Raw genomic sequence first — 954,909 nt, forward strand, 5'->3', positions numbered from 1 at the left:
TCAATTTGAACAACTCTGTGAATGCTTTGAGCAATTGAACCAATTTCCTTGCAAGCCAAACGTGACAAACTGTACAAGCATCATAATCGTAAAAATAATTTAAAAGGGATGTTAGCACAACAAATACATGATACCAATAAGGACATGGTGAACAAAGAAGAACTTGATTCGTACGATAACTTGTGCATTCATTATCACTCAAGAGGATTTCTGGTGCGATGAAAGGACATATTTACAATAAAAAATTCACAAGAAGAAGTAGGAGTTAACTATTGAGTGATGAATTTGATAAGCATGATTCCTTCAGCCAAATATAGTCCTTGGAATGATCAACTTTGAAATTCCATGACTCTATGAGGGATACACATTCCAAACCCAAGTTTGATGCAAAAGATATTCATGAAGATGAATGAACTAAAATATATTCTTAAATTTGGTTAGAAGTAAAATATTGAAAATTTGAAAGATCATACTCAAAATACCAAACATTTTTCAAAATGAAATTTTAATTAACTGAAACCATGCAAAGATAAGGATTGTGTGGGAAAAACTAGATCTGACTTAGTTCGGGGGCTTACCAGAGTCGCAAGATCCTAACATAACCATCAACAGAGGTTGAAGTGCCTCGACTTCCTGGTAGGTCCCAAAACTTTCCATGATTGTAAAATCACATTTGAATATTGAACTAGATCATGCATGATTTGAGGATCATTGTTGCCACTATTTTAAATAAGACTACTTCTCATCAGATGACAACCATCTTTGTCACTAATTTTACCAAATTATTCAACTTCAAAAACCAAATTAGTGAAGTTGAAAGATTCTTTTGATCACCGATTCAAAGATGAATAAATAAGGGAAAATTCAAGAGCAAGATGATTTGAAGAGTTGTCTTCATGCAAGATAAGAGATGTTGAGGGTTGGGAAGAGTACTCAAAGATTTGATTGTTTTCATTTGCATCATGGATAATCTATCCAAATTGTGCCAATTTAGAGGTTAACTCATAGGATGATGTAATTGAAGAACACAGAGTATCTTCATCATAAGTATATGCATCACAGATGATAGAGCTCAAGGGATAATGAGATGAAGAGGAAGTTTTGATAAGCACATCTTCTTTGATCGAATCAGATTCGGGATCTAAAGTAAAATCTTCATGAGAAACCAAAAGATCAACTGATACAGTTGGGAATTATGATCGCATACATCAACAGAGTCATCATCATCAAAATGATTGTTGCCCAAGGCTACAGATTGATTGAAATAATTGATTACATTTGATTCACTACTTAGATTAGCAGATTGAAAATCATCCAAAAATGGAAGCACATCATCTTCACATGGAGGATTTTGGAAAATAGAATAAATATTGAAAGCATATTCTCCTTCCTACTCCCCTACCTGTGTAATGTGGCTGCCTTGTACTTGATCGTAATTTTAACCAACAACACGAAAATCAAGAAAGTGTGAAAAAATCGCTAGTGGAACAGATTGCTCAAGAGGATAATGGTATAAAGAGTAATGGCCTGTCGATAATAGGGGATAACAGAAATCGAAATCAAACTCAAGACTAAAATTATGAACAATAACATCATCTTGTGAAATGGAGGAGTTAGTCTTCATCATAGGATTCGTGAGCCATTGTGGAATTTCCTCCATTGAATCCGAATCGTGAAAAACTGTAGAAGAATGAGAAGATGGATTAGGAATTAGATTTGTAGATTTACCAACTTTACAATGACCACAAGGAGGCACCCACATTTGGACTAGAGAAGGAGGAGGACAAGGAACAAAAGGAATAATAGATTCCTCCTATGAAATTATAGGTGTCTCATGATTCAAAAGAGTTGGGGAAGTGAAAACATCAAGAGGTTTAGATTCAAATGAATTCGAAGAAATCCTAACCAAATGTTCAATCTATTGCTCATATAAATCTTGATCCATAACTTCTTTAGGTAAATGATAACATAAATGAATTAATATATTAGAAAAACCCTCAACTGGATCATCAAGATCCATTCTAAGTTTATTGATTCTTTTGTGAACATCTCGGTTATCATACCAATCGAAAGCTTGATGAAGCTCCTTAGTAAAATGATGAAGAGAATGAATAGAAGCATATGGTAAGGTATGAAACCAATGCTTGACATGACCTTCAAGAGTGAGGGTGAATAAAATACACATAACATCTTCATCATCGATTTGGAGAGTTTCACAAAACATAAGAAAATAGTTTATGTGTCTAGATAAAAATATAGCACCCTCACCATTAAACTTAAACTGAGAAAAGACATGAACAAGTTTTCCAAGAGTTAGGTTGGAAAAACACTATGGGATTATGATTTGGGAAAAATCCGTTTATGATAGGAGATTGAAAACATAATCGAGGCGCTCAACTTTTCATCTGGCCCTCCTTCTAGTGCCATTATTGATGGTGCTAGAAATCCATCAACCAAGGGTCTCCTCAATGTGAAGTCCCAATTATCCCTCACACCATTTGGAGTAGGAGCCCCATCCGGAATATCAACCTGGTTTCCAATTATCTTAAAGATATGCCTTGGCTCTAACTGTCATCAAGAGAGAAGAGTGAAAATGCACCTTAGAAAAGAAAGGGGGTGTGCCTGGTGAGTCTTTGATCATGTGTGTCAAATTTCTTTCAATGCGAAGGGGAGCAGAAGTGATCCTCTAAGAGAGAGGTAGTAGTACCACCCTAGTAGAGACACAAATGAACAAGAAGGGTCTGTGCAACATGAAGTGGAATAGTCCACGGAGATGTGATGGTCATTGAAACCAATATGACGAGGAATATTTTTCTAATATTCAGTGGAATAGTCCATGAGGATGCAACATCGATAATAGAAATTACAACACATTCTCAATATGATAAGTACCAAAATAACCGAAATAGTTCAACTAGTTTAGCACAGATGAAAGAAAACATGAATTATAAAAATTCACAGAATAGTCTTACAAATATCCATAATCCATGCATGAAGAACATGCTAGCCTTGAAGTCTTTTGTTATTAAGTAAAATTTCCAAGACACATGTATACAATGAACATCACTAGCTCCAATAGTGGAGCATTGGATCCACTCCTTGCTCCTCAAAAGAACGTATCTATCTCTCTAAAGCCTCGCGGGAGGAGTCAAGGTGAAAATTCCTTTGCTCATACATGACCAAGGGGTGATGATTCACCATCCTTGTGACTCTTTGATTATCCTCATGACTGTTTGACTTCCTATGAATTTTTAACTTACATGAATCTTCATATTCCATGTGTGTCCTTTAGACTTCCACTTTACAATACATTTCGAATAGGTAATTACATAATCCACAATGATGATGTGGCATATGATGACTTATGACAAGACATGACATGACACTAATGACATGGACTGCATGATAATGTGACAGTGCCAAGTTGTCCTTATTGATGCTTCTTTATTTGTGTCTCCTTGAATAGATAGTACATGTTCTTATTTCTTTCTCCTCCATATGACTTGAATCTAAGGAGTCTTCCATGTGATCTTGATCTTGATCTTCTGTTAGAGTTTGATGTTCCTTTGTCCTCTCGCTTGTTGATCATATTATTTCTTAAGCTCCACATGTGTCTTCTAGCATGTCCTACTTCTCCATCTATGTAGGTTTTAACCTTGTACATTAGTTACCTGCATACAAATTCTAAAATAAAAAAATAAACAATGGAGAGAGAATAAAACATAAAATAGATATACATAAATCTTTTTCCCTCAATCCCAAAACTAGGACTACCAGATTGATTTTTCATTATATTCCTTTCAATGTTACAATACATATATATACATGTTGAAGCATCCATAAACCCCAATCCATTAACCTTGGATTAGAACATAACTGTAGCTCCCTTGATCAAATCTACAAAATACCATGGGAAGAAAACCATCATGCCCAAAACCATGTGGCAAAACATGCACAAAACCATAGGTAGGTCCACCTACCTAATATAGGGTCTAAAAAAAAATTCCCCGGGGTGCTGCCCTGGATCCCCTATGACCCTGCGGTGTGTGGGGCTAGTCATGGAAAGAACATAACACACACCCATCATTCTCCCACTTGTTTTTTTATTTCCACAGGGGGTCACAGGAAAGCTTATTCATTGGTCCAACTCTGAAATGCCCATTGTTTCTCTACACGAAGAAAACTTCTCAGTTCTCACAAACTTCGTTAATGCATCTCCAAGATTCTTAAAAGTGTCCACCTTTACTAGCAACACCTTTTTTTCCTCAACCATACCCCTCAAAAAGTGATACTGGACATCAATTTGCTTCGTATTTGAATGATAAGAAGGTTTCTTTGCCAAAAAAATTGCACTTTAGCTATCACAATCTATCCTTATAGGTCATTGTACCAACCCCATACTTGAACACAATCTCTACAACCAAACTTCTTCCTTGCTTGCATCAGTGGTTACCATGTATTCTGCCTTTGTAGTTGAAAGTGCCACTACAGACTGTCTCTTTCTCATCCAACTGACTACACCTCCAAATAGGTTAAACACATACCCACTTGTAGATCTTCTTTGATCTAAATATACAACCCAATCTGCATCAGCAAATCCAGGAATGTCCAAAAATCTATCCAATCTCGGTCTTCCTTGGTAACACATACCATAATCACTAGTGCCACACAAATACCTGAAAATGCGCTTCACTGTTGTCTAATGCTCCTTCCCTAGTTTTGGCATAAACCTTCCCACTACTCCCACTACATGTGTAATTTCTGATCTAGTATAGACCATTGCATACATCAAGCTATCACCTACACTTGCGTATGGAACACATGACATGTCCTCTTCCTCTTCTTGTGTCTTGGTACACTGTTCAACAAATAACTTTACACCGACATGAATATGAACCTTCACCGGTTTACTATCCTACATATTAAACCTCTGCAATATTGTGTCGACATACTTCCTCTAGTTTAACCAAAGCTTCCTTTTTGCTAGATCTCATTTAATTACCATGCCCAAAATATACTTTGCAACAACAAGATCTTTCATGTTGAATTTGGAGGACAATTGGGTCTTCAATTCCTGGATAATTTCTTTATTATTTCCAATCAACAACATGGCATCCACATATAAGACCAAATAAATAACATGATCACTAATTAATTTAAAATACACACAGTGATCTTCTTTGCTTCTAGTGAAGACAAGTCACCGTATATATGTATCAAATTTCTGATACCACATCCTTGGTGGCTGTTTTAACCCATACAGAGAATTTTTTAACCTGCATACTAGTTCTTTCTTACCCTTCATCGCAAAGCCTTTAGGTTGCTTCATGTAGATATCTTCTTCTAGATCTCCATGAACAAATGTTGTCTTCACATCCATATATTCTACCTCAAAATCAAAAGTAGCAGCCACAGATAAAAGTAATCTAATAGAAGCTACCTTGGAAACAGGAGAAAAAATATCGCTAAAATCAATTCCTGGCACGTGGGAATAATCTTTTGCTACCAATTGAGCTTTGTATTTCTCCACCTTGTGTCATGCATTCATATTCTTCTTAAACACCCATTTTATGACAATGGGTTTCCTTCCAGACGACAACTCCACTAGATCCCAAGCCTCATTTTTGTGAAAATATGCCATTTCATCAACCATGGCCTCTTTCTAGAGTTTTCCATCCTATGAATCTACTGCTTCCCTGACAGTTATAGGATCATCATGAGTAATAGATAAAGAAAAAATTGAACATAAAGCAACTGGACTATACCTTTCCGGCTGCGTTCTTTCTCAAATTGATCTTCTCACAGCTGGAGTTTGTGTCTCTTCATCTTATGATTCCTCTTCTACTGTAGAGTCTGATTCCTCCTCCTCTACCTCAAACTCTATCTTCTCAGGTTCCTTTGGTAGGACTTCATGTTTAATAACATCTTTCAACTCTCTAAACACCACATCGTGGATGTACACAACCTTCCTTGTTTCTGGGTTCCAAAGCTTATAACCTTTTAAACCATCCTTATACCCAATAAAGATGCACCTTCGAGATTTACAATCCAATGGGTTCTTTTCTCCTTTGGAACATGCACACATGCATCACATCCAAATACCCTCAAATGTGAAATAGAGGGTTTCTTACCAGTCCATACCTCTTGTTAATTCTTATCCTCCAACATTGATGAAGGTGATATATTGAACAGGAAACATGGAGTCTCCACCGCCTCTACCCAGAATTCCTACCCTAACCTGGCACCACTGAGCATGCTTCTTGTCTTTTCTGTCAACATCCTGTTCATTCCTTCTACAACTCCATTTTGCTGAGGTGTGTATGGAGTATTCTTCTGTCATTCTATACCACGCTTCTTACAAAACTCTTCAAATTATTTCTTGCAAAACTCTCCACCATTATCTATCCTTAACACCTTTATCTTCTTCTCTATCTAGTTTTCTACCAAAGCCTTAAATTATTTAAACTTATCAAAGACTTCAGATTTCTTCTTGAGGAAATATATCCATGTATTCCTTGAGAATTAATATATAAATGATACATAGTACATAGACTTATCCAGTCATGGAACCAACACAGGTCCAAACACATCACTGTGCACAAGCTCTAATATCTGTTTCACCTTCTTAGCACCAGAGGGGAAACTCACCCGATTTTGCTTCCCATATACAAAATTTTCATAGAAATCAAAATCAAGAGAGAAATTAGATATACCTTCTACCATATAATTACCATGAAGTATTCGAAGGCCCTTCTCTCCAATATGTCCAAGCCTTTGATGCCATAGCATGGTCTTTTCTCCAGAGACGACTAGATGTTATGCTCCACTTTTAGGAACCACAAAATTGTTGCACCCATCAATAACAATGCTACTCTGAAGCTTATATAGAGTTCCAATCAGAACTCTCAGCATCAATACTAGTTCTCCCCGAACCATCTTGTAGGCATCTTTCTTGAACACTATTCTTACACCTGCATTATCCAACTTGCTTATAGAAATCAGATTTCTGACCAATGCAGGAATATGCAGAACACTCGGAAGTGTTCTAATCCTTCAACCTTGCAACTTCAACATGAATTTTTAACGACTGATAATTCTAGCCTTCCTATCATCCCCTAAGAATACATCGCCACAATCATATTTATCATACTTGCGAAACCACTCCATGTCGGGAGTCCAGTGAAAGGATGCACCTAAGTTAATCAACCATGCATCATGATCTACATGTGTACTTAAAGAAGAAGCCAAGTACACATCCCCACCTTCATCTGAGGTTGTTTTTGCCTCTGTAGAAGGAGCATCATCAGATCCCTTTCCTTTCTTAGGAGCTTTAGATCTACAATAATTTTTGAAGTTCCCTTCCTTTCCGAATTTCCAGCACACCTTTACAAGTTTTCATGGAGATTTATATCTCCACATAGATTTAAATCTCCCACTCAAGGATTTATTTGTGTTTCTGTTCTATGATCATACTCATACAAAAAAGGCATCACCATTCCGGCCCTCCATATTTTTTCGTCTCATCTCCTCCAATAGTAAGGATGAGACTATTCCTTCAAACTGCAAGGCAATCCCATTACTACTTATTGAAACAACCATACTATCCCACAAATTTGGTAGAGAACACAACAAACTAATGCACTTATCTTCATATGAAATTTTTATATCAACATGTAACAATTGACTTACCACAATATTAAAGGCATTCAGATGCTCTGTCACCAAGTCTCCATCCTTCATCCTCAAGTTATATAACTTTTCACATGGGAACATTTTATTCACTAGAGACTTAGATTGTTACAAAGTCCCTAACATGTCCCACAAAGACTTCACCAAAGCTTCCCTTAATACATTCAACAATATCGAATTTGAGATACACAACTGTATTATTCTCTTTGTCTTTCAATCCAACTTCGCCCAGCCTTCAGCTGACATTGCCATTGGTTTGGTACCCGAATCTAGCATGATCCACTGATATTTATCCACTAGCAGATCCTCCATCTTGAGTTTCCAAAAATCAAAACTCTGACCATTAAATTTCTCAATCTCTATCTTTGCTCTTCTTGCCATCTTCTTTCACCACAAGAATCGATCCCACAGATCTCCCATTGAACATGGTCTACCATAGGCCTGACCAAAAACCCATCAACAGCAAAGGTGTCCCCTTAAATCCAAACCAACTCTGATACCAAATGTAGGTTTTAACCCCGTAAAAGAATTACTTGCATAGGAATTCTAAAAATAGAAAATAAACAATGACGAGAGAATAAAACATAAAACAAATATACACATATATCTTTCCTTGGATCCAAAAACCAGGACTACTAGATTGATTTTTCATTATACCCCTTTCAATGTTACAATACATATATATACATGTTGAATAATTCATAAACCCCAATCCATTAACCCTGGATTAGAACATAATCATAGTTCCCTTGACCGGATCCACAAAATACCATGGGAAGAAAACCATCATGCCCAAAACCATGTGTGAAAAACATGAACAAAATCATAGGTAGGTCTGCTTACCTAATATAAGGTCGAAAAAAAAAATTCCCCAGGGTGCTACCCCCTATGACCCCCCTGTGCGTGGGGATAGTCGTGGAAATAATATAACACACACCCAACAATCTCCTTCTTCATCATCTTGCCATAACATGATAGAGTTACTGCATTTGCAATTCACTCATGACAAGATGCCATCAGTCTGATAAACCCCTAGTTTAAGATAGTGCACATTAATCCACTGACTAAGCCAGAACTGGATGATAGGATGGGAAAGAGGTTGTGTAACTATGCAATTTCACAACTTAGGCATTCAGGGGTGAAGCTTGAGCCTTGAGACAACACAATGTGCAATTTAGGCTGGGCTGAGGAAGAAAAATATGCAGTCTAGGAGATCTGGCTGAAACGCTGAGGGGACATGCACTGGATCAACCTATTTTCTGGAGGATAGTTGAGCCGAGGTTACTGCACAATTACATAGTTCAAGAACTCACGGCTAAGGCTTGAGCCTTGAGACTACGTAGTGTAAAGTTCAGGCTAGACTAGGGGAGAAAAATGTGCATTTCTAGGAGCGAGTGAGGCAGGTTGAGGGGATGGATACTGAGTGAAAAAACTAAGTAGTTCTGGGAGACAAGGGAGGTTGGGCTATTGCACAACTTCATAATTCATAATCTTAGGGAATGAGCTTTTGGATTGTGATTGTGTAGTGTGTAGTTAGGACTAGGCTTGGAGAAAGGATTGCACAATTCTGGATGTCAAGGCTAGAGCTTGAGCACAAAAAATGCATAGTGCAGTAGTCCTGGAAGGTAGGAAATGTGCATTACGCATTTCCAAGGGGGAAGGTCATAACTAGAGGACTAAAAATAAGCAGTACATATTTTAGGGAGGTTGGGTGAAGATAGGATGCTTGGTCGGGAAGACTTTTTAGAAATGGTTAAGTGTGGGATCAATGAGACTGATTTGAATAATGATATGATGTTGATGCGATCACATACTTAGAATACTTGATGAAACAATAAAGATATACCATGCATGATACATGAAGAATGCATTTCCCTCCGTGTGACAACTTTACAACAAGTTATGACAAGTGTGACACTTAAGCTACACTTTACAACGACTGTGGCGACACTTGTGTGACAATGCTGAAAGCTTTGGGATGAGTGTGATTGATGTTTACGTGGTTAGATCAACTCATTCACACAAATATAACCCCTTAAAAACACTAGAAAAGGAACCCATAGGTTATACGATAACTAACATGCGAAAAGGCAATAATTTCTAAAGTGAGAATGACTCTTGCGATATGCAAACAACAGTGAAAGTAACACGTCATAACAAATAAACATGAAAGAAACACTAGTTAGAGTGAAAGAATGTGAAAGTGATAGTCGAAAACATGAAAGTGACACTCACGAAAACAAAGGTGTGTGGGAGCGACATTTTGCAAATCTAACCGAAATAGAAGTACAAACATAGCTAAAATGTGAGAAATTGTGATATTCAGTGCACATTGACTGTCGACATGGATTGGACATCGTACATGCACAATATTGATGGAACGTGCTATGTGTATCCAAGCTTGCATAAAATAATGTGCTCATGAACTTCTTGTGGTCTGAGAAAGTGACTTCGACACTTTTGATCCAAGAAGGGAGCTTAAAAGCATCAGCTAACCAAGAAGTGACTATGAAACGACCAATCACAACATCCACAGTAGGATCCAAAATTTGAGTGTTTACAAAGTTTTGAAGGGTGTTTGTTGCAGTGACAACAAGGCTCTATTGTAACTTGGTGATATCCAAACTTCAAATCAATCTTGCTAAAGTACTTATCCCACTTGAGCTGGTTAAGAAGGTGTTGTGCTATTCAACAACCCCCCATTTGTTAATAGTAGTAGTCAATATTACATTCGTAAATGGGGACCCTTTAAAAAATCATTCCAAAAATAAATTAGGCATTTAGGCATTTCCCTTAATAATTTTTGGAATAAAAAAAGATATCGATCAAACACCTTTTCAAAAAATAGTAAATGTCTGCCTTTCCCGCATATCGCACGATCAAGCGTGATTGAAATCCTTGTTAATCCACCAAATCTAGAAAAAAGTGATCAGAAGAGGACTCCACGCTATAAAACTTGGAAACTAGTACGTTTATTATGTAAACTAAGTCCTAAGGCATTTGTTATTAAAAATAAGTCCCACATCGCATATCGCTATTTTTAGAAAGTGCACCTTAATAAGTTACCTTAAAATGTGTGAGATACGAAATTGCGATGACAACATTTCCCTTATCGCATCGCATTTCAGACATTTAAAAGAACACCGCAAAGTTACCATCCATCAGGATTGTGAAATGCGATTGAGACCCAGACCCATTCCCGAGATACACCACAAACAAGTATTTAGGTTCATTTCTTAATAAAAGGGGCTTTCAAAAAGAAAACCTAACAAATGAGCTATGTGTTGGAAACAATAGTAAGTGGCCCACATCTCGCATCTCACAGAAACGATAAGGAAAGCATAAAAACATAATGCGATAATGCGATCTGCGATATTGCTTTGCAAATCACAAAATCGACATTTTCGCAATTTAAAGGCTTGCCACCCTAGAAGCTTTCTTCCCGACTTACGATGCAGACATTAATGAGAATTAAAGCTAAGAGATAACGAACCATTAGTGGGAATTTAATAAAGGTTAATGGCATTTATGTGTGAAAAACCATTCAACATGATATGATATCTTCTCACTTGTGTTCAAATAAAACTCCTTTCTTATCACCTTTTCAAGCTATCTATATTATTCCATATTACGTTCATTCTTATCTCCATATATCCAATAGTTGTTGTTTTTCTCCATTTTTAGGAAAAATCCACAGAAGGAGTCTTTGGGAGCAATTGAAAAGAAGAGCAAGCTAGTTGCGTATGAGAAATTAGAAATGACTCCTTTATTCACAGATACTACATGCAGCAGAGAAGGAGGGACCACTACGTGGGAAACCATGTATGATTTATTAGAAGAAGAGGAGCCAAGACCTCTAGAAAGAAAGGTCACAACTGATGTCATGTTTCCTCAGATGCCTCCATTTTTGAGATGGCATGCTCATTTCTACATCGCATAGCCACGCGCCCAAAGATAATCACTTATTTCAGATATGGTCAAGTGGATTACTGATCACGTCAGCATCTCAGATAGAGAATTTAAGAATAGAAGCCAAGAGGTTATGGGATATTTTTCGCCAGACAACCTACAGCTTATGTACCACCTACCAGAGGCACAAGCCATCTACAACAAACAGTTCCTTGAAAATTTTGCCAAAGAGAACAAGGACCTCGCATAGGTCTCCCAGACCTGGTCAAATAATGAGGGCAAGATCAAAAAGGACAAAGCGGGTATGTACTCTACTGCATCTATTTGTCCTCAAGATGTTTGTCAAGCTTGATAGCACTAAATTTTCCCTAGAATGGATGCCATTAATAGATGCAGTGACAAACACAACCATAATGAATTGGGCCCAAATTTTATCTGATAATTTAGCAAAGGCGATAATCGATTATAGGAGGAAAAGGAGTATCTCTTCGAGGGTTTACCCTCCATTTTTTATGAGTGCCTATGTGATGGATGTAATCTATTTTGGCTCAAAATTTCCTATCATGGGATGGAAGTGGACTGTGAAGGATCCACTTCCCATTCATATATATCATAAGGACATGTGGGATTTTCAATTTCACCCGCATTTTTACAAATTTGTCCTAGAGTCATGTTGCCTATCCATAAACAGGTTTACAATTGAGTTGCCCCTAGGTCTTCTAAGGAAGCCAAGGTAGATATCCTCCCAATGTCCAGATGGTTTAGGGAGGAAATGTTCACATATATTAGAGTGTTTGAGAGAATTACCTCACCATATGTCCTCCCATACTATGTTCCAGACAAATTGATGGCTATAGAGATAGCCTACCAGATAGCAAGTGAGGGTAGGCTGAGCAAAGGATTGAAGGAAGAAAAGAATGGCCATTTGGCCTACATTTCCATTGTAGTGTGGAGCATTTTCACTGCACGATTTGGGGCATGCGTTCAAAGAAGAAGAGATCATGCAATCTCTAAAAATACCTAGATTCTGAGGAAGGCAATATGACCCAAATGACACTGCCAAAGACTTCACTACCATGGTGAAAGTGAAGGTATTTAGTCATGAGGAAGACGCATTTGATGACGTCTTCCTACAGAAAGAGACATTTACAGCGGTGAAGCACATGTCATCACTACTTTTTGACCTAGAAGAGCTTGAAGCCTTTCACGAATATAGAAAAAGGAGATTGTTAAAGGTCACATTGGACCAATTACTGATTGAACCAATAAGGGAGGAAATGCCTAGCATAAGCCTAGAAGGGAGCTCCAGAGAAAATTCTAAAGATGATTCCGAAGCAGAGTCCCAAGAGCAGTCTACCAGGGAGTTAGAGAAATCAGAGCAACAATCACATAATGGGGGAAGCAAAAGTAAGGAGTTAGCAAAAGGATACAGCTGAATCTACAGAAAAGACAGCTGGGCAAACCTCAGCTAAAAAATAGGTTGAAATTCACTCCACCTCCACACAGTCAACAAAACCCCCGGTGATTGATTTAGAGAAAGAATGGGAGAATTTTAATAAAAAGCTCCATACATAGGGACAAGCACCTCAGCCATAGACTCCACAACACAAAGTAACTCAACAAATTAGGGTAGAGGAAACTGTAAGTACTCAAGAGGTAGAGCACATTCCTGCCACTCCTACCTATGAAATTGTTTTGAGAATTGAGGAGATTCCTCTTTTAGATGTGTTATATAGCCCAACCGATAAAGTTGTCGTCAAAAGGTAGAGAAAGAAGAGGAAGTTGGATGCTACAGTTGCTACTACCCCTGATAATAAACCAATGCATGTTGTCTGGAAAGACTCACCCATCGACCCATCTGACAACCTTACTAGATTGTCTTAGTTTGCAGGAGCCTATGCTACAATGACTATTGATAAAGTAACAGAAGTAAAAATGTTGCTTAGAGAAAAGGAAAATAAAATTCTATTGTTAGAACAACAGTTAGAATAATAAAAATCTAACCAACAAGCAGAATTGCAAATAGCCAAGCTCCAGCCAGAATTCGAGCAGATGCAAATAAGACATCAAGCCAGTTTAGCAAAAAAGGAAGTGAAGATACAAGAAATAACATATAAGTATAAGGATAGTCCAAATATTCATCAGTTTATAATCGAAGTTCTCAATCTTAACTCTCAGCTAATGCAACAAAAGGAAATTATATGCCAGAAGTTCTCACAGTTGAGTCCTTATTGCGAGACTAGCGACAAGTTAATGAGTCAAGTCGTTGACATGAGACTTGAATATTATAAAGTCTTGAAAAGAGTTTCTGACTTCATCACCTGGTAGAATTCAGAGGATGGGAGGAAGGCTGATTTTCCTATATTGGAGGAGTCACATAAAGAAATTTTATTTACAGACTAGGATTCTTGGCTTAGACAAGAAGAAAAGGCAATAGCAGTAGTAGCAATAGCAACAAACATTGTTATTGAAAACATCAATGAAAATTTACATAGCGCAAAACTAGTGGTAGAATATGTACCAGGTTTTCTTTTGAATATCAAACAGCTCGAACAACAGTGGAGGCAAGCAACAAGTGAAAAAGAGGAAGCAAATAGGCAAATGACTAGGTTAAACTGGGAAGCATAGTGGCAATATTTAGTTAAACCTTACAGCGAATGGATGACCCTATGATGCCTAATCTATTCCACGCAGCAAATGGTGCCAGAACTGATTGATGTCGTGTTCACTGGGCATTTTAAATCTACAATCGACCGGTCGACACAGCTCAAACTAATGATGGACATTTGCGATATCAAAGATCAAACGCAAAGGAGTTAGTCACCATGTTCTATTTCTATTTTTGTTTTGTTTTGCATAATTTGAGGATGGCCATTTAAACCTCATCAACTATTTTTGTAATAATCTATTCTTAGGATTTATAGTTTAGTATTTAAACCCCTCCCATGCATTTAGACAGAGGTCTAGAAATTTTATCAAAAATAATCTTCAAAACATGCACTTCCGTCCCTTTGAAGAAGTTCTGGTGAAATGAATGGAACAGGATTTATTTTCATCTTATCTAACATATTCTACTGAAATTGCACTTTTTTACTCTTAGATGGTGTTGGATTGATTGGAAGTAGGTCGATATTGTTGAAACACATGAGCAGAACTTATTACAAATGGTACTTTTATCTTGTGATTTTGTTTTATTTATGTATTAAGCAATAATTTTTCTTCAAATTGTTTATGTATGAAAGTTTAAAGATTGGTTAGCATTATTTCACTTTTGTATGGTGATGGCCTAAATTTTATGCTGAATATATGAATAATTTCTTATGCGATATATCTTTCACAATCATTTTGGCTAACTATTTATCCGAAATGATTATTGTTAAAACAATTTCACTTCTTATTGCAGTTGAATGATCTTTATTACCAATTGCTTTAGGACATTATTGTAGAATTTTATTCCAGGTATATTCATAGATAGAGAGTGTTTAAATTAGGATATATGCATGCATTTATTAGTTTAAATTAGATTACTTTTAGCTTAAACATTCCTCCGAACTATCATATATCACCCCATCAACACTATCATAATTTATATTGGGAAACTGGTCCCATTACCCCTAGTCGGACCCACTACACCAAATAGAAAAGGAGTTGCCAAACAAGGTCCAGACCGGGTGGTTCTCCCCCAATGTTGTAAGCAATGATTTTCGAGGCTTCAATAGAAGGTCATCAATCTGTGGGATCGGGTACCTATTCCTAGTGATGATTTTATTCATTTCTTAATAATTAATGCAAAGTCTCTAGGTCCCATCCTTATTTTATACGAGTACAATTTGGCTCCCATAAGGTGAGGAGATTGATTGGATGTGCCATTTTTGTAGTATCTCCTCGATTTTTTGCTTGATTTACTCATTTTCCAAAATATAATGGTGGTATTTTGGCCTATTGGGTAGAGGAGCTCTGAGATTTAGATTGATCAAGTGCTTGACTTGATAGTGCAAGGTTAATCCTGTGGGTTAGGAGAAGATTTCTCTTTATTCTTCCACAACCTTATCAACTTGATTATGTTGAATGGAGGGACCCTTACTAGGGGCCATGGATGTGGCAACAATATTCCCCTTACATTGATAATGAATCAGAAAGAAAAAAAAATCCCAGTCTGTGAGATGATCTTACTACATTGCTTAGCAGAGATCAAAGAGATGGTGGTAGGCGGGGCTACCTCTGATATCTTGTATAAATTCCTACCCAAATTAATAATAACAGTGTGAGACTTGGACTCATACAACAAATGACACTTCCAAAAATATTTTTGACCCAACAAAACATCACAAAAATCAAGAGGATCAACATCACATAGTACCTTGTCCGTGAAGGGCTTGATGTTATAGGGAATGCGACAATGTTGGCTGACATGGAGATCTCGTATTTGGTGGATCCACCTAATGGTATATGGTTGTGGGTGTGGTGTGGTTGGTAGGCGTAGGTAATTAACAACCTCTACTTAGATGAGGTTATTTTGGCTCACACTGTCGATAATGAACTGCAACGGAGAACCCTTCATCTACATCTTTGAGTGGAAGAGACGCTCCCCCTCCTCTGGATCTTCGAGCTTAGTCTTCTAGATCTTGGTCCTAGAATTGGTGATACTAGGTTTTGTGTCAATAATATTCTTCCCCTTATTCCTCTCCATGTCTGGTTCTAGCTCAGAATCAAAACATGCATCAAAATGTTAAGCTTTTAGCTTAGCCACTAATGTACTCTTAGTGCGACACTTGTTTTTGTTGTGAGTGGGGCTCTTGTGGAACTCACACTACTTTCTTCTATCCTTCTTCCTCTTCGTCATTCCATTATTTGTTTGTGGATTTGATGGTTTGTCCTAGGTTGTTTCACTTTGGCTATGTCCTTTTTTCTACAATTTGGGGATGCTTTTGCTTTACTTCGGATTCGTAGATGCAAAGTATTGCTTCTTTGGTCTAAATTTTTGTTCAATATTGGTAGCATACCAATAGGCTGCACCAAGAGAGCATATTTCGAGGAATTCCATTTCTTCCTGAATGAATTTTTTGTAGAAATCCATGGTACTTGAGTGCCATAGGTCACTCAAAGTCTTTGATACCCAACTTTTTGCATAGATTATGAAAAATATTTTTGATCTCATGCACATGTTTATCCCTTTGTATGTGCTTGTCTTCATAGCTCCCAACAAGGTATTATTGTTCCTTGACATCATCTTAGAAAGAGTTCCAAGAGGGTGCGATTGTAAATAGAGTTGGTTCCTATGCCCTTTTCTCACAATACGTTTCTCACCAGCCTTGACATCGGGGGTGCCCTTAAGGAGTGCGGAAGTGATCTTTTCCCTCTCTGAGAAACTATGGGCTAAAAAATAACCTTCCTACAAACTTCATCATTTATCTACAACATCTACATCTATCTAACCTTCAAATATGGGGATATCAATGTTAACTTGTAACTTGAACGGGGCAGCACCTCTGAAGTGACTGTTGGATGAAGATGCGTTGCCTGTTGGCATTCGCCAATGGATATGGGAAAAGTTGTTCATCACCTTGTTCCTTTTCTGCTCAAGGGCTTCTTTGGGAAACAATTTGATAGGATCTTTTGATCCCTCATTTTTATTTTCTTCTACCATGATGGGTTGTCAGTGTCAGTAGGGACGATCTTGCAAGGGCTCAACCAGTTCAAGTCCCAACTCCTTATACCCCAAACTTGTTGGGGACATGCACATTAAAACAAAGAATGAGAAGACTGCTTTGATACCACTGATCTATATTTATGGAGGAAAAAAACGAAATACATATTTAAAGAAAACATAGAAATACAATGAAATAGTATAACTTCAATTAATTAATAACAAGTACTGAAATTGTTTACATGTAGAATGAAACAAACTAGCTCGAGCGATAGTAGCTTATCTCTAGGAAGAGATGTGACAAATATATGACTTTTGAACTATGTTACAATGAGGCTCAAAGGTATTTTTATCATAAAAAAGAATTTTGAAACCCTAACCCTAGGAGATGAAGTGCCACCAGTGTTGAACCCGTTTGGGGTAAGTTGGACCGCCAACTTCCCGGGGTCATAACTTTGGCATACGATCTATGTTTGGCTATCACAATGCCTAGTTTTGGAGATATCCATGAGGAGGTGAAAAAATAATATGTGAACTAATTTTGAGACTTTTTTGGTGTCTTTGTTTTCCCATAAAGCATTATTTAGGACCTCAAAATAGTTCCGGAAGTTTAGGACCCGAAAAACTTCCAAAAATAGAAATTTATGCTAGAGTAAAGGAAACCGAAAAGAAATAGTGTTGGGGTTCCAAGTGGAATTGGATGGTGGCCACTAATATCAACCTAGATCAACTTAATCATTCATGGCTTCTTCATTCAATTCTTCAACTTTGTTAGTCCCTGCCTTTCTAGGCACTATAACACTCACCTTGTGGTTAAAATCCCTTGACTGATTAGTTTTCTAAGTTTTTGTGTCCATTTAGTAACTTTAACCAAAGTTTTTAGAAAATGATAAATATTTGCATTTTTGTATAAATTCAAAAAGCTTTTCCTAATTTTTGAAAATCTTATTTCTAATTTTCGACTGGTTGAGCAAGCCTTGGTGTGGCAAAATTCCCCTAGTGGAGGACAATTTAATTTTGGTATTTTTCAGTGCCTATGAAATCATTTTAAATGAAAATTAAAGTAATTTTGTAAATGGCCATTCCATCGTTGAGTACTCTAACACTCACATTAGCATAGTACTTCGATCAAGTCCTTTACTTGAGTGGGGGGGGGTGTTCTGTCGGTGAGTGCTTTGGCACTGACATTGACATTGACACTAACTCAAGGACTCATAGTGTGCTTACTCTATTTATTTTTCATTTTTCATTTTTATAGATTTAGTTGTGTAGGATAATAGGTGTATGGAGCCATGAATGTGTGTTTTGAAGGATGTGCGAAATATGGGATATGTGCAAAATAAAGGCGGTGCAGAGGGAGCTTACTTCCACAAACATGAAATTATTTCAACCTTAAGCAAAAAATTAGTATCCAATATTAAATGAAGTGTTTTTTTAATTTGCAAGAGAAAGAAGTGTTGTGTGGGAGAATGGGTATGAAAAGAAAGGAACAAAAAATTTCATTCGTAATGCTTTGCATCTCCACACACATTTTCCCTTTGCACACTTCTTCCACAGACCTCTCAACGCTACAAATTAATAAATTAATTAGTGGTTTTGGCTTATTAAAGTCTCAGGCATGAAAAAATTGATTTACGGGCATATAAAGTGTGAAATAAGGGTGGGTGATTAACTCTCTCCGCTACTATTATTTGATATTGGGATGCAAAGGAGCTATGGAAAAAATTCTTTACCAATGATTCGATGTGCGGTTTTCACAACTATGTTTGATGACTTTGATTGTTTAAAAATTGTATCAAAGTAGAAAAAAATGATCTCACATTTGTAAATTAAATACTTTTTATCCAATATTAAGTTAAGTTTCTTTTTAATGCATGTGAGGAAGAAGTCTTGTGCAAGAGAACAGGTGTGCAGAGCAAGGAAAAAAAAAATATTCCGCAATGTTTCGCACCTCCACATACATTCTCGCACACCTAGCTCCTTCAAAACACTACATATTAATCAATTAATTAGTGTTTTTGTCTTATTAAAGTTTGGATCATAAAAATTTAGGGTTACATGTATATTGGGTGAAAAATAAGGGTGGTTGATTAATTCACCCCACTACTATGTTGACATGGACTCATTTTATTTCAGCTTCCTGAATACTAAGTGCATTTGTGATTTCAAATTTGTCAATTAAATAGTTATTATCCAACATTAAACAAAGGTTTTTTTTAACGTGTATGAGGAAGAAGTGTTGTGCAGGATAATGGGTGTCCAGAACAAGGAACACAAACTTTCATCCACAATGTTCATACTTTCACATACATTTCCCCTCTACACATTTCTTCCACACCTCCCTCTGACACAAAACTACCTACTAAATGTTTGGGGCATGAAAAGTTTAGTTTACATGTATATCAGGTGTGAAATAGGAGTGGGTGATTAACCATCCACACTACTATGTCAATGTTGGCTCATTTTATTTGGATATCTAATCATTCCACCATAACTAGTGGATGATTTTGAGTGTGGGGTCCCTCTTCTAACCTCAATCAACTTCCCATGCCATGGACTAGCGTATATTAATATGTAATTCTTTTCAACATTTATTAGGTGAATCAATGTGTAATCATGACATCGCTCGAGTGCTTAATAACATTTAATTTGATAGTTTGTTTTGTTACTAGTTAATGTTTTGCTTTGACTAGATTTGTGTTCAATATTTAGAAATTTGTTTTGATGTTTCTTTCACACCAATCCTCCTATTCATTTAAAAAATTTATCAAAGTATTTTTGATCTCACATTCATGAATTAAATACTTAATAACCAATATTAAATTAAGTTTACTTTTAGTGCATGTGAGGAATAAATGTTGTGTAGGAGAACATGTGTGTGGAGAAAGCAACATAAAATTTCTCCCGAAATGTTCCATACCTCTACATACTTTCCCCCTTTGCACACTTCTTTCGCACACCTGCCTCCCGCACGACACTACATATTAATCAATTAATTAGTACTTTTGGACTATTAATGTTCTTGGAATGAAAATTTTGGTTTATGTGTATATCATGTGTGAAATAAGGGTGGGAAATTAAATGTCCCCACAACTATGTCAACATGCGTTCATTTTATTTGACAATTAGAATCAATTAATCTTGGTATACATGCTTCTCGAATACTAAGTGCATTTTTTATTTCACATTTGTTAATCAAATACTTATTATCAAATATTAAATGAAGTTACTTTTTAATGTGTATGAGTAAGAGGTGTTGTGCAGGAGAATGTGTGTGTGGAGCAAGGAACATAAGTTTTCTTCCATAATGTTCCGCACCTTTGCATACATTCACCTTCTACACACTTATTCCACACACCTCCCTCCCACACAACAATACATATTAATTGATTAATTAATAGTTTTGGGCAAGAAAAGTTGGTTTGTATGTATGTCAGGCATGAAATAAGGGTGGGCGATTAATAGTGCTCACTACTATGTCGACGTGGGATCATTTTATTTGGTATCGGGATGAAATAGTGGTGTGGGCCAAACCATGTACATTTCAATCTTTGTTATTTAATTATAATTGTATCCTCATTTAATTATTTATGTCGATTTAAATATTTATGGTATTCTATTAGCTTATTTAGCTATAGAAATACAATACCAATTAATGTGATGTGTTGATTTACCGAATAAATGTTGAAAACACTTAGATTTATCATTAGAAATGCCAATTTTGATTGACTGGTAAGCTACTTGTCTGTATAAGGATATGAAGCAGAGGGGAATAAATGGGAGAATCCTTATTCACCCATTTCTTCACCGCCACACACATTTTTCCTCAACACACTTCTCCCATAGGCTTCCATCCCACAAAACACTTATAAATGTTAATTTTCACAATAATTTGCATTGATATTGTGATCATGGTAAATGAGTATAAGTTAGAATAACATATAGAGAATCTACCAAATTTTTAAAAAATAATGTGTTAGTAGTTTCATTGGCCAAGTGTTTATTATGCAATTTTTGACATGCACATTTCCAACACATATTCGATTAATTATCGAGGGGTCTTGCTACGAATGGTTTTCTCTAAAGTTGTTTTCTAAGCACTCTGCTAGGTTGTTGTTTTTCTAGTTATCAGAATGAGTAGTAAGAAATGGTATGTTAAGTGTTATGTGCTTTAGTTGTTAGCGTAAGGAATATGCAAAGAAGCCATCTTATAAGACAGGGGAAGATTTCACGACATATTTACCAAGTTCATTATCGTTCCTTTGTTTTGAATGTGAGTGTTTAAATCGTTTACACAATACACATAGCATTAAGCGAGGTTCATGAGATCCGAGACTTAATTTGTTACAATTAACTTCCAAATCTGGTTTTCAATTATGTAAAGACCAAAACAAAAATTATACATGTAAAAAATGGATGAAAATCCATTTTGAATGAATTGAAAAATTGTATTGAGTAATGTAGGTTTATAGGGAAGATGAGTAATTGTAGTAATTGTTAATTCATTTACCCTATGAGAAGATTGAGTCAAGTAACTTTAACTAATTTAGGACGAAATAACAAAAAAGTTTATCTGCTCTTTTCACCTAAAGTTACATCATTGATTTGGACATACACATATGCTATTAATGTATATATTCTTTTTCTTCTTATGGATTTATCATCTATAGCTATATCGTGTTGTTCATTTTCCTGATTGTTCTTTATTCCAAATTTGTTGTGCTGTAGATATTGGAGTTGCATAGATGATTAACTGGTGAATTAAGAAAGAATTAAATTCTTTGAGACTATGTACTAACTGAATAAAAAAGTAATAAATAGTCACATAAAAACAAATCTAGGATGTACATTGTATAAAGAGTACTTATGTTTTGCTTACTGTGATAGGTCATAGTGAATTTAGAATATCTTTGAAGCATGATTGCTAAGACATCAATGGAGAAGCATATGTTTTATATAAAAATGGAATGTACAGATGAAATTCTATCATAATCTATTTCTCTTAAACAATTTTTCATATTCTATAGGAGATTGTCTATTTCATGCTATGTGAATTCTATTGCATTTTAGATACACATCAATAGAATATAGGAAGGAATGATGGAACATTTCCAAAATTGTTTAGAGTGATGAAACGTTGAAGCAGTATTATCTTATCAACATGAGTTAAACATAGATGCATTGGTAGATATGCATGGTATAAATAGCCCAAATGATTATTTGGAAAGGATGACAAAATCAACTTCAACTTTTATAATTGCGGAAGAACAAGGACTATGGGGGGACATATTTTGTATACATTGGCTATCGAATTGGATAAAAATCTCAATAAGGATTTGGTCAAAGACAAGAATAAAAATTTATTTTCATTTTAATTCAAATTTATATGAATAAAGTTATGACATATTGTTCCATGAAGAAATTCCAACCGTTGGACATTTTTTGACACTTTTGTGCAAGAAAAGAAGTTTAATATTAATTGAACATGATCATATGGTGAATATAGAAAAATACAAAGAAACATAACATAAATGGATGAAAATATAGGAAATCATGAGGAGACATATGTTTGAGAGATTGTCTGAGTTCAAGTTTGTTTACGCTGAAATATGTTTTGAAACAATATGCCAATTGAAATAGAATGAAAATGACGTGCTCTATTTATGACATTTAATTTCATAGAACTTTTGATATGAAATTATGCATAGTGATTTTTTTACATAAAAGTGCATAGGAAAATACATAGAATGGAAACGATACATTATACAATTGGAAGTGCCATATGAAAAGGGGAATATAGATGGCGGCCTTTTTATTTATGATTGGATACTGTTGGAATTTCGACGCATGTGTTGTCGTTAATGTAAACTCTCTTGTAATAGAACAAGTATATGGTAACTAGATGAATCCATAGGTTGGTTTAGAGGTGACAGAGTGATGGAATAGAATAACATAATGATGAGACAAAGGTTTATATATCAGAATCAAAAGTTTGATAAAGCTGAATATTCCAAGATCTATATGTGGGTTCGTCAAGGCCTAGTCACGTATAAACGCTGGTACAAATAATCAAAGTCGCGTACATGCTGGTGCACTAATTTAAGAATACCAAGGATCCTTACCATGGTATTAGCCCACAATATTGAGCGCAGTAAGGGTTACTGGATCCCGTCCAAGATTACCATTGGCATTAGTGTAGTTTTGATTCATGGTATTGTCTAAGGCTCTAACTATAAGTAGGTGAATATCAAAGTGCTATGTGTTCATGTGACAGGGTTTTTGATGAATACTTAAATCTGAAGTATATTTGCATTGTAAGGGCCATAATTGACACATAGATCTGAAATAATTATGCACCGATGAATACAATGATGGATAATGATCATGAGAATTGAAATGACTTTCCATTGTATGATCTGCTCATGGATTGACTAGATGTAAGTATTGATGCATGTTTTTATCTCTGAATATTATGATATAGGTCTTTCTAAAGTTCTAAAGAGATGCGCAATTTTAGGTCAAAATTTGTAGATCTTTAAGTATGTTGGTCTCGGTTAAGTCACGTATACACACAGGTTTGTTTCTTAAATGTCACATACATAAAGGAAGGGTTTCTGTTCATAAATGACTGATCAACCTGATTAGTGTTGTTGTATCTTTGTTGTCTGTTAATGATGTCCTCATGTTGATATGGGTTGAGTGATAATGTATAAAGTAAAACTCATTGAATTATGAAGTTGAATTTGGTTACACATTGATTCGTTGAAAATATTATTGATGTTATTAACTGTATGAGGGTTCTGTAAGCTAATAGAATATTTTAGAATAACTCTGGTAAACTATGTGTCTAATTCAGAATTACAATTTTTTAGTAAATTGAGATCTGTACACAGGTTTCTCTACAGAAAATCATGTATACAAGTTGGTTTCCTTAAGTGAAGTAACATATACATTTTGGCATATGAATTATCATGGTTGCAGTTGATTATGTGTGTTGATGCAGTATTCTGAATTCAGTTCTGTGTTCTGGTTATACTGATCTCATTGTTCTGTTTGAATTAAGTTGGTGTTTGCTTTAGTTGATCTACAAGTTTTGATGTATTAAAGCAGGTGGATCCAGTGTGAAAATTTATGAAACGTGGAATCCAGTGAGGAAGCCGATGTATTAAAGTAGCTAGTAATAAAATCAGGGGGTTGGACCTCCCTTCCAATAGGAGCTGGAGAATTTGTGAAGGTTGTAACCTACAGCAAGTGGGTGCCTGCGTACTGGCATGAGTCTGCACCAGTACAAGAATGTAATAAGTTTTTGATATTAATAATTTTGAAGACTGAGATGACAACATCGGTGGTTTTCTCCCACATTGGGTTTCCACCTTAAATCCTAGTGTCCATGTGTGTTTCTTATGTCTGATACTTTATTCTATTCATACTACACCTGCTTACTGCTTATCAAATGCTTGATAAATCTCTTACATTCTAGTTTAAGTTTAACAGATAAAGAATTAGTTGTTTTACAATTTTACGAAGCATACGCTAGTTTCTTTTACAACAGTCACATACATACGCGAGTTGGGTTTAGTAAAGTCGCGTACATATTTCAGAAAAGAAAATTATTATTGTGAGTTTTTAAAATACTGATTCAGCCCCCCTCTCAGTATTTTTCCCAACAATTGGAATCATAGCAAGTCCTTCAAAAGAAGCTTAATCGCTTGAAGGAAGATCTCCCAAGATGAGAAATCAAGATGGAACGACATCTATCAGACCACCAATCTTCAACAAAAATAACTTAATATATTGGAATACAAGAACCGGATCCTATATTGAGTCCCTTGAAGCATATGTTTGGGTAATTGTGGAAGGAGGTTACCAATATCCATCTGTATTTCCAACAAATCCAACAGAAAAGAAGACGTATGAAACCAATGCCAAAGTTGTCAATGCATTATTGGGAAGTTTCACATAATCAGAATTTGTCAAAGTTATGCAGTTAAACACAACAAAAGAAATATGGGACAAAATAATTTAAAGCTATGAATGTGACACCAAGGTAAAAAGTGCTAAACTCCAAACTCTTAGAATTCAATATGAATTATGAAACTATTGCTAGTTTCTTTCTATGTATAGATGAGATTTTAATCACATGAAAAATATGGGTGAAGAAATAAAGGATACCACTTTAGTAGAGAAAATATTAAGATCTCTAACTCCTAAATTCGAGTCATATGTGTCTGTTATTAAAGAGAAGCAAGATCCACAGACTCTTACTATTGTTCAACTTTATGGGATCCTGACTTCTTTTCAAATGAGGAAAGGAGGTCCCTCAGAAGTTAGAGAAGCCGCATTTAAAGAATCCACAAAAGGAAAAGAAAAGGAAGAAAACAAGGAATCGGGATATATATCAAAAGAACATGAGGTGAACTTTGCAAAAAAACTTCAACTGTGCACTGGAAGGTTCAGAGGTAGGCTTCCCTTCAAATGTTTTGCTTGTGGTAGAGTTGGTCATTATGCTGATAAATGTCCTCATAAAGACAACCATGACAAAAGGAAAGATACTGCAAAAGGTAATAGGAGACATTTTGACAATAGAAGAAGTTATTATACCCATGAAGATAGTCATGGCTTTTCAAATAGTGAAGAAGGAGAATATGATCAAGATCTTAAATTACTCATGGCTTTTGAGAAAAATACTAATGAGTCTAATGATAAATTTGTGGATTGTTTAGAGGAAAAATATTTATTTGAAGAAATTACTCAACTCAAAATTTGCTTGCAAGAAAACAAAGTAGCCATGGATACATTGAAGCATCAACTCATAGAAAAGGAAAAATGTAATGAGAAGTTAGAATATGAAGTAGTAAGTCTAAGAAAGGAACTTGAGAAAATAAAAATTATGAATCTTAGATTTGCTAAAGGATTTCAAACCTTAGATGAAATTATCAAGGTACAACACTCTCCTCTTATGAAGATCGGTCTTGGATACACTGGAGAAACATCTTAAACAGAAAAGTCTTCATCCACCATAGGAAGTTATCTAAATGCAGAAAAAACTAGTTAGCAAAGCTTCAGTTCTCCACAAAAGAATAAAGGCATTCCACTGGTAAATCATGTTCACTCTAATCGAAGGAGTAACAACAACAAAGGTACCAGTCAAAAGGTAAACAACACTAGAAGATTCTATAATCACATAAACTTATTCTTTAACGGACAATGTTTCTCATGTCATATTTTTGGTCATAACGTTGCTCAATGTGTTGCATACAAAACCATCATGACTAGAGAAGCAAGAAAACAAAGGAATGAGATGGGAATCAAGAAGAACACTTATAATAAATTCTCACCTCTTAAAGATGAAATTGAATGCTCATTTTGAAATAACTTTGGACGTGAAGAATCTTAATGCAGGAGCAAATTACAGCTAACATCTCAAAAAGAGAAAATATCAACAAATTCTAAGGTATGAAAAAGGAAGGAGTTATAGTCTAAAATCTGTGGCATAGAATTGTTTGCAGAAGGAAAAGAAAATCAATGGCACATTGATATCGGATGCTCAAAACACATGACAGGTGATAAATATAAACTTATTTCATACAATGCTTTAGAGAAAGAAAAGAATGTCACTTCTGGAAATGACTCACCTGCTATCATTAAGGGTAAAGGTTCCATTTTTCTAAAAGAAAAGGTTAAAGCTGATAATGTTATGTATGTTGATGGATTAAAGAATAACTTGTTGAGTGTTAGCTAAATTTGTGCCAAGGAAATGAGGTGGTATTCCGATGAAAAGAATGTGTGGTCCGTGAACTTGACACAGGAAAGACCATAATAAAAGGAACAAGAACCCCGATCAATTTGTATACATTGAAAGGTGGCGAAGAAAAATGTTACCTAGGCAAGGAAGAGGAAAATTGGTTATGGCACAAAAGGTTGGGACATCTAAGCTTCTCCCAAATAAGTAAATCAAGCTGGCTCAAATCTGTTCATGATCTACCCAACATTGCACTACCAGAAAGTACCATATGTAAGTCATGTCAATTCGGTAAGAAATTCAGGGTTCAATTCAATGCCAAAGAAGGATTAGAAAGTAAGCCTCTTGAACTTATACATATTGATTTGTGTGGACCAGTAAGGAAAAAGTCACCTCACAGAGAAAAATACTATATCTTATTCATTGATGACTTTTCTAGAATGTTATGGATTGGCTTATTGAAACACAAATATGAAGCATTTGATAATTTTAAAATCTTCAAGACATTAGTTGAAAATGGATTAGATCTAAAAATCAAATGTCTAGGATCTGACCGAGGAGGAGAATACAAATCAGATGAATTCTTTGATTTCTATGAACAACATGGCATAAAAGGACAACTTTCTATAGCTAGAACTCCACAACAAAATGTTGTGCCAAAAAGAATGAATAGAACTGTTCAACAAATGGCTCATGCTATGCTTGATGAGTCAAGAACTCCTGACACCTTTTGGGGTGAATATGCACATACCGCAGTAAATATCCTCAACGAGGCTCATGTTCATGTGAATAGTGATAAAACTCTGTATGAACTTTGGTATGGTAAGCTTCCCACTGTAAAGCATTTTAGAGTTTTTGGAAGAAAATGCTTCATAAAAAATAATGATAAAAAACTTGGTAAGTTTGAAGCTAGAGTAGATGAAGGAATACTTCTTGGTTACTCATCTAGAAGCAAAGGATGCAAATGTTACAATATGAGACTTTGGAAAATTGTTGAATGCATTGAAGTTGTTATTGATTAAGCACGCACATATCCCAAAAAGGTAACATCAGCGAAAGAGGATGATGATGATGAATTATTTCACACATCAAATCTCAATGATATAGAAGAAGAAACTAATGAAGCAACAAAAGAAGAGGCATTAGATAAAGAAAAGGATCCATCTAGGTATGTTCAAAAGAATCATCTGGAAACTCAAATTCTAGGAGAAAATGAATCTAGGGTACAAACAATAAAAACCCTTGTATGATCTCCTAGTTATATAGCTTTATTATCCACCATTGAACCACAAAATGTGAATCAAGCTAGTAAAGGTTAATGTTGGGTTAAGGTCATGGATGAAGAAATTGATCAAATTGAAAAGGATGATACTTGGGAATTGGTTCCAAGGCCTCATGATAAAAATGTCATTGGGATAAAATGGATATTAAAAAATAAGTTGAATGAAAATGGAGAGGTCATTAGGAACAAAGCAAGATATTTGTAAAGGTTATGCTCAACAAGAAGGTATATACTTTGAAGAAACATTTGCACCAATAGCCAGAATTGAAGCCAAATAATGTTTCTTGCATTTTAAAGTTTTCAACGTTTCAAAGTTTATCAAATAGATGTAAAATCTTCCTTCATTAATGGAGATATAGAAGAAGTATATATTGAACAACCAGAAGGATTGATTTTGGGGAATGATGAAAACCTTGTATGCAAACTCAAAAAGGCTTTATATGGGCTAAAACAAGCTCCGCGGGCATGGTATTATTGTCTTGACAAATATATTCAACAACAAGGTTTCACAAAAGGATCCGTAGACAACAACTTGTACACAAAAATTGAGGAGGATAAACTACCAATTATTGTTGTTTATGTTGATGATATCATCTTTGGCAGTAATGAAGAATTTATGAGTCAAAACTTTTCTTCTGTTGTGCAGCAATAATTTGAAATGTATTTACTTGGGGAACTAGCCTATTTTATTGGCCTACAAGTGCAACAAGTAAAAGATTGCATCTTTCTCTCACAAACAAAATATCTCAAGCATATTCTAAAGAAGTATGGGATGGAATATTGCAAACCTGTATGTACTCCCATGATGACAATGTGTGGCCTCAGTTCTAATGATGATTCTCCCACAGTAAACCAACCAGAGTACAAGTCTATGATTGGAATTTTTCTTTATCTAATAGGTACTAGACCAGATATTATGTATGCAATTGGGTTTGTTGGACATTTCGAAGCCAATCCAAAGGAAGCACATCTTTAGGAAGTAAATAGAATATTCAAATATCTCCAAGGAACCCAAGACTTTGGTCTATGCTATCCTAAAGATGCAAATCTTATCCTTCATGCATACAGAGATGCAAATTGGGCTAGAAATGTTGATGACCAGAAAAGCACTAGTGGAGGTGCATTTTAAGTGGGGCCCCAATTGGTATCTTGGTTCATTAAGAAACAAAGTTCCATTGCCTTATCTACAACAGAAGCATAATATGTGGCTACCTCATCTTGTTGCACATAGTTTCTTTGGATGATGCAAACATTACAAGATATACAAATCAAATGTTCTCCAACCATCTCCATCCTATGTGATAATACAAGTGCTATTATATTTCGAAAAATCCTATTATGCACTCTAAGACCAAGCATATTCCAATTAAGTATCACTTCTTACGAGAAAAAGTGCTTGAGAAAAAGGTCAAATTGGAATATCTTCCCTCCAAATAACAAGTTGTTGATATATTTACTAAACCTCTTCCTAGAGAAGAATTTGAATATCTCAGAAAAAACTGGGAGTTGTCTCTGAATCATTTTGTTGTTAATCTAGTATGCTCAGTCTATAGGAGAAAATTCAGAAGGTTTCTTTCTGTACGTGGGTTTCATGAAGTATAGTTGCATATATATGAAAGTTTCTTTGCAGACAGTCGTGTATGTTTCTCTCTGATAGAAAAAAGTGGGACAAACTCAAGATCAACCTCTCACATGCTAATAACAAATATGATTTGATTTTTCTTGGTCTGGTGTTGATGGGTAAAGTCCCTTGATATGGTATTGAGTTATGTTTTTCTCATTTATATTTATGTGATTGATGAATATGATTTGATGAATGAGTTGTTTACAATGAATAGGTAACATAGGTTTAGAGGGAGCATTAGCCTTGCAAAATATAATGCATTGTTGGAATTATGGTTGCTGAATTATGCTACTATTAAGATCTTTTTCTCTCAGTTATTAATCTCATATATGCCATTTGATATAAAGGTCATGTGGAGACCTATTATGAAATAATTGTCATATTTATTCATGTATGGACTTTTGAGGCCATGTCAAATAGGTAATCACACTTGGTTGGGTGGTAGTGTCAAAAATGTAATCCCACTTGGTTGGGTGGTTGAGTCAAATATGTGTCCCCACTTGGTTGGGTTATTGATGTAAGTATGATTAGCCTTGCAAAATATAATGCATTGTTGGAATTATGGTTGCTGAATTATGCTACTATTAAGATCTTTTTCTCTCAGTTATTAATCTCATATATGCCATTTGATATAAAGGTCATGTGGAGACCTATTATGAAATAATTGTCATATTTATTCATGTATGGACTTTTGAGGCCATATCAAATAGGTAATCACACTTGGTTGGGTGGTAGTGTCAAAAATGTAATCCCACTTGGTTGGGTGGTTGAGTCAAATATGTGTCCCCACTTGGTTGGGTTATTGATGTAAGTATGATTCCTTGGTGATAGGAAGGTCATACTCAGTTGAGTTATAGAGTCATGTTCTTCATTTTAAAATCTTTTTGAAGATTCAACATGTGCTTAGGGGGAGCATGGACATTATAGTGCAAATTAGATCCAAAGGGGGAGATTTGGTCGACCGTTTTCCCTTGATGTCAAAGGGTGAGAGTATCTTAGTGTTTGAATAATAATTATTTGATGTATCTAATAGGTTTCTATAGGTTGGGGTGATCAACACCAACATGGTTGCCATCAAGTCCAAAGGGGGTGATTGTTGGCATTATGATGCATGTTTGTCCTCAATGGAAACTTACTTGTAACAGAACAAGTATATGTTAACCGGATGTATCCATGGGCCAGTTTAGAGGTGACAAAGTGATGGAAGATAATAACAGAATGATGGGTCAAAGGTTTACACACAAGAATAGGAAATTTGATAAAGGTGAATATTTGAAGATCTATACGCGGCTTTGTGAAGGCAAAGTCGTGTATACACACAGGTACAAAGAAGCAAAGTCACATACATGATGGCGTACTAATTTAAGAATACCAATGGTCCTTACCATAGTACTAGCCCACAATATTGAGCGCAGTAATGGTTACTTGATCCCATCCAAGATTACCACTAACACTAGTGTAGTTTTGACTCATGGTATTGGGTAAGGCTCTAACTATATAGGGAGGTGAAGATCAAAGTCATATGTATGCATGTGAAAGGGTTTTCGATGAATACTTCAATCTAAAGTATATTTGCATTCTAAGGGCCATAGTTGACACATAGATCTGAAATAATTATGCACTGATGAATACAATAATGGATCCAGATCATGAGACCTGAAATGACTTTCCATTGTATAATATGCTCATGGATTGACCAAATCTAAGTATTGGCACATGTTTTTATCTCTGAATATTATGATCTGGGTCTTTTTGAAGTTGTGAAGATCTATGCAATTTTAGGTCAAATTTTGTAGATTTGTACGCAGGTTGGTCTTGGTTAAGTCATGTATACACACAATTTGTTTCTTCAAAGTCACGTACATAAAGGAAGGGTTTATGTTCATAAATGAATGATCAACATGATCAGTGTGGTTGTATCTTTGTTGTCTGCCAATGATGTCCTCATGATGATCTAGGTTGAGTGATAATGTCTGAAGTAGAAATGATTTAATGATGAAGTTGAATTTGGTTACATTTTTATTGGTTGAAAAGATTATTGATGCTGCTAATTGTATGAGGGTTTTGTAAGCTAACATAATATTTCATAATAACTCTGGTCAACTCTGTGTTTGATTCAAAATTACAAGTTTTTAGTATATTTATATCTATATGTAGGTTTCTCTAGATAAAAGCCATATACACACTGGTTATCTTAAGTGAGGTAGCGCATACATGTTGGCATATGAATGATTAGGGTTGCAGTTGATTCTATGTGTTGATGCAGTATTATGAGTTCAGTTATGTGTTCTGGCTATAGTGATATAATTGTTATGTTTGAATTAAGTTGGTGTCTACTTCAGTTGATCTACAAGTTGTGATGTATTAAAACAGGTGGATCTAGTGTGAAAATTTATGAAATGTGGTCCATGGATGTTGCTGAGGGTTGGAGCCTTCAGTGAGGAAGTTGAAGCTCTTCTTGCCAGTAGTAGCTGGTAATCAGATCAGAGGGTTGGAGTGCCCTTCTAGTAGGAGCCTGTGAATGAGTGAGGTTGTATCCTTCAGCAGGTGGGTGCCTACGTACTGGCATGAGTCTGCACCAGTAAAAGGATGTAAGAATTTTTTTATATTGATAAGTTTGAAGACTGAGACGATGACAATGGTCATTTTCTCCCACATTGGGTTTCCACCTTAAATCCTGGTGTTCATGTGTGTTTCTTATGTGTGATACTTTATTCTGTTCTTACTGCACCTGCTTACTGCTTATCAAATGCCTGATAAATCTCTTACATTATGGTTTAAGTTTAACAGATAAATAATTAGTTGTTTTACAAGTTTACTAAGCATAAACTAGTTTCTTTTACAATAGTCGTGCACATACATGAGTTGGGTTCAGTAAAGTCGTGTACATATTTTAGAAAATAAAGTTATTATTGTTATTTTTTAAAATACTGATTCTCTTCCCCCCACCCCCCCCCCCCAGTATTTTTCCCAATAATTGGAATCAGAGCAGGTCCTTCGAAAGAAGCTTAATCACTTGGAGGAAGATCTCCAAAGCTGAGCAATCAAGACGGAACAACATCTATCAGACCACCACTCTTCAATGAAAATAATTTAATATGTTGGAATACAAGAACTAGATCTTATATTCAGTCCCTTGGAGCAGATGTTTGGGAAATTATGGAAGGACTTTACCAATATCCATTCACAATTCCCATAGATGTAATAGAAAAGAAGATGTATGAAACCAATGCCAAAGATGTCAATGCATTATTGAGAAGTCTAACAGAATCAGAATTTGTCAAAGTTATGCAGTTAAACACAACAAAATAAATTTGGGACAAAATCATTCAAATCTATGAAGGCGATACCAAGGTAAAAAGTGCTAAGCTCCAAACTCTCATAATTCAATATGAAACTCTTAAAATGCATAATGATGAAAGTATTGCTAGTTTCTTTCTGCATATAGATGAGATTGTAAATAACATGAAAAATATGGGTGAATAAATAAATGACACCACTTTAGTAGAGAAAATCTTAAGATCTCTAACTCCTAAATTCGAGTCAAAAGTGTCTGTTATTGAAGAGAAGCAAGATCTGTAGACTGCAAATGAGGATTATGATAAACTAAATCGTGGGTTGCTCATTTGTTGTGTGGAAATCAAAGATATAATCCCATCTAATTTGAAAATCATTAGAGGTAATCTGGTAACCAATGGAAAATTTAAAGAGGGGCCACATGGCTATATTAATGATGCCAACACCTCTGTTACTTCTCATCATTCTCACATTTATCATGCAACATAGTTCCCATCTAAAAGGCAACACAAAGGAATCAAGCCCCAATCGATGAGAATGCCAATATTCTGAATATGGAGGAAAGCATCAAGGGATCCCTTCATGACGCACTCTCTACGGATGCAAATGTTGCACAAAGGGAGTTATTGTATACTTACCAGAAGATATTCCAAGCCAATGCCCAAAAATTTGAGTTCTAGGAAGAGGTTTCAAGGCTCATGGACATCATGATCATCTCTCTTTACAACAACAAGGATATCTTCTTGCAAGAACTCATCTCCAATGTCTCAGATGCTTTGGATAAAATTTGATTTCTAACTCTCACGAACAAGAATGTGCTAGGAGAAAGAAATAACACCAGGCTCGACATCAAGATCAAATTGGATAAAGAAAAAAAATGATTCCAATCCAATATCATGGGATATAAATGACTAAGGAAGATCTCATAAAAAATCTTGGGATAATTGCCAAATCTAGAACTTCATATTTTCTAGAACAAATGCAAAAAGGTGGATGAGTCCAAAAAATTCTCCTCTAATGTTGTCATACATTGGTGACAATGTTTTTGGAAAGATAAATTTTGACATGATCAAGACACAATACCATGGGACCAAACAATGTTATTGATTTAAACCATGGGATCAAATCACTGTAAAGGTTGGATAGAAGAAAACAACAAAAAATTATAAATGCATGGTCAAACAAATTTACGAAGGAGATACTTAGTGTGAGTGCTAAAGGACAAACTGGACGAAGAATGTTGTTTAGAGAGAAGGATAGCAAAAAACTAAATATTTCTAAAAGACAGATGAGAAATAGATTCATTGAGATCAAATTGCAAAACAAAGAGTTGTATGTTGTTGAAACCATATAAGATTGAAGATCTAAAGAATAATGAAGATGATTGAAGAGGAATTGATTGCATAAGCAACAAATAAAATACAAATTAGATATTTGAAATGGGATTGGAGTCTCCTAAATGTGGGTTCTTGCAAAATTTTGAAAGGGGATTTGTGTCTCTACCATGTTTGTGCCTACAAATTTGAAAGGGGATTGGTATCTCCTGCAAGTTGATGCTTGCAACAATCATAACAATAGGTTTTTTCCTACATCCATTAATAAAGAAAAAAATATTTTGTGGTTTCTCCCGTATGGGTTTCTCATCAAACTTGTATTGTGTTCTATGTCCAAGCTTGATGGTATTTGAATGCTTAAGGTTGTTGATTAAAATTGTGTAATTGGATTCATAATCAATTCATTAAGAGTGAATGTGTTAAATAAGGAAAAAACTGAAGAATACTGATTCACCCCCCACCCTCTTAGTATTCAACAAACCATTCTCTTTCCATCATCAAAAACATTATTCGAGATTCTTAAACTTCTTAGAGGTGTTTCCATTTTAGGATAATTTATCCCTTTTACAAACATATGACCAAGACCATTTTTTTCCCATCATCAAAAAACATTATTTAAGACCATTAAAATTCTTAAGGATGTTTCCATGGATTCACTACATCTGCATCTCAATTTTGAGCCCATGGTACTTTATTCTTACCTTGTTTCGCTTTTTTCTTCTTAATTCCTACATGTTCACTATCTCTCTTTCTTATTTCACTTTTTCTTTGTGTCTTCATCATTTAATTTTCCAATGTCATTCTCTCCATTGCTACATCATTCTCTCTATCGTCATCTTCGTTCATCCTGGTTTGGTTATTTGATCTTATTGCTTCATCTTTCTTGCACTTTTCTCTATCATCTTTTTATGTCATGGAGTGCGCTTCTTTATCGATCTTCATTTGTCTACTAGTTCTCTTCTTCTTGGGTAATTTTTCGTCTAAATATTACTACATAAAATCATTTCTTGTAAGAGGAACATCTCCATCCTCTATCATAAAAATGGTTTATGATAAAATTCCTTTATCATGACAAATGGTTTACCACAAACCATTCAACATTCAATTATGGGGGTATACCCACGTCATCGGGCTTAAATCAACATTGACTCAGGTACATTCAATTTTCATTTTCATTTTAAGCTAATTTATCCCTTTTAGAAACATATGACCAATACCATTTTCTTTCCATCATCAACAACATTAATTAGGACCACAAAACTTCTTAGAAATATTTTCATGGATTCACTACATTTAAAACTCAATTTTGAGCACATGATACTTTATTCTTACCTTCCTCTGTTCATACTTGCATGTTCACCATATTTTCTTTCTTATTTCAGTTTTTCTTTGTGTCTTCATCATTCATTGCCCCATTGGATTCTCTTTGTTTTTGCATCATTCTGTTTGTCATCATCTTCTTTCATCCTTTTATGGTTGCATCATCTGAATCTTTCTTCATCTTGATTGAAAGTTTCTCTATGATGGAGTTTGTTTCTTCATTATTTTCATTTTTTTATTTCATTGATGGAATCTTCTTATTCTCCCTTCATGAGTCATCTTGAGTAATTTTTCATCTGAGTCTTCTTGCACAAAATTATTTCTTATAAGATGAACACCTCCATCCAAAAAGACACGTACAATCTTCATAATTCATCTACAATTACATCCTCACAAAATATGTATTCTTGTTGGATTGTACAATGTCTAACAAAGAAATCAATAACCTTGGTTTGAAAAACTAAATTGATATACTAATTCCATGATTTACACAACTTAAACTTAACTCACTTTTCTTTAAATTTAAACTTAGCAATATCAATACGTTAAATCCAGAATATCAAATATCACTAAAAATACACTCATCTTCATGACGTCTTCTTAACTTTAACTTTTCTCAAAACTTCATTATTTTTTACTTAAACTATAACATATATACTTATATACTCATTTATTTCTAAACTCATTTAAAAAAAAACCATTACATATATCTAACATTTACAATATTCCAATACTTTTCGACTTTTTAAAAATAACGTCCATCAGTTTAATAACCAAAATACCATTATTTAACACTATTTTCGTAACCATAAATTAAAAAGTGAATCTCAATATGCCAACAGCCGAGGACTTGTAGTCTGATCTGCACTAATTACTTCTAAGCTAATAGGAATTCCTCATTTCCACCTTTTTAATTTATAAAGAATCTAAATGTACCTTTATTGACTTTGGTGCACGGCTTCTCCTCTTACTGCAAGCATTTGATCCAACTCTTTGAGTTTCGAATGACGTCTCGAAAAATAAACCTCAAAATCAGCCTGGGCCTATTTTGCAAGCTCCCTTGTTGGAATCAACACCATAATATACTCCACAAATCCACCTTTCTCCAAAAATTGATTCCTTGATAAAACTATGGGCTTCATAGTCTTTTGACATTGCAAAATGCACTGAAAAGTATAAGTACCACAAATCCACCTTTCTCCAAAAATTGATTCCTTGATAAAACTATGGGCTTCATCAGTCTTTTGACATTGCAAAATGCACTGAAAAGTATAAGTACAATAATTGCAGTATTATTGATACTATAATTATTGTTATTATGTGTGAAGTTATAGTTTTATTAATGTATAAATAGTATATGTTAATAAATTTAGCCATAAATAACATATATTATTTCATGTATTAATAAAATCATAATTCCACAAATATTAATTGACATTCTTAAAATAACTAATTTTATTTATAACTCCACAAATAATAATTGTCATTTTTAAAATAACTAATTTTAGTTATAAATCCACAAATATCATCATTTTAAAATAACTAACTTTAATTTCCCCTTGAGGTAGAGGCTCGTTGTTGATGTGTGTTTTGCTCCACCAAACTATTAGTGCCTCATACATGAGTTCTCATTTTTACTTGTAGCGACTTTACTTTCAACAGCTTCATGAGTGGATACTCAGTAATTTCACTACCGATGACACGAGTTGCTATTACTGTGGGCGTTCTAATAACAGTGAATTATAGCTTCTCCATAGCAACAACTAACATAGCTCTTACTTAGTGGAGAACAACTTCTCCTTTCTTTATTTAGTGGATGTTTCCGTCACACAACGATTTCTCGTTTTAGACAAGGATTTCCTCTTTCACTTGGACAATAATTTGTACAATGCTTTTACCATGTATTGTTCCTTTCACTAGAATGAGTAATCTGAACAACAACTTTACATCCACAACAATAATCCTTCAATGATTCTTCACGCATCCATAGCTCCCGCATGTTGAATTTACACAACCAGAGAGATCATGCCCTCTCCTTCTTCCAATTGGATATCACCCAATTGGTCTTCTTGTTTGTGCCCTTTGCCTTCACAGTTTCTTCATCTAGTATTTCTTTCGTTGGAATGGAAAAGTCTCCCTGCCACCGTCAATTATAGTGTCAGAGGCCTTCACTTATGGGTACGTCTAGCTTTGGATCTCCTCATATGTCAATGCCTTCACACTTTCATCTTGAAGCTTGAAAGAACCCCACTCTCACTCTCTTTGAAGGTGTTCTGTTAGACTTATGTGCATTAAATATTTAATGGAATCATTTTGATTAGAAATTCGTTACAAACACAATAATTAAAAGATTTTACAACCACAACCATGTGTTTTGATACTAATGTTTGGCTTTAATCAATAGACACAATCATATATACCAAGAAAGATACACTAATTGTTAAAGTTTGTATTTATGGTACGTTTTCATAAATTATATTTTATCATTATGTTACATAATTAGTATTTGTCTAACATGTTCTTCATGCTCATATATTTTTGTCAAATGTAAAAGACATGATTCTTCACTACTTTATGAAGAGAAAAATAAAATCTATTGTGAAAGACTTATGGCTCCATTAAAGTGTCCTAGTCAGTCTTCATGTTGGTATGGCCAAGGAGACACCAATTCGATTACCAAGGAGACTATTTATTATAGATACTCATCCTCCATCAAGGTTGTTTGGATCACATTATAGAATGACATATCTCTGCCATAAAACAAGAAAGATAGAAGGCCGAAAAAATGAATAAAGATATCCTTCCACCCTCGCTCAAGATCAGATGTGAAGTGAATTCACATTCTCTGTGGCATCTCTTTCTGTATACAGGGTTGAGATTCTTGTGTGTCATCTTCGTGTATAGGGCCAAGATTTTTGAAGGTTAATTATGTGTTTAAGGGTCGGGTTCTTGTGCTACTTCTCTGTGAAAAAGGGGTAGATCATCAATGCTTTATCTCGGTGGTATTGGGCTACATTTTTGTCATTCATCTATGTGCAAAAATGAAGTTCAATCATTTGTGCTATCTCCATACTCTTGTGATTACAGTTAGATTGAAGAGGGTTGACTTGGACACTTGGTTGATGATTTAATTGGTCAATTTATCAATAGCTTTGACTTTGATTTCTCTTGTTGAAGATGATTCTATTAGGAAGGATTTGTTGGGTTTTCCCCTTGTGGGTTTTGCCCTGTATAATGGGCTAATTTTTGGTGTCTCTTGTTTCTTATGCACTATGATATTTATTTATTTATTTATTTTGATTTTTTTTATGTTTTCAAATGTGTAATTGCTTGATGACATAACTCGACAATGTAAATGCTAAAAGGAATATCTCTCTCTCTCTCTCTCTCTCTCTCTCTCTCTCTCTCTATATATATATATATATATATATATATATATATATATAGATATCAGTCACAAGTAATTATCATGATTAGAAATTCAATTTGCAATCGAATTTCAACACTAAGAGCATATAATCACATGCCCAAAGAAAAATTATATAATGAAATCATTCTTATGTGTAGTTATATTTTATAAATGGTATTTTTATATAATTATGGATGGCTATAACAACTATATCATAATTGGACATTTAGTTCAACCATCTCCATAAATATCTTCTTAAATATTTCCATGAATCTTTCAAACACTTTATCCCTAACATCTATAATTCTTAAGTAGACTTCTAGAACCGGTCTAGATCATTACAAATCCATCATATTAATTTATTAAACATCACGAGTAGGAGTTAATCCTTTAACCCTTACAAAGTGGAATCACCTTTACATGGTTCAAAACATAAGTGAGTGACTAGGGGTTCCTAAAAATCATATATTCTAATATATCCAGCTCAAGATGAATGAATACCTACTTAGGACATTAATTCCCAACTTTATGGGGATCATCACCATCATGGGATAACCAACTAGAGCAATAAAACCTAGCACTTTTTAATGGGGACTAAGTGGGTTGGTCATAGTCGACCACCAAAGGTGTTTGGGATACCAAGTAGGAAAACACTTTATATCAATCATCCCAACATGGCCGAAATACACTGCACAAATAAAATCATCATCACACCTTTGTCTCATCACATTGGTCACATTTGGTGAAAAAATAGGGTACATTGCAAATCTTTTTGGCTATTACAACTAGCTCCAACTTGGTGACATGTGCTCATCTTGAGTGCATGAAAACTCCAAAATCTCCAAAAACTTGTAAGCATAAACAATTCTTACTGAATAGATATTAAATGCCAAGGAGGGGTAAGAACATAAGTTCCTTATCCTTTCCTTGAGAGAGAGAAATAAATCCATATATAAATGAACTGGAATGGAACACATATCAATGATATCTATGTCTCAAAGATTTTCATACAATGTTGACATCATTTCATTTTATTCAAACAACTTAAAATATAGAAAGTAAATGAAACTCACAGTTAAATCTAATGTTCATGATAAATATCATATTCATCCTATCCTACTCTAACATAGAAAGCACAACATGCTAAACAAAATCATAAATCTAATGTAACTATTTGATGAGTTCATCTGTACCATAATGTTTACTTGTGTGCTTGGCCACAAACAAAAATAATGAAACATCAACCCTTAAGTAAACATATGCCATAATTTCCTTCACCATTTGGACAAACTTTAAGGTAGGATCATGATCACATGGGGAAAGAACAAAGGCATGCCCATGTCTAACTATATTGTTGTAATCTTCTTCAATCCAAAGGTGGATGTGTCAATGTAGTCATCTTTTTCAACATAAGCATAGGAAAACTCATCAATGTTACCAATTAAATCATCAAGCAAGAGGGGCTTTGAGGGAAACTCGAAAAGAAACCCATAAGAAGATTAATACCCCTCCTTGTTCTTGATGGCATGCGATAAATGATGAGCCAACCAATTAGATTTGAAAATTATGAAACTCCATGACTTATGGTTGGCTACCCTAGCAGGTGAGGCTAAAAATTCCTTAAATACACTTTATATTGAACATTTTTTTGCCTACAAAACATTGCAACCTTTAAAACATGATTACCAGATGGCTTTTTAAGCATAAGAGGTTCAAGAATTGAGGACATCCGATGCTAGAAAATGTATGGTGTCATTTGACTATGAGAACATCCTTTTTGCACTTGCAAATTGATCGCATTAATGAGTTAATATAGTTATTCCTACACCATGGAGTAGTTTTCACATTCTTTGATGATGTTTGGCTATTCAAATGGCCAAAACTTTGCAATATTACCTTTAGGACCATCATCATCATTTGGGTCATAAATGGGATCCCTATTAAAATAAAACAACTTATATCCCATTTATATTTTTCAATATGGAGAAGTGCATCAATATTTTCAATCTCTCTGTTGTCATGATCTTCTTCAAACAAGGATTTACTTCTTAGATTATCCACTTACAAATCACTAAAAGATATATCATGAAACTCAAATTCTTGGAAAGAAGTATAGTATATCAAGTCGTTCCTTTCATGCAGAGGAGAAAAGGTGAATACCCAGAAGGCCGGATAATTTTATTGTCAAGCTTCTCTTCATTTACTTGATGTCCAAATGTCCCTTCATGGGCCAATGGAAATACTAGAAGACTCCTCGTCAATTTTTTCTTCTTGAGATGATGCAACAAAATCCTCAAAGGCATCATCATTCTCAAGGTTAGAATGAAATGTTTCTTAAGGCCTTTATTCAAAAAAATCTTCTTTGTCACCTACATCATACATTTTCTTGAAATTTTCAATATGGAACATCCTTTACTCATCATTTTCTAAATTTGAAATACTATGCAATAAAAACCAAAGAGCTATTTGTATTCTTCATTCATTGGGATGGCTCTTACATAGTTTTCCTGTATATTCAGTTTTGTAATGTAGTTCTACAAAATACTGTTTTTTGTGCCAAAAAACATTGATTTCTTCTACACAACATTCTGCCCCTAATTCTTTCCTCAAATCTTTTGTTTTCCTTATGATTGTAGCTTGTCTCAAGCCTTCATCAATCTTAAGATGGGATTTCAGGTCTTTGGGCTCTTCTAGACGCTTTTCGGGCTAACCCAATTCTTGCATGGCCTGGACCATAGTTGAAATCCTTGGAGTTGAGACAAAAGGCAGTGTGATGGCCTATAAATACCCTTATTGATTTGGGACAAAGATGTAGTATCCAGATTGACCATCATCTGATAGTGCTACACCATTGGGTTCAACGACTGCTAAGAATGTCTTTCTCAAAATACAGTCTACTCGGATGATTCCTACTGCAAATTTAATATTTATGCAGTAATTTTCTAAACAAATGGCGGCTTTAGGAACTTCATACTGAAAGTTGTATTCTTATATTCCTAGCCCTAAGACTTCTCTTCTTGCCTTAGCCCAATATTTAGCAGGAATTGATTTTTTATTTAATACATTTATGTCTGCCCTATATCCAACAGAGTCTTTAGAGTAAAGACTTCACTTTGAATTTTAAATTTGAGCATAACATGATATTGTTGGTGTTGGACTGCCATAATTTTCATATTGTTTAGCCTTGAGAAGTCATCTGATTTAACCTCATAAATCTCTATATTTGAATTCTTTCTTAAAGAGGGGTTTTATTTTGATACCCAATGATGTTATGATATATCATGTTCCTTTTCTTTCTTCATTTTTCCCTTTTCTAATCTCGCAACTTGAGCTTTAATTTTTTTGATTTCATTTTTCATAATTTTTTATCTCTTGGCTAACTTCATTGAGTGTAAGAACTCTTTGTTTATCTTGTTGATGGTTTCTTTGAAATGACTTAGTATTCTTCTCATATGAAGCATCACAAAGAGGGCTCTTGAGGTAGTAACTTTGCTTGTAGGGGTTGACGTAGAACTTTGGTTCTTAAGGATGGTTTGCAGGAATGTTTCCATCAACTTTTATTTCATCTCTCCTTCAGGAAGCATTTTGATTCCTATTAAGGCCTTGGCTTCTTTGTCATCGGAAATATGAGCCATAAATATTTTTAATTTCTATTGTAATGCATGCTCTTCTTCAGAACTATATCTAGAATCTAGCACTAAGCTACTGCAATGACAATTTTCTGAATCTATGCATCTACAATAGTCAGCAATAAAAATTGCATCATGATCATCTGTGGATTCTGAATCAGAAATACTGAAACTGGAAGTTTTTGTCACAAAACATGTACTTCTTCTTTAATGTGAATATTAGGAAAATTTTTAGCTTTATGGAATTTAGAACCACATTTGTAACATTGAATTTGGACTAGTGTTTTCCTTTCTTCTCTTCTTTGTCTATCTCGTTGGTATTGCTTAGCGATTTCCTGTGATTTTTTCCCTTTGTGTAATTTTTATTCTTCTCCTCGTGGGAAATTATTTGAAGCATCCCCATTTTTTCCACATAACCAACATGTGAGTTTATTCCAAGCCTCTTTCTTATGTGTCCTAAGACGAATATCTTGAGAACCATAATAGTGGGTTCTGGGAATACTTTTGTAATATCCTTTTTCTTTTCTGGATCTCTTGGGCTTGGCATAATAGTTCATTTTTCTTTTTGAATTTTCTTTATGGCCTTTTTCATTATTTTCATGTGTACCACTTGATTAGATATTGATAGACCATATTTATTACAGATAGATTTGCTATCAAGCAACGAGGACAATTTTTGTATGGAATTGTTCAATTTCATGCTTGTACAGAGTCCTACCAAAGCTTTATTTATGAGGTGGTATATCTCTCCCCAAGTATAATATTCATAGAAATTTTGAAAGACTTCTTAAATATTCAAGTAATCTTTTGAGGTATGTTTATCATATTCCATCATTAGATTATTAATCCTTTACACTATCATTCTTTGCACATCAAGAAAGACAAGCATATTCAACTTCCTCATATTCATATATCCAATATGAAGGATGAACTCGAATTTCAAGATGATTAAGCCAAAATTCAAAGGCTAGGACAGTCCCTTGGAAGCCCAAATAAACCTTGGTGCTAGAGTTCCAATTCGTTGATATTCCATCACTTTGTATAAGTATTATTTATGGGTGCCACCTTCTACTAATTTTGATGAGTGGGATCCTTGAGGCATCATGAAGTCACAAGGATTAACATTTAAAAAATAAACTATTAATATTAGAAAGAATGATAGGTTGGGTATGACCTTATTATAAAATCTTGAGTTGAAGGTTTGAATGGTTTTTAATTTCAACCTCCCTTTTCATATGATTGATATGAAAAAATGGAAAATATAAAAAGAGCGGCTATAAGAAAAGATGAAGGAAGTAGACTGAGAAGAGCATTGTGTAATTCATCTATTATATATTAAACGAATTCTATCAATTTTTTACTATTCACCTTCTTCATCATTGAACATTGTCACTTTGTTATTATTCACCTTATTCCTCATGTAACTTTTGAAGTTACCTTTTTGGCAAAGCCCTCTAGATTATAGAAGATAATAAATCTCAAATGATCAAATATTTGTTTGAAACATATGCATAAAAATAACAATGATCAATTAAAATCTCAAAGTGTCTACCCACAACTAGATCTAGCCTAAATCTAATAACTTTGGATCTATCAAGTGTTAGAATGGATGCAATCTCAAAGTGCAAATCTTCCATAGGTTTGTATTTTTTTTTTAAATTGTCCCACAAAGGATTTTATACTTCTTGGCACTAGATAGATTTGGAATTAAATTTGATCTAGGTTAATGGAGAAATGCCCACATCAAGTCAATTTTCAAATTCTTTATGCTTTATGACATTAAATTAGAAGTAAAAAACCATAACGTGATGTAATTTTTCACATTCTAATTTTGAGGTACCTTATTTGTTTTGATTAAAAATATCTAAATATCATTTTTTATTTGTTTGGATAATATACATGAATTTCCCTCCTTCCAATGTCACTAAAAATAGTTATACGCTAAAGTGGTTTATATGTCTGCCAACATTCTTTATAGTGTGTTAAATTTTCATTTAACTTAGATATTTATAGGATTTTATCCCCGAAAATATGTGAAAGAGATCAAAGATATTATAGTGGTGATTTTGGACACTTGCTTATAATAATTACCACTAACAACTTCAATTGAAATTGTAGTTCCATTGTCATGGGGGGAAACACAATTGGTGATCAAATTAATGTGAGTCTGAGAAAACTGAGAGATCCAAGGTTCAAATTCCCCCGGTTGTGACCCAGGTTACGAAGAGGAGGATAGGTCATACACCTCTAGAGGTTTACTAGTAGCTATGTGTCAGATGGGTTGCTAGGTTCCTCTGAGATACAAAAAAAAGGAAATTCTAGTTACAATATAGTTTTTGACATTATTTATTCCCAAGAACATTAGAGAAACATATTTCAATGGTGTTGAAAATTGGCAGTTGAAGGAGAAATTCCCTCCTTGGAGAAGCCTAGAAAACCCTAAGGAGACTTTACTTTCCCTTGGAAGAATTAAATTTTCACATGGGAAAATATTATTTTTGTTGTTGGACCAAGAAAACACAAAAAAGTACAAGCCTACCCAAAGGGGAAATTCAACCTCCTCAACCACATATAAATACACCACGCTTGGCATCACTTGGATACATCACATCACACATCTTCTCTTCATTTGATTGGTTCATACACTTCTAAAATTGCAGGGTTGAGTTCACACATGCAAAGGAGAGAGAGGGTAATTATGTTGACAAACATTGACTTATGCTTTTAGGATTGTTTAACCAACGTTGACTTGGAGAGTTTTGACTTCATTTGAATGAGAATTTGACCAAATTTTTCTGGGCATGTTGACTACCTTTGAATGTAGACTTGAGCAAGGTTTGACTATAGGTCAAGTATTGACTTTGACCGAGTTGATGAAGGACCTTTTGTTTTATTTTGACTGATTTTGATTGAGGGAAGGAGGCCACATTATTCGACTGGTTGACCAAACTTTTTGGAGCCGATTTGACCATTGACCAAGGACTGGTTAGGGCTACATTGACTATTGTTTACTTTGACTAAAAAATTGTAGAATTGGTATTTGATCATATTTGACTTTTATGCTCGTATTGGATTGGATATTGATTGATTGACCTTGTTAGTCAGGGCTATGACCTATGATTAGTTGTTGACGGACTTGGACTATGTAACTCTTTGTTGAACATTTGATGAACATCTAATAGAAGAAGAATTTTGTTAGGTTTTCCCCCTTGTGGGGTTTTTCCTGGTCTTTGACCAAAAATCTTTGCGTCCTTATTGATCTTGGTTGTCTTCTATTGTGTATATTATTTACCGTTCTATCTACAATTTCTTATTGTTTTTGGTAATTGAAAAGAAAATGGAACAATTATTGTTATTGAAAGAAGAATTTGTTAAAGTGATTGTTACAACATAAAACATTGGAAAATTAACAAATGGTTACATATCATATTTACACCACAATAGTAAAGATCTTAGTTGAGTGCATCAATTAATTGTTTTCCTCTTTTATTGATTTCTTTAATATTCATGTTTTTTTAAACATCAACAACTTTTTTCTCATTGACTACCTCACTTCCATCTCTTATTGGGAAAATTGACCACCACTTGTTAGGAAAGGGAGTCACTCTTACAATGATATCGTCCAACTATGAATCACTCACCGTATAGAAACCCAACCAAATCACTCACTACATGAAAACCTAACCAGTAAGAATATCAATCATTCATATACTAGTGTCAGCATAAATACCTCCTAATGGGTGATATTATTGATGGGATTTGCATTTATATTGGTGTGATAAAATAGTGGTTCGAGGATGAGTGTTGGAAAAAGAAGTAATATTGTTAGTGTGATCTTTAACCAAATGTTGGTAATGAACATACATGTTATCAAAACAATGATGTTTGCATACCATTGTGGTGGAATAGTGAACTCTCATTTATGCACCAATGAAAACATTGATGTTAGCTTATCTTAGTGCATTAATATTGCATTTTAATGTATATTTGTTTTGGTACAAGTCCACCCATCTCCATTCACATTATAATGTTAATGAACATGGATTCTTCTACCTAACTAATAAGTCTTGTCCATGAATAACATGCCAAATTTCAATATGAGATATTTTGTTTTTGTTATTTCATAGTTCACATTGCATTGTTTGGTATTCTAATGTGTTAGGAATTAAAATATGTTATCATCCTTTATGTTGTACTATTCTTTTTCATAGTTTACATTGCATTTCTTGTTAATGTGTTCTACTTTACTAGACTTTACCAAATTTTATGTTGTAATACAATTCACATACAGACATGGACCCATAAATGGATATGTAATATGATGTGGCATCTTGAGATCAAGTTTCTTTTGAAAGTGGTGTGAAAAAAATATTAATTATTACTGCATGAATGTAAAGAATAAAGTTGGCCCCACACAATTTTTTTTTTATTTACCATTTTTGTTGTTCTCATTTTACATTTCATTATTCAACTCAAATTCTTTAACCTCCTTACATGGTGAACTTAATTATTGTTTAAGCATCATCTTTTTGTACCTCTTGTTTTATAAACATTCAAAATTCCCATTTGTTGTTGTTAGGCGGACATGGAATGTGAAGAGATATGAATGATAAAATAGTGAATTTCATTTTAATATTAACATAGATGTACATTTACAATACATTCTTGTGACTCTTGGATTCACCTTCCAACATCTCTTGGAATCCTTTGATTTTTTATCTTCGACACCATAACTCTTAGAGGATTAGGTTTCCAACATCTCCCCCCCTTAATCCGAAAGGGGTATGTATGAGTCCAAGAAGAGAGTTGTAATACAAAATGTGCAAAAATATGGATGACAACACTAGGTTGAATGTGCTCTTTGAAATGTTGGTATAAGGGGGTGGTTTAAGGATAAACTCCAACACTCGAATGCTTAGTGCAGTTCCCAGAACTCTTCCAAATATGGAAAGAAGTTGAAATCTTCTGATAGAGGAAGTGTCCCTAATGATTTGGAGAGGGATACCTTCAACCTATAAAATGGAGATCTACAACCTGCGGTGGTTTAAGGATGACCACCAACTCTGGAATTCTTAATGCAATTCCTGGAACTCTTCCAAAACTGACAAGAAGATGAAGTCTTCTGTTAGAGGAAGTGTCCCCGATTCTTTGAAGAGGGAGAAGCTCAACTTGAAAAGGGAGGTCTCAACCCTGCATAGATGGTTCAAGGTTGACCACTGACCGAATGCATTCTTAGGGGCATCTTTGTCTCTGGCTACAACTCTGAATCTGGTATGGTAGGTCGTGGCACAAGTTCGCTTGGTGAGGCTTTGAAACTTGTAGATGACTATCATTTCCCCCCCTACCTATCAGATACAAGGTGAGATGACAGAGAAAAATCAACTCCAAGACTTTTTAATAATCTAGAAGAAATTATGACATATGACTGAAATATCTTCTTATTTGTTGAAGCCCATTGCCAAGAAATGACTCATCCAAGGTGAATATTTTTTCTTGAAAGAGGCTTGTTTTTGAAGAATGAGTGGTTTTATGATAATGCTCACATGGATGAAGATCAAAACAGTGATATTTCATATGGCCAACTCGGTCACAACATTGGAATTTAACAATCTGTTGTGGCTGTTGTGGAAGAGGAGCAAGATCTGGAACAGCTGAAGGTAAACTGTCGTGAAGAAATCCAACACTCTGAAACTGGATGGGCTTTGAGTAATATGGAATATGAAAGGACACATCCTTGTCATATCTAATACAATTTTGTGCTTGTTATGGACAAGCTCTTCCCAAGGTCTGATGATGGTCTTGGGAATTGTATGTTGAATTTTTGCATCTGCATGCAACTCTACTCCTTCATTGGGCACTGAATTTGAATGAAATTCAACATTATTGACTTGTTGTTGATTGGATTTTGTCTCAATGTTCTGAACAAAAACAAGTTCAGAATGTTATCTTCTTTATAATTCATCTTGTTGTAGTTGTGATTCACGCTACAAAAAAATAATCTTATCTTGTGTACGTTGCAAGCAAGTTTGAATGTCAAAAAGAGTTTCCTTGTTGATGTTGATTGTGCTTTCAGTAGTTGACATAATTAGAGTTATTAATAACTCTAATAAATTTCCAATTTGAACCATTTTAAACTTCAAAATGTCAAATCAATTCATCAAAAATAATCCAAAATAAATAAAACTCTAATAAATTTCCAATTTGAATCATTTTTAAACTTCAAAATGTCAAATCAATTCATCAACAATAATCCAAAATAAATAAAACTTAGTTGGCAACCTATACAAATCAATATCTAGTGTTCTTAGATAACACACCACAGATTAAGTTGACCAAAAAATGTTGACGTATGGTCCTCAAGGATTAATGCACATAATTCACACCTTTAAAACATACTGCGACCTCTTACAACCAGTTTTCTAAATTAACCAATGGACTAACGTTCAAGTGAGGACTTTAATCGTTGTAGAGAATCATTCCAGCATTCAATAATACACACAAAGACTTTAATCCACGAAGAGGGACTGACCTTCAATGTTTCAAACCATATAACATACCAACATAAAGAGAAAACATCAACTATATGGAAACTCTCCAATGCACAAAACTATTATACCACACACCATTCCAACGGTATTCAAGGACTCAACTATTTGATCAGGGGGTTAAAAGTGATTCGATATTCAACCAAACTTCAAAGTTTGTAGCGCACATATAATCATATACGCAGAGGGAATAAACCAACGACTTATTCAAAAACTTACTGCTCACTTCATCGTACAAAGACTAAAACAACATATAGCCAAACTCACAAATCATTGCATATGATAGTGTGTGGCATGTTTGGGCCTAAAGCTTTAGAACTTGCACTTAAGGACTTGTACAACAGTGCACACCTCGAACCAAGAGTGAATTCAATCTGCACCTAGGTGATATCATGGAGATATTGGGATTTAAATGCTTTGTACGCCCTCGAGACACCAACAAAATATTCTATTGTGACTACTAAAAGATGTGAAAGTCATCTGCCATCCAGTAATAATTCAACCCAGTTTGCAATTGCTGCCCTTACCTTATCACGGAGCTCGTTTTTTTCTCTGGCCCAGTTGAGGTTGATCAATGACGCATCAAAGCCACATCTTTCCCCATAGTATGTAAATAAAATTGCATGTCAGACTGTATCCCCAGATTAATCACCTAATCCATGGTGAAAACCATCTATAACCAAGGTTTAGTGTTCTTAATTAAACTCTATGCAGAAACATTTAATTAACTATCCAAAGTCTTAATCTTTAATAGACCTCTGATTAATTCTTAATCCTTATAACTTAACCCTTCGGTAATCACCAGTGCATATTAACCATACCACAGTCTTTAGACTTTAGTTAAACTCAACTTAACCCATAATACATTATTCCACTCATTTCTATTATAACCCTCCTATAATAGAAATATTCCATAAACCAACTTAAACCTTACCTTTCCTCCATTCCACAGACCTTTGCACGTATACTAATGCTCCCTTTATCATGTTCAATCCACATTGTTGATCTGTCTCCTCGATCCGATGGTTATTGCATCGTCCGCTCACTTCTTCAGACTGACTCCTTAGTGCATTAAATCTCCATCGTTTATTCCTCCTACCTCAATCCAATGCTGATCGCGTAATCTCGCGCAGATTACATACATGATTGATATTAGACCGAGAGCATGCGAGAAAAGTGGTTTTATCTTTCCTCTGTGTGCTATGTGGCAACCCCTAAGGCTAATCACGTAGAATTTAGAAATACCGTTTATAGCCTTGAGCCCGGGCGAGAAACTACTTACCTCCTATGAAGACCGCGCCACTATTTAGCTAACACGTGGCTTAATCTGATCCCTTCACTTCTTCACTTTAATTTGTGTGATAAGATCTCTGCCTCTCACCTTCCATTCATTCTATCCGTTTATCTAATTGATCCAATGGTTCCTATGCACGGTCACTTCATTTCTTTGTGCCTTTCCTTTCCTTCATCTTTATGTGATTTCTCAGTGTTCTGGTCTATTCAACCGACTCGCCTATATTTTCCTTTGTGTGTTTATCCCTTCTGAACTTGCCCAATCACTTCTAATTGTTGTACTCCTCCTCTATGCATTGTCCTCTCTCTGTTCTTCTGTGTATTAGGTGTTCTCCAGGGTTTCTGGTCTTTGGTTGTTCTGCAACACAACTTCCCCCTGAACTTACTTTTGCGTACTCTTAAACACTATCACTCATGAGCTTCAACATTGATCCTTCAAACGGATTCAAACGATCAAATCACGATCCTTCATCCTCCACTTCTTCTCTGTGTTCTGCTTAATTCCACCTACATACATATACTATGCTGAATTATTCTAATTCACACACATTCTATAATTCCATCAATCAACACACATCACACACTCAGGAATCAAAGTCTCTGTGTATATATAAACAAATAATTACATAATGAGTCTCTCTCTCTCTCTCTGACCTGATTTTCTAATCACTGGCCTTTTCCCTTTCCTTCTCATAGGCTTACAATCAAACTCTCTAACTAACTAACTAGTAACTCTCTAACTAGCTAACTCGCTCTATGCCTTTTAGGCTTACATTTATATAAAAGGTTCTATAACCCATTTTGATTCAGATCCTTAATCTTTTGAACTAAATCTTGAATATCCTCTAAGTCCACTTTTGACTCAACTAACCCCTAAGGATCCTCTCTAGTTCCACAAATCATGAAACCAATTACTAATCTAAGATTTACAATTAAATTTCAAATCTCTCAATCCCTAAGGAATCTTAACTAGTCTAAATCTCTCATGTTCTCCAACATTCGAGAACATTTACAATATGCCTCTCAATACTTAATTAGATCCTACTCTCATAAAATCATTCAAAAACATTAGAATTAAATTAATTTGATGCATAGGAAACCAAATTCCTTGAAACACAAGACCCCCTATCAATACGAATGCTTGTGCATCAGACTCCCAAGGTTGAAAACATTCATGATCTCCTGATCATGTGTTCCCATATGTTGATAGAAAACCTCCAGGGTCCCAAACTTTAGTTTGTAGTTGTCTGTTTTCTCTGTTCATGTGTTGTTGCTATAGGTTTGTTGTATTCTGTTTCATCTTCCTCTCCTTGCCAATCAGTTTCAAAATCTGATTGATCACTCTTCCTGTTGCTTTCAATCTCCTCCATTTAGATTTCTTCGTCATTAACTGCCATAATTCTTCAATCTCTATCTCCAACACATCCTCGAGTTGGTACATACTTTTCCATTTGTTGTTGTACTCTATCCACCCATCTTCAATATATTGTTCATTATCTTCTCTCTGAAGTTGTTAGATTCTTACTACTGCCCTTTCATCCTTACCCTCTTTCATGATTATCTCTTTCTGCATCAAATCCTGATTCTCTAGCATTCTTTCCAACAACATAATATCTTTGTTCGATGGATTAAATACTTCCACATAATCTTCCTCTTCCATCTTTACTTGGCTGCTCATCTATGCCAAATTCCCTTCAGCATCTGCAACAAAACCTGCACTCACAAAAAAATTATTAAAAGTAAAAACATAAGGCCTCTATGCTTCTTCTTCCTTTGGCAACATCTTAGTATGTTGCTCTGATTTTCCCTTCTCTATCAGCACATCAGTATGTTGATTCAACCTCTCTAAAGAACTCTCCAAAGGACTCTCGAAACTGTCAGCAAGTCTCTCTTCCACACAATTTGCTTCAATGATGTCTTTCTGCTCTTGTCCAATGTAGTGAATTCCTTCTTCTACAATCACACTGTCATACTCTGAATTTTCCAGCAAATACTCTAGTAATTCAATTTCTCTATGACACTTCATCAGTACTTCATCATCACTTATAATTCCTACATTTATACACAACTTATCAGTTTGAAAATTACAAGGTTGAACAGTCTCAACGGTTGCTCCACATATCAGCTCTTCAGACTGATTCTCATCTCCTTCTTTCATAAGAAATTGTTCCTATGTTGTAATAGTTTCAAACATCAATGTATTACTAAATTCTTTCTATTGTAATAATTCACTTATTTTCTCATTCAAGAGACATTCTCCATCATTCTTTACTTCAGAGTATTTATCTTCTGAAAGATGCTCTTCCATTCTTTTGACAACTTCAAAATATTTCTCATCCTCTAAAAAACCTGTAATCACATCAAAATTATTAGATTAAAATATACAAGGTTTCATATCCTCCTACTGATCTGAATTTGTCCAATAGTTCATAAAATCATCAATAATTCCTTCCTCAACAAAATAAACTTCTTGCTGTCTTGAATTCTCAAGATCCTTCACAGATCTCTAGTCTTCATCTTCACCCATAACTTCACCCTATTCTAATTCACAAATGGAAACTTCCATTTTCAACTCAGCTTCTCTGAGTTCTTCAGATCTCAATTGAACACTCATTATCTGTTCAAGATTCTTCAGCTCTTCTGCTAACTGCATATTCACCTGTTGGTTTCTCTTCTCTTGTAGTCTCTGCCACTTTACTTTCTTCGTCATGACATAACCATGCTTCTGGTCATCCTTATTCATCTGCAACATCTCCATCAATAACTCAAGATGGACTGTAATCTTAGCCTTCTCCCTCTCATATTCTTCTTCACTTAATTGTCTCTGTATTCCATTTTCCTTGGCATCCTCTTTCTTCACCTTTCTTCTGTTGTGGTCTTCCTCAGAACCTTTACTATGACTATTAGTAGTCATTTTCTCCTCTATCTTCATGAGATCCTCACTCACTTACTATGAGCTGCACTAAAGCCTCTGCAACAACAAGTCCTCCCTGCTACCACCTACCTCACCAAGCTTTCCTCTGTACTTGGTATTTTGGTAAGCACTTGGTTCTCTATCTCTGGAACCTCTTTGAGAACTCCTCTCTTCTTCTTCTAGGCTTCAACTCATCTACACTTTTTAAGAACACAACTTTCCTCTTTATCCAACCTTTATTAGAATTCTTCAAGGTTCTGCCACATTCTGCTTTCATTCAGAAACTCTTACCAGCTTCCTTCATTTCTTAGCAATTCTACCCACATCCTTCGTGGAATTGCCTTTATGATCTTTCTGTGAGCTGCAACAATACCTCTGCAGTAACAAGTCCCTCCTGCTACATGATACCTCACTAAGCTTCTCTCCTCTGAGCCCAGTATTTTGGCATCTCTCTAGTTCTTTCCTTTGGAACCAATTGAGCACTCCTCGCTCTAGGTTGCTGCAATATTCTCACCTTCTTATGCCACTACGTTCAAGACCTCTGCATGATCTTGTTCTACCATTCACCTGCACTTCGAATGGATGGTTCTCTATTTCCTTTGCATCTGCAAATTATTCCAATATTCTGCTACACTTTATCTCTGTGTGTCTACTGTTTGTCAAATTTAAAATCTGATCTCCTCTTGCCTATATACATACATTCAAAACATAACTTTGTTCTAAGTTTCCTCAAAGAATTTTTACACATAGAATCTCCTTGTTCAGCTTTGATACCAAAAATGATGCAGCAAAGCCGCATCTTTCCCCACAGTATGCAAATAAAATTGCATGTCACACTGTGTCCCAAGATTAATCACCTGATCCATGGTGAAAACCCTCTATAACCAAGGTTTAATGTTCTTAATTAAACTCTATCTGGAAACGTTTAATTAACTATCCAAAGTCTTAAACTTTAATAGACCTCTGATTAATTCTTAATCCTTATAACTTAAACCTTCGGTAATCACCCATGCATATTAACCATACCACAGTCTTTAGACTTTGGTTAAACTCAACTTAACCCATAATACATTATTCCGCTCATTTCTATTATAACTCTCCTATAATAGAAATATTCCATAAACTAACTTAAACCTTACCTTTCCTCCATTCCACGAACCTTTGCACGTATACCGATGCTCCCTTTATCGTGCTCAATCCACACCGTTGATCTGTCTCCTCGATCCGATAGTTATCGCATCGTCTACTCACTTCTTCAGACTGACTCCTTAGTGCATTAAATCTCCATCATTTATTCCTCCTACCTCAATCCAACGGTGATCGTGTAATCTTGCGCAGATTACATGCACGATTGATATTAGACTGAGAGCACGTGAGAAAAGTGGTTTTCTCTTTCCTCTGTGTGTTATGTGTTAACCCCTAAGGCTAATTGCATAGAATTCAGAAATACCATTTACAGACTTGAGCCCGTGCAAAAACTACTTACCACCTATGAAGACCGCGCCACTCTTCAGCTAACACGTGGCTTAATTTGATCCCTTTTCTTCTTCATTTTAATTTGCACGATAAGATCTATGCCGCTCACCTTCTATTCATTTTGTATGTTGATTTGATTGATCTAATGGTTCCTATGCATGGTTACTTCATTTGTTCGTGCCTTTCCTTTCCTTTGTCTCTATGCAATTTCTCAGTGTTCTGGTCTATTCACCTAACTCGCCTATATCTTCCTTTGTGCATTTATCCCTTCTGAACTTGTCCAATCACTTCCGATTGTTGTACTCCTCCTCTGTGAACTGTCCTCTCTCTATTATTCTGTGTATTAGGTGTTCTCCAGGGTTTCTGGTCTTTGGTTGTTCTACAACGCAACTTCCTCTTGAACTTACTTCTGTGTACTCTTAAACACTGTCACTCCTAAGCTTCAACTTTGATCCTTCAAATGGATTCAAATGATCAGATCATGATCCTTCATCCTCCACTTCTTCTTTGCGTTCTGCTTAATTCCACCTGCATATATATACTATGCAAAATTACTCTAATTCACAGACAATCTATAATTCCATCAATCAACACACATCACGCACTAAGGAATCGAAGTCTCTGTGTATATATAAAAAAATAATTACATAATGAGTCTCTCTCTCTCTCTCTGGCCTGATTTTTTAATCAATGGCCTTTTCCCTTTCTTGCCCATAGGTTTACAGTCAAACTCTCTAACTAACTAACTAGTAACTCTATAACTAGCTAACTCTCTCTATGCCTTTTAGGCTTACATTTATACAAAAGGTTCTGTAACCCATTTCGGTTCAGATCCTTAATCTTTTGAACTAAATCCTAAATATCCTCTAAGTCCACTTTTGACACAACTAATCCATAAGGATCCTCTCTAGTTCCACAAATCATGAAACCAATTCCTAATCTAAGATTTATAATTGATTTTCAAATCTCCTAATCCCTATGGAATCTTAACTAGTCTAATCTCTCATGTTCTCCAACATTCGAGAACATTTACAATATGCCTCTTAATATTTAATTAGATCCTGCTCTCATAAAATCACTCAAAAACATTAGAATTACATTAATTTGATGCATAGGAAACCAACTTCCTTGAAACACAAGACCCCCTATGTCTACTAAAATACAATGATATTTCTGAGCTGAATGCTCCTTCATCAATCAAGAAGGGGCACGCTCATAGGAGAAATGAATGGTCACAGGTTCAAGTCTTCAAAGAGCAAGAGGCCTCTGTGAATTCGATCTTATGGGCACCCCATGAACTGGGACTCTATTTGGCCTGCGGTTCTTCTAACGACTCCATAATCATCTTTACATGCCACGAGGATGGATCCTGGGACAAAAAAAAGATAGATCAAGCTCACCAGGTGGGCATGACAGCGGTTTCATGGGCGCCCGCTACTGCTCCCGGTTCCCTTGTGTGTCAGCCATCAAATCCCGTTCAAAAGCTCGTGTCTAGTGGGTGTGATAACACAGCTAAGGGTGTGAGCTTGAGCCACCAAGAAATTGCGTAGGAAGGAGCTTAAACTTATAGATCAAGCTCGATTATTTTGAGGTGGTGTTATATATGGATGTGGGTGCGGGCCCCACGATGGAATATGTAACATTGTAATGGAGCGGAATATGTATTATGGAGTATATAACATATTGTAATAGCACCACAGTGGTACTGGAAACATGGAGTAAGCATTATATGCCAACATTCAATGGAGGTGAGGTGGAGGGTGGTATTGTAGGACTTCATGGTATGCAGTGGATTGGAGCGGATTGGGCAGTGTGGAGTATGGAGTATTGGTAGCGGCATGGAGTATGGGAGACACAAAAACGTATTTATTAAAAACCAGCACAAACAACATTTCTTATATTTTTACATGGACACGTGGGCTTGCACACAAGGAAAAACTGGACAGAAATGCAAGGCTACTTGAATTTGCAAAGAAGTTGGAAGTTGCTTGTGTAGAAACTGTTGAGGCCAGAAAAATGACAAAAATCTTAGTGCTAATTATTCATGGTTCCAACCTTTCCACATAGAACTACCTAAACACTGAAGAATTTATTGACGAAATTGCAGAGGATATGAAAATAAGACTTTTTATGAAACCAAAGAGTTCTTAAGGGATTGTAAAATTGTGGTGATTTTGATCCTGCAAGAGTTGTTCGAAGTCGTAGTTTAGTTAGAGACAACATTCAATGTAGGAGTGAAATCGTGAGTCCGACAACGTTCAACGTATACCATTCAAAGTAACTGGGCCACAAGGGAGGAGGCAGTAGGTATGCTCTAGTATACCATCCAATGTTCGTTCAATGTTCAACTGTGAAGCAGTATATGATATGTCGCAGAATAGAGTTGGGTGGGTGGTATGAGGAGGAGTTGATGGACAATAATCTGGTCTCCCCAGCTCTTCAGGACAAAGGACCAACAACAAAATTGAAGGACTGTATTTTTTTCACTTGCACAAGAACTATGTGTATTATGTGAGCAAAGACTTGGTGAAGGGAGGTACCAACATTTCCAGAGAATGCTTGGTAGTCTGAGCGCCAACCTTCGGGGTCGTAGGATTCACAATTAAACAGGTTGAGCATTAGGAGAGTGGGTAAAGGGCATTATTATGCACACGTGGGACAGATAGGAGACAGGTTTGAGCGAGATAGAAACTGTCTAAAGCAGGTTAGAAGCCTGATAGAGAATGGTAGAAATGGCCAGGTGGAGAATGGCACAGATAATGCTAAGGGAATTAGTGTAACTTGCGTCAGAGGCGCAACAATGAAATAGGAAAATGCAGAAGAACTAATAGGAAAATAAAGACCACAAAACCAGTGGCACAACAATGAAATAGGAAATAGGAAATAGGCAGAGGCAGTAGAACTAATAGGCAAAGAAAGGCCACAAAATCAGTGGCTCTAATACCATGTTAATACCATGTTAGATGCACATGGAATGTGAAGAGATATGAATGATAAAACAGTGAATTTCATTTTACTATTAACATAGATGTATATTTATAATATATTCTTGTGATTGTTGAATTCACTTTCCAACGTCTTTTGGACTTCTTTGATTGTTTATCTTCCACACCATAACCCTTAGAGGATTAGGTGTCCAACAATTGTATCATAATTTGGAATTTCCAATTGGAAGGTCAAGTTTTTCCAATCAAAATATAATTACAAATTAGAAAATATAAAAAAAGCATATCTAAGCATAGAAACTATGGATCCAAGAATGGTGAAGGGGATAGATTTGACCTTCATAAATCATTTATCACATGTAACATTGTTTTTGGTCTTATACATTAAAAGGAATGAGATAAAACATTATCTATTCCTTGAAAGTGACTTTGTTAACCATTTTTCTGTTCAACAAGACAAATTATCTATCAATTAAAGTAAATGGTATGTTCATGATTCAAATAACAATTTGTTGGTTCAAGAAATAGGAAGGAAAAAGTAGAATCAAGGAGGAAACAATTTGTTGGTTTTCTTTAATACGTTGTTAGCAATTCATTGGTTAAGAAAACGAGAACAGGCAGATTATCTATGTATTGAAGCGATTTTTCTATCAATGATTTTGTTAATATTTGGTTTAAGAATATGAAGTATATTATCTATTTATTAAAGTGGATTTTCTATCTGTTGAATGAAAGTTAAGGAACATATTAAAAGAGAATTGTTACACTTAGAAGTATGGTATGACAACAAAGTAGCCATATAGTTCATGATGAGTGAAAATAGCATGAAAAATAAATTCTAATAGATTGGTTTGTGTGGGGTTTAGTACCCTCATGTCACTAGTTCGAATCTCTTGCAGAGAGGTTGAGGATGGTAGCCATCCTAGGGGGATAAAAACTATCACATGTGACATCCAATTTTGAAGGAGCCTTGCACAATCTTCATGACAACATTAAGGCTAGCCCTAGCCTAGCTGGAGAAAGTTAATAAATAAATAAAGGAAAAGTTGTTTTTAGGTTGAATTATCCTCCTCTTGTCTATGATTCAAATAAAGCTAATGATCCTGCAAACATAGCTTCTTATAGCATAACATTAGGCATCATATCATCAAACTAGATTCCTAAGAGCCACATCTTCAAATTGGCATTCCTTAATATCAACAATAGCCACACAATCATTTGGGTGGACTATAGGGAGAAATTACTACAAAATATATCTAGCATTCTCAATCTCAAAAAGCATTGGACTTTCCTTCTACCTTATGGGGAATCCATCCTCTAGTCCTCCAAGAGATGGGAAAATCTTTTTGATAATGGACAATAATAACTCTAAATCCATTTGCTAGAGCTTCAACCAACTAGGATTCCTACACTATTGCCAAGAATAAATTTTGGTGTAAGTGTTAGTGTTAGTATTTTCATCCTACCATCAGTGATAAAAAAGCCTCTTTTCATTGCATATTAGGGTCTCATTTAGAAATTTTGTCATTCAACTAGGTTGCATTCCAAAATTCACTCACTAATGGTAGTCCTAAAATCAAAAAATCATCACTTTCCCTCGAGTTTGATTACTTATTGGCACACTTCCATATTTTTTGAGTATCCATTCTCCATAAAGTTAATGACTGTTATGAAACCAACTCAAGAAAAAGATAGAAAAGATAGATCAACGCCTTAGAATTCAGCCTCTTCGAGGGGGAAACCTCCTTTACATTACATAAATGAACAACTCTTGGATGATTCAAATGACAAAACCTCCTTTCTATATATAGGAGTATAAGGAGTCACAATATAACCCAGCCGACCTAATAGTAATAATATAAAGCCACAAAAATAATAATAGAGGGATTCTATGGGGCACAGTAATAACAATATGGGGACAATAAGGGCACAACAATATTAATAAGGGATACAACTACAATAGTAATGGGGTAATCACTAGTATTATAGGGACCCAACATGCCCCTCTCCTTCAAAAAAGTGTTGTGCTCAATGCTTGAGTAGTTCTGGATGCTTCTGTATAAAATTCTCATCCTCCCATGTGGAATCTTCAACGGATAAGTTCTTCCACTTGATAAGATACTCCGAAATTGATCGATTTCATAGCTGTCGAGTTCTTGTTTCTGTGACTGCTTCTGGTTCCAATATAATTTTTCCTTCCTCGTCAAGTTCTGGAAATATTGTTTGAACTGGGAGCTTGTCGCCTATAACCTTCTTTAAACATGAAACATGGAAAACTGGGTGCAATCGAGAAGTTGCAGGAAGCTCCAATTTGTATGCCATAGTACCAATCTTTTGCAACACCTTGTACGGACCATAATACTTTGGTGATAATTTATTATCCTTCTTAGCTTGCTTGAGGTACATTTGCTTATATGTTTGTAGCCATAGGAATACCAATCACCTACATCAAAACTTCTTTCACTGTGATGTTGATCTGCCTGTTGTTTCATTCTATTCTGTGCCAACACGAGGTTATCCTTTAAGAGTTGGAGGACTTGTTGTTGATGTTCAATGTGATGTTCCACTGCTTGAACCTTACAATTTTCTCTTAAATATGATGTGATGGATGGTGGCTGATATCCATAAAGTGCCATAAATGGGGTCATTTTTGTTGCTATATGGAAGGAGGTGTTATACCACCATTCAACCAAAGGCAACCATTTGACCCATTGTGTCTGTTTATCAGATACAAAGCAACGAAGATATCCTTCCAAACATTTGTTTACTATCTCAGTTTGCCCATCAGATTGAGGATGATAAGATGAGCTATGAGCTAACTGAGTACCAAGACAAGAAAATAATTTTGTCCAAAAATTTCCAGTGAAAATGGGATCTCTGTCACTTACAATAATCTTTGGGTTTCCATGTAGCTTTTGAATTGTTTCCATAAATGCAGTAGAAACTGTACTGGCTTTAAATGGATGTGATAATGCACAAAAGTGTGCATACTTGGTAAGTCTGTCAACTACCACCATGATGACACTCTTTCCCTCAGACTTGGGTAAACCTGTGATAAAATCCATTGAAACCTCCTCCCTACGTTGCTTGGAATGGATAAAGGTTGTAATAGACCCACTGTCTTAATTGTTTCAACTTTATTTTGTTGGCAAACCAAACATTCCGCCACAAAATTTTGAATATTTGAGTTAAGGCCATCCCAAAAAAATTCCTTCTTAACCCTGTGGTAAGTTTTTAAAAATCCTAAGTGCCCTCCCAAGGGAGAAGTGTGCAATTCCATAAGAATCTTTTGTTTTAGCTGGGAATTCTTACAGAGGTATAAGCGATCTTCGTACCATAACGAATCATTTTACCAGCGAAATGTATCAGACGTACTAGAATCTTGTTGTAACTTTCGAATAAGTGCCCACACTTCTTCGTCATTCTTCCATTCCTCCCTTGCTTCATTTATCCAATCTAGTTGGATAATAGAAATGGCGCACAACAATGCTTCCACATCCTCATCCTTTCTTGAGAGTGCATTTGCCACCACATTTTGCTTCCCTTTTTTGTAGATGATTTCAAAGTCATAACCCAACATCTTTGTGACCCACTTTTGTTGCTCTTCAGAGGATAATCTTTGTTCTAAAAAGTATTTAAGGCTATCATGATCCGTTTTTACCTTGAAGTGTCTTCCCATTAGGTAGGGTCGCCATTTCTTAAGTGCATGGAGTATTGCCAACATTTCCTTCTCATAAATAGCTTTGTGTAAAAACTTTCCCTTGATTGGATGAATTTCAAAAGCAATGGGTCTTTTATCTTGCATTAAAACAGCACCAATTCCATTTCCTGAAGCATCACATTCCACAATAAATGTTTTTGTGAAGTCCGGTGTAGCTAAGACCGGTGCTTGGCACATTGCCTCTTGTTAAGTTATGGTATGTTCTATGCTTATAACATTTTACTTCTTTTTCTTATTATATTCCACCGATTAGCAATCACATGTACATAAAGTAAAGTGCAGATAGAACATTAAACGATCGACAGAAACAAGCCAAGACAAGAGACACAAGATGTGGCGGCTAGCCAGGGACAAACCCCACAATGTGTGGGGAAACCCTTTGATCAAATCTTCTTTTATCTTCAATAATTCAGCAGAGAGAAATAGTACAATAAATCTGATTCATATCAGCAGTAGCAAACCCTAGATCAGTAGCATCAGAATTAGCGACTTCATTATCAAACTAGGGCAGACCATATCTCACAAACCGAGAGTCGGATTGACTTCATTCCACCACCAAAAGTTTCGGCTTCGAGAGGAGGTTCAAATGAACCTACAGTGCAGTTCAGATGAGGAGATCTTCTAGGCCACGCAAGTCAATCTTTACTTCTGTAGTTGCAGCTTCAGTTTTAGCAGTTTCCGGCTTCAAACTAGGGCAGTCGATATCTTGCAAACCGTTCGTCGGATTGACTTCATTCCACCACCAAAAGATGCAGCTTTCAAAGGAGGTTCAGATGAACCTACAACGCAGTTCCAAAGAGGAGATCTTCTAGGCCACGCAAGTCAATCTTTACTTCTGCAGTTGCAGCTTCAGTTTCAACAGCTTCCGGCTTCACATGTGTGAGAGAGAGAGACCCATTTCAGCGCAGTAGAGAAGAGACTCATATCTGCGCAGTAGAGAGAGAGAGATGTGATGAGATGAGTGAGTCCAAATTAGGAAAAGTCCTCTTATATTTATACACAACATTGGTGGGTGAATAGATGCGACTGTTGGGCTTCTGAGCCTACATGAGTTGTAGGTCAGCTTGATAATAATTCCATAATTAAAATAAATTCATATCTCCATGAATACTTATCGGAATTGGATGATCTTTATATCAATCCTACACCTCTCGATGAGAGGAATCTAATAAAAATATTATTAGCCATGAATAAGATGACCCACATGAAGTTTTGCCCTGGTTGCCAATTTTAACACTCCCTCTCAACCATGGAGAACTTCATCTGCAATCTGTCTATTGGTCGTTACTATTCATCCATCAAATGCACTGCCTTGTACAGCCTGACCCTTGCCCTGCTCTGCTCTATTTTTTCTGTTCTGCTTTGTCTTGTTCTGCCCTGCACTGATCTGTACTGTTTTGTTCTATTCTGCTCTGCTCTTGCATTGTTCTGTTCTACTCTGCTTTTGTCCAAATTATGAAGAAGAAGAAATGATCGAGGATGTATCATACTGACTCAAGGTCAGTCTCAGAGTATGTACCACTGGTCCCAGACCAGTCTCAACCAACCCAAAGTCAGTGTCATAGTGAGTACAACTCCAATGGTCCCAGACCAATATCATCCTCCACTGACTCAAAGTCAGTCTCAAAGTATGTACCACTGATCCCAGACCAGTCTCAACCGACCCGAAGTCAGTGTCATAGTATGGTACAACTCCTACCACTGGTCCCAGACCAGTATCATTGATCCCAGATCAATGGAGGTCATCCTAGCGTAGGGAGTACGGTAGTTACAACGATGCGTCCATCGGTACTACTATGGTCCCTAACTTCATTTCCCTGCTCATTGATCAGATGAGAGGTACTTCCCATGAGTCCCAGACTGCATGGGTAGGATGCCTCGACAGGAGAACTAATCAATCCTGTCCTCACAGGAGAACACATCAATCCTGCTACAATTGCCATGGAGAACACATCAATCCAGGCCTCACAGGAGAACACATCAATCCTGCTACAATTGCCATGGAGAACACATCAATCCAGGCCTCACAGGAGAACACATCAATCCTGCTACAATCGCCATGGAGAACACATCAATCCAGGGCTCACAAGAGAACACATCAATCCTACTACAATTGCCATTGAGAACACATCAATCCAGGCCTCACAGGAGAACACATCAATTCTGCTACAATCGCCATGGAGAACACATCAATCCAGGCCTCACAGGAGAACTAATCATCCTGCTACATAGGAGAGCGAATCATCCTGTTCCACAAGAGAGCGAATCATCTTGTCCCACAAGAGAGCGAATCATCTTGTTCCACAAGAGAGCGAATCATCTTGTTCTAGTGTGCACCACCAGGGGAGGGTGAGTCACCCTGTGGTCGTATGTTGCTCCAGTAATAACCGCAAGCCCTCAGAGCTCCCAGAGCTCAATGTATGCAACATGCAGGACCCTTGTACAAGGGTTTCTTACCGACTCCAAGTCGTTTGGGAAAATCACAGATTAGATCTTTCCTCGGGGCTTTGACAAGGTGTATCAACCTGTACATCATCTTAATGCGATGGAGCCTCCTTGCTCATCAACTTACCATATCCCAGATGATGTCTATCTGCAGGAGCAATCGACGAATACAGGATTCCTCAATAATCGAATCCCACCTCTGGTTGTCACAAAGAATCACAGTGGTATCCAATGTAAATCCAAACAGCTCACTGAAGAGCTTTCACAACCAGACTGCCTCACACGAGGTTATGCTAGCAACAATATATCCTGCTTCGGCGGTGCTCAAAGCCACCGACTTCTGCTTCCTGCTCATCCAGGATATCGAAGAAGATCCCAAGGTGAAACAGTACCCGGAAGTGCTCTTACGGTCCACCACACTGCCTGCCCAATCAACATCAGTATATCCAAGTAGTCTCACATCTCCGGCAGTGTATCTTAATCCATGAGAGATTGTGTCCTGAAGACATCTCAGAAGATTCTTGGCATCAATCCAGTGAGGCTCAACCAAATATGAGCTCACAATGCTAACTGCAAAACATATGTTCGGACAGAGGTTCACCAAGAACATCAATGCGAATGAGTTTTTGAAACTCAGAGGCATTTCCCAAGTCTGGTCCGACATCACTACCATACAACTTCTAAAAGTTAAGATCCTCGAGGTAGTCACAGGCTTGCAGTCCATCATACCGAATCTTTCCAATATATTTACCACATATTTTCCTTGAGATAGGAAAATTTCCCTTGGCTTCTGCCACACTTCAAGTCCTTGGTTCTTCATTTCAAATTCAAAAGCCATCTCCCTCTAACATTTGTGAATGAGAGGGTTTGCACCTATTAGAAATAGGTCATCCACATACAACACCAGTATGAGAGGCTTGTCATCTTCAACCTTAAAGTAAATGTTAGGATCAGCTTCACTCCTAGTGAATCGCAGCTTCATCAAGTAGCTATCGATCCTCTCATACCATGCTCGGGGTGCTTGCTTCAGCCCATAGAGAGCCTTCTTCAACCTGCATACATGAGATTTTCAATCATAAATCTCAAATCCTTCAGGTTGCTCCACATAGACCTCTTCTTTGATAGAACCATGCAAGAACTCAGTCTTAACATCCATCTGATGTAGGTTCCATCCTTGTGAAGCCACATGGGCTAAGATCAAGCGCATGGTCATATATCTGGCAACAGGTGCAAATATCTCATCATAGTCTATACCTTCCTTCCACGAGCAACAAAACGAGCCTTATACTTTTCCGTACTTCCATCTGCTGCATGCTTTATCTTGTAAAGCCATTTTGAAGTAACAATTGTCTTGTCCAGGGTCTGGGAACTACTTCCCAGACATCATTCTCCATAATAGACTCATATTCTTCGGTCATAGCATCCTTCCATACTTAATGCTTGATGACATCTGAGAATGATGAAGGCTTATCTTGTATGATTTTGCTCATGATGGTCAAGTATCCCTGATACCTGTTAAGTTTCTTACTTTGACAGAAGGTTCCTCAGGGTGCAGCATGTCCTTCAGCATCATCAAGTATCCCCCTAAGCCATGAAGGCCTCTTCTTAGAAGAGGAAGGCTCATGTGGATGAGAATCAATCAGATCCATGGGTTCTTCTACATCAGTCATTGATTCATCATCCTTTTCTTTCGGTTCCCTGGTGTCGGCTTCTTGAGAGCTCCTCAAAATCGGAAGATTGTTCACCTTGCGGTGAACTTTTCTTCAAGAGTCTTGGAACCCAATGCTTGATGAGGGCATCAATTTTGTACATATACGACAGTGATTGTAGTTTCAACCCATAGAAACTTCAGAAGTCTTTGATCATGGCCCGGACAGCTTCCATCATCGTGCGGTTCTTCCTTCCCACCACACCATTCTGCTCAGGAGTATGTGGTGTAGTAGTCTCCCTCTTAATTCCAACCTCAGGTATGCCTGAGTGAACCAATTGTAATATATCAAAGGTCTTGCTTTGGCTTGAGGGGAATGGTCCCCTTTTGAGCTTTCCTTCAGCACATCCTGGACATACACCTTCTTTCTCTACTTAGAATTTGGGCATCCCTGTCACCATTTGTCTTACACTGAGTATAACTTTATAATGAAGGGGAGGAAACCTCTAATGCCAAAGATCAGACTGAAGAGATGTGTCATATGACACCTAGCAGACTTCCATCGACCTGATATAATGAATCAACACTAAACCCAAGAGTAAAGGCATCTTTAACATTATTTTTCCATATACGTACCTTGCCATCATTAAAGGTTACCTTGTAGCCTTTGTCTTCCGTTGCCAAGATGGACACTAGGTTTTTTTTTTTGAAGTCAGGTACATATAATACATATTGTAAGTGAATCGTATTACCTTGATTCAGTTTAAGAGAAACATTGCCTACACATTTCACTGGGTATTTCATGTCATCTCCAAGGACAATTTCCAGGTTAGTTTCTTTCTCTACCAGATTATAGAGTACTTCTTTGTAACCAGTGAAGAGTCTTGAGGCACCACTATCAATGAGCCAAATTCCCATTGAGTCCGAAGGAGTGGAGGTAGATAGAGCAGCTGGTAGATAATATTTAGCCTGAAAAGTGTTAGATTCATACCTGGAATTTCTAGCCTTCTTGAATGGTTGCCCTCTTCCTTGATTTCCTGCACTCCTTTTTCCTTTGTTGTTGAATTTTCCATTGCTTCGATTACCATGAGAGGGATTTTGGTCATCATCACGGTGAGAGTCCTTTCTATCAGGGCATTCCCTTGCATAGTGACCTGCTTTATTGCAAATGAAACATCGTCCTTTTCTTCCACCCTTAAATCCAGCCTTCCTTTTCGATTTAGACCCAGAATTATTTCTTTTCTTAGCATGAGAAGAAAAAGCAGCAGGAGGACCTTTAGGCAAGGGCATTTCCTGCTCTTCTACCCTTGTTTGTTCTTGAATGCATCTAGCCATTAATTCTTCGAAACTAGGAATTACATTATTGTTCAGAAGAGTAGTCCTGAACACATACCATTCAGATGGTAATCCTCCGAGAGTTGTGAGTGCCATTTCTCTGTCAGTAATGGTTTCCCCAATAGATAGGAGATCGTTCTTGATCTCGGTGATTCTTAAGAAGTATGCTTGCATACTTTCATCTTTACCCTTCTTGATTTCTCTCAACTTATTTCTAAGAAACAAAACTTGATTTGCATCATTAACTTTAAATAAACTCACCAGTCTGTCGTAGATTTCCTTGGAGGTGTCTAGATCAGAGATGTAGGCCATCAAGCGCTTGTCGATAGAGTCCCGGATGATCTTCTTTGTTTTGACTTCTCCATTTTTCCATTTGTTCCAGGCAGCAGCAGATGCATTTGATGAAGGCTCAACAATATTACCTCTTACATGGTCCAGCACTCTTTGATCTTCAAGGGTTAGATCGATAGACATCTTCCATCCGTGATAGTCAGCTTTCTCACGGAGCTTGTCTTCGGCAAGAAAGAGTGTTGAGGACCCCGTAGTTCTTTTAGGATAGCCTTGCCAATCTTCTCTTCAATGATTGCTCTTGCTCTTGCTCGGCCTTTGTCTTCACCTCAGCTCTGATACCATGTTAAGTTATGGTATGTTTTATGCTTATAACAGTTTACTTATTTTTCTTATTATATTCCACCAATTAGCAATCACAAGTACATAAAGTAAAGTGCAGATAGAACATTAAACGATCGACAGAAAACAAGCCAAGACAAGAGACACAAGATGTGGCGGCTAGCTAGGGACAAACCCCACAATGTGTGGGGAAATCCTTTGATCAAATCTTCTTTTATCTTCAATAATTCAGCAGAGAGAAATAGTACAATAAATCTGATTCATATCAGCAGTAGCAAACCCTAGATCAGTAGCATCAGCATTAGCGGCTTCATTATCAAACTAGGGCAGACCATATCTCACAAACCGACAGTCGGATTGACTTCATTCCACCACCAAAAGTTTCGGCTTCTAGAGGAGGTTCAGATGAACCTACAGCGCAGTTCAGATGAGGAGATCTTCTAGGCCACGCAAGTCAATCTTTACTTCTGCAGTTGCAGCTTCAGTTTCAGCAGTTTCCAGCTTCAAACTAGGGCAGTCAATATCTTGCAAACCGTTCGTCGGATTGACTTCATTCCACCACCAAAAGATGCGGCTTTCAAAGGAGGTTCAGATGAACCTACAGCACAGTTCCAAAGAGGAGATCTTCTAGGCCACGCAAATCAATCTTTACTTCTGTAGTTGCAGCTTCAGTTTCAACAGCTTCCGGCTTCACATGTGTGAGAGAGAGAGACCCATTTCAGCGCAGTAGAGAAGAGACTCATATCTGTGCAGTAGAGAGAGAGAGATGTGATGAGATGAGTGAGTCCAAATGAGGAAAAATCCTCTTATATTTATACACAACGTTGGTGGGTGAATAGATGCGACTGTTGGGCTTCTGAGCCTACATGAGTTGTAGGTCGGCTTGATAATAATTCCATAATCAAAATAAATTCATATCTCCATGAATACTTATCGGAATTGGATGATCTTTATATCAATCCTACACCTCTCGATGAGAGGAATCTAATAAAAATATTATTAGCCATGAATAAGATGACCCACATGAAGTTTTGCCCTGGTTGCCAATTTTAACACCTCTTTAAGATGTTCAAATGCCTTTGTTTCTTCTAGAGTCCATGAAAATGCATCTTTCTTCAATAATGTTGTTAGAGGTGCTGCTATTCTCCCATAATTCTTAACAAACTTGTGATAATACCCTGTCAACCCAAGAAATCCTCGCAGATGCTTTATGGATGTGGGGATTTTCCATTCCTTAATGGCTTTAATTTTGCCAGGGTCTACCTTAACTCCTTCATGAGATACAATATGACCCAGATATTCCACCTCTTGTACTCCAAAGAAACATTTGGATCTTTTTGCATATAATTGTTTCTCCTCCAATAGTTGTAGCACCCTGTCAACATGTCCAACATGATCCTTCCAAGACTTGTTGTAGATTAGTATATCATCAAAAAATACTAACACAAATTTTCTAAGGAATGGTTTGAAAATGGAATTCATCAAACCTTGAAATGTTGAAGGTGCATTGGTAAGGCCAAAAGGCATGACCAAAAATTCATAATGCCCCTAATGAGTTCTAAATGTTGTTTTCGGAATGTCTTCAGTCTTCATTCTGATTTGATGATATCTTGAGCGAAGATACAACTTGGTGAAGTAAATTGATCCATGCAATTCATCCAGTAATTCATCAATGACAGCAATGGGAAACTTATCATTAATAGTGAGCTTGTTGAGCTCCATATAATCCAGACACATGCACCATGATCCATCCTTCTTGTGCACCAATAATACTGGAGCAGAGAAAGAACTTTGACTCGGTTGAATTATTACAGCCTCTAGCATTTCTGCAACCATACATTCAATTTCACTCTTTTGGGCATAGGGATATCTATATGGCCTGATGTTTGGAGGAACACTTCCTAGAATCAGATGAATAGCATGATCATGATCATGAATAGGTGGGAGACCTTTGGGAGTCTCAAATACCTTGGAATGATTGTCCAAGACTTTTTGGAGATCTGGAGAAATAGATGATTCCAATGTGGAAACATCTAGCGAACATAATTGTGCAATTACACCTCTTTGTTCCTTTTTTAGAAGCTTTTTCATACCGTTAGAGCTGATTATCTTTCCTAGTTTCCTTGCAATACCCCCTAATTCGACTTCCTTTCCTTCCACAAAAAATTTCATGAAAAGTTCCTGAAAATTAAAAGCTATTGTACCCAAGGATTGTAGCCATTGGACTCCTAGTACAACATCAACACCTCCAATTGGAATGGAAAGCATTGGGCTAGTCAATACATATTCTCCCATGGATAGCTTGATATTATGGCACTTTCCAGAGCAATTTATTGTTCCTCCATTTGCAACCATCACTTGACACTCTGGTGCTAGATATAAGAAGCAATTCAATTCCTTTGCTACCTTACAATGAATAAAATTGTGGGTACTTCCTGAATCAATCAACACTATTACCTTTTTCTTCTTGATTTTTCCTTCTATCTTGATGGTTTGAGGAGTGGTAATTCCTGCCAATGCATTACAAGATATGGTCGGATTAATTTCTTCTTTATCTAGGCTTTGTTCCTAGAGTATATCCTCTTATTTTGACCTTTCTTGTTCCTTTTCTTCTTCCTCTTCACAATCTATGTAGAATAATTTCTTCTCAGCACACTTATGACCTTTAGTGTATTTGCTATCACAATTGTAACAAAGCCCTTTTGCTCTTTTTTCTTCCAATTTTTGTGGTGTCAACCTTATAGGTTGTGGAAGACTAGGGGCAACAACACTTCCATCTTTATAGTTGTGAGTGGTATGCTTCCTAGTTGCCATAATTTTGCTTTCCATTTTTCTTGCTAACCTAAATGCCTTCTTTAATGAATCAGGTTCCCAAAGGCGAACATCATGTTGGATATTATCCTTTAAAATCCCTATGAACACATCAATCCTATGCTCCTCTGGAATATTTTTTACCCTTATGTTCAATTTTTGGAACTCCTCAATGTGCTCCATTATTGAACCATTTTGTTTGAGACTTATCAATTGGCTAAAAAAAGTGTTGCTTTTTGTATCCTCATAATGTGCTATCAATTCTTCAGTAAAAATTGCCCAAGTGATAATTTGTTTCGAGAGAAAAGCCATTGATACCATACAAACTAATTTGGTTCCAAATTTAAAGTTGCAATACGTACCTTTTGTGTGTTTTGCACATTATTGAGATCGAAAATTTGCTCCATCTGTAATATCCATGTTGCAGGATCCTTGCCATCAAACTTCCTCATATCGATTTTTGGAATATGGTGGGTCTTCGATCCCACATTAGAGTCTATGAAATCATGATTAACATTTCTTTTGTTCGCATCATGAGTTTCATTTACTACCTTTTCACCATTAGTAAGTATTTCTTGTAGAAAATTTGTCAAATCTGTCTTTAAATCTGCCTTTAAATCTGCCATGTCTCGCTTCAAATCTGTCTTCAAATCTATCTTCAAATCGTCCATCTTACCTTCCATGCCCTTTATCTTAGCTTCTATTAGCTTTTGTGAGAGTGACATTTGTTGCACTTGGTCTTGTAATTTTGATATATCATGTAGCATTTCTTCCTCTTCTTCATGAGTCATGCTAGAGATTTCAGGTTGCTTACTAGGTGTTTGCATTTTCTTTCCTTGGGGCATCAGTTACCGATAATAATGCTCTATTATGCCCTTTGAATTCCTTCAAATTAAATTTTCAAACCAAGGTTAAGCAAAAATTAAAAAAAATCTACACACCGTTTTTCACTTTGTAGGAGCTCGATATTGCCTCTGATGTATCTCTGTACTTTCAGATCGTCTAGTTCTGAAATTGCGACATGTAGTAGCCCTTTGTGTCCTCTTTCCAATGCCACCGGTGTGATCCAAATTGTATTATCCAAGGAAGAGTTATGCAAAATCTCCCACAGTGACCTGATTATAGACTAGTTCAGTAGAGTGAAATTGTACGATGTGCCACAAGTCACTGTTTTGACCTTTGGCTTTGAAAAATAAATACAAGAAACTACAGTGTGTCCTCTTTTTGTACCTTCTTACAAAATCTCAATCTGATGCTCAGGGAGAAAGCTATGACGATTTTCCCCAGGTCACCTGTTTGGAATTTAATTCAGGAGTCTTCACAAAGACCAACTTCCTCAGATCATATCTCCGCAAATATAGTGCGAAAAGCTCTGAAATTTGGATCCGAGATTCAACGCGATTTCTTCTCAAATGGGTTTTTTTTTTAGCTTTTGAAACGTCGCAAAACAAAATTTATAGCAAAAATGCCAGGATGACCTGTTTGGAGCAACGAAACCCTAGAATTCAAAGCTTTGATACCAAATGTGCTCAAGAAATAGATAGAAAAGATAGATCAACGCCTTAGAATTCAGCCTCTTTGAGGGGGCAACCTCCTTTAAATTACATAAATGAACAATTCTTGGATGATTCAAATGACAAAACCTCCTTTCTATATATAAGAATCTAAGGAGTCACAATATAACCCAGCTGACCTAATAGTAATAATATAAAGCCACAAAAATAACAATAGAGGGATTCTATGGGGCACAGTAATAACAATATGGGGACAATAGGGGCACAAAAATATTAATAAGGGATACAACTACAATAGTAATGGGGTAATCACTAGTATTATAGGGACCCAACAATGACATCATGCCATCACATCAGTCATGTCATCAAAGGTCAATCTAGACAAGGTTTTCATTAGGTCATTAGGGTTTTCATGGTTCAATAAAATTCCACTCCATTGAATAAAGCCAACAAGTGTCAAAATGATTAGTAACCTCTCTTCACCATGTGAAGATGATTTGTAAAGAGAAATGTTTATTTCATCATGTAATTTTGAGTTCAAATGTAATATTTTTAATTTTCATTTTGTAATTTTATGTCATTTAAATGCAATAAGTACAAGGTTCCCAAGTTGTTAACTCAGTGTTCCAAAGATGCCAGACCATCAAAATATTAATTTGTTAAAGGAAATATTCAAGAGAAAGGGTAAAGTTTCAAAAGGTTAAGTGAATGCCAAAGGGAGTTGTCTTTTCCCAAGGGTGCCTAAATCATCATTTTCCACAAGCACTAAACCCTAATTTCCTGTCCCACTGAGCTAAGGTTTGCTATGGAATCAAAGAAATATGAGTAGAGGAGGCATAAGGGAGGTCATATTAGAAAGTATGAGGCCACTCCAACTCATAAACATGATGTCTCCATTATTTCTCAAAAAATTCATTCCAAGAGACAAAATCATTTGCCACACATAAGGCTAGTTTTTCTTCAAATTATGTTTCCAACCAAAAAGAGATGAATTTTACAAAATTGAGAGAGGTTTTTGTCCATCATAGTCCAAGGAACACAAAAATCCTTCATTTTTTACACGTGTTATGGTTTTGGAGAAATGTAAAACATACAAGCGATATAAGAGGTTTTCTGCACATCTGTAGTGACCTTGGGAAAATCATTTTTTCTCCTAGCCGGAGTGTCCACATGACTTTCGTGATACATCAAATGATAACTAGACAAAGAGATATCTCAAATGAGCTATCATGAGCTCAATTTGGAGTTGAGGAAGACCTCCAAAAGTTTCTTGCAAGAACACACTTCATTTTTGCACCCTCATTCTACACATTTTGACCAATCTTGGGAGAATTGATTTTTTAGGGGCTATACTTGATCATTTTTAGTGCTTGATAGGTCCATTGTGTATCCAAGAGAAATATCTTTCCAACGAGATATCATGAGATCAATTTGGACTTCAGGAAGGCACTCAAAATTTGATTTGAAGTTGGAAATGTGCACCTGCATTTTGTGTTGCGCGACTGGCAAAAAGAGGGCACGCCTGTTCATTGCATTGTGCACTTGCCCGAATTTGCACAACAAATGTCAAAATGCCTCCAAACTCCATTTCATCACCTCCAACACTTCAACAATTTTTCTCCACGCCTCCAGCAAGCAAGTAAGCCACAATTGCATCATCCATTTTCTTCTTAAGTCAATTGTGTGGTGTTTTAAGTGTTATTACAAAATTTGGTGTCTTATTCAAGTTTGAAACCCTAATATCACAGTCAATTCCTAATTACAATTCCAATTTCACTCCCTAAGCACTTCTATTCCCTTCCCACATCACTATTAAAACCCTTTCCCAATCCCCATATCATATTACTTCTTCCCAAAACCTTTATTCTCTTAAAACCCTAAGACCTAGGTGTTTCATTTGCCTATGCTCCCAAAACCCCTAACCCGTAATTAAATTCCCTATCCCAAATCCCTCATCAGTTCTACTCCCTGTCACCTCCCTCAATTCAATAAAATCCCTTCCCCCATCTCCTTGAAATTTCCTCATACCATTCCCTACTCCTTATACCTACATTCCACTATTATTTCATCTCCCTAGGGTTTTTATCACCAAGGCACCATGGAGGAAGAAGAGAGGGAAGAGAGAAGGCCACATAAGGGAGGAAGGATTAACTAGCATTTGGAGAATCTCTTGGGCAATGCCAATAAAGACAATGACATTCAGAGAAAGATGGAAAAGCATTATGCCATGAGGAACAAGATTGCCAGGTCAAAGCTCAAAAGGGAAAATTCCAAAATTGAAACCCTAACCATGCAAAAAGAGAAAAGGAGGCTAGATATTCTTGTTGAGGCCTCACTCCATGCATAACCCTTACCATCAGTAATCATTCAACAAATTTTGACAAATTTTGGGCAAATTTTTGAAGTTTTGGAAATTTTGTGCATTTCTAGACAATTTTATGACAGTTGAAATGCTAGGGCGTTGTGCTTTTGTTTGAGGCACTTTTTGGCTAAAAGAATACCACCATAGGATTCAAAGCAGGGAATAGATGCAGGAAAACCACTTTTCTAGCCTTGTTTGGTTCAACTGGCAGGAGAAAAAGTGAAAAAACACCCAAAAAACCACAGTTCTGCCTTATTTTTCACCTTGGCGCTGCGACTGAGTAGTCTTGGGAGAAACACTTTTTTGAGGGGTCAAATCAAGTCCATTATGCATACTAAATAAATATCTAAAATTAGACGGGATAGGCTTTCCAACAAGCTATCCTGAGCCCAATTTGGACACTAGGAAGGCACTCAAAACTTGGCTGCAACAGAGATGGCGCACCTGGCACCAAAATGACGTGTTTGACAAATGTATGATATTTTTCAAATTTTCACTGCATTTTTTACTTTTATCTTGGGAAATGATGATTTCACTTATGTAATTGATGAAGTGAATGTAACTATCATGTTTTTACTATTACCTAGGGTAAATACATTAGGTAAATGAACTCAATGAGATGTAATGAATCAATTCACTTAAGTTAGGGATGAGTCACTTGAACCTACCTACACTCTAGGTATTAGTTCAGATTTTTGTGGATCTCTTCCTCAACTCGGGGATTCGACCCTTGAGGATGAGAGAAGGTTGTTTTTATATCTATATCATTCCCTTCTTCACTCTTGGAAGAGGTTGGACTTAGTTGGATGTTGTTTTATTAATCATAGACACTAGTGTAATCAGTATTTGGCATAAATTTAATGAATGAGTTGCAGCTATTTTGATGGAATACATGTGGTATGGCATTTTGACATAGTTTCTTCTTATGTTGCATATGTTTGAATTTTTTGTACTCTCATGTTTCATTTCACTTCTATGATATGTTGATTTTCAAGTTGATGAGCAGAATACATCTTACATGCTCTGTTTTGGGAAAATCTTCATAATTTGTCCATTTTCTTCAGTTTAGAAAGAATACATGCTTGTCTTTCTCTTTCTAGCACCTCACCAGTTTGATCCATCTCACTCAAGAACCTTAAAGTGTTTGAGTGTCTACCTACCTTGCTCCATCATATGTCTGCAATGATACCCTTATTGGCCCTGACCTAGTCTCTTTGACCTAATCCTCATCCAGAAACCCAATTTCAAACAATCAAACCCTTCTACACATCATAACTAGCCTAAAACCCTAATTAATCCAGCTCTCTTGGATGTGATTTTATGGAGAGAGCCCTCTCTAGCTTGGTAGGGCTAGATACCAAGTCAAAAGGTTGGTCTGTGGTTACCTCAGCTAGACTATTCCTTAGCCTTGGAGATCCGAAGGAGTGATAACAGTAAGTATAAAGGAACTCCTACAATCTAAGTCTAGGGCCCTTTCCATTTCATATGGATCCAAACAAGCCAACCAATTTGTGTTGTGGAAAATTCACACCACATATTGAACAACAAAATATTTAGCAACATTGTCGAGATTACACCAAACAACCGATATGATGTTAGTTCGTACATACAATGACAGTTCATACAAGTATGTACTTCTTCATGTTGTGTTGTTGTCATAATCCCTAGTTTCATTTGTAAATTTGTTCCTTTAGGCCACTTTTGTACTTCAATTAATGAGTTGTGTTGTGCTACTCATAAAGGGATGAATGAATAATGAATAAATTGAGGCTAAGTTCATTAAAACCTCCAATCTCAAACAAATCACTCTGCTACACCAACTCTAGGTGTGTATATCATTGTTTAATTAGTTTAATATACACATGCCTAACTAGTTATTGATATGTTATTTATTTGGTGAGACTGCTTAAGCCATCCATCCTTAAACAAATGTGGGTTCTAATTATGCACTTTTGATGTGGTGTTAAATATAGCATAAGTGGATCCCATATCTTCTGAAAATGGCTATTTTCTCTACATTTCACCTCATCATTGATGAGTGAAGCACCATTCGAACCCCATCTTTCTAAGCCTACCACTCTCGTTTTCTCCTTCCAAGACTCAACATTTGGATAATTCACTTCTTATACGTTTTTTTTCTCTACAATAACCTAAATCTCTCTCTATTTAGTGCACTTGGATCTACTAGCACCCTTCTAGATAGTTCTAACTCCTCTAACTACATTCAATTTTTTCTAGCACATGGTACCTAAAATGGTGCAAGACATATTACTTCCCAATGTAATCTATATTCCTTTGGCATACCCCATGGTTTGTCCAATTTATAATCTGAATCGAGGCAACCTGTCTTCTCACTTGACTCCTACCTACTCAACAAAATGATTATCACTATCTTAACCCGTCGAATGATTCAAACTTTGAGCCCTAAATTCTTCTACTGCCCTTTTATTGTCATCAAGAAATTGTTTCCATTTGTATCAATTTTATCCCTTTGTTCTCATCAACAATAACACCTAACACGACATTTGACTCTCACAAACAAATTTATCACATTTCCTATAGTGCAAATACGCCTTGATCTTCTTTGCCTATTTCCATAACTCATACAACATCCATCTCCGATGAACTCAATTCAAATATTGTTTATGTTCTTTTAGCATTTGATGCCCATTTCAGCCCTATATGTTCATCAATCTACTTGATAGGATGACCATTCTCCTCACACCAACATTCTCACAATGACATGAATACTGTTTGAAATAAGCACATGTAACCATAGTATTCAAAATCGACTGGTTCAAACCATAAACCGGTCAAACTAACCATTCAATAGGCCAAGCTATCCAACTGGTAAAAAAAATTGTTTCAATCCTTGCGGGCTAGGGTTTTTGGGTCCAACTGACCATTAACTTAATAATTTATGATGGAACCAACCAATTTTCCCATAAAGCGACAGGTTCCGTCATAAATCGGTCAGTTTATTGTCAGGCCAGCCACAAACCCACAAAATGTGGTTTTGTGAATTTTGAAGCAATTTTAAGGGAAACTTGGGGTTGTTTCCCTCCAAAAACAACCCCTCCAACAAAAGCATGTCACCCCTATCATTTGCCTCACACACCTCAACCCTAGGAACACTAGAAATCAATGGTAATGTTAAATTCTTAATGTAAAAGTGGCATTTCCTTTATCTTTCATTTTCATTATTTTACTTAAATTTTTAACATAACCATGAAATGACTTAGGATGTTTGAGAGTGGTTTCGACCTTGTTGGATTTCATATGGAGAAACCAGAATTTTGGATTTCACTTAAAATATAACAAAGTTAATGGTTTTCAAGATTTCTTGGTTTGGTGGTTTGCAATGTTTCCATTTGATTTTGTCATGCATGAGGGTATGAGATTGGCATTTGATCAAGACCATGAAGCCCTTTAAGTACCTTGATGTTGGTGGCATTGATTGCTAAACTTTGTTGATGTTAGTTGTATTGATTGTTGAACTCCTCTACCATGTCCTTAACAAAAATGTACCCTTCACTCAAAGGAAAATAATTGCTTAGGCATGCTAACCCTTTTCTACCACATTATAAGGTTGAGGATATGCACCCTTCACGCAAACCAAAATTATTTGTAATATTCCCAGTGGAAATTTACAATGATAAACAAAGAAAACATAACAAAAACACACACAAAAATTTACAACACATTAAACACCCAGAAATCTCCATAAACTGCGCTGAGTTGAGCCATTTTATTAATATAATTATTGGGTACAAAGGTAAGATCAGAAAACATGCACCTGGGCTTGGCCAAGGCAAGATAACAATGTATATGTGATGAATCAACTACTCTAACATGAAATATGGTTGTCTCAAATAGTCTCTGTGTTGTCCCAGTGAAAACTGTATTACTCGCTGCAAACAATGGATGCTAGGGCCTCCTCTGGTCTTACAAAAATTCTAGGAAATTAACCCCGAGCTCTCCACCAATAACCCACAAAAACCCATGAAGAAATTTGGCCAAATGTTGACCTTGGAATTTCGGCCCAATTTCCCCTAGCTCCTCCAACTACTGGGTATTTTGACCCTCCTGTAAATAAGGTTGCCAAATGCTCCCAAAATGGCTAAGAAACTCAACAAAACTCTCTTCCAGGCTGCTCCCACAATCTCAAACCCAAAATCATCCTCCAATAAGTGTCCCACGCATGGTAAGAAAAGGGAGTGCATGGGTCTATGTTGTCTCTACTAAAGCTTCTCCAAGAACAGGTTGAAATTCCCCTGGATCAATTTGGAACTGAATGTAATTCTCTCCTAGTGATGGCACTCGAAGTCTGCCGAAGCAAGGGGTGATATTATCGCCTGAAAAACTATTGTCCTCCACAACACATGCAGACTTGGCCTCCAACTCAAGCGTGCTAGTTAAGGTAAATGCTCAAATGAAAAAAATGCCAAAAAATGAGTACCTTCTCCTCTTTCGTCAATGTGCTTCCCAACTTCCCATGTGGGCCTAGCCATTCAAACTCCCCGTCAATTTCCCTCCAAGGAGTGTGTATTTCCTAGGGGGGCCTTATTTCTCCATGAGTGGTCCCCACCTTCCACTACCACTTCGATTTTCTTCCCTTTCTCTAATGTTTGGGCCTTTCCTTAGTTTCAAAATTAAAGTGGAGCTTCATAACCCAGTTTTCCTAAGTACAAATGAAAAATAAGACAAAATGGGCAAAAATGATATTTCCCCTTAGCAATATTGCTAAGTGGGAATATCATAGTCCTCCCCACCAAAATGTTGCTTTTCCTCAAGCAACTGCAATGAAGGACGTTGAAGTATTTTCTCTCCCTCCCAAGTGGCATCCTCATCAGGTAAATTCCTCCATCTGATCAAAATTTCTTTGATGACCAGGTTCTGCAAGTGTCTCTCACGGGTATCCAAAATAGCCTCAAGCTCCAGAACCAAATGCCCTCATCATCCATGGGTGGTATCTCTATAGTTTCTATCACTCGCTGATCAAGTGCCTTTTTCAGGCAAGACACATGGAAAATGTTACGAACTTGGCTCCCCAGGGGTAGCTCTAGCTCATATGCCACCTCCCCAACTCTCCTAGTGACCCTGTACCACCCATAAAAGCGAGGCTTGAGATTCTCGCCCCCCTTCTATTTGAGTGTTGACTTTCTGTATGACTGAAGTCTCAGGAAGACCAAATCCCCAACCTCAAACTACCTTTCTACTCGGCCCTTGTCTGCATAGGGTTTTTGTTGGTTCTGCGCAGTCTGTAGGTTATCTTTGAGAGCCCACAAGATATATTGGCTCTCCTGAATCCAATCCTTGGCCCTAGGGGCCTTGCTGTCTCCAAACATCAAATTAGCAAAAGATAATGCATCATAACTGTATAAAGATCTGAATGGGGACATACCTATGGACATGTGGTACGTTGTGTTGTAGCAGTACTCACACACATGCAACCACCATATATATGCACGCTAATGACCTGTCACATAGTTGTGTAGGTAGCCCTCTAGCCATTTGTTGACTATCTTCATCTTCCCATCAGTCTGGGGGTGGTAAATAGTACTCAGAGTGAGCTTTATGCCCACTAGTCAAAACAAATCCTGCCAGAATCCCCCCATGAACTTGCTGTCCCTATCACTGACAATGGTCTTTGGAAGACAATGAAGCCAAAATACGTCCCTGAAAAACAATTCAGCCACCTGTGAGGTCGAATATCGGGCTAAAATGGTGAAGAAGTGGGAAAAATTTGTCAATCTATCTACCACCACGTATATGCAGTCCTTGCCCTGAACTGTGGGCAACCTAGTAATAAAATTCATCGATATGCTCTCCCATTTCCCCTCAGGGATAGGAAGAAATCCAACAGGGTGTGTTTGTTCACCCTTGTTCCTTTGGCACATATCACACTCCCATACATGCCTCAGAACATCATCCTTAAGGCCCCTCCATGCAAAGCACTCCCTGATAGCTCTATAGGTCTTGGTAAACCCCTAATTCCCTGTTAATCGTGAGTGATGGGTAGCTTGCACGATCTTCTCCCTCAACTAGGAGTTGGGCACTAAATAAATCCAGTCCCAAAAGTAAATCACCTCATTCATCACCTTGTACCAGTCATCCGTCACTACACCATCAAGGACCTCATATGCAAAACGGTCCTTGGAATACTCCACTAGCAACTGCGCCCTCCAATATGGCACAATTCTCATCAATGAAATGGTGGCCGACCTCCTGGACAACACATCAGCTACCACGTTGTGTTTACCCTTGACATACTCAATGTCAAAGTCGTATTCCTGAAGCTTGTTCACCCACTTTTGTTGCCTCTCTTGTAGCTACTTCTACTCCAAGAAGAATATGAGTTTGTTGTGATATGTCTTCATCTGGAACCTGTTTCCCACCAAGTACTTCCTGAACTTGGCTAGCGCATGCATGATGACAAGCATCTCTTTATCGTAGATGGAGTAAAACCCCTCGTGGAGTAGTAGCTTCCAGCACTCAAAAGCTATCAGGTGTCCCACTTTGATCAAGACTACTTTCACGCCCTCTCTTGATGCATCACACTCGAGTACAAAGGGTTGTGTGAAATCTAGGAGTTGCAACACTAGGCAGCTACTCATAACTTGTTTGAGGTACTCAAAATCCTCCTGTGCCCCATGTGTCCACTCAAACACCCCCTTCTTCGTCAAATTGGTGAGGGAAGGTACTAATTGAGAGAATCCCTTCACGAACTTCTGGTGGTAGGTACAAATACCTACGAAACCCCTAAACTCTGTCACATTCTGGGGCACTAGCCAGTCCCGGATGGCCCTGATCTTTTCCTCATTTACTCTCACGCTATCCTTCCTAATAATATGCCCCAAATAGAGCATCTCTGTCAACCCGAACTCACACTTGGACAACTTGGCATAAAACTGTTGCGCCTCCAAAATATGCAACAATGTCTCCAAGTGCTGCAAGTGCTCCTCCCAGGTTCGGCTATAGATAAAAATATCATCAAAGAACACCAATACGAATTTCCACAACTTCCCACGAAATGTGTGGTTCATGCAGGACTAGAAAGTAGTTGGTGTGCTGGTTAGCCTGAAGGGCATGACTAAGAACTCGAAGTGCCCATAATGACACCTGAGGGTTCTCTTAGGGATGTCTTGATCCCTCACTTTGATTTGGTGGTACCTTGAATGTAAGTCGATCTTGGAGAAGAACTTAACCCTCTCAGCTCATCCATCATCTCATCTATGCATGGAATGGGGTAGCAGTTCTTCAAGGTCTTCTTGTTGAGGGCGCAGTGGTCTATGAACATGCGTAAGGTCCCATCCTTTTTCTTCACCAAGACAACTAATGAAGCAAAATGGCTGGAGCTAGGCCTAATATGCCTAAGTGCCAACAACTCATGAATGACCCTCTCAATCTCATCCCTGTAAGCATTGGGATGTATGTACTGGGTATCATAGCCTGTACCCATGTCTCTAACTCAATCGTGTGCTCAAACCCCTGATTAGGTGGTTGCTCTAGCGGTATGTCTCCAAACACCACTGGGTACCTGTCTAAGATGACTTGTAAATTAGGGTGTGGTGGCCTGGGATGACCCCCAGCCTCAGAAATCCTCAACTCCATTGCCCACTCAATGTCACCATGCCTCAGGTCATCCTCCATCCTGTGTGATGAAACAGTTTGTGGTGTGTAAGAGTGCATGCCCCTAAGTACCAACAAGTTTTCATCTAGCCCTATAAACTCCATCTCCAATTTCCTCCAATTAGTATTGACCCGACCAAGAGAATAGAGCCACTAGACACTCATCACCATATTGGTGTTTGATACATCCACCACAAAGAAATTATCAGTGACTGAATAGTTCCCCATAGTCACTGTTATAGCAGAAACATAACATGTACACTCCATGGTCATGTCCCCCGACACAAGGACTGAGAACCCCTCAAACTCCTCGGTCATGATCCCTCTCCTTTGCACCATCTGTGAATCAATGAAGTTGTGGCTGGCCTCACTGTCCACTAAAACTGGGACACATTACCCCTGTATTATGCCTTTGATCCTCATCGTCAAAAAATTTGGTACCCAAGGACCCCTCCTGCTGGTGCGAAAGGGGCTTCCCCTGGTGGTGGTGGTGGTCCCCTCTCCACATGTGCCACACTATCATCTCCACCTTCCCCCAACTCTACATTGTCCTCATGGTCACTGTCAGAGTAGACCTCAATGTAGTAAGCCTTTCCCATTGTGCATCTATGCCCTGGTGCCCATGGTTCCTAACAAGTGAAGCATAGCTTCCTCCTTCAGAGATCTCTCTCAATCTTCTCATCTAACTGTCCTCGCCCCTAGTTGGCTCTCGGTGGTGGAGCCCTAGTGTCTCTACCCCTCTGCTAGAATCCCTGTCTAGGTGGTATTGGCATTCTAGTCCTGGGTAGGGTATCCTGCAAGTCTTGCTCTCTCCCATCTACATTCTGCAAGGTGGTGGGCATATTGGACTTCACCAATCCCCTTAGTGGCTATGCTAGTCCCTCTACGAACATGAAAACTTTTCTGGTCTCTGATAGGTCATGCACCATCACTTACAACCTTAGAAACTCAAAGATGTAGGCCTCAACAATCCCTGTCTTCTTGAGCCTTGTCAACTCCCCAAAATGCTCCTTCGGGTCTCTCCTCTCAAATCGCTCCAACACGCTCCTCGTGAAATCCTCATAGGTTGTAACCCCTGCATTCCCCATCATGGTTAGCCCATGAGACCACCAGTCGTGGGCTTCTCCCACTAAATGCAACGTGGCAATATTAATTGCCTCCCCATTCGTCATCTGGTTGAGTTGGAAGTAAACATCTAACCTCTCAACCCATGCTTTTGTTGAGCTCTTAGATGAACCATCGAAAGTTGGATGGAACAATCTCCCCATGGTGCACTACAAATTGATACCATGCGTGAAGCTTCTTCTGCCTTTCCCTTTTCACCTGTTATTACCCTGACAAAAGTCCTTGAAGGTAATGGCCTCTCTAATGTCAGGCCCATAGGACTGATACTCAACAAAATAGTCCCCCATGGGCATCTCCTCTTGCCCTTGCGGCCCTCAGGCACTGGATGTTATAAATGTGGGAATAGTGGACCTGGGTGGTGTGTTGGAAATGAGCGGTGCATTGGGGCCATGACCCCATGATGATGCGAAGTATTGGAGCTCTACCCTCGTGATGATGCGAAGTACTGGAGCTCTCACCAATTTGGAATTCCCCTTAAATCCATTTTCCCCTGTTGTTATTGTGATTTGGCTACCTCATCTCCTCAATACCTTCAGACAAATCTTGAACGGGCTTGAGAGGATGTTGGGAAAAATCATCCTCTTTACTCCTTTGGTCTCCCTCATTATCTCCCTGTTTGGCCTTTCGACTTCTGGTTCAAATATCACTGGATCTGGGGTAATTTGTAGCTGCCTCTCTCTACTCATGTACCTATTCCTTTGGTAAGTCGCATTTTGTTGGTCTTCTGGTGTCATACTCTAATGTTGCTCCCATAGGTTAAGCCAATATTATGAGCTATAATACCACTGTAATATTGCTAGTGGAAATTTACAATGATAAACAAAGCAAACATAGAAAAAACACACAAAAATTTACAGGATATTAAACACCCATAAATCTCCAAAATTTGATTTGATCTAAGCCATTTTATTAAAATTTACAATGATAAACAAAGCAAACATAGAAAAAACACACAAAAATTTACAGCACATTAAACACCCATAAATCTCCAAAAGTTTCCCTAATCTAATCCATTTATTAATATAATTTCTAGGTACAAAGGTAAGATCATAAAGCATGCACATGGGCTTGCCCAAGGAAAGATAACAATGTCCAGGTGATGAAATCAACTGCTCTAACATGTAATATGCTTGTCCCAAGCAATCTCTGCGTTGTCCCAGTGAAAATTTCTCTATTGTCTGAAAACAATGGCTGTTAGGGCCTCCTTCAGTGCTTAGAAAATTCTAGGAAATTAACCTCGGGCTCTCCACCAACAGCCCACAAAAACTCACGAAGAAATTGGCCAAATGTTGACCTTGGAATTTCGACACAATTTCCCCTAACTCCTCCAACTTTTGGGTATTTTGACCCACCTATAAATAAGGCTACCAAATTCTCCCAAAATGGTTGAGAAACTCAAGAAAACTCTCTTCTACGTTGCTAAGTGTCCCACATGTGGCAAGGAAAGGGACTGCGCAAGCCTATGTTGTTTCTGTTGAAGTTGCTCCATGAACACATTGAAATGCCCCTGGATTGATTTGCAACTGAATGGAATTCCCTCCTAGAGTTGGCACTCAAAGTCCACCGAAGAAAGGGGTGAGATTCTCATTTTAAAATCCCTTGTGCTCAATAACACATGGTGACTTGGCTTCCAACTCAAGCGGCTAGTCAAAGTAAATGCTCAAATGATCAAGAATTCCAAAATGGAGTGCCTTCTCCTCTTTTGTCAATGTGTTTCCCAATTACCTATGTGGGCCTAGCCATACGAACTCCCCATCAATCTCCCTCCAAGGAGTGCGTATGTCTTGGGGGGCCATATTTCTCCATGAGTGGTCCCCACCTCCCACTAGCACTTCAATTTTCTTCCCTTTCTCTAATGTTTGGGCCTTTCCTTAGTTTCAAAATCAAAGTGGAGCTCCATAACCCACTTTTCCTAAGTACAAATGAAAAATAAGAAAAAATGGTAAAACATGACATTTCCCCTTAGCAATATTGCTAAGTGGGAATATCACATCATTGGTTATGAAGGTTAAAATTTTTCAAATTTTATAATATTATAAGGTTGAGAAATCCAAGTCTGAAGACTCTGAGCTAGATGATGTTTATGTATCTCTTGTTGATAATCCCATTTCTAGTAGCGCTGAATCAATGACGAGTTTCATGAGTGATCATGTTGATTAGTGATTTGTAGTTTTGATGTCTAGTTTCCCTGTTATTACTACCACTACTACTGAGGTTACAAAGGAGTCTTAGGAGTCCTCAGACTTTGAGCCAAATTCTTTATGTAGCTCATGTTGATAGATCCCATGTCTAGTAGTGATGATGATTTTGGTCATGATGAGGAGTGATCATGTTGATTATTGATATGTAGACTTGTAGCAGGCCGCTGATGCTCCACGATCAAAACCTAGCTCTGATACCACTGAAGCAACAAAACTTATAGCTTGTTGACTTAAAATGTTAAAATACACAGAAGGTATTTGTAATAATGTATTAATATATATAAAATGCACGAGTTCTTCATTTTTTGAATTGTTGACTTTATTCTAAGTAGCTTAATCATCTTTTAATCTTTTGATTTCTTCTAATAATGTCTGATTAAGACTCTTAAAAAGTAAATTTCCTTCTTCTTGTTCTAATAAAATTTTCTTGAGTTCCTCCTTTGTGGCTTTGGCTTTATTGACTTGTTCGAGTAGTTTTTCATTGTGATCTCTGAGGCGCGAAATTTCTTTGTCTTTACTGCAGATGGATTTTTCAAGCTCTTTTTGTTATCTTGAAACATCGAGTCTGAGACATCCTTGAAGTTTTGTACTAAAGATGTTATTGATTTTGATTTATTTGTTATGTTTCGAAATGTGATCATTTCCCCTTATAAGGAAATGTCAAAACTTGTTTCTTTATGTTTAACATAAATGTACCCAAATTCTTACACTAAGGTTGACCGAGTATGATGTCAATATCCATCTTTACAACATGAAATTGAGATATGTACTCAAACTGACCTATTGTCACTTGTAAATCACTAATGTTGTACTCTTTTTGGTCAAAAATATTTTTCCTTACACCAATGCTTGGCTCTAGAATTAATAGTTGATTTGCCAAGTTAGCGTTGATGAAATTTTTATTGTTGCTTGTGCTGATAGCGATTTTAATTTCTCTTCCTTGGATACTTCCTTTATTACTCTGTGATCCATAACTAAAAAGCCTTTATAGGAAAATCGTCCTTCATCTTTTTTGAATTAGGCTCCATTTTATTTATCGATAATTTTTGTCAGCGACATTGATATGTTCTTCAAAAATGGACTTCTCTTGTGTTGGTCGAAGAGCTTAGGGTTTAATGATAACCCTTTCCTAACTTCTTATAATAAATATTATGTTTTTTTAGTTAACCTTTCGAAACCTATTATTCCTTCGAAACCTTTTTCTTTTTAATTAACTTTAGTATTTTGTTAATTTTTATTTTTGAAAGTATTTGACTTAAAATCAAAACTTCCTTATAATAATCCCTTCTCTTTCATAAATTTTATAAAGTATTAACTTTTGAAAAGTTTAGCTTGCTTGAAAAATATATATATATATATATATATATATATATATATATATATATATAAAAGTCTCTTACATATATCAACCTTTTAATATTTATTTTTTAATACTTCAATTAAAATTTAACGCCTTTATACTTAAGAAAAGTAATTTTTTTTGTTTATTAAATATTTTACTTAATTGTAATCTATTTTAATAATGAAACAATATGATTGTAGGTAAGGAGTTTGACCAAATTTGTATAATGGTTTTGTACAGGAAGGATGAGGGTAGAAGAACTTAATGAATAGTGGTCAATGAGTGAAAACAAAAGTGTCAGCGATAGGGAGATGTGGCTGGCAGTGGAAGTCTTGGCGACAAGGGTCAGCGAAGAAAAAATGAAGTGTGATGGTGTTGCCGAACTAGGGATGTTGGGCGGAGCAGGGTAGAGGGGAGAGGGAACATAGAACAGTGGAGCAGGGCAATGGGGTGTCGTGGGTTGAGGCAGGTTTGGTGGTTGCGGCTGAATTGGAGACAACGGCTCTATAGGTAGAGGGTAGCGAGGGGTAACACAACGATGTAATACGTGCAAACTTGTGCATCGAACAATGTTGGATGGGTGATCGCGCGGCTCTGTGCAGTGCCTGGATGCCAATGGTAGGAGCAAACGTAATGATCAACAGTATGCTGATAGGTCTGTGAACTAAATGGGTGGATGCTGGAACCAGGTAGCTATAGCTAGCAGTATGTTGGTTGAGCAGTGGGCGGCCCAGTAGTCTGTGACTACAACTAGTCGTTTAACCTACCTTTCTATATATATATATATATATATATTATTTTTCTTTGAAATATATTTTTTTGTAGTACAATTTTTTTAATTCTATATATATATATATATTGAATTAAGGCTTTTTATTTGTTTTTTATTTTTTTTTCTTAATTTTTTTTAATAGCCGAAGGTGAAATGGAGAATCTCCCAGACTTGGTAGCGTAACGCTTCATTTTGACAACAACAATGTTCACAAAGGTTGACGGCAAAACGCTGGATCATGCGTAACTCTAATACTAATGGAATGACCAAAAGTCGTATACATAGCGGAAATATTAAAATACTTCGTAGACAAAGACATCCATTGTAGGATAGTAATTGTAAATTGTATATTGTATAAAAGAATCGATGAAGGATGATTATAAATGAAAATAAGAACCCGCTTATATACCCTATGCAAGTGTATTTTCACAAATGACCATGTCTCTAAGACATGCCTCTTCATTAATTAATTATCATTTATTATTATTATATTTATATTTAAATTTATTATGAATTATGAATTATATTCATAACAATGACCTCATAGCTTGTAGCATTGTTTCTGGACTTTAGAGGCCATTTAGAGCCTCATTAATTATGTAGTGTGTCGCTGAAATGTATTGCACTTTGTGTCATTTTGATATATTCACTTTATATGGTATGAAAATGAGCAATTTTTACATATTTTGTTTCTATTACTTTGGAATCATGGTTTTAAATTTAAAAAATAAAATTTTCATTAAAAATTAAGTATTTCATGTATTTTTTTACATACATGTGCATTGAGATCTTAGTGATAGATTGGCCCGGTCACTCGATTCAGTTTTGAACACAATGCCTATAATTAACATTATATAATCCAATGTGAATTATCATACCTCACTCTTATCCTTTTACAGTCCATGGATAAGCAAGCATGTTATGGTCAAAACTAAATTAAGACACAATATTTCTCTTACTCTAATATACGTTGGGCTGCTCTCATAAGCCCTAGTTTGTATTCATTGTCTTCTAAAAGACTGTCAATTTTATTCTTCAAATTGTGAAAAAACCCCAAATTGAGAATATGCTTATCGCATTATCTCATTGTCTATGATTTAGTTGAGAGGTTGCCCACGCCTTCAACAAATCGTTTCCATACACGACCTCCACGCTCAGATTGTACATTAGTTTAACCCCAACCCTAGTATGTTGTTTATTAAAAATATAATTTAATATTAGGTTTATGGTTGCCAATCACTATTTATTAAAAATGTGATTTAGGTTTGAGATGGATTTTTACCAACCAGCTTTCTCGTTTACTAGCCAGAGATGATAAACAAGAAATATATGCACTTAAGAAAAGTATCATCTGGTAATAGGAATGTAAATTGACTTTTTAATTTTTTCCTAAGATATACAAAGTATTTTTCCTTTACATAAACCATATACTGAATTTATAGGTAGAGATGATAAACAAGAAATATATGCACTTAAGAGAAGTATCAAGGAATGTAAATTGAATTTTTAATTTTTTCTTAAGATACACAAAGTATTTTTCCTTTACATAAACCATATATTGAATTTATTTTTCCTGAGAAGGTGACAATCTCAACCGCATCAACTTACAACAGTAGAGCTCACATAATAAACATCACAGCCTCTGGCCCACCACAAAAATCCTTACATCATATGACATACAATGATCTATGGCACTAGGATGCACTCCTGACTTCTCTGTATCTTGCAGGTAATGCCTTGTGTTGTTTTCATACTCTTGCTCATGCTCATAAAACAAGTCATTGTATATAGAAGAATTACAAAAATCAATTTTGACGTGTCAACCAGTTACTGTCTCAATAGTTTCCTTATTTCAGCTTTATAGGTTCATAGGTAATGATGTCCTCTCTACCAGATCTTCAGTTATCATCTAACTTTACCAACTTGTCTAAAAGTCATAATTGCTCCGATAGAAGTTAACAAGACAAAAACACAAGCTTTACTCAGATGATGACGATGTGACAATTTTGGAGGAGCAGGAGGTAATGGTTGTGGTTGAACTGGTGGTGGAGGCAAAATGGCGGGAGGAGTGTTGTACTGGGGCCTCCACCCCGATTGAGGTGCATTCCACTGAGGTTGTGGCTGGGCATGTGAGTGATACGAATGAGTAGTGGGTTGAGTATGGTACTGAGGTGGGTAAGACCATGGAGGAGGCATAGACTAGGAAGGATGAGCAGGGGGACCCCAGGAAGGCATAGGAGTAGATTGGTTGGGGCTGTAATAAGCTTGGGGTGTCCCTTGCATCCCCTGCTGGTAAGGTCTAGGTCCTTGTGGCCTCCTTTGGTTGAGGAAATAGAGAGGTTCGGTGGGGGCTTCTGTCCCTTGATACATGGCTTTAAGCCCAGGTAAGGTTGGACATTGGTTTGTGGGGTGGTCCTCCTCACAAACAAAACATACTTCAACCGAATGTAATGGGCATTCGTTCTTAGGGTGTTTCCTTGTACACCTAGGGCAGAAGATATCCAAGGCCCTCTCAGCTTCTTCTTTCTTCTGCTAGATCCTGAATGTATCAAGTTGCATGGCAATGGTCTATCTCACCTCACTCTTGAGATCCTCTAATTGATTTGCAAACTCATGTTTGGAGAAAGGAATACCAGTTGAGAGGAGGTTTCCTCTACCTCGTTTCCGGGCTGCCCTAGAGTGGTTTCTAAACACAGTCTTTATGTCCTCATAAGGTAGTTGGTAAATATCTCCTCCAGCTAACATGTGAAGGGTATCTAAGAGGTCTTCAGGGACTCCTCGGAGCAGAACCAACTTGAGGGATTCAGGGTCAAGTGTGCATCTGGCCCGTTTATAGCTAAGTTGGAACCTTTCCTCGTAATCTTCTAAGGACTCATCATTTCACATGGTCATCCGAAAGATTTCTCCCTTGGTTTCCTTGGACCTACAGTAGTCCCGGTATTTGGTATTGAAAGCTTGCTGCATCTGAGCCCAAGTGGTGATACTATTCCCAGGTAAGCCCATGAACCAGCGTAATGCTGCATCCTTAAGGGTTGAGGGGAAGAGTTTCAGCTTCTGCTCATCTTCAGTATAGTCATAGGTTCGACAAAGGACAGCAAACTCAAACAGGAAGGTATCAGGATCTTCAGTAGTCAGTCCATGGAAGTGAGGTAAAGCAGAAGGGCTTATGTTCTTCATTTTCATGTCTCCATTGGTCTCTCGAATGGGGAAGGCACCTTCTATTCTCTCATCTTCTCCCCTATTGTCAGCCATAGCTTCAGATCGAATGGTCTCTAACTCTTCTTCTGCTATAGGATCTTCGTATATCTCAGGAGGTTCACCTATAGGTTCTTCTGGATCACTGTCACCAAAGAAGAGAGAAGGGTGACTTAGTGATGTGGTGGGGGTGTTGGGTAAGAATTTGCCTGTTTTATCTCGATTCCTACGAGGCATGAAATGGAAAGACTTTTGATTTCTTTTGTTTTTTTTTTTTGGTACCTGCAAAAACTGAAACAGATTGATCTACAGCTAGCTATCTTGCTGAAATGAAAATGCAGAATTGAAATGAAAGCAGGAAAGAACTAATCTACTTTGCTCAAATGAAATTGCAGGAACGGAAATGCTAGTCTACGCTTGCAGAATTGAAATGTTAATCTACGCTTGCAAAAGTGAAATTGCGGAATTGAAATGTTAATCTATGAAAGCAGGAAATGTCTATGCTACTTTTGCAGAATGGAAATGAAATAAACTACTTAGTAGAAGGCGAGAGTAGGAAAATAGAAGAAAAGCAACAATTACTAATACTCTGACGCTTCCCCGGCAACGGCGCCAAAAAGATGGTGGGCTCCAGTATTGTAGCAATAATGCTACAACTCCTGGAGCTTCCTTCTCTAATTTTATCAACCCGGTAGTTCGTAACAAACTTGGAAGCGACGGTGCTGTATGCACAAGTACTAGCTCTTGTCGCAGCTGTCACTTGGTCAGCTGGCACAAGTCTGCTAGGGCTCAAGCCAACTTCTATGAGTTCTCAGAAGAAGCTTTTTAACCGATGAACGAAAGCTATCTCAAAGGAAATTAACCTACTGTAGGAAGGAACTGAAAGCCAACAAGAATCACAAACCCTAGCAAACCCTAATTCTACCAGCTAGTCCTACTGATGCAAAGGTGGGAATGCAAACTACTGAAAGAGATGCCATTACTTCTAGGAAGGTGAGATGCATGTGTCTAGACTACTTTGATCTAAAGAAAACATATTTTTGTATTTTTGCTCAAGTTGTTGGAATTATTATGCATGTGCTTCTAACTGGGTCTTGACTGTGCAGGGATAGATCAAGGAGGGAAATGCTTGGAAAAGGTCAGGAAGGCTCAGAGAGGGTCTAAGGAATCCCTAACATCCTTTCAGAGAAGTTCACAAAGTTTAGATGCCTAGCAACCGTGTTTACGAGCTTCTACAGGAAGTCTGCAGGGGTTCTACAGGATGTTCAGGATTTCTACAGGAAGTTCAGTAATTCCTACAGGATGTTCTGCAATCGGATTTTTGGGTGATGGATGAGTGGAAGAGGCTGTATGGATGGATAGGGAGGTAGGAGGGGAGCTTGTGATGGCTTATGGACAGAGAGATGAGATGAAGAGGGGGTGTGCAAAGCTGGTTGGTCTAGAGGAGGGTAGAGGGAATGGAAGGCCGAAAAGGTAGAATCACGTGGGTGATAGAAGAGTTAGGAGGCAAGTGGTCTAACTGGGAGATGAGTAGATGGCCTAGGCACGGCTTAGAAGGATAAGGGAGTGAGGGAGTAGTACTGCACAGTGTAAATGAAACAAATCATCCATGTTTTGCACATAACCGAAATTTCATCAACTTATTCTAACCGTTTTAATAAAGAACAACAACGTGATTTTTAAGGAAAATCATGCATGATGCTGAAGCAAAGACTCATTCCACAAGATCTAAACGCATGAACACTTCTACAAACGAAATCATTGCATCAAAGATTGCATGAACATGTAAAACAATGTTTTTGGTGGGTGGCACGGTCTGCAATTTCAGTCCCTAAACAGAGGTGAAAGTGAGTGCGCAGTCAACCCTTTTTGGAACTCTTATTAACTCTAATCTAAACTACTGAAGCAACTCTGTTCATAAAACTAACCTACTTAACCACATCAAGAAATTCAACTCAGCAAACTGCGTTTCCAAATGCATGTAAAGGAAAAGAAATACAATGCTGAAAGAAAGGTAACAATACAAAGGAAGGATGCCTTTTTCTCTCAGGTTGGGCCCAACCCCGAGAGCTATGGCTCCTTTAAGAACTCAGAACTGAACTCAAATCTGCCTGCTTTTCATTAAAAGATAATAGTCATAAGTCAAATAACATGCCAAAAATGGCTTACAAAAGCAAAACAGAGCTATCAGCTCGTAGTTCAGAATATGCAACAAGGTTTCAAAAGTCCCCTTCGAAGGCTACAGCCTCATCATTTATACATTACGAGAGCCAAGCTGGCCTCCTAAATTAGTGGGGTTTGGCTGACCAAACTAAGAGTAATCTGCTGTTTCCTCAAAATCCGTTTGGCTGCCTTCTAGCTCGGTGGTGGTGGCTGTTGGAGCTCGGAGTTGGGGGTGGAGATCACGAGGAAGGCCATTCAATGCTGTGGACAACCTTCCTACAAAATCTCAATCCCATCTTGGCTGTCTCCTAGCCCTCATCTGCGTGGTTTTGCTCCATTAAATGTCAAAAAACCTGAAATAAACATGTGTTAGCCACCTAGGAATAGTGACTGCCCTCATTCGTACAAATGACATAAATATACTAAAAAATGATGCATAAGTTATGAAAAATGAAGGGTTGAGCAAGGGTAGTTAGGCCAAATGAGCCCAAAATGTTACCAAATTTGGGGCTCATCACCTTCAACAAATCGTTTCCATACACGACCTCCACGCTCAGATTGTACATTAGTTTAACCCCAACCCTAGTATGTTGTTTATTAAAAATATAATTTAATATTAGGTTTATGGTTGCCGATCACTATTTATTAAAAATGTGATTTAGGTTTGAGATGGATTTTTACCAACCAGCTTTCTCGTTTACTAGCCAGAGATGATAAACAAGAAATATATGCACTTAAGAGAAGTATCATCTGGTAATAGGAATGTAAATTGACTTTTTAATTTTTTCCTAAGATATACAAAGTATTTTTCCTTTACATAAACCATATATTGAATTTATAGGTAGAGATGATAAACAAGAAATATATGCACTTAAGAGAAGTATCAAGGAATGTAAATTGACTTTTTAATTTTTTCTTAAGATACACAAAGTATTTTTCCTTTACATAAACCATATATTGAATTTATTTTTCCTGAGAAGGTGACAATCTCAACCACATCAACTTACAACAGTAGAGCTCACATAATAAACATCACAGCCTCTGGCCCACCACAAAAATCCTTACATCATATGACATACAATGATCTACGGCACTAGGATGCACTCTTGACTTCTCTGTATCTTGTAGGTAATGCCTTGTGTTGTTTTCATACTCTTGCTCATGCTCATAAAACAAGTCATTGTATATAGAAGAATTACAAAAATCAATTTTGACGTGTCAACGAGTGACTGTCTCAATAGTTTCCTTATTTCAGCTTTATAGGTTCACAGGTAATGATGTCCTCTCTACCAGATCTTCAGTTATCATCTAACTTTACCAACTTGTCTAAAAGTCATAATTGCTCCGATAGAAGTTAACAAGACAAAAACACAAGCTTTACTCAGATGATGACGATGTGACAATTTTGGCATCATTGTTCGCCTCAATTGTGCACACCTTTTATGGTTAAGATAAATCATAAGGGTTACTGTGAAGATAAATATTATTTAAGTACTATAAATTTTATGAAATAAAGTTATATTGTGACGTTGAAAATAATGTAATAATGACTTGTCACTTAAGTTAATAAAGTATATGATTAAGTGATAAGAGTTAGGACTTGGCGGTTAAATAATGTATCATGACATGCATCTCTCTCGTCATGATTGAGTTTATCTAATAAGATATCATAAATAACAACAATATGAATCAAGTATCTTTCCTTGCTATCTACATATAGTTTGTATGTGTGAGTCTAAAATGTTTTGGACAATCTTGAATCTTATTTCTAATAATGGTACATGTAGCTTTGGGTATCAGACTATATGGCATGTTTCTAGGAACTGGACTTTGTAATTGTTGATGTTTGTAGCTCAGATGGGTACTTCCGCACAAATTTAAGTGTCAAGATGTGTAGAAATCATCCAAACTTTTGACCTTAATAAATTCATTTTAATAAAAGGAATTATTAAAGTGACGTGTTTTTTTGATAAAAGTGAGTTTAATCTTACGAAATCTAAAGAATTTTTTTACATTAGTGAATTAGATGAATCTTGATTGTTCATTGAGACTTAATCTCAACCATCAATCTCATTGAGAGATTAGGGTTATGGAGACTTACTCATCAATAGTTAATTGATCTGGTCAATAACTCAAGATTATAAAAGGCAAGGCTAGATGAAAGAGAAAGGCACACAATAGACACATTGAGTGATTGAGACACAAAGGGCAGCGACTCAAGGAGAACTCAATAAGGGTGATAAAAGACCTTCATCCAGTAATCGATTGGAGGAAGACAACAAGTAGAAAATCACATAAGAGTGATCAACCCACACAACAGGTGTCATGACCCTTCCTAAATTAATTTGGAACAAGACTAATTATTGCATTTTGGGGCCAATTTTGGAGATAGTGGAGCCCATTCAATTTTTATTAAGAGATTAGACTTAGAAGAAGTTATTTTTTTGTGGTTAAATTACACATGGTGGCCACCGACACTAGGGAAATACACACTCCCTAGTTCGGTTTGCGTGAAGGTGGTTAAGTGAAGGCCCACGATGGAGGTAAAATTGGAGGGAAAAGTGCTCCATGAAATCTATATAAGGAAGGTAGCTCTCCTCATTTCATTTAGTTTTGGCATACCAAATTTCTCTTTGGTTGTTTGAGCTGCTTAGCTGAGTCACTTGTTGTTTAGCAAGAGTTCTTGAAGCGGAGAAGTCAACCACTTCTTCGGGGGACTTCGAGTACCACCTTAGAGAGGTTCATCTTCATTCTTTCGAAGGAGGTTTTCATTGTGATTTCCAGCATTCATATTCCAATGTCTTTAGGTGGTGCGTATTCCTAGAGGACGCTGTGAGGAGAGGCTGAATTGTGATTTTGGTATCTTTCAAAGGAGCTTTGGCCGGGAGAAATTCTAGAATTGAGGCTTGGGTGTCTATTGCCATTTGGGTGAGTTTTTGGAGCTAGGAGAGAGGGCTTCTATTCAATGGGGTTTTCGCACTTCTTAGGCAGCGAAGAGGAAGAATATTGTGCACACGTGAGAGGTGGAAGCTTAGCTATTGAGGTTGATCCTTGTCGGGAGAGGCAAGGGAAACACTAGTGGAGGTGATTGCTACTTTTCCAAAGAATTGGAGGAGGATTTCGTTGGTATACTTGCAAGTCGTGTGCTTCAGCAGTGTTGGAGGGCATAGGGCCTCTTGGGGGTCGACTTTGGAAGGTCAAAACCAGACCAAACCATTTGTGGGTTTTTCTGAGTTTTTGGCAAGGACCCTAGTTATAAATTTCTAGAACTTTATGAGCACCAAAGGTGGGGTTTTCAGACGTATCTTTGTAGTAGATAGCACATACTTGTTGTGGATTGCATAGTGCCTTTGGGGGTTGATTTCGAGAGGTTAGAATCAAGCTAAACCATTTCTGGGTTTTTGTGAGTTTTAGTCAAGAAGCTTGGGGCTGAATTTGTAGCATTTTCCACGTAGCGAAAGTAGATTTTCTTGCAGTTCCTTTCTAGCGAGCAATGTTGTTTTCTAGGCAGCGCAGAGCATTAGAGGAGCAGACATTTTCCAATACTTGACATCATTGTCTCATCACTTGGATTATGTCACGCTTTCCATTGAGGCAAGCCCAGGTGCATTCACCCATACTATTGTACTTTCTCCATTGATTAATAAAATGGCTTAGTTGGTTCTACTTCTGGAGTTTTTATGAGCATGTATTGTTTGTTAAAATTTTCTGTGTTGAGAATCACTTTTGTTTTAAATATCACTGTTTGTTTAAGTTAGGAACATTACAGTGGTATCATAGCATGATCTTGGCCCAACTATGGGTAACCAGTAAGATCATGGGAGATTTGGGCATGTATGCATAGTGATGGGTTAAACCATACACCACCCATGGCTCAAGGGAGTTCAGTATGCAGGAATTCTGGGGTAGAACCCACTAGAACGATGAGAAGTTGGCTCAATTGAGTAAGGTGTTAGACCAAAGCCATCATTTTCCTTACAACAGAGACACTAGAGGTGCACAAGCCATGAGAATACAACCATCTACATCATGTGGGGAAAGCCAACAGAATCTAGGAAATAGATCTCCTGAAAAGTAGCAGGCAGGACAAGGACAGTTAGAGGGTGAGACTAGGGGGTGCTTTTGCTAGTGGAGACCTAGATTTAGATATCAGGAGCCTGAGGAAGAGGTTGAGCATGATGCTGAGAGCCCACGGGATGGTGAGGATCGCATCAATATACTTGGTGTGGTGCAGGAATCACATTTATTAGAGACCTCTTTGATAGCCCCAGTTGACACCTTGGTAGAGAGGATAGAGCCTACACACATAGAGCCATCTATTGAGGAGGTGCCACCCATGGATGAGATGTCGATAGTTGCTGAGGTATCCAGAGTTATGACCAAGTCTGCAAGTGATAGATACCCATGAAAGTTTCATCAGTTCCAGGCTGACCTTCTAGCATTAAGAGAGGAGGCCACGACAGTACAAGAGGCTATTCTCCATCAAAACAAGGAGCTGGAGGGCATGAGAGTGGTTTGTCCCGAGTCAGTGGCCAAACTGACTCGTGTTGGGGAACGGTTGGATTCCCTAATGGTACAACTAGAGTGCACATTAGAGCATCAGAGTAGCCCTCTTCAGACATACATAGATGGGGCTTGTAGCATCAGTAGTTTACCTCTGCACCTTAGAGAGGGAGAGGCAGAGCCACCTCAACATATTTTATGTGTTGACCAGGCTAATGAGATGAGGCGACATGAGTGGCATAGGGTGCAACATTCGCAGGATGGAGGGCTTGTCCTATGTATGGGAGTTCGTACATTCAATCCCTCTCTTGGGGTTGGATGGCGAGAGATTCTAAGTTGGTACCCAGTGGAGTGGGCTATGGAGATGGTAGTGGACTAGCGTGAAGCTCAGCAGGAGCTTTCAAGCATTAGGGATACCATAAGCCCATACTGGAATTGGGATCTAGGTGGGACTATCTATCATTCACCGGATATGTCAGTTGACTATGATCGTGGTGGTGTAGTTGACCTAGCAGTTGAGCCCACACATTCGCTGGGGGAGTCTTAGTCAACACCAGTGGCTGACCAGTTTATGGGCAGACTCCCTAGGTTGTTTTGGTATGATGGTAATGTATGGGATCATAGGATGACCAACATGCTCTAGCAGGAGTTTGTCCGAGGAGGTGGCATTGGCAGGCCACTAGACAGTGCCTTGTATGGAGCTGGGGATTCTTCACATTTGTGTGGGAACAGAGGACATGGAGGGGCAGAGCAGTGGTGGCATCACTAATGGTACCTAGGGAGATTCACTTCTTGGGTCCCTCGAGGAGGATTTGGAGGGGGATCCCCTCATCGGAGAGCATGGTGATGCGACAATGTAGGTTATGATATAAGTTAGGTGTGGGCTGACGCATATGGACACAACTTTAGGCCATCACATCTAGGGATGGGTAGGAGCATCTGGTGCGGAGTAGTGGTCTGTGAATGGGCAAGGAGATGCATGGGGGTGTGTCGTAGTATGTTGGATTGTGTTGTGGAGTGGGAGTGCCTCATATCGCATTGATCACATGTGGGGAGTGATAGGTGCAGTGACATAGGTTGGACAAAAGATAATACAAGATGGTATAGAAGTAGCCAGGAGTATCCAGTGGTGTACCGGGACAGGTTGCAGCGTAGAGTGGCATGTCGAGGAGGGTGACAATACTGGGGCGTATGCAGTGGCAGATGATGCGGTGCAACAGGCGCTTGGAGCGTTGCCTCCCAAGAGACTTATAGACAAGGGCACTATGTGCACCATTGGATGCAACACACCTAGGATCAATGAGGACATTGTTGAGCATCTAGGGACACCATGTTTAGTGGAGACAGGGCTTCGAGGGGGTTATCAACAGATCTGACACAGGGAGGGGGTCGTTTGTAGGATTACTCTTGAGCATTCTGATGCATGCTTGATCATACCCATCATCCTTTGATGTTGTTTACAATTGCAGAGTGTTTGCTTATTGCCCCTTCACACTCTCCATTCAGGAAACAGGGCTTCGGAGGCTCCCCCTAAGCAATTGGATGAGACACCTCGTGTCATGAGTCGGGATGAGACTCTCCAGTTGAGGCACTTGGTAGGTGCACAAGTTGAGGAATACAAGCTTAGTGACGGTGTGGTTGATTGTCAAGGTAGCATATGTTCCATGCCTGGGCTCACACTTGGGGAGGCAATCGAGAGGGAGTTGCGTGTTGCTTTTTTAGCTATACATCTCGAGACGTTGGGGGAGCATGAGGTGCAGGGGATGGTAGTCCTTGTTAGCAGGATGATGCCGAGGCTTTTGGCAGTGCCCTAGCACATCATCAGGAGTTGGAATAAAAAATCTTGTTGTGTGATTTGGCAGGCATAGAGCAGTTGGTTATTTGTGACAGAGGTTCTTGATGCTCGATGTCTACCTATTGGATACCTATAGGAGACAAAGACAGGGAACATGGGGGTCCCAACAGCTAGCAACATAAAACAACAACAGACATAGAGGATTTGGGGTTGTGGATCTCCAATATGGTTATGGGATCCAGAGATCTAGTGGATTGGTACGATACTCCACTCCTCAATGAGCCTAGTCAGAATAACAAGAAATTTGATTCATTCAGAAGCAAACACGTGGGGAGTCACCAAAGGCCTCACCATAGGGTGAGGCAGATTATTGCTTAGGATTGGGGCTAGCCATGGGGGGATAGGCACTGACACTATTGAGGTGATTTGGTAGGTTGGGCCTAACCTCGATCGTCGCATTGATTATGGCCAAGAGTTATGCGATAGGAGGTTACGGTATGAGCATGCTCGATAATTAGTGATTACCTGGGTGTTACAGCATCAACAAGATAGTTTCTTGCTACGTTGGGCATGGGTACCTAACATCACAGGACTTAGCAATTCAACTACCCATAGGAGTGAGTTGGTCTCTATAAGAGAGGGTCATCCAAATTTTCCACCAAGTTTCCGTGATTCGTTGATGGTGTGGGAGACTTCATCAACATGGCAGGATGGCCAACAAGAGGATTTCAAGAAGATCTAATGAAAGAGAGGCTTCATTCGCATAGGGATTGAGTTGTATCTTTAGGGGCCCACAATCAAAGTGCATGGGGTGGACTATTTGGTTGGGCAACTTCATGAGGATTAGGATGGAGTTTTACATCATGAAGATGCTCAACTTATTGGCAGTAGATAGAGGGGTTCTAACACCCCTATTTGGCAGGATAGTGAGTAGAGAAAGGGGTGCTCCACGTGGATCAGGTTGGCTTGGGATCTTGGTATCGAGGGACTCCTTCACTATGAGATAGTAGAACGATCAGGGATGATCCAATGGCATATTTGGGACCCTGGTGAAGTTTGCAACGACAGTGGGGATCCACAGTCAGAGAGGGCGCTTGTTTAGGCATTGCTTGAGGACAAGTAATTTTTGGTGCATTAGAGGAGCTTATTAGATGAGGATGCTACTTGGGAGGGCAAGCACATACTTGAGCATCCAGCACTGAAATTGCTAGGGGACAAACAACATTTGGGAGGGGAGGATTGTCATGTCCCTTCCTAAATTAATTTGGAACAAGACTAATCATTGCATCTTGGGGCCAATTTTGGAGATAGTGGGGCCCATTCGATTTTTATTAGGAAATTAGACTTAGGAGAAATTATTTTGTTGTGGTTAAATTACACATGGGGGCCACCCCATGAGGGAAATACGCACTCTCTAGTCTGGTTTGCATGGAGGTGGTTAAGTGAGAGCCCACGATGGAGGTAAAATTAGAGGTGTTGATTTGGAGTAGCATCGGATGTGCTCTAGCCATGAAAATTGGTGGAGAGGCTAAAGCACATGAGATATCCAAGACCCAGAACGGTTTGGGCAGATTCTAACTGGTTTGGGAGATATTAAAATAACTAATGGAGTTCCTAAGACTAAACTTAGGAAAAATAAAATATTAATGGGTATTAATATAAAACTGGGTTAGAAGGTTCCAAAAGTCATGGATCAAGCCAAATCTAATCTTAGCCGTTGATTAGAGATTTAATCTCGGTCGTTGAAGGACCAATAGGAAAGGTATAAGAAGAGGCTAGTGTTTTAACAAAACGACCGGCTCGGAATCGACTCGGCCGAGTTGGTCCGAGCTAGGCCTCAAAAATTTGACTTGGCTAAGTATTCGGTTCAGTCAGCTTGGCTAAGTCTGTATTAACCTAGCCGGGTTACATACAGCAGCCTAGGCACATAAAAAAACAACGATTTTTAATTTGTTTATTAATTGTTTAGTGTGGGGGACTCCAAAGCACTTTAGTTTTTGTTTAGTTGGTCTTCGAGGTCCATTCCCCTCTCCCAAACCCTATTTAATCCACTCAACCCCTCCCATTCTCTCATAGCCATCTCATGCATTTGAGTTAGAATTTCAGTGAGAGTTTGTGACGAGTTGATGAGTTTCTTTTTGGAGCAGCAGTGAAGAGTCTTGGGCAAGCATTGTAGCTGGAGTGAGGAGCTTCTTGGGCAGCCATTTGGAGCAGAATTGAGGAGTTGGTTTCTTGGAGCAATCTTGAGGAGGCAGTTTGTGTCTGGAGGTATTTTCTTTCACTTGTACAAATATGTTTCTGCTTATTAAATTTTATGTGCAAACCTAGAAATCCTAAAGAGTGTTTTTTGTGAAAGAAATGAACATTGAATCAATGTTTTTTTTTTCATTTTCATATTGTTTGCTTACATTTCCAAGTCAAAAAATGCCACCTAGAGTGAAATATGTTGCTTGGGCATATGTTGAAATGGTTGAAAGTTAAATGCATTGCAAATTTTGGCATAGGAAAATTAATGAAGGTCATGGGGGCATTAATAGGCTGAAACAACACTTGGCGGGGATTAGAGGCCAAATTACTCCATGTACCTCACCAGAAATTAGGGAGATTAGGAAGGAATTGTTAGCCAGCTTTGAGAAGTTTAAAGAAGATAAGACTAGGCAAAAAGAGTTAGACGCTAAAATTGGGAGGAAGAGGAATATACAAAAAATGATGACTACCAACCCCCATTTTGATTTTGAGGGTTCTTCCTCTATCCCTTGTACTGATGCATCCAACCCCTTCCGATATGTTCATCCCTCTTTTGAGTCTATTCAAGAAAAGGGAAAGGGTATAATGAAAAAGGGTGATATGAATATTAAAAGTTATTTCACTCCCTCCTCTCCATCAGATGCACATGGTCCTCAAGCTAGTAGAAGTCAAATGCAGCCCACTTTAGATGACCATTGGAAGAAAGAATTGAGGGAGACTGCTTGTGATTACATAGCTAGATGGTGGTATGATGCTGATATCCCCTTCAAGGATTCCCGTTCACCATATTATGAGCCTATGTTTGATGCCATACATGCTGCTGGAAAAGGCTTCAAAGACCCTACTATGCATGAGCTAAGGGGGTATCGTTTGCAGAAATAAATTTTATCCATTAATGACTATTTGAAAGATTTCAAGGACTCATGGGCAAGAATAGGATGTACGATCATGTCAGATGGATGGACTGATCAAAGAAACCGTACCATCATAAACTTTCTTATCTTCTTCCCACGAGGAACCATGTTTTTAAAATCAGTTGATGCATCTGATAAGGTAAAAGATGGGCAATTGATGTTTCAGCTATTGGATGACGTTGTTGAGGAGGTGGAGGTGGCTAATGTTGTTCAAGTCATCACAGATAATGCCTCTAACTATGTTCTCGCTGGTAAACTGTTAAAGGAAAAACACAAGACCATCTTTTGGACCCCATGTGCTACACATTGCATAGACCTCATGCTTGAGGATATTGGAAAATTAGATTGGGTCAAAAACACTGTAGATCATGAAAAAAGCATAACAAAATTTATCTACAATCATTCATGGATTTTGAGCCTCATGAGGAAACACACTGGGGGCAAGGATATTATTAGGCCTGCCATACTAGTTTTGCTACTCATTTTTGGACATTGCAATCTATGCTTTCACAACATAGAAACTTGCCAAAGATGTTTTCTAGTGAAGAATGGAATCTAAGCCAGTGGTCTCACAAATTGGAAGGCAAAGAATTGAAAAAGAAAGTTAATAAATAAATATTTTGGAGAAAGGCAGCAGAGATTGTGAAGCTTGCTGAGCCACAGGTTAAGGTGTTCTGGTTGGTGGATGGGGAAAGATTGGCTATGAGTTTCATTTATGAGGCTATGGATCAAGCAAAGGAGCAAATAAAGAGGGCATACAAAGATAAAGTGGCTAAGTATGGACCCATTTTGGCAATCATTGATGAAAGATGGAACAATCAACTCCATCACCCTATACATGCAGCTGGGTATTTTTTGAACCCACGGTATCATTATAAAGCTAAGGAGACAGGAGCTTTGAGGGGGGAGGTTAGAGATGGACTGATTGACTGCATTGATCGCATGATCCCATTGGAGTGTGATCAGCTGGAGATACACCGACAGGTCACAACCTTCACCAATGCCTCGGGTACCTTTGGGAAGAACCTAGCAAAGATTGCAATAGAAGCAGATGAGCTAGGTAAACAAAAATTTCAATTTTCAAATTCTTAATAGTTTTTTTAAATTTTGTTAAATCGTTTATAATTTGAAAGTTGGATATAATTTGTAACTTTGTTGAGCTAACTCATTATACTCCTATGTTTTTTGTAGCACAATGGTGGGAGGATTTTGGTAGCCATTGTCTTGAATTGCAGAAGTTTGCAATTCATATTTTGAGTCAAACTTGCAGTGCTACTGGGTGTGAGCGCAATTGGTCCATCTTTGAGAGGATTCACACAAAGAATAGAAACCGTTTGGATCAAAAATAGTTAAATGATGTAGTCTATGTCCAATACAACCTCCAGCGCAGACGCAACCAATTGATGAACAAAAGACTTGATTCAGATCCCATTGTGTTGGAAAACATTGATCCAACATCAGATTGGGTAGTGGAGAGTCATTCAACAGAGTTTGCTTCTGATGAGTATATGGATTTTGAATTACATACGATAACATCGCTCGAACATAATGTTTAGTTAAATGCAGATCCTGATCCACTTGTACCAGCCTCAACCTCACAGCCAGCAAGTCCTCCAATTACAGGCGCTTCCTATGCTCAACCACGACAGAAGCGCAACCGCATATCTTGTCTATCTCAGCGCGCATCTGCTGCATAGCCTGCTAGTGCTATCACTTCTACAATTGCAGTTGGAGATGATGAGGAGGAGGAGCCATGGGGCCCCCTGTCTGACTCTGATGATGATCCAAAGATTGATCCACATGATATTGGCTCCTCCGGCAGTAGCTACTAGCTAGTACTACTGGTCAAAATTTACTTTTGTTGTAGAGGCCATTTCTAGCCTCCTTAGTTATGTGTTTTTGTTTTGATCATGTATGTATTGGACAGTGCACTAGGTGCCATTTTGATATAATGGATATATTCATGAGCCTACTTTGATCATATGTTGTCTTCCATCTATATTCTAATGCTGTGTGTTTGGAAACATAAATGAAAATCTTTAAAAATATGTTTTTTTATAAAAAAAAAAAAATTAATGTATTTTTTACAACGACCAAGTCATTGAAATCGCGCCGGTCGAATCGATATAGAGTCAAAGTCGCAGTCAGAGTCGACCCTCGACCGAGTTGGTGTCGGAGTTGGAGTTTTAAAACATTGGAAGAGGCTTGAGAGTCAATTGGAGAACACATTGAGGGAGACCAGTCAGTTCGATTTTTGGAGCGGGGTTAGCTGAGAAATTCAAACTAATGGTTTGGGGAGTAGCAAGAGGTAGCAGGTATGGAACAGAGAGTTAGGATCGGCACCAGAAGACCAGCGCAGAGGTTGGAGAGGCAGACGTAGAGCCTCTCAGGCAAATGCAGAGGCAACAAACTATGCAGTCAATGGAGGGCTTGCGTGGGTGACGCAGAGTGGCCCAGTGCTGACGCAGAGAGGCATGAGTTGGCGTAGTAGGTTTGGGAGCTGTGTAGAGGCCAGTAAGCCTGACGTGAGGTTGGGAGAAGTACTGGAGAATTTGTTCTCTGTTGGGTAAGCCAATTTGGCACCCAATTATACTGAAGAATTGTTGAATAATAAAGTCCTCTGCTGCACTGGTTTTCCTGCATTGGGTTTTTCCGAGGACATTTGTCCAAAATATCTGTGTTGATTCTTGTGCATGTGTTTGTTTCTGTATCATGGTGTGATATCTGCAGCAGAATTTATTTTAATGTTTACTGAAGGGTTTTCGTAAATAACTTATTGGCAAATAAGTAGGTAAAATAAATCAGTTGTTGCAGTGATATAATTTTCACATGGTATCAGAGGAAGTAATCAAAGACAGGAAGGGAAAATCAATTATGGGTCAAGACCATGATGCAAAGACATCTACGTCAGGATACTTGCACAGATTTTCATAAAATTGCACAAGAGATAGTAACTTCTGTTTCTCTATGTTGGCTTCCAAGCTGGAAGAAGAAGTGGCTTGTGTGACGAGCTCTGCATCATCAAAAGTATGGTATATAGACAGTGGAGCCTCTTGGCATATGACAGGAATTTAGGAATGTTTCTCAGATTATCAGGAGGAGAGGATGAACTTTCAGATCACCATGGGGAACAAGGCAAAGTGTACTCCAGTAGGGAGGGGTACCATAGTTTTTCAAATAGAAATGGGAGAGCAGTTTCGTGCTACCAATGGGATGAATTTACTTTCCATGTCGCAACTTCAAGGCAAAGGCTATGACGTTTTCTTCATCAAGGAGAAAGTATACGTCAAACACCCAAGCTGGAAAAAGAAAGTATAGATTATGATCAAAAGTAACAGGTTGTACAAATTACAACTAGAATCACCAATGGCACTAATAGGCAATCATGGAGAGAAGGATTTGAACGAACTATGGCACAGAAGAATGGGACATTCACACCATGGGGCTCTGAGAATTATTAGACACACTGTAACAGGAGTTCTGGATCTTAGTACGGAACATGATGATGTATGCAGAGGATGTGCTCTGGGAAAGTATGTTAAAGAAGCATTCCCTAGAAGTAAGAACAAGGCTAAGAGTGTACTAGGATTGATACACTCAAATATCTACGGACCCATGTCCACTAAATCTCTTAGTGGTGTTGAGTACTTCCTTACCTTCATTGATGACCACTCAAGGAAAACTTGGATTTATTTTCTGAAAACCAAGGACGAGGTTTTCTATTGATTCAAAGATTTCAAGGCTTTGGTGGAGAATCTGATTGGGAAGAAAATAAAAGTTTTGCGCTTAAATAATGGTGGAGAGTATGTCAATAAGGACTTCACTGATTTTTGCGCTAAGAAGGGCATCAGAAGAGAGTGGACAACTCCTTACAATCCAGAGCAAAATGGAGTAGTAGAAAGGAAGAACAAGACTATTGTAGAAGTAGCTAGGGCCATGATGTATTATCAAGATATGCCAAAATTACTATGGGTAAAAGCATGCAACACAACAGTCTATGTTCAAAACATAACACCTCATCGTGCATTGGGTAAGATTACTCCGGAGAAAGTCTTCATAGGGAAGATGCTTGAACTCAGTCATTTTAGGATATTTGGGAGCTTAGCATATTGTCGCGTACCAAAGGAAAAGAGGAAGAAGCTGGATCAAACTTCCAAGAAAGGATATCTAGTGGGATATAGCGAGAACGCTAAGGCATACAAAATCCATCTTCTAGGGAGCAGGAAGGTAGTAGTTCGATGAGATGTGAAGTTCATGGAGGACATGGCTTTTATAAAATCTCGAGAAATGCCTTTTGAGGAGCAGTCAAAAGAGGAGCCATTGGTTAAACCTCTTCAACCAACAGAAGTAAAGAATTCTTCCTTGGATCAGGGAGAATCACAGGATGAGGAGATAATTGAAGCACCTGCTGGAAGAGGAAGAACGAGCAGGGAACTTCATCAGATTCTGCAAGATGTAGAGGACTTCATCGGTGCGCCAAGGAACAATAAGAGGGAGCGAAAACAACGAGATAGATATCAGGAATTAGTAGCTCAAAATGGGGAGCTTGCCGGTTTTCAGGGGGCAACTCAACATTAGGTTTGGCTGGATGCGATGGTAGAGGAGTACAACTCCATAATGGTGAACGATGTTTGGGAGGTAGTGCCAAGGCCTCAAGACAGATCAATGGTAGGTTCGAGATGGATCTACAAGATTAAATACGCTATAGACAACAGTGTTGAGAAATACAAAGTTAGGTTTGTGGCTAAGGGGTATGCTCAGAAGGAAGGAATTGACTACGAAGAGTCCTTCGCCCCGATAGCCAGGTATACATCTATTAGAACTGTGATATCTCTTGCAACACAGATGGGGTGGGAGATTCATCAGATGGATGTCAAAATGACATTTTCTGAACAAGGTGATAGAAGAAGAGAGATACATTGAACAACCAGAGGGCTTTGGGACACACGAGAAGAAGTCTCATGTATGCAGATTGAAGAAAGCCTTGTATGGGCTGAAACAAGCACCTAGAGCATGGTATGGTCAAATCGATGGCTATTTGCAGAAGATGGGATTTTTTAAGAGTGACACGGATCCAAATCTCTACTATTTGGTTGTAGAGAATGAACCTCTAATCTTAGTATTGTATGTGGATGATCTCTTCCTGACAGGATCATCCAGGCTCATCAGGGATTGCAAGAAGAATCTAGCCACAGAATTTGATATGAAGGATTTGGGACGAATGCATTATTTTATGGGGTTGGAAGTTTGGCAGCAAAAGGGGGAGATCTTCCTTGGGAAAGCGAGATATGCTACAGAAATCCTGAAGAGATTCAGGATAGATAACTGCACACCCATGGCTACTCCAATGATCACCAACTTGAAGAAGATTGATGTATCAAAAGAAAAGGATGTTGATCCCACCTTATACAGACAGCTCATAGGGTTCCTGATGTATCTGGTCAATACCAGGCCTGGAATTTGTTACATTGTCAACACCCTTAGTCAGTTCACGGTGGAACCAAAGAGGGCACATTGGGTAGCAACCAAACATGTTCTCAGATTATGGACTCTTGTACACCAGGAGTAAGGATATCAGATTGAATGGATTTACTGATGTAGATTGGGCGAGAAGTTTAGTGGATCGAAAAAGTACCTCTAGGTATTGTTTCAACATTGGATCGAGACTGACCTCCTGGTGCAGTAGGAAACAGAAATATGTGGCTCTGAGCTCAGCAGAGGCAGAATATATGGCAGCAAGCACAACTTCGTTCTAGACCATATGGCTTAGAAAATTGCTTGTGAACCTATTTAGAAGAAAGATGGAGGCAACCAGGATCATGTGTGATAATCAAAGTTGCATCAAACTCTTTGAGAATCTAGTGTTTCACTTTGTCATGATAGTTGAGCAACATTCCTATACAGGTGGCAGACATCCTTACCAAGGCCCTTGGAAGAACCAAGTTTGATTATTTCAAGGAGAAGATGGGGATAATAAAGAATCCATTTCAGTAGTAGAAATGGGTATGATGTTGCAGTGCAGTAGCAGTCAGCAGTAGCATGATGCAACATGATGAGGAGTTTGCAGTGCAGATGTAGTATTGGAAAGAAGGACCAGCAACAACACGAATGCAGAGGGAGTTGCATTGCAAATGTGTTGGGAAGATGGACCAGCAGCAACACGGATGCAGAAGGCGCTGCAGTACAGATGTAGCAGTGGCGATAAAAGAGCCATGAGCAACAATACACCATGCAACAGTATAGAGGATGTTGGGTAGGGAGGCTTAGCATCAGCACAGGTATCGATGTCGTATGATCAGAGTAATGTTCAGTATGGAGTATTACTAGAGCACAGTCCTCGCTAAGAGGGAGTGTTGATTTGGGGTAGCATCGGATGTGCTCTAGCCATGAAAATTGGTGGAGAAGCTAAAGCACATGAGATCTCCAAGACCCATAAATGGTTTGGGCAGATTCTAAACCGTTTGAGAGATATTAAAATATTTAATGGAGTTCCTAAGTCTAAACTAAGGAAAAATAAAATATTAATGGGTATTAATATAAAACTAGATTAGAAGGTTCCAAACATGGATCAAGCCAAATTTAATCTTAGCCGTTGATTAGAAATTTAATCTCCGCAGTTGAAGGACCAACAGAAAAAGTATAAGAAGAGGCTTGAGGGTCAGTTGGAGAACACACTTAGGGAGACCAGTCAGTTCGATTTCTGAAGTGGGTTTAGCTGAGAAATTCGAACTAGTGGTTTGGGGAGCAGCAGGAGGCAGCGAGTACGGAACAGAGTCATGATCAACACCAGAAGACCAACGCAGAGGTTGGAGAGGCAGACGCAGAGCCTCTCAAGCAGATGTAGAGGCAGCAAACTGCACAGTCACTGGAGGGCCTGCATGGGTGATGTAGAGAGGCCCAGTGCTAACGCAGAGAGGCAGGAGTTGACGCAGTAGGTCTAAGAGCTGTGTAGAGGCCAGTAAGCCTGATGCTAAGGTTGGGAGAAGCGCTGGAGAATTTGTTCTCTGTTGCGTAAGCCAGTTTGGCACCCAATTGCACTGAAGAATTGCTGAATAATAAAATCCTCCTCTACTCCACCGGTTTTCCCGCATTGGGTTTTTCCGGGGACATTTGTCCAAAATACCCGTGTTGATTCTCGTGCATGTGTTTGTTTTTGTATTATGGTGTGATATCTACAACAAAATTTATTTTAATGTTTATTGAAGGGTTTTCGTAAATAACTTATTGGCAAATAAGTAAGTAAAATAAATCAGTTGTTGCAGTGATAGAATTTTCACAAGAGGAAAAAGTGCTCCAAGAAATCTATATAAGGAAGACAACTCTCTTCATTTCATTCATCTTTGGCATGTCAAATTTCTCTTTGGTTGCTCGAGTTGCTTAGTCGAGTCACTTGTTGTTTAGCAAGAGTTCTTCAAGTGGAGAACTCAACCGTTTCTCCGGGAGACTTCGAATGCCACCCTAGAGAGGTTCATGTTCAATCTTTCGGAGGAGGTTTTCATTATGATTTCCAACATTCGTATTCCAGTGTCTCCATGTGATGCGTATTCCTGGAGGACGCAGTGAGGAGAGGCCGAGTTGTGATTTTGGTATCTTTCGCAGGAGCTTTGGCCAGGGGAAATTCCAGAAAGGAGGCTTGGGTGTTTGTTGCCATTTGGGTGAGTTTTTGAATTTGGGAGAGAGGGCTTCTATTCAGTGGGGTTTTCACACTTCCTGGGCAGCGTAGAGGAAGAATATTGTGCACACGTGGGAGGTGGAAGATCATCTATTGAGGCTGATCCTTGTTGAGAGAGGCAAGGGAAACATTAGTGGAGGTGATTGTTTCTTTTCTAGAGTATTGGAGGAGGATTTTGTTGGCATACTTGCAGGCCGTGTGCTTCAACAGTCTTGGAGGTGTAGGGCCTCTTGGGGTTTGATTTTGAAAGGTCAAAACCAAGCCAAACTATTTCTGGGTTTTTGGCAAGGACCTTAGATATAAATATGCATAACTTTCTGAGCACCGGAGGTGGGGTTTTCAGTGATATCTTTGCAGAAGACAACACAAAATTGCTGCGGATTGCACAGTGCATTTGGGGGTCGATTTTGGGAGGTTAGAATCAAGCCAAACCATTTCTAGGTTTTTGTGGGTTTTGGTCATGGAGCTTGGGACTGAATTTGTAGCGTTTTCCGAGCAGCGGAAGTGGAGTTTCTTGCGGTTCCTTTCTAGCAAACAGTGCAGTTTTCTAGGCAGCGCAAAGCATTAGAGGAGCAAACATTTTCCAGTACTTGACATCATTGTCTCATCTCCTGGATTCTGTCATGCCTGCCATTGAGGCAAGCCCAGGTGCATTCATCCATATTAGTGTACTTGCTCCATTGATTAATAAAATGGCTCAATTGGTTTTACTTCTGGAGTTTTTATGAGCATGTACTGTTTGTTAAACTTTTGTGTGTTGAGATTCATTTTTGCTTTATATATCATTGTTTGTTTCAGTTAGGAACATTACAGCAGGTTATGCAGGGCAGCTGAGTTGCAGCCTATTGGCAACACACATTGGCCGACCAGCAGCCTCAGCAGTCCACTCATGCACAGGCCGTACAGTGGCCATATGCATGGGTCGTGCAGCAGGTACAGCAAGCCGCACAGGTTCATACAGCAGGCCAGCAGATCAGTAGTTTGTTCTGGAAATTCCAAAGGGTCATACAAACCATACAGGTGCCCAGTAAATTCTGAAATTTTTGCTGGACCTTGTATTTGTCTTCCATTTTCCCTTTTAAGGGGGCCCTTGTAAGCTTTGATATATTTTTAATGAGAAGCTGATCTGAAGGGCAGAAATATTTTGCTGTGTTGTGGAAATTGGATTCATTTGCTTCTGCTAATTTTTTATTTTGCCAGTTAAAATCCCTGTGTGCGCATTTTATTCTGTGAGCTGTATTGAATTTAGTTTCAGCAAGGAAATCAAAAGGAAATGATTTGTGAAGTTCTGGGGTTGGAAAAATTTAACAGCAATATCCACATTTTTAAATATCAGTTTCTTTCTAGCCAGGAAGAAAAGAAATTTGGTTTTATACAGTAGCAATAAGTCAAATAAGAATTGTGTTCTCAGCCTCATCTTCCAAACTTTTGTTAGTTATCTTAACTTTCTTGATCCTGGTTTGTAGTTATTATGATTCTGTGGTGATGCATTGAGGTTTATCTGTGTTTAAGTGAATATTATCCAAAACGTCACATTTATAGCATATCATTGTGAACCAAAAATTACGCTTTTCTGACATGGATCATTAAAACTGAAGCAGAATCACAAATGACTATTGCTGCATTTATTTATATTTAATTCAAATGAAACCCATTTAAATTTCTTTTGTATAATGAACATCGATATTTTGGTATATGAAAGGTACAAGGCTGGAACATTCAAAAGGAACCAGTTGAATCCAAATTTACTTAAAGAAAAAATATAGTGTTGAAACATCTAACAAAAGAATGATGTAAACACTGGTCATTTCAGATTGAATAACTACTTGTATACAAGCTGAAACAAACAAGATTTCAGCTTATAGCGCATGATGAGGTTTATCTGTGTTTAAGTGAATATTATCCAAAAGGTCACATTTATAGTGTATGATTGTGAACCAAAAATTACACTGTTCTAACATGGATCATTAAAACTGAAACAGAATTACAAATGACTATTGCTGCATTTATATTCAATTCAAATGAATTCAAGAAAAAGAAAAGTAAACGAGAACTACTTACAGTATTATGATGACAAAAAGATTATAGATCACAAACCCATTTAAATTGCTTTTGTATAATGAACATCAATATTTTGGTATATGAAAGGTACAAGGCTGGAACATTGAAAGGAACCAGTTGAATCCAAATTTACTTAAAGAAAAAATATAGTGTTGAAACATCAAACAAAAGAATGATGCAAACACTGGTCATTTCAGATTGAATAACAACTACTTGTATACAAGATGAAACAAACAAGATTTCCCATAGCGAAAGTCACTAAGACATTTCCAGAGAAACCTTCCTCTGATTACAACAAAGTCCCAGCAATAGATACAATTTGAATGTGGGAAATACCAATAGGAAATTCAGTTAACAAGGAACATCTATATACATATTTGCAGATATATTTCCATTTTCTGCTTTGATTTCTTATTTTCTTGTAGTTGATTCAGTCATACCAGGACATCAGCATCCAGCAATGGAGTTTGATGAGAGCCATGCAAACTCGTTTCTGTTTCTGTCTTATCATTCCCTGACTTGTCTACACTGTGAATAAATACTCCTAGCAAAACAAGGTACAGAGGTTATAATTCACTATCTGACTAAACAGCATCACAATTTGATTGGATGCCATCACAAAAATAATATTGGGAAACTATTCTAGCGAAATATTTTATTTCAGTTAAAGAGCTTGAATATTGAATACAAGAAATAGAAGGTCAATCCAAATTCACTGGTGCATGAGACAAAAAATAAGACAGTTTTGATACTTTCTCTGAAGTAATAAACCAATGATTAGATGCAGAAGCAAAATGGTGTACTCTAGTAAAGTTATTTACGTGGTAAGAGAGAAGCTTTGAGAACAGAATGGAAGAAAGGAAGGTAACCTCATTTACATGGATACTTCAAAGAATCACATGATAAAAGTTAAAACACACAACTCTTAAATGCTCACTAGATACTCTAAGTTTAACCACCACTCCTTAAAACCCAAACCTCATCGCTTTCTGAAAACATTTAGAGAATTTGATTGCCTTGCAAAGGAATATATATTCAGAGAAAATACACACAGAGGTGAGGTTTAACTCTTTATAAAGATTGTTGCAGGAAAATGGAAAAACAACCAAGGATATAAAATAATGAAAGTAAGTCCACATAGGTATCCACCAGAGCAAGACGAATATTTCTAGCCAAGGTAGAAATGTTCGAATAAATAGAAGTTTTACTAGAAATCTTATCACAAGTTTTGTGGGGCGAGGGGTAGGACAGCATCAGAAATTGTTTTGAAAACGATACGAATTCTACGTTCCTGTATATGAATTCAAATACCGAAATTATTTGTTACTGTTTCCTGCTGTGTTTTGTCAAGAGTGCACAAACTACCTTGAAATAGAAAAAGAAAAAAGCTAATTTCCTTCTAAGGATTCAGTGACCTTGTTATGATTATTTTAATTTTAAGGCTCAGAAAATAGTGTGAAATTTTCAATTCTATTGCAGCAATTAGAAATTATTTTTCCAACTGATTACTATTAAGTGCAGTTTAGGTGCTACGACAAACAACAAATAAAATCACAATTGTAATTTTCACCATAAAAACGCTACGGAAAATAAAATGTTGGAACTGAGAAAATAAAGCACACACACAATAAAAATGACACCATTATTTTTGGACAAATGTACTTGGAAAAACTCAATGTTGGAAAACTGGTTCAGATGAGGGTTTTATTATTATTATGTAGCAACAAAAATTCTAAGTACAAATCTGGATGCCAAACTGGCAATCCTCTACAAGATATACCACCAAAATTATTTGGAGGAAATTCCTCCCTTCTGCAACCAAACTCAGCCGCTTTGGCCCTGCTCGCACTTTCGACAACTCACACTAGCAAAAAATGCACACTGCTTGGCCCAGATAATTCACATTTCCTGCTAACAGGCTCTGGATGAGCCGTCTTGCCTCCCTCTAGCCCTGGAAGTGACTCGCTCTGCCTTCCAAGTGATCTCTCGGCCTCCTGCAACTGAAACGATCACTTTCCGACACTTCAAACTAGGGTTTCTGGCTACTCGTACTAGCTAGTAGGCCTATTTGCAATAATAATTCGGCCTCCCAACTACTGCTATTGAGAACCTCTGTTGGAAATGATTCTACTGCTCCCTCAATCTCACTCTTGCCTTCCTTCTGGCTCGAACTTCTCTCCCTTGCTCGATCTCTGCAATTGGGTAGCTCAATTTGCTAAGGAACTCACACTACTAGAGTGTCTGGTGTATCTTCTCCATCCCCATCGAGTTGCTCTTATAATGTCTCGTTGGTGAACCAAGGACCATGATTAGATCCCCATCAACAACTAAGATCATCTCCAACTCGATCCATGTGAGTTTCTAGAGAAATCTCACCTTTCTCAATTAATTGTTGTTAATTAATCACTTTTCCTAAGTTAGTCTTAGGAAATATTTTGATCAATGAACTTAATTGAGCCATCTCTAGGTGTTTTCTCTTGAAACTTTTTTTGGGTTCTCGAGATCTTGTGTTCCTTAGCCTTTCTAACCAATGTTGAGACTAGAACACCTGTTCGGTGCTACAAATACTAACAATCCCTCTTAGCGACGAAGGTGCTCTCTCACTTTGTCTCCATAACATCTTCCATACACACTGCCGATGTCTGACAACTATGACACTCTGCACTGTCCACCATGCCATTGCGCAACTCTGATTCATCTACTACTATGAGCTGAACCAATCCTGCATCTGCGCTATTGCTGACACTGCATTGTACCACCTGTACTGCTACCAACACTGCACTGCGCTGTAACTATCTCCTGAGTCTTTGACTACAACTAGCCTCTGCACTGTCTATTGAGTAACTATCTGTGCCTTGACTGGTTTTGCATCCCTCAACATCTGACTACAACTAGTTCTGCGACTGTCCCTGAAGATCTGACAGTGCCATGTTGACATCTTGATCCTCCTGCTACTAAACACTGGGGGCCCCCAGTAGCAAAGGGAAATGATCCGTGAGGAAACATCTTTCTGATGCTATCCTCCATGGATCCTGCCCAAATCTATGCAACTTTGAACTCTAATCTACTCATATTGTCACTGCTACTAGTCTGCTGCTATCTCTGCATTGCTGTTGCAGCTACTGCAATAACGAGTTTGATCTCCCTAGATCCTTAACCACTAACTTCCATAGGGTTTCTCCCTCTAAAGCTAGACTCCCTCTAAATCTCGATCTCCCTATGGGAAATCTCTCTGCTCCCTCCTGACAACTCGCATTGTCCTCCTGCACTAGAAACTGGATTGCATAGTTCTGCACTGGGAATCTTTTGGTTGGAACTGCACCTTCATCCCGCAATTGGGCAATTCACCCTACCCGTGTCACTACAACTAGCTCTACAACTGTATCTCGAGTACTAACTGAACTAGCTCTACAACTGTCTTCTGAATGATTGATTGCGCCTGCCAACACTAAACCTGCTACTATGATACTATGGGACTCCGTAGCAAAGGAGATCGTCATGTTGCGACAACTGAACCTACCCAACTTGACAAACTAAGGTATCAAGCTCCTCCTCCACCTGGATCTGGTGCCTCACTATCTCCTTTTGAGCTCGATTCTTATCTGGGATCTTTCTTCACTTTGCAACTCGCACTCGACAACTTGCACTTCCACCAACAACTGTCTCTGGGAACTGGAAGTTGATCTATTGCCCAAACCTGCGTTCTGGCTAACTTGCATGGATTACTCTAGCAATCTTGTATGACCATTTCTAGAAAGCTGCAAAATTTGTGAAACTCAGAAATTGGGAAATAAACAAGAATTTTCTCCCTTTCCTACTCAGCCTCTCTCTACTACTTGCACTCTCTCTGGAAATGCGCATATTTGCTACTGCTTGCCACCGGAAGTCCCTTCTCTAGTATTCACTTTGCCTGCTACCTCAATTGGGCAACTCATTCAACCTTCCAGAAGTCCTCTGAAATCTTGCACACGATTTGCTGCTCCTAAAGCTCACACTAGCCAACTGGAAAATTTGCTATGACCTTCTGCAACTAGAAGTCACAGATTTCCTCCTACCAGCTGGATCTGGAAACCCTCTGAGAAATTCATCTATGTGTGTTTTTCTCTTCCACCCAAAACTGATCTGCTAGTGTTGGTCTAGCTGCAAACCTACTATGCCCAAATCTGCTCAACGAACTCACTAATCTACTCACTGAAACTGGTTCTCAGCAATACCACAGCTTGTTGGAACTGATACTGGGTTGTTCGAACTTTTACTGCCACTTGCAACTGAAAATCAAACCCTCTGCCCAACAATTCGAACTACCTCACTGACCCTCAACATAAAACCATAAATTGTGCTACAGAACTCCCTCTGAACCTGCACAAATTTCCTCCTCACTTCTGAGCTACTAATCTGTCTTCAACACAACTCCGATACCATGTGAAATTTTCCATTCTATTGAAACAACTAGAAATTATTCTTCTAACTGATTAATATTAAGTGCAGTTTATTTGCTTCGACAAACAACAAACAAAATCACAACTACAATTTTCACCATTAAAATGATGCGAAAAATAAAATCTCGGTACTGAGAAAATAGAGCACACACACACAATAAAAATGACATCGTTATTTTTGGACAAATGTCCCCGGAAAAACCCACTATGGGAAAACTAGTGCAATAGATGAGGGTTTTATTATTATTATGCAGCAACAAAGATTATGAGTACAAATCTAGATGCCAAACTGACAATCCTTTGCAAGATATACTGCCAAAATTAATTGGAGAAAATTTCTCCCTTCTGCAACCAAACTCGGCCCCTCTGGCCTTGCTTGCACTTCCTCCCGACAACTCGCACTAGTCAGAAATGCACACTACTTGGCCCAGATAATTCATATTTCTTGTTAGTTGACTCTAGATGAGTTGTACTGCTTCCCTCTAGCCCTAGAAGTGACTGTTTTTGCCTTCTAGGTAATCTCCCATCTTCCTGCAACTGAAACAATCATTTTCCAGCACTTTGAACTGGGGTTTCTCGCTACTCGCATTGGCTGGTAGGCCTCTCTGTAGAAATAATTCGACCTCCTAGCTCCTGCTACTAAGAACCTCTGCTGGAAATGACTCTGCTGTTCCCTCAATCTCACCTTTGCCTTCCTTCTGGCTCAAACTTCTCTTCCTTGCTCGATCTCTACAACTGGGTAGCTCGATCTGCGAAGGAACTCAGACCTCTGGAGTGTCTGGTGTGTCTTCTCCATCCCCGTTGAGTTGCTCTTATAATTTTTCGCTGGTGAACTAACGACCATGATTAGATTCCCATCAACAACTAAGATCATCTCCAACTCAATCCATGTGAGTTTCTAGAGAAATCTCACCTTTCTTAATTAAATGTTGTTAATTAATCACTTTTCCTAAGCTAGACTTAGGAAATATATAATTATTGATCAATTAACTTAATTGACCCATCTCTAGGTGTTTTCTCCTAAAATGTTTTTGGGGTTCTGGAAATCTTGTGTTCCTTAGCTTCTCTAACCAAAGTCGAGACTAGAACACTTGTCTGATGCTACAAAAACTAATAAATAGTAATGTTTGTCTGACAAAAAAACATTTTATTCATAAAAAATTACCTCAGGCCACCATGATACAACTATTGTAGTTACATAAAACATGAAAAAGTTGTCAGCGGCGAAGGTAAATGGCAACCATGTTTCTTTGTTGTCTGTTTCCTGCTGTGTTTCATCTAGAGCACAAAGACTGCTCTGAAGTGGAAAGAGAAGCTACTTTTCATCTGAGGATTATATGATTTTATTATGGTATTTACAAGAAACCTTTCAAAAGCCATTTTGGTTCAAGCCACTAAATTTTTTAAAGAGACGTTCATTCAACTGAACATCTATTTGACTTTGCATAAATTTGATTCTATTGTGTAAATTACACAATTATAAAAATCAGTAACAGCATATTGCATGAACAGGGTTTCAAGTATGTATGTACAAAGCTACCCGTGTTGAACATTGATAACACAATACTGAAGCATCTACGCATTGGATTTTGATGAAACATAGAAGTTGCATCTTGCCAGTACAAGTACCATTACTGTATCTTTGAATGACGGTAAATTTTAATATAGAAATATGCCCTCTTGCGAAGCTTTGCATACTACCACATTTTCCACAATTTTGTTAAAGGAACCTTTTCCATAGGTTCAATAAGGAACAGGTACTGGGAAGAACACCCCAAAGAACATGTGCATAAATGAAAGATATCTTCAAAAGGAAACTGATCCGTTCAATAGAGAAATAATTAATAGGTGAAATTTGCATTTCAGACCGTTATGGGGGAACAGAACTCTGGTATTTTGCAAAACTTGACTGCTATTATATATTCGTTAAGGGGCAGAAAGGAAGATATTGCTAAGCAGAGACAGGTAAATAAAAATGCCGTAAAGGACTAACCCATACCTATAAGCCATATGGCCCCTGAAATAAATAGAATGGAAGTAAGTATAAGTACTGTCTCTCGCCAATTGTTAACATAATCCTGCACCCACATCATAGTTATCAAAGCCAAGATTTAAATATCCTATCAATTTAAATCCTGAAATTGAGCTACAAAAAAACCTATACGCAGCGAGTTTATTACTTTAAAGCAAACCAGAAAAGATCACGGTAAAAGGGAAATTCACGCTACGACAATTTACAATAGTTGAATACATTTTGAGAGATTATAAGCTGAAAATCGGCCAATTTATTCCTTTTTATTTAAGATTGAAGTGTAAAATTAGTTTTGTTCACAAATAGAAGCACATGAACGGCTAAATGCAACAAATGAAATAAACCTAGGGCATATTATGTATATAAATTATCGTGATGTATAATTAAAAATAATAAATAGGTTTTTTCGTGACCAACTCATCCGTCAATTTGCATTTATACAAAGACATTTACATTGTAAATCATCATATATTAGCAATTATCAATCATATATTACAATATATTTGTCTAGAGTCTCTTGTGAAATTATATTTCTTGCAGGTCCTTAACAATTTCTGTTAGAGCTTCACTCAGTTCCAAGAGTTTCTATTGTGAAAGAGGAAGTAAGCTGTCCTTCACTAATCCAAGGCACCAATTCATTGTACCAAAAGGTTCAAAGATTAGAAGAATAATTGTAGACGAATCTATGCGAATTCCATAGAAGTCGAGCCTCAGTCAACTGATTGTACATTGCACCAGCTTGGCTAGGTCAAAGTGGCTCTACAACTGGCCATAGTGTCTTCCACAAGGCGGGGATTCCAAATAAGCCCTCCACAAAAGCAAACTAAAAAGGAAAACCGTGACCTTTGTTGAAACATTAGGTTCACCACACATCTGGATATTTTGGAGACAATCCATTGGTAGTCAAAAACCAAATTGGGAGTTGACTAAAGTGGTTGTTGACTAGGTAGTAGACTAGTTGCTCAGATTGACGAAAGGTGGTCCTAACTTAGTGGATTGGTGCAGAGGTTGATGCTTTGAAAATTGAGAGTTCTTTAAGGAATCTAACAAGACTATCAATACTTTTAACCCTTGCAGTACATAAATTGAAGTCCTTTTGGAAGTCAGCAGGGACATAATGGATTCATGCAAATTGGATGATGTAATATGGAAGAAGTACACATCACTCCCAATTCTTCTAAGACTCCCGAGAAAAATTCTTACAAATAGTCATTGTTTGGATGAAGATTTTGTCTTTTTTGAAAACTGGAGCATAGGAGACTTCACAAACCCTGCAAACCCTTAGCATAAGGCCAAATGAGGGTTTGTAGGTTGGAAACTTGAGGGTATAAGATTTGGTGTAAGGGTTTCAAGATCAACCTTGGGTAAGGATCCAACTTGAAAGAAAAGGAAGAGTATGTGAGGTTTCAGGAGAGAAGATCAAATCTAGCTTTATGAGAACACTCTACTTGATTAAGTGATGGAGATGGAGAAAACTATTCTCACTGGGAAATTTCATGGCAGGAAATGCTTGGAAAAATAAGTGGGCTTGTATATCAAAAAGGGTTTGGGGCCAATCCTTGGCTATACCCCAAGGATTCTTTGGCTTGTTCGTGGATGGGTAGCTTTCTCCTTTAGATCAGAAGGAGATCATGAATTGATAGCTCAAAATTGATGGTACTAGGGATCGACGATTTTGACTATGAAGCATTGGTCATTGTGCTTCAATCCTTAGAGGGAATTGAGACAAAAGAAACCCATCGAGGTCAAATTTCCAAGTTTTCCATTAGTGTCATGATCCCCTATGATTTTGAATAAGATAGGGGACTATTTGAGGACATTCATCAACCGAGATGATAGCTTTACCAAAAACAAATACTAAAACTATGGAAAGAATCTTGGTTAACTTAGACTTGGGGGAAGGGATTTCAATATTTATTGAGTTGAAAATTAGTAAATATAAGTATTGCTAGTCTTTGGATTATATAAGGGTGCCCATTTTTGTTCTCATTGTCACTCCTACTCACTCCTACAGATATGTAGTGTAGGACTGTGTCCTAAAATTTTCTAAAGCCATATGGAGGAGTTAAACTCTCGAGCCAAACAAATAAAATGGAAATCATCACTTTGGTGTTCCAAGCTTGCAGTGGAAAAGATAACATTAAAAGTAGATGGTAGAATATTCTTGGTCATGTAGCAAAGGAGTAGATAAACATGCCCCCAAATGATGAGGAGATTCTAAAGTTCGATGTGGAAGAGGAGATGCACAAGGCATGCTTACCTAATTTTCATTTGGACACAAGGTGAATGGAAATGGAGTGTAAATTGGAAGTAATGATGGTAAATGTTGTCAAATCTCTCAAGTCTTATTAATGTGATGTTAGTTTTTGGTAGCATCGAACAATTGTTCTAGTCTCTATGATGTCTCGGAGGTTAAGGAATACGAGATCTCCAAAACCCAAAAAAGGTTTCGCAAGAGAAGACTTTGAGACACCTAAATTAAATTAATTAGTCAATAGTTAAATATTTCCTAACTTAGGAAAACTAGTTAATTAAAGTGAATTAATTGAGGAAGTTCGATTTTGCTCTAGAGACTTCCAGAAAAGCTAATTGACGGAGTCAAGATGATCTTAGCCATCGGTTGAGATGTGATTGTGGCTGTTGAGACTTCAATGAGAAATTATAAGCACAAGTCGAAGCGTTTGGAGAAGACATTACTTGTGAGCAAAGCAGTTCAACTTACCCAGTTGTAGTGTTTAGCAAGGGCACAGTTGAAGCTAGGGAAGCACCAGTAGTAGGGGCTCAACAAAGATTTGGGAGCAGGATTCTGGAGGAGATTTTCCTTAGCATTTTCCAGTGTTTGGGAGATAGGAAGAGGAGGTTGTATTCAGCTAATGCGAATTGCCAGTTGACAATGTGAGTGGCAGAGGAGCTTGTTTAGTGAGCTAGAGGTTGAATCTATCACCCGGAGGCAGAGAGAGTGGGCTTAGAGTAGTCTAGGAGGTAGGACGACTTGTGGGAGGAGGTTCCAGAGTCTGAATGAATTTTTGAAGGCAACAGTGTGCATTTCCAGCTAAACAGTGCGAATAGCTAGGAAGTGCGAGTTGCTGAGAGAGAGGCAGGATCCAGTTGTAGAGGGAGATAAATAGTCTCCAGTATATTTTTCCAGTAGAGATCAATATTTGTCAGAGGTTTGCCAATGAAAGGAAACTAGTTGTAATTTCTCTCAAATTGTTGAATAATAATATAAAACCCTCATCTGCTGCACTGGTTTTCCCTTCGGGGTTTTTTCAGGGACAATTGTCCAAAAATAACGATGTCAATTTTATTGTGTGTGAGAGAAAATTTTCTCAGTTTCGTATTTTATATTCCGCAGTGTTTTTATTAATGAAGATTGCAATAATGAATTTATCGTTATTTGCCGTAAAGTAATTAACAAAAGACAAAAAAGTTGCACACGTTAGGAGATAAATTTCTAGTTTATTGCAATCGTGGAAATTTCACATGGTATCAGAGCAAATATCGAATCAGAGAGGCTCTAGAGTGAAGGAAGCGAGGTTGTGTAGTTCAAAGGGAGATATGAAGCACAAAGAACAAGATCTATGTAGGCTTAAACAGGTAGTGTGAATTGTAGAGGCAGAAATTTGATTTCCAATCCAAGGAAGTGATCGGGAGGAAAAATCAATTTGCATCAATTGCAGCAATAGGCAATGAGGGTGTCGGAAAGGGTTTCTGGTGAGTAGATCAAGGATTCACAGAGCAAATCTAGCTCAGAGATTTGCAACATGATGGTTTTACAGTAGTAGATCAACATAGGGCAAGGAAAAGAAAGCACACGAAGATTCATACCCAAATAAATTCTCCAATGTATTTGAGTACTTAGATTATCCTAATATGGCCGAAGAAAGATTTACAGATCACAATGATATGGATTTCTCTTCCAAATTGGAAAATGACTTCGCTCAGATAGCTTGCCTCTCTAGCTCGACTTTGCATGGGTTTCCTGTTGATTTATGGTAGCATCGGATGTGCTCTAAGCCTCAAAATTTGCAGGGAGGCTAGGACACATGTACTTCAAAATACCCAGAAATCGTTTTGGAAATTCCACCCGAAGACAATTTTATTAAATAATTAATTATTTTTAATCAATGCCTAAGTCTAAACTTAGGAAATTAAAATAATTAAAGGGTATTAATTAAATTGGGGGTGAAATTTCTAGAAGAAGACAAGGATCAAGCCAAAATGATCTGAGCCATTGATTAGAATCTAATCTGGGCCATTGATTGATCAACAAGAGTATTATAAGAAGAGGCCTGATGGCCATTTGGAAAATACATCGGGTGAGAGATCAAAGATCAATTTTCTCAAGAGAGCAACACAACAGTTTCCAAAGAAGGTGATCGAGGAGATTTCCTACAGTGAGGGGTAGGAATAATTTTCCGAAGGAAGTTTTCCTGATTCAGAGAGTGCCAGGTAGAGAGGGCAGAGAGTAGTCTGGAGAGGCAGTGCTGGGCCATGCAGAGGCAGCGTAGAGCTACGCTGTGGTAACGCAGAGCTTCAGAGGGAGTTCGTATTTCTGCTAGGGAACAGTCGGGATCTAGTGCCGGAGTTGGGGTGTGAGGCCAGAGGGTTGAATTTTCTAGCGAACAGAGGATTGAGAGGAGGTGTAGCACAGTCTTAGCAGCAGTGATGCGATAATTGTGTGGGTGTGACGCAGTACTGCATAGAGACAATGCAAAGGTTCATCTCCAGCGCAGATCAATGTTGGATTTCCCAGTGACAGGGTGAGATTATCTCACTATCTTTTTGTCCAGTTAGATCTCTGTATAGGATTGCCAGTTTGGGCATCCAAAGAATTGTAATAAAAGATTACTACATAATAATTCAAACCCTCAACTGCTGCACAGGTTTTCCCACATTGGATTTTTTTGGGGACATATGTCCAAAAACAACGGTGTCACTTGTGTGTGCTATTTCTTTCTTGCTCAGTTCTTGTTTCTACATATTATTTAAGTTGTGAAGGCTATAGTTGTATTTATTTCGATGTTTACCGTATAATACTGTAAATAACTTGATTCAATAGGAGAAATATAATGAGTTGCTGCAATAGTGATTCGGGGATTCCGAATTTTCACATTTCCAAAAATATTTACAAATTGCATGGGTTTCCAAAAATCATTGTTAGTCATTGAGATGCCAACTTTAAGGGAACTTTTTGGATGGAGAACTTCAAGCAAATGGGACAACCCTTAACATGAGCTCAACATACCACCCCCAGACATATGGGCAAACAGAGATTGTTAATAAATGTTTGGAAGCATACCTTCGTTGTTTTGTAATAGAAAAGCAAAACAAATGATTTGATTGGTTATATTTGCAGAATGGCGGTACAATTCTACTTATCACATTTAAGCAAAAATGACACCATTTCAAGCTCTTTGTGGTTACGAGCCTCCAAAATTGAAGGAATTAGCAATAAATGATATTATAGTTCCAAAAGTAAAAGATCAACTAGAGGAGAACCAAAAAGTCTTTCAAAAACTAAAGGAGAATCTCAATATTGCAAGAAACCATATGAAACAAGTTTACCAACACGAATCAAAAAAGGAATTTAGCGAAGGAGATTGGGTATACGACAAACTCTAACCTTACAAACAACTATCATTAAAACAAGGAGGAAAAAACAAGCTAGCTCCTAAGTTCTATGACCATTTCAAATCGTCAAGAAAATTAGTCAATTCACATCCACAAAGTTTTCTGTGTTTCCTGTTTAAAAAAGATGTTGGGAAAACATCAAACATCACAAACAACACTTCCTACATTGAATAATGAAGGAGAAGTTGTAGTAGAACTGGAAGCTATAATTGGCACAAGAGAAAAGAAATTACATTCTCAAGTAATTATAAAATATCTCATCAAGTGGAAAAGCCTACTAAATGAAGATGCTTCTTGGGAAACAAAATATTTTCGTCAACAACATCCCTCATTACCTATGCTTTGAAGACAAAGCATTTCGTGAGAGGAAGGCAATGTTATGTATAATTATGCTATGCAAAACATGTTATGTGTAATTATGATTAATTTAAGAAGGGTCACGATTAAAATATCACGACCCATCAAGTAAAGGCACCAAGCTATATTTAAGTCGGGAGTTGTCAATTGTAAAGACATCATTCAATTTATCTAATAATATAATAAAAATATTTATTTTAGAGTTTCAAATTCTCTATAACATAGACAGTGGAGCATCAGCAAACATGACAGAAGTTAGAGTCTACTACTAACACTATAGGGAGGACGAGATGGATCTCCAGATTCAAATGGGAAACAAAACTAAATGTACTCCAGTTTGGAGAGGTACCATCGAGATTCAAGGAGTCAGGAGCAAGCACCAGTGTTACAAATGTGTTGCATGTGTTAGGCTTCGGTATGAACCTCTTTTCAGTTTCAAAACTACAAGGCAAGGGATATGATGTCCACTTTGTAGGGAAGAAGGTGTTCATCAAACACTAGAACTAGAAGAAGGTGAAGCAAATTGGGGTTCGAAGCAACAGGTTATATAAGTTGGAGCTTGATTCTCCAAAGACACTAGTCAACACCATTAGTAGCAGTGAGGGGGACTTGAATGAATTGTGGCATAAGAAAATGGGACATTTACACTATGGAGCACTAAGGATGCTCAAGGAGACAGTGAAGGGTGTTCCGGAATTGAGCACAGAACACAATGATGATTGCAGGGGGTGCATACTAGGGAAATATGCTAAGGAAACATTTCCAAGAAGTGACATCAGATCAGATGGTGTGTTACAACTTGTACACTTAGACATTTTCTGCCCAATGTCCACCAGAGCTCTCAAAGTGTACGAGTACCTTGTCACCTTCATCGATGACTACTCCAAGAAGACCTAGATCTACTTTTTGAAGACCAAGGATGAGGTCTTCAGTGGTTTCCAAGAGTTCAAGGCTCTAGCAAAAAACTTGACAGGGAAGAAGATCAAGGTGCTTCGTACAAATAAAGGAGGAGAGTACAAAGATAGGGACTTCACTAATTTTTGTGTGAAGGAGAGCATCAGGAGGGAGTAGACATCTCCATACAATCCACAACAGAATGGAGTAGCGGAGCAGAAAAAACATGAGTATTGTTGGGGCGGCAAAGGCTATGCTATATGATTAGGGCATGCCCAAGTTTTTTTGGGCAGAGACATGTATTACAACGGTGTACATGATGATTTTGGGGTAGCATCGAATGTGCTCTAGCCACGAAATTTGGTGGAGAGGATGGGGCACATGAGATCTCCAATATCTAGAAAGTGTTTGGGCAGATTCTAAACAGTTTGAGAAATATTAAAATAATTGATATTTTTAATGGAGTCCCGAAGTCTAAACTTAGGGAAATTAAAATATTAATGTGGATTAATATAAAACTCTGTTAGAATGGTCCAAAAGACATGGATCAAGCCAGATCTAATCTTAGCCGTTGATTAGGGAGTTAATCTTGGCCGTTGATATGTCAACGAGAAAAGTATAAGAGGAGACTTGAGGGTCACTTGAAGAGCACAACAGATGACAGTCATTCTATTCTCCAGAGTGGGGTTTGCTAAGAGAGATAGAATCATTGATCAGAGCTGCAGCTGAGGAGCAGTGAGTACAGAGAGATAGGGAGGCAGAGATAGTGCCGGGAGATTAGCGCATGAGCCAGAGAGTGACGCAGTAGCAGCTAGGGCTCACGCAAAGGCAGCGAATAGTTGTGCAATGCTTCAGAGAGGTCAACGTAGCTGACGCAAACGGCCAGAAGGCTGATGCTCGGCCTTCTGAGGCTGATGCAGGCCTATTCAGGGTGACGCAGGGCCAGCGCTGGGCAGAGAGAGGCTAATGCAGTCTAGAGAGGTTGACATTGGGTTTTCTGGGGTAGATTGGAGCTGAGGAGCTGCTGGAGCGTTTATCCGGGGTTTCAGCTGGGACATCTGTCTTAGACTGAGAGGTACTATTGCCAAGGGAATTCTCCATTGGGTAAGACGGATTTGGTACCCAGATTGTACTCTGAAATTTCTTAATAAGAAAACCCTCAGATAGCTGCGCCAATTTTCCCACATTGGGTTTTTCCGAGGACATTGGTCCAAAAATAACGGTGTCATTTTGTGTGCTTGTTTCTGTTTCCTTCAGTTGATGATCTGCAATATGTTGAGCATGCACTAGTGTTTATTTCCAATATTTACATTGTAAATAACTTGTTAAGTAACGAAACAAGTATGTAGGAATAAATCAGTAAAGTGCATGAAGGGTTTCTAACTGGTAGACTTAGAAACTTTAACATGGTATCAAAGCATGGTTGCAAATCACAGGAGAACTAAGGACACCAGTGGAGCGGAGCAATAGCAGCAAAAAAAAGTTGTCCCGAGTGAAAGAAGTTGTTCCTAGCAGAGAAGCAACAAGGGAAGGGTGACGTAGTGCTTGCATCATCAAGGGTGAGCCAGGAAGAGGTAGCGCAGAGGCCAAGGGAGGCAAAGGGAGGCTCACGCAGAGCCACACAGAGGGCCAAAGGGTTGTGATGCAATTGGCTGAGGAGGCCGAGTTGCTGGTGTTGGGATTGCGCAGACCCTAGGAGCTTTCACCTTCAGGTTGCTAGGGTTTAGGAGGCTGTGGGAAAGTTGAAGAGAAGAACTGGTGAGGTACTGTAGTCAGAACAGTACTTGAAAGGGCAAGGCCAAGGAGGAGGGAGTTACTACCGAGGGTTTCTAGCCGAGAAATCCGGATCAATGGTGCAGTTGCACAAACGATCAGAGTAGGGGGCATCTCGACATCGACAGAAGGATTTCCAGGAGGGAAATCGAGATTCAGAGGGAGTCACATCGAGAACTTCCAGGAGGGAAGTAGAAGAGCAGCATGGCACTACACGGAGTAAGAGACCAGGACAGACTAGACGAAGCCTCAAACTTCGCAGTCTGGAAGGCTAGAATCTTATTCGTACTTGACAGAAATCGTATGAAGCACTTCGCCTTGAGGACGATAACTATCCCAGTCGACCCAGCTGAGAATGACAGGTGCGAGGAGGTAATGGTGAGGGCCAAGAGCATCATCCTTGATGGGGTCAAGGACCATGTAGTACCACACATTGCCAAGAAGGAAACAACAAATGAGATGTGGGACGCCATAAAGAAATTGTACCAGCATATTTATGTGCAGAGAAGGATGTTACTAGAAAATTAGATGAGGTTATATCAGATGAAGAAGGGAGAACCAATTGACACCTTCCTCGGAGGATTGAATGAGATCCGAGATTAGTTGACTTCCATAAGAGCCATGCCGGATCAGGGATTGAACGTGAGGACAACCCTGAATGCAGTTTGAGAAGAATGGGAGGTATTTGTCCAGATTATACTAGGTAGAGGGACACTTCCACCTTGGGATGAGATGTGGGCAGCTCTTCGCCAGGAAGAGATTAGATGGCAGACAAAGGCGAGACGCAGCAGTAAGGGGATCAGAGTAAAAAAGGAGGAGGAAGATGTTGCCCTAGCATCTGAGCGAAAGCAAGAAAAGCGAAAGAAGGATCACTCCAAGATCAAGTGCTTCCAATGTAGAGAGTTGGGTCATTATGCGACCCAGTGTCCAAGGAAGAAAAGTAAGGGAGAGTCTTCCGAGACTAAGGCAGCATCAGCAAGGGTAGAGAAGGAAGGGGAGATAGACGATGATTGTGCCATGAATGCACATGCATCACTTGAGCGAAAGTGGGGAGACATCGAGCTATAGTCAGGCGGACTACAGGCGATGAGGGGCAAGATCCTCAAGGTACCCAGCCTCTTGGATTAGACCTTGCTACGGGAGCCCCAAAGAGGAGTAGCAGGACTGGCTGATGTGGGTAGAGATGGATGCGAATGGAGCAGCAGAGAGAGCTACAGTGCAGAAGTCCCGAGGCAGCGCGAGGCTAGCAGGCAGCAACAGTGCGAGAGGCATAGGAGTGTTGCACCAGTGCAGGATGGCACAGAGAGGAGTGCAATGGTGCGAGCTGCAGGGAGTTGTTGCAGCAGCACAGAGGTTAGAGAGGGAGCACTTGTCAGCGGTAGAGGGAGCTTCAGCATCAGCGGGTGTCTCTAGCCCAACAGAGAAGTCAGAGTTGGGAGATCAATTACTTACTTCTCAGTAACTGAGTTGCAGTGCAATAGTGGGCAGCACGATCCAGCGTGATGAGAGGAGTTGCAGCGCGAATGCAGTGTTGGGAGAAAGGACTAGCAACAACATGGATGCAGAGGGAGTTGCAGTACGGATGCAACAGTGGCAGTGGTAGGGCCATGGGCAGCAGTAAAGGATGCAACAGTGCAGAGGATGTTGGGCAGTAGGCCTAGCATCAACACAGGGACCGATGTCGGATGATCAAGGTGATACTCAGGGAGGAGTATTGCTAGAGCACAGTCCTCACTAAGAGGGAGTGTTGATTTGGGGTAGCATCGAATATGCTCTAGCCACGAAATTTGGTGGAGAGGTTGGGGCACATGAGATCTCCAATACCTAGAAAAGGTTTGGGCAGATTCTAAACAGTTTGAGAAATATTAAAATAATTAATATTTTTAATGGAGTCCCTAAGTCTAAACTTAGGGAAATTAAAATATTAATGTGGATTAATATAAAACTGTGTTAGAATGGTCCAAAAGACATGGATCAAGCCAGATCTAATCTTAGCCGTTGATTAGGCACTTAATCTTGGTCGTTGATATGTCAACTAGAAAAGTATAAGAGGAGGCTTGAGGGTCACTTCGAGAGCACACCAGATGATCAATCATTTTATTCTCTAGAGTGGGGTTTGCTAAGAGAGATAGAATCAGTGATCAGAGTTGCAACTGAGAGGTCAGTGAGTATAGAGAGACAGGGAGGTAGAGATAGTGTCGGGAGATTAGTGCAGGAGCCAGAGAGAGTGACACAGTAGCAGCTAGAGCTCTCGCAAGGCCACGCAGAGGCAGCCAGGAGCTGCGTAGTCCAGAGGCTGACGCAGGGCCAGCACTGGGCAGAGAGAGGCTGACGCAGTCCAAAGAGGTTGAAAGTGCGGTTACTGGGGCAGATTGGAGCTGCCAGAGGGCTTATTCGAGGTTTCAGTCGGGAGATCTGTCTCAGACTGAGAGGTACTACCGCCAAGGGAATTCTCTGTTGGGTAACAGGATTTAGCACCCAGATTGTACTTTAAAATTGCTTAACAAGAAGACCCTCAGATAGCTGCATCGGTTTTCCCACATTGGGTTTTTCCAAGGACATTGGTCCAAAAATAACGGTGTCATTTTGTGTGCATGTTTCTGTTTCCTTCTGTTGATGATATGTAATATGTTGAGCATGCACTAGTGTTTATTTCCAGTATTTACATTTTAAATAACTTGTTAAGTAACGGAAAAAGTAGGTAGGAATAAATCAGTAAAGTGCATGAAGGGTTTCTAATTGGTAGACTTAGAAACTTTAACATGGTATCAGAGTGTGGTTGCAGATCACAGGGAAACTTAGGACATCAGCCGAGTGGAGCAATAGCAACAGAAAACAATTGTTCCGAGTAACAGAAGTTGTTCCTAGCAGAGCAACAGCAAGGGAAGGGTGATGCAGTGCTTGTGTCATCAAGGGTAAGACAAGAAAAGGTAGCGCAGAGGCCAAGGGAGGCAAAGGGAGGCTCACGCAGAGCCACGCAGAGGGCCAAAGGGTTGTGACACAATTGGCTGAGGAGGCCGAGTGGTTGGTGCCGGGATTGCGCAAAGCCTAGAGCTTTCACCTTCAAGTTGTTGGGGTTTAGGAGGCTGTAGGAAAGTTGCAGAGTGGAGTTGGTGAGATATTGTAGTCAGAACAATACCTGACAGTGCAAGGCCAAGGAGGAGGGAGTTGTTATCGAGGGTTTCTAGCCAAGAAATCCGGATCAGTGGTGCGGTTGCACACATGATCAAAGTAGGGGGCATTTAGACATCGACAAAAAGATTTCTAGGAGGGAAATCGAGACTCAGAGGGAGTCACGTCGAGAACTTCCAGGAGGGAAGTAGAAGAGAAGCATGGCACTACACAGAGTACGAGACCAGGACAAACTCGAAGCCTCAAACTTCACAGTCTGGAAGGCCAGAATCTTATCCGTACTTGACAGAAATCATATGAAGCACTTCGCCTTGACGACGATAACTATCCCAATCGACCCAGCTGAGAACGACAAGTATGAGGAGGCGATTGCGAGGGCCAAGAGCATCATCCTTGACGGGGTCAAGGACCATGTAGTACCACACATTGCTAAGAAGGAAACGACAAATGAGATGTGGGAGGCCCTAAAGAAATTATACCAACATACTTTTGTGCAGAGAAGGATGTTACTAGAAAATTCGATGAGGTCATATCAGATGAAGAAGGGAGAACCGATTGACACCTTCCTCGGAGGATTGAATGAGATCCGAGATCAGTTGACTTCAATAGGAGCCATGCCAGATCATGAATTAATGGCGAGGACAACTCTGAATGCAGTCTCAGAAGACTGGGAGGTATTTGTCCACATTATATTGGGCAGAGGGACATTTCCACCTTGGGATGAGATGTGGGCGACTCCTCGCCAAGAAGAGATCAAACGACAAACAAAGGCGGGAAGTAGCAATAAGTGGATCAAAGTCAAAAAGCAGGAGGAGGAAGATGTTTCCCTAGCATATGAGGGAAAGCAAGAAAAGCGGAAGAAGAAGGATCTCTCCAAGATCAAGTGCTTCCATTGTAGGAATCTAGGTCATTATGTGACCCAGTGTCCAAGAAAGAAGAGTAAGGGACAGTCTTCTGAGACTAAGGCAGCGCCAACAAGGGTAGAGAAGGAAGTGGAGAGAGACGATGACTGTGCCATGAGTGCACACGCACCACTTGAGCGGAAGTGGGGAGACATCGAGCTATAGTCAGGTGGACTACAGGCGATGAGGGGCAGGATCCTCGAGGTACCCAGCCTCTTGGATTAGACCTTGCTATGGGAGCCCTGAAGAGGAGTAGCAAGACTGGCTGATGTGGGTAGAGATGGATGTGGATGGAGCAGCAGAGAGAGCTACAGTGCAAGAGTCCCGAGACAGCGTGAGGCTAGTAGGCTGTAGCAGTGCGAGAGGCACGGGAGTGTTGCACCAGTGCAGGATGGCACAGAGAGGGGTGCAACGGTGCGAGATGCAGGGATTTGTTGCAGCAACGCAGAGGTCAGAGAGGGAGCACTTGTCAGCGGTAGAGGGAGCTTCAGCATCAGCGGGTGTCTCTAGCCCAACAGAGAGGTTAGAGTTGGCATATCAGTTACTTCTCAGTAACTAAGTTGAAGTGCAACAGTGGGCAGCACGATGCAGCATGATGAGAGGAGTTGTAGTGCGGATGCAGTGTTGGGAGAAAGGACTAGCAACAACACAAATGCAGAGGGAGTTGCAGTACAGATCTAGCAGTGGCAGTGGCAGGGCCATGGGTAGCAGTACAGGATGCAACAATGCAGAGGATGTTGGGCAACAGGCTAGCATCAACACAGGGATCGATGCCAAATGATCAGGGTGATACTCAGTGAGGAGTATTGCTAGAGTACAGTCCTCGCTAAGAGGGAGTGTTGATTTGGGGTAGGATTGGATGTGCTCTAGCCACGAACTTTGGTGGAGACGTTGGGGCACATGAGATCTACAATACCTAAAAAGGGTTTGGGCAGATTTTAAACAGTTTGAGAAATATTAAAATAATTAATATTTTTAATGGAGTCCCTAAGTCTAAACTTAGGGAAATTAAAATATTAATGTGGATTAATATAAAACTGTATTAGAATGGTCCAAAAGACATGGATCAAACCAAATCTAATCTTAGCTATTGATTAGAGACTTAATCTTGGTCGTTGATATGTCAACGAGAAAAGTATAAGAGGAGGCTTGAGAGTCACTTGGAGAGCACACCAAATGATTAGTCATTCTATTCTCTAGAGCGGGGTTTGATAAGAGAGATAGAAACAATGATTGGAGTTGCAATTGAGGGGCAGTGAGTATAGAGAGGCAGAGATAGTGTCGAGAGATCAGCGCAGGAGCCAGAGTGAGTGACACAGTAGCACGCAGGGCTCACGCAGGGCCACGCAGAGGCAGCCAAGAGCTGCGCAGTGCTTCAGAGAGGTCAGCATAGCTGACACAGAGGGCTAGAAAGCTGAGGCTGGGCCTCCTGAGGCTGACGCAGGCCTATTCAGGGTGATGCAGGGCCAGTGTTGGGCAGAGAGAGGTTGACGCAGTCCAAAGAGGTTGACGCTGGGGTTTCTGGGGTAGATTGGAGTTGAGGAGCTGCCGGAGGGTTTATCCGAGGTTTCAGCAGGGACATCTGTCTCAGACTGAGAGGTACTGCTGCCAAGGGAATTCTCTATTGGGTAACCGGATTTGGCACCCAGATTGTACTCTAAAATTGCTTAATAAGAAAACCCTCAGATAGCTACACCGTCTTCCCACATTGGGTTTTTCCGAGGACATTGGTCCAAAAATAACGGTGTCATTTTGTGTGCTTGTTTCTGTTTCCTTCAGTTGATGATCTGTAATATGTTGAGCATGCACTAGTGTTTATTTCCAATATTTACATTGTAAATAACTTGTTAAGTAATGGAACAAGTAGGTAGGAATAAATCAGTAAAGTGCATGAAGGGTTTCTAACTGGCAGACTTAGAAACTTTAACATGGTATCAGAGCGTGGTTGCAGATCACAGGAGAACTGAGGACATCAACCGAGTGGAGCAATAGCAACAGAAAACAGTTGTCCCGAGTGACAGAAGTTGTTCCTATCAGAGCAACAAGAAGGGAAGGGTGACGCAGTGCTTGCGTCATCAAGGGTGAGCCAGGAAGAGGTAGCGTAGAGGCCAAGGGAGGCAAAGGGAGGCTCACGCAGAGCCACATTGAGGGCCAAAGGGCTGTGACACAATTGGTTGAGGAGGCCGAGTTGTTGGTGCCAGGATTGCGCAAACCCTAGGAGCTTTCACCTTCAGGTTGTTGGGGTTTAGGAGGCTGTGGGAAATTTGCAGAGTGGAGCTGGTGAGGTACTATAGTTAGAACAGTACCTGACAGGGCAAGGCCAAGGAGGAGGGAGTTGCTATCGAGGGTTTCTAACCGAGAAATCCAGATCAATGGTGCGGTTACACAGACGATCAGAGTAGGGGGAATCTAGACATCGGCAGAAGGATTTCTAGGAGGGAAATTGAGACTCAGAGGGAGTCACATCGAGAACTTCCAGGTGGGAAGTAGAAGAGCCGCATGGCACTACACGGAGTAAGAGACCAGCACAGACTGGACGAAGCCTCAAACTTCGCAGTCTGGAAGGCCTGAATCTTATCTGTACTTGACAAAAATCATATGAAGCACTTCGCCTTGAGGACGATAACTATCCCAGTTGACCCAACTGAGAACGACAAGTACATGGAGGCAATGGCAAGGGCCAATAGCATGATCCTTGACGGGGTCAAGGACCATGTAGTACCACACATTGCCGAGAAGGAAACGGCAAATGAGATGTGGGATGCCCTAAAGAAATTGCACCAGCATACTTCTGTGCAGAAAAGGATGTTACTAGAAAATCAGATGAGGTCATATCAGGTGAAGAAGGGAGAACTGATTGACACCTTCCTCGGAGGACTGAATGAGATCCGAGATCAGTTTACTTCCATAAGAGCCGCACCGGATCAGGAATTGATGGTGAGGACAGCCCTGAATGTAGTCTCAGAACATTGGGAGGTATTTGTCCAGATTATATTGGGCAGAGGAACACTTCCACCTTGGGATGAGATGTGGGCGGCTCTTCGCCAAGAAGAGATCAGACGACAGACAAAGGTGGGAAGCAGCAGTAAGGGGATCAGAGTCTAAAAGGAGGAGGAAGATGTTGCTGTAGCATCTGAGGGAAAGCAAGAAAAGCAGAAGAAGAAGGATCTCTCTAAGATCAAGTGCTTCCACTGCAGGGAGCTAGGACATTATGCGACCCAGTGTCCAAGGAAGAAGAGTAAGGGATAGTCTTCTGAGACTAAGGCATTGCCAGCAAGGGTAGAGAAGGAAGTAGAGACAGACGATGGCTGTGCCATGAGTGCACACGCATCACTTGGGTGGAAGTGGGGAGACATCGAGCTATGGTCAGGTGGACTACAGGCGATGAGGGGCAGGATTCTCGAGGTACCCAGCATCTTGGATTAGACCTTGCTACGAGAGCCCCAAAGAGGAGTAGCAGGACTGGCTGATGTGGGTAGAGATGGATGCGGATGGAGCAGCAGAGAGAGCTACAGTACAGGAGTCCCAAGACAGCGCGAGGCTAGGAGGCTGCAGCAGTGTGAAAGGCACGGGAGTGTTGCACTAGTGCAGGATGGCACAGAGAGGGGTGCAACGGTGCAAGATGCAGGGAGTTGTTGCAGCAACACAGAGGTCAGAGAGGGATCGCTTGTCAGCGGCAGAGGGAGCTTCAGCATTAGCGGGTGTCTCTAGCCCAACAGAGAGGTCATAGTTGGGAGATCAGTTACTTACTTCTCAGTAACTAAGTTGTAGTGCAACAGTGGGCAGCACGATGCAGCATGATGAGAGGAGTTGCAGTGCGGATGCAATGTTGGGAGAAAGGACCAGCAACAACACGGATGCAAGAGGAGTTGCAGTATGGATCCAGCAGTGGCAGGGCCATGGGTAGCAATACAGGATGCAGCAGTGCAGAGAATGTTGGGTAGCAGGCCTAGCATCAACAAAGGGTCCGATGTCAGATGATCAGGGTGATACTCAATGAGTATTGCTAGAGCACAATCCTCGCTAAGAGGGAGTGTTGATTTGGGGTAGCATCGAATGTGCTCTAGCCATGAAATTTGGTGGAGGTTGGGGCACATGAGATCTCTAATACCTAAAAAGGGTTTGGGCAAATTCTAAATAGTTTGAGAAATTTTATAATAATTAATATTTTTAATGGAGTCCTTAAGTCTAAACTTAGGGAAATTAATATATTAATGTGGATTAATATAAAACTGTGTTAGAATGGTCCAAAAGACATGGATCAAGCCAGATCTAATCTGAGTCATTGATTAGGGACTTAATCTCAGCCGTTGATATGTTAACAAGAAAAGTATAAGAGGAGGCTTGAGGGTCACTTGGAGAGCACACCAGATGATTAGTCATTCTATTCTCTAGAGCGGGGTTTGATAAGAGATATAGAAACAGTGATCAGAGTTGCAACTGAGGGGCAGTGAGTATAGAGAGGCAGAGATAGTGTCGGGAGATCAATGCAGGAGCCAGAGAGAGTGATGCAGTAGTAGCCAAGGCCACGTAGAGGCAGCCAGGTGTAATGACCGTCCTACGTTAAAGAAGTTAAAGAGTCCTTACCGAAACTGTAAAGATTACTGCAACTGTGAAGCTGTATTTAATTGACTTGATGGAGTACTTACCTGATCTGCTACGGCTGTTGCGATGAGGATGCTGCAGAACTTCTCTTCTCTCGTTACCGAATGACCAAACCACCCAGCCGAACCGAGTATACCTGGATACTCAATCCAGTATGCCTCTCATCCGAAGCATACCGTTCCCCCGTGCCCAGAGACTTCAAAACAAGTAAGGCTCAAAAGTTCCGAATTATAAGCAGTATGGATAAATCTCCTCTGTTTCTTCCTTCAACAACACTCTCCTTCTCCCTTCAAACAGCCCCCGGTTCAGTCTTTCCACTCACAGTGAATACCACCCTCTTTTCCCCCCTGAGACATAGAACACCCCCCCCCTTTATAGCAGGGGTTCCTCTCTCTCTACGCATCAGTTCACCGCCTTTATGGAAGGATAAGATTATGTAAGGCGGTGACCGCTTTGTCCAGATATTTGCCTTTAATAGAATCAGATCTTCATATATCGAATGGTGTCACAACACTTTAATTATGACAGATGGTACTTTAATTTAAATAACATAAAACCATGATGATTTTAAATATTACATATTACTTTATGTCTTATAAAATATCAAGTTTAATCATAAGGTTTATGGGTTTAGTTTTATTAGTACACAATTTGGGTTATATATGTAGACATATGAATAAACTCAACTATATTTCTTACTGAGTGTATATTTCTTCTTTTTACGAGAATTAGGTATTTAATTTACCCCTTGATAATTAATTCATTTATCTTATATTTAGACATTCTCCATGAATAGTCGATGTATATATATATATATATATACTTATACTAGTGCATTGTATATGATGCATGCATATGTAGCTATCATATGCATGCCTCACATGCATGCTAATATTGCTATGTGGTTCGGGATTTGAGATGGGTTGTTACATACACCCCTCCTTCAAAAGAACTTCGTCCCGAAGTTAAGGGTTTATAAAGTATATTGATAATTCCTTTAAGGTATGTAAGGATTGTATTATGTGATTGAATTTTCATTTATGATCGTGAGGACACTTTAAACTTTGTGATTTTGAACGATGATAGATTTCCAATTTTAATAGTCATGCCTTGCCCAAACCAGGTTCCCAAGTTATTCTAAAATCATCCTATCCTTCCTAATCTCTTCCGCTCCCATCCTATCCGTCCTCTACTGGAGTATGCCATGGCGTCAGTTATACTGACCTTACCATTCATAAACTCCAAGGGTGACAGCGTTGGCTATACCGACCTGATCCCTAGTAGGCATCTAGCAGTCATCATCACACGTCTAGGGGAGCGTGACTCGCACAGTCCTCCCATGACTCCAGGGTTCGGAGGATAAACGGTGGGCAACACCTCCACCCCTCCCAGTAGAATCAGGGTTAATACCCTATCATGGAATCTTTTGAGCCTTAATTGTTCTGAAGTTTCTGTCATCACGTGGTCATTGGTAACGGATTTTATCTGCAATCATAAACACTTGTCCATGCATTTATAACATGTGCATTAATATTTTCAAAAACACATAGCTTATCTATATTTCATACATGTCATCTAAAGTATAACATACCTTGCCATAATCTATTCATGTCATTAGCTTTTACAATATAATCATTCTTTTGTGTAGTGTTTGTGCATAAAACTTATGACTTTAGATTGCTAACTGACACTTGATATTTGATCTTACGAGCACATATCGTTATGTTTCAAACATTCATCGATCTGTATGTGTTTGCTCAGTAACAACTAACTGGGTTATTATCTTACTTGGTAACAAAATGCATCATATAGTCATTAGTAAAGACACACCTCAATTCCTTCTTTTTACAATAATGTTATTTGGTGTGCTCTTTTATATATAAACTGTTTGAAATACCTAGCTCAAAGTATGGTATGCAACACATTTTGGGAACATATTTTGTACTCAACATTTCCTTTAACAATAATACACCGAACACTGCTCTATGTTTAAATGGTAGTACTCTTTCAACACCTTGGCCCTATAGGTTGAATTTATGCTCATGGAACCTTTGCTCAGGTTGTATTCATCGCTTATCTTATTGCTAAATTAGGTCTGGATGTTGCGTAGTATCTGTTCCTATTGACTGTTTCACTACCAAGGAGTTGATATTCATGCCAAGTGAACTACTGTTTCCAGATCTTTTGCCAGCGCACATTCCAGGGTCCGAACTTAAGTTCTATGCATTATACCAGTTATTTATATGCCTCTATATGAATGAGTTAATGGCTGTTTGCAATTTTGAGTTAGTTCCTCATCACATGGCGTTTAATAGCAGTGTATTCCTTGTTGAATAATTGTGAATGGTATATATAACCGCTTGAGCTCAATTGTCTGGTTCTGTTATCATTTAACTGGAAGTATAGTGGAAAAATTGTTCATCAGAGTTCAATTGAAAGCTGAGACACGTCACTTTAGATTGTCTGAATGCAACAAATCAAAATGGAAATAAAACCTGTTTGCATCCTAATATTCCTGATATTAACCTTCTATTATATATCTGACCACTGTGTTGCAAAATATTAAAATGCAGAACAAAAGGACATGATATGGCTTTAACGTCCTTGAAAATATTTGAATATCGATAGATATAGATATGACATTCCTCGAACCCACACCTCTGTCAAAATCTGAACTTGATACAGAGGAAAAAGGGCTAACCAGTCCGGTGTAACAGAATAACCATCAAAATTTGCAGAACATGCGCTTCCATCAACATTCCAAAATATGGCAATCGTTGCAAACATGACCATTGGAAGGCCAAGAGGGTTAAATGACTGGCCTTTGAAATTGTTTAAGGACTCAAACAGTTTAAAACAAAATAGGAACCAATATGGTTTTGTAACAAAGATTATCTTTATCAGCCTTTGTTTCCATTTTCGTTTCAAGCAATGCCATGATACACAAACTACAGCTTACAGATAACAACCGATGTGCAAAAGGGGATCACTGTAACCTTCACACAAACTCAGAAATTTGTCAGAAATTAAGAGAATATACAGGAGGGAATCCTACATCTTTTACTGTGGTATTGTGATAATAATATGGCTAAATTATGTATAACAACTGGGATAATTTTGAGTAAGGAAGATATTATATGTGACTCTTTAGAGGCCTCATTGAATGTTATTTGTCCACAGTAAAGATATATTTTCTGAAGAAAACTATTAAGAAAACAACTACAGAAGTTTTCATACGAACTTGAAGAAAGGTCTCATAGAGGAACTTTATACAAACTCATTTATCAAGGAGGGATATCTACGAGGTTGTAGTAGAGTAGAATTATCATCACATCTCAGCAAAATATCTCAGAGATTGAAATGTCCCGAACGATAACTACAGGAGCCAATAACAAAAGACTGTATTAACTGTAATCAAATGCGCCAGCAGTAGAATGTGTGAGGTTTAAGGTTTATGCCATGGTTCTGTTCATGTGTGAGGTAGGCATGTAATAACAGAACTAGCCTTCAAACAATTGTTAAAGATGATCCTAAATTGCATCAATCCAACAGTGAAGAATATATCATTACAGAGCACCATTGTTTATAAAAGGCAAGAGCAGATTCTAACCATTCAACAACTTGCGGTTTCTATGCAAGATAGAAGAAGACAGTTTGAGGAGTGAGTCCCCTAGTAATTATAAAGGAGGATGACTAAACAAATGAATATCTAAAAGTTTGTAAGAATATAAACATCATTACCACTTGTGTGTTACTGGAACATAAATAATAATAAAACGAATTCATCCAAGCAAAATTTACAATTACAAGAGACTAATAATAATTAAAAGCATAATATCAAAATATTCAAGAAAGTACTTATCTCTAGAGAATACGTCAACTCCTTTTCGTTCAACTCTTCAAGGAGTTAATCTCGTCCATACTATCCTCATCAGGAAGTCCATATCATCATCGGCAGGAAAGGCCAGTTTGTATCATCAGGTGGAATATCCTTCAACCACTCTAGGTCAATGCTACCAATGTCTGTGTGAAGCATCTCAAGAAACCGTTTTATTCTCCCTGCAAGAACATTGTTCATCCCTCGGTCCTTAATGGCATCTGTAGTATCTTCAAGATCAGCATATCTGACTGCATCCCAATTCACAGCATCCTCGGTATTTGAGTCCCTTTCTCTTTTAATCTACAATCTTCTACATTTGTATTCTTCGTTATAGTTTCCCAATCAAATTTGTTCTTTCTACAGTTCCCGTCAATGTGATAATGGTTTATGTGATTGCTATTGCAAATGAAATGGAACTGTTAATTGGGATAATATGGAACATCGAAGTAATTGTCCTAACAAAGAACATAACTAAAATTAACAGAATGCCTATCATAGAGATATGTTATAACTTGGATCATCACTAATATAGTTGAAATTGAGGTATATAAGAAGGAAAGGTCGAACTCGTCATATAAACTTCAGAATGATAGAAGTTTCATGGTAGCATGATCTTGATTGCAAACCTACAGAGATGCCCTTGCCAACCAATAGATCTTTCCAGAAAAATGCCTCAGATTTAAAATGCCACAAAGATTATAACTTGGCTACAGAGGCAGATACGAGCTCATCAGAGAGACTTTGTTTATTGGATCCAAGGGACTTGATTTTGATTGCAGAGATTCAAGAGAACCAATACCACGACTTCTTGATATCGATTCTTCTTACTCATATATATTTGGACCATACCCTAGAGAGGTTAAATCACCGAAATAAAACCAATTCGGATTTCCATAAGATGCCAAGAAGTACAATAACAAGGATGATATATGATGTTAATACTTTGCTCAATTTGATCTCTGGCTTTTTAAGGGATCAATAATATCAGTACAAATTCGGGAGCCATAGATACATTACTTAGAGATCACTGAGTATAGAAAGGTTAGAATCAGATAGGTGATCATACCTTTAACCATTCTTTCACTGGTACCTTCCAAGATTGAACTTCTGAGAAATACCACTGATGATTCCGAGTGTAAGGATTGATACTCCAACTTCCACTTCAGGAACCAAGTAATCTTCGACTTTCTTCCTTAACCTAGCTCGGGTTCCTTGTTAGAAAACCAAGTATAGTGTAGTACAAGCGATATTTTCTGAACTTCAGATATTATTTGTGAGGTTAACAGTACTTTTTTTTTTTTTTAGATTTATTCTTCTATCAACAAATAATTATACCTCAGAAATTAACCACAGTAGTAAGGAGAAAGCAGAGATCACAATACACAATAAGAGATACCAGGAATTAGGTCCAAGACCAGGGCAAAACCCAACCAAATCCTTCTTAGAGAGATCCTTCAAAATACATAAAGACAAGGACTATACTGACCCAAGAAGACTTCCACAAGTGCAAGGTTTCCACAATTGAATGTCCTATAAAGAATCAAGATCACAAAAGAAAGGTTGATTCTCTCACAAGACTGGAATGTACCCTTACTATACAACATTAGATCCAGATCTTCAGGTTCTAAAGCTCGAAGAAACTGATGGAGTGTTGAATTCCCAAGCAAATTAGAAACCCCTGGGTAAAGCATTTAATTTGCTCTGCAACAGGTGTCACAAAATGACATTGAACCAGCAGTTTAATATATCGATGTCGATTCTTACTGTTTACAACCAAGTCCCTGCCCCCTGGACAAAGTTCCATGACTTATGAAGTCATTACAAAATGAGAATAGACTTTAGCTTTCTTTTTTTTTTTTTTTTTTTTTGGATATCAATTTAAGTAGAGAATCACTAATCTGTATCATATCGCATAAGAATTTTCCTCCAAATCTCATGGCTTCCCACTAGTGGTATATGCAGTTATATTTTATTGAATAAACTGTCATCAAGATTGAGAATTATTATGCAGTGATGTAGTTATATGTGTCATGCTGCTTTTCTTTTCTTTCGCCTACTGGGCTATCAGTTTTGTGTCTTTGAGAATATCCTATCTTAAAGATAGGAATTTGCATATGCTTGCCAGTTAAAGCTTGAAATCAATTGGACCAGTTCTAGTCGGATGCAACTTGTGTTTATTCAAATCTTTCATAAAAGAAAATAAGAAGGAAATAAACTTGATTGACATTTTCAAAATACCTAAATAGCAAAAGGTGGGTCTAAAAGATCAGTGATGTACATATTCTAGACATGAAGAATTAGGAATATGTAATGTACCTCTCATCTTATTTCTATCTGAATAAAATATATAAACCCCACAGAAACATATCATGGTGAGTGAAAGCGAGTACCATGCAAAAGAAATTGACGATTCATGGGATGCCACATGGAGTGATTTAGTTTAGTATCTACACTATTATAGAGCGCGGGTAAATCCGTTTATGCAACTATGCTGTAAGCAAACAGTAAGGGTTTACCTCAAGGCAAGCCTGTTTTACTTTCTTCTCTGCAAACTTCAACTGCTCTTCTGATAGAGTGATACCTGTATATTTGCATCCGGTTTTCTTGACAGCCTCTAGGGCTAAGCTTCCCCAGCCGCAACCAATTTCTAGCACCTCATGGCTAGTATCTATTTGAGCTTTGCCTATCAATAAGTGCAATTTTCTTAGCTGCGCATCCTTCAACGGTTCCTCTGGTCCCTTGAAGATTGCACAAGAATAAGTCATTGTCTCGTCAAGAAACAGAGAGAACAAATCATTGCTATGAAATTGATCTCTCGTATCAGTAAGACCATGAAAATATATCCGATAGAGAATGTCGAATGTAACATAAACTCGAGCATGGCCAATATGTAATGACTGTAATCATAAGCAGTAACTCTGCAAACGTACATGCTCACTTTTCCGGGCTCTCTGGGCTTAAATAACTCTTTCGTCTTACCCATAGTATTGAATATATACAAATCCGTTTCTGCGATTTTTTTTTTTTTTTTTTTTTTTTATTGTTTTCTCCAGAAACCCCACTGCCGGCGCTAGAAGACTCTAACCTCGAATCCACACAACAATTTTGCACCGTGCTGTATCTGGGACGACGACGTCCATAAAATGGGCTACAACATAGTCACTTTAAAACACTGTAATGCTTCTTGATACGTTCAATTCCCTCAAGCAAGACCGAGCGACACCAATTCCACTGACACCTGTCTCTTGATGGACGCTCCCACCGTCATACCGCATGTCCCTTTATCTTACGGTAGTGGCACACGTCAAAGATTCAAATCCTTTATTTCATCGTTTAACACTAATCGCCATCTAAGAATAAATTTCAACGCGTTAGGTGTTTTAAATCGATGAGTGAGCACCGAGTGTTTTATGCATGCAGGGTCGTTACAGGTGTTAGTGAATTTATAAGCGCATATCGTTAGTGAGGTATAGTTATATATTAATCATCCAATTCTTCCTGTTTGGTTTTAATTTCGGTGTCGAATTTCATAGTTTTCTGTGCTGATCGGATCTAAATGTGATTAATTAATTTTGTCGATTAACGTTTTTCGCATTTGATATCAGTTGTGGTATCGATTTTCATCAATTTCTGCGCTTCTTGGAGATAAATTTAGCGGACGAAGTGCCGCTTGATTGTTTGAAGCTGCAAAATGAGTCCCATATACGCGTATGGCGAACCCAGCCCACACGCCTATCCTCCATATTACTGGACTCCGCCAAATGTACCACATCCCCAGCCAGTTTCAGCGCCGTGGACAGAGCTTTATTATCGTTACAGAGAATCGCTGGGAAATTATTATGGTCATCCGCACGATTGTGGCTTTCAGATTTGGTGGCTGCTACCTCTGCATAAGCATTTTCTGTTGCTCTCCTACATATTCCTCTCTATTCATAAAACATCCTTTCTTATTTACCAGGGCATCCATTTCTTAATTGTAAACGGAACAAGCCCAGGTTCTCAATGGTTTGTCAATAATGTTAAATAAGGCTTAATTACAGTCTGATTGACCTGTTTTTTTTTTTTTTTACTGGACATTAATATTATTTATTTCTTTCTTGCTTTCTTTCTATAAGGCATCTATTCAATAGATGTGAAAATACTCGAAATTAACATGGTGTTTGCCGACTTTGTCCAATGCTAACAAAATTCTTAAAAGGAAAAGCCATTTCACAACATGGTCACTGTGATCATGAGGTAGCAATTTTTCACGAACACAACATATTATAGAAGGTTTCTACATTCCTTTGAAAAGTTGTGATCCTACTGTAACACCCACAAGTAACGGACAAGGATTTTAGTGTCTAGATTTAATTGCACAGGATGAAATGGTTATTATATTATTTTCGTTCACAAAACAAGAAATGTGTACGCGGCAGGATGATGTTGAAGAAAATGCAAATTTAGTAATATATTGTGTGTTTATTCTGTAAAGTTGAGCTATAATATTTCAGAGAAAGTTTTCCAATGTGCTGATTTAATAAGTAAGAAAAACTTCAAAGATTATTGTAGAATCTATGGTTTACCTATAGTTATGGTCTGAACTTGCAGAGACAGAATTTCACTGATGGAGTACTTCATATTGTTTGTAAGTTTCATCCCTGTGTGAACTTAATGTCTTCAACATTTCATGCCTTTAGTGCCTGCCATCAATTTATTCACCAAGACTGACAGGAGAAATTGAAACAACAAAAAAAACAGAGCGGGCATATACTGGGGATTCTAACAAGCATATGGTAACAAGACCAAAATCTGAAAACTACAGTGGACAGATTTAACAATGCTTGCATTCAAGATTCTACCACATTTCAATGAATGAACGGAATTATGATGAACACAGAAATACAGTATGTACACAGTAATACAAGAATTTATGTGGAGAAAAGCCTCATCGGGTATCAAACTTCACTGCCAAATAAAAACTCTGTATTACTAAAGAAAACTAGTTATTATGGCGCTCTCTGTCATAGATTCACAATGCATCTGGCTACTGTGAGTGTGTACAGATGTTATTGAGTCTCCCACAGTATTAAGCTAGACTGTGAACTCCCTCATGTTCTGTTCTTTAGTATGGTTTTTTTTTTTTGATATCCGATTTATATCTTATTGCAACTTAACAGGTCCGAAAGTTGAACCAGCTCAGATACCATATGTAATGACCGTCCTACGTTAAAGAAGTTAAAGAGTCCTTACCGAAACTGTAAAGATTACTGCAACTGTGAAGCTGTATTTAATTGACTTGATGGAGTACTTACCTGATCTGCTACGGCTGTTGCGATGAGGATGCTGCAGAACTTCTCTTCTCTCGTTACCGAATGACCAAACCACCCAGCCAAACCGAGTATACCTGGATACTCAATCCAGTATGCCTCTCATCCGAAGCATACCGTTCCCCCGTGCCCAAAGACTTCAAAACAAGTAAGGCTCAATAGTTCCGAATTATAAGCAGTATGGATAAATCTCCTCTGTTTCTTCCTTCAACAGCACTCTCCTTCTCCCTTCAAACAGCCCCCAGTTCAGTCTTTCCACTCACAGTGAATACCACCCTCTTTTCCCCCCTGAGACATAGAACACCCCCCCCCTTTATAGCAGGGGTTCCTCTCTCTCTACGCATCAGTTCACCGCATTTATGGAAGGATAAGATTATGTAAGGCGGTGACCGCTTTGTCCAGATATTTGCCTTTAATAGAATCAGATCTTCATATATCGAATGGTGTCACAACACTTTAATTATGACAGATGGTACTTTAATTTAAATAATATAAAACCATGATGATTTTAAATATTACATATTACTTTATGTCTTATAAAATATCAAGTTTAATCATAAGGTTTATGGGTTTAGTTTTATTAGTACACAATTTGGGTTATATATGTAGACATATGAATAAACTCAACTATATTTCTTACTGAGTGTATATTTCTTCTTTTTACGAGAATTAGGTATTTAATTTACCCCTTGATAATTAATTCATTTATCTTATATTTAGACATTCTCCATGAATAGTCGATATATAGTCGATGTATATATATATATATATATATATATATATATATATATATATATATAGATACTTATACTAGTGCATTGTATATGATGCATGCATATGTAGCTATCATATGCATGCCTCACATGCATGCTAATATTGCTATGTGGTTCGGGATTTGAGATGGGTTGTTACACCAGGAGCTGTGTAGTGCTTCAGAGAGGCCAGCGTAGCTGACGTAGAGGGCTAGAAGGCTGACGTTGGGCCTCTTGAGGCTGACGCAGGCCTATTCAGGGTGATGCAGGGTCAGCACTAGGCGCAGAGAGGCTGACGCAATCCAAAGATGCTGACACTGGGGTTTCTGGGGCAGATTGGAGTTGAGGAGCTGCCAGAGGGTTTATCCAGGGTTTCAGCCGGGACATTTCTCTCAGACTGAGAGGTACTACTACCAAGGGAATTCTCTGTTGGGTAACCTGATTTAGCACCCAAATTGTACTCTGAAATTGCTTAATAAGAAAACCCTCAGATCGCTGCACCGGTTTTCCCACATTGGGTTTTTCCGAGGACATTGGTCCAAAAATAACGGTGTCATTTTGTGTGCTTGTTTCTGTTTCCTTCAGTAGATGGTATGTAATATGTTGAGCATGCACTAGTGTTTATTTCCAATATTTACATTGTAAATAACTTGTTAAGTAACGGAACAAGTAGGTAGGAATAAATCAATAAAGTGCATGAAGGGTTTCTAATTGGTAGACTTAGAAACTTCAACAGTACATATAGAACATGGTTCCTGTTTAAATCCAGATTAGTGGTATTAGAGGGTTCTACTCTTTCTCTGTTTTTCTTTGCATGTTTCCAACGAGGTCGGGGATGTTATGAAACCAACTTAAGAAAAAGATAGAAAAGATAGATCAACGCCTTAGAATTCAGCCTCTTCAAGGGGGCAACCTCCTTTACATTACATAAATGAACAATTCTTGGATGATTCAAATGAAAAAACCTCCTTTCTATATATAGGAGTCTAAAGAGTCACAATATAACCCAGCTGACCTAACAATAATAATATAAAGCCACAAAAATAACAATAGAGGGATTCTATGGGGCACAGTAATAACAATATGGGGGCAACAGGGACACAACAATATTAATAAGGGATACAACTACAATAGTAATGGGTTAATCACTAGTATTATAGGGACCCAACATGCCCCTCCTTCAAAAAAGTGTTGTCCTCAATGCCTGAGTAGTTCTGGATACTTCTATATAAAATTCTCATCTTCCCATGTGGAATCTTCAGCGGATAAATTCTTCCACTTGATAAGATACTCCGAAATTGATCAATTTCGTAGCTGACGAGTTCTTGTTTCTGTGACTGCTTCTGGTTCCAATATAATTTTTCCTTCCTCATCACGTTCTGGCAATATTGTTTGAACTGGGAGCCTGTCGCCTATAACCTTCTTTAAACATGAAACATGGAAAACTGGGTGCAATCGAGAAGCTGCAGGAAGCTCCAATTTGTATGCCATAGTACCAATCTTTTGCAACACCTTGTACGGACCATAATACTTTGGTGATAATTTATTATCCTTCTTAGCTTGCTTGAGGGACATTTGCTTATATGGTTGTAGCCGTAGGAATACCCAATCACCAACATCAAAACTTCTTTCGCTGCGATGTTGATCTGCCTATTGTTTCATTCTATTCTGTGCCAACACGAGGTTATCCTTTAAGAGTTGGAGGACTTGTTGTTGATGTTTGATGTGATGTTCCACTTCTTGAACCTTAGAATTTTCTCTTAAATATGATGTGATGGATGGTGGCTGATATCCATAAAGTGCCATAAACGGGGTCATTTTTGTTGCTGTATGGAAGGAAGTGTTATACCACCATTCAGCCAGAGGCAACCATTTGACCCATTGTGTCTGTTTATCAGATACAAAGAAACGAAGATATCCTTCCAAACATTTGTTTACTATCTCAGTTTGCCCATCAGATTGAGGATGATAAGATGAGCTATGAGCTAACTGAGTACCAAGACAAGAAAATAATTCTGTCCAAAAATTTCCAGTGAAAATGGGATCTCTGTCACTTACAATAATCTTTGGGTTTCCATGTAGCTTTTGAATTGTTTCCATAAATGCAGAGGAAATTGTACTGGCTTTAAATGGATGTGATAATGCACAAAAGTGTGCATACTTGGTAAGTCTGTCAACTACCACCATGATGACACTCTTTCCCTCAGACTTGGGTAAACCTGTGATAAAATCCATTGAAACCTCCTCCCAACATTGGCTTGGAATGGATAAAGGTTGTAATAGACCCGGTGTCTTAATTGTTTCAACTTTATTTTGTTGGCAAACCAAACATTCCGCCACAAACTTTTGAATATCTGATCTAAGGCCATCCCAAAAAAATTCTAAGTGCCCTCCTAAGGGAGAGGTGTGCAATTCCATAAGAATCTTTTGTTTTAGCTGGGAATTTTTACAGAGGTATAAGCAATCTTTGTACCATAACGAATCATTTTGCCAGCTAAATGTATCAGACATACTGGAATCTTGTTGTAACTTTCGAATAAGTGCCCACACTTCTTCGTCATTCTTCCATTCCTCCCTTGCTTCGTTTATCCAATCTGGTTGGATAATAGAAATGGCGCACAACAATGCTTCCACATCCTCATCCTTTCTTGAGAGTGCATCTGCCACCACATTTTGCTTCCCTTTTTTGTAGATGATTTCAAAGTCATAACCCAACATCTTTGTGACCCACTTTTGTTGCTCTTCAGAGGATAATCTTTGTTTTAAAAAGTATTTAAGGCTATCATGATCCATTTTTACCTTGAAGTGTCTTCCCATTAGGTAGGGTCACCATTTCTTAAGTGCATGGAGTATTGCCAACATTTCCTTCTCATAAATAGCTTTGTGTAAAAACTTTCCCTTGATTGGACGACTTTCAAAAGCAATGGGTCTTTCATCTTGCATTAAAACAACACCAATTCCATTTCCTGAAGCATCACATTCCAAAATAAAGGTTTTTGTGAAGTCTGGTGTAGCTAAGACCGGTGCTTGGCACATTGCCTCTTTAAGATGTTCAAAGGCCTTTGTTGCTGCTGGAGTCCATGAAAATGCATCTTTCTTCAATAGTGTTGTTAGAGGTGCTGCTATTCTCCCATAATTCTTAACAAACTTGCGATAATACCCTGTCAACCCGAGAAATCCTCATAGATGCTTTATGGATGTGGGGATTTTCCATTCCTTAATGGCTTCAATTTTGCTAGGGTCTACCTTAACTCCTTCATGAGATACAATATGACCCAGATATTCCACCTCTTGTACTCCAAAGAAACATTTGGATCTTTTTGCATATAATTGTTTCTCCTCCAATAGTTGTAACACCCTGTCAACCTAAGTCACAGGACACGTCCTCCAGGGTCCCGTGTCCCGTATTTTACGTACTGGACACGAAAACGGCCCTAATACGTGTCGAATATGGTTTTTATCGTGTCCTATAAAATGGAATACGTATTTGCCGATTTTCGTCGTGTCCTGAATTTGGAAAACGCGTATTTCGTTGGTAGAAAACGTTGCCTGCATAAGCTGCAATTTTTTTTGAAAGAAACAAATAATTTTTGAATGGGGCAGCGTAATGATCAAGTCTAGGCCCTAGTATTGATATGCTATTCATGGTAATGTTAAATTCTTAAAGTAAAAGTGACATTCTCCTTAATCTTCATTTTCATCCTTTTACTTAAATTTTTAACATTACCATGAAATGACTCAGGATGTTTGAGAGTGGTCCCAACCTCATTGGATTTCTTATGGAGAAAGTAGAATTTTAGATTTCATTCAAAATGCAGCAGACTTATCAGTTTTTCAGGATTTCAGGATTGGGAGATTGTAATGTTTCCAGGTGACACCACCTGCCCGGGCTACCCTGCCACTAGTAGAGGACGTGGCCTACCTCCTATAGCTCCTACTTCTAGTTCTTCAGCTTCTAGAGCATAGCAAACTCCACTGCCAACTCCACCAGCACCAGCATCTACATCTAGAGGGAAAGGGAAAGCTGTGGCATTTTCTCGCAAGAGGGGCAGAGGAAATCAATAGGATTAGACTTTAGTTATTTTCTTATGTGCTTGTAAGTTGTACATGAACAATGAACATTGAATATTCAAGAATCAAGACCAAGCATATTACATTCTAATTTCTAAATAGTAAATTTTGATTCTATTTATTTTTTTAAAGTGAACTATGAACTTTGAGAAGTAATTATATTTTAATTTGATTAGATAAGCTGCAACCTGCAATTTAATATGGATAAAAAACTATATTTCGATATATATATATATATATATATATATATATAAAACGTGTCCCCCGTGTCCTGTTTCCAGGTCGCTGCGTTTCGTATTGAATACTCGTATTTACGTGTCCTCCGTGTCTCGTGTCCTCGTGTCATGTAACTTAGCTGTCAACATGTTCAACATGTTCAACATGTTCCTTCCAAGACTTGTTGTAGATTAGTATATCATCAAAAAATACTAACACAAATTTTCTAAGGAATGGTTTGAAAATGGAATTCATCAAACCTTGAAATATAGAAGGTGCATTGGTAAGGCCAAAAGGCATGACCAAAAATTCATAATGACCCTCATGAGTTCTAAATGCTATTTTCGGAATGTCTTCAGTCTTTATTATGATTTGATGATATCCTGAACGAAGATCCAACTTGGTGAAGTAAATTGATCCATGCAATTCATCCAGTAATTCATCAATGACAGGAATGGGAAACTTATCTTTAATAGTGAGCTTGTTGAGCTCCCTATAATCCGGACACATGCGCCATGATCCATCCTTCTTGTGCACCAATACTACTGGAACAGAGAAAGAACTTTGACTCGGTTGAATTATACCAGCCTCCAGCATTTCTGCAACCATACGTTCAATTTCACTCTTTTGGGCATGGGATATTTATACGGCCTGATGTTTGGAGGAACACTTCCTGGAATCAGATGAATAGCATGATCATGATCACGAATAGGTGGGAGACCTTTGGGAGTCTCAAATACCTTGGAATGATTGTCCGAGACTTTTTGGAGATCTGGAGAAATAGATGATTCCAATGTGGACACATCTAGCAAAGATAATTGTGTAATTGCACCTCTTTGTTCATTTTTTAGAAGCTTTGTCATACCGTTAGAGCTGATTATCTTTCCTGGTTTCCCTGCAATACCCCTTAATTCAACTTCCTTTCCTTCCACAGAAAATTTCATGAAAAGTTCTTGAAAATTAAAAGCTATTGTACCCAAAGATTGTAGCCATTGGACTCCTAGTACAACATCAACACCTCCCATTGGAATGGAAAGCATTGGGCTAGTCAATACATATTCTCCCATGGATAGCTTGATATTAGGGCACTTTCCCGAGCAATTTATTGCTCCTCCATTTGCAACCATCACTTGACACTCTGGTGCTGGATATAAGAAGCAATTCAATTCTTTTGCTACCTTAGAATGAATAAAATTGTGGGTACTTCCTGAATCAATCAACACTATTACCTTTTTCTTCTTGATTTGTCCTTCTATCTTGATGGTTTGAGGAGTGGTAATTCCCGCCAATGCATTACAAGATATGGTCGGATTCATTTCTTCTTTATTTAGGCTTTGTTCCTAAAGTATATCCTCTTCTTTTGACCTTTCTTGCTTCTTTTCTTCTTCCTCTTCACAATCTATGTAGAATAATTTCTTCTTAGCACACTTATGACCTTTAATGTATTTGCTATCACAACTGTAACAAAGCCCTTTTGCTCTTTTTTCTTCCAATTGTTGTGGTGTCAACCTTACAGGTTGTGAAAGACTAGGGGCAACAACACTTCCATCTTTATAGTTGTGAGTGGTATGCTTCCTGGTTGCCATAATTTTGCTTTCCCTTTTTCTTGCTAACCTGAATGCCTTCTCTAATGAATCAGGTTCCCAAGGGCGAACATCATGTTGGATATTATCCTTTAAAGTCCCTATGAACACATCAATCCTATGCTCCTCTGGAATATTTTTTACCCTTATGTTCAATTTTTGGAACTCCTCAATGTGCTCCATTATTGAACCCTTTTGTTTGAGACTTATCAATTGGCTAAAAAAAGTGTTGCTTTTTGTATTTTCATAATGTGTTGTTAATTCTTCCGTAAAAATTGCCCAAGTGATAATTTGTTTACGGAAGCAAAGCCATTGATACCATACAAACTGATTTGGTTCCAAATATAAAGTTGCAATACGTACCTTTTGTGTATTTTGCACATTATTGAGATCGAAAAATTGCTCCATCTGTAATATCCATGTTGCAGGATCCTTGCCATCAAACTTCCTCATATCGATTTTTGGAATATGGTGGGTCTTCGATCCCACATTAGAGTCTATGAAATCATGATTAACATTTATTTTGTTCGCATCATGAGTTTCCTCTACTACCTTTTCACCATTAGTAAGTATTTCTTGTATAAAATTTGTCATATATGTCTTCAAATCTACTATGTCTCTCTTCAAATCTATCTTCAAATCATCAATCTTAGCTTCGATGCCCTCTATCTTAGATTCCACACCATTTATCTTAGCTTCTGTTAGCTTTTGTGAGAGTGAAATTTGTTGCACTTGGTCTTGTAATTTTGATATATCATGTAGCATTTCTTCCTCTTCTTCCTGAGTCATGCTAGATCTTTCAGGTTGCTTACTAGGTGTTTGCATTTTCTTTCCTCGGGGCATCAGTTATTGATAACAATGCTCTACTATGCCCTTTGAATTCCTTCAAAATAATTTTTCAAACCAAGCTTAAGAAAAAATTTAAAAAAATCTACACACCTTTTTTCACTTTGTAGGAGCTCGATATTGCCTCTGATGTATCTCTGTAATTTTGGATCATCCAATTCTGAAATTGCGATCTGTAGTAGCTCTCTGTGTCCTCTTTCCAATGCCACCAGTCTAATCCCAATTGGATTCTCCAAGGAAGAGTTATGTCAAATCTCCCACAGTGACCTAATTATAGACTAGTTCAGTAGAGCGAACTTGTACGACGTGCCACATGTCCCTGTTTCAACCAATGTTCCACCAAGTCTCCGGGACGGGGAGACGCGGGTGCGGAGAGACGCATAAAGGGGATGTGTGGGAGTACCCTCAAATTTTAGGGAAATTTAGGGGATACGGGGGGACGTCGAGGTATATATAATATAATTTTTAATTATATATATTATATATATGTATATAATTTTGAAATTTTCATGGTCATATTCATTGTTCAATAATGAAAGCATATTAAATAGACTAATTAGTAATAGTAATACCAATACATTGAAATTTCAAATTTGATCCATGCATAAAATTTAAATTCATAATTGAATCAAATAATAACATATTGTAATTGAATCTTGGTCCGTACTCATCATTCATTTTGATACATACATAATTCATATGACATACTCGTGGGCGTAGTGGGAGTAGATTCACACTGAAGCGATGGAAGAAAAAAATGCACTCAGCTGTTTTAACAGAGGTAAGAGCATAATGAATGGCGGGAGAATGAAAAGTAGAGTTAAACCTAACTTTCCATGTAATTTTTTATTTGTAATTGTTAGTTTAGTTTATTTTTATTTTATTTTATTTTTTTAATAAATTAATTTTCATTTTTTTAAATTTTTTTTTTTTTTTTATATAAAGGGTAATTAGACAAAAATGAAGGGGGACGCCTAGAAGAACCCCATTTTCGGGGGGATGCCCAGAAGAACCCCATTTTTTTGGGGGGGGGGGCGTCTAGAAGTACCCCTTTCGGGGAGTCGAGTCTCCCACACTGGGGAAACGCACCCCCTTGCATCTCCCTGAGTCTCCCCAAAAGGGGGACGTGGGGAAACACACCCCCAAGAGTCTCCCCGTCCAGGTGCGTGGGGTGCGAGGGGTGCGCGCACCCCACCCTGGGGGACGCATCCCCGTGGAACAATGGTTTCAACCTTTGGCTTTGAAAAAGATATACAAGAAACTAGAGTCCGTCCTCTTTCTGTACCTTCTTACGAAATTTCAATCTGATGCTCAGAGAGGAAGTTATGACGATTTTCCCTAGGTCACCTATTTGGAATGTAATTCAGGAGTCTGCAAAAAGACCAACTTCCTCAGATCATATCTCCGCAAATATAGCGCGAAAAGATCTGAAATTCGGACCCGAGATTCAGCGCAATTTCTTCTCAAATGGGTTTTTTTAGCTTCTGAAACATCGCAGAAAAAAAGTTATAGCGAAAATGCCACGATGACCTATTCGGAGCAGCGAAACCCTAGAATCCAAAGCTCTGATACCAAATGTTATGAAACCAGCTCAAGAAAAAGATAGAAAAGATAGATCAATGCCTTAGAATTCAGCCTCTTCAAGGGGGCAACCTCCTTTACATTACATAAATGAACAATTCTTGGATGATTCAAATGACAAAACATCCTTTCTATATATAGGAGTCTAAAGAGTCACAATATAACCCAACTGACCTAACAATAATAATATAAAGCCACAAAAATAACAATAGAGGGATTCTATGGGGCACAGTAATAACAATATGGGGGCAACAGGGGCACAACAATATTAATAGGGGATACAACTACAATAGTAATGGGGTAATCACTAGTATTATAGGGACCCAACAGGGGATATAAGGAGTTAGGGCTTGAACTGGTCGAAACTTAACCAACAAATTACAGATATAACCATAAATACAAAGATGTAACAGAAATAATACTTCATTTCATTAATGTAAAATACTAAAATATGCTTACAAACAAAAATGGAAATAAACCAAATAGGGCGATGGTAGCTTATCTCTGAAAAGAAATGTGGCGGCTACATGCCTTTGAACTGTGTTACAATGAGGCTCGAAGGTCTAGTTATTGTTGAGCAACAATGGAAAACCCTAAACATCTAAAAACCTAATCCTAGGAGATGAAGCGCCAAACTATGGGCCCCATTTTGGGTAAAATGGTACATCAACTTCTCGAGGTCGTAACTTTGGCATACGATCTCCGTTTGACATGCACAATACCTCGTTAGAAAGATCTATCCAAGGACTACAACTTTTGGATGAACAACATTGGTCAATGCACCCATGTTCCTCCCAATTTTCCCAAAAAACGTCGTTTAGGGCCTCAAAACGGCTCCGGAAGTTCAGGACCCAAAAAACTGCTAAAATAGTAAATTGTGCTACAATCAAGGAAACTGAAAAAATGAAAGAGAGTTGTGGGGGTGATGTGGGTGAAGGGTTCGCCGCCGCAATTCATTGTCGAGAGTGGCAGCAAAACGAACATCATTTCAGCAGAGGTCATGAAGCAGCTGGGACTACCAACCATACCACACCCGCAACCGTACAACATCAAGTGGCTTCATCGAGGATGAGATCTCCGAGTCCGCCAACAGTGTCGCCTTCCCTACAACATCGAGCCCTTCACAGATGAGGTATTGTGTGATGTTGCACCGCTTGATGTTTGTGATGTATTATTAGACCAACCATACTTGCGGAAGCGACATGCTATGTATGAGTCAGGGCATCACGCTGTTATTATTTCTTTGTGTAATACATTATACAGGATACCGGAGGTAGCCCCACCTACCGCCACTTCTTTGATCTCTACTAAGAAAGGTAGTAAGATCATCTCCCAGATTAAGAAATTTAGTTTTTGTCTGGTTTGCCTCAAAGTAAGGGGAAGATTGTAGCCACATCGATGGCCCCCGAGAAGGGTTCCTCCACACAGCAGAAGCAGGTGGATATGGTCATGAAAGAAGACAGGGACATCTTCTCCTCACCCACAGGGGTACCATTGCACTGTGAGGTCAAGCATTCGTTCGATCTGACTTCTGGGGAACCTCTACCCAACGGGCCGATTTATTGACACTCCATTGTGGAAAATGCCAAGTACAGGCAACGACATGATCAACATCAGGTGCCACACAAGTTTCAAGTGGGCGACAAAGTTTGGTTGCATATGCAGAAAGAACGCCTTACAAGATCCCATTGGAAGCTCAAACCACTCCAATATGGTCCTTGCACCATTACTAAGGTTTTCGGAAACAATGCTTTGGAGCACAACATTCCCCCATTCCTTCTCTTGCACCGAGTGTTCAATGTGGACTGCCCTCGACCATGCTTCCCACCATTACTGGACACATCAGAGGTTGCAGAACAACTCACCAAGGACCAAGTTCAGCAGAAGTTTCCTCATCTCATGGAGAAACTCAACGCAATGGGGACCATTGCTTCCTAAGGGGGGAGGAATGATCCAGATGGATGTTGGTGGCCACCCACCTGTCCCACTTGGAACCCCACATCTGTCTCTTTCAGTTTTTTAGTTTCCTTAATTGTAGCACAATTTACTATTTTTAGCAGTTTTTCGAGTCCTGAACTTCCGAAGCCGTTTTGAGGCCCTAAATGACGTTTTTTGGGAAAATTGGGAGCAACATAGTTCCATGGACTGATGTTGCTCATCCCAAAGTTGTAGTCCTCAGATAGATCTTTCTAACGAGGTATTATGTGCGTCAAACGGAGATCGTATGCCAAAGTTACGACCCCACGAAGTTGATGTACCAATTTACCCAAAATGGGGCCCATAGTTTGGCACTGCATCTCCTAGGGTTAGGTTTTTGGATGTTTAGGGTTTTCCATTGTTTTTCAACAATAAATAGGCCTTCGAGCCTCATTGTAACACAGTTCAGAGGCATGTAGCTGCCTCATCTCTTCTCAGAGATAAGCTACCATCGCCCTAGCTGGTTTATTTCCATTTTTGTTTGTAAGCATATTTCAGTGTTTTACATTAATGAAATGAAGTATTATTTCTGTTGTATCTCTGTATTTATGGTTATATCTATAATTTGTTGCATTCCTGTTTAAATCTGGATCACTACCACCCTTAGTCTGCAGTTAGGAGACAACTTAAATGGAGAGGGAAGGGATCAGAGTGACAACCCCTACCTTGAGCGTTGTTGCAATCTGGTGTACAATTTGAGTGACCACCTAACAAAAACGATTAGTTAGGGCTTTTGTTCCTAGGGTTTTATAACTTAAACTTTTGCTAGGGTTTACAAACCCTAGATGCTTCAAGTTCCAAAGACCTACCATTCCTTTTAAAAGTTGCAATTTTCTACAAGTGCACAACTTTGTTAGTTGTAAACCCTAGAAATGTCATTGAAAAACCTTTAATGAGATGAAGTTATTTTTCATTCCTAGATCACAAAAACTTATTCCTCATATGCAATGAAATACTTTGAGTGCTAACATATCTAAGATTTTTGATATATCTATATAGATCCCTATAATAGAATTTTACTATTTCTTAAGATCGTTTATTCATGTTAGTTTCTATGACCTAGAGAGCTCATCATTGTAATTTATATAGGTCAAAGATTATACATACCTTTTTCAAACTTACCTTAACCATCTTTACAGAGATATTATCCCTTTTTCTTCGATTGGTGTACTTACTTCAATAGAGGTACCTTAGACCCTTAGTCATCGAACCACAAAAGTTTCATTGAGCTACTAGCATTGTCATTTGTCTTGGTTCACATAGTTTGCCCATACATAGTTTATAGAGAAGCTTTAGTCTTTCCTTATCAGGCTTCATTTTATCATATAGGTCGACTTTCATTGATGTGATTAGTCCTTCTATGTATAGGAAGGAAGTTATGGATGCTTCATAAACCTTCAGATATCTACTCATAGTTCTTCTCGTCTTGGCCTTCAAGAGGTCACAGGTCTGTCTTTAAATCAAAATGGGCATCAAGCCTTTGTACATTTCTTAAACTACTATCCTTTGCATATAAGCTATGTTCATCGATATGTCAAATGTTGCAACAACCCTCAAATCCTCTCGTATAACCACAAAACTATGCACCTCAAGACTTCGTATATAATTAGTGAAGACAGTGCCTTATATGATGTAACAAAATTCGCATTCTTCCATAGAGAAATAGCTTCAAATCTTGTTTTTGGACTTAATGGATTGTCAAGAAGTTCAGATGCTTATCTCTGATCTCTAAATTACAGTTCCTTAACTTGTATAGTCCTACAAATATTTAGATATTGGATATTGTGACATATATTGCCATAGATGATTCACATGAACCTTAGATATTTATAATAGAAATCAGATGCTACTCAGAAAATTCAGATCTTCGGAAGAATAATCCTTCACATGTCATAGAGAGAAGTTGTCACTAAAGTTTGTATGTCATAGAATTTGCATGTCACGTTCTTGGGCTATTTGTTCAGTCTTTTATGCCATAGAGAATGTTTCCAATGATGAATCGTATATCTCAGTAGTATGGTGTCATAGATGGCTAGGATAGAATGTGTAGATGCCTCCAAAGAAGGTTTGGATGCTAAGTTTAAGAGAGAACTCAGATTGCCTTTACAGCTTGTATCATAGAAAGATTATGAAAAAGTCTCTTTTCCAAGCCTTATTGAAATGATATTGTTCTATCACAAGGATTTACTATTTCATAGATTGATATCTTTCATGCTTGAACTGATTACAAATTCAGGTTTCACTTCGATATTACGTCACAAAGATGAGGCTTGATATGTTTCCACTGACTTTTGGACTTCTTCAAATCATAGTTCTTCTTTCAAGGAGAAATATCACAATACCTTAATTTGTTACCATATCTACTATGTCACAAAGATCAGCTACAAGGTCTTGGCCTTCTAATTTTGGTCCCATCCACAATATTTTGGTCCAGCAAAATGATCCAATAAAATCTCACAAGTCTGTCCTAGAGAACTCAGATTTCACGGAAAAGCATTATAGAGACTTGGACTGTTATTGAAGCTTCAACGAGAGATTACAGGAGTAAGTCGATGGAATGGAGAGAGACACAAAAGGGGAGTGATTTCCTTGGTAGATCGAGCTATACAATTGCAGAGATTCAACAAGGAAGTGAGTTCGAGCCAAAGAAGGAGAGCATCAATGATTGAGAGAAGAACAACAGAGAGTTTCGAAAGATTTTCCAGTGTCGAAGAGTCAACAGAAGGGAGGCTGAAATATTCCGCAAGGAGAGTTGTCTAGGTGGTGCAAGTTAGCGAGTCCAGTTGAGCGAATTGTTGAAAAGGGTTTGGATTAGTTGTCAGAGGCTGGAAAGACATTTCAGAAGGTAGAGCAAATTTTTCAAGTGGTAGGAGAAGGCTAGATGACCCAGTTTGGAGTAGTTCAAGAGGCCATACGAACTGTGTAGGCCAGTAGTGCGAGCAAGCCAGAGGGAGGCTAGGTTGTTTGTTAGAGGGAGAATTTTCTCCTAATTATTTTGGCGAGATTATTTGTTGGAGGATTGCCAGTTGGCATCTAGATATTGTACTTAAATTTTTACCACTGCATAATAATAAAATAAACCCTCATCTGTTGCACCAGTTTTCCCTTTGAGGCTTTTCAAGGGACTTGTTGACCACTACGTGTCAACTACCCATAGCAGTACCCCCCCCCCTTTTCTTCGCAAAAAGGGATAGCGCTTGATCGACATGTCCGTGCCATTCGACAGTCATCATCAACTTGATCATATTATGTTGTAAACCCAGTCTACATGTGTGAATTGTAAATAATCTTAGCAGATATGAGTCATGTATGTAAATTGCTTAGGTGCACCTAATTTTCTAGTGATAATCTACGTTCCGGAAGGTTTTTTATCTCACCGATCCATGATCGGCAGAGTTTTCCTTCAGCCTAACCCCAAAGCCGGAATGGATTTTGTCATTAGAATCTTAGGAGAATCCTAGTGTGTTAATCTGCTAGATTATAGTTGTGTCACAGAACTGAGTGGTTTATGAGGGTCTATGTCAAATGGGTTCTCCCCCTTGATATGCAAAGTTGTAAAAGTCATGATGTAAAGTGTCTTGAGGGTTAGAAATGTTTTAATCCCCTCATAAGTCCTAAGTCCTAGGTCCTAGGTGATTTTTCCAAAGGCTAAGTTTGAGGATCCATTTAAAAATAAATTTAGAAATTAAAAAAATAAAAAGTAAAATAATAAAATAAAATAAAAATTTAAAAAAAAATAAAAAATAATAAAATTTATAAAATAAATTAAAAAAAAAATAAAAATTTAAATAAAAATAATAAAATAATAAAATAAAGTAAAAACCTAAAAATAATAAAATAATAATATTTTTGAGTAAATAAATGCAGAATTTCAATTTTTAATGCATTAAAAAATACGACGGATGAGATTAAGAGATGTCTTGATCTTCATCGACGTTCGAGATCATTTTGACATGGATCACTCGAACTAGCTGTTGGGAATTTTTCCTTTAAATAGGGTGCTAAGGGTCATTTGAGAGGAGACTTGATCTGAGAGTCTGGTGCAAAAGAAAGCTCTCTTGTAGTCATTTTTTTGTGCAATAAAAGAAGACTTTGGGGTTAAAAATCTTCCTGGTGTTACTCTTCTGAAAACGCTGTAAGATTGTTCTATTTTTTCTGCATAATTTTATTTTCAGCCATTGATGATAGCTTAATGAAGATTGATCTAGGCACAGGTATCTTGTCTGATCTTTGGGGTTTGAATGATAGTTTAGATTCTGAAATATAGTGGTAGGTATTTCCATTTGATCGGGGTTTCACTATTGTTTTCTCCCTCTATGTTAGTGGTTGATTTTAAGCTGTGCAGGAAATCCTTTTTTCAGATTACCGGGCGTTAGGGGAAGTTCTCGGCTGAACCAGCCAACTCCCGGATTGTGTTTTCTGAAAGAGCCCAACCAGTTCTTGATCCCGGGCTTATCATTTGAAATTTTTTATGAATGCATGCAGGGTTTTCTGAAGTGTCTCACATTAAAATTAAATTCTGATAATACTACTGTGATTATTGACAAATCTGGCTACTAAAGAGCCTTAGATCTGTAAATACTGTAAATTGTTTAGTTGGTTTTAGGGTTTTCAGTTTATTTTTGGCACATTTTACTTCTGGGTTTTTTGCTTTTACAGGTTGCAGGTACAGATTTAAAAAAAATTTGTGGGGTTTTCACAATCTGAAGCAGCTGATTCAAAATTTTATTAAGATTCCTAGAAAATATTTAGAGGTTCTGGTGGAAGTTTTGCAGATTGACTGCCTGGTTTCTTCTGAGCAGAAAGATTTCGATTCTGTTTTCAAAATTTTCTTTTGTGATCTGGGTTCGAATTTTAAAATCTGGAAAATTTCTGGGTTACTTCCTACTGCTCCAAACCCCTTCCAAGCAGTTATTGAATCTCGCAGTCATTCTTCATGCCCTCCATTCTGCTGTCTGCAAATCCATATCCCTTACGCAGCCCATCCCACACTGCTGCCACAAATTTTGTCTGTCTCATTTCTTCATTGCTTTCAACCTGCACGGCAAGCAAAATAATAAAGACTCTATCATTAACGATTCCTTCACACACTGCCCTCAATCCACTGCTCTCAAATCTGCAAACAATACACATATCCCTCCGTCTGCCATCCTTCAGTTCTATCAACCTGCAACATATCCGCAACGCAGCCTCCAAGCTTCACATTGCCTCGCCAGCTCCAGCTCCCATGCAGTCATACTCCATCATTGAATTGCTGCAACTGCGTCCCTCAACGTCCCACGCAAACCTGCAATCAAAAAAAGAAAAAAAAAAACTCAGCCATCATTCCACGCGGCTATCACCAGCCGTGTATTCCCTCTCCACAGCCACATTTGCTCCAAGCCGTATCTTGCATCCTCCGTGGAGTTCACCTGCACACACAACGCACATTAAAACAAATAAAGGTTGTTCTTTTATGCATGGTAGGGTTTAGATTTAGTTCCTTTTTTATTTTTATTTTATACGTTTCATGTTTTATTAACATTACATTTATGATTCATTAGATTTAAATTTTCTTTCGTTTAGATTTCTAGATCGATTTTATTTCAAGTGTTAGTGCTTTATTTTGTTTTAGGCATAGTTAGTCTTAGAGTTGATATATTTAATCTTTACGTTAGGTTAGTGTAGCCTTAAGTTTTAAGTTTTTGTTTAGTCTTGGATTTTTTTTTATTTTTTATTTTTATAAATAGAATTAATTTTGTTTAAAAGATAGACTTTAATAAAAAATAATAAAAATTTGATTTTCCTTTTGTTCCGTTTTAAACTTCATTTAGAATTAGTTTTAGGTTTTGTCTTTGGTTTTTAGTTTAGTTTAATTTTGTTTTGAATTTAGTTAGTTTTGTTTAGAATTTAATTAAAAAAAAAAAAAAAAAAAAAAACTTTTTTTTTATTAGACTTTAGTTTAGATTTAGATTAGATTTTAATAATTTCAAGTTTTGTTTTAGTTTTAGTTTAGATTTTAATTTTAAGTTTTGTTTAAAAAATAAAAAATAAAAAATAAAAAAAAATAATTTCATAAAAATTATAAAACTTTAAAAAGCATAAAGAATTTCTTTTCTTATAGTTTAGATTTTGATAAAAGGTTTCTTTTTTTTAGATTTTAATATTTTTTATTTAAAGTTTTCATTTAGTTTTAAGTTTTGCTTTATCTGAAAAATATAAAAATATTTTGGGAAAATTTTTGCCAATTTCAGTCTTGGCTCGGGAATTTCTTAGGTTTCATCTTTTCTGCTGAAGCTAAAATTTTGATGTGGGAATCAATGTTTAAACATGCTTTAATGTTCATTTGAAGATTAACTACATAATGTGATCTCTGGTTAGCTTTTTACGTGGTTGAAGCACTTTATCTTTCGAAATTTTAATTGCTGGAGTATCATTAAGTTATTAAGCATTTATTGATTATCTCGCATGTGGTTAAAGTTGATCTCTGTTGTTTGATGGTAAAACGATTGTTAATGAGTTCATATCTCTGCAGCATTTGATAAATAATCGTTTAATCATTTATTTTATAGGGCACTAGTCTTTTAACTTAACAAAATCAATTTAGTGCTTGTTTCTTTGTGTCTCCCAACCCAACTGGTCCACAGTTGGTCTTCATCATCGCATAGGGTCTACCCCCCTTAGCCGCGGGAGACAGGCTTAAACGGAGAGATCGGGGATCAGGGTGACAACCCTCGGTCTGAGCGTTGTCGTGACAATCTGTGTGACAACATTTTTTGGCGCCGTTGCCGGGGATAGAGTTTTTTCTGTCCTTGGTTTATTCGACATTCATCATTATTTCTTCTTTCTTATTTTTCATTTGAGCTGGTAGAGTCAAAATTTTTTGGCATCGTCTCATCTTTTACGCCATTCATTAGCCTGTCAAACGGCCAACATTCTTTGGCGTCTTTTGGTCTTTTCATCACCTTATCTTTCGTCATATCAGCAACTTCTCTTCGGTTTGTTTCTTGTTTGGGTGGCGACTCCATTTTCTTATTTTTCCCAGACAAGAAGCCTTCCTCATATCTGCTTGTTTGTTGCTTTTTGGATCCTAGAATTAGATTCATTGTTCAAGTGGCGACTCCACTTCTTTCATCTATTGATTTTCTTGAGCAGAGATCTCGTTCTATCATCCATTTGATCCCTTATTATTCATCATGGATTATTCATTTAAACCATGTCATTTTACTGACCATCTCCATGATTTTCCGGAGGTGGCCATTTCTAAATTACCTGTGTTCTCAGGTGGTGATTCAGTCGCTGTTAAAAGGCATCTAGGCTTGTTTACTCGTATAATGATCATATATTGTAGACCCCCTCAGTTTAATCATGAAGATATCAAAATGCGTCTTTTTGTCTTTTCTTTAGAGGGTGATGCTTTGAATTGGTTTAATAATTATCCTGAAGATTCTTTCACTTCGTTACAAGACATTGTCAATGCTTTTAAAGATAGATATGGTAATCCAGACAGCTCGCCTTGTGCCCCTAAAATTGTGCAACAGAATAAAAGTAATCTGATAAAAGGTCCAGCTGTCGGTGAAAGATTCCAAGACAATTCTTCATATCAGAATGTGTCATCCACCTGTACTATTGCAGATCAAGTCCATGATAGTGGAAAAGCAGGGACAAATGACAACGAAAAGGAAGATCAAAAGCAAATTATACAAGAACTAATGTTGCTGGTAAAAAATATGGAGATTAATCAAACTAATTACGTCAATGATGTGAGAACTTTATGCACCCACCTGGAAAAACGTAATAGGGAGATGGAGATCAAGCAAAATCAGCATACTAAGGAAATTGAGGCCATGAAGATTAATCATGACACAAAAATTGTTTTATGCAAAGCAAGTTATCAGGGTTAGAGGAAAATATGGCGACCATGAAAGCTAATCATGATAGGGAAATTAATTCTATGCAAAACAAGTTATTAACTATGGATGGAGAAATGACTATCATGAAATTCGATCATAATAATTAGTTGGCTACCATACAAGCAAATCATAAGGAAGAGATAAACTCTATGCAGCATTGCTTGATGACCATAAAGGAAAAGGACAATAAAGTAATAAAAGATATGGAAGCTAATCAGATATGTCTTCAGAAAAGGTTATTGACCATGGAAGAAGATCATGCCCGGGAAATCAGTGCTATGAAAGTTGAACACTCTAGCCAGATAAATGCCATTACAATACAGGTACATAAATTTCAACAGTGGATTAAGGATGAAAGAAACCAGAAAACATCAATAGATCAGGAGCCTTCTCATTTGCTGCAACAAGCTCCATCTTATTGTGAGGAGGTCATTGGTTCAATTGAAAGGTGGTTAATTGAAGGTGATCCAGATAAAATTAAAAACGATAAAGATCAGATGCAAGATGAAGAAAGACATGTTACACATATCTTACATCATCTAAGAGCTTTGAAACAGAAAGTTCCACATCATCAGTAATATAGCCTGCCAGGAAGAAAAAACGCAGGAGAAAGAGAACGAGAAGAAGGTTTGATGCATCAGACGGCCGCGAGCAGCTTGATTTTCAGATAGGAAAAAATCCTACCATATGCAGAATTGGACATGGCACATCCGACAAGCAGCCGACAGATTTTCCTAAAAGCAGGCAAATGCTCAGTATACACTATATTGAAAACATATGATGCCATGGGGCATCCTTTGTATTGTATTTCTAACCCTACTCCTTGTTTTTCAGCATTTTCATTTCTGTTTTAGGAATAGATTTACTTTCCATGTTACTAGATAGTTAATAAATGAAGAGCCTATATCTTTCCTGTGCTTAAAATTATATGATGATTTTTAGATGGACGCTACTTATGTTTTATTGTGTATTGCGTGGATGCAGATTCTAGATTCTCACATTCCTGCAGTGCAGCAACGTGTCCCCAAGTGGAGCCAGATGTTGACCACTACGTGTCAACTACCCATAGCAGTACCCCCCCTTTTCTTCGCAAAAAGGGATAGCACTTGATCGACATGTCCGTGCCATTCAACAGTCATCATCGAGTTGATCATATTATGTTGTAAACCCAGTCTGCATGTGTGAATTGTAAATAATCTTAACAGATATGAGTCATGTATGTAAATTTCATAGGTGGACCTAATTTTCTAGTGATAATCTACGTTTCGGAAGGTTTTTTTGTCTCACCGATCCATGATCAGCAGAGTTTTCCTTCAGCCTAACACCAAAGTCGGAATGGATTTTTCATTAGAATCTTAGGAGAATCCTAGTGTGTTAATCTGCTAGATTATAGTTGTGTCGCAGAACTGGGTGGTTTATGAGGGTCTATGTCAAATGGGTTCTCCCCCTTAAGATGTAAAGTTGTAAAATTCATGATGTAAAGTGTCTTGAGGGTTAGAAAATGTTTTAATCCCCTCATAAGTCCTAAGTCCTAGGTCCTAGGTGATTTTTCCAAAGGCTAAGTTCGAGGATCCATTTAAAAATAAATTTAAAAATTAAAAAAATAATAAATAATAAAATAAATTATAAAATAAATAAAAAAAATAAATAAAAATAATAAAATAAAGTAAAAACCTAAAAATAATAAAATAATAATATTTTTGAGTAAATAAATGCAGAATTTCAATTTTTAATGCATTAAAAAATTCGACGGATGAGATTAAGAGATGTCTTGATCCTCATCGACGGTCGAGATCATTTTGACATGGATCACTCGAACTAGCTGTTGGGAATTTTTCCTTTAAATAGGGTGCTAGGGGTCATTTGAGAGGAGATTTGATCTGAGAGTCTGGTGCAAAAGAAAGCTCTCTTGTAGTCATTTTTTTGTGCAATAAAGAAGACTTTGGGGTTAAAAATCTTGCTGGTGTTACTCTTCTGAAAATGCTGTAAGATTGTTCTATTTTTTCTGCATAATTTTATTTTCAGCCATTGATGATAGCTTCATGAAGATTGATCTAGGCACAGGTATCTTGTCTGATCTTTGGGGTTTGAATGATAGTTTAGATTCTGAAATATAGTGGCAGGTATCTCCATTTGATCGGGGTTTCACTATTGTTTTCTCCCTCTATGTTAGTGGTTGATTTTAAGCTGTGCAGGAAATCCTTTTTTCAGATTACCGGGCGTTAGGGGAAGTTCTCGGCTGAACCAGCCAACTCTCGGATTGTGTTTTCTGAAAGAGCCCAGCCAGTTCTTGATCCTGGGCTTATCATTTGAAATTTTTTATGAATGCATGCAGGGTTTTCTGAAGTGTCTCACATTAAAATTAAATTCTGATAATACTACTGTGATTATTGACAAATCTGGCTACTAAAGAGCCTTAGATCTGTAAATACTGTAAATTGTTTAGCTGGTTTTAGGGTTTTCAGTTTATTTTTGGCACATTTTACTTCTGGGTTTTTTGTTTTTACAGGTTGCAAGTACAGATTTTAAAAATTTTTGTGGGGTTTTCACAATCTGAAGCAGCTGATTCAAAATTTTATTAAGATTCTTGGAAAATATTTAGAGGTTCTGGTGGAAATTTTGCAGATTGACTGCCTGGTTTCTTCTGAGCAGAAAGATTTCGATTCTGTTTTCAAAATTTTCTTTTGTGATTTGGGTTCGAATTTTAAAATCTGGAAAATTTCTAGGTTACTTCCTGCTGCTCCAAACCCCTTCCAAGCAGTTATCGAATCCCGCAGTCATTCTTCATGCCCTCCATTCTGCTGTCTGCAAATCTATATCCCTTACACAGCCCATCCCACGCTGTTGCCACAATTTTTTTCTGTCTCATTTCTTCATTGCTTTCAACCTGTACGGCAAGCAAAATAATAAAGACTCTATCATTAACGATTCCTTCACACGCTGCTCTCAAATCTGCAAACAATACACATATCCCTTCGTCTGCCATCCTTCAATTCTATCAACCTACAACATATCCGCAACGCAGCCTCCAAGCTTCACATTGCCTCGCCAGCTCCAGCTCCCACGCAGTCATACTCCATCATTGAACTGCTGCAACTGTGTCCCTCAACGTCCCACGCAAACCTGCAATCAAAAAAAGAAAAAAAAAAAAACTCAGCCATCGTTCCACGCAGCTATCACCAGCCGTGTATTCCCTCTCCGCAGCCACATTTGCTTCGAGCCGTATCTTGCATCCTCCGTGGAGTTCACCTGCACACACAACGCACATTAAAACAAATAAAGGTTGTTCTTTTATGCACGGTAGGGTTTAGATTTAGTTCCTTTTTTCTTTTTATTTTATACGTTTCATGTTTTATTAACATTACATTTATGATTCATTAGATTTAAATTTTCTTTCGTTTAGATTTTTAGATCGATTTCATTTCAAGTGTTAGTGCTTTATTTTGTTTTAGGCATAGTTAGTCTTAGAGTTGATACATTTAATCTTTACGTTAGGTTAGTGTAGCCTTAAGTTTTAAGTTTTTTTTTATCTTGGATTTTTTTTATTTTTTTTTAAATAGAATTAATTTTGTTTAAAAGATAGACTTTAATAAAAAATAAAATAATAAAAATTTGATTTTCCTTTTGTTCCGTTTTAAACTTCATTTAGAATTAGTTTTAGGTTTTGTCTTTGGTTTTTAGTTTAGTTTAATTTTGTTTTGAATTTAGTTAGTTTTGTTTAGAATTTCAAAAAAAAAAAAATCTTTTTATTTTTATTAGACTTTAGTTTAGATTTAGATTAGATTTTAATAATTTCAAGTTTTGTTTTAGTTTTAGTTTAGATTTTAATTTTAAGTTTTGTTTAAAAAAAAAAAAAAAAAAAAAAAAATTATAAAACTTTAAAAAGCATAAAGAATTTCTTTTCTTATAGTTTAGATTTTGATAAAAGGTTTCTTTTTTTTAGATTTTAATATTTTTGATTTAAAGGTTTCATTTAGTTTTAAGTTTTGCTTTATCTGAAAAATATAAAAATATTTTGGGAAAATTTTTGCCAATTTCAGTCTTGGCTCGGGAATTTCTTAGGTTTCATCTTTTCTGCTGAAGCTAAAATTTTGATGTGGGAATCAATGTTTAAACATGCTTTAATGTTCATTTGAAGATTAACTACATGAATGTGATTTCTAGTTAGCTTTTTACGTGGTTGAAGCACTTTATCTTTCGAAATTTTAATTGCTGGAGTATCATTAAGTCATGAAGCATTTATTGATTATCTCGCATGTGGTTAAAGTTGATCTCTGTTGTTTGATGGTAAAACGATTGTTAATGAGCTTATATCTCTGCAGCATTTGATAAATAATCGTTTAATCATTTATTTTATAAGGCACTGGTCTTTTAACTTAACAAAATCAATTTAGTGCTTGTTTCTTCGTGTCTCCCAACCCAACTGGTCCACAGTTGGTCTTCATCATCTCATAAGGTCTACCCCCCTTAGCCGCGGGAGATAAGCTTAAACGGAGAGATCGGGGATCAGGGTGATAGCCCTCGGTCTGAGCGTTGTCATGACAATCTATGCGACAACAGGACTATTAGTCCAAAAATATTGATGTCAATTTTTATCATGTGTGTTCATCTATTTCTCAATTCCAGTATTTTATTTTCCACAGTGTATTTTATTTTGGTGAATATTGCAATTGTGAGTTTATCGATATTTGCCACAATAACAAACAAACTACAGTTGCAATCAAGAATTTTCACATGGTGTCAGAGCATTGAAGATCATATCAGAGGCTCAGAAACAAGAGGAGGAAAATTGTGCAGCTTCAGAGGGAGATTTGGACACAATTTCCGTAGATTTGCGCAAGTCAACCAGAGGTGCAAATTGTAGAGGCAGTGGGGTTCAGTTTCTAGTTCCAAGTGGAGGAAAATTCAAATACCCTCAAAAGCATAATTTGTAGGTAGTGGATTTGTCAAATAGAGGGTTTTGGTGAGCAGATCAGTGAATTCATTGAGAAGATATCAATGCAATGATTTAGCAACAGTTTCAACTGCATATTTGTGCAGGGACAGGAAGAGAAAAAAGCACACTTTCTAGAATTTCTCAAGGAATTTCTAGATCCATATCTAGGAGGAAATCCAAAATTTCCAAAAACAGTAGGTCGTAGCAGTTTTGCTAGTCAGTGAGTACGAGCTTCAGGAGCAACACATCGTATACCAGATTTTGAGAAGGGCTTCCAAAAGGTTGAGCGAGTTTCCTAGTGGATGTGTAGCAGGCAGTTGAGAGTTGGAGAAGGATTTCTGGAGGCAAGCAATAGTAGATCTATGCATTCCTAAGGGAGTGAAAGTAGCATAAGAGAGCCCAAGCAGAGAAGAGATGGAGATTTTCAGTTTCAGTCTCCAATTATTTGAGTTTCGCAGATATGACCACAACAAGTCTCAAAGATCAGGATAGACTTGATGGAGCCTCAAACTTTGGTGTCTAGAAGGCTAGGATGCAATTGCTTTTGGATGAGCATGGGTTAAAGGAGTTCGTGACAACAGCCATATCTATACCAACGGACCCTATCCACTTTCACAAGTATAAGAAGGATATGGCTGAAGCAAAGAGGATGGTCCTAGACGGGTTTCAGGATCATATCCTCCCGCATATTGCAGATAAAAATACAATAAAGGAAACACGGGATGTCATTGTGAAGCTATACCAAGATCCATCAGAGAATCGTAAGATGATTCTCAACGAACAACTAAGGACCACAAAGATGCAGAAGAGTGAAGGCGTGACTCCCTACCTCACCAGAATTTAGAATGTCTGAGATGAGCTAGCAGTTGTAGGAGAGAAATCAAAGGATAGTGAACTTGTACGAATTGCTCTAAATAGGTTTACCGGAGAGTGGGCAATGTTTGTCTTGGGAATTACTAGACGAGACAAATTGCCAGATTGGGTATGTCTTTGTAGTGACTTCACACAAGAGGAGCTAAGGCTTAGTCTTGTCCAGGGCACTACCAACAGTAGTAGCAAAGGGTCGAAGGTTGAAGAGGAGGAGAATGTAGCCCCTGCCAATAAGAGAAAGGCAAAGAAGGGTCCAAGTCAGGGACAAAACTCAAACGGTGTGAAAAGAAGAAGAAGGATCTATCGAAGATCAAATGCTTCAAATGTGGTGACTTTGGTCACTACAACACCTAGTGTCCTAGGAAAAAGAAGGAGAAGAAAGGGGAGCAACAGACCGCAGCTTCGGTAGAGATAGACGAGTTAACCTCTAAGTTGGAGGAGTTTGCATTGATAGCGACTATGCCTCCAGAAGGAGGAGCATAGTACTTCAGAGTTGCAAGATGGGTAGGGTCCAAGGAGGCACAACATCAGACAGGTGTTTCCTCACAGATCATTACCTTTGCTACGGGGGCCCACAATACAGTAGTAGGAGGATCATATGTCAGCAAGTGCAGTTAGATCTTGAGAGACAGTGCAGAACTAGTTTCAGTCAGATACTGGAGGGGCGTAGTCAAATACTTAGTAGACAGAGAAGAACGAGTTGCAGTCAAACACTCAAGGGATAGTTGCAGAACACAATTGTAGGGATAGTAGATTAGCTCTTAGTTGCAATAGTTGCAGCAGCAGCAGTAACATGAGATTAGAAGCAGCACATGTAGTGTTGGTAGCAATGCAGAGAGGCACAATGCAGTGTCAACAACAACGAAAATGCAGTGGTTCAGCTATAGGGTTAGCAGATGAATCAGAGTATGCGCAGTAGCTTGGTGGATAGTGAGAGGTTGTTACAAATGTCAAACACCAGCAACGTGGTCTAGCTACAAAGGAGTAGAGATGTTGGGTGAAGAAAGAACACCTTTCTCGCTAATAGGGAGAGTTAGATTTTGTCGCATCAGATAGGTGTTCTAGTCTCAATTTGTGTCTAAGAGGCTACGGAACACAAGATCTCCAAATCCTAGAAAAGGTTTTGCAAGATAAGCTTGTGAAAAGCGTTAATTAAATTAATTAGCAATCATTTAATTTTTTCCCAAGTCTAACTTAGGAAGTTGGTTAATTAATGGGAATTAATTAAGGAAGATCGAGAATGCTTTAGAGACTCACGCGAATAAGTCTAAGATGATCTTAGCCATTGATGACGATTTAATTGTGGTCATTGAAGCTACAACAAGAGATTATAAGAGAAAGTCAATGGGTTGGAGAGGGACACAAGAGGGGAGCGAGTTCCTTGGCAGATTGAGCTATCCAGTGGCAGAGATTTAGCATGGAAGTGAGTTCGAGCCAAAGAAGGAGAGAATTAGTGATTGAGATAGAAACAATAGAGAGTTTTGAAGCCTTTTCCAATGCCAGAGAGTCCGCAGAAGGGAGGCTAAAATATTCTATATAGAGAGTCGTCTAGGAGGTGTAAGTTTGCCAGTCCAATCGAGCGAATTGCTAGGAAGGGTTTGGACAAGTTGTCGGAGGCTGGAAAGACATTCTGGAAGGTAGAGAGAATTTTTCCAGTGGCAAGAGAAGGTTAGGCGACCCAGTTTGGAGCAATTCCAGAGGTCGTATGAACTGCGTCGGCCAGCAGTGCGAGCATCTAGGAGGTAGTGCGAGCATGCCAGAGGGAGGCCGAGTTGTTTGTCAGAGGGAGAATTTTCTCATAATTATTTTGCGAGAATATTTGCTAGAGGATTGCCAGTTGGGCATGCAGATACTGTACTCAGATTTTTATTGTTGCATAATAATAAAATAAACCCTCATCTGTTGCAGTGATTTTCCCAAGGACTATTAGTCCAAAAATATAGGTGTCGATTTTTATTGTGTGTGTGCATCTATTTCTCAATTCCAATATTTTATCTTTTGCAACATATTTTATTTTGGTGAAGATTGCAATTGTGAGTTTATCGATATTTGCATAATAACAAATAAACTAAGAACAGTTAGGAGATAAATATCTAGTTAATTGCAATCAAGGAATTTTCATAGAAGTAAATCATAAGAATTCCTTTCTCCTCCTTATCTTGATCTTAGGAGTACCTTTGTCCACATTAATTCACAAAACCCTTGATCTTGCACAAGTCCTTTCTAGGTCTCTTAGAGGGAGCAAAGAACCTTTAGAAGTGTCATATTACCACATAAAGCTTCCCTTGAGAGGTCCTACCTCATCACCTAGCACCACAAACCCTTGAATATTTATCAGAGGTGATTATCCATCCTACCAAGACTCCTTCCATTGGTGAAAGTCCATAAAGAGAAAGCAACACTTTGTCTAGCTCATTGTCCTATAGGCTTTCCCTCCTTAGGGCTTGCTAGATTTTGTGGTAACAATATCAATCTAGTCTCTTTTTTAGTACATGAGGTCCATAATTCCTCAAAACTTGGAACTTCCTTTTTGCCACAATACTAGATGCAAACAAAACCCATGAGTAAGGAAATCCATTAATTGTTGTAGTCACAAGTTATGAATCAAGAATAACTTCATCAATAGCTTGGAGTTGATCTCAATTAGGAGTTCCTCATAATATATGAAGCCAATGTATCAGTCTTTGTCATTTTAACATCACGAAGTTCATTCTTCAAACTCATTTTCTGATCAATGTTATTTGAGGTGTACAATCCAATTAGGACATCATACATTTTCTTTGAAAAATCCAAACCTAAAACATATGGAATTAGATGATCTCTGATGGACTCTACAATAATTCTCATGACTATGATTTCATTCTTCTTGTATCTATTTTTCCCTTTATCATCTTGTGGTTCTTTGCCCCTTACACGATCCAAAAATCATTTTCTGCAAGAATAAGATCAATCGTTGTCTTCCATGCCCTGAAATTTCTAACACCCTCTGTCTTAGTATAGTAACCCATGGTCATAGATCTGGTCCAAACATTAAATTTGCAAAATTATGATTTCAAAAGCTTACCTTTACCAAAGCTCTGATACCATGTTGATTTTTCAAGTACAATAGATACAAACACTTATTTCTGAAACTGAAAACTACTTACAATGATATGGCGATTATCTTTAGCACTTCCAGCAAATCATTAAGCAATTATAGTTTAGAAATTCAACCATAAAAAGCAGTAGAACAATATAGATCACAATGAAACAATGGTGCACAAAAACAACACAAGAATTACCATGGGAAAACCCACTTGGGGGAAAAGCCCAACAACCTTTTCCTTAGAGAAATTATTCAATTCAGAGAGAGATATAGCTGATATTTTCCAGTCAAAATAAAGTCAAACAGGCCAGCAAGAGTACTCAGGTCAAACCTGGTCAAACTGTTTTCTTATCTGCCTAATAGACTCGGCCTGATCTACTCTACTAAGGCCAGATTTTTGCCTCATTCTGCACCCAGAAAAACTCAAACTTGTTGCTCAAATATGCCCCGAAACTATGCCACACATGAAAAGTCAACAAAGAGATAAAGTACACACGTGCGAGGTCAAATGGATAGAGAAGATGTTGGATTCATCTTTGTCCTTCTTGTCCTTTTCTCCTTCACTTACATCAGAAGATACTATGCCTTGTGTGTGAGATCGAATGGTGCCAAGAGGAGGAGGTCGAATGCCTTATATATAGATTCTGGGAGGCTGAATGGGTGTCACAACAAGCTAGGTCGACTTGACCTTTTTGGAGCAAAAAATTCAAATTGAAAAATTCAAAGTTATTCTTTTGAAAACGACATGAAGAACATGTCTTATATTTTATTATGTAGGTTTCCACATTCATAATTTTCTTGATGCGAGTTTGTTCTGGAATAATACTACACAGTATCATTGGAGTGCCCAATATTTCGGGTAAACACTTCACCCATTTAGGGATAGAAAGCTATATAATCGATACGAAGAGGCTAGATCACACGTAAATAGATAAAAGATCTGACCTTTAGGGGATTTTTGTGAACGTTATTGAGAATATAATTAGTCAAATAAGAATAAACGAATAAAAGGGTCAGTTGTAAGAATAAGAAATAAATTATTGGATTAGGATTAAATTAGAATTAAAATATTTGGTTAAATATTAAAATAATTAATTAGAAATTATTATTATTAATATTAGGAAGAGGTAGAGTTGGGAAAATTATTCAAAATTATATAAGGTTTAAATGAAATATCAGAGAAGGGAAGGGAAGTTTGTTGAACGTTATTTGAAAATTAAAATAAGAAGTCAAAAAGGTGTGAATAAGATTAGTTATAACAATAAAATATGAAGATCAACCATAACAACAAAAATCCAATGGATTTGCCTCTAGAAGCTTGTAGAAAGTTTCTAAGTTGATCTTGGCCATTAACATAGAGTGAGTTGAGTTAGGTGAGCTTTCAGTGAGACACCGAGAGGGTTTCGACAACAGTAATTGAGGAAACTTTTGCAGTGTTTATTCTTCATCCAAGAAAACTTCTAGCTTACGAGTTTTATAGGGAGTTTTGCTAGCCAATTTAATGTTTGTAGAGAAGGCCAAGTTATTTTCCAGAGGCAGTGCGAATGTGAATTGGTAGATCAGCCAGCGCGAGTTGTTGGAGGTAGTGCAAGTTCCCAGAATGAGTTTACAAAGGTTGTGCGAGTTTTCCAGAGTCAACGCCAGTTTTCCAGGAGGTTGTGCAAATTAGCCAGGAAGCAGTGTGAATTGTTGGCGAGGTGGTGCGAGTTGTCGAGAGGCAGTGTGATTTGTAGAAGGGAAGTCGTGGGGTTTTCCTAGTTTGATTTGATCAGCAGTGGGGAAGATAAATTTGTCGGAGTCTTGTTGTAACAGTTTATGTAATTTCCTAATAGCAGATCTGCTGAAGATAATAATAAAATGCTCCGACTGAAGAGTGGTTTTCCCCACATTGGGGTTTTTCCAAGGACATTTGTCCAAAAATATTTGTATCATTTGTGTGAATGGTTTCTCATGTATTCCACTGCAATTTTTTTTTGGTGAATTGTGCTATTTATGTTTTTATTCATTATTCCAGCTAAAGATTTAAATTTGCTGTGTATGAGTAATAGGAATAATAAACTGGGTTATTACGACCTTCTGGGTAGCAGAAATTTCACGCTTTGTATAAAATAATTGTTGAGGTATAAATAAATCGGATCTAGTATTAGAGATTTAACAATTATCACACTCATTTAAGTCTTTTCCAGTACTCTTATACAAAAACATGTGCATAACTCATAAATTATTTGGAACTTATGTCAATTTTAATTTTTAAGTGATCTAATAAGTAATTTGCACACTCAATTTTTATTTTATCTTTAAATGCAAATTTGTTATTGGTTTCTAGATTTCGTTGTCAATTCTAGCTATTGAACCCTCCCCATTCTACGTGATTTAGCTAGATAGATCTTAGGGACAACCCCCTACACTAGGATCCCTCAGTCTAAAGTGTGGGCCAAGGCCACCGAGACAATAGTGGATGGTTTGCCTTCTAGTTGCTTCTAGGTTCTCCTGTTGTGGTTAGGACTTTTAAATCTAAGCATGAGTACGAGTGGTAACAACAACTAATAGTACTTTATAGAAAGAAGTTGAACAAACAATCTTGTAATAAACAAACAAACAATTTTGTTTCAAAATGGGTCAAATATATTGATCTAGAAAAGTATGCATTGTGAAAACTACATTGTGGTTGATAGTAATCCACTGTATATTGCATAGAATAAGTCATTCCAAAGAAACTTGAATCTTTAGAGTTTTAATGAACACTAATCAAACGTTCTAAAGAGTTATACATATTTTGGAGGCCTAAAGAGTTATACATATTTTGGAGGTCAATCAGCATAATCTGATAAGAAGCAATATGTCCAAGTTAAACATAGTGTTGCGCAATAGTAAGAGGAACGAGAAACATTAAAAAAATGCCAATTCACAGTGAATCAAACAAACCTGGAGAATGCCCACAAGGGGAGATGATGGCACATCACCAAATATGTGTATGGACACAATACACATTGCCATTGCTAATGGTCTCAAACCTGGTTCTACACAGTGCAGAGTAACATAGTTGACTGGACCCTGAAAAATAATATAAACAAGTCACAAATGAACCAATATCAGCAAAATACATTATTTCACTCGCATAATAGTTCCAGCTTTTCAAATTGGTACAATTGCACGATTGCAATGTAATTTGCAAAAGTCATAATTAGATAGTATAAGGGGTGACGTTATGGCTTTTCAATCAATGTGCAAGGATGTTGATGGTTTGTATCTGCAATGAATATTGTTTCCAAGATGCTTATTACATCTAGAAATATACTATATACTTTAATTCAACACCTGACCTTTTCATGTTTATAAGCACTCTAGGTTGCACAATAACATCTTGACACTGACAATAAGAGTTCCTTGGAGAATAAGTTCATAAAATAAAGAAAGCAACAATGACTGGAGAAAAACAACGTTTCATCCAATGTTTAAATACTGTTTTTTCTCCATGGGATTAGAAATGAAATTCCCTTTCTTCTAGTGTAACAAAAGTCAACTGCTAAAATAATAAAACATAATACATGCTACTGATGAACATAATAGGCAATAATATAAATTATGTGATATAACTAAATATCATATTACGAAATAAGTGTAAAATGTAATAAGTCTCGCCCCCCAACACACACCCTTTCACGTGAGGCATAACTTATCACCCCTTCGTTAAATAGAAAAACAATGTCATTGTAATCCTTTGTGCATACATATATCTATATATATAGATATCAGTATGCACTTTGTATGGCATAGTGACAGTAACAGAATAGAAGAATAGTCACAGATATGATAAACTGCCACTTGCTTCCCACAAGGAGCATTGCGAACATCCCACAAAATATTCAGCTTCTCCTCTACATGCTTTGAGCCCATGTTGAAGTAATACCACCTGCTAGTTCATATATTCATACAAGAAATCAAAGAAGTATTTCTTGTTAGTTTTTGGCAGCAGCAGACTGGTGTTCTAGTCTCAATGGTGTCTAAGAGGCTAAGGAACACAAAATCTCCAAAACCTAGATTTAGGAGAAAAGCCTTAGAAACACCTCAATTAGATTAATTGACCAATTATTAAATATTTCCTAAGTCTCACTTAGGAAAATTGGTTAATTAAATCAGATTAATTAAGGGAAATTGATTTTTCCCTAGAGACTTCTGGAAAAGTCACTTGATGGAGTCAAGATGATCTTCGTCATTGATCGAGATGTGATCATGGTCGTTGGTTGCCCAACAGAAGATTATAAAAGAAAGTTGACGGAGTTTGGAGAAAACACACAGGACACTCTAGCAGTTCAACTTACCCAGTTGCAGTGATTCAACAAGGGCACAGTTGAAGTAGAGGGAGACACTGACAAAGGGGTTCCAAAAAAGATTTGGGAGTAGGATTCCGGAGAAGATTTCCTCATATTTTCCAATGTTCGAGTGACAGGAAGAGGAGGCTGAATTTATTTGCAGAGGAGACCAATTCAGCTAGTGCGACTAGCTAGTTAGCCAATGTGAGTTGCCCAGAGGAGCTCGTTTCAATTTGTCAATGTCGAATCTATGATTTGGAGAAAGAGCAAGTGAGTCAAAGGAGTTGTTGGAGGCAAAACGACTTGCAGGGAAGGCTTCCCAGAGGTTGTGCGAATTATCCCGAAGCTACAGTGTGCATTTTTGGTAGGATGCACAAGTGCTAGGGAGAAGAGCGAGTGGCTTGGGAGAGGGCAGTTCGATTTGCAGAGGAGACTCTGTATCTCCATATTATTTTTCCAATGGAGATTATTATTTATTGGAGCTTTGCCAGTATCATGCAATCAAATCATTGTACTCTCAAATTGTTGAAGATTAATAATAATAAAACCCTCATCTATTGCACTGGTTTTCCCTTCGAGGTTTTTCCAAGGGCGATTGTCCAAAAATGTTGGAGTCATCAATTGTGTGCGTGCATTATTTTCTTAGTTCCAACATTTTATTTTCAGCGACATTTTTTATTTTTGAAGTTCGCAGTAGTGGATTGTTCGTTATTTGTCGTAATAATTTTACAAAAGACAAATAAATTGCATAGGTTAGGAGAACAATAACTAGTAGCTACAATCGTCAAAATTTCACATGATATTAGAGCGAGGTTGGTGTAGATCAGAGAGACCAATGCACTAAAGTGCAAATTTAGCGCAATAGTTTGCCACAAAAGGGTTTTGTAGGAGTAGATCAACGCAGGGCTTGGAAGAGAAAACACGAGGGCTTCATAACCTAGTTTATTAATTCTTCCAACTGAATTGAGTTCGCAGATTTTCCAGAGATGGCCGCAACATGATTGAGAGAGATTAAGACATGATGGATGAAGCCTCCAACTTTGATATGTAGAAGGCTTGGATGCTCTTTCTATTAGATGAGCAATGTCTGAAGGAGTTCATTACAGTAGTTATTGTTGTGCCAAAAGATCCCATCCAGTTTCACGAGTATAGGAGGGATGACGCCCAAGCCAAGAGGATGATTTTTGATGGAGTCAGGGATCATCTCGTCCCACATATTGCAGAAAAGGGAATAACAAAGGAGATGTGGGATGCCATTGTCAAGTTGTACTAGGATTTGTCTAAGAGTAGAAAAATGATCCTCAAGAAAAGACTAAGGATCATCAAGATGAACAAGGGCGAAGATGTAACCACCTGTCTCACTAGGATTCAGTCTATCAGAGATGTACTCACTACAGTAGGAGAGAATCCAGCAAATGATGAGCTAGTGCATATAGCACTCAATGCATTTACCAAGGAATGGTGTGCATTTGCCTAGGTGGTCTCAGGGCGTGACAAGTGTTGATTTGGGGTAGCATTGGATGTGCTCTAGCCATGAAAATTGGTGGAGAGGCTAGAGCACATGAGAGATCTCCAAGACCCAGAAATGGTTTGGGCAAATTCTAACCGGTTTGGGAGATATTAAAATAATTAATATTTTTAATGGAGTTCCTAAGTCTAAACTTAGTAAAAATAAAATATTAGTAGGTATTAATAGGTATTAATATAAAACTGGGTTAGACATGGATCAAGCCAAATCTAATCTTAGTCGCTAATTAGAGATGTAATCTCGACCATTGAAGGACCAACAAGAAAAGTATAAGAGGAGGCTTGAGGGTCAGTTGGAGAACACACCAGAGTGATCAGTCATTCAATTTACTAGAGCAGGGTTGCTAAGTAAAATCAAATCAGTGATCAACAATGAAGGGCAGTGAGTACTAGAAAGAGAGGTAGAGATAGTGCTGCGAGACCAGCATAGAGGCAGAGAGGTAGACGCAGAAGCCAAAGCAAGCCACGCAGAACCCAACAGAGACAGCACAAAGGCCAGAGGGCCTGTGTCATCCACGCAGAGGGCAGTAGGAGTGACACAGACGGTCCCAGAGGCTGCGCAGTGCCTCAGAGGGTTGACGTAGAGGGTTTTGAGGCTGACGCAAAGGCCAGGAGGGCTGATGCAGTGCTTCAGTGTTGTTGGAGAGGGTTTCCTGGGGCAGGTTTTCTGAATACCTGCTTCCGAATAGAGAGGTATTACTGCCGATTATTTTTCTCTGTCGAGTGAGCCAGTTTGTCACCTAGTTGTACTCAACGATATATTGCATAATAATACAACCCTCAAAATTGTTGCATCGATTTTCCCGCATTAGGTTTTTCTGGGAACAAGTGTCCAAAAATAACGGTGTCACTTGTGTGTTTGCTATTTCTTTCAGTTGTTGATCTGTAGATGGTTGAGACTGTATATGTTTATTTGGATGTTTATATAGTTAAATAACTTGTTGGTAATTAACAAGTAGGAGAAATAAACCAGAAGAATACAGAGAAAATTTCTAACGGATAGACTTAGAAATTTCAACAACAAGCTTCCAAATTAGGATTGCCTATGGAGTGATTTCACTCAGGAGGAGCTAACAATCAACTTAGTCGAAGGGACTACCAGGGATTGTCGGAAATGCCCGGAACTGTCAGAACAGGCGAGAAAGCTGAGGCAAAGGGCAGAAGCCGGAATTTCCGAGAACTACCGGGAACCGCTGGAGTTGTCGGAATTGTCGGAACTGTCGGGAACAGTCGGAACTGCTGGAACTGTCGGAACAGCTAGAGCATCTGTCTCCAAAGGAGAGCAGCATGCAAGGGACAACTAACTAACATTGGGACAGTTGTATGGTACTTAGCAGCAAATACGCCAAGCATGCAATGTTACAGCGAGCATGTAAGGGACAGCTAGCATGCAACAGCAAGCATGCTAAGGACAACAAGCATGCTAGGGCCAACAAGCAAGCAAGGGACAACAAGCAAGCAAGGTGCAGCCATCACATAGGTTAGTATGGCAACATGGTGTAGCAATGGCACATAATGCAATACAGTGATGGGTACAATCATGACTAATGAAGCATGATGAGATGCAGCATAGTGATGATGGGTGCAACATGGTGCAGCACGGTGGGGTGCAGCAAGGTGCAGCATGATGACGAAATGCAGCACAACAATAGGTGAAGGAGTCACCTTGGAGAATCAGTTAAAGAAGCATGTCTTCAACTGATCTCATTGTTAAGATATGGTATGTTCTATGCTTATAACAATTTATTTCTTTTTCTTATTATATTCCACAGATTAGCAATCACATGTACATAAAGTAAAGTGTAGATAGAACATTAAACGATCGACAGAAAACAAGCCAAGACAAAAGACACAAGATCTGGCGGCTAGCCAGGGACAAACCCCACAATCTATGGGGAAACCCTTTGATCAAATCTTCTTTTATCTTCAATAATTCAGCAGAGAGAAATAGTATAATAAATCTGATTTATATCAGCAGTAGCAAACCTTAGATCAGTAGCATCAGCATGAGCAGCTTCATCATCAAACCAGGGCAGACGATATCTCACAAATCGACCATTGGATTGGCATGATTCCACTACCAGAAGTTGCACCTTCCAGAGGAGGTTCAGATGAACCTACAGTGCAGTTCAGATGAGGAGATCTTCTAGTCCATGCAGGTCAAACTTTACTTCTGCAGTTGCAGCGTCAGTTCCAGTAGCTTCCTACAAACTAGGGCAGTCGATATCTTGCAAACTGTCCGTCGGATTGAATTGATTCCACCACCAAAAGTTGCGGCTTTCAGAGGAGGTTCAGATGAACCTACAACGCAGTTCAGATGAGGAGATCTTCTAGTCCCCGCAGGTCAAACTTTACTTCTGCAGTTGCAGCTTTAGTTTCAGCAGCTTCCTTCAAACTAGGGCAGTCAATATCTTGCAAACTGTCTGTCGGATTGACTTGATTCCACCACCAAAAGTTGCGGCTTCCAGAGGAGATCCAGATGGACCTACAACGCAGTTCTAAGGAGGACATATGATGGTCAACGCTAGTCAAACTTTGGATCTGCAGTTGCAGCTTCAGGTTCAACAGCTTCCGGCTTCACATGTGTGAGAGAGAGACGCTTTTATGCACAAGTAGAGAAGAGACTCTTTTCTGCGCAATAGAGAGAGAGATGTGATGAGATAAGTGAGTCCAAATGAGGAAAAGTCCTCCTATATTTATACACAACGTTGGTGTTTGAATAAATGCGACTGTTGGGCTTCTGAGCCTACATGAGTTGTAGGTCGGCTTCCATAATCAAAATAAATTCATATCTCCATGAATACTTATCGGAATCGGATGATCATTATATCAATCCTACACCTCTCGATGAGAGGAATCTAATAAAAATATTATCAACTGTAATATCCCTAACCCAGAATATTCCTCAAACCCCAGCAAAAATCCCAACCAAATATGTGCAAATGATATAATAACCCAGAAGTGATAAAATAACAGTGGAACAGCATATAATAATGTAAACCGGAAATATAAGCAGATACACAAGAAATGCAGCGAGAAAAGCCTAAGCCATTTTATTATATTGAGCAATAAACTTAGTACAAGAGGTGAACAGACAGATGGCACCTCAACTTGCACAAGGCAAGTGAAGAAATACTCTTAGAATGACAAAAATGGCCTCTCTGCGTGGATGTTGCTGCTGTGTTGCTACTGCTGCTAGGAAACAAGTGATGATTTGGGGCTACTCCCCTCCTCGGAAGAAGCTGAAACTCTGGATTCGAGCTCTACTCAAGAAACCCAGAAAAACCCAGAAAGCTTTCCTGGAATGGCTGACCCCCGAAAAACACCCCCTTGGGGTTCTGCGCAGCTCCTTGATGCCCTGCGCTGCCACTGAAGAAAACCCCTCTAAACTCTGCCTGGAACACTGCCTGAAACCCTACTTGAAACCCTGCCAAAATCCTCCAATGAGACAAGTGCTGGACCCATACTCAATCTCCCAGTAAAAATCCACCTGCAAGACCCCAATCCAGCACAACAACCAAACAGAACTGCGTCCCTCTCCTAGTGCTGCGCAGTCCTCCAAAACACTGCTAAAACTGCTGCTGGAATGCTAATGAAACTACTGCTGAAACACCAAAGGAAATACCTTGCACGTGCAAGCACCCGAAGCCCCCCAGGGCTAAGGGTGAGATCTCCGAACGAAGACACTCAATGCACTAAATAGTGCTACACACTAGCTAAATATCCAACATGCTTAGAAGTCAAAACGACTAGCTCAAAATGCACATAACTGAATGATCGAAAATGAGGGGGATCCTATCTATTTTATAGCCTCTGCCTCTCACAATCCCTAGGTTCACCTCCTCCTGCGTGAGTCCCTTCTTGCCACGTGTTCTTTTCCTCCTGCGCAATTCCTCCATGTGTTTGCGTGGGCTCCATTTCTGCGTCCCCCTTTGGCTCCCTTGGCTCCCCTTTAAGTCACAACGTTGTGCTACCTAGGAAGTGACTTTTTATTCTAAAGTGAGTTATGTTCCCCCTTCCTCACTTTTTATTTACAAATAACTACAGAAGGAAAAAATTAAACAAAATCGAATATTCCAATTAGCCATAGCTAATTAGGAATATTACAGTCTCCCCAGGGAAAATGTTGCTTGTCCTCAAGCAACTGAATTGATGGATGATGTAAGATCTTCTCACTCTCCCAAGTGGCATCCTCATCCGGCAAATTCTTCCACCTCACCAAGAATTCCCTGACCATCCTGCTCTGCAGTTGCCTCTCCCTAGCGTCAATGATAGCCTCCGGCTGCAATACCAAATGCCCCTCATCATCCATGGGTGGTAGCTCATCTGTCACGGTCACCTGCTGCCCCAATGCCTTCTTCAGGCATGATACATGAAAAATGTTATGAATCTTGCTGCCTTGGGGCAGCTCCAACTCATATGCAACCTGTCCAATCCTGCGTATCACCCTGTATGGCCCATAAAAGCGGGGCTTGAGCTTCTTAGCCCCCTTCTGCTTCAGTGATGATTGTCGGTATGGCTGTAATCGTAGGTAGACCATGTCCCCTACCTCAAACTGCCTCTCCACCCGACCCCTGTCGGCATACAACTTCTGCTGGTTCTGCGTTGTAGCCATGTTATCCTTGAGAGCTCGGAGGATATCCTGACTCTCTTGGATCCAAATCTTGGCTCTAGGAGCCCTGCTATCACCAAACATCACGTCGACAAAAGATAAAGGATGATACCCATATAAGGCATAGAATGGTGACATACCAATGGACATGTGATGTGAAGTATTGTAGCAGTACTCCCCCAGATGCAGCCACTTCAGCCATGCTCGCTGCTGCCCACTGACATAGTTATGCAAGTAGCCCTCCAGCCACTTGTTAACTATCTTCGTCTGCCCATCCGTCTGTGGGTGATAGCTGGTACTCGGTGTCAACTCCGTCCCCACCAATCGGAAAAGCTCTTGCCAAAACCCGCCCATGAAACTGCTGTCCCTGTCACTGACGATGGTCTTAGGAAGACCATGTAGCCTGAAGATCTCCCTAAAGAACAGCTCGGCCACCTATGCTGCCGTATAGTGTGCGGATATGGCAAAGAAATGTGCGTACTTCGTCAGTCGATCAACGATGACAAAGATACAATCCTTGCCCTGTACCGTGGGCAACCCTGTGATGAAGTCCATCGAAATGCTCTCCCATTTCCCCTTCAGAATGGGAAGAGGCTGTAATAAACCCGCAGGATGGCTCATCTCTCCCTTGTTCCTCTGGCAAACATCGCACTCCCGGATGTGCTGGAGCATGTCCTCCTTGAGGCCCTTCCATGAGAACCTCTCTCTAATGGCCCTGTAGGTTTTGGTAAACTCCTGATGTCCTGCCAAAGGTGAATCGTGTAATGCCTGGAGTACCTTCTTCTTGAGCTGAGACCCCTCAGTCAAGAATATCCGGTCCCTGTAATCGATGATCTCATCGATCACCCTGTGTCTGTCATTTGCCACCTGCCCATCCATAACCTCACACGCAAACCTGTCCTTGGAGTACTCTACTAAGAGTCGAGCCCTCCAATCTATATCCAAGCTCATAAGAGACAACGTGGTTGGTCTACGTGAAAGGGCATCTGCTACCACGTTGTTCTTGCCCTTGACATACTCAATATCAAAGTCATATGCTTGGATCTTACTGATCCACTTCTAGTGCCTCTCCTGTAGCTGCTTCTGCTCCAAAAAAAACTTGAGGCTGTTGTGATCAATCCTCACCCTGAACCTGTTGCCTACCAAATAAAGCCCGTACTTAGCTAATGCATGCATGATGGCTAACATCTCCTTGTCGTATATGGAAACAACCTCTCGTGCGAAAGGAGCTTTCGATGCTCAAATGCTATAGGATGACCTCCTTGCATCAATACTGCGTCGATCCCCTCCCCCGACGCATCACACTCCAAGACAAATGACTGCGTAAAATCTGGCAACGCAAGCACTGGGCAGCCGCTCATAACCTCCTTGAGCCTGTCAAAGGCCCGCTGCGCTGTATCGGACCAACTAAATGCCCCCTTCTTCGTCAAATCTGTCAGGGGTGCAACAAGCGGTGAGAAACCTTTGACGAACTTTCGGTAGTAAGTGCAAATGCCAATGAATCCTCGAAGTTCTGTCACGTTTCTCGGCTCTGGCCATTCCCTAATGGCCCCGATCTTCTCCTCGTGGACCCTCACTCCGTCCACCCCTATGATGTGTCCCAGATACAACATCTCCGTCAACCAAAACTCACACTTGGAGAGTTTGGCATAGAACTATTGCTCCTGTAAGATACACAATACTGTCTCAATGTGCTGGAGATGCTCCTCCCAAGTCCTGCTATAAATGAGAATATCATCGAAGAATACCAACACAAACTTCCTCAAATGACTACGGAAGATGTGATTCATGCAGGACTGAAATGTAGCTGGGGCATTGGTTAGCCCAAAAGGCATCACCAAGAACTCAAAGTGCCCATAGTGACACCTGAAGGTGATCTTGGGAATATCCTGCTCCCTCACGCGAATCTGATGGTTCCCCGATCTCAAACCAATCTTTGAGAAGAATCATGCTCCCTTCAACTTGTCCATCAACTCATCGATCCTGGGTATGGGGTACCTGTTCTTCAGAGTCTTCTTGTTCAGGGCCCTATAGTCAATGCACATCCTCAATGTACCGTCCTTCTTCTTCACCAACACCACAGAAGAAGCAAAAGGACTCGTGCTCAGACGAATGTGCCCAAGTGCCAGCTACTCCTCGATAGCTCGCTCAATCTCGTCCCGATAGGCCTTGGGTTGCCTATAGGGGGTGGTGATCACTGCCTGGATGCCCTGCTCCAGCTCGATAATGTGCTCAAACCCCCGATCCGGTGGCTGTCCTAGTGGAATCTCTCCAAACACTATGGCATACCGATCAAGGATGGACTGGATCTCTAGATGTACCGTCTGCCCTGTAGGTCCTGCCTCTGATGCACGCAGCTCCACTGCCCACTCTATGTCTCCCTTCTAGAAGACTGCCTCCATTCGATGGGCCGACATAGTCTGAGGCGGATATCTGTGCTGTCCCTGTATCTTCTCATGCCTCCCTGTCTTCTCATCATCCCACTCCATCTCTAGGGTCTTCCAATCCGTCGTGACCTTCCCTAGAGTAATAAGCCACTGAACACCCAGTATCATGTTGGTGTCTGGAATATCCACCACGAAAAAGTGGTCAGTCAATGTGTAGGTACCCATCGTCACTGAAAGCTCTGGAACATAACGAGCACACATCATGGTCTGATCTCCTGGGACCAATAATGAAAACCCATCGAAACTCTCTGTCTGAATACCTCTCCGCTCAACCATCTGTGCATCGATGAAGTTGTGGGTTGCCCCACTGTTAACCAAAACTGATACGCGTTGGCCATGCACTGTCCCTCGTACGCACAACGTCAGATACTTGGGAACTCCCTGCAACGCTGCAAGGGCCCCTCCGGTGGGTGCAAAAGATTCACCGCCTGCTGTTGGTGGCATAGTTTTAAAACTCCGACTCCGACTCCAAAACAGTAATGACTCGGCCGGCTCGATTTCAATGACTCGGTCGTCGTAAAAAATACTTTAAATATTTTTTTTTTTTAATAAAAAAACATAATTTTAAAGATTTTCATTCATGTTTCCAAACACACAGCATTATAATATAGATGGAAGACAACATATGATCAAAGTAGGCTCATGAACCAATCCATTATATCAAAATGGTACCCAATGGCAAAACATAGTCAACTGTCATACATGATCAAAGACTCAAAACAAAAAACACATAACCAAGGAGGCTAGAAATGGCCTCTACAACAAAAGTAAATTGTGACCAGACTCCAGTTCTAGTACTACAGCTACTGGCTAGTAGCTACTGCCAGAGGAGCCAAGATCATGTCGATCAATCTCTGGATCATCATCAGAGTCAGACAGGGGGCCCCATGGCTCCTCATCATCATCATCATCTCCAACTGCAGCTGTAGAAGTGGTACCACTAGCAGGCTGTGCAACTGCAGCAGATGCAAGCTGAGATAGAGTAGATATGCGGCTGTGCCTCTGTCGTGGTTGAGCAGAGAAGCACCTACAACTGGAGTCCTTGCTGGCTGTGAGACTGAGGCTGGTGGATTGGGATCTGCATTCAACTGAACAGCATGTTCAAGTTCAACTGATGTCTCGATATCTAAATCTAAATCAAGATCCTCATCAGGATCAAACTCTGCTGGACGACTCTCCACTACCCAATCTGATGTTGGATCAATGTCTTCCAACACAATGGGATCTGAATCAGGTCTTTTGTTCAGCAAATGGTTTCATCTAAGCCGGAGGTTGTATTGGACATCAACTAGATCATTTAACCGTTTTTGATCCAAACGGTTTCTCTTCTTTGTGTTACTTGGGAGCAGGAGTGAAACGGGAGTGGGAGCGACATTTTTAGAAGCTCCTGGTTTGGGAGCGAATCGCAGAGGAGTTCGACAACCAATGTCACTAACATCAAGGTACATAGAGGGATTGGTGCTCTTGATTAAATACGAGTTCCATACCCTAATACATGACAAAATTCAATGGAAACATTGCAATCCTCCAATCTTGAAATCCTGAAAAACTGATAAGTCTGCTGGATTTTGAATGAAATCTAAAATTCTACTTTCTCCATATGAAATCAAATGAGGCCGAAACCACTCTCAAACATCCTGAGTCATTTCATGGTAATGTTAAAATTTTAAGTAAAAGGATGAAAATGAAGATTAAGGAGAATGTCACTTTTACTTTAAGAATTTAACATTACCATGAAATTTGAATAGCATATCAATAGTAGAGAGCATTTGAGTGTGTTAAATAGGGTTCGGGAGGGGGAAATGGACCCCAAATAACATTATCTAATTCATAAAACACCTTGAAGTCCAAACCAATCAGCAAACCCCTTAAAATTTCATTAAAATAATGTTAAATCGTTGCTTTAGTGGGTTACAGGCCGTTGTTTGTGACTTGGCCGAGTCAGTACAGGAAACAGCCGAGTTGGCCGAGTCAGCCATGACTCGGCCGAGTCATTCAATGACTCGGCCAACCAAACCATTTTTTGTATCGAGTCACTCCGAAGGGCAATGGAACGGACCAACTTGGCCGTTTCCGTTTTGAAACGGCCGTTTTTAAAAACTATGGTTGGTGGTGGAGGTGGCAAAGGTCCCTGTATGGCATGGCTATCTCCTGCCTCCACATCCTGCTCGTCATCCTCTTCTCCACTGCTCTCAGAGAAAACCTCAATAAAATGTGCTTTGCCAGCAGCACATCTATGTCCTGGTGCCCATGGCTCTTGACAAGTGAAGCACAACCGCTTCTTCTTCAGCTCCCTCCTGGCATCGTCGTCAAGCTGTACTCGTCTTGGATTCCCCTTTGGAGGAGGAATCCTCACATCCTTCCCCTTAGACTGAAAAGTCGGTCTCTGGGGGTAAGGTGTCTAGGTCCTGGGTAAGACATCCTATAAGTCCCGGGTCCTGCTGATAGCATCCTGGAGTATGGCTGGTTTAGTGGATCGGACTAAACGTCGAAGTGGCTCTGCTAACCCCTCAACATACATATAGATCCTCCATGTCGTGGACAGGTCTGGCACCATCATAGAGACCCTCAAGAAATCTACAATGTAGGTCTCTAGGCTCCCTGTCTGTTTGAGCCTCGTCAACTCAATGAAATGCTACTCTGGATCCCTCCAATCAAATCGCTCCATCAGTCGCCTAGTAAACTCGGCATATGTCGTCACTATGGAGTGCCCCAGTGTAACCATCCCATGAAACCACCAATCCTGGGCCTCGCCATCCAAATGCAATGTTGCCACCTTGATGGCCTCTGCCTCCGACATCTGGTTAAGCTGGAAATAAATGTCCAGCTTCTCCACCCAAGACTTTGCCGAACTATTTGATGAGCCATCAAACGTAGGCAAGTGGAACCTACTCGCTGCACGATGGGTATCGCCATCATGGTAATGCCGGTACCCTCTGTGATGGTCGCGGGGTCTGCTATCCCGCTAGAGCTGAACAAAATCTCTGAATGAGAGGGCTTCCCTGAACTCCTGCCCATAGGCCTGGTACTTACAAAATAATCACCCATATGTCCGAGTTCTACCTCTTGCTAGGCTACGACCCCCGTGTCTGCTCCTAAGAAAGTGGGCATCGTAAAGTGTGTAGGGGCATGTGAGGCCACTTGCTGCGCAGTATCACGCAGCTCTGGCAAGTGATGGGATGCACCTGATCCCTCACCAATCTGAAAATCTCGTGGGCTCTCTTGTTGTCTGGCCTCTATTGCCGTGAATCTCGGCCCCATCACCTCAATCTGCCTCGACAGATCCTGCATTAATTTGAGGAGCATATCTGCAAATCTCTTCCCGTCCTCGTCGGCCATCTATTCTGCGTCCACTACTGGCTCTCTTTATCTGCGTCTGCCACAGGCTCCTCCTGTTCAGTGTCCACTACAGGAACACAGTCTCCCTCCCCGTAGGTATTCTCCAACCTACGTCCAGTGTCTCTGTACCTCCTACCTCTGTAACAAATGTAGGGATTTTCCCCTGGTGTCATAGATTGTTAGCTCCACAGGCTGAGCCAGATCTATGCTCTGATACCACTATAGTATCCCTAACCTGGAATATTCCTCAAACCCCAGCAAAAATCCCAACCAAATATGTGCAAATGATATAATAACCCAGAAGTGATAAAATAACAGTGGAACAACATATAATAATGTAAACCCGAAATATAAGCAGATACACGAGAAATGCAGCGAGAAAATGCTAAGCCATTTTATTATACTGAGCAATAAACTTAGTACAAGAGGTGAACAGACAGATGGCACGTCGACTTGCACAAGGCAAGTGAAGAAATACTCTCAGAATGACAAAAATGGCCTCTCTGCGTGGCTACTGCTGCTACTAGGAAAAAAGTGATGATTTGGGGCTGCTCCTCTCCTCGGAAGAAGCTGAAGCTCTGGATTCGGGCTCTACTCAAGAAACCCAGAAAAACCCAAAAATCTTTCTTGGAATGGCCGACCCCCGAAAAACAACCCCTTAGGGTTCTGCGCAGCTCCTCGATGCCCTACGCTGCCACTAAAGAAAACCCCTCTAAACTCTACCTAGAACACTGCCTAAAACCCTGCCAAAATCCTCCAATGAGACAAGCGTTGGACCCCTACTCAATCTCCCAATAAAAATCCACCTGCAAGACCCCAATCCAGCACAACAACCAAACAGAACTACATCCCTCTCCTAGTGTTGCGTAGTCCTCCAAAACACTGCTAAAACTGCTGCTAGAATGTTGATGAAACTACTGCTGAAACACCAAAGGAAATACCTTGCCCGAGCAGGCACTCGAAGTCCCCCGGGGCTAAGGGTGAGATCTCCGAACGGAGACACTCAATGCACTAAACAGTGTTGCAGACTAGCTAAACAGCCAGCGTGCTCAGAAGTCAAAACGACTAGCTCAAAATGCACATAACTGAATGATCCAAAATGAGGGGGCTCCTATCTGTTTTATAGCCTCTGCCTCTCACAATCCCTAGGCTCACCTCCTGCTGTGTGAGTCCCTTCTTGCCACGTGTTCTTTTCCTCCTGTGCAGTTCCTCCATGTGTTTGCGTGGGCTCCATTTCTGCGTCCCCCTGTGGCCCCCTTGGCTCCCCTTTAAGTCACAACGTTGTGCTACCTAGGAAGTGACTTTTTATTCTAAAGTGAGTTATGTTCCCCCTTCCTCACTTTTTATTTACAAATAACTATAGAAGGCAAAAATTGAACAAAATCTAATATTCCAATTAGCCATAGCTAATTAGGAATATTACATCAACCATGAATAAGATGACCCACATGAAGTTTTGCCCTAATTGCCAATTTTAACACTCCCTCTCAACTAGGGAGAACTTCATCTACAATCTGTCTATCGGTCGTTATTATTCATCCATCAAATGCACTGCCCTGTATAACCTGACCCTTGCCCTGCTCTGCTCTATTCTGCCTGTTCTGCTTTGTCTTGTTCTGCCCTGTACTGATCTGTACTGTTCTGCTCTACTCTTGCATTGTTCTGTTCTGCTCTGCTTTTGTCCGAATTATGAAGAAGAAGAAATGATCGAGGATGTATCATACTGACTCAAAGTCAGTCTCAGAGTATGTACCACTGGTCGCAGACCAGTCTCAACCAACCTGAAGTCAGCGTCATAGTGAGTACAACTCCACTGGTCCCAGACCAGTATCATCCTCCACTAACTCAAAGTTAGTCTCAGAGTGCATACCACTGGTCCTAGACCAGTCTCAACCGACCTGAAGTCAGCTTCATAGTAAGTACCACTCCTACCACTGGTCCCAGACCAGTATTGCAGTCTCAGAGAGTGTACCACTGGTCCCAGACCAGTCTCAACCGACCCGAAGTCAGCGTCATAGTATGTACCACTCTCCCTGGTCCCAGACCAGTACTGCACTGACACGAATTCAGTCCCAGAGCATGTACCACTAGTCCCAGACCAGTCTCAACCGACCCAAAGTCAGTGTCATAGTATGGTACAACTCCTACCACTGGTCCCAGACTAGTATCACTGATCCCAAATCAATGGAGGTCATCTTAGCGTAGGGGGTACGGTAGATACAACGATGCGTCCATCGGTACTACTATGGTCCCTAACTTCATTTCCCTGCTCATTGATCAGATGAGAGGTACTTCCCACGAGTCCCAGACTACATGGGTAGGATGCCTCGACAGGAGAACTAATCAATCCTGTCCTCATAGGAAAACACATCAATCTTGCTACAATCGCCATGGAGAACACATCAATCTAGGTCGCCATGGAGAACACATCAATCCAGGCATCACAAGAGAACACATCAATCCTGCTACAGTTGCCATGGAGAACACATCAATCCAGGCCTCACAGGAGAACACATCAATCCTGCTACAGTCGCCATGGAGAACACATCCATCCAGGGCTCACAAGAGAACACATCAATCCTGCTACAGTCGCCATGGAGAACACATCAATCCAGGTCACACAAGAGAACACATCAACCTGCTACATAGGAGAGCAAATCATCCTGTTCCACAAGAGAGAAAATCATCTTGTCCCACAAGAGAGCGAATCATCTTGTTCCAGTGCACACCACCAGGGAGGGTGAGTCACCCTGTGGTCGTATGTTGCTCCAGTAAGAACCGCAAGTCCTCAGAGCTCCCAGAGCTCAATGTATGCAACATGCAGGACCCTTGTACAAGGGTTTCTTGATGACTCCAAGTCGTTTGGGAAAATCACGGATTAGATCTTTCCTCGGGGCTTTGACAAGGTGTATCGACCTGTACATCATCTTAATGTGATGGAGCCTCCTTGCTCATCGACTTACCATATCCCAAATGATGTCTATCCGTTGGAGCAATCGACGAATACAGGATTCCTCAGTAATCGAATCCCACCTCTGGTTGTTACAGAGAATCACAGTGGTATGTGTTCAAACAACTCATTTAAGAGCTTTCCCAATCAGGAAACTTCATACGAGATCATACTCGTAGATATGTATCTGGTCTCGGCGATGCCTATGGCAACCGACTTCTGCTTCTTGCTCATCCATTATATCAAAACAAAATCCAAAGAGAGACAGCACTAAAAGTGCTCCAGTGATCCTCCACACTACTTGCCTAATCAACATTCGAATAATCATGCAGTTTCATATTTCCGACAGTGTATCTCAATCCATGAGAGATTGTGTCCTAAAGACATCTCAGAAGATTCTTGGCACCAATCTAGTGAAGCTCAACCAATTATGAGCTCACAATGCTAATTGCAAAACATATGTTCGGATGGAGGTTCACCAAGAACATCAAGGGGAATGAGTTTTTTTGAAACTCAGAGGCATTCCCCAAACCTAGTCCGACATCACTACCATATAACCTCTGAAAGTTAAGATCCTCGAGGTAGTCACAAGCTTGCAGTCCATCATACCAAATCTTTTCAGAATCTTCACCACATATTTTACTTGAGATAGGAAAATTTCCCTTGGCTTCTGCCACACTTCAAGTCCTTGGTTCTTCCTTTCAAATTCAGAAGCCAACTCCCTCTTACATTTGTGAATGAGAGGGTATGCACCTGTTAGAAAGAGGTTATCCACGTACAGCACCAGGGTGAGAGGTTTGTCATCTTCAAACTTAAAGTAAAGGTTAGGATTGGCTTCACTCCTAGTGAATCCCAGCTTCATCAAGTAGCTATCGATCCTCTCATACCATGCTCGGGGCGCTTGCTTCAACCCATAGAGAGCCTTCTTTAACCTACATACATGAGATTTTCAATCATAAATCTCAAATCCTTCAGGTTGCTCCACATAGACCTCTTCTTTGATCGAACCGTGCAAAAATGCGGTCTATCCATCTGATGTAGGTTCCATCCTTGTGAAGCCACAAGGGCTATGATCAAGCGGATGGTCGTATATCTGGCAACAGGTGCAAATATCATAGTCTATACCTTCCTTCTAGGAGAAACCACGAGCAACAAAACGAGCCTTATACTTTTCCGTACTTCCATCTGCTGCATGCTTTATCTTGTAAAGCCATTTGGAAGTAACAACTGTCTTGTCCTGGGGTCTGGGAACTGCTTCCCAGACATCATTCTTCATAATAGACTCATATTCTTCGGTCATAGCATCCTTCCATACTTGATTTTTGATGGCATCTGAGAATGATGAAGGCTCATTTTCTATGATTGTGCTCATGATGGTCAGGTATCCCTGATACCTGTTAGGTTTCTTACTTTCACGAAAGGTTCCTTGGGGTGCAACATGCCCTTTAGCATCATCAAGTATCCCCCTAAGCCATGAAGACCTCTTCCTAGAAGAGGAAGGCTCATGTGGATGAGGATCAATCGGATCCATGGGTTCTTCTACATCAGGTATTGATTCATCATCCTTTTCTTTCGGTTCCTGGTGTCGACTTCTTGAGAGCTCCTCAAAGTCGAAACATTGTCCACCTTGCTGAGAGCCATATCTTCTTCAAAGGTGACATCATGACTAATCACGACCTCCCTTTGACCGGCGGTGAACATTTCTTCAGGAGTCTTGGAACCCAATGCTTGATGAGGGCATCGATTTTGTACATATATGGCGGTGTTTGTAGTTTCAGCCCATAGAAACTTTGGAAGTCTTTGATCATGTAGCATGGCCCAAACAGCTTCCACAATCGTACAGTTCTTCCTTCCTGCCACACCATTCTGCTCAGGAGTATGTGGTGTAGTAGTCTCCCTCTTAATGGCAGCCTCAAAAATGCCTGAGTTAACCAACTGTAATATATCGGAGGTCTTGCTTTGGCTTGAGGGGAATGGTCCCCTTTTGAGCTTTCCTTCGGCACATCCTGGACATACACCTTCTTTCTCTACTCGGAATTCAGGCATCCCTGTCACCATTTGTCTTACACCGAGTATAGCTTTATAATGAAGGGGGGCAAACCTCCGATGCCAAAGTTCGGACTGAAGAGATGTGTCATAAGACATGATACCTAGCGGACTTCCATCGACCTGATATAATGAATCAACACGAAACCCAAGAGTAAAGGCATCTTTAACATTATTTTTCGATACACGTACCTTGCCATTGCTGAAGGTTACCTTGTAGCCTTTGTCTTCCATTGCCGAGATGGACACTAGGTTCTTTTTGAGGTCAGGTGCATTTAATACATCTTGGAATTTCTAGCCTTCTTGAATGGTTGTCCTCTTCCTCGATTCCCAGCTCTCCTCTTACCTTTTCTATTGAATTTGTCATTCCTTTGATTGCCATCAGAGGGATTTTGATCATCGTCCCGGTGAGTCCTTTCTATCAGGGCACTCCCTTGCATAGTGACCTGCTTTATCGCAGATGTAACATCATCATTTTCTTCCACCCTTAGGTCCAGCCTTTCCTTTTGATTTAGTCCCGGAATTATTTCTTTTCTTAGCATGAGAAGAAAAGGCAGCAGGAGGACCTTTAGGCATGGGCATTTCTTGCTCTTCTTCCCTTGTTTCTTCTTGAATGCATCTAGCCATTAATTCCTCGAAACCAGGAATTACATTATTGTTCAGAAGAGTAGTCCTGAACACGTACCATTCAGATGGTAATCCTCCAAGAGTCGTGAGTGCCATTTCCCTGTCAGTAATAGCCTCCCCAATAGATAGGAGATCATTCTTGATCTCGGTTATTCTTAAGAAGTATGCTTGCATACTCTCATCTTTACCCTTCTTGATTTCCCTTAGCTTATTTCTAAGAAACAAAACTTGATTTGCATCATTAACTTTAAATAAACTCACCAGTCTATCGTAGATTTCCTTGGAGGTGTTCAGGTCAGAGATGTAGACCACCAAGTGCTTGTTGATAGAGTCCCGGATGATCTTCTGTTTTGACTTCTCCGTTTTTCCATTTGTTCCATGCAGTAGCAGATGCATTTGATGGAGGCTCAACAATATTGCCTTTTACATGGTCCAACACTCCTTGATCTTCTAGGGTTAGATCGATAGACATCTTCCATTCGTGATAGTCAGCTTTCTCACGAAGCTTGCCTTCGGTAGAGTGTTGAGGACCCCATAGTTCTTTTAGGATAGCCTCGCCAATCTTCTCTTCAGTGATTGCTCTTGCTCTTGCTCGGGCTTTGTCTTCATCTCAGCTCTGATACCATGCTAAGATATGGTATGTTCTATGCTTATAACAGTTTACTTCTTTTTCTTATTATATTCCACAAATTAGCAATCACATGTACATAAAGTAAAGTGCAAATAGAACATTAAACGATCAACAGAAAACAAACCAAGACAAGAGACACAAGATGTGGCGGCTAGCCAGGGACAAACCCCACAATGTGTGGGGAAACCCTTTGATCAAATCTTCTTTTATATTCAATAATTCAACAGAGAGAAATAGTACAATAAATCTGATTTATATCAGCAGTAACAAACCCTAGATCAGCAGCATCAGCATGAGTGGCTTCATCATCAAACTAGGGCAGATGATATCTCACAAACCGACCATCAGATCAACATGATTCCACCACTAGAAGTTGCAGCTTCCAGAGGAATTTCAGATGAACCTACAACGCAGTTCAGATGAGGAGATCTTCTAGTCCACGTAGGTCAAACTTTACTTCTGCAGTTGTAGCTTCAGTTTCAGCAGCTTCCTTCAAACTAGGGTAGTTGATATCTTGCAAACCGTCCGTCGGATTGACTTGATTCCACCACCAAAAGTTGTGGCTTTCAGAGGAGGTTCAGATGAACCTACAACGCAATTTAGATGAAGAGATCTTCTAGTCCACGCAAGTCAAACTTTACTTCTGCAGTTGCAACGTCAGTTTCAACAGCGTCCTTCAAACAAGGCCAATCGATATCTTGCAAACCGTCCGTCGGATTGACTTGATTCCACCACCAAAAGTTGCGACTTTCAGAGGAGATCCAGATGGACCTACAGCACAGTTCTAAGGAGGAGATCTAATGGTCAACGCTAGTCAAACTTTGGATCTACAGTTGCAGCTTCAGGTTCAACATCTTCCGGCTTCACATGTGTGAGAGAGAGACCCTTTTATGCGCAGTAGAGAAGAGACTCTTTTTTGTGTAGTAGAGAGAGAGATGTGATGAGATGAGTGAGTCCAAATGAGGAAAAGTCCTATATTTATACACAACGTTGGTGTTTGAATAGATGCGACTGTTGGGCTTTTGAGCCTACATGAGTTGTAGGTCAGCTTGATAATAATTCCATAATCAAAATAAATTCATATCTCCATGAATACTTATCGGAATCGGATGATCTTTATATCAATCCTACACCTCTCGACGAGAAGAATCTAATAAAAATATTATCAACCATGAATAAGATGACCCACATGAAGTTTTTCCCTAGTTGCCAATTTTAACACTCATGTATCATCTTCTTAGAGATGATCTATGCTCTTATCTAGTTAAGTCAAAGTGTTGACTTTTGTTGTATATGTACTATCTCTCTCTCTCTGTGCTGAACTACTGAAGAACATATAAGAAGAATTGATCAAGGGTTTCCCCACAATGGGATTTGTCCCTGGCTAGCGCCACATCTTGTGTCCTCTTGTCTTGGCTTGTCTTCTGCGATTTATGTTTATGTTCTCTCTACAATTTACTTTAATACTGATGTGATTGCTAATCTAGAAAAGATATTGAGCTAACTATGAAAATTGAAATTAATTGCTCTAAGCAAAAACATACCTAAAATTAACATGGTATCGAAGCTGAGGTGAAGACAATGCCCAAGCAAGAGTGAAAGAGCAATCATCGAAGACAGTTGGGAAAGGACAAAAGGATCAGTGGATTCCTCATCCCTCTTCAAATTCACCAAGGGTGAAGTCGAAGTAGAGAATATTATCAGAATGGCGTAGCGAAACTTTCTAATGGCCTACCTAAAGATCACTTCATTGGGAAGTCTGGATCTAACGGTGGAAGGAAAGGCAGATGCCTTGGTTGCAATAAGTTCGGCCATTATGCAAAGGAGTGTCCGAATGGTAGAGACACATCTCTTGATGAAGATGACAATCATTCCAGGGACATCTTCAATGATCAAAGGAATGACAGGTAATGCAGGTCATCGAGGAAATGGCCGATTCTTCAAAGAAAGCAAGGAACCCCAGGTATGAAGAATCAAATGTTGTTTTTGATAGGATAAAAAAGCATTATCTTGTATTGGCCCTCTCCTTCAGATTCTTTGGGAATCTGGCTTATTGATCGTAGTGCTTCAAGGCACCTCATCGGATAGAAGGGTGCTCTCTCGAATTTGGTAGAGACGGAAACAACCGTGGGATTATACTTGGAGTTGATGCCACCTATCCCGGAAAGGGTGTAGGGAATGTTACCCCTCAATTGAATGAGGGTAACTCTATTCATTTACAAGAATCTCTTTTATGTACCTAATCACAAGAAGAACCTGGTGTCCATCTCAGAAATGGAAGTCAAAGGTTTTAGGGTGGCATTCATCGATGGAAAGGTACGTGTTAAAAAATATAATTTTCAAAGATGCTTTTTCTCATGGGTTTAGGGTTGGAAATTTGTATCAAGTTGTAGGATAGTCCATTGGGGATCATGTCAATTGACATATCGCATCTATAACACCGGGGGTCTACCTTTGGGGCCCTATCCGATGTGAGTCAGATGGTGATAGGGATGCCTGAATTCAAGAAGAGCATGAAGGTACATGTCTGAGATGTACCGAAGGAAAATCTTATAAGGGGACCATTCCCCTCATGCAGCAGGTCCACAGGTTTGGAACAACCCGAGGAGTTTGAGATTCATGATCGGGAATCTCATGTATACAGGTGGAAGAAATCCCTCTATGGCTTGAAGCAAAACACCCCGGGCATAGTATGAGAGGATTGATAGCTGTCTGATGAAGCTGAGATTCACTAGGAGTGAAACCGATCCAAACCATTACCCGAAGGTTGTGGATGATAGACCTCTCATATCGACACCTTATGAGGACGACCTATTTCTGACAGGTGCAGACCCTCTCATTTGCAGAAGTAAGAGGGAGGTTGATTCCGAATGTGGAATGATAAACTGCAAGCCTGTGACTACCTCGAGGATCTTAACTTTCAGAAGTTATATGGTAGTGATGTCGGACCAGATTTAGGAAATGCCTTTGAGTTTCAAAAACTCATTCGCGTTGATGTTCTTGGTGAACTTCCGTCTAGACATATGTTTTGCAGTTAGCATGGCGAGTTCATATTTAGTTGAGCCTCACTGGATTGGTGCCAAGAATCTTCTGAGATATCTTCGGGGCACAATCTCTCATAGATTGAGATACACTACTGGAAAAATGAAACTGCATGATTATTCGAATGCTAACTGGGCAGGCAGTGTGGAGGATCACTAGAGCACTTCTCAGTGCTGGTTCTCTTTGGATTCTGCTTCGATATCATGGATGAGTAGGAAGCAGAAGTCGGTTGCTGTAAGCACCGCCGAGACCGAATACATAGCTATGAGTATGATCTCGTGTGAAGCTGCATGGTTGCAGAAGCGCTTAAGTGAGCTATTTATACACATGATGAATACCACTGTGATTCTCTGTGACAACCAAAGGGGGGATTCGATTATTGAGGAATCCTGTATTTGATGATTGCTCCAGCAGATAGACATCAGATACTGCCTTATCTGGGATATGGTAAGTCGATGAGCGAGGAGGCTCCATCACATTGAGACTGATGTACAGGTCGCAGACATTTTGTTAAAGCCCCAGGGAAAGGTCAAATCTGTGACTTTCCCGAACGACTTGGAGTCATTGAGAGACCTTCTTATAAGGGTCCTGCATGTTGCATGCATTAAGCTCTGGGAGCTCTGGGGGGCTTGGGGTACTTACTAGAGCAACATACGACCACAGGGCGACTCACCCTCCCGTGGTGGTGTGCTATGTACAAGATGACAGGTTCAACCTTCCCCTGTGATACCTTGTGGCGACTGTGGAACAGGATGATTAGTTCTCCCGTGGCAATTGTGGAACAGGATAATAAGTTCTCCTGTGGGTCGGGATGATTAGTTCTCCCGTGGCAACTGTGGAATAGGATGATTAGTTCTCTTGTGGGCCAGGATGATTAGTTCTCCCGTGGCAACTGTGGAACAGGATGATTAGTTCTCCTGTGGGCTGGGATGATTAGTTCTCCTGTGGTAACTGTGGAACAGGATGATTAGTTCTCCTATGGGCCGAGATGATTAGTTGTCACGTGGCAACTGTGAAATAGGTTGATTAGTTCTCTTGTGGGCTGGGATGATTAGTTCTCCCGTGGCAACTGTGGGGCAGGATGATTCGTTCTCCTGTGGACAGGATGATTAGTTCTCCTGTCGAGGCATCCTACCCATGCAGTCTGGGACTCATGGGAAGTACCTCTCATCTGATCAATGAGCAGGGAAATGGGGTTAGGGACCATAGTAGTACTATCGATGGACACATCGATGTATTTACCGTACTCCCTATGCTAGGATGACCTCCATTGATCTGGGATCAGTATGGGATCAATATGAGTGGTTTGAGACACTCTCTTGTGATATTGATCTGGGATCAATAAAACTGACCTCGGGCCAGTAAGAGTGATGTGACACACTCTCTTCAGATGAAACTAACTTCGGGTCAATAGAGAATGGTATGAGACATTTTCGATCAATTCTTATTCTTCATGGTTTAGCAGAGCAGAGCAAAGCAGAGCTCAACAGAGTAGAGCAGTGTAGGGCACTGATGGCAGAGATAGAACAGTCGGACATATGGATCAGCGGATAGAGTTTTCCCTAGTTGAGAGGGAGTGTTAAAATTGGAAACTAGGGCCAAATTCCATGTGGGTCATCTTATTAATGCAAGCCGATATTTTTCTTGGATCCCTCTCATCGAGAGATGTAGGATTGATCTAAAGATCATCCGATTCCGATAAGTATTCATGGAGATATGAATTTATTTGTGTTATGGGACAATTCGTCAATGTCGGCCAACAACCAAATAAACCCCACTTGTGCTTAACGTTTTAGTATAAATAGAGGTGGACTTCAAGTCATTTCAACACACTTGGGATCTCTTCCTCTCTACTTGTCTTTGGGTTTTAGTAGGAGGAGAGATCCCAAGGGATAACGCTGCCCTAATCTAGAGGGCAGAAGCCAGAACTGTCAAGAACTGCCGGGAATAGTCGAAATTGTCGGAATTGCTGGAACTGCTAGGAACTGCCAGAACTGTTGGGAAAAGACGGAATTGTCGGAACTGCCGGAACAAGTGGGAAAGATGACGCAGAGGGCAGAAGCCGGAATTGCCAAGAACAACCAGAATTGCCAAAACTGCCGGAATTGCCAGAACTGCCGGAACTGCAGGGAACAGTCGGAGCTGCTGGAACTACCGAAACAACCAAAGCATCTGTCTCCAAAGGAGAGCATCATGCAAGGGACAACTAACTAACACTAGGACAGTTGTATGGTACATAGCAGCAAATACACCAAGCATGCAATGTTACAGCTAGCATGCAAGGGAAAGCTAGCATGCAACAGCAAGCATGCTAAGGACAACAAGCATGCTAGGGACAACAAGCAAGCAAGGTGCAGCCAGCACATAGGTTAGTGTGGCAACATGGTGCAACAATGGCACATAATGCAGTACAGTGATGGGTACAATCATGATTAATGAAGCATGATGAGATGCAACATAGTGATGATCGGTGCAGCATGGTGTAACACGGTGAAGTGCAGCATGATGACGAAATGCAACACAACGATAGGTGAAGGAGTCACCTTGAAGAATCAGTTGAAGCAACATGTCTTCAACTGATCTCATGTATCATCTTCTTAGAGATGATCTATGCTCTTATCTAGATAAGTCAAAGTGTTGACTTTTGTCGTAAATGTACTATCTCTCTCTCTCTCTCTCTGTGCTGAACTATTGAAGAACATATAAGAAGAATTGATCAAGGGTTTCCCCACATTGGGGTTTGTCCCTGGCTAGTGCCACATCTTGTGTCCTCTTGTTTTGGCTTGTCTTTTGCGATTTATGTTTGTGTTCTATCTGTAGTTTACTTTAATACTGATGTGATTGCCAATCTAGAAAAGATATTGAGCTAACTATGAAAATTGAAATAAATTGCTCTAAGCATAGAACATACCTAAAATTAACATGGAAAGATGCTTGAGTCCAAATATAAGACCATATTTTGGACTCCATGTGCTGCACATTGCATAGACTTCATGCTTGAGGACATAGGCAAAGTGGAGTGGGTAAAAAACATTGTAGAGCATGCCAAGTGCATTACAAAATACGTTTACAACCACTCATGGGTATTGAGCCTAATGAGGAAAAACACTAGGTCAAAGAGCTTGTTAGGCCTGTAATTACGAGATTTGCAACTCACTTCCTCACGTTGCAATGTCTCAATGGTCAACATAAAAACTTGCAGAAAATGTTTTCTTTTGAAGAATGGTCTGAATCTCGGTGGGCTCGTAGACAAGATGGAAAAGACTATTAGAATAATGCTATTTTAAGTGTTTAATGCTCATCTATGATTGTAATTAGCAGTTTGTTGTTAGAAACTTGCTGTTTCTATATTCTTAGTAGAAACTTGTTGTTTCTACTTTCTTAGTAGAAACTTGGTGTTTCTGTAAATACAGTTGTATTATTTATTGAGCTTCATTGCTCATTGTAAATTCAATTCATTCATTGATTATGGTATCAAAGCTCGGGTATTTTTTTCGAAATAATTTTTTATTGTTTGAAAAATTTCGTGTTTCATTTCGAAATTGCTCTCTAGTCTGAATTTTTTTTTTTACAGGGTGCTTCGCAAGTAGAGAACTGTTTTGACGCAACTGAATTGCATGGACACATAGGGTTTCTTCGTCGAAAGAGGGGTTGTTGTTCGCAAGTGTTGAGAGCAGCCAAAAGAATGCCAATACGATTTTGTTCATTGACACAGAATCGTTCCAGCCAATAGCGGAACTTGGTCGTTTTGCTTTTTTGGGCGTACCGCTTTATCTTGTTTCACGTTTGGCGTGACGGCATCAGAAGTTCCCAACTTGGTTTCAGTCTCGGCAAGCTGGGCGTCTTGTCTGGCACGCTCAACATCGGTGGCTGCACGCTTGGCCTTGGCGTTGATACGCTTGGCCTCAACCTCAGCGTCTTGAGCTTGAGACTCGTCTTCGATGTGCTGGGCCTCAATCTCCATGCACTATGCATAGGCTTTCGCACGCATAGCTTAAAGATCTATGTGTTTGGCTTCAGCCTCAGCTGATTTGAATTCGACATTAGCATGCTTGAGCTCGGCCTCATCGTCCTTGGCAGCATCAGCGGTCACACAGTGGTCAGCCTCAGCACAATTGGCGGCGGCCTGAGTGACAGCGGCTTGGCTGAGGGGAGGGCGGTGAACCTTTTCCAAGGTTTGCAAATAGATTCCCGACGAATAGCAGGCGGCCCATCTTTCACTTCCCTATCACGAATAGCACAGGGGACGTCGTTGTTCGATCCATCGAACCCATAATCATTCAACGGTCACTAGGCCCCTTCCAGCATGATCATTCTGTTTGTGCCTGCACGCTTGAACCTCTGTTACAGTTGAAGTACAAAGACAGCAACCAGAGGTTTCACGCTCGATATTCTGTTCACGTATTGGTATTCCCGTGGCTTAACGACAGTTGGGGTTTCGTGAAAGAAAAGGTTTGGTCAAAAATTTTTTTATCTCCACCATTCTGCAGCATTTCAAAATTATATAAAGGATCCATAGTCCCTTGTTCCTTCTTCTTTGACCGAGTGGATTCCATTGAAGCTGCTGCAAAATCAGACGTCCGAGCTGCGATTTGATTGGAGAGTAATTCCATCCATGGATATAGAATTCTGTTGTTTCAAAATATAGAGTTCGTGAGAATTTTTTATCTCTGTCACAGACAAACAAAACCTATTTTCCAATGGATAGATACTACTGAAAGTCTATGGGGATTCTTGCTAGGATCAGCCGCATCTGCATTTGAATCCGTGCCAGACTCCTTTATTGTTTTTTGTGTCTTGGGAAACATGCAGATGGCCTCGCTAACCAATCTGATGTTAGAAGGCAGTCAGCGCTTTAATGGCACCAATTATAACATCTGGAAACAGAGAATGTTGACCAATTTTGAATATAGGCGTCTTGACCAGCACATTTTGGGCAAGGAACTCCGTCCTGGTATAGCTGGTGCCGATCAAGATAAATTTGATGATCGAAATTGAGAGGTTGTTATGCTTCTCAAACTCTTTGTGACTGATGATCAATTATCACAGATTCCTTCCGGCAAGATAGCTGCTGAAATCTGGCAACATTTGAAGGAACTACACGAGACATCCGACAAGAGCAGAGCTTTCTTTCTAAAGAATCAGTTGTTCTCCATCATGATGGATGAACATATGTCTTTATAGGAACATCTTAACAAGATTAAAGACATTCAAGATCAGCTCAAAGCCATTGGTCGGACCATGGAGGAAGAAGATATGGTAGTCATCACTCTGAAAAGTCTATCGAAACCTTATGAGCACTTCATAGAAACACTCAACATTACCTCCACTAATGTTGATCTGAAGTTTTCGGAGTTATGCACCAAACTCATGAAGCAGGATTGTTGGAAACAGCAGTTGGGTAGTTGTGCTTCATCAGCCTCCTCAGAAAATGATTTTGCTGCCAAATATCAGTCCTCCCCATTCTTTCAGCAGAAAGGCTCTTCTCAGCCTTCTGATCCTGCTAGGAAGAAAAATGTGCAGTGTAATTATTGTCACAAGTTCGGCCACATAAAGAAAGATTGCCGACAGAGGATTTCTTTTGAACAGAAGAAACAAGGAGGGTCTCATCAGATAGCAAATGTTGCAGAACATTCCGAGCAGACGAAATTTGTTTTTACGCCTTTATGGCTAAGAAGTCCTCAGATCATGTCCCGTCTTCTGCCTGGTACATTGACTCTGGTGCATCACGTCATTTCTCTCATAGGCATGACTGGTTTATTGACTTCTCATCTTTCAGTGATTCCGTGGTATTCGGTGGAGGTGAGGAGTACACAGTGGTTGGTAGAGGTACAGTTCAGATCCAGTCTGGTGGGCGCACACTCATCTTCCTAAATGTGTATTATGTTCCTGGTATGGAAATTAATTTGCTGTCTGTCAGCCAGAGTATGAGGAACTCTCCTCAGCTCGATGTAGTGTTCAGTGCACACAAATGCTTCATTATTGATAGGGAAACTCACCTTATGGTCGTTGTTGGCCTAGAAGACCATGGCCTATACGGGCTTCTTGACACTGGTGATTCTCCAGAAGTGGCTCTAGCAACCCGTGTTTCTCCCATCAGCACTCTGTGGCATCAGAGATATGGGCATCTAAACATTCAGTATCTCTCACAGCTATCTAGGGAGGGACTCGTGTAAGGGTTACCTGATATTCAGACTCAGCCATTGGGAGTGTGTGGCGCCTGTCAAGCTGGCAAGAAACATTGGTCTTCATTCAAGGATGGAGAATCTTGGCGCGCATCTAAGGTACTCCAATTAGTTCATGCTGATATTTGTGGTCCTATGAATACATCTTCTGTTACTGGTTGCAAATATTTTTTGCTTATTGTAGATGATTTCAGTAGAAAGATGTGGGTGTACTTTCTTAAAAATAAATCTGATGTATTTAGTATCTTTTAGAAGTTTAAGTCCTTAGTTGAAAAAGAGTCTAGCTATAATATCATAACTCTTAGGAGAGATAATGGGGGGGAATTTTGTTATTTTGCTTTCTCCAACTTCTGTGATACCCATGGCATCAAACACCAGTTAACTACACCCTACACTGCTCAGCAGAATAGTGTTGTCGAACGTCGCAACCGTACGGTTATTGAAATGGCTCGTTCCATGTTACAACACAAGAGTGTTTCGAACAAATTTTGGACTAAAGCAGTGTTTACTACTGTCTATCTTCTTAACCGATCACCTACTCAAGCTGTTAAGGGGAAGACTCCAGAAGAGGTTTGGTTTGGCCGTAAGCCTAAGATTAGTCATCTCAAAGTGTTTGGCTCAGTTGCATATGTTTGGATTCCAGCTGCTAAGCGCTCTAAGTTGGACTCCAAAAGCCAGAAACTCATGATGACAGGGTAGAGTGATCACCACAAGGCCTATAGGCTGATAGATATAGATACTGGTCGTCTTAGCTTCAGTCAGGACATAGCATTTGATGAAGACAGAGGGTTCTTTCAGTCTCCTTCTTCTGAGCAGTGTCCTGAGGATCCGCCTCACAGTGTTCTTCTTCTGTTAGGTCCAATTGATGGGAGGGATAATGCAGCATCAGTATTTGATGATACACTACTTGACCTTCATCCGGAAAATAATCCTCCTCTTGTTGTTCCTGTTTTTCCTGAGCCTCCTCCAGCTACCCCTGATATTGGTTCTTCTACTCTCCGGCCTAAATGGTGGGCTAAAACTATTGGTGATCTTAGGGATAATGAGCTCCTTGACGGTAGAACTTCCAAAAATAAGAGCAAACAACAGCCTACCGTAAATTTTGCTCTTATGGCTAACTTACATAGTGTTTATGAGCCTCAAACCTATTCAGAGGCTAAGGTTATACCTGAGTGGGAACAGGCTATGGAAGCTGAATTCCAGAGTCTTCAGAAGAATCACACTTGGACCCTTTTTGATCTTCCTACTGGGAAGAAGCCCATTAGCTGCAAATGGGTGTATCAAGTGAAATACAAAGCTAACAAAACCCTAGACAAGTATAAGGGTCGCCTTGTTGCTCGAGGGTTCTCACAGAATGAAGGCATAGACTATGACGAGACCTTTGCTGCTACAGCCAAGATGAGTACCATACAGCTTGTTCTTGCCTTAGCAGCTCAGTTCAATTGGAAAGTCCATCAGATGGATGTAAAGAGTGCTTTTTTGAATGGTGACTTACAGGAAGAAGTCTACATGACGCAGCCTCCAGGATTCAAGGTTGCCGGTCAAGAACAAAAAGTCTGTAGATTAGTCAAAGCACTCTATGGTCTGAAACAAGCTCCTTGGGCTTAGTACATGAAAATTGACAAGTACCTAACACATCATCGTTTTCAGCGGAGTCCATCTAATGAAAACCTGTATACCAAACATACTGGTGATGATATTCTGTTTGTGGTTGTCTATGTGGATGATCTTATCATTACTGGCAATTCAGCACATTTGATCCATGGGATCAAACAGGATTTGTGCAGCACTTTTGATATGACAGATTTGGGACTTCTTCATTACTGTTTGGGGGTTGAAGTCTGGCAAACTGAGAACAACATCTTTCTCTCTCAGTCCAAGTATGCCAGAAATCTTGTGGACAGGTTCAAAATGCAGGATTGCAAACCTGCCACGACCCCTATGGAACCAAGGCTCAAACTTTCAGCTCAGTCACCCTCACCACATGTGGATGAAACTTTATTCAGGCAATTAGTGGGCAGCCTCATCTACCTTACTGCCACTAGACCTGATATCACTTTTGCAGTGAGCTACATTTCCCGCTTCATGTCAGCTCCTAAGGCTGATCATTGGATAGCAGCAAAGTGTGTGCTGCATTATGTAAGAGGCACTCCTGATTATGGACTTCTGTACACTCGGAGTTCAGATCCTACACTCAATGGTTACACAGATTCAAACTGGGTTGGTTCGGTTGATGACCGTAAATCTACAGCTGGGTATGTGTTTAGTCTGGGATCTGGCGCTGTCACATGGACTAGTAAGAAGCAGTAGGTGGTAGCTCTCTCCTCGACAGAAGCAGAGTATCGGGGAGCAGTTAAGGCATCTTGTGAGGCAGTTTGGCTTCGACGCATGCTTGCGGATATGCATGTTTCCCAGGCTGGTCCTACTCCCTTGTTCTGTGATAATCAGGGAGTGCTCAAACTTGGCAAGAATCCAGTCTTCCATGAATGAACAAAGCATGTGGAAACCCATTGTCACTACATTCGACATCTTGTTGAAGACGGATCCATTCAGTTGTTGTATGTTCCTACAACGGAGCAGCCAACAGACATCTTCACCAAGCCTCTTGGTCCTGATAAGTTTGTAAAATTCAAAGGGTCTATAGGTGTTGTAAATAGATTGAGCATTAAGGGAGGGTATTAGAATAATGTTATTTTAAGTGTTTAATGCTCATCTATGATTGTAATTAGCAGTTTCTTGTTAGAAACTTGTTGTTTCTATATTCTTAGTAGAAACTTGCTGTTTCTACTTTCTTAGTAAAACTTGTTGTTTCTGTAAATATAGTTGTATTATTTATTGAGCTTCATTGCTCATTGTAAATTCAATTCATTCGTTGATTAAAGACACCAAAAAGAAAGTGTTAGACAATTATTTTTGGAAAAGGTCTATAGAGCTTGTAAAAATTATTGAGCCCCTTGTTAAGGTGCTAAGGATGGTGGATGGGGAAAAATTGGCCATGGGCTACATTTATGAGGCTATGGATTAGGCAAAGGAGCAGATACGGGCAGCGTACAAGGACAAGTTAGTTAAATATGGCCGTATATGGGAGATCATTGTAACAGATGGAACAATCAACTCCATCGTCCTATACATGCAGCTGGGTATTTTTTTAACTCAAAGTATCATTATAAAAATCGGCTAGGAGATCTGCATGATGGGGAGGTCAGAGCTGGATTGATTGATTGCTTGGAGCGCATCGTCCCTACCCATCCAAACTAGTTGGAAATACATAGACAACTTACTGTTTTCACTATGGCAGGTGGTACCTTTGGCAAAAACTTGGCAAAGATGGCAAGAGATGTGGATCAACCAAGTAAGCAATTCCAATTTCCAATTTGTTTTTCTTTTCAAGTTAAAATTTCTTACGTTCTTTACAATTCAAATTATAAACTAAGTTACTAGTTAATGTCTTTTTCTTTGCAGCACATTGGTGGGAGTCATTTGGGGACCAGTGTCCTCAATTGCAAAGGTTTGCAATTAGATTCCTCAGTCAAACTTGCAGCGCTTCAAGTTGTGAGCATAATTGGTCTATTTTTCAGCGCATACACATGAAGAAGAGAAACCGTTTGGAACAAAAACAGTTAAATGATCTTGTTTTCATGCAATACAACCTTCGACTGAGGAGGAACCAAATGATGAACAAAACACCTGATCTAGATCCCATTGTGTTGGACGATGTTGATCCAACATCAAAACGGGTGGAGACTGAAGATCTTGTGTTTGAGGTTGATTTTGATATCGACATGGCTTTAGCGGGGGATTAAGCAGATTATGTGGCGGCATCAAAATCAGGATCAGTAGTGGCATCAAGGAAAGGCAAAGAACCAACAGAAGGCACTAGTCGTGCAGGTCGACAAACTCGTGCTTCCAGTAGGTCCACTTCTATTGTTATTGGTGGCATTGCTACTGAGGTTGCAGATCAGGCTGAGGCATCCTCAGACTCTGAACCAGATGATGTCTTTGTAGCTCCTGATGATGATCCTGTGGCTAGTAGTGGTGATGAACTTGATGATTGATCATGTGTACACTGTAGACTTGTAGTAGGCCAATGGCCTCATAGCTTGCAGCATTGTTTTTGGACTTTATAGCCCATTTAGAGCCTCATTGCTTATGTATTTTGCTATTTTGTCGATGATATGTATTGCACTCAGTGCTATTTTGATATATTCACCTTTACATGGTATATAAATGAGCAAACTTTGCATATTTTGTTTCTATTGGCTTGAAATCAAGGTTTTAAATCTTAAAAATAGTTTTGTTCCATTAAAAGATAATTATTCAATGTATTTTTCTAAAACTGATTCGTTTAGACCAAACCAGTCTCGGTTAGAACGGTTCTAGTCAGTAAACCGGTTCATTAGGTGGACCGGTCTAGTCACCGGTTCCAATTTTAAAAACATTGTTGTGTCGCCAAATTATTTTGCAAATGAAGATTATTATTTGTCAAAGCTTTGCCAGTATCAAGCAAGCAAATAATTGTACTCTCAAATTGTTGAAGAATAATAATAATAAAACCCTCATCTGCTACATTAGTTTTCCTTACAAGGTTTTTCCAAGGACAATTGTCCAAAAAATTGTCATCTATTGTGTGTGTACATTATTTTCTCAGTTCCAACATTTTATTTTTCACATTTTTTATTTGCGAAGATTACAGTAGTGGATTGTTCATTATTTGTTGTAATAAATTTATAGAAGACAATAAACTGCATAAGTTAGGAGAATAATACCCAGTAGCTACAATCGTGGAAATTTCACATGGTATCAGAGCGAGGTTGGTGCAGATCAGAGAGATTAATGCACTGAAGAGTAGATTTAACACAATGATTTTCTGTAACAGGGTTTTGTAGGAGTAGATTAGCGCAGGGCCTAGAAGAGAAAGCACAAGGGTTTCATAACCTAGTTTATTAATTTCTCTAGTTTAATTGAGTTTGCAAATTTTCCAGACATAGCCGCAGCGGGATTGAGAAATTAGGACAGGTTGGATGGAGCCTCCAACTTTGGTATCTGGAAGCCCATGATGCTCTTTCTATTGGATGAGCATGGTCTGAAGGAGTTTGCTACAACAATTATTGTTGTGCCAACAGATCCGATCCAGTTTCATGAGTACAAGAGGGATAACGCCAAAGATAAGAGGATGATTCTTGACAGAGTCAGGGATCATATCATCCCACATATTGCTGAAAAGGGAACAACAAAGGAGATGTGGGATGCCATCGTCAAGCTGTACTGGGATCTATCTAAGAACAAAAAAATGATACTGAAGGAAAAGCTGAGGCCCATCAAGATAAACAAGGGTGATGATGTAACCACCTATCTCACCAAGATTCAGTCTGATGGAGATGAACATGCTGCAGTAGGATAGAAGTCAGCAGATGACGAGCTAGTGCATATAGCACTCAATGGGTTTACCAAGGAATGACGTATATTCACCCAAGTACCTCTAGGCGTGACAAGCTTCCAAATTAGGATTGCAAATGGAGTGATTTCACTCAAGATGAGTTGAGGCTCAGCTTAGTTGAAGGCATTATCAGCAGCAGTGGCAAGGCAACAAAGGTGAAGGAAGAACAAGAGAATGTCACTCTTGCACGTAAAGGGAAAGCAAAGAAACATCCAAGCAAGGGAAAAGACTCGACAGAAAAAAGGAAGAAGAAGGACCTGTCAAAGGTCAAGTATTTTGGCTGTGGTGAACTTGGTCACTATATCAGTTGATGTCCTAAGAGGAAGAAGGACAAGAAGGAGAAATAGACAACTGCTTCAGCAGAGATTGGCGATTTGACTTCTAAACTAGACGATGAAATTGCACTTATAATGATAGTATCCTCATGAGGAGGAGTATGACACTCTAGTATGCCAAATTGGGCAAGGTCCAAGGAAGGAGCAACAAGAAGATCTAGATCATAGCCAAGGAGGGCTTGATCAGTAGATAAAATTCTGTTGTTTTATATGGGATTCCTCGATTGGATCATTACCTTTTCTCTGGGAGCCCAAGTATCATAGTAGCAGTGAGATGTAGACTCACTATTACAATGATAACAACAACACAGAGGCAGCACAGGGGCATCAACAATGTGAGATCAAAGTAGCATAGATTGGTTCAGCTAAAGCATGTAGTAGTTGAATCAAAGTAGTGCAACAATAGCATGTTGGACAGTGATTGTCGGAGGATTTTCTTCACAAATATTTTTAGTTTCTCAGTGATAGAGGGAGATGCATTTGCAGAGGAAGGGTGCAATCTCTCTAGTAGTACAAGTTGACTGAGGCAGGTCGCAGGAGTCATCGAGGCAACAAGGAACTTTGCTGGTTAGATTGATTTGCAGAGGAGAAGCAATTTCGAGTTTGATGGTTCGATTTTCCAGTGGAGGTCGTGGCTATTTCTAGCAATGTGTGTTTGTCAGAGAGGACACAGTAAATTGTCAATACACAACTGCAGAGGTCGGTTCAGGGTCTTAAAGGGGGGCCGAATTGATTTGGAGGGGTCGAGTCACTACCAGGAGGTAAGATCATCTAGCAGAAGTGAAGAAATGAATTTAACAAAAGTTCGCTAATTTACGGCAAACAGTGGAACATTTTCTAATCACAAATGTTAGACACCAGCAAGCAGGGCAGTTCAACAACCAGCTACAACATGTTCCCAGAGATCAGTAGGTTGCAAATATACTCACAAAGGCCCTGGGTAAGGCAATTTCTTTTTAGGGACAAGATGGGAGTAGTGGAGAACACCTTCCATGTGAAAATTCCTCGATCTAACAATCTTAGGAATCCTACTGCAACCAGCTGAATCTACTTCACTTGGATCATAAATTACATTACAAACTTATTTCAGATTTCTTCTTCAAACATTGAAGTAAATTATTGAAGCAACCTACACCAAATTAAACATGATTCTGAAACATAGAAACTAAGAAAGAAAATACAAACACATAGGACATCATTATGTTTGGAAAAAAGTCCCTGAAAAAACCAATGTGGGAAAACTGGTGCAGTAGCTATGAGGGTTTTATTATTATGCAGGAGAAAATCTTAGTACAATTCTAGGATGCTCAACTAGCAATCTGATACAAAGAGAATACTAAACAAAAGATTGGGGAAATGATCTCACCCTGTAACTAGAAGAATCAGTGACTGATCCTGCTGAACTAGAGGCTCTGCGTCACCCTCTACGTGGCTTCTGCGTAGAACTACGTCTCTCCCGGAAGTTTCTGCATCACCCCTCCTGGGTATTGCGCTGCCCCTCTTCCGAATCCTCTATTGGTTGAGAAAATTGAACTTCTGCCTTCCGGACTCACACCCGGACTACCAACAACTAAAACTCGACTTCCCCTCAAGGACCGCACTGCCTCTACGTCAACACTGTGTGGGCTAGCATCAGCCTTCCTCTAGATGTCTTTCTGTTCTCCCTCTACCTCGTACTATCTGTAAATTCCTTCTCCCGGATTCTCACTCCCTCTTTGCTACAAGAAATCTCCTTAATACATTTTTTCTCCTAAGAACTTCTCACTTCAGAAAAATCGATTCTTTGATCTCTCTTGTGTGTCTTCCAAATGACCCTCAAGCCCCTTCTTATATCTTTCTATTGGACAACCAACGTCCTAGATTAAATCTTAATCAAAGGCTCAAATCGTTTTTGATTGATCTGTGTCTTTTTCTATAAGTTTCACCCATGATTAGATTAATACCCATTAATATTTTAATTTTCCTAAGTTCAGACTTAGGAACCCCATTAAAAATATTAATTATTTTAATAAAATCACTTATGGGTGGAATTTCCCGAAATGCTTTTTGGGGTTCTTTGGAATACATGTGCCCAATCCTCCCTGCAAAGTTTGAGGCTTGGAGCACATCCAATGCAACCCTAAATCAACACTCCCTCTTGGCGAGGAATGCGCTCTAGCAATACACTGTTACTGCATACTTCTTTGACTCTGAAGCATCGTCCTCTGCGCTGCTGATGTCTGACATGTTGTCCACCAACTACTGTGTTGCTGCTGCTACTGTACTATTGCCTTTGACACTATCACTGCCAACACTACATCTATACTACAACTCCCTCTCAAAATGTTGCATCTGCTATGCTGCTAGCATTGCCACTGCTAACACTGCATTCATACTGCAACTCAGTCGCTGAGAGAACCAACTGAAAACACCCAAAAATGGGCAAGTATCCATTGGACACACCTTGGTGTTGATGTCTCGACTATTGCTGCTAGTCCCACGTTGTCTTCTAAAGCCACTGCGCTGCTAAAGCTCTGCACTATGCCTCCACGCACTCCTGCCTCTCTGCTCTGCACTACTCACATTCTGGTGCTACTAACTACTGCATTTGTCGAATCATCAGCCCATGGCACCAACTAAAAACTCCTCCATCCCGCTACTACTGATCATGGCTTCCTGTAGCAAGGTGATGATCCAAGAGGTGCTGAAATTTCTAAGTCTAACATGTTAGAAATCCCTACTGCATTATCTGGTTTAATTTCTCCTACTTGTTCATTCCATTAACAAGTTATTTATAAATATAAATATTGAAATTTCAAAAAAAAATGCACCCTTAACTCATATAGATATCAACCACTGAAATACTCAGACAACCACACAAGGGACGTTGTTATTTTTGGACAATCATCCCCAGAAAAACCCAATGTGGGAAAACCAGTGCAATAGTTCTGAGGGTTTTATTATTATGCAGATTCTTGAGTACAACTAGGGTGCCAGAAATGGCTCACCCAACATAGATTGTTACATGGCAGTAATACCTCTTCTCGGAGACAGATATTCAACCTCTCAGCTCTAGTCTGCCCCAAGAAAATCCTTCCAGCACTTCCTCTTGGCCCTGCGTCAACCCTGCTAGCTTCAGCTCAGTTCTCTGGCCCTTTGCGTCACCCACGCAGGCCCCTCAGCCTCTGCGCAGTCCCCAACTACCTCTGTGGCAGCCTCTTCGGTCACTACGCTAACCCTCTAGCACTATCCCTACCTCTTTGCTATGTACTCATTGTCCCTCGCTGCAACAGATCACTTGTTCAAATTTTTTCAGCAAGCTCTGATCCAGAAAATCGAACTGACTGATCAACTTGGTGTGTCTCCAACTGACCCTCAAGCCTCCTATTATACTATTCCTGTTGAGTCTTCAACGATCGAGATTAAGTCTCTAATCAACGGCTAAGATTAGATTTGGCTTGATCCATCTCATTTAGAACATTATCACCCATATTTATATTAATACCCATTAATATTTTAATTTTCCTAAGTTTAAACTTAGTAACCTCATTAAAAATATTAATTATTTTAATATCTCTCCAACCAAGTGGAATTTCCCCAAACCATTTCTGGGTCTTGGAGACCTTGTGTGCCTTAGCCTCTCCACCAATTTTCATGGCTAGAGCACATCCGATGCTACCACAAATCAACACTCCCTCTTAGCGAGGAATGTGCTCTAGTAATGCTCCACTACTAAAACATCACATTGATCCTTCCACACCGGTACCTGTGCTAAACTTAGGAAAATTAAAATATTAATTGGTATTAATCTAATCAGGGTGAAACTTCTAGAAAAAGCCACGAATCAAGCCAAAACGATCTGAGCCTTTGATTAAGATGTAATCTAGGGTGTTGGTTGTCCAATAGGAAGATATAAGAAGGGGCTTGAGGGTCATTTGAAAAACACACAAAGAGAATGGGAAAATTGATTTTTTGAAGTGAGAAGTTCTTAGGAGGAAAATCGATTGAGGAGATCTTGCAGCAGAGGGGCAGCGAGAATCCGGGAGAAGGAATTTCCAGAGAGTACCAGGTAGAGGGAGAACAAAAAGATATCCAGAGGAAGGCTGAGGCTGGCCTATGCAGTGTTGACGCAAAGGCAGCAAAGGTCTTGAGTTGAAGTCAAGTTGTTGCTGAGGGAAGTCGAAGTTCAGCTGTCGGAAGCTAGCGTGTGAGTCTAGGAGGCAGAAAGTCGATTTCTCAGCCAGCAGAGGATCTAGAGGAGAGGCAGCGTAAAACCCAGGAGGGGTGACGTAGAAGCTGCCCAAGGTGACAAAGTTCTATGCAGAGCCTCCAGAGCAATAGGATCAGTCACTAATTCTCCAGTGACAAGGTGAGATCATTTCACCAGTCTTTTGTTCAATATTCTCTCTGTATCGAATTGCTAGTTGAGCATCCTAGAATTGTACTCAGAATTTTCTACTGCATAATAATAAACCGTCAGAGATGTTGCACTGGTTTTCCCGCATCAGGTTTTTCTGAGGACTATTTGTCCAAAAGTAGTTGTGTCCTATGTGTTGTATTTTTCTTTCTTGCTCAGTGTTTGTCTTTTCACATATGTAAATTAAGTGAAGGTTGCAGATGTATTTTGCTTCAAAATTTACTGTAGAATACAGTAAATAGCTTGCATAATTTAATCAAGTAGAAGTAACACCAATTTGTTGCAGCAGGGATTCCGCCTTAGGAATTTTCACAATCTAGAATCAGAGGATGCTCAAAGCAATAGATGAAGTTGGCCCAAAAAAGGAGCTTGCAATTACTGCTCTTCTAGGACTACCAAAATCTTGGAGTGCCTTTGCATCAGGTCTTAACAATTGAAAGGATACTCCAACATTGGAACAAATATGAAATGGATGCAGTCAAGAAGAAGCTCGAGTATCGTTAGTAAACAACGAGGATGAAGAAGAAAACATCTCTAATGCCTATTCTGCTCATCACAAGAAGGGAACTTTCAAGAAGTTCAAAGGACCAAAGAAGAAGGTTGACCTATCCAAGATCAAATGTTACAATTGTCACATGATGGGTCACTACAAAAATCAATGTCCGGAGAATCCAAGGAATAAGAAGAGAGATAGGGATCAAGCAAATGTTACCAATGAAGCTCCACCTAAGAAGAACAAGACTGAAGAACTAGAAATCAAGGACTTATACTGCTAAGTTCTCTCTCTCACATATCCCTCTTAGTCTTCTATTTTAAGTTTTCAATTGTTCTCCTTTGTGTTTTCTAAAGTTTGTAGGTCTAACATGTCTTGTTAGAACATTTTTTGAATTTTTGATAAGTTGTAAGTATCCATCAAAGAATGGATTAAGAGGGAGCATCCACCATTTTACCAAAAGATAAGTATCTTGTTCGTTGTTTCCTCTTTTATGTTTGGTTTCCCCCTCATATCAAGATTTGTTTGTATTATATGTGGTAATAACCACTTCTTTGTATTTTCCTTGCTAGGAAAAGATTGCAGAATACACAATGGTTATGGAGGAGACTTCAAAGGATAGACTTGAAGCATGGTAGAAGTTCCATTGCAAAGGAATCCCTTCAAGAATTGATGTCCTACAAGGTTTGTTAAGGAATAACTCAAAGTATTTTGTATCACAAAGATTCCTGTTAGGGTGATTAATCATTAGATTGAATCTACCTTCATGATATTATTTGATCATTCTTGTGTAACCCTAACCTTTAGGCTTCACTATAAAACCCTAGCCTCTCATTACTAATGGTATGCCAATATTGATTAGAAAACCCTAGTCTACTTAGGGTTATTGATAAAATCTAGAATTCCTATTTTTTTGAGGTTTAATTTTGGTATTGTTAGAAACTCAGGAAATAGTAGCTTGGCCCTCCAAATAGCTACACCTTCAATTCTGCAAATGGTCAAGGAAAACTTGCTCTTTCTGTGGAAAAATTCTTTGCAAAATCTCTGGCCAAGAAACTTCGTTTGTTGGCTCTATTCAACCTCAGCATATACCTTTTGTGCCCTGGGAGAATTACACCCCTGTTGGAGAATAGCCTACAAATTCAACTCCTTAAATGCTCGAAACAATTTCCCAATGGCTCTCTTAGGGTGACACTCAAAGTTCACCGAAGGTAGGGTTGGAATTTCCGCCTGGAAAATCCCTTGTGCTAAGCAGCTCAAGAGAAATAATGGTGAATTGTAAAATGACCAAAAGATACCATAGTAAGGCCCTCAAGCTCTATTTATAATTTGTTGGCCTCTTCTCTCTCTTGTGGCCCCACTCTCCCTAATTTGCACTTCCTTCTCTTTTCTCTCTCCTCCAAGAGTGCGAGTTCCCTCCTTGGTTGAATTTCTCTCTTGTGGCCCCCACATTCCAGTAGAGCTACAATTTTCCTTTTATCTCCTAAATCCCAATGCCGGAAATGTCTCTTTCCAAAATTTTCGCTAATGCGGAAAATCAAAATTGGGGACATGACACAAGATGGCTATATAGACAGGTTAATTCGCTCTCCATTGCATGCTATTGGAACATACATACGTTACTGATCTGCTCATTATACTTATGATCTGATGTCAGAGGTTTGAGTTCTGCTTATTATCATTGAGATCTGAAGTCTGGTATTTGAGATCTGCTTATTATCATTGAGATAAGAAGTATAGTATTCGAGATTTGTGTATTATCATTGAGATCCGAGATTTGTGTATTACCATTGAGATCTGAAATCTAGTATTCAAGATCTTCTTATTATCACAGAGATCTGAAGTCTGGTATTCAAAAGCTGCTTATTATCATTGAGATCTGAAGTCTGGTATTTGAGATATCCTTATTATCATCAAGATCTGAACTCCAGTATTCGAGATTTTTGCTTATTATCATCAAGATCTGAACTCTGGTATTCAAGATTTTCTTATTATCATCGAGATCTGAAGCATGGTAATCGAGATCTGCTTATTATCATTGTGATTTGAAGTCTGATGTCCAATATCTTCTTATTATTATAGTGATCTGAAGTCTGCGTCTGAGATCTGAGCCTAGATTTGAGTTCTAATCTGACTGTCTTCTGTACATGATGAGAGCATCAGCCTCTCCTTGGTGATCTTTGTTGGGCATTCAGTTGTGGAGACTTAGCACTTGTGGAAGCCTTCTTGGGTTAGTATAATCTTTGTCTTGATGTATTGTTGAAGGATCTCTCTAAGAAAGATTTGGTTGGGTTTCCCCTTGGGGGTTTTGCCCTAATCTTTGACCTAATTTTCGTGTCTCTTGTTATTGTGCATTGTGACTCTTCTTTCTCCTTACTGTTCAGTTAATATCTAAAGCGTAATTACTTGATGAAGTGAATTAAATTGCAAAGAAGACCTAATACATTCACAAGTAATTCCCAGTAGTTCAGAAATTCTTTTGTACTTGGTTGTAATATCCCTAACCCAGAATATTCCTCAAACCCCAGCAAAAATCCCAACCAAATATGTGCAAATGATATAATAACCCAGAAGTGATAAAATAACAGTGGAACAACATATAATAATGTAAACCGGAAATATAAGCAGATACACGAGAAATGCAGTGAGAAAATGCTAAGCCATTTTATTATACTGAGCAATAAACTGAGTACAAGAGGTGAACAGACAGATGGCACCTCGACTTGCACAAGGAAAGTGAAAAAATACTCTCAAAATGACAAAAATGGCCTCTCTGCGTGGATGCTACTGATGTGCTGCTTCTGCTGCTAGGAAACAAGTGATGATTTGGGGCTGCTCCCCTCCTCGGAAAAAGCTGAAACTCTGGATTCGGGCTCTACTCAAGAAACACAGGAAAACCCAGAAAGCTTTCCTGGAATGGCCGACCCTCAAAAAACACCCCCTTGGGGTTCTGCGCAACTCCTCGATGCCCTGCGCTGCCACAAAAGAAAACCCCTCTAAACTCTGCCTGGAACACTGCCTGAAACCATACCAAAATCCTCCAATGAGACAAGCGCTGGACCCCTACTCAATCTCCCAGTAAAAATCCACCTGCAAGACCCCAATCCAACACAACGACCAAACAGATCTGCGCCCCTCTCCCAGTGATGCGCAGTCCTCCAAAACACTACTAAAATTGCTGCTGGAATGTTGATGAAACCACTGCTGAAACACCAAAGGAAATACCTTGCCCGAGCAGGCACTCGAAGTCCCCCGGGGCTAAGGGTGAGATCTCCGAATGGAGACACTCAATGCACTAAACAGTGCTGCAGACTAGCTAAACAGCTAGTGTGCTTAGAAGTCGAAACGACTAGCTCAAAATGCACATAACTGAATGATCCAAAATGAGGGGGCTCCTATCTATTTTATAGCCTCTGCCTCTCACAATCCCTAGGCTCACCTCCTCCTGCGTGAGTCCCTTCTTGCCACATGTTCTTTTCCTCCTGCGCAGTTCCTCCATGTGTCTGCGTGGGCTCCATTTCTGCGTCCCCCTTTGGCCCCCTTGGCTCCCCTTTAAGTCATAACGTTGTGCTAGCTAGGAAGTGACTTTTTATTCTAAAGTGAGTTATGTTCCCCCTTCCTCACTTTTTATTTACAAATAACTATAGAAGGCAAAAATTGAACAAAATCGAATATTCCAACTCGTCCATCAACTCATCAATCCTGGGTATGGGGTACCTGTTCTTCAAGGTCTTCTTGTTCAGAGCCCTGTAGTCAATGCACATCCTCAATGTACCGTCCTTCTTCTTCACCAACACCACAGAAGAAGCAAAAGGACTCGTGCTCGGACGAATGTGCCCAAGTGCCAGCAACTCCTGGATAGCCCGCTCAATCTCGTCCCGATAGGCCTTGGGGTGCTTATAGGGGGTGGTGATCACTACCTGGATGCCCTGCTCCAGCTCGATAGTGTGCTCAAACCCCTGATCCAGTGGCTGTCCTGGTGGAATCTCTCCAAACACTATGGCATACCAATCAAGGATGGACTGGATCTCTGGATGTACCGTCTACCCTGTAGGTCCTGCCTCTGATGCATGCAACTCCATTGCCCACTCTATGTCTCCCTTCCGGAAGACTGCCTCCATCCGATGGGCCGACACAATCTGAGGCGGATATGTGTGTTGTCCCCGTATCTTCTCATGCCTCCCTATCTTCTCATCATCCCACTCCATCTCTAGGGTCTTCCAATCCGTCATGACCTTCCCTAGAGTAATAAGCCATTGAACACCCAGTATCATGTTGGTGTCCGGAATATCCACCACGAAAAAGTGGTCAGTCAATGTGTAGGTGCCCATCGTCGCTGAAAGCTCTGGAACATAACGAGCACATGTCATGGTCTGATCTCCTGGGACCAATACTGAAAACCCATTGAAACTCTCTGTCTGAATACCTCTCCGCTCAACCATCTGTGCATCGATGAAGTTGTGGATTGCCCCACTGTCAACCAAAACTGATACGCGCTGGCCACGTACTGTCCCTCGTACGCGCAGCGTCAGATGCTTGGGAACTCCCTGCAACGCTGCAAGGGCCCCTCCGGTGGGTGCAAAAGATGCACCGTCTGCTGCTGCTGGTGGAGGTGGCAAAGGTCCCTGTATGGCATGGTTATCTCCTGCCTCCACATCCTCCTCGTCATCCTCTTCTCCACTGCTCTCAAAAAAGACCTCAATAAAATGTGCTTTGCTAGCAGCACATCTATGTCCTGGTGCCCATGGCTCCTGACAGGTGAAGCACAACTGCTTCTTCTTCAGCTCCTTCCTGGCATCGTCATCAAGCTGTACTCGTTCTGAATTCCCCTTTGGAGGAGGAATCCTCACATCCTTCCCCTTAGACTGAAAAGTTCTCTAGGGGTAAGGTGTCCGGGTCCAGGGTAAGACATCCTGTAAGTCCCGGGTCCTGCTGATAGCGTCCTGGAGTGTGGCTAGTTTAGTGGATCAGACTAAAACCCGAAGTGGCTTTGCTAACCCCTCAACATACATATAGACCCTCCGTGCCGTGGACAAGTCTGGCACCATCATGGAGACCCTCAAGAAATCTGCAATGTAGGTCTCTGGGCTCCCTGTCTGTTTGAGCCTCGTCAGCGCAACAAAATGTTGCTCTGGATCCCTCTGATCAAATCGCTCCATCAGTCGCCTGGTAAACTCAGCATATGTCATCACCGTGGAGTGCCCTAGTGTAACCATCCCATGAAACCACCAATCTTAGGCCTCGCCATCCAAATGCAATGTTGCCACCTTGATGGCCTCTGCCTCCAACATTTGGTTAAGCTGGAAATAAATGTCCAGCTTCTCCACCCAAGACTTTGCCGAACTGTTTGATGAGCCATCAAATGTAGAAAAGTGGAACCTACTTGCTGCACGGTGGGTATCGCCATCATGGTAATGCCGGTACCCTCTGTGATGGTCGCGTGGCCTACTATCTCGCTCGAGCTAAACAAAATCTCTAAATGAGAGGGCTTCCCTGAACTCTTGCCCATAGGCCTAATACTCTGCAAAATAATCGCCCATATGTCCATGCTTTGCTTCCGGCTAGGCTACGGCCCCCGTGTCTGCTCCTAAGAAAGTGGGCGTGGCAAAGCATGTAGGGGCATGTGAGGCCACCTGCTGCGCAATATCATGCTGCTCTAGCAAGTGATGGGATGCACCTGATCCCTCACCAATCTGAAAAACTCGTGGGCTCTCTTGCTATTTGGCCTCTACTACAGTGAATCTCTACCCCATCACCTCAATCTGCCTTAACAGATCCTGCGCTGATTTGAGGAGCACATTCGCAAATCTCTTCCCGTCCTCGTCGGCCATCTGTTCTGCGTCCACTACTGGCTCTCTCTGTTCTGCGTCTGCCACAGGCTCGTCCTATTCAATGTCCACTACAGGAACACAGTCTCCCTCCCCGTAGGTATTCTCCAACCTACGTCTAGTGTCTCTGTACCTCCTACCTCTGTAACAAATGTAGGGTTTTTCCCTTGGTGTCATAGATTGCTAGCTCCACAGGCTGAGCCAGATCTATGCTTTGATACCACTGTAATATCCCTAACCCAGAATATTTCTCAAACCCCAGCAAAAATCCCAACCAAATATGTGCAAATGATATAATAACCCAGAAGTGATAAAATAAAAATGGAACAGCATATAATAATGTAAATCGGAAATATAAGCAGATACACGAGAAATGCAGCGAGAAAATGCTAAGCCATTTTATTATACTGAGCAATACACTGAGTACAAGAGGTGAATAGACAGATGGCACCTCGACTTGCACAAGGCAAGTGTAGAAACTCTCAGAATGACAAAATGGCCTCTCTGCGTGGGATGCTACTGCTGCTGCTAGGAAACAAGTGATGATTTGGGGCTGCTCCCCTCCTCGGAAAAAGCTGAAACTCTGGATTCGGGCTCTACTCAAGAAACACAGGAAAACCCAGAAAGCTTTCTTGGAATCACCGACCCCCGAAAAACACCCCCTTGGGGTTCTGCGCAGCTCGTCGATGCCCTGCGCTGCCACTGAAGAAAACCCCTCTAAACTCTGCCTGGAATACTGCTTGAAACCCTGCCAAAATCCTCCAATGAGACAAGCGCTGGACCCCTACTTAATCTCCCAGTAAAAATCCACCTGCAAGACCCCAATCCAGCACAACAACCAAACAAAACTGCGTCCCTCTCCCAGTGTTGCGCAGTCCTCCAAAATGTTGCTAAAACTGTTGTTGGAATGTTGATGAAACTATTGCTGAAACACCAAAGGAAATACCTTGCCCGAGCAGGCACTCAAAGTCCCCCGGGGCTAAGAGTGAGATCTCCGAACGGAGACACTCAATGCACTAAACAGTGCTGCAGACTAGCTAAACAGCTAGCGTGCTCAAAATTCGAAACGACTAGCTCAAAATGCACATAACTAAATGATCCAAAATGAGGGGGCTCCTATCTATTTTATAGCCTCTGCCTCTCACAATCCCTAGGCTCACCTCCTCCTGCGTGAGTCCCTTCTTGCCATGTGTTCTTTTCCTCCTGCGCAGTTCCTCCATGTGTCTGTGTGGGCTCCATTTCTGCGTTCCCCTTTGGCCCCCTTTAAGTCACAATGTTTTGCTACCTAGGAAGTGACTTTTTATTCTAAAGTGAGTTATGTTCCCCCTTCCTCACTTTTTATTTACAAATAACTATAGAAGGCAAAAATTGAACAAAATCGAATATTCCAATTAGCCATAGCTAATTAGGAATATTACATTGGTTCTTCAACACATAAACCATGACACTCAATCTTTTGTTAATTCTCTTTTCCAACTCCAACACTATAATTGCTCTCAAGAGTGGCTAATATTTGGGTGCCTCACATTTTTTTAGATGGAAACCACAGCTTATTTCTCATGTGAATGAGCTGGGTTGTTTCAACTAACACGAAACATTTGAAGTCCTAGATATTTTTAGTTTGATGTTTATGATCCTAAATTGATATATTGAATTTCAATCAACAGGAATATGTTCACTACCTATAAACTTTCAAGGTGTGAATTAGAGTTGTTCAATTCTTAGTACTAGTGTAGAAAGATCCATGTTTATTCACTTAAGCAAACTGGCAGCTTTGATTTTGAGTGTGAACATATCTAAATAGCAAAGAGGGATCATCCCCAATAGATTCAATTGATTTTTTAATTTTGGAACACTTTTGGAATGAGAATCAACAATCATCCAAATTAATTTTGGTTAGGATTTTGGGGTCCACATGGTTGGGAACTTGCAGAAGCTCCCTGCTTGTCAATGAGTTTCTAGAAGCTCCTAGACAAACAGGGAGCTTTTATAAGCTCTCGAGAAAATGGGAGCACCCATATCAAGCTCCCAAAAAGCTCCTGAAATGTTCCCAGACTCTTAAAGAAGCTCCCAACAAAAAAGGAGCATTTCTGACAAGCTCCCAAGCTTCCAAGAGCAGGAATATGACAGGTATGGGAAACCCAACTCCCAGGTACAGTATCCATGCTATTATGGGAAAACATAGCCACTATACATAAAAACAGATTCAATCATTAGAATGCAATCTCAATCGGGTTTACCTAATCACCCTACTCTTTTTCATGCAAAAGCTGGAGGAACCTTTTATATAAAGGATAAAAGCTATAATTGTTACATGTTCAAAAAAAAGAAATTGAGAAAAACATGAAGTATGTCACAGAACAGTGTGCAACCATCAACTACACATGAAACAACATATTTGATAACACATTTTACAGTCTAAGAAACCTTATAAAGTTTTAACACATTCTTACATATATTAGTCAATATACAAATAGAACACAAGTTGTGAATTTCACAAAAAAAATGAAATTGACTTTTGGAATTACACTTTTATGTATACTGGCATGGAAAAATACCTGAGCAGCAAATATTAATAGTTCTCCAACTGAAAAAAGTGGGATGAAGCCATATAGTTTCTTAGAAACAAAAGCACAGAAGCAAAATGCGCCTCCTATTAAAGTAGCCCCAGAAAGAAGCTGCAAAACATAGAGAAATTTATATACCTTATTTGTAATCATATCTAAAACATGTAACTACTAATTACCATATAGGAAAGAAATACTCGAACGACATTACAGTGATGTTTGGAAAATTCATCTAACTTCATACACATAATTTTGACAAAAACCTGAACGGAAGACTATGCTGTGGATGTTTGTAGTTCGGACATTTACTTCACAGGTCTCTGTCAAGACATATGAAGTCATCCAAATTCTTTACCTTCGTAATTTATTTTTAATTAAAAGAATTATTAAAGTGAAATGCTTTTTATTAAAAGTGAGTTTAATTTTTAATAAAATGTAAAGGTTTTTACATTAGTGAATTAGATTAATATAGACCATTGATCAGTACTTAATCTCAACCGTCAATCTCATTGACAGATTAGGGTTATGGAAACATTGTCATCAATGGTTAAATGATTTGGTCAGTAACTCAAAATTATAAAGGCAAGGCTAGGTGGAGGAGAAATACACACACAGAGTATTTGGACAAGAGAGTGATAAAGGATCTTGCTTTAGTCTTCAAGAGAGAGTGACAAAGAACTTTCACTCACAGGAATTTAGGCCAAAGGAGGAGAGTGCAAGTACGCAGTGTTACCCACCAAAATGGGTAACCCCATTGGAGAAAAAATTTCTCCTACATTTGACGTCAGCCAACTAGCAGCCACTAAAATTCATTTTTGATGATGATATGCTATATGCCTCCGCCATTTTCATTAGCCATGCACCTCTTGTTAGAAAATGTAACTAAGTTTAGTCTTCATAACTGTATTTGCACTTATATCAATGTAAATTTTATGAAAAAGAAAAGACTAGATAAGCATGTTCTTCATGCTTCTAGGGTTTCTTGAGTCGATGAGAAATTTTGTCATGAGTCAAAGTCGCTTTTGGGCAATTTGTAATCAAAAGAAAATATTACTTTCGAGTCTAGACAAGTCTATTTGACCCTATGACCAAGTCAACCCTACCAAAGAGAAGTCGGCATTAAAGGAGGCCTAATTCGACCACATGAAAGGCTATATAAGGAAGAGAGTTTGACCTCCTTTGGGCAGATTCACTCACAAGTTCGATCTCCAAGCAAGAGAAGCAAAATATGTTTATTTCTGTAGCATCGGATGTGCTCTTGCCTCGAGATTTTGTAGAGAGGCTACAACACATGCATTCTCCACTACCTACAAATCTTTTGGGAAAATTCCATCTAGAGATGATTTAATTAAAATAATTAACTTTTTAAAATGGTTCCCTAAGTCTAAACTTAGGAAATCTAGTTAATTAAATGGTATTAATTAAATCAAGTGTGAATCTCCTAGAAGAAGATGAGGATCAACTCCCAGTTAATCTTAGCCCTTGATTATGTTTTAATCTTGGCTATTGGTGCTCCAACAAGAGATTATAAGGAGTTCAATGGGCACTTGGAGAACACACTTGTGCAGTTCGATTTTGCTGGGAAGTCAATTTCCTGAGTAGTAGTTGTGAGTTGCAAGAAGTGACTTAGTAAAGTCAAAGCAATAAGAGAGGGGTAAGGATAGTAGAATAGAGGAGAGTTTTCTGGATCCGGCGAGTGCAAGGCAAAGAAGACAGAGAGAGGTTTAGAGAGGCAACGTAGAGCTTCAAAGGGAGTCTAAGATTTAGCTGGGAAAGTCGAATTCCAGAGCCAGAAGCCTAGGTGTGAGACCAAAGGGCTATAGGATCAAAGTTTTGGCCAATAGAAGATCAGAGGAGGAGGTGACACAGAGCCCATAGAATGTGATGCAGATCTACGTAGGTTGACACAGAGGCTATGCAGAGGCAGTGTGGGGCTAGCCATCCCAAGCCTGAATCAGATTTGGGCATCTAATGATTTGCACTTAGATTTCTATTGCACAATAAATAAAACCCTCAGTTGTTGCACCGTTTTCCCACAATGGTTTTTTATGGGGACACTGTCCAAAAACAACTGTGTAAATGTGTGTTTATTTCTCTCTAGTGCAGTGTTTAGTATTCGGAGTATTTTATTTTGTGTAGAAAACTACAAGTATTTGTTCAAGTAATTTAACAAATAGGACAAATATCATCAGTTTGCTGCAGTAGGAATCAGGTCACCAATTTTTCACATGGTATCAAAGCACAGATTGTAAGTAGAAGATCTCAGCGCAGAAGGAAGGAGGCAATTTGAATTTCTGCATAGGCAACAATTCGAACCCCTCAAGGGGCAGTGTATTTCCTTGGGCCAAGGAGGTCGAAGTTTTGAGGAAATATCGATTTCTCTAAGTGAGTTGACAGAGAAATTCGATTTCTAGATCAAAGCTTTCCAGAGACAGAAGGGACCACCATACTTTTTTGGAGAGCAAATCTTCTACCGGGACATAGTTATTTTGCAACAATTGTTGGAAAAATAACGTCCGAAGGAGAGAAGAGCACATATTGAGGGAATTCCTTCCTCAGAGGACTTCTAGGCAAGAAGTTCAAATTTTCTTAGTAGAGCAGCAATAGCTGTGTGCAGGATTTCTCACTCCAGAAGGGAGTGTGAATAGCTGGGCAGCAGCTGTGTAGAGGACAAGAGGAAGCAATTCAACATTTTCTTTCAGGACAGATGGCATTAGCTGGGTAGAGAGATCAAGATCGGTTGGACAGAGCCTCCAACTATGTGAACTAGAATGCTAGGATCTTCTGCCTTCTAGATGAGCATGATCTCAAAACTTATGTCAATAGTGTGGTAGTTGTACCCGTCGATGCAGATCTGCTTAAGAAGTACAAGGTTGAGATGATGAGAGTCAAGAGGATCATTCTCGACGGAGTTCGAGATCATGTGGTATCCCATATAGCTAGCAAGGATATTGCTCGACAGGTGTGGGAAGCATTAGCTACGTTGTACGAAGGATCTTCCGAGCAGCAGAAGATGTACTTAGAGGATAAGTTGAAATGCACGAGGATGCAGAAAGGGGAGCGCGAAGACCCCTTCCTTACGAGGCTTGAGGATGTTTGAGACTAGCTGGCTTCAATAGATTTAGCACCCTAGCGCTTAGAGTTTGTACGATTAGCGCTGAATAATGTTTCTGAAGATTGACAAGTTTTCGCCTAGGACATCCTAGGCAAACAAAAACTGTCAGATTGGGAACGTGTGTGGGCTGATCTACAGCAGGAGGAAATGAGGCGTGATCTGGTGAAGGCCACCATCAATGGCAACAGTAGCAGTGGATCGAAGCGAGTGGAGGAAGAGAAGGACATGGCCCTTGCATCAAAGGGGTAGCAGGAGCAACACAAAAGAAAGAAGCACATTTCGAAGATCAAGTGCTTCAGGTGTGGTGAGTTGGGCCACTAAAGTACTCAGTGTCCTCTTAAAAAGAAGGGTAAAGAGGAGAAGTAGGATCAACAAGCTGCATCTGCTGAGATCGACAAGTTGTCCTCCAGACTGGAGGAAGAGTTTTCCATGATCGTCGAGATGCCTCCAGGGGTGAGGTGGGGCGATCTGGAGTTGTAGTCCCTGAGAGCTACAGGATGGGTAAGATTCTTGAGGAGGTCCACCTCTTGGATCAAGACCTTGCTACAGGAGCCCATAGTCAGCAGTAGCAGGATGGACCAGTGGCAATTGGTGCAGTCAGGTGTGAGAATGACAGATGCAGTAGCTAGTAGTGGTCTGAGACTGAGCAGCGCAGAGCAGAGTCAGCAGCAATGCATAGGCTTTAGTGACAGCACAAAGGCTAGCAGCAGCCAGAACTAGGACGACAAATGCATCAAATTGACCACAGTTAGTTCAGTATTTTGGATACTTTTCCATTGCAGATGTTACAATTGCAACAACAGCAGATGAGATGGGTTGCAATGCAGATGCAGTGTTGGCAGCGATTCAGCAAGGCCGACAGTAGCAGAGATGCAACTCATATCAGAGTTGCACAGTAGTTGGTGGGCAGTAGAGCGAGACATCAATAGCACAATAGGAGATGGTGCAAAGAGAAAGTGATGCTTTAGTAGTTTGCAGCACTAGAGCACATTCCTCACTAAGAGGGAGTGTTGATTTCTATAGCATCAAATGTGCTCTTACCTCGAGATTTTGCAAAGAGGCTAAGACACATGCATTCTCCAATACCCATAAATCGTTTGGGAAAATTCCACCTAGAGATGATTTAATTAAAATAATTAACTTTTTTAAATGGTTCCCTAAGTCTAAACTTAGGAAATCTAGTTAATTAAAGGGTATTAATTAAATCAGGTGTGAATCTTTTAGAAGAAGACGAGGATCAATGCCTAGTTAATCTTAGCCCTTGATTATGTTTTAATCTTGGTCGTTGGTGATCCAACAAGAGATTATAAGGAGTTCGATGGGATCTTGGAGAACACACTTGTTCAGTTCGATTTTGCTGGGAAGTTGATTTCCTGAATAGCAGCTATGAGTTGTCGGAAGTGACTTACTAAAGTCGAAGCAGTGAGATAGGGGTAGGGATAGTAGACCGGAGGATATTTTTCCAGATCCGGGGAGTGCAAGGCAGAGAATACAGAGAGGGGTTCAGAGAGGCAGTGCAGAGCTTCAGAGGGAGTCCGAGATTCAACTGGAAAAATCGAATTCCAAAGCCAGAAGTCGGGGTGTGAGACCGAAGGGCCAAAGGATCGAAGTTCCAGCCAGCAAAAGATTAGAGGAGGAGGTAACGCAGATCTGCGTAGGTTGACGTAGAGGCTGCGTGGGGCCAACCATCCAGAGCCTGGATCAAATTCGGATTGTTAGTGACAGTGTGAGATTTTTCTCACTATCTCCTTGGCAGTATTTCTCTGTATCAAATAGCCAATTTGGGCATCTAACGATTTGTACTCAGATTACTACTGCATAATAAATAAAACCCTCAGCTGCTGCAATAGTTTTCCCACATTAGGTTTTTCCGGGGACATTGTCCAAAAACAACTATGTAAATGTGTGTGTTTATTTCTCTCCAATGCAGCATTTAGTTTCCGCAGTATTTTATTTTGTGTAGGCTGCAGTGTCCGACCAGGTCAAATCGGCAGAAAAACCCGATTTGACCCCTCCCTTCACCAAAAAATTAGAATAATCGGTCCTAACCAACCAGTTTATGGTCAAACCGACCGGTTCCATCATAAACCGACTGGTTGATTTCCAGGGCAGCTATCAACCCCACAGAATGCATTTTTGTGAGTTTTGAAGCTGTTTTGAAGAAAATTTGGGGTTGTTTTCCTCCAATAATAGACCCTCCAAAAAAAACATGCCTACCCTCTTATTTTCCTGACACATCTCAACCCTAGCAATGTTGGCAATTAATGGTAATGTTAAATTCTTAAAGTAAAAGGAGATGAAAATGAAAATTAAAGAAAATGTCAATTTTAATTAAATTTTTAACATTACCATGAAGTGACTTAGGATGTTTGATAGTGGTTTCGACCTCATTGGATTTTATATGGAGAAACTAGACTTTTAGATTTCACTCAAAATTCAACAGACTTAATGGTTTTTAGGATTTCATGGTTTGGGGGTTTGCAATATTTCCTTTTGATTCTATCATGCGTGACAGTATGAGATTGGCATTTGATCAAGAGCATGAAGCCCTTTAAGAACCTTGATGTTGGTGGTATTGATTGTTGAACTCCTCTACCATGGCCTTGACAAGAATGCACCCTTCACTCAAAGTAAAACAACTGGTTAGGCATGCTAATCTTTTTCTACCACATTATAAGGTTGAGGAGATGAACCCTTCACTCACCCCAAAATCATTGGTTAGGCATGTTAAACCTTTTCAAATTTTTATCATGTTATAAGGTTGAGCAATCCAAGTCTGAAGACTTTGAGCTAGATGATGTTTATGTATTTCTAGTAGCATTGAATCAATGATGAGTTTCACGAGTGACCATGTTGATCAGTGATTTGCAGTTTTGATGTCTATTTTTGCTACTACTACTAAAGTCGTAGAGGATTTTTAGGAGTCCTCAAACTTTGAGCCATATTATTTATGTAGCTCATGTTGATGAGCTCTTGTTTAGTAGTGGTGATGAGTTTGATCATGATGAGGAGTGATCATGTTGTTGATCACTGATATGTAGACTTGTAGTATGTCAGTGACCTCATAGCTTAGAGCATTGTTTTCAGACTCTAGAGGCCATTTAGAGCCTCATTGATTATGTATTTTGTTGTTGTTATGTATTGCACTCGATGCCATTTTGATATATTCACCTTTACATGGTATATAGATGAGCACACCTTGCACATTTTGTCTCTATTGATTTGGAATCATGGTTTTAAATCTTAAAAATAGCCTTTTTTATTAAAAACTAATTATTTCATGTATTTCTTTAAAGACCGGTTCATTCAAAACAGACCAATCCCGGTTTGAAACCCAGTTTATTAGGTGGATCGATTCAGTCACCAGTTCTGGTTTTTAAAACTATGATTTCAATATTTGTTGTAGAAAACTGCAAGTAATTTGTTCAAGTAATTTAACAAATAGGAGAAATATCCTCAGTTTGCTGCAGTAGGAATCGGGTCGCCGATTTTTCACAGAATCAAGTGCGAAGCTCAAGAAGAACTAGAGAAGGGAAAACAAGAAGGATTTCTGTTTTTGAAAACTTTAGCTCACATGTGCGAAGATTATGGGCCATCCATATGAATGGCAGGACCGAAATTTTGTGAAGTTGCAAGGCCGAAGTTGCAGTGAAGTTGGGCAAGTTTTTGAAGTTGTTGATCTTGTGAACTTGGACTTGTTTGAGGAAGGCTTCTGTGGAGGGTTGACTTGGTGCTTGAAGAAGTTTTGATCTTGGTCTTTGGGTCTTGAATGTCTCACTTTGAACTGATTCTATAAGAAGAGAAGAATTTTTCTAGGTTTTCCCCTTGGAGGGGTTTTTCCTTGGCTTGGAGCCTATATCTTGTGTTCCTTTTTGTTCTTGTGATCTTCATGTACTTTATGGTTTTGGTAATTTCTTGACGAAGAAGCTATAACAAAATAATTAATGCCAAAAAATCTTACAAGGTAATTATCAAGTAAGAGGAATCAAAACCTAATCTATAGTACCCTTGATTTCTCAACATGGTATCAGAGCTAAGGTGAAGGAAGGAAGGTTGAAGATCACATCGTTGTTGGTTATCTTGTTGGAAGACACTCTTGAAGCAATCATCTATTCTCTCTCTCCCTCTTCAATGGCAAGTTGTATGATGAAAGGTCTCAAGACTCTTAGGAGTCTCCTTATCTCCATCAAAAGTTGCATCATTGTTGATTTTTGAGTAGCTTGGGAGGTACTCCAAGCCCTAGGGTTCAAGATTTGGAGGACAAAGCGTCACAAGAGTCACTTGTGGGCTTGGAAACCAAGGTAGGGGGTTTGCACCCATCGGATTTGGGCCAAAACCATGAAGAATTTAAGCATGAGAAAATTTGAGGTGATAGAGCTTGGCGTGGCGATTCCAACGCTTTGAAGATCACCCAAATCGGAGCTCTAGAACTTGAGTTATGAATTTTTGAAGTTGTCACTAATGTTTGGACAGTCAAGTCATGTAGGCTTGAGAAGACTTCATTCAATAGACATGACCCTTCATTAATTCGTGGAGCCCTTCTATTTGTGTATAAATAGGAGGTGAGTGGAGGACATTTCCTCATCCATTTATGCAAGACAATACAAGAGAGAAGCTCGTAGAGGAGACGGAATACTTCTATTGAGGCCTTAGTAAGGAGGGCAGGCCAATGAGGGTTTGAAGGGATGTTTGAAGGCCAACTTCAGGTGACCAAGTGTTGGAAGGAAGATCGAGGTACCTTGCTGGAGAGACGCAATAATTGGGATTGTTCTGGGCTAGAAAACGCAGGGATATCCTCCTGAAGCAAGCTGTGTAAGGGACCTTTTTGTTGTGATTAGGCCGTAGGCCTGTAGGTACTATTTTGAGAATCAAACATCCCTATACAAGGAGTTGTAGGTGCCTCCTCAAACAGCGAGGTCACTTAACTTGGAGAGGAGAGGAGGCTGCATAATTTAAGGTGTGTTTTGGGCATGATTGTTGGGATGTTGTAGGTTATAGTGGGAGCCCTAACTAGTGACCAAAACACTGCCCACGAACAATAGTGCAGAAGTATGTATTCTTCTCCATTAGTGACTTGTGTTGGGTCATTGCTTTGACCAGTTTTGGATCAATTTGACTAGAAGCCTGTGGGAGCCAATTTGGAGGCTTCATTGGGTGATCGAGAGCCTTCATTGGAGCAGATCTTGCAGTGATTTGATTGGGTGCCATTACTCTGTTGGAGGGCAATGTGTTGCCTACCCAAACGAGCCCTAGAAAAACTATCTTGAAGGGACGAAGAAGAGCTAAAGATTGGTGTTGAAAGTGCAACACTTTGATGGACAAAAGTGACTGCTAGCCTGGCAGATTGGAGCTCGGGAATTGGCTAGCCTAGAGAAAAGATTGGATCAGCATGTGTACGTGCAACAGAAGTGACTTGCAGCAGTGTTAGGTGGAAGCCCTCCTGGAGTCTCGATGTATTGTCCTTTGAAGCACTAAGGAGCTACTAGTGAGTAGTACATAAGCGAAGGACTGGCAGGACAAGATACGACATAGAGTTTGAACATGTTTGTCATTGTATCTTGTATACAATATACTGTTGTATTATTCAGATTTGGTTTAATATAACGGATATTGGGTTGTACATTATTGTACAATATTTGCTAAAAATTGTGTATACTTGTGCATATGTGATTTACTGCTTTATATTTTCCGCTATGCAAAGTAGTTCTTGTTGAGATTCTTGGTTTGGTAGCGTCAGAGATTTTGAGATTCTAATCTAGACCAGGGATCGTGGAAATTCAACATGGAATCAGAGCATGTCTGAGCTACTTTGGAAGTCAGTGAATCAGAGTTGTGCACAATGAAGTATAGCTTAAGAGGGAGTTGGTCACATTGTAGGAGACAATGTCAATGTTGCAGGCTAGTATATCTACGAGCTCGTTGAAAAATGTTGATTTGGGATAGCATCGTATGTGCTCTAGCCATGAAAATTGGTGGAGAGGCTAAAGCACATGAGATCTCCAAGACCCAGAAATGGTTGGGACAGAATGTACCCGGTTTGGGAGATATTAAAATAATTAATATTTTTAATGGAGTTCCTAAGTCTAAACTTAGGAAAAATTAAATATTAATGGGTATTAATATAAAACTGAGTTAGAAGGTTCCAAAACTCATGGATCAAGACAAATCTAATCTTAGCCATTGATTCGAGATTTAATCTCGGTCGTTGATGGACCAAGGAGAAAAGTATAAGAAGAGGCTTGAGGGTCAGTTGGAAAACACACTAGAGTGATCAGTCATTCATTTTGCTAGAGCGAGGTTGCTAAGCAAAAGTGAATCAATGATCAGCAGCAAGGGGCAGTGAGTATTAGACAGAGAGGCAAAGACAGTAAAGAGAGACCAGTGCAGAAGCAAGGAGGGCGAGAGCAGAGGCCAGTTCAGGCCATGCAAAGCCCAACAGAGATAGCATAGAGGCCAGAGGCACTGCGTCATCCACACATACGCAGCTGGAGTGACGCAGAGGGTCCAAGAGGCTGCGCAATGCCTCAGAGGGTTGACGCAAAGGGTCCTGGTGCTGACGCAGGTCAGCAGGAGACTAACACAGAGGCCAAAAGGCCCAGTGCTAAGCTTTAGAGTCGTCGGAGAGGGTTTCGTAGGGCAAGTTTTTTGAATACCTATTTTTGAATATAGAGGTATTGTTGCAGTGTATTTTTCTCTATCAAGTGAGCCAGTTAGGCACCCAGTTGTACTCAAGGAAATACTGCATAATAATAAACCCTCTGAATAGCTGCACCAGTTTTCCCACATTCGGTTTTTCCGGGGACATTTGTCCAAAAATAACAGTGTCACTTGTGTGCTTGTTTTCTTTCAGTTGATGATCTGTAGATGTTGTGATCGTATTGTGTTTATTTCGGTATTTAAATGTTTTTAAAAAACTTTTTCAGAATTTACAAATAGAAAAAATAAACCAACAGAATACAGATTAATTTTCTAATGGATAGACTTAGAAAATTCAACATGGTATCAGAGCAAGGTTTCAAATCACAAGAGAGCTGAAGGTATCAACTAAGCAGAGCATTTGCAGCAGAATCAGTTGTCTTGAGTGACAATAACAGATCCTTGCAGAAGAAACAGAAGAAGGGTTTACGCAGAGGGAATGCATCATTAGTCCGGGCTAGAGAGAGGCCAGCGCAGAGGCTGAGGAGGGTAGAGAGAGGCTCACGTAGAACCACGCAGAGACCAGGAGAGTTGACGCAGTGGTTGAGGGAGCTATTTTTGTTATAGCGGGGATTACGCAGAGCCTAGAGGCTTAGTGCTTCAGTTGCTTGGGTGAAGGAAGTTGTGGGAAGTTTACAGGAGCGAAGCTGGTGGGGTACTGTGGTCAGAACAGTACCTAACAGGGCAAGACCAAGGTAGAGGAAGTTGTTGTTGACATGGATTTCTAGCCAAGGAATCCGGATCAGTGTTGCAGTTGCACAGATGATTGGACAAGGGAAACTAGACGGTTGGCAGAAGGATTTCCAGGAGGGAAATTAGGACTCAGAGGGAGTCTTGAAGAGAACTTCGAGACGGGAAGTAGAGAGACTCGGAGGAGTCAAATCGAGAACTTCTAGATGGGAAGTAGAGAGACTTAGCAAGAGTTGAATCGAGAACTTCCAGACGGGAAGTAGAGAGACTCAGCAGGAGTCAAACCGAAAACTTCCAAGCGGGAAGTAGAGAGACTCAACAGGAATCGAACCGAGAACTTCCAGGTGGGAAGTAGAGAGACTTGGAGGAGTCGACATAAAAGAGCAGAGAGATGGTCGTGAATGGGCTGAGAGATCAGGACAGGCTTGACGAAGCGTCCAACTTTGTGGTCTGGAAGACCAACATCTTGTCCATTCTAGACAGACATTGTATCAAGGGCTTCGCCTTGAGAAGAATGGCTATCCTAGTTGACCCGGTAGTTAATGAAAGGTACGAGGAGGCAATGGCTAAGGAAAAGTGCATCATCTTTGATGGGGTCAAGGATCATGTGGTCCAACATATTGCTGAGAAGGAAACAACAAAGGAGATGTGGGACACTTTGAAGACATTGTACCAACATACTTCCGTGCAAAGGAAGATGCTCTGGAGAATCAGCTAAGGTAATATTAGATGCAGAAGGGAGAGCAGATAGATCTCTTCCTCGGTCAGTTGAAGGAGATCTGTGACCAACTAACTTCCATAGGAGCCACGCTAGATCAGAAGTTGATGGTGAGGACCGCACTTAATGCAGTCTTTGAGGAGTGGGAGACATTTGTTCAGAGCATACTGGGCAGGGCGAGTCTTCCAGATTGGGAAGAACTGTGGGCGGGTCTTCGTCAAGAAGAGATCAAAGAGCTGACCAAGATAGGAAGTAGCAGCGAAGGGGTTAGGATCAAGAAGGTAGAGGAAGAGGATGCGGCTCTAGCATCTGTGGGAAAGCAAGAGAAGAGGAAGAGAAGGACCTCTCCAAGGTCAAGTTCTACCACTATGGGTAGATGGGTCACTATGCGAACCGATGTCCGAGGAAGAAGAACAAGGGAGAGGCTTATGAGTCCATGGCAGCGCCAGCAAAGGCAGAGAAAGAAGTCGAGGAGGATGACGATTGTGCCACGAGTGCTCATGTGCCACTTGAGAAGAAGTGGGGAGACATCGAAATGTAGTCAGGGGGACTACAGGCGATGAGGGACAAGATCCTTGAGGTACCCAACCTCTTGGATTATAACTTGCTACAGAAGCCTCGAAGAGAGAGTAGAAGGATTGGTGGATGTAGGTAGAGACAGATGTGGATGAAGCGACAGAGAGTGCTACAGTGCAGGAGTCCTAGGGCAGTGCGAGGCTGGCAGGCTGCAACAGTGCTAGAGGCACAGGAGTGTTGCAACGGTGCAGGATGGCACAGAGAGGGGTGCAATGCTGTGAGATGCAGGGAGTTGTTGTAGCAGCGTAGAGGCCAGTAAAGGGAGCACTTGTTAGTGGCAGAGAAAGTTTCAGCATCATGAGTGTTTCTAGCATGACAAGGATGTCAGATGTTGGGTGGATCAATTACTTACTTCTCAGTAACTGAGTTGCAGTGCCGTAGCAGTATGCAGTAGCACGATGCAGCATGATGAGAGGGGGTTGTAATGTAGATGCAGTGTTGGGAGAATGGACCGGCAACAGCATGGATGTAGAGGGAGTTGTCGTATGGATGCAGCGATGGCAATGGCTGGGCCATGGGCAGAGCAGTACAAGATGCAACATTGCAGAGGATGATAGGCAGGGAGGCCTAGCATCAGCACAGGTACCGGTGTCGGATGATCAGGTTAATGCTCAGTGAGGAGTATTACTAGAGCACAGTCCTCGCTAGGAGGGAATGTTGATTTGGGGTAGCATCTGATGTGCTCTAGCCATGTGTTGTCGCACAAAGTGTCTAGGCACTGCGAAAACGCTCAGAGTAAGGGCTGTAACTCTTGATCCTTACTCACTCCATTTAGACACTCTCCTAGGCAAATCAAGGGGGGTAGTCCCTAAGGTAAATGGACAAGAAAGCTTATGGAACACGAGCTCTAGGAGATTTTAATTCCTCGCTAGGAGGGAATGTTGATTTGGGGTAGCATCGGATGTGCTCTAGCCATGTGTTGTCGCACAAAGTGTCTAGGCACTGCGACAACACTCAGAGTAAGGGCTGTAACTCTTGATCCTTACTCACTTCATTTAGACACTCTCCTAGGCGAATCAAGGGGGGTAGTCCCTAAGGTAAATGGACGAGAAAGCCTATGGAACACGAGCTCTAGGAGATTTTAATGATAAACAACTTGATGAATTTAAATGAATCTCGATTAACTCAGATGAATAGATTGAATGCTAATGTGACCAAGACACGACCACCAACTAGAGATAATTATAAACTATTGCCTTTAATTTGAATTAACCATAGAGTAAGTAAGAAAACAAGTCATCCAGAAATTTTCCAATATGTGACGAACAGTGACAATCATGAATGATCAATATAAATGCCCGAAACTTTAACATGCAAGAAATTCCAGATTTAAAATAATTTTCACTGATGACCTAGATCTAGAATTAATTAACTTTCCCCAACAATCAATATGATTTAAAATGTTAGTCACACTTTGACCATAGAAAAATCATGAAAAAACATTTAATCACCAAATAACACGAAAGAACTTTAGATTAGTGTTTCAATTATTCCTTAGGCAAAAATAAAGAAGTAAACCAAATCGAGGGGTTAATAAATTGAATTTTTAGTGGGCCACAGGCCACATTAAAAGCTTTAATGTTCAAGCGCAAATCTCTTTATTTATTTTAACTCCTTAGTCAAATAATTTTAAAACCTTTTAGATTTTTTAGTTGTTTTGATTTTTTAAAGATTTTTTTTTTAGATTTTTAAAGATCTTTTTTTATTTTAGGATTTGAAGATTTTTTTTAATCTTTTTAGAATTTTTCAGTGTTTTATGATTTTTAATGAATTTTTTATGTCCCAAATCAAAAAGCAAATAAAAAATAAAAAAATAAAAGGGAAAATCAAAATCATAAAAATATAAACAATGTAATGGAATAAAATCCAAATTTAAAAAAAAAATAAAAAAATCTAACCTTTTGTTTTAGATTTTTTAAACCAAATCAAAATGAAATACAACACAACAAAAACCATAAACCTAAAAAAAATATTAAAGCTAACCCAACACCGAATATACAAAGTTAAACAAATAAAAAAATGAAATCGTGTTTTTCTTTGCAGGTGCAGGTCCGAAAGGTGGAAGGAGACATGAGGGTGGATCGGAGCAATAAGAGGAGGCCGAGGGAGAATACGCAGGTCAGCGAAGATAGAAGGATGGCAGCGTTTGAGCAACAAGTATATTGCAGGGAGAAAGGCTGGGAACACGCAGAGATATAGCTGCTTGGATAGAAGGGAGGTCGAGGGCTCGAGAAAAGACAGCAAGGAATGGTCAACAGGAGAAGAAATGAGCAGCGGAAAGGAGCAGAGATGGTGAGAGCATGTGGGAGAGAGTTGGAGTAGAAAGCGTGGAGGGCAGGCAGTGTGAGGCTGCGGGTTCTAAAGGTCGATAGACTTGGATATGTCGACTGCGAGGGTTCGATGGATGTAAGGAGAACAACAGATAGGGATAAACTGTAGAGATGATCGAGGGTTAGACGAGGGAGTTGCAATGACAACAGCGTGGCCCAAAAAAAGGATTGCGAGAAGAAAACGGGAACAATGAGTGAGGGAGAACATGGCTGGCAGAAAGGGAGCTATGAAGGGAACGAAAGGAAGCCTGTAGCTGTGGATTAAATGTGAAAGAGCAGAAACAACGTGTACGAGAATAGATGCAGGTTTGAGGAGATGTTGCGGATAGGAGAGGCAAGGCTGCTAGTGAGGGTTTGATTTTGCTTGCTGTAGGATGAAAAATCCAGCAGCAGAGAGGAGGATCTGAAATTTCCAGAAAACCCAGGATGCAGAGAACATGAACAAATCGAAATTTTCTGCTAGAAAAAACGACCTCATGCAGCAGAGAAGCTGAAAACCCAGGCAGCAAACAGGTGGCCCAGAAACCCCTTAAAAATTTTCTGAAAATTTTAATTAAAATGCCGAATCCAAATGTTCCAGATTTGATGCTGCAACCCTCACTAAATTTCTAGATCTAAATTATTTTTTGGAACCCTTATAAATTTTTCCAGATTAAAAAATAATATTAAACCCTTGGACTGTGAAAAATATTCCTACAAAATGATGCCGATGAACCCTAGAAATCCAGATCTTACCCTCCAGGGCCTACATCTGGACTACACAATTTTCTCCTTCAGATCTACAACTGCAAAACAACGATAAAACACCCAAACGATATATAGAAAACCCTAAAAAAACCCAAAGTCAGAAAACCAAAAATAATTACAGATCTATGTACATGAATGGAAGATCTATCAGATCTAGGGAGTGTGAGTCAAACTCCGCTCCCAGATCTGATAATCTGAGGCTCTCAACAGCCAGATCTACTGATTTAGCACAAAAAAAAAAAAAAAAAAAATGAATTTTAAACAAGGTATTGAGCTCAAAACCCTTCATGCATCACCCATAAAAAATATCTTATGATAAGCTTAGGATCAAATTAAGTTGGGCTGTTCAGAAAACATGGATCGGGAGTTGGCTAATTCAACCGAGAACTTCCCCGAACGCCTGATGATCTAATAATCAAGAATTTCCTGCAAAACTCAATTCAACCATTAACATAGAGCGAGAAAACTATAATAAAATTCCGATAAATTGATATACCTGCTATTATATTCAAAACTTAAATTATCATTCAAACCCCAGTGACTGAGCAAGATACATGTACTCAAATCACTCTTCAAAGCGCTATCATCAATGGCTAAAAAGAAATCTATGCATGAAAATAACACATTTTACAGTATTTCCACGAAGAGTAACACCAGCAGAAATTAACCCCAAAATCTTTCTTTATTGCTCATAAAAAAGATTACAGAAGAGCTTTTCGCTTGGTACACGATCCAAAAATCGGATGATCTGACTAACAAATGACCTCCTATTTAAAGATAAATCCTCCAACGGCTAGTCCGAATGATACTTGTCAAAGCAGTCTCGACTGTTGATGAGGATCAAAATTTCTTTTAATCTCATCTGTCGAAATTTTAAATTCTTGAGGAAATTCAAAATTTTCAATTAAATGCATTTTAATTAATTCAAAAATTAAATTTTTGAATTAATTTCCTCAAAATTTTGACTTTGACTTAACCCCAGGGACCAAAGGCCTAAAATTTAGCAAAATAATCAATTTACCTTAGTCCCAGGACCTCTTAAAATTTAATTTTCGAGGATTGACGAATTTTGCCTTCGGAGAATATAAATTTACCTAGGACCTAGAATTAATTAAATTTCTGGCTTAGGATTTTAATTAATTTTGGTCAAAAAATTTAATTAATTAACCTAGGAAGGGATAAATTATTTTTCCAACCCTCAAGACACTTTACATCATGATTTTTACATTTCTTACATCTCAAGGAGCGAAACCCTTTTACAAAAAACCCTCACAGGCTACCCAATTCTGCGACACAAATATAATCTAGCAGACTAAGTAATTTTTAAGAAAATAACCTAACCAAATAATTAGGATTATTCCCAAATTACTTTTACATAGACTCAATTTAGAACACTAGGACTCCCCTAGGATCCCAGTGACAAAATCCATTCTAGTTTTGGGGTAAGCCTGAAGGAAAACTCTGTCGACCATCCGAGAATGGATCAGTGAAACAAAAAACCTCCCGGAATATAGATCATCACCAGAAAAGTAGGTTTACCTAGGTAATTACATACATGACACAGATTTGCTGAGATTATTTACACTTTACACATGCAGAAAAAGTTTACAATATAACATGATGATCAAGTTGATGACGACAGTTGGATGCCACAAACACATCGATCAGGCGCTATCTCTTTTTCGAAAAAGGGGGTGTACTATTATGAGTCGTCGACACGTAGTGATCAACACCATGAAAATTGGTGGAGAGGCTAAAGCACATGATATCTCCAAGACCCAAAAATGGTTTAGACAGATTGTACCCGGTTTGGGATATATTAAAATAATTAATATTTTTAATGGAGTTCCTAAGTCTAAACTTTGGAAATATAAAATATTAATGGGTATTAATATAAAATTGGGTTAGAAGGTTCCGAAAAACATAGATCGATCCAAATCTAATCTTAGTCATTGATTAGAGATTTAATCTCGGTCGTTGATGGACCAACTAGAAAAGTATAAGAAGGGGCTTGCAGGTCAGTTGGAAAACACACCAAAGTGATCAGTCATTCATTTTGCTAGAGCAGGGTTGACAAGCAAAAGTGAATCAGTGATCAGCAGCGAGGGACAGTGAGCATTGGATAGAGAGGCAGAGACAGTACTGAGAGACCAATGCAGAAGCAGGGAGAGCGAGAGCAGCAACCAGTTCAGGCCACACAGGGCCCAGTAGAGATAGCGCAGAGGCCAGAGGGACTGCGTCATCCATGCAGAGGCTGCTGGAGTGACACATAGGGTCCAAGAGGCTACGCAGTGCCTCAGAGCGCTGACGCAGAGGGTCTTGGGGCTAACGCAGGTCAGCAAAAGGCCGATGCAGGTCAGCAGAAGGTTGACGCAAAGGCTAGCAGGGCCAGCACTAAGCTTCAGAGGCACCAGAGAGGGTTTCATAGGACAGGTTTTCTGAATACCTGTGTCCGAAGATAGAGGTAATGTTGTCATGTATTTTTCTCTATCAGGTGAGCTGGTTAGGCGCCCAGTTGTACTCAAGGAAATACTTCATAATAAACCCTCAAAATAACTGCACCAGTTTTCCTGCATTGGGTTTTTGCAAGGACATTTGTCCAAAAATAACGTTGTCACTTGTGTGCTTGTTTTCTTTCAGTTGATGATCTGTAGATGTTGTGACTATATTGTGTTTATTTCGGTATTTATATGTTTTTAAATAGCTTGTTCAAAATTTACAAGTAGAAGAAATAAACCAGCAAAATACAGACTAATTTTCTAACGGATAGACTTAGAAAATTCAACAAGAAATCCATCAAGAAGCCAACTGACCTAAATGAGCCGGAAGTGTACGAGGATTTAGATACGAGCGAGAATGATCATCCTTGATAGTCTAAAGGATTCCCTAATACCTCATTTGTCTAGGAAGAACATTGCACATGAGATGTGGATGGCTCTTCAAAATTTGTTCCAGAATAAGAACGAGAACCGAGTATTGGTATTGGAGGATAAGTTGAAGTCCACCAAGATGATACAAGGTGAAGGCGTGACTTCGTATCTAATGATATTGTCTCAGGTCAGAGATGAGCTTGCTATTGTCAATGTGACTATTTCAGATTTTGATATGGTGAGGATTTCTTTGAAAGGGTTCACTGAGGAATGGAAGCCCTTCATCAAAGGAATTATTGCTAGAGAGAAGTTGCTAGACTAGAATAGGTTTTGGGACGACTTCATTCAGGAAGAGTTGCGAGATGAGGATCTTCATCCGAAGAAGAGGGCTTCAGAGGATGACATGGCACTTGCAACACGAATGAAGGGTAAGCAAAAGAAGGACTTGAGTAAAGTCAAGTGTTTCAACTGTGGCGAGATGGGTCATTTTTCATCGAGATGTCTGATGAAGAAGAAGGGAGATGACAAGAAGAAGAAAGGAAAGCAAGTCGTCAATGTTACCACTTCTGCTGAGATAGATGCTCTCACCAGGAGGTTGGATGATCCGAACTTAAACAAGAATGCAACAAATTACAGATATAACCATAAATACAAATATACAGCAGAAATAACAATTCATTTCATTAATATCAAATATTGAAATATGCTTACAAACAGAATGGAAATAAGACTAGCTCGGGCGATGGCATGTTATCTCAGGGAAGAGATGTGGTGGCTACATGCCTCTGAACTATGTTACAATGAGGCTCAAGGGCCTATTTTTTATTGAACAAAATGGGAAAACCCTAAACAACCAAAACCCTAACCCCAGGAGATGGAACGCCAAGAGTTGTGGGCACCGTTGGGTTTAGTTGCGCAGCCAACTTCCCGGGGCCATAACTTGGTCATATTATCTCTGTTTGGTGCATATGATACCTTGTTGGAAAGATCTCTCCGAGTACTATAGGAGGTCCCCTTCTCTAGCGACCGCCAGGTGTTACTTTTATTTTCAGGCCTGGGGAGGGGGGTCACTTCGCTCTTGATCTGAAGGAGATCCAGCATTGAGAGAATTCTCGCTTTGAAGAAGGTAGGAGGCGCTTTGACAATCAGAGTGGTTAGAGAGGTCACTGTTTCCCAGAGCACACTTTTGATCTTCGAGATAATGATTTCCTCCTGGGTGGAGATGCCATGAAAGATTCTTGCGTTGCGCTCCTTCCACAGAGCCCAGTAGATCAGACCAGGAATTAAATTCCATGCACGGTTAACCAGAGGATGTGGGGAGATGTTAAGTTATGGTATGTTCTATGCTTATAACAGTTTACTTCTTTTTCTTATTATATTCCACCGATTAGCAATCACATGTACATAAAGTAAAGTGCAGATAGAACATTAAACGATCGACAGAAAACAGGCCAAGACAAGAGACACAAGATGTGGCGGCTAGCCAGGGACAAACCCCACAATGTGTGGGGAAACCCTTTGATCAAATCTTCTTTTATCTTCAATAATTCAGCAGAGAGAAATAGTACAATAAATCTGATTCATATCAGCAGTAGCAAACCCTAGATCAGTAGCATCAGCATTAGCGGCTTCATTATTAAACTAGGGCAGACCATATCTCACAAACCGACAGTTGGATTGACTTCATTCCACCACCAAAAGTTTTGGCTTCCAGAGGAGGTTCAGATGAACCTACAGCGCAGTTCAGATGAGGAGATCTTCAAGGCCACGCAAGTCAATCTTTACTTCTGCAGTTGCAGCTTCAGTTTCAGCAGTTTCCGGCTTCAAACTAGGGCAGCCGATATCTTGCAAACCGTTCTCGGATTGACTTCATTCCACCACCAAAAGTTGCGGCTTTCAAAGGAGGTTCAGATGAACGTACAGCGCAGTTCCAAAGAGGAGATCTTCTAGGCCACGCAAGTCAATCTTTACTTCTGCAGTTGCAGCTTCAAATTCAACAGCTTCCGGCTTCACATGTGTGAGAGAGAGAGACCCATTTCAGCGCAGTAGAGAAGAGACTCATCTCTGCGCAGTAGAGAGAGAGAGATGTGATGAGATGAGTGAGTCCAAATGAGGAAAAGTCCTCTTATATTTATACACAACGTTGGTGGGTGAATAGATGCAACTGTTGGGCTTCTGAGCCTACATGAGTTGTAGGTCGGCTTGATAATAATTCCATAATCAAAATAAATTCATATCTCCATGAATACTTATCGGAATTGGATGATCTTTATATCAATCCTACACCTCTCGACGAGAGGAATCTAATAAAAGTATTATTAGCCATGAATAAGATGACCCACATGAAGTTTTGCCCTGGTTGCCAATTTTAACACTCCCTCCCAACCATGGAGAACTTCATCTGCAATCTGTCTATCGGTCGTTACTATTCATCCATCAAATGCATTGCCTTGTACAGCCTGACCCTTGCCCTGCTCTGCTCTATTTTGCCTGTTCTGCTTTGTCTTGTTCTGCCCTGCACTGATTTGTATTGTTTTGTTCTGTTCTGCTCTGCTCTTGCATTGTTCTGTTCTACTCTGCTTTTGTCCGAATTATGAAGAAGAAGAAATGATCGAGGATGTATCATACTGACTCAAAGTCAGTCTCAGAGTATGTACCACTGGTCCCAGACCAGTCTCAACCAACCCAATGTCAGCGTCATAGTGAGTACAACTCCAATGGTCCCAGACCAATATCATCCTCCACTGACTCAAAGTTAGTCTCAGAGTATGTACCACTGATCCCAGACCAGTCTCAACCGACCCGAAGTCAGCGTCATAGTATGGTACAACTCCTACCACTGGTCCCAGACCAGTATCATTGATCCCAGATCAATGGAGGTCATCCTAGCGTAGGGAGTACGGTAGTTACAACGATGCGTCCATCGGTACTACTATGGTCCCTAACTTCATTTCCCTGCTCATTGATCAGATGAGAGGTACTTCCCATGAGTCCCAGACTGCATGGGTAGGATGCCTCGACAAGAGAACTAATCAATCCTGTCCTCACAGGAGAACACATCAATCCTGCTACAATTGCCATGGAGAACACATCAATCCAGGCCTCACAGGAGAACACATCAATCCTGCTACAATTGCCATGGAGAACACATCAATCCAAGCCTCACAGGAGAACACATCAATCCTGCTACAATTGCCATGGAGAACACATCAATCCAGGCTGCCATGGAGAACACATCAATCTAGGCCTCATAGGAGAACACATCAATCCTGCTACAATGTCGCCACGGGGTGTACATGTATACCACCAGGGGATAGTGAATAATCCTGTGGTCATATGCTGCTCCAAGAAGCACCCCGCACCCCCCTGGAGCTCTCAGAGCTCAATGCATCATACATGACCCTCATTGGAGGGTCTTTGAACAACTCCAAGTTGTTCACGGAAAGTCAGAAATTTTACTTTCCCAAGGGGTTTTGTCAGAATGTCGGCGACCTGTTCATCTGTACCGATATGATGGAGCCTTATAGCTCCCCGTTGCACCATATCTCGAATATAATGGTATCTGATATCAATATGCTTGGAGCGATCATGGAATACGGGATTCTCTGACAAACGAATCCCACTTTGGTTGTCACAAAGGATCACAGTGCTATCCAATGTGAATCCAAACAACTCACTGAAGAGCTTTCGCAACCAAACTACCTCACAAGAAGCCATGCTAGCAGCAATATACTCTGCTTCGGCGGTGCTCAAAGCCACCGACTTTTGTTTCCTGCTCATCCAGGATATCGAAGCAGATCCCAAGGAGAAACAACACCCGGAAGTGCTCTTACGGTCCTCCACATTGCCTGCCCAGTCAGCATCTGAGTATCCAAATAGTCTCACATCTCTGGCAATGTATCTTAACCCATAAGAGATAGTGCCACGAAGATATCTCAGCAGATTCTTGGCACCAATCCAGTGTATGTGGTGGGGTTCAACCATATGCTGGCTCAACGTGTTGACTGCAAAGCATATATTTGGACGGGAGTTCACTAAGAACATTAATGCTCCGACGAGTTGCCGATACTCGGTAGCATTTTGTAAAACAGGTCCAGCAACACTACCGCTTAACTTCTTGAAGTCAAGCTCCATCGGAGTAGTTACAGGCTTGCAGTCCACCATTCCGAATCTTTCCAATATCTTCACCACATATTTTCCTTGAGATAGGAAAATTTCTCCTGGCTTTTGCCACACTTCAAGTCCTAGGAAGTAGTGCATCAGTCCTAGGTCTTTCATTTCAAATTCAGAGGCCAGCTCCCTCTTACATTTGTGAATGAGAGGGTCTGCACCTGTTAGAAAGAGGTCATCCACATACAACACCAGTATGAGAGGCTTGTCATCTTCAACCTTAAAGTAAAGGTTAGGATCGGCTTCACTCCTAGTGAATCCCAGCTTCATCAAGTAGCTATCGATCCTCTCATACCATGCTCGGGGTGCTTGCTTCAGCCCATAGAGAGCTTTCTTCAACCTGCATACATGAGATTTTCGATCATAAATCTCAAATCCTTCGGGTTGCTCCACGTAGACCTCTTCTTTGATCGAGTCATGCAAGAACGCAGTCTTGACATCCATCTGATGTAGGTTCCATCCTTGTGAAGCGGCAAGGGCTATGATCGAGCGGATGGTCGTATATCTGGCAACAGGTGCAAATATCTCATCATAGTCTATACCTTCCTTTTGGGAGAAACCTCGAGCAACAAAACGAGCCTTATACTTTTCCGTGCTTCCATCTGCTGCATGCTTTATCTTGTAAAGCCATTTGGAAGTAACAACAGTCTTGTCCTAGGGTCTGGGAACTACTTCCGAAACATCATTCTTTATGATAGACTCATATTCTTCGGTCATAGCATCCTTCCATAGTTGATGCTTGACGGCATCTGAGAATGACGAAGGCTCATTTTGTATGATCGTGCTCATGATGGTCATGTATCCTTGATACCTATTAGGTTTCTTACTTTCACGAAAGGTTCCTCGGGGTGCGACATGTCCTTCAGCATCATCAAGTAACCCCTTAAGCCATGAAGGCCTCTTCCTAGAAGAGGAAAGCTCATATGGAGGAGGATCAATCGGATCCATGGGTTCTTCTACATCAGGCATTGATTCATCATCCTTTTCTTTCGGTTCCCTGGTGTCGGCTTCTTGAGAGCTCCTCAAAGTTGGAAGATTGATCACCTTGCTGAGAGCCATATCTTCGTCAAAGGTGACATCATGACTAATTATGACTTCCCTTTGACCGGCTACATAGATTTTATAGCCTTTAGTATTTTCACCATAGCCCATGAAAATTCCCTTCTTTCCAGATGCTCCCAATTTATTTCTTTTCTCTTTCGGCACATGAAAGTATACAGGGCTTCCAAAAATTTTAAAATGAGAAACATCAGGTTTCTTACCGGTGAATTTTTTTCAGGAGTCTTGGAACCCAATGCTTGATGAGGGCATCGATTTTGTACATATACGGCAGTGTTTGCAGCTTCAGCCCATAGAAACTTAGGAAGACTTTGATCATGTAGCATGGCCTGGACAACTTCCATAATTGTGCGGTTCTTCCTTTCTGCCACACCATTTTGTTCAGGAGTATATGGTGTAGTAGTCTCCCTCTTGATGCCAGCCTCTTTACAAAAATCATGGAACTCATTAGATTCATATTCAGTCCCATTGTCAGTTCTTAAGATCTTGATCTTCTTTTCGGTTTGATTCTCGATTAGGGCTTTGAAGTGTCGGAACCAAGGGAACACTTCATCCTTCTTTTTCAAGAAGTATATCCAGGTCTTTCGAGAATGGTCATCTGTAAAAGTGAGATAATATGAGTATCCTCCCAAGGAGTTCACAGGCATCATACCTGATATGTCTGAGTGAACTAGTTGTAATATATCAGAGGTCTTGCTTTGACTTGAAGGGAATGGTCCCCTTTTGAGCTTTCCTTCGGCACATCCCGGACATACACCTTCTTTCTCTACTTGGAATTCAGGCATCCCTGGTACCATCTGTCTTACATCGGGTAGAGCTTTGTAATGAAGGTGGGCAAACCTCCGATGCCAAAGTTCGGACTGAAACGTTGTGTCACAAGACATGACACCTAGCGGACTTCCACCGACTTGATATAAAGAATCAACTCGAAACCCAAGAGTGAAAGCATCTTTAACATTATTTTTCCATATGCGTACCTTACCATCGCTGAAGGTTACCTTATAGCCTTTGTCTTCCATTGCCGAGATGGATACCAGGTTCTTTTTGAGATCAGGTACATATAATACATCTTGTAAGTGAATCGTATTACCTTGATTCAGTTTAAGAGAAACATTGCCTACACCTTTCACTGGGTATTTCATGTCATCTCCAAGGACAATTTCCAGGTTAGTTTCTTTCTCTACCAGATTATAGAGTACTTCTTTGTAATCAGTGAAGTGTCTTGAGGCACCACTATCAATGAGCCAAATTCCCATTGAGTCCGAAGGAGCGGAGGTAGATAGAGCAGCTGGTAGATAATATTCAGCCTGCTTATCGTCAACAGTGTTAGATTCATACCTGGAATTTCTAGCCTTCTTGAATGGTTGCCCTCTTCCTTGATTTCCCGCATTCCTTTTTCCTTTGTTGTTGAATTTTCCATTCCTTCGATTACTATGAGAGGGATTTTGATCATCGTCACGGTGAGAGTCCTTTCTATCAGGGCATTCCCTTGCATAGTGACCTGCTTTATTGCAAATGAAACATCGTCCTTTTCTTCCACCCTTAAATCCAGCCTTTCTTTTCGATTTAGACCCAGAATTATTTCTTTTCTTAGCATGAGAAGAAAAAGCAACAGGAGGACCTTTAGGCAAGGGCATTTCCTGCTCTTCTACCCTTGTTTGTTCTTGAATGCATCTAGCCATTAATTCCTCGAAACTAGGAATTACATTAGTGTTCAGAAGAGTAGTCCTGAACACATACCATTCAGATGGTAATCCTCCGAGAGTTGTGAGTGCCATTTCTCTGTCAGTAATGGTTTCCCCAATAGATAGGAGATCGTTCTTGATCTCGGTGATTCTTAAGAAGTATGCTTGCATACTTTCATCTTTACCCTTCTTGATTTCCCTCAACTTATTTCTAAGAAACAAAACTTGATTTGCATCATTAACTTTAAATAAACTCACCAGTCTGTCGTAGATTTCCTTGGAGGTGTCTAGATCAGAGATGTAGGCCACCAAGCGCTTGTCGATAGAGTCCCGGATGATCTTCTTTGTTTTGACTTCTCCATTTTTCCATTTGTTCCAGGCAGCAGCAGATGCATTTGATGAAGGCTCAACAATATTGCCTCTTACATGGTCCAGCACTCCTTGATCTTCAAGGGTTAGATCGATAGACATCTTCCATCCGTGATAGTCAGCTTTCTCACGGAGCTTGTCTTCGGCAGGAAAGAGTGTTGAGGACCCCATAGTTCTTTTAGGATAGCCTTGCCAATCTTCTCTTCAATGATTGCTCTTGCTCTTGCTCGGGCTTTGTCTTCACCTCAGCTCTGATACCATGTTAAGTTATGGTATGTTCTATGCTTATAACAGTTTACTTCTTTTTCTTATTATATTCCACCGATTAGCAATCACATGTACATAAAGTAAAGTGTAGATAGAACATTAAACGATCAACAGAAAACAAGCCAAGACAAGAGACACAAGATGTGGCGGCTAGCCAGGGACAAACCCCACAATGTGTGGGGAAACCCTTTGATCAAATCTTCTTTTATCTTCAATAATTCAGCAGAGAGAAATAGTACAATAAATCTGATTCATATCAGCAGTAGCAAACCCTAGATCAGTAGCATCAGCATTAGCGGCTTCATTATTAAACTAGGGCAGACCATATCTCACAAACCGACAGTCGGATTGACTTCATTCCACCACCAAAAGTTTCGGCTTCCAGAGGAGGTTCAGATGAACCTACAGCGCAGTTCAGATGATGAGATCTTCTAGGCCACGCATGTCAATCTTTACTTCTGCAGTTGCAGCTTTAGTTTCAACAGTTTCCGGCTTCAAACTAGGGCAGTCGATATCTTGCAAACCGTTCGTCGGATTGACTTCATTCCACCACCAAAAGTTGCGGCTTTCAAAGGAGGTTCAGGTGAACCTACAACGCAGTTCCAAAGAGGAGATCTTCTAGGCCACGCAAGTCAATCTTTACTTCTGCAGTTGCAGCTTCAAATTCAACAGCTTCCGGCTTCACATGTGTGAGAGAGAGAGACCCATTTCAGCGCAGTAGAGAAGAGACTCATATCTGCGCAGTAGAGAAGAGACTCATATCTGCGCAGTAGAGAGAGAGAGATGTGATGAGATGAGTGAGTCCAAATGAGGAAAAGTCCTCTTATATTTATACACAACGTTGGTGGGTGAATAGATGCGACTGTTGGGCTTCTGAGCCTACATGAGTTGTAGGTCGGCTTGATAATAATTCCATAATCAAAATAAATTCATATCTCCATGAATACTTATCGGAATTGGATGATATTTATATCAATCCTACACCTCTCGACAAGAGGAATCTAATAAAAATATTATTAGCCATGAATAAGATGACCCACGTGAAGTTTTGCCCTGGTTTCCAATTTTAACAGGAGAAGACAGATCTCCAGTTCGCGATGATACTTTGAATAGAAGAGGGGTCCCGATCAAAGCAGTTAAAGACAAGAGAAATCCAATCCCACAAATTGGACGCAAAAGGGCAGACATTTAACAGATGATTGAGGGTTTCTTCTTCTTCATGGCAGAAGGGGCATCTCGATGGGCCAATAAAGCCTTTTCTTCTTAGATTGTCCCACGTTAAAACTTTTCTATGCATGACTAACTATAGAAAGATAGAAATTTTCGGCTAGTGCTTCCTGTCCCAGATTGTGTTCCACTTCGGTTCTGGTTGAAGTTGATCGTTCTTGCCTATCTATCTATAGGCTTCTCTTAATATGAAGTGTCTGTTGGAATTTCTAAGTCTAACTGTTATAAATCCTTCCTGTACTTTTTGATTTATTCCTTCCTACTTGCTTTGTTAATTAACAAGTTATTTACAATGTAAACACTGAAAATAAATACAAGTACAGTCTCAACACATACAGATCATCAACTGAAGGAAAATCAAGCACACAAGTGCCACCGTTATTTTTGGACTAATGTCCCTAGAAAAACCCAATGCAGGAAAATCGGTGCCGCTATTCGAGGCTTTTATTATTAAGAAGTTTCAGAATACAATCTGGGTGCCAGAAATGGCTCAACCAACAGAGAATGCCCTCGGCAGTACTACCTCTCAATTGAAGATAGATATCAGCCCCAATCTGCCCCACGAAATCTCCCAGGGTCAACCTCTAGGGTCTATGTCAGCCTCTCTGGCCCAACGTCAGTGTCTCTGGGCTTTGCGTCAGCCTCTGGAGCCTTTGCGTTTCACACGCTGGCCCTCCTTAGGTTCTGCGCAGCTCTTGGCTGCCTCTACATGGTCTCTGGCTGCGACTACGTGGCCTCTAGCTGGCTCTGCGTCAACCCTCTCCTGGCTTCTGCGTTGATGCTCCCGGTACTATCTTTGTCTCTCTACTACTGCATTCACTGGCCCTCAGCTGCAACTCTGATCACTCCTTCGATTTCCTCAGCAAGCCCTCCCCCAAAAAATCAAATTCTTGATCAACTTGGTGTGTTCTCCAAGTGACCCTCAAGCCTCCTCTTATACTTTTCTCATTGACAATTCAACGACCGAGATTAAGTCCCTAATCAACGGCTAAGATTAAATCTGGCTTGATCCATGACTTTTGGATCTTTCTAACTTAGTTTTATATTAATTCACATTAATATTTTATTTTCCCTAAGTTTAGACTTAGGGAATCCATTAAAAATATTAATTATTTTAATATCTCCCACACTGGTTAGATTCTGCCCAAACCATTTCTGGGTATTGGAGATCTCATGGCTTTAGCCTCTCCAACAATTTTCGTGGCTAGAGCACATCCAATGCTACCCCAAATCAACACTCCCTCTTAGCGAGGACTATGCTCTGGTAATACTCCTCACTGAGCATCATCCTGACCATCCGGCATCAGTCCTTGTGCTGATGCTAGGCCTGCTGCCCAACACCCTTTGTACTGTTGCATCATGTACTACTACCCATGGGCCTACCACTGCCATTGTTGCATCTATACAATAGCTCCCTCTGCATCTATGCTGCTGCCAATGGCCCTGCCACTGCCACTGTTGCATCTGCACTGCAATCCCTCTCATCATGCTGCATCGTGTTGCCCATAGCTGCCACTGCTAGCTGCTGCACTGCAACTCAGTTACTGAGAAGTAAGTAACTAATCTCCCAACTCTGACATCTCCGTCAGTTCTGCTACTCCTCTTCGTGGCTCCCGTAGCAAGGTATAATCCAAGAGGTTGGGTACCTCGAGGATCCTGCACCTCATCGCCTGTAGTCTATCTGACTACAGCTTGATGTCTCTCCAATTCCTCTCACGAGGTGCATGAGCACTCATGGCACAATCATCATCTGTCTCGACTTCTTTCTCCTCCCTCGCTGGCGCAGCCTTGGTCTCAAAAACCTTTCTCTTGCACTTCTTCCTCAGACACTGGCTCGCATAATGACCCAGTTCCCCACAGTGGAAGCATTCGACCTTGGAGAGGTCCTTCTTCTTTCGTTTCTCCTGCTTTCCCTCAAATGCTAGGGCAGCATCTTCCTCTTCCTCCTTCTTGATTCTGACCCCCTTTGTCGCTATTTCCTACCTTGGTTAGCCTTCTGATCTCTTCTTGACGAAGAGCCACCCATAGTTCCTCCCAATCTGGAAGGGTCAATTTGCCTAGTATGCTCTGGACAAATACCTCCCAGTCCTCTGAGACTGCATTTAATGCGGTCCTCACCATTAATTCTTGATCCGGCTTGGCCCTTACGGAAGTCCACTGATCCCAGATCTCCTTTAATCAACCAAGGAAGATGTCAATATGTTCTCCTTTCTGCATCTGATATGACCACAGTTGATTTTCTAGTAGCATCTTCCTCTGCACGGAAGTATGTTGATACAATTTCATCAGGGCCTCCCACATTGCATTTGTCGTGTTCCTTTTGGCAATATGTGGTACTACATGATCCTTAACCTCATCAAGGATGATGCTCTTGGCCCTCGCCATTGCCTCCTCGTACTTATCGTTCTCAGTTGGGTCAATTGGTATCGCTATCGTTTTCAAGACGAAGTCCTTGGGATGATTCCTGTCTAGAACAGACAAGATCCTGACCTTCCAAACTACGAAGTTTGAGGCTCTGTCCAGTCTATCCTAATCTATTACCCCGTTCACTACCATCTCACTGCTCCTCTTTCGACCCTTTCGAGTCTCTCTACTTCCCTCCTAGAAGTTCCCAGTGTGACTCCCTCTGAGCTTCGATTTCCCTCCTGGAAACCCCTCTGCCAATGTCGAGATGCCCCCACTCCGATCGTTAGTGCAGCTGCACCACTGATCTGGATTTCTTGGCTAGAAACCCTCGATAGAAACTCCCTCCTCTTTGGTCTTTCCCTGTTAGGCACGGTTCTAGCCACAATACCCCACCAGCTTCACTCTGCAACTTCTCCACAGCCTCCTATGCCCCAGCAACCTGAAGGTTAAAGCCTCTAGACTCTGCACAATCCCGGCACCAGCTAAATCCGCACCTCTTGGCCACGGGTGTTAATCCTTCCTGACTAAAAAAAGATGATCGGGCACTGCATAGGTCAGGTTTGCTCCTTTCTGCCACTGCGCTAATCCTTCTCCTGACTCAAACTTGATGACGCAGACACTGTGTCACCCCTTGCATGCTGCTTTTCCACTAGGAACAACTTTTGTCACTAGGGACAGTTGTTTCTGCTGCTGCTGCTCTGCTCAGCTGATGCCCTCAGTTCTCCTATGATCTGCAACCATGCTCTGATACCATGTTGGAATTTCTAAGTCTAACTGTTAGAAATCCTTCCTGTACTTTCTGATTTATTTCTTCCTACTTGTTCTATTAATTAACAAGTTATTTACCATGTAATTACTGAAAATAAATACAAGTACAGTGTCAACACATACAGATCATCAACTGAAGGGAAAACAAGCACACAAGTGACACCGTTATTTTTGGACTAATGTTCCCAGAAAAACCCAATGCGAGAAAACCAGTGTAGTTATCTGAGGGTTTTATTATTAAGAAGTTTCAGAATACAATCTGGGTGTCAAAAATGGTTCAACCAACAGAGAATGCCCTTGGCAATAGTACCTCTCAGTGGGAGACAGATATCAGCCCCAATCTGCCCCACGAAATCTCCCAGCGTCAACCTCTAGGGTCTGTGTCAGCTTCTCTGACCCAACGTCAGCCTCTCTGGGTTCTGCGTTAGCCTCTAGAGCCTCCACATTTCCCACACTGGCCCTCCTCAGGCTCTGCGTAGCTCTTCGCTACCTCTGCGTGGCCTCTGGATGCTTCTGCATGGCCTCTAGCTAGCTCTGCATCAACCCTCTCTCGGCTTCTGCGCTGATGCTCCCGATACTATCTCTGCCTCTCTACTACTGCATTTGTTGCCCCTCAGCTGCAACTCTGATCACTCCTTCGATTCCCTCAGCAAGCCCTACCCCAGAAAATCGAATTCTTGATCAACTTGTTGTGTTCTCCAAGTGACCCTCAAGCCTCCTCTTATACTTTTCTCGTTGACAATTCAATAGTGGAGATTAAGTCCCTAATCAACGGCTAAGATTAGATTTGGCTTGATCCATGACTTTTGGACCTTTTTAACTCAGTTTTATATTAATTCACATTAATATTTTATTTTCCCTAAGTTTAGACTTAGAGACTCCATTAAAAATATTAAGTATTTTAATATCTCCCACACTGGTTAGATTCTGCCCAACCCATTTCTAGGTATTGGAGATCTCACGTGCTTTAGCCTCTCCACCAGTTTTCGTGGCTAGAGCACATCTGATGCTACCCCAAATCAACACTCCCTCTTAGCGAGCATTGTGCTCTAGTAATACTCCTCACTGAGCATCACCCTGATCATCCGGCATCGGTCCTTGGTGCTGATGCTAGGCCTGCTACCCAACACCCTCTGTATTGCTGCATCATGTACTACTACCCATGGCCCTGCCACTGCCACTGCTACATCTATACAACAGCTTCCTCTGCATCCGTGTTGCTGTCCATGTCCCTGCCACTGCCACTACTGCATCTGCACTGCAATCCCTCTCATCATGCTCCATCGTGCTGCCCATAGCACTGCCACTGCTAACTGCTGCACTGCAACTCAGTAACTGATCTCCCGACTCTGACATCTCCGTCAATTATGCTACTCCTCTTCAGGTCTCCCGTACCAAGGTATAACCCAAAAGGTTGGGTACCTCCAGGATCCTGCCCCTCATCGCCTGTAGCCTGTCTGAGTACAACTTGATGTCTCCCCACTTCCTCTCACGAGGTGCATGAGCACTCATGGCACAGTCATCATCAGGCTCCACTTCTTTCTCCACCCTTGTTGGCGTAGCCTCGGTCTCAAAAGCCTCTCCCTTGTTCTTCTTCCTCGAACACTGGCTCACATAATGACACAGTTCTCCACAGCGGAAGCATTTGACCTTGGAGAGGTCCTTCTTTCATTTCTCCTGCTTTCCCTCAGATGCTAGGGCAGTGTCCTCCTCTTCCTCCTTCTTGATTCTAGCCCCCCTTGTCACTACTTCTTGCCTTGGTTAGCCTTCTGATGTCTTCCTGACGAAGAGTTGCCCACAGTTCCTCCCAATCTGGAAGGGTTGATCTGCCCAGTATGCTCTGGACAAATACCTCCCAGTCCTTTGAGACTGCGTTTAATGGAATCCTCACCATTAATTCTTGATCTGGCTTGGCCCCTATGGAAGTCATTTGATCTCGGATCTCCTTTAATTGAACGAGGAAGATGTCGATCTGTTCTCCTTTCTGCATCTAATATGACCGGAGCTGATTTTCTAGTAGCATCTTCCTCTGCACGGAAGTATGCTAATACAATTTTGTCAAGGCCTCCCACATTGCATTTGTCGTGTCATTTTCAGCAATATGTGTTACTACATGGTCCTTAACCCTGTCAAGGATGATGCTCTGGGCCCTCGCCATTGCCTCCTCATACTTATCGTTCTCAGCCGGGTCAACTGGGATCGCTATCGTTTTCAAGGCGAAGTCCTTGAGACGATTATTGTCTACAACGAACAAGATCATGGCCTTCCAGACTACGAAGTTTGAGGCTCTGTCCAGTCTGTCTTGATCTCTTGCCCCGTTCACTGCCATCTCACTGCTCCTCTTTCGACCCTTTCGAGTCTCCCTACTTCCCTCCTGGAAGTTCTTAGTGTGACTCCCTCTGAGCTTCGATTTCCCTCCTGGAAACCCCTTTTCCAATGTCGAGATGCCCCCACTTCAATCATTAGTGCAGCTGCAACACTGATTGGGATTTCTTGGCTAGAAACCCTTAGTAGCAACTCCCTCCTCCTTGGTTCTGCCCTGTTAGGCACAATTCTGACCACAATAACCCACCAACTTCACTCTGCAACTTCTCCATAGCCTCCTATGCCCCAGCAACCTGAAGGTTAGAGCCTCTAGACTCTGCACAATCCCAGCACCAACAAAATCTGCACCTCCTAGCCACGGGCGTCAATCCTTCCTAACTAAAAAAAGATGATCGAGCACTGCATAGGTCAAGTCTGCTCCTTTTGACCATTGCGCTGATCCTTCTCCCAGCTCAAACTTGATGATGCAGGCACTGCGTTACCCCTTGCTTATTGCTTTTCTACTAGGAACAACTTCTGTCATTCGGGACAGTTGTTTCTGTTGTTGCTGCTCTGCTCAGCTGATGCCCTCAGTTCCCCTGTGATCTACAACCACGCTCTGATACCATGTTGGAATTTCTAAGTCTAACTGTTAGAAATCCTTCCTGTACTTTCTGATTTATTTCTTCCTACTTGTTCTGTTAATTAACAAGTTATCTACCATGCAAATACTGAAAATAAATACAAGTACAGTCTCAACACATATAGATCATCAACTGAAGGAAAAACAAGCACACAAGTGACACCGTTATTTTTGGACTAATGCCCATGGAAAAACCCAATGCGAGAAAACCAGTGCAACTATCTGAGGGTTTTATTATTAAGAAGTTTCAAAATACAATCTGGGTACCAGAAATGGCTCACCCAATAGACAATGCCCTCAACAGTAGTACCTCTGAGTGGGAAACAGATATCAGCCCCAATCTGCCCCACGAAATCTCCCAGCGTCAACCTCTAAGGTCTACATCAGCCTCTCTGGCCTAGCGTCAACCTCTTTGGCCTAGCGTCAGCCTCTCTAGGCTTTGCGCCAGCCTCTGCAGCCTCCGCGTTTCCCACGTTGGCCCTCCTCAGCGTCTGCGCAACTCCTCGCTACCTCTGCGTGGCCTCTGGCTGCTTCTATGTGGCCTCTAGCTGGCTATGCGTCAACCCTCTCTCGACTTCTGCGCTAATGCTCCTGGTACTATCTTTGCCTCTCTGCTATTGCATTCACTGCCCCTCAACTGCAACTCTGGTCACTCCTTTTCCTCAGCAAGCCCTGCCCCAGAAAATCAAATTCTTGATCAACTCAGTGTGTTCTCCAAGTGACCTTCAAGCCTCCTCTTATACTTTTCTCGTTAATGATTCAACAGCCGAGATTAAGTCCCTAATCAACGGCTAAGATTAGATCTGGCTTGATCCATGACTTTTGGACCATTCTAACTCAGTTTTATATTAGTTCACATTAATATTTTATTTTCCCTATGTTTAGACTTAAGGACTCCATTAAAAATATTAATTATTTTAATATCTCCCACACTGGTTAGATTCTGCCCAAACCATTTCTGGGTATTAGAGATCTCATGTGCTTTAGCATCTCCACCAATTTTCGTGGCTAGAGCACATCCAATGCTACCCCAAATCAATAGTGTCCAGCTAATTTTTCCCCCATCTGAGTTTATCATCAGCAAAGTCAAGGAGGATTTGTCTTTTTTGTAACTCTGATAAGACGTCCGACCAGGCTTGGGGGTTCATATGGGAAGTCCATTCCTCTTGTTTCATCCAAATTTTCCATCTATTATTTTCTTCACTCTTTTTCCAGTACTGGCTGACTTTGATCTTCCCTCTATTTTGCATTTCAGCCCTGATTTGTTGATAATGATCTTAATCAGGTTCTGGCCTTTGTTTCGAGGCATCCTCCCAAAAAGAGCCTTGTTCCCGTTGCCTATTTCCCAGAAAGTATGAGTTTGAATGATGTCCCTATTCTTCCACGCTTGATTCCAAATGACTGAACCTTTGATATTTCAATTGAGCCTAATGATTTTCTCTTGCGTTAGAGAGGGGGTGTACTTTGCTTTCCATAGGATTTCCCAAGGGAAATTGGGGTTTGCAATCCATCTCCATAAATTTTTGGCTCACGGGGCCTTTCCCAAGATGTCTATGTCTCTAAGACCAAGGCCACCATCTTTTTTGGGCTTGCAAATTTTTTCCCATGCTACCAGAGCCCATTTTTGTTTGACCTCTGCACCTCTCCATAAGAAGTTCCTCTGAAGGTTTCTGATTTTGTTTGAAATCACTTTTGGGGCTACCAGAGCCGAGTACAAGTAAAGCGGGATGGCCTGTAAAACAAATTTAACCAGGATAAGATGACTTGCCAAATTAAGAGATCTGAAGGTTCAGTTGGCAATTCTTTTCTCCATCTTGTTAATCAGGTTCTCCCAAGTGGCCCGAGAGAGAGGCATGTCTGTAAGGGGAACACCAAGGTAAGTGGAGGGGAGGGTACTAATGGGAATGGCCAGGAGTCTAGCAATGTTCCTGCAAATGGGCAGCGGAGTGTTAAAGAAGAACAACTTGGATTTCAGGGGGTTGATGGAGGTATCAGAAGCAGCAGAGAAGTCCGACAAAATGGACATGAAAGAGGAGGCCTCTTTGACAGATGGGAGGCCCATGAGAAGGGTATCATCCACAAATTGTTGGTGCATTGAAGGGGGGACAAAGGCATGGGGATGGAGAATAGAGAGCTTATTTTCATGCAGGGCAGCAGAGATAGAGCGACTTAGCCCTTCCACCATTATAACAAAGAGGAAGGGAGAGATTGGATCCCCTTGCCTGATACCCCTGGAAGGATTAAAGGGTTGCGAAGGTGATCCATTCATGAGGATGGAGAAAAAAGCTCCCGACACCATAGCCATGATCCACTTGATGCTTTCTTTGTGGAACCCAAACGCATCTAGGACCTGTCTCATATAGTTCCAGCTAATTTTGTCAAAGGCTTTAGACATATCTAACTAAATCATCATACTAGGTTTTTTTTGGCATTTAAGAGAGTGGATAAGCTCATGAGAGAGGATGATACTATCCATGATTTTCCTTCCTTCCACATAGCTAGACTGTTGGTGGGGGATGAGGAGAGGGAGGATGACTTTAATTCGATTGGCGAGAACTTTGGAGATTATTTTGTATATGACATTGTAGAGGGCTATGGGCCTAAATTTGTTCGAGGAATCCATAGAGGTGCCCTTGGGAATCAGAGTTAGGAAAGTAGAGTTGAGAGCTTTGAGGACAAACTTTTGAATTCGAGATTCCTCCACCAGGGCATGTACTTCCAAATTTATGATAGGCCAGCAAGCTTTGTAGAAATCAATGGTGAAACCATCCAGACCTGAAGCTTTGCCATTGGGCATTCCCATGATCACATCTTCCACTTCCTGGAGGGAGACTTTCCTTAGGAGCATTTTGTTATGGTCCTCCGTGAGGATTTTGAGGATATTCTTGGTGATCTTTTTGATGTCTTGATCCTGGTCATTCCTTGGTTCTTTGAGAAGAGAGTTGAAATAGTGGTTGAGCTCTGTTTCCAACTCCTCTTGAGAGCGAATGAGATGACAATCTTGGTTCTTCAAAGCCAGAATTTTGTTGTTCCTCCTGTGTTGTATCATTGTTTTATGGAAAAAGGTCGTGCTCCTTTCCCCACATTTCAGCGAATTTATTCTAGATTTTGTTGCCACAACTTTTCTTCCTAAATGGCTCTTTCTTCCCAGCTTTGTTGTAGTCGTTGTTCCTCTTGCTTAATGTTCTCCGTTAGCCCTTCTTCAATTATGTTTTGTTGGAGAAGTTCCAATTGGTGTTCCAAGTCTTTTTTATCTGTGATGATGTTGCCAAATGTTTTTATGACAAACCATGATATTAACTATATCAAAATCAAAACATTAGATACCTAAACCTAGATAGGTTCATAATCAGCAAAGGTTACATCTTTTTATACTTTAACAACTGCTAGGGTTTTATCATAAACCCTAGACTTCTATTAAAAAGCCTCAGATAATATAATTTCAAGATAGACTTCACTAGGGATTTTGTTATAAACTCTAGATACATTGATAATCAAATTATCCTACTCAGTTGACCCCCTTTATCATTTCACATGATACTTTCTTACATTATGTCCTAAGACATTGAATTATTTAATGGTAACAGATCATAAATACAATGATATGTCCATAAACTACAATAATGCGGGAGAAACAAGGTAAGCAACAATAGGAAACAATAGAAAAAGGGGAAATGCCAGGGAACATCTAGATCCTTAAAAACTTGGAAAGTAATTTCCATCAAATATCCTCATTTATCACATGAAATGATGAGAAAAGGTAATGCTTCATTGAAGCATAAAGTAAGCTATAAACTATAGATTTTCGTTGCAACCATCATATCAAATTTTAAAGGTTACATCCAGACTCAAATTCTTATCACAGTAAAAATTAAAATCAAACAATAAAATTGGAGACTCATGAATGATATCACAAGGGTAGCAGAATGCCAAATAGCAAGATCATAAATGGAAAATTTTAATACTTCTCTCCAACCCTGATAAAAAAAAAATTACAAAAAAAGTAGGTTGTTTTCTTTCTAGAGGAAAAGGGATAAAAAGAGCTTCCCGATTGGAACTGCTAGAAACAGAAACCTAATGGGCCCTGTAGAAATATCTTGCTTGTCGTTTTGAGCATCCCAATTGATTTCCAGAATCAGAAACACTAGTCAGGCCATTTGGAAACAGTTTCAACTATTCATAATATCGCTGTTCATAATTATGCCTTATACAAACATAAACAGGCTATGATCAAGCCAATTGAGCAATGTTGACACTATAACACGCAAAATATTACCTATCTAATTAAAAGTGTGTGAACGCATTCAGCAGAGAAACAGCCCAGGGCAGAGTAGGGTCATGTTTGATTCCACATCAGCATCATATACCATACCTTAAACGCATTTGAGATGGTGGGACCAATATAATCAAGAAAAAGTCCTCCAGAAATGGTTCCAAAGATACCACAGATTATTGTAATCCCTCCAAAGACAAGATCTGCATCAGTCTGCAAAAAGTAAATGGCAACAAAGGAACATATATTCTTAATTCTAGAAAAATCACATTGAATTCAAAACAAATATCCAAAAGCATAATTAAATTAAATATTATAGAATGTGTCTTCAGAGCTGCTAAAAGTAAATGGCAACAAATTCACATTACATTCTTCATTCTATAAAAATCACATTGAATTCAAAACAATTATCCAGAAGCATAATTAAATAAAATGTAACAGAATGTTTCTTACAAAACTGCAATTATGAAATATGTCACGGAAATACCCAAGTCAAAATAGAACAGCTTCAATGGGACATGTGCTTTAAAGTCAAAAGAACAGCTCCCATATCTCAGGTACTCATATTCAAAAAGGTGGCTGAGCAAATGTGTCATACATACCATGTTATATATGTCATAGCCAGCCTTGGGACCCCAGTATGAATAAGCACCCATCACAAAAATATAGGCTATGTAACCTGATATAAGACATTAAGGGGGGAAATAATTAGTGAACTTGAAATGTTACTAATAATAATACTTGAATAAGGTTCAGTGTTTTGCACAGAAGGTATCTTAAAGATAGAGTTCCGTAGGTAATATATAAGTAAAAATCCTTGCTAGCATGTGCATAGATTATAACAAGCACAGTAGTTCAATGTAAATAGAGCCTGTGGGGAGTGAGAGATCACACAGTAACAAGGTTCAAAACCCAATAAATTATACAATCTATAACAGCACTATTTGCATCCCTATAAACATGATAAGGGTTTTCAATCATTAACCAACAGAAAAATCTAAACAGAAGGCCAATTTGAAAAAGTAAAAACATAACCTAAGGTTTCAGTTATTGATGATTGCAATGAAATGGAGGAAAAAGAATTATTGGTAAAAGAAAGTCTTTATCAGATGATCAATATTGGTAAAACTTTCTACCTTCCACCCTTGACCATGGTAAGTAGGAGTATGCCTAAAATGGATGAAGGTGCCAGCTTTCTGAAACATGATATTATTCATGATAACCCCTTCAAGGGTAACAGCTCCAAAGCCACCCAATCAACTAGTGTGGTGCATTCTAGCCCGCATGAGATCTCTTACTTGTACAATTCAGATGCCGACATTCTCCTTATTCTCCTTTAGTTACATGATAATTCCTCCTCACATCATTCTTAGCCACTCCAGCCATGGTATATCGACTCTATTCCACCTTACACCTTATCTGACATAAGCACTATGCTTTCATTATGCGTGTCATGTTCTCATGTATGGTTTTGATATTTAGACATGGTGTTAAAACTTTTAAACTAGTTGTGAACATGATAAATGCTAAAGTATGATCTAATAAACTTAATAACACTAACGATTTTATCTTTTTCCTCGTCATAGCATGGGGGACATAAATGTCCTTAAACAGTGTCATCAAGACTTGGGTTAAGTAACACTACTAGAGATCTAGTTGAGTTACTATACTTCATATCCTCACCAGATTTAACATTTTCAATTTTTTCGTTCACTTTCATCCCACTCATAAAAAGATATTTAGTGAACTATATAAATTAAATGGCAGATAGAGGGGAGTGATCAGGAGGTCTGTGATTTTAGGGTTTCTCTGCAAAAGTTTTTCCAATTTTGATCCTGATTCCTCAGGTTTTTAACTGCTCCAGTGACAAAATCCGAAATGCAGTCACTGCTTCACTCTGTGGCTTCCCTCCCCTTTCCACGCGAACAGTCTAAACCACATTTACTTTGGAGCAAAGACATTTTTGGTTTCCACAATGATAATCAGCAACATGGACTATGAACTAGAGAGTCTATATGTCGGTGGTATTTTTTACACAAGGGATGAGCCGATGACTTATTGCATGCTCGTCCTGAGCCATTCAATCTCCTGCAATCTGTTGCAATTTCATCTCCCGATGTTAGAGCAATTACTGACTCAGGCTTGGCAGAGGAGGGTAAGGTGACGAACCCTTTTAGAGATCTATTGCATGGTTAAAAGTGTGAAGCTCTGTGTATGTAACGTCCCTACCTAAATTAATTTGTCACAGGTTCATTTCCCACAATTTTGACATTTCTGGAGGCCATGGGACCAACAAAATTTGGGGAAAAGACTTAGGAAGAAAAAGGGGGCTGTAATGTTTTGTTGACGTAATATCCCCAATTTTGATTTTCATCATTAGAGATGAGTCTTGGGAGAGGATGCAATTCCGACATGGGGACTTAGGACAAAAAGGTAAAAATTGCAGCTCTACTGGAACATGGGGCCAATATGAAGTACACACTTGGGGAAGAAGGAATTCGAATTCCTTGAGGCAAATCGAATTGGTGGAGGGACCCACAAGGAATGCATGGCCAGCAATTATAAAAGAAAGGAATGAGGGAGAAATAGGGGTCTTTTGTCTATTTGAAAATCGAATTTGCCTTAGTTGTTCAGCTGAGCCATGTAAAAATTCCTAAACCGGAATCCCTACTGCAGCAACTGATGATATTTCTCCCACTTGTTAGATTTACATGAACAAGTTATTCGTAGTTTCCTACAGCAAATATTGAAATACATACACTGCAGCCTTCACTTAATTAATTTATATGCGGAAACAAGCTATTGAGCAAGAAAGAAAATACAACACAATATCAACGTTATTTTTGGACAAATGTCCCCGAAAAAACTCAATGCAGGAAAACCGGTGCAGTAGATCTGTGGGTTTTATTCTTATGCAGTAGTAAAATCTGAATACATCTCTGGAAGCCTTCCCGACATTCCAGTTATAGAGAATAAACTTGACAGAGAGATTTGTGAAATTACTTCACACTATTACTGGAAATCCTATCTGATCCAGCCCCAGAAAAATTGCCCCTGGCTTTTCTGGCTACCTCTGCACAGTGTCTACGTCAGCCCAGCGTCAAGCTCACTGGGGACAACATCAATCCTTTGGCCGATCAATTTGCTGCCTAGGTGATTCGATTTCTACCTCCCAGTCTCACACCCCAGCTCCCGCTTCTAAAACTTGAATTCCGTCTGCAAATTTTGAACTCCCTCTTGGTTTCTGCACTGGCTCTGCGTTAGCCTCTCTGGCTCAGCGCTGCCACTGTTGGATCTTCCTCTGCCTTCTTTGCTGAGTATTCTTCGACTGGGAAAGATTTCCCTTTGGATATTATCCCTATCGCTCACTACAAAAGCTCACTTCGAATCTCTCTCCGACAGCTGCTTTGCTTCAGAAATTTGATCTTTTGAACTCTCGCAGTGTGTTCTCCAAGTGCCCATCAAGCCTTCTCTTATAATCCTCTTGTTGATCAATCAACGACCCAGATTACATTCTAATCAATGTCTAGGATCATATTGACTTGATCTCCGCCTTCTTCTAGAAGTTTCATCCACTGTTTAGATTAGTACCCATTCATTATTTTAATTTCCTAAGTTGAGACTTAGGGTCCCATTAAAAATAATTAATTATTTTAATAAAACTGCCTCCGAGTGGAATTTCCCAAAACAATTTCTGGGTATTGGAGAATGCATGTGTCTAAGCCTTCCTACAAATTTTGAGACCTAGAGCACATTCGATGCTACCAGAAATAACACTCCCTCTTAGCAAGCAATGTGTTCTAGGCTCTAGCAATGCATCCTACTGAAACATCACTTTGACTTCATAACATCGTCCTTTGCATTGCTGATGTCTGACCTATTGTCCATCAACTACTGCACAAATGCTGCATTTGTACTACTGCTAACCCTGCCACTGTCAACATTGCATCCGTACTGCAACTCCCTCTGAATTTTTGCATCTGTATTGCTACTGGCACTACCACAACCAACTACCCCTGCACTGCAAAACTGTTGCTTCTACTCCATCAGCAACGGAAAAACAACCCAAATTATTGAACTAACTATGTTTAGTATGATACCACGTGAATGTTGAAGCCTAACCACTGCTAGTCTTTGCACTGACCCTTTGAATCTACTGCATTGTTGCTGACCTCTGCTCTGTTCCATCTACACTGCTGCCAACTCTGCTCTGCGTTGTTCAATCTCTGGCACTTCTAGCCTCTGGAACTGTCTCTCCAACACTCCTCAGCACCATCCAACACTAGTCCATCCTGCTACCACAAAACTGGGCTCCCATAGCAAGGTAATGATCCAAAAGGCGGGCTCCTCAAGGATCCTGCCCATTTGTAGCTCTTTCGAACTACAACTCCAAATCAGCCCACCTCCCCCCTGGAGGTATCTTGGTTGTAATGGCGAACTCCTCCTCCTTGATCTTCACGAGCGCAGCCTTCGGATCGTGCTTCTCATCCTTGTCCTTCTTCCTGAGAGGCATTGAGTAGTGTAGTGACCCATCTCACCACACCTGAAGCACTTTATCTTTGAGACATCCTTACGTCTTTGTTGCTCTTGCTGCCCCTTCGATGCGAGGGTTGCATGATCCTCCTCCTCCTTGGCCTTCGACCTAGTCTCTCTTCAGCTCCTCTTGTTTGAGAGTTGCCCATATCTCATCCCAATTCAGCAAAGCCGCCCTGCCCGGGATACTCTGGACAAAGACTTGCCACTCATATGAGACAAAATTGAGGGCCAGTCTAACCAACTTTGAGTCTTGAGGTGTAGACCCCATAGCAGATAACTCATCTCGAGTCTCCTGAAGCTTCGTGGGGAATGGATCCACACACTCTCCCTTCTGCATCTAAGCAAATCTCAGCATCTGCTCCAAGTACATCTTCCACTGCTCATAAGATCCCTGATACAACATAGACAATACGTCCCACATCTCCTTAGTAGTCCCTCTGCTAGCAATGTGACAGACCACATGATCCTTCGCTCCGTCGAGGATCATTATTTTCACATTCACCATCTCAGTTAGGTACTTCTTCAGCGGATCTAGATTTGCCGGTTCAGCCACCAGGATGTCGACTTATGCCTTGAGGGCATGCTCATCTAGAAGGAATGACATTCTAGCCTTCCAGATGACGTAGTTGGATGCTCTGTCCAACCCATCCTAATCCCTCAAGCCACTAGTTGCCATCTCTACTATTGAAATATGTGGAAAATCTCCTCTGGTTCTTACTATTATTGCTCAACCAATAAGAAAACGAACTTCATGGCGGGGAATCTTATTGAGGAAGAAATCCCCTCAATTGTGCTTCTCCTCTCTTCTGACGATTTTCTACCCAGCAAACTGCCTATAGAAAGATTTGCATCCCACCAACTTCTCATCGCGCTGAGGATTCAATGCTGCTCACTCTGCCCCGGCAAAATTTCGAACTGGGAGTCCTTCCTCTCTGTCGACATACTCAGAGAGAGACTGCCTCGAAAATCATCCCTCCGACTAGGATTGTGCAAACCCTCTGGGGTTTCGAATTGTTGTCTCTCGCAGCTTTTTCGATCTCCCTCTTCTCCTTGTTGAAGAATCTAGGGAAATTAGTATTAGTAGGATTCTTCTAGGCTTGATAACACACTCCATTCTAACTCCCTACCCGAATGCATCACACTCCACGGTGAAGGGTTGGGAGAAGTCTAGAAGTGCTAAAACTAGACAACTAATCATCACTACCTTGAGGTGGTAAAAAGTGTCTGTGCCCTATCTGTCCATGCGAAAGCCCCTTCTTGGGCAGATCTGTGAGGGGAGATGCCAACTGTGAAAATCCCTTGACGAACTTTCGGTAATAAGTGCAAATGCCCAAGAAGCCCCTCAACGCTGTCACATCTCTGGGTACTGGCCAATCACAAATAGCTCGTATCTTATCCTCATGGATATTCACCCCATCTGCACCAATGATATGCCCCAAGTAAAGCATCTCAGTTAGGCCAAACTCACACTTGGACAGCTTGGCATAGAACTATTGCTCCTCCAAAATATGTAGCACCTCCTCCAAGTGTTGGAGATGCTCCTCCCAAGTCCGGATGTAGATCAAAATGTCGACGAAGAAAACCAACACAAACCTCCTCAACTACCTCCAGAACACATGGTCCATACCTGACTAGAAAGTTGCCAGGAAGTTGGTCAACACAAATGGCATGACCAAGAACTCAAAGTGCCCATAATATCACTGAAAAGTTGTCTTGGGGATGTCCTAATCCCTCACCCTGATTTGGTGGTACCTCGAACGTAGATCTATCTTACAGAAGTACTTGGCTCCTCTAAGCTCATCCATCAACTCATCGATGCGTGGGATGGGGTACTGGTTCTTAAGTGTCTTCCCATTGAGGGCTCGGTAGTCAATGCACACGCGCAAGGTTCCATCCTTCTTTTTCACCAACACCACTGAAGAAGCAAAGGGGCTGGAACTATTGAATTTTCTAAGTTTATCCGTTAGAAAATTAATCTGTATTCTGCTGGTTTATTTTTTCTACTTGTTTAAATTCGAACAAGTTATTTAAAACATTTAAATATCGAAATAAACACAATACAGTCACAACATCTACAGATCATCAACTGAAAGAGAACAAGCACATAAGTGACATTGTTATTTTTGGACAAATGTCCCTAGAAAAACCCAATGCAGGAAAACCGATGCAACTATTTTGAGGGTTATATTATTATGCAATCTATCTGAGTACAGCAGGGTGCCTAATCCGGCTCACCCGATAGATAAATATACACGACAGCAATACCTCTATATCTAGAAACAGGTATTCAGAAAGCCTGTCCCATGAAACCCTCTTCCGCACAATTGAAGCTCAACGCTGGCCCTTCTGGCCTCTGCATCAACCTATCGCTGACCTGCATCAGCCCCAGAACCCTCTGCATCAGCCCTCTAAGGCAATGCGCAGCCTCTAGGACCATCTGCGTCACTCCATCTGCATGGATGATGCAGTCTCTCTGGGCTCTGTGCTGCCTCTGCTAGGCTCTACATAGCTTGGACTGACTGCTACTCTCACTTTCTCTGCTTTTGTGCTGGTCTTCTAGTATTGGCTCTGCCTCTCTGCGTTGTACTCACTGCCCCTCGCTACTGATCACTAATTCAACTTTTCTTAGCAACCTTGCTCTCGCAAAATGAATGAGTGATCACTCTAATGTGTTCTCCAACTAACCCTCAAGCCTTTTCTTATACTTTTCTCGTTGGTCCATCAATGTGATATTCCTAATTAGCTATGGCTAATTGGAATATTCGATTTTGTTCAATTTTTGCTTTCTATAGTTATTTGTAAATAAAAATTGAAGAAGGGGCAACATAACTCACTTTAGAATAAAAACTCACTTCTTAGGTAGCGCGATGTTGTGACTTAAAGGGGAGCCAAGGGGGCCAAAGCGGGACGCAGAAATGGAGCCCACGCAGACACATGGAGAGACTGCGCAGGAGGGAAGAACACGTGGCAAGAGGAAAAGCACGCAGGAGGAGGGGAGCCTAGAGATTGTGAGAGGCAGAGACGATAAAATAGAGAGGAGCCCCCTCATTTTGGATCATTCAGTTATGTACATTTTGAGCTAGTCGTTTCGATTTCTGAGCACGCTGGCTGTTTAGCTGGTCTGCAGCACTGTTTAGTGCATTGAGTGTCTCCGTTCGGAGATCTCACCCTTAGCCCCGGGGGACTTCGAGTGCCTGCTCGGGCAAGGTATTTCCATTGGTATTTCAGCAGTAGTTTTATAAACATTTCAGTAGCAGTTTCATCAGCATTTTGGAGGACTGTGCAGCACTTGGAGAGGGACGTAGTTCTTTTTGGTTGTAGTGCTGGATTGGGGTTTTGTAGGTGGAGTTATACTGGGAGATTGAGCAGGGGTCCAGCTCTTGTTTCATTGGATGATTTTTGGCAGGGTTTCAGGCAGTGTTTCAGGCAGAGTTTAGAGGGGTTTTCTTCAGTGGCAGCGCAGGGCATTGAGGAACTGCGCAGAACCCCAAGAGGGTGTTTTTCGGGGGTCAGCCATTCCAGGAAAGCTTTCTGGGTTTTTCTGGGTTTCTTGAGTAGAGCCTGAATCTAGAATTTCAACTTTTTCCGAGAAGGGGAGCAGCCCCAAATCATCATTGTTTTCTAGCAGCAGCATCCACGCAGAGAGGCCATTCTTGTCATTCTGAGAGTATTTCTTCACTTGCCTTGTGCAAGTCGAGGTGCCATCTGTCTAATCACCTCTTGTACTCATTTTATTGCTCAGTATAATAAAATGGCTTTGCATTTCTTGTGTATCTGCTTATATTTCCGTTTTACATTATTATATGTTGTTCCACTGTTACTTTATCACTTCTGGGTTATTATATCATTTGCACATATTTGTTTGGAGTTTTTGTTGGGGTTTGAGGAATGGAGCCCACGCAAACACATGGAGAGACTGCGCAGGAGGGAAGAACACGTGGCAAGAGGAAAAGCACGCAGGAGGAGGGGAGCCTAGGGATTATGGGAGGCAGAGGCTATAAAATAGAGAGGAGCCCCCTCATTTTGGATCATTCAGTTATCTGCATTTTGAGCTATTTGTTTCGACTGTTGAGCACGTTCACTGTTTAGCTAGTCTGTAGCACTGTTTGGTGCATTGAGTGTCTCCGTTCGGAGATCTCACCCTTAACCCCGAGGGACTTCAAGTGCTTGCTCGGGCAAGGTATTTCCATCGGTATTTCAGCAGTAGTTTTATCAGCGTTTCAATAGCAGTTTCATCAGCATTTTGGAGGATTGCGCAGCACTTGGAGAGGGACACAATTCTTTTTGGTTGTAGTGCTGGACTAGGGTTTTGCAGGTGGAGTTATACTGGGAGATTGAGTAGGGGTCCAGCTCTTGTCTCATTGGAGGATTTTTGGCAGGGTTTCAGGCAGTGTTTCAGGCAAAGTTTAGAGGGGTTTTCTTCAGTGGCAGCGCAGGGCATTGAGGAACTGCACAGAACCCCAAGAGGGTGTTTTTCGGGGGTCAGCCATTCCAGGAAAGCTTTTTGGGTTTTTTTGGGTTTCTTGAGTAGAGCCCGAATCCAGAGTTTCAACTTTTTCTGAGAAGGGGAGCAGCCCCAAATCATCATTGTTTTCTAGCAGCACCATCCACACAAAGAGGCCATTCTTGTCATTCTGAGAGTATTTCTTCACTTGCCTTGTGCAAGTCGAGGTGCCATCTGTCTAATCACCTCTTGTACTCATTTTATTGCTCAGTATAATAAAATGGCTTTGCATTTCTTGTGTATCTGCTTATATTTCTGTTTTACATTATTATATGTTGTTCCACTGTTATTTTATCACTTCTGGGTTATTATATCATTTGCACATATTTGTTTGGAGTTTTTGTTGGGGTTTGAGGAATATTCTAGGTTAGGAATATTACAGTTGTATCAGAGCATAGATCTAGCTCAGCCTGTGGAGCTAGCAATCTATGACACCAGGGGAAAAACCCTACATTTGTTACAGAGGTAGGAGGTACAGAGACACTGGACGTAGGTTGGAGAATACCTACGCGGAGGGAGACTGTGTTCTTGTGGTCGACGCAGAACAGGTGGAGCCTGTGGTGGATGCAGAACAGGTGGAGCCTGTGGTAGACGCAGAACAGAGAGAGCCAGTAGGGGACGCAAAACAGATGGCCGACGAGGACGGGAAGAGATTTGCGGATATGCTCCTTAAATCAGTGCAGGATCTGTCGAGGCAGATTGAGGTGATGGGGCAGAGATTCACGGCAGTTGAGGCCAGACAGCATGAGAGCCCACGAGTTTTTCAGATTGGTGAGGGATCAGGTGCATCCCATCACTTGCCAGAGCAGCGTGATACTGCGCAATAGGTGGCCTCACATGCCCCTACACGCTCTACCATGCCCACTTTCTTAGGAGCAAACACGAGGTCCGTAGCCCAGCAGGAGGCAGAGCCCGAACATATGGGTGATTATTTTGCAGAGTACCAGGCCTATGCGAGGGAGTTCAGGGAAGCCCTCTCATTTGAAGATTTTGTTCAGCTCTAGCGAGATAGTAAACCCCGCGACCATCACAGAGGGTGCTGGCATTACCATGATGGCGACACCCACCGTGCAACGAGTAGATTCCACTTGCCTACGTTTAATGGCTCATCAAACAGTTCGGCAAAGTCTTGGGTGGAGAAGCTGGACATTTATTTCCAGCTTAACCAAATGTCGGAGGCAGAGGCCATCAAGGTCGCAACATTGCATTTGGATGGTGAGGCCCAGGATTGGTGGTTTCATGGGATGGTTACACTGGGGCACTCCACAGTGACGACATATGCCGAGTTTACCAGGAGACCGATGGAGCGATTTGATCGGAGGGATCCAGAGCAGCATTTCGTTGAGCTGACAAGGCTCAAACAGACAGGGAGCCCAGAGACCTACATTGCAGATTTCTTAAGGGTCTTCGTGATGGTGCCAGACCTATCCACGGCATGGAGGGTCTATATGTATATTGAGGGGTTAGCAGAGCCACTTTGGGGTCTAGTCCGATCCACTAGACCAGCCACACTCTAGGACGCTATCAACAGGACCCGGGACTTACAGGATGTCTTACCCAGGACCTGGACACCTTACCCCCAGAGATAGACTTTTCAGTCTAAGGGGAAGGATGTAAGGATTCCACCTCCAAAGGGGAATCCAGGACGAGTACAGCTTGATGATGATGCCAAGAGGGAGCTGAAGAAGAAGCGGTTGTGCTTCACATGTCAGGAGCCGTGGGCACCGGGACATAGATGTGCTGCTGGTAAAGCACATTTTATTGAGGTCTTCTCCGAGAGCAGTGGAGAAGAGGATGACGAGGATGATGGGGAGGCAGGAGATAGCCATGCCATACAGGGACCTTTACCACCTCCACCACCACCAGCAGGAGGTGCATCATTTGCACCTACAAGAGGGGCCCTTGCAGCATTGCGAGGAGTAACCAAATATCTGACGCTACACGTACGAGGGACAGTACGTGGCCAACAAGTATCAGTTTTGGTGGACAATGGGGCAACCCACAATTTCATTGATGCCCAAATGGTTGAGCGGAGAGGTATATAGACAAAGAGCTTCGATGGGATTTCAGTCTTGGTCCCAGGAGATCAGACCATGACGTGTGCTCGATATGTTCCAGAGCTTTCAGTGACGATGGGCACCTACACGTTGACTGACCACTTTTTCGTGGTCAATATTCCAGACACCAACATGATACAAGGTTTTCAGTGGCTTATCACTCTAGGGAAGGTCACGACAAATTGGAAGACCCTAGAGATGGAGTGGGATGATGAGAAGACAGGGAGGCATGAGAAGATACGAGGACAACACACATATCTGCCTCAGACTGTTTCGGCTCATTGGATGGAGGCAGTCTTCCGAAAGGGGGACATAGAGTGGGCAGTGGAGTTGCGTGCATCAGAGGCAGGGACTTCAGGGCAGATGGTACATCCAGAGATACAGTCTATCCTTGATCGGTATGCCATAGTGTTTGGGGAGATTCCACCAAGACAGTCGCCGGATCGGGGGTTTGAGCACACCATCGAGCTTGAGCAGGGCATACAGGCCGTGATCACCACCCCCTATAGGCACCCCAAGGCCTATCGGGATGAGATTGAGTGGGCTATCCAGGAGTTGCTGGCTCTTGGGCATATCCGACCAAGCATGAGTCCTTTTGCTTCTTCTGTGGTGTTTGTGAAGAAGAAGGATGGTACATTGAGGATGTGCATTGACTACAGGGCCCTGAACAAGAAGACCTTGAAGAACAGGTACCCAATACCCAAGATCAATGAGTTGATGGACGAGTTGAGAGGGGCATGTTTCTTCTCAAAGATTGATTTGAGATCTGGGTATCATTAGATTTGCGTGAGGGAGCAGGACATTCCCAAGACTGCCTTCAGGTGTCACTATGGGCACTTTGAGTTCATGGTCATGCCTTTTGGGCTAACCAATGCCCCAGCTACATTTCAGTCCTGCATGAATCACATCTTCTGTAGTCACTTGAGGCAGTTTGTGTTGGTATTCTTCGATGACATTCTCATTTACAGCGGGACTTGGGGGGAGCATCTCCAGCATATTGAGACAGTATTGCATATCTTACAGGAGCAGCAATTCTATGCCAAAATTTCCAAGTGTGAGTTTGGGTTGACAGAGATTTTGTATCTGGGACACATCATAGGGGTGGACGGAGTGAGGGTCCACAAGGAGAAGATCAGGGCCATCAGAGAATGGCCGAAGCCGAGAAATGTGACGGAACTTCGAGGATTCATTTGCATTTGTACTTACTACCGGAAGTTCGTCAAAGGATTCTCGCAACTTGCTACACCCCTGACAGATTTGACGAGGAAGGGGGCATTCAATGGGTCAGATACAGCAAAGCGAGCCTTTGACAGGCTCAAGGAGGTTATGAGCAATTGCCCAGTGCTTGCGTTGCCAGATTTTACGCAGCCTTTTGTTTTGGAGTGTGATGTGTCAGGAGAGGGGATCGGCGCAGTATTGATGCAGGGAGGTCACCCTATAGCCTTCGAGAGCCGGAAACTCCTTCCGCACGAGAGGTTGTATTCTATATACGACAAGGAGATGCTGGCCATCATGCATGCATTGGCTAAGTACCGACAATATCTGGTGGGTAACAGGTTCAGGGTGAGGAATGATCACAACAACCTCAAGTTCTTTTTGGAGCAGAAGCAGCTACATGAGAGGCAGTAGAAGTGGATCAGCAAGATCCAAGCATCCGACTTTGACATTGAGTATATCAAGGGTAAGAACAATGTGGTAGCAGATGCCCTTTCACGTAGACCAGCTACGTTGCCTCTTATGAGCTTGGATACAGATTGGAGGGCTCGACTCTTAGTAGAGTACTCCAAGGACAGGTTTGCATGTGAGATTTTGGACGGATAGGTGGCAGATGACAAGTACAGGGTGATCGATGAGATCATCTATTACAAGGATCGGATCTTCTTGACTGAGGGGTCTCAGATCAAGAAGAAGATACTCCAGGGATCACATGACTCACCATTGGCAGGCCATCAGGAGTTTACCAAAACTTACAGGGCCATCAAAGAGAGGTTCTCATGGAAGGGCCTCAAGGAGGACGTACTCCAACATGTCAGGGAGTGCGATGTTTGCCAGAGGAACAAGGGGGAGATGAGCCATCCCGCGGGATTATTGCAGCCTCTTTGTCAACCTCTTACCAGGGTTGCCCATGGTATAGGGCAAGGATTGTATCTTTGTCGTCATTGATCGGCTGACGAAGTACGCACATTTCTTTGCCATATCCGCACATTATACAGCAGCACAGGTGGCCGAGCTGTTCTTCAGAGAGATCTTCAAGCTACATGGTCTTCCTAAGACCTCCGTCAGTGATAGGGACAGTTGTTTCATGAGCAGGTTTTGGCAGGAGCTTTTCCGGTTGGTGGGGACGGAGTTGACACCGAGTACCAGTTATCACCCACAGACGGATGGGCAGACAGAGATAGTTAACAAGTGGCTAGAGGGCTACTTGCGTAACTATGTCAGTGGGCAACAACGAGCATGGTTGAGGTGGCTACATCTAGGGGAGTACTGCTACAATACTTCACATCACATGTCCATTGGTATGTCACCATTCTATGCCTTATATGGGTATCATCCTTTATCTTTTGCTGACGTGATGTTTGGTGATAGCAAGGCTCCCAGAGCCAAGATTTGGATCCAAGAGAGTCAGGATATTCTCCGAGCTCTCAAGGATAACATGGCTACAGCACAGAATCAGCAAACGCTGTATGCCGACAAGGGTCGGGTGGAGAGATAGTTCGAGGTAGGGGACATGGTCTACCCACGATTACAGCCATGCCGACAGTCGTCACTAAAGCAGAAGGGGCCTAAGAAACTCAAGCCCCGCTTTTATGGGCCGTACAGGGTGATACGCAGGGTTGGACAGGTTGCATATGAGCTGGAGCTGCCCCAAGGCAACAAGATTCATAACTTTTTTCATGTATCATGCCTAAAAAAGGCATTGGGGCAGCAGGTGACAGTGACGGATGAGCTACCACCCATGGATGATGAGGGACATCTCGTATTGTAGCCGGAGGCTATCATTGATACCAGGGAGCGACAGCTGTGGAGCAGGACGGTCCAGGAATTCTTGGTGAGGTGGAAGAATTTTCCAGACGAGGATGCCACTTGGGAATGTGAGAGGATCTTGCAGCATCCATCACTTCAGTTGCTTGAGGAAAAGCAACATTTTGCCGAGGGAGACTGTGATATTCCTAATTAGCTATGGCTAATTGGAATATTCGATTTTGTTCAATTTTTGCCTTCTATAGTTATTTGTAAATAAAAAGTGAGGAAGGTGGAACATAACTCACTTTAGAATAAAAATTCACTTCCTAGGTAGCACAACGTTGTGACTTAAAGGGGAGCCAAGGGGGCCTAGAAATGGAGACCACGTAGACACATGGAGAGATTGTGCAGGACGGAAGAACACGTGGCAAGAGGAAAAGCACGCAAGAGGAGGGGAGCCTAGGGATTGTGACAGGCAGAGGCTATAAAATAGAGAGGAGCCCCCTCATTTTGGATCATTCAGTTATGTGCATTTTGAGCTATTCGTTTTGACTTCTGAGCACGTTGGCTATTTAGCTAGTCTGCAGCACTGTTTAGTGCATTGAGTGTCTCCGTTCTGAGATCTCACCCTTAGCCCCGAGGGACTTCAAATGCCTGCTCGGGCAAGGTATTTCCATCGGTATTTCAGCAGCAGTTTTATCAGCATTTCAGTAGCAGTTTCATCAGCATTTTGGAGGATTGCGCAGCACTTGGAGAGGGACACAGTTCTTTTTGGTTGTAGTGCTGGATTGGGGTTTTGCAAGTGGAGTTATACTGGGAGATTGAGTAGGGATCCAGCTCTTGTCTCATTGGAGGATTTTTGGCAGGGTTTCAGGCAGAGTTTAGAGGGGTTTTCTTCAATGGCAGTGCAATGCATTGAGGAACTGCGCAGAACCCCAAGAGGGTGTTTTTCGGGGGTCAGCCATTACAGGAAAGCTTTTTGGGTTTTTCTGGGTTTCTTGAGTAGAGCGCGAATCCAGAGTTTCAACTTTTTCCGAGAAGGGGAGCAGCCCCAAATCATCATTGTTTTCTAGCAGTAGCAGCAACATCCACGCAGAGAGACCATTCTTGTCATTCTGAGAGTATTTCTTCACTTGCCTTGTGCAAGTTGAGGTGCCATCTGTCTAATCACCTCTTGTACTCATTTTATTGCTCAGTATAATAAAATGGCTTAGCATTTCTCGTTGCATTTCTTGTGTATCTGCTTATATTTTCGGTTTACATTATTATATGCTGTTCCACTATTATTTTATAACTTCTAGGTTATTATATCATTTGCACATATTTGTTTAGAGTTTTTGCTGGGGTTTGAGGAATATTTTGGGTTAAGAATATTACAATCAATGGCTAAGATTAAATCTCTAATCAATGGCTAAGATTAGATTTGGCTTGATCAATGACTTTTGGAACTTTCTAACCCAGTTTTATATTAATACCCATCAATATTTTATTTTTCCTAAGTTTAGACTTAGGAACTCCATTAAAAATATTAATTATTTTAATATCTCCCAAACCAGTTAGAATCTGCCCAAACCATTTTTGGGTCTTGGAGATCTCGTGTGTTTTAGCCTCTCCACCAATTTTCATGGTTAGAGCACATTCGATGCTACCCCAAATCAACACTCCTTAGCGAGGATTGTGCTCTAGTAATACTCCACACTGAGCATCACCCTAATTATCCGGCATCGGTCCCTATGCTAATGCTAGGCCTCCCCGCCCAACATCCTCTGCACTGCTGCACCCTGTACTGCTACCCATGGCCTTGCCACTGCCACTGTTGCATCCGTACGACAGCTCCCTCTGCATCCATGTTGTTGTTGGTCCATCCTCCCAGCTCTACATCCCCTCTCATCATGTTGCATCGTGCTACTGCATATTGCTAGTACACTGCAACTCAGTTACTAAGAAGTAGTAACTGGCCCACCCAACTTTAGACATCCTTATCAAGCTACAAACACTCCCGATGCTGAAGCTCCCTCTGTCGCTAACAAGTGCTCCCTCTATGCTCCTGCAACAACTCCCTGCATCTCACGCAGTTGCACACCTCTATGTGCCATCCTGCGCTGATGCAACACTCCTATGCCTCTCGCACTGTTGCAGCCTACTAGCCTCGTGCTACCCGGGGACTCCTACACTGCAGCACTCTCTGCCGCTTCATCTGCATCCATCTCTACTGACATCCGCCAGTCTTGCTACTCCTCTTCAAGGCTCCCATAGCAAGGTATAATCTAAGAGGTTGGGTACCTCGAGGATCCTGCCCCTCATTGCATGTAAACCTCCTGACTATAGCTCGATGTCTCCCCACTTCTTCTCAAGTGGCACATCAACACTCATGGCACAATCGTCATCCTCCTCGACTTCTTTCTCCACCTTTCTTCCTCAGACACCGGTTCGCAAAATGACCCAGTTCCCCATAATGGAAGCACTTGACCTTGGAGAGGTCCTTCTTCTTCCTCTTCTCCTGCTTTCCCGTAGATGCTAGAGTTGCATCCTCTTCTTCCTCCTTCTTGATCCTAACCCCTTTGCCGCTACTCCCTGCCTTGGTCAGTCGTCTAATCTCTTCTTGACGAAGAGCCACCCACAGTTCTTCCCAATCCGAAAGACTCGTCCTGCGCAGTATGCTCTGGACAAATATCTCCCAATCCTTGGAAATTGCGTTAAGTGAAATCCTCACCATTAATTCCTCATCCGGCATGGACCCTATGGAAGTTAGCTGGTCACGGATCTCCTTCAACCGACTGAGGAAGACATCTATCTACTCTCCCTTCTGCATCTGGTATGCCCTTAGTATCTTCCTCTGCACGGAAGTACGTTGGTACAATACCTTCAAGGCGTCCCACATCTCCTTTGTCGTTTATTTCTCGGCAATATGTGGTACCACATGATCTTTGACCCCATCAAGGATGATGCACTTAGCCTTAGCCATTGCCTCCTCATACTTATCATTTGCTACCGGGTCAACTGGGATAGCCATAGTTCTCAAGGCAAAGCCCTTGATGCGATGCCTGTCTAGAATGGACAAGATCCTAGCCTTTCAGACCACAAAGTTGGACGCTTCGTCCAGCCTATCCTAATCTCTCAACCCATTCACGACCATCTCTCTTCTCTTCTCCGTCAACTCCTCCAAGTCTCTCTACTTCCCACCTAGAAGTTCTCGGTTTGACTCCTGCTGAGTCTCTCTACTTCCCATCTGGAAGTTCTCTTATAGACTCCCTCTGAGTCCCAATTTCCCTCTTGGAAATCCTTCTACCAACATCAAGTTGCCCCACTCTGATCGTCTGTGCAACTGCAACACTGATCCGGATTCCTTGGCTAGAAATCCGCCTCGGCAGCAACTCCCTCCACCTTGGTCTTTCCCTGTTACGTTTTGTTCTGACCACAGTACCCCACCAACTTCGCTCTCCAAACTAGCCACAGCATCCTATGCCCTAGCAACTCAAGGATTGAGCCTTTTGGCTCTGTGCAATCCCGGCACTGGTAAAACAACTCCCTCAGCCAACTACGTCAACCCTCTTGGCCTCTGCGTGAGCCTGTTTCTGCCCTCCTCAGCCTCTGCGCTTCCACTCTCTAGCCCAGACTCTCTGTGTCACTCCTTCCTCTGTCGCTCTCTGCAAGGATCAGCTCTGTCACTCGAGATAGCTGAATCTGCTGCAAATGCTCTGCTAAGCTGATCCCTTCAGTTTTCCTATGATCTGCAACCACAATCTGATACCATGTTGAATTTTCTAAGTCTATCTGTTACAAAATTAATCTGTATTCTGTTGGTTTATTTCTTCTACTTGTTTAAATTCAAACAAGTTATTTAATACATTTAAATACCAAAATAAACACAATAGAATCAAAACATCTACAGATCATCCACTAAAAGAAAATGAGCACACAAGTGTTGATTTGGGGTAGCATCGAATGTGCTCAAGCCACGAAATTTGGTGGAGAGGTTGGGGCACATGAGATCACCAATACCTAGAAAGGGTTTGGGTAGATTCTAAACAAATCAGGAGATATTAAAATAATTAATATTTTTAATGGAGTCCCTAAGTCTAAACTTAGGGAAAATAAAATATTAATGTGTATTAATATGAATCTGTGTTAGAATGGTCCAAAAGACATGGATCAAGCCAGATCTAATCTTAGCTGTTGATTAGAGACTTAATCTCGGTCGTTGAGATGTCAACAGGAAAAGTATAAGACGAAGCTTGAGGGTCACTTGGAGTACACACTAGAGTGACCAGTCATTCTATTCTCTAGAGCAGGGTTTGCTAAGAGAGATAGAATCAGTGATCGGCAGAGCAGCTGAGGGGCATTGAGTACACAGAAACAAAGAAGGCAGAGATTGTGCTAGGAGAGTAGTGCAACAACCAAAGAGAGTTATGCAGAGCCAGCAAGGGCTCACGTCGGGCCACGCAGAGGCAGCCAAGTGTTACACAGAGCACTAGAGAGGCCAGCGTGTTTGACGCAGAGGCCCAAAAAGTTGATGCAAGGCCTCCCAGGGCTGACGCAGGGCTAGTGTGAGACAAAGAGGGGCTGATGTAGGGCCAGTGTGAGATAGAGAGGGGCTAACATAGTCTAGATTAGGTAGACGTTAGGGATGCAGAGCAGTATTGTGCTGAGGAGCTACCGGAAGGATTTTCCGAGGTTTTAGCTAGGAGATTTCTCTCAAACTGTGAGGTATAACTGCTAAGGAAATTCTCTGTTGGGTAGGCCAATTTCGGCACCCAAATTGTACTTTGATATTGCTTAATAAGAAAACCCTCAGATAGTTGCACCGGTTTTCCCACATTGGGTTTTTCCGGGGACATTGGTCCAAAAATAATGGTGTCATGTGGTGTGTTTGTTCTTGTTTCTTTTAGTTGTTGATCTGTAATATGTTGAGCATGCACTGGTGTTTATTTTCAGTATTTACTTTGTAAATAACTTGTTAAAGAAAAATAACAAGTAGGTAGGGATAAATCATAAAAAGTGCATGAAGGGTTTCTAAACTAAGTAAACTTAGAAACTTCAACATGGTATCAGAGTGTGATTTCAGATCACAAGAGGACTAAAAGACATCAGCTGAGTAGAGCAATAGCAACAGAAAATAGTTGTCCCAAGGTGACAGAAGTTGTTTCTAGCAGCGCAGAAGCCAAGAAGTGTGACGCAGAGCCAGCCAGAGCCCCGCAGAAGAAGCCGAGAGATGCATAGAGCCTCAGAGAGGCCAATGTTGTTGACGTAGAGGGCCAAAGGGCTGACGGAGGGCATCCCAGGGCTGACGCAGAACCATCTGGGGGTGACGCAGAGCTAGCGTGAGGCAAAGAGGAGCTGACTTAGTTCACAGAGAGGCAGTTGCTGGAGTCTAGAAGGCTGCAAAAATATTGCAGAGTGGAGCTGGTGAGGTACTGTAGTCAGAACAGTACCTGACAGAGCAGGGCTAGAGGAGTTGTTACCGAGGGTTTGTAACCAAGGAACCTGGATCAGCAGTGCAACTGCACAAGACAATCAGAGTAGGGGGCATCTCGACAAACGGCAAGAGGATTTCCAGGAGGGAAATTAGGACTCAGAGTGAGTCCAGAAGAGAACTTCCAAATAGGAAGTAGAGACTCAGAGGAGTCGAACAGAGAACTTCCAGGAGGGAAGTAGAGGAGCGTCATGGCACTACACTGGGTAAGAGACTAGGATAGACTAGACAGAGCATCAAACTTCGCAGTCTGAAAGGCCATAATCTTATCAGTGCTTGACATGAATCGTGTCAAGAACTTTGCCTTGAAGACAATAGCTATCCCAGTCGACCCAAATGATAATGACAAGTACGAACAGGCGATGGTGCGGGCCAAGTGCATTATCCTTGACGGAGTCAAGGATCATGTGGTACCACATATAGCCGAGAAGAAAACGACAGTTGAGATGTGGGAGGATCACAAGAACCTGTGCCAGCATATACTTTTATGCAGAGAAGAATACTGCTCGAGAACCAGATGAGGTCGTATCAAATGAAGAAGGGTCAAACGATTGACTCCTTCCCCGAAGGACTGAATGAGATTCAAGATCAGTTGATTGCTATAGGAGCAACACCGGATCAGGAACTTATGGTGAGGACAGCCTTGAATGCTGTCTCAGAAGAGTGGGAAGTGCTTGTCCAAAGCATCCTGAGCAAAGGGACTCTCCTACCATGGGACGAGATGTGGGCAACTCTTCGCCAGAAAGAGATCAGACAGCAGTCAAAGACAGGTAGTAGCAGCAAAGGGATCAAGGTCAAGCAGGAGGAGGATGTGGCCCTAGCATTTGAGGGAAAGCAGGGGAAGCGAAAGAAGAAAAATCTCTCTAAGATCAAGTGCTTCCACTGTGGGGAGATGGGTCATTATGCAACCCAGTGCCCAAGGAAGAAGAGTAAGGTAGAGTCTTCCGAGACTAAGGCAGCGCCAGCACGGGCAGAGAAGGAAGTTATGACAGACGATGACTGTGCCATGAGTGCACACGCACCACTTGAGCGGAAGTGGGGAGACATCGAGCTGTAGTCAGGGGGACTATAAGCGATGAGGGGCAGGATCCTTGAGGTACCCAACCTCTTGGATTAGACCTTACTACGGGAGCCCCGCCAAGGAGTAGCAGGACTGGCTGAGTGGGTAGAGACGGATGTGGATGGAGCGGCAAAAAGAGCTACAATGCAAGAGTCTCGAGACAGTAGAGCTAGCAGGCTGCAGCACTGCAAAAGGCACAGGAGTGTTGCACCAGTGCAGGAAGGCACAGAGAGGTGTGCAATGGTGCGAGATGCAGGGAGTTGTTGCAGCAACGCAGAGGTCAAAGATAGGAAACACTTATCAACAGCAGAGGGAGCTTCAGCATCAGTGGGTGTTTCTAGCCCAATAGGGAGATCAGTTACTTACTTCTCAGTAACTAAGTTACAGTGCAACTATGGGCAGCGCGATGCAGCATGATGAGAGGAGGTGCAGTGCAGATGTAGTGTTGGGAGGAAGGACCAGCAGCAGCACGGATGTAGAGGGAGTTGTCGTACAGATGCAGTAGTGGCAGTGGCAGAACCATGGGTTGCAATATAGGAGGCAGCAGTGCAGAGGATGTTGGGCAGCAAGGCCTAGCATCAGCACAAGTACCGATGTCGAATGATCAGAGTAATAATCAATGAGGAGTATTGCTAGAGCACAGTCCTCGCTAAGATGGAGTGTTGATTTAGGGTAGCATCATCTGTGCTCTAGCCACGAAATTTGGTGGAAAGGTTGGGGCACATGAGATCTCCAATACCCAGAAAGGGTTTGGGGAGATTCTAAACAGATCTGGAGATATTAAAATAATTAATATTTTTAATGGAGTCCCTAAGTCTAAACTTAGAGAAAATAAAACATTAATGTGTGTTAATATGAATATGTGTTAGAATGGTCCAAAAGATATGGATCAAGCCAGATCTAATCTTAGTCGTTGATTAGGGACTTAATCTCGACCGTTGAGAGGTCAACAAGAAAAGTATAGGAGGAGTACACACCAGAGTGATCAGTCATTCTATTCTCTAAAGCGCGGTTTGCTAAGAGAGATAGAATCAGTGATTGGGAGAGCAGCTGAGGGGCATTGAGTACAGAGAAGGCAGAGACTTTGCTGGGAGAGCAGTGCAGCAACCAAGGAGACTGATGCAAAGTTAACAAGGGCTCACGCAAGGCCACGCAAAGGCAACCAAGTGCTGTGCAGAGCACCAGAGAGGCCAGCATGTTTGACGCAGGGCCTCCTGGGGCTAACACAGGCCAAGAAAGGCTGACGCAGGGCCAGCGTGAGACAGAAAGGGGCTGACGCATACCAGATTGGGCAGACACTGGGGTTGCAGAGTTGTTTTGTGCTGAGGAGCTGCCGAAAGGATTTTCCAGGGTTTCAACCAGGAGATTTCTCTCAAACTATGAGGTATAGATGCTAAGGAAATTCTATGTTGGGTAGGTCAGTTTCGGCACCCAAATTGTACTCTGATATTGCTTAATAAGACCCACATGAAGAGACTCATATCTGGGTCATCTTATTCATGGTTAATAATATTTTTATTAGATTCCTCTCGTCGAGAGGTGTAGGATTGATATAAAGATCATCCAATTCCGATAAGTATTCATGAAGATATGAATTTATTTTGATTATGGAATTATTATCAAGCCGACCTACAACTCATGTAGGCTCAGAAGCCCAACAGTCACATCTATTCACCCACCAACGTTGTGTATAAATATAAGAGGACTTTTCCTCATTTGGATTCACTCATCTCATCACATCTTTCTCTCTCTATTGCGCAGATATGAGTCTCTTCTCTACTGCGCTGAAATGGGTCTCTCTCTCTCACACATGTGAAGCCGGAAGCTGTTGAATTTGAAGCTGCAACTGCAGAAGTAAAGATTGACTTATGTGGCCTAGAATATCTCCTCTTTGGAACTGCGCTGTAGGTTCATCTGAACCTCCTTTGAAAGCCGCAACTTTTGGTGGTGGAATGAAGTCAATCCGACGAACGGTTTGCAAGATATCGACTGCCCTAGTTTGAAGCCGGAAACTGCTGAAACTGAAGCTGCAACTGCAGAAGTAAAGATTGACTTGCGAGGCCTAGAAGATCTCTTCTTTGGAACTACGTTGTAGGTTCATCTGAACCTCCTTTGAAAGCCGCAACTTTTGGTGGTGGAATGAAGTCAATCCGACGAACGGTTTGCAAGATATCGACTACCCTAGTTTGAAGCCGGAAACTGCTGAAACTGAAGCTGCAACTGCAGAAGTAAAGATTGACTTGCGTGGCCTAGAAGATCTCCTCATCTGAACTGCGCTATAGGTTCATCTGAACCTCCTCTGGAAGCCGAAAATTTTGGTGGTGGAATGAAGTCAATCCGACTGTCGGTTTGTGAAATATGGTCTGCCCTAGTTTGATAATGAATCCGCTAATGCTGATGCTACTGATCTAGGGTTTGCTACCGCTGATATGAATCAGATTTATTGTACTATTTCTCTCTGCTGAATTATTGAAGATAAAAGAAGATTTGATCAAAGGGTTTCCCCACACATTGTGGGGTTTGTCCCTGGCTAGCCGCCACATCTTGTGTCTCTTGTCTTGGCTTGTTTTCTGTCGATCGTTTAATGTTCTATCTACACTTTACTTTATGTACATGTGATTGCTAATCGGTGGAATATAATAAGAAAAAGAAGTAAACTGTTATAAGCATAGAACATACCATAACTTAACAGGTCTCCAGTCCCTGCTGGCTCAATCTGTGCCAAAGGCACGAAAGAAGGCATTGTGGCTTGAGTTGGCCCACTTGTTGATGGGGGTTGTGTTGCGGGTGAAGGGTGATCGAATTGCTGAGAGGCTCCATAAGTTTCCCCAAATAAGTATCCCCTTGGGGTGGTTCTCTCTCGATTCTGCATTTTAATCACCTCTAGCATCTCTTTCTGCACCTTTCCCAAATCATTCAAAGCCTTCAAGAGGCTGTCAAAAGCCATCTTCTCCCTACTCTTGAGCTCTACCATATCTTCCTTTGCTACTACTGCCTTCCCCCTATCCTCCGTGTCTGGAGTGATTTCCAGTTCTCTTTCTTTGCTCCGGTACCTCTGCCTCCTATATGTAATATTCCGCTGGTCCCCTTCTCTCCTAGGAGAACTCCCCACAGCTGAGCCAAGACCTAGGCTCTGATACCACTGTAATGTTCCTAAACAGGAAATTAAGTGATAAACAAAACAAGCAAACAATCCAGCAATCAAAAAAACGAAATACACATCAAGCACCCATGAAAACACTAGAAATAGAGAGTCGTTGGGCCATTTTATTAAATCTTCCAGGGCAAATACAATGATAAATAGAATGGTGCACCTGGGCTTGTCTCTAAGGACAAGTGTGACAAAACCCAGGTGAGCAAATGTTGATCTAAAGGTTGCCCAACTGCTGCACCAAAATTGATCTGCGTTGCCCAGAAACTGCGTTGTCTGCTAGAATCAAAGGGCTGGAATCACTGGTTCCTGTGCTCAAAAAATAATAAGATTTCAACTCTCGGATCCTTTGCCAAAACCCAAGAAGGGTTTTGCCTAGTTTAGACTTCTGAAATTCGACGCCCATGGAACCCAACCTCTGTTGCAACTGCAAAACTCGGCCTACCTGAGTGAAGCTGGGAAACCTCCCAAAAAGTATCCCAAATCACTGGGATGAGCCCTCCTATGAATCTCCTTGCTTCCCAATTGTGATTCCGGGCTGTGGCTCTTTCCCTCAAGTCCCATGTGTTGCCCAGACTAGCCCTTTGCGTTGTCCCCCATCACTGGTATTCGAACTGCATGTTTGTTGCACTCTCTTGCTCCAAAACTCCTCTTGAGTGTTGAACCAATGATGTTCTTTGAATCTCCTAGTTTCTTGGGCTAATAGCTGGCCCAATGAAGCTCTCCCCTCAACTGCGTGTTCTCTATCTATCGGCCCAGAAATACGCACTTCTGGATGATGGTTGAATGGGCTGGTTGTGAAGACCTCCTAGTGCTCCTCAAGATGCTATGAAACTACCTTCCTAGGGTGGCACTCGTAAGGTTGAATCTCCCGAAGGTAAGGTTAAATCTCTTGCTTGAGAGATTTGTGGTTGAACAGCCAGTTGACTCAGCTAACCAACTTGAGCAAATAGTCAAGTCGATTTCGATATGCAAGAGTGAATGAATGACCAAGTGAGGAGCTCTTCCTCCTGATGACTTCGTCGGCCTCCTTTTGCCTCATGTGGGCCCCTCCAACAGCTATATGAATTCCCTCCAAGGCAATTCGAATTGCCTAGTACACTTTCCCACGTGTGTGACCCCCACCTTCTGCTAGCAAAATAATTTGGTTGTGTTTCCCCTAAGACCCTCAGCCAAAACTGCGTAGGTCCTTTTCCTTTGCAAAATTATCTAGAGACAAAGCCTGTTACAAATTCTTTTGGGAAGGGACATGACAGTCGCACTAGGCCAGTTCTGCCAAACTCAAATCTCGAAAAATAAGGAAGGATCTCCTCCCTTTCCTTCTCAGATGCTTGATCTACGACTCTCACTCCCTCCTAGAACACGCAGATTTGCCTACTACTACCTACTGCTACTAGAAATCATGAATTTCCCTTACCAACTGGATCTGGAAACCCTCTAATAAATTCCTCCATGTTTTTTTTCTCTTCCTTGCCCAACGCTAATTATGCTACTGCAAAACTGTTGCAGAATCATTGTGCCTGTTGTGGCACAAAGTGTCTAGGTAGCACGACAACGCTCAAAGTAAGGGCTGTCACTCTTAGTCCTTACTCACTCTGTTTCGACACTCTCCTAGGCAAGTCAAGGGGGTTAGTCCCTAAGGTAAATGGATGAGAAAGCTTGTGCATCACGGGCTCTAGGAGATTTTAATGATGGACAACTTGATGAATCTAAACGATTAAATCAGATTGACAGATTAAACGCCAACATAAAACAAGACACAACCACAAGATAGAAACAATTATAGACCAATGCCTTCGATATTTGAATTAACCATCAATAAAACAAGCTATCCAGAATGATTTTCAATATGTGACGAAAAGTGACAATCATAAATAATCCACAAAAAAAATGCCCAACACTGTATCACACAAGATATTCCAGATTTAAGACGATTATCATTAATGACCAAGATCTAGATTCAATTAGTTTTCTCCAATAGTCAATATAACTTGAAACATTTATCGCACATTGACCATCATAAAAAATGCATTTTATGACCAAATGACACTAAGGAACTTTAGGTTAAAAAAAAATTAATTATTCCTTAGGCAATAATTTAATGTGAAAAATAAGGAGAACACATCAAAGGGTTAAAATATCGAAATTTTTAATGGGCCATGAGTGTTAAGTTATGGTATGTTCTATGCTTATAATAGTTTACTTCTTTTTCTTATTATATTCCATAGATTAGCAATCAAATGTACATAAAGTAAAGTGCATATAGAACATTAAACAATCAACAGAAAACAAGCCAAGACAAGAGACACGAGATGTGGCGGCTAGCCAGGGACAAACCCCACAATGTGTGGGGAAAACCTTTGATCAAATCTTCTTTCATCTTCAATAATTCAGCAGAGAGAAATAGTACAATAAATCTGATTTATATTAGCAGTATAAAACCCTAGATCAGCAGCATCAGCATAGCGGCTTCATCATCAAACTAGGGCAGACGATATCTCACAAACCGACAGTCGGATCAACTTGATTCCACCACCAAAAGTTATGGTTTCCAGAGGAGGTTCAGATGAAACTACAGCGCAGATCAGATGAGGAGATCTTCTGGTCCACACAAGTCAAACTTCACTTCTGCAGTTGCAGCTTCAGTTTCAGCAGCTTCCTTCAAACTAGGGCAGTCGATATCTTGCAAACCATCCGTCGGATTGACTTGATTCCACCACCAAAAGTTGCAGCTTTCAGAGGAGGTTCAGATGAACCTACAGCTCAGTTCAGATGAGGAGATCTTCTAGTCCATGCAAGTCAATCTTTACTTCTGCAGTTGCAGCTTCAGTTTCAACAACTTCCTTCAAACTAGGGCAGTCGATATCTTGCAAACCGTCCATCGGATTGACTTGATTCCACAACCAAAAGTTGCGGCTTTCAGAGGAGGTTCAAATGAACCTACAGCGCAGTTCAGATGAGGAGATATTCTAGTCCACCCAGGTCAATCCTTACTTCTGCAGTTGTAGCTTCAGTTTTAGCAGCTTCCTTCAAACTAGGGCAGTCAATATCTTGAAAACCGTCTGTCAAATTGACTTGATTCCACCACCAAAAATTGCGGCTTTCAGAGGAGGTTTAGATGAATCTACAGTGCAGTTCAGATGAGAAGATCGTCCACGTAGGTCAATCTTTACTTCTGCAGTTGCAGCGTCAGTTTCAACAACGTCCTTCAAACTAGGGCAGTTGATATCTTGCAAACCTTCCGTCGGATTAACTTGATTACACCACCAAAAGTTGCAGCTTTCAGAGGAGGTTCAGATGAACCTACAGCACAGTTCAGATGAGGAGATCTTCTAGTCCACACATGTCAATCTTTACTTCTGCAGTTGCATCTTCAGTTTCAGCAGCTTCTGGCTTCACATGTGTGAGGGAAAGACCCTTTTCTGCGCAGTAAAAAAAAGACTCCTTTCTGCGCAGTAGAGAAGAGACTCCTTTCTACGCAATAGAGAGAGAGAGATGTGATGAGTTGAGTGAGTCCAAATGAGGGAAAGTCCTCCTTTATTTACACACAACGTTGGTGTTTGAATAGATACGACTGTTGGGCTTCTGAGCCTACATGAGTTGTAGGTCGACTTGATAATAATTCCATAATCAAAATAAATTCATATCTCCATGAATACTTATCGGAATCGAATGATCTTTATATCAATCCTACATCTCTCAATGAGAGGAATCTAATAAAAATATTATCAGCCATCAATAAGATGACCCACATGAAGTTTTTCCCTAGCTGCCAATTTTAACACTCCCTCTCAACTAGGGAGAACTTCATCTGCAATTTGTCTATCAATCGTTACTATTCATTCATCAAATGCACTGCCCTGTACGGCTTGACCCTTGCCTTGATCTGCTCTATTCTGCCTGTTCTGCTTTGTCTTGTTCTGCCCTGTACTAATCTGTACGGCTTTGCTCTGTTATGCGCTACTCTGCTTTGTTCTGTTCTACTCTGCTTTTGTCCGAATTATGAAGAAGAATAAATGATTGAGGATGTATCATACTGACTCAAAGTCAGTCTCAGAGTATGTACCATTGGTCCCAGACCAGTCTCAACCAACCTGAAGTCAGCATCATGGTAAGTACAACTCCACTGGTCCCAGACCAGTATCATCCTCCACTGACTCAAAGTCAGTCTTAGAGTGCGTACCACTAGTCCCAGACCAGTCTCAACCGACCTGAAGTCAGCTTCATAGTAAGTACCACTCCTACCACTGGTCCCAAACCAGTATCGCAGTCTCAGAGAGTGTACCACTAGTCCCAGACTAGTCTCAACTGACCCGAAGTCAGCGTCATAGTATGTACCACTCTCAGTAGTCCAAGACCAATACTGCACTGACACAAAGTCAGTCTCAGATTATGTACCACTGGTCCCAGACCAGTCTCAACCAACCCGAAGTCAGCGTCATAGTATGGTACAACTCCTACCACTGGTCCCAAACCAGTATCATTGATCCCAGATCAATGGAGGTCATCCTAGCGTAGGGAGTACGATAGATACAGCGATGCATCCATCAGTACTACTATGGTCCCTAACTTCATTTCCCTGCTTATTGATCAGATGAGAGGTACTTCCCATGAGTCCCAAACTGCATGGGTAGGATGCCTCGACAGGAGAACTAATCAATCCTGTCCTCACAGGAGAACACATCAATCCTACTACAATCACCATGGAGAACACATCAATCCAGGCCTCACAGGAGAACACATCAATCTTGCTACAATCGCCATGGAGAACACATCAATCCAGGCCTCACAGGAGAACACATCAATCCAGCTACAATCGCCATGGAGAACACATCAATCCAGGCCTCACAGGAGAACACATCAATCCTGCTACAATTGCCATGGAGAACATATCAATCCTGCTACAATCGCCATGGAGAACATATCAATCCAGGCCTCACACGAGAACACATCAATCCTGCTACAATCACCATGGAGAACACATCAATCTAAGCCACACAGGAGAACACATCAGTCCTGCTACAATTGCCATGGAGAACACATCAATCCAGGCCTCATAGGAGAACTAATCATCCTGCTACATAGGAGAGCGAATCATCATGTTCCATAAGAGAGCGAATCATCTTGTCCCACAAGAGAGCGAATCATCTTATTCCAATTCGCACCACCAGGGGAGGGTGAGTCACCTTGTGGTCGTATGTTGCTCCAGTAAGAACCGCAGGCCCTCAGAGCTCCCAAAGCTCAATGCATGCAATATGCAGGACCCTTGTACAAGGGTTTTTTGACGACTCCAAGTCGTTTGGGAAAATCACAGATTAGATCTTTCCTCGAGGCTTTGACAAGGTGTATCGACCTATACATCATCTTAATGCGATGGAGCCTCCTTGCTCATCGACTTACCATATCCCAAATGATGTCTATTTGCTGGAGCAATTGACCCATATGGGATTCCTCAATAATTGAATCCCACCTCTGGTTGTTACAGAGAATCACAGTGGTATGTGTTCATATAGCTCACTGAAGAGCTTCCCCAACTAGGCAGCTTCAAACGAGATCATACTCGTAGATATGTATCCGGTCTTGGCGGTGCTTATGGTAACCAACTTCTGCTTCCTACTCATCCATTATATCGAAGCAGAATCCAAAGAGAAACAACACTAAATAGTGCTCCAATGATCCTCCACACTACCTGCCTAATCAGCATTCGTATAATCATGCAGTTTCATATTTCTGGCAGTTTATCTCAATCCATGAGAGATTGTGTTCTGAAGACATCTCAGAAGATTCTTGACACCAATCTAGTGAGGCTCAACCAAATATGAGCTCACAATGCTAACTGCAAAACATATGTTCGGACGGAGGTTCACCAAGAACATCAACGCGAATGAGTTTTTGAGACTCAAAAGCATTCCCCAAATTTGGTCCGACATCACTACCATATAACTTCTGAAAGTTAAGATCCTCGAGGTAGTCACAGGCTTGCAATCCACCATACCAAATCTTTTCAGAATCTTCACCACATATTTTCCTTGAGATAGGAAAATTTCCCTTGGCTTCTGCCACACTTCAAGTCCTTGGTTCTTCATTTCAAATTCAAAATCCAACTCCCTCTTACATTTGTGAATGATAGCGTCTGCACCTATTAGAAAGAGATCATCCACATACAGTACCAATATGAGAGGCTTGTCATCTTCAACCTTAAAGTAAAGGTTAGGATCGGCTTCACTCCTAGTGAATCCCAGCTTCATCAAGTAGCTATCAATCCTCTCATACCATGCTCGGGGTGCTTGCTTCAGCCCATAGAGAGCATTCTTCAATCTGCATACATGAGATTTGCGATCATAAATCTCAAATCATTCGAGTTGCTCCACGTAGACCTCTTCTTTGATCGAACCGTGCAAGAACGCGGTCTTGACATCCTGATGTAGGTTCCATCCTTGTGAAGCCGCAAGGGCTATGATCGAGCGGAGGGTGATATATCTGGCAACAAGTGCAAATATCACATCATAATCTATACCTTCCTTCTAGGAGAAACCACGAGCAACAAAACGAGCCTTATATTTTTCCGTACTTCCATCTGCTGCAGCATTATCTTGTAAAGCCATTTTGAAGTAACAATTTTATTGTCCTGGGGTCTGGTAACTACTTCCTAGACATCATTCTTCATAATAGAATCAAATTCTTCGGTCATAGCATCCTTCCATACTTGATGCTTGACGGCATCTGAGAATGATGAAGGTTCATTTTGTATGATTGTGCTCATACTAGTCAGGTATCCCTGATACCTATTAGGTTTCTTACTTTCACGGAAGGTTCCTCAAGGTGCAGCATGTCCTTCAGCATCATCAAGTATCCCCCTAAGCCATGAAGGCCTCTTCCTAGAAGAGGGAGGCTCAGGAGGATAAATAAGATCCATGGGTTCCTCCACATCAGGCATTGTTACATCATCTACCCATAGAGACAGCTTCCACAATCATACAGTTCTTCCTTTCCGCCACACCATTCTGCTCAGAAGTATGTGGTGTAGTAGTCTCCGTCTTAATGCCAACCTCAGGTATGCCTGAGTGAACCAACTGTAATATATCGGAGGTCTTGCTTTGGCTTGAGGGGAATGGTCCCCTTTTGAGCTTTCCTTCGGCACATCCTAGACATACACCTTCTTTCTCTACTCGGAATTTGCGCATCCCTGTCACCATTTGTCTTACACCGGGTAGAGCTTTATAATGAAGGTGACAAAACCTCCGATGCCAAAGTTCGGACTGAAGAGATGTGTCATAATATATGACACCTAGCGGACTTCCATCGACCTGATATAATGAATCAACATGAAACCCAAGAGTAAAGGCATCTTTAACATTATTTTTCCATATACGTACCTTCCCATCTCTGAAGGTTACCTTGTAGCCTTTGTCTTCCATTGCCGAGATGGACACCAGGTTCTTTCGGAGGTCAGGTGCATTTAATACATCCTGGAATTTGTAGCTTTCTTGAATGGTTTTCCTCTTCCTTGATTTCCTTGAGAGAAATAGTACAATAAATCTAATTTATATCAGCAATATAAAACCCTAGATCAGTAGCATCAGCATAGCGGCCTCATCATCAAACTAGGGCAGACGATATCTCACAAACCGACCCTCTGATTGGCTTGATTCCACCACCAAAAGTTGTGGTTTCTAGAGGAGGTTCAAATGAACCTACAGCGCAGTTCAGATGAGGAGATCTTCTGGTCCATGCAGGTCAAACTTCACTTCTGCAATTGTAGTTTCAGTTTCAGTTTCAGCAGCGTCTTTCAAACTAGGGCAGTCGATATCTTGCAAACCATCCGTCGGATTGACTTGATTCCACCACCAAAAGTTGTGGCTTTCAGAGGAGGTTCAGATGAACCTAGAGTGCAATTCAGATGAGGAGATCTTCTCCACACAGGTCAATCTTTACTTCTGCAGTTGCAGCTTCAGTTTCAGCAACTTCCTTCAAACTAGGGCAGTCGATATCTTGCAAACCGTCTGTCGGATTGACTTGATTCCACCACCAAAATTTGCGGCTTTCAGAGGAGGTTCAGATGAACCTATAGCGTAGTTCAGATGAGGAGATATTCTAGTCCACGCAGGTCAATCTTTACTTCTGTAGTTGTAGCTTCAGTTTTAGCAGCTTCCTTCAAACTAGGGCAGTCGATATCTTGCAAACCGTCTGTCGGATTGACTTGATTCCACCACCAAAAATTGCGGCTTTCAGAGGAGGTTCAGATGAACCTACAACATAGTTCAAATGAGGAGATTTTCTAGTCTACGCAAGTCAATCTTTACTTCAGCAGCTTCCTTCAAACTAGGGCAGTCGATATCTTGCAAACCGTCCGTCGAATTAACTTGATTCCACCACCAAAAGTTGCGGCTTTTAGAGGAGATTCAGATGAACCTACAACGCAGTTCAGATGAGGAGATCTTCTAGTCCACACAGGTCAATCTTTACTTCTGCAGTTACAGCTTCAGTTTCAGCAGCTTCTGGCTTCACATGTGTGAGGGAGAGACCCTTTTCTACGCAGTAGAGAAGAGACTCCTTTCTGCGCAGTAGAGAAGAGACTCCTCTCTGTGCAGTAGAGAGAGAGAGATGTGATGAGTTGAGTGAGTCCAAATGAGGAAAAGTCCTCCTTTATTTATACACAACGTTGGTGTTTGAATAAATGCGACTGTTGAGCTTCTGAGCCTACATGAGTTGTAGGTCGGCTTGATAATAATTCCATAAGCAAAATAAATTCATATCTCCATGAATACTTATCGGAATCGGATGATCTAGATATCAGTTCTACAACTCTTGATGAGAGGAATCTAATAAAAATATTATCAGCCATCAATAAGATGACCCACATGAAGTTTTTCCCTAGTTGCCAATTTTAACAAGGAGCCACATTAAAAATTTTGATGTCTAAGCGCAAATCCTTCAATTTATTTCGTTCTTAAATTCAACACCGACATTTTAAATTTTTTAGATTTTTATTTTTATTTTTAGGATTTTTAATGTTTTTAGGATTTTTTTTTTGGGGTTTTTAGAAAATAAAATAAAACAAAAAAATAACAAATATAAGAAAAAAATTAAAAATTAAATCAAGTCATAAAGAAAAAAAAAAAAAATTAATGTTTTTTAAATGTTTTAGATTTTTATAAGATTTTTATATTTTGTTAGGATTTTATATTTTTTTTAAATGTTTTTAGATTTTTAATATAAAATTAAAATCATAAATAAAATAAAAAATGGAACAAAAACTAAATCGAAATTTATTATTTTTACTTGTTAAAGTCTTAATGAAACCTAACCTAAGTCTTAGTTAAATGAAATAAAAAAAAAAAAAAGAATGAAGAAACCCTAAAGGAGACTAACATATATATCACAATGAAAAAAAAGTCGAATGTTTTGCATCGTTGACTGCAGGTTTGAAAGACGGCGGAAAGGAGCAGCGAGGAGAGGTTTGTTGGATGGAGGGAGATAGAGGAATAACGCAGGGGCAGGATGAGACTGCGTGGAGGACACAGAATGAGGGTTTGGCTAGTACGCAGGAAGGTATGCTGGCAGCGGAACAGAGATGGCAGAAGGGCGCTGCTACGATGGCTGCGGAGTCAAGAACAGGTCTACGAGAAGGGACGGATGTGGAGAGGAAGCTGCAGGCAGGATGGCAGTACGCAGGTAAAGGATGGGAGGAGGAGCTGAAGGTAGCCACATAGAAGTTGCAATGAGGGAAGGGAAGACAGATTTGTGGATCTGGGCAGGAGATCGAAGGAAGGGGCTCGATGGCAAGGAACGCTGCGAGGGTTTGGAAAGGGGAATACGCAACAAGGAGAAGAAAGTTGACAGGTTTGGAAGGACGCGAGTGCAGCGATCACAGACCAAGGATGGATGTCGCGTGAGGGTTTGAGGATGCGTAAAGGAGCGGTTGTTTGCAGGTTTGAGGCAGCACGATGCAAAAGCTGCAGAATGGAGAAGGCAAGCTTCTATGGCAGCGTATGGTGAGCTGCAGCAATGGGTGAGGATGAGAGATGCGTGAAGGTTAGGTAGCAGACAGAACTCAGGCAGAAACTCAGATTTCTCCAGATCTTTTAAAAAAAATTCAAAGCCCAAAAATAATTTCGAATTTTTCCAGGAAACAACAGAGAAAACAATTTCGAAATCTTGTTCTTAGGAAACCCCAGGCAGTAGAGAAACTGCAGCCCAAGAACCGAGGAGAAATTTCTGGACTAAGATCTTATACATTAGCTTAAAATTTATCCATGAAACTCTTATTGAAATGTTCCAGATTTAATTAAAATATTGAATCCACCTGCCTCAGATTTGACACTGAAACCCTCACGAAATTTCCAAATCTTAATTTAAATTTGAACCTTTGGACTGCAAAATCTGGACATGATCGCTGCCAAAATGATGTTGATGAAAACTAGAAATCCAGATCTTACCCTCCAGGGCCTAAATCTGGACTCTGCACAACTTTCCGTTTCATATTTGTAGCCGCAATACAACAAAAAACACCCAAACAATGTACACAATGACCCAAAAAACACTAAACCTTGAAAACCAAAATCAGAAAACTCAAATTAATTACAGATCTGTGTACATATATGGTAGATCTATGAGATCTAGGGAGTGTGAGTCTGACTCCGCTCCCAGTTCTGAAGATCTGAGGCTCTCAACAGCGAAATCTAACAATTTAGCACAAAAAAAAATTAAGTTTTTTGAATTTTTAAAGGAGGTACTAGGCTCAAAACCCTCATGCATCACCCATAAAAATATCTTATGATAAGCTCGGGATCAAATTCAGATTGGGCTCTTCAGAAAACACAGATCGGGAGTTGGTTGGTTTAGCAGAGAACTTCCCCGAACGCTCGATGATCTAATAATCAAAGATTTTTCTGCAAAACTCAATTCAGTCGTTAACATAGAGCGAGAAAACAATAATAAAATTCAAATCTAATAAAGATACCTGCTATTATATTCAAAATTTAAATTATCATTCAAACCACAGCGACTAAGAAAGATACCTATACTCAAATCGCTCTTCAGAAGCTATTATTAATGGTAAAAAAGAAATTACGCACAAAAATAATACATCTTACAGCATTTCCATGAAGAGTAACACCAGCAGAAATTAACCCCAAAGTCTTTATTTATTGCTCATAAAAAGATTACAAGAGAGCTTTTCGCTTAGTACACGATCAAAAGATCGGATCCTCTCAACTAACAAATGACCTCCTATTTAAAGATAAATCTTCCAACGGCTAGTTCGAGTGATCCTTGTCAAAGTGATCTCGACCGTTGATGAGGATCAAAATTTCTTTTAATATCATCCGTCGAAATTTTAAATATTAAGGAAATTTTGAATTTTTCAATTAAATGCATTTTAATAAATTCAAAAATTAAAATTTTGCATTAATTTCCTCAAAATTTTGACTTTGACTTAACCTTAGGGACCCAAGGCATAAAATTTAGCAAAATAATCAATTAACCTTAGTCTCTGGACGTCTTAAGATTTAATTTTTTAAAGGACCCACGGATTTTAACTCTGGAAAATTTAAATTTACCTAGGACCTAAGACCTATGAGGGGATAAATTATTTTTCTAACCCTCAAAACACTTTACATCATGATTTTTTACATTTTTTACATTTCAAGGGGAAAAACCCATTTGAAAAAGACCCTCACAGACTACCCATTTCTGCAACACAAATATAATCCAGCAGACTAAGCAACTTGTAATAAAATAACCTAACCAAATAGTTAGGATTATTCCCAAATTACTTTTACACAGACTCTATCTATAACACTAGGACTCGCCTAAGATCCTGGTGACAAAATTCATTCCGGCTTTGGGTTAAGTATGAAGGAAAACTCTACCGACCATACGAGAATGGTTCGGTGAGACAACAAACCTCCTGGAATGTAGATCGTTACCAGAAAAATAAGTTTACCTAGGCAATTACATACATGACACAGATCTGCTGAGATTATTTACATCACATATATGCAGAATGGGTTTTCATTATAACATGATAATCAGGCTGATCATGATAGTTGGACGACACGGACACATCGATCAGGCGATATCCCTTTTGCGAAAAAGGGGGTGTACTGTTATGGGTCGTTGACACATAGTGGTCAACTTCTGGCTCTACTTGGGGACACGTTGTTGCACTGGAGGAATGTGAAAATCCAGAATCTGCATCCACGCAACACACAACAAAACATAAATAGCGTCCATCCAAAAATCATCATATAACATTAAGCACAAGAAAGATATAAGCTCTTCATTTATTAACATGAAAAACACAAATCTAACTACAAAATGAAACACTGAAATAAAAGGGCATAAGGTTAGAAATACAATACAAAGATGCCCCATGGCATCAAATGTGTTCAATATAGTGAGCATTTGCTTGCTTTCAAGCAAATCGGTTGGCTGTTTCTCAGATATGCCATGTCCAATCCTGCATACGGTAGGACTTTTTCCTATCCGAAAATCAAGCTGCTCGCGGCCATCTGATGCATCAAATCGCTTTTTCATTCTCTTTCTCCTGTGCTTTTTCTTTGTGGTACACTATATCACTAACGATGTGGAAAATTCTGTTTCAAAACTCTCAAATGAAGTATGTAAGATATGCATAACATGTCTCTCTTCGTCCTGCATCTGTTCTGTCAAGAATGATGGATCAGTGTCACAGGTATCATGAGTTATAACTTGATCTTCTATGACTGTTGGATTAACCATGTGAGCATCAACTTGATTATTAATTTTCATTTTATCCAGGTCACCTTCAATTAGCCACTTTTCAATGGAACAAAGGACCTCATAATAAGATGGAAATGGTCATACGTTTGAATGACTTACTTAACGCAGTTTAATCCCAAAAATGATATCTAAGATGGAGCTTGCTGCAGCAGATAGTGAAGCTTATGATCTATTGACGTTTCCTTGTTTCTTTCATCCTCTGACTGATGTTTAAGTTTATGTACCTGTATTGTTATGGCATCCTTCTGGTTAGAGTGTTCAAGCTTCATAGCACTGACTTCCTTAGCATGGTTTTCCTCCATGGTTTTTCCTCCATGGTCAAGCTACCCTGCTTCGTTTACTAAAAGACCGAAATCACCAAGCCAAACTAAGCAGAACCTCTCTACTCAGTCCAGTAAGCTTCTTAGTTGAAGCAGATTGTTCCCCCGTGCCCAGAAACCTCAGAACAATCCGCGCTCCTCCTGTTGGTAACTCCAGTTTATGGATATCCTCCCTTCTTCAGTATCCCCTTCCTTCGTTCTTTTTTCTTCCTTCCCCAGATCCCCTTCCAAAATTCTTCTCTGTGGTTTATATCTTGTTTCTTGGCGGTGGCCGCCCTCCCACCAACAGCCCACCACTTTGCCTCCTCGTGACACCCTTCCATGTCACGTAATTAATATATTTTTTTTATGATTCAATAAAATAATTCTTGTTAATATAAAAATCCTACGGTTATACTAAGTACCCTTCCTTTAATTAATTTATTATATATATATATTTTTTAATCATTTTATTAATTTATTAATTATAATTTTATTAATAATCTAAAATATATAATTATATAGCCATCTTTTAGGATTTAGCTTAATTTTTAACATCTATCTTTTATAGTTATGTTTACATTATACATTTGAAATTTAGTATTTACCCATTTATCATGATACATTAAACAATATGGGTGTTGATGGGTGAGTAGAACTTCTATTCGAAGAAGTGTCATGATATTTAAAACTTATATTTAATTTAGTATATAAATACTAGTGCAGGGTATGCGACACATGCATATGTAGCTATCATATGCATGCATCGTATGCCTGCTATTATTTTTGTGTTCTCTATATTTATAGATAGGTCGTTACATACACTCCCCCTTCAGAAAACTTCGTCCCAAAGTTAGAGTTTTTATTTTATATGATTACTTATGATAGCAATTAGTACATTCTTCTTAGGATTGTGCATCGAGGTTAAATTATTATTTAATGTGAAGACACTATAAAATTGGTGTTTTGAATACTTCTAGGTTTACAACTTTAATGAACATGCCTTACTTCAATCAGGTCCCCAAGCTATTACAAAATCACCCTATCCTTCCTAATCTCTTCCGCCCCATCCTATCCGTCCTCCACTGGAGTATGCCATGGCATCAGTTATATTGACCTAACCATTCATAAACTCCAACGATGACAGCGTCGGCTATACTGACCTGATTCCTAGTAGGCATCCGGCAGTCATCATCACACGTCTAGGGGAGCGTGATCCACACAGTCCTCCCATTACTCCAAGGTTTGGAGGATAAATGGTGGGCAACACCTCCACCCCTCCCAGTAGAATTAGGGTTAATACCCTATCATGGAATCTCTTTGAGCATTAATTGTTCTAAGGTTTCTGTCATTACGTGGTCATTTTGGTAACGGATATTATCTGCAATCATAAACACTTGTCCATGCATTTATAAAATGTGCATTAACATATTCAAAATTTCACGTTTATCTATAATCATTCAAAATGTTTCCGAGTCTCTGATTGCAGTGAAGTAAATATATACTAAACATAGTTTAAAGTTCTTCAAAATTGACATAGATTAGGTATCTTTGACATATGTCCTCTGTATTTTTCCAAGTTGCTGATCCAAGACTATACTTGTCCCATTGGACCTTAACTTGGTCCACCAGGCGGTTCCTCAACTGTCGAACCCTACATTCTAGTATACATAAAGGTTCGACCGTTACGACTCCCTCGTCCGATACCTACTATTCCTTCCATTGAAGGTTATGAGATAGATCAGATATATAATGCCTTAATACAAAAACATGAAATACATTATGAATTCTATGCAGGTGAGGTGGTAGGGCGAGACGATAGGCAACAGGTCCAACTATTTCTACGACTTTAAACGGTTCAATAAATCGGAGTGACAACTTTGTCCCTTTTCCGAATCGAATAGTACTTTTATTTGGTTTGATGCGGATGAAGACCTGATCCCCTACTTCATACCTCCTATCAATTCGGTGAGCATCAGCATAACTCTTTTGTCTATCCTGTGCTTCCTTTAATCGTTGTCTAATTTGTCTTACCTGCGCTTCCATTTCATGGATTAATTCTGGTCCTATTATCACTCGATCTTCTAACCTGTCCCAACTTAACGGTGTTCTGCAAGGTCTGCCATATAAAGCTTCAAATGGAGGCATCCCAATCGAACTGTGGTAACTGTTGTTGTATGCGAATTCGACTAAGGGTAAATACTTTTCCCAGTGTGATTGCTGATCCATAACATACATTCACAACATGTCTTCAAGTACTTGATTTACTCTTTCAGTTTGCCCATCAGTCTCAGGATGGTAAGCAGTGCTTAAATTTAGTTGAGTACCTAAGGTTGTCTGCATGCAAGTCCAGAATCTGGAAGTGAATCACGAATCTCTATCGGATATAATCTTCTTAGGTACTCCATGAAATTTGATAACTTCATTTATGAATACTCGAGCTACATCAGCAACATCGTAAGTATCTCTTACGGGAATGAAATGGGCGCCTTTTGTTAATTTATCCACCACTACCAAAATGGCATTGTGTCTTTGAGAAGTAAGAGGTAGTCCAATGATAAAATCCATAGAAATGGTCTCTCATTTAGACATAGGAATGTCGTGGGGTTGTAAGAGGCTCGCTGGGTGACAATGATCTGCCTTTACTTGCTGACATTCCAAACATATTGCAACAAATTGAGTGATATCACGCTTCATGCCTCACCAAAAAAAGAGTTTCTTGGTATCTGCATACATTTTCCCTACTCCAGGATGAGCACAATATACTGCTCTGTGGGCTTCCCCAAGGATGGTATCTCGAGGATCTTTATCATCAGGAATATACATCCTTCCATGGAATCGTAAGATCCCATCGTTTTCTAATTCATATCCCTCAAATTTAGATTCTTTTGCCCTATTACCTTCAAGACTTGCTCTTACCTTTAAATACCAGTTGTCTTTTATAAGATGATCCAGTACTCGTTGTCTTAAGTCTACTTTAATGGGTATGAGAGAAAATATCCGAGGTCTTCTGCTTAAAGCATCTGCTACTACATTTTTTTTTCCCTTAATGTATGATATTTCGAAGTCATATTCACTTAGGAATTCACTCCATCGCCTTTGCCTGGCATTTAAGTCTCTTTGGGTGAACAAACATTGTAGACTTTGATGGTCGCTTTTAAGTGTAAAACTTCATCCCACTAGATAGTGTCTCCAAATCTTTAAAGCTAGCACTACAGTGGCTAATTCTAAATCGTGAGTAGTATAGAGTTCTTCATGAGGTTTTAACTTTCTGGAAGCATATGCTATCACTCCTCTATCCTGCATCAACATTGCACCCAGCCCTTGCTTGGATGCATCAATACATACGGTAAAATCTTTGTCCATATCAGGAACTCTTAGGATTGGTGCACTGGTGAGTAGTCTTTTGAGTTCAGAGAATGCTTTATTACATTCCTCGGTCCATTCATACTTAACACCTTTACGCTGAAGGGTTGTAATTGGCTTTGCGATTTTGGAGAATCCCTCCACAAATCTTCGGTAATAACCGGCTAAACCCATAAAGCTTCGTATCTCATGTGCATTTTTTCGGTATTGGCCAATCCATGATCACTTTTACCTTCTCAAGATCTACTAAAATCCCTTCACCTGATATGATGTGACCTAAATAATGAATCCTTTCCTGAAAGAATGAACACTTGGATAGTTTTCCATACAACTGACGTTCTCTAAGGCAAGACAATACTATCTGCAAATGATCTTCATGCTCTTTCTCATTCTTGGAATAGATGAGAATATCATCTAAAAAGACTTGCACAAATTGATCAAGATATTCATGGAAAACACTGTTCATAAGATTCATGAATACGGCTGGCGCATTTGTTAATCCAAATGGTACCATAGTAAATTCATGATGTCCAAAACGTGTCCGGAATGCAGTCTTAGAAATATCACTTTCAGAAATCCTTAGCTGATGATATCCTGATCGAAGATCAATTTTTGAAAAGACAACAGCTCCTTTCATTTGATCGAAAAGATCATCGATTCGAGGCATAGGGTATTGATTCTTTACTGTAGCTCGATTCAAGTCTCGATAATCTATGCATAATCTTAAAGATCCATCTTTCTTCTTCACAAAAATTACAGGAGCGCCCCAAGGTGATGTACTGGGCCGAATATGCCCTATATTCAGTAGTTCGTTTAATTGAATATGCAATTCCTAAAGTTCTGGAGCTATCATTCTATAAGGCGTTTTAGAGATTGGTTGGGTACCTGGTTTTAATTCAATAGTGAGATCCAGCTCTCTTACCGAGGGTAATCCAGGTAGTTCTTTTGGAAATACATCCGGGAATTCGGCTAACACCGGATATTGTCTTAAGGATGGTCCTTTTCCTTCGCTTACTTCTTGAATTACATAAGCCTGACAACCTTTCCTTAAACAACGCTTCATCTGCATCGCTGAAATGTAGCGTAAAGATACTTCCCTCCTGATTCCTTGAATTTGGATTACTTCTCCTTCATCATTCATGCCTAGAATTCTTTTCCCATAACAGTCTACCCAAGCTTGGTGAGCTTCCAGCCAATCCATACCTATGATAAAATCATACGTTCCTAAGGCTGTGACATAAACTTTCAGTTTAGTCATACAAACCCCTAGATCGATTTTACATTGATCCACACTCAAGCCCACGGTTTGGAGTTCTCCTGAGGCCATTTCCACTTGATGGAAATCATTTTGTCTACGAGCTGCCAACCCACATTTGTTTAATGCATATGACAAAATGAAACTATCTATGGCACCAGTATCAAATAAGATTTTGAGTTTTATACCATTGATAATACCTGAAGATTCCACTACAGTGGATTGATGTGCTGCTTGGTCGTTGCTGACTACTGCGTGAATTCTATGATTACCTCGATTGTTTGATATCGGTTCCTTTCTAGTCCTATGCAATATATTCGACGAAGCTTCTGGACAGTCACGTTGAAAATGCGGTCCCCCACATCCCCAACAATTAAGCTGCGTTGATCCTCTTGAATCAGGACATGAATTTCTAGAGAACAAGCTTCGTCCTCTCATGTTGATTCCTCTCAAATTTCTTCCTCTACTGGCAGTCCCTCAAGATGTCCATGGACTGGTGTTTGATGATTCCGCGGCTATAGTATTTACTGCCATGGGAGCTCTTGTCCCTACATTTCTTGGGGTAAACATGTTACCATAAGGTGGCCTCGAGCTACCTCCTCTGAAGAAGTTTCGGGGAGTCTTTCCTGGAAATCCTGATTGGAAAAGCCCTGCTAGCCCCATATCTTTTTTTATTCCAAGGTGCTCTTCTGCATAACGGCCACATTCGACTGCCTCGGCTACTGATGATGGTTTCCACATGCTCACCAAGGCTCTGATGCGAGGATTTAACCCAAATATGAAGCGTTCAGCTTGACGTTCGTCAAAATCTAAGTAGTGAATGTATTTTACAAGCTCCATAAACCTTATCTCGTATTCTTCCACCGTTTTATTTCCCTAAATTAATGTATGAAAGGCTCTAGCTTGCTGTTGTTGAAAGTATGGAGGTAAATACTTTGCGCGGAACCTTTCCTCAAATAGTTCCCAAGGGACATTATCCGATGTAAGGTGCAGCTGCTTCTCCAGATTTCCCCACCAAATCAAGGCACTTTCCTTTAACTGAAACACGGCAATTTTTGTTTTTGCCGAAGAAGAATATTCTCTTAGCCTAAAGCATCTGTTCGTTCCTTCTAACCATGCTTCAGCGCGTTCACCTGCTCGACCTCCTGAGAATTCTGGGAGTCTAATTTTCTGAAGCTCCCTAGAAATGTCTTCTTTCGATCTTTTGGGCTCAGAATTATTTGGTTCTGCTGAACTGGTGGCTACATGCTGAAATTCCTCTTTGGTTTTAGCCTTAGTTGATTCTTTTAATGTCTCCAATAAGGCTTCCAAAGAGTTCATTATCACAGTCAACTCTGGCGCTGGGGCGGTTGATGTTGATAATGGTCTTGGTGGTGACGATGGTGATGGGGATGATGATGGCGACGGTGGCGGCATTAATGGTGGTGATGCTGCCTGATCACGTCATCGTCGCTCATACGTCCTTACCATTGTAATGGTTCCTGAACACAATAAAATTCTATTAAAAAATTTGAGGTAGACAACCGAATTTAACACATAATTTTCTTTTGCAACTTCACATTCATAAATGGGTATAGTTTTGTTATTTTTATCCGCTAGGCGGATCTTACTGGTACCGATGTCAAGGAGGGTGGTCTCACGACCTCCTTGTCCTAATGTAGGGTATTCTATCCTAATATGAATAATGCAGAAGTGTATGGTTATTAGCTCCTAAGGTAAGACATCTAAAGTTTATTTACCAAATAACATCCATGATTGAAAAATGTTAAACATCTCGTTACAATGTACGTTGGTAACATACCCGCCATACCTCAATCTAGCTATTACATTTAAGGAAGGTCATACATATTTATATTCTGAATATATTACTTGGATATGGATTAAATCTATAAAAATGAAGGGTTGTTTTGGTTCCATATCAGTTTGACCTTTAGCCGAAAAATTTACCCTAGATATGTCATGATTAAAATCTAGAAGAGATATAGTTCAGCAGTATATCATAAAAAGAAGATTGGGTTTAAACGGAGGAAATAAATTAGGATAAAATGTGATTATGATTTTTAGAACCAGTTTTGTTTAAAAAGGACTCCGTCAAAGGATATAATTAGTACAATTTTGTTCTCTAAGGGATGCTTTGGAAAGTAGTTTTTATAAATTGCACATAACACTTTAATGGTTGATGCAAATGCAAATTAACTGCAATAGGATTCACAGAAAATTTTGTGCTATCATAAGTTCAGATTTCACAATATTTAGCAGAGAACTTGCATAGATATTATCTGAGAAATTTAGCTGTTCCTTTCAACTTGAAACTGGCAAATCTAGGAGGCTATGAATGATCAAACAACATAACAGGGAACCTATCAAGTTAGATTTGATCACTGTCAAGGAACATAAAAAGGAACCTGTTAGAAGGGTTCATAAAGGCTGCATGCTAGGGCCAATCAGCATGTGCATACCTAGAAAAATGCCAAAAGATAAAGTATCCTAGAAATTTGTCATCTTGAAAGTGTGTGCCATCGCCTATTGACTAGTGAATCCATTTGAACAAAGAGAAAAGATAATTTCCAAGCAACTGTAAATTGAGGCAAGGACCAGAACGAACTTTATAAGATCAGCCACAAAAGTTACTTCGTAGGTAGAGTTAACATACATGCATAACTTTGAAAAGGAATCACCTATAAAGGGTTGAAACAAAATCTTCATGTGATAAATGTGTCAGATACATGGTCAAATGAAGTTGAGGATTATCAAGATATGCTTTTGAAGTATGCAAGTTTATTTGGAAAGAGCATTCACTAGACCTATATCAGAAGGTTGCGCTACCATTGCGCCACGGATCCCTGCCTCTAAACAAAAATGACTTGATGATCAATTCTGCTCACTGTTCAGAAGAGAAGATCCTCTAAAAACACAATTTGAATGATGAACTTTTGAGATCTTTCAGCTGAATGAAATCAGTCAACTGGAGCCCTTATCAAAAGATGAAAAAGGCTAGAACGATGCTAAAATTCTGGTGAATTATATGTGATAAATTATTTATTTATTTTTTTTATTTTTTTTACATTACTTTATTATATTCTTTATTCCTCCATTATGCTCTTTATTATATATATATATATATATATATATATATATATATATATATATATATATATATATATATATATATATATATATATTTGCCTTTGGTTCACTCTTATTTTGTATCTTTTTCTTTCCTTCAATCTTATTATATTTCTTTCTGTTCACTTACCTTTATATATATATATATATTTTATGCGTTACTCATTTCTACTTTATTATATATAGATTTTATCTATTGCAATTTTAAGATAACACATTCAAGATCCAAGCGACGTAGAGACCCACAAGCGGAACTACAGGCACTATGCGTCAATTCGCAAGACAATTTTCCAGTAATTAATGTAAATATATAAGTAGAAATTTTAAAGGACATTTTTGTTTTCCACGTCTGCCAATGCCACCTGGGCATCCAGAACCAGAAAATTGAGTTCTTCCTTATGCCGTCATAGCATGATATAAAAGTGATTTTATTTCAATCATATATATATATATATATATATATATATATATATATTTGTATTTAACTCTTACGGTGTTATTTAAAGTGTCAACATAACAGATCCTGCTCATTACCAACGCAATGTGTTTACCATTAAACCACAAGAACGGGACTTAGCTTATTTGTGATCTCGTGGTTAATAATATTAATGTTGTGTTTGATGTCACGGGTTCGATTAACAGCACGGGGATATGACTAAAGAATTGAAAAGCGGTACTTTATAGTACCCACCCATTTATTTATTTATTTGTTTATTTTATGTTTATAAATCAAACAACCGTGAACCCTTTTTGTATACAACCCATGGCTTCTGAAACGCTGGACAAAGTATATTTTAAATGAATTTAAATATTTATGATTATGTTTTAAAGGCTCCAGTTCGAATATATAGTTTATAATATATATTAGCGATATAATTTATTGCCATTCGTCAACGGAGATTTATTCCATGGCCACGGGTTAGATAGAAAAGGGAGATCTACGTGCCTCCCGGCTTTCCTCCCACAGGTTGATACCGTCTGGCCCTTACGTGTCATCCAATCCGTGTGAATTTGATATATTTCTGAGATAGCTGCGATCCTGAAACCTATTTTGAACACAGGCTTGGAGAGTCAAATTTCTCGAAATTCATAGGAATATTTGGTGCATATACGTCATTCTTTCGCGGGCAGCATGTGCTTATGCTCTGTTGAAAAAAAATAATTTGTTGCAGTCAAGTTTTTCTGCAATTGTTTTAGATTATAAATTTTAACCTCACATATTTCTCATTGATAAAATTGTTATTTTGTTACTGTAAAGAAACTATTTTTATTCATATTTAAATAGATGTTAAAAAAGTTGCGTAGATTCGGATCAACATTTGTTGACGATACTCAAATTTGTCTCATTGAGGATGCAGAATGCGTTGATATATTATGTTTTCTAGGAACAGGGGTTGTTCCTAAGAAATGGATTCAAGTTCAAGCTCCATTCCACGATGCTATCAGCTACATGGTTCAAGAGGATATCGCTTCGCCCTGGACAGGATCATTCTTAACGGTGCAAAGAGTCATGATCGTGATGACCTCACAGCTAATACGATAATGATATGAATGGGTTCTCTCATCCAGCTAATTTACATTTAACATCTTTCCCTTTTATTTTATATAATACTAAAGCTTCCTTATTCTGATAATTGCATTCTAGACTGATGCCTACTCTACCAATCTATTCTACTGTCAGGCTGGTTTAAAGGTAACTGAGACAGAGCGCTCAAATTTCAATGACCATTTATAGATCATCTTCAGACAAGGAAAATGAGCAAATTTCCAATATGGAGCTAATCTAGCTGCAACGTAAATTTATTCGGTGGATGTTTATGCAAAGTTACAGCGTTAATTACTTCTAGGGCCTGTAAGGTCTCCAGGGTTCGAAACTGGGCTCTGATACCAAGTGTAAGGGCCGAGAACAGAAGTAAAGAAAGCAATAAGGAATTTATCACATGTAAAGACCAAAAACTGATAGACAGTAACAGTAAAGAAAATTAAAAGCAGGTACCTACCTGGACTGCTATCTGATCTGGTGTAGTTGATGATGCTGCCACTACTCTACTCCAATTATCGGGAGACCAATTCCACCCAGCCAAACTGAGCAGAGCCTGGTTGCTCAATCTAGTAAGCTTCTCATAGGAGCTCACTGTCCCCCGTGCCCAAAACCTCAGAATGCCTAAAGCTCTTCCAATGGTCAATTGTCTTCCTCTGGTTTGCCCTCCATTCTCTCTTGATTTTCTCCTCCTCCTTTTCCTGCATTCTCCCCCCCCCCCCCCGTGCCCGGCTCAGCTCTGTGGTTTTATAATTGTGGGCTTGGCGGTGGCCGCCCTCCCGCCTGCAGCCACCGCTCTTCCTCCTCCCGCCACGCCTTCACATGCATTTCAGACTCTCAGATATTTATCCATATGATCTATTTTGTTTATACATGTACTTTGTTTATATCACCAGGTTTGGTTTATGTGTCACCTTTTATATAAGGTTTTAAATTTTATTTTTATTATAAAGTTTAATTCATATTTATTTTAAAGTTTAACTCATATTTATTTTTAATATGAAGTTTATCATATCAGTTTTAATATAAAGTTTAGAACTTTATATTAGTTAATTAGTTTAGATGGGTCGTTACATACAACATGGCCCTAGCTGCTTCTACAATGGTCATGTTTTTCCTTTCTTCCACCCCATTCTACTCTGGATTGTAGGGAGTTGTCCACTCCCTTCCGATGCCCTCCTTAACGCAAAAATCAATGAAGTCCTTATCGACATATTCTCCACCATTATCTAAGCACAAGACTTTTATTTTCTTACCTGTCAGATGCTCCACTAGAGCCTTGAACTCTCTGAATCAACAGAAAACCTCATCCTCGGTTTTCAAAAAATAGATCCAAGTTTTCCTCGAGTGGTCATCAATGAAAGTAAGGAAATACTCAGCACCGCTAAGAGCTTTGATGGACATAGGTCTGCAGATATCCGAGTGTATGAATCCTAGTACACTCTTGGCCCTGTGGTTGCTCCTAGGAAATGTCGCCTTGGCATACTTTCCTAGAGTGCATCCCCTGCATACATCATCTCGTTCCGTACTCAAACCTGTAACTCCTGTTACAGTGCTCCTAAGAATTCTCAGAGCTCCATGGTGCAAGTGACCCATCCTTCTGTGCCATAGTTCGTTCAAGTCTTTGTCCCCATGACTGCCTATTAGTGCCATTGGAGATTCTAGTTGTAATTTGTACAACCGATTACCTTTGATCCCGATCTGCACTTTCTTTTTCCAGCTCGAGTGTTTGGCGTATACCTTTTCCTTGATGAAGTAGACGTCATAGCCCTTGCCATGTAGTTGTGACACGGAAAGTAAGTTCATCCCCAATCCTGGCACATGCAGGATGTTTGTGGCACAGAACCACTCTTTTGATTCTGTCTAAAAAACTATGGTACCCTTTCCTAATGGAGTACACTTTGCCTTGTTCCCCGTGGTGATCTGAAAGTTCATCTTCTCTTCTCAATATTCTGAGAAACACTCTGTGATTCCTGTCATATGCCATGAGGCTCCACTATCTATATCAATGTTGCACGAAGAGCCCCCCCCCCGGTTCCAAGCCCGGAAGCGCGTCCCATGTGGAAGCATCTAGGAAGCTTCAGCGGAAGCGCGCTTCCGCCTAATTTTGCCGCTTCCTGGAATTTTCCGAAGCGTGGCTCGAAAGCGCGCTTCCGAATCATCGAAGCGTGCTTCGTACGGCGCTTCGACAGTACGAAGTGTGGCGCTTTGGAGGGCGAAGCGTACGCTTCCATACAATTCCGGAAAAGCGTTTAGAAAATCGTTTTTTTTTTTCAATTTTTTTTTAATTTTAGGTGAGTTTGCTTGTTGGGTGTGGGTCCACCTTGGGTTAGGGTGAGGAATGAAGGCAAAAGAAATATAAAAAAATATCAATATAGCAGATGCTCCCTCATGGTAATGTTAAATTCTTAAAGTAAAAGTGACATTCTCCTTTATTTTTCATTTTCATCCTTTTACTTAAATTTTTAACATTACCATGAAATGACTCAGGATGTTTGAGAGAGGTTCCAGCCTCATTGGACTTCATATGGAAAAAATAGAATTTCATATCCTATTGAAAATTCAGCAGACTTAACAGTTTTCAAGAATTCAGGATCAATGGGATTGTGGCATTTCATTAGATTATATCAAGTATGAAGGTATGCAATTAGCATTTAATCAAGAGCACCAAGCCCTATATGTACCCTAGTGTTGGTGGTGTTAATTGTTGAACTCCTTTGTCACGAGGCACGCCCTTAGCAAAAAATTACCTTTCAATCAAGTCAAGATCATCGATCAAGCATGTTAAGCTTTTTCTACCATATTTTAAGTCTTGAATTAGGTAGTTTGATCAAAATTGGGCAATGTTGATTAATATCCCTAGACAATCGAGGTAGAGGCAAAGGCTGGACAAGAAGAGAAGAATCTAGATTCTAGATGGTTGATGCATCTAAACGGTTGATGCTCGAATAATTAATCATTAATGTACAATGGATGTTATATCTATCTTGATTTATGCAAAAATATGCAAGTTTTCATGTCTTCTACAACTAATTTGGTATTTGGGATGTTTGTTTTGAGTATAAATGCAAAAAAATATAAATATATATATATAGCAGACGCTTCGCTTCCTAGATTTTTGGAAAATGACGCTTCAGCGTCCCCGCTTCGTGCAACATTGGTCTATATACCATACTTCTGATGATGCAACACTAGTAATTCACGCCACTTCTTCTTCCAACCTAGAAGCCAACATAGAGAAATCAAAATCTCTCTCTCTTATGCAATCTTTTGAAAGTCTGCGTGACTCCCTTCAGGTGGATGCCTCTACATCGTGGTCTCAACCCATAACTAATTTTCCCTTTCTGTATCTGATTACTTTCTCTGATACCATGTGAACATTCTATCACTGTAGCAACTGATTTACTTTTCCTACTTATTTCATCATAAGTTATTCATGAAATTACTTCAACAAACATTAAAATAAATATTGTTGCAAATATCACATCGTAATACAAAAACAAAAATATGCACACATTGACACAGATATTTTGGACTAATGTCCCCGGAAAAACCCAATGTGGGAAAACCAGTGCAGCAAGGGAGGATTTTATTATTCAACAATTTTCTTGTAAAACTGGGTGCCAAACTGGCTTACCCACAATAGACAAACTTCCAACACTTTCCTAAACCCAGCGTAGGCCCTACTAACCTCTGCTACAGCCTGAAACCCTTTGTGTCAGCTTGAAACCCTTTGTGTCAGCCTACTGAGGCTCTGCACAGCCTCTCTGGGCTTCTATGTCACTCTTGCAGCCTCTGCGTGGATGACACAGGCCCTTCTGACTCTGCACAGTCTCTGTTGCCTCTACGTGGCTTCCTCTGGCTCTACATTTACCTCTTCTGCGCTGATCTCCCATCTCTCTGTCCGTACTTGCTGCCTCCTGACTACTCTCCAGACCATGATCTGAAAATGGGGCACTTAGGCTTCTTGTCTAACTTACAAGAACCTCTCCCACTTCCAAAGCTTTAAATATTACCAAGTCTTATTAATTAACCAATGTGGAATTAAATGTGTGCTTGACAATATAAGTGTATGCTTATGTTTGTTTTAAATTGTTCAGGTGTTGTAAATTAATTTGCTTAAACTGATATAAAGCAAATAGCAGCAATTAAAAACAGCAGATACAATGCAGCAATAAAACACACACAGAACAACAATATTAATTTGGAGTTCACCCAAAACCCTTGAGCTACATCTCCTTGAGCTCTAGTCAACTCGACTAAGCTCTCTAGGATTATGGCAAAGTCTTTTTTTTTTACAAGCTCATGGCTCAACTCCACTGTTTTACACAGAAACAATGGGTTTAGACCCCATTTTAGCCCCTGGCTCTAAAGCTCTCAGCTTTCTGTCTCTGGCTATCTTGAGCTCTCTCTCTCGGCCTTTGTGTGCCTCTATGATCCGCTTGACCTCCAAGCGATCCTCGACAACCTTCCAGCGACCTTTCTGCAGCTTTGCTGCCTATCAATCGCACTCTCAAGCTTTCTCGCCCCTTCAGCTCTCTGTGTTGCCTGCTTATGCCTCTCAATCATGCTCTCAGACTCAGCAACCCCTCTGTCTCTGTCATTGAACGGCTTTTAAGCCTATCAGCGCTTGTCTATTTGTTTCAACTCTCAGGCTCTCTGGATCCCGGTCGCTGTCCCTTCATCTTCCTTCTGGAGCGTTTAATGATCATTGCTAACGTCCCAAGGTATGGTGGCCACCTGTTTTGCAACGAAAAAGGCCACTGGTGCATTGAAATCCCAAAGATATCATTTCTCATACACTGAAAACGCTGAAAAATCTGCATAAACACCTTTTATCAGACTTGAAAATCCCTTAAATCCGCTTTATAACCATATCGGGTCCGCCTTTGGCTGCTGTCATGATCTCCACCGTCGATCTGGGTGTTCTCCGATACAACAGTCATCATGCAATTTCGGGCGGCTTAGGAGTACGGAGGTTACCTGCCCGAAAAGGCGGTTTTCCTCTCTCCTCCACTAGCCACGTGTCGACCAGTCTATGGGATCGGGCAGAGCAAGCCCAAAACCATTTACCGCTTGAGGCCCGCCTAAAATCCGCCTTTATGGAACTCAAAATCTATGCAATCGGGCTTAGAATTCCCCTTCAGGTCCGTAATATCGCTTCGAGCATCGTTCCTTTGTATTTCGGTTTTTACATTGAAAAACGTTAATACACAGAAAAATTCAAATTTCCGGATTTCAAAAATTATAGAATCCCGCCTTATATTCCATCAGGTCTACCTTTTAAATCGCTATCGCATGTCGCAAATGCCCGTTCCGTGGTTTTCCCTTTGTATTTGAAAAATACATTAAAACCTTTGAAAATCCAACGAAGGGCTTTATGGTGGACTTTAAATACCTATGCAGCGGAATCCATAACCCTTTCGGGTCCGGCCGCATTGCATCAGCGCATATATATGTGTGGCCCTGCTCTGTCGTATGACTCTGACGCAATATTGCGATGTGATTGATCGATATCGCGTATCGCATGGGCCCGGGGTCTTTCCATATGGCATCGCCGATTGCGCTTTGCCAATATCGGTGATCGCGATATTGCATCGGCCCGGTACTTTCCTTACGTTCCATGCCCTTGCCGATGCCGATCCATCGATTAGCGATCGCAGTGTCGCATCGGCCCAGGTCTTTTGCTCATATTATATGCCTATGCCCACCTCCGACCCGATATGTCGAGGGATCGACGATCAGGGGTGCTTCCCCTTTCCACTTAAGTCCGCCTTAGACCTCCTCCGATTCGATTTTCTTCATAAAGCCTTTTAGGCCATTTTTTTTGAAGATTTGCCTCTCTTTCCCAATAAGCAAGGGCATCCTCTTTCTGCCATAACTTTTGCATCCTAAGTCCATTTTTGCCCATTCAAGTTGTAGTAGATTCAGAATGAGACGATCTCTGCAATGGGGCTAATTCCAGGAATGTCCTTGGACTTTCATTTTTCCTCTGTGAGGAACACTTAGACTTAGGAGTCTATCCAAAATCCATTTTGGATCAGACCACTGGTTCAATTTCTCAGCAAACCCTACTCCAGAAATTGAACTGACTGGTCTCCCTCAGTGCCCCTCAAGCCTCCTCTTATACTTTTTATGTTGACATATCAACGGTCGAGATTAAATCCCTAATCAACAACTAAGATTAGATCTGGCTTGACCCATGTCTTTTGGACCATTCTAACACAAATTCATATTAATACACATTAATATTTTATTTTCCCTAAGTTTAGACTTAGGGACTCCATTCAAAATATTAATTATTTTAATATCTCCTGATCTGTTTAGAATCTGCCCAAACCCTTTCTGGGTATTGGAGATCTCATGTGCCCCAACCTTTCCACCAAATTTCGTGGCTAGAGCACATTTGATGCTACCCCAAATAAACATTGCTCGATCTCTGCAATTGGGTAGCTTGATCTACCAAGGAATTCGCTCTACTAGTGTGTGTATCTCCAACCCATCATCCTACTCTTATAATCTCTCGTTGGTGAACCTACGACCATGATTAGATCCCCATCAATGGCTAAGATCATCTCAAACTCAATCTATGTGAGTTTCTAGAGCATTCTCACTTTATTCAATTAATTCCCTTTAATTAATTAATTTCCTTATGTTAGACTTAGGCACTTTTTTAATTATTGATCAATTAATTTAATTGAGTTGTCTTTGGGTGTTTTCTCTCGAAACTTTTTCTGGGTTCCGGAGATCTTGTGTTTCTTAACCTCTCTGACCAAAGTCGGCACTAGAACACTTGTCCAATGCTACAAAATCTAACAACAAAAAGAGCGATGAAAAGAACAACAAGAATTAAAGGATAAAATCAATAAATTAATTAAAAATGATGAGAAAATTGGCAGGTTAATAGAGGAGTCTTCGAAACAATGGCAAACCCTATTAAAAATGAGAAATAATGACAAAGATGAAACATCAAGGATACTTAATGATCATGACAACAGAATTGACCAACTAATCAAAAGGGTAGATTCGTTACTTGCACAACTTTTAGCCCATCAAAGACCACCACCAAGTCCAAATTTGTTTAGCTCTGGTTACAAGAGATATCAAGATAACATGGATTTCTAGAAATAAAATCAAAATTGATATACCTAAATACAATGGACTAGACGAATAAACAGCAATCACGTGTGTTAATAAAATGGAAGGGATTTTCGCTATGAACCCACTTGCTAACAAACAACAAAAAATATCAATAGCTTCCCTATAATCAGAGGGTGATGCTTATGATTGATTCAGCTGGTGGTCAAAGAAAACAAGTGGTTTATCTATTACTTGGAAAATGTTCACAGAAGGTCTTCGAAACGATAGCAAACCCTATTAGAAATGAGAAATAATGACAGATGAAACATCAAGGATACTTAATGATCATGACAAAAGAATTGACCAACTAATCAAAAGGGTAGATTTGTTACTTGCACAACTTTTAGCCCATCAAAGACCACCACCAAGTCCAAATTTGTTTAGCTCTAGTTACCAGAGATATCAAGATAACATGGATTTGTAGAATATTGATATACCTAACTACAATGGACTAGACGAATAAACAGCGATCATGTGTGTTAATAAAATGGAAGAGATTTTCGCTATGAACCCACTTGCTATCAAACAAAAAAAATATCAATAGCTTCCCTATAATCAGAGGATGATGCCTATGATTGATTCAGCTGGTGGTCAAAGAAAACAAGTGGTTTATCTATTACTTGGCAAATGTTCACAGAAGATCTTCTAAAAATATTGCATCACAATAAAAATTTGACACCTTTACTAGGTTCACTCATTTACAGCAAACAGGAATAGTTAATGAATATACCCATGAATGGAAAGTCCTAGTTACAAAATTCCCAAACCTTACAAAAGATCGAATTCTAAAATTGTATATTTCAGGACTAAAACCCATTATTTGCAACAAGCTAAGACTATCAAGACCTAGAAATTGGCTAAAGCGAGAAGCACGGAAAAGATAATTGAAAGGAAATTCAATACTCAACATCAGGTAGCTTTGGGATTTTCAAAGAAGACAACCAATTACAGTGCAAGAGTGATTACAACACTACTAAAAATCACCACTCAGAGAAGGCAAAATGGAAGGAAAACAATTGCTAAGTGTGAAAAAAATTGGACCCCAGTGCATAGATCTGAAGAGATGTCATTATGTTGCAATAGAATAGCAGATATGAAGCAAATAGAAGTCCAAAAAACTAAGATAATGAAATCACCATACAATACAAATCAGAAACTGACTATAATGAAACATCACAAAAAGCGTCACTACCTTCAATCTCATGTGCCCAACAAAATAGAAATTAAGAAAATGAACTTCAAAGAGAAAATATTACTCCAAAAGACCAAATACAACAACCAACTGCAAAATACATTCCACTGCATCTGAGAAAGGATAAAATCCAATGTCCAAGAAAAGAAGAAAGCAAACCTACAGATCCATTGGCAACCATAATAGGGAAACTGCAAGCTAAGACCCTGAAGCTTAAGGGAGTCATAAAAGATAGGAATGTAACAAAACTCTTAGATCCTGGAAGTACTCATAATTGTATAGACAATGTTGTTGCTAAACAATTTAACGTGTTCGTATACCCCACTGAGGACCTCACCATTATGGTTACTAATGGACAAAAGGTCAAAGAAGTAGGAAGATGTCATAAAGTCTCCATTCAAATACAAGAACTGGAATTGCAAACAAGATTGTACACTCTACCACTCAAGGAGATGGACATGGTGTTAGGTACAAAATTTTTGATGCAGTGAGGAAATTATACCACCAACTTTGAAGAGCAACTTATAGAATTTAATTGAGAAGGTTGACACAACTTATATAGTGTTGAAAATTCCACTCTCAAAAAGAATCCATTACAATTAATGATAAAGGGGCAAGAAACACAATCAAACATACAACAACAAAATCAAGGAAAATATATCCCCATGAACCATAAATCTTTTATGTTAAACAATCAAGTCAAAAGACTTTAGACTATGACGCAAACAATACAGAGGAACCACACTCAAAGCAAGGACAAAGTCAAACCCCTAAAAACAAATAAACTTTATTCCACCACAAAAACGTACTCAACTAGAGAGATTCCTATTTACTATGCTTTGAGGATAGCATTATCCTTAAGAGGGTGGCAATGTTACAAACATAATAACAACATTATTAATTTTAAACAAAGATCAAAGTACCTTTTCACCCAGTGACCATTCAATGCTTATAAGTAGACCATCATGAGGCTTATTGTACCATCATCATTCTTACTCATTCTATCAATCAATATATTTTATTTCCAGAAATATCCTGTAATCTAGTAATAAACAGGAACTGTTCACTACCTCTGGTCATGAGGTGAAGAGGTAGATGCCCTTTGACATTTCAGTAAAATTAATTATATTATTATTAATTGTACTTTTATTATTACTATGTTTATAATATAATTAGAAGCAATATGCACAGTTGTTGTCCCCCACCTCATTGACATACTTTACATATCATTTTTAAGCTTCATTGAAACTACCATAGGAGAATAGTAATTAGTGCTCAGTGTTCACAGCTCCTTTTGGATGTTGAAATTGAAGACTATTTTAGTTTCCAAAAGCTATTTCATTAGTTTCATGCTGTCATTATTCTCCCAGCATGACTTTAAAATGTATCACTCCCACTATCCCCCCAGCATGACTTTGACATGTACCAAACCAAGAAGACTGGAAGCAACACAAGGAAAATGTGTTCCATGCAGTGACTGCAATTTCATGGATCTTATAGTAAAGATCAAAGCATTAATATGAAATTACCTAGAACATTGGTCAAATAGACTTTATCAAGCAACAGTATCTTCAAATCGTTCAGTAACACATTTAACTGTTCACGAACTGTCTCTAATCTTCCCCACCTGCACAATAATTTGGATTATAAAGATTAGTATTCAATGCGCAAAACCTGAATGATGAATCAGATGATCACTGACTTTAGATCAAGTTACAAGTATCAAAATCAAAATAAACGATAAAAGACAAAAGATATTTTTTTCCTCAAAATCTCATTCTGTCAAAGTATCAAAGTTAAAACAAAATTCAAAATGGCATGAATGATGATTTGTTCACCTGAATATTGGTTCTATTTCAGCTATTAGGAACTTATAATAATGAAGCAAAACAACAAAAATACGTAACCTGAAAATTGTCATAATTTTCAAACGAGTTAATATTGTTTTGTATCCAAGTTGTGCTGTTGACTAATGGCATGTAATGTGTAGGACTCCTCTAGAGGATTGGACATTATTACAATACTAGTTAACCTGTGTGCTTCAATATTTTTTGAATTCCCTAATTCGACTAAAATAGAATTAAAAACAAGGCAGGTGACTAAATTAAAAGCATGACAAATCCACCAGAATATAGTTTTTTCAGTAAATGGACCTTCATTAAAAGAGTGGGCTCCACTTTCACCCTAGATGTGACGTTCAAAGACTTGCACCTAGCCTCATTCACAAGATACATCTCACCCATGGACCATGAAGGCCATCAGCATTTCCACCTAGTCTCAGATGTGGTATGAATCTATGACTCATGTTGGCCACATCAGGGATTTGAACATACATCTCAGCTAAGTCCTGTTAGCACTCAAACTAGCAGGGGATCCCTGAAGGGCAAATGCTTGGCCAAGAGCAACAAATGGAGACTTATGTCATGTCCCCATTTTTGTTCTTCTTCATAGTATAGCCAGGGAGGATTTCCAGGGTAGGGGATGGTCAGCTTAGTGGAGCAAGTTTATGTCATCAAGGGTCCCGATGGAGTTTTGAGTTTTTATGGGGTTTCGTGACATTTGCTTGGCATATTCCATCATCAACACAGTTTGCCTTTTGTTCCGTTTCATTCCAACAACTTTCAAAAAACAGTGTTATTATTGGGCATAACTTAATTAATTATGCTCGAGGTGGCATTCCCGGGAGATTAATTGATGGAACACCTCGGTGTAATAGCTCGTTGGAACCAAAACGAGAAGAGTTACAGGATGGGATGTTGAGAAGAGACTTCCAGTGGCCGAAGAGAGTATGGTGGGCAATTTGCCATTTTCCATAGTTCAAAATGACTTTAATTAGTCATTTAATTAAGGAAAAATAATCAATTGGAGAAAAAGGGCCAAAAGTGACTTAAGTGAAATAAAATAAAATTAAAAGGTCACTAGATAAACTCAATGGAGGAGCTTCTAGAATAATAATAAAATAAGATGTTTCTAGAGGCTTGGAGATCTATCCATGAGATCTATAAAAGAGGAGGAGAAGGTCATTTGGAGACATCTTGGAGTTGAGTTTTCTTTCTTTTGGAGAGGTTTGAGAACGTGGTTCTCTAATTCAGCAGTAGCCCAAGGACGGAAACCCTCGACTGATTCAGTGAGAGTGGGCGAGCATCCATCTCTTCCCTTGGTGGATCCATTCAGAGTTCACAGGTTGCAGTTTATTGTCTTTCAGTTTGTTTTGGAGGCCGATTGTGGCAATATTGTAGATCTATTTGAGACCAGCTCTATCTCAACTATCTTAGCTATATGGGTTGTATCAGCATGTAAAACGCCAGCTTATCTAATATAATTAAATTGAGAATCTTCTTGTTCATTGTGTTATGGATTGCAGTGCTCTATTTGTTTAATTTTTACACGGGAATCTTCTGTTAAATGCATGATAGTTTTATGTTAAGTGTATGTTCCAAATTTTCTTCATTTGGGACATTACAGTGGTATCGGAGATTTGATTTTGGCTCAGTGGTGGGTTATCTTGGAAGGCCAAGTTTGAGGGTTTATTATTTTTACATGTGTTATTGAATCAACAAATGATTGCATGTCAGACAAAATGCTCGACAAATTGTTGTTCCATGAACAAATTGTATGATAATTATTGATTATTCGACAAATTTGAGAAGTCAAAAGGCAGAGAGAAAAATTAATTTTATTTTCCTGAAAGGGCCCAACGTTTAATGCTTCAAGTTGAATTTGGTGACCGCAGTCTACTAAGAGCCTAAATATTATAAAGTCTGTAAAAATCTTATTCAAAGTCGCCGGATATGATTTTTTATAAAACCTGACATATTATTATCTCAAAGTGGACCAAACGTTACATTTGGTGAAGCTAAATGTGTTGATGGGAAGCCTGTGAGATGCATGGCATTGAAGGCGATTTGTTTTGTTATAGGGGGGTCGTCAAGCAAATTGGAGGGAGTAGGCTTTAGAAAGTCATGGTGGTAGTCGAATTTGAAAATTGCAATTTCCCAAGAAGTGTAATGTGATTTATTTTTGTTGCAGGGGAGTCATCAAGCAAATTGGAGGGAGTAGGCTTCAGAAAGTCACGGTGTGTTGAAGTTTCTAAGTCTAACAGTTACAAACACTCCATGTACTTTCTGATTTATTCCTTCCTACTTGTTCTGATTAATTAACAAGTTATTTACCATGTAAATACTGAAAATAAACACAAGTACATGCTCAACACATCACAGATCATCAACTGAAGGAAACAAAAATAAGCACACAAATGACACTGTTATTTTTGGACTAATGTCCCCAGAAAAACCCAATGCGAGAAAATCGATGTAGCTATTTGAGGGTTTGATTTATTAAGCAATTTCAGAATACAATTTGGGTGCCAAATCAAGCTCACCCAACAGAGAAAAATCTTGGCAGTAGTACCTCTCCTTCGGAGACAGATGCTCCGGCTGAAACACCGGATAAACACTCCGGCAGCTCCTCACCTCCAATCTGCCCCACGAAAAACCCTAGCGTCAGCCTCTAAGGACTGTGTTAGCCTCTTCTGCCCTTTGCGTCAGCTTTCTCGGCAGTTCCGGACAGTTCCGGCTTCTGCCCTCTGCGTCAGCTTTCTCAACAGTTCCAGCTTCTGCCCTCTGCGTCAGCTTTCCCGGCAGTTCCGGCTATTCCAGGCAATTCTAGTTGTTCCCCGCAGTTCCGGCTTCTGCTCTCTACGTTAGCTTTCCCGGCAGTTCCAGCAGTTCCCGGCAGTTCCGGTTGTTCCCGACAGTTCTGGCTTCTGCCCTCTTTGTCAGCGTTCCCAACAGCTGTGTTGATCCTCCTGGCACTATCTTTGCCTCTCTACTTCTGTATCACTTCCCCTCAACTGCAACTCCAAATCAATCTCTCAACTTTCTCAACAAACCCAGCCCCAGAAAGTCGAAATCTTGATCTCTTGGTGTGTTCTCCAAGTGACCCTCAAGCTCCTCTTATACTTTTCTCGTTGACAAATCAACAGCCGAGATTAAGTTCCTAATCAACGACTAAGATTAGATTTGGCTTGATCCATGACTTTTGGACCATTCTAACACAGTTTTATATTAATTCACATTAAAATTTTATTTTCCCTAAGTTTAGACTTAGGGACTCCATTAAAAATATTAATTATTTTAATATCTCCCAAACTGCTTAGAATCTGCCCAAACCATTTTTGGGTATTGGAGATCTCATTTGCCTTAGCCTCTCCACCAATTTTCGTGGCTAGAGCACATCCGATGCTACCCCAAATCAACACTCCCTCTTAGCAAGTACTGTGCTCTAGCAATACTCCTCACTGAGTATCACCTTGATCATCCAGCATCGATCCCTGTGCTGATGCTAGGTCTGTTGCCCATCATCCTCTGCACTGCTGCATCCTGTACTACTACCCATGGCCCTGCCACTGCTGCATCTGCACTGCAACCCCTCTCATCATGCTGAATCGTGCTACCCATAGCACTACCACTGCTAACTGCTGCACTGCAACTCAGTTACTGAGAAGTAAGTAACTGATCTCCCAACTCTAACATCTCCGTCAGGCTAGAAACACTCCTGATGTTGAAGCTCCCTCTGTCGCTGCATCCGCATCCGTCTCTACTGACATCTTCCAGTACTACTACTCCTCTTCGGGACTCCCATAGCAAGATCTAATCCAAGAGGCTGGGTCCCTCGAGGATCCTGCCCTTCATCACTTCTAGTCTGTCTAACTACAACTCGATGTCTCCCTACTTTCACTCAAGTGGTGTGTGTGCACTTATGGCACAGTCATTATCTGTCTCCACTTCCTTCTCTACCCTTGGTGGCGCAGCCTTGGTCTCGGAGGCCTCTACCTTGCTCTTTCTCCTTGGACACTGGGTTGCATAATGACTCAGCTCCCCACAGTGGAAGCATTTGACCTTGGAGAGGTCCTTCTTCTTCTTTCGTTTCTCCTGCATTCCCTCATATGCTAGCGTAACATCCACCTCCTCCTCCTTGATTCGGATCCCCTTGCCGCTGCTTCCCGCCTTGCTTAGCCTTCTAATCTCTTCTTGGCAAAGGGCAACCCACATTTCCTCCCAATTTGGAAGGGTCGCCCTACCCAGTATGCTCTGGACAAACACCTCCCAGTGCTTTGAGACTGCGTTCAGGGTTGTTCTCACCATCAATTCTTGATCCAGCATGGCCCCTATGGAAGTCAATGGATCCAGGATCTCCTTCAATCGACCGAGGAAGGGGTCAATCTGTTCTCCCTTCTGCATCTGGTATGATCGCAGCTGGTTTTCTAGTAACATCCTTCTCTACACAGAAGTATGTTGGTACAATTTCTTTAGCACCTCCCACATCTCATTCACCGTTTCCTTTTCGGCAATATGTGGTATTACATGGTCCTTGACCTCGTCAAGAATGATGCTCTTGGCCCTCGCCATTGCCTCCTTGTACTTATCGTTATCAGCTGGGTCAACTAGGATAGCTATCATCCTCAAGGCAAAGTGCTTAACATGATTCCTGTCTAGAATGGATAGGAATCTGGCCTTCCAAAATACGAAGTTTGAGGCTCTGTCCAGTCTATCCTAGTTTCTTACCCTATTCACTGCAATCTCGCTGCTCCTCTACTTCCCCCCTAGAAGTTCTTGGTGTGACTCCCTCTGTTAAATTGGAAACTAGGGCCAAACTCCATGTGGGTCAGCTTATTGATGGCAGCTGATGTTTTTATTGGATCCCTTTAGTCGAGAGGAGCAGGATTGATCCAAAGATCATCCAATTGCGATAAGTATTTATGGAGATATGAATTTATTTTGATTATGGATTTATCATCTAGCCGAGCAGCAACTTGAGTAGGCTCAGAAGCCCAAAATACATGCCTATTCATCACCTACGTTTTAGTATAAATTGCAGAGGACTTGAGGTCATTTGGGCATACACATTCTTCATGTGTTCTCCTCTTCATGTCTCAGGTTTTTGGAGGAGAGACACTAATGAAGGATGCCCTAAGATGATGCCCTAATTTACACATTGGAAATGGAGACAATTAGCCACAGATCAAGGAAGACATTTACACAATGAGGATATACGCTGGTTAATACATCTAAACGCAATCTTGGAGACCTTATAATATATATGCTGCTCACAGTGAATGAGATACGCTATTCATAGTGGATACGCTGTGGATGTTATACACTGGTCATGAAGCTGTTCATGGTTATATATACGCTAGACATGAAGTTGTTCATGGTTATATATACGCTGGACATGAAGCTGTTCATGGTTATATATAGATACGTTGGTCAAGAAGACACGTACATAGTCAAGAGTGCCAGAGTCATCAAGCCGCAGTGATGAAGAGGTAAGTCGTTGTACATCGCAGCCATCGTAATACGCTGTTCATGGTTATACGCAGTCTAGGGTTACGCAGGGCATAAGATTAATACGTAGGTCATCTATCTAGCCACAGTAAGGGTAGGAACTTATATGCTATAATGGAGTACATATGCACAACACGAAGACAAGACAGTCAACGTGATGCCATCCAGAATCATTACACGTTGTTCATGAATAAAGACAGTCAACGTGATGACATCCAGATTCAACGCAGTCAATAAAGAGTTGTTCAAAGTAGGAATAGCTTCATATACTCAGGCAATATATATATAGATATATATATATATATACACACAATCACTTAGGCAATATATATATACACGCAGTCAATATATATACACGCACAGTTTTCACACTCAGGTATACACGCAGTCACTCAGGCAATTTATATATACACGCAGTCAATATATATACACGCACAATACGCAGATATTCGTGGGCAGTAGGGAACCAGAACCGCAGGCATGTTACCTTGATACTTTATTTACATAACTACAGTCAAGATTTGGTGAGAACAAATCCCGATGGATCTATAGATATCACTAGGTCACGATCTCTTATAAAGAAATGAAAACGGATTACTGTAGATAACCGCATGATTGTGTAGTTTGAGACTACATGGAGGATTTCAGAACTATAGCCTAGCTGCTTTGCTAGGCTGCAAGCCATAGCAAGCAGTTAAGACTGATGACAATGTTATAGTGTTGCAGCATGATGATGCACAGGGAACATGATGACGATAATGCACAGGCAGCATGATGACGATGATTCATACTAGCAGGGGCAGCATAATGAGGATGATGCATAGGCAGCATGATGACAATGATGCATGAACAGCATGATGTATGGAAAGCATATTATGATGCAGCATGATGGTGCTACACGGTAAGGTGCAGCAAATGGACAATGTGCAGCACTATGATAGGTGAAGAAGTCACCTTAGAGAATCAGTTGAAACAATATGTCTTCAACTGATCTCTGTAGATATCATAAGTCAAAGTATTGAATTCTATTGTAAATGTACTATCTCTCTCACTTTCTCTGATGAACTTTGAAGAACATAAAAGAAGAATTGATCAAGGGTTTCCCCACATTGTGGGGTTTGTCCCTGGCTTGCGCCACATCTTGTGTCCTCTTGTCTTGGCTTGTCTTCTGCGATTTATATTTATGTTCTATCTCTAGTTTACTTTATGTTGATGTGATTGCTCATATGGAAAAGAAATTAAATAAATTGCTCTAGCATAGAACATACCTAAAATTAACATGGTATCAGAGCTAAGGTGAAGACAATGCCCAAGCAAGAATGAAAGAGCAATCACCAAAGACAGTTGGGACAAGACAAAAGGATCAATGGGTTCTTCACAATTCACTTAGGGTGAAATCGAAGCAAAGCATATTATCAGAATGGCGCAGCAAAACCTTCTGATGGCCTACCTAAAGATCACTTCATTGGGAAGTTCGGATCTAAGGGTGGAAGGAAAGGTAGATGTCTTGGTTATGAGTTCGGCCCTTATGCAAAGGAGTGTCCAAATGACAGAGATACAAGTCATCAAAGACACAGCCGACTCTTCAAGGAAGCAAGGAACCCCAGGTAAGAAGAATCAAATATTGTTTTTGATAAGATAGAGAAGTGTTATCTTGTATTGGCCCTCTCCTTCAGATTCTTTGGGAATCTAGCATATTGATTGTAGTACTTCCGGGCACTTCATCGGATAGAAGGGTGCACTCTCTAATTTGGTAGAGATGGAAACAATCGTGGGATTACACTTGGAGCCGATGCCACCTATCCCGAAAAGGGAATGGAAGTCAAAGGTTTTATGGTGGCATTCGTCAATGGAAAGGTACATGTTTGAAAATTGAATTTTCGAAGATGTTTTTGAGTTCAGGGTTGTATCAAGTTGCAAGAAGTCCACTGGGGACCATGTCCATTGACATAGCACCGGAGGTTTGTGAGTCAGATGGTGACAGAGATGCCTGAATTCAAAAAGAGCATGAAGGTACATGTCTGAGATGTACCGAAGGAATATCTTACAAGGGGACCATTCCCCCTCATGTAGCATGTCCACAAGTTTGGAACAACCCCTGGAGTTTGAGATTCATGAACAGGAATCTCATGTATACATGTGGAAGAAAGCCCTCTATGGCTTGAAGCAAAACACCCTGGGCGCAGTATGAGATGATTGATAGCTGTATGATGAAGCTGAGATTCACTAGGAGTGAAACCGATCCAAACCATTACCCAAAGGTTGTGAATGATAGACCTCTCATACTGGCACCTCATAAGGATGACCTATTTCTTACAGGTGCAGGCCCTCTCATTTGCAGAAGTAAGAGGGAGTTGGATTCCGAATGTGGAATGATAAACTGCAAGCCTGTGACTACCTCAAGGATATTAACTTTCAGAAGCTATATGGTAGTGATGTCGAACCAGATTTGGGAAATGCCTCTGAGTTTCATAAGCTCAATCACGTTGATGTTCTTGGTGAACTTCCATCCGGACATATGTTTTGCAGTTAGCATGGTTAGCTCATATTTGGTTGAGCCTCACTGGATTGGTGCCAAGAATCCTCTGAGATATCTTCGGGGCACAATCTCTCATGGATTGAGATATACTACCGGAAATATGAAAACTGCATGATTATTCGAATGCTGACTTGGCAAGCATTATGGAGGATCACTAGAGCACTTCTCAGTGCTGGTTCTCTTTGGATTTTGCTTCGATATCATGGATGAGTAGGAAGCAGAAATCGGTTGTTATAAGTACCGTCGAGATCGGATACATAACCACGAGTATGACCTCGTATGAAGTTGCCTGGTTGTGGAAACTCTTCAGTGAGTACACATGATGAATACCACTGTGATTCTCTGTGACAACCAGAGGTGGGATTCGATTATTGAGAAATCCTGTATTCAATGATTGCTCCAGCAGATAGACATCAAATACTGCCTTATCTGGGATATGGTAAGTCGATGAGCAAGGAGGCTCCATCGCACTGAGATGATGTACAGGTCAGAGCCCCGGGGAAAAATCAAATTTGTGATTTTCCCGAACGACTTGGAGTTGTTGAGAGACCTTTATAAAAGGGTCCTGCATGTTGCATACATTGAACTCTAGGAGCTCTAGGCGGCTTGCGGTTCTTACTGGAGCAACATACGACCACAGGGTGACTCACCCTCCCCTGGTGGTGCGCACTGGAACACGATGTTTCGCTCTCTTGTGGGACAAGATGATTCGCTCTCTTGTGGAACAGGATGATTCGCTCTCCTGTGTAGCAAGATTGATGTGTTCTCCTGTGAGGCCTGGATTGATGTGTTCTCCATGGCGATTGTAGCAGGATTGATGTGTTCTCCTGTGAGGCTTGGATTGATGTGTTCTCCATGGCGATTGTAGCAGGATTGATGTGTTCTCCTGTGAGGCCTGGATTGATGTGTTCTCCATGGCAATTCTAGCAGGATTGATGTCTTCTCCTGTGAGGCCTGGATTGATGTGTTCTCCATAGCGATTGTAGCAGGATTGATGTGTTATCCTGTGAGGACGAGATTGATTAAGTTCCCCTGTCGAGACATCCTAGCCATGCAGTTTGGGACTCATGGGAAGTACCTCTCATCTGATCAATGAGCAGGGAAATGAAGTTAGGGACCATAGTAGTACCGATGGACGCATCGTTGTATCTACTGTACTCCCTACGCCAAGATGACCTCCATTGATCTGGGATCAATGATACTAGTCTGGGACCAGTGGTAGGAGTTGTATCATACTATGACGCTGACTTCGGGTCGGTTGAGACTAGTCTTTGACCAGTGGTACATACTCTGAGACTGACTTCGTGTCAGTGCAGTACTGGTCTGGGACCAGTGAGCGTGGTACATACTATGAAGCTGACTTCGGGTCAGTTGAGACTAGTCTGGGACTAGTGGTACACACTCTGAGACTAACTCCGGGTCAGTGGAGAATGGCATGAGACATTCTCGATCAATTCTTCTTCTTCATAGTTCAGCAGAGCTAGCAGCGCTGAGAAGAGCAAAGTAGAGCTAGCAAAGCCAACAGAGCTAGCAAAGTCAGCAGAGCTGAGCAGAGCTGGGCAGAGCAGTGCCGGGCACTGATGGTAGAGATAGTACAATCAGACTTATGGATCAGCCGATGGAGTTCTCCCTAGTTGAGAGGCAGTGTTAAACTGGCAACTAGGGCCAAACTCCATGTGGGTCAGCTTATTGATGGCAACTAATATTTTTATTAGATCCCTCTCGTTGAGAGGTGTAGGATTGATCTAAAGATCATCCGATTCCGATAAGTATTTATGGAGATATAAATTTATTTTGATTATGGATTTATCATCTAGCCGACCAGCAACTTGAATAGGCTCAGAAGTCCAAAAGACATGCATATTCATCACCTATATTTTAGTATAAATTGCAGAGGACTTGAGGTCATTTGGGCATACACATTCTTCATGTGTTCTCCTCTTCACGTCTTGGGTTTTTGGAGAAGGAGAGACATTAATGAAGGATGCCCTAATTTACAGGTTGGAAATGGAGACACTTAGCCACAAATCAAGGAAGACATTTACACAATGAGGATATACGTTGGTTAATACATCTAAACACAATCTTGGAGACCTTATAATATATACATTGCTCACAGTGAATGAGATACGCTGTTCATAGTGGATATGCTGTGGATGTTATACACTGGTCATGAAGTTGTTCATGGTTATATATATGCTGGACATGAAGCTGTTCATGGTTATATATAGATACGCTGGTCAAAAAAACACATACGCAGTCAAGAGTGCCAAACTCATCAAGCCAAAGTGATGAAGAGGTAAGCCGTTGTACATCGTAGCCATCGTAATACACTGTTCATGGTTATACGCAGTCTAGGGTTACGCAGGGCATAAGATTAATACGCAGGTCATCTATCTAGCCGCAGTAAGGGTAGGAACTTATATGCTGTAATGGAGTACATACGCACAGCATGAAGACAAGACAATCAACGTGATGCCATCCGGAATCATTACACATTGTTCATGAATAAAGACAGTGAACGTGATGACATCTGAATTCAACGCAGTCAATGAAGAGTTGTTCAACATAGCAATAGCTTCATATACTCAGGCAATATATATATACACACGCAGTCACTCAGGCAATATATATATACACGCAGTCAATATATATACACGCACAACTTTCACACTCAGGTATACACGCAGTCACTCAGGGAATTTATATATACACGCAGTCAATATATATACACGCACAATACGCAGATATTCATGGGCAGTAGGGAACCAGTACCGCAGGCATGTTACCTTGATACTCTGTTTACATAACTACAGTGAAGATCTGGTGAGAACAAATCCCGATGGATCTATAGATATCACTAAGTCACGATCTCTTATAAAGAAATGAAAACGGATTACTGTAGATGACAGCATGATTGTGTAGTTTGAGACTGCATGGAGGATTTCAGAACTATAGCCTAGCTACTTTGCTAGGCTGCAAGCCATAGCAAGCAGCTAACGCTGATGACAATGTTATAGTCTTGTAGCATGATAATGCACGGGCAACATGATGACGATAATGCACAGGCAGCATGATGACGATGATTCATACTAGCAGGGGCAGCATAATGACGATGATGCACAGGCAGCGTGATGACAATGATGCATGAACAACATGATGTATGGACAGCATAGTATGATGCAGCATGATGGTGCTACACGGTAAGGTGCAGCGAATGGACAATGTGCAGCACTATGATAGGTGAAGAAGTCACCTTAGAGAATCAGTTGAAGCAATATGTCTTCAATTGATCTCTGTAGATATCATAAGTTAAAGTATTGACTTCTATTGTAAATGTACTATCTCTCTCACTTTCTCTGCTGAACTTTGAAGAACATAAAAGAAGAATTGATCAAGGGTTTCCCCGCATTATGGGGTTTGTCCCTGGCTTGCGCCACATCTTGTGTCCTCTTGTCTTGGCTTGTCTTCTGCAATTTATATTTATGTTCTATCTGCAGTTTACTTTATGCTGATGTGATTGATCATATGGAAAAGAAATTAAATAAATTGCTCTAGCATAGAACATACCTAAAACTAACACCCTCTGAGCCTCGATTTCCCTCCTGGAAACCCTTCTGCCAATGTCGAGATGCCCCCTACTCTAATCGTTTGTGCAACCGCACCACTGATCCAATTTCTTGGCTAGAAACCCTCGGTAGCAACTCCCTCCTCCTTGGCCTTGCCTTGTTAGGTACTATTCTGACAACAATACCCCACCAGCTCCACTCTGCAACTTATCCACAGCCTCCTAAACCCTAGCAACCTTAAGGTGAGAGCTCCTAGGCTCTGCCCAGTCCCAACACTGACAAACTAGCTCCCTAAGACAACAACTTCAGCCCTCCTGGCCTATGTGTGGCTCCACTTGAACCTATCTTTGCCTCCCTCAGCCTTTGTGCAACCTTTCTTGGCCCGAACTTGATGACGCAGGCACTGCGTCACCCCTTGTTGTTTTGCTGCTAGGAACAACTTTTGTCACTCGGGACAACTATTTTCTACTGTTGTTGCTCTGCTCGGCTGATGTCCTCAGTTCTCCTATGATCTGCAACCACCCTTTGATACCATGTTGAAGTTTCTATGTCTAACAGTTAGAAACCTTCCATGTACTTTCTGATTTATTCCTTCCTACTTGTTCTGATTAATTAACAAGTTATTTACCATGTAAATACTAAAAATAAACACAAGTACATGCTCAACACATTACAGATCATCAACTGAAGTAAACAGAAACAAGCACACAAATGACACCGTTATTTTTGGACTAATGTCCCCGGAAAAACCCAATGTGGGAAAATCGGTGCAGCTATTTGAGGGTTTGATTTATTAAGCAGTTTCAAAATACAATCTGGGTGCTAAATCCAGCTCACCCAACAGAGAAAAATCTCGGCAGTAGTACCTCTCCTTCGAAGACAGATGCTTCGACTAAAACCCCGGATAAACACTTCGACAGCTCCTCACCTCCAATATGCCCCACGAAAAACCCCAGCGTCAGCCTCTAGGGATTGTGTCAGCCCCTTCTGCCCTTTGGGTCAGCTTTCCCGGCAGTTCCCGACAATTCTGGCTATTCTCGGCAGTTCCAACTTCTGCCCTCTGCATTAGCGTTCCCAGCAGTGCCGGCTTCTACCCTCTGCGCCATCTTTCCCGGCAATTCCCGATAGTTCCGACTATTCCCGGCAGTTCTGGCTTCTGCCCTCTGCGTTAGCTTTCCTGGCTGCTACGCTGATCCTCCGACACTATCTCTGCCTCTCTGCTTCTATATTCACTGCCCTTCAGCTGCAACTCCAGAACACTCTCTTAACTTTCTCAGCAAACCCAAATCCAAAAAGTCGAAATCTTGATCTCTTGGTGTGTTCTCTAAGTGACCCTCAAGCCTCCTCTTATACTTTTTTCGTTGACAAATCAATGGCTGAGATTAAGTCCCTAATCAACGGCTAAGATTAGATCTAGCTTGATCCATGACTTTTGGACTATTCTAACATAGTTTTATATTAATTCACATTAATATTTTATTTTCCCTAAGTTTAGACTTAGGGACTCCATTAAAAATATTAATTATTTTAATATCTCCCAAACTGTTTAGAATCTGCCCAAACCCTTTCTAGGTATTGGAGATCTCATGTGCCTTAGCCTCTCCACCAATTTTCGTGGCTAGAGCTCATCTGATGCTACCTTAAATCAACACGGTGCTAGTTGAATTAGAAAATCACAATTTCACAGGACGTGTAATGTGATCATCTCCAAGTGCGTGCTCATGGGTTTTCTTAGCGGCCGGTGATGCGTGCTTCGATTTTGATTTCTCTTGTGATAGTGTGCACCTTCATTGGACAATGCCAGATTTACTATACATGTTGCGAAGTCAAGCCTGGTCTAGTAAACTGTTCATTGTTCACTAGCATGTAATCTAAACTACCCAGAGCCGAATTTCATAAATTTTGATTGCCGTCCGAAAATTTGTTGAAAATAGCCGCCATCAAATTTGGGCGTCGCATTACGGAGTTGAGATCAAGAGGGGCCAACATTTCAAAGCTTCATTATTGGATAGACATTTCAAAGGGCTGATGCATCTTCGGAGGAGAGCAGATTTGCTGAGCAGCCGCCGAAATCTTTTCAGGCTGAAATACCAGTCAAATTTGCTAGTGCATGGATGGTAATTTTTAACGTGGAAGTGCAAATTCGGAAGCCATTTAGCAATTGTCAGCAAGCTTCGATCAACTTCGATTGGTTTAAAGAACTGAGCATTGACATCAGGGTCGAGAAAGTGGTCTATCATGCTCAACAAGTCGCATTACTGTTGACCAGCGCTGGGCACGCTGAAGAGTGGTCAACATGGTCAGCATTGGAGTCAGGCCACATTTTATATCGCCATTGATGTTGTGCAATTGAAGCATGGTGAACATCCTTGAAGCAGATCAGACATCGGCCAAGAATAGTTTTGATTGATTCCAACCGTCTGAGCTGAGAACGTGAACAATGACCCGTTCAACTAACCAAAGTCGAGGGATGGATCTGTTATCACAGCATGTGTGTCTGAGTGGACAAGTGGTCATTCGTATGGCAGTGTTTTCAAATGAAGCGGAGAAATAAGTGGTGAAATCAGTCAACGCAATCGGGCCGAAATTGTAGTCAAGACCCTGCCGCTAATTGGGAATTAGACAATCGATGTGAGTCACTAGTTTGTGGAGGAGAGGAGAACGCATGTTGATGGTTGTGTGATGCAAAATGCAGGGGCATAAATTGACCTGAAGCAAAGTTGAAATACAATTTTATTAGATATAGTATGATTTTGAGCTTGTGTTTGGGAGCACGTGTGAAGTGTGAGATTGTACCTATAGCCAAGCATCTCATACCTATAGTGGAGTGATCACTAGTTGCTGTACTGAAAAATCGGACAAGTATATTGGAACCGATAGAGCAATTTCCAAGGAAAAACAAGTATTGACCTAGTAACCTGTGTTGAGCTAATTCTGAAAAGGCGTGTTGGAGAAGATAGCTAATATGCACAAGTGTTTCGTGCACAAAAAAGCTTTGTTCTAAAATTCAAGTCAGACATTGACAAAATAATTTGAGAAGACATGATATCCTTGTTGGCTGAGGTTGATCCTGCTTGCTGATGTATTTGCTCACAATCTGGAGGCACGTTGGGTTGCTCAACGAAAATAGGTTCTTTGCTTACTTTGAATGACGTAATTTCCTCATTATGGGCTAATATTTATAGGTACTTTACTCAATAAATTAAGCAGTGATTTGTATGAGGTTTGGTTCCATTCCTTTATTACTATTTATCTCATTTTAAAGAGGAAAATGAACTTACATTTATAGCAGTTTGTTCTGAAACTGTTTATCAAAACACCTCACTGAGAAATACAGCAAACTCAGGAACCAGTAGCATCATTAACACAAATGTTTTGCCATCATTAAGCCAAAACATGGATCAAAACCTTATTAACTCTCTTAATAAACCAGCAGCAGCAAGCAGTAGACCCTTCTCCAAGGGGTCTATGCCATTCTTCAGAGAGAACAGCCAAAGAATGTGTAGAAGCGGTAGGAAATAGGACAAAAGATTTTTGCTCTTGGAACATATTTGAAGCAAATGAGGGTCACATGGAAAGTTCTCTTCAAACTTGACGAACTAGATGCCCACCTTTCCAAAGTGAGCCAGTTAGAAGGGAAGAAACTAATTTGGGCTCTAAGACCAGCTATGTTTGCTCTCATACAACTCCAAGTTCTTGGAGGAACCTTGTGAAAGGGTTAGACTTTCAGTTGCATCTTGTCTCAATAACATCAGGAGACTGGCCGCGCCTATAGCTCCTTACAATGATGATGTTATGAGGAGAGTTTTCAAACTGGTGATAGAAGCTTTCTGAGACTTGGACAATAGTGTAGGCTCTACCTTTGGGTAGAAGCTTGAAATTTTAGGAGTTATGGCCATGACTAGGACTTATGAAATCATGTTTGATCTTGAGTGCGATGGTTTGATCTTGCAGATGTTCCAATGCTTCTTCAACATTAGGAAACATCATTTTGACACAGTCATAGCGCACATGCAGTCCATCTTATCATCATGTATGAGAGGTTGTGATGCCATTTGTCGGGAGTTGCAGTCTCGATTGTTGTCTGTCTGGAGGAGAGAGCAGTTGGTCTCACCTGCTGCTTATGAGCTCGCTGAAAGGTCGGTTGAGCAGAACATCGGGTTGTTTAGGAGACAGTTGACTAGGGAAGAGCTACTCAGGTTTGGTGGATCATGCAGCAAGAATGAGCTGAAGAGGAAGCGACTTTGCTTCATTTGCAAAGGAACTTGGGGACTCGACCACTCATGCTTAAGTGACATTGAGGAGATGACAGCAGTAGAGCAAGGAGATATTCTTTATGTCTGTCAGGATGAGGATTCTTTGTTGGACGAGTCCATGGATTTGTACAATGATGCCTCTAAGGAGCACGAGCAGTCATGTGGAGATGATGGCAGTAGCCCAGATATGCATCCATGTGTGGTAGAGGAGTATGAGGAGAAGTCGATTGTTCCCATGAGGGAAGGAGATCAGGGAGCAGGTGAGCGACTGATGATTCAACATAGAGAGCACATAGAGGAGCCTAAGTTAGATGATACACACAATATGCAGGATGGGCCATTTTTGGAGAGTCAGCTAGTGGTTCATGTTGAGCCCATGATGGAGGACGAGCAAACACCATTGGGGCCAGCCATTGGAGTGGAGTAGATAGATGTGCAGGCAGCCTCCAGGGAGGCAGTATTTGCAGACACTTGTCCTCGAGAGATTTTGGAGATTGATAGGGTAGTCTTGCACGAGGCTAGTAGATGGCAAGAGCTGTTGGAGGTGGTCGTGCATCCATATTTGGGTCTACCCATTGATGAGGTGCAAACAGATGTTGTGGAAGCTAGCAAAGTTGCAACATATTCAGGCAACAACACTCTCTAGGAGTTCATAGACAGGGCTTGCATCACAGTTTGCCCACATTTTCCCATTAGAGGGAGAGAGGCATGATTTCTTAGACATGTTTTGATTATCTGGGTAGAGCATCAGGAGTTGAGCATGGACTAGTATCAACGGAGCAAATGTATTCCTTGCACAGGAATACATGTATTGGATTGGCGAGAGATCATGAGTTGGTACCCTACTGACGGAGTATCATTTTTAGTCAGAGGCATTGTATTGCAAGAGCCCTTAGAGGTGAGAGATATTACATGCTTTAGTTGGCAGCAGGATGCAGGCTGGCCACTCATCCGTATCTCAGCACAGCATCAGCATGATGAGATTGACCTTGCTTTATGCCAAGAGTTGGATTGTAGAGAGGTGATGAGTTGGTACGCGGTGGATGGAGCAACATTCTTGGGTGGAGTTATAGCAGAGCAAGAGCAATGGAACCTTGATATTTGTTCTTGGTGGCATTGGGTTCCAGGACAATTCGTTGATGACAGGTTCAGTTCGAGATTGGTCTAGAATCTGAGCATTGAGGAGTCTGTTCATGATGGCTTGACACAGGAGCAAAGCATCGCCCAGTGGTTCGTACGGGATCTAAGCATTGGTCTCTATTAGGTCGGGCCACCAAATTGGTCCATCGATTTGGATTGCTTGAGGGCAAGCAATCTTGGGGGTAGGAGGACTGTCATGTCCTCATTTTTGTTCTTCTTCATAGTATAGCCAAGGAGGATGTCCAAGGCAGGGGATGGCCAGGTCAGTGGAGCAGGTTTATGTTATCAAGGGTCTCGATGGAGTTTTGAGGAGTTTTTATGGGGTTTAATCGCATTCGCTTAACATACTCCTCATCAGCGCAGTTTGCCTTTTGTTTCGTCACATTCCGACAACTTTCAAAAATCAGCATTATTATTGGGCATAACTTAATTAATTATGCTCAAGGTGGCATTCTGAGGAGATTAAATGATGGAACACCTCAGTGTAATAGCTCGTTGGAACTGAAACGAGAAGATCTACAGGATGGGATGCTGAGAAGAGACTTCCAATGGCCAAAGAGAGTATGGTGGGCAATTTTCCATTTTCCTTAGTTAAAAATGACTTTAATTAGTCATTTAATTAAGGAAAAATAATTAATTGGAGAAAAAGGGCCAAAAGTGATTTAAGTGAAATAAAATAAAATCAAAAGGTCACTTGATAAAGTCAATGGAGGATCTTCTAGAATAATAATAAAATAATACAATAAGATACTTCTAGAAGTTGGGAGATCTATCCATGAGATTTATAAAAGAGGAGGAGAAGGTCATTTGGACACATCTTGGAGTTGAGTTTTCTTTCTTGTGGAGAGATTTGAGAACGTAGTTCTCTACTTTAGCAGTAGCCCTAGGACGGAGACCCTCGAGTGATTCAGAGAGAATGGGCGAGCACCCATCTCTTCCCTTGGTGGATCCATTCAGGGTTCACAGGTTGCAATTTATTGTCTTTCAATTTGTTTTGGAGGCCGATTGAGGCAGTATTGTAGATCTATTTGAGGCCAACTCTATCTTAGCTATCTCAGTGATATGGGTTGTATAAGCATGTAAAATCCCATTTTATCTAATATAATAACGCTGAGAATCTTCTTGTTCATTGTGTTATGGATTGCAATGTTGTGGAGTGACCCTAATAATCCCTTTCCTGGAAAAGTTAGAAAGATAAGGCATGCTCGCTTTCAAATCAAGGTACAATGTTTTCTAAAGAAAGGAAGGGAGGATTAAAGCATTAGGTTTATGGGATATGACTTTTGAAGGAACTTCCCAATCCCTAAAATCCTTATTGTGATTGATAACCTGGATGGTTCTTGAAGAAATTTCTTTTCAAAGGAGCGAGACCAAGTGGACCCGGTCTAGGATAGGAGGAATGAGTATGGCAACCAATGATGTTCTTACCCTAGACAAGGTGGGGAAACATCAAAGAAATAATTTTCACTTTAAGGCATTGATTTGATCCTATGAGGCACTAGCCTTGGGGATGCTAAGGCAAATTTTGTTACGGATCTAAGGATTGGCTTTTCTCAACTCCACTATCAAAATGGCTTCAAAATTGAAGGAGACCTTGAGGAATCACCAGCGCAGGAGACCCTAAGAGATCGAACTTTTTGGAGGGCTAGTTTGTCGAGAAATTGAATGCCCTAGGTACCCCAACTTTGTTAGACCTGAATGAAAGTGAAAAGATGTGATTTTTGGTGACCACCTCTTGGTAGATCAGTGCCTTAGTCTTGGGAGAATGGAGTCTACGATATATCAGTAGGATTTGTAATTCTTAGTCAAGGAGGCCTCAAAACCACTTCGCTAGCCTTCTAGGTCAAGGAGAAGCAATCTTGCGGCTTTTATACTTTGATGGACAAAGGAGATGGCTTATCAAGGTCAAATTCTTTGATAGAATTACCACTAGGGGATTTTTCTCACATTACATCGCCCATACATTGAGAGATGCTATAATAGAAACAAAATTCCACAATTTTAAGCAATAAATGCATGCAGCAATTAGCCTTAGAAATAGCAAAAATCCCAATCTAATGTGTATGACAAAGTAAAACAAGAATAACATTAAAAACACGTACTTACGTGTAATAGAGTATATCCAACCATCCACAATTGACAAAAGAGAAGCTCCAAGATAAGACAAACCAATATCCACACATCAAAATTCATCCATAAAGTTCCAATTCATCCTTTAGAAAAAGTGTGAAATTCTCAAGAGAGAGAACAAATCCAATCCAAAGTGATGATGAGAAAGTGAACTCATCTCACTTGTATTTATACACTAATTAGGAGTTCAAATTAGCCTACTTGGCCTACATGAGCCCCAAAAATAAGATAATGTTCTAATAATTCAACTTTTGTTGGCAAGCCCACCAAACTAGCTCATCAATGATAGAATAAGCCTCTCAAGAGGTCAAATAATAATTTATGCATGTCGTAGGGCCCTCTAAGAGGCCTAATGAGGTCCATGGATGCCATAATGAAGAGTAGGACCCTCAAAAGAAGTGGACAAGGGATTGGCCCCTTATAATAACCACTGGTGCTCCAAATGACATGTGGGGGCACATAAGTGTCCTCATGGGTCTCCAAACAAATCGAGGATACATGTAGATCACCTGCAAGGGCTAGGATGATGGTGCGGGTGATGCCACATCATTGTGCAAATCCTGGATCATCTGCCAAGTGTATGGTGCAAATCTGGGGCCAACTGGACATGATGGGTCAGGTGCATCTTCCAACTCCAATAAGGGAACCACGAGCAATCTCTGAATGGATGTGGGGATCCATGAAGTGTTGTTTGCTACTGTGGAGGCCCATGGCTCTCAACGCACACCTTACATGTGCCAATATATCTATGTGGAGGATTAAGATCCCATATAGGTAGACCAAACCTAGGCTAGAGACCATCTACCAATCTGCATAAGACCCAATGCGTCCCCTAGCCTTCCAATACAACAAGTCATTAGAGAAATTGAGTAAATAAGCTTACCAATCATGGACCACAAGTGGGGACTTCATAATGGTCTGCCCTTCCATAATGGGCTTTGGGATGTGCCAGTCTCCTAAACTCCAAATGGAGTTAACCAAGGATCCTATTAGGTGGTTTCTACTTCTAAAGGGGATAATATAGTCAAGGTATATTCCTCCAAAGGTGGTGGTGTGTGACAGATGGGTGAATGAAGTAGGGGATGAGAAGGGGCAGCCTTGGTTCACATGCTGGTGTACAAGGGTAGCTAATAAGAGGGAATCTCACACTTGGGTTTATGATGTATAGGAGGCGGCAATCATGGTACATGAGGTGCCCCGACCTTGATTTTTCCACTCTTATTTATATGTCTTTTGCCTTTTTATCATTTCCTTTGATTAACCGCTCAGAGCTCAAGGGATAAGAGAATGATGTATAAGATATAGTAGTGAATACCCCCTTTCAAGGTGGAGTGGTTCATTTCCCAGCAAGGGTTGGGACAATCATGGGTTCCTATATGATGAAGGAGGCTCATAGAACCTGTAGGAACCAAGGTGATAGCCATGACAATGGGGTAGAGCTCATGTATTGGCTTTTTCTCATGTGCTAAATGTGTTTGTCCTGGCCATCTTTTGCAATTTGTAGTACATTTTCCTGTTGAATGTGGCCATATAGCCTTTTACCTTTCTTTTTAGTTGTATCAACCTCGGGGCTTCATTTCAGGCCATGACCCAAGGTGTGGGCAAGGGGAAGGGGCATGCTAACCCTAAGTGGATCTAGTAGAGAAATGTGGACCCAGGTGGGAGAAATGATGAATGGGGTAGTAATGAATGGAAAGAGGGTAATATAAGCGGATAAGGGAGCAAGACCACGCAACCAAAATCGGGGTTTCCCATGAAATACCATCCCTAGAGCCAAATGGTCAGTAAAAGAGATCCCACGAGACTAGAATCCAAGGTTAATACCTAAAAGAGGCCTAGGGGACAAGAGCACATACCTAACCCATTCTTTCTGTCGAATCCCCCCATTAATCCATGCCCAAAATTGTCCATGAAGAGCAAACTACAATACTCAATTTCCAAATGACAAGACATACCTTTAGGTTCAGGAGGCCCACCTTCAAACATACGATCATGGCAGATGGGCGAGGGACCACATGGTTGGCTCAGGTGGCGGAGAAATGGCACAATGAGCTAGTTGGTGGTTGCAAGGGGCTGCTGGCTGCTGGCTGAGGCCAATATTGGAGAAAAAAAAAATCTCCTAGGGATATTACCCACAAAATGGTGGGTAACAAGTCCCTTGAAAAAATGACACAAGACACGGAGGATATCAAAATACATGTTGAATGCAAGACATGAAAACCCCAAAAACAGGACATAGAGGAATAGATATATATATATATATATATATATATTAGTTTCGACAGAATTACTAGGAATTTTTACGTGGCACAATTATTTTTCAAATTCCATCCAAAGCACCATACAAATATGCAAAAAATTTAACACAATAGATGTTGCCAACAAATAAATCGAATTTACAATAAAACCCAAGAAACAAATGGAAATGCTACAACAACAAACTCAGCTTTATTATATTAATATAAAATATGATAATGCAATAGTTGGAAATAGCTAAGATAATGATGGCCACCAAATAATTGTTGCATTAATGAACTTGTCCTCCAAAGTGGCAACTGAAAATGATTCCTAAATTGGAGATTTGAATTATCCTTGTTGTACCCAGTAAACTACACTATTGATAGTGTACAGGAAGCTGGTCATTATATTGAAGTTTAGTTCACTCTCTTGTATACCAAGTAAACTACACAACTGATATTGTACAAGGAGTTGGTCATTATATTGAAGTTTACTTCACTGTCTTGTATACCAAGTTCCATTGTTTCCTTACTGTTGTAGCCTCTGTCAATAAATATGAAATGATTGTGTAATTTCCATCATGATGTTGATGCAATATATTTCCATGCCCATGCCAATTTCTAAGCACAATATTATGTATAAATTGCTGGTTTGAGGTCTGGTTTACACTCTTAGCACTGTATGTGTACGGTTGAGTAAAAACATTACAATTTACAACAAGTTATACCTACAACCATGTACCATCAAACTAATTGACAAAACACATCAGTGACAAGCCCAACCATAACTCAGTAATCTATTGGGAAATCTAAGGTACCTCTAGGAGGAAACGTTACAATGATGTCAGGATAATGCCTCATCAGATTTCAAGTGTGGTGGATATATGTGTTATTGAGTTGTGTATTTCTGAGCTAAAGAATTACTCTCACTCTATTGATGTGAATTATTTTGGGCTTGTTGTCGCACAGAATGTCTAGGTAGCGCGACAACGCTCAGAGTAAGAGCTGACACTTTTAAATCCTTACTCACTCCATTTAGACTCTCTCCTAAATAAAGTCAAGGGGGGTAGTCCCTAGGTCAATAGATGAGAATAGCCTGTGAGAAATAGACTCTAAGAGATTTTAATGATGGATAACTTGATGAATTTAAACGATTAAATCAGATTGATAGATTAAATGCCAATGTAGACAAGACACGACCAGAAGACACAAACAATTATAGACCAATGCCTTCGATATTTGAATTAACCATCAATAAAACAAGCTATCTAGAATGATTTTCAATATGTGACAAAAAGTGACAATTATAAATAATCCATGAAAACACCCAACGCTGTCACATGCAAAAGATTCCAGATTTAAAACGATTATTGTTAAATGCTAAATCTTAAATTCTCATGATTCTTCTATAGTCTAGTGCGATAAATGTTAAGAGAAAATCAATTGAATCTAGATCCGACCACTACGTGTCAATGACCCATAGCAGTACACCCCCTTTCTTCGCAAAAGGGATAGCGCTTGGTCAGCGTGTCCGTGCTGTTCAACTTTCATCATTAGCCTGATCATGTTATACTGTAAACCCTTTTGGCATGTGTAAATTGTAAATAATCTCAGCAGATCTGTGTCGTGTATGTAATTGCCTAGGTAAACCTAATTTTTTGATGACGATCTACATTCCAAAACTTTTTTTGTCTCACTGATCCATAGTCGGCAGAGTTTTCCTTCAGCGTTACCCCAAAGCCAGAATGGATTTTGTCACCAGAATGTTAGGGGAGTCCTAGTGTGCTAGATTGAGTCTATGTAAAAGTGATTTGGGAATAATCCTAACTATTTGGTTAGGCTATTTTATTACAAATTGCTTGGTCTACTAGATTATATTTGTGTCGCAGAACTAGGTAGTTTGTGAGGGTCTTGTTCAAATGGGCTTTCCCCCTTGAGATGTAAAAATGTAAAAATCATGATGTAAAATGTCTTGAGGGTTAGAAAAATAATTTATCCCCTCATAGGTCCTAGGTCCTAGGTAAATTTAAATTTTCCAAAGGTAAAATTCATGGGTCCTTTAAAAAATTAAATCTTAATTGGTCCAAGGACTATGGTTAGTTGATTATTTTGCTAAATTTTATGTCTTAGGTCCCTGGGGTTAAGTCAAAGTCAAAGTTTTGAGGAAATAAATGCAAAATTTTAATTTTTGAATATATTAAAATGCATTTAATTGAAAAATTTGAAATTTCCTCGATATTTAAATTTCGATGGATGAGATTAAAAGAAATTTTGATCCTCATCAACGGTCGAGATCACTTTGACAAGGATCACTCGAACTAGTCGTTGGGAGATTTATCTTTAAATAAGAGGTCAGTTGTCAGTTGAGATGATCCGATCTTTTGATCTTGTACTAAGTGAAAAGCTCTCTCTTGTAATCTTTTTTATGAGCAATAAAGAAAGACTTTAGGGTTAATTTCTGCTGGTGTTACTCTTCGTGGAAATGTTGTAAGATGTGTTATTTTCATGCATAGATTTCCTTTTAGCCATTGATAATAGCTTTCTAAAGAGTGGTTTAAGCACAAATATCTTGCTTGATCATTGGGGTTTGAATGGTAATTTAAGTTTTGGATATAATGGTAGATATCTCTATTAGATCTAAAACTTATTATCGTTTTCTCACTCTACGTTAATGGTTGAATTGAGTTGTGCAGGGAATCCTTGATTTTGAGATCATCGAGCATTCGGGGAAGTTTTCAGTTGGACCAGCCAACTCCCAATTAGCATTTTCTGAAGAGCCTAGCTTAATTTAATCTCAGACTTATCATTAGAAATTTCATTGTTGATGCATCAGGGGTCTTTGGTGAAGCACCTCCCTTGGAATTTAAAATTTTAAAAAAATTTGTGCAAAATTGATAAATCTGGTTTTTAAGAGCCTCAGATTATCAGATCTAGGAGCGGAGTTGGACTCACTCTCGCCAGATCTGGTAGATCTGCCACTCCTGTGCATAGATCTGTAATTTATTTTTCTGACTTAGGGTTTCATTTTTTTGGTATATTGGGTGTTTGTTTTTAGAAACAGGTTGTAGATTTGAAGGTGAAGTTTTATTCTGAAATCAGATCCAGGCCCTGGAGGGTAAGATTTGGCCTCAAAATCAACTCTTGTAGGGGTATTTATCTATTTTCAGATTTGGAAAATTTTTGTGGGGTTTCATCAGGCAAATCTGAAGCAAAAGGATTTAAAATCTTAATTAAGATTTCCGGGGCAGATTTGTTTGGGTTCAGTGTTCAAATTTCGAATTTTTTTTAGGAACCCTCTCAGACTACCCTCTGTTAGATACGTTTTCCATCTGCACCTAAAACCCTCACGCAATTCTATTGCTACCCTATCCACAGTAAACCCTCGCTGCTATAACCCTGTCCCCCTCTCATCGATTTGCAACACTCAGCTAAAACCCTCACGCAGTCTCACCCTCATCCACTGCATTCCCTTCTCTATGTGATCTCCTTCGCTCCTGCAAACTTGTGTGCTGCCAGATCCAAGCTTCACACCCACACAGCTCTCTTTCCCTCTCCTTTATTGCGTTCTCCTTTCATCGGTACCAAATCCTTTGCTACAACCATCCACTCCTCACTCTCTGACCTGCGTTAAAGTCCTGATCCGCAACTCTATTCGTTGTTCGTTTCTAAAACTGCACCCTCATCCTGCTCATCGAAGATTTGAGCTGCTCACTATTCCTTCATTCCGCTGACCCCAAACTGCTATCCCTCCTACGTAGCAGGCTTCCCTACCTTTCGAAATCCTCCATACGCCTCCCCTCTCTGCGTATCGATTACTCGCTATTGCTCGCCTGCGTTTTCCTTCCTCTCCGTCCAGATCTGTAAATCCTCGAACGCTACCACTGCCCTCACTTCTGTCGCCTATCAAACCTGCGCAGCAAGCAAACATTCCTCTCGTCCAGATCTACACCCCTCCGCTCATAACCCTCGCTGCCATTGAGCTTCCTTCCATCGATTTTTCTTCAACCCGCAAACCTGCACACAACAGCAAACTCGTTTTGATTTTAGCTTATGGTGTTTGGTTTACGTTTAGTTCTCCCTTTTTTATTTATTTCCAATTTCATTTAGTTTAGGGTTTAGGTAGATTTCGATTTTTAGTTAGGTTTTATACATATTTTCTTTAATTTATGAATTTAGTTTTGTAAAGTAAATCATTTACAAACTATAAAAATATATATATATATATATATAAGTTTAAAAAATAATAATAAAAAAAAATTAAAAAAGGGTAAAGGGGACTTCACATTTTGTCAAAGTATTAAATCGAAATAAGTTTCATAATTAACGGTTTTAAATTTTTTATGTGGCCTCTGGCCCATTAAAAAAATTTAGAAAATTATTTTCGATTTATTTCGGTTACATTTAGTCTTGCTCATCGAGAAATTCACCTAAGGAATAATTAAGTTGTCAATCTAAAATTTCTTCTTGGTGTCTTTTGTGCTAAGGTAAATTTTTGTGGTATGTCATTTTTCTATAGTTAAATGTGCTTAAATTTTTTATAACTGAAGATTAACTATTTGAAAGTGGTGAATCATTTTTTGAAACTGGCTAGCTTTTAAATTTCGTGGTTGTTTAAAATATTTGGATCTCTTGGAATTTAATTGCTAGAGCATTGTGCATCTGTTGAATATCTTGCATCTATCTATTGTCATTGCTTGGAATATTTAATGCTCATTACATGTTAAACATTTTGCAAATATTTTCAAGCAATTTGTTCTATTGTGGAATCATTTACTTGGATCTTCGACTCCATAGGGCACTGGTATTAATCATTTAGAGTCTAACCAATCTTAAGTATTGCTAAGCCTTAATCAAGTATTTGATTGCCTCGTTGTGTCTCCCGAGCCAGTTGATTCCCAGTTGGTTCTCCTTCATCCCATTTCTCCATAGGGTCTACCCCCCTTAGCTTGACGTAGGGAGACAACTTAAACAGAGAGATCGGGGATCAAGGTGACAGCTCTCGATCTTAGCGTTGTCGTGGCTTTTAGACAATTTGTGCGACAACAGGGCTACTATAATCTGGTGTGTATGTTAATTTTGACTTAAATATACAAAAGATGCACCTATAGCGAATAACCTACAAACTGTTTGACAAAACAACACACTAACATTTATGGCAAACTCAACAATTTATGGAGCTTCTACGGTATTTCTAAAAGGGAACATTGCAATGGTATCTGTTACCGCTCAAACTAGCAAGGGACCTAAGGGGAATCCCTAAAGGGCAAATGTTAGGCCAAGGGCAACAAATGGAGTCTTAGCACACTGCCACCTCAACTAAGGCTCCCTTCTATTTACTGACTTTCACTGATGGGAGGAGACCGGATATGTATGGAGTCACTATTGAATGATAAGTCAATGGATATGAATGACCCAGATCCTTTTTGAGAAGGTTTTGAAAGGTGGAGCTTGCTTGCTTTCTAAGCAAGGTGCCATGTGCTTCTAGGGAAAGGAAGAGGATTTTGGGGTTTAGGTGTATGAGAATAGGCTTTGAAAGGAGTTCCCCACACCCTAAATCCTGGTTAAAGTTGGTGTCCAGGATGGTGCTTGAAGAATAGTCCTTTGAAAGAATGGGAACACATGGGGGCAAGTGGACCTGATCTGGGGTGTGAGGAAAGTATAAAATAATCAATGATTTTCTTACCCTAGAAAAGGCGGGAAAGATCAAAGAAAGTATTTGACTCAATGAAGCTGCTTGACCTTGGGCAGTGCTAGCCTTGGGGATGGAAGGGCAAGTTTTGGTCCCGGAGCTAGGGCTTGGCTTTTCTCCCAACTTCATCGTCAGAATGTCTTCAAATTTGGAGGAGGGCTAGAAGAGAGGCCAACACAAGAGACCCTAGGAGATCGAACTTTTTCAGTGGCTAACTTGCTAGTAAAATGATGCCCTAGGCACCCCAACGTGGCTAGACTTGGGAGAATGTGAAAGAATAGAAGTTTTGATGATCAACCTTGGTAGATCAGCGCCTTAATACTTGGGAGAATGGAGTATATGTTGATTATGTGTAAGATTTCTTGGTTTCCAGTCAAGGAGGCCTCAAAATTACTTCACAGACCCTTTAGGTCAAGTTAAAGCAATCTTGCAACTTTTATACTTCAAATGTACAAGAGGAATCGCTTGTCAAGGTCAAATTTTACCTCCAGGAGATTTCGCTCATACTACAAGGGCCAATGCATGGAGATAATGTTATGATAAAGACAATCCCACAACATTAAGCAACAATTTGCATGCAATGATTAGCCTTCAAACAACGAAAATCCCATCCAGCATATATGACAAAGTAGCAAGAATAGCATCAAAAATTTTGTACTTACAATGCACTAGAGTATATCCAACTATTCACAAATGACAATAATGAAGCTAATGGGCTTCGGGATGTGCCAATGTCTCCTAAACTCCCAATGGGGTTAACCAGGTACCCTATTAAGTGGTTTCTGCTTCTAAAGGGGATAATATAGTCAAGTTACATCCGTCAAAAGGTGGTGGCATGTGGCAGATAGGTGAATGAAATAGGGAATGAGAGGGGGTAGCCCTGGGTCACATGCTAGGGCACAAGGGTAGCTAATAAGAGGGAAGCCAAATGGTCAGTAAAAGAGTTCCCACGGGACTAGAATCCAAGGTTAATGCCTAAAAAGGGTCTAGGGGACAGAAGCTCAAACCTAGCCCATTCTTTCCACCGAATCCCCCCATTAATCCATACCTAAAACTGTCCATGATTAGCAAACATCAATACTCAATTTCAAAATGACAAGGCATACCTTTAGATTCGAGAGGCCCACCTTCAAACATACGATCATGGCAAATGGGCGAGGGACCACATGGTTGGCTCAGGTGGTGGAGAAATGGCACAATGAGCTAGCGGGTGGCTACTGGCTACCGGATGAGGACCATCTTGGAGAAAACAAATCTCTCCTAGGGATACTACCCACAAAATGGTGGGTAACAGCATCAAAACATGATCTTGGCCAATTGTGGGCCTTAAACCAAGTGATGACAAGAAGAAGACTTCCACGACCAGAATAAAAAGCTAAGAAATTATGGGATCCAAAGAAAGGTTAAAATCAAACAACATGGCGGTAACATGGAATTGGGTTATCAAGATGCAAAAAATGATAATTGATGTGGGAGAGCAGCTGCTTCATACTGTTGAAATTTCTAAGTCTAACCCATTAGAAATTCTTCCTACACTATCTGGTTTATTTCACCTACTTGTTTAATTTCTTAACAAGTTATTTAACCATATAAATACTGAAAATAAACACAAATGCAGTCTCAACCATCTACACATCATCAACTGAAAGAATAGACAAACACACAAGGGGCACCGTTAATTTTGGATAATCGTCCCCGGAAAAACCCAACTTGGGAAAACTGGTGCAACAGTTCTGAAGGTTTTATTATTAAGCAGCTTTCTTGAGTACAACTAGGTGCCAAACTAGCTCACCTAACAGAGATATCTATCTTGCAGTAATACCTCTCTTCGAAAGCAGATATTCACCAAGTCTGCTCCACGAAAATCTTTCCAACACCACTCTGAGGCTTTGCGTCGGCCCTCCTCGCCTCTGCGTCACCCTAGAACCCTCTGCGTCAACCTTCTGACACTCTGCGCTGGCTCTCTGGCCCTCTACGTCACTCACGCAAGCCCTGGTAGCCTCTTTGTAATCCCTCTGGCCCTCTGCGTGGCTCCTGCTGCCTCTACGTAGCCTCCTCTACCTCAGCGTTGATCCTTTGGCACTATCTCTGCCTCTTTGCTATGCACTCATTGCCCCTCACTGCAACTCAAATCACTTGTTCAATTTCTCTCAGAAAACCCCGCTCCAAAAAATAGAACTGACTGATCAATCTTGGTGTATCTCCAACTGACCCTCAAGCCTCCTCTTATACTTTTTTTGTTGAGTCTTCAACGGCCGAAATTAAATCTCTAATCAACAGCTAAGATTAGATTTGGCTTGATCCATGTCATTTAGAACCTTCTCACCCAACTTTATATTAATAACCATTAATATTTTTATTTCCTAAGTTTAGACTTAGGAACCCATTAAAAATATTAATTATTTTAATATCTCTTTAACCGGTGGAATTTCCCCAAACTATTTCTGGGTCTTGGAGATATCATGTGCTTTAGCCTCTACACCAATTTTCATGGCTAGAGCACATCCAATGCTACCCCAAATCAACACATACCACAATGGGGAATCAAGACCATTCTCAGTTATGCAACAAATCCACTATGCCCAAAATTATGGGTGATGGATCAAGATGGCAAGGCATGATTACAACTGATGTGGAGTTAGTGGCATCAAATTGGAAGGCATACCAATCATTGGGACATGACATTCATGTGTCCCTCTCCTTTGGGAATTTTGTCATCTAAGATACATGCACAAATCAGTGGGTATTCACTAGAATTATGCAGGGTTAATGAGGTGGATCAAGGCAAAAAATGAAAAGATAGTTGAAGGGGCCATGGCTGGCAAGGAGACATGTGAGCATACACTTGTTGATGAGGTGCCAGGAAATTAATCCACAGCTGATGAGGTGTCATTCGTTCTTGAGGTATCCATTAATGAGGCATCCAGGTCCATCACAGAGTCTTAGGGCAGCAGCCACCTACGGCTAACTAGTAAGAATGCCTTGGGTTGTCTATGGAGGAGCAGTTGGAGGCTTATGTTGAGCCCATGATGGAGGAGTATGCAACCATCCTTTGGGCTAGCCATTGATGAGGGGCAGCATAGAGAGCACACGTTGGGATTTCAACACAGTTTGCTTCAGAAGCACACTAACAAAGCCTACAGCATTATTAGCCCACTCCTACACATTGGATTGAGAGAGGCAGAGTTGTCTAGACAGACCATATGGGATGACCAGGTCAGCAGGACTAAGCAACATGAGCTGAGTATGACACCACATCAACCTGGAGGGCTTGTTCCTTCCATAGGAGATTGTACTTGTGATCCCTCTTTTGGGATAAGATGGCAAGAGGTAATGAGTTGGTACAAAGTGGAGCGGTTAGGGTATCTGGATCTATTCATGGCCACGGGCATCATGGCTAGGGGCATCATCTAGTGAGGGCCATTGGTTACTAGAGGAGACCAAGGGCCAGACTATTGTTGGGATCCAAGTGGGGTTCCCTACCACAGCATGCGTTTGGTTAGTGGTGGTATTAGCGGTGCAATAGATCCGGTCACTGAGCTCCCACACACTTTCAGATCTCCATCAACACTATTGACAGGATGGTTTGAAAAGGAAGCAGACAAATTTCATAAGTTCTCTTGGCATATTGATTGTGCATGGAGTCACAGGGTGATTAGCCTACTTTGGCAAGACTTTGTAGGAGGAACTGGCATCAGCAGGCCACCTGACAAGGCATCAAATGGAGACAGTGCACTCCCATTGACATATTGGGCACTGAAGCTACTGTGGTTCGACACGGTAGTGTTATTCTTGATTGCGTGTGAGGATTTGGGCCACTCAATTCTAGCTAGGCAAATAAGGAGGTGTAGATCACATCGTAGTGGGTGTACTAGCAGAGTGGTGGATGCATGGGCACATATGAGATGCCCTATGGTACATAGTGGCATGGCATTGAGAGTTGGTATCCACTGGTGAATGGAGTTGTGCCACCGAGTTCAGTGCTATGCAAAGGAGTGCAAGGGTACGTATTTGTGTGCAGCAAAGCAAGATGATGCACAATAAGTTGTTGGAGTGTTGCCACTACAAAGATCTCTTAACGAGGGCATCAGGCACAGCATTGGGTTTGGAACACCCAAATTTGGAGAGCGAGTTGATCATAGAGCCGACCGTGAGCTTCCATTTATCACTTTCCAACATTGCACACTGACACAGGGGGCTTGGATATCGTCTCTTGATGCTCTCACATGAGTAATAGGATTCAAGAAGTTCATCTAAGACAACTAGATGGGACACAGTGCATCGGGAGAGAAGCTTTCCAGCTGTGGCATATCGTCAAGGCGCGAATTGGCGGATGCAAGCTTGGGGGTAGTTTGATCTTCTGCATGTGAAAATTTGGAGACCCAAATTTCTACTGCAGCAATTGATTAAGTATCTTCTATTTGTTAAATTACTGAACAAATTATTTACTACATCCTACATCAAATATCAAAACTAATACACTACAACCTTCACCAATTAAATTAAATCCAGAAACAAGAAACTAAGCAAGAAAGAAATACACAACACACCCCATTATTTTTGGACAAATGTCCCCGTAAAAACCCAACGCAGGAAAACCGGCGAAGCAGCTGAGGGTTTGTATTATTAAGCAGTAGTTTTCTTAATACAATCTTTGGATGCCTTGCTGGCTGTCCAATACAGAGAATCTGACTGGCATAAGATTAGTGAGAAATACCTCACACTATCACTGGCGATCCAACTCTGATCCAGAACCTAGATGGCTGGCCCCACGCTAGCTCTACGCAACTACTGCGTCAGCCTACGCAGTTCTGTGTCAACTTCTTTGGGATATGCGTCACCTCTTCCTGGATCTCCCGCTATCTGGAGCTTCGTTCCTTTGGCTCTTCGGTCTCACACCCGGCTTTTGGCACTAGAACTCGACTTCCCATCTGAGTTTCGAACTCCCTCTAAAGCTCTGCGCTGCCTCTGCGTGAGCTTACTCTGCCAGTGTAGCCTCTGCGCAGCCTCTTCTGGATCTCTCTTTGCCTCATCTGCGATGTATTCCCAAATCAGGAAATCTCCCCCAAAACTATTTCTGCCCCACTGCAAGAAATCACTTCAATCTTCTCTCTAGCAACTGATGTGTTGCCCTCTCTGAGAAATTTGATCTCTTGATCTCTCTCCGATCTATTTTCCAAATGCCCATCAAAGTCCTTATAATCCTCCAGTTGAGTAATCAATGACCTAGATTAGATTCTAATCAATGGCTTAAATCATTTGAACTCGATCTTCGTCTTCTTCTAGAAGTTTCACCCTCACTTTAATTAATACCCTTTAATTATTTTAATTTCCTAAGTTTAGACTTAGGCACCCACTAAAAATAATTAATTATTTTAATAAAATTGTCTCAGTGTGGAATTTCCCAAAACGATTTCTGGGTATTGTGGAATACATGTGTCCTAGCCTCCTTGCAAATTTTGAGGTTAAGCACATTTGAAGCTACTAGAAATCAACACTCCCTCTTAGCGAGGAATGTGCTCTAGTCATGCAACCTACAGAAGCATTACCCAGACTCTATAACATCTCCCTCTGCGTTGTTGATGTCTGACATCACTACCCATCAACTACTGCGCAAATGTTGCATATGTACTGCTACTGACCCTGCCACTGCCAACAATGCATCTGTACTGCAACCCACATAAATTCTGCATCGTGCTGTTGTTAGCACTGCCACTGCCAACACTACATCTGCACTGCAACCTTCTCCAACTGTTGTTGCTACTGCATCAGCAATGGAAAAGCATCCAAAATTACTGAACGGGTGTTCAGCATGATGCATCTATTGTTGGAGTTCTGACTGTTGCTAGTCTTTATGCTGACCCTCTGAAGCCTCTGCATTGCTGCTGACTCTACATTGTGCCAACTGCACTACTGCCAATTCTGCTCTGCGCTGCTCAATCTCTAGCGCCCCTAGCCACTGCAACTGTCACTTCGACACTCCTCTACACCAACTGACACTAGTCCATCCTGTTACTTCTGATCTAGGCTCTCGTAGCAAGGTATTGATCTGAGAGGTGGACTCCTCAAGGATCCTGCCCGTGAGTAGTTCTTTCAAACTATAGTACTAGATCACCCCACCTCTCCCCTGGAGGTATCTGGGCAACCATGGCAAACTCCTCCTCCTCGATCTTTGCGGATGCAGCCTTCAGATCATGCTTCTCGTTTTTGTCCTTCTTCTTGAGAGGACACTATGTAGCATAGTGACCAAATTCACCACACCGGAAGCACTTGATCTTCAAAAATCTTTCTTCTTCCGCTACTTCTGTTGCCCCTTACATGCAAGAGTTGCATTCTCTTCCTCCTCCTTAGGCTTCGTCCCACTACTGTTGTTACTATCAAGTTTGCACTTGACTAAGTCTGTCCTCATCTCTTCCTACTGAAGAGCAGCCCACATCCCTTCCCAATCTGGCAATCTCTCTCTGCCCAGTGTGCTTTGGACAAATACTTGCCATTCTTCTGAAACAAAATTCAGAGCTAGCCTCTCCATCTCAATAGGCTGAGGTGTTGACCCCACAGTTGCCAAGGAGTCTTGGAATTCTTGAAGCTTTCTTAGGAACGGATCAATGTGTTCCCCCTTTTGCATCTTTGTGGATCTCATCTCTGCTCCAAATACATCTTCCATTGCTCGGAAGATCCTTCGTATAGCATAGCCAATGCTTCCCACATCTGTTGGGCAATATCCTTGCCAGCAATGTGAGACACTACGTGATCTCTCACTCCATCGAGGATCAATCGCTTGGCCTTTGCCATCTCACCCTTGTACTTCTTGAGCAGATCTGGACCTGTGGGTACAGCTACGGGCTACCACACTGCCGACATAAGTTTTGAGATCGTGCTCATCCAGAAGACATGAGATCCTTGCCTTCCAGATCACATAGTTGGATGCATCTTCCAACCAATCTTGATCTCGCAACCCACTCATTGCCATCTCTGCCAACAAAATGTTGAATTGCCTCTCCTCTGCGCAGCACTAGGCTAGCCGAAGCACTCCCTGTTGGAATTAGTAAATTTGTTGGCACTCAACAATAAAGAAATCGAATTCCCCAACTAAGAATTCTCTGAGGAAGAAATTCCCTCAACATTGTCTCCTTCCTTCTAATGCTTTTCTACCCTAGCAACTGTTGATTTTGGGTAGTATCGAATGTGCTCTAGCCATGAAAATTGGTGGAGAGACTAAAACACATGAGATCTTCAAGACCTAGAAATGGTTGGGTAAATTCTACCCGGTGAGGGAGATATTAAAATAATTAATATTTTTAATGGGTTCCTAAGTCTAAACTTAAGAAAATAAAAGTATTAATGGGTATTAATATAAAATTCGGTTAGAAGGTAATCTTATCCGTTCATTAGATATGTAATCTCGGTCATTGAAGACGCAACAGAAAAAAATATAAGAGGAGGCTTGAGGGTCAGTTGGAGACACACCAATGTAATCAGTCAGTTCGATTTTCTAGAGCGAGGTTTGCTAAGGGAAATCGAACCAGTGATCAAAGTTGCAGTGAGGGGCAATGAGTGCATAGCAGAGAGGAGGAGATAGTGTCGAAAGACAAGCGCAGAGGCAAAGAGGCAGATGCAGAGCCAGTAGGAGCCACGCAGAGGCCAGCAGTCACTGCGCAGAGGGCCAAAGGGCCTGCGTGAGTAACGCAGAGGCTGCAGAAGTGACGCAGAGGACCAGAGAGACTGCATAGAGCCTCAGAGAGCTGACGCAGAGGCCAGGAGGGCTAACGCAATGCCTCATTGGAGAGAGTTTCGTGGAGCAGACTTCAGAATATCGGCTTCCAAAGAGAGGTACTACTACCAGATAGAGATCTCTGTCAGGTGAGCCAATTTGGCACCCAATTGTACTCAAGAAAATCTGCTTAATAATAAAACCCTAGAGAACTGTTGCACCGGCTTTCCCAAGTTGGGTTTTTCTAGGGACGATTGTCCAAAAATAACGGTGTCCCTTCTGTGTTTGTCAACTTCTTTCAGTGGTTGATCTATAGATGGTTGAGACTGCATTGTGTTTATTTGAGTAGTTATATGGTTAAATAACTTGTTCAGTAATTAAACAAGAAGGAGAAATAAACCAGATAGTGCAGGAAAATTTCTAACAGGTTAGACTTAGAAATTTCAACATGGTATCAGAGCGTTACAGATCACAGGAGAGCTAAAGGCAACAGCTGAATCAGAGACTTGCAGCAAAAACAGTTGTCCCGAGAGACAGAAGTTGTTCCTAAGCAGAAAGTATTAAAGAAGGAGTGACGCAAAAGGGCCTGCATAATCATTTTGAGCCAGAGAAAGGCCAGCGCAGAGACAAAAGAAGGCAGAAGAGGCTCACGAGGAGCCACGTCATCCTACTCAGCCAGGTAGGAGTTACGCAGTTGGCCAAAAGAGTGATTCAGCCTTGTCGGGATTGCACAAAGCCAAGAGGCTCAGTGTCTTCTGTTGCTGGGGCATAGGAAGTTGTGGGCAGATTGTGCAGTGTGAAGTTGGTGGGGTGTTGTTGTTGTCAATGTTTTAAAACTTCGACTCCGACACCGACTTGGCCGAGGGTCGACTCCGACTCCAACTCCAACTCGGTATTGACTCAGCCGGCTCGATTTCAATAACTCAGTTGTTGTAAAAAATACATTAAATATTTATTTTTTTTATAAAAAAACATAATTTTAAAGATTTTCATTCATGTTTGCAAACACAATGCATTAGAATATAGATGGAAGACAACATATGATCAAAGTAGGCTCATGAATATATCCGTTATATCAAAATGGCACCCAGTGCACTGTCCAATACATACATGATCAAAACAAAAACACATAACCAAGGAGGCTAGAAATGGTCTCTATAACAAAAGTAAATTGTGACCAGTACTACTGGCTAGTAGCTACTGCCAAAGGAGCCAAGATCATTTGGATCAAGCTACTGCCAAAGGAGCCAAGATCATTTGGATCAATCTCTGGATCATCATCAGAGTCAAACAGGGGCCCCATGGCTCCTCCTCATCATTATCTCCAACTACAACTGTAGAAGTGGTAGCACTAGCAGGCTATGCAGCAGATGCAAGTTGAGATAGACAAGATATGCAGTTGTGCTTCTGTCGTGGCTGAGCAGAGGAAGCGCCTGCAAATGGAGGACTTGCTGGCTGCAAGGCTGAGGTTGGTACAAGTGGATCAGGATATGCATTCAACCGAACATTATGTTCTAGTGATGCTATCGTCTGTAATTCAAAATCCATATCCTCATTAGAAGCAAACTCTGTTGGATGACTCTCCACTACCCAATGATATTGGATCAATGTCTTCCAACACAATGGGATCTAAATCAGGTCTTTTGTTTAGCAATTGGTTGCATCTGAGCCGGAGGTTGTATTGGACATAGACTAGATCACTTAACCGTTTTTTATCCAAACGGTTTCTCTTCTTCGTGTGAATCCTCTCAAAGACGAACCAATTGCGCTCACACCCAGTAGCACTGCAAGTTTGACTCAAAATACGAATTGCAAACTTCTACAATTCAGGACAATGGCTACCAAAAGCCTCCCACCATTGTGCTGCAAAAAACATAGTAATGAGTTAGCTCAACAAAATTACAAATTATATCCAACTTTCAAATTATAAACGATTTAACAAAATTTAAAAAAACTATTAAGAATTGGAAAATTGAAATTTTTGTTTGCCTAGCTCATCTGCTTCTCTTGCAATCTTTGCTAGGTTCTACCCAAAGGTACCTGAGGCATTGGTGAAGGTCATGACCTGTTGGTGTATCTCCAGTTGATCACACTCCAATGGGATCATGCGATCAATGCAGTCAATCAGTCCATCTCTAACCTCCCCCCTCAAAGCTCTTGTCTCCTTAGCTTTATAATGATACTGTGGATTCAAAAAATACCCAGTTGCATGTATAGGGCGATGGAGTTGATTGTTCCATCTTTCATCAATGATTGCCCAAATGGGCCCGTACTTAGCCACTTTATCCTTGTATGCCCTCTTTATTTTCTCCTTTGCTTGATCCATAGCCTCATAAATGAAGCCCATAGCCAATATTTCCCCATCCACCAACCGCAACACCTTAACCAGTGGCTCAGCAAGCTTCACAATCTCTATTGTCTTTCTCCAAAATATTTCTTCATTAACTTTCTTTTTCAATTCTTTGCCTTCCAGTTTGTGAGACCATTGGCTTAGATTCCATTCTTCACTGGAAAACATCTTTTGCAAGTTTCTATGTTGTGAAAGCATAGATTGCGATGTCAAAAAATGAGTAGCAAATCTAGTGATGGCAAGCCCAATAATATCCCTGCCCCCAGTGTGTTTCCTTATGAGGCTCAAAATCCATGAATGATTATAGATAAATTCTGTTATGCTTTTGGCATGATCTACAGTGTTTTTGACCCAATCTAATTTTCCAATATCCTCAAGCATGAGGTCTATGCAATGGGGTCCAAAAGATGGTCTTGTGTTTTTCCTCTAACAATTTACCAGCAAGAACATAGTTAGAGGCATTATCTGTGATGACTTGGACAACATTAGCCACCCCACCTCCTCAACAACCTCATCCAATAGGTGAAACAACAATTGCCCATCTTTTACCTTATCAGATGCATCAACTGATTTTAAAAATATGGTTCCCCGTGGGCAAAAGATAAGAAAGTTTATGATGGTATGGTTTTTTTGACCAGTCCATCCATTTGACATGATGGTACATCTTCTTCTTGCCCATGAGTCCTTGAAATCTTTCAAATAGTCATTAATGGATAACATTTCTTTCTGCAAACGATACCCCCTTAGCTCATGCATAGTAGGGCCTTTGAAGCCTTTTCCGGCAACATGTATGGCATCAAACATAGGCTCATAATATGGTGAACGGGAAGCATTGAAGGGGATATCAGCATCATACCACCATCTATCTATGTAATCACAAGCAGTCTCCCTCAATTCTTTCTTCCAATGGTCATCTAAAGTGGGCTGCATTTGACTTCTACTAGCTTGAGGACCATGTGCATCTGATCGAGAAGAGGGAGTGAAATAACTTTTGATATTCATATCACCCTTTTTCATTCTACCCTTTCCCTTTTCTTGAATAGACTCAAAAGACGGAGGAACATATCGGAAGGGGTTGGATGCATCAATACAAGGGATAGAGGAAGAACCCTCAAAATCAAAATGGGAGTTGGTAGCCATCATTTTTTGTATATTCCTCTTCCTCCCAATTTCAGCCTCTAACTCTTTTTGCCTAGCCTTATCATCTTTAAACTTCTCAAACTTGGCTAATAATTCCTTCCTAATCTCCCCAATTTTTGGTGAGGTACATGGAGTAATTTGGCCTCTAATCCCGCCAAGTGTTGTTTCAGCCTATTAATGCCCCCAAGACCTTCCTTAATTTTTCCTATGGCAAAATTTGCAATGCATTTGACTTTCAACCATTTCAACATATGCCCAAGCAGCATCTTTCACTCTAGGTGCCATTTTTTGACTTGGAAATGAAAGCAAACAATCTGAAAATGAAAAAAAAAACATTGATTCAATGTTCATTTCTTTCACAAAAAACACTCTTTAGGATTTCTAGATTTGCACATAAAATTTAATAAGCAAAAACAAATTTGTACAAGTGAAAAAAAATACCTCCAGGCACAAACTGCCTCCTCAAGCTTGCTCCAAGAAACCAGCTCCTCAATGCTGCTCCAAATGGCTGCCCAAGAAGCTCCTCACTCCAGCTACAATGCTTGCCCAAGACTCCTCACTGCTGCTCCAAAACCAAACTCAACGACTCCTCACAAACTCTCACTAAAATGCATGAGATGACTGTGAGAGAATGACAGGGGTTGAGTGGGTTAAATAGTGTTTGGGAGAGGGGAATGGACCCCAAAGACCAATTAAACAAAAACTAAAGTGCTTTGGAGTCCTCCACACTAAACAATTAATTAAAAAAAAAAAAAAAAATCGTTGTTTTTTTATGTGCCTGGGCCGATGTACATAACCCGACTGGGTTAATATAAACTCGGCCGAGATGGTCGACTTGTTAGAGAACTCAGCTGGCTCGGTATTAACCCGGCCGGCCGAACCGAATACTTGGCCGAGTGAAGTTTTTGAGGCCTGGCTCGAACCAACTCAGTCGAGTCAGTTCCGAGCCAGCCGTTTTTTAAAACACTGGTTGTTGCCGAGGCAGAACACCACCTAACGGGACAGAACCAAGGTAGAAGGGAGTCACTACCTAGGCAGATTTCTAGCCAAGAAATCCAGATCAGTGTTGCAGGTGCAAAGGGGATCGGAGAGGTGCGATTTGACTATTGACAGAAGGATTTCTAGGAGGGAAATCGAGACTCAGATGAAGTCCAGGAGAGGATTTCCAGGAGGGAAGTCGAGACTCAAAAGGGAGTACAGAAGAGAACTTCCAGGAGGGAAGTAGAGACTCAGAGGGAGTCTAACAGAGGAGAGGAGATGGCCATTGATGACGATTGTGCCATAAGTGCTAATGTACCTCTAGAGAAGAGGTGGGGTGACATCGAGCTGTCGTCAAGAAGACTACAGGAGATGTGGGGCAGGATCCTTGAGGTACCTAAACTCTTGGATCATATCCGGCTACGGGAGCCCCAAAGTGACAGGAGCAGGACAGCGAATGTTGGTGGAAGCGATGCAAATGGAGCAACAGAGAGTGCTAGAGTGCAGTAGTCCCTGGTAACGTAGAGAGGGTTGCAGCAGTGCGAGAGGCACATAGGAGGTTGCAGCAGTGCAGGAAGGCAAAGATGTGTTTGCAGCAGTGCGAGAGGCACAGAGTTATTGCAGCAGCGCAGAGGCAGTAAAGGGAGCATAAGATAGCAGCAGAGAGGGCTTCAGCATCAGAAGTGTTTCTAGCCTGACAGTGATGTCAAAGTTGGGAGATCAATTACTTACTTCTCAGTAACTGGGTTGCAGTGCAGCAGTTAACAATGGTAGTGTTATGGGCAGCGCAATGCAACGTGATGAGAGGGGTGGCAGTGCAGATGCAGCCTTGGCAATGGCAAGGCCATGGGCAGCAGCACGGATGCAGAGGGAGTTACAGTACAGATGGAGCAGTGGCAGTGGCAGGACCATGGGTAGCAGTACAGGATGCAAGAGTGCAAAGGATGTTGGGCAGCAGGCCTAGCATTAGCACAAGGACTGATGCTGGATGATCAGAGTGATGCTCAAAGAGGAGTATTACTAGAGCACAGTCCTTACTAAGAAGGAGTGTTGATTTGGGGTAGCATCGGATGTGCTCTAGCCACGAAAATTGGTGGAGAGGCTAAGGCACATGAGGTCTCTAATACCCAGAAAGGGTTTGGGCAGATTCTAAACAGTTTGGGAGATATTAAAATAATTAATATTTTTAATGGAGTCCCCAAGTCTAAACATAGGGAAAATAAAATATTATTGTGAATTAATATAAAACTGTGTTAAAATGGTCCAAAAGTCATGGATCAAGCCAGATTTCATCTTAATTGTTGATTAGGGACTTAATCTCGGTCATTGAATTGTCAACAAGAAAAGTATAAGAGGAGGCTTGGGGGTCACTTGAAGAACACACCAAGAGATCAAGATTTCGACTTTCTGGGGCTGGGTTTGCTGAGAAAGTTGAGAGAGTTAGAGTTGCAACTGAGGGGTAGTGAATATAGAAGCAGAGAGGCAGAGATAGTGCCGATGTAATGATCCTAATTAGCTATGGCTAATTGGAATATTACATTTTGTTCAATTTTTGCCTTCTATAGTTATTTGTAAATAAAAAAGTGAGGAAGGGGGACATAACTCACTTTAGAATAAAAAGTCACTTCCTAGGTAGCACAACATTGTGACTTAAAGGGGAGCCAAGGGGGCCAAAGGGAGACGTAGAAATGGAGCCCACGTAGACACATGGAGTGACTGCGCAGGAGGGAAGAACACGTGGCAAGAGGAGAAGCAAGCAGGAAGAGGTGAGCCTAGGGATTGTGAGAGGCGGAGGCTATAAAATAAAGAGGAGCCCCCTCATTTTGGATCATCTGGTTATGTGCATTTTGAGCTAGTCGTTTCGACTTCTGAGCACGCTGGCTGTTTAGCTAGTTTGTAGCACTGTTTAGTGCATTGAGTGTCTCTGTTCAGAGATCTCACCCTTAGCCCCAGAGGACTTCAAGTGCCCACTCGGGCAAGGTATTTCCTTTGGCATTTCAGCAGTAGTTTTATCAGTATTCCAGCAGTAGTTTCAGCAGCGTTTTGGAGGCCTGCACAGCATTGGGAGAGGGATGCAATTCTTTCTGGAAGCAGTGTTGGATTGGGGTTTTTGCAGGAGGATTTATGCTGGGTGATTGAGCAGTGGATCAGCCCTTGCATCGGATTTTGACAAAGTTTTAGGCAGAGTTCTAGAGGGGTTTCTTCAGTGGCAGCGTAGAGCATTGCGGGACTGTGCAGATTCCCCAAGGGGTCGATTCTCGAGGGTCGGCTATTCCAGGAAAACTTTCTGGGTTTTTGGAGTAGAGCCCGATTCCAGAGTTTCAACATTTTCCGAGGGGGGGAGCAGCCCCAAATCATCATTTGTTTTCTAGCAGTAGCAGCAGCAACACAATGGTAGCATCCACACAGAGAGGCCATTCCTTGTTATTCTGAGAGCATTTCTTCACTTGCCTTGTGCAGGTCGAGGTGCCATCTGTCTGATCACCTCTTGTAATCATTTTATTGCTCAGTATAATAAAATGGCTTAGCATTTCTCGCTACATTTCTTGTGTATCTGCTTATATTTCCGGTTACATTATTATATGTTGTTCCACTGTTATTTTATCACTTCTGGGTTATTATATCATTTGCACATATTTGGTTGGAGTTTTTGCTAGGGTTTGAGGAATATTCTGGGTTAGGAATATTACAGTCGAGAGGATCAACGCAGTTGTCGGAGAGAGGGACGCAGAAGCAGCCAAGGGTTCACGCAGAGCCAGCCAGGGCTCACGCAGAGCCAGCCAAGAGCTGCACAGTGCCTCAGAGGGCCAACGTGGGTGACGGAGAGGGCCAAAGGGCTGACGTAGTGCCTCCAAACGCTGACGCAAGCCAAGCCAGAGTGACGTTGGGCCAACACTGGGCCAGAGAGACGTTGATGCAATCCCTAGAGGCTGACGCTGAGGTTTTGTGCGGCAGATTAGAGCTGTGAAGTTGTCGGAGTGTTTATCCGGGATTTCAGCCAGAATATCTGCTTCCGAGTAGAGAGGTACCACTGCCGATATTTTTTTCTGTTGGGTGAGCCGGATTTGGCACCCAGATTGTATTCTGAAACTGCCTAATAAATCAAACCCTCAGATAGTTGCATCGGTTTTCCCGCATTGGGTTTTTTCGAGGACATTAGTCCAAAAACAACGGTGTCACTTCTGTGCTTGTTTCTATTTCCTTCAGTTGATGATCCGTAATGTGTTGAGCATGTACTTGTATTTATTTCCAGTATTTACATGGAAAATAACTTGTTAATTAACAGAACAAGTAGGTAGGAATAAATCAGTAAAGTGCATGAAGGGTTTCTAATGTGTTAGACTTAGAAATTCCAACACTTACATGCAGTCCACGCTAAAGAAAAAGGGGGCCAAGAAGCTACAGCCACGCTTCTGTGGGCCCTACTGGGTGGTTAGATGAGTTGGGGAGGTGGCCTATGAGTTAGAGATGCCTTAGGGGAGCAGGATCCACAATTGTTTTCATGTCTTATGCCTTAAAAAGGTGTTGGGACAACAGGTGACAGCAGCAGTTGATCTACCACCACTGGATGATGAGGGCCACCTGGTTTTGGAATCTGAGGCCATTTTGGAGAGCAGGGAAAGAAAACTGAGGAGCAATACCATCAAGGAGTTCTTGATGCATTGGAGGAACTTGCCGGATGAGGATGCCACCTGGGAGGGTGAGCACATATTGGAGCACCCAGCTTTGAGGTTGCTTGGATTATCATGTCCCTTCTCAAACACATTTGTAACAGAGTGTTGCTACACAATTTTGCACATTTTTTGGCAAGGAAGAGGACACACCAATTTCGAATTAGGGACTTAGGAGGCAATTCGACTTAATTTGATTTCTAGTTGAATGTGGGGGCCACCCACATGGGAATTAGAATGGTCCTATTCGAATAGCTTGGAGGGAAAGTCGAATAGGGGGATGGAGGGGCCCACATGAGGCAAGAGAGGCCCGAGTTATAAGGAGGAAGCAACTCTCATTTTGGATTCATTCTTACATCTTGCAAACAAAATAACTTGACTGTTCACTCTGCTGTTTAGCTGAGTCAACCAGCTGTTTAGCCACGAATCTCTCAAGCGGGAGATTCAACCTCTATTTCGGGGGACCACTCGTGCCCGCCCTAGAGAGGCAGTTCCATAAGGATTTCAGAAATTTTAGGGCAATGAGATAGTATCACCATCCAACGTAGAGCATGGAGTGCATATTTCTGGGCAACCAGAGAATACGCAGAGGGAGGTAGAAGCCAATAGAGATCAGATGTTTGCCAAGAGAGTTAGAGAGTTGAGGAAGCAACAATAGGCCAATGTTCTTGTTGAGTTTTACAAACAACAGAGCCAGCATTCCAGCATTTCGATTCGCTGGGCTAGGGGATTGCGCAGAGGCCACTACGCAGTTTTTCGTGGAGCTTAGGAGCAGGTGTCTTAGGCCAAGAGCTCATCCGGGAAGTCAAGGATTTGATAGCAAGGGTCATCCCAGCACTTTGGGGGCATTTCCGGAAGGATTTATAGGCAGTTTTCAGCAGGCTGAGTTTTGCAGTTGCAACTGAAGTTGGGCTCCAAGGTGGTCGAATTTAAAAAGTCTAAACAAGCCAAAATCCTCTGTGGGGTTTTCTGGGTTTAGGCCAAGGAGTCCAGGGTTAAAAGCACATAATTTTTTGGAAAGTAAAAGTGCACCTTCCAGCGATTCGAACTTCAATAGAAAGCCAGTTTTTTGAGGCAGCGCAGTGCAGATTGGTGCAGAAGCTGGATAGCCTTCAGTTCAACCATTTTCTCAACTGGGTTTGGTCATGCTTGTCCATTGAGACGATCCCAGGTGCACTATCTTGTCATCCATTGTAATTAGCCTTCAGAAAATTAATAAAATAGCACAGTAGTTCCATATTTGCAGCTTTTCTGTGAATGTTTAATGAGTATTTTGTTTTTGTAAATTGTTGCACATATTTTTGCTTTATATCACTTGTATTTCCTATTTAGGATCATTACATATTCACTATATACTTTCTCAACAGATTAAGCAATAAGGATAAGGAAGAGAACACTTTCAAATTTAGAATAAATTTATTTTGATCATGCCAGCAGAAAAGGGAAAGATTAATATAAAGCTTTATGTAGACAAAAACAATTGATGGGGTGTCAAGCTACAAGGCACAGCTTGAGATGCAGAAAACCCAGATATCCAGTATTTGTAATATGTTATGTAACCTACATGTTCATCAAGCTAATTATGTCATGATATAGATAACCCTTTGTAATATTCCTAATTGGAATTTAACAGCTAATACCAATCAATGGATTAGGAACAATAAATAAACTGGAACTCATACACAATTAAAACACCAAAATGTCCAACAATACAATTTGAGCCATTTTATTAATTTTATGATAAAAGAGTACATAAAATGAGCTAAAATTTTGGAACCTGGGCTTGCTATCCAAACTGAGCAAAACCGGGAAAAATGGTGCGAACATAAGTGGTAGAAATGATCCCGGAGTGATCTGTGCACTATCCATAAATAATTTGCTACTATCTGTTGGCTGGAATGTTGATCTTAGGGCTGAATACTCCTCGGAATCCTCTGAAAATTTAGCTCTAAACTCCTCTCCCAAAAGCCAAAAACCCAAAAATGGTTTGGCCCAACTCCAAGCCAAAACTGAGCCCAACAACTCATGCAAATTCCTCAACTAACTAGCAATTCGCCCTGCTATAAGAATGTGGATTTCAGGCATGAATAATGCCAATAAAATTCTATAAAATAAACCCACAAAAACCCAGAAAGGGTTTGGGCTGAATCCACCAACCCCCAGTGACCCCCAACAAGTGTGAATTGCCCAATCTGGCCAGAAAAAGCCCCACAGTTTTGATACTACTAAATTATGCCAAAATCTACCACAGCAAATTTCTCTCAGCTCCGGCTAAATTCTCCACTGAGAAAAAACTTCTATCTTCAGCCCCCTTATCTCTCTCGGCTCCACTTCTTTAAATCCATGCGCAACACTTGATCAAATAGCTTCTCCGCCCCTACCAAAAGATAGAAAAATCAACCCAGGTAATAACATCCAATCCAGCCCCGTGAAGTGTTATCCAAACTTCAGTTTGACAATAAGAAAATTCCATGCAAAAGCCCGAAGCCTCTGTTGAAATTTCTAAGTATTACTCGCTAGAAATTTTATCTGTATTCTCTGGTTTATTTTGCCTACTTGTTTAATTACTAACAAGTTATTTAACCATATAAACACTAAAATAAACACAATACAGTCTCAGCGATCTACACATTAGCAACTGAAAGAAATGAACAAACACACAACGAACACCATTATTTTTGGACAATCATCCCCGAAAAAACCTAACTTGGGAAAACCGGTGTAGCAGTTCTGAGGGTTTTTTTTTATTAAGCAGCTTTTTTGAGTACACTGGGTGCCAAATTGGCTCACCCGACAGAGATACAAAATCTGGTAGTAATACCTCTCTTCGGAAGCAGATATTTTGAAAGTCTGCCCCACGAAACCCTCTCCAGCATAATCTGAAGCACTACGTCATCCCTCCTGGCCTCTATGTCAGCCTGAAACCCTCTACATCAGCCCTCTTAGGCTCTGCACATCCTCTCTGGCTCTCTGCGTCACTCCTGCAGCCTCTGCGTGGATGACGCAGGACTTTCTAGCCTCTGTGCAGTCACTGTTGGCCTCTGCGTAGCTCCCTCTAGCTCTGTGTCTGCCTCTCTACTTCTATGCTAGTCTTCCGGCACTATCTCTCCCTCTCTTCCTCGTACTCACTACCCCTTGCCAGAACTCTGATCACTGATTTGATTTCTCTTAGCAAACCCCACTCTAGAAAATCGAATTACTGATCACTTTGGTGTATCTCCAACTGACCCTCAAGCCTCCTCTTATACTTTTCCTGTTGAGTCTTCAAGAGTTGAGATTACATCTCTAATCAATAGCTAAGATTAGATTTGGCTTGATCCATGTCTTTTATAACCTTCTAACCCAGTTTTATATTAACACCCATTAATATTTTTATTTTCCTAAGTTCAGACTTAGGAACCCATTAAACATATTAATTATTTTGATATCTCCTTCACTGGGCAAAATTTCCCCAAACCATTTTTGGGTCTTGGAGGTCTCATGTGCTTTAGCCTCTCCACCAATTTTCATGGCTAGAGCACATCCGATGCTACCCAAAATCAACACTCTCTCTTAGCGAGGACTGTGCTCTTGTAATACTCCACCACTGAGCATCACCCCGATTATACGGCACTGGTACCTATGCTGATGCTAGGCCTCCCCACCCAACATCCTCTGCACTGCTGCATCCTCTACTACTGCCCATGGCTCTGCCACTGCCACTGCTACATCCATATGGCAACTCCCTCTGCATCCATGCTACTGCCGGTCCTTTTTCCCAACACTGCATGTGCACTCTAGTTCTCTCTCATCACGCTGCATCGTGCTACTGCTACTACTACTGCACTGTAACTCAGACACTGAGAAGTAAGTAACTGATCCACCCAACTACTGACATCCTTGTCAGGCTAGAAACCCTCCTGATGCTGAAGCTTTCTCTGTCGCTATACTGTGCTCCCTCTGCTGCCTCTGTGCTGTTGCAACACCTTTGTGCCTTTCACACTGCTGCAAACACCTCTCTGTGCCATCCTGCACTACTGCAACCTCCTCTGTGCCCTCTCGCACTGCTGCAACCCTCTCTGCGCTGCCAGCGACTACTACACTCTAGCACTTGCTATCGCTTTATCCACATCTGCTTCTACCGACATCCGCCATCCTATTACTATCACTTCGGGGCTCCTGTAGCCGGATCTGATCCAAAAGTTTGGGTACCTCAAGGATTCTGCCCTTCATCGCCTATAGTCCTCTTGACTATAGCTCGATATCTCCCCACCTCTTCTCTAGAAGTACATGAGCACTCATGGCACAATCGTCATCCTCCTCTACCTCCTTTTTCGCCTTTGCTGGTGCTGCCTTGGAGTCGACGACTCTCGCTTATTCTTCTTCCTCGGACAATGGTTCGCATAATGCCCTAGTTCCCCACAGTTGAAGCAGTATACCTTGGAGAGGTCCTTTTTCTTCCTCTTCTTCTGTTTCCTCGCAGATGCCAGAGCTACATCCTCTTCTTCCTCTTTCTTGACCCAGGCTCCTTTGCTGCTACTTCTCGTCTTGGTCAGTCATCTGATCTCTTCTTGGCGAAGAGCTGCCCACAATTGTTCCCAATCTAGAAGATTTTCTCTGCCTAGAATGTTATGGACGAATGTCTCCCACTTCTCGGAGACTGCGTTTAGAGCGGTCCTCACCATCAACTCTTGATCCAATGTGGCCCCTATGGAAGTCAGTTGCTCCCGGATTGTTCATTTGGGGTAGCATCGGATGTACTCTAGCCACGAAATTTGGTGGAGAGGTTGGGGCGCATGAAATCTCCAATACCCAGAAAGGGTTTAGGAAGATTCTAAACAGATCAGGAGATATTAAAATAATTAATATTTTTAATGGAGTCCATAAGTCTAAACTTAGGGAAAATAAAATATTAATGTGTATTAATATGAATCTGTGTTAGAGTTGTCCAAAAGACATGGATCAAGCCAAATCTAATCTTAGCCGTTGATTAGGGACTTAATCTCGGCAGTTGAAATGTCAACAGGAAAAGTATAAGAGGAGGCTTGAGGGTCACTTGGAGAAGACACCAGAGTGATCAGTCATTCTATTCTCTAGAGCAGGGTTTGCTAAGAGAGATAGAATCAGTGATCGGGAGAGCAGCTGAGGGACATTGAGTACAGAGAAACAGAGAAGGTAGACATTGTGCCGAGAGAGCAACGCAGCAGCCAAGGAGAGTGACGCAGAGCCAACAAGGGCTCATGCAAGGCCATGCAGAGCCATCAAGGGCTCACGCAGAAGCAACCAAGTGCTATGCAAAGCACCAGAGAAGCCAGCGTGTCTAACGCAAAGGCCCAGGAAGCTAACGCAGGGCTAGCGTGAGACAAAGAGGGGTTGATGCAGTCCAGATTGGGCAGACGTTGGGGTTGCACAGCAATTTTATGCTGAGCAGCTGCCGGAAGGATTTTCTAGGGTTTCAACCAGGAGATTTCTCTCAAACTGTAAGGTATAGCTGCTAAGGAAATTCTCTATTGGGTAGGCCATTTTCGGCACCCAAATTGTACTCTGATATTGCTTAATAAGAAACCCTCAGATAGTTGCACCGGTTTTCCCGCATTGGGTTTTTCCGGGGACATTGGTCCAAAAATAACGGTGTCATGTGGTGTGTTTGTTCTTGTTTCTTTTAGTTGTTGATCCGTAATATGTTGAGCATGCACTGGTGTTTATTTTCAGTATTTACTTTGTAAATAACTTGTTAAATAAGAATAACAAGTACGTAGGAATAAATCAGAAAAAGTGCATGAAGGGTTTCTAAACTAAATAAACTTAGAAACTTCAACATGGTATCGGAGCATGATTGCAGATCAGAGGAGGACTAAAAGACACCAGCCAAGCGAAGCAATAGTAGCAGAAAACAATTGTCCCAAGGTTACATAAGTTGTTTCTGGTAGCACAGAAGCCAAGAAGTGTGACGCGGAGCCAGCTAGAGCCACGCAGAAGAAGTTGGGAGCTGCGTAGAGCCTCAGAGAGGCCAACGTTGCTGACACAGAGAGCCAGAGGGTAGACACAGGGCATCCCAGGAATGACGCGGACCCATATGGGGTGACGCAGAGCCAGCATGAGGCAGAGAGGGGCCGACGCAGTTCATAGAGAGGTAGTTGCTGGAGTCTAAAAGGCTGCAGAAATATTGCAGAGTGGAGCTGGTGAGGTACTGTAGTCAGAACAGTACCTGACAAAGCAGGGCCAGAGGAGTTGTTACCAAGGCTTTCTAGCCGAGGAACCTGGATCAGCAGTGCAATTGCACAAGACAATCAGAGTTGGGGGCATCTCGACAAGCAGCAGAAGGATTTCCAAGAGGGAAATCAGGACTTAGAGGGAGTCCAAAAGAGAACTTCCAGACGAGAAGTAGAGACTGAAAGGAGTCGAACAGAGAACTTCCAGGAGGGAAGTAGAGGGGCGTCATGGCACTACACGGGGTAAGAGTCCAGGATAGACTAGACGGAGCATCGAAATTCGCAGTCTGAAAGGCTAGAACCTTATCAGTGCTTGGTAGGAATCGTGTCAAGAACTTCACCTTGAAGGTTATAGGCTATAGCTATCCCAATCGACCCCAATGACAACGACAAGTACGAAGAGGCGATGGCAAGGGCCAAGTGCATTATCCTTGACAGGGTCAAGGATCATGTGGTACCACATATAGCCAAGAAGGAAAAAGCAGTCGAGATGTGGGAGGCTCTCAAGAACTTGTAACAGCATACTTCTGTGCAGAGAAGAATGCTGCTCAAGAACTAGATGAAGTCGTATCAGATGAAGAAGGGTCAATCGATTGACACCTTCCTCAGAGGACTGAATGAGATTCGAGACCAGTTGACTTCTATAGGAGCGACACCGGATTAGGAACTTATGGTGAGGACAACCCTGAATGCTGTCTCAGGAGATTGGGAAGTGTTTGTCCAAAGTATCTTGGGCAAAGGGGCTCTCCCACCTTGGGACGAGATGTGGGCAGCTCTTCGCCAGGAAGAGATCAGACGGCAGTCGAAGACAGAAAGCAGCAACAAAGGGATCAAGGTCAAGCAGGAGGAGGAGGATGTGGCCCTATCATTTGAGGGAAAGTAGGAGAAGCGGAAGAAGAAAGATCTCTCCAAGGTCAAGTGCTTCCACTGTGTGGAGATGGGTCATTATGTGACCCAGTGCCCAAGGAAGAAGCGTAAGGGAGAGTCTTCCGAGACTAAGGCAATGCCAGCACAGGCAGAGAAGGAAGTTTTGACAAAAGATCACTGTGCCATGAGTGCACACATGCCACTTGAACGGAAGTGGGGAGACATCGAGCTATAGTCAGGTAGACTACAGGCAATGAGGGCTAGGATCCTCGAGACACCTAGCCTCTTGGATTAGACCTTGCTACAGGAAACCCGACGAGGAGTAGCAAGACTGGCTGAGTGGGCAGAGACGGATCCGGATGGAGCGCCAAAGAGAGCTACAATGCAGGAGTTCAGAGACAGTGTAGAGCTAGTAGGCTGCAGCAATGCGAGAGGCACAGGTGTGTTGCACCAGTGCAAGACGGCACAGAGAGGTGTGCAACAATGCGAGATGCAGGGATTTGTTGCAACAGCGTAGAGGGCAGAGACGGAGCACTTGTCAGCGGTAGAGGGAGCTTCAGCATCAGTGGGTGTCTCTAGCCCAACCAAAAGGTCAAATGGAAGATCAGTTACTTACTTCTCAGTAACTGAGTTGCAGTGCAGCAGTGGGCAGCACGATACAACATGATGAGAGGAGGTGCAGTGTGGATGCAGTGCTGGGAAAAAGGACCAGCAGCAACACAAATGCAGAGGGAGTTGTCGTACAGATGCAGCATTGGCAGTGGCAGAACCATGGGCAACAGTACAGGATACAGCAATGCAGAGAATGTTGGGCAGGAAGGCCTAGCATCAGCACAAGTACCGATGCCGGATGATCAGAATAATACTCAGTGAGGAGTATTGCTAGAGCACAGTCCTCGCTAAGAGGGAGTGTTGATTTGGGGTAGCATCGGATGTGCTCTAGCCACGAAATTTGGTGGAGAGGTTGGGGCACATGAGATCTCCAATACCCAGAAAGGGTTTGGGAAAATTCTAAACAGATCATGAGATATTAAAAAAACTAATATTTTAATGGAGTCCCTAAGTCTAAACATAGGGAAAATAAAATATTAATGTGTATTAATATGAATCTGTGTTAGAGTGGTCCAAAAGAAATGGATCAAGCCAGATCTAATCTTAACCATTGATTAGGGACTTATTCTCGGCCATTGAGATGTCAATAGAAAAAGTATAAGAGGAGGCTTGAGAGTTACTTGGAGAAGACACCAGAGTGATCATCCATTCTACTCTCTAGAGCGAGGTTTGCTAAGAGAGATAGAATCAGTGATTGGGAGAGCAGTTGAGGGGCATTGAGTACAGAGAAACAAAGAAGGCAGAGATTGTGTCGGGAGAGCAGCGCAGCAGCCAAGGAGAGTGATGCAGAGCCAGCAAGGGCTCACGCAGGACCACGCAAAGGCAACCAAGTGTTGCGCAGAGCACCAGAGAGGCCAACGTGTCTGACGCAAAGGCCTAGGAAGTTGATGCAGGGCCTCCTTGGGCTGATGCAAGGCTAGCGTGAAACAGAGGGGCTGACGCAGTCCAAATTGGGCAAACGCTGGGGTTGTAGAGCAGTTTTGTGCTGAGGAGCTACCGGAAGGATTTTCTAGGGTTTCAGCCAAGAGATTTCTCTCAAACTGTGAGGTATAGCTGCTAAGGAAATTCTTTGTTGGGTAGGCCAGTTTCGGCACCCAGATTGTACTCTGATTTTGCTTAATAAGAAAACCCTCAGACAGCTGCACCGATTTTCCCACATTGGGTTTTTTCGGGGACATTGGTCCAAAAATAATGGTGTCATGTGGTGTGTTTGTTCTTGTTTCTTTTAGTTGTTGATCTGCAATATGTTGAGCATGCACTGGTGTTTATTTTCAGTGTTTACTTTGTAAATAACTTGTTATAGAAATATAACAAGTAGGTAGGAATAAATCAGAAAAAGTGTATGAAGGATTTCTAAACTAAGTAAACTTAGAAACTTCAACATGGATCTCCTGCAACCTACCGAGGAAGTGATCTACCTTCGCCCCCTTCTGCTTCTAGTACGACTGCAGCTAATTCTCTAGTAGCATATTCCTCTGCACGGAAGTGCCATGATACAATATCTTCAAAGTATCCCACATTTCCTTTGCCATCTCCTTCTCAACCATATGTTAGACCACATGATCCTTGACTCCATCAAGGATTATGCATTTCACCTTGACCATCGCATCCTCATACCTTTCATTGTCAGTTGGGTCGACTGGGATAGCCACAGTTTTCAAGGCGAAGACCTTGATGCGATGTCTATCTAGAACGGACAGGATCCTTGCCTTCCAAATGACAAAGTTGGATGCCCCATCTAGGTACCCTGATCCCTCAGTCCATTCATGGCCATCTCTCTGCTCTTCTTTTCGACTCATCTGAGTCTCTACTTCCCTCCTGGAAGTTCTCTCTTTGACTCCTTCTGAGTCGCTACCTCCCTCTTGGAAGTTCTCTGCTAGACTACCTCTGAGTCTCAATTTCCCTCCAGGAAATCCGCCTGCCAACCGTCGATTCGCACCTCTCCGATCTCTTGTGCACCTGCAACACTGATCTGGATTTCTTGGCTAGAAATCCGCCTAGGTTGCGACTCCCTCTACCTTCGTTTGGCCCCGTTAGGTATTGTTCTGTCTCAGCAGCAATAGCACCCCACCAACTTCACTCCCCGCAATCTGCCACAACTTCCTATGCCCCGACAACTGAAGGACTGAGCCTCAAGGCTCTGTGCAATCTCAGCAGGGCTGATTTGATCCCTTGGCCAACTGTGTCAACCCTTCGAGTCTCTGCGTGGCTCTTTGTGAGCCTCTTCTGCCTTCTTCTTCCTTTGTGTTGGCCTCTCTCTGGCTCAAACTGATGACGCAGGGCCTCTGCGTCAACCCTTCTATGCTTCTTTCTGCCTAGGAACAACTTTTGTCACTCGGGACAGCTGTTTCTGTTGCAAATTCTCTGATTCAGTTGATGCCTTCAACTCTCCTGTGATCTGCAACCCTCTGATACCATGTTGAAATTTCTAAGTATTACCCGTTAGAAAGTTTATCTGTATTCTCTGGTTTCGCCTACTTGTTTAATTACTAACAAGTTATATAACCATATAAACACTTAAATAAACACAATACCGTCTCAACCATCTATAGATCAACCACTGAAAGAAATGAACAAACACACAAGGGACACTGTTATTTTTGGACAATCGTCCCCAGAAAAACCCAACTTGGAAAAACCGGTGCAACAATTCTAAGGGTTTTTATTATTAAGCAGCTTTTCTTGAGTACATTGGGTGCCAAACTGGCTCACCGGACAGAGATACAAAATCTGGCAGTAATACCTCTCTTCGGAAGCAGAAATTTTGAAAGTTTGCCCCACAAAACCCTCTCCAGCACAATCTGAAGCATTGCGTCAACCCTCCTGGCCTCTGCGTCAGCCCTCTAAGGCTCTGTGCAGCCTCTCTAGCTCTCTATTTCACTCTTGCAGCCTCTGCGTGGATGACGCAGGCTCTTCTGGCCTCTGCGCAGTCACTGCCAGTGTTGCACAAAGCGCCCCCCCCCCCCGGATCGAAGCTCCGAAGCGCGCCCCGTACGGAAGCGCCGTACGAAGCGCGCTTCGGAATTATGGAAGCGGCGCTTCGGCAATTTAAAACGCTTCCTGGAATTTCCGAAGCGCCGGCCGGAAGCGCCGCTTCCATGGCTCCGAAGCGCGCTTCGTACGGCGCTTCGGGCCGCCGAAGCGCGGCGATTCGGAGCAGGAAGCGTGCGCTTCACGCACGCTTCCGTACGCTTCGGCCAAAGGGGGCGCCGCAAGGGAAAAAAGACGCATTTTTTTTAATTTTTTTTTTAAGTTATGTTAACTCAACATTAAGGGGGTGGGTTAGGGTGAGGTTAGAGTGAGGTTAAGGTGAGGAATGAAAAGAATAAAGCCCCCATTCATTCCTCATTTTCTCACTTTGAGTTTATGAGAGTTGGAGAAGAGAAGAGAGGAGAGGAGAAGAGAAGAGAGGAAAGGAGAGGAGAAGAAAGGAGAGCTTGGAGGAGTGAAGAAGAAGGATCTAGGAGAAGGAGGAGGAGCTTGGAGCAAGAGCTTGGAGGACTTCATCTACAAGAGCTAAAGAGGTAAGTTCAAACCCCAAACTCCCTTGTTTTTTTGACAATTTTTTTGTATTTTTCTCCTCCCTCTCCTACTCTTTCCCATTGTTTCTACTTGCTCCTTTATTTACAAGTTGTCGTTGTCCACCACCTATATCCATATTCCAAGATGGTGTTCTTTTGGCTTCTATGTATCATTCCACTCTTGGTTTTAATGACGGCAAAGGTGAGGAATAGAAGGGAAGAAACAGAAGAGGACATTGGTGATGGTCCTGTTGTCGCGCAGATTGACACGACAACGCTCAGACCGGGGGCTGTCACTCTGATCCCCGATCCCTCGTTGTTGTGCAGGCATCCGACAGCAGTAAGAAACCACAGCTTTCTTCTTTCCAAGCCGACGCTTGATAAACGAAAACGCCTTCCTCAATACTCAGAATAATGACACGCAGATTTCCAGGAGTGATTTCCTAAGCCGATGGTGAACATAGCAAGCAAAAACGTTTTCTGAGCCTCCCACACAAGAAATCGTACGTTGATAACTCGCTGAATACTGTGGTGGATGGTACAGCTTAAATGAAGTGATGCCCAGCACATAAACTTCAGTTTCAGATCAGAATGCGTGAGACATACTGAAAAATCGATCGTTGTGCGGCCCTTCCACCAAAATTACACCATTTCTTTCAGAAACATCCTTCCTGCGCGTAAGCGGATACACGATGATGACACTTGATAAATCTGAGACTTAATTTTCAACTGGCCTGCAAGTGTTGGTGGGGGAAAAGTAAAGAAAGATGGCCACGATTTTAAGCAGAGGAATGCTATAATCCGGGCAGCCGCACACTCCTGAAAATCTGATCTTGATGAAAACCCTGCACACAAAAAAAAAACAAAACCATAATGAAAACTGTAAAAAAAAATTGAAACCCTAGATCCAAAAAATTTGAAACCCTAAGACAGCTGATAAATTTACAAATGTGGCCCCTTACAGCCAGATTCAGCAGTAGGCACAAAAATATTTTAGAGAAATAAAGATTTTCAGATTTTCACTGTGAAGAACTTCAGAAAATCTTTCATGCAAATTAAAAAAAATAAACCGAATGATAGACCCAGGATCAAATCCAACTGGGCTCAACAAAAAAAATGCTTGCGGGAGTTGGCTGGTTCAGCCGAGAACTTCCCCGAACGCCCACAAAATTTCCTTCAATGATGTTTTCTGCACAGCGCAAAACAACTGTCAACAAAGAGGGCAAAAATGCTGCTAGATCTCAGGAAGTAATGGAGATACCTGCCATTACTTCAGAGACCCTAACAACACCCAAACCCCAGCAAGTGAACAAGATACCTGTGCTCACAATACTCTACAAAAAGCTATTATTAACGACTGAAAGTAACATATGCAGAAAAATGAAACAATCTCACAGCATTTTAAGAGAGTAACACCAGCAAGATATGGACCCCAAAGTCTTCTTTTATTAACCAGAAACAGATTTACAAGAGAGCTTCTTCAGTATCTGACTCACAGATCCAATGATCTGAAATGACCACCTAAGACCCTATATAAAGGAAATGATCCCAACGGCTAGTTCGAATGATCCATGTAGAAATGATCTCGACCGTTGATGAGGATCAAGACATCTCTTGATCTCATCCGTCGATTTATTCACTTAAAATATTATTATTTTATTAGTTAGGGTTTTTGCTTTATTTTTTTTTTATTTTTTATTATTTATTATTTTATTTCATTTTTTAAATTTTTAAATTTCTTAATTTTTATTTATTTTATTATTTTATTTCATTTTTTTTAAATGGATCATCGAACTAAGCCTTCGGAAACATCACCTAGGACCTAGGACTTAGGACTCACGAGGGGATTTAAAACATTTTCAACCCTCAAGACACATTTCATGGTGACTTTTTACAATTTACATCTCAAGGGGACAAACCCACTTAATACAGACCCTCACAAATCACCCAGTTCTGCGACACAACTATAATCTAGCAGATCAACACACTAGGATTCTCCTAAAGTTCTAATGACAAAATCCATCCCGGCTTTGGGGTCAGGTTTGAAGGAAAACTCTGCCGATCCATGGATCGGTGAGACAAAAAACCTTCCGGGACGTAGATTACCACTAGAAAGTTAGGTCCACCTAGGCAATACACATATACGACTCATGTCTGCTAAGATTATTTACAATTCATACATGCAGACTGGGTTTACAATTAGATTGATCAAGCTGCTGATGACTGCTGGATGGCACGGACACGCTGATCAGGTGTTGCCCTTTTCTTGCAAAGAAAAAAGGGGGTGCACTGCATGGGTAGTTGACCGGTAGAGGTCAACAGGTCCTAATAGGAGTGACCCAATGTATGATGAGGAGGAAGGGTTTGAAGAGGAAGGGGATGAACTTGAAGGGGACACTGAAACACAAGATGGGAAAGCTACATCAACACCCTTGTGGAACTATGTGACCAAACTTGATGGGGGAAAGGGTGGTAGATCTTACAAATTTGTGTGCCCTCATGGTTGTCATGGAGGAAAACCATATTGTGGTTCATATACCCGTCTGAGGAGGCATCTTTGTGGGGTGCTGGACAGTGATGAAAAAAAGGGTTCTGTGGGGGTACAAATTTGCCCAAACATTTCAACTGAAGAAAGAAGAAAATACATCCAAATAGAGATGGCTGCACAACAAAAAAACAAGAAACAAAAAACTCATTCTGAATCAAGTGCAACCTCTAAATTTGGTAGTTGCTCATCTCCTCATGGTACTTCTGCAAGCTCTGGAGGTAGAAGAACAATAGGGGATTTCCTTAATGTTGCTGGGAGGGATGATGTGGATGGAAAGATAGTCCGTTTTCTTTGTGCTTGCAGTGTACCATTCAATGTGCTTCGCTCTCCCTATTGGCATGAAATGGTAAAGGCCATTAATGAAGCCCCAAAAGGATACAAGGCCCCCAACTATGAGAAAGCTAGAACAGTGTTATTAGAAAGAGAAAAAGCTAAGGTTCAAAGAGCTTTGACACGTTTTACAAATGAGTGGGTAGATTCTGGGGTATCCATTGTATCAGATGGGTGGACAAATATTAGAAACCAACATTTGATAAATGTTCTTGGTGTTTCTTCTAGTGGTGCAGTATTTATTGCATGTCATGACTCCTCCTCCATCACTGCATCTGCACAAAACATTGCAGATCTCCTATTGAAATCAATCAAAGATGTTGGTCCGAATAATGTCGTTCAAGTGATCACAGATAATGCAGCAAATTGTAAGGCAGCAGGAAAAATTATTGAGCGTACTCATCCACACATCTTTTGGTCTGGGTGCCTGGTTCACACATTGAACCTTTTGATGCATGATATTGTGAAACACAAAGAATGTGGGTGGATTGCTGAGATTTACAGGAGAGGGAAGCAACTCATTAAATTCATCACAGGGCATACAAGGGTAAACTACTTCTATGGCACTTACTCCAAGTTGCAATTGCTTAAAATTGCAAAGACAAGATTTGCTAGTTATTACCTCAAATTTAGGCGGCTAGTGAAGGTGAGACAAGCTTTAACTAATCTGGTGTGTGCTGAAACATGGGATGAAATTAACACTGACATAGATGGTGCTAATGCAGTCAAGGACACTGTTCTTGACAGTTACTTTTGGGGACAGGTTAAATATGTTTTGCAATTCACCAAACCAATTTATTACATGATCAAGTTTGCAGATTCAGATCGACCAGTAATTGGGGAGGTGTATGAGCGAATGGATAGCATGTTGGGGCAGATTAAAGACATTGTTGAGCCTAGAGATATCACCTTGTACAATTATATTCGTGTAGAGGTGGAAAACCGATGGGAAATGCTAAATGTTCCATTGCATGCATTAGCATATGTTTTGACACCTAAATACTATCATCCATCATGGCTTTCAACACCAGCACCTGGGGGGGGAAGTAGGAGAAAACCACACCAAGATCAAGAGGTTCACAAAAAATATATGGCTGCATTGAGTAAATTAATCCCTGATGAGGAGGAGGCTGCATTGGTACGGAGACAGGTGAGCAACTATATGCTCAACACTGGTCCATTTGGGAGCATGCATGCAATTAAAGATCGAGAGACTTTTTCTGCTCTTGAGTGGTGGAACATGCATGGAGGGGGTACTCCACTTCTACAGAGTTTGGCATTGCGGGTGCTATCACAGGTGGTAAACACTTCTTCTGCAGAGAGGTGTTGGAGCGCTTATTCTTTCATCCACAGTGTTAAAAGGAACAGGTTGAATTTAGACCGGGCAGAGAGCTTGGTTTATGTTCATTACAACTTGCGATTGTTGTCCCATTACTGTGAAGATGCAAAGTCTAATAAAGACTTGTTGATTTGGGACAAGAATCCAGAGGAGCCCAATTTGGAGGATGGAGTGTTGCGACTAGAGCAATTAGAGGATGCTCTTATCCAGGTATGTCCATTGTGGTATGAATTTTCCAATTTTCCCTTATAAAGCATTTCTCTAATTCATGTTTTTAATTTTTTTGTTAACTAGTGTTTTTTTTTTTTGCATGAATTTTTTGAGCGATTCTAGGATGATGATGACCGTGTTGATATGCCACCACCCCCACCCCCATCTGGTCCCTTGGTTCCTAGGTTCCATGGTTCAACACCAACAGCAGGGGGTTCTTCTTCATCAGTTTCAGTGCCACGACTTCCACAGGCACCATCTTCTTCATTGCCACCACGTGGAGGCCCGCCACCACGTTCTATTCGTGGTGGAAGGAGGAGAGATTAGTAGATATATTCACAATCTACTACTTTTTGTCATAGATTACTCATTAGACTTGTAGACTTGTGAATTTGAATTTTGAACCTTTTTGGCTTGGCGGTGACCAAGTGACATATTTTGTAAACATTATTATTTGAATTTTGGACATGACAAATGTTGACAGTTGCTCACTTGCTAGATAAATCATAATATGCTCTATGTTTTATGTTTTATAATATGCTTAAATGTTTTATGTTTTATAATATGCTTAAAAATTTGATGTATGTTTGTAATAGCTAGAATATAGATGATTGTTGTACATACTAGTAACTACAATGGAATCATGGATGCCATATCTATCTTGATTTATGCAAAAATATGCATGTTTTCATGTCTTCTACAATTAATTTGGTATTTGGGATGTTTGTTTTGAGTATAAATGCAAAAAAATATAAAAATATATATATATATAGCAGACGCTTCCACGGACGCTTCGCTTCCTAGATTTTTGGAAAATGACGCTTCGGCGTCCCCGCTTCCAAAAAACGCTTCTGCTTCGCTCCCGCTTCGTGCAACATTGGTCACTGCTATCCTCTGCATGGCTCCCTCTAGCTCTGTGTCTACCTCTCTGCATTTGCACTAGTCTTGCGGTACTATCTCTGCCTCTCTTCCTCGTACTCACTGCCCCTCACTGCAACTCTGATCACTAATTCGATTTCTCTTAGCAAACCCCGCTCTAGAAAATCGAATCACTAATCACTCTGGTGTATCTCCAACGGACCCTCAAGCCTCCTCTTATAAATTTCCTGTTGAGTCTTCAACGGCCGAGATTACATCTCTAATCAACGGCAAAAATTAAATTTGGTTTGATCCATGTCTTTTATGAACCCATTAAAAATATTAATTATTTTAATATCTCCTTCATCGGGCAGAATTTCCCCAAACCATATATGGGTCTTGGAGATCTCATGTGCTTTAGCCTTTCCACCAATTTTCATGGCTAGAGCACATCCGATGCTACTCCAAATCAGTAGCCTCTAACCCACACGTGCTGCCACAATTTGCTCCACAAAAATACTTCTGTGCTTAAATAATGCATTGCTGAGTAAACTCCTGCAATGATGTCGAATGGAAGCGACAAATTGAGCTCCCCAAATTATCTCACTAGGGAGACTCGAAGTTCTCCAAAATGAAGGTGGAATTGCCGCTCGGAAATTCCTTGTGCTGAACAGCACGGGTTTTCTTGGCTAAGTAGCTCAAGAGAACTAGTGTTAAATTGTCAAATAACCAAAAGATACCAAATGGAGGCCTCCAAGCTCTATTTATAATCGCTATCCCTCTCCCTTGGTGGTCCCCACCTTCCACTAATAAAATATTACTTTGCCACCATTCTTCATTAAAATAATAATTTCCACTTTTCTCCCACTAAATAGTATTTTCTCCGTTTTATTTAATATCACCAAAAATTGGCAAAACTCTCTAGTGAATTTTGCACTCACAAAAATTGGGAACATTACACCCTTTAAAAAAAACTACACTCATCTTTTAGTACAACAATAAATAACATGTATACGAAAAACAGAAAATAACAGCAGACCTCCTGAGCAGAGAATTTATCTGATTCTAGATAAGTAAAACACATTGAGAAATATTATCTCTACAAAATTGATTTAGTTCATAAACAGTCAGAAAACAATCAAATCGCAATATAGTCTTGCAAACTGCGTGTGCATGAAGATGTCAGCTCGGGCTCACGTACAAGATGTGCTTCTTTTTGGCATTCACTTCAGCAAGCCTTCCAATATCTTCCGATTCAGATTCATTAACATCATTCAGAAGTTCATCACTATCATCCAATAACTGAGTGTCTGAAACAAAAACAGATAAATAGTTCACTTAAAACTTCTCCCTAGGTTTAAAAAACATAATTTGAGAATGCTGCAAGATTTCCAGCACAAAATCAAGCAAATAACATCACTAATATAAGAAAATGACAAAACACACCTTCAGCATCTGTATTGTTGGTTTTTACTGCACCTGATGTTTTATCTAGGTTATTGAAAGACCCAAAACCTGCCAAAAAGACTAGGTTAATATTCTTGCCAAAAGCAGAGTACCTTGTTTTAACTTTCAAAGGCCCTATGGATCAATCAAAAATCACCCCTAGGAGTATAGTCACAAAGTGCAATAACAAAATATACATGGAACACAATATGACAAAATTATCCCATTCTAAAGAGGTATTGTAAGCACAGAAACGTATGACTGCATACACTACAGAAAAATGAAAAAGCCAAAATAATCTAGTAAAGAGATTTAAGGAAAGGAAAGTTTGGAATTTATCTATTGATATGATAATAGAGACCTTTAGAAAACAAAAAAATTAATGAATAAATTTTAGCTTTCAAGGGAGTACTAATGTATGGAGCCAAATAAAATAAAATAAAATAAATCTTTTATGAAATGCTAAAGGATGATTAGCCTAGTAAGTAAATTTATTAATGTCCAATTTATGACCACAAAAGTGGGTCAATGGAACTGAAGAACAGTACAACCAGTATGACTACAATGTGGGAGTGCAAGCGCATCTCCTAAAAAAATGCCAAAAATAACATATTGAGAGAAAGAAACCAGCAGTAGTGCTGCCGCAACAAGTATATAAGAGACCGTGGTATAAGATGAAATACTCAATAGTCTGCAGCTCGATACAAAATAATAATGGCCTACTAAAAAGGAATGAGTAAGTGAGATGGTAAGGTCCGGCAATAGAGCTAGATATGTCAACAATTCCTGAGTCTAACAATGGATGGTGAGGGAGGCGAATTGGGTACAAGTTCACTATTGATGTCCGCTAGGGCCAGCAGTGGATTTCACTGTATGATCCTAAGGGGGAGACGTATGAGCGAGGGACACTCCTAGCATTCAACATTGAAAACAAGAAACTCTGAATAAGTCTATGGTTGCTCTTATCAAACTAGGACATAGTTGGACGTGTCAGGGGTGCCTTGCTCTAAAGTTATCTGGAGTTCGGTCCTTTGGTGCTCTGAGAACCTGCGAATTGATGTATGGTTTGGCATCATCAAACTGGTCCCAATGGTATTTGTCAATCTTCCAAAGGGGGAGGTTGAGAAGGGACCCAAGATCTCACCCTTATATTGTTTGGAGCATTCTGAACCTCTGTTTGTCGCGTGTAGCCCTAGTCTGACAAACCCACATGAAAGTATGAGGTGATTGTCCCGGTCATCCAAGGGCAGGGCATGGTGTGTAGGTGCTGACATCAATAGCTAGAAGTTTCCTTGATGAACAGTGTTAAGCATCGGTAGTCCTAGTAACTAAAGAAGATAGAGAGGGAGTATCTTGAATCTCGATATAGATAGTTATAGCGTCCTCTAATCTCATAGTATAGGAGCACCTAAAAATGAGCTGCATCTCTATCTCTGGCTCTTGCACATGACACAATTGGCTAATCCTATGTTGACATGGTATATTGTGTGTTGGAAATAATACTGAGAGGGGGGGTGAATCAGTGTTATCAGATCAAATAAAACTTTTCAATCTCATACTCAGATTCATACACGCAGCTTCAGTTAAGGATATCAGCGTATATACGCGACTTCGTTAAGGGCAACTAGCGTATATGCAGTAATCTTATGATTCAGTTAGCTTATCTTCAGTAAATGCATCAGAACATTATTAACCATATTAACAGTAAACAGGTGCAGTATAACAGAACAGATCATCACACATAAGGCACACACATGAACACCACGATATAAGGTGGAAACACAATGTGGGTGAAAACCACCTGCTGCAAGTCGTCTCTATCTTTTCTTCAATAAGAAATTTCTTTTACAATGTGCTGGTGCAGTCCTTTACCAGCACGCAGGCTACAACCTGCAAAGGGCTACAACCCTCTTAGCTCTTGTACTAGCCGATCCATTTACTAGTACGTAGGTGCCTACCTACAGAATGCTCCAACCTTTACTTGTTTTCAACTGCCACTGAAGGGAGCTACAACCCCCTTTCTCTTGTACTGGCTGATATGTTTACCAGTACGTAGGTGCCGGCCTACGATCTACCCGGGACCACGTTTCATACATTTTCATACTGGATCCATAAGACAATCGTCATTGTAGTACAACCTGCATCATTGATCACTGAAACACTGAAACACTGTCAACAACACAGTCACCAGAACACAGAGCAGACACAGAACTCTGCAATAACCATCAGACCCATCTGCAACTTCAAATATCAAGCTTTACAATGTACACGCTACTTGGATGAACCCAACCTGCGTGTATACGCCCTTTTTCCAAGGTCAACCCACGTACAAATCTAAAAATATTTCCTTATAACTTTGCAGCTGTACCAGACATTAATCATACTATAACACTTATAGAACATTATTTGCGTCAGTATGCAGATCTAGAATAAGCATAATCAACCATATAAAGATAGTTCATTTCAAACCATTTGATCCCGATCTCTCCTTAGATCTTGTTCTCCATCAACCGGTGAGATCTCTCCTTAGCTCAGATCAAGCAATGCATCATCAACCCATAACCTGCATACTGGATCTAATACTTCATCAGATATTCAAGACATTTCAGATACCCTTGCCTAATGATTTCCTTCTCCTTATATAGCCTTAGGCCTTGTTCAATACCAAGGGCCAAAACCATAGAAATCCAATACCATCATCTTCAAAACTAGGGATCAACACGTCCGTCGAGACACCAAGGTCCAAAACCATAGGCACAACTTCCAAGGAATAACCGCCGTGGACCAAAGATAAGTTTTCCACATACACGCGCTTTTACTGAAGCCAACCAGCGTGTACACGCGACTTGGTATATAGCGAACCTGCGTATACGCGACTTGGTATATAGTGAACCTGCTTGTATACGCGACTTGGTATATAGTGAACCAGCGTGTATATATTTTTCTTCATACTTGTAGACTGATCATCAATTCCTTGCTGCTATCCTTCTGCACTATGATTTGTCATCAGTGTGATTTGCCATCAAGGACAACACTTGTCTCATAATGCCAACATTGTGGTCCCTCTCTATTTTGAAGTTTCTAAGTTTACTTAGTTTAGAAACCCGTCATGCATTTTTTTTTATTTATTCCTACCTACTTGTTATTTTTCTATAACAAGTTATTTACAAAGTAAATACTAAAAATAAACACCAGTGCATGCTCAACATATTACAGGTTAGCAACTAAAAGAAACAAGAACAAACACACCACATGGAACCATTATTTTTGGACCAATGTCCCCGGAAAAACCCAATGCAGGAAAACCGGTGTAGCTATCTGAGGGTTTTCTTATTAAGCAATATCATAGTACAATCTGGGTACCAAAACTGGCCTACCCAACAGAGAAATTCCTTAGCAGCTATACCTCACAGTTTGAGAGAAATCTCCTGGCTGAAACCCCAGAAAACCTTCCCAGCAGCTCCTTAGCACAAAACTGCTCCTGCAACCCCAGCGTCTGCCCAATCTGGACTGCTTCAGCCCCTCTCTGTCTCACGTTGGCCCTGCATCAGCCCCAGGAGACCCTGCGTCAGCCCCAGGAGGCCCTGCGTCAGCTCTGGGAGCCTCTGCGTCAGCTGCGCTGGCCCCTCTGGTGCTCTGCGCAGCACTTGGCTGCCTCTACGTGAGCCCTTGTTGGCTCTACGTCACCATCCTTGGTTGCTGCACTACTCTCCCAGCACAATCTCTGTCTTCTCTGTTTCTCTGTATTCAATGCCCCTCAGCTACTCTCTCGATCATTGGTTCTACCTCTCTTAGCAAACCCCGCTCTAGAGAATAGAATGACTGATCATCTGGTGTGATCTCCAAGTGACCCTCAAGCCTCCTCTTCTACTTTTCCTGTTGATGATTCAACGGTCGAGATTAAGTCCCTAATCAACGGCTAAGATTAGATCTGGCTTGATCCATGTCTTTTGGACCACTCTACCACAGATTCATATTAATACACATTAATATTTTATTTTCCGACTCCATTAAAAATATTAATTATTTTAATATCTCTTGATCTGTTTAAAATCTGCCCAAACCCTTTCTAGGTATTGGAGATCTCATGTGCCCCAACCTCTCCACCAAATTTCGTGGCTGCACATGCGATGCTACCCCAAATCAACACTCTATCTGAAGTCTATGAGAACCAACACAAAATTGTCCTAGCGGGATCCTAAACAAATGCATCCAAAGTAGGCATGTGTAAGACGGGCAGACTATGATGCCATTCTGCAGCTTCAAAAAGTGCTCTAGGTAGAAGGACATTTTTGAGCCCCATCTCATTGGAGGTGAGCTCCAAGTGACCTGATTATACAATCTGTAGATATCCTCTGTAATGGCCTAGTTCAATACCAGTCGAGTCGGCAAGAGATGGCTCAACGCATCAAGGGAGAAACTGAATGGGGGAAGGCTCTCTGGGGAGATAGTCAAGGACTAGAGAAGTCAAGAAGCCTCTAATAACATATCTCGACCTCGTCCTGCTGAGAGGGATTTGAGGCAAGAGCCTCCAATGAGCAAAGGGCAAGATAGGGATACCTCTCTCTCCCAGTGTCCGAGTCTCTAAAAGACTAAATTCTATGAAGGAAAGAAACCAAAAGGAAAACGATCATGAGGCAAAATGGGTGTACACCTAACCCTTCATGAATTATGGGCTATGGAACTAGCTGCTTACAATGGATGATGTGTCTCGAAAGCAAGGCATGGACTCTCTCCAAGCTAGCCCAAACGACTTGCAACAAGCATAGTCCCTAAATTCAAAGCCATAAAGAACTGTGGGTCTAATAAGTGCCAACATGAGGTGAAGTTACGACGAGATGTCCTAAAACAAACTTTGAAAACATTGTCTCTCAATGAGGGGTAAGGAACCATCTCCTTTACTGAGCCAAGATTGGAGTGTTCGTCGCACACCAAAACGAGGTTTTGTGAACTGAAACCCCAAGTAGGTGTAAGTGGTGGCGATCTCAATCTCAACACCCTGATAGTAGAAATGTAAGTCTGTAAGAGATTGTTGGAACACTGAGACGAGGATGAATCAGTATTTCTCATCAATTAGCAATTATTAAATTTTCAAAGCATTAACAATAAGCAGATAAGTAAAACATCAACACATCAAAGAACAGTGCACTAGATTTTTTTAGGTCAAAAGCCTTCAGGGAGAAAAACCATCGAACACTTCTCCAATAATTTATGAGTACAAAAATTATGCTTCAGATCCAACTGAAAATGGAAGCACCAACTCCTTAGTACTCTAGAAAAGCGTTCAATTTACCAGCGTCAACTGGAAGGACGCTCCAATGCCTTGGTTTTTTCAACTGCCACTGATAGGATGCTTCAACACCTTGCAAGCTCCAACTTGCCCTAGCACCACTTTCTCGACTTAAAGTGTTTTCATGCTACACCCTGAAGGTGACTTCAATCACCTGCCTTATAGCACCCAACCACCTTGAAAATGAAAATAGAATAAACAACCAATTGTGGGCTCCCGTACCAGCGATAATGACCCACTTACAAGGCTAAACAAAATCATGTTGATTTGGGGTAGCATCGGATGTGCTCTAGCTACGAAATTTGGTGGAGAGGTTGGGGCACATGAGATCTCGAATACCCAGAAAGGGTTTGGGCAAATTCTAAACAGATAAGGAGATATTAAAATAATTAATATTTTTAATGAAGATTCTAAACAGATTAGGAGATATTAAAATAATTAATATTTTTAATGAAGTCCCTAAGTCTAAACTTAGGGAAAATAAATATTAATGTGTATTAATATGAATTTGTGTTAGAATGGTCCAAAAAGACATGGATCAAGCCAGATCTAATCTTAGCCATTGATGAGGACTTAATATTAGTCGTTGAGATGTTAACAGAAAAAGTATAAGAGGAGGATTGAGGGACACTTGGAGAACACACAGAGGCATCCACCTTAAGGGACTCACGCAGATTTTCAGAAGATTGCATAAGAGAGAGATTTTGATTTCTCTATGTTGGCTTCCAGGATGGAAGAAGAAGTGGCGTGCATGACTAGTGCTGCATCATCAAAAGTATGGTATATAGACAGTGGAGCCTCGTGGCATATGACGAGAATCAGGGAGTGCTTCTCAGAATATCGAGAAGAGAAGATGAACTTGCAGATCACCATGGGGAACAAGGCAAAGTGTACTCCAGTAGGAAAGGGTACCATAGTTTCTCAGAGAGAATCGGGAGAGCAGTTCCGTGCCACAAATGTGCTACATGTGCCAGGATTGGGGATGAACTTACTTTCCATGTCACAACTACAAGGCAAGGGCTATGACATCTACTTCATCAAGGAAAAGGTATACGTCAAACACTCGAGCTGGAAAAAGAAAGTGCACATTGGGATCAAAAGTAATTGGTTGTACATATTACAACTAGAATCTCCAATGGCACTAATAGCCATAGGCAGTCATGGGGACAAAGACTTGAACAAACTATGGCACAGAAGGATGGGTCACTTGCACCATGGAGCTTTGAGAATTCTCAGGAGCACTGTAACAAGAGTTTTGGATCTGAGTACAAAACGAGATGATGTATGCAGGGGATGCACTCTAAGAAAGTATGCCAAGGCGGCATTTCCTAGAAGCAACCACAGGGCCAAGAGTGTACTAGGATTGATACACTCAGATATCTGCGGACCTATGTCCGTCAAAGCTCTCAGCGGTGTCGAGTATTTCCTTACTTTCATTGATGACCACTCGAGGAAAACTTGGATCTATTTTTTGAAAACCAAGGATGAGGTTTTCAGTCGATTCAAGGAGTTCAAGGCTCTAGTGGAGAATCTGACAGGTAAGAAAATAAAAGTCTTGCGCTCAGATAATGGTGGAGAATATGTTGATAAGGACTTCATTGATTTTTGCACTAAGGAGGGCATCAGAAGAGAGTGGACAGCTCCCTATAATCCGGAGCAAAATGGGGTGGCAGAAAGGAAAAACAGGACTATTGTAGAAGCAACTAAGGCCATGTTGTATGATCAGGATATGCCAAAATTCCTGTGGGCAGAAGCATGCAACACAGCTGTCTACGTTCAGAACAGGACTCCTCTTCGAGCATTGGGCAAGATTACTCCAGAAAAGGTCTTCACTGGGAAGACACCTGAAGTCAATCATTTCAGGATATTTGGGAGTTTGGCATATTGTCGCATACCCGAAGAAAAGAGGAAGAAGCTGGATCAGACTGCAGAAAATGGGTACCTGGCAGGATATAGCGAGAACGCTATGGCATACAGGATCTATCTTCTAGGGAGCAGGAAGGTAGTAGTACGACGAGATGTAAAGTTCATGGATGACAGAGCTTTCAAAAGATCTCGCGAAATGCCTTCCAAGGAGTAGTCGAAAGAGGATCCGTTGGTCATGCCTCTTCAACCAACGAAAGTGAAGAATCCTTCCTCAAATCAGGAAGATTCTTAGGATGAGGAAGGGAAGCAAACAAAAGCACGTATTGGTAGAGGAAGAACCAGCAGTGAAATTCGTCAGATTCTGCGTGATGCAGAGAATTTCATCAAAGAGCCAAGGAACAGTAAAAGGGAGCGAAACAGCCAGACAAGTATCAGGCATTAGTAGCTCAAGATGGAGAGCCTGCTAACTTCAAGGAGGCAGCTCAGCATCAGGTCTGGCTAGATGCGATTGTGGAGGAGTATAACTCCATAATGGTAAACAATGTCCGGGAGGTGGTGTCAAGGCCTCAAGACAGATCTGTGGTAATTTCAAGATGGATTTACAAGATCAAATATGTTGCGGATGACAGTATTGAAAAATACAAGGCTAGGTTTGTGGCTAAGGGGTATGCTCAAAAGGAAGGGATTGACTATGAGGAAACCTTCGCCTCGGTAGCCAGGTATACATCTATTAGGACCGTGATATCTCTTGCAGCCCAGATGGGATGGGAGATCTATCAGATGGATGTGAAGACGAATTTCTGAATGGGGTAATAGAAGAAGAAGTATACATTGAACAACCAAAGGCCTTTGAAACTCATGAGAAGAAGTCTTATGTATGTAGACTAAAGAAAGCCTTGTATGGGCTAAAGCAGGCACCAAAAGCATGGTATGGTCGAATAGATGGCTACTTGCAGAAGATGGGGTTTGTCAAGAGTGACGGGGTCCGAATCTCTACTATCTGGTCGTAGAGAGCGAGCCACTTATCTTAATATTATATGTGGATGATCTCTTCCTAACAGGGTCTTCCAAACTCATTGAAGACTGCAAGATGAATCTAGCCACAGAGTTCGATATGAAGGATCTGGGACGAATGCACTATTTTCTAGGGTTCGAAGTTTGGAAGCAGAAAGGAAAAATCTTCCTTGGGCAAGAAAGGTATGCTACAGAAATTCTGAAAAGGTTCGGGATGGGAGACTGTAGACCTATGGATAGGCCAATGATCACCAACTGGAAGAAGATTGATGCATCAGAAGGCAACGATGTCGATCCCACCCTATACCAACAACTCATAGGGTCACTGATGTATCTAGTCAATACCAGGCCAGATATTTGCTACGCTGTCAACACCCTTAGTCAGTTCATGGAGGAACCAAAGAGGGCTCACTGGGCAACACCAAGCATGTTCTCAAGTATTTACAGGGAACAGTTGATTATGGGCTCTTGTACAACAAGCGGAAGGATATCAAGTTGAGTGGATTTACTGATGCAGATTGGGCAGGAAGTTCAGTGGATCGGAAAAGTACCTCTGGGTATTATTTCAACATTGGATCAGGAATAACGTCCTGGTGCAGCAGGAAACAGAAGTCCGTGGCTCTGAGCTCGTCTGAGGCAGCAAGCACAGCTTCGTGTGAGGCCATATGGCTTAGACAACTGTTGGTAAATCTATTCAGAAGAAATATGGAGGCGACCACGATCATGTGTGATAATCAGAGTTGCATCAAACTCTCTAAGAATCCAGTATTTCATGATAGGTCAAAGCATATTGATATCCGGTGTCACTTTATCAGAGATTGTGTCCAGCGTGGGGCTGTACAGTTGACCTACACTCCTACAGGGGAACAAGTGGCAGATATCCTCACCAAGGCCCTTGGAAAGTCAAAATTTGACTACTTCAAGGAAAAGATGGGGATGGTAAAGAACCCCTTTCAGAAGTAGTGTGTTAGCAGCACGAATGAAGAGGGAGTTGTAGTGAAGATGCAGTGTTGGGAGAAAGGACCAACAACAGAACAAATACAGAGGGAGTTGCAGTGCAGATGCAGTGTTCGAAGAAATGACCAATAGCAGCACATATGCAGAGGAAGGCGCAATGCTGGGAGAAAGGACCAGCAGCAGCACGGATGCAGAGGGAGTTGTCGTACAGATGCAGTAGTGGCAATGGTAGAACCATGGGCAGCAGTACAGGATGCAACAGTGCAGAGAATGTTGGGTAGGGATACCTAGCATTAGCACAGGTACCAATGCTTAATGATCAGAGTAATACTCAGTGAGTAGTATTGCTAGAGCACAGTCCTCGCTAAGACAAAGTGTTGATTTGGGGTAGCATCAGATGTACTCTAGCCACAAAATTTGCTAGAGAGGTTAGGGCACATGAGATCTCCAATACCCAGAAAGGGTTTGGGCAGATTCTAAACAAATCAAGAGATATTAAGATAATTGGTATTTTTAATGAAGTCCCTATGTCTAAACTTAGGGAAAATAAAATATTAATATGTATTAATATGAATTTGTGTTAGAATGGTCCAAAAAGACATGGATCAAGCCAAATCTAATCTTAGCCATTGATTAGGAACTTAATCTCGGCAGTTGAGATGTCAACAGAAAAAGTATAAGAGGAAGCTTGAAGGGCACTTGGAGAACACACTAAGGGAGACCAGTCATCTCAATTTCTGGAGCGGGGTCTACTAAGAAATTGAACCAATGGTCGGAGAGCAGTCAGGAGGTAGCATGTACAAAACAGAGAGACGGGAGATCAGTGTAGAAGAGGCAGACGCAGAGCCAGAGGAAGGCACGCAGAGGCAGCAGAGACTACACAGAGCAAGAAGGGCCTACGTCATCGATGCAGATGCTGCAGGAGTGATGCAGAAGCCCAGAGAGGTTGCGCAAAGCCTCAGTAGTCTGACACAGAGGGTTTCATGTCGTAGCAAAGGTCAGTAAGGCCTACGTCGAGTTTAGGAAAGTGCTATAAGTTTTTCCATCTGTGGGTAAGCAAGTTTGGCACCCTGTTGTGCAAGAAAATTGCTTAATAATAAAATCCTCCCTTGTTGCACTGGTTTTCCCACATTGGGTTTTTCCGGGGACATTAGTACAAAATAATTGTGTCAATGTGTGCATATTTTTGGTTCTATATTACGATGTGATATCTGCAGCAGTGTTTATTTTAATGTTTGTTGAATTAATTTCATGAATAACTTATGATGAAATAAGTAAGAAAAGTAAATCAGTTGCTGCAGTGATAGAATTTTCACAAATCAAACTTTTGCAAAGTGATATAACAATAAAACCCAAACTTATAACTATGAAACCCTTACTGCTAAACAGAACCAGACTTCTTACTTACTAACCCAAACAAAATTCTTCAATTGCTGCAAAAGATGTACTAAGCATGAATCCCTATACCTTGGATGATGTCTTCAATCTTGCCTTCCTTCAGATGTCTATTGTTGATACCACTGTCCAAAATTTTACAGCTGCAAGCCTCTGGTCACTACCTTTCCTTCTAGTTAGAACTACTCTTTATACTGCCTTCAATGACAAACAATTTTTGAACAAACCATTAATCCTTGGAATCAATCAGAAAGTTTGTCAAGGTGCAAGACCCTTAGGACGTTGTTCAAGTCAAAATCCAAATGCTAAGTTGGACTTGTGTCAAATTATCACTACTACAACCTTTAAGCCTCAGGAATCTAGCAATCAAAGATCTTCAAATCTACATCCATATGTAACTTCATATGCACAAAAAACCTTCAACTGATGCCTGCAAAGGATTCTTAAAATTCGTTCCAGAATCTACCAACATTGAGGTAACCAAAAGTGAACACGTGCATTGGAACTTGGAACAAACCTCAATCTCTGTCAAGATGGAGACAACCCTGTATTGTTGTCGAACTTCAGATAGGTTGCTCCAACCAGCGTCACCATACCACAGAAATAAATATCGAGTGCAAGTAAAGAGGGCCAAATTTTCACCACAAGCTCACTGGCCAAATAGGAGATAAAACAAGGCAAGAACAAGGTCGAAAGTATTCCACAAAGATCTGAGGTAACTGTTGATTTGGGGTAGCATCGGATGTGCTCTAGCAATGAAAAATGGTGGAGAGGCTAAAGCACATGAGATCTCCAAAACCCATAAATGGTTTGCGTAAATTCCACCCAGTGAGAGAGATATTAAAATAATTATTATTTTTAATGGGTTCCTATGTCTAAACTTAGGAAAATAAAAATATTAATGGGTATTAATATAGAACTGGGTGAGAAGGTTCTAAATGGCATGGATCAAGCCAAATCTAATCTTAGTTGTTGATTAGAGATTTAATCTCGATCATTGAAGACTCAACAGAGAAAGTATAAGAGGAGGCTTGAGGGTCAGTTGGAGATACACCAAGATTGATCAGTCAGTTCGATTTTCTGGAACGGAGTTTGCTGAGAGAAATTGAACAAGTGATTTAAGTTGCAATGAGGGGCAGTGAGTGCATAGCAGAGAAGCAGAGATAGTGCCAAAGGATCAGCGCTGAGGCAGAGGAGGCTATGCAGACCCAGCAGGAGCCACGCAGAGAGCCAGAGGGATTGCACAGAGGCTACCAGGGTCTGCGTGAGTGACGCAGAGAGCCAGAGGGATTGCACAGAGGCTACCAGGGTCTGCGTGAGTGACGCAGAGGGCCAGAGAGCTTTCACAGAGCTTCAAAAGGTTGTCGCAGAGGGTTACAGGCTGACGCAGAGCCTCAGAGAGGCATTGGAGAGTTTTTTTGGAGCAGACTTGCCAAATATCTGCTTCTGAAGAGAGGTATTACTGCCAGATTGATTTCTCTATCGGGTGAGCCAATTTGGCACCCACTTGTACTCAAGAATGTTGCTTAATAATAAAACCCTCTGAACTTCTGCACCAATTTTCCCAAGTTGGGTTTTTCCGGGGACAATTTTCCAAAAATAACGATGTCCCTTGTGTGTTTGTCTATTCTTTCAGTTGATGATTTGCAGATGGTTGAGATTGTACTTGTGTTTACTTTACTATTTATATGGTTAAATAACTTGTTAAGTAATTAAACGAGTAGGTGAAATAAACCTGATAGTGCGAGAAGAATTTCTAATGGGTTAGACTTAGAAATTTCAACATGGTATCAGAGCATTGCAGATCAAAGGAGAATTGAAGGCACCATCTAAATCAGAAAATTTGCAGCAAAAATAGTTGTCCCGAGAGACAGAGTTGTTCCTAAGCAGAAGGCAGTAGAGAAGGAGTGACGCAGAGGGCCTGCATCATCATTTCGAGCTAGAGAGAGGCAAGAGAGGCTCACAAATAGCAACGTCATCCTACGCAGCCAGGGAGGCTTGACGCAGTTGGCCAAAGGAACGATTCAGCCTTGCCGGGATTGCGCAGAGCTAAGAGGCTCAGTTTCATCAGCCGCTGGGGCCTAGGGAGCTGTGGGCAGATTGTGGATTGGGAAATTGGTGGGGTGTTGTTGTTGTCGAAGCAAAACAGTACCTAACGGGACAGAACCAAGGTAGAGGGAGCCGCTGCCTTGAGGGATTTCCAGCCAAGAAATCCAGATCCGTGTTGCAGGTGCAAAGATGATCAGAGAGAAACGATTCGACAGTTGGCAGGAGGATTTCCAGAGGGAAATCGAGACTCAGAAGGAGTCTAGAAGAGAACTTCCAAGAGGGAAGTAGAGACTTAGAAGGATTCGAAGAGAAGAGCAGAGATGGCAATGAACGGACTGAGGGATCAGGAGAGGTTGGACGAGGCATCCAACTTTATCATCTGGAAGGCCAGGATCCTGTCTGTTCTGGATAGACATCGCATCAAGGCCTTCGCTTTGAGAACCATGGGTATCCCGATCGACCTAGCTGATAATGAAAGGTATGAGGATGCAATGGCGGCCAAGGCAAAGTGCATAATCCTTGATGGGGTCAAGGATCATGTAGTTCAGCATATTGCCAAGAAGAATACGGCAAAGGAGATGTGGGATACCTTAACGACATTGTATCAAGCCACTTCCGTGCAAAAGAGGGTGCTACTGGAGAATCAACTGCGGTCGTATCTGATGTAGAAGGGGGAGCAGATAGATCCATTCCTTAGTAGGCTGCAAGAGATTTGGGACCAACTTACTTCCATAGGGGCCACGCCAGATCAAGAGTTCATGGTGAGGATCGCCCTGAACACAGTCTCCGAGGAGTGGGAGACATTCGTCGAAAGTATTTTGGGCAGAGCGAACCTTTTAGGTTGTCAAGAGATGTGGGCAGCTCTTCACCAAGAAGAGATTAGACGGTTGACCAAGACAAGAAGTAGCAGCAAAGGAGGTCAAATCAAGGAAGAGAAGGAAGAGGATGCGGCTCTAACATCTGCGGGACAACAAGGGAAGAGGAAGAAGGACATCTCCAAGATAAAGTGCTTCCATTGTGGGGAGCTGGGTCATTATGCAATCCAGTGTCCCAAGAAGAAGAATAAGGAAGAAGCATCTGACTCCAAGGCAGCACCGGCTAAGGCGAAGAAGGAAGTAGAGATTGATGACGACTGTGCCATCAGTGCTCATGCACCTCTAGAGAAGAGGTGGGGAGACATCGAGTTGTAGTCAGTAGGACTACAGAAGATGAGGGGCAGGATCCTTGAGGTACCCAAACTCTTGGATCATATCTGGCTATAGGAGCCCTGAGTGACAGTAGCAGGATGACGAATGTCGGTAGAAGCAAGATGCAGATGGAGCGGCAAAACAGTGCTAGAGTGCAGGGATCTGTAGGAACACAGTGAGGGTTACAACAGTGCGAGAGGCACATAGGAGGTTGCAGCAGTGCAGAAAGTCACAGAGGTGTTTGCAGCAGTGCGAGAGGCACAGAGTTGTTGCAGCAGCGCAGAGGCAGTAGAGGGAGCTTCAGCATCAGGAGGGCTTCTAGCCTGACAAGGATGTCAGTAGTTGGGTAGATCGGTTACTTCTCAGTAACTAGGTTGCAGTGCAGCAGTAGCAGTGGTAGTGCTATGGACAGCACGACGCAGCATGATGAGAGAGAACTAAAGTGCAAATGCAGTGTCGGGAGGAAGGACCAGCAACAACACAGATGCAAAGGGAGCTCCAGTATAGATGTTGCAATGGTAGTGGAAGAGCCATGGGCAGTAATACAGGAGGTAGCAATGCAGAGGATGTTGGGCAGCACGCCAAGCATCAGCGCAGGTACCGGTGCCAGATGATCAGTGTGATGTTCAATGGAGGAGCATTACTAGAGCACATTCTTCGCTAAGAGGGACTATTGATTTGGGGTAGCATCAGATGTGCTCTAGCCATGAAAATCGTTGGAGAGGCTAAGGCACATGAAATTTCCAAGACCCAAAAATAGTTTGGAGAAATTCCACCGCATTAAAGAGATATTAAAATAATTGATATTTTTAATGGGTTCCTAAGTCTAAACTTAGGAAAATAAAAATATTAATATAGAACTGGGTGAGAAGGTTCTAAATGACATGGATCAAGCCAAATTTAATCTTAGTTGTTGATTACAAATTTAATCTCAGTCGTTGAAGACTCAACAGAAAAAGTATAAGACGAGGCTTGAGGGTCAGTTGTAGATACACCAAGATTGATCAGTCAGTTCGATTTTTTGGACCGGGGTTTCCTGAGAGAAATCGAACAAGTGATCTGAGTTGTAGCGAGAGGCAGTGATTTCATAGCAGAGAGGCAAAGATAGTGCGAAGGATCAACGCTAAGGAAGAGGAGGCTACGCAGAGCCAACAAGAGCCATGTAGAGGGCCAGAGGGATTGCGCAGAGGCTACCAAGGCCTGTGTGAGTGACACAGAAGGCCAGAAAGCCTGCGCAGAGCATCAGAAGGCTGACACAAAGGGTTCCACGCTGATGCAGAGGGTTCCATGTTGACGTAAAGGGTTCCAAGCTAATGCAGAGGCCAGGAGGGTTGATGCAGAGCCTCAGAGAGGCGTTGGAGAGTTTTTCGTGGAGCAGACTTGCCTAATATTTGCTTCATAAGAGAGGTTTTAATGCCAGATTGATTTCTCTGTCTGGTGAGCTAGTTTGGCACCCAGTTGTACACTCAAGAAAGCTACTTAATAATAAAACCCTCAGAACTGTTGCACTGGTTTTCCCAAGTTGGGTTTTTTCTGGGGACAATTGTCCAAAAATAACAGTGTCCCTTGTGTGTTTGTCTATTCTTTTAATTGATGATCTGTAGATGGTTGAGGTTGTACTTGTGTTTATTTTCAGTATTTATATGGTTAAATAACTTGTTAAGTAATTAAACAAGTAGGTGAAATAACCCTGATAGTGCAGGAAGAATTTCTAATGGGTTAGACTTAAAAAATTCAACATTAACGCTCTGAGTTTTTTTTCTCCAAAATACAGAAGTCTGCAGGCCTATGAACCATTGTCAGCAATTCTTAAGAATTAATTTTAAAGAAGTTGAATAGCTACTGAGATTCCTAGCGAATACCATTCAAAGGAGGCTAAAAATAGACAAAACCTTTCATTGGTGTAATCCCAGAAGACTACCCTAACAGAGGGTCGAGAGTTCTAGTATGTTGAATGTTGAGTTATAAGCACAGTGCACCAAACTTGAGGAACGAATATTAAAATGCAATTAGGGCTTGTGCCCTAGCCTAGATAAAAGGTAAAACAAAGCAGGAATAGGACTGAATTTAGCACAAAAGCTAAGGCTGAAAATTTTGCACAAGAATCTCTATATTTTACCCAAAAAACACTAGGTCATGGAGCTATGATCCATTGTCAAAACAACTTCAAAGAGACCGAAGATTATGCCCTCAGAACAGTGTGAATTACACCTACAACAGAGAAAGAACCCAACGTATACCCATGCCAAAAGAATAAACATTAATCCCAATCAATAATTCAGAAATTCAACCACTTCTTAAGATATGCTCGACTACTTCTGCCCACGGATAATTTCAGAACTTGCTTGCCATTGGGTCAGCGTTCATTTCTGGCTTTGATGAGGAAAATATGAGCCTTTATATAGTTTTTGACGAGATATCATTAAGGGAGCTGACTTGCATTTTAGGAGGAAAAATAAAATTAAATTCAAAATTAAATTTTCACTTGGAGCCAAAAATCAAATGAGGTTGAGTTTAGTGAGGGAGGAAAGATGGAATTCGAATTTCAAATTTCATAGATTGGAGACAACATTAATTTAATAATTATCCATCCATCCTGTTGTCGCACAGATTGTCATGACAACGCTCAGACCGGGGGCTGTCACCCTGATCCCCAATCTCTCCGTTTAAGCCGTCTCCCGCGGCTAAGGGGGGTAGACCCTATGGGATGAATGAAGACCAACTGTGGACCAGTTGGGTTGGGAAACAGAACAAGGCGATTTAGCACTTGATTGATTTTCAAAATTAATGTACCAGTGCCTTATGGAGTTAATGATTAAACGATTGTTTATCGAAAGTTGCAGAAATATGAACTTTATAATTCCATGATTAACAATCATTTATAAGCAAAATATAAGATATTCCACAAATGCACAACGCCTTAAACGATAATCTAACAATTAAATTTCTAAAGAATAAATGCTTTAAACAACCACGAAACTTAAATGCCGCCCAGATTTCAAATAGTCAATCTCCAGATATAAACATTTTAAGCACATTTAACTTCACCACAACAGAGAAGAGACTTTAGAAAAAGAATTTCCACGTTTTAATTAGCCTTTTTCAAAAATTTTGATTTTTCTTTTTATATTTTTTAATAAAATTTTAAATCTAAAAATTAAACAAAACTAAAATCCTAAATAAAATCGAATCTAAACTAAAGTCTAATCTAAAATCCAAAATTTAATTCTAAAACTAAGTAAAAGAAAACTAAAACCAAAACAAATTCTTTATGCCCTTTTTTATTTTTAAATGATTATTTAACCACACTAAATCTAAAAATCTAAAATAAAACTTAACTCTAATCTAACACCTAATCTACATACACAATATATAAAATCTAAAAAAACTTTAAATTTAAAACCTGCAAGCCAAAACCTTTTTTTTTATGATTTTATTATATATTTTTTTATTTTTGAGATTTTAAAATTCTAAATTTAAAACTAAACTAAAATCTAAATGAAAATTGAACCTAACAAATCCTAAATAAAATGTTAAACCAATTAAAAATTTAAAATACGTGAACTAAACTAAAGCCTAACAAAAATTTAAAAAAAAAGGAATTTTTTTACTTTTTTATTAATTAATTTATTCAAAATCTAAAAAATAAAACAAGGAAACTACGTTAAACAAAATCAAACCTACATAAATAAAAATCTAAAACAAAAGGCTAACGTAAAAAAGGAAAAGAAATTGGGTTTGCCCTTTTTTATGATTTTCTGAATATATTTTTAAAAATCTAACTTCAAACAAAGTTAAAATTAATTAAAAAAAAAAAAAATCTGAAGCTTAACTCTATCTTATAAGAACCCCTTTTTCTTTTATATTTTTTAATATATTTTCTGGCTGAAAATGAAACGAAACTAAAATTACATAAAACTAAACTACAACGTGACCTTTTTTTTTTAATTTCAAATAAAACAGCAAAACTAATATCTAACTCTATCAAAAATAAAAATCGATTTCCTTTTTTTTATATATTAAAAACACACTTTATAACAAATGATACGCTAAGGAGAAAAAAAATAATAAATAAATAAATAAATTCAAATGAAAACTAACTAAAATTTTATCCTAACTCAAAACAAACTAAATGAAAATTGCATACGCCTGAAAACCTAGCCGCATAGCATACAATAAAGAGAGAAAAAAATCGAATGATTTGTTTAATGTTTGTGCAGGTCGAACGGCGTGAGGAGGGCAGGCTACGGGAGAGAGCAAAAGATGGCTGCGCGGTTTATCAGAAATGGCTGCGGAGGATCGAAGTATGGACTGCTGCTGTCGTGTATGTGCAGGTTGGAGCGAAGATTGGCAACGATAGGGACTGCGCTTTGGGAAGAGCTGCATGATGGCACCAGAAGGAAGAAAAAAAAAACGTAGAGAGGAAGGGCAGAATGAAGGTTGCAGCTCTATGGATGAGGGCAGAAATTAAGCAGTGAATAAATGAGTAGTGTTGAGGGATATACGACTGTGCAATGAGGAATGGAGCAGATTGGAACGCTGGTTTTTTTTTTTGTTTGTTAAGAGTTTTAAATTTTTTGGATTTTAATTTAAAACCATAAAAGTAAAGAACATAAAAATGAATGCACACAAAAATAGACTTTATGACTTTTCTCTGCAAGCGGTCGCTTGGAGAATTTGCAGGCTTGGAAAGCAGAAAGCGCACTGCGGAGTTTTGCAGGACAAATAGCGAGGAGCTAGGGGAGAGAGGATGGCACTGCGTGAGAAGATTGAGATTGTGTGCAGTTGCGTGAATGAACACAACTTGTCCTTCTCAACCACTAAAATGAAAACCCAGGAACTCAGAAAATCCCACAAAAATTTCCGGATCTGAAGTTTGAAACCCTCGAACAGCAAAATGGTGACCCTGCAAATAACTAGTTTCAAAACCAGATCTTACCCTCCAGGGCCTAGATCTGGTTTCCCATAAAAATTTCTTCTCAGACCTGCAACCTACGATGGAAAAACAAACACCCAGAGAATATGTATGCAAAAACCCTACAAACCATCTACAATATTTACAGTTTCATAACTCTATAACAACCAGATTTATCAATAATCAACAGTAATATTTTTCAAAATTTCAGATTTACTATGAGATACTTTAGAAAAACTCTTATGCATTCATAAAACAAACTTAAATGATAAACCCAGGATCGAAATTGGCTAGGCTCTACAAAAAAATGCTTGGGGGAGTTGGCTGGTTCAGCCAAGAACTTCCCCAAACGCCCACTGATTTTCTCAATAAGGGTTTCCTGCACAACTCACTTCAACCATCAATAAAGAGAGAAAAAACAGTACTAGATTCCAGATGCAATGGAGATACCTGCCATTATTTCAGAAATTCTAATACCATTCAAACCCTAGTAAGTGAACAAGATACCTGTATTCAACAATACTCTACATCAAGCTATTACTAATGGCTGAAAATAAAAATATGCAGAAAATAAAACAGCTCACAGCACTTCAAGAGAGTAACACCAGCAAGATTTCAACTCCAAAGTCTTTCTTTATTTGCACCAGAAAAAGTTTACAAGAGAGCTTTCTTCAGCACAAGACTCATAGATCGAATCTGATCTCAAATGACCCCTAGCACCCTACTTAAAGGAAAAATTCCCAATGGCTAATTCGAGTGATCTATGTCAAAATGATCTCAACCGTCGATGAGGATCGAGATATCTTTTAATCTCATCCGTCGAATTTTTAAATGCATTTTAATATATTAAAAATTGAAATTCTGCATTTATTTACTCAAAGAATTTGATTTATTATTATTTTTTTATTTTTTTAAATTTTTATTTTATTTTATTTTATTTTATTTTATTTTTTAATTATTTTTAAATTTTTAAATTTTATTATTATTTTTATTTATTTATTTATTTTTATTTTTATATATTTTATATATATTTTTAATATTTTTAATTTTTTTTTATTATTATTTATATCTTTATATTTTTTTTATTGTTTTTTTTTTCAATTTTCAATTTTTATTTTTAAATGGATCCTCGAACGTAGCCTTTGGAAAAATCACCTAGGACCTAGGACTTAGGACTTATGAGGGGATTAAAACAATTTCTAACCCTCAAGACACTTTACATCATGAATTTTACAATTTTACATCTCAAGGGGGAAAACCCATTTGACATAGACCCTCATAGACCACCCAGTTCTGTGACACAACTATAATCTAGCAGATCAACGCACTAGGATTTCCCTAAGATTCTAATGACAAAATTCATTCTAGCTTTGGGGTTACGCTGAAGGAAAACTCTGCCGATCATGGATCGGTCAGACAAAAAACCTTCCGGAACGTAGATTATCACTAGAAAATTAGGTCCACCTAGGTAATTTACATACATGACTCAGCTCTGCTAAAATTATTTACAATTCACACATGCAGACTGGGTTTACAACATAATATGATCAAGTCGACGATGACCCTCGAATGGCACGGACACGTTACTCAAGCACTATCCCTTTTGCGAAGAAAAGGGGTGCACTGCTATGGGTAGTTGACACGTAGTGGTCAACACAACCACAATGAATTTCTTCTAAGCCCATGAACCAATAATAACCTGCCATGTCACCTTCTGTGGGGATTTTAACCTTGAAGATGGGGACTTCATCTTTGAACAAGCATATATTTTAAATCATGAGAGCACTCGTGACATGCCACATACTGTCGGAATCCAATAAAGGTGGTCTTCTCTCGAGAAACCATGATTTGCCATGTCATTTTGGTCAACAAAAGTGGGGCATCTTTTGGTGTTGGTTGAGTAACATCAATGATAACCATATTTCAACAGAGATTTCTTTGATGCATTAAAGACCAGAATCTTGGTTTTACGTAAGTTGACCATCAGCTGTCAATGTTCAAAAAAGCTAGCCAATGCATCAATCTGTCTATGTAATCGCTTAGGAGAAGAAGCCAACAAGACAGTCATCGACGAAAAGGAGGAGCGAAACCTGATGAAGTTTGTAGCTCAGGTAGGTACTTCTGCACAGGCCTTGTGTCTAAGCAAGCAAAAGTCAACCACATCACCTTAGAACACTTGGTCTAGGTTGAGCAAGTTGTTGATGTCACTTAGCCTAAGATTAACTTAGGAAAAGAACATATTAATATGTTGGCTTATTGAAATAAAATAAAAACTTAAGAAAAATAAATTAATTACTTTACAAGTTTTAATCTTACTCATTGATCACAAGTGAGGCGCATTAGTTTGTGTAGCTCGGACAAGTGTTCTAGTCTCAGATTGTGTCTATGAGGCTAGGGAACACATTTTATCCAATACCCAGAAAAGGTTTCATGAGAAAAGGCTTTGAATAGATTTAATTAAGCATTTAATTAATTTTCCTAAGTGTAACTTAGGGAAATAAGCTTAATTAATTAGTACTAATTGCGGTAAATCGATTTTCCTCTAGAGACCTCTGGAAAAATCACTTGATGGGTCAAGATGATCTTAGCGATCTATTGTGATTAGATCATGGTAGTTGATTTGTCAACGAGAGATTATAAGAGGAGATCGATGGGTCATTTGGAGAATAACATCGAGACACAGAGTTGCAGTAATAGCAAGAGTGTAGAGGTAGCACAGGGACATCAGCAGCAAGAGTTTCAGCAGAGATTACCAGAGAGATTCTTCACAGTGATTTCCAGGGAGAATTGGAGATTGATTTTTCTGCAGAGAGAGGCCGATTTTCTAGTGGTGTGAATTTCTCCAACAAGGGATGTGAATTACCCTAGCAAGCAATGCGAATTGCTTTGACAGGGAGAAATTATGGAGCAAGAAGAACTCGCAGGAGAGATCGATTTGCCCAAGAGGATCGATTTTCCAGTTGAAGTCAAGATTTTCCAGTGGAGGCGGAGTTAATTTTCCCAACTAGTGCAAGTTGCTAGGAGGGCTGAGCTTATCTACCAAGTTGCACATATGAGCTAGAGAAAGCTTCAGAGGGAGGCCAAATTTGTTCTGGTGGGTCGAATTGCTTCCAGGAGGTCAGGGAGACTTGCAAAAGTAATCATAATAATTTTCAAGAGGTTTGCCATTTTACGCCAACCAGTTGTAATATTTTTGTTGTAGAATTTAATAATTAAAACCCTCATCTACAAACTGGTTTTCCCTTTGGGGCTTTTCCAAGGACATTTGCCCGAAAATACTGGTGTTCATTATTTGTGTGTGCGCTTTACTTTCTCAATTCTTGTGGTCAATTTTTTAGTAAAGTTGCAACAGTGTTTTATTCAGTATTTGCCACAAGTTAATTGCAAAAAACAAATAATCTAAACAGAGAGGTGAATAAAAACCAGTTAACTGCAATAATCTTAAAATTTCATATGGTATCAGAGCAGAACTGGGGGTAGGAGGATCTACGATTTTGCGCAGAGCACATGGAGAGAAAGCTAAGGGTTTTAACCCAATTCAAATTCTTCAATTATTTCTCCAGTTTATTTGAGTTCGTTGAATTTCCAGAGATGGTCGCAAAAAGATTAAGAGATCAAGACAGGATGGATGGAGCCTCCAACTTTGGTGTTTGGAAGGCCAAGATATCGTTTTTATTGGATGAGTATGACCTGAAGTAGTTTGTGGAGAACATTGTTGTCGTACCAACAGATCCATAACAGCCAGCCACCTACAAGAAGGAGAATGCCAAAGCAAAGAGAATGATTGTTGATGGAGTCAAGGATCATATTGTTCCACATCACAGCAAAAGCGAAAATGAAGGAAATGTGGGATGCCATTATAAAACTATACCAAGATCCTACAGAAAATAGGATGTTGATTCTCAGAGAGAGGTTGAGGACCATCAAGCAAAGTAAGGGAGAAGACGTGACTTCCTACCTCACTAGAGTTCGACTTTCCATAAATGGGCTAACTGCAGTGGGTGATAAGCCCCACGATGAGGAGGTGGCATGAATAGCACTCAATGGATTTTGCAAGGAGTGGGGTGTTTTCGTCCAAGTGATCAATGGGTGAAAAACTTCCAGACTAGGAATTCCTTTGGAGCGACTTCACTCAAGAAGAGTTTAGGCTCAGCTCAGTTGTTGGAAGTCGCAGTGGCAAGACACCGAAGGTTGAGAGGGAGCACGAAAATGTTGCCCTAGAAGGAAAGGGGCAAGCAAAGAAGGGTTCCAATAAGGGACCAAACTCAAAAGGGATCAAGAAGGACCTATCAAAGTTCAAGTGTTATGGTTGTCACGAATTTGGCCAGGATGTCAGTGATTGCCCACAAAAGAAGGAGAAGGGCAAGAAGCAAGTTGTAGCTTCAGCAAATGCAGATGAGCTCACCAGCAAAATGGAGCAGAAGTTCGCATTGATAGCTTGCCTATCTAGCTTGACTTCACAAGGTGTCTGGTATATAGACAATGGAGTGGCATTTCATATGACAGAAGTTAGAGAGTATCTTTCCAGTTACAAGGAGGACATCAAGTTCCAGATTCAAATGGGGAAAAAGTCCATGTGCAACCCAGTTGCCAGAGGGACTATTCTATTTCAAAGGGAGAATGGCAAGCAAATACCTATCCATGACATGTTGCATGTGCCAGGCTTGGGGATGAACTTGATCTCTGTATCAGCCCTTCAGGACAAAGGTTATGATGCCATCTTTAGAGGGGTGAAGGTGTTGCTGATCACAAGGATTGGAGATCATCTATAGTAGTTGGGAAGAGAAGTGGCAGATTGTATCAACTACAGATGGACACTCTGAAGGCACTAGTTAGCAGCAGCGTTCCCCAAAGACCAGGGAGAGCTATGGCATAGGAGGATGGGCCATTTTCATCATGGAGCACCTTGATTTCTTCGTGAGACAGTGACATATGTTCCAAAGGTGGGCACAAAGCATGATGAGGTTTGTTGAGGATGTGTGTTGGGGAAGTTTACGAAAGCGGCTTTTCCAAGGAATGACAACAGATCGCAACGGATACTTGAACTTGTGCATTCAGATATATGTGGATCGATGTTGACAAATCTCTCAATGGGTATAAGGACTTTGTTACTTTTATTGACTATTTCTTTAGGAAAACCTAGATCTACTTCTTGAAGACAAATGATGAGATCTTCCGTCGCTTTCAAGAGTTTAAGGCTCTAGTGGAGAATACGACAAGTAGAAAGATCTGGACTCTTTGTTCAGACAATGGAGGTGAGTACACCAACAAGGAGTTGTAGGAGTTATGCACCATGGCAAGAATCAGGAAGAGTGAATAGTGCCCTACAACTTGCAACAGATGGGGTTGCTGAGAGGAAGAATAGGTCAATTTCAGAGGTAGCTAGAGAGATGTTGTATGACCAGGATCTCCCACGCTATCAATGGGCAGAAGCATGCAGTACAGTAATTTATATTCAGAAACGAATCCCACATAGAACACTTGGCAAGATGACACCCGAGGAGGCATTTACAGGGAAGAAGCTAGATGTCAGTCACTTAGGATATTTGGTTGTCTAGCGTACTGTCACATTCCAGGGGAGACGCGTTCAAAGCTAGATTAGACTGCAGAGCAAGGTTACTTCATTGGCTATAGTGAAACCTCGAAGGCATACAAGATCTTCATCCCAAAGGCCAACAGGATAATAGTCAGGCGAGATGTCAAGTTCATGGAAGACAAGGCATACAGAGGGTCTGGAGAGTTGCCAACCTCTGAAGATCAGAGTGAGCAGCTAGCAAAAGCTCCTAGATTAGAGCAGTAGAATCAAGGGCAGTAGCAGATGATAAGTACAATGACTAGTACAAGCATGAGTTCAGGTGTGAGGGCTCCTGAGACCTCTGAGATGCAACAGATCAGGGGGATGCATCAAGAAGACATGGAGGTGGATATTCTTAACTCCACTATTGGCAGGATGAACTGCAAGGTTTAGGCAACACTCAGAGATGCTCAATAGTTTGTGGGGATTCCTAGGACAAGTAGAAAATAGCGAAGACAACCATAGGGGTACACTGGCTACATGGCACTAGTCAGTAAGTTGGTAGATAGCGAGCCTTCCAGCTACCAGGAGGCTACACAGGAGCAGGTGTGGCAAGATGCAATGGTTGAGGAGCATTCTTCAATCATGCAGAACAATGTGTAGGGGGTTGTACTGAGACTGATAGATAGGGTAGTGGTTGGAACACGCTAGATCTATAAAATCAAGCACGATGCAGATGGCAACATTGGGAAATACAAAGCTAGGTTTGTCACCAAGGGTTTCTCTCAAAAGGAGGGAATAGATTACGAGGACACATTTGCTCTTGTGGCCAGGTACACTTCTATATGAATCGCAATCTCATTAGCAACGCAAATGGGATGGTAGATCCATTAATTGGATGTCAAGATGGTGTTCCTGAATGGTGAATTAAAGGTGGTGTACATTGAACAACCGAAGGGCTTTATGGCACACAGCAGAGAGACCCATGTGTGCAGGTTGAAGAGATCTTTGTACAAGCTCAAGCAGGCTCCCAAGGGCGTGGTATGAACAAATTGACAGATACTTGCAAGGTATGGGCTTTATGAAGAGTGCGGCATATTCAAACCTCTACTACTTGGTGGTTGGGGGAGATGTTCTCATTCTTGTCCTATATGTGGACGACTTCTTCTTGACAGGTTCACTGGGGCTCATCGAGGACTGCAAGAGGGAACGTGCAGTAGGGTTCGAGATGAAGGACTTGGGGCTCATGCACTATTTTCTGAGCATGGAGGTGTGGCAGACGGATGGCGAGATTTTCCTTAGTCAAGGGAAACACTCCATAGAGATCCTGAGGAGATTTGGGATGGAGGATTGTAGAGCCATGTCTACTGCCATGATCATGAATTGGAGGAAGATAGATGCATCCAAAGAGAAGGATGTGGACCCCACCTTGTGCAGGCAGTTGATAGGCTCTCTCATGTATCTAGTCAACACTAGGCTAGATGTATCCTATGCAGTGAACTCTCTCAGTCAGTTCATGGTGGGGCCAAGGAGAGTGCATTAGACAATGGAAAAACATGTGATGAGGTATTTGCATGGCACGGTCGAGTATGGGATCATGTTTGCTCGAGGTGATGGTGTTAGGTTAGTGGGATATACTGATGCAGACTAGGCAAGTAACAAAGTGGATCGGAAAAGCACTTCAGGGTGCTACTTCAGCATGGGATCAGGAGTTATTTCTTGGTATAGCAAGAAGCAGAAGTCCATGGCATTGAGTTCTACAGAGGCAAAGTACATACCAATGAGCATGGCTACGTTCGAGGCCATATGGCTTCGTAAGCTTCTAGTAGCCTTGTTTGGTCAGAGGATAGAGACAACGATGATACAGAGAATACCGGAGAGATACTTCACAGTGATTTCCAGGGATAATTGGAGATCGATTTTTCTACAGAGAGAGGTCAACTTTCTAGTGGTGTGAATTGCTCCAGCAGGGGGTGAGAATTACCCTAGCAGGCAATGTGAATTTCTTAGAGGGATAAATTCCAGAGCAAGGAGAATTTCCAAGACAGATCGATTTGCAAGTTGAAGTCAAGATTTTCCAGTGGAGGTCGAGTTAATTTTCCCAACCAATGCAAGTTGCCAAGAGGGTTAATTTTATCTATCAGGTTGCACATGTGAGCGAGAGCAAGCTTCAGAGGAAGGCCAAATTTGTTCTATTGGGTCGAATTGCTTCCAAGAAGTCAGGGAGACTTGCAGAAGTGATCATAATAACTTTCCAAAGGTTTGCCATTTTATGGCAACCAGTTGTAATATTTTTGCTTTAGAATTTAATAATTAAAACCCTCATCTGCAAATTGGTTTTCCCTTTTTCCAGGGACATTTGTCCGAAAATATTAGTGTTCATTATTTGTGTGTGTGCGCTTTACTTTCTCAATTCTTGTGGTTAATTTTTCAGTGAAGTTGCAGTCATCGTTTATTCAATATTTGCCACAAGATCATTGCAAAATACAAATAATCTAGACTGATAGGTGAATAAAAACCAATTAACTGCAACAGTCTTAAAATCTAACAAGGCGATATCTAATCTCGGCCATCAATCACTTTGAGATAAGGTTTAGGGTTAGGATTAGGGTTTTGACCCAATGTAAAGTTATAAAAGCAAGGCTAAGGTGAGGAAAGACACACAACAACAGCAAAAGTTTGAGCGCGACATCTAAGTGAGCGTGTGTTGGGTCTAAAAGAGTGCAAATGGGAAGGAGATATAGATCTACAAGAGAGAACAAATCTATTAGGTCAGATCCGACATATTGTAATCTGTAAATTCTCAGTTGGGAATTATCCCAAGAAGGTAGCCCAAGTAAGTTCTGAGTCTTTTATTAATGAATTGATTTGTTGGGTAGAAATTTGTTTGTGATTATGTGATTCAGATCATAATTTGCTTCCACTGTGTTGTCGCGCGGATTGACACAACAACGCTCGGATCGGGCGCTGTCACTCTGATCCCCGATCCCTCCGTTTAAGCCTGTCTCCCGCGGCTAAGGGGGGTAGACCCTGTGAGGTGATGGAGGCCAATTGCCAAACAGTTGGGCTGGGAGACGAGATGCACGATTGAGATAAGCACTAAAATGACTTGACGAATTGAGCAGACCAGTGCCTTAAAAGATCTAAATGATTACTAGCTAGATGATCGAAGAACATGAGCCACGGACAGCAATCATTTATTATCAGATGATCAGAACAATGCCTTAAATATCCAGTAAAAACCACAAAATTCCTCGAATAACAATATCCGGCAAACTAAGAGAAATAAATTGCTTTGAATAACAGAGAAACCAGATACTTATTTCGTATTCAGACCTCAGCACGAAAGATATATGATGATAAACAACTGAAGGCGGTAAGAGCAATTCTCCACAAAAGAAATTTTTAGGCCTTTTCAAATTTTTTTTTTTTTTTTTTTTTTTTAGGAAAACTTAAATAAAAATATAAAAGTCAAATCTAAAAAATTTTTAAAATCTCTAAAGCCTAATTCTAAAAAAAATTTAAAATCTAAATTTAAAAGCTAATCAAAATAAAAAAAAAAAAAAAATTTATATTTTTATTTTTTTATATTAAACAAAATAAATCTAAAACTAAACTATATAAAACTATGCCTAAAATAAAATGATTTTTTTTTTATTTTCTATAAAACTAAAATCTAACATCTAACTAATATCCTAAACATTAAAAAGAAACTAACACATAAAATAAAAGAACTAAACAAAAAACCAAAACAAACATTTAAATGAAATTCGAATTTCAAACTACGCTTAACCTATGACCCAACTAACCTAGACGTATATCAAAAAAAAAAAAACGCTGAAAGCACACAAAAACAAATCGACGCGGAGAACCTAAACCCTCGACCAGGAGAACTGACGGCGGCGGAAACACATAAACGACCCGGCTTCGAAGGTTAATCGTGATGCTGCGCAGGTGGAGGGTAGTCGATTTGCAGCCAATCTGAAGACGCAAATGATTATGACGCAAAAGTTTCAACAGCGTGGTCAGAAAAAACGATAGGAACGTGACCTTGATAACCAAAGGCGTAAACACAACTGATGCACAGACGGCGGCAGAGAAAACTGCAAGGGCTCGAAAGCACACACCAGGCAAAACGCAGTGATATTCAGGAACAATCCGAGAATGAAAAAACGACACTAAAAAACTGAAAATCGTATCCCTGCTTGGATGCAAAAGACTGACGCGTAAATGAAAAGATCAAGCAAAGGCTTTCGAATGAGAGATTTAGCCCTAGCTCTGAGAGGAGAAATCGATGCGTAAATGAGAGAAACCGACGGTTTTTTGGAACAAAATCGATTTAAGCTTGCCTGGTTTGATGAAATTACTCAATACGTTTCACCAGAAATCAAATCACAAAATACTCAAATCGAAAACCTAAGTTATGTATGCATTCACGCTTCCATTGTGTTTCAAAAATTTCTCTGTCGTTTTTTTTTTTTTTAGTGATGTGCTTGCAGGTTAATGAAGACAGCAGGGTTTTGGAAATACCTGGGATGATTTAGCCATAAAGAAAGCACCCTCATTCACGTTTACTTCTCACGTTGATGCAGCGGTGGATGTAAGCCAGTTCACCAATTTACAAATTTGTCGAATGCCAAAATTAGAAAAAGGTTGTAACCCTGATGACAGATATCCTGCAGAAAAAGAAATTTGGCAGATACACAGAATTTTTGCAATAAACCCTTTAAAATTTACCCAAAGTCACAAAAATTTATAGCTCTGGTACAGCTAGATTTGACAATAATTGCAGTAATACTTTTGAAATATCAGAAAATTTGAACTTTACTGTGAACAGAAAGAAAATTTCTTAATGTAAAACATGAAATAAGCTTTAACAGATTAACCCAGGGCACAATCAGCTGGGCTCTGCACAGAACAGCCTATGGGAGTCGGCTGGTTCAGCCCAGAACTTCCCCAAACGCCCACAAATACCCTTCACCTAAAGGTTTCCTGCACACCTCAAGCAAACATCAGCAAAGAGGGCAAGAAATGCTGCTAGTTTTCAAGAAATAATGGAGATACCTACCATTATTTCAGAAACGCTACAACATTCAAACCCTAGCACGTGAGCAAGATACCTGTACTCACAATGCTCTGAAAAACCAGCTATTTTAACTGCTAAAAACTGAAATATGCAGAAAAGCAAACATTTCACAGCGATTCCAGAGAGTAACACCAGCCAGTTTGAACCCCAAAGTCTTCTTTATTAATCAGAAATCAGATTACAAGAGAGCTTTCAGTACAGACTCACAGATCAGATAAACCTGAAATGACCCCCTAAGACCCTATATAAAGGAAATGACCCTAACGGCTAGTTCGAGTGATCCATGTAGAAATGATCTCGACCATTGATGAGGATCAAGACATCTCTTGATCTCATCCGTCGATTTATTAACTTAAAATATTATTATTTTATTAGTTAGGGTTTTTTGCTTCATTTTTTAATTTTTTATTATTTTTTATTATTTTATTATTTTTATTCATTTTTTTATTTTTTAATTCATTTTAAAATGGATCACTGAACTAAGCTTTCGGAAACATCACCTAGGACCTAGGACTTAGGACTCATGAGGGGATTTAAAACATTTCTCGACCCTCAGGACACATTACATCATGACTTTTACAAAATTACATCTTAAGGGACACACCCATTTAATACAGACCCTCACAAAACACCCAGTTCTGCGACACAACTATAATCTAGCAGATTAACTCACTAGGATTTTCCTAAAGTTCTAATGACAAAATCCATCCCGGCTTTGGGGTCAGGTTTGAAGGAAAACTCTGCCGATCCATGGATCGGTGAGACGAAAAACCTTCCGGGACATAGATTATCATAGAAAGTTAGGTCCACCTAGGCAATTTTACATACATGACTCTGATCTGCTTAGATTATCAAATCTATCGAGTGCTTTTCATATCGTGTCTCGTGTCTCCCAACCAACTGGTCAACAGTTGGTCTCATCATCTCACAGGGACTACCCCCCTTAGCCGCGGGAGACAGGCTTAAACGGAGAGACCGGGGATCAAAGTGACAGCCCCCGGTCTGAGCGTTGTCGTGTCAATCTGCGCGACAACACACTGAATATTATGTGTTAGGAACTAAGTTGTGCCTTTGTTCAGTAATTAATTGCTTGGAATTAAATACTGAGTGTTATGTTCGGGTAAATTCTAACATGGTATCAGAGCACCAACTCTAAATTGATCTCAGAATCACAAGTTTCGGGTTTGTACCAAATAGTCAGAGCCAGGTTTGGTTGGAATTATATGAATCAAAAAAAAAATTAAAAAGCGTCGAAAGTGTTTTTTTTAGTCCAAGCCAAATCTTTTTTTGTTGGATCAAAATTTTCTTTAAATAAAATATTAGGGTTGTGTTCATGGCTGACAAGCTTGATAGCCCACCAGCTAACCGGCAAACTGCACAACCGCCACAGAAATTCGAAGGTGCAGGGGTTGGCGTGGAGCTAGGGCACGGGAGCTCCAGGACAACGACTAAGGTCAGACCAATTGCAGAAGAAGCACAGAGCTAACACGTGAAGCAGGTGAGGGCTTGGGGCAGTGAAAGGCGGACTGGGGTGATGGCAGCATAAAGAAACCCATGCATGGGGATACAGGCTACAAAAGTTGCAAGACTTGCGAGCTGTCAACCAACAAGCAAGACATGCAGGGTGAAAATTAAAACAGTTTCGCACACAAGAAGTCGAGTGGTCACGTAGGAGGCTATAGGATTTGACTGGTAGGAGTGAACAATCGAGTGCGAGTGGACGTCGAGGTGGCGAGAGAAGCGAACAAGCAAGGATTTGACTATAGCAAACCAGATGAAGAACAAACTAACACGATGTCAAAGCTGCAAAACATACCACAAAGGATCGACAAACTAGGGTGTCCAAGTTTTAAAAAAAGAGATAAATAAATAAATAGTAGGGCAGTCGACTGTGGTGGTCGACAGGCCAATTGTCGACCAACTTGACTAGTCGCATAGATCCATAGCAGAAACGCCAAGGGCACACAGTCCATGAGTGGAGGTCATGGCAACAAGGTCTGCATGGGTCGCAAGGACAACAGAGACAGTCGATTAATAGAGCCGACTACTACCAGAGTGTTGATTTGGGGTAGCATAGGATGTGCTCTAGCCATGAAAATTGATGGAGAGGCTAAAGCACATGAGATCTCCAAGACCCAGAAATGGTTTGGGCATATTCTTCTCAGTTTAGGAGATATTAAAATAATTAATATTTTTAATGGAGTTCCTAAGTCTAAACTTAGGAAAAATAAAATATTACTGGGTATTAATATAAAATTGGGTTAGAAGGTTCCGAATGACATGGATCAAGCCAAATCTAATCTTAGCCGATGATTAGAGATGTAATCTCAGTGATTGAAGGACCAATAGGAAAAGTATAAGAGGAGGCTTGAGGGTCAGTTGGAGAACACACCACAGTGATTAGTCATTCGATTTTCTAGAGTGGGGTTTGCTAAGACAAATCGAATCAGTGATCAGTCATTCAATTTTCTAGAGTGGGGTTTACTAAGACAAATCGAATCAGTGATCAATTTGCACTGAGGGGTAGTGAGTACGAGACAGAGAGGCAGAGATAGTGTCGGAAAACCAGCGCAGAGGTAGAGAGGCAGACGCAAAAGCCAGAGGGAGCCACGCAGAGGCTAGCAGAGACAATGCAGACACCAAGAGGGCCTACGTCATCCACGCAGAGGCTATAGGAGTGATGGATGTTGGAATTCCTAAGTCTGCCACGTTAGAAACCCTTCATGCACTTTACTGATTTATTCCTACCTACTTGTTTTGTTAATTAACAAGTTATTTACCATGTAAATACTGGAAATAAATAAAAGTACATGCTCAACACACTACAGATCATCAACAAAAGGAAATAGAAACAAGCACACAAGTGACACCGTTGTTTTTGGACTAATGTCCTTGGAAAATCCAATGCAGGAAAGCTAGTGCAACTATTTGAGGGTTTGATTTATTAAGCAATTTCAGAATACAATTTGGGTGCCAAATCCGGCTCACCCAACAGAGAAAAATCTCAGCAGTAGTACCTCTCTACTCGGAATTAGATACTTCAGCTGAAACCTCGGATAAACACTCCGGCAGCTCTACAGCTCCAATCTGCCCCACGAAACCCTAGCATCAGCCTCTAGGGAATGCATCAGCCTCTCTCTGGCCCAATGTTAGCCCAAGGTCACTTTGGCTTGGCCTGTGTCAACCTCTGGAAGCACTACGTCAGCCCTTTGGCCCTCTGCGTCACCCACGATGGCCCTCTGAGGCACTACGCAGCTCCTAGTTGCCTCTGCGTGAGCCCTGGCTACTTCTTCGTGAGCCCTGGCTGGCTCTGCGCGAACCCTTGGCTACTTTTGCATCCCTCTCCGGCTACTGCGTGATCCTCCCGTGCTATCTCTGCCTCTCTGCTTCTGTATTCACTGCCCCTCAGCTACAACTCTGATCACTCTCTCAACTTTCTTAGCAAACCCAGCCCCAGAAGGTCGAAATCTTGACCTCTTGATGTGTTCTCCAAGTGACCCTCGAGCCTCCTCTTATACTTTTCTCGTTGACAAATCATTGGTCAAAATTAAGTCAATAATCAAAGGCTAAGATTAGATCTGGCTTGATCCATGACTTTTGGACCATTCTAACACAGTTTTATATTAATTCACATTAAAATTTTATTTTCCCTAAGTTCAGACTTCGGGACTCCATTAAAAATATTAATTATTTTAATATCTCCCAAACTGTTTAGAATCTACCCAAACCCTTTCTGGGTATTGGAGATCTCATGTGCGTTAGCCTCTTCACCAATTTTTGTGGCTAGAGCACATCCAATGCTACCCCAAATCAACAACGTAGAAAGCCAGAGAGGCTGCGCAGAGCCTCAAAGAGCTGACGCAAGGGGTTTTCAAGCTAAGGCAAGGGCCAAGACGGCTGACGCAGTACTTCAGTGGTGCTAGAGAGGGTTTCGTGGAGTAGATTTTCCGAATATCTGCTTCCGAACAGAGAGGTATTACTACCAGATTATTTTCTCTGTTGGGTGACCCAGTTTGGCACCCAGTTGTACTCAGAAAGACTGCATAATAAAATAACCCTCAGAATTACTGCACCGGTTTTCCCAAGTTGGGTTTTTCTAGGGAGGAGTTGTCCAAAAATAACGATGTCACTTGTGTGTTTGTTATTTCTTTCAACTGTTGATCTGTAGATGGTTGAGACTGTATTGTGTTTATTTCAATATTTGTATGGTTAAATAACTTGTTCGTAATTAACAAATAGGAGAAATAAACCAAAGAATACAAAAAAAAATTCTAACGGGTAATACATAGAAATTTCAACATGGTATCAGAGCATTGCCGATCACAAGAGAGTTGAAGGCACCATGTGAATCAGAGCATTTACAGCAAAAATAGTTGTCCCGAGTGACAGAAGTTGTTCCTAGCAAAATGTGGCAGAGAAGGGTTGAAGCAGAGGGACTGCATCATCAGTTCAAGCCAGAGGAAGGCCAGCGCAGAGGTTGAGGAGGGCAAAAAAGGCTCACGAAGAGCCACGTAGAGACCAGGAGGGTTGACGCATTTGGATAATGGAGCATTTCAACCAGTGTCGGGATTGCGCAAAGCCTAGAGGCACAATCCTTCGGTTGTTGGGGCTTAGGAAGCTATGGGCAGTTTGCGAGGAGTGAAGCTGGTGGGGTACTGTGGGCAGAACAGTACCTAACGGGGCAAAACCAAGGTGGAGGGAGTCGCTACCGAGGAGGCGGATTTCTAGCCAAGGAATCTGGATCATTGTTGCAGGTGCACAGAAGATTGGAGAGGTGCGACTTGACGATTAGCAGGGGGATTTCCAGAAGGGAAATCGAGACTCAGAGGGATTCTAGTAGAGAACTTCCAGGCGGGAAGTAGAGAGACTCAACAAGAGTCGAAGAGAGAAATTTTGGAGGGAAGTAGAGAGACTCGGAGGAGTCGACAAGAAGAGTAGAGAGATGGTCATGAATGGGTTGAGGGATAGGGGCAAGCTAGATAGGGCGTCCAACTTTGTGGTCTGAAAGGCCAAGATCCTATCCATTCTACATAGACATCGCATCAAGGCCTTTACCTTGAGAACAATCTCTATCCCAGTTGAACCAGCTAATAATGAGAAGTATGAGGAGGCAATGGCCAAGGCGAAATGTATATTCCTTGATGGGGTCAAGGATCATGTGATACAACATATTGCCGAGAATGAAACGGCAAAGGAAATGTGGGATGCCTTGAAGACGTTGTACCAGCATACTTACGTGCAGAGGAAGATGTTACTTGAGGATCAGTTGCGATCATACTAGATGCAGAAGGGGGAGCAGATAGATCACTTCCTCGAGAGATTGAAGGAAATCTGGGACCAACTAACTTCCATAGCGGCCAAGCCGGATCAAGAGTTGATGGTGAGGACCACTCTAAGCGCAGTCTCTGAGGATTGAGAGACATTCGTCTAGAGCATTCTGTGCAGGGTGAATCTTCTAGATTGGGAAGAATTGTGGGTGGCTCTTCGCCAAGAAGAGATCAGACGGCTCAGCAAGACAGGAAGTAGCAGCAAAGGAGTTTGGATCAAGAAGGAAGAGGAAGAGGATGCAGCTCTAGCATCTACGGGAAAACAGGAGAGGAAGAAAAAGGACCTCTCCAAGGTCAAGTGCTTCAACTCTAGGGAACTAGGTCATTCTGCAAACCAGTGTCCGAGGAAGAAGAACAAGGGGGAGGCGTCTGACTCTAAGGTAGTGCCAGCGAAGGCGGAAAAGGACGTAAAGGAGTATGATGATTGTGCCATGAGTGCTCATGTACCTCTAGAGAAGAGGTGGGGAGACATCGAGTTGTAGTCAGGAAGACTACAGGTGATGAGGGGCAAGATCCTTGAGGTACCCAAACTCTTGGATTATACCTTGCTATGGGAGCCCCGAAGAGAGAGTAGCAGGATTGGTGGATGTCGGCAGAAACAAATGCGGATGAAGCGACAGAGAGTGCTATAGTGCAGGAATCCCGGGCAATGCAAAGCTAGCAGACTGCAGCAGTGCGAGAGGCACAGAGGAGGTTGCAACAGTGCAGGATGGCATAGAGAGGTTTGCAATGGTGCAAGAGGCAGGGAGTTGTTGCAATAGTGCAGAGGCAGTAGAGGGAGCACTTGATAGTAGTAGAAAGAGCTTTAGCATCGGGAGCGTTTCTAGCCTAACAGGGATGTTAGTAGTTGGGTGGATCAATTACTTACTTCTTAGTAACTAAGTTGCAGTGCAGTAGCAGTTGGAAATAGCATGATGAGAGGGGGTTGCAGTGCAGATGCAGTGTTGGGAAAAAGGACCAGCAGCAACACAGATGCAGAGGGAGTTGCCGTACGGATGCAGCAGTGGCAGTGGCAAGGCCATGGGTAGTAGTACAGGATGCCACAGTGCGGAGGATGTTGGGCGCAGAGGCCTAGCATCAGCATAGGTACTGGTGCCGTATAATCAAAGTGATGCTCAGTGTGGAGTATTACTAGAGCACAGTCCTCGCTAAGAGGGAGTGTTGATTTGGGGTAGCATCGAATGTGCTCTAGACATGAAAATTGGTGGAGAGGCTAAAGCACATGAGATCTCCAAGACCCAGAAATGGTTTGGGCAAATTCTTCCCGGTTTAGGATATATTAAAATAATTAATATTTTTAATGGTGTTCCTAAGTCTAAACTTAGAAAAAATAAAATATTAATGGGTATTAATATAAAACTGGGTTAGAAGGTTCCAAATGACATGGATCAAGCCAAATCTAATCTTAGCCATTGATTAGAGATGTAATCTCGGTCGTTGAAGGACCAACAGGAAAAGTATAAGAGGAGGCTTGAGGGTCAGTTGGAGAACACACCAAAGTGATCAGTCATTCGATATTCTAGAGCGGGGTTTGCTAAGACAAATCGAATCAGTGATCAGTTTGTACCAAGGGGCAGTGAGTACGAGACGGAGAGGCAGAGATAGTGTCGAAAGACCAACGCAGAGGCAGAGATCCAAACGCAGAAGCCAGAGGGAGCCACGGAGAGGGTAGTAGAGACAGTGCAGAGGCCAGGAGGGCCTGCGTCATCCACGCAGAGGCTGCAGGAGTGACACGGAGAGCCAGAGAGGCTGCGCAGAGCCTCAGAGAGCTGACGCGGGGGATTTTTTAGGCTGAAGCAGAGGCCAGGAGGGTTAGCACAATGCTTTAGTTATGTTGGAGAGGGTTTCGTGGGGCAGATTTTCCGAATATCTGCTTCCAAATAGAGAGGTATTACTGTCAGATTATTTTCTTTGTTGGGTAAGCCAGTTTGGCACCCAGTTGTACTCAGAAAAATTGCATAATAAAATAACCCTTAGAATTGTTGCACCGGTTTTCCCAAGTTGGGTTTTTTGGGGGACGAGTTGTCCAAAAATAACGTTGTCACTTGTGTGTTTGCCATTTCTTTCAGTTGTTGATCTGTAGATGGTTGAAACTATATTGTGTTTATTTTGAAATTTATATGGTTAAATAACTTGTTCATAATTAACAAGTAGGAGAAATAAACCAGAGAATACAGATAAAATTTCTAACAACTAATACTTAGAAATTTCAACACAGAGGTCACACGTAGTGCACATCATTTGCACATGCAGTGCACATTGTTTGCAATGGAGCATGGGGTTGGCATAGATAGGAAAATATTCAATGTGTTCGAGCACAAGAGGACCATCAAGTTGGGAGATGCCGATAGCAAGGGGTCACAACAAGGAACCATAAGCAAGGTGGGGGAATTGCATGTCAAGGGGGGTGATCGAGCAATGTCCATCGGATGTCATGAAGAGGACTTGCACTAAGGAATGATCGCAGTCACGCATAGTAGTGTCAATGGATGTGGGCAGCAGAAATTAGCCGAGAGAGGTATGCACAAGAGGCCCCATGGGTGCGTCATGTGCACGACAGTTGGGCTATGGATGGGCCAACCACAAAGCGAGCGGCAGGGTCCAGTGCAAGTGGTGCCATAGAGAAATGGTGTAGAGGATTGTGCCATGGGCAGGGTACCACACTCGGCATGATCGAGTAACTGCGAAATGCAGTGTATAGCAAGGAGTTGTTGAGGAAGGGATTTGTTGCGACAATCTGTAAGTGTCGATATGGATCAACCGACATAGCATGGTACGAAGAACAGTACCAAGCTTGCCAACAAGATTGCCGAAGGTCAGCCCAAAGAGGGAGAGAGGGAAACCATACCAATTGGGGGATTAGCAACAGTGTTCATGAGTGTCTCAACGGATCGAGACAGACCCACAATGTTGCTAGGGCTTAGCACAGAATCAATGTTAGTGATAGAGATTTGAGCAGGATGATCTTAAGACAAGTTAATATGGGGGACTCAACATTCTAATCTTGTACATGGGCAGGAGGCCTCTTCCAGATCTATCAAAACCAGTTGGTATGAGCTAACATTCATGAATGCTCAGGAGTAGGACTCCCTAGAGCATGGCTAGTTGTGATAGGCTCTCAACACAGGATTTAAGGTCAGAGGGAGAAGCTACAAATATTGAGATGGGCTTAGAGACAATTCCAGCAGGAGGAGGTTCTTCTGAAAGTACCTATTACCCACCATTTTGTGGGTGATATCCTTAGGAGAAAAAAAAAATTCTCCAAGATGGTCCTTAGCCGGTAGCCAGCAACCACCAACTACCTCGTTGTGCCATCTCTCCACCACCTGAGCCAGCCATGTGATCCCTCACCCATCTGCCATGATCGTATGTTTGAAGGTGGGCATCTCGAACCTAAAGGTATGCCTTATCATTTGATAATTGAGTATTATAGTTTGTTTATCATGGACACTTATGGGAATGGATTAATGGGGCAATTCAGTGGAAAGAAGGGGCTAGCACTGTGCTCTTGTCCCCTAGACCCCTTTGGGATATTAACCTTGGATTCTAGTCCCGTGGGATCTCTTTTACTGACCATTTCGCTTTAGGGATGGTATTTCATGGGAAACCATGATTTTGGTTGCGTGGTCCCGCTCCCTTATCAGCATATATTACCCCCTTTCTACTCATTACTTCCCCATTCATCATTTCTCCCACCTAGGTCCACATTCCTCCATCGATTCCACATAGGGCTAGCTCTCCCCTTCCCCTTGCCCACCTTGGGCCAGGCCTAGAATGATGCCTCTGAGGTTGATGTAGCTATAAAGAAAAATAAAAGCATATTTGGCCACATTTAACAGGAAAATGTACCACAAAATTCAAAAGATGGTCGGGACAAACACATTTAGCACGTTGGCAAAAGCCAATACATGAGATCTACCCATCACCATGGCCATTACCCCGGTTCCTATAGGTTTTATGAGCCTCCTTCATCAAGTAGGAACCCATGATTGTCCAAACCCCTAGTGGGAAATGAACCGCCTTACCTTAAAAGTGGGGGTATCCACTGCTACATCTCATACATCATGCTCCTACCCCTTGAGCCCCGAGTAGTTAATCAAAGAGAAGTCATAAAAAGACAAAAGGCATATAAAGATGGGTGGAAAAGTCAAGGTTGGGGCACCTCATGTACCACAATTGCTCCCTCCTATACATTATAAACCCAAGTGTGGCCTTCCCTTTTATTAGCTACCCTTGCACCCCAGCATGTATTCCAGGGTTGCCCCTTCTCATCCCCTACGTCATTCACCTCTCTATTACATACCACCACCTTTTAAAGTATGTACCTTGAACATATTATCCCCTTTAGAAGTAGAAACCACCTAATAGGACACTTGGTTAACACCATTTGGAGATTGGGAGACATTGGCACATCCTGAAGCCCATTATGGAAGGGCATGCCATTATGAAGACCCCACCTGCGGTTCATGGTTGGTAAGCTCATTTACTTGATTTCTCTAATGACTTCTTGTACTGGAAGGCTAGGGGACACATTGGATCTTATGCAAGATTGCAAATGGTCTCCATCTTGGGTTACGTCCCCCTATACGGGGTCCTAACCCTCCAGAGGGCTACAATGGCACATGTAGGGTGTGTGTTGAGAGCCATAGGCCTCCACAGCAATAGACAACACTCCATGGATCCCCGAGGATGTTCAAAGATTGCTCGAGATTCACCTATTGGACAAGGAAGATGCACCTGGTTCACCTTTGCCCAGCCAACCCCACTTGATTTCTCTAATGACTTCTTGTACTGGAAGGCTAGGGGACACATTGGATCTTATGCAAGATTGCAAATGGTCTCCATCTTGGGTTACGCCCCCCTATACGGGGTCCTAACCCTCCAGAGGGCTACAATGGCACATGTAGGGTGTGTGTTGAGAGCCATGGGCCTCCACAGCAATAGACAACACTCCATGGATCCCCGAGGATGTTCAAAGATTGCTCGAGATTCACCTATTGGACAAGGAAGATGCACCTGGTTCACCTTTGCCCAGCCAACCCCACAGATGTACCATGCACTTGGCAGTTGATCCAAGACTTGTAGGATGATGTGGCATCACCTACACCATCATCAAAGCCCTTACAGATGATCTAAAGGCATCTTCGACTCATTTGGAGACCCATGAGGTTATTATTGTGCCCCCACACCCAATGGGAGCACCACAGGTTTATTGCTTGCAAAACAAGGGACCAACCCCTTGTCCATCACTTTTGAGGCTCCTATTTTTCATTATGGCACATATGGATCTCATCAGGCCTCTTGGAGGGCCCTACGACATATATAATTTATCATTGATTTCTTAAGAGGCTTATTATTTCATTTGTGAGCTAGTTTGGTGGGCTTGTCACCAAAAATTAGATTATTAGCACATTATTTTATTTTGGGGGCTTATGTAGGCCTAGGAGACTAATTCGAACTCCTCATTAGCATATAAATACAAGTGAGGTGAGTTCATTTGCTCATCATCACTTTGGATTGGATCTCTTTTCTCTCTTGAGAAATTCACACTTTTTCTTGGAGGATGAATTGGAGCCTTATGGATGAATTTTGATGTTTGAATTTGGTTTATCTTATCTTGGAGTTTCTTTATTGTCAAATTGTTGATGGTTGGATATGTTCTATTACATGTAAGTACACAATTTTAATGTTATTCTTATTTTACTTTTTCATATACATTGGATTGGGAATTTCGTTATTTTTTAGGGCTTATTGTTGCATGGATTTACTGCTTAATTATGGAATTTTGTCTCTATATAGCATCTCTCAATGCATGGGCCATGTAATTTTGAATGAAATTTCCTAGGGATAATTCTATCACCGAATTCATCATGATAAGCCATCACCTTTTGCAAGTCAAAGTATAAAGTTGTAAGGTTGCTTCCCTTTACCCTAGAAGATAAGTGAAGCAATCTTAAGGCCTCCTTGATCGAGAAACAAGGTCCTCATTCATATTTATCCTAGCCTCCATTCCCCCAAGACTAAGGCACTGATCTACCAAGAAGTGGTCACTCAAAAATCAACTATTTTTCACCTCCTTCTAGGTCTAGCCAAATTGGGTCACCTAGGGCATCACTTTCCCGACAAAGTAGCCCTCCAAAAAGTTCAATCTCCTAGCCTCTCCTGCATTGGTGTGTCCACAAGGCCTCCAATTTTGAAGCCATTTCGACAATGGAATTGTGAGATAACCCAAGCCCTAGCTCCGAGATCAAACTTTGCCCTGACATCCCAAAGGCTAGTGCCTCATAGGATCAATTTGACACCTTTAAGTGAAAATACTTGCTTTGATCCTTTTCCCCTCCTTGTCTGGGTTAAGAACATCATTGGTTGCTAAATTCTTTCCCCTTAACCTAGGCTGGGTCCACTTGGTCCTGTGTGGTCTCGTACCTCTGAAAAGTTAAATCTTCAAGAACCATTCGGGAAGCCAAGTTCAATAAGGCTTTTAGGGATTGGGAAACTCTTTCACAAGTTATAATCCCTAAACCTAACCCTCAAACCGGCACATCCTTCTCCTATAAGACATTGTACCTTGCTTAGAAAGCAAGCAAGCTCCATCCTTGACCCTCTTTTGGAAAGGGATTGTTTGGGTCACTTTATATGCATTTGTTAATTTATCCTTCATTTGTGACTCCATATATATCGGGTCTCCTCCCATCAGTGAAAGTCCGTAAATAGTAGGGAGCCTTAGCTGAGGTGACAGTGGGCTAAGTCTCCATTAGTTGCCCTTGGTCTAGCATTTGACCCTTTAGGAATCCCCTTTAAGTCTCCTACTAGTTTGAGTGGTAACAGTACCTCCCTCGCTAAGAGGGAGTGTTGAAGCTTGTAGCTCACGCAGGTACTTTTGCACATGCCTTGTGTCTAAGTAGAAGTTGCCCACATCACCTTCGAACGCTTGCTCTAGGTTGAGCAAGTTGCTGATAAAACATAGCTTAAGTTTAACTTAGGAAATGCACATATAAATATGTTAGCTTATTGGGCTAAAATAAAACTTGGGAAAAGTAAATTATTTCCTTCACTGAATAAGTTTTAACCTTAGTCGTCGATCTCAAGTGAGGTGATATCTAATCTTGGTCATCAATCACTTTGAGAGGGTTAGAGTTAGGATTAGGGTTTTAGCTCTATGTAAAGTTATAAAAACAAGGCTAAGGTGAGGATAAGACACAGAACAACAACACAAGTTTGAGAGCGGCATCTTAATGAGCATGTGCTGGGTCCGAGAGAGTGCAGAGGGGCTGGAAATCTCAATCTGCAAGAGAGCAGATTTGTTGGATCGGATCCGACATATTGTAATCTGTAATTTCTCAGTTGGGCCATTATCCCAAGGTAGGAGCCTAAGTAAGTTTCGAGTTCCGACTCTCGAAGGCTATGGGGTGCCCTCCCTGCATCAAAATCGTGCCTATACCCTCTCTGGATGCATCACACTCCAACACAAAGGGTTGGGTGAAATCTGGAAGTACCAATACAAGACAGCTGCTCATGACCTTTTTGAGGCGATCAAAAGCCTCCTACACTATATTTTTCCACTCAAAGGCCCCCTTCTTCGTCAGATCGGTGAGGGGAGTTGCCAACTAAGAGAATACCTTTACGAAAATCCTGTAGTAAGTGCAAATGCCTACAAATCCCCTCAACTTTGTCACGTTCTGGGGCTCTGGCCAATCCCGGATGGCCTTGATCTTCTCCTCATGGACCCTCACACCGTCCTTCCTAATGATGTGCCCTTGGTAGAGCATCTCTGTCAAGCCGAACTGGCACTTAGACAGTTTTGCATAGAATTGTTGCTCCTCCAAAATGCACAACATTGTCTCTAAGTGTTGCAAGTGCTACCCCCATGTCCGGTTGTAGATCGAGAATTCATCAAAGAACACCAACACAAACATTCGCAATTGTCCACAATACATGTGGTTCATGCAAGATTGGAAAGTGGCAAGTGTGTTGGTTAGACCAAAAGGCATAATCAGGAACTCAAAGTGCCCATAGTGGCACCTGAAAGCGGTCTTAGGGATATCTTGGTCCCTCATCTTGATCTGGTGGTACCCTGAGCGTAGATCAATCTTGGTGAAGAATTTCGCCCCCCTCAGCTTGTCCATCAACTCATCTATGCATGGGATAGGGTAGTGGTTCTTCATGGTCTTCTTGTCAAGGGCCATGTAGTCAATGCCAATCCCTGGGGACCTATCCTTCTTCTTCACCAAAACAACTAATGAAGCAAAAGGGTTGGAGCTAGGCCTGATGTGCCTTAGTGCCAACAACTCATGAATAGCCCTCTCTATCTCATCCCGGTATGCCTTGGGATGTCGGTAAGGGGTAGTAATCACGGCTTGTACCCTCACCAACACGCAATGGTATACTCAAACCCCTGGTCAGGTGGTTGACCCGACGATGTCTCCAAACATTATTGGGTACTTGTCCAAAATGGCTTGTATATCCAGGTGCGATGACTTGGGCTGACCCCAGCCTCTAAAATCCTCATCTCCACAGCCCACTCAATGTCCCCGCGTCTCAGATCTGTGTCCATCCTATGGCCCGAAATAGTCTGTGGATGGTAAGAGTGCATACCCCATAGAAAAACTGGTTTGCCATCTGGCCCTATGAACTCCGTCTCCAACTTCCTTCGATCAGTAGTGACTCTGCGAAGAGACAAGTGCCACGAGACACCCATCAACACATTGGTGTCCCACACATCCACCACGAAGAAGTGATATGTCACTAAGTAGTTCCCCATGGTCACTGTCAAACCTAGAACATAGTGTGTGCATTGCATGGTTTTGTCACTTGGCACCAGAATTGAAAAACCCTCAAACTCCTCAGTTGTGATACCCCTCCTCTAGACCATTTGTGCTTCAATGAAATTGTGGGTAGCCCCACTGTCTACTAAAACCTAGACACGTTGCCCCTAATCCTCATAGTCAAAAACTTGGGTACCCAACATAGAGATGTGAGGACCCCTCCTTATGGAGCGAAAGGAGCTCCCCCTGGTGGGTGTGTGGTGGTGTCCCCATCTCTGCCTGCCCTGCACTATCATCTCCACCCATCTGCAAATACACATCATCCTCCCCATCACTGTCAGAAAACACCTCAATGTATTGGGCCTTGCCCGCTGTACATCTATGGCCTGGAGCCCATGGTTCCTACAGGTAAAACACAACTTCCTCCTTCGTAGGTCTCTCCAGGTCTCCTCATCCAACAGTCCACATCCCTGGTTGGCTCTCGATGATGTAGCTCTAGTGTCTCTCCCCCTCTGCGAGAAGCCCTGTCTAGGTGGTAGTGGTGCTCTAGCTCTTGGTAGGGCATCCTGCAAATCTCTGGCCCTCCCCATTGCATCCTACAAGGTAATGGATCTATTGGATTGCACCAGTCCCTTCAGTGGCTCTGCTAGCCCCTCTACAAACATGAAGACCCTCCTGGACTCTGATAGATCCGGAGCCATCACTGACAGCCTCAGAAACTCCAAAATGTAAGCCTCGACGCTCTTGGTCTGCTTGAGCTTTGTCATCTCCCCAAAGTGCTCCTCTGGATCCTTCCTCTCAAAACGCTCTAACACTCCTAGTGAAATCCTCGTAGGCTCACCCTGGCATGTCCCATTGTGGTTAGCCAATCAAACCACCAATCATGGGCTTCTCCCTCTAAATGTAGCGTGGCAATTTTTATTGCCTCCCCCTATGTCATTTGGTTTAGCAGGAAGTCTACCCACACTCTAGCTGAGCTCATAGAAGAGCCATCAAAAGTTGGGAGAAACAATCTCCCCACATTGCGCTGCAAATCTGTTCCTTGCATGTAGTTTCCCCCACTATGTCCCTTGGGCCTATTATTTCCCTTCAGCGGGAAAAAATCCCTGAAAGTGATAGCTTCCCTGAACTTGGGTCCTTAGGACTAATACTCCAAGAAGCAGTCCCCCATAGGCAACTCTTCCTGCCCTTGCTGCCCACCAACTCCAGATGTCAAGAATGTTGGAATAGTGGATCTAGGTGGTGTGTTCGGAATAGGAGGCATGTTAGGGTTAAGGGATGTACGGTGTTGCGAAGTATCGGAGCCTTCACTCAGCTAGAATTCCCCTTGAATTCCCCTACCCTTGTCGCCACAATTTTGCTACCTTAGTTCTTCAATGCTCTTGTACATGTCTTGTACTACCTTCAGCAAATGATGAGCAAACTCCTCCCCCTTATCTCTTCTATCTCCCTCATTCTTTGCCATGTTTGTTTCCACAACCTCCAGTTCAGTTATCACAGGATCTCGAGTAATCTGCAACTGCCTTTCTCGACTCCTATACCTCTGTCTCCGGTAAGTCACGTTTTGCCTATCCACTGGTGTCATAGACTGCGCTTCTCCCACGGGATGAGCCAAGTCTATGAGCTCTGATACCACTGTAATATTCCTAGGGAATTTTTACAGTAAATAACAAAGCATACATATACATAAAAGCCACAAAAATTAAACACATGAATTTACACCAAAAACTGCACTGCTTAGCCATTTTATTAGAATATGAAGAAGGTACAATAAGGTGTTGGAAAGTGTGCACCTAGGCTTGCTCAAGGCAAGCTAGCTAAGCCCAATGAACAATAAGGTCCCTCTCAAGTGTGTTGCTGCTCTATCTCTTGGATCTGCGTTGAACTGCACATAAATACTCTATTGGGTGTGAATAATTGCTGTTATGGCCTCTTTCGGTGCTCAAAAAATTTTGGGAAATTAACCCCAGGCTCTCCACCAAATACCCAGAATATCCCACTAAGGAATTGGCCTATGGTTGACCTTGAAATTTCGACCCTCTTTTCCCTCCATGGCTTTGGGGGTGGGAAATTCGACCCACCTATCAATCCTGTTGCAAATAGTCCCAAAAATAGTTGCAATCTCTAAGCAAATACTCTCTCGGGCTCCTCCTCAAATCTCAAGCCCAAACTCCCTTCACTCCTTAACTCCCAAGTGTACCTCCTCCAAGCACTCTACAGCTACTAGTGAATCCTCCCCACAAACTCACACTCCCACTGTCAGAACAATCTGAAAAGGATGGAACTCCCTCCTTGGGCTGGCACTCAAAGTCCACCAAAGCAAGGGTTGAGATTTCCGCTTGGAAAGACTCGTGTGCTAAACAACACTTGCAAACTTCGCTTCAACTCAAGCATGCTATGTCAAAGACAAGTTTTCTAAAAGATGAATGAATAACCAAATGAGTGTCTTTCCTTCCTTTTTGTCAAAACGCCTCCAACGTGCTCATGTGGGCCCAGCTCGATTTCCTCCCACCGAATTTCCCTCCAAGGCATGTGTATTCGCCATGTGGGCCGCAATTCTCCATGGGTGGCCCTCACGCCCCACTAGTGGCTCGATATTCTCTTCCACGTCTAATGTTTGGTGCTTGCTTTTAATCAAAAATCAATGTGGGGCATCTAAACCCACATTTTGATCCAGGTGGATTTTGGTGGCCACCCACCTATTCCACTTGGACCCCCACCACTGTCTCTTTCAGTTTTTCAGTTCCCTTAATTTTGGCATTTTTTCGAGTCCTGAACTTCCGAAGCCGTTTTGAGGCCCTAAACGACATTTTTTGGGAAAATAGGGGCCAACGTGGGTGTTCAACTGATGTTGGTGACTCGGAAGTTGTAGTCCTTGGATAGATCTTTCTAGCAAGGTATTGTGCACGTCAAACAAAGATCGTATGCCAAAGTTACGACCCTGAGAAGTTGATGTACCAATGGGCCCATAATTTTGGCGCTTCATCTCCTAGGGTTAGGTTTTTGGATGTTTAGAGGATTCCATTGTTTCTCAATAATAAATAGGCCTCTGAGCCTCATTGTAACATAGTTCAGAGGCATGTATCCATCATATCTCTTCTCAGACACAAGCTACCATCTCCCGAGCTAGTCTTATTTCCATTCTGTTTGTAAGCATATTTCAGTATTTGATATTAATGAAATGAACTGTTATTTATGGTTATATCTGTAATCTATTGCGTTACTATTTAAGTTCGGATCAATGGTTTCAGAGCGGTCTACTATTTCTCGGTTTTTCTTTGCATGTCCCCAACGAGGCCAACGTATAAAGAGTTAGGGCTCGAACTGGTCGAACCTTTGCAAGATCAGCCTCGCAAATCCCGACGGCCTCCCATGGCGGAAGACAAGAAAGATGAGGGGGCAAGAGATCCTTTCAAAATCTTGCTCGAAGAAGCCCTCGAGCGACAGAGGAACACGATGATGGACAACTTTGCCTAGATCCTTCAGCGGCTACCCAAGGGCGACGCATCTCCTTCTAGCAACTACACTGGAATCGCCATACCCTTTAACGTACAAGTTAACTTTGACATCCCTGTATTTGAGGGTCAGATAGATGCGGATGTCGTAGATAAATGATTAAATTTGCTAGAACTGTTCATGATTTTTCGAGTCGGGAAAGGATTACTTTTTCACTTCCCAAAGCCGCCCCCCATGTCAAGGACTGGTGCGAAACCTACTGTGAGAAGGAGAAAGTACACCCTCACTATTTTCAACCGCACCCACTTGGAATTCATTACGAAACACCATCAAGGAGCAGTACTACCCTATCGGAGCTATGAGGATAAATACATAAAGTGGACCACGTTGCGGCAGGGAAGGGATCAAGATGTGCTAGAGTTTACCAATGTTTTTCATACCCTTCCCACGAATTTGGGTATCAAGGATTTTGATAAACATTTGGTATGCAAGTACCGCAACTACCTACATAGGTACATCTAGGATGAGATGGAATTCCTAGACATCTCCTCGCTTGGCACGACGTATCGATACATTGTCAAGATTAAGCAGAAGTTTAAATAGAAAAAGCGAGACTTTGGATCTGTGAATCCGAAGCAAGGGAAAGGCACCCCCAAACCACAGAGCAAAGGTCAAAGCCAAGGCGGGGCGATCTAGGATAACCCGCCGAAGCCGCAAGCAAAGAACAACACCATGAAGACAAAGATGTTGAAGTTTCTAAGTTTACTTAGTTAGAAACCCTCCATGCACTTTATCTAATTTATTCCTACCTACTTGTTATTTTCCTTAACAAGTTATTTACAATGTAAATACTGAATATAACCACTAGTGCATGCTCAATATATTACAGATCAGAAACTAAAAGTAACAAAAACAAACACACCATATGACACCATTATTTTTGGACTAATGTCCCTGGAAAAACCCAATGTGGGAAAACCAGTGCAGTTATCTAAAGGTTTTTTTATTAAGCAATATCAGAGTACAATCTAGGTGCCGAAACTAGCCTACCCAACAGAGGATTCCCTTGGCAGTAATACCTCTCAATTTCTAACAAATCTCTTGGCTAAAACCCAGGATAATCCTTCCAGCAACTATTCAGCACAAATCTGCCCCAGAAACCCCAGCGTCAGCCTCTCTCTGCACTGCGTCAGCCCCTCTTTGCCTCATGTTGGCTCTGCATCACCACGGATGGCTTTGCATCAACCCTGGGAAGCCCTGCGTCAGCAACACTGCCTCTCTGAGGCTCTGCGCAGCTTCCCGCTGCCTCAGCATGGCCCCACTGATCCCTGGCTGGATCTGCATCACTTTCCTTGGCTACTGCGCTGCACTCTCGGCACTATCTCTGCCTCTCTGTCTCTCTATACTCAAATGCCCCTTAGTTGCATCTCCCGATCACTAATTCTATCTCTCTTAGCAAACCCCACTCTAGAGAATAGAATCACTGATCACTCTGGCGTGTTATACTTTTCCTGTTGACATCTCAACGGCCGAGATTAAATCCCTAATCAATGGCTATGATTAGATCTGGCTTGATCCATGTCTTTTGGATCATTCTATCACAAATTCATATCAATACACATTAATATTTTATTTTCCCTAAGTTTAGACTTAGGGACTCCATTAAAAATATTAATTATTTTAATATCTCCTGATCTGTTTAGAAATTGCCCAAACCCTTTCTAAGTATTGGAGATTTCATGTGCCCCAACCTCTCCACCAAATTTTGTGGCTAGAGCACATCCGATGCTACCCCAAATCAACACTCCCTCTTAGCGAGGATTGTGCTCTAACAATACTCCTCACTGAGTATTACTTTGATCATCCAACATCAATACCTATGTTGATGCTAGGCCTTCCTGCCCAACATCCTCTGTACTGCTACATCCTGTACTGCTGCCCATGGTTCTGCCACTGCCACTACTGCATCTGTATGACAGCTCCCTCTGCATCCTTGTTGTTGTTGGTCCTTTCTCCCAACACTGCATCTGCACTGCACCTCCTCTCATCATGGTACATCGTGCTGTCCACTGCAACTCAGTTACTAAGAAGTAAGTAACTGATCTCCCAATCTGACTTCCCTGTTAGGCTAGAGATACCCACTAATGCTGAAGCTCCCTCTACGCTGCTACAACAACTCCCTGCATCTCGCATCGTTGCACACCTCTCTGTGCCATCCTGCACTAGTGCAACACTCCTGTGCCTCTCGCACTGTTGCAACCTGCTAGCCTCGCGCTGTCTCGGGACTCCTGCACTATAGCTCTCTATGTTGCTTCAACCGCATCCATCTCTACCCAACTCAACCGGTCTTGCTACTCCTCTTCGAGGCTCCCGTAGCAAGGTCTAATCCAAGAGGATGGGTACCTCGTGGATCCTGCCCCTCATCGCATGTAGTCCGCCTGACTATAGCTCGATGTCTCCCCACTTCTACTCAAGTGGTGCGTGTGCACTCATGGCACAATCATCGTCTGTCAAAATCTAGTAGGGCATTTTCTAGATAAGGAAATTTTTAGAACTGGTCAAAATGAGTGCAAACTCACATGTGGGAGTAAAAGAACGGTCAAACTAGTTGTTGGAGCCACCTAAGCTAGTTGTCAGGCTACTATTCCTCTCCTTTATCTCGGTCAAGGTCAAATCATGCTCACACATGGGAATCCAAGGCCCCAGCATTGCCTCTCCAAACCAAGTCGAGCCTCTTGTGAGTTGATTATTTTTTTAATACAGAAACTTACATTTATGAAATAACTTAGTCTCCAACATGTGGATGACAAGTCAAATATTATTATTTTGGGAGAGAATAAAACTAGTTGTTATCTAGCCATTACAAGAAAAATTATATAAGGTTGGATCCTCCTCCCCTTAGACGTTGTTGTTGAAATGTGAAATCGTTTATTCCATAATAAAACTTCTACTTTCCAAGTGCAAACCTTTGTGTGGATTGATTATTCTATGCTCTATCTTCTTAATTTTTTGTTGTAATAATGCTTCACAAAGTAGATACAGGTATTTTCCGGTTTACTGCAACATGACTACATTGATCCATTGAGGGACAGCGATCACGTGGAAGGGGAGATTAGGGCATTAGACCTCATCTTGCCCTTTGTTGGTATTGAGAGGTAATCAAATCCAAGTGTTGTACAAACCCTTATCAAGGGTTCCTTCAACAAGAGTGAGATCAAACTTGGTGCCATAGTTGACCTAGTGGTTGGAGACATCTCAAACGAGAAGGTCTTTCCTAGTGGGATTTCAATGTTTGTATGCTATTCTAGACTAGAATGGGTGCAATAGTTGCTAGACTCCAATCTCATTAGTCCAACATGCATCGCTGAGTAAAAAGAGAGTTGTGATCGCAATTTGGCATTTTGGCAGGTAATGTAAGGCCGAGGTAAGCCTCACTCTAGCAACCAATCTCAAAAAAAAATCATTCAAAAATTTCTTTTCCTTTTTCTGTTTTATAGAAAATAAAAATTACAAAGAGACAAAATAAAATAAATTCCTGACTTCTACTTTAAATTCTATCTTACTTGCTAGTAGATCTTCAGGGTTTTTTGGCATTAGATCTAATCTTATATCCCAAAATAGTTTACCCTCTGATTTTCTGCCTTATATTTTATATTTCACAAGGGCATTGTAAGAGATTTGCAAAACCTACAGTTTGCTACAGCCATCTTTACAATACATCTAGCAAAATCCTTGTGCAAACAATGCATTCAAGTAACTCTTTATCACTAAATAGTAAAAACCCTTGGTTTATTTCCAGATTTAATATCGTAGCATTATCTTTAATTTTCTAGGGTGGAAGCATACATTTTCCATCCATTGCAAGTCAAATTTAGTAGCTAAATTTTTTTTTGAGCTTTACCCCTGGATGAATTTGACCCTTACTTCTTGTACGCAGTTTCCAAATTGATGGATACACTAGTTTACTTACAGAAAGTGAAGTTTTGGGTTATATTATTTGTGATTAGCTTACTACCCAAAACTTACCATCTCTAGATCCATCTATATAGAGTGTTTTTACACTTGTGAGTGGCCCCAAGTGGGCATATTAGCTTCTTATTTTCTGTGTTATTAAACTATTTCTGTGGATCTGAAGGTATGGAGCAAAAAGACAACTATTTAATCACAGCCACCTATCCAAGGGCAAAACAAGAAAAGCATATCACACTTGGTAAGTGTATCAAGCACATGCTTTTGCTGATTTTAGAGGTAAATATTTTAAGTGATTTTGTTTACAGGTCTACAATATTTCTGTGTTTAATTTCATTTAAAGATAGTAAATTTACACAATTAACTCCTACCTTCACCTTAGATATCTGTAATAGGCACTAGTATACTCATCAGTGGTGGAGATATCTTGTAGGCATGCCTCCCATAGCCTTTTTGTAGGGGTTGGGCTTAAAGAGTGGAGACTTGTGCCAGAGTGACAATGGGCATTTTTCCTATTTGGTATCACCATAGCGCCTCATCAGGACTTTGACAAGACTACTAAACCGGTCAGTAACAGTTAGATTCACATATTAAAAGTAGATAAATGTTTAAAGTGCTAAAATAGCCCAAAGCTCTAAAAACCCCAAAACAACATAAATTTTAAACTTGAATAAGATTCTTTGTATCACATAAAATGAGATGCAAACCCAACAAAAAGCCCAAAAAAACAAAGGCATACCTTTCATCTTTATAGGTCGAGTAACAATTCCAAATACAGCAAATGGAAGCATCAGACATGCCTCCCCCCAAAATGCTACACGCCAACTCACATAGCTTCCCACCTATGAGATGAATATCAGACATGTAAAGTATCAAACATACCTTCAAAACTGTTAGCTAATATTCCAAAACTGTTTTACTCTTCCCTTTTCTTAAAAAATGCCAAAAGCTGATAACAGAAAGTTAATAATGTTCGAATTTTACTCAACAAACAAATTAAAGAATTGTGCTTGAATGCTTCATGAAAACCATGACATCACAAACCACAAACATAGCAGAAAACACATCTCAATCCAGAAGTTGGAATTAAAAGGCATTTATCCAAGTCTTTGTTCCTTCTTTTATATAGAAAGATTACAATTACTTGGATACACTTGCCTGTTTTGGTGTAATAGAATGATCTATCCATTAGAGCTAGCAGTTGTTAGAAATCTTCAAATAAGGATAGGATTAAAAAACAGAACAGGAAAGAAGGATTATTTTAGGCTTTAGCTGAAATTTGAATGTAATATCTATTTGGAAATCAAAATTTATTAGACTTAATTGCACTTCCAAAGCATCACACATAAGAAACCACCTTATTCATTAGCTCTGGTGTGTGAGCAAGAAATAATGCACCACATTAAAGCACATAACTTTCAGATCATCTCACCTTAGTCAAAACCAAATTTCCTGTCACACAATGCAAATGTAATCCTGTTTTAAGAAAAGGGATTATCTGCAGTACTAATGACTATAGCTTTGGGAAGTACAAAATTTTGACTTTTATTAATGATTATCCACATAGGATATGAATTTATTTCTTGAAATTTAAGTTGGATGCAGAAATTTCTTTTCAAAAATTTTAAGAAGATGAAATCCAAAATGAGAAAAGGCGTTCAGCTTAGATGCTGGTAGGTGTTACAAAATCGAAAAGGCAGAAAAGATTTTCTTTATCTTGATAGTTACTTGTGATATTTTAGTTAGATCTTCTTTAATTTCATTATGTCTTCTTATCATCAAGCAACTATCAAAACGAAACATGAAGATCAATGCAACAAGATGTAGGCTCTCAGCCAGGGAAAATCCCTCCTTGAGGGGAAAACCCAAAAATCTCCTCTTCTTCAAGAACCAAATCAAATGAGACAACCAAGACCCTTTGACCAAGACCAAGACTTCTCTTCATCCATCAAGTCAGCCTGCCGAGATAGATTAGTCAATTGCACCAAGATCAAAGTCAAAATCTTCACAAATGAGGTCTCGGCCCTTCCTTTCATCTCTGCAATTTCGGCCATTCCTACAACTTCGGCTCTTCAATTCGTACTGTATCTTTGGCCCTGTAGTTTTACTGTCCTATTGCAGACATCTTCACACGTGTGGCAGGATTTCAGTCTCTCTTCTTCTTTGTTTTGGTCTCCTTTATGTATGCAATGATCAGTCCCTTCTTCAAAGGTATTTTGCATTCTTTTCTTGGCTATCCAACTGCAGATCGAATCTTTCTTGCTCTTCTCCCAAACTGGATGGAATGCATGGGTATATATAATAGTTTGAGGCTCCTCTATAAGGCTGACATGAACAGTGGGCAGGCCAACTTGATGGAGGTGGAGAAGATGACCAAATTACATCAATATAATTCTATGTCTTTGATACAACAAGCCCAATAAGGGTCTAGACTTATGACTCAACCCTAGAGGCCTTCAATGGAGCCTTTAACCTAGAAATAAACTAATAGAGCATGAAACCCATGCCAAAAATAATTTTTCTTTTTACAAATAATTTTCTTTCCCTTTCTTTTTGACAAATACATTACATCATGACTCAAATACAACTATGAAGACCAATACTAGTTACATTTCTCAACACTCCCTCTTAACTAGGGAGTTATTCATAATTGTTCAACCGGTAGAAGGTCGACATCAATTTGAAATGTTCTTAAGAAGAGTAGAACAGCATACACAATGTTAGGAATACCTAACTGCCAAGGTATCCAACACATCAAAGATCCAAGTGACATGACACTATTGTCGTACACACATGCAAGGATCTAAGATACTGAAGTGACAAAACTTAGAGTTGTTTGTGCTTTAAATGTAAAATACAGAATGTATTGTAAGTAATATTTTTATTAATAAGATGAATGTACAAGTGTCAATTGAATGTTACAATGAGGGGCCTGCTTAAATACCTAGGCAGGTGTCCTTTCATGACTAGGCATATCTTTTAGACATGCCTTTCCATTTAACTAATGGCTATTTAAATAATCATTACTTTGATTATTTATTATTTATATTTATTTGTATTTGTATTTTATTTTATATAGATTATATTCATAACATTACCCCTTTCTTCAAAAAGCTTTGTCCTCAAAGCTTAGTCACTGAAAACTTCTTCATTTGCTCACCATCTTTTTCTTTTCTTGGTGGACTCATTTCTTTTAAAATTAATTATTATTATATATATAATGATTTAATTTAACTATATAAATATAATTAACTTCATAATTTATTTATTTATATAATTAATTAAATTAATATATATATGAGTGTAAGGTCACTAACAATTGTTTGACCAATAAAAAAAAATGTGAATGACCATTTGGAAGGGTGTGTTAGTTGAATGGGAACCAGCTAGCTCGATTTGTGATAGATGTGACGTTTGACTAGCCGGTAGAGCACGAACGAGTCTTGGCACAGAACGATGCGATAGTCGACGGTGTGACGACGTGAGATGGAAATTGCGAATGGCAGGAATTTCATGAGTGAAAAGGCAGCAAAGGGAGCACGGGAACAAGACGTCAAGGGTTTCAATGGACCGATGGGAAAATACAGAGAAGAGTCAGCGGTCGACGAAATAGAGTGACAGTGAGTGAAATTGAGTTGTTGCGATGGAACAGGATGAGACGCCAGGGAAGAACAACTCAAGAAAAATAAGATAAGAGACGACGGAGACCTATGCGAGATTTGTCTGGATAGTCAAAGTGGCTATGTTGGTAGCACCCAGCGCAAGTACTATTTAATTTTTTTTTGGACCAGAGACCCTTCCTGTAAAAGATCATTGCACCCCATGGACCACGCAATGACTTGTGTGTAGTTGTAGTTACTACATCTGCAAAAGGAGATGAAACAACTCCTACTACCAGTCTACTTATATGAGCCATATCCGCCAGCAGCACAGCGTTTTGCTTGTCACAAATCTTGTGCATCATAGAATAGTTGTAACGGCAACGTAAGCACTAGTGCCTACAATAATGAATTTGCGTCTAAAAAGGGTTGCGCTCCTCTCTAGTTGGTCATAGTCGACAATACTAGTTGATTCATTCAATTTATATGGAATTTTCTCAAAATATGTCGAGGCTACATAAATATTTTTGGTATCTATCTAGTAACCATGAGATAAATGACTACCATGTGGGAGATCAAGTGCCATGATTCGATCATGTGGCTTCAGCAATGTCGTATAGACATGAAAATTTGCAGGAAATCCCAATAAATGTTGTACATTAACTCCCCATTTCTTTGGATCGAGACAAAATGCTTCCAAAGCTCTTTTCTGACATAAGGACTCTGCCATATCAATAAACTCATTTCCTCCATAGTATCTTGCACTCGGATAGCCTTCACTGTACTTTTTGGTCATGACTGGCCCTAAAGCCTGCATAACTGATAATGAGGTGAAGTTTTCCAAAGGGATAAGTTCAAGTCCCTTCCATTGTAGCAACGTTGTTTTCTGCCCGTGAATGTAGCCTTAGGAAACATGATCCTCCCTTCCCAACTCTACACAGGGCTTCTTCTTACCACAACCATTTTTGGCACTCAAGAATGTTGGTTCTTCTTTTTCCAACATAATAGAAGTTTTCAGCTCATCAGGACCATTGTCATTCCCACCCAGAGAAACAACAAGAACTTTCATTGTTACATCATCATTGCAAGAGTCAATTTCTGAATTTCCTTTAAATGTTTCAAGGTCACCTTCATCTTTAATATCATCTTCATTCTCATCATAATCTGAAATTGACATGATCTCTCCCTAATCTTCTAGTGATTCTTCATGAATAATTTCCGTAGATTCATTTTTTTCCTCCCTACTTTCATCCATCATAATATTAGGAGCTTGACCTGATCATCATCTTCATCTTGGGGATCATGGTGTCTGATCCTTTGATTTAGCAATCAGTGTTTGTAGACATTTTTTCATCTTGACGAAGAACTTCTTCATCTTCAGTTGTCATATATCCACTTTGATTATCAAAGTTAGTTAAGTCACCCTGAGGAGATCCTACTTCAACACGTTCAATAGCAATTTCTTAGTTAGATCTTTAACGTTAGTTCATTTCATGTAAACGTCAACTCCCATTGTAGGTGTTTAATCTGATGTTTTGAAGGCCTTTAATGATTTTGCAATTATTTTTTTATTTGTTGTAATGTTTCTCCAATTTCATTTAAAGTTTAGATTTATGATATTCACTTAATTCCATGGTTTCAGAGCATAACCTTTAATGGCAGAATGTGCAGTGAATAACATCCAAGGGGTCGAATGGCTCTGATACCACTGAAGCGGCAAAACTTAAGAGTTGTGTATTGTAAGCAATATTTTTATTGATAAGATGAATGTACAAGTGTCAATTGAATGTTACAATGAGGGTCTGCTTATATACCTAGGCAGGTGTCCCTTCATGACTGGGCATGTCTTTTAGACATGCCTTTCCATTTAACTAATGGTTATTTAAATAATCATTACTTTGATTGTTTATTATTTATATTTATTTGTATTTTGTTTTATTTTATTTTATACGGATTATATTCATTATAGATACTAACAGGGAATAAGGTGTTATCCAAGCATTTTCCACTATAGTTACCATCAAGCTTCAACCCTAACACCAACCCTCAGGGATCTAGGTATCAACCCCAAGGTCGGAGCTCCACAAGACCAATGATACCCTCCCTAGTTGGGATCCAGACGTCATCAACGGTTGGCCAAGATGTCCTCCAAAATACCATCATACAGGAAGTTTTATGGTACTTCATCTCTCCCTCTCAATCCAAGCATGCTTGTCAAATATTCAAAACTTCTCAGGGAGAGATCCACACATTACCTACAAGTTCAACTATTACAACATCAAGTAGCTTCACAAGCCCAACCAATATCAAACTTTCAATATATATGTTCTTGTATGCTAGCACGAAATTTCGAGGTCTTCAACTATTTGGAAATGGTCATACGTGAATGATCTTACTTAACGCAGTTGAATCCCAAAATGATATCTAATATTTTGATGTTGCTTAATTTATCACATAATCCAAACACATCTCCACAGAAGCTTCCTTTAACTTCTCCAGCAGCACCCAACTCGGCCTCAGCGCTTTCCAACACATCCAAGCCTTGTTTACAACTTCATTAGTCATGAATAATCATTTGTAGTGCTTCAGCTATTCTCCAGTCTCAAACATCGTCATGGCCTTCACATTATGGAGGAGATTCACTTTTCTTCAACCAAGCTCCTTCTCAACTAAGGAGATATACTTTCCTTTAACCAAGCTTCTTCTTTACTAGGGGAAAAGTTCATCAACAATCTTATTCTTCCAGTCACACAAGCTTTTTCTTTTGCATTATTATTTCATCGGAGAATTTAGGAACATCGTTCTTTCTAACTTCACATGGCAACAAAGTCATCTATCAATTTTAAAGCCAACAAGATACCTACAACTCTCTCTTTCCATCATGCTCATCAAGTCATTATGAGGTAGGTAACCATCTTCAACATCTTGAAGACTATGTACCTGCAAATATTCAAGAAGTACAACCAAGCACAAACATATATGTACTGGACCATGAAATCAATTTTATCAATCACAATAGGGACATCTAAAAATCAAACTTTAGACATCCAAAACCTAAACAAGGGTTGCATCTTTCATACCCTAGACTTCTTACAACAACTTTGCTAGGGTTTTGTCACAAACCCTAGATTCCATCAAAACTAAACCTTAGATATCACCAACTAAATCAAGTTAGCATTCCAATCATAGCAAAAGCATTTTACATCTAGGGTTTCATTATCATACCTTAGAAACTTATAACATTCTCTACTAGGGCTTTATCGTAAACCCTAGATACAATCATAAAAACTTTAATGTTAGATAACATGTAGGTTTTCAATCAAACAAAGGCATATGCACCTTAGGGTTTCATTCCTAGGATCTTCCATCATTACAAGGGTTTTGTCATAAGCCCTAACTCATCAAACCATTTCAATCAAACAAAGGCATATGCACCTTAGGGTTTCATTCCTAGGATATTTCATTATTACAAAGGTTGTGTCATAAGCCCTAACTCATCAAACTATAAAAATCTAGGTTTTCATCAAATATCCTAGACATTAATAACAAACCCCAAAAGGCTAGGGTTTCATATCAACAAACCTTAAACATCAAGAGATTAGGATTTCATTATATGTTCTAGAATATATCAACAAACCCTAAGTACACTAGGGTTTCATCATTAACATCAAAATACCCTAAGCATCAAAAGGCTAGGGTTTTTACATTAAACCCTAAAGGTTAGGGTTTTACCAAAGTAAACAATAGCTAGTGAGACAAGGGTTGATCTAGAGATTGATCATCCCAACATTACGAGAATCTTTCAAGATTCTATAACAAAATACATGAGAGAGTTTTAAAGACAAAAATGATCATACCTTCTTATGAAGAAGACCTGCTACAAATCTTGTAATTACATACATACTTTGAGTTGCTTCTTTTACAAACCTTGTAGGTCTTTCTCTTGAAGGGCTTCCTTATCAACACAACTTTTTTTATGGTTCAAGTCTTCCTTTGGAGTCTCCCTCTAAATCTAGCCATAATCCTTATTCTTTAGAATATACCTACAAGCTTCTATTCAAAGGAAAATACAAGAGAAAGGATAATATTCAAGTAACAATACTAAAGAAATCAAAATAAAATACTTATCTTTTGTAGAGTCTCCCTCTCAATATTTTCAAGATCCATCATATTTTTTATGGTTCAAGTCTTCCTTTGGAGTCTCCCTCTAAATCTAGCCATAATCCTTATTCTTTAGAATATACCTACAAGCTTCTCTTCAAAGGAAAATACAAGAGAAAGGATAATATTCAAGTAACATTACTAAAGAAATCAAAATAAAATACTTATCTTTTGTAGAGTCTCCCTCTCAATATTTTCAAGATCCATCATAGTGTCTAGGGATCCAACTTGTTTATCATGCTCTTTATAAGACCGGAATATCTTTCTAAACTTTTGCTTTCTTCATTATGTACCTGCAACATTTGTTAACAAGTACTCCCAAGCAATATATACAAGTATATGGAATTTAGGGTGGGAGATTCTAGGGATTTCAGATCCAAGCCCTAAGATTCTTGATGTTACCATTTGAAATATCAACCCTAGGGGTTGAATCTCAAATATATTTCTACTTTCACTAGGGTTTTCCAATTCACCATAGATTATCTACAAACCCCAAATACCAAAACTAGGTTTTCTATAGGGGGATAGATTAGGGTTATGGTTTTCTTTAGGGTTTCCAAAACCAACAAGATTTCATAAAAGGTTAGATGCCAACAACTTTCAATATTATGAAGATTACAAGCACAAAAGAAATTCTTATTTAGGTTAGATCTTAATAAATGAAAACAATTATACGTACCTCAAGAGCTACTTACCTTGCTCTTTCAAGATCTGCCGCAAGAGTATCTTCAAGATGACATGATCTATCAATGCCAAAAATTCTTCCAATGAGGCTTCAATAAGCTTTCTAGAAGATGATACCATTGTTCATCTTAACTTTGTGTTTTTGGTTGTCTCTTATATTTTTTACAGTGCTCGACTTTTTCTACAAAAATGTACACCATCCGTGGTGGAAGTAGGTTGTTAAAGTCATTATCAAAGATCCATATGCCAAGGTCGACCTCTAAGATGTCAATATGTCTCTGTCTTCTTATATGTATGAGTACAGATCTTCTCGGTGGTTGTAACTTTATCATGGGTATATATATGTATATGCTTTAGTCCACAAAAAGAGATACAACAGACTTTGATTTAGTCACCCTCCAATCATGCACAAAATTCTGACTTCAGATTTCTGAGATAATATCATAATACAAGAATTCAAACCTCTGAGGTAATACCATAGTATTGAAATTTGATGCACAAGACTTCTCTCTTCAACATAAATTCGGTCTTGGTTCTTATATCAACAATATTCTTTTTTGTCCACAAGTTATACTTCAGAAATGAGATTCGGTCACATTACAAAACTTGAGGTAAATTCAGAGCTTTAATTTATACACAGATCCCTACTCTATCTTTTATAGAATTCGACCTTGATTAGGCTTGTGTTCTAACCTTTTGGATCCTTAATTAAATGCTTCCTAATTCTTTAAACTCCACTGCACTTCTAGCTCAGGCCTCTAGAATTACACCACAAATATGAATCATCTAGTCATAGATCTTCAAGGTACCTTTTCCTTCTTCACCATAGCTTTGAAACCATGTTAGAAAATCGAAAAGGCAGATAAGATTTTTTTTTCTTGATAATTACTTGTGATATTTTAGTTAGGTCTTCTTTAATTTCATTATGTCTTCTTATCATCAAGCAACTATCAAAATGAAACATGAAGATCAATGACACAAGATGTAGGCACTCAGCCAGGGGAAAACCCAAAACTCTCCTCTTCTTCAAGAAACAAATCAAATGAGACAATCAAGACCCCTTGACCAAGACCAAGACTTCTCCTCATCCATCAAGTTAGCCTGCCAAGATAGATTAGTCAACTGCACCAAGATCAAAATCAAAATATTCACAAATGAGGTCTCGACCCTTCCTTTCACCTGTGCAATTTTGGTCATTCCTGCAACTTCAGCTTTGCCATTTGTACTGTATTTTCAACCCTGTAGTTTCATTGTCCAATAGCAGACATCTTCACACGTGTGGCAGGATTTCGGTCTCTCTTCTTTGTTTTGGTCACCTTTATGTATGCAATGATCAGTCGCTTCTTCAACAAGTTTTTTGAATTCTTTTCTCATTTATCCAACTGTAGATTGAATCTTTCTTGCTCTTCTCCCAAACTGGGTCAAATGCATGGGTATAAATAGTAGTTTGAGGCTCCTCTATAAGGCTGACATGAATAGTGGGCAGGCTAACTTGATGGAGGTGGAGAAGATGACCAAATTACATCCATATAATTATATTTCTTTGATACAACATGCCCAATAAGGGTCTAGACTTATGACTCAACCCTAGAAGCCTTCAATGGAGACTTTAACCTAGAAATAAAATAATAGAGCATGAAATTTGTTGACCACACTTTGTCAACAATCCAACAAGCAGAGTACAAAGCACAAGACAATTTTTTTCAACAATCAATCATCATCATTCAGCATCCAGTTGTATCATTGTAAACCTAATTTCTGCAAAATTATCATAGAGGATGCTAGTATGACCATTAAGCAATGTAATAACACCTATGACACACTTTGGGGGTAAAAAATAAGTTCTAGACCCTTAAAACCCACTTTTCCTAAGTTTAGTGGGAAATTTGGCATAAATAAATTAAATAGAGAAAAATAAATAACTCCATGTGACAAAATGACATTGAAATGACTTGGAAATTATCTCAAGCCAAAGGAGTAAGTCAAAGGCCAAATGGATGATGATTTGGCGCCTTACATCATAAATACATGGCCCACATGAGGAAATCAAATTCTTAGCAATTAATGAAGGAGTTCCTGACTTGGAAAATCAAATTTTTGGGAGTAAATGCACAAGTGGGGATATCTCTTGGAATATTTGATTGAGATTTTTATGGAGACATGTCTCCACTCCAACATCCCTCATTGTATACACTTGGCACTCACACTCAAGAGGAGGATCAACACATTTCCCAAGGAGGCCCACGCAATTGCTAGAGGAGGGTTAACGAATGGCTTGAGGATGATGTGTCAACACTTGGTTTGGTGATGGAGAATGACAAGAGTTAACTCTTTGATTGGCTCACACTTAGCTTGGCTTGTCTCTACACTTGGATAATTCGATTTGCTTGAAGACTCACATGTGGCATCTCATCATTCCCAGTTGGAATATGATTTCCTTTCTTGGGATCTTCTCCATGTCCATTTTTCACTTGGTTGTTACATTGGGATTTGTTCCCATTTCTCTATATAATAGAGCCTTGAGCTCTCACTATGTATCATTGAAAACGAGTTATTGTGCTTGGGGAAGCTCTGCTCTTGTGTACACTTATATTCAATTGCAATAAAAGACTTTGGGATTCACTTATGAGGTGTTGTTCTTCTTGAGCATGGTAATATCTTGATTATTGTGCTTCATGTTTCTGCTTGTGTTATTATTTCCATGATTTCCATTATACTTTTAGAGATTTGTTAATGTATAGCTATCTTACATTGGCATTTGGTTTTGAAAATTTGCTCTAGATAGAGAAAGTTTTAGTTGATTTTCCAATAAATCTCTAAGCTTTCTTTATCACTTTATTTCTCTTAACCCATGTGGATCTAATGTGTATTTGAAGTTGTGTAGAAACATAACTTGGATCAAGCCTCAAGCGTGACGGGAAATTCTTGGAGGAATCATCCCACTCTTGAACAAGCTCATTGCAGAACCCGCATTTGTCATCTCCCAAGGCCTCATCTTATGATTTTGTGTTTGCATGGATCCTTGGCCTTAACTTGTATTTCAAAATCATATTTCACTTAAATCACTTTCTCATATTCTTGTGCTAATATTGATTTTGTTTTGCTACTGAAGAGCATCTTGAAGATTAGGCAAGGAAAGCAGTCTTGCTCCAATTCCTTGGTCTAACTTTGTAGAATATTTGTAGATATTATTTGCTAACATTTCTCTCTATTTGCCACAATTTTGAGGGTTGGATTGCAGAGAAAATTCATATTTATTGTGCTCACTCTTTATGTTGGAAGGATTGAAAGAGCGAAAGATTGAAAAATCTAACTATTTGTTATAGGACCTCAAGAGCACTTGAGCATCAACTTCAAGGAGGTCGTGAGCATATCTTGGACAACATCAAATCAACTTGCTTGTGGGCCTTTTGGTCCTTGTAATTTTCAGATTTCAAGAGTTGTTCATTATCCATTCTAATTGACACATCTGGCGGTCCTTTGCCTTACAATCTGCAACTCCACAATCTACCACTATCAATGAACACTGCTCCTTTAGGTCACTGAACTTTGGCCAAACTCAATTTGTCCTCTAGCTTCAATTTGGTCCATCAAAGAGTCCAACAGATGGGGGTATTCACACTGCTACCCACGTCTGCCCCTCTGCTGCTGTGCTAAAGAGTTGTTCATGGAGCGCACTACATCAGCAAGTAGGTCAATTGTACTTTGTTCAAGGTAGATTGGTCATCATAGTTGTTTTTTATACCAACCCCCTAGTTGTCTTGTATCAAGGTAGATTGTAAGGGCCATGATCCCTGGTACGAGAGCCCCAAGATTGTTGTAATCAAATTTGTAATATAACAAAGTTTGGGTTAAAAACTATTTTGTGTACTAATTGATTCACTATTGTGTTTATTCCATTGTACAAAGTAGAAGTGTTTGTTGATTTGGGGTAGCATCGGATGTGCTCTAGCCATGAAAATTTGTGGAGAGGCTAAAGCACATGAGATCTCCAAGACCCAGAAATCATTTTGGAAAATTCCATCCGGATGAGGAGTTATTAAAATAATTAATATTTTTAATGAGTTCCTAAGTCTCAACTTAGGAAAATAAAAATATTAATGGGTATTAATAAAGATAAGGATGAGAAGCTTCTAAGAGATAAGGATCAAGCCTATTTTAATCTTGGTCGTTGATTAGGGACTTAATCTCGGTCGTTGATTCATCAACAGGAAAAGTATAAGAGAAGACTTGAGGGCCAGTTGGAGATATACTGAGGGAGACTAGTCAATTCGATTTCTAGAGCGGGGCTTGCTGAGAAATTCGAGCTAGTGGTCTGGATTGCAGTGAGAGGCAGTGGGTACATAGCAGAGAGGCAGGGATAGTGCCTGAGAACTAGAGCAAAGATCAAAAAGGCAAACGCAAAGCTAATCAGAAAGACGTAGAGGCAGTTGGATTGTGTAAGGCCTGCGTGGGTGACGCAAAGAGGCCAAGAGCTGACGTAGTGAGGCAGTGAGGCAGAGTGATGACGCAGAGGGTTTGGGAGCTGCACAGAGACTAGTTGGATTGACGTTGAGCATAGGGGAAGTGTCGAAGGATTTTTTGTGGTGTTGTTGTCGTGTGGCTATCTCTGTTGGGTAAGCTAGTTGGCACCCTAGTTACACTCAAGAAAGCTAATTAATAAAACCCTCCTCTGTTGCACCGATTTTCCCGCATTGGGTTTTTCCGGGGACAATTGTCCAAAATAACTGTGTCGATGTGTTTGATTCTTCTGTATGTATTTGTTTCTGTATAATGGTGTGATATCTGCAATAGAGTTTATTTTAATATTCATTGAAGGGATATCGTAAATAACTTATTGGAAAATAAATAGGTAAAATAAATCAGTGGCTGTAGTAATAGAATTTCTGTTTAGAAATTTTCACATGGTATCAGAGCAAGGAATCAGAGACAGGAAGGGAAAATCAATTATGGGTCAAGATAGTGATGCAAAGTCATCCATGTCAGGAGACTCATGCAGATTTTCAGAAAATTGCACAAGAGATAGAAATTTGGATTTCTATATGCTAGCTTCCAGATTGGAAGAAGAAGTTGCTTACGTAGCAAGCTCTGCATCATCAAGGGTATGGTATATAGATAATGGAGCCTCCTGCCACATGACAGGAATCCAGGAATGTTTCTCAGATTATCAGGAGGAAAGAAAGAATTTTCAGATCACCATGGGGAATAAGCCAAAGTGTACTCCAATAGGGAGGGGTACCATAGTTTCTCAAACAGAAATAGGAGAGTAGTTCCAAGCTACCAATGTGTTGCATGTGCCATGACTGGGGATGAACTTACTTTCCGTATCACAACTTCAAAGCAAGGGCTATGACATCTCCTTCATTAAGGAGAAAGTATACGTCAAACACTTGATCTGGAAAATGAAAGTACAGATCGGAATCAGAAGTAACAGGTTGTACAAGCTGCAGCTAGAATCACCAATGGCACTGGCAGGTAGTAATGGACACAAGGATTTGAATGAACTATGGCACAGAAGGATGGGACATTTGCACCATGGGGCTCTAAGAATTCTCAGGTAAACTGTGGCAGGAGTTCCAGATCTTAATACAGAACGAGATGATGTATGCAGAGGATGTGCTCTAGGCAAGTATGCCAAAGCAGCGTTTCCTAGAAGTAAAAACAGGGCCAAGAGTGTACTAGGATTGATACACTTAGATGTTTGCAAACCGATGTCCACAAAAGCTCTTAGTGGTGCCAAATACTTCGTCACCTTCACGATGACCATTCCAGGAAAACTTGGATTTATTTTCTGAAAACCAAAGACGAGGTTTTCTGTCGATTCAAAGAGTTCAAGGCTCTAGTGGAGAATCTGACTAGAAAGAAAATAATGTTAATCTAGGTTGTCATTGATGTCAATATGGCAGTGTTTGTGATGGCAAATTCTTGTGACATGTGGTTGCCCATTGATGACCATTGATCATAATATTGCTCATGGAGGATCCCAAGGATTGAATACAGATATAATAGAAACAGTGGAACCGAGGAGGAAAGATATCAGATGCCATTAGAAGAGGAGAAGCCATGAAGCCAAAGAGTAAGAGGAAGAGTTCACCAAAAGTCATCAAGGAAGCAGGTTATCGCATATGCCCAAGGATAAGTGTCATCGACAAAACAAAGAGAAACAATGATATCTGTGCAGCAAAGAAGAAAACGTCAGAGGAGCAATATCGAAGGAAGTAATAAACCATGGGAACCCTTTCGACAATATATAATATCGGCAGAAATCTTATCAGCGGTTCTATTATATTAAGTTATGTAAACACTACTCAAACCCCCGATTGCGATATGAGTTACGGACCCAATGGTCCCATTACAACACGCCCTAAAGAATATCGCATCCGCATTGGAAGTTATGTATCACAAAGGAATGCCACTTAAATCCTCTGATTGCGATAATATTATGGACCTGCGGGACCATTACAATTCAACTTAATGAAATATCACATCATCAGTAATCGCAAGTTTCAAAGGGATGTCAAAACGTCGATTGCGATATAATACGCGGACCCGATAGCTCCATAGAATATACCTTTATGTAATATCGCGTCCAGGTATCGGGGAAGTTACGCAAATCATAAGGGTTGTCACTGTTGGACCGCCGATTGCGATAAGACTTGTGAACCCGACCGCCGATTGTGATAAGTCTTGTGAACTCGACCGTCAATTGCGATATTAGCTGTGGACCCGACAAATCTATAGACGAAGGTTTAATATTATATCGCGTCCATTTCATCGGCAGTATGAATATCTGCCATGTTACATCGGTGATGTTAAGAGTTGTGATTGTGGGATCTCTGAAAGTTGCAATTGCAATTGAGGTAGTGACGTGGCATGTGGGATCTCCATGTGGATATAGCCTCTCTTATATGGTTTCCATGAATAATCAAGTCTATGGATGAAAGACTCTTCAATATGTTTTAATATACAAGTCGGCCTCCTTCCAATAAACGTGTCTTTCCGGTCATTGGTGAAACCCATATAAATATAAGTTAAGACGTATCATTTCTATCCATCAATTGTGTGCATCGATCATAGAACAAAACAACAGTTCACAACTCGTGAAGATGAAGGAACAATAGAAATAAAGTTGGAGGTCGAGTGAGCACAGAGGAAGCCGAAGGTCTAGCGGAAGACGAAGGTAAAAACATTTTGTTGACTAGGTTAATCATTGAAAGTTCGGACTTATAATGAATCCGTAGAAGCGCAGCCCGCGATCTGTTAAAGAGATTGCATCAGACAGGGTTGTTTTATAATTGTGCGCACAACCTGAAGCTGCAATAGTCACTCTTCTTAAGCAATTACTCCTGAAGTAGTTATCGCGACTGTTAGAACAGAGGGTTGAAACAGAGAGTTGTGTGTGTGCAAGATCATTGAAGATACATTGACAATTGTGACCATTGTGTGTTAGTCATCATGATGTGACTTGGAGATTCTGTTTGAGCAATATGAAGAGTTGTGAAGACTCCTTCATATGAAGACAAATTGTCATTGATGTAGCAGTGAAGTTGTAGATTGACAGAATTCAGTGAAGAAGAAGTTGGGAGCAAAGAATTACTATCAAACATATCTTGACAAAATATAGCAGTGGGTTGGAGCCCAGAGGGTTGGTGACTTGAAGGTTGGAGCCTTGAACAAACAATGTTGGTGCCTTGATAAGATAGGGGCGAAGCCCTTGGGGTTGTTGCCTCAGAATTGGAAGGATTGGTGTCCTTGGAGTTGGTGCTCCTAAATCCAAGGTTGATGCCTTGACAAGACAGTGTTGGTGCCCTAGAGGTTGGAGCCTCACAAAAGACCAAGTTGGTGCTTGGCAACGAGTTGGAGCCCTATATATATATTGTACCTGATTTATTGCAAATATTATATTAATAAAAGTATTTATTCCTATTGTTCATTTTGTGTTGTAAATACAATTGATTTAACTAGTAAAAGTAACAATTGAAAGGAAATATTGATTCACCCCTCCACCAGTATTTCCAACAATTTGTATCAGAGCTAGTACCTTCACTCAAAGCCTAGTAGCTTGAAGGTTGATCATTAGAACACAAATGGCGAAGCCAAGGAAGAAAGTCTTCAATCCTCCTAAAGATGTGTCTCCCTCAACCATCGAAGTTGAAATCAATCAATTTGTAAAGGCTCCATGGTTCAATGGAAACTTTGATATATGGGAAGCAAGAATGAGAAATTTCTTAAAGACTCAAGACATTGAAATCTGCAAATCAGTGATTGTTGATAGCATGATGGATGGAGAACCCAAGGAGTACAATGCAAAAGCATTGAAGGCAATCTTGAATGGGCTACCAGATTCTACGAAGAACAATTTAGGAAAATGTTCATCAGCGAAGGGTATATGGGACAAACTTCATGACCTTCACTCAAAAAGAGCATTGACCATGACCACTAGTCAAGAAGATGATGGAAACCAAGAAGGAAATCCAGAACCCATTATAGAAGCTGAAAATGAGAATGATGACATCAAGGCTAAACAAGACCCAGAAGATGAAGAGAATGAAAAAGATTTTGAAGATCTCCTCACTAAACTTATGGCTGCCATGGAAGATATTATCAATTTGAAAAAGGACAACAAGGAACTTAATAAGAAAGCACTAGCTGGTGACCAAGACCAAACAAGGAAGAAAGTTGACCTTGTCAAGCTTCAAGTACAAGAAATGGATGAAGAGCTTGCCAAGCTTAAGAAAGAATTCCATCAAAGCAAAAGAAAGCATCATGAATAAGTCATATCCATGACAAATCAATTGGATAAAGCAAAGAAACGAGAAGATAACTTGTCAAGCCACCTTGAACAAAGGCACCAGAGCTTGAACAAACTTGAAGCGGAGATTGGTCAATACAAGGAAGAGGTCTCCTCCCTTAGATCACAACTAGAAGAAGCAAGGAAACAAGCACAAGGAACTAAGAAGACAATGGAAGAATTGGTAATCATAGAAGGACAGGTTGATGAAGCAGAAAATGAGAAAAACACCATGATATGCCAACTAAAAGCAAAGGATGAAGAAATATTCAAATTTCAAACTAAAATCCGACCTCAACCTTCTCAAGGCCGAAACATGTAAAGCTACAAGGATCATGGAAGAAATGGAGAGTAGTCTAGCTAAGGAAAATGAAGAAATCTTCAATATGAAATCAAAAATCATCTCCCTTAAAATAGAATCAAATGAAGCAATACGTATCAAGGAAGAGTTTGAGAAACAACTTGCTAAGAAGAATAATGATTGTAAAAGATTGGAAGAAGAGATTGTCTCCCTCAGAAAAAAGGTTGAAGGGATGGACAAATTCTTGAAAAGCTCTCAAGCCTTGGATGACATGCTCAACCATCAAAGATCCAAATTTAATAAATCAGGTCTTGGCTATGAAGGAGAATCCTCAAGCAAGAATGATAATGCTTCAAACAAAAAGGATGTGAGGAAGCCAGAAAGAAATGTTGATGCTCCCAGTTCCAGCAAAGGCAAGGATAAGAGTCAAGGCAACAATGAAGGAAATCCTATTCCAAGAAGAAATGCAGATGATGTCAAGGACGCAAGAAGCAATGGTTATAATCAAAGGATCTCAAGGCAGAAAGACTTTAGAAGTACATAAAGGAAACCTTCTTCTCCCAGGTACCAAAGTATATTTCTTGGTTATTGTTATTCTTGTACAAACTTTGGACACATGGCAAAAGATTATAGGGCATACCACAAAGATAGACACTATGGTCCCCGACAATCTCTCAGAAGCAATTCTGCAGGAAGAAATCATGCATTCTTATTCATGAACAACATAGAATGCTTCAAGTGTCATAACATTGGTCATATGGCACGTGATTGTAACTTAACTTGGGTCCTACACAAGCTAGAATCATGCCAGAAAAGAAAGTTACACAAGTATGGAGAAGAAAGCAAATACAATATGAAAATCTCCTGAACTCTCCAGCCAACAACACATGTTGTTGACTTGATGAAGATATTCTTGATATTTCGAGTGTTTGATGATGGGATTCTGCCAAAAAGAGACCATGCATACAGTTAGGGGGAGCTTGTGATTCTTGATCATTATTGCAGAAGCTATCCGTGAAAGGGTCCCTATGAAATCCTTAATGAGCTATATTAACAATCATTCTTTGATAGATCATTTCTCAGGAACACACCTTTGAAAGAACATGATCTCCTATCTATCCAATGGACTGTTGTTAAAAATATTTTCCACTTGGCCTCTAAACAGAAATTGGAGCAGCAGAGGGTCATCTAATGCTAATAAGCAAATAACTATGTTGTTGTTATTACAGAAGTTGAATATTTCAACTCAAGGATTTGATGTGAGAACAGGTAAATTATAGACACAAATAGAGGCAACCTTCAAACAAACAGATACATCTGGGAATGAAGCTTGAAGCAAGAGCAGTTGGCAACATCTAACATAATTGAAGCATTGCAAAAAGTTGTCAACCAGTAGAAAGAATTCAAAAAAAAAAACAGTCACTGATTGGATATCAAAAAAGAGGAGAATGTTGTGCTGTCGAATATAGCTCAACAACTTAAGGAGAAGCACAAAGATAAAAAGGAATCCTGGTTTGAAGAAAGATAGCGAGAATGACAATTTCAGTGGCATTTTCTCTTGATTCGGACTGTGAAGGCCTCTTAATTCTGACTATGGAGACAACAGAATACGGTGTAGAAGCATAAAAAAATTGGACCTGGACATTTAGTGTATGACTAGTTGGAGTCTATTTTGAAGCATTGAAGTGGAGCACCTTTAAGCACTGTTGAAGCCATGATGAAGAAGTTCTGAGACATGAAGAGGGGATAATGTGCTCGCTGATGATGAGGCAGCAATCCTTCTATCTTGAGTAAAAAGAAGAGCACCACGACAAGGGGAGTAACATACCCATCAAAATCTATTGTTCATAAAGAACAAAAGCAGTTGACAGGGGGGAGTCCTTGTGCACTCCTTTGCCATTGATGTCAAAGGGGGAGAGAAGAAGAATATTGCCATCAATGACAAAGGGGGAGATTGTTAATCTAGGTTGTCATTGATGTCAATATGGTAGTGTTTGTGATGGCAAATTCTTGTGACATGTGTGGTTTCCCATTGATGCCCATTGATCATAATACTGCTCATGGAGGATCCAAGGATTGAATACAAACATAATAGAAACAGTGGAACCGAGGAGGAAAGATATCGGATGCCATCAGAAGAGGAGAAAGAGTAAAGAGGAGAAGCCATGAAGCCAAAGAGTAAGAGGAAGAGTTCATCAGAAGCCATCAAGGAAGCAGGTTATCGCATATGCCCAAGGGTAAGTGTCATCGACAGAACAAAGAGAAACAATGATATCGGAGGAGCAAAGAAGAAAATGTCAGAGGAGCCATATCGGAGGAAGTAATAAACCATGGGAACCCTTTCGACAATATATAATATCGGTAGAAATCTTATCAGCGGTTCTATTATATTAAGTTATGTAAACACTACTCAAACCCCGATTGCGATATGAGTTACAGACCCAATGCACCCATTACAACACACCCTAAAGAATATCGCATCCGCATTGGAAGTTATGTATCACAAAGGAATGCCACTTAAATCCTCTGAGTGCAATAATATTACGGACCCACGGACCATTACAATTCAACTTAATGAAATATCACATCATCAGTAATCGCAAGTTTCAAAGGGATGTCAAAACGCCGATTGCGATATAATACACAAACCCGATAGCTCCATAGAATATACCTTTATGTAATATCGCATCCAGGTATCGAGGAAGTTACGCAAATCATAAGGGTTGTCACTACCGGACCGCCGATTGCGATAAGACTTGTGAACCCGACCGCCGATTGCAATAAGTCTTGTGAACCCGACCGTCAATTGCGATATTAGTTGTGGACCCGACAGATCTATTGACGATGGTTTAATATTATATCGCATCCATTTCATCAGCAGTATGAATATTGGCCATGTTACATCGGTGATGTTAAGAGTTGCGATTGCAGGACCTCTGAAAGTTGCAATTGCAATTGAGGTAGTGACGTGGCATGTGGGACCTCCATGTGGGTATAGCCTCTCTTATATGGTTTCCGTGAATAATCAAGTCTATGGATGAAAGACTCTTCAATATGTTTTAATATACAAGTCGGCCTCCTTCCAATAAACGTGTCTTTCCGGTCATTGGTGAAACCCATATAAATATAAGTTAAGACGTATCATTTCTATCCATCGATTGTGTGCATCGATCATAGAACAAAACGACAGTTCACAACTCGTGAACATGAAGGAACAGTAGAAAGAAAGCCGAAGGTCAAGTGAGCGTAGAGGAAGTCGAAGGTCCAGCGGAAGACGAAGGTAAAAACATTTTGTTGACTAGGTTAATCATTGAAAGTTCGGACTTATAATGAATCCGTAGAAGCACAACCTGCGATCTATTAAAGAGATTGCATAAGACAGGGTTGTTTTATAATTGTGCACACAACCTGAAGCCACGATAGTCACTCTTTTGAAGCAATTACTCCTTAAGCATACTCCTGAAGCAGTTATCGCGACTGTTAGAATAGAGGGTTGAAACAAAGAGTTGTGTGTGTGTGCAAGATCATTGAAGATACGTTGACAATTGTGTATAGACTATTGAAGACCATGGTGAGTTAGTCATCATGATGTGACTTGGAGATTCTGTTTGAGCAATATGAAGAGTTGTGAAGACTCCTTCATATGAAGACAGATTGTCATTGATGTAGCAGTGAAATTGTAGATTGACAGAATTCAGTGAAGAAGAAATTGGGAGCAGAGAATTACTATCAAACATATTTAGACAAAATATAGTAGTGGGTTGGAGCCCAGAGGTTTGGTGACTTTAAGGTTGGAGCCTTGAACAAACAAGGTTGGTGCCTTGATAAGATAGGGTCAAAGCCCTTGGGGTTGTTGCCTCAGAATTGGAAGGATTGGTGTCCTTGGAGTTGGTGCCCCTAAATCCAAGGTTGGTGCCTTGACAAGACAGGATTGGTGCTCTAGAGGTTGAAGCCTCACAAAAGACCAAGTTGGTGCTTGGCAACGGGTTGGAGCCCTATATATATATTGTACCTGATTTATTGTAAAGATTATATTAATAAAAGTATTTATTCCTATTGTTCATTTTGTGTTGTAAATATAATTGATTTAATTGGTAGAAGTAACAATTGAAAAGAAACACTGATTCACCCCCCCCCCTCCTTAGTATTTCCAACAAATAAAAGTATTGCGCTCAGACAATGGTGGATAATATGTCAACAAGGACTTCACCAATTTTTGCGCTAGGGAGGGCATTAGAAGAGAGTGGACAGCTCCTTACAATCCGGAGCAGAATGGAGTAGCAAAAAGGAAGAACAGGGCTATCGTGGAAGCAGCTAGGGCTATGATGTATGATCAGGATATGCCAAAATTCTTGTGGGCAAAAGCATGCAGCAGGACAGCTTATGTTTAGAATAGAACTCCTCATAGGGCATTGGGCAAGATTACTCCAGAGAAAGTCTTCACTGGGAAGACACCTGAAGTTAGTCATTTCAGGATATTTGGGAGTTTAGCATATTGTCGTATACCCGAGGAGAAGAGGAAGAAGTTAGATCAAACTGCAGAGAAAGTATATCTAGTGGGATATAACGAGAACACTAAGGCATATAGAATCTATCTTCTAGGGAGCAGGAAGGTAGTAATTTGATGAGATGTGAAGTTCATGGAAGATAGGGCCTTCAAAAAATCTCGAGAAATGCCTTCCGAGGAGCAGTCAAAAGATGAGCCATTGGTCAAACCACTTCAACCAGCGGAAGCCAGTACCAAGAATTCTCCTTCAAAACAGGAGGAATCACAGGAAGAGGAAGAGCTAACAAATGCACCTACTACCAGGGGAAGAACAAGTCGAGATCTCCGATAGATTCTGTGAGATGCAGAAGATTTAATTGATGCACCTAGGAATAATAAAAGGGAGCGAAGACAGCCGGATAGATATCGGGCATTAGTAGCTCAGGATGGGGCACCTTCCAGTTTTCAAGAGGTAGCTCAACATCAAGTTTGGATGGATGCGATGGTAGAGGAATACAGCGCTATAATGGTGAATGATGTTTGGGAAGTAGTGCCTAGGCCTCAAGATAGATCAATGGTAGGTTCGAGATGGATCTACAAGATCAAATATGTTGCAGAGGACAGTGTGGAAAAATACAAAGCCAGGTTTGTGGCTAAGGGATATGCTCAAAAGGAAGGAATAGAATATGAAGAGACCTTTGCCCCAGTAGCCAGGTATACATCTATTAGAATCGTGATATCTCTTGCAGCACAGATGGGGTGGGAAATTCATCAGATGGATGTCAAAATGGCATTCTTGAATGGAGTGATAGAAGAGGAAGTATACATTGAACATCCAAAAGGCTTTGAAACACATGAAAAGAAATTTCATGTATGCAGATTGAAGAAAGCCTTATATGGGCTCAAATAGGCACCTAAAGCATGATATGGTCGAATTGATGACTACTTGCAGAAGATGGTGTTCATCAAGAGTGACGCAGATCCAAATCTCTACTATCTGGTTGTAGAGAATGAGCCTCTAATCCTAGTATTATATGTAGATGATCTCTTCCTAACAGGATCATCCAGGCTCATCGAGGACTGCAAGAAGAATCTAGCCACAGAATTCAACATGAAGGATTTGGGACAGATGCATTGTTTTCTGGGGTTGGAAGTTTGGCAGTAGAAGGGGGTGATCTTCCTTGGACAAGGGAGATATGCTACATAAATTCTTAAGAGATTCAGGATGCAGGACTATAGGCCTATGAATACTCCAATGATCACCAACTGGAAGAAAATTGATGCATCAGAAGACAAGGATGTTGATCCCACCTTATACTGCAACTCATAGGGTCCCTGATGTATCTGGGAAATATAAGGCTAGACATTTGTTACGTTGTCAACACCCTCCGTCAGTTCATGGTGGAACAGAAGAGGGCACGCTGGGCAGCAGCCAAACATGTTCTCAAATATATACAGGGAACAATCGATTATGGACTCTTATACACCAGAAGCAATGATATCAGACTAAGTGGGTTTACTGATGCAGATTGGGCTGGAAGTTTAGTAGATTGGAAAAGTACCTCTAGGTACTATTTCAAAATTGGATTGGGGATGACCTCCTGGTGCAGTAGGAAACAGAAATCCGTAGCTCTAAGCTCAGCCAAAGCAGAATATATGGCCGCTAGCACAGCTTCGTGCAAAGCCATATGGCTTAGAAAATTGCTTGTAAACCTATTCAGAAGAAGGATGGAAGCGACCAGGATCATGTGTGATAATCAGAGTTGCATCAAGCTCTCTGAGAATCCAGTATTTCATGGTCGGTCAAAGTGCATTGATATTCGATGTCACTTTGTCAGAGAATATGTCCAACGAGGAGTTGTGCAGTTGAGTTACACTCCTCCAGGAGAACAGGTGGCGGACATCCTTACCAAGGCCTTGGAAGAACCAAGTTCGCTTGTTTCAGGGAGAAGATGGGGATGGTAAAGAATCCACTTCAGTAGAAGAAATGGATAAGTATCAAGTGTTGCAGTGCTATGAGCAGCATGATGCAGCATTTGAGAGGGAGTTGCAGTGCAAATGCAATGTTGGGAATAAGGACCAGCAGCACCACAAATGCAGAGGGAGCTGCAGTACAAATGTAGCAATGGCAGTGGTAGAGCCATGGGCAATAGTACAGGAGGCAGCAGTGCAGAGGATGTTGGGTAGCAGGCCAAGCATCAGCACAGGTACTGGTGCAGGATGATCAGGGTGATGTTCAGTGTTGGAGCATTACTAGAGCACATTCCTCGCTAAGAGGGAATGTTGATTTGGGGTAGCATCGCCATGAAAATTGGTGGAGAGGCTAAAGCACATGAGATCTCCAAGACCCAGAAATCGTTTTGGAAAATTCCATTCAGATAAAGAGTTATTAAAATAATTAATATTTTTAATGAGTTCCTAAGTCTCAACTTAGGAAAATAAAAATATTAATGGTTATTAATAAAGATAAGGATGAGAAGCTTCTAAGAGATAAGAATCAAGTCTATTTTAATTTAGTCGTTGATTAGGGACTTAATCTCGGTCGTTGATTCATCAACAGGAAAAGTATAAGAGAAGACTTGAGGGTCAGTTGGAGATATATTGAGGGAGACCAGTCAATTCGATTTCTGGAGCGGGGCTTGCTAAGAAATTCGAGCTAGTGGTCTGGATTGTAGTGAGAGGCAGTGGGTACAAAGCAAAGAGGCAGGGATAGTGCTTAAGGACCAGCGAAGAGATCAAAAAGGCAAACGCAAAGCCAATTAGAAGGACGCAGAGGCAACTGGATTGTGTAGGGCCTGCGTGGGTGACGCAGAGAGGCCAAGTGCTGACGCAATGAGGCAGAGTGCTAACGCAAAGGGTTTGGGAGCTGCGCAGAGACTAGCTGGGCTGATGCTAAGCCTAGGGGAAGCGCCGGAGGATTTTTTGTGGTGTTACTATCGTGTGGTTATCTCTGTTGGGTAAGCCAGTTGGCACCCTAGTTGTACTCAAGAACGCTGATTAATAAAACCCTCCTCTGCTACACCGCTTTTCCCGCATTGGGTTTTTCCGGGGACAATTGTCCAAAATAATTGTGTCGATGTGTTTGATTCTTGTGTATATATTTGTTTCTGTTAAATTTGGCAACTATGGCCAAACTCAATGTGGGTCATCTTATTAATGGCAGCGGATATTTTTCTTGGATCCCTCTCATCGAGAGGTGTAGGATTGATCTAAAAATCATACGATTCCGATAAGTATTCATGGAGATATGAATTTATTTGTGTTATGGGACAATTCGTCAAGGTTGGCTAGCAACCAAATAACCCCCACATGTGCTCAACATTTTAGTACAAATGGAGGTGACTTGATAGTCATTTGTACACACTTCACTCTTGATTTCTCTCCACTTGTTTTGGGTTTTAGTGGAAGAGAAGTCTAAGAGGAAGAAGCCCTAAACGCATGTCTAGAAGGAGACCCTATTCACTGTAAAATAAGGATGCCCTAGCCGCAGGTCTTGTGAAGGTTTGGTCGCAGTACAAAGGGAGATCTAACATAGTGAAGGAGGCATAACAGCTGACCCTAAACAGTCTTATCATACCCTAGATGCCCTAATCTATACGTTGTTTGAGACAGCCCTTAGACACTAGAAAAGAGGCAGTAAAGAGGCTCCCTAACTTGCTGCCTTAACCAGCAAAGAAGGTAGGGACAACGTGGGTGTTTTAGGGTTGTTAGAGCCTCTCGGTGACTACGTGGAGGGTTGTTCCATGCTACAAAGAGGCCGAGTTAGGTAAGGAGAATTGCGAACTGTTTGTGGGTAGCTTCAAGGTAAGGGTGACACTATTTTGGTTGGCTATAGGTGACAGCAATCCCTGTGGTAGGCCGCAGGCCTTGCCTATCTAAAATAGGGATAGCGTGGAGGCTTCTTGGGCTAAAAAGTGCCCAAAACAGCGACATGAATGGAGGAGACCCTTCCTTGATAAGGCCGCAGTCTTTGAGGGATGTTTTAGGTGACTATTTGAGGGTTGTTGTAGCACATGGGTGCCCTAACCAGTCACAGTAAGGAACAACAGCAAACACAGTCTTCTACACCTCCTATCTGTTGTAAGAAAGAGACATTGTTGTGTTTTAGGTGCACATCTTGTCCGCTGTCCTAAAGACCAGCCACGTTGAAGGGAGAGGTCTCTTCAAATGAGGAGATCCTATGTGCTGTCACAAAAGGTTCTTATCAGCAGTTTAGATAAAGGAACTGCTACCCATACCTTTGATGAGTAGAAGCTCCTATAACACACAGATCAGCAATGTACATATTGATGACAGAATTGTGTGTTTCCTAGGACTGTGGGATCATAATCTATCTAGTTGTTGGGCTAGGCTATAGACCACAGCCTGTGTGGCAGCATGACTAAAGTAGTGTGGCAGCATGACAGAGTTATGGAGCAGCATGGTGGTCAATGGTACATGTTGCAGCATTGGTACAGCAATGGGAGTTGCAAGTACAGTGCAGCATAGTGCAATGAAGAGCTCAGCAATACAGTGATGGGTACAGTCATGTTTAGTGAAGGATGATGAGATGCAACGTAGTGATGATGAGGTGCAACATGGTGCAGCACAGTGAGGTGCAGCATGATGATGAGGAGCAGCATAATGATAGGTGCAGCATGGTGATAGAGTCACCTTGGAGAATCAATTGAAGCAGCATGTCTTCAACTAAGTTCAACTACCTCATGTATCATTTTCTTAGAGATGATCTATGCTCTTATTTAGATAAGTCAAAGTGTTGAATTCTGTTGTAAATGTACTATCTCTCTCTCTCTCCCTCCGCTGAACTATTGAAGAACATATAAGAAGAATTGATCAAGGGTTTCCCCGCATTGGGATTTGTCCCTGGCTAGCACCACATCTTGTGTCCTCTTGTCTTGGCTTATTCAGATCGAGTTTTTGCTTCCTCTATATTTTTTGTGTTAGGAATTTGGTTGTGTATTTGTTTAGTTAATAGTTGTTGGGAACCAAATACTAGGTCAAGGCTTTGGAGAGGCCCCCCCCCCCAAATCCACTCCCAAAGCACGCTCTGCTCGGAAGCACTAAGGGAGCTATTCCAAGAGCACGCTCCCAATTCACTACCGTTTGGGAGTGAATTTCAGGAATGCAATCTCGGTAAAAAAAATTGCTCCCTAGAAACATAGGGAGTGATCGCTCCCCATCACTCCAAGAGCGAATTTTAACTGTGGGGAGTGATACAGGAGCCAACGCTCCCATGAAAAAAGCAGCTCCCGCCCTCCCAAAGTCCATGCACAACCAAGGCAAGAGGGGCGACTTTTTGGAGGGAAAAGGGAGGGGTAAAACAATAAAAAACCTCCTTCCCTCCCTCATTATCACCATTTCATTTGTGAGAAAGATAGATTGAGAGCATTTGAGAGGGTTTGAGATTGAGGAAGTTGTGGGAGATTGTTGGAGCTTGCAAGCTTGGGAGATTGAAGTGAGATTGTTGGAGAGCCAAAGGAGATTCTATAAGTCTTCCATTGATAGTGCCATTTTAGAATTTACACATGTGCTTTTGTTGGTACTGTCCCATAATCTGTCCCACTTTTTATCTAAGATTTCATGGAAAGAATACACATCCTAGCATATAGGAGGCTTTCTAGAATTATACAGCTCTTAAAACTATTAATATCATTTAGGATTTTGATCACCAATGTATTTATTTCCAAATAGTCTATACAACAAGGTGTTCAACCTACTGATCAATTGATATATTAAAGAAAAAGGACGACTCTGAGCATATGTTTTCGCAGAAAAAACTAGGCTAATATAGTTGGATACTTACCAAACCTCCATATACATAACCAATGGCGATTCCCGCGGGTATGCACATACAAAATACTGAAAGCCAAGCTGTCTTCTGAATCCATGAATAAGAGAAAACATTAGGAAGTATAAACGTACAATGAAATAGCCTAAATATAAAAACCAACTCAATGCAAACTGACAGGAGTCACCTCCCCATTCCTCCGAATAAGATAAAATAGAGATAAACATATTGACACCTTCATTAGACATACGGTTATTCTTACCTCTTCTGGATGGGACATAACCTCATAACCAAGAATCATGTTATTAACCAATCAAAGAATTTTAGCAATGAGTATAAAATCACTCATTAGAATGAATGGGCTAAACATTAAACCCCATACTAATAATCAGATGCTTAACTTTCCCCACAAGACTCAAACACAAGGTGATTGACAACAATGTGTATCAATTCCCATAAAGGTGATTGGCATGAAAAATACATGCCACACAACTTTTCTCCAAAGAAAGCAATGATGCCCTTGTTTCACACCATTGCTAAACAACATATGACAAAAGCATGAAATATGTAACAAACCTGATCAGGAGGCGCATTATCATCAATAAAGGGTGCTGCAAGGCTAATAAAAGATGCCTCTCCAACACCAACCAACCTATGCAAAGAAACAATTAGCTAACTGTACACCATTGTGGACTGTTACCAGGTATATCAAAAGAGTTTTGGATGGCACTTACATGCGGAAAAATAGTATAGACCAGAATCCAAATGAACACCCACAGCCAGCTGTGGCAAATGTCCATACAGATAAACCAACTCCAATTAGCCTGAATGGATTATGTCTGCCAACCAGTTTTCACAGTTGAACTCCATCATATTGATCTGTGTTCTTTCTAATTTCTAACAAAGAATAACAAACATGTCTTTTAATCATGAACCAATCAACTACATAAGTGAAAGCTCATTTGAGGTCAGAGAATTCCATAAAGATCAGATATGAAAAGAAGTTATTTTTTGAATTGTTACTTGCTTCAAGCATGTTTCCAAATTCAATTCTCTTAAATCATTCAAAATCAAGTAATTTAAAGCTTAAATCAAATTTACACTGCCCAAAGGTTCTCTTAAAAAATTATAGTGAGGGAAAGATAATTTTATTAATGTCGCCCGAATGACCATAAAAATAGGTAAATGGGACTGAAGAGTACAACCAGTATAAATGTAATGTGGGAGTGCAAGTGCAACTCTTTGGAAATGCTGAAAATAATAGAAACAAAGAAACCTATAATTATAACATCAGAACAAATGTACAATTATACAGAACACTGGATGAGTTTGTCCAAGATGGGAAAAATGGACAACTCAATTACCTGTAAAGAGAGAGAGATCGAACGATAAGGCTGATGATGTCAAGGTCTCTTCAGTTTGATGGCCAAGGACAAGGGGGACGAACTGGGAAATGGCTCGCTGCCAGTCTGTTGGAACTATCAGGGGGTCCAGCTATATGATCCTGGGGGGATGTATGAGTGAGGGATACTCCTGGCATCCAAGGTCGAAAGACAGAAACTTCAAATGGATCTCTACCTACTCCTCTGAAACTAGGATGTAGTCTGACAGGTGGGAGGTTCTCTACTCTGGATCTGTCTGGAGCTAATCTCTTTGAGGCTCTGAGAATGAGTGGTCTGATGTACGTTCTGGCACCTCCAAGCTAGCCTTGATATTATCAGTTTGTCTTCCAGAGGGGGAGGTTGAGGAGGAATTTGGGGTCTCACCATTCTGTTGTCTGGTGCACTCATCATCAGGGTGTCCAGAAGAGGATTGACTCGAAACACCCAATGGCAAGTGGGTTTTATAATACATCTTTCATCAAGTTACCATTCATTGGCATTTTATATTTAGAGCAGGTCATAGGTTTCTAAATATAATTTCTTATATGACTTGTGGTCACACCAAGTTAAGGCTTAAATATTTTTTATCTTAATTTTAACTTGGATCAAGAAGATTCAATCTAGGTCTTTAAATATCTAATTTCTGATCAATTTTAAAACTGAGTGCTCAAGGTTTAACTCAAGTTATTTGACTATATGCACCTATTTGCACTTGAATTTTGTATCCAACTCAACGACAATCCCAATTAAAGGTCTCAGATATCTGGTGCGAATTTAACAATTTTCTTTTTCCAAACTGCTCAATTCCATCTTCTTTTTGAAAACCTCTCTCATTGAAAGCATTTTTGTTTTATCTAGCTATGAGTGGAGTTAATCGGTATTTTAAAGTGGAGTGTAATTTCCGTGTTGACCAAGCATCATGCTTGTGTATCATAATTTATCTGACGCACTGGTGGCGATTCGGTTTGATTCTGCAGTATTCTGATTATTTTCCTGTGGGATAATGTTTAACTTATTGCATGCATTTCATTTCCTAAAGGCACACCCAGTGTGAATAATTTCTGCTTGGAGATATCCTAACACAATTGTAGTTTAGTTCTAAATATTCTTTGAAAATTTCGAATTTGTTGGAAATAACCTTGAATGGTGTTCATATGTTGCTTTAATGGTCTTTGAACGTTTGATTCTGGGATACAAAAGCATTGGATAGAATAATTACACGAGGATGCATAAACAACGGTTCACACATCAATCAAGTAGCAGCAAATTAATGTGATGTCAAACGAACGATCATAATTTTATTGTAAATTTCCCTTAGTCGCATGGGGATAATGCACATAGTGTATACATAAGTTACATTATGACTCGAATACATTACCGTGGGTGTTCTGAAAGCTATGGTATTTTAATTACTTACACAGGACTTTAATATTACTAATGTGGCACCATAGAACCAAACCCTTTGAGTTTACATACTGAAGAATAATTGATGTCCGGCCACTTATAGCAAGATTGTCCAAATCTGGATGTTCCTTGGGGTATTAGCACATGAATTGATTCAACTGAGGGAATATTTCCAGGCACAACATCTGGTGGCCATTCCACAACTTAAAAAAAAAAAGACAATTTATTTAGAAACTTATGAGCATTACATGGTTTGACTACTCTATTAATGGTATACAAGCTAACATTTGTTGAAGGATTTTCCTTGGATTTAAAGTAACTTGTTTTCACATGCTACCCAAAGCATAATTTTTACCTCACTATGGTTTTGACTCCAAGAGCATTACACATGAAATGGGTAAGGTTCACTAATTAGTTGATATATGAATGATCTGTAGTTCAAACATGTCTAAACATTGGCATCACATTTGAATTTAGGAGGAATAAATTTGTGGATATAAGCATCCTTCATTTTTGAGCTTCTATACAATGTTGTTCTATTCATGAATTATTAATATGTCCATGGATATATTTGTCACACTGCAAGTATCACAACAACACATCATAAGTTCATAACATACTCATGAAATTGCATAATTGACATATATTTGGTAATCCCTATCCGGCCTTATAAACATTCCGAAACACACTCTTGTACTGACTAATTGAAATGAAGCCACCTTTTCCTTGAAAAGGTCCATGTTACCCCTCCTTTTGCATGGGTACATATGTAACTTTTCATTTTTGGTAGCACCATCGTAAGCCCTATATGGAGGCCCTATGTTATGGTACCCTAGGTTATTATGGTCGTACATGGACAATCCCCTTGGGCTAAGCCCCTAGTCCTTTTGTCCTATACTGGATCGGGGGGCTTTGGATAGATCTCGTTGGGACTCATGGCTTAGAAGAACCATCAGTTTGTAGGGTGATAGGGACTAGTCCAACTCACATTTGTTGCACCTATGTCATTCCCACATAGTTGTGTCATTAAGTCTATATGCTGTATTTGGCCATGGTATATTCATCAGACAGTTCTGAACATGGTAATCTCATAGTTTTTCAACATGTTCATGCTACTTGAGGTAGTACACATTTCCCAATGCATGTTGTCTCAAAAGGAAAAAAGTCAACTTAGTCTCAAACCACTTAGCAAAAAATGTGGATGACATGCCACATTGAAATTTTTCCAAAATATGAAGGCATCATCAAGAAAATGGCAAACAAAGGTGGTCTAGCAATTTGTGGGGCTTCCAGGTAGCATAAAACAGTAGATTTCAATAGAATGAGGCATACAATATGTCAAAAGTGATCTACAGAATAAGCCAGACGAAACTCGAAGTGGCGGACTTTTTAGTTTCCCTAGGACACTATAGATCCTCATTTATTGCATGATGACATCCTCACTAGATGCCACATGGGATTACGAGACTTGGCATGAAGGGGCACACTTGACATCAAAAGTGAAGTAAAAGTTAGCCGGACAAAACCCATGTGGCAAAATCCTCAAATCCTCAAGGGCGTTGTGAACATCTAGCCAACTGGACCAAGTCGACCCTCTTACTAGTTGTTAAAGTCAACAAAGGAGGAAAATTGGGGGTGAAAACTAGCCATTTTAAAGTCAAGGTGGATGTTGCATCTCAAGTTAACAACAAATTAGTTTTTACAAAGTCAAATTCTCCTCCTAAGTACCAAATCGAACTACCAAGGACCAATTTGAGTTCTTCATGGGCCAAAGTCACTCCAAGCAAGCAAGTTGAGCAAAGCAAGCTAGTTGTTGGGTCATCCAAGTGGAATGTTGAGCATCTTTTGACCACTATTTTCTAATTTTTTTCCTTTCAAGGTCAATGCAAGTGGAACATTGGACTTCCATGTTAGAATTTATGCAAACCTAGGAACCGGCACTTAATTCCTAGTAGGAAACTAATTAAATGCAGAGTTAGGTTCCTAACACAAAAATCCAGCGAAAGTAAATTTACCAATATCAATCACAAAAATGACACAACAGATTCTGCCCAATTAGAGTTTTTCATTCAAAATTCTTCAAAAGATACTTGGGCTCCCTTCCTAGGAAAATGGACCAATTGAGGAAATACATACAACATTGGATCTGATCCAATTGATCAAGCCCTCCTTGTCTGATCTGGACTCCTTGCTATCCCTTCCTCAGACCTAGCACACTCACTCAGATCCCTCTCTCAATCCTATGTTGTTGTATGGTGTATTTTCTCCTTCTCCCTAGCCTTGATTTATAACTTTACATTGAGTTAAATCCCTAACCCTAATCTCCAAAGTAACTGACGACTCAAATCAAGTCAAGGGTTAAGATTAAAACATATTCACTAACTAATTCACTTTACTTTTCCTAAGTTTATTGTTGAAATTTCTAAGTCTAACTCGCAAGAAATTTTCCCTACACTATCTGGTTTATTTCACCTACTTGTTTAATTTCTTAACAAGTTATTTAACCATATAAACACTGAAAATAAACACAAATGCAATCTCAACCATCTACAGATCATCAACTAAAAGAATCGACAAACACACAAGGGACAGTTATTTTTGGACAATCATGCTCGGAAAAACCCAACTTGGGAAAACCGATTGCAGCAGTTCTGAGGGTTTTATTATTAAACAGCTTTCTTGAGTACAACTAGGTGCCAAACTGGCTCACCCTACAGAGATATCTATCTGGCAGTAATACCTCTCTTCAGAAGCAGATATTCGGCAAGTCTACTCCACGAAAAACTCTCCAACGCCTCTCTGAGGCTCTGCGTCAGCCTGGAACCCTCTGGGTCAGCGTTTTGATGCTCTGCGTTGGCTCTCTAGCCCTCTACGTAACTCATGCAGGCCCTGGTAGCCTCTTCGCAATCCCTCTGGCCCTCTGCGTGGCTCTTGTTGGCTCTGCGTAGCCTTCTCTGCCTCAGTGTTGATCCTTCGGCACTATATCTGCCTCTCTGCTATGCACTCACTGCCCCTCGCTGTAACTCTGATCACTTGTTCGATTTCTCTCAGCAAACCACACTCCAAAAAATCAAACTGACTGATCAATCTTGGTGTATCTCCAACTGACCCTCAAGCCTCCTCTTATACTTTTTCTATTGAGTCTTCAGCGGCCGAGATTAAATCTCTAATCAACGGCTAAGAATAGATTTGGCTTGATCCATGTCATTTAGAACCTTCTCACCCAGTTTTATATTAATACCCATTAATATTTTTATTTTCCTAAGTTTAGACTTAGAAACCCATTAAAAATATTAATTATTTTAATATCTCTCTAACCGGGTGGAATTTCTCCAAACCATTTCTGGGTCTTAGAGATCTCATGTGCTTTAGCCTCCATGCCAATTTTCATGGCTAGAGCACATCTGATACTACCCTAAATCAACACTCCCTCTTAGCGAGGAATGTGCTCTAGTAATGCTCCACCACTGAACATCACTTTGATCATCTAGCACTGGTACCTGTGCTGATGCTTGAACTGTTGCCCAACATCCTTTGCACTGTTGTCTCCTGTACTATTGCCTATGGCTCTGCGACTGCCACTATTACATCTATACTGCAGCTACCTCTGCATCCATGTTGCTGCTGGTCCTTCCTCCCAACACTGCAGCTCTCTCCCATCATGCTGCATCATGTTGCCCATAGCACTACCATTGCTAATCATTGCACTGCAACTCAGTTACTAAGAAGTAAGTAATTGATCTACCCAACTACTGACATCCTTGTCAAGCTAGAAGCCCTCCTGATGCTGAAGCTCCTTCTGTTACTATCCTATGCTCCCTTTGTTGCCTCTGCGCTACTGCAACAACTTTGTGCCTCTCGCACTGCTGCAAACACCTATGTGCCTTTCTGCACTACTGCAACCACCTTTGTGCATCTTGCACTACTGCAACCCTCACTGCGTTGCTACAGATCCCTGCAATCTAACACTGCTTTGCCGCTCCATCCGCATCTTGCTTCTACTGACATCCATCATCCTGCTACTGTCACTCAGGACTCCCGTCGCCAAATATGATCAGAGAGTTTGGGTACCTCAAGGATCCTACCCCACATCTCCTGTAGTCCTCCTGACTACAGCTTGATGTCACCCCACCTCTTCTCTAGAGGTGCATGAGCACTCATGGCACAATCATCGTCCATCTCGACTTCTTTCTCCACCTTTGTCGGAGCTACCTTGGAATCAGAACCCTCTCCCTTATTCTTCTTCTTGGAACACTGGGTTGAATAATGACCCAGCTCCCCACAATGGAAGCACTTTATCTTGGAGATGTCCTTCTTTCGCTTCCCCTGCTGTCTCGCAGATGCCAGAGCCGGATCATCTTCCTCCTCTTTCTTGATTCGACCTCCTTTGCTGCTACTTCCCACCTTAGTCAGTCGTGTGATCTCTTCCTAGCGAACAGTTGCCCACATCTCTTCCCATCCTGGAAGAGTCGCTCTGCCCAAAATGCTTTGGACGAATGTCTCCCAATCCTCAGAGACTGCATTCAAGGCAGTCCTCACCATGAACTCCTGATCTGACATGGCCCCTATGGAAGTATTTGGTCCCGAATCTCCTGCAACCTGCTGAGGTAGTGATCTATCTGCTCCTCCTTCTGCATCTTATACGACTGCAACTGATTCTCTGGTAGCATCTTCCTCTACATGGAAGTGCCCTGATACAATGTCATCAAACTGTCCCACATCTCCGTTGTCGTATTCTTCTTGTCAATATATTGAACCACATGATCCTTGACCCCATTAAGGATTATGCACTTTGTCTTCGCCATTGCATCCTCATACCTTTCATTATCAGTTGAGCCGACTAGGATAGCCATGGTTCTCAAGGCGAAGCCCTTGATGCGATGTCTATCTAGAACAGACAAGATCCTGGCCTTCCAAATAACAAAGTTGGAGGCCCCGTCCAACTTGTCCTAATCCCTTAGTCCGTTCATTTCCATCTCTGCTCTTCTCTTCAATTCCCTCTGAGTCTCTACTTCCCTCCTAGAAGTTCTCTTATAGACTCCCTTTGAGTGTCGATTTCCCTTCTAGAAATCCTCTCCTAGACTCGCTCTAAGCCTCGATTTCCCTCCTGGAAATCCTTCTACCAACTGTCGAACCGCTCCTCACCGATCCCCTTTTCTCCTGCAACACTGATCTGGACTTTTTGGCTAGAGATCTGCCTAGGTAGTGACTCCCTCTACCTTGGTTCTGTCCCGTTAGGTACTATTTTGCTTCGACAACAATAGCAACCCACCAACTTCACAATCCACAATCTGCCCATAGCTCCCTAGGCTCCAACAGCTAAAGAAACTGAGCCTCTTAGCTCTGCGCAATCCCGGCAAGGCTGAATCACTCCTCTAGCCAACTGCATCACTCCTACTTCACTGAGTAGGATGATGTGGCTCTTCATGAGCCTCTTATACCTCTCACTGCCTCTACGCTGGCCCTCTATCTGGCTCGAAATGATGACGCATGCCCTCTACGTCACTCCTCTGCTGCTTTCTGCTTAGGAACAACTTTTGTCTCTCGGGACAGTTGTTTCTACTACAAATTTTCTGATTAAGTTGGTGCCTTCAGCTCTCCTGTGATCTGCAACGCTCTGATACCATGTTGAAATTTCTAAGTCTAACCCGTTAGAAATTCTTCCTGCACTATCTGGTTTATTTCACCTACTTGTTTAATTTCTTAACAAGTTATTTAACCATATAAATACTGAAAATAAACACAAATGCAGTCTCAACCATCTACAGATCATCAACTAAAAGAATAGACAAACACACAAGGGACACCGTTATTTTAGACAATCGTCCCCAGAAAAACCCAACTTGGGAAAACCAGTGCAGCAATTCTAAGGGTTTTATTATTAAGCAGCTTTCTTGAGTACAATTGGGTGCCAAACTGGCTCACCCTACAAAGATATCTATCTGGCAGTAATGCCTCTCTTCAGAAGCAGGTATTCGGCAAGTCTGCTCCACGAAAAACTCTCCAATGCCTCTCCGAGGCTCTGCGTCAGCCCTCCTGGCCTCTGCGTCAGCCTGGAACCCTCTGCGTCAGCCTTGTGATGCTCTACGCTGGCTCTCTGGCCCTCTACGTCACTCACATAGGCCCTAGTAGCCTCTTCGCAATCCCTCTAGCCCTCTGCGTGGCTCCTGCTAGCTTTGCATAGCCTTCTCTGCCTCAATGCTGATCCTTCAGCACTATCTCTGCCTCTCTGTTATGCACTCACTTCCCCTCGTTGTAACTTTGATCACTTGTTCGATTTCTCTCAGCAAAACCCGCTCCAGAAAATTGAACTGGTTGATCAATCTTGGTGTATCTCCAACTGACCCTCAAGCCTCATCTTATACTTTTTATGTTGAGTCTTCAACGGCCGAGATTAAATCTCTAATCAACGGCTAAGATTAGATTTGGCTTGATCCATGTCATTTAGAACCTTCTCACCCAGTTTTATATTAATACCCATTAATATTTTTATTTTCCTAAGTTTAAACTTAGGAACCCATTAAAAATATTAATTATTTTAATATCTCTCTAACTGGGTGGAATTTCCCCAAACCATTTTTAAGTCTTGGAGATCTCATGTGCTTTAGCCTCTACACCAATTTTCATGGCTAGAGCACATCCGATGTTACCCTAAATCAACATTTACTTTAGCTCAATAAGCCAACAGAATAATTATGTGTTTTTTGTTGATATTTGAAGTAGCATCGAACAGGTGTTCTAATCTCTATCGTGTCAAAGAGGCTAAGGAATACAGGATCTCCAAAACCCAAAAAAGGTTTCGATAGAAAACACTAAGAAACCTCTCAATTAAATTAATTGATCAATAATTAAAAAGTTCCTAAGTCTAACTTAGGAAAATTGATTGATTAATTGGTATTAATTGAGAAAATCGATCTTGCTCTAAAGATTTCAGGAAAAGTGATTTGATGAAGTCTAAGATGATCCTAGTCATCAATCATGATTAGATCTTGGTCATCAATGCGCCAGCGAGAGATTATACGAGCAGGTCAAAGGAATTGGAGAAAACATGTTGCATTCACTTTGTCAAAGTTATGAGGACGCAGATGTACCATATTTTTCTTCAAAGGATAGAGATCATCAGCCATCAGCACTATGTTACTGTAAACCCATTCTGCATAATTTTAATGTAAATGATGCTAATAAGACCATGAATCTATGTAACAACCTAGGTAACCCTATTATTTTGGTGATAATTTCATCCTAGGAGGATTTTCATCTTATTGACTCATCTGTGTTTCTAAACACAAATGGTCGACCGAGTTTTTCCCTCCAACCTAACCCCAAAGCTAAGGTGGAATTTGTCATCAAAGTCTTAGGTGAGTCCTAGTGTTCTAGTCGATTATTATGTAAAAATGATTTGGGAATAATTTAAGCTAATTAGCTAAATTATTTTACTACAAATAACTTGGTCTACTAGATCATATTTTGTCGCAGAATTAGGTGTGTAATTTGAGGGTCTAAGCCAAACGTGTATTCCCGCTTTGAGGGTTGAATTGTAAAAATCTTATGTAGAAAATATTTTAATGCATAGTTCCTCATACTTAGACACCATGGCTAAAATATATTTGAGGGTAGAAAAATATTTTTCCCCCTCAAGTGTCAATTAATTAATTTTTTGGAAAAAATAAAATTAAATCCTAAGCCAGAAAATTAATTAATTAGAGTCAAATTAAAATGTCTTAGAGAAATTAAATTCTCCAAGTGCAAAAATTCATGGGTCTTGAAAGAATTAATTTTTGGAGACCCTCCACCAAGGGAATAAAAATTGGACCCTTGGACCTTGGTGGTTAAGTCAAACTCAGAGTTTTTAAGAAATTAGCTCAAAATAATTAATTTTGAGCTAATAAAATGGAATTAAATGAGAAATTCAAAAATTTCTCAAAAATAAAAATTCAACAGCTAAGATTATAAGACGATCAAGTATTTTTTACGGACAAGAATATTTTGACGAGGATCAAGCCAACTAACCGTATTTTTCCACTTGGAGGATTTATCTATATATAGAGAGTCATTTGTATGTAAAAGCCATCTGAGATCTGGCTAAGAAATTGTCGTTGAAGCAATGATATAACACGATTGTCTCGTTGGAAACATTTATTTGAATCATAATAAAGACTTTGGGGTGCAGTTCAAGGTGTTCAGTGTTCGTTGATATGTGGTATGTGTTGGATACGAGCTTTCCTATATTGTGTTGATTATTGCTAAAATTTGTTTTTTATTAGATGGGAATAAAGTCATTCTATTGATAAATTTTGGGTTTATCTTAGATGATTTGATTCGCCATATTGTCTAACAAATTTTCTTGAGAAATATATATAGTGTTTGCAAGTTCCCCAATCCTTGGTCTCCAAGTTCGCAAACTATGGGCACGAACCGACTTTCTTTGAATTCCAAATATTTGTGGTTGATTTAAATTTCTCTAAGGTCATAGTGTGCATTAATATTCTAAAGTGTTTTTAGCCATTTATCAAAGAAAAAGCTCCATAAAATTATTTTTTCAAAATTTATTTCAAAACCCTCATACATTTGTAATTTTTATAAATAGATTTGTAAAATAATTTTTAGAATTTTGTATATATTAGGGTTTTGGGCATTTGTAAATCTATTTGTGCATGTGAGATCTAGTGGAGAAAGTTGGAATAGAGCTAGATCTAGGCCCTTGAGGATAAGATCTAGACTCTAAAAATCTTTTCACGGCCATCCACTAAAGAAATTGAGCCAAATTGCAGATTTGAAGGAATTAAATTTTTCTAAAGTTGGAGTTTCAAGTTTTAGCCCTCCCAGGCTCAAATCTGGCCTCTCCAAGGCCAACGTCCTCCTCCTTATCCCATGTGTCATCTTTTTCTCCTCCTGCATCAGCGTTTTAGGCCCTTTTAGGGCAGGTCGTAAGCCATAGAGGCCTCGTCCTCCCCTCCTAGCCCCTGCGTTGAGGTTTTAAGGCCAAATTTGGCCTAGTCGTGGCCTTGGCCTCCCTCAAAGACCCTAGACAACTGCCCGTTGGGCAAGTTGTGGCCTCCTTTAAAGCCTCCTCCCTCCAATGTCAGGCTCTTTAGGGCTTATCCCTCATCCTCTTCCCTTCTCCTCCCCATCTGTTGACCTTTTCATCTTTTCTTTAACCTCTAGACCTCAATGCTAGCCTCATTGGGCCTACCGTTGGCCCTAGTTTGCCTCTTTTGTTTAACCTCTGCCCATTTTGGGACTAAATACTTGCTGGTTTTACAGAATTTTTGGCTCAAAAAGTTTGATTTGCAAGTGGCAACTTCATCACAAAATTTTGGAAAGTTTGGGCAAAGTGATCTTCAAGGATTTTAGCCTAGGGTTTGCTCTCTAAACACTAAATTTTTTCACTGTTTTGCTATTGCTGTAATTTTTACTTTATAACAGTGATATAAGTGCCCTAGAAATACATTAAGTTGGTCAAAATACTTCTAAATTGCAAAATTCAAATTTTCTAGAAATTTTGCCACTTGGTCACATTAAGGATCTAGCTTGGATCTAAATTTTGGCTCGCTGAAAATTTTCTGCATAAATGCTAGATCAGATCTGAATTTTTCTGAATATTGCATTTTAAAGTGGGCTAAACTCATTATTTTATTTTGGCAAGTTGTTGGGCATCTCAGTGATCATATCTAGTCACTATTGGTTTGTTATCTCTTGGATCTAAGGTGTTTTTCTTACTATTATCATAAGACTAATAAGTGTTGAGAACACTGAAGTAATATTGCTGATTTTTGTTATTGGAAATCTAACGTTTGTTTGTCCTATCTTAAGATGCAAAAATTTCCAATCTTTTGCACTTACATCACCAACACATAAGCTCTATCTTCTAATGTTGTGGTTATAAGCGTTGTTGAATCCAATTGAACACCTTTTGATAATTGGCGTTGAGTAATGAGATATTTGCTAATATTATTGTGGAATCATCGATGGAATTTATTTGGTTGAAATATCTTTGAAGACCTCTAATTGTTTCAATTGTGGCATTGTCTTTAACAATCTTGCAATTAATATCTTGACTAAGTCTGATTTAAGTTATTATGGGATTTGTGTACATCCCGTAGTCATTAAAACTTTGTGATTATCTTTGGTATCTACTTCACACTTAAGCATTTGGCACGTTCTTGTTTGGTTAAGATTGTCTTTTCATTTATCATTAAGTACTATTGTCATAAAGAATAATCATAACTTACGTTCTTAAACATTTAAAACAATCCTAAGCTAAGAACTTCACTAATCCATCTTGCATTTCATTCTAAGCATAGTTGCATTAACAATTTACCTCCAAGCATAAGCTTGGTTGATAGACTCCTAGGACAACCCTTTCTCATTCAGCTTGAGGGATTCAACTCTTCTTAGTGGTTAACACAGTGACCTTGCAGTCGTCAAAGCTACAGTCTCTGTAGCATTGTAGGCACTGGGTAGTTGGAACACATGGGGAGAGAACGTTAATTAGGCCATTGCCTGTTTCCTGTTGGCTTCCATCTCACAACCTACTTTGAAGACTGTTTCTCAAAACAGTTAAGGGAAAGGTTCCATCTAAATTAGGTATTTAATATAAAATTAACCAAGATCCTTGCATCACACTTAGATCATAGGAGTTGCATCTCATATAGGTTAGTTAATCATATAAGCAGTAGTTGTCCATCCAATTACTTGGTCATAATTTATAATAAGCAAGAACTTTTGACTCCATAAGACACTAGTCTCAACTCTAAATCTAATCAAATCCTTAATCTTGCAAAATTTTCACCAAGTAGCTAGGCCACTCAACTGTGTCTCCCAGGCATGTTGGTTCCCAACTTGTTTTTCATCACCTCATTTCCATAAGGACTACACCCCATAGCCTGTTGTTGGGGGACAGCTAGAACGAAGTGGGCAGGGATCATAGTGACAGCCTCCGCCCTGAATTGTTGTCGCGGTGCCTGTACAATCCAAGCGACAACAAGACACATCAAGTGAGCAATGCAGTTCGAATTACCTAGTTCGCAGTATTCAACAGGGAGTAGTTCAAGCTAGGGAAGAGGCAGTAGCAAGGGTTTGCAGCAGTGAGAATATTCAGAGAAATTCTCAGGAGGTTTTCCAGTGATCTAGTGTCAGGATAGGAGGTTGTATTTTGTAGTGCGAGTTGCCCAAATTGCCAGTGCAAGTTGTCGAAAAAAGCATTGTTTCAATTGCTAGTGCCCAAATCTATTCTCGGGAGGCAGAGGAAGGCAAGACGATCTGTCTGGAGGTGTTTACAGGGCAGAATGAAATTCCCAGAGGTTGTAAAGCGCATTTCTGGCCAGCGGTGCGAGTGCTAGGGAGAAGTGCGAGTGGCCAAGGAGAGGCGAGATCGATTTGCTAAGAGGGAAAAGAATTTTCCCAGTATATTTCCAGTTGAGATAAATTGTCGAAGCTAAGCCAGGAAGGCTAATTCTCCATTTTTGCCGCATAATATTAAAACCCTTATTTGTTGCACGGTTTTCCCTTTGGGGTTTTTCTATGGACAATTGTCCAAAAATAATGGTGTTATAATTTTGTGTCTGTGCATCCATTTCTTAGTTCCATATTTTATCTTCCGCAGTGTTTTTATTGTGAATGTTGATTTGTGGTAGCATTGGATGTGCTCTAGCCATGAAAATTGGTGGAGAGACTAAGGCACATAAGATCTCCAAGACCCAGAAATGGTTTGGGGAAATTCCACCTAGTTGGAGAGATATTAAGCTAATTAATATTTTTAATCGGGTTCGTAAGTCTAAACTTAGGAAAATTAAAATATTAATGGGTATTAATATAACACTGGGTGAGAATGTTCTAAATGACATGGATCAAGCCAAATCTAATCTTAGCCATTGATTAAGGAGTTAATCTTGGTCGTTAAAGACTCAACAGGAAAAGTATAAGAGGAGGCTTGAGGGTCAGTTGGAGATACACCAAATTGATTAGTCAGTTCGATTTTTTGGAGAGGGGTTTGCTGAGAGAATCGAACCAGTGATCTGTTGCAAGGAAAGGCAGTTCAGCACGAGGCCAATAATACATAGTAGAGAGGCAGAGATAGTGCTAGAGAGACAGCGCAGAGCCTGGAGATGTTGACCCAGAGGTAGCTGGGAGCTACACAGACGTTGAAGAGGCCAACGTGGGTGACGCAGAGGGTCTGAGGGCTGACGCAAAGGATCTGAGGGTTGACGCAGAGAGCCAAGGGGCTGATGCAGAGGCTTCAGTAGCTGTGCAGAGGCTAGCAGAGCTGACACAAGGCCAAGAGGCAGCGCCGGGAGAATTTTCGTGGGGCAGACTGAGTGTTGGTGAGCCTAGAAAGGGTGACGCAGTCCCTGCAGAGTGACACAGAATAAACAAGTAGGAGAAATTAAACCAAATAATGCAATAGGGATCTCTAAGTAGTCAGACTTAGAAATTTCTAAGGAGTCAAACTTAGAAATTTCAACAGTGAAGAACTGCAATGTGAATTATTTGTTATTTGTGGTTAATAGATTAACAGAAGACAAATAAATTGTATTCAGTTAGGAGAATAATTTCCATTTGTTGTAGTTAAGGAATTTTCACACTTTTCCTAAGTCTAAGTTACGATAAATTAGAAAACCAACTTGGTCACACTAGAGAAGGTGTCTAAGGAGATCTTGGCTGACTTTGCACACATAGACACTTAGGCCTGTGTGGAAGTACCTTTCCGAGCTACAAACATCAACACTTCCTCTTAGCAAGGAAGGTACTTCTGCCAACCAGAACTGACTTCAATCTTGGAACTGCATTCGTTTCCTTGGTTGCTCCCTCTGAACCGAAATCCTTCCCTGCCATCTGGCCTGAAAACATCCTCAAATACCTGTTGTCCTTGGCCTAGTTCATAGAAGCTTCCTAAACCTAAACATCCTATAAGGTCATCTCATACCAAGAGACCACCTTGACGGACTTGGGTTAATCTTTAAACTGCTCCTCCCCTCCTGAACCTAAAGGCTAACTCTAGCTGCACTGCTCAACCTTCAGAGCTAACTACTCCTTGTCCTCTATCACTGCTTCGCTTGTGGTCATTGTGCTAAGTCATTCGAGCACCCATAAGAACCTTACTAGTTTATATATCTACAAAGATACCTCCTCGTGGATATATCTCAGTCCTTTGAGACAACCACTAAAGCTACTACCATACCCTCAACTGGTATGGTCCCCTCACCCCTTCTGAGGGTTGACCTTTGTCAGTCCTGCTGGCAAAACCTACTAATATTGTCCTTCATACCATGCTTTGCAAACCACTAGCGACTTGTGCCTATCACGGAAAATTACCCTGCCCAGTGACTTCTGCTAGCCATTACATCTTGCAACTACTTGAACATGCCCAGCGCAGTGTTAATCAAGGTTGTCATTGATGTCAATATGGCATTGTTAGAGATGGCAAATGTCCTAACCTTTGTGATAGATGAATAACCCTTTTGTGATGTTGCCCTAACCTCATGCAAACTCTAGGAGAGAACCCTAAGCATGAAGATTGAAATATGATGGAAAATCCTAACAAGGAACCCTAGTTGTGTTGAAACAAACCCTAGGTGAAAACCCTAAGGTAAGAAACCCTAACATAAACCTAATCTAAAGATAAAAATCCTATTAATAGTCTTTGCCCTTATGAAACTCTTTTACTATTTATAGAAATCCTAAAATACTTAGATCCCAAATCCTACGTATCCCCCAATATCCTATTCATACCCTAAAAATTAACCATATCTTATATTCTAAATCAAACCCCTAATACTTCTATACTGCTAAATACTCTTGCTATAAAAAAAAAAGGAAAAAGGGAAAAAAATCTACCCATCATGTCCTACGCTAAATCCTTGATATGTATAACATTCATCACTAAAGTAAAATAAAAAAGGCAAAGGAAAATAACATTGGTTGGGTCAACCAACCTAGGTCGGGTCTCTTTAAATCATATTGATCCATATAAATATATGCCTCATAGATTCGTTTGAGAGATGATCATCGGAGAAGTAAAAAAAAAAGCAAGGATCACTTAACGAATATTTCACATCTCGTGAATTATTAAAAGACACGCAAATAAGCATTTGGAACCTATGTCATGAAGAAATTCATGAACAGCGCTTAAGGTAAATACAGTAATTGTAAATCACAGAAGGAAGAATGCTCGTGCAGGTATCAAAGGGCAGCAGCTGAGATAATCAAATCCACCACAATTACATATCTCAAACTCTGTGGCAGCATTCAGTAGAAATTTTGTAGCTTGGATAGTCCTCTGCAATTTCGTGCATCCTGTAACAACTATCCTCAACAACTCGGACCTGTCTCACTCTTGAAGGCTCGGTTGAAGAAGCAGTGAGCAGTCTCCTTGAAATTCGGATTTCACATCTCAACAAAGTCCTGTGGAGACTTCACTCACCACGGATTTGTGACAAGGTGTGGTAGACTACCTGTAAAACTCGGACCCCAATTTAAAGTCATATAAGAAGCTCAGTCATCATTGGAGAGGATTGTTATTGCAGCAGCTCGGACTAGTGGACAAACTTCCAACTTATTAATTACAGTCTCGAAATGAACTAAAGCTCAGACATCAACACACCTACAACAACTTGGATCTGTGTCATCACCCCTACATCAGTTAGATCTGTGTCATCTTGTGAAGCTCAGGCAATCTATAGCTCAGATCTATTGAACAATAAGCACTGTTAGCTCGGACAGTGGCTTGGACTTGCGTTTACATGCCTCAGACCTATAATCATCTGTGGAAGGCTATGAAGATATATCGTTGATACATCAGTGAAGTCCCAAAGGCTCAAGACTTCTTTAAGCCCAGACATGTGACCTTGAGGGACGCGAAATAGTGATCTCATAATTGTTTGCAGTCCTGTGATGAATGGTGAATGTTGATAAACAAGAACATCAAAGGTGCTTGGTGAAGAAGCAGTAAAGTTCTTGAACAGTAGTGTATTAGCAGCCTTGAAGCATTGTTGGAGCATAATAGGAGAACCCTTGTGTTAACTTGAAGAATAGTCCTTTGAAGACTATTTTAATGCAGCCATAGGAGCCTTGCTAAAGAAGACTTGAATTTTTTTGTAAAGACAGATTCAAGAAAATTTTGTAGACCTACATTGAAGACCATGATGTGTTGAAGTCATCATGAGGTGACTTGAAGAAATTGTTTGGGTACAATGAAGAGCAGTGGTGACACCTTCTAAAGAAAACAAGGTTGTCATTGATGATGTGACGTGGACGCTAAGTGAAGGCATAGATGAAGATTGACAGGGCTTGTTGAAGAAGACATTGGGAGTCATGAAGTATAACCAAACACATCTTGACAAAGTAAAGCTAAGGGTTGGAGCAGAAGAGGTTGGAGCCTCGAAAAGACAAGGTTGGTGCCTTGGAATATAGGGTTGGAGCCCTAGAGGATCGGAGTCCTCAAGAAACTAGGTCGGAGCCCTAGAGGATCGGAGTCCTCAAGAAACCAGGTCGGAGCCTAAACCAGATATAGGGTTGGAGCCCTTGAAGTTGGTGCCTCTAAATTGACAAGTTTGGAGCCTTGGAAGTCCAAGTTGATGCTTGGCAAAATACAAGTTGGAGCCTGGGAGATTGAAGATCAGTCTCTTCATCTAGGGTTGGAGCCCTACATATATTGTACTTGATTTATTGAAGAAATTAATAAAAGCATTTTATTCTTATTGTTCATTTTGTGTTCTAAATATAAGTGATCTAACTAGTAAAAATAAAAATTGAAAAGAAACACTGATTCCCCCCCCCCTCAGTATTTCCAACACGCAACACTCTACCTGTGGCACAATCCTCTACAGCGTGTCTCTATGGCACCACCTACATCGAACCTTGTCGCTCCCTCTATGACTGGCCCGTCCATAGCACCAATGCGCTTTACACTGTGCAACCTTTTCTTGATGGCTCCTCATGCATGACCCGGAAAACCCTTGTGCATACGTAGACGTGTCTTTTCTTGGACCCAATCCTCAACCCTGCGATTTCTACCACCTCTACGCTAGAGCCCTCATGCGACCACTACCACCCACGGACACTAATCTCAACCTCTCGACTTCTTGTGGCAACTCCACCTGCTCCCCCTAGTCATTCCTTCATCTAACAACCTGGTGCTCAACCCCTTCACATGCCAACTACACCTTTGATTGGCTCACATGGCCCCTAGCAGCTTTGCCCAGGTGTTTGGAAATTGACTACTCAACTAGCGACACTGTCAACCACTTCTTGTTGTCAACTCATGTCCAACCCATATGCCTTCCCTGTATTGTCAACCTGCAGTTTCAATAGTTGACCCTCGACAATCCTTGTCGACTGGTCCCATGGTTGCCTCCTCCATTGGCATGGTCGACCCTCAGTCTTTTTCTTTTTGCTGGGGGGCTACCGATTCTCCCATGATAGACTCAGACCTCTGGCACACCTCCCATGCCAACCTACCACAATTGCTCACTGCAACTTTGTTTACCTCAATTGTGTTATTGACCTGCATGGCTAATCCCTACCACTAGGTCGTCTGTCTAGCCTATCTCAATAGCTTCCCCCCCTAGCATCGTTCTTTTCCAACATAGGCCTACCTATCAACCTATTGACCCTAGTCCTAGGTCTAACAACCACAGGTTGTTGACCACTACAGCTGTCAGCTCAGTTGTCCAACCTCCTCCCTCTTCTTTTTTTTTAATTTCTTTAACTCGTCCTTAAAAAGAATTTCAGCCCTCTTAAAAAAAAAATTGCTTCAACGGTAGCTAGGCCATACAATCGATTTCTTTGGCATCCTTTATAAAAATTTCCACTTGTACTATTGCGGCCGAACATGGCCACGGTGATCTAGTACGAACATGGCACACATGATTCAAATATCTATACCTCAATGTTTATGCTCTAATAACATGTTCCTGCAAACCTAGCACTCGACACTTAATTCCTAGCAAAAAACTGATCTACTGATTAAATGCAAAACTAGGTTCCTAACACAAAAATTTCGCAAAAGCAAATTTACCAATCTCAATCACAAAAAATGACATAAGAGAGTTTGCCCAATCAGAGTTCATTAAATTTTCTTCAAAACTTACTTGGGTCGCCTTAATGGGAAAATGGCCCAATTGAAGAAATACATACAATACTAGATCTAATCCAGTTGATGAATCCCTCCATGGTTGGTTGTGTAATGTTCCAAATAGAAATTTACAATGATAACAAAGACATGCAATAATTTCAATACAGAAATTTACTCAGTAAACACACATGTAAATAGAAATTCTGCCCGAAACACCAAATTGGCCAATTTTTATTAATTATAATTACTGGAGTACAACAGAAGATGGAAGGAGTGCACTTGGGCTTGCACAAGGCAAGCTACAAGCCTCAGGTGATCAGTACAGAAGTGTCCAACTGCTGTAGATATGCTACTCTCCAGAAAATTGCGATGGCCCTATGTTTCTGCACTATTGGCTGACTTCAGACCCTGATTTGCGCCCTCAAAACTGCCCAGAAAATTATGTAAAATTAGGGGTAGATTCCTTTCCAAAAACCCAGAAAAACGTTTTGACCCTCCAAATTCGGCCTGCCACAGCTTGGACCTCCTCCAAAACTAGAAATCTACACCTGTAACTCATTTTGTCGTTTCCTACTCCCAAAATGCTAGAAATCATCTCCAAATAATCCCCCAACCAAAATCCCAGCAACCCAACTCCTCAATCCTTCGGCCAAGACTCTCCCCAGACAACCCACACCAATGATTGTGCAGTGTTGTAGGTGATGACACAGTCTTTGAGCACAGGAAATTCGTTTTGAATGTTATGCTCTCTCTCCTGCTGAAAATTCACTCCTCTTGGCCAGAAATCAGTGAAGGGGCACTCCGGCAACACTTCACACCCAATCCCCACCACCTCTGCTCCTCCAAGACAACGTGGTCTTCTCTACTGCGTCCCTGCTGAACCAGAACACCGTCATTTCCTGTAGGATATGTCTCCCTCAATCTCCAAATGAAAAGGAAAACCTTCCCAAAGTGGCACTCGAGTTGCACCGAAGAAAGGGTGAGCTTCACTCCTTAGGAAGCTCTTGTGCTAAGCAGCACGTTGTGGCTCAGCTGAACAACCAAAGCAACAATGAGTTTTCAAATTGTCAAAAGGCCCCAAATGATGCTTCTCTTCTCCTATTTATACTTGCTGGTCTTGAGTCTCATGTGGGTCCCATCTCTAATTTCAACCTCACTTGGGAAAATCGAATCGCTTACCATGGGGTGTGTATTATTTGGGCGTAAGTGGCCCCCACATTCCACTAAGATGCTCATCGACCCACTTTTATTAAGTTTTCTTCACCAAAAATTGCCTTAGACCAAAAATGACAAAATTGTTCCTCACCTTAGGAAAATAATTAGGAAGGGATATTACAGGTTGATTTGGATCTCCTTGCTGACCCTCCCTCAAACCCAGCACACTCACTGAGATGCCTCTCTCAATCTTATGTTGTTGTATGGTGTATCTTCTTCTTCTCCTTAGCCTTGCTTTTATAATTTTACAGTGGACTAAATCGCTAGCCCTAATCTCCAAAGTGATTGACAGCCGAAATTAGATCTCTCCTCAGTTGAGATAAAGGGCTGAGATTAAAACATATTCACTAAAGTAATTTACAACTTTATTTTTAAAGAGTTTACAATAATCCAACATAATAATTATGTGCTTTTCCTAAGTCTAACTTAGGATAGGTTACAAAAACTGTGAAAATTTCTAACACGAAATTCTATTGCAGTAACTGATTTATTTCTCCTACTTATTTTCCACAATAAGTTATTTACAAAACCCTTCAGTGAACATCAAAGTAAATTCTATTGCAGTTGTCACATAATAGCATAGAGAAAAGAACAATGAAATACAAGCACAAGAATCAATCACATCAACACAATTATTTTTGGACAATAGTCCCCAGAAAAACCCAATGCGGGAAAACTGGTACAGCAGATGAGGGTTTATATATTATTCTTCAACAACAATCTCTTTACAAGGAATGCTTTGCAGAACATAAAGAAACCTCTGAGAAAACACCTGAGATAATTTTCCTCCACCCTTTGGAGAAATTCTGACACCCAAGAGACCCTCAAGCCTCCACTGCGTAAACTTTTTGTCATCTCTGTGTGAGGACTGCGTCCCTAGCTGCGCTACCTCTCGGAGTTGTCCCTCTGCGTTGCCCCTCTGATGCAATACGTCCCCTCCTCCTCAGTCTCCTACTGACGCTGATACCATCCTCTTCCTTCGCCCTACAACTCTCCGTCTGAAATTGAACTCTTACTTCTTGAGAATCGATTTCCCTCGAGTTACTGAGTATTTGCCCACTGTGTCTCCAAATGACTCTCAAGTCTTCATTTATACTTTACCTGTTCAAATATCAACAGTTGTGATCTAATCTCTAATCAATGGCTAAGATTAAATTAGACTTGATCCTCGTCTCTTGGAAGCTTCTCACCCATATTTTCATTAAAACCCAATAATATTTTAATTTTCCTAAGTTTAGACTTAGGAACCCCATTAAAAATATTAATTATTTTAATAAAATACAATTCGGGTGGAATTTCACCAAATGATTCCTAGGTCTTGGAGATCTCATGTGTTCTAGCCCCTCCACAAAATTTCGGAGCTAGAGCACATCCAATGCTACCCAAAAATCAACACTCCCCCTTAGCGAGGAATGTGCTCTAAAAATACTTCTTAGCAGAAGTATCACACTGATCCACAGCATCGGTCCTCTGCGCTGTTGATGCTCGGCCTGCTGCCCCTCATCCCTTGTGTTGTTGCAATCTGTATTGTTGCCCATGACACTGCCACTGTCACTATTGCAGCTCCCTCTCAATATGTTGCATCATGCTACCCATAGCACTGCCAATGCTCACTGTTGCACTGCAACTCCCTCTTAAGAACTGCACTATCCATTTCTGCTATTGAAACGGATTCTCAATCATCCCCATCTTCTCCCTGAAATAAACAAACTTTGTTCTTCCTAGGGCCTTGGTGAGAATGTTTGCCACATGTTCTCCTGTCCTAGTGTACTATAATTGTATTGCACCTTGCTGGACACAATCCATGATAAAGTGACACCTGCTGTCAATGTGCTTCAACCGGTCATGAAAAACTAGATTCTCAGAGAGCTTGATCCAACTCTAATTATCACACAAAATGTTAGTCGCTTCCATCCTTCTCCTGAATAGATTCACAAGAAACTTCCTAAGCCATATGGCTTCACACAATGTTGTGCTAGTTGCCATATATTCAGCTTCAGCTGAGCTCACAGCTACGGACTTCTGTTTCCTACTACACCAAGAGGTCATTCCTGATCCAATGTTGAAACAGTACCCAATGGTACTTTTCCGATCTACTGAACTTCCAGCCCAATCTGCATCAGTGAACCCACTCAGTCTGATATCATTGACTCGAGTGTACATTAATCCATGCTCGACTGTTCCTTGTATATATTTGAGAACATGCTTGGCTGCTGCCCAGTGTGCCCTCTTCAGTTTCACCATGAACTGACTGAGGGTGTTGATAGCGTAACAAATGTGTGGCCTAGAATTGAACATATACATCAAGGACCCTATGAGATGCCTGTACAAGGTGGGATCTACTTCTTTATCTTCAGACGCATCAATCTTCTTCCAGTTGGTAATCATTGGAGTAGCCATGGGTCTACAGTCTTGCATTCTGAACCTTTTTAAAAAATTTGTAGCGTATCTCCCTTGTCCAAGGAAAATTCCACCCTTCTGCTGCCAAACTTCCAACCCCAGAAAATAATGCATCCGTCCCAAATCCTTCATGTCAAATTCTGTAGCTAGGTTTTCCTTCCAATATTTGATGAGCCTAGATGAACCTGTTAGAAAAAGGTCATCCAGATATAACACCAGAATTAGAGGCTCATTCTCTACGATCAGATAGTAGAGATTGGGATTTGCGTCACTCTTGATGAATCCCATCTTCTACAAGTAACCATCAATTCGATCGTATGCTCTAGGCGCTTATTTAAGCCCATACAAGGCTTTCTTCAACCTACATACATGAGTTTTCTTCTCATGTGTCTCAAAACCCTCTAGTTGTTCAATGTATACTTCTTCTATCACCCCGTTCAAGAATGCAGTCTTGACGTCCATCTGGTGAATCTCGCACCCCATCTGTGCTACAAGGGATATCACGGATCTAATAGATGTATACCTGGCTACTGGGGCGAAGGTTTCTTCATAGTTTATCCCTTCTTTGTGAGCATACCCCTTAGCCACGAACTTGGTTTGTATTTTTCCACACTGCCATCTACAGCATATTTGACCTTTTAGATCCATCTCGAACCTACAATTGATATGTCCTGAGGCCTAAGTACCACTTCCAAGACATCATTGATCATTATGGAACTGTATTCCTCCCATATATCATCTACCCATACTTGATGTTGAACGGCCTCCTAAAAACTAGAGAGTTCTCCAACCTGAGCCACCAAATCTTGGTATCTATCTGGTTGTTTATGCTCCCTTTTCTCGTTCCTAGGAGCTCCAATGAAATCCTCTGCATCCCATAGTATTTGTCAAAGTTCCCGGCTCGTTCTTCCATTGGTAGTGGGTAGATCTATTTTCTCCTCCTCCTGAGATTCCACTCGCTGTGATGCCTCTGGATTCTTGTCCTTTGGAGAAATACTGGTGCTAGTTTCTGTCGGTCGAAGTAGCTGGACCAATGGATCATCCTTTAACTACTCTTCAGAAAGCATTTCTCGGGATTTCCTAAAAGCTTTGTCCTCAGTTAGCTTTACATCCCATCGTACTACAATCTTTCTATTTCCCAGAAGGTAGATTCTATATGCCTTAGCATTCTCTCTATATCCCACAAGATATCCTTTTTTGTAGTTTGATCCAACTTCTTCCTCTTTTCTTCGGGTATATGGCAGTATGCCAAGCTCCAAAATATTCTGAAATGACTCACTTCAGGCTTCTTGCCGGTGAAGACACTCTCCGGAGTAATCTTACCTAATGCCCTGTGAGGAGTCATGTTTTGAACATATACTGTTGTGTTGCATGCTTTTGCCCATAGAAATTTGGGCATATCCTAATCATACAGCATTGCCCTCGTTGCTTCAACAATAGTTTTGTTCTTCCTCTTTGCTACCCCATTCTGCTCCAGATTATATGGAGCTTTCCATTCTCTTTTGATGCCTTCCCTTGCGCCGAAATTAGTGAAGTCCTTATCAATATATTCTCCACCATTGTCTGAGCACAACACTTTTATCCTCTTCCCTATCATATTCTCAACCAGAGCTTTGAACTCTTTGAATCGATCAAAAACCTCATCCTTGGTTTTTAGAAAGTAGATCCAAGTCTTCCTAGAATGGTCATCAATGAAGGTTACAAAGTATTCAGCACCACGAAGAGATTTTGTGGACATGGGTCTGCTGTATCAATCCCCGAACACTATTTGCCCTACTATTACTTCTGGAATAAGCCGCTTTGGCGTACTTGCCTAGTACGCAACCTCTGCATACATCATCTCGTTGGTACTTAATTTTGGAACTCCTGTGATGGTTCCTCTAAGAATTCTTAGAGCCCCATGGTGTAAGTGCCCCATCCTTCTATGCCATAGTGCATTCAAATATTTTTCACGATTGCTGCCTATCAGTGCCATTGGAGATTCTAGTTGTAACTTATACAGTCTGTTACTTTTGACTCCAATTTGGGCCTCTTTCTTCCAACTCGGATGTTTGACATATACTTTCTTCCCAATGAAGTAAACATTATAGCCCTTGTTCTGTAACTGGGATATAGAGAGTAAGTTCATTCCCAATCCAGGCACATGCAGCACATTGGTAGCTCGAAGCCGATCCCCTGCTTCTGTTTGAAGAACTACAATACATCTTCCTACGGGGGTACATTTTGACTTATTTCCCATGGCGACTTGGAAGTTCATTTGTTTTTCTTCATAGCTCAAAAAACATTCTCGTATTCCCGTCATGTGTGTAGAAGCCCCACTATCCGTGTACCAAACCTCAAAGGAAGCGAAACTTGCCAAGCAAGCGACTTCTTTGTCCAGTTTAGAAGCCAACACAAAACTGTCATGATCCATCATATTCTTCGTGCTTTCCTCTTTCTCGGGAGAACTGCATGGGTCCTCTTGAGTCGCTGCTCTAGCATCATGTTCACCACTCATTGCAAATTCTCTAATCCTGTTGCCCGATCTCAACGTCGATACCATGTGAAAATTTCCAACACAAAATTCTACTGCAGTAACTGATTTATTTCTCCTACTTATTTTCCAGAATAAGTAATTTACAAAACCCTTCAGTAAACATCAAAGTAAATTCTACTACAGTTGTCACATAATAGCATAGAGAAAAGAACAATGAAATACAAGCAAAAGAATCAATCACATCAACACAGTTATTTTTGGACAATAGTCCCCGAAAAATCCAATGCAGGAAAACCGGTGCAGCAAATGAGGGTTTATATATTATTCTTCAACAACAATCTCTTTACAAGGAATGATTTGCAGAACATAAAGAAACCTATGAGAAAACACCTGAGATAATTTTCCTCCAACCTTTGGAGAAATTCTGACACCCAAGAGACCCTTCAGCCTCCACTGCATCACCTTTGCATCATCTCTGCGTGAGGACTGCGTCCCTAGCTGTGCTGCCTCTCTAAGTTGTCCCTCTGCATTGTCCCTCTGATGCATTGCATCCCCTCCTCACTCTCTGATTGATGTTGATACCCTCCTCTTCCTTCACCCTGCAACTCTCCCTCTAAAATCGAACTCTTACTTCTTAAGAATCGATTTCCCTTGGGTTACTAAGTATTTGTCCGATGTGTCTCCAAAAGACTCTCAAGTCTTCATTTATACTTTCCTATTAAGATATCAACGGTCGTGATCTAATCTCTAATCAACGGCTAAGATTAAATTAGACTTGATCCTCGTCTCTTAGAAGCTTCTCACCCATATTTTCATTAATTCCCATTAATATTTTACTTTTCCTAAGTTTAGACTTAGGAACCCCATTAAAAATTTTAATTATTTTAATAAAATACAATCCAGGTGGAATTTCACCAAACGATTTCTAAGTCTTGGAGATCTCATGTGTTCTAGCGCCTCCACAAAATTTCGAAGCTAGAGCACATCCGATGCTACCCAAAAATCAACAAAAACAACTTGCTCAAAGTAGAGCAAGTGGAGATCTTGGGCAACTTTTGCACATCTAAACACTTAGGCCTATGCAGAAGCACCTTCCTGAGCTACAAACATCAACATTCCAAGGGCCATTTGAGCCAAGTCAAACTCCCTCAATATGAAAATCACTGAGCCTCTTTTGACTACTATTTTTTGTGACATGTGGATGACAAGTAAAATATTATTTTTGATAGAGATGTTGAACTGGCCATTATCTAGCCATTACAAAGTAAATGATAAAAAACTAGCATCTTCTCTCTTTCAAGTTGTCATTGAGCTATGAGATCACTTTGTGCCACAACAAAACTTTTTTGCAAACTCTTTTGTTTCAAAACTGTGGGTTAGTTTTTCTCTATTATATTTTTTCTTGATTAACGTCATAAAAGGATTAAACAAGATAATAACACAATTAGTAAGGATTACACAAAGGTTGGACAGATGATCCATTGAGGGCTACATAGCCACGTGGAGGGAGTAGACAAGGTGCTAGTCTTCTCTATTTCTTTTGTTGCAGGTTGGAGAGATTAGAATGAAAGGTTGGACAAACCCTCACCAGGGGTAGCTTCAAGTTTCGCTTGCCATATAGTCGTCCCGAATATTGGAGGTGTTTTGCTAGAGGCCGGTCCTAATTGGATATTGGATCTAGGAAGTTATGGAAGATCTTAGACATAGTGAGGGTGACATAGTCTTCTCGACTCCAAACTCACTTCACTGTTCCTGACTTAAGAGTGAATGTGATTCACAACCCAGCATCAAAAGATAGAATGGTGGCTAAGGCAATTATCTCTCAAGAACCATTCTTCTTATTTAAAAATACCAAAACTTTTACTTTATGTTTTAATTACATATTTACTGGCTTGCACTTTTCAGATTTATCTTAATTTAGCTAGTAACCCTTGGGGTTTTTATGCACAAAGTTAAATTTAGTTCAAGGGATATTTAAAATTTATACTCTCTTTTAAATCTTCCAAATACATATATTTCACAATATACTTAGTTGTTTTTGCAGATATGTGTTTCAACTTTCATTACAGCCACATACATTTCAGATTTTGCAGAAATGGAGGCACAAGGACACTGTAAAGTAAGTTTTCGTCTCATAAAACGTTGTAATAATTACCAGGATCCATTCTTTATTGTTATATCTTCAATTTGGTACTATCTTTAGCCAATTCCAGCAGTTAATAGTCTTTCTTATAGGTTGGAATATTTTTCTGGATTGTTACCCAGTGGGATTTGATCCCTAAACCTCGGCAACAAAGTTTTCATGTTGTTGGAAATTCCTTTTTTTGCAGATTGGAAGTTTTAGGAAGGGTCTAAAGTGACACATACTCGTTCTCCTAACTTCCCCATCCTTGGATAATCAATCTAAAGTGCTTAGGCACTATCGGATGGCCCTGAAAAGGGATTTTTGGGAACAACTTGACTTGTCCTATTATCTCACTTCATTTGAGGCTGGTTTTAGGGTTTCTTGTTATTAATCTACAGCTTGTGTCGTCTTCTCCACGTGAACACATACATGCCCTGTTTAATAAAATGTTGAGCCAAACATAACTGTTGCGTCTCTTAGATCTAATCAGGGTTTTCATTGTTTAAAGATTGATGGTATATGTGTTATAATATTGTAACATTCGAGCATCTACGTAATCTTAACTCTCTCCTGTAACAAACAGACGCAATATCTTGATTGAGTGACTTTGGTATTTGAGTACAATATTGATGTGTTTCAGCCTGTTTCCGTTAGCAGCATTGTCATTTTACACAGGAAGTTTCATTAATGTGATCAGAACCTTGAAAGGATGCCACTCTTGTGCACACAATAACTCCTGAAATACTGGGTTCTTAGTACATGTTTAATGATACACATTTAAGTTGTTCACTGCTGGTGCAAATTAATACAGTCTAACAATGCAAGCTCTTTTGATATTGCCACCAAACACTCGCATTCTTTTATTGTTCAGATGTTATTTTGTGGTGTTAATTTGGCAGCTCAAGGACAAATTCTCTCCTTTGGACAGTCTTCCTCATCAAGAAAGACCCCTCCTAGCCCTTGGAAGAATTTAATTTGGTTAAGGAAAAATATATTTTTAAGGTGAAAACCCACATGTGCACAAAAGTACAGGTCAGCTTTAAAGAGATATTGGGCACCCCTTGGAAGCATACAAGTAAAGTCAACCTCATTTGGACACACAACACACTTTAATTCTTCTTCTTCTTGGAGGTTTGATCTCTTTTTCTTCGAATAGGTTGTACAGGTCTGAAACTGCAAGGTCCGAGCTTGCACGTGCGAAAGAAGGAATTACGCTGGAGCCGCATGGCTGGGTCAAGGAAAAATTGGCTACAGCAGCTCGATTGATAGGTTACTCCCTGCAGCTATGACCTAAAATTCAATTGATCGTTGAGCGCATACTTTGGAGACTTTGACTTTGATCAGATTTGTCTATTGGGCTCATCTCTTGGATATTGTTTGGTTGGTTTTGTTGAATAGTCAAAGGATTGACCTTGACTCTTGATTAGCGAATTGGATCATTGCACTCTCTTTGCTGAACATTTTATGACAATCTAATAAGAAGAAGAATTTGAAAAGGTTTTCTTCATTGTGGGGTTTTTCCTTGGTCTTTGACCAATCCTGGTGTCTCTTGTTATTGCTCTTGATTGTCTTCTATTGTACATTGCATTTACTATTCTATCTAAAATTGCTGTGAGATGGATTTGATTGCTAATTGAAGTTAAAAATTGGGCTAAAGTAATTGTAACAGCATAGAACAGTGGAAAATTAACATGTATCAGAGATAAGGTGAAGATAAGCCCAAAGAGACAAGACAATCATTTTTGAAAGACGTTGAGGGAGTCTATTTGACTTGGACAAGATTTCTACCTCTTTCTTCAAGGATAATGAGAAGTTGGGTGACTCATCTAACTTTGTTGCTTCGAAGATCAGGTTGGAAGTTATACTGGATGACAACGATGTTTTGGTATATGTGCAAGGAAAGGTATCTGAGACTCTGACGAATGCTTTTGCTACTATCAAATCCAAGTACAAGAAAGGTCAACTCAAAGCCAAGAAAATTTTCATTGATGGTTTGCAAGATCATTTGCTTGTTTATGTTAGTAGCTTGAAGAAGTCTAAGTATATTTATGACAGCTTGGTCGGGATGTATGAGGTCAAAAACTTGAATCACGTCCTCTCTTTGAAAAATCAACTCAATGAAATGAAGATGAACAAGGGGGAATTTGTGCACTCCTATATCATGACAATATCCCGCCTAAGGGATCAACTGCAATCTGTTGGTGAACAAATATATGACAGGGAGCTGGTGGTGGTGACTCTTCAAGGTCTTCCTCCTGTTGTCGCACGCATTGTCACGACAACGCTCAGACCGGGCGCTGTCACCTTGATCCCCGATGTCTCCGTTTAAGCCTGTCTCCCGCAGCTAAGGGGGGTAGACCCTGTGGGAAAATGGATGACCAACTGTGAATCAGTTGGTTTGGGAGACACGAAAGGAAACCAGCACCAAAGAGATTTGTTAAATAAATAGACCAGTGCCTTATGAAGTTAATGTTTAAATGATTACTCACTAAATGTTGCAGAGATGTAAACCATGTAGAGCAATCATTTATCATCAAATAACTCGAACGATGCAAGATATCCAGTAAATTCACAATGCTTTAACGATGATCTAGCAATTTAAAACTTCGAAAGAGAAAGCTCGATACACAACCACGTAACTTTAAACGCTAACCAGATATTACATTCATGATCATTCAAGCATGCCAAATCACATAAAAGATGCTAAACATTAATCCCACATCAAAATTTTAGCCTCAGCAGGAAAAAATAAAACGTGATAAATCCCCAAGACTACATCTGGCAAAATATTTCCAAAATATATTTTATGTTTTTCAGATAAAGCAAAATTTTAAAACTAAATGAAACTTTAAAAAAAATCTAAATGGTATTAAATCAAAATCTAAACTATAAGAAAACAAATTCTTTATGATTTTTTGAAGTTTTATAACTTTTATAAATTTTAATTCTTAAACTCAAAATGAAACAAAGTTAAGATCTAATCTAATCTAAAAAAATCAAATCTAAATTAAAGTCTAAAGCTTTTAAATCTAAAAAAATAAACAAAATATAAAACCTAAACCCTAACTAAAATCTAAAAAGGGACCTTTTTTATGATTTTTTATTTTGCTATATTTTTAAAATAAAACTTAAAATTCAAACCTAAACTAAATACCACACTAACACCTGAAATGAAATTATATAAAATGTCAGTCCTAAATTGAATAAAGATCTAACATAAGAAAAATAAAATGAATCTCAAATATATCTAAACTAAACTAAAGTAAAGACACCTTTTTACGCTTTTTAGAATTTTAGAATTTTTATGATTTTTTTATTTATTATATTTAAAAAAAAAAAAATAACAAAAAAAATAACTTAAATCCTAAATCTAAAACTAAAGTAAAAATTTATGAAATCTAAAACTAGAAAATAATCAAAAATAAAATCTATTTAAAAAAAAGGATTCCTTTTAAACTTCTTCTTCTTCTTCTTCTTCTTTTTTTTTTTTAAATCCTACACTATAAAAAAATAAAAATCAAATCTAAATTAAAACCTAGAATTTAAACTAAACTAAACTAACATCTAATATATATGAAAACTAAATGGAACAAACAAAAAAGAGAAGTTCCAAAACTTTATATTTTTTATGATTTTTTATATTTTTATTATTAAAATCTAAATCTAAACAAAATTAAATAAATCTAGATTTAAAACTAAAATTAAACTAAGATTTAAAAGTCTAAACAAAAAAAAAGTGACATGTAATATATACAACATAATGAAAAATCGATTTTTTTTTTAAATTTGATTTTTATTTTCTGAAGTTTTAAATTTAAAATTTAAATAAACAAAATTAAAAGGAAATAAATCTAAAACTAAAACAGAAAATATAATTCTAACCAAACTAAACAAAAATACGTTACCCTAACTTATATACATAAACCATGAAATCAGAAACGCAGCATACCAAAAACAATTTCACAATCGAATTTTTCTTTTGTGTAGCTGGTGTGGGAGCAGGTTCTGACGGGAGCCAGCACGCAGGGAGCGAGACAGCAAAATTAGCTGCGCGTGGGAGGAAAGCTGCAGCCGGGTGGAAATGGATGCAGCGTTTCAAAGCATCAATGAATAGAGCAGAGAATGAAGACAACGATGGGAGAGAAATGAAAAGCTGCGTGGGGTTGGCCTGAAGATGCAGGTTGGAGCTGGATGAAGAATGGAGCTGAAGTGTATTGGAGCAGCAAGGCGACAACAACAAAAACTTCGAAAGTTTGCTGTACGTGCAAGTTTTGGAGTGATGGTGATAGCTGGAGCTGCGTGATCTGGAGAAGGATTTGCAGGCAGCAGAATGGAGGGCGTGAAGAGGACTGTAGGATTTGATAACTGCTTGGAAGGGGTTTGGAGCAACAGAAAGCAACCCAGAAATTTTCCAGATTTTAAAATTTGAACCCAGATCAAAAGAAAATTTCGAAAAACAAAATCGAAATCTTCCTGCTCAGAAGAAACCAGGCAATCAATCTGCAGAACTTCCACCAGAACCTCTAAATATTTTCCAGGGATCTTAATAAAATTTTGAATCAGCGGTTCAAGATTGCCTGAATGAAGCCCTGAAATATTTCTCAAACCCTATGCCTGCAACCTGCAAAAGAAAAGAAAACCCAAAAATAACATGCAAGGACTAAAAATAAAACCCTACAAACCAACTACAAATTTACAGTATTTACAGATTTAAGGCTCTTTAGCAGCCAGATTTGTCAATAATCACAGTAACATCATCAGAATTTAATTTTAATGTGAGATACTTCAGAAAACCCTGCATGCATTCATAAAAAATATTCAAATGATAAGCCCGAGATCAAGAACTGGCTGGGCTCTTTCAGAAAACACAACCCAGGAGTTGGTTGTTTCAGTCGAGAACTTCCCCTAACGCCCGGTAAACTCAAAACTAATATTTCTTGCACAGCTTACAATCAATCATTAACATAGAGGGAAAAAACGATAGTGAAATCCAGATCAAATGGAGATACCTGCCATTATATTTCAGAATCTAAACTATCATTCAAACCCTAGAGATCAGACAAGATACCTGTGCCTGAATCAATCTTCATCAAGCTAAAATCAATGACTGAAAATAAAACTATGCAGAAAAATAAAACAATCTTACAGCATTTCCAGAAGAGTAACACCAGCAAGATTTTTAACCCCAAAGTCTTTCTTTATTGCACAAAAAAAATGACTACAAGAGAGCTTTCTTTAGCACTAGACTCTCAGATCCAATCTGGTCTCAAATGACCCCTAGCACCCTATTTAAAGGAAAAATCCCCAACAGCTAGTTCGAGTGATCCATGTCAAACTTATCTCGACCGTCAATGAGGATCAAGATATCTCTTAATCTCATCCGTCGAATTTTTTAATGCATTAAAAAATTGAAATTCTGCATTTATTTACTCAAAATATTATTATTTTATCATTTTTAAGTTTTTATTTTTTTATTATTATATATTTTTTTATTTAAATTTTTATTTATTTTTTTAATTTATTTTATAAATTTTATTATTTTTTTAAATTTTTAATTTATTTTTAAATGGACCCTCGAACTTAGCCTTTGGAAAAATCACCTAGTACCTAGGACTTAGGACTTATGAGGGGATTAAAACATTTTCTAACCCTCAAGACACTTTACATCATGACTTTTACAACTTTACATCTCAAGGGGGAGAACCCATTTGACACAGACCCTCATAAACCACCCAGTTCTGCGACACAACTATAATCCAGCAGATTAACACACTAGGATTCTCCTAAGATTCTAATGACAAAATCCATTCTGGCTTTGGGGTTAGGCTGAAGGAAAACTCTGCCGATCATGGATCGGTCAGACGAAAAACCTTCCGGAACGTAGATTATCACTTAGAAAATTAGGTCCACCTAGGCAATTTACATACATGACTCATATCTGCTAAGATTATTTAAAATTTATACATGCAGACTGGGTTTACAACATAATATGATCAAGTCGATGATGACTGTCGAATGGCACGGACACGTCGATCAAGCGCTATCCCTTTTTGCGAAGAAAAGGGGGTGTACTGCTATGGGTAGTTGACACGTAGTGGTCAACATCTGGGTCTACTTGGGGACACGTTGCTGCACTATAGGAATGTGAGAATCCAGAATCTGCATACACGCAACACACAATAAAACATAAGTAGCGTCCATCCAAAAATCATCATATAACATTAAGCACATGAAAGACATAAGCTCTTCATTTATTAACTATCTGGAAAAGTAAATCTAATCCTAAAACAGAAATGAAATGCTGAAATGACAAGGAGTAGGGTTAGAAATGCAATACAAAGGATGCCCCATGGCATCAGATGTGTTCAATATAGTGTATACTGAGCATTTGCCTTCTTTCAGGCAAATCTGTCGGCTGCTTGTCGGATGTGCCATGTCCAATTTTGCATATGGTAGGACTTTTTCCTATCCGAAAATCAAGCCGCTCGCGGCCGTCTGATGCATCAAATCTTCTTCTCGTTCTCTTTCTTTGGTGTTTTTTCTTCCTGGCAAGTCGTATCACTGATGGCATAGAACTTTCTGCTTCAAAACTCTCAGATGAAGTATGCAAGATATGCGTGACATGTATTTCTTCATTCTGCATCTGCCCTGCCAAGGATGATGGACCAATCTCACAGATGCCATGAGTTATAACTTGATCTTCAATGACTGGTGGATTAATCGTGTGAGTATCAATCTGATTATTAATTTCCCTTTCATCCAGGCAATTTTCAATGGAACAAAGAACCTCATAACAAGATGGAGCTTGCTGTAACAGATAAGGAGGCTTCTGATCTATTGACACTCCTCGGTTTCTTTCATCTTCCAATTGCTGTTGAAATTTCTGAAACTGTATTTCAATGGCATCCCTCTGACTAAAGTGTTCAACCTTTATAGCACTAATTTCCCTGGCATGGTTTTCTTCCATATCTTTTATTACTTTATCGTTCTTTTCCTTTATGGTCATCAAGCAACACTGCATAGAGTTTATCTCTTCCTTATGATTTGCTTGCATGTTTGTCATATTTTCCTCTAAGCCTGATAACTTGCTTTGCATAAAACTAATTACTGTGTCATGATTAGTTTTCATGGCCTCAATTTCCTTAGCATGCTGATTTTGCATAATTTCCATCTCCTTATTACGTTTTTCTAGGTGGGTGCATAAAGTTCTCACATCATTAGCGTAATTAGTTTGATTGACCTCCATATTTTTTACCAGCCGCATTAGTTCTTGTATAATTTGCTTCTGATCTTCCTTTTCATTGTCAACACTATTTTTACAATTTGTCCCTGCTTTTCCACTATCATAGATTTGATCTGCAATGGTACAGGTGGATGGCACATTCTGATATGAAAAAATGTCTTGGAATCTTTCATCAACAGCTGGACCTTTTACAAGATTACTTTCATTCTGTTGCACAATTTTAGGGGCACAAGGTGATCTATATGGATCACCATATCTATCTTTAAAAGCATCGACAATGTCTTGTAAAGAAGTGAAAGAATCTTCAGGACAATTTTTAAACCAGTTCAATGGACAAATAGACGCATCTTGACATGTTCATGATTATATTGAGGAAGTCTACAATATATGATCATTACACAAGTAAACCTGTTTAAATGTTGTCTAACAGCGACTGAATCACCACCTAAGAACAAAAATAATTTAGAAATTGCCTCTTTCGGAAAATCATGGAGATTATCAGTAAAATGACATGGTTTAAATGAATAATCCATGATGAATAACTAGGGACCAAATGGATGATAGAACAAGATCTCTGCTCAAGAAAATCAATAGATGAAAGAAGTGGAGTCGCCACTTGAACAATGAATCTAATTCTAGGATCCAAAAATCAACCAACAGGCAGATATGAGAGAGCCTTCTTGTCTAGGAAATGAAAAGAAATGGAGTCGCCACCCAAACAAGAAACGAACTGAAGAGTAGTTGCTGATATGACAAAAGATAAGGTGATAAAAGATCCAAATGATAACCAAAAATGTTGAATCTGCCAGCTCAAATGAGAGATGAGAAAGATGAAAGAATGATGAAAAATGAGAAGATGAATGTCGTTGAAACGCTAGGAACAGAAAAACTCTGTCCGCGGCAACGGCGCCAAAAAATGTTGGCGTTGCCGGCTCAAACGAATAACAGAAAGATGAACGATGAATGATAAAAAGTCGTTGAAACACCGAGAATAAAGTATCCCCGGTTAAAAAATAACAAAAAAATAACTTAAATCCTAAATCTAAAACTAAAGTAAAAATTTATGAAATCTAAAACTAGAAAATAATCAAAAATAAAATCTATTTAAAAAAAAGGATTCCCTTTAAACTTCTTCTTCTTCTTCTTCTTCTTCTTCTTTTTAAATCCTAAACTATAAAAAAAAAAAAAAAAAAAAAATCAAATCTAAATTAAAACCTAGAATTTAAACTAAACTAAACTAACATCTAATATATATGAAAACTAAATGGAACAAACAAAAAAGAGAAGTTCCAAAACTTTATATTTTTTTATGATTTTTTATATTTTTTTATTTTATTTTTTTTATTCTTATTAAAATCTAAATCTAAACAAAATTAAATAAATCTAGATTTAAAACTAAAATTAAACTAAGATTTAAAAGTCTAAACAAAAAAAAGTGACATGTAATATATACAACATAATGAAAAATCGATTTTTTTTTTAAATTTGATTTTTATTTTCTGAAGTTTTAAATTTAAAATTTAAATAAACAAAATTAAAAGGAAATAAATCTAAAACTAAAACAGAAAATATAATTCTAACCAAACTAAACAAAAATATGTTACCCTAACTTATATACATAACCATGAAATCAGAAATGCAGCATACCAAAAACAATTTCACAATCGAATTTTTCTTTTGCGTAGCTGGTGTGAGAGTAGGTTCTGACGGGAGCCAGCACGCAGGAAGGGAGACAGCGAAATTAGCTGCACGTGGGAGGAAAGCTGCAGCCGGGTGGAAATGGATGCAGCGTTTCAGAGCATCAATGAATAGAGCAGAGAATGAAGACAGCGATGGGAGAGAAATGAAAAGCTGCGTGGGGTTGGCTTGAAGATGCAGGTTGGAGCTGGATGAAGAATGGAGCTGAAGTGTATTGGAGCAGCAAGGCGACAACAACAAAAACTTCGAAAGTTTGATGTACGTGCAAGTTTTGGAGTGATGGTGATAGCTGGAGCTGCGTGATCTGGAGAAGGATTTGCAGGCTGCAGAATGGAGGGCGTGAAGAGCACTGTAAGATTTAATAACTGCTTGGAAGGGGTTTGGACTCTGGAGCAACAGAAAGCAACCCAGAAATTTTCCAGATTTTAAAATTCGAACCCAGATCAAGAGAAAATTTTGAAAAACAAAATCGAAATATTCCTGCTCAGAAGAAACCAGGCAATCAATCTGCAGAACTTCCACCAGAACCTCTAAATATTTTCCAGGAATCTTAATAAAATTTTGAATCAGTTGTTCAAGATTGTCTGAATGAAGCCCTGAAATATTTCTCAAACCCTATGCCTACAACCTGCAAAAGAAAAGAAAACCCAAAAATAACATGCAAGGACTAAAAATAAAACCCTACAAACCAACTACAAATTTACAGTATTTACATATTTAAGGCTCTTTAGCAGCCAGATTTGTCAATAATCACAGTAACATCATCAGAATTTAATTTTAATGTGAGATACTTCAGAAAACCCTGCATGCATTCATAAAAAATATTCAAATGATAAGCCCGAGATCAAGAACTGGCTGGGCTCTTTCAGAAAACACAACCAGGGAGTTGGCTGGTTCAGCCGAGAACTTCCCCTAACGTCCGGTAAACTCAAAACTAAAATTTCCTGCACAGCTTACAATCAACCATCAACATAGAGGGAAAAAATGATAGTGAAATCCAGATCAAATGGAGATACCTGCCATTATATTTCAAAATCTAAACTATCATTCAAACCCTAGAGATCAGACAAGATACCAATGCCTGAATCAATCTTCATCAAGCTAAAATCAATGACTGAAAATAAAAATATGCAGAAAAATAAAACAATCTTACAGCATTTCCAGAAGAGTAACACCAACAAGATTTTTAACCCCAAAGTCTTTCTTTATTGCACAAAAAAATGACTACAAGAGAGCTTTCTTTAGCACTAGACTCTCAGATCCAATCTGATCTCAAATGACCCCTAGCACCCTATTTAAAGGAAAAATCCCCAACAGCTAGTTCGAGTGATCCATGTCAAACTTATCTCGACCGTCGATGAGGATCAAGATATCTCTTAATCTCATCCGTCGAATTTTTTAATGCATTAAAAAATTGAAATTCTGCATTTATTTACTCAAAATATTATTATTTTATCATTTTTAAGTTTTTTATTTTTTTATTATTATATTTTTTTATTTATTTTTTTAATTTATTTTATAAATTTTATTATTTTTTTAAATTTTTTAAATTTTTAAATTTTTAATTTATTTTTAAATGGACCCTCGAACTTAGCCTTTGGAAAAATCACCTAGGACCTAGGACTTAGAACTTATGAGGGGATTAAAACGTTTTCTAACCCTCAAGACACTTTACATCATGACTTTTACAACTTTACATCTCAAGGGGGAGAACCCATTTGACACAGACCCTCATAAACCACCCAGTTCTGCGACACAACTATAATCTAGCAGATTAACACACTAGGATTCTCCTAAGATTCTAATGACAAAATCCATTCCGGCTTTGGGGTTAGGCTGAAGGAAAACTCTGCCGATCATGGATCGGTGAGACGAAAAACTTTCCGAAACGTAGATTATCACTTAGAAAATTAGGTCCACCTAGGCAATTTACATACATGACTCATATCTGCTAAGATTATTTACAATTTATACATGCAGACTGGGTTTACAACATAATATGATCAAGTCGATGATGACTGTCGAATGGCACGGACACGTCGATCAAGCGCTATCCCTTTTTGCGAAGAAAAGGCGGGTGTACTGCTATGGGTAGTTGACACGTAGTGGTCAACACCTCCTATTTGGGAAACCTTTATTACTACTCTAAGCAACAATAATGTTCTTTCAACGTCTGATGAGCTCGTTGGTAAATGACACTCAAGAGGAAACCAGGATGACTGCCAGAGGAAGGATTCAAAAGCATGAAGAAGGAGAGCCCTTTGCATTTGTTGCTCACATAGTTTTACGAAACGGCCGAACCGAAACGGAAACGGCCGTTTCGTTCCGTTTCAAAAGCCTCCGCATTGACCCGGCCCTTGACCCGGCTCGGTTGACCGGGTCAGCTATGACTCGGCCGGGTCATCCAATGACCCGGCCGAGTCATAGCTGACCCGGTCAACCCGGCCGGGTCCCGTCATGACTCGGCCGTACCGATACAAACCGGCTGTGGCAGCGTATTAACCCAAAAAAAATGACTTTTTTGCTGTTTTTTAATAAAGTGCTGTAGGGTTTGTGGAGCTGAAAGGGTTATTGTGATTTGTTTAATGCTTTTGGGGTCCATTTCCCCTCCCAAACTCTATTTAAGACAGCCAAATGCTCTCATTTCACTCACAGCAGTCTTATGCATTTGAGTGAGAGTCTTCTTTGAGAGTTAGTGAGCAGTTCTTGAGCTTGTTTTGGAGCAGCAGTGAGGAGTCTTGGAGGAGCATTGTAGCTGGAGTGAGGAGCTTCTTGGGCAGCCATTTGGAGCAGCATTGAGGAGCTGATTTTTGGAGCAAGCTTGAGGAGGCAGTTTGTGCCTGGAGGTATTTTTTTCCACCTCTATAAATCTGTTTTTACTTAGTAAATTTTAGGTGCATATCAAGATAGCTTAGAGAGTGTTTTTAGTCAAATAAATGAACATTGAATCAATTTTTATTTTATTTTTCATTTTCAGATTGTTTTCCTAGTCAAAAAATGGCACCTAGAGCAAAAGATGCTGCTTGGGCATATGTTGAAATGGACGGTGATGAGATGTGTTGCAAGTTTTGCCATAGGAAAATTAAGTCAGGTCCTGGGGGGATTAATAGGCTGAAACAACACTTGGCAGGGATTAAAGGCAATATTACTGCATGTAAATCTGAGGAAATTGGGGAGATTAGAAAGAATTTGTTGGAAAGCTTTGAAAAATTTAATGCAGAAAAGACTAGGCAAAAAGAGATACAGGCTGAAATTGGGAGGAAGAGGGAGATACAAAGAATGATGGCTGCCAAGGCCAACCCCCACTATGAGTTTGAGGGTTCTTCCTCTATCCCTCAAACTGATGCATCAAACCCTTTCCGTTATGTTCCTCCCTCTTTTGCTTCTGTTCAAGATAAGGGAAAGGGTAGAATGGAGGGTGATGGGACTATCAAAAGTTTTTTCACTCACTCAGGCTCCTCTCCATCAGATGCACATGGTCCTGAAGTTAGTAAAGGTCTTGCTCAGCCCACTTTAGATGACCATTGGAAGAAAGAATTGAGGGAGACTGCTTGTGACTACATAGCTAGATGGTGGTATGATGCTGATATCCCCTTTAATGCTGCTCGTTCACCATATTATGAGCCTATGTTTGAGGCCATACATGCTGCTGGAAAAGGCTTCAAAGGCCCTACTATGCAAGAGCTAAGGGGGTTTCGTTTGCAGAAAGAAATTACATCAATTAATGAGTATTTGCAAGATTTCAAGGAATCATGGGCAAGAACAGGGTGTACCATCATGTCAGATGGATGGACTGATCAAAGAAACCGTACCATCATAAACTTTCTTGTCTTCTGCCCACAGGGAACCATGTTTTTAAAATCAGTTGATGCATCTGATAAGGTAAAAGATGGCCACTTGTTGTTTCAGCTATTGGATGAGGTTATTCAGGATGTGGGGGTGGCTAATGTTGTTCAAATCATCACAGACAATGCCTCTAACTATGTTCTTGCTGGTAGACTGTTAGAGGAAAAACACAAGACCATCTTTTGGACCCCATGCGCTGCACATTGCATAGACCTCATGCTTGAGGATATTGGAAAATTAGATTGGGTCAGAAACACTGTAGATAATGCCAAAAGCATAACAAAATTTATCTACAATCATACACTGGTTTTGAGTCTCATGAGGAAACACACTGGAGGCAAGGATATTATTAGGCCTGCCATCACTAGATTTGCTACACATTTTTTGACATTGCAATCTATGCTTTCCCAACATAGAAACTTGCAAAAGATGTTTTCCAGTGATGATTGGAATCAAAGCAGTTGGTCTAACAAACCAGAAGGCAGAGAATTGAAAAGGAAAGTCCATGATGAAACTTTTTGGAGAAAGGCAGCAGAGATTGTGAAGGTTGCTGAGCCACTAGTTAAGGTGTTGCGGTTGGTGGATGGGGAAAGGTTGGCTATGGGCTTCATTTATGAGGCTATGGATCAAGCAAAGGAGCAAATAAAGACAGCATACAAGGATAGAGTGGCAAAGTATGGGCCCATTTGGGCAATCATTGATGAAAGATGGAACAATCAACTCCATCGCCCTATACATGCAGCTGGGTATTTTTTGAACCCACGGTATCATTATAAAGCTAAGGAGTCAGGAGCTTTGAGGGGGGAGGTCAGAGATGGACTGGTTGATTGCATTGAACGCATGGTCCCATCGGAGTCTGATCAGCTGCTGATACATCAGCAGGTCACATCCTTCAGCAATGCAACAGGTACCTTTGGGAAGAACCTAGCAAAGATTGCAAGAGAAGCAGATGAGCCAGGTAAACAAAAATTTCAATTTTCAATTTCTTAATGGTTTTACTATTTTTATTAAAGTTTGTTAAATCATTTATAATTTGAAAGTTAGATATAATTTGTAATTTTGTTGAGCTTCAGCCTTCATCTAACTCATAATTCATTACACTCCTATGTTTTTTGCAGCACAATGGTGGGAGGCCTTTGGTGGCCAGTGCCCTGAATTGCAAAGGTTTGCAATTCGTATTTTGAGTCAAACTTGCAGTGAATCTGGGTGTGAGCGCAATTGGTCTGTCTTTGAGAGGATTCACACAAAGAAGAGAAACCGTTTGGAGCAAAAACGGTTGAATGATCTAGTTTTTGTCCAATACAACCTTCGGCTCAGACGGAACCAATTGCTGAACAAAAGACCTGATTCAGATCCCATTGTGTTGGAAGACATTGATCCAACATCAGATTGGGTAGTGGAGAGTCGTCTACCAGAGTTTGATCCTGATGAGGATCTTGATGAAATTGATGTTGGAGATCCACTGCAGCGTGTTCAGTTGAATGCAGATCCCAATCCACCAGCCTCAGTCTCACAGCCAGCTAGTAGGACTCCAGTTGTAGGTGCTTCGCCTTCCTCTGCTCAGCCACGACAGAAGCGCAGCCGCATTTGTACTCTATCTCAGCTTGCATCTGCTGCACAGCCTAGTGGTACTGGTACTGGCACCACTTCTACAGTTGCAGTTGGAGACGATGATGATGAGGAGGAGCCATGGGGCCCCTTGTCTGACTCTGATGATGATGATCCAGAGATTGGTCGAGATGATCTTGGCTCCTCTGGCAGTAGCCAGTAGCTACTAGCCTCCTTGGTTATTTGTATTTTGTTTTGACTCTTGAGTCTTTGATCATGTATGACAGACTACAGTTGACTATGTATTTACTATTGCCATTGGGTACACCGTACCATTTTGATATAATGGATTGGTTCATGAGCGTACTTTGATCATATGTTGTCTTCCATGTATATTATAATGTTGTGTGTTTGGAAACTTGAATGAAAATCTTTAAAATTATGTTTAAAATATTTAAAATTATGTTTTTTTATAAAAAAAATAAATATTTAATGTATTTTTTACAACGACCGAGTCATTGAAATCGAGCCGGCCGAGTCATTGCCGTTTCCGAATCCGAGTCCGAGTCGATCCTCGGCCGAGTCCGAATCCGAGTCCGTTTTGTAAAACACTGGTTGCTCAAGACAAGAAGAGAAAAGGAAGAGGAAAACCATCTGGTTCAAGAAGGCCTCCCCCCACAACCATGGTCACTATGCTCGAGACTGCCCGAAGAAGAGAGATGCTCCAAGGTCCAATTAGAACAACAATCATGGCTTCAACAACAACAGGTTCAACAATAGAAGAAGAGGTGATGATCGAAGAAGAAGGGATGATAGAAGAAGAAGAGATACTCTGGATGATCAAGAAGAAGGCCATCGTCCTCAAAAGAGGTCAAGGAACTCCAAGTATAAAAATAATGCAACTGCTAGTCAATCTGAATATATTCTTATTTCCGTTGTTTCGAGTTCATCTCCTTCGGATTCGTATGATGGTTGGTAGATAGTGGGGCTTCTGGACATTTCTCTGGGCACGAGGAAGTCCTCTCTAACCTGGTTGAGAGGGAGACAAATTTGAAAATCATCCTTGGAGATAACACTACACATCCTGTGAAGGGTTATGGTTCTATCAAATTTCATTTGGACTTTGGTGAATCCATTCTTCTTCATGATGTGATGTACGTTTTGGGATTAAAGAAGAACTTGGTATTTATTTCTGCCTTGGAAGACAAGGGTATGAGAGTAGCTTTCATAAGAGGAAAAGTCTACACCTAGCCTATATGGAATCTCACATGAGGGAAGCTTTTACATTGGGATATGGAGTTGAAAGACTCTATTGAGTCAATGGAAGACCTCTGCTAGAAATGGTCCACGACACCAATCATCAAAGTGAGTTATGGCACCTGTTACTGCTCAAACTAGCAAGGGTCCTAGGAGGTGATCCTACAGAGGAACTACTACGTTTTTTTTTGGGGGGGGGGAATGGAGTGATAACCTAATGTCACCTCAACTAAGTCTCCCTGCTCTTTACAAACTTTCACTTATGGGAGGAGGTCAAGTATAAGAGGAATCACAATGATGAATGGATCAATGATCAAATAAGGAGTGATTCCTAAAGCCTATTCACAAGAGAGACTCAATTAAATAGCTTACTTGTTTGAGAAGCAAGGTTATGGGCTCTCTAAGAAGGGCTATGAGGATACCTTGGCCTAGGGTTGGAGGATATGCCTTGACAAGGGGCTTCCTAGACTTAAGGATCCTTATGGAGAAATGGATCCTATGTAGTCCTTGTGGAATTTAAGTTATAAAGTTGCGGGACCATAGAGAACCCAGGCGGGCCCAAACTAGGTCAAGGGTATGGAGTTGATGGACCAAAGAGGGGCTTGACCTAATTAGGGAAAAGAATAGGATCAAAGAACTCATTTTCTTTTGAAATTTGAATGTAATGATCCATGTGAGGACACTAACCCAAAATAAGCCTAAGGAGAGAAATGATCCTCAACCTAGGGCTTGTGATATCATGGGGTTCCACATCTTGCGGTTCCACCATCAAATTGTGCTCAAATTTGGAGGACCCCTTGAGAAGACCCTAACGCAGTTGTGGACCAATTTCCAAGGTGTTTGCATGGCTACAAAAGATTTCATGTGATGCCCTAGGAGACCTTCTGCGGTTAGGCCTAGAATTGGGAAATATGAAGAAAAGAGAGGGAAGTTTGACCACCAAAGGGATACAAGGATCAGTACCTTATTGCTTGGGCTTAACAAAGTCAAGATACACAAATTGAGAATTTTTGTGTGCTAAGGAGCCCTAATCAATCTTTGCTAGCCTATCCAAGGGCAGCAACTAGGTCAATAGGGATTTATACTTCAAATTTGCCAAAGAGATGAAGTTTCGAGGTCTTTCAACCTAAGAAGTGCCTCTAGGAACATTCACCCACTTTCTTCAAGTGCAACGCGTGCATTAAATCACTAATTCAAGGTTCACATAAGAATTTTGCATTTACTTTAAATCATACAAGAATAATGATAATCATAACATGTAGTAAACCAGCAAAATAACAAGAATAGCATCAAAATTAGAAAGAAGCTCCAAAGAAAATAGCGAAAATCCAAACATCACAGTGCATCAAGAAAACTCCAAAAAGTTTACCTTGTAAAAAGTGCGAAAATATTATGAAAGCAGCGCACCAAAAGATAGAGAAGATAGATGAACACCTTACAAATCAACCTCTTCGAGGGGGCAACCTCCTTTACATTACACAAATGAACAATTCTTGGATAATACAAATGACATGACCTCCTTTCTATATATAAGAGTCTAAGGGGTCATAATATAATCAGAGCCGACAAAACAATAATAATGGAAGGGCACAATAATAACAATAGTGGGCTTCTATGGGGCACAATAATAACAATAAGGGGTTACACTAGTAGTATAGGGGCCTAACATGCCCCTCTCCTTCCAAAAGTGTTGTCCTCAACGTTTGAGTAGTTCTTGATGCTTCTGTACAAAATTCTTGTACTCCCATGCGGAATCTTCAGCGGGTAAGTTCTTCCACTTGATGAGATACTCTGAAATTGATTGATTTCATAGCTGTCAGGTTCTTGTTTCTGTGACTGCTCTAGGTTCCAATATGATTTTTCCTTCATCTTCAAGTTCTGGCAATATTGTTTGAATTGGGATCTTCTGCAACTTTTGAATGAGTGACCACACTTCTTCGTCCTACTTCCATTCATCCCTTGCTTCATTTATCCAATCTCGTTGGATAATAGAAATAGCACAAAACAATGCTTCCATATCGTCATCCTTTCTTGAGAGTGTATCTGCAACAAAATTTTGTTTCCCTTTTTTGTAGATGATATCAAAGTCATAACCCAACATATTTGTGACCCATTTTTTTTGTTCTTCTAAAGATAATATTTGTTCTAAAAGGTATTTAAGACTATCATGATCCATTTTTACCTTGAAGTGTCTTCCCATTCGGTAAGGTCACCATTTCTTAAGTGCATGTAGTATTGCCAACATTTCCTTCTCATAAATAAATTGCTTGAGACGTAGCCGTAAGAATACCCAATCACCTACATCAAAACTTTTTTCACTGCGATGTTGATCTACCTGTTGTTTCATTTTATTCTGCACCAAAGTGGCGTTATCCTTTAAAAGTTGGAGAACTTGTTGTTGATGCTTGATGTGATCTTTCACTACTTGAATATTTTTCTTCTTGATATGTCTTCTATCTTGAGAGTTTGAGGAGTGGTAATTTCTTCCAATGCATTACAAGATATGGTCGAATTCATTTCTTGATGTTCGATGTGATCTTTCACTTCTTGAACATTTTTCTTCTTGATATGTCCTTCTATCTTGATATTTTGAGGAGTGGTAATTCCGGTCAATGCATTACAACATATGGTCGGATTCATTTCTTCTTTCTCGATGTGATCTTTCACTTCTTGAACCTTTTTCTTCTTGATATGTCCTTCTATCTTGAGAGTTTGAGGAGTGGTAATTCTTGCCAATGCTTTACAGGATATGGTCGGATTCACTTATTCTTTCTCTAGGGTTGGTTCCTGGTGTATATCCTCTTCCTTTGATGTTTCTTGATCATTTTCTTCCTCCTCTTCACAATCAATGTAAAATAATTTCTTCTCAGCACACTTATGACCTTTAATGTATTTGTTATCACAATTCTAACAAAGTCCTTTTGCTCTTTTTCTTCCAATTGTTTTGGTGTCAACCTTGTAAGTTGTGGAAGGCTGGGAGAAACAACACTTTTATCTTTATAGTTGTGAGGGGTAGAATTCCTTGTTGCCATAATTTTTCTTTACACTTTTCTTGCCCACCTGAATGCCTTCTCCAATGAATCAGATTCCCAAAGACGAACCTCATGTTGAATGTTATCCTTCAAAGTCCCTATGGAGACATCAATCCTCTGCTTCTTTGCAATATCATTTTTCCTTATATTCAATTTTTGAAAGTCCTCAATGTGCTCTTCCATTGAACACTTTTGTTTGAGATTTATCAATTGGCTAAAGAAGATGTTTCTCTTTGTATCCTCATAATGTGTTATCATTTCCTCCATGAAAATTGACCACGTAACAAGTGGTTTACGAGAACAAAGCCCTTTATACCATAAAAAATGATCTGGTTCTAAATATGAAGATGCAATATGTACCTTTTGTAGTTGTTGCACCTCATGTAGATCAAAATATTGCTCCATCTGTAGTATCCAATTTACCGGATCCTTGCCATCAAACTTCCTCATATCGCCTTTTCTTGATTTTAGGAGCTCGACCTTGAAAGGACTGTAACTCTGTAATTTCGGATCTTCCAGTTCTGAAATCTTGACTTGTAGTAGCTCTCTGCGTCATCTTTCCAATGCCACCAATCTAATCGAAATTGGATTATCCAAAAAAGAGTTATGCACAATCTCCCAAGATGACTTGATTATATACCTTTTCAGAAGAGCAAACTTGTATGAAGTGCCACATGTCACTGTCTTGACCTATGAATCTGAAAAATATACACATAAAACTATATTCTATGACCTGTGCATAATAATAATACTTTTGGTGACAAGCCCGCCAAATAGCTCAATAACATAAAGATAAGCCTCTAAAGAGGGCAGGATGATCAACATAATGAGTCGTTGGGCTATTGAGAAGGCTAACTAAAGTCTAAGGTGTGTCATGATGAGAGAATGGACTCCAAACATAGTGGACAATGTTGATTTTTGTAGCATCGGATGTGCTCTTGCCTCGAGATTTTGCAGAGAGGATAAGACACATACATTCTCCAATACCGAGAAATCATTTGGGGAAATTCCACCTCGAGATGATTTAATTAAAATAATTAACTTTTTTTAATGGTTCCCTAAATCTAAACTTAGGAAATCTGGTTAATTAAAGGGTATTAATTAAATCAGAGGTGAATCTTCTAGAAGAAGACAAGGATCAACTCCTAGTTAATATTAGCCCTTGATTATGTTTTAATCTTGGTCGTTGGTGCTCCAACGAGAAATTATAAGGAGTTCGATGGGCACTTGGAGAACACACTTGTGCAGTTCGATTTTGCTGGGAAGTCGATTTCCTGAGTAGCAGCTATGAGTTGCCGGAAGTGAATTAGAAAAGTCGAAGCAGTGAGAGAAGGGCAGGGATAGTAGATTAGAGGACAGTTTTCCAAATCCGAGTGCAAGGCAGAGAAGACAAAGAGAGGTTCATAGAGGCAGTGTAGTGCCATGCAGACACAACGCAGAGCTTTAGAGGGAGTCTGAGATTCAGCTGGGAAAGTCGAATTCCAGAGCCAGAAGTCGGGGTGTGAGAGCGGAGGGCCAGAGGATCAAATTTCCAGCCAGCAGAAGATTAGAGGAGGTGACATAGAGCCCACAGACTGTGACGCGGATCTGCGTGAGCTAACGCAGAGGTTGCGCAAAGGTAGCGTGGGGCCAAACATCCAAAGCCTGGATTAGATTCGGATTGTTAGTGACAGTGTGAGATTTTTCTCACTATCTCCTCCTCAGTATTTCTTTGTATCAGATTGCCAATTTGGGCATCTAACGATTTGTACTCGGATTACTACGGCATAATAAAAAAAACTCTCTGTTGCTGTACCGGTTTTCCCACATTAGGGTTTTTTGGGGACATTGTCCAAAAACAACTATGTAAATAGGTGTGTTTATTTCTCTCCAGTGCAGTATTTAGTTTCAGCAGTATTTTATTTTGTGTAGGCTACAGTGTATGTATTTCAATATTTGTCATAGAAAATTGGAAGTAATTTGTTAGGAAACCAGCTCACAAAAACATAAAAAAGATAGATCAACGCCTTAGAATTCAACCTCTTCGAGAGGGCAACCTCCTTTACATTACACAAATGAACAATTCTTGGATGATACAAATGACAAAACCTCCTTTCTATATATAGGAGTCTAAGGGGTCACAATATAACCAAGCCGACCTAACAATAATAATATAAAGGCACAAAAATAACAATAGTGGGGTTCTATGGGGCACAATAATAACAATATGGGGACAATTGGGGCACAACAATAACAATAAGGGATACAATGACAATAGTAATGGGGGAATCACTAGTATTATAGGGACCTAACATGCCCCTCTCCTTTAAAAAGTGTTGTCCTCAATGCTTGAGTAGTTTTGGGTGCTTCTGTATAAAATTCTCATCCTCCCATGTGGAATCTTCGATGGGTAAGTTCTTCCACTTGATGAGATACTCTAAAATTGATCAATTTCATAGCTGTCGAGTTCTTGTTTCTTTGACTGCTTCAGGTTCCAATATGATTTTTCCTTCCTCATCAAATTCTGGCAATATTGTTTGAACTGGAATATTGTCACCTATAACCTTCTTTAAGCATGAAACATGGAAAAGTGGGTGCACTCGGGAAGTTGCAGGAAGTTCCAATTTGTATGCCATAGTACCTGTCTTTTGCAACACCTTGTACGGACCATAATACTTTGGTGATAATTTATTATCCTTCTTATCTTGCTTGAGGGACATTTGTTTATATGGTTGTAGCCGTAGGAATACCCAATCACTTACATCAAAACTTCTTTCGATGTGATGTTGATCTGCTTGCTGTTTCATTCTATTCTGTGCCAAGGTTAGGTTATCCTTTAAGAGTTGGAGAAATTTTTGTTGACGCTCGATGTGATCTTCCACTGCTTGAACCTTAGAATTTTCTCTTAAATATGATGTGATGGATGGTGGATGATATCCATAAAGTGCCATAAATGGAGTCATTTTTGTTGCAGTATGGAAGGAAGTGTTATACCACCATTCAGCCAGAGGCAACCATTTGACCCATTGTGTCTGTTTATTAGATACAAAACAACAAAGATATCCTTCCAAACATTTGTTTACTATCTCAGTTTTCCCATCAGATTGAGGATAATAAGATGAGCTATGAGCTAACTGAGTCCCAAGACAAGAAAATAATTTTTTCCAAAAGTTTCCAATGGAAATGGGATCTCTGTCACTTACAATAATCTTTGGGTTTCCATGTAGCTTTTGAATTGTTTCCATAAATGCAGTAGAAACTGTACTCACTTTAAATGGATGAGATAATGCACAAAAGTGTGCATATTTGGTAAGTCTGTCAACTACCACCATGATAACACTTTTTCCTTCGAACTTGGGTAAACCTATGATAAAATCCATTGAAACCTCTTCCCAACGTTGGCTTGGAATAGATAAGGGTTGTAATAGTCCTGAGGTCTTAATTGTTTCAACTTTATTTTGTTGGCAAACCAAACATTCCGCCACAAACTTTTGAATATCCGATTTAAGGCCATCCCAAAAAAAATACTTCTTAACTTTGTGGTAGGTTTTTAAAAATCCTGAGTGCCCTCCTAAGGGAGAGGTGTGCAATTCCCTAAGAATCTTTTGTTTGAGTTGGGAATTCTTACATAGGTATAACCGATCCTTGTACCATAACGAATCATTTTTCCAGCTAAATGTATTAGATGTACTGGGATCTTGTTGTATCTTTTGAATGAGTTCCCACACTTCCTCGTCATTCTTCCATTCATCCCTTGCTTCGTTTATCCAATCTGGTTGGATAATAGAAATGGTGCAAAGAAATGCTTCCACATCCTCATCTTTTCTTGAGAGTGCATCTGCCACAACATTTTGCTTCCCTTTTTTGTAGATGATATGAAAGTCATAGCCCAACATCTTTGTGACCCATTTTTGCTGCTCTTCTGAAGATAATCTTTGTTCCAAAAAGTATTTAAGACTATCATTATCTATTTTTATGTTCAAGTGTCTTCCCATTAGGTAGGGTTGTCATTTCTTAAGTGCATGTAGTATTGTCAACATTTCCTTCTCATAAATAGCTTTGTGTTAATACTTTCATTTGATTGGACAACTTTCAAAAGCAATGGGTCTTTGTTCTTAACTTAAAACAGCACCAATTCCATTTCCTGAGGCATCACATTCCACAATAAAGGTTTTTGTGAAGTCTGGTGTAGCTAAGACTAGTGCTTGGCACATTGCCTCTTTAAGATGTTCAAAGGCCTTCATTACTTCTGGAGTCCATGAGAATGCATCTTTCTTCAATAACGTTGTTAAAGGTGCTGCTATTCTCCCATAATTCTTAACAAACTTGCGATAATACCCTGTCAACCTGAGAAATCCTCGTAGACGCTTTATGTATGTGGGGATTTTCCATTCCTTAATGGTTTTAATTTTGCTAGGGTCTACCTTAACACCTTCATGAGATACAATATGACCCAGATATTCCACCTCTTGTACTCCAAAGAAACATTTGAACATTTTTGCATATAATTGTTTCTCCTCCAATAGTTTGAGCACCATGTCAACATGTTGGACATGATCCTTCCAAGACTTGCTGTAGATTAGTATATCATCAAAAAATACTAAAACAAATTTTCTAAAAAAGGGTTTGAAAATGGAATTCATCAAACCTTGAAATGTAGAAGGTGCATTAGTAAGGCCAAAAGGCATGACCAAAAATTCATAATGACCCTCATGAGTTCTAAATGTTGTTTTTGAAATGTCTTCAGTCTTCATTCTGATTTGATGATATCTTAAACGAAGATCCAACTTGGTGAAGTAAATTGATCCATGCAATTCATCCAATAATTCATCAATGACAGGAATGGGAAATTTATCTTTAATAGTGAGCTTGTTGAGCTCCCTATAATCTGGACACATGCGCCATGATCCATCCTTCTTGTGAACCAATACTATTGGAGCAGAGAAAGAACTTTAACTAGGTTGAATTATACCAGCCTCTAGCATTTCTTCAACCATACATTCAATTTCACTCTTTTGGACATAGGGATATCTGTAAGGCCTAACGTTTGGAGGAACACTTCCTGGAATCAAATTGATAGCATGATCATGATCACGAATAGGTGGGAGGCCTTTGGGAGTCTCAAATACCTTGGAATGATTGTCCAAGACTTTTTGAAGATCTAGAGAAATGGATGATTTCGATGTGGGAACCTCTAGTGAACACAATTGTACAATTATGCCTCGTTGTTCTTTAGAAGCTTTGTCATTCCATTAGAGCTGATTATCTTTCTCGCTTTCCCTGTGATACCCCTTAATTCAATTTCCTTTCCTTCTGAAGAGAATTTCATGAAAAGTTCTTGAAAATTAAGAGCTATTGTACCCAAGGATTGTAGCCATTGGACTTTTAGTACAACATCAGCACCACCCATTGGAATAGAAAGCATTGGGCTATTCAATACATATTCTCCTATGGATAGCTTGATATTATGGCACTTTCCTGAGCAATTTATGGTTCCTCCATTTGCAACCATCACATGACACTCTGGTGTTGGATATAGGAAGCAATTCAATTCTTTGGCTATCTTATAATGAATAAAATTATGGGTACTTTCCGAATCAATCAACACTATTACCTTTTTCTTCTTGATATGCCCTTCTATCTTGATAGTTTGAGGAGTGGTAATTCCAGCCAATGCATTACAAGATATGGTCGGATTCATTTCTTCTTTTTCTAGGGTTTTTTCCTGGTGTATATCCTCTTCTTTTGACGTTTCTTGTTCCTTTTCTTCCTCCTCTTCACAATCTATGTAAAATAATTTCTTCTCGACACACTTATGACTTTTAGTGTATTTGCTATCACAACTGTAACAAAGCCCTTTTGCTCTTTTTTCTTCCAATTGTTGTGGTGTCAACCTTGTAGGTTGTGGATGGCTAGGGGTAGCAACACTTCCATCTTTATGATTGTGAGTGGTAAGCTTCTTTGTTGCCATAATTTTGCTTTCCATTTTTCTTGCCAACCTGAATGCCTTCTCCAATGAATCTAGTTCCCAAAGGTGAACCTCATGTTGGATGTTATCTCTTAAAGTCCCTATGAACATATCAATCCCATGCTCCTCTGGAATATCTTTTATCCTTATATTCAATTTTTGGAAGTCCTCAATGTGCTCCATCATTGAACCCTTTTGTTTGAGATTCATCAATTGGCTAAAAAAAGTGTTGTTTTTTGTATCCTCATAATGTGCTATCATTTCATCCGTAAAAATGGCCCAAGTGACAATTTGTTTACGAGAGAAAAGCCATCGATACCATACAAACTAATTTGGTTCCAAATATAAAGTTGCAATGCGTACCTTTTGTGCGTTTTGCACATTATGGAGATCGAAAAATTGCTCCATCTGTAGTATCCATGTTCTGGGATCCTTGCCATCAAATTTTCTCATATCGATCTTTGGAACATGGTGGTTCTTCAATCCAACGTTAGAGTCTATGAAATCATGATTAACATTTATTTTGTTCTCATCATGAGTTTCCTTTACTATTTCGCCATTAGTAAGCATTTCTTGTAGAAATTTTGTCAAATCTGTCTTCAAATATTCCATGCCTGTCTTCAAATCTGTCTTCAAATCTTTCTTCAAATCATCCATCTTAGTTTCCACGGCATCCATCTTAGCTTCCACGCCATTCATCTTAGTTTCTACGCCTTTCTTTAAACCATCCATCTTAGCTTCTACGTCTTTCTTTAAACCATCCATCTTATTTTCTGTTACCTTTTGTGCGAGTGAAATTTGTTGCACTTGGTTCCGTAACATTGATATATGATGTTGCATTTCTTTCTCTTCTTCACGAGTCATGCTAGAGCTTTCAGGTTGCTTACTAAGTGTTTCCATTTTCTTTCTTTGGGGCATCAATTACTGATAGTAATGCTTCACTATCCCCTTTGAATTTCTTCAAACTACTTTCTCAAACCAAGCTTATGCAAAAATTTAAAAAAAATACAACCTGTTTGCACTTGTAGGAGCTCGATATTGAATCTGATGTACCTCTGTAATTTTGGATCTCCAAGTTCTGAAATCGTGACCTGCAGTAGCCCTCTGCGTCATCTTTCCAATGCCACCAATGTGATCCAAATTGGATTTTCCAAGGAAGAGTTATGCCAAATCTCCCACAGTGACCTGATTATAGACTAGTTCAGTAGAGCGAACTTGTACGACGTGCTACGTGTCACTATTTCGACCTTTGGATCTGAAAAATATATAAAAGAAACTACAGTCCTTCCTCTTTCTGCAACTTCTTACGAAATTTCAGTCTGATGCTCAGAGAGTCAGTTATGACGATTTTCCCATGGTGACCTGTTTGGAATGAAAAAACCCTAACTTCCTCAGACTATATCTCCGAAAATATAGCAAGACAGGATCTGAAATTCGGAGCCAAGGTTCAAACCGATTTCTTCTCAAATGGTTTTTGTTTTAGCTTCTAAAACTTCGTAGCGAAATAGTTATAGCGAAAATCCCAAGATGACCTGTTTTAGCTTAAATTTTGGAGCTTGCAAAAACCCTAACTTCCTCAGATCATATCTCCGACAATATAGCGAGACAAGCTCTGAAATTCGGACCCGAGATTCAAGATGATTTCATCTTAAATGGGTTTTTTCGCTTCTGAAACGTCGCAGAAAAAGAAGTTATAGCGAAAATGCCACGATGACCTATTTGAAGCAGCAAAACCCTAGAATCCAAAGTTCTAATACCAAATGTTAGGAAACCAGCTCACAAAAAGATAAAATGATAGATCAACGCCTTAGAATTCAACTTCTTCGAGAGGGCAACCTCCTTTACATTACACAAATGAACAATTCTTGGATGATACAAATGACAAAACCTCATTTCTATATATAAGAGTCTAAGGGGTCACAATATAACCAAGCCGACCTAATAATAATAATATAAAGGCACAAAAATAACAACAGTGGGGTTCTATGGGGCACACTAATAACAATATGGGGACAATAGGGGCACAACAATAACAATAAGGGATACAATGACAATAGTAATGGGGGGATCACTAGTATTATAGGGACCTAACATAATTTGTTCAAGTAATTTAACAAATAGAAGAAATATCATCAGTTTGTTGCAGTAGGAATTGGGTCACCAATTTTTCACATGGTATTAGAGCACAAATTGTAAGTACAAGAGCTTAACGCAGAAGGAAGGAGGCAGTTCGAATTTTTGTGTAGGCAGCAAATCAAAACCCTCAGGGGGCAACATATTTCCTTGGGCCAAGGAGGTCGAAGTTTTGTAGAAAGATCGATTTCTCTGAGTGAGTTGACAAAGAAATTCAATTTCTAGATCAAAGCTTTCCAGAGGTAGAAGGGAGCAACGTATTTTTCTTACAAAGCAGATCTTCTGCTGGGACACAGTTATTTTGCAATTGTTGCTTGCAGAATAGCGTCAGAAGGAGAGAAGAGCACATACTGAGGGAATTCCTTCCTCAGAGGACTTCTAGGCAAGAAGTTCGAATTTTCTTAGCAGAGCAGCAGTAGTTGTGTGTGGTATTTCTCACTCCAAAAAGGAGTGCGAATAGTTGGGCAGCAATTGTGTAGAGGACAAGAGGAAGCAGATCAACTTTTTTTTAAAGAGAGATGGCATCAGTTGGTTTGAGAGATCAAGATCAGTTGGACGGAGCCTCCAGCTATGTGATCTAGAAGGCTCAGATCTCCTGCCTTCTAGATAAGCATGATCTCAAAACTTATGTCAATAGTGTGATAGTTGTACCCATCGATGTAGAGCCACTTAAGAAGTACAAGGTTGGGATGGCAAGAGCTAAGAGGATCATTCTCGAGGGAGTTCGAGATCATGTGGTATCCCATATAGCTAGCAAGGATACTGCCTGACAGATGTGGGAAGCATTAGCTACATTGTACGAAGGATCTTCCCAGCAGCGGAAGATGTACTTAAATGATAAGTTGAGATGCACGAGGATGCAGAAAGGGGAGCATGTAGACCCCTTCCTTACGAGGCTTCAGGATGTCCCGGACCAACTGGCTTTAGAAGGTTTCGCACCACAACCCTCAAAGTTCATACGATTAGCGCTAAATAGTGTTTCTGAAGATTGGCAAGTTTTCGCCCAAGGCATCCTAGGCAAAGAAAAACTGTCAGATTGGGAACATGTGTGGATTGATCTGCAGCAGGAGGAAATGAAGCATGATTTGGTGAAGGCCACCATTAGAGGCAGTAGCAGCAGTGGATCGAAGCAAGTGAAGGAAAAAGAGGATGTGACCCTTGCATCAAACGAACAGCAGGAGCAACGCAGAAGAAATGACATTTCGAAGAACAAGTGCTTCAGGTGTGGTGAGTTGGGCCACTATAGTACTCAGTGTCCTCTCAGAAAGAAGGACAAAGAGGAGAAGCAGGATCAGCAAGTTGCAACCACTGAGATCGACAGGTTGTCCTCCAGACTGGAGGAAGAGTTTGCCATGATCGCCAAGATGCCTCCAAGGGTGAGGTGGGCTGATCTGGAGTTGTCGCCCCAGAGAGCTACAGGATGGGCAGGATTCTTGAGGAAGTCCACCTCTTGGATCAAGACCTTGATACGGGAGCCCATAGTCAACAGTAGCAAGATGAACCAGTGGCAGTTGGTGTAGTAAGGTGCCAGAGTGACAAATGCAGTAACTAGTAGCGGTCTGAGACTGAGCAACGCAGAGCAGAGTTGGCAACAATGCAGTTGGCACAGAGTAGAGTCAACAGCAGCATAGAGGCTTGAGTGACAACGCAGAGGCTAGCAACAGTTAGAACTCGGACGACGAATGCATCATAGTGACCACAGTTGGTTCAGTATTTTGGATACTTTTTCATTGCAGATGTTGCAGTTGCAGCAGCAGCAGATGGGATGGGTTGTAGTGTAGATGCAGTGTTGGCAGCAGTTTAGCAAGGCCGACAACAGCACAGATGCAGCTCATATCAGAGTTGCACAGCAGTTGGTGGGAAGTAGAGCTAGACATCAACAGCGCAGCAGGAGATGGTGCAAAGACAGAGTGATGCCTCAGCGGGTTGCAGCGTTAGAGCACATTCCTCGCTAAGAGGGAGTGTTGATTTCTATAGCATCGGATGTGCTCTTGCCTCAAGATTTTGCAGAGAAGCTAAGACACATGCATTCTCAAATACCCAGAAATCGTTTGGGAAAATTCCACCTAGAGATGATTTAATTAAAATAATTAACTTTTTTAAATGGTTCCCCAAGTCTAAACTTAGGAAATCTAGTTAATTAAAGGGTATTAATTAAATCAGGTATGAATCTTCTAGAAGAAGACGAGGATCAACTCCTAGTTAATCTTAACACTTGATTATGTTTTAATCTTGGCCGTTGGTGCTCCAACGAGAGATTAAAAGGAGTTTGATGGACACCTGGAGAACACACTTGTGCAATTCGATTTGCTGGGAAGTCGATTTCTTGAGTAGCAACTGTGAGTTGCCGAAAGTGACTTAGTAAAGTCGAAGCAGTGAGAGAGGGGCAAAGATAGTAGACCGGAGGAGAGTTTTCCAGATCCGGGGAGTGCAAGGCAGAGAAGACAGAGAGAGTTTCAGAGAGGCAGCGTAGTGCCATGCAGAGGCAGCGCAGAGCTTCAGAGGGAGTCTAAGATTTAGCTGGGAAAGTCGAATTCCAGAGCCAGAAGTCGGGGTGTGAGACCGAAGGGCTAGAGGAAAGAAGTTCCAGCCAACAAAAGATCAGAGGAGGAGGTGACATAGAGCCTAGAGACTATGACACAGATATACGTAGGCTGACGCAGAGGTTGTGCAAAGGCAGCGTGGGGCCAGCCATCCAGAGCCTGGATCAGATTCGGATCGTCAGTGACAATGTGAGATTTTTCTCACTATCTCCTTGTCAATGTTTCTCTATATCAGATCGCCAGTTTGGGCATCTAACAATTTGTACTTAGATTACTACTGCATAATAAATAAAACCCTCAGTTGTTGCATTGATTTTCCCACATTGGGTTTTTCTGAGGACATTGTCCAAAAACAACTGTGTAAATGTGTGTGTGTTTATTTCTCTCCAGTGCAGTATTTAGTTTCCGCAACATTTTATTTTGTGTAGACTGCGGTGTATGTATTTCAATATTTGTCGTAGAAAACTGCAAGTAATTTGTTCAAGTAATTTAACAAATAGGAGAAATATCATCAGTTTACTGCAGTAGGAATCGAGTCACTGATTTTTCACAGACAAGGGGTTTGCCCCTTGTTTTCCAAGCAAGAAACTGTGGTGCTCCCAAGTGGGTGTGCGGCACAAGGACATCCTCATGGAGAAGTTTTCCAAGCAAGAACCTCTGGTGCTCCCAAGTGGGTGTGCAGGCAGAAGGACATTCTCATGGATGTCCAAGTGGATCGAAAATGCATGTAGACCATCCGTAAGGGTTAAGATAACAACATAAGCCCACCCTCTGCAGCGGGAGACATCCTCTGGACCCTAGAACATCTGCTAAGTATATGGTGCAAATATGGATTCAGTTGGGTATAGTGAACCAAGTGCATCATCCTCATCCAAAAGGTGGAACACGAGCAATCAATGATCAGTGTTGGGGATCCATGAAGTAATCTCTACTATGGTGGAGGCCCATGGCTCTCAACGCTCACCCTACAAGTGTCCATGAGGGCCTCTTGGAGGGCTAGGACCCCATATAGGGAGACCAAGCACCAAATGAAAACCCACCTACAATTCAGCATAAGATCCAATGCATCCCCTTGCCATCCAATACAACAAATCATTAGAATAATCAAGTAAAAGAGTTTACAAATCATGAAATCAATGAGGCACTTCATGGTGGCATGCCCTTCCATTATGGGCTCTGGCATGTACAAGTGTCTCCAATCCCAATAAGGGGGTTAGCCAATGACCCTATTAGGTGGTTTCAATCTTTAAAGGGGTTGACATGTCCATGGTACATCCATCAAGTGGAAGGTGGCAAGTGACATAATAATGGAATGGAGTGGGGTTCAAGGGAATGATCCAGACCACAAGTGATGGGACAAAGGGTAGCTATAATGAGGGAAACCCACAGTTGGGTATATGAGTGTAGGAGGGAGCAATCATGGTACATAAGTTACCCCGGCCTTTGTTTTTCCACCCTTCTTCATATGCCTTTTGTCTTTTATTGATTTTTCTTCATAATTGCTTTGGGTTCCAAGGGATGAGAGCATGATGCATGTATATAGTAGTAGGTAACCCCATTTAAGGTGGGGCATTTCATTGCCCACTAGGGGTTGGGACAATCATGGGCTCCATTCCACCTGCAATTGAGCTCATTTTTTCCATTAACTCCTTCCCTCTGACCCGCAACCTCTTTTCCTTCATTTTTTCGAACCCTCGCTCCTGCAAATCGCTGCTCCTCACGCTACTTGTCCGTCCCTCCTCGCTCGATCTACACCCTCCATCCAACACTACAACTCCTCATTGACCTTTTCCCTAGCTGTCATTGTGAGCTCGCTCCCTCATCCACGGCTTCTCCCTATAATCCTCCCTTTTCCCCGCGATCTTCCCTCCGCTGCAACCCGTGGCCTTCTCCTGCTCCTCCCTCTCGATCCGCGGCTATCTCCACCACTGCCAACTCCCTTTCTCGCAGTTGTTTTCCCCAGCCCCATTGTCGAGCAAACCTGCATGCAAATTCTTCTCCTCCCTTCCGCCGTCGTCCAAACCTGCACACACAAACAACCTTTCGATTTTTTTTCTTTATGCGATTACATTAGGTTTCATTTTTTACTTATTTATTTTTATGTTAGGTTAGGTTTTTGACTTTTAGATTAAATCAATTTGTTTGTTTTAATTTCTTTCCTTTTGATTTCATTTTAATTTGATTCTTTTAATTCATTTTTAATTTGTATTATTTGCGTTAGTTAGATTTTATTTTATGACTATTTCGATTTTTTTTTTTTATGCCTTTGCGTTTTGACTTTTTGGATTTTTGATTTTTCATTATTTTGATTTCATAAAAAAGAAAAGCATAAAAAATTTAAAATTTTAAAAATTTTAAAATCTAAAAAATTTTAAATTTTGTTGACTTTGGAATTGAGAATGAAATAAGTTAAAGGAGGATTTGCGCTTTCACATTAAAAGTTTTAATGTGGCCTATGGCCCATTAAAATTTCAATTAACCCTTTGATTTGTTTTACTTTCGTCATATTAAAAATTTGATTTCCTCATTTACCGCATTAAAATAATTGCCTAAGGAATAATTAAAATTCTAATTTAAAGTTTCTTGGTGTCTTTGGTGTTAAGTGTAAAATTGGAATTTTTGTGATTTCTCTATTGTCAAGTGCGATTAACGTTTTAAACATCATATTGACTATAGGAGATAGATAAATTCTTCTAGATTTGGGATTTAATTGCTAGAAACTCTTGCATGATAAAGTTTTGGGCATTAACATTTAATTGTTCATGATCGTCATTTTGCCACATTTATAAATTGCTCTAGATAACTTATTTCTATTTAATCTATGGTTAATTCAATATAAAGGCACTAGTCTATAACCTTTTTTTTATCTTGTGGTTGTGTCTTATTTTAATGTCAATTGACCAAGACTTGTTCTAAATTCATCAAGTTGTTCATCCTTAAAATCTCCTAGAGTCTGTGTTCCACAGACTATCTTCATCCATTCACCTTAGGGACTACCCCCTTGACTTGTCTAGGAGAGTCTAAACAGAGTGAGTAAGGATTAGAGTGACAGCCCTTACTCTAAGCGTTGTCGCGGTGCTTAGACACTTTGTGCAACAACACTACCCAAAGGCACTTTGTATCCTTGAGAGTGGGTAGTGCATTTGTTGAAGTCTTAGTCATGCCAAGTCTTAGAACTCCCCCTTCATTATTCAACTATTTAAATTAGCTTGACCTTTAGGAACTCCCCCCTTGACTAGGATCATTTCCTTGTAGTCTAAATAGTGGGGCAAGGTCACCAAGGTGACAATGGGTGGCTTGCTTGAGAGTTGCCTCTAGGCTCTCCCATTGTGGTTAGGACTTTTCCCTCTAGGAGAATGTTTGAGCGTAATAGAGGACAATACTTATAATGCCTGCAAGCTAATAACTTTATCAATGAACAAATGAAACACTATAGTAAATAAAACAAAAGAGAGTTGGTTAATTTATACACAACTCAAGGGATAGTGCACTTTCCGCAAAAGTCATTATGAGTTTACATGTACAAGTTTGGCGTTAGCCATGATTACAAAAATAATAAAGAATATGGGTCAGTTGTGGCAAAAAGTGAAAATTACACCCTTACTTTCAACAGTGTAAACTGTTGTCATTGTTCTTCCTTTCTCTTACTATTTAGTCGATGTGCATACATATGATTTCTTGATTAATTGTTGTTGACACCTAATCCTCTGCGATTGGGTGAATTTGTGTAAATAGTTAAATTAGGAATGTGAACAGTCATCAGGAGATGAACTGAGCAGTCACATCCTTTGTATATAACAATAGCTACCTAATGAAATAAATCGAATCAGTTTTCTGCCAAACTGGAGTTACTCCTGGCCTGACATGGTATCAGAGCCAGCTCCTTGTTTTAGCTATTATGCTCCTGTAACTCCTCTGTCCTGGCCTCTGCCTCTGCCTTATTCCCCTCTGTCCTGAAATAACCTGCCTCTGCCAGTGCTGCACATCTGTCCATACTGTCCAGACAGAAGCGTTGTACGTTAAATTTTTTTATATAGCGTTGTCATTGCCTGTTTTAGCGCTAATGCCTGACATGGTATTCTGCGTTCAATGATCTCTGCATTACTTTGATTCCTTAGCAATCGATGAATGCTGAGTGGTGTATGTTGAATACGCTGGCCATTCCCTTCTGTAATTTCGTTCATTTCGTTCACATCCTCCAAGCTACGAAACAAGCATTTCATGCCAGGGTGCCACCATCGATGAAGCTTCTGCGTTTGTCAGCATAGACGTTTTTAAGGTTTGTTCACATAGTGCGAATACCTGTTCACGAATAACAAGAGCAGAGGGCGTTTGGCTTGGGGCATCATAAGCGGCCTGCAAACCCTTTCGGTTACAGACATGAATCGGCAGCACTGTGACCTCTCTGTGCGATGAACCTTCTCCTTCATCCAGTGCATTAATTCTTTGAAAAGTCGTTGTAGCAGTCTTATGTATGAAGTCCAGTGCATTAATTCTTTGAAAAGTCGTTGTAGCAGTCTTATGTATGAAGTCCAGTGCATTAATTCTTTGAAAAGTCGTTGTAGCAGTCTTATGTATGAAGTCGATTGTGTTGGAGCAATTCCTGCATATACGTCTCTTGGAACCTACAGTGCGTCAAACGTTGTGTTACTCCTGTGTGTTGAATTGAAAACCGTGTAATGGGCTGAAGAATTTTGTAGTGAAGACCGGAATGCTACATTTTAAGACTGATATGTGTTGATTGGTTTGTTGAATGCTGAAGGGTAACTGTCGGTCTCAGCGGTTTTATTTTTGTGAACGACTATGAACCGAGACCTCGTTCACAACAGCCGCATAGTCACAAGTTTTGTGGAGGTGAATAGTATCAATGCGCAGTTTTTTTAAAATCATTTAAATCATTTGAATGGTAATGTTACCCTGCTGCGTTGTAAAGTTAAAGCATTAAAGTGATACGTAATATATAAATATATTACATTTTAAAACATTGAAGTGATATGTACATAATATTTCAATGAAATGCCGATGCTTTTATCAAACATTGGAGGGATTTGAAGAAAATATAGTGCATAAAGTTGTAGCGTAAGGAAGACATTTGAAATCTTTTGAGAATGCCCTTTTGAGTACAATTTCACTATATATCAACAAAAGTATTTTTTTCTATCAGCAGAAGTATTTTTTTTTTACAGAATGCATTCAATCATATCTATGGTAGGAATAGTTCTCACTGGCAAGGAGAACTATCCTGAATGGTCCCGGATGATAAAACACACCCTCATCTTCAATGAGTTGTGGAAAGGAGTGTGTGTCGGAGAAGGAGACAAAGACCCAGTACAGCCTACCTCAGACAAAGAGCTCGTCATTTGGGAAAACAAGAACAGCAAAGCCTATGCATTAATCGCAGCATCTGTAAATGAAGAGGTGAGTCGCCATATTTCGTCATATTCAACTGCCTTTGAAGCCTTACAAAAGCTAAAAGAACTCTATGACTCACATTCTGCTATGACTCACATTCTGCACTTGAAGTTGTTCAACTCATGATTAAACTCTTCACTCTTGAACTGAAAAATAATGATCCTCTTGCTCTTGCATCTAAAGTAAAGTCTATAATGCATGATATCAATTCCACTAAGGTTGAGCTGGATATCCCTCTTATTGCTTTTCTCAAGGTACTCTATCCTACTTACTCCAATTATCTTGAGTCTTTGCAAGCAAATGGAAATCTCAAAGATATAACCTTTGACTCTCTTGTGAAAAAGTTTGCTGAAAGAGAGAAAGCTTTTGGAAAGAAGACAGCCCCTGAATCTTCTGAAGAGACTGTGTGCCTTGCTCATAAAGAAAAGCATCATGCTCAAGATTCTACAAGAGGAAGAGGTGGACGAAGAGGAAGAGGAAGATATTTCAGAGGCAGGGGGGGCAGACATTCTCAAGGAGAAAAGGCAAACTTACACTGCATTCACTACAAAAGAAATGGATCACATGATGCCTCTACATACAAGCTACCATGGGACAAAATTGAGCAGAAAAGAAACCAACAGAAAGGTAAAACTGATGATACAGACAAAGGTAAAGCACCTGAATCCGCTCACTATATTGAGGCACAATGTAACATTGGAGTAAATGAAGATTTGTTTAATGTTTCACTTGCTTCTTCGAAAACTGATTGGTTGCTTGATTCAGGAGCAACCTGTCACATGACTCATAGAAAAGATTTTTTTGAAGATTTCACTGACAATGTTGATGGAGCAGTATACTTTGCAGATCAGTCAAAAATCAAGCCATTAGGGCTTGGCACAATCAGGCTTAAACTGCCTGGTCTTCTAGACTTTCTTCTGGATCATGTTCTATATCTCCCACAGCTCAAAAGAAACTTGTTGTCCTTGGTCCACATCCGCCAGCAAGGTCACTCCATTCATATGTTTGATGGCAAGCTTGAGGTAAGAAAAGCATCTGACCACTCACTTGTCATGAGGGGAATAGAAGAAGAAAGGCTTCTCAAACTGCAAGGAACCTCTACTCATGCACAACATTTCTCATATATTTCTCATCATGAAGAAGGTACACTTCCATCAAGTTTATTATGGCATGCTAGATTTGGACATTTAAACTATGACAGTCTCCGCTTATTGAAGAAAAATGGTGTTGTTGGTTTGCCTACAATTCCTAGGAAACATAAGCAATGTGATGCTTGCATTCTAGGAAAGCATAGCAAACAGTCTTTTCATGATTCACATTCAAGAGCACATAGGAAGCTTGAACTCATTCATTCAGATTTATGTGGTCCAATGCCTATTCCTTCTGCAAATGGAAATAAATATATCATGACATTTATTGATGATTACACCAGAATGTGTTGGGTTTATTTATTGAAGAACAAATCTGATGCTTTTCAAACATTCAAGAATTTTCATAAATGGATTGAAAATGATGCACAATCTCATATTGGGTCTATTCGCACTGATAATGGAAAAGAATATACATCAAATGAATTTGAAAACTATCTTCGCCAACATGGGATCAAACATCAAACAACTGTGCCTTATAATCCCCAACAGAATGGTGTAGCTGAAAGAATGAATAGAACAATCTTGAATATGGTACGATCCATGCTTTTCTTCAAAAATGTAAAGATAATGTTTTGGGCTGATGCTGTTCTATGTGCTGCATATATAAAGAATAGATGTCCATCTAATGCTATAAGAAACAAGACTCCTTATGAATTGTGGTATGGACATGTTCCTTTGGTAAAACATCTCAGGGTCTTTGGTTCCACCTGTTATGCTTTGATACCAAAGGTACATAGAAACAAACTTGGTGCTAGAAGTCGTAAGTGTATCTTCCTGGGGTATTCAAACACCTCCAAAGCATACCGCCTCTATGATGAAGTAAATAAAAAGTTTGTTGTATCTAGAGATGTAATTTTTCTTGAATCATCCAAAACTGACAATGTTGTTGAGCGGCAACTTGATCGCTTGGATAGATTCGCTAAAACAAAATCATTTCAAGAATTTGATAATCAGATTCCACATCTTGAAGGGGGGATTCCTATTCTAGATCAACATGTGGAATCTTCTTCTGAAGAACACTCTCCCCCGAATGAAACTCCAATAACGGATGATGCTTTAAGTGATGTAATTGATAGAATTGGGAGACTCAATCTTGATTCAGTCCCAACTCCATCAACAGAACAGCCTGGACCATCTCAGAAAGGTCCCCCAAAGTGGCTAACAAAGACACTTGAAAGTGTTCATCCTGATGAAATTGGAAAAACAGGAACCAGAAATTCAAACCGGCAAAATGGAGGTGATTTAGATGACTCTAATTCACCTAGTGATATGGATGTTTCTTATGATTGTGAATTGAACTTGTCTACAGATTTTGAACCAACTTCCTTCAAAGAAGCTGCTTCTCATGATGAATGGAAAGAATCGATGCAAAAGGAGTATGATGCCCTCATAAATAACGGCACTTGGAAGCTGGTTGATCCTCCATTTGGAACCAAACCAATTGGCTGCAAGTGGGTCTACAAGAACAAGTACAAAGCTGATGGCTCACTTGACAAGCACAAAGCTAGGCTTGTGGCAAAAGGTTTTGCACAGAAGGAAGGGGTCGATTATGAGGAAACTTTTGCCCCCACAGCAAAATGGGCCACCATCCGGACACTCTTTGCACTAGCAGCTCAGAACGGTTGGAAAGTCCATCAAATGGATGTAAAAACTGCCTTCTTGAATGGAGATCTAAAAGAGAATGTTTTTATGTCCCAACCTGAAGGATTTGCTGTGAAAGGACATGAACATAAAATATGCAAACTTGTGAAATCCTTATATGGCCTCAAACAAGCACCGCGAGCCTGGTATGAAAAACTAACTGAGCATCTTCTAAAACTCAACTTCAATCATTTTGATCTTGATGATGCAACTTTATTTGTCAAGAAAGTTGGCAAAACAGTTGTATATCTTGTGGTATATGTAGATGATCTTTTAATGACAGGGAATAATGAAAGCTACATTGCATCCATAAAGAAGGAATTGGGGAAAAGTTTTGAAATGACTGATTTGGGCTATGTTCATTACTATCTTGGCATTGAAGTAACCCAATATTCAAAATCCATATTTCTTTCTCAAAAGAAATACATTGGAGATTTGTTAAACAGATTTGGCATGACAGAGTGCAATCCTCTTTCTACTCCAATGGAACAAAACTTAAAGCTCACATCTATTGAAGGAAAGGAATTTGAGGATGCAACAAAGTATAGACAGCTTGTAGGAAGTCTCATCTACCTCACTACTACCAGACCAGACATTTCATTTGCTGTTGGAATCCTCTCCAGGTTTATGCAAAAGCCTTGTGAGGGACATTGGTCTGCTGCAAAAAGGGTTCTAAGGTACTTGAAGGGAACTCAAGACCTTGGAATCAAGTATACACAGGTGGACGACTTCAGCTTGATTGGATACTCTGATTCAGACTTCGATGGAGACAAAGAAACTGGGGTATCTACTTCAGGATATGCTATGAGTCTTGGATCAGGAGCTGTCTCCAGGAGATCACGCAAACAATCAGTTCTAGCAGATTCCACAACAGAAGCAGAATACGTGGCAGCAGCTGAAGCAACAAAAGAAATTGTGTGGCTCGGGAAAATTCTTGAAGATTTGCAGGTAAAACAAGTACAATCAACTCCACTCATGATTGACAACACCTCTACAATAAAGTTGGCCAAGAACCCAAAGTTCCATGATCGTACAAAGCACATCAATACTAAATATCATCTGATCCGACATCATGTTGAGGCCAAAACAATCCATCTCTGTCATTGTTCCACAAATGAACAAATTGTAGACATCTTCACCAAAGCTCTTGGAAGAGAAAAGCTTGAAAGATTCAGAACGATGCTTGGACTCACCAACATCCCTTCAGATTAAGGGGGGGAATGTTGACACCTAATCCTCTGCAATTGGGTGAATTTGTGTAAATAGTTAAATTAGGAATGTGAACAGTCATCAGGAGATGAACTGAGCAGTCACATCCTTTGTATATAACAATAGCTACCTAATGAAATAAATCGAATCAGTTTTCAACCAAACTGGAGTTACTCCTGGCCTGACAATTGTATGTCATTGTCATTGTTATTTCCAAACTCTTAGCTTAAAGGGGATTCAATCTCAACACTCCTCTTATGATTCCAATCATTTTGTTGTTGCAAATTGTTATTCGACACTCATGAATCCTATTCCCTAACAAATCAAATGTTAAACTCTCAGTGATAATTGTAATTCAAGCCATTTGAGGCTACATGTCAAACACTGAGTTCGGCCAACTCATGCAGATGATGGTAATTCAATTTTTTCCACCTAAACTAAGGATGAGAGCTTTAACTTAAATGGCAGATGTTATACATCTTGATAATGCAATAGCAAATATAAATGTAATTGCAAGCTTTATTACTAGTTATACATTGACAATGAAGTAGCAAATGTAAATGCACTCCCTAGGTTTATCAGTAGTAGAAATAGCATAAAAGTGTGTTTTTTAACGTTCATTATGTGCTACCCATCCAAACACATGTTAAAGTTAAAATATGACTTACATAACTAGTATTTTACATATTTTAGAACAAATGTTTTTATTTGTTAAGAAAAGTAGTACCTGCCAACTGCTGTATTCAACTACTATATTGGTTTTTAGCAACCTCTTTGCATATGGGAGGGAACATTTTAAAAATAAAAAACATGTTAGAACAAAAGCTGATGTTTTCAATCGAAAGTTTGACAACTCATAACTAATCAATTCATAAATACATACAGACTAGCAATTTGAGATTCCAAAAAGAATTAAGCTTTCTAAAGTTACTTTCATCTAGCCAACACTCCAAATGTGTGTAGTCAGCATCGAAATATGAAATATATCTTGAGAATCATTTAGGATGGTCGGATCACTTACACCTTGGCTAAGGCAGCAAAAGCTGGTGATGCTATTAAAAGTCCAACCATAAAGGCAGAGGATAGAAGCCCATCCTGGAAGTAATTCAAATTAAAATCTCCCCTACATTCATACACAGAAATAGTGAGCATCAATAAAGAGAGAAAATTAAGAAATGATACAGAACCAAAAACTTGTGTGGGGAGACAAGCCGTTTTTGAACTTCTGATACATGACATTTTACAACATTTTTAAAAGAATACATGTTATTCAATAAAACTTTAAAAATCTAAGATTGAAATGCAAAGGCACAACAGACTGTAGGAATGCAACATACTGAGACCAATATCCTGAACAATGCAATGATCTCAACAAGGAGACATTAGGATGATGACAAAAGATTTACAGATAGATTATCAGGAGCTCAACATATTCGGTTGATACCTAGAGTAATAAAGTAGAGCAGTTGGTGTACTCTAAACTATTTATCCAGCAGACAAGCCAAGGAAAGCAAAACAATACCATAATTTGATCCTGGTCTTCTTCTTCTGATCATTGACCTCCCTTTTTGCATAGCTTTATTGGATAAGTAAACAGCAAGCTCCTATGTTAATGATCACATTAACACATTATGTATTCAAGTGACCATGTGCAATAACATGTTAGTAAAAATAGCATGATATTAAAGATAATTAATGCACAGGTCAGTTGGCTGGAGAGACCACCTCAACCATCTTAGGGTACTGTTAACCATCATATTGTCATGAATGGTAAAGTGTTGATATTTAGGGCAGCTAGAGGACTAATCTCCTTTCTCTAGCCCTCTTAGAAGGCAGACAACCCTTGGCAGTGTTGATTTCTGGTAGCATCGGGTGTGCTCTAAGTCTCAAATTTTGCAGGAAGGCTTAGACACATGTATTCCACAATACCCAAAAATTATTTTGAGAAATTCCACCCGGAGACAGTTTTATTAAAATAATTAATTATTTTTAATGAGTGCCTAAGTCTAAACTTAGGAAATTAAAATGATTAAGGGGTATTAATGTAACTGTGAGTGAAACTTCTAGAAGAAGACGAGGATCAAGTCAATATGATTTGAGCCATTGATTAGAATCTAATCTGGGCTGTTGAATACTCAACTGGAGGATTATAAGAAGGACTTCGATGGGCATTTGGAAAACACACCAGGCAGATACTCAGTGACCCAAGTAAAATCGATTTCCTAACTGGTCGAAGTTCGGCAAGAGAAAATCGATTTACGGGGAGAGTTGCAGGTGAGGAGGAGAGAGGGTATCAGCAGCAGTTGAGAGGCAAGAGTAGAAGAAGCAGAGCAGAGAAGAGACAGCGCAAAAGTTGTGATGTAGAGGGGTTGCGTAGTCCCTACGCAGAAGCTGACGCAGTGAGTGACAGAGGGGGTAGCAGGTCCTCTCCCAGATCAGAATCTCGCCAAGGAGTGTGAGAAAGTTGTCTGTAAAATTCTCACAGAGATATCTTTTCTATTTTGCTAGTTGCATCTTGTACATGAGATTTTTGTTGAAGATTAATAAAGAAACCCTCATCTGATGCACCGGTTTTCCCACACTGGGTTTTTCCGGGGACGATTTTCCAAAAATAACTGTCATTGTGTTTATCCTTGTGCTAGTACTTCTCTTTACATTTACTTTCCACGGGATTTTAATTGTGAAGGTTGTAGTAGAATTTATTTCAATATTTGTCGTAGAAACACTATGAACTAAAATAATAAGTAGAAGAAATAATATCAGTCACTGCAGTTGGATTTCTATTTGAAATTTTCACATGGTATCGAAGCTGAGATAAGTGCATACTGGAAGAGCCAAGTGTTGGAGGGAAGAAGGAAAATTGAAATCACTGCATACGCAGAAAATCGAAAACCCGGAGGAATTGCGCAAACCAATCCTGGAGGGGCAAATTTTTCATAAGAAAATCCTCTCTGAGTGACTCGACAGAGAGGATATTTCCAGGTTAAAATTGCGAATAACAAAGGGAGCAGCACAGAAGCTTCAACGCAGAGCAGTATTCAAGTAAGGACGTAGTCTTTTCTGCAGCAGTTGTTGGGGGCAGAAAAAGCGTCAGAGATTGATGGCACTAAGAAGGATGGAAAATCAAGATGTCTCCAGATTATCTTCTAGATTAGAAGAAGAATCCGCACGTCTGTCAAGTTCAGCATCGGCAGATGTTTGGTACATTGATAGCGGGGCTTCAACTCATATGACTGGAGTACGAGAACGTTTCTCGAGCTATCAAGAAGAACAAATGGACTTCTAGGTTACAATGGGAAATAGAACGAAGTGTACTCTAGTAGGGAGAGGCACCATAGCGTTTGAGACGGAAGCAAGAAACAGCATCTGAATCACTAATGCTCTGCATGTGCCCAGGTTAGGAATGAATCTGCTTCCATTGTCCCAGTTACAGGACAAGGGATACAATGTATACTTCATTGGAAGGAAAGTATATGTCAAACATCCAAGCTGGAAGAAGAAGAGACAAATTGGAGCTCGAAGCAACAGATTGTATAGATTGCAGCTTGAGTCTCCAATGGCACTGATAGGCAGCAATCTTAATGGTGAAAAGGAATTGAATGAGCTATGGCATAGGCGAATGGGACACTTACACCACGGAACACTGAGGATGCTCAAAGAGACTGTGACAGGAGTTCTAGTCCTTAGTACTAAGCATGATGATATATGCAGAGGATGCGTACTAGGGAAGTACGCTAAAGCAACTTTTCCAAGAGTAAAAACAGAGAGGAAGGCGTATTGGGATTGATACACTCAGATATCTGTGGTCCAATGTCCATAAGAGCTGTTAGTGGTGATGAATACCTCGTCACCTTTATTGACGATCACTCTAGAAAAACCTAGATCTATTTCTTAAAAACCAAGGATGAGGTCTTCGATTGGTTCAAAGAGTTTAAGGCTCTCGTTGAGAACATGACAAGGAAAAAGATAAAGGTATTACGTTCAGATAATGGTGGAAAATATATGGACAAAGACTTCACAGGTCTCTGCGCAAAGGAGGGCATCAAAAGAGAATGGACAGCTCCCTATAATCTAGAGCAGAATGGAGTTGCAGAGCGCAAGAATATAACTATTGTTGGAGCGGCAAAGGCTATGTTGTATGATCAAGATTTGCCTAAGTTCTTATGGGCGGAATCTTGCAACATGGCGGTGTATATCCAAAATAGAACTCCTCAGAGATCTTTGGGGAAGAAAACGCCCGAAGGAGTCTTCACAGGGAAAAAGTCAGAAGTTGGTCATCTCGAGATATTTGGAAGCGTGGCATATTGTCACATTCCAGACGAGAAGCGCAATAAACTGGACCAGACTGAGAAAAAGGGGTAACTCGTAGGATATAGCGAGACCTCAAAGGCATACAAAATCTACATTTCCAGCAGCAAGAAGATTGTAGTGAGATGGGATGCGAAGTTCATGGAGGATAGAGCTTTCAGGAAATCTTAAGAGATGCCAGCAGAAAGTCAGTTAGTAGATGTTCCATTAGTCTAGCAAGAGCAGGGGTATCAAGGAGGACAGGCAGAAGGACAGACACCTAGATCGAGTACAGTGACCTGTACCAGTATTTCCTCAAAGGAAGGAAATATAAATAGTTCTCAGCAGATGAAATGACATGATCAGGAGGAGGAATTGATTGAAGCTCCCACCACCAGTGGTAGAACCAGCAAAGAAGTACGGCAGACACTGAGGGACGCATAGGAGTTTGTTGGAGCTCCTAGAACCGAGAAGAGGCAGTGTAGACATCCTGAGTCCTGACAGGTACCAGGCCTTGGTAGCACAAGTTGAAGAACCCTCTAGCTTTCAAGAAGTCGTTCAACACCAACTTTGGATGGATGCCATGGTAGAAGAGTATAGTTCTATCATGACGAATGATGTCTGGGAAGTAGTACCTAGACTAGAGGATAGATCAGTTGTAGGATCAAGGTGGATCTACAAGATCAAGTATGCTGCAGATGGCAGTATAGAGAAGTACAAGGCTAGGTTCATGGCAAAGGGGTACGCACAGAAAGAAGGAATAGACTATGAAGAGACCTTCGCCCCAGTAGCCCGATATACCTCTATCAGATCTGTTATATCCCTAGCAGCTCAAATGGGATGGGAGATTCACTAGATGGATGTCAAGACAACATTCTTGAACGGGGTGATAGAAGAAGAGGTGTATATATAACAGCCCGAAGGCTTCGAAACTCATGAAAAAAGAACTCATGTATGCAAATTAAAGAAACCCCGATATGGGCTCAAGCATGCACCCAAAGCATGGTATGGTCAGATTGATAGTTACTTACAGCAGTTAGAATTCGCCAAGAGTGAGGTTGATCACAATCTCTATTATTTAATGGTAGAGAATGAACCACATATTCTAGTATTATATGTGGATGACTTGTTTCTAACAGGGTCATCTAGGCTCATACAGGACTGCAAGAAGAATCTCAAAGCAGAATTCGACATGAAGGATATGGGGTTGATGCATTATTTTCTAGGATTGGAAGTTTGGCAGAAGAAAGGGGAGATCTTCCTTGGGCAAGGAAGATATGCTATAGAGATTCTGAAGAGATTCAGAATGCAAGATTGTCGACCAATGGCTACACCCATGATCACCAACTGGAAGAAAATAGATGCATCAGAAGACAAGGAGGTGGACCCCACCTTGTACAAACAGCTAATTGTGTCGCTCATGTATCTGGTCAACACTAGGTCAGACATTTGCTTCACTGTCAATACCCTTAGTCAGTTCATGGTGGAACCTAAAAGGGTGCATTGGGCAGCAGCTAGGCACATTCTTATGTATGTGCGTGCAACAATCGGATATGGGTTGAAATACTGTCGAGGAGATGACGTCAAATTGGATGGATTCACAGATGCAGATTGGTCAGGTAGTTCAGTAGACCGGAAAAGTATCTTTGGGCACTGCTTTAGTGTTGGATCAGGAATGATCTCTTGGTGCAGCAGGTAATGGAAGTCGGTAGCTTTGAGCTCAGCAGATGTTGAATATATGGCAGCAAGCACAACTACGTGTGAAGCTATATGACTTAGAAATTGCTTGTGATTTTGTTCAGAAAAAGGATGGAAGCGACCAGGATTTACTGTGATAATCAAAATTGTATCAAACTCTTTGAGAATCCAGTGTTTCGTGATCCGAAATTGGATCCTTAAACTCTCTTAAAGCTACCCGAACTCTGTAAAAGCTCATACCGAAGTTTAAAGTCTTATGGATGTTGAAGCCTATCAGAAATAACCTCTGAACAACGACAATTTGCAGCCAGCACAGAGCAACGAGGACCTTCGGTCAAAGCGCATTGACCGGTGGCCCATGGGCACTGTGCATGGTGCAAAAATGGCGAATAGGAGGCTCAGACCAGAAAACAGAGGTTGTTTCGCGCTTTGCTGGGCAAAATCCCTCGAGAAGGAAAAGCCCTGAGCGCTCAGTCACAAGGGAAGCCAAGAAACCATGGGAAAAGCGCTAAAGCAACAGGCGGGTCCCGCGCTCCAAAACCAGTGGAATATCGAAAGCATTTTGGGCGGTAAGCGGAATTGTCAGAGGACCCAGCGATGCCATACAGTGATTGACGCGTGTTCGGCGAATGAGAGAGAAAACCACTCTCATCGCAGGCTAACATCCAAGCAAATCAACCGTGCAATAAGAGCGATAACCGTAGGATCTGGAGGCCCCAGATCTAACGGCAGAGATTGTGCCCGATGGGAAACCGGATTCGACGGAGAAAATAAGCTTCGGCACATAAAGTTTGAAGTCCGATTGGACCGTTGAGTTGGCGGATGAATCATTTCACAGAGTAACCAAAGTAACGAACCGTTTGAGGAAAATTTGGCTCAGCTCGTGAGGAGACAAGTGGCCACCTCTCTGTGAAGCGTTACAGTGATGATGACACAGAGCAGGGAATTCCAGCACAGAGGTAGGCGATCCGAAGAACTGAGAGAGGAAACGAACAATCGGGAAATGGAATGGTTCTAAGAGCCACGAACAGACAGAGAGTAAAAGAGGAAAAAAAAGAGCGTACAGCGAGAAAACGCGAAATGCGCAGAGAATCTGGGGAGTCACTCGGAGGTCGAGTGGAAAAGCCAGAGAGCTCAATTGACAGCAGCATATTGTTGTTGGAGTTGCTTGGAAGTCGAGCAACTCACAGAGGCATGTAAAAGGCCAGGAGAAAAGAGCTTAGAGAAGCTAGAGCCAAGAGCCAGAGCAAGCACCAGAAGCGAGAGCTGAGAGCCAGAACCAGAGCCAGAGCCAGAGCTAGAGTCAGAGCCACAGCCAAAGCAAGAGCCAAAGCCAGAGCCAAGAGCCAGAGCTAGAAAGCCGAAGAGCTCCAAGAGCCAAGGGATAAGATGGTGTTCTGAGCCCAATGTTCCTTTATAAAACATTGGAGTTAAGTGTAGGCACTTGTAAAAGAACTATTGCCATAATCCCAAAGAGCCTAATCGAGTTGATTAGAGCTCAAGGAGACGTAGCCCAAGATATCAGGTTGAACTCCATATTATATTGTTGCCTTACGTGTTTGTTTTTATTGTTGCTTTAACTACTGTTATGTGCATTTATATATCAGTTTAAGTACCTTCCCATTTAAAGTAAATAATCCGCTGAAAACAAATACAAGCATACACCCATATTTTCAAGCATTTCTTATTTCCGCATTGGTTAATCAAATAGACTTGGGAAAATTTAAAGCTTTGGAAGTGGGAGAGGCTCTTGTAAGTTAGACAAGAAGCCTAAGAGCCCCATTTTTAGATCAGCCCCAGTAGCCCAATATACCTCTATCAAATCTGTTTTATCCCTAGCAACTCAAATGGGATGGGAGATTCACCAGATGGATGTCAAGACAGCATTCTTGAACGGGGTGATAGAAGAAGAGGTGTATATAGAACAACCCGAAGGCTTCGAAACTCATGAAAAGAGAACTCATGTATGCAGATTAAAGAAAGCCCGGTATGGGCTCAAGCATGCACCCAAAGCATGGTATGGTCAGATTGATAGTTACTTACAGCAGTTAGAATTCGCCAAGAGTGGGGTTGACCCCGATCTCTATTATTTAATGGTAGAGAATGAGCCACTTATTCTAGTATTATATGTGGATGACTTGTTTCTAACAGGGTCATCTAGGCTCATACAAGACTGCAAGAAGAATCTCAAAGCAGAATTCGACATGAAGGATATGGGGTTGATGCATTATTTTCTAGGATTGGAAGTTTGGCAAAAGAAGGGGGAGATCTTCCTTGGGCAAGGAAGATATGCTACAGAGATTCTGAAGAGATTCAGAATGCAAGATTGTCGACCCATGGCTACACCGATGATCACCAACTGGAAGAAAATAGATGCATCAGAAGACAAGGAGGTGGACCCACCTTGTACAAACAGCGCATTGGGTCGCTCATGTATCTGGTCAACACTAGGTCAGACATTTGCTTCGCTGTCAACACCCTTAGTCGGTTCATGGTGGAACCGAAAAGGGTTCATTGGGCAGCAGCTAGGCACATTCTTAGGTATGTGCGTGCAACAATCAGATATGGGTTGAAATACTCTCAAGGAGATGACGTCAGATTGGATGGATTCACAGATGCAGATTGGTCAAGTAGTTCAGTAGACCGGAAAAGTATCTTTGGGCACTGCTTGAGTGTTGGATCAGGAATGATCTCTTGGTGCAGCAGGTAATAGAAGTCGGTAGCTTTGAGCTCAGCAGATGTTGAATATATGGCAGCAAGCACAACTACGTGTGAAGCTATATGGCTTCGAAAATTGCTTGTGATTTTGTTCAGAAAAAAGGATGGAAGTGACCAAGATTTACTGTGATAATCAGAATTGTATCAAACTCTTTGAGAATCCAGTATTTCATGATCGGTCGAAACATATTGATATCAAATATCACTTTATCAGAGACTGTGCTTAGCGTGGGGTAGTACAGCTGCAATATGTCCCCATAGGAGACCAGGTAGCAAACGTACTCACAAAAGCTTTAGGAAGAGCTAAGTTCATTTAGTTCAGAGAGTAGATGGGTATGGTAGAGAATCCGTTTCAGTAGCAGAAACAGGTGATTTCTCAGTTACAGTGACTGGAAATGAGAGGGAATTGTAGTACAGATGCAGTGTTGACAATGGCAGGGTCAGCAGTAGTACGGATGCAACATTTGCACAGTAGTTGATGGGCAGTGATGTCAAACATCAGCAGCGCAAAGAGGGATGTTACAAAACAGGGTGATGCTTCAGCAGGTTGCATAGCTAGAGCACATTCCTCGCTAAGAGGAGGTGTTGATTTTTGGTAGCATCGGATGTGCTCTAAGTCTCAAATTTTGCAGGGAGGCTTAGACATATGTATTCCACAATACCCAAAAATTGTTTTGGGAAATTCCACCCACAGACAGTTTTATTAAAATAATTAATTATTTTTAATGAGTGCCTAAGTCTAAACTTAGGAAATTAAAATAATTAAGGGGTATTATTCTAACTATGGGTGAAACTTCTAGAAGAAGACAAGGATCAAGTCAATATGATCTAAGCCATTGATTAGAATCTAATCTGGGTCGTTGGATACTCAACTAGAGGATTATAAGAAGGACTTCAATGGGCATTTGGAAAACACACCAAGAAGATACTCAGTTACCCAAGTAAAATCGATTTCCTCACTGGTCGAAGTTTGACAAGAGGAAATCGATTCAGAGGGAGAGTTGCAGGTGAGGAGGAGAGAGGGTATCAACAACAGTTGAGAGGCAGGAGCAGAAGAAGCAGAGCAGAGAAGAGACAACGCAAAAGCTATGACGTAGAGGGACAACACAGAAGCTGAGACGTTGGGACTGCATAGTCCCTACGCAGAAGCTAATGCAGTGAGTGATAGAGGGGCAGCAGGTCCTCTCCCAAATCAGAATCTCGCCAAGGAGTGTGAGAAAGTTGTCTGTAAAATTATCACAGAGATATATTTTCTATTCTGCTAGTTGCATCTTGTACATGAGATTTTTTGCTGAAGATTAATAAAGAACCCCTCATCTGCTGCACCGGTTTTCCCACACTGGGTTTTTCCGGGGACAATTGTCCAAAAATAACTGTCATTGTGTTTATCCTTGTTCTAGTATTTTTCTTTGCATTTATTTTCTACAATATTTTAATTGTGAAGGTTGGAGTAGAATTTATTTTGGCTTTTTCCATAGAAAAGCAGTGAATAACTTATTTCTGAAATAGTAAGTAGAAGAAATAATATCAGTCACTGCAATTGGATTTCTATTTTGAAATTTTCACAAGAAGCCCTAGCGAATGGAGCTTAAACCACACAAAATTTGATTTTTGGTCTACTAGCCTACATTTGGACAAGTCGGCCCCACATGAAGGAATTCGACCCCCTAAGATGAGTATAAATACAAGTCATGCTTCTTCATTTGTCACTCACTCATTCGATCATCCAATCATAAGAAGTCTTCACATGTGTAAGGAAAGGAGGAGGAATTTCGGGCCTGTTTTGGAGGATCTATTTTTCTATTTTGACCTAGTTTAACTTCTGAAGTTGACCGAACTATTGGAGGAGACTGAGACTCTGTTTGACTAGGATTTTGACTGCCTCTTGATACATTGACGAGCCCTACTATTGTGTTGACTTTGACCGAGTTATTCTAGGCTACTTTGCGACAGTTTGACCTAGATTTTGACCTGCATTGACTAGGTTGACTGAGATGTTGTAAAGCCGAATTGCAGACCTGAAGTAGAGGTCAAAAATTGCAGACTGAGGTTTGTCCAAAGTTGACTTTTTGGACAGATTTTATTGGGTTGACTATTGTTGACTTTGACAAGTCGAGATTTTGACTATTATACTTGTAAATTGTAAATTTTGTTGTTGAACATTATTTTGACAAGAAGAAGAAGAAGAATTTAAGGGTTTTGCCTTGGCATTGCCAAATGTGTGTCTCATTATCTTGTCTTTTCTTTTATTGTTCCCTGTTCTACTGTTTCTATTGCCATTAGAAAATTTAAATATACAATTGTTGCATAAGATACATGTTATATTAACATGGTATCAGAGCCGAGGTGAAGGAAAGTCTAAGAAGCACAGAGATCTTCTCTTTCTTTTGATTGGTGAACAAGTATCCAAGGCCAAGATGTCTTCTACATTCTTCAAAGTTGAGGACAAGTTGAATGATGCAACAAACTATGTTGCATGGAGAACCAGACTTGATGTGACTCTAGAAGAAAATGGTGTTAAAGAATATGTGACAGGAGGAGCAGCTGAACCACCTTCCAATGCAAACCCTAGTGTCAAGGCAAAGTACAAGAAGGGATAGATCAAAGCAAGAAAAATTATCATTGATTCCCTAAGGGATCAGATCATATCATTACCTATATATCCAAGGTGTAGAAACCCAAAGAGATGTATGACAAAATGGTTGGCATGTATGAGAAGAACTTGAGTCACATCATCTCCTTGAAAAACAAACTCATGGATATCAAGTTGCAGAAGTCCAAGAACATCACAACCTACTTCATAAGGATCTCTCAAATCAAGGACGAGCTTCTTTCTTTGGGAAAAGTGATTGATGATGAAGAGCTAGTACAAATAGCTCTTGGTGGTCTACCTCTATCTTGGGAATTGTTCATTCAAACCATCAACAATCAAAATACAATACCTGATTTCAGTGAGTTACTAGGCAGGTGCACTCAAGAAGAATCAATCGTGGCATTATCAAGCAAGATGAAGAAGATCAAACAACCTTCTCTGCCCATGCAAAGAAAGGAAAAGGGAAAGGGAAGCCTCCTCAATGGAAGTCAAGGAAGCCATCTTCAAATTCCAACAATAACAACAAGGATATGTCCAAGGTGTAGTGCTACAGGTGTGACAACTATGGTCACTATGCTAGAGATTGTCCAGAAAGAAGAAATGCTAGAAGGAACAATAATGACAACAACACTAGATTCAACAACAAAGGAAACTTCAACAATGGTCGTGGCAACAACTTCAACAACAACAAGAAGGGACAAAGGCCAACTGCAAATGCAAGCATGGAAGAAGAGCGGCCCCCTCCTAAGAAAACTAAAGGGTATGCAACCAATATTAATAATTCTCAAACTCAATGTTCTTATTGTTGTTATTGCAAATGCATCTCCAGAGGGAGCCACTAGTTGGCTGGTGGATAGTGGGGCATCTAGGCACTTTACTAGGTACCGAGAACTTCTCTCTAATTTGGTTGAAGAAGATATGAATATCAATATCATTCTTGGAGACAACTCCTCTCACCCTGTAAAGGGATATGGAAATATTGACTTTCATTTGAATTCTAGGGAATCCATTAGCCTTCATGATGTTCTATATGTTCTTGGTCTAAAGAAGAACTTGCTATCTATCTCTATTATGGAGGATAAGGGATTTAGGATTGCCTTCATTAATGGAAAGATTATTATATGTCCCAAGAACTCTTCTATGAAAAACGCCCTCACCATTGGAATTAGAGGTGATTTTCTTTACAAAGCTTGGGAAGAACCTCTTCAAGCTCTATCTCATAGTCATCAAAATCATTGTGAAATATGGCATCATAGACTTGCACATTTATATTATAGAGGGCTACCTATTTTGAGAAAAATGGTCACTGGGATGCCGGAAATTCATGTGGACCATGGAGTATGCCATGGATGTGCAATTGGGAAAAATGTTAAATCACCTTTCCCTCCAAGCAAGAATAGGTCAAAAGAAATTCTTCATCGTATTCATCATGATCTTTGTGGACCCATGCTAGTGACCTCAATGGGAGGATATTTGTATTATGTTATCTTCATTGATGATATCTCTCGTAAAACATGGATAAACTTTTTGAAGACCAAGGATCAAACATTCAATAAGTTCAAGGACTACAAGGCTCTCGTTGAAAATCAAACAGGAAAATCCAACAAGATACTAAGAACCAATAATCGGACAGAATATGAATCAAATGAGTTCAAGGAATTTTGCAAGGAAGCAGGCATAAAGAGGAAGATTGTCATACCATACAATCCTGAATAAAATGGTCTTGTTGAAAGGAAGAAAAGGACAATTATGGAAGCTACAAAAGCCATGATCCATGATCAAGATCTAACTTTCTTTCTATGAGGAGAAGCAGCCAATACAGCTATATATGTCCAAAACTGATGCCCAGACCATGTCTTAAATAATCTAACTCCAGAGGAAGTATTCACAAGTACGAAACCAGAGGTTGGTCGTTTTAGGATATTTGGAACACATGTATATTTCCATGTGCTAAAGGAGAAGAGAAATAAGCTTGAAGCTTCAGGTCAAAAAGGAACTTTTGTGGGCTATGGTGAAGATTCCAAATCATTCCACATATGTGTACCTGGTAAAAGAAAGATTGAGTTCAATCGTGATGTTATTTTTTATGAAGATGTTGCACTTGCAAAAGCTAGAGATCTACCTCTCCCTCCTATTGATGAAAAGAAGGATGATGAAATGAATCAAGATGATGAGGTTGTACCTGAACCTGATAATGAGCCTATGGAGCCCATGGACCCTCTAGATCATCCTCCAAATAATCCTCCTACTTTACAGGATGTTGAAAAGCATGCAGCCCCACGAGGCACTTTCAAAGAGAGCAAAGTACCGCGAAGGTACCAATCTTATGCAGCACTCATGAGCAGCCTTGTCGAATCTGAACCACGAAATTTTGAGGATGCAGTGAAACATCAAGTATGGAAAGATGCCATGACAGAAGAGTATCAATCAATCATCAAGAATGATGTTTGGTAAGTGGTCCCTAGACCCAAAGGAAAATCAGTTGTATCTTGGAAGTGGATCTACAAAATCAAACATGGAGCAAAAGGTAGCATTGAGAAATTCAAAGCCAGATTTGTAGCACGTGGATTCTCTCAAAATGAAGGAATTGATTATGATGAGATATTTTCTCTGGTTGCTTGATATACTACTATGAGATCTATCATTGCACTTGCTACCTATCAAGGGTGGACCTTACATCAGATGGACATGAAAACTGCCTTCTTGCATGGGATATAAAAGGAAGAAGTGTATATTGAACAACCATGGGGTTTTGAAACACATGATAGAAGAACACATGTATGCAGATTAAACAAAGCTCTTTATGGACTAAAACAAGCCCTTGGATACCTAAGGAAGCTAGGATTCAAGAAAAGAAAGGTTGATCCAAATCTATATTTCAAAATCAAAGAAGGTACACCTTTGATCTTGGTCCTTTATGTTGATGATTTATTTATGACTGGGGCCACTACATTGATTGATCAATGCAAGAGGGAGCTTGTTGCTGAATTTGAGATGAAGGACTTGGGTTTGATGCATTATTTCTTGGGATTGGAAGTATGGCAAAAGCCTGGCGAAATTTTCTTGGGTCAAGGCAAATATATTGTCAAAATCTTGGAAAGATTTGCAATGGTTGATTGCAAGTTTGTTGCAACACCTATGGAGGCCAATTTCAAGAAACTTTGTGGAGATGTTGTTGGTCCTATCTTGACAAATCCTTCTCGATATCGTCAACTGATTGGAGCCTTGATGTTTTTGGTCAACACTAGGCCCGATATATGTTTTGCAGTCAATACTTTGAGCCAATTCATGGTAGAGCCACATCATGTTCATTCGCTAGTAGTTAAACATGTATTGAGATACTTGCAGGGCACAATTAACTGTGGCTTGAGATATACTTCTGATCGGGATCCGAGACTTCATAGGTACATAGATGCTGACTGGTCCAGTAATGTGGTGAATAGAAAGAGCACCTCTGGATGTTGCTTCAGCTTGGGGTCGGTTATGGTTTCTTGGATGAGCAGGAAACAAACATCAGTGGCACTGAGTACAGTTGAAGCCGAATATGGTTGAGAAAACTATTTGGAGACTTCTTTGGGACCATGCCCGAGACCATTGTTATATATTGTGACAACCAAAGTGGGATTAAGCTTTCATAAAATCATGTATTTCATAATAGGTCAAAACATATTGATATCATATATCACTTCATTCGAGATATGGTGTAGCGTTGTGCAGTGAAACTTCAACATGTACCTAAACATGAGCAAATTGCAAATATACTTACCAAGCCATTGACAAAAATGAAGCTTCTTCTATTCAGAGAGCAGCTTGGTGTGCAGGGAAATGTGTCCCTCCATGAGAGGAACAACAACTGATCGAGAACACAGAGCATTCTCTCCCTCGTCCTGTGACACCATGGACTTGGTGGAGGGGGAGTAGCAATGAGGCTCCTAGGTGTGCTAGTACTCTGGAAGCCATGGACTTGGCTGAGTACACACCAAGCATGCATCCTACCTACAAGCCACCCTTGGAGAGGGGCCGTGGGACTTGGTTAATGCTTGTGAGTTTTACATCTGCGTGGCCAACAAGATGTTGTAGAGACTTAGGTTTGATCAACCTAAGTAGTTGGATGCAGGTGTTCTCCCACTTGATGGATGAGGATCATATGTGGGTGATGATCAGCTGCGACCTAGGATTCTTGATCTCTACCAAGGTCATTGAGGATTGTCATGGCCTTGGTTGTGGTAGATAGATCTTCCTAGTGTCTTGTGGATTACTCTTCTTCTTCTGCTTGGAACAAATGATGTGGATATTGGAGCATGCCTCTTTTTATCATCATGATGATCTTCTTCTAAGATTACTCCCTAGCTGAGAGGGAGTGATGATGTTTAGGGCAGCTAGAGGACTAATCTCCTCTCTCTAGCCCTCTTAGAAGGCAAGACAACCCTTGGCAGCCCTAGCAAATGGAGCTTAAACCACACAATTTTATTTTTGATTTACTAGCCTACATTTGGACAAGTCGGCCCCACATGAAGGAATTCGACCTCCTAAGATGAGTATAAATACAAGTCGTGCTTCTTCATTTGTCACTCACTCATTCGATCATCCAATCACAAGAAGTCTTGACACGTGCAACGAAAAGAGGAGGATTTTCGAGCCTCTTTTGGAGGATCCATTTTTCTGTTTTTACCTACTTTAACTTCTGAGGTTGACTGAACTATTGGAGGAGACCGAGACTCTGTTTGACCAGGATTTTGACTGCCTTTTGATGCATTGACCAACCCTACTGCTGCGCTGACTTTGACCGAGTTTTTCTGGGCTACTTTGGGACATTTTGACCAAGATTCTGACCTGCATTGACTCGGTTGACCGAGCTGTTGTTGGGCCAAATTGCAGGCCTGAAGTAGAGGCCAAAAATTGCAGACTGAGGTTTGTCCAAAGTTGACTTTTGGACAGATTTGATTGGGTTGACTATTGTTGACTTTGACAAGTCAAGGTTTTGACTATTGCATTTGTAAATTGTAAATTTTGCTGCTGAACATTATTTTGACAAGAAGAAGAAGAAGAAGAATTTTAAGGCTTTTCGAAAAGTGGGTTTCTCCCTGTCATTGCCGAATCTGTGTCTCATTGTCTTCTCTTTTTACCTATTGTTCACTGTTCTATTGTTTCTATTGTGATTAGAAAATTTAAATATACAATTTCTGCATAAGATACATGTTAAATTAACATAAAGACATATTTGCAGGGGTAAGTTGGTAACATGCAGGGATGCCTACAGATACACACTCTTATTTTTGCTTGAGGATGATACATTTTGGTGAAGTGTAATGATGGTTTTCTTACTTCACCATGATGATTGGATTGAGTGTCTTGGTTCATCTTGCTTTCTTCATGATCACATGTGCTGGATGATGATGAGCATAGTGATTCTCTTTGATGTTGATGTGGTTGATGTCTTTGATTAATGTTGCATTCTCCTTGAGGTTTAGATGATGATGACTCCCCTAGGTGCTATCTTATGATATTGGTTATCTTCTCGCCATTGGATCACCTTACTGTTGCAGCTAATTCCTTGCTTCATGGAATTTTACCTTGCATATTTGTATAGGAGCTTGGTCATGGAGTTGGGTTATGGCTCTTGTGCTAGAGCACTTTAGTCTTTTATGCATGATTATTAACAAGATAGAAATGCAATCTCACAGAGTGCTCACTACCTTAGTCAATTTTGGAGCACCCTTGGGGGATTGGTTATGGTTTGATAAAACAATGGTAAGATATGACCTTGTGCTGGAGCACCCAGCTTCTAAGATGTCTATTGCACTCCTATAATGATACTTGATGAAATAGACAACTCTTCTTCCAGAGTGGTCACCTCCTTAGCAAATTTCCAGCATCATAGGTTTAAGGGGGACATGGCTGATTAATCAGACAATTTTGATAGAGCACCCTAGGAATTTCTGTGTATATCATGATCCCATGTTCACAATTGATGGAATAGACACTGTAATATCCCTAACCCGGAATATGCCTCAAACCCCAGCAAAATCTCAACTAGAAAAACGTACAAGTGGTATAGTAGCCGAGAAAATCACAAAGATATAATAACAGTAGTGCAACAACAATAATGTATATATGAAATATAAACAGAGACTCAAGAAATGCAGCGAGAAATACTAAGCCATTTTATTATACTGAGTAAAAGAATGAGTACAGGAGGTGATCAAGAAGATGGCACCTCAACTTGCACTAGGCAAGTGAAGAAATACACTCAGAATAGCAAAAGAATAGCTTCTCTTGGAACTGCGTCCCAGCTGTTGGAAAACTGTCATGCTGTCGCTGCTGCTGAAAATCAAATGAAGGTTTTGGGCTATTCCCCTCCTCAGAAAAGGCTGAAACTCTGGAATCGGACTCTACTCAAGAAACCCAAAAAAACCCAGAAAGATTTTCTGAAATGGCCGACCTTCAAAAATCACCCCCTTGGGGATCTGCGCAGTTCCTCAATGCTCTGCGCTGCCTCTGAAGAAACCCCTCCAGAACTTTGCCTGAAACTCTGCAAAAAATCCTCCAATATGCATGAGCTGGTCCCCTGCTCAATCACCCAGCACAAATCCTCCTGCAAAACCCCAATCCAAAACTCCTACCAGAAAGAACTACGTCATCCCTCTCAGTGTTGCGCAGTGATCCAAGATGCTCAATCCTCCTGCCCAAAATGCTGCTGAAACTACTGCAAAAATACGGATGGAAATACCTTGCTCGAGCAGGCACTCGAAGTCCCCCGAGGCTAAGGGTGAGATCTCCGAACAGAGACACTCGATGCACTAAACAGTGCTGCAAACTAGCTAAACAGCTAGCATGCTCTAATTCGAAATGACTAGCTCAAATGCACATAATCGGATACCAAAATGAGGAAGCTCCTCTCTCCTTTATAGCCTTTGCCTCTCTCAATCCCAAGGCCCACCTTCTCCAACGTAATTCTTCTCATGCCACGTGTTTCTTCCCTTCTGCGCAGTCCCTCCAAGTGTCTGCGTGGGCTCCATCTTTGCGTCCCCCTTTGGCCCCCTTGGCTCCCCTTCAAGTCACAACGTTGTGCTACTAGGAAGTGATTTTTATTCTAAAAGTGAGTCATGTCCCATTTTTCCTCACTTTTTTTTATTCATAAATAACTATAGAAGGCAAAAATAAGCAAAATCGAATATTCCAATTAGCCATGGCTAATTAGGAATATTACAGACACTTCAATTGGTGAGCATTCCCCCTCTAAAATGGATTTCTGGCACTTGTCATAGTTTCTAGGTCATTCTTCAGCCCACTGGACAAAGAATGATGATGTGGCACCTTGACTGAAGGCATTCTGGGTTTCTCGAGCCTATTGAGGTCTGATGGAAGCATTCAGCAAGATAGACACTAAAATGAAGGGAGCACTCTACCTTTTCAGGATTTTCCAGCATCTTATGGTTTGATTTGAGGGGGCAGCCTATTAAATTTTCTTAACCCAGCAAAGAAGCAAATTATTTCCTATCAATTTCCTCGCTGTAAATTAATTAAATTGCAGCATACTGAATGAAATGCACTGATGGGAGTTTAACTGATAAATAAAATAAATTTCAGCAGAAGCAAAATAACCAATTTCAACACATGCACAGAAAATATTTATGCCCTTCAAATCTGATGTTCATTACATTAAATATCTCAGCATACAAGGGCTTCCTTGCTAAGAAAATGGCCCACTGGAAAAAATACAAGTTACAGCAAAAATTTCCTGAAATAGGCTGTGCACCTATACAGCCTGTACAGACCTCAGAAAATCTTTTGCACCACTCCCAAGACCTGCTGTCTGCTCAACCTGTGTGGCCTGTATGACCTGCCTGTCACACATATGAGCCTTGTACTCCCTCCCGTGGCACATGTGACTTTTCTGCACCCTTGTGAGGCATGTGCGGCACCTGCTGCACTCTTGCAACTGTTTTACTACCCTCATGCAGCATGTGTGGCCCTGCAAACCTGCATACAGCCCTCACTGTTGCAGCTGTCCTGCTATTGCTGCTGCAAATTTGCAGTACAGGCTCTGCTGGGAATGATTATTTGCTGCAGAATTCTCTTCCAGTCTTCCTCTGGAACTTGTACACTTGGATGAAAGTCCTTCACCCAATCACTGAGATCCTCACTATCTCACTTGTGTCTTGTGTTCATTGTGTATCGCACCCTGTGTCTTTTTCTTCCACTTTGTCTTTCTTTCATAACATTGAGTTGATGAACATGTCTCCATAACCCTAACCTCTCAATAAAATCAAAGTCTTTGGGGGCAAAGCTATGTGTGTATGTCTTCAGCCTGTCATGGTGGAACATATAAACTCAACTATTCAGCAAAAACATATTTTATTATTATTAAATAGATAGATGATGATACAATTTGTGGGAGGCCCCTGGCTTTATATTGCCTTGGGTGCCTCTTGGTGAATGGGCATGATCTTTGATCATGCCCTTTGCCTAATAAACTATTAATTACAATTAACTGATTTTTATATAACACTGTCTTCCTCCCAAAAACTGCTTTGTCCTCAAAGCATACGTAACAACGGATGTTGTTGACAAAATGCTTCAGTCTCCCAAGAAGCTTCTTCTTCTGGTAAGTCCTTCCACTTGATCAAGTATTCCTTGATTACACAAGATCGGAGCTTCTTTTCCCTGGTGGATATGATACCTTTTGGTTCTAAAATGACCCTTCCTTCATCATCTAAGGATGGAAGCATTGTTTGTGCTGATTGATGGTCGCCCAGTGCCCTTTTAAGGCAAGATACATGGAAGACATTGTGAACACGACTTTTATCCAGAAGGCTTAAGCTATATGCAACTTGGTTGATCTTTTTGTTGATCTGATATGGTCCATAGAACTTTGGTGCCAATTTATCTTTTTCTTTTAATTTCAAGGACAATTGTTTGTATGGATGGAGCTTGACAAATACCCATTCTCCAACTTCAAATTCTCTCTCGTTTCTGTTTCGGTCAACTTGTTGCTTCATATGGTTTCTTGCATTATTTAAATTTTCTTTTAGGGTTTGGACGATTTTTTGGGTTTCTTCTACTTGGTTTTCAACAGCTGGTAGATTTATCTGGACGGTAGCTAGATCCTTCCATTTCGAAGGTTCATAGCCATACAAAGCTTGGAATGGAATCATTTTTGCTAACGTATGGTAAGTAGAATTAGACCACCATTCAGCGAGATGCAACCACTGAACCCACTTATTTTGTTTTTCTGTAGCGTAACAGTGTAGGTAGGCTTCCAAACATTTATTGACAACCTCCATTTGTCCATCTGTTTGAGGGTGGTAAGCATAACTCATATTTAGGTAGGAGGGGGGTAAGTGGAACTCATATTTAGGTAGGTTCCTATATCATTGAACAATTCCTTCCAGAAATTGCCCTTAAATTTGGCATCTCTGTCACTCACAATGACTTTCGGAAAACCATGTAATTTATAAATATTTTTGCAAAATATCTCAACGATTTGTTTAGTCGAGTCTGATTTCTTCATTTGCAATAAAGTGAGCATATTGGGCGAATCTGTCGACTACTACGAAAATCTTATCCTTGCCATCAGATACAGGTAACCCTTCAATCAAGTCCATTGATATTTCTTCCCATTTCTGATTCGGAATGTTTAAGGGGTGAAGTAATCTAAGTGTCATAATATTTTCACTTTTATTTCTTTGAAATTTGTCACATTCTGCTACATATTTCTGAATTTTGCGACTCATCCCCTTCCAAAAGAATGATTGACGTGCATTGTAGTAAGTTTTAAAGAATTCTACATGTCCAGCTGACAGTGAATCATGTGACTCCTTGAGTATCTTGGATTTAAACTTGGAGTTTGAATTCAGATAGATTCTTCCTTTGTACCATAGAATATCGTTCTTCCATTCAAATTTTGAGTTGTCTAGAAGGTTATTGATTATCGTAGTTATTTCTGGATCCTTCGCATACTCACTTCGAATCTCATTAAGCCATTCAAGAACAACAACCGAAAGTGCAAGTAATGTTGGTTCTTCATCCTTCCTAGACAGGGCATTTGCTACTACATTGTCTTTTCCCTTTTTATGTAATATCTCCATGTCAAAGGCAACAATTTTTTCAATCCATTTTTGTTGTTCTTTGGAAAGTGTTTTTTGTTGGAGGAGGTGTTGGAGACTGTTATGGTATGTTCGAATGGAGAACTTACTTCCCAAAAGATATTGTCTCCACTTGGCCAGTGTGTGCATAATAGCGAGCATTTCCTTGTTGTATGTGGATTTAAGACGTTCTCGTTTATTCAGTTTCCTGCTTTCAAAAGCTATTGGATGCCCCTCTTGCAATAACACTGCACCTATACCGAACCCGGAAGTGTCATACTCAATGATAAATGGTTTAGAGAAATCTGGAGTTGCCAATACCGGGGCATTAGACATAACTTCCACCAATTCTTCAAAACACCTTCCTGCTTCCTCATTCCATTGAAATGAATTCTTCTTTAAAAGGTTTGTTAGAGGTGCAGTTATATGTGCATAGTTTTTAATAAATCTTCGGTAATACATATTCAATCCTAAGAACCCTCTTAGTTTGGATATATTAACTGGTTTGGTCCATTCCTTTATAGCCTTGATTTTATTAGGGTCCACTTTTACTCCTTCATGGGATATTATGTGTCCGAGATATTCTACTTCTTCCTTCCCAAAGGTGCATTTGGATTTCTTGGCGTAGAATTGATGTTCTTGCAGTAGTGTAAGAACTTTATCCAGATGTTGTAGGTGCTCCTTCCAACTTTTACTGTAAATTGAAATATCATCAAAGAATAATAATACAAACTTTCTAAGATATGGACGAAATAACTCGTTCATAGTGGCTTGGAATGTTGTTGGTGCATTGGTTAATCCAAAGGGCATTACTTTAAATTCATGTCAAAAACCAGCTAGGAAATCATACATGCAACCTGTTACTTGCAAGTATTCCTGATGAAGCCACTAGATCCAACTTTCCCTTGCTTGATCCTTGCTTTCTTTTGTTTTCTTGTCTTTCCTTTCTCCTCTTAGTGCTCTTTTCCTCTTTGAAACCCATTCCAAAACTCAACTAACAAAAGGCCCCAAACTGATGCTCTGATGCCTTTTTATTATTGTTGCTTCTAATTTCTTCATTTTCCTCTATTTTCCTTCAATTTCCTCCTCACATGCAACCCGTGACCTTTCACCTTCATTTTCTCATAATTTCCTTTATTTTTATAAATAAAATGCATATAATGTATTTTTGCCTTTTCAAAGCCTTTGACAATGTTTTTGCCAATTTCCCCTTAACCATAATAAACAACAAATGATGCCCACTAGGATACTTTGCCCAACATTCAGCTTGCAATACGTGTCCCATGACCTTGGTTTTATTTTGTCTTTCTTAACTTTATTACATGAACTTTTAACGCGGGGCTATTACAAAAGGGTTCCAGAAGGTCGGAGAGACAGTTTCTCAGCCAATGGCAGATAGAACAGATACAGGGGCAGCGTATTCAGGCAGAGCGTAGAAAGCACTGCACAAGGGTGACGCAGGACTGCACAGAGGCTATTTGGACGGCTCACTTGGAGTTGCAGTCAAAGCTCAGATTGCTAGTGCGGTTTACGAAAATTCCTCACAATATTTTTGCCAGTAATTTCTCTGCAAGATTGCCAGTTTTCGACATCCAAATTGTACTCATAATTTCTCACTACTGCATAATAATAAAAACCCTCAGTTGTTGCATTGGTTTTCACGCATTGAGTTTTTCTAGGGACATCTGTCAAAATAACTATGTTAATATTTATGTGTGTGTGCTAGTACATTTCTCAGTTTCCAATGCTATTTTCTTCTACATTTTATTTGTGAAGGTTGCAGTGTGAATTATTTGGTGTTTGTTGTAGCAAATAAATTGTTAAATTAAATTAACAATTAGAAAAATAATTTCAGATGCTGCAATAGAATTTCAGACTTGATTTTTTCACACGGTATCAGAGCGTGATTGATCAGTCGGGAGGCTCAGAAGCGGAAGAAGAAAATTTCGCCATTTAGAGAGAGCAGCAGGCCGAAATTTTATTGTGTTGTGTAGTACCTAGCCAGGCAGTTCGAATTGTTGGCCAAGGGTTCAATTTTCAGTTGCAGGGTGGCAGAAAATTCGATTTGCCCAGAATAGTGATTCCAATAGGTAGAGGGAGCAGCAGCAACTCAGATTTTTGCTGAGCATATTCCTTGGTGTGGGGAAACCAGTTCTACAAATGAGGGTTTTATTATTCTTCAGCAAAAATTGAGAATTACAATCTGCTTGCCTCTCACTGGCAAAGCTCCGACAAATATTTTTCTCTTCACAAAAACAATCTAGAAACCACAAAGTCTCTCTCTGTAGATGTATACAGCCTCGTTATGCAATTGGCACTTCTCCCTATAAACTTGCACTGGCTACTCCAGTAATTCGCATTAGCTCTAGGAAAATTATTATGCAAGCAAATCAACCTCCAACAACTCGTCTGACTAACTCGCACTACCTTCGAATGATAACTTCAGCAATTGGCAACTGAAATGAGCCTCCCTATCACTTGCACTAGCTCACTAGCTATTCGCACTGCTAAACTCGGCCTCTTCTTCTGTTGATGAAATCAACCTCCTTCCTTCCACTGGAAACTGGAAATTACTAAGAAAATTCCTCCACAAATTTTCTCCCCAATCTTCTCTGCTAAAACCCTTCTATCGGTGTCTCCCTCGCTTAAACTGCACCCTTGCTATCGCTACAAATGAGTGATTCGAACTCCTTTTGATGTCTCCAATTGACCCATCGATTTGCTCTTATAATCTCTCATTGAAGAATCAACAACCATGATCTAATCACAATCAATGGCTAAGATACTCTTGACCCCATCAAGTGACTTTTCCAGAAGTCCAGAGCAAAATTGATTTACCTCAATTGATTTGATTTAATTAACTAGTTTTCCTAAGTTAGACTTAGGAAAATATTTAATAATTGGCTAATTAATCTAATTAAGGGATTTTCCCTAAAAACATTTTTTGGGTCTTGGAGATAATTATCCTCTTGTATTCCTTACCCTCTTAGACACCAATAGAGACTAGAACACCAGTCTGAGCTGCTCAAAAATTAACTACCTCTTAGCGAGGAAGGTGTTCTCCACTAATCCCAACTTATCCCTTAAGTAGACAAATTTTGCCTTACCCAAGGCCTTCGTGAGAATATCTGCAACTTGTTGATCTGTGGGAATATAAGGTAGCCAAACTGATCCATGTTGTACACAAACTTTGATGAAGTGCTATATGATGTCGATATGCTTCAACCTATCATGGAAGACTAGATTCCCAGAGAGCCTGATGCAACTCTGATTATCACAATAGATACTAGTTGAATCCAAGTGTTGACCAAATAGTCCCACTAGTAGCTTCCAAAGCCAAATAGATTCACATATAGCCATGTTTGCTGCCATGTATTCTGCCTCTACAAAACTCAGTGCCATTGAATTTTGCTTCCTGTTGCACCAAGAGACAATCCCTAATCCAAAATTGAAGCAATACCCTGAGGTGCTTTTCCGATCCACTGAAATGCCTACCCAGTTTGCATCTATATATCCCATCAAACTGACACCACCACCTCAAGCATATCTCAATCCATACTCGATTGTACCTCGTAGATATCTCAATACATGTCTCGATGATGTCCAATGTACCCTCTTCGGCTCTACCATGAACTCAATGAGAGTGTTGACCACGAAACAAATGTCTGGCCTTTTGTTGACCATATACATAAGAGATCTGATGAGATGCTTATACAAGGTTGGATCCACTGCTCTGTCCTCTAAGGCATCTATCTTCCTCAAATTGGTAATCATAGGCATAGATATGGGTCTACACTGTACAGTCCTGCATCCTGAACCTCTTCAAGATCTCCATAGTATATCTCCCTTGCCCAAGGAAGATCTCCCTATTTGTCTACCATACCTCCAGTCCTAGGAAGTAATGCATCAGTCCCAAGTACTTCATCTCGAACTTTGTTTCCAAGTCCTTCTTGTAGTCCTCTATGAGCCCTAACGACCTTCTCAGGAATAGATCATCCATATATAATACGAGTATGACTAGCTCACCTCCTACCATCAGATAGTAGAGGTTAGAATTTGCCTCGCTCTTCACAAAGCCCATCTACTGCAAGTAGTTGTCAATTCGACCATACCATGCTCTGGGAGCTTGCTTGAGTTCGTATAGCACCCTGCAAACATGCGTATCTCTCTCATGCGTCTCAAATCCCTCTGGTTGTTCAATATACACCTCCTCTTCCATCACCCCGTTCAAGAAAGTTGTCTTGACATCAATCCGGTGAATATGCCATCCCATCTACGCTGCTAATGATATTATGACCCTGATAGAAGTGTATCTAGCCGCAACAGCAAAGGCCTCCTCATAGTATATGCCTTCCTTCTGCGCATAACCCTTGGCCATGAACCTATCCTTATATTTCTCCATGTTTCCATCTGCAACATACTTGATCTTGTAGATCCATCGAAAGCCAACTACTGACATGTTCACTGGTCTAGGAAAGACCTCACATACATCATTGGTCATGAATGAGTTGTATTCCTCCACCATTGCATCCTGCCACACCTAATGTTGTGCAACCTCCTGATAGTTGGAAGGCTCTCTATCAATGACCTCTATCACTAATCCCTTATATCTCTCTAGTTGTCTATGCTCTCTAGTGCTCGCCCTAGGAGCTCCCATGAACTGTTGCGCATCCTTCCATTTCTGAAGCACCTCCCCTAGTGGTGGGTGGAGCTTCAAGCTCCTCATCCTGCCCGTACTACTCCATCTGCTATGAACTCACTGGACCACCTGCACCAGAGCTAGTGCTCGTACTGGTAATAGTACTTGTGTTATGTTGTCCCTATGGTTGTTGCTCAACCCTTGGAGCTTTTGTTGGCCCACTCTGATCATCTGTTCGCAACATGCAATATCTACAGAAAGCTCTCCTCATGGAATTTAAGATCACATCTCACAATGATCCTCCTACTACCAAGAATATAGATCCTATACGCCTTGGATGTTTTGCTATATCCAACGAAATAGACCTTCTCTGTAGTCTAATCCAATTTGGTGCGTTTGTCATCTAACACATGTCAATAAGCTATACTGCCAAAGATTTTGAAGTGTCCAACCTCTGGATTCTTCCCTGTAAAGGCCTCTTCCGGTGTCATCTTCCCTAATGCTCTATGACAAACCTTGTTCTGAATGTACATTGTTCTGTTGCATGCCTGTAATGTCCCTTCCTAAATTATTTTGGAACAGAATTAATTCCCCAATTTTGAGAACAATTTTGGAGGCTATGGGACCCACTCATTTTTGGTAAAGGACTTAGGAGTTAAAAGGAAGTCATATTATTTTGATAGTGGAATGTGGGGGCCACCCACACAATGAAAAAACGCACTTCACTTAGCCCATGGTTCAAAATGCTTAGGAGGGAATTTGATTTGCTTGGCGAAGGGGCCCATATGGAAAGGAAGGCCCACAAAATTATAAAAGGAGGGAGCTCAACTTCATTTGCATCTTTTTGGCATATCAAACTTAACTCAGTTTCTCGAGTTGTTTAGTCAGGGTCACTTGTTGTTCAACATGAGTTTTCCAAGCGAAGAACTCACCCCTTCTTCAGGGGACTTCGAGTGTCACCCTAGAGAGATTCTTTCACACCTATCCGAAGGAGACTTAGAGTGAATTTTCTAGCATTTGCATTCAGATTTGCCAAGCAGTGTGTATTTCTGGAGAACACAGGAGAGGCTCTTGAGGGAGTCATTTCAGTATTCTTTCGGAGAGCAATTGCCAGAGGAAATTAGGAGAAGGGAGCTCAAGTATTTTGCAGGATTTATGGGGAGTTTGGGAGCTGGAGGAAACAGTTATTTTCTGAAGTGAGTTTGTTGCTCCTAGGCCTGCACAGAAGGGTGTCACTGGGCACACGTGGGAGTGAGGAGCTTACTCATTGAATCTAGAACTTCCTAGGAGAAATAAGGATAATCTTTGTGGAGTTGATTGCAGTGTTTTTTGAGTGTTTTTGGGGAGGTTTGTTGGTGCATTGACAGGCAACGTATTTCAGTAGCCAGTGGAGAGCATAGGGCCTTTGGGGGTTGATTTTCAGAGGTCGGGATTAGGCCAAACCCTTTCTGGGTTTTGGTGGGTTTTGCTTGAGGAGCTTGGAGGTAATTTTGCAAAATTTTCTGAGCACCAGAGGGCTTTCCAGCGATATCTTTGCAGCAGACAGTGCAGAATTATTGGGGCAGCACAAAGCAGTACTTGGGCAATTGATAGCAGCATTCGGGCCTCATATTTATTCACCTAGGCTTTGCTCTGCTTGCCTTTGAGGCAAGCCCAGGTGCATTCCTTCCATATATTTGTACTCTTGCTCCAATTTATAATAAAATGGCTCAGCTCCTTCTACATTTCTGGTTTTTCATGGGTGCACGCTAAAGTTGAAATTTTTTGTGGTGTAATTTTGTTGTTTTCTTTGCATATCATTATTTTTCCTAATTCGCAACATTACAATGGTATCGGAGCTCAGATCTTGGCTCAGTTGTGGGGGACTTTCCTATGACTGAGGAGGACAAACAACATATTACCTATAGGAGGCAAAGGCACCAGAGCAGGGAGAGGGAGCTAGAGATCACTCCAAACATTGAGGACCATGGGAAGGCAGTGATAGTAGAGCATATGGGGGAGCCCAAGAGCAAGGAGGAGTTGGCCTTTGACAGTCTCTTGAAGGCCTTGAATGATTTGGCAAAGGTGCAGAAGGAGATTTAGATGAGATCAAAATGCAAAACCGGGAATGAAACACTCACCGGGATTTTCTATTTGGAGAGACTTTTGGAACCTCTCAACAATTTGACCACCCTTCACCTACTGAGCAGCCACCATCCTCTTGTGGGCCAACTAGAACCATGCTACCTTCTTTCCTACCCTTGGCACCAGGTGAACAGGGAGGAGTTGATGATCAGATGCCTATGGGAGAGTATTTCAGGGAGTGGTCATCCATGGGAGAAGACTTCAATGCAGCACTATCTATCAGAGATTATTGCCAGCTTAAGCAGAATGAGAAGAGGAGCTATGGAGGCCAGGGCACACAAAGCTTTGAGTTGCAGCGCATCATTGGGAGAATGTACTTCCCCACATACGATGGCACTACCCAGTGCACAACTCGTGCTTAGGTGGAGAAGTTGGACCCCTATTTCCAGCTCAACAGGAAGACGAAGGTAGAGGCCATTAAAATGGCCACTTTGCAACTGGAGGGGGAGGCAAACGGCTGGTGGTTTCATGGCTTGTCCACTCTGGGGCATGTAAAGCGAACTCCTATGAGGATTTCATACGAAGAGTAGTGGAGCGTTTTGATCAAAGCGATTCGAAGGCTCACTTCAGCGAGTTGACCCAGCTCAGGCAAACAAGACATCCAAAGCACTATATTTTAGAGTTCGTGAGGGTCTCAGTCATGGCACCAGATTTTTTGGATGGTAGGCGAGTGTACACATTTGTAGAGGGGTTGATGCAGCCACTGCATGAACTGGTGAAGTCACACAGGCCCTCTACTCTACTGGAGGCCATGACTTGTACGAGAGACTTGCAGGGGGCCATCCCCAAGACCTGGGCACCTATTCCACTACGTACTCCCTACCTACAGAAAGGGAGTGACACTAGACCACCACCAGCACAGAGAGCAGCCCAAGGGCGTGGGCAGCTGGACGATGAGACTAGGAGAGACCTCAAGAAGAGGAAGTTGTGCTTTACATGTCGAGAGCCATGGGCACCGGCCATCGGTGCACAGCTATCAAGGCCCATTATATCAAGGTCTTCTCAGACAACAATCAAGAGGATGAGGTGTAGTTGGAATACGGTGGGGGAGACAGTGAGGGTTCGGCAGAGAGGGGACCAACACCACCACCCCCACATGGGGGAGCATCTTTAGCACCATTTGGGTGAGTGCTAGCCTCTTTGTGCGGGGTTCCCAAATTTCTAACCTTGAGGATCAGAGGCACAGTGCAAGGGCAGCATGACTCAGTCTTAGGAGCCAGTGGGGCCACCCATAATTTTATTGATGCTCAGATGGTCCAGAGGAGAGGCATCACCACTGCAGAGTTTGAGGGGTTTTCAATTCTGGTACCAGGGGACAAGACTATGCAGTGCACTCGATATGTCCCTGCTTTGACAGTGACCATGGGGAACTATTCGATGACAGACCATTTCTTCGTGGTAGATGTATCGGGCACCAATGTGGTGATGGATGTCGAATGGTTGTATTCCCTTGGCCGAGTTACCACGGATTGGAGGAAACTCGAGATGGAGTTTACTAGGCCGGATGGTATGCTAGTAGTTCTTCGGGGCATGCATTCATATCCTCCACAGACAGTCTCGGCCCACAGGATGGAGGTCGATTTGAGGCATGGGGACATAGCATGGGCAGTAGAGCTGAGGATTTCAGAGGTTGAGGGGCAAACCAAGCCGCCACATCCTGACATATAGGCTATACTGGACAAATATCTAGTAGTTTTTGGAGATATACTACCAGGGCGGCCCCCAGACAGGGGGTTTGAACTTTGAGCACACCATAGAGCTGGAGCCTAGTGTGCAGGCAGTCATCACCACACCCTATAGGCATCCCAAAGCCTATAAGGATGAGATTGAGTGAAGCATCAAGGATTTGTTGGCGTTGGGCCACATTAGGCCGAGTTCTAGTCCTTTGGCTTCTTCGATAGTGTTGGTGAAGAAGGAGGACAGAAGTTTGCACATGTGCTTTGATTATAGGGCGCTCAACAGGAAGACGTTGAAGAATCGGTATCCCATACCGCCTATTGATGAGCTATTGGAGAGCTTAGAGAAGCTAAGTTCTTCTCTAAGATAGATTTGCGGTCGGGGTATCATCAAATCCAGGTGAGGGATCAAGACATCCCGAAGATAGCCTTCAAGTGTCATTATGGGCATTTCGAGTTCTTGGTCATGCCTTGTGGGTTGACCAATGTCCCTGCCACTTTTCAATCATGCATGAACCATGTGTTCAGGGGGTAGTTGAGGAGATTTATGTTGGTTTTCTTCGATGACATCCTGATCTACAGCAGGACGTGGGAGGAGCATCTACAGCACCTAGAGACGGTGTTGCGCATTTTAGAGGAGCAACAATTCTACGCCAAGTTGTCCAAGCGTGAGTTTGGGCTGACAGAGATGCTTTACTTGGGACACAGCGCAGATGGGGTCAAGGTGCATGAGGAGAAGATCAGGGCCATTCAGGACTGGCCGGTATCTAAAGATGTGACAGCGCTAAGGGGGTTTTTGGGCATAAGTACTTATCACTAGAAGTTCGTCAAGGGCTTCTCACAGTTAGCGGCACCCCTCACAGATTTGACTAGAAAGAGGGCTTTTGCATGGACGGATGGAGCTCAAACAGCTTTCGATCACCTCAAGGAGGTGATGAGTAGTTGCCCAGTATTAGCACTCCTAGATTTCACACAGCCATACACATCAGAGTGCGACGCATCAAATGAGGGGATTGGGGCAGTTTTGTCCGAAGATGGGCACCCCATTGCTTTCGAGAGCCAGAAGCTACTACCACATGAGCGGTCGTATTCTATATACGACAAGGAGATGTTGGCCATCATGCATGCGTTGGCCAAGTTCCGGCAATACTTGGTGGGCAACCGGTTTTGGCTGAAGATAGATCACAACAATCTTCGCCACTTCATGGGGCAACAAGGCCTCAATGACAGGCAGCAGAGGTGGGTCAGCAAGGTGCAGGCCTATGATTTTGATATTGAGTATGTGCAGGGCAAACACAATGTGGTAGCTGATGCACTATCCAAGAGACCTGCGGAGCTTTCACTCATGAGCATTTGTTATGACTGGAAGGCACAGTTGTTGGTAGAGTACTCCAAGGATCGGCGGGCATGTGAGATTTTGGAAGGCATTTACACAAATGAGCGCTATCGAGTGATGACTTAGATTATCTACTACAAGGGGCACATATTCTTGGTTCCAGGCTCATTGTTGAGGGAGTGGATACTTCATGCAACCCATGATTCTCCATTGACAAGCCATCAAGGGTTCAGGAAGACGTACATGACAATGAGAGAGAGCTTCACATGGAAGGGCCTCAAGGGGGATGTTTTGCGGTATGTGCAGGAGTGTGAGGCCTGTCAGAGGAACAAGGGGGATTTGACTCATCCAGCCGAGTTGTCGCAGCCTCTCCCCATTCTTGAGGGGAAATGGGAGAGTCTCTCTATGGATTTCATCACAGGGCTTCCAGCAGTGCAGGGCAAGGATTGTATCTATGTGGTGGTCGACTAGTTGACCAAGTATGCCCATTTCTTTGCCAATCCGACATGATACTCAGCCTCTCAAGTGGTAGAGTTGTTCTTTAGGGAGGTCTTCTGCTTGCATGGACTCCCTAAGGCCATAGGCAGTGATAGGGACAGTCAATTTATGGGAGGATTCTGGCAGGAGCTCTTCAGGCTAGTGGGTACTGAGCTCACCCCGAGCACTAGTTACCACCCACTGACAGACAGCCAGGCGGAGAGGGTGAACAAGTGGATAGAGGGCTATCTCAGGAATTATGTGACCGGGCAGCAGAGGGCATGGATTCGATGGCTACACTTAGGAGAGTATTGCTACAACACCACCCGTCATATGTCCATCGGTATGTCACCTTTCCGTGGTTTATATAGTTATGATGCTTTGTCTTTTGTTGATATTGTTTTTGGAGATAGTCCGGCCCCAAAGGCCAAAGATTGGATCCTAGAGAACGAAGACATCCTCAAGGCTCTCAAGGATAATTTGCTGACAGTTCAGAATTAGCAAAAGATGTATGTTGATAGACATCAGGTTCAGAAGCACTTTGAGGAGGGGGCCTTGGTGTTCCTGCAATTGCAGCCATACAGGCAGTCGACATTGAAACAAAAGGGGGCCGAGAAGTTGCAACCACGTTTTTATGGGCCATACAGGGTAATCAGGAGAGTTGGAGAGGTAGGCCTTGGTGTTCCTGCGATTGCAGCCATACAGGCAATCAACATTGAAACAAAAGGGGGCCGAGAAGCTGCAACCATGTTTTTATGGGCCATACAGGGTGATCAGGAGAGTTGGAGAGGTAGCATACGAGTTGGAGCTACCACCAGGGAGCAAGATCCACAACATTTTCCATGTTTCATGCCTCAAGAGGGTGTTGGGGCAGCAAGTTACAGCAGTTGTGGAGTTGCCTCCGCTTGATGATGAGGGGCATCTGGTTTTGGAACCAAAAGCCATTCTGGAGACTAGGGAGAGGAAGTTAAGAAGAAGAACGATCAGGAAGTATTTGGTGCATTGGAAGAGTTTATCGGATGAGGATTCCACTTGGGAGGGTGAGCACATACTAGAGCATCCAATGCTGAAGTTGCTTGGGGACAATCAACATTTGGGAGGGGAGGACAGTAATGTCCCTTCCTAAATTATTTTGGAACAGAATTAATTCCCCAATTTTGGAGGCTATGGGACCCACTCATTTTTGTAAAGGACTTAGGAGTTAAAAGGAAGTCATATTATTTTGATAATGGAATGTGGGGGCCACCCACACAATGAAAAAAACGCACTTCACTTAGCCCATGGTTCGAAATGCTTAGGGGGGAATTCGATTTGCTTGGTGGAGGGGCCCACATGGGAAGGAAGGCCCACGAAATTATAAAAGGAGGTAGCTCAACTTCATTTGCATCTTTTTGGCATATCAAACTTAGCTCAGTTGCTCGAGCTGCTTAGCCAAGTCACTTGTTGTTCAACACGAGTTTTCCAAGCGGAGAGCTCACCCTTTCTTCGGGGGACTTCGAGTGCCACCCTAAAGAGGTTCTTTCACACCTATCCGGAGGAGACTTACAGTGAATTTTCCAGCATTTGCATTCAGATTTGCCAGGCAGTGCGTATTTTTGGAGGACACAAGGGAGACTCTTGAGGGAGTCATTTCAATGCTCTTTCGAGGAGCAATTGCCGAAGGAAAATAAGAGAAGGGAGCTCAAGTATTTTGCAAGGTTTTTTGGGAGTTTGGGCGCTGGAGGAGACAACTATTTTCTGGAGTGAGTTTGCTGCTCTTGGGCCTGCGCGGAAGGGTGTCATTGAGCAGACGTGGGAGTGAGGAATTTGCTCATTGAGGCTAGAACTTGCTGGGAGAAATAAGGATAATCTTTGTGGAGTTGATTGCAGCCTTTTTGGATTGTTTTTACGGAGGTTTGTTGGTGGATTGACAGGTAGCGTATTTCAGCAGCTAGTGGAGAGCGTAGGGCCTTTGGGGGTCGATTTTCGGAGGTCGGGATTAGGCCAAACCCTTTCTAGGTTTTGGTGGGTTTTGCTTGAGGAGCTTAGAGGTAATTTTGCATAATTTTCTAAGCACCGAAGGAGGGGTTTCCAGCTATATCTTTGCAGCAGACAGTGCAGAATTGTTGGGGCAGCGCAAAGCAGTACTTTGGTAGTTTATAGCAGCATCCGGGCTTCATATTTATTTAATTGGGCTTTGCTCCGCTTGCCTTTGAGGCAAGCCCAGGTGCATTCCTTCCATATATTTGTACTCTTGCTCCAGTTTATACTAAAATGGCTCAGTTGCTTCTACATTTCTGGTTTTTCATGGGTGCATGCTAAAGTTGAAATTTTCGGTGGTGTATTTTTGTTGTTTGCTTTGCATATCACTGTTTTTCCTAATTAGGAACATTACAATGCCTCTAACCATAGAAACTTGGGCATATCCTAGTCATATAACATCGCCCTTGTTGTGTTGATTTTCCATTGTTCTATGCTTAACACAATCACTTACAACAACTCTTCTTCAATTAGCAACCAATTTCCAATATGATTTCAATCTTCCAATATCAATAAGCAACTGTAGATAGACAAGTAAACCAAATGTGCAATAGAAGACGGCCAAGAACAATAGAGACACAACAATTTGGTCAAAGACTACGGAAAAACCTCACAAGGGGGAAAACCCTTTCCAAATTCTTTTTCTATTAGATCGTCATCAAATGTTTAGCAAAGAGATACAGTGTCCAAGTACATCATCAATGAGTCAAAGGTCAAAGCCTTGACTATCTAAACCAACCATCCAATATCCAATCAAAATGAGCCCAAAAGTCAAATCTGCAATTTTTGGTCAGAGTCAACAACAACCAATTATGCTCTAACTAGTGAATTCGGTCAAGGCAACAATCAACTCGGCCTCCTTAGCTTAGTCAAACTTTGGTCAAAACAATCAACAAACTCTACCCACAAATTGGTCAAAGTCAATTTTGACCTGTAAAAACCCTAGCACATAAATTTTGGTCAACTCTGGTCAAAATGCTCTTAAAAATCTTAGTCAACCTCCCAGTCAACTCAGCTTTTCAAACATATCCAAACATTAGTCAAACAAAGTCAAATCCTCCACAGTCAACCCTAGTCGAAACAATCCCAAACAGAAGTTAAACTCGGTCAACAAAAAAAGACTCTCGTTTTCACGTGTGAACTCAGCGCTACAATTTCAAACTTGTACAAACCAATGAGAAGAAAAAAAGATGTGATGTGAAGCCTCCAAATGATGCAAAGTGATGTCTATTTATATGAGGTTGAGGAGGTTGAGTTTCCTTGCCTAGGCCGACTTGAACTTTTGTGTAAATGTGGGTTTCACATTAAAAATAATATTTTCCCTTAAGCAAATTAAATTCTTCCAAGGGCTAGTATAGTATCTAAAGGATGAGGAGGGCTTCCCAAAGGAGGGAATTTCTCCCTGAGCTCGTTTTGTTCTTTCACTCTATGACCCCATTCTGATGTGGGTTGTATGGGGTTGTCCACTCCCTTCTGATGCCCTCCTTCGCATAGAACCCTGTGAAGGCTTTATTTGTATACTTGCCTCCATTGTTTGTTCGAAGCACCTTGATCTTTTTACCTATCATGTTCTTCACAAGCACCTTGAACTCTTGAAAGCTACTGAAGGCCTCATCCTTTGTCTTCAAGAAATAGATCCAGCTTTTGTTGTAGAAGTCATCGATAAAGGTCACAAAATACACATAACCCCCTAAGAGATCTAGTAGACAACGAGCCACATATATCTGAGTGTCTCAACTGAAGCACGCCACTGGCTCTACTATCACTCCATGGGAATGTTCCTTTAGCAAACTTCCCAAGCACGCACCCTCTGCACACACCATCATGTTCTGTGCTTAATTTTGGAACTCTTGTCACAGTCTCCCTAAGCAATCTAAGTGCTCCATGATGTAGGTGTCTCATCCTCCTATGTCATAACTCTCCCATGTCTCTTCTACTGCTACTGCTAATTAGTGCCTTTGGAGAATAGAATTGCAACTTGTACACCTTGTTGCTCCTTACTCCAATCCTTTTGACCTTCTTCCAACTATGGCATTTGATATAACACCTTTTGCCCCACAAAATAGACATCGTAACCCTTGTCTTGGAATGCAAAAACTGAAATCAGGTTTATGCCTATACCTGGCACATGCAGCACATCTGTAACAATGGTACTCTTGCCTGACTCCCTCTGAATGTTCATGGTCCCTCTCCCGAGTGGAGTATATTTAGTCTTGTTTCCCATCTGAATCTGGAAGTTGATCTCCTCTTCCTTATAACTAGAAAAATATTCTCTAATTCCTGTCTTATGTGTTGATGCTCCATTGTCAATATGCCATACATCTGTTCACGTAGAGCTAGAGAGGCAAGCTATGAGAGCAAATTCGTCCTCTAGTCTCGAAGACAAATCCTCAATGTCCACTGAAGTTGTTTTCCACTGCTTCCTCTTTTTCTCTCCCTTCTTTCGGTTAGGACATTCGCTGACATAGAATCTTAGTTGCCCGCAACCAAAACACTTGACCTTACTTAAGTCTTTCACATAATGAATAGACAACAGTTTTGTAACCCGGGGGAAATTTAGGCTTAATCTCTTTCTTTCAATTGTGTGATGGCAGTGTTGCATAATTGATAGGAGTTGTCTTTTAAAGCCTTGATTTCCTTTCATGCAAGACTGGTTTTGAACCACAGTGAGTTCTTGAGCTTCGCGACTGTCTGGACTCTGAAGACTTGAGGGAACATCTATGTCAATCAATCGAGGAGGGCCTAGTTGCAAGAACCCAATGGTCCCTTAGATAAGTTTATTGTTTGAGTTGCCACTAAATTTATTCTAATTACCTAAAGTCTCAGGAAAAAACTCTGAAATGGAAACCCAGGGCAATGATTTTCCTGTGTGAGACTTTCCTTAAGCAGTGAGTTAGGTCCCTAGTGTAGCAAATCACTTTTATCTCAATCTCCGCACAATTAATGTTAAGTAATTGTTTGTCAATTATACCACCCAATAGTTCTTGGCTTTCATTTCATCTCTCTGGTGCTCCTATGAATTCTCACTCTAAAGCACTTATGGATAAGCTCTAGTGTGCAATAGTTAGAACTTAGGGCTTTATGTTGTGCTACCCAAGTGTTGGTTTTGTCTTGTTTATTCCAAGAATTAGGCATTGAATGTCGGTTCCATTCAATCCCTTCACTCTGTGATCAATCTCAAGAGTCAAGAAACATCATCATGAGGAAGAGAAGCACACAAATGGTACATAAGAATTGTGGAAAACGTGGAACAAAACATCAGGGCAGAAAAGTTATTGCTACTAAGTTGTTTTTGTTGAGAAGATAGTGATGAAGTATGAGAAGAGGTAATTTTTAAAGTTTTTGAAGATGTGAATTTTGGAAAACTCTCATAACATGTTTGTTTTGGTCACAAGGGCAGTTCAATATCTATTACGGTACTGGGCCTGATGATGACTTGAGGTTTTTGGTCCTCATTCAGCACTAGCCAATTAATGTGTACCCTAAAAACTATGGTTGAGCATTTCAAAATTGGGAGTAGTTCAAGTCATATTGCACACTGTTGCAAAAATCTGCTACATGGTTTGGTGTAATCCAATTCAAAACCTGTCAATTGGTGATTTGGAGTAATCCAGTTCAAACCCATGGTAATCAGTTCTGTAATCCAATTCAAAACCCATTGCAACATATTCAAGGTGATCAACAGTTCAAGAGCTTTATTAGAGCTCCTGTTTTGAAGGAGAAAGTACTGGAGGAGCAAACATCAAGTTGAAATGTTAATGAGAATTTTTTGATTATGTATTAAAGGGAATATGTTTGTCCAGTGTTGGGGGAAGCGTGATTGTTGTTATATGGTTCAATCTATGTTTTTTTATGTTTTTTATATCTAATTCATTATTCTACATGTTTTTGTTGACATATATGTATCAAAATATATATATATATATATAGATATATTATATAAAAAACGCTCCGGGATTCGCTCCCGCTCCCCGCTTTCGCTCCCACTCCCAAGTAACAGTGTTTGTCATTTAATAACATTAATGATAATTAACTTAAGGTTAGTTAGGTCATTACATCACCTTAACCATCTTAGGGTACTATAAATGATGTAATGCATGATCAGATAGGTAAGTGTGGTACATGTATTTGGTGTACTTGGGTAGCTTACATCAAGATAAAGCTTCTGATGTACTAATGCAGCATCATTAATAATATCTGGCATTTAATGTTCTCCCAGCATATCATATTTTTATTTTCAAGTGCATATGAAATTATAAAATGTTATAGTTTTGTCACAAGTTTCTGTTAATCACCTGTCACGTTTATACAAAAATATTATTATTAAATCTTCAACTATCTTCCCAATATTATTAGTTGGAGTTGAACTCAGGTGAAGCCTTTTCCAATGTATATTTGTGCTTCACTTATCCCTTCTAACAACTGTGAAGCAGAGATCCAACATTTGATGCATAACTGATACTTGTGCATTGTCTCTCTTCTAACTAGGAGAAATTCCAGAGAAACAGAACTTCATTATCGTGTCCTTAGTATTCATGACTGTTAAATAAAATGAAGCTACACCAAATAATCACACATACCAATTTGTAGTTTATCATACTAAAAATTACGGATATGGGAGTGAACTAACAATTTACTTGACCAACAAAATTCAAAACCTTTCAAAGAGAGCTTACTGAATCCCACTGCCTCCAGAGCATGTATCACCGTCTGTGCAGCTTCCCAGACTTCCATTCACACCATTACTTGCTATGGCTCCTCGATCAATATAGCTAAGCATGTTAATTATACAAAATATGGCTAGCAGTCTGGAAACAGCACAAAACAAGCCATCATTAACACCACAATTCAAAGCAAACAATTCAATGATTTGTACAAATATGGCAGAATGATGACAGACATGAATCTGATAGCATTATAATTAATCATTGCCAAAATGCATACAAATGATAAGACAATGGAATAAACATATACCTGATTTTATGAAGAATTTTAGATGAAACATTTAACAAAATACCAAACATTGTCGAATGTGAAATGGCTTAGACATGATAATAGTATCTGTATCATGCCATCTAGTAACACAGTCCACAAAGTGAGGTCAAACAATAACTTGGAAGGGCTCATATTGTTAAAATAAGTAACAGCCATTTCCAATGGGTGCCCTAGTTTGCTAAAAATTGGCATAGCTTTTTAATTAGCCATTGCTCTTATGCCTGAAAAGATCAGCACAATTTTGAAAGAAAATTTAGCTATTTGGGCTTGATCTATTTTGAGTTGAAGATTATCCTTATCTGAAGCAGCCAAAATCCAAAACAAATCTATTATAAACTCATGTTAATGTGTAATACAAAATCGGTGAATTTTGTGAAAGTTGAATGAAGCACAGAAACTCAGCAATTAACAGCCATGATATAAATCTTATTAATAATTGAATAGATGATGTTACAATTTGTGGAAGGCCCCTGTCTTTATACTGCCTTGGGTGCCTCTTGGTGAATGGGCATGATCTGTGATCATGCCCTTTTGCCTATTTTAACTAATTGTTACAGATATTAATTAATTTACATAACATTGCCTTCCTCTCAAAAAGATGCTTTGTCCTCAAAGCATACGTAATGACAGATGTTGTTGACGAAATGCTTCAGTCTCCCAAGAAGCTTCTTCTTCTGGTAAGTCCTTCCACTTGATGAAGTATTCTTTGATTACTCGTGATTGCAGCTTACTTTCCCCGCTGGATATGATACCTTTTGGCTCTAGAATAACCCTTCCTTCGTCATCTAAGGTTGGAAGTGTTTTCTGTGCTGATTGATGTTCACCAAGTGCCTTTTTGAGGCAGGATACATGGAAAACGTTATGAACACGACTTTTATCAAGAAGGCTTAAATTGTATGCAACTTGGCTGATCTTTTTGTTGATCTGATATGGTCCATAAAACTTGGTGCCAATTTATTTTTTCCTTTTTGTTTTAAGGACAGCTGCTTGTATGGTTGAAGCTTGACAAATACCCAATCTCCAACTTCAAATTCTCTCTCAGTTCTATTTTGGTCAATGTGCTGCTTCATATGATTCCTTTCATTATTTAGATTTTCTTTTAGAGTTTGGACGACTTTTTGGGTTTCTTCTAACTGGTTTTTAACAGCTGGCAGCTTTGTCTCAATGATAGCAAATTCCTTCCATTTCGGCGGTTCGTAACCATATAGAGCTTGAAAACGAGTCATTTTCGCTAATGTGTGGTAAGTGGAATTGTACCACCATTCAGCGAGATGTAACCACTGAACCCACTTATTTTGCTTGTCTGTAGCATAACAACGTAGGTAAGCTTCCAAACATTTATTGACAACCTCTGTTTGGCCATCTGTTTGAGGATGGTAAGAAAAACTCATGTTGAGGTAGGTTCCTATATGATCGAAAAATTCCTTCCAAAAAATTACCCTTAAATTTGGCATCTCTATTGCTCACAATGACCTTTGAAATCCATGTAATTTGTAAATATTTTTGCAAAATATCTCAGCGATTTGTTTTGCTAAGTCTGATTTCTTCATTGCAATAAAATGAGCATACTTGGCGAGTTTGTCAACTACTACAAGAATCTTATCCTTACCATCAGATACAGGGAAGCCTTCACTAAAGTCCATTGATATTTCTTCCCACTTCTGATTTGGAATGTTTAAGGGATGAAGTAGTCCGGGTGTCATAATATTTTCACTTTTATTCCTTTGACATTTATTGCATTCTGCTACATATTTTTGAATATCATGACTCGTTCCCTTCCAAAAGAATGATTGACATGCATTATAGTAAGTTTTAAAGAATCCAACATGTCCGACTGACAATGAATGATGTGACTCTTTGAGAACCTTGGCTTTGAATTTGGAATCTGCATTCAGATAAATTCTTCCCTTGTACCATAGAATATCGTTCTTCCATTCAAATTTTGAATTCTGAGGAAGATTATTGATTATAGCACTTGTTTTTGGATCTTTTGCATATTCACTTTGAATCTCATTAAGACATTCGGGAACAACCACTGACACTGCAAGTAGTGATGGTTCTTCATCTTTCCTCGACAAGGCATCAGCTACTACATTATCTTTCCCTTTCTTGTGTAATATATCCATGTCAACGGTAGCGATCTTTTCTGTCCATTTTTGTTGTTTTGTAGATAGCGTTTTTTGTTGGAGGAGATACTGAAGACTATTATGATATGTTCGTATTAAGAACTTACTTCCCAAGAGATATTGTCTCCATTTGGCTAATGTGTGCATAATAACAAGCATTTCCTTGTTGTATGTAGACTTGAGACGTTCTTGCTTATTGAGCTTCCTGCTTTCAAACATGATTGGGTGACCATTCTCATTAGTACTGCTCCTATGCCAAAAAAACCCGAAGCTTCACATTCAATTACAAATGGTTTTGAGAAGTCTACAGTTGCCAATACAGGAGCATTAGACATAACTTCCTTCGAGTCTTCAAAACACTTTTCTGCTTTATCATTCCATTGAAATGAGTTCTTCTTTAGAAGGTTTGATAGGGGTGCAGTTATATGGGGCGTAGTTTTTGATAAATCTTCGATAATACCCGATCAACCCTAAGAATCCTCTTAGCTTGGAGATATTAACTGGTTTGGGCCATTCACTTATAGCCTTGATCTTGTTAGGATCCACTTCAACTCCTTCATGGGATGTTATGTGTCCGAGATATTCTACTTCTTCCTTCCCAATGCTGCATTTGGACTTCTTGGCATAGAATTAATGCTCTTCCAATAGTGCAAGAACTTTCTCCAAATGTTGTAGGTGCTCCTTCAAAGTTTTACTGTAAATTAACATGTGATCAAAGAACATTAACATGAACTTCCTTAGATATGGACGGAATAACTCATTCATAGTAGCTTGGAATGTTGTTGGTGCATTGGTTAACCCAAAAGGCATTACTTTAAATTCGTAGTGACCTTCATGTGTTCAGAACACAATTTTTGGTATGTCTTCCAAGTTCCAACCTTATTCTGATTTCATAATATCCTGACCTTAAGTCCAATTTTGAGAAATATTTAGCGCCATGTACTTCTTCTAGCATTTCATTGATGAAGGGAATTGGGAACTTGTTTTTAATTGTTATTTTATTTAGTCCTCAATAATCGATGCATAACCTGAACGATCAATCTTTTTTCCGCTTCAATACCACTGGAGCAGCATACGGACTTTTACTTTTTGAGATGATGCCACACTTTAAAAGATATTGGATTAATCTCTCAATTTATGTTTTTTGATGACAGGGTTTGATCCCACTTTGACTTCTAATGTATGCTCGATTTCTCTATTAGGAGGCATTTTCATGGGCAGGTCTTGGAATACTTTTTTGTGCTTCTGAATTAGCTCTTGTACTTCTGGTGCTTCTTCGCTGATCAATTTTGAAGTTAACATTTCTAATAGGTGACATTGTACTACATACGCTGGTGCTCCTTTTTGAATCATTTTCATTATTTGGGATGATGATACGATTTGATTCTCAGGTGTTTGGAACCCATATAATTTGTATTTCTGCCCTTCCCATTTAAATTTTATAAATTGCTTTTGATGGTTGGCAGAGTAAGTACCGAGGGTTTGTAACCATTGGATATCTAAGACCACATCCACTCCTCCTAATGCTACCGTGTAGAACGGAGATTCTAAATTAAAGTCTTGAATCTGCAATTTGACTTTATAGAATTTCCCTACTTTTTCAATGTTCTTACTGTCAGCTACCATAACCTTCATGTTGGGCATGGGAAAAGTGAAAATGTTGAGGCTCTTTTGCCATGGTTGAGTCCAAAAAATTGTGGGTGCTACTGGTATCGATGAGAACCATTACATTGTTCTTCTTGATATGTCCTTTTAATTTTAATGTTTGGGGTTGTGATATACCTGTCATAGCCAATAATGATACTTGTGGAATGCTCTCATCATCTAGTTCTGGAGAGGGTTCTGGGGTGTCTTCGATTTCTTCAGCGTCTGATTCATCACTGTCTGAATTCTTAATTGCTTCGCATTTATACAGGTTTTTGGTCTCTTTTCCTTTAGCACACCTCCGTTTAGGGTCCCATTTCTTGCCACAGCATTTGCATTTTCCCTCTTTCATCCTTTGCATTTCCACGTTAGTTTTTTCTCCTTCATGAAGATGTGGTTGAACATATTTTGTGTTATCTGTATTCACAGACTGGGGAAATCTTCGTCTCGTGTATACTCTTTCAGCCATTGACCACAACATCATGTCAAATTTCTTTTCAGCAGCTTTTGCTTTTTGTCTTGCTACTTCTATTGACGTAATTTCATGAAGCTCAAGTTCTGCTTGAAGATGGGGTTTAAGTCCCGAGGTGTACGATTGAATGAGACAAGTTTCTGATAGTCCAGGTACTCATGTTGCTAGAGTCTCCCTTTCTTGAGTGTATTGATCCACATCTCCTTTTTGTCGTAATCTGGTAAGTGTTGAGAAGAACTATTCTTCCTTGACACCCCGGAAATTTTTAAAGAACGAACCTTTAAATTTCCTCTAACTGATAGCAAGTGTCGTCTTCTTCCACCACATATACCAATTATATGCTTCGCCTTCCATTTTCATGGAAGCATGCCTTATCATTTTGTCATCATTGTCAATATCGTAAATATTGAAATATTCTTCTGCTTTGTTGAGCCAAGCAACTTTGCATTTTTCGTTACAGTCGAATTTGGGTAACTCGATTTTTGCTCTACGTTGATATGTCACTATTGACGGAGCGAAAAAGGGGTATTGATTTGAAAACAACATATTGGCGTAGGGATTCCAGAGCCGCCTATTTTCAAAATTTGTGTTACTATTTCCTTGATTAGGTGTGGAAGAAGCCTTTGGGGACTCGAGTTTCTCATGTGCATCTGATGCCTTTGACGAATCTGGAGAATTGAAATGTTGAGTAGCCTTATTATTCTAGAGCATTTGATCGGGTGTAATCTTCAGGTTGGTACAAATACAACCCAACATCACCATAGCTTGATCCACCTTAACTGAAAGGTCTGCCTGATCCTTTTTAAAGTCATTCTTGTTCTCCTCGAGTTGACTCTTTATTCCCTTTGTTATGTTCTAGAGCTCCTCGATTTTATCGCCTTGTCCGGTCACCTTAGTCTCAAGGTCTACTAGTCTCTTGATGAAATCGGCCATCGACATTGATGAAGGCATTGAGGGGGTTTGAGGTGGAGTATATCTATCTAGCTTAACTCTTTTTCATAACTTGATCCTAATTTTTTTATTTTTTAATAAAATTAAATTAATTAATTTAATTACATTAAAAAAAAATTAATACTATATAGCATTATTGACTGTATATTATATAATTATATAACCTTACGTTCCAACAGGTTCCAAATGGTGCCAACGTGTTGTGGAGTCGGTTGAACTGGTTGAACCGATTGACAAGGAGCTTGGAAAACGACGGCTCGAGTTGGATGCAGGTTGACGGGAATGAAGATGGGCCGAACGAGGAAAAGGGCGGCAAGAAGGTGATTGACCGGATGACGTCAATAGAAGAACGATGGTCAACATAAAAATCGTGGCAAAGGTATCACTTTTCAACAGAAAACGGCGGAGGGTATTGCACGGGGAGTGGTAGTGCTGCGGAGGGGATTGCGCGAGGAGTGGCAGTGTTGCGGAGGCGGGGGGGATAACACACCGCTGAGGGATAACGGCGGTGTGACAGGGATGGTAGGGTCGTCAACAAGAAGACAGCGTGAGGTTGCAGATGGTTGTGGCTGGGAGATCAAGTGGCGGAAGAGTGAATGGGCGTAGGGTGTGGAATGTCGGTAGCGAAGAGCGGTGGGAAAGGGGAACGTGAACAGCAGACGTGGTGAATAGATGGGCAAGAGGGACAGGGAAGCGGTCAGATGGATCGGACGGAATTGACAGAGGATGGGATGCGGCGGGATAGCGAAGTGGGTCGTGATTATATGCAGTGGGGTAAAAACGCTTCTGTGCAGCGCCTTGTCGGAGAACCGAACTTGGCTCCGATACTAAATGAAGCACATAAACTCAACAATTAACAGCCATGATATAAATCTTATTAATAATTGAATAGATGATGTTACAATTTGTGGGAGGCCCTGGCTTTATACTGCCTTGGGTGCCTCTTGGTGAATCTGTGATCATGCCCCTTTGCCTATTTTAACTAATTGTTACAGATATTAACTAATTTACATAACATTGAAACTTTCTCGTGTTGTCTCATACATGTGTACCTTGAAGAATTAGGAGGAAGAAGAGCCTAAGGAGAAAGTCACTGAAAGAATTTTATAACATAATTGTAGTATGGGAAGGCATGGAATAAAAAGTTTGTCAAATTTGATTTTAAGAAGGCCTATGAAGTCACGTGGTTGTTTATCGTGACCAAGTTGGAGGTTATTGATTGTGTTCCCTGCTTTTTAGTGATATGTTTTATTTATTCTAATGGTCATATTTATGATATTATTTATTGTATATATTCTAGTACTTATGAGTTAGAATTAAATAAAGTGATTTAGGAACTTAATAAAGTACTTGTAGCCACAAGGGTGTTTTAGTTATGTAATGTCAGTTCCCACCATAGTCCATCTTTTTCATGAGACTTATGACTTGTGTCACTTTTTCACATTTCAAACATACAATCAACTCTCTCTCTCTCACACACACACTTAGAACCTGAGAACTCATCCCCACACACTTATTTTCAAATTACTGGTTGTCTTACTTAAATGTACCTCCCTCATTTGTAGCTAGAAGATTTCTTTCAAAAGTTCAGCAGTATGATGTAATCTTCATCCCATAAACTGTTTGGTCTCATTACCTTGTGAAAATAAATGGTTCATTTCACATTTTCAGAGGTGACTTTTTCTCAGCATCACAGTGCAAGGTGTACCCTAGGAGTTTAATGGAAAATGTAGGTCTATATGACCAGCCCAAAGGAAAATATTTTCCTTGGTCAATCTGTCCTAGCATGTCCACTTTATTATTTGTGGTTAGACAGAGACCAACAAGGTGGAAAGCTAGAAATTGGTATGGTAGAGACCCATGTTATATGCATATCTCACCTTAGGGGTACCATTCCACATATTTGGAGGCAAGTTACTTATTTAGATGCATGTTTCTCAATTGAGGTTGTAATTTCACATTATCTATGGCACATTCTACATTTTTGGAGGCATAACTCACCATTATGGGAATACCGTTGATCTTTTTGCACTCTTACTCAAATCTCAAGTCAGAATGCACATTTATAGGAGAGGCACAAGAGGTTGACAAGTGGCATATATGCATGTTTCAATGAGGGGTTATGCCAGATTTGATGGTTGCAACTAACAAATCAGTACACATATGTGAGAAGCATCGCCACTTTCAAGGATGTGTAGGAGTATCTTATGGCAGATTTTGACAGAACACTTTACATATGGGGTTGATGCATGGCAGCAAGAAGGCATCTAACACTTTCCCCAAGTCTAAAGAAACCCCTAGAAGAAGGACATGCATCCTTGTGGACCGATTTCTGCGTCTCTTCAATGGAGCTCTTCACCCATAAGGAGCACCCTACTCCAAGGAGACTCCAAGACCTTTTTATGGTTTTTTTTATTATTTGATGGAGAAAAAGGTGCATCTAAGAAACTCTAAATATAGTTTATTGAGAAGTTAATTGGAGTTTTAAGGCTATAAAATGAAGAAAACAATCATTTGCAAAGGGGCGAAGTTAAAGTGAGGAAAGACCTCACTAGAGGGAGGAAAGACCTCACTAGAGGCCAAGTACATTGTTATTTTGCAGGTTAAAGGGAGGAAGGTGTTCAGATGAAATTAAGTTCCCATATCTTCTTATTTTTTGTAGATCATGTTGATGTTTAGGGCTCTATGCATCGGTGTGACTGATCTAATTGGTGTTGAAAATTGGCAGCTGAGGGAGCAATTCCCTCCATGGAGAAGCCTAGAAAAACCAAAGGAGACCCCACTTGTCCTTGAAAAAAATTAAATTTGCATTTGGACAAATATTATTTTTGTTGCTGGACCAAGTCAACTCAAAAAGTATTAGTCGGCCTAAAGGAGTAATCCGTCCACCCAAACCACATATAAATAGACCAAGCTTGACATCACTTGGAGGCATCAATGCACACATCAAATCAACTTCTATTTGTTCGATCTGATCTGAAATTGCAGGGTCCAAGTTCACAGGGAGAGAGAGGAAATTTCTGTTGACTGTGTTGACTTTCGGTTTTGGCATCTTTGACCATTGTTGACTTTGAAGAATTGTCTTGGTTTGACTTGATTTTTGGATCTGTTCAGGAAGGCTGAATTCAGGGAGAAGAAGACTGAATTTTTGTGGGCACCTTGACCAACTTTGACCACAGACCTGAGTCTAGGGTTGACTGCAGATCAACTGTTGACTTTGACCAAATTGTGGAAGGATATTTGGATCTGTTTTGACTGAGCAAAAGAGGCTGCATTTCTTTGACTAGTTGACCAAATTTTTTGGAGCTGTTTTGACCATTGACTTGGACTGGTAAGAGCACCGTTGACTGTTGTTGACGTTGACTTTGACGGCCAAAATTGCAGGACTGGTACTTTGACCAGACTTGACTTTTATGCTCATCTTTGATTGGACATTGGATTGTTGACTTGTATAGTCAAGGCTTTCACCTTTGACTAGTTGGATGTACTTGGACTATGTATCTCTACTAAACATTTGATGAACATCTAATAGAAGAAGAATCTAGCTGGGTTTTACATCTTGTGGGGTTTTTCCCTAGTCTTTGACCTAAATCTTTGTGTCTCATTTGATCTTGGTCTAAGTTACTAGGATTCGAATACGGATACGAATCCAGATCCGCTTGATTTTTGAAAATCTAGGATTTGGATATGGCAAGGAAACGACAAGTACAATTAATATAAATATATTTTTATAATAAAAATTTTTACTTTAATGTCCAAATTTGTTGTGATCGCTACCCATCAACAACAATAGAGTTTATATTATTATTATTATTATTAATATCCAATTTTAAAGTCACGACCAAGCCAAACACCAAATTGGTGTATGAGACCCCCTTGTTTGTGGGACAAGGGACCCACCTCCGTGTGGCGATTTCACTGCTAAGTCTACGAAGGCATACATACTCTACCCCCTCTAGTTTTGAACCTATAACCTCATAGGAGGAAACACATACTCTTATCCATCAGGCCCACATACGCTGAACTGTGTAAATAAATTTTATGAAAAAACATACAATACTTCATAATTAAAGTAGCATTAATTATTTTATAAAAATTAAATTATAAACTATAGTTGAATGATAAATAATAATAATTTACTACACATATTACTTTATATGAATTAAATAATAAGCTTATAATATATAAAAGTTTAATATAAATATAATCTACAAATTTAAAAACGTGTACATAACAAATTTGATATATTTTAAATAATTTTAATTTATAATATATATGTACAATAAAATAACAAATTTTTAATATTTTGAATAATTAATTTATAATATATATACACAAGAAAATTACTTTATAAAATTATAACATTTCTAAACTAATATAAATAAAGTATAACATATTTAAAAAGTTTTATTTAAATTAATGTGAATAAAATATAGCATATCTATAAAAGAATAATTAAATTAATATAAATAAAATATAGCATATTTATAATTAAATTATAATATTATAACATATTTAAAATATAAACACCATGTATATACATTTCTAAACTAATATAAATAAAGTATAACATATTTAAAAAGTTTTAATTAAATTAATGTGAATGAAATATAGATAGCTACAAAAGTATAATTAAATTAATATAAATAAAATATAACATATTTATAATTAAATTATAATATTATAACATATCTAAAATATAAACACCATGTACCTATACGTGTTCTTTTATAACATTTCTAAACTAATGTGAATTTATAATATTATAACATATCTAAAATATAAACACCATGTACCTATACGTGTTCTTTTATAACATTTCTAAACTAATGTGAATAACATATAACAGATTTATAACTACATGGGTTATTTTATAACATTTCTAAACTAATTTCAATAACATGTAACAGATTTATAAATTTATAATTAAATTAATATAAATAAAATATAACATATTTATAATTAAATTAATATTATAACATCCAAAATATAATATGAGTTCAAATGTGCCAAATTGCATATGCCCCGTTGATAAATAAAAAACCCAGTAGCTGCGTCATACTACCAAGTCCGTAGATACCAAAAACAATGATATTAATACCAATCGCATCATTCTGGCCGTCTTATTCGTTGCACGTGCACGTATTGTCTGAGCTTCCAGCGAGCAGCTATCGGGTTAGAGTGCAATGCATTACCAAGACATTTTACTCATTAAAAAACTGTTTTCTAGCGAATCCAAGTGAATCCGGATCCGAATCCGTTTCTGATCCCATTTCTGATCCGGGGAACCGCGAATCTATTTCTCAGGGTGGACGGATCCGGTAACATAGATCTTGGTTGTCTTCTATCGTGCATATTGTTTATTGTTCTATCTACAATTGCTTACTGTCATTGGGTGATTGAAATCTAATTGGAAAAGTGGTTGCTACTGACAAAAGAAATTGTTAAAATTGATTGTTACAACAAAGAACATTGAAAAATTAACATGGTATCAGAGTTGAGGTGAAGACAAGCCCAAGGAGATGAGCAATCACCCCTTTGAAGAGATCCTATTTGTTGTTGAAGTTCATTTGACTTGGCAAAGATGTCTACCTCATACTTCAAGATTGAGGAGAAGTTGAATGACTCATCAAACTTTGCTTCATGGAGCGCTAGGCTGGATATGACATTGGATGAAAATGATGTTATGGAATATGTTGAAGGCAAGGTACTTGAGCCTCTGGAAAGTGCTTCTACTGCTGTCAAGTTCAAGTACAAGAAAGTTGAGATGAAAGCTAAGAAAATTATCATTGATTCTTTAAGAGATCATTTGATTACTTATGCTTCAAAATTGAAGTCCAAGGAAATGTATGATAAGCTGATTGGGATGTATGAATTCAACAACTTGAACCAAATTCTTGCTTTGAAGAATCAACTCAAGGACATCAAGATGAACAAGGGTGAGACTATTCAAAAATACTTCATGAGGGTATCGCAACTCAAGGATCGACTTCTGCTTGACTGTTGGAGAGATTGTATCTGATAGAGAGTTGGTATTCATTGCCCTTGGAGGTTTTCCTATGATTTGGGATAAATTTATCACAACCATTAGCAACAATCACAGGTTTCCCACATTTGATGAGCTATTAGGCAAGTGCACTCAAGAGGAGACCAGAATGATCTCTAAAGGAAGAATTCAAAAGCATGAAGGAGAACCTATTGCATTCGTTGCTCATGCCAAAAAGAAGAAAGAGAAAGGAAGATCCTCAAATTGGAAGTCTAAGAAGCAAGGTCAAGGATCCAAGAACAACAATAGAGGATTCAAGGAGGACGTGTCCAACATCCAATGCTACAATTGTCACAAGCATGGTCACTATGCTCAAGGTTGTCCGGAAGAAATAAGTGCTCCCAGGAATGACTACAATCTAAGAAGGAAGAGAGGAGGACCCCCTGCCCAGAAGAGACTCGTCACCCTCCCAAGAGATCAAGGAATTCAAGGTATGACAATAATGCAGTTGCAACTCAATCTGAATATTTTCTTATTTATGCTCTTTCTAGTTCCTCTCCTCCAAATTCATTTGATAACTGGTTGTTAGATAGTGGGGCCTCTAGACACTTCACTAGATATAGTGAAGTCCTCTCAAACTTGGTTGAGAGGGAGTCCAATTTGGAGATCATTCGTGGAGATAATTCTACATATTTTGTAAAAGTGATTGGGTCCGTTTCGTTTCATCTGGATTATGGTCAAACTATACATCTACGAGATGTTTTGTATGTTCCTGGATTGAAAAAGAATCTTGTATCTATATCTACCTTGGAGGACAAAGGAATGAAAGTTGCTTTCATAGATGGAAAGGTTTGTGCCTAGCCATGAGGGTCTAGCTTGAGGGATGCCTTCACAATGGGATCAAGAATTGAAGGCCTTACCAAAGTTAATGGAAGACCAATCTGAACATTGGTTCATGATAGTAATCATCAATGTGAGTTGTGGCATCGAAGATTCGCCCACCTTCATTACAAAGTTTTGCCTCATGTGAGAGATGGTTTCTGGGATGCCTAAGATTCGTATAGATCATGATGGAGTTTGTCAAGGATGTGCCAGTGGAAAACATGTGAGGGGACAATTCCCTTCAAGTAGAATCAGGACCAATGGAATACTTCAACTTATACATTCTGATTTGTGTGGACCTATGCCAATGACTTCTCTTGGTGGCTACTTGTACTGTATAATCTTTGTGGATGCCTTCTCCCACAAGACTTGGATTTTCTTCTTGAAAAACAAGTACCAAGCATTTGACATGTTCAAGGACTTCAAGGCACTGGTGGAAAATCAAACAAGGAAGAAGATCAAAATCTTCAGGTCTGACAATGGAGGAGAACTTACTTCAAATGAATTCATTGACTTTTGCAAGAAATCTAGAATCACGAAGGAGACCATTGTACCTTATAACCCCGAGCAAAATGGTGTAGTTGAAAGGAAGAAGAAGACCATCATGTCAGCAACCTGAGCTATGTTGCATAATCAAAAATTGCCAAAAATTCTATGCGGAGAAGCTGCTAACATTGTTGTTTATGTTCAAAATAGAATTCTTAATCAAGCCTTAGGTGACAAGACTCCCGAAGAAGTTTTCACGGGTGTAAAGCCCGAGGTTGGACACTTGAGGATCTTTGGCTGCCCCATCTACTTTCATGTGTCGAAGGAGAAGAGGACCAAGCTGGAAGCTTCAAGAAAGAAAGGTACTTTTGTTGGTTATTGTGAAAATTCTAAAGCTTATAGAATATATGTACCTGGTCAAAGGAATATAAAGTTTAGCAGGGATGTGACATTTGATGAAGATGTTACTCTTAGGAAAGCAAGGGATACTCCTACCCCTGCCAATGTTGAAAGAAAAGATGATGCCATGGATGCACAAGAAGGCTCTCCTATGTCTGAGCCTAATCTTGTTGATGATCCTATGGAACCCATGCACCCCTTGGATCCCCCTCCAAGCGATCCTCTTGGTAGGAAGAGACCATAATGGCTTCGTGACACTTTACAGGATGTTGAGAGACATGTTGCTGCAAGAGAAACCTTCAGGGAAAGCAAGAAGCCATGTCGATATCAAGGATATGTCGTAGCTATGAGCAACATCGTACAGGATAAACCATACACTTTCGAGGAAGCAGTGAAAGAACAAGTATGGAAGGATGCAATGGTTGAAGAATATGAGTCCATCATGAAGAACGATGCATGGGAAGTGATTTCGACACTGGAAGGTAAATCTGTTGTGACTTCAAAGTGGATCTACAAAATCAAGCATGGTGTTGATGGAAGTGTTGAAAAGTACAAGGCAAGGTTTGTGGCTAGAGGATCCTCCCAGAAAGAGGGTGCAGCAGAAAATCCATGTCTTGTCCTACATGTTGGCTGATAGTGAATCATACAACTCTTTGAGAACCTTGACTTTAAATTTGGAATCTGCATTCAGATAAATTCTTCCCTTGTACCATAGAATATCGTTCTTCCATTCAAATTTTGAATTCTGAGGAAGATTATTGATTATAGCACTTGTTTCTGGATTTTTTGTGTATTCACTTCGAATCTCATTAAGCCATTCAGGAATAACCACTGACACTGCGAGTAATGATGGTTCTTCGTCTCTCCTCGACAAGGCATCAGCTACTACGTTATCTTTCCCTTTCTTGTGTAATATATCCATGTCAAAGGTAGCGATTTTTTCTATCCATTTTTGTTGTTCTGTAGATAGCGTTTTCTGCTGGAGAAGATGTTGAAGACTATTATGATCTGTTTGTATTAAGAACTTACTTCCCAAGAGATATTGTCTCCATTTGGCTAATGCGTGCATAATAGCAAGCATTTCCTTGCTGTATGTAGACTTGAGACATTCGTGCTTATTGAGCTTTCTGCTTTCGAACGTGATTGGATGACCATCTTGCATTAGTACTACGCATTTGCCAAAACCCAAAGCATCAAATTCAATTACAAAAGGTTTTGAGAATTCTGGAGTTGTTAACACAGGGGCATTAGACATAACTTCCTTCAAATCTTCAAAACAATTCCCTGCTTCATCATTCCATCAAAATGAATTCTTCTTTAGAAGGTTTAATAGGGGGTGCGGTTATATGGGCATAGTTTTTAATAAATCTTTGATAATATCCAGTCAATCCGAAGAATCCTCTTAGCTGGTTTGTGCCACTCCCTTATAGCCTTGATCTTGTTAGGATCTAATTTAACTCCCTATTTGGATATTATATGTCCGAGATATTCTACTTCTTCCTTCCCAAAGGTACATTTGGACTTCTTGACATAGAATTGATGCTCTTCCAATAGTGTAAGAACTTTCTCCAAATGTTGTAGGTGCTCCTTCTAAGTTTCACTGTAAATTAAAATGTCATCAAAAAACACTAACACAAACTTCCTTAGATATGGTCGGAATAACTCGTTCATAGTAGCTTGGAATGTTGTTGGTGCATTGGTTAACCCAAAAGGCATTACTTTAAATTCGTAGTGACCTTCATGTGTTAGAAACGTAGTTTTTGGTATGTCTTCCAACCTTATTCTAATTTCATAATATCCTAACCTTAAGTCCAATTTTGAGAAATATTTAGCACCATGTAGTTCATCCAGCATTTCATCAATGAAGGGAATTGGGAACTTGTTTTTTAATTTTTATTTTGTTTAGTCCTCGATAATCGATGCATAACCTGAACGATCCATCTTTCTTCCGCACCAATACAATTGGAGCAGCATACAGACTATTACTTTTTGAGATGATGCTATATTTTAAAAGATCTTGGATTAATCTCTCAATTTCTGTTTTTTAATGATGTGAATATCGATATGGTTTTGTTGACAAGGTTTGATCCTACTTTGACTTCTATTGTATGCTCGATTTCTCTATTAGGAGGCATTTTCATGGGCAAGTTTTGAAATACTTTTTCGTGCTTCTAAATTAGCTCTTGTACTTCTAGTGCTTCTTCGTTGATCAATTTTGAAGTTAACATTTCTAATTGGTGACATTGTACTACATAGGTTGGTGCTTCTCTTCGAAACATTTTCATCATTTGGGATGATGATACGATTTGATTCTCCAGTGCTTGGAATCCATATAACTTGTATTTTTTCCCTTCCCATTTAAATTTTATAAACTGCCTTTGATGGTTTGCAGAGTAAGTACCGAGGGTTTGTAACCATTGGATATCTAAGACCACATCTACTCCTCCTAATGGTATAGTGTAGAATGGAGACTCTAAATTAAAGTCTTAAATCTACAATTTGAATTTATGGCATTTCCCTACCTTTTCAATCTTCTTACCATCGGCTACCATCACCTTCATGTTGGGCACGGGAAATGTGAAAATGTTGAGTCTCTTCACCATGTTTGAGTCCAAAAAATTGTGGGTGCTACCAGTGTCGATGAGAACTATTACATTGTTCTTCTTCATATGTCCATTTAATTTTAATGTCTGAGATTGTGATATACTTGTTATAGCCGATAGTGACACTTGCGGAATGCTTTCGTCGTCTAGTTCTAGAGAGAATTCTAGGACATCTTCGATTTCTTCTACGTCTGAATCATCATTGCCTAGATCATTAGTTGCTTCACAGTTATACAGATTCTTGGTCTCTTTTCTTTTAGCACACCTATGTTTAGGGTCCCACTTTTCGCCACAGCGTTTGCACTTGCCCTCTTTCATCCTTTGCATTTCCACGTTAGATTTTTCTCCTTCACGAAGATGTGGTGGAACATATTTTGTGTTATCTGTATTCGCAGACTGGGGAAATCTTCGTCTCGAATATACTTTTTTAGCCTTTGACCACAGCATCTTTTCAAATTTCTTTTCAGCAGCTTTTGCTTTTTGTCTTGCTACTTCTATCGATGTAATGTCATGAAGCTCAAATTATGCTCGTAGATGGGTTTTAAGTCCAGAGGTGTACAATTGGATTAGACGAGTTTCTGATAATCTAGGTACTCGTGTTGCTAAAGTCTCCCATTCTCGAGTGTATTCATCCACATCTCCTTTTTGTCACAATCTGGTGATTGTTGAGAAGAACTCTTCTTCCTTGACACCTTGGAACCTTTTAAAGAATGCACCCTTAAATTTTCTCCAACTGATATCAAGTGTCGTCTTCTTTCACCACATATACCAATTATATGCTTCGTCTTCCATTTTCATAGAAGCATGTCTAATATTTTCGTCATCATTGTCAATGTCATAAATATCAAAATATTCTTATGCTTTATTGACCCAAACAACGTTGCATTTTTCGTTACCGTCGAATTTGGATAGCTCGATTTTTGCTCTTCGTTGATATGTCGCTAACGGTGGAGCGAAAAAAGGGTATTGATTTGAAATCAACATATTGGTGAATGGATTCTAGAGCTACTTATTTTGAAAGTTCGTGTTACTATTTTCTTGATTAAGCGTGGAAGATGTCTTCGGGGACTCGGGTTTCTCATGTGTGTCTAATTATTTTGAAGAATCTGGAGAATTGAGATGTTGAGTCGCTTCATTATTTTGGGGTATTTGATCGAGTGTAATCTTCAGGCTGGTATAAATACAACCCAACATCAGCGTAGCTTGATCCACTTTAACTGACAAGTCTGCTTCATCTTTTTTAAATTCATTCTTGTTGTCCTCGAGCTAACTCTTTATTCCATTTGTTGTAACCTATAGTGTCTCGATTTTGTGGCCATGTTCGGTCACCTTAGCCTCAAGTTCTACTAATTTTTTATTGAAATCAACCATCGACCATCAACATTGATGCAGCCATTAATATGGTATGCAACAAAGTATACTTATCCAACATTACTTTTCTTAAAAAAATTAATTAATTAATTAATCTTTTTTAAATTATTTAATTTTTTTATATAAATTAAATATTTTTTTTAAATGATTTTATTTAATAACTAATATTAATTAATATATATAGTTATATTAATTATTATACAATTATGAATTATATAACAACTAATAACAAACTATATAATAATTAATATATATCTAAAAATATTAAACTATGTGCAATGAATCGATAAAGAATAGGAGAAGATGGGTTTGACGGTGAGTCGGATGGAGCGGGGTGAAAGGTGTTGAGAGTGACCGCAGTGTCAGATGGAGCAACGGCATGGACACAGCAAGGCAGCAACGGTGTGTACACAGTCCAACAACGACGATGTTGACAGGACAAGGCGAAGAATGGAGCTGGTTATACGGCAGTGGGAATGAATGACAGGGGAATCTGAAGATGGCAGAGGACAAGGTATGGACGTGATTTCTTGCAGCAGATGATAGCCAAGGATCGACTGCTATGATACCACATGTAGCAGAAGAACTCAAAAAGTACAGCAATGATTAATTTATATATATATATATATATATATATATATATTATTAATGATTGAAAAAGATGATTTACAGAATGAGAGGCCCTGGCGTAAATACAACCTTGGTGCCACTTGGTGAATGGGTATAATCTTTGATCATGCCCTTTGCCTAATAAACTATTAATTGCAAATAAGTAAGTTTTTATACAGCAGAGGTAGAAGACTATAATGAGATTTTTGCACTGGTTGCCTGATATACTACAATCTGACCTATCATTGCTCTTTCTGCTAGCCAAGGATTGACACTTCACCAAATGTATGTAAAGGCAGCATTTCTACATGGCATTCTCAAGGAAGAGGTATACTTGGAGCAACCAAAGGGCTTTGAGGAGCATGATAAGAAGACTCGTGTGCAGGTTGAAGAAAGCGCTTTATGCATTGAAGCAAGCCCCAAGGGTTTGGTATGCCTGCATTTATAGTTATCTAATGAAGCTTGGATTTACAAGGAGAAATGCTAATCTGAATCTCTACTTCAAAGTCGTCCAAGGTATGCCCTTGATTTCCATATTAGATGTTGATTTATTCTTGACAGGTGGAGAACCTCTTATTCTCCAATGTAAGAGGGAGTTGGCCTCGAAGATTGAGATGAAAGACCTTAGTTTGATGCACTACTTCTTGGGCTTAGAAGTGTGGCAGAGACCTAGTGAGATTTTCCTTTCTCAAGGGAAATATGTTGTCAAGTTGTTGGAAAGATTTGGAATGCTGGAATGCAAGTCCATGGCCACACCGATGGAAATGAAGTTCAAAAAGTTATGTGGTGAAGCTGCAGGACCTAATTTGGCAAATCCTTTTGAGTACCATCAGCGAATTGGGGCATTGATGTTCTTAGTAAACACTAGACTAGACATATGTTTTGTTGTCAACACTTTAAGTCAATTAACGGTGGAGCCATTTCATGCACATTGGGTTGTTGCTAAGCATGTGTTGAGATACCTGCATGGGACTATTGATCATGGACTGAGACATATTGGCAAAGATGTGAGACTTCATGGATACAATAATGTTGATTGGGTTGAAATTGTCGATGACACGAAAAGCACATCAAGGTGTTGTTTTAGCTTGGGTTCTGCCATGATATCTTGGATGAGCAGTGTTGTCGCTCGGATTGTATAGGTACCATGACAACCACTCAGGGCGGGGGCTGTCACTCTGATCCCCGCCCACTTTGTTCTAATTGTCTCCCAACAGCAGGGTATGGGGGATAGTCCCTATGGAAATGAGGCAGAGGAAAACAAGCTGGGAACCAACTCGTTTGGGGGACATGATTGAGTGGCCTAGCTAATTGGTAGAATTTACCTAGCAACTTGGTAGAATTTAGCAAGATTAAGGATTTGATTAGATTTAATATTGAGACTTGTGTCTGATGGAGTCAAAACCTTGCTTATTTGAAATTATAGCCAAGTAACCGGATGTAAAATTGTCGCAAATATAATGAACTAACCTATATAAAGATGCATCTCTTAAGAACTAGGTGTGCTGCAAGGATCTTGGTTAATTGTAGATTAAATGCCTAATATAAGTTGAACCTTTCCCTTAATTGTTTTGAGAAATAGTTTTCAGAGTAGGTTGTTAGATGGAAGCCAACGGAAAGTAGGTAGTGGCCTGATTAACGATACCTCACCCTGTGTTCCAACCACCCAGTGCCTCTGACGCTGCAGAGACTGTGGCTCTGATGACTACAAGGTCACTATGTTAACCACTAAGAAGGGATGAATCCCTCAAACTAGATGAGAGAGGGTTGTCTTAGGAGTCTATCAACCAAGACTATGTTTGGATGTAAGTTATTAAGTGCAAAACTAATACTAGGTTGCTTATGCAATGATTACGAGTAAAGTCACTTGAGTTAAGATTGTTTAAGTGTTTAAGTACTTAAGTTATTATTACTCTTTATGACAATAGTACTTAACAACAATTAGAAGACAATCTTAAAACAAGACAAGTGCTTAAGGATACAAGTGCCAATGAATCAATCCACAAGATACTTAGAACAAATTATCCAATTGTCAATTAGCCAATGATTACATGATGCCAATAAAATTTATTCAATATGTTCTTATCACAATGCCAATTAGATTTCAAATGCCAAAGTAGTTTATATCATCAACAAGATCAGCAATTTAGAGCTTATGTGTATGAGTGCTTTAAGTGTAAAATTCAGAAATTCTTGTAACTTAAAACAAGACAAGCAAATGTTAGATCTCAAATATCCAAATCAGCAGTAACACTTCAGAAATTCCAGCACTTATTAGTCTTATGACAGCAGTAAGGAAATCACTTTAAACCCAAGAGATGACAAGCCTATAGCAACTTTATTCGATCACTAAAGTGCCCAATAACTTGCCAAAGTTAAACAATGAATTTTAACTTACTTGAAATGCAATTTTCAGAATTAGATCAGATCTGATATATTTTGTTACAACAGTAAATAAATCAGCAAATCAGAGTGTTAGTGATGCCACAACAAGTGTCAAATATGCCCAAAACAAGGAAAATTTTGCAAGAACTAAAAAATTTAGTTTTCGAGCCTTTTTAGGTGAATTATTCAGGAAATTTCAGATCTGATTCAGTGATTTACGCAGAAAATTTCAGCAAGCAAAATTTTAGATCTAAGCTAGATCCTTGATGCCCAAGTGGCCAAATTTAGAGAAAATTAAATTTTGAAATTTTTGAGTCATTTTGACCAACTTAGTATGTTCTTAGGGCACTTGTATCGCTGTTATAAAATTGAATTTACAGTAGTGGCAAAACAGTGAGAAAATGTAATGTCCCAAACGAAGGAAATTCGGAACAAACCCTTCAAATCAAATTATCTAGCACTTAACAAAAAATTGCAATGGAAACCCAAACACCAGAAATTTGACTGAAACGATAAACCCACAAATTGCATAAAATCTCATTAAAAATCACAACATGAGGAACAATGAGAAATGCAACAACCAAAATCCAGCTTTATTATATATAGATAAATGGCAATACAATAGTTGGGAATAACCCTCCAGTCTCTAAACTGAAATAGAAAAACAATCACTACACTTGTGGATTCTGAATGAATCCACCAAGGGGAGATGGGTGCTCGCCCAATCTCTCTAAATCACCTAAGGGTTTTCGTCCTGGGGCTACCAGTGGAGTAGAGAACCACGTTCTCAACCTCTCATACAAGAAACAATATCAACTCCAAGATGTCCCAAATGATCTTCTCCTCCACTTTATAGATCTGAATCCTTATGGATAGATCGTCAAGCCTCTAGAAGCATCTTATTTTATTATTTTATTATTATTCTAGAAACTCCTCCATTGACTTTATCTTAAGTGACCCCTTTTATTTTATTTTATTTTACTTCAGTCACTTTTGGCCCATTTCTTCTAATTAATTATTTTTCCTTAATTAAATGACTAATTAAAGTCATTTTTAACTAAGGAAAATGGTAAATCACCCACCATACTCTCTTTGGCCACTGGAAGGCACTTCTCAGCATCCCATCCTATAGATCTTCTTGTTCCAGTTCTAATGAGCTATTACACTGAGGTGTTCCATCCATTAATCTCCTCGGAATGCCACCTCGAACATAATTAATTACATTATGCCAATAATAACCTTGTTTTACGGGAATTATCAAAAAGTCGTGAAACCAAAAACAAGATGTGCAGAACTGCTCATGATGATGAATATGCCAAGTGAATGCCATCGAACCCCAGGAAAACTCCTCAAAACTCCATCAGAACCCCTGATGACATAAACCTACTCCACTGACCTGGCCATCCCCTGCCCTGGAAATCCACGCTAGCTATACTATGGAGAAAAATAAAAATGGGGACATTACAAAAAACTAGGGTTTAGAGAGCAAACCCTAGGCCCAAGACCTTAAAGATCCCTTGGTCCAATTTTGTTGAAACTTTAAGTGAGCTTGCCAACTGAAAATCAATTTTTTTGAGGCCAAAAACCTGCAAAACCACCAAGTATTCAGTCCAGAAAATTAAGAGATGGATTTAGGGCAAAAGAGGGTCAACGCTAAGCCCAATAGGGATAGCGTTGAGGGGAAAAGGGGCTAGGAGGCCAAAGGAAGGAAGAGGAGGCAGAGAAAGGCCAACACTGGAGAGAGAAAGCCCTAAAGGGTTGGATGGCTAGGGTTAGGAGCCTGAAAAGGCTGTCATGGCCCCACAAGAGCCATGGCCTAGGAAAGGAGGCCGAAAATGGAGGTCGAGGCCCAAAAGGGCTACTGCCAACCTCCAAAAGGCTGAAAAGGCTAAGTTGCACGAAACGGGGAAACGGAAACGAGTTTCCGAAACGGGAAGCGAAACGAAACGCGACCTCCCCAAATTTTGGAAACGGGGAAACGCGAATATATATAATAATATATATATATATATTAAAAATATTTAAAAATTATTATTATATATATGTGCAATCATAAAGCATGAATGATGTGATGAGAGAATGAGCCAAGCTGCTCTTTTATAACTTTAGAATAGGTTTCTAGAACTACCTGGAAACCCTAAAAAAAAAAAAAAAAAAAAAAAAAAAAAAGAAGTGTTTTTTTTTGGGGAAACGTGGCAAGTACGGCCTGGAAACGCGTTTCCGGCCGTACGACCACGTTTCCGTTTCGGGAAACGTGGCCGTACGGCCGGAAACGCGTTTCCAGGCCGTACGGTACGGGGAAACGAGTTTCGTTTCGTTTCCCCTGGGGAAACGGACCCCCTACCCACGTTTCCCGCAACTTAGTGAAAAGGGCTAACGCTGGCCCTTAGAGGCTCACACAGACCCTTAGAGGTTGATGCAGGCCTCAAGGAACCTCACCAAGATGACGCAAGGGGTCCTAGAGTTGACACAAGGGGGGTAAAGGAGGACACTAGCCTTGGAGAGGCCGGATCTGGGCCTAAGAGGCCTAAAACTCGAAACCCCAGCTTCTAAAAATTTTATTTGATTCAGATCTAAATTTTGCTGCAAATTTTCCAATGGTTGGCCCTATAAAAAATTCTAGAGACTAGATCTTACCCTCAAGGGCCTAGATCTAACTCTATTCTAGCTCCCCAATTAGCAAAAATAATTTACAAGATAATTTACAAAATTATTTTACAAATATACAAGGGTTTATAAATAAACTTTGAAAAAAAAATTATGGAGCTTTTTTCTTTGATAAATGGCTAAAAATACTTTAGAAACCCAATGCACACTATATCCTTGGTGAAGTTTAAATCAACCACATAAATATTTGGGACTCAAACAAAGTTGATTCATGCCCATAGTTTGTGAACTTGTGTACCTACAAACACTATGTGTTGATTTGGGGTAGCATCGGATGTGCTCTAGCCACAAAATTTGGTGGAGAGGTTGGCGCACATGAGATCTCCAATACCCAGAAAGGGTTTGGGCAAATTCTAAACAGATCATGAGATATTAAAATAATTAATATTTTTAATGAAGTCCCTAAGTCTAAACTTAGAGAAAATAAAATATTAATGTGTATTAATATGAATCTGTGTTAGAGTGGTCCAAAAGACATGGATCAAGCCAGATCTAATCTTAGCCATTGATTAGGGACTTAATCTCAGCTATTGAGATGTCAACAGGAAAAGTATAAGAGGAGGCTTGAGGGTCACTTGGAGAGGACACCAGAGTGATCAGTCATTCTATTCTCTAGAGCGGGGTTTGCTAACAGAGATAGAATCAGTGATCGGGAGAACAGCTGAGGGGCATTGAGTACAGAGAAACAGAGAAGGCAGAGATTGTGCCGGGAGAGCAGCACAGCAACCAAGGAGAGTGACGTAGAGCCAGTAAGGGCTCAAGCAGGGCCACGCAGACGCGGCCAAGTGCTGCGCAGAGCACCAGAGATGCTAGTGTGTCTGACGCAGGGCCTCCTGGGGCTGACGCAGGCCAAGAAAGGCTGACGCAATGCCAGCGTGAGACAAAGAGGAGCTGACACAATCCAGATTGGGCAGACTCTGGGGTTGTAGAGCAGTTTTGTGTTGAGGAGCTGCTGGAAGAATTTTCCGGGGTTTCATCCAAGAGATATCTCTCAAACTGTGAGGTATTGCTGCTAAGGAAATTCTCTGTTGGGTAGGCCAGTTTTGGCACCCAGATTGTACTATGATATTGCTTAAAAGAAAACCATCAGATAATTGCACAGCTTTTCCCGCATTGGGATTTTCCGGGGACATTGGTCCAAAAATAATGGTGTCATGTGGTGTCTTTGTTCTTGTTTCTTTTAGTTGTTGATATGTAATATGTTGAGCATGCACTAATGTTTATTTTCAGTATTTACTTTATGAATAACTTGTTAAAAAAATAACAAGTAGGTAGGAATAAATCAGAAAAAGTGCATGAAGGGTTTCTAAACTAAGTAAACTTAGAAACTTCAACATGCTATCAGAGTGTGATTGCAGATCACAGGAGGACTAAGAGACACAGTGGAGCAGAGCAATAGCAGCAGAAAACAGTTGTCCCGAGGTGACAAAAGTTGTTTCTAGCAGCACAGAGGCCAAGAAGTGTGACATAGAACCAGCGAGAGCCACGTAGAAGAAGTCGGGAGCTGCGAAGAGCCTCAAAGGGACCAGCATTCCTAACGCAGAGGGCCAGAGAGCTGACGCAGGGCATCCCAGGGCTAATGCAAACCCATCTGGGGTGACGCAGAGCTAGCGTTAGGCAGAGAGGGGTTGATGCAGTTCAGAGAGGCAGTTGTTGGAGTCTAGAAGGCTGCATAAATATTGCAGAGTGGAGTTGGTGAGGTACTATAGTCAAAACAGTACCTGACAGAGCAGGGCCAGAGGAGTTGTTACCGAGGGTTTCTAACCGAGGAACCTGGATCAGCAGTGCAGTTGCACAAGACGATCAAAGTAGGGGGCATCTCGACAAGCAGCAGAAGGATTTCCAGGAGGGAAATCAAGACTCAGAGGGAGTCCAGAAGAGAACTTCCAAACGGGAAGTAAAGACTCAGAGGAATCGAACAGAGAACTTCCACAAGGGAAGTAGAGGAGCGTCATGGCACTACATGGGATAAGAGCCCAGGATAGACTGGACAGAACATCGAACTTCGCAATCTGGAAGGCCAGAATCTTATCAGTGCTTGACAAGAATCGTGTCAAGAACTTCGCCTTGAAGGTTATAGCTATCCCAGTCGATCCCAATGATAATGACAAGTACAAAGAGGCAATGGCGAGGGCCAAGTGCATTATCCTTGATGGGGTCAAGGATCATGTGATACCACATATAGCCGAGAAGAAAATGGCAGTTGAGATGTGGGAGGCTCTCAAGAACCTGTACCAGCATACTTTTGTGCAGAGAAGAATGTTGCTCAAGAACCAGATGAGGTCGTATCAGATGAAGAAGAGTCAATCGATTGACACCTTCCTCGGAGGAATGAATGAGATCCGAGACCAGTTGACTGCTATAGGAGTGACACCGGATCAAGAACTTATGGTGAGGACAGCACTGAAGGTTGTCTCAGAAGATTGGGAAGTGTTTGTCTAGAGTATCCTAGGCAAAGGGACTCTCCCACCTTGGGACGAGATGTGGGCAGCTCTTCGCCAGGAAGAGATCAAACGACACTCGAAGACAGGTAGCAGCAGCAAAGGGATCAAGGTCAAGCAGGAGGAGGAGGATGTGTCCCTAGTATCTGAGGGAAATTAGGAGAAGCAGAAGAAGAAAGATCTCTCCAAGATCAAGTGCTTCCACTGTGGGGAGATGGGTCATTATGCGACCCAATGCCCAAGGAAGAAGAGTAAGGGAGAGTCTTCCAAGACTAAGGCAACGCCAGCACAGGCAGAGAAGGAAGTTTTGACAGGCGATGATTGTGCCATGAGTGCACACGCAGCACTTGAGCGGAAGTGGGGAGACATCGAACTGTAGTCAGGCAGACTACAAGCGATGAGGGGCAGGATCCTCGAAGTACCCAGCCTCTTGGATTAGAACTTGCTACGGAAGCCTCGACGAAGAGTTGCAGGACTGGCTGGGTGGGTAGAGATGGATGCAGCTGGGGCTGCAGAGAGAGCTATAGTGCAGGAGTTCCGAGACAGCGCAAAGCTAGCAGGCTGCAGCAGTGCAAGAGGCACAGGAGTGTTGCACCAATGCAGGAAGGCATAGCGAGGTGTGCAACGGTGCGAGATGCAAGGAGTTGTTGCAGCAGCGCAGAGGTCAGAGAGAGGGAGCTTTAGCATTAGTGGGTGTTTCTAGCCCAATAGGTAGGTCAATTGGGAGATCAGTTACTTACTTCTCAGTCACTGAGTTGCAGTGCAGCAGTGTGCAACACGATGCAACATGATGAGAGGAGGTGCAGTGCAGATACAGTGTTGGGAGGAAGGACCAGCAGCAGCACAAATGTAGAGGGAGTTGTCGTACAGATGCCGCAGTGGCAGTGGCAAAACCATGGGCAGTAGTACATGATGCAACAGTGCAGAGGATGTTGGGCAAGAAGGCCTAGCATCAGCACAGGTACCGATGCCAGATGATCAGAGTAATACTCAGTGAGGAGTATTGCTAGAGCACAGTCCTCACTAAAAGGGAGTGTTGATTTGGGGTAGCATCGGATGTGCTCTAGCCATGAAATTTGGTGGAGAGGTTGGGGCACATGAGATCTCCAATACCCAGAAAGGGTTTGGGCGGGTTCTAAACAGATCAGGAGATTTTAAAATAATTAATATTTTTAATGGAGTTCCTAAGTCTAAACTTAGGGAAAATAAAATATTAATGTGTATTAATATGAATCTGTGTTAGAGTGGTCCAAAAGACATGGATCAATCCAGATCTAATCTTAGCCGTTGATTAGGGACTTAATCTCGGCCATTGAGATGTCAACAGGAAAAGTATAAGAGGAGGCTTGAGGGTCACTTGGAGAGGACACCAGAGTGATCAATCATTCTATTCTTTAGAGCGGGGTTTGCTAAGAAAAATAGAATCAGTGATCAGGAGAGCAATTGAAGGGCATTGAGTACAGAGAAACAGAGAAGGCAGAGATTGTGCTGGGAGAGCAACACAACAACCAAGGAGAGTGATGCAAAGCCAGCAAGGGCTCACGCTGGGCCACACAGAGCCAGCCAAGTGCTGGGCAAAGCACCAGAGAGGTTAGCATGTCTGACGCAGAGGCCCAGGAAGCTAACATGGGGCCTCCTGGGGTTGACGCAGGGCCAGCGTGAGACAAAGAGGGCCTGACGCAGTCCAGATTGGGCAGATGCTGGGGTTGCAGAGCAATTTTGTGCTGAGGAGCTGCTGGAAGAATTTTCTGAGATTTCAGCCAGGAGATTTCTCTCAAACTGTGAGGTACAGCGACTAAGGAAATTCCCTGTTGGGTAGGCCAATTTCGGCACCCAGATTGTACTCTGATATTGCTTAATAAGAAAACCCTCAGATAGTTGCACCGGTTTTCCCGCATTGGGTTTTTCCGGGGACATTGGTCTAAAAATAATGGTGTCATGTGGTGTGTTTGTTCTTGTTTCTTTTAGTTGTTGATCTGTAGTATGTTGAGCATGCACTGGAGTTTATTTTCAGTATTTACTTTGTAAATAACTTGTTAAAGAAAAATAAAAAGTAGGTGGGAATAAATCAGAAAAAGTGCATGAAGAGTTTCTAAACTAAGTAAACTTAGAAACTTCAACACTATGTATATATCTCAAGAAAATATGTTAATCATATGGTGAATCAAATCATCTAAGATTAGCCCAAAACTACCAATAGATCGACTTTATTTCCATCTAATGAAAAACAAATTTTATCATTTACCATCACAACATAGGAAAGCTTGTAGCTAGCACATACCACAAATCAAGGAACACTGAACACCTTGAACTACACTCCAAAGTCTTTATTATGATAGAAATAAAAGTTTCCAAAGGGACAATAGTGTTACATTAATGCTTCAGCAGCAATTTCTTAGCCAGAAATCAAATGGCTAAAGACTCAAATGACACTCTAATTTATAGAATAATCTTCCAAGTGAAAAAATAATGGCTAGTTTACTTGATCCTTGTCAAAATAATCTCGACCATCGAAAAATAATTGATCATTTTTTAATCTTAGCCGTTGAATTTGTATTTTTGAGGAATTTTCGAATTTCTCATTTAATTCTGTTTTTACTAGCTCAAAATTAATTATTTTGAGCTAATTTCATCAAAAAATTGACTTTGACTTAACCACCAAAGTCCAAAGGTTCAATTTTTCTTGAAATAATCCAATATTCCCTTGGTGGAAGAATTCCAAAAATTAATTCTTTTAAGACCCACGAATTTTTTAACTAGAAGAAAATAGTTTTCTTAAGACATTTTAATTTGACCCTAATTAATTAATTTTTCACTAAGAATTTTAATTTATTTTTACCATAAAATTTAAATAATTGACACTTTAAGGGATTTAATGTTTTTTCCACCGTCTAATATTTTAGACATGGTGTCTAAGTATGAGGGACCATGCATTAAAATATCTTTTACATAAGATTTTTACAAATTCAACCCTCAAAGGGGGAATACTCATTCGACTTAGACCCTCAAATTACATACCCAATCCGCGACACAATAAGATCTAGTAAACCAAGTGATTTGTAATAAAATAATTTAGCCAATTAGCTTAAATCATTCCCAAATCACTTTTACATAAGACTCGACTAAAATGCTAGGAATCACCTAAGACTTTAACGAAGAATTTCACCCTAACTTTGGGGTGAGGTTGGAGGAAAAAACTTTGTCAACCATCCAATGGTTGGCCCTATGAAAAATTCTAGAGACTAGATCACCCTCAAGGGCCTAGATCTAACTCTATTCTAGCTTTCTTCAATAGATCTCACCTGCACAAATAGATTCACAAACACCCAAAACCCCAAATATATACAAAATCTCAAAGCCCCAATTAGCAAAAATAATTTACAAGATAATTTACAAAATTATTTTACAAATATACAAGGGTTTGTAAATAAATTTTGAAAAAAAAAATTATGGAGTTTTTTTCTTTGATAAATGGCTAAAGATACTTTAGAAACCCAATGCACACTATAGCCTTAGTGAAGTTTAAATCAACCACATAAATATTTGGGACCCAAACAAAGTCGGTTCATGCCCATAGTTTGTGAACTTGTGTACCTACAAACATTATGTATATATCTTAAGAAAATATGTTAATCATATGGCCAATCAAATTATCTAAGATTAGCCCAAAACTATCGATAGAATGACTTTATCTCCATCTAATGAAAAACAAATTTTATCATTTACCACATAGGAATGTTTAACCAGCGCATACCACAAATCAAGGAACACTGAACACCTTGAACTACACCCCAAAGTCTTTATTATGATAGAAATAAAAGTTCCCAAAGGGACAAGCATGGAGCTGATGGAGGTGTTGAAAAGTTCAAGGCTAGATTTGTTGCTCGATTTTTCTCTCAAAAAGGTGTAGAATACGATGAGATATTTGCACTTGTTGCCCGATATACCACCATCTATTCGATTATAGCCCTTACTGCCTCGCAAGGATGGAATCTACATCAGATGGATGTCAAGACCATCTTCTTACATGGTTCAATTAAGGAGGAATTCTATGTAGAACAACCTGAGGAGTTCGAAGTTCAAGATCGTCAGAGACATGTATGCAGGTTGAAGAAAGCCCTCTATGGGTTGAAGCAGGCTCCCCGAGCTTGGTATGAGAGGATCAACAGCTATCTAATGAAGCTGGGATTTACGAGAGTGAAGATGATCCGAACCTTTATTTTAAGGTTGAGAATGATAGACCTCTCATCTTGGTACTTTATGTGGACAATCTCTTTCTGACTGGTGCAGACCCTCTTATTCATTAATGTAAGAGGGAGTTGGCTTCCGAATTCGAGATGAAGGACCTAGGATTGATGCATTACTTCCTAGGGTTAGAGGTCTGGCAAAAGCCAAGTGAGATTTTCCTTTCTCAAGGAAAATACATCGTGAAGCTACTTGAAAGATTTGGGATGGTGGACTGCAAGTCCGTGACTACTCCAATGGAACTTAACTTCAAGAAGTTATGCGGAAGTGTTGTTGGGCCCGATTTGGGAAATCCCTCTGAGTATCGTCAACTCGTGGGGGCCCTAATGTTCTTGGTGAACTCCCATCCGAACATATGTTTTGCAGTGAATGCATTAAATCAGTTTATGGTCGAGCCTCATTCACATACACTAGATTGCCGCCAATAATCTCTTAAGATATCTCAGGGCACAATCACCTATGGACTGAGATACATTGTCGAGAATGTAAGGCTCCATGGTTATTATGATGTTGATTGGCCTGGCAGTGTGGTGGATCATAAAAGCACATCTAAATGTTGTTTCTCTCTAGGTTCTGCTTCGATATCCTGGATGAGCAGGAAGCAGAAGTCGGTTGCTTTGAGCACCGCTGAGGTTGAATACATTGCTGCTAGTATGGCCTCCTGTGAAGTTGTTTGGTTGAGGAAGCTCTTTAGTGAGCTGTTTGGAGTCTGGACATATGTTGGATACTACCGTGATCTATTGCAACAATCAAAGTGGGATTCGTCTTTCTGAGACTCCCGTGTTTCATGACCACTCCAAGCATATTGATATCAGGTACCACTTTATCCGAGATATGGTACAATGGGGAGCAATAAGGCTCTGTCATATTGGGACTGATGATTAGGTCACAGATATTCTTATGAAGCCCCTGGGGAAGGTCAAATTCTTAACCTTCCATCAACGACTTGGAGTCATGGAGAGACCCTCTTATGAGGGTCCCATATGAGATGGATGTTGAGCTCTGGGAGCTCCGGGGGACTTGGGGTACTTCTTGGAGCGATGAACGACCATAGGGTGAGTATTTCACCTTCCTCTAACAGTGTGTGATGTACAGAGTGAGTGGTTCACCTTCCCCTGTGATACCCCATGTTGAGATATGCATAGGATGAGTGGTTCACCTTCTCTTATGGCATATGAGCAGGATGAGTGGTTCACCTTCTCCTGTCGGTACATCCTACCCATTAAGTCTGGGACTCATGAGAAGTACCTCTCATCTGGCCAATGAGTAGGGAAATGAGGATAGGGACGATAGTACTAACAATGGACGCATCGTGTACTACCGTACTCCCTATGTTAGGATGTCTGATATTGATCTGGGATCAATGGAGACTGACTCCGAGTCAGTGGAGAGTAGTATGATACACTCTTGATTATTGGATACTGACTTTGGAGAATGGTATGACACATTCTTGATCACTTCTTCTTCATTATTTCTTCATGTTTCAGCAGAGCAGAGCAGGGATGGTACTGATTGTCAGGTAATTTGGTAGGTGGAGTTCTTCCTAGTTGAGAGGGAGTGTTAAATTTGGAAACTAGGGACCAAACTCCACCTTGGACAGCTCATATGATGCAGCTGATATTTTTATTGGATTCCTCTCTCCGAGAGGCGTAGGATTGATCTAAATATCATCCCATTCTGACATGTACAAATGGAATTATGAATTTATTTTGTTTCTGGACAAATGGTCAAGGTCATCCAGCAAACCAATGTAGGCTCAGAAGCCCAACAGTCGCGTCTATTCATCCTCAACGTTTGCATATAAATAGAAGGTGCCTTTGCCTCATTTGGACATTACTCAACTTCACACATCTATCTCTCCTCACATGATTGGGTACGGATTTCTCAGCAGCCTCTCCACACGTGCAAAGAAGATAGTCATTTCCTGTTTTGGGCGTTGACCAAATTTCAGGAAGGGTTTTGACCAGCGTTGACCTGTTTGACTGCATTTTTGTGAGGGAAATTTCTGTTTGGATAGGCTGCATTTTTGGGCACAAAAATCGAGGCATTCCGTACTATTTGACCAACATTGACTGCAGAGAATTGACCACATGTTTGACTTCTACGTTGACCAAGTTTGATTGTGATTTTTCAAGGTTGTTTTGGGTTGATTCAGAGAACTATTGGAGCCCGAGTTGACTAGGTTTGACTGAGTTGTTTTGGAGGTCATATTCTGCCCAGTTGACCAATGTTGACTTTCTGGTTAGGGCTTCCTATGGCTGTTGTTCAACTGGAGAGATTTCACTTTGATTGGGAAAGTGAATATTACATATTGTACTCTTTCTCTCTGCTGAACTTTTGAAGAATAATAAGAAGAATTGATCAAAGGGTTTCCCCACATTTGGGTTTGTCCCTAGCTGGCGCCATATCTTGTGTCCTCTTGTCTTGGCTTGTCTTCTATTGTTTTATTTATGTTATATATGTGTTTATTGTCATGTTAATGTGATTGCTAACCTAAAAATTGATGTTGGGCTAATAAGAAAATTGAAGTAAATTGCTCTCAAGCATAGAACTTACCATTGTTATCTAATATTTACAAATGGGCATTACTACCCTGTAGATCGTATACTCCTGCAACCTCCTATAAGCAAATCAAACAAGTGGGAGAATGTTGGATATGTGTTATATTCTTTGCACCACTAGCCCCACATATGATTTATTATGCCGAGTGTAGCAAGGGGGTCACTGAGGGGGTCATGTGGGGGCAGCAACCCCCCTTATGTGGGGGTTAGGAGGCATCGCTCCAAAAAAAATTGGATAGTTTTTTGCATCCTATTTTGACAATTTTCAACATGTGATTTTCTCTTTTAGTGATTTTGTGGCACGTGGTGATTTAGACAATGGTTTTGAAATTCTGTTTAAGGAACTAAAATTGTATTATAATCCAAGGGTAATGGATAGGGGATTTATGGATGCCACACGATATACATATTGGTATGTAAATGGTAAAGATATCACATACTAAGAATCATTTTGGTTTTCCTGGTTTTAAGTTTCCAAGGTAAAATCACTGTGTTAATATGAGTTTGTGCCATTGCATCTTTTCTAGTTTTATTAAGAATCTTTTGTAGCAATTGATTGTATAGAGTTAAAACCAACAACAAGTGCCCAATTCAAATTCTCTTAACTGAGGTGTAATAATCTATACCAATAGGTTTACTAGGGATACGATCCACAAATGTGGGGAAGTATCCCTTAGTTTTCCTTGTGAGGAAAGGTATTGCACCAAAAAGACTTCCTCCTTAAATCGCAAAATAAATTTACCCTATTCTTGTTCGATTGCCTTTAGATTGTAAGCAAGCATTCACATCCACTAGAAAAATATCCATAGCTAAAGAAACAACAAAATCATGCCTAAAAGTAAGGGCATCTTGTGGTTTAGCCAGCATTCAGATTACCCTTGTGTCATTACTTATCAAGACTTGATGGAGACCACAGCCTTTTACCTCATTCCTTATAGTTACACAATGAATCATTAATATGAGAATAACCATTGTCATCCATAACCTTATTTTCCTTAAAAGTGGCTAACAACAATAGTCCCCTCTATAAGATGCTCAAGTTCCAAGAGCCATATCTTCTAATATATGTCTTCTCTATAAGATGTTCAAATTCCAAGACCCACATCTTCTGATATACGTCTCCTCTATAAGATGTTCAAGTTCCAAGACCCACATCTTCTGATATACGTCTCCTCTATAAGATGTTCAAGTTCCAAGACCCACATCTTCTAATATACTTCATAGGGTTAAGCATATTCAAAAAAGGAGATATCCTTAGGAGCTCTCTTACCATAAGTTTCTTGTAATATCAAAGTCAATATTAGGATCAATTGGTCTAGACCAGTGCACAAAAAATTAGTAGAATTAACCCCCAAACCAAACATATGACCTAAATTAGTTTGACCCAAACCACCCACATTACTAGTGCTAAGGAGCCCAAAAAAGAAAAAAACAAGCCCCCCAAAACCTAATACAAGGTTATATAATGACCCCCACTCAATTGTCCTCACACTCTTCTCATTGATCATTTGTGAGTAGTTGGAGGTTGTGGAGCTACAATGAATAGAGTTTATTTAGAGCAAGCTTGGAGTGGATTCAACAGTGTTTGAGAGTTGCTTTCAATGAATTTGGCATCTACATAAGCAGTCTACATGTCATCAGTGAAAGAGAGGAAGTACCTAGATCCCCTAAGAGGAGAGCTCACCGACCCACAAATGTCACTATGAACCAATTCAGCCTAAGATGCTCACCTTGGTTAATACTTCGAAAAGGACTCTTGATGGTGTTCTCCTAGTATACACAATTCACAAACACAACCAGGTGGTTCGACCTATGGCAAATCATTAGCCATTTGGAGAGTCATATGTTGTAAATACCTAAACTTTCTATGTCCCAAATATTGATGCCATAACATGTTGGTGTTGTCAACTTGGCTATCATAGCAACAAATCCTTTTCATATAGAGGAAGAAGGAGGCTTCCCTAGCTTGTACATATGATAATATTCATCAAAAATGAAAAAGGGCAACCACTTTAAACCCATCATATATGTCCTTTATAACCCATCAATTTGGCCAAAATTCCAAATTCTTGTTGATGAGAGTGATGCAGTAAATAGAAAGAAGATTGGGACTAACTCCTAGAACTTGAAGGACTCCTTCAAACTTAATGGTGTCAATGATGACATCTCCACATCTTGAAAGTAGTAGCATTGAGTTATCACCAATGATTGCTTTCTCTCCACATTGTTGTTGTTGGTTTGTTGATGTAATCAGCAATCCAAACCTATGAAGTGGAGGACCAATTTGGAGAGTGCATGACCCAATGTGCACTATAATATGAATCAATTAGGTTCAACTTGCCTTTAAAGACCCATAAAAAAAGGTACCAGCTTTTTACAAAAAATTTACAATGCCGATGTGGAAGAGAATGTTGGCCTTGAAGGAGGGTCAAAACCCTATGAAACCCTAAAACGAGGCATTGGCCTTGAAAGACAAAACTTTAGTAGAAACCCTAGGAAAACCCTAAGAAGGAGGTGTTGGCCTTGAAGAAGTGTTTTAAACCATAAAAATATCCAAGAAACCCTAATTGTGCTGTCATAAATAAGCTTGAGCAATGCCCCTAGCCAAAAGGGTTTTTGGATCAGTTGCTCAATTGAGTGGGGGAGGTTCACACCCACTTTAATACAATGTAGAGATTCATAAGTATCAAACAGAACCAAAACCAAGTAACCAACCCAAATTCTACAGTGAAGAAAGAGATAAACCGTGCTAGAGCATCCAAGAGAAGCACAACCGTAGAGAAAAAACAAACCATGGCAGAAGTGCACTAGACAGAAAAATAACCCATGCACAAGATAGGTCAAAACCAAGAACAAGAAAGCACAATGCTTTATAGTGCCCTTCTGCTACATCACTTGTAAAATAATGAAATGAATGAATGATCATGATTCATAATGTATGAAGATATAAATAAGAGGTGTGTAAATATACACAACTAAAGAGGTAAGGCATTTTCCCCAAGGAGGGGTTATGAGTCTAAAATGTACACTGAGTTGACTAGGTCAGTATTAGCAAAATGTAGAAATATAATATAAAGAATACATCAGGGTTGGACGTGGCCAAATGTAAAGATTACACCCTTAATTTTAGCACCAACCCCCTGGGTTCATTTATTTCTTATGCTCTTGGTTAGTTACTTGGATTATGTGGCCAAACTGGCTGTAATTATGTATTTATGATTTCTATGTGAACTCCCACTCTCTGCAATAGAAACAAATAGAAATAAATATATTCAAGTGGCACATTTTGTTAGTAGTTATCCCAGATTATTTTCGACAATTATGACAACTGTTGGCCTACCTTTAACTGAAGAAAAGTGATGAGGGATGGAAACACCAGAACTATGGGGATATGAATGAACTAAGAGGAGTATGGAATAATAGAGGGCATTATTCTGGCAGGCCATTATTCCGAAGCCAGGCTCAACTAAATTAAAAAAAAGCCCAGTAATTGTCTCTATTATTGCAGTTAATAAAAGATATTTTTAATTACTAAAAATGTACAAGTGTAGCATTTCTACCTTAAACTTTTCAGAATAATTGCTTAAACTTCTTATTTTAAAATGGACAGGAGATAGCAAATAATGAATTCACTAAAGTGCAAAGTTTCATTCACAGACAGATATATGGTTCATTCATTCTCAATGACAAGTTTTTTGGTAGGAGGAGCTCCTCAATGAAACTTGCATCTGCTAGTCAAATTTTATCAGGAGTACTTAACATGTTTAAGGAAATGCAGAACTAGATATGACAACGAACTAACATACAGTTGAACCATGGAACCTTGTCCAGCAAAAGCTAGACAACATAATGCTGCTCATAAGACAACTTCATCCAAAGCACATTGAACGCGAGTTATTAGAATGTCGTATCAAGCAATATTTGGGTCATTGTTGCCTGAATGTTGCTAAATTGGGTCATTGGTTAGTAGACCAAAATTTCGCTAAAACTTATTTATCACTATTCGCAGCTGGTGGTAATTAACCAGATTTTACAGGCAGTTACTCCATTCGATCCATCTAAAATAAAATAATTGTCATTTATTTGAAACTCAAAAGTTCTCGCGAAGTGGCTCTAACTCAACCTACCAATAATGGGTCAGCCGTATCAGATTTTTCTTTTTCCATTTTTCAAATCAGCTGGGAACAAAATTATTTTTCTTTCTAGCCACTCAATTTTTCAAATCAGCTGTGAATAAAATTATATTTTTTTCTTTTTCTAGCCAAAGAACTAAATAGCTGCTGATCAGAAGCCATAGGCTGTGAGTCCTATGTTTCAATTTGGTTTTTTGTTTACGTTAACCTGCAGTTGATAATGGCGATTGCCAATAAGGGCTCATAGTTTCCAATCCCATGGGAGAGTGAACGCACGTGTGAGCCCAGGCTTTTCATGCACCCGTATAAACAATTTAAAGAAAAAAAAAATTATTAATAAAAACCGCCTCTGAATCTCAGACGGAATGCTAGATCTAAAGACCATAACTTGGACTTGCAAAGCATCCCGAGAACGCAAAATAAAGGCTTAAATGCCTTATTAGTGATCAAAATTCATTTATTCGATCTTTGACGACCATTAAAGAGCTGTTTAAATTGTCCGCTGCCCTGCAAAAATGATTACTAATTTAACATCAGGCAGCAGGAAAATGGGATGAACGAACCTTTTGGGGGTAAACCATGAAGGGTTTAGATCGTTTTCTTCAATTGCGTCAGACGCAACTATTGCCATCGCTGCCGGGCTGAGTGCAGAGACCAAATTATATCCGGATGGGACGTAAATGCATTCAATGAAACAATTGAAGGAGATGAGATGACGGCAAGAACTAACGGGCATATCATTGGGCTACCCCGATAACTGTTTAACACCCACTATCTCCCGATAGCTGTTTAACACACTATCACCACTATCAATCCCCGTATAGCTGTTTAACACACTATCACCATTATCACCGCGCGCGTGTTAAACCGCTATCGGGGCGCACGTAGCCGGGCATTTAATGCCCATTGGTATGCCTGTTAGCTCTTGCCTGAGATGACTGTCGCTACATAGCTTTACTCCATACGAATTGGTCTGAGGACGAGTACGAATTGGTCTGAGGACGAGTATGAATGGTGTTTGAATTAAACGTACGACATGGAGACCTTTGGAACAACTGAACCTGTGACATGAAAAACTCGACATTCCGTGGCTTTTACATCAATTTGACCTGTTTTAATATTTTAGCTTTTAATATTTTACTTGAAGATGTTTGATTCCTTGCTTATTACTTTTTATTAAAATAAAAAGGTAATTTTGTAGTAATGATTCACTCCAAAGGTGAGGTGGTAATTCAACATTTTAAATGAAAATTGTAATTTTGATTGCGTTTAGAGGCAAAGTGGGGTGGTAATTCAACATGTTAAAAAAAAATTGTATTTTTCACTGTTTAGAGGCAATTTATGGTAGTATGGGTTGATATTGTAGGTATTTTTGGATCTGTGATTCCTCACATATCATTAAAAATCATTATAGATATTTTAGTAAGTGATGGTGTACAATATCTAGTTTGCACATTTGGTGGGTAATTTCCATTTTTCACTGTTTAGAGGTAATTTATGGTAGTATGGGTTGATATTGTAGGTATTTTTGGATTTGTGATTCCTTACATTTTATTAAAATCATTATAGATATTTTAGTAAGTGGTGGTGTACAATATCTAGTTTGCACACTCAGTGGGTAATTTCCATATTTAATATGGTGTAGTGAAATTCTCCTGAGGTGGTTGGTATGATCTCTTTTGGGTAGGGTGGACAGGGGAGTAGGTGAATATTCCCTGACACTTTTCATTTAAGTTCAAATGATTATATCCTTTGGAGTGGCGTCTTTCCCAGGAAGGAGTGTTTATTTCCTTATCAAGTTGGTATAAAGTTGGTTTTGTCCATTTTACTTTGCTCGATGTCAGTCGGCACGTCTCTGCACGGGTTTTGACGTTGAACTAGTAGCCACAGTTTAGATGAGATGGCTCACATAGACAATCGTATTGACTCTTTAAATGTGGATATGTCCTCACATGGGGCCTTCATACATGCCACCTTGGAGGCTAAAAGGGAAATCCTAAATAATTGGAATATTGTAAATGAACCTAGCCCATCGAAACGCCCAACCTTTCCCCCCTCTTCAGTGCTTCCAATAATTGGCCTACATGCGGAGCTTCGGGAAATGAGTTATCCATCCTAGTACAAGGGGCTTCGAACAAGGAAGAAGGATCGTGGTAAATCTATCTTTCTGACCTCTGATACGAAACTCCTGAGCTTATATGATGTTCTATGGGATAGGGTAACCAGCTTGCAGAAGAGAGCTCTTGTCGGGTGCTAGGCATTTGTCGATCATCCTCAACAGAACATGCAGGATCGAGTGAGGTCACAGTGGCCTCCCATCTTAGGATATTCTCCTAAAGCGATACGACTCATGAACTCTTTGGTATAGCTTCCATTTTTTACATCAGGGTGACTTGGAGTGCATCATGAAAATTCCTTAGGTGCGAGGGAGAAGTTTCTTACAACTCCATAGATGGTATGTGGGCTTTAATCCACTTTGAGACACGTCAAAGAATAATATTGTTTGGGTAAAACTTATGGGATTACCATTGGAATTATGGGCTCGGTGAGTCCTGATGGAGATTGGGGACGCCATTGGTCGGTTTATATATATTGACTCAGGTTGTCTTGGTGAATGGGATAAGAGGGTGGCATGGAGTTTGGTGTAGCTCAATTTCTCTGGAGGGCTTCTGGAACATATCAATTTGGCCTAGGGGCAACTTCATCACAAACAACGTGTAGCCTACTGGGGCATTTCGTTCATATGCCTCTTATGCCATCACACAAGTCTTCTCATGGAGTGATGTCCTCGTAGACATATTCAAGGTGGTGTAGGTCGTCAACGTGGAGGCTGGAGATAAGGCCACACTACTGGGGAAAAAGTTGTTCAGAATCTGGCTTCAAGTACTGACTTTTCTACTGAAAAATCTCATATCAACAATGATTTTTCGACTCATTCACTTTCCACTCCTCCTCGCCTCTCCCCGGCCTTTGTGTCATCTCCTAGAGCGGGTAGGGGTAATAGAAATGTACATGAGGGTTCTCATATTCCCCATACTATGACCCCTCCCCCTCTGCGAGCATCACCTCTGCCCTCTAGGTCTCCTCTGATGCTACCTTCCACATATATCCCTGACAATCCTTCTATATCTGTGTGCCCCCTTCGACCTCAACATGAGATGACCCTCCTCCAATTGTTTCCTCTCTCTCACCGTATAATATTTCTCCCCCGCCGTCCTAGCCAACCCTTGTCATTCCCCTCACAATTCAGTCAGGAGTGACATTGATTTTATGATGGTTAAACTTGCCATGGATTTAGCAGCTCTTACCATTCACAAAGGTCCAGATCACACATCCCTTCTGGTTGTCAATCCCAACTCAGCCCGCAACATCATTGTTAAACGTCGAGGGGACAAGGGGTCCCGACACTGTATGTAACAGCCCTGGTGAAAATTCCATGTAATAAAAGTTAATAAAGGCAAAATAAGACCACGGATAAGGAACACGTATTCCAAGCTGAATGTTGGCAAAAGATATCCTAGTGGGCATCACTGGATGTGTTTATGGCTAAGGAAATTGGCAAAGGCTAAAGAAAAGGCATTTTTTGGCACATTTATTTATGAAAATAAAGGAAATTAGGAGAAAAGTAAGGTGAAAGGTCACAGGTTGCATGTGAGGAGGAAAATGAAGGAAAATAATGGAAAATGAAGAAAATAGAGGCCTCATCAATAAAAAGGCTTATGAGGATCAGATGGTAACCTTTAGTCAGTTCAAGTTTTGGAGCTCTCTCATTATTCTCTCTCTCTCACACTCTTGGTCACTCAGAGTTTTCTTTGAGCACTCTAGCTTTGGATCAAGGAAGGAAAAGCAAGCAAAAGGAAAGGAAGGGAAGGAAGAGCAAGACCAAGCAGCTTCAGTAGGAATACTTACAAGTAACACATTTCATGTGTGATTTCCTCACTAGTTTGACATGTATGGTTTTGCATGTTGGTGTATGGTTCTCTTGTTGTCGGTGGCATGGTTTTTTCGGGTTATGACAGTGGTTTTCAACCTAGCCTTGCCTTTTTCTGGATGCCATGGTATGTTGGGATGTTTATCTTGGTTTTGAGCTTTGGTTTGCTGGATGGATTTCGGAATTCAGGGCAGAGGAGGTCTTAAGGTTCGTTCCCAAAGGCCTAGGAATCCCTTGACCAATTTTGGCGGGATACACAGTAACGCTTAAGGGAGAAGTCTTGGTTTAGGGCCTAGTGATCCAGGTTTGGATTGCAGTAAATCCTGAGATTGGTCTTGATTTAGGGCCTAGTGATCCGAGATTGGATTGTGGTAAAGCCTGAGAGATAAGGAGATGGAAAATCCCTCGAGGATAGTGATGGATCTCGAATGGCATTCCAAGTTTGGTTCAGTTGTGATCGGAGTACCGGTTTTGGTGTGATCACGGTTTGGTGAGGGTGGAGGTGGTTTAACCTCTGGATTCCCTTGGTTGTTTTTGGATTGGTTTATCCATGAGATCCCACATTCATGCTTGGAATATGGCACGGGGGTGACTGGCTGAAAGAAATATTTGGTTCAGCCATGTCTACGGTCAGGTGGTACATGGAAGTCCCGAACCTGGTCGAATTTGCCTATGATTAATGAAAGCTAAGTTCTCTTGCTTTTTCACTTGTTTATATGTGGATTTAATGGTTGTTATATCTCTATTATTTACATGGTTTTATGTTGGTTATAAGCATGGTTAATTAACTAGTTCATGTCATGGTTATCTCATGTATTTACTTGTAATTGTTAAATTGATGGATGCAAGACCTAATTGATGTTATAACAGTTCAATGGAGAAGGTGGTGATCATTCTTGTCATGTTTCATAAGAGTTTTCAGGCATTCATGCTATGTCTTGTATCCTAGACCTGTAGGTTGCATTGATGCCAAGTGTTTGACAAAATGTCAGCCCCGGTTGGGGATGGTTAAGCCTAGTTCTGAGGATTATTTTTGGTTTAGTAGTCTTGTCATTGTGTCTTTGATGGATTTTGAAAGTTATAACAAGTTTTGGGCAATGACTATAATTCTAGGCTAGAAACGTGCCTTGAATTTCGCGGACACTGTCACAGGTTTGCTAGGAAAAGTCCCTGGATGTTGGCTTGCAGGCCTGTGAGATTGTCTAGAGGTCCCTAGATGCTAGCATGCTTATAGCATGAGAGTGTCAAGAGGTCTAAAAGATCAATGGGACCCAAGGACAAGATGTCTGAGTGGTTGAGATGTTTCCTAGGGGTGTTGTTGTTGATGTGGAAGGTATGGTTGATGTGTTACGTCGATTCCATTTCCTTAAGGTCACCAAGGAGGTTGAACCATATCATAGTGGCCTCTCTTGTCACATGTTTACCCTAGTTGGTTGGTTACTTGGGTAGATGTAGGAGGAGGGTGGTTACAGATTGGTATCAAAGCGTGGTTGCGCTCTCCTTGGGTGAATGTGTTTGTCATATATACATGTCTGTTGCATATGTGTTCTGTATGTTTGTGGATTATGTGCTTGTTGTGTATGCATGGTGGTGTTCATTGTGGAAATCGTGTTGCCATTTGGAAGTTGATGGTGTTGTTGTTGGATGTGATTGTCATGAGTGCATGTCGGTTGTGCATTTGTTTTGAATGTCGGTGTCTATTTGTGGATAGGCATGCATTTTCATGGTGAAGGTTGTCGTGCATGAGGTCATTGTATGCAATCAGGTCATCGCGATGCTACTGGTATGTTAGGATGCTAATGTGTTGGTTGAGATAGAGTATGAGAGGCAAATCATTAGAGTGAAGTTGCAACATTGGACCTCCAAGCAAGAGCATGTCATCGTATAGGTTTGTATGTTGGGAATACAGGTATGTAGGTTAAGGATTGTTATATGCATTATGGTTATGTGTATGCCTTTCATTCTATTGATGATTATGGTTACATACATGATAGATGTTAGTTCATTAGTGTAGTCATATGCACATGTGTCGGATAGTCATGAATGATAGTAACATGTGGTTGTATGCATTGCTATTTTTGTTTTATGTTAGATAACTTGATGATTATGTTATATGTTATTGATGAGTATGTTATAAGTTAACTTGTCGTTGTTATATGATAGTTAACTTAATGATTAGGTTATATGTTGTTGATGAACATGATATATAACTTGTTTTTGTTATATGATAGTTAGCTTGATGATTAGGTTATATGTTGTTGATGAGCATGATATATAACTTGTTGTTATATGCTAGAAACTTGATGATTATGGTTATTACATTAAGATATTGATGTTATATGTATCACACTAAGTTGGATTGGTCTACAAATGGTTAGGGTTATGACATTTAGGTATGAGTTAATATGTTGTTATGTTATGACATACTAATCTAGACTGACTATGCGGATGTGATTGCTATTCATAAATGACAAATGTTTATGAGTTTAGGATGTGAACATGTTAGCTATTGATTATGATAGATATCATGACCTTGTTTATGTTTGAGTTGATATGTCGTGGAGTTATATCATGCTAATCTAGATTAATTGTGCAAACAAGATAGCCTCCCCTAAGGTACATTAAGATATGAGCTTTCTTATGTCATCTATTTAGCATTTGAATGTTTGATTATGTAGTTTATTTGGTGTTTGAGTGTTTGGTGTATATTATGTCGTCTAGTTGATTTATTTAACATGGCATGTTTTCAAGTTGGTTGAATGTTTGATGAATTGCATCATATGAGTATGTGCTTATAATATTTCTTGTCTGAACGATCTTGTTTTAAGATGGTTGTACTAATACATACGTTTGATATGTGCTTGAGTGTAGTAGGTGACAGTTGTAGTATTATGTCTAATGACTGATGAATGTGAGTTGATTTTGAGTATGGCATGGTTGTTAGGCTTGGTAAAGGTTGATTACAAATTCATAGATATGTTTCCTTGATCTTTGGAACATGTGATCGACATGTGTGAATAGTGGCATGAAACATGCTTGATATTGTCATGACATGGTAACTATTGATGTGTTTATATAACTAACAGTTGGGGGATGTGATAGTACATAGTAAGCCTCGATTACAACAAGGTAAAAGAGAGGAATTGGGAAAGAATTCTTTTGGCTATGTTTGGAAACCCTAGTTACAAACGAATGAGTGCTTTGCATACATTAAGTCTTCTTAACCTTAATCTTGTGTGACGTTATGTGGATATGTCCTAGATTCATGAAATTGTATTTGACAGGTATATTAGCTAGTCTCTAGTTACAGGTGGATCTGTCAAGGGAATTGGAGTTCCTTGAGAGATGGTGTGGATGTGTTCGGTTGCAAGCAATGTGCTTAGCACAACAAGGTAAGGTAACTAGTGTATTGTTATGTTTATTTATGCACTGACAGTTATGTGTTGATGGCAGTATGATACAGGGAATTTCATGGCAAAGAGATTGCCATGAAATCTTGAAGAAGGTTCTGGTTGATCTTTCCCTTGGAAGCACCGGGAACCATGGGATTGAGTCATGGTGTTTGTTGCTAGTCTTGTGTGTTTGGTGTTTTTTGATTTTCTTACGCTTGATTGCAGTTTGGTTTGTGTCTTGTGCATGGTCGTGCCACTTTGATTGCGGTGTCATCTTGTTATTGCTTTTCATGGTTTTCTGCTTGTGTTTTTTTCTTGTCTTTCCTTTTATGTTTGGAGTTTTGGGAATTGGTTGGGAAGGAGGAAAGATAATGGAGCTCAGGGAGAGTTGTGTGGTACCCAACAGGTAATGTAAGACACGGATGAAGCCCAGCGCATGAGTAAGCGCAACAGAAGGTTAAGGCTATGATAGTTGGTTGGATTGGTTGGGTCCATTGTGGTAAACGAATGGTGGCAGTGCAGACATGAAATAACCAGAAAAGGTAAAGTAAATGGATCCGAGGAGTCAGATGCCTTAGCTAAGTTGGGAACTGTGGTTCTCAATGTTGTGCATGTTATGCACAAATAAGGAAGTTTTCATAACCTAGATCTTATGTTATTTGGTAATTATGTTGTGACCATGACTACGTCGATGTGTATATATGTATACATGTATGTATGTTGTTATCTGACAGGATGATGATCGTTTTATGCTAATAATTATATATGTATCTATCTATGTCACTGTCTGACAGGATTGTCAGGGATCATTCTTATGGAGGAATGTTTGCTTACGCAGGTGAATGACATGAAGAGATTCCTAGTTTATGAGGAATCAAGTGGGAGAGTAGTCCTGAAAAATCTACGAGGTCAGGATCATGTGGTTATGAGTTGATATTATGTGATTATATTATTTCTATCTTATGACATGTATTGTTGAAGGATACATCTGCGGAATGAAAACAATGTGTTATGCGACATGTTGGGACAAGCATGGGTAAGACATTGGAAGCAAAGTTGCTTGGTAGATATAGTGTGGTTTTGGATGTATGGTACTATTATTGTACATATGTTGTATATGTTGTACATGTTACATTTGTGATGTCGTGTGCATGTGGTGTTGTGTATATATAGTATGTGTGCATGTTGTTTATGCAATGATTATGTACAAGGTGGTACAAACAGTGTTGTGTGAATGTTGCATATGCAATGTTGGGTATAGATGGTGTTGTGTACATATTGTATTGTGTGCATGATGGATATCCGACGTTGTGTGCATATGGCACTATGTGTTGGAACTTCTAAGTCTGACACGTTAGAAACCCTTCATGCACTTTACTAATTTAATCCTACTTAATTGTTCTGTTAATTAACAGGTTATTTACCATGTAAATACCGGAAATAAATATAAGTACATGCTCAACACATTACAGATCATCAACTGAAGGAAATAGAAACAAGCACACAAGTGACACTGTTGTTTATGGACAAATGTCCCCGGAAAAATTCAATGCGGGAAAACTGGTGCAGCTATCTGAGGGTTTGATTTATTAAGCAGTTTCAGAATACAATTTGGGTGTCAAATCCAACTCAGCCAACAGAGAAAAATCTCGGCAGTAGCACCTCTCTACTCGGAAGCAGATATTCCGGCTGAAACCCCGAATAAACACTTCGACAACTCCATAACTCCAATCTGCCCCACGAAACCCTAGTGTCAGCCTCTAGGGACTGCGTCAGCTCTCCCGACAGTTCGATTGTTCCCGGTAGTTCCAGCTTTTGCCCTCTACGTCAGCTTTCCCGGCTGTTCCAGACAGTTCTGGTTGTTCCCGACAGTTTCGGCTTATGCCCTCTACGTCAGCTGTTGGGTCCCTATAATACTAGTGATTACCCCATTACTATTGTAGTTATACCCCTTATTTATATTGTTGTGCCCCCATTTCCCCCATATTGTTATTAATGTGCCCATAGAATCCCTCTATTGTTATTTTTGTGGCTTTATATTATTATTGTTAGGTCGGCTGGATTATATTGTGACTCCTTAGACTCCTATATATAGAAAGGAGGTTTTGTCATTTGAATCATCCAAGAATTGTTCATTTATGTAATGTAAAGGAGGTTGCCCCCTCGAAGAGGCTGAATTCTAAGGCGTTGATCTATCTTTTCTTGAGCTGGTTTCATAACATTTGGTATCAGAGCTTTGGATTCTAGGGTTTCGCTGCTCCAAACAGGTCATCGTGGAATTTTCGCTATAACTTTTTTTCTGTGACGTTTCAGAAGTCGCAAAAAAAAACCCATTTGAGAAGAAATCGTGTTGAACCTTGGGTCCAAATTTCAGAGCTTTTCGCGTGATATTTTCGGAGATATGATCTGAGGAAGTTGGTCTTTTTGCAGACTCCTGAATTACACTCAAAACAGGTGACCTGGGGAAAATCGTCATAACTTTCTTTCTGAGCATCGGATTGAAATTTCGTAAGAAGGTACAGAAAGAGGACGGACTGTAGTTTTCTTTTATATATTTTTCAGAGTCAAAGGTTGAAACAGTGACACGTGGCACTTCGTACAAGTTCGCTCTACTGAACTAGTCTATAATCAGGTCACTGCGGGAGATTGTGCATAACTCTTTCTTGGAGAATCCAATTTGGATCAGACTAGTGGCATTGGAAAGAGGACATAGAAGGCTACTACAGATCAAAATTTCAGAACTGGATGATTCGAAATTACAGAGATACATCAGATTCAATATCAGGCTTCTACAAAGAAAAAAAGGTGTGTAGTTTTTTTTTAAATTTTTGCATAAGCTTGGTTTGAAGGAATTCAAAGGGCATAGTAAAGCATTATTATCGGTAACTGATGCCCCGAGGAAAGAAAATGCAAACACCTAGTAAGGAACCTGAAAGCTCTAGCATGACTCATGAAGAAGAGGAAGAAATGCTACATGATATATCAAAATTACAAGAACAAGTGCAACAAATGTCACGCTCACAAAAGCTAACAGATGCTAAGATAAATGGCGTGGAATCTAAGATAAAGGGCATGGAAGCTAAGATGGATGGCATGGACGGTAAAATTGATGGCATGGATGATAAGATGGAAGAATTGAAGATAAATATGAATAAGTTGCTACAAGAAATGGTCACTAAGGGTGAAAGAGTACTAAAGGAAACTCATGATGAGAACAAAAGAAATGTTAATCATGATTCCATAGACTCTAATGTTGGATCGAAGACTCACCATGTTCCAAAAATCGATATGAGGAAGTTTGATGGCAAGGATCCCGCCACATGGATATTACAGATGGAGCAATTCTTCGATCTCAATAATGTGCAAAACACACAAAAGGTACGTATGGCAACTTTATATTTGGAACCAAATCAGTTTGTATGGTATCAATGGCTTTGTTCTCGTAAACAATTTATCACTTGGGCAATTTTTACGGAAGAATTGATAGCACATTATGAGGATACAAAAAGCAACACTTTTTTTAGCCAATTGATAAGTCTCAAACAAAAGGGTTCAATAATGGAGCACATTGAGGAGTTCCAAAAATTGAACATAAGGGTAAAAGATATTCCAGAGGAGCATAGGATTGATGTGTTCATAGGGTCTTTAAAGGATAATATCCAACATGATGTGCGCCTTTGGGAACCTGATTCATTAGAGAAGGCATTCAGGTTAGCAAGAAAAATGGAAAGCAAAATTATGGCAACTAGGAAGCATACCATTCACAACTATAAAGACGGAAGTGTTGTTGCCCATAGTCTTCCACAACCTACAAGGTTGACACCACAACAATTGGAAGAAAAAAGAGCAAAAGGGCTTTGTTACAATTGTGATAGCAAATACACAAAAGGTCATAAGTGTGCTGAGAAGAAATTATTCTACATAGATTGTGAAGAGGAAGAAGAAAAGGAGCAAGAAAGGTCAAAAGAAGAGGATATATTCCAGGAACAAAGCCTAGATGAAGAACAAATAAATCCGACCATATCTTGTAATGCATTGGCGGGAATTACCACTCCTCAAACCATCAAGATAGAAGGACAAATCAAGAAGAAAAAGGTAATAGTGTTGATTGATTCAGGAAGCACCCACAATTTTATTCATTGTAGGGTAGCAAAAGAATTGAATTGCTTCCTATATCCAGCACCAGAGTGTCAAGTGATGATTGCAAATGGAGGAACAATAAATTGTTCTGGAAAGTGCCATAATATCAAGCTATCCATGGGAGAATATGTATTGACTAGCCCAATGCTTTCCATTCCAATGGGAGGTGCTGATGTTGTACTAGGAGTCCAATGGCTACAATCCTTGGGTACAATAGCTTTTAATTTTCAAGAACTTTTCATGAAATTTTCTGTGGAAGGAAAGGAAGTTGAATTAAGGGGTATTGCAGGGAAACCAGGAAAGATAATCAGCTCTAATGGCATGACAAAGCTTCTAAAAAAGGAGCAAAGAGGTGTAATTGCACAATTATGTTCGCTAGATGTTTCCACATTGGAATCATCTATTTCTCCAGATCTCCAAAAAGTCCTGGACAATCATTCCAAGGTATTTGAGACTCCCAAAGGTCTCCCACCTATGCGTGATCATGATCATGCTATTCATCTGATTCCAGGAAGTGTTCCTCCAAACATCAGGCCGTACAGATATCCCTATGTCCAAAAAAGTGAAATTGAACGTATGGTTGCAGAAATGCTAGAGGCTGGTATAATTCAACCGAGTCAAAGTTCTTTCTCTGCTCCAGTAGTATTGGTGCACAAGAAGGATGGATCATGGCGCATGTGTCCGGATTATAGGGAGCTCAACAAGCTCACTATTAAAGATAAGTTCCCCATTCCTGTCATTGATGAATTACTGGATGAATTGCATGGATCAATTTACTTCACCAAGTTGGATCTTCGTTCAGGATATCATCAAATCAGAATGAAGATTGAAGACATTCCGAAAACGGCATTTAGAACTCATGAGGGTCATTATGAATTTTTGGTCATGCCTTTTGGCCTTACCAATGCACCTTCAACATTTCAAGGTTTGATGAATTCAATTTTCAAACCATTCCTTAGAAAATTTGTGTTAGTATTTTTTGATGATATACTAATCTACAACAAGTCTTGGAAGGATCATGTTGAACATGTTGACAGGGTGCTACAACTATTGGAGGAGAAACAATTATATGCAAAAAGATCCAAATGTTTCTTTGGAGTCCAGGAGGTGGAATATTTGGGTCATATTGTATCTCATGAAGGAGTTAAGGTAGACCCTAGCAAAATTAAAGCCATTAAGGAATGGAAAATCCCCACATCCATAAAGCATCTGCGAGGATTTCTTGGGTTGACAGGGTATTATCGCAAGTTTGTTAAGAATTATGGGAGAATAGCAGCACCTCTAACAACATTATTGAAGAAAGATGCATTTTCATGGACTCCGGAAGCAACAAAGGCCTTTGAACATCTTAAAGAGGCAATGTGCCAAGCACCGGTCTTAGCTACACCGGACTTCACAAAAACCTTTATTGTGGAATGTGATGCTTCAGGAAATGGAATTGGTGCTGTTCTAATGCAAGATGAAAGACCCATTGCTTTTGAAAGTCGTCCAATCAAGGGAAAGTTTTTAAGCAAAGCTATTTATGAGAAGGAAATGTTGGCAATACTCCATGCACTTAAGAAATGGCGACCCTACCTAATGGGAAGACACTTCAAGGTAAAAACGGATCATGATAGCCTTAAATACTTTTTAGAACAAAGATTATCCTCTGAAGAGCAACAAAAGTGGGTCACAAAGATGTTGGGTTATGACTTTGAAATCATCTACAAAAAAGGGAAGCAAAATGTGGTGGCAGATGCACTCTCAAGAAAGGATGAGGATGTGGAAGCATTGTTGTGCGCCATTTCTATTATCCAACCAGATTGGATAAACGAAGCAAGGGAGGAATGGAAGAATGACGAAGAAGTGTGGGCACTTATTCGAAAGCTACAACAAGATTCCAGTACGTCTGATACATTTAGCTGGAAAAATGATTCGTTATGGTACAAAGATCGCTTATACCTCTGTAAGAATTCCCAGCTAAAACAAAAGATTCTTATGGAATTGCACACTTCTCCCTTAGGAGGGCACTCAGGATTTTTAAAAACTTACCACAGGGTTAAGAAGGAATTTTTTTGGGATGGCCTTAAATCAGATATTCAAAAGTTTGTGGCGGAATGTTTGGTTTGCCAACAAAATAAAGTTGAAACAATTAAGACACCGGGTCTATTACAACCTTTATCCATTCCAAGCCAACGTTGGGAGGAGGTTTCAATGGATTTTATCACAGGTTTACCCAAGTCTGAGGGAAAGAGTGTCATCATGGTGGTAGTTGACAGACTTACCAAGTATGCACACTTTTGTGCATTATCACATCCATTTAAAGCCAGTACAGTTTCTACTGCATTTATGGAAACAATTCAAAAGCTACATGGAAACCCAAAGATTATTGTAAGTGACAGAGATCCCATTTTCACTGGAAATTTTTGGACAGAATTATTTTCTTGTCTTGGTACTCAGTTAGCTCATAGCTCATCTTATCATCCTCAATCTGATGGGCAAACTGAGATAGTAAACAAATGTTTGGAAGGATATCTTCGTTGCTTTGTATCTGATAAACAGACACAATGGGTCAAATGGTTGCCTCTGGCTGAATGGTGGTATAACACTTCCTTCCATACAGCAACAAAAATGACCCCATTTATGGCACTTTATGGGTATCAACCACCATCCATCACATCATATTTAAGAGAAAATTCTAAGGTTCAGGCAGTGGAACATCACATCGAACATCAACAACAAGTCCTCCAACTCTTAAAGGATAACCTCGTGTTGGCACAGAATAGAATGAAACAACAGGCAGATCAACATCGCAGTGAAAGAAGTTTTGATGTAGGTGATTGGGTATTCCTACGGCTACAACCATATAAGCAAATGTCCCTCAAGCAAGCTAAGAAGGATAATAAATTATCACCAAAGTATTATGGTCCGTACAAGGTGTTGCAAAAGATTGGTACTATGGCATACAAATTGGAGCTTCCTGCAGCTTCTCGATTGCACCCAGTTTTCCATGTTTCATGTTTAAAGAAGGTTATAGGCGACAAGCTCCCAGTTCAAACAATATTGCCAGAACTTGACGAGGAAGGAAAAATTATATTGGAACCGGAAGCAGTCATAGAAACAAGAACTCGACAGCTACGAAATCGATCAATTTCAGAGTATCTTATCAAGTGGAAGAACTTATCCGCTGAAGATTCCACATGGGAGGATGAGAATTTTATGCAGAAGTATCCAGAACTACTCAAGCGTTGAGGACAACACTTTTTTGAAGGAGAGGGGCATGTTGGGTCCCTATAATACTAGTGATTACCCCATTACTATTGTAGTTATACCCCTTATTTATATTGTTGTGCCCCTATTGCCCCCATATTGTTATTAATGTGCCCATAGAATCCCTCTATTGTTATTTTTGTGGCTTTATATTATTATTGTTAGGTCGGCTGGATTATATTGTGACTCCTTAGACTCCTATATATAGAAAGGAGGTTTTGTCATTTGAATCATCCAAGAATTGTTCATTTATGTAATGTAAAGGAGGTTGCCCCCTCAAAGAGGCTGAATTCTAAGGCGTTGATCTATCTTTTCTATCTTTTCTTGAGCTGGTTTCATAACATCAGCTTTCACGGTTGTTCTGGTAGTTTTGGCTGTTCCGGCACAAGACTGGCTAACCCCGCCTATTTCTGCGTCCCTCTCTTCGGCTACTGCATTGATCCTCCCAATGTTATCTATGCCTCTCTGCTTCTATATTCACTGCCCCTCAATTGCAACTCTGATCACTCTCTCAACTTTCTTAGCAAACCCAGCCCTGGAAAGTCGAAATCTTGATCTCCTGGTGTGTTCTCCAAGTGGCCCTCAAGCCTCCTCTTATACTTTTCTCGTTGACAATTCAATAACCAAGATTAAATCCCCAATCAACGGCTAAGATTAGATCTGGCTTGATCCATGACTTTTGGACCATTCTAACACAGTTTTATATTAATTCACATTAATATTTTATTTTCCCTAAGTTTAGACTTAGGGACTCCATTAAAAATATTAATTAATTTAATATCTCCCAAATTGTTTAGAATCTGCCCAAACCTTTTCTCAGTATTGGAGATCTTATGTGCCTTAGCCTCTCCACCAATTTTTGTGGCTAGAGCACATCCGATTCTACTCCAAATCAACACTATGCGTATGTTGGACATGTAGTGTTGTGTACATAGGGTGCTATGTACATGTTGTATATGCAGTGCTATGTACATATGGTGTTGTGTGCATGTCATACATATGGTGTTATGTACATATGGTGTTTTGTGCATGATTGTACAAGTGGTGTTGTGAGCATGTGGTGTCGTGTATATGTTGTACCACACATGTTGTACATGTGGTACTGTGTGCATGTGGTGTTGTGTACATGTCGTGCATGTGATGTTGTGTACATTCGTTGTCGTGTACATGTCATGCATGTGGTACTATATACATGTGGTATTGGATACACATTGTACAGGTGGTGCAATGTACATGTGGTGTTGTGTACATGTTGTGCAAGTGGTGTCGTATACATGTGATGTTCTGCAAACGTTGTGCAGGTGGTGCGGTGTACGGATGGTACTGTGTACATGTTGTACAAATGGTACTGGTGTACGTGTGGTAGTGTGTGCATGTCATACGTGATGTGTTGCGGGCATGCGGTACTATGTACGTGCATTGTGTAGTTGTGGTATCGTGACATGTGTATTCATTGTGTTGTACTCTGTTTAGTATACACCAGATGTAGGTACATGTCTTGCGTGGTGTTGTACATCGTGTATAGATGTACACTAGGTGTAGGTGTATGTGTGGTATGTCAGGTGTAAGTGCATGTATTGAATGGTGTTTTATGCCATGTGTGGTTGTATGCGTGTGATGCACACTATGTGTATGTGCACATGGTTGAGGAGAAATCACCGGGTGTTTGTCAGGTGTGGCAACTGATCTGGAGTGTGTACAGAATAAAGACAAAGGTAGAAGCTAAGGATTAACTAAAGGATAAGTATAAGTATTTTACTTCAGTTTTATTATGCATGTGAGTTATGATTCTGGTCCATGATGATTACATGTGATCTACGATTCTAGTTTATGATGGTTACATGTGATTTACGATTTTGATCTATGATAGTTGTGTTTTGAGCTAACCTGATGTGATATGTTTATACATGATGATTTGATCAAAGATGCTAGTTTGACTTGTTATGACACGAAGTAAACAAGATTGCAAGTGTACCTTATTGACAAACTACCAATGAGGTATGATTTGAAGTTATTTCAATTTATTTTAATCTAATGGAAATTATGTGCTTGGTACAGGAAGCATGGAAATGCCCGGTTGGGTGGTTGAAATCGACTGCAAGGATTGGCAGCAACGACAAAAGGAATTGGAACATGCAGCAGTATGTTGGTAAAGAACTTCAGGACTAGGGCCATTGGAAAATAAATTGGAACATGTAGCAGTATGTTGGTAAAGCACTTCAGGAGCAGGGCCATTGTGGGACATTGGTACCCAATAGTGTCCATTGATTTCCATGAGCATGTTATGACTGGTATGATGGTTCTGAGGCAAGTACATTCCTTGGTTGTTGACCTTTTGATGCGTGGAAGCCTTACGAAGGGATGGATCGCCTAGTAATGGCGATGCCAAGGAACTTGGAAGGTGAGTGACTACACGGAAGGGGGTGATCGGATTGCCCAAGGGACTGTGTAGTAGAGAAGGGAAGGTTGGGGATTTTTTTTTGTTCATTAGCATTGCAAGATGGAATAAAATGCACATTGGGAGTGCGCCTTGGAATAATGAGCTGGTAACTGTTTGTTGAGGGGACATGTAGCACAGGATTATAGCGCTGGACATTGGATGCAGTTTGACTGTGGTAGTGGATTCTGAACTTCCTGGGAAAAAAGTGAATCCTGGTATTACTTTGAGGGTGGAGGTGTGAGCCTTTGGATTCCCTTGTTGATTGATACAGGTATCATATCCTTTTATTTTCTAGTTTAGAAAAATGTGCATATGTGTATATGTGGTTATTGCAAATACCGTAATGAGCTATGTTATAAAGCTCCAGTAAGCGGTATGGTTGTTATCTGGTCATGTTGTCGTGATGTTTTGCTTTTGAGTAGGTATTTCATTGTAAATACTGCAACGAGCTAAGTTATAAATCTCCATGGGAAGTATGTTTTATTTTCAACGATTTTGCTGAGGTCTTGGTGTGGTTTAACACCGAGGATGATGTTCCCTAAGGGGGAGGGTTTTGTAACAACACTGATGAAAATTCCATGTAATAAAAATTAATAAAGGCAAAATAAGACCACGGGTAAGGGACATGTATTCCAAGCTGAATGTTGGGAAAATATATCCTAGTGGGCATAACTGGATGTGTTTATGGCTAAGGAAATTGGTAAAGGCTAAGGAAAAGGCATTTCTTGGCACATTTATTTATGAAAATAAAGGAAATTAGGAGAAAAGTAATGTGAAAGGTCACAGGTTGCATGTGAGGAGAAAAATGAAGGAAATTAATGGAAAATGAAGAAAATAGAGGCCTTATTAATAAAAAGGCTTCTGAGAATCAGTTGGTAACCTTTAGTCAATTCAAGTTTTGGATCTCTCTCATTATTCTCTCTCTCTCACTCTTAGTCACTTACAATTTTCCTGGAGCACTCTAGCTTTGGATCAAGGAAGGAAAAGAAGTAAAGGGAAAGGAAGGGAAGCAAGGATCAAGGAAGGAAGAGTTGGATCAGGCAACTTCAATAGGAATAATTGCAGATAACACATTTCATGTGTGATTTCCTCACTAGTTTTGACATGTGTGGCTTTGCATGTTGGTGTCTAGTTCTCTTGTTGTCGGTGGCATGGTTTTGTTGGGTTATGTCAGTAGTTTTCAGCCTAGCTTTGCCTTTTTCCAAATGCAATGGTATGTTGGGATGTTTAACTTAGTTTTGAGCTTTGGTTTGCCGAACAGATTTTAGAATCTGGGGCAGAGGAGGTTCAAGGTTCATTCCCAAAGGCCTGGGAATCCCTTGACCGGTTTTGACAAGATACATGGTAAAGCCTGAGAGTGAAGTCTCGGTTTAGGGCCTATTGATCTGGGATTGGATTGCGGTAAAGCTTGAGAGATAAGGAGATGGAAAATTCTTCAAGGATAATGATGGATTCTAGATGGCATTCCAGGTTCGGTTCGGTTGTGATCAGAGCACCGGTTTTGGTGTGATCACGGTTTGGTGAGGGTGGAGGTGGTTTAACCTTTGGATTCCCTTGGTTGTTTTTGGATTGGTTTATCCATGAGATCCCACATTCATGCTTAAAATATGCACGGGGGTGACTAGTTGAAAGAAAGATTTGATTCAACCATGTCTATAGTCGGGTGGTACATGGAAGTTCCAAACCTGGTCAGATTTGTCTATGATTAATGAAAGCTAAGTTCTCTTGTTTTTGCACTTGTTTATATGTGGATTTAAAGGTTGTTATATCTCTGTTATTTACATGGATTTATGTTGGTTATAAGCATGGTTAATTGACTAGTTCATGTCATGGTTATCTCATGTATTTACTTGTAATTGTTAAATTGATAGATGCAAGACCTAATTGATGTTATAACAATTCAATGGAGAAGGTGGTGATCCTTCTTGTCATGTTTCATAAGAGTTTTTAGTCATTCATGCTATGTCTTGTATCCTAGACCTGTAGGTTGCATTGATGCCAAGTGTTTGACAAAATGTCAGCCCCGGTTGGGGATGGTCAGGCCTAATCCTTAGGATGATTTTTGGTTTATTAGTTTTGTCATCACGTCTTTGATGGATTATGGAAGTTATAACAAGTTATGGGCAGTGTTTGGAATTTTGGGCTAGAAAAGTGCCTTGAATTCCACGGACGCTAGCACAGGTCTGCTGGGAAAAGTCCCAGGACGCTGGCTTGCATGCCTGTGAGAACATCCAAAGGTCCCTGGACACTAACATGCTTATAGCATGAGAGCGTCCAAAGGTATAAAAGGTGAGTGGCACCCAGGGGCAGGATGTCTGAGTGGCTGAGATGTCTCCTGGGGTGTTGTTGTTGATGTGGAAGGTATGGTTGATGTGTTTTGTCGATTCCATTTCCTTAAGGTCACCAAGGAGGTTGAATCATATCACAGTGGCCTCTCTCGTTGCATGTTTACCCCGGTTGGCTAGTTACTTGGGTGGATGTGGGAGGAGGGTGGTTACACTATAAACATAGTTTGTCGACAAGGTCTCTACACTTTGTGGACTCTTCTGATATGTAAGATATTCCCATTATCACTTCATATAACTCTCGAGCCCTTGGAGTTGATGCGCTTGTTTCTAGGACATTCAGATGAATTGTCTTTCTCTGAATATGCGGGGTTTGGGGGATTCGACAAAACTATTGTCCCTCAAACATCTATTTGGGTCAATTCGACCTTTCATATTTATGGTAAAAGAAACTATGGTTGTGTTTGAAAAAGTCATTTCATATTTATGTTCTATTTTTCCAGATTGGTATATGGTGGCTGTAGACTCATGTGGACAACTGAGGGGCATTGTCGTTCTCTAGGACCCCATATGGGCCTCATTGTGTGCATATAAAAATTTTGCTGGTATTTTGTTGGTAGGTCATATATGTGGAGTATTTGATAGAATACATTTCTAGACCTACATGAACCATATAAGGATACGGCTACATTTTGGGATCATATGGAGACCTGTGATATTCTTAAGATTAGATCCCTCATTATGGCGGGGGATTTCAATGCCACATTATCTAGGGAGGAATGTTGTTGGGAACGTTGCAGGAGGGATTCTATGGCTAACTGATTACATCTCCTCTTTGATTCAAATCCCCTAGTGGACAACCGGCATAACCCTCTCACACCTATGTGGCATAATGAAAGATTGAGGGAGGACCATATCGAGAAGAGATTGTAGTGATTCTTAGTTCAAAAGAACTTAATTGAAATATTGGGTAATTGGAGATCCTGGGTTGATAGGACTTTTATACCAAATCATCTTCCCATAGTTTTACAGTGACAGTTAGAGCATATTCAATTGGATATTCCATTCAAATTTAACAAAACCTGGTTGGAGGATGTGGAATTCAATGAACTGGTAAAAATTGCTTGGCTCTAAGTGACAAGGGAGATGAATATATATCTGATGGCATATGTCTCTGAGAAAATACAATATCTAAAGAGTCGTGTCAGAATTTGGGAAAGAAATAAGAAAAATTCACTTTCTCTGGTACTTAAGGATATTATAGAAGAGGTTTCCAGACTTAGCAGGTACATTAATTGGGGAGTTCCTACTACCTTCATGTGGGAGAGGCTGAAAGAATTGGAACACAAAAATAGGCACATTCTCCAAATACAAGAAACTACTTGGTGCCTGAAAAGCAGAGCTTTATGGCTCCATGAGGGGGATAGAAACACCCACTTCTTTCATAAATATGCTAATCGCAGAAAAATTGTTAATACTATATGGCATATATAGGGTAGGAATGGGGAGAAGGTATACTCTACTGAGGAGATACAAAATGAAGCAATACACTTTTTTGAGTCCTTCTACTATGATCGGTTGAGCGTTGATATTGAAGATCAAATTTGGGCTACGATGGACTACCCTCTCATGTTTAATGAGGAGAAAAACGAAGTATTGTATAGCCAATTACAATAGAATAAGTTCTTCGGGTGTTGAAATCCTTTTCTAAAGATAAATGTCTGGACCTAGATGGCTGGACAACGAATTTTTTCCTCCATTTATTTGATTTGATGGGAATGAATCTTATGAATATGTTCGAAGAATCAAGGATCTCTTGTATGGTATCTGGCTCCATAAATTCCACTTTTATTGCACTGATTCCAAAGGTTATTGTCACATATTCCTTCTCGGATTTCAAACCTATTTCACTTTGTAACATTTGTTATCAACTCATCTCTAAGATCATTGTTGGGCGCATGAATATTACTCTCTCTGCCCATATTTCTAAGGAAAATTTTGGCTTCCTGCATAACAGATTGATTCATGATGCAGTGGCCACTTTATAGGAAACTGTACATTCCATTCACACACAAAAATTGGAGGCTTTGGTCATGAAGGTGGACTTGAAGAAAGCATACAAATGTATAGACTAGTCGTTCTTACGCCTCATTGTGACGAAAATTGGTTTGGCAGTCCAAATTATAGAATGGATTATGGCTTGTGTCACATTTGTATAGTATGTTGTTCTCATAAATGGATATCCTTCTAAATTTTTCAAAGCAAAGAGAGGGTTGCGATAAGGATGTTCACTCTCTCCATTACTTTGTATTTTGGTTATGGATGGACTTAGTAAAAAAATTAATGTTTCTCGTACCTCGAGCCTCTTTTGTGGTATCCGTCTTGGAACCCATATTGATATAACCCATAGTTTCTTTGTGGATGACATATTTACCTTTGGGATTGTATCCAAACAACAATGGTTGATATTATACTATATTGTCAAGAGATTTGGCAAGGCATCGGGGATGATGGTTAGTGAAGACAAATATTTAATTGTGTACTCATATGGTGATCAAGAGGAGATAGATAGTATTGTAGATCTCTTTAATTTTTGCTCCCAACCCTTATGTGAAGGCTTACCTACCTTGTCTTTCGTCTCAAGCCAAATAATTATAGGCTTGCTGACTGGAAATGGATTCTGGACAAATTTCGCCATAAACTCTATTGTTGGTCCCATCGATGGATTTCTCTGGGTGGGAAATACATTCTGACACAAGCGGTACTCCAAAAAATCTCGATGTATTAGGCACATCTATATATTCTTCCCTTGACAATTATTTATAAGATTAAAAGCTTCATGGTACATTTCATATGGGTGGGTTCAGATATGAGAAATAAATACCACCTTATAAATGGGAGAAGATCATTGTTCCAAAAGAATTTGGTGGATGGGGAATGTTGGATATCAATATTTTTGGATGGGTACTCATTATCAAGTCGATATGGCGCGCACTATTCCGAGAGGGTATTTGGCAGGATATAATCTTGACCAAATATCTACAAAATAAGAAAGTTGATGGCTGGATTAGAGAAGGGAACATTGGGATAAAATATTGTTCTTATATATAGACTAACTTCAATAAGGTAAAAGATTGGTTTCTCAAACAAATTACATGGTCATTTGGCAAAGGAAACCACATCATTATTGGTATTGATAATATGCAGGGCGTTGATGGTGGCAACCCCCTCACATAGGACACCATGGTTAGATTAAAATCTATAGGTTACTTCTTCCTAGAACAGGTCATACTACGATGGAGAGGCAAGTTTCCTATTTGCATAAATGTTGAAGATATTGGTATGGTTGGTCATTGTGCATAAGAATGGAATAACTACATGTAGGTATGAAACAAGGTGGGCCTTTTTAAAACCGAGGAGGGAGACTACATCACATGGGAAGGGAAGTTACGGTGTAACTCAGTGGAGGTAGAAGACTCCTACAAGTACATTATGTGCACACTTTTCTCTTTTGTTCATTCTATTTGGTTCTGTAAGATTTGGAAACTGAATGTCCCAATTAAGATTATTCTTTACACTTGGTTAGTTTGGCACAACAAAACTCTGAATTGGGAAAATATCTGAAAGAGAGGTATACATGGGCCTGGTAGATGCCCGCTATGCAGGGACTCGATGGAGACAAATGTACATCTTTTCTTGGAGTGTCCCATGGCGTTACAAGTTTGGAGAAGCATACTACTTCAACTCAACATCCCTTTTAAAAGTTTCGAGTCCATAGAACAATGCCTAGTTTAGTGGATCGAGAATGGGGATAAATATTAGGCCACCCCACTATTCACTTTCTGGGAAATCTGGTGTGCCAGGAATGGTTATATAATTTAGGACTTCATGATTGATATTCAGAGAATCACTTTCAACGTCGGGAGTTGGATGGATACTTAGAGTGAAAACATACAGAGGGATAAGGATCTATCGATCCGACTCATCCCACCTAACATTCTTTACCCTGCAGGTTATTTCGATGGAGTGGCTCAGAGAGGTATATGCGGTTGTGGTGTATGACTCAGGATAGTTCACATGTCACAATATAAGATATCATGGAATGGAGGTTCAGGTACAAACATGCGGGAAAAGATACTGGTGCTTTGGGGACTTCTATGGTTCTCCAGAAGATTGCCTATAAATATTATTCATGTATATGGAGACTCCAAGTCCCTCATTGAAGGGGTTTTGACCAACACAAAATTTTCCCCTCCAAACCTTAGCAATTGGATATCCCACATCAATTTCCTCAAGCAATACTTTCATCATATTACTTTTCAACACATCTTCAGGGAGTCTAATTCTGTAGTTGATTCACTGTCTAAAAAGGGCCTTACAAATGATAATGGCTATATGCACTTCATATATCTAGAGGAAAACACAATTAGGGATGAAGGCTCAATGTTACACAAAAATATCGTCACCATGATTATTTGCAGTCAGTATGGGTCTATCATCACTTGTACTGACCTCCTAAGCAAGTCTCAGACCTCAGCTCTTCAAGTCAAGCTTTGAAAATGAGAGAAAGACATTGAAAATCAACAAAGCTCTGGTTCCGCACTTTCTCTCACTATTGCCCACGGTCCCGCACCTCCTGTTTACAAAAACTGCGGACCTGCTCGCTCTGTCCCTAAAGGTGTGGGTGCGGACCCCTGTGAAAGTCAAAAAGGTGCAAGTTTATTCTAAAAAACTCACTTTGGGTTAATTCTAGATGATTCTAGAAGGAATTTTGACGTGGATTGGCCGCTCTTAGGTGGTTCATGCATCCCAAAAGAGAAGGAGCTAAGCCCTTGATGAAAGGAGCTATCCCTTTGAAGGAGGGCTTTATCCCTTTGAAGGAGGACCTAGTAACTTCCCTCCATTGCAATATAAATTCAGGCGTTGGGCTGGTTGCTAGAGAGGTTAGAAGCTGAACATTTTTTAGGGTAAATGCTGGTGAAATTAAGACTTCCTAGTTGAGCTTAAGAGGAGAGATCACATACCTTTTTGGCTTCATTGGGAAGAGAGTGAAACTTGTCAAAGTAGAGGAGACTTCTTGCTGGACCCTGGGAGGAGCTTGTACAGTGTCAAGGCACAGGTTGTAAAGTTCTTCTTGATTTGAATTAATACAATTAGACTCATTTTTCTCAACAAATTGTCTCATGTCATTTGTTTCATGAATTCCTTGACTTTCATGTTAAATATGTTTTATGATATTGGCTTTTCAGGTGCTATTTAATTTGTTTGCTTGTTTGTGTTTGCAAATTCACGACAAGGGAGCTCATTTGGACCGAAGGAGCGAAGGCTTCCACAAACTTGCGTTGGACCTAAGGTAGGCCTAAAACACTTGTTTGCCTTTGTTTATAAAAGCATATTTAGAGAAAGATAGTGTATGATTGGTTTGCTTGTCATTAGGTCTTCTTTAGATTCTAGGAAGGTCTATCTTGTCCACAAGATCGACTCATTCCGTGTGACAAAATGGTGACGCCACTGGGGACTTGATTTTTTCCTTGTTTTTACTTTGACCTGAGAAACTGTGTTTTTGTTTCTGTTTTTGGCTTGTTGTGTGTGAAATTGGGTAGAGATTGTAGATCCAGGGTTATTTTTTGTTTTTCATAGCTTTGGGAGAGGACCGCACCCTAGCCTTTTGACACAGTGCGTACTTATCCGCACTTTTTCTTTTAGCACAGAGCGGTACCGCACCTGTGTTAATTGTGGGCCTGCGGACCCTGTCAAAATTTTGAAAAACCTAAGATTTCCTCTGTTAGTCAGCTTAGTTTTTGTTTAGAAGTTATTATCCACTGCCCAGACCTGCATATAACCTGTCAGAAGCTTTCCTTAGGTTGATTTCATTGGTGTTAGGGTTTTAGGTGAATTTCCTAGGAGTTTTGCTTGTTGGGTTTGTTTTTCGTTTTGGTCTTGTAGTAGCTCTGAGCTTAGAAGTTGTAGGGACCTCATATCACCTTGGTGTCTACCAGCCTTCTTATGAGTCTGACCATTTATGAAGTCTACCCTTGGTGAGGAATCCGCTTTGTGTTTTCTCTTTACAAAACTTCGAAGAGCTTGTGTTTAAAAGTTTGGATTTTCATTTTTAAAAAGAAAACAAAATTGGTTGTTTTTTACTGATTTGTGATTTTGCATAAATTGGTCCTTAGTTTACATCTAGCTAAGTAAAACATCCTTAAAAAGACATCTTGTAGGCTTTGACTTCAAATAGGTTTTTATAATTTATAGATCTCAAAGTTAGTCGTTTGCATAGTTTTGAGTGTTTTATAAAAAATAAAAAAAATCTCTTTTGAAAAAAGTTTGTTTTTGTAGTGGTTGAGTGCTTTGAAAAAGAAAAGAAAAGGGAAATTTTTGTGAAAATAACTAGTTGTCTCGTTTTGAGTGCATTGGAAAGGGCAAAAGCTCTTCTTTTAATTTGTTTGTTAAGAAAGATTTGTGTTTACAAAGTATTTGCATTCTCAAACTCTTTCTTAGCTAGAAGTTCATCGAAGGGAAAAGATTGTTTAAATCATCTTAAGTGCATTTTTAGTGATTTTGAGTCGAGTCTTCATACCACGAGTTTCATCTCCGCACCTTTTGACTTAAACAAAAACCAATAAAAATAACGCTTAAAGTAAAATTCATCTAGTAACATTTTATTTCTAGGGCTCTGATACACCAACATAGCTTAGGCTAGTGTCTTGGAGTAGGAGAGTAATTAACTCTCCAAGACAGTAAAAACAAATAAGTAGTTGTATCTTGTGGTAGGGAAGAAATCCAATTGTTGCATTTATGTTCTGGGAAAGCTCCTCTTAAAGGAGAAGCGCGAGATCGTGTCCGAACCAGTGTGGGAATCAATCCTTCCTCATTAGGAACGACGCCAGATATTCACGTATTAAAAACGGTAAACCTCAGATTAACCATTGTCGAGGAGCCTGGGGTCACTTGTTGGTAAACCTTGGATTATGTCAAGGAGCCTTCAAGGGGATTGAGCTTGATACTCTGCCCTTGCGTGCGTATCGGATCGTAGACTGTTCCCCCAGGTATATTTGTTTCAGTTGGTAACCTTAGTGGCCATATTCTTTAGGATTCTTCCTAAGGTGATAGTGGTGGGAAGATCCCACTGTACCTAGAGCAGACGTCGGCTAGACTCACTTGGATTTTCTGGGGGGTTCTCTTCACTCGAGATGGTTAAGTGGAGGAACTTGTGCCAGTCTATTCATTAAGCAGGTTGCCGGGGTAACTGTTCCAACCGCCATTTCTGTATTGAACTCTGCGACGTTGGATTTCATCACCAACTAGTGTTTTCAATACGGAAAGTTACTGTTTGTGTGTGTTTGATCTCCTAGATTCTTTAGGTGTGTGATTCAAATTTGTTTGGTTCTTTAGAGGCTTTAGGTGGTTTTCATTGAGATTTTACTTTGTTTGCGTGTGGAGTAGTTAAAAGTTTTTAACCGTGGCTGAATTACCGAGGAAGTCCCGTAGACTTCGGGGCCAACCTCCTGAGTTTTCACCGAGCCAGCCTGAAGGGTTGAAAGTCATCGTAACTTCTAGAGATAGTAGAGTTGGGTCACCTGAAGAAGGAGAGTCTTTTTTGGTGGTACATCCTAATTTTCAAGCTTTAGTAGCAAATTATAATCCACAATCAGTGTCTGTTTCCGAAGTTACTGGTAGCTTTTCGTCTACTAGTGATATAGGTGAGGAACCTGAAATATCCGAACCTGAAAGTGAATTTGCTGCTACTCCAACATCGGGGTCTGATTCTCCAGCTTCTAGTGGTCCTGGTTCACCTAGGGTAGAAAGAGTAATCACCCAAGATCTTCCTTCTGGACTTATAGCTATCGAAGAACTTGCTACTCCGAAAGGAGAAGTAGGCATCCCTATCCCTGAAAATCAACCTGTTATTGAGCTAAGGGAGCGTGAATCAATTTTTAACAGTCCACCTAGGAGCAGTGCTTGGTATCTTTCTTTGACTAATTTCTTAGAAAACCCAGGGTTAAGTTTTTCACCACCTCGTGTTCCTTATCACCCAACACCTAGAGGTTATTATCCTCCGTTAACTATGTCAAGACAGTCATCCATGTTTACTCAATCGCTCGAATCCTTTTTGTATGACGGTCCTTCTGTTCCCTCTGGGTATCAGTCACTTTCTGGTACTTTTTCGGGAGCATCTCCTCAACCCATTGAACAAGGGTTATTAACTGGAAGCAATGGTACTAAGCTGTTGAGCGTAGAAGATATTCTCATGATGTCAGGTTCTATTCCCAATCCTCAACCTCAAGGTGGCCAGTTACCGCCTGGGGGTAGCCTCAATTATCGCCTGGGGGGCAACCTCAAGGTACCCAATTTGCGCCTGGGGGGCAACCTCAAGGACAGTACATACCTACGGGACAGTACGTTCCTCAAGGTCAACCCCAGACTCAATATGTACCCCAAGGTCAACCCCAGTATCAATTTATACCTCAAGGTCAACCCCAATATCAGTACGTGCCTCAAGGGTATCAACCCCAAGGTCAGTACTCGAACCAAGGTTTCCAACCACCTTCCGGTCAATCATATGTTCAAGGAACAGGAAATGTACCTTTAAATTATCAATCCTACCCTCAACTCGGTTATGGTCCTCAATATTCTCAACCTGTTATGGGTCCGTACCTCGGAATGAATTTAGTGTGGGATCCATCACAAACTCAACAGGTGTTGCAGCCAAATGTATAGTTGTCATCTCAAATTGGACAACCCTTAGTTTCTAGTACACCCCAGCAACCTGTCCAGTCTAATATTCAAACTTCTGTACCTTCGGTAGTTTCTCAGCTTAGGCCTAGTACGCCTCGTACTCCGCCTCAAACGACTGCTGCAACTACCGCAACATCTGTTCAATCTACCCCACCTACTTCTGGAGTATCGACAGCTCCGGTTTCTACTGTTCCTGTATCTACTCCTCAGACATCTTTACCTCCGTCTGGATCCACGATTCAAACTTCAGTTCAGATGCCTGTAGGACAACCTGGTTCAAGTACGGTTGTCACAAGTCAACCACAATTTACTTATCAACCGTACCAGGGACAGTACCAATTCGGTCCTGCTGTGCAGTAGCCAGTCTATCAGTATCAACCGTACCCTGGGTACACATATCAACAACCTCAACAACCCCAGTACGGTCCGGTTAATCCTGGTTTTTCGGGAGGATACAATATCCCAAATGTAATTCCTATTCCTAGTTATCCTGGATATCCTCCTCCTGGGGCTGGTCTCATGACCCAGAGTTTTAGGGACCCTAATCGTCAGTTACCGTTTATCGCAACTTTGGACTTGCCTGACTTGTCGCGCCTAACGAACGATCCTATTAATTATCTTCCGTTTTGGCTGCCAATGCCGAATAAGTTGCCTAGTGATATTCCTAAGTTCGAAGGCAAATCAGGAGAGGACCCGTCGAACCATGTGATGACTTATCACCTCTGGTGTGCGTTTAACTCCATTTCAAATGATTCAATCCGTCTAAGACTTTTCCAGCGCACTCTAATTGGTCTTGCGGCCAAGTGGTACATTGAGTTACCACGAGGCACTTTTTATAATTTTAGTCAGTTAGCTACCTCGTTTTTAACTCATTTTCAGTTGCCAGTCTGATATGACAATGGCACGGAATTGTTAACTTCGTTAAAGCAATCGACGTCCACTTACATTTCAGATCATATTCATGAATGGAGACGTCGACGACGTTTAGTGAAGGTTTTTATTCCGGATCAGATCTTGGCTGAATGGTTTGTAAAATCTTTGTTGCCAAAGATCACTGAAGATGTAGCTAAAGCCAGAGTTGTTACTGAGGAGCAAGTAATTGCTCAAGCACAGTACCTTGACTTGGTCTATACTCAGTCAGGTACGTTACACGAGAAAATCCCCGATCTTCCCAAGCAAAATCAAATCGTTGCAGCTCCTTCAGGATCTCATGCCACCGATGGTATGATTGGTACGGTTAACACTAAGAGTAAGAAGAAGTCTTCCAAGAATTCTTCTCCTATCATAACCTTGCCCGATTCCCCGACAGGAGATTCTTCCGCGGAGATTTCCGTCGATATTCACGTTGTAGAGCCATTTACAGCCAAATCAAAATACGGTGGCAAGAAGAAAGGGAAGAAGAAGAATAAAACGGAAAAAAATTCAAAGGAGAAACCTGAAAAGTCGAAATCCAATGATGAAAAACGCAAACCTCGTTATCCTTGTCTCATTTGTGACGACAAACATTTTACAAGAGACTGCCCTCATCGTGCAGAGGTTGCAAAGATTGTCAAAGGTTCCCAAACGCCTGCTGTTTTGAAGGATCCTTTTCCAAGTCAAGACAGTAAGATGATAGGTTCTTCCTCGAGTGCCAATGAAGAACCCATACTGATGATGTCCCATGTTAGGATTGCGATTCGATCGCATGATTATGGTAGTAAAAGTCTTGTTGATGGTAAAGAAGCAGAATCTTCTCATTCTAACCCATCAACCTCAACTCCCGGTTCCGAACCACTATAGATCGAGAAACCTAATCTAGACTTGGTAATCAAACCTCCCGCCAAGGGTATACTTCGAAATTCAGCTTTCAATCCACATGCGAGAGCGGCTCAGAATTATAACATTGTTGAGGATTTAGCTGTTTCACCCTCAGCAATGTCGGCTTTAGAAGTGCTGCAATCATGTCCAACACAGCATAAATTACTTTTGTCGGCTATAGGAGCTGTTGACGTTCAGGACTCGAACCTAATAATTTTCGATCTAGAAAATAGTACACCGCGCTTACCTCATCAAATGGCTTTCCAGATTCCAGTGATAGTCGAAAACAGGCCTATTCATCGGACTGTGATTGATGAAGGAGCCTCAACATGTATTATATCGATACAGTGTTGGAGATCTCTTGGTTCTCCTTCACTAAATCAATCCCCGACGATTCTAAAGGCCTTTGATGGTCGTGGGTTTCATCCTTTTGGCATTCTACAGGATTTTCCTATAGGGGTTGAAGGAAAAACCGTTAATCTAGATGTGGAGGTGGTTGATGCCCCTCTAGATTACAACCTTCTCTTGGGTCGAAGTTGGTCTTACGCTATGACAACTGTCGTTTCATTGTTCTTTCGGGTTATAAAGTTTCCTCATAATGGAAAGATCGTAACAATAGACCAGCTGGCTTACTTTTCATCTGACCCAGCCTCTTCTGAAAGTATTCAGCATGTCGGTAAAATGACTATCCCGTATAAGGATGTTGGAGTAGGACTAGTTAAAGATGCCGGTTTACTGGGAACTTTTCCTTTTCCTTCGATCAACGCATCGTCTTCATTTGCAACCATTCATATGATTACGTCAGATACCATTGTTTATGATGATCCTTGGATCGTTCCTTCTGAATCTGAGATAGACTCATTTGGTGATGTCATGCCTTTGAGTCCATATGAAATTGCGTATGAGGCCGTGCAATCGTTTACCGACCCATCTTCAACCGAAATTGACTTAATGAATGTGGTCCGTGAAGAATCACTTTTCACATCAAGCTCGGATTTAATCACGTTTTCTGAACTTGTTCACTCTGATGAGCAAATTCGTGAAATCCTATGTGTAGATGATTTACCATGGGAAGATCTCCATCACAGATCTTCGTTTTTACCCGAGAATGATCGTTTTGAAAATGATTTTTCATCAATTTTTACGACTGAATATGTCAAGGAACCTCAAAATCCAATGAAACATCCTGATTCAGAGTTAAATTTGGGAAAAATCTCTTGAACTATTCCTATTGACTTTTCAGTTAAGCCTGGAATTGTTGAGAACATTCATATAGGTGCCTCGTGTACAGAAGAGGAAAATCAAATATATAAGGCCCTATTTCAAGAATTCCGCGACGTGTTTGCCTGGTCCTATGAGGAAATGCCAGGAATTGATCCCGCGATTGTTGTTCATGAAATAAAAACTTACCCGGACGCTAAACCCGTCCGGCAACGTTTGCGTCAGATTCACCCGAGAAAAGCTGCTGCAATTAAAGCAGAAGTTGAAAAATTACTCAAAGTAGGTTTCATTTATCCGATCTCGTTAACGGATTGGGTATCGAATATTGTTCCGGTTAACAAAAAGCAAGGGACAATAAGAATATGTATCGATTATAGGGACATTAATCGAGCCTGTCCAAAGGACAATTACCCAACTCCCTATATCGATCAAATCATTGATGATTATGCCGGCAGCGAAATATTCTCCTTCATGGATGGTTTTTCCGGATATAATCAAATCAATATTCTACCTGCCAATCAACCAAAAATGGCTTTCATTTGTCCATGGGGGACATTTTCTTATTGCAAATTACCTTTTGGGCTCAAGAATGCCGGAGCAACTTTTCAAAGGGCCATGTCTTATGCGTTTCATGACATCAAGCACATTGTGCAACCCTATCTCGATGATTTGCCTGCTCATTCATTACATCGAGCTGATCACCTCGTCCATTTACGAGCAATCTTTATGAGGTGTAGGCATTATCGGATTCGGTTGAATCCACACAAATGTGTTTTCTGTATAGAAACGGGTCGATTTCTGGGGTTTGTTGTTTCGAAAGCCGACATTCACGTCGATCCCTCGAAGGTCGAAGCTATTGTCAAATTGCCTCCTCCTTCGAGTCTTCGCCAACTCCAAAGTTTGCAAGGGAAAGCAAACTTTTTACGACGATTCATTCCTAACTACGCCGAGGTTACAAAAGGTTTTACCCGGTTGTTGAAACAGAATACTCCATTCTATTGGGATGAGATAGCTCAGAAATCTTTTGATGCACTAAAACACGCGTTGACCCATGCACCGTTATTGCATCCTCCCAACTACAACCAGGATTACTTCTTGTATCTCGCCACCTCTCATTCCACCATTGGGATGGTCTTAGTTCAGGAAGATGAATTCGGTACTGAACATGTGATATATTACCTTAGTCGCACTTTAAATCCAACTGAGCTAAAATACTCACATGTGGAGAAATTGGCATTGGCAGTTGTTCAAGCTGTCCAACGTTTTCGTCACTACATTTTACTACGTAAAACTACAGTAATTTCTGATTGCAACCCTATGATCTACATTTTGACCAAGCAATTGCTAGGGGGCAAGTACTCTAAATGGATCGTTATCCTGCAGGAGTTCGACTTGGAATTTGAAAAATCTAAGTCTAAGAAATCTTTAGTTTTTGCGGAGCTGATGTGTGACTTCCCGCGTGCTGACACGGAAACTGTGGCGGAGGAGCCCATTGCGGACAAATCCTTGTTTCTCATCAGCACTTTAGATCCGTGGTATGGGGATATCATCGTTTATCTCCAGACCCAATCCTTTCGGCCAGAAATTTCAAGGTCAGAACGTCGGAAAATACGATTCCAGTCCCAACAATTCAGGATTATTGGAGATACTCTTTATCGCCGTGGGGCGGACTCTGTTTTTCGACGTTGTTTAACTCACGAGGAAGCTGAAAGGGTTCTAAATGACTGTCACTCTGGAGCGTGTGGCGGTCATATGTCTGGGTATGCCACAGCCCAAAAGATATTGCGCGCTGGCTACTTCTGGCCGTCTTTGTTTAAAGATTGTATTACCGCGGTTCGAAAATGCCACAATTGCCAAATTTTTGATCGAAAGATGCGCGCTCCACCTGCTCCTCTCCACCCTATAATTGTCGTTGGTCCTTTTGCCAAATGGGGTATCGATTTTATTACATGTAACCCTCACTCGGCCGGGGGCATGCGTATATCATCCTTGCGGTAGATTATTTTACCAAGTGGGCCGAGGCGATGCCTACATTTGAGGCAGATGGCAAGACAGCTGCAATTTTCATGTTCAATCATATAATTGCTAGGTTTGGTGTCCCACAAGTGATTATCACTGATCATGGGTGTCATTTTCGAAACGTTATGATGACCGAACTTACAGGCCAGCTTGGGTTGCGTCACGATAGTTCAACTCCTTATTATCCACAAGCTAATGGTCTGGTTGAATCCATCAACAAAGTTTTAGTCATCATGATCCGACGAATCATTGGGATTCATCGGTCGAATTGGCATAACATGCTATTTTTAGCGCTTTGGGCGTATCGTACCTCAGTAAAAACATCAACAGGGTTCACTCCTTTCCAACTAGTTTATGGTCTGGAAGCTGTGTTACCCATTGAATGCGAAATCTCGTCATTGCAAATGGCCATCGAGTTACTTCCAACCACTTCCGAAGAGGAAAAGCGTTTGTTATACTTGGCTCAATTAGATGAGAATCGACGTGATGCTGCATTGGCGATCGAGACTCACGCAAAACGTATGAAAGCTCAGTATGATCGAAATGTGACCCCTCGAAATTTTTCGGAAGGAGATCTAGTCTTAGTTTACGATCAAGCTAATGATAAATTAGGCGCTGGAAAATTCGTTCCTATGTGGCATGGTCCCTATGTTGTCAAGCGAAAGCTAGCAAAAGGGGCCTATGAATTGGTAGACTTTGACGGGGACTCTTTAGGTAAACCCAGAAATGGTCTTTACCTGAAGAGGTATTATGCTTAAAAGAATGGGTATGGAGATTTTTAGTTAGGATAGTTTTTTCTTTTTAGCTGGTGTGTTTTAGTTTAAATAGTGTGCTTAGCTTAGAGAGTGTTTTTTCGTCATTATTCCTGCTTATCTTGATTTTACTCTTGATATTGCAGATGTCGATGCCTCTCCAAACATACATTGGTTTCGCTGATGGTGCTTGTCGTAATACACAGAATATTTCTTCCGCAGCTTGGGTTATCTATTCGCCCTCTGACGAGTTGGTATCTATGCATGGGGTAAGCCTCGGTCAAACAACGAACAACATTGCCGAATATAGTGCAGTGATTGAGTTATTATCTGAATCTATTTCATTTGGGATTCGGAGTTTGATAGTGAGGTTAGATTCTGAACTCGTTGTATTATAGTTTAATAGAGTGTATGCCATTAGAAATCCAGTGTTATTGAGATTATTTTTGAGAGTGCGTCTCTTGGAACGTGAATTTGATTATATTGAATATCAGCATATTCCAAGATCTTTAAATACATTAGCAGATGCAATTGCTTCTCGAATGTTAAGTAGACATTTGCAATAATCATACATGTAAATTTAAAACCATTCCATAACATGATTTACAAGATGAGCCGGTAATAGTGATATATATATATATATATATATATATATATATATATATATATATATATATATATAGGAGTGTGTCAAAAAATACATCGTCCTCGATCATAGGTTGAAAAACACCTTATGATCGGCAAAAATGATAAGTACAAAAAACAAAAATGTCATATGTGCCCACAATAGGCGATCATCCTATCACTGGTGATGATCTCAATAAGAAACCACTGCACGGGCCACCTTGCAAAGGAACCTCCTAAAAGGTCCTGGGACCCCAATCACATAGCGCTGAAGTCGACGAGGAATGTCATCTATAGTGGTCTCTGGAATATCTCCTGTCAAGCGCTCCAGATGACCCTCCAACTCGGCCAAAACCTCTGCTGATTCGTCCTGTGGGGCTGGTGCGGCTGCAACTGGTTGTTTCCTCTCGTAAGGCCGGAGAGCGGCTGGTCGCTGTGGACCCACATCTGCATTTGAAACTTTTACTATCAGTTTTGGGACGATAGAAAAAAAAAAAAAAAAAAAATTAAAATAGGAAAATTGTTGAAAATGATTTTACCTGAGTCATCCCATTGCTCTCCTGGTGGAAGAGCCATGTCTGGGTCACCACGAAAATCTACCCCAGCGTAAGGGAAGTCCTGAATATAAAAAACCTGGTTTTCCAACCATTGGAAATACTCAGGTTTGAATCGAACAACCTCTGTCCCCTTGTCCGGATGACGGGACATAACTGCGACCCATCGCATCAGTTTGGGCTCTCAAGGAAGCCCAGCTCAAACAGTAAGGTGATGTGGGATCAACATAAGAACCCTCTCCAGACCAAAGCTCACAACCAAAGCCCCATAACCAAAGGTCTTTAGTTGTCCGTTCTTGGCTCTGGTCAGTTGGCCTTTCACATTGGCCAACACAGCATCGCACCAGTTGAAGATGGTGCCTCGAAAGCAGTCAACTGCCATTTGCATCTGGGTTCCGGTGGCAATATGTAATGCAGCACTCCCGCAAAGTCTGGTGACAGTAAACGCGATCACCATGAGTTCAGGAAGGGATATGGTTTTTATGTCTATCCCTTTGTCTCTAGCCTGGCTGTTGCAGAACTCTAGCTGGAGGCTATCGACAGATTGGCCACCTGGCCTAGCCCCAAATAGAGTCAAGTCTTCACCTCTCTTAGGCAAACCGGTCAAGAAATATATGTCTGTTGGCTCGATTTCGAGCTGGTGGCCACCAATGAAGAAGCACTGGTCCTGTATGCTCCATCTGTCAACCAGCCACTGTAAGAAATCCACCTGGGCCCTCATGCCAGGTATGGCCCAGAATTTGTGCAAGCCGCAGGCCTTCAATGCATCGATCAAAGGTTGGTGATTCAACGCGGCTAGATCCACGTCCTCATGCTCTCGTTCACGCCAATCTAGCATGATGTACTCTATGCATCAAGTAAAAAGATAAATTAGAATGCTAGAAATTAATTTGTTTGGGTCAAATTTGAGAATTTTAGGGTTAAAAACCCTTGCGGCGGGGACCGCACCCTCTGAGTTAGACACAGTGCGTGGGTCCGCACCTTACCTACATAGAAGGTGCAGACCCCTGACTTTTTCCCCATTGAGAAAACGTCGGGGTCCGCGGGCTGGCAGTGTTACGCTTGCGGGCCCCCGCGCACGGGTTTTAAGCCTAAAAACCCTCCAAAAAATGAAATGAAAGCCTAAAACAAGAAATGAAATGGTTAAAAATGAAGAGTGGGACGATGTGGATTACCTGGAGAAGACGGCGTTCGATTTCGACGCTTGGATTTTCCGCAATCTTCACGGGAAGTTTTCTGAACAAAAGCACTATTTTCTCACCCAAAAATCAAACGGTAAAAATGAATTGACGAAAGCCCTTTTTATAAGTTTTTTGAGTAAATAAATTGCAAATTTGTTTATGTTTCACTTTGGAAAGGTATTTTTGCAACATTTTTATCCATTTCAAACAGGTATGAGTAATGTTTGCTTTTTGTTCAGGATAACGGATTATTCAGGCGAAATCTATCATTTTCAACGAAAAAACATTTAGAGTCACCTTTAAGCTCTTTTTTGACTCCTGAAACATGAAAAGATTGCCGAGTTTTTATTTTAAACTCGTTAAAACGGAACTAAAAGACGGTCCACTTACAGCTCTTTTCTGACTGTAAAAACATGAAAAGATTGCCGGATTTTTGTCGTCTCAAATTTGATATTGGTTATAAAAACGACGTGTCATTGATCGCTTTTTTACTTTTTCGGATCAAGGGCACTAATTACGAAAAGTACTCCTTGGTCGTAAAGATCAAGCGGTTCTCTCAAGTATTATTTTATACTTTTTCGGGCTTGGGAGACACAAATTTACGAAAAAGGTCAACCCTGGAGTCTTCTTAAGTTTTTTCAGACTCTCTAAAATTGAAACGCAGAGTTTCTCCTATACTGGACTCGTTAAAATTTCACAGTAAAGGACCTGTTCAATTACAAACAGGAACGAACCACTCCTTCTTAGGGTTCGAATTTAAACTAAGTTGGACTCATCCGAAGGATGAGCTTATAATCAAGCAAATGTTATCTTCCTCAAGCTTGTCAAAAATAAAGAGGTACTTGCCAGAAATGGTGGGGGAAAAGAGAGAAAAATGAGCCTGTTTGTCATACTTTGTAACCACTCTTGAACACGACACTTTTATTCACCTGGGTTGGGAAATCCTTTGCCTAACAGTTGATCAAACCACATTGAAAGTCTTCAGCTGGTTTCTGGGTATTAACTTTGGGTCAATTGTCACCAAGCCATCTGTCGTGTCGTTATGTGTTCAAGAGGTCACTGCCATAAGCCATTCATCTGCCAAATATTTGTCATCCATCTTGACCATCCCTGAGTCAGTCCTTGCAACTAAATTCCTTCAACTTGATCTATGATTTCGTGTTGTGGGCTTGCCTGCGACGGATCACTTTCTATCGACTTCAGCTCATTATCTAGAAAGATGATTTAGAAATCGTCAGTACCTTGGGATCTGCATGCCTCAATGGCAGGTTTCTCGCCTTTGACGACAGGTTGCATCATTGAACTTCGATCAAAGGATTCCGTGACATGTTCGACATCAACACATTTATTCACATCTCATGGATTGTACTGGGTACTTTGAGAGCCATTGACATCACTGGTGGTTTCTCTCACACTTGTTAACAATTTACATCATCGACTGGTAATCAAGTGGTTTCTACCATGTTCGACTTCAACACATTCATTCGCATGGATAGAATCGTACTATTTCGGGAAGTAGAAATGAAGACCCTGGATCTGGTTTCCACAATCCAGGCTGCGAGGAATTTTGTATTCATTATATAATGGAATATTCATAAACAGATGGCTGCGTCCATATTGTGTCCACATGAGTCTATACTTGTGATGTCTTACAAGATCATTCCTGTATCAGAGAAGTAGTTAGTTTTCTAAGTCAGTTTTGATTTGAGTATGGGAATGCCTACCTCAACGATGATATGATCTCATATATATATATCTTGCATTGAATGTTTTTACAGGTTCCAACCGGGCTCTCCACAAGATGATCCTCGAAATGATAAAGTACTTCACTCTTCCTAAATGATAAATGAAATCCCCATATACTACAGACTTCGCACTTTACGGGGGAATTTGTTACACAAAAATATCGTCACCATGATTATTTGCAGTCAGTATGGGTCTATCATCACTTGTACTGACCTCCTAAGCAAGTCTCAGACCTCAGCTCTTCAAGTCAAGCTTTGAAAATGAGAGAAAGACATTGAAAATCAACAAAGCTCTGGTTCCGCACTTTCTCTCACTATTGCCTGCGGTCTTGCACCTCCTGTTTACAAAAATTGCGGACCTGCCCACTCTGTCCCTAAAGGTGTGGGTGCGGACCCCTATGAAAGTAAAAAAGGCGCAAGTTTATTCTAAAAAACTCACTTTAGGTTAATTCTAGATGATTCTAGAAGGAATTTTGACGTGGATTGGCCGCTCTTAGGTGGTTCATGCATCCCAAAAGAGAAGGAGCTAATCCCTTGATGAAAGGAGCTATCCCTTTGAAGGAGGGCTTTATCCCTTTGAAGGAGGACCTAGTAACTTCCCTCCATTGCACTATAAATTCAGGCATTGGGCTAGTTGCTAGAGAGGTTAGAAGTTGAACATTTTTGAGGGTAAATGCTGGTGAAATTAAGACTTCCTAGTTGAGCTTAAGAGGAGAGATCACATACCTTTTTGGCTTCATTGGGAAGAGAGTGAAACTTGTCAAAGTAGAGGAGACTTCTTGCTGGACCCTGGGAGGAGCTTATACAGCGTCAAGGCACAGGTTGTAAAGTTCTTCTTGATTTGAATTAATACAATCAGACTCATTTTTCTCAACAAATTGTCTCATGTCATTTGTTTCATGAATTCCTTGACTTTCATGTTAAACATGTTTTATGATATTGGCTTTTCAGGTGCTATTTAATTTGTTTGCTTGTTTGTGTTTGCAGATTCGTGACAAGGGAGCTCATTTGGACCGAAGGAGCGAAGGCTTCCACAAACTTGCGTTGGACCTAAGGTAGGCCTAAAACACTTGTTTGCCTTTGTTTATAAAAGCATATTTAGAGAAAGATAGTGTGTGATTGGTTTGCTTGTCATTAGGTCTTCTTTAGATTCTAGGAAGGTCTATCTTGTCCGCAAGATCGACTCATTCCGTATGACACTCAACATTTCTTTCTTAGCATTATAATCTAAGTTTTTGTGTTTTGAGGTTTTTTCTTAACACAGTTGCTACTGTTTTATTGATAAGATATTTATAAATGGGCGACATATGTGAGCTTATCCTTGAATATTTTTACTTGAACATAAGTTTTATGTAGAAAGGCTTAGACTTACTCTATAGTTGGTATGGTGGATCTCAATTTGAAGCGATCACATATGTAAATTTAGCACGTTTCTCATGAAAATGTACTAGTACACTACATAAATTAGCGTTTTTTTCATCTAAAAAAAGATCCATCTTCAACACGAATTTAACATGAGTAGTGACAGATAAAATTTCTGTAGGTGTAAAAAAATTTTAGAGAGAAAAACACAATCCGTAATACTTAAAAAATGACCAAAAGTGTAAAATACTAAGACCATTGCATACATTTTAACCATAAAACTTATTTTTTCAATAGCTTTATATAATATATACATAATTTTTTAAAACAATATATAATATATACATATTTGACATTAAAATATTTTACATAACATAGATCTTGAAATAGTTTATTTAAATTTCGTGTTGAAATATTTTTGAAAAGTATTAAGTTTAAACATCTTACTCACACATTTTTTTTCTTCTAATTACTTTACATGAAATTATATTACGTGATATGGACAACTCAAGCATATTCATTTTTGTTTTTTATTATAACCGACATTTTTTTCTTCTTCTAGTTAGAGATATTTTATTTTTATTTTAAAAGGTACACATTGATGGGGATAAGTCAGGTTGCCCCGACTGTCTCCCATAACCTAGGATACTCCAACCCACAAACACAACTATGTTTTCCTAAATTATGGAAATTCAGAAATTTTATTTAAAATGTGCAATCAAAATCAGAATATGGAGATTTCCTTCACAAATTCCAAGAGAGGGCTTCCTCACACCTTCGAACCCTTTTTCGCACCTCAACTAACTCACATGGGATTCAACTTATCAATGGCATAACCAGTTGGCCAAAACATGCTTTCAAAATCTCACACGCAACCCTAAAACTCCTTGCTATAGGTGTTGGAAAATTATTTTCCAGCGCTCCCAGAATTATGTCTTTTCATATTCCAGTGAGCCGAAACGACTCAACATTGCTCTCAATCGACTCTACACAACCTTGAGTCGCTCCTTAACACTACACATGACCTCACACACCCTTCTTCATGGGGATTTATAATTCTAACTCACACTTACCAAATTTGCAGGGCCTTGGACAAAATACTAACAAACATGATACTTTGTCTTCTACTCACATGAAGACTCTTCACAATTTACATCAGGCATATTTAATCAATAATATGGCTAATACACAAAGGGGTATCGATCATCCTACATAAGCATACAACACAACCACTCATATACAACACAAACTAGCACGCTACACAAACTAGCACACACAACACAACATCACAGTCTTGACAGTCTTTAATGCATTTGACACATACATAACCAAGTAGAGCACAAGGACTAGCTCCAGACAAGCATACAACATCTCAGCATGCCCATAAGCTCTCATACGACAATACCATATACCAATAGTGGCTATACTCACCCATGGACTCACAATCACACATTCTAAATACTTCAACAACCATTATGACATCCATATGAAGCTACAACTTCATATGCACAAGTAAATACATATTCTACCCCAAAATACATTTAAACCAACACATATTGAAAGCATACAACCATGACATTTCTCAACACCTCCATACTCAACATTAAGCCATATAACCATGATACATTTTAACATATTTCGGATTTTGAACTAGCGCAGAAAAACAATCTCATTAATTTTTGTATTCAGGCTTCCGTGATCCATAATGAATTAAGCAAAATCTTTCGGTAGAAATCACATAAGAGAAATTTTTGACCGACGCGTTTCGAATCAACAAGTGTGGTTTATCATGAGGACCAAATGAAGAGACAGACCATGACAAAGGCTTAAATAGAGAGCAATGTACATAATTTCAAGTAGCGACTATATTTGAACAATAATATTTAAATTATGATATTAATGTATTAATATATTAAAAACAAATATTATTAAGTAACAACTATATTAAACGGCTCGTTTTTGAAAAATAATATTTAAATAATGATATTAGTTTATTAAAAAATATTAATAGGTAATGGCTATATTAAACGGCTAGTTTTTGAAAAATAATATTTAAATAATGATATTAGTTTATTAATTTATTAAAAAATATTAATAAGTAACGACTATATTAATAAAATCAAATATTACTAGTTTTTGAAAAATAATATTTAAATTAATTTAAAAAAAGAAAGATCAAAGTCAAACTCTAAACAAGGAGGGAAGTAAAAAATTATAAAAACGAGTCAAGACCCTAATTGAGACAAGATTATTTAATAAATAAAATAATTAATGGAAATAAAATAAACTAAATTAAAAATAATTAATGGAAAAATAAATAAAATAAAACAAAAATACACAAAAGTCGAAAGAAATATATAAATAAATAAATAAAGAGAAAAAAGAAGTATATATATATATATATATATTCAAAGAAAAATAATCAATAAATAAAATAGGGTCAACAATAAAATATGGGGTTGAGGCCCATTAAACAAATAACAAAAATACTAAAAGGAGTTAAGAACGAATAGGATGATAAAATACATAAAAAACATGAAGGATCAAGAAAATAAACTCTAATGAAGAATAAATCAACAACAAATACTATAAAAAGGATGTCAATACCTACATAGATAAACAAACAAACAAAATAAATCCCAAAAAGAAGCCTAAAAAACTAGGAGGACAGGACAAGGACCCAACTTCTACTAATATTCCAACCATCATCTCTATTCAAATTATTGGGTATTTTTTCAATTTCTAAGGCCTCCCTCAATTTACGATGATGGAAATGACTAACGCTAGCAACGACTTGGGCCTCCCAAATGCAGATGTGATGCTTAGATTTATCTGCATGCTCTGCCAAAGCATATGAGTAGGTCCTGCCATGATTGATGTCAGCGGCATGCTCGTGAATCCTTTGATTAATCGAGCGATCAATCTTACCAATGTAGGGAGTCCCACAAGAGCATGGGATAACATAAACACCCTTCATATTCTTGGGGTCCACTGGGCCTTTTACAGATCTAAGGGAGCTCCAGATGGTATTTAAAGGCCTAAAGGTTGAAGCCACCTTGTGCTTCCTTAGGATCCTCGCAATCTTGTCAGTGGTCCCTTGGATAAAAGGAAGATGAACATGAGAAAATCGATCCTTGCTATCTTTCTTAGCACTAGGACCTTTTTCAGCTTTGAGGAAAGCCTTACTACATTGGTGTTTACTATACCCATTATTAAAGAAAACACTTAGGAGATGTGCTTTCTCTTCATTGAGATGGTTGTCATTAGAAACTATTAAAGCTCTAGTCGCTAAGGTATTGAGAACACCAAGCTTTTGAGCTGGGAAATGATGAGAATTAGCATGAAGATATTGTTCCATATGAGTTTTCTTACAAAATACCTGATGAGAAAGAGCCATCATCATTCCTTGAGAGGAGGACGTCAAGGAAGGGCAGACTACCATTACATCAAAATTCCATGGTGAACTTTATGGAACTAGATTGATTGTTAAGATGGAGGAAAAATAGTTCCAAATCTTCTTTACCATGGGACTAGATGACACAAGTGTCATCCACAAACCTCTTCCACATCTTAGGCTGAAGACGAGAAGAAGCTAAGGCCTTTGATTCAAAATCCTCCATGAATAGATTAGCTACCACAGGGGAGAGGGGGAAACCCATGGCGACACCGCAAGTTTGCTCATAGAATTTCCCATCGAATGAAAAGAAAGTAGAAGTAAGACAAATCTCTGTTCTCCAATCTTGGGTTGACGATGTTTCCCACCCTTCCGCCATCGAGGGTGAAGATGGAATGGTCTCGTGTTTCGGCTATAATAAATCTACAAATTCACCGGGTTGGATTCCCTCAGGTTCGTTGTTTGTTAATTCTTCTTTGGTTTCTGTTGGTTTAAAAAATAGTGAAAGTGGTTCTATTAATAATAATATTCAATTGAATAATAATAATAATAATAATAGCTGTATTTTCACTTCAGATAGGAATAATAATATTAGGAATAACAATAATACTTTATGCTTGGATAATAATAATAATATCACTGGGCTTAATAATAATATTAATATTAATGAAGTTAGTGACTCTGTTTTCAATTATGATAATTGTAATAATAGTAGGATTGGTAATAAGACTCTAGGTTTTAAATAATATTGTTTGTTCTAATTTTCTTTCCTCTTCTGGTAATAGGGTTGTCATTCTCTCTAGCTTTTCTTTTGATCCCCCTGTCTTTAGTCTTTTGGAGAAAGGTTTAAATTTTGCTCTTGCTCCTAGAAATATCTTGGTCGACGATATCATCTGTGACATTGAATATGGTATTAGAGACTTACCGGATGTCACTAAAGATATCATTCGTCAAGACTGTGCGATTGTCCTTAGAAAGGCAAAGCCCCCCAAGAACAACATCAGCAAACCTGAGTTTGATGCTCTCAAATCATTAAACAATAATAAGAATATTGTTGTTCTCAAAGCCGACAAAGGTGGTGTTGTGGTTATTCTTGATAAATATGATTACCGTTGGAAAATGTTGGACCACCTCCATAATAGTGGGAACTATAGGAAACTCAACAAGGATTCCCTGAAGAAGATTTCCAAAAGTGTGGCTCTTACTATAAAGGATAGTAGCTCGGTCAGCTTGTTTAATCATAAGCTTATTGAAAGTTGCCCTCTTACCCCCAGAATCTATGGTTTGCCAAAGATTCATAAGGAAGGGGCTCCGCTGAGACCCATTGTCAACATGATAGGAGGGGCAACTTATTTTCTTGCTAAATATTTAGCCTAGGAGCTTTAGCCCCTTATTGGCCATACAAAATCCGTCGTCAAGGACTCTCCATCGTTTGTTGATGAGTTAAAGAGTTTCAAGCTTATCTAGATGACAAGCTTGTGAGCTTCGATGTGATCTCCCTTTACACTAATATCCCTATCAACGAGGTCATTGAAGTCATCAAGCACATCATAGATCCTGATACGACTTATTTAGTTGGTATTTGTCTTACTTCTACTTTCTTTTCATTTGATGGGGAATTCTATGAGCAAACTTGCGGTGTTGCCATGGGTTCTCCCCTGTCCCCTGTGGTAGCTAATATATTTATGGAGGATTTTGAATCAAAGGCCTTAGCTTCTTCTCGTCTTCAACCTAAGATGTGGAAGAGGTTTGTGGATGACACTTGTGTCATCTAGTCCCATGGTAAAGAAGAGTTGGAACTGTTTTTCCTCCATCTTAACAATCAATCTAGTTCGACAAAGTTCACCATGGAATTTGAATGTAATGGTAGTTTGCCCTTCCTTGACGTATTCCTCTCAAAGAATGATGATGGCTCTTTTTCTCATCAGGTATTTCGTAAGAAAACTCATATGGAACAATATCTTCATGTTAATGCTCTTTTCATTTCTCAGCTCAAAAGCTTGGTGTTCTCAATACCTTAGCAACTAGAGCTTTAAGAGTTTTTGATGAAAACCATCTCAATGAAGAGAAAGCACATCTCCTAAGTGTTTTCTTTAATAATGGGTATAATAGAAACCAAGGTAGTAAGGCTTTCCTCAAAGCTGAAAAAGGTCCTAGTGCTAAGAAAGATACCAAGGATTGATTTTCTCGTGTTCATCTTCCTTTTATCCAAGGGACCACTGACAAGATTACGAGGATCCTAAGGAAGCATAAGGTGGTTTCAACCTTTAGGCCTTTAAATACCTTCGCGAGCTCCCTTAGATCTATAAAAGACCCAGTGGACCCCAAAAATATGAAGGGTGTTTATGTTATACCATGCTCTTGTGGGACTCCCTACATTGGTGAGACTGTCACTCGATTAATCAAAGGATTCGTGAGCATGCCATTGACATCAAGCATGGCAGGACCTGCTCCTATGCTTTGGGAGAGCATGCAGATAAATCTAAGCATCACATCTGCATTGAGGAGGCCCAAGTCGTTGCCAGGGTTAGTCATTTCCATCATCGTAAATTGAGGGAGGCCCTAGAAATTGAAAAAAGACCCAATAATTTGAATAGAGATGATGTTTGGAATATTAGTAGAAGTTGAGTCCTTGTCGTGTCCTCCTAGTTTTTTAGGCTTCTTTTTGGGATTTATTTTGTTTATTTGTTTATCTATGTAGATTGACGTCCTTTTTATAGTATTTGTTGTTGATTTATTATTCATTAGAGTTTATTTTCTTGATCCTTCATATTTCTTTTTATGTATTTTATCATCTTATTCGTTCTTAACTCCTCTTAGTATTTTTGTTATTTGTTTGATGGCCCTCAGCCCCATATTTTATTGTTGACCCTATTTTATTTATTGATTACATTTCTTTGTATCTATATATATATATATATATCATTTATTTATTTATTTATTTTTATTTTATTTATCTATATATTTCTTTTGACTTGTGTATATTTTTGTTGTATTTTATTTATTTTTCCATTAATTGTTTTTAATTTAGTTTATTTTATTTCCATTAATTATTTTATTTATTAAATGATCTTGTCTGAATCAGGGTCTTGACTCGTTTTTATAATTTTTGACTTAGCTCATTGTTTAGTTTGACTTTGATCATTTTTTTAATAAATTAATTTAAATATTATTTTTCATTATATCAGATGGTATAACACATTTAATTTTGCTTTGACTTGCGTATTAGTTTGTGTTTGACCAAAAAATTATGCCACTTATCTATAGTTTAACATTAGGTGTTCAATTTTTGTTATTTTTTATTATTATTTAAATTTATTTATTTATAAAGTGATTGGTCGAGGTCTTATTATGGGTTCTTTAGTAACTTCCAATTCTCTTAGTTACCAATTTTTTGTTTTTAGATTTATTTCCTTTTTATTTAACTTTTTTATTTTGATTTTTTTTTTGATAACTTATTATTATTATTATTATTTTGTGCGTGGTTCATGGACACCTTCGGTCAACGGGTGGTGCTACGTCCACTAGAAAAATCTAGGCTTGACGCCCTACAGCCTACTGCAAGACCTGTGCCCAAGAGCTTTCGGGAATTGATCCTGTGACCTCCCATTTGGCGAGGCCCCATCTTGACCGATTGTGGTAACCCTTGGGGCTATTAAGATAACTTACTATTATATTAAAAACATATATATATATATATATATATAAAGTGTATAAGTGTATATATGTTAATATAAATAATATTAGTTAATCATATTTCTTAATTTTTGGTGATGTCATTTAAGAATATAACATTTTATTAGTGTTTTATTTTTGTGATGAATTTTTTTTTTTTTTTTTAAGCTATATTTAAGCTAAGCCACAAGTACTAGCTACTATGTAGCTCTTGTTAATATTTGTTTTTAATAAATTAATAAACTAATATTTTAATTTAAATATTATTTTTCAAAAACTAGTAATATTTGGTTTTATTAATATAGCCGTTACTTATTAATATCTTTTAATAAATTAATAAATTAATATCATTATTTAAATATTATTTTTCAAAAACTAGTCGTTACCTATTAATATTTTTTAATAAACTAATAAAATAATATAATTATTTAAATATTATTTTTCAAAAACTAGTCGTTATAAAAAACTAGTAATATTTGGTTTTATTAATATAGTCGTTACTTAATAATATTTGTTTTTAATATATTAATAAATTAATATCATAATTTAAATATTATTGTTCAAATATAGCTGTTACTTGAAATTATGTCTCTACATTACTCTCTATTTAAGCCTTTGCCATGGTTTGTCTCTTCATCTGGTCATGATGATGAACCACACTTGTTGATTCGAAATGCGTCGGCCAAAAATTTCTCTTATGTGATTTTTACCAAAAGAGTTTGCTTAACTTCATTAATAATAGACAGGCATAAGAAAATATAAACACATAGGCACATAAACACATTTGCTCATTAATCACATTCAACATACATTAAATTGGCCATGTCTACAATGTGGGCATGTGCAACTCAGGCCTCTCATCCTTTACCTCTCCTCCTAGCATTGAAGCTTCTCCTCTCTACCTTTGTTTCACTTTTGCCTCTGCTACACACACTTCTTCTCAAACACTCATTTCTTTGTAAAGAAAGCTAACATGGGTAACCAAGAGTCACAAATGATAATTTGTTTCCCCTTCTCACAAAATAAGGGAAATTAAAATTACATTTACATTAGGAAATATTTACTCCAACTTATTCTAAAAACAAACTCGGATCCTAATGAAAATATCTACAAAATATTTAAAATCTCTCCTAACATCATCATGTGAACATCCCATCACATTGGAAAGCATCGACCCAGTCTTCATCGAAATTTGTGCTCCATCTATGCACCTGCATTAGAATCCCAAGGTACAGAAATATATGACCTCTCGATCATAAGAATATGGTCTTATCGAACAACTTCAACTCGTGAGGTTCAACATGCCTTTGCAGTGAAAAGTCTCCACCTTGCTACACAATATCTCACCAAACTTTCTCCCAATTTTGGGCTTTTGGCATCTTCCTGGTTCTCTTCTTCGGAACCCTTTGAGCACTCCTTCCTCTAGGTTGTTTCAAATCTCCTCACCTTCCTTCACTGTCACCTGCACAGTGAAACAAATCTCTTACCAAATCCTTTACTCAACACTTACCTTCTTCTACTGCTTTTGCTGCGAGCTCTGATAATTACTTACGACCAAATTGTCCAAACTTGCTAATACATCATAGATATTCTCTTCATGCAACCAACTATAACTTCCTGATTTCTTTTTGTCAATTTCAACTTATAACTTAGTCCTTGGCTGAAATTTATTGTCTTCAGGCTGCTTATCAAATCTTCATCTGCTTCATCACTTGTGTTCATCACCCTTAGGTTATTCTTCCATCGTTATAACTCAACTCCTTTAAGCTTTTTCTTCATCTGACAATTTAATCTATGTTCAACTTCCATGGAACAAATTCCATTTCACTCTCTTCTCGGTAATTCATCTGTAATCTTGGTCTTCCTCCTCTTTCTATAGCAGTCCTCTCATAATCTCTAGTTGTAATTTCATTTCAACAACTTCTTTATCAAGTTTGTCCTGACTTGATATGCTATGGCTTCTCTTTGAACCTTTATTATGACTCTTAGTATTCATAAATTTCATTTTTCATGAGCTTCTTCGTGCTCACTACTCACTGCACACAAGCCACTACAACAAGCTGACTCTGTCAACCTATTTGTAAATACCATACTAAGCTCTTCCAAGCTTAGTCTTCTCATGGTATTTATGTTGACTCCTTCCTTTGGAATATTCATTTGAGCACTCTGTACTCTTCTGGCTTCTGCATGTAATTACTCACCTTATTCCTCTGAGAACTTTGTTTTTCTTCCTCACTTTATACCACAAAGTTTGCTGCCATCATCCTTAGCTACAACAATCATCACTGCCACTTGTAATCAACAATTAATCCACAATTAAATGAAAACAAAGACCATTACCTTCAGTTCAATCTTCACTTGAACACACAAATGTTGACACATAATTCTTCTTATTGTTGTCATCCCTTTGTTGTTGCAGACCTTCCTATTCAGCACCATTTTTCCTGCCCCTAAATTTGGTCATATTGACTTTCTTGTTCAATTGTTTCACATGATTGAGTTCTGCCCCAACTCAACCATATCCTTCTCAAATCCTTCAACACTCATTCCTTTGAATCCAACTACTTTGGCACTTTTCTTCTTTTGCTTGTGACTTTCCTATGAACCCCTACTAGGACTAATAACAATCATCTTCATCTCTTCCTCTTGTGAAATCTCCTCGTCTGCTAGTGAGCTGCAACAAGCCCTTATTTTCTCTGTAACAAGTCTACTACTTGTCACCAAGTCATCCTCCTAGTATCTTCTCTTCTCTAGGTTCTTTGTAGTAGAGCTACTTCTTGAGCACTCTTGCTCCTTTGCTTTCAAAGTTGTGAGCTACTACATCTTCAATCACTCACTCTCCCTAGTTTTATTGTAGGGGACTTCCATCATTTTTTTTTCATCTAAGAGACTTTCCTACTTCTTCTCCTTTGACATAGCTTATTTGCTATGGAAACTGCTACCAATTCATCCCTGCAAACACAATTCTTTTGATGACCCAAATTAGCATAAATATCACATTTAATGTTTATAAGGTCTATCACAAGATCTCATCTTCCACTACTTGCTGAACCAATTCCTATCCATCCAATGCACTTGTTCTTTCTCAAGAACATATCAACTCGTCACTCCCTTCAATCACCTCAATTACTACTGTAAGGTTCCTTTTATCTTCAACCTCTTTTCACTGTCAAGCTATCTTCAAACATGCAAGCGTCTCCACCATCACTTTGTTCCACTTCTAGCTGTACTAAAATCCTATCTCTGCTATTATGACTCAATCTGTTGTAAACTCTGCTTCTTCCAAGAGCTTCTTGTATCTTTCTCCAAGAGTTGTAAAGATGAAAGCTTTTCGTGGCTCTGACATTCTCCAAAAGCATAATTGAGCTTTGATACCACTTGATGGGGGCAGAGCGGGTTACCCTGACTGTCTCCCATAACCCAAGATACTCCAACCCACAAACACAACTTTGTTTTCCTTAATTCTAGAAATTCATAAATTTTATTTAAAATGCGCAGTCAAAATCAAAATATGGAGATTTCCTTCACAAATTTCAAGAGAGGGACTCACAACTTCTAACCCTTTTTCTCACCTCAACTAAATCACATGGGACTCAACTTATCAATGGCACAACTAGCTGGCCAAAAAAGGCTTTAAAAATCTCACACACATCCCTAAAACTTCTTGTTGTAGGTGTTGGAAAATAATTTCGCAATGTAGTCAAAATCCTGTAGGCACTGGAAAATAATTTTCCAATGCTCCCAGAATTCTATCTTTTCATATTCCAGGGATCCGAAATGACTCAGCCTTGCTCCCAATCAACTCTACATGAACTCGAGTCGCTCCTTAGCATTACACATGGCCTCATACATCCTTCTTCATGGGGATTTATAATTCTAACTCACACTTACCAAATCTGCAGGGCCTTGGACAAAATACTAATAAACATGGTACTATGTCTTCTATGCACATGAAGACTCTTCACAATTGACATTAGGAAGATTTAATCAATAAGATGGCTAACACACAAGGGGGTATTGACCATCATACATACGCACGCCACACAACCACTCGCACGCTGCACAAACTAGCACACACAACACAACTTCACAGTCTTGACAGTATTCAATGCATTTGACACATACATAACCAACAACGACAGAAGGACTAACTCCATACATACATACAACATCTCAACATGCTCACAAGATCTCATACGACACTACCATATACCAGTAGTGGCTATACTCATCCATAGACTCGCAATCACACATTCTAAGTACTTTAACAACCATTATGACAACCATATGAAGTTACAACTTCATCCGTACAAGTGAATACATATCCAGCCCCAAAATACATTTAGACCAACACATATCAAAAGCATGCAACTAGGAAATTTCTGATCCAAATCTTTTACTTCATTGATGCATACAAAATTGCATTTAAAAGGGTGTGTAACCATAAGATGCATACACACAAAAGAAGCGGAAATAAACAACAACCATGAGAAGCAAAGACACAAACAAGTTGATAACGAAGTTCACCTAGTGTGGGTTACGTTTCCGGCCCCTTCTCAGTGTGGGGAGTCCTCTTTCATTAATCCTCAACGAAATAAAATTACATGCATATACAAAAAGACACCTTATACCTCCACTTCTGGGGATGGTCTGAAAATGCACACCTCAGCCAAAGAAATGGACTGCACCGTTGAATTCGTGGTGAAAAATGACTGTAAACTTGACCCCTTTCTGCCTTAGTCAAAATCTGGACCCCAGGGAATCTCAAAGATTCTTTAAAGATTCATTCTCGTGGGTTGACTAAAATTCTACTACCCAGATGACAAATCTTGCCTCACCACTGTGCTCCTTGCAAAAAACTAATAAAAATGACTATAAAGTTGGTACCAATTCGCCTTTGTACAAAATCAGCCTATAAGGGAATCTAAATATTCCTTCAACATTATGCAAAAATAATATTCTATGGAATATTCTCTCAAAATATGTGCCCTCCTTGGGTTGAGTTCCACTATCCCCTACTCGTGGTTCCTTCTCTTTCTCTTTTGGTCGAATGGTAAACATGGGCGGATTTGCCAATGTTTGGCCTATGGGTCGTTTGTGGGGTGAACAAATTAGGTCGGTGGAGGTCACGTGGTCAAGCTTGCAGGCCTTCCCCATATAGCATTTTCGTTGGCATTTTGTGTATTAAAGCGAGGTTTTTATGGGTCCGCCACATTGGGCAGGTTAACCTATGCGGTCGGTGTGGGTTCAAATCTCGTCGGCTCCCCATCTTATACATGGTCGTTGGCCATTTTAAATATATGGCCACAGGGGTGGCGGGTCCATATTTTTTTTTTTAAACTAGTTTGTTAAAAAACCGTCAGAAAAATTTTTGGGTCACCAAAACAATTAAAGAGGCAACAATTTCACCCTTTCTAACCATCGGAAACCGTCACCATGAAGTGCCAAATCACCGTCTAGTTAGTGGCTGCCAAATTTAGAGGCTCTGCCAGATTTAGTTGCCTTCCAAATTTTGTTGGCGCTTTGCTAAATTTAGCGAGGGGCGTAGTTTGACCAAAATTTTGACTGGCCATAACCTTCACATATGATGTCGGATTGGGGTGTCATTTGCGTCGTTGGAAATCTTGTGACGATATCTTCGATATGACCCTAGTTTCATTTTAATTCAAGGACTTTGATTTTTGAGCTTTTCTAAAGCCACCTCTGATCTTTGGAGCCACCTGGATCAATCCTCCCCACTGAAGAGCTTTTGGTCCTCCAAAAGCATAAACACAATATGCAATCTGATGTACTCTCTTGTTTGCACAACAAGTGCCTTAATACGCCACACTTCCTTCTCCTTCACCTTTGTTCTTCAGAGCCATAAGTGATGAACTGACACCCATTTCCTCTGTAGTACATCTTTGCAAAATACATGTTCAATTACATGACCTATCATGACTCAAGAAAACCCTATACTTTCGAAGAGTTTTTAAAACACTGTTTGGTCAAGTTTACATGAGATCATAACAGAAATCAATACCCTAGCTTTCAACAAAAGGAGGCCATAAAACATCATCATGTTGCTTTCATAAGTGTTGGAAGAAACAACATCACCTTTACATTCTTTTTGTAACATATGATTTACAAAAATGCGGCCATATTCAACTACTTAAAAATGCTACCCATTGTTTACCCAACCAGATGAACGAGTTCTCTTCCTATATATGGCTTTCTTCATTGACTGGTCCATCCTCCTTCACAGGTTCCTTCTAGGCATGGAGTACTTGACATGTGGTCTTCTGATGTTTGTCCTTTTTGCAATGATTGTAATGATTCTTCCTCCTTTAAACTTTCTGGACCTTCTTTGAATGCTTGTTCTTGATGAGTCCTTGATGAGGAGAACTTCATGTGGAATTCTCACTGTGACTGGAATGTTGTGATGTGCTCCCATTATCCGTCATTGATTAGTCACTAGTTGTCTTGGAGCATTCTCCAACCTCCTTTCTGACATAACCAAGTCCGGTATAGTGAGATAATTCTTCCACTTTGATGGGATTCACAATGCCCTGGCCATAAATGCCGAGGCCCTTTCCTTTATACCCCATTTTCTTCAACAATTTGATCTAATGCCTGTAGTATGTTTCTCAAAATCAGCAAAATCATCATCATAACAAGAACATGAAATTTAAGAATCACTTTTTATCTTGGGCTTGTTATGCTGCAACTTTTCCAAGTACTCCTCCTTGGATTGTAATTGATGTCATAACATTTGTTTCTCCTCTTATGCTTCTTGTAGGAGTCTCTTTAGTTCAACATTCTTCGTTTGAATTCTTTGGTTGATCTCTTCAAGTTCTTGGAACCATGCAGTCTTTGGTGCCCTCCTCAAATTCAGCACAATGTTTGTTGAAATATTTGTCTCATCGCTTGAATCGAAACCCAAGTCAATAGGTCCATCTTTTGCAATCCCAAGGGTTGCGGTCTTCATCTCATCACCTGAGTCAGATCCAAGGTCAATTGGTCTGACACCTACAAATTTTGCAGTTGTGATCTTCTCCTTGTCATCTGATCCTGATTCTTGGTGTTGTTGCACGGTTGCAACCATATTCTTCTTCTCCTTCCTTCCATTCCTCATTGGCCTCAATTCTGGATGTGATTTCCAACAATGTTCCTCATCATGTCATTCTTTCTCACAATGAGTAGTAGAGGGCTTTGTTTCCTTTCTCTTAGATGTTGCTATCCTCTTTGGGTGGTCATCTTGCTCATGCTTCCCCCTACTTTCAAGATGTATAGCCTTCACACTAGCTTCATTAAGAGTTTTAGGTTCAAATAATAATAATGAATAACACAAATAACCATGCAATGAGCCAATGTATTTCATCAATGTTTCAAGAGAGACTAATGGAACATTCAATGCCAATGCTTGTTTCCTAAACTATTTTGTAAAATTTTGAACATTTTGACCTTTACTTTGTTTCAAATGTTACCATTCCATCATGGTCTTTTGCTTGTATCCTAGTAGGTAAAATTGTCCTCTTAAAGTAGAAAGAAACTCGGATCGGGATGAAAGAAGTTTACGATTACTCTTACCACATTTATGCAGTTTTCCTTCCCACCATATGAGAGTAGTGCCACTAAATTGAAGGGATGCTAACCGGATATTGGCCTCATCTTCTTTGATTTTTTTTTTCATCCAACTTGAAAAAAGTTGTTTTTTTTTAATGAGCTTTTCTACTTTTAGAATGATGAGAAGATGAGGGAGAAGTGGAGAGTTCACTAGCAGATGGAGATGGGGGTTCAGGAGGCTCTTCTCTTCATCCTTGATTTATTGAGGCATGATCATCTTGTTCTTTTTTCTTCCCCGGTTTCGCCATTGTTTTCTCATATTCTGCAAACAATTTGTCCACTTTTTCTACCATGGTGTATAATATCTTGCGATAATTTTTCTCTTCCTCCAACCAAGCATTCTCATTTGCCATTTACCTTCTTTGTGTGACACGCCCCGCTTCTGAATCAAAGGACTTATTTTTTCCTTCACCTCTTTGAAACTTTTCCCTGGTTATCATACACTTGCAAATCACGTCAACAGAAGACCCGCTCTTATAACAAACTTGATCCAAATCTTTTTACTTCATTGATGCATAAAAAAATGCATTTAAAAGGGTATGTAACCATAAGATGAATAAACACAAAAGAATCATAAATAAATGACAACCATGAGAAGTAAAGACACAAACAAGTTGATAACGGAGTTCACCTAGTGTGGATTACGGGCGCTACTAAGTGTGGAGATGCCTCTTTCATTAATCCTTAGTGAAATCAAATTACATGCATGCACAAAAAGACACCTTATACCTCCACTTTCAGGGATGGCCTAAAAATGCACACCTTAGCTGAAGAAATGGATTGCATCGTTGAATTCGTGGTGAAAAATCGTGAAAAATGACTATAAACTCGACCCCTTTATGCCTTGGTCAAAATCTAGACCCCGAGGAATCTCAAATATTCCCTAAAATTCCTTCCTGCGAGTTGACTGAAATTCCGCTGCCCAAATGAAAAATATGATCTCACCACTACGCTCCTTGCGAAAATATGAGAAAAATGAGTATAAAATTGGTATCAATCTGCCTCTATAAAAAATTAGCCTCCAAGGGAATCTAAAGATTCCATCAACATTCTGCATAAAAAATATTTTGTGGAATATTCTAGGGAATATTGTCCTAAAATATACTCTCGAAATGCGTACCTCACGTGGGCTGAGTTCCGATGTCCCTCTCTCATGGTTCCTTCTCCTGCTTTCCTTGTCGAATGGTAAACTTGGGCGTTTAGATATTTATGCATGGGCGGACTTACCAACATTTGGCCTGTGGGACATTGGTGGGCGCCCAAATTAGGTGGGCGGAGGCCCCGAGGTCAAGCCCGCGGGCCTCCCCCATATAAAATTTTCATTGGAATTTTGTGTATGATGGTGGGATTATTATGGGGTTGTCGCATTAGGCAGGCTAACCTACGAGGCTGACGTGTTGGCAAATGTAATTATGTTTGGTCTTCATTAATGTACTTGAGTCATCATGAAATGTGCTTGTAAAAAGAATAAAGAAAATAATAATTATTATTGTAACAATGACTTATTAAAGCATGGGTTTCATGCTTGTGTCATCATTATACTAGCCAAAGTCCCCATGTGGACTCCTAGGATTAATATTGAGCTTATAGAGTCATTGTACATTCAAAGAGATGCTTCTTGGGCTTTCGAATAATGTAAAAAGGTTTAGTATTGAGTCAAATATGATTTGTGTATCCTCCACACCAAGTCAGCCTAGAATTGATCAAGTCGGCCTAAGGACCCTAATTTTACCCACAAGAAGCCTATAAATACAAGCTAGTCGAAGTCATTTGGAGCATCACAACCCAAGCTAGTTAGATATCTCAAGAGTAGTTGGGGAAGTGCGAAGTGTGTTTCTGGGAAGCCAAAGGAAGTGTGAGTTTAGGGAAGTCTAAGGAGAAGAAGAAAATCAAACTTTTGGTGCGTCTCTCTCCCTGTTTCCTACCCTAGTTTGGGAGATCAAAGTCTTCCAAGTTTCATTGTTGCTGGAAGCTGCCTGTTGCGGGAAGCTGCTGCCTAGTCGAAGTTGTTGGAAGGGGTAGAAGATCTGGGAGGCTAACTTGGTCTAAAGGGAAGGTCTAGTCTTCATCTAGGGTGAAGAGTCTCAAAGAATACTACTGAAAGGAAGAATTATCTTGACTGGGTTTTCCCCTTGAGGGGGGTTTTCCCGGGCATAGTGCCTATATCTCGTGTCTCTTGTTTTGTGATCTTCATACACACATAACATGGTAATTGTTTGATGAAATATAAGATAATAAAGAAGTAAAAGAAGCCAACACATTCACAAGTAATTATCAAGAAAGGAGAATCAAACCCTAATATAACTACTTTGATTTTCCAACATGGTATCAGATCTAAGGTCAAGAAGAGTTGAAGATCACTTTGTTGGAATTGATTCTCCCTCTATGATGAACTACATAAGAATTGGTATCAACACCGCTGGAAGTTGGATCAAGAAGGTCATCTACTTCTTATTCAATAAGGTCAAAAGTTAAGGATTCTTGGCTGCTCTTACAGGTTTTCTTACTGATGACAATGCATGGATCATTGATAGTGGAGCATCGAGACACATGATAGGAGAAAGTAAAAAACTTCATACACTATCAAAGGAGCCATGTTCTCATGTAGTGGAATTGGGTAACAACAAAAGCTATGTTGGTAGAGGCCTGGGATCAACATCATTGGAGCTGGATAATGGATCGAAGTTGCATCTCAACAACATTCTATATGTTCTAGGTTTAAAAAAGAATTTGTTTTCTATTTCTTGTTTAGAAGATAAAGGAGAAAGAATTTCTTTTGTTGATGGAAAAGTATTAGTTTGGGGAAAATACTCTAGCATTGATAAAGCTAGGGTTATTAGAGTCCGAGAAGGAAGTCTTTATAGAGTCATTACGCCACCTCCTCATTCTCTGGTTCATATTGAAATAAGTCCCATTGAGCTATGGCATAGGAGGTATGGTCATCTACATTATAAGGTAATCCCTACTCTTAGTCAACTGGTTCATGGTATTCCTAATATGAATTTGGATCATGAAGGTGTGTGCAAGGGACGCTCTTTGGGAAAACATACAAGAAATCCATTTCACAATAGTAAAACTAGGTCTAAAGAGATATTAGACCTCATCCATTCCAATGTGTGTGGGCCCATGTATGACAAATCACTTAGAGGTCATCTCTACTATGTGACATTTATTGATGACCATTCTAGAAAGACATAGATTTAACTTCTCAAAATAAAAGATGAAGTATTTGATACGTTCAAGGAGTTTAGGGCTGAAGTGGAAACCGTAACTGAAAGAAAGATAAAAACTGCGAGGTCTGATATTGGTGGGGAATATACTTATAAGAAATTGATTGTATACTGTAAGGAAGTAAGTATTGAGAGGGAGCTCATTGTTCCCTATTATCCTAAACAAAATGGATTGGACAAAAGGAAGAATAGGTCAACTGAAGAAGGCATTCGAATTGCGCTCCTTGATCAAGATCTACCAAAGTTCTTATGGGGAGAAGCAACGATAACAACTACATACATTCAAAATTGAAGTCCTCATAAGAGTCTTGATAATACAATACCCGAAGAAGTATTCACAGGAGATCAAATGACTGTGGATCACCTTCGAATATTTGGAAGTCTAACATATGTCCATGTTCTGAAAGACAAGCTAAAGAAGTTGGACTCTACAAGTATCAAGGGAATATTCATTGGATATAGTCTCTCTTCAAAATCATATAGAATCTACATCAATGAAGGAAGATATATTGAAGTAAGAAAGGATGTAATATTCGATGAGAATCAAGCATACAAGAAATCAAAGGATATTCCTATTGATTTTGATGATGAGGAAGTTCCCATATTTGAAGAAGAAGAAGTTCATAATGAAAACTCTAGTACAAATCTCAAAGAAGAAGGACCAAGTGAGCTTATTCAATCAGTGGTCATCCCAACCACAAGGAAGAGGCCAAATTGGTTGAAAACTACATTGAAAGATGTTGAAGGACATGGAGTTGTGAAAGGAACCTTCAGGGAAAGAAAGAAACCGAAGATATATTCTAGTTATGCTACATATATGACAAAATTGGTTGAAGTCAAACCATCTACACTCAAGGAAGTTTCACATCAAGAGGTTTGGAAGAAAGAAATGCTTGAAGAATATCTATCCATCATGAAGAATGGGGTTTGTGAAATCATTCCTAGACCTAGTGACAAATCGGTTGTCACATCTAAATGGATCTATAAGATCAAACATGCAGTTGATGGAAGTATAGACAAGTATAAATCAAGATTTGTTGCAAGGGGTTTCTCTTAAAAGAAAGGCATTGATTATGAAGAAACCTTTGCACCTACAACAAGGTACACTACCATTAGATTGTTGGTTTCATTGGATGTTGTAATGGGGTGGAATATCCATCAAATGTATGTGAAGACCACATTTTTGAATGGGACCATAGATGAGGAAGTGCACATTGAATGACTCAAAGGCTTTGAAGTTAATAGCAGGGACCCTCATGTTTGCAGAATTAAGAAGGCCCTATATGGCTTGAAGCAAGCACCTAGGGCATGATATGAAAGGATGGATTCATATCTACTTAGAATTGGGTTCGTGAAGAGTTCTGCTAATTCGAATCTCTATATCAAGGTTGTGAATGATGAGCTCATCATTATTTTGATATATGTGGATGATCTATTCATCACAGGTGTGGAGTGAAGAATTCAAGAATGCAAGAAGATGTTGGTAGCTGAATTTGAAATGAAGGATCTAGGACTGATGCACTATTACCTAAGTCTAGAAGTATGGCAGATACCTGGGGAGATATATTTGGGGCAAGGAAAGTACATCATCAAGTTGTTGCAGAAATTTGGGATGATGGATTCCAATTCAATGACTACTCCTATGATCACAAATCTCAAGAAGTGGAGGGACTCTAACTCTATTCTCATGGATCCTACCTCGTATTGACAGTTGGTGGGTTCCTTAATGTATCTGGTAAATACTAGGCTAGATATATGTTTTGCAGTAAACATTCTTAGTCATATTTTTTGGAGCCCTGTCACGATCATTGGATAACTGCTAAACATATACTAAGGTATCTTTGTCGCACTATATATCACTACCTAAAGTATGATAGTAAGGAAGTCAATCTAATTGGATTCACTTACTCTGATTGGGGTGGCAGTGAGACCGATGGAAGGAGAACTACCCGAGGATGTTTTAGTCTGGGAGTTGCTATGATCTCATGGAAGAGTAGGAAGCAAGATATTGTTGCGTTGAGTAGTGCCGAGGAAGAATATGTGGCGGCATGTGAAGTAGGAAATGAGGTTGTTTGGTTAAGGAAGCTTTTGACATATTTTTTTGAGAAGTCTTTGGGTCCTACTGTGATTAATTGTGACAATCAAAGTTGTATCAAGATGTATGGAGATCTTGTGTTTTGTTCGAGGACGAAACATATAAGTTCCACTTTATTATGAACCTAGTGCCAGATGGGATCGTGAAGTTGGAATATGTCTCAACAGATGAACATGTAGCAGACATACTAATAAAGGCTCTTTCGAATAAGAAGTTTGAGTATCTGAGAAGCCTGCTGGGTTTGGTAGACATTGCTAATTGTATTGATGATAAGGAAATGGAAGAGATTTGTTGAGGCTTTGCGAGTGAAGCATTGCCTGGGAGGACATTTGGTCGACACTTTGTGTTGATGTCTAAGTCCCAAAGTAGGTAAGGGTGGTGTGGTTCATAGAGCTCTGACCATGGATACGCACCTGGGTCCCTGGGTTGGTGGTTAGAAAGTAAGCCTGATGGTACCTAGAGTGTTTGAAAGCTTGAATCCACCTTATTCCCACTTGGATATATTTCCCTGGTTAGGAAACTAGTCCATGGCATTGCAGTGCCTAAATTTTTGAGAGACCAATGGATAGATTGCCTTGGTCAGGAATCTAGTCCATGGCATTGCGGTCCCTAAAGTTCTTCATTATTTCATATAGTCTGAGATGTTCTATTGTATTTGTACATTATGAATACCTCTCTAGTTAAGAGGGAGTGTTGGAAAATGTCGCTATGTTCAATCGTCATTAATGTGCTTGAGTAATCATGAAATGTACTTGTTAAAATAATAAAGAAAATAATTTTTATTATTGTAAGAATGACTTATTGAAGCATGGGTTTCATGCTTGGGTCATAATTATATTAGTCAAAGTCCCCATAGTGGACTCCTAGGATTAATATTGAGTTTATAGAGTCATTTTACATTTAAAGAGACCCTTCTTGGGCTTTTAAAGCATGTAAAAAGGTTTAGTATTGAGTCAAATATGATCTATGTATCCTCCATACCAAGTCGGTCTATAAGAGATCAAGTTGATCTAAGGATCCTAATTCGACCCACAAGAAGCTTATAAATACAATCTAGTCGAATTAATTTGGAGCATCACAACTCAAGCTAGTTCGATATCTCAAGAGTAGTTGGGGAAGTGTGAAGTAGGTTGCCGGGAAGCCAAATGAAGTGCGAGTTTGGGGAAGTCTAAGGAGAAGAAGAAAATCAAACTTTTGGTTCCTCTCTCTCTATTTCGTGCCCTAATTTGGGGGATCAAAATCTTCCAAGTTTCGTTGTTGCCGGAAGTTGCTGCCTATTCGAAGTTGCTAGGAGGGGTCGAATATTTGGCAGGCTGACTTGGTGTAGAGGGAAGGTCTGGCCTTTGTCTAGGGTGAAGAGTCTCAAATAACACTATTGAAAGGAAGAATTATGTTGATTGGGATTTCCCCTCGAGGGGGATTTTTCCCTGGCATAGTGCCTATATCTTGTGTCTCTTGTTTTGTGATCTTCATACACACATAATATGGTAATAACTTGATGAAAGATAAGATAATAAAGAAGTAAAAGAAGCCAACAGATTCACAAGTAATTGTCAAGAAAGGAGAATCAAAACCTAATATAACTACTTTGATTTTCAAACACAGCACAACTTCACATCTCGTCGGCCCCCCAAACTTATATATGGTCATTAGCCATTTTACATATATGACCACAGGGATGGCGAGTTCGCCAGTCAGGTGGCTCGCCATCCAGTTTTTATTTTTTATTTTTTTAACCAATTTGTTCAAAAACTGTCGGTGGAATTTTTGGGGTCACTGAAAAAATTAAAGAAGCGACAATTTCGCCATTTCCGACTACCGAAAACCATCACTATGAAGTGTCAAACCGTCACCTATTTAGTGGCTGCCAAATTTAGTGGCTCTGCCAAATTTAGATGCCTTCCAAATTTAGTTGGCGCTTTGCTAAATTTAGCTAGGGGCCTAGTTTGACCAAAAATTTGATTGGCCATAAATTTCACATACAATGTTGGATTGAGGTGCCATTTGCACTGTTGGAAGGCTTGTGACGAGATCTTTGATTTGTCCCTAGTTTCATTGCAATTAGAGAAATTTTATTTTGAGCTTTTCCAAAGCCACTATTAATCTTTGGGGCCACTTGGATCAATTTCTCAACACATCCAAATTCAACATCAAGGCATACAACCATGATACATTTCATCACATTTCGGATTTTGAACTAGTGTAGGCAAACAACTTCATTAATAATATAAAAACAGAGGAAATATACACATAGAGGCACATAAACATTTCTGGTCATTAATCACATTCAACATACATTAAATTGGCCATGCATACAATGTGGGCATGTGCAGCCCAGGCCTCTCATCCTCTACCTCTCCTCTTAGCACTAGAACTTCTTCTCTCTACCTCTATTGCACTTCTGCCTATGCTACACACACTTCTTCTCAAACATTCATTTCTTTATAAAGAAGGCTAACATGGGTAACCAAGAGTCACAAGTGACGATTCGCTTCCCCTTCTCACAAAATAAGGGAAATTGAAATTACATTTACATTAGAAAAAACAAACTCACATCCGAATGCAAATATCTACAAGACATTTAAGATCCCTCCTAGCATCATCATGCGACCATCCCATCACATTGGTAAGCCTCGGTCCAGTATTCATCGAAATTTGTGCTCCATCTATGCCCCTGCATCACATGTGTAAACTCCATGTTGAGCACGAACATACTTACACATCGCCCTCATACTAGGTTATAGAATGAGCCTCTCGGCTCAACAAGAGCTACATGGTGGCGATGTCATTGCCCTTGTTTTCTTTTTTGTACAATGTTCTAATAAATACTACAATGCAATTAAATTCAAAGAATCAATGATAAGATGCAAGATTTAGAACATGAAAAACAATCAATGACAAAAAAAAATTGCACCTTGGGAGACGATATTAAAGCACTAAAAGAAAAACTAGATAATAACTCAGCCCTAAGTAGCACAATGAATCAACTCAATATCAAACCCATAAAACAAGAAATGAACAAATTAATTAGATAGAATCATGAATGACATAAAAGAACCCTAAACCTTATCATTGGTGGTATAAAATAGCAAGAAGACAAGGACACATTAGTAATAGTAAAAGAACAACTGAAAACTCACTCACAAATTCAAACAACTTATCTAACGGAAGCACAAAGGGTGGGCAAGATTATTGAGCATAAGCATCTACTAATCCGTGTAAGGCAAGTTGAAATGACCAAAAATTAGATATACTTAGTAAATCTCCTAGTATAAAGGGGTTAGGAATATTTATAAATGAGGATCTTATCCTAGAAGACCAAGCTAAACTAAGGAAATAGGTCTAACAGGTAAAGAAGGAAAGAAAGGAAGGCAAATGGGTAATCATTAGAAATAGAAAAGTTATTTTTAGAGATAGACCAAAATAATAGTGATAAATAAGAACTAAGAACACTCTGGATCCTCTTCTAGAATTGTCATGGTTTTCCATGGCGCAAAGGTCTGATGTTAAGTTGGATCCCGAGTGATACTTATATTGTTCTCTTAGTCGAAACATGGGAGCATGACGAATCTAGGATTCCCCACATTGATGGATTCATTATTTGATCTACCTTGAACAAGAGGTCCTCTCTCTGAGGGATTGGTGGTATAGCCTGTTATACCAACAATAACATTGCTTCCCACATTCAGATTCGTAAGATTAACCCCCTCAATAAGATTGTAACTTGTTACTTTTCTCCCATCAACTCTACTTCCTATAAGAAGAACAATCTAGATAAGAATTGTCTCTTCATTAACTTAGAATGTGATATCCACAACCTAAGGAATGAAGGAAACATCCACTTGCTTGGGGACTTCAATGATCAAAATGCCACTTACCAAGCCACTCTATTAAGTAATAACTTTAACCCTAACCCCTAATGGCTTGATGAGGATTATGTTCTAGCTAGTAAATTCTGAAGAAATTCTGAAGACACTACTGCGGACCTTTTTGACACGGAGCTAGTCAAGCTTTGCAGTTCCCAAGATTTGATTATTTTTAATGGGATCAATAAATGGTCTTCCTCTGGCTAGATGACTTGTATTCATAGGCACAACAACAACGTTTTGGATTATGCGATATCTGATACCTAGGTTCTCCACCATATTGTTAATTTTGACCTCTTAAAAGACCATGAGTCTGACTTTAACCATAAACATATCTCCTTAACCCTTAGTCTTGATATGTACACCAACCACATGCATAAGAATGGTGAGAGCCAAAGGCACTTGTGTTTTGAAAAAAGAAAAACAAATCTCCTCTTAAAAGTTTTAACAGGGAAATTAGGTTCCTTAACATATAATGACAACATTGATCACATCTACCACAATTTTATTATTATCCTCTCCACTACCATTAACAACTTCTCTACGGAGGTATTGTATAATAATAACATTAGGACTTTTAACCCATGGTATGACGACGATTGTAAATCTTCCAGGAAAGCAATTAGAGATGCTCCCAATGAATCTATTAAGGATGAAAATCAGGGTGTGCAAAGCTCTTATCAAAAGGAGAAAAAGAGACTAAATAAACAAGAGGCAAGATCATCTTCTTCAACTCTCTAAAGCTAATCCTAGAAAGTTTTGGAGGAGCATTCTTGTCCGTAAATCGAAATAAAATAACCAGATCCCCTTAAAGGAATGGGATGTCTATCTTAGGAACCTCTATGACTCCACGAACACCATGGGAAACATCAGAAATACTCCTGTAGAGGAAGATACCTTTTCTTTGGAAGACGTGGAGTCTAGGATTAAGAAGCTTGCTAATGGGAAAGCTAAGGATATTGTAGGACACCAAGTTGAAATTCTCAAAATAGGAAGGTCCCCCACACTTACACAATCTCCTCAACTTAGCAGTTAAACATGACTTCCCTAAGTTGTGGACACAAAGCCTTATTGTGCCTATATTTAAAAGTGGGGATAAAAATTCTCCCTTTAACTATAGGAATATCATGAATAGCCACATTTTAGCCAAATTGTATGGGATCATTTTGGAAAATAAGATTAGCACCTGGCTTGAAATCCATGGTAAAATATCCATAAGGAAAGTTGGTTTTAGAAGGCACCACTATATGATCGACCACCTTGTCACTCTTAGGACCATTGTCGAGGATTATCTTAACAGTAAGACTGATCTCTTTTGTTGTTTTGTTGACTTTAGAGAAGCTTTCGACATTATTCCTCGAGAGAATTTATGACAAAGGCTCGATGAGGTAATGGTTCCTCCCGATTTAAGGGTTGTTGTTATTAGATTATACGAGAATGTTATTTCCAAAATTAAGACCATCAAGGGTTGGTCTACTGAAATTAAATGCAACATTAGTGTTAAGCAAGGGTGTCCCCTATCACCTACCCTATTTGGAATTTACATTTACAAGCTTGGGGAGTGCTTAGAAGTTGTTGGTTGTGAAGGGCCCAAGGTTGTTGGTATAGTCATTATTCTTCTCCTTTATGTTGATGATATCATTCTTCTTGTGAGGGGTCCTGAAGATCTCGACAAGCAACTTAAAACCCTCCATGATTACTACTCCAAGATGGGTATCACTGTTAATACTGACAAGAATAAAGTCATGATTATTAAATCCAACACATATCATAATTTCATTTACGATAACAATTACTTAGAGAGTGTTTCTTCTTACAAATATTTAGGTATTGACGTTCACCATTAGCTCAACTGGAACTATAGCATTGAGAAAAGGATTATAGGAGGTGGAAATCTTACTATGAGCTTGAAAACAATTATAAGATGATTGATCTTTGGGTTTGGTGTAAAAAAAGGTTCCTCTTCAAGACTCTAGTCACCCTTGTTATTTTATATGGATGTGAGGTGTGGTGATACACTCTATCTAGAGATTCATGGAGAAAGATTGAAATGGTCCAAAAGAAATTCATAACCTACAACCTCAAGATTAAAGATAATACGCCCTTCCCCATTATCTTGATTGAAGTTAACCTTTCCCCCATTGAATGCATGACTATGTTTAGGTATCTAATGTATAAGAATAAGTTGTACAACATGGAAGCCAAGAGGCTCCCAAAAATTGCCTCTAATTATAGTCAAAACCACCTTCCACTCAAGTGAGGGTAGCATAAGGATGCCAAGTCCTGACTCGACCATTGGGAGATAAAGGAGGATATCATCTTGGGGAATAAGGATAATATTAAAAACATCATTACTTCCAATTTTAAGGATAAGTTGTGGAGTGATAAGGAGTTAGAGAGGAAAAGGAAGTTAAGATACTATAAGCAGGTAATCAACCCCACGCTAGCTAACCAAAATTACGTTACAGTCTTCACCAATTGTAAGAAGAGAATGAATATTACAAATGCTAGAACTATCTCTCATGAGCTCTGGAGTAAATTGAACGTTGGTCTATTCCCAAGAGACCTTGGGACAAAAGAATATGCCTCCTCTGTGATACTAAGAGAGCCGAAGTTGAAAAGAACTTTCTCTTGGATTGTCTAACCCCACCACCAACCTCCTTGACTTGTTCAGTCATCAAAACTACAGTGGCTTTAGAATGTTTCTTTCCCTCCTTTTTTATCACAAAAATAAAATTTTAAATAATCTCAATTAATCTCTTTTTTCTTAAGGTCTGGTAGACCATATTGGTCTTAGTGGATGTTAATCATCATCATCATCAATAAGTATATAAATTTAATATATATTATAGATTCACTTGAAGATCATTGCATTCTAAAATGATAATAACACTAATAAGCAAATAAATTTGACATATTGATTTATTAAAGCACTACAAATATGAAGCCAAGTTCAAGAAAAAAGTAAAGTTTTTGTAGAAGCCATAGAACAGATAGATTTTTTTTTTTGTTGGATGGTTTTTTAAGTTGAAGGAATTGCAAGAGTTCAAACTTCAGTTAAAATGACATTGCGATTAGCAAAAATATAAGTAAAGAAGTAGTCAAATTGTATGTGTTTTTCAACTTATACAAAAAACCAACAGCATTTTGGATTGTTTCATTTTTATTGCTGAAGTCTTTTTTCCGTAAATAGAAGCATATTTGCTGCAAGGTTTTGGAGAAAGAAAAATTGCATACTATTTATGCACAACATTGACAGTTGGACCAATAGACTTGCAACTGGAAAAATTTGCAACAGTGAGCAATAGAATAAATATTAGTGAAATAAAAGTAATGTTAGTGCAAGAATAACGTGTTTCAAATTGTTTTACAAGAAAATAAAATGTGCCATGAGACAAAGTGTTTTATCAAGACATATACATTGATAATAGAGGCATTGGAATAGTTGATAATGTTGCAATGGTTGTTTATAGTGGATTGATTTCAGTGATGATGTTATCAAGTGTCAAGGAGAAAACCCCTTGGACAAAAAGATTTTTGAGGGCAAAGACTATAAATGAAATGTTCTCGAGATATTGTTGAAAACTTGTTTCAACAATGGCTAGACAATATTATTGTACTTGTGGCATTTGCAGTATGCAATCTATTTTTCCATCATGTGTTTCCAATGTGTATTCCACATTGAGGCGTAAGCAAGATTTTGTATTTTCCTTATGAAATGTGCAAGTTGAGGAATCTGGAAGCATGGCATCAGCACATTTACTACATATTTGTTGATAGGGTGGAGTGAATACATTTGTTGCTCTAAGTATTCCTTGCACCAATTAAAGAAACTCTAATTATTGAGTACTATCATGGTATGGTGAGAAAAATAGCAGGGTTTTGAATAGAACATTATGTATACATTAAATGCCAAAAAAAGTGTTGCTAAATACGAGTGCTCTCTATTTGATGAGAGATAACAAATGTGTTTTTGCACAAGTATCATTGAGAACATCAATGAATGTTGTTGTTTCAGATCGCAACATATGGCATCCTTTTGGGCTGTTCCTAATAATGTTTTCGAATAAATAGAGTGGTGTGTTTTTGGATGCTAATTGATGCTTTATGACTAAGAAATGTTCTTTGTGGTATTCATTGAGTTGTAGCTATTGTGCATTAGAAAAGATCATGAGTGTGGTTATTAATTAATTTGGAACTTTTCAAAGCAAATTCTTTTTCATATGTAAATTGTTGTCAAAAGGAAAATCATGGCAATAGCTGCAGATGGATTTGCAATAGAAACTAAGGAGTGATTTACCAGAACAACATACTTACAGTTGCTGTATCATGTGTAGTTTCATCATCTTTGATATGCAGTTGAAATTGTCTATTGTTTTGGTGACATGATATAATTGTAATTGCAATGGAACCAACTAGATATGCTTCAATTGACACAACAATATTCTATATTGTTGTGTTTGGTGCCAATATGCGGTTCTTGCAAACTTGAGGTATTTTTTGGACTATAGTTTTTTCATGTAACACTATGCAATATTTTGAGTCTCCTCTTTCATAGATTCCTTTGTTTCTTATTCCATTTTTTTGATACAAATGTTGTTTCTAGGGACAGAAATGTCGTGGAAATTTTCTATAATATTATTGCTTATGTTCACTAAGATGGTCAATTGTCCATACTTGTCAAAAATTTCTACATGTACAATCTGTGCTTTGACTGGTGAATTGGAATTTATGGTTTGACTTGAACCATATACTATGAATATGTCACCCTAAAAAGCATTTGTTTGTGCTCCTATTTCTAGTTGTATAATTGAGCATGGGGTTGCTTGCACAATCTTAAGTCTATGCATATGTGAAATCAAGTCATTTGGTTTTCATAAAATTGCAATTGGTCTATAAGAAAAATAGTCAAGAGAGTTACAAATCTTAAAGTTGTGCAAGTAGTACTACCTTTTTGTATTTTGATCCTTTGTTATTTGTTCATGGAGGAATTGAGAATTTATATTTGCTACTTTGCATCTTGTCTTGAGGAAAGCCAATTATCTACTGTAAAGAGAAGCAAATTAATCAGTTGACGTCTAATATAAATGTATAAAAAGTTATTTGTGCATATTGTTCATAATCCTATGAGTGCATATGGATGTTTGGTACCATAAGATATACAAGGTCTATCATTTAATACGTGTGAGGATAATTGAAAGATTACCAATTTTTTTAGCAATTCTCAATGTTAGAAACTTTGCTTACCAGAAAACATGTGCTACTTTCCTTATCTCCTCCATTTTTTTATGGCTCTTTATGACAAGTTTTTTTTGAGACCATTGTGAGACAATGGTTGTTGGATAGTAGTATATGAAGGAGTAAAAATGCTAAATTAAAACAAAGAGCCATTCATTCTAGAAGTTCTGAATGTTGAATATTATGAGATAAGTATGTGTTAGATTTATGTTAGAATGACAATTGGGAATCAAAGCGATGTGCTGACAGAGACATGTGAACTATAGCTATGGTGCACAATTTTTTACGTTTGATTTTCTAGTACTAGATGTTTGAGTCTCCAGAGGTTTATTTTGCAAAATTGTTCTATGTATAAATGAAAACAAGAAAATCTTGGGAAGCTGCTACAAAGATTTCATGACTATAAATGCCAATATTTTATCAAAAAAGTGCATATGTCAATGTTGGATATTTGCAAATATTATATTTGCTATGAGTTGTGAGCATTTTGGATTGACATATATAGACATTGACAAAATGGGCTAAGCGAGAAATGAACCTATAATGATACAAATAGTGTGATGGTCTATCCAATAGGCGTCAAAGACATGTAACGTAACTCTATTACCTTGGAAATTTGTCCAAAAGTGGTCAAGCACAGAGCCATAATCAGTGGTTGGTTTTGTTATATGGAAATTGAAGTTGTTATTTTGCATAAATTGAACTAGTGCTTTTTGTTGGTGGCTATTTTGCAACATGTCTAAGTTGAAATAACCAACAAGCACAATTGGATATTTGCTCGTTGCATGTTCTAAAATGAACTTGATGAAATCAATGATTTCTTTAACTTTCACATTTGGAGTAATATAAACATTTGCAAGTGTAATGGATTTTTTCTTCGAAATGGAAAGTTGCAATTGTTGATTCAATGTGGGTTGTCATATAAGAGAATTTTTTTGTCAATTGTGATATTTTTTGTGTAGTATGTCAGAATCCCATGCAGATGCAATAACTAAATATAGTTATATCTCTTTGTAAACATTGGATTTGATGGATGTGAATTTGTTTTTGTTTCCTGGAAACAAAGGATGTTAGATTTCATTAGACCGTAGTCAACAACAATATCTTCAAAATGCAGTGAGAAGCTACGCGTGTTCAATGAGCATTGTTAAGCAATTCTCTATTTGAGTTGAATGTAGGTTGTATTCAATTTGATAAGACACGGTTTCTTTAAGTCTTTTGTAGTTATAAGGAAACTTTGTCATAGAGAGAAGTTTTCTAGCTACAATTTGCTTAATAGATACAAAGATTTCATATCCTTGACATAGGATAGTGCAGTGTAAACAAGTCCATTTTGCTTGACTCCTTTTGGGTCAAAATCCAATTTGTCCATGGTCAAGCCCTGTGATTGATGTATGGTTCTTGCACACGCCAATTGAATAGGGAATTGATGTCTTGTGAAATGAAATTTTGTTGTTTGACTCATGACGCTTAAAAAATCTTGTAATAGGTGTCCAAGTAAGCATTATTCCATCTCTGAACAGGTGGTGCATTTTTTTTGTTGTATATTGCCAATTTTTGGATTGGCAAATTCAATCTAGATGACATCGTTTTCAAGTGTTGTGGGTGCCTTGAAAATGCCTTCAACACCATTAAACAAGCCATATTATATGTCATAATTTCCGCCAGTCAATTCAACAGACATGTTTTCTTTGAGCACAATGACCACTGGCAATTTCATTTTCATGTTTCTATGGTAATTGGCATCTACTGTTTTAGTTTTTTGATCATGTCCATTTATTGTTATTGTTTATGTAATGATGTTTGATAACATTTTTTCATTATGTTCTTGTACATTTTTGTTTAAGTGAAAGAGATATGGAAATGTCAGATCATTAGGTGGGCATCTGTAACAATGTTTGTTAAAAAATGTAAGATCATCATCGATATGTGAACAAGTTCTAAGTCTATTTAGGATGGACACAAACTTTTTATCTTCTTATCGCATTACTTGTTTTAGCTCATAGATTTTGACATTGTCTTTCCAAAAGCTATAAGGAGCAATAGTTTCCTTAAGGATTGGGTGTTCAAATATCCACCGGTCATGTACAAGTTGTGCTTAACATAGGTCACCACAAAATATTACATTAGGGTTTCCAAATGGTGAAGTTGGAGTGTGCATGATTTCATGAAGTCTGTTGTCAATGTTGTATAACAACTGAGAGCCAATTAGTGATGCTTCATCTATGAGAAAAAGTCTAAGTTGTTCATACTCTTTGGTCAATATATCAAGTGTATTAGAAATCAGTGGCATAATGTTGCATGTTGATATTGGTAAATGAAAAGTTGAGTGGACTGTGACATGTTTGCATTGTATGCAGTTTTTTCAGTAAAAGCAACTATGAGGCTCTTTTCTTAAAGAGTCACTTTGCAAGTATTTGTTAGAGTAAAACATTAGTGCATGATAAAATGCTTGTGTAGTCAATGCTTTTCCCACTCCTACACCTCTGGTAATAAACAAATAAAACTGCCTAGATGGATTGTTTTTTTCCATAGTACTATTTGTTTTGTTATTGACTATTGCTCTTTGTTCAATTTTATTCTAATGTCATGATTTGTTATTCTTCAATTTTATTCTAATGTCATGATTTGTTATTGTGTTCATAAAAAACAGATGTTCAACATATTCAATTGTCTTTGTATGTCCAATTTGCATTTTTCTAGATTTTATCTTTTCTATTGGGTCATGTTGAATATCATATTCTTCAATGGGACAAGCAACTGTGTCATGTTCCAATGGAAAATGAAGCACAAGCATTTCATCATTTTTTTTTGCAATTATGATAGAAGCAAGTTTAATGTCGCCCCACGATTAGGTGCTAAAAAAATAGCTCAAAATTAAAAGTTATCAGATCGGTATGGAACCTGAACAACCACATAGTTCTTATCATCCTGAATCTGGTGCAACCCGTTTCACGCGAAACAGACACCGTATGCTCCCATAATCATGTTCTATTCACCCTCCCAACCATGCGAATTTTTGTAAAAATTTGACAGCCCAGTTAGCAGTGCGTACTACTGAAGTGGCGCTGACTATGTAGGTCTATGTGGAAAGTTGACTAGTCAATATCCTTTGACAAATCACATTGTGCCAAGTGGTACGTTCTTAGTGGATGAAATTTGACGTTTTTTGATTGGTTGGATTGGTGGCCAACCACGGGCTAACACATGGCGCAGTCGGAGGTGGCCATGTCGCAACTTGGGGGCCACCAAAATTTTGGGTCGAGTCTGGGCAACAACAGCGGGGGTTGAACCCGCAACCACCAAGGAATGAGCAACGCCACATACCAATACACCATATCATTAGTTCTTAACCATCTATAACTCGACGTATATTTAAAATATATGTGCGCGCCATTTTGGAGGAAGGGCCAGCCCAAGGGGGTCGGCCCATGGTCGTGCCACCGCCATATGACCACCAACGGAGCAGTGCGTGAGGCCCGACCATTGGCCTTAGTCCCTGGCACATGGCCCCCATGTGCCCAAATTTTTTTGATTATAGGCATTGGAGGCTAATTAAAGTGTCAGACAATTTTGCCTGAAAATCTACGAAATTGTCACTCCGTTAGCACATTTTGGGGCACATTTGTAGGATGGTGCCGAAATTTGGGGAATTTGTGGTGCGATTAGCATAAAACTTGGAAAGGCCATAACTTCTTAAATTTTTGACCAAATCAAGAGCAAAAAGAGGCTACACGAGCATTTTTGGGCATTCTAGAGCCATTGGAATAGGTTTCAGAGCTTTCTAAGCATTGTAAAACTGATGTATTCACACTTTTGAGCATAATAGAGAGGGACAAGCCATTGGCAGCTAGACCAAGGAGATGTAGCCTAGGAGGGGTGAACTCCTTCGTCATGTGCTGCTGTGATATTGTTTATGGTGATGCTTATGTATGTTATATATTGTTGTTCATTCATTTGTTTATGTTAATTTGCACAAAAAACTACATAAAATAAATAAAAAAAATCATGTTTAAACTTGCAGTTAACCACATGAATCCTTAAGCACATTTAACATAATCTGAAAAGGAATTTAGTACAACAATCTATGTATCCCAATCAGATCAAGTTTGGTATCAGAGCTCCTGTTTTTCTTTGTGCAAGAAGGATTTAACTGTTTGCAAGTGAATGTCATGCTTAGAAGGTTGAAGCTCAAGAGAGGAGAAGGGAAGCTGGTTGAAAGCCCTGAAGTTGAGTCAAGGAGAAGGAGCGCAAGGTTGCCACAATCTCCACCACCAGTTCTTCAAGTTGCAGTTGAGACTTCAGTAAGCATGTCTCATGAAGGAGAGCCTACAAACATGACAGAGGATGAGAAGGTCTTTAGGAAGGCTTTATTTGATATGACAGAGATGGTGAAGGTCCTCTATGAAGAGAGGAATACCAGACTACAGGGTGAAAGCTCCAAGCCTCCCAAAGGAAAAGGTTCTTCAGGAGGAGGAGGTAATGGAAATGTAGGTAAACCTCCACCCTCTCCATGATCATCTTCATCTTCATCTTCATAGGCATCTTCACCCTCTTCCACTAATACAACCCTTACTCATACTAATCAACATACCTCAAAAGGAACTAGTAAATCACCCTTGTTAAGACTTGATGTTAAATTTGAATTGCCGATGTATGATGGTGAAGTGAATGCAGAGAAACTTGACAATTGGGTTCGTCAGTTGGAGGTCTATTGCAGAATTCAAAACCTTCAAGAGGATGACATAAAGATTCAGCTAGCTTCCTTGAGGCTAGAGGGTGCAACACTAGTATGGTGGGAATGAAAGACACAAGAAGAGATAAAAAACATGGTAAGATCTCAATTTATTGGTTTGATTTAATTGCTGCAATTAAAAGACACTTCTACCCTCTAACATATATGCAGAAATCCATAATGAATTGGCAGAACTTTAGACAACTTAAAGGTCAAAATGTGCAAGATTACACCCAAGAATTTAGAAAAAGGTCTCTAATGTTAGGTGTAGATTTGCAATCACAAGACACGTTGTTGAAGTACATAGGGGGTTTACACAATTACCTTAGGCATACTATCCTTATGTTTAATCCCAATAATCTAGATGAGGTGTGTGTGCAAGCCACTCATCTTGAGGCAAGAGGGAAAAATACTCCAGAAGAGGGTAGTAAAAATCCATTTAAGGGTAAAGAAAAAGAAAAGGGTTTCAAAGGAAAGAAAAATTCATCCATTAAAAAGGGAGGAGAGAAAACAATATGTAAACATTGTTCCAAAGAGGGTCACGATGAAGCTCATTGTTGGAAGCTTCATCCTGAGATGAAACCAAAGAAATTCAACAACAAAGGAAAAGAAAAGACAATTGAAATCATTCAAGAGGATTTGGGATCTGATTCGAGTGATGAAACTAAAATTAAAACCATGGGTATAAAAGTAAAATAATCCATTGCTAGCACTAATATACCAAATTGTCACATTAGCACTCCAAATGAAGAAACACGGATTGAAATATTTCATGTGAGGGTAATCTCAAAATAAACAAAAATCGGCACACTATTTAATAGTGGGTCTCAAGACAACTTGATATATGATGACTTGGTCAAGAAACTTAATCTTGGAACCATTTTACATCCCAAGCCATATCCATTGGGTTGGATATGCAAGGACACAAACTTACAGGTTACAAGAAAATGTATTCTTCGGTTTGCAATCACAACAAACTTCATTGATGAAGTTGAATTAGATGTTGTGCCGCTTGATATTTTAGGAATTTCTTTAGGTAGTCCTTACCTCTATGATAGAAAATAAATCTTCTATTGTCATGAAAACAGGTACCACTTGTTCAAAGATGGTGTGGAGTATATTGCGAGAGCTCATCGCAAGAAACTAAATCTTTCATTAATTAATGCAGGGAAAATGAAAAGACTAGTGAATTCAAGCAAGAATTTAGTGCTTCGTATGATCAAACCCAAGAATGATGTTGATAATAAACCTTTTCAAGGTTGTGATTCAAGATTGAAATCTGAATTGGTTGATGTTGTTAACCAATATGATGAGATGTTTTAGGAACCAAAAGGATTGCCTCCCAAGATAGGAATCCAACATGAGATACAATTGCAGTAAGATAGTCCTCTTCCTAACATTGACATGTATAGGATGTCAAGAAGGGAAAGCATATAAATAACAAAGCAAATCCAAGGGTTGTTGAAAAAAAGGATCATCCGACCATCTCCTTCACTATGTAGTGAACCTATTGATTTGGTGCCTAAGAAGAATGGAAAGCATTTCATTAAATGGGACTCAAGGAGTGGCTATCATCAAAGTCGTGTTGTTGAAGGAGACATATGGAAGACGACATTCAAAACCAAGCAATGTTTGTTTGAATGGCTTGTTATGTTTTTTGGTCTTTGCCATGCTCCTTCTACTTTCATGCATATTAAGGAAGATGTATTGAAGCCATTTCTAGACATGATAGTCTCCTTGGATGGCATTTTCATTTCTAGAAAATTTCATTATGAACATGTCATGTGTGAGAAAAAATACTTGATGTCGTATCTCGAGAACATTTGTTATTGAAGATGTCAAAGTATGAGTTGGGTAAGAATTCTTTGATGTACTTGGGCCATGATATTGGAGAAGGTAAGATGAAGTTAGACCTCTCCAAGATTGATGCCATTATGGATTGGTCAATGCTCAAGATAGTCATTTGGATAAGAGGTTTTTTGGGAGCAGCCCAATGTTGGAGGAAAATTTTTGTTAAATTTTCTTCTATTGTAGCTCATTTGAATTCTCTGGCATTTGTGCAAAAGGTCTTCCAAGGGGGAGGCAAACAATAAGAGGCATTTGATGCTTTAAAAAAAATATCATTTCATCCTTTATACTTGCTCTTCTAGGCTTGAAAAAGTCATTTTAGTTTCAAGTTGATGTATGCGACTATGGCATGGGTGCAATCCTTATGCAATATGGTAAGCCCATTTCATTTCATTAAGAAAATTTCAATGGTGCAGCGACAAAGGCACTTTCATTGGATGGGTTTTCTTCTAATACTCCACTTGGTCAAAAGGAATAAGAAAGGTATAAGCAACAAGTTTGTGGATATGCTTTCTAGGCCTATTGTTTGTATAACTACTTCCCTCAAGCATCATTTTTTTTTACATGAAAGTTATGATAAGAAAGATACATACTTTCAAGATGTACATTCAAGCTCGAGCCAAGGGAATCAAGTAGAGGAATTTGTTGACCATTTGCATCATAATGTGTTGTATCATCTTGGTAAGAAGGATGTTTCTATTGATGGTAACATGGACAAAGCCAAGGAGTTCATTGAACGACTCTAAATGGTACATCAAACAACACAATATTAGCTTGAAAAGAGTAAAGGCAAGTACAAAACAAGGCACAACAAGCATCGTGTAGATCACAAGTTCTAAGTCAGTGATAAATGGATCGAGATTGGAAAGGTGAGGGAACTGTATCCTCACCTGCTGGACAACTGAAAGTGATCTTTTGGGGTCCAAAAGGCTTCCAATGGGGAGGAATGATCAGGTGCTAAAAAAATAGCTCAATATTCAAAGTTGTCGGATCGATGTGGAACCTAAACAACTGTGTAGTTCTCGTCATCCTGAATCCAGCGGAACTCATTTTGTGTGAAACAAACACTGTATGCTCCCAGAATAATGTTCTGTTCACTTTCCCAAACATGCGAATTTTTGTAAAAATTTGACAGCCCAGTCTGCAGTCTGTACTGCTGACGTGGCGCTGACTGTGCAGGTATATGTGACAGGTTATCTAGTCAATATCCTCTGGCGAATCACATTGTGTCAAGTGGTACGTTCTTAGTGGATGAAATTCAGAGTTTTTTGATTGGTTGGATTGGTGGCCAACCACAGGCTGACATGTGGCCTAGCTGGAGGCCACCACGTGGCAGCCTTAGGGCCACCAAAATTTTAGGTCGAGTCCAAGTAGTAGCAACAGGAGTCAAACCCGCGACCACCAAGGAACGAGAAATGCCACATACCAATACAACATATCATTAGTTCTTAACCATATAGAACTTGGTGTATATTTAAAATATATGTGCGTGCCATTTCGGAGGAGGGGCCTACCCACGGGGGCCAACCCTTGGTCGCGTCACCGCCATACGACCACCAACGAAGCAGTGCATGGGGTCCGGCTGATGGGGGCAGGCCATTGGCCTTAGTCCCCATGTGCCCAAATTTTTCAGATTATAGGCGTTGGAGGCTAATTAAAGCATCCGATAATTTCGCTTGAAATTCGGTGAAATTGTCGCTCTGTTAGCGCATTTTGGGGAAAATTTATAGGGTGGTGCCGACTTTTGGGGAATTTGCAGTGCGATTAGCAGAAAACTTGGAAAGGACATAACTTCTTTAGTTTTTGACCAAATCAGGAGCGGAAAGAGGCTGCACATGCATTTTTGGGCATTTTGGAGCCATTGGAACATGTTTCAGAGATTTTTGAGCATTGTAAACTGATATATTCACACTTTTGAGAATAATAGAGAGGGCCAAACCATTGGAAGCTGGACCAAGGAGACATAGCCTAGGAGGGGTGAACTCTTTAATCATGTGCTGCTGTGATACTGTTTATGGTGATTTTATGTCTGTTATATGCTGCTATTTAGTCATTTGTTTATGTTAATTTGCATATAAAAATTACATAAAATCAATCAAAAATTCATGTTTAAAATTGAAATTAACCTCATGAATCCTTAAGCACATTTAACATAATCTGAAAAGGAATTTAGTACAACAATCTATTTATCCCAATCAGATCACTCCATGACAAAATTGGATGGAAGAATTGTGTTTCAGTAACACAAATAATGTGTTTTTTGGACAAGTATGCCTCAATCCATATCTGATTAGCCTTTTTTAATTTGTATTCAAATTCTCCGTATGGCATATAGAGCATCATTTTTTTTTCTTTATAATGGTTTTCATGACCCTTTTGTTCATTGTACCATATGAAGCATATGACACATGGATGCTTTTTTTGTTGGTTGTTTTTATTGTTGTTGAATAGCAGGAAGCATAGTTTACTAAGAAAATGTTTTCACATTTAGTAGGACGTGTGACATATTTATCTATGATTTTCATGCACACAATGTCTTCAGAGTTATGGAGTTCTTGTTGCAATAGAATAGGTCTTTTTAGCACATATGTTCATTATTCGGTTGGGGCAATGTTAATGAAATTTCTTTTTATAGATGATGATTAAAGAGGAAACGAGAGAATAATATGAACTGCTTGTAGGAATGACATCCATTGCATGTTTAACAATGCATTCCCGAGTTTGTGAATGGTTTCAACTTTGTCATATTCATTACATCCATGTTTGTGCTTTATTTTCCATTTACCATTAATTGTGAAAAGTTGGATCTTGGTATGAAGGCGAGATATTGTTTCATTTCACTCTTGGTATTTTTAGGCTCACATGGAGGGTTGAACTAGTTTGATTCAAAGGTAAAATTTGGTTTTCCTTTCTTGCATTTTTAAAAGGGATTTGTAATCTGTTCTTAACTTGATACTTCAAGAGATTTAACACTCTATTTACCGGTGTTGGTTTTATGGTGCACACTTTCTTTTTAGGTGTTTCTAGCTTAGAAATCTCTTTGGTAATTTTTTTGGTTTCAAATTTGTGTTATGTTCCATTGATTTGAAAAACATGGAGAGTCATTCAAATTCTAGTTGTTATATCCCCTATAAATGTATAATCTATGTTGGGTTCAAACGAAGAGTATTCAATAAATTGAGGACCTTTAGGTATCTTTCTTCAATTATATCAGCATGACGACATTTCAAAAAAAGTCCGAGAGATCTATAATTGTTGAGAAGTGTAGCAAGAAAGGCTCAATTTGACTTAGCCTTGGTTAAATTAAGAAAATTCAAAATTTCCACATCAACAGACAACTTGGAGGCAATTAACTAAGGTGACATGGCTGTTGTAACTCAGTTAGCTCAGTAAATTCGAGTTAGAGGGCTTGGAGTTCAGTTTGCATGTGTTGATTGCTAATTTGTAGCAATACAGTTCATTTATTTCTAGTTGTACTCCGTTAAATTAATTCTAACAGTTAATAGAACTAGTTGGAGGCCAGTTGTGTAGTGGGACAATAGTCTAACGCATAGATCATCCAGTTAACTGATATACCAACTCAAAATAGCTAGTGCATGCAAGAAATTTGAGTTCCTCAACTATGGTGGAGATTCTAAGGCAATGTACGATTAATTATATACTAGATTGAGTGTACAGTTTAAAGTACTGGTTCAAGTGTTCAATCCTTGAGAATTGCACAAGGAAATAGAAGCGAGTGTAGGAAACGCGGGTGCAGACAACGCGAGTGTGGGCAACAAAAGGGCGGGCACACGAGTGTAGGCTTAATATCTTCTAGAGCAGTCTTAGGATGCTAGAGGAGGTAGAAATTGGCCAAGTGTTGGCACAAGGTCCTTGGTCAATAGGGAGAACAATTTTACCTTTGCAGGTGGTGCTCATAGCTAGAGCATGCAATTGTAATAATTTCTCTACTCAACTGATTAATGCAAAAAAGGCTTAAGGGGTTTCTAGCAGTTGCTTTCCCCTAGAAACATCTGTATACTTGTGTATTTGATGATGCATGTTTGCGCATGTTGTTCTAAATCATGAATTAATTTCCATAGATCAGTAGAGTAGAATTGTGTCTCTTGATTTAGATTAAATTTCTTGAGAAGTTGCAATTCTATCACTGTATTTCCACATGGTATTGAAGCAAGATTCACGTTAGAACAAGTATTTAACCTATGTATTGTGTGTTGGATGCCTATTAGCAGTTGAATGGTTTCCCTAAGTGTTGTGGACAAGTGGAAGACTTATCACAACAAGTGGGTTTCATTTTGATACCCTAAGGATTGAGTTTTGGAGTAGCCAAGAAAAATCAAGTGGGTCAGTTTTTCTGCCTTGGTTCACTAGTTTGGTGTTTGAAAAATCAGAGATAAGAGGGCTCGTTGCAAAAGCTATAGATTAGTAAAGGAGTGACCGTATGTGGGCATATTTGGAATCCCTAAGAAGAGTGACAATAGCAACTAATATATAATAGAGATAGGGTAAATCTAGAAGGCTGAGTACTATTCACAAATGTAGTTGTGAACAATGACTTTCATATGCAATATGCAACAACTTGAAGACCTCAAGTACAATATGCATGAAAGGAGCCATGGACTGTTAGGAGGTAGAGTTATGGAGCCCTAGTTCAGGGCAGATCCAGAATACCCTATGTGCAGACTTCTTAATGGAGCTAGAAGGCTACTAGTGGGCAGATCAACGAGCCAATGTTTAATGACAAAAAAAGGAGTTGTGATCATTGATATTGGTAGATTGAGGAGTAACGAGATTTCCCACAAGGAGATCGAGACTCAGAGGGAGTCTAGTTTCAAATGGAGCATCCCTATGGAAGTTAGTACTTTAGGATTTGGGGAGATCATAATCATTATTACAGTAGTTGCATCAACAGAGTAGTAGTAGCAATACGAGTACATCATATTTTTCCATACATGCAACTATAACTCTAGGAGTGAGATGGGGCGATGTAAATCCTTAGTCCTAGATTTGCAAAAATTTGGGAAGGGTCCATTTGGGTGTTCTCCTCATGGATCATTACCTTGCTATAGGGGGCCATAATTTTCAGTAGCAGGAGGATCAGTGTCAGTCAGATATTGAGGAGTGCAGAGCAGTGTTGACAACAAAGGAGGAGGCTCAATAGCAGAGTAAAAAAAACATAATTTCCCTAGCAGACAATTGCAGACACAGTTGATTCAATGTTTTTTTTTGAATGCTTCTTAGTTGTAGTGCAACAAAAATAGTGAGAGGTAGTGATACAATACATTCCACAGGTGAAAAATAGGGGTGGTTGATAATCCCTTTCTTGCTAAGAGAGTATGTTGATAAGTGTAGCAAGAAAGATTCAATTTGTCTTAGCCTTGGTCAAATTGAGAAAATTAGAAATTTCCACATCAACATACAACTTGGAGGCAGTTAACTAAGGTGAGATGGCTCTTGTCACCCAGTTAACTCAGTAAAATAGAGTTAGAGGGATTGGAGTTCAATTTGCATGTGTTGATTGCAAATTTGTAGCAATCCAGCTCAATTATTTATATCTGTACTTAGTTAAATTAGTTCTAATAGTTAATAGAACTAGTTGGAGGTCAGTTGTGTAGTGGGACAACAATCTTACTCAGAGATCATCCAGTTAACTGATCAATCAACTTAAAATAGTTAGTGCATGCAAGAAATTCGAGTTCCTCAGTTGTGGTGGAGATTCCAAGGTAGTGTACAATTAATTATATACTATATTGAGTGTACAGTTTAGAGTCTTGGTCAGGTGATCAATCCTTGATAATTATGCAAAGAAATAGGAGCGAGTGCAGGTAGCACTAGTGCGAGCAACGCGAGTGTGTGAATTGTTGGGAAAAATACTAAGAGGGCGGGGGGGTTGAATCAATATTTGCAAATCAATAACTTTTTACATTTCATATTCAGATTTCTATACATGACTTTACTGAACAGAACCTACGTGTGTACGCGACTGTTCTTAAGACAATTAGCATATATCCAATGAACTTATGATTCAATTAATTCATCATATGCTTGTCTTCATCCAATGCATTAGTACTTTATTAAACATTAGATAAATGATAACCATGTGCTGTAATAAATAGACCATTACACATAAGAAACACACATGAACACCAAGATTTAAGGTGGAAATCTAATGTAGGAGAAAACCACCTGATGTTGTCGTCTTTGTCTTCTTTTTAATATAAACAAAAAGCTGTTTACAATCTTGTACTGGCGTAGACTCATACTAGTACTTAGGCACCCATCTGCAGAAGGCTAAAACCTTCAATTGTTCTCCAGCTTCTACTGGAAGGGAGCTCCAACCCCCTAGCTCTTGTACTAGCTAATATGTGTACTAGTACGTAAGTGCCGACCTACAGAAGGCTACCATCTTCACTCATTCTCCATCGGCTACTGGAAGGGAACTACAACCCCATGATCTAATCACCAACTACTACTAGCAGGAAGCTTCAACTTCCTCACTGAAGGATCCAACCCTCAACGTCCTCCATGGACCATGTTTCATCAAATTTTTAGACTGGATCCATCTGCTTCAATACATCATAACTTGTAGGCTACATTTCATCAAATTTTCATACTGGACCCATTATTAACACTTAATCTCAATATCAAACCTCAAACTGTAACTCATCTCAACAACACTGTCATTTATCTCTGACACAACTGAATCAATCAATCATTGAAACCCAATCATCAATATCTGACATAACTGGAACCCAATCATCACTTTCTAAATCAACCAATCATTGAAACTTCTGACACAACTGAATCAAACAATCACTGAAATCTCTGACACAACTGAATCGCCCAATCATCAATTTATGATACCACTGAATCAACCATTCACTAAAAACCAAATCAACTGACACTTAATCAAAATTCAACCAATCAACTAGAATAGTTAGATCACTGTAACCAGTACACATAATTAAACTCAGAACACTGCATCAACAACCAGAACCAACTGCAACCTCAAAAATCATATGTCATAATGTATACGCTACTTTCTGTAACCCAACTTGCGTATACCTCTAAAGATACTGAATCATAACAATTATGAACCAAAAACTGTACTAACTAGAGACATTTTGAAGATATACTATCATATTACAGAGTTCTAAACAGATAGCAACAAAGATCACCCTTCTTACTCAATCAATCAGTCAACCAGACTTAATCTCCTTATACAATAATTTTTACTTAAGATCTAATGAAGACATCATTGACAAACAACAATAAAACAACAACACTGATAAGATATATCAACAATTTCTAAACAACAAGCCCTTCCTCTGCATACACCACTTGGAAGTGCCGAATCCACATGTATACGCGCCTTCACCGAGGTGAACTGGCGTATAGATCTGCAAATAATGACTTATAACTTCACAACTTTTCAAGACTTCAGATATACCCAGATCATATAATTTAAAGGATAAAACATATGTTAGCACTCAAATCTAGCCTATCCATTATCAGGTCATACAATGATAAGTCATTTTAGGTTTCATGATCCTGATCCAACATTGTATCCAAGGGTGCACAAGATGTTTCAGATCTATATCATAACCATAGCCCTTACAACACAAAATATAATTAAGATAGAAGTATTCATGAAAAACCCTTTCACTTGCACACTTAGCCCTTTGATCTCCTCCTCCTTATATACTAGAGCCTTTGTTAATACCATGCACCAAAACAACACTTAGAACATATGGTATTCTTCGACGGGATCAAGTAACTGTTATTCCACTGAATATTGTGGGCTAATACCATGGTATGGACCCTTGGTATTCTTTAACCTTAATTTTCCATCCCATACGCGCTTTTCCTTCCATGAAACTACGTGCATACGTATACACACCTTTTATTTTTTGTATCTACGTGTATATGTGACTTGGACTAGGTTAACCAACATATACAACTTAAAACATTCTCTTTCCTCAATTTCTTGATTATGATCTGTAATCCTTTGTCTCATCATTCTGTTCTTCTATGCCATTACTCTGTTACCTCTGAATAGCCCTGTTATAATGTGACTTTCCATCATAAATCACTATATCATTTCTAAACTGATTCCTCTGAATTGCCATGCATTTTGTCACATCTGCAAACACAATTTCCATGCATTCTGTCACATCCTGTTTATACCTTTATCAGGTAGTCCATTCATCAAATACGTTGTCATCAAGGACAACTCATCAGGTAGGTTGATATCAAGGACAACACTTAATTCAACAATTTCCCGTATGAAGCTTTTGATTCTGATCCATAAACCTTTGACCCATTATTTTGTTCCATCATTTTGTCACCTCTGATATGACTTGAAGATTCATCTAGTTACCCTATACTTGTTCTGTTACAAGTGAGTTTCCATCAAGGACAACACATGCATCATAATGCCAACAGGAACGCGAGTGCTGGTAGAGAAAATGCAGGCTCAGTATTTTCCAGAGAAATCTCAGGAGGCTAGAGGAGGCAGAAATTGGCCAACTGTTGGCCATAGGTCCTCAGTTAGTAGGGAGAACAGTTTTACCTTTGCAGGTGGTGCTCAAAGATGGAGCATGAAATTATAATAGTTTCTCTATTCAATTGATTAATGCAAAAAAAGGCTTAAGGGATTTTTAGCCGTTGCTTTCCCCTAGAAACATCTGTGTACATGTGTATTTGCTGATACATGTTTGTGCATGTTGTTATAAATTGTGAATTAATTTCCATAGAGCAGTATAGTAGAATTGCGTCTCTTGATTTAGATTAATTTTCTTGAGCAGTTGCAATTCTATCACAATATTTCTACAATAATAATTTAATTATTAAGAATATTAGCTCATCAAAATCAACAAATTGAAAAATTAGATGCGAATTTCAAAATGCTACATGAATTGGTATGCAAGGATTTCTCACTCTCTTGTTTTTCTTCCAAATATTTCAATTAGATTTATTAGAGTGGCTATTAAGGATGAATAATAGTTTAACAAGTGCACAAAAACACGGAAAATGAAAATGTAACCTTTAAGCTCTATTATCCTCTACAATGTCCCAGACTGAGGAGGAGATCGAAAGAGGTAGCTTCAAACCACTTGCAGTTTAGTAGTTATTCCTACTAAACCAGAGAGGGATATCTCCAAGGATTTCACAGTCAATGACTGGAAGAGAAATGAATTTTAGGCTAGATGTAAAAGTTTTAGTTGAGTTTTTGAAAATTTAGGGTTTTTAGGTTGCTGGACCAAAGATGAGAAAGAGAAATTAGGTTAAGGTCTCAAAGGTTTGCAGTAGCAGGCATACAGAGGAGCAAGATAACAATGTCTTGTGATGGATTTATGATTTGGTCAATGTAGTGTAGGGTCTGAAGGCTTAAGAAATCATAATGAGCATGTATTACTATGAATTCATTAATCTAGAAGAAGAAATACATAAACATGATTTTCCACATAAACGAAGCTTTAAATCTAAAGAATTCTGTCTATATGACTGTAAGGAAAACACATGAAGAAACAAAAGCATGTTAAGAGAGATGAAATCATTCAAAAAAAACTGATATGGAAGAGAAATAACACCACAAATTCACTGCACAAGTATTCCTAAAAAATAGCTGCAACTGCTCCTTGATTAACTCTATGAAAGCATAAGATACAAGTCCTCTCCTCTGAAGTCCAACATTTATCTCTGAATGAGAAATGATACATGTAGACTAGAATAAATCATTTCACCACCTTCACGGGTCGAATCCATAAGTGGTGGAACAATTCCCAAGAATCTCTCAACCAACAAGAGAGAATGAGAAGGTAAAAAAAAACTCTTCTCTTAGACTTTGATTTGAGTTTTTCTTCATTTATGAGGCCTAATTAAGCACAAAAACAACCTATCATTCTAATTTATTATATAATTACATCATCAAGACTTTAAAATATCTAAATTACTTCACAAAACCAAGATATGGAAAAAATAAGCTGAGAAAGACTGCTACAGGCATAAGCGCAACACATTTAAGCATAAACATAGCACACTCAGGCATAAACATAGCGCCATCTTGTAGAAGGATTTTGGAAGCCTTTGTTGAGAATGCAACAAGATGATGGAGCTTAGTGGAAAGAAGTCGCCTTCACTAAGTGGGCCCACAGGCTATTTTTGGCGCAAAGTCTATTTTTAGACATATGGATCATGGTCTATGAGTTGCAGGATGCTATTTGTGGATGATTGATCATGTTGGTAAAAATAGATGGACTTCTATTTTTAGACATATGGGCGGTTTCTATTTTTAGACTGCCAGGCTAAAAATAGAACAGTCGAATATTATTAGCTCATAATAATATTTGGAATATAAACATTATCTTATCCTCTTGGAGCACTTCAATTTGAGCTACAGATGTGGCACATGCAGCCGTCAGAAGGAAATACGCTTTTCTTGTGGGTCAGTTGAGCTATTGCATGCAGGACTTCAGTTAGAACTCATGTGGTTGAGTTTGGTGGAGTTGATGGAGTTGTGTTCAGTTTGACTTGGTTAAACTAGTTGTATTTAGTCTAACTGCAGAATACACTAGTAATGAGTGATGTGAATTAATTGTTAAATTAATTCACTAATTATTAACACATAAAGCAACTAAAGAATACATCAGTTAACTCAGTGCATGGACAGTTCAGTGGAGACAGGTGTTAGAGGTTGAGATTGCTATCAGTTGTGACTGTAGTTGTGCATGAGATCTTGCACAATCAGTGGGATTGAGTTATTCCAATGAGGATTGCATGGTTCAGCCAAGGAATATGAGTTTGCTTCAGCCATTCATGATTATTCTCTTACAGGATTGTGCAGTGGAGGCAGGCAAACAATGGAGGAGATTTGAGGCATCAGATCTGAGCTAGTTTGTGTGTAACAGGTGGATATAGTACTGAGTACTTGTGAGGACTATTGTACTATGTATTGTTACATGTTCTCAATCATTATAATATACAGATAGTGTGGGGTTTTCAGCTGTATGCTTTCCCCGGGTTACATGTTGTGTTAATGTGTGCATGCGATTGATGTTTCATTGTTTTTAATGCTGCTAAATTGATGATCAACGTAGAGGAGGTTATGTATTATGCATGTATTCCGCAATAGTGTGTAATTGGGATAATCTCTATGAATAAGTGATTAATTTATCAAAATTTCTACATGGTATCAGAGCAGTTGATCATCAGATCTATTATTCAGAAAGTGTTTACATTTTATTTCTTAAGGCAGAGTCTGTAATCGGGCCAGGTAGCCTTTGGATTCATCCTTCCTTTGGAAGGTGAGATATCCAGTAAAAGCCCATACAATCAATCTCTGTACAAGAAATACTTTGTTCTCACGAATTTTAGATCAGAGGCGGTTGAGTTTTGAGCTGGTGGAATTCGAATTTGCAGCAGTGTTTTCTTGGTGTCAACGTTGCAATGTCTTTCAACGGATTGTGATTGGAGTATGCTCTTGAGGGTAGCTTGAACTATATTGCATGGAAGGACAGGATGGAGGCGGTGTTAGATGATAATGGGTTGAAGGATTTCATAGAGGCTGAGGTCCCAAAGCCTACTGATACTACGAAAGTTGATGCTTGGCAAAAGAAGACAACAAAGTGTCGAAGGATTCTGTTGGAGGGCGTGAAGGATCACATTGGGTCCAGCCTGCATGGAAAGGCTTCTCCATACTTGATGTGGAAAGTGTTGACAGATCTATTCCAAAGCAAGAGAGATCAGAGGAAGCTGGCGCTCAAGGATAAACTCAGAAACATTAAGTGCGAGAAGGGAGACAGTATGCCCAAGTATCTCACGAAGTTCACTCAGTGCAGGGATGAGCTGGGAAGTGTGGGGGTGACTGTCAATGATGAGGACTTGGTGAGCTTGGCTCTCCTTGGTCTTCCGAAGAGTTGGCATTCGTATCAGGACTCTGTCAATGGTCGGGAGAAATTGCCAGGATGGGAGAGACTTTGGTCAGATCTTGTGCAGGAGGAGATCAGGCGGAATACCAGGGACGGATCTTCATCAAAGGGACCTGACGAAGAAAATTGTGCTTTGGCTGCCAAAGCAAAGAAGGGGAAGAACAAGAAAGCTTCTCATTCCGGTGCGAAAGGCAAGAAGCATGATATGTCCAAGGTGAAGTGCTTTCACTGTCACCAGCACGGACATTATGCCACAAATTGTCCGCATAAGAAGGAAAATAAGCAAGCTGCTGGATCTGCAGTTGGAGAGGCCTTAGCCTCACAGTTTGAGCTTGATTTTTCGTTGATCGCATGCTTGGTATCAAGTGTGATGGGATCGGTATGGTTCTTGGATAGTGGTGCATCTTTTCACATGACAGGAGATCGAGATTTGTTTTCTGATCTGGAGGAGAAAGATCTTGGAGTGCACATCGAGATGGGCGATGATGGTAGATACAGTGCAACCGGTATCGGTACCATTTCCTTTGAGAGGGAGTCTAGTAAACCCTTTGTATTGAAGGAAGTGATGCATGTTCCAGGATTGAAGAAGAATCTTATCTCTGTGGCGATGTTAGAAGACAAGGGATATGATGTTGTTTTCAGCGAGGGAAAGGCTTTCCTGCGTAGCAAGACAACTGGAGAAACCTGGAAGATAGGAGTTTGAGTGAGGAACCTTTATCAGTTGCATGTAGATGGCTGCGCAGCAATGGCATGCAAGGCAGAAGGATTGGTGAGCCAGGATGATGGCGAGCTGTGGCATAGGAGATTGGGTCACCTTCACCACGGAGCCTTGAAGATACTGCAGCAGATCACTATTGGGCTTCCTAAATGCACTCTTGCACAGTTAGATCAGTGCAAGGGGTGTACTTTGGGAAAGTTTGTGAAAGCCACCTTTCATGAGAAGGATAGTTGCACCACGACGATCCTTGAGAGAATTCACACAGACGTGTGTGGACCTTTCTCAGTAGTTTCAACAGTAAAGCACAGGTATTATGTGATCTTTGTTGATGATTTCTCTCGAAAGTGCTGGATCTTCTTCATGCAGAAGAAGAGTGAGACATACTCAAAGTTCTGTGAGTTCAAAGCACTGGTCGAGAAGGAGTCGGGAAAGAAGGTGAAGGCTATTAGGAGCGACAATGGTGGTGAATACATCTCTGGCGAGTTCAAGGATTTCTGCAGCGCAGAAGGGATTCGAAGAGAGCTCACAGCTCCCCATAACCCACAATAGAACGGGGTTGCTGAGCGGAAGAATAGAATGATCGTGGGTGCTACACGGGCGATGTTGCATGATCAGGGCCTACCCCTTCACTTGTGGGCGGAAGCATGCAATACTGTAGTATATGTGCAAAACCGTTGTCCTCACAGGATACTTGGCATGAGTACACCCGAGGAGGCTTATTCTGGTAAGAAGCCTGATCTTTCTCATTTGAGGATTTTTGGTGCTAACGTTTACATGCATGTGATGAAGGATGCCAGGAAGAAGCTGGAGCTGACCGCAAAGGTTGGGATATTTGTGGGGTACACTGATACGCCCCACAACTATTGTGTGTGTTTTCCAGACAGTGGCAAGACTGTTATGCGACGAGATATAAAATTTCAGGAGGAGAAAGCCATGAAGTGTTCACTTGAGAGGGAGCCACACTTGCATGTAGATGAGGAGCTATTAGTTCCTAAGGATGAGCTTCAGGACGTGGATCAGCGACAGGATGAAGTTCATGGGGTGGAAGAGACCACTCATGCAGCGCCAACCATCAGAGGGCGAAAGCGCTTGATAGAAGCTGAGCGACTGGCTCAAGATGCAGAGAAGGTTGTAGGACCACCTACAACTCAACGTAGACAGAGACAGTCACCTGATTGGTACACTGGATACATGGCTCTTGTGAGCAAATGTGTTGTGACTGAGCCATCCTCTTTCGAGGAAGTTGTGGAGGATCCTGCATGGGTAGATGCCATGGTGGAAGAGTATGATTCGATTGTCAGAAACAGTGCATGGGAGATTGTCCCAAGACTGGAAGGGAAATCAATGGTGGGTTCGAGATGGATCTACAAAGTTAAGCAGGTAGCTGATCGGAGTGTGGAGAAGTACAAGGAAAGATTTGTTGCCCGAGGCTTTTCACTGATAGAGGGGATCGATTATGAGGATACCTTTGCGCCTGTCGCAAGGTATTCTTCCATACGGAAGATTCTTGCTCTCTCAGCGCAGATGGGGTGGCACATTCATCAGATGGATGTGAAGACTGCGTTCCTCAACGAAGTCATTGAGGAGGAGGTGTACATAGAGCAGCCCGAAGCTTTTGAGATCTTCAGCAGCGAGTCGCATGTGTGCAGGCTCAAGAGAGCGCTGTATGGGTTGAAACAAGCACCACGTGCTTGGTACACATGGATAGACAGTTATTTCACTAGACTTGGATTCTTCAAGAGTGAGGCGGATCCTAACCTATACCAGATTATGGTGGAGGGTAAGTTGCTTATCATTGTACTTTCTGTAGATGATTTGATTCTAACAGGTGATGAGCTGTTGATACTTTCATGCAAGGATGATCTTGCTAAGGAGTTTGAGATGAAGGACTTGGGCCTCCTTCATTATTTCCTGGGATTGGAAATTTGGCAGCGCAGTGATGGACTATTTGTTTCTCAGGGTAAGTATGCTCAGGAGATACTGGAGAAGTTCAACATGCATGGCTGCAAGCTTGTTGATACTCCTCTTCCTGGAGGTTGGAGGAAGGAAGATGCTACTTCAGCGGAAGTAGTGGATGCAACTGTTTATTGACATTTGGTGGGGTTGCTTATGTATCTGGTCAATACACGACCCGATATATGCTATGCTGTTAACCAGCTTTCACAAGCTATGGTTAAGCCAACCAAGCTCTTCTGGAAGGCAGGCAAGCATGTATTGTGTTATCTCAGAGGCACATCGGGATATGGATTGTGGTACAGACAGGAGGATGAGGTGAAGCTATGTGGCTTCACGGATGCAGATTGGGCAGGGAGCCCAACAGACAGAAAGAGCACATCTGGAGGGGTCTTCAGTATCGGGTCGACAATAGTTTCTTGGTACATCAGGAAGTAGAGATCTGTGGCACTCAGTTCAGCAGAGGCCGAGTATATGGCAGCAAGTTTGGCTGCAAGCGAGGCTATATGGATGAGGAAGATCCTGGTCGGGTTGTTCGCTTCATACTTGGAGTCTACTATGATTTACTGTGATAACCAGAGTTGCATTAAGCTCTTGGCTAATCTAGTATTTCATGATAGATCTAAGCACATTGACATCAGGTACCATCATATTAGAGATTGTGTGCAGCAGAGAATCATGTTACTTTCATACATTCCAACGGAGGATCAGGATGCTGATATCTTGATGAAGGCGCTCACCAGGAGCAAATTCGAATACCACTGAGGCAGGATAGGGGTTGCTGATAATCCATATCTTGTTGAGAGGGAGTGTTGAGAATGCAACAAGATGATGGAGCTTAGTGGAAAGAATTCGTCTTCACTAAGTGGGCCCGCAGGCTATTTTTGGCGCAAAGTCTATTTTTAGACTATGTCTATTTTTAGACATATGGATCATGGTCTATGAGTTGCAGGATGCTATTTGTGGATGATTGATCATGTTGGCAAAAATAGATGGACTTCTATTTTTAGACATATGGGCGGTTTCTATTTTTAGATTGCCAGGCTAAAAATAGAACAGTCGAATATTATTAGCTCATAATAATATTTGGACTATAAACATTATCTTATCCTCTTGGAGCACTTCAATTTGAGCTACAGATGTGGCACATGCAGCTGTCAGAAGGAAATATGCTTTTCTTGTGGGTCAGTTGAGCTATTGCATGCAGGACTTCAATTAGAACTCATGTGGTTGAGTTTGGTGGAGTTGATTGTGGAGTTGATGGAGTTGTGTTCAATTTGACTTGGTTAAACTAGTTGTATTTAGTCTAACAGCAGAATACACTAGTAATGAGTGATGTGAATTAATTGTTAAATTAATTCACTAATTATTAACTCATAAAGCAACTAAAGAATACATCAGTTAACTCAGTGCATGGGCAGTTCAGTGGAGACAGGTGTTAGAGGTTGAGATTGCTATTAGTTGTGACTATAGTTGTGCATGAGATCTTGCACAATCAGTGGGATTGAGTTATGCCAATGAGGATTGCGTGGTTCAGCCAAGGAATACGAGTTTGCTTCAGCCATTCATGATTATTCTCTTACAGGATTGCGCAGTGGAGGTAGGCAAACAGTGGAGGAGCTTTGAGGCATCAGATCTGAGCTAGTTTGTGTGTAACAGGTGGAGATAGTACTGAGTACTTGTGAGGAGTATTGTACTATGTATTGTTACATGTTCTCAATCATTATAATATACAGATAGTGTGGAGTTTTCAGCTGTATGCTTTCCCTGGGTTACATATTGTGTTAATGTGTGCATGCGATTGACGTTTCATTGTTTTTAATGCTGCTAAATTGATGATCAACGTAGAGGAGGTTATGTATTATGCATGTATTCTGCAATAGTGTGTAATCGGGATAATCTCTGTGAATAAGTGATTAATTATTCAAAATTTCTACAGCCTTTCTGAAGTCAAATTTGAAATATGAGAGAACGGTCAACTAGAAATTCTTCTCTAGTTTCCATAACATCTTTAATTTTTGAAAATGACCCATGGTAACGCCTTAAAAAATTAATTCTCCCAAGGTGTCTCTATAAGTGCAATGCCTACTTCAGAATAGTGGCAGAAAGTGACTTTTTGACTTGTTTTTTTGGCTGTTTATCCTAATTTATCTTTCAAAAATATTTAAAAAGTAGTTATTTGATAAATATAGGTGATTATCTATCAAGACTACAACTTTTTTGTCATTTGGAGGTCTGTAGAGAAAGCACAGTGCCAAGGCGCTGCTCTTATAGCAGGGTCAAAATTTTGGGTTTTTCTGCGAAAATAGGCCTCAAAGATGGAGATATATCTCTCTAACCATAAATATTTTTGGGAAACTTAGAGAGATTTTTGTAGATAAGGGTGTTGTGAAGAACAACCTCTCTCCGTTTATGGAAATTGATTTTCATTTTCTCGGAATCCGTGCCATAAAATCATGATTAAAATAGGAAATTAACTTGAAATTTTTTGATTTTTTGACATAGGTCTCCAAGAAAGTTTCATATCTCCAAATCTATGATATCTGTGTAAAAAATGAAGGAAATTTTTTTCCCTTGGTATATTATTGACAAAAACATCTTTCACTTTTGTCAAGTTCATCTCCCTTTGGCCAGAAACACGCTTTGAAGCAAAATCGTCCCTGTGTGCCGTAAAGGACCTCTTGATGAGTTTGTGAGGCACTGATCTCTTTGATGTTAGATGTCTCAACTCTTGAGACATGTCCTCCATTATTTTACTTCTTCTTTTCAGTGTGTGTGGTCTTTGCTTCCAAGGTGAAACCCTAGCTCACTAGGAGGAAGAATTAGGGTTTAGTTTTGGGAAAATAGGGGATTTTGATAGTTGTGAGGAAATTTAGGGAAATGAAAGGGATAGGGAACTAGAAAAAATTTGAGAAAATTTGGGGGGATAGTGAGGGAGGTTAGGGAGCTAAAGAAAGTGGAAATTTAGAATTTGGGTGAGGGGAAGGGTTTCAAATAAGAGAAACACAGTTCAATGGTTTAGAAAGTGTGCTTTGTCTAGGATTTAGGTGAAAATGATGGAATTTGAGGATGGTTTTGATAGAGGGTGTTTAGGAAGGTGTAAATAGGACAAAAAAATGTGTATGAACAACAGGACACAAGTTTTAACAACAATTTACCATGAAAACCATGAAATTTGGAAGACAGTTTTCAAAACCCCAGGAGAGGGAAATGAAGCATTGCAATCATAATTAAGAGAACCAAGAGATGATTGAGCTTCATGAGAGGCTACCAACCTGTATTTGCTGCAACACAACCTGAATATAATATAAGAAATCATTGCAAAGAGGTTTGCAGCCTTGGAATGAAAACGTAGCAGTTGCTAGGATTTATGAATGAGATGACAAATTTTGATGACTTTGACCCTAATGACCTAATGGTGACACTGAGCTGAATGAGGACCATGATGATATGAATGAGATGATGATGATGACCTTTCAGTGATGGCACATCCAACTGAGTGATGGAAATGACCGGAACATGAAAATTTTGAAAGGAGCAGCAATAGACCTAGACACACTAGGCAGTGACCAAATTTTTATTTTGAAAACCTAATGAAATGATAAAAAATTGACTTTGAGGCCCTAACAAAAACCTTGTAAGAGCATATTTGATCACTGGTGACTGGCAAGACTGACAGACACTAACAAGCTCAACATTCAAAACCTTCAAGTAAACGTGAATTAAGAAGTCCTTTGAAGTAATGTTTTTTTTCTAAACTTGGATTTTTATATGTTTTGTAAGGTAACTTTTTATTAAGTCATATGATTTTTAATTATATCGATATAACTATACTAATCAATTTAAAATTTTGAATTTGTTTGAAATTTTAGTATTAATTTTTTTTGCATAATATATATTGTAATAATATTTTTTTAAAAACATAAATAATAATAATAAATTTAATTTAAAAATAAATAAATAAAATTAAAAAAATAATGTAAAATTACCCCCACACTTAAAAAACATTCTCCTTCATCCATCCGGAATAAAATAACACCCTCCTCCACCATCAACAATAAAATAAAAACATGAAGTAATAATAAATTTATAAAGCGTGAGACAGCAAGAAATGTAGAGATTAAGATTTTGTGAATGTTATAATGTAGCTTGTTGTACCATCTTTAAAAATAAAATATATATCCTTACGCAACTTTTAAACATGAAGCGATAATAAATTTATAAAGTGTAAGACAACAAGAAATGTAGAGATTAAGATTTTGTGAATGTTATAATGTAGCTTGTTGTACGATCTTTAAAAATAAAATATATATCCTTACACAACTTTTTATTGTAGTTAATTTATGAAGAATTAACCATAAAAATATTAAAATTTACACACTTGATTTATGATGAATTAATAAAGTTTGATGTAATACAAAATTTTCGACAATTATGAAATTGATATACATTAATTTATTTTATAGTTTAATATTATTATAGTTAAGGAATATTGTATTTAAAAATAAATAAAAATATTGATATTAAAAAATAAATTAGTTATATAAATTAAATGATTGATAAGTTTTATAAATATTAATTTGAGATAAATATTAAAATATTGTAAATATTTAAAAATATTATAAAAAATAATTAGATTATAATTTTATTTTGAATAATAGTGATAATTATTATTAATTATAAGAAGATTAATACAAAAATTAATTATATATACATTCTCTATTTTATTTATGGAGACCTTGAATTTATAAATAGGTTCTTGCTAAAATAATATGGTTAAACAATATTATATGGTTAAAAAATCACAATGCATTTTATATGACACTTACATATAATATTTTTTTAATTAATCAATTTAGTTAAAAATATAGAAAAGGTATAACTACTTTTGAGATAAATCTCAACTTTTAATTTGTGAATACTACTACAAAAGGTATAACTACTTTTGAGATAAATCTCAACCTTTAATTTGTGAATACTACTAAGAATATTGCATAATATTACATGTAGGTTAGATCCCTACCTTCTATCTAATAATTATTAATACCTATATTAAAAATATGGAAGCCCTATTCTAAAATCAAATTGTCTATAGACTTAGTTAAAACTACCACAACCATATAAATTAAATGGTTGGTAAACATGCATCAATCCATAATAAGCATCAAAACATTTACTTCAGTATACATTTCAAGTTGCTAAAAAATAAAAAAAAATAAGAAATACCAATTAAACGAGTCTAGATCCTTCTTAACCCCGAATCAAGTGCCGAGAGGGATCAAATATTTTGAGGTGCAAAAATGAGGTTTGTAAACATAAACATCTAGTTTGTTGCAAATATTAACTTTTTTTTTAAAGTGCAAAACTGAGGAAAGGTGTTCACCTCAAAAGATTCGATCCCTCTCATTCTTGACAGATTAGGGGTTAAGATGGATCTAAGCTTGTTTAATTTTAAATCTAACAATTTAACATAAACACCTCTTTATACTAAATTGTAAAAAACCTTTTAACACAACGAATTTTACAATTTTTTTTTTTTTTTTTCACCTTTTCACATTTACATAATACAATTATTAAGTTACCATATAAATGGTCAAATAACAAATAACATCATGATAAAATAAATAACATATCACATTGAAAAAAATAATACATATCCGATTGAAAAAAATAATACCTATCAACAAATTTTATTTTACTAAAATAATGTTACTATATATATGCTACATCTTTACATTATGTAATTAATTGCATAAGTTGTACATATATTAGAACAACTCTATTGAAAATTTAGAACAACTCTATTGAAAATTTAGTAACTTTTCGCGTACTTTAACTAGACTATTAGTTTCCTTTCTAAGTTGGTACTTAATGTTGTAAATTCACAAGTTAAAAGTTTTTCAAAAATCACCAAAAAAATCTAGAAGCAATGAAATATAGAATATTGACCCTCGATGTTTTGTGAGTTCCACATTTAATTGGAATATCAAAGAGATGCACACAAAGAACATATAATTGAAACCACACTTCTTATTGATTAAAATTGCTTTGACAACCATTACATATATATGCACACAATGATGATCTCTCAGACAATCTAGATCCAACAATTCTGATTGAACATTCTAAAAATAGTAAATCACATCTATTGTCCTAAATATGACAATAACAACTCTAACAAATGGAAGGCAACTCAACAATCCTATCACCATCCTAGAGGCTTCCATTTCTACATTATTCTAACACCCCTCTTAATGAAGAAATGAATTTTTCACAATGTCTAACTATTGTCTACATATTTCAAAGTTCATCTTTCCAAGAGGCTCGATAAAGATGTCAGCTACACTTTCACTTGTATTACAATAGACTATGTCAATCTCCTTTGAATATATATTTTCCCTTACAAAATCCCACTGCGCTTCAATATGTTTTGTTCTGGCATGATAAATTGGGTTATTTGCCAACTTAATGGAACTCTGGTTGTCACATTTGATGCTTGTTGGTCCTCTTTGTTTTTCTCCAACATATTCAAGAATCCCCCTTAACCAAACAACTTCACAAGTTGCATTGGTCAAGGCTTTGTATTCAACTTCTGTGGATGACAAAGAAACAATTGGCTATTTCTTACTAGTCCATGATATGATCCCTAAAAATGTATTGAATGCATATACATAGGTTTATTTTATGTCATCAAGATTTCTAGCCCAATCTAAATTAGAATAACTTACCAACTCAACATCATATTCATTAGTATATAGAATACCAAAATTAAGTGTTCCTTTTAGATATCTAAGGACTTTCTTTGCTGCTTTCGAGTGGCTTTTGCAAGGCTTAGCCATGAACCAACTAAAGATTCTCACATAATATGCTATATCTAGCCTGGTAGTTGTAAGGTAGTTCAAAATTCCCACCTGTTGACGATACAAAGTTCCATTCAGCTCTTTAGTTCCATTATCATTGTACAATTTAGCATTCTATTCTGAAGGAGTAGAAACTGCCTTGCACTCAATAATATTGAACCTTTTAAGGATTTCTCTTGTATATTGTGATGGGACCAGCTCAACATTATTTAGACTAATAAAAAATTAAATGATTTAAGTGTGATTAACCGTGGATTAGTTTATTTATTTTTTAACTGAAACGAATATGTTTTATTTATTGAGGAAAATATTGGACTTACACCTTGGCAGCCATCATTACAGTGCTTTTGTTTCTGTTTCTTGTACTAATACAAAATGCAGATTGCTCATGGATTACAAGGATGAAATGAAATTTCGTCATTTATGAGAAGCTGCCCTTTCCCAAGAGTGCAACCTTTGTTCGCCAACAGGTCTGCTTCATTGTTCAAGTTTCTGAGGATGTGGAGGAATTTGTAGGAGTCGAAGTCGAGCAGGATTCTCTTTAATCTGTTCAGAGTTTTGTTGAGGCTTGCATTGGTGAACAATTTGCCCGTGTTTAAATTTTTTATTAGAATCTCTGAGTCTCCAAAAGCTTGGAATTATTTGTCTCCTCTGTCTCTGGCTATTTGACAAGCTTTGAGCAGGCCTTGGATCTCTGCTTGATTGTTGGTTTTCTGCCCGATGCCCCAACAGAAGCTGTCCCTTCTTGAACCGTCCGAGGCATAGATGACTCCTCCTGCTCCTGCTGTCCCAGGATTACCTTTGGAGGCTCCGTCGAAGAAGATCGTGGTGATTTTTTGTTTTCGCCACCATTCTTGAATAGTAGCTTCGGGGTCTCTTTTTCGCCAATCTGGGTTCGCTGCTTGAGGGGCTGATAACTGCTTCCGTGGGTAGGGAGAAAGGGGGCCCAACCACCTCTCTTCTTCAGGGAGCAGCAAAGCATCATCTGAAAAATATTGTTGTTGGGCTGCTTCCAGGAGGAAGGCTTTGGCCTTTGCCGCTGCCGAAAAAGGGGCTTGCTGCTTTTCATTGAAAATCAGGTCATTCTGGGTCAACCAGATCTGCCAGCAGACATATTTGGGGATGGCATTCCAGACTTTCCTCCAAAATGATTTGCTGGGGATTTTGTTAGGATAACATTGATTCCAAGCATCAAATAGGTCTGCTACAGAATTAAATTGGGGAACTGTGATTTTTAACTCATGAAGAATGAGACTCCAAACTTCTTTGGCAAAATTGCAATCCATGAAGAGGTGCTTGGCTGTCTCTGAGCTACTTTTGCACAGCTCACATCTATGCGGCCCAGCTATGCTTTTTTTCTTTTTTCCAGATTGTCTCCTGTTAACAGCTTGATGTGAACCAATGTCCAAAAGAACAAATTTACCTTGGGTAATGCTAGCGGATCCCAAACTTTCCTGCAAAATTCCGTGGATTTACTGCTGTTCCTGGTTGGCTGGAGAGCATTGTAGGCTTCTGCTATTGTATAGCTTCCAGATTTCCCCCACCCCCAGCTATCTTTCATTTTCCTGTTCACTGGGGCTGCTTCTTCCAACAGCTCTTCTAGAATGCGTTTTTGCTGGTTTAGGCGATCTGGAACTCCAAAGAAGTCCCACCCTTGCCAATCGTCATGACTGTCCCATTTGGATAATTCATAAACACTGTTTATCCCTGCACGTTCCAGCCAAGATTTCAGTTCTGCGATTTCTTCATTATCTGCGAGGGGTTCTCGGTCCATTATGCGATCGTGCCACAAATTTATTTGCTTTCCATTGCCTGGGATCCTGTACGCCTTTCCCTTAAAGAAGTTCAAACTTTTATTGCATAATCGCCATACCTGCGTGCTGTGACTTGTTTGGCTTTCTTGCAGATTTCTGAGCAGGACTTTATGGGCATACTTCGACTTCAGTATTTCGCTGACAGGATGCTTGGGATTTTTGAAGAGATTCCACATGATTTTGCCTCCCATCGCCAGGTTTACTATTGCTGGGTCACGAATTTGCAAGCCTCCCTCAGAAGTTGAACGTTTGACCGTTTCCCATTTAACCAAATGAAATTTGTGTTGATTCCCTTTCCCCCCTGCCAAAGGAAATCGCGGAAAAGCTTGGAGATTTGATCCGTTACACTTTTTGGAGCGAGAAGGAAGGCTGCTTGGTATATTGGGAGCGCAGATAACACAGCCTTGATCAGGATGACCTTACCTCCTTTTGTGAGCCAGTAGCCTCCCCATACAGAGATTTTTTATTTTATTTTGCTGATAATTTCTGTCCACAGCGACCTCTTGTTGCAACAGTTAGTGATGGGGAGGCCGAGGTATTTAATCTTTTCCCAGTGGGCATGACCGATGAAGCCAAGGATGTTGGAGATTCCTGTAAGCTCTTGCTGGCCAATGTTCCAACCATAAATTTCACTTTTTCTTTCATTGATTGAGGCACCAGAGACCCTACAATAGCATTTTAGGACAGAGTCAAATTCCTTGGCTATTCTAACAGAGGCGCCTCCCATGAGGAGGGAGTCATCAGCAAAAAGAGCGTGGTTCTGAGCTAGAGAGGAATTGGAAGGTTTTAGGCCTGGAAGGGAGCCTGAGGCTTTTTCAGCTGTTAGCTTTTTGCTGAGAGAATCCGCCATCAGGATGTACAGGAAGGGAGAGAGCGGGCATCCTTGCCTGAGGCCTCTCTGGGCTTGGAAAAAGGGAGTAGGGCGACCGTTTACGAGAGGGGCAATCCAGGGGTTGTCAGTGCAAGCTGAGATGAGATTGACGAAATGGGGGGAGAAGCCATAGGAATGAAGGACTTTGTAGAGGAAGGCTCGATTGACTCGGTCAAAAGCATTGGCCATATCGAGTTTTATCAACATGCCTTTTTCTTTTCGCTGTTTGCTTGAGTGAATTATCTCCTGGACTTGGATGACATTATCCAGAATGTGCCTGCCTTCTACGAAGCCACCTTGATTTCTTGAAATCAGCCTGTTGAGCAATGGCTTGATCCTGTTAGCTAGAAGCTTTGCCAGAATTTTGTAGGAGGCATTGCAAAGCGATATAGGCCTGAATCTGGCGAAGGTTTCAGGATTGGTTTCTTTAGGGATAAGAGCGAGATAGGTGGAGTTAGTTCCTTCTCCTACTTTGGCTTTTTTCATAAATCCTTTTATCATCTTTAAAAGGTCAGCTTTGATGATGTCCCAGCAAGTTTTGTAAAAGTGGATTGTGAAACCATCAGGCCCAGGGGCCTTGTCCGATTCCATGGACCAGATGACTTTTATGATTTCTTCTTCAGTGATGGGCTTAGTGAGAATGGCATTGTCTTCAGGGCTGATCAGGAGAGGGATGTTAGAGAGGAGCTCAGCAGTTTCTTCCTCGTTGGTTTGGGTGTCTGCGGTGTAGAGATGTTTGAAGTGTCTTTCAGCTGCCTCTTTTATCTGGCTGAACCCTTTGCAAATCTGCCCCTCTGCTGTTGTAATTTCAGAGATGTGATTTCTGGAGAGTCTTGCTCGATATTGGCGATGGAAGAAGGAGGTGTTCCGGTCGCCTGCCTTCAACCACAAACTTCGAGACTTGATTCTCCAGTACTCTTCCTCCATTCGGAAAGATCAAAATGAAGAGCATTGTGTTTTTACTTCTTTGTTGAGCAGCGTTGGAGTAATATCTCTGGTTTCCATTTCGACTTGCAACGCCTCTAAAGACTGAACAATTTCTTTTCTTTGACTGGTTGGGTTTGGAGCTGGTTTCTTTATCCAATTCTTCAGGGCTTGCTTTGTGGCTTTGAGCTTTTGTTCCCACACATAGCTGGAGGACCCTGTGAAAGATTTGGCCCATGCTGCTTTCACTGTGTCAGTGAATCCGTCCCTTTCAATCCAAAGAGGGCTGAATCGGAAGGGGATTGGACCAAGATCTTCTTCATCTTCCAGAATGAGCTGAACTGGTTTGTGATCTGAGGTCAGTTTCGGTAGAATTTTGGTGATGATTATCTTCCTGTTCATCATCAGAGTGTCTTGGACAAGAAATTGATCCAGACGGGCTGATATATGTTCCTCTCCCACTCTGTTGTTGGTCCATGTATAGAGCCCTTTGACCGGATTGAAATCAAGAAGATCCCATTGCTGTATGAGGTCTTCAACCATGGGGAGCATGGTGTCTCTGCTATTGATTCCTCCCCTTTTTTCTTTGGATTTTAAAACAATGTTTAAATCCCCAGCAAGAATGATATTACTAGGGGAATGCTGCTCTAAGAATTCATTAAGTGAATTCCAACAATCTCTCTTTTCAGAATACAGGACAGGTACATAAAGATTGAAGAGGGATATGATCAACTTACTTGAACAATGCGTAAGCTCCGTAAAGATCCAGTGCTGAGTCTCATGGGATTTGGTCAGCTGGAAGAGCTCTTCTGTCCAGAGAGTTGCAAGCCCTCCGGATGAGCCTCTTGAGCTGACTGCTCTTCCTGCGCTTTTCTTCCATTTCTTCTTGCTGATGTCTAGGAGGGCTTTCCCCTCTATCTTAGTCTCTTGGAGCATGAGAATGTCTGAGGGTTCTATTTTGAGCAGATCCTTGACCGCTTCTGCTTTCATGGGGTTGCCTAGACCTCTGCAGTTCCAAGAGACGAGGCGCATTATTTACCAGGGGTGGGGTGGGAGCCTCCCTTGGGGGGCCTGTTTCTGGAGTTTCTCCCAATAGACATCTCGATTGTGGGCTGGCTTCCTTGGGTTTTGAGCCTTTCCGCCTCCTCTTCCCTTGCTTCTCTGCGGGATTTCCTGCCGACTTTTCTTGTGGGCTGCTCGTAGTTTTCCTCCTCCGAGGAGTCGGAGCTTTCAGCTGGTTTTTTCCTTGTGACATCTGCGTATGAGGGATTGGAAGGGCTTCCTTGGGGGACTTCCAGGTGAGCCATTTCCTCATCTTCTTTGTTAGAGATAGGAGGAGCGCTTTGATCCAAGTTTTCCGGGGCTGTTGTGGCTGGCTTACTCTGTCTGATTTCTTTATCATTTGAGTTCTTTTCTTGGATGGGGTTGGAGCTGCTTGGTGCCTCTTTCGAAATACCTTTTCCATTGCTTTTTTTGTGATTGGTGGTTTTTTGTATTAGGGTCCATTGCTCACCATTCTGTTTGTCTAACTGTTCTTCCACCTTTTTCTTGCAGTGCTTGGCGAAATGCTCGTAGCCATGGCAGTGCCTACATTTGAATGGAAGTTGTTCATAGTCCAACTCTTGTACATGCGTCCATCCTGCGACTGTTAGTTTAATGGCTTCCAGTAGACCCTCCTCCAGGTCGACTTCGACACAGATGCGTGCACATGAATATTGATCTTTTCTTGCAGCTTGATCTATGTATTTTCCTAATCCGTTGCCGATGATCTGAAGAGACTTCTGGTTCCAACAGTGGAGGGGAAGATGGGGAAGCCGCACCCACACCGGAACAGTAGATGGGACATCCTAAGCTGGGTCAAAGTATGGCGACCATTTGTTGAGATATAGTCCTTGGGGGCCCATAAAATAAGGTCCGTTTCTAAAGATTAGGCTTCTGTCCTCAGCACTTTCAAAGATGAAGACAAAGAAACCTTTACTTACGAAGTAGCTTTCGATTCCTTCTTTGATTAACAGCTTCCAGTTCCTTTGAGTCCATTCCTCTACCAACTTAGGTGAGGGCCAAAGACCCGTGAACTGGCCTATGAGGCTTTTCTCAACAAGGTTTAGAGCTGCTTTGCAGGTTTCTTCTTCAGGGAGAGCTACCGATGGTATGGAATCCATCTTCCTGACAAATTTCTGCTGTCTGGCTGAGGGCTGGCGCTTGGAATTCGAGTCGATCATTTCTTTGAAAGTAATCACTCGGTGGAGGGGGCAAGGGAGGGTCCAATGTCTCCAGGCCCCCTGAGGGCGGCATGTCTGTTCACAGCAAACAGTCCCAGTCACAGCAGGAGCCGTTCACTCAGAAAAGGGAGGGGGGAGCCGAGAAGGAGGGATGGAGGCAGCCCTGATAGGAGGCCGAGAGCGAGGAGGCCCAGCAGCGGGGGCTGCCAGGCGCGGAGGCCGCAGGAGGCAGCTCAGGGGTGCGGAGCGGCTAGGTCAGCGAGAAGTCCAGAGGAGCCTTAATCTAAATATTTTTCAAGATTAATCGTGGATTAGTTTATGATGACCAATCATTTTTGGATTTTTTTGGAAAATGATAAGGTGGCATTTATGTGTGCAATGAATACAATGTACTATACCTCGGGTCGTGTTTCTCGCTCCTTGTTTCACGCCAAAACTCTTCCTCCGTTGTTCATTCAACCATTTCTTTTCTTTGCACTTGTTCATCAAGGGTTTACTCTGGTGTGCTTTTGCTACCTGTGTATGCAGCTGCGCTGCAATTGTTGGGCCCGCCTTCTAGTTTTTCTTGTCCGATAGTGTGACTCTTATACTTGCTTGGATAACCTTTGGTCCTAGTTCGTTGGGCAACCAAAAATGGTTCTGCCGCCGCCTGTGTAAGTAGATTTCTGTGCTCTTTGTGCAATTATTTCAACTGGTCTTTGCTCCAGGAGTTCGGGTTCCAGTATGAGGTTGTCTTGCTTGTGAAACTCAGTGGGTTGGCATGCACTCAGGTTTCTAAACAGTGGCACTCTCCGGTCTTCGACTTCAATGCAGGTAGCCTCTCTCCTCCATGTTTCAATTTGCTTTTTCCATTCTTCTGTTCCTAATGTGGCCGCTCCTTTGTCTCAGTTGTTGTTTGGAAATCGAGGTTCCAGGGCTTGTACTCTGTTCTTGCTGCGAACCCTTTAGGTAGGGAAAATGTATCCCTCTTATACTTACATTCATTCACTTGTTTTGTTTTCCTCTGTCGACAGGCTGCTAACAACTGTGTTTTGGTTCTTTTGCAGGTGATAGGGTTTGCAGTTGGGTACGCTCGGAACAAACGCGTCGGCCTCTGCTTGGTAGGCTCTGTCAACACAACTAATCTTCAGTTTTAAGATTAGGCCTGTGAGATTGAGGGTTTGGTTTTCCTCAATGCTTGGTTAGTGTTGTCTCTCGGCTGTAGCCCAACGTTCTGGTCATTTTGTTTAGCATAGGCTTCCCCGATTCTGTGCTTGTTGACTATAATTTCTTTTAATGTATGGGAGCTGCTTCCCAAAACCCTCACCTAGGGTTTGTCGACCGTTGACTATGTGACTGTCCGTGTAATATTTCGGAACTCTGCTATGTGTGCTGATACATTTCATAATATAATTTAAAGGAAAAATTCCAGGGAAATGTTGGTTTCGATTACCTTTGTTTTAATGATGATGACTGGCTATCGGTCCTTTCAATATGGCTTAAACGCCCTCGAATTATGACTGTTAATTTGCAACTGTGTTTGTAATTTCTTCCACGAACATAAAGCTCTGTAGTTACTCTGGTATTCGTTCTGTTGGTCGATTTCGTAGTTAAGAAAATAATGTATGGATCGTATGTGCTTAAATCGTTCGATTTGTTTGTCTGCGTTCGCTCCTGTTCATTCAATGTCGATTTCTTCCACGAGTTACAAACCCTCGTTCTGGAAATGCATCTCTGTTTCACTATCTGGACTCTGTTTCTTAGAAAAGAAGAATTAAATAAACTTGTATGTAAGCATTGTATCGATTACTCAGATCTTCAGCGAATTAGGAAATAAAAACAAAAATGTTACGGATACACAGATGGATTCGAATTGTCTGTTCTTTGTATTGTTATTGCTTGAATGCTAAAAACGTTGAACCCTTTCAATGGATTTTTCATGTATATTTATAGTCTCTGTTCACAGTTACCTGAACTGTGCAGTTACTATTTTCAATTGTATTTCTATTTAGTTACACAACGATGCTTGCATTTGGTTATGCTTTTTGACAAGATTTTACATCAAACACATTTTATTTTTTTCTCCAAAATGACAGAACAATTATTAAATTTCTATTGATTAAAGACAAACAAACTAATGACCCTAACCGACCAAACTATCCCTAACTAGTACTGAAACTAAAAGTAAACAAAATCTTCCACCCTACTTTGACAAACTAACATAAAAAAAACAATTTGTTAACACAACTTCCATCTTGGCGGAGACCAACACCCGGTCATGGTGCCCTAGCTGGATGCTCCTGCATCAGGCTCTCGGGGTAAAAAGAAATCATGACTCCGGTCCATGAGCTTCTCGACTGAAGAACCCGCCTGCTCAATCTGCCTGGCATCAAGCCACGAACTGTCCCCAATAGGACAGTTCTTACACTTGACCAGGTATTGCAGATACTCCTTTCACCAAGTTTGTTTGGCCACTTGAGTGTCGAGGATGCTCTCAATCTCGGGAGGCTGAACATAAGGCGTCTGTCTCATCCAAGTTTCTCCTCCATCCTGGGTATTCCGTGTGGTTCTGTCTTCTTCTTCTGGGTTAGCAATGTAAGGAAATAGGTCTGCTACATTAAAGATGGGTGAAATGCCTATCCTTGGTGCAACTGTATCTCATAGGCATTCGTTGAAAATTTCCGGAGGATTTTGCAGTGACCTATCTTCTTATACTTCAGCTTATTGTATGCACCTCTAGGGAAGCGTTCCTTGCACAAATGCGCAAGGACTTCATCTCCTACATTGAACTGTACTTCCCTTCTTTTCAAATCTGCTTGCTGTTTATACATTTGGCTACTGTTCGGAAATTTAATTTTCACTTGTTCATGTAAATCTCTCATCACGTTAGCGAAATCTTCTTCATCTACGCTTCGTCTTTCTTGCAGTACAAGATCTCGCAACTCATGCACTCCGCGAGGATGCATGCCATACAGGATCTGAAATGGATTGTAACCTGTGCTGTGATTAGGTGAGTCGTTATAAGTGAACTCTGCCTGGGCAAGCACTCGATCCCACATCCGCGAATTCTCACCAATCAAGCTTCGTAGCAGGTTTCCTAGACTCCCGTTTACCACCTCTGTTTGTCCGTCGGTTTGCGGGTGATAGGAAAAGCTGTAACTCAACTGTGTATCCATCTTCTTCCACAGGGTACACCAAAAGTGCCCTGTAAACTTCACATCCCTGTCCGAAAGAATAGACTTAGGCAACCCATGTAGCCTGACAATCTCCGTGAAGAACAAGTGGGCCACATGAGTGGCATCACTGGTTTTTCTGCAAGGGATAAAATGCGCCATCTTCGAGAATCTGTCCACTACTACCATCACCGAGTCATAACCCCTCTGTGTCCTAGGTAAACCCAAGACAAATTCCAAGCTGACTGAGTCCAATGGTCTGCTTGGAATAGTCCCGTGTTTTGATTGTGACCCTTCGCCAATTGGCACACTTTACATCTGGTCACAAATCGTTGTACATCCCTTCGCATCTTTGGCCAAAAGTAGAAATGACTGAGTTGCTCAAGTGTCTTGTCTATGTCGAAATGTCCAGCTAGACCTCCACTGTGCTTCTCCCGAATAATGTTCTCTCTCATTGAGCAGTCAGGAATGCATAGCTGTCCTCCTCTAAACAACAGTTTCTCTTGCAAGTTGTAGTCCAACCATGGACTGTTATCTCTCACCAAGGAATTCTGACATGCCTCATAGGCTTCTTTAAAATCTGTGTCAGTCTGATATAAATATTTCAAGTGCTCAAAACCCAACACTTGTACAGTACTCTCCTGCAAAAGTAAGGCTCTCCTACTCAACGCATCCGCCACCTTGTTGGCCTGCCCGCTGATGTGTTTTAACACAAAGGTGAAACTCTGCAAATATTCCACCCACTTGGCATGTTTGTGATTCAGCTTGTGCTGTTGCATCACATACTGTAGTGCAGAATTATCTGAAAACAACACAAATTCATTTCCCAGCAAGTAGTGTCTCCAGTGCTTTAATGCTTGTACAACAACATAGAACTCCTTGTCATAGGATGAATATTGCTATCTGCTTTCATTTAGCTTCTCACTGAAAAATGCAACAGGCTTATGCTCCTGGCTAAGTACAACTCCAATAGCCGTACCGCTAGCATCACAACGAACCTGAAAGAGCTTTTTAAAATCTGGCAATCTCAAGATCGGTCTCTCTGTGATCTTCTTCTTTAGTAGTTGAAAACTCCTCTCCACTGCATCAATCCATCAAAAAGGCTGTCTGGCCTTTTTAATAGTGTCCAACATAGGTGCACAGATTTCGCTAAAATTTCTTATGAATTTTCGGTAAAAACTCACCAGCCCATGAAAACTATGTACCTTAGATAAACTTTTCAGGGATGGCCAATTAACTATCACTGCAATCTTCTCTGATCCATCTTCAACACGTTTTCTGCTATTATAACGCCCAAATAAATCAACTCTTTTTGTAGAAAAGTACATTTTTTCAGATTTATCAGCAGCTTATTCTGCTGCAATTTTTCCAGCACTTTCCGAAAATGTCGAAGGTGCTCCTCCCTTGTCCTGCTGAAAATTAGTATGTCGTCTGGGTACACTATCACAAATTTTCCAATGTATTCTTTCAGCATTTCATTCATTAACAACATAAATGTACTGGGTGCATTACTCAGTCCGAATGGCATAACCAGCCATTCATACAGTCCCTCATTCGTCTTAAAGGTTGTCTTCCATTCGTCCCCCTCTCGAATTCGTATCTGATGATACTCGCTCTTCAAATCTATCTTAGAAAAATATGCTGCCTCGCTTTGGCAATCCATCATATCGTCCATCCGTGGCAGTGGAAACCTGTACCAGATGGTGATTTTGTTGATGGCCCTCGAGTCTATGCACATCCGCCATTCTCCTCCTTTCTTGGGAGTGAGAACCGTTGGAACTGCGCAAGGGCTCAAACTCTCCCTTATCAATCCTTTGTCTAGCAGTTCCTGCACCTGCTTCCTAATCTCCTCATTGTCCTTGGGGCTCATTCGATATGCTGCCTTATTCGGCAAACTTGCTCTGGGTATGAAGTCAATATGGTGACTTATGCTTCTTTTGGGGGGCAGTTTATCTAGCAAGTCATCCACCACTATGTCTGTAAATTCCTGCAACATCTGCTGAATTTCTGGGGGTAAATCTGATACCTCTGTATGCAACAATACTGTTTTTGCTCTTCTTACAACTGCATAACTCACCTCGCTATCCTCAACTTGTTTCAGAAACTGTTTTCCGCTGACCAACAATGCTCTTGGCTCACTTGTTCCTGTTGTTCCTTCCTCCTTGATGGGCACAAGCGTGTGCTTGATTCCATCCTTGACAAACTTATAGCAGTTTGTCAATCCATCATGTACCACCTTTCTGTTGTATTGCCATGGCCTGCCTAGCAGTATGTGACATACATCCATCGGCATGATGTCACAAATGACCTTGTCCTTATATCTGCCTATTTGAAACTCCACCTCGCATTGTTCATCCACCAACAACTGATGGCCTTTTTGCAGCCATGAAACTTTGTAAGGGGTGGGATGTTTCAATCGCTTCAATTCCAACTTTTCCACCATCTCTGTGGCCACTAAGTTATCTGTACTACCACTGTCAATAATTAGCTTACAACACTTACCGTGTGACTTACAAACCGTTCGAAACAAAGCCTTCTGTTGAGTTTGTTTGGTGGTTTCTTTGGCTGGTTTTAACAATACCTTGTTCAACACCAGGGCTTCCCCTGTTTCTGGAGCATTCTCTGCTTCTTGGGGAGGTGCCTCTACTTCTTCTGGTTGTGCGACATACGCACCCCTCTGTCCAGCTTGGTCTGCCTCAGGACACTCAAATGATCTGTGTCCCCACTTATGACACCTGTAACATTGGTAACCAGCTCCTCTGCCTCGGCCATTTCCCTTGCCTCGCTGATATGGCCTACCACCTCTCGCATTATCACCTTTGTTTGCTGATCCGGAAGCTTTAGAACTGTTGCCTTCCTCATTACTACTAGCAGTCCGCCCTCTGCCATATGACTAGCCTCTTCCTCTACCGGTTCCTCATCCTCTCCTGGCATTTTTCTTTCTAGTAATTTTCTCTTCAGCTTTCATAGCACTATGATATGCTTCTTCAATGTTCTTTGGAGACATAATGCTAATTTCATCTAAAATTTCTAGTCTTAAACCATTTACGTACCTGGCTGTCTTCTCCGAGGTATCCTCTGTATAATCGGCCCTTAAGTTCACTCGATAAAACTCCTCAGTGTACTCCCTTACTGTCATTCCTTTCTGTTTCAGATTCTGCACTTGTCTGTGTAGTGCAATCTAATAGTCTTTCGGCAGAAATCTGCCCTTCAACTTGGCCACCATCCTTGACCAGGTTTTAATCAGCAACTTGTTCAATCTCCTTCTCTCTATTTCGACACTGTCCCACCATAGGGCTGCGTGTCCCTTCAACTTCGTCGCAGCAAAATTAACTCTACGGTCTTCACTGACCTCCTCACACTCGAAATACTTATCCAGCTCGCTGATCCAGTCCAATAGAACCTCTATGGACAGGCTGCTGTCATAATTTGGGAGTTCTGGTTTGGGTTTACTGCTTGCCACTAAGACCGATCTCAATAGTCTCATTTCTGGGCCCTCTCCATCTGATCCACTGTTGTCACTTCAACTTCCTCTTTGATGTCATCGCCTCCCTCTGGATCCCTTCTTCTCCCTACTTCGACTGCCTCCAAACGGGTAGTAAGAATCCTGATCTCCTCTCTCAATCCTTCCTCTGCTATCCTCTGAACACCTCTTCCACGACCTCTCCTTCCTACCTCCATTTCTTCAGTCAATTTCAACCTGCTCCGATACCACTATGATGGGACCAGCCCAACACTATTCAGACTAATCAACAATTAAATGATTTAAGTGTGATTAACCGTGGATTAGTTTATGATTACCAATCGTTTTCAGATTTTTCTAGAAAATGATAAGGTGGCATTTATGTGTGCAATCAATACAATGTACTATACCTCGGGTCGCGTTTCCCGCTCCTCGTTTCACGCCAAAACTCTTCCTCCGTCGTTCATTCAACCATTTCTGTTCTTTTCACTTGTTCGTCAAGGGTTTACTCTGGTGTGGTTTTGCTGCCTGTGTATGCAGCTGCGCTGCAACTGTTGGGCGCGCCTTTTGGTTTTTCTTGTACGACAATGTGACTCTTATACTTGCTTGGATAACCTTTGGTCCTAGTTCGTTGGGAAACCAAAAATGGTTCTGTCGTCGCCTGTGTAAGTATATTTCTGTGATCTTTTTGCAATTGTTTCAACTGGTCTTTGCTCCACGAGCTCGAGTTCTGGTATGAGGTTGTCTTTCTTGTGAAAATCAGTGGGTTGGCATGCACTCAGGTTTCGGAAAAATGGTGCTCTCCGGTCTTCGACTTCAATGCAAGTAGCCTCTCCCCTCCATGTTTCAATTTGCTTTTTCCATTCTTCTGTTCCTAATGTGGCTGCTCCTTTGTCTCAATCGTTGTTTAGAAATCGAGGTTCCAGGGCTTGTACTCTATTCTTGCTGCGAACCCTTCAGGTAGGGAAAATGTATCCCTCTTATACTTACATTCATGCACTCGTTTTGTTTTCCTCTGTCGACAGGCTGCTAACAACTGTGTTTCGGTTCTTTTGCAAGTGATAGGGTTTGCAGTTGGGTACGCTCGGAACAAACGCATCGGCCTCTGCTTGGTAGGCTCTGTCAACGCAACTAATCTTCAGCTTTAAGATTAGGCCTGTGAGATTGAGGGTTTGGTTTTCCTCAATGCTTGGTTAGTGTTGTCTCTCGGCTGTAGCCCAGCGTTCTGGTCGTTTTGTTTAGCATAGGCTTCCTCGATTCTGTGCTTGTTGACTGTAATTTCTTTTAATGTATGGGAGCTGCTTCCTAAAACCCTCACCTAGGGTTTGTCAACCGTCGACTATGTGACTATCCGTGTATTATTTCGGAACTCTGTTATGTGTGCTCATTCATTTCATATTATAATTTAAAGGAAAAATTCCAGGGAAATGTTGGTTTCGATTATCTTTGTTTTAATGATGATGACTGGCTGTCGTTCCTTTCATTCCGGCTTAAACACCCTCGAATTATCACTGTTAATTTGCCACTGTGTTTGTAATTTCTTCCATGAACAGAAAGCTCTGTAGTTACTCTGGTATTCGTTCTGGTGGTCGATTTCATAGTTAGGAAAATAATGTATGGCTCGTATGTGCTTAACTCATTCAATTTGTTTGTCTGTGTTCGCTCTTGTTCATTCAATGTCGATTTCTTCCACGGATTACAAACCCTCGTTCTGGAAATGCATCTCTGTTTTGCTATCTGGACTTTGTTTCTTAGAAAAGAAGAATTAAATAAACTTGTATGTAAGCATTGTATCGATTACTCAGATGTTCGGTGAATTAGGAAATAAAAACAAAAATGTTATGGATACACAGATGGATTCGAATTGTCTGTTCTTTGTATTGTTATTGCTTGGATGCTAAAAATGCTGAACCCTTTTAATGGATTTTTCATGTACATTTATAGTCTCTGTTCACAGTTACCTGAACTGTGCAGTTACTGTTTTCAGTTGTATTTCTATTTAGTTACATAACGATGCTTGCATTCGGTTATGCTTTTTGACAAGATTTTACATCAAACACATTTTGTTTTTTTCTCCAAAATGACAGAACAGTTATTAAATTTCTATTGATTAAAGACAGACAAACTAATGACCCTAACCGACCAAATTGTCCCTAACTAGTACTGAAACTAAAAGTAAACAAAATCTTCCACCCTACTTTGACAAACTAACATAAAAAAAACAATTTGTTAACACAACTTTCATCTTGGTGGAGACCAACACCCGGTCATGGTGCCCTAGCTGGATGCTCCTGCATCATATTGGCTTTGTGTGATTAGTGTCTTACCGAATTCCCTCCAAACTTCAAGCCCTAAACAATAATACAATTCACCAAGATCCTTCATCTCAAATACCTGTGACAACTAATTTTTAATTTCTTCAATCAACTTGGATGCATTGGCTATTATGATAATATCATCAACACAAAAAGATATGAAAGCAATATTCCTACCTTCATCTTTCTTGATGTATAAGTTAGGATAAATTTTGCTTCTCATGAAACCTTTCTCATAAAAGAATGAATCAATATTTACATAGCAAGATCTTAGTGTCTATTTGAATCCATATAAAGCTTTCTTTAACCTACAAACAAGATGCTCTTGTCCCTTCTTTACACACCCTTCAGGCTGAACTAAATAAACTTATTCTTTTAACATACCATTCAAAAAAGCATATTTGACATCTAACTGATGCATTTTCCAATTATGTTTTGTAGCTAATGTAATCATGATTTTAATTTTGTTCAACTTAGCTATAGGTACAAAAGTAACTTCATAGTCAATTCCCTCTTTTTGTGAATAGCCTTTTGCAACTAGTCTAGCTTTATACTTATCAATACTTCCATCAATGTTAAACTTGTGTTTGTACAACCATTTGCATCCTATGAGAAATTTATTTTTAGACAATTCTATTAATTTCCATGTGTTATTCTTCATATTAGAGTTACATTATTCATTCGTTGTAGCTATCCATTATTTATATTCTTTGGCTTCTTCATAACTTGAGGGTTCTACAACATTCATTACATGATCAAACAACTTGTATGCTTTTTGATCATCACAAAAACCAATAAATGTGTACTTAAGTGACTTTGCATTAAGGTTTTTTTTTTGTTTTTTGTTTTGTTTTTTGTTTTTGTTTTTGTTTTGTTTTGTTTTGTTTTTTTTCATATATTGGAATATGAGCAAATTCCTTACATCCAAATACTCTTGAATGACTCACTTTTGGTTTATACCCACAAAACACTTCAAAAAGTGATTTAAGATCTAAAATTTTGGTTGGACTCCTAGTTTTCAAATAAATAGTAGTATTAATGATTTCTGCCCAAAAACCATTAGCGACATTTTTAGCTTGAAGCATACTACGTACACAGTCCACTTTTTTAATGTTTTTACTCTCAACGACTCCATTTTGCTGAGGTGTATCTGGCACTATAATTTGTTGTAGAATCCCATTTCTTTTACAATATTTATTAAATGTTCTTGATTTATATTATCCCCCCAATCATATCTGAGAATTTTGATGCATTTTCCACTTTATTTTTCAACCATATTTTTGAATTCTTTAAAGTACTCAAAAAACATAACTCTTATTTCTTATGAAATTGACCCATGTATACCTAGCTCTATCATCAACAAAAATAAGAAAGTGTCATGCTCCACTAAGAGATCTAGTTTGCATACATAAAAATATATAGATCTCTTGACGAAGCATGGTATTTTCTTATTTTTGTTGATGATAGATCTAGGTTTACATGGGTCTATTTCATAAGAAAGAAAAGTGATGTTTTTTTTTAGTACTTTAAAGAATTCTAAAATATGGTTGAAAAATAAACTAGCAAATGCACCAAAATTCAAGTATGAATCAATTATGAATCGGTATGAATCAATTCAAGTATTTCCCTTTGACTTTTCTCTTTATGTACAAGAAATTACTCTCTATGTTGCTTTCCAAGTGCACATGCTTCACATTCAACATGATAATTCTTCATAACAGGAAGACCTTCAACCAATGTTTTCTTTTGAATTAACATTAAGTCATTGTGATTTAAATGCCCATACCTTTGATGTCTTCACTCTTTTGTTGACATTGTTGAATATGTCAATGCTTAATGACATGTCTTGGTTACATCCAACTTATACAATCCTCCAACTCTGGTACCTGTGGTAATAACCTTGTAGAGATGTTGGATATATTTAACAACACACTGTGATTTAACAAATTCCACCTTTAAATCTTGGTCGAAAATACCATAAATAAAAATTGAATTCTTTTTGATACCAGGAACATACATCACATTATTGATCTGTCTCTCCATAACCTTGAACTTTAAGTGATATGTTATCTCCTAAATAAACATATGTTCCATTAATGTTCTCATAATATTCATTAAACCAATCCTTATTACAAGCCATATGGAGTGATGCACCATAATCAATGAACCAAGCATTCACATCATCAATCTCCATAGACAATGCAACATGTGAAACAAACAGTCTAAGATTTCAAATCCATCACGGATTGAGGTGTCTTTATCCACAAAATTTCCGTTATTATGCTTTTTGTTTCTTTGTTTAGACTCATTATATGGTCTTTTGTAGCAATATTTAGCATGATGCCCACGTTTGCCACAATAATACCAATCATCATTTCTCTTACCATGAATATGAAATTTAGATTGTACCATACATTTCTATTTTGCTTGAAACTTGCCTCCTTTGTTTTTGTCCCATGGCTTACCTTTGAATGGTCTTGGCTACTAATGCCAAATCTAAACTATTAGAGCCCAAATTAAAACTCTTCATCCTCTCTTCCTCTAGAAGAATTCATGTCAATTCATCAAACGTAAGAGCCTTCTCTTGAGCTAAAAAACTTGAATTCTTTTTTTGATAATCTTGCACTAAGCCATTTAATGTGATAGTGACCAAGTTACTACTGAACACTTTTCGCCAATATCTCCTAACTTATCACTTAGATCTTTGACACGAGAAATGAAATTGCTTATATTTTCATTTGCTTCCATTTTTATAGACAAAAGCTTGGTCTTCAAAAATAACATCTGGTTTGTATTTGTTGTTTCATACAAACCCTTGAACACATCCCAAGTTTATTTGGATGTCTTGCAATCTTTGATGTGAGGAATAATGTTGTCCTTTATGGACATAGGCAACAACACCTTTGCTTCGTTTCCGTTTATCCCAATCTGGAACAGGCTGCTCCAATAGTGGCTTTGGGCTCATCCCCACTCCCAATTGACCACAAATTATAACCCTGCAGAGTTATTAACAATTTGAATTTCTGGTTCACATAATTTTCTCCATAAGTTAAGTGGATTCATTCAAATAAGAATTAACCATAAGATTTGACATGATGACACAATTTCTCTTTCAATCTTTGATGTGAGGAATAATGTTGTCCTTTATGGACATAGGCAACAACACCTTTGCTTCGTTTCCCGTTTCTCCCAATCTGGAACAGGCTGCTGCAATAATGGGTTTGGGCTCATCCCCACTCACAATTGACCACAAATTATAACCCTGCAGAACTATTAACAATTTGAATTTCTAGTTCACATGGTTTTCTCCATCAAATTAAAGTAGATTCATTCAAATAAAAATTAACTATAAAATTTGACATAATAACACAATTTCTCTTTCTCCAATCAAAAACTTCTAAATTAAAAAAAATTAACTCTTCAAGCAATAAAAACTTTAAAACAAATACCTTTTTAATTCCTTATATCTCTTTTTTTTCACACAATTCACAAATAATATTTTTTTTTTGCAATTGTGATTTATCCTTCTATTTTTTTTTTTCTCTTTCCTACATCAAATAACTCTCCCTTTTACCATTAAAAAAACACCCCGTTCACAACGAGATTGAAAGATCGAATTTCATAAAACAACCACACTCTTTTTACACCTCAAATTCTATTAATAATATCACCTCACACTTTAGAATACTCTTTGAATGGCCAGTGCAAGCAATAGCTTATTCACTCCAAATAACATGCCAAATAACTTGCGGCTGGAGGCATGACTCGATGCAGAGGCTAGGGGTGTAGTCCTCTTATGGCGTGCAGCTAAGAATGATCTGACCGTGTGGTCTAGATTGATTTGTTTTGATGTGGTACTTTGCTAGCTGACATTTGCGAGTGGATGGGTGTTTCAAATCTATTAGTAATTGCTGCCCATTTTTTGTTCATTGGCTGAGATCGTCTAAAGTATTATATGTGGTTTAAAACGGTCAAATCATTCTTTGTATCGTGTAGCGGCCTGCACGCTAACAACCCAGATGTAAATAACAGCAAAACTTTTTCCAGAAAGAAAAATCTTCATAGATTTATATTAAGATAATATAAAAATTATAAGACATGTTACAGCACAGAACATCTTGTCCAGATATGAGAGCATATAGATCAGAATTAACAATCATGAGATCCCCGAAAAAATCAAAACAAAAACTCAAAAATGTACCCAAAATATTCAAACGCTTGAAAAATAATACCAACAAAACTTTGACAGGCACAAAACGACCTCACAACCTCATAGATCTCACAACCTCATAGATCTCAGCCATGGCATTTTGCTCTCAGATCTGAAGCTCTCTTTTTCTAGGCCTTTTGGCTATGATATCAAAATTGGAATATCAAAAAAATGCACACAAAGAACATATAATTAAAACCACACAGCTTACTGATTAAAACTGTTTTCACAATCATTATATATAAATACACAGTAATAATCACAATCTAGATCCCAATAATTCTAATCTCACATTTTAAAAATAGTAAACCACCTCTATTATCCTAACTGAAAAAAATATTATCCCAACCATTCAAATCTCACATTCTAAAAATAGTAAACCACCTCTATTGTCCTAACTACACCACACGCAAAAAAATCCCAATCTATGAACTACAAAAAAACCCTTAGGCACACGTTTTATGGGTTAAGGCAATGATTAAAAATTATTAAACTTATCACGGAAATTGAAACGTTAAAGACAAGAAACATCTGATAGTCACTACTTAACTCATCAGTAGTGTAGATACCTATTACAATTCATTGTTTAAAAAGATTTAAAATAAGCAGAAAACGTGATTATCTTTAAATAACTTCCGAGCATAGGCTTTTTCAAAAATAAACTATTTTCTTCGGGTCGGTATAAGAGGGCTGTCACGATATTGCTGTAACTCTTTTAGTGATAACTGTTAAAAAAAAAGGTTATGAAAGAGCTTGTTAAAAGTAATAATTATATTATTTTTAGTTATTTTGAAGATGAATGACACTAATTATGGTAAAAAACATGTTTCAAAAAATAATTATATAATTAATTTTCTTTATTTTATAATTTAATATAATTTTATTTAAAATATTTTTATAATAAATGTATTATAATTTTTTAATTAATTTATATATTTAATTTAGATATGGATATAGACACTAAATCTTATTTAAATCATAAGAGTAATTTTTTTTTTGAAGTTTTATATTAAAAAAGAGTTTTGCATTTTAAAAATAGGGTTTCTCTAAACGATAATAAATTTGGATAAATTTTTAGAGTTGTTATTGTTGTTGTTGTTTTATTATTTATTTATTTATATTATAACATTACTAATCCCTAATAGTACCTCCATAGTAATATTAATTTTTATTATAATATAAATATTATTTAATTTGATATTATTTAAAATTCAAACTTTTCAAAAATTAATATATATATATATATATATATATTTTTTTTTTTGAATTCTCATTATTATTATAGTATTATAATTTAAATTGATTTATTATATAAATAAAAATATAACCTAATTCAAAAAATATTAATTAAAATTCTTTTTAATCTCGATTAAAACTTAAAAAATAAAAATAAAAATAAAAAGAAAAAGAAAAAGAAAAATAAATAAATTGATGATGATGATGATGATGATGATGGTTAATGTCCGCTGAGACCAAATAATGATCTATCGGACCTAAATAGACAAATTATTTATTTTGATTTAAGATTTTATTCCTATGCTCAAAAAGCTTCGAGAGAAGCCTCCCGAGTTCACTATAATTTTGGCATTGTAAAAGGCTAGGAAGGTCAGTATTGTAACAAAGATTGTGAAATTGAGATCTAATGTGGTTGTATGCAGGGCACTCTAAGAGGAAGTGGTTTTCATCCTCGATGCTCCTATTCTCACAAATATGGCAGATCCTTTTCGTCCATGGTGTTTTAGGAACTGCCCAACGACCTGTTTCACTATGGCGCTCATGAGAATTCGTTCTAATCTTTGCTATATTAATTTTCTTCTTTGAGCTAGTTAAAATAGAGAGATACTTTTGATCTTCAAGGGTGGGGTTGATGACCTTCTTATAATAACTTAATTTTCTTTTAGACGCTAAATCTTTCTCACACCACAATTTTTCTTTGAACTTAGAAGTAACAATATCTTTAATGTTATTTATGTTTTGCAAAGCATCATTCTCATTGATCTCCCAATAGTTTAACCAGGCCCTTGTGTCTTTATGCCATCCTCGGTTAAGCCTTAGGTGGTTTTGGCTGGAATTTAAAGCTAGCTTAGGAAGTCTATGATCGTCTATGTTATTGAGCTTGTGCTTGTACAACAGAAACTTGAGCATAGCTAGGCTCTCAATAGGGGAAAGACCTGCTTCTATAAGGAGAATAGGATAGGGTGTATTATTTTTAATTTTCAGGTTATAAGTTATAAAACGCTTCTGGATTTGCTCAATCTTTCTCCATGATTCTCTGGAGATGCTGCAGCCCCAAACTTCACAGCCATATAAGATAATAGGAGTGACTAAAGTTTCAAAGAGGAGCTTCTTTTTATCCCACATTACGAGGTTTGCTGTTTTACAATTATTTTCAAGACCAAAATAAGCTTTCCACCCCCCATTGATCCTTTTCTCAATGCTATGGTTCCAATTGAGCTTGTGATGGATATCAATTCCTAGGTACTTGTAAGAATACACTTCCTCCAAGTTATTATTGTCATACATAAAATTAGCGCAAGTGTCCTTCTTGGATTTGATAATCATAACTTTTGTTTTGTCAGTGTTAACAATCATACCCATGGTAGAGCAGAAATCCTTAAGAAGCTTGAGTTGCTTATCAAGATCAGAAGGGCACCTTGCCAAAAGAACAATATCGTCAGCATAGAGAAGAAGGATAGCGACTATCCCAGCTAGGATTAACCACTAGTTAGTTGTTCTCTTCATCTATTTATTTCATAAGATGAACCACACTGGTTGGTTCTAAACGCCTAGACCATATTATATAGGATATTACTCTCTTTATCTATTTATTTCATTGCCTGGATCTCATTCATTATCTTGTCTTGAAGATGAACCACACTAGTTGGTTCCAAAAGCCTCGACGATATTACTCCTATATGATTTTTTCCGAAAGATTTTGTTATTATTAATATGGATTACAGAAGTCTAAACTCAAGAAAAAAAAGAAGAAAAGAAAAAAGATCTAAGTTAATTATTATTATTATTTATTTTTTAGGTAAACATAGTATAATGCAACTAAAAGGGATAACTAGGTCATCACTATATTATGAAATATTATATGAATTGTGAAATTTATAACTTAAATACCTCATTACTATTTATTCCTCCAGAAAAACTATATTATAATACAATATAAGAAAAATTATAAATTTTCTATTTTTAATATAATATGTAATGAAATATATAATAATATCTAAAATTTTAAAAATTATTTTATTAAAAAATTTAATATTAATTTTTATATTAATATATTTATATTCACTTCAAATAAAATATTCAAATATTATCATATCTATATAATAATTTTAAAAATTATTATATTTAAAATATTTTAATAAAATATATGGTTTTTTTTTTTAATTTAATATAAAGTTGGAATAGGAAGTACATCTATAAATAGTAAATACAACATTCATGCGAGCTTCAGCTTTATTATATAGAGGGGTCTAATATTTGTGAAATTTGAAAAAAAATATTATAAGTTAATTTTTAGTAATAACATATGTTGTTTTTTGATATATAATAACTTTTAGATCAAGGGTTTTTTTGAGGGGAGCTCTGGCGATTCTGCGTCCTGCTGCACTCACCCCTGACCTGATCTTTCCTGCGCGCCTGCGCCTGGCAGCGTTGCTACTAGGCCTGCGCCCTCCCGCTGCTGATCCCCTCTTCGACTGGGGCCTCCTGCCCTTCTCTTCCTTTGGGCCTCCTGCCCTTCCCCGCCCTCGGGGCCTCCGCTGGTGCTCCGCCTGAACCCTTCGATCATGCCTGAAATGGATCCGCCTTCTCAAGAACAGGAAGACCTGGAAAAATCGTTCGCTTCTCTCATCCCGGAGAATGCTGCAGGAAAAATCCGCCCTACAGCTTCTAAGTTCATCAAGAAGCTAGATGAAATCCCGGAAGTCTCGCTCCCTCCTACCCTCCCGAGGAGAGCTGCAGTCGCCTTAGCAGAACGTGGCCTGGTCGGTCAGTTCACGGGCTTATGGCCTTCTCCTCGCTCAGTACAACGTTGGGTCGAGAGAAACTGGAACTCGATGGTGCAAGGAAAAATAGCAATCAGGTTCTGTGGGAGGGGGTTTTTCACCTTCCTTTTTGAATCAATGGAGGACCGTAATCTCATTTTCAGAAACGGCCCCTATTTCATGGACTCCAGGGGCCTTTATCTTAACAGATGGACCCCTGATTTTGACCCAGAGATGGACGTCCCCAACGCTGTCCCCGTCTGGGTTCGCCTGCCTCATTTGCCGCTTCATTGCTGGGGAGACGAATCAGTGAAAGCCATAGGGAATGCCGTAGGGAAATATATTGACAGATCTGAACCAAGGGAGAACATGCATGCCTGTGCACGGATATGTGTCGAAGTAGATCTGGGTAAGGGACTGCCGGAAGCAATCAAACTCAAAGTTGATCAGTGGACGCACATACAGCAAGTGGACTACGAGCAGCTGCCATTCAAGTGCAAGGTATGTCACGAATATGGGCATTTTGCCAATAGATGTAGTAAATCTAAATCAAATGTTTCCGAAGGCAATGTAGAAGCTCCTGAAGAAGCTTGGGAAATAGTCAAGAAGAAAAAATCAAACCCCCCTCCAGGCACATCCTCAAAGCCCCCCATTGAAACCCCCTCCCCCCCCTCCCAACCCTCTGGATCTGGTCCTTCCTTCCCTTCCTCCTCCAATCCCTTTGAAACCTTGTCTGCAGAAGAACCCCCATCCCCCCCCCATCCCCGAGAGGCCCCGTGGTATCCCCTTCCCATATCTCTCCCCCCCAGCCCTCCCCTCCCCCAACAGTGGAAAGAATCTTAACCAGGAACAAATCAAAGGAAAACAACCTCTCTACCGACCCTCCCAGAAAAGTTGGAAGGAAATCTAACAAAGAGATAAGGGATGAGAACGCTGCAAAAGAAATGGCCACCGGGACCCAACAACCAATGGACACATATCTAGATAAGACTAAAGGAAGTGGAGAAAAGATGAAAGAGAAAAGTGGGGCTCCCAATAAACAAGGTAAATGATGATTTTGGTCTCCTGGAACTGTAGGGGGATGGGCTCCTCCCTAAAAGCAAGTGCAGTCCGAGATCTTCTCAAATCTGAACATCCAGACTTTCTCCTTCTCCAGGAGACCAAAATCACGGAACAGGAATTCCAAAACAACATGAAAAAAAGCAGAAGCTATGTAGGAATAGCATCGAGCGCAGCTGGCGCCTCAGGAGGCATAGGGACAATATGGGACAAAAACAAATGGAAACTTAAAAACCAAAGGCAGAACAGATGGTGGATAAGATCAGACATGCAAAATATAGCCACGACAGAAGAATACTCAATATACAACATCTACGCACCCAACCACTATAGAGATAAAGCCTCATGTTGGGATTCAATCACCTCAGATCTAATGACTGCTCCGGAAAGGAACATCTTCCTGGGAGGCGACCTAAATCTTATAAGGAACGCTGATGAGAAGCTGGGAGGAAACTTCTTTGCTGATCCCTCAAGAGACTCCCTAGAAGAAATTATTCAAGCTCATAATTTAGTGGACATACCTCCACAAAATGGTCGTTTCACTTGGTCGAATAAAAGAACAGGCAGTAATAACATAAAGGAGAGGCTTGATCGTATCCTGGCTCAAGAGGGAATAGTGGCAAATTACCCAAGTATCCAAAGCAAAATTATTCAAGGTTACATTTCAGATCATAAACCAGTGGCTTTGACACTGGATAAAGGGAAAAACATGGGACCGCTTCCTTTTAAATACAACAAGGCCTGGGACAGCAGCGAAGAATTTAGAAGCCTGATAAAGGAACAATGGGCAAAAGAAATTTCGGGCTCTCCTCATTTCATCTGGGAAGCTAAGCTCAAATCTCTCAGGATTGCCATCAAACAATGGGCAAGAAATCATGCAACAGAGGAAGGCAAAAAAAGAATCGACCTCCAAGCGAAGTTGGAGCAATGGAACCAAGAAAAAGAAAGATGCCAGGACACAGAAGAAGATCAGGCCAAAGAAAATGAATTATATAAAGAGCTGTATAAACAGAACAGAAGGGAGGAGGAAGAGCAAAGGCAAAAGTCTCGTTGTCTTTGGCTCAAATCCGGAGATAAAAATACCTCTTTTTTTCACAACAGCCTTAAACTTAGGCGAGCTGGGAATCATATAGAAAGAATAATGATGGAAGGAAGTGAACTCAGAGAGCAAGAGGAAATAAAGGATGCAGCGTCCCGGCATTTCCAAGCTCTCCTAACAGCTGATCCTCAATATACGGAAAATTCGGATTTCCTTAGCATAATTGAAAACAAAATCTCAGAAGCTCAAAATGCCGAGTTGGATAAGGAGATCACGACAGAGGAAATTGAGTGGTCAATTTTCAGCATGGCTTTGGACAAGGCCCTGGGCCCTGATGGGTTCACAGTGGCTTTTTACAGAAACCATTGGGAGATCATCAAAAAGGATTACACCAGAATGGCAAAGAATTTCTTTAAGAAATGCAAAATGGGCAGCAACATCAAATCTTCCCACTTAGCCCTCATTCCCAAAGACCCCAATCCCCAATCCTTTGATAGATTCCGACCTATATCCTTGTGCAATGTCTCCTATAAAATCATCACCAAGATATTAGCTAACAGGTTAAAAAAACTTCTCCCTTCCATCATCTCTGAGAACCAAGGAGGCTTCGTCCCTAGAAGACAAATAACGGACAATGTCATTCTTATTCAGGAGGCAATCCACAGCAGCATAAATAGGAAGGAAAGGGGCATGATCATCAAGCTAGATATGGCGAATGCCTTTGACCGAGTTAATCATAAATTTCTCCAGGCAGTCCTAAAGAAATTCGGCATCTCTGAGCTCTTCATCAGCAGGGCCATGGAATGCATTTCATCCACCTGGACAACTCCCCTCATTAATGGCAGGCCCAGCAATTTCTTCAAAAGCTCAAGGGGCTTGAGGCAAGGATGCCCGCTATCCCCCGTCCTCTACATCATCATGGCAGAAACTCTAAGTATACACCTGGAGAATCTGCGCAGGCTAAAAGAAATAACAGGGGTAGACATAGTTCGGGGAACCAAGGGGATAAACCACTCCCTCTTCGCTGATGATACTCTTCTAATTGGAGGCGCCTCAAGTCTCATGGCCCGGAGGTTCAAGAAAACATTGGAACTCTTTCTTCAAGCCTCTGGAGGTAGGCTAAACAATAACAAGTGTATGATTTACACATGGAATGTCCCCAGACATATCATTCAGAGAATCTCCACAATCTTGGACATCCCTGCACAAAGGAACTAGACACATTTCATGTACCTGGGGTTACCCTTAGCCAAGGAAACGATCAAAACTGAAATCTGGGTCAAGATAATTGAGAAGCTGAGAGGGAAGCTTCAGAGCTGGGGAGTGTCTTGGCTCAACTTGGCGGGGAGAACAATCCTCATCAAGGCCATCCTTTCAGCCCTTCCAATCTATCAGTTTGCAACTACTCTCGCCCCGGCCAGCATTCATAAACACATGGAACTACTTATCAGAAGCTTCTTGTGGCAGGGAGGAAGGCAAGATTCAAAAAAGTTCAGCCTGGTAAAATGGGATCAGGTCATCCTTCCCTTCGAGAAAGGAGGGCTTGGAATAAGAATCCCAAGATTTGCCAATATGGCCATGGGTTTTAAATTGATCTGGAGAATCCTAAATGAAAAAGGAGCTTGGTGGACAGAGGTCATCAAAAAGAAATACCTGAACGGGGCCAACTCCAATATCCTTTCAGAAATCATTATTGACAGGCAGTGCACCCCAGTTTGGAAGCTAATCAAAAAAACTCTTCCTCAATTCAAAGCATGTATCTCAAGAGTCCCGGGCAATGGCAGAAATATCAACATTTGGGCGGACAGAATAATGGGCTCAGAAGCAAGGGAAGCTATTCCTAATTTCAGGCCCTTGCAACGGTGGATGACAGAGGAAAATTTCAAGACACTTTATGACATCTCTTCTTGGGACCACAACAGTTGGATAGGCTGGAAGTCTATCCCCCTCCCTAACGACCTTAAGAATCTTTGGGATGAATTCAAGTCAACACTCACAGGCTCAGCTCCCATTAACAGAATGTCAGAAGATAAATATGTTTGGGACTCCAACGGTGGCAGCTACACGGTCAAATAGGGTTATAAAATCCTTCAAAATGTTTTAGCAATAAACAACTGGCCTCTCCACAAAGTGGCTTGGAAAATTGAATGCCTTCCCAAGGTAAAATTCTTCAATTGGACCCTCCTCAACAGTAAAATTCTCACTGCGGAAAATCTAAGGAAGAAGGGTATACATGGCCCATCAATCTGCTGCTTGTGTAGGGCAGCGGAAGAAAGCAGTAACCACCTTTTTATAGAGTGCTCCTTTGCGCGAACTTGCTGGAAACTCATCACTAGCCCGCTGATCATAGGCGACCTCCCCAACCAGATCACACTCCTTCAGAAAAATTGGGGAAGAAGTTACCCTCACCCCAAAAAAGGTAAGATCCTGGCTAAAAGGTTGTGGAACAACATACCCCCAAACCTCTGCTGGCAGATATGGAACGCCAGAAACAAATGCATTTTCAATAATAAGAATCCCAGCATCCCCAGCACCTTGGCAAAAGCAATTGCGCTCATCTCAGAGACCATTGGGGCGAATGGAATAACCCATGTTGGCTCGGAACCGGGAGACCCAAGAGAAAAAGAGTGGATGAGTAAATTCAGCTATGAAGCAAGAATTCAAAAAACAGTAAGCACAGGAAAAGGAAATTCTGATTGGAAGCTGAGAGGGACCAAAGAGGAAATCAGAGACTGGATATAAAACCAAAGGAGACCCTCCCTTCAATTCGACGGGGCATCAAAAAACAACCCGAGTCAAGCTGGAGCTGGAGGAATCATCAGAGACACCCAAGGAAAAACCATAGTTACCTATGAATGGGGATTGGGATCTATGTCCAATAACAAGGCAGAGGCCTATAGTCTCCTCCTAGGAACTTCTATAGCAAGAAAACTCGGCCTCCAAAACCTACTAATTATGGGAGACTCAGCTATTATCATAGCCGCCATGATCTCTGGGAAGGATTTCAAACAAATGGCCCTGAACAGCATCAAATGCAGGATCTTGGAAAATACCAGGGGAATAAGCGGGGTCATCTTCAAGCACGTTCTAAGAGGAAGCAATACGGAGGCTGATGATCAGGCCAATAAGGCAACAAGCAGACAGACAGGCCAGGTCAGAGAAAATGATGAAGTTTATGACAAAGCCATACCTTAAGCCACCCTACCCCATCCCCTCATCTCAGAATCCGAGTAACCCCAGGCATCATTCCCCTCGAAATTGGCTTACCCTCTCCGCACGCAGCAAAATCTTATCAGGGGATCCCAATCCTTTCAAGAGCCGACCCTCTCAGCATTGGTTCAAGCATTTGAGGAACCTCTTTCTCCCTATTTATAGCAGCTTGGGCCTCAGCGATCCCTCACTCTGCAGCGCTGCAAGGATCCTTCATTGCGCTCTCATCAAGTATAGGCTTCCTCCTGAAGCAGATCGCAATCATTGGGAACTCGACCTCCGTTCCCCGACTGTGGTAATCTCTGGTTTATTTAATGCTGTCTCAAACTTTGCTAACGAGTGGTTTCTTGGCTGTAGCAGCGCTCCTCGAATCCCCCTGCTCCCGAGTTTTCTTATTCCTCCCCGTGTCTCCCCACCCCTTCCTTCTCTGATCCATCCACTCCCTCATACCGCTTCCCTTCCTGGTACTTCCTTCCTCCTCGGATTCTGTCTGTCTCCCCTTTTTGCTGACCTTTTTCCCCAGTTCACCAAGATGGCGGATCAGCACGACCAGCCAAATGCTCAGGAGCCCGCCCAAAATCCTTTAGATAGGATCTTCAACAACGAATGCACTATGTGCAAAACGCATACATTCATGATCAATAGATTCGTCAAGCATTTCAATGAACTAAAGGAAGATTATCAGGCAGATAGCAGATCGAAACGGAAGAAGCTGGAGAAGCGAAAAGCATAAATTGAAGCCTTGAAGGAGAGGTGCAGCCATCTGGAGGAAGCCATAGAGAATATCAGAACTCTCACTCAGAGTTTTCAAGCGGAGGCTTCAACGAAAGCCAGCACCAGGAAGGAACCCCTCCCCGATGACTCGGTCACTCAGAATCTTCCCTAGGAGCTATGGAATGTAAATTTTGTTGGTTAGGTGGTTCTTTTGTTCGGCAATATAACCGTTACTTCTTTACTTTCAGTTATCATAGAGGTAGCAATGAGGAAAAAGGGTCTGCGCACCCGGTTTTGATCCTCATCGCCCAAACTTATCATGTATATGCATTAAAACTCTGTATCTGAGGTTTTTATAATATACAAGTAGCCGATTCTGTTAAAAAAAAAAAAAAAATAAAAAAAAAAAAATGTTGTTTTTTAAATAAGAATGATAAAGTAGTTAATAATAGTTATTTCTATTGTTAATTTAACAATTAAATTATGATAAATCTAGAGTTTGTGATTATAGGTATTTTTGAATAATAGTGATGAATCAGTCAATAATAATTATGTCTACTATTAATTTGACAAATAAATTATGATAAATTGATAACTTCAACTATTTAATAAAAAATTGAGATCATAATAATAACTATTTCTACTATTACAACTGAGATTACTAAATTAACCATCGAAAAAATAATTTTGTTCATGACATAAATTACGATGAATGAAAACACTTACGAAAACACACTGAAAACGAGAAAACTGATTTTCTCTACCATTTTTATTTAAAAGCCACGCCAAACCCTATTATTCTGCAACAGTAGCTCAGAATAGAAATTGACGATCTCTAGCAACGACAATATCCACGTGGGCAACTTCAGAATACGTGGTTTCTCTTATTTATTCCTTAATTGGTCCAGCAGCCGACATCTTCGCCATTGGAATCAGAAAATTTCAAAGCCGCACTATTTTGAATGGTAGGACGTTCAACGCTAATCATAGGGCTTCTGGCCAATATTATCTGCTGCCCTGTGTTTGAGTGCAGTGTGATAGTTTTAGGATGACTATAACCCACGTTGCTAGAAGATTGAAAGAAAGGACAATGACGCTATGGTAGAAAATTTATGTGCTCTGATCAATGAGCCTCCATTCATCTGTTATTTTTCGCATTTTTTTGGTCTGTTCTTTCTTCAGATCCTATCTATGGGGGAATCGGTCATTTTCCTTTCAACAATGATGCTGCTTTTTTGGCTGTGATGCCGAACGCATATGTATCTTTGATATTTATATTTCCTTAATATAATTCATACAGCTTTTTCTCTCTGAAAGAAAATTGGGCACGCCCTTTGACATGCAAACCGGCAGTACTTATTTGTAGAAGTTGTGTCTATGTTTTCTCGTTACTTCAATGGAGAAAATCTTGTTATCTTGTTTTATCGGGTCATAAGATCTGTGGAGCCAAATTTCTTCTCCTAACTAGTGAACCATATTCAGATGGAAAATATAGAAAAAAATTTATCATGAAAGAAAAAAGTAAGTGCTTTTGCTGTAAGCCAATATTGAAAAATTTAAATAAAAAATTGGGAAGTGACAACCTTTATCGGAAACTAATATTGAAAGGTTAAGAACAGAACAGCATTAATGTTAAAAGAATTTTCTTTAAATAAATAATAATATTTATAAAAAAATTAAATTATAAATTAAGTTTGTTATTATGAAAATAAATATTATTTTATAGTTATAATTAATATCTATATATATATATATATATTTGTTTTATTTTATTTAAGAATAAATTTTTTTGGTAGAAACCACATAATTTTTTTTTTGGCGAAGCCTTTCGAACCATTCAGTGTCTAGTGATAAATTTTATAGCTTAGTTTCAAGGATATATATAATTGGTTGTATGTTCAACTTAGAGTTTACACATATTCTTTCTAAAATGAAAATAAAATATCTACTGAACAAAAATGATAAGTTAGCTATAATAAAAAAACAAAAATAAATATACTTTTTGGTTAGTTTTATGAGAAAGAGATGCATAATTCTCATTATAATTCCTTATATACCTAATCTAGAATTGAGATATAAAATTTTAAAAATATATATTAATTAAAAAATTCGATGTCCACTTTCAATAAAATATAAAAGCTTTATTGGAAATGCACTTTTACAAATAAAGTATAAGGGAGATGTGTAATTCTAGTCAATGTCATTTAAGTAAAAAACAATTGCAAGTAAAAAATCTCTTATGCTTAAAACATTTGAATGCTAAATTGCTTACTATAAGGCACATATATATCAATGCTTAACATGGATTTCACACATAAAAATTAGTGTAGACTCATAATAACTCAACATTTTTCATGCTCTCACAAGGACCAAAAATTGAGGAAAGGTTTGCACCATTAGGCGTTTGAACACTTTCTCCTTATGGTGGTTAAAATATTTCAATGTTTTGTTTCTAACTATGAAGGAGATGTGTAATTTCTTTCATGATCAACCTGGAGTTGACACATGGCATATTAAGTACTAGTGTAGATCCATCTTAACCCTAGATCAATCAAGTTCCAAGAGGGATCAAATATTTCTAGGAGCAAACCCTTCTTCAAGTTTTTCACTCTAAAAGAAATTTGCACATTAGGAGATTTAATCTTCCAGTGCTAGGTTAAGATGGATCTCTGCTATTGTTATATATATTTTTACAATTTATGGTATTTTCATTTTAAACATGGAATTGGCATATGAAATTTAAAATGTTTTTTTTGGTTAATGTGTAGGAAAATTGGTGGGATTAACCTATGGCTTGAAAGACCTAATCACCTAACCTCTCAAAAACTTGGAAAATGATATAGGTAGTGGGGGACATTTAAAAAGATATTAAAAAAAAAGTTCGATGTCCATATTTAAATAAAATATTTCCATATTCTTAACATGAAGATGTTGCATCTAAAAAATATTAATAACAAAAAAATATTTCAACATCAACTATCATGAATTATTTCAATGTATAGCTTGTTTGGGCTCACTGGTTAAGAGCATGTATTTTCTCCCAAGAAGTCACAAATTAAAATTAGATATGGTTTGTACACCTTGATGGGCTTTAGCAGTCAAATTGTTGCATGGGTCCCTTGTACCACAAACAAAAATGTCTCATACACCAATTTGGGGTCTCGGTTGGCCATGACTTCAAAAAACAGATTATTATTATTATTATTATTATATATAAAATCAAATTTATGATGGTGGTGATGATGTTGGGCAATGTCCACTCAGATTAAAATTGGTCTATTTCTTTAATATTTTATTCTTGTGCTCAAAAGGCATTAAGATCAATATTCCAATATTTCCACAATTTTGATGACTTAAGAGGGTAGGAATCTTAGTATTGTGACACATATTTTCAAATTGGTATCTAATTTCAATATATGCATGACATTTTAAGAGAAGGTAAATCTTATCTTCAACCCTCTTAGTGTCACAAAGATAACAAATTTTTGAGCATTAAGATCAACATTCCAATATTATCATAGTTTTGATGACTTAAGAGGGTAGGAAGCTTAGTATTGTGACACATTTTCAAATTTATATCTAATTTAGATATATGCATGATATTTTAAGAGAAGGTAAATTTTATCTTCAACCCTCTTAGTGTCATAAAGATAACAATTTTTTTTTTATCCCAAGGTGTTTTGGGAATTGTTATAAGACCAGTCTCACTATGAAGCTTGTGAATATTTATTCTTATTTTAGCAATGCTTATTTTCTTATTTACACTAGTGAAAACATAATGATACTTTTTATTTTCAAGGTTACATTTGATCACCTACATATAGTAGCTTATATTTCTTTTATCCTCTAATGCTTTATCACACCATAATTTCTCCTTAAGTTTCTAGGTAATAATATTTTTGATATATTTTCTGAATCTAAGCATTAGTTAAAAAAACAAAGAGATACTTTTTATTTTCAATGTCAGAGTTGATCACCACCTTATGGTATCTCATTTTTCTATCCTCCAATGCTTTATAACAACACAATTTCTTCTTAAATTTATAGGTAATACTATTTTTAATATTATTATTTTTCCACAAAATGAATTGTTCCTTTGCTCCCCAATGGCTTATTCAAGAATTGGCATATTTAAGCCATCATCACTTGAGCCCTAAGTAGTTTTAGCTAGAGGTTGAAGTAATCTTAAGAAGTCTCTTTCCTTCCATGTTGTTTAATTTGTTCTTGTACACTGAGTATATAGTCATAGCCATGTTTTTGATTAGGGGGAAGGATCACTTTAATAAAGAGGATAGGATATGGCGTGTTTCCTTTGATTTTTAGATTATAGGTTATGCAATACTTTTGGATCCCATCTATCGTTCTCCATGATTCTCTAGAGAGGTTGTATCCCCAAAATTCACATCCATATAAGTTAACATGAGTAATAATAGTCTTAAAAAGTTTTTATTTATTTATTTATTTTATTTTAAATCCCATAACTAAAGATATGTTGACTTATAATTATTTCTAAGGCCATAATAATATTTCCACCACCCATTTAACCCTTTTCAATTTTATAGTTCCAATTGGGCTTCTGATGAATATTTATGATTATATATTTGTATGAAGGCACTTGCTACAACTTGTTATTGTCATATATAAATTTCTATCATAACTGATATTTTTGGTTTGAATTATCATGACTTTGATTTTTTTATAGTGTTAAGTGCTAATTCATACTATAACACAAAGACGATTCTTAGTTTCATGTTAAGGTCATATGGATTCGTCACATTAAGAACAATATCATTGGCATAAGGAAGAAGGATGATGACTATACCAATGCCGCAACCTACTTCCTTCAAACAATATTCTAACTTCTTGATGTGTATATTAAAAAAGGAAGGGGATAGGAGACAACCATGATGATGCCTATATTTATTAATTTATTTTGACCAGTGGTTATTATTCCTAAAATCAACAATAACATTCTCATACAACCTTATCACAACAACACTAAACCTGAAAGGAACTTATAACTCTTCTAATTTATTCCAAAGGTCCATCTTGGATATTGTGTCAAAATAATTTTTATAGTGAATGAATCAACAAATAACATTAATTTTTATATTTATTGTAAAATTGGACCTTCATAACGATCCTAAGCATAAGAGGGTATTCCATACTAGAATGATATATCCTAAAATTTCATTGTCCTTTAGCTCTTTTTCTGTGGCTTTCTAGCCATATGCTAACCTTTTCCCAAATAATTTTGTAAATCTTAGATAAAATGAGGCTGATAATAATGATCCTACAATTTGAGGGATTGCTTTTATCCTCACTTTTAAAAATATTTAAAATGATGGTTTTTCACTAGGGTTTTGGAAGCCTTACTTGACTACTAAATTGAAGAGCTTTTGTACGTGAGGGACGAGGTTATAGTCTCCAATTTTTAATATTTTATCTTGGTCCCTTTCAATTTCCCTTTCCTTTTTATGATCCTCTTAACCCCAAACTAAAAAGCTTAATCCTTTGCAAAAAAAATTTGAATGTTGTCCATGAAACTAAATAATAAATACATATTTCTAAGGTAGGAATTCCAATCCCGCAAGGAAATAAAATATATATATATATATATTTTTCTTATGAGTCAAACTTTTCCTCCAAAATTTTGTAGGTTCTAGCATAGAAAGTTGTTAAAGCTTCTCTTGCTTTGTATTCATATAGTACTATTTTTTCCTTTTAATTAGGACTTTGTACTTATTCATCTTATCATATGCATCCCTAATGTATTTTCTATCAATTTTACACTCATTATCATACCAAGGGTTTCTTGTTCTATTATTCCTTTTACATAACACCTTGATAGAAAAATTGTTTATCGAAATAGAAAGGACTATTGTAAAATTATGATAGAGGTTTTCAATATTGCTCTTATAAGATAGAAGATTTAATTCACTACATAAATCCTTTAAGAATAGATGAAATTTATTTCATCAAGAAACAAGTTCCTTTGGTCATCTGAATTTTCTTCACTGGGGATTTTGTCCATGTTAAAGGTTAGATTTAATATAAAAGGTCTATGATCAAATTCAAGTTCATGGTTATAGGAAGGTAAAAATCTATTATTTTTTTTATATGTGGAGATATCATATATCACATAATCAACAACATCACTTCCCAATTCACGAATACAAATCATTTGATTGGATATCAACTACTTCATTAGACCATTGCAAAATATAAGATATTGAGAATTACAAAAATTGATTATCTCAAAATCAAAAGAATTATTGCTTGGATTTAAAAATTTTCTTTTGTATATGTTAGCCAAAAGAATGTCCTCACTTAGCCATAGAAAATTACGTTTGGAATAATTTCTTCAAAGAATAGCTTCATTAGTAGACATTGTAGTATTAAGGTCTCCTAGTAGGAAAGTACTATCTTCACCTATCAAATTGTAAATATTTCGTTTTATGCTATTGTAAGGAAATTTTTTATCTATTTTTTTTCTTATAAATATAGAATTAATAGGCATGAAATAACAAATTGCTATATAAATAATTTTAACATTAATATATAAAATCTTCATTCATATGTATAGTTTTAGTGTAAAAATACAGGAATCTACTCTCTTTGCGATAGAATTTTATTTTCCATGCCGACCACAAGAAAAATACTTCTATGCTAAGGACTTATATATTCTTTATGCCACCAAGTTTCAAAGAGAAAAACAATGTCAATTTCACTTGGGATTCAACTTTACCACATTGCACCATGGAAAACCATAATAGTTCCAAGAGAGGACCTGTAGTGTTTTTAGGGTCTCACATTCTTATTTATTATTTCATGTTTGGTCCCTTTCGCTAATAATGAATTTTCAGTTCCTAATTATCACTCAAATTTCTTGGTTTCTAGGCCTTTACCCTTTGAACTTCCTTTATTAATTCATCCCGGTCTTCTAGAATGCATACTTCATTTATAAATATGCCTAACCATTTTAAGCACAAATATTTACTAAATATACCATATTTATGGTTAGTAGATTTTAGGATTTATCTTGACACATATCAAGGTATCATTATGTTCAATTATTTTTCTCAACCACTTTTTCATATGAGGCAAGTTGTTTCAATTTGTAACAATTTTTTTTTGTTTTTTTCCTATAAATAAAGTGTCCTCATCCTTATAGTCTTTTATACTAAAAATTATAAGGTTCAAGGATTTTTTCTACACTTATGATCTAACTCTATGAGCTTATTCAGTTCCTCTTTGATTGGTTTGGTATCCATTTTAATTTCCAAGATATTTAGAAAATCGTTAGTTATCTTCTCTTCTAGCTGTTTAATTTTATCTCTCATGTTACAATTTTATTCAACATTTCCTTCTTGGGTTGATTGTTTTTCTTCTTGGATTTGATTTTCCATTTCTTATAATCTAACCAACATTATTTTCCATAAGTCTCCAACTCTAATATTCTATTTTCTATCTATGCCTAAGTTTTGTCTTTATAACTTGACCTAAACTTATTATCAAGTATTACCTCTAACTCATTCTATAGTTTTTCTTCTCTCCTTTGTCCATTTTTATAATGATTTATTCATAAGGACTATCTAAGATTACTTTTCTATGCCTCCCATTGAGAATTTTAAATATTTGTAGTGATTTCTTCATATTGAAAAGTATATGAAATAAACAAGAAATAATAAAAATTATAGAAAGAAACTAAACACTTAGTTCACATCAAGTTTTGAATGACACCAACCATCATAAAGAAATTACCATGCTTATTACAAAACATTATTTGTATTAGATCATCATGCTTGTATTAGAAATCACTGAAGAGAATCACAAAAGGATAAAGTCAGTTCATTGTGTTTGTATCACAGTGCAAATTATGGCATTAGTACAAGGATGCGAATTAGTTGTTTGACTTATCTTTGAATCCAATATCACTATATAAAATTATTGGTCAATTCAATTGTACTAAAATTCTGTAACATTTTATCTTATCAATCCAAGTTTGTAAATTTATGAAGTGTAAAGCAAAATATATGCAAAAGCTTAGCTTTTAATTCTATCAAATCTAAATTGACATTTAAAGGAAATTCTATTTTATGAAAGCGATTACATCTAATTTAACTTAATATGTCCATGGTTTTGAAAACATTTATAGATCCTCTTTTCCATGTAAAATTTCAGTTATTTTTTAACAACAAACTTTCTCAAAATTATTTGAATATAATTTTTTGAAGTTTTTAAATATTTATTTTCTATTCAATTAAAAGTTTTGTATGATCAACCTACATCATATTGACAAACAAAAAAAAACAATTAAAATTGTAAACATCCCTCTCATATCTACCCACTTTCATTGGCCTGCCAGGGTAAACATGAGTTGAGGGCTACTATGAAATGACTCAACCTCCTAAGTATAGTTAAGGAAATGGAATCAACAAACTAAAACTTTACTAACCTTCCTCAGGAGCTATAAGACCCCCAAGGGCGAAACAACCACTCTAGGTGCCCAAACCCTGAATTAACTTGCATTTTTAATGATCCAAACTCCCAGTCACTTGCACAACGAGGAAAGCCAGCGACTGTGACCCTACAGTCACATGGATAACCCTACTTCCCAGTGACTATAGTTTAGCTTTCCCAGTTCTGAGCATGCGACCCTAGAATCTGAGCCATTTTTTCAGGGATAGTACCCAGACCTCTACCCAGAACTTGATAGAACTTTCTAGAATGATGAATGACACAAAGACAAAGCCACTGATGTAGAACTTAGTCAAGAACTTGAACTAACCAGGCCTAACCATGACATACATTTCGTAAAACACATTATGAACATGCAATCTACACGTCATAAATGCATATATAAACATAGAGGTTTGATACTTATCTAAGAATCATCAAGAACATCTAATGCCCTCTCACAATGGATGAAATAAAATCTATTAGGTCATGTATTTAATAACCATTCATTTACAAATCAAAACATGATAAGATCCATAACTAGAATCTGTCATAAAACCATGCTTATAACCAACATGATATAACCATAATACTCTTGGTGATAGAACAACCATCAAAGAAACATCATAGCAAGTACATTTACTCATAAAATGCAAGAGGAAAAGAGCTCTTATTAACATATTCAAAGGCCAACCAAGTCAAGGAATTCCACGTACCACTGGACCATATATTGGGTTGAACCAAATATTTCTTTTAGCCAATCACCCCCACGCCATTTTCCAAGCATGAATGTGGGATTCACAACAAAACAACCAGGGCTTGCTCAGGCTTTGCTACAATCTCGCCAAAACTAGTCAAGGGTCTCCTATGCCCGAAACAAGCACCTACACAACCAGGCTTTACCACAATCCTACCATTACTGGTTAAGGGATTCCTAGGCCCAAACAAAAAACATACACTACCAGGCTTTACTGCAATCTCGCCAAAACTGGTTAAAGGATCACTAGGCCCTAAACAAGATTGGATGCCTCTGAATTTCTTCACCAATACCTTGAGAAATTTTCCCGTCTCCACCCTCAGGCTTTACGTAAATCCTGCCATTGCTGGTCAAGGGATTCCTAGGCCCTTGGGAATTTTCTTGAGACCACCTCATCCAGTTCCAAAACCATCTAGCAATTCAAAGCTCAACCCAATGAAAAAACCCCATCACACGATGGCTATCCGGAAATGACAAGGAAAAACTTAAACCACTGTAACACATGGAAAAACCCATGCCAATGACAATAAGAGAACCAAATACACACATGGATGTACCATGCATGCCAAAACTAGCAAGAAAATTGTACATGCAACTCGATACCTGCAAGTAATCCTGCTGTAGCTGTTTGATCCAACTCTTCCTTGCTTGGTCCTTTCTTTCATTTGATTTCTTATCCTTCCCTTGCCTTCCTTTCTCCAATGCTAGAGTGATCCAAGAATGCTCTAAGTGTGCAAGAGTATGAGAGTGGGAATAAAGAGAGAGCTCCAAACCAAAATTGTCAAAGGGCTAAACTGACAAAAGCTGTGAACTGATCCTCAGAAGCCTTTTTATCATTGAGGCCTCTATTTTCTTTCAATTTCCTCCTCACATGCAATTCGTGACCTTTCACCTTCCTTTTCTCCTATTGTCCATTATTTTCATAAATAAATGCCAATTAATGTCTATTTGCCTTTTCAATGTCTTTGCCAATTCCCCCTTAGCGATAATAAACCAAATGAACACCCACTAGGATGTTTTCCCCAACATTCAGCTTGGAATACGTGTCCCATGACCTTGGTGTTATTTTGCCTTTATTAACTTTATTACATGAACTTTTAACCTGGGGCTATTACAAAAATCCACATAGTTGAAATCGAAATTCATTCAAATCATGCTACAACTAAACCTAAGTTATCATTGTGTTCTAACTGAAAGAAATAAAACTCATTAAATGAGAAGTAGCGTGTGTCCTGGCATAGGCGGGGCTCCTGATTGGTTCACACATGCTGAGGAAACTTCATAACCTTGGATGTTAGCTTAATTCATACACAAAGAACTCTTACACATTGGTGAGAATCAAAGAAGAACTATATTAAAGATATGCAATTATTATATTATAAACCCTTGTGTATCTAATAAAGAGATCACATGCATTTATAAAGTTTATCGAAAACAATTGTTTGAGGATTTTGATGCTCCAATTTGGGACAGAGTAACAAACTGCAAATAATGTGGCTCGCAATGAGACGAAATACATTTTAATGGATATTGGATAGAAAATATTATATTAAACCTTACCCCCTTTCCACAAATTTACTAAAATAGAGCTTGTTCCCACCTCTTTGTTGACTCGATGTTAGGTGACACGTTAGAAAATCATTCATTCATGAAATCTAGGAAAAGATGGTTCGAAGGATCAATAAAATATGTCAAATCCTTCACATTTTTAGGAAACCTTATGTGTCTAGTTTGAATGCGTTGGTTTTGAAAAAATCCATGTTTTAGTTTTTCAAAATTTATCTTCATTTGCTTAGAAATCATGTTAGAAGTTGACTGCGTGGAAATTGTTGTTCATTGCCTTTGATGAAATACTACGTGTTCACACATGCGAGTTGGGTTGAGTCTTGAACAACACAAATCCATAATGGGGGTCTTAGAAACAAAACCCATGTGCCCAATTTTCTTCTAGAATTGTATTGATACCTTGACCACAAATATAGCCACTGAAACTAGCTTCAAGAACAGAGTTGGTAAACTGTCATTAGTAAAACCAAGTTTAATTCTAATTAATTCATTAAAAATAAAGGAAATATGTAATAATTAACCAATTTGAGCATTAGAAATGACCGTGATGTTTTTTACGAGAACTTATGGAAAGGGGGTAATCAATGGGTGAAGGAATGACGTAATTGGTCAAATGGATGACTGTAAATAATGGTGAAATGGTGACAAATCAACAACTCAACACGAATATTAACTTATCCCACATGAAACTGTGCATTTATCATTGTAGAACCAAGAAATAAAATTAAACTTTAGATAAGTGAGGAACCCATATGCTTCACCAAGCAAATAAAGTTGATTCATTATGTTTGTAACCCTATGCTAATGATGTTGTGAACATAGAATTACAAATTAGAATTCAGAGGCATAGTACATGGTAGCCACTCATGTAAGCAAGGAAGCAGTTTGGTTGCATATATTGTGTTCAAGTATGGGGTTAGTACAACGAGCTATAAGGGTAGACTATGACAGGCAAAGTGCAATTTTCTTGGCAAAGAACCCTGCTTATCATTCAAAGACAAAGTACATTGATGTTCAATATTACTTTATGAGGGATATGGTTGAGGACAAAAAGGTGTTGTTGGTAAAGGTGGACACTTTGAAGAATGTTGCAGATGCATTGACAAAGTCTGTGAGCACTAAGAAGTTTTCTTGGTGTAGAGAAACCATGGGCGTTGCAGGGTTAGACCAATGACTAAGCTCTCCTGTGACCCCCTACGTGGAAAAGAAAACAACAAGTGGGAGAATTTTGGGTATGTGTTATATTTTGTCCACGACTAGTCACATGCGCGGGGGGGTCACAGGGGGCGCAGAAGACCCCTCTGTTTGTTGTGTCAGGTGCAGCAGGAGGCAGAAAACAAAACACAATAGAAAAGAACTTGTCATACATAATTCAAGTATAAAACCAATGAGAATTTAGTTTTTACACCAATTGATACCCATAACAAGAGAGAAGACCATCTATAATCCCTATTTATGCCAATAACCAACAATTTGTAGTGAAACACCATGCAATAGTGCACCGAAAGCTGCCTCCATACCAATTGGTGTAGAAATTATGCAAAGTCTCTACAAATCTCGCTCTAAGATCATGTAGAAAATTTGACTGTAGATTAACCCGATAATGCAATATAACCAAAGCAAAATACTATAACCTACTTCTACTATCAATTTGCGGAAGCTTCAAGATAGAGCAAGATTGAGCTGAATACATATAACCAGAAGAAGAAGAATCAATGCAAAATACATATGAAAATAATTTGGGGAAAGCCTCAGCTAAAAACCCCACTATCTGTATTATCATACAAGGCGGAAATACATAGGAATTATACAAAGCCTTAGCTCTCATAGCTAGCCAGCTCCCAGTACAATCCTCACAGATGCTCACATGCAATCTTGGCTTCTCACAAGCCTTCTTCTCTACCCTCCAAGCTCCTATTTCCTTGTGCTGTTCCTAGTGGATGATTCTCACCTCACCAAGTGGAACACTGATCTAACACACTGTTAGAACTGCGCAATCCTCCAAGGAATTATTCCTTTTGCATGCATGAGTTTTCTTTATAGGAAAACACATGCAACTGATAGTACACCGTCCTTGACATTTAGCTCAACTGGGTCTTTCTCAGAATAGACATGCATGAGTTACTGATGAGGGAATCTTCAATTATCTGGAGTACACTAGTTAAGTGCATGCATGCATCAATTGACTGATAACTCACAATTAGTTCCTCAAACAGTTTGGAACTAATTTAACTAGACTTAACTCAGTAAACCGAGCTAACTAATTACAACTCAAATATAACCCAATCTTATCTCCTTAATTTAAGGGATAACTGTTGCATGACTGCAGAAAGACTTCTAACTTGAATTTCTCCAACTAATTAATCCATAATGAATTAATTAATTATTTCCAAGCGGTTGGTGAGACTCAATTCGATTTTAATTCACAATTTTAATTCAAGGACAAATTAAAATTGGAATATTCTTGTTGCCACATTTTAACACTCCCTCTCAACAAGAAAGGGATTACCTGCTACCCCGATCCTATCTCTATGGAACTCGAATTTACACTTTGACACTGCCTTTGTCAAAATGTCAGCATCTTGCTTCTCTGTTGAAATATATTGCAGCAACATGATCCTCCTCGTTACACAATCTTTGAGATGATGATACCAGATGTCGATGTGCTTGGACCTATCATGAAATAATGGATTCTCAGAGAGTTTGATACAACTCTGATTATCACAATAGATCACAGTTGGATCCATCCTTTGATCAAACAAACCAACTAGGGTTTTCCGCATCTAGATGGCCTCACATGCGGCCTGACTTGCAGCCATGTATTCAACCTATGCCAAGCTGAGTGCAACTGACCTTTGTTTCCTGTTGTACCAAGAAATTTCCGTTGACCCAAGGTTGAAAATCCCTCCTGATGTGCTCTTCTGATATGATGGATTCCCTGCCCAATCTGCATCAGTGAAGCCCTGCAGCTTCACTCCCTCTATCCGTTTGTACCATAATCCATACTGAGATGTGGCTCTGAGGTATCTCAATACATGCTTTGCTGCCTTCTAGAACATCTTGGTAGACTGAACCATCGCTTGACTCAGCTGGTTCACTGCATAGCACAAATTTGGTTGTGTGTTCACTAAGTACATCAATGAACCCACAAGCTGCCTGTACACAGTAGCCTCCAGTACTTCTCCTGAAGTAGCATCCTCCTTCCTCCAGTTACCTGCTAGAGGATTCTGCATGGGCTTTCACTTCTCAATATGGAATCTCTTGAGTATCTCGTTGGCATACTTACCCTGAGATACAAACAACTCCCCATCCTTCTGCCACACTTCCATGCTAAGGAAGTAAATCATGAGACCCATGTCTTTCATCTCGAATTCTCTTGCAAGGTCCTCCTTGCAAGACATGATCAACTGATCATCACCAGTAGATATGAGATCATCAACATAAAGAACAATGATCAATAGCTTACCTTCCACCACGATGCTGTAAAGGTTCGCATCCGCTTCACTCTTTGTGAAGCCCAACACGGTGAATTAGTTGTCTATCCTGGTGTACCAAGCACGAGGTGCTTGCTTCAGCTCGTACAATGCTCTCTTGAGTCGACGCACATGTAACTCACGATTGAAGGTCTCAAAACCTTCCGGCTACTCTATGTACACCTCTTCCTCAATCTCACCGTTGAGGAATGCAGTCTTCACATCCATTTGATGGATCTTCCAACCCATCTGTGCGGATAGTCCCAACATATATTTGATAGATGAGTACCTTGTGACAGGTGAAAAAGTCTCATCATAGTCAATCCCCTCGACCTGTGAAAAGCCACGGGCAACAAATCTTGCCTTATGCTTCTCCACACTACCATCAACAACTTGCTTTACCTTGTAAAGCCAACAAGAACCCACAACTGACTTGTTCTTTAGTCTTGGAACCACATTCCAAACACTGTTACGAACTATGGAGTCATACTCCTCCACCATAGCATCAACCCAAATTGGCTGCTGCACTGCTTCCTCAAAGGAAGATGACATGGTCTCAACACATTCCCTAGCAAGGGCCATGCATCCAGTGTACCTCTCAGGTAACCTCCTCTGTCAGCGTTGAGAAAATGGTGCTCCCACATTCTCTCTTGGATCCTCCAACAATCTGTCAGTTTCTCTTGCGCGCTTCCGTCCATCTCTGGAATAATTTGCTTGAGTGGACGTCCCCTCTCCTGAAACCTCTGCATGCGGCTGCTTCGCATCAGTCCGAGGCTCCTCCTCCTTGAACCAACAGTTCCTCCATAACAAGTAGATGAAGCTCCCTCTCAAGGGAAAACCACATGGCCTTCTGCTCATCAAGCTTGAGATCTCTACGAACCACTGTCCTCCAACTGGTAGGCAAGTACACCCGATAGTTGTGAAGTGTATTAGGGTACCCCACAAATATCCCCAACTTTATTGTCCGCTCAAGCTTCTTCCATGCATCCTTTATCACATGGCAATATACCGATGAGCCAAAGATCCTGAAGTGACCCACATCTGGTCTCTTACTGGAGAAAGCTTCCTCTAGTGTCTTCATCCCAAGTATGTGATGCGAGCTTCTATTCTGCAAATAGACCGCTGTGTTGCATGCCTCAGCCCACAAGTGAAGTGGTAGGCCTTGGTCATGCAGCATTGCCCATGCTGCCCCTACAATAGTTCCATTCTTCCTCTCGGCCACCCCATTCTGCTGTGGGTTATGAGGTGTCGTCAACTCTCGTTTAATTCCTTCCACTGCAAAAAAGTCCTTAAACTCATGAGAGACATATTCTCCATTGTTGTCGCTTCTCATGGCCTTGATCTTCTTCCCAGACTCTTTCTCGACCAAAGCTTTGAACTCACAAAACTTTGCGAAGGTTTTGTCCTTCTTCATGAAATAAATCCAACATTTACGAGAATAATCATCAATGAAAATCACATAATACCTTTTCTTTGCCGTGGATGCCGTAAAAAATGGTCCACACACATTAGTATGAACTTGCTCTAAGATAGCCTTTGCTCGACTATCTTGATCATGAAAGGAAGAATTGGTGTACTTTCCCAAGGTACAACCTTTGCATGTGTCAACTTTCTCAAGTTTACCTTTGGGAAGTCCTGTAGATATCTGCTACATTTTCTTCAAAGCCCCATGATGCAAATGGCCCAACCGCTTGTGTCATAACTCGCCAATGTCTTGGCTTAGCACCTATTCTGCTTTTGTACTCAATGCTGCACAATCATCTACCTCTAGTTTATAGAGATTCTTCACCCGAATCCCTATTCTCTTGGTCTAACCCGTGGCTATGTGTCTTAGGAACACCTTTCCTTTACTGAAGACAACATCATAGCCTTTGTCCTCCAACATCGTGACCGATACCAATTTCTTCTTCAGTCTAGGCACATATGTCACATTTGTCAAGGTGAGAGGAGCTCCATGCTTCCTCTAAAAAGCAACCGTGCCCACTCCTGAAACATTATACCTTCCGTCGTCACCCATCTCTATGCACATCTTGAGGTCTTTCTCCTCCAAGGCACTGGATAAACTTTATCACTGGCCATTTGGAATGAGGCTCCACTATCAATATACCAGACACAACCCATCATTGATGACACCATGCATGCGATGAGGGTAAAGTCCATTTCGAACTGAGAGGCTAATGCCTCACCTTCCGATCCTTCTGAGGATCCCTTCTTGGACTTCTTCGATGGGAAATTAGTTGTATAATGTCCCATCTTAGTTGAAGTATGATATGAATTCAATTTTCACCTGCAACCCCGAACTTCAAACTTCGAATTCTCTTCTCAGTATACTGTTCACAGCTCCGATAAACTTGGCTCTGATACCATGTAGAAATTCTGCAAAGTCTCTACAAATCTCGCTCTAAGATCATGTAGAAAATCTGACTGTAGATTAACCCAATAATGCAATATAACCAAAGTAAAATACTATAACCTACTTATATTATCAATTTACAAAAGCTTAAAGATAGAGCAAGAACGAGCTGAATACATATAACAAGAAGAAGAAGAATCAATGCACAGTACACATGAAAATACTTTGGGGAAAGCCTTAGCTAAAAACCCCACTATCTATATTATCATACAAGGTGGAAATACATAGGAATTATACAAAGCCTTAGCTCTCATAGTTAGCCAGCTCTAAGTACAATCCTCATAGATGCTCACAGGCAATCCTAGCTTCTCACAAGCCTTGCTCTCTGGCCTCCAAGCTCCTGTTTCCTTGCGCTATTCCTAGTGGATGATTCTCACCTCACCAAGTGGAACACTGATCTAACACACTGTTAGAACTACACAATCCTCCAAGGAATTATTCCTTCTGCATGCATGAGTTTTCTTTATAGGAAAACACATGCAACTAATAGTACACTGTCCTTGACATTTAGCTCAACTGGGTCTTTCTCAGAATAGACATGCATGAGTTACTGATGAGGGAATCTTCAGTTATCTGGAGTACACTAGTTGAGTGCATGCATGCATCAACTGATTGATAACTCACAATTAGTTCCTCAAATAGTTTGGAACTAATTTAACTGGACTGAACTCAGTAAACTGAGCTAACTAATTACAACTCAAATATAACTCAATCTTATCTCCTTAATTAAGGGAAAATATCCTTAATTTAAGGGATAATTGTTGCATGACTGCAGAAAGACTTCTAACTTGAATTTCTCCAACTAATTAATCCATAATGAATTAATTAATTATTTCCAAGTAGTTGGTGAGACTAAATTCGATTTTAATTCAAGGACAAATTAAAATTGGAATATTCTTGTTCCCACATTTCAACAATTGGTGGCACTTCAAAGATATTACAAACACATTGTAACGAACATTATACCAAAGCAAATCCTCCGCATCCCAAAGACACACATATTCGGTAAAAAAAACACCGCATCTGCATAACCCAAAAAACTTGCCAAAGAAGAGTGCGACCATGCATTGTTGGAAGAACCCTCTGAGCTTGTAAAAGAGGAGAAAATGACCAGATATGCCTAGGAGGCCGTCTCAAGTGAACAAAAATGGAAGGAAAAACACTTGAATGGAACCAACTAGTCATTATCTAAAGAGAACATAATAGGGGTCTTGTTGTCTCTTTGAAGATAGTTCTAGGCTTGAGAACTGTACCAAAGCATCTAAATAAGGATTTTGTTTGAAATATATGATCAATGACTCAAATCATTTATATGTACATAATTCAAAAACTTAATATTTCTTAGAGTGTTGATTCCAATATTAACAACATATAATCCTTTAAAATCTTGTGATAGATGAAAGTAGAAAATATTAGATAATTAAATATTATTCTAGAATACTTGAATCATCCAATATAGCAGAGGCATATAGAAAAAATTCTATAGCTAACACACACAGATATATATATATATATATATATATATATATATATATATATATATATATATATATATATATATATATATATATATATATATATATATATATATATATATATATATATATATTTGAGAGATGACAGAATGCAATAATTTATTGATGCAGAGGTACTAATTTAAACAAATTGTTCAATTATCTATTCACAACAATGACAATAACTTTGCGGTGGGCTATCAAGGGGTTCAAGACTCAACCTAACCTTACCCAGTAATTCTATGTTACCTCAAATATATGAAGAATAACATAAATGATTGCACAAGAAAACTCACACGAACACAAATGATTCTAAAAATTGAAGCCAAAAGCCTTTGATTATCTTCAAAAGTTCCAAAATACAACAATGTCTTTGGTCTTGTCAAAATATCAACCCTTCTTACTTCGAATTACAAAGTATATATAGAGTCTTTTCAAAATATCTAATCTATTACAATTTGTACATGAAAAAATAAAACTTTATCTAATTAATATAACTCAAAATATAGGTCCTTGGATTGATTTAGTGGAATCTATACACTATTTGAGGATCCTATTTTCAACTGTTGGCTTTAAATCTACTTCTACTGATTTTGTTCATATACTTGCTGAAATATCACTTGGAAACCTGCTTGTTTCTCAATTGATAAGTTGAACGAACTTATCCCACTTATCATCATCTGGGAAAGAAAATTTCATTACTTTTTTGTATGCCTCATCTACCTCAACATACTTTTCAAAAGTGGGCTTTCTTACAGAAAGATGATGAATCTCATGTGAAATAAATAAATCATCTTCTAAACCTTGGATAAAAGTTTTACCACTAATATTTCCCTTTACTTTGGCAAATTTTGAGCTGTCTGCTGCTATATCATGTAACTTTTGTTGATAATCTTCTCACTGGATTAACTGACCATGAAAATTTCTTAATGATGCGTTTTTGCTAAAGAACACATAACTTTATATGAAACTTTTTGATTTGAACTTCCAAATTTTGACATTTGTTCTCCAGTTGTAGCGTCAAGTCAAATTGTAGATTCAAGACTTTAATTTAGAGTCTCCGTTCTACATTGTACCATTAGGAGGAGTAGATGTGGTATTAGATATCCAATGGTTACAAACCCTCGGTACTTACTCTACAAACCATCAAAGGCAGTTTATAAAATTTAAATGGGAAGGGAAAAAATACAAGTTATATGGATTCCAAGCACCGGAGAATCAAATCGTATCATCATCCCAAATGATGAAAATGATTCGAAGAGAAGCACCAACCTATGTAGTACAATGTCACCAATTAGAAATGTTAACTTCAAAATTGATCAACAAAGAAGCACCAGAAGTACAAGAGCTAATTCAGAAGCATGAAAAAGTATTTCAAGACCTGCCCATGAAAATGTCTCCTAATAGAGAAATCGAGCATACAATAGAAGTCAAAGTAGTATCAAACCCTGTCAACAAAACCATATCGATATCCACATCATTAAAAAACAGAAATTGAGAGATTAATCCAAGATCTTTTAAAATGTGGCATCATCTCAAAAAGTAAAAGTCTGTATGCTGCTCCAGTTGTATTGGTGCGGAAGAAAGATGGATCATTCAGGTTATGCATCGATTATCGAGGACTAAACAAAATAAAAATTAAAAACAAGTTCCCAATTCCCTTCATCGATGAAATGCTGGATGAACTACATGGCGCTAAATATTTCTCAAAATTGGACTTAAGGTTAGGATATTATCAAATTAGAATAAGGTTGGAAGACATACCAAAAACTACGTTTCGAACACATGAAGGTCACTATGAATTTAAAGTAATGCCTTTTGGGTTAACCAATGCACCAACAACATTCCAAGCTACTATGAATGAGTTATTCCGTCCATATCTAAGGAAGTTCGTGTTAGTGTTTTTTGATGACATTTTAATTTACAGTAAAACTTGGAAGGAGCACCTACAACATTTGGAGAAAGTTCTTACACTATTGGAAGAGCATCAGTTCTATGCCAAGAAGTCCAAATGTACCTTTGGGAAGGAAGAAGTAGAATATCTCGGACATATAATATCCAAAGAGGGAGTTAAATTAGATCCTAACAAGATTAAGGCTATAAGGGAGTGGCCTAAACTAGCTAAGAGGATTCTTCGGATTGACTGGATATTATCAAAGATTTATTAAAAACTACGCCCATATAACCGCACCCCCTATTAAACCTTCTAAATAAGAACTCATTTTGATGGAATGATGAAGCAGGAAATTGTTTTGAAGATTTGAAGGAAGTTATGTCTAATGCCCATGTATTAGCAACTCCAGAATTCACAAAACCATTTGTAATTAAATGTGATGCTTTGGGTTTTGGCACAGGCATAGTACTAATGTAGGATGGTCATCCGATCACGTTTGAAAGCAGAAAGCTCAATAAGCACGAACGTCTCAAGTCTACATACAACAAGGAAATGCTTGCTATTATGCACGCATTAGCCAAATGGAGACAATATCTCTTGGGAAGTAAGTTCTTAATACAAACAGATCATAATAGTCTTCAACATCTTCTCCAGCAGAAAACACTATCTACAGAACAACAAAAATGGATAGAAAAAATCGCTACCTTTGACATCGACATATTGCACAAGAAAGGGAAAGATAATGTAGTAGCTGATGCCTTGTCGAGAAGAGACGAAGAACCATCATTTCTCGTAGTGTCAGTGGTTATTCCCGAATGGCTTAATGAGATTTGAAGTGAATACACAAAAAATCCAGAAACAAGTGCTATAATCAATAATCTTCCTCAGGATTCAAAATTTGAATGGAAGAATGATATTCTATGGTACAAGGGAAGAATTTATCTGAACGCAGATTCCAAATTTAAAGTCAAGGTTCTCAAAGAGTTGCATGATTCACTATCATCTAGACATGTAGGACAAGACATGGATTTTCTGCTCCACCCTCTTTCTGGGAGAATCCTTTAGCCACAAACCTCGCCTTGTACTTTTCAACACGTCCATCAAGACCGTGCTTGATTTTGTAGATCCACTTTGAAGTCACCACAGATTTACCTTCCAGTGTCGAAATCACTTCCCATGCATCGTTCTTCATGATGGACTCATATTCTTCAACCATTGCATCCTTCCATACTTGTCCTTTCACTGCTTCCTCGAAAGTGTATGGTTTATCCTGTACGATGTTGCTCATAGCAACGACATATCCTTGATATCGACATGGCTTCTTGCTTTTCCTAAAGGTTTCTCTTGCAGCAACATGTCTCTCAACATCTTGTAAAGTGTCATGAAGCCATTATGGTCTCTTCCTACTAAGAGGATCGCTTGGAGGGGGATCCAAGGGGTCCATGGGTTCCATAAGATCATCAACAAGATTAGGCTCAGACACAGGAGAGCTTTCTTGAGCATCCATGGCATCATCTCTTCTTTCAACATTGGCAGGGGTAGGAGTATCCCTTGCTTTCCTAAGAGCAACATCTTCATCAAATGTCACATCCTTGCTAAACTATATATTCCTTTGACCAGGTACATATATTCTATAAGCTTTAAAATTTTCACAATAACCAACAAAAGTACCTTTCTTTCCCGAAGCTTCCAGTTTGGTCCTCTTCTCCTTCAGCACATGAAAGTAGATGGGGCAGCCAAAGATACTCAGGTGTCCAACCTCGGGTTTTACACCAGTGAAAACTTCTTCGGGAGTCTTGTCACCTAATTCTTGATTAAGAATTATATTTTGAACATAAACAACAATGTTAGCAACTTCTCCCCATAGAATTTTTGGCAACTTTTGATTATGCAACATAGCTCAGGTTGCTTATATGATAGTCTTCTTCTTCCTTTCAACTACACCATTTTGCTTGGGGTTATAAGGTACAATGGTCTCCTTTGTGATTCTAGATTTCTTGCAAAAGTCAATGAATTCATTTGAAGTAAGTTCTCCTCCATTGTCAAACCTGAAGATTTTGATCTTCTTCCTTGTTTGATTGTCCACCAGTGCCTTGAAGTCCTTGAACATGTCAAATGCTTGGTACTTGTTTTTCAAGAAGAAAATCCATGTCTTGTGGGAGAAGGCATCCACAAAGATTATACAGTACAAGTAGCCACCAAGAGAAGTCATTGGCATAGGTCCACACAAATTAGAATGTATAAGTTGAAGTATTCCATTGGTCCTGATTCTACTTGAAGGGAATTGTCCCCTCACATGTTTTCCACTGGCACATCCTTAACAAACTCCATCATGATCTATACGAATCTTAGGCATCCCAGAAACCATCTCTCACATGAATCAAAACTTTGTAATGAAGGTGGGCTAAGCTTCGATGCCACAAGTCACATTGATGATTACTATCATGAACCAATGTTCAGATTGGTCTTCCATTAACTTTGTTAAGGCCTTCAATTCTTGATCCCATTGTGAAGGAATCCCTCAAGATAGACCCTCTTGGCTAGGCACAAACCTTTCCATCTATGAAAGCAACTTTCATTCCTTTGTCCTCCAAGGTAGATATAGATACAAGATTCTTTTTCAATCCAGGAACATACAAAACATCTCGTAGATGTATAGTTTGACCATAATCCAGATGAAACGAAACAGACCCAATCACTTTTACAAAATATGTAGAATTATCTCCAAAAATGAACTCCAAATTGGACTCCCTCTCAACCAAGTTTGAGAGGACTTCACTATAACTAGTGAAGTGTCTAGAGGCCCCACTATCTACCAACCAGTTATCAAATGAATCTGGAGGAGAGGAACTAGAAAGAGCATAAATAAGAAAATATTTAGATTGAGTTGCAATTGCATTATTGTCATACCTTGAATTCCTTGATCTCTTGGGAGGGCGATGATTCTCTTCTGGGCAGGGGGTCCTCCTCTCTTCCTTCTTAGATTGTAGTCGTTCCTGGGAGCACTTCTTTCTTCCGGACAACCTTGAGCATAGTGACCATGCTTGTGACAATTGTAGCTGCATTGGATGTTGGACACGTCCTCCTTGAATCCACTATTGTTGTTCTTGGATCCTTGACCTTGCTTCTTGGACTTCCAATTCGAGGATCTTCCTTTCTCTTTCTTCTTTTTGGCATGAGCAATGAATGCAATAGGTTCTCCTTCATGCTTTTGAATTCTTCCTTTAGAAATCATTTTGGTCTCCTCTTGAGTGCACTTGCCTAATAGCTCATCAAATGTGGGATACCTGTCATTGTTGCTAATGGTTGTGATAAATGTATCCCTAATCATAGGAAAACCTCCAAGGGCAATCAATACCAACTCTTTATTAGATACAATCTCTCCAACAATAAGGCAGAAGTCGATCCTTGAGTTGTGATACCCTCATGAAGTATTTTTGAATAGTCTCACCCTTGTTCATCTTGATGTCCTTGAGTTGATTCTTCAAAGCAAGAATTTGGTTCAAGTTGTTGAATTCATACATCCCAATAAGCTTATCATACATTTCCTTGGACTTCAATTTTGAAGCATAAGTAATCAAATGATCTCTTAAAGAATCAATGATAATTTTCTTAGCTTTGATCTCAACTTTCTTGTACTCGAACTTCACAACAGTAGAAGCACTTTCCGGAGGCTCAGGTACCTTGCCTTCAACATATTCCATAACATCATTTTCATTCAATGTCATATCCAGCCTAGCGCTCCATGAGGCAAATTTTGATGAGTCATTCAACTTCTCCTCAATCTTGAAGTATGAGGTAGATATCTTTGCCAAGTCAAATGAACTTCAACAACAAATAGGATCTCTTCAAAGGGGTGGTTGCTCGTCTCCTTGGGCTTGTCTTCACCTCAACTCTGATACCATGTTAATTTTTCAATGTTCTTTGTTGTAACAATCAGTTTTAACAATTTCTTTTGTCAGTAGCAATCACTTTTCCAATTAGATTTCAATCACCCAATGACAGTAAGCAATTGTAGATAGAACAATAAACAATATGCACGATAGAAGACAACCAAGATCAAATGAGACACAAAGATTTAGGTCAAAGACTAGGGAAAAACCCCACAAGATATAAAACCCAACTAGATTCTGCTTCTATGAGATGTTCATCAGATGTTTAGCAGAGATACATAGTCCAAGTACATCCAACTAGTCAAATGTGAAAGCCTTGACTATACAAGTCAACAATCCAATATCCAGTCAAAGATGAGCATAAAAGTCAAGTCTGGTCAAAGTACCAGTCCTACAATTTTGGCCGTCAAAGTCAAAGTCAACAACAGTCAATGGTGTCCTTACTACTCCAAGTCAATGGTCAAAATAGCTCCAAAAAATTTGGTCAACTAGTCAAAGAAATGTAGTCTCTTTTGCTCAGTCAAAATCAGTCAAAACAGATCCAAATATCCTTCCACAATTCGGTCAAAGTAAACAGTTGACCTGTGGTCAACCCTAGACTTAGGTCTGTGGTCAAAGTTGGTCAAGGTGCCCACAAAAATTCAGTCTTCTTCTCCCTGAATTCAGCCTTCCTGAACAAATCCAAAAATCAAGTCAAACCAAGACAATTCTTCAAAGTCAACAATGGTCAAAGATGCCAAAACCGAAAGTCAACACAGTCAACAGAAATTTCCTCTCTCTCCCTGTGAACTTGGAGCCTGCAATTTCATATCAGATCAAACAAATAGAAGTTGATTTGAGGTGTGCATTGATGCTTCCAAGTGATGTCAAGCTTGGTCTATTTATATGTGGTTTGGGTGGACGGATTACTCCTTTAGGCCGAATAATACTTTTTGAGTTGACTTGGTCCAACAACAAAAATAATATTTGTCCAAATGAAAATTTAATTTTTTTCAAGGGCAAGTGGGGTCTCCTTTGGTTTTTCTAGGCTTCTCCATGGAGGGAATTGCTCCCTCAGACACCAATTTTCAACACCAATTAGATCAATCACACTGATGCATAGAGCCCTAAACATCAACATGATCTACAAAAAAATAAGAAGATATGGGAACTTAATTTCATCTGAACACCTTCCTCCCTTTAACCTGCAAAATAACAATGTACTTGGCCTCTTGTGAGGTCTTTCCTCCCTTTAACTTCGCCCATTGCAAATGATTGTTTTCTTCATTTTATAGCCTTAAAACTCCAATTAACTTCTCAATAAACTATATTTAGAGTTTCTTAGATGCACCTTTTTCTCCATCAAATAATAAAAAAAAAACCATAAAAAGGTCCTGAAGTCTCCTTGGAGTAGGGCGCCCCTTATGGGTGAAGAGATCCATTGAAGAGACACAAAAATCAGTCCACAAGGATGCATGTTCTTCTTCTAGGGGTTTCTTTAGACTTGGGGGAAGTGTTAGATGCCTTCTTGCTGCCATGCATCAACCCCATATGTAAAGTGTTCCGTCAAAATCTGCCATGAGATACTCCTACACATCCTTGACAGTGGCGATGCTTCTCACATATGTGTATTGATTTGTAAGTTGCAACCATCAAATTTGGCATAACCCCTCATTGAAACATGCATATATGCCACTTGTCAACCTCTTGTGCATCTCCTATAAATGTGCATTTTGACTTGAGATTTGAGTAAGAGTGCAAAAAGATCAATTGTATTACCATAATGGTGAGTTATGCCTCCAAATATGTAGAATGTGTCGTAGATAATGTGAAATTACAACCTCAATTGAGAAACATGCATCTAAATAAGTAACTTGCCTCCAAATATGTGGAATGGTACCCCGAAGGTGAGATATGCATATAATGTGGGTCTCTACCATACCAATTTCTAGCTTTCCACTTTGTTGGTCTCTGTCTAACCACAAATAATAAAGTGGACATGCTAGGACAGATTGACCAAGGAAAATATTTTCCTTTGGGCTGGTCATGTAGACCTACATTTTCCATTAAACTCCTACGGTACACCTTGCACTGTGATGCTGAGAAAAAGTCACCTCTGAAAATGTGAAATGAACCATTAATTTTCACAAGGTAATGAGACCAAACAGTTTATGGGATGAAGGTTACATCATACTACTGAACTTTTGAAAGAAATCTTCTAGCTACAAATGAGGGAGGTAGATTTAAGTAAGACAACCAGTAATTTGAAAATAAGTGTGTGGGGATGAGTTCAACAGGGTACTCCCAAGAATCAAAGGAGACCACCACATCTTCCACAATCCCCTCAGGGGTCACGGTGGAGCGGTCTACTAGCTACAGTACTGTCGTGGTCTTCCTCAAGGAGCCCTGGAGGTTGAGTTTGAGCATGGTATCCTTTGTCATCACATTAATGGCAGCTCCCAGATCAATCAAGGTGTGTGGGATCATGGTGCCATTGATGTGGACATCAACTACTTGGCTTCCAGGGTCTAGATATTTCGGACAGATTACCTACCCCAACATCAGGTTGGACAATTGTCCTATGACATTGATGGTTGGGGAATCTCTCTTGCACCTCCCTGGATGCCTAAAGAACTTCTCTTTGATCAACCGATTATATATAGGCACATCTTTTATGGCTTGGAGAAGTGGTATCTTCACACATAACTGTTTCAATTCTGCCAGAAGTTTAGTTTCTTCTGGGGTGGGTTGTGTTGTCCTTGATAGTCTCTCAGGAAAGGTTGGAATTGATTTAGGTTCACTTTCCTCTTTATCTTCCTCAACCACCTTAGGGGGAGGATATCTATCAGGAAGAACCTTCCCAGATCGTAGGTTAATCTCCTAAATCTCCACAACATAAGTTGGGCATGATGGTTCCCCACTGTATACTTGCTGAGCCTGTCTGTTGTTTGGGTTTGGGTTTGGCTGTGTAGGCATTTACGGTTGCCTTGGTGGAGCAGGAGGTAATGGTTACAGTTGAGCAGGTGGTGGAGGCAAAAGAGTAGGAGGAGAGTTGTACTGGGGCCTCCACCCCGATGAGATGCATTTCACTGAGGTTGTGGTTGAGCGTAGGATTGGAATGAATGAGCAGTTGGTTGGGCATGGTATTGAAATGGAAAGGACCAAGGAGGAGGCGTGGACCAGGAAGGATGAGCAAGAGGGCCCCAAGAAGGTATGGAAGTGACTTGGTTGGGGTTGTAGTATGCCTGATATGTCCCTTGCATCCCTTGCTGGTATGGTTTGGGTCCATGCGGTCTCCTTTGGTTCATGAAATAGAGTGGTTCAGTGGCTCCTTCGGCCCCTTGGTATACAGCTTTAAGTCCGGGCAAGGAAGGGCACTTGTCTGTAGAATGATCTTCTTCACAGACTGAACAAACCTCTATAGAGTTCAATGGGCATTCATTCCTAGGATGCCTCCTGGTGCACCTAGGACAAAAAATGGCCAAAGCCCTCCTCGCTTCCTCTTGTTTCCTTTTGATATGCAAGGTATCCATTTGCATGGCAAGAGTCTACAACATCTCACTCTTGAAGTCTTCCAGCATGTTTCCAAGTTCACCTTTGATGGATGAATTGGATGAGGAGGTACTGGCTATGGGTTGACTCCCCCTACCTCTCTTTCTGGCTGCTCTAGAATGGTTTCTAAAGACAATCTTTATGTCCTCATAAGGTAGTTGGTAGATGTCTCCCCCGGCCAGTAAATGGAGGGTGTCTAGAAGGTCTTCCGGAATTCCCCTGAGCAGGACCAACTTCAAAGATTCAGGGTCAAGTGTGCACCTGACCCTTTTGTAACTAAGCTGGAACCTCTCTTCATAATCTTCCAAGGATTCATCACTTCCCATGGTCATTCGGAAGATTTCTTCCTTGGTATCTTTTGACCTACAGTAGTCTCGGTATTTGTTGTTAAAGGCCTGTTGCATCTGAGCCCAAGTTGTGATGCTATTGCCAGGTAACCCCATGAACCAGCACAATGCTGCATCCTTGAGAGTAGAAGGAAATAGTTTCAACTTTTGCTCATCTTTTGCATAGTCATAGGTTCGACAGATGACAACAAACTCAAACAAGAAGGTGTCAGGATCTTCTGTGGTCAAACCATGGAAGTGAGGTAGGGCTAAGGGACTTATATTCTTCATTTTGGTGTCCCCATTGGTCTCCCGGATGGGAAAGGTACCCTCTATTCTTTCTCCATTCCCCCTAGCATTTTTGTTTTCAGCCATTGTCTCAGGAGGGATGTTTTCTTCTTCTTCTTCCCCTATAGGTTCTTCAAATATCTCTGGTTGTTCACCTAAAGGTTCTTCTTGATCACTGCCACCGAAGAAGAGAGAAGGTTGGCTATGTGATGTAGTGGGGGTGTTGGGCAAGAATTTTCCTGAATTATCTCTGTTCCTACGAGGCATGAAAGGAAATCTTTTTGGTTGGTTTTTGTTTTTTCACTGCTTGTACCTGCAAAACTGAAATTGATTGAACAAACAAATTGCAACTAATTGAAATGAACTTGCTGAAATGAAATTTGCAGAATTGAAAATGAAAGCAAATGAAATGCAGAACTGAAAGCAAGGAAATGACTAATCTACTTTTTCTGAAATGGAAATTGCTGAAAGAAACAACTACTCTACTTTTGCTGAAATGAAATTTGCAGAATTGAAAATGAAAGCAGAGAAGTGCAAAAACTGAAAGAAACAACTACTCTACTTTTGCTAAAATAAACTACTTAGCAAAATGTTGCGATAGAAAATAGAAGAAAGCAGTAATCACAAAATACTCTGACGCTTCCTTGGCAACGGTGCCAAAAAGTGGTGAGCACCAGTATTGCAGCAATAATGCTGTAACTCTTGGGCTTCCTACTTTACTTTTATCAACCAGGTAGTTCATAAAAAACTTGGAAGCGATGGTGCTGTATGCACAAGTACTAGTTCTTACTGCAGGCTGTCACTTGGTCAGCTAGCGCAAGATCACTAGGAGCTCAAGCCAACTTCTATGGATTCTAGAAGAAGCTCTATATGTGATGAAAGAAAGGAAAGCTTACTCTACAGAGGCTACTCTACTTGCAGAAAGGAAAAGAAGACTGGAATGTAAAGTAAACCTAGCAAACCCTACTTAACCAACTAATCCTACTTTTGCAGAAAGAGAGATGAAAAACCATGAAATGAATGCCATTACCTACTTAGGAAGTAAACAACATCTACTCAAGCTATTTCTAGAAGTAAATGAGCAAAAAACATCTTTTTGGATTTTTATGTGAAATTGTCATGCATGTAATTTATTTGATTGTGAATGTGACAACGATTAGGTGGCGATGGAGGGCGGTTTTGGGACTTGAGAAGATGTAGGATGGTGTGGATGGGTCCTAGGAGGTCTTAGGTGGCCTTCTGGAGGCTTTTCCCACAATCAGACTTCAAAAAGAAGCCTATAGGAAAATCTACAGGAGGCTGCAGGGGATCTACAGGAGGATGTCGAGAGCAGTTTTGGAGGTTTTGAAGGTGTGAGAGTGGGTGGAAAGGGTAGCTGAAGGCTGGGATGATGTGTTAAGGTGCCTAGGGGTCACCAAGGATTATTAGGAGAGGGAGAGATGGTTGGATTTGTTCAAGGAAAGAGAGGAAAATCTATGGAAAAGTGCAGAAAACTAAGGCAGATTTGTGGTGAACTTTGGGTGACCTGTAGGGCATAGATCAGGGAGAGAATGTGATGGCTGGTAGGCTGACTTGCTGTGAGAAGAGATTTTCTGCAAAAGGACCTGAAAAACAAACAAGGAGATGAAGCAAGCAATGAAACTAAGTACATCAAAAACAGAATTTTGCATCAAGCTAATCTAGACTATGAGCTATGGAAAGAAATGTTGAAAAATGCTATAATGAGAGAAAGCATGGAAGGAAACTTATTGCAAGACAGAAATGAGCATGGTGAAAGAGATCTAAAGCAAAGCATTAACCTTCTAACAAACTGCAACACTAGAAATCCTATGGAGAAGGCAAATCTGTGTTTTGGTGGCAGCAAGAGGGTCTTGGCCTCAGTTCATGGTCCCAAAGGGAGGAAAGGAGGCCAAGGCTCTGTTGATTGCCTTTTATATCTTCTTTCTATCACTGTTCAACCTGCTATGGAAAACTCAAATGGAAACAACCTTCTAAATCACCAAAAGCAACCTATTCTTAACCAAGAAAGAAATTCATCTAACAACAACTAATTCATAAACTGAAACAAAGCATAGAAATACAAACAAGAGGAGCTTGGCTGCTTGGATTGGGCCCTAACCCAAGAGCTTCAGCCCTCTGAGGTAACTCAGTGCTAGCTCAAAAAGGATCTCATCTTTATTATCAAAATAATAATAGGATTACATGAAACTGTCAACAAAAGTAAGCTCGAAGTTGAGCAGAGCAAAGCTGCAACAAAAATTCGAAAATTTGACTAACTTCCTAATGAGGCCCTAGGCCTTTCTACTTATACAATTGAAGCTCCCAACAACTTCCTTAAAATCAGGGAGGCTTGGCTCCCAAAACTCGAGATAAACATAAGTTATCCTCCACTTTCTCGGCTGCCTCCTAGTGCATTGATTTGGCTGTTTGTGCTCCGAGCTGCATGAAGGAGAATTCGAAGTGGGGAGTCATAAATGAGGGGGATACCCTCCTATAAATCCTCTCCTTTGTCCACTTCAAATTATTGCTGCCAATTGTCCATTAAATCTTTGACTTTGTCTTCAAAATTCAACAAAAATCTGCATTAAACACATGTTAGACTCCATGGCATAATAACCAACCCAACTCACTCCATAAGCATAAATATAATAAAAAAGCATGCAATAAGCTAAGAGAATGGTTGATTAAACTATGTTAGGAGGCAAAATGAGCCCATATAATTACCCATTTATAGGGCTCATCAGATGGCAGCCCAACTAGATCTAGATCTCAACAGTGCATAAAAAGAGAGGTTGCTCCAATTGAATGGTTTAGATGAGTTGAGAATGCAGGCCCTCCTACACACATAGGTAACTCAACTTCAGAGGAAGATCTGGCATGATAAGAACATCAAGGATAAGCAATTTCAACAAGGTGATTGGGATTTGTTATATGATTCCAGATATAAATACTTTAAGGGCAAGTTAAGGACAAAATGGTTAGGGCCTTATGTTATAGAGAGATGTCATGATAATGGTTCAGTGCAGATCAGAACCATAGATGCAAAGGCCATTCCTTTACTTGTTAATGGGCACAGGCTGAAAGTTTACAAGAGGCCATTGTCAAAGCAAGAGTTCATTGATGGTATCAATAAAATAGTGATGGTGATGGAGCAAGTTTCAGCTCCTGCCTCATCAAGTTTCAGCTCCTGAAAACCTCCATGAGGCGCCTGAGTCACACTATTGGGCTGAAAACCTCTTGGGGTGGCCCAATGGTGTAAAAAAAAAGAGAGAAATAAAAAGATCTATGGGTGAAAACCTCTCTAGAGGCGCCCAAGGCAAGAAACTATAATGAAAATTTCTTGGAGGTAGGCTAATTGTTTTAAAAAAAAATGAAAAAAAAGAAAAAAGAAGAAATCATGAAAAATTGTTTGCAGGTCACCAAGAGGACGATCAGAGAGCAAAGGGGAATCAAAGAGGGACCTATTCCACTCATATTTTTTTTCCCCATCCATTATCCTTCATCATTCCACCATTTCTCTCATCTTCTTCACTCATGTGCCTCAGTTTGTAAGGGTACTCTGTTTTTTACATCATTCCCTGTAAACCTACAAGATCCCTTGAGAACCTACAGGATGATCCTGTAGGAACTACAATGGCTTTGGAATCCTAAAACGAGTAACCCTAGGGCAAGGAAATGACCCACCCATGTCAAAAAATAAAAAACCCTACATCACAACTTCATTACCATAGCTCTCTCCACCATGATAACCCCTACATCCATCATAAAAAAAATCAGTTTTCAAAAAAATCACAGTCTTCAAAAGAAAACACAGAGTAAAATGAAACAGGGAGTAGAAGGGAACATCACCTGAGTTTACTTCTCATTATTCACTCTCCTATACCTCCTCTCTATCCATGTCATCATCCTCAAAGTCCCAGCAGTGGAAATGATTAAAAATTATGAGGGAGAAGTAGCTACAGGACATCTTGTAGGAAATCCTGTAGTAGCCTATCCCACAGAATAAAAATCATGAGTTGTAGCAAGCTTCCAACATGAAGATCCAAGGGCAAAAGAAGCTCCAGAATAGTAGCAACATCATCATCTTCAACACCAGGTACCTGCACATCAAGGGAATCATCAGAGGGCAATAAAAAAAAGAAGGAAAAATAACATGCAACCAACACACAACAAGCACCTCATGTCTTCAACAAACTGCAACAAGGTATTATCACCATAGGTAAGTATCTCTCTTCACTCTCTCATTTGTGAAATATAGTCAAAATAGGTAAAGGTTGTGAGCGAGTTGGTTTATAATCAAAAGGTGGCCAGTTAAGTTGGCCACCTTCATTCAGTCAACAAAGACAAAATAGTTGGTCCTCCCACACTTGGTAATAGTCAAGTCAAAGAAAATGAGAATGATATCAAAAGCAGTTGAGACTACGGATGCTCGAAGTGGGAGTTGATTACGAGGAGAGGGGAATGATGAGGTGGTAGTGGGGACCAATGGTCCAAAAATAGAAAAATTGTACCTCGGTTTCCAGAACACCACCTCACTCAACTCAACCATAAGAGGAAATAAACATTGATCCCCATGCACTCATGCATTCATTTGCTCGAGGCTCACTCTAGCAAAATTGCTCTCCTACCCAAGAAACCTACAAAAGTGAAAAATTCCATCTTTCTCCTGCGCATAACTTTCTACAGGATCATAGAAGGAATCCTACAGGATACAATCAGGCAGTCTACAAGATTAGCAGAGAGTAGTTTCAAATAAGGAAACAGAGGGGTTGGCTACATCAAACACCATGAGGAGGTAGGCTCTACATTTCCTTCCATTTTTCCAAGTGAATAGAATAGAAAAATCTCCTAGTTTGAGTGAATTAGATAGCTGTGTAAAGGAATTGTCTCCTCAAGTATTTAAGTCACATTTCCTTTTGCATTAAAATTTGTATCAACCATCTCTGCTCCTCAACATTCACTAGACAAAATGACAGGGGGGTTTAATAGAAGGGAGCCCATTAACACTGTGAGGATTCACCAACACCGTCTTGTGTTATAAATCTTCATGAGGTATAATTGGATGGGGTATTTTGAGAAATTGAGGGGGTATGATGACGAAGTGGCCTGAGATTTTTCTCTCTCCCTCATTCCACTAACCAAAACCCATGCCATTGTTGTGGTGAGAGGCCTCTCCATAGATATCACCCCTGAACTCATAAGCAGAATTACCACACTTCCCCTAGGAGTTCCTTGGAGAAAGGAAGACAAGGGAGATAGCTAGACTACCAATAAGAAATTCTTTTTAGAGGGAGAAGAGCCCATTGAGGGCAAGAATGTAGTAAGGATAACAAGCCTACCATACCCATGGAATGAGGTAAGCTACCACCTCATAAAATACATATCATGTGAAGGTAGGTATAGTGTGGTTTATGGTTATCACTTTAAGCTCCTTGAATAATTGAGGTTTGGAGTAGAAACTCCTGCTCACCACAGGCTCAGCATACCATAATTCCTTCTGCAATCACTCATAGATATAAGCATAAAGGTGCAGGAGGGAAACCACCAACAGTTATCCCACCATGGGTTAATTAGAATCATCATAGAAGATGCCCTCCAAAACCTCAGAATACCTATCCAATGGGAAATTTTCAGAGACATGCAGACAGATGAGGATATCAAAGCCCTCACATATGATATTAGCCCTACTGTCAGTGAAAAGGATGAAGAAGAGACCGAAACAGATGGAGAATAAGAAAAGAGGGATGAAAAGGAGATAGATGAGGATGAAGAGGAAGAGAAAGAGAAAGAAGGTGATGAAGAAACAAAGGAAGATGTCAAGGAGGAAACTGATAAACAAGATGAGGATATAGAGGGAGAAGAAGAGGGGAAAGGCATAGGTAAAAAGGGCAATGGAAAAGAGGAGGCAGAAGACAAGGAGGAGTCACCTAGGGTGTCTCTAGAACCCACTGAGAGAGGTAGCAACTGCCCTCGCTGCCCTTAGCACCCCTATAAAAAAAAGAAGAAGGCAAAAGACATAGGCAAACCCCCTTATACTTCAGAACAAGGATAAGTACAAGGATAAGGAAGGGAAAACCCCAAAATCCAACCAAGGTTCCCATTATTATTGAGGACTCACCTAAACAATAGGAGAAGATGGCTCCTCCTATAAAAACTCAAGAAGAAGGATCCTCAGCACAAACCTCCCCTAAGTCTCCTATCACCTATGTGAGAAGGCATGTAACTAGGTCTACCTCGTCCAAAGGAAAAGATATCTTACAGGATACATAGCAGGACCTACAGGAAGAAGAGGTAGTCATATAGGAAACTCAAAAATTGGATGAGGAAAGAAGTAAGTAGCCAAAAACAAATAGAGAGGACCCAGAGCAAAGGGAACCTAGTCCTCAACCTAACCTTGATTCCTGCTCCATATTTATTGAGGGGGGTAGGGTCATTCCACAAAAATTTTCCATTCCATTATTCTTTGAGCTTGAGAAAGAAAGAGACAGAACTCATAGATGGATGCAAATTTCCAAGTCCAAGGGAGTGGAGGACATTGATCACATGGAGGAAAAGCTCAAAGAGATGGGCATAGAACTAAGTAGCCTGAGGGAAAGAGAGGCCATAATGAAGACTCAGTTGGAGGCAGAAAATGCATGGTTGAAAGGAAAACTACAAGAAAAAGATAATCAATTGGAATCCATGTTCAGTCTATCTTTGGAATCCATCGAGTGTGGGATTCCAGCTAAGTCCTATGCATTATACCTTAAGGAACAATGGCTATAGTTCCAAATCAAGACCCTAGCACAGAGAGGCACCATTTCCTTCCATGATTATAGATAGTTCATTGATCTCTGTGATCAAAGTACACTAGAGGATAGGGCTAAGATGTCTGAGTTCTACTTGCATAACATGGCTTTGATAGATATGAATGTATGGACCCTAATGAAAAGCTGGGGGATTTACAGTTGATGGCTTTGGCTTCATGGATGAACCATGAGGAAGCAAGGGCTGAAGAAATGAAGAAGATATTGGCAAGGGAACAAACTGAGCCTCTCATGATAAGAGCTGAGCAGTCCAACCCAATGGCTATCATTAGAACACATAACTTAAGTGCAAATGATCCTCAACTTGCACCCATGTGTCTTGTTGCCTAAGAGCAAACCATTACACATTTTGAGGACATGTTCAGATTGTTAGGGGATGACAGCATGCAAGCTTTCCTAAGGAGATGGAATACTTTGCCATACAGTTTGAAGATAAGAGAGTATCATTCTCCTTAAAGGATGAGAGAAGCACTGAACAAGACACCCATATACAAGCAATCCATCCAAAGGCTCAAAGTCAATTGGATTGGCTTAAGATTCAGTCCACCACTTCTCTTGGGGATGTTAGAAGGAAGGAAGGAAGGAAGGAAGAAGAAAGAAAGCAGTGGGAGGAGATAGAAAAGAAGGTAGGATTCTATGCATAAGAAGAGGAAACCCCAGTGGAAGCATGGGATGTTAGGGAGGCCACTAGAGCTATGAAAGACATGGATATTGATTGAGTTGCTCAGAGGATGAGCAACACTTTCAGTAGGGGGGTGATGATGAGCCTCAACAATGGGTAATTATATGGGCCTTAATTCACCTCCTAGCTAGTTAAATCAACTCTTCTCACAATTTATTACATGTTTTGATTATATTTCATTTAATGGGATGAGTTGAAGTGAGATATTATGCCTAGTGGACTAATATGCATTGAATGCAGGTTTGGAAGAGAAAATAAAGTAATTTTGGCAAGATTAAGGTTCGAAACTCGAATGGGACAAGGGAGAGAGATTGTAGGAGGTAAATCCTCCTCATTTACTCCTCCCCCATTTGAATATTCCTCCATTAATCACACCATCTCAGAGTGCAATCAGCCAAGTCATGAAGATCAAAAGGCAGCCGAGCAAGTGGTAGACAAAGAGTTAGTTCATATCAAGTTTGGTTGCTGAACCTCCCTAGATTTAAGGAAGTCATTGGGGACTTCAGATGTATAAGTAGAGAGGCATAGAGCCTCATTAGGATTTGAACTTTTGTTGTAAAAAACACTAGTTATTTTCGAGCTCCAGACTTGTGGAAGACATTGATGTAATTTTCTGTTTTGATAATGAAAATGAGCTTTTTCTTGTTCCAATACTGAGTTAACTCAGAGGGTTGAAGCTCTTGGGTTAGGGCCCAACCCCAGCAACAAAGGCTCCTCTTCCTATATCTATATGCTTGGCTTAGTTTCATAAATTCATGGTTAAATTATCTTTAGAAATATTTCGTTGCAAGTAATGTAGATTTGGTTAGTTGTTTATTAGTTTGCTTCCATTTGTGTTTTACTTCAGTAGTAGGTTAGAAGGGATAAAAGGAGCACCACAAAGTTGTCAGTAGGTGTCTTGGCCTCACCTCTTCCCTCAGGGATCATGATTTGAGGAAAATACCCTTATGCAACCCCAAAAAGACAGATTTCCATTTTCTCATAAGATTTAGAGTTTATTGTACTTGAACCAGCATTTGATCAGTTTTGCAAGTGTAGGATTTAATTACCATCTCTTCCATATTCAGTCTTACAGTAGATCTCATCCATGATTCCATTTTATTTAACAATTTTCCTCATGCATGAAGTAGACAGCTAGTTCATTAAATTATTCTTTTCTAGCTTGTTAGAATTCTTCTTGTTTACATGACTTTTTGGCAATTATAAATGTTTGATGCAGAGCAGGTGCTTCAGAAGTATAAAGATATCTCATATCAAACAACCACCTTCCAACTTCATCCATCCATAACCATTCCTTGCTTTCACCAATACCTTCACCAATCTCATCATTTTCCATAGAAATTTCTCCAAGCATGTTGAGCAAATCCAACCATCACCTAACCTTGGTTTTGAGTTCTGAGTGATCCTAGGCATTTTCTCACTCCATTCCACCCATCCACCACCTTCCCTAAGCCTTCCATCACCTCCACCAACCATTGTTTTTCTCTCAGTTGTATTCTGTAGAAATACAGGGAATCCTGTAAGTTTTCTTGTAGTGGCTTGTTTTGAGGCTGAATTGAGGGAAACCCTCTTGGAAGCCCCAACATGTCACCTAAAGGTCTCCCAAACCTTCCAACCATCTCCTAAACCTCCCAACCATCCACCAACATCACTAAGCCACATGCCACATCACCAAAGGAGATTAGGGTTTACACTTGATTTTCCATAAAAAGAACAAAAAGACAAAACATATTTATTTCAGTCCTTTACATGCATAGCAGTAATGTTTGATGTTTTGAACTTCCATGCTTAGGATAGTAGCATTTCATACATGTTAGCTTGGCATTATTGTAAAGCATAGTTTCTTAGCAGTTAGTTAGGAAATTGTGTGTTTTAGCATTGAGTTTTGTTCTTTTTCATTATTGCAGTAGATAAGATTTCTCATAGAGTAGATTCTTCTTTTTTTTCATTATTTATCAAGCTTCTTCTAAATCCATAGAAGTCTGGCTTGAAAACCCTAGTGGTCTCTCACCAACTGAACGATGACAAAAGGCTGAACCATCACTTTTACTTGTGTATATAGCACTGTCACCACCAAGTTTGTACGAACCCTGAGTTGATAAAGTAAAGTTGGTAGCCCCAAGAGTTGCAGCATTCTTGCTGCAATACTAGTGCTCATCAGCTACAATAGGTAGTGATGTTGATTTAATGAGTCAAAGTTTTGCAGCTGATATGCAGAAGGAATTTGAAATGTCTATGATAGGAGAATTAATGACAGAAGTGTCCTCATACATGTAATTTTATTAATAAAAAAAAACAATTACATAATTTGATTTTGCAAGAGTTTACACCCGAACAACCAAACACTCTTGCAATGAGCTATTTATAAGCTCAATGTCCTAACTATCTCTAATTATGGAACACTTATTAAATAACAGGTGTCCATTTACAATAAATTCTATTCAAACCATCTAGCTAACAAATCTCCTAAAATAGAGCCTAAGATACGACACTTTTGGAGAGTCATATCTTGTTACAACAATACACTAATTCTAAATGTCTTCATTAAATAATTAAACATTCTAGAATAATAATTATTAATTTAATATCTTAAATTAATAATTATTTTATTCCAATTTTATAACCTATGATAATATTGTATTTTTAGATCATCTAACAAGAATTTCATTTTTCCTTAGATTGTAGGTTCATCAATTAGAAAAAATGTGTCTTTATTTCTAAAACTAAATATATTAAAGAAATATTGAAGAAATTTGGCATGAAGAACTATGCATATGTGAGAACACCCATGGTAACATGATTTAAAGTCAACAAGGATGATGCATATCTAGAGATTGATTAGAAAATGTATAGGTATATGATTGGAAACTTACTTTATCTAAGAACCTCAAGATTAGACATTATGCAAGTAGTATGATTAGCAAGAAAATTCCAATCAAAACCCATGTCAATGCAGTAATGAGGATATTTCAGTACTTGCAAGGGACCAAAGGTTTTGGCGTATGGTATTCAAGAGGCATAAACCTCACTCTTAAATATTAGGTAGATTAATATTGGGTTGGTAGTGTTAATGACAAGAAAAGCACTAGTGGGTGACAATTATTTCTAGGCAATTGTCTAGTGTCCTAGCTCAACAAGAAACAAACTTCAATTTCCCTATCCACAATTGAGGCAAAGTATATTGCAACAACATCATGTTGCACCCAGGTTCTATGAGTGAAGAAAAATATCACAAATATTTAGGTAAATTGTGATCAACCTATACCAATTGTGTGTGACAACACTAGTGCCATTAATATCTCTAAGAACCCTATTATGCTCTCTAAGAAAAAACACATACACATCAAGTATCATTTTCTTAGATAATAGGATGTTGATTAGTGTTATGAATATAATATATAAAAAATAATACAAATAATAATAATAATCATATTAATGATTAATTAAATAATGTTTAGTATATTGAAGAGACATGTCTCTAAGGACATAACCGTTCATGAAGGGGCACCTGCCTAGGTATATAAGCATGCCCTCATTTGTAATTATATTATCATATTCTTCATTCATACATTTTTAAATATACTTGTATCCTCAATGGACATCTTCATATTGCAAGTGTTCTGGAGTATTTAACTTGCGAGTACGCACTTTGTTTGTTACAATAAGAATGTCAAATTAAAATATATTTCCTCAAAAAAGAAGGTTGTAGATATATTCACCAAACCACTGTCCAAAAATACTTTTGAGTACCTTAAACAAAGGTTAGGATTGTTGTCTCATTAATTCTCTCAATAAAAGGAGTAGTATACACTTACAGTACACCAATCCATGTCATCTTAACGAAATGAACTGTAGGAAAAGAATACCAATAATGATAGTTGATATACAACACAAAGGAAACAATCCATCAATGGGAAAAATTACAAATACCAGTAAGAGTTATGTTTCCATCCAAAGACGTAAAAGAAATCCTAAGTAGAGAGGGAGTCGTAGCCATGAAAAGGAGAACAAAGTTGTAAATCAAAGAATGCTTATCCATTCATCCCTTTTCCATTAATGTCAAAGGAGGGAGAAATAAGCATGCATAGGGGTAAGAGTCAAGCATCAAATGGGGAGAAGAAGAGTCAGCTAGTAGATAGGGGGATCTCTCAGCCAAAATAAATCAATGATTGGATTATGTCTAGTGGTGTTTCCATCAATGCCAAAGGGGGAGATTGTTGAACATGTGTTGGAATTGATATCAAAGGAAGGATTGAGATTGTTGTAACATTTGTTGTCATTAATGTCAAAGGAAGGGTTTTCAAAGAAATTTAGTGTCATTGATGTAAATCAATGTTACAAATACTTGCACATGACATTCCATCATTGAATTTTGTTTGATCTCACAACCTGAACCACCTTATGGTGGATGATTATGTGCAATAGAGTTGTGATCTGATCATTGCAATGGATTTCAACATAGGGACAATGAACATATTTGTGTGTATATATACAAATATCATGAAATATGATTTAATCATTTTGTTAATTCTTATCAATATACCATTCTCTTATTCTTCATTGATAAATATTTGTATTGAAAACGATTTTAAATTTTTGAAAATGTTGAAATTTGGTTTAGTTGTATACATTTTTTGCATTCTTCACTATTTTCTTTTGTGGCGATCTGTCATAGCTATAGATGTTCTTATTCCCAATGAAGATTTCAAGGAGGATCTATTGAAATATGTAACTAGGTTCGATCTTCATAATGACATGTGTAATCATGATTTTATGTAATTAATGAAAGGGAGAAAAATAAAATTATTATTATTATTATTATTATTCTTTTTTTAATGTTTGAGGCATGGGTTTCATGCTCAAGAAATTTTATTTTGTAGATCAAGTACCCATTGTGAGATCTTAGGTTTGGTCATTAAGTCATAAAGTCTATTAATTTAATGTCATGTATTGAAGACCCATTTTGGGCATGTTACATATTAAAGTTAATTTGAGTCAATGTCTAGTCAAAGAACTCTCCAAGAACCAAGTCACAAAGTAAAAACTCATGTCGGCCTGGTCAAAGATCAAGTCAGCTTAGGAACATATTGAAGTCTGATTCAAATCATGACTGAGGATGTATATATATATATTGAAGGACTCGACCTCATTCTAGGTAGATAAAACACCATTGTAGAAGTTTGAGGAGGAGACAAGAAAGAACCTCATAATATAGCAAAGAAGGGAGGCTCATAGCAAAAGGAAAAATTGAGTTTTTGGATCTGTTTTCTGGGTCTTCTATCTCTCACATATGACTACTATTAGGGCACACTTCCAACCTTTAATAAAATAAGTCATCGTCAAATTCAGGAGGAGTTTCAAGGCTAAAGAAGATTGGGATCACAATCTGATTTGGTCTAGAAGAATCCTCTATCCTAGCGAAGAGAAAACGAGAGGATCTGGTGCATTGTTCAGGTTACACACATAATTTAGAGTTTTCGTAGCAAGTAACATCAAATCTTTAAGGAAGTTAATTCAAGCGTCAAGAGATAAGTATTATTCTAGCCAAATATACTAAAGAAGTGTGCAAATACAAGCAAAAAAATAAATTTCATGAATTTGGTCCATTAAGCACTCTTATGTAACATATTAATTGCTACATGAAGCCGAAAAGTTGCAGATCTATGATAGAAGATAAAAGGCTGAGGATAGAGGAATAGAAGTCTGACTTGAAGAAGAAGAAGGTTTCTTGTGACTTGGTTCTTGGAAAAGTTCTTGATCAAGGGTGTAGATCTTGGAGTTTGTCAATTGAAGATACTATAAGAAGAAGAATTCATTTGGGTTTTCCTCTCGTGTTGGAGAGGTTTTGGCCCTACCTGATCGCCTACATCTTTTGTCTCTTGTCTTATTATTGTTTTCATTTTGATATTTTTTTATGAAGATAACTCTATAATAAACAAAGCTAAATAAAGACATAATAAAAAGAAGTAAAAAGCATTCACAAGCAGTTATCGTTACTAGAGAAATAACCTATTCTCTCTGCCCTAGATTTCTCAACATGGTATCAGAGCTAAGGTGTCAATTCAAGAAGGAAGGGAAACTTGGAGGACACTCAGAACCAAATCACTAAAAGGATCATCAAGAGCTAAGGTAAATATAAGTGAAATCAATTTGAAGAGAGGCATCAAAAGGAGTATCAAGAGAAGTTAAGGAATAGATGAAAAGCAATGAATCTTCAAGTATAAGGACCAAGTTCAAAATGAGTCTAATAAAAACTACGGGAAAAAATATTCTCGAGATCTGATCTCAAAATAAGAAGAAAGAGACGGTGAACTACATCTCTCAATACAGAACCGAACTCTCTCCAAAGTCAAGAAAATTTTTAGGCTACAATGTTATGTCTTCAACAAAGTGAGTAGATCCTCGGTCCATGTACTTAAAGGAATAAATTTTTAAGATAACCATATTACTAATGACAAGAAAAGTGAATCTCTAGACATTGAAGAAAAGGACTAATAAAAAGCAGCAAATCTCAAAACCAAATTTCTTGACAACCTCAGAGAAAGATCGAGCTCCTCAAGAAGATCAAGAATATAATCACAATATCTCTGTGGCACAAAGAGTGCAGGAAAAAATCATTCTTGTTCTCCATAACACGATCAGTCTTTCAGGAATACTAATACTCATTTATACATTCTGAAAAAGTGGTGGAACCAAAAGTCTACAGGCAGAAGAATCTCTACATTGAAATTTTTTGGCAAAGAAGTTCCATAAGAAGGCATACTATATCTTGAAGGAACACATGAAGAAGCAAGTCCCATCAGAAGAACAACAATATCCCTGAAGACTCATTAAAAGAAGGTCATGAAGATGACAAATGATCAATGATAAAATACAATAACATTGTGAAGAATCATGGTAGCCAAAGCAATGAGCACTATATATGATAAAAAAAATCAAGGGTCCTTCATAAGATATAGTAGGGTTGAATTTATGGGTGTGTATGTTAAGAAAACCCTAGTATTTAGAAACCCTAATTTTAAGGTATTTGTTCCCTATAATTTGGTTTCTAGGGTTTGTTAGATTTCTAGGGCATGGGATAAACTCTAGAATGACATAAAGGGAAAAGAGTATGATCTAAGGTTTGAATTTAAGAAACCCTATAATGACCTATTGATTGCATAAAATCCTAGAAAGGTAACTTGACATCATGTTTTGGTATCATATTTTTCTTGGGGTACTTGATAAATAATATTGCAGGTACAAGAAGTAAAATATGGATGAGATGATCCTTTGAAAGACATGATGAAATAAGGGAACTATATGGACCCTTAGACACTATTCATAATGTACATGGATAACAAGGAAAAAGTAAAAGATGAAACACCTCTGCCATGGTTGAATGCATCTTAGTAAGAAGGAATCATGGTAAGCATACAATTGAGCAAGAGCTCATGTCATAGTTGAAGTAAAAGTCTACATACTGGTAGTAGTCATCATAGGACAATGTAGCCCTTGGTAACCTCATTTGAAACATAAGTAGTTATTATGGGAATAAGAAAGTCATCTAGTATAAAATCTCATCATGCATCATTCAAGATGAGCCTTTTCCGGATGAGGATGATTAAGATCCTCTGTTAAAATATTCACTAAAAGGTTCACCTATTGAAAGGAGCAATTGCTTCACCGAGAATTCCACCTTGTATGGGATTCATGGAATAAATGTATGATGTCATAAAGATGTGAAGAAGATCATGGGATTGAATTTCTCTCTCAATCAAGGAATTTGTTGAAGCAAGTCTACATGACCTAATTAAGGAAGAAATGAGGCATGCATGCTTATATATTTAAATTAATTCATGTCATATGGTTGCAGATATCATGAATGAATGCTCTACCTCAAGAGCATGATCAAAAGAAAGGATCTACTCCTCTAGAAGAATGCAGGAAGGCATGGTTCACACATTAACTATATGAAATCAACATAATATGTCTTCATATGAAATATGAGGTGGTTGACAAAATTGGAGGAACTATGATTGGAAGTTCTAAGAAGGAAATGTGTGAAGAAAGAAAGGAAGAGATCATAAAAATGCAACTATGAAGAAAGGAAATTAACATCCAAGGGCTAAAATATTTGACTATGATATCTCCATGAAAAAGATTTGAAGGCCCTGATGAAGTCTGAAAAACAAGGAGACCTTTGACATTGTATATATTTTTGTAGATGTGGAAATATTTATGCAGGATGTTGATGCAAATAGGAAAGATATCATGATGAAAGACCATCAAAAAGGTAATTTTAATTTAATTCATTTTTTATTTTTGAACAATATCTGGATGGGCTAATGCAAGGTTGCGAAGGGAAGAACCTTAGATGTCTTCTACAACTGATGCTCATATAGAATTATGAAAGGTCCTTAAGGAAACATGACATGAAGAAGAAAGCAAGGCATAAAGGTAGGCCAGATATGGACTGAAAGGATCACTTTCTAATGAATACTAGGATGACATGACTAATATGATTCATGAATGAAAGTGCTGAATGGTCTATGCCCTAAAAATAAGTCCCAAAAGACCTAGGATTCATATTAAAAGAAGAAGTTCATGACATCAAAAGAGGAAGCCCTACAAGAAGCTAGTTGTCCCAGGATCTCCACCTAGAGAGATGTTGGAAGCAAGTCCTTGATGAAGAAGGAGCTTGGTCAAGTCCTTGGTTAAGACGAAGCTTGGGTACATTCCTTTTATAGGAATGGGCACATTCCTTTAGTGGAATGGGTATGTCCTCCCTAAGTTGAGAGGGAGAGATAAACAAATCGTTCTTGTCTTCACTTGGGAAGATAGAATGGAGGATTGGGTAAGCATTTGGCATCTGATACTCTTTGAGGATGTGTTAGGGCATCCAAGATAGCAGTAGTAGTAGAGGATTGATATTCTTTAAGGAATGGGAATCCAAGATAAGAATAGTCTTGGTGGAACATACTCTAAGAGAACCTGGGTGGGGTATGTTCCGAGAGAGACAATGATGAGGGTGCCTATGTAGTATACCTAGGTGGGATAGTATGGGGTATATAGGGAGGTACCCAAGGGAATAATGTAATAATGGGATGGACCATATTTAATAAATAAAGTGGTTAGCCCGCATCATGTAAGGGACCACAAGTAGTTAGCAATAATGTGATAATCCCATTGTATTAGATATATGGTATTGAGAGACCCATGGTAATGACCCATGATATTATATGTATGAAGCCTATATAGAGGCTAGAGACTCCCCATTGAGAGAAGTCAAGGATTATTGTATTGGCAAGAATATGGCTTGTGGGGTGTTCTCCTTCCTTAAGGAGTGATTGTATGGTGTTAACCTACCTTAAGGGTTTTGATTAATAAAGAGAAGCATTTCTATGTTCAAATCTTGTTATTTTTGGGCATATTTCTATTTTAATATATTTACAGGATAGATCTATTACAAGTGGGATCATAAGGGTTTTTGGTACATGTTGTGGCGCCTACAATTGTTGCTTATCTTCTAGTATTACTCTAGCCACAGACTCATCATCTGATGTATCAGTACCTATAACATTTTATGCTTCAGCCTCCTTTGAGTCTACCTATTTATTGATGGAAATATCCTGTGATGTAATTTTCTTCCTTTTATATAATAGCTTCAGGAATTTCTTCCGCACATTAATATTGATAATACCAACAGATTTCATCCAAGGGTATCTCAAAACAACATCCACATCATCCATATTTGAAGCATAAAAATCAAAATTTAATATATACTTATCCATAGAAATCTTCAAACCTTTATAAACTTGCACCTGCTCATTATTAACCTGTGTGTGCTCCATTTGTTTGGCTGATACTTGCAATCTTTTTGCCAAATTAACATTTATAAAATTTTGGTTGCAACTAGGATTTATAGACACACTAGTCTTCTGTTTTTGAATACATCCATGAACCCGTAATAAAGAGATACCAGTAGAAAATAACCCCTTACATGTGTCATTCCCTTGTTTTCTAGCATGAGACCATTTGTCCAAAAGGAGTTTTTCAAATTCTTCATCTGAAAGTTTGGACAACTTCTTGCTGTCAAGTGAGCTCCACCATATGGCAGCCTCATCTTTCAGCCAAGGCATAATAAACCTCTCCAATGTTTCGGAATGGTTCTCTTCAAATATTTTAGGAATTCTTCAATTGTAGGACCATTATCTTTTCCTGTAAAAAAGTGCTTGCTAGAAGCCATGAAGAGGGTTTTGAAAAAAAATCACTTACTTTGGAGAAAATTTAAAATGGACACAACTCGATCAATATCACTCAGAATCCTTATTATAATCTATTTTTGGAAATAGAGTGACCATTCTGCATCTTCCCACATGGTAGAAATCCCAATCTAGGCACTCTGGAATTTCAGATTTGCGCTACAATTGTCCCGCTGTAAAAAAAATTCTAAAAAAATAGCTGATTTTAAATAAGCGATATCTCCCTCATCCGAACTCCAATTTGACTGATTTTATTTTTCAATTTGGGTAATTTTTTAAGAGGATCCCAGTTCTGCAATTATTTTCTCAAAATTATTCACAAAAACTACGAAAATTCACTCGAGATCCGTCGTCCACGAATTTTTGTCAGAAATAATTCTGCAACACAACTGATTTTTAAATTAGCAATATCTTCCTCATCCAGACTCCGATTCGGCTGATTCTTTTTTGAATTTAGCTATTTTTTCGTAAATAATCCAAATATACAATTTTTTTTTTATTTTTTTTATTTTTTTTTCTGCAAATTTTGCACCAGAAGTTTCATATCTTCTCTGCAAACTCGCTGCCCAAAATATTCCTACAAAAATAAAAACAAAAACCTTTCCTCTTTGCCTAAGAAAGTGCTCTGATACCACTTGTAACAGATCTGACCTACAAATATATGATAATATAAATATGCCTAGAAATAACAAGATATGAATATAGAAATGCTTCTCTTTATTAATTAAAATCCTTAAAGTAGGTTAACACCATATAATCACTCCTTAAGGAAGGAGAACACTCCACAAGCCATATGTTTTCCAATACAAGAATTATTGACCTCTCTTAATGGGGAGTCTCTAGCCTCTATATAGGCTTCATATATACAATACTATGGGTCATTACCATGGGTCTCTCAATACCTTATATCTAATACAATGGGCTTATCACATTATTGCTAACTACTTGTGGTCCCTTACATGATGTGGGTTAACCACTTTATTTATTAACTATGGCCCATCTAATTATTACATTATTCCCTTGGGTAAGGTATGAGGTACAAAGAGAGGTACCCAAGGGAATAATGTAATAATGAGATGGGCCATAGTTAATAAATAAAGTGGTAACTATGGCCCATCTCATTATTACATTATTCCCTTAGGTACCTCCCTCTGTACCTCATACTATCCCCCCTGAGTATACTACATTGTACCTCATACTACCCCCCTCGGTATACTACAGAATGTAGTATACCCAAGGGGGATAGTATGAGATACAGAGAGAGGTACCCAAGGGAATAATGTAATAATGAGATGGGCCATAGTTAATAAATAAAGTGGTTAACCCGCATCATGTAAGGGACCACAAGTAGTTAGCAATAATGTCATAAGCCCATTGTATTATATATATGGTATTGAGATACTCATGGTAATGACCCATGGTATTATATGTATGAAGCCTATATAGAGGCTAGAGACTCCCCATTGAGAGAGGTCAAGGATTATTGTATTGGCAATCATATGGCTTGTGGAGTCTTCTCCTTCCTTAAGGAGTGATTGTATGGTATTAACCTACCTTAATGGTTTTGATTAATAAAGAGAAGCATTTCTGTATTCAGATCTTGATATTTCTGGACATATTTCTATTCTCATATATTTGCAGGTCATATCTATTACAAGTGGTATCAGAGCTCTTGCTAATACAAAAATCCTTGACTTCTCTCAATGGGGAGTCTCTAGCCTCTATATAGGCTTCATACATACAATACCATGGGTCTCTCAATACCATATATCTAATACAATGGGCTTATCACATTATTTCTAACTACTTGTGGCCCCTTACACGATGCGAGTTAACCACTTTATTTATTAACTATGGCTCATCTCACTATTACATTATTCCATTGGGTACCTCCCTCTGTACCCCATACTATCCCCCCTAGGTATACTATAGTCTATATATCATTGGTCTTGCCAACATTGAGCTCTAAGCTTGTGGAGAGATAGAGAAATTAGTCAAGGCATTTCTATGTGACAATGTTGGATGATATGATGCTAAACAGATGGGTTATCAATCCAACTCTTCTTATGAGAATTCTTCAGATTGAGAATGTCCAAATATGTTGTATGGATTATCAATACCTCCCTAGTTAAGAGGGAGTGTTGAAATATGTAACTAGGTTTGGTCTTCATAATGACGTGTAATCATGGTTCTATCTAATTACTGAAAGGAAGAAAAATAAAATTATTTTGTTATGCTTGAAGCATGGTTTTTATGCTCAAGGAATTTTATTTTGTAGATCAAGCTCCCACTGTGAGCTCTCAGGTTTTGTCTTTAAGTCATAAAGTCTATTGAGTGTATGTCATGTATTGAAGACCCATTTTGAGCATGTTATATATTAAAAATTATTTTGAGTCAATGTCTAGTCAAAGAACTCTCCAAGAACCAAGTCACAAAGTAAAAAAGTCATGTCGGCATTATCAAAGGTCAAGTCAGCCTAGGAACAGATTGAAGTCGGCCTTAAATCATGATTGAGGATGTCTATATATATTGAAGGACTTGGCCTCATTCTAGGTAGATAAAACATCATTGCAGAAATTTGAGGAGGAGACAAGAAAGAGCCTCATAATATAGCGAAGAAGGGAGACTCATAGCAAAAGGAAAAATCGAGTTTTTAGATCTGTCATCTAGGTCTTCTATCTCTCACGTACGGATTATTGTTAGGGCACACTTCCAACTTTATATCAAAGAAGTCACAGTCAAATTTAGGAGGATTTTCAAGGCTCAAGAAGATTGGGATCACAATCTGAGATGGTCTAGAAGAAGCCTTTATCCCAGCGAAGAGAAAACAAGAAGGTTTGATCAATTTTTTAGGTTACACACATAATCTAGGGTTTCCATAGCAAGGTAACATCAAATCTTGAAGTAATTTAAGTCAAGGATCAAGAGATAAGTATTATTCCAATCGAATATACCAGAGAAGTGTGCAAGTACAAGCGAAGAAAGAAACCTCATGAATCTGCTCCATTGAGCACTCTTATGTGACATATTGACTGCTATATGAAGCTGAAAATTTGCATATTTGTGATAGAATATAAAAGGTCAAGGATAGAGGAATAGAAGTCTGACTTGAAGAAGAAGAATGGTTGTTGTGACTTGGTTCTTGGAAAAGTTATTGATCAAGGATCTAGGTCTTGGAATTTGTCAATTGAAGATACTATAAGAAGAAGAATTCATTTGGGTTTTCCTCTCATGTTGGAGAGGTTTTGGCCCTGCTTGATTGCCTACATCTTGTGTCTCTTGTCTCATTATTGTCTTTCATTTTGATAGTTGTTTGATGAATATAACTCTATAATAAACAAAGCTAAAGAAGAACATAATAAAAGGAAGTAAAAAACATTCACAAGTAGTTATCATTACTAGAAAAATCACCTATTCTTTCTGCCCTAGATTTCTCAACAAGCTCCTCAAACTTTGGGTATGGTGGGAAATGTGATTGTGGACCAAAACCTTTTACCCAAGTGGAAACTTAGTGGGGTAGCAGAATATGTATCCTCTAACCAAATTTTTTCTGTTCCATATAATGGATGTGTTGTAAGGCTTAAAAATGCTAGGATGACATCCCTATTGGTGCACAACCTAAAGAATATATCAAATTACTCACACATCTTCATCATGGTCATGATCTACAAAAAATAAGAAAATTTGAATGTGACTATGGTACCATATTCTCAATTTTTTTCCATAGATACAATTTATGATATTAGTGGATGGACGCATATGCTTTGAGATTCAAAGTAGTTGTTAAGGCCCATGAGTTTTTTCTCTAGAATGCAAATGAGGATTATAATAAACTAAATCGTGGGTTGCTTATTTGTTGTGTGTGTTAGCGCTTGAGATTTCACCCTAGGCTGAGGAAGGTAAACCTTCAAGGCTACATCAAACCATTTCACCTCGTAGCTAGCCCTACGAGGTATGAGAAGGCTCTCTCGGGTCAGATTCGATAGATCTTTCAATATGATTAGGCTGACCAATTAAGAATAAGGATTTTAGGCTAGTAAATTGATAGGGGGTTTGGATTTAATGATTTTTGGGGTAGGTTTTAATGGAATGACGGGGCTTTTCTGGGCTACATGGGCAAAATCACAGCTTCAAACAGAAAAATATAATGACTACACAGGTTATCAACTGAGGCAAGGTAGGCATGCAATTTAACACCAAATCTGGTTTCAAATGGGATGGCAAGACTGGTGAGGAGCTAAGGAGGGCAGACAGTGCCTCCACCATTGGGCAATGGAGTCATCATCAACACAACTCTGGATTTATTTTCACACCGAAACTGAACTGAAACAATCTTCAAGCAAACTAAAACAAGATGCTGCCCTTGTGGCTGCTTATTTATTTACAACACTACTCTACTTCGCTGTACAAAGAATAGATCAAGTAATGCTAAAATGCCAAATTAACCACTCGAGTAAACCTGGAAATGATGCCGCTTGAGAATGCTGCCACGAAGTCACAGATGCAATTGCTGGCAGCCCTTCATGCACATGGTGACCCTGGTCACCGAGAAGACAGCCCGATCGGTCAATCAAGCTGAAAAATGTGTCCATGTATACCGCAATAGGATCACGGAAGCCGGACTCTGTTGGCTGCCCCAACTCTGCAATGCATACTTCCAGCTGCACATTGTCAATGTATACCTCTATAGGCAAGTCTGTTATTGCTTGTTGTGAAGGAAGAAGGATTTCCAAGAACTTTTTACAGTCTTGGAAATCATATGACTGAATTTGCTCATCGAGATACTGAATCTCATTTTCAACTCTTTCAACAACTAACTCATAAAATCTAGTTTTGCCTTCAAAATGAAGCTTCGGAGATTTCACACATTGAAAGAAAATACTGAAAAATTCTTCATTAATTTCAATACCAGCTAACATCTCTCTAACGCCATCTAGAGCTTCACAAAGTGCAGGGTCTGCCACATACCCTACCATTGCATGAACATATCAACAGGCACTGGAATGTCTGGATCGAGTTGGAGTCGCCAGGTGAATGATTCAGCCTTTCAAGTGTCTGATCGTTGTCCACTATGAACAATCAGATCTGAACTTGATACATGTACTGGGGTAAAGTGTCAATCGAAGTGGTCGTATTCACAAATCCCACGGAGATAGACTGAAGCAGCGTTTATCTACTTGCGCTGATGTAAAACAAGAGCGTTTTCGAAGGCTTCTGGCGTAACTTCAGGCTCCGTCTAAGACTTACGAAACACACACATCAATCAACAAACAAGTTTGTTCTCCCCAGTATGGTCGCCAATATGTTAGCGCTTGGAATTCACCTAGGCTGAGATAGACAAACTCTCAAGGCTACATCAAACCATTTCACCTCGTAGCTAGCCCTACGAGGTATGAGAAGGCTCTCTCGGGTCAGATTTGATAGATCTTATAATATAATTAGGCTGACCAATTAGGATCAAAGATATTAGGCTAGTAAATTGATAAAGGGGGGTTGATTTAAAGATTTTTGGTTTTTGGTGGCAATTGGAGGGAGTGCAATTTAGGGTGCGGGGATTGAGCACAGTTTTTGCAGGGGGATCTTTGGGGCAAGGTAGGAACTTGTGCTGATGCCTTTGGCTTGGATGAGTGATCAGGGAAGAAAGAGAGGAGGTTAAAGAGGGCAAACAAGGACTTTGAATCCTCTTTAAACAGTGGAAAACATAGATATTGAACAGAATTAAAAGCTGAGCATGGCATGCATGAATTCAAACTTTATCACTTCATCTTGTTCAATTAGCAGCAAAGAAAGAGAGATGTAACACATAAACAAACTTACAGTAACAATTATAAGACACACCATCAACACAATGATCCACAAGAATCCACAATGAAGTCTGCAAAACCCTGGCCTTCCTTTCCTTAAATTGCAGAAGTAGATGTACAATACACAATAATGCTTTCTCCCACAAGAGTCCAACCATGAAAATGAGAAGGAGAGAGCATAATATAGACCTCCTAGACCATCTAACTCCTTTCCCCACCTCTAGGGGTCGAGCTCAGCTTCCTAGGAGCAGTTTGAACTAATTCTAAACTAAGAACTAGAAAATAGGCAGCCCAACAACTTGCCTCTATTACTTAGCTAACTCATCCATGCATTAATTTTTCACTATTTACATCAAAGAAGCTTCTAGAAGAGTAAAGAAAGATAAAACCTATCAAAGTGCCATGAAAATATTACATTCATCCATCATCTACAAGTAAAAATGGTCAACCATAGTCAAAACAATGTTTTTTGACCGAAAATGGCAATTCTGGCAAATCTGGAAGTTCTGGTCGCGCCCCTGGAAGTTCTGGTCGCGCCCCTTCACAGCTGTTTTTGAGTGGGTTCCACTGGTCCAAATCAGGTGCAAGATGGCTCATTGGAAAGCTTGGCCTGTCTACTTTCCATCCCAAGTGGAATTTCTAAATTTGGTGTTGATTTGACCCCTCAAAAATTGATTCTCCCAAGGTCACTTTCTGCAACTCAAAAAGTGGGCAGAAAGTCATTTTTTTGATGTATTTTGAGATTTTGGAGGCTCAAATCTCAAAATTAGGCTGCTCCCAAGTACTGGTAATTTTTATTTTTTCATGCCCTTTCCAAAAATGCCAAGTTTTCAAAATTCCGAGCATTCCTCCAAAATGGTCTCACCCGGGGTGAGACCAAACCGTGGGCAAAACCTGTAATTTTACCAAAAATTTCCAAAATGCTCCAAAATTCTCAAAATTTTCACATTTTGATGCTAGATCAAGGCTGATCAGTACCATGATGAGTGAGGGAGGCCTCAGCCAAGATGCGGAGTGGATTTGTCCTTTTCTTCCTCTTCCGGGCCTCCGATAGCTTTCTTTGGAGAATTTTCATTCTCGCCTTGCAAACATGTAATCTGGCCCAGTAATGTGTCCTCATGTTTCGGAGCAGCTCTTTGTCATGGTTTGCCTTCTCCAACAATCTCTCAAAACGAGTAATCTCATGAATGTACCAAGTCTCCCGGTCACCGGGCAATGGGTCACCAGGCCTCCTGCGGTTTAAGCCTCTGTCACCGCGGATTCTCCATAGTTCATCCAGCTCTTTCTCCGTCTCTAGCTGTCGGTTGCGCTGCTCTAAATAAGTGATGGTCCACTGAGCCATCTCAAGCTTCCGCTGCAACACAAGGTTCTCCTCATCTCTCCGCCGGATGATCTCATCAAAATCTGAAGAGGGAGAGTGGGCATCGCGACCAGTGAAATCATCATGTGCCTCTCCAACTGCCTCATCCTCAACCATGGGCTGCTTGCCCTCTCGTACTCCCTGTGCCGATGAAGAAAGTGAGGCCCCTTCCACCTGGTGTGGAGATAACACTCGCTGCTCTGAAAATGATGAAGACGAGACCCCTTCCACTGGCTGTGGAGAAAGTACTCGTCGGGCTGCTGCAAATAAGGTCCTATGACCTCTCTGATAAGTGACCCGAGGAGAAGAAACCACATGTCTCGGAATACTAACCTCGGGCTGATGTGATGGTCCTCCCTCCTCATGAACTGCCTCTGGCTCTGGCTGTGGCTGTGTGAAGAACTCACGGGAGATAAAATCTGCCCAAGAAATGCCCTGCTGGCTCAGCTGATGAGAAACAACCAGCTGGATAAGACCATGATGACATAGGCTCCGAAGCTGCTGTGCTGGGGTCTGTCTCCGAAAGATAGAGACCATCCTCTGAGTGTCATGAAATAAGTATGCCGAGATGTTCATCATCCTCACTCTGGTGAAGTGCATCAGCATGCGGATATGACAAGAAAATACCCGTGAGAATCTCCCCTCGCATGTGAGGTAGTGCATAATGAGTCTCATGATATCTATATACTCTGCTCGGAGGAACTTGATAGGAAAGTTCCTTGACAAGTTATGCACATAGATAGGCCTGACATATGGCTCATAGTATACTAGGTCCAGCCACTTACGCTTCGGCCACACCTCACCCACATTGGGTATCCCGGTAGCCTCTGTGATAGCCTCTGGAGAAAACACAAAATTCACCCCTGCAAGGGTGACCTGCCTGTTATGGAGATGTAGGACAAACAACCGGGCCAACTCTCTGTGATGCTGAATGTGTGACAGCCTCTCACAAAACTGATAACAAGCCATATGCTGAAAACAAGACACTGCCAATGGGCAAGCCTGCAACTCTGTCAATGATGTGGGCTCTTCCCTCCTGTGGTGACCACCCTTGCCTCCCCTACGAGGCCTCTGCTATATCTCAATCTCAGTAGATGATGACCGGTCATCACCTTGCTCATTAGTCTCGGTGGTTGACATGGTGTTATTGAGCAAGGTGGAGTAAACAAGTCAAAATGACCGTTGCCCTGCCTGCAAAATGCTGTGAAGTATGCTGTTTTCAAGGGGAAACATCATGAGGGATATGTTAGGGGAGGGAATTTACATATAGGAAAGGGAAAAAATATATATATAAGCAGGGAATTCTGAAGGAAAACATCACATAATGCTAAACATGTCATTCCATCTTTCATCATTTGCAAATGAATACTGTATTAGGGAAATATGTTTTATGATCACCAAGGGAAAGGACAATATAGATTTTCATCATGGAGGGAATGAGGGCATAAGTATAAGGGAATAGGGTAGCATCAATCATAAACATTTAACAGGCTGCTGCTTTTATATTTTGTCTTTCAAATATCTTTCATGAGCATACTCTGTTTTTTCCACATTTTGAAATGACCATTTGATGCTAATATGAAACAGGGATTTTGGGTATTAGATTGTAAGAAGAAGGGAAGGGGATTGCTGTGATTATGTTACAATGGAAGGGAGAGGGAATTAGTAACTTGGGAATTAGGGAAAAGAGAGGATATTAGGAATTAGGTTTGGGGGGACAGTGAAACCCTTTTAATAATCACTGCCAACTAATTTTCGTAACAACAATTCATTTAGGACAGTGGCAGCTTCATCATGCTTTTACCATGGGGAATTAGGGTTTGACTGTGTGCTTTGATCATAGGGAGGGACATTCAATTGCCTAGGGAGTTTAACTGAAGGGACAAGCAATTGAATTGGGGTTTACATAGGGAAATAGGTAGGGAAAAACAGAGTTTTGAGAAAGGGGATGAAAACCATGCTAATACAAAACCCTAACACAGCAAGACTGCTTCTTTTGATAACTATGCAACTGTACATTTAAATGAATTTTGTCATGACTTTATTCAGCTTTCAAGTCCTTGACATCATACAGCAAGATGACATTTTCTTTATTTTTTTCTAAGGCTATGCAAAATGGCAAATTTCACTGTTTTTACAATTTTTTGAGTGCATGCCTTGTCATCACTTTTCCATTTGTTTTTTACCATGTTTTCTTTTCATTCACTGCTGTACATTTACATAGGCATTTTGCTGTGTTACTAGTGCTTAGGGTTTGATCATTATACATGGGGAAAAGGTAGGGTTTATAGGGTTTGAAAGGACTAGGGTTTGCAAATGATTTAGGGGTAGGATTTGTATAATATTGGGGGTAGGGTTTGAGTATTGTTTGCAAATGAGATTAATGATAATGACATTTTAACACCTGTGATTAATCATGGGAAAATGAATGGAAGGGAATAAGGAATAAAACACCTTGAATAACAAACAAAACTACCAAAGCATATGCTTGCAAAAACCTCAAGCCAATTTAACCTATTCTTACATTGACTTCTTGCATGAATTTTATGCCCATAATCCACCTTTGAAATCATGACACATTTCAAAACGATGTGATGGAGGCATACCTTCAAACCCACGAGCAAAATTTGGTGAAATTCGGGAGTTTGGGTGAGTTTCTGGGCAGACAGAGTTTTTGGTCGCGCACGCTCTGAGAATGGTCGCGCTCCTCCGTTTGGTCGCGCCCGTGTTATTTAACACTGTGCGTTGGCCTCCGTTTGGTCGCGCCCACCCAGGTGGTCGCGCACACCTGTGGTTTGGTCGCGCACCTTCCCAAGTGCTGAAACTTGCAGAAAATTGCCACGAATTGCCTCCTTAGCCTCTAGCACGAATTTTTGACTTTCATTTGCACAATAAGAGTGACTAGAGAGGGAAATTAGCTTTTATAGGTTCATTTAAAAAAAATTTTAACTTTAGAACCCACTTTCTAATGTTTTGAACTTGCTTTTCTCTTTAACACTGTTTAGAGTCTTTTTGTCCTGAAATAAGCTCTTTGGATGCGTTTGACTCCGTTCTTTTTGCAGGTTGACCGCCTGAGGGACTGTAGTGAAGGAACCAGGGTTATTGCCGGCACTTTTACAAATTTTTGAGAATTTCTTTATTTTTTCAAATTCCACATGGCCTTGGACTTAAAAACAGGGTTTTTTAAATCCAAGGCATAAAATGAGCTGTAGCTGAAGAAAATGATAATGAAACATATGTACAAAACTCCTTACGGCTTGCTGGGCACTTACTGACCATGACTCATGACCTTGAAATGATTTTGACTCATAACCCTAGACCTAAGACCATGGGACCTCAAGACAAAAAACAAAAACAAGTATGACTCAATTTCATTGTGGTATGACTTAATCCAGCTAAGCCAAGAAGGGAACAAAGACCAGCTCCTCCATTCAGTGTTATGGCATGCCTAGTGGGATGCAAAACTGACACTGATGAGACACCTATAAATGCATATGCAAAGAGTTATTGATCACTGATGGAGGGCTCAAGACCGACACTAACAGTGTGGAAATCAAAGATATAATCCCATCTAATTTGAAAATCATAAGAGGTAATTTGGTAACCAATGGAAACTTTAAAGAGGGGCCACATGGCTATATTAATGATGCCAACACCTCTGTTACTTCTCATCATTCTCACATTTATCATGCAACATAGTTCCCATCTAAAAGACAACACAAAGGAATCAAGCCCCAATCGATGAGAATGCCAATCCTCTGAATATGGAGGAAAGCATCAGGGGATCCCTTCATGATGCACTCTCTACGGATGCAAATGTTGCACAAAGGGAGTTATTGTATACTTACCAGAAGACATTCCAAGCCAATGCCCAAAAATTTGAGTTCTAGGAAGAGGTTTCAAGGCTCATGGACATCATGATCATCTCTCTTTACAACAGCAAGGATATCTTCTTGCAAGAACTCATCTCCAATGTCTCAGATGCTTTGGATAAAATTTGATTTCTAACTCTCACGAACAAGAATGTGCTAGGAGAAAGAAATAACACCAGGCTCGACATCAAGATCAAATTGGATAAAGAAAAAAAATGATTCCAATCCAATATCGTGGGATAGAAATGACTAAGGAAGATCTCATAAAAAATCTTGGGATAATTGCCAAATCTAGAACTTCATCTTTTCTAGAACAAATGCAAAAAGGTGGATGAGTCCAAAAAATTCTCCTCTAATGTTGTCATACATTGGTGACAATGTTTTTGGCAAGATAAATTTTGACATGATCAAGACACAATACCATGGGACCAAACAATGGTATTGATTTAAACCATGGGATCAAATCACTGTAAAGGTTGGATAGAAGAAAACAACAAAAAATTATAAATGCATGGTCAAACAAATTTACGAAGGAGATACTTAGTGTGAGTGCTAAAGGACAAACTGGACGAAGAATGTTGTTTAGAGAGAAGGATAGCAAAAAACTAAATATTTCTAACAGACAGATGAGAAATAGATTCATTGAGATCAAATTGCAAAACAAAGAGTTGTATGTTGTTGAAACCATATAAGATTGAAGATCTAAAGAATAATGAAGATGATTGAACAGGAATTGATTGCATAAGCAACAAATAAAATACAAATTAGATATTTGAAATGGGATTGGAGTCTCCTACATGTGGGTTCTTGCAAAATTTTGAAAGGGGATTTGTGTCTCTACCATGTTTGTGCCTACAAATTTGAAAGGGGATTGGTATCTTCTGCAAGTTGATGCTTGCAACAATCATAACAATAGGTTTTTTCCTACATCCATTAATAAAGAAAAAATTATTTTTTGGTTTCTCCCATATGGGTTTTTCATAAAACTTGTATTGTGTTCTATGTCCAAGCTTGATGGTATTTGAATGCTTAAGGTTGTTGATTAAAATTGTGTAATTGGATTCATAATCAATTCATTACGAGTGAATGTGTTAAATAAGGAAAAAATTGAAGAATAGTGAATCTCAATATGCCAACAGCCGAGGACTTGTAAGCTAATAGGAATTCCTCATTTCCACCTTTTTAATTTATAAAGAATTTAAATGTACCTTTATTGACTTTGGTGCATGGCTTCTCCTCTTACTGCAAGCATTTGATCCAACTCTTTGAGTTTCGAATGACGTCTCGAAAAATAAACCTCAAAATCAGCCTGGGCCTATTTTGCAAGCTCCCTTTGTTGGAATCAACACCATCATATACTCCACAAATCCACCTTTCTCCAAAAATTGATTCCTTGATAAATCTATGGGCTTCATCAGTCTTTTGACATTGCAAAATGCACTGAAAAGTATAAGTACAATAATTGCAGTATTATTGATACTATAACTATTGTTATTATGTGTGAAGTTATAGCTTTATTAATGTATAAATAGTATGTGTTAATAAATTTAGTCATAAATAACATATATTATTTCATGTATTAATAAAATTATAATTCCATAATATTAATTGACATTCTTAAAATAACTAATTTTATTTATAACTCCACAAATATTAATTGTCGTTTTTAAAATAACTAATTTTAATTATAAATCCATAAATATCGTCATTTTTAAAATAGCTAACTTTAATTTCCCCTTGAGGCAAAGGCTCGTTGTTGATGTGTGTTTTGCTCCACCAAACTATTAGTGCCTCACACATCAGTTCTCATTTTTACTTGTAGCGACTTTACTTTCAACAACTTCATGAGTGGATACTCAGTAATTTCACTACCGATGGCACGAGTTGCTATTATTGTGGGCGTTCTAATAGCAGTGAATTATAGCTTCTCCATAGCAACAACTAACGTAGCTCTTACTTAGTGGAGAACAACTTCTCCTTTCTTTTTTCAGTGGATGTTTCCATCACACAACGATTTCTCGTTTTAGACAAGGATTTCCTCTTTCACTTGGACAATAATTTGTACAATGCTTTTACCACGTATTGTTCCTTTCACTAGAACGAGTAATCTGAACAACAAATTTACATCCACAACAATAATCCTTCAATGATTCTTCATGCATCCATAGCTCACACATGTTGAATTTACACAACCAGAGAGATCACGCCCTCTCCTTCTTCCAATTGGATATCACCCAATTGGTCTTCTTGTTTGTGCACTCTGCCTTCACAGTTTCTTCATCTCGTATTTCTTTCGCTGGAATGGAAAAGTCTCCCTGCCACCGTCAATTATAGTGTCAGAGGCCTTCACTTATGGGTACGTCTAGCTTTGGAGCTCCTCATATGTCAACGGCTTCACACTTTCATCTTGAAGCTTGAAAGAACCCCACTCTCACTCTATTTGAAGGTGTTCCATTAGACTTATGTGCATTAAATATTTAATGGAATCATTTTGATTAGAAATTCGTTACAAACACAATAATTAAAAGATTTTACAACCACAACCATGTGTTTTGATACCAATGTTTGGCTTTAATCAATAGACACAAACATATATACCAAGAAAGATACACTAATTGTTAAAGTTTGTAGTTATGGTACATTTTCATAAATTATATTTTTATCATTATGTTACATAATTAGTATTTGTCTAACATGTTCTTCATGCTCATATATTTTTTTCAAATGTAAAAGACATGATTCTTCACGACTTTATGAAGAGAAAAATAAAATCTATTGTGAAAGACTTATGGCCAAGGAGACACCCATTCGATTACTAAGGAGACTATTTATTATAGATACTCGTCCTCCATCAAGGTTGTTTGGATCACATTACAGAATGACATATCTCTGCCATAAAACAAGAAAGATAGAAGGCCGAAAAAATGAATAAAGATATCCTTCCACCCTCGCTCAAGATCAGATTTGAAGTGAATTCACATTCTCTGTGGCATCTCTTTCTGTATACAAGGTTGAGATTCTTGTGTGTCATCTTCGTGTATAGGGCCAAGATTTTTGAAGGTTAATTATGTGTTTAAGGGTCGGGTTCCTCTATGAAAAAGGGGTAGATCATCAATGTTTTATCTTGGTGGTAATGGGCTACATTTTTGTCATTCATCTATGTGCAAAAATGAAGTTCAATCATTTGTGCTATCTCCATACTCTTGTGATTACAGTTAGATTGAAGAGGGTTGACTTGGACACTAGGTGGATGATTTAACTGGTCAATTTATCAATAGCTTTGACTTTGATTTCTCTTGTTGAAGATGATTCTATTAGGAAGGATTTGTTGGGTTTTCCCGTTGTGGGTTTTGCCCTGTATAATGGGCTAATTTTTGGTGTCTCTTGTTTCTTATGCACTATGATATCTATTTATTTATTTATTTTTATTTATTTATTTATTTTATTTTATTTTATTTATTTTTATATGTTTTGAAATGTGTAATTGCTTGATGACATAACTCGACAATGTAAATGCTAAAAGGAATATATATATATATATATATATATATATATATATATATATATATATATATATATATATATATATATATATATATATATATATATATATCAATCGGTGACAAGTAATTATCATGATTAGAAATTCAATTTGCAATCGAATTTCAACGCTAAGAGCATATAATCACATACCCAAAGAAAAATTATATAATGAAATCATTCTTATGTGTAGTTATATTTTATAAATGGTACATATAATTATGGATGGCTATAACAACTATATCATAATTGGACATTTAGTTCAACCATCTCCATAAATATCTTCTTAAATATTTCCATGAATCTTTCAAACACTTTTATCCCTAACATCTCTAATTCTTAAGTAGACTTCTATAACCGGTCTAGATCATTACAAATCCATCATATTAATTTATTAAACATAACGAGTAGGAGTTAATCCTTCAACCCTTACAAAGTGGAATCACCTTTACATGGTTCAAAACATAAGTGAGTGAATAGGGGTTCCTATAAATCATATATTCTAATATATCCAGCTCAAGATGAATGAATACCTACTTAGGACATTAATTCCCAACTTTATGGGGATCATCACCATCATGGGATAACCAACTAGAGCAATAAAACCTAGCACTTTTTAATGGGGACTAAGTGGGTTGGTCATAGTCGACCACCAAAGGTGTTTGGGATACCAAGTAGGAAAACACTTTATATCAATCATCCCAACATGGCTGAAATACACAACACAAATAAAATCATCATCACACCTTTGTCTCATCACATTGGTCACATTTGGTGAAAAAATAGGGTACATTGCAAATTTTTTTGGCTATTACAACTAGCTCCAACTTGGTGACATGTGCTCATCTTGAGTGCATGAAAAATCCAAAATCTCCAAAAACTTGTAAGCATAAACAATTCTTACTGAATAGAACATAAGTTCCTTATCCTTTCCTTGAGAGAGAGAAATAAATCCATATATAAATGAAGTGGAATGGAACACATATCAATGATATCTACGTCTCAAAGATTTTCATACAATGTCGACATCATTTCTTTTTATTCAAACAACTTAAAATGTAGAAAGTAAATGAAACTCACAGTTAAATCTAATGTTCATGATAAATATCATATTCATCCTATCCTACTCTAACATAGAAAGCACAACATGCTAAACAAAATCATAAATCTAATGTAACTATTTGATGAGTTCATCTGTACCATAATGTTTACTTGTGTGCTTGGCCACAAACAAAAATAATGAAACATCAACCCTTAAGTAAACATATGCCATAGTTTCCTTCACCATTTGGACAAACTTTAAGGTAGGATCATGATCACATGAGGAAAGAACAAAGGCATGCCCATGTCTAGCTATATTGTTGTAAGCTTCTTCAATCCAAAGGTGGATGTGTCAATGTAGTCATCTTTTTCAACATTATAAGCATAGGAAAACTCATCAATGTTACCAATTAAATCATCAAGCAAGAGGGACTTTGAGGGAAACTCGAAAATAAACCCATAAGAAGATTAATACCCCTCCTTTTTCTTGATGGCATGCGATAAATGATGAGCCAACCAATTAGATTTGAAAATTATGAAACCCCATGACTTATGGTTGGCTACCCTAGCAGGTGAGGCTAAAGATTCCTTAAATACACTTTATATTGAACATGTTTTTGCCTACAAAACATTGCAACCTTTAAAACATGATTACCATATGGTTTTTTAAGCATATGAGGTTCAAGAATTGAGGACATCCAATGCTAGAAAATGTATGGTGTCATTTGACTATGAGAACATCCTTTTTGCACTTGCAAATTGATCTCATTAATGAGTTAATATAGTTATTCCTACACCATGGAGTAGTTTTCACATTCTTTGATGATGTTTGGCTATTCAAATGGCCAAAACTTTGCAATATTACCTTTAGGACCATCATCATCATTTGGGTCATAAATGGGATCCCCATTATAAAACAACTTATATCCCATTTATATTTTTCAATATGGAGAAGTGCATCAATATTTTCAATCTCTTTGTTGTCATGATATTCTTCAAACAAGGATTTACTTCTTAGATTATCCAATTACAAATCACTAAAAGATATATCATGAAACTCAAATTCTTGGAAAGAAGTATAGTATATCAAGCCGTTCCTTTCATGCAGAGGAGAAAAGGTGAATACCTAGAAGGCCAGATAATTTTATTGTCAAGCTTCTCTTCATTTACTTGATGTCCAAATGTCCCTTCATGGGCCAATGGAAATACTAGAAGACTCCTTGTCAATTTTTTCTTCTTGAGATGATGCAACAAAATCCTCAAAGGCATCATCATTCTCAAGGTCAGAATGAAATGTTTCTTAAGGCCTTTCTTCAAAAAAATCTTCTTTGTCACCTACATCATACATTTTCTTGAAATTTTCAATATGGAACATCCTTTACTCATCATTTTCTAAATTTGAAATACCATGCAATAGCAACCAAAGAGCTATTTGTATTCTTCATTCATTGGGATGGCTCTTACATAATTTTCCTGTATATTCAGTTTTGTAAGGTAGTTCTACAAAATACTGTTTTCTGTGCCAAAAAACATTGATTTCTTCTACACAACATTCTGCCCCTAATTGTTTCCTCAAATCTTCTGTTTTCCTTATGATTATAGCTTGTCTCAATCCTTCATCAATCTTAAGATGGGATTTCAGGTCTTTGAGCTCTTCTAGACGCTTTTCGGACTAACCCAATTCTTGCATGGCCTGGACCATAGTTGAAATCCTTGGAGTTGAGACAAAAGGCAGTGTGATGGCTTGTAAATACCCTTCTTGATTTGGGACAAAGATATAATATCCAGACCGACCATCATCTAATATTGCTGAACCATGGGGTTCAACGACTGCTAAGAATGGATTTCCCAAAATACAGTCTACTGGGATGCTTCCTACTGCAAATTTAATATTTATGCAGTAATTTTCTAAACAAATGGTGGCTTTAGGAACTTCATACTGAAAGTTGTATTCTTATGTTCCTAGCCCTATGACTTCTCTTCTTGCCTTAGCCCAATATTTAGCAGGAATTGATTTTTTATTTAATACATTTATGTCTGCCCTGTATCCAATAGAGTCTTTAGAGTAAAGACTTCACCTTGAATTTTAAATTTGAGCATAACATGATATTGTTGGTGTTGGACTGCCATAATTTTCATATTGTTTAGCCTTGAGAAGTCATCTGATTTAACCTCATAAATCTCTATATTTGAATTCTTTCTTAAAGAGGGGTTTTGTTCTGATACCCAATGATGTTCTGGTATATTATCTTCTTTTTCTTTCTTCATTTTTCCCTTTTCTAATCTCGCAACTTGAGCTTTAATTTTGTTGATTTCATTTTTCATAATTTTTTATCTCTTGGCTAACTTCATTGAGTGTAAGAACTCTTTGTTTATCTTGTTGATGGTTTCTTTGAAATGACTTACTATTCTTCTCATATGAAGCATCACAAAGAGGGCTCTTGAGGTCGTAACTTTGCTTGTAGGGGTTGACGTATAACTTTGGTTCTTAAGGATGGTTTGCAGGAATGTTTCCATCAACTTTTATTTCATCTCTCCTTCAGGAAGCATTTTGATTACTATTAAGGCCTTGGCTTCTTTGTTGTCGGAAATATGAGCCATAAATATTTTTAATTTCTATTGTAAGGCATGCTCTTCTTCAGAACTATATCCAAATCTAGCACTAAGCAACTGCAATGACAATTTTCTGAATCTATGCATCTACAATAGTTAGCAATAAAAATTGCATCATGATCATCTGTGGATTCTGAATCAGAAATACTGAAACTGGAAGTTTTTGTCACAAAACATGTACTTCTTCTTTAATGTGAATATTAGGAAAATTTTCAGCTTTATGGAATTTAGAACCACATTTGTAACATTGAATTTGGACTAGTGTTTTCCTTTCTTCTCTTCTTTGTCTATCTCGTTGGTATTGCTTAGAGATTTCCTGAGATTTTTTCTCTTTGTGTAATTTTTATTCTTCTCCTCGTGGGAAATTATTTGAAGTATCCCCATTTTTTCCACATAACCAACATGTGACTTTATTCCAAGCCTCTTTCTTATGTGTCCTAAGATGAATATCTTGAGAACCATAATAGTGGGTTCTGGGAATACTTTTGTAATATCCTTTTTCTTTTCTGGATCTCTTGGGCTTGGCAGAATAATTCATTTTTCTTTTTGAATTTTCTTTATGGCCTTTTTCATTATTTTCCTATGTACCACTAGATCATCTATTGATAGACCATATTTATTACAGATAGATTTGCTATCAAGCAACTTGGACAATTTTTGTATGGATTTGTTCAATTTCATGCTTGTACAGAGTCCTACCAAAGCTTTATTTATGAGGTGGTATATCTCTCCCCAGGTATAAGATTCATAGAAATTTTGAAAGACTTCTTAAATATTCAAGTAATCTTTTGAGGTATGTTTATCATATTCCATCATTAGATTATTAATCCTTTACACTATCATTCTTTGCACATCAAGAAAGACAAGCATATTCAACTTCCTCATATTCATATATCCAATATGAAGGATGAACTCGAATTTCAAGATGATTAAGCCAAAATTCAAAGGCTAGGACAGTCCCTTGGAAGCCCAAGTAAACCTTGGTGCTAGAGTTCCAATTTGTTGATATTCCATCACTTTGTATAAGTATTATTTATGGGTGCCACCTTCTACTAATTTGATGAGTGGGATCCTTGAGGCATCATGAAGTCACAAGGATTAACATTTAAAAAATAAACTATTAATATTAGAAAGAATGATAGGTTGGGTATGACCTTATTATAAAATCTTGAGTTGAAGGTTTGAATGGTTTTTAATTTCAACCTCCCTTTTCATATGATTGATATGAAAAAATGGAAAACATAAAAAGAGCGGCTATAAGAAAAGATGAAGGAAGTAGACTGAGAAGAGCATTGTGTAATTCATCTATTATATCTTAAATGAATTCTATCAATTTTTTACTATTCACCTTCTTCATCATTAAACATTGTCACTTTGTTATTATTCACCTTATTCCTCATGTAACTTTTGAAGTTACCTTTTTGGCAAAGCCCTCTAGATTATAAAAGATAATAAATCTCAAATGATCAAATATTTGTTTAAAACATATGCATAAAAATAACAATGATCATTTAAAATGTCAAAGTGTCTACCCACAACTAGATCTAGCCTAAATCTAATAACTTTGGATCTATAAAGTGTTAGAATGGATGCAATCTCAAAGTGAAAATCTTCCTTAGGTTTGTATTTAAAAAAAAAATTGTGCCACAAAGGATTTTATACTTCTTGGCACTAGATAGATTTGGAATTAAATTTGATCTAGGTTAATGGAGAAATGCCCACATCAAGTCAATTTTCAAATTCTTTATGCTTTATGACATTAAAGTAGAAGTAAAAACCATAACATGATGTAATTTTTCACATTCTAATTTTGAGGTACCTTATTTGTGTTGATTAAAAATATATAAATATCATTTTTTATTTGTTTGGATAATATACATGAATTTCCCTCCTTCCAATGTCACTAAAAATAGTTATACGCTAAAGTGGTTTATATGTCTGCCAACATTCTTTATAGTGTGTTAAATTTTCATTTAACTTAGATATTTATAGTATTTTATCCCCCAAAATATGTGAAAGAGATCAAAGATATTATAGTGGTGATTTTGGACACTTTCTTATAATAATTACCACTAACAACTTCAATTGAAATTGTAGTTCCATTGTCATGGAAGGCAACACAATTGGTGATCAAATTAATGTGAGTCTGAGAAAACTGAGAGATCCAAGGTTCAAATTCCCTCGGTTGTGACCCAGGTTACAGAGAGGAGGATAGGTCATACACCCCTAGAGGTTTACTAGTAGCTATGTGTCAGGTGGGTTGCTAGGTTCCTCTGAGATACAAAAAAAAGGAAATTGTAGTTACAAACATTATTTATTCCCAAGAACATTAGAGAAACATATTTCAATGGTGTTGAAAATTGGCAGTTGAAGGAGCAATTCCCTCCTTGGAGAAGCCTAGCAAACCCTAAGGAGACCTTACTTTCCCTTAGAAGAATTAAATTTTCACATGGGAAAATATTATTTTTGTTGCTGGACCAAGTCAACACAAAAAAGTACAAGCTTGCCTAAAGGGGAAATTCAACCTCCTCAACCACATATAAATACACCACGCTTGGCATCACTTGGAGACATCACATCACACATCTTCTCTTCATTTGATTGGTTCATACACTTCTAAAATTGCAGGGTTGAGTTCACACATGCAAAGGAGAGAGAGGGTAATTATGTTGACCAACATTGACTTATGCTTTTAGGATTGTTTAACCAACGTTGACTTGGAGAGTTTTGACTTCATTTGAATGCGAATTTGACCAAATTTTTCTGGGCATGTTGACTACCTTTGACTGTAGACTTGAGCAAGGTTTGACTATAGGTTAAGTATTGACTTTGACCGAGTTGATGAAGGACCTTTTGTTTTATTTTGACTGATTTTGATTGAGGGAAGGAGGCCACATTATTCAACTGGTTGACCAAACTTTTTGGAGCTGATTTGACCATTGACCAAGGATTGGTTAAGGCTACATTGACTATTGTTGACTTTGACTGAAAAATTGTAGAATTGGTATTTGATCATATTTGACTTTTATGCTCGTATTGGATTGGATATTGATTGATTGACCTTGTTGGTTAGGGCTATGACCTTTGATTAGTTGTTGACGTACTTGGACTATGTAAATCTTTGTTGAACATTTGATGAACATCTGATAGAAGAAGAATTTTGTTAGGTTTTCCCCCTTGTGGGGTTTTTCCTGGTCTTTGACAAAAAATCTTTACGTCTCTATTGATCTTGGTTGTCTTCTATTGTGCATATTGTTTACCGTTCTATCTACAATTTCTTATTGTTTTTGGTAATTGAAAAGAAAATGGAACAATTATTGTTATTGAAAGAAGAATTTGTTAAAGTGATTGTTACAACATATAACATTGGAAAATTAACAAATGGCTACATATCATATTTACACCACAATAGTAAAGATCTTAGTTGAGTGCCTCAATTAATTGTTTTCCTCTTTTATTGATTTCTTTAATATTCATGTTTTTTTAAACATCAACAACTTTTTTCTCATTGACTACCTCACTTCCATCTCTTACTGGGAAAATTGACCACCACTTGTTAGGAAAGGGAGTCACTCTTACAATGATATCGTCCAACTATGAATCACTCACTGTATAGAAACCCAACCAAATCACTCACTACATGAAAACCTAATTAGTAAGAGTATCAATCATTCATATACTAGTGTCAGCATAAATACCTCCTAACAGTTGATATTATTGATGGGATTTGCATTTATATTGGTGTGATAAAATAATGGTTTGAGGATGAGTGTTAGAAAAATAAGTATTATTGTTAGTGTGATCTTTAACCAAATGTTGGTAATGAACATACATGTTATCAAAACAATGATGTTTGCATACCATTGTGGTGGAATAGTGAACTCTCATTTATGCACCAATGAAAACATTGATGTTAGCTTATCTTAGTGCATTAATATTGTATTTTAATGTATATTTGTTTTGGTACAAGTCCACCATCTCCATTCACATTATAATGTTAATGAACATGGATTCTTCTACCTAACTAATAAGTCTTGTCCATGAATAACATGCCAAATTTCAATATGAGATATTTTTTTTTTGTTATTTCATAGTTCACATTGCATTTTTTGTATTATAATGTGTTGGGAATTAAAATACGTTATCATCCTTTATGTTGTACTATTTTTTTCATAGTTTACATTGCATTTCTTGTTAATGTGTTCTACTTTACTAGACTTTACCACATTTTATGTTGTAATACAATTCACATACATACATGGACCCATAAATGGATATGTAATATGATGTGGCATCTTGAGATCAAGTTTCTTTTGAAAGTGGTGTCAAAAAAATATTAATTATTACTGCATGAATGTAAAGAATAACGTTGGCCCCACGCATTTTTTTTTATATACCATTTTTGTTGTTCTCATTTTACATTTCATTGTTCAACTCAAATTCCTTAGCCTCCTTACATGATGAAATTAGTTATTGTTTAAGCATCATCTTATTGTACCTTTTGTTTTATAAACATTCAAAATTCCCATTTGTTGTTGTTAGGGGACATGGAATGTGAAGAGATATGAATGATAAAATAGTGAATTTCATTTTAATATTAACATAGATGTACATTTACAATACATTCTTGTGACTCTTGGATTCACCTTCCAACATCTCTTGGAATCCTTTGATTTTTTATCTTCCACACCATAACTCTTAGAGGATTAGGTGTCCAACATCCCCCCCACTTAATCCGAAGGGGTATGTATGAGTCCAAGAAGAGAGTTGTAATACAAAATGTGCAAAAATATGGACAACAACACTAGGTTGAATGTGCTCTCTGAAATGTTGGTATAAGGGGGTGGTTTAAGGATAACCTCCAACACTTGAACGCTTAGTGCAGTTCCCAGAACTCTTCCAAATATGGCAAGAAGTTGAAATATTCTGCTAGAGGAAGTGTCCCTAATGATTTGGAGAGAGATACCTTCAACCTGTAAAATGGAGATCTACAACCTGTGGTGGTTTAAGGATGACCACCAACTCTAGAATTCTTAATGCAATTCCTGGAACTCTTCCAAAACTGACAAGAAGATGAAGTCTTCTATTAGAAGAAGTGTCCCTAATTCTTTGAAGAGGGAGAAGCTCAACTTGAAAAGGGAGGTCTCAACCCTGAATATATGGTTCAAGGCTAACCACCTACCGAATGCATGCTTAGGGGCATCTTTGTCTCTGGCTACAACTCTGAATCTGGTATGGCAGGTTGTGGCACAAGTTCGCTTGGTGAGGCTTTGAACTTGTAGATGACCATCATTCCCCCCCTGGCTGTCAGATACAAGGTGAAATGACGGAGAAAAATCAACTCCAAGACTTTTCAATAATCTAGAAGGAATTATGACATATGACTGAAATATATTCTTATTTGTTGAAGCCCATTGCCAAGAAATGACTCATCCAAGGTGAATATTTTTTCTTGCGAGAGGCTTGTTTTTGAAGAATGAGTGGTTTTATGACAATGCTCACATGGATGAAGATCAAAACAGTGATATTTCATATGGCCAACTCGGTCACAACGTTGGAATTTAACAATCTGTTGTGGCTGTTGTGGAAGAGGAGCAAGATCTAGAACAGCTGAAGGTAAACTATCATGAAGAAATCCAACACTCTGAAGCTAGATCGGCTTTGAGTAATATGGAATATGAAAGGACACATCCTTGTCATATCTAATACAATTTTGTGCTTGTTATGGACAAGCTCTTCCCAAGGTCAGATGATGGTCTTGGGAATTGTATGTTGAATTTTTGCATCTGCATGCAACTCTGCTCCTTCATTGGGCACTGAATTTGAATGAACTTCAACATTATTGACTTGTTGTTGATTGGATTTTCTCTCAATGTTCTGAACAAAAACAAGTTCAGAATGTTATCTTCTTTATAACTCATCTTGTTGTAGTTGTGATTCACGCTAAAAAAAAATAATCTTATCTTGTGTACATTGCAAGAAAGTTTGAATGTCAAAAAGAGTTTCCTTGTTGATGTTGATTGTGCTTTCAGTAGTTGACATAATTAGAGTTATTAATAAATCTAATAAATTTCCAATTTGAATAATTTTAAACTTCAAAATGTCAAATCAATTCATCAACAATAATCCAAAATAAATAAAACTCTAATAAATCTCCAATTTGAATCATTTTTAAACTTCAAAATGTCAAATCAATTCATCAACAATAATCCAAAATAAATAAAACTTAGTTGGCAACCTGTACAAATAAATATCTAGTGTTCTTAGATAACACACCATAGATTAAGTTGACCAAAAAATGTTGACGTATGGTCCTCAAGGATTAATGCACATAATTCACACCTTTAAAACATACTGCGACCTCTTACAACTAGTTTTCTAAATTAACCAATGGACTGACGTTCAAGTGAGGACTTTAATCGTTGTAGAGAATCATTCCAGCATTCAATAATACACACAAAGACTTTAATCCACGAAGAGGGACTGACCTTCAATGTTTCAAACCATATAACATACCAACACAAAGAGAAAACATCAACTATATGGAAACTCTCCAATGCATAGAACTACTATACCACACACCATTCCAACGGTCTTTAAGGACTCAACTAATGATCAGGGGGTTAAAAGTGATTCGATATTCAACCAAACTTCAAAGTTTGTAGTGCACATATAATCAAATAAGTAGAGGGAATAAACCAACGACTTATTAAAAAACTTACTGCTCACTTCATCGTGCAAAGACTATACAAACAACATATAGCCAAACTCACAAGCATTGCATATGATAGTGTGTGGCATGTTTGGGCCTAAAGCTTTAGAACTTGCACCTAATGACTTGTACAACAGTCCACACCTCGAACCAAGAGTGAATTCAATCTGCACCCAGGTGATATCATGGAGATATTGGGATTTAAATGCTTTGTACACCCTCGAGACACCACCAAAATCTTCTATTGCGACTACTAAAAGATGTGAAAGTCATTTGCCATCCAGTAATAATTCAACCCAGTTTGCAATTGCTGCCCTTCCCTTATCACAGAGCTCATTTTTTTCTATAGCCCAATTGAGGTTGATCAATGACGCATCAAAGCCACATCTTTCCCCACAGTGTGCAAATAAAATTGCATGTCAGATTGTGTCCCAAGATTAATTGCCTAATCCATGGTGAAAACCATCTATAACCAGGGTTTAGTATTGTTAATTAAACTCTATGCAGAAACGTTTAATTAACTATCTAAAGTCTTAAACTTTAATAGACCTCTGATTAATTCTTAATCCTTATAACTTAACCCTTCGGTAATCACTCGTGCATATTAACCATACCACGGTCTTTAGACTTTAGTTAAACTCAACTTAACCCATAATACATTATTCTGCTCATTTCTATTATAACCCTCCTATAATAGAAATATTCCATAAACCAACTTAAACCTTACCTTTCCTCCATTCCACAGACCTTTGCACGTATACTGATGCTCCCTTTATCGCGTTCAATCCGCACTGTTGATCTGTCTCCTCAATCCGATGGTTATCGCATCGTCCGCTCACTTCTTTAGACTGACTCCTTAGTGCATTAAATCTCCACCGTCCTACCTCAATCCAACGCTGATCGCATAATCTCGCGCAGATTACATGCACGATTGATATTAGACCGAGAGCACACGAGAAAAGTGGGTTTATCTTTCCTTCGTGTGCTATGTGTCAACCCGTAAGGCTAATTGCGTAGAATTTAGAAATACCGTTTACAGCCTTGAGCCCACGTGAGAAACTACTTACCTCCTATGAAGACCACGCCACTATTTAGCTAACGCGTGGCTTAATTTGATCCCTTCACTTCTTCACTTTAATTTGTGTGATAAGATCTCCGCCTCTCACCTTCCATTCATTCTATCCGTTGATCTGAATGATCCAATGGTTCCTATGCACAGTCACTTCATTTCTTTGTGCCTTTCCTTTCCTTCGTCTTTATGTGATTTCTCAGTGTTCCGGTCTATTCACCCGACTCACCTATATTCTCCTTTGTGTGTTTATCCCTTCTGAACTTGTCCAATCACTTCTAATTGTTGTACTCCTCCTCTGTGCACTGTCCTCTCTCTGTTCTTCTGTGTATTAGGTGTTCTCCAGGGTTTCTGGTCTTTGGTTGTTCTGCAACACAACTTCCTCCTGAACTTACGTCTGCGTACTCTTAAACATTGTCACTCATGAGCTTCAACATTGATCCTTCAAACTGATTCAAACGATCAGATCACGATCCTTCATCCTCCACTTCTTCTATGTGTTCTGCTTAATTCCACCTGCATACATATACTATGCTGAATTATTCTAATTCACACACAATCTATAATTCCATCATTCAACACACATCACACACTCAGGAATCGAAGTCTCTGTGTATATATAAACAAATAATTACATAATGGGTCTCTCTCTCTCTCTCTGGCCTGATTTTCTAATCAGTGGCCTTTTCCCTTTCCTGCTCGTAGGCTTACAGTCAAACTCTCTAACTAACTAATTAGTAACTCTCTAACTAGCTAACTCTCTCTATGCCTTTTAGGCTTACATTTATATAAAAGGCTCTATAGCCCATTTCGATTTAGATCCTTAATATTTTGAACTAAATCATGAATATCCTCTAAGTCCACTTTTGACTCAACTAATCCCTAAGGATCCTCTCTAGTTCCACAAATCATGAAACCAATTACTAATCTAAGATTTACAATTAAATTTCAAATCTCTCAATCCCCAAGGAATCTTAACTAGTATAAATCTCTCATGTTCTCCAACATTCGAGAACATTTACAATATGCCTCTCAATACTTAATTAGATCCTACTCTCATAAAATCACTCAAAAACATTAGAATTACATTAATTTGATGCATAGGAAACCAAATTCCTTGAAACACAAGACCCCCTATCAATACGAATGCTTGTGCATCAGACTCCCAAGGTTGAAAACATTCATGATCTCCCGATCATGTGTTCCCATATGTTGATAGAAAACCTCCAGGGTCCCAAACTTTAGTTTGTAGTTGTCTGTTTGCTCTGTTCATGTGTTGCTGCTATAGGTTTGTTGTCGTCTGTTTCATCTTCCTCTCCTTGCCAATCAGTGTCAAAATCCGATTGATCACTCTTCCTGTTGCTGTCAATCTCCTCCATTTAGATTTCTTCATCATTAACTGCCATAATTCTTCAATCTCTATCTCCAACACATCCTCGAGTTGGTACATACTCTACCATTTGTTGTTTTACTCTATCCACCCATCTTCAATATACTGTTCATTATCTTCTCTCTGAAGCTGTCAGATTCTTACTACTGCCCTTTCATCCTTACCCTCTTTCATGATTATCTCTTTCTGCATCAAATCCTAATTCTCTAGCATTCTTTCCAACAACATAATATCTTTGTTCCATGGAATAAATACTTCCACATAATCTTCCTCTTCCATCTTTACTTGGCTGCTCATCTATGCCAAATTCCCTTTAGCATCTGCAACAAAACCTGCACTCACAAAAAAATTATTAAAATTAAAAACATAAGGCCTCTATGCCTCTTCTTCCTTTGGCAACATCTTAGTATGTTGCTCTGATTTTTCCTTCTCTATCAGCACATCAGTATGCTGATTCAACCTCTCTAAAGAACTCTCCAAAGGACTCTCGAAACTGTCAGCAAGTCTCTCTTCCACACAATATGCTTCAATGATGTCTTTCTGCTCTTGTCCACTGTAGTGAACTCCTTCTTCTACAATCACACTGTCATACTCTGAGTTTTCCAGCAAATACTCTAGTAATTCAATTTCTCTGTGACACTTCATCAATACTTGATCATCACTTATAATCCCTACATTTATACACAACTTATCAGTTTGAAAATTACAAGGTTGAATAGTCTCAATGGAGCAACCACATATCAGCTCTCCAGACTGATTCTCATCTCCTTCTTTCACAAGAAATTGTTCCTGTGTTGTAACAGTTTCAAACATCAATGTATTACTAAATTCTTTCTACTATAATAATTCACTTCTTTTCTTATTCAAGAGACATTCTCCATCATTCTTTACTTCAGAGTATTTATCTTCTCAAAGATGCTCTTCCATTCTTTTGACAGCTTCAAAAGATTTCTCATCCTCTGCAAAACTTGTAATCACATCAAAATTATTAGATTAAAATATACAAGGTTTCATATCCTCCTACTGATATGAATTTGTCCAATAGTTTAGAAAATCATCAATAATTCCTTCCTCAACAAAATAAACTTCTTGCTGTCTTGAATTCTCAAGATCCTTCACAGATCTCCAGTCTTCATCTTCACCCATAACTTCACCCTGATCTACTTCACAAATGGAAACTTCCATTTTCAACTCAGCTTCTCTGAGTTCTTCAGATCTCAATTGAACACTCATTATTTGTTCAAGTTTCTTCAACTCTTCTGCTAACTGCATATTCACCTGTTTGTTTCTCTTCTCTTGTAGCCTCTGCCACTTTACTTTCTTCCTCATGACATAACCATGCTTCTGGTCATCCTTATTCATCTGCAACATCTCCATCAATAACTCAAGATGGACTAGAATCTCAGCCTTCTCCCTCTCATATTCTTCTTCACTTAATTGTCTTTGTATTCCATTTTCCTTGGCATCCTCTTTCTTCACCTTTCTTTTGTTGTGGTCTTCCTCAGAACCTTTACTATGACTATCAGTAGTCATTTTCTCCTCTATCTTCATGAGCTCCTCACTCACTGACTATGAGCTGCACTAAAGCCTCTGCAACAACAAGTCCTCCCTACTACCACCTACCTCACTAAGCTTTCCTTTGTACTTGGTATTTTGGAAGAACTTGGTTCTCTATCTCTGGAACCTCTTTGAGAACTTATCTCTTCTTCTTCTAGGCTTCAACTCATCTACACTTTTTAAGAACACAACTTTCCTCTTTATCCAACCTCTATTAGAATTCTTCAAGGTTCTGCCACATTCTACTTTCATTCAGAAACTCTTAGCAACTTCCTTCATTTCTAAGCAATTCTACCCACATCCTTTGTGGAATTGCCTTTATGATCTTTCTGTGAGTTGCAACAATACCTCTGCAGTAACAAGTCCCTCTTGCTACATGATACCTCATTAAGCTTCTCTCCTCTGAGCTCAGTATTTTGGCATCTCTTTAGTTCTTTCCTTCGGAACCAATTGAGCACTCCTTTCTATAGGTTGCTGCAATCTTCTCATCTTCTTATGCCACTACCTTCAAGACCTCTGCATGATCTTGTTCTACCATTCACCTGCACTTTGAATGGATGGTTCTCTATTTCCTTTGCATCTGCAAATTCTTCCAATATTCTGCTACACTTTATCTCTGTGTGTCTATTGTTTTTCAAATTTAAAATCTGATCTGCTCTTGCCTATATACATACCTTCAAAACATAGCTCTGTTCTAAGTTTCCTCAAAGAATTTTTACACACAGAATCTCCTTGTTCAGATCTGATACCAAAAATGACGCAACAAAGCCACATCTTTCCCCACAGTATGCAAATAAAATTGCATGTCACACTGTGTCCCAAGATTAATCACCTGATCCATGGTGAAAACCCTCTATAACCAAGGTTTAATGTTCTTAATTAAACTCTATGTGGAAACGTTTAATTAACTATCCAAAGTCTTAAACTTTAATAGACCTTTGATTAATTCTTAATCCTTATAACTTAACCCTTCGGTAATCACCCGCGCATATTAACCATACCACGGTCTTTAGACTTTGGTTAAACTCAACTTAACCCATAATACATTATTCCACTCATTTCTATTATAACTCTCCTATAATAGAAATATTCCATAAACCAACTTAAACCTTACCTTTCCGCCATTCCACGGACCTTTGCATGTATACCGATGCTCCCTTTATCGTGTTCAATCCGCACCGTTGATCTATCTCCTCGATCCAACAGTTATTGCATCATCTGCTCACTTCTTCAGACTGACTCCTTAGCGCATTAAATCTCCATCGTTTATTCCTCCTACCTCAATCCAACGATGATCATGTAATCTTGCGCAGATTACATGCACGATCGATATTAGACCGAGAGCACGTGAGAAAAGTGGTTTTCTCTTTCCTCTGTGTGCTATGTGTCAACCCCTAAGGCTAATTGCATAGAATTCAGAAATACCATTTACAGCCTTGAGCCCATGCAAAAACTACTTACCACCTATGAAGACCGTGCCACTATTCATCTAACACGTGGCTTAATTTGATCCCTTTGCTTCTTCATTTTAATTTGCGCGATAAGATCTATGCCGCTCACCTTCTATTCGTTCTGTCTGTTGATCTGACTGATCCAACGGTTCCTATGCATGGTTACTTCATTTCTTCGTGCCTTTCCTTTCCTTCATCTCTATGCGATTTCTCAGTGTTCTGGTCTATTCACCTGACTCGCCTATATTTTCCTTTGTGCATTTATCCCTTTTGAACTTGTCCAATCACTTCCGATTGTTGTACTCCTCCTCTGTGCACCGTCCTCTCTCTATTCTTCTGTGTATTAGGTGTTCTCCAGGGTTTCTGGTCTTTGTTTATTCTACAACACAACTTCCTCTTGAACTTACTTCCACGTACTCTTAAAGACTGTCACTCCTGAGCTTGAACTTTGATCCTTCAAACGGATTCAAACAATCAGATCATGATCCTTCATCCTCCACTTCTTCTTTGCATTCTGCACATATACTATGCAAAATTACTATAATTCACACACAATCTATAATTCCATCAATCAACACACATCACGCACTAAGGAATTGAAGTCTCTGTGTATATATAAAAAAATAATTACATAATGAGTCTCTCTCTCTGGCCTGATTTTTTAATCAATGGTCTTTTCCCTTTCTTTCCCATAGGCTTACAGTCAAACTCTCTAACTAACTAACTAGTAACTCTCTAACTAGCTAACTCTCTCTATGCCTTTTAGGCTTACATTTATACAAAAGGTTTTGTAACCCATTTCGGTTCAGATCCTTAATCTTTTGAACTAAATCCTAAATATCCTCTAAGTCCACTTGTGACTCAACTAATCCTTAAGGATCCTCTCTAGTTCCACAAATCATGAAACCAATTCCTAATCTAAGATTTACAATTGATTTTCAAATCTCTTAATCCCTATGGAATCTTAACTAGTCTAATCTCTCATGTTCTCCAACATTCGAGAATATTTACAATATGCCTCTCAAAATTTAATTAGATCCTACTCTCATAAAATCACTCAAAAACATTAGAATTACATTAATTTGATGCATAGGAAACCAACTTCCTTGAAACACAAGACCCCCTATGTCTACTAAAATACAATGATATTTATGAGCTGAATGCTCCTTCATCAATCAAGAAGAGGCACGCTCATAGGAGAAATGAATGGTCACAGGTTCAAGTCTTCAAAGAGCACGAGGCCTCTATGAATTCGATCTCATGGGCACCCCATGAACTGGGACTCTATCTGGCTTGCGGTTCTTCTAACGACTCCATAATCATCTTCACATGCCACGAGGATGGATCCTGGGACAAAAAAAAGATAGATCAAGCTCACCAGGTGGGCATGACAGCGGTTTCATGGGCGCCGGCTACTGCTCCCAGTTCCCTTGTGTGTCAATTGTCAAATCCCGTTCAAAAGCTCGTGTCTAGTGGGTGTGATAACACAGCTAAGTGTGTGAGCTTGAGCCACCAAGAAATTGTGTAGGTGAGCTTACAGATCGAGCTCGATTATTTTGAGGTGGTGTTATATATGGATGCGGGTGCAAGTCCCATGGTGGAATATGTAACACTGTAATGGAGCAGAATGTGTATTATGGAGTATATAACATATTGTAATAGCACCACAGTGGTATTGGCAGCATGGAGTAAGCGTTATATGCCAACATTCAATGGAGGTGAGGTGGAGGGTGGTATTGCAGGACTTCATGGTATGTAGTGGATTGGGAGTGGATTGGGTAGTGTGGAGTATGGAGTATTGGCAACGGCATGGAGTATGGGAGACACAAAAATGTATTTATTAAAAACCAGCACGAACAACATTTCTTATATTTTTACATGGACACGTGGGCTTGCACACAAGGAAAAACTAGACGGAAATGCAAGGCTACTTGAATTTGTAGAGAAGTTGGAAGTTGCTTGTGTAGGAACTGTTGAGGCTGGAAAAATGACAAAAAACTTAGTGCTAATTATTCATGGTTCCAGCCTTTCCACAGAGAACTACCTAAACACTGAAGAATTTATTGATGAAGTTTTCTGTGAAACCAAAGAGTTCTTAAGGGATTGTAAAATTGTGGTGATTTTGATCCTGCAAGAGTTGTTCGAAGTCGTAGTTTAGTTAGAGACAACATTCAACGTAGGAGTGAAATCATGAGGCCGACAACATTCAACGTAGGAGTGAAATCATGAGGCCGACAACGTTCAACGTATATAATTCAAAGTAACTGGGCCATAAGGGAGGAGGTAGTAGGTATGCTCTGGTATACCATCCAATGTTCGTTCAATGTTCAACTGTGAAGCGGTATATGGTATGTCGCAGAATAGAGTCGGGTGGGTGGTATGAGGAGGAGTCGATGGACAATAATCTGGTCTCCCTAGCTCTTCAGGACAAAGGCCCAACAACAAAATCGAAGGACTGTATTGTTTTCACTTGCACAAGAACTATGTGTATTATGTGAGCAAAGACTTGGTGAAGAGAGGCACCAACATCTCCAGAGAATGCTTGGTAGTCTGAGCACCAACCTTCGGGGTCGTAGGATTCACAGTTAAACAGGTTGAGCATTAGGAGAGTGGGTAAAGGGCATTATTATGCGTACGTGGGACAGATAGGAGATAGGTCTGGGAGAGATAGAAACTGTCTAAAGCAGGTTAGAAGCCTGATAGAGAATGGCAGAAATGGCCAGGTGGAGAATGGCACAGATAATGCTAAGGGAATTAGTGTAACTTTCATCAGAGGCGCAACAATGAAATAGGCAAACGCAAAAGAACTAATAGGAAAATAAAGACCACAAAACCAGTGGCGCAACAATGAAATAGGAAATAGGCAGAGGTAGTAGAACTAATAGGCAAAGAAAGGCCACAAAATCAGTGGCTCTAATACCATGTTAGATGCACATGGAATGTGAAGAGATATGAATGATAAAACATGGAATTTCATTTTACTATTAAAATAGAAGTATATTTATAATATATTCTTGTGATTGTTGAATTCACTTTCCAACGTCTTTTGGACTTCTTTGATTGTTTATCTTCCACACCATAACCCTTAGAGGATTAGGTGCCCAACAATTGTATCATAATTTGGAATTTCCAATTGGAAGGTCAAGTTTTTCCAATCAAAATATAATTACAAATTAGAAAATATAAAAAAAAATGCATATCTAAGCATGGAAACTATGGATCCAAGAATGGCGAAGGGGATAGATTTGACCTTTATAAATCATTTATCACATGTAACATTGTTTTTGGTCTTATACATTAAAAGGAATGAGATAAAACATTATCTATTCCTTGAAAGTGACTTTGTTAACCATTTGTCTATTCAACAAGACAAATTATCTATCAATTAAAGTAAATGGTATGTTCATGATTCAAATAACAATTTGTTGGTTCACAAAATAGGAAGGAAAAAGTAGAATCAAAGGAGGAAACAATTTGTTGGTTTTCTTTAATACGTTGTTATCAATTCATTGGTTAAGAAAACGAGAACAAGCAGATTATCTATGTACTGAAGCGAATTTTCTATCAATGATTTTTTTAATATTTGGTTTAAGAATATGAAGTATATTATCTATTTATTAAAGTGGATTTTCTATCTGTTGAATGAAAGTTAAGGAACATATTAAAAGAGAATTGTTACACTTAGAAGTATGGTATGACAAAAAAGTAGCCATATAGTTCATGATGAGTGAAAATAGCATGAAAAATAAATTCTAATAGATTGGTTTGTGTGGGGTTTAGTCCCATCATGTCACTAGTTTGAATCTCAAGCAGAGAGGTTGAGGATGGTAGCCATCCGAGGGGAATAAGAACTATCACATGTGACATCCAATTTTGAAGGGGCCTTGCACAATCTTCATGACAACATTAAGGCTAGCTGGCCTAGCTGGAGAAAATTAATAAATTAATAAAGGAAAAGTTTTTTTTGGGTTGAATTGTCCTCGTCTTGTCTCTGATTCAAATAAAGCTAATGATTCTGCAAACATAGCTTCTTATACCATAACATTAGGCATCATATCATCAAACTAGATTCCTAAGAGCCACATCTTCAAATTGGCATTCCTCAATATCAACAATAGCCACACAATCATTTGGGTGGACTATAGGGAGAAATTACTACAAAATATATCTAGCATTCTCAATCTCAAAAAGCATTGGACTTTCCTTCTACCTTATGGGGAATCCTTCCTCTGGTCCTCCAAGAGAAGGGAAAATATTTTTGATAATGGACAATAATAACTCTAAATCCATTTGCTAGAGCTTCAACCAACTAGGACTCCTACACTATTGCCAAGAATAAATATTGGTGTAAGTGTTAGTGTCAATATTTTCATCCTGCCATTAGTGATAAAAAATCCTCTTTTCATTGCATATTAGGGTCTCAATTAGAAATTTTGTCATTCCACTAGGTTGCATTCCCAAATTCACTCACTAATGGAAGTCATAAAATCAAAAAATCATCACTCTCCCTCAAATTTTATTACTTGTTGGCACACTTCCATATTTGTTGAGTATCCATTCTCCATAAAGTTAATGACATCATGCCATCACATCAGTCATGTCATCAAAGGTCAATCCATACAAGGTTTTCATTAGGTCATTAGGGTTTTAATGGTTCAATAAAATTCCACTCCATTGCATAAAGCCAACAAGTGTCAAAATGATCAGTAACCTCTCTTCACCATGTGAAGATGATTTGTAAAGAGAAATGCTTATTTCATCATGTAATTTTGAGTTCAAATGTAATATTTTTAATTTTCATTTTGTAATTTTATGTCATTTAAATGTAATAAGTACAAGGTTCCCAAGTTGTTAACTCAGTGTTCCAAAGATGACAGACCATCAAAAGATCAATTTGTCAAAGGAAATAGTCAAGTGAAAGGGTAAAGTTTCAAAAGGTTAAGTGAATGCCAAAGGGAGTTGTCTTTTCCCAAGGGTGCCTAAATCATCATTTTCCACAAGCACTAAACCCTAATTTCCTCTCCCACTGAGCTAGGGTTTGCTATGGAATCAAAGACATATGAGTAGAGGAGGCATAAGGGAGGTCATATCAGCAAGTATGAGGCCACTCCAACTCATAAACATCATGTCTCCATTATTTTTCAAAAAAGTCATTCCAAGAGACAAAATCATTTACCACACATAGGGCTAGTTTTTCTTCAAAGTATGTTTCCAACCAAAAAGAGATGAATTTTACAAAATTGAGAGAGGTTTTTGTCCATCATAGGCCAAGGAACACAAAAATCCTTCATTTTTTACACAGGTGTTATGGTTTTGGAGAAATGTAAAACATACAGGTGATACAAGAGGTTTTTTGCACTTCTGTAGTGACCTTTGGAAAATCATTTTTTCTCCTAGCTGGAGTGTCCACATGACTTTTGTGATACATCAAATGATAACTAGACAAAGAGATATCTCGAATGAGCTATCATGAGCTCAATTTGGAGTTGAGGAAGACCTCCAAAAGTTTCTTGCAAGAACACACTTCAGTTTTGCACCCTCATTCTGCATGTTTTGGCCAATCTTGGGAGAATTGATTTTTTTAGGGGCTATACTTGATCATTTTCCATTGTGTATCCAAGAGAAATATCTTTCCAATGAGCTATCATGAGATCAATTTGGACTTCAGGAAGGCACTCAAAATTTTATTTGAAGTTGGCAATGTGCACTTGCATTTTGTGTTGCGCGACTGGCAAAAGGAGGGAACGCCTGTTCATTGCGTTGTGCACTTGCCCAAATTTGCACAACAAATGTCAAAACGCCTCCAAACTACATTTCATCACCTCTAACACTTCAACAATTTTTCTCCATGCCTCCTGTTAGAGTCGGTCTAGTAGCCCTCCATCAGTGATCAAAGCTCTTTGCATTTGCATAAGTAGGTGTCTCATCAGTGTCATTTTATTGCATTCCATTAGGCATGCCATAATCCTGATGGAGGAGCTGGTGTCTTTATTCCCCTCTTGGCACTGCTGGATCAAATTGTTTCAGTCAATAAACTATATCATAGTTGCTTATCTTATCTTGAGGTCAAAAGTCTTAGGTCTAGGATTTAGGTCCAGTTTGTCTTCAAGGTCATGTCTCTAAAGGTCAATAAGTGCCCAGCAATCCAGAGGGATGATTTTCAAAGTATTTCTTCGAAAATTTCTATCTTGTACAGTTAATTTTCACCTTGGATTTAAAAACCCTGTTTTTAAAGCCAAGGTCATTTTTCAAAATTTTGTAAAAATTGTAAAAATTCAAAATGATTCAAAGGACAGCATGTAACCCTGGCTCCCTTGTCAAGATCCCTCAGATGCTATCCCTGCAAAAATTATCAAAGAAAAGCATCAAATCAATCAGTTTCAGGACAAAAGGAAACCAAAAAGTCAAGTTTATAAAGTGTCATGGAAAAACATTATAAAGTGGGTTTGGGCATGAAATTAATTCAAATAAGGCTATAAAAGCCCCAATCTCCCTCCATCAAGCCTCATTGTGCATCTAAGTGATAGAGCAACAGATTGCAAGTGAGTTCGAGCGAAATTTGTGAGTTGGGAAGGCGCGCGACCCGTTGAGGCTGGCGCGCAACCCGTCAGGGCACCTCCAGCAGTGTAAAAATTACACAGGCACGACCCGTTGCGGGCGCGCGACCCGTTGGGCAGTGCGCGCGACCCATCAGGGTTTCCTCCACAGAAAATTACCAGCAAGCTGCCAAGCGACCACAAATTGTTCAAGCTTGTCCGGTAGGCCTTCAATCATATAAATTATGGTTTGCTAAAGCTTGAGAAGATCATGATAATATTTTAAGAGCCTTCATTTGCAAGTAAAGACTCCATGTGCTTTTGCTTGAAAATATCAGAGTTGCTAGGGTTTGTTTTGCTGTTTTAAGGTATTCCTTTTCATTCCTATTGTTCCTACATTTCCCCACCTCCCATTTCTTACTCCCTTATCACTGTTATTTAATTTCCCTACCAAAAATATTAAGAAATCAAAAATCAAACCCTAAACCCTACCTTCCATAACATCCTTGCAAATGAAATTGTATGATGATGTTGATGTCATGATTCCTCTCTTTAACCCCTGTTTCATATATTTTTCCCAATTTCCCTTCCAAGTCTCCCTTCCCTAACATTTCCCTTGTGCTACTTGTCCCCTTGAAACAACATTTCAAAACAGTTAAAACAACAGATTTCAAAGCAGAAGCAGCAGTACATTTCAGTCACTTTGCCCCTGAAACCATGTCAGAAACCGAAACCGACTATGAGCAAAGTGATGACCGTGAGTCAACACCAGAAGTTGAGCCTGCTCCAGAACATGAAAAACCACTATTGGGCCCGAATGCACGTATGCAAGGCAAAAATGAAGGTGCTCCAAAGACGGCTGGCCAAAGCACAAAAACGAAGGAAAAGGCCCGACCCCCTCCACATCTTGGCCGAGGCTTCCTTGAAGGAGCAAGGCACTAAATAGCTCAGCCACAGCAAAAATACCAAGAAATTTTGAACATTTTGGGTCAATTTTGGTTTTTTCAGGCAATTTACAGGTTTTGTCCTTTTAACGGGTCTCACCCCCCACGCGACGCTTTCACTTGGCAACTTCATTTTGCAAAAACTCAGCATTTCCAGATTTGTCATGAAAAGTTACACATGCTCATCCATTGCCAAGAGATTTTATGAAGTTTTGGGCCTCCAGAAAGTCAAAAAACAAGCAAAGAATGACTTTCTGCCACATTTTTGACACACAGAAAGCAGTCTTGGGAGATTGAAATTTTGGAGGGGAAAATGACAACCAAATTCAGAAATTCCAGTTGGGTTGGAAAGTAGGCTCACAGACCTTTCTAACAAGCCTACTCTTGTCTCATTTGGACACCTGGAAGTGCCCCAAAAGTTCCCTCAAAGGCGCGCGACCCGTCAGGCAGAGGCGCGCGACCTATCAGGCAAATTTCTCAAAATTTCACTGTACAGCTCAGAAAAACGCAGTTTTGACCATGTTTGACTTTTTGGAGTGGATTGTTATCCTCCTTGATGTAAATAATGTAAGTTTTTGACACTTTTACACTTATGTATCTCTTCTAGAAGATTCATTCATGAAATAGGTGAAAATTAAATGAATGAATTGGTTTCCTAGCTTATAGAGGCAAGTTGTTTTGACTGCCTAGTTTTCAGTGCTTAGTTTAGAAGTGGTTGAAACAGCTCCTAGGATAGTGAGCTCGACCCCTAGAGGCAGGGAAAGATGTTATATGATCAATATTATGTACTTTCTTGCTCATTTTCATGGTTGGACTCTTGAGGGAGAAGCTCTTATTGTATTACTCACTGTATCTCTGCAATTTTTGGCAAAGGAAGACCAGGGTTTTGCAGTCCTTTTTGGGATTCTTGTGGTCACATGTATTGATGGTGTGTTTCTCTTTGTACTTGTAAGTGTGTTATGTGAATCATTTCCTTACTTTTCCTTCTGCACATTAGGCAAATGAAGTGTTAAAGTAGAACTCATGATTGTCATGCTCTGCTTTTAAGTTTGCTTAATATCAATGTTTTCGACTGTTTAAAGGGAATTCAAGGTTATTGCTTGCTCTCTTTAACTCCTCACCGGTCATTCTCATCCATCCATCTCTATTAAAGGCATCAATACTGTTTCCTACCTCGCCCCAAAGAACCCCCTGCGAAAACTGTGTCCAATCCCCGCACCTAAAATTGCCATTTCCCTAATTTTCCACCAAAAACCCTAAAAATCCCAAATCAACCCTTTTGATCAGTTTACTAGCCTAAAATCAGTGTTACCCTATTGGTTGTCTCGCCCATTGAAGATCTTTATCGAGATAGATCAGAGAGAGCCCTCTCCTGCCCCGTAGGGCTAGCTACGAGGCTAAGTGGTTTGATGTTGCCTTGAGGTTTACCTTTCTCAGCTTGAGGTGAAATTTCAAGCGCTAACACCTCCAATAAGAAAGTAAGCCACAATTGCATCATCCGTTTTCTTCTTAAGTCAACTGTGTGGTGTTTTAAGTGTTATTACAAAATTTGGTGTCTTATTCAAGTTTGAAACCCCAATATCACAGTCAATTCCTAATTACAATTCCAATTTCACTCCTTAAGAACTTCTATTCCCTTCCCATATCACTATTAAAACCATTTCCCAAGCCCCATATCATATTACTTCTTCCCAAAACCTTTATGCTCTTAAAACCCTAAGACCTAGGTGTTTCATTTGCTTATGCTCCCAAAACCCCTAACCCGTAATTAAATTCCCTATCCCAAATACTTCATCAGTTCTACTCCCTGTCACCTCCCTCAATTCAATAAAATCCCTTCCCCATCTCCTTGAAATTTCCTCATACCATTCCCTACTCCCTATACCTACATTCCACTATTATTTCATCTCCCTAGGGTTTTTATCACCAAGACACCATGGAGGAAGAAGAGAGGGAAGAGAGAAGGCCACATAAGGGAGGAAGGATTAACTAGAATTTGGAGAATCTCCTGGGAAATGCCAATAAAGACAATGACATTCAGAGAAAGATGGCAAAGCATTATGCCATGAGGAACAAGATTGCCAGGTCAAAGCTCAAAAGGGAAAATGCCAAAATTGAAACCCTAACCATGCAAAAAGAGAAAAGGAGGCTAGATATACTTGTTGAGGCCTCACTCCATGCATAACGCTTACCATCAGTAATCATTCAGCAAATTTTGGGCAAATTTTTGAAGTTTTGGAAATTTTGTGCATTTCTAGACAATTTTATGACAGTTGAAATGCTAGGGCGTTGTGCTTTTGTTTGAGGCACTTTTTGGCTAAAAGAATACCACCATTGGATGTAGAGCAGGGAATACATGCAGGAAAACCACTTTTCTAGCCTTGTTTGGTTCAACTGGCAGGAGTAAAATTGAAAAAACACCCAAAAAACCACAGTTTTGCCTCATTTTTCACCTTGGCGCTGTGGCTGAGCAGTCTTGGGAGAAACAATTTTTTAAGGGGTCAAATCAAGTCCATTATGCATACTAAATAAATATCTAAAAAGTAGATGGGATAGGCTTTCCAACAAGCTATCCTGAGCCCAATTTGGACACTGGGAAGGCACTCAAAACTTGGTTGCAATAGAGATGGCGCACCTAGCACCAAAATGACATGTTTGACAAATGTATGATATTTTTCAAATTTTCACTGCATTTTTTACTTTGATCTTGGGAAATGATGATTTCACTTATGTAATTGATGAAGTAAATGTAACTATAATGTTTTTACTATTACCTAGGGTAAATACATTAGGTAAATGAACTCAATGAGATGTAATGAATCAATTCACTTAAGTTAGGGATGAGTCACTTGAACCTCCCTACACTCTAGGTATTAGTTCAGATTTTTGTGGATTTCTTCCTCAAATCGAGGATTCGACCATTGAGGATGAGAGAAGGTTGTTTTTATAACTATATCATTCCCTTCTTCACTCTTGGAAGAGGTTGGACTTAGTTGGATGTTGTTTTATTGATCATAGACACTAGTGTAATCAATATTTGGCATAAATTTAATGAATGAGTTGCAGCTATTTTGATGGAATACCTGTGGTATGGCATTTTGACATAGTTTATTCTTATGTTGCATATGTTTGAATTTTTTGTACTCTCATGTTTCATTTCACTTCTATGATATGTTGATTTTCAAGTTGATGAGTAGAATACATCTTACACGCTCTGTTTTGGGAAAATCTTCATAATTTGTCCATTTTATTCAGTTTAGAAAGAATACATGCTTGTCTTGCTCTTTCTAGCACCTCACCAGTCTGATCCATCTCACTCAAGAACCTTAAAGTGTTTGAGTGTCTACCTACCTTGCTCCATCAGATGTCTACAATCATACCCTTATTGGCCCTGACCTATTCTCTTTGACCTAATCCTCATCCAGAAACCCAATTTCAAACAATCAAACCCTTCTACACATCATAACTAGCCTAAAACCCTAATTCATCTAGCCCTCTTGGATGTGATTTTATGGATAGAGCCCTCTCTGGCTTGGTAGGGCTAGATACCAAGTCAAAAGGTTGGGCTGTGGTTACCTCAGCTGGACTATTCCTTAGCCTTGGAGATCCGAAGGAGTGATAATAGTAAGTATAAAGGAACTCCTACGATCTAAGTCTAGGGCCCTTTCCATTTCATATGGATCCAAACAAGCCAACCAATTTGTGTTGTGGAAAATTCACACCACATATTGAACAACAAAATATTTAGCAACATTATCGAGATTACACCAAACAACTGATATGATGTTAGTTCGTACAATGACAGTTCATACAAGTATGTACTTCTTCATGTTGTGTTGTTGTCATTATCCCTAGTTTCATTTGTATATTTGTTTCTTTAGGCCACTCTTGTACTTCAATTGATGAGTTGTGTTGTGCTACTCATAAAGGGATGAATGAATAATGAATAAATTGAGGCTAAGTTCATTAAAACCTCCAATCTCAAACAAATCACTCTGCTACACCAACTCTAGGTGTGTATATCATTGTTTAATTAGTTTAATATACACATGCCTAACTAGTTATTGATATGTTATTTATTTGGTGAGACTGCTTAAGCCATCCATCCTTAAAAAAATGTGGGTTCTAATTATGCACTTTTGATGTGGTGTTAAATATAGCATAAATGGATCCCATATCTTCTGAAAATGGCTATTTTCTCTACATTTCACCTCATCATTGATGAGTGAAGCACCATTCGAACCCCATCTTTCTAAGCCTACCACTCTTGTTTTCTCCTTCCAAGACTCAACATTTGGATAATTCACTTCCTATGCGTTTTTTTTCTCTACAATAACCTAAATCTCTCTCTATTTAGTGCACTTGGATCTACTAGCACCCTTCTAGATAGTTCTAACTCCTCTAACTACATTCAATTTTTTCTAGCGCATGGTACCTAAAATGGTGCAAGACATATTACTTCCCAATGTAATCTATATTCCTTTGGCATACCCCATGGTTTGTCCAATTTATAATCTGAATCGAGGCAACCTGTCTTCTCAATTGACTCCTACTTACTCAACAAAATGATTATCACTATCTTAACCCGTCGAATGATTCAAACTTTGAGCCCTAAATTCTTCTACTACCCTCTTATTGTCATCAAGAAATTGTTTCCATTTGTATCAATTTTATCCCTTTGTTCTTGTCAACAATAACACCTAACACAACATTTGACTCTCACAAACAAATTTATCACATTTCCTCTAGTGCAAATACGCCTTGATCTTCTTTGCCTGTTTCGCTAACTCATCCAACATCCATCTCCAATGAACTCAATTAAAATATTGTTTATGTTATTTTAGCATTTGATGCCCATTTCAACCCTATATGTTCATCAATCTACTTGATAGGATGACCATTCTCCTCACACCAACATTCTCACAATAACATGAATACTGTTTGAAATAAGCACATGTAACCATAGTATTCAAAACTGGTTCGAACCATAAACTGGTCAAACTAACCATTCAATAGGTCGAGCTATCCAACTGGTAAAAAGAATTGTTTCAATCCTTGCGGGTAGGGTTTTTGGGTCCAACTAACCATTAACTTAATAATTTATGACGGAACCAACCAATTTTCCCATAAAGCGACAAGTTCCGTCATAAATCGGTCGGTTTATTGTCAGGCCAGCCACAAACCCACAAAATGTGGTTTTGTGAATTTTGAAGCAGTTTTAAGGGAAACTTAGGGTTGTTTCCCTCCAAAAACAACCCCTCCAACAAAAGCATGCCACCCCTATCATTTGCCTCACACACCTCAACCCTAGGAACACTAGAAATCAATGGTAATGTTAAATTCTTAATGTAAAAGTGGCATTTCCTTTATCTTTCATTTTCATTATTTTACTTAAATTTTTAACATAACCATGAAATGACTTAGGATGTTTGAGAGTGGTTTCGACCTCGTTGGAATTCATATGGAGAAACCAAAATTTTGGATTTCACTCAAAATATAGCAAAGTTAATGGTTTTCAAGATTTCTTGGTTTGGGGGTTTGCAATGTTTCCATTTGATTTTGTCATGCATGAGGGTATGAGATTGGCGTTTGATCAAGACCATGAAGCCCTTTAAGTACCTTGATGTTGGTGGCATTGATTGTTAAACTTTGTTGATGTTGGTTGTATTGATTTTTGAACTCCTCTACCATGTCCTTAACAAAAATGTACCCTTCACTCAAAGGAAAATAATTGCTTAGGCATGCTAACCTCTTTCTACCACATTATAAGGTTGAGGATATGCACCCTTCACGCAAACCAAAATTATTTGTAATATTCCTAGTGGAAATTTACAATGATAAACAAAGCAAACATAACAAAAACACACATGAAAATTTATAACACATTAAGCACCCAGAAATCTCCATAAACTAGGCTCAGTTGAGCCATTTTATTAATATAATTATTGGGTACAAAGGTAAGATCAGAAAACATGCACCTGGGCTTGGCCAAGGCAAGCTAACAATGTATATGTGATGAATCAACTACTCTAACATGAAATATGGTTGTCTCAAATAGTCTCTGTGTTGTCCCAGTGAAAATTGTATTACTCACTGCAAACAATGGATGTTAGGGCCTCCTCCGGTCCTACAAAAATTCTGGGAAATTAACCTCGAGCTCTCCACCAATAACCCACAAAAACCCACAAAGAAATTTGGCCAAATGTTGACCTTGGAATTTCGGCCCAATTTCCCCTAGCTCCTCCAACTACTGGGTATTTTGACCCTCCTGTAAATAAGGTTGCAAAATGCTACCAAAATTGCTAAGAAACTCAACAAAACTCTCTTCCAGGCTGCTCCCACAATCTCAACCCCAAAATCATCCTCCAATAAGTGTCCCACGCGTGGTAAGAAAAGGGAGTGCATGGGTCTATGCTGTCTCTACTAAAGCTTCTCCAAGAATAGGTTGAAATTCCCCTGGATCGATTTGGAATTGAATGTAATTCTCTCCTAGTGATGACACTCAAAGTCTGCCGAAGCAAGGGGTGATATTATCGCTTGAAAAACTATTGTCCTCAACAACACATGCAGACTTGGCCTCCAACTCAAGCGTGCTAGTTAAGGTAAATGCTCAAATGAAAAAATGCCAAAAAATGAGTGCCTTCTCCTCTTTTGTCAATGTGCTTCCCAACTTCCCATGTGGGCCTAGCCATTCGAACTCCCTGTCAATTTCCCTCCAAGGAGTGTGTATTTCTTGGGGGGGCCTTATTTCTCCATGAGTGGTCCCCACCTCCCACTACCACTTTGATTTTCTTCCCTTTCTCTAATGTTTGGGCCTTTCCTTAGTTTCAAAATTAAAGTGGAGCTTCATAACCCACTTTTCCTAAGTACAAATGAAAAATAAGATGAAATGGGCAAAAAGGATATTTCCCCTTAGCAATATTGCTAAGTGGGAATATCACTGTCCTCCCCACCAAAATGTTGCTTTTCCTCAAGCAACTGCAATGAAGGACATTGAAGTATTTTCTCTCCCTGCCAAGTGGCATCCTCATCAGGTAAATTCCTCCATCTGATCAAAATTTCTTTGATGACCTAGTTTTGCAAGTGTCTCTCACGGGTATCCAAAATAGCCTCAAGCTCCAGAACCAAGTGCCCTCATCATCCATGGGTGGTATCTCTGTAGCTTCTATCACTCGCTGACCTAGTGCCTTTTTCAGGCAAGACACATGGAAAATGTTATGAACTTGGCTCCCCAGGGGTAGCTCTAGCTCATATGCCACTTCCCCAACTCTCCTAGTGACCCTGTACAACCCATAAAAGCGAGGCTTGAGATTCTCGCCCCCCTTCTATTTGAGTGTTGATTGTTTGTATGACTGAAGTCTCAGGAAGACCAAATCCCCAACCTCTGTTGGCATTATGATACATATGTTGTACTTGATGGCAACCCACTCATCTCAGATAATAAATTATAGTGTAGAGAAAAGTTCACGCACTTATATGCAGAGAAAAGTTTATTTCATGTAGAGAAAAGTTCACGCACTTTTATGCAGAGAAAAGTTTATTTCATGTAGAGAAAAGTTCACGCACTTTTATGCAGAGAAAAGTTTATTTCATGTAGAGAAAAAGTTCACGCACTTTCATGCAAGGAAAAGCGCGTATATGTTGGAGAACTTACCTTTGGTCCATGGTAGTTAGTCCTTGGTATTTGAACCTATGAGGAAAAGCGCGTATATGTTGGAGAACTTACCTTTGGTCCATGGTAGGTAGTCCTTGGTATTTGAACCTATGAGGAAAAGCGCGTATATGTTGGAGAACTTACCTTTGGTCCATGGTAGTTAGTCCTTGGTATTTGAACCTATGGTTTTGGACCATGGTACGCACTTTCATGCAAGGAAAAGCGCGTATATGTTGGAGAACTTACCTTTGGTCCATGGTAGTTAGTCCTTGGTATTTGAACCTATGGTTTTGGACCATGGTACCTCGTCAAAAGTGTTGATCTCACGCAATTTCATGGTTGGTTCATGGTATTAGTCCGACAGTTTTTGATCCTATGGTTTTGGCCCGTGGTATTGCATCCAAAAGTGTTGATCTCACGTACTTTCATGGTTGGTTCATGGTATTAGTCCAACAGTTTTTTTGATCCTATGGTTTTGGCCCGTGGTATTGTGAAAGGCCTAATACTATAAAAGAGGAAGGAGATCATTTGGCAAAGCATCTTCTGAATTATCGAATATCTGATAAAGTGCTAGATCTGGAATATTGTGATTGGGTTTTGGTGCAGATCTGGATTTGAATGAAGAAGGAACCTGAGCGTAAGGAGAAGGATAAGTTCTATTGATGGGTCAAAATCTTAAGGCTGGAATAGTGGTATCTCTATATGATTTTGATCTGTGATATGTGGCATACGCTTGATCTATAAATCTAATAATCTGGGTCTGAATTATTGATGCATGTTTTATTTTACACATGTTATGATCTGGGTATGTCTGATGTAACAACTGAAAAGTTATAAGGAAATATTTGCAGATCTGTATGCGGGTTGGCTTTGGTGAAATCAGAGATTGATGATGCAAGTGTAGTTGATGGGTTTTTGATTTTCTTGGATTCAGTTTGAAAATTTATGAAAAGTGGTCCTTGAAAGAAAAGAAGTAGGGGGTTGTAGCTCCCTTCCAGGAGAGACTGGAAAACGAGAGAGAGTTGTAGCTCTCTGCAGGTTGCAGCCTGCGTACTGGTAAAGGACTGCACCAGTACAAAACCATTGTAAAAGGAGTTTCTAATTTGAAAGAAGATAGAGACATATTGCAGCAGGTGGTTTTCACCCACATTGGGTTTCCACCTTACATCTTGTGTTCTTTGGTGTGACTATCTGTTTTCTTTGTTCATGCTCATTATTTTATGGTACTGACATGCAAAAATAATTCAAAGAATAAATAAGGAAGATTTATTAAAAGAACTTGATAATACTGATTCACCCCCCTCTCAGTATTATTTCCAACAATTGGTATCAGAGTAGGTCCTTCAGAGAAGCTTGATCGCTTGAAGGAAGATCATTCATCATGAGCAACTACGAGAGGGAAGCATCAATCAGGCCACCAATTTTTGATGGGACAAACTTCAATTATTGGAAGGTAAGAGTTACTGCCTATCTTCAATCTCTTGGTACAGAAGTTTGGGATATCATAGATACAGGCTACACTTTTCCTTCAGCTACTCCTACAGATACGGCCGAAAAGAAGAAATATGAAACAAATGCTAAAGCAGTCAATACTCTACTGGGATGCTTATCTCAAACAGAATTCGTGAAAGTTATGCAATATAAATCCGCAAAAGAAATATGGGACAAGATTGTCTTGAGCTACGAAGGAGATGAGCAGGTAAAGCGTGCTAAACTTCAAACCCTCAGGATTCAGTATGAGAATCTCAGAATGTATAATGATGAAAGTGTGGCTAACTATTTCCTTCGGGTAGATGAGATTGTTAATTGCATGAAAAACTTGGGTGAAGAAATAAAAGAGGCTATTGTGGTTGAAAAAGTTCTAAGATCATTGTCCCCCAAGTTTGAATCTAAAGTGTCTGCAATAGAAGAAAAGGAAAATCTATGAATTCTTACTATGTCTCAGCTACACGAAATTCTAACTGCTTATGAAATGAGAAAGGGAGGTCCATCAGACAGAAGAGAAGCTGCTTTCAAGGCTTCAGGCAAAGGAGACTATTATGAAGCAAGTCACGTGCCAGAAGAAGAAGAAGAAGAATCAAATTTTGTCAGAAATCTTTAAAGGGGAACTGGAAGGTTCAGAGGTAAGTTACCTTTTAAATGCTTTTCTTGTGGAAGAGTAGGTCATTATGCTGCAAAATGTCCTCATAAGGATAAAGGAAAGGAACCTGCTAGATGGAACAAGAAACATATTGCAAATAAGAAAAGCTACTACACTCATGAAGATAGTGATGGTCTATCAAATAGTGACGAAGATGAACGAGGTAATGACTATAAACTCTTAATGGCATTTGAAGATGATGATTACATGGATGCTATAGATGTGGATAGCTTTTGTGAAGAAATTTCTAGACTCAAGACATGTATAGAAGAAAAGAATAGGATCATTGATACTCTACAACTTCAAATTGATGAAAAAGAAAAATATCTTGAAAAGTTAGAAGGCGAAATTGTTGGTCTTAGAAAAGAGATTGAGAAAACAAAGGCTATTAATCTTAAGTTTGTCAAAGGATCTGAAACTCTGGATGAGATCATCAATGTACAGTGCTCTCCTCTAAACAAGACAGGTCTGGGCTATAATGGAGAAACTTCTCAAGCATCCACCTCAAAGAGTTATCTTGATGCAGCAAGAAGGAATGAGCAAAAGCACAATGGAGATCACCAAGTAAAGCAGGGACCAATTACAAACAAAGACTATCAGGCAAATCAGGGGCAATCTGTCTTAAGGATGAAGAAAAGCTACAACCAGCCATAGGTAAAATCCTCTCAATTTGCTTCAAGAATGAATGACAATAGAAATTACAATCGTTTGGCTGGAAGATTTGATAACTGCAGAAATTTCTTCAATGGACAATGCTTTTCTTGCCATAACTTTGGTCACAAAGCAGCTCAATGTGTTGCATATAAAACGATCATGACTAGAGAAGCTCAAAAACAAAGAAGTATGACCGGGATTACAAAAAGGACCTATAACAACTTTTCGGTTCTTGAAAATGAAGTTGAATGTTCTATTTGCAATAACTTTGGTCATGAAGATTCTGAATGCAGGAGCAGCTTTCAGCAGACAAAGGAACAAGCCTCAAGCACCAAAACATGGAGAATAAAGGAACCACAAACAGAAAGATGTGGGATAGCATTTTATGCAGAGGGACAGGAAAATCTATGGTACATTGACAGTGGATGTTCGAAGCATATGACAGGTGATAAAGAAAAACTTGAATCATATTCTGCTCTAGAAAAAGGAAAGAAAGTTTCTTTTGGAAATGATACTCCTGCAACTATAAAAGGAAAAGGCACTGCTCAGTTAAAAGAAAAGGTCAAAGCTGGAAATGTTTTGTATGTTGATGGATTGAAACATAATCTTCTAAGTGTCAGCCAGATGTGTGATCAAAGAACCGAGGTGATATTCAGATCAAATGGATGTCTTGTTCGTGATCTTGATACAAGTAAAACAGTGATCAAAGGTAAAAGAACTCCAAATAATCTATACATATTTGAAGAAGGACAACAACAATGCTATCTGAGCAAGGATGATGAGCACTGATTATGGCACCGGAGGTTGGGGCATATAAGCTTTTCACAAATAAGGAAAGCATGCAAATATCAGGCAGTTCGTGGTCTTCCAGATATCAAAGTTCCAGACAACACCATATGCAAATCATGTCAGTTTGGAAAGCAAACCAGAACTACCTTTCCGGAAAAGGAAGGATCAGCTAGCATGCCTCTTGAGCTAGTACATACAGATACATGTGGTCCATTCAGGAAAAGGACACCTCGAGGAGAAGAATACTTGATATTATTCATTGACGATTTCTCCAGGTTTGTCTGGTTAGGACTTATGAAGCACAAAGATGAAGCATTCGAAAAATTCAAATCCTTTAAAGCCTTGGTTGAAAATGAATCAGGATACAAAATTAAGTGTCTTAGATCTGACAGAGGTGGGGAGTTTACCTCAAATGAATTTTTCGATTTCTGTGAAGAACATGGGATAAGAAGAGAATTCTCTATAGCTAGAACTCCTTAGCAAAATGGAGTGGTGGAAAGAATGAACAGAACTGTCCAACAAATGGCTCGTGCTATGCTTGATGAATCTGGAACTCCCGCAACTTTCTGGGGTGAAGCAGCACATGCTGCGGTTATTATTCTCAACAAAACAAATGTCCGAGTGAACAACACTCAAACCCCTCATGAGCTCTAGTATGGTGAGACTCCTTCGGTAAAGCACTTCAAAATATTTGGGAGCAAATGCTATATTAAAAATACTGATGAGCAACTTGGCAAACTTGAACCTAGAGCAGATGAAGGCATCCTTCTTGGTTATTCTCCACACAGCAAAGCATACAAGTGCTATAATAAAAGACTTGGAAGAATTGTTGACAGCATTGATGTAGTGGTTGATGAGAAGGGATACATTCCTAGGCAAGTAAATCATGAAGATATCGAAGAAGATGAAGGCCATCCTCAAAGACAGAATGATGAAGAAGAAGAACCTCAAGAAGAACCAGAGGAGCAGATAAGGATAGAAGAGAAGACTCCATCCAGATATGTTCAGAAGAATCATCCAGAATCTCAAATTTTGGGACAGAAAGAACCAGGTGTACAAACAAGAAGAACAATTGCAGAAGCTTCAAGCTATTTGGCATTACTCTCTTCCACTGAACCACAAAATGTGAAAGAGGCATGCAAAGATGAATGTTGGGTCAAAGCAATGGATGAAGAACTTGAGCAGATCGAAAAGAACAACACTTGGGAGCTGGTTCCTAGACCAAAGGATAAGAATGTTATAGGAACAAAATGGGTCTTCAAAAATAAATTGAATGAAAATGGAGAAGTAATTAGAAACAAGGCCAGACTTGTTTGTAAAGGGTATGCGCAGCAAGAAGGAATAGATTTTGAAGAAACTTTTGCTCCTGTTGCAAGACTTGAGGCCATCCGAATGTTCCTTGCTCTCTCAAGCTTTCAAAACTTCAAAGTATTTCAAATGGACGTGAAATCAACCTTTCTGAATGGAGACTTGGAAGAAGAAGTATACATTGAGCAGCCAGATGGTTTCATTCTTGGAAATGATCCAAATCTTGTATGCAGATTGAAAAAGGCTCTCTATGGCCTCAAACAAGCTCCAAGGGCTTGGTACTATCGTTTGGACAAATATCTTCATCAACAAGGTTTTTCAAAAGGATCAGCAAACAGCAATCTTTATATAAAAGTTGAAAATGACAAATTGCTGATACTTGTTGTGTATGTAGATGACATTATCTTTGGCAACAATGAAGAAGTTATGAGTCAAAGCTTTGCCTTGGTGATGCAGAAAGAATTCGAAATGTCCTTGCTGGGAGAACTGACATATTTTCTTGGTTTGCAAATCCAACAAAATGAAGGAGGGATCTTCTTGTCTCAAACCAAGTATCTCAAGCATATTTTGAAGAAATATGGTATGGAAGAAGCAAAACCAGTATGTACACCCATGGCCACAGGATGTAACCTCAGTGAAAATGATGAATCAGCAGCAGTGCATCAACCAACTTACAGATCTATGATTGGAAGTCTACTTTATTTGATAGGTACCCGACCAGACATCATGCATGCAGTGGGAACAGTTGGAAGATTTCAGGCAAATCCAAAGGAAACTCATCTTCAGGTAGTAAAGAGAATCTTCAAATATCTTCAAGGGACTCAAAACTATGGCTTATGGTATCCTAGAGATACAAATCTCACACTTCATGCTTATACAGATGCCGATTGGGCTGGAAGCGTGGATGATAGGAAAAGCACAAGTGGTGGTGCATTCTTTATGGGTTCCAGATTAGTATCTTGGTTCAACAAGAAACAGAGTTCGATTGCCTTGTCTACAGCTAAAGCAGAATATGTTGCTGCTGCATCTTGCTGCACTCAACTCCTTTGGATGATGCAGACCTTGCAGGATTTTCAAATCACTTGTACACCACCCATCTCCATCTTATGTGATAATACAAGTGCAATCAGCATTTCAAAGAACCCAGTCATGCATTCAAAAACCAAGCACATACCAATCAAGTATCACTTTCTCCGGGAACAAGTGCTTGAACAAAAGGTCAAGTTGGAGTATGTTCCTTCTAAGGAACAGGTTGCTGATATACTCACCAAACCACTGCCTAGGGAGACCTTTGAATACCTCAGGCAAAAGCTGGGGGTTGTTGATGCATCATCTTGTTGTTGAATCTCTTCTGATTGTTGGTTGTATGCAAGGTTCATCTGAAGTATATGCGTACATGTGCTGGGTTGCGGATTGGTCAAAGATCGAATGGCACAGGTTCAGGGGGAGCATATCATGCATTGTTGGCATTATGGAGGAAGTACAGAAGGAGATCATGGATGCTGGTCTGAATATTGCTGCAATACGTCTCTATCTCTTTCATGGTCATGGATTATGGTTCTTCTTTGCAGATCTGGTTTATAGTCAGGGGGAGCATGTTCTTAGGGGGAGCATAACCCTTTGCCCTTGATGTCAAAGGGGGAGAGTGATTGGTTGTTGTTGCCATCAAGTCCAAAGGGGGAGATTGTTGGCATTATGATACATATGTTGTACTTGATGGCAACCCACTCATCTCGGATAATAAATTATAGTGTAGAGAAAAGTTCACGCACTTATATGTAGAGAAAAGTTTATTTCATGTAGAGAAAAGTTCACGCACTTTTATGCAGAGAAAAGTTTATTTCATGTAGAGAAAAGTTCACGCACTTTTATGCAGAGAAAAGTTTATTTCATGTAGAGAAAAAGTTCACGCACTTTCATGCAAGGAAAAGCGCGTATATGTTGGAGAACTTACCTTTGGTCCATGGTAGTTAGTCCTTGGTATTTGAACCTATGAGGAAAAGCGCGTATATGTTGGAGAACTTACCTTTGGTCCATGGTAGGTAGTCCTTGGTATTTGAACCTATGAGGAAAAGCGCGTATATGTTGGAGAACTTACCTTTGGTCCATGGTAGTTAGTCCTTGGTATTTGAACCTATGGTTTTGGACCATGGTACGCACTTTCATGCAAGGAAAAGCGCGTATATGTTGGAGAACTTACCTTTGGTCCATGGTAGTTAGTCCTTGGTATTTGAACCTATGGTTTTGGACCATGGTACCTCGTCAAAAGTGTTGATCTCACGCAATTTCATGGTTGGTTCATGGTATTAGTCTGACAGTTTTTGATCCTATGGTTTTGGCCCGTGGTATTGCATCCAAAAGTGTTGATCTCACGTACTTTCATGGTTGGTTCATGGTATTAGTCCAACAGTTTTTTTGATCCTATGGTTTTGGCCCGTGGTATTGTGAAAGGCCTAAGACTATAAAAGAGGAAGGAGATCATTTGGCAAAGCATCTTCTGAATTATCAAATATCTGATAAAGTGCTAGATCTGGAATATTGTGATTGGGTTTTGGTGCAGATCTGGATCTGAATGAAGAAGGAACCTGAGCGTAAGGAGAAGGATAAGTTCTATTGATGGGTCAAAATCTTAAGGCGGGAATAGTGGTATCTCTATATGATTTTGATCTGTGATATATGGCATATGCTTGATCTATAAATCTAATAATCTGGGTCTGAATTATTGATGCATGTTTTATTTTACACATGTTATGATCTGGGTATGTCTGATGTAACAACTGCAAAGTTATAAGGAAATATTTGCAGATCTGTATGCGGGTTGGCTTTGGTGAAATCAGAGATTGATGATGCAAGTGTAGTTGATGGGTTTTAGATGTTCTTGGATCCAGTTTGAAAATTTATGAAAAGTGGTCCTTGAAAGAAAAGAAGTAGGGGGTTGTAGCTCCCTTCCAGGAGAGACTGGAAAACGAGAGAGAGAGTTGTAGCTCTCTGCAGGTTGCAGCCTGCGTACTGGTAAAGGACTGCACCAGTACAAAACCATTGTAAAAGGAGTTTCTAATTTGAAAGAAGATAGAGACATATTGCAGCAGGTGGTTTTCACCCACATTGGGTTTCCACCTTACATCTTGTGTTCTTTGGTGTGACTATCTGTTTTCTTTGTTCATGCTCATTATTTTATGGTACTGACATGCAAAAATAATTCAAAGAATAAATAAGGAAGATTTATTAAAAGAACTTGATAATACTGATTCACCCCCCCTCTCAGTATTATTTCCAACAACCTCAAACTACCTTTCTACTCGGCCCTTGTCTGCATAGGGTTTTTGTTGGTTCTGCGCAGTCTGTAGGTTATTTTTGAGAGCCCACAAGATATCTTGTCTCTCCTGAATTCAATCCTTGGCCCTAGGGGCCTTGCTGTCTCCAAACATCAAATTAGCGAAAGATAATGCATCATAACCGTATAAAGATCTGAATGGGGACATACCTATGGACATGTGGTAAGTTGTGTTGTAGCAGTACTCACACACATGCAACCACCATATATATGCACACTAATGACCTGTTAGATAGTTGTGTAGGTAGCCCTCTAGCCATTTGTTGACTATCTTCATCTGCCCATCATTCTGGGGGTGGTAAATAGTACTCAGAGTGAGCTTTATGCCCACTAGTCAAAACAACTCCTTCCAGAATCCCCCCATGAACTTGTTGTCCCTATCACTGATAATGGTCTTTGGAAAACCATGAAGCCAAAATACGTCCCTGAAAAACAATTCAGCCACCTGTGAGGCTGAAGATCGTGCTAAAATAGTGAAGAAGTGGGGAAACTTCGTCAATATATCTACCACCACGTATATGCAGTCCTTGCCCTGAACTGTGGGCAACCTAGTAATAAAATTCAACAATATGCTCTCCCATTTCTCCTCAGGGATAGGAAGAAATCCAACAAGGTGTATTTGTTCACCCTTGTTCCTTTGGCACATATCACACTCCCATACATGCCTCATAACATCATCCTTAAGGCCCCTCCATGCAAAGCGCTCCCTGATAGCTCTATAGGTCTTGGTAAACCCCTAATTCCCTGTTAATTGTGAGTGATGGGCAGCTTGCACGATCTTCTCACTCAACTGGGAGTTGGGCACTAAATAAATCCGGTCCCAAAAGTAATTCACCTCATTCATCACCTTGTTCCAGTCATCCTTCACTTTACCATCAAGGACCTCATATGCAAATCGGTCCTTGGAATACTCCACTAGCAACTGCGCCCTCCAATATGGCATAATTCTCATCAATGAAATGGTGGATGACCTCCTAGAAAACACATCAGCTACCACGTTGTGTTTACCCTTGACATACTCAATGTCAAATTCATATTCCTAAAGCTTGTTCACCCACTTCTGTTGCCTCTCCTGTAGCTACTTCTACTCCAAGAAGAATATGAGTTTGTTGTGATATGTCTTCATGTGGAACCTGTTTCCCACCAAGTACTTCCTGAACTTGGCTAGCACATGCATGATGACTAGCATCTCTTTAACGTAGATGGAGTAAAACCTCTCGTGGAGTAGTAGCTTCCAGCACTCAAAAGCTATCAGGTGTCCCCCTTGCATCAAGAATGCTTTCACGCCCTCCCTTGATGCATCACACTCAAGTACAAAGGGTTGTGCGAAATCTAGGAGTTGCAACACTAGGCAGCTACTCATAACTTGTTTGAGGTACTCAAAATCCTCCTGTGCCCCATGTGTCCACTCAAACGCCCCCTTCTTCATCAAATTGGTGAGGGGAGGTACTAATTGAGAGAATCCCTTCACGAACTTCTGGTGGTAGGTACAAATACCTACGAAACCCCTAAAATCTGTCACATTCTGGGGCACTAGCCAGTCCCGGATGGCCCTGATCTTTTCCTCATTTACTCTCACGCTATCCTTCCTAATAATATGCCCCAAATAGAGCATCTCTATCAACCGGAACTCACACTTGGACAACTTGGCATAAAACTGTTGCTCCTCCAAAATATGAAACACTGTCTCCAAGTGCTGGAAGTGCTTCTCCCAGGTTCGGCTATAGATAAAAATATCATCAAAGAACACCAATATGAATTTCCACAACTTCCCACGAAACGCGTGGTTCATGCAGGACTAGAAAGTGGTTGGTGTGCTGGTTAGCCCGAAGGGCATGACTAAGAACGCGAAGTGCCCATAGTGACACCTGAGGGTTCTCTTAGAGATGTCTTGATCCCTCACTTTGATTTGGTGGTACCTTGAATGCAAGTCGATCTTGGAGAAGAACTTAGCCCTCTCAGCTCATCCATCATCTCATCTATGCATGGAATGGGGTAGCGGTTCTTCAAGGTCTTCTTGTTGAGGGCGGTGGTTTATGAACATGTGTAAGATCCCATCCTTTTTCTTCACCAGGACAACTAATGAAGCAAAAGGGTTGGAGCTATGCCTAATATTCCCAAGTGCCAACAACTCATGAATGACCCTCTCAATCTCATCCCTGTAAGCATTGGGATGTATGTATTGGGTATCATAGCCTGTACCCATGTCTCTAACTCAATCGTGTGCTCAAACCCCTGATCAGGTGGTTGCCCTAGTGGTATGTCTCCAAACACCACTGGGTACCTATCTAAGATGGCTTGTACATTAGGGTGTGGTGGCCTAGGATGACCCCCAGCCTCAGAAATCATCAACTCCATCGCCCACTCAATGTCACCATGCCTCAGGTCATCCTCCATCCTGTGATGAAACAGTTTGTGGTGTGTAAGAGTGCATGCCCCTAAGTACCACCAAGTTTTCATCTAGCCCTATAAACTCCATCTCCAATTTCCTCCAATTAGTATTGACCCGACCAAGAGAATAGAGCCACTAGACACTCATCACCACATTGGTGTTTGATACATCCACCACAAAGAGATGATCAGTGACTGAATAGTTCCCCATAGTCATTGTTATAGTAGGAACATAACATGTACACTCCATGGTCATGTCCCCCGGCCAAGGACTGAGAACCCCTCAAACTCCTCGGTCATGATCCCTTTCCTTTGCACCATCTGTGCATCAATGAAGTTGTGGCTGGCCTCACTGTCCACCAAAACTAAGACACATTACCCTTGTATTGTGCCTTTGATCCTCATCATCAAAAAATTTGGTACCCAAGGACCCCTGCTGCTGGTGTGAAAGGGGCTTCCCCTGGTGGTGGTGGTGGTCCCCTCTCCACGTGTGCCACACTATCATCTCCACCTTCCCCCAAATCTACATCGTCCTCATGGTCACTGTCAAAGTAGACCTCAATGTAGTGAGCCTTTCCCATTGTGCATCTATGCCTTGGTGCCCATGGTTCCTAACAAGTGAAGCATAGCTTCCTCCTTCGGAGATCTCTCTCGATCTTCTCATCTAACTATCCTCGCCCCTAGTTGGCTCTCGGTGGTGGAGCCCTAGTGTCTCTACCCCTCTGCTAGAACCCCTGTCTAGGTGGTATTGGTGTTCTGGTCCTGGGTAGGGTATCTTGCAAGTCTTGCTCTCTCCCATCTACATCCTACAAGGTGGTGGGCATATTGGACTTCACCAATCCCCTTAGTGGTGGTGGGCCCCAGTATTGTAGCAATAATGCTACAACTCCTGGAACTCCCTTCTTTAATTTTATCAACCCGGTAGTTCGTAACAAACTTGGAAGCGACGGTGCTGTATGCACAAGTACTAGCTCTTGCCGTAGCTGTCACTTGGTCAGCTGGCACAAGTCCGCTAGGGGCTCAAGCCAACTTCTATGAGCTCTTAGAAGAAGCTTTTTAATTGATGGACGAAAGCTAACTCAAAGGAAGCTAATCTACTTGCGAAAAGAAACTGAAAGCCAAAAAGAAACACAAACCCTAGCAAACCCTAGCAAACCCTAATTCTACCAACTAGTCCTACTGATGCAAAAATGAGAATGCAAACTACGAGAAGAGATGCCATTACTTCTAGGAAGGTAAAATGCATGTGTCTAAGTTATCACTATCTGAAGAAAACATCTTTTTGTATTTTTGATTAAGTTATTAGAATTATCATGCATGTGCTTTTAACTGGCTTTTCACTGTGCAGGGGTGGATCAAGGAGGAGAAATGCTTGGAAAAGGTTGGGATGGTACAGAGAGGGTCTAAGGGATACCTGACATTCTCTCTGAGAGTTTCACAAAGTCTGGATGACATGCAACCGTGTTTATGAACTTCTACAGGAAGTCTGCAGGGGTTTCTACAGGAAGTTCTGTAATTCTTCTACAGGATGTTTCGTGATTGGGTTTTTAACTGGTAGGTGAGTGGGAGAGAATGCATGAATGGGTAGGGAGGTAGGGTAGGGGCCTGGAATGACCCAATGACTGAGGGATGAGGTGATGAGAGGGTGTGGAAGTCTAGCTTGCATCAAAGAAGGTTTAGGCAATGGAAAGGCAAGAAGGTAGGGTTACGTGGCAAAAGAGCAGATGGGAGATGAGGAAACAGACTTGGTGATGGAGGAGCTGATCTGGATGAGGCTCAGATGAACGAGGAGGTGATGAAGGTGCCCTGCATAGTGTTTACCTGATCAAACCAACTACGTCTTGCATACAATCAAAATATTAGATGATCTATCTAACAGTTTAATGAGATCAGTGAACAGCAACCTTATTCATGACAAAAATCACGTACAACATGTGAACAAAACATTATCAAAGAGATATAAACGCATGACTAACTCCTACCAATCCATCCTAAACATAAAAAGCTACTTCAACCATCAAAAGCAACCTAAGTAACAAAGCATGAATTAAATCTAAAGAGCAGATTTTATTTTAAGAATGCAGCAACACATAAAGATAAATGAGGGAGGTATTGGGCGCTTGAGATGGGCCCAACCCCAAGAGCTACAGCCTCCCAAGAGAGATTTAGAGCTGGTGCAAAGCTGGATTCATCTTTATTAATCAAGAAATGAAGAGTTACATCAAAACTGTCCACAAGGAGAGCTTGAGAATGAGCTGAAAGCAAAGCTAATCTATTGCATACAAATCGAATTACAAAATGACTACAACAAGGCTACGAAATGACTAACTACTAGCTACTATCTACTGGCTAACTAGCTAAAATCCACTGGCTACACTGGCTAACCAAAATGAGGCCCTAAGCCTTCTTATTTATACAAATTGGGGACCCAACAGTCCTCCTAAACTTTAGGGACTCGGCTGCCCAAAACTTGGAGTTAACAACAGTCCTACTTGACTTGCTTGGCTGCCCTTGTGCTGATTGATTCGGTGGCCCTTGAACTCCGAGCTGATGGTGGAGAATTCGAGGTAAGTGCCCATAAATGAAGGGGACACCTTCCTACAAATCCTCTAGCTTGTTCTCCCACGAATTTGGCTGCCAAGTGCTCACTAAGACCTTCAATTTTGTCTCCAAGTTGACCAAAAAGGCTACACAAAGCACCCATTAGACTTGTTGGCATAATGACTAACCAAATTCACTCTATTAACATAAATATAATCAAAAACATGCAATAAACTAATGAGAATGGTAGATTAAGTCAAATTAGGAGGTTGAATGAGCCCAAATAATTGTCCATTTTTGGGGCTCATCAAGTGGCTCTGCTAGTCCCTCTACGAACATGAAAACCCTTCTAGTCTCTGATAGGTCATGCACCATCACTTACAACCTTAGAAACTTGAAGATGTAGGCCTCAACACTCCCTATCTTCTTGAGCCTTGTCAACTCCCCAAAATGCTCCTTTAGGTCTCTCCTCTCAAATCGCTCCAACACCCTCCTCGTGAAATCCTCATAGGCTATAACCCCTGCATGCCCCATCGTGGTTAGCCCATGAGACCACCAGTCGTGGGCTTCTCCCACTAAATGCAACATGGAAATCTTAATTGCCTCCCCCTCCGTCATCTGGTTGAGTTGGAAGTAAACATCTAACTTCTCAACCCATGCTTTTGTTGAGCTCTTAGATGAACCATCGAAAGTTGGAAGGAACAATCTATCCATGGTGCGTTACAAATCGATACCATGCGTGAAGCTTCTTCTGCCTTTCCCTTTTCCCCTGTTATTTCCTTTCAACTGACAAAAGTCCCTGAAGGTAATGGCCTCTCTAATGTCAAGCCCATAGGATTGATACTCCACAAAATAGTCCCCCATGGGCATCTCCTCTTGCCCTTGCGGCCCTCCAACACTGGATGTTATAAATGTGGGAATAGTGGACCTGGGTGGTGTGTTGGAAATGAGGGGTGCGTTGGGGCCATGAACCCCATGATGATGCGAAGTACTAGAGCTCTACCCCCGTGATGATGCGAAGTACTGGAGCTCTCACCAATTTGGAATTCCCCTTGAATCCATTTTCCCCTATTGTTATTGTGATTTTGCTACCTCATCTCCTCAATACCTTCAGAAAAATCTTGAACGGGCTTGAGAGGATGTTGGGAAAAATCCTCCTCTTTACTCCTTTTGTCTCCCTCATTATCTCCCATGTTTGGCCTTTCGACTTCTGGTTCAACTATCATTGGATCTGGGGTAATTTGTAGCTGCCTCTCTTTGCTCCTATACCTATGCCTTTGGTAAGTCGCATTTTGTTGGTCTTCTGGTGTCATACTCTAATGTTGCTCCCATAGGCTGAGCCAAGATTATGAGCTCTAATACCACTATAATATTGCTAGTGGAAATTTACAATGATAAACAAAGCAAACATAGAAAAAAAAACACAAAAATTTATAGGATATTAAACACCCATAAATCTCCAAAAGTTGCACTGATCTAAGCCATTTTATTAAAATTTACAATGATAAACAAAGCAATCATAGAAAAAACACAAAAAAATTTACAGCACATTAAACACCCATAAATCTCCAAAAGTTGCGCTGATCTAATCCATTCATTAATATAATTGCTAGGTACAAAGGTAAGATCATAAAGCATGCACATGGGCTTGCCCAAGGAAAGATAACAATGTCCAGGTGATGAAATCAACTGCTCTAACATGTAATATGCTTGTCCCAAGCAATCTCTGCGTTGTCCTAGTGAAAAATGCTCTGTTGTCTGAAAACAATGGCTGTTAGGGCCTCCTTCGGTGCTTAGAAAATTCTGGGAAATTATCCCCGGGCTCTCCACCAATAACCCACAAAAACTCACGAAGAAATTGGCCAAATGTTGACCTTGGAATTTTGGCACAATTTCCCCTAACTCCTCCAACTATTGGGTATTTCGACCCACCTGTAAATAAGGCTGCCAAATTCTCCCAAAATGGTTGAGAAACTCGACAAAACTCTCTTCTAGGTTGCTAAGTGTCCCACATGTGGCAAGGAAAGGGATTGCGCAAGCCTATGTTGTTTCTATTGAAGTTGCTCCAAGAACACACTGAAATGCCCCTGGATCGATTTGCAACTGAATGGAATTCCCTCCTACAGTTGGCACTCAAAGTCCACCGAAGCAAGGGGTGAGATTCTCGTTTTAAAATCCCTTGTGCTCAATAACACATGGTGACTTGGCTTCCAGCTCAAGCGGCTAGTCAAAGTAAATGCTCAAATGATAAAGAATGCCAAAAATGAGTGCCTTCTCCTCTTTTGTCAATGTGTTTCCCAATTACCCATGTGGGCCTAGCCATACGAACTCCCCATCAATCTCCCTCCAAGGAGTGCGTATTTCCTGGGGGGCCATATTTCTCCATGAGTGGTCCCCACCTCCCACTAGCACTTCGATTTTCTTCCCTTTCTCTAATGTTTGGGCCTTTCCTTAGTTTCAAAATCAAAGTGGAGCTCCATAACCCACTTTTCCTAAGTGCAAATGCAAAATAAGACAAAATGGTAAAAAATGACATTTCCCCTTAGCAATATTGCTAAGTGGGAATATCACATCATTGGTTATGAATGTTAAACCTTTTCAAATTTTATCATATTATAAGGTTGAGCAATCCAAGTCTTAAGACTCTGAGCTAGATGACGTTTATGTATCTCTTGTTGATAATCCCATTTCTAGTAGCATTGAATCAATGACGAGTTTCATGAGTGATCATGTTGATCAGTGATTTGTAGTTTTGATGTCTAGTTTCCCTGTTACTACTACCACTACTACTGAGGTTACAAAGGAGTCTTAGGAGTCCTCAGACTTTGAGCCAAATTGTTTATGTAGCTCATGTTGATAGATCCCATGTCTAGTAGTGATGATGATTTTGGTCATGATGAGGAGTGATCATGTTGATTATTGATATGTAGACTTGTAGTAGGCCACTGAAGCTCCACGATCGAAACCTAGCTCTGATACCATTGAAGCAACAAAACTTATAGCTTGTTGACTTAAAATGTTAAAATATACAAAAGGTATTTGTAATAATGTAATTAATATATATAAAATACACGAGTTCTTCATTTTTTGAATTGTTGACTTTATTCTTAGTAGCTTAATCATCTTTTAATCTTTTGATTTCTTCTAATAATGTCTGATTAAGACTCTTAAAAAGTAAATTTTCTTCTTCTTGTTCAAATAAATGTTTCTTGAGTTCCTTCTTTGTGGCTTTGGCTTTATTGACTTGTTCGAGTAGTTTTTCATTGTGATCTCTGAGGTGTGAAATTTCTTTGTCTTTACTATAGATGGCTTCTTCAAGCTCTTTTTGTTATCTTGAAACATCGAGTTTGAGACATCCTTGAAGTCTTGTACTAAAGATGTTATTGATTTTGATTTACTTGTTATGTTTCGAAATGTGATCATTTCCACTTATAAGGAAATGTCAAAACTTGTTTCTCTATGTTTAACATGAATGTACCCAAATTCTTAAACTAAGGTTGACCGAGTATGATGTCAATATCCATCTTTACAACATGAAATTGAGATATGTACTCACCATTTGTTACGAATAAGATACCAATTAATCCATTGATTATTGACTGACCTATTGTCACTTGTAAATCACTAATGTTATACTCCTTTTGGTCAAAAATATTTTTCCTTACACCAATGCTTAGCTCTAGAATTAATAGTTGATTTGCCAAGTTAGCATTGATGAAATTTTTACTGTTGCTTGTGCTGATAGCGATATTAATTTCTCTTCCTTGGATACTTCCTTTATTACTCTGTGATCCATAACTAAAAAGCCTTTATAGGAAAATCTTCCTTCATCATTTTTGAATTAGGCTCCATTTTATTTATCGATAATTTCCATCAACGACATTGATATGTTCTTCAAAAATGGACTTCTCTTGTGTTGGTCGAAGAGCTTAGGGTTTAATGATAACCCTTTCCTAACTTCTTATAATAAATATTATGTTTTTTTAGTTAACCTTTCGAAACCTATTATTCCTTCGAAACCCTTTTCTTTTTAATTAACTTTAGTATTCCGTTAATTTTTATTTTTGAAAGTATTTGACTTAAAATCAAAACTTCCTTATAATAATCCCTTCTCTTTCATAAATTTTATAAATTATTAACTTTCGAGAAGTTTAACTTGCTTGAATATATATATATATATATATATAAAAGTCTCTTACATATATCAACCTTTTAATATTTACTTTTTAATACTTCATTAAAATTTAACGCCTTTATACTTAAGAAACATAATTTTTTTTTTATTAAATACTTTACTTAATTGTAATTTATTTTAATAATGAAACACTATGATGGTAGGTAAGGAGTTTGACCAAATTTGTATAATGGTTTTGTACAGGAAGGATGAGGGCGGAAGAACTTAATGAATAGTGGTCAACGAGTGAAAACATAAGTGTCAACGATAAGGAGATGTGGCTAGCAGTGGAAGTCTCGGCGACGAGGGTCAGCGGAGAAAAAATGAAGTGTGATGGTGTTGCCGAACCAAGGATGTTGGGCGGAGCAGGGAAGAGGGGAGAGGGAACATAGAACGGTGGAGCAGGTCAGTGGGGTGTCGTGGGTTGAGGCAAGTTTGGTGGTTGCGGTTGAATTGGAGACAACGGCTCTATAGGCAGAGGGTAGTGAGGGGTAACACGACGATGTAATATGTGCAAACTTGTGCATCGAACAATGTTGGATGGGTGATTGTGCAGCTCTGTACGGTGCTTGGATGCCAATGGTAGGAGCAAACGTAATGATCAACAGTATGCTGATAGCTTTGTGAACTAAATGGGTGGATGCTGGAACCGGGTGGCTGCAGCTAGTGGTATGTTGGTTGAGCAGTGGGCGGTTTAGTAGTCTGTGACTACGACTAGTCATTTAACTTACCTTTTTATATATATATATATATACATATTATTTTTCTTTGAAATATATATTTTTTTGTAATACAATTTTTTTAATTCTATATATATTGAATTAAGGCTTTTTATTTGTTTTTTTATTTTTTTCTTAATTTTTTTTTAATAGCCGAAGGTGAAATGGACAATTTTTCCAGACTTGGTAGCGTAACGCTTCAATTTGACGACAATAATGTTGACAAAGGTTGATGGCCAAACGTTGGATCATATGTAACTCTGATACTAATGGAACGACCAAAAGTTGTATACGTAGCGGAAATATTAAAATACTTCGTAGACAAAGACATCCATTGTAGGATAGTAATTGTAAATTGTATATTGTATAAAAGAATTGATGAAGGATGATATAAATGAAAATAAGAGCCCGCTTATATACCCTATGCAAGTGCACTTTCACAAATGACCATGTCTCTAAGACATGCTTCTTCATTAATTAATTATCATTTATTATTATTATATTTATATTTACATTTATTATGAATTATGAATTATATTCATAACAATGACCTCATAGCTTGTAGCATTGTTTCTGGACTTTAGAGGCCATTTAGAGCCTCGTTAATTATGTATTGTGTCGCTGAAATGTATTGCACTCTGTGCCATTTTGATATATTCACTTTATATGGTATGAAAATGAGCAAACTTTACATATTTTGTTTCTATTACTTTGGAATCATGGTTTTAAATTTAAAAAATAATTTTTTCATTAAAAATTAATTATTTCATAAATTCTTTTTAATACATGTGCATTGAGATCTTAGTGATAGATTGGTCCGGTCATTCAATTCAGTTTTGAACATAATGCCTATAATTAACATTATATAATCCAATGTGAATTATCATACCTCACTCTTATCCTTTTATAGTCCATGGATAAGCGAGCATGTTTTGGTCAAAACTAAATTAAGACACAATATTTCGCTTACTCTAATATACGTTGGGCTGCTCTCATAAGCCCTAGTTTGTATTCATTGTCTTCTAAAAGACTGTCAATTTTATTCTTCAAATTGTGAAAAAACCCCAAATTGAGAATATGCTTATCGCACTATCTCATTGTCTATGATTTAGTTGAGAGGTTGCCCAAGCCTTCAACAAATCGTTTCCATACACGACCTCCACGCTCAGATTGTACATTAGTTTAATCCCAACCCTAGTATGTTGTTTATTAAAAATATAATTTAATATTAGGTTTATGGTTGCCGATCACTATTTATTAAAAATGTGATTTAGGTTTGAGATGGATTTTTACCAACCCGCCTTCTCGTTTACTAGGTAGAGATGATAAACAAGAAATATATGCACTTAAGAGAAGTATCATCTAGTAATAGGAATGTAAATTGACTTTTTAATTTTTTCTTAAGATAAACAAAGTATTTTTCCTTTACATAAACCATATATTGAATTTATTTTTCTTGAGAGGGTGACAATCTCAACCTCATCGACTTACAACAGCAGAGCTCACATAATAAGCATCACAGCCTCTGGCCCACCACAAAAATCCTTACATCATATGACATACAATGATCTACGGCACTAGGATGCACTCTTGACTTCTCTGTATCTTGCACGTAATGCCTTGTGTTGTTTTCATACTCTTGCTCATGCTCGTAAAACAAGTCATTGCATATAGAAGAATTACAAAAATCAATTTTGACGTGTCAACCAGTGACTGTCTCAATGGTTTCCTTATTTCAGCGTTATAGGTTCAAAGGTAATGATGTCCTCACTACCAGATCTTCAGTTATCATCTAACTTTACCAACTTGTATAAAAGTCATAATTGCTCGGATAGAAGTTAACAAGACAAAAACACAAGCTTTACTCAGATGATGACGATGTGACAATTTTGGCATCATTGTTCGCCTCAATTGTGCACACCTTTTTTGGTTAAGATAAATCATAAGGGTTACTGTGAAGATAAATATTATTTAAGTACAGTAAATTTTATGAAATAAAGTTATATTGTGACATTGAAAATAATGTAATAATGACTTGTCACTTAAGTTAATAAAGTATATGATTAAGTGATAAGAGTTAGGACTCGGCGGTTAAATAATGTATCATAACATGCATCTCTCGTCATGATTGAGTTTATCTAATAAGATATCATAAATAAGAACAATATGAATCAAGTATCTTTCCTTGCTATCTACATATAGTTTGTATGTGTGAATCTAAAATGTTTTGGACAATCTTGAATCTTATTTCTAATAATGGTACATGTAGCTTTGGGTATTAGACTATATGGTATGTTTCTAGGAACTGGACTTTGTAATTGTTAATGTTTGTAGCTCAGATAGGTACTTCCGCACAAATTTAAGTGTCAAGATGTGTAGAAATCATCCAAACTTTTGATCTTAGCAATTTCGTTTTAGTTAAAGGAATTATTAAAGCGACGTGTTTTTTGATAAAAGTGAGTTTAATCTAATGAAATGTAAAGATTTTTACATTAGTGAATTAGATGAATCTTGATTGTTGACTAGGACTTAATCTCAACCATCAATCTCATTGAGAGATTAGGGTTATGGAGACTTAGTCATCAATAGTTAATTGATCTGGTCAATAACTCAAGATTATAAAAGGCAAGGCTAGATGAAAGAGAAAGACACACAATAAACGCATTGAGTGATTGAGACACAAAGGGCAGTGACTCAAGGAGAACTCAATAAGGGTGATAAAAGACCTTCATCCAGTGATCAGTTGGAGGAAGACAACAAGTAGAAATTTTCATAAGAGTGATCAACCCACACAACAGGTGTCATGACCCTTCCTAAATTAATTTGGAACAAGACTAATTATTGCATTTTGGGGCCAATTTTGGAGATAGTGGAGCCCATTCGATTTTTATTAGGAGATTAGACTTAGAAGTTATTTTGTTGTGGTTAAATTACACATGGGGGCCACCGACACTAGGGACATACACACTCCCTAGTTCAGTTTGCATGGAGGTGGTTAATTGAAGGCCCACGATGGAGGTAAAATTGGAGGGACAGTGCTCCACAAAATCTATATAAGGAAGGCATCTCTCCTGATTTCATTCATCTTTGGCATATCAAATTTCTATTTGGTTGCTCGAGCTGCTTAGCCGAGTCACTTGCTATTTAGCAAGAGTTCTTCAAGCGGTGAACTCAACCCTTTTTTTAGGGGACTTTGAGTACCACCTTAGAGAGGTTCATCTTCATTCTTTCGGAGGAGGTTTTCATTGTGATTTCCAGAGTTCATATTCCAGTGTCTCTAGGTGGTGCATATTCCTAGAGGACACAGTGAGGAGAGGCTGAATTGTGATTTTGGTATCTTTCGGAGGAGCTTTGGCCGGGAGAAATTTTGGAAATGAGGCTTGGGTGTCTATTGCCATTTGGGTGAGTTTTTGGAGTTGAGAGAGAGGACTTCTATTCAATGGGGTTTTCGCACTTCCTAGGCAGCGCAGAGGAAGAATGTTGTGCACACGTGGGAGGTGGAAGCTTAGCTATTGAGGCTGATCCTTGTCGAGAGAGGAAAGGGAAACACTAATGGAGGTGATTGCTACTTTTCCAGAGTATTGGAGGAGGATTTCATTGGCATACTTGCAGGTTGTGTGCTTCAACAGTGTTGGAGGGCGTAGGGCCTCTTGGGGGCCGATTTTAGAAGGTCAAAACTAGACCAAACCATTGTGGGTTTTTCTAAGTTTTCGACAAGGACCCTAGTTATATATTTCTAGAACTTTCTGGGCACCGAAGGTGGGGTTTTCAGACATCTCTTTTGCAGCAAATAACACATAATTGTTGTGGATTGCATAGTGCCTTTGGGGGTTGATTTTGGGAGGTTAGAATCAGGCCAAACCATTTCTGGGTTTTTGTGGGTTTTGGTCAAGGAGCTTGGGGCTGAATTTGTGGCATTTTCTGAGTAGAAAAAGTGGATTTTCTTGCAGTTCCTTTCTAGCGAGTAGTGTTGTTTTCTAGGCAGCGCAAAGCATTAGAGGAGCAGACATTTTCCAATACTTGACATCATTGTCTCATCACCTGGATTCTGTCACACTTTCCATTGAGGCAAGCCCAGGTGCATTCATCCATACTATTGTACTTTCTCCATTGATTAATAAAATGGCTCAGCTGGTTCTACTTCTAGAGTTTTTATGAGCATGTATTGTTTTTTAAACTTTTTTGTGTTGATAATCGTTTTTGCTTTATATATCACTATTTGTTTAAGTTAGGAACATTACAGCGGTATCATAGAATGATCTTGGCCCAACCGTGGGTAACAAGTAATATCATGGGAGATTTGGGCATGTATGCACAGTGATGGATTGAACCAAACACCACCCATGGCTCAAGGGAGATTTAGTATGCAGGAATTCTGGGGTAGAATCCACTGGAACAATGAGAGGTTGGCTCAGTTGAGTAAGGTGTTAGACCAGATCCATCCTTTTCCTTACAACAGAGACATTAGAGGTGCACAAGCCATGGGAGTACAACCATCTACATCATGTGGGGAAAGTCGACAGAACCTGGGAAGCAGATCTCTTGAGAAGGAGCAAGCAGGACAAGGATAGTGAGAGGGTGAGACCAAGGAGCACTTTTGCTAGTGGAGACCTGGATTTAGATATCAGGAGCTTGAGGAAGAGGTTGAGAATGATGCCAAGAGCCCACAGGATGGTGAGGATCACATCGATATACCCGGTGTGGTGCAGGAGTCACGTTTATTAGAGACCTCTTTGATAGCCCCAGTTGACACCTTGGTGGAGAGGATAGAGCCTACACACATAGAGCCATCTATTGAGGAGGTGCCACCCATGGATGAGATGCCGATAGTTGCTGAGGTATCCAGAGTTGTGACTGAGTCTGCAGGTGATAGATACCCATGACAGTTTCATCAGTTCCAGGCTGACCTTCTAGCATTGAGAGAGGAGGCCACGACAATATGAGAGGCTATTCTACATCAAAACGAGGAGCTGGAGGGCATGAGAGTGGTTTGTCCCGAGTTAGTGGCCAAACTAACTCACGTTGGGGAATGATTAGATTCCCTAATGGTACAACTAGAGTGCACATTAGAGCATCAGAGCAACCCTCTTCAGACATACATAGATGGGGCTTGTAACATCAGTAGTTTACCTCTGCACCTTAGAGAGGGAGAGGCAAAGCCACCTCAACATATTTTATGTGTTGACCAGGCTAATGAGATGAGGTGACATGAGTTGCATAGGGTGCAACATTTGTAGGATGGAGGGCTTGTCCTATGTATGGGAGTTTGTATATTCAATCCCTCTGTTGGGGTTGGATGGTGAGAGATTCTGAGTTGGTACCCGGTGGAGTGGGCTATGGAGATGGTAGTGGACTGGCATGAAGCTCGACAGGAGCTTTCAAGCATTAGGGATACCATAAGCCCATACTGGAATTGGGATCTACGTGGGACTACCTATCATTCCCTGGATATGTCAGTTGACTATGATCGTGGTGGTGTAGTTGGCCTAGCAGTTGAGCCCACGCATTTGCTGGGGGAGTCTCAGTCAGCACCAGTGGCCAACTAGTTTATGGGCAGACTCCCTAGGTCATTTTGGTATGATGGTCATGCATGGGATCACAGGATGACCAACATACTCTAGCAGGAGTTTGTCGGAGGAGGTGGCATTGGTAGGGCACTAGATAGTGCCTTGTATGGAGCTGGGTATTCTTCACAGTTGTGTGGGAACGAAGGACATGGAGGGGCAGAGCAGTGGTGGCATCACTAATGTTACCTAGGGAGTTCACTTCTTGGGTCCCTTAGGGAGGATTTGGAGGGGAGATCCCCTCATCGGAGAGCATGCTGATGCGATGGTGTAGGTGATGATATACGTTAGGTGCAGGCTGACGCATATGGACACAACTTTAGGCTATCACATCCAGCGATGGGTAGGAGCATCTAGTGTGGAGCAGTGGTCTGTGGATGGGCATGGAGACGCATGGGGGTGTGTTGTAGTATGTTGGATTGTGCTGTGGAGTGGGAGTGCCTCATATCACTTTGAGTACACGTTGGGAGTGACAGGTGCGGTGACACAGGTGGGACACAAGACAGTACAAGATGGTATAGCCGTAGCCAAGAGTACCAGTGGTGTATCGGGACAGGTTGTAGCGTAGAGTGGCATGTCGAGGAGGGTGACGATACTGGGGGGCATGTAGTGGTAGATGATGTAGTGCAATGGGTGCTTGGAGCATTGCCTCCCAGGAGACTTATGGACAGGGACACTATGTGTACCATTGGATGCAACACACCTAGGATCAATAAGGACACTGTTGAGCATTTGGGGACACCATGTTTAGTGGAGACAGGGCTTTGAGGGGGTTATCAACAGATCCGACACAGAGTGGGGGTCGTTCGGAGGATTACTCTTGAGAATTTCGACGAACGCTTGATCATACTCATCATCCTTCGATGTTGTTTATAGTTGCAGAGTGTTTGCTTATTGCCCCTTCACACTCTCCAGTTAGGCAATAGGGCTTGGGAGGCTCTCCCTAAGCAATTGGATGAGATACCTCGTGCTTGGTACACCAGGATAGACAACTACTTCACCGGGTTGGGCTTCACAAAGAGTGAAGCGGATGCGAACCTGTACCACATCGTGGTGAAAGGTAAGCTGTTGATCATCGTACTTTATGTTGATGATCTCATATTGACTGGTGATGATCAGTTGATCGTGTCTTGTAAGGAGGACATTGCAAGAGAATTCAAGATGAAAGACATGGGTCTCATGCATTACTTCCTTGGCATGGAAGTGTGGCAAAAGGATGGGGAGTTGTTTGTGTCTCAGGGCAAGTATGCCAACGAGATACTCAGGAGATTCCACATGGATAAGTGCAAGCCCATGCAGACTCCTCTAGCAGGTAACTGGAGGCAGGAGGTTGCTACTTCAAGAGAAGTGGTAGAGGCTACTGTGTACATGTAGCTTGTGGGTTCACTGATGTACTTAGTGAACACATGACCAGATTTGTGCTATGTGGTGAACCAACTGAGTCAAGTGATGGTTCAACCTACCAATATGTTTTGGAAGGTGGAAAAGCATATATTAAGATACCTCAAAGGCACATATCAGTATGGATTATGGTACAGACGGATAGAGGGAGTGAAGCTACAGGGCTTCACTAATGCAGATTGGGTAGGGAGTCCATCAGATCAGAAGAGCACATCAGGAGGGATTTTCAACCTTGGGTCAGCGGCAAGTTCTTGGTATAGCAAGAAACAAAGGTCGGTTGCACTCAGCTTGGCAGAGGAAAACTACATGGCTACAAGTCAGGCAGCATGTGAGGCAATCTGGATGCAAAAAATCCTAGTTGGTTTGTTTGATCAGAGGATGGATCCAACTGTGATCTATTGTGATAATCAGATTTGTATCAAACTCTCTGAGAATCCAATATTTCATGATATGTCCAAGCACATCGACATTCGGTATCATCATCTTAGAGACTTTGTAGTGAGGAGGATCATGTTGCTGTAGTATATCTTGACAGAGGAGCAAGATGTTGACATTTTGACAAAGGCATTGTCAAAGTGTAAATTCGAGTTCCATAGAGACAGGATCGGGGTGGCAGATAATCCCTTTCTTGTTGAGAGGGAGTGTTGAAATATGGCAACAAGAATATTCCAATCTAATTTGTCCTTGAATTAAATTGTGAATTAAAATCGAATTTAGTTTTAACAGCTACTTGGAAATAACTAATTAATTTATTTTAAATTAATTAGTTGGAGAAATTCAAGTTAGAAGTCTTTCTGAAGTCATGCAAGAGTTATCCCTTAAATTAAGGAGATAAGATTGAGTTATATTTGAGTTTTAATTAGTTAACTCAGTTTACAGGGTTAAGTCCAATTAAATTAGTTCCAAACTATTTGAGGAACTAATAGTGAGTTAACAGTTAGTTGATGCATTAATGCACTCAACTAGTGATACTCCAGTGAACTGAAGATTCCCTCATCAGAAACTCATGCATGTCTATTCTAAGAAAGACCCAGTTGGGATTAATAGTCAAGGATAGTTTACTATCAGTTGCATGTGTTTTCTCATGGATAAAACTCATGCATGCAGTCAAGGATTTATCCTTGATGATTGCGCAGTTTTGGAGGATTAGTTTTCCACTTGGTAATGGGAAAATCATCCAAAAGGAACAACGCAAGGAAATAGGAGCTTGGAGGGCAGAGAGGAAGGCTGGAGAGAAGCCAAGATTGCCTGTGAGCATCTGTGAGGATTGTATTGAGAGCTAGCTAGTTGTGAGAGCTAAGGCTTGCTATAATTCCTACGTATTTCCACCATGTATGATAATAAAATAGTGTGGGGTTTTTAGTTGAGGCTTTCCCCAAAGTATTTTCATGTTTATTGTGTCATTGATTCTTCTTCTTCTGGTTATATTGTTCAGCTCGATCTTTAAGCTTTCGCAAATTGATAGTATAAGTAGGTTATAGTATTCTGCTTTGATTTATATTGCATTATCGAGTTAAACTACACAAATTTTCTACAGGAATATCAATATCCCAGAGGAATAAGGCCACCGCGAGGTTGAGGGACTGCAGATAGAGAATCTAGACATCACCGCACCATTGAAAACTAGGCAAGTAAACATTGGCATAGAGGTGGAGCCGAAGTTTGCGAAGATTGGGGATTATTGGGATGATGCTACAGTAGATAAAGTCACTGAGTTGCTCCACGAATATTAGGATTTATTCCCTACAAACTTTTCGGACTTGAAAGGCATCATAGGCGATTTTTGGAGTGATGAAAATAACTCTGAAACCAGATGTGAAGCCTATTAAGCAGAGGCCATATCGCCTTAATCCCAAATACAAGGAAAAGGTTCGCTTGCAGTTGGACAAGATGCTTGAAGTAGGTATTATTGAACAAGTGGAGGAATCTAATTGTTCGAGCCAATGGTAGTTCAGGAAAAGAATAAGAAGGATGAAATAAGGATTTGCATAGATCTAAGAAAGCTTAACGATGCTTGTGTCCATGATCCTCTCCTGACCATTACTGATGAGGTCCTAGACAATGTTGGAGGACAGGAGGCCTATTTGTTTACTGATGGGTTCTCTAGATACCATTAGATCAAGATCATGCCAGAAGACAAGAGTAAAACAACCTTTGCAATGGAATGGGGTTTTTTCAGTATATGGTGATGTCCTCCGGACTCAAGAATGCGCCGACAATATTATATCGCGTAGTCATCACGACATTCAAAGAGTTTATTCACAATTTTTTTAAGGTCTATTTCGATGACTAGGCAGTGTTTGGGCTAGTCAAGCGCCATGTAGACAGTTTGCACTTAATGTTGGATACGTGCCGAAGGTATCAAATTGCGCTGAACCTAAAGAAGTGCTTATTTTGTGTCCCCTTTGGGATTTTGTTGGGTCATGTGGTATGCAGGAAAGGACTCATGGTGGACCCTGCCAAGATCGCGGTAATAATCAATTTGGAAGCCCCAAGGAGTGTTAAACAACTGCGTGCAACGCTGGGCCATACTAGGTATTATCGAAAGTTCATCAAGGCTTATGCTCAGATTACCGTGCCCATGGAAAAGTTGCTAAAGAAGGATGCTACATTCTGTTGGAATGAAGAATGTCAACACAATCTGGATGTCTTGAAGGAGAAAATGGTTACCGCGTTGATCTTGGTCTTCCCGGACTGGAAGAAAGAATTCCATGTGCATGTTGATGCCTCGTGTATTGCATTAGGAGCAGTGCTGACATAGGCTAGCGAAGGAGAACTAGATCACCCTATAGCATTTGCAAGCAGAAAATTGTTAAAGGCTGAGAGGAATTACTCCACAATAGAGGGCGAGAGATTGGCTATGGTGTACGCACTCCAAATGTTTAGGCACTATCTGTTGTGAGGACATGTCAAGATGTACACAGACCACTCCGCCTTGAAGTACCTAGTCAATAAGCCTGTGTTGGGGGGGAATATGCGGATGGCTATTATTGTTCCAAGAATATGACTTTGAGTTAATTGTGAAACCAAGAAGGTTGAATGCAAGACGTGACTAACTGTCGTGCATTGAGACAGGAGGGGAGCCTACTAACTTGGAGGAAGGGTTGCTCGATGTGCATCTCTTCGTGCTGCGCGTAGCGGATAACCACTTCATGGATATTATCCACTTCTTGACTATAGGGATGGCTCGAGAAGGATACACCAGTCAGCATAAGAAAGAGTTGCTAGTGCGCACAGCTAATTTCTCAGTAATTGCAGGACATTTGTATAAAATGGGATCGGATGAGATACTTCGACGCTATGTGCCTGATTTTGAATGAAATAGTATCCTCACTAAAGCTCATGGAGGAGCTGTAGGAGGGCACTATGCAGGACAGGAAACAACGCAAAAATTTTTGTGCGATGGGTTTTGGTGGCTGACACTGCATAAAGATTCTAAAGCATATTGTAAGGAATGTGATGCATGTCAGAGGATGGGCAGGCCGTCGTGGAGGGATGAGCTACCGATGAATCCGAAAGTGTCATTGTAGCCATTTGAGAAATGGTCAATTGATTTTGTAGGACCAATTCAACACCCAGGTAAGAAAACAGGTGTGTGCTACCTCATCACCGCGATAGAATATTTGACTAGATGGGTGGAAGTACAACTTGTGAAGGAATGTACAGGGGCAACAACATCAAATTTTTTGTTTGAATATGTGTTGACCAGGTTCGATTGCCTGAAAGTATTGATGAGCGACTGTGGTACACACTTTCTCAATGAAATGATCAGCGTGCTGACCACAGAGCTCCAGGTTTACCATCATAAAAGTACACCATATCATCCTCATCCCAATGGAACAGTTGAGGCTTTCAATCATATATTGGAGAATGAATTGACGAAGATTTGCGACGCACAACGGAATGACTAGGACGTGCGCGTACCAGCAATATTATGGTTATACATGACTACTTGCAAAAAGTTGACCGGTTAGACGTCTTTCTGATTGGTTTATGGTGTAGAGGCTATAATTCCCATGGAATATATCATGCCTAGTCTACGCATAGTAGCTTTCACAGGAATGGCGGACCACGAAGCCTTCAAAGAATGGCTCGTGCGGCTAATAGAGCTCGAAGAAGATAGTTTTTTGGTTGGATTCCATCAGCAGGTTTAGAAGGAACGTGAAAAAGCTTGGCATGATTGACACATCAAACTGCGCACCTTCAAGGTAAATGACTTGGTTTTATTATATGATAGCAAGTTTGCTAAGTTTCTAGGAAAGTTATAGATGTACTGGCTCAGGCCATATGTCATCAAAGAAATTACAGATGGTGGCGTAGTTCAGCTTGCAATGTTGAATGGAGAACCATTTCCAGGAAGGGTAAATGGAAGCCGATTGAAGCCATACACAGGGGATCCATCTCAATGACTACAATAATTGTTCATGATTTGACAGCAAGGAGACTGTTAAGAGGGGGGGGGGGGGGGGGGGGGGGGGGGGGGGGGTGCCGTTTAAGGCTGAAATATTTGAAGATCTACCGCCAAATTAGCATTTATGGATAGATTTTGGGGGGAATGGTCGAATTTGAATTCAAATTCGCCTATAAATTACGCATGGCTGTCCAGTAGAGAACACTTTGCGTCCTTAGAATTTTTGAGTTGTGTTGTCCGTCATTTATGAATCCTCATTTTTTTGCAGATTTAGTCGCGAGCTCTTTGTTTCTTAATTTTCCTAGGGATACCTAGTAGTTTATTCTCAGCACTATGTCCGGACCAGGTGAGACTGCAAGCACCAGAGGAACTGTTGCCTCCAAGGGATCAGCTCTAGAAGTTGTAAGCATGGAGGCTTCGACTCCTGTGCCTACATTGCTAAGGTCGCCTAGGTCGAAGCCTACACCAGTGCGTGAAAATCCCAAGCCCATGAAAGACAAGCAGAAGAGGCCAATGTGGGTGCGCGAGTCACCGAGGAAGCACTCTGCTACCCAGGTCCAAAATAAAGACAAAAAATCGGCAAAGGATAAGGACAAAGTTGTAGATTTGGAGGCTGAAGAGGAGGTAGAGGATATAGATGCCGAGGGCATGGAGCCCATCTCCAGACTACCGGATTACATCCCTCCACATAAGGGAAAGGTGAAGGTCACTAAGGACTCATATGTGGGGAAATTCCTCATAAATACACCCTTGCTACCAAAAAGCATCACCTTTGAAGGCCCGCGCCTGGCGCGGATTCCCCATTTGAAAATGGAAGACTGAGATTTGGTGGACCATGAGAGGTTTCCCCACCTTGCAAAGAAGAACTACATGAATCGGTGTACTATAAATAATCCAGTGTCAATGTGTTGGAGCCAGTCAAGTGGATTCACGAAGTGAATCAGTCGAGGCTGTTGAACCTGCTGTGGGTGTCTAACTAGCACCACTCCAACATTAATATCATCAGTATCAAGCAATTTTTGACCTTGGTACATGATGGATGTTTATGGATGAGCGCACCGATCCCAATTATAGACATGTTGATCCATCAAATCACGCTCCTGCCACATTCAAGCTTAAATCCAGCCAAGGAGTTTGGCAAAAAAACAGTGAGCGTGACCTAGCAGAAAAAATGAAGGAGAATTTCAAGCTAGTTAGTAATCCACATGGGTACTCAATCACGTCTATCACCGACTCCGCGGTGCAAATTTCCACGCAGATCCTCATTGGTAAGGTCATGAGGAAATGTTGCGCAGATGAGGTTCCAGCGTCAGTAATCTCGTTAGCTGCAGATTGCGTGGAAGGTGTGCAGTTTAACTGGTTGGGCTACCTCTGCAATGAGTTCCTTGTGAATTTCCATGAGGCTTAGGACGAGAGAAAAACCTTCCACTGTGCGTGGTTGTTGCTCTCCATTGTGCTAGTAGCTTGGGAGCTATTGGAGGACAACTAGTTTCCTCCCTTTGAGAAAGGATTGCTGGAGGCTGCACAGTTTGCCTCCCTTTGGGCCACAAAGGACTCTGCATGGGTCACAGAGACAAAAGTTTTCTGGTTGTTGATTGTCCCCAACTGTGTTTGAGCAGTTATCAGAGTACATGGAGTTTAAGGCAGACTTCCACTGCATGTATATCAAAGTGCGGAAGGATCTGCAACCGAAGTGGTTTAATCTGCCTTATCTTGCCATAGATGATGCCATTCGAGAGGTTATCAAGGGTTGGATGGCATATTGGCATTCTCCATCTGATCTGGTCGTAGGCACTAGCAAAGGCATGGGGAGTTCCACAGAGAAAAAAAAGAAGGAGGCAACAAAGCAGGCGGTCCAGCAGTTGGCCGAGAAGCGAAGGAAGGAGGCCGAGGAGAAGGCCCGATTGGAAAAAGAGCACACTGCAAAGCAGCAGGCTAAACAGGAACAACGTGACTCTGAGCGGAGCAGTAAATCCCCTTCACGCTAGACCGAGGAAGATGAGAAGTTAGAGCAAGAAGGTGGTAGAGATGAAGAACAGATCACTCCATTTTGAGTGAAGAGGTATAGGGAACAATAGAAGGAGGGGACCCTAAAGAATTCGAAAGCAATGAATCCTCCACCGGATCCCATAACGCTCACAGAAGGTGATCTCGATGAGATCGGAGATAAAGTGAATGATACCACAACATAACTATTACAATAATTTGAACAAAAGCACCTGTAGTCGCTAGGCACTCTTCAGAAGGATTTTCATGAACTGCAGATCCAAACTAGCATCATCTAGGTGGGCACAAGATAGGTGAGTGTTGCACAGATGATCTTGGAATTAGGGACCAGTTAGGCTGTAGAGATGGTCAGATCAGTCGATCTCTGGGCATTCAGGCTACTCGAAGGGTCTTTGAGCATGGAATCGGTTGATGACAAGGTCATCGTAATTGTTCTAAAGAATATTGGCCTCAACCTCGTAGTGCTCCCCAATGAGTATCTTCACATGCTATAGATAGGTGTGACAACAGAGTTACGAGTGCAGGAGCAGCGCGCTCTCAGCCTAATCAGTGAATATCAGGTGAACAATGAGAAAATGTTCACCGAGAAGATAGAGGCAATTAAGGTAAAGGAGACAATCTAGGCGTAGAGCGCCTAGCTTGTGATCATGGTGGCCGAAGCATGCAGAACAGTGTCAGAGTTGTACATACCTTAGGAAGCACCACTTGAGGCGAAGATCAGGAAGCTTGCAGTGGGTGTCCGTGATGCCATGGTAGAGGTGGCCATAGTTCAGTTTGAGATGAACATGAAAATCACATAACTGGAGCTCAAGTCACAGCCTTCAACCCCGCCAGAAGTTAGGGAACAACGCGAAGAAACTGTTAACGATGGAATTGCTACTGTCGATGTCATGGTTGTGGACTGCACAACATTGTTTGACCAAGACATGGAATTAGTGACGGATCTATAGGAAGATCCCAACTTGCAGAGATTAAAGACAGAGACCCACGAGCTTCAACAACAGTATGACAAAGTGAGGGCGATGGCACACACAATGGCTACAACACAATGCCTCGCCAAGTTCCAGGAGGGGAAGCAACTCCTTACACAAGTGGAAGCCACGCAGAAAAAAGAGGCAATCCTTAAGGCACGGTTGGATCCTTGGTTGGAAGAAGCCTACCAAGTCTCTGCCAACATATAATAAAATTTGGTGAACCTACAGCCTATGCAGTAGAAGATCAAGCAGGGTAGTGAAGGACCAACCACATAACAATTGGTCGAACAAGTGAAGTAGGCAGCCACGCAGAGCGTAGCTAAAGTATGAAATGGTGGAAGTGGAGCTGGGGGATATTCACAACAAGATCTCTACACCAGCTGAGTGACCTGAGGGCGAGTCACAATCTTTGTGTTGGGGGCCTGTTGGGATGGGGTCCCCTGGGTCAATTTTTGGACAAAAGCACGTGTTTTGAAGTAAAAATATGTAAATTCTCCGCAAATTGTGGTCACGGAGTGCATATCTAGTTAAGAGTTAGAAAGGGTTTTACCCTTATTTTATGTAACTTGAGTCGGATTTTGAAGATCTACCCATGGTCCGCGGACCATGGGATTGTATAAATAAGTGTGTCTTAGAGAGTCTAAGGCAAGTAATTGAAGAAATCTATGGGTATGAGCGCAAAAGTCTAGCGCATGAGTAGAAGTCTTAAAGGAGGGAAAGGCTCTGCATCTGAGTGTGCAAAGGCCTAGAGTAGTGTCTGCAGCTGAGTGCGTAGAGGCCCGCAGCTGAGTGCGTAGGGAAGTCTTGAGTCTGTAAGATTAACTGAATATTAATAAAGAAGATTGTTGCAGAAATTCCTATGTCTTATCTATTAACTTTTGTTATGTATGAATGCGCTTTATGTTATGATGAATAATGTTTTTGTGAAATAATGATGTATTGATGCGTGACTTTACCTAATTTTTATTGTTATATGAATGCAATTAATGGTAAGTGATTAAGAGAAGATTATAACACTTTTTGTTAAAGCTATCAAACACTTAAGTAGATATGAACAAATAATGGTCTAAGAGTAATCTATGGTGCGCGTAAGCAGCTAATTCACCTGTTCAAGGTCCGAAAAAGCCAGTCGTAGACCTTCACGGAGGTCTAGAGGCTAATTAAAGAAATTTCATTGATAATCCATAAAGACTTACTGATCTGCACGTAGCCATATCTGGGTCACAAAAGGATATCGCACTGATATGTGGGTGCAGAAACTCAGTTCTAGCATCCCCCCATATTGCATCAGGTGAGACTTCAGTCCACGCACCGCGGATTGATGCTGAAAGGGCCAGTGGTGTAGGGAATCTTTTGGCGCAACTAGCTTTGAATCTGGTTCATGACCCCCATAAGCCAACAAAAGAAGCTATCTATCATGGTGTACCAACTGCGGGGTGCTTTCTTCATCCAATACAACGCTATCTTGCATTGGCACACATGCGACTCATGGTCCAAGGTTTCAAAACCTTCAGGTTGCTCTATGTACACCTCTTCCTCAATCATTCCATTGAGTAAGGTAGTCTTCACATCCATATGATAGATATTCCAACCCATCTGTGATGATAGTGCCAAAATATATTTGGTTGACAAGTACCTTGCAACAGGAGCAAAGGTCTCATCATAGTCAATCCCCTCTACCAGTGAAATGCCACGGGCCACAAATCTAGCCTTATGCTTCTCCACACTACCATATGCAGCTTGCTTTACCTTGTAAATCCAACGGGAGCTCACAACTAACTTGTACTTTGGTCTCAAGACCACATCCCAAACATTGTTTCAAACTATGGGGTCATACTCCTCCACCATCACATCAACCCAAACCGGCCGCTGCACTAATTCTTGAAAGGAAGATGGCTCTGTCACAACACATGTACCCATAAGTTCTTTATATCCAGTGTACCTCTTTGGCAACCTCCTTTGTCTATGCTGAGAAAAGGGTGCTCCCACATTCTTTTGTGCATCATCCAACAATTTGTCAGCCTCTCTAGTTTGCTTTCTTACCTCTCTGTAAGACTCTACCTGAGTGGATGTCTCCACCCTTTGAACCTCTACAGGTGGCTGCTCCACATCAATCTAAGGCCCCTAAACCTTAGGACATAAAAGTTCCTCATCCACATGTAGCTCAAGCTTCCTCTCAAGGGATACTCGCATGGCCTTCTCCTCATCGAACCTAATATCCCTGCGAACCACTGTCATCCGACTGGTCGGCATGTATACCCAATAGTTGTGCTATGTATCAGTGTACCCCACAAAGATATCGAACTCTATTGTTGGCTCAAGATTCTTTCATGCATCTTTGGTCACGTGGCAATAAACTAATGACCCAAAAATCTTGAAGTGACCAACATCTGGCCTCTTACTGGAATAAGCCTCCTCTTGTGTCTTCATCTCAAGTATATAATGTGGGCTATGATTCTGAACATAAACCGTTGTGTTGCATGCCTCAACCCACAAGTGTAGTGGTAGGCCCTGATCATGCAACATCGCCCTTGCTACCCCTACTATTCTTCCGTTCTTCCTCTTGGCAACCCCATTTTGTTGAGGGTTATGAGGTGCCGTCAACTCGTGTTTAATCCCTTCCGCTGCACAGAAGTTATTAAACTCATTGGAGACATACTTACCATTGTTATCACTCCATAGAGATTTAACCTTCATGCCAGACTCTTTCTCTACCAATTATTTGAACTCACAAAACTTTGTGAAAGTTTGATCTTTTTTCTGCATAAAAATACCCAGCATTTATGAGAATAGTCATCAACAAATATAACATAATACTATGTTTGGATGTGGATGCTATCGAGAATGGTCCACACACATCTGAATGGACTCTCTCCATAATAGACTCTGCTCGATTGTCTATGTCTCCAAAGTTAGACTTGGTGTATTTTCCCAAAGTACAACCCTTGCATGTATCAACTTTCTCAAGCATACCTTTGGGAAGACCGGTAGATATTTGTTGCAATATCTTCAAAGCACCATGATGCAAGTGGCCCAATTGCCTATGCCACAAATCGCCGATGTCTCGGCTCAACATATTTTTCCGCTTTTGAATTCAAAGCAGCACAATCCTCTACCTCTATCTTACAGATATTCTGAACTCGAATCCCTATATTCTTTACTTGACCTGTGGCTATGTGTCGAAGGAATGCCTTTCCTTTCGAAAAGATCGCATCATAACCTCTATCCTCAAGCATGGAAATGGATGCCAACTTCTTCTTCAGTCTGGGTACATGCATAACATTCTTCAAGGTGAGTGGAGCCACATTCTCCCTCTGAAATGTAATAGTTACCATACCAATAACACTATACTTACCATCATCACCCATCTCGATATGCATCTTGAGATCTTTCTCCTCTAGTTCACTAAATAACTCTTTGTCATTGGTCATGTGGAAAGAAGCTCCACTGTCTAAGTACCAGACACTTCCCATCATTGAAGCCACCATGCATGCAATGAGGGAAAAGTAGAATTCAAATTGGGAGGCTAAAGCCTCACCTGCCGCTCCTATTGAGGACTTCCCCTTCCTTGCCTTAATCGCTAAGGCACAGTTCTCTTCATCATCAGTATTTGATGAAGAGTCATCCCTCATGTTCCTCCTAATCTCATCCCCAATCAAGGGATTCCAAGAAGTGAAAGGCTCAGCATATCCTCCTTAGTAACCGTGATTCCACCACTTCCAAGTTCATCCTGATATTGAGTGAACTTGGTCAAGTACTTTGGAATCCTCTCACATTTCTCCATCTTGATTTTACGAAGTTTATCCTTCAGTGCCAACTTCCTTTGATCACTACTATTCTGATACAAGTCCGTCAATATTTTCCACATAACATGCGGGGTTTCCTTTCCATGGAGACTGTTACACAGTGATATTTTACTCTCATGTCACTCCCTGTTCCTAATCCCATAGAACCCTAGTAGTGACTAGTGTGTTATGCTTTCACCATGAAACCTATGCTCTTTCATCCCTTGAAGTTTGAAGAAAGTAGTCCCCACTCCCTTCAGAAAATTTCCACAGAATCCTTCTTAAAACTCAGTTTTTAAGATTACCACTCTTTCCCAGTGTCTCACCCACACTGAAGGTAGAGTTTTACATTGTGACCCGTGCCGATCAGTACTAATATTGGCCCAATACCCGTGTCGGTCTACTTCTGTACTGTTTTTATAAAAGGAAATAGAGTTTCACGTCTAGAAACTTCTAGTGGCAATGTGCTGGATGTTCGTTTGGTTGGATAAGGGCCAAGAAATCCATATAAGGTTATTTCCCCCTTAAAAGTGGAACTTCCCGAGGAGATAATACCTTCTTCCCCCTTGAGTGGATCTCATTCTTATCCTCCTCTCCCTATATAAACCACTTCCTCTTACACTTTTTAGCTATAATACAACACATAGTGAAATTGGTGGAGAGATAGAACCAGCTGCAAAATTCTGAAATCTTTAGCTCTTGATAGAAGAAGATTAGTCTTAGATGACAAAAGACTAGTCTTTGGTAGCTAAAACATGAGGAGAGAGAGTTAGAGCTTGTAATACATTTCATTTCAAGCTAGAGGAGGAAAATAGTGTTGAAAAGGTGCGTAGTGGGACTTGGATACCGCAAAGGAGATCTCCAACATCAACGCTTCGGTTGTATTTCTCTTTGAAGTTTATTTTAATACAAATAATGGTTTATTTCCTATATCAGGTGTAATATTACATTTGATAGCTTAGAACTCCTTGACCTTTTAATAAGATTGGATTCGATTTTATGCTATCACATTTGTTGTTTTTTCTTGCATGTTTGTTTCAGGTACTTGAATGAAAGGAATGAAAGGAAGCTGGAGCAAGGAAGCAAGATCACCATTAAGTGGATTAACGTTATAAGAGGTAGGCACTCTTATTCAATTCTAATCTAAGGAAATTTACATTAGATTGTCTTGTTTGTGGCTAGACCCACTCTCTTGGGCTAGAGGGATCATCTCTGTCCACAGAGAGGATATTCCTACTCCATTGGGGAACTATGCTTCGATTCGGTTTCATGTTTACACAAGCTTGAAACGAAAAAGTATGCTTGGATGAAAAAATGCCATGCCCCTAGCATGATGAGAGCCGGGGAACATGCCCCCCAAACTTCATTTCATTCACCAAAGTAGACATACATCTTATTTTCATCACTTTGTTTTTTCTACATGTGTGCCTAGTTTGTTTATTTATGGTCTTTTGGATCTGTATTGACCTGTTTGAAGGCATTAAAAAACTATCCCACCCTTTGATGTGTTAATTCTGGCTCTATGTGAAGTTCATTTGAATTTTTTCTTTGAATCCCTCAATTAGCGCTAGTTTTAGCTAAACAGTCACGCTGATCAGCGCCATTTTTAGCCTGACAGTCGTGTCAGACCCCTTTTCAATGCTAGTTTCAGCCAAACAGTCGTGCCGGTTTCTGAGTTAAGAAAAATCAAAGTTTCTCCCATTCCAGTGCCAGTGTGTCTTGACCCTCAAACTCTCTTCTTCTGCCCAGAAGTGGTTAGGATGCTTTGTTTACTGGGTTTGATTGATTGATTGGATTGAAGTTTCATTGCTTGATTTTTTGAGTTTTTTGGATGGTTTCTATGACCCTAGGGCATTTAGGTCAATTACTGTTCATTTGTTTTTTTACTCATTGTGTCAAGTTTATGATTTGTTGCTTTGTTTAATCCATCTTTCAGTCGCAACATGTTCATTGCTTCATTTTCAATTGAATGAGTGAAAGAGTCTAGTTTGTTCTCTTATTTCGAGTGACTCTTTTCTCTTTCCAAGCATAGATTACATTTCTTGTTTTGTCGATTGAAGCATTTTTGTGTTTGGTTTGTTTGATTCAGGGAAGAAGTTTATTTTAGTTTCATTTATCATGCTTTGGATTTGATCAATGCTTATTTGTTGGGAATTGTGAAAATTTTCATTAAAGTGCTTTATGTGAAATATCAATTTTGCATTTTGTGAAAAGGAGAACATCATTCTAGTTTACTTGAAGCCAATATATTGCATTGGTTGTGTTATTGAGAAGCTAGAATTGCATCACCATAGGCATGACAAATGAAATAATTTTTTTTTGTTGTTAAAGGAAGATTATGTGCATATAGGACATGTATTAGTAAAATATTTCATTCTTTGGTTGTTGCGCTAATTGTGTGTTCTCTATCCCTCAATTAATGTAAACTTTTATCGAAGACAAAAAATTATTTTCTCGTATAGCTGCATATAGAAGTTTTGAGATGACAGCGATAGGGCCTTGAAATTGAAACCTAATTCAAGTTAAACTGTTAAAATTTATTGAATTAACCTAAGGAAGCATTGAAACTTAACGCTCACATTTAGTGTTCTAGGCTAGAGACGTGTTTTGGCGTCTTTAAACCTAGCTGTTGTCGTTCGCAACGATCTTGCATTAGACGGCACTAGCACTGACTTGTGCTCCTCGTACCATCATGTATATAAAGGGAGACACCTATAGGTAGAAATCGTTTATCCATAGGAAGCCGAGTCTTTCGCCTTGTAAACTGACACACTGAACACAGCTTTTGGGGAGATTGCCTTCTCATATTTTTCGGTTCACTAGGAGGTATTTTGCAGTTCATGGTTACCTGGTAATCCTTTATGCCTAGAGTACCCTCAGTAGTCATTTTTTATCTTTACTAACTCTTTAAATTTGAAAATATCATTGAGCACTTGTCCTTTTGAGCTCATTAAATCTGAAAGCGACTAGAGTCACCTTTCATCCTTTTCTCGACTCTTAAAAAATGAAAAGGCAAAGTTTTGTTTTAGTGCCTTAAAATTAACTGCCCACGAAATATTCCTGGTTAAAGTTATCTTCCTTAGTGATTGTTTAGCTTCGATTCCAATGGAAACATTTCCGGAGTTTACCAGTCAAGGATTACCCTCCGATGGGATTCTTGGTCCTTTTCCTTCTTTTGGAAATGTTGGTTCTCCTTATATGGCAACGTTGTCCCTTCCTAGGTTAACAATTGGTTTACCTATTAGCTTATTTTCAACCTCGGTGGTCTTGAGTCTCCCAAATTATGCCCAGCCATCTCCTTCACCTGAACAACCCCATGTTGATTCTAAGGTTGACCTCTCACCTTCTTCACATATTTCTTCACCCTCCTCTTCTACTTCGCCCGGTGAAAGTTTGAAATCTAGTAACCAAGAGGCTAAGAAGAAGAAGAAGAAGACAAAGAAGAAGAAGTCAGATAACCGAGAGGCCAATCATGTAGCTATTGCTCCAAATGCACTTCCCGTCGACAACCTTTCGATCCTTTGTGGAAAGTAAAATTCCCTTGCAAGCTATGTAAGGGTGACCATCTCCTTCGAGACTGTCTTGGTATTCCTAGAGTCTTAGAGGCATGGTCTCAAAATCTGGATCAACCATCCCCATCGACCTCTAGTGATCATGTCCATGCTATGCCCATGGCTAGCGATGGTAAGAACAAGGGAAAAATTAAATTCCCATGTAAGTTATGTGAAGGAGAGCATCTTCTTCACCTTTGTCCTCTTATGGATAAAGTTTCCAAATTTTTGGGAAACCTTACAGCTCCTCAACCACAACTTCATGTTGGTTATCAGAGGCTTTATTCTAACTCTCTCCTTGTTGGTAAAGAGATTGACTTGGATTCATCTCTTGCACATCCTGCTCTTTCTGAGCATGACTCTCTTGTGTTTGTTCCAAGCCAACCATTGGTCGAAAAGAGTGTCGACTTGGCTCTGCCTTTAGTCGTTCACTTTGTTCCCGAAGAGAGTAGTGATCATGCTACTCATGTACTTCTCGTCTCTTCAGATTCTCATGAATCAAAGAGTGGCCCTCCCATCCCAATTGTTCAGGAGAGTCCTTCTCCTATTCCTATAAAGCATGGGGGCAATCCTTTGATACCCCCACCAAGCAGTTATGTTGTTTCTTTTGATTGGAGTCAATCGACTGCATTCTGCCTCCCATCTTATGTGCCTTTCCAGATTATGGTACAAGCCTATAATATGGTAGTACATGGAACTCTATTAGATGAAGGCACGTCTGTTAACATCATGTCTTCTACTAATTGGCAAGCTTTCGAATCCCCATAGCTTATGCTTGTCACCTAGAATTTGATGGCTTTCAACAAAGGAGCCAATCAACCTTTAGGGATCCTTCACAAATTCCCTATTACTTTGGGAGGAAAGACCGTCTATATAGACACGATGGTAGTCCAAGTTCCCTTAGACTTCGATATTCTCCTTGGGCGTGACTATGTTTATGTCATGGGGGCTCTTGTTTCTTCGCTCTTCTATGTGTTTTATTTTCCACACGAAGGGAGACTAGTGACCATTGATCAATTATCATTTGTCGATCACTAGATGGCTCCAATCCTACCATCATCCCCTATTGGTTCTCGTTTGCAAGAAGTACCCTCCCTGCCATAGGTCAATTATGTGGCTACCTATTCCGTCTACATCTGCTGATGATCACGCAGATGGCATGGTACATTATGTATTGGGGGCATTGGAACATGATCTTTCATTTATACCAATTGACATGTGTTCCTCCCAGAGTGTAGTTCTCTCGTCCAGTGAGGGCCTCTTGGGGGCCATGTTCTCGTATGGTCTGTGATCAGCTGTTACGAGGATAGTTCTTTTTCTATGTCAACCTCGTTAAAAAGTGAAACAACGTACGAGGATAGTTCTTTTTCTATGTCAACCTCATTAAAAAATGAAACAACGTGCGAGGATAGTTTTTTCCTATATCAACCTCGTTAAAAAATGAAACAGATGTCATGAGGATAGTGTCTGGTCTTGTGTCAACCTCGTTAAAAATGAAACAAAGTGTCGGAGCATGGTTCCTAGTCTTGTGTCGAGCTCCTTAAAAAATTAAATAAGGAGTCTTGAGGATAGTTCTTTTACTGTGTCAAACTCATTAAAAAATGAAACAACTCCTTTTTCCAAATCGAGTATTTTATTAAGATCTCATCAAATTCTAGTTGAGTCTTTCCTTGATCTCAAAAGTGGAACTTCATTCCATCCACCTTTTAGCAACCCGATGTCTACTTCGATGAAAGAAATGAAGTTTGGGGGGCATCTGCCTAGACTCTCATCATGTTGGGGGCATGCCATCTTTTCATCCAAGAATAGTTTTTTGTTTCAAGCTTGTGTAAACATGAAACCAAATCCAAGCATAGTTTTTTGTTTCAAGCTTGTGTAAACATGAAACCGAATCGAAGCATAGTTCACCGTGGTTCAGGCTTGTATAAAATTAACCCATCTCCATTTTAACCCTCGTGATTTCCATTTTTATCAACCTCTACTGTTAGATAAGGCTTGTTTTTTCCCCATTCCATTGCCACCATCTCTTTGGCCGATCATTCACTTTCACTTGGTTGTTTTACCCTTTCTTGAGGAACCGCAATGATGAGTGGTTTTAATAGCCAACCTCTTGACCTCTTAGTTTTTGAGTAGTTCCACCATAACCGGAACCAGTTTCTACCCTTTATACCACTCGTTACTCTAGGACAAGTCACCTTTAAGCTCTTTTCTGAGTCGTAAAAAATGAAAAGATTGCTGAGTGTTTTTCCCTTTTAGACTCGTTAAAGAAAATAAAAGCAGGGATTCATCTTTGAGTTCTTTTCTGACTCTAAAAATATGAAAATATTGTCGAGCTCTTGTCATTTTTAACTTGTTAAAGGCTACAAGACATTATTTACCCAGTATATGTTTACCCCTTTTTCGGGTGGGGATAAAATTATTTACGAAAAAGGTATACCTTAGTCAAACATGACTAGGAGGTTATTTTGAATATTGTTTTCTACCTTTTCGAGTTTGAGAGACAACTTTACAAAAAGGGACCCTTGGAGTTTTCTTTTTCGTGTCTTTTTCAAACTCTATAAACATGAAAAAGATTTTGAGTTTCACCTTTGTCAGACTCGTTAAAAGATTAAACGACATAGGACTTGTCATTATGACAAGACTGAGATTATCCTTCCTAGGGCTCGTTAAAATTTACTAGGTAGGATCCATCCGAAGGATGGGCTTATATTACAAGCATATGCTATCCCCTTCAAGCTTGTGTTTCAAAAATAACTGGGGTACTCACCAGAAATGGTGGGGGAAAAGTGGAAGTATTCATCAGTTGTATTCTTCACTTCAGGAAGCATGTCCCTCTTGAACATTAACACTCATTTGTAGTTCGTGTCAAGTTTTGGGACATCCTCACTCTGTCACTTTCCTTCCTGGGTTTGGGTTATCCATTTTAACCTATCATATGATCTCTGCCACATCACCATCACCTTTGATCCTATGATGTAACACATTGCCAAACTTCGGAGTTGTGTCATCCACATGTTCAAGAGAAATCTTCTTGCTTGTACATTGTTTGATCATATGTTACATTCTTGGATTACTCTCATTCATTATGTTTACCGTTTTGTTCTGATGATGAAGGATCCATTATGACCTTCCTTTGATGGATCGATTCCTATCGACTTCAGCTCATTATCCAGGAAGTTGATCTAGAAACACCTTTCGAATACCTTAGAGCTTGCATGCCTCAATGGAAAGTTCTTCGCACTCGACAATAGGTTCTCATCATTGGCCCTTGATCGAGTGATTCCACAGGTGTTTGGCCTAAGTTCCTTATTCACACTTCGTGAATTATACTGATAGTACCTTGAGATCCATTGACATTATGGGTGGTTTCTCTCACGCTTGTTAACAGTTCACATTATTGATCGGTAATCAAGTGATTTTCTAGCATGTTCGACTTCAACACGTCTATTCACATGTTAGAATTTGTACATTGATTGGGTCGTTTTGGAGCACAAGACCCTGTGCTTAGATCACAAAAGTCCAGGTTGCGAGGAGTGATGAGTCATTCATGATTATATACATGATTCTTTAGACGGATGGCTGGGACCATGCCATGGGTATCATTTTGATCCTGCTTAGTCGAATGGCTACGACCATACCATGGGTCTTTTCAATTTGATCCTCTATATGCGGATGGATGAGCCCATGCTATGGATCTATTTCAAATGATCCCTTCAGTCGGATGGCTGCGTCCATGCTGAGGATCCATGCACATGATCCTTTTCTTGATGGATAGTTGTGCCTATACCATGGATTCAAGTATTGTTATATGCCTCTCATGTTTATCAAGCATGACTATCAGATTTCATATATGTACATGTATGTTTGAGTTGTAGGTCTTCCGATACTAGTATTCCAAGTCCTCACTCCATCTTAAATCATTTCAGTCATCGCTCTCACCTCTGACTTCATGCTTTAGGGAGAATCTGTTACACAGTAATTTGTCACTCTCCTATCACTCCCCAAGAACCCTAGTAGTGACTATTGTGTTATACTTTCACCATGAAACCTATGATCTTGCATCCCTTGAAGTTGGAAGAAAGTAGTCCCCACTCCCTTCAAAACATTTCCAGAGAATTCTTCTTAAAACCGAGTTCTTAAGATCAACACTCTTTCCCAGTGTCTCACCGCGCCGATGACAGAGTTTTACACTGTGAACCGTGCCGATTGGCACTACTGTTAGCCTGATACCCACACCAGTCTACTTCTAAACTGTTTTTATAAAATGAAATAGAGTTTCACGTCTAGAAACTTCTAGTGGCGATGTGCTGGATGTTCGTTTGGTTGGATAAGGGCCAAGAACTCCATATAAGGTTCTTTCCCCCTTAAAAGTGGACCTTCCCAAGGAGATAAGACCTTCTTCCCCCTTGAGTGGATCTCATTCTTATCCTCCTCTCCCTATATAAACCACTTCCTCTTACCCTTTTTGGTTACAATACAACACATAGTGAAAGTGGTGGAGAGATAGAACTAGCTGCAAAATTCTGAAATCTTTAGCTTTTGATAGAAGAAGATTAGTCTTAGATGACAAAAGACTAGTCTTTGGTAGCTAAAGCATGAGGAGAGAGAGTTAGAGCTTGGAAGCCATTTCATGTCAAGCTAGAGGAGGAAAAGAGTGTTGAAAAGGTGTGTAGTGGGACTTGGATACTGCAAAGGAGATCTCCAACGTCAAGGCTTCAGTTGTATTTCTCTTTGAAGTTTATTTTAATACAACTAATGGTTTATTTCCTATATCAAGTGTAATATTACATTTGATAGCTTAGAACTCCTTGACCTTTTAAGTAGATTGGATTCGATTTTATGCTATCATGTTTGATGTTGTTTCTTGCATGTTTGTTTTAGGTACTTGAACAAAAGGAATGAAAGGAAGCTGCAACAAGGAAGCAAGATCACCATCAAGTGGATTAGAGTTATAAGAGGTAGGCCCTCTTATTCGATTCTAATCTAAGGAAATTTACATTATATTGTCTTGTTTGTGGCTAGACCCACTCTCTTGGGCTAGACGGATCATCTTTGTCTGCAGAGAGGATATTCCTACTCCACAGAGACTCGAGACAATATGATCTTGAACTACCTCAAGGATTATCCACCTTGCCTTCGCCACACACTTCTTCCACTCGTTCAAGTTCTGTGCATTAGTAGTTGTTGGCTTCAGAATTGTTTGTTCAACAAATTCGTTCAAGCCATTGTCCTCTAGCACAGCCTCCATCTTGTCCCTCCAGGCTATGAAATTCAAGCTTCCTTCCAAGGCATACTCAAGACTCAACCCATGGAATGCCATCTGCCAATCATGAAGTATGTATTGCAAATTCGACTTTCGCCTATAACCCAGAAACTCAAAACTTTGAAATCTCCTCTAGAGAGTTGATTTTAAATCAACGATATCTCCCTCATACAAACTTCAATTCAGCCGATTTGTTTTTTGAATTTGGGTATCTTTTCCCAAGGAATCTAGATCTGCAATTGTTTTTGAAAATTTTGCATAGAAATTCTCAGATCTGCTCTACAAACTCTTGGCCCAAAAAATAATCTTTCTCTGATACCATGTAGAAAATCCTATAGATTCACAAGCTAATGCAATTTTCTAAAGCAAGAGACAAGAATATACTTCTACTCTTTACAGCAGAAGCCCATAAACACCAAGAAAACAATAATCAGTAGAGGAAGAGAATCAAAGGCACATAACACAATAAATACCGGGGAAAGCCACAACTCAAAACCCCACTATCTGTTCTGTATTAATCCGAAAAATCAAGATGAAATTACAATGCTTGTTCTCTCTAGAACAATCCCAACACTCAACAAATTCAATCTCCAACTTATATACAATCTCAAGGCCAAATATTAGCCAATTCACAAGCTCTCCAAGTCTCTATTCCTATGTGTAATTCCTATGAAGGATAGATTGTATTTAAAGGGAAATAAAGCCTCTAAAAATAGCGCAATCCCTCAAGGATCAGCTCCTGATTGCATGCACTATTAGTCCAACTTAGAAAAATCTAAAACAAATAGTACATTGTCCCTACACTCTAGTCTCAATTGGATCTTTCTCAGAATCGACATGCATGAGTTTTTGATGAGTAAATATTCAGTTAACTAGAGTAGCACCGATGGAGTTCATTAGTGTCACCATTGACTATTAACTCACTATTAGTTCTCTTAATCAGTTTGAGAACTAATTTAACTGAACTGACTCATGAAAATTATTCTTCTATTTTACAACTCACAATTAACTCATAATGGACTCCTACAAAGTAGGGAGCACATATAAGTGACTTCAAAAAGACTTCCAACTCGAATTTCCTAAGTTAAGTAAGTTTAATAAACTTAATTTAATTATTTTAAGTTGCTATGAGAATATAATTCGAACCTAATTCACAGTTTAATTCAAGGAAAAATTAAACTGGAATTTCTTGTTGCCATTTCTCAACAGAGGAAGAGGAACAAGAGAGAGCTTAATCACTACATCCAAGGAATCCATCAAAGTATGTTTAGAAACACCATCCTATGAGTTAAATTCTTGGTAATAAAGAAATAGAGGTTCAAAATTGAAGGAAATTCATAGGCACGTCTAGTCATGCAAATTTCTCACTCTTGTCCATAATAAAACCCAAGGGTATTTCTCAAGATATTTAAGATAAACATTGGGGGAATTCTATGGAGGAAGAACTATATAAGATTGAGAAAAATCAGACATGAGAGTAAGTTCTAAGATTAAAATATAATTATGTGACTAGAACCAAGTGGGTTTTCAAGAATAAATTTAATAAGGATGGTCTAGTAGTCAGGAATAAATCCAAACTAGTATGCAAAGGGTATGCACAAGCGGAATGTATAGACTTTGAGAAAACCTTTTCTCCATTTTCCATACTTGAAGCAATTATAATTTTCTTGGATTTTTCATGTCATAGAGAAGTTAAATTCTATCAAATGGATGTCAAATCATCTTTTCTGAATGGAGATTTACAAAAAGGAGTATATGTGGAACAACCACAGGGTTTTGAATTGTCTGATAATGAAAATCATGTTTGAAAATTGAAGAAGACCCTCTATAGATTGAAACAAGCCCCCAAAGCATGGTATTACATATTTGACAAGTACCAACTGTTAGAGTCGGTCTTGTAGCCCTCCATCAGCGATCAAAGCTCTTTGCATTTGCATAAGTAGGTGTCTCATCAGTGTCAATTTTTGCATCCCATTAGGCATGCCATAACCCTGATGGAGGAGCTGGTGTCTTTGTCCCCCTCTTGGCATTGCTGGATCAAGTCATTTCAGTCCTTAGTCACTTTCAAGCTGGTTTTGTCTTGTCTTGAGGACAAATTCCTAGGTCTAGGGTTTTGGTCAAGTTTGTTTACAAGGTCATGTCTCTGAAGGTCAATAAGTGCTCAGCAAGCTAGAGGGATGATTTTAAAGGTATTTCTTCGCAAATTTCTATCTTGTATAGTTAATTTTCACCTTGGATTTAAAAACCCTGTTTTTAAAGCCAAGGTCATTTTTCAAATTTTTGTAAAAAGTAATGAAATTTCAAAAAGCTTCCAAGGACAGCATGTAACCCTGGCTCCCTTGCCAAGATCCCTCAGATGATATCCCTGCAAAAAGTATCGAGAAAAAGCATTAAATGAGTCAATTTCAGGACAAAGGAAACCAGAAAGTCAATTTTATAAAGTGTCAAAGAAAACATTATAAAGTGGGTTTGGGCATGAAATTATTTCAAATCAAAGCTATAAAGGCCCAATCTCCCTCCATCGACCCTCATTGTGCATCCAAGTTACTTGCAAGAGTGATTGAGTGAAAGTTTGAGCGAATTTGGGAGCTGGACAGGCGCGCGACCCGTCAGACCAGGTGCGCGACCCGTCAAGCGCGTTCCGGCAGTGTAATTTTTCAACGGGCGCGACCCGTCAGTGGCGCGCGACCCGTTGGGTGAGGCGCGCGACCCGTCAGCGCCCTCCTTACCAAACTGACTGCAAATTTATCCAAGGACCCTCCGAAATCGCCAAATTGCCTAAGGTAGGCTCTCCAACTTAAGAATGGTTGCTTGTTATGGTCAATGGGAATCTTAATTGCATTTTTAAAGGATCTCCATGTGCAAGAGAAAAGCTCCATGTTGCTGCATTTTAAATTTGTAAAATATGCCTAGGGTTTTATGCTGTTTGAAAGGTATTCCCCTTGTAATCATTTTCCCCATTTCCCATGTCATTTTCCTTGTCTTCCTATGTAAATTTCCCTTTTAAATTTGTAAAGAAAAACTAAACCCTACCCCTCTTCCCTAAAAAATGAAAAATCAAGCCCTAACCCTACCTCTCATTATACCCATGTAAACTGCATATGCAATGATTTTTGCAATGTTTTTTCCCTTAAATCCATGTTTTATATATTTATTCCCATTTTCCCTTTAAAAGTGTCCCTCCCCTAACATTTCCCCCGTGCTCCTTGTCCCCTTGAAACAGCATATAAATCAGCATTTTACAAGGCAGAAACAACAGTACATTTCAGTCACTTTGCCCCTGAAACCATGTCAGAAACCGAAACCGACTATGAGCAAAGTGATGATCGTGAGTCAACACCAGAAGTTGAGCCTGCTCCGGAACATGAAAAACCACTATTGGGCCCGAATGCACGTGTGCAAGGCAAAGATGAAGATGTTCCAAAGGCGGTTGGCCAAGGCACAAAAAAGGAGAAAGAGGCCCGATCCCCTCCACATTTTGGCCGAAGCTTCCTTGAAGGAGCAAGGCACTAAATAGCTCAGTCACAGCACAAATACCAAGAAATTTTGAACATTTTGGGTCAATTTTGGTTTTTTTCAGGCAATTTACAGGTTTTGTCCATTAACGGGTCTCACCCCCCGCGCGACCCTTTCTCTTGGCAACTCCATTTTGCAAAAACTCAGCATTTCCAGATTTTTCATGAAAAGTTACACCTGCTCATCCATTGCCAAGAGATTTTATGAAGTTTTGGGCCTCCAGAAAGTCAAAAAAAAGCAAAAAATGACTTTCTGCCACATTTTTGAGATACAGAAAGCAGTCTTGGGAGATTGCAATTTTGGAGGGGCAAATGACCACCAAATTCCGAAATTCCAGTTGGGTTGGAAAGTAGACTCACAGACCTTTCCAACAAGTCTACTCTTGCTCAATTTGGACACCTGGAAGTGCCCCAAACGTGGTCCCAAAGGCGCGTGACCCGTCAGGCAGAGGCGCGCGACCCGTCAGGCAAACTTCTCCAAATTTCAGTGTACAGCTCAGAAAAACACAGTTTGACCCTGTTTGACTTTTTGGGGTGGATTATTATCCTATTTGATGTAATTAATGTACTTTTATGACACTTTTACTCTTATGTACCTCTTCTAGAAGATTCATTCATGAAAAAGGTGAAAATTAAATGAATGAATTGGTTTCCTAGCTTATAGAGGCAAGTTGTTTTGATTGCCTATTTTGTAGTGCTTAGTTTAGAAGTGGTTGAAACAGCTCCTAGGATAGTGAGCTCGACCCATGGAGGCAGGGAAAGAGGTTAGATGATCTATATTATGTACTTTCTTGCTCATTTTCATGGTTGGACTCTTGAGGGAGAAACTATCATTGTATTATTCACTGTATCTCTGCAATTTTTGGCTAAGGAAGACCAGGGTTTTGCAGTCCTTTTTGGGATTCTTGTGGTTACATGTATTGATGGTGTGTTTCTCTATGTACTTGTAAGTGTGTTATGTGAATCATTTCCTTTCTTTTCCTTCTGCACATTAAGCAAACAAAGTGTTAAAGTAAGAATTCATGACTGTCATGCTCTGCTTTTAAGTTTATTTAATTTCAAAGTTTTCTACTGTTTAAGGAGAATTCAAAGTTATTGTTTGCTCTCCTTAGCTCCTCACCTGTCATTCCTGACCATCCACCTCAATCAAAGGCATCAATACTGTCTCCTACCTCGCCCCAAAGAACCCCCTGCAGAAACTGTGTCCAATCCCCGCACCCAAAATTGCCATCCCCTCAATTTGCCACCGAAAACCCTAAAAACCCCAAATCAACCTTTTGATCAGTTTACTAGCCTAAAATCAGTGTTACCCTATTGGTCATCTCATCCATTGAAGATCTCACCGAGATAGACCGGAGAGAGCCCTCTCCCGCCCCGTAGGGCTAGCTACGAGGCGAAGTGGTTTGATGTTGCCTTGAAGTTTACCTTTTTCAGCCTGAGGTGAAATTTCAAGCGCTAACACCTACAACAACAATGATTTATAAAGGGAACAAAAGATAGCAATCCTTATATCAAATCAAAGAATGATAATATGTTGATTATTATTGTTTATGTATATGATATAAGTTTTGGTAGTGTTGATGGTGCTGAACCCATCAACATTCAGGGGATCTCCCCAGTATGAAGTCCCAACTAGACCTCACACCGTTTGGTGTGGAAGTCCCATCCGGTATGATGGCTCGACTTCCATTATCATAGAGATATGCCTTAGCTTTTGCTTGTCAGCACATGAGAGTGGTTTTACTAGTCTTCAAACAATGGCGTTCATGTGTTTGGTGAGTTCTTAGTGTAACTTGTGTCTAAGTTCTTTCACTGCAGAGGGAGATGATGAGAGTGAGTCTCAAGTCGAAAGGGAATAGTCCCAACTCTGTTAGAGACACACAAAATAGTAGGACATGCGCAGCTTCTGGTGGAGTAGTCCACATGGATGCGGTAGTCACAAACATAAGGTGAGCATATAACACGTACAACACCTAGCGGAATAGTCCACACGAGTGAAACAGTCATCATAACAAGTTTAAGAGAATGAATTTTTCGAGTGTCTAACAGAATAGTCCACATGGGCAAGACAACGTTAACAACTTATACAACACATTTCCAACAACATATGTACTAAAACAACCAAAATAGTTCAACTATCTTAATACATGTTAAAACAAGATGCATTACAAGCGTCCAAAGAATAGTCTTACAAACGAATACGATATATGTGTGAAAATGTTTTGGCTTGTTAACAAGCTTTTGAATTAAGCGAACGTTTCAAGACACATTCGTACACCATTACATCAATAACCTCGATAGTGGGGCATTGGAACCACTACTCGCTCCTCAAAGGAAATAATGCAAACTCTTAGGGCTATGTGGGAGGAGCCAAGGTGAAAAAGTCCTTTGCACATACATATGAGGGGTATATATAGCCAAGGGTGAACTCGACCCTTGTGACTCTTCAACTTCCCTCATGACTGTTTGACTTACATGACTCTTCAACTAAAATTATTCTTCGACTTCGTATGTGGGTATCTTGGACTTCCACATTACATTACATTGATTACAATAGTATGGCCCCACAGTAGTGATGTGACTGAGATGACTCATGACATGAATCGACATGATAGTGTTGGTATGTTCATGTTGATGGTGTTGTCCATGTCGAGTTGCAGTGTTGTTAAGTGATGAGTGTGCTCTTGGTGTATCATAGCTTCATCTCTGCGTGGAAAGGTGTGCGGAGTCTTCGATGGTCTTGGTGTTCGCTTGATGTTGCATGTGCATGTATCCCCTTCGTTGGTACTTGGCATGCTTCATGTGTTCACCCATTCATGAAAAAGTCTCATAGCATGTGCTCCTTATTCATCCCATTCATTGTCGCGCCATGTCTCATCCATGTACCTGTATATGCAATCACTCATAATGAGACGACATCAAATCTAGAAATATAATAGTCTACCATGATGCACCATCTTCCATTTTTGGGTGTAGGTGACCCAGAGAGAGGACAAGGCTCTGAAACTGCACAGAGCACATTTCAGGATGAGATGTAGGGCTCCGAGGCACTATCAAGGAAACTTATGCAGACGTCACTGGGAGGCTGGGATGAGCAGTTCGGAATAGTAGTGACATTATGCAGGATTTGGCTCAGTTGGGAGGCCGAACTGCGCAATTTTTTTAGGGAAGGCAGTGTGGGCAGCAAAGGACACTAGAAGACAAAATTGTGTAGATTCGCAGGGGAGACTAGGAGAGGGAGATTGCTAGCCAAAACTACACAGAACTGGGAGGCACACATGCATCACATGCATGTGAAATTTTCAGGCTGATCAGGGTGTCAGGCAGTGGGTGGAAAATCCAAGAAAACTATGCAATTTGCAAGAGGAGGAGCAGGGCAGCTCATATGGGGCATGACTGACAGAACTCCACAATTTTCAGAGACAGTGCAGTGACAGAAAGTGGGTGCATGTCCTTCATGTTTGCGCAATTTCTTCAACCAGCAAGGGTGGGCATGCTGACAACTTCTATGAAAAATTTTGGAGTGAAGCCCGAGGTCACTTCCCGGTAAAACTCTCTAGTTGACTAGGGGGAGGCTTGATGGATTGGATTACGGCATCGTAAATTGAGATGGCTTCTTGGGCAACTTCTGCACTATTCTGGGTGATAGTCAACCAGGTTGATTCTAGGATTGCATAGTGCAGATTGCCTGGGAGGCAACCTCAAGCTCTATGCAATTTTGGGCAGCAGTACTTGGCCACTGAGGGCTGAGACTGCACAGTGAAACTTAGCAGAGGTCTGGCTAATGGAAGGTGGTTGGGTCGACACGTTTTCAACAAAATGACTAAGTGTGTGAGTAAGTGGACTTGTGTATACATGACCTTGCGAACACACATTGAACATGACTTGACAACAAGACACCTTGAAACAACAAGACAACATGCTCATTGTGAATGACCAACAGGTGTGAGCGACAAGTGTGACACTTGAGATAGATCGTTGAACGATCGTGACGACACTTACACGACCTTGCATACAACTTCATGTGTGAGTGTGACAAATGCTTATATGGCGAATACAACTTGTACACACAAAGATGGACCTTGAATACAACATGACTACAAGCACAACATTGCAACTAACATGCTAAAAGGTGACCGGTGAATTGTCAAGAAAAGAGGGTGTAAAGACTTGATATGAGCTCATGGGATGAGCCAGAGTGTTTTCACACATCAAGTAAAAAACAAAGGAAGGCTGTGAAATTGGATGCAGGCCAAAATTTTGGAGGGTGTTGTAGCCGCTACTAATGAGCCTCATCATTGGGTAATTATATGGGCCTTAATTCACCTCCTAGCTAGTCAAATCAACTCTTCTCACAATTTATTACATATTTTGATTATATTTTGTTTAATGAGATGAGTTAAAGTGAGATATTATGCCTAGTGGACTAATATGCATTGAATGCAGATTTGGAAGAGAAATTCAAGGAATTTTGGCAAGAGTAAGGTTCAAAACTCAAATGGGACAAGGGAGAGAGATTGTAGGAGGTAAATCCTCTTCATTTACTCCTCCCCCATTTGAATATTCCTCCATTAATCACAAAAGCTTGGAGTGCAATCAACAAAGTCATGAAGATCAAAAGGCAACTGAGCAAGTGATAGACAAAGAGTTAGTTCATCTCGAGTTTAGGAGCCGAGCCTCCCTAGATTTAAGGAATTCGTTGGGGACTTCAGATGTATAAGTAGAGAGGCCTAGAGCCTCATTAGGATTTGAATTTTTTTTGTAAAAAACACTAGTTATTTTCGAGCTCTAGACTTGTGGAAGACATTGATGTAATTTTCTATTTTGATAATGAAAATGAGCTTTTTCTTGATCCAGTACTGAGTTAACTTAGAGGGCTGAAGCTCTTGGATTAGGGCCCAACCCTAGAAACAAATGATCTCTTCTTGTATTTGTATGCTTGGCTTAGTTTCATAGATTCATGGTTAAATTATATTTAGAAGTATTTCATTGCAAGTAATGTAGATTTGGTTAGTTGTTTATTAGTTTGCTTCCATTTGTGCTTTAATTATGTAGTAGGTTAGAAGGGATAAAAGGAGCACCAAAAATCTGTCAATAGGTCTCTTGGCCTCACCTCTTCCCTCAGGGATCATGATTTGAGGAAAAGACCCTTATGTAACCCCAAAAAGACAGATTTCCATTTTCATAAGATTTAGAGTTTGCTGTACTTGAACCAGCATTTGATCAATTTTACAAGTGTAGGATTTAATTACCATCTCTTCCATATTCAGTGCTACAGTAGATCTCAGCCATGATTCCATTTTATTCAACAATTTTCCTCATGCATGAAGTAGACAACTAGTTCATTGAATTCTGCTTTTCTAGCTTGTTAGAATTCTTCTTGTTTACATGAATTTTTGGCAATTACAAATGTTTGATGCAGAGCAGGTGCTTCAGAAGTACATAGATATCTCATAGCAGACAACCACCTTCCAACTTCATCCATCCATAATCATTCCTTTCTTTCACCAAGACCTTCACAAATCTCATCATTTTCCATAGAAATTCCTCCAAGCATGTTGAGCAAATCCAACCATCTCCTAACCTTGGTTTTGAGTTCTGAGTGATCCTAGGAATTTTCTCACTCCATTCCAACCATCCACCACCTTTGCTAAGCCTTCCATCACCTCTAGCAACCATCATTTTTCTCTTGGCTATATCCTGTAGATAAACAGGGAATCTTGTAGGTTTCTACTACATCCTGTGGGTTTTCCTATAGTGGACTGTTTTTAGGCTGAATTGAGGGAAAAATTCTAGGAAGCCACACCAGGTCACCCAAGGGTCTCCCAAACCTTCCAACCATATCCTAAACCTCCCAACGATCCACCAACATCACTAATCCACCTGCCACATCACCAAGAGAGATTAGGGTTTACACTTGATTTTCCATAAAAAGAACAAAAAGACAAAACATATTTATTTCAGTCCTTTACATGCATATCAATAGTGTTTGATGTTTTGAACTTTCATGCTTAGGACAGTAGCATTTCATACATGTTATCTTGGAATTATTGTAAAGCATAGTTTCTTAGCAGTTAGTTAGGAAATGGTATGTTTTAGCATTGAGTTTCAGTCTTTTTCATTATTGCAGTAGATAAGCTTTCTCATAGAGTAAATTCCTCTTTCTTTTATTAGTTATCAAGATTCTTCTGAATCGATAGAAGTTTGTCTCGTAAACCCTAGTGGTCTCTCGCCAGTTGAATAGTGACAAAAGGCGAACCATCACTTTTACTTGTGTATACAGCACTGTCACCTCCAAGTTTTTACGAACCCCGGGTTGATAAAGTAAAGCTAGTAGCCCCATGAGTTGTAGCATTCTTGCTGCAATACTGGTGCTCATCACTTTTTGGTGCCATTGTCGGGAAGTTGTCTAAGTAATATGTGATTACTGCTTTCTTTCTTCTATTTCTTGTTTCTAATATTCTGCTATTAATTTCATTTCTGCAAAAGTAATTTAGTTGCTTCCTTTTTTATTCTACATTCTTTGCTTTCCTTTCCATTCTACAAGTAAGATTTCAATTAAGTAGTTAATTTTTTTCATTCAGTCTGCAATTCCAATTCTGCAATTACTTTCAAATTTTGCAAAAAATGACAAAACAAAACCAAAACATTTTTTTCATGCCTCGTAGGAATATGGATAACTTCGGGAACTTTTTTCCAAATACCCCCATTGCTTCAAACAACCAACCTTCCCTCTTCTTCGGTGGTTGTGAACTGGAGGAACCCTTAGGTGAGCAACCAGACATATTTGAAGAACCTACAGGGGAAGAAGAAGAAGGAGAACCCATTCCTACTGAACCTATGGCTGAAAACAGAAATGGCAGAGGAAATAGAGAAAGAGTTGAGGGTGCCTTCCCCATCAGGGAAACCAATGGGGATACTAAGATGAAAATATAAGCCCTTCTTCCCTTCCTCATTTCCATGGACTAACCACAGAAGACCCATACACTTTCTTATTTGAGTTTGTTGTCATATGCTGAATCTATGACTATAAAAATGATGAGCAGAAGTTGAAACTATTTCCATCCACTCTCAAGGATGAAGCTTTGCACTAGTTCATGGGTTTACCTGGAAATAGCATCACAACTTGGGATCAGATGCAACAAGCCTTCAACAACAAGTATTGGAACTACTGTAGGTCTAAAGACACTAAAGAAGAATTTTTTAGGATGACCTTAGGCAATGATGAATCCCTAGAGGATTATGAAGAAAGATTCCAGCTTAGCTACAAAAGGGCCCGGTGCACACTTGACCCTGAGTCACTGAAGCTGGTCTTGTTTAGAGGAGTAAGGGAAGATATTCTAGATACCCTACACTTGTTAGCAGGAGGGGATATCTACCAGTTACCCTATGAGGATATCAAGATTGTCTTTAGAAACCATTCTAGGGCAGCCAGGAAAAAGTGTAGGGGTAGTCAACCTATGGTCAGTTCATCCTCTTCCGATTCATCCATCAAGGGTGAAATTGGAAATATGATGGAGGATTTCAAAAGCGAGATGTTGCAAACCCTTTCCCTACATATGGACACTATGCACATTAAGAGAAATTAGGAGGAAGCAGAGAGAGCCTTGGCCATTTTCTGCCTTAGATGCACCAGGAGGCACCCTAGGAATGAATGTCCATTGAATTCTATTGAAAATTTCTCAGTCTGTGAAGAAAACCACTCCACAGACAAGTGACCCTCTTTTCCTGGACTCAAAGCTGTCTATCAAGGAGCTAAAGGGGTCATCAAGCAGCTCTATTACATAAACCAAAGGAGACCTCATGGGCCTAGGCCATACCAACAGGGCATGAAAGGGTCATCCCATGCATATTACAACCCTGACCAGACCACATCCATACCTTCTTGGGGTCCCTTTCTCATCCTTCCTGGTCTACACCTCCTCCTTGGTCCTTTGCACCTCAGTATCATTCCCAGCCAACAAGAAAGTCATTTCAACCATATGCTCCGCCATAACCTCAATGGAATGCACTGCCCCAGGGGTGGAGGCCCCCATACAACAATGTTCCAGCTTTATTGCCTTCACCACCTACCTGACCACAACTTTTATATTCTGCTCCACCTAAACAACCCCAGATGCCTACCCAGCCAAATCTGAACCCGAACAATAGACAGGCACAAAAAATATATAGTGGAGAGGCATCCTATCTAGCTTATGTTGTGTAAATTCAGGAAATCAACCTGAGATCTAGGAGAGTACTTCCGGACAACCAACCTCTACCTCCACCTAGGGAGGTTGAGGAAGAAAGAGAGGAAAGCATGCTTAAAGTAAATCCACCACCCTTTCCTAAGAGATTAACCCAACCACTCCAGCCTACCCTAGAAGAGACTGAACTTCTAGGAGAATTGAAAAACCTATGTGTCAAAATTCCACTTCTCCAAGCTATTAAAGATGTACCTATTTACAAAAATTTGATTAAGGAGAAGTGCTTCAAGCATCCAGGGAGGCGAAGAAGAGATGCCCCTACCATTAATTTCATTGGAAAACTGTCCGACTTAATGTCGGGGCAAGTAATCTGTCCAAAGTATTTGGACTCTGGAAGCCCTGTAGTAGATGTGCACATCAATGGCACCATTGTCCCACACACTTTGATCAATCTTGGGGTTGCCATTAATGTGATGACCAAGGACACCATGCTCAAGCTTAACCTCCAAGGTTCATTGAGGAAGACCACAACAATTATGCAACTTGCAGACTGTTATAGACATTTTTGTGCCTTACAACTCCAAGCATGAAATGTCCATAAACCAAGGGCTCCTAAGTCCCTAAAAGTGTTGTTCTAACCCCTAAAGGAACAAGGTCAAAAAATTACAGCTTCAAAACAGGATCATTTCAGCTGCTCCACTGGCTAGGTGCGTTGCATAGCACCTAAACACACTAGTTGGGTGCATTGCAACGCACCTAAATGCACTATGAGGGTGCGTTGGGCGAGAAATGACAAATGGCAGTGTCATTCCGCGAGGTGGAAAGATAATGGAAGCTTCCAGAATCTTCTCCTATGACACTTGCCTCATTGAATTCGACCAAGGATGAGTAAGAGGCCTTCAGTCTCCAAGTGGAAGCAAGAACTGACAGAGAGAAGACACTAATCAAATCACAAGCTGACTCATCCTCCTTGCATACATCTATATATGGATCCCTCATCCCAGAGATCCACAGGCTGGAATTTTGCACATTGTAAGGAATTGCTGTTGGTTTTGAGACAAATATCAGAGTATTGGGTGATTTATGCTTTGTTGGAGGTGAAGAGGGACTTCTTTACTGGGAGGTTGATGCTGGGTCAGGAATCATCGGTTGTAACTCCTCCTGGATCTTCTTGTTTATCAATAAAAACTATTTGAGTTTTTCCTCCATGCTTTTGTATCATTGATGCTTGTTACATTTGTATGGTTAACTTAAATCTGATCCTAAGTTGTTTATGAATATAGATCCATGTCTTTGTATAGTGTTCTTCTTCTGTGATCTTACAGGTACTTGGTGAAGCTGGGCAAGTAAGGGAGCAGGGAGCTGGAAGCTGTCAAAGAAGAGAGGGATTGGATCAAAGGATTAGCGCAAGACACAGGTTGGTTCTTTCTATTCCTCTCTGTCTATAGTTCATAAAGGAAATACAAAAGTAGTTTTTCTCTGTTTGTTTCTAAGGCAGCTGTCACACCTTAGTGGGATAGAGCAGTTCTAAATAGACACTTTTCCCGGTAACAAAATGGCGACTCCGTTGGGGATGATTGTCTAATTAGTTTGTTTGTGTATCTCTTTGTTGTTTGTTTCATAAACTTATAAGTAGCATTCGAACTGCATTTGCCATAACAAATGCAAAGTAGACATCTGCTGCTTCAATCCATTCACTGGATATGTTTATGATTTGAACAACTGATTCACAAACTATCTGATTGCCCTTGTGATAGCTCTTAGACCCTACTTAGATCTACCCCTGATTGTGCATTACTGATTGCTTTTACTCGGCCAAAAACCAAAGATTAAACTGCAAACCGTGACCCAGAACCCGGACAGATTCTCGTTTCTGGCCCAGCGCAGGTACTGTTAAGAGTTCCTGCATTTCAGTGCACTTCCCGAAAGGGCAACCTGTGCTGCAATCTAGTTTCTCTGTGTTACAGGTGCGCTGATCAGACTAGCCCTGTGCAGCTGAGGTTCTTGTGCTTCATTCTTTCCAGTTTCGTCTCTGAATTTTGCATCCTGTGATCAGTATATGTCTGTTTAAAACCCCTTTTCCTTGCTGTTATTCCGCCTCCTTTGTACAAAAGAACTGTAGATGTTTTTGTGTGTTTGTTGCGTCGTTTACAGTTTTCCATTGCAAAAGTAGAATAGTCGTACTGTCGTCCTTTGATTTAGATATGTCACAAGTGTCGATTTCGATCATAGGAGAAAGTTTGATTGCTGTTGGTGGTCGATTATACTGTTACTATTGCTTTGGTTTGAATTTGTGAGTTTCTAGTGTCAAGAACAAGTGTTCATTTCAAAATCGCAAGGTGTCGTAATCGTCTCTATCTTTTGATTTCGAAAAGAAGCTTGTTTATGTTTGTCGCTTGAAAGCAAATTCAGATTTGTACATCAACTTTCTTTTCAGCATCAATACTAAGAAAGTCGAAAACAAATACATGCATGTGCATTTGCATATTGATAGTCTGTTTGGCTTGATCTAGGAAAGTGCATTTACAGTGTGCTCTTTGCTCTTTGTGAAAAGATTGTGTCTTTCTTTTCCTCTAGTAGCTAGGATTTTCATTGCACAAAAGAGATAAAAGTTTGTTTATCATCTTTAGATTGCATTTTAGGAATTACATCTACATCTCGTGGTGAACCCAAAAGGCAAACTTCATAAGCAAGATCAACTTAAAATAAATTCAATGAATCTAACAACGCTTTGGAACTTAACGCACAACATTTAGAGGTCTAGGCTAGAGACGTATTCCGGCGTCGTAAAGCCTGGTAACTGTTGTCCTCACTGATGGTTGGGTGATTCCTCCACTTTGAGACGATAAGTGCCAGTACGGACTTGTGCTCCCACGTACCGTCGAGTATATTTTGGGAGACCCCTATAGGCTTAAATCCTTTATCCTTAGGAAGCCGTGTCTGCCGCCCTATCGATCGCAATGCACTGAACACAGCATTCGGGAAGATTGACTGCCGTACTGTAAAAAGTATTCTGCAGTTTTGCGATTGGTTTGGTACTCCCTCTACCTAGATCTCCAGAGCAGTCCCTTTCGTTCCTTTTCAGACTCCTTAATGGAAAAGGTCCATCTGAGCACTTGTCACTTCAGGCTCATTAAAAATCGAAGGAGACTAGAGTCATCTTTTGTTTTTTCTCGACTCTTAAAAACTGAAAAAACAAGTTGTGTCAAAGCGTATAAAAATTTATTTTAAACGGAATATTCATTACCCTTTCCTACGTTGATCTTGGGTTGAGAAAATGGAGTCTACCAACCAAGGAATTCCCCTTGGAGGAAATCCTAGTCCCTTCTCCTCTTGGGGAGATATTGGTGCGCCCCATATGGCCACATTGTCGCTTCTAGGACTGACAATTGGTTTGCCTGTATGGCTCTTCTCAACCTCTGTCGTTCAGAACACCACTATTCCTGAACAATCGAATCAGCAATTAGACGAGTCCAGAGTTGCCCACCAGCCTTCTACTTCCTCTAATTATTCCTCTCCTCCTTCCTCTTCGCTTGATGGGGCTGGTAAAGCCAAAGGTCAAGTTCCTAAGGAGAAGAAGGAAAAGAAGAAGAAAGAGAAGAAGAAGAAGGAGCCAAAGGCGAATGGGGGAAAACGAGTGTCGTCTAACGAAAATCCACACACTGCACCGACCAAGCCTAAATTGCCATGTGTCATTTGCAAAGGAGACCACTTTCACAGAGATTGTCCTTGCATCCCTCGGATATTAAGGGACTGGTCTCCTCATTTGCACAACCGGGTGTCGTCAACCTCTGATGATCATGTTGAAAGCACACCATCGACTAGTGAAAGTGAAGCCCCAGGACAAAAAGGAAAATATAGATTTCCTTGTAAACTGTGTGAAGGCGATCATGCCATCCACCGTTGTCCCTTCTTAGACGAAGCTAAAAGAGTTTTGGATGATCGTCCGGTTTCACCGTTACGACTTCCTCCTGGATATAAAAAACTCTTGCCGAGTCCGTCACTAGTTGAAAATCCGGCTGGCCCGCTCAGGTGGTCGGCTGAAGCACCTATCATTGAAGATAAACCATCTGGATCCATACCCGACAAAAGTCAAAAGGTCGAGGCGGCAGTTGACCCGGTCTTGCCTTCAGAGGTTTTATCTTCAGATGATACAGTCACTGAAGAGAACAAGGATGACACCATCCAAATTCTTTTCATAAGCACAGACTCCAACGAACATGGGGGCAATTTACCCGTTCCTTTATCACAGGAAGGAAGTTCATCAGAGTCATACCCGGCCGTCTATTCGGTCCCACCTCCAAGCAACCTAGTTGTCTCGTTCGACTGGAATCAACTAGGCAGACCCCGTTTACCAGCTAGTGTACCATTCCGAATTATCATTCAAATATATAGAATGGTTATGGCTGTTACCATCATAGATGAGGGGGCTTCTGTGAGTATCCTTTCCTCGACTGCTTGGAAAGCGCTTGGTTCGCCATCGCTTTTGCCTGAGATGAGAAATCTGACAGGCTTTGATAAAGGAACCAGTCGACCTTTAGGGATCCTTCCTGATGTGCCCATAACATTGAGAGGGAAAACCGTTCACATGAACATAATGGTAGTTCAAGGACCCCTAGATTACAATCTACTCCTTGGACGAGACTATATTTATTGCATGAGAGCCATTGTCTCATCACTCTTTAGAGTGATGTGTTTTCCGCACGAAGGAAGAGTGGTCAAGCTCGTGGACCAGCTTTCATTTCCCGGATCACGCATAGCAAATAGTCATATACCATCCCTAAATGGTCTTTTCACGCAAGAAATGTCTCAATCTCCAGTCCGTCCACTCGATGAGCGCGAGTAATTTGGGGGGGACATGACTGAAACCCAGGGGGCATGCACCCTGGTCTGCTTCGACAGGAAAACTTCGGGTATAGAGTAGGTTTCCGCAGGAGAATATGCCTAGTCTGTAACCCCGTCCGTGATTGGAAGAGGGGGTTATTCTAGAACAAGATTCTCCTATCAAAGTTATGTGAGTTGGCGAGCGCCGCCACTCACCTTTGTTTATCTCGGTAGACATCGCTGAAGAAGTGTTTTGTTTGCGCCGCGAATAGAACAATCTTTGGATAACCTGTAAGAGGTAGGCCTCTCTCGGTAAAACAAATGTTTTGGCGGATAGAAGTAGAGGTAACCTTGAAACTCTGTTTTATACCTGGGGGCATGCAAACCTTTTGGAGTGCAAGCAAAGAGCGACTATTTATTTTTTTAAATTTTTAGGACCTCTAACCCTTTAAACTCGTAGGATTGGTCGTCTCCTAACTTGCATAAAGAAAGGATGTGGGGCAAAACTCTAAAAATTGTCGTTTTATATGAGACATTCTTATCATACGACTGGATTAATCGAGCAGTGTTACCGCAAGGTTCAAGCTCGTTAAAAAATAAACCCGCACCGAGCAAATGTTTCCACCCGCGTTTAAGCTCGTTAAAAAATGAACTATTCCTCGGTAAATAACCACCGTGAATGTAGTACTTCAGCCATTAAAGCCTTGGTCGTGTTTGCACCGTCACCTCCACTTTTCCATTGGCCGATCATTCACCTCCATTTGATTGTTTACCCGTTTTGAGGGACAACTGCGAAGAGTGATTTCACTGCCATCCTTGTGACACTGCCGTGATTGGAAAATTCCAAACCTTTCCTGGAATCAGCTGCTACCCATTTTATCACTCGTTCCTCAAAAGACGAGTCTCCTTTAAGCTCTTTTCAACTGACTCGTGAAATATGAAAAGATTGCCGAGTCCTTGGCCTTCCAGCTCGTTAAAGGGACAGGAAGTGCTATCCCTCCTCTAGATTTTAATCTTTTTGGACCTGAGGGATTATTGCACAAAAAGATCGAGCGCTTGTTTTGTTCGGCTCGTTAAAACTATCGAAAATTCATCCCTTCTGTATTGTTTTATACTTTTCGGACTTAAGGGATTAGATGACGAAAAAGGAATTTTGGAGTTACCTTTACGTACCTTTTCAGACTCTCTAAAAATGAAAAGGACCGAGTTATCTTTGTCGTTAAACTCGTTAAAATGATTAATAGCGACAAACTTGTCTTTAGATGAGAACGAGTTTCACTATCGCTAGGCTCGTTAAAACATAGCGATGGGTTTGCCCGAAGGGAAAATTATAGAACAAGCATATGTTATCCTCCTCAAGCTTGACAAAAATAAAGAGGTACTGGTCAGCAATGACTGGGGAAAAATTGGGAAGAAAACTCAAAGAATCTTTATTGGTAGCAAGTCGCTCTTGAACATGACACTTCCACTCCGTGTCCGAGTCGGGTTGGGTTGTTTCATTCACTGGTCACATCGCCATGGTCACACCATACCATCCACATTTGGGGTTAATGCTACCGATCCATCACATCAGTGTCGCCGACATGTTCAAGAGAATTCATCCAGAGAAACCACCTGTGTCCCACCCACTACCATACATTATACTCCATTCTTTCATGACCGCCACCCTGAACCGTATTTCATCAGATCGTTTTCACCTCCATCAAAATCATTTGCTCCGTTCCGTGTCATTGATGTGGGATTCATTAAGGCCCACCTATGACGGATCACTTCTTGTCGACATCAGCTCATTATCCAAGAAGTTGGTCTAGGAACACCCCATTTAGTACTTTGAAGCTTGCATGCCTCAATGGCAAGTTTCTCACTTCCGTCGACAGGTTTACATCAATGACCTTCGACCGAAAGATTTTGCGTGGTGTTCGACGCCAAGCCCTTTATTCACACCACGTGAATTGTACTGCAGTACCTTGAGGATCATTATCATTATCGGTGATTCCTCTCGCGCTTGTTAACAATTTACATCATTGACTGGTAATCAAGCGATGTCTTTCCATGTTCGACTTCAGAACATTTGTCACATGGATCGACTTGTACTTCGAGTGAAGATCGGACGAGATTGAAGACCCCGGATCGAGTTTCATCCATCCGGGCTGCGATATATATTCAGGGAAATAAAGACATTAAATGTACAGCATTGCAGCACAGATAATCATCCTACCAAAAGGATGATGGCTCTATCAGAATCATCAGTCTACAATCAGACGATTGTCTGTCCTATGTACATGAAAATGAATTTATAAAGCTGAGCATGGGAATGCCCGCCTCAGCTAGATCATGAAAAATAGTATGAAAATAATGTATTGTATTGTATCTTATTACAGGTCGCCTCCCAGCATTGAAAGAACTTCGGATCCTCATAATAAAGCATTTCACCCGACACCAAAAGGTTAACGGCCTCATACTTTAGGGGGCAACTGTTATAGACATTTTTGTGCCTTACAACTCCAAGCATGAAATGTCCATAAACCAAGGGCTCCTAAGTCCCTAAAAGTGTTGTTCTAACCCCTAAAGGAACAAGGTCAACAAATTACAGCTTCTCCCAGAAGTTCTCCACCAGAAACTGCTCAGAATAAGTCAAAACAGGATCATTTCAGCTGCTCCACTGGCTAGGTGTGTTGCATATCACCTAAACACACTAGCTGGGTGCGTTGCAACGCACCTAAATGCACTATGAGGGTGCGTTGGGCAAGAAATGACAAATGGCAGTGTCATTCCGTGAGGTGGAAAGACAATGGAAGCTTCCAGAATCTTCTCCTATGACACTTGCCTCACTGAATTCGACCAAGGATGAGTAAGAGGCCTTCAGTCTCCAAGTGGAATCAAGAACTGACAGAGAGAAGAAACTAATCAAATCACAAGCTGACTCATCCTCCTTGCATACATCTATATATGGATCCCTCATCCCAGAGATCCAGAGGCTGGAATTTTGCACATTGTAAGGAATTGCTGTTGGTTTTGAGACAAATATCAGAGTATTGGGTGATTTATGCTTTGTTGGAGGTGAAGAGGGGCTTCTTTGCTGGGAGGTTGATGCTGGGTCAGGAATCATCGGTTGTAACTCCTCCTGGATCTTCTTGTTTATCAATAAAAACTATTTGAGTTTTTCCTCCATGCTTTTGTATCATTGATGCTTGTTACATTTGTATGGTTAACTTAAATCTGATCCTAAGTTGTTTATGAATATAGATCCATGTCTTTGTATAGTGTTCTTCTTCTGTGATCTTACAGGTACTTGGTGAAGCTGGGCAAGTAAGGGAGTAGGGAGCTGGAAGCTGTCAAAGAAGAGAGGGATTGGATCAAAGGATTAGCGCAAGACACAAGTTGGTTCTTTCTATTCCTCTCTGTCTATAGTTCATAAAGGAAATACAAAAGTAGTTTTTCTCTGTTTGTTTCTAAGGCAGCTGTCACACCTTAGTGGGATAGAGCAGTTCTAAATAGAAACTTTTCCCGGTAACATAGACCACTCCACAGTGACCCCTGAGGGGATTGTGGAGGATGTGATGGTCTCCATTGATTCTTGGGAATACCCTGTAGATTTCCTAGTTCTCCAACCTAAGGCTAAGCTTACTAGGTACCCTTTCATCCTTGGGAGGCCCTGGTTAGCCACTGTTGATGTTTACATTAGCTGCAGAGCTGGAAATATGACCATCAAGAATGGGCATATGTCTAAGAAGTTAGTCCTATACCCTCCTACTAAGCCATCTCTAGAACATGACTTACCTTTGTGGCTGGAAGAGGAGAAGGAAGATGAAGTTTATTCTGCCCAACTCTATACTTTAGAAACAACCATGGGAGGGGGACATCAGGATGAAGATGATTTGATCGGACACGTACTCCAAAGTCCAAATCTAGTACATTTTCCTTAGAAGAAGTAGTAAAGAAAACCCAAAAAAAACCATCAAATTAATCTATGATTAGCCGATTCCAACACTATCCATGTCAAAACCATAGAATTCAGCCCCAAGATAACTTTGAAAATAAATCCATCTCCTTCTATTCTCCAAGAAGAGAAGTTGTGAAACATGCTAAAGGAACATCTGGATGCCCTTGCTTGGAGTTACAAAGAAATTAAAGGAGTGCATCCCTCGGTGTGTACTCACCATATTTATATCAAGGAAGGTTGCAAGCTAGTCTGGCAACCCCCAAGGAGGATGAATCTAGATCTTAAATATATAGTCAAAGAAGAACTGCAAAAGCTGCTAGATGCAGGATTCATTTACCCTATCTCAGATAGTGAGTGGGTCTCTCCTTTGGTGTTGGTTCCAAAGAAAAATGGTAAGTGGAGTATTTGTGTCGATTACAAAGAGTTAAACAAAGCCACAAATAAGGACCATTTCCCTCTACCTTTCATCGACCAAGTGCTAGATGGCCTGGCAGGGAAAAAGTTTTTCTCTTTCCTAGATGGATTCAGTAGGTACAATCAAATCCAGATCAGCCCAAAAGACCAGGATAAAACCACCTTCACTTGTCCTTGGGGTATTTTCGCCTATAGGGTCCTTCCTTTTGGCCTATGCAATGTTCTTGCCACTTTTCAGAGAGCAGTCCTGAGTATCTTTGTCGAGTTAGTCCATGATGCGGTAGAAATCTATATGGATGATTTCACACCTTATGGAGGTGATTTCGAGGAGGATCTGTCCAACTTAGGTAAGATTCTGCACAAATGCATTGAAATGAACCAGTCTCTCAGTCGCGAAAAATGTGAATTATTGATGGCTGCAGGGACCGTGCTAGTTCATTCAATATCTCAGCACGAACTGGAGGAAGTACCAAACAAAATAGCTATCATCCAAAGGGTCCCACCTCCACAAAAGCAGAGAGATGTCAGAAGTTTTCTAGGGTTAGATGGATACTACCAAAGGTTTATAAAAGACTTCAGCAAGTTGGCTTCTCCTTTATTTGGGTTGTTGGCCAAAGACTCTGAGTTTGTATGGTCAAAAAGCTATCAAGAGGCCCTGGACACCCTGAAGGACAAGTTAACCACTGCATCGATTCTTCGAGGCCCAAATTGGGCCCTTCCTTTTCATATTCATGTTGATGCCTCACACAAAGCCATAGGAGCAGCCCTAGGCCAGATAGATGAAAAATTTCCTTATGCCATTTACTTTATCAATAAGAATTTGTCAAAGGCTGAACTAAACTACACAGTGACCAAAAAGGAGCTCCTGGCTATTGTGCATTCATTGAACAAATTTAGGAATTATATTATAGGCTATCAAACATTTGTACATACTGACCATGCTGCAATCAAATATTTAATGAATAAACCTGATGTGAATGCCTGGATAATTAGATGGTTACTTTTACTACAACAGTTTGATCTAACTATTATTGATAAGCCTGGTAAGGAAAATGTTGTTGCAGATTTTTTATCCAGATTAACTTTTCCTGCAGGTGAAGAGGGAATGGTTGATGATCAACTACTGGATGAGCACTTATTCACCATTTCAATTCTCTCTCCATGGTTTGCTGACATAGCAAACTATTTGGTATCTGCTTAGTTCTCACCGAATTTGTCCTCCGAAGAGAAAAGCAAGATTGTGAGGAAGATGCCCCCTTCAGTTGGATTGGGGGAAACCTCTTCAAACTAGGTCCAGATCAAATTTTGAGAATGTGTGTCAGGGACGAGGAATTATGACATCCTTCTGACTTGTCATGATGGGCCTTCTGGAGGTCACTTTGTAGCAAAGAAGACATCATTTAAAGTGTTACATGTTGGGTATTATTGGCCCACTTTTCATCAAGATGTGAAAATATATACTAGTTAGTGTGATCAATGCCAAAGTATGGGAAAGCCTACTCCAAGAGATGAAATGCCTCTGTAACCTCAAGTGACTTTTGAGCCATTTGATAAGTGGGGCATGGACTTCATTGGACCTATTGACCCTCCTTCCAAGCAAAAGTAGTATATCAGTGTGTGCACTGACTATCTCACTAAGCGGGCTGAAACCATGGCAATTAAGGCAGAAACATAGGAGTAGGTGGTTGAGTTCTTAAGGGAGAATGTATTTTACAAATTTGGGTACCCTAGAGAACTGGTCACTGATCAAGGCAACCAATTTACCTCCAACATGATTGAAGACTTGCTCAGCCAGCACAAGATCAAGCATAGGACCTCCACTCCCTATCACCCACAATCTAATGGGCAAGTGGAGGTTACCAATAGAGCATTGGAGGACATCTTGACCAACGTGGTTAGCAACATCAAGAAATATTGGGCAGATAGACTAGTTGAGGCCACCTTGGCCAATAATACCACCTGGAAGACCACCACTGGATTCATACCCTAAGAGTTGGTCTATGGGAAAAAGGCCCTGCTTTCCATTAAATTTGAGTATAAAACATTGAGGATGGCATCCCAACTAGATCTAGATTTCAGCAATGCATAAAAAGAGAGGTTGCTCCAATTGAATGGTTTAGATGAGTTGAGAATGCAGGCCCTCTTACACACAAAGGTAATTCAACTTTAGAGGAAGATCTGGCATGATAAGAACATCAAGGATAAGCAATTTCAAGAAGGTGATTGGGATTTGTTATATGATTACAGATATAAATACTTTAAGGGCAAGTTAAGGACAAGATGGTTAGGGACTTATGTTATTATGGAGATATTTCATGATAATGGTTCAGTGCAGATCAGAACCATAGATGCAAAGGCCGTTCCTTTACTTGTTAATGGGAATATACTGAAAGTTTACAAGAGGCCATTGTTAAAGCAAGAGTTCATTGATGGTATCAATAAAACAGTGATGGTGGTGGAGCAAATTTCAGCTCCTGCCTTATCAAGTCACTGAGAAAAGAAAAAAAGAGAAATAATGACTCAGGTGAAAATCTCCATGAGGCGCATGAGTCACACTATTGGGCTGAAAACCTCTTGGGGAAGCCCAATGGTCTCAAAAAAAAGAGAGAAAGAAATAAAAAGATCTCTGGGTGAAAACCTCTCTATAGGCGCCCAGGGCAAGCAGCTATAATGAAAACCTCTTGGAGGCAGGCTAGTTGTTTTCAAAAAAAAAAAAATGAAAAAAAGAGAAAAGAAAAAATCATGAAAAATTGTTTGTAGGTCAGCAGGAGGACGATCAGAGAGCAAAGGGGAATCAAAAAGGGACCTATTCCACTCATATTTTTGTTCCCCATCCATTATCCTTCATCATTCCACCATTCCTTTCATCTTCTTCACTCATTTGCCTCAGTTTGCAAGGGTACTGTGTTTTCTACAAGATTCCCTGTAAACCTACAGGATCCCCTAAGAACCTACAACATGATCCTGTAGGAATTACAGTGGCTTCAGAATCCTAAAATGAGTAACCCTAGGGCAAAGAAATGACCCACCCATGTCAAAAAATAAAAAACCCTACATCACAACTTCATTACCATACCTCTCTCCACCATGATCACCCCTACATCCATCATAAAAAAATCAATTTTCAAAAAAAAATCACAGTCTTCAAAAGAAAACACAGAGGAAAATGAAACAGGGAATAGAAGGGAACATCACCTGAGTTTACTTCTCATTATTCACACTCCTATACCTCCTCTCTATCCATGTCATCATCCTCAAAGTCCCAACAGTGGAAATGATTAAAAATTATGAGGAAGAAGTAGCTACAAGACATCTTGTAGGAGATCCTGTAGTAGCCTATCCCATAGAATAAAAATCATGAGTTGTAGCAAGCTTCCAACATGAATATCCAAGGGCAGAAGAAGCTCCAGAATAGTAGCAACATCATCATCTTCAACACCAAGTACTTGCACATCAAGGGAATCATCAGAGGGAAATAAAAAAAAGAAGGAAAAATAACATGCAGCCAACACACAACAGGTAGCTCATGTCTTCAACAAACTGCAACAAGGTATTATCACCATAGGTAATTATCTCTCTTCACTCTCTCATTTGTACAATATAGTCAAAATATGTAAAGGTTGTGAGTGAGTTGGTTTATAATAAAAAGGTGGCCAGTTAAATTTGCCACCTTCGTTCAATCAACAAAGACAAAACAGTTGGTCCTCCCACACGTGGTAATAGTCAAGTCAAAGAAAATGAGAATGATATCAGAATAAGTTGAGACTATAGATGCCTGAAGTGGGAGTTGATTACGAGGAGAGGGGAATGATGAGGTGGTAGTGGGGACTAATAGTCCAAAAATAGAAAAATCGTAGCTCGGTTTCCAGAACACCACCTCACTCAACTCGACCATAAGAGGAAATAAACATTGATCCCCATGCACTCATGCATTCATCTGCTCGAGGCTCACTCTAGAAAAATTGCTCTCGTACCCAAGCAACCTACAAAATGAAAAATTACATCTTTCTCTTGCGTAGGACTTCCTACAGGATCATAGAGGGAATCCTACAAGATACAGTCAGGCAGTCTATAGGATTAGCAAAGAGCAGTTTCAAAGAAGGAAACATAGGGGTTGGCTATATCAAACACCATGAGGAGGTAGGCTCTACATTTCCTTCCATTTCTCCAAGTGAATAGAACAGAAAAATCTCCTAGTTTGAGTGAATTTGATAGTTGTGTAAAGGAATTGTCTCCTCAAGTATTTCAGTCACATTTACTTTTGCATTAAAATTTGTATCAACCATCTCTACTCCTCAACATTCACCAGACAAAATGACAGGGGGTTTTAATAGAAGGGAGCCCATTAACACTATGAGGATTCACCAACACCTTCCTGTGTTATAAATCTTCACGAGGTATAATTGGATGGGGTATTTTGAGAAATTGAGGGGGTATGATGATGAAGTGGCCTGAGATTTTGCTCTCTCCCTCATTCCACTAAACAAAACCCATGCCATTGTTGTGGTGAGAGGCCTCTCCATAGATATCACCCTTGAAATCATAAGTAGAATTACCACACTTCCCCTGGGAGTTCCTTGGAGAAAGGAAGATAAGGGAGATAGTTAGACTACTAAGAAGAAATTCTTTTTAGAGGGAGAAGATCCCATTGAGGACAAGAATGTAGTAAGGATAACAAGCCTGCCATACCCCTGGAATGAGTTAAGCTACCACCTCATAAAATACATATCATGTGAAGGTAGGTATAGTGTGGTTTATGGTTATCACTTTAGGCTCCTTGAAGAATTGAGGTTTGGAGTAGAAACACCTGCTCACCACAGGCTCAGCACACCATACTTCCTTCTGCAATCACTCATAGATATAAGCATAAAGGTGCAGGAGGGAAACCACCAACAGTTATCCCACCATGGGTTAATTAGAATCATCATAGAAGATGCCCTCCAAAACCTCAAAATACCTATCCAAAGGGAAATTTTCAGAGATATGCAAACAGATGAGGATATCAAAGCCCTCACATGTGATATTAGCCCTACTGATAGTGAAAAGGATGAAGAAGACACTGAAACAGATGGAGAAGAAGCAATGAGGGATGAAGAGGAGATAGATGAGGATGAAGAGGAAGAGAAAGAGAAATAAGGTGATGAAGAAACAAAGGAAGATGTCAAGGAGGAAACTTACAAACAAGATGTGGATATAGATGGAGAAGAAGAGGGGAAAGGCATAGGTAAAAAGGGCAATGGAAAAGAGGAGGCAGAAGACAAGGAGGAGTCACCGAGGGTGTCTCTAGAACCCATTGAGAGAGAGGTAGTAGTTGCCCTCACTGCCCTTAGCACCCCTATAAAAAAAAGAAGGCAAAAGACATAGGCAAACCCCCTTATACTTCAGAACAAGGATAAGTACAAGGATTAGGAAGGGAAAACCCCAAACTCCAACCAAGGTTACCATTGTTATTGAGGACTCACCTAAGCAACAAGAGAAGATGACTCCTCCTATAAAAACTCAAGAAGAAGGATCCTCAGCACAAACCTCCCCTAAGTCTCCTATCAACTATGTGAGAAGACATGTAACTAGGTCTACCTCGTCCAAAGGAAAAGATATCCTACATGATACATAGCAGGACCTATAGGAAGCAAAGGTAGTCCTACAGGAAACTCTACTAAACCTACAGGAAACTCAAAAATTGGATGATGAAAGAAGTAAGTAGCCAGAAACAAAGAGAGAGGACCCGGAGCTAAGGGAACCTAGTCCTCAACCTAACCTTGACTCCTGCTCCAGATTTATTGAGGGGGCAGGGTCATTCCACAAAAAATTGCCATTCCATTATTCTTTGAGCTTGAGAAAGAAAGAGCCAGAACTTATAGATGGATGCAAATTTCCAAGTCCAAGGGAATGGAGGAAATTGGTCACATGGAGGAAAAGCTCAAAGAGATGGGCAGAGAACTAAGTAGCCTGAGTGACAGAGAGGCCATCATGAAGACTCAGTTGGAGGCAGAAAATGCATGGTTGAAAGGAAAACTACAAGAAAGAGGGAATAAATTGGCATCCATGGCCAGTCTATCTTTGGAATCCATCAAGTGTGGGATTCCAACTAAGTCTTATGCATTATACCTTAAGGAACAATGGCTACAGTTCCAAATCAAGACCCTAACACAGAGAGGCACCATGTCCTTCAAGGATTATAGATAGTTCATTGATCTCTATGATCAAAGTACATTAGAGGATAGGGCTAAGACATCTGAGTTCTACTTGCATAACATGGCTTTGATAGATATGAATGTATGGACCCTAATGCAAAGCTAGGGGATTTATAGTTGATGGCTTTGGCATCATGGAGGAACCATGAGGAAGCAAGGGCTAAAGAAATGAAGAAGATATTGGCAAGGGAACAAAATGAGCCTCTCATGATAAGAGCTAAGCAGTCCAACCCAATGGCTATCATTAGAACACATAATTTAAGTGCAAATAATCCTCAACTTACACCCAGGTATCTTGTTGCCCAAGAGCAAGCCATTACACATTTTTAGGACATGTTCAGAACAACATGCAAGCTTTCCTAAGGAGATGGAATACTTTGCCATACAGTTTGAAGATCAGAGAGTATCACTCTCCTCAAAGGATGAGAGAAGCACTGAACAGGACACCCAATACAAGCAATCCATCCAAAGGCTCAAAGTCAATTGGATTGGCTTAAGACTCAGTCCACCACTGCTCTTGGGGATGTTAGAAGGAAGGAAGGAAGGAAGAAGAAGAAAGAAAGCAATGGGAGGAGATAGAAAAGAAGGCATGATTCTATGCACAAGAAGAGGAAACCACAACAGAAGCATGGGATGTCAGGGAGGCCACTAGAGCTATGAAAGACATGGATATTGATTGAGTTGCTCAGAGGATGAGAAACACTTTCAGTAGGGGGGTGATGATGAGCCTCAACATTGGGTAATTTTATGGGCCTTAATTCACCTCCTAGCTAGTCAAATCAACTCTTCTCATAATTTATTACATGTTTTGATTATATTTCATTTAATGGGATGAGTTAAAGTGAGATATTATGCCTAGTGGACTAATATGCATTGAATGCAGGTTTGGAAGAGAAAATCAAGTAATTTTGGAAAGATTAAGGTTCAAAACTCGAATGGGACAAGGGAGATAGATTGTAGGAGGTAAATCCTCCTCATTTACTCCTCCCCCATTCGAATATTCCTCCATTAATCACACCATCTCAGAGTGCAATCAACCAAGCCATGAAGATCAAAAGGCAGCCGAGCAAGTGATAGACAAAGAGTTAGTTCATATCAAGTTTGGGAGCCGAACCTCCCTAGATTTAAGGAATTCATTGGGGACTTCAGATGTATAAGTAGAGAGGCCTAGAGCCTCATTAGGATTTGAATTTTTGTTGTAAAAAACACTAGTTATTTTCGAGCTCCAGACTTGTGGAAGACATTGATGTAATTTTCTGTTTTGATAATGAAAATGAGCTTTTCTTGATCCAGTACTGAGTTAACTCAGAGGGTTGAAGCTCTTGGGTTAGGGCCCAACCCTAGCAACAAAGGCTTCTCTTCCTGTATCTATATTCTTGGCTTAGTTTCATAGATTCATGGTTAAATTGTCTTTAGAAGTATTTCATTGCAAGTAATGTAGATTTGGTTAGTTGTTTATTAGTTTGCTTCCATTTGTGTTTTACTTCAGTAGCAGGTTAGAAGGGATAAAAGGAGCACCACAAAGTTGTCAATAGGTGTCTTGGCCTCACCTCTTCCCTTAGGGATCATGATTTGAGGAAAATACCCTTATGCAGCCCCAAAAAGACAGATTTCCATTTTCTCATAAGATTTAGAGTTTATTGTACTTGAACCAACATTTGATCAGTTTTGCAAGTGTAGGATTTAATTACCATCTCTTCCATCTTCAATCTTACAATAGATCTCATCCATGATTCCATTTTATTCGGCAATTTTCCTCATGCATGAAGTAGACATCTAGTTCATTAAATTATTCTTTTCTAGCTTGTTAGAGTTCTTCTTGTTTACATGACTTTTTGGCAATTATAAATGTTTGATGTAGAGCAGGTGCTTTAGAAGTATAAAGATATCTCATATCAAACAACCACCTTCCAACTTCATCCATCCATAATAATTCTTTGCTTTCACCAACACCTTCACCAATCTCTTCATTTTCCATAGAAATTTCATGTTGAGCAAATCCAACCATCATCTAACCTTGGTTTTGAGTTTTGAGTGATCCTAGGAATTTTCTCATTCCATTCCACCCATCCACCACCTTCCCTAAGCCTTCCATCACCTCCACCAACCATCGTTTTTCTCTCAGTTGTATCCTCTAGAAATACAGGGAATCTTGTAGGTTTTCCTGTAGTGGCCTGTTTTGAGGCCAAATTGAGGGAAAACCTCTCGGAAGCCACAACAGGTCACCCAAGGGTCTCCAAATCCTTCCAATCATCTCCTAAACCTCCCAACCATCCACCAACATCACTAAGCCACATGCCACATCACCAAAAGAGATCAGGGCTTACACTTGATTTTCCATAAAAAGAAAAAAAGACAAAACAAATTTATTTCAGTCCTTTACATGCATAGCAGTAATGTTTGATGTTTTGAACTTCCATGCTTAGGATAGTAGCATTTCATACATGTTAGCTTGGAATTATTGTAAAACATAGTTTCTTAGCAGTTAGTTAGGAAATGGTGTGTTTTAGCATTGAGTTTTGGTTTTTTTCATTATTGCAGTAGATAAGATTTCTCGTAGAGTAGATTCCTCTTTCTTTCATTATTTATCAAGCTTCTTATGAATCCATAGAAGTCTCGCTTGAAAACCCTAGTGGTCTCTCACCAGCTGAACAATGACAAAAGGCAAAACCATCACTTTTACTTGTGTATATAGCACTGTCACCACCAAGTTTGTACAAACCCCGAGTTGATAAAGTAAAGTTGGTAGCCCTAGGAGTTGCAGCATTCTTGCTGCAACACTAGTGCTCATCGGCTACAACAGGTAGTGATGTTGATTTAATGAGTCAAATTTTTGCAGCTGATATACAAAAGGAATTTGAAATTTCTATGATAGGAGAATTTCATTTTTCCTTAGATTATAGGTTCATCAATCAGAAAAAATGTGTCTTTATTTCTAAAACTAAATATATTAAAGAAATATTGAAGAAATTTGGCATGGAGAACTATGCATCTGTGAGAACACCCATGTTAACATGATTTAAAGTCAACAAGGATGATGCATATCTAGAGATTGATTAGAAAATGTATAGGTATATGATTGGAAACTTACTTTATCTATGAACCTCAAGATTAGACATTATGCAAGTAGTATGATTAGCAAGAATATTCCAATCAAAACCCATGTCAACGCAATAATGAGGATATTTCAATACTTGAAAGGGACCAAAGGTTTTGGCGTATGGTATTCAAGAGGCATAAACCTCACTCTTAAATATTAGGTAGATTAATATTGGGTTGGTAGTGTTGATGACAAGAAAAGCACTAGTGGGTGACAATTATTTCTACGCAGTTGTGTAGTGTCCTAGCTCAACAAGAAACAAACTTCAATTTCCCTATCCACAATTGAGGGAAAGTATATTCAACAACATCATGTTGCACCCAAGTTCTATGGGTGAAGAAAAATATCACAAATATTTAGGTAAATTGTGATCAACCTATACCAATTGTGTGTGACAACACTAGTGCCATTAATATCTCTAAGAACCCTATTATGCTCTCTAAGAAAAAACACATACACATCAAGTATCATTTTCTTAGATAGTAGGATGTTGATTAGTGTTATGAATATAATATATAAAAAATAATACAAATAATAATAATAATCATATTAATGGTTAAATAAATAATGTTTAGTATATTGAAGAGACATGTCTCTAAGGAGATAACCGTTCATGAAGGGGCACCTGCCTAGGTATATAAGCATGCCCTCATTTGTAATTATATTATCATATTCTTCGTTCATACTTTAAATATTCTTGTATCCTCAATGGACATCTTCATATTCGAAGTGTTCTGGATTATTTAACTTGCGACTACGAACTTTGTTTGTTACAATAAGATTTTCAAATTAAAAAATATTTCCTCAAAAAAGAAGGTTGTAGATATATTCACCAAACCACTGTCCAAAAATACTTTTGAGTACCTTAGAAAAAGGTTAGGATTGTTTTCTCATTAATTCTCTCAATAAAAGGAGTAGTGTACACTTACAGTACACCAATCCATGTCATTTTAATGAAGTGAACTGTAGGAAAAGAATACCAATAATGATAGTTGATATGCAACAAAAAGGAAACAATCCATCAATGGGACAAATTACAAATACCAGTAAGAGTTATGTTTCCATCCAAAGAGGTAAAAGAAATCATGAGTAGGGGGAAGAGTCAAGCATCAAAACGGGAGAAGAACAGTTAGCTAGTAGATAGGGGGAGCTCTCAGCCAAAATAAATCAATGATTGGATTATGTCTAGTGGTGTTTCCATCAATGCCAAAGGGGGAGATTGTTGAACATGTGTTGGCATTGATATCAAAGGAAGGGTTGAGATTGTTGTAACATGTGTTTTCATTAATGTCAAAGGAAGGGTTAAAGAAATTTAGTGTCATTGATGTAAACCAAAGTTACAAATACTTGCACATGACATTCCATCATTGAATTTTGTTTGATCTCACAACCTGAACCACCTTATGGTGGATGATTATGTGCAATAGAGTTGTGATCTGATCATTGCAATGGATTTCAACATAGGGACAATGAACATATTTGTGTGTTTATATACAAATATCATGAAATATGCTTTAATCATTTTGTTAATTCTTATCAATATACCATTCTCTTGTTCTTCATTGATCAATATTTGTATTGAAAACAACTTTAAATTTTTGAAAATGTTGAAATTTGGGTTAGTTGTATACATTTTTTGCACTCTTCACTATTTTCTTTTGTGGCGATCTGTCATAGATACAGATGTTCTTATTCCCAATGAATTTTCAAGGAGGATCTATTGAAATATGTAACTAGGTTCGATCTTCATAATGACATGTGTAATCATGATTTTATGTAATTAATGAAAGGAAGAAAAATAAAATTATTTTTTTATGTTTGAGGCATGGGTTTCATGCTCAAGAAATTTTATTTTGTAGATCAAATACCCATTGTGAGATCTTAGGTTTGGTCATTAAGTCATAAAGTCTATTGATTCAGTGTCATGTATTGAAGACCCATTTTGGGCATGTTACATATTAAAAGTTAATTTGAGTCAATGTCTAGTCAAATAACTCTCCAAGAACCAAGTCACAAAGTAAAAACTCATGTCAGCTTGGTCAAAGATCAAGTCAGCCTAGGAACATATTGAAGTCAGATTCAAATCATTACTGAGGATGTATATATATATTGAAGGACTCGACCTCATTCTAGGCAGATAAAACACCATTGTAGAAGTTCGAGGAGGAGACAAGAAAGAACCTCATAATATAGCAAAGAAGGGAGACTCATAGCAAAAGGAAAAATTGAGTTTTTGGATCTGGCTTCTGGGTCTTCTATCTCTCACATACGACTACTATTAGGGCACACTTCCAGCCTTTAATCAAATAAGTCACCGTCAAATTCAGGAGGAGTTTAAAGGCTAAAGAAGATTGGGATCACAATCTGATTTGGTCTAGAAGAAGCCTCTATCCTAGCGAAGAGAAAACAAAAGGGTCTGGTACATTTTTCAGGTTACACACATAATCTAGAGTTTCCACAGCAAGTAGCATCAGATATTTAAGGAAGTTAATTCAAGGGTCAAGAGATAAGCATCATTCTAGCCAAATATACTAGAGAAGTGTGCAAATACAAGAGAAAAAATAAACTTCGTGAATCTAGTCCATTAAGCACTCTTATGTGACATATTAACTGCTACATGAAGCTGGAAAGTTGCAGATCTATGATAGAAGATAAAAGGCCGAGGATAGAGGAATAGAAGTCCGACTTGAAGAAGAAGAAGGTTTGTTGTGACTTGGTTCTTGGAAAAGTTCCTGATCAAGGGTCTAGATCTTGGAGTTTGTCAATTGAAGATACTATAAGAAGAAGAATTCATTTGGGTTTTCCTCTCATGTTGGAGAGTTTTTGGCCCTACCTGATTGCCTACATCTTTTGTCTCTTGTCTCATTATTATTTTCATTTTGATATTTTTTTATGAAGATAACTCTATAATAAACAAAGCTAAATAAAGGCATAATAAAAAGAAGTAAAAAGCATTCACAAGCAGTTATCATTACTAGAGAAATAACCTATTCTCTCTGCCCTAGATTTCTCAACATGGTATCAGAGCTAAGGTGTAAATTCAATAAGGAAGGGGAACTTGAAGGACACTCAGAACCAAATCACTAAAAGGATCATCAAGAGCTATGGTAAATATAAGTGAAATCAGTTTGAAGAGAGGCATCAAAAGGAGTATCAAGAGAAGTCAAGGAATAGAAGAAAAGCAATGAATCTTCAAGTATAAGGACCAAGTTCAAAATGAGTCTAATAAAAATTATGGGCAAAAATATTCTCGAGATCTGAACTCAAAATAAGAAGAAAGAGACAATGAACTACATATCTCAATACAAAACCGAACTCTCCCCAAAGTCAAGAAAATTTTCAGGCTACAATATTAGCTCTTCAACAAAGTGAGTAGATCCTCGGTCCATGTATTTAAAGGAATAAATCTTTAAGATAACCATATTACTAATGATAAGAAAAGTGAACCTCTAGACATTGAAGAAAAGGACTAATAAAAGCAGCAAATATCAAAACCAAATTTCTTGACAACCTCAGAGAAAGATCGAGCTCCTCAAGAAGTTCAAGAATATAATCACAATATCTTTGTGGCACAAAGAGTGCAGGAACCAATCATTCTTGTTCTCCATAGCAGGATCAGTCTTTCAAGAAAACTAATACTCATTTATACGTTCTGAAAAAGTGGTGGAACCAAAAGTCTACAGGTAGAGGGATCTCTACATTGAAATTTTTTGGCAAAGAAGTTCCATAATAAGGCATACTATATCTTGAAGTAACACATGAAGAAGCAAGTCCCATCAGAAGAACAACAATATCCCTGAAGACTCATTAAAAGAAGGTCATGAAGATGACAAATAATCAATGATAAAATACAATAACATTGTGAAGAATCATGGTAGCCAAAGTAATGAGCACTATATATGATAAAAAAAATCAAGGGTCCTTCATAAGACATAGTAGGGTTGAATTTATAGGTGTGTATGTTAAGCAAACCCTAGTATTTAAAAACCCTAATTTTAAGGTATTTGTTCCCTATAATTTGGTTTCTAGGGTTTGTTAGATTTCCAGGGCATGGGATAAACTCTAGAATGACATAAAGAGAAAATAGTATGATCTAAGGTTTGAATTTAAGAAACCCTATAAGGACCTATTGATTGCATAAAATCCTAGAAAGGTAACTTGATATCATGTTTTAGTATCATATTTTTCTTGGGGTACTTGATAAATAATATTGTAGGTACAAGAAGTACAATATGGATGGGATGATCCTTTGAAATGCATGATGAAATAAGGGAACTATATGGACTCTTAGACACTATTCATAATGTACATGGATAGCAAGGAAAAAGCAAAAGATGAAACACCTCTACCATGGTTGAATGCATCTTAGTAAGAAGGAATCATGGTAAGCATACAATTGAAGCAAGAGCTCATGTCATAGTTGAAGTAAAAGTCTACGTATTGGTAGCAGTCATCATAGGACAATGTATCCCTTGGTAACCTCATTTGAAACATAAGTGGTTATTATGGGAAGAAGAAAGTCATCTAGTATAAAATCTCATCATACATCATTCAAGATGAGCCTTTTCTGGATGAGGATGATTAAGATCCTTTGTTAAAATCTTCACTAAAAGGTTCACCTATTGAAAGGAGCAATTGCTTCACCGAGAATTCCACCTTGTATGGGATTCATGGAATAAATGTATGATGTCATAAAGATGTGAAGAAGATCATGGGATTGAATTTCTCTCAATCAAGGAAGTTGTTGAAGGAAGTCTACATGACCTAATTAAGGAAGAAATGAGGCATGCATGCTTATATATTTAAATTAAGTCATGTCATATGGTTGCAGATATCATGAATGAATGCTCTACCTCAAGGGCATGATCAAAAGAAAGGATCTACTCCTCTAGAAGAATGCAGGAAGGCATGGTTCACACATTAACTAGATGAAATCGACATAAAATGTCTTCATATGAAATATGAATTGGTTGAGAAAATTGGAGGAACTATGATTGGAAGTTCTAGGAAGGAAATGTGTGAAGAAAGAAAGGAAGAGATCATAAAAATGCAACTATGAAGAAAGGAAATTAACATCCAAGGGCTGAAATATTTGACTATGATATCTCCATGAAAAGGATTTGAAGGCCCTGATGAAGCCTGAAAAATAAGGAGACCTTTGACATTGTATATATTTTTGTAGATGTGTAAATATTTATGTAGGATGTTGATGCAAACAGGAAAGATATTGTGATGAAATACCATCAAAAAGGTAATTTTTATTTAATGTTAATTTTTTATTTTTGAACAATATCTAGATGGGCTAATGCAAGGTTTCCAAGGGAAGAACCTTGGATGTCTTCTACAACTGATGCTCATATAGAATTATGAAAGGTCCTTAAGGAAACATGACATGAAGAAGAAACCAAGGCATAAAGGAAGGCCAGATATGGACTGAAAGGATCACTTTCTAATGAATACTAGGATGCATGACTGACATGATTCATGAATGAAAGTGCTGAATGGTTTATGCCGTAAAAATAAGTCCCAAAAGACCTATGCTTCATATTAAAACAAGTTCATGACATCAAAAGAGGAAGCCCTACAAGAAGCTAGTTGTCCCAGGATCTCCACCTAGAGAGATGTTGGAAGCAAGTCCTTGATGAAGAAGGAGCTTGGTCAAGTCCTTGGTTAAGACGAAGCTTGGGTACATTCCTTTTATAGGAATGGGCACATTCCTTTAGTGGAATGGGTGTGTCCTCCCTAAGTTGAGAGGGAGAGATAAACACATTGTTCTTGTCTTCACTTAGGAAGATAGAATGGAGGATTGTGTAAGCATTTGGCATCTGATACTCTTTGAGGATGTGTTAGGGAATCCAAGATAAGAGTAGTAGTAGAGGATTGATATTCTTTAAGGAATGGGAATCCAAGATAAGAATAGTCTTGGTGGAACATACTCTAAGAGAATCTGGGTGGGGTATGTTCCGAGAGAGACAATGATGAGGGTGCCTATGTAGTATACCTAGGGGGGATAGTATGGGGTATATAGGGAGGTACCCAAGGGAATAATGTAATAATGGGATGGGCCATATTTAATAAATAAAGTGGTTAACCCGCATCATGTAAGGTACCATAAGTAGTTAGCAATAATGTGATAATCCCATTGTATTAGATATATGGTATTGAGAGACCCATGGTAATGACCCATGGTATTATATGTATGAAGCCTATATAGAGGCTAGAGACTCCCCATTGAGAGAGGTCAAAGATTATTGTATTGGCAAGCATATGGCTTGTGGGGTGTTCTCCTTCCTTAAGGAGTGATTGTATGGTGTTAACCTACCTTAAGGGTTTTGATTAATAAAGAGAAGCATTTCTATATTCAGATCTTGTTATTTTTGGGCATATTTCTATTTTAATATATTTGCAGGACAAATCTATTACAAGTGGGATCAGAAGGGTATCTCAAAACATTGATAGTACCAACAGATTTCATCCAAGGGTATCTCAAAACAACATCCACATCATCCATATCTGAAGCATAAAAATCAGAATGCAATACATACTTATCCATAGAAATCTTCAAATCTTTATAAACTTGCACCTGCTCATTATTAACCTGTGTGTGCTCCATTTGTTGGCTGGTACTTGCAATCTTTTTGCCAAATTAACATTTATAAAATTTTGGTTGCAACTACGATTTATAGACACACTAGTCTTCTATTTTTGAATACATCCATGAACCTATAATAAAGAGATACTAGTAGAAAATAACCCTTTACATGTCTCATTCCCATGTTTTCTAGGATGAGACCATTTGTCCAAAAGGAGTTTTTCGAATTCTTCATCTGAAAGTTTGGACAACTTCTTGCTGTCAAGTGAGCTCCACCATATGGTAGCCTCATCTTTCAGTCAAGGTGTAATAAACCTCTCCAATGTTTTAGAATGGTTCTCTTCAAATCTTTTAGGAATTCTTCAATTATAGGACCATTACCTTTTTCTGTAAAAAAGTGCTTGCTAGAAGCCATGAAGAGGGTTTTGAAAAAAAATCACTTACTTTGGCGAAAATTTAAAATGGACACAACTCGATCAATATTACTCAAAATCCTTATTATAATCTATTTTTGGAAATAGAACGACCATTCTGCATCTTCCCACGTGGTAGAAATCCCAATCTAGGCACTTTGGAATTTTATATTTGCGCTACAATTGTCCCACTATCACAAAAAATCAGAAAAAAATAGCTGATTTTAAATCAGTGATATCTCCCTCAACCAGACTCCAATTCTACTGATTTTATTCTTAAATTTGGGTAATTTTTCAAGAGGATCCCAGATCTGCAATTATTTTTTCAAAATTATTCATAAAAACTACAAAAATTCACTAGAGATCCATTGTCCACGAATTTTCGTCAGAAAAAATTTTGCAACACAGCTGATTTTTAAATCAGCAATATCTTCGTCATCCAGACTCTGAATCGGCTGATTTTTTTTTGAATTTGGGTATTTTTTCGTAAATAATCCAAATATACAATTTTTTTCTGCAAATTTTGCACCATAAGTTTCATATCTTCTCTGCAAACTCGTTGCCCAAAAAATTCCTGCAAAAATAAAAACAAAAACCTTTTCTCTTTGCCCAAGAAAGTGCTCTGATACCACTTGTAACAGATCCGACCTGCAAATATATGAGAATATAAATATGTCTAGAAATAACAATATCTGAATATATAAATGCTTCTCTTTATTAATCAAAATCCTTAAGGTAGGTTAACACCATACAATCACTCCTTAAGGAAGGAGAACACTCCACAAGCCATATGTTTTCCAATACAATAATTTTTGACCTCTCTCAATGGGGAGTCTCTATCCTCTATATAGGCTTCATATATATAATACTATGGGTCATTACCATGGATCTCTCATTACCTTATATCTAATACAATGGGCTTATCATATTATTGCTAACTACTTGTGGTCCCTTACATGATGCGGGTTAACCACTTTATTTATTAACTATGGCCCATCTCATTATTACATTATTCCCTTGGGTACCTCCCTTCGTTCCTCATACTATCCCCCCTGGGTATACTACTAATAATGAGATGGGCCATAGTTAATAAATAAAGTGGTTAACCCGCATCATGTAAGGGACCACAAGTAGTTAGCAATAATGTGATAAGCCCATTGTATTATATATATGGTATTGAGAGACTCATGGTAATGACCCATGGTATTGTATGTATGAAGCCTATATAGAGGCTAGAGACTCCCCATTGAGAGAGGTCAAGGATTATTATATTGGCAAGCATATGGCTTGTGGAGTGTTCTCCTTCCTTAAGGAGTGATTGTATGGTATTAACCTACCTTAAGGGTTTTGATTAATAAAGAGAAGCATTTCTATATTCAGATCTTGTATTTCTGGGCATATTTCCATTCTCATATATTTTCAGGTCATATCTATTACAAGTGGTATCAAAGGTCTTGCCAATTCAAAAATCCTTGACCTCTCTCAATGGGGAGTCTCTAGCCTCTATATAGGCTTCATACATACAATACCATGGGTCATTACCATGGGTCTCTCAATACCATATATCTAATACAATGGGCTTATCACATTATTTCTAACTACTTGTGGTCCCTTACATGATGCGAGTTAACCACTTTATTTATTAACTATGGCTCATCCCATTATTACATTATTCCCTTGGGTACCTCCCTCTGTACCCCATACTATCCCCCCTAGGTATACTATAGCCTATACATCATTGGTCTCACCAACATTGATTTCTAAGCTTGTGGAGAGATAGAGAAATTAGTCAAGGCATTTCTATGTGACAATGTTGGATGATATGATGCTAAACAGATGGGTTATCAATCCAACTCTTCTTATGAGAATTATTCAGATTGAGAATGTCCAAATGCATTGTATGGATCATCAATACCTCCCTAGTTAAGAGGGAGTGTTGAAATATGTAAATAGGTTTGGTCTTCATAATGACGTGTAATCATGATTTTATCTAATTACTGAAATGAAGAAAAATAAAATTATTTTTGTTATGCTTGAAGCATGGTTTTTATGCTCAAGGAATTTTATTTTGTAGATCAAGCTCCCATTGTGAGATCTTAGGTTTTGTCTTTAAGTCATAAAGTCTATTGAGTTAATGTCATGTATTGAAGACCCATTTTGAGCATGTTACATATTAAAAGTTATTTTGAGTCAATGTCTAGTCAAAGAACTCTCCGAGAACCAAGTCACAAAGTAAAAACTCATGTTGGCATTATCAAAGGTCAAGTCAACCTAGGAACAGATTGAAGTCGGCCTCAAATCATAATTGAGGATGTCTATATATATTGAAGGACTTAGCCTCATTCTAGGTAGATAAAACATCATTGCAAAAATTCGAGGAGGAGACAAGAAAGAGCCTCATAATATAACGAAGAAGGGAGACTCATAGCAAAAGAAAAAATTGAGTTTTTAGATCTATCATCTGGGTCTTCTATCTCTCACGTACAGATTATTGTCAGGGCACACTTCCAGCTTTATATCAAAGAAGTCATAGTCAAATTTAGGAGGATTTTCAAGGCTCAATAAGATTGGGATCACAATCTGAGATGGTCTAGAAGAAGCCTTTATCCCAGCGAAGAGAAAACAAGAAGGTTTAATCCATTTTTTAGGTTACACACATAATCTAGGGTTTCTACAGCAAGGTTACATCAAACCTTGAACTAAGTTAAGTCAAGGATCAAGAGATAAGTATTATTCCAATCGAATATACCAGAGAAGTGTGCAAGTACAAGCGGAGAAAGAAACCTCACGAATATGCTCCATTGAGCACTCTTATGTGACATATTGACTGCTATATGAAGCTGAAAATTTGCATATTTGTGATAGAATATAAAAGGGTCAAGGATAGAGGAATAAAATTCTGAATTGAAGAAGAAGAATGGTTGTTGTGACTTGGTTCTTGGAAAAGTTATTGATCAAGGGTGTAGGTCTTGGAATTTGTCAATTGAAGATACTATAAGAAGAAGAATTCATTTTGGTTTTACTCTCATGTTGGAGAGGTTTTGGACCTGCTTGATCGCCTACATCTTGTGTCTCTTGTCTCATTATTGTCTTTCATTTTGATAGTTGTTTGAACTCTATAATAAAGAAAGCTAAAGAAGGACATAATAAAAAGAAGTAAAAAGCATTCACAAGTAGTTATCATTACTAGAGAAATCACCTATTCTCTCTGCCCTATATTTCTCAACAGGCTCCTCAAACTTTGGGTATGGTGGGAAATGTGATTGTGGACCAAAACCTTTTACCCAAGTGGAAACTCAATGGGGTAGCAGAATATGTATTCTCTAACCAAATTTTGTTTTTTCCATATAATGGACGTGTTGTAAGGCTTGAAAATGCTAGGATGACATCCCTGTTGATGCACAACCTAAAGAATATATCAAATTACTCACACATCTTCATCATGGTCATGACCTACAAAAAATAAGAAAATTTGAATGTGATTATGGTACCTATTCTCAATTTTTTTCCATAAATACAAGTTATGATATTAGTGGATGGACGCATATGCTTTGAGATTCAAATTAGTTGTTAAGGCCCATGAGTTTTTTCTCTAGAATGCAATTGAGGATTATGATAAACTAAATCGTGGGTTGCTCATTTGTTGTTTGGAAATCAAAGATATAATCCCATCTAATTCGGAAATCATAAGAGGTAATCTGGTAACCAGTGGAAACTTTAAAGAGGGGCCACATGGCTATATTAATGATGCCAACACCTCTGTTACTTCTCATCATTCTCACATTTATCATGAAACATAGTTCCCATCTAAAAGACAACACAAAGGAATCAATCCCAATCGATGAGAATGCCAATCATCTGAATATGGAGGAAAGCATCAGGGGATCCCTTCATGATGCACTCTCTACGGATGCAAATGTTGCACAAAGGGAGTTACTGTATACTTACTAGAAGACATTCCAAGCCAATGCCCAAAAATTTGAGTTCTAGGAAGAGGTTTCAAGGCTCATGGACATCATGATCATCTCTCTTTACAACAACAAGGATATCTTCTTGCAAGAACTCATCTCCAATGTCTCAGATGCTTTGGATAAAATTTGATTTCTAACTCTCACGAACAAGAATGTGCTAGGAGAAAGAAATAACACCAGGTTCGACATCAAGGTCAAATTGGATAAAGAAAAAAAAATGATTCCAATCCAATATTGTGGGATAGAAATGACTACAGAAGATCTCATAAAAAATCTTGGGATAATTGCCAAATCTAGAACTTCATTTTTCTAGAACAAATGCAAAAAGGTGGATATTTGATCCTCATTGGCTAGTTTGGAATCATATTTTATTCATTCTACCTAGTTGTTGACCATTTGGAATTTATTAGTATTAACATTGATGACAAATAGAACATATGGGAATCAAAAAATGATGGAGCTTTTATGGTATCTGAAGATACATATAATGAACCACTTGGATGTAGCACATAAATTGTATTACACCTTAAAGATGAAGCCAAAAAATATTTGGATTAGAGTAAATTGAAAGATACGTTAAGGAGATATTATGAATTCATTAATTCCCCTATCTACTTTTGGGAAAGAAAAGAAGTTGATGAGTCCAAAAAATTCTCCTCTAATGTTGTCATACATTGGTGACAATGTTTTTGGCAAGATGAATTTTGACATGATCAAGACACAATACCATGGGACCAAACAATGGTATTGATTTAAACCATGGGATCAAATCACTGTAAAGGCTAGATATAAGAAAACAACAAAAAATTATAAATGCATGGTCAAACAAATTTACGAAGGAGATACTTAGTGTGAATTCTAAAGGACAAACTGGACAAAGAATGTTGTTTAAAGAGAAGGATAGCAAAAAACTAAATATTTCTAACAGATATATGAGAACTAGATTCATTGAGATCAAATTGCAAAACAAAGAGTTGTATGTTTTTGAAACCATATAAGAGTGAAGATATGAAGAATAATGAAGATGATTAAAGAGGAATTGATTGCATAAGCAACAAATAAAATACAAATCAGATATTTGAAATGGGATTGGAGTCTCCTAAATGTGGGTTCTTGCAAAATTTTGAAAGGGGATTTGTGTCTCTACCATGTTTGTGCCTACAAATTTGAAAGGGGATTGGTATCTCCTACAAGTTGATGCCTGCAACAATCATAACAATAGGTTTTTTCCTACATCCATTAATAAAGAAAAAGTTATTTTGTGGTTTCTCCCGTATGGGTTTCTCATCAAACTTGTATTGTGTTCTATGTCTAAGCTTGATGGTATTTGAATGCTTAAGGTTGTTGATTAAAATTGTGTAATTGGATTCATAATCAGTTCATTAAGAGTGAGCGTGTTAAATAAGGAAAAAATTGAAGAACACTGATTCACCCCCCACCCTCTTAGTATTCAACAAACCATTCTCTTTCCATCATCAAAAACATTATTCGAGATTCTTAAACTTCTTAGAGGTGTTTCCATTTTAGGATAATTTATCCCTTTTACAAACATATGACCAAGACCATTTTTTTCCCATCGTCAAAAAACATTATTTAAGACCATTAAAATTCTTAAGGATGTTTCCATGGATTCACTACATTTCCATCTCAATTTTGAGCCCACGGTACTTTATTCTTACCTTGTTTTGCTTTTTTCTTCTTAATTCCTACATGTTCACTGTCTCTCTTTCTTATTTCACTTTTTCTTTGTGTCTTCATCATTTAATTTTCCAATGCCATTCTCTCCATTGCTACATCATTCTCTCTATCGTCATCTTCTTTCATCCTGGTTTGGTTATTTGATCTTCTTTCTTCATCTTTCTTGCACTTTTCTCTATCATCTTTTTCTGTCATGGAGTGTGCTTCTTCATCGTTCTTCATTTGTCTACTGGTTCTCTTCTTCTTGAGTAATTTTTCGTCTAAATATTACTACATAAAATCATTTCTTGTAGGAGGAACATCTCCATACTCTATCATAAAAATGGTTTATGATAAAATTCCTTTATCATGACAAATGGTTTACCACAAACCATTCAAAATTCAATTATGGGGTTATACCCACCTCATCGGGCTTAAATCAACATTGACTCAGGTAGATTCAATTTTCATTTTCATTTTAAGCTAATTTATCCCTTTTAGAAACACATGACCAATTTCATTTTCTTTCCATCATCAAGAACATTAATTAGGACCACAAAACTTCTTAGAAATGTTTTCATGGATTCATTACATTTAAATCTCAATTTTTAACACACGATACTTTATTCTTACCTTCCTTTCTTCATACTTGCATGTTCACCATATTTTCTTTCTTATTTCAGTTTTTCTCTCTGTCTTCATCATTCATTGCCTCATTGGATTCTCTTTGTTGTTGCATCATTCTGTCTGTCATCATCTTCTTTCATCCTTTTTTGGTTACATCATCTGAATCTTTCTTCATCTTGATTGGAATTTTCTCTATGATGGAGTTTGTTTCTTCATTATTTTCATTTTTTTATTTCATTGATGGAGTCTTCTTATTCTCCCTTCATGAGTCATCTTGAGTAATTTTTCCTCTGAGTCTTCTTGCACAAAATTATTTCTTATAAGATGAACACCTCCATCCAAAAAGACACGTACAATCTTCATAATTCATATACAATTACATCCTCACAAAATATGTATTCTTGTTGGATTGTACAATGTCTAACAAAGAAATCAATAACCTTGGTTTGAAAAACTAAATTGATAGACTAATTCCATGATTTACACAACTTAAACTTAACTTAACTCACTTTTCTTTAAATTTAAACTTAGCAATATCAATAAGTTAAATCTAGAGTATCAAATATCACTAAAAATACACTCATCTTCATGACGTCTTCTTAACTTTAACTTTTCTCAAAACTTCATTATTTTTTAATTAAACTATAACATATATACTTATATACTTATATACTCATTTATTTCTAAACTGATTTAATATAAAAAAACATTACATATATCTAACATTTACAATATTCCAGTACTTTTCGACTAAAGAATACACTTTACCTTCACTTTTTAAAAATAACATCCATCAGTTTAATAACCAAAATACCATTATTTAACACTATTTTCTTAACCAAAAATTAAAAAGCATCGAGGTTTTAACCTCAATGGAACTCTAAAAGTGAATCTCAATATGCCAACAGCCCAGGACTTGTAATCTGATTTGCACTAATTGCTTCTAAGCTAATAAGAACTCCTTATTTCCACCTTTTTAATTTATAAAGAATTTAAATGTACCTTTAATGACTTTGGTGCATGGCTTCTCCTCTTACTGCAAGCATTTGATCCAACTCTTTGGGTTTCGAATGATGTCTCGGAAAATAAACCTCAAAATCAGCATGGACCTATTTTGCAAGCTCCCTTGTTGGAATCAACACCATCATATACTCTACAAATCCACCTTTCTCCAAAAATTGATTCCTTGATAAATCTATGGGCTTCATCAGTGTTTTGACATTGCAAAATGCACTAAAAAGGCAAAATGCACTAGAAAGTATAAGTGCAATTATTGATACTATAACTATTGTTATCATTTCTGAAGTTATAGTTTTATTAATGTATAAATAGTATATGCTAATAAATTTAGTCATAAATAACATATATTATTTCATGTATTAATAAAATTATAACTCCACAAATATTAATGGATATTCTTATAATAATTAATTTTAATTATAACTCCATAGATATTAATTGTCGTTCTTAATATAACTAATTTTAATTATAATTCCACAAATATTGTCGTTCTTAAAATAACTAACTTTAATTTCCCCTTGAGGCAGAGGCTCGTTGCTGATGTGCGTTTTTCTCCACCAAACTATCATCGCCTCACACATCAGTTCTCCTTTTTACTTGTAGCGACTTTACTTTCAACAGCTTCATGAGTGGATACTCAGTAATTTCACTACCGATGGCATGAGTTGCTATTACTGTGGGCGTTCTAATAGCAGTGAATTATAGCTTCTCCATAGCAACAACTAACATAGCTCTTACTTAGTGGAGAACAACTCCTCCTTTCTTTATTCGGTGGATGTTTCCATCACACAACGATTTCTCATTTTAGACAAGGATTTCCTCTTTCACTTGGACAATAATTTGTATAATGCTTTTACCATGTATTGTTCCTTTCACTAGAACGAGTAATCTGAACAATAACTTTACATCCACAACAATAATCCTTCAACGATTCTTCATGCATCCATAGCTCCCGCATGTTGAATTTACACAACCAGAGAGATCACGCCCTCTCCTTCTTCCAATTAGATATCACCCAATTGGTCTTCTTGTTTGTGCCCTATGCATTTACAGTTGCTTCATCTAGTATTTCTTTGGCTGGAATGGAAAAGTCTCCCTGCCACTCAATTATAGTGTTAGAGGCCTTCACTTATGGGTACGTCTAGCTTTGGATCTCCTCATATGTCAACAGCTTCATACTTTCATCTTTAAGCTTGAAAGAACCCCACGCTCACTCTCTTTGAAGGTGCTCCATTAGGCTTATGTGCATTAAATATTTAATGGAATCATTTTGATTAGAAATTCATTACAAACACAATAATTAAAAGATTTTACAACCACAACCATGTGTTTTATACTGATGTTTGGCTTTAATCAGTAAACACAAACATATATACCAAGCAAGATACACTAATTGTTAAATTTTGTAGTTATGGTACGTTTTCATAAATTATATTTTATCATTATGTTACATAATTAGTATTTGTCTAACATGTTCTTCATGATCATATATTTTTGTCAAATGTAAAAGACATGATTCTTCACGACTTTATGAAGAGAAAAATAAAATCTATTGTGAAAGACTTATGGCTCCATTAAAGTGTCCTAGTCAGTCTTCATGTTGGTATGGCCAAGGAGACACCCATTCGATCACTAAGGAGACTATTTATTATAGATACTTGTCCTCCATCAAGGTTGTTTGGATCACATTACAGAATGACACATCTCTGCCATAAAACAAGAAAGATAGAAGGCCAAAAAAAGGAATAAAGATATCCTTCCACCCTCACTCAAGATCAGATTTGAAGTGAATTCGCATTCTCTGTGGCATCTCTTTCTGTATACAGGGTTGAGATTCTTGTGTGTCATCTTCATGTATAGGGCCAAGATTTTTGAAGGTTAATTATGTGTTTAAGGATCAGGTTCCTGTGCTACTTCTCTGTGAAAAAGGGGCAGATCATCAATGTTTTATTTCGGTGGTATTGGGCTACTTTTTCGTCATTCATCTATGTGCAAAAATGAAGTTCAATCATTTGTGCTATCTCCATACTCTTGTGATTACAGTTAGATTGAAGAGGGTTGACTTGGACACTTGGTGGATGATTTAACTGGTCAATTTATCAATATCTTTGACTTTGATTTCTCTTGTTGAAGATGATTCTATAAGGAAGGATTTGTTGGGTTTTCCCCTTGTGGGTTTTGCCTTGTACAATGGCCTAATTTTTGGTGTCTCTTGTTTCTTATGCACTATGATATCTACTTTTTTTATGCTTTCAAATGTGTAATTGCTTGATGACATAACTCGACAATGTAAATGCTAAAAGGATATATATATATATATATATATATATATATATATATATATATATATATATATATATATATATATATAGATATATATATATCAGTCACAAGTAATTATCATGATTAGAAATTCAATTTGCAATCAAATTTCAACGCTAAGAGCATATAATCACATACCCAAAGAAAAATTATATAATGAAATCATTATTTTGTGTAGTTATATTTTATAAATGGTATTTTTATATAATTATGGATGGCTATAACAACTATATCATAATTGGACATTTAGTTCAACAATCTCCATAAATATCTTCTTAAATATTTCCATGAATCTTTCAAACACTTTCATCCCTAACATCTCTAATTCTTAAGTAGACTTCTAGAACCAGCCTAGATTATTACAAATCCATCATATTAATTTATTAAACATCACGAGTAGGAGTTAATCCTTCAACCCTTACAAAATGGAATCACCTTTACATGGTTCAAAACATAAGTGAGTGACTAGGGGTTCCTATAAATCATATATTCTAACATATCCAGCTCAAGATGAATGAATACCTACTTAGGACATTAATTCCCAACTTTATGGGGATCATCACCATCATGGGATAACCAACTAATAAAACCTAGCACTTTTTAATGGGGACTAAGTGGGTTGGTCATAGTCGACCACCAAAGGTGTTTGGGATACCAAGCAGGAAAACACTTTATATCAATCATCCCAACATGGCCCAAATACACTGCATAAATACAACCATCATCACACCTTTGTCTCATCACACTGGTCACATTTGGTGAAAAAATAGGGTACATTGCAAATTTTTTTGGCTATTACAACTAGCTCCAACTTGGTGACATATGCTCATCTTGAGTGCATGAAAACTCCAAAATCTCCAAAAACTTGTAAGCATAAACAATTCTCACTGAATAGATATTAAATGCTAGGGAGGAGTAAGAACATAAGTTCCTTATCCTTTCCTTGAGAGAGAGAAATAAATCCATATATAAATGAAGTGGAATGAAACACATATCAATGATATTTACTTCTCAAATATTTTCATACAATGTCGACATCATTTCTTTTTATTCAAACAACTTAAAATGTAGAAAGTAAATGAAACTCACAGTTAAATCTATTGTTCATGATAAATATCGTATTCATCCTATCCTACTCTAACATAGAAAGCACAACATGCTAAACAAAATCATTAATCTAATGTAACTATTTGATGAGTTCATATATACCGTAATGTTTACTTGTGGGCTTGGCCACAAACAAAAATAATGAAACATCAACCCTTACGTAAACATATGCCATAGTTTCCTTCACCATTTGGACAAACTTTAAGGTAGGATCATGATCACATGAGGAAAGAACAAAGGCATGCCCATGTCTAACTATATTGTTGTAAGCTTCTTCAATCCAAAGGTGGATGCGTCAATGTAGTCATGTTTTTCAACATAAGCATAGGAAAACTCATCAATGTTACCAATTAAATCATCAAGCAAGAGGGGCTTTGAGGGAAACTTGAAAAGAAACCCATAAGAAGATTGATACCCCTCCTTGTTCTTGATGGCATGCGATAAATGATGAGCTAACCAATTAGATTTGAAAATTATGAAACCCCATGACTTATGGTTGGCTACCCTAGCATGTGAGGCTAAAAATTCCTTAAATACACTTTATATTGAACATGTTTTTGCCTACAAAACATTGCAACCTTTAAAACATGATTACCATATGGCTTTTTAAGCATAAGAGGCTCAAGAAATGAGGACATCCAATGCTAGAAAATGTATGGTGTCATTTGACTATGAGAACATCCTTTTTGCACTTGCAAATTGATCTGATTAATGAGTTAATATAGTTATTCCTACACCATGGAGTAGTTTTCACATTCTTTGATGATGTTTGGCTATTCGAATGGCCAAAACTTTGCAATATTAAATTTAGGACCATCATCATCATTTGGGTCATAGATGGGATCCCCATTAAAATAAAACAACTTATATCCCATTTTTATTTTTCAATATGGAGAAGTGCATCAATATTTTCAATCTCTCTGTTGTCATGGTCTTCTTCAAACAAGGATTTACTTCTCACATTATCCACTTACAAATCACTAAAATATATATCATAAAACTCAAATGCTTGGAAAGAAGTATAGTATATCAAGCCCTTCCTTTCATGTAGAGGAGAAAATGTGAATATCCAGAAGGCCAGATAATTTATTGTCAAGCTTCTCTTCATTTACTTGATGTCCAAATGTCTCTTCATGGGCCAATGGAAATAGTAGAAGAATCCTTGTCAATTTTTTCTTCTTGAGATGATGCAACAAAATCCTCAAAGGCATCATCATTCTCGAGGTGAGATTGAAATGTTTCTTGGAGCCTGTCTTCAAAAAAATCTTCTTTGTCACCTACATCATACATTTTCTTGAAATTTTCAATATGGAACATCCTTTTCTCATCATTTTCTAAATTTGAAATACTATGAAATAACAACCAAAGAGCTCTTTGTATTCTTCATTCATTGGGATGGCTCTTCTCCTACGTAGTTTTCTTGCATATTCAGTTTTGTAAGGTAGTTCTACAAAGCACTGTTTTCTGTGCCAAAAAGCATTGAGTTCTTCTGCACAACATTCTGCCCCTAACTATTTCCTCAAATCTTTTGTTTTCCTTATCATTGTAGCTTGTCTCATTCCTTCATCAATCTTAAGATGGGATTTCAGGTCTTTGATCTCTTCTAGATGCTTTTCAGGCTGATCCAATTCTTGCATGGCCTAGACCATAGTTGAAATCCTTGGAGTTGAGACAAAAGGCAGTGTGATGACTTGTAAATACCCTTATTGATTTGGGACAAAGATGTAATATCCATACCGACCATCATCTAATATTACTAAACCATTGGGTTCAACGACTGCTAAGAAAATCTTTCTCAAAATACAATCTACTGGGATGATTCCTACTGCAAATTTAATATTTATGCAGTAATTTTCTAAACAAATGGTGGCTTTAGGAACTTTATACTGAAAGTTGTATTCCTATATTCCTAGCCCTAAGACTTCTCTTGTTGCCTTAGCCCAATATTTAGCAGGAATTGATTTTTTATTTAATACATTTATGTTTTCCCTGTATCCAATGGAGTCTTTAGAGTAAAGACTTCACTTTGAATTTTAAATTTGAGCATAGCATGATATTGTTGGTGTTGGACTGCCATAAATTTCATATTATTTAGCCTTGAGAAGTTATCTGATTAACCTCATAAATCTCTATATTTTAATTCTTTCTTAAAGAGGGGTTTTATTCTGATACCCAATGATGTTCTGATATATTATGTTCCTTTTCTTTCTTCATTTTTCCCTTTTCTAATCTCGCAACTTGAGCTTTAATTTTGTTCATTTCATTTTTCATAATTTTTTATCTCTTGGCTGACTTCATTGAGTGTAAGAACTCTTTGTTTATCTTGTTGATGGTTTCTTTGAAATGAATTAGTATTCTTCTCATATGAAGCATCACAAAGAGGGCTCTTGAGGTAGTAACTTTGCTTGTGGGGGTTGACGTAGAACTTTGGTTCTTAAGGATGGTTTGCAGGAATGTTTCCATCAACTTTTCTTTCATCTCCCCTTCAGGAAGCATTTTGATTCCTATTAAGGCCTTGGCTTCTTCGTCGTCAGAAATATGAGCCATAAATATTTTTAATTTCTATTGTAAGGCATGCTCTTCTTCAGAACTATATCCAAAATCTAGCTCTGAGCTACTGCAATGACAATTTTCTGAATCTATGCATCTACAATAGTCAACAATAAAAATTGCATCATGATCATCTATGGATTTTTGAATAAGAAATATTGAAACTGGAATTTTTTGTCACAAAACATGTACTTCTTCTTTAATGTGAATATTATGACAATTTTCAGCTTTATGGAATTTAGAACCACATTTGTAACATTGAATTTGGACTAGTGGTTTCCTTTCTTCTCTTCTTTGTCTATCTTGTTGGTATTTCTTAGCGATTTCCTGTGATTTTTTCCCTTTGTGTAATTTTTATTCTTCTCCTTGTGGGAAATTATTTGAAGTATGCCCCTTTTTTCCACATAACCAACATGTGAGTTTATTCCAAGCCTCTTTCTTATGTGTCCTAAGATGAATATCTTGAGGACCATAATAGTGGGTTCTGGGAATCCTTTTGTAATATCCTTTTTATTTTCTGGATCTCTGGGGCTTGGCAGAATAGTTCATTTTTCTTTTTGAATTTTCTTTATGGCCTTTTTCATTATTTTCTTGTGTACCACTAGATCATCTATTGATAGACCATATTTATTACAGATATATTTGCTATCAAGCAACTTGGATAATTTTTGTATGGATTTGTTCAATTTCATGCTTGTACAGAGTCCTACCAAAGATTTATTTATGAGGTGGTATATCTCTCCCCAAGTATAAGATTCATAGGGATTTTGAAAGGCTTCTTAAATATTCAAGTAAACTTTTGAGGTATGTTTATCATATTCCATCATTAGATTATTAATCGTTTACACTATCATTCTTTGCACATCAAGAAAGACAAGTATATTAAACTTCCTCTTATTCATATATCCAATATGAAGGATGAACTCGAATTTCAAGATGATTAAGCCAAAATTCAAATGCTAGGACAGTCCCTTGGAAGCCCAAGTAAACCTTGGTGCTAGAGTTCCAATTCGTTGATATTCCATCACTTTGTATAAGTATTATTTATGAGTGCCACCTTCTACTAATTTGATGAGTGGGATCCTTGAGGCCTCATGAAGTCACAAGGATTAACATTTAAAAAAGAAACTATTAATATTAGAAAGAATGATAGGTTGGGTATGACCTTATTATATAATCTTGAGTTGAAGGTTTGAATGGTATTTAATTTCAACCTCCCTTTTCATATGATTGATATGAAAAAATGGAAAATATAAAAAGAGTGGCTATAAGAAAAGATGAAGGAAGTAGACTGAGAAGAGCATTGTGTAATCCATCTATTATATATTAAATGAATTCTATCAATTTTTTACTATTCACCTTCTTCATCATTGAACATTGTCACTTTGTTATTATTCACCTTATTCCTCATGTAACTTTTGAAGTGACCTTTTTGGCAGTGCCCTCTAGATTATAGAAGATAATAAATCTCAAATGATCAAATATTTGTTTAAAACATATGCATAAAAATAACAATGATCATTTAAAATCTCAAAGTGTCTACCCACAACTAGATCTAGCCTAAATCTAATAACTTTGGATCTATCAAGTGTTAGAATGGATGCAATCTCAAAGTGCAAAACTTCCTTAGGTTTGTATTTAAAAAAAAAATTGTACCACAAAGGATTTTATACTTCTTGGCACTGGATAGATTTGGAATTAAATTTGATCTAGGTTAATGGAGAAATGCCCACATCAAGTCAATTTTCAAATTCTTTATGCTTTATGACATTAAATTAGAAGTAAAAAACCATAATGTGATGTAATTTTTCACATTCTAATTTTGAGGTACCTTATTTGTTTTGATTAAAAATCTCTAAATATCATTTTTTATTTGTTTGGATAATATACATGAATTTTCCTCCTCCCAATGTCATTAAAAATAGTTATATGCCAAAGTGGTTTATATGTCTGCCAACATTCTTTATAGTGTGTTAAATTTTCATTTAACTTAGATATTTATAGGATTTTATCCCCCAAAATACGTGAAAGAGATCAAAGATATTATAGTGGTGATTTTGGACACTTGCTTATAATAATTACCACTAACAACTTCAATTGAAATTGTAGTACCATTGTCATGGGGGGCAACACAATTGGTGATCAAATTAATGTGAGTCTGAGAAAACTGAGAGATCCAAGGTTCAAATTCCCTCTGTTGTGACCCGGGTTACGGAGAGGAGGATAGGTCATAAACCCCCAGAGGTTTACTTGTAGCTATGTGTCAGGTGGGTTGCTAGGTTACTCTGGGATACAAAAGAAAGGAAATTGTAGTTACAATATAGTTTTTGACATTATTTATTCCCAAGAACATTAGAGAAACATATTTCAATGGTGTTGAAAATTGGCAGTTGAAGGAGCAATTCCCTCCTTGGAGAAGCCTAGCAAACCCTAAGGAGACCTTACTTTCCCTTGGAAGAATTAAATTTTCACATGGTAAAATATTATTTATGTTGTTGGACCAAGTCAACACAAAAAAGTACAAGCCTGCCTAAAGGGGAAATTCAACCTCCTCAACCACATATAAATACACCAAACTTGGCATCACTTGGAGACATCACATCATACATCTTCTCTTCATTTGATTGGTTCATACACTTCTAAAATTGCAGGGTTGAGTTCACACATGCAAATGAGAGAGAGGGTAATTATGTTGACCAACATTGACTTATGTTTTTAGGATTGTTTAACCAATGTTGACTTGGAGAGTTTTGACTTCATTTGAATGAGAATTTGACCAAATTTTTCTGGGCATGTTGACTACCTTTGACTGTAGACTTGAGCAAGGTTTGACTATAGGTCAAGTATTGACTTTGACTGAGTTGATGAAGAACCTTTTGTTTTATTTTGATTGATTTTGATTGAGGGAAGGAGGCCACATTATTCAACTGGTTGACCAAACATTTTGGAGCTAATTTGACTGTTGACCAAGGACTGGTTAGGGCTACATTGACTATTGTTGACTTTGACTGAAAAATTGTAGAATTGGTATTTGATCATATTTGACTTTTATGCTCGTATTGGATTGGATATTGATTGATTGACCTTGTTGGTCAAGGCTATGACCTTTGATTAGTTGTTGATGGACTTGGACTATGTAGCTCTTTGTTGAACATTTGATGAACATCTAATAGAAGATGAATTTTGTTAGGTTTTCCCCCTTGTGGGGTTTTTCCTGGTCTTTGACCAAAAATATTTGCGTCTCTATTGATCTTGGTTGTCTTCTATTGTGCATATTGTTTACCGTTCTATCTACAATTTCTTATTGTTTTTGGTAATTGAAAAGAAAATGGAACAATTATTGTTATTGAAAGAATAATTTGTTAAAGTGATTGTTACAACATCGAACATTGGAAAATTAACAAATGGCTACATATCACATTTACACCACAATAGTAAAGATCTTAGTTGAGTGCATCAATTAATTGTTTTCCTCTTTTATTGGTTTCTTTAATATTCATGTTTTTTAAACATCAACAACTTTTTTCTCATTGACTACCTCACTTCCATCTCTTACTGGGAAAATTGACCACCACTTGTTGGGAAAGGGAGTCACTCTTACAATGATATCGTCCAACTATGAATCACTCACTGTATAGAAACCCAACCAAATCACTCACTACATGAAAACCTAACTAGTAATAATATCAATCATTCATATACTAGTGTCAGCATAAATACCTCCTAATAGGTGATATTATTGATGGGATTTGCATTTATATTCGTGTGATAAAATAGTGGTTTGAGGATGAGTGTTGGAAAAAGAAGTAATATTGTTAGTGTGAACTTTAACCAAATGTTGGTAATGAACATACATGTTATCAAAACAATGATGTTTGCATACCATTGTGGTGGAATAGTGAACTCTCATTTATGCACCAATGAAAACATTGATGTTAGCTTATCTTAGTGCATTAATATTGCATTTTAATGTATATTTGTTTCGGTACAAGTCCACCCATCTCCATTCACATTATAATGATAATGAACATGGATTCTTCTACCTAACTAATAAGTCTTGTCCATGAATAACATGCCAAATTTCAATATGAGATATTTTTTTTTGTTATTTCATAGTTCACATTCCATTGTTTGGTATTCTAATGTGTTAGGAATTAAATACGTTATCATCCTTTATGTTGTAATATTTGTTTTTCATAGTTTACATTTCATTTCTTGTCAATGTGTTCTACTTTACTAGACTTTACCACATTTCACATACATACATGGACCCATAAATGGATATGTAATATGATGTGGCATCTTGAGATCAAGTTTCTTTTGAAAGTGGTGTCAAAAAAATATTAATTAATACTGCATGAATGTAAAGAATAACGTTGGCCCCACACATTTTTTTTTTTTTTTTTCCCATTTTTGTTGTTCTCATTTTACATTTCATTGTTCAACTCAAACTCCTTAACCTCCTTACATGGTGAACTTAATTATTGTTTAAGCATCATCTTGTTATACCTCTTGTTTTATAAACATTCAAAATTCTCATTTGTTGTTGTTAGGCGGACATGGAATGTGAAGAGATATGAATGATAAAATAGTGAATTTCATTTTAATATTAACATAGATGTACATTTATAATACATTCTTGTGACTCTTGGATTCATCTTCCAACATCTCTTGGACTCCTTTGATTTTTTATCTTCCACACCATAACTCTTAGAGGATCAGGTGTCCAACATCCCCCCCTTAATCCGAAGGGATATGTATGAGTCCAAGAAGAGAATTGTAGCACAAAATGTGAAAAAATATGGACGACAACACTAGGTTGAATGTGCTCTTTGAAATGTTGGTATAAGGGGGTGGTTTAAAGATAACCTCCAACACTTGAACGCTTAGTGCAGTTCCCAGAACTCTTCCAAATATGGCAAGAAGTTGAAATCTTCTGCTAGAGGAAGTGTTCCTAATGATTTGGAGACGGATACCTTCAACCTGGAAAATGGAGATCTACAACCTGCGGTGGTTTAAGGATGACCACCAACTCTGGAATGCTTAATGAAATTCCTGGAACTCTTCCAAAACTGATAAGAAAATGAAGTCTTCTGTTAGAGGAAGTGTCCCCGATTCTTTGAAGAGGGAGAAGCTCAACTTGAAAAGGGAGGTATCAACCCTACATAGATGGTTTAAGGCTGACCACCAACCAAATGCATGTTTAGGGGCATCTTTGTCTTTGGATACAACTCTAAATTTGGTATGGAAGGTCGTGGCACAAGTTCGTTTGGTGAGGCTTTGAAACTTGTAGATGACCATCATTCCCCCCTTACCTGTCAGATACAAGGTGAGATGATGGAGAAAAATAAATTGCAAGACTTTTTAATAATCTAGAAGAAATTCTGACATATGACTGAAATATCTTCTTATTTGTTGAAGCCCATTGCTAAGAAATGACTCATCCAAGGTGAATATTTTTTCTTGCAAGAGGCTTGTTTTTGAAGAATGAGTGGTTTTATGACAATGCTCACATGGATGAAGATCAGAAAAGTGATATTTCATATGGCCAACTCGGTCGCAACGTTGGAATTTAAAAATTTGTTGTGGCTGTTGTGGAAGAGGAGCAAGATCTGGAATAGCTGAAGGTAAACTGTCGTGAAGAAATCCAACACTCTAAAACTAGATGGGCTTTGAGTAATATGGAATATGAAATGACACATCCTTGTCATATCTAATACAATTTTGTGCTTGTTATGGACAAGCTCTTCCCATGGTCTGATGATGGTCTTGGGAAGTGTATGTTGAATTTTTGCATCTACATGCAACTCTTCTCCTTCATTGGGAACTGAATTTGAATGAACTTCAACATTATTGACTTGCTATTGATTAGATTTTGTCTCAATGTTTTGAACAAAAACAAGTTCAAAATGTTATCTTCTTTATAACTCATCTTGTTGTAGTTGTGATTCACGCTACAAAAAAAAATCTTATCTTGTGTATGTTGCAAGCAAGTTTGAATGTCAAAAAGAGTTTCCTTGCTGATGTTGATTGTGCTTTCAGTAGTTGACATAATTAGAGTTATTAATAACTCTAATAAATTTCCAATTTAAATAATTTTAAACTTCAAAATGTCAAATCAATTCATCAACAATAATCTAAAATAAATAAAACTCTAATAAATTTCCAATTTGAATCATTTTTAAACTTCAAAATGTCAAATCAATTCATCAACAATAATCCAAAATAAATAAAAATTAGTTGGCAACCTGTACAAATCAATATCTAGTGTTCTTAGATAACATACCACAGATTAAGTTGACCAAAAAATGTTGACGTATGGTCCTCAAGGATTAATGCACATAATTCATGCCTTTAAAACATACTGTGACCTCTTACAACCAGTTTTCTAAATTAACAAATGGACCAACATTCAAGTGAGGACTTTAATCATTGTAGAGAATCATTCCAACATTCAATAATACACACAAAGACTTTAATCCATGAAGAGGGACTGACCTTCAATGTTTTAAACCATATAACATACCAACACAGAGAGCAAACATCAATTATATGGAAACTCTCCAATGCACAAAACTATTATACCACACACCATTCCAACGGTCTTCAAGGACTCAACTAATTGATCAGGGGGTTAAACGTGATTCGATATTCAACCAAACTTCAAAGTTTGTAGCGCACATATAATCATATACGCAGAGGGAATAAACCAACGACTTATTCAAAAACTTATTGCTCACTTCATCATACAAAGACTATACAAACAACATATAGCCAAACTCACAAATCATTGCATATGATAGTGTGTGTCATGTTTGAGCCTAAAGCTTTAGAACTTGCACCTAAGGACTTGTACAACGGTCCACACCTCGAACAAAGAGTGAATCCAAGCCACACCCAGGTGATATTGTGGAGATATTGGGATTTAAAATGCTTTGTACGCCCTCGAGACACCACCAAAATCTTCTGTTGTGACTACTAAATGATGTAAAAGTCATCTGCCATCCAGTAATAATTCGACCCAGTTGCAATTGTTGCCCTTCCCTTATCACGGAGCTCTTTTTTTTCTCTATCCCAGTTGAGGTTGATCAATGATGCATCAAAGCCACATATTTCCCCACAGTATGCAAATAAAATTTCATGTCACACTATGTCCCAAGATTAATCACCTGATCCATGGTGAAAACCCTCTATAACCAAGGTTTAATGTTCTTAATTAAACTCTATGCGGAAACGTTTAATTAACTATCCAAAGTCTTAAACTTTAATAGACCTCTGATTAATTCTTAATCCTTATAACTTAACCCTTCGGTAATCACCCGTGCATATTAACCATACCACGGTCTTTAGACTTTAGTTAAACTCAACTTAACACATAATACATTATTCTGCTCATTTCTATTATAACCCTCCTATAATAGAAATATTTCATAAACCAACTTAAACCTTACCTTTCCTCCATTCCACAAACCTTTGCACGTATACTGATGCTCCCTTTATCGCGTTCAATCCGCACTGTTGATTTGTCTCCTCGATCCGATGGCTATCGCGTCATCCACTCACTTCTTCAGACTGACTCCTCAGTGCATTAAATCTCCACAGTTTATTCCTCCTTCCTTAATCCAACGGTGATCATGTAATCTTGCGCATATTACATGCACGATTGATATTAGACTGAGAGCACACGAGAAAAGTGGTTTTATCTTTCCTCCGTGTGCTATGTGTCAACCCCTAAGGCTAATCGTGTAGAATTTAGAAATACTATCTATAGCCTTGAGCCCAAGCGAGAAACTACTTACCGCTTATGAAGACCATGCCACTATTCAGCTAATGCGTGGCTTAATCTGATCCCTTCGCTTCTTCACTTTAATTTGTGCAATAAGATCTCCTTCGCTCACGTTCCATTCATTCTATCCGTTGATTTGACTGATCCAATGGTTCCTGTGCACGGTCACTTCATTTCTTTGTGCCTTTCCTTTCCTTCGTCTTTATGTGATTTCTCAGTGTTCTGGTCTATTCACCCGACTTGCCTATATTTTCCTTTGTGCGTTTATCCCTTCTGAACTTGTCCAATCACTTCTGATTGTTTTACTCCTCCTCTATGCACTTTCCTCTCCCTGTTCTTCTATGTATTAGGTGTTCTCAAGGGTTTCTGGTCTTTGGTTGTTCTGCAACACAACTTCCTCCTGAACTTACTTCCGCATACACTTAAACTCTATCACTCATGAGCTTCAACTTTGATCCTTCAAACAGATTCAAACGATCATACCACGATCCTTCATCCTCCGATTCTTCTCTGTGTTCTGCTAAATTCCACTTGCATACATATACTATGTAGAATTACTCTAATTCACACACAATCTATAATTCCATTAATCAACACACATCACACACTCAGGAATCGAAGTCTCTGTGTATATAAACAAATAATTACATAATGAGTCTCTCTCTCTCTCTGGCTTGATTTTCTAATCAGTGGCCTTTTCCCTTTCCTACCCGTAGGCTTACAGTCAAACTCTCTAACTAACTAACTAGTAACTCTCTAACTAGCTAACTCTCTCTATGCCTTTTAGGCTTACATTTATACAAAAGGTTCTATAACCCATTTCGGTTCAGATCCTTAATATTTTGAACTAAATCTTGAATATCCTCTAAGTCCACTTTTGACTCAACTAATCCCTAAGGATCCTCTCTAGTTCCACAAATCATGAAACCAATTCCTAATCTAAGATTTACAATTGAATTCTCAAATCTCTCAATCCCTAAGGAATCTTAACTAGTCTAAATCTCTCTTGTTCTCCAACATTCGAGAACGTTTACAATATGCCTCTCAATACTTAATTAGATCCTACTCTCATAAAATCACTCAAAAACATTAGAATTACATTAATTTGATGCATAGGAAACCAAATTCCTTGAAACACAGGACCCCCTATCAATACGAATGCTCCTGCATCAAACTCCCAAGGTTGAAAACACTCATGATCTCCTAATCATGTGTTCCCATATGTTGATAGAAAACTTCCAGGGTCCCAAACTTTAGTTTGTAGTTGTCTGTTTGCTCTGTTCATGTGTTGCTGCTATAGGTTTGTTGTCTTATGTTTCATCTTCCTCTCCTTGTTAATCAGTTTCAAAATCTGATTGATCACTCTTCCTATTGCTGTCAATCTCCTCCATTTGGTTTTCTTCATCATTAACTGCCATAATTCTTCAATCTCTATCTCCAGCACATCCTTGAGTTGGTACATACTCTGCCATTTGTTGTTGTACTCTGTCCACCCATATTCAATATACTGTTCATTATCTTCTCTCTGAAGTTGTCGGATTCTTACTACCGCCCTTTCATCCTTACCCTCTTTCATGATTATCTCTTTCTACATCAAATCCTGATTCTCTAGCATTCTTTCCAACAACATAATATCTTTTTTCCATGGATTAAATACTTCCACAGAATCTTCCTCTTCCATCTTTACTTGGCTGCTCATCTGTGCCAAATTCCCTTCAGCATTTGCAACAAAACTTGCACCCACAAAAAAATTATTAAAATTAAAAACATAAGGCCTCCATGCCTCTTCTTCTTTTGGCAACATCTCAGTATGTTTCTCTGATTTTTCCTTCTCTATCAGCACATCAGTATGTTGATTCAACCTCTCTAAAGTACTCTCCAAAGGACTCTCAAAATTGTTAGCAAGTCTCTCTTCCACACCATTTGCTTCAATGACGTCTTTCTACTCTTGTCCACTATAGTGAACTCCTTCTTCTGCAATCACACTGTCATACTCTGAGTTTTCCAGCAAATGCTCTAGTAATTCAATTTTTCTATGAAACTTCATCAATACTTCATCATCACTTATAATTCCTACATTTATACACAACTTATCAGTTTGAAAATTACAAGGTTGAACAGTCTCAACAGTTGCTCCACATATCAGCTCTTCAGACTGATTTTCATCTCCTTCTTTCACAAGAAATTGTTCCTGTGTTGTAACAGTTTCAAAAATCATTGTATTACTAAATTCTTTCTATTGTAATAATTCACTTCTTTTCTCATTCAAGAGACATTCTCCATCATTCTTTACTTCAGAGTATTTATCTTCTGAAAGATACTCTTCCATACTTTTGATAGCTTCAAAAGATTTCTCATCCTCTGCAAAACCTGTAATCACATCAAAATTATTAGATTCAAATATACAAGGTTTCATATCCTCCTGCTGATCTGAATTTGTCCAACAGTTCAGAAAATCATCAATAATTCCTTCCTCAGCAAAATAAACTTCTTGCTGTCTTGAATTCTCAAGATCTTTCACAGATCTCTAGTCTTCATCTTCACCCAGAACTTCACCTTGTTCTGCTTCACAAATGGAAACTTCCATTTTCAACTCAACTTCTCTGAGTTCTTCAGATCTCAATTGAACACTCATTATCTGTTCAAGCTTCTTCAGCTCTTCTGCTAACTGCATATTCACCTGCTGATTTCTCTTCTCTTCTAGTCTCTACCACTTTACTTTCTTCGTCATGACATAACCATGCTTCTGGTCATCCTTATTCATCTGCAACATCTCCATCAATAACTCAAGATGGACTGGAATATCAGCCTTCTCCCTCGCATATTCTTCTTCACTTAATTGTCTTTGTATGCCATTTTCCTTGGCATCCTCTTTCTTCACCTTTCTTCTACTGTGGTCTTCCTCAAAACCTTTACTATGACTATCAGTAGTCATTTTCTCCTCTATCTTCATGAGCTCCTCACTCACTTATTATGAGCTGCACTAAAGCCTCCACAACAACAAGTCCTCCCTACTGCCACTTACCTCACCAAGCTTTCCTCTATACTTGGTCTTTTGGCAAGCACTTGGTTCTCTATCTCTAGAACCTCTTTGAGAACTTCTCTTTTCTTCTTCTAGGCTTCAACTCATCTACACTTTTTAAGAACACAACTTTCCTCTTTATCCAACCTCTATTAGAATTCTTCAAGGTTCTGCCACATTCCGCTTTCATTCAGAAAGTCTTACCAGCTTCCTTCATTTCTTAGCAATTCTACCCTCATCCTCTGTGGAATTGCCTTTATGATATTTCTGTGAGTTGCAACAATACCTATGCAGTAACAAGTCCCTCTTGCTACATGATACCTTACTAAGCTTCTCTCCTCTGAGCTCAGTGTTTTGGCATCTCTCTAGTTCTTTCCTTTGGAACCAATTGAGCACTCCTTGCTCTAGGTTGTTGCAATCTTCTCACCCTCTTATGCCACTACATTCAGGACCTCTGCATGATCTTGTTCTACCATTCACCTACACTTGGAATGGATGGTTCTCTATTTCCTTTGCATCTGCAAATTCTTCCAATATTCTGCTACACTTTATCTCTGTGTGTCTATTGTTTTTTAGATTTAAAATCGGATCTCCTCTTGCCTATATACATACCTTCAAAACATAACTCTGTTCTAAGTTTCCTCAAATAATTTTTACACACAAAATCTACTTGTTCAACTCTGATACCAAAAATGACGCAGCAAAGTCGCATCTTTCCCCACAGTATGTAAATAAAATTGCATGTCACATCGTGTCCCAAGATTAATCACCCGATCCATGGTGAAAACCCTCTATAACCAAGGTTTAATGTTCTTAATTAAAATCTATGCGAAAACGTTTAATTAACTATCCAAAGTTTTAAACTTTAATAGACCTCTGCTTAATTCTTAATCCTTATAACTTAACCCTTCGGTAATCACCCATGCATATTAACCTTACCATGGTCTTTAGACTTTGGTTAAACTCAACTTAACCCATAATACATTATTCCGCTCATTTCTATTATAACCCTCCTATAATAGAAATATTCCATAAACTAACTTAAACCTTACCTTTCCTCCATTCCACGGACCTTTGCACGTATATTGATGCTCCCTTTATCGCGTTCAATCTGCACTATTGATCTATCTCCTCGATCCGATGGTTATCGCGTCATCTGCTCACTTCTTCAAACTAACTCCTTAGCGCATTAAATCTCCATCGTTTATTCCTCCGACCTCAATCCAATGGTGATCGCGTAATCTCGCGCAGATTACATGCATGATCGATATTAGACCGAGAGCATGCGAGAAAAGTGGTTTTCTTTTTCCTCTGTGTGCTACGTGTCAACCCCTAAGGCTAATCACATAGAATTCAGAAATACCATTTACAACCTTGAGCCCGCGCGAGAAACTACTTATCGCCTATGAAGACCGTGCCACTATTCAGCTAACACGTGGCTTAATCTGATCCCTTTGCTTCTTCAATTTAATTTGCATGATAAGATCTATGTCGCTCACCTTCCATTTGTTCTGTCTGTTGATCTTACTGATCCAACAGTTCCTGTGCACGGTTACTTCATTTCTTTGTGCCTTTCCTTTCCTTCGTCTCTATTCGATTTCTCAGTGTTCTAGTCTATTCACCCGACTTGCCTATATTTTCCTTTGTGCGTTTATCCCTTCTAAACTTGTCCAATCACTTCTGATTGTTGTACTCCTCCTCTATGCACTGTCCTCTCTCTATTCTTCTGTGTATTAGGTGTTCTCCAGGGTTTCTGGCCTTTAGTTATTCTGCAACACAACTTCCTCTTGAACTTACTTCCACATACTCTTAAACACTGTCACTCTTGAGCTTCAACTTTGATCCTTCAAATGGATTCAAATGATCAGATCACAATCCTTCATCCTCCACTTCTTCTCTGCGTTCTGCTTAATTCCACCTGCATACATATACTATGCAGAATTACTCTAATTCACACACAATCTATAATTCCATCAATCAACACACATCACACACTCAGGAATCGAAGTCTCTGTGTATATATAAAAAAATAATTACATAATGAGTCTCTCTCTCTCTCTGGCCTGATTTTCTAATCAGTGGCCTTTTCCCTTTCCTGCCCGTAGGCTTACAGTCAAACTCTCTAACTAACTAACTAGTAACTCTCTAACTAGCTAACTCTCTCTATGCCTTTTAGGCTTACATTTATACAAAAGGTTTTGTAACCCATTTCGGTTCAGATCCTTAATCTTTTGAACTAAATCCTAAATATCCTCTAAGTCCACTTTTGACTCAACTAATCCCTAAGGATCATCTCTAGTTCATAAATCATGAAACCAATTCCTAATCTAAGATTTACAATTGATTTTCAAATCTCTTAATCCCTATGGAATCTTAACTAGTCTAATCTCTCATGTTCTCCAACATTCGAGAACATTTGCAATATGCCTCTGAATACTTAATTAGATCCTACTCTCATAAAATCACTCAAAAACATTAGAATTACATTAATTTGATGCATAGGAAACCAACTTCCTTGAAACACAAGACCCCCTATGTCTACTAAAATACAATGCTATTTCTGAGCCGAATGCTCCTTCATCAATCAAGAAGAGGCACGATCATAGGAGAAACGAATGGTCACAGGTTCAAGTCTTCAAAGAGCACGAGGCCTCTGTGAATTCGATCTCATGGGCACCCCATGAACTGGGACTCTATCTGGCCTGCGGTTCTTCTGACAACTCCATAATCGTCTTCACAGGCCACGAGGATGGATCCTGGGACAAAACAAAGATAGATCAAGCTCACCAGGTGGGCATGACAATGGTTTCATGGGCGCCCGCTACCGCTCCCACTTCCCTTGTGGGTCAACCGTCAAATCCCATTAAATAGCTCGTGTTTGGTGGGTGTGATAACACAGCTAAGGGTGTGAGCCTGAGCCACCAAGAAATTGCGTAGGAAGGAGCTTGAGCTTACAGATCGAGCTCGATCATTTTGAGGTGGTGTTATATATGGATGCAAGTGTAGGCCCCACGGTGGAATATGTAACACTGTAATGGAGCAGAATATGTATTATGGAGTATATAACATATTTTAATAGCACCACAGTGGTATTGGCAGCATGGAGTAAGCGTTATATGCCAACATTCAACAGAGGTGAGGTGGAGGGTGGTATTGCAAGACTTCATGGTATGTAGTGGATTGGGAGCGGATTGGGCAGTGTGGAGTATGGAGTATTGGTAGCGGCATGGAGTATGGGAGACACAAAAACGTATATATTAAAAACTAGCACAAACAACATTTCTTATATTTTTACATGGACACGTGGGCTTGCACACAAGGTAAAACTGGATGAAAATGCAAGGCTACTTGAATTTGCAGAGAAGTTGGAAGTTGCTTGTGTAGGAACTATTGAGGCTAGAAAAATGACAAAAAATTTGGTGCTAATTATTCATGGTTCCAACCTTTCCATAGAGAACTACCTAAACATTGAAGAATTTATTGACGAAGTTGCAGAGGATATGAAAATAAGACTTTATGTGAAACCAAAGAGTTCTTAAGGGATTGTAAAATTGTGGTGATTTTGATCCTGCAAGAGTTGTTTGAAGTTGTAGTTTAGCCAGATACAACATTCAACGTAGGAGTGAAATCGTGAGGCCGACAAAGTTCAACATATACCATTCAAAGTAACTAGGCCACAAGGGAGGAGGCGGTAGGTATGCTCTGGTATACCATCCAACGTTCGTTCAATGTTCAACTGTGAAGCGATATATGGTATGTGACAAAATAGAGTCGGGTGGGTGGCATGAGGAGGAGTCGATGGACAATAATTTGGTCTCCCCAGCTCTTCAGGACGAAGGCCCAACAAAAAAATCGAAGGATTGTATTGTTTTCACTTGCACAAGAACTATGTGTATTATGTGAGCAAAGACGTGGTGAAGGGAAGCACCAACATCTCAGAGAATGTTTGGTAGTCTGAGCGCCAACCTTCGGGGTCGTAGGATTCATAGTTAAGCAGGTTGAGCATTAGGAGAGTGGGTAAAGGGTGTTATTATGTGCACGTGGGACAAATAGGAGATAGGTCTGAGTGAGATAGAAACTGTCTAAAGCAGGTTAGAAGCCTGACAGAGAATGGTAGAAATGGCTAGGTGGAGAATGGCATAGATAACGCTAAGGGAAGGAGTGTAACTTGCGTCAGAGGCGCAACAATGAAATAGGCAAACACAGAAGAACTAATAGGAAAAGAAAGACCACAAAACCAGTGGCGCAACAATGAAATAGGAAATACGCAGAGGTAGTAGAACTAATAGGCAAAGAAAGGCCACAAAATCAGTGGCTCTAATACCATGTTAATACCATGTTAGACGCACATGGAATGTGAAGAGATATGAATGATAAAAAAGTGAATTTCATTTTACTATTAACATAGATGTATATTTATAATATATTCTTGTGATTGTTGAATTCACTTTCCAACGTCTTTTGGACTTCTTTGATTGTTTATCTTCCACACCATAACCCTTAGAGGATTAGGTGTCCAACAATTGTATCATAATTTTTCTCCACGCCTCCAGCAAGCAAGTAAGCCACAATTGCATCATCCATTTTCTTCTTAAGTCAATTGTGTGGTGTTTTAAGTGTTATTACAAAATTTGGTGTCTTATTCAAGTTTGAAACCCTAATATCATAGTAAATTCCTAATTACAATTCCAATTTCACTCCCTAAGAACTTCTATTCCCTTCCCACATCACTATTAAAACCCTTTGCCAACCCCCATATCATATTACTTCTTCCCAAAACCTTTATTCTCTTAAAACCCTAAGACCTAGGTGTTTCATTTGCCTATGCTCCCAAAACCCCTAACTTGTAATTAAATTCCCTATCCCAAATCCCTCATCAGTTCTACTCCCTGTCACCTCCCTCAATTCAAAAATCCCTTCCCCCATCTCCTTGAAATTTCCTCATACCATTCCCTACTCCCTATACCTACATTCCACTATTATTTCATCTCCCTAGGGTTTTTAACACCAAGACACCATGGAGGAAGAAGAGAGGAAGAGAGAAGGCCACATAAGGGAGGAAGGATTAACTAGCATTTGGAGAAGCCCCTGGACAACGCCAACAAGACAATGACATTCAGAGAAAGATGGCAAAGCATTATGACATGAGGAACAAGAATGCCAAGTCAAAGCTCAAAAGGGAAAATGCCAAAATTGAAACCCTAACCATGCAAAAAGAGAAAAGGAGGTTAGATATACTTGTTGAGGCCTCACTCCATGAATAATCCTTACCATCAGTCATCATTCAACAAATTTTGACAAATTTTTGGCAAATTTTTGAAGTTTTGGAAATTTTGTGCATTTCTAGACAAGTTTATGACAGCTGAAATGCTAGGGCGTTGCACTTTTGTTTGAGGCACTTTTTGGCTAAAATAATACCACCATTGGATTAAGAGCAGGGAAGACATGCATGAAAACCACTTTTCTAGCCTTGTTTGGTTCAACTGGCAGGAGAAAAAGTGAAAAAACACCCAAAAAACCACAGTTTTGCCTCATTTTTCACCTTGGCGCTATGGCTGAGCAGTCTTGGGAGAAACACTTTTTGAGGGGTAAAATCAAGTCCATTGTGCATACTAAATAAATATCTAAAAATTAGACAGGATAGGCTTTCCAATGAGCTATCCTGAGCTCAATTTGGACACTGGGAAGGCACTCAAAACTTGGCTGCAACAGAGATGGTGTGCCTGGCACCAAAATGACGCGTTTGACAAATGTATGATATTTTTCAAATTTTCACTGCATTTTTGAATTTTATCTTGGGAAATGATGATTTCACTTATGTAATTGATGAAGTAAATGTAACTATCATGTTTTTACTATTACCTAGGGTAAATACATTATGTAAATGAACTCAATGAGATGTAATGAATCAGTTCACTTAAGTTAGGGATGAGTCACTTGAACCTCCCTACACTCTAGGTATTAGTTCAGATTTTTGTGGATCTCTTCCTCAACTCGGGGATTCGACCCTTGAGGATCAGAGAAGGTTGTTTTTATGTCTATATCATTCCCTTCTTCACTCTTGGAAGAGGTTGGACTCAGTTGGATGTTGTTTTATTGATCATAGACACTAGTGTAATCAGTATTTGGCATAAATTTAATGAATGAGTTGCAACTATTTTGATGGAATACTTGTGGTATCGAATTTTGACATAGTTTCTTCTTATGTTGCATATGTTTTATTTTTTTGTACTCTCATGTTTCATTTCACTTCTATGATATGTTGATTTTCAAGTTGACAAGCAGAATACATATTACATGCTTTGTTTTGGGAAAATCTTCATAATTTGTCCATTTTCTTCAGTTTAGAAAGAATACATACTTTTCTTGCTCTTTATAGCACCTCACTAGTCTGATCCATCTCACTCAAGAACCTTAAAGTGTTTGAGTGTCTACCTACCTTGCTCCATCAGATGTCTGCAATCATACCCTTATTGGCCTTGACCTAGTCTCTTTGACCTAATCCTCATCCAGCAACCCAATTTCAAATAATCAAACCCTTCTACACATCATAACTAGCCTAAAACCTTAATTCATCTAGCCCTCTTGGATGTGATTTTGTGGAGAGAGCCCTCTCCGGCTTGGTAGGGCTAGATACCAAATCAAAAGGTTGGTTTGTGGTTACCTCAACTGGACTCTTCCTTAGCCTTGGAGATCCGAAGGAGTGATAACAGTAAGTATAAAGAAACTCCTATGATCTAAGTTTAGGGACCTTTCCATTTCATATGGATCCAAACAAGCCAACCAATTTGTGTTGTGGAAAATTCACACCACATATTGAACAACAAAATCTTTAGCAACATTGTCGAGATTACACCAAACAACCGATATGATGTTAGTTTGTACAATGATAGTTCATACAAGTATGTACTTCTTCGTGTTGTGTTGTTGTCATAATCCCTAGTTTCATTTGTAAATTTGTTTCTTTATGCCACTCTTGTACTTCAATTGATGTGTTGTGTTGTGCTACTCATAAAGGAATGAATGAATAATGAATAAATTGAGGCTAAGTTCATTAAAACCTCCAATCTCAAACAAATCATTCTGCTACACCAACTCTAGGTGTGTATATCATTGTTTAATTAGTTTAATATATACATGCCTAACTAGTTATTGATATGTTATTTATTTGGTGAGACTGCATAAGCCATCCATCCTTAAACAAATGTGTGTTCTAATTATGCACTTTTGATGTGGTGTTAAATATAGCATAAGTGGATCCCATATCTTCTGAAAATGGCTATTTTCTCTACATTTCACCGAGTCATCATTGATGAGTGAAGCACCATTCGAACCCCATATTTCTGACCCTACCACTCCCATTTTCTCCTTCCAAGACTCAACATTTGGATAATTCACTTCCTATGGGTTTTTTTTCTCTACAATAGCCTAAATCTCTCTCTATTTAGTGCACTTGGATCTACTATCACCCTTCTAGATAGTTATAACTCCTCTAACTACTTTCAATTTTTTCTAGCACATGGTACCTAAAATGGTGTAAGACATATTACTTCCCAATGTAATCTATATTCCTTTGGCATACCCCATGGTTTGTCCAAATTATAATCTGAATTGAGGCAACCTGTCTTCTCACTTGACTCCTACCTACTCAACAAAATTATTATCACTATCTTAACCCATCGAATGATTCAAACTTTGAGCCCTGAATTCTTCTACTGCCTTCTTATTGTCATTAAGAAATTGCTTCCATTTGTATCAATTTTATCCCTTTGTTCTCGTCAACAATAACACCTAACATGACATTTGACTCTCACAAACAAATTTATCACATTTCCTCTAGTGCAAATATGCCTTGATCTTCTTTGCCTATTTCCCTAACTCATCCAACATCCATCTCCAATGAACTCAATTCAAATATTATTTATGTTCTTTTAGCATTTTATGCCCATTTAAACCCTATATGTTCATCAATCTACTTGATAGGATGACCATTCTCCTCACACCAACATTCTCGCAATGACATGAATACTGTTTGAAATAAGCACATGTAACCATAGTATTCAAAGCTGACTAGTTCGAACCATAAACTTGTCAAACTAACTATTCAATAGGCCGAGCTATCCAACTCGTAAAAAAAATTGTTTCAATCCTTGCGAGCTAGGGTTTTTGGGTCCAACCGACCATTAACTTACTAGTTTATGACAGAACCAACTAATTTTCCCATAAAGCGACAGGTTCCGTCATAAATCGGTCAGTTTATTGTTTTGTCAGGCCAGCCGCAAACCCACAAAATGTGGTTTTGTGAATTTTGAAGCAGTTTTGAGGGAAACTTGGGGTTGTTTCCCTCCAAAAACAACCCCTCCAACAAAAGCATGCCACCCCTATCATTTGCCTCTCACACCTCAACCCTAGGAACACTAGCAATCAATGGTAATGTTAAATTCTTAATGTAAAAGTGGCATTTCCTTTATCTTTCATTTTCATTCTTTTACTTAAATTTTTAACATAACCATGAAATTACTTAGGATGTTTGAGAGTGGTTTCGACCTCGTTGGATTTCATATGGAGAAACCAGAATTTTGGATTTCACTCAAAATATAGCAAAGTTAATGGTTTTCAAGATTTCTTGGTTTGGGGGTTTGCAATGTGTCCATTTGATTTTGTCATGCATGAGGGTATGAGATTCACATTTTATCAAGACCATGAAGCCCTTTAAGTACCTTGATGTTGGTGGCATTGATTGTTAAACTTTGTTGATGTTGGTGGCATTGATTGTTAAACTTTGTTGATGTCGGTTGTATTGATTGTTGAACTCCTCTACCATGGCCTTAACAAAAATGTACCCTTCACTCAAAGGAAAATAATTGCTTAGGCATGCTAACCTTTTTCTACCACATTATAAGGTTGAGGATATGCACCCTTCATGCAAACCAAAATTATTTGTAATATTCCTAGTGGAAATTTACAATGGTAAACAAAGCAAACATAACAAAAACACAGACGAAAATTTACAACACATTAAACACCTAGAAATCTCCATAAACTGTGCTGAGCTGAGCCATTTTATTAATATAATTATTGGTCCGTACAAAGGTAAGATCAGAAAACATGCACCTGGGCTTGGCCAAGGCAAGCTAAAAATGTATATGTGATGAATCAACTACTTTAACATGAAATATGGTTGTCCCAAATAGTCTCTGTGTTGTCCTAGTGAAAACTGTATTACTCGCTGCAAACAATGGATGCTAGGGCCTCCTCCGGTCCTACAAAAATTCTGGGAAATTAACCTCGAGCTCTCCACCAATAATCCACAAAAACCCATGAAGAAATTTGGCCAAATGTTGACCTTGGAATTTCGGCCCAATTTCCCTTAGCTCCTCCAACTACTGGGTATTTTGATCCTCCTATAAATAAGGCTGTCGAATGCTCCCAAAATGGCTGAGAAACTCAACAAAACTCTCTTCCAGGCTACTCCCACAATCTCAGCCCCAAAAATCATCCTCCAATAAGTGTCCCATGCGTGGTAAGAAAAGGGAGTGCACGAGTCTATGTTGTCTCTACTGAAGCTTCTCAAGAACAGGTTGAAATTCCCCTGGATCGATTTGAAACTGAATGTATTTCTCTCCTAGTGATGACACTCAAATTCTGCCAAAGCAAGGGGTGATATTATCGCCTGAAAAACTATTGTCCTCAACAACACATGCAGACTTTGCCTCCAACTCAAGTGTGCTAGTTAAGGTAAATGCTCAAATGAAAAAAAGGCCAAAAAATGAGTGCCTTCTCCTCTTCTGTTGATGTGCTTCCCAACTTCCCATGTGGGCCTAGCCATTCGAACTCCCCGTCAGTTTCCCTCCAAGGAGTGTGTATTTCCTAGGGGGGGCTTATTTCTCCATGAGTGGTCCCCACCTCCCACTACCACTTCGATTTTCTTCCCTTTCTCTAATGTTTGGGCCTTTCTTTAGTTTCAAAATTAAAGTGGAGCTTCATAACCCACTTTTCCTAAGTACAAATGAAAAATAAGACAAAATGGGCAAAAATGATATTTCCCCTTAGAAATATTGCTAAGTGGGAATATCATAGTCCTCCCCACCAAAATGTTGCTTTTCCTCAAGCAACAGCAATGAAGGACGCTAAAGTATTTTCTCTCCCTCCCAAGTGGCATCCTCATCAGGTAAATTCCTCCATCTGATCAAAATTTCTTTGATGACCTGGTTCTGCAAGTGTCTCTCAGGGGTATCCAAAATAGCCTCAAGCTCTAGAACCAAGTGCCCCTCATCATCCATGGGTGGTATCTCTGCAGCTTCTATCACTCGCTAACCTAGTGCCTTTTTCAGGCAAGACACATGGAAAATGTTATGAACTTGGCTCCCTAGGGGTAGGTCCAGCTCATATGCCACCTCCCCAACTCTCCTAGTGACCCTATACAACCCATAAAAGCGAGGCTTGAGATTCTCGCCCCCCCTTCTATTTGAGTGTTGACTGTCTGTACGACTGAAGTCTCAGGAAGACCAAATCCCCAACCTCAAACTACCTTTCTACTCGGCCCTTGTCTGCATAGGGTTTTTGTTGGTTCTGCGCAGTCTGTAGGTTATCTTTGAGAGCTCGCAAGATAGCTTGGTTCTCCTGAATCTAATCCTTGGCCCTAGGGGCCTTGCTATCTCCAAACATATAAATATCTTAATGGGGACATACCTATGGACATGTGGTATGTTGTGTTGTAGTAGTACTCGCACACATGCAACCACCATATACATGCACACTGATGACCTGTCACATTGTTGCGTAGGTATCCCTCCAACCATTTGTTGACTATCTTTGTCTGCCCATCAGTGTGGGGGGTGGTAAATAGTACTCAGAGTGAGCTTTATGCCCACTAGTCAAAACAACTCCTCCCAGAATCCCCCCATGAACTTGTTGTCCCTATCACTGACAATGGTCTTTCGAAGACCATGAAGCCAAAATACGTCCCTGAAAAACAATTCAGCCACCTGTGAGGCCGAAGACCAGGCTGAAATAATGAAGAAGTGGGAAAACTTCGTCAATCTATCTACCACCATGTATATGAAGTCCTTGCCTTGAACTGTGGGCAACCTAGTAATAAAATTCATCGATATGTTCTCCCATTTCCCCTTAGGGATATGAAGAAATCCAACAGGTTGTGTTTGTTCACCCTTGTTCCTTTGGCACATATCACACTCCCATACACGCCTCAAAACATCATCCTTAAGACCCCTCCATGCAAAGCGCTCCCTGATAGCTCTGTAGGTCTTGGTAAACCCCTAATTCCCTGTTAACCGTGAGTGATGGGCAGCTTGCACGATCTTCTCCCTCAACTGGGAGTTGGGCACTAAATAAATCCGGTCCCAAAATTAAATCACCTCATTCATCACCTTGTACCAGTCATCCGTCACTACACCATCAAGGACCTCATATGCAAATCGGTCCTTGGAATACTCCACTAGCAACTGCACCCTCCAATATGGCACAATTCTCATCAATGAAATGGTGGCCGATATCCTAGACAACACATCAGCTACCATGTTGTGTTTACTCTTAACATACTCAATGTCAAAGTCATATTCAAGCTTGTTCACCCAATTTTGTTGCCTCTCCTGTAGCTACTTCTACTCCAAGAAGAATATGAGGTTGTGGTGATATGTCTTCAATCAGAACCTGTTTCCCACCAAGTACTTCCTGAACTTGGCTAGCGCATGTATGATGACTAGCATCTATTTATCGTAGATGGATTAAAACCTCTCGTGGAGTAGTAGCTTCTGGCTCTCAAAAGCTATCAGGTGTCCCCCTTGCATCAAGACTGCTTTTACGCCCTCCGCTGATGCATCACACTCAAGTACAAAGGGTTGTGCGAAACTTGGGAGTTGCAAAACTAGGCAGCTACTCATAACTTGTTTGAGGTACTCAAAATCCTCTTGTGCCCCATGTGTCCACTCAAAAACCCCCTTCTTCATCAAATCGGTGAGGGGAGGTACTAACTGAGAGAATCCCTTCACGAACTTCTGGTGGTAGGTACAAATACCTACGAAACCCCTAAACTCTATCACATTCTGGGGCACTAGACAGTCCTGGATGGCCCTGATCTTCTCCTCATTTACTATCACGCTATCCTTCCTAATAATATGCCCCAAATAGAGCATCTCTGTCAACCCGAACTCAAACTTGGACAACTTGGCATAAAACTGTTGCTCCTCCAAAATATGCAACACTGCCTCCAAGTATTGCAAGTGCTCCTCCCAAGTTCGGCTATAGATAAAAATATCATCAAAGAATACCAATACAAATTTCCACAACTTCCCATGAAACACATGGTTCATGCAGGACTAGAAAGTGGTTGGTGTGTTGGTTAGCCCGAAGGGCATGACTAAGAACTCGAAGTGCCCATAGTGACAACTAAAGGTTATCTGAGGGACGTCTTGATCCCTCACTCTGATTTGGTGGTACCTCAAATGCAAGTCGATCTTGGAGAAGAACTTAGCCCTCTCAGCTCATCCATCATCTCATTTACGCATGGAATGGGGTAGTGGTTCTTCAAGGTCTTCTTGTTGAGGGCGCGGTAGTCTATGAACATGCATAAGGTCCCATCCTTTTTCTTCACCAGGACAACTAATGAAGCAAATGGGCTAGAGGTAGGCCTAATATGTCCAAGTGCCAACAACTCATGAATGACCCTCTCAATCTCATCGTTGTAAGCATTGGGATGTATGTACAGGTTATCATGGCCTGTACCCATGTCTCTAACTCAATCATGTGCTCAAACCCCTGAACAAGTGGTTACCCTAGTAGTATGTCTCCAAACACCACCAGGTACTTGTCTAAGATGGCCTGTACATCAAGGTGTGGTGGCCTGGGATGACCCCCAGCCTTAGAAATCCTCAACTCCATTGCCCACTCAATGTCACCATGCCTCAAGTCATCCTCCATCCTGTGTGATGAAACAGTTTGTGGTGTGTAAGAGTGCATGCCCCTAAGGACCACCAAGTTTTCATCTAGCCCTATAAACTCCATCTCTAATTTCCTCCAATTAGTAGTGATCCGACCAAGAGAATAGAGCCACTAGACACTCATCACCACATTGGTGTCTGATACATCCACCACAAAGAAATGATCAGTGACTGAATAGTTCCCCATAGTCAGTGTTATAGCAGGAACATAACATGTACACTCCATGGTCATGTCCCTCGGCACAAGGACTGAGAACCCCTCAAACTCCTTGGTCATGATCCCTCTCCTTTGCACCATCTGTGCATCAATGAAGTTGTGGTTGGCCCCACTATCCACCAAAATTGAGACACACTACCGCTGTACTATGCCTTTGATCCTCATCGTAAAAAAATTTGATACCCAAGGACCCCTCCTGTTGGTGCGAAAGGGGCTTCCCCTGGTGGTGGTGGTGGTCCCTTCTCCACGTGTGCCACACTATCATCTCCACCTTCCCCCAACTCTACATCATCCTCATGGTCACTGTCAGAGTAGACCTCAATGTAGTGAGCCTTTCCCATTGTGCATCTATGCCTTGGTGCCCATGGTTCCTGACAAGTGAAGCATAGCTTCCTCCTTCGGAGATCTCTCTGGGTATTCTCATTTAATTGTTCTCGCCCCTGATTGGATCTCGATGGTGGAGCCCTAGTGTCTCTCCCCCTCTGCCAGAACCCCTGTCTAGGTGGTACTGGCGTTCCGGTCCTGGGTAGGGTATCCTACAAGTCTTGCTCTCTCCCATCTGCATACTGCAAGGTGGTGGGCATATTGGACTTCACCAATCCCCTTAGTGGTTCTGCTAGTCCCTCTACGAACATGAAAACCCTTCTGGTCTTTGATATGTCATGCACTATCACTTACAACCTCAGAAACTCAAAGATGTAGGCCTCAACACTCCCTGTCTTCTTGAGCCTTGTCAACTCCCCAAAATGCTCCTTCGGGTCTCTCCTCTCAAATCGCTCCAATACCCTCCTCGTTAAATCCTCATAGGTTGTAACCCTTGCATGCCCCATCGTGGTTAGCCCATAAGAGCACCAGTCGTGGGCTTCTCCCTCTAAATGCAATGTGGAAATATTAATTGCCTCCCCCTCCATCATCTGGTTGAGTTGGAAGTAAACATCTAACTTCTCAACCCATGCTTTTGTTGAGATCTTGGATGAACCATCGAAAGTTGGGTGGAACAATCTCCCCATGGTGCGCTGCAAATTGATACCATGTGTGAAGCTTCTTCTGCCTTTCCCTTTTCACCTGTTATTACCTTGCAACTGACAAAAGTCCCTGAAGGTAATGGCCTCTCTAATGTCAGGCCCATAGGACCGATACTCCACAAAATAGTCTCCCATGGGCATCTCCTCTTGCCCTTGCGGCCCTCCAGCACTGGATGTTATAAATGTCGGAATAGTGGACCTGGGTGGTGTGTTGGAAATGAGGGGTGCGTTGGGGCCATGACCCCCATGATGATGCGAAGTCCTGGAGCTCTCACCAATTTAGAATTCCCCTTGAATCCATTTTCCCCTGTTGTTATTGTGATTTTGCTACTTCATCTCCTCAATACCCTTAGACAAATCTTGAACGGGCTTGAGAGAATGTTGGGCAAAATCCTCCTCTTTACTCCTTTTGTCTCCCTCATTATCTCCCATGTTTGGCCTTTCGACTTCTGGTTCAACTATCACTGGATCTAGGATAATTTGTAGCTGTCTCTCTCTGCTCCTGTACCTATGCCTTTGGTAAGTTTCGTTTTGTTGGTCTTCTGGTGTCATACTCTGATGTTTCTTCCACAGGCGCCAAGCAAATATTATGAGCTCTAATACCACTGTAATATTGCTAGTGGAAACTTACAATGATAAACAAAGCAAACATAGAAAAAACACACAAAAATTTACAGCACATTAAACACCCATAAATCTCCAAAAGTTGCATTGATCTAAGCCATTTTATTAAAATTTACAATGATAAACAAAGCAAACATAGAAAAAACACACAAAAATTACAACACATTAAACACCCATAAATCTCCAAAAGTTGCTCTGATCTAATCCATTTATTAATATAATTGCTAGGTACAAAGGTAAGATCATAAAGCATGCACATGGGCTTGCCCAAGGCAAGATAACAATGTCTAGGTGATGAAATCAACTGCTCTAACATGCAATATGCTTGTCCCAAGCAATCTCTGCATTTTCCGAGTGAAAAATGCTCTATTGTCTGAAAGCTGATAGGGCCTCCTTCGGTGCTTAGAAAATTCCAGGAAATTAACCCCGGGCTCTCCACCAATAGCCACAAAAACTCACGAAAGAATTGGCCAAATGTTGGCCTTGGAATTTTGACACAATTTCCCCTAACTCCAACTGTTGGGTATTTCGACCCACCTGTAAATAAGGCTGCCAAATGCTCCCAAAATGGTTGAGAAACTCAACAAAACTCTCTTCCAGGCTGCTAAGTGTCCCACATGTGGCAAGGAAAGGGACTGCGCAAGCCTATGTTGTTTTTGTTGAAGTTGCTCCAAGAACACATTGAAATGCCCCTGGTTCGATTTGGAACTGAATGGTATTCCCTCCTAGAGCTGGCACTCAAAGTCCACCAAAGCAAGGGGTGAGATTCTTGTTTTAAAATCCCTTGTGCTCAATAACACATGGTGACTTGGACTCCAGCTCAGGCGTGCTAGTCAAGGTAAATGCTCAAATGATCAAGAATGCCAAAAATGAGTGCCTTCTCCTCTTTTGTCAATGTGTTTCCCAATTACCCATGTGGGCCTAGCCATACGAACTCCCCATCAATCTTCCTCCAAGGAGTGCGTATTTCCTAGAGGGGCCGAATTTCTCCATGAGTGGTCCCCACCTCCCACTAGCACTTCGATTTTCTTCCATTTCTCTAATGTTTGGGCCTTTCCTTAGTTTCAAAATCAAAGTGGAGCTCCATAACCCACTTTTCCTAAGTAGAAATGCAAAATAAGACAAAATGGTAAAAAATAACATTTCCCCTTAGCAATATTGCTAAGTGGGAATATCACATCATTGGTTAGGAATGTTAAACTTTTTCAAATTTTATCATATTATAAGGTTGAGCAATCCAAGTCTGAAGACTCTGAGCTAGATGATGTTTATGTATCTCTTGTTGATAATCCCATTTCTAGTAGCGCTGAATCAATGACAAGTTTCATGAGTGATCATGTTGATTAGTGATTTGTAGTTTTGATGTCTAGTTTCCTTGTTACTACTACCACTACTACTGAGGTTACAAAGGAGTCTTAGGAGTCCTCATACTTTGAGCCAAATTCTTTATGCAGCTCATGTTGATAGATCCCATGTCTAGTAGTGATGATGATTTTTTTCATGATGAGTGATCATGTTGATTATTGATATGTAGACTTGTAGTAGGCCACTGAAGCTCCACGATCGAAACCTAGCTCTGATACCATTGAAGCAACAAAACTTATAGCTTGTTGACTTAAAATGTTAAAATACACAAAAGGTATTTGTAATAATTTATTAAGATATATAAAATGCACAAGTTCATTATTTTCTGAATTGTTGACTTTATTCTTAGTAGCTTAATCATCTTTTGATCTTTTGATTTGTTCTAATAATGTTTGATTAAGACTCTTAAAACGTAAATTTTCTTCTTCTTGTTCTAATAAACGTTTCTTGAGTTCCTTCTTTGTGGCTTTGGCTTTCTTGACTTGTTCGAGTAGTTTTTTATTGTGATATCTGAGGCACGCAATTTCTTTGGTTTTACTACAGATGGCTTCTTCAAGCTCTTTTTGTTATCTTGAAACATCGAGTCTGAGACATCCTTGAAGTCTTGTACTAAAGATGTTATTGATTTTGATTTACTTGTTATGTTTCGAAATGTGATCATTTTCCCCTTATAAGGAAATGTCAAAACTTGTTTCTCTATGTTTAACATGAATGTACCAAAATTCTTAAACTAAGGTGGACTGAGTATGATGTCAATATCCATCTTTACAATATGAAATTGAGATATGTACTCATAATGACCTATTGTCACTTGTAAATCACTAATGTTATACTCTTTTTGGTCAAAAATATTTTTCCTTACACCAATGCTTGGCTTTAGAATTAATAGTTGATTTGCAAAGTTAGCGTTGATGAAATTTTTACTGTTGCTTGTGTTGATAGCGATATTAATTTCTCTTCCTTGGATACTTCCTTCATTACTTTGTGATCCATAACTAAAAAGCCTTTATAGGAAAATCGTCCTTTATCATTTTTAAATTAGGCTCCATTTTGTTTATCGATAATTTCCGTCAGCGACATTGATATGTTCTTCAAAAATGGACTTCTCTTGTGTTCGTCGAAAAGCTTAAGATTTAATAATAACCCCTTCCTAACTTCTTATAATAAATATTACATTTTTTAGCTAACCTTTCGAAACCTATTATTCCTTTGAAACCCTTCTCTTTTTAATTAACTTTAGTATTCCATTAATTTATTTTTGAAAGTCTTTGACTTAAAATCAAAACTTCCTTATAATAATCCTTTCTCTTTCATAAATTTTATAAAGTATTAACTTCTGAGAAGTTTAGCTTGCTTGAATATATATATATATATATATATATATATATATATATATATATATATATATATATATAAGTCTCTTACATATATCAACCTTTTAATATTTACCTTTTAATACTTCAATTAAAATTTAACACCTTTATACTTAAGAAAAGTAATTTTTTTTGGTTTATTAAATACCTTACTTAATTGTAATTTATTTTAATAATGAAACACTATGATGATAGGTAAGGAGTTTGACCAAATTTGTATAATGGTTTTGTACAGGAAGGATGAGAGCGAAAGAATTGAATGAATAGTGGTCAACGAGTGAAAACAGAAGTGTCAGTGACAGGGAGATGTGGTAGCAAAAATGAAGTGTGATAGTGTTTCCGAACCAGGGATGTTGGGCGGAGCAGGGCAAAGGGGAGAGGGAACATAGAACAGTGGAGCAGATCGGTGGGGTGTCGTGGGTTGAGGCATGTTTGGTGGTTGTGACTGAATTGGAGATAATGTCTTTGTAGGCAGAGGCTAGCGAGGGGTAACACGACGATGTAATACGTGCAAATTTGTGCATCGAATAATGTTGGATGGGTGATCGTGCGGCTCTGTGCGGTGCCTAGATGTCGATGGTAGGAGAGAACGTAATGATCAACAGTAATGCCGATAGGTCCGTGAACTAAATGGGTGGATGCTGGAACTGGGTGGCTGCAGCTAACAGTATGTTGATTGAGCAGTGGGCGGCCGAATAGTCTTGTGACTACGACTAGTCGTTTAACCTACCTTTATATATATATATATATGTTTTTTTCTTTGAATATATATTTTTTTGTCATACAACTTTTTTAATTCTATATATATATTAAGGCATATATATATATATATATATATATATATTTATTTATTTTATTTTTTTTCTTATTTTTTTTAATAGCTAAAGGTGGAATGGAGAATCTTCGAGATTTGGTAGCGAAACGCTTCAATTTGACGACAACAATGTTGACGAAGGTTGATGGCCAAAAGCTGGATCATACGTAACTCTCATACCAATGGAACAACCAAAAGTCGTATACGCAGCGGAAATATTAAAATACTTTGTAGACAAAGACATCCATGGTAGGATAGTAATTGTAAATTGTATATTGTATAAAAGAATTGATAAAAGATGATTATAAACTAAAATAAGAGCTCGCTTATATACCTTATGCAAGTGCATTTTCATGAATGACCATGTTTCTAAGACATGCCTCTTCATTAATCCATTATCGTTTATTATTATTATATTTACATTTATTATGAATTATGAATTATATTCATAACAATGACCTCATAGCTTGTAGCATTGTTTTTGGACTTTAGAGGCCATTTAGAGCTTCATTGATTATGTATTGTATCGCTGAAATGTATTGCACTATGTGTCATTTTGATATATTCACATTAAATGGTATGAAAATGAGCAAACTTTGCATATTTTGTTTCTATTGGTTTGGAATCATGGTTTTAAATTTTAAAAATAATTTTTTCATTAAAAATTAATTATTTCATATATTATTTTAAGGAGCAATTCGTTGAGATTTCAATAGTGGATTGGTCCCCTCACTAGATTCAATTTTGAACACAATGCCTATAATTAACATTATATAATGCAATGTGAATTATCATACCTCACTCTTATCCTTTTACGGTGGATGGATAAGCGAGCATGTTATGATCAAGACTAAATTAAGACACAGTCCACACTGTTAGCTTTTCCGACCATGGTTCATTCAAGTATTTCACTTACTCTCTAATCTACGTTGGGCTGCTCTCTTAAACCCTACTTTTAATTCATTTTCGAAAAGACTGTCAATTTTATTCTTCAAATTGTGAAAAAACCCCAAATTGAGAATATGCTTATCGCATTATCTCATTGTCTATGATTTATTTGTGAGCTTGCCCAAGCCTTCAAAAAATCGTTTCCATACCCCACCTCCACGCTCAGATTGTACATTAGTTTAACCCTAACCCCAGTATGTTGTTTATTAAAAATATAATTTAGTATTAGGTTTATGGTTTCTTTCTGGCCGATCACTATTTATTAAAAATGTGATTTGGGTTTGAGATGGATTTTTACCAATCCGCCCCCACCTCCACGCTCAGATTGTACATTAGTTTAACCCTAACCCCAGTATGTTGTTTATTAAAAATATAATTTAGTATTAGGTTTATGGTTTCTTTCTGGCCGATCACTATTTATTAAAAATGTGATTTGGGTTTGAGATGGATTTTTACCAATCCGCCTTCTCTTTTGCTAGGTAGATATGATAAACAAGAAATATATGCACTTGATTTTTAAAATATTTTCCTAAAATAAACAAGGTATTTTTCCTTTACATAAACCATATATTGAATTTATTTTTCCTGAGATACACAGCGCCTCTACGGTGACAATCTCAACCACATCAACTTACAGCAGTAGAGCTCACATAATAAACATCACAGCCCCTGGCTCACCACAAAAATCCTTACAGCATATGACATACAATGATCTACGGCACTAGGATGCACTCTTGACTTCTCTGTATCTTGCAGTTGCCTTGTGTTGTTTTCATACCCTTGCTTATGCTCATCAAACAAATCATTGTATATAGAAGAATTACAAAAAGCAATTTTGATGTGTCAACCAGTGACTGTCTCAATGGTTTCCTTATTTCAGCTTTATAGGATCAAAGGTAATGATGTTCTCTACCAGATCTTCAGTTATCATCTAGCTTTACCAACTTGTGTAAAAGTCATAATTGCCCTGATAGAAGTTAACAAGACAAAAACACCAGCTTTAGTCAGATGATGACGATGTGACAATTTTGGCACTATTGTTCGCCTCAATTGTGCACACTTTTTTTTGTTAAGAAAGAAAGAAAGAAATAAATTATTTTAACGTCCACGAAGCTAAAGATAGTCTATGGGACAGATTGCTTCTTCATCTTCTTGATGTATTTGGCCCTTTTCTGTGAAGCTTCACAATAAATGCTCCCAGCTTCTCGACAAACCCCTCGCTAAATAGATAATCCCAAGAGCTAACTGCTAGCATATCTGCATAACTTTCCCTGTTGTTTTTGAAGGCCTCACATTCTAAAATGAAATGTTTTTCTGTTTCCACTTTTCCAGAGGAACAAAAAATGTATATCTTTTCCTCCCACACTTCCTTTAGGCTTTTCCAGCGCCTTGTTTCACAACGGAGTTGATGAGAATTAGTCCTTAACTGAGCAATAAGAATTTTGGCTCTCCAAGAGATATTGGCCTCTATGTATGCTTTTGGTTGATAATTATGAGTGAGATTAAACACTTCAATATAGTAATTTTTCTTTCTTCCTAAGGGTTCCTAAGAGTCACTGTGAAAATAATTATTATTTAGGTTAAGTACATTTTATGAAATAACATTATATCGTGACGTTGAAATAATGTAATAATGACTTGTCACTTAAGTTAATTAAGTATATGATTAAGTGATGAGAGTTAGGACTTGGCGGTTAAATAATGTATCATAACATACATCTCTCTCCTCATGATTGAATTTATCTAACAAGATATCATAAATAGGAACAATATGAATCAAGTATCTTTCTCTGTTATCTACATATAGTTTGTATGTGTGAGTCTAAAATGTTTTGGACAATCTTCAATCCTATTTCTAATAATGGTACATGTAGCTTTGGGTATCAAACTATATGGTATGTTTCTAGGAATTGTACTTTGTAATTGTTGATGTTTGTACCTCAAATAGGTACTTCCGCACAAATTTAAGTGTCAATATGTGTGGAAATCATCCAAACTTTTGACCTGGGCAAATTCATTTTAATTAAAGGAATTATTAAAATGATGTGTTTTTTATAAAAGTGAGTGTAATTTAATGAGATATAAAGATTTTTTTTTACATTAGTGAATTAGATGAATATTCACTATTGAATGAGACTTAATCTCAACCATCAATCTCATTGAGAGATTAGGGTTATGGAGACTTAGTCATCAATAGTTAATTGATCTGGTCAATAACTCAAGATTATAAAAGGCAAGGCTAGATGAAAGAGAAAGACACACAATAGACACATTTAGTGATTGAGACACAAAGGGCAGTGACTCAAGGAGAACTCAGTAAGGGTGATAAAAGACCTTCATCCAGTAATCGGTTGGAGGAAGACAACAAGCCGAAAATTGCATAAGAGTGATCAGCCCACACAACAGGGGTCACGTCTCTTCCTAAATTAATTTGGAACAAGACTAATTATTACATTTTGGGGCCAATTTTGGAGATAGTGGAGCCCATTCGATTTTTATTAGGAGATTAGACTTAGAAGAATTTATTTTGTTGTGGTTAAATTACACATGGGGGCCACCGACACTAGGGAAATACACACTCCCTAGTTCGGTTTGCATGGAGGTGGTTAAGTGAAGGCCCACGATGGAGGTAAAATTGGAGGGACAGTGCTCCACAAAATCTATATAAGGAAGGCATCTCTCCTAATTTCATTCATCTTTGGCATATCAAATTTCTATTTGGTTGCTCGAGTTGCTTAGCCGAGTCACTTGCTATTTAGCAAGAGTTCTTCAAGTAGAGAACTCAACCTTTTTTTTAGGGGACTTTGAGTACCACCTTAGAGAGGTTCATCTTCATTCTTTCGGAGGAGGTTTTCATTGTGATTTCCAGAGTTCATATTCCAGTGTCTCCAGGTGGTGCATATTCCTAGAGGACACAGTGAGGAGAGGCCGAATTGTGATTTTGGTATCTTTCGGAGGAGCTTTGGCTGGGAGAAATTCCGAAAAGGAGGCTTGGGTGTTTATTGCCATTTGGGTGAGTTTTTGGAGCTGGGAGAGAGGGCTTCTATTCAATGGGGTTTTCACACTTCCTAGGTAGCATAGTGGAAGAATATTGTGCACATGTGGGAGGTGGAAGCTCAGCTATTGAGGCTAATCCTTGTCGGGAGAGGCAAGGGAAACACTAGTGGAGGTGATTGCTGTTTTTCTAGAGTATTGGAGGAGGATTTCGTTGGCATACTTGCAGATCGTGTGCTTCAACAGTGTTGGAGGGCGTAGGGCCTCTTGGGGGTCTATTTTGGAAGGTCAAAACCAGACCAAACCATTTCTGGGTTTTTCTGGGTTTTTGACAACGACCCTAGATATAAATTTCCAGAACTTTCTGAGCACCGAAGGTGGGGTTTTCAGATGTATATTTGCAGCAGATAACACATAATTGTTGTGGATTGCATATTGGATTTGTGATTTCGGGAGGTTAGAATCAAGCCAAACCATTTCTGGGTTTTCTTGGGTTTTGGTCGAGGAGCTTGGGGCTGAGTTTGTAGCACTTTTGAGCAGCGAAAGTGGATTTTCTTGTAGTTCCTTTCTAGCGAGCAGTGTAGTTTTCTAGGCAGCGTAGAGCATTAGAGGAGCAGACATTTTCCAGTACTTGACATCATTGTCTCATCACCTGGATTCTATCACGCTTTCCATTGAGGCAAGCCTAGGTGCATTCATCCATACTATTGTACTTTCTCCATTGATTAATAAAATGGCTCAGTTGGTTCTACCTCTAGAGTTTTTATGAGCATGTATTGTTTGTTAAAATTTTCTGTGTTGAGAATCGTTTTTGCTATATATTACTGTTTTTTTAAGTTAGGAACGTTACAGTTGTATCATAGCATGATCTTGGCCCAGTTGTGGGTAACCAGTAAGATCATTGGAGATTTGGGCATGTATGCATAGTGATGGGTTAAACCATACACCACCCATGGCTCAAGGGAGATTCAGTAAGTAGGGATTCTGGGGTAGAATCCACTGGAACAATGAGAGGTTGGCTTAGTTGAGTAAGGTGTCAGACCAGATCCATCCTTTTCCTTACAACAGAGACAATAGAGGTGCACAAGCCATGGGAGTACAACCATCTACATCATGTGGGAAAAGCCGATAGAATCTGGCAACATGTCTCCTGAAAAGGAGCAGGTAGGACAAGCACAGTTAGAGGGTGAGACCAGGGGGGCACTTTTGTTGATGGAGACCTGGCTTTAGATATCAGGACTCTGAGGAAGAGGTTGAGCATGATGCTGAGAACCCACAGGATGGTGGATCACATTGATATACCCAGTGTGGTGGAGGAGTCACGTTTATTAGAGACCTCTTTGATAGCCCCAGTTGAAACCTTGGTGGAGAGGATAGAGCCTACACACATAGAGCCATCTATTGAGGAGGTGCCACCCATGGATGAGATGTTGATAGTTGTTGAGGTATCCAAAGTTGTGACCGAGTCTACAGGTGATAGATACCCACGACAGTTTCATCAGTTCCAGGATGACCTTCTAGCATTGAGAGAGGATGCCACGACATTACGAGAGGCTATTCTACATCAAAACGAGGAGCTGGAGGGCATGCGAGTGGTTTTTCTCGAGTCAGCGGCCAAACGAACTCACGTTGGGGAACGATTGGATTCCCTAATGGTACAACTAGAGTGCACATTAGAGAATTTGAGCAACCCTCTTCAGACTTACATAGATGGGGCTTGTAGCGTCAGTAGTTTACCTTTGCACCTTAGAGAGGGAGAGGCAGAGCCACCTCAACATATTTTATGTGTTGACCAGGCTAATGAGATGAGGCGACATGAGTTACACAGGGTGCAACATTCGCAGGATGGAGAGCTTGTCCTATGTATGGAAGTTCATATATTCAATCCCTCTCTTGGGGTTGGATGGCGAGAGATTCTGAGTTGGTACCCGGTGGAGTGGGCTATGGAGATGGTAGTGGACTGGCGTGAAGCTCAGTAGGAGCTTTCAGGCATTAGGGATATCGTAAGCCCATATTAGAATTGGGATCTAGGTGGGACTACCTATCATTCCCCAGATATGTCGGTTGACTATGACTGTGGTGGTGTAGTTGGCCTAGCAGTTGAGCCCATGCATTCACTGGGGGAGTCTCAGTCAACACTAGTGGCCAACCAGTTTATGGGCAGACTCCCTAGGTCGTTTTGGTATGATGGTCATGCATGGGATCACATGATGACCAACATACTCTAGTAGGAGTTTGTTAGAGGAGGTGGCATTGGAATGCCACAAGACAGTGCCTTGTATGGAGCTAGGGATTCTTCACATTTGTGTGAGAATGGAGGACATAGAGGGGCAGAGCAGTGGTGGCATCACTACTAGTACTTAGGGAGATTCACTTCTTAGGACCCTAAGGGAGGATTTGGAGGGGAGATCCCCTCATTGGAGAGCATGGTGATGCGACGGTGCAGGCAATGATATAAGTTAGGTTTGGGTCGATGCATATGGACGTAACTTTAGGCCATCACATCCAGGGATGGTAGAAGCATCTAGTGTGGAGCAGTGGTCTACGTATGGGCATGGAGATGCATGGAGGTGTGCCGTAGTATGTTGGATTGTGTTGTGGAGTGGGAGTGCCTCATATTGCATTGAGTACATGCGAGAGTGACAGGTGCAGTGACACAAGTGGGACACAAGACAATACAAGATGGTATAGGCGTAGCCAGGAGTACCAAGTGGTGTACCAGGACAAGTTGCAACGTAGAGTGGCATGTCGAGGAGGGCGACGATACTGGGGGCTATGCAGTGGCAGATGATGCGGCGCAATGCAGACTTGGAGCGTTGCCTCCGAGGAGACTTATGGACAAGGGCACTATGTGTACCATTGGATAAAACACACCTAGGATCAATGAGGACACTATTGAGCATCTCGGGACACCATGTTTTGTGGAGACAGGGCTTCGAGGGGGTTATCAATAGATCTGAGATAGAGAGGGGGTTATTTGTAGGATTACTCTTGAGCATTCTGACGGACTCTTGATCATACCCATCATCCTTCGATGTTGTTTACATTTGCATAGTGTTTGTTTATTGCCCCTTGACGCTCTCCATTCAGGCAACAAGGCTTGGAAGGCTCCCCCTAAGCAATTGGATGAGACACCTCGTGTCATGAGTCGGGATGAGACTCTCCAGTTGAGGCACCTGGTAGGTGCACGAGTTAAGGAATACAAGCTTAGGGATGGTGTGGTTGATTGTCGAGGTAGCATATTTTCCACCCCTGGGCTCACACTTGGGGAGACAACCGAGAGGGAGTTGCGTGTTTCTTTTTCATATGGACATCTTGAGACGTTGGGGGAGCATGAGGTGCAGGGGATGGTAGTCCTTGTCGGCAAGATGATGCCAAGGCTTCTGGCAGTACCCGAGCACATCATCAAGAGTTGGAATAACAAATCTTGTTGTGTGATTTGGCAGGCGCAAAGCAGTGGGTTATTTGCGACAAAGGTTCTTGATGCTTGATGCCTACCTATTGGATACCTACAGGGGACAGAGATAGGGCACATGGGTGTCCCAACAACTAGCAAAATAAAATAACAACAAGCAGAGAGGAATTGGGGTTGTGGATCTCCAATATGGTTATGGGATCCAAAGATCTAGTGGATTGGTGGGATACTCCACTCCTCAGTGATCCTAGTCAGAATAACAGGAAAACTGATTCATTCACAAGCATACACGTGGGGAGACACCAAAGCTCTCACCATAGGGCGAGACAGATTGCTGCTTAGGATTGGGACTAGCCATGGGCGACAGGCACTGGCACTATTGAGGTGCTTTGGTAGGTTGGGCCTAATCTCGATCATCGCATAGATTATGGCCAAGAGTTATGTGATAGGAAGTTATATTAAGAGCGTGCTCGACAATTAGTGTGACCAGGGTGTCATGGGGTCAATAGGATAATTTCTTGCTACGCCGGGCATGGGTACCTAGCATCATAGGACTTAGCAATTCAGCTACCCATAGGGGTGAGTTGGTCTCTATATGAGAGGGTCATCCAAATTTTCCACCGGATTTCCGTGTTTCGCTGATGGCGTGTGAGACTTCATCTTCATGGCAGGATGGCCAACAAGAGGATTTAAAGAAGATCTCATGCAAGAGAGGCTTCATTCACATAGGGATTGAGTTGTATCTTTAGGGGCCCACAATCAGAGTGCATGGGGTGCACTATTTGGTAGGGAAGCTTCATGAGGATTAAGATGGAGTTTTACATCATCAAGATGCTCTACTTATTGGCAGTAGACAAAGGGGTTCTAACACCCCTATTTGGTAGGATAGTGAGTGGAGCAAGGGGTGCTCCATGTTGATCAGGTTGGCTTGGGATCCTGGTATCGAGGGACTCCTTCACTATGGGATAGTATAGCGATCAGGGATGATTCAATGGCATATTTGAGACCCTAGGATCCACAGTTAGAGAGGGCGCTTGTTTAGGCATTGCTTGAGGACAAGCAATTTTTGGTGCATTGGAGGAGTTTGCTGGATGAGGATGCTACTTGGGAGGGCGAGCACATACTTGAGCATCCAGCACTGAAGTTGCTAAGGGACAAACAACATTTGGGAGGGGAGGATTGTCATGTCCCTTCCTAAATTAATTTGGAACAAGACTAATTATTGCATTTTGGGGCTAGTTTTGGAGATAGTGGGGCCCATTCGATTTTTATTAGGAAATTAAACTTAGGAGAAATTATTTGTTGTGGTTAAATTACATGGGGGCCACCCACACGAGGGAAATACGCTCTCCCTAGTTCGGTTTACATGGAGGTGGTTAAGTGAGAGCCCACGATGGAGGTAAAATTAGAATAGTTGATTTAGGGTAGCATCGGATGTGTTATAACCATGAAAATTGGTGGAGAGGCTAAAGCACATGAGATCTACAAGACCTAGAAATGGTTTGGACAGATTCTAACCAATTTGGGAGATATTAAAATAATTAATGGAGTTCCTAAGACTAAACTTAGGAAAAATAAAATATTAATGGGTATTAATATAAAACTGAGTTAGAAGGTTCCAAAAGTCATGGATCAAGCCAAATCTAATCTTAGCCGTTGATTAGAGATTTAATCTCAGTTGTTGAAAGACCAAAAGGAAAAGTATGAGAAGAGGCTTGAGGGTCAGTTGGAGAACACACTGAAGGAGACCAATCAGTTCGATTTCTAGAGTGGGGTTAGCTGAGAAATTCGAACTAGTGGTTTGGGGAGCAACAAGAGGCAACGGGTACAGAACAAAGAGTTGGGATCAACACTAGAAGACCAGCGCATAGGTTGGACAGGCAGACGTAGAGCCTCTCAGGCAGATGCAGAGGCAATAGACTGTGCAGTCACTGGAGGGCCTACGTGGGTGACATAGAGAGGCCCAGTACTGACGCAGAGAGGCATGAGCTGGCACAATAGGTCTGGGAGCTGTGTAGAGGCCAGTAAGATTGACGCCAAGGTTGGGAGAAGTGCTGGAGAATTTGTTCTCTGTTGGGTAAGCTAGTTTGGCATCTAGTTGTACTAAAGAATTGTTGAATAATAAAGCCCTCCTCTACTGCACCGGTTTTCCCGCATTGGTTTTTTCCAAGGATATTTGTCCAAAATATCTGTGTTGATTCTTGTGCATGTGTTTATTTCTGTATCACGGTGTGATATCTACAGCAAAATTTATTTTAATGTTTACTAAAGGGTTTTCGTAAATAACTTATTGGCAAATAAGTAGGTAAAATAAATCAGTTGTTGTAGTGATAGAATTTTCACATGGTATCAGAGGAAGTAATCAAAGACAAGAAGGGAAAATCAATTATAGGTTGAGACCATGATGCAGAAGCTTCTACTTTAGGAGACTTGCACAGATTTTCAGAAAATTGCACAAGAGACAGAAACTTCGATTTCTCTATGTTGGCTTCCAGGCTGGAAGAAGAAGTGGCTTGTGTGATGAGCTTTGCATCATCAAAAGTATGGTATATAGACAGTGAAGCATCTTGGCATATGACGAGAATCTGGGAATGTTTCTCAGATTATCAGGAGGAGAGGATGAACTTTCAGATCACCATGGGGAACAAGGCAAAGTGTACTCAAGTAGGGAGGGGTACCATAGAGCGATTCCGTGCTACCAATGTGTTGCATGTACCAGGATTGGGGATGAATTTACTTTCCGTGTCACAACTTCAAGGTAAAGGCTATGACGTTTTCTTCATCAAGGAGAAAGTATACATCAAACACCCAAGCTGGGAAAAGAAAGTACAGATCGAGATCAAAAGTAACAGGTTGTACATACTACAACTAGAATCACCAATGGCACTAATAGGTAGTCATGGAGATAAAGATTTGAACGAACTATGTCACAGAAGAATGGGACATTACACCATGGGGCTCTGAGAATTCTCATAAACACTGTAACAAGGATTTTGGATCTTAGTACGGAACAAGATGATGCATGCAGAGGATGTGCTATGGGAAAGTATGTTAAAGCAGCATTTCCTAGAAGTAAGAACAAGGCTAAGAATGTACTAGGATTGATACACTCAAATATTTGTGGACCCATCTCCACTTAAGCTCTTAGTGGTGCCGAGTACTTCCTTACCTTCATTAATGACCACTCAAGGAAAACTTGGATTTATTTTCTGAAAACCAAGGACAAGGTTTTCTGTCGATTCGAAGAGTTCAAGGCTCTAGTGGAGAATCTAACTTGGAAGAAAATAAAAGTTTTGCACTCAGATAACGGCGGAGAGTATGTCGATAAGGACTTCACTGATTTTTGCGCTAAGGAGGGCATCAGAAGAGAGTGGACAACTCCTTACAATTCGGAGCAGAATGGAATAGTAGAAAGGAAAAACATGACTATTGTAGAAGCAGCTAGGGCCATGATGTATGATCAGGACATGCCAAAATTACTATGGGCAGAAGCATGCAACACAATAGTCTATGTTCAGAACAGAACTCCTCATCGAGCATTGGGCAAGATTACTCCAAAGAAAGTCTTCACAGGGGAGACACCTGAAGTCAGTGATTTCAGGATATTTAGGAGCTTAACATATTGTCGTGTACCTGAGCAAAAGAGGAACAAGCTGGATCAAACTGTTGAGAAAGGATATCTAGTGGGATATAGCAAGAACTCTAAGGAATACAGAATCTATCTTCCAAGGAGCAGGAAGGTAGTAGTTCGATGAGATGTGAAGTTCATGGAGGACAATGCTTTCAAAAAATCTAGAGAAATGTCTTTCGAGGAGTAGTCAAAAGAGGATCCGCTGGTCAAACCTCTTCAACCAAAGGAAGTAAAGAATTCTTCCTTAGATCAGGAAGAATCACAGGATGAGGAGGAGATAACAGAAGCACTTGCTGGCAGAGGAAGAATGAGTAGGGAACTTCGTCAGATTCTGTGAGATGCAGAGGACTTCATTTGTGCGCCAAGGAATAATAAGAGGGAGCAAAAACATCTAGATAGATATCAAGCATTAGTAGCTCAGGATGGGCAGCCTGTAGGTTTTCAGGAGGCAACTCAACATCAGGTTTGGCTGGATGCGATGGTAAAGGAGTACAACTCCATAATGGTGAACAATGTTTGGGAGGTAGTGCTAAGGCCTCAAGACAGATCAGTTGTAGGTTCGAGATGGAGCTACAAGATTAAATACGCTATAGACGACAGTGTTGAGAAATACAAAGCCAGGTTTGTGGCTGAGGGGTATGCTCAAAAGGAATGAATTGACTACAAAGAGACCTCGCCCTGATAGCCAGATATACATATATTAGAACTGTGATATCTTTTGCAACACAGATGGGGTGGGAGATTCATTAGATGGATGTCGAAACGACATTTTTATAAACATGGTGATAGAAGAAGAGTTATACATTGAACAACTAGAGGGCTTTGAGACACATGAGAAGTCTCATGTATACAGATTGAAGAAAGCCTTGTATGGGCTGAAGCAGGCACCTAGAGCGTGGTATGGTCGAATCGTTGGCTACTTGCAGATGATGAGATTTGTCAAGAGTGACGCAGATCCAAATCTTTACTATCTGGTTGTAAAGAATGAGCCTCTAATCTTAGTATTGTATGTGGATGATCTCTTCCTATGAGGATCATCTAGGCTCATCAGGGACTACAAGAAAAATCTAGCCACGAAATTCGATATGAAGGATTTGGGACAAATGCATTATTTTCTGGGGTTGGAAGTTTGGCAGCAAAAGGGGGAGATATTCTCTGGGCAAGGTAGATATGCTACAGAAATCCTGAAGAGATTCAGGATGGAAGACTGTAGACCCATGGCTACTCCAATGATCACCAACTGGAAGAAGATTGATGCATCAGAAGACAAAGATGTTGATCCCACCTTATATAGACATCTCATAGGGTGCTTGATGTATCTGGTCAATACCAGGCCTAACATTTGTTACGCTGTCAACACCCTCAGTCAGTTCATGGTGGAACCAAAGAGGGCGCATTGGGCATCAACCAAACATTATCTCAAATATATACAAGGAACAATCGATTATGGACTTTTGTACACCATGAGTAAGGATATCAGATTGAATAGATTTACTAATGCAAATTGGGCGGGAAGTTCAGTGGATTGGAAAAGTACCTATGGGTACTGTTTCAACATTGGATAAGGAATGACCTCCTAGTGTAGTAGGAAATAGAAATCTGTGGCTTTGAGCTCAGCAGAGGCAGAATATATGGTCGCAAGCACAACTTCGTGTGAGGCCATATGGATTAGAAAACTGCTTGTGAACCTATTTAGAAGAAAGATGGAGGTGACCAGGATCATGTGTGATAATCAGAGTTGTATCAAACTCTCTGAGAATCCAGTGTTTCACGATCGGTCAAAGCATATTGATATCCGGTGTCACTTTGTCAGAGATTGTGTCCAACGAGGAGCTGTACAGTTGAGCTACACTCCTACATGGGAATAGGTGGCAGAGATCCTTACCAAGGCCCTTGGAAGAACCAAGTTTGATTATTTCAGGGAGAAGATGGGGATGATAAATAATCCATTGCAGTAGCAGAAATGGGTATGATGTTGCAGTGCAGTAGCACGATGCAACAAGATGAGAAGGAGTTTGCAGTATTGGGAAGAAGGACCAACAACAACAAAGATGCAGAGGGAGTTGCAGTGTAGATGTGTTGGGAAAATGGACCAACAACAGCACGGATGTAGAAGGAGTTGCAGTATAGATGTAGTAGTGGTAGTGATAGAACCATGAGCAGCAATACAAGATGCAACAGTGTAAAGGATGTTGGGCAGGGAGGCTTAGCATCAACACAGGTACCGATGTTGTATGATCAGAGTAATGCTCAGTATCAAGTATTATTACAGCACAGTCCTCGCTAAGAGGGAGTGTTTATTTGGGGTAGCATTGGATGTGCTATAGCCATGAAAATTGGTGAAGAGACTAAATCACATGAGATCTCCAAGACCCAGAAATGGTTTGGGCAGATTCTAACCAATTTGGGAGATATTAAAATAATTAATGGGGTTTCTATGTCTATACTAAGGAAAAATAAAATATTAATGGGTATTAATATAAAACTGGATTAGAAGGTTCCAAAGGTCATGGATCAAGCCAAATCTAACCTTAGCTGTTGATTAGAAATTTAATCTCGGTCATTGAAGAACCAACAGGAAAAGTATAAGAAAAGGCTTGAGGGTCAGTTAGAGAACGCACTGAGAGAGACCAGTCAGTTTGATTTCTAGAGCGGGGTTAACTGAGAAATTCGAACTAGTGGTCTGGGGAGCAGTGGGAGGTAGCGGGTATGGAACAGAGAGTCAAGATCAACACCAGAAGACCAGCGCAGAGGTTGGAGAGGCAGACGCGGAGCCTCTCAAGCAGATGCAGAGGTAGCAAACTGCGCAGTCACTGGAGGGCCTGCGTGGGTGATGCAGAGAGGCCTAGTGCCGACGTAGAGAGGCAGGAGCTAACGCAGTAGGTCTGGGAGCTGTGTAGAGGCCAATAAGCCTGATGCTGAGGTTGGGAGAAGTGCTAGAGAATTTGTTCTCTGTTAGTTTGACACCCAGTTGTACTGAAGAATTGCTGAATAATGAAATCCTCCTCTGCTGCGCCGGTTTTCCCGCATTGAGTTTTTCCGGGGACATTTGTCCAAAATATCTGTGTTGATTCATGTGCATGTGTTTGTTTCTGTATTATGGTGTGATATCTGCAACAAAACTTATTTTAATGTTTACTGAAGGGTTTTCATAAATAACTTATTGGCAAATAAGTAAGTAAAATAAATCAGTTGTTGCAGTGATAAAATTTTCACAAGAAGGAAAAGTGTTCCACGAAATCTATATAAAGAAGTCCTCATTTCATTCATCTTTGGCATATCAAATTTCTCTTTGGTTGCTCGAGTTGCTTAGTCGAGTCACTTGTTGTTTAGCAAGAGTTCTTCAAGCGGAGAACTCAACCCTTTCTCTGGGGGACTTTGAATGCCACCCTAGAGAGGTTCATCTTCAATCTTTCGAAGGAGGTTTCATTGTGATTTCCAGCATTCGTATTCCAGTGTCTCCATGTGATGCGTATTCCTGGAGGACGTAGTGAGGAGAGGCCGAGTTGTGATTTTGGTATCTTTTGGAGGAGCTTTGGCCAAGAGAAATTCCGGAAAGGAGGCTTGGGTGTTTGTTGCCATTTGGGTGAGTTTTTGGAGTTGGGAGAGAGGGCTTCTATTCAATCGGGTTTTCAAACTTCCTGAGCAGCATAGAGGAAGAATATTGTGCACACGTGGGAGGTGGAAGCTCAGCGCTTGAGGTTGATCCTTGTCTGGAGAGGCAAGTAAAACATTAGTGGAGGTGATTGTTGCTTTTCTAGAGTATTGGAGGAGGATTTTGTTGGCATACTTGCAGGCCATGTGCTTTAGCAGTCTTGGAGGGCGTAGGGTCGCTTGGGGTTTGATTTTGGAAGGTCAAAACCAAACCAAATTATTTCTCGGTTTTTGACAAAAACCCTAGATATAAATTTGCAGAACTTTCTGAGCACCGGAGGTGGGGTTTTCAGTCATATCTTTGCAGCAGACAACACAGAATTGTTGGGGATTGCACTGTGCCTTTAGGGGTTGATTTTGGGAGGTTAGAATCAAGCCAAATCATTTCTAGGTTTTGGTAGGTTTTGGTCAAGGAGCTTGGGGCTGAATTTGTAGCATTTTCCGAGCAGCGGAAGTGGAGTTTCTTGCAGTTCCTTTCTAGCAAGCAGTGCAGTTTTCTAGGCAGCGCAAAGCATTAGAGGAGCAAACATTTCCCAGTACTTGACATCATTGTCTCATCACCTGGATTCTGTCACCCCTGCCATTGAGGCAAGCCCAGGGGCATTCATCCATATTATTGTATTTGCTCCATTGATTAATAAAATGGCTCAATTGGTTTTACTTCTGGAGTTTTTATGAGCATGTACTGTTTGTTAAAATTTTGTGTTGAGAATCGTTTTTGCTTTATATATCACTGTTTGTTTAAGTTAGGAACATTACAGCAGGCTATGCAGGGCAGCTGAGTTGCAGCCTATTGGCCACACACATTGGCCGAACAACAGCCACAGCAGTCCACTCACGCACAGGTCATACAGTGGCCATATGCATGGGCCGTGCAGCAGGTACAGCAAGCCGTACAGGATCATACAGCAGGCCAGCAGATCAGTAGTTTGTTCTGGAAATTCCAGAGGGCCATACAAGCCGTACAGGTGCCCAGTAAATTCTGAAATTTTTGCTGGAGCTTGTATTTGT

At 39.5% G+C, this 954,909-nt stretch overlaps 2 protein-coding genes across 3 annotated transcripts; one reads left to right on the plus strand and one right to left on the minus strand.

Annotated features, from left to right (window-relative positions):
- Positions 1-112,246: 112,246 nt before the first annotated feature.
- LOC149261988 (putative sphingolipid transporter spinster homolog 2) lies at positions 112,247-598,713 on the minus strand. Of its 2 annotated transcripts, XM_089423158.1 has the most exons (16): positions 598,215-598,711; positions 561,372-561,503; positions 524,062-524,163; positions 457,039-457,143; positions 456,881-456,956; positions 456,320-456,394; positions 429,234-429,336; positions 377,704-377,772; positions 377,459-377,567; positions 316,555-316,652; positions 261,200-261,276; positions 260,697-260,810; positions 223,676-223,795; positions 175,835-175,963; positions 118,582-118,660; positions 112,247-112,687 (listed from the first exon to the last, which is right to left on the minus strand). In XM_089423158.1, the coding sequence occupies exons 1-16, from the start codon at positions 598,385-598,387 to the stop codon at positions 112,578-112,580; spliced, it is 1,671 nt and encodes a 556-aa protein (XP_089279284.1). In that variant the 5' UTR covers positions 598,388-598,711; the 3' UTR covers positions 112,247-112,577. The 2 variants fall into 2 exon arrangements, with proteins under 2 accessions (XP_089279284.1, XP_089279289.1); XM_089423163.1 differs by lacking the exon at positions 223,676-223,795 and having other exon boundaries at positions 598,215-598,713.
- Positions 374,616-375,909, plus strand: LOC149261989 (uncharacterized). Its single transcript, XM_089423165.1, has 2 exons — positions 374,616-375,399; positions 375,523-375,909. The coding sequence occupies exons 1-2, from the start codon at positions 374,653-374,655 to the stop codon at positions 375,724-375,726; spliced, it is 951 nt and encodes a 316-aa protein (XP_089279291.1). The 5' UTR covers positions 374,616-374,652; the 3' UTR covers positions 375,727-375,909.
- Positions 598,714-954,909: the final 356,196 nt, after the last annotated feature.

The sequence above is a fragment of the Pinus tabuliformis genome, chromosome 6 (genome assembly GCF_031772625.1).
Source record: "Pinus tabuliformis cultivar Carrire ecotype Pingquan chromosome 6, CPIR1, whole genome shotgun sequence".
In the NCBI taxonomy this organism is placed as follows: Eukaryota; Viridiplantae; Streptophyta; class Pinopsida; order Pinales; family Pinaceae; genus Pinus; species Pinus tabuliformis.

What these genes read in the sequence shown, in the direction of transcription:
- LOC149261989 (XM_089423165.1), top strand. Translation starts at nt 374,653, where the DNA reads ATGATCAAGTTTGCAGATTCAGATCGACCAGTAATTGGGGAGGTGTAT. An exon ending in TAGAGGATGCTCTTATCCAG is followed by an intron (nt 375,400 to 375,522) that starts GTATGTCCATTG and finishes GAGCGATTCTAG; the next exon opens with GATGATGATGACCGTGTTGA.
- LOC149261988 (XM_089423158.1), bottom strand. Translation starts at nt 598,387, where the DNA reads ATGCCCGTTAGTTCTTGCCGTCATCTCATCTCCTTCAATTGTTTCATT. An exon ending in TCTATACTATTTTTCCGCAT is followed by an intron (nt 456,957 to 457,038) that starts GTAAGTGCCATC and finishes TTCTTTGCATAG; the next exon opens with GTTGGTTGGTGTTGGAGAGG. An exon ending in AGGGGCCATATGGCTTATAG is followed by an intron (nt 112,688 to 118,581) that starts GTATGGGTTAGT and finishes TTGTTTTGCTAG; the next exon opens with GAGTATTTATTCACAGTGTA.